Raw genomic sequence first — 1,063,087 nt, 5'->3', positions numbered from 1 at the left:
TGGAATGACATCAAGGACATCCATGCAGAAAGCAAGAGGTCAGTGAAAAGACAGGAAAGAAAGAAAACACCAAGGTGGATGTCAGAGGAAACTCTGAAACTTGCTCTTGAGTGTCAAGCAGCTAAAGCAAAAGGAAGAATTGATGAAGTAAAAGAACTGAACAGAAGATTTCAAAGGGCCTCTCGAGAAGACAAAATAAAGTATTATGATGACACGTGCAAAGAGCTGGAGAAGGAAAACCAAAAGGGAAGAACACGCTCCGCATTTCTCAAGCGGAAAGAACTGAAGAAAAAACTCAAGCATCGAGTTGCAATAGTGAAGGATTCCATGGGGGAAAATATGAAATGATGCAGGAAGCATCAAAAGAAGATGGAAAGAATGCACAGAGTCATTATACCAAAAAGAATTAGTCGATATTCAGCCACTTCAAGAGGTGGCATATGATCAGGAGCCGATGGTACTGAAGGAAGAAGTCCAAGCTGCTCTGAAAGCATTGACGAAAAACAAGGCTCCAGGAACTGATGGAATATCAGTTGAGATGTTTCAACAAACAGATGCAGCGCTGGAGGTACTCGTCTATGCCAAGAAATATGGAAGACAGCTTCCTGGCCAACTGACTGGAAGAGGTCCATATTTATGCCTATTCCCAAGAAAGGTGATCCAACCGAATGTGGAAATATAGAACAATATCATTAATATCACACGCAAGCAAAACTTTGCTGAAGATCATTCAAAAACGGCTGCAGCAGTATATCGACAGGGAACTGCCAGAAATTCAGGCCGGTTTCAGAAGAGGACGTGGAACCAGGGATATCATTGCTGATGTCAGATGGATCCTGGCTGAAAGCAGAGAATACCAGAAGGATGTTTACCTGTGTTTTATCGCCATTCGACTGTGTGGATCATAACAAATTACGGATAACATTGTGAAGAATGGGAATTCCAGAACACTTAATTGTGCTCATGAGGAACCTTTACATAGATCAAGAGGAAGTTGTTCAGACAGAACAAGAGGATACTGATTGGTTTAAAGTCAGGAAAGGTGTGCATCAGGGTTGTATTCTTTCACCATCCCTCTTCAATCTGTATGCTGAGCAAATAATCTGAGAAGCTGGACTATATGAAGAAGAACGGGGCATCAGGATTGGAGGAAGACTTATTAACCTGTGTTATGCAGGTGACACAACCTTGCTTGCTGAAAGTGAAGAGGACTTGAAGCACTTACTGCTGAAGATCAAAGACCACAGCCTTCAGTATGGATTGCACCTCAACAAAAAGAAAAAAAAAATCCTCACAACTGGACCAAGGAGCAACATCATGATAAACGGAGAAAAGATTGAAGTTGTCAAGGATTTCATTTGACTTGGATCCAGAATCAACAGCCATGGAAGCAGCAGTCAAAAAATCAAAAGACGCATTGCATTGGGTAAATCTGCTGTAAAAGACCTCTTCAAAGTGTTGAAGAGCAAAGATGTCACCCTGAAGACTAAGGTGTGCCTGATCCAAGCCATGGTATTTTCAATCACATCATATGCATGTGAAAGCTGGACAATGAATAAAGAAGACCGAAGAAGAGTTGACGCCTTTGAATTGTAGTGTTGGCGAAGAATATTGAATATACCATGGACTGCCAGAAGAACGAACAAATCTGTCTTGGAAGAAGTACATTCAGAATGCTCCTTAGAAGCAAGGTTGGTGAGACTGCGTCTTACATACTTTGGACATGTTTTCAGGAGGGATCAGTCCCTGGAGAAGGACATCATGCTCGGCAGAGTACAGGGTCAGCGGAAAAGAGGAAGACCCTCAACGAGGTGGATTGACACAGTGGCTGCAACAATGAGCTCAAGCATAACAACGATTGTAAGGATGGCGCGGGATGGGGCAGTGTTTTGTTCTGTTGTGCACGGGGTCACTGTGAGTCGGGACCGACTGGACGGCACCTAAGAACAAGTGGTGTTTGTGTCACAGCAGCTGCAGTAGGCTGAGGCAGAGGACAGCCCTTGTTGAGCTGTGCGGGGGGACCATTCGGGTAGCCATTGCAACACATTTCCTATTAAAAATTGATCTCACTGTGTGCAGCCTTGATAGTGGGGCTTCGTGAGGCTCAGCAGCAGCTGCCAGAGCTCCGGGCTCGTGTGTCACGGTGATGTCACTAGAACCGCACGCCTGTGCAGTGTGTGCCTGCTGGTGCCCAGCCGGGATCACAGCGGGTGGGCGCTGTACAGCCTCCCAAGGGTCAGGCAAAGCTGGGGCTTTGGGAGGAGTGCACCTTGCCTGCCTTCTGCCTGCCCCCCGCCATCAGTTCCCCTGGGAGCACATCCCTCTTACATCATTTGCTGCCCACTTCTGAGCAAGCCACCCTAGACGTGCCACCACCTTGCACGTTTTCTTGTGGAAAGAAATTGGACCTGAGTATAATCAGCGTTGACACGGGGCTTCTTGACCTTGGTGTTGTGAGAATTTTGGCCGGCTCTTTCTCGGGGTGGAGTGGGGGGGTTTCCTGTGCTTTGCAGGTTATTGAGCAGCATCCCTGGTCCCCCACCAGATGTCACTGACAGTTGTGACAACCAAAAATGTCTGCGTACATGGCCCAGTGTCCCCTGGGGGCAAAACAACCCCACCCCACCCGCCACTTCCTCATCCCCAAAAAACCAAACCCAGTGCCGTCGAGTCGATTCCGACTCATAACGACCCTGTAGGACAGAGTAGAACTGCCCCATAGAGTTTCCAAGGAGCGCCTGGCGGATTTGAACTGCCGACATTCTTGTTAGCAGCTATAGCTCTTAACCACTATGCCACCAGGGTTTCCTTCTTATCCCATTCATAGGGAATTCCAAGGACAGGAGCATGTTAAACACACTGCTGAGGTGTAGTCAGCCAAATCCACGGTGTGGAAAATTCTACAGACAACTTTGTCAACCAATACACAGCATCGGAAAAGAAAAAAAGGAACTGTTGCAGGTGAAAAGAGACTTTGGAGAACTGTCAACGCAGGCTGCGCACTTTGGAGCCTAATTTGAACCCACTGTCAAGAGTCTGCGTTGGTGTCAGATCACGTCGACACCCACTGCGATCCTGCTCAGTTCTGTGCATGGCAGTTAGGAGAAAAGGGGCGGATGGAAATGCATCATGTTTGTTTCGAGGAGCTGTCTCTGGACGGTGGCATTACCCACACCAGAAGTTTTGTAACTGGGACATGTCTGGAGTTACCAGATTTTCTTCAGTGGGAATGAATTACTTCATGCTGAGAAAAAAAATTTAAGGTTTTTCAGAATAAAATCGTATGCCAGTGTTCATTGCAGCACTATTCACAGTAGCCGAAAGGTGGAAACCACCTAATGTCCACTAGCAGATGATGGGTAAGCACTATGCGTCCGCCCCGTACGGTAGGATATCACTCACGTCACAAAGAATGAAGTCCTGATACTCGGTGTGGCGTGGATGCAGCTTGAAAACATTTCTGAATGAAAGAAGCCAGACACCAAAGGGTAAATATTGTATATGATCCCACTCTACGAGGTGTCGGTTGAACTATGAAAACAGTTGCTGGGGAGTCGATTCCAACTCCTGGAGACGCCCGTGTGTCAGAGTCCAGCTGCGCTCCACAGGGTTTTCTGTGGCTGAATTTTCGGAAGCAGATCGCCAGGCTTTTCTTCGAGGTCCCTGTGGGTGGACTCAAACCTCCAGACCTTTCCATTAGTAGCTGAGCATTTAACCATTTGCACCACCGAGGGACCTCTGTGAGGTACCTAGAAGAGGCAAATTCATAGAGACAGGAAGTGGAGACACCAGGGGCTGGGGGGAGGGGGCAAGGGGAGGCACTGCTTAGGGGGCTTAGAGCTGCTGTTTGGGTGATGAAAAGGCTCCCAATATGGTGAATATAATTAATGTCACTGAATTGTACACTTAAAATAGTTAAAACGGCAAATTTTACATATGTTTTACCTCAACAACAACAAAATAGCCTATCTTTTTACACAGTCGTCTCTGCAAACAGAGAAAGGACAGCTTCTCCATCATTTCTCTGTTCTTAGCGTTCACCCCTGACACTGGAAACTCGGTAAATATTTGGGTAATGATAAAAGCAACTTTCTAAAACCCGAAACAAGTCCCCAGGGGGCAAAACTTGCAAACTGCGTGGGCGCTGAGGATGGTTGGGGTGACGTCCCCAGGAACGGCCCTGCTGCAGCCAGCGTGGAGGACGCCATCCTGGCTGGGGGCACAGCTGCCACTGCAGGCCAAGCTCGCCAGATCTCAGCGTCGTCTTTGGGACGGTGACAACACTCCCCGTCCACAGGTGCTGGTGTCTCCTAGGAAGCAAGCCTGTCCGTGCCGCCTCCGAGGTCCCGCTTTCTCTAGGGGGACAGCTGGGTAACCGAGGGAACAGCCGGTGGGGAGGGCGGCACACGGAGGGGACCCTGACCAGCCTGAGGTCAGGGAAGCACCTGCCCAGAAGGGACACCAGATTGAATTCTGAAGGGTGACGTGGATCATGATTTGCGGGGCAGGGAGTTGTAGATGGAGGGAACAGACAGCAAGTGCAAAGGCAGGGAGGTGAGAGGGAACTTAGACTTATTTACAAAGATGATGAGCCCTAGTGGCACAACGGTTAAGCACTCGGCTGCTAACTGAAAAGTTGGCTCCAAGGGAGAAAGACCTGGCAGTCTGCTCTTGTTATGATTACAGCCTAGGAAATCCTGTGGGGCGGTTCTTTTCTGTCACACGGGGTCACTATGTGTGAGAATCAACTCGCTGCACCCAACACTTACACTGTGTGTGTCTTCTGTAAATGAAACCAGTGTTTCCCTTTGATACCAAATACAGTGAGTGCTGCTCAGGCGGTTTGAGCCCAGTGGCCCCTCTGTTACAACTGAAATCACTCTCTGAGGCTTTAGGCTGTCTCACTCCATACCTGACCTGGTTAAACCCCACGACTTGCCGGAGGCCTGCAGCCCCATTTCTGATGATGCCTTAGCGGCGCCCCCCTGCCCCTCAGTCACAGAGCTATAGAGTAGTAGGAGCCCTGATCTTCCTGGCCTCGTGACCTTGAGGGGGCTCATGGGGCTTCTTGGGTCTGTCTGCTTGGCTGACACCTGGAGCCCTGGCCTCCCTGGGGAGAGCCCCAAGTCCCCCTCCTGCAGGCCGACCCTCAGGGTCCCACTCAACTTACTTTACAAATGAGGAAACAGGCTCAGAAAGGGGCAATGTAAAGAGAAGTCAATGTCAGACAGGTGCCTCCAGCCCCTGCTGTGTGCTGGGGGCTTGAAGTTAAGGGAGCTGGTGCCCCAGGGCTTTTAGGAACGCAGTGGGAAGGGTTGGGAGGCAGACCTATAGGCCCTGTAGACCCAGATCGAAGGAAGGTAGCCATAGCTGGAGGGTGGCTGGGAGTGACCCTGGGGGTTGCTCCTCCTCGGCTGGGGGGCAGCTGAGCTCATTTATAAGCTGAGGGCAGGAGCGGAGGGGAGGCCAAGCCTAGGGGAGAGAGGCTGGGGGCAGAGAAGGTCCCCCCGCAAGGGAGATCTGAGGTCTCCTTGGGTGGATGAGGAAGGGGAGATGTTCTGGGCACTGGATCAGACGGAATGCGGCAGCAAGGAAAGGGGAACTTACCAAACACCTAGAGAGCCTGGCTGCTGACTGAAACCCACCAGCCGCTCCTTGGAAACCCTGTGGGGCAGTTCTACCGTGTCCTATAGGGTCGCTATGCATCGGCATGGACTCCATGGCTGTGGGTCCAGTGCACTTATTGACCTCACTCTTTGCCACCCGCGGCAGGTGGGACACCCTCTTCTGGAGGAGGCCGAGGTGCAGAGAGGGTAAGTCACCTGCCCAAAGTCGCACAGCACACACCAGCAGTGGGATTGCAGCTGGGTCTGTGGACCCAAAACTGGGGCCCTTCTATCACCACTCTCAGGGGCTCCTGGGAGGACAGCAGGGAAGGGGGGAACATGGAGAGGGCCTTGGCATCAGGACAGCGGGATCACACCCAGGTGCACTTTTGTCTAATCAGCTGCCCAGCACCAGCACCCCTGCCTGTGTGCCTGGGTCAATCCCGGCAGAGTGCTGCCCATGGTGGGCCCCGGGGTGGGAAGCTCCTTTGGTGAGCCCAGTGTTCCCCTGTGTGTCACGGGAGGGGTATCAGCGAAGGTGCAGGGTCCACCCATTGCTGACCTGCTGCTGCAAGGCTGGGAGCTGGGGGCCTGGGAACCGCAGTGACCCCCCCCCCGCAGCGCCATCAAGGATCAGGGAGGTGGTGTAGGGTGGTCTGTAAGCCCAGCTCTGGTGTGCCATCAGGTGGGCCTCACTCCAGTGCTGCTGTCTTTTCCAACTCTTAGGACTCGGAGCCTCGGGCACAGGGGGCCCTGGGAGTCCTCCCCTCCCCCACTGCCCAGGCCATGGGGCCTCTTCCTGGTAGGACATGTTGGTCTCGTATAACCTCTTTCTTCCTATCAGGTACCTGGGCAGCTCTGGGATGAGGGACCTTACCTCACGTCTCCTGACCTGGGGCCCTTCCCACCCCTCTCTGGGCCTCAATTTCTCTTCTAATAATGAGGGGTTGGCCTGTAAGGATCCCATCAGGCACAGGGAGGGGCCCTGCACCACCTGGGAGTGTCCCAGTGCCCAGCTCAGGCCCACAGTTGATGTTCAGGATGATTTCCACAGAGACAGGAGTCCTGGGAAGGGTACCCCTCCTCATACTGGACTAAAGTGGATGCCCTCTGAGTGGGGGGTAGGGATGCAGTTAGGAAGCTTGAAGAGGTCTCCATGGGGTCTATGAGGGACCCATCCCGGTCTCACCATGCCTTGGTGGCTTGACTGCCCCCGTTTCTCGCTCTGTTGCAAGAACTCACACACGTGCTAGAAGCTGACTGGGGAGGCCAAAAGACGGCTTATCTTAAGTTTATCCACACTTCTGTTTCCTTGGGCGGTTTGCCCTCTCAGCCACTCTGGGAGCAAGCAGTGGGGGTGTAGAGATGGGGAGGTGGAAGAGGCGCTGCTGAGCTGAGAGAGAAGAGGCGTTAGTGCCAGGGCCTGGCACAGAGGAGGGGCAAGAAGAGACCTGGTGCTTATCCCCAAGCCACGGGCTCCAAGTGTTCTACAGAGTGACTGGGAGACGCCCATTGTGGGAACCGTGGGTAGGGTCTGCGTGGAGGCCAGGCCAGCTTCACTGAGGACGTTCAGCTTGGGTCTGACTGGAGGACGAGCTTGGCTAGCAGAGGTGAGACCTGGCTGGCCACCTTCGTTCCATTAGTCCAACCAGCAGAGACACTGAAGTGCCCCACATGCTGGCCTTGACCGGACGTGGAAAAGGTGGTGCTCTCCCTGAGGAGCTGCGGAGAGGCCCACAACCCTCTACCTGGAGACGCCATTCCAGCAGCTCGTTACTCTGTGGGCGTGTGTACGCGTGGTGGTGTATTTGTTTCCAGAAATTTCTTGTTGGCCACTCAGGTGCCAGGTGCTGTGCTGCCCTTTCATCATGGAAACCACCCCAGCGTAGTTACTGTCTCCATATTAGAGGGCTGAACCCTTGGTTGTTGTGGTAAATGTATATGTAACAAATCGTTTGCCTTGTCAACATCTTCACATGTAGAGTTCAGGGACGTGTTGACCATGTCCAACCATCACCGTTATCCATATCGTGTTCATTGTGTACTTAATTAAACTCAGGCTTCAAGGATGATGTGGCTAGAACATGTCTGCGCACTGAGGACAAATGGTAACCTGTGGGTCAAAACATGTTGTTAGCTGCCATCCATTCGGCCCTCGACTCGTGAGGGCCCCGTGTACAACAGAACGAAACGCTTCCCGGTCCGGTGCCATCCCCATGATTGGTTGAGGATGATCGGACCGCTGTGATCCACAGGGCTTTCCTACTGGAGGTGTGACTGAAGGCTACCTGCCAAGGCTCTGGTCGGGAAGCACCTGGACAGCAAAGGGTTCAGGGAAAGGCTGACGGGGTGCCAGATGCACACTGATGGACCTCATATGGGTCGCTTCTGGATACAGAACAATGGTGCCTTGTCATTGTGGGGTCTTAAACCCCACAACACTGAATTAGGACTGGGAGGGATTTGGGGAGTTGAAAGGAACAATGAATGAAAGTGGATTTGCCAATCCAGCGTATTAAATTGCTAAGACAGGACCGAACCAAGACTGCTGTTTCCTGGCAGAGCTGACTTAAAATAAGCTAGGGAGGGCATGTGGGGTTTGAAGGAGACCTGGTATTACTTAAAATGTAAGCATTTATTAAGTTCCTTTCATGCACCATGGAAACCCTGGTGGTGTAGTGGTTAAGTGCTACGGCTGCTAACTAAAAGGTCGGTAGTTCAAATCCACCAGGTGCTCCTTGGAAACTCCATGGGGGAGTTCTACTCCCTCCTATAGGTCGCTATGAGTTGAAATTGACTCGGCGGCAATGGGTTTGGTTTATGCACCAAGCACGGTGAGGGGCATTAACATATTAGAGCAAGAGAGTGTCTTTTTTGTGTGTGTGGTTTAGGAGACACCTCCATGTGTTACAGAGTAGAGCTGCTCCATAGGGTTTTCTTGGCTGTAATCTTTTCAGAAGCTGTTCATCAGGCCTGTTTCTTCTGCAGTGCCATGCAATGTGCTTGAACTGCCAACCTTTTGGTTACCAGCTGAGCACAAACTGTTTTCGCCACCCAAGGCCCTTAAGAGAATGTCTTTTTAAAATTCACACCCCTACTGCTAACCAGCTGCTGTGAATTGGCTCTGACTCACGGCAAACCTGTGTGTCAGAGTAAAACTGCACTCCATTGAGTTTTCAGTAGACTGCCAGATCTTTCTTCTGAGGTGCCTCTGGGTGGACTCAAACCTCCAAGTTTTTGGTTAGCAGCCAAGTCTTAACCTTTTGCAGGGACTCTGCCAACACAGCTAATAGTCTCCAGAAGTTTTTAGGTTTATGATCAGGAGGGGAAGCAAGTTATGGGTTCCTTAGTCCATCCATAAATACCACAGTCCAGACAAATTAATCTGCTGCTGCAGGCTTGCAGACACTTTTCTGTGATGGAGAGATGACCAGGTTTGGCCTGGCTGCACTGTTAGTTAAGTCTCCCCTATATTCAGTCAGTATCTCTGAGGTATCTGCTATGGCAACTCCTCCGCCTGTAACAACACTCAGGCCTCTGCTCTGCAGAACCCAGACTTCATGTTCCCACCCCTCCCGTCATGTTTCTGGAATGGGATGAGACTTCACCAAATATTTAAGTGTCTATTAGACAAGTAGGAAATCCTGGTGGCATAGTGGTTAAGTGCTACAGCTGCTAACCCAAAGGCTGGCAGTTTGAATCCACCAAGTGCTCCTTGGAAACCCTATAGGGAAGTTCTACTCCGTCCTATAGGGTCGCTATGAGTTGGAATTGACTCAGTGGCAACTGGTTTAAGGTGCAGGCGAATGCTGAATAGTGAGAAACAAAGACTGAGGAATTGACACATCTGAACTGTGGTGCTGGAAAAGAATATTGAATATACCGTGGAATATCAGAAGAATGAACAAATCAGTCTTTTTAAAAAGAAATACAATCAGGATGTTCCTTAGAAGTGAGGATGGTGAGACTTTGGCTTGCTTACTTTGGACACGTCATCAGAAAGACCACTTGCTAGAAAAGGATATCATGGTTGGTTCAGGGTCAGCCAAAAAGAGAGGAACCCTTCATGAGAAGATTGATGAAAAGTCTGCGGCAATGAACTAACAGACCATTGACGGTGAAGATGGCACAGGACCAGCAAAATTTCATTCTGTTGTATATGGGGTCACCGTGAGTCGACTCCATGGCCAACTACCACCACCTGCCACGCCCAAGGAATACATCCGAGAGCAAGACAGCACGGTTTGGCTCAAGGAGCCTTCGTTCTGGAGGGGTGAGGGTCAACGACCAGCTAGCACGTGCTGTCTACACCCATCTCGGGTCTTGTATCCCTTTCTCAAGCGGCGGGGTAGGGGTGAAAGGTGGCATGCCTGGCTTCTGAGCCCGGCAGTAGGACAGGGGTCCCTATTTCTGAGACCGCTCGCCTCTGTAAAGCTGCTCTGACCAGAGATACTGTCTCCAGGGTTTCTGCAACTCTGAAGCGAAATCATACTAGGCCAGTATTCCCCAAACGTATCTGCACGTGAGACGGCTGCCGAAAATCCCTCACAGCGAGTCCCCCGTCTCCGCCGATGGCGATTTAAATGGCCCGGGACTGTTAAAAGCTCCCCAAACCAAAAACACCCAAACCTGTAGCAGTGGGTGGATTCCGACTCCTAGCGACCCTATGAGTAGAAGTGCCCCACAGGGCTTCCAAGGAGCGGCTGATGGAAATAAGGACCTTTTGGTTAACAGCCGCGCTCTTAACCACTGCGCCACCAGGCTTCCAGAGCTCCCCAGGTGACACCAAAGCGCCAGTAGGTCTGAGGACCACTGCGCTGGGGACACTGCACGAGCCCCGTGAACGCAGCTCCGGAAGCCGGCTCCTCAGGTCGACGACCGCGGGGAGGAGCCCCCGCCCCGAGGAGCCCCCGGCCTCGCGTGCACCTGCCGGCAGGGCGCCCATCGATGCGCTCCCACTCGGCTGCCCACGCCTGGCCCCGCCCGCGCGCCGCTCTCCCCGCCCCCCGCTTCCCACTTCCAAGATGGCCGCGAGTGGAGCCGATCAGGTGAGAGGGCCCCGTGGGGTGTCCGTGCGGGCTCTGTGGGCACAAGGACCCCTCCAGATCACCCCTGGAAGTCCCTCTGGGCCCTCGGGAGAGAAAAAGGCCGGTGGGGCCGCTCACAGGCTCGCACAGGGTTAGTGGCGTGCGGTCCGAGGAGGCAAAGCCGGCCGAGCGTCGAACTCGAGGAGCGGCGCAGGCGCGCGGCGGAAGGAAGAGCGCCGCGGCCGGAGGGGGCGGGCCGCTGGGCGGAGCGAGGCGTGGGGCGGGGCCGTTAGGGGGCGGGGAGGAGCCCGGGCGGAAGGTTGGCGCGGGGCGTGGCGAAGTAAGGGCGTGACCGCGGGCGGGCAGGAAGAGCGACGCGGGCCGGCAGGGGGCGGGTCGGAACGAGGTGGGCGGAGCGGGGCGGAGCGGGGGGGTGGTGCGGCCGTCAGAGGCGGGGCGGGGCGGAACAAGGTGGGCGGGGCGGGGCGGGGGCGTGGTGCGGCCGTCAGGGGCGCGGCGGAGGAGTGACGCGGGCCGTCGGGGGCGGGGCGGAACGAGGTGGGCGGGGCGGGCCGGCAGGGGCGGGGCGCCCTTTGGCGGGGCGGGGCGCTGTCCCCGGCGTCCGTGCGCACCTGCCGCCGGCTCCGCTCTCCCGCCGCTGCCGCGCCCGTATCCTGGCCGCGCGAGTTGCGGGTCCTCCGGGGCCTGGGCTGCAGGCCCCCGGGCGCCGAGGATGGCGTCGGATCTGCGCTGACTCGGTACTGAGGGCCGCGAGGGGGAGGGGGCGCCACCTGCTGGGCCCGGGCCTGGCGGGGGTTCCTCGAGGGGAGCCCTCGAGGGGGGCCCTCGGTGGGGGGGCCGCTCGCCAGCCCTCGGGAGTCGCGCGTAGAACGTGGTCTCTTCCGGAACTTGAGGAAACTTTCTCCTCAGCCGCTGGCCTCAAGGCGCGCCCGGCCTCCGCCTGAGGGGACCCCCCACCCCGCGCCCGGCCTCCGCCTGAGGGAGATCCCAGCCCCGCGCCCCGACCCTCCTCCTGAGGGGACCCCCCCACCTCGCGCCCTACCCTCCTCCTGAGGGAGATCCCAGCCCCGCGCCCCAACCCTCCTGAGGGAAATCCCAGCCCCGTGCCCCGATCCTCCTCCTGAGGGGACCCCCCACCCCGCGCCCCGACCCTCCTCCTGAGGGGACCCCCCACCCTCTCACCCCGCGCCCCAACCCTCCTGAGGGAAATCCCAGCCCCGCGCCCCGACCCTCCTCCTGAGGGGACCCCCCACCCTCCCTCCCTGTGCCGTCCTGCCGAGGGGACCCCCCACCTCACACCCCGACTCTCCTGCTGAGGGGACCCCCTACCCTTGCACCCCCACCCTCCTCCCGAGGGGACCCTCCACCTTGTGCCCCGACCCTCCTCCTGAGGGGACCCCCCCCATTCCCTGTGCCCTCCTCCTTAGGGACCCCCCACCCTCGTGCCCCATGCCCTCCTGCTGAGGGAACCCCCTTTGTGCCCTGTTCCCTCCTCCTGAGGGACTCCCTACTCTCGAGTCCCGTGCCTTCCGCCTGAGGGTGATCTCCAGTCCCCATGCCCTCTGCCCTCTGCCTGAGGGACCCCCCCACCCTCCACCTGAGGGGACCCCCACCCAGCACTCTGACTCTCTTTACCTGCCCTCCCTCTACTGCTCTCTGGCCCAGGAGAAGCTCTCGTGGGAGTGTGCTCTGGGCAGGTGGATTCAGCCAGCCTGAGAGCTGGTCGGGCCGAGGAATCAGTCCAGCCCGCCACCCCAGGAGCCCAGCGAGGCCCAGTCAATGGGCCCCTCATTTCTGTGTTCAAGCTGTCCAGAGCCCACTTTCTCCAACGTGGGCTGGAAGCTTTGCTTTGGAAGGTTCTAGTGCATCCATGCATTTTGCTACTGCATGGGGCTCCTGGGACTGGCTTGGTGATTTCACTTGCTGAGGTCAGCGGTGTCTGCAGGGTGCAAGCACCTGCATTTACAGAGGGTGGGCTGTGTGCTGGGCACTGTGTGCTTCACCCGGACAGGCCCAGCCCTCACAGTGACCCGACAGGCGTCTGTGAACCCTGCCCCCTGCTGGGTTACCCAGGTCCCCCCACCGTGCTCTGCCTCCTGCCCAGCCTGGGTGCCTAGCCCCCGCAGGCTCCCCACTGCCTTGGTCTTCCTACATGTGTGACCCCAGGTGTGGGCCCCACTGGACCCCAGGCGCCCCGCTGTCCTGGTTGTCACCTGTGTGCTCAGGCGGATCCCCAGCTCTGGTGAGAACCTTTGCTCCAGGTTCCTGAGTGGATGTGCAGGTAGGGAATGTTCTGCAAGCTGTACTAAGAGAAGTCACGTATCAGGCTCTGAGTTACCCAGCTAGAGAGAGGCAGCCGTGGGCTCAAGCTGATCTGGGTCCAGGCGCTGCTCACCTTGGCGTCCTCCATGCCTTGGGCCTCGCCGGCACTGGGCTTTGCACTGAGCTGGACGGATTCACGTCTGAGAAGCTATTCACAACCTGCTCCTCACCCACCCCTCACGCTCTGAGTCAGAGCTGCTCACCTGGCTTCTGGTCGATGCCCATATCTCCTCCGTCTAGCGAGTGAGTTCCTATCCTTCCCTCATCCCACTCGGGTTCCTCCTCTCTGGCAGCGAGGACACACCATCTGAGCCACTGGTTTGAGGGTCCTCTCCTGTTCCTCAGAGTGTCTCCCAGCCACCTGTGGCTTGCTCCCCATCACGCCCCCAGCCTCAGCCCAGGGGTCCCTGCCTGGCATGTTGTGGCTGCACATGGAGCCTTTGAGGCCTGGGAAAAGATTTGTCACCAAAATAGACATTTATGTATTTATTATATAAAAGAGGGCTTTAGAATACAAGTATGTATGCGTGCTGTTTGTGGGCGTAAGGCAAGCTTCCAGGGCCTGGGTTGTTTTAGGAGGCCCTGGCTGGTACAGACGGTTGACACACCAGCTGCTACCGGAAAGCTGGAGGTTCGCATCCACACAGAGGCACCTTGGAAGAAAGGCCTGGCAATCTACTTCCAAAAAGTCAGCCATTGAAAACTCTTTGGAGTGCAGTTCTACTCTGACACACATGGGATCGCCATGAGTTGGGCTTGACTTGATGGCATCTGGTAGTGGCGGTTGTTTAGAACTCTAGGTAGTCGAGCTGGGAGGGCCCCGAGTGGATCGGCTTGGCTAGCCGCCTCGTTTTGTAGTTGGGGAGGTTGAGGCCCAGAGTGAAGTCAGTGCCACACAGCAGCTGTGGGGAAAGATGGGACAGGAAGAAGCTGCACGCTGGGTGAGGCAGCGCAGATGAAGCCTGGCCAAGTTAGGCGGCTTGGTCTGGGCTGGACTATGCAAACAGGCCCTAACTCCGTGGGGCTGCTGAGGCAGCCCCTTTGGGGCCAAGAAGGAACCAGCCAGGATCTTAGCTCACCTCCCTCCAGGCATGATTCTAAATGCTTCACTTGGATGTTGTCTCCATTTTACTACATGGAAACTGAGGCACATGGAAGTTAAGAATCTAGCCCAGGCCACAGAATGGGTTAAGTGTAGGAGCTGGGATTTGAACTCAGGCAGCCTACTTCCAGAACCTGTGTCCTCTCCCCCCAACCCCCACCCTGTTTATTTTAAAACTTCCTTATTGAAGTTTAACAATCACACAGGAGTCTGTAAAAATTGTTAAGTGCTGAGCTTATCGGCTGTCACAGAGTGCGGGCCTGCATTTTGCAAGCCGTCCAGCAGGCCTTAGATGGACTTTGACATCAGACCGGGCTTGAATCCAGTTTCCGTTGCTGTGGGACCTTGGGTGAGATACTGCAAACCAGTTGCTGTGGATTTGACTCTGACTCATGTGACCCGTGTGTGTCGGAGTAGAGCTGTGCTCCACGGGGTTTTCAGTAGCCGGTTTTTTGGACGTAGATCACCAGGCCTTTCTTCTGAGGCACCCCTGATTGGATTCAAACCTTCAGCCTTTTGGTTAGCAGCCGAGTACTTAACCATTTGTACCACCCAGGGACTCCTGTGAGTTGCTTATTGTTAGGTGCCGTCAAGTTGGTTCCAACTCATAGCGACCCCATGTCCAACAGAACGAAATACTGTCTCGTCCTGCCCCATTCTCACAATGGTTGTGCTTGAGCCCATCGTTGCAGCCACTGTTATCTGTCCATCTAGTTCAGGGTCTTCCTCTTTTTTGCTGTCCCTCTGCTTTACCAAGTATGATGTCCTTCTGCAGGGACTGGTCCCTCCTGATAACATGTCCAAACTATGTGAGAAGGAGTCTCGCCATCCTTGTTTCTAACGAGCGTTCTGGCTATACTTCTTCCAAGACAGATTTGTCCCTTCTGGCAGCCTGTGGTATATTCAACACTCTTGGGCGGCAACAGCTTCCATGTGCACATGAGGTGATTGAAAACACCATGGCTTGGATCAGGCACACCTTAGTCCTTAGAGTGGCATTTTTGCTTTTTAACACTTTGAAGCGCTCTTTGCAGCGTATTTGCCTAGTGCAATGAAGTGTTTGATTTCTTCATTGCTGTTCAGTGGGCATTGATTGTGGATCCAAGTAAAATGAAACCCTTTACAACTTTGACCTTTTCTCCGTGAGTTGCTCAGCCCCCCCAATCTCATGTCTTTGCTGTACTCGGCAGGATTGCCTGAATTAGAGTACGTGTGTGTGGTGGCGCCTCATGTGTCAGTCGTGTGGTGCACCCTCAGTAAGTGGTCGCTGCCATTGATGATTACGATGACAGATCTCGGTGGCTTTGCTGCATGGTCTGATCATCTTCCTAACCCGCCGCCTGTCTCTCGGTTCCGTCTCAGGTACTTAGGACATTCAGTTTTGGCAGATCGCTGAGTGTAGCTGAAGCATTTTTTTGGTGGGAGGACTGCCGTGCCTTGAAAGTCCTCCGTTTAAAATATGCTACCTGTGCCCTTTAGACAGGTGGGGTTTACGTTGTGGACTGTGTAAGTTAACTGTCCTTCAGGATTGGGAAGGAGCCTTTGGGGACCCCACACAGTTGGACCCCAATGTCTGCCCCGTTTGCTGAAACATTCGTGGACAGAAACTTACTTAAACAACATTGTGCAAAGCTCCAGGCGCCTAAAAGTTGCCGTTCACACTCCAGAGGGACATCTGGAGCTTCTAGGACTTACCTTTTAGGATTCTTTTTTCTTGAAGAATAATCTATTTAAGAGCCAAACTACTGTTCTGATTGGCTTTCCACTCCGCATAATGCAAATGAACCCTTATTTTTGGCAGCTTCTGTAGCAGTGGGAAGAGTCGGATCCAGCTTCCTTATTGCGGGTTATCGTCTGTGTCTGGGTTTCCTTGTCTGAGTTGTGGTAGGACCGCAGTGCTGGCTTCGTGGTTGCCGTGGAGATGCAGGACAGTAGATGTGGACGTCGTGCGCAGTGCTTTACACGTGCTGTGCCCTTGTCCTGCACAGGCTGTCCCTGTGAATCGTTAATGCCCTGGAACGACCTGTGCTTCCCCTTCCATGGGCCTCTCTGCCTCAGCCAGAGGCGAAGCAGCCAGAGACAGGGCTGCAGGTGGTAGACAAGCATGTGTATGCACACCCTGCTGTGCCCAGACCGTGGGTTCTCCTGTGTCAGAGCCAATGTCAGAGGCCGGCTGACCTGACTGTCCCTCTGGGCGGTCCCCATCCTATGGGTCCAGATGAAGGCCTGGGGGAGGGACTCCTTCCGTGGGGCCGAGTCCGACTGGAATCCTCCCCAGGAAGGTGAGGGAATACCCCGGGAGCTGAGCGAGAGTGACAAGACCCTTCCAAAATACAGACTGCGTCTATCGACCGCCTCGCAAGTGACGAGGGTGAGCAGGGTTCTGATGTCATGGAGGGCTTCCTGAGCCCAGAGCTTACCCAGGGGCCTGCAGTCCCAGACTGGGGCTTGAGCCCAGCTCTGCCACGTGAGGGTGGAGACCTTGGGCAAGGGATGGGGGGGGCTGCCTGCACCTCAGTTTCCTCCTCTGTGCACTGGGGACAACACCTTGCTTGTGGAGCCATTGAGAAATTAGGGGGAGTTTCACGGTGGTGCTCTGGTGGTAGGGCCTGTTCCTGTGAGACTTTGGCCCCCAGCAGTGGTGCCTGCCCTCAGGACATACGGAGCGAGCAGAAAGCAGCAGAGCCCGGGTGCTATGCAGAGCTGCGTGGATGGGAGACCCAGGGCACTGTCTGTGCTGCTGTCCGTGGGGATCAGACTCAGGGACACCCCCTCACACTCCCCCCCTCACACTCCTGTCAGGAGAGGGAGGGCGGCTTGGAGCCAGCACCTGTGGGTGGGCACCTGTGGTCGGCACCTGTGGGCGGACACCTGTGGGCAGGCACCTGTGGGCGGGCACCTGTGGGCAGGCACCTGTGGACAGACACCTGTGGACTGGCACCTGTGGGCGGGCACCTGTGGTTGGCACCTGTGGGCGGACACCTGTGGACAGCACCTGTAGGCGAGCGCCTGTGGACCAGCACCTGTGGACAGACACCTGTGGGCAGGCACCTGTGGGCGGGCACCTGTGGACAGCACCTGTAGGCGAGCGCCTGTGGACCAGCACCTGTGGGCAGACACCTGTGGGCAGGCACCTGTGGACAGACACCTGTGGGCGGGCACCTGTGGGCGGGCACCTGTGGGCGGGCACCTGTGGGCGGGCATGGTCCTCAGGAAGTTAGTGCCGGGGTGTCTGCGGGGTAGGGGCAGCGTATTCTCCCCGGGGCCACTGGTACCCATTGCTGCGGCGTTGACTCCGACTCCTGGTGACCCTGTGTGCTTCAGGGTGGAACTGTATGTCGCAGTCATCTCTTGGCTGCTTGTCTGTTGCCTGCACACCCTAAGGGGACTGGAACGGAGTGGAGGGATTTCCTCCGTTATCTCAGTGCCTCCAGGGCTCGCCTGGTTCTGGGAATGTAGCCGGCTCTCAGCAGATATTTCTGGCATGGGACTGTCTCTGCAACCTGCCCATTAGAACTCGTTACTGATCGTTAGTTTAGCAGGTGGAGCCTTAATCCATGCCAGACGCCTGACCGGGCAGCAGTACCCAGGAGCTTCTGACCCATGCCTTCCTGCAGCTGGGAGTCCAGGGGGAGGCAGGAGTGCCCAGGAGCATCTGACCCGTGCCTTCCTGCAGCTGGGAGTCCAGGGGGAGGCAGGAGTGCCCAGGAGCATCTGACCCGTGCCTTCCTGCAGCTGGAAGTCCAGGAGGAGATAGGAGCACAGCTGTAAAATACAGTTGTGAGAGGTGGATGTGGCTGCAAGGCCCCAGGAGCCAGGAGTAAGGAAGACTGATGGCTCCCTGGGGTGGGGGACTTCTCAGAGGAAGCTTTGCTGTGGGTGAGCCTGTCTGGGAAGATCTGATTGAGTGTCTCCTTGTGCCACTCACCACAGGGCCCCCAGGGGCTCCGATGGCCAGGCCTGCTCGTTCACAAAAAGCCGTGCTGGGTGCAGGGAGCCAGGTATTGGAAAGAAGAGGACACAGGAGGCTGGGGAGGGGGCAGCACTGGGCCCGAGTGCAGCTGAGGCCTCTGCGTGTGTTCTCCTTGGAGAGGCCAGCTGCAGAGAGGCCTAGGGGTCCTCTGTCCACACTGCAGCTGTCTGAGGCACGCAGCGCTGTTGGAGAGCAGGCGGTCTTGGTGCTGCCTGGGTGGTTCGAGGACCCACAGAGCTCAGTTTTAGAGCATACTGGAAGTGGAAGTACCTTTTGCCTTTTCGATTTTTTTCCCAAAGGCTGACACCTTGTTCCTGAAGCTGAGCCTATGCGTGGCGCCAGTACAGGACTCAGCCTTGGTCACTCTGTGGTGGCCACAGCAACGGGAAGATGCAGGAGAGGAGAGAGATCCCACCGCCAGGGCCATCGTTCCATCCTGGTGCTTAGCCGAGGTGGAGCGGTCCTAGTGCTCAGCTGCAGAGAGGGGTGTCCTCCCAGCTGGAGGTGTGGGTGAGGGTGGGTCCCAGCACTGGGAGGGTGGCCCTCGGGTCGCTGTGAACGGATGCCGTTGATACACTTACAGGGTTTGCAATTCTACTGACATTCGCGAAGCCTTCGTTTGCCCAGCCCCGGCTTCCTAGGTTCCTGTCACTCTGATGTCAGGGTTTTTCGTGCACGAGGCCCAGATCTCTCGTGTAAGTCAAAATTAGTTTTCAAGGCACTTCAGTGATTTGTGTGGCTATAAGGTAGATAGGTAGATAGACAGTCAGGTAGATAGATAGCTGCCATCAAGTCAGCTGTGACTCATGGCAACCTCATGTATAACAGAACGAAATGTTGGTTGGTATTGCACCATCCTCACGATGGCTGGCACGTTTGAGGCCATTGTTGAGGCTGTCGTGCCGATCCATCTTACCGAGGGTCCCCCTCACCAACCCTCTGCATGTGGCTAGAAAGGAAAGGAACATTCACGTTTATTGGGCACCGACTGTTGTTGGATGCTGGATTTGCCGGGTACCTCCTTCTTTCATTTACCCTGGGAGTTGTGTGGTTGTGCCCATTTCGCTGATGGGAGGAGGGACGTCAAGGCTCACAAGGTTGAGCCCCTCACCCCAGCTGGTGCCTGCAGAGCCAGAACCTCAGCTGTCAGGGGGCCCTGTGCTCTGTTTGCTCAGGTTTCTTACCTCCTGTGTTCATGGCCTTTGATCTGTGGGAATGTTCATGGTGTTTTGATAATTCGAATCATCTCTTACGTTGTCAGAGATTAGCTGTTAATCATGTGCTAAACATGTTTCCTGCTGTATTTGCCTTTTAATTAGAGAAGTATACAGAACTTTATGATGCAGGTACCTTTGGGGGGGGGTTGTGCAGAGACACGTCCTCCGTGGCTTTGCTCGAGGGGCTCGGGACTGGGGGACGTGGGGTGGAGGCTTCAGCTAGGAAGTCGGGCAGGGTGAACCGTAGACCTGTAAAACGTGATTGCCAGGTGCGATGGCCAGAGGCAAGAAGGGTGAACTGAAGCTTTGTCTGTGGGTTGGAGAAACGCTTTATTTTATATGGTGTTGTCTTTCATCTTGCCTGTGTTTTTGTTTTGGTGTAGTACAGCGTGGTTCTAACTTCTAAGAAAAATTCGTCACCGGTTAGCACAATTCCGTGAGTAAATGGTCCTTCCTTCCTCCCTGGCTTGGGTTTTTACAGGTCGTCGAGTCTGTTTCTGAATGCGGTATTTGGATTCACCCGTCAAATGTCTATTTTTGCCCAGTGCCGCCTGGGCTGGCTGGCTCTGCAGTATCTGGGATGGAGAGATACTCCCCCTTATCTGCTTTCCATGCCTCGGCTTTCGCTGTGTTGACAGGAGGGCAGGCCAGGCTTCCTGAGGGGAGCTGGGGCCAGAGCTGAAACAGCACCACCAGGAGTGGCTGTCGCGGTCACGGCCACCCTTCAGGCAGGCTGGCGGGGCAGATAGAGCGCCTCTGGGAAGGCCCAGCCAGCTAGCTCCCTGCAGCCCTGGCCCCTGAACAGTTCTCCCAGGGCAGTGTGGTGGAGCGGGTTAGGACCAGAGTCCAAAGTCCTGTCCTTTATTTTGTTCTTCTCTGGGTATCGGATTTCAGGGCCACCACCACAGGTCAGCTCTGGTGCCTTAAATGAGAATAAAAGTTTACATCCTGCGTAGGGTTCTCCCTGTGCTGAGAGCTCAGCACCCGGCTCGTGCTCCCTTCCTCCCCACACCCCAGTGTACCACCAGACCGTAGACGTGGTGCCTGGTGTGTGTGTATGTATGGGTGTGTGCGTGGTGTGTATGAGTGTGGTATATGGCGTGTGTGCGTGGTGTGTGTGGTTTTTGTGTAGTGTGTGTGGTATGTGAGTGTTGTGTGATGTGTGTGGTGTATGGTGGTGTGTGTGTGATGTGTGGTGTGGTGTGGTATGTATGGTATGTAGTGTGTTTGTGGTATGTTGTGTGAGTGTATGATGTGTGTGTGTGGTGTGTGGTGATGTGTGTGTAGCATGTGGTGTGTGTGTGTCACTTTGACTCTCCACTCTTCTGTAGGTCCTGGTCTTTGTTTCTTACCTTGTTGGTTGTCTTCCCTGATCCAGCCACCTGACTCTAACCCTAAACTCCACCACCAGGTACTGTCGACTCCAACTCATGGTGACGCCACATGCGTCAAAGCAAAACTGTGCTCCACAGGGTTTTCAGAGGCGGATTTTTTGGAAGTAGAGTGCCAAGCTTTTCTTCCAAGGCACCTGTGGGTGAACTTGAACCTCCAACTTTTTAGTTAGCAGCCAAGTGCATTAACTGTTTCCACTACCAAGGATTCCCAACATTAAGTGGTTTTAAACTAGTTGTTTAAACTAGGTGTGGCCCACTTTGTGTCCCCAGACTCTAGCTCAGCTGCTAAGCAGCAGCATAACCCCACAGACCCTCAGTTTTTTCTGTGGTAAAGGGGACCATGTACCCACCCCAGGGCTGGGTGTACCAGACTGAGCATCTGTGAGGGGCTCAGCCAGCAGGGTGTGGTGGGGGTCTCACTGCACATGGCCCGTGTCACGTGTTGGTGTTGCTTCTGTCTTGATGATGACGTCTTGAGTTTTATGTTGTCAGAACAAGTAGAGCCTTGACTACTGCACGCGTGATGATTCACGTACTTTTGACAGAGGCGTCCTGTTTATCATTAAGAAAAGTCTCTCTCTGCCCTCATGTGCATATGTAGTGGTGTGTGGTGTATGGTGGTGTGTGTGTGGTGGTGTGTGGTATATGGTGGTATGTGGTGGTGTATGGTGGTGTGTGTGTGGTGTATGGTGGTATATGATGGTGTGTGGCCGTGTGTGGTGGTGTATGGTGGTGTGTGGTGATGTGTGTTGTGTGTATGTACACACCTCTGAGCACCAGAAGTGAGACTGGTGGGGTGATGACTTTCACTTTAGACGCGCCTTTTGTTCGTTGCCTTCTGCTTATTTTATGTTTTGATGGTATATGCTAAAACTAACTACTGGTCCTGAACCAAAAATTGAATATGTAGGACTTTTCTCAAGGATTCCTCTATCATACAGTTCTTTAGAGAAACAGAACCAGTGAGATATATTTATATAAAGATATTTACTTCAAGGGGTTAGGTCATGCAATTTTGGGGGCTGACAAGCTCTTAATCTATAGGTCAGGTGACAGGCTAGAGACTCCTGCAGGCTCACAGGATTGTGGGGGGCTGGTAGGTCCTGAGATCCATAGGTCAGGTGACCGTAAGAGTGAAGAGAGAGTTTTGCCGAAATATCTTCATAGCCTGAAGGCAGAACACGCCCTAAGGAAACTCTCCTGTGAACTGATTGATTACATTACATTAGAGTGTACTATGGAATGTCACTACGTTATGTTACATTACCTTACATTACATTACATTATGGAAGGCTTTTACATCATTACATTATGTCATGGAACAGCACCTAGACTAGTGTTTGGCCAAACCGCTGGGAGTTGTAGCCTCGCCAAGTTGACACATGAAATTATCTATCACATCCTCCATTAATGGGGTCCCAGTGTGCACACGTTAGTGGAGCAGTGTCTTGGGTTTCAAGTGTACTGACTTCATTTCTTTGTTGGTGTTTTGGTAGTTTCTCCTTGAACCAAGATGACTGATGGAAACCTTTCCACCTCTACCAATGGCATAGCCTTGATGGGTGTTTGGGACAGTCGGCCAGGAAGCCACCTTCAGAGCTTGAACCTCAAGGCCCCCAGGTCTCTCTCTCTGCCTGAGCATGGGCCCAAGCTGCCACTTGGCACCCCAGAAGATCGGTGCAGCCTGGAGTCGGTGGACTCAGGCATCCCGACCCTCGAGATCGGTAACCCGGAGCCTGTGCCCTGCAGTGTGGCCCACACAAGGAGAAAGCCATCCGAGCCAGAGGCTATCCCTGAGCGGGCTTCCCAGAGTGCCTGCCCACTGCCGTCCTGCGCGCTACCAGCCCCCGCCAGTGCTGAACGGGAGCAGGGTGTACGTAAGTCCTCCACGTTCCCCAGGACTGGCTATGATGCGGTGAGGCTCTGCAGCCCCACCGCCAGGGCCCTGAGCCGTAGTGACGCCGCCTCCATCTGCAGCGTGTCCAGCCTCGGCACGGAGCTCTCTGCCACGCTGTCCATCAGCAATGAGGACCTCCTGGACCTTGTCACCAGCAGCTCCAGCGCCATTGTGGCCCTGGAGAATGACGATGACCTGCCATTCACTGATGTCACCCTGGTCTCCACCAAGGAGGCTGGTGGCCCTGCCCAGCGGGACAAGGTGGAGGAACCTGAGGAAGGCATCAAGTCAGGACTTCTGGGACCACTTAGCCACTTCTTGGCCAGGTAATGCCCTTTGTCTGCCTGGAGGAGCCAGGGGTTGCAAGAAGCCAGGCCAGGTATACTGCCCTTCTAGGGAAGCCTCTGTTGTCCAGGGTGTGTCCTCTTTTTTTGTGCCTCGCTAACCAGGCTCTGTCTACTCGTGTGAAGCTGCTGTTCACTCCTTCAAGGGCCCTTACTAGCCAGGTTCTGTGTTGTATAGATAGTTGAGTCTTGGGACAGTTTCAAGGGCCCAGAACCCTGCGGTGTTGCATGTAGGACTAGACTGTTGGTGATTTTCCTGTCTCTTAGACCGGCGACCTGCCCAGAGCTGCTCCTCATGGGTGCTGGTCCCGGCTGGGTGGTGGCAGTGCATTTGTGAGGGACCCTGGCTACCTACCTGCCACTTGTGCCCAGTGAGGCCCCTGCTGGATGCTTGGCAGCACTGGGCATCCCTTTGAGAAAGTGTGAATTGCTGGCTGGCGTCAGTGATTGGGGATAGTAGTGGGCTGCTGACGAGTCACTGACCACTGACCTGCTCGGTGTCTCGCCCTGAATGTGGGTAATCTTGGTCTTGAGTGAAGTGCCCCGTGGCAGGGTATGGTTGTGGGGGCGGGGCCCATTCTCAGAGCTTGGTACTTGGCAGTGGCCTCAGGGGAGGAGCCCAGGAGCTTGGGGAGGCACCTTTGTCACAGTCCCTGCCAGGACCATGGCCCTAAGCGGGCACTGCTCAGATCTGTGCTGCTGACAGGTCCCCTTCTCAGCCCAGGGCTTGCAGCTCTGCCTGTCAGGATGCACCTTGGACTTGTTAAATGCGGGCTGTAGAATCCAGCCCAGAACTACAGAGCCAGAATCTTGGGGGGCCTGGGAGGCAGCTTTTCAGAACACTGGGTTCTTGGCAAATGTGGGAACATTGCTCAGAGTGGAGGTGTTAGAGCAGCGTAGAGGGGCGAGCTTGGCTCCAGGATGGAGTAGGCCTTGCAGGCTTCCTAGCTGTGTGGCCTTGGGCAGGCCGCTCCTCCTCTCTCAATGCCGCCTGCCTCCAGAACAGCACTGGTATGTGCCTGTCCTGCTGTGATGGACGGTCCACCTTCGCTGTCCCTCCTCTGTTGCCCTCTCTGTAACCTGCGGATAATAAAGCCTGTGTTGAATAGTGGCATGGGGACCCAGGTGCACGGTAAGCCTGTTGTGCCGGTCTCGGTGGTGCCTGGCCAGTCTGCCGCGTTGTTTCACAGGACCTCCAGCAGTCTGTCAGAGCCTCTTCCCTTTGCTTCTTGAAAATCTTCCTCAGCTCTGTGCTACTGAAAACAGGTGTATCCCCTCTGCTTTACTCCCTGGTGCTGCCTGTGTACCCTTGTTTCGATGGCTCTGCCATTGCTTTTAAGAGCGGCTGTCAAGCTCCTTGGGGAAGTCGGTGGAATGTTAGGAACAAATCAGCAAAATGACTGAGGAAATGGGCCGGGTCTCCTAGAGTCTTAAAGTGTTCTTTAAGTTTTAGTCTTGATTAGTCTAGTTTTAGTCTGGATTTCCTTTGAGGGGAAGAGGATTCTGTTCCAGAAATGTAAACATTTTACAGGTGAGGACGGTAGTGGTTCAGTGGTGGAATCCTTGCCTTCTGTGTGGGAGGGAGACCCAGGTTTGATTCCTGGCCAAGGCACCTCATGCTGAGCCACCACCTGTCTCTCTGTGGAGGCCTGTGTGTTGCTGTGATGCTGGATGGGTTTCAGTGGAGCGTCTGGACTAAGACAGACTAGGGAGAAAGACCTGGCAATCTACTTCCAAAAATCAGCCAACTAAAACCCTGTAGATCACAACGATCTGATCCGTAAGCAGCCATGGGGATGGCACAGGACTCAGCAGCGTTTTGTTCCAGTGTGCATGGGGTCACTGTAAGCTGGAATTGACTTGATGGCAAGTAATAACAACAACAAATTGAGTTCCAGGGAATGGCTAGTAACACAGCCTGGGCTGGCACAGAGCACATCCTCAGAGGGCTGTGGACTGAGGAAGTCTTTGTTGGCCTTCTTGACTTAAGATCAGGCAGAGGAATGACCCAGTCAAAAACTAGGCTAAGGACATGAGCAGACACTTCACCAAAGAGGACGTTCAAGCAGCCAACAACACATGAAAAGATGGTCTCTATTGTCAGCCATTAGAGAGATGCAGATCAGAACTGCAAGGAGATACCACTTCACCCCTGCTAAAATGGCACTGATTAAAAAAAAAAAAAAACAACCTGGAAAACAACAAATGTTCCAGCAGATGTAGAACCCTTATCCGCTGCTGGTGGAGATGTAAAATGGTGAAACCGTTGTGGAAGACAGTGTGAGGAGTCCTCAAAAAATTAAAAACAGAACTCTCTTATTACCCCACAATTCCACTCCTAGGTCTATACCCTGGGGATCTAATAGAAGAGACACCAACAGAGATACGCGCTGTGTTCGTTATAGCACTATACACAGTAGCAAAAAGATGGAAACAACCTCAGTGCCCATCAGTGGACGAATGGATAAGCAAAATGTGGTAGATACATAGGACGGAGTACTACACAGCCACAGAGGAAGATGAGTCCTTGACTCATCTTGCAGCAAGGATGAACCTGCAGGACATTAGGCTGAACGAAATAAGTCAATCACAAAAGGACAAAGTTGTATGATCTCACTTTCGTGAAATGACAAGAATAGGTAATACGTGTAGAAACCAGTGTTCACTGGTGGTTGAGGGGGATGGTGAATCTTCTCTAGGTGATAGTCACTTTTATTGGTGGTGATGGGAAAGGTGGCACCTAACGTGGGTGAAGTATACACAGCTTGACTAGTTGATGCCTGCAAGTTGATGAAGTTGGACACAAGAAAAATGATGTATTAGTAAATGCTGTGTTATGTATTTTTGTAACAACAATAGCTAACGTGTATGTGTATATATGTAATAAAACGAATAGATTATAAATAATGACATTTCTTATATACAACAGATCACCTCATGGGATTCGTTTTCTTGGTTTGAAGATTTAGAGTCATGGTCTCGTGGGACAATTCAGTCAATTGGCATAACATAGTTCACAAAGTTCATGTTCCACATCCTACTTTGGTGAGCAGTGTCTGGGGTCTCAAAAGCTTACAAGCAGCCATCTAAGATGCAACTATTGGTCTCTATTTGTTTGGAGTAAAAGAGAAAGAAGGAAACCGAAGAATCAGAGAAGGAACCCGACTACAGGATTGTCTCCGTGAATCATACATGGCCTCCTCTACCCCTATGACCAGAAGAACTAGATGGTGCCCTGCTGCCAAGAGGCGGACCGAAGAAGAATTGACCTTTGAATTGTGTTGGAGTAAAATATTGAATATACCACAGACTGCCAAAAGAATGAAGAAATCTGTCTTGGAAGAAGTACAACCTAAATGCTCCTCAGAAGCAAGGATGGTGAGACTTCGTCTCACATATTCTGAACATGCTAGCGGGAGGGATCAATCCCTGGAGAAGGACATCATGCTTGGTAAAGTAGAGGGTCAGCCAAAAAGAGGAAGACCGTCAATGAAATGGGTTGACACAGTGGTTGCAACAATGAACTTAAGCATAACAACGACTGTGAGGATGGCGCAGGATGAGACAGTGTTTCATTCTGTTGTACACAGGGTCGCTGTGAGTTAGAACTGACTCAAAGGCACCTAACAGCAACAACAACACATGCATGTGAACACTGGCCATTGAATAAGGAAGACCGAAAAAGAGCTGATCCCTTTGAATTATGGTGTTGGCGAAGAATATTGATTATACCGTGGACTGCCAGAAGAATGAACAAATCTGTCTTGGAAGTACAGCCAGAGTGCTCCTTAGAAGCGAGATGGTGAGAACTGATGCCTGGAGAAGGACATCATGCTTGGTAAAGTAGTTGTTGTTGTTAGGTGCTGTCGAGTCGGTTCTGACTCATAGCGACCCCATGCACAACAGAATGAAACACTCTCCAGTCCTGCACCATCCTTACAATCATTGTTTTGCTTGAGCTCATTGTTGCAGCCATTCTGTCAATCAGTGGTAAAGTAGAGGGTCAGCGAAAAAGAGGAAGACCCTTGATAAGATAGGTCGACACAGTAGCGGCAGCAATAGGCCCAGCCACAGCAGTGATTGTAAGGGTGATGCAGGAGTGGGCAGCGTTTTTTTCTCTCATACATGGGGCCACTATGAGTCGGAACCTACTCAAGGGCACCTAACAACAACTACAATGATAACTCTATGTGCAACTTTTTGAGGAACCTCCAAACTCTTTTCCATAGCAGCTGTGCCATCTTAACCATTTGACCAGCAGTGTCGGTCTCTAATGTATTATTGATTTATTTCATACATAGACAAAAGTCATAGGTCATGGTGTTCAGCTCCGAGAAGGTCCTTGAACTAAGCCAGCACTTAGACACAGAACAGGGCATTAACAATTCCCAGAAGCCCCCCGCACCCCTCGTCTCTGACTCCTGACGGCAGAGGCTCGTGCCTAGTCTGTGTCCAGCTGCTCTGACTCCACGTTGATTTATGAACCCATCCGTGCTGCTCTGAGGAGCTGTGGAAACTTTTCTCGTTCCACTGGGTGAGGGAGTTCTCCATCAGGTGGACTTCACTGGGTGAAGCACCACAACCCACCCAAGCGGGCCTTGATGGGCGTTCAGGGCCACCAGGGGTGCTGCAGATCAGAGATCCCTGTGAAGTTGGGGTGCACCTCCTGCCTGTCTCTGTTGGGCTTATACCAAGGAGAAGGATGCTGGGGGACCATGTGCCTTGAGTAGACACCACCAGACGGTCTTCCAAGGTAGCAGTAGAAGTTCTCACTCTGCCCAGCAGTGTTTGAGCGCTCTGCCCGCTCCTCATCCATCTCATTTTGGGGGAGTTCTATTTAATTTTGTTATAATTTCAAACTTAGCAGTTGCAAAATCAGTACCCAGAACTTCCATTACCCTTTACCCAGATGCGTTGGCCCATTGCTTTATGGTTCTCCTTCCCTGTCTCTCCTCTCTCTCCCCCCCACCTTTCCTTTTCTCTTCTTCTCCCCTTCTTTCTTCCTTTCTCCATCTCTCTCTCTCACTCCCTTGGTCCCTTGGTCTGTCTCTCTCCCTCCACACGTATATATTTACATACAATTTTTTCATCACTTATTGAGTGTATATTGGAGATACTGTGTCCCTTGACCCCATCTACTTCAGTGTGCATGTCCTCAGGACAGGGACATTCTCTCGCCTGATTATGGTGAGTTTATCAAAATGAAGATTTGTGATGTTGATATGATACTGTTATCTACCCCACAAGCCGTGCTCACACTTCGTAGATGGCCCCAAGGCCCTGCGTTGGTATTTTACTTTCCTGGATAAATTCCATCAGGATCATCTGGTTACACCAGGTCGTCCCATCTCCATAGTCACCTCACAACTGGCACCATTTGTCTGCTGGGCTCTGCGTCACCCCGGAGTCCAGGCCAGGTGCTCTGTAGACGGCGCCTCCATTGGCACCTTCCGTGTTCCCTGGCGAAGAGGACAGGGGTGTGCTTTTGGCAGGGACACTGCTGGGGGGTTGCTGTGCCCTTCTAAGAGCCTCAGGGCAGGGGCCCACGGCCCTGGTTTATCCCAGTATTGGTGATCTGTCATCACTTGCCTAAAGTTTGCTAATTCCCTCCTCCGTAATGTGACTGTTTGCCCTGGTAATGGAAAAGTCAAGTCGTTGCATAGCAGAAATAGTTCACTTGACTACTAACCTAAAGGTTGGCAGTTCACGCCGAGCCAGCAGTGCCATGGGAAAAAGGACTGGCAATCTGCTTCCATTAAGATTGTTGCTGTTGTTAGGTGCTGTCAGGTTGGTTCTGACTCATAGTGACCCTATAGGACAGAGTAGAGCTCCCCCGTAGGGTTTCCAAGGAGTGGCTGGTGGATTTGAACTGCCGACCTTTTGGTTAACAGCTGAGCTTTTAACCACTGCGCCACCAGGGCTCCATTAAGATTACGGCCAGGAATACCCTGTGGACCAGTTCAGCTGTATCACATGGGGTCACCGGGAGTCAGAATCAACTCAATGGCAACGTTGCTTTTTTTTTTTTTAGTTAAAAGTAATATTTAGAAAGATTCTTTGAAATTATATGTAAACATCCCATTCCTCATCAAATGTTGACCCACCAGTTTTGGTATCTGCTGATCATTCTCCAAGCCTGTCTTCCTCCTGCGTTTACCTTTTGGCGTTCTTTTGTGAACAACAGCTTCTTCTTCTTTATACATTTGTTTATTTCTATCAACATGGACTCATGAGTTTTTATTCAGTAGGTCCTAATCTGCTGTCATTAATTGTTTATTTTATATTTTTTTGTTGAGTGTATTCACAGCAAAACATACACTGATTTCAGAGTTTCTCTCTTTACAGTTGAGTGACATTGACCAAGTTTTTCAAGTTGTGCCACCATTCTCGCTATCCTTTTCCAAGTTATTCCACCACAGTTAACGTAAACTCACTGCCCCCTGAGCTTCTCATCTGACCTCTCAGGTTACTGTTGCCAGTTTGATCCCATGTAGATAATTCTTTAGAACAGCATGGTGCTCAGGGCAGACGTTGGTTATTAACAAAGCTAAACTACTGTTTGGTTTAAAGATCACTTCAGGGGATAGTTTTGGTTTAAGCTTTAAAGATTATCTCAGGGCAATAATTTTGGGGGATCATCCAGCCTCTGGCTCTTGAAAGTCTGAATTCCATGAGAATTTGAAATTCTGTTCTACGTATTCCCCTTTTTAATCAAGATTCTTCTATAGACTCTAGTGGTGGCTGGGCAGCAGTCAGTTCTGGTCTCATGGCAAAGAAGGTAGATGTTCATGAGACAAGTGGACACACATTCCAGTTCCTCCTTGGTTTCCTGACTCTTCCTCTGTTGCTCCAGGATAATAGAGACCAATTGTACTGTGGACGGCTGCCTGCAAGCTTTGAAGACACCAGGCAGTATGCAACTAGGACGTAGAACAGAAGCACTGAGAACAACATTAGGCCTGTTGACTGGGACAGCCCATGAAACCATGCCCCTAAGTCTCCAAACCAGGAAAACAGATCCCACGAGGTGTTCGGTTGTGCTTCAGCAGCCTCGGCAGCTGCTCCTTTTTGTTGCTGTTGTTGTGCGTTTGTTCTGTGTGGCATTCGTTAGGCCCTATGTGTGGGACATATGCCATGTGCCACCTTCTCGTCAGATCGTACACATGTTTTTATAGAAACTTCGAGTTTTGTGTAGGTCCCTGGCCAGCTAGCCTTTGCCCTGCCCTTGCTGAGGTTGTGGTCCACTTGGGAAACCAAAACCCAAGCCCGTTGCTGTTGAGTCAACTCTGACTCATGGCGACCTCATGTGTTTCAGAGTAGAACTGCGCTCCACAGGGTTTTCAGTGGCTGTAACCTTACGGAAGTAGATTGCCAGGCCTTTCTTCCATGGTGGCACTGGGTAGACTTAAACTGCCACCCATTTGGTTTATAGTCCAGTGCAAATGGTAAGTATGAAACGTAGGAAGCTCTGTAGGACCAGAGGAGTGTATGGGGTTTGAGAAATCCACAGCCAAGCCTGTTCCTCAGCTACCCGCTGTTTCCGCTCATAAATTAACTTCCCTTTGCCTAGGTAGAGCGTAGAATCTGTTCTATTTAGAAAATGTTAGTGGACTAGCCATTGAAACGATCTTACCTGTTTTCTACCTTGGGGGGTGACTATTTAAATATGTTTGCGCTTTTGTTTCTGAAACACTGTTCGGTATCTCTAACGTTAAATTCTTCTCTGCCTCAATTTTGCACGTGCATGTTCAGGGTATGGATTGCCACATCAAATCAGATGGTTCCTGTTTATGCTGAGTGAGCTGGGTTTGAATTGTTTCAATTCCCGTTTTGCTGATTCTTTGTTACGAATTGTGGTTTATCGTGGGATTCCTGTAAGTTCTCTGTCTGGTAGAAGGTGGAGTCATCGGGTATGCTCAGTAGCCATGTTGGGCTCCCAGCTGTCTGCTTGTTAACACAGGCTCTGTGTACCTGGAGGCTGGTTGTTGCTAGTCGACTCAGAGTGACCCCATGTGTACAGAGTAGAACTGCTCCATGGGGTTTTCAGGGCCGTGACTTTTCAGAAGCAGATCTCCAGGCTTGTCTTCCGAGAGGCCTCTGGGTGGGGTCAAACCACCAACCTTTCAGCTAGTAGTCAAGCACTTACCCGTTTGTGCCACTCAAGGAGTCTGTATATGGAGGCTGGGGTTTGAAAATTAGGGTGTGGATTTAAGTCCTGATTTCCTTTCAGCCTTCAGATTTGGTATAAAGCACACTCCCTTCCAGGACGGGAGGCCCAGGGAGGGAGTGGAGAGGCGTGGCTCTGTGCAGTCCACCTCTTCAGGTAGAAGGAGCCAGGCATGAGGAGGAAGAAAGAGACAGCGATCTACTGAGGAAAAGGCCTGGCACAGAGCTGTTTCCCAGACCCACCCTTGCCCTGGCCTCTGGCTATTTAAGCCTTTACCCTAGAAAGGACAGGTTTCACTTCCTGTAGACAGTCCTTTGAGGGCAGTGTGATTTTTAAAGCAGAAGAAGCTGAGTGGAGGTCAGAATGTGTGGGGAAAACATCATGAATATGTATTGAGTTAGGTGAGCACTGGCTGCTGAACAAACCTGAGATATAAATCCACACACACACTCTTCTGTTGTGTTTCCAACACCTGCCTGTCAGTCTGTCCTACTGTGGTGGTTTGTGTGTTGCTAGAAGATATGCCACCGGTATTTCAAATACCAGCAGGGTCACCCATGTGGGACAGGTGGTAGTGGGGCTTCCAGACTAAGAGAGTAGGAAGAAACGCCTGGCAACCTGCTTCCAAGAATCAGCCAATAAAAACCTTACAGATCACAACAGAACACTGTCCCACTTGCTTGCTTTGGCCGCATGATCAGGAGGGATCAAGTGCTAGGGGAGGATGTCGTGTCTGAGGGAGGCCCTCAGTGAGAGGGATGGGCACATAGCTGAAGCAGTGGACTGTAACATGCTGGCGACTGTGAGGGTGACAGAGGACCAGTCATTGTTTAGCTCTGTTGTCCCCAAGGTTGCCATGAGTTGAAGTCGACTTGATGGCATCCATCCACCCACCCATCTACCCATCCACCCATTCATCCACTCAGCCGTCTGTCCGTCCTTCCATCCGTTCTTCTGTCCATCCGTCCGTCCATCCATCCGTCCATCCGTCCATCTTGTGTTTCCAGCTCATGTATGCAGTTAATTGGGGATCTCTCCCGAATTCCTTCTGTCCTGTGGCCTCTCTGCACAGAGGGTGGACGGGGTGGAGCAGGGGGGCTGGGCGTGACCGTGTTTGGCGCCAGGCCCACCAGCATACACACCCTGTATGCACAGGCTCATGGGGAAGCAGTCTGGTTGGGTACCCGGGACATTGGCTCCCTCCTCTCTCCTGTGAGGGCAAGGGTCTCTAGTAGCTCACTGAATGCCAGCGTCATCCTCCTGCCCGAACAGAGGTCCTCATAGACCAGGGTATGGTCACACTCCCAGAATGGCACTTTCCCTCTGAGAGAAGGCCCATGGGCTTCTGTGGGGAAGGTGGCTGTCCTAGTCATCTAGTTCTGCTGTATCAGAAATACCACAAGTGGATGGCTTTAACAAAGAGAGACTTATCCTCTCACACTTTAGTAGGCTAAAAGTCTAAATTCAGGGTGCCATCTCCATGGGAGGGCTTTCTCTCTCTGTCAGCTCTGGGGAAAGGTCCTTGTCATCAGTCTTCCCTGGACCTGGGAGCTTCTCAGCATGGAGACCCTGGGTCCAAAGGACGCACTCTGCTCCTGGCACTACTTTCTTGGTGGTTTGAGGTCCCCGTGTCTCTCCACTCACTTCTCTTTTATATCTCAAAAGGAACTGATTCAGGACACAACCTAATCTTGTAGATTGAGTTCTGCCTCATTAGCATAACTGTGCTAATCCCTCCTCATTAACTTCATAGAGGTAGGATTTACAACACATAGAAAAATCCCATCAGATGACAAAATGGTGGATGGTCACACAATAGTGGGAATCATGGCCTAACCAAGTTGATACACAGTTTTGGGGGACACAATTCCATCCCTAACGGTAGCCTAGATTTGCTGGGAGGCACTCAGCCGAGCTTTAAGAGCCCTCTGAGCTGGGAGGGGAAACCCTGGTGGCGTAGTGGTTAAGTGCTATAGCTGCTAACCAAAGGGTTGGCAGTTCAAATCCCCCAGGCACTTCTTAGAAACTCTATGGGGCAGTTCTGCTGTGTCCTATAGGGTCGCTATGAGTCGGAATCGACTCAGCGGCACTGGGTTTGGTTTGGGTTTGAGCTGGGAGGGAGCCTACAGCCTGGATGAGTGAAAGCAGAGATTGGAGGGCTCTTACTTGAAGTCACTGGTGGTACAAGTGGGTAAATACTTGACTACTAGCCAAAAGGTTGGTGGTTTGATCCCACCCAGAGGCTTCTCGGAAGACAGGCCTGGATAGCTGCTTCTGAGAGCCCACAGCCTTGAACATCCTGTGGAGAGTTCTACTCTGCACAAGCGGGGTTGCCATGAGTCGGGGTCGACTCAACAACTCACAACAGCAACTGGGAAGGTGTGGTTTGGTTAGTGAGGAGAGTTGTCCAAGCAGCTTAAAGCAACACGTAAAAGAAAATGACTCAGTCTTTGTGGAAACAGTGGACAGGCATTCATCTTAAATCCACAGAGATTAAAGCAGCGATGAAAGAAGGAGCTGGTGGGTGGGAGAGACGTTTATTTGGCAAGGAGCAAAGTTCTCAGCTCGGCTATACCAGAAGCTGGCTGGAAAGTGAAGAAAGAGTGGTGTCCTGCCCACCCCAGATTGCTTCAGTAGGTTTGGGGTGAGACCTGGGCATCAGCGTTTTCTAAGCAACCCCTAGTGTAACCTGGGCACAGATCCACCAGAGAGGGGAGTGTGGACTTAGGGTTGGCCCTGAGTTCAGATCCAGGCCCCTTAGTTTGCGGTGTGGCCTCAGCAAGGTCATGCCCCTGATGCCTCATCTTTGAGGCCAGGAAAGTCATACATAGTCCCCTTGAGGCGGGGACTTGTAACTTGTCAGCAACATGTGTCCCCATACCTGACAGTGCGTGGGACATTGGCAGTGCTCATGGATGTTGTCCTGTTGAAGAGGTAACTTGCAGGAACAGGGTCAGGGTTAGGTGAGGTCAGATGCCCGGCCCTAATACAACGGATAAACTGCTTGAAGTGTCGCTGATGGAATCCCTGGGTGTGGCAACCAGTTAAGCACTTGGCTGCTAACCGGAAGATTGGAAGTTTGGGTCCACCCAGAGGTGCCTCAGGAGAAAGGCCTGGCAATCTACTTCTGAAGAATGAGCTTTGGAAAACCCTGGGGAGCACAGTTCTGCTCCGGCACCCGCGGAGTCACCAGGAGTCGGAACCGACTCCGCGGCGGCTGGCTGGTTAGTGTCATCAACAGGCACATTTAGCTGTCACACACCTCGGTGACTGAATGGTGGGACCCCAGTCAACACATGGGGAAACTGAGGCCTAGAGAGACGCATATCTCGCCCAAAGTCAGAAGCTTGTTCTGAAGCCGGGTTCAGAGTCCTGTGTGTGCTCTTCCACCGCAGGTCACGTCTCATTCTTTAAAGTTCTCATGTGGGCACAGCCGTTTCATTCCTCCTCTGACGTGTCATCGTGATCGCCAGACCAGTCGTGGTTTGTGGTGTGTACTGGTGATTGTTGGAAACCCTGGTGGCGTAGTGGTTAAGTGCTATGGCTGCTAACCAAGAGGTCGGCAGTTCAAATCCGCCAGGCGCTCCTTGGAAACTATTGGGCAGTTCTACTCTGTCCTATAGGGTTGCTATGAGTCGGAATTGACTCCATGGCAGTGAGTTTGTTTTTTTTTTCTGGCCTGGTGATTGTTAGCTAGCAGCTCCTCCTGTGTGTACAGGTAGGTGCTTGCTAACTAGCAGCTCTCATGTATACAGGCGTGTGCTAACTAGCAGCTCTCATGTATACAGGCGCGTGCTAACTAGCAGCTCTCATGTATACAGGCGCGTGCTAACTAGCAGCTCTCATGTATACAGGCGGGTGCTAACTAGCAGCTCTCATGTATACAGGCGCGTGCTAACTAGCAGCTCTTTGTGTGTAAACTTGCAACTCCTCCTGCCCCCTTTTTCCTTATTATCAGTTGAAGATTAAGAATAAATGAGCATTTTTCCTAGTAAAATAGCGCTCTACCCTAAATTACATAGGCACTTTACCCTGCCTCTTCTCTTTCCTCATAAGACTTAAACCAATTAGATAGAGTGGACTAGACCCCACTGGGTTTTTCCTCCCTGGTTTTAGATGCTGGCTAGTGTGTGGAGGTGGTTTTAAGGGGGTTGCCAGCGCCCTGACTCACAGCTTATCAGCAGTAGGGATACATGACAGTGTTTCTGGGTTAGTTAATGAGTTACCTGTTAACTCAGTACCATCCGGCAGGGTATGCAAGGCCTTGCAGATACAAAGACCAAGAGGACAGCATCCTCCATCCTTGCAGAACATTCAGGGCAGTGTCGTGGAAGGTGATGCATAGGGAACGAAAACCCAGCCCTCTAGTGCTCTGGGCGAGGAACGTGTAAAGTGCGGTGGGTTTGGGGTGCAGACTGGAGGGGCCTTGGGAGGGCTGGCAGCCTGGAGGGGCTGCGGACTTTAACCCTTTTTGAAGCGTAATGTGAAGCATGGCAAAGCACAGCGTGTCGGCTGCCAGACCAGTGCAGAGGCCACGCGGCACCCAAGGCCCCTTGGCGTGGCCTCCCTGCCAGCACTTCCGTCGCGTCGCCGTTGGTCAGCTTTGTCCTGCCTGGAGCTTGAATAAGCGAGGCTGTGCATCCTGGAGCTGGCCCAGGTTGTGGGTGGAGCAGTGGTGTTGGGTTTCTTCCATTCGGAGTGGGGGGGTTTCAGTTGTATGGAACCACCTCTGTGTTGCAGTCCTGGCGTGAGCGTTAGGGTTGTTCAGTCTTTGACAGTTAGTGTGTTTAGTGCACATACACTAGGGGGTGGACTTGCTGACTCTGCATTTAAAAAACAAAAACCAGGTGCTGTTGAGCCAGCTGTCACTCCTGGTGACCCCACGTGTGTCAGCGTAGAACCGTGCTCCGTAGGCTTTCAAAGGCTGATTTCTTGGACGTAGATCACCAGACCTTTCTTCTGAGGTGCCTCTGGGTAGACGTAAACCTCCAACCTTTCATTTAGCGGCTGAGCGCGTTTGCCGTTTGCACCACGCAGGGACTCTGAGTCCACACTTAGGTATTGCTGAACAGTTTTCTGGAGTCCCTGAGTGGTGCAAATGCCTGCTAATCGAAAGGTTGGAAGTTTGGGATTTGAGTTCAGCCAGGGGCACCTCAGAAGAAAGGCCTGTTGACCTACTTCCAAAAGTCCCACAGTTGAGAACCTTACAGAGCACAGTTCTAGTCCGACACGCGTACTGTCTTCTACGTGTATCGTTGGGTTGGTGATGCATTTTTTTTGATTCTTCTGTCTATATTCATAACGAAATGGCCTGCAATTTTCCTTTCTTATGACATTCTTGCCAGGTTCGATATCAAGATCACCTTATAATATGACTGGGAACGACCTCTTTCTGCCTCTCAGAGTTTCTGTAAGATTGTTCTCTGGTGGTTAAACGAGCCATGGGTGTGTTACAGCCCATCCAACTGGACACCAAAAAGTCAGTTTTGTTGTATAAAACCAAAAAAGCCAAACCCATCGCCATCGAGTCGATTCCGACTCATAGTGACCCTATAGGGCAGAGTAGACCTGCCCCATAGGGTTTCCAAGGAGCAGCTGGTGGACTCAAACTGCCGACCTTTTGGTTAGCCGAATGCTTAACCACTGTGCCACCAGGGCTCCTTTATTGTATGTGACTTTAAAAATAGTAACAATAATAATGCCTTCACGGGGGAAAAATTTTAAGACTGTATACACACACGCACGCACACACATGCGTGCACACAGAGACTCCATGTCTGGTGATCCTGGGAGGGGCACCAGACAGCCCTGGCTGAGTAAGTTTCTTTTTGGAGACTGAAGTCCATGAATGTGCTTGTTGAGAGTGACCTGGTAAATGTTCTCCTTGGGGGAAGGAAGGTTTGTTCTCTCAAAGAGTTCACGCTTTTCTTCTTAAACATTTGCAAGGTTCACGGATGTGGCTGCCTAGGCCTCAGGTTTTCTTTGTAGGTTTTTAGTCGTGGATTGTTTTGAAACTTTTTTTATTTGGTTGCAGTATTATATGTAAGAGGAGTATGGAAGGCTGAGGGTAAATCTGGGGAGCCGTGGGAACACGAAGCTGTAGGTTCTGTGGGGTGGAGAGTGCAGGCGTCCTGAGAGAGACTGAAGACAGGGCTGGAGCAGGGGCAGGGAGCGCTTCTGGTAGCATGTCACCAGTGTCGGTGTTGCCTTGTCGTCTTTGTCTTTGTTGTCATCATCTGTCCTTCTTGTCATCGTTGTCATCACCATTGTCATCGTCACTGTTGTCATTGTCGTTGGCATCATGGTTGCTTTCTCTGTTGTCATCTCATCATCGTTGTCATCATTGCCATTGTGATTCTTTTCATCGTTCCCATTGTTGTCATCATTGTTGTCACCTTTGCCATCGTGGTTGTTTTCGTCATTGTCGTTTTTATCATTGCCATTGTAGTTGTTTTCATTGGTGTTGTCATTGTCATCATCTTTGTGGTTGTTGATGCCATTGTGTATGTTACTCTGGGCCACCCCTCAAGCTGCTTGTGTGCCAGACCGAGAAATGCAGCCTTAACTCCTTGGGCAGAGGAGTTGCTGAGAAGCTTCACTCTGGCAGCAGAGGTAAGTATCTAAAGTGTATGAACAGCACGCTGGTTCTCAAACCTGAGCCAGCACCGAGGCTCTGGGAGGGCAGAGTAGAGCCCAGGTTGCAGGCCCACCCGGAGTTTCTGGTCCAGTAGGTCCGGGTGGGGTGCTGGAGTTGGTACTTCCACCCAGTTCCCAGGGGATGCTGCTGCTGGCCCAGGGCCTCTGGGAGAACCCAAGTGTCGTGATTGGTCTGCTCCCTCCCCACCACACACACATGCACACGGATGTCAGACAGACGCACACACACCATGTGCATACACACTCCCACGCATGTGGACACGTACACAAATACCAAACATACACACACACCATGTGCACACACACCTACACATGCGCACATGTACATGGATACCAAACACACACACACACCATGTGCACACATACTCCCACACATGCGCACGCAAACCTGCACGCACACATGCATGAATATTGGCTCTGCCGGGTGGGTTTTTTTCCAATTCCCTTCACAGGTCCTCAGGGCATGGCACAGATCAGCGCTCTGCACCGCTCCCGTGCCTGCTGTCTTTCATATTGGACTGTCTTCTTTATCTACATGGTTGTGGGATTTTTTCTTAACACAAAAAGTGAAAGCAAAACGCCCCTCTTTCTTCATCAGCACCCCTCCCCAGCGGGCCCACTGAGTGTGCCTGCCATCAGACGGTGGTGTGGTTGCAAAGGAACACCCAGGCCGCTGGTTTCTTTTCTCTTTTTGAAGGGGTCATGGAGTGGAGTGCTAGAGGAGAGGTCCTGGCAGGATTCCGTGGGGTGGCTGTCTTCTCATTGCTGCCAGTGTTGCTATAATGGGGCACTGCAGGGCCTTTCTGGGGTTTAGATCATGCGGTTAAGCTCCAGCTTGTCGGATGGCCTTGTCTTTTTTTTTGGTTATCAATTCATTGTGTGTATGTGCCTTAGGTAAAAGTTTACAGCTCAAGTTAATTTCTCGTATAAAAATTTGTACACATATTGTTATGTGACAGTAGATGCAATCCCTATAATATGACAGCATGCTCCCCCTTTCCGTCCTGGGTTTCCTGTGTCCATCCACCTAGTTCCTGTCCCTTCCTGCCTTCTCATCCTGCCTCTGGACAGGAGCTGCCCATTTGGTCTCATGTATCTTCTTGAACTAAGAAGTACATCGTTCATGAGTATTATTTTATGTTTTATAGTCCAGTCTAATCTTTATCTGAAAAGGGGGATTCGTGAATGGTTTTAGTTCTGGGTTAACAGAGCATCCGGGGCCATGGCTTCTGGGGTTCCTCTAGTCTCAGTCAGACCGTGAAGTCTGGTTTTTCTACGTGAATTTGGTTCTGCAACACACTTTTCTCCTGCGCTCTCCGGGACTCAGCTGTGTTCTCTGTCAGGGCAGTCGTTGGTGGCAGCCGGGCTCTGCTGTGTTCTCCGTTGGGGCAGTCGTTGGTGGCAGCCGGGACTCTGCTGTGTTCTCCGTCGGGGCAGTCGTTGGTGGCAGCCGGGCTCTGCTGTGTTCTCCGTCGGGGCAGTCGTTGGTGGCAGCCGGGAGTCTGCTGTGTTCTCCGTCGGGGCAGTCGTTGGTGGCAGCCGGGAGTCTGCTGTGTTCTCCGTCGGGGCAGTCGTTGGTGGCAGCCGGGCTCTGCTGTGTTCTCCGTCGGGGCAGTCGTTGGTGGCAGCCGGGAGTCTGCTGTGTTCTCCGTCTGGGCAGTCGTTGGTGGCAGCCGGGCTCTGCTGTGTTCTCCGTCGGGGCAGTCGTTGGTGGCAGCCGGGAGTCTGCTGTGTTCTCCGTCGGGGCAGTCGTTGGTGGCAGCCGGGACTCTGCTGTGTTCTCCGTCGGGGCAGTCGTTGGTGGCAGCCGGGCTCTGCTGTGTTCTCCGTCGGGGCAGTCGTTGGTGGCAGCCGGGCTCTGCTGTGTTCTCCGTCGGGGCAGTCGTTGGTGGCAGCCGGGCTCTGCTGTGTTCTCCTTCGGGGCAGTCGTTGGTGGCAGCCGGGAGTCTGCTGTGTTCTCCGTCGGGGCAGTCGTTGGTGGCAGCCGGGAGTCTGCTGTGTTCTCCGTCATGGCAGTCGTTGGTGGCAGCCGGGACTCTGCTGTGTTCTCCGTCGGGGCAGTCGTTGGTGGCAGCCGGGACTCTGTTGTGTTCTCTGTCATGGCAGTCGTTGGTGGCAGCCAGGCACCATACAGCTCTTATGGTCTCAGGTTGATAGAGTCTCTGGTTTATGCAGCTCTTTCTTTCTCTTGGGCTCATATTTTCCTTGTGTCTTTGGTGGTCTTCATTTTCCTTTGCTCCAGGTGGACTGGGAACAAGTGGTGCATATTAGATGGCCGCTTGCAAGCTTTTAAGACCCCAGACACCACTCACCAAAGTGGGATGCAGAACATTTTCTTAATAAACTTTATTATGCCAATTGCCCTAGGTGTCCCTGGAACCATGGTCCCCAGGCCTCCACCCCTGGTAGTCTGTTTCTCAAAGTCTGTGGTTGTCTTCAGGGAACTTCTTAGCTTTTGGTTTAGTCCAGTTGTGCTGATGTCCTCTATGTTGTGTGTTGTCCTTCCCTTCACCTAAAACGATTCTTGTCTACTATCTGGTTAGTGAATTCCCTTCTCCCTCCCTCCCCACCCTTGTAACCATCAAAGATTGTTTCCTTCTGTGTTTAAACCTTTTTTTGAGTTCTTATGATAGTGCTTTCATACAATATTTGTCCTTTTGCGACTGACTAATTTCACTCAACGTAATGCCTTCCAGGTTCCTCCATGTTATGAAATGTTTCATGGATTCATCATTGTTCTTTATTGATGCGTAGTATTCCACTGTGTGAATATACCATAGTTTATCCATTCATGCATCAATGGGCACCTAGGTTGCTTCCATCTTTTTGCTATTGTAAACAGTGCCACAATGAACATGGGTGTGCATATATCTATTCATGTGACAGCTCTTATTTCTCTAGGATATGTTCCAAGGAGTAGAATTGCTGGATCGTATGGTATTTCTGTTTCTAGGTTTTTAAGGAAGTGGCAAATCCATTTCCAAAGTGGTGGTACTATTTTACATTCCCACCAGCAGTGTAAGTATTCCAGCCTCTCCACAACCTCTCCAACATTTGTTATTTTGTATTTTGTGGGTTAGTGCCAGCCTTGTTGGGGTGAGGGGCCTTGTCTCTTTAATAACAGTGTACAAGGTCGTGCACGAGGGGGACTTCAGGGCTGGTTAGGGTGTGGTGTTGGGACAGGGATCCCTGGTACCAGGTGTATGACCCACTAGGGTATCTGGCAGCTTCTCGGAAGCCAGGGTCTGGCCCATGGGGGATATGGACAGGCATGGAGTGAACGTGACTTTGTTTCCAATACACCTTCACCTTCACCAGCTGCCCATCACAGTGTGCTCCCGGTGCTGGCCTGTCACTGCCAGGGGACTGGGCTGGCATGTGGCTGAAACTCTCGAATGTGGCGTGTCCTAGCCTGAGGAGCTGGCCACCAGCCTGCGTCCCAGCCTTCGCCACCTCCTCCCTCCGGTGACGCCTGAGAAGTCAGTCCACACCCTGCCAGCTGCTCAGCTGGTCTGCTCAGTCCCAGATGGAGCTGGCTCAGAGGGTGCCTGGGATGTCCGAGGACTATGGCTCAGGCTGGCCTGGAATGTCAGGTGGACAGGCCCAGTGTGCTTTTGATTGGGCCTCCCGAGCCATGTGGTGGCCGTAGATGCTATGGCTATCTCCCCAGTGCTACTGCTGATGGACAGGTTGGTGGTTCCCATCTTGCCTCCCTTGCTTCTGTCCCTGGGCACATGACTAGAGCTGGGCCTTGCGTGTTGTTAGGTGTTAGTAGGATTTAACCCCCTTCCTGTGACTAGACAGCGTGGTTCCTGTGGGCCCTGCTCAATGTTCAGTGGACATGACCAGGTGTGGATGAGGCCAGCTGGTGTTTACACGCGTGTACAGTCAGACACAGCTTCGCGAGTGACACACTGTGCACAGGGATTGGCTTCGTAGCATCAGGTGCTGTGTGGGCAGCACTTTCTCAAAGAGGAGGGACTCGAATGTTTCTGGCTTTTGCACATTTTTATTGCGTGAAACCTCAGTAATCAAACCGCAGTGTCTTTCCTACTCGCTCATGCTCCCCTGGGAGGCGGAATCATGCAGGAGGTCTGCTTCGAAGAACACTGCTGTTCTGTTTTCATGTTGCCGTCATAGCCGAAGTGGGCTGGGCTTTGTCCCCTCACATTGTCAAAGCAGAATCGAGGCCCGGCATAAATATATGTGTTTGGGGCAGAAATGGGGAGAAGTACCTGTGTAGTGGGCTTTAGAGGTATTATTCACAGTTTTGCCTTCTCTGCCCAGACGAGCCCAGGGTCCACATACGCTTGCAGCCTCGTGGAGCCCAGCTTCCTGTCTGGATGCCCCATGGGGCTGTTGGGGAAGAGAGTGAGACATAAATACAGAGCCTGGGGCTGTCCTGGGTCCCCAGGAGCCCTGAGAAGCAACTCTGGCTCAGAAAGTGTGGGCAGCACTCTCTCTGGGCCTGGGGCATAGGGACTGAGTCCCAGCCTACTTTCCCACTGCTCAGGAGTTGGTTTCTGTTGCTGAGATGCAGGCGTGGAGGGACAAAAAGCCCAGTGATTGTTGAGTTAAAGGCAGGAGTTCAAAGGACAGTGTCTTCAGGGAGGAGGACTTGGAGGCTCCCAGAAACGCCTGGTGAGTGCCGGAGCCCGTGGAACCTGCTCTACCTGCTGGAAGACTGCTGCCTCCAAGCTGTCCCCTGTCTCCTGGGGCAGACCGGGCACTCGCCATGAAGCAGCCTTGGATGCCCATGTCTGAGCCTTGGACTCTGTCACCCAGCTGTGCATCTTGGGCATGTTCTCAGCCTCCTAGAACCCCAGCTGTAATTCTCATGTCACGTTCACAAAGATTCCTACACAAGCTTTCATTCAGCAGGCGAGAGTTTGCTTTGTGCTGAAGACTGTTCTCCTCAGGAGAGACTCTGCAGGGAGAAGAAGAGTAACACAGCCCTCACCCTCTTGGACCTCTCGTTTGGAAGTGGAGATACAAAACAACAAGCCAAGCCATATCAGTGAAGCCTGAGTGCTTCCCGAGGCTGCACGCCAAGTGCTCTGAGATGTACGAGCATGGAGACCAGGCCCAGTGCGTCCTATGCTGTGCTGTCAGTGGGCATTTAAAAGCTCTGGGGGAAGGTCCTTGTCATCAATCTTCCCCTGGTTTAGGAGGTTCTCAGCACAGGGACCCCAGGTCCAAAAGACGTGCTCCACTCCCGGCTCTTCTTGCTTGGTGGTAATGAGGTTCCTCTCCTCTCTGCTCGATTCTCTTCTTCTGTATCTCAAAAGAGAGTGACTCAAGGTACAGCCTAATCCTGTAGATTGAGTCCTGCCTCATTAACATAACTGCTTTTAATCCTGTGTCATTAACATCGCAGAGGTAGGGTTTATAACACAGGATGATCATATCAGATCACAAAACGGTGGACAGCCACACAATACTGGGAATCATTGCCTAGTCTAGTTGGCACATGTTTTGGGGGGACACACTTCAATCCAAGACAATTGTTTTTTTTAAAGAATTTTATGGTTTTAGTTTTCACATTTAGGTCCTTGGTCCATTTTGAACTGGTTTTCGTCCATGGTGCAAAGCATGGACCCTGATTCATTCTTCTGCATGTAGAAATTGATTTTTCAGCACCATTTATTGAAGAGATTCTTCCTTTCCCACTGAATGGATTTAGCACCCTTGATGAAAATCAGTTGATCAGATGTATGGGTTTATTTCTGGACTCTCAGTTCTATTCCATTGGTCTGTGTGTCTGTTATGAAACAATCAGTATGTTTTAAATTACTGTGGCTTTATAGTATGTTTTGAAATCAGGAAGTATGAGTCTTCCTACCTTATTCTTCTTCAGGATTGCTTCGGCTGCTCTCGGTCTCTTGCCCTTTCATACAATTGGCTTTTTTTATTTCTTTAAAGAAAGCTCTGGGAATTGTGATGAGGATTGCCTTGAATTTATGGATGGTTTTGGATAGTTTTTTTTTTGGATAGTGTTGACATGTTAACTATATTAAACCCCCAATCCATGAACGTGGACTGTCCTTCCATTTATTTAGGTCTTCTTTTATTTCTTTGGAGCCCTGGTGGCACAGTGGTTAAGAGCTTGACTGCCAACCAAAGGGTCAGCAGTTCAAATCCACCGGCCGCTCCTTGGAAACCCTATGGTTCTGCTCTGTCCCATAGGGTTGCTTTGAGTCGGAATCGCTTCGATGGCAACGGGTTTTGTTTTGTTTCTCATTTCTTTTGTCAGTGTTTTATAATTTTCTGTGTAGAAGCCTCTTACCTACCTGGTGAATTTACTCCTGGTACTTTATTACTTCGGATGCATGTGCCCTTAGTGTCCTTTTCCGCTTGCTCGTTGCTGCTACATAGACACTCGACTGGTTTTTGTGCGCTGACTTGTACATCTTGTTGAACTCATTATTCTAATAGCTTTCTCGCGGATTCTTTGAGGTGGTCTATGTATAGGATCATGCCATCTGCGAAAGGGGTAGCTTTACTTCCTTCCCGATTTGGATACCTTTTATTTATTTTTGTTTTCCTAGCCTAACTGCTCTGGCTAGGACGTCCAGAACAATGTTGAAAGCAGTGGTGAGGGCAGGCATCCTTGTGTTGTTCCTGACCTTCGTGGGAAAGCTCTGTCTTTCTCCTTTGAGTATGTTGTTAGCTGCAGGTTTTTCATAAATGGCCTTTATTATGTTGAGGAATTTCTTTTCCATTCCTATTTGTTGAGTGTTTTTATCATGAAAGGGTGTTGAATTTTGTCAAACGCCTTTTTTACATCAACTGAGATGATCATGGTGTTCTTTTCCGTTATTCTATTGATGTAGTATATTACATTAATTGATTTTCTTGTATTGCACAACCCTTGTATTCCTGGCATAAATCCCCCTTGATCATGGTGTCTAATAATCCTCCTAGTACGTGTTTGGATTCAGTTTGCTGGTATTTTGTTGAGTGTTTTTGTGTCTACATTCGTTACGGATCAAAGTAAAATGAAATTCTTGACATTTTCAGTCTTTTCCCCGTTTATTCTGATGTTGCTCATTGGTCCAGTCATGAGGATTTTTGTCTTCTTTATGTTGAGGTGCAACCCATACTGAAGGCTGTGGTCTTTGATCTTCATTAGTAAGTGCTTCAGGTCCTCTTCACTTTCAGCAAGCAAGGTTGTGTCGTCTGCATAATGCAGGTTGTTAATGAGTCTTCCTCCAGTCCTGATGCCCCGTTCTTCTTCATATAGTCCATTTTCTCGGATTATTTGCTCAGCATACGGATTGAATAAGTATGGTGAAAGAATATAACCCTGACGCACACCTTTCCTGACTTTAAACTACACAGTATCCCTTTGTTCTGTTCAAACAGCTGTCTCTTGGTCTTTGTATAGTTTCCACATGAGCACAATTACGCATTTTGGAATGCCTGTTCTTCAAAATGCTACCCATAATTTGTTATGATCCACACAGTTGAATGCCTCCGCTTTTACTTGGATCCACAGTCAACACCTATGGAAGCAGCACCGCATTGGGCGAATCTGCTGTAAAAGACCTCTTTAAGGTGTTAAAAAGCAAAGATGTAACTATGAAGACTAAGGTATACCTGATTCAAGCCATGGTATTTTCAGTTGCCTCATATGCATTCGAAAGCTGAACAGTGACAGAATAAGAGTTAATGCACTTGAATTGTGATGTTGGCGAAGAATATTGAATATATCATGGACTGCGAGGAGAACAAATAAATCTCTCTTGGAAGAAGTACAGCCAGATACCCCTTGGAAGCGAGAACGGTAAGACTTCGTCTCACGTACTTTGGATGCGTTATCAAGAGGGACCAGTCCCTGGAAAAGGGCGTAATGCTTGATAAAGTAGAGGGTCAACGAAAAAGAGGAAGACCCTCAAGGAGATGGATTGACACAGTGGCTGCTGCAGTGGACTCAAACATAACAACAGTTGTGGGGATGGCAAAGGACTGGGCAGCGTTCCGTTCTGTGGTACTTTGGGTCACTCTGAGTTGGAACCATTGGCACCTAACAACAACAGCGTTCATCGGGGATATTGGTCTGTAGTTTTCGCCTGGCTTTGGTATCAGGGTAATACTCACCTCATAGAATGGATGAGGCAGTGTTCCCTGCTCTTTTTTTGGAAAAGTTTGAATAGGATTGTAGTTACCTCTTCTGTAAATGTCGATAGAATTCCCAGTGAAGCCATCTGGCCTGGGAGTTTTGGATTACTGATTCAGTCTCTTCATTTGTTTTGGGTCTGTTGAGGTCTACTGTTTCTTCTGAGTCAGTGTAGGGAGTTTATGTGTTTCAAGGAGTTTGTCATTTCCTTTAGATTATCTAGTTTGTTGGCATCAACTGTTCACGGTATCCCTTAACAACCTCTTTTATTTTTGTAGGGTCGGTTGTAATGTCCGTTCATTTCTTGTGTTAAATATTTACATCCTTCTGTTTTTCTTTGTCAGTCTAGCCAAAGGTTTGTTGATTTTATTGATGTTTTCAAAAAAACAACTTTTAGTTTCATTCTCTGTGTTGTTGTTCTGTTCTGCTTCATTCATTTCTGCTCGGATCTTTATTATTTCCTTTCTTCTTAACTTTGGCTTAGTTCGTCCTTCCTTTTCTAGTTCCTCAAGCTGGAGAGTTAAGTTGTTGATTTGGGATTTTTCTTTCTTAATGTAGGCATTTATTGCTATAAATTTCCCTCTGAGCACTGCCTAGGGTGGGGGGCAGGTCAGCACCTTAGGAAGTCCTCGGACATTGTAGGATGGGGTTCGGTGGACACTGCGGAAGGAGAGGGCTGAGATAGGGGTGTGGGTGCTGTGGGTGGTGGTGTAGGTGGGGACGTGGGGTGGGGGCGTGGGGGGTGTGGGTGCTGTGGGTGGTGGTGTAGGTGGGGACGTGGGGCAGGGGTATGGGGGCGTGGGTGCTGTGGGTGGTGGTGGTGTAGGTGGGGATGTGTGGGGGCGTGGGGGTGTGGGTGCTGTGGGTGGTGGTGTAGGTGGGGACGTGGGGTGGGGGCGTGGGGGGCGTGGGTGCTGTGGGTGGTGGTGTAGGTGGGGACGTGGGGCAGGGGTATGGGGGCGTGGGTGCTGTGGGTGGTGGTGGTGTAGGTGGGGATGTGGGGTGGGGGTGGGGGGCGTGGGTGCTGTGGGTGGTGGTGGTGTAGGTGGGGATGTGGGGTGGGGGCATGGGGGTGTGGGTGCTGTGGGTGGTGGTGTAGGTGGGGACGTGGGGTGGGGGCGTGGGGGGTGGTGTAGGTGGGGACGTGGGGCAGGGGTATGGGGGCGTGGGTGCTGTGGGTGGTGGTGGTGTAGGTGGGGATGTGGGGGGTGTGGGTGCTGTGGGTGGTGGTGTAGGTGGGGACGTGGGGCGGGGGTGGGGGGTGTGGGTGCTGTGAGTGGTGGTGTAGGTGGGGACGTGGGGCAGGGGTATGGGGGGCATGGGTGCTGTGGGTGGTGGTGGTGTAGGTAGGGATGTGGGGTGGGGGTGGGGGGCGTGGGTGCTGTGGGTGGTGGTGGTGTAGGTGGGGATGTGGGGTGGGGGCATGGGGGTGTGGGTGCTGTGGGTGGTGGTGGTGTAGGTGGGGTGCTGTGAGGTATAGGGGTGCAGTGTAGGTGGGGGTGTCAGGGTATAGTGGGGTGGGAAGCTGTGGGTGTGGGGTGCACTGGTGTAGGTGGAGTGCTGTGAGGTGTGGGGGTATGGTGGTATAGTTGGGGTGCTGTGTGGTATGGGGGTACAGTGGTGTAGGTGGGTGCTGTAAAGTGTAGGGGTACAGTGGTATAGGTGGGGTGCCACGAGGTGTAGGGGTGCAGTGGTGTAGGTGGGATGCTGTGAAGTGTGGGGTTGCAGTGGTGTAGGTGGGGTGCTGTGAGGTGTGGGGGTGCAGTGGTGTAGGTGGGGTGCTGTGAGGTGTGGGGGTGCAGTGGTGTAGGTGGGGTGCAGTGGGGAAGGTGAGAGCTGCTAGGTTGTGTGCTTGCGAGTTCGTGTATGGGGCGGGTGGGGTGGGATTCCTGGTCTAGAGTCCCTGGTGTGCCCTGAGCAGGGAACCCACGTGAACAGTTTTGATGAGATTGTCCATGTCTGCCTGTGGGCAGGTGCCTGTCCCATAGAGCATTGTTCGTTCCTGAGACCTGAGCTACAGGTGAGCCCTGTCCATTCCTGGGGGCCTAAGACTGAATGGAGGCCAGCAGCTGTTGGTCCTCAAGTGCCATGGGACGTGCTGGTTCTCCTCGTAAGAAAGGATTTGGGTTCCCCACAAAGGGCCCTCGATGGGAAGGGGTAGGGGGCAAACAGAAAGGGTCCTGGCCCCAGCTGATAATGACTCTCCTGCCTCCTCTTTGGGCTCCTCTTAGGTTACCCTCCCTCCCCTCCAGAAGGCGTTTGGCCTAGAAATAGGCTGTGGGGTTCTCCTGGGCTGGGCTCTGTGATCCCCACTGACGAAGGGCCCAGGGGCTCCACAGCCACACTCTCCTGCAGGGCTTCCCCAGGGGCACAGGGAGGATGGACAAGTGTGGAAGGACCTCCAGAATGGAGGGATGGCAACTCCCCCACGGCCTGTGTCTCCCATGTGGCCTGTTTCTCCCCACTGCCTGTGTCTCCCCAGTAGCCTGTGTCTCCTCTGTGGCCTGTCTCCCCCGTAACCTCTCTCCCCCGTGGCCTGTCTCTCCCCTACGGCCTGTGTTCTCTCGCTTGCTTGCCACCCCAGCTAGCCTGCTCCAGGCCAGGGCTTCAGTGACCACTCAAGGGGCCAGAACTCTCTTCCAGGTGCTGGCTCCTGCCCCCTCTGCAGAAACCAGGGCCCCTGCTGGCCCCACAGCTGAAGCCAGGCAGGCGCTTTCCTCCAGCCTGTGACCAAGGCACCTGATGCCTGGCACTGACTTGGGCGGGGCTTCCACCTGCTGTCAGCAGAGGCCCTATTTCCAAAGATGCTTGAGGTGCTTTTTAGGACCTTCCTGAAGTCATGACCTTTCTTTTTGTGCTAAAAACAAGAGTGAGACTTTGCTTTTTGAGAAATTAAATTTTCTCTGCTACATTTGTACACATCTGTTCCTGAGTAGTACAAAAATGTTTATTGTTCTTGGCTGCTAACCAGAAGAGTAGAGTCCACTCAGAGGCACCTTGGAAGAAAGGCCCAGCGATCTATTTCCGAAAAGCCAGCCATTGAAAATCCCATGGAGCATAGTTCTACCTGACACACACGGGAGCACCATGAGTCAGAGCTGTCTGGGAAAAATAATCAAAACTCACAAGAAATTGAAACATAATTCTGAGCAGTTATTCTACATATAGGGAGACCATTTTCACTCCAGAAAAAGCAAATGACTCCAAGTAGGCTGGTTATGCTGAGTCCTGTAAAGTGTAAGGAAGGTGGATAGAAGATGAGTCGTTGACTCATATTAACGTGACTGGTCGAGCCCTGTCCTCCTCCTCTGCTGACATCAGCTGATGTCTGCTTGGTCACGGGGTGGTCTCTGGCCCTGTACTCACCTGCAGTCGTGATACCTTAAGCCTGGCTTCCAACAGGAAAGAAAAGATTAGCAACTTTGAGGAAAAAAGCTGCTGGCAGGATTAATTTTGGGTCAGGAATTTTTTGTCATGGTTAATATTTGGTTTTGTGAGCAAGAAAATCTTTAAAATTAAAATAAAAACATTGCCATTGAGTCAATTTAAACTCAAAACGACCCTATAGGACAGGGTAGAACTGCCCCGTAGGGCTTCCGAGGAACAGCTGATAGATTCAAACTGCAGACCTTTTGGTTAGCAGTCAAGCTCTTATCCAGTGTGCCACCAGGGCCCCCAAAATGAAAGTAAGATGTCTGTTAATTTTTCTCTTTGGCAGGACTCCACGGCAGGTGTTTTTTTGTTTTGTACTTTTCTGCATGGTCCTCAGCCAGCCTGCCCTGCTGGCCCCTGTCTCAGTGCAGGGAGCCGCTGTTCACTCTCAGCCCTGAAATTACATGTCTGGGGCTGTCAGTAACAGTGCACATCCTCCAACCGGGGCACTCACTGTAGCTCTAACCCTACCCGGACCGCAGGCCCCCGTACTCTGCCCCTTCCAGAGTCAGACTGGTGTCAGGGGCCATGCCCCTCAGCCCTGGCTCCCTCACGGGTCATCTGTCCACCCCCTTCCCAGAGGCAGCCCCTCAGTAGCTGGCAAATGTGAGCCCTCTGTGAACCCCAGTTCTGGCTGCCCAGTGTTGGTGTCTTTCCAGGGCCTGAGGTGTGAGCCCTCCCTGCCAGCCGGGTCGGGTTCAACAGGCCGAGTCCTGGAGGCAGCTCAAAGTTCACTTCTCGTAAATGTAAATAGAAGGTGCCTGGGGCTGGGAAACCTTTACTGGAACAGATCCCATTGTAGCCTCAGCTGGAAAGGGGAGGGAGGAGAGGGATGCTGTGAAAGGTTTGTTTTTTTTCACTGAAAGTTTTTGTTACTTTATTTTAATATAATTTCAAATTTACTGAAAAGTTTAAAGTACAAGGAACTTCCTGCAAATCCTTTATCCAGGCTCACCAGCTGCTTGCCTCTTGCTCCACTTGCTTCAGGCATTCTATCAATATCCATGTAGGGAGCCCTGGTGGCGCAGCGGTTAAGGGCTCGGCTGATGGAAAGGTTGGAGCTTGGAACCCCCAGGTGCTCTACGCTCCTACGGGAGAAAGCTTCCATAAAGATTACAGCTCGGAAACCCTGTGGGGCAGTTCTCCTGTCTTAGAGGATTGCTATGCGTCGGAATCGACTAGATCCCTGGAAGCGGACCACCAGGCTTTTCCCCCCGTGGCGTTGCCGCATAGCAGTGGGTCACAAACCGCTTGTGCCACCCAGGGATGCACACCCATTATTCTCTAGACTGACCCTCAGCTTGAGGTTTGCCTTCCTCATGATGAGATTCAGGTGGCGAATTTTGGGGTGACAGTACCACCAAGGTGGTGTAGGTGGCATGTGGCATCTGTCTAGCTGGTGATGTCAGCTGTGCTCGCCTGGGTAAGGTGGTGTCTGCCACGTTTCTCCAGGAGGAAGTGAACTGTTTCTGGCCTTGTAATTAATAAGTAATTTGTGGGAGATGCTCTCACAGTGTGTAAAACTCCTGTTCTTCATCAGGCTCTCACCCGCTGGTTCCCGGCTTCGTTGACTGTTCCTGTCCTTCTGTGCCGTTAGCTGGCGTTCCTCTGTGAGGAGGAGCAGCCCCTTCTCCTGTGTGGTTTTCCCTCCATCTGTCTCTATAGTTGTTGCTGTGGAGTCCATTCCGACTCATGGCGACGCGGTGTGTGTGAATAGAACTGCTCCGTAGGGCTTTCAAGGAAGCAGATTGCCAGGCCTCTCTTCCAAGGAGTCTCCAGGAGGGTCTGAAATGCCACCTTTGTGCTAGTGGTCGAGCATCTAACTGTTTGTGCCACTCAGGGACTCCTCCTCTTACAAAGACAACATATATTTGCTGTGTAGTAATTTAAACTAAGTCAGAGGTGAAGTACCAAAATAGCTATACTCTTTAAGCACTAGGCTGTATACTGGAAATTTTAATTCTTACTGTAACCGTATAAAACACGGGGTGAGGCTGAGGCCCCTTGTTAAACACAGGGAAGCCGCTGAACCTTTCCGTTTGGCCTACCTTCAGAGCTCAGCATCTCTGGCACACTGTGGTATCTCATGGCACATTTCCTCAGTCCAGGTGGTAGCATTTGCACAGGTAACAGCAGAATAACAGAAGACTGACTTCTGGTTTAAGGCCCTCTCTCCCGCTGTGTAATTCTCTGTCTACATGAAACTTAAGTCTGAGGACTTGAGTATGTGGCTTGTCCCATTGTCTCCCCCAGAGGAAATTTCATGTGTTTATTAGAGAGTGACTCGCCTGTCCTCTTGTTTCTGTAAATGTCCCGGAATTCCCTAACCCTTTTATTTTCTTCCTATAGGAATTTGCTTGCTAGAAAACAAATTGCAAGACTTGACAAACAAAATGACTTGGGATGGAAGTTATTTGGAAAAGTACCACTCCGAGAGAATGCTCAGAAAGATTCAAAGAAAATACAAAAGGTATACAAGCTGTGGGGGCCCAGGGAGATGCCGCTGTGCGTGCAGCCTGTGCTTACGAGCCTCACGGAAATGCCCGTTTCTGCGGCTCTGAAGTTGTGTGTGCTCTGCCTTCTCTGCATGCCAGGCTCCTGAGACTCAAGTCTGTTTTTGGGATGTGGGTGGCTCTGTTCTAACCTTTCTCATTTCTTAGAGCTTGTAACAGGTGCACGGGAAAGTTCAGTTTGCAGACTGGCTTTATCTTGATTTAATTAATCGGGTTTTCAGTCATGGTTGCAAATGTGCCGAGAGTTAAGTTTCTCTCAGTTTTGTCTGATGTGAAGCATTCTCCCTTTCTGACCCCACGGGTGCACTGGACTGTAATCGTTCCTGTTCTGCCTTGGAGGAGGGGGAGGCCGGTGCCCTCAGGCCCTGGTGTGGAACCCCCGAAGAAGCTACTCCACTTGTCTGGGGGATGGGGGCCGTGCCTGTAGGGTGGCCCAGCCCTGTGGTGGCCTGGAGGACAACACCTGGTGCAGGTACTCACCTCTGAGAGGGGGCTGGTGCACAGACCCACCGAGGCCAGGTGTGTCCACACCCACTTGGCGGCCCTGCCTGTTGTCAGCTGCAGCTTCTCCTAGCCCTGGCTCCCAGCTTCCTCGGCCTGGCTTGCACAGCCTGCTGTTGGCCCAGTGCTGGACACTGCCTGTGCAGCCTCACCCTCTCCAGCCACAGCTTGTGCCCATGAAGGCTTGTTCAGTAAACACTCTGAGGACCCATCAAGTGCTGAGTGTGTGCTCAGCCGGGGTTTGTAACCCAGCAGCTGCTCAGGAGCACCCCCTCGTGGGGAAACACTGCTCAGGAGCCAAGCCCAGTGCAGGTAACGTGTGAGAAGGCTGCACAGGGGACCCAGTGCAGGGTGGGAGAGATGCTGATCGTGGGGTCAGCACGGAAAGTCATCGTAGCTGGTATGGAGTCCCTGGGGCGGGGGGGTGGGGGGCGCAGGCGGCTAAGCATTTGACTCTTAGCCAAAAGGTTGGAGGTTCAAACCCACCCAGAGGCACCTTGGAAGGCCCAGTGATCTGCTTCCGAAAGGTCATAGCCTTGAAAATCCTTTGTGACAGTTCTACTCTGCACACGTGGGGTCACCGTGGGTCAGAATGGGCTCAATGGTACCTATCAACAATAACAATCTTAAATGAGCCAGCACTTGTATTTCTAGCTCATTTAAAACTCGCAGCAGCCACAGAGGAGGACACTATTCCCAATGCTCATGTTATAAGGGAGCACAGAGGCCAGGAATGTACCTACAGTCACACGCTGCTCAGTAGCAGATGCACTGGGTGGGGTGCAGCCAAGCCAGGCTAGCAAGGGAAGGCCAGGAGGGGAGGATGGGAGGGGAGAGAGGGAAGGAAGGCCAGGAGGGGAGACAGGCAGGGGAGGGCAGGAGGGGAGGCCAGGAGAGGAGACAGGGAGGGGAGGCCAGGACGGGAGGCTGGAGAGGAGGCTGGGAGGGGAGGTCAGGAGGGGAGGCCAGGAGAGGAGGCTGGGAGGGGAGGCCAGGACAGGAGGCTGGAGAGGAGACTAGGAGGGGAGGCCAGGAGAGGAGGGTGGGAGGGGAGGCCAGGAGAAGAGGCTGGGAGGGGAGGTCAGGAGGGGAGGCCAGGAGAAGAGGCTGGGAGGGGAGATCAGGAGGGGATGCCAGGAGAGGAGGCTGGAGAGGAGGTGGGACAGTGTCGAGCTGCAGCTTGGCCGGGGAGCAGGGAGAGGGTTGCTCTTGAGCCTGTGTGCTGTGCTTGGACCTGCCTTCATCCTGGAGGCCCTGGGGAGCCCCTGAGGGTTCCTGGAAAGACCCGTGAGCCCACCCTGGCAAGAAGGTGGCTTTTGGTCTGGTCCAGGTGTGGCCTGACCTAGGGTGCAGTGACAGGGGCTGCAGAAGGGCCACCATGGGCATAAATGATGAAACTGACACATCTGCCAGATGTCCAGGTGTGGTGGGCGTCCAGGTGTGGTGGGCGTCCAGGTGTGGTGGGCGTCCAGGTGTGGTGGGCATCCAGGTGTGGTGGGTGTCCAGGTGGGCGTCGAGGTGGGCGTGGTCGTGGGCTTCACAGGCTTTGTGCTTTACGCCTGGGCAAATTAAGTGTGCTCTGAATATCACGATTGGACCCAGGAGTTGTTGAATTTGAATCACTTTTTGTGTGGGCTTATTAAAATAGCATACCATTAAAGTCTGTGAGTTTGTATGTGAAGCTCAGCTATAAACTGAGAAAATTAAGTAGCCAACTTGTTAGAAATTTTTAACAGGAATGCCCACTTTCAAAAGAACAAATTATGTTAAGTAGACTTTCCACAGATTCTTCATGTACCTGCGTCATGTTTAATTCCTTTCAGTTACCTTTTTAGTACCCTGTTGGTTTTACTAAAGACGAGCATGGATTAGGTTCTTGAACTTGGAGGATTTTGTTGTGGACTGAGATGACCAGGGCAGCTACTCACAGGGTAACACGATTGCACAGTGGCGGGGCCCACCTGGCTTCCATCATCAATAATAAAACAACGTTACTGTACCTGTGAGTCACGCGGTCCTGCCCGTGACCTGCTTGTTTGTGCCCATGTCTCTGGCCGCTCATCTGTGCCCCAGCTGAGTTGGGAGGGGTGGAGGGAGTCAGGGCAGGGACCTGCTACTCAGGGGGCCACTGGGCACCAAGTATTGTGGGGCTGCTGTCACGGACTTCAGCTGGTGAAGCCCCCGATTTTTTTTTTTTTAATTTTTATTGTGCTTTAAGTGAAAGTTTACAAATCAAGTCAGTCTCTAACACAAAAACTTACATAGACCTTGCTACATACTCTGAACTGCTCTCCCCACAATGAGACAGCCCGCTTCCTCCCTCCACTCTCTCTTTGCATGTCCATTTCACCAGCTTCTAACCCCCTCTACCCTCTCATCTCCCCTCCAGGGAGGAGATGCCAACATAGTCTCAAGTGTCCGCCTGATCCAAGAAGCTCACTCCTCACCAGCATCCCTCTCCAACCCATTGTCCAGTCCAATCCCTGTCTGAGGAGTTTGAAGCCCGCAATTTAAAGAGGCTCATGCTGGGCCTCGAGTGTCCAGACCTGTGACCCAATGTGGGGAGAGTAACTCCAGCTTGAGTTACAGTATAAGTAAGATTTTGGGAAGCTCCCGTTCCTTTCCCCTCTCTCTTTGGAACGTGTGCCCTGTAGGAGCAGCAGCGTTGCATGTGGCCAAGAACATGGCCTACTCTGTCTCCCGGCTCAGCCACAGTTTGGCTGTGTGGCTTTGGGCAAGTTACTTGACTTTTTGAGCCCCATTTTTCTTATCTTTAAAATTTGGAGAATAATAGCACCTTCCTCCGAGCCGCAGTGTCGTGTCTGTGCAGTGTACTGAGAATCGCGTTGAAGACAGGAAGTGCTGTACGAGGTTTGCTGTACTGTTGTTCCTTGCACACAATGAAAGGATGGGCTGAGCCCTCCATACTCCATAGATCCCAGGTGGGGCCAGGCTTGTGCTTGGGCATTGGGAGCAGATGGCGGGGAGCCGGAGGTGGTGTGCACACGGGCTCGGTTCTCCGCGGCTGCAGGCCTGGGTTTGCTCTTACTGTGGCCGTGGGCCACTTACTTCTTCTGTTTCCTAATCTGCGACCTGGGCGTCATGAGGTCTGCCCAGGGGGGTTGCTGTACATTAAGAGATTGTATGTGCAGTTTGTGCGCAGGGTCAGTGCCCACGGTGGCATAGGAGGTGGCTGAGATGCTGTAAGTGGGCTGCCAGGGTACTCAGAGGTATGTCTGATTTAACTCTGACTGGGCCGCATTCTCTTGGCTTGGCATTAAATACACACTATCCTTTGGGAAACCGTGGTGGTGCAGTGGTTAAGCGCTTGGCTACTAACTGAAAGGTCGGTGGTTCGAACCCACCAGCCGTTTCACAGGACAAGGATGTGGCAGTCTGCTTCTGTAAAGACTAAACCCAAAAAACCCACTGCCATCGAGTTGATTTTGACTTCTAGTGACGCTATAGGACAAAGTAGAGCTGCCCCATAGAGTTTTCAAGGAGCGCTTGGTGAATTTTGAACTGCCAACCTTATAGTTAACCACTACGCCACCAGGGTTTCCTCTGTAAAGATTAAAGCCTTGGAAATCCTTTGGGGGCAGTTCTACCCTGTCCTGTAGGGTCACAATGAGTCGGGATTGACTTGATGGCAGTGGGTAACCATCCTTTGGGAAATGGTCTTTTCAGTTATCTTTTCAAATGTCGTAAAAACATTGAAAAATTAAATCATATTTTCTTCTGCTTACATCCTGATTTCAGGGAGATTTTAATTATGGGGGAAGACGATTGAGGATAGAAGAATTACACTAAGACAGCAGTTCTCAGTGTGGACCTCAGGCCAGTAACATGGTCATCCCTTGGGCATGTGTTAGACATACAAGTCCACAGCCGTCACCCAGACACGGGAAGCTAACTCCAGGGCTGGGGCCCGGCAGTGTGTGTTTTCATAAGCCCTCCAGGTGACTCTGACCAGGTGGAATTTGAGAAGCGCTGCATAAGCAGGGATGATGGGATGCTGGGAGAGAAAGAGCAGGTGCATCAAGCCCAGAGGACTCCAGGGCACGCGGTTTGGTGGTTGCACGTGAACTGGAGAAGCTTTGAACATGAAGGTGGGGAGTGTATCCTTGTATACAGCTGCCCCCAGGCCCCCACAGTGGGCTGGTGCGCTAGGGATCTGCTGTCAGGCTAGCCGGATGGTGACAGCTGTCAGAGTGCAGGCCTCGCCTTATGCACACAGGGCACCTTCTTTCTCGGAGTCCACTGTCTTTTCACTCGTTCCACAGGTTTGATCCACCAGGTACATCCATCTGGAATTACAGTGGAGGGCAAGGCTCCCTGGAGCTTACCCTGGGCCGGAAGGGACTGGTTTGGACAGGCAGCTCCACAGGACAGTGACTCTGGGGGTTTTGCATCACAAACAAGTTTCTCCAAAACCAAGTGTTCAGGGTTGCCAAGGACTGGCGCCAGTCTGGAGGTCGAGTCTCAGCCCTTGTCTCACGTGGCCCATCAGCAGCCTTTGACCTGGTTGACCTCTCCCTGGCCCTGGGCAGGCCTTCCCAGCCGCCACACTCTTTGTTTATGTTAAGTGGGGAGGAGCAGCTCAGAGAAGGAGGGTGAGAATGGTTGCACAACTCAGAGAATGTAATCAACATCACCGAATTTTACTTGTAGAAATTTGAATTAGCGTAAACTTGAATATAGTGTGTATATTCTCAACAACTGTAAGAAAATTAAATTATTAAAGAAATAAATAGAGCAGGTCTCAGTTCCGGTAAGACAGAGTAAGCACCCTTCAGTGAATGCGGCTCTACAACTGTACAGAGTGCACGGAGCAGCTACTTGAGGACTCTGATGAAGAGCAGCAGGTGGATTGGGGAAGAAGACCAGAATTTGCAGTACCGCTAAACTGGTGTTGAGTCACCATTTTTCCCCTCCGGTATCACCCAGCCTGAACTCGAGGTGGCCCCAGACCTGGCAATGGCCATTTGCGTGCCCAGGAGCACTGGGAGAGGCCCTCCAGGTCTGGTTTGAGGAGTGGAACAGGAGTCTCATAACACTCAGAGTTTTTTCTTTCTTTGTTCTTTCGCACCCTGGCCCCAAGCAGTCTCCTGGCAGTGGCAGCAGTGGGGGGTGCCAGGAGCCCATAGCTCTCAGGAAGCGGCACTGACTGGAGGAGATTTGTTACCCCGATCTTTATTCTCTCTCTCTTCCTGATACTTGTAGACATAGTTGTGGGAAGTTTGTGGCTAGAGAACCAGAAAAGAGAGACCCAGGGAACCAGGAAGTATCAAAGAGGTTATGGAGACGAGGACCCTGGGAAGGTGACCCCTTAATGAACTCCTGTGGATGCATGGATCTGACCCTAAATAGCATACAAACTGTTTAGTCCCTAACTAAACTTTAGGATAGAATACCACACAAATCCTGGTGGTACACAGGTGGGGCACATCTGAAAAGTCCTGCCAAGGCTTTGAAAACTGACCTTGGGACCACAAGTCATGGAAAACTGGCTGGAACTTGTGGCTAGAATCCAACCAGGCCAAGTGCTTACTACTACAAAGATATCGACATTCTCCATAGGGTTTAGACAAGACCCAGAGACATAACACAAGATTCAGAATATCTAGAATGCAATCCAAAACTACTTGACATATGAAAGACCAGGAAAACCTCAGTTCGCATGGGAACAGACGTCAATGCTGATATAACACAAATGTTAGCACTATCCAACAAAGACTTTGAGGCAGCCATTACAAGAATGCTCTGACAGGTAAGGGTGAACACTCTTGAGATGGAAAGATAGAAATTATCAGTGAAGAAGTAAAATGTAAAGAGCTAAATGGAAATTTTATAACTGAAAAATACAGTAGCTGAAATAAAATTTTAAAAAACAAACTAACTGGATAGACTCAACACAGAGTGGGTGAGAGGAGAGTCAGTGAACTTGAAGACAGATTAATATAGAAATTAGCTAATCTGAACAATAAGAGAAAAATTAAAAAAAAAAAAATGAACAGAGCCTTGGAGACGTGTTGAGCAGTGTTAGAAGATTAACATTCGTGTTACCAGAGTCCCAGGAGAGAAGAGATAGTGAAATGCAGAAAAAATGTTGGAGCACACAGGACACACTCAGAGAACTCCCATGCCTGGACACACACATCAGAACCGAATCAGTGAAAATAAAGACAAATGCAAAGCATTACCCACTGGGGAGCAACAACTTGAATGACTATAAATTTCTTATCAGAAACCATGGAGGCCAGAAGGAACTAGGACAACATTTTTAAAGTGCTGAAACAAAAGGATTGTCAACCCAGAATTCTGTATCCAGCAAAAATACCCTTCAGGAATGAAGACGAACTGAAGATGAACACTAAGAGATGAGCAGGCATGCTGTAAAGGAAGTGGTAAAAGGAGGTGCTTCAGACAGAGGGGACATCAAACTAGGAGGAAACATGGAACGTCAGGAAGGAAGAGGAGCAACCACAGTAAATGTCCGGATAAGTGTAGTGAATTATTCTCGTTGAGTTCTTTGGAACATGTTTGGCTGAAAGCTAAAGTCATAATGTCTGGAGTTTTCAGGTACGTAGACATAATATTTATAAGACAATTGCGGTAGAAAGGAGGAAGGGATATGGTGGTGACGCTTCTACATTCCACTTGAAGTGGTAAAATATTGCTTCTAAGTAGGTTGTGGGAAATTAAATATGTATATTATGACCCTAGATCAACCACAAACCATAGAAAGAGAAAAGCGTAATAGATAAATTAAAATGGAATCCTAAAAAGGGTTAAAAAAAAAAGAAGAAATGAGAAAGGAAAAATTAAGGAAACAAACAGAAAACAATAAGATAGTAGACCCAAGTCTAAACGTATCAATAATTACGTTAAATGTAAATAAATGATTTGAACACACCGATTAAAAGACACATTGTCAGAATGGATTAAAAAAAAATGACAAGTATATTCTGTCTACAAGAAACTCACCTCAAATATGATGATATATGTAGGTTAATTAAAAGTAAAAGATGGAAAAAGAAATACCATGAAAACGCTAATCAGAATTATGATGGAGTAGATGTACCTAATGTCAGACAAAGGAGACTTAAAAACAAAGAAAATTAGCAGTGATAAAATGGGGCATTCAGTGATGCAGTCAGTTCACCAAGAAGACCGAGCGATCCTGAATGTGTATGCCGCTGATAACAGTTGTGAATTACACAAGGCAAAACCAGACAGAACTGAAAGTAGAAACTGACAAGTCCACGGTTGTAACCGAAGATGTCAATGCTCTTCTCTCAGTGGCCCACAGAACTGTAGACAGAAACTAAACGACACCAACAACCAGCTGGATCTATGTGAGCTTGGCAGAAGACTTCACCCTCCAAAAATACACACATTTTTTAGTGCACATGGAACATTCACCAAGGTAAATCATAACCTGGGTTAAAAAAGAAACTTAAAAAATTTTAAAGAATTTAAAATTATACAAAGTATGTTTTCTGACCACAGTAGAATTGTGTAATAACAGAAAGTAACCAGAACATCTCTAAAAACTTGGAAACTAAACAACCCAACCTAAACCAGAACCAGACCTGTTGCCTTCAAGTCAATTCTGACTCACAGTGAACCTACAGGATGGAATAGAATTGTCCCACAGGGTTTCCAAGGAGCAACTGGTGGATTCGAAGTGCCAACCTGATGGTTAGCGGCTGAGGTCTTAACCACTGCGCCACCAGTAAACGACACACTTCTACGTAATTCATGGGGAGGTCACGAGGAAAATGAGGGAATATTCTGACGTGAATGAAAATACAGCATATCAAGATTGTGGGACAGAGTGCAAGCACCGCTTTGCGGGAAATTCATAGCATTAAATCACCAGGAAAAGAAGAAAGGTTGCAAACCAGTAATTAATTTTCTACCTGTTACCTGAGTAGGGAGGTTTCTTAGGGCCTCGGGTGCAGTATCTGGAAAGAAAGGGTGGGGCCAGGTGGGGAGGAGGCGATGCTGAGAGCACCTGTGTGTGTCACTGTTACCGCTGTGACAAACTACACAAATGTCTTCTCTTACAGTTCTGGGGGTCAGAAGTCCGAAATGAATCTTTTGGGTTAATATTAGGGTATTGGCAGGGCTGGTTCCTTCTGGAGGCTCAAAACCAAAACCAGACCCTTTGTCATTTGAGTCAGTTTCAACTCCCAGCGACCCTGTAGGACTGAGTAGAACTGCCCCAGAGGGTTTCCAAGGCTGTGGTCTTTATGGAAGCAGGCGCCACATCTTTCTCCCACAGAGCAGCTGGTGCATTCAAACTGCCAACATTTTGGTTAGCACCCGAGTGCTTTAACCACTGTGCCACCAGGGCTCCCTGGAGGCTCCGAGGGGATAATCTGATCCTTTCTCTCCCAACTCCTGGATGCTGCCACCATTCCTTGGCTTGTGGCCCCATCACTCTCACGGCCTCCCCGTTCTGCAGTGACTGTCCCTCTGCTGCCCTCTCGTAAGGACACTGATGTCACACCAGGCCCACCCAGCTAACCCAGAAGGATCTCCCCTCTTGAGATCCTTCTCTGATCACCCTGCACAGCCCTTGTCCCCTGTAAGGTCACATGTGCACAGGTTCTGGGGGTGGGTGGTCAGGATGGAATGAGACCATGTGTGTCTGACTTGGCCCTGGGGCTGACACGTGGGGAGTGTCTGGTAAGTGTTACTGGCCATCAGGTTCCAAAGGTTCTGAGTAGAATTCCAGCTGCTGGCGCTCTTTGCGGCTCTAGTTGGAGCTTGGGTTATTCCTTGTAAGTCCCTGGGGGGCTCACATCAGTGGCTGTCCTTTTGCCCGTGGGAAGGGAGCTGAAAAATGGTAGTAGTAGTAGTGTGAGAACCTGTCTAACTTCAGGGGGGCAGTGACCAGGATCAGCCCAAAGCTGATGCCCAGGAGGTGGAGGTCAGACATACTGCCACTCTCCAGCCTTTTGACCAGTTCTGACAGCAGCCGGCACTCTCTGCTTCTCTGCTGGGTTCCATAATTTGTTGCAATGGCCGCACAGAACTCACAGACCATACCTACAGTTAAGTGGTTTATTAAGGAACAGGCTACAACTCGGGGTCAGGATCAGTAAGCATGTAGGCAGGGTCTGGAAGGTCCCCCCCCCCCCGCCCCCGCCCAGTGGAGAGCACATCCCTGCCTTCTTCAGTGCAGGACAGCTCTCTCAGCTCCTCTTGGCCCTCAAGCAGGCCTTTCTCTCTGGAGCTGCACGAGGGGTCACCTGGAGGGGTGTCTTTGAAGGAGAAGTAGGAAGGTTTTGGTTTGTTTTTTTCCATTTTTTGGTGGGTGGGTAGGGAGGAGAGAGCAATCTCCGCAGATAGAATGGTATGGCCAAGTTAAGGAGGGCTGAAAGAGCCTTGGTGCCCAGGGGTGGGAGGCGGCTTGTAGAGTGGACTGCAGCTGGGCAGGGGCACTGGGTGGCATCAGGAGGGCAGGCCCAAGGGGCGGGCTGGTGGCCGGCTCGGTGCCCTGCTAAGGAGCACATTTAGCTGCTACTTTGGTTTGCTTGTTTGGCTTTGGTTTTAGTTTTACTTTTGGCTGTAAACGTTAACACAGTACATGTAGAAATCTGATATAATGTAATGAAAACTAGCGTCACCCCTAATCCTGTCACCCAGAGAACCACTCCTGCCGCTCTGGTTGTTCTCTGTACATACAGTAAGTCATGTCACTCCTCTACTTAAGAGTGGCTGGGTGGCGTAAAAGGTTAAGCACTTGACTACTAGCCAGAAGTTTGGCAGTTTGAACCCACCCCGAGGTGCCTCAGAAGACAGGCCTGTTGATCTGCTTCTGAAAGGTCACAGCTTTGGACACCCTGTGAAGTAGTTCTACTCTGCACACATGGGGTCGCCATGGGTCAGAACTGACACGAGAAGGCAACTAACAACAACAATCTCTATTTAAAATTTCCCAGTGGTTTCTTATCACATGTGACTAAAAAGCACACCCCTTATCACCACCTGACAAGGACCCCACTCCCCATGATCTGACTGCTGCGCACCTTGGCCACATGACTTTCTGTCCCTTGGGGTCCCAGCTGTCTCCTCTGGGGCCTCTACCTGCAGCTCCTCCCATGACCTCCTTGTCTCAGGGTTTCCCGAGCCCACCCTGAGCCACTCCACCGTGTGCCTCACGGTACGTCCTGCGCTGGCCTTTTGCTGTCTCAGACCCTCCTATGTGTTGCTGGACATACACCCACAAGAGTAGGTGAGGCTGGGCTGTGTTGTTGCCAGGTCCTGGGCAGCGCCCACTGTCAGCCAGGCCCGTTCATACCCCACTTTGTTAACGGTCTTCTTGCTTCTGCTACGTGTGCAGGGCTTGGCGTCTTCCTCCGCTGTCACCTTGTGACTCACTGAGGCGGTGGGCTTTGGTCAGCTATGCCGTGGTGGGGCACTGACGGTGCTGCTCAGGCACCTTCGCGTCCCTGAGAAACCCAGTGCCCTGCAGCAGGGTGGGTTTGCCAGCACCTGCTCCCGTGCCACGATGGACAGGTGAACGCACTTCACCTCCCTGACCTCAAAGGGCAGTGGTGGCCATGTTGTAGATAAAGCAAGCGAGCCACACATCCCATGTCATAGTGAACATGCAGGAGGCCTGGGATGAGCACTGGTCATCTCAGACCACCATCCATCACGCCGCAGTCAGGAGAGACTAAGATTGCTGTGAGCTCTGGTGTCAATCTGAGACGGAGAGGTTCTGCGAACTTCTGTTATTGCTCCCTTTCCCGTTTTAGCATTTAGTAAAAGTCAGCTTGTCCCGTGGTATAGTATGAATATAGTTAAGACTTTGTAAATGGTGTACAGTTCTCAGATTTGTGATGGAAGCTGCATTGGTGAAGTGACTTGCAGGCTGTAGCCTGCCAGAGAAGATGGCCAACGTGTTTGGTGAACACAGCGTGTACCTCGACTCAGCCCTGTATTGATTTAGTGAGCGTGTTGACTTGCGGCAATGAGTGCATGTGGCACCAGGTGCTTGGCTGGGGGCCTGGGTGTTGGTAGGAGGCCTGTGGAGGCTGAGGACAGAGCTACACTGTGACTGGCTGTCTTTCAGCTGCAGGAATTGGTTTTCCAGACAGTCACCACTAACCCCTCAGGCTGGGTCAGTGGCCTCTTTGGGGCTCGTCTGAGCCTTAGGGGTTTCTCTGTGTCATAGCACTGATCACCAGGTGTAGCTGTTGTCCACCTGCTAGTCCGCGAGCTACTCGAGGGCAGGGGCCTATTCATCTCCATTTCTAGAGCCAAGCACCATAAATCCTGGATGGCTGGACAGATGGGTAGATGGATGGATGGATGGGTGGGTGGGTGGATGAATGAATAGATGGAGGGATGGGTGAATCGGTGGGTGGGTGGATGGATGGGTGGGTGGAGGGATATGTGGGTAGATAGATGGGTGGGTGAGCGGGTGGAGGGATGGATGGATGAGTGGATGGAGGGATGGGTGGGTGTAGGGATGGAGGGATGGGTGGGTGGATGGAGGGATGGGTAGGTGGGGGGATATGTGGGTAGATAGATGGGTGGGTGAGCGGGTGGAGGGATGTATGGGTGAGTGGATGGAGGGATGGGGGGTGTATGGAGGGATGGGCGGGTGGATGGAGGGTAGGTGTATGGATAGAGGGATGGGTGGGTGGGTGGATGGAGGGATGGATGGGTGGATGGAGGGATGGGTAGGTGGATGGAGGCATGGGTAGGTGTAGGGATGGAGGGATGGGTGGGTGGATGGAGGGAGGGATGAGTGGATAGATAGAGGGATGGGTAGGTGGATGGAGGCATGAGTAGGTGTAGGGATGGAGGGATAGGTGGGTGGGTAGAGGGATGGATGGGTGGAGGGAGGCGTGGGTGGAGGGAGGCATGGGTGGGTGGATGGAGACATGGGTGGGTGGATGGAGGCATGGGTAGGTGTAGGGATGGAGGGATGGATGGATGGAAGAATGGGTGAGTAGGTAGATAGGTGGGTAGATGGATGGGTAGATGGAGGGATGGGTGGGTGGGTGGAGGGATGGGTGAATGCAGGGATGGATGGGTAGATGGGTGGGTGGGTGGATGAATGGATGGTGGATGAAAGGGTGGGTGGGTGGAAGGATTGGTGAAAGGAGAGAAGGAAGGAAGAATAAATGATTTCATATGAAAATAAAAAACCCATTGTTGTCAAGTCAATTTCCACTCATGGCGACCCCATGTGTTATAAAGTAGAACTGCTCTGTAAGGTTTTCTTAGCTATGGTCTTTACAGAAGCAGATCACCAGACTTTCTTTGGCTGCACTGCGGGGGGGTTCATACCGCCAGCCTCTATGTTAAAGCGCAAATGGCTTGCACCACCCAGGGACCTCAACTTCACGTGGTGGCACATTTATTCCTCAAAGGCTCAGATGTCTACTGTGAGCCATTTACTTAGCTAGGCGTTCCTCGGAGAAGGACAGCTGAAGCCTTTGCTCTCAGAGCGTTTACAGTCTGTTGGGCAGTAAAGACTACTTGAGTCATCACGTCATCACAAGTTGTGATGAAGTGCCGAGCAGGCAGAACCTGATGCTGGGAGGAGGCCACCGGGCCTCGTTCTGGTTCCAGTGGTCATGGAGTGTGTCTGTGAGGACGGGCATTTGAGAAGAGATCTGAAGGAGGCTGTCTTCTTACTAGTTTCTGACGCCCATGAAGAAAAACTTCAAACCTACAGAAGGGTTGGTTCAAAGAACAATTTCATGGACACCCATACAGTCTCCACCTAGATCAAACAGCTGTTGACTTCTGCCATATCCGCTTTGTTGCGCCTTTTTCTGTTTTTGGAAAATTGAAACATCTAGAACACAGTTGCAGGTACCATGACATCTCACTCCTCAGTACTTGAGCACATACTCTGTAAGGGTAGACATTCTCCTACAAAACCATGGAAGTACTATCGCAGTAATTCTATAATTGCATCTGGTACTCAGACCATACTCAATTCCCCCAGTTGCACCAAACTGCCCCTTTTGAGCCAAGATGACAGCCTAGGAGACCCTATGGGGCAGTTCTGCTCTGTCACACGGGGTCACTATGAGTGAAAAATCGACTAGACTGCACCTAACAGACACACAACCTTTTCTTATAACATTTACTTTTTTTTAAGTGACCGTGGGTCAAAGATTTATTTATCTCATTGAGGAGAAGAGTGAGATGGTAAAGTTGATTCCAAGAGCATTTGAGGAATTGGATATTTATAGGCATAAAACCCAAAAAGAGTTAGAACAAGACTGCTGGGTTAGATTTAAACAAAGTGGTGAGTGTCCTACAGGGAAGTATGTCATCACCCTCGGGATTATCTTCTCTGTGGGACATAAATCTACAAGATAACATGTAACTTTGAAGTATCTGGGCTTTAATCAGAAAATAAAGACCACAGGCACATTCTCCTAGATAATCCCTGGACACGCGTGTTAAAAATGCCCAGGTGTGAACTGAAAGGAAGCCTCCCTTCCATCCACCACACCTGCTTTTGCCTTCTTTGCAAGTTAGGGATAATTTTTTCTTAACAAGACCTTCTTCCCTGATCCTTCCAGCCAGAATCAACTCTTCTTTGTTGAGAAATTATTGATATACCCTAAAATCATTGTAACTGCTTTGTGATTGGTAGTCAATGTATACAGTTAGGCCACCTTCACTGCAGTCCAGTGTTAGAGAATTTCATCACTCAAAAGAGTTCCCTTCTGCCTGTTTGCAGTCGACCCTGCTCCAGCCCCAGGCAAATGCCCATTTGTTTTTTCCTCTAGAAATTTGCCTTTTTAAGAAATTTCATATAAATGGAGTCATGCAAATTGTCTTTTGTGTCTGGCATCTTTCGCTTAGCATGATGTTTTTGAGGTTCACCCATCTTATAGCACCATGTTATGGTAGTTTGTTCTTTTTTCATTGCTGCTTTCCTCTTCACCAGTTGGTGGATTTTGGGATTGCTTCCAGTTTGGGGCCGTTATGAATAATGCTGCATATTTGCATCTCACGGGTATGTTTTAATTCTCTTGAGTGTATTCCTAGGCATGGAGCTCCCGGGCATACGGTAGATGCCTGTGTTGACTGTATCCCTAGGCATGGAGCTCCTGGTCATACGGTAGGTGCCTGTGTTGAGTGTATCCCTAGGCGTGGAGCTCCTGGTCGTACGGTAGGTGCCTGTGTTGAGTGTATCCCTAGGCGTGGAGCTCCTGGTCTTAGGGTAGGTGCCTGTGTTGAGTGTATCCCTAGGCGTGGAGCTCCTGGTCTTAGGGTAGGTGCCTGTGTTGAGTGTATCCCTAGGCGTGGAGCTCCTGGTCATACGGTAGGTGCCTGTGTTGAGTGTATCCCTAGGCGTGGAGCTCCTGGTCCTAGGGTAGGTGCCTGTGTTGAGTGTATCCCTAGGCGTGGAGCTCCTGGTCGTAGGGTAGGTGCCTGTGTTGAGTGTATCCCTAGGCGTGGAGCTCCTGGTCCTAGGGTAGGTGCCTGTGTTGAGTGTTCCCTAGGTGTGGAGCTCCTGGTCTTAGGGTAGGTGCCTGTGTTGAGTGTATCCCTAGGCGTGGAGCTCCTGGTCATACGGTAGGCGCCTGTGTTGAGCGTATCCCTAGGCGTGGAGCTCCTGGTCCTAGGGTAGGTGCCTGTGTTGAGCGTATCCCTAGGCGTGGAGCTCCTGGTCCTAGGGTAGGTGCCTGTGTTGAGTGTATCCCTAGGCGTGGAGCTCCTGGTCGTACGGTAGGTGCCTGTGTTGAGTGTATCCCTAGGCGTGGAGCTCCTGGTCGTACGGTAGGTGCCTGTGTTGAGTGTATCCCTAGGCGTGGAGCTCCTGGTCGTACGGTAGGTGCCTGTGTTGAGTGTATCCCTAGGCATGGAGCTCCTGGTCTTAGGGTAGGTGCCTGTGTTGAGTGTATCCCTAGGCATGGAGCTCCTGGTCGTACGGTAGGTGCCTGTGTTGAGTGTATCCCTAGGCGTGGAGCTCCTGGTCTTAGGGTAGGTGCCTGTGTTGAGTGTATCCCTAGGCGTGGAGCTCCTGGTCGTACGGTAGGCGCCTGTGTTGAGTGTATCCCTAGGCGTGGAGCTCCTGGTCGTACGGTAGGTGCCTGTGTTGAGTGTATCCCTAGGCGTGGAGCTCCTGGTCGTACGGTAGGTGCCTGTGTTGAGTGTATCCCTAGGCGTGGAGCTCCTGGTCCTAGGGTAGGTGCCTGTGTTGAGTGTATCCCTAGGCGTGGAGCTCCTGGTCGTACGGTAGGTGCCTGTGTTGAGTGTATCCCTAGGCGTGGAGCTCCTGGTCTTAGGGTAGGTGCCTGTGTTGAGTGTATCCCTAGGCATGGAGCTCCTGGTCGTACGGTAGGTGCCTGTGTTGAGTGTATCCCTAGGCGTGGAGCTCCTGGTCCTAGGGTAGGTGCCTGTGTTGAGTGTATCCCTAGGCGTGGAGCTCCTGGTCGTACGGTAGGTGCCTGTGTTGAGTGTATCCCTAGGCGTGGAGCTCCTGGTCGTACGGTAGGTGCCTGTGTTGAGTGTATCCCTAGGCGTGGAGCTCCTGGTCGTACGGTAGGTGCCTGTGTTGAGTGTATCCCTAGGCGTGGAGCTCCTGGTCGTACGGTAGGTGCCTGTGTTGAGTGTATCCCTAGGCGTGGAGCTCCTGGTCGTACGGTAGGTGCCTGTGTTGAGTGTATCCCTAGGCGTGGAGCTCCTGGTCGTACGGTAGGTGCCTGTGTTGAGTGTATCCCTAGGCGTGGAGCTCCTGGTCGTACGGTAGGTGCCTGTGTTGAGTGTATCCCTAGGCGTGGAGCTCCTGGTCGTACGGTAGGTGCCTGTGTTGAGTGTATCCCTAGGCGTGGAGCTCCTGGTCGTACGGTAGGTGCCTGTAAGAAACTGCCAAACTCTCTTCCAGAACTGCTGATGCATTTTCCACTCCTGCCATCGTGTGACGGTTCCAGTTCCTCCACACCCTCGTTGTCACTTGTCACCGTCTGTCTGTTCAGTTCTCCCCCGGAGGACTTTCTAGGTGTCTTCTGAATGAAGAAGCTCCTGCTGGGATTTGGCCATTCTGCTTTGTAGAAAATCAGCCGGCGGAAGTGTGTGCTCACAGCCCAGGGGCCTGTGCAGGCTGTCACAGGGAGAGCCCTGCGAGCCCCAGACCCAGGCTGGCCAGCCCTCGGACCCTGGCCCACGGGTGACCTAAAACAACTCTGACCCTACAAGGACTTTAAACATTTTTTAAGTTGAGGTGTGATTTTCAAGCAGAATGCTCTGAAGTATACCATTCAGTTTTTGTTTTTAGTCTTTTTATTTATTTATTTATTTATTTTAAAATAATTTTTATCATGCCATTCAGTTCTGATGAGTGCACATTGAGAGAGTGTTTCCATCACTACAGGTCTTTGTGGCCCTTCCCAGGCAACCCCCTCCAAAAGCAACCACAGATCTGGTTTCTATCCGGGCCTGGGTTTTTTTTGGTGTGTCCTGGTGTTTTAATTAAAATAATCTCAGTGTAGGAAACATCTGACAACCACAGTAGAGTATAAAGAAGAAAAGGTCAGTGCAAACAGTTAAGTGCTGGACCACTAGCCCAGAGGTTGCTGGTTCGAACCTACCCAGAAGTGCCTCGGAAGACAGGCCTGGCAATCTGCTTCCCGAAGGCCACAGCCTTGAAAACCCTTCAGAGCAGTTCTGCTCTGCACACGGGGTCGCCATGAGTCGGAATCAGGTGAGAAGGCAACTAGCCACCACCACCCGGGCAAGACCCGCGTTAATACTCTGTATAGTGCCCTTTGGTAGGTATTTCTCAGTATCTTCTTACATTACGAGCTAGAACTTGGCTGTGTGTTGCTCGGCATTACGCTTACTTCTTACCATGTACATCCCCCGTGTAACCAGGGACCCGGTGCCCGAGGTTTAGACGGATGCCGGATGCCGGTTTAGCGGTGGTCTGCGCATCCTTCCTCCGAAGAATCCCGTGTCTTCACCGGCACGCCTGGCCTCGTCAGTTCCTAGAAGTCGGACTCCGCGGGCAAGCCTGGGAGGGGGGTGCAAAGCCGCGTCTAGGCCCTACGTCCCTGGCCCTGTGCAAGGCTCGGAGCCTCAGTTTCCCTTTAGGATAGGACCAAGCTGCACCTGTCTGCGGCGGTCGGGAGACTGAGATCGTGGCTAAGCGTGCCCAGGTGCGGCCGCTGGAGCCGCCCAGCTGCGCGCACCTTTCGCCCGGTGCCCCTGCGCCTGTCGAAAGGGGGCGCAGCTGCCTTCTGCTACCACCACCCACTGTGGACACCCACGCGCCCGGGACGCTGAGGTCTCCCTGGCGCAGCCCCGCCCCCGGCCCCGCCCCCGGTCCCCGGCCCCCGGCCCCCGGCCCCCGGCCCCGGTCCCGGTCTCCCGGGCCCAGGTCGGGGTCTCGACGAGCCAGGCTGGAGCGTTGGAGGCGGAGCGAACCGAGCGTCGTGCGCTCCCGGCATCTGCGCGCGACTGAGTGGCCTGGCTCCGCCCCGCAGCCGCAGCCCTGCCTTGCGTCCTGTGCGTCTGCGGGTCGGTCCCTCGGTCCCTCCGTGGGTCGGCCCCGGGTGCGGCAGAGGGCAGTGTCCGCGGAGCGAGGCATGGAGCCGCCGGCCGCGCGATCCTGAGCCCCGCGCGTTCATGGTGAGTCGGGTCCGCGCCCTCGCCGCCGCCCGGGTGTTGTAAGCTGAGGGGGGATGTTCCTCTGTGCACGTATGTGTGTGTGCTTGTGCGCGCCCGTGTGTGTGTGTGTGCGCGTGCGTGTATGTATGTGTGCGCACTCGCGTGTCCGTGTGTGTGCGTATGTGTGTGTGCGACTGTGTGCGGTACTGTTAGGTGTAGTAAGGAAAGACGCTCGCGTATGTACAGAGGTGGGGCGTTTTTTCCTCCGGGGCGCTCTTTTGTCTGTGTTTGGACATTCTTCCAGGGTGCAGTGTCAACGGGTCCCGTGGGAGAGGGTAGGAGCGAGTGCAAGGCCTTCAGCAGAGTTCTTGTTACCCAAAACGTAGATGCTTACCGTGATCCTGTCTTCAGACAGGTGAGCTGTGGACCGTTTGCACAGGGCGCCCAGGTGCTCTGGGTCCACAGGGTGGGCAGATCACCTGCAAGAGCACCCGGCTCCTGGACACTCATCTCATTCACCAGCCGGCACGTTGAACTTAATGTTCTTGGTGCTCTGCCAGGAGTCTGCACCCAGAAAGGTCTGGGTGTTCCCCAGGTGCCCGGGTTCCCGCTGACTTAGTGCTTTCTGGGAAGACACGGGTGGGGAGTGGCCTCGCACTGCTGGTGGGCAGGAGAAAGTGAGGTGAGAATCGGTACTGACTCTGGAAGTCCACTCGTCCCACTAAAACGGCAGCGCAGGCCCAGGCTCTGGAGCAGCGCCCACGGCTGCTTGCGATGAGGCCCTCCTGCAGTGAGTTCTGTCCTGTGGCATGAGTACTCCCCAGCCAGTCACACTCACACTCCCTGCCAGCGTCTAGACACCTGCTGCAGCCAGGTGTCTAGCGCCCACTCATTCTGCTTTAACCTTGGCATTTAACAGGGCAGGAGGCAGGTTTGGAGGGTCAGGGGTATACTCAAGGTCACACTGCTGGGGTGGTGGCGGGGGAGGGAGAGGGTCAGCCAGGCCTGCTGCCGGTGCCCCCCCACATCCCACCTTGAGTTCCCACTCCTGACAATCCCCCCCTACATCCCCCCACACACCTCCCCTCTCCCCGCCCCATGAGTCCTCCCCACCCCCTCTCTGCCCCTACACACCAACTCTGCGGCCTTGGGCACAGTTCTTGTCACTGTGAGTTGCTGCTGTGTGGGATGACTGCCTATCTGTGTCTCACCTCAGGGGCACCTTACACCCTCACCATTTGTTTCAAATGATTAATCGTGACACAGTGCAGTTTACTCAGAGGCTGAAGCTTTGATGTAGGTTTTGTCTAATGACTTCTCTCTTTCTGGCTGAAGTAGAGTTCCAGGAAGCTAGGAAAGCTTTGACTGCCGGCAGCTGGCCTGCTGAGCCCTCTCCCAGGCTGCTAAGTAGTATGGACAGTCCTCGTGTTGACCGTAGTCCTAGCAGCATTGCCTTATTTGCAAATCTTGATTTCTTTCTCTTAAATATTTCTCGAGACAGGTTTTTTTAAAGTTCTTTTCTCATCGGCAGATCAATCAATGAGTACTCTCCGTGCTGGGAGGAGCACCCCCCACCCTGTAATGTGGCCCTTCCTCCATAAAGCCCTTTCTGGCTCTGCTCCAGATGCAGCACGTCCCCTACTCGGTGCTTGTCTACCTGCTCAAGCTGCTTGTGAAGCCTAATCTGGAGCCAGCAACCTGGGCTCGACTCCATTCCCCACTGCACGTGCTCACCCTCTTGAGCCCCCCCAGTGTCTCGCGTGCTTCCTCTGCTGTGCTCCCACCGCCCTGTGAGCCACTCGTGTGCGTCTGCTGTGCCCCCACCACCTCATGAGCCCCTCGTGTGCATGGTACGGCGCTGTCTTGCTTTCAGGTTGCAGCTTCCCTTGGGTCCTCTGCTCAGATCTTTCCCGCCCTTGCTTGGCTCAGGCTGCACCTGTGTGAGACACACTTCTCAATTCCCAGCAGCGGGCTTCTGCTTTCTGGGACCCACAGCACTAGGTGCCCACGGCTTGCTGCTTGGCCTCCTCGTGGCCTCTTTATTCATGTCCTTTTATGGGAGCTTCCTTTGTCTTCCTAGGAGCTGGGCCTGTCTCCTGGGGGCTGGGCACAGTGTCTTATCTGTTGCTTCAATGTGGATGCCGCGTGGCCTCTTCACAAATGGGCTTCCCTTTTTCTAGGTGGTCCCCTTTCCTCTTCTCCCTGCCTGCTAAGCTGGTGCATTCCTAGTCTGGTGTGGAGCTGGTCCTCCTTGGCCACCTTGGCTCTCACTGCCTCGGTCTGGACCTTTGCTGGGTCCATAGATGTACTCACAGCCCAGCTGGCCAGTCCTGATCAGCCCTGTCCAGTGGCAGGCCACAGCTGCACCCACAGCCCAGCTGCCCAACCCCTGTTGGCCCTGTTCTGGCAGCAGGCCAGGGAGTGCAGTCACAGCCTGGCCCTGGCAGGGCTGCGCCTGGTGTGGCCGGTCTCAGAGTACACCCACAGCTCAGTGGTCTGTTTGAGCTGTGCATGTTTAGGTCAGCGGCAGGTCTCGTGTGCTGCTTCCTCGCTAGTGGTGGTCTTGTCTCCCCAGCAGGGTGCATTCGCTATTCTACGCTCAGAGTGGAACTCTGACCTCCTAGGTCAGTAGCTTGCACGCTTTTTTTTTTCTTTTTTTGTGCTTCAAGTGAAAGTTTACAATTCAGGTCAGTTTTTCATATAGAAACTTATACGCACATTGTTACGTGACCCTGGTTGCTCTTCCTACAATGTGACAGCACACTCTTTCTCTCCGCCCTGTATTCCTGTGTCCATTCAACCAGCCCCCCCCACCCCGCCGCCTTCTCATCTCCCCTTCCGTAAAGTCTCGTGTGTCTACTTGAGCCAAGAAGCTCACTCCTCACCAGTATCATTTTCTGTCTTATAGTCCAGTCCCAATCCCTGTCTGAAGAGTTGGCTTCGGGAATAGTCCCAGTCTTGGGCTAACAGAAGGTCTGGAGACCATGACCTTCATGGTCCCTCTAATCTCAGTCAGACCATTAAGTCTGGTCTTTTTACTAGAATTTGAGGTCTGCATCCCCTTTTTCTCCTGCTCCATCAGGGATTCTCTGTTGTGTTCCCTGTCAGGGCAGTCATCGGTTGTAGCCAGGCACCATCTAGTTCTTCTGGTCTCATGCTGATGTAGTCTCTGATTTATGTGGCCCTTTCAGTCTCTTGGGTTCATTATTACCTTGTGTCTTTGGTGTTCTTCATTCTCCTTTGCTCCAGGTGAGTTGAGACCAATCGATGCATCTTAGATGTCCGGGCACTAGTGTTTAAGACCCCAGACGCCACTCTCGATAGTGGGAAGCGGAATTTTTTTTTTTATTATTGTTTTTTAAGTGAAAGTTTACAAACCAAGTCAGTCTCTCATACAAAAACTTACATACACCTTGCTATATACTCCTAGTTGCTCTCCCTCTAATGGGACAGCACACTTCTTCTCTCCACCCTCTATTTTCATGTCCATTTGGGCAGCTTCTGACCCCCTCTGCCCTCTCATCTTCCATCCAGACAGGAGCTGCCCACATAGTCTCATGTGTCTGCTTGATCCAAGAAGCTCAATCCTCACCATTATCATTTTCTATCCCATAGTCCAGTCCAGTCCCTATCTGAAGAGTTGGGTTTAGGAATGGTTCCAGTCTTGGGCTAACAGAAGGTCTGGGGACCGTGATCTCCAGGGTCTCTCTAGTCTCAATCAGACCATTAAGTCAGATCTTTTTACGAGAATTTGGGGTCTACATCCCACTGCTCTCGTGCTCCCTCAGGGGTTCTCTGTTGTGTTCCCTGTCAGGGCAGTCATCGGTTGTAGCTGGGCACCATCTAGTTCTTCTGGTCTCAGGGTGATGTAGTCTCTGGTTTATGTGGCCCTTTCTGTCTCTTGGGCTCGTAATTACCTTGTGTCTTTGGTGTTCTTCATTCTCCTTGGCTCCAGGTGGGCTGAGACCAATTGATGCATCTTAGATGGCCACTTGCTAGCGTTTAAGACCCCAGACACCACTCTCCACAGTGGGATGCAGGATGTTTACTTAATAAATTTTATTATGCCAACTGATTTAGATGCCCCGAAACCATGGTCCCCAAACCCCCACCCTTGCTGTGCTGATCTTCGAAGCGTTCGGTTTATTCAGGAAACTTCTTTGCTTTTGGTTTAGTGCAGTTGTGCTGACCTCTCCTGTATTGTGTGTTGTCTTTCCTTTCACCTAAAATAGTTCTTAGCTACTGTCTAGTTAGTGAGTACCCCACTCCTTCCCTCCCACCTTTTGTAACCATTAAAGAATATATTTTTCTGTATTTAAACTATTTCTTGAGTTCTTATATTAGTGGCCTCATAGAGTATTTGTCATTTTGCAATTGACTAATTTCACTCAGCATAATGCCTTCCAGATTCATCCATATTGTGAGATGTTTCATGGATTCGTCGTTGTTCTTTATCCCTTGTATAGCATTCCATTGTATGAATAGACCATAATTTGTTTATCCATTCATCTGTTGATGGGCCCTTGGTTGTTTCCATCTTTTTCCTATTTTGCATGCTCTTTAATCATGATCCCCAGTTAAGTGGTTTACAGTGAGACCTGATGCACATATGTAACCAGACACAGAACCGAAACAAGCTGCCCTTACCGTGTGTCCTCTGGTATTTATTGTTTCATTAAAAAAAAATGCTGGCATGACTGATTGAGCCAGTGTGCGCAGTATGCTGGCGGGTGGCCGTTTATGTGTAGCTCTCACGCAGTCATCACGGTCGTCTCCACTGTTGCTTCCGTGTTACAGCTGAGGGGACTGGGGCTGAGAGATGCGCAACAATGCACCTGTGGTCAGCGCCGCCAAGCCCTGCCGTGTCACGTGCCACCCTGGCGCTGGGGGTACATGGCAGAGCACTGCTGCTTCGCCAGGCCCCTCCATCTCCAGAATCCAGAGAGGGAGTGGTCCTGTTCTTTGTCAAGTTGTTTGTCCAGCCTGGAAGGGAGCCCTACTGCTGGCGCCTTGGTAGCTTCGGGAGAACCACGTCTGGAGCAGGGCCTGTAACAGGTGGCAGCGCCCTTCACGTGCTGGACAGCGGTTTAGGATTCATGATTTTGGAAAGGCCCCCTGGGATTTCATTGGGCCGGCTGTCCAGGTTGCTGCTTATTTTTTTTTTTAACTGTACAGTCCTCTCTGTGACAACACACAAGTGTCTATGCTGCATCTTCACTCACCGTGCGTGTACTGTTTCTGTCACAGTTGGAAGCTGTATGTGGACTGCACACGGATGATTAAGCTCAGATTTTTGCTTGTGAGGAGCTTGCGTGGATTTGCATGGAGAGGGGTGGCCTGCGGGGAGCCAGAGCGCCTGGCTTTAGTCCCAGCTTCCCCCGTACTAGCTGCACGAGCCGTGGATGTCTCTGGGCCTCCAACTTCTATCTGGGACGCAGGTGAGGGCCGCTCCTACCTCGTGGGCTTGAGTGGACCCAGTGTAAATTTTGTTGTGGTAGTTACCTGCCCTTGAGTTGGCCCCGACTCACGGCACCCCCCATGCACAGTGGAATGAAATGCCTAGTCCTGAGCCATCGCCATGATCGGTTGTGGATCAGACCATCGTGATCCACGTTTGGGAACAGCTTACCCTGGGGCCCAGCACCGTTGGCTGCAGCGTGTAGCTCAGAAGGATGGTCATTGCTAGTTCTTGTTAAAATGCAGAGTGTCTCAGAGTCCTTCTCAACACAAAGCTCTTGGCAGATTTCCTATAAAAGCCAAGATGCTTGATACCTGGGTGCTGGACTCAAGGCTTCCTGATGGCTGGTCCCTCTGAATCGATGAACCATTTTCTCAGCTTTTGGCAAGTGGGGACAGTTTAACATTTGAATTGGACCCGTTTTAAGCCAGCGAGCGGCGCTGAGACACCTCACCTCCTGTGTCCTGCGCGGACATGGGCCGCCTCTTGGCACCCTTGTCTCTAGCCCACATAGGAATCAGATTTTTTTTCCCACTTGTTGGAAACCGTGGTCTTTCTGGCTGAGAAGGTAATTGCTTGACAAATAACTTTACCGGCAGCACCCGTCTTGGCAGCCAGTGTCAGAACAATTCTTTTAGCGGTTAATCACTCACCGCCTCGTGGCGCTGCTCCCGTTGTTGTCTGGAGTGGTTGCTTAAGCCTCAGCTTCTCCCACTCCCCGCCTCGGTCGTCTCCCTCCAGGGAGGTGATGAGAGCTTTGTCCGTGGGGGCAACAAGAAGGTGTGGTTGGGTCTGATTCTGCGGAGGGCCCAGGGTCCACACACGTCATTCAGAGCTGGCCGCCCTGGCACCAGCTCTCACCAAGCTCTCCAGCTGCTGGTGGGTGTTTGGAATGTGGTCACTAGGTATGACGAGCTCACCATTGCCGTTTACAACGAATGGAGCAAGTCAGCGCCCCAGCAGCACAGGCTGTGCCTGGGGATCGTGGGCAGGGCAGAACTTACCAGGTGACAGTCCACGGGGATGGCATTTGAGGATGCGAAGGAGTTTCTTCTGTGATGTTGCTTTGAGAAAGCGAAGCAGTGTTAGTCACCTCCATGCGAAGGATTCCCAACCCCTTCTTCATTTCAGAAAAAGATTTCAAGAGCTAACAAAGGTGTATAAAATGTCGTGGAAGAAAAAAAAAAACCGAACACGTTGCCATCGAGTCGATTCCAACTCATAGGGACCTTGTAGGACAGAGTAGAACTGCCCCACGGGGTTTCCAAGGAGCGGCTGATGAGTTTGAACCACCGACCTTTAGATTAGTAGTGGGGTGAGGAATTAGGATGGGGGTAGCTAGAGAGGAGACCAGGGTTGGGGTGGTTGGCTCGGAGCCACTCTGTGGCCATTGCAAGACTCAGTCAGAATTCACAGTGTCCAAAGACGGATGTACTCCTTGTACTCCGAGAGGCACAGGGATTGAGGCAAGTATGTAGCCCTGCTGGGGGCAGGCAAAGACGAGACCCCCAGTAACCCCCAGGAGTATGGAGGACACCCAGGGCTGTATCGCAGAGCGACAGCCTGCAACACCCAGAGTGGGTCATTCTTCCTTCTGGACCGCAGGAAGTATTAAAGTGACCATGAGTCACCCTCAAAACCAATTTCAAGGACTTTCATTAAAAAACAAAAGCCTTCCCTGAGGGAGCAGGAGAGCAGTGGGATGTAGACCTCAAATTCTTGTAAAAAGACAAAACTTAATGGTCTGACTGAGACTAGAGGGACCGTGGAGGTCATGGTCCCCAGACCTTCTCTTAGCCCAAGACAGGAACTATTCCCCAAGCTAACTCTTGAGACAGGGATTAGACTGGACTATAAGACAGAAAATGATACTGGTGAGGAGTGGGCTTCTTGGCTCAAGTAGACACCTGAGGCTATGTGGGCAGCTCCTGTCTGAAGGGAAGATGAGAGGGCAGAGGGGGCTCAGAAGCTGGCTGGATGGACACGAAAAGAGAGAGTGGAGGAAAGGAGTGTGCTGTCTCATTAGGTGGGGGAGAGCAACTAGGAGTATATAGCAAAGGGTATATAAATTTTTGTACAAGAAACTGACTTGATTTGTAAACTTTCACTTAAAGTACAATAAAAATTAAAAAAAAATAAAAAGCCTTGATTTAAGGTGGCTTCATCCCTGGGGAGCGCAAACGGTTACTGCACTTAGTGGCTAACCGGAAGGTTGGCCTTTCAAGTCCACCCAGAGGGTTTTGGAAGAAAGGCCTGGCCATTTCCTTCTGAAAAATCAGTCCTTGAAAACCTTGTGGAGCACAGCTCTGCTCAACACACATGGGTCACATGAGTTGGTGCTGACTTACAACTGGTTTGGGGTTTTTTTTTGTCATCACCTCAGAACTGTTACCAGTTACCCCTGGTGTCTTTGTCCCAGGAAAATGAAGACAAGGCTAGACGACCCAGCAGGCCGCCCTCCCCCAAGCAGAATGTGAGGAAGAATCTCGACTTTGAGCCTCTCTCCACCACTGCCCTCATCCTGGAAGACCGCCCCGCGTGAGTCTTTCTGAGGAATAGCCTGTTTGTTCAGTGGACAGTGACAGCGTGCTAGTCACCTTGTCATTAAAAAGAACTGGGGTCGCCGGAGGACAGGCTGCCGTCACTCGTCACCATGCCGAGTCCCTCTCGGCTCCCAGAACCCACATGTGTGCTGAGGGCTGCTCTCGGCTCCCAGAACCCACATGTGTGCTGACGGCCGCTAAATGACTCATCTGAAAAATGGCCCTTCAGCATGGAGGTTTGGGCCAGGATTGTTCGTTCCTGTGGCTTTTCTCCTTCATCTAGCATTTTAAAGTGTTATAAGTGGTAGACTGGTTTGTAACTGCAGGAAACACCAGGAGGTGGGCTGGGCACTGAGTCTGCGTTCACAGGCTGCTGGCCACCGGGCCTCTGCCCCAGGCCCCTGTGTGACAGATTGTGTTTGGAGATGAGGCAGGAGGGACTGCCCATCAAAACAGGGTTTGAAGTTTTACACCATGTTAGAGAGATGCAGAAATATAGTATGCGTTTTTATATAAAATCAGATGAGCCACGGGGCTGATAAGAAACTTGCCCTCGTAGAAACCTGTCCAGGACATGTGTTGACACAAGCATGTGCTGTGTGCAGCCAGGGTACGCAGCAGTGGTCAGGGGGCAGGGGCGTGTTGGAGTGAAAAATACCAAGATTTAGCATTTGTTTATTAATACCAAGATTTAGCATTTGTTTATTGGAATTATGAATAATTGTTAGTTTTTTCCTACTAATCTGTTTGCTTCAGATTCCCTACAATGAGCAAATTGTTTCAGTTTTAAAAGAGTATTTTTATGAAAGAGCTGAGCTGTTGGTCTTTGTTGACAGTCTCGAAAAATGTAGGTTTTGGTCTTCAGCATATTTTTAAGTAAATAATGCTTCAGGTTTTTTCCCTGGAAGATTTTTATTCAGTATTTGTAGTCTTTTATTCAGTATTTGTAGTCTTTTATTCAGTATTTGTAGTGGTGAAAGCCCCTCTGTTTTCCATCAAGGAATCTCCCAGCGAAGCCAGCCGAAGAGGCTCAGAAGCACAGACAGCAGTACGAGGAAATGGTGGTTCAGGCCAAGAAACGAGGTAATGGGCCCACATGCTCGGTTGCGGATGGCCAGGAAGGATGAGCTAGCGTCCTTCTGGGCCCTGAACTTTGGTGACGAACACTTTATGTTTTGAAACTTCTAGTTTCCTGTTAAAATGCATGTTTCTACTGTCCCTTTCCGGGAGCTTTATTCAAGGTGAGAAGGCTTTGGACTTCCCCAAGGAAAGGGGCAGGGCAGAGTAGGGAAGGATAGGCTAGGAGGACCAGCCCGCAGGAAGCTCCTGCTGGTTATGCTGGCCCCATCTCTCGCCCTCTCTGGGCACAGTTTTGCTTATTTACAGGTTTGTTTATTTACAGTTTTGCTTATTAAAGCCCCTTGCAGCACCTAAAAACCCCACTCTTCTGGACTGTTTAAAAAGCACAGTTATGTGTCACTTAATGCCCACGATGCGTTCTGTGAAATAGGACGTTATGATCTGTGTGACCACCTGGGTCCACGAGGCGTCCAGCTGCGGATGCCTCAGGTGAGTGCTTGACCAGGTCCTGCCCAGCCATGGCCCACAGCCCTGTGAAGGTCACAGCGGGGAGGCTCCAGGCGTGGGCCAGGGCAGCAGGGGAACGGTCTCAGCAACCTGGTACCTCTGCCCTGGCTGGGCCTTGCAATGGCTGCCAACCTCGGGCGCTGGGGAACAGGACTGGGGGTCTGCTCCTCCCTGCTTCAGGAGCGCCTGTTACATGGGAGGGGGCAGTGGGCTTGCTGCTGAGTCAGGCTGTTGGCATCCCAAAGGGTAAGCGCCAGAGCACAGGTGTAGACGCGGTCAGATGGGGTCTGAACAGACGTTATGCAGCACATGACTGTATGTGGACTGAAACGGGCGGTACTTCTCAGAGTTGCTTCTTACACGTGAAGAGCAATGCTTGGTAATCTTGCATTCGGTCCTGGACCAGAGGGCAGAGGTGTTTGTAGTGGACTCTATTGGGGCAGTTGCCGGAATTAGAATGGGTCTGTGGGTTGTGTTGAAGTACCGTGTGAATATTAACGTCCTTATTTTTGCAGTTGTACTGAGGTTGTGTAAAAGCGTGTCTCCGTTTTGGGGAAATAGATGCTAAAGTATTTAGAGGTAAAAGGTCACAATGTATACAGCTTACTCGTAAGTGGTTCTGAAGGAGCAAAGCGATCGAGAGAGGATAATGAGGCAAAATGGCAACTACAGGGGTTAAGGATGTACAGGAATCGTTGTTAAATCCTTATGATTTTTCTTTAATTTTAAAATTATTTCAAAACGAATAGTTAAAAGAGTAGCCGGTAAGCTGTTAACCGCCAGGATGGAGCCCCCTTGGGAGGGTGGGCGGGCACAGAGGGCTCTGGTGTTCCCTCACAGCCTGGCTTTGTCCCGGTGTTGGTTACGTGGGCATATCCAGTTCATATGACTGAGTTTTATACTTACTTGTACCCTTTACTGGGCGTACACTGTACTTGAAAAGCTTACTGAGAAATAGGTGGTGCCCGAGCGTGCTAGGGTCTGCGTTGAGTTAGTGCTAGACTGTCCGACTTCGCACTGTCCCGTGGCATGTCACAACGTGACCTTTGGGTATGGTCACCGTGCCTGAGAACGACGCTGTCCACCAAAGGCCTTCTTCTCATTGTTCCACTGGGGCATCTAGAACTGAAGGAGGCTCAGCGGCGGAGGAAGCAGCTGGAGGAGAGGTGCCGGCTGGAGGAGAGCATTGGGAATGCAGTCCTCACCTGGAACAATGAGATCCTGCCCAACTGGGAAACGATGTAAGAATGCGAGGTGGTCATGGTGGCTAGGGCTGTGTTCACTGCGGTGCACATTGCAGGCTGTGACGGCATCACTCGAGGGCCTGAGTTGCATAGAGCCCCCTCCCTGAGGTGTTGGTTCTGCTCTGTCCTTCCTGTATCGGCCCCTCCTCCTTCCTCCCCAGCAGCCAGAAGGGCCTTTCTAAACACAGTTGACGTCCCTTCCCCACTTAACATCTCGGTGAGTGCCCGAGACTTTCAGGCTCACGTTTGAGTTCCTCAGCTTAGCAGGCAGGGCCTGTGCAAGCCAGTCTGCCCTGCCCTTCAGCCTCCCTGTCGCCCCTTCTTCCTTGAATGGAGCCCCGTCCCTGGGGTGTGGGCCTGGGGCCTTTGCTGTCCCTTCCTCTGCCTAGAGAGTGCTGGGTCTTTTGTGCCCTGGGCCTCAGCTCTCAGGGCAGGTGGGGGGTTGTGACTCAGCAGGTGTCTCTGGCTCCCAGGCCCCAGGGCTGGGCACACGAAGGCCAGTGTTTCTTCTTTGAAAACAGACTCACGGTCCTTCTCCTGTCCAGGTGGAGCTCTAGAAAAGTCCGGGACCTGTGGTGGCAGGGCATCCCACCCAGCGTGCGCGGCAGAGTCTGGAGCTTGGCCATCGGCAACGAGCTGAACATCACCCACGGTGAGCGCCCGCCGGGCCCGCCCCCTGCCCCACACCTGAGGGGAGAGACAGCCGGGCGGTCCTGGTGCTTCTAGCTGGTGATGCGGAGCACAGGCCCTGCTGTCTTCCTATGGCCTGGTCTTCCCCAGGTGGGTGGAGGGACGGTGACCCTTGTCAGAGCTGACTAAGAGCCGGTCCTGGCCGTGAGGAGTGGTGAGGGGATATGGTGGGAGGAGGAGTCTCCGTCTGTGGGGTTGTACCTGGTACCTGTTGGCTTTCTGTGGGATTTTTTCTCAGGCAGCTGATGTTTAAGTGTCTAGAGGAGACCAGGTACTGTTAGGATGGGGATCCTCTAGGACTTGGGGGGTCCTCTAGGACTTGGGGGGGTCTTCTAAAGTTGGGCAGTCCTCTAGGATGGGGATCTTCTAGTGCTGGTGGTCTTCTAGGGCTGTGAGTCCTCTGGGGTGGGGTGCTCGGGTCCTGGTTGCTTGAAGTCTTTAGAGGGGATGGGGCATGTGCTCACCTCTCGCAGTCTCTGTCACGTGTGTGCGTTTGCGTGAGTGTCTCCTCCACCGCGTGGGGCCCCTGGCGTCCCGCCCTGGCAGCCAGAGTGAAGCTGGCAGGAGGCATTGCAGGTACAGTGAAGTGCTCCCCCCTCAGCCACCCTTGTCTGCTTCCCTTTCTGAGCCTGAGCCGCAGGCAGGCCTTCTCTTGTCCTGGGTGAGAGCTGGGGCGTGTGTGCATAGCGGTTGCGGCAGTTCTTTGTTGAAGATGTCTGAGGGTGAGATTGGTTTCACCTCCCCTGTGCAGCTGGGGTTTGTGCTGTTGTTGTTTTTATTTGTGTCTTTACGGCCAACCCTACCCCATGATTGTGGGCCCTGGCAGGGCTCCCCCGCAGTGTCTGAGGCCAGCGGGTTGATCAGGTGGTGACCAGGAAGGGTGTAGAGGGAGAGAGAGAACCTTCCTCAGAGCTCCATTTTCAGCTAAGTCCTTACCTGGCAGTTTTGTCTCAGTGTCTTCACAGGAGAAGATGTGTGTAACACTTGACAGGTGGGGTACTTTTTAAAAGTATCCCCAGAAGTAGAGGTTTGGAGAAACTGCTGGACGTTTACCTCGGCCCGTGTTCTTAGGGTTTCTAGACTCCACCGGCAGCCCTGCTTAAGCAATGGAATGTGTGTGTGATCTGGCTTTCACCGATGGCTGGGCTGACTTGTTTAAATGAAGACCTACAAAGTCTCCTGTGAACCACATCATAGTAGATAGGGCTAAACAGCTCATGAATGAGACACATGATCTGAAAGTTTTGTTCAAACCTTGATAACAGCCTGTTCTGTTTAAATTGTCTTACTTGTATGATTACCTGCCTGATGTCTGTTGTCTCCACTAGAGTTAGAACTAACACTCCAAAGCTGGGCCCTCACCTGGCCCTCACCTGGGCTATCTTGTGGGCCCTCACCTGGACCCTCACTTGGCCCTCACCTGGGCCCTCACCTGGCCCTCACCTGCTATGTTCTCCACTCTGTCTCCTGTGCCCACCACAGCTCTTAGCAGACAGCAGGCCCTCAGGGAATATTGTTGGATGGACAAAGGCCATCTTTGTGGATCCCCCTTTGTCTCAGTTTTGCTGCGTGTTCAGGCAGTGCAAGAACACGGATAGCCTTGACTTTTAGTTGTTGAGCACCAGGCATTGAATTCTGTTCTTTATCTGCAAGGTCTTATTCCATATTGACTACAGTCCTGTGGGGACAGGCATTGTTAACTTCACTTTGCTATCGAGGTTTAGTATCCTGGGAAGGTTCTGAGCTGGGCCCAGGCCTCATGGGGTGTGGGGAAGCTGGAATTCCAGTCCTGGCCTATTGTGGAGCCCATTGTCTTAGGCTGGGTTCTCTAGCGTATATATAAATGACAGGTGCAGGATCTAGAGGGAGTATGAGCTTTGCCAGAACGTCTGTTGACACTGGATGCAGGCCACACCCCCAAGGAACTCTCCTTCCAACTGGATGGGTGGCAGAGGTCCTGGCAAATCAGTGGGCTCAGCCTTCGTATCCATTCTGTCAAGGGTGGGACGTGGAATACAGCCCTGAGGTCTGTGAGAAGAGCTGCATGTGTGAGCACGAGTTACCATTTCACTGTTACCACACTGCTCAGTGACAACCACTGAAGAACAAGCTCCAGGCTGAGGGCTGTGGGGACCATGGTCTTGGGGAACATCTAGCTCAACTGGCATGACACAGTTTATAGAGAAAACGTCCATATTCTCCTTTGGTGAATAGCATCTGGGGTCTTAAAAGCCTGTGAATGACCATCTAAGTTAATCCACTGGTCTCATCCCGTCTGGAGCAAGGAAGAATGAAGAAAAGTAAAGACTCAAGGGAAAGATTAGTCTAAATGACTAATGGACCACAACTACCACAGCCTCCACCAGACTGAGTCCAGCACAACTAGATGGTGCCCGGCTACCACCACTGACTGCTCTGACAGGGAGGCTCCCGGACAGAGCTGGAGAAAAATGTAAACAAAATTCTAACTCACAGATAAAGACCAGACTTACTGGCTTGACGCAGACTGAAGGAACCCTGAGAGTATGGCCCTGGACACCCTTTTAGCTCAGTAGTGAAGTCACTCCTGAGGTTCACCCCTCATCCAAAGATTGGACAGGCCATGAAACAAAACGAGACTAAAGGGGCACACCAGCCCTGGGGCAAGGACTGGAAGGCAGGAGGGGACGGGAAAGCTGGTAATAGGGAACCCAAAGTCAAGAAGGGAGAGTGTTTACATGTCATGGGGTTGTTAACCAATGTCATAAAACAATATGTGTATTGACTAATTAGAAGCTAGTTTGTTCATCTAAAGTACAATAAAAAATATTAATAATAATAAGCTCCAGACATCGGGGAGACTTGGAGACTGTCTTGTGGGACCCTGGTCCTGATAGCCAGCATCCTCACCTTTGAGACCTCTGCCTATTTCTGGCATGTGCTTGTGCCCTTGCCCCACTTGGAGGCAGTGCCATGCAGGTGGCAGCTCCATCTTGTCCATGTCTGGAACCAAATGGCTTCTCTGCTGTCCCTCCTCCATCGATCAGACACTCCATAGGCGTGTTGCTCTGTGTCCTGCCTGTGCACAGGGGTGAGTGAGAGACTCCCATAGTCATGGTCCCCAGGAGCACACACCCTAGTTGAGGCGATACATACACACATAGATCAAAGCAGTTTTGTGGACATATGCCAGTATTCCTTCTCTACATGGAGTGGCGTCTTTAAGTAACATAAGTGTTCCTGGCCAAGCTAGTGGGACTAACTCAGTGGACCTGGCCTAAGTAACGGGCACGGCGTGTCCCCGGTGCCCTGAGCGTGGATTCTCGCTGTGACGGGCATGGCGTGTCCCCGGTGCTCTGAGTGCAGGTACTCACTGAGGCCTTTCTCACAGAACTCTTCGACATCTGCCTTGCCCGAGCCAAGGAGCGGTGGCGGTCCCTGAGCACCGGCGGCCCCGATGGGGAGAGCGAAGGTGCGTCCAGCCTGAGCCCGTGGGTGGTGGGGTGCTGTGGCCACTGCTCATGTCGTTGCTGACTGAGCAGCAAAGAGCTTGCTTTACGGCAGTGGGGTAGGTGCAGGTCTGTAAGGCTCCATGGGAAAAGGGCCTTTAAAGGCATACAAATTAGAAGAAGCTTTTATAGGAAATAGCATACCAGTTTCCGAGGGCATCTGTGTCCCAGCATGCTAGTGGGCTGCTCCTGCCCAAGGCCTTCCCCGCAACGGCTTTCCTCAAGCTCCTCTCTGGGTCGACATCGTGGTGCTGGCGTCTAGAGGAGGTGGGGGAGCTGCTTCCAGAAAGACGGAGATAAATGCACGTTGGCCAGGCCACGCTCCTGGAACCTCTCATCACTCACCAGTTTTTTTTACCGATTTTTTAAATGCTGTGTACATGGTATTGGAACTCAAATAGAAAACAAGTTACTCAGAGACACTCGTTAGAAATGGCTCCCACGTGATCTGAGTAAATACCAGCGATGTCTTAGATCAAGCAGTGATTTTCTCTTCTGTGCCTGGAGTCCATCTGTGGACACTATGCGTCCTCTTGCGTTTCCTGACTGTAGTTGTTGAGAGGTAAAATCCAGTGAGATTTTGATTTCAGACCTTGAGAAAATGCCTGGCGATGGCCTGGCTGTAGCTGATGCCCCCTAAGGCGGGGCCTCGTATCCTGCTGCTGTGTGACTCAGGTGCAGCCAGGCTGGGGTGTGTGAGGAGCGCCCCATCTCTGCCCCGTCCTGCCTTGGGCCAGCACGGTGACCTGCCCCTTCCACAGATGCCGGCCTCCCGGCAGCTGACAGAGAAGCCAGCCTGGAGCTGATTAAGCTGGACATCTCCAGGACATTCCCCAGTCTCTGCATCTTCCAGCAGGTAGGTGGGGGACATGTGTTGCTGTCAAGTATGTTTTGTCAAAAATGTGCAGATGCCAAACTTCGTACACATGTAATCAAGTTTGAAAAGAACTTGGTTTTTTTTAGGATGGGCAGGGTGGGTCTTATTGTTGATACATTTAGCCTTTTTAAAGCAACTGTGACAGATCCTTCCTGCCAAGTGTTCAATGTGGCTATGTTCTGCTTTTCTTCTTTGTATTCTGCTTTTAAAGGCAGTTCGCCAAGCCACTGAGGAGCAAGCAGAGGCTCAGCTCAGCTCTGTGCACCCACTTACTAACCAATGGTCACTCTGCTCTGAGCTGGGAACCAGTGGGAGAGGCCCTCAGTCCTGACAGAGAGCTTGGGGACACTGAGAGGGGTCAGTCAGGTTCAGTGAGCCAGGATGGGGTCAAGCACCAGGGGAGGGACATTCTTGGGCCAGGGGGCGCTGGCGCCAGGCCCCACCAGAGTTCCGGGGTGGAGGACTGAGCAAGGCTGTGTCCCTGGGGACTAGGGAGCTGCTGCCATTTTGGAATGACTCCACTGGAGTGAACACAGAGCCTGAGCATCCAGCACCACAGCCCAGGTCCTGAGACAGAGGCCTTAGGCAGCTCGGTGTCACTGGGTCTGCAGACCACTCTGCCCCCTCCCCATCCTCCTGTACTCCCCGGGAGAGGCCTGGACCCCGGTCTGCAGGATGGGAGCTCTGGTGTGCCACCTGTGCTGTGGAGGCTCTTACTCTGTCACTTCCCTGGGTCCCCAAGTCCAGGTGGGAATGTCCCCATTGGATCTCCAGGAGTCATTGCGACAGAGGAAATAATTTGCAGAGTGACCTGGGCAGCTGTCCTGGCCGCGTTAAGCCTGGATTTGAGGAAATCCGCCAGCCCTTGGCCCTCATCTCCCTCTGGGTGACCATCCTGGGACCCTCTTCTCCCCAAGTGGCCATCAGCCTCTTTGCTTTCCTCCTCTGCTGGCTCCCGGGCCTTAGTCACTGTGCTGGGTGGCTCCTCTCTGCCCTCAGTGAGCTGGTCCAGGTTCCTGTCTGGGGAGGGACAGGCTTCCCAACTGGCACCAGCATTGCTGGATCTCTTCCCAATCCCTGCGGGCTGTGGTGGGGCCCCTCCCTGTAGGGAGGATTTTCACCTTCGACTTGAGGCAGATTTAGGTTTTCCTTCTGAGTAGTCACTGTCTAGGCTCTTTGCACTGTGAGCAGCTGCTTGGGCTCTTTGCACTGAGTGCACTGAGTCTGCTCATCTGTGACAAGGGGTGATACCACCCGCCTCACCGGGCTGCCTGTCCCAGCACAGAACAGACGTCTGATAAACACCAGTTATTATTAAACACCTTCGAGAATAGTAGGAAACTAAAAGAACTAAGTCCAACCGGAAGTTGAAGAGTTTTTTCACGTCAGGCAGCAGCAGCGAGAGTGGTAGACAGAACAGTGGCACAGCCGACTGAGGTTTTGTTCCTCTTTTTAATCCAGTGTAGGGGATATGTATGCCCTAATAGAAAGTAGGTTACAGTTCTTCCTCATAGCAGAGACTGAAAGTGAAAAAGGAAGAGAAAATTCTAGGACCATCCTGTAGAAAGGGGGCCACTAGAGCTCAGACATCAGCTGGAAGCCTTTGCTCTGGGGGTGCTTTGAGGTCTCTGTGTTAGGGAGGGGCAGGGTGCCACAGGATCTGCCTCTCCCTACAGTAGCCGTTGAGCAAAATAGAGAAGTCAGAGTCCGGCCTGGGGCCACTCCCACACCTGAGATCCCTCCCTCACCTGAGGCCCTTCCCACACCTGGGGCCCCAGCCTTTCCTGAAACACCTCCTAGGGACTCAGCTTCAGGACTTCTGGTGGGGAGAACCACTGGGATCACCCTGGTGCAGGAGTTCTGTGGATGGGGTTGGAAACAGATGGCAGGGGGTGGCCTTTCTCTTTCAGGGTTCCTCTGGGTGTGTCTCCAGCAGCCTGTGGTTCCTAAAGTTCTAGGTTTCATAAGTGGGTGATATTTTAAAACCAAGACCTGGGGAGAGGGTGCAGCAAGCCATGAGATGCCGCAAAAAAGGGCCCTTACAGTCAGCAGTGCTGACTGCTTGGATCATCTTCTCAACAAGGAAAAGGGCATCGGGCACCAGAGTGAGAAGCACCCCACAGCAGTGGTGGAGGATCTGAACTCACCAGTGGTCAGCGTTAGGGAGAGTTCAGCGTGGTGCCCTTGTTTCTGCCATTTAGGCCCGACGGCCCTGGGGACCCTGCAGAGAGCCCTCCTCCCACCCCTTCTCTCCCCTGGTACCCGATGTCGCCCTCTCCACTCCCTCATTGCCGGTTTTCTTCTTTTGTCCCTCTGACCTGTGAGTCTCTTATTTCTTTATATGTCAAGACTTGATGGTCTGGACTGTGCAGCGACTTCATAGCCACACGCCATGTGTGACTTTATTCCCTGTGTTCTTTGGGCCACAGGGTGGCCAAGCCACCTGAGCTTCCTTCTGTGAGGGTTGCTCAATTAGGAAAACACCCCAACACCTGGAATTGTTATGGGAGCAGAGGGAAGTTTGGAGGGATGGAGGAGTAAAGTGGTGGCTACGAGGACTTCAGGCTGGTGGTGTGTTTTCTAAACGTGACACACAAAAGCACAAAAGAAACAAAGACAACAGGCAGGGGTGAGGTGGAGAGGACAGGAGAGCGAGGGGCTCAGCTGGCAGGCAGTCGGGATGTTAGCCGGCCCCTCGGGTGCCAGGCTTACCATCTCTAGGACGGTCCTTGAAGGGGGCACAGCCTACAGCAGGAGCCAGGTTCAGGGCGTTTTTCCAGCATGGTGTCAGTACCTAACCTGCCAGCTTTTGTCAAAGCAGCTTCTTAGATTGACTGAATCGGGAGTTTCTTACATTCCATAGTGCACACGGGGAGAGCAGGCGTGGCTGGTCGCGGTGCTGTCGCTAGTGGTAGGATCAGCAGTGGCCGTCAGTAGGCTTGGTGGCAGAGACTGGTCATGGTAGGTCTGGCGCACAGTACTCCGCAGCCGTGGCAGCAGCATCCCGCGTTACCTGAGCGCTAACAGTACTCACGTGTGTGTTGTTTTTGCTGTGTTGCTTTCTAGGGTGGCCCATATCACGACATGTTGCACAGTATTTTGGGCGCTTATACTTGTTACCGGCCGGATGTGGGCTATGTAAGTGAAGTTTTTCGATATTTTAAAGTATTATCACCTAAAAAGAAAGTCAAAATATTGTCCAGCACGTCTGAGCTGCAGCTGTCACGTGAATGCCGTCACTTCTTCATCCTGGAGTGTGAAGTGTCGTGGCGGTGAGCTGACCCCGGTTCCTCAGAGAGGAGCCGAGCTGACGGGCTGTTCTGTGGGATCAGCCACATTGTAACGGGATGTGATTTGACTTGTTGCATGTGAGCTCCTGCGTAACATTAAATCTAAACACCTTTAGCAGTAACCGTTTTTTAAAATGTGCTGCTGCTGTGTCTCAGCTGAGCCGGGGTGTGTGCGTGTGGGGTGTGTGTGGTGTGCACATGTGGTTTGTGTGGGGTGTGTGCGTGTGGGGTGTATGTGCGAGTGTGGTGTATGTGCACGTGTGGGGGGTGTGTGTGTGGGTGGGTGCACACGAGTGCATGTAGTGTTTTGGTTTCTGTGTGCCTGTGTGTGGTATGTGTGTGTGCATGTGGGGGGTGTGTACACATGTACTTGGTGTGTACGCATACATGTGTGTGCATGTGGGGTGTGTGGGGGGTATATGTGTGTGTGGGGTGTACATGCACGTGTGTGTGTGGGGTGTGTGGGGGGTATATGTGTGTATGGGGTGTACATGCACGTGAGTGGGGGGTGTGTACATGTGCATATGGTGTGTGCATGTGCACCCATGTGGGGTGTGTGTGGGTTTAGATGTAACACCTGGAGCAGGACACGCACATCTAGGTCACCCAGAAGCCGTACGCAGTAGTGGGTGGTCTTCTGATGCAGAGAGGGAAGGGGTCAGTTGGGGCTTTCATTCAGATGGGAAGGTGGGGGCTGCAACAGGGCACGTGGCTGGGAAGGGGCAGAGCAGGGTGAGTGACACCCGGCTCGGACGCAGTGGCCATAGGTCCTGCCCTGGTGGACGCAGTGATCCTGGACGTGTCAGGTGTGCCGGTGCTGGAGCCCCTCTCCACATGAAATGGGAGCTGACCCAGACACAGCCACGCTGGCCTGACCCCCATTCCTCTTCCCCAGGTCCAGGGCATGTCCTTCATTGCAGCAGTGTTGATCTTGAACTTAGATACTGCAGATGCCTTCATTGCCTTCTCTAACCTCTTGAATAAACCCTGTCAGATGGCGTTCTTCCGTGTGGACCACGGCCTTGTGAGTATCTTCCGCGTGATATCCCAGGGCCACGTCTCTCATCCCAGTGGAGAAAGAACACCTTTCCCTCTGCCAAGAGAGACGGAGAGTCAGCAGCGCTGTGAGGTGGAGGGCGTTGGTGTTGCATTGAGCTTAAGTTTAAAAACACGTGGCTAATAGCCAAATGTATGAATTTTTTTAATGCATTCGTTTGGAAAGATATTTCTCAAAACATGTCCTTTAAATGAGACCGGGGCAACTCCTGAACAGACACATGGCCTTTATGGAAGGAGAACTCAGCAGCCATACCCTTACTGGGCTCTGTCCAGTGGGGCGTCTCCTGATGGAGCTGGGGCGGCACTTCAGCGGTGTGCCTGTGTGCTGAGAACAGGGCGTGTTTGCAACCTTGCTTCTCTGAAAATGGCAGCACTGTGGTAGTATGGTTCTGGGGCTTGCCTGCTCTGGATGTACTGGAGGGAGTGAGGCAGTCCTCTGCCCTGTGCAGACGAAGAAGCAGGGCTCAGGGATGAGGGAATGAGGCCATGTGAAAGGGTCCTCTGCCCTGTGCAGATGAGGAAGTGGGGCTCAGGGACGAAGGGACGAGGCCAGGGCCATGGGGCAGTCCATTTGGGTTCCCAAGCCTGTGTTCTGGAGTCCCGAAGAAGAGTCACAGTGAACAGATCCATCAGCTTTTTTGTTAGCTTTGACTTGAGCGTTTGCTGATAGCTAATTATCCCCAGTACTTGGAAACCAAAGCAATGGAGTAGTTCTGCCAGCTGGGAAACGTTAAGGGCTGCTGAGTCGTTCTAGTTCAGGCAGCACACATCTTAAAAAAAGAACCTAAAAACTCCCACCGGGCCGATGGCTGTTACTGTTAGGGGAAGTATAAATTGGCAGAGTACTTTGGAAGATAATTGGTATTAAGTATCGATAGCTGTGAATGGCTTTGGAATGTAATTTTGCTTGTAAGAATCAACTCCAAGGAAGCCATAGATAAAGAGAAAGCGTGATGCCAGAAGGTGGCCGTTACAGAATTACTTGTAGTTGTGAAAATGAAAACCACCTAAAACGGGCTGCAAGGGAGTACAGAGCAGTTAATCAAAATCTAAATATGCGTCCAGAGAAGTTCTGATGCTTACAAAGAACTGTGATGTAGGAAAGTATTTAAGATAAAATGCTAATTTAAAATAAAACGTGAAACAGAACACATACCCTCACAGCTACGACAGCAGCGTAGCAACCAAAGGAAACCTGCAGTGTTGCTCATGTTAACAGATGATGTTTATTCCTGTCCTTCCTGAGGTTTCTACAGCGAGTATTTACAGGTGCTACTTTCATAATCAGGGAAAACATACCTTTCCAGAAAAATACTGGTCAGAAATTGAAAAGCCGGTTTAGAAGAGAAGAGATTCCTGGATGGAAATTTGATTTTTTTCTCTTCATATATAATAAAATGATTTCCATCTTAAGTTTCTGCAAAATTTGAAGACCCCACCTTTCTCTTTGGAAACACATGATAAAAGTCGTGCTTAAGAAGAGTCATAGAATCGCCATGTTGCATGGGACCTTCATGCAGACGTTTGGGTGGGCCGGGTTGCTCTTTGCTGAGGGATGACCTGTGCTCTGTAGGATGTTGAGCAGCATCATCCTTGGCCTCCACCCACCAGATCCCAGTACCACCCCATCCCCCTAGTTGTGACAACCAAAAGTGTCTCTGCACATTGTCCAGTGTCCCTGGAAGCAAAATCTCCGCTGTCGAGAGCCAGTGGTTCACATACTGCCTTCATTGAGGATGCAGAAGCTCGTCAGAGCCAGTGAGGCGTGGGCAGGTGGGTCGCCTCCCACCCCCACTCTGACCTGTGTGGCAGGTCTGTGTGCAGGACCACCTGTCAGAGGTCAGGGAACAGGTGCCGGTACAGACGGGCTGCGGCCAGTTCCTCTGTCTGGTGCTTTCACCCAGGTGCGTGGAAGGTCTGCGCCTGTAAGCCAGAGCACTGATGCCCTCGCCTCACTCGTTAGCATTAACCCCTGGAAGGCGAGGGGGTGGGGTCTGCCTTCCCAGGTCTGTCCAGACAGTGTCCTGTCTCCCGGGTCTCAGAGAAGGCTACCTCTGTAGTGGGACAGGCCTGGGTTCTGTCTGTGCCCCGACGACAGAGCTGCCCTGGGGTCCGGTTCTCCAGTCTGTAAAGGGGAGGTCGGATGAGGTAGCCGGGAAGCTGCTGTGAAGATTGGAGGTGGTGCCCTGGGCCCCGTGGAGCACTGCTCCTTGGACTGTCAGCAGTCGCGTGAGAAGAGCTAGCTGCTAGGTGTAAAGGTGTAAATACACTGATTTAACGTCTCAGTAGATTAGTTAGGAGCGTGTGCTGACCAGTGGTTCGTTACCGTGTTTCCCGTTGTCTCCCCAGATGCTGACTTATTTTGCTGCATTTGAGGTATTCTTTGAAGAAAACTTGCCGAAATTGTTTGCTCATTTCAAGAAAAACAACTTAACTCCCGACATCTACCTAATTGATTGGTAAGCCTGAATTTTCCGTGTTCTCAGGGTGTTTTCATGGCTCCCTGCCCCTTTTCCTCTGTCCTCCGCTGGCTTCTTTCAGGACTCGGGGCCCTTGGGCCTGCCTTGCACCCTTCTCACTGCCCGTGTCGCAAGCCCCACCCTGCGCACCATGCCCTTGTTATAGCTGGCTCCCCGTTACAACTCTCAGTGACTTCCCGTTCCAGCTCTCTGTGACTCCCTGTTTCAGCTCTTGGTGACTCCCACTGCAACTCTAAGTCACTCCCCATTACAACTCTCAGTGACTCTGTTACAGCTCTCAGTGACTCCCCATTACAACTCTCAGTGGCTCCCTGTACTAGCTCTCAGTGGCTCCCTGTTATAATGCGGTTACTCCCCTGAATGGTACCCTGTCGCGGCAGCTGCACGGTGGGGGACATGAACCCTTAGAGGTAAGAGGCTCCTTGGCCCTTTGGAGAGAGACCATTTTTGGGCAGCACCCACACCTAGAGCCTTCCGAGTGGATTGCACCCTGTGGTTCCCACCTGAGAGAATGTCCGTGTCCGACAGCTTAGTGTTCGCCACTGCAGTGGTGTGAAGGCCTGGTGGCTGGTCCGGCACCAGGAGTCCAGGGGCTTTGTGGTGACATCTTCAAGAGTGCACAAGAGTGAGGTGCTGGGGTTTGTGGAAGGATGATTCCATGCAGGGGCAGGGAGGCCCACCAAGAACCACCACTCAGAACGGGTACGGTGCTGGTGGCAGAAAGAGCTGGGGAGCCCCAGCACCCCTGCACTCCACTGGTAGACTGGATTAACCGGCCCGGCTGCTGGTTCCACAGAGAAATGGGTGCTGGACCAGGTGCTGAGGGGTGAGAGGAGGCCACCGTGTGGTGATAGCACAGGGTAGAGGGCTGGGCCGTGGGCGCTCAGAGAGAGGCATCCCGCCAGCACCAGGGCCAGAGATGGCCCAGCACTGTCTGAGAGGGGAGAGGACCCGAGAGGGTCAGGCCTTCTGGCCTGGGATGGGGCATGTCCAGATCAGGAGTCTGGTGCATAAGCCTGTAACACGCTGACCACTCAGGGCTGTGTGTTCTGTGGATTGCATTGTGGTACCCAGTGTTTCAAGGGGCAGAAGTCTGTGCTTCACTGTGGTTTGCATTGTGGAGGTCAGTGTCTGCTCATCCAGGCTTGGGTCTGACGGGAGCATTTGCTCTGGGCCTTGCTGACCCCTGCGGGGGTGGTGTGCAGAGCCCTTCCAACGTAGTGCAGGCTTGTGTGCTGGGGCTTGTGGAAGGTGCTGGCTTAGATGCTTGGACTCTGTCTTGTTCCCTGACAGACTCTGAGCTCTGGGAAGGTGGTGGCATCTGTCTTGGCGACCATTGTATCTGGCGTCTGCCATGGAGTGGGCGCATCCAAGGTGCTTCTCAGTGCTTGCTGTGGGCAGGATCGCATGGCGTCTTGAGGTGCTGCGTGACAGCTGACTGGGCCGTGTTTCATGGAATTTTAAGACCGGCCTTAGAATGAAGGCAGGCTGTTCCCCTGCCGCACCACCTTAACAGGAACATTGCTGACTCTGAGTGTTCTGGCTGGATTCAGACATAAGCACAGAGTCCTCTGTTGGCCACCCCGGTCTGAACATCCCCTCTGCTTCCAGGATCTTCACTTTGTACAGCAAATCCCTGCCGCTGGACCTGGCCTGCCGCGTGTGGGACGTTTTCTGCCGTGACGGTGAGGAATTCCTCTTCCGCACAGCCTTGGGGCTGCTGCGGCTCTTCCAGGATGTCCTGGCCAGGATGGACTTCATCCATATCGCCCAGTTCCTCACCAGGCTACCCGAGGACCTGCCTCCTGAGGAGTTCTTTGCCTCCATCGCCACCATCCAGATGCAGAGTCGGAATAAGAAGTGGGCCCAGGTGAGCATCCCTGCTCTTTACCGTGGAGCGTGGGGGACTCACAGCTGACTGTGCTTTGAGAAAGCTGTTCAGGGGAGGGAGGGACCCTGATGATGTCTGCTCGGCCACCGGCCTTGGCATGCCCTTGACTCTGGGTTCCTGACGGAGGGGGCGGGCATGTGGGCTGGGACCGAAGCCTTCCCTGCACCCTACTGAGGCCCTCACTTTAGAAAGCATTTTGTAAACCAAGTCCTCTCCCTTCTACCATTTTTTTTTTAAAGTGCTGCCAGAGACAGAAAACAGAGAGAACTAAGCCTGTTGAGCCACCATGCAGGGCCTGTGGTCCTCACTGGGATGCTATCTATGGCCAAAGAGAGCGAGGCCCAGAGAGCCCCCACAGCTGGCCAGGGCCCCCAGCTCTTCCCCTTGGGTGGGTTGCTATTACCCACTAGTGGCACCTTGGCCGGTGTACCTGAGCTGAGGGTCTGCGATCGTGGGCAGCCCCAGTCTCCAGGACTCCCTCCCTCCCAGGTATCCTCCTTGTGGAGTGCTCCAAGCCTCTATCCTGCTAACAGCAGAGACGTATCCCTGGATCTTGTCCCCGTAGACGCTCCAAGCACCTGAGCATTGAGTCCTAGTTGTCTATTCCTCTAGTGGCTTATGCCTTCCCATGTGTGCCAAGCAATGCATGTTCCTGGTGTTTTTCAGTGTTTTATTACCGGAACACCTCAGTGCACACAAAAATGGTATCGCAAACCCCATGTACCTGTCAGACCCCACGGCCTAGTCACTGTCCACCACAGCTATGGCTCGCCCGTCGTGTTGCTCAGTGGCCCCAGGCACCGCTCTCTGTAAATACGTGTCTCTGAGGATGTGGGCCCTTAGCAGAGCACGGCCCGCTGTCACCCAGAACAGTCAGAGACCCCAGTTTTCAAATTTCTCATGGGTATATGTCACAGATGGTTTCATAGTTTGTTTTGAGTCGAGAATCAAATAAGCCCCTGTCTTGCTTTCCGCCATACCTATTGAAAACCTGGGTCCTCTGTCCCGTAGTCTCCACGGTCCAGACTTCACTGTCTGACCCCATGGTGGTGTGAGTGGCCCTCTGCCCTCCTGCACGCTGGTCATTAGGGCCCAGGGCTTCCTCAGGCTCAGTGTTGGCTTGCTTGTCTGGGAAGATTGCTCACGGTGATTGGCCGCCCCTCTTGGAGCTTGTAAGCAGCCTAATTAGTGATGTATGGGTGAACGGACAGCTGTACCAAAGTGGAATCTGTGCCATAAACTGCAGCCTTTCGAAGCGTATGATCAGTGCCTGTTTTCACCCAGTGTAAGGCTCTGCCCTTTCCCTGGGCATCTGCCCCCAACGCGCTTCCCCCTTGTCCCCATCAGAGGCCACTCTTTTGGGGGAAGACGCCCTTTTCTTCAGGGTGTGTTGGGAGGAAGCCGTGATGTGGCCCGGGGTGACCAGGAGACGCCCCTCTGGTTTTGCCAGCAGCCAGAGGGCCCCGTGCACCGTTGCGGTTCTGAAACAGCGCACTGTTGTGGTTCTGAAACAGCACACTCAGCTCCTGCGTGAGCAGGACCCACTTGGTGAGAGGGATGGCTGTCTCTGGTTATAAACAAAGGACAAGGCAAAACGAAAACGTGGCCCTTGTTCAGAAGTCACTAAGAGATTCAGGACGGTGGCAGCGGAGTGCAGAACCACACAGGGCCTGTGAGCGCAGAGGCCGTGAAGCCACTTGGTGTAACCCTGCACGGGGTCAGCCTCTCCTAGTGGCCTCCGTCCGTCAGGAAGGCAGCTGTAGTTCTCCAGCGGCTCGGCGGTCAGGGCAGCGGGCTTCTCTCCTGCTCCTCACCGTCACCTTCCTGTGAGACGTACACACGCGCACCACACGTCTACACACACACCACACATGCACTCACACACCTCACGTCTGCAACACACACCACATTGTCTACACACCACACGTACCACACATGCACTTACACACCTTACAGCAACACACATACCATACATCTATACACACACCACAGTCTACATACGCCGTGCATACCACTCGTGCACTTATACACCTCACATCTACACACACGTCTACACACCACACGCACACACCACACACACCACACGCACACACCACACGCGCATACACCACATGCGCAAACCACGCACGCGCACACCACGCACACCACACGTGCACACCACATGCGCACACCACCCACGCGCACACACCACCCACGTGCACACACCACCCACGCGCACACATCACACACACATACACACCACACGCACACACCACACACGCACACCCAAAAGATGAGCAGACTAAAGTCAGATCTGTCGGTTGCTTTCCTGTGTCTTAGGCTGGGGGAAACCGTTGGTTACAACTACGGGTTGTCCAAGTGGCAGGACATCTTGTGGTCACGGACAGTGATGGTGGGCATCACATGGAATTTGTGGCCCGTGCACATTTCTCAGTACCACACCCAGGCTAAGACATGGCTGATCTTCTCAGGACATGTGAGCGTGTGCTGGTTAGCGACCCCTTTACCTGAGGTGGCGGGCTTCTTACCTGCCTAATAGAAGGAGCCTCGGTTGATGTGTGTGCTCTGCCCTGGTGGTCTGTGATTCAGTGAAGGGGGTGACAGTCTGGTGTGAACCCTCTGAGCCTCCACTGCTCGAGCACCCCAGGATGGGGTCCTGGCCTCAATGGCATGTGCGGGGTGAGCAGCTGCCACGCATGAAGGGCTCCTCCCGGCCGACTGGGTGCTCAGGCGGGGGCTGCTGTGGGTGCTCCTCTGTTGCTCAGCAGTGAAAGTGTTAGCTGGGAGCTGGGAGCCAAGGAGGAAGCTGCCACCCTGGGAAAGGTCAGAGAGGCACCAGGAGAAGCAGTGCCTTTATCAGACCTGAGGGTGCCCCATCGCCTGGTGAGAGGGCCTGGCAGCGGGACGGCAGGATGTGGGCGCCAGGTGTAGTTCCACCCCACATGGAGGTGGACGTTGGTGGCGATGTGCAGGGCAGACCCAGGCTGAGGACAGAGAAGGAAGAGTCCTCGGCTGCTGTCACCGCTGTGGCTGCTGCAATGGTGGCAGGATGTCAGAGACCACGCTGGGGCTGGGATGGAGGATAGATGGGATGGATGGGGCGGGAATTGTGGGGGTAGGGTAGTCAGGAGGCTGCATCGTCTGTCTGTCTGTGTTCAGTGTGTGCTGTAGACTGAGCCCAGACATCTCCCTCCATCCCCAGGTCCTGACTGCGCTGCAGAAAGACAGCCGAGAGATGGAGAGGGGCAGCCCCTCAACGCGGCACTGAGGCCTGGGCGTCAGCACCACCACAGCTCCACACGGCTCCGCGGGCGCAGACCGACACCGTATCTGCAGACCAACACTGCGTGTGCAGACCGACGCCTCGTGTGCAGACTGACACCGTGTGTGCAGACCGAGGTCGGTGGTGCAGACTGACACCGCAGGCAGTGGGCAGAGCAGGCTCTGCTCCTGTCTGGTCCCTAACACTGAAGCTGGCCTTAAACAGAACAGCACTTTGAAGGATTCGATGAGGCTTGGCCTTAAGACGCTAGGGGCACGGTGGCCTGGTGCACAGTCTTAAACAAGGGAAGTGGCTGCCTCTCCCCTTTACTTCAGCAGTAGTTAATTAAATCACAACGCCTCTGCCGATGGCTGGGAATAACACCTCAGTCTTTCTTGGCTTTGGTGGTGGGACGTGTTGGTGCAAGGCCTCAGGGATGTTACGGCTTGACAGTGGGGGTGGGGTCAGTTACGGGGCTCAGTTTCCCAGAGTGGAGAGCTGTGCGTTAGAAGCCCACCAACCAAAGATCTCACGGGGCAGGTGGACTCCTCGGAAGCCTCTGCCTTGTATTTTTGGGCCCCCTGGCCTCGCAGGTGCCCCACCGTGCCACCTCGACTCCAAGCAGTGTGGCCTGGAGTGCTCCTGGGTCCAGGGGCTGCTTGCCTGCCGCTGGCCCTTGTTTTCCGAGCAGGAGGAGCTGTTTGCACCGATGGAGATGGCTTCCGGGCTGGTGGAGGAGGCGACGGGAGCACGAAGGAGAGCCCTGGCGTGTACCTCCTGGCCCCCTGCTTTCCTGCCTCTGGGGGCCAGGGGCAACATGGGGGTCAGCTGGGGCATTGCTCCCCTTGCTGTGACAGATGTGGAGTCAGTCCTCGGGGCCAGCAGTTCTCTTTCTGTGTCAGGCTATGATGTACGGGCAACTTCAGCCGCTGTGGGTTACAGACTCCCAGTGGCCCCGGCAGTCCCACAGCCTCCTGGCGTCTGCACCTCAGCCCCAGCTCTGCTTGTTTTCTCCAGGCTCGTTGGCAGGATTTTGTTGTAGCTTTTCCCTAATTTTGAGAACTTTGGAAGGAATTTGGTTGTCAGATTCAAAGATGAATAGTGTTTGCACAGAACAGGAGGACAGGCAGCATCATGGAGAAGGCCCCACGGAGGGTCCGCAGCCTTGGGGCCCTGCTCTTGAGCGCCCTCAGCAGGCTGGTTCCTGGTGTTGGGAGCATTGTTGACTCTGGGCCGGGACAGGGAGCCTGGCTGTGTCTGCACACCCCACCCCCCAGGCCTGTTTGGGTGCATCTGTGTGTGTGTGTGGACCCTCTCAGGTTCTCTCCTGAACTCCCGGGCCCCCTCCTGCCTCCACCTTTCCCCGCCGACCCCGTGAGGCAGCCCGTCCCCTATGTCTGGGTGCTGTCCCTGCATCGCCGCATTGAATGTAGCCCCCCAGGCACACTTCCTGTGTCCATGATAGAGGCGTGCTGTGCTCTAAAAGTGTGTATTTTCTTAGTGTACATGAGACATTCCTACGGTCATGTCAGAGGGTGATGGTGCAGGGCTCCAAACGCAGGGTTGCACATCGACTCAGCCCAGCTCCTCGCACTGTTGCCCGGTAGTGGACACACACCTCGCTGAATGGCACCATTTGAAGAAGCGTTAAGTGTTGAGCTGGAACCCCACGCCCCTGGGACTCTCAGCAGGCCTCTGGTCAGAGGGAGCTTCAGTGGCCCGCTCAGGTGTCAGTCCTGTGGGTCCTGTGCCCGGCCGTGCCTCCCTCCTTGTCACTGTCGTGGGTGGGCTGACGCCACGTTGTTGGGACCGTTGGGTTTTCCGGATCTCAGACTCCAGGCCTGGGGCCTCTGTGCAGCCACACCTTAGAGCCGAGAGCCGGAATCTCCTGGGGAAACACTGCTCGCTGAAGGTACTTTTTAACTGCTCAGTTTTTGACTACTTGGAGTAGTTTGCAGATTAAACTCCTGGTGATACTTGCTGCATATCATGTTTCAATGCCTGTACAGTTAACTTTTGATTTTATTTAGTAAAGTGTCTCAACTAGGACTTTTTGAATTGTAAATAAGTGGTTTTATTAAATAAAAGTCATGTACAATTGTTTTTCTGCTCACTGACCATGGTCTGGCATGAACTTGAGGGGCTCGCCTGGAAGCTGGCAGGCACGGTCCTTCTGCTCGCTGACCGTGGTCAGGTGTGAACTTGAGGGGCTCGCCTGGAAGCTGGCAGGCACGGTCCTTCTGCTCGCAGACCGTGGTCAGGTGTGAACTTGAGGGGCTCGCCGGGAAGCTGGCAGGCACGGTCCTTCTGCTCGCTGACCGTGGTCAGGTGTGAACTTGAGGGGCTCGCCTGGAAGCTGGCAGGCACGGTCCTGAGCATCTTGCTGACTCACTAGTTTAAAAGCCATATGTCAGGCTCTGTTAAAAACAAAAGGCCTGGTCATCTAGTCAAGGGACTCGAGAGCTGGGGGCACCTATTGTAGGTGGAAGGGCACCCCGAGATCACCAGTCCCCCTCCAGCCGGCTGCTCTCCTGCCTGCCAAGTGCGCCCCTCCTGTGCCTCCCAGCCCGCCTCCGTGGCCTTGTCACCCCGCGTACTTCTGCGCTCGCCCTGCAGGTCACTGCCCCAGCACTCTGCACGCGACCTTGGAACCATCCTCGGTGGTTTTACAAACTGGATCGGGGCTGACAGGTAGGCCCCCGGTGCTTCCACCTGTCGGCTGCGGCCTGGGTTGTTTTCTTGGCCACGGTCTGCCTCAGTTCTCAGTCTACAAGACGGAGGTTCATGACTCCTGCTGGCTGAGCAACCATAAGGGCGAGAGGAGGTACCTGCGGGTACCAGGAGCCACCCTCCTGTGTGTCCTCGCTGCCCGGCTTCTGCATCCGCTGCAGACGGTTGGGGGCAGGCATGCATGGGACCCCTTGCTTGACCCCTCCACCTGCAGGTCTTCTGACTCTGTCCCCGCCCCCCCAGGCTGCTGGTCCCTCTGAGGGGACTTTACTCCCAGCTGCAGGTGGAGCATCTTGGGGCCTTGGGCTGCCCCCCTTCCTCATGGGCGGGTACATGCCCCCAGCCCTTTCTTCTTGATCTGTTCCCTGCAGGCTACTCTGTGACGGTGGTGATGTGGTTGAGGGCTTGTCTGCTGCCCTGTGGGTGCCAGGCCTTGTGCCGCAGGCTTCTTGTGAGTCACCGCATGGCGTCTTTGTGGCAGCTCTTTGAAGACAGGGCCAGGAAGCGAGGACACGGCGAGAGCTGCTGGGCTGGCCTCGTGCAGGGCCCTTGTGCAGAACCCCCTGACAAGAACTTCCCGACAGAACCCCCTGACATAACCTGGGGCCTTTGGAAGCCTCATTGCTCTGGTTCTGGCTTCCACTCTACCCAGATTGGGGAGGTTGCTGTGTGGGGCACCGGCTGCTGTGGGGGGGTTGGGGCGGGGGAGCATACAGTCCATCCTTTTAGAAGCTGTGCAGTTTTTTTCAAGTGAGATATACAGATCCTTGTAGGGGGAGTGAACACGGGAGACAGGATGGTGGGTAGTACAGAAACAAGCCACAGGGCAGAGAGCCCCCAGGGTAGCATGGGCATGAAGGCACAGGTGAGAAGGAAGCATGTCGTCACACCAGGGCAGAGAGGGGAGGTAGGGGCACAAGCGGGACCTAGGCTGGGCTGCTGGCCACCACATGGGCAGGAAGGGCGTGTCCTCAGAGGACCATGGGGGCATAGGAGTGTCCTGGGAAATAGGTGGTCAGCTTCGTGGAGCTAAATACCCGCTCAAGAGCTGTTGCTGCTGCTGCCCAGCTCATGCCCTCCCCCAGGCGTCTGAGGTACAGAGTGCTGTCCCAGGTCAGATGGACCGATTACTTCCTCTCATCATATTCTGCTCCAGGCTTCCCATGGGCACGCCCCAGTGCTGAGGCCTGGACACCCACTGGAGCTGCCTCCCCAGGCCCAGGTCGCTGAGTTGTGCATGCAGGGCAGGGCAGCAGCCTTCTGCCCTCACAACACTGCAAAACAGTTAACCCCCAGGACTTGGAAGCATCTCTTTTGAACCCTGAGTCTCACAAAATTTTGCTTAAACATTGTTTCTTCAGCTTCTTGCCCCTGCTGAGAGCTTCTGTTATAAACCTGTCTTAGTTATGTAGTGCTGCTATAACAAATACCGAAAGTAGATGATTTTAACAAAGGGAAGTTTATTCTCTCAGAGTCCAGTAGGCTAGAAGTCTGAATTCAGGGCACCAGCTCCAGAGGAAGGCTTCCTCTGTCTGTCGGTTCTGGAGGAAGGTCCTTGTCATCAGCCTTCCCTTGGTCTGGGAGCATCTCAGCGCAAGCCCCTCAGGTCCAAAGGACCTGCTCTGTCCCCGGCACTGCTCTCTTGGTGGTATGAGGTTCTCATGTCTCTCTGCTCACTTCTCTCTTTTATGTCTCAAAAGAGATTGGCTTAAGACACTATTTAATCTTGTAGACCTCATCAAGATCGTTGTTGTTGTTAGGTGCCTTCGAGTCGGTCCTGACTCATAGCGACGCTATATACAACAGAACTAAACACTGCCCGGTCCTGCGCCGTCATCACAATTGTTGTTACGCTTGAGCCCATTGTTGCAGCCACTGTGTCAATCAATCTTGTTGAGGGTCTTCCTCTTTTTCACTGACCCTCTACTTTACTGAGGATGACGTCCTTCTCCAGGGATTGGTCCCTCCTGATAACATGTCCAAAGTATGTGAGATGAAGCCTTGCCATTCTTGCCTGTAATGAACGTTCTGGCTATATTCCAAAATAGATTTGTTTGTTCTTCTGGCAGTCCATGGTATATTCAATATTCTTCAACACCATAATTCAAAGGCATCAATTCTTCTGTCTTCCTTATTCGTTGTCCAGCTTTCGCATGCATATGAGGCAACTGAAAACATCATGGCTTGGGTCAGTTTTGGGTCAGACGCACCTTAGTCCTTAAAGTGACATTTTTGCTTTTTAACACTTTTGCAACAGATTTGCCCAATGCAGTGTGTTGTTCAGTGCAGTGCACATATTTAGCCATTGGTTAAACACACACTGGGATGGTCCTTTGAAAGGAATGTTACACGTCTGGCTTGAGTCAGCTTCCCTGCAGTGGGATCCTGCTGGTACATTCCCTGGGAGTTTGTCCACTGACATGGCATCTGGATGTTTGACCCATTCCTCAGATATTAAGACCATCTGAAAGTTTGAAAAATAAAAAGCACCAAATGGGGGTGCATTGTAATACCGCTTTATGGACTAGCACCCACACCAGTGGCAAAAATCTAAACTGGGACTCCAGACAAATTTATTTTATAAAAAGAAAACAGTATTTGCACTCACATAGTTAAAAACTCTCACAGGTGGTAATAAGTCATCAGCAATGACTTTATTTCCCAAAGACAAGGGTCCCCTTTCAGATGCCTTTGGCTCTGGGATTTGGGCAGGTGCCTGAGTCCTTCCTGCAGAGCCTGTTGCTGCCAAAAAACAACAGAAACCCTGCAACTTTGAAGGTGACACTTGACCATGTGGGATGAAGATCAGCATGGAATTCCATCCCAGAGTGTCAAAATGTGGGGATTGGTCTGGCCCTTACACTCCTCTTCTCCACCACCCTTCACCAGCCGCCCCTGCTGCTCTCTGGCTCTAGCCACCCAGAGCTGGGTCAGCGCTCACAAAAGGACACCATTCTTCAGACTGCCAAAAAGGCAGACACCGGTGGCAGGTTTGGGGAGTCCACACGACACCCTCACTTTCTGATCTCTTGGCTTCCACTGTCCCTTTGAATTCAATAATTTGCAGAATTCATGAACAGTATACCAAACTTAAAACTGCAGATTTATTATATCCAAAAAGGATACAAAGAGACCCCAGGGCGAGGTCTGGGAGAGTTCCCAGCATGGAGCTCCCACATCCTAAGGGGACACGCCGCCCTATTGAGCTCTTACTGACCAGAAGCTCTCTGAGCCTCCCTGTTCAGAGCTTTCATAGGCCAGTCCTGCACCAAGGCTAAATGATGTCTCCTTAGGCAAGTTGACATCGGCCTCCCAGGTGAGTCTGTTCTGATCTGGCCAGCCCCCACTTGCCAGCATAAATCCTCAGGTGTGGCCTGGAAGTCCCAGACCAAGGCACCCCAAATACTCCAGGTTATTTCTCTGGAGCGCCGGACAAAGGCCACCTGACAAACTAGTCCTTTACTTCACAGACGCATCAGTTTGTTAAAACATTGTTTTCATATAACACTCCACTCAAATTTTATTCAGTGCCTACATTTTTTCAGGCCCTATACTTTTCCACAAGGAGATGAAAAGATAATCCTAGCTCTGTTTTACTTTGCATTTATATAAATAATCTTAGTTTTAGAGGTTTCTAGTCCAGCCGCAGAAACCCTGGTGGCATAGTGGTTAAGTGCTATGGCTGCTAACCAAAGGGTCAGCAGTTTGAATCCGCCAGGTGCTCCTTGGAAACTCCATGGGCAGTTCTGCTCTGTCCTATAGAGTTGCTATGAGTCAGAAGCGACTGAACAGCAACGGGTTTGGTTTTGGTTTAGTCCAGCCCCTGACATAACTCAAAGAATCCTTGTTTAGGCTGGGGACCATGATCTTGGGGAACATCTAGCTCAATTGGCCTAACATAGTTTATAAAGAAAATGTTCTACATCCTACTTTGGTGAGCAGTGTCTGGGGTCTTAAAAGCTTGTGAGCGTCCATCTAAGATACTCCACTGGTCTCACCCCATCTGGAGCATGAAGAATGAAGAAAACCAAAGACACAAGGGAAAGATTAGTCCAAAGGACTAATGGACCACAACTACCATAGCCTCCACCAGACAGAGTCCAGCACACCTAGATAGTGCCCTGCTACCACCACCAACTGCTCTGACAGGGATCACAATAGAGGGTCCTGGACAGAGCTAGGGAAATGTAGAACAAAATTTTAACACACACACAAGAAAAACCAGATTTACAGTCTGACAGAGACTAGAGAAACCTTGAAAGTATGGCCCCAGACATCCTTTTAACTCAGTACTGAAATCACTCCTGAGGTTCACCCTTCAGCCAAAGATTAGACAGGCCCATAAAACAAAAGGAGACTAAATGGGCACACCATCTCAGGGGCAAGGACGAGAAGGCAGAAGGGGACGGGAAAGCTGGTCATGGGGAACCCAAGGTGGAGGAGAGTGTTGACATTTTGTGGGGTTGGCAACCAGTCATAATACGTGTATTAATTGTTTAATGAGAAACTAGTTTGTTCCGTAACCCTTCACCTAAAGTATAATAATAATAATAATAAACTGCCAACCTTTTGGTTAGCAGCTAAGTGCTTAACTACTGTGCACCCAGGGCTTCACTGTGCCACTCTTTCAAAATTTTTAAGAAGAATCCCTGTTTACCTTCCCCTGGGAGCTGGCCCTGGAGGTGGCCTCCGTGGGGACTGGACTGCTGGCTTCCACAGAGCGCTTCCCTCTGGTACTTGCAAGCCTGCCTCCCCGTTGTTCCCCCGACCCCCCCGGTTCTATTCTTCGGAGATCCTCTTCCTAGCTACAGTTAGTTGTTTTTTTTTTTTTAATAAAATTTTTTATTTTGGAATGGCTTTAGATTTACAAAAAAGTTGTGAAGCTGGTACGGAGATTTCCCACATCAGCCACACCAGTTCCCCCCGTTACTAACGTTCTACATTAATGTGGCATGTTTGTCACAGTCAATAAATCAGTATCGATGCATTGTTATTAACTAAAGTCCACAGTTCATCCAGATTGCCTTGCTTTCGCCAAGGCCCCTTTTCCGTTCCAGGGTCCCATCCAGGGTACCACACTATGTTTAGCCATCATGTCTCTTTAGGGGGCCTCTTGGTTGTGACAAGTTTTTCAAACTTTTTTTTTTCCTCCTACAATTAGTTTTCAATCCAGCATAGGAATTATCTGTGCTTGACACTAAATAGCCATTCAAGTAATACTTATTTTTGGAAAATCAATGAGACTGGCATTACACTAGTGCATTAATCCTACAACTTCAGTGAGCACCAGGCAGGGGCCCGGCACCGTGCTGGCTCCCGGGGAGGGTTGTGAGCCAGCACTCCCCACCTTCTACGGCTTTTTGTCTTCCTGGAGTTACAAGTGACTACCTTAACAATCAAAGCAAGGAATCCAGGGCTGGGAGCACAAAGGAGACCAGTAAGACTTGCTGTACAGAGAAGGTTTAGGGTCTGTGAACTCTCCCTTTGAAGACAGCATTTGTGAATGGGTTGCTAACTCATGAGTAAGAGCTTTTCTCTGCTTTAATTAGGAAGAACCCATTGTAAGGCAGTCAGCAGAAGGTTGACTGATGGCACCATGTCCAGCATGAAGTAATATCATTTGCGAGGACACTGGTAACTGTCCACATGCTCATTTACTCAGGACAGATTTGCTCTGCAGCTTAGAGCAACACCACCCTTCTCAAACTCCTTTTTATCTTTGTGCTCTGAGAAATCTACTTGTCATTGGGTTCAAGACTGGTGGAAGGAACTCTTGGTTGGATCTGGGTAATTGCCGATGGGTCAAATCAGCTGAAAACACCCACTCTCCCTAGGGGGAGCCAAAGGAGTCAAGGACGGTAGTATGATGCAAGCCACAGGCCTGGCAAGTCACGGTGTCTGTGCCAATGTCACTTGGAAGCCTCCCACCCATGAAAGAATGCTGGGGGCACATACAGCTTTTAGTTCGAGGCACGAAGAAAGCAAAGTCCCATTTATTTCCCAGTGATCTAATTTCACTTTGGTCTTGAAGAACAGGTAAAGAACAAAATTGCAGATGACAAGAATGGAAGCATGAAGTCAAAGCTCCCCCTACCCATGGTTACATTCACGTGTAATATTATCAATAATATTATCAAAAATAGTGTATTCAAGCTGCAGAAGTTAGAAAAGGAATTCTAATCAGCTTTATTGGCTTCAAGTGGAAAACACTTTAGAAAATAAGACCATGTCACCAGAAGACACTCTCACGAAGTCTATAAACACTGTTGGACCAACTGCAGCATCTGCCCAGAGACCATCCTTCTTATGGTCCAGTGAAGTTTACCAATGGGGGCATACTTCTAACCCTAAATCTGCACCTCTCAAAATTCAGTCTAAGGTTTAGAGGAAATGAAACCAAGCTCTTAGCTGCAGCAGCATCAAGGAAAACAGAAAATGTTAATCACTGATTCTGATTAAGAGGAGAACTAGTATGTATTTCTCACGAGGCGTAACAGACACTCAAGTATCTCCCAGTAACATATGCATAGTGAAGGTCCTGTTGTCAAGATTTGAAAATATCTTGCTGGGAAAAAAGATTTATGGACATCAGCAGGCACCCCCTCCATATACTTGGCAAAATATACACTACACAATCATTTTGTTCTCACTGGAAAACCAGACTGCACTTTTCAGTACACGTAGCCATTTCTTCAGAGGGTCCCACAGGCCGTCTCAGTACAGGTGAAGCCTGCTGTAGAGCCTGAGACACACCGTAATGGTGAGCAGTCCCCCTTCTGCAGATGGGGGCAGCCAAAGGACAGCAGTGGCTTCTCCTACTTATCATCTGCTCCCTGGATATTTTCAGGGCCCCACCAGCTGATGCTGATTACATACACAACACTTTACATAACTTTGGGAATAAGGGAACCAGTGAGCATCTCAGGCAGTGACTCAGGACTACAAAATAAGAAGTTCAAAGCAAGTTTAATAGCTTTAATGCACAATTTAATTTAAAGGCATTTGTTTTATACCCACCCATCTGCTCAACTTTGAAACCTTCCTCCACGTGGTAGAGTAGCAGTACTCCTTAGTTCTGGGTCGCTGGAACTAGGGAACTGCTCAGATATAAAGGGCACTCGGGTACACGAAACCAACCCCGTTGTTTGTTTCTCTGGACCCACTTTGCTCAACCCCATACAAAACTGTTTGCTAACCCAATTCTGTGCTCAGCACTCATTTGGACGTGAGAAATTATGATACAAACACAAACGTGTCCCACCCCAAATTCCACAGGACTGACAGCATTTGGAGACTCAAAGTTCACGGAGATTAAGTTGTGCGGCATTGAAAACACCAGGCCAGCTCCTCTCCTCCACTGTCTCAAGAGGGGAGAAAGGCCTTGGCCTCCCTGATTTTCTGCTTCACCCCCCTGCAGGACAAAGCCAGCCCGGCGTGGTGGCGCTTGAGGGATTCCAGGCGCTGGTTGAGCAGCTCCGTCTTTTCCACCTTTTCTTCCATGTCCTGGAGGAGCAGCTCCTTGCCCAGAAGCCCGCACTTCTGATTCAGCCTGATGTTGTCCATCCGCAGGCTGTCGCGGGCTTGCTTGGTCTTGGTCAGGATGTCTCTCTTCTGGGCCACGCGTGCCTCCATTTCCAAAACCTGGGACTTCTTACACATGTTCTCCATTTCCACGAAGTGTAGCTTCTCCTTCACGTGGGTTATGATCTGCACGTTGTTGATCACCTTGTTACGCAGCTTTAGAAGTTCCTCGTTGCGCTCCTCGACCTTCTCATTGAAGGTCTGGTTCTCGATCTTCAGCTGTTCGAAATCGATGAGGAGCAAGCCCTCGGTCAGGTCTCCCTGGGTCCTCATCCTGGTTTCAAAGTGCGCCAAGCTCTGCTTCAGCTGCACGTTCTCCAGCCTCACGGCGCTCATCTCCTTCTCCTTCTTGTCCTCCAGGGCCTGGATCTGCTCCACCTCCCGCAGGGCGGCCTGGCGCCCGCCTCGCAGCCGGCAGCTGCCCATGGCCTGCAGGACCACCTGCTTCTTCAGGGCCTGGAAGGCGCGCCACGCCTTCTCCACCCTGGCGACCTTCTCCTGGCACTGCTTCTTCAGCTGGATCAGCTCCTGACGGAACCAGTCCAAGTCGTCGGCCTGCTGCTTCTTCAGCTCCTCCAGCGCGGCCAGGTAGCGCAGATACACCTGCTCCTTCTCGGGGGCCTCGGGCTCGGGGGCCTTGTCGGGCGCCTCGGCCGCGTCGAGGCCCTTCTTCCTGCGCAGCGCGTCGTGGATCTTGTGCTGCAGGTGCACGTTGTGGCGCTGGTAGCGGCTGCGCTCCACCAGCAGGGCGCGGTACTGCTCCAGGAGCTCGGCGCGCAGCTTCTGCTCCTGCTGCTTCCGCACCTCCTCGCTCCACTCGCCCTCCCGGCCCGCGCCCCCGCGCAGCTCCTCGGCGCTCCTCGCCCGGCTCCCCTCCGGGCTGCGGCCCTCGCTGGCCTCGCGCTCGTCCCCGCTGGCGACCTCGGGCGGCTGGGCGGCCGCGGGCTCCTCCTCGCCGGCAGGCGGCGGCGAGAGCCGGGGCGCGGCCGGGGCCTCCGCCGCCTCCTCCCGCGGCCCCTCGGAGCCGGCCTCGGAGACCGGCCTGGACGGCTGCTCCCCGGGCTCGGCGTCGTCCGGCGCGGCCTCGGGCTCCGCGGGAGCTCCCGGCTCCTCGGGCGCCGCCTCGGCCGCGGCCCCGCCGTCCGCCGGCCCTTCCACGGCCTCGGGCTCCGCCGCGGCGCCGTCCCCGACCGCAGCCTCAGCCGTCTCGGGCTCGGCGGGCTCGGCCGGCGTCTGGGGGCTCAGGCTCTGCAGGCCCCCGGCGTCCCCAGCGTCGTCCGCCATCTCCAACCCACTGCCGGCGGCTCGGTTTCCAGGGGCAACCGCCGGCGCCCGCCGCGGGCCCGACGATTGGCCAGGAGTCGGCCCGGCGCCCCGCCCCCTCGGCCCGCCTCCCGGTGCGATTCGGCCAATGGGAGGCCGCGAGAGAACGACGGCCAGGTCCGACTGGAGGAGGGCGCCGTCTCGCCCCGCGGGGGGCGTGGCGCCTCCGCCTCATTTCCGCCCCGCCCGTTCGCAGCCCGGGCCTGGGCGGGGCGTCGGGCGTTGGCGGCACCAGGCGGCGACGGCAGCGCGGGCAGTGCGCAGGCGCGGCGGGGTCGGGGCGCGCGAGCGCCTGCGCGGTGCGGCGCGGCGGCGGCGGCGGCCGATGGCGCCTGCGCGCTGAGGAGCGGCTGGGCGCGGCGGCGGCGGCGGCGGCGGCGGCGGCGGCGGCGGCGGCGGCGGCGGCGGCGGCGGTTGCGCGGCGGCGGGGGGCGCGACGGCGGGGCTGTCGGCGGCGCGCCCCGCGGGAAGATGGCGGAGCTCGGCAAGAAGTACTGCGTGTACTGCCTGGCGGAGGTGAGCCCTCTGCGCTTCCGCTGCACCGAGTGCCAGGACATCGAGCTGTGCCCCGAGTGCTTCTCGGCCGGCGCCGAGATCGGCCACCACCGGCGCTACCACGGCTACCAGCTGGTGGACGGCGGCCGCTTCACGCTCTGGGGGCCCGAGGCCGAGGGCGGCTGGACCAGCCGCGAGGAGCAGCTGCTGCTGGACGCCATCGAGCAGTTCGGCTTCGGGAACTGGGTGAGCGGGGGACGGGGACCTCGGGGCGGAGACCCGACCGGGGGACGGGGGCCTCGGGGCGGAGACCCGACGCCTGGACGGAGACCTCGGGGCGGAGACCCGACGCCTGGACGGAGACCTCGGGGTGGAGACCCGACCCCGGGAGGGGGACCCTGGGCTGGGGACCCCAGGCTGGAGACGTTGACTCCTGGGCTGGAGATGCTCACCTCAGGCCCACTGTCAGCTCCCTGGAGGGGCGTCCCAGCTTTGGGCGCTGCTGGGGAAGGCTTCCCCCCGATAGGGAAAAGGACCACTTGACTCACTCATTTCTACTGCACCGCTGAAGGCTGGTAAGGCAGGCACAGCCAACAAATAGCCTGTTTAGAGACGGGAAGACTGAGGCTCAGCAAAGTTAAGGTAATATGCCCGAGACCGCATCGCCAGGAGCTGGGGCTTGCTGACCACAGAGCCCCCTTCCTGACCTTTCAGGACACTTCCAGTAGGGATTTACTGAGTGCAGGCGACGGCAGGACCTGGCATCGTAGCTGAGTAGGGGTCATGGAGGTACGCCTCACCGACTTGACAGAATGGTCAGGAAGGTCAGTGGGAGGACAGCAAGCCTCACAGATACCATGGGGCTTGTCTGCTTTGTGTCTGTGGCTCCCTTTGCTCTCTGTGGTGGTTTGCGCCATGCTAGTGTGTGAGCTTTGTGGGTCCCTACAGTACGCAGGGAGTCCCTGGGTAGTGCACATGGTTAATGTGCTCAGCTGCTAACCAGAAAGTGGGAGGTTCAAGTCCACGCACAGGCGCCTCAGAAGAAAGGCTTGGTGATCCATTTCTGGAAAATAAGCCGCTGAAGACCCTGTGGAGCACAGTCCGCTCTGACACACGGGGCTGCCGGGGGTCACGGTCGACTTGACAGCAGCTGGAAAGATACCCAGGATGCTGTGCAGTGAGTGGTCAGTAAATGGCAAGCAGAGGGTCCTGGAGGAGGAACAGGGGTCCTGGGTGTTTGCCCACCTTACACGTCAGTAAAGACTTTCTCTGTGGAGGAGGAGGTGATAGCTGTTCTGGTTTCACTTACACCGCAGGGTAGCTTGTTGGGCTCCTTGAGAGAGGGAAGCCGGGGGCTCCTTGAGAGAGGGAAGCAGGGGTTCTTCTCCAGATGGGCTCCCAGAAGCTCTCTGTGTCCCAGTGGAGCCTCCGAGCTGGTCCCCATCATTCATGTCTCCAGAGCTCTCCACGTGCCGTGACCAGAGTGACCTTTTAAAAACAAGCTGCATCTTCTTGCCTTTCCCAGGCTCCCAGGTCCATTCAGATTAGACCCCCGGCCAGTGGGGCTCATCGCTCCCCGCCCTCCGGGATCATTCTTTATTTTCTGTCCTACTGCCCTCCCACAGTCTTTTTACTGGATGTCCATGCCTCACCAAGACGCACCCTCCGCACGCCATCTTCCTTCGTGTGGCTAAGGTGCTGGTGGGCTGCAAGCCTGTGAGTGCCTGGCACCTGCAGGTTCTCAGTGTCTCAGGAGACTTCCCAGCAGCCCTGCGTGGGAGCTCCTAACCACACTGTCTGCACAAGAGCAAGATGCTGGAAATGAAGACAAGGGTAGTGTGTTGGAAGAAGCGTGGGCTGGAAGTGGGGAGGCCTTTTCCGAAGTAATCTTTCCCAGGCTTAGTGTGTACACAGGTCACCTGGGGAACCTGTTAAAGTGCTGGGACTGGGTCTTGGTCCCAGGGCGAGGCCTGAATATCTGTATTCCTAACAAGCCTCGGCTGCGTAGACCAGGTAGTGAGGTCTCTTCCTCTCTGGCCGTGCTGTCCTGGGCCAGTCGCTCTGTCCCTGGGTTCCGTTCTTCACCCGAGGCTCTTCTGCAGCTTTGGATTGTGGTTATCTCATGTGCACACGTGTGTACGTGTATGTGCGCGTGAGCGATCATTTTTTAGGACCTGTTTCCACGTGCCAGTCACTGGGCCTGGCTTTTGACACGCGTGTGTTCGTGGTCTTCACGGTTTGTGGTTCCAGTTGAATGACAGTGACTCAGAAGTCGAGCCACTTGTCCAGGGTGCCATTCCTTTTCATGAGGGGGGCAGGGTTTGGACGCGGGCCTGTCTGATTCCAAAGCCTGGGCCTTCGCCCTTTAGGAGCATTCAGTGATGTGGGCCAGGGACTGTGAGCTGTCAGTGCTGCTGAAGGTGTGGGTGGCTGGGAGGGCTGACAGGAGACCACCTCTTGGTGGCTTGGGAGGGTGCATGTGGGCGGGGCACTGGGGGAGGGTAGGGCTGAGTGTGGGTGCACACAGGAGGGGGTGGTGTGGGAATCGAGGCCAGTGATGTAGTTAATGGAGGAGGTCTCCGCCCTGATTTCCCAGCTGCAGGTGATGACACCGACCTGTTTGGTCTGGGATTCACAGAGGATGGAGCTGTGGCTGAGTACCAGGGCAGGGACCGCGGGGCCAGCTGATGAGTGTTAGCAGGAGGCAGCGAGGCTTGGGGACGTGAGCATGCATGTGTCTGCCACCGTGTGTCGGGGCGTCTGTGACGACGAGGCTGTGGTGGAGAGGAGTTGTCAGGTGGACCGTGGCCCGCGGAGTTGGATCAATGGGCTCATTGAGAGCCGCGGCAGCCAGCTCCGGGCACCGTGCAGGACCGGAGCCTTGCGTGACAGCCCTGCTGGACCAGCAGATAGGAGGTGACACGCAGGTGGCCTGTGCTCAGTCTGGGGCTGCAGCCATCTGAGGAGGACTCTTGGGGAGTGGGATTCAAGGCCGCTTTCCGCGAGGTTTGAATTCCGCAGAGAGACGCATGGGGCATTCTTTGTAGACTGAAGGGCTTGTGCCTGTGTGCAGACTCTCAGACCTGTTACTGGAGGGGGTGGTGTGCGTAGAGCTTCACCTTTTTAGGTGATGGACGTCTGCAAGGCCAGGTCAGACCATATGCGTGGATAGTCATTAACTCACCCGCTCGGCCAGTGCGTGGATGCTGTTGTACACCAGCCACCGTGCTATATACCCAGCCACCACCTCGTGGAAGGCACTGGTGAGAGCCATGCTTCGGGAGGTGGAGCTGCGGGCGCCACCAGGTGGACGGAGAGAGAGGTGGCTCCCGGGGTTCTAGCACCTGATGTGTTCAGGGCTGGGCGGGAGCGGGGGAGTGGGGGTGAGGTCCCATTTTGAAACTGCATGCCAGGCTGCCAGGGCACCCCTGGGGTGCAAAGCCGCTCTAGATCTGGCAGTCACTGGGTGCTGAACGTTAACTCTGTCCCCTAGACTCCCCACCCCAGCCCTAGGGCAGGCGAGACCCCCTTAAAATGAGGAGACCCCTGTGGGCTTGGAGGATTGGGCACAGTGAATGGACACGGGCCAACTTGTGAACTGGGACTTCTGACTCTATGACCCTGAGACCCTGGGCCTCCCATCCCTGCTGGCTGCAGTCTCTGAGGGTGAGGGCTGGGAACAGGCATTTCTGGAAAGTTGCCTGGGGCTCCATATGCAACAGAGACCTCGCAGATGCCTTAGGGGCTGGGCAGGTCACCGGGCCCACAGGCTCCCTGCTCACAGCTTGAGGCCAGGGTGTCTGACACCACCCTCACTTTAGCCTCCCTGCTCCCCAGCTAGCGTGCATTCTGTCCCTCCCGTCCCTGCTGCACCTTTGCTCCCTCCACCCCGTGCTCCCTGTGGTGGCCTCAGTGTCCCAGCTGTTCACGGCATCACTGGAGTCCTTCTGAACTCTGTTCCTGGCACCACAGGCTCCCTGTGCTGCCATTGTCCTGACTCAGGAGAGGCACCCTCCCTGCCCCCAGCCCAGGCCGCAGTTTCTCCTGGGTTCATGCCGGTTCTGGCTGTAGGAGGATGGGGTGGGCATGGTCAGCCCTGCTTAGGGATGACGCTCTGGAGCCTCAGGCATTGGTAGCCCTGAGGAAACCGTGGTTCTAACTCTGAGCAGAGAAAAGCTGGCCCCCAACACCTCCTGCCCTGTGTTCTGGAAGGAGAATCCTGCCCACGGCACCTCCTGCCCTGTGTTCTGGACAGAGAATTTGGCCCATGGCACCTCCTGTCCTGTGTTCTGGAGGGAGAACCCGACCCATGGTACCTCCGAACCTGTGTTCTGGAGGGAGAATCCGGCCCACGGCACCTCCTGTCCTGTGTTCTGGAGGGAGAACCCGGCCCACGGCACCTCCTGCCCTGTGTTCTGGAGGGAGAACCTGGCCCACAGCATCTCCCGTCCTGTATTCTGGAGCTGAGAGCTTGGCTGAGCTGCCTTGTCAACAGACATGCTTGGCACTTCTTCAGTGTGGTTTTTCTAGAAAGAAAGGCAGAAGCCCTGTGGTCTGGGGTTGCTTGGCCTTTTTGTTAAGGGTCAGGAAGTTGTCAGCATGCGGACCCCTCTGTGTGTACCCCGACTTGTGAGAGGCGGCATGGGCAGGGACATGAGCCCTGCAGTCAGACGCCTGGGACCTAGATGGCTCAGTGGTTACTGGTCTCCGGACCTGGTTGGTTGCCCAGCCTCTGACCTGTGAGATGTGGTAGTAACACTGCTGCCTGGTGGGGTGGCTGTGAGGAGGAACTGAGACAACATGGGCAGCGGCATTATTAGCTGTTAGCGTTTTTATTTCTTCTTGACGAAGCCCTGGTGGGGCTGGCTACAGATCAGCAAGCAGATTGAGAGAAAAAGGACCTCAGTGCTAGTAGGTGTTGGGGCTAGCCTTTGAAATAGGCTCTAGGGGGTCACTGAAGGCTCCGTGGGTGAGGTGACCTGAGTAATAGTGATCACGGTATTTTATTACGTATTATTTATTATGTGAACGATGGCATCTGTAGAGTACAAGCTGTATGCCAGGGCTGGGCTCAGTGCTGACACATGCTAACTGCTTTAACCCCCACTCCCTCTGAAGGAGCGTTACCATCACCATGATTTGGATGAGGCGAGGGGAAACAGGCACAGAGAGGTTCAGTATTTTCTTCAGATGACACAGCTCGTAAGGGGTGGGGCCAGGATTTGAACCTGGACAGCCTGGCTCTGGAGCCTGGACACAGACTCAAGGGCATTTCCAGCTGTGGTGCCATGCAGCTGGGGCATCATGCAGCCGGGGCACCGTGTGGCGTGCAGCCGGGGCACTGTGAGGCTGAGCCAAGGCCAGAACTGGAGCCAAGGACAGATTCTAAAGGGCCCTGCGTGACACACGAGGAGTTTGGCTGATGCTGATGCATTAGTAGAACTTCCCAGACTTTCAGATTTTGTAGACAAGTCACACTGAAAAGGGATATTTTGGGGGCTGAGTTTAAAATTTCCCAAGTAAGGATATTAAAAAAAAAAAATGAAATTAGGGACTTACTATCAATTGCAGTTTCATAAAAGAGAGGTTATGTTTAATGCTTTTTAAATGGGAAGGACATGATCTTGGAATGGAGGACTGGCCTTTAAATTGAAAATTTAGCTTCAGGCAGAACTCAATCCATTGTCCTTATGATTTTTTTTTTGTAAACATCGTGTTGTTGGTGAAGGTTTACACAGGAGTTTAGGTTCCAGCCCAAGAATTTCTACCCAGGATGTTGAGTGACACTGGTTACATTCTTCACAACGCGTGAACTTTCTCACTGTTTCCGTTCTGGTTGTGCCGTTTCCATTCATCTAGTTTCCCTGCTCTCTTAACCTTCTCATCTTTGTTTTAAAGAAATTGTTGACCATTTAGTCTCATATAGAAGATTTTTTGAAAGGTGCACATTATGTGCAGGTGATATTATTTTTTGAGCCAATCTGTTATTTAGTTATGAGGTGATCTCAGGGATTAGTTTCAGTTCAAGGTTTGGGAGTATCTCAGGACAGTTGTCTCGGGGAGTCCTCCAGTCTGAACCAGTCCAGTAGGTTTGGTTTGTTTTCTTTTTTAAAAGAACTTGTATTTTGTTGTACATTTTTCTCTCTTTCTACCTGGGACCATCTGTTGTGTCCCTCGTGAGAACAGTGGTTAGTAGTAGCTGGGCAACATGTAGTTCTTCTGGTGTCAGGTAGATGAGGCTGTGGTATGTGTAGACTTTCTGTCCCGCAGACTAGTTTCTTCTTTGAATCTTTGGTTTCCTTCTTTCTCTTTTGCCTCAGATGAGTAGAGACCAATAATTGTATGTCCTTATGATTTTAAACTTCTCCGGAGACTGTCTGGGCCTGGCCTCAGGGGCTGTGCAGCAGGTGCCGGCTCCCGTTGGGAGTGGTCCAGCTGAATCTGCGCTTGAGGAAAGAACTGTGGGGGCACGAGTTGGGAGGGTGACTGGGGTGCAGTTGCCCAGGTAAGAGTGGCAGGGCTTAGCTGGAGATGTGGCCACAGCAGTGTGTGGTGGTCACCAGCACGGCGGGGTGGACATGAAGAGGGGCCCTGAGTGCGCCCACTCTGCCTGTGGTGACTCCCTTCTGGCAGGGCTGACCACGGGGATTTCTCCCAGGATGTGGGTTTCTCTGAACTGCTCTTCCTGTCCCTACCCAGGTGCTGGAATCCCGTACTAGTGAGCAAGAAATGGCTGGAAGGAGACTAGACCGCCAAAGAGCCTGATGGGCGAACGGTTACCAATTTAGGGTGCTCCTTGCTTTTTTCCGAAGAGGCAGCCTTGGCCCTCTGTTGGTTCACCCAGTCCGGCGTCCTTGGAGAAGTCGTCTTAGGGGCACAAAGAGGCAGCCTTGGCCCTCTGTCGGTTCACCGAGTCCGGTGTCCTTGGAGAAGTCGTCTTAGGGGCACAAAGAGGCAGCCTTGGCCCTCTGTCGGTTCACCCAGTCTGGTGTCCTTGGAGAAGTCGTCTTAGGGGCACAAAGAGGCAGGCTTGGCCCTCTGTCAGTTCACCCAGTCCGGTGTCCATGGAGAAGTTGTCCTGGGACGCATTTTCCTTTTTTTCCTGAAACGCTTTAAAGGGAACAGCACTCTTATCTCTCATCTTTTTTACAAAGAGCAAGTCTTCATTTTTTCCTTTTAAAAAGCAAACATAAAGGAATAACAAGCCCTGGAATTGTTTCTCTGTTCACTTTGGGCTCCTTACCTGTTACTGTGCGCTGTGGTGGGAAGTCCCCAGTTCAGGACACAGTTGTCTTCCTTGTGTTTAGTCGCACTTGAAGGTTCTCTTCAAATCTCATTCCCCCAGACCCACTTCTCTGGCTGCTGCCTGCATACCCAGCCACCATCTGCCCACCCACCCACCCACCCATTCATTATCCGTCCATCCATTTACCCATCTGTCATGGAGCCAACTGTGTTCCCCCAAAATATATGTCAACTTTGTTAGGCCATAATTCCCAGTACTGTGTGATTGTTCTCCATTTGGTGATTGGTATAATTTTCCTAAGTGTTGTAAATCCTAATCTCTGCCTGTGGTTAATGAGGCAAGATTGGATTACGCTGAAGAGGATTAGGGTGGGATGTAACATCTTGGTCAGGTCACACCCCTGATCCAATGTGAAGGGAGTTTTCCCTGGGATGTGGCCTGCATCACCTTTTATCTTACAAGAGATGAAAGGGAATCCTGCAGAAAGGGGGGCCTCATACCACTAAGAAAACAGTGCTGGGAGCAGAGTGCATCCTTTGGACCCGGGGTTCCTGCATGGAAAAGCTCCTAGACCGGGGAAGATTGATGACAAAGACCTTTCTCCAGGGCTGACAGAAAGCCTTCTTCTGGAGCTGATGTCCTGAGTTTGGACTTCTAGCCTACTAGACTGTGAGAGAATAAATTTCTCTTTGTTAAAGCCATCCACTTGTGATATTTCTGTTATAGCAGCACCAGATGACAAAGACACCATCCAACAACCTATTCATCATCCTTCCAACCGTCCATCCATCCATCCTATTATCCATCCAACCATCCGTCCACTCACCATCCATCCTACCATCTGTCCATCCTTCCTTCCTTCCATTCATTATCTATCCATCCATCCTTCTGCCAATCATCCATCCACCATCTATCCACCCACCCACCCATCCATCCATCCGCCCCCCATCCACCTGTCCATCCACCCATCATCTATGCACCCACCATCCATCCATCTACCTACCACCCATCCATCCACCATCCATTATCCGTCAATCCAGATTAAGCAAAAGCTTCGACTGTTAATAGGTGAGGGGATAACTGGCCTTCATTGTTGCTATGCTGATGTCATGGTGACATTCATGGCCTGACAGAAGTGTCTCCTCACTTGCAGGAGGGAGGCAAGCCACAAGAGAGGCTCCTGTCAGGCTAGGAGAAAACGTCTAGCCCGTAACTGGCAGTAGTGACCGCCATGCGCAGTGTGATTTGGCTTCGTAGACCTGCCACCCTCTGGATTGGTTAGGCTTGCACTGTGTCACAGCTCTGGGTTTGGGCTACCCCGTCGTGACCCCACTCTCCACTGCCTGGCATGGTCTCATGGATCACTAAGCCGACTTGGAGTCCCGGGGTGGTTCACTGTCAGCTGTAGCTGGTGATAGCCTGGCTCTCCTAGTGGTGGCCCTTCAGCTGCCCTTAAACCCAAACCCAGTGCCATCGAGTCGATTCCAATTCATAGCGACCCTATAGGGACAGAGTAGAGCTGCCCCATAGAGTTTCCAAGGAGCCTTAGGTGGTGGTTAATGTTGATGAGTGATAGGGATCCAGGTGGGCAAGGCTCCAGTCCCTCTGACCCTGTGGCTTCGTGAGTCCACAGAGCCTGTGTCCATCTGAGAGTCCGAGTCTCCCCTAATGAGCTGACCAGGACTGGGGAGTAGCATTGCCCATGGCTGCCCACCCCCAGGAGAGGAACTCAGATCCCTGTGGACGTGAAGAAAGATGGCTTTCACATGATAAAGCCTGGTGTGATCAGTGGTCAGCCTGCCATCCCCCAAGCCTGAGGAGCCTGGATGTTTGCTGTGACCACTAAGTGCCCCCCCACTGATAGGGTGTGGCCTCGCTGGTGGACACAGGCACTCCAGCATTCCCTCTCCATGCACCTTCTCACCACTGTGGTTGGTTTTTTATTTTTTTATGTTGCATGGAAATCTTGTTGTTAGGTGCCACAGAGTCTGTTCCGACTCATAGCGACCACGTGTACAACAGAACGAAACACTGCCTGGTCCTGTGCCATTCTCACAATCATGTTTGAGCCCATTGTTGCAGCCACTATGTCCATCCATCTCATTGGCATCTCACTCTTTTTCACTGACCCTCTGCTTTATCAAGCACGACGTCCTTCTCCAGGGACTGATCCCTCCTGACAACATGTTCAAAGTATGTGAGATGTAGTCTTGACATCCTTGCTTCTAAGGAGCCTTCTGGTTGCGCTTCCAAGACAGATTTGTTCGTTCTTCTGGCAGTCCATGGTATATTCAATATTCATCAACACCATAATTCAAAAGTGTCAGTTCTTCTTTGGTCTTCCTTATCCATGTCCAGCTTTTCTATGCATATGAGGCAATTGAAAATACCATGGCTTGGGTCAGGTGCACTTTAATCCTTAAAGTGACATCTTTGTTTTTTAATGCTTTTTAATACTTTTGCAGCAGATTTGCCCAATGCAATGTGTTGTTTGATTTCTTGACTGCTACTTCACTGGGTGTTGATTGTGGATCCAAGTAAAATGAAATCCTTTACAACTTCAACCTTTTCTCCATTTATCATGGTGTTGCTTATTGGTCCAGTTGTGAGAATTTTTGTTTTCTTTATGTTATGGTGTTATCCATTCTGAAGGCTGTGGTCTTATGATCTTCAACAATGAGTGCTTCAATTCCCCTTCTCTTTCAGCAAGCAAGGTTATGTCATCTGCATAATACGGGTTTTTAATGAGTCTTCTTCTAGTTCTGATGCCACCTTCTTCTTCGTATAGTCCAGCTTCTCAGGTTATTTGCTCAGCATGCGGATTGAATAAGTATGGTGAAAGGAAACAACAACCCTGATGCACACATTTCCTGATTCTAAACCACGTAGTATCCCCTTGTTATTTCTGACAGCTACCTCTTGGTTTATGTACAGGTTCCTCATAAGCACAATTAAGTGTTCCGGAATTCCCATTCTTTGCTTTGCTACCCATAACTTATGATCCACACAGTCGAATGCCTTAGCAGAGTCCATAAAACACAGGTAAACATCCTTCTGGTATTCTCTGCTTTCAGCCAAGATCTTCTGACGTCAGCAATGATATCCCTCGTTCCACGTCATCTTCTGAGTCCCGCTTGAATTCCTGACAGTTTCCTGTCCATATACTGCTGTAGCCGCTTTTGAATGATCTTCAGCAAAATTTTCTTGTGTGTGATATTAATGATGTTGTTTGATAATTTCTGCATTTGGTTGGATCACATTTCTTGGGAATAGGCATAAATATGGATCTCTTCCAGTGGGTTGGTCAGGTAGCTGTCTTCCAAAGTTCTTGGCATAGATGAGTGAGCACTTCCAGCAGTACATCTTTTTGTTGAAACATCTCAATTGATATTCCATCAATTCCTGGGGCCTTGTTTTTCGCCAATGCCTTCAGAGCAGCTTGGACTTCTTCCTTCAGTACCATCGGTTCCTAATCATATGCCACCTCTTGAAATGGTTGAACATTGACCAGTTCTTTTTGGTATAATGACTCTGTATATTCCTTCTATCTTCTGTTCATACTTCCTGCATTGTTCAATATTTTCGCTATAGAGTCCTTCAGTATTCCAACCGTAGGCTTGAATTTTCTCTTCAGTTCATTCAGCTTTAGAAATGTCGAGTGTGTTCTTCTTTTGGTTTTCTATCTCCAGGTCTTTGTGCTTTCATTATAATGTTTTACTTTGTCGTCTCGAGCCACCTTCTGAAATCTTCTGTTCAGCTCTTTTAGTTCATTTCTTCCTTTTGCTTTAGCTGCTCGACGTTCAAGAGCAAGTTTCAGAGTCTCTTCTGACATCGATTTTGGTCTTTTCTTTCTTTGCTGTCTTTTTAACGATCTCTTGTTTTCTTCACGTATGAAGTCCTTGATGTCATTCCACAACGCGTCTGGTCTTCAATCATTAGTGTTCAACGCATCAAATCTATTCTTGCGGTGGTCTCTAAATTCAGGTAGGATATACTTCAGGTCGTACTTTGGCTCTCATGACTCGTTTGAATTTTCTTCAGCTTCGTGTTGAACTTGCATATGAGCAGTCGATGGTCTGTTTCGCAGTTGGCCCCTGGCCTTGTTCTGATATTGAGCTTTTCCATCAGCTCTTTCCACAGATGTAGTTGATTGGATTCCTGTGTATTCCATCTGGCAAGGTCTGTGTGTACAGTCACCATTTATGTTGGTGAAAAAAGGTCTTTGCAGTGGAGAAGTCGTTGGTCTTGTAAAAGTCAATCATGCAATCTCTGGCATCGTTTCTATCGCCAAGGCCATATTTTCGAACAACCAGTCCTTTGTCTCCAACTTTCACACTCCAATCACCAGGAATTATCATTGCATCCTGATTGCATGTTTGATCAATTTTGGACTGCAGAAGTTGGTAGAACTCTTCAGTTCCTCATTTTTGGCATTAGTGGTTGGTGGGTGAGTTTGAATAATAGTCGTATTAGCTGGTCTTCCTTGTAGGCGTATGGATAGTATCCTATTACTGACAGCATTGTACTTCAGGATAGATCTTGAAATGTTTTTTTTGTTGATGAATGCAACACCATTCCTTTTCGAGTTGTCATTCCCAGCATAGTAGACCGAATGATTGTCTAATTCAGAATGGCCAATACCAGTCCATTTCAGCTCATTAGTGCCTAGAATATCGATCTTTATGCCTTCTCTTTCATTTTTCATGACTTAAAACAGTTTTCCTAGATTCAAACTTCATACATTCCAGGTTCTGATTATTAATAGATGTTTGCATCTGTTTCTTCTCACTTTGAGTCGTGCCGCATCAGCAAATGGAGGTCTGGAAAGCTTGACTCCATCCACGTCATTAAGGTCGACTGTGAGGAGGCAGCTCTTCCCCAGTTGTATTTTCGGCGCCTTCCAACGTGAGGGGCTCATCTTCCGGCACTGTATCAGACAGTGTTCCGCTGCTGTTCATAAGGTGTTCACACTGACCAGCTTTTTCAGAAGTAGACTGCCGGGTCCTTCTTCCTGGTCTGTCTTAGTCTGGAAGCTCAGCCGAAACCCGTCCTTCATGAGTGACTCTGCTGGTATCTGAAATACCAGTGGCACAGTTTCCAGCATCACAGCAACATGCAAGCCACCGCAGCACGACAAACTGACAGACGAGTAGTGGATTTAAATCTTACACCCTCAAACAGGATTCTGAGGCATAATTTAACTTCACTTTAAAAAATTTTTGTTTTGAAATAATTTGAGATTTACCAAAAAAATTGCAGAGATAGTGCACAGAGCTCCCATAGCTTCCCCAGAGACTGTCTCCCCAACCATGTGCCTGGGGAGAGCTGGGTCACGTGGCACCACTGTCCCACAGACCTGGGCCGGGTGCCTCGCTGCCTACAGCTGTTCCACCTCTGACAGGTTGCCTGTCAGGAGGTGACGTGCTGAGGCATTTCGGCTGGCTGTGTCATAGAAGGTTCCCTCACTCGGACTGCTGCTTGTTCATGAGTCACTCAAGCAGCTGAGTCTGGGGGACAAGCCCCTCACGTGGCACTTATATCTAGTACAGGTTTTCTTTAATTTTATACTCATTACGTTGAAAAATTAAGGGTCCCAAGAAAATGTGCAGTGGCGAGGCTGCCTCCTTGCGTGGCCCTGCCAGCCTGGTGTCTTGTGACATTACAGCATTTCCGGACTCGCCCACGGCAGATGCTGGTCACCTTCCACCCTTCACACGGAGGCGCTGTGCCCAGGGCGGAAACAGCTGAGGGGACGCGGCTGAAGGGGGGATGTACTTGTGCCAGTGGGTGGATGTGGCTGAGAGAGGACACAGCTAAGGGGGAACTTGGCCATACCAACAGGGGGACATGGCTATGCCAGGGGAGGACATGGCTGGAGGGGCTGTGGCCATGGTGGATGTCACTGAGGGGGGATGAGGCTGTGCTGGGGAAATAGGCGGTTGAGAGGACACAGCTGAGTGGGGACGTGGCCGTGTGGAGGGAGGACCAGGCGTGGCAGTGGCCCTGTGCCCCCGCTGTGACACACTCAGGCTGCTCTGCCTCACCCTCCCAGACTCAGGTAGAAGGAAGGGGGCGCAGACCAAGTGTGTGGGTGCCCTGGGTCTGTCAGACACTGCGCATGGCGCCAGAGCCACTTTCTGGGATGTGATGTCCATCCTCAGAGGGCGCTCAGAGCTCACAGCGTGGCTCGGTTAGCGGGCAGCCTCCCTCTGGGCTTCACAGGACGGAGCCCAAGGCCGTGGCCTGGTCCTCTTGCAGAGCCTGGCTCAGCAGTCAGGCCTCGCGTCTACTCCTCCCTGGTCACCTTCCGCCCTTTACATGGAGGTGCTGTGCCCGGGGGGAAACGGCTGTACTGGGGTTGTGAGGGCACAAGGGGGATGCCACATACTCGTGGGGGGTGCCTGAGATGGACAGAAGCTGGTGCTGAGGGACGGGGACACTGTGAGGACTAGGGCTGCAGCCCACTGAGTCCGTCCCTCTCAGTGTGGGGCCAGGGGCCGCTCTGTTACTGAGGTGGCCAGTTGTTCTCTGCCCAGAGGCCAGTGTTGGTCACAGGACTGTGGCGGGGCTGGACAACGGCCGCTCACTGCCTGCCTGGCACACCTGTGTGGCCTCACATGGTGTGGCTGCTGCAGGTGTGGCCCCTGCCCCTTCCCCTGCATCACTGTGGACCCTGAGAGCAGGCGAGACTGAGGTAGTAGGTGGAGTGCTGGGGGAGCCCAGCGGGCCAGGACTCTAGAGTGGGGACCCATGCTTGTGAACGGCGTGTGACTTTTCTCCAGGTGCCTCCTGGGAAAATGTAAAGAGTGGGTTGATGCTGTGCATTTTTTAAAGAAGTCCTATAAACTGCGCGGTCTCCAGGCCGGAATCTCCTTCTGATTCTGACCCTGGCATTGCCCTTTTCGATTCTGAGACACCCCTCACTGTGTCTCAGGGCCACCTTTTCGCTCTCCCTTTGAGTGATGCCCCTGGTGCCAGCAGGCAGTGGTGGCCAGCACGACCTTGTCTGGAAGGCAAGCCAGTGGACAAGGCCCTGCATCTCACCACCATCAGCAGGCACGGCAGGTTGTTTTCAGGGTGCACTTGGCCTGGGGTGCAGAGCTGGTCTGGCTGTTTTGGGGGCTGTGTGCCTGCACCCGGGGTGAGCTGCTGCGCAGGAGTGCCTCTTCACGCCTGGCAGGCTGAGGGTAGCTCCCAGCGAGGGGCAGCGGCTGGGGAGCAGCCCTTCAGGGTGGGAGGGAACGGGGTACTGATAAGCGGCTGCTGGCTTGTGAGTCGCACCGTGGGAATCACTCTAAAGTGGTTTCGTGGTCGACTTTAAGGAAGAGGCCTCTTAGCAGAGGAAGAGATTGAGGGTGTTATACAACTTCCTGCTATTAATAAACCTGTGTCGTGGGTTACCTTCTTGCAGGAGCTGTGAAGGTTCCAGGCCTGTGGCTGGTTCCAGCTGGCCATGTACTGTGGATGCCGTTATAAGTGACCGTAGCTCCGTCTCAGCCACTCACTGAGTCCTTGTGTCCTGGAGGACAGGGCTCACGTGGGGGCGAGGTGGACAGCACTGCCCTTCCTCTCCACATGGCGGGAAGTGTGGTGGGTGGGACGTGGAGAGCCGGGTGGGACTCTGGACTCTGTCGTGGGTCCCTTGGACGCATCTGTTCCCTGGCCTAGGAAGGAGGAAGTGTGAGCCGGAGGAGGCCGGGCAGCGCAGGATTCAGGGTCCTTGTTCAGCCCAGACAGGCGGCTCTTGAGGGCATGGGGTTTACTGCCAAGATGGCAGTGCCAACTAGGTGCTGCTAGTCAGAGGTTCTTTTTCTTCTGTGGTGAAAATAAACATAATAAAACATAGGCCACAGCAGCGTCCACATGTGCACCTCAGCTGTTCTTCAAGCACCCATTCTCTCTGTCCTTCTCCAAAATATTCCACCACCATTAACATGAACTCAGTGCCCCCTAAGCAAAAACGGCTTCGTCCTCTTCCCTCCCCGCTCCAGTAACCGCTGATCATCTTTGGTTTCTGTCTGCTTATTTCACACGAGTGAGATGTACAGTTTCTGTCCTTTGTGACTGACTCCACTCAGCATGATGTTTTCAGGGTCCATCCACGCTGTGGCATTCCTCAGGACCTCGTTTCTCTTGATGGCTGACTAATATTCCATTGTGTGGATGGACACACTCTGTGTATCCATTGACTGCTTGGGGACATGTTGGTTTCCACCTTTCGGCTGCTGCGAGAAGTGCTGCAGTGAACGTGGGTGTACAGTTTCGGTTTGCGTTGCTGCCTTCACTTCTGGGTGTATACCTAGGATTGGGATTGCTGGGTCATTGGTTCTCTGTTCAACTTTTTGAGAAACCACCATGTTGTTTTCCACAGTGGCTGCACCATTTACGTTCCCGCCAGCAGTAGGTGAGGGCCTCAAGTCGGTGGCCTTTTCAGGACCGATGAGGGGTGCAGTCTGAGGCGTAGGCTTTGGTCTCGGTGCTGCCACCACTTACCACCATGACCGGGCAGGCCCCACCTTGCTGGGTTGTCACTTTCTCGTGCACAGGAGCATCTCGGGGCCCTCCACCCTGGGCATCACTGTGGTGGACCACTCGAGAGCAAGTGGGTAACGGAGTAACATCTGGGAGGCGGGGACGAGGGTGGTGGGAAGCTACCGGGCAGTGTCAGTGGGTGTGAGCTTGCCATGCTGTCTTTTTACAGGAGGACATGGCCGCTCATGTGGGCGCGTCTCGCACGCCCCAGGAGGTGATGGAGCACTATGTGAGCATGTATATCCACGGTAACCTGGGCAAGGCCTGCATCCCCGATACCATCCCCAACCGCGTCACAGACCACACGTGCCCTGGCGGCGGCCCACTCTCGCCCAGCCTCACCACGCCGCTGCCCCCGCTGGACATCTCGGTAGCCGAGCAGCAGCAGCTGGGCTACATGCCTCTGCGGGACGACTACGAGATCGAGTACGACCAGGAGGCCGAGACGCTCATCAGCGGGCTCTCGGTGAACTACGACGACGACGACGTGGAGATCGAGCTCAAGCGCGCCCACGTGGACATGTATGTGCGGAAGCTGCGGGAGAGGCAGCGGCGCAAGAACATCGCCCGCGACTACAACCTGGTGCCGGCCTTCCTGGGCAAGGACCGCAAGGACAAGGACAAGGCCGCCAAGCGTAAGGTCACCAAGGAGGAGAAGGAGCTGCGGCTCAAGCTGCGGCCGCTGTACCAGTTCATGTCCTGCAAAGAGTTCGATGACCTGTTTGAGAACATGCACAAGGAGAAGGTGCTGCGCGCCAAGATCCGGGAGCTGCAGCGCTACCGGCGCAACGGCATCACCAAGATGGAGGAGTCGGCCGAGTACGAGGCTGCGCGGCACAAGCGGGAGAAGAGAAAGGAGAACAAGAGCCTCGCCGCCTCCAAGAGGGGCAAGGAGGATGGCCGGGACGGCGAGTTTGCGGCCATCGAGCACCTGCCTGGCTTCGAGCTGCTGTCGGACCGCGAGAAGGTGCTGTGCAGTTCTCTGAACCTGAGCCCTGCGCGCTACGTGACCGCCAAGACCATCATCATCAAAGATCACCTGCAGAAGCGGCAGGGCATCCCCGCCAAGAGTCGTCTCCCCAGCTACCTGGACAAGGTCCTGAAGAAAAGGATTCTGAATTTCCTCACAGAGAGCGGCTGGATATCCAGGGACGCCTCCTGAGGCCGGTGCTGTGGCCGTGCCTGGCTCGTGGGAGCTGCGGCGGAGGAGCCACTGTTTGCCCGTTGTTGCTCTTTGTAAAGAACCCGAGGTCCTTTTCTAAGACTGCTCCCACGTCCTCTGAGAAGCAGTAGTAACACACAGTCCTTAAGTCCCACTTCCAGGCGATCTGCCGCCAAGCGACCGTCTGGACAAGGTTGCGAGAGTGGGTCATCTGCTCTAACCCGTCAGCTGGCTTCCCTGTGAGCACAGACCAGCTGCCTGGGCCCCTCTGAGCCCACAGCTGCCGCCCTGGCAGCACAGCCCGGCACGCAGCACTTTAGATGGCCGGTCGGGGCAGCACCTCCTCCACGTCACATGTGAGACAGTGAGGGGAGGGAAGGCCTCAAGGCGGGAAGCCCAGTGGGACACAGCAGCACCTCGAGTGTCCACACGGCTACACAGCCTGCCTGTGGCTTACTTTGGGAAGGGCAGGTCCCCACAGTGGGGACACAGGACCCCCTTGGCAGAGCTTCTTGGGGGTCTGCTGAGGGTGCTGGCCGCTGCTGGCCAGCACCTGCCTCGGAAGGCTGCGTTCAGAGCCCTGGGTTAGCTTCCTCCAGGATCTTCCTCCTGCTGCAATACGTTTCTCACTAGAAATGACCATGCTAGCCAGCCTGTCTTCTTTAGGGTGTTGCCGGGCCCCTCCAGACTAGCCAAGAGAACCAGGAGCTATCCTGTGGGGGCCCTGGCACGGGGGAACAGGGCGCCTCTGACCCCCTGCTTCTCTATCCTGAGTCAGACTTCAGAGCCCTCTTTAACAGTCATTTCTGAGGCCTCTTTCAGGGCCATGTACGGTACCCTCCTGTGACGTGAAGGCTGTCTTCCAGCTGCTCAGGCCTCTCACGCCCACAGCCTGCTCTACAGCAGCCCACGCGGTGGTGTCTGACGTAGTGTCCCGAGCATCTCCCTCTCCTGCCCGTTGGTACCAAGACTGTTACCTTCCCAGGGCGTTTGGGCTTGAGGTTACATGAAAGCAAAGTTATCTGAAAGAAAAAACCTCATGATTTCCAAGGAAAACTTAATTATGGTGCCTTTTCTTTTTTTTTTTTTTTTTGGTTGTTTCACTGCGTTTACCCTAAGGGAGATTTTCCCCATTAAATAAAACATTTCAAGTACTTTACACGGCTTTTGTTGAGACGCTGTGCGCTGGCTGAGGGGCACCGTGCCAGTCAATCCCCTAGGCTTGCTTTGCCAACGTGGAGTATGGTACCATGGGTGACTGCCTCGGGGATGTGCGGGTAGATACGGCTGAGACCGTCCACTCTGACCCGTAGCAGAGCTGGTTTTTTCACAACTGTCTTAGGTAGTGGTTCTCAAAGTGGGGCTGTCACCGGGGGACCCCGCTTTGTCCTCCTGGGTCAGGGACTGCATTTTCAGACCCCCAAGAGACTGGCGTGCATGGAAGCTTGTGGACCACTGGTTTTAGCTACACCAGCATCTCATTCATTGATTTTCTACAACATGGGAGTCCCGGTTCAGTGAGGTCCTATAAATGGCGCTGCTGCCCAGGAGCTGCCCAGCTAGGCTCTGAGCTGAGCGGGGTTTTAGCATGTCATCTGGGTGGCCTATTTAAAGCAGCATGGTTGAACATACAGTTAAATCACGGTCCGTGTTAGCACGTTAGAGGGGACCGGCTACCTTCCCTCAGTCCAACCGTTGAGGCTCTGTCCTCACCCCGCTGCCCGTTCAGACCTACCACGATCCTATTTTAAATTTTTCCAAAACTTAAACCAGCTGTAACTTTGACCTGAAAGTCAGGTGATTCTTCAACTATTCCCAGTAATGCTCTGATTGCCACACGCCAAGAGTTACTGAAACCCAGACCCAGAAGTCACTGTCACTCCTCATATCTCGGCCAAGTTGGGGATGGTGTCACCACTGCTGGGCACCCGCAGGCATCTCACCACGCACGTGTGCTGAGGCGCACTCGGACGCAGTGCAGACTAGCACAGGATGCGGTTCAGCTTGGCACTTCTGTACCAGACCGATTTCTCCAAAAGACATGTCAAGATGGCTTTCTGCTAAGTGGAAATGCTTTCCTACCACCCTCCCTCCCTAGAAGTAGCGTCACAGCCAGAGATGTCATCTGTGAGCTGGCGCACTGGGGCCCGGTGGGGCTGGTTCGAGTTCTGCACACTCCAGTGTGACCAGCAGGTAGTGAACAAGCCTTTCATCCGCGTAAATGTGGACGTCACTAAGTGGTGTTTCCCGTTTGCTGCACCTGAATGGCTGGGACTCACTGAGGGATGCTGGCCAGCGGAGCTGCACCGACTACATGCCTTCCAGGCCTTTGACCAGCACAGCTGGGGCTGCACACCTCATGCGAGTGGGCGTGAAGATTGCTTTGGCCCTGCCTCCATGTGACAGGTGAGTTCCACAGGACAAGGGCAAGGCTCTGGCTCCCAGCGTGCCTTCCCCAGGACACTGGGCTGCCTCAAGTTCTGGAAGGTTCTGACCAACAATTTAAGGCAGCTTAGAAGAAAATGGTGTAAGGGAATCGCATGGGAATATTACCGACGTCTCTCAAAATGATAAGCGAAACAAAGCTGAGTGCACTGCCGTTTTCAACAGTAAGTGGATTTAGCAGTATCAGCCTCTTGGAAGCAGGTGGCGGAAGGGTACTGTTTTCTCAGTGTAAGCGATACCTCAATCATTCGATCTCTTGCTAAGCCCTCGATGTGAACGAATGTAAACAGAGTGGAAGGTCAGGGCCATCCCTGCCAGGCGGGTGCATGCATGTCCTTGCTGGGGCTCAGACTGTCTGCAGTCACCATAACAGCTGCAGAGGCCCAGGCCCACCTGTGACACAAAGCAAAGAAGTGGCTCCCTCTTCTGGGATAGCTTACATGCGTTCACGTGTTAACTATGCGATCTCAGGATTGGAGCCAAAAGGCAACACTAATTCACCTTTTCTTTGGGGGCTCGAGGGTCTCTCCCAACAAGAGTTACCAAAAGTGGAAAGGTAAGATGTTAGGGCTTTAATCCACCCTTAAATGGAAACATCAACATTTCAAGTCTGCCAAGCATATGACCCTCATTCTGACAAAGTCCTTCTTACTAGGGGATGTAACTCGAGTTGGTTAGCAACTATCTGAATAGAAATTAAAACATTTCTATGCTTAGATGAACAAAAACAGGGCAGAAAGAATCGATTTGGTCAAATTCAATTACTGGCAAAGTGAAGGTGGCAAGAAGCGCTAATAAGTGTGAATGTTTATGTCAGACCCCCAGAAAGAGGCCTTGAGCCAGTCATCTTCAGCAGCCAGGTAGTCACCAGTTACACACACACTCGCATGCATTCCTCACAAGGAGTATAAAAATGTCTTTAGCAAGAAAAACGTTTCAGCTCTCGCCTGTCCCCTTAACTGAGTGGGATGTAGCGGGCCAAGCATCCCAACAACTCGCGCGAGAGAGTGAGACACAGAGACGGCATGTCCAGGCAGCCAGATGAGGGTTCCCGAAGATGCTTTATTCATTTAAAGTAGCTTTACAACATCAGTTTGAGCAGATACAGCGTGATTCGTGATACTCTCCCGCCCCGTAGTGTCCCGCAGGCCCTCTTTAAGTACGTGGGTCTAGGAGCTGTGTGCCAAAAGTCAGCGGACAGACCTCTAAGTTGGAATCTGTCTGACAGCTCAATTTTGCAGCCGGCTTGGTTTTCTCTTTAGCCACCGGTTACCTAAGCTTCCCAACAAGGTGTGGGAAAGGGCCAAAAGTATTTGTAGATGAGGACAGACGGGCCAGCCTTTCAAGAGTTACATCAAGTGACAGACCACCTTAAGCGGCAGCTACGCGTCCTTAACCACGCCAACCAGGGCGGGCCGCAGCGTGCGCCCGTGCAGCTTGTAGCCCACCTTGCTGACCAGCGCCACCGTGCCGGGCTCCTTGCCCTCCACCGGCGTGTGGAACAAGGCCTCATGCTCATAGGGGTTGAACTTGGCCCCAACAGGGTTCAGCTTGAGTAAGCCGTGTTTCGTGAACACCTTCTGGATCTGCAGCTCAGTCATGACCAGGCCCTCGTAGAGGCTCTTGAGGTGAGGGTTGTCTTCGCTGACCTCCTCCTTCGGGATGCTCTGCGTGGCCTTCTCCAGAATGTCTGCCACCTCCAGCAGGTCCTTGCAGAAGCCCTGGATGCCTGTAAGAGCGGGGAGAGCAAATTCAGCTGCGTCTGTCCCACACCAACTACACAGGGTGGCTCACAGCTGCCAGCTTGCTGACTTCCTGCACAGGCTGCCCTTTTCTGCCCTGGGTTTCTATGGCTTCCTAATTACAGTCACTTCTGCACGAGACCAGAGCTAAGCAGGCATGAAGGACATTTGTTTTCACGCGATGAAGGGAAGATGGAAGACAGGCAGCTGAAAACTTGCAGAACCATTTCACCTGTAATTCTGCACTATACAAAGAGGGACCGCATCCCCCAAAGAGGACAGCTCTGCATAGAAACCGCACCGCACATGGGCAGCGAGAGCAGCGGGACTGGCACCCTACTGGCTGGGTTCCTTAATAGCTGGGTGAGCATGGTCAAGTTACCTCTCTGGCCCCAGAGGACACTGACAGTTCCCAACCAGACGGTAGCAAGATTGAAAAAGTGAGCACCTGTCTTGCTTGCTGCTGAGAGACTGGCGAGAAGAGACCTGGGCTTCACTTCTGTGTGGCCGCTTTCCCTGTCTGACCTTGGACAAACCACTTAACCCCATTCTGAGCCGCAGGCCCTTTATCTACAACACGGGGAAAGTCCCACCTAGCTTCCTACTGCATGCAGACACTGCAGTGCTCAGATGGAAGCCTTGCAGTTCGTAAATGCCACAGACGCAGAGTCCAGAGCGCCAGCTCCAGCACCGCAGCGGGGCCTTACTGGCCCTTTGACAGGTAGCAAGCCACTTAAGCTCTGTAAACCTCAATGATCCCAACTGTAAAATGGGAAGGCCAGTGACAGAAACAGTGAAAGGTGACAATGCAAACATCTTAGGGGCCCTAAGTGTGGCGTAGTGGTTAAGAGCTACGGCTGCTAACGAAGGGGTCGGCAGTTCAAATCTACCAGACGCCCCTTGGAAACCATATGGGGCAGCTGTCTCACAGGGTCGCTACGAGTCAGAATTGATTCTACAGCAATGAGTTGAAGTGACATTAGTGTCTGCTGTCGGTAAGGAAGTGGATGTCTGGAGAGGCGGACTCACTGAAGTTCTCTGGCACATGCAGAAGAGGACCAAGCGTCCTGCTGAGTGAGACTCGCCCTGCGCTGGGCCTCAGCCAGCTAAGTGCTCGGTCTGCTCCTTAGCAGGCACTGGCAGAAGCACAGGGTCATCTCAAATGCCGGAGCAAGGGCCACAGGTCGTCCTCGCCGCCCCCCACCAGCCAGCCTGCCTCTGATACTGCTGGACCACCCCCCCGCCCCGCCCCGTACCAGCATCATCTAAGGTTCACAGTTACCATATAATTTTGCCTCCTCCACCAATTTTTGGCTCCTCTGCCGCAAGTTCTCAGTGTCTGCCAAAGCGCGCTTGTATTTTTCCTTACAAAAACAAAAGCGTTTACGTGAGTAAAACGGAACAAATTGACAGGGAAGGAAGCGAAACTGAAGAGTGAACACACATCAAACTCCAAGGTAAAGCTCAACTGACATCTATTATCACGCTGAGATTTCACTCTAGTCAGGGCGGCCCAGCGAGAGTAAAACTGTCAGTGTGTCCGTCCATCGGGTGGGAGGAAAAAAGGGACCCTGGTGTGCGCACTTCCACAGCCCAGCCCAGCCCAGCCTCATCCAAACGCACGGCGGCAGGGAGAGGGAGACGGGGAGGGCTGCCTCTACCGTGGTTCTCCCCATCCTGTCAGCCCTCCAGGCGGGGCCACCAGGTTCCTCACGGAATTCCCAGCCCAGGAACCCTGGAACCCTTGTTGGGGCAACCAGAGCAGGCTCCCAAGCCCTTGGAGGACAGGCTGAGGACAACACGTGTGGGCTGAGCAGAGGCCTCTCCCCACCCATGAGCCTTTGGTGGTTCAGCTGTTGCCGAGGAGGTGACTCAGTTCATTTACTGTGTGACCACCATTAAATCCTGGTGACTTCCTCAGTGCTCACCACTCTCCTGTCATCTCGCCTCCTGAGTCTCCATACTTTTTAACACCTACTCAGTTTGCGAGGGCCTCTGAAGTCCATTCGCTTTCAATCCTCAGGTATTACAGGCCATGGTTAAGAGCAAGGGCTCCACGCCAGACTAGTCCAGTTTAAATCCCGGCTCTGCCACTTCGTAGCTAGGTGATCTTTCTGCGCCTCAGTTTCCTCATCTTGTAAAGTGGGGATATTATCAGTTTACTCAGAGAGTTAACCAAAAAAATCAAACCCAGTGCTGTCGAGTCGATTCCGACTCACACCGACCCTATAGGACAGGGTAGAACTGCCCCATAGAGTTTCCAAGATGCACCTGGCGGATTCAAACTGCTGACCCTTTGGTTAGCAGCCGTAGCACTTAACCACTACGCCACCAGGGTTTCCTCAGAGGGTTACGAGGGTCAATATGTGGAGCTTACAGCAGTGCTAGCACTTGTGTTTCATGTTGTTCTCAAATCCTTAGAGAACTTGATATTGCCACCCTTATTTTTCCACGTGGAGCTTATCTATATAATAAAATCCATGTTACTAACAAGTTCATAAAATTGCCAACTCCCACGACTACCACACAACCACATCCCCACTCCTAGCTCCTATAATTTTTTGGTTCCTTCCACAGTTTAACCCACCCTCCCAGGAATCCCTCCTTTGAAAAGACCGTTTTAAGCCTTAATTTACCACAATGTACATAGCACAAAAAGATTATTCTCATGACAGAACCAGAGCCACAAACACCTGGGCAAATGACAAAACTGTGCTGGAATTTGGTCTTTGCATCAATAAAACTCGGAGGCTGACTGAAGGCTCTCCGGGACACTTCTGTCTTGCCCGCAGAAAACACTCCAGTTCAGCAGCTTACCCCCTCCTGCAGAGCCAGCCAGGCCTTACCACCGTCTCCTTTAGCTGCTCCTCGAGCTTGGCCTTCTCCTCCAAGAGCACCTTCTCTGGGGACGGAGGGTCTGCTTTCTGTTCATTCGGACCCGAGTCCTCCTCCAAGTTCTGGCCATCGTTCTTTTGTTTGGTGGCCGTGCACAGCGACCGAGGAACAGGCCTACAGAAAAGGCCACACGTTGGGAGTGAAGACTTGTGTTTGTTCTTTTGCCTGTTAAAGTCAGATGTACCGGTTTAGAAAGTTGGGATAGTTTTAAACTATTTGCCATTGATTTGTCGGGGAGAAAAGCTTTCCAGGTCTAATAAAGGCAAACCACATTTGATGTACGTTGTTGTTAGCTGCTGTGGGGTCAGTCACCAATGCGTGGTGACCCCAAGTACGAGATCAGACCACTGTGAGCCACAGGGTTTTCACTGGCCGATTTTTGTAATTAGGTAATGAGCCTTTCTTCCTAGTCCATCTCAGTCTGGATCTCTCCTGAAACCTGTCTGGCGTCACAGCAACACACCAGCCTCCACTGACAGACGGGTGGTGGCTTCACGAGGTACACTGGCCAGGAATTGGCTGCCCACCCAGAAGGGGAGAACACCACCACAGAGCCCCCACTACCTCCATTTGAACCACAGAAGCTATTATATAAAATCTGCAAGACATGCCTAACCTGGTATGTCCACATGCCAAGGATATACCGCTACCCTCCTCTTTCCATCCCAAACATCTCCTCCTGAGCAATGTCATCCAGACCCCCTCCCCCGGCCCCCTGCCCTCTGGAGCAGCTACTCCTGGCAGTGAGGCCTGGTGCTGCTACTGATTACAGAAAAGACCAGGCAGGGATTTTGCCCACAGGGCACTTAACAGTCATGCAAAAAAAAAAAAAAAAAAAAACTGGGGGGTTTAAAGGTGGTAAAAGAGGGGCCAAGTGCTTTGGAGTGTCAGAGTGGGAGAACATTTCTCACCCAGGGAAACAGAAGACGTGAAGGGCTGTGTGCAGAGGCTCTGAATGACAGGTCAGCACACACACAGCCAAGGTGAAGAGATGGGTGCTGTCCAGGGGACAGGGACAGCTGGCACCAAGCGATGGCAGTGAGAAAACGTGGGACATAAATGGGCAAACACGAAAACTCTCTCAGGTGACTTCAGGTATTACCCAATCTGATCCCCACACCAGAAAGCTGAAGTGCTACGCCCAAGATCACAAGCCATCAGTGAACGACAACAGAAGTCTTAAAAACCCAGGTTTCCTTGCCAGGACCAGTGGCACTTTTTATTATGCCACAGTCCAATCTGAAAGTAAACGCCATTCAGTTTTTTTCCCCAGATTAAAAAAAGACAGCCCAGATGAACAAAAGGCTCTCTGCACCTAAGCCTGTACCTACAAGAGTGTCCGCTGCAGCGGCAGCTGCAGTCCCAAGTATTGTGCTGTGACTAAAAGAGCGAGTTAAACTGTTGTCTCTTGGATACACTACGGAGCCCTGGTGTCGTAGTGGAGCTCAGCTGCTAACCAAAAAGTCGGCAGTTTGAACCCACCAGCCACTCCTTGCAAACCCTACGAGGCAGTTCTACTCTGTCCTATAGGGCCACTGTGAGTCCTCACAGATGTGCTACTGGCAGGGCTTCGAACAGGTTGGTTCTGGTCCAAACCCCCGATGAGAAACTACATTTCCACCCCAGATACACCGAATCACAATCCACATTTTAACAAGATCCCCAGGTGACTCTTATAGTAAATTTTGAGATCCACTTCTCTACTCGTGGCTCTCAGAATTGGTCTCTAACCAGCAGCACTGGCGTCGCCTGGGAACCTGTTATAAGCCTATGGGGCACTGTTAGGGGAACAAAGCCTTTTTATGCAGGTGTTACAGCTGGGTCCCTGCGCTTTGCACCCACGTAGTTGTGTTTTATATAATTTACTCCGCTGGCAACTGGATGCAGCTGCCCGGTCTCCCCACCCAGGAGGTGAGCTGAGAGCAGACCGCATCTCGCCCACCAGCGGCTTCTCTAACAAGCCCTTCCTTCCGACAAGAAGCCGCAGGCTGACAAAGTGGGAAAAGGAGAGGCGACGGCCCCGACTGACACGGGGGTCCGCAGGCGGCGACGGGCGCAGGGGCTGAGGAAGCTGGCGGCGAGGGAGGACCGCCCCTCCCGCCCGAGACCCCGACCCCGGAGACCCCCGCCCCCCGGCACCCCGCCCCTCCCACCCGAGACCCCGACCCCGGGAACTCCCGCCCCTCCCGCCCGAGACCCCGACCCCGGGGACCCCCGCCCTTCCCGCCCGAGACCCCGACCCCGGGGGCCCCCGCCCCTCCCGCCCGAGACCCCCCCCGGTGCCCCCGATTTCCCAGGCCCCGCGATCCGCAGACTTCGGCCGGAGCCACTCGGGGCTTGTGGACGCCCAGCTCCCGGGCCCGCCCGACTCGGGTCGCGGGCCGCTGCCAGAGCAGTGGCGCCCCGAGAATCCGCGCCCCCGGCTGAGACAGGGGCGCCACTTACCCGAGAGACCGCGCTAAGGCCGGGAAAGCGCACCGCGCCAGCCCCACGCACCGACCCGCCATGACGCCCGCCGCCACTGCGCACGCGCCCTCGAGTTGCGCAACATGCGCAGACTCCGTGCCTATCTCCCCGCCCACCTACCCCCATCAGCCAATCCGAATAGCATATTATATGATGACAGAGAACACTCACCAATAACTGCGGTTCGGGGGCGGGTGCTGAAGCCTTCCGGCGCCGCAGAAGGTGAAGAGGTGAAAGGTGAAGGGACAGGGGGGAGGGGACTCTGTGGGCGGGGCGTAACTAGGGAAGAGCCAATGGGGAGGAAGCACGGGGGCGGGGCGGAGGCGCGCGGCCGGACGCGCCGGAAGCCGAGTTCCGGCTGCGCCGTCTCACCGTGAGCAGCGGGAGGGCCGCGGGAACCGCGCGTTCCCGGCCTGCGTCGCCCCTCCGGCCTCGCGTCTCGGGCCCGCCGGCGCCCGGTCGCCCCGTTCCCGTCACGTCCCGTCACCGCTGCGGGAACAGTGCCGGGCTCGCAGCCCTCGGGGCTGTCCCGGGAACGAGCGGCCCGGCGCGGGCCAGGAGAAAACCAAGGCGGCAGTTTGAGGTGTTGAGAGAGCCACGGCCGCGGGGCCGGGCGGTGGCCAACGGGCGGGAACTGAGTTTTAGTCACGAAACGGACGAGCAGGAGCGAGAAGGACAACTTTCCAGCTTCCGGTTTGGGCAGTGGGCATCTAACCGCGGAAAGCGATCCCGGTACCGCGCTCCGCAGCCGCAGCGGCCGTGTGGACCGAGCAGAGCCGCCCCGCAGGGCCCAGGGAAGCCGCCTCCACGCCGTTCTCCGCCGGCCGGCCGCCTAGCTGGAACCGCCGACCCGTGTCAGCAGCCGGGCGGTCGCTTAACCGCTGCACCACCAGCTTCCTTTTAATGGAAATATGCGTGTATATTATTTTTTGTATTTCCGGTTTTGTCAAAATAAGGTGCAATGAATAACAAGATAGGAACAGGACATACGAAAACTTTTGGGACACAACCGAAGCTCACAGATTGAAATGTTTTAATTTTTCCAACCGAAGTCAGTGCTTCAGGCGAGGTCCGGGAGCAGCCGGGGTGCTGGGAGACGTGGCCCCAATTGGGCTGTGTCCCCCCCGGTCATCCCGACAGCGTGGGGCCCAGTGGGCTCGGGACTGACCGAAGCCTCTGGTCTCCCAAGTGAGGAGTCAGCTGTGACACTGCGTTTGTTGAGGCCAAATCATCTGTTCTTCGGCTTTATTCCCATTAAAACCATTTATTCAACTCACGTTGACAGAGCACCCTCTGGGTGCCAGGTCCTCGGACACCTGCAGAAGGAAGCAAACAGCCAAAGTCAGAGGGTGGGATGTCCCATAGGACAAATGACTGGCCTTTCTAATCATTAAAAAAAAATTTAAAAATTTATTATTATTATTTTTTTGCCCGGAAAAAAGAAAGGAAGTAGGATTGTTAGAGAATAAAAGACCTTAACAGACATCACTGAGCTGAATGTGCGGACCCTATTTGGATCAGGAGAGACCAAACCAACTGTAAGAAGACAGTTATGAGGTAGTTGGGGAGCTTTGAATATAAACTTGTTACTAGATGTTACCACTACCTATCTGTCAGTTTTTCGTCCTGTGGTGGTTTGCTTGTTACTATGATGCTGGAAGCTATGCTGTGCGTATTTCAAATACCAGCAGGGTCACCCATGGTGGACAGGCTTTTACGGAGCTTCCAGACTAACAGACTAGGAAGAAAAGCCTGGTGATCTGCTTCCAAAAATTAGTCTGTGAAACCCTATGACTCACAAGAGAACACTGTCTGATATAGTGCTGGAAGGTGTGCCCCGCAGGCTGGAAGGCACTCAGAATACACAGTGGCCTCAACAATGGACTCGAGCACACCAGCAATCACGAAGATGACACAGGACTGGGCAACTTTTTTGTTTTGTTGGACTTGGGGTCACCACGAGTCACAGCAGACTTGACAGCAACTGACAACAACAGATGATGTTAAGGAGTTATTGACACTTTTGTTGGGATGGTAGTGGCCCGGTGGTGATGTAAAAAGTCTGCCTCATTTAGAGGTGCAAGCTGAGTATTTACAGTAAATTGCCACAGTGTCTGGAATCTGCTTTTTAAATACTTCAGGAAAAAATAAAAAGTGGGGACAGGAAAAACAACTGGGAAAATGCTGTGGGGTTATGACCATTTTCTTTTTTTTGGTATATGTTCCAAATTTTCCATAGTAAAATTAAAAACAATCCTGTGTTTCTCATTCATGTGACTGTGGGCAATGCCTTGACCAGCAGACCTGATGAAAAGAGAATGTTCGTTGCCTCCCTTTTCCTGGGACTCTGGGTCAGATGGGTGTCCTGTGCTGACGCGCTCACGGTGCAGCATGGGGACAAAGTGCTAACTCTGCCGCTGTGTCCTGTGACACTCATATTGCCCCTGTGGTAATAACACGTTGGGGACCTGAGCCTCCTGGGGTCAGCGCCAGCCAGCAGGTGATGCCGCACCTGTGTGCAAAACTGCAGATTTCCCTGAAGGAGGCTTGCCTGTGCTGCCACCTCCTCGCCATGCCTGGAACTGCTCCTCAGCACACCCAAAACCCAAACCCAGTGCAGTCCGTTCAATTCCGACTCATGCCAACCCTATAGGACAGAGTAGAACTGCCCCATGGGGTTTCCAAGGCTGTGTTCTTAATGGAAGCAGACCACCACATCTTTCTTCTGCAGAGCAGCTGGTGGGTTTGAACCACCAAGCTTTTGGCTAGCAGCTGAGCACTTAACTACTACACCACTAGGGCTTCTTCCTCAGTGCACGTTTCCCCATATTCTTGAGGCCTGGAACATCCCTACAGCACAGTCACGCGGCACATGGGGACAAAGGAGCCGTACGGGAGGCCTGGAACATCCCTCTGAACAAATACCCAGCCATGGGCTTGGTGGGGGTGGGGCTTGGGCAAACCAAATGGCATGTGGCAGCCTAAACAAGGAACCAGAAACCAAGCCAGTTGCCCAAGAGTTGACCCCAACTCAGGAGGGTCCCAGGTGTGTCACAGTAGAACCGTGCTCCACAGGGTTTTCAGTGGCTGATTTTTCTGAGGTGCCCCTGGGTGGACTCGAACCTCCAACCTTTTGGTTACCGGCCAAGCACTTAACCGTTTGTACTACCCAGGGACTCCTGCCCCACAAAGAAGGGGTTGGCATTTATGGAGAAAAGAGAAGTCCGTCAGAAGAAGGTCGTGCACAGGGCCTGCTTCAGATGTAGTGCTCATGCAGCCCACTGGTGTAGGGGCATAAGCCCTGTGCTGCAGTTCGAAGATGTCCCCTTGTGGTAGCGCGGTGACCAGGAAGCTGGCCTCAGCCAGCCCCAGGGCCGCACAGAACTGACCCTGCTATCCCAGGGCGTCTTTTGCAGCCAGGAGCTGCTGAGATTCTGACGCCTCAGCGGGGACTGAGACTGCCTCACACCGGCTGTGGGGCGGAACTTCATCTTTGGGTACAACTTGGAAATAAGCAGGTTCATAAACGTGGGCGTGATGGCATCCAGCTGCTAACTGACAGGTTGGAGGTTCAAGTCCACCCAGAGGCTCCTTGAAAGGCCTGTCAATCTGCTTCCGAAAAATCAGCCCTTGAAAACTATGGAGCACAGTTCTACTCTGACACTTACAGGGCCACAGCAGCGAGTTCACCACGGGTGTGGTAGGCAGAATTGTAAAAATGGCCACAGATGCCCAGATCCTGGCCAGTCTCTCAAAACACTTGTCTGGGGGGCTGCTGTGAAGGGACTGGGCAGATGTCAGTGAGGCCCCAAGGCAGCTGGCCTTAAGATATGGAGATTACCCAATGGGCTTGACCTTTAAAAGCAGAGTCTTCTCCACAGACAGTAGAAGGGGAGTCGGAGAGCTTTGCATGAGTACGTGGCTCTAAACTGAAAAGAATATTCTTGGTAGGGAAAACACCATAAGGGGCCCCCGGATGTTGGAGTTGAAATAGTGCAGAAAGAGCCAAATTTCCTGTACGGCAGTTTGATCCGCATCGTCGGTTGCACGGGGAATGAGCAAATGCAAGATCACTTACCAGCATTTCTCGAGAATGTTTAAACGACAGGCGTAGCTCTGTGGAAAGGCAGAATCAGGTGTGACTCTGGTGCCCGCAATGGACACGACCATATCTTCTCCGATGTGGCCTGGGGCCTTCTGCTTGGCGGTGACAGAGCTGGGCTTGAGAGGACGGGGAAGAAGAAAGATGCCACAGAGACCTGGAATCCTGAGGAGGGCATCTTCATAAGAGAGATGGTTTGCATCTGAGGCTGATGAAACCTTACACAGCAGGCCCACTGTGATCCAGGCTCTCCTGTGTGTTCCTGCATTCAGTCTTCAGCCAGGAAAAAGGGCTGAGAACAGCAGCATAGGGAGGGGCTGACAGGACGGAGCTTGTCTAGTTGTAAGAACAAAGGATTCTTGTTGTAGACACAGCAGAATGTTAGGAGTGCTGATCTCTTCACCCCTGCGTCTTTTTCGTGCCCCCATGGAAGCAGCTGGGCGCCTGCACGCTCTGTCACAGCAGAGGGATACTCTGGGGAGGGGGGCGAGAACCTCAGAACAGCCAGGAGACCACACAGAAGAGGGTGCGGGCACCTGTGAGTGTTCTGGGGCCGCAGTAACGAATGACCACAAACCAGGGGCTTAACACCATAGACGTTTATTCTCTCATTCTAGAGTCCAGAAGTCCAGGATCGGTATCACTGTGAAATCAAGGTGTGGGCATGGCTGGCTCCCTCTGAGGCTCTAGGGGAGGGTCCTTCCTTGTCTCTCCCAGCTTCTCATGGCCCCAGGTGTTTCTGGGCTTGTAACCTCATTGTTCCCATCTTCAAGGCCAGCCCCTCCAAATCCTTGTGCGCCATCTTCACACAGTGGCTCCTCCACTCCAGTCTCCCCCTGCCCGTCTCACAAAGACACTTGTGATGGCCTTTGGGGCCCACCCGAGAATCCAGATTAATCGCCCCATCTCAAGCTCCTTCACACCTGCAAAGTGTCTGATCACATCTTCAAAGAAAGACACTGTTTCCCTATACAAGGTCATATTCATAGGTACAAGGGTTAGGACTTCAACCTATCTTTTGTGTTGTTGTTAGCTGCTGTCGAGTTGATTCTGACTCATAGCGACCCTACGCACAACAGAACGAAACACTGCCCAGTCCTGATCCATCCTCACAATCGTTATGCTTGAGCTTATCGTTGCAGCCACTGTGTCAATCCACCTCGTTGAGAGTCTTCCTCTTTTCCGCTGACCCTGTACTCTGCCAAGCATGAAGTCTTTCTCCAGGGACTGATCCCTCCTGATGACATATCCAAAGTATGTAAGACGCAGCCTTGCCATCCTTGCCTCTAAGAAGCATTCTGGCTGTACTTTTAAGACAGATTTGTTCCTTCTTTTGGCAGTCCATGGTACGTTCAACATTCTTTGCCAACACCACAATTCAAAGGCGTCAACTCTTCTTCGGTCTTCCTTATTCATTGTCCAGCTTTCACATGCATATGATGTGATTGAAAATACCATGGCTTGGATCAGGCGCACCTTAGTCTTCAAGGTGACATCTTTGCTCTTCAACACTTTAAAGAGGTCCTTTGCAGCAGATTTGCCCAATGCAATGCGGCTTTTGATTTCCTGACTGCTGCTTCCATGGCTGTTGATTGTGGATCCAAGTCAAATGAAATGCTTGACAACTTCAGTCTTTTCTCCGTTTATCATGATGTTGCTCGTTGTTGCAGCTGTGAGGATTTTTGTTTTCTTTATGTTGAGGTGTCATCCATACTGAAGGCTGTGGTCTTTGATCTTCATTAGTAAGTGCTTCAAGTCCTCTTCACTTTCAGCAAGCAAGGTTCTGTTATCTGCATAACACAGGTTGTTAATGAGTCTTCCTCCAATCCTGATGCCCCGTTCTTCTTCATAGAGTCCAGCTTCTCGTATTATTTGCTCAGCATACAGATTGAAGAGGTATGGTGAAAGAATACAACCCTGACGCACACCTTTCCTGACTTTAAACCAATCAGTATCCTCTTGTTCTGTCTGAACAACTGCCTCTTGATCTATGTAAAGGTTCCTCATGAGCACAATTAAGGGTTCTGGAATTCCCATTCTTCACAATGTTATCCGTAATTTGTTATGATCCACACAGTCGAACGGCTTTGCATAGTCGATAAAACACAGGTAAACATCCTTCTGGTATTCTCTGCTTTCAGCCAGGATCCATCTGACATCAGCAACGATACCCCTGGTTCCACGTCCTCTTCTGAAACCGGCCTGAATTTCTGGCAGTTCCCTCTCGATATACTGCTGCAGCCGTTTTTGAATGATCTTCAGCAAAATTTTGCTTGCGTGTGATAGTAATGATATTGTTCTATAATTTCCACATTTGGTTAGATCACCTTTCTTGGGAATAGGCATAATATGGATCTCTTCCAATCAGTTGGCCAGGAAGCTGTCTTCCATATTTCTTGGCATAGACAAGTGAGCACCTCCAGTGCTGCATCCTTTTGTTGGAACATCTCAACTGATGTTCCATCAATTCCTGGAGCCTTGTTTTTTGCCAATGCCTTCAGAGCAGCTTGGACTTCTTCTTTCAGTACCATCGGTTCCTGCTCATATGCCACCTCTTGAAATGGTTGAACATTTACTAATTCTTTTTGGTATAATGACTCTGTGTATTCCTTCCATCTTCTTTTGATACTTCCCATGTCGTTTAATATTTTCCCTATAGAATCCTTCACTATTGCAACTTGAGGCTTGAATTTTTTCTTCAGTTCTTTCAGCTTGAGAAATGCTGAGTGTGTTCTTCCCTTTTGGTTTTCCGTCTCCAGCTCTTTGCACATGTCATTATAATACTTTACTTTGTCTTCTCGAGCCACCCTTTGAAATATTCTGTTCAGTTCCTTTACTTCATGAATTCTTCCTTTTGCATTAGCTGCTCAGTGCTCAAGAGCAAGTTTCAGAGTCTCCTCTGACATCCATCTTGGTCTTTTCTTTCTTTCCTGTCTTTTCAATTACCTCTTGCTTTCTTCATGGATGATGTCCTTGATGTCATTGCACAACTCATCTGGTCTTCGGTCACTAGTGTTCAATGCGTCAAATCTATTCTTGAGATGGTCTCTAAATTCAGGTGGGATTCTGACTCAACGGCAACAGGTTTTTTTTTTAATACTCAAGGTCATAAATTGGCTCTCATGCTCTGATTTTCTTCGGTTTCAGCTTGATCTTGCATATGAGCAACTGACGGTCCGTTCCACAGTCGGTCCCTGGCCTTGTTCTATCTTTTGGGGGGACGAAATGTAACCCATAACGCATGGTAACCACTGTCATTATAGTGATAAGTGTTGGCCTATAACGCAAGGTCGTTAGCCCTGTGATACAGATGAAGAGACCAAGGTTCAGAGAGGCCCACCTCATCTCTGCTTGTGAAGACTCCCATAGCTCATGGCTATCACCTCAAGAGGCTTGGGCTCAGGTTCTGGGTTTGTAATCAACCTGAGGGCAGTGGGTCAAGGAGGGTGTCTTAGGCAGAGTTTTTTAGAGAACCAAAACCAGTGAAGCATGTATATATATATTTAGAGAGAGAGGTTTATATCAAGGAACTGGCTCACACAGTTGTGGAAGCTGAAAAGTCCCAAGTCTGTGGGACTTCTCCTGACCCATATAGTTGCAAGGGCTGATGAACCCAAGTTCATCAGGTAATCTGGCTGGCTGCTGGCTTACAGGCTGCAGGGGCTGACGAATCCCAAGGCTGACAGGTAAGCTGCTAACTCAAGTCCCAAGAACTGGAGGTCATATGAACAGGAGCCAGATGCAGAATCTAGAGCGAGCAAAAGCCCACAAGCTTTACCAGAAAGTCCATATATGTTGGATGCAGGCCACACCCCAAAGGAAACTCCCTTTCAACTGATTGGCTGCTCATAACAGATCTCATCATGGAGGTGATTACGTTATATCAGATCTCCTGGACATAGTCACATCATTACATAGCCACCAAACTACGTCAGAATTGCCAAACCACTGAGAATCATGGCCCAGCGAAATTGACACACAACTTTAACCATGACAGGGGGTCACATGTTGGAGGAACGAAGCTCAGTCCCCGGCTCGGGCACAGGAACTGTAAATTTTCTGTTTTCTTTCAAGTCCCTTCATTTGCACACCAGGCTTTTCTTCAGCCAGGGTGGCAGCCGTGAGTCTTCTGCATCTTGGACTCTTACCCCTCTGACCTCAGGGCTGACCAAGGTCTCTGTCAGAACCAGAGAAAGAGATTGACTTCAGGAAATTGACTCACGTGGTTGTGGTGGGCTGGTAAGTCCAGGATCAGTAGGTCAGGTGATGAGGAGAGTACAGAGTCCAGTTCTGCCAAAATATCTATTCATAGTCTGGAGGCAGAATACACTCTAGTGAAACTGCCTTTTCAACTGATTGATTACAGTAGATTACATTATGAAGGTGATTACATTACACTACATTACATTATGAAACAGCAATTAGATGGTTTGGCCAAACAACTGGGAACCATAGCCTAGCCAAGCTGACACATAAAATTAAACGTCACACTTAGGATTGTTGGGAAGGCAGGGGCCTGGTGGGCCAAATCCAGCTTGGGAGGAAGCCTCTCAGAGCTCAGGGAACTCAGGTTTCCTGTTTCTGGACTCCGCCCCTCAATCATCAGGGTACAGGACAACTTTCGTGGGCCCAACAACCACCACTTTGACCTCCATGGGTCCCTTCTCCATCAAACAATACTGACAACTATGCTTTATGATCTTGGCTGAAAGCAGAGAATACCAGAAAGATACTTACTTGTGTTTTATTGACTATGCAAAGGCATTCGACTGTGTGGATCATAACAAATTCTGGACAACATTGCAAAGAATGGGAATTCCAGAACACTTAACTGTTCTCACGTGGAACCTGTACATAGACCAAGAGGCAGTTATTCGAACAGAACAAGGGATACTGCGTGGTTTAAAATCAGAAAAGCTGTGCCTCAGGGTTGTAGCCTTTCACCACACTTACTCAATTTGTATGCTGAGCAAATAATTTGAGAAGCTGGACTGTTTTAAGAAAAATGTGGCATCAGGATTGGTGGAAGGCTCGTTAACAACCTGTGATGTTCAGCTGACACAACCTTGCTTTCTGAGAGTGAAGAGGACTTGAAGCACTTACTGATGAAGATCAAAGACTACAGCCTTCAGTATGGATTGCACCTCAACATAAAGAGAACAAAAATCCTCACAACTGGACCAATGAACAACATCATGATAAATAGAAAAGATTGAAGTTGTCAAGGATTTCGTTTTACTTGGATCGACTGAATGACTGCCTCTTGATCCGTGTACAAGTTCCTCATGAGCACAGTTAAGTGTTCTGGAATTCCTATTCTTTGCAATGTCATCCATAATTTATTATGATCTACACAGTCGAATGTTTTTGCATAGTCAATAAAACACAGGTAGATATCTAAAATGTTTACCTGTTTACCCGGGTTCTCTAGAAGAGCAAAACCAGTGAAACGTATGTAAAAATATACATATATTTACTTCAAGGAAATTCTCACACAATTGTAGGGTCTGGCAAATCCCAAATCCATGAGTCCAGCAGCAAGCTGGAGACTTCTGCTGGCTTATGGGATTGCGGGGGTGGACGAATCTACAACCTGAAGGTCAGGAAACAGGCTGGAGACTTTTGTAGGCTTTCGTCCCAAGAACCAGAGGTCAGGCAATGAGAAGAATGCAGGGTCAAGAGAGAGTGAGCCTTGCCATAACATCCATTTTCATACTGGAGGCAGGCCACACCCCCAAGGAAACTCCCCTTTCAACTGATTGGCTGATCACATCAGATCACATCATGGAAGGTGATTACATAATATTACACTATGGACGAGCACCCAGTCCAGTGTCTGCCAAACCACTGAGAACCACAGCCGAGCCAAGTTGACACACAACATTAACCATCACAACATGGTAAAAAGAAAATTCAAACCACATGTCGTGAATTGAATTATGTCCCCCCAAAAATGTGTGCATCAGTTTGGCTGGGCTATGATTCCCAGTATTGAGTGGTTGTCCTCTATTTTGTGATTGTAATTTTATGTTAAAGAGGATTAGGGTGGGATTGTAACACCCTTACCAGGTCACATCCCTGATCTAACATAAAAGGAGTTTCCCTGGGGTGTGGCCTGTACCACCTTCTATCTTACAAGAGCTAAAAGGAAAGGGAATCAGGCAGAGAGTTGGGGACCTCATACCACCAAGAAAGAAGCACCGGGAGCAGAGTACATCCTTTGGACCCGGTGTTCCTGTGCAGAGAAGCTCCTGGTCCAGGGGAAGATTGACGAGAAGGACCTTCTTCCAGAGCCGACACAGAAAGCCTTCCACTGCAGATGATGCCCTGAATTTGGACTTAGCCTACTTTACTGTAAGAAAATAAATTTCTCTTTGTTAAAGCCATCCACTTGTGGTATTGCTGTTATAGCAGCACTAGATGACTGAGACACCGCATGTAACTCTGCTGGAAGGAAAGTTCTCCTTTGTGCTTGTCTCCCAGTCCCTCCCAGGGAAGCGACTGTGATCATTTTCCGGACAGCTATTTTACACATATAGAGTCATGCACACCTGGAGTCTCCATGAGTTGGAATCAACTTAACAACTGGTTTGACTTTGATTTTATGTGTACATACCACCCATACTTTTTTCACAAATGTTATATTTTATTCACTCTCTTCTATTCCTCATTTGTGTGTGTGTGTGTGTGTGTGTGTAACAAATAATACTGATCCATGTCTGCCTTCTGATGGCTCTGTGGTGGTCTGACATCTGGATGTGATCATGGTTTATTTAATCTGACCCCCAAAGGTGGACACTGAAATTGTTTCTAGTATTTCATACAAAAAAACCAAAAATACAGTTATTGCTAAATATATATATACAAATATATAAATTTAAATTACTAAGGTGATATAGGATTGTTGTAATCACTTCTGACAATTCAGAATATATAAAATTTAAAAAAGGAAGCCCATCTCATGAGGGAAACATTCTTTTTAGTAAATGATTCTGGGTGAACTGAATATTCATATGGGAAAAATTCATCTTGATCCCTACCTCACACCGTACATAAAAACCAATTCCGTATAGATTGCAAATCTAAGTGCAAAAGGTGAAAAAATAAAGCTTTTAGAGGAAAACACAGGAGAACATCTTTGGGGCCCTGGAATGGGGGAAGATATCCTAAAACAGGACTAAAAAAGTGCTAACTGTAAATTAAGAAACTGAGCATTTGGAATATTAAAAGGAAGGACTGCAGTTCATCAGAATATGCCATCTGAAGAGGGTAAATAAAGCCCTCAGAGTGGGGAAAGATAATTGGAATAGAAAACTGCCATCACACTTACTCATTGCTACCTTATGTGCAACAGAACATGTTGCCTGGTCCTGCGTTGTGATGGTTAAGATGGTGTGTCACCTTGGCTGGGCCGTGATTCCTAGTGTTTTGGCAGTTGTATAATGTGATGACTTTCCTGTTGAAATGTGATATGTGATCACCCCCATGATGGAATCTGCTGAGTGGTGCCAGTGGAGTTGGGGCCTGTGGTGGCTCACCGCCCCCTCAGCCTCATCTCTCTGTCTTCTGCCGCCTACTTCCTTTCTGCTTGCCTTGCCAAGGTTGTTGGCTTGTTCTGGATCCAGCAGCTGTCTCTCATCTGACCTCTGATTCTTGGGACTTGACCTAGCAGCTTACCTGTCCATCTTGGGATTTGCCGATCTTCACAGCCTGTGAGCAAGAGTCCTGCTCCCCAACCTGCTTATCTTGGGTTCTCCAGCCCCTGCAGCTAAGTGACCCTGAAAAAACCTTGAGGTCTTGCCTGTCGACCTTGGGGATTACTCAACCATCACAGCCTGTGAGCAGGATCCCTGTTCTCCAACCTGCTCATCTAGGGTTCACCAGCTTCTGCGGCTTTGTGAATTGGGAAAGGACTCTCTCCTGACCCAAGGACTTGGGACGTTCCAACCCCTACAATTGCGGGAGCTGTTTCCTTGATATAAATCTCTCTCCATACGTTTATACACATTACTGACTTTGTTTCTCTGGAGAACCCAGCCTAAGACATGCATCATCCTCATGATTGCCAGTGTGTCCAAATCCATCACTGTGGTTATCATGTCATTCTGTCTCCCCTTTGCCCTTGCTGGCCTTGACTTCACCAGATGGGATGCCTTCCTTCAGCAATTGATCCCTCTTGATGACGTGTCCAAAGCAGGTGAGTCAGACAATGTTCTGTTGTGATCCATAAGGTTTTCATAGACTAATTCTTGGAAGTAGATAGCCAGGCCTTTCTTCCTAGTCTGTCTTAGTCTGGAATCTTCACTGAAACCACCGAGCGACCCTGCTGGCATTTGAAATACTGGTGGCATAGCTTCCAGCAACACGCAGCCACCACAGTGTGACATACAGGTGGAGGTAATTGGAATGCACAGATCCAAAAAAGGACTTGTGTCCAGAAAACAGAGAGAACTAGTGATCATTAAGGAAAAGACAGACAACCCGTGGAAACTTTAGGATATTTCCCAGAAGAGGATAAACCCATTGCTGTCAAGTCGATTCTGACTCGGTGACCCTATAGGACAGAGTAGAACTGCCCTATAGGGTTTCCAAGGAGCAGCTGATGGATTTGAACTCCCGACCTTTTGGTTAGCAGCCGAACTCTTAAACACTGTGTCACCAGGGCTCCGAGAAGAGGATAGTGACACAGAAAAAGTGTCCGATTTTATTGGTCACTGTTGTGTGCCTTTGAGTCGATTCTAACTCACAGGGACCCTATATGACAAAGTAGAACTGCCCCATAGGATTTCCTAAGGAGCCCTCCCTGGTGGTGCAATGGTTCAACACTTGGCTGATAGCTGGGGAGTCAGAGGTTTGAACCAGCTGCTTTGCAGGAGAAATATGTGGCAGTCTGCTCCCTTAAAAAGATTTCAACCTCAGAAACTCTACGAGGCAGTTCTACTTCGTTCTGTGGGGTCGAGATGAGTCCCAGGTGACTCAGTGGCAGTGGGTTTTTATCGGGTTTCCTAGGCTGTAATCTTTACGGTAGCAGATGGTCAGGCCTTTATCCCAAGGAGCTTCTGGTGGGTTTGAAACGCAGGCCTTTCAGTTAGCAGCTGTGCACTTAACCATTGTGCCACCAGGGCCCTTCTCATTGGTTATCAGGGAAACATAAATTAAAGCCATGATGTTAAACCACTGCACACCCACGAGAATGGCTGAAATGAAAATGACAGAAAGTCTCAAGTATTGGTGAGGAGTGGAGAAACCAGCACTCTTCCCTGGTGGGGGTGGAAAGTGAGCAGCCACGTTGACAAGCTACCTGCAGCATTATTGAAGCTGCACTAAGTACACCCTCCAGCCCCACAAGCCTTCAGGTGAGACTCAGCCCCGGCCAACATCTGACTGCAGCCTCCTGGCAGACCCTGAATGGGAGCCACCCCACTGAGCCGCTGCTGGGCTCCCGACCCTCCGCAGCTTTGTGAGATGACAAATGTGTTTTAAGCTGCAGAGTTTTGGGGTAAGGAGCCCTGGTAGCGCAACAGTTAAGTGCTCAGCTGCTAAGCGAAAGCCTGGTGGTTTGAAACCACATAGTGGCTCCGTAGGAGAAAGGCCTGGTGATCTGCTCCAGCCTAGAAAACCCTCTAGGGCAGTTCTACTTTGTCCTACAGGGCTGCTAGGAATTGGAATCGACAGCACCCAACAACAAGCTTTGGGGTAATTTGTTATGCAGCCATAGGTAGCTAACCATTTAGTCACTTGGGAAGGATTTTAGGGGTGATTCAGAAGATGAAGTGGGTACATTTTGGAAGTCAGATTTTTATTGTTGCTTGGCCTTCTCTATCAAGGCTCGGTGAAAAATGAAAGCAATTATCTGGGGAGTTCAAGGCAGTAGCAATAACTCGATTTGGAGATTTTGGTCAGAGTTGGTGTTGTGCTTTTCATTTAATTGAATTTCTTCCTAATGGCCTTGGTTCCTGTTTCACTTTGCCGGGCCTGACCTGGTCTGCAAGGACCCTCCCAGCTCCAGGAAGCTCTTTGTCTGTTCTGAGTTGGCGCCTCTCTGATGTCGCTGGGTCTATTTCTAATTGGGAAAGACAATCCATTGGAGGAGAACGCAGCACTAGCCTGTCACACTGGCTCCAGGCCTGGACTTCAAACCCAGTGCTCAGGACAGACACACCAAGCTAACTAAACAGCGTTTCTGAGACATGGCCACTTGGCTTCAGAAACTCCAGCCCACATGGTTTCTGCACTCCTGCCCTTTAGGTAAGGTCTCCCGGAAGCCACTTCCCCTTCACAAGCTGCATAATGTCCTGGGGGCCTTCCAGCTGGAAAACGCACCCTTAACTTAAACCTTGTCCACAGTATGCCGCAGCCATCCTTAACGGGGGAATTCTGAGAACAGGGGAAGCTGCCCTTGAATCCACGTGGCTTCTCCTCTGGAATTTCAATGTCAGAGGCAGCCACTTGGAGCGAGCAAACACACCCCATCCACAATTGCAGTGATTCTGGTGAGGGGTGGGGGAGTCATGGGGCGGGGGCGGTGGGCCCAGCCTCTGAGTAGCGAGTAGCGCTTAGCTCAGGAGGCCTGGGCGGTGGGCAGTAGGGAAGGAATGTGGCAGAGCCATGCCACACCAGCGCTGGCCGTGTGCCCCCTTTGTCCTTTAGAACCTCGTGAGGATTACCGTTGTTTTCAAGGGGGATTCAGAGATGCCTTTTGGGAAAACGAAGTGCCCAGTACGTTAGTGAGGATGATGAAAGCTGCCTCTGCTTTAGGAGATAATATGGGAGCCATTATTCCCTGTCCTTGAGCAGAGAGAATGTGACCCAGCTGAAGTGGACTCACAGGGGCCCCCAAGGACTCACAGGGACACATCAGCTGGGCCATGGGGTATAAAGACAAACAACAACAACCAAACCCATTGGAAATTGTTTCACTCTCTCCTTAACCATCGAGTTATTCCAAATCATAGCAACCCTATAGGACAGAGTAAGACTGCCCCATAGGGTTTCCAAGGAGCAGCTGGTGGATTCAAACTGCCAGCCTTTTGGTTAGCAGCCATAGCTCTTAACCACTACACCATCAGGGCTTCCTATAAAGACAATAGCTAGGACAATCTTGGAAGATATCTTTTAGGGAAACTTTCACGTAAACAAATACTTAGAGTACAAAAGATGCACGTACTTCCCACTCTTTTCTTTCTCTGTTAGCGTTTACCCAGTGCCGTTTTTTTTTTTTTGTTGAGTAGATTCCGACTGATAACGACCCTATAGGACAGAGTACTTAGTGAGTAGAAAATGTGTTGGATCGATGAAGACCCTCCTGACTGTCCTTACTGAAACCTGTACCATGGTTGTTAAGAAAAACAATTCAAAATGTAGAATCACAGCGACTTACCAGTTTTTAGCCAATGTGTGAAAATGTGAAGCTTTGAATAGTTCCACCCATTTGTAATGTTAATATATACAGATGATTCTATAACGTTCCTTGGACTGGCAGCAGGCTTGTCCGTTTCCTACCTTTGGCTTTTTGAACGTATGCCGAATAAACCCTTCCTTTTTGCTTTACTAAACTTTGTGACTTTTTACCCGACAACAGCTCTACATCAACCCGGAGCTCCCCCCACAGAAGGCTCCTTCTTGCTCACATCCCATGGGTGCTGGGCTTTGCCACGAGTAGTCCCCAGGAGCCCAGGCTGGCAGAGGGACTGCTGCGGACTGAATTGTGTCCCCAAAAGACGTGGTGAACCCCTGAGCCATGCACCTGTGAACGTGACCTGGTTGGGGGAAAGAGCGTCTTTCTTTGAAGATGTGATCACTTAAGTCATGGAGGAGGGGGTGGGCCCTAATCGATTCTGTGCAGGGTCTTATAAAGGGGGAGCAGACACAGAAATGTGGTGATCGACAGGAGAAGAGGCCATGTGAAAACGCACGTGCAGGCCCGTCCTTCTCCCTCCCTCAGGCCTCCACTCCCCCATTCCTCTGAGGCCCTGTCGCCCCTTCCTACTGATCCCATACCCACTCTGACTGTAGGACCCACCCTCCTCTCTCCCTCCCAGTCCCTTTCCTCCCTGGACCTGATTCCTCCCTTTCAGGCTTCTACACCCCCATCTCTCCCAGGCCCATCACCCTCTGTCCCTCCCAGGCCCATCCCCCGCTCAGGCCTGTCCCCCTCCCTCTCTCCCAGGCCTGTCCTCCTGCCTCCCTCCCAGGCCCATCTCCCTCTCTCCAACCCAGGCCCATCCCCCCCCAGGCCTGTCCCCCTCCCTCCCTCCCAGGCCCATATCCCCTGACCTGTGCCCCTCCCTCCCTCCCAGACCCATCCCCCCCAGACCTGTCCCCCTCCCTCCCAGGCCCATCCTCCTCCAGGCCTGTCTTCCAATATCTCTGCTTGATTGCTCCCTCACTCAGTCTGCTCTTTTTGTATCTCAAAAGAGGTTGACTTAAGACCCATCCTACACTAATATGGCTCATTAACATAGCAAAGACACCCATTCCCAGGTGGGACTATAACCACAGTTACAGGGGTCACGATTGCCATTAGATACTTCCTGGGGACACCGTTCAATCCATAGCAGCTCATTTTTGCTGACTGTCTATTTTACCAACCGTGATGTCCTTTTCTAGAGATTGGTCTTTCCTGGTGATGTGTCCAAGGTAAGCAAGTTGAAGTTATGCCATCCTCACTTTTAAGGAGTATTCTGGTTGTACTTCCTCCAGGACAGATTTGTTCACTGTCCTGGCAGTCCATGGTGTATTCAGTAGCCGTTATCCACACGATTCAAGTGCATCAATTCTTCTTTGGTCTTTTTCATTTTCCAGCTTTTGCACGCACATGAGGCGATTAAAAAGACCATGGCTTCAGTCAGACACACTCTGGTCATCAAAGTGACATCTTCGCTTTGTAAAACATTAATGAGGCCTTTTGCAGCAAATTTACCCAGTGCAATACTTCGTTTGATGTCTTGACTGTGGCTTCCCTATCCTAGGTAACTGAGATACCTGGGGAGGGCCTGGTAAGTGAGCTTGGGCCTGGGACTCAGACTAAGACTCAGACCGCCTGGGTTCAAGTCCAGCCTGTGCCAGCTGTGTGAGCTGGAGCGAGTTGCCCAACCCCTCTGGACCTATTTTCCCACCTGTACGATGGGGGTGGTACGGCCAGCGCTCACTATAGGGTTAAGGAGAGAGTGAAACAATTTCCAGGTGCCTGCCCAGCAGTCAGCAGGACCGCAGGTGCAGCAGCTCCATCACCGGTGATGGGTTCTTTGCGACCTGCGGGGGCTTCCAGCAGGGCCCTTCTCTGGACTCTGCCTTCCAGGCCAAAGTCTTCCAGTCCCCGTGGTGTCCCTGGGGCCCCGGTCAAGTTTGACACTTCTCCATCACTGCTCCCGAGGTGCTCTGGGATTTCCTCAGAAGACTTTCCTGCAGAGATGGTGAGACGGTCGTCTGGAAAGGCTTTATTTACGTCAATAAGAAGGAAAAGATGAGCCGTCGCTCATCAGCTCAGCAACTGGGAGTGAGGTGGCCTCCAGAGCCAGTGTCCATGGTTGGTTTAAGAATCACAGACACATTTTGCTCCTTGGTACAGAGGTGTCTCCTCCCATCCCTGGGCGGCTGCTGGGGCCTTGGCAAGATCGAGCCCAGGGGGCCCCTCTCTCTACCCCTGGGGAACCCCGGGTTGTGGGGGAGCAGCCTGGGGTTGGTGTCTGGCGACTGTGCTGTTCCTGGACAGCTGGGGCACTCGGGCAAGTCCTCTCAGCTTCTCAGTGGGAAGAGGGAGCCCCTGCCTCCAGGAGCAGGGAGTCAGCGGGCCAGCCTCTGATGGGTGCTCAGAAGATGGCAAAGCCCCCTGAGGCACTGAACACCTCACCCAGGCAAATTCCCCACAATGTAAATTCCAGCTGCAACGCCTTTGGTCAAAATCTTTTGATTTTCAGAACAAAGTCAAAATTCTCCTGCTTATCATTCAAGCCCCCCAGGGTCTGGCCCCTGCTGGCCCTGGCCCTGTGCCCATGGGTGTCCTCAACTTGTGTGTGGGGGGTGGGAGCTCCTGCTCTCCCACCCAGAGAGGGAGTGGGTGACACCGTGGCGGGATCGATTCCTACCTGGCCTCCCTCGCTCTCCTCTCTGTCTCCAAAGACAATCTGCTCACCCTGTCCCCACACCTTCGCTTATGGATGGAAGACAGACCTGCCATCATCAGGGTGCTAAGCTGCAAGCAACAGAAATTACTCCTGCTGATTTAAGTGAAAATGAACGTGTCAAAATGATAGTGAGTGTTATGGGTTGAATTGTGTTCCCCAGGAAGACAGCTGAAGTCTCCACCCCAGTACCTGTGAACGTGACCCTGTTTGTAAACAGGGTCTTTGCAGATATTATCAGTTAACATGAGGTCATGCTGGAGTAGGGTGGGTCCTAATCCTATATGACTGTGTCCCTGTAAAAGAGAAGAGACACAGTGACAGGAGACAGAGGAAGGACACCACGTGACACTGCAGCTGCAGCCCAGGAACACCGAGAGCCACCAGGAGCCGCGAGAGAGGCAGGAGCAGTCTCCCTCAGAGCCTCAGAAGGAGCCAGCACAACACGGCTGACACCCTGGTCTTGGACCCCCAGGCTCCAGGCTGTGAGAGGATACATTTTTATTCTCATAGGCCATCCAGTTTATGGCTGTTTCAGCGGCCCTGTGAGACCAAGGCAGTGAGTAAGCATAGCCTTCCCAGGTGAGCTGGAGAGCTGGTCAGGAGACAGTTGGGGCATGTTTGGTGCCCAGCTCTGGGTGTGTGGGCTGGGTTGCTTCCTCCTTGCTAAGCCTCATTTTTGGTGCATGGGGAGGCACGATGGCTGTGTCCTTTTTTTTTTTTTTTTTTTTTTTGTTAATTGAACTTTAGATGAAGGTTTACAGAACAAACTAGTTTCTCATCAGTTAGTACATACATTGTTGTATGACGTTGGTTAACAACCCCATGACAGGTCAACACTCTCCCTTCTCAACCCTGGGTTCCCTATTACCAGCTTTCCTGTTCCCTCCTACTTTCCAGTCCCCACCCCAGGGCTTGTGCGCCCCTTTAGTCTTGTTCTGTGGGCCTGTTCAATCTTCAGCCGAAGGGCGAACCTCAGGAGTGACCTCATTACTGAGCTGAAAGGGTGTCCGGAGTCCATACTCTCAGGGTTTCTCCAGTCTCTGTCAGGCCAGCAAGTCTGGTCTTTCTTTTTGAGTTAGAATTTTGTTCTACATTTTTCTCCAGCTCTCTCCGGGACCCTCTGTTGTGATCCCTGTCAGAGCAGTCAGTGGTGGTAGCCGGGCGCCATCTAGTTGTGCTGGACTCAGTCTGGTGGAGGCTGTGGTAGATGTGGTCCATTGGTCCTTTGGACTAATCTTTCCCTTGTGTCTTTAGTTTTCTTCATTCTTCCTTGCTCCTGAGGGGGTGAGACCAGTGTTGTATCTTAGATGGCCGCTCACAGGCTTTTAAGACCCCAGACGCTACTCAACGAAGTAGAATGTACAACATTTTCTTTATAAACTCTGTTATGCCAATTGATCTAGATGTTCCCTGAGACCATGGTCCCCACAGCCCTCAGCCCAGCAGTTCAGTCCCTCAGGGAGTTTGGATGTGTCTATGGAGCTACCATGGCCCTGCCTTGTCCAGGCTGTGCTGGGTTCCCCAGTATTGTGTACTGTCTTACTCTTCACCAAAGTTACCACTTATCTGTTGTCTATTAAGTGTTTTTTCATCCCCACCCTCCCCTCCCTTGTAACCATCAAATATTGTTTCTTTTTGTATGTAAACCTTGTCATGAGTTTTTACAGTAGCGGTCTCGTACGATATTTGTCCTTTCGTGATTGACTTATTTCACTAAGCGTAATGTCCTCCAGATGCATCCATGTTGTGAGATGCTTCACAAATTCATCGTTGTTCTTTATCGTTGCGTAATACTCCATCGTGTGTATGTACCACAGTTTGTTTATCCATTCATCTGTTGATGGGCATCTAGGTTGTCTCCATCTTTTTGCTATTGTGAACAGTGCTGCAGTGAACATGGGTGTGCATATGTCCATTCGTGTGACGACTCTTATTTCTCTAGGATATATTCCCAGGAGTGGGATTGCTGGATCATATGGTATTTCTATTTCTAGCTTTCTGAAGAAGTGCCATATCATTTTCCAAAATGTTTGTATCATTTTGCATTCCCACCAGCAGCGTATAAGAGTTCTGATCTCCCCGCAGCCTCTCCAACATTTGTTATTTTCTGTTTTATTGATTCACGCCAGTAATGCGGGGTGAGATGGTATCTCATTGTGGCTTTGATTTGCATTTCTCTAATGGGTTTTTTTTTTTAATGGGTAGAGATCGTGAGCATTGAATGTCTTCTTTGGTAAAGTGTCTGTTCATTTACTTTGCCCATTTTTTAATTGGATTATTTGTCTTTTTGTTGTAGAGGCGTTGGATTTTCTTGTAGATTTTAGAGATTAGACCTTTGTGTGATTTGTAATAGCTAAATTTTTTTCCCATCTGTGGGTTCTCTTTTTACTCTTTTGGTGAAGTCTTATGATGATCTTAAGTGTTTAATTTTTAGAAGACCCCAGTTATCTAGCTTATCCTCTAGAGCTTGTGTGTTTTTGGTTGTGGTTTGTATCCTGTTAATGCCATGTATTAGGGCCTCTAGCGTTGATCCTATTTTTTCTTCTATGGACTTCATAGTTTTTGGCTTTATATTTAGGTCTTTGATCCATTTTGAGGTAGTTTTTATATGTGGTATGAAGTATGTGGGTGAACAATCCAACGCTTGGTGAATTCTGCTTCACAATGATAGGAACAGCCAACATTAAAGGATCAAAAAGCAACGTCTGTCAGTTTGTCGTACTGTGGGGGCTTGTGTGTTGCTGTGATGCTGGAAGTTATGCCACTGGCATTCAGATACCAGCAGGGTCACCCATGGAGGACAGGTTTCAGCTGAGCTTCCAAACTAAGACAGACTAGGAAGAAGGACCCAGCAGTCTACTTCTGAAAAGCATTAGCCAGTGAAAACCTTATGAATAGCAGCAGAACATTGTCTGATATAGTGCTGGAAGATGAGCCCCTCAGGTTGGAAGGCACTCAAAAGATGACTGGGGAAGAGCTGCCTCCTCAAAGTAGAGTCGACCTTAATGATGTGGATGGAGTAAAGCTTTCGGGACCTTCATTGGCTGATGTGGCATGACTCAAAATGAGAAGAAACAGCTGCAAAGATCCATTAATAATCGGAACCTGGAACGTATGAAGTATGAATCTAGGAAAATTGGAAATCGTCAAAAATGAAATGGAACACATAAACATCGATATCGTAGGCATTAGTGAGCTGAAATGGACTGGTATTGGCCATTTTGAATCGGACAATCATATAGTCTACTATGCTGGGAATGACAACTCGAAGAGGAGGAATGGTGTTGCATTCATCATCAAAAAGAACGTTTCAAGATCTATCCTGAACTACAACGCTGTCAGTGATAGGATAATATCCATACACCTACAAGGAAGACCAGTTAATACAACTATTATTCAAATATACACACCAACCACTAGGGCCAAAGATGAAGAAATAGAAGATTTTTATCAGCTGCTGCAGTCTGAAATTGATCGAACATGCAATCAAGATGCATTGATAATTACTGGCGATTGGAATGCGAAAGTTGGAAACAAAGAAGAAGGATCAGTAGTTGGAAAATATGGCCTTGGTGATAGAAACAATGCCAGAGATAGAATGACAGAATTTTGCAAGACCAACTACTTCTTCATTGCAAATACCTTCTTTCACCAACATAAACGGCGACTATACACATGGACCTCGCCCAATGGAACACACAGATCAAATTGACTACATCTGTGGAAAGAGACGATGGAAAAGCTCAATATCATCAGTCAGAACAAGGCCAGGGGCCGACTGTGGAACAGACCATCAATTGCTCATATGCAAGTTCAAGCTGAAACTGAAGAAAATCAGAACAAGTCCACGAGAGCCAAAATATGACCTTGAGTATATTCCACCTGAATTCAGAGGCCATCTCAAGAATAGGTTTGAGGCATTGAACACTAGTGACCGAAGACCAGATGAGTTGTGGAATGACATCAAGGACATCATCCATGAAGAAACCAAGAGGTCACTGAAAAGACAGGAAAGAGAGAAAACACCAAGGTGAATGTCAGAGGAGACTCTGAAACTTGCTCTTGAGCATCGAGCAGCTAAAGCAAAAGGAAGAATTCATGAAGTAAAAGAACTGAACAGAAGATTTCAAAGGGCCTCTCGAGAAGACAAAGTATTATAATAACATGTGCAAAGAGCTGGAGACGGAAAACCAAAAGGGAAGAGCACGCTCGGCGTTTCTCAAGCTGAAAGAACTGAAGAAAAAATTCAAGCCTCAAGTTGCAATAGTGAAGGATTCCATGGGGAAAATATGAAAAGATGGAGGAAGCATCAAAAGAAGATGGAAGGAATACACAGAGTCATTATACCAAAAAGAATTAGTCAATGTTCAACCATTTCAAGAGGTGGCATATGAGCAGGAACCGATGGTATTGAAGGAAGAAGTCCAAGCTGCTCTGAAGGCATTGACGAAAAAGGAATTGATGGAATATCAAATGAGATGTTTCAACAAATGGATGCAGCACTGGAAATGCTCACTCGTCTATGCCAAGAAACATGGAAGACAGCTTCCTGGCCAACTGATTGGAAGAGATCCATATTATGCCTATTCCCAAGAAAGGTGATCCAACCGAATGTGGAAATTATAGAACAATATCATTACTATCACACGCAAGCAAAATTTTGCTGAAGATCATTCAAAAACGGCTGCAGCAGTATATCGAGAGGGAACTGCCAGAAATTCAGGCCGGTTTCAGAAGAGGACGTGGAACCAGGGGTATCGTTGCTGATGTCAGATGGATCCTGGCTGAAAGCAGAGAATACCAGAAGGATGTTTACCTGTGTTTTATTGATTATGCAAAGGCATTTGACTCTGTGGATCATAACAAACTATGGATAACACTGCGAAGAATGGGAATTCCAGAACACTTAATTGTGCTCCTGAGGAACCTTTACATAGATCAAGAGGCAGTTGTTTGGACAGAACAAGGGGATACTGATTGGTTTAAAGTCAGGAAAGATGTGCGTCAGGGTTGTATTCTTTCACCATACCTATTTAATCTGTATGCTGAACAAATCATACGAGAAGTTGGAGTATATGAAGAAAAACGGGGCATCAAGATTGGAGGAAGACTCATTAACAACCTGTGTTATGCAGATAACAGAACCTTGCTTGCTGAAAGTGAAGAGGACTTGAAGCACTTACTAATGAAGATCAAAGACCACAGCCTTCAGTATGGATGACACCTCAACATAAAGAAAACAAAAATCCTCACAGCTGCAACAACGAGCAACATCATGATAAACGGAGAAAAGACTGAAGTTGTCAAGCATTTCATTTGACTTGGATCCACAATCAACAGCCATGGAAGCAGCAGTCAGGAAATCAAAAGCCGCATTGCATTGGGCAAACCTGCTGCAAAGGGCCTCTTCGAAGTGTTGAAGAGCAAAGATGTCACCCTGAAGACTGAGGTGTGCCTGATCCAAGCCATGGTATTTTCAATCGCATCACATGCATGTGAAAGCTGGACAATGAATAAGGAAGACCGAAGAAGAGTTGACGCCTTTGAATTGTGGTGTTGGCGAAGAATATTCAATATACCATGGACTGCCAAAAGAACAAATAAATCTGCCTTGAATGAAGTACAACCAGAATGCTCCTTAGAAGCAAGGATGGCAAGATGGATCTTACCTACTTTGGACATGTTGTCAGGAGGGATCAGTCCCTGGAGAAGGACGTCATGCTTGGCAGAGTACAGGGTCAGAAGAAAAGAGGAAGACGCTCAACGAGGTGGATTGACACAGTGGCTGCAACAATGGGCTGAAGCATAACAACGATTGTGAGGATGGATCCGGACCGGGCAGTGTTTCGTTCTGTTGTGCATGGGGTTGCTATGAGTCATAACCAACTCGATGGCACCTAACAACAACACAACATGAAGTATGAGTCCTGTTTCATTTTTTTGCAGATGGACATCCAGTTTTGCCAGCACCATTTGTTAAAAAGACTGCCTTTTCCCCATTTGATGGACTTTGGGCCCTTGTCAAAGATCAGGTGACCATAGGTGGATGGATTTACATCTGTGGTCTCAATTCTGTTCCATTGGTCAAAGTATCTGTCATTGTACCAGTACCAGGCTGTTTTGACTACTGTAGCTGTATAGTAGGTCCTGAGGTCAGGTAGTGCGAGTCCTCCTACTTTATTCTTTCTCTTCAGTGGTGCTTTACTTATCCGGGGCCTCTTCCCTTTCCATATAAAGTTAACGATAAGTTTTTCAATCTCTTTAAAGAATGTTGGTATTTGGATCGGTATTGCATTGTGTTTGTAAATCTCTTTGGGTAGAATTGTTATTTTCACAATGTTAAGCCTACCTTATCCATGAGCATAGTATGTTTTTCCATTTATGTAGATCTGTCACAGATTGAATTATGTCCCCCCAAAAATGTGTGTATCAACTTGGTTAGGCCTTGATTCCTGGTGTTGTATGGTTGCCCTCCATTTCATGATCGCAATTTTATGTTGAGAGGATTAGGGTAGGATTGTAACACCATCTTCACTGAGGTCACCTCCTTGATCCAAGGTAGAGGGAGTTTCCCTGGGGTGTGGCCTGCACCACCTTTTCTCATTCAAGCAATAAAAGGACAGGGAAGCAAGCACAGAGCTGGGGGCCTCAGGCCACCAAGAAAGCAGCACAAGGAGCAGAACGCGTCCTTTGGACCTGGGGTCCCTGCTCCTGAGAATCTCCTCGAGGAGGGGAAGATTGAGGGCAAAGACCTTCCTCCACATCTGGCAGAGAGAGAAAGACTTTCCCTGGAGCCAACACCCTGAATTTGGTCTTGTAACCTACTAGACTGTGAGAAAATAAATTTCTCTTTGTTAAAGCCATCCACTTGTGATATTTCTCTACGGCAGCACTAGATGACCAAGACAAGATCTCTTGGTTTCTTGCAGTAGTGTTTTGTGGGTTTTTTTGTACAGGGCTCTTATATCCCTGGTTAGATTTATTCCCAAGTTTTTTTTTTTTTTAGAAGCTATTATAAATGGTATTGTTTTCCTGATTTCCTTTTCATTGTTCTCTTTATTGGTTTATAGGAATCCAACTGATTTTTGTATGTTGATCTTGTATCCTGCTACTCTGCTGAATCTTTCTATTAGTTCCAGTAGTTTTCTGGTGGAGTCTTTTGGAGTTTCTAAGTATAGTGTCATATCATCCACAAATAGGGAGAGTCTAACTTCTTTGTTATCAATTTGTGGTGTGGTGATACCCTTTATTTCTGTTTCTTGCCTTAATGCTTTAGCTAAGGCTTCCAACACGATGTTAAATGGGAGTGGTGGTAAAGGGCATCCTTGCCTTTTTCTGGTTATCAAGGGAAATGTTTTCAGCCTCTCTCCATCGAGAACAATGTTGGCTGTTGGTTTTGCATAGACTTCCTTTATTATGTTAAGAAATTTCCCTTCTCTACTTTTTTTTTTTATCAGTCGACGTAGAAAAGGTTTTCATTTATTTACTTTTTTTTTATTAACTTTTATTGAGCTTCAAGTGAACGTTTACAAATCAAGTCAGACTGTCACATATAAGTTTATATACATCTTACTCCGTACTCCCACTTGCTCTCCCCCTAATCAGTCAGCCCTTCCAGTCTCTCCTTTCGTGACATTGCCAGCTTCCAACTCTCTCTATCCTCCCATCCCCCCTCCAGACAGGAGATGCCAACACAGTCTCAAGTGTCCACCTGATATAATTAGCTCACTCTTCATCAGCATCTCTCTCATACCCACTGTCCAGTCCCTTTCATTTCTGATGAGTTGTCTTCGGGAATGGTTCCTGTCCTGTGCCAACAGAAGGTTTGGGGACCATGACCGCCAGGATTCCTCTAGTCTCAGTCAGACCATTAAGTATGGTCTTTTTATGAGAATTTGGGGTCTGCATCCCACTGATCTCCTGCTCCCTCAGGGGTTCTCTGTTGTGCTCCTTGTCAGGGCAGTCATCGATTGTGGCCGGGCACCAACTAGTTCTTCTGGTCTCAGGATGATGTTCTCTACTTATTTTATTGAGAGTTTTTATCAGGAATGGGTGTTGGGCTTTGTCGAATGCCTTTTCTGTGTCGATTGAGATGATCATGTGATTCTTTTCTTTCCTTTTATTTATGTGGCGGATCATGTTGATTGATTTTCTAATGTTGAACCATCCTTGCATACCTGGTATAAATCTTGCTTTGTCATGGTGTATTATTTTTTTGATACGATGCTGAATTCTACTGGTTAGAATTTTATTGAGAATTTTTGCAACTGTGTTCGTGAGAGATATTGGTCTGTAATTTTCTTTTTTTGGTGGTGTTTTTGCCTGGTTTTCGTATCAGGGTTATGCTGGCTTCATTGAATGAATTTGGAAGTATCATTTCCTTTTCTATGTTCTGGAATAGTTTGAGTAGTACTGGTGTAAGCTCTTCTCTGAACTTTTGGTAGAATTCTCCAGTGAAGCCACCTGGGCCAGGGCTTTTTTTTGGTTGTTTTTTTTTTTTAATTACCTTTTCAATCTCTTCTCTTGATATGGGTCTGTTCAGATTTTCAACGTCATTTGGTGTTAGTTTGGGTAGGTAGTGTGTCTCTAGAAATTTGTCCATTTCCTCTAGGTTTTCAAATTTGTTGGAGTATAGTTTTTCATAATACTCTGTTATGATCCTTTTTATTTCATTCTGTTGTAATGTCCCCATTTCATTTCTTATTTGGTTTATTTGCATTCTCTCCTGTCTTTCTTTTGTCAGTTGGCCAGTGGTTTGTCAATTTCCTTGATCCTTTTGAAGAACCAACTTTTGGTTTTGTTGATGCTTGCTATTGTTTTTCTTTTTTCTATGTCATTTATTTCTGCTCTGATCTTTATTATTTCCTTTCTTCTGGTGGCCGTGGGCTTCTTTTGCCATTCTCTATTTGTTCAAGTTGTATACCTAGTGTTTTGATTTTGTCCCTGTCTTCTTTTCTGATGTGTGCATCTAGTGCTATGAATTAACCTCTGAGGACTTTGCTGTGTCCCAAAGGTTTTTGTAGGATGTGTTTTCATTCTTGTTTGATTCTAGGAGCTTTTTGATTCCATCTTTGATTTCTGCTATTACCCAGTAGTTTTTAAGCGGAGTGTTATTCAGTTTCCATGTAATTGATTTTTTTTCCTTACTCTTCCTGTTGTTAACTTCTACTTTGATGGCATTGTGGTCAGAGAAGATACTTTGCATTATCTCAGTGTTTTAGATTTTGTTGGGGGTTGTTCTGTGGCCTAAGATGTGGCCTATTCTGGAGAATGTTCCATGTGTGTTGGAATAGAATGTGTACTTTGCAGCTGTTGGGTAGAGCGCTCTATATATGTCCATGAGGTCAAGTTGGCTTCTTGTGCTCTTTAGCTCTTCTGTATCTTTGTTGAATTTCCTTCTAGATATTCTGTCCTTTACTGAGAGTGGTGTGTTGAAGTCTCCTACTATTATTGAGGAACTGTCAATTTCTCTTTTCAGTACTGTTAGAGTTTGTTTTATGTATTTTTGAGCCCTGTCATTGGGTGCATAGATGTTTATTATGGTTAAGTCTTCATGACGGACCATCCCTTTAATCATTATATAGCTCCCTTCTTTGTCTTTTATGGTAGACCTTGTTTTAAAGTCTATTTTATCTGAGATTAGTATTGCTACTCCTACTCTTTTTTGTCATTATTTGCTTGATATATTTTTTTCCATCCTTTGATTTTTAATAAATTTACATCTTTGTTTCTAAGGTGTGTCTCTAGTAGACAGCATATTGATGGATCCAGTTTTTGTATCCACTCTGTCACTCTGTGTCTCTTTATGGGTGCGTTTAGACTATTTACATTCAGTCTAATCGTTGATAGGTGTGAGTTTATCGCTGTCATTTTGTAGTGCTTTTTTTTTCTGTGGTGCTAACATTTTCTTTGTTCTTTTTGCTCTCCTGTGCTGAGCTCCCTTTGTGGATTTCTTTTTAATTTCTTTTGTTTTTGTAGATTTAGTTTTTATTGAGACTTGACGGTTTTTCTTTTTTATTTTGATGAGTAGGTTTGTTAACTTTCTTTGTGGTTACCTTGAAATTAACCCTTATCTTCCGAGGTTTGAACCAGTCTACTGTTGCTTGGTATCGCCTTGCCTTTCTCTCCATTAGAAAGTTCTATACCTATACTGTTTATTCCCTTTTTTATTCTTCTGACATTGTTGTTATTTACAGATTAACCTCTCTGGTTCCCTGTTGCAACTGTTTTGGGTAGTCCTTGAGAGTTCATTTCCTAGGTTCGTATCTGGCTGGTACAATCTTGCCTCCTAGATTCAGGCTGTGGTCTGATGTTGTTTGTTCTCAGACTGAAGGACTCCCTTTAATAATTCTTATAAATTTGGTTTGGTTTTCACATATTCCCTTAATTTCTGTTTATGTGGAAATGTCCTAATTTCACCATCATATTTGAATGAAAATTTTGCAGGATATGTTATTCTTGGTTGGCAATTTTTTTCTTTCAAGGTTTTATATATGTCATCCCATCGCCTTCTTTCCTGCATGGTTTCTGCCGAATAATCGAGCTTAGTCTTAATTTCTCCTCTGAATGTGACTTTTTGTTTTTCTCGAGCTGCTCACAGGATTTTTTCTTTGTGTTTGGTTTTAGAGAGTGTGATTATGATATGGCTTGGTGATTTTCTTTTGGGGTCTATCCTATATGGGGTTCGTTGAGCTTCTTGGATGGTCAGCTTTTCATCACTCGTAATATTAGGGAAGTTTTCCGTCAGCAATTCTTCAATTATCTTCTCTGTGTTTTCCGTTTTCTCTCCCTGTTCTGGAACTCCAATCACTTGCAGATTTTTGCTTTTGATTGTATCCCAAATAATTCTCAGGGTTTCTTCATTTTTCTTTGTTCTTTTTTCTGATTTTTCCTCAGAGTTGTAGCCAAGTGTTTCTCTTCAATTTTGCTGATTCTGTCTTCCATCGTTTTAAACCTGTTCCTCAGCCCTTCTATCACACTGTCCATTTCTGAAATCTTGTTATTTGTCTTTTGGATTTCTAATTGTTGTTTTTGTATGATTTCTAGTTGTGAGTTTATTTTGGCATTTTGTTCCTATATTACTTTCCTGAATTGTTCCATTTTTTTGTTTGTATTTTCCATGAATTGTGTGCCTTTTCCATAAATTTGTCTATTTTTTCTTCATTTTTGCCTGTTTTTTGCTTCAATTCTTGGATTGCTCTGAATATTAGAGATTTGAATTCCCTGTCAGGTAGTTCTAGTGCCTTTTCTTCTACTGGAACATCATCTGCTGTTTTATTTTGGATGCCTACTGGAACCATCCAGTCTTTTTTTTTTTTTGATACGTTTTCATATTGTCTGCTGTCTTTGGAACATTCAGTAATTCTCTTCTTTGCTTTTTGATGGTAGATTTGTTTGTTTCGTCCTGGTTTTTTGTTTTATTTGGTTATGTGTCAGCAGGCAGGCTGTGCGTTCTTTGTTGTTTGCTCGTCTGTAGTCACAGTACTTTTCACCTCCTTGGCCAATGGGCAGGGCCAGTCAATCAGCTATGGTGCAGCAGGGCAGGTCCAGCTGAAGGGGAGGGGCAGGTGCTCTGTCTCCTGCTGGGAACTCTGTGAAGCTGCTTTCCCATACTCCCTATCCGCTGATCTCCGATGTGGGTGGGGTGAATCCAAGTGTCACGGACGCTGCACTTCTTGCCTGGCCAAGCCACCACAGCCAGCCAGCAAGCTCGGAGGTAGAGCAGTGGGGAGACAGTGGGGGGCGGGGGTGCGATCCCATGTATGACTGGTTACTGAGTGCTCTATCTCCTGGTGGGAGTTCTGCAAAGCTGCTTTCCTGTGTTCCTTGTCAGCCAATCCCCAACAGGAGTCCAAGATGGCAGATCTGTGCTGTGTTAGCAATGGGGCCCTCTGCACATATCTCTCCTCACTCTCTGTCCTCTGTCAGTTTCTTATTCCATTCAGTCCTTGGCTGAGTTCTTTTTCTCTTCATTTGACACTTCATGTTGCAGGAATGACGTTTGTCTCTGTTTTACTTAGTTTTTTGGGTCTTTGCTGTAGAGGGAGGAGGGTGTGGTGCCTCTGTCTATGGTGCCATGTTGGCTGGAAGTCCTCTGATGGCTGTGTTCTTGTTTCTTTGTGTGGGCCTGGCCTCTAGCACTTAGCATCTTCCAGCAATCTGTTCAAATATAAATATTTTTAAAAATAATTTTATTGAGGTAAAGTATATACAGCAAAACATTTGCTCTTTGGGTGCAGTGTGGTGACATTGCACACACTCACCATGTTGTGTGACCGTCATCACTGTTCATTTCCAAATGCTTTTCATCCCCCAGTTAGAAACTTTATCCCTTCAGCAACAAGTCCAGTCCGTCCCTCCCTGCAGCCCCTCTAATCTACCTTCTGCCTTACACGTGTGCCATTTCGAGACGTTTCGTTAAGTGGGATCATACAGCATTTGCCCTCTTGTGTCTGGCTTCTTTTGCTCAGCATCCCGTTTTCAAAGTTTGTCCATGTCTTAGCATGCATGAGGACTTCATTTCTCTTCATGGCTGAGTCGTATTCCACTGTGTGGATGGGCCACGTGGTGTCATCTGTTCACCAGCAGTGGACGTTTGTGCCTTCCCCCCTCGGCTGTTGTGAATACAGCAGCACTGAGCATGGGCACACATGGGTCTGTCTGAGGTCCTGCTTTCCGTTCTTCTGAGCAGGTACTAAGGAGTGGACTTGCTGGCACAGTCGTCATTTTGCTAGGCAAAATGTGGGTCCGGTGCATCCGGACTCTCTCCCTGATGGCCAAGTGCAGTGTGAGGACAGTGACCCAGCCCCCGCAGCACCAGGCATCTGTCTCCTCTCCTGACAGATGGCGTCACAGCGTGAAGAGTCCCTCCGCAGAAGGCAGAACACCTGGGGGCATTGAAGCGTTAAACATCGGACTAAGCTTGTTTATCTCCAGGACTAGAGGCACCTCCTCCCTGCTGACCCCAACTGGTGTCTTCAGGACTCCTGGTTGGCCACGAACGAAGTGTCTCTCCTCGGCGGTACTCCACGCCCCAGGATCCCTCTGCCTCCCCTCCCCCAGCCCCTGTCTGTGCTCCTGCCCCCTGTGCTGAGCGGAGCTGAGCCTGAGTCTGCCCGCGCCCCCAAACCTGGCCACAGTCTGCTCAACCCCCTCCTCCCCCCACCACTGTGCTGAGCAGAGCTGAGCCCGGGTCTGCCCACACCCCTACACCCAGCCCCCGTCTGCTAACTGCCCCCCAAGCCCTGTGCTGAGCCGAGCAGAGGCCAGGCGGGCCCACTGCTGAGTTTCTCACACTCCAGGTCTTGGCATTGCTGCGCCTCCAGCTGAAGCTCTCCCCGCTCCTGGAAAATTCTTCCTTCTCCTTTGGGAGTCTCAAGGCAAGGGCAAGGCCTGGCCTCGGAGTTCCCAGCACACTCGGGTGTGATAACCTAACAGCTCCCACTCCTCATGCTCCTCAGCCCCCAGCTTGCTGGCCTGCTTCCCTTCAATGCCCAGTGCTCCTAACACACACCCGGGGATTTACTCATCGCCTGGATTTTGTCTCACCTTCTGCACCTATAAGGCTCGCTGAGTGTTGCTGAAGGAACGGGGCTTCTTTTGTGGCACGCACTGAGTGCCCCAGGCCGGCCTTACCGTCTGTCTTTATACTCGTTAGCTGCCAATGAGCTGGCTCCAACTCGCGGCGACCCCATCCGCAAGGAATGAAACGCCTCCCGATCCTGTCCTGTCGTCACGACCCTTGGTCTGCTCGAGCCCGTTGTTGCAGCCACTGTGCACGCTGAGTGCCTTCCAGCCTGGGGGCTCATCCTCCGGCACCATCTCGGACAACGTTCTGTTGTGATCTGTAGGGTTTTCACTGCCTGAGTGCCTTCCAGCCTGGGGGCTCATCCTCCGGCACCATCTCGGACAACGTTCTGTTGTGATCTGTAGGGTTTTCACTGCCTGAGTGCCTTCCAGCCTGGGAGCTCATCGTCCGACACCATCTCGGACAACGTTCTGTTGTGATCTGTAGGGTTTTCACTGCCTAAGTGCCTTCCAGCCTGGGGGCTCATCGTCCAGCACCATCTCGGACAACGTTCTGTTGTGATCTGTAGGGTTTTCACTGCCTGAGTGCCTTCCAGCCTGGGGGCTCATCGTCCAGCACCATCTCGGACAACGTTCTGTTGTGATCTGTAGGGTTTTCACTGCCTGAGTGCCTTCCAGCCTGGGGGCTCATCGTCCAGCACCATCTCGGACAACGTTCTGTTGTGATCTGTAGGGTTTTCACTGCCTGAGTGCCGTCCAGCCTGGGGGCTCATCGTCCGGCACCATCTCGGACAACGTTCTGTTGTGATCTGTAGGGTTTTCACTGCCTGAGTGCCTTCCAGCCTGGGGGCTCATCCTCCGGCACCATCTCGGACAACGTTCTGTTGTGATCTGTAGGGTTTTCACTGCCTGAGTGCCTTCCAGCCTGGGGGCTCATCCTCCGACACCATCTCGGACAACGTTCTGTTGTGATCTGTAGGGATTTCACTGCCTGATTTTTGGAAGTAGATCGCCAGGCCTTTCTTCCTAGTCTGCTAGCCTGGAAGCTTCACTGAAAGCTGTTCCCACGGGTGACCTTGCTGGTATTTGAAATACCAGTGGCTACGCACACAAAGCCACCAAAGTACAACAAACTGAGAGGCGGTGGCATCCCATCTTATGGGGAACAAAATGCAGCTCAGGAAAGGCAGTGACAGCCCCGAGGTCAGAGTCTGGATGAGGAGGCCAGGAGCCCTCTCTGGTGTCTGAATCATCCACTCTGAGCCTGCGGGCAGAACCAGCTTCAGCTGCTAGTTCCAGGCACAGGGTGTGAACACAACAGCAGAAGTGTCTTATCTCATTTCTTGCACAGACACCTAGTAGTCCACGGGGAGTTTCAGGAAAGCTAAAGGGAAAACCAGTGACTGGACACCACTACCCACAGTGGATTTTTCTGGGGAGAGGCTGGTGCAGAACCCACGGAGGGGTTGGGAGAGATTGGGAGCTCTGGCCCAACACAGGCCCCAGGTATTAGAGTAGAGTCCTGGGTCACCTCTCCAGCCTGGATCCTCCCAGGAAGCAGAGGGGCCAGTGGGGAGCCTGGCGCTGAGAGCGGCTGGGGAGACTGGCAGCAAGGAATCTGAGACAGTTGGGGCCTGATTTGAAAGTCAGATTCTGACTAAACAGAAAATTAATTAAAAATTAATAAAAAGTTGCAAACAGTGTGGAGGTGGGCGGGCCAGCTTCCCTGTGCAGGGTGCTAGGATCCCTGCCCTGCACCTGGGACTGAGGGTCCCGGCCCCCACACAGCTTGACCTCTCTGAGCATCAGGGCTCAGGGTTGGAGAAGCCTGTGGGTGAGGGGAGGGCTATAGCCCCCCACTGTACAAAACATCTCTGCTCCTCAGCACCCTGGGGAACATTTCTCCCCTTCCCCGTGGATACCTTCCCCTTTCGGATATCTGCCCCTCATGAAAATCTTTCTGTGTATAACCCTTCCTCCCAGAAGGATACTCCCACACACCACTTAAACCAACCACCGTCCAGTTGACTCTGACTCCGTAGTGCAATGGTAAACATGCTCACTGCTAACCAAAAGGTTGGAGGTTAGAGTCCACCCAGAGGCACATGAAAAGAAACGCCTGTTGATCCACTTCTGAAAAAAAACAGCTGTTGAAAACCCTATGGAGCATTATTTCTACTCTGACACACATGGGGTCGCCCCTACACATGGTCCCCACACATCTCTTCCTCCAAGAATCGCTCCCTCCCTCACTCCCCGTCCTTATACATCCCTTGCCCCACTTCCTCTGCACTCCTTCCCCTTCCTGCAGTCTCTGCCCACCCAGTGGACTTTCCTGCCTTGTGAAGGAGTCTCCTCTGCAATCTTTTCCTCAGAATTTCTGATGCCCCCCGCCCCACACCTAAACGTTTTTTCCGCATCTCAGGAATCCTGCCCACCTTGAGTTTGGCCCCTCCACTCAGCCCCCCGTGTATACTCGCAGCCTCTTGACTTGGGTTCCCTCCCCATTACCTGACGTGGTGATGCCTCTGGGCTCAGACAGCCAGGAGCACCCCCCACAGCTGCTCCTCTCTGCCTCAGTGCCTGCCCTGGGCTTCAGCACCTACTCAGGTGCCTGGGCGCCTGGCTGGAGCCCCAAGGCCCCCAACCACTGACCCAGGTTGCAGTCCCATGTCCTGGTCATACAAAATGAGGTGAGACCCCACTCAAATCCCCTTTCCCATCCCCACGACAAATTTGAGGTGTCACGGTGAACAGGGTGGACTTTGGGTCTGAGGGTCCTGGATTCATGGTGTCGCACCACCACTCCTGCCACTGTGTATCCTCGAGTGAGCGACCTCTCCTGGGGCTGTTGTGAAGACCCAGTCTGATCATGTGTGATGCTCTACACATATGTCAGAGTGGATGGCAGGTGGGGGTTTGCACTTTCAGGTGGGGGCAGAGGCCTTCCTGAGGAGGCGCGATGGGCAGGGTAATGCTGAGGGAAGTGAGGGAGTGAGCCATGAGGCTATTTGGGGGAAGAGGGATCCTGGCAGGGAAGATCAGATGCAGAAGCCCCCAGGCGGGAGGGTGTTCAGGGGACCCAGCGTGGCAGAGGCAGGGTGCCGGGTGGTGATGGGAGGAGAGGAGGGCGGGGCCTTGAGGACAAGGGAGGACTCTGGCTTTTACTGAGAAGGAACCACAGGAAGGTCCTGACAGGGCTCCATGAAGACTTCTGTCGACCTAGGACTTTTGCCTTTGTGGGACCCTTCCTCCATAGAAGAATAGTAAGATTATATTTTATGGAATCATTGGTATAAAGATGAATATAGTCCATTCTGGAATCATTATTATATATTCATTCTTACTATATTCAGGTTTTCTTCTAATCACAGAAGTAATTAAAATGAAAACATTTCTGTGAACTGAAGTCTCCTGGTGCCCGGACACTGAGGCTCCTGTGTGTGGTGCAGAGTGGGCCCTGGTCCCAAGCAGAGGAGGGCTGTGCTGGGATTTAGGATTTGTCCTCTGGCTGCTGTGGGGTGGGACACAGGCTAGGCGAGGGCAGAGGAAGCTGGGAGACCAGATAGGAGGCCACGGTACTAGTCCTTGCTTGTGATGGCGGCAGGTGGTGAGAAGGGGTCAGATTCAGGATAAGGTGAGTTGTTAGGATTTGCCAATAGGTGAGAAGTGACAGGAGATAAGGTGACTCTAGGGCTTTGTCCTGAGCCCTGGGAAGGACGGAGCTGCTCTTGGCTGAGGTGATGGTCATCAAGATCTGTTCACCGTCTCTGCTCAGCAATCCAGGATTCATTCAGCCCTGACATGGGGCTCGTGGTGGAGACTGAGAACCTGGACCAGAACCTCCCCCTGCCCGTTTGCCAGGCCTCCTTCTGGGGAGGGTCACCAGGCCTTCTTCTGGGGAGGGAGGGTCACCAGGCCTCCTTCTGGGGAGGGAAGGTCACCAGGCCAGGGAGGTGATGTGAGTGGAGCTCTGGGGCCCCCGCTTCTGACTTCAGGTACAACATGTCTGGCCTCAGATACAACGCCAGTACAGGCAACCACATAAGCTCCCAGGTCTCAGGTGCCTACATCTTCAGATCCAACCAACTAGAACCACTGCCTAGTGCATCTGAGACTCACCTGGTGAAGGTCTTTGGCCAGGAGTGATGAGAAGGCAGATGGGGGTGATGGGGGCTCCCTGGCGAGGTATGGAGTGTGAGGAAGCCTGGGAGGGATGGTAAACCATGGGTTTGGGTGGGGTAAGGCTGGGGGAAGGACTCACATCTCTATCAGATAAAGGGGCTATTTCATGGTCCTCCCGTGGGCTGGTCTTTATGTCTGTGTGTGCCTGAGGAAGCACATACTGAAGGCATTTGCACCTGCTGTGGGTGTCAGCATTATACTTAGCTTTGGATGTTGTGGGTGGGGTGTTCCCATTAGGTCCCCAAATGAGGAGGGCCAGGTGCAGCTGTTTGGAGTTCACCAAGGACATTTGGTGTGAGGGGCTCATGTCTGGGGTGAGTATTTAAGAGTTCACACTCTAGCACATCTCACTTAGGGTGCCTATCTGAGAGGGCATTTGGCTGGGAAGACGGCCTCCTCCACAAGTGCTTAGGGGGTTTCCCGGGGCCTGTAGTCAATATTCCTCACCTCCCGTTGAGGTGAGTGTCTGCATACCTGGGTGACTACATTGGGGCATAGTTTTGCCTGTTGTAACAGAGTTATCCAAGTTAACTGTTCCCTCTGCAAAAATGTGGAGGGGGGATCTGACCTCCTCTAACTTCACAAGGGGGAAGAAGAACCAAGATCAACAGCCCAAAGCTGATTCCTATGAGGCAGAAGTCAGACTTGCCTCCTCTCTCCACCATCTTTACCAATTCTGACACCAGTAACCCCTCCCACAGCACTCTCTACTTCTCTGCTGGGTTTGATAGTTAATTGCAATGGCCACACAGCACTCACAGACAATACTCAAGAAGGAAAAAAAAAAAAAAAAGTTGCCTTCAAGTCAATTCCAACTCCTAGCAACTCCATAGGACAGGGTAAGACTGCCCCATAGGGTTTCCAAGGAGCAGCTGGTGGATTTGAAATGCCAACCTTTTGGTTAAGCTGTCAAACTCAACCACTGTGCCAACAGGGCTCCATTAAGGAAGTAACAAGTTATACTTCAGGATACAGTGCTTCGAGCAGGACAGCTTCTCCTCAGTCGTGCCCTCAGGCATGCCTCTCTCTGGCTCTCGTCCTGGCCTCTGCTCTGCTTGGGCAAGTGTTACAAAGCTCTTTAACTCAGCAAATAAGTGCTTGGAGGCACCCCACTCTGCCAACAAGTCTCCTGCCTGAAGGTGCTCAGCTGTCTCCATCCATGGGTGAGCGAGCCTAGCTCGCCATGTGCCTGGAAGCACCTCACTCGCCAGCAAGCCTTCTGTCTGAAGGTGCTCAGCTTTCTCGCCCCACGGGCTGGGAAGCCCACTGCACCATCTCCTACTGGTCTCCTGGGTCTGCTGCCACCATTTCTCTGCTGCTGCTTGTCACTGTCTTGCCATCTCCGGTGCTACAGCTCCCTCCCTCTGTCTCCTGGGTTTAAGATGGTCTCAGCGCAGGGATTCCTGGTCCAAAGGATGCACTACACTCCTAGCTCTTCTCTCTTGGTGGTTGTGAAGTCCCCCTCCCGCCCCTGGGATCACTCATTTTAAGCCTAGCAGGATGGTGGAACTGACCAACCGCCTCGCTTAGGTTCTATACACCTTATTTGCATGATCCCACCCCCACAAGGGTGCCGTGCACCTCATTTGCATTATTAGCAAGTTATGCAATTCCCTTGGTGGGCCACAAGCACCACATTTGCATAGTCTTACCCAGTCATTTAGTAAAAATTACAAAATCTATGGCTAGAAGGGCCATATTAAGTGACTCATCGCACCACACTGTCTAACATAAAGTCTAGCTGGGCGATCCAAGACAGGTGTGGCAGCTCCACAGTTACCTAGACCTCTTCTGTCTTGTCCGTCTGTCTTCTTCAACATTCAGCTTCCACCTCATGATCCAAGGTGGCTGCTCAAGCTCCAGCCATCACAGCTACATTTGAGCCAGTGAGAGAGGAAAAGCATCAAGGAGAGATATTAATATACTTTGATCACTTTCCTTTGGGCAAATTGCTCATACCACAAGAGACTGGAGAAACCTCGAGAGGATGGCCCCTGGATACCCTATCAGCTCAGTAATGAAGTCACACCTGAGGTTCACCCTTCAGCCAAAGATTAGACAGGCCACTAAAACAAAATGAGACTAAATGGGCACACCAGCCCAAGGGCAAGGATGAGAAGGCAGGAGGGGACATGAAAGCTGGTAATAGGGAACCCAAGGTTGAGAAGGGAGAGTGTTCACATGTGGGATTGTTAATCAGTGTCACAAAACAGTATGTGTATTGTTTAATAAGAAACTAGTTTATTCTGTAGACCTTCATCTAAAGTACAAAAAAAAAAAAATTGTGGTCTTACAGTTGCTTATAGCTTCAGGGGACACTGGGAGATACAGTCCACTCCACATAGCCATGTGCCAAGCAAGGTTCTTGTTTCTATGAAGGGAGGGAAGACGGAGGTGATGCTGGACAGTGAGCATGTATGCCATTCTCAAGGACTCTGCAGCCTTGACTAGCCAGGTTATCCTGGGCAGTGAGCATGTATGCCACACTCCAGGGCTCTGCAGCCATGACTAGCCAGATGGGGAGGTGGGGAGGGTTCCCATGCTCTCTGTTTTGGGGCTGACCCTGATGTAGGCCTTTGTGGAATTCACAGCAGGGGCGGACATTTGCAGGGCTCACCTCTGCTCAGGTGTGGGTTCACACCTGCACTCCACCCCCCTCCCCACGTGCTGGCAGGCAGTCTTGGTGCAGGAGGTGTATCAGAACTTCTCAGGCTGGTGTTCCCAGGTAGTTTGCCTGTACCTGGGATAGAGGCACCCAGAGCTGGAGTGGGCAGTGGGGTCAATACCTGGGGGGTGAGTGTCCTGACCAGGATGGGGGTGGAAACAAGGCCAGGGTGGGTTTAAGTGAGGCTCACAACCCTGTGTTCCCATGGGGTGCAGCGACGGCTGGGGGAAGGAGGTCATCAGTCGCTGTGACATGACACTAGAGAGGGACGGACTTTTCTACACAGACAGCAACGGCCAGGAGACCCTGGAGAGGAGGTGGGGTAGCCGGCAAGCCGGGGGCATGGTGTGGTCTGTGGTGTACGAGGGCCCCAGAAGGTGCTGGCATAAGGTGATCATATGCGTTTGGGGGAGAGGATGAGGGGGGAGTGAGGAGCAGGTGAGTAGGGGAAGGGGAGCCAGACCGCAAGCCTGAAGGAACCACACCCCCGGGGGCGGGGTACCAATCCACCTGGAACTTGGGCCAGACTGAGCCAGTGGCGGGAAGCTATTACCGGTTTTCAGCGCCTTGGCGTCAAGGTTCTCCCTACGCCCCAGCCTCAGCGTGCTCCTCCCCACCTTTTCCTGACACACCTCTCCAGAGAGGGAGGGACCCCACATCTTCAGCATCGCCTGGCTGTCCTCGGCAGTCGCCACCACCCCCTCTGGGACCTGCCGGTGTCCCCCCAAGGAGGCTGGTTGGCAGCGCGGCCCCTCACCCAGACCTCTCACCCCCAGGATGGAAGCCTGCAGCGGACAGTGCTGGGTGCCGGCTCCCAGGGGGACAGCCTGAGCCATGGCTCCCTGGAGCTCATGATGAGAGGGTCGCAGCCCCGTCCGAGCCGGGTCCTCCCACCAGGCTTTCAGGCCCCGCAGAGAGCGCCGGCCCTGGGGGGTGGTGCCCCTATCGCCCAGCATGCAGGTGAGGGGCGTCGGGTCCGCGGATAGCGAGGGCCGCAACGAAGCCTGTGGGCCGCGTGCTGGTCGTCCTAGGCTCTGTCCCCACCCCCCTTGCCCACCTCCACCTGGTCAGTGCGAGCAGTAAACTAGTCCTCGATCCAGGCCCATCCCACCTTGTCTGGGCCTCGCTCTGACTAGCTCACGCTCCTCACTCCTCAGCTTGGCCCGGCCCATTCCACTTTAGTCCTGCCCTCTCGGCCACTCACCAACCCAGGCCCAGTCCTTCCCTGCCCCTCAGCTCAGCCTCCTGGCGGCGGTAAGCGCCACCACTCCGCGGCTGTGCCCTCCCCTACCGGCTGAGCCCCGCCCTCTGCAGCTGAGCCCCGCCCCCAGCTGAGCCACACCCTCCCCAGCTGAGCCCCGCCCTCCCCAGCTGAGCCAGACCCTCCCCAGCTGAGCCACACCCTCCCCAGCTGAGCCCCGCCCTCTACAGCTGAGCCAGACCCTCCCCAGCCGAGCCCCGCCCTCCCCAGCTGAGCCACGCCCTTCCCAGCTGAGCCACACCCTTCCCAGCCGAGCCACACCCTCCCCAGCCGAGCCCCACCCTCCCCAGCTGAGCCCTGCCCTATAGAGCTGAGCCATACCCTCTACAGCTGAACCACGCCCTCCCCCAGCTGAGCCACACCCTCCCCAGCCGAGCCCCACCCTCCCCAGCTGAGCCCTGCCCTATAGAGCTGAGCCATACCCTCTACAGCTGAACCACGCCCTCCCCCAGCTGAGCCACACCCTCCCCAGCTGCCCCCCGCCAGCTGAGCCCTGCCTGGTCCTTGCGGACAGTTCTCTTGGCCCTTGTATGCTCTCACCATATGTGTTCAATCCGTATGTTGTTAAGTCCCTTTCCTGTCTCCCCTAGGCCTTTGCGGAAGCCCTGGTGGTGTAGTGGTTAAGTGCTATGGCTGCTAACCAAAGAGTCGGCAGTTCAAATCTGCCAGGTGCTCCTTGGTAACTCTATGGGGCAGTCCTACTTTGTCCTATAGGGTTGCTATGAGTCAGGATTGACTCAACGGCACTGGGTTTGGTTTTGGTTTTTTTGTAGACCTTTGCCTGTTTGGCCTGTCTCCTCCACAATGCACAAGCTTCAGTGGGGTAAGGATGGTCCCCACCTTCCATGTCGCTCTATGCCCTCTACTTGATATGCCTGGGACACAGTAAGGTGCCCCTGAAATCCTTGTCAAGTGAAGGATAGCAGTGAGTAAACTGCCCTTGTCACCATTATTAACAGCTATCGAGATGGTTAAGAGCGTGTGTTACCTTGACTGGGCCATGATTCTCAGTGTTTTGGCAGTCGTATAATTCGATCACTTCCCTGTTGAGATTTCATATGTGATCACCCTCATGATGGGATCTGTTGTGAGTCGCCAATCAGTTGGAAGGGGGTTTCCTTGGGATTGCTGCCTGCATCAAATATAAGTGGCAAGGCTCAGGGGCGTTTGCTCGCTCTGGATCCTGCAGCTGGCTCCTGCTCGTCTGTTGTCTGGTTCTTGGGACTTGAGCTAGCAACTTACCTGTGGTCTTGCCTGCCAGTCTTGGGATTCATCGAGCTTTGCAGCCTGTGAGCAAAAGTCCTGCTGTCTGACCTGACGATCTGGGGTTTGCCAGCCCCTGTAGCTATGTGAGTCAGGAGAAGCCTCTTTCTTGACCCACAGACTTGGGATGTTCCGGCCTCTACAACAGCTGAGACATTTCCTGAATATAAATCTCTCTACATATTTATACGCTTTACTGGTTTTTTCTCTCTAGAGACAGCTGTTTTCCTACTTTGACTTTATTTTTAATATCAGCCACTACGGGGTGATAAGTAGAGTGAAGTACCTATTTGGCGACTATTTCAAAACAAATTTTGAACAAACAACACAAGATTCTGAACATGAAAGCAAACTGCCACCCTCTTTTCTACTAATGGACTCATTAAAATGTAAAGTCACGTGTTTATACTCTAGAACACTTCAAGCCTGTTAAAAAAAACATTTATCGGGCCATTCTATTTCTTCCAGTGCTCCCAGTTCCCCACTGTTTTTTAATCCCAAGTTGCTCCAGAATGAGTGTTTCTAAAAGGAGCCTGTCCTCACTGAAGACAACACCAAAAAATAAACCCAAATCCTGTGGCTAAGAATTCTCGTCACATCAATCACGGTTCTTAGTACGACACAGGAATTATAAATGTATGCCTAATGCCTATTATAAAAAATAACCACCGCGTGTCTGTCAGCTTGTCACGCTGTGGGGGCTGGCAGGTTGCTGTGCTACTGGGAGATTTGCCACCAGTATTTCAAATACAAGCAGGGTCACCCTTGGTGGACAGGGTTCAGTGGAGCTTCCAGACTAAGACAGACTAGGAAGAAGGACCTGACAGTCTGCTTCTGGAAAAACTGGCCAGTGAAAATCATGAATATCAGTAGAACATTGTCTGATAGAATGCTGGAAGATGACCCCCCAGGTTGGAAGGCACTCAAAAAATGACTTGGGAAGAGCTGCCTCCTCAAAGTAGAGACGACCTTAATGACGTGGATGGAGTAAAGCTTTCGGGACCTTCATTTGCTGATGTGGCACAACTCAAAATCAGAATAAACAGCTGCAAACACCCATTAAGAATCAGAACATGGAGGAGGCGGGGCCAAGATGGCGGACTAGGTAGACGCTACCTCGGATCCCTCTTGCAACAAAGACTCGGAAAAACAAGTGAATCGATCACATACATAACAATCTACGAACCCTGAACAACAAACACAGATTTAGAGACGGAGAACAAACAAATACGGGGAAGCAGCGATTGTTTTCAGAGCCTGGAGCCAGCGCACCAGTCAGCGGATTTTCTGGAAAAACTAGTTTCCCAGTGATGGCTCGGAGACAACAATCCATATCAAACCACATAAAGAAGCAGACCGTGACAGCTTCTCCAACCCCCAAAACAAAAGAATCAAAATCTTTCCCAAATGAAGATACAATCCTGGAATTATCAGATACAGAATATAAAAAACTAATTTACGGAACGCTTCAAGACATCAGAAACAAAATAAGGCAAACTGCAGAAAAAGCCAAGGAACACACTGATAAAACTGTTGAAGAACTCAAAAAGATTATTCAAGAACATAGGGGAAAAATTAATAAGTTGCAAGAATCCATAGAGAGACAGCATGTAGAAATCCAAAAGATTAACAATAAAATTACAGAATTAGACAACGCAATAGGAAGTCAGAGGAGCAGACTCGAGCAATTAGAATGCAGACTGGGAAATCTGGAGGACCAGGGAATCAACACCAACATAGCTGAAAAAAAATCAGATAAAAGAATTAAAAAAAATGAAGAAACCCTAAGAATCATGTGGGACTCTATCAAGAAGGATAACTTGCGGGTGACTGGAGTCCCAGAACAGGGAGGGAGGACAGAAAACACAGAGAAAATAGTTGAAGAACTCCTGACAGAAAACTTCCCTGACATCATGAAAGACGAAAGGATATCTATCCAAAATGCTCATCAAACCCCATTTAAGATTGATCCAAAAAGAAAAACACCAAGACATATTATCATCAAACTCGCCAAAACCAAAGATAAACAGAAAATTTTAAAAGCAGCCAGGGAGAAAAGAAAGGTTTCCTTCAAGGGAGAATCAATAAGAATAAGTTCAGACTACTCAGCAGAAACCATGCAGGCAAGAAGGGAATGGGACGACATATACAGAGCACTGAAGGAGAAAAACTGCCAGCCAAGGATCATATATGCAGCAAAACTCTCTCTGAAATATGAAGGCGAAATTAAGATATTTACAGATAAACACAAGTTTAGAGAATTTGCAAAAACCAAACCAAAGCTACAAGAAATACTAAAGAATATTGTTTGGTCAGAAAACCAATAATATCAGATACCAGCACAACACAAGGTCACAAAACAGAACGACCTGATATCAACTCAAAAAGGGAAATCACAAAAACAAACAAATTAAGATTAATTAAAAAAAAATACACATAACAGGGAATCATGGAAGTCAATAGGTAAAAGATCACAATAATCAAAAAGAGGGACTAAATACAGGAGGCATTGAACTGCCATATGGAGAGTGATACAAGGTGATATAGAACAATACAAGTTAGGTTTTTACTTAGAAAAATAGGGGTAAATAATAAGGTAACCACAAAAAGGTATAACAACTCCATAACTCCAGATAAAAGCCAAGAAAAACGTAACGACTCAACAAACATAAAGTCAAACACTACGAAAATGAGGATCTCACATTTTACTAAGAAAAACGTCTCAGCACAAAAAAGTATGTGGAAAAATGAAATTGTCAACAACACACATAAAAAGGCATCAAAATGACAGCACTAAAAACTTATTTATCTATAATTACACTGAATGTAAATGGACTAAATGCACCAGTAAAGAGACAGAGAGTCACGGACTGGATAAAGAAACACGATCCATCTATATGCTGCCTACAGGAGACACACCTTAGACTTAGAGACACAAACAAACTAAAACTCAAAGGATGGAAAAAAATATATCAAGCAAACAATAAACAAAAAAGAAGAGGAGTAGCAATATTAATTTCTGACAAAATAGACTTTAGACTTAAATCCACCACAAAGGATAAAGAAGGACACTATATAATGATAAAAGGGGCAATTGATCAGGAAGACATAACCATATTAAATACTTATGCACCCAATGACAGGGCTGCAAGATACATAAATCAAATTTTAACAGAACTGAAAAGTGAGATAGATACCTCCACAATTATAATAGGAGACTTCAATACACCACTTTCGGAGAAGGACAGGACATCCAGTAAGAAGCTCAATAGAGACACGGAAGACCTACTTACAACAATCAACCAACTTGACCTCAATGACTTATACAGAACTCTCCACCCAACTGCTGTAAAGTATACTTTTTTTTCTAGCGCACATGGAACATTCTCTAGAATAGACCACATATTAGGTCATAAAACAAACCTTTGCAGAGTCCAAAACATCGAAATATTACAAAGCATCTTCTCAGACCACAAGGCAATAAAACTAGAAATCCATAACAGAAAAACTAGGGAAAAGAAATCAAATACTTGGAAAACGAACAATACCCTCCTGAAAAAAGACTGGGTTATAGAAGACATCAAGGAGGGAATAAGGAAATTCATAGAATGCAACGAGAATGAAAATACTTCCTATCAAAACCTCTGGGACACAGCAAAAGCCGTGCTCAGAGGCCAATTTATATCGATAAATGCACACATAGAAAGAGAAGAAAGAGCCAAAATCAGAGAACTGTCCCTACAACTTGAACAAATAGAAAGTGAGCAACAAAAGAATCCATCAGGCACCAGAAGAAAACAAATAATAAAAATTAGAGCTGAACTAAATGAATTAGAGAACAGAAAAACAATCGAAAGAATTAGCAAAGCCAAAAGCTGGTTCTTTGAAAAAATTAACAAAATTGATAAACCATTGGCTAGACTGACTAAAGAAATACAGGAAAGGAAACAAATAACCCAAATAAGAAACGAGAAGGACCACATCACAACAGAACCAAATGAAATTAAAAGAATCATTTCAGATTATTACGAAAAATTGTACTCTAACAAATTTGCAAACCTACGAGAAATGGATGAATTCCTGGAAAAACACTACCTACCTAAACTAACTCATTCAGAAGTAGAACAACTAAATAGACCCATAACAAAAAAAGAGATTGAAAAGGTAATCAAAAAACTCCCAACAAAAAAAGCCCTGGCCCGGACGGCTTCACTGCAGAGTTCTACCAAACTTTCAGAGAAGAGTTAACACCACTACTACTGAAGGTATTTCAAAGCATAGAAAATGACGGAATACTACCCAACTCATTCTATGAAGCCACCACCTCCCTGATACCAAAACCAGGTAAAGACATTACAAAAAAAGAAAATTATAGACCTATATCCCTCATGAACATAGATGCAAAAATCCTCAACAAAATTCTAGCCAATAGAATCCAACAACACATCAAAAAAATAATTCACCCTGATCAAGTGGGATTTATACCAGGTATGCAAGGCTGGTTTAATATCAGAAAAACCATTAATGTAATCCACCACATGAATAAAACAAAAGACAAAAACCACATGATCTTATCAATTGATGCAGAAAAGGCATTTGACAAAGTCCAACACCCATTTATGATAAAAACTCTTACCAAAATAGGAATTGAAGGAAAATTCCTCAACATAATAAAGGGCATCTATGCAAAGCCAACAGCCAATATCACTCTAAATGGAGAGAACCTGAAAGCATTTCCCTTGAGAACAGGAACCAGACAAGGATGCCCTTTATCACCGCTCTTATTCAACATCGTGCTGGAAGTCCTAGCCAGGGCAATTAGGCTAGACAAAGAAATAAAGGGTATCCGGATTGGCAAGGAGGAAGTAAAGTTATCACTATTTGCAGATGACATGATCCTATACACAGAAAACCCTAAGGAATCCTCCAGAAAACTACTGAAACTAATAGAAGAGTTTGGCAGAGTCTCAGGTTATAAAATAAACATACAAAAGCACTTGGATTCCTCTACATCAACAAAAAGAACACCGAAAAGGAAATAACCAAATCAATACCATTCACAGTAGCCCCCAAGAAGATAAAATACTTAGGAATAAATCTTACCAAGGATGTAAAAGACCTATACAAAGAAAACTACAAAGCTCTACTACAAGAAATTCAAAAGGACATACTTAAGTGGAAAAACATACCTTGCTCATGGATAGGAAGACTTAACATAGTAAAAATGTCTATTCTACCAAAAGCCATCTATACATATAACGCACTTCTGATCCAAATTCCAATGTCATATTTTAAGGTTTTAGAGAAACAAATCACCAATTTCATATGGAAGGGAAAGAAGCCCCGGATAAGCAAAGCATTACTGAAAAAGAAGAAGAAAGTGGGAGGCCTCACTCTACCTGATTTCAGAACCTATTATACAGCCATGGTAGTCAAAACAGCCTGGTACTGGTACAACAACAGGCACATAGACCAATGGAACAGAATTGAGAACCCAGATATAAATCCATCCACGTATGAGCAGCTGATATTTGACAAAGGACCAGTGTCAGTTAATTGGGGAAAAGATAGTCTTTTTAACAAATGGTGCTGGCATAACTGGATATTCATTTGCAAAAAAATGAAACAGGACCCATACCTCACACCATGCACAAAAACTAACTCCAAGTGGAGCAAAGACCTAAACATAAAGACTAAAACGATAAAGATCATGGAAGAAAAAATAGGGACAACCCTAGGAGCCCTAATACAAGGCATAAACAGAATACAAAACATTACCAAAAATGATGAAGAGAAACCCGATAACTGGGAGCTCCTAAAAATCAAACACCTATGCTCATCTAAAGACTTCACCAAAAGAGTAAAAAGACCACCTACAGACTGGGAAAGAATTTTCAGCTATGACATCTCCGACCAGCGCCTGATCTCTAAAATCTACATGATTCTGTCAAAACTCAACCACAAAAAGACAAACAACCCAATCAAGAAGTGGGCAAAGGATATGAACACACACTTCACTAAAGAAGATATTCAGGCAGCCAACAGATACATGAGAAAATGCTCTCGATCATTAGCCATTAGAGAAATGCAAATTAAAACTACAATGAGATTCTATCTCACTCCAACAAGGCCGGCATTAATCCAAAAAACACAAAATAATAAATGTTGGAGAGGCTGCGGAGAGACTGGAACTCTTATACACTGCTGGTGGGAATGTAAAATGGTACAACCACTTTGGAAATCTATCTGGCGTTATCTTAAACAGTTAGAAATAGAACTACCATACAACCCAGAAATCCCACTCCTCGGAATATACCCTAGAGAAACAAGAGCCTTCACACAAACAGATATATGCACACCCATGTTTATTGCAGCTCTGTTTACAATAGCAAAAAGCTGGAAGCAACCAAGGTGTACATCAACGGATGAATGGGTAAATAAATTGTGGTATATTCACACAATGCAATACTACGCATCGATAAAGAACAGTGACGAATCTGTGAAACACTTCATAACATGGAGGAACTTGGAAGGCATTATGCTGAGCGAAATTAGTCAGAGGCAAAAGGACAAATATTGTATAAGACCACTATTATAAGATCTTGAGAAATAGTATAAACTGAGAAGAACACATACTTTTGTGGTTATGAGGGGGGGAGGGAGGGAGGGAGGGAGAGGGTTTTTTATTGATTAAGTAGTAGATAAGAACTGCTTTAGGTGAAGGGAAGGACAACACTCAATACATGGAAGGTCAGCTCAACTGGACTGGACCAAAAGCAAAGAAGTTTCCGGGATAAAATGAATGCTTCAAAGGTCAGCGGAGCAAGGGCGGGGGTCTGGGGACCATGGTTTGAGGGGAGTTTTAAGTCAATTGGCAAAATAATTCTATTATGAAATCATTCTGCATCCCACTTAGAAATGTGTCGTCTGGGGTCTTAAATGCTAACAAGCGGCCATCTAAGATGCATCAATTGGTCTCAACCCACCTGGAGCAAAGGAAAATGAAGAACACCAAGGCCACACGACAACTAAGAGCCCAAGAGACAGAAAGGGCCACATGCACCAGAGACCTACATCATCCTGAGACCAGAAGAACTAGTGGGTGCCCGGCCACAATCGATGACTGCCCTGACAGGGAGCACAACAGAGAACTCCTGAGGGAGCAGGAGATCAGTGGGATGCAGACCCCAAATTCTCATAAAAAGACCATACTTAATGGTCTGACTGAGACTAGAGGAATCCCGGCGGCCACGGTCCCCAGACCTTCCGTTGGCACAGGACAGGAACCATCCCCGAAGAAACTCATCAGACACGAAAGGGACTGGTCATTGGGTGGGAGAGAGATGCTGATGAAGAGTGAACTAATTATATCAGGTGGACACTTGAGACTGTGTTGGCATCTCCTATCTGGAGGGGGGATGGGAGGATAGAGAGAGAGGGAAGCTGGCAAAATTGTCACGAAAGGAGAGACTGAAAGGGCTGACTCATTAGGGGGAGAGCAAGTGGGAGTACGGAGTAAGATGTATGTAAACTTATATGTGACAGACTGGATTTGTAAACGTTCACTTGAAGCTTAATAAAAGTTAAAAAAAAAAGAATCAGAACATGGAATGTACAAAGTGTGAATCTAGGAAAGTTGGAAATTGTCAAAAATGAAATGGAATAATAGTATTAACTGGTCTTCCTTGTAGGCATATGGATATTATCCTATCACTGACAGCATTGTACCTCAGGATAGATCTTGAAATGTTCTTTTTACCGGTGAATGCAACACCATTCTCTTCAAGTTGTCATTCCCAGCATAGTAGACTATACAATTGTCCAATTCGAAATGGCCAATACCAGTCCATTTCAGCTCACTAATGACCCCAGGCATGAGTGAGCTGAAATGGGCTGATGGTGGCCATTTTGAATAGACAATCATGTGGGCTACTCTGCAGGAAATGACAAATTGAAGTGGAATGGCCTTGCACTCATCGTCAAAAAGAACATTTCGAGATCTGTCTTAAAGTGCAATACTGTCAGTGATAGGATAATATCCATACACCTACAAGGAATACAACCATTATTCAAATTTATGCACCAACTACTGAGGCCAAAGATGAAGATATTGAAGATTTTTATCAACTTCTTTGGTCTGAAATTGATCAAACATGCAATCGAGATGCATTGCTAATTACTGGTGATTGGAATGCAAGAGTTGGAAACAAAGAAGAATAATTGGTAGTTAGAAAATATGGCCTTGGTGTTAGAAAGGACACCGGAGACGGCATGATAGAATTTTGCGAGACCAAGGACTTCTTTATTGCAAATACCTTTTTTCAACAACATAAACAGTGAATATACACGTGGACCTCACCAGATTGAATACATAGGAATCAAATTGACTACAACTGTGGAAAGAGACTATGGAAAACCTCAGTATCATCAACCAGAACAAGACCAGTTGCCAACTGTGAAACAGACTATCACTTGCTCACATGCAAGTTCAATTTGAAGTTGAAGAAAATTGGAACAAGTCCATGACAGCCAAAGTACGACTTGAGCATAACAAAAAACCCACTGCCATCGAATCCCACATGAACTCAGAGACCATCTCAAGAATAGATTTGAAGTTTGAACACTAATGACCAAAGACCAGACAAGTTCTGGAAGGACATCATACGTGAAGAAAGCAAGAGGTTATTAAAAATACAGAAAAGAAAGAAAAGACCAAAATGGATGTCAGAAGACACTCTGAAACTTTGTGTTGAACGTCAAGTAGCTAAAGCAAAAGGAAGAAATGATGAAGTAAAAGAGCTGAACAGAAGATTTGAAAGGTGGACTCAAGAAGACAAAGTATTATAATGAAATGTGCAAAGACCTGGAAATAGGAAACCAAAAGGGGAGAACATGCTTAGCATTTCTAAAGCTGAAAGAACTGAAGAAAAAATTCAAGCCTCGAGTTGCAATAGTGAAGGAATCTACAGCGAACATATTAAACAACCAAGGAAGCATCAAAAGTCGATGGAAGAAATACACAGGATCACTGCAGCAAGAATTGGTCGACGTTCACCCATTTCAGGAAGAAGCATATGACTTAGAACTGATGGTACTAAAGGAAGAAGTCCACGCTGCACTGAAGGCACTGGCAAAAAACAAGGCTCCAAGAATTGACAGATACCAACTGAGATGTTTCAACAAATGGATGGAGCACTGGAGGTACTCACTTGTCTATAACAAGAAATTTGTAAGACAGCTACCTGGCCAACCGACTAGAGGAGATCCATATTTGTGCCTATTCCAAAGAAAAGTGACCCAACAGAACGCGGAAATTATTGAACAATATCACTAATATCACACGCAAGTAAAATTTTCCTGAAGATCATTCAAAAGTTGCAGCAGTACATTGACATGGAGCTGCCAGAAATTTAAGCTGGATTCAGAAGAGGACTTGGAACCAGGGATGTCATTGCTGATGTCAGATGGATCCCGGCTGAAAGCAAAGAATACCAGAAAGATGTTTACCCTTGTTTTATGACTATGCAAAGGCATTCGATTGTGTGAATTGTAACAAATTATGGATAACATTGCGAAGAATGGGAATTCCAGGACACTTAATTGTGCTTATGTGGAATCTGTACATAGGCTAAGAGGCAGTTGTTTGAACAGAGAAAGGGGATACTGCATGGTTTAAAGTCAGGAAAGGTGTGTGTTAAGGTTGTATCCTTTCCCCATACCTATTCAATCTGTATGCTGAGCAAATAATCTGAGGAGCCCAGCTATATGAAGAAGAACGGGGCATCAGGACTGGTGGAAGCCTCACTAACAACCTGCGATACGCAGATGACACAACCTTGCTTGCTGAAAGTGAAGAGGACTTGAAGCACTTACTGATGAAGATCAAAAACTACAGCTTTCCGTGTGGATTACACCTCAACAAAAATAAAGAAACAAAAATCCTGACAACTGGACCAATAAGCAACATCATGATAAATGAAGAAAAAAGAGAAGTTGTCGTCAAGGATTTCATTTTACTTGGAGCCACGGTCAACACCCACGGAAGCAGCAGTCAGGAAGCTAAACAACGTATTGCATTGGGCAATCTGCTGCGAAAGACCTCTTTAAAGTGTTGAAAAGCAAAGATATCACTCTGAGGACTAATGTGCACCTGACCCAAGCCATGGTGTGTTCAATCACCTCATATGCTTTCAAAAGCTGGACGATGAATAAGGAAGACCAAAGAAGAATTGATGCCTTTGAATTCTGACGTTGGTGAAGATTACTGATATATATTGAATGTACTATGGACCACCAGAAGAACGAACAAGTCTATCTTGGAAGAAATACAGCCAGAATGCTCCTTGGAAGCAAGGATAGCGAGACTTCATGTCATGTACTTTGGACATGTTATCAGGAGGGACAAGCCCTGGAGAAGGACGTCATGCTTAGTAAAGTAGAGGGTCATCAAAAAAATCCGATGAGATGGATTCACACAGTGGCTGCGACAACGGGCTCAAGCATAACAACTATGAGGATGGCACAGGACAAGGCAGTGTTTCTTTCTGTTGTACATAGAGTCATATGAATTGGAACTGACTCGACAGCACCTAACAATGACAAATATTTGAGATAAAAGTAAAAACTGCTCAAAATTGTCATTTTCAAATGTACATCACCTTTTAGCTTCTGGCACTCAGAAGGACTGGTACTTTCCTGCCTCACTTGGAGACAACAGACTGGGTTTGCGGTCTCTACCTCGCTCTTAGGTAAAGATACCTGATATGCAGGAGACGGCAAACCATGAACCAGAAGCCAGACTAGGGTCCTCAACAATTCTAAAGGTGGAGAAATATTTAAGAGGAGCCAACAAGTTATTTCTGTAAAGAACACGGCAAACTTTTTTTTAAAGGACCAAATATGCAAATACCAAGCTTCTTGGCTTCCCCCAGGGTATCTTTCATAACTGACACTCGCGGTTCAGTTCCTATACGCCTTTGAGAAGCCCCAGACTTTTCTCTGTAAAGGAAACGAGGACAAGCTCCTCCGGATCCCAGACACCAAGGGAAACTACAGAACCCCACGGTCCCAGTTAGAGCCATCTGAGTTCCCGCACGGAACGCCTGTCCTGCGGCACCGCGCGTCCCTTAACCGGAAGTGGAGGTGTGAGTCCTGGGTGGGCGGCCCCGGGCCGTGCCTTCCGGCTCCGGTGCGAGGTCGGTGGGGCCCCGTGGCCGGTCGGCCGCTCCGCGCGCTCGCCTGGTCTCTCCGCTCCCGGAGCCTCGGGACTCCCTGCAGCCGGGGAGCCGCCGCCGCTTCCTGGAGGCCGTGAGGTGAGACCTGCGTCCCTCGGTGCGCTCACAGGTGAGGTCACAGGTGAGGTCACAGGTGAGGTCACAGGTGAGGTCACAGGTGAGGTCACAGGTGAGGTCGTGGGAGCCGTCGCCGCGCACGCCTGTGCTGCTCAGGCCAGCAGGCTCAGGGCACCCGGGTTGTTAGGTGCCGTGGAGTCAGTTCCGACTCATAGCGACCCTGTGCACAACAGAACGAAACACCGCCCAGTCCTGCCCCATCCTCACAATCGTTGTTGTGCTTGAGCCCATTGTTGCAGCCACTGTGTCAGTCCACCTCGTTGAGGGTCTTCCTCTTTTCCGCTGACCCGGTACTCTGCCGAGCATGATGTCCTTCTCCAGGGACTGATCCCTCCTGACAACATGTCCAAAGTATGTAAGACGCAGTCTCGCCATCCTTGCCTCTAAGGAGCATTCTGGCTGCACTTCTTCCAAGCAGATTTGTTCGTTCTTCTGACAGCCCATGGACTGTCCAGTTTCTTCACCAAGAATATTATTGGTGAAGGATATTCACCTGGGAGTTTGTGAGAAGCGCAGTAAGGTGCCTCATGGACGCCCGGGGTCGTTAGCCTGAGCCTAAGTGCTCTGCTCCTACGCCTCCAGTGTGCTGCTCAAGGGCTCCCCTTGGTTTTCCTTTCTTTTTTACAATCCAGCCTCATTCAGACTCATCACCCACCACTCCCTAAAATACACACACGCACATCCACACACACGTACTCACACGCACACACACTCTCATGCTCACACACACTCATACATACGCACACACTACAGCCATGTTGAGCTCCTCATGAGGCCTCAATCGCCGCTGGGCCTGGATGTACACTTGCCATTTACTGACCTGTTTCAGGAGGGCTGGGCGCTGTGTTAAGTGCTTTATACACTGCACCCCCTTTTCACAAAAGGACGCTGTGAGGTGGGCGTGTCGCAGCATCTCATAAAATTGTAGTCTTGGAGAAATTTAGTAGCTTGTCCTTGGACAGGTACCGGGTATCAGTGTCTGAACTCAGATTCAGCCCTGCTACTTCAAGGGGCAGATTCTTCATCACAATTCCTTGCTTTTTGGCTTCTTCAAGGCAGGACTTGTGTTAAGTATTGCTGGTCATAAAACAGTGACATCGTGGTGAGGAATATCTCCCCCTGCCTCTAATGCTTACAGGTGTTTGAGAAGATGAATTACGAAACGTGAGTTGGAGCTAGCATGTATATTTAGGACCGTTTTATCCCAATTTCAGGAGAAAAATATTTAGTAAAAGGCATGTTTCAAGGAATTTCTTTGGCTGTGAGGCAGAAATTTTTATCCTGATTGTGTGAGAAGCAATACAGCCAGTGCTAGCTGATCTGATATAAAATATGATGTTGCTGAACAACCATAATATAGGCGATGAAGGAAGAGGTCACACACCCAGTTACTCTGATCTGTGTCCGATTGGATGCTGGTGATTGATCCATAGATTTGCTACCAAAGAACCATGCTTTTTCTTTTATTGTGCTTTAAGTGAAAGTTCACAAATAAGTCAGTCTCTCATACAAAAATTTATATACACCTTGCTGTCTACTCCTGGTTACTCTCCCTCTAATGAGACAGCACACTCCTTCCCTCCACTCTCTGTTTTTGTGTCCATTCAGCCAGCTTCTGACCCCCTTTGCCCTCTCATCTCCTCTCCAAACAGGAGCTGCCCACGTAGTCTCATGTGTCTACTTGATCCAAGAAGCTCACTCTTGACCAGTATCATTTTCTGTCCCATTGTCTAGTCCAATCCCTGTCTGAAGAGTTGGCTTTGGGAATGGTTCCCGTCTGGGGACCATGACCTCCAGGGCCCTTCTAATCTCAGTTAGACCATTAAGTCTGGTCTTTTTTACGAGAATTTGGGGTCTGCATCCCACTTCTCTCCTGCTCCCTCAGGGGTTCTCTGTTGTGTTCCTTGTCAGGGCAGTCGTCAGTTGTATCTGGGCACCATCTAGTTCTTCTGGTCCCAGGCTGATGTAGTTTTTGGTTTATGTGGCCCTTTCTGTCTCCTGGACTCATAATTACCTTGTGTCTTTGGTGTTCTTCATTCTCCTTTGCTCCAGATGGGTTGAGACCAATTGATGCATCTTAGATGGCCACTTGTTAGCGTTTAAGACCCCAGACGCCGCTCTCCAAAGTGGGATGTAGAATGTTTTCTTAATAGATTTTATTAAGCCAATTGAATTAGATGTCCCTTGAAACCATAGTCCCCAAACCCTCGCCCCTGCTACGCTGGCCTTCGAAGTGTTCAGTTTATTCAGGAAGCTTCTTTGCTTTTGGTTTAGTCCAGTTGTGCTGACCTCTCCTGTATTGTATGTTGTCTTTCCCTTCACTCAAAATACTTCTTATCTACTATCTAATTAGTGAATACCCCTCTCCCTCCCTCCCTCCCCACTCTGATAACCAACAAAGAATATTTTCTTCTCTGTTTGAACTATTTCTTGAGTTCTTATAATAGTGGTCTCATACAATATTTGTCCTTTTGCAACTAATTTCACTCAGCATGATGCCTTCCAGATTCCTCCATGTTATGAAATGTTTCATGATTTATCATTGTTCTTTATCAACGTGTAGTATTCTGTTGCGTGAATATACCATAATTTATTTATCCATTTGTCCGTTGATGGGCACCTTGGTTGCTTCCATCTTTTTGCTATTGTAAACAGTGCTGCAATGAACATAGGTGTGCATATATCTGTTCGTGTAAAGACTCTTATTTTTCTAGGATATATTCCAAGGAGTGGGATTGCTGGATTGTATGGTAGTTCTATTTCTAGTTTTTTGAGGAAACGCCCAATCGATTTCCAAAGTGGTTGTACCATTTTACATTCCCACCAGCAGTGTGTAAGTGTCCCAGTCTCTCCGCAGCCTCTCCAACATTTATTATTTTGTGTTTTTTGGATTAATGTCAGCCTTGTTGGAGTGAGATGGTATCTCATTGTAGTTTTAATCTGCATTTCTCTAATGGCTAATGATTGTGAGCATTTCCTCATGTATCTGTTAGCCACCTGAATGTCTTCTTTGGTGAAGGGTCTGTTCATATCTTTTGCCCATTTTTTAATTGGGTTATTTGTCTTTTTGTTGTTGAGTTTTTGCAGTATCATGTAGATTTTGGAGATCAGATGCTGATCAGAAATGTCATAGCTAAAAACTTTTTCCCAGTCTGTAGGTAGTCTTTTTACTCTTTTGGTGAAGTCTTTGGATGAGCATAGGTGTTTGATTTTTAGGAGCTCCCAGTTATCTAGTTTCTCTTCTGGCGTTTGTGTGTTGTTAGTAATGTATACTGTTTATGCCATGTATTAGGGCTCCTAACATTGTCCCTATTTTTTCTTCCATGATCTTTATTGCTTTAGATTTTATATTTAGGTTTTTGATCCATTTTGAGTTAGTTTTTGTGCTTGGTGTGAGGTATGGGTCTTGTTTAATTTTTTTGCAGATGTATATCCAGTTATGCCAGCACCATTTGTTGAAGAGACTGTCTTTTCCCCATTAAATTGACTTTGGGCCTTTGTCAAATATCAGCGGCTCGTTTGTAAATGGATTTTTGTCTGGACTCTCAGTTCTGTTGCATTGGTCTATGTATCTGTTGTTGTACCAGTACAAAGCTGTTTTGACTACTGTGACTAGGTTCTAAGATCAGGTAGTGTGAGGCCACCCACATTGTCCTTCTTTTTCGGTAATGCTTTACTTATCCAGGGCCTCTTTCCGTTCCATATGAAGTGGGTGATCTGTTTCTCCATCTTGTTAAAAAATGTCGTTGGAAGTTGGATTGGAATTGCATTGTATGTATAGATCGCTTTTGGTAGAATAGACATTTTTACAATGCTAAGTCTTCCTATCCATGAGCAAGGTATGTTTTTCCACTTATGTAGGTCTCTTTTGGTTTCTTGTAGTAGTGTTTTGTAGTTTTCTTTGTATAAGTCTTTTACACCTCTGGTAAGATTTATTCCTGAGTATTTTATCTTCTTGGGGCTACTGTGAATGGTATTGATTTGGTGATTTCCTCCTCGATGTTCTTTTTGTTGGCGTAGAGGAATCTAACTGATATTTGTATGTTTATCTTGTATCCTGATAACTCTGCTGAACTCTTCTATTAGTTTCAGTAGTTTTCTGGAGGATTCCTTAGGGTTTTCTGTGTATAAGATCATGTCATCTGCAAATAGAGATACTTTTACTTCTTCCTTGCCAATCTGGATGCCCTTTATTTCTTTATCTAGCCTAATTGCTCTGACTAGGACCTCCAGCACAATGTTGAATAAGAGTGGTAATAAAGGGCATCCTTGTCTGGTTCCAGTTCTCAAGGAAAATGCTTTCAGGCTCTCTCCATTTAGGGTGGTGTTGGCTGTTGGCTTTGTATAAATGCCCTTTATTATGTTGAGGAATTTTCCTTCAATTCCTATTTTGCTGAGAGTTTTTTTCGTGAATGGGTGTTGGACTTTGTCAAATGCCTTTTCTGTGTCAATTGATAAGATCATGTGTTTTTTGTCTTTTGTTTATATGGTGGATTACATTAATGGTTTTTCTAATATTGAACCAACCTTGCATACCTGGTATAAATCCCACTTGGTTGTGGTGGGTTATTTTTTTTGATATGATGTTGAATTCTGTTGGCTAGAATTTTGTTGAGGATTTTTGCATCTATGTTCATGAGGGATATAGGTCTGTACTTTTCTTTTTTGTGGTGTCTTTACCTGGTTTTGGTATCAGGGATATGGTGGCTTCATAGAATGAGTTAGGTAGTATTCCATCATTTTCTATGCTTTGAAATACCTTTAGTAGTAGTGGTGTTAACTCTTCTCTGAAAGTTTGGTAGAACTCTGCAGTGAAGCCATCCGGGCCAGGGCTTTTTTTTGTTGGGAGTTTTTGATTACCTTTTCAATCTCTTTTTTTGTTATGGGTCTATTTAGTTGTTCTACTTCTGATTGTGTTAGCTTAGGTAGGTAGTGTTTTTCTAGGAATTCATCCATTTCTTCTAGGTTTGCAACTTTGTTAGAGTATAATTTTTCATAATAATCTGATATGATTCTTTTAATTTCAGTTGGATCTGTTGTGATGTGGCCCATCTCATTTCTTATTCGGGTTATTTGTTTCCTGCATTTCTTTAGTCAGTCTGGCCAATGGTTTATCAATTTTCTTAATTTTTTCAAAGAACCAGCTTTTGGCTTTGCTAATTCTTTCAATTGTTTTTCTGTTCTCTAATTCATTTAGTTCAGCTCTAATTTTTATTATTTGTTTTCTTCTGGTGCCTGATGGATTCTTTTGTTGCTCGCTTTCTATTTGTTCAAGTTGTAGGGACAGTTCTCTGATTTTGGCTCGCTCTTCTTTATGTATGTGTTCATTTATCGATATAAATTGATCTCTGAGCACTGCTTTTGCTGTGTCCCAGAGGTTTTGATAGGAAATGTTTTCATTCTCGTTGCATTCTATGAATTTCTTTTTTCCCTTCTTAATGTCTTCTATAACCCAGTCTTTTTTGAGCAGCGTATTGTTCGTTTTCCAAGTATTTGATTTCTTTTCCCTGATTTTTCTGTGATTGATTTCTACTTTTATGGCCTTGTGGTCTGAGAAGATGCTTTGTAATATTTCGATGTTTTTGGTTCTGCAAAGGTTTGTTTTATGACCTAATATGTGATCTATTCTAGAGAATGTTCCATGTGCACTAGAAGAAAAAGTATACTTTGCAGCTGTTGGGCGGAGTGTTCTGTATAAGTCTGTGAGGTCAAGTTAGTTGATTGTAGCAATTAGGCCTTCCGTGTCTCTGTTGAGCTTCTTACTGGAAGTCCTGTCCTTCTCCGAAAGTGGTGCGTTGAAGTCTCCTACTATAATTGTGGAGGTTGACATGTTTTTAAAACACTTTTTCAGAGAAGTCAAGATTTTTCCCTACCTTTCAGCCTTTGCACCAGATATTTCTTCTGAGTAGAGGAAGACTTTTTCACCACAGGAATTCGATAATTCTTATAATTCGGGTCTCACTTCAAGTGTCACGTCTTCAGAGACTGTCCCTCGTGTCCCCTCAGTTACTCTCACTCATTTCTGTGTTTAAATATCATTGCTGTTTTCAGAATGAGGTAAATCCAATTAAAAAAAAAAAAAAATTTTAGGTTGACATTAATCTTCATGTAAATACAAGGAAGTTGAGTTGAATGTTACCTTTGCTCTTACCGGAAACCCTGGTAGTGTAGCAGTTAAGTGCTACAGCTGCTAACCAAAAGGTCGGCAGTTCCAATCCACCAGGTGTTCCTTGGAAACTCTATGGGGTAGTTCTACTCTGTCCTATACGGTCACTATGAGTCGGAATCAACTCGACAGCAAATGGGGTTTTTTTTTAGTTCTATATTGCTATGTGACAGACTCCCAGCAAATAAAAAGGTGTGAACTCTACATTGTGGTGATGGCAATTTTCACACCCTTTGAGTTGGTTGCTTAGGGTTCTGGTGAGCCCACTAGAGCTGTGATGTCTACTAGCCAGATGTTGCTATTTCAATTAAAATTAGTTAAAAACATAGGAAAAATTTCAGTTCCCTAGTTGCACTAGTCATATGTTCATTAGTAAATATGTCATAGGAGCAAGTGGCTACCATATTGGACTGCAGAAATAGAACATGACTATCTTCTCAGAACGTTTCCTTGGATAGTGCTACTCAAGAGTATATACAGCAGGTAATAATCTGTGCGTGTCCTCAACGATCAGCGTCAGAGGCCAGAAGGAGCAAGAAAACAAAATACAGAGTGTCTGCCTATAGATTTACCGTTGTTTTAGTCACCTAGTGCTGCCATAACAGAAATACCACAAGCGGATGGCTTTAACAAAGAGAAATTTATTTTCTCATAGTCTTTTGGGTTGCAAGTCCAAATTCAGGGCGTCAGCTCCAGGGGAAGGCTTTTTTCTCTCTCTCGGCTCTGGAGGAAGGTCTTTGTCCTCAATCTTCCCCTGGTCGAGGAACTTCTCAGGTGCAGGGACCCGGAGTCCAAAGGACATACACGCTCTGCTGGTGGCATGAGGTCCCCCAACTCTGCTTGCTTCCCTTTCCTATTATCTCTTGAGAGATGAAAGGTAGTACAGGCCACACCCCAGGGAAACTCCCTTTGCCTTGGATCAGGGAGGCGATCTGAGTGAGGGTGGTGTTACAATCCCCCCCCTAATCCTCTCAACATAAAATTACAATCACAAAATAGAGGACAACCATACAGTACTGGGAATTATGGTCTAACCAAGTTGATACATACATTTTGGGGGGGACATAATTCAATCTATGATAACAGTCTATCATGGGAGACAATTTTAAATAAATAATGAAACGCCAGGGATGTCTGATACCTGTAATAAAAGGACCTAACCTGAGAGTCAGGTTAGACTGCCAGAAAAGGAAAATTATCAAAGACAAGATTCAGAAAATTAGTTTTATTTAGCTACATGCATGGTTGTGTCAGGCTTATAGCATGTGGTATGGGTGTGGGTGGGCAGAGTATTTCAGTTGGGAAAGATGAGTGTGCAAATACTGGAGGCAGCTGAGAACCCAGTATCCAGTTCTTGATGAACGTTGGAGATGGCTGAAGCAGAGAAAACAAAACAAAGGGTTTGTGTGAGCCAGATTGGCGGAGGCAATGGCAGCAGGTCATTTAGAACCATGCTGACTACTCTGGGCTTTTTGAAGGCCAGTGGACAGCCACTGACAGGCATTAAGCAGTTCCAGTGCTGTAAATAGATTTTGGAAATGACAATCATGATTGAAGGACATCAGGCAGGAGCTTGTTGGGAACAAGTAGGAATACTGTGAGGAGGCCTAGACATGGAGATTGGATAGTGCAGTGATGTAATGTAGATGTAGACAGTTCAAAGGGCATCTGTCGATAGATTTTCATTTGTTTAGAGTGCTGTTAGAGAAAACAGCACTCTCTAATTTCAGTTCACATCCTCATTTCTAGACTTATTATTCCCAGCATAAAATAGGAGCTTGTTCAGTGTGTAGAATCTCAAGCCCTACCCCAGAATGGCTGAACCAAAATCAGTGCTTTAACAAGATTCCCACGTTATCCACATTGACATTCTACTATGAGAAGCGTTCACTGATCTATAGTCTGTGACTACACGAATGACAGTCTATCAACAGATGCCCTTTGAACTGTCTACGTCTGTTAAAGGAAGCCTTGGTGTGTAGTGGTTGAGAGCTATAATTGCTAACCAAAAGGTCAGCAGTTCAAATCCACTGGGTACTCCTTGGAAACTCTTTGGGGCAGTTCTACTCTGTCCCATAGGGTTGCTATGAGTCAGAATTGACTTGATGGCAATGGGTTTGGTTTTTTTTTTCTGGGTTAGAGAAAAACTTGCCCTTGAACATCAGGTAGCTAAAGTGAAAGAAATGATAAAGTAAAAGAGCCAAACAGAAGATTTCATTGGGTGGCTTGAGAAGACAAAGTAAAGTATTACAATAACACGTGTAAAAACCAGGAGTTAGAAAACCAAAATGGGAGAATATGCTCAGCATTTCTTAAACTGAAAGAACTTAAGAAAAAATTCAGGCCTTGAGTTACAATACTGACGGATTCTATGGGGAAAATATGAAACGATGCAGGAACCATCAAAAGAAGATGGAAGGAACACACAGAGTCACTGTGCCAAAAAGAACTGGGTGACCTTCAGCCATTTCAGTGTATGATCAGGAACTAATGGTACTGAAAGATGAAGTCCAAGATGCACTGAAGGTATTGGCGAAACACAAGGCTCCAGGAATTGACGGAATACCGATCGAGATGTTTCAATAAACAGATATAGTGCTGAAAGTGCTCACTTGTCTATGCCAAGACATTTGGAAGACAGCTATCTGGCCAACCAACTGGAATAGATCCATATTTATGCCTATTCCCAAGAAAGGTGATGCAATCAAAAGTGGAAATTATCAAGCAATGTCATTAATATCAGAGTCCTGGTGGCATTTTGTTGAAGATTATTCAAAAGCAGTTGCAGCAGTACATTGACAGGGAAATGCCAGAAATTCAAGCCAAATTCAGAAGAGGATGTGGAACCAGGAATATCATTGCTGATGTCAGATGGATCCTAGATGAAAGCAGAGAATACCAGAAAGATGTTTACCTGTGTTTTATTGACTATGCAGAGACATTCAACTGTGTGGATCATAACAAATTATGGATAACATTGAGAAGAACGGGAATTCCAGAACACTTAATTGTGCTCATGAGGAACCTTTGCACAGATCAAGAGGCAGATGTTTGAACAGAACAAGGGGATACTGCGTGGTTTAAAGTAAGGAAGGGTGTGCGTCAGGGTTGTATCATTTCACCATACCTATTCAATCTGTATGCTGTTCATGTAACCTGAGAAGCTGGACTATATGAAGAAGAATGGGGAATCAGGATTGGAGGAAGACTCGTTAACAACCTGCGTTACGCAGATGCCACTGCCTTCCTTGCTGAAAATGAAGAGGACTTGAAACATTTAGTGACGAAGATCAAAGACTACAGCCTTCAGTACGGATTACTCCTCAACATAAAGAAAACAATCCTCACAACTGGACCATTAAGCAACATAATGATAAACGGAGAAAAGATTGAAGTTGTCAAGGATTTCATTTTACTTGGATCCACAATCAACACCCATGGAAGCAGCAGTCGGGAAATCCAAAGACACGTTGCATTGGGTAAATCTGCTGCAAATGACCTCTTCAAAGGTGTTGAAAAGCAAAGATGTCACCCTGAAGACTAAGGTATGTCTGACCCAAGCCATGGTGTTTTCAGTTGCCTCATATGCACGTGAAAGCTGGACTGTGAATAAGGAAGACCGAAGAAGAACTGATGCCATTGAATTATGATGTTGGCAAAGAATACTGAATATACCGTGGACTGCCAAAAGAACGAACAAATCTGCCTTGGAAGAAGTACAGCCAGAATGCTCCTCAGAAGCAAGGATGGCAAGACTGCATCTTACATACTTTGGATACGTTGTCAGGAGGGATCAGTCCCTGGAGAAGGGCATCATGCCTGGCAAAATACAGGGTGAGCGGAAAAGAGGAAGACCCTCAACGAGATGGATTGACACAGAGGCTGAAATGATGGGCCCAGGCATAACAACGATTGTGAGAATGGCGCAGGACCAGGCAGTGCTTCGCTCTATTGTGCATAGGGTCGCAGTGGGTCGGAACTGACTTGATGGCGCCTAGCAACAACATTAGAGAAAATGAGGAGCCCTGGTGGCAGAGTGATTAAGTGCTTGGCTGCTAACCATGAAAGGCCTGTGGTTCTAACCCACCGGCTGCTGTGCAGGAGAAGGGTCTGGCAGTCTGCTTCTGTAAAGCTCTATAGCCTTGGAAACCCTGTGGTGCAGTTCTGCTCTGTCCTGTAGGGTTGCCCTGAGTCGGAATTGACTAGACAGCAGTGGGTTTGGTTTTATTAGAGAAAATAATAAAAGATAAAGCTTAAAGAGGAGATACTGTTGTAAAGATTATGAGAGAGAGAGAGAGATTTCCACCGAGAGCAAGAAATGAAAGTGTAGGAGTCAGTTTGGAGGGGAGCAGGGTGGAAAGAAATGGGAACAGAGGTGGGAGACGGCTCCTCTGAGAAAACATAATGATTTTCTGTTTTATTTGTTGATCGATTTATTATAAGGCTGAAAGACAGCGTTCAGGAACCCTGCCAGATTTCTCAAACGCTTAGGGACTGGTGGTGTCCTGGTTTGAGAACGAAGAAAAAAAAAAAAAAAACTCGAGAGGAAGAAAGAAGTGTTCATTGTAACAGGAAAAATACCGATCACATTATTACAGTGCTGTAATTGAAATGGAAAAAAAATTTCAAAACAGGGTAGAACGGTTTTAACTGCACGTAATTAAAAATGAATGAACCATGATGAGTTCATTGACAAAACTTGAAAAACAGGTTCTTCCTGAAAATTCACCCTTGTTAACTTCAAGTAAGTGTGTGTGTTGATGTGTAGGGGACAGAGTTTCATAGGTGAACCCACAACTTGAACATTGAATCCCTGACTCCCTGGAATGAGGTTCAAGTTTTGCAGCCTGGCCAGGCCTGGTTGCTTCTCCTGCTCTACCAGCCAACCAACCAGCCAACCCGTTGCCGTGGAGCTGATTCCGACTCACGCTCTAACAAAAAAAAAAAAAAAAAAAATTTTTTTTTTTGTTAGAGCGTGGTGAAATTGCTCCATCCATGATCTTGCTGCAGAAAGAAGAGGCCCACAGAGCTGCCTGAAGAACGCAGGCTTGTGCTCTGGAGGCTGCAGCCCGTTCTGCCTTCAGTGCAAATGCCCGCAGGGTGGAGCAGTGCCCTGAGCCTGGGACGAGGCCAAATACCTGTCACTCTCTGCTTCCTCAACAATGTTTGCTCCCCATCCTTCCTCCATTTCAGATCTCAGGCGTGGTGCCCAGAGTACTAGTCCAGTCCAGGCAGCTGGGGACCTCGGGCGACCATTTTGCATATCCGTCAATCACAGGGAAGGATTTCAGCTGCTCAGACTGGTGTGTGGGCCAGACGTTATTCATCTGCCTCCAGACTGCCCAGTGCTCTGCTTCCAGTCCCATTCCTCTTTCTGACTTGGCTTCTTGGGCTCAGAGACGATATTCCCTCAGACTTCCAGAAGGTGGAGAAGGAAATGGTGAGTTCTACGGAGGACTGGGTTATCCTTATCGTAAGTGCGTGAGGCTGGATCAGAATTGTTGGGGGAGTAGCTGTGTGCTGTGGGACTGTGTTAAGAAACAAGATGGCAGACGAGGCCAAGGGACTGAGCCTGAGGAGGCATTCTGAGGCCCTGTCCGCTGTCACTGGTCCCTTCCTCTAGTCACATGTGGCTTTTCAGCATTTGGATGCTCGCTGTTACCTTCCCTATGTGGCTTCCAGAGCTGGCACCATGGGCCCTTAACATCTCCACCCTGGACCTTGGTGCTGTGTTGAAGGACAGAATCTCCTGACCAGAGCCTGAAGACGGAGCAGCTCTGGCTGTGGAGGCTGAGCTCCCCCTGCCCTCCAGAGCCATCTTTGTCCTATCTCTCTGAGCAGTATTCTTGACTCCTCCCAGGCACGGGGGCATTTTATGTGCAGTTCTAAAACTGTAGCTCCCCATCTCTCACTGTGTTATGGCTTAGAAAAGGAGGAGAATGTAGATAAAGGCCCTGACTGTTTTGGGGTCCTGGGTGGTGGTGGTGCTCTCCTGACGTCACCAAAGGTATGAAGCTGGGGACAATGAGTCCAGCTGGATCCTGCGTGGGGTTTCTAGACCCATTTTCCTTTTTTGCCAGTGGGGAATGTTTTTGCCTCGAGGCTTTCAGATATGTGGAAAGTATGAATCCCCAGTCTGGGTCCTTGTCCTCCCACCTGTGCCTCGAGCTGGTATTTAATCCTTTAGTTTTTGACCATTCACCATTTTCTTGAATTAGAATCTAAAATTTAAGTGTTCTTTTTTGCTAGTGAAGCTCCATATATGAAATGTGTGTATTTAAGTTTTTGGATTTACAGTTTTCATTGGAAGAAAATTTCTAGGTCATTTGTGTATTTCTACTGAGACTTTTTCGGTTTAATGAATACAAACTTCTCAAACACAGGGGAGTACCTGTTTCAACTGATGTAAAAGTTATTGTAAAGCTTACTTAAATCTTGAGAAGGCTATTAAAGACTCCTGTTACATTTAACAAGAACCTCTAAGGAGTTAAATATTGTAGTCATTTTAGAACCATTCTCCTGGAGGAGATAAAATGGATATACAGGCTGTGATATTCCTGGCTACTGGGTTTAGAAAGAGAGCTCGAATTTATACTTTCTTTATTTGTACAAGTGTATTAGACCCTTTAATGACAGTTGGGTCCTAAATAATTCAATTTCAGACGGCTTTATTATTGTTGTTAGGTGCCGTCTAGTCACCTCCGACTCATAGCCACCTACGTACAACAGAGTGAAACACTGCCCAGTCCTGAGCCGTGCTCATCACTGTTGTTATGCTTCAGCCCACTGTTGTACCTACTGTGTCAGTTCATCTTGTTGAGGGTTGTCCTCTTTTTCGCTGACCCTCTATTTTATCAAGCATGATGTCCTTCTCCAGAGACTGATCCCTCCTGACATGTCCAAAGTAATGTGAGATGCAGTCTCGCCATCCTTGCTTCTGAGGAGCATTCTGGCTGTACTTCTTCCAAGACATGTTTGTTCACTCTTCTGGCTGTCCATGATATATTCGGTGTTCTTCACTAGCACCACAACTCAAAGGCCTTCTTCAGCCTTCCTAATTCATCGTCCAGCTTTCCCATGTGTATGAGGCTACTGAAAACATCATGGTTTGGGTCAGGTGCACCTTAGTCCTCAAGGTGACATCTTCACTTCACCACTTCAGAGAGGTCTTTTGCAGATTTGCCCAACGCAGTGCATCTTTTGATTTCTTTACAGCTGCTTCCACAGGTGTTGATTGTGGATTCGAGTAAAGTGAAATCCTTGACAACCTCAGTTTTTTTCTCCCATTTATTATGGTGTTGCTCATTGGTCCAGATGTGAGGATTTTTGTTTTCTTTACGTTGAGGTGTAGTCCATGCTGGAGGCTGTGGTCTTTGATCTTCATCAGTAAGTGCTTCAAGTCCTCTTCACTTTTAGTAAGCAAGGTTGTGTTGCCTGCATAATGCTTGTTATTAATGAGTCTTCCTCCAATCCTGATGCCCCGTTCTTCACACAGTCCAGCTTCTTGGATTATTTGGTCAGCATACAGACTGAATAGATAAGGTGAAAGGATACAACCTTGGCGCACAGCTTTCCTGACTTTAAAACATGCAGTGTCTCCTTGTTCTGTTCGAACAACTGCCTCTTGATCTAAGTACAAGTTCCTCATGAGCACGATGAAGTGTTCTGGAATTCCTGTTCTTCACGATATTATCCTTAGTTTGTTATATTCACACAGTCGAATGCCTTTGGCATAGTCAATAAAGCACAGGTAACCTTTCTGGTATTCTCTGCTTTCAGCTGGGACCCATCTGATATCAGCGGTGATTTCCCTGGTTCTATGTCCTCTTCTGGATCTGGCTTGAATTTCTGGCAGCTCCCTGTCAGTGCACGGCTGCAGCTGGTTTTGGATCATCTACAGCAAAATTTTACTTGGGTGTGATATTAATGATATTGTTCGATAATTTCCGCATTCGGTCGGATTACCTTTCCTGGGAATAGGCGTAAATATGGATCTCTTCCAGTAGGTTGGCCAGGTAGGTATCTTTCAAATTTCTTGACATAGACAAGTTAGCACTTCCGGGGTGCATCCGTTTGCTGAAACATCTCAGTTGGTATTCCTTCAGTTCTTGGAGACTTGCTTTTCACCAGTGCCTTCAGTGCAGCGTGGACTTCTTCCTTTGGTACCGTTGGTTGGTGATCATACACTGGAACGGTTGAAACTCTGTGGTCTCTCCCCTAAAAGTCTAGGACCGTCCCTTGCACACACCACTTTTCCAGCCGCCACTGCAGTCTCAACCATCGTCATATCTTACCTGATTATGCCTGTAACCTTGTAATGTATCTTTCTGCTTATTATATTTGTCCCCTACACACCAGTGAACAAATCTGTCTTGGAAGAAGTGCAACCAGAATGCTGCTTAGAAGCAAGGATGCCGAGACTGCGTCTTACATACCTTGGGCATGTTATCAGGCAGGATCAGTCCCTGGAGAAGGACATCATGCTTGGTTAAGTAGAGGGTCAGCGGAAAAGAGGAAGACCCTCAACGAGGTGGACTGACCCAGTGGCTGCAACAATGGGCTCAAGCAGAACAATGATGGTGAGGATGGCGCAGGACTGGGCAGTGTTTTGCTCTGTTGTACATGGGGTCGTTAGGAGTTGGAACCGACTTGATGGCACCCAACAACAGCAACAAAGGGATTTTTAGAGCAGTGAAACTATTCTGTGTGGTATAACGGTGGATATACATTATCATTTGTCAGATCCTATAAGGTCTACAACCCGAAGAGTATACCCTAGTGTAAACTATGGCTTTTGGTCGATAATAATGTATCGGTCAATCGGTTGTAACAAATTGAGCACACTGATACAAGATGCTGTAATAGAATGAAGGGCGGGGGATAGGAGGAAGTAGAGTTATATGGGAACTCTGTACTTCCCACTCGGTTCTTCTGTAAACCTAAAACTGCTCTAAAAAAGGAAATCTGTTTAAGAAAACCAAAAATGAATAAATAGAAGATCAGATAAGCTAAAATATATGACAGTTTTCTATGTAATTGTGATATATAACTGAAAACTTCGAAGATCTCCTTACTCGAAGGATTGGTGACCCAGCAGTCAATGATAGAACATTGTAAAAATGGCACGGGGGCAGCGTCTGACCTTTAACTTCACGAGGGGGAGAGAGAGTCAACATCAGCATCAGCCAAAGGCCGATTCCTGTGAGGTGGAGGCTGTACATGCCTGTCTCTGCCGTCTTTACCGAGTTCGGCACCACCCGTTCCTCCCACAGCGCTCTACTTGTCTGTTGAGTTCCGTAATTCATTGCAGTGGCCACAGAACTCCCCGACAGTGCTCACACTTACGGGTTTATTAGGGAAGTAACAGGTTTCTGTTCAGTTCAGGAATGCTCAGGATACAATCCCTCCGTCAGTATATTAGCAGCTGAGCACCAACTGTTTACCCTACCCAGGGATCTTACATTTTGAATACCAACCTGTTATCACGCATGCGCTTTGGAAAGATTTTCTCCTAATTTTTGGCTAGTCTTTCCATCCTCTTAACAGTGTCTTTTGCAGAAGATAAGTTTTTCATTTTTTTAAACCATTTTAGTGTAGTAATTACATAGGTGACAAAAGATTTGCAGAAGTTTTAATTTTAATGAAGTCCAGTTTATCCTTTTTTTTCTATCATGGATCACGCTTTTAGTGTTGTATATAAAAAATCATCATGAAACCCAGGGTCACCTAGGTTTTCTCCTATGTTGTCTACTTGAAGTTTATAGTTTTGCATTGACGTTTAGGTTTTTGATGCATTTTGAGTAATGTTTAAAAGGTACAAGGTCTCGGTCTAGAGTCTCTTTTTTTCCTAGTGGATATATAGGCGTTCAGCATCATTTATTGAAAACACCGTCCGTTCTCCACTGAATTGCCTTTGGGCCTCACTCAAGGATCAGGTGATTCTATTTGTGTCAATTTCTGGGTTGTCTCTTCTCTCCCACTGACCTGTTTTTCCATTCTTTTCCTAGTACCAAACTCTTGATTTCTGTAGCTTCGGAGTTAGTCTCGAAGTGGTGTAGTGTCAGTCTTCCAACTTCGTTTTTCTCTGGTATTCTGTTGGCTCTTGTGGGCCTTTGTTCTTTTCACATAAATGTTAGAAAAAGTTTGTCGATAGTCACGAAATGGCTTGTTAGGATTTCAATTGGGATTGCATCGAATGTATAGATCATGTTGGGAAGAACTGGCATTGTAACGATATTCGGTTATTTAATGTGGAATAGCTCACTTTTTTTTTAAAATAATTTTTGTTGTGCTTTAAGTGAAAGTTTACAAATCAAGTCAGTCTCTCACATATAAACTTACATATACCTTACTACATACTCCCATGTATTCTCCCCTTGATGAGTCAGCCCACTCCCTCCTTCCAGTCTCTCCTTTCATGACCATTTTGCCAGTTTCTAACCCCCTCTACCCTCTCATCTGCCCTGCAGACAGGAGATGCCAACATAGTCTCAAGTGTCCACCTGATGCAAGTAGCTCACCCCTCATTGGCATCTCTCTCCAACCCACTGTCCAGTTCAGTCCACATCTGACGAGTTGGCTTCAGGAATGGTTCCTGTCCTGGGCGGAATAGCTCACTTTTTACCTAGACCTTTGAATTCTTTCGTCAGAGTTTTGTAGTTTTCTTCATAAATATATTTTGCGTATTTTATTAGATTTATGCTCTTTCATTTTTGTTGTTGTTAGCAGTATAAATGCTATTGTGTTTTTAATTTCAGATTGTAACTGTTCATTATTGGCATATAGGAAAGCAGCTGACTTCTGTATACTAACCTTTTATCCTGCAACTTGGTATGATCGATTATTAGTTTCATAAGTGTTTTCTTCATTCTTTGGGGTTTCCTTTATAGACAGTCATTTCATCTGCAAACAAAGACGGGTTAATTCGTCCTTTGTTGTTGTTGTTGCTGTGTGCTGTTGATCCTGACTCATAGTGACCCCGTAGGACACAGTAGAACTGCCCCATAATTTTTGTGGGAGCAGATCATCAGGTCTTTTCTCCAGCAGAACAGCTGATGGGTTCAAACTGTCGGATTTCTGTAGATGTTCTTTATCAAATTGAGGACATTTCTTTCTTTACCTAGTTTGCCGAAAACTCTCATTCTGAATGGGTGTTGGATTTTGTCAGGTGCTTTATCTGCATCTGTTGATATGTTCATTTGATTTTTCTTGTTTTGCCTGTTGGTGTGGTGAATTACATCAGTTGATTTTCTAGTGTCAGACCAATCGTGCACACCTAGAGTAAATCCCACTTCGTTATGGCGTACATACTTGGTATACCTTGTTGGATTCAGTTTCCTGATTTTTTTGTTGGGGAGTTTTGCTTCTGTGTTCATGTGAAACACAGGTCTGTAGTTTTTCTTTCTTGTAATACTGTGATATCTTTGTGTGCTTTTGGCTTCGGGTGACACTGGCCTCATAAAATTAGTTTGCGAGTGTTTGCTCCTGTGTACTGAAAGAGAGAGAGAGAATTTGGAATGCTTGATTAAATGTGTGGTAGAGTTCATCAGGGATCCCATCTGGACCTAGTGCTTTCTGTTTTTTGCGTGTTTTTGCTTATTGATTTAATCGTCTAACAAGCGTAAGCCTATCCAGATAATGTCTTTTTCCTTGTGTATGTTTTGTTAAATTGTCTTACAAAGAATTGGTCCATTTCATCTACATTATCAAGTTTGTGGGCATAGAGTTGTTCATAATATTCCTTTATTATCCTTTTAATGTCTGTGGGATCAGTAAAAATGGCCCCTCTTTCATTTCTGATGTTAGTCATTTGTGTCTTCTCATCAGTTTTTTGGTTTTGGTGACTTCATCGATTTCCTTTTTTCATTTTTGTTGACTTGTTCTCTCATTTTTCTTTTCTTCTGCTTACCTTGAATTTAATGGGCTCTTCCTTTTCTTGTTTCCTAAGATGGAATCCTAGGTTACTGATATTTGATCTGTCTTCTTTCCTAACGTGTGCATTCAGTGCTATGAATTTCCTCCTCAGCATGGCTTTCTCTGCGTAAACAAATTGGTAAGTTGCATTTTCATTTTCACTTAGTTTAAAATATTTTGTAATTTCTATTGGGACTTCATTGTTTTCATGTATTATTTAGAAGTGTGTTGTTTAATCTCCATGTATGTTGAGGATTTTCCAGCTATCTTTCGTTTATTGATTTCTAGTTTAATCCCATTGTGGGCTGAACACACATTTTATATGATTTCTAATCTTTTAAATTTGTTAAGTTGTGTTTTGTGGACCAGAATGTTCCCTGTGAGCTTGAGACTGGGTATTTTGTTGTTTTGGGTGACGTATTCTGTAAATACCAATTAGATCCAGTTGATTGATAGTGTTGTTAGTTTAGCCGCACCCTTCTGATTTTCTGCTTGTTGACTCTGTCAGCTGCTAATTGAGGGGTGCTGGTCTCCAACTATAATCGTAGATTTGCTTTTTCCTTTGTGCTTCTATTGGATTTTGCCTCACATATTTTGGCGCTCTGTTGTTAGGCACATACAAATTAAGGATCCTTATGTCTTCTTAAAAAATTGACTGTTTTATCATGCAGTGCCTCTCTTTATCCTGATCGTTGTGCTTGCTCTGAACCTGTTTTGTCTGAGATTAATAGAGTTTTGAGGTTTTTTTTTAGTTTCTTTTAACCTGTGTCTTTATGTTTTAAGTGACCTTCTTGTAGACAAGTCGTCTCTGTCTTTTAAATAGTGTATGCAGAGCGTCAGCATTTAAAGGGTTGCGAGACCAATGACTTTTTCATTGTAAAGACTTTTTTTCACCAACATAAATGGCAACTATACACGTCGACTTCGCCAGATGGAACACACAGGAATCAAATCAGCTACATCTGTGGAAAGAGACGATGGAAAAGCTCAATATCATCAATCAGAACAAGGCCAGGGGCCAAATGAGGAACAGACCATCAATTGCTTATGTGCAAATTCAAGTTGAAACTGAAGGAAATTACAAGTCCATGAGAGCCAAAGTACAACCTTGAGCATATCCCACCTGAATTTAGAAACCATCTCAAGAATAGATTTGACGCGTTGAGCGCTAATGACCGAAGACCAGGTGAGTTGTGGAATGACATCAAGGACATCATCCATGAAGAAAGCAAGAGGTCATTAAAAAGGCAAGAAAGAAAGAAAAGACCAAGATGGACGTCAGAGGAGACTCTGAAAGTTGCTCTTGAATGTTGAGTAGCTAAAGTGAAAGGAGGAAATGACGAAGTAAAACAGTTGAACAGAAGATTTCAAAGGGTGACTTGAGAAGACAGTGTAAAGTACTGTAATGACATGTGCAAGACCTGGAGGTAGAAAACCAAAAGGGAAGAAAGTGCATGGCATGTCTCAAGCTGAAAGAACTGAAGAAAAAATTAAAGCCTTGAGTTGTAATATTGAAGGATTATATGGGGAAAATATTAAACGACACAAAGAAGATGGAAGGAATACACAGAGTCGTCATACCAAAAAGAATTAGTCGATGTTCAGCCATTTCAGGAAGTAGCATATGATCAGGAACCAGTGGTACTGAAGGAAGATGTCCCAGCTGCTCTGCAGGCATTGGCGAAAAACAAGGCTCCAGGAATTGATGGAATATCAATTGAGAGGTTTCAACAAACGGATGCAGCACTAGAAGTGCTCGCTTGTCTGTGCCAAGAAATTTGGAAGACAGCTACCTGGCCAACTGACTGAAAGAGATCCTTACTTATGCTTATTTCCAAGAAACATGATCCAACCGAATGTGGAAGTTATCAAACAATATCATTAATATCAGACACAAGTAAGATTTTGCTGAAGATCATTCAAAAACAGCTGCAGCAGTGTATTGACAGGGAACTGCCAGAAATTCAGGCCGGTTTCAGAAGAGGACGTGGAACCAGGGATATCATTGCTGATGTCAGATGGATCCTGGCTGAAAGCAGAGAACACCAGTAAGATGTTTACCTGTGTTTTATTGACTGTGCAAAAGCATTCCACTATGTGGATCATAGTAAATTATAGATAAGATTGCGAAGAATGGGAATTCCAGAACACTTAATTGTGCTCATGAGGAGCCTTTAGATAGATCAAGAGGCAGTCGTTTGTACAGAACAAGGGGATACTGATTGCTTTAAAATCAGGAAAGGTGTGCGTCAGGGTTGTTATCCTTTCACCGTACCTATTTAATCTGTATGCTGAGCAAATAATACGAGAAGCTGGACTATATGAAGAAGGACGAGACATCAGGATTGGAGGAAGACTCATTAACAACCTGCGTTATGCAGATGACACAACCTTGCTTGCTGAAAGTGAAGAGGACTTGAAGCACTTACTGATGGAGATCAAAGACCACAGCCTTCAGTGTGGATTACACCTCAACATAAAGAGAACAAAAATCCTCACAGCTAGACCAATAAGCAACATCAAGATAAGTGGAGAAAAGATTGAAGTTGTCAAGGATTTCATTTTACTTGGATCCACAGTCAACACCCATGGGAGCAGCAGTCAAGAAATCAGAAGACACATTACATTGGGCGCTTGTGCTACAAAAGGCCTTTTTAAAGTGTTAAAAAGCAGTCACCCTGAAGACTAAGGTGCGCCTGACCCAAGCCATGGTGTTTTCAATCACCTCGTACACATGTGAAAGCTGGACAATGAATAAGGAAGACCGAAGAAGAATTGACACCTTTGAATTGTGGTGTTGGTGAAGAATATTGAATATACCATGGACTGCCAGAAGAATGAACAGATCTGTCTTGGAAGTGCGGCCAGAATGCTCCTTAGAGGCAAGGATGGCGAGACCGAGTCTTACATACTTTGGACATGTTATCAGGAGGGATCAGTCCCTGGAGAAGGACATCATGCTCGGCAAAGCCCAGGGTCAGCGGAAAAGAGGAAGACCCTCAACGAGGTGGACTGACACAGTGGCTGCAGCAGTGGGCTGAAGTATAACAATGATTGTAGGGATGGCGCAGGACTGAACAGTGTTTTGTTCGGTTGTGTATAGGGTCGCTGTAAGTAGGAACCAGCTTGAAGGTACCTAACAAGAACAATTCTGTGAGAGAATAAATTTCTGTGTGTTAAAGCCATCCACTTTTGGTGTATTTGTTGTAGCAGCACTACGTAACTAAGACACATTGTTTCTCAAGACAAGTCTGATGTAATCCCTAACTGTGCTCTTCAGCAGGAAGGTGATCCCCTTTCCCCTGCTTTCAGCATTTTCTCTTTGATTTGTGCAGTTTGAATAGCTGAATTTTTTTTTTTGGCGTTTATCTTGGTTGGTGTTCCCTGAACTTCCTGAATCTTTGGTTTGGTATACGTCATTGATTTTCTAAATTTCTCTCCTTACTACCTTAAATATTTCTTTCGATTGTTTCTATTGTCTTTACTTTCTGTTATTCTCAGTACATGAATGGCCCACAGCAATTGTTCCACAGTTTCTTGGATATTCTGTTCCGTCTTTTTCATTCTTTTTGTCTCTTTGCATTTCAGTTTTGAGTGTTTCTATTAACATACCTTCAAGCTCACTGAGTTTTTCCTGTCACTTGATGAACTTGTTTAAAGGCGCTCTTCATTTCTGATACAGTGTTTTTGATTTCTATCATTTGTTTTGGTTTCTTCGTTACAGTTTGCATAATCTCTCTGCTTACATTACACCTGTGTTGTTAAATGTTACATATTTTATTTATTAGTACCCCTAGCATGTTAATTATAGTTATTTGGATTTTTTGGTCTGTTAATTCCAAAATCTGTGCCGGATCTTAGACTGGTTTTGATGCTTGGTTTGTCTCTTCAAGCTGTGTTTTTGTCTTTAGTATGCCTAGTAGTTTTTTGCTGAAAGCCAGAGATTATATACTAAGTAAAAGGGCATGAGGTAAATAAATAGGCCTTTAGGATGAGGGTTTATTTTTATCTGGCTAGACGTTCGGCTGCGTTTAGTGTTTGCTGTAGTTTTCAGTTGCTCTGATGTTCTTGCTTTTTTCTTCCCTGTTGTGATCGAGTTTCTTAGGGACTTCTTAAATCAGGTCTGCGACTGGGAGTTCTTTCTTTCATAATCCCATTATTACATAAGAGCGCTGTTGATACAGTGGTAAGGTGTAGACAAAGGGAAGCTGGGATAGTGCAGCGATGAAGCCTCAGTCTTTTAGCGAGCCTGTGCCCCTGGGCAGTGATTGTACAAGTCCACCTCTGCTTCTCCCCTCACCCACTTTGGTGAGACAGGAAGCCTTGATGGGGCTGGAGTTGGGTGTTTCACTATTGCAGGTCAGTTAGACTCTGGTAAGATAGTTTCCCTTGAGGGCAGGCCTTGTCAGGGAGAACAAAACCCTCTGGGAAATTTTCAAAATGACTGCTTTTCCTCTTACCCCTACTGGAAGGAAGCACAAGGAGATTTTTCTCTGATGGTCACACTGAGGACCTGATAGGGTTCCCCAGGTAAAACTCATAGAACTCTGTGGTTCCCTGTAAGATTGTGCCACCCCTGCCACCCTTGGCATTTTTAACCCTGAAGTTTGTCCACCTTGAGCCTGCAGCAATTCATCAATTGCATTTTAAGTTTTCCTGAGCTGATAGACTGATCCTAGAAGTGGTTTCTGCTCCTAGGCTTTTTTGTTCTGGTGTGATTCTCTGCAGCTGCTTATGTGTCCTTCCAGTATTGGGGCAGCAATTTGCCCTACGAACTCAGTTTTCCGAGTTCAGTATGTTCAGATTTTTCCTTGTGAGGACAGGAGTGACAACACCAAGCTCCTTATATATCGGACCAGAAACTAGAAGTCTTCATTTGTGTTTTGTCATTACTGTCGTCTTTATTTTCGTGTTACTTTCTGTATACCATTTATTTATGTGCGTTCGTTTTTTCCAGTTTCCCAAATTTATATGTTTAGCCTACTGCTAATGACCTTTCCTTTTCTGGACTTAAAGGTTAGTGGAGCCCTTTGGCTTCCGTACCTCTATGTCGGGACTTGTTGATGCTGATGAGCATGTGAAACGTATATAAGTGTTTGCAAAATCATCATGGTCTGCCTCCAGGTTTCTAGGACCGAAACTGTGATCTCTTTTCCCTTACCATGCCAGGTTTCACTAGCCGATGCTTTCCAGCCAGGTTTCACCAGCCGATGCTTTCCAGCCAGGTTTCACTAGCTGATGTTTTCTAAAGTGATTGTTTTGCTCTGTGTGCTAATTAACTAAAGATAAATATACTTGTGTTACTTGCTACATTTTCTGTAGGACACACTGCCTCTCAACATTATATATATGTGTAGATTTAAAAAAATCTACTGTCCACACTCAATTTATAATCGATGTTCATCTGGATATTTCTGTTTTATTCACTGCCGTATCTGCTTTGCCAACATGAAGTAGGCTCTTTGTCAATAAAACCTAAATAATTTTAATAAATGAAGGTAGTCACAGTAAAGAGTCTGAAGGGAAGAAGTCTTGCCTCAGATGCAGGGCTTTTCCGGGAGAAATAGCTCCGGGGTTTTTGAATTGAATCCAATATTTCCTTTGTCTCCTGTGCCTAGTATACAGCAGAGCTCTAGTAGAAAAAAAAAAGAGCCATGAGATATAAATGTGCTGGGGTGTCGAAAACTTTACAAAACCTTTCACAAATCGTAGATGTTCAATATATGGAGCATTTTATCATTACTATACTGTATAATGAATGTTAGGGTTGTTGATGACTTTAAAATATGTAACCTGGCCCCCTGCAGTGGAGACTTTAGATTTTGGCTCTAGCTCAGAGTCCGTCGTGACAGCATACCAGGATTGATTCGAGACGACATAGACAGCTAACTTCACCCCTTCCCTGACAAGAGGAGTCCTCTTATTCTAAAGCTGCTCTGTATTAACACCCAAAGTGTGGTTTAGCGGCCTTTTTCTCCTCACTACCTGAAGAAGCCAATGGATTGGTGCTGTTTCACAGAGGTCACCTTTACAGACCAGGGAATTCCAGTGGTCAGGGTTCAGATAGTCATGGTTGTGTGCCTCCCAGAGGATGCAGATGTGAGAGAAATTTGGAATGGTGCCACTAGAGGGCTGGTGTGTAAGTCTCTTGTGTCCTAGGCTTCATGAGCAATTTAACAGGTAAACTATCCGTAGTTCAACTTACTTACAAAATAAATGTTTTTTATTGTTGTTTCTGGTAATAATCATATGTAACAGAACATTTGCCAATTCAACAATGTTTACATGTATAACGTGGTAACATTGATTACGTTCATCGTGTTGTGTAGTCATGAGAAAATGGGAATCGTAACCTCTTCTTCTCTGTCAGCAAACAAACTGTTCTTGTTTCTGCAGGGGTAGTGCTCTTTGTCGTCTGATAACATTAGACTGTTTGTGTGGGTTTATGTGTGTTGAGAGGAACAGTCACTGATAATTGGTGTACAGTTGCATCAGATCTTGAAATTTGAGAATTGTGGGGCTGTATGAATGCTCATGTTTCCTGACTCTCACCTGAGCTCTTTTTAACTTTTATTACCTTTGTCTCTCTCCATGAGAGGGGCAGAGAGGATGACACAACAGCTGCATTTTTGCAAAATATTGACTGACATGTAAAAATTCATAATTCTCCAAAAGAATATTCTTTTTTCAGCACGTGGACCTTCTGAAGGTCCTGGAGTTGTTCAAGAAAATAGGACCAGCTCAGGGCCTTGGGTTGCCACTCTGTTTGTGGGGGCTTGGTCCTCCCATGGCTGTGAAGGTCAAAAGGACTCCCTGCCATTCTGCAGTCTTTCCCAGTTGTTAATAGCTCATCCTGCCTTCACCCTTTGCTTTATGTTTTCTTGAATGTTCTGATGGTTCTTATGGAAGGAGGTGAAATTGTTCACAAGGAAGTGATTGTCTGAATTAGAGCATTTCTCTAATTTCTACTGTTTTCTAACTGTTCTAGACCGTAAAGAATGAGGAATAAGCCTGTAATTGGTCCTAGTCAAACTGTGGAGAGATTATTTCAGTGCGTCGGAAGTCCGTGGGACGGGATGCAATCAGTGAGGGAAGTGAATGTAGTTAGTGAAGGCATAAGGCTGATGGCTATACCCTAGAGTAGACCTTGATAGAACCCAGAACCTCGTGTCAAATCCCTATGAATTCTCAGTTCCCCAGGACTGTCAGCTCACCCTTCATTCTTGTACACATGGTACCTTGCTAATCCAGAATGTGTGGGATGTTTTAGGACTCAGTGGTCATTGAGGATGTGGCTGTGGTCTTTAGCCAGGAAGAGTGGGCTTTGCTGGATTTTGCTCAGGGGAAACTCTACAGAGATGTGATGATGGAAACCTTCAGAAACCTGGCCTCAGTAGGTAAGAATGGCATCTTTTTTTTTTTATTCCTTAAAAAAAAAAAAACAAAACCAAACCCATTGCCGCTGAGTCTATTCCGACTCATAAAAACCCTATAGGTCAGAGTAGAACTGCCCCATAGAGTTTCCAAGGAGCGCCTATTGGATTTGAACTGCCAGCCTTTTGATTAGCAGCCATAGCACTTAACCACTATGCAACCAGGGTTTCCTTTATTCCTTTAGTGAACAAAAATATTTCTATTTTTAAAATTTACAAATCAAGTCAGTCTCTCGTACCAACACTTATACACACCTTGCTGTGTTCTCCTAGCTGCTCTCCCCCTAATGAAACAGCACAGTCCTTCTCTCCACCGTATATTCCCCGTGTCCATTCAACCAGCTCCTGTCCCCCTCTGCCTTCACATCTGGCCTCCAGACAGGAGCTGCCCACATAGTCTCATGTGTCTACTTGAACCAAGAAACTCATTCCTCACCACTGTCATTTTCTGTCTTACAGTCCAGTCCAATCTCTGTCTGAAGAGTTGGTTTCGGGAATAGTTCCAGCCTTGGGCTGACAGAGGTTCCGGAAACCATGACCTCCGGGGTCCCTCTAGTCTCAGACCGTTAAGTCTAGTCTTTTTAGAAGAATTTGAGGACTGCATCCCACTATTCTCCTGCCCCATCAGGGATTCTATGTTGTGTTTCCTGTCAGGGCAGTCATCGGTGGTAGCCAGGCACCATCTAGTTCTTCCCATCTCAGGCTGACGTCGTCTCTGGTTTATGTGGCCCTTTCTTGAACAAAAATGTTTTACTCATAGACTTTGCTCCAGTATTTGGGCTGAGGAATGGGAATAAATTGTTAAATGAAACAGACACGGTCCCTTGGTGTATGGAGCTCACATATCCTGGCTTCACAATGAACATACAGCTGTATGTATTAAAGTGAATTTTTATTTTTCCTGTGGTTAAAAGCTCTGAGGCTCTTTAAGTATTAGAAGTATAAGCATTGGCTTCAGGGGTCACTTTGGGGCACTGAGAGGTTTGTGGTTTGGGACCTTGTAGGGGGTTTTACCGTGTTTATTATAAGTTTGACATGATTATTTTGCTGCAAATAAACTCACACTTGTCTATCTTCAGAAACCTTGAAGAGCAAAGTATTGGCTCAGTGTCAAAGAAATGTTCATTACTCTATACTGTCTTCCCTCATGATGAGCATTTCTCCATGAGCACCATGTCAGCTATACCCATTTGTTTTCCCAGAGAAGCAAAGGAAAGATCTGAGGAGAGTGGAGATAGGACTCATCCAGGGCCACTGTGTTGGGAAGCACCAGGAAAGCAAGAATTTTTTTTGAAGGACCAGCCCTGCATGGAGAGAACTACATTTGAATCTGTTAGCTAGAAAAAATCTCTTTTGGGTTGAGGACACAACTTTATAGATACCTGGCATTACTTTTCTGACTTTACCAGTCCTCCCACACCTGTGGTCATGGAGACCCCTTTCCTCTCTTAATGCTATATGTGTACTGTGTTCAATATCTTTCTACCTAGCTCTCCTAATTACACCTATATATGTCACCATCACTCAATCGTCATAGAAGTATTTCCTAGTAAATTGTTTTTTAACCATTGCCAAAGTGCTCATACAGTGAAATGTGTAAGTCTATTTGTTCACAGCAACCTTTTTTCCCCTTAATAATTCCTTTCCTTTTTGTTTTATATTGTGAATCTCAACTTGTATTATTGGGTCAGTCTCTCAAAACCTTAATGATGGAGAAGAGTTATCCAGTGAACATATAATGGTGCAATTCATGAAGGATAACACCTGGGCTTCCATGTTAGGAGAAATCTCCGAGTTGTATGGCAATAAAAATCAGCATAAAAATGAGGGGAGACATTTGAGGTGAGTGTCATTCAAACGAGAGAAAACAGTGCCTCAGGAAAAAGTCCTAAGGTGTCATGATGTTAAAATACACATATGTATGTTTATGTATATATACATATATATACATATATTTGTGTGTGTGTGTATACACATATATATATAGGTCAGCATTTTGAATCCAGCAGCCAGTCCTTGGAAACCCTGTGGGGCAGTTCTGTTATGTCCTATAGGGCCACTAAGGGTCAGCATCGACTTGATGGTAAGTTTATATGTATGTATGTTTGTGTATATAAGCCTAGCTGTAAAATTATGTGGTCAGAGAATTTTCACAATATGTTATAACATTTTTGTAAATGTGAGTCAGATACGGAGTATTTGAAACATATTTCACTTGGACAAAATTATCAGAAAGCCTCATATTTTAGAAAAACAGTGACAGTAATGGTAGTATCTCTGCTAGATGATTTAACCTATGAAACATGAGATAAGTCAGGGCAAAATCCATGTGTGTTTCATTGTATTTGGTAACAGTGAAATGGGAACAAATTTATTTCCAACAGCATGTTGCCTATTTTTAACAGAAGTCATACAGTAGACAACCTCTGTGAAAGTAATGAAGACAGTCAGTGTGGGAAAACCTTCAGCTGGATTCGAAATCTTACTGTGCTAAAAAGAAATCCTCCAGAAGTAAATCCTTTTGAATGCTGTGAACATGGAAAAGCCTTCATGGATCACTCATCACGTAAGCATCACACCAGATCTCACCCTAGATGCAATACCTGTCAGTGTAAGGAATGTGGAGAATCGTGTGGTTGTTCCTCTCACCTGACCACTTCTATGAGAACTCTTACTGGGAAAAAACCCCATAAATGTAAGGTATGTGGAAAGGACTTCATTTGTATCTCACCCCTTAAGAATTCTGTGATAACACTCACTGATGAGAAACACTATGAATGTAACAAATGTGGGGAAGATTTCTGTAGCTTCTTATCCTTTTGGACACATGTGAGAGGTCATAAGTGTGAATGTAAAGAATGTTTTAAAAGCTATAGTTGTCATTCATCCCTCATTTTACATAAAAAATTTCATATCAGAGATAAGCCTTATAAATGTAAGGAATGTGGGAAAGCCTTTAATCATGCCTCATCCCTCACTAGACATATAATAACTCACAGTGGAGCGAGGCCTTATGAATGTAAGGAATGTGGGAAAGCCTTTAGTCAGTCCTCGTCCCTCACTACACATATACGAACTCACAGTGGAGAGAGGCCTTATGAATGTAAAGAATGTGGGAAAGCCTTTAGTCGTTCCTCACACCTCACTTCACATAGACGAACTCATAGTGGAGAGAGGCCTTATAAATGTAAGGAATGTGGGAAAACCTTTAGTCAGTCCGCATCCCTCACTATACATATGAGAACTCACAGTGGAGAGAGAGCTTATGAATGTAAGGAATGTGGGAAAGCCTTTAGTCATGCCTCATCCCTCACTACACATACAAGAATTCACAGTGGAGTGAGGCCTTATGAATGTAAGGAATGTGGGAAAGCCTTTAGGTGTTCCTCACACCTCACTTCACATATAAGAACTCACAGTGGAGACAGGCCTTATGAATGTAAGGAATGTGGGAAATCCTTTAGTGAGTCCTCAGCCCTCACTACTCATATAAGGACTCACAGTGGAGAGAGGCCTTATGAATGTAAGGAATGTGGGAAAGCCTTTAGTTATTCCTCAGCCCTCACTACACATATAAGGACTCACAGTGGAGAGAAGCCTTATGAATGTAAGCAGTGTGGGAAAGTGTTTAGGCAATCTGCAAACCTCACTACACATATAAGAACTCACAGTGGAGAGAGACCTTATGAATGTAAGGAATGTGGGAAAGCCTTTAGCGAATCCTCAGTCCTCACTACACACATAAGAACTCACAATGGAGAGAAACCTTATGAATGTAAGCAGTGTGGGAAAGCCTTCAGTCATTCCTCAGCGCTCACTACACATGCAAGGACTCACAGTGGAGAGAGGCCTTATGAATGTAAGGAATGTGGGAAAGCTTTTAGGCATTCAGCAAACCTCACTACACATTTAAGGACTCACAGTGGAGAGAGGCCTTATAAATGTAAGGAATGTGGGAAAGTCTTTAGGCAATCCGCAAACCTCACTACACATCTAAGGACTCACAGTGGAGAGAGATCTTATGAATGTAAGGACTGTGGGAAAGCCTTTAGTGAATCCTCAGCCCTTGCTGCACATATAAGAACTCACAGTGGAGAGAAGCCTTATGAATGTAAGCAGTGTGGGAAAGCCTTTAGTCATTACTCAGCCCTCATTACACATATAAGAACTCACAGTGGATAGAGGCCTTATGAATGTAAGGAATGTGGGAAAGTATTTAGGCAATCCACAAACCTCACTACACATATAAGAACCCACCATGGAGAGAGGCCTTATGAATGTAAGTAACGTGAGAAAACATCTAGGAGTTCCTCACACCTCACTAGACAAAGAAGAACTCACAGTGGAGAGGCCATACGAATGTAGGAAAGCCTTGAGTTGTTTCTCACACCTCACTTCACATACAGGAACTCAAAGTAAAGAGACTATTCTAAGTCAGAAGTGGAATGTTTCATTCTTTTATAATTTCAAACAGCAAATTTCTGAAAGTCCATGATTAAAGAACAAAGTTTCTCAGTGAGTAAGAAAGCAGTATAACTCAAAGAAGGGGTCACTAGAGTTACTTCGTGCCTTCGGTAGAGATGACAGTTTGTTTGTAACTGCAGGGCTGTTTTCATCAGTGTTTGTTACTTTCTCAGTCTAAACTAAATTTTACCTTTCTTAAAGTCTTTGACTGTTACCAATAAGGCTGCAGGGAATAGCCTTGAGCAAATGTGGTTCTATATTTTTTAATGTTTTTGTTGATACAATAAAGTACACTGATCTTGTATTTGGTTTGAGTGTTTTGTTTGTATATTTATTGCATTTCCTCCCATTCTTTTCTATTGTAAAGTTAACTATTTTACCCTTTATAATTAGTAAGTTTCTCATAGGGGATACTTTGAGGCTATACAGATATTCTAGTTTTTCATCATACTTTGGCCTAATAATTTTAGTAAAAAAAAATTTTTTTTTTTTTTTAGTACCCATTGATAATTGTTACCTATGATTATTATTATTGTGGTGTTTACCAAATGGTATTTGCTGTCTCATTAATTTCGTCTGTGTTTACTAATTGGAATTCTGCAAGGAATAGCTTTCCCTTTTCTCCTCTTTATTTATCAGATTGTTTACACCAGTATAGGCTAATCCATATTACTTGTTTTTTCCTTTCTTGCTCAAATTGTCCCAGATTTGGTTATTTGGAGCTCCCTTAAGTATGTTCCTGTATTTTTTGACATGTCGCCATTATAATTTGTACATTACTTTCTGTCATGTTCAAGGCTCATCTTGTCCTTTTCCTGTCCAAGCTTTAGAATCAGACTTTTCTCCAAGTAACTCTAATTCCTTCTACTAGAGAATGATATTTAGAAACAAAGATGTGGACATTAGGTATACTTATTACCTCTGGGACCTCAAAGTGGAAAGAGCTAGAAAATGTATGTGAGTATACATATACAGAAACATATTTATACCTGTTTCTGTATGGATCTGTATATATTTCAAAAACCACAACATCATACCTGTATTTCTGATTCCAGTCCAACACCACAGGGTTCATTTTAGCCTTTTCCATTGCTTTATATGTTACTCCTTTCTCTCATAGTAACACTCCTGGCTCTCACTATGCACAGTACATTATTTGCTGAATCTTAGAATATACATAAAGTAGTTTCAGAACTGCTAACTGTGAGGTGATGAACTACCCTGCAGAAAGCAATTTGGCCTTTGTTCGAGTTTCCTGAGAGTTGGACTGCAGCTGAGGCTAATGAGTGAGGATGGGTAAGATCAGAGGGACCACCTGGTGACCTGATGCTAACCTCTTAAGGCATAATTTAGCTTATTAAGCAAATAAAAGCTGAGAAGTCAAAGGCTTAAGGGAGCTTCCAGTTGGTGAGAAACAGCCATTCATGCAGAGAGTAGCATGTCCTGAGGATATGAAAGCTCTGCACAAGGATCCTCCCAAACCTCACTGTATGCATCTCTTTGTTTGTATCCTTTTTTATTTTAAAGCTGTTACCATAGTGATGGCCTTTTTATGCATTCTGTGAATTGTTCCAGTGAATTATTGAACTGAAAGAAGGTTCGAAAGTAAGGGGTCTGGGGACCCCTGATCTTGAGGCTGGTATTCTAAAGGAGTTAGAGGGAACCCTGACACTTAGCCAATAGATCAGAAGTTGGGAGTTGTTCAGACTCCCAAACTTGCAGCTAGTGTCTACCTGTTTGGCAGTCTGAAGGATGAGTTCTTTTAACTTGTGAGGTCTGGCCTAGCCCTAGGTGGCAAGATTCAGAGGGAGAATCCTGCATGGGTGGCTGGAGTCAGAACTAAGCATAAAGACAGGAATCAGATTTCCACATGATACAGTTGGTATGTGAAGTGGGATTTATTAATCTTCTTGGCATAGATAGTAAGAAATTGAAGCTATTAAGCTCCATCTGACCCTAAAATCGATGTCTCAACTACTGTATTACATGATTGGTGGAATTTTGGTGAGGGTTGGAAAATGCGTTGAACCAGACTGTTGTCTGTGCACCTGATGTCTGTACATAGTAAGGTCTCAATAAATAATTTTTAATGAGTGAATGAATGAATAAATAAATGAATACATTTAGAGGCGATCAGGTAGGGACTTCCTCAATTTCTTGCCTCTTCTTACAAAAGTTTCTGCTCCCACACTCATCCACACCTCCATACTCTGTGTCTCAGTGTAAAATTTGGCCCTCTCCATCAGGTCTGGGTCCCTTTCCTTTTCTGATCCATCACACCATCATTCATTACTCTCTCCAGCATCTTCAGTATCTCTTGTCTTCTGACTTTTTGCCCTTAGTATCACATCTCTCCAACTTAATTGAACCCTCTTCTGGCTATGTTTCCGCTCTTTTTGTGGTCTTCGTGTTTAAGTTTTTTTTGAAAAATTGCTATAACCACCCATGTTCTTGGTTTCAACCACCAACCCAGTCAACTTCCACATGTCCACATCTCCAGCAGAGATCTCTTTCCCAGGCTTAAGCCCCAAATATCCTATAATCAAAGAGTTTATCTTGTCATAATTGTATTCTTTATCCACTGCACTGCTGCCAGCAGAATGTTGGTTTTTAAATCCAGCATCTAATTATATCGTTGTCCTGCTTAACATCTGTATTTCCATCTCACCTATCTAAAATCCATTTCCCTCTCTGTTTCTTTAGTTTTACATCAAGATTCCTCTGTAAGGCCAACACTTCTAGGAGCCCTTCCATCATCATCCCAACTACCCTTTCTCCGTACTGTCCTGGTGCTCTTGTTTGGCACCTGGTGCAGCACTGATCTGTGCTCTGTCGTACTCACTGTAAATAGAACTTGGGGCACAGCTTATGCTTGTTTGTCTCTGCTTCTCTCTGTGCCTGTCACACAGAAGACCGTCAAACACTTGAAGCAAAGAATGGTTGGGCGAACTCATTACTTACAACACATCAGGATCTTGGATCATCAGCACAAAGAGCAGGGCCTATCACAGAGTAGGCAGTCTTTTAATGTATTTGAGATGGGTGAAATTAAAAAGATGATGAAATGGAATTTTCAGATCACCTGTCTAAGTGGAATGAAAGAAGAGTGGTAACTGCTAGAGGTCTTTTTCAGAAATGTCTTTGTTTTTTTTCTTAAATGTGGTGTCCTCATCTGCACCATATCTCCAGAATAGTAGCAGAGGCATGGACCACTAGATGGTTGTGAATCCTACCTGGATCAGAGTAAAAGTTTAAACCTGTCTCTTTGGATAAAGAATCGTAAGAGGACACCTCAACATAAAGGAAAAAAAAAATCCTCACAACTGGACCAATAAGGAACATCATGATAAACAGAGAAAAGATTGAAGTTGTCAAGGATTTCATTTTACTTGGATCCACAATAAATGCCCGTGGAAGCAGCAGTCAAGAAATCAAACAGTGTGCTGCATTGGGCAAATATGCTGCGAAAGACCTCTTCAAAGTGTTAAAAAGCAAAGATGTCACTTTAAGGACTAAGATGCACCTGACCCAAGCCATGGTGTTTTCAGTTGCCTCGTATGCATGTGAAAGCTGGATAATGAATAAGGAAGACTGAAGAAGAATTGATGCCTTTGAATTGTGGTGTTGGCAAAGAATATTGAATTTACCATGGGCTGCTGAAAGAACAAACACATCTGTCTTGGAAGAAGTATAGCCAGAATGCTCCTTAGAAGGGAGGATGGCGAGACTTCATCTCGCGTACTTTGGACATGTTATCAGGAAGGATCAGTCCCTGAAGAAAGACATAATGCTTGGTAAAGTAGAGGGTCAGTGAAGAAAAGGAAGCCCCTCAACGAGATGGATTGACAAAGTGGCTGTAACAATGGACTCAAGCACAACAATGATCGTGAGGATGGCGCAGGACTGGGCAATTTTGTTCTGTTGTACATAGGGTCACTGTGAATTGGAACTGACTTGACGGCACCTAACAACAGCGATTCATACTGAAGTCTTTGATCTTCATCAGTAAGTGCTTCAAGTCCTCTTTCAGCAAGCAGGGTTGTGTCGTCTGCATATTGAGGTGGTTAATGAGTCTTCCACCAATCCTGACGTCGTATTCTTCGTATAGTCCAGCTTCTTGGATTATTTGCCCAGCATACAGATTGAATAAGCATGTTGAAAGAATACAACCCTGAACACACCTTTCCTCCTTTTAAACCATGCAGTATCCCCTTGTTCTGTTCTAGTGACTACCTCTTGGTCTACGTAGAAATTTTGCATGACCACAGCTAAGCATTCTAGAATTCCCATTCTTTGCAATGTTATTTATAATTTGTTAGGATCCACAGTAAAAGCAACATGGGGCACCATCCGACCTCATCTGACTTCACAAGTGGAAAGGAGAATCAAGATCAGTGGCCCAAGGCTGATTCCTGTGAGACGGAGGTCAGACATGCCTCTTCTCTCTGCCATCTTTACCAATTCTGACACCAACCATCCCCCCTGTGGCACCCTCTGCTTCTGTGCTGGGTTTGATAATTATATGAATTGGCCACTCAGAACTCACAGACAATACTCATGATTATGGGGTTCATCAGGGAAGTAACAGGTTACAATTTAGGTTCAGGAATGCTCAGGATACAGTTCTCTCATCAGACAGCCTCTTCCCAGCCATGCTTGCAGGCCAAGCTCTCCCTGGCCCTTGGCCTCTGCCCAAAGGCACTCAGCTTCCTTGCTGCATGGGCTGGGAAGCCCACCACACCGTCTCCTGCTACTCGACCTCTGCTACCTTGTCTCTGCCGCCAGGTCTCACTGTCTTCAGCGTTACAGCTCTCTCTCTCTCTCACTGTCTCCTGGTTCCAGGAGCTTCTCAGTTTAGGGAACCTGAGTCCAAAGGATTTGTTGGCCCTTCTACCTTAGCAGTGGTGATATCCTCTCTTTCCTGCCTCTGGATTGACACATCTCAAGCCCAGTGCGATGGCAAAACTGACCAGTCCTCTTGGTGGGCCACAGTTGCCCTATTTGCACGGTCCCACCCAATCACTTGCATGGGAGTTAGAAGACCATGGTGAAAAATGCCACACAACAGCTATCCATCGCACCACATCCACATAGTCCAGTGCCTTTGCAGAGTCAATAAAAGCTAGACGTGTTTGGGTATTCTCAGCAGAGCAGGGTCTATCTGACATCAGCAAGGGTACCCCTGGTTCCACGTCCTCTTCTGAATCTGGCTTGAATTTCTGGCAGTTCCCTGTTGAGGTACTACTATAACTGTTTTCGAATTATATTCAGCACATAAAAATATATATATATATATATTTTTTTTTTTGCTGAAGATAATTTGATATTGTATATGGGTAATATTCTAATGTCAGTATTGCAGTTCGAGGCTAATTTGTTTTCTTCCGCTCCTTCAGGTTGAGAAATGCTGAGCACACGTGTTATTAGTAACTCCCATGATTTTAGAAGTTTTTGTACTCTGTGCCAGGGGCTTTTGTAGGCACGTGAGTTTAATCGCAGAAAGCTTAGCTTCTGAATCAATTAAAAATGTACAAGGTTCTCCATTTATATATAAATAGTTGTTTCTCCTTGGGAGTTTAACGCTGTAGAAGAGTTCCTGTTTTTCCCTGGCCCCCTTCATTCTGCATTAGGGGAAGGATGAGTGGTCGGGGTGGAAACCTGTTTCTTCTTTAACTTAAAGGATTCCCTTTTCTACCGGCCAGGTGTTTGCAGTAATGGCAGGGACCGGTTTTGAGTCCACTGGAGGGTTTAAAATTCCTTTTCTGAGTGGGCCATTGTAGCTGAAGGGCCATTAATTTATTTGTCGCCCTGAGCAGCCTGCTTTGTTTCTAAAACTTGAGCAAGGTCATGGGCTAAAGTAACCAGTTCCGTAGTGCCAGCAGCCTTCCAATCTAAAAGACGTCTCTTAACTAAGGCTGAAATTTCAGGTCGAGGCCAGAAATAAATGCCGCCTTGAAGGCCCCTCTCGTTCCTTCATCTGAAGGGTTCAACCCAGAATGTTCCGAAAACTTCTGCAACAGTCAGGTTAGATAATCGTAAACACTTCGTCTTTGCCTCGTACACAAGAATGGACTCTTGCCCAGTCAGTTATTGGGTGAAAGTCCTTACGAATTGCTTCGTGTAGCATTTTGGCCCTGTCTGGAGCATCTTTGGGAAGGGTGCTGGCCCTTTTGTCTGTACCTATAGCTAAGTCATCTTGGGGATTTTTCCATTCAGCACATTCTAACCAAAATGTGGCTTCCACAGGGCCGATTAACATATGGACTAATTGAGGCAAATCAGATAATCCGGGTTGATAAGCATGAATAAGGACCTTGAATTCTTTAGCAAATCTATGAGAGTCCTTACATAAATTTGGGAAAACCTTTAGCAATGATATTTAATTCTGTATGAGTCCAGGTCATGAAAGAAATGACAGTGTTCTTTGGATTTTCTCTAGTGCCCACTCTGGGTTCTGCAGGGTGAATTTTAAAAGGCTCAGGAATAGGCTCTGAACTTTCTGGTTTTGGACTCTTTGGTGGGTTCAAACGACTGACCTTTCAGTTAGCAGCCAAGTGCTTAAGTAAGCACTATGCCACTGGGGCTCCAAGCAATGACCTAGAGGTACCTAGAACCGGAGGAATTTATGTTCTGTTTAAAAAGACAGAAAAAAAGGGAGACAGATCCTTCAGCAAAAGTTGGGAAGCCTCTACGCAAAGCAAGTCAGGCTTGGCCCCGAGAGGTGTTCACCTGTCCCAGCTCCTGGGATCCCGTGACAAGTGGACAGGCCCCAGAGGTCTTTGCTGTTTCCAGGTGCTCTGATTTTCTCGCTACACTGGATTCTGCAGAAGTAAAATCTCCGTAGGGTTCCTTTGTGCTGGTCGCCAAGAAATGTCCTGGTGAAAACGCTAGACTGACAGTCCCCTAGAAATTATAACAAAGAATTTTACTGAAGAAAAACAAAAAGATCATTTAGCAAGATGGAGAATCATGTGGCGCCCAGACAAGAGGCAGCATGTGTTCTGGCTTGCAGGGAGAGCAGCGAGGTATTTACCAGGTGGAGCAAACAAAGCAAAACGGCTTCACATCAGAGGGGTGCAGCGGAAGGAAGGAAAATTTACAAGGGGGCTGTCAAACTACCAACTTCCCTAACATCAATTTCTAGCCTAACATAAATCTCTTATTTCCCCGATACAAATTGCCTAAAACAATATTTCTAAGGCAAGCCTTGTAAACATTCCTGATGTGGGCGTTCAGTGATTGAATTAGTTAGGAAGGAGATTAAATGAGCTCTAACTTGAAGCCTTTTGAAATGTGAACGTTGCCCATCTGACTAGGAGGGCGTGAGTTAGGGCCTAGGCGTGCGTTCGCCAGACAATCGCCTGAGAACGGTTGAGATGGTAAGATTGTTTGTATAAGCTAAGGCTGGGTCTCTACGCTTTGTGTCACAAGCAGTAAAAACTCTCACAGGAAGCCAACTTGTCTTTTGCAGAAGGCAGAACCAAAAACCAAAACCAAACCCACTGCTGTCGAGTCGATTCCGACTCATAGTGACCCTATAGGACAGAGTAAATTGTCCCGTAGAGTTTCCAAGGAGCGCCTGGCAGAATCGAACTGCTGTCCTCTTGGTTAGCAGCTGTAGCACTTAACCACTACGCCACCAGGGTTTCTGCAGAAGGCAGAGGCAGACTATTTAAAATAGAATTTCAATTTAGGTCTTAGATTAACTCTTCAATCATGCCACCCAGCCCCAGTTTTAAGGTTTGCTTATTCACTGATAAATGCTTAGTCAGAAGCTGAGGGACAATTACTGCAATACTCTAAAATAGGTTCCATGGAGAATTTATAGGTATTCAATTCTTCATTCTAGAGAGACAACCCCGGCCTTGCCTTACTGCTCAGTGTTCTCACCTGGAAGCCCCCCTGTATTATTGCAGAGAGGGGAATTATAATGTTAGGGAGTTCCCCCACAGGACAGCCAAGCTCTTATCTAAGCTACTTTCCAAATGTGTACGCCATGTGTTATAAGGCCATCCGTGCCTGCTCATGTCGCAGCATTCCAGAGAGATGGTCCCAGACATGGGGCGTGTGCCTGCGTACCTGCCAAGGGCAGTGAGGGAGGGAGGCAGAGGGGGAGACAGCCCTCACCTGTCTGTCATGCAAAGCGTCTGAGCAAGCTCCCAGTGACAGATTTGCACCCTTGGGATCAAATGTCCCTTAAATGTTTATTTAGCAGATCTAGTCTAGGAAAGGGGAGCCCTGGTGGCACAGACACTTCAGCTCTCAGCTGCCAACTTAAAGGCTAGTGATTTGAAGCCACCCCGCGGCTCCACAAGAGAAAGACCTGGCAATCTGCTTTCATAAAGGTTACATCCAAGAAAACCTTATCCGCGCGGGTCTACTCCGTTACATGGGGTCATTGTGAGTCAAAATCAACTTGACAGCAAGTAACAACAGTCTAAAAAAGGTGCGGTGATGTATTTGTGGACAAAGAGAATTTTGAGAATTACATGTCATTATTAGTTTCTCTAGCTCCATAAGAAAAAAAAAAAAAAGAAAGTTAGCCCCAAATTAGGTGGTTTAACACAGTCATCAGCATTTATTATCTCACACAGTTTCTGCAGGTCAGGAATTCAGGAGTGACTCAGCTGGAGGTACTGATTCGAAATCTCTGATGGCGATGCTGGTCAGTGCTACAGTCGTCTGAAAACCTGCCTGGGGCTGGATCTGCTCTGGCTGTTGGCACGAGGCCTCAGGTCCTCGCCCTGTGGGCCGCTCCGAAGGGCTGATTGAGCGTCCTCACAACGTGGTGGCTAGCTTCCCCTCAGAGCGAGCAGTGCGTGAGAGAACAAGGGGGAAGCTGCAGTGTCTGTTACGAGCTACCCTTGGAGGCCACGTTGTGATGTGTCTGCACAACTGCTTGATGTCACAGCTCAGCCCTGTTCAGTGTGGGAGAGGACCGCACGGGGACATGAACACCAGGAGGCGGTGCTCGCTGGGGGCCATCTTGGAGGCTGGCTACCACAGGTTTGGTACTGCAGATCTCACGACTGGGATGCCTGATGTAGAGATGGAAAGAGCCTGAGAGTAGAAACTGTTTGGGCAACAGAATGGGCAGGAAGGTCCACAAAATGTCTTTGGGGAGCAATTGATTAAAATGAGCAAAAAGAAGAGAAGCCTTTGCAAGGATGTCCCGTGCTGAGGAAGAGAGAAGATTTTTGTATGAGATGATTAAAAGTCTGGGCCCCCTGGACCCAGGTCTCTGCCTTACACTGATTAGAATGGTGACAGCTGGAAATGGCGGTCCCCGGACAGTCACCTGAACTGTGAGCTATTGGCACTGAGATTGGGCTTTCCACTGGCAGCCTCTACCAAAGCCTGTGATCACGAATGCTTGCTGTGTCCTCTTGGTCTGGACCAGGGCCTGTGGTCCTCTCCTGCTGATTTAGCCACGCCTCATCGCCTTCCGATCCCCCAGAACCTTCTTCATCACAGTGAATCCTCCATCTGTCCCTTGGCACAGGCTGTCCATTAGCAGACACTGGGGTACTATTACCTTACCCCCCACCCCCAAAGCTCGTTTGTAATCAGTGGACTCTGGGCTCTGCCTTCATCCCTCATGGGGCCTCCAAAAATCCAGGGGGGGCCGAGACGAAAGCCCAGTGTGCTTCCAGGTTCTCCAGCCTGCACAGACCTTCCCCCTCTGCTGCCCGTGCCCTATTTTAACACAGGGCCAAACTCTGATCATACTCCCCAAGATTCCCAAATGGGACAGGGATATAGTCCCCATTTCCTTCCTTTTTAAATTTTTTCTTCCTCTTTTTAAGACATTCCCCTTACACCAGTGATTCTCAACTGGGGACCATTTTCCACCTCAGAGGATGTCTGGCAGTGTCTGTAGGCATTTCACAACTGCGAGGGAGGCACGTGCTAATAACGTCTAAAGGCCAAGGATGTTGCTTATGTTTGTCCTGGGGCACTTAGCCCTCGTAGAGGCCAGGGCACCAGGAGATAAACTGGCTTAATAACATGGGGGAAAACCCAGGGGTGTTACGAAACATCCCTCTTGTATACAGTACCCAACATTTACTTGGTACTTGACGTGAGACGTTTCTCGTGCTGGTGCTTTACCATAGTAGGTCATTTAATCCTCACATCAGCCTTATGAGGCCCATGTTTTCATAGCCTCCCTTTCGCAGATGAGGAGACGGAGGCCTAGGGAGGGTGAGCATTTTTCTCAGGGCCACCGTCTATTAGGATGGCATCAAGGTTTCAGTCTAGAAAGGGAACCCAAGAGTTCACACTATAGTGCCCTGCTCTTTCGCCCTTGGACACGCGTGTCCCCCACAGGGCATTGGTGCAGTCACTGGGGGGAAGACTCACTGCAGAGAAGCTACTGCAGGGCAGCCTTTGTGTCTCTGTTCCCCAGGCTGTAGATGAAGGGGTTTATGGGAGCGACCATGGTGTACAAGACCGAGGCAAACGGCCCTGCCGAAAAGCCTGTGTGGATGTAGAACTGACCTAGATGGCGGGCAGGCTCTGTAGAACAAGGACACGACTGAGAGTTGAGACCCACAGGTGGAAAATGCTTTGTGCTTCCTGTTACGAATTGAATTGCATCCCCCCAAAATGTGTCATTAATCCGAACCCCTACACCTGTGGCTATAAACGCATTCAGGAGTGGGCAGCGGTGTCACTAGGGAGGTGCAGGGGGTGTGGACTGCACCGGGTGACACTGTCAGAGGGCATGACACCAAAATGACAGTCTATAAAGTTTGTGCAGCGTATGAGCAGAAATTTATTATTTTTTATAAAAAGAGCTCCGTAGTTAGTTATAACATCAAAAACATTATTTCGTAAGCCCAGCTTTCAGTAAACCTACAAGGCTAAATAAAACTATGCTGACTTACTTTTTGAACCTTCTAATGCGCTCTGGTCAGAGCTGTCGTTATGACCCAATTACGATGACGCTTCCAATAATAAGGTTTCGTCTGCACGCCTTACAAGCACGCGCTGTTTTCATTGCTGCTGGTGCTGATTTCGTCAGATTTTCTGGTGTTTTAAGCACAACAGTGTGGTAATTAGTATTTGTGAACCCATATCCATGGGGGATGACACCATGTGTTACTGCACTGGTGACACCAAGCCTGGTGACGCCCCTGTCCACTGGCCTGCCCTGGTGTAGCCCATGGTGTAGACAGGGCTACTGTAGCCTGTGGTGTAGACAGTCCAGTGTAGCCTGTGGTGTAGACAGTCCAGTGTAGTCTGTGGTATAGAACTGTATAGTGTAGCCCGTGGTGTAGACAGTCCAGTGTAGCCTGTGGTGTAGACAGTCCAGTGTAGTCTGTGGTGTCAAACTGTATAGTGTAGCCCATGGTGTAGGATGGTATAGTGCAGCTCATGGTGTAGACAGTGTAGTGTAGCCCGTGGTGTAGGATGGTCTAGTGCAGCCCGTGGTGTAGACAGTCCAGTGTAGCCCATGGTGTAGGATGGTCTAGTGCAGCCCGTGGTGTAGACAGTTTAGTGTAGCCCGTGGTATAGGATGGTCTAGTGCAGCCTGTGGTGTAGACAGTCCAGTGTAGCCCATGGTGTAGGATGGTCTAATGCAGCCCATGATGTAGACCAGTGTAGCCCATGGTGTAGGATGGTCTAGTGCAGCCCATGGTGTAGACAGTCCAGTGTAGCCCGTGGTGTAGGATGGTCTAGTGCAGCCTGTGGTGTAGACAGTCTAGTGTAGCCCATAGTGTAGGATGGTCTAGTGCAGCCTGTGGTGTACGATGGTCTAGTGCAGCCCGTGGTGTAGACAGTCCAGTGTAGCCCATGGTGTAGGTTGGTCTAGTGCAGCCCGTGGTGTAGGATGGTCTAGTGCAGCCTGTGGTGTAGACAGTTTAGTGTAGCCCATGGTGTAGGATGGTCTAGTGCAGCCCCTGGTGTAGACAGTCTAGTGCAGCCCCTGGTGTAGACAGTCCAGTGTAGCCTGTGGTGTAGACAGTTTAGTGTAGCTCATGGTGTAGGATGGTCTAGTGCAGCCTGTGGTGTAGACAGTGTAGTGTAGCCCATGGTGTAGGATGGTCTAGTACAGCCTGTGGTGTAGACAGTCCAGTGTAGCCCATGGTGTAGGATGGTCTAGTGCAGCCCATGATGTAGACCAGTGTAGCCCATGGTGTAGGATGGTCTAGTGCAGCCCATGGTGTAGACAGTCCAGTGTAGCCCATGGTGTAGGATGGTCTAGTGCAGCCTGTGGTGTAGACAGTCTAGTGTAGCCCATAGTGTAGGATGGTCTAGTGCAGCTTGTGGTGTAGACAGTTTAGTGTAGCCCATGGTGTAGGATGGTCTAGTGCAGCCCCTGGTGTAGACAGTCTAGTGCAGCCCCTGGTGTAGACAGTCCAGTGTAGCCTGTGGTGTAGACAGTTTAGTGTAGCTCATGGTGTAGGATGGTCTAGTGCAGCCCATGGTGTAGACAGTCCAGTGTAGCCCATGGTGTAGGATGGTCTAGTGCAGCCTGTGGTGTAGACAGTCTAGTGTAGCCCATAGTGTAGGATGGTCTAGTGCAGCTTGTGGTGTAGACAGTTTAGTGTAGCCCATGGTGTAGGATGGTCTAGTGCAGCCCCTGGTGTAGACAGTCTAGTGCAGCCCCTGGTGTAGACAGTCCAGTGTAGCCTGTGGTGTAGACAGTTTAGTGTAGCTCATGGTGTAGGATGGTCTAGTGCAGCCTGTGGTGTAGACAGTGTAGTGTAGCCCATGGTGTAGGATGGTCTAGTGCAGCCCGTGGTGTAGACAGTCCAGTGTAGCCCATGGTGTAGGATGGTCTAGTGCAGCCCGTGGTGTAGACAGTCCAGTGTAGCCCATGGTGTAGGATGGTCTAGTGCAGCCCATGGTGTAGACAGTCTAGTGTAGCCCATGGTGTAGACAGTCTAGTTTAGCCTGTGGTGTAGACAGTGTAGTGTAGCCTGTGGTTTAGGATGGTCTAGTGCAGCCTGTGGTGTAGACAGTCTGCTGCAGCCCATGGTGTAGACAGTCCAGTGTAGCCTGTGGTGTAGACAGTCTAGTGTAGCCCATGGTGTAGACAGTCTAGTTTAGCCTGTGGTATAGACAGTCCAGTGTAGCCCGTGGTGTAGGATGGTCTAGTCCAGCCCGTGGTGTAGACAGTCCAGTGTAGCCCGTGGTGTAGGATGGTCTAGCGCAGCCCGTGGTGTAGACAGTCTAGTGTAGCCCATGGTGTAGACAGTCTAGCCTGTGGTGTAGACAGGGTAGTGTAGCCTGTGGTTTAGGTTGGTCTAGTGTAGCCCATGGGTGTAGGATGGTCTAGTGCAGCCCATGGTGTAGACAGTCCAGTGTAGCCCGTGGTGTAGGACGGTCTAGTGCAGCCCATGGTGTAGACAGTCCAGTGTAGCCTGTGGTTTAGGATCACCTAGTGCAACCCATGGTATAGGATGGTCTAGTGTAGCCTGTGGTGTAGGAAAGTATCTCCCTAAATGTCTTAGTTTCCTAGGATTGGCTTAACAGAAATACCACAAGTGGCTGGCATTAAAAAGCAGAAATTTATTTTCTTACAGTTTTGAACGCTGGAATTCCAAATCCAGGGTGTCAGCTCTAAGGCAAGGTCCTTCTTTGTCTCTTTCAGCTTCTAGAAGCTGTTGGCAATCCTTAGTGCTTCTGGGCTTGTAGATGTATCTATCCTCGTATTTACATGGCATCTGTCTTCTCTACATGTGTGTCTCCACGCTCAGAAATGACCGGAGCCCTGGTGGTACAGTGGTTTAGAATAATGGTGAGCTATGGCTGCTATCTAAAAGGTCAGCGGTTGGAATCCAGCAGCCACTCCTTTTAAACCCTATGGAGCAGTTCTCCTCTGTCCTATAGGGTTGCTATGAGTTGGAATTGACTTGACATCAATGGGTTTGTTGTTTTTTTGTTTTTTGTTTTGGCTTGCTCTGAAGTGATTAGATTTAGAACCCATCATATGTGGTACATAACATCCTTATTAACATAACAAAAGAAAATATTTCTAAACAAGGTCATATTTACAGGTACAGGGTTAGGACTTCAATACATATTTTGGGGGACACAATTAATCCATAGTAAGTATCATCTCATTACACTGGTGCACAGGATGCTGGGCTAAGGATAATGGCTTCAAGGACACAGGGAACTTTGTAGGGTGATAGAAATGTTCTTTATCTTGATTGTGGTGGTGGGTCCATGGGTCTATGCATTTGTTAAAACTCTTAGAACTACACACTAAAAAAAAAAAAGAGAGTGAATTTAACTGTATGTTATATCATTTTTTTTATACCATACCTCAACTAAAAATCTTTCTCCATAAAGATCTTATACATATCTATTAAATTTATTATTAGGTAACTAAGTTTTTGTTGCTGTTATATACATAGTATCTTTTTAAAAATTGTATTTTCTGTTTGTTGCTGGTGTATAGAAATGTAATTAATTTTTTTAATATAGAACTTAGGTCCAAAATCCTTTCTGAATTTTGTTAGTAATTCTAACAATTTATAGATCTCGTTTGAGTTTTCTATATAGACATATTGTTTGTGAATAATGAGAATTTTGTTTATTACTTTCTTATTCTTTTATTTTTTTTCCCCGCCTATTGCACTGGCTATGATCTCCAGTACAATGCTAAATGGATTCAGTGACTGATACTCAGAATGCTCCTAAAGTCTTCACACATGAAGAATTACATGTTTTGTAGGTTTTTGGCATATATACTCTTTGAAGTTAAGAACATTTCTTTCATTCCTGAAAGTTTTTGGTTTTGTTTTCAACTATGGTTATTGAGTTTTATCAAAATCTTGTTCTGTGTTATTGAGATGATCATGTGTTTTTTCTCCTTTAATCCTACAATATGGCGAATTACATTTATGGATTTCTAATGTGAAATCACCCTTGCATTCCCAGGACAAACCCATCTGGGTCGTGATATGCTAACATTTTACCTTTTTTATACACTGCTGGATTCTACTTGCTAATATTTTGTTTAGGGTTTCTGCAGCTTTGTGAGCGAGATGGGCTATAATTTTTCTTTCTCTTACAGTTTTTATTTTTCTAACATCTTTAGTTGGATTCTTAACTCATTTGTTTTCAGACTTTCCTTTCCAATGTAAGCACTTAAGGCTATAAATTTTCCTCAAAGAACAACTTTTGCCACTTCCTCTAAGTTTTGAAGTTTCAGTATGGGGCATTTTATTACCATACCTGTAGAGTATGGTAATTAAGAAAAATCCGTATGTTTTTCCCTTGACCCATAATGAATGTTGTTTTCAGAAAGAGAGAAATTGGGGTTGAGGGGGCAATGGTGCTGCCAGTGTGTGGCTGTTGCAGGTAACGTGGGTCCTGGTGGGGCCTTCAAAACCAAAAAACAAACCTAGTGCAGTCGAGTCGATTCCGACTCATAGCGACCCTAGCGGGTGGCATTTTGGTTGGTTGCGTTTTGTTCTTTATTGGGTTGAATGCAACGCTGGGGAGCAGCAAGTTGCAGAGCTGTGCTTCGCATCATTTATATACGTGGGTGGTGAAGGTAAGAACAACGAGTGGCTATGTGCCATTCTGTGTAATTGCTGCCTTGGCCGAGGAGCCCGTGCCCTGGGGAGGAGCATGGAGGGGCCTGTGTGTGCAATGTTTTATTTCTTATAATAAAAGGTCTCAGACAAATCTAAAAAAAAGCTGCCACATGTTAGTTCTGAGCGCTGAGTCCCCGGGTGTGTTGATACAGGACTCTGCTGATGTTTGAAAGGTTCCACAACCATAAATTTGTAGGAGTTGGAGTGAAGGAGAAACAGGATAGAAACGAAAAGCCAGGCTGTGAAGGGGCCCTGTGTGCTTCTAGGTGGCCAGATGAAAACAGCCTCTGGAAAGCTGTTTGTGATGATTCAAGTGACCCCATCGGACTTCCAAGGCTGTAAATCTCTACGGAAGCGACTGCCACATCATTCCCCCATGAAGCTGCTGATGGTTTCGAACTGCCGACCTTTTGGTTAGCAGTCAATCGCTTTAAACACTGTGCCACCTCCACCCACGGCAGCCCCGAAATCGGTTTCTAGGCCCCACAGTCCCTCCGCTCCACACACCTCCGTTCTGACGTGTCCCCCTCCAGCCGTCCAGCCTAGGCCTGTCTCCTCTCCTTTCCTAAGTCACAGCCCATTGTCCGTCATTCCCCACGTGGGCAGTGCTCATCCCTCTCCGGCCCCGTGGAGATGAGTGTCTGTACTTGTGCTGGGGCTGGAGCAGTTGGCTATGTACCCTGGCAGGGCTCATCAGGGCCTGGGGCTCTGTGGGCCTGGGGCTCCGTGGACCCAGGGGTCTGTCTCCAGCCCTCCCACGACTCCTGACCACCCAGCACCCTGCCCAGCTCTAGGGGCCTCAAGTTCTGAAGGACGGCACTTGCGTCTCTCCCTCTTTCGGCCTGGCCCACTGGCCACGCAGGGACAGGCCTGGTCACTTCTCCCTCCTAAATTACTGTCCCTGCGGCACCCGCCCTCTGTCCCTGCCCACAACCAGGCAGCCTCCACCTTACCTGGAACCCAGAGCCACCTCCTTCCTCGCTGGCCTCTGTCTCCCATACCTGTTAGTCTTCTACACTTTAGCAAGAGTGACCTCAGGAACAGGCAAATTGGACCACTCCACACCCCTGGTTAAGGCTTAGCCTGATCTGGATGGAGGCTCTCTTTGCCACACTCTCTTGCTGTGAGGGTCAAGCTTAGGATGGAGGTGAATAAAGAGACAAGGAGCAGAACACGACATCGGCCAAACCCAGACGCCTCGGCTGTATTTTATCCTGACAAGAAGCACCCTGAGGGCGCTAGCTTTTGCCAAATATGTTTGTGCATCTGCAGACGCTCTGTGAGCTGCTCTGAGCTGCTAAAGCACCTGGGAGAATCGGCACCGAGACTGACGCCTTGGCCGAGGCCTGGGGACCACCGGCGTTCTGGGCTCTGGCCAGGGTGATGTTCCTGTGAGCTGCAGGGGAAGCTGATCAGAGCCGACGGCCAGTACGCTCTGGAGACGGCTATCAGACTCAGCCATGTCTGCCGCACAGGTTGGGAGCCTCCCTCGGAGGCGGCCTGTGCCACACAGGTCGGGGGGTCTCATTGCACCCCCTGGTGAGGAAGACCCCTGCTGAGATGCTGTCCCTGTCGTTCCAGGGTCCACGGCACTGGGAACTAGGTCCCAGGTCAATGTGGGCGTCCCTGGGACAGCCCAGCAGCCTCTCTTCTTTGGGCCTGGTGGTCAGCAGGGTAGATGGCTCCTCAGAGGCACAGTGGACAGTGGACAGGGCTGTGGGTGGGGGTGGGGGATCCCAGGGCCAGCAGCAGGGAGCTCTCACTGGCCATTGGCCCTGCAGGTTCAAGGGAGGGGCCTGTGAGCAGAGAGGCCACAGGACCAGTGACCGTAGCACCCACCTAACTCTCCCTCCCATATCCCATCGGCCAGGTCCACCCGGAAGTCAGGGGAAAGGGAGGCGGGGGAGGTGGGTGGTCCTGGCGATCAGCTTTATAACTGACCATGCAGGCCGGGAACCTGCCCAGTGTCCTCCGTAGACAGAGGCAAGGCCGGGACCATGTTCAGCCTGGTGCTGGTGTGACTGCGTTTCCCCACTCACCGTGGTCCCCTCTGTCTGTAACCATGTCTGAGCATCGAGGAGCACAGACCCAGCGAGGCCATCACTGACCTCAGTGGCTCCAGCTGTGGCAACGCAGACAGGGGACTGGTCAAGGACAAGGCCAATGAGCAAAGGCCAGTGAGCTGGTCCGGGGCAACAGGGGCTCCTCAACCCTGGTGCTGCGTGAGCTGAGTCCTGGGGGCCAGGGAGACCTGCTGGGTGGGTGTCAGGGCCGGGTGGGTGGGTCTGGGCCCCGAGGGGAACAGCTGGGCAGAGGCCCGTCCTCCCAGCCCCACGCTGACCACACAGCCGGTGGCCTCTGCTGAGCCAGGGCTGCAAGTCCTTTTTCTCGTCCGTCCTTCAGACTCTGAGGCTGAAAACCTCAGGGGCCTTCTTTGCACACAGGAGACCACAGGTCTTTCTGAGGCCTCTACTGAAGGATGGTGCAGAGGAACGTGGGGGCAGGATGCTGGGGTGGCCGGGAGAAGATTGGGTTCTAGGATGGAGAAGCTTGAGGGGAGAGAGGAGAGCTGAGATATGGGCACAGAGAGTGGGTAACAGCTGGAACAAGATTCTAGAGGGAAGCCGAGTGGTCACGTCCAGCTCCTGAAGTGCACCAAGTACCCAGCACAGGGATTGAAACCCGACTCCCGCTCCCCATGTACGAACAGGCTGAGGGCCCTCAAGGGCTTCACTGCAGCCATTTCTCCTTACGTGTTGTTGTTGGGGCCCGTGGGGTCGGTTCCCACTCACGGCAACCCCTGGTGACAGAGTAGAACTGCTCCATGTGGTCCTCTTGACTGTAATTTTATGGAGGCAGATTACCAGGTCTTTTTCCCGAGGAGCTGCTGGGTGGGTTTGAACTGCTAACCTTCTGGTTAGCAGCCGAGCTCTTAACCACTGTGCCACCAGGGCTCTGATAAGTCAATAGACCAGTAAAGACAAAGACTATAGACTTTGGGAGAATTTTCTCAAAGTTCTGTCAAAATCCTTACATTTTAAGTGCCAGCCCTAGGGGTAAGAACCAATTGAAAACATTTTTTAAACATTTAAAACGTGCAAAAAAATTCAGAAGATAATTAAAAAGTACCCATTTAGCCATCATTGAGATTAAACAGATGTTTACATGTTTAAATTTCTCTCTCTAAAAAAACACGCAAATTGAAAGTTGCTGATACAGCTAAAGCTGCTGGCCCTTTCTCCCCCTCCTCCCCTCCCCAGAAGCACCCACGACCCCAAGTCGGTGCTCCCCTTGCCAGGCGGGCTTTGTTCGTTTGTGTCCTGCTTTTGGTCTATAATAACCGCAGTTTACCCGTTGTTTGTCGTAGCCTATCCTCTCCCCACATGTCTGTCAGTTTGTTGTACTGTGGGGGCCTGCGTGTTGCTGTGATGTTGGAAGCTAAGCCATCATGCTTGGCAGAGTACAGGGTCAGCAGAAAAGAGGAAGACCCTCAACGAGGTGGATTGACACGGTGGCTGCAACAATGAGCTCAAGCATAACAACGATTGTGAGGATGGCGCAGGACCGGGCAGTGTTGTGTTGTACATGGGGTCGCCATGAGTGGAAACTGGCTCGACGGCGGCACCTAACAACAACAACGACGACCTATCCTTCTGTACTTACAGACAGGGTAGCAGCTCACGCTCCGGTTTTGAGGTTGATTGGTGTGGACGCATGCGGGTCACTCCTCCCTGTCGGCTGTGTTCTCGTGTAGGAATGAGCCGTGGTCTATCCCTCCCCCCAGGAGGGGCCGTCACCTTGTGCCCACGTCGTTCCACACGGTCTGGTTTTCAGTTGTTGCTGTTGTTGACGGTCACCCAGTCGGTGCCTGACTCACGTCCACACAGAATGAAACGCTGCCTGGTCCTGTGCCATCCCCATGATTGGTTGTGGATTGGACCTTTGTGACCCACAGGGTTTTCACTGGTGATTTTCAGAAGTAGATTGCCAGGCCTTTCTTCCTAGTCTGTCTTAGTCTGGAAGCTCCGACGAAGCCTGCTCAGCATCACAGCAACATGCAAGCCTCCGTTGACAGACGGGAGGATGAGGGGCATTGGCTGGGACTCAAACACTCCAACGATCATGAAGGTGGCACAGGACTGAGCAATGTTTCATTCTGTCATACATAAAGGCGCCACGAATCGGAGCCCACTCAGAGGCAACAAACAGCGGTAACGACTCCGATCCTCGGAACCTGGGGACACCCCTGGCTCCTGCAGTGAAGCCCCTCAGGTGAGTGAAGGGAGAGGAAACCTGGGGACACCCCTGGCTCCTGCAGTGAAGCCCCTCAGGTGAGTGAAGGGAGAGGAAACCTGGGACTCCCCTGGCTCCTGCAGTGAAGCTCCTCAGGTGAGTGAAGGGAGAGGAAACCTGGGGACACCCCTGGCTCCTGCAGTGAAGCCCCTCAGGTGAGTGAAGGGAGAGGAAACCTGGGGACACCCCTGGTCCTGCAGTGAAGCCCCTCAGGTGAGTGAAGGGAGAGGAAACCTGGGGACACCCCTGGCTCCTGCAGTGAAGCCCCTCAGGTGAGTGAAGGGAGAGGAAACCTGGGGACACCCCTGGCTCCTGCAGTGAGGCCCCTCAGGTGAGTGAAGGGAGAGGAAACCTGGGGACACCCCTGGTCCTGCAGTGAAGCCCCTCAGGTGAGTGAAGGGAGAGGAAACCTGGGGACACCCCTGGTCCTGCAGTGAAGCCCCTCAGGTGAGTGAAGGGAGAGGAAACCTGGGGACACCCCTGGCTCCTGCAGTGAAGCCCCTCAGGTGAGTGAAGGGAGAGGAAACCTGGGGACACCCCTGGCTCCTGCAGTGAAGCCCCTCAGGTGAGTGAAGGGAGAGGAAACCTGGGGACACCCCTGGCTCCTGCAGTGAAGCCCCTCAGGTGAGTGAAGGGAGAGGAAACCTGGGGACACCCCTGGCTCCTGCAGTGAAGCCCCTCAGGTGAGTGAAGGGAGAGGAAACCTGGGGACACCCCTGGTCCTGCAGTGAAGCCCCTCAGGTGAGTGAAGGGAGAGGAAACCTGGGGACACCCCTGGTCCTGCAGTGAAGCCCCTCAGGTGAGTGAAGGGAGAGGAAACCTGGGGACACCCCTGGCTCCTGCAGTGAAGCCCCTCAGGTGAGTGAAGAGAGAGGAAACCTGGGGACACCCCTGGCTCCTGCAGTGAAGCCCCTCAGGTGAGTGAAGGGAGAGGAATGGGCTCCGTGAGGGTCCCAGCGCTGTGTCCTGTTAACTCTGAGCTGTGGCCAGCTCAGCCTGGAAGAGACTCAGTTTTCTCATCTGTAAAATGGAACTGACAGCAGAGCCTGCTCTCCACCCTCCAGGATGGACCCGATACCCACACAACAGTGTGCCAAAGGGCTTTGTGATCTACAAAGTGCTGGGCATGGGTGACATGCTGGGTCAGAAGCTTCCGGGGCCTTGGGGGTGAGGGCCTGGGCCCGGGGAGGGGAGGCCAGCAGCACTAAAGCCGACGTCATGCTGTTCGTGTCGTTCCCAGGGTGCTGACGGTGTGCGCTGAAGACCTGTTCCCAGGAGATTCTGTTTGAGATGAGCTGTGGCACATCTCACCTCTCTGGATGGTTCTGAAAATTACTGCACAAGAGCCGATCAGGGAGGCCAGTGAGCAAAGCCCAAATTCCAACTCAGAATGAATTTGCTGGGATTGCCCTGGTGGGAACAGGTCAAAGCTTCCAGAAGAGACAGCGTGGTTCACTTGCTAAGTAGACCAGAAACATTTTACGCCCCTGCTGCTGTGCCAACATGCTTCCGGAGCGGCCTGGCCAGGCTTACTGTGGGCCTCAGCTATAAACCACGGAGCACAGAACACAGTTAAATCACCCCGGGGGTTTAACACGTCGGGGCAGCGAGTTGGAGCCAGAACAGGGCCTCCTTGGTGTCCAGGTGTTAACAGTCCAAGGGGCCCAGGCCAGGAGGGTCACCGAGTTTGCCTGCTTGGACTCTGGCACGTTCCTGTCCTGCTTCCAAACATTCCTCGCTTACTCCTGGGACCAGAGTGTCGGGTGCAAAAGCTGCCCTGCTCCTGTCTGTCTGCCATGCCCTTTCCTCCTGCTGAAATGTGCACATGGCTTGTCTCTATTTGCTATTGTTGTTGGGTGCCGTCGACTTGATTCCAACTCATAGTGACCCTATAGGACAGAGCAGAACTGCCCCAAAAGGTTTCTAAGGCTGTAATCTTTGTGAAAGCTGACCATCACATCTTTCTCCCATAGAGAGGCTGGTGGGTTCAAACCGCTGACCTATTGGTTAGCAGCTGAGTGCTTAACCCACCGTGCCACCAGGGCTCCCTATTTATTGTTAGGTAAATATATATATCAGTTGCCATTGAGTCTGACTCATGGTGACCCCGTGTATGTCAGAGCACAACTGTGGTCCACAGGGTTTTCAATGGCTGATTTTTAGAAGTGGATCTCCAGGCCTGTCCTCTGAGGTGCCTCTGGATGGACTCAAACTTCCAACCTTTTGGTTAGCTGTGAGTGTGTTAACCGTTTGTACCATGCAGTGAGTATGGTACTCAGGGTTTAGAGTTAAAGCCTTGGCCTGCTCTGTGACCCTAGACACGTCCCTTACCCCTCTGCCCCTCAGCTTCTTCCCTGTGCTGTGGGGACCGTCATCCACAGTCTTCCAGGGCAAAGCCAGCAAATGCCTGCCCAGTGAGGGTGCCCAGGCTGGCCAGCTCGCTTGAGCACCTTGTCCTGGGGAACAGAAGCTCAGCGTCCTCTGAAGTCTTTTCTATTCCCCACCCCAAATGTGCTTTCAGTCGGAACAACTGCCTCGGAAAACAGCTTGCCGTTCTCCCGTAAATTCAAGGATACAGACAGATGCCCTGTGAGCCAGCAACAGCCCTGACACTCCTCCCCGGGCGAGTGTGCTGTGCACACCTGGCAGCGAATGTGAATGCTCCCGTCTGGGACGCCTGCCCAGGAAACCACCAGAGCCCGTCACCAGGAGAACGGGCACTCGGTATCCAGGGCTGCACACGTGCTACGGGCACACCACGGCAGCGGGAGCTCACGCAGCACCAGGCGTCAGACTCGCAGACCCAACACTGAGCGCATGAAGCCTCCTCCCATGTGGGATCCTGTGGGTGTAGGGTCACACAGCACGGCCAGGCAGGACCGGTGGCCTCGGGGCACTGTGGTCAGGGAGGCCATCAGGGGGCTGCCGGGGGTCACTGTGTTCTGTGTGGTGACCTGGGCAGTGGTCCCATGGGGATTATAATTACGGATTGTATTTGTCTGCTTCACATACCTTCCTGTGTATGTTTACTGTATGCGTTGTTGTTGGGGGCCATTGAGCTAATTTTGACTCGTAGCAGCCCTACAGGACAGAGTGGAACGGCCCCAAAGGCTGTAGTCTTTACGGGAGTAGATGGCCAGGCCCTTGTCCGGTGGAGCTGCTGGGTAGGTTCAAACTGGCAATCTTTCAGTTTGCAGCTGAGCGCTTAACCACTGCGCCATCAGGGCTCCTTCATTGACTGTACGGTTAGTCCCCTGCTTACGATGTATTCCTGTATCTGAGTGACGGCTGTTTGTTTGTTGTACGTCTCATCGTTAGTAATACTGCATACGGTGTTGCAGCGTGTATTTTGTTGAGGTCATCGTTCTCGGACGTCCACTCACGGATGTTTACATGTAACGTCTCCAATCCCCAAAGACAAAGATCGGATTTATGAAGATACAATAAGAGGCAATAATAATGTAAACTAAAAAAAAAAAAAAAAAAGAAGTGTTCAACTTAACTCAGAACCAACAAGTCAGAACCGACTTACAACGGGGTCATCAGAACGGAGCCCCATGGTAAGTCGAGGACTACTAGTAGGTAGAAAAGTTAAAGGAACAAAACGAGAACTTGCGTTCAAGTTTTGGGCTGGATGCTTCCAATTTAAATCAGGGCAGCAATGAAATCTGTGTGCCTTAGTCTCCTGAGGCTGTTGTAACAAAATACTGCCAACTGGGTGGCTTTAAAGAACAGAAACATAGTCTCTCACAGCCTGGAGGCTGGGGGTCCGAGACCAGGGTGTCAGCCGCGTTGGCTCTTTCTGAGGCTCTGAGGGAGACTGCTCCTGCCTCTCGCCCAGCTCCTGGTGGCTCCCGGTGTTCCTGGGCTGCAGCTGCAGGGTCACGTGGCTCCTTCCTGTGTCTCCGTCTCTGTGTCTCTTCTCTTTTATAGGGACACCACTCATATAGGATTAGGACCTACCCTGCTCCGGTGTGACCTCACGTTAACCTTCCTGGTAACATCTGCAAAGACCCTGTTTCCAAAAAGGTCGTATTCATAGGTACTTGTCAGGGCTTCAACATATATTTTGGGGGATACAATTCAACCCATGAGAAACCCCAGACTCAAATTGCAGAGAAAGGAAGGGGAAGACTGAGTTTGGGGCCCATTTCTCTCTAGGTCTCCTGGCACACCATGACATCAGCTTTCTCATGTATTTGAAATTTGTTGCTTTTACCGAATGTGATCAGCTTCTGGGAAGCCCAGGCTTTCCCACGATTGGTCACGCTGCTCTCCAGAGCGGACGGGGGGATTTGTATGCCTGAGAGAGCTGTGCTTTGGAGAGGATAAAACACACTCTAAATGTACAATGTTGCTATTTTTATTACAGGCTTCAGAGTAAAACTGCCCGCTCAAAAGAGCTAATTTAGTTAGACCAGGAATAAGTGCTACTTGAGTTGAAAACCCATTCTCCTTTGTGATATTTTCTTTTGGGCATAAATCAAGAGAAGGGCTTTTCAAATATTTTCAGTGCGAATACCTTTCCGTCAAATGGTCAGCCGCCTCTCGGCACAGCTATCAACCAGGATCGCGGAGACAATGGCAATTGACTTGACTCGACCCTCCGCAATCCTCTTCCCATTCAAATTGTTTCTGATCCCGTCAGTTTGAAGAAAGAGCAGGAAAACCACCCACGACTGCACAGAAAACCAGACAGTGGCCGGCCGGCTCGTGGCAGGCCCCACAGAGACCTGACCTGTGTGTGGACATGGAAGTTGGTCCTGTGGTCTCTGTGGGGGACCCATGGACGTTCCCCCCCTTCCCCTCATGACCCTCTTCCAATGGCTCCCCTTGTTGGACACGGCTCTGTAAATGCCACCATTCAGCATGCAACCCAGACACCTTCCTGTTTAAGTCAGATATCTGTGGGAGAACAGTGCCTGCTCCTAGGACTGAAGAATTACCCACCCAGAGACCGTGGGTGCCCGAGCCCATGACCAAACCAGTTGCCACAAAGTCGACTCCAGCTCGTGGTGAACGTGTGCGTCAGAGGAGAGCTTCTCAGGCGTGTCCCGGAAGTCTCAGACCGAGGCACCCCAGTTGCTCCAGGGGTTTTTTCTCCGGTGCCAAGGACAAAGGCCACTTTATTTGGGATAAAACTAAGTCCTTTATCCCAAAGCTAGTGTTGGTAATTTGTGTCTTTCTAGGAATTTGCCCGTTTATCTTCATTGTCTAATTTGTTGGCTTTAAGTTGTTCCTCCTTTGGTGTTAAATAATCCATTTAATTTCTGTGAGCTCCGTAGCGATTAGCCTTTTATGCCTGATGTGGTAATTTGCGTCCTCTCTCTTTTTTTCTTTTGTCAGTCTAGCTGAAGGTTTGCCACATTTGTTATCTTTTCAGAGAAGGAACTCTCGGTGTCATGAATCTTCTCTATTCTTTTCTGTTTTCTTTTTCATTGATTTCTGTTCTAATCTTTTCTACTTCCTTTCTTCTGATGGCTTTTGGCTTATTTTTCTCTTCCTTTTCTATTTTTTTTAAGTAGAAGTGCAAGTTACGTGTTTGTCTTCTTTTCTAACCTAGGTGTTTAAAGTTATAAATTCCGCTGTAAGCACTGCCTTAGCTGCAGTCCATAAATTTTCATATATGGACGGGGGGGGGGGGTGGTGGAGATATTTTCATCCATTTCAAAAAATTTTTCTGACTTGTGATTTCTTTGAACATTGAGTTATTTAGAAGTGTGTTGGATAATTTCAGAATATTTTGGGTTTTCATTGATATTTTTGTTTTTTGTCTAATTTAATTCCTCTGTGGCTGGAGACCATACTTGGTGTGATTTCAGTCCTTTGACACTTACTGGGCTTGTTCTGTGGCCTAGCGCACGGTCTAACCAGAGAGAGCTTTACGTGGGCTCGCAAAGCACGTGTATCCTGCGGTGGCTGGGTGGTTAGGTCTGTCAGTGCACAGTGTGTTCGAGTCTTCTACAGCCTAGCTGGTTCTTATCTAGTGTTATCAATTATGAAGAGTGGGATATTGAGATCTCCAACTATTATTGTTGAATTATCTATTTCTTCTTTTAATTACATGTTTGAAGGCTCTGCTATTAGGGGCATATACATTTATAATTGTTACATATTCCTGATGTATTGGCCCTTTTATTATTATGAAATATTCCTCTTTGTATCTAGTAATATTTCTCATCTTAAACTTAATTTTGCTTGATATTAAATAGTCACTCCCCACTCTTACAGGTATTGTATTTATGGTGTATCTCTGTTCCATCTTTTTACTTTTGGCCTATTTGTGCCTTTGAATCTAAAATATGTCTCTTGTAGTCAGGATATAGTGGTATATCTTACTTATTTATCCAGCTTGACAGTCTCTGTTTTTTGATTATGGTTTTTAGACTGTTTACAGTTAATGTAATTTAATATATTTAGACTCACATTTGCCATTTTGCTGTTTGCTTTCTACGTACTTACTAGTTTTTGTTTTGTTTCTTCATTCCTCTTCTAGTGCTTTCTTTTGTCTTAAATAAATATTTTTAGTGTTCCATTTTAATTCTTTTTTAAAAAAACTTTTTTTTTATTTCCTTGTTCTAGGGACTATAAAATGCGTTTTAACTCATTACAGTCTACTTCAGATTAATACTAACTTAATTTTGCTTCAATATAGCTTCATTCTTCCCCCTCTTGTACTATTATTGTCATATCTATCACAGCTTTCTATATTATAAACCCAACAATACAGTGGTATAATTTTTGCTTATGTCTTTGTTATGGATTGAACAAAATGCATGTCAACTTGGCTAGGCCATGATTCCCAGTATTGTGTGATTCTCCATCATTTTGTCACCTGATGTGATTTTCCTATGTGTTGTAAACCCTTCCTCTATGATGTTAATGAGGCAGGATTAGAGGCAGTTACGTTTATGAGCCGGGACTCTACAAGATTAGGTTGCATCTAGAGTCAATCTCTTTTGAGATATAAAACAGAGGAGCGAGTAGAGAGACAGGGCAACCTTCTATTGTCAAGAATGAAGAACCAGGAGAGGAGCATGTCCTTTGGACCCAGAGTTCCAGCAGTAAGAAGCTCCCAGACCAGGGGAAGATTGATGACAAGGACCTTTCCCCAGAGCCAACAGAGAGAAAGCCTTCCCCTGGAGCTGGCACCCTGAATTTGGACTTTTAGCCTCCTAGACTGTGAAAGAATAAATTTCTCTCTGTTAAAGCTACCCACTTGTGGCATTTCTGTTATTGCTGCATTGGATAACTAAGATATCTTATAATTAAATTAAGAGAAAAATGGGAAAAATATATTTACAGTGCTTTTTTTTTTTTTAACCCACATATTTACAATTACTAATGCTTTTTATTTTTTCTTGTGGATTTAAGTTACCATCTGGTGTCCTTTCCTTTCAGCCTGACAAACTTCCTTTAGTATTTCTTATAAAGCAAGTTAGCAATGAATTCCATTAGTCTTTGTTTATCTGGAAATGTCTTCATTTCTCCTTCATTTTGGAGGTTAGTTTTACTGGATATAGAATTCTTAATCGACAAGTCTTTTTTTTCCCTGCTCTTAGCACTTTAAATATGTCATTTCACTGCCTCTGGCCTCCATTTTTTTCTGATGAGAAGTCAGATGTTAATTGTATCATCATTCTCCAATACATAATGAGTTATTTTTCTCTTGCCGTTTTTATGATTTTTTTCTGTGTCAACAGTTCGATTATAATGTATTTAAATGTATATCTGTTTGTATTTAACTTAATTGGAATTCATTGAGTTTCTTAAATGTGTAAAGTTTTTATCAATTCTGGAAACTTTTTGGCCATTATCTCTTCAAGTGTTTTTCAGCTCCTTTCTTTTTTTCTTCTCTGAGACTCTCAGTATATGTATGTTGGTATGCTTGATATTGTTCTACAGGTGTCTGAGGCTCTGTCCATTTTTCCTCAATATTTTCTTCTCTCTGTTCTTCAGATTAGATTCTTTTTATTGTTCTAACTTCAAGTTCACTGATTTTTTTGTTACCTTGAATCTGCCATTGAGCCTCTCTAGTGAATTTTTTCCATTATTGTATTCTTAAACTCCAGAATTTCTGTTTGGTTCTTTTATATTGTTTGTTTCACCATATCAAAAATCACTATTTGTTGATTTATTATTGTCATACTTTCTTTTAATTCTTTAAACATGTTTTCCTTTGATATTTTGATCATGTTTATATTAACTGCATTGAATCTTTGTTAGTCAAAGACTGTTAGTCAAAGTCTTTGATTAGTTAATCGAAGAATTTTAGTCAAACACTACTCTTCCCCCCCCCCAGTATAGGGCATATTTCCTGTTTCTTTGCATGTCTCATAATTTTTTGTTGAAAACTGGACATTTTAGATAATATATTGTAACAATTCTGGATTTTAGTTTTTCTTCCAGAGGGTTGCTGTTGTTGCTGTGTTTTGTTTGTTCACATGTTTATTTGTTGAGCAACTTGACTGGGCTGTTATGTGGTTGTTAGGTGTTGTCGAGTCAGTTCTGACTCATAGCCACCCTAGGTACAATAGAACAAAGCACTGCCCAGTCCTGCGCTATGCTCACAATCGTTCTGGTGCTTGGGCCCATTGTTGCAGCCACTGTGTCAATCCATCTTGTTGAGGGTCTTCCTCTTTTTTTGGCTGGGCTACATATGTGAAATCTGCCTCCCTGCTGTGTTCAACCACTGACGCCGCTCCTCCTTTTTTTTTTTTTATTTCTAATTTTTATTTTTAAGCTTGGCTTATAAGCCCCTGTGTCTGCATAGCTTAAAGGTTAGCCAGTAAGGCTTCTATCCTCTGTTAAACACATGCGTGTGCAAAATGCACATTCAAAATTCAGGCCATTTTCAAGCCTGCCCTGGCTTTCAATTTTCACTAGGCCTTTCCCATTCCTATGTGTATGGGCACAGCTTAGGATTAGCTAGTGGTCTCTGGCTAGCTGGAGTGTCCATTACATGTGCATGCAGCCTCAGCCATCCCACACAACCTCTAAGGTCATCACTTCCCCTGACAAGTCACAGGACACAGGCATCACCCACTGCTCCAAATTGTGTGACCCTGTTCAACATGGCAGTGCAGCTGCTGGTCCTCACAGCCTGCCCCATCCTGTGGGACCTCTGAGTCTACCCAGCTGGGAGGGGGGTATAGAAGCCATGAGCCAGAATGCGCCAGACTCCCACTATTTCTACCTGAAGTTCAGTAGTTTTTCAAGCATAAACACTTCTCAGATTGTTGCATGCCATTGGATGATTTCCAGAGCATGGAAATAGTTGCTTTTGCCAATTTTGCACAGCTTTGTAGTCATCTTTTGGGGAGAATATTTGTCAACTTCCTCACTTGGCCATAACTGAGGTCCATTTCTGACCAGGAGTTGTGGTGGGCAAAGAGGAAGGTCCTTGGAAGGATGGAGGTAGGGGAGAACTGGTTGGATTGAGGCTGTAAAATCTGGCTAGGACAAGATGAGACATCATTTAGCAGAGGAGGAAAACAGCAGCACCCACAGATCTGCCCAAGTTCTTGAAGCTCAGTCAATAGAGAGATGCCTAGAACTTGGGTCTCCTGACTCCCAGCCCAGTGTTCTTCCCCTTCCACCAAATTGCTATTCACTTGAGTAGCTGTAGTTTTGAAGTTTGGATCTTTAGGAGTTTTCAGTGTGGCAGCCACAACTACCCATCTATCCATTCACCTACCCTTCCTTCTTTCCTTTTTTTTAAACCTGTCTATCCTTTCTTTCCTTCCTTTTTTTCTTCTATCCATCCACCTTTCTTTCCTTCCTTTCTTCTACCCACCCATCTACCCAATAAACACTGATTGAGTACCTACTATGTGCTCAGCAGTGTGCTTGGTTCTAAAGACAAAAACTGAAACAGTACTAGGGCTCATGAGCCTTATAGTCTCAGAGTGGGGAACTTGAGCTTCAGGAAAGGATGTTGCAGGAACCATTTTGAAGAAGTATTCATGCTCATCTCTTAGCTTTGAGTAGCCCTTTCCAAAGAAAGGCAGTAGCCTTTTCCAAAGAAAATTAAGGCCCAAATAGAAATCCCTCAAATCATAATTTTCAATTGAAAATTTTTTCTTGTGGTAAAATACATACAACAAAAATTTTGCTGTTTTGAAAATAAAAAAATAGTTTATTTTTGTTGTCATTGAAAATATACGTGGCAGAACACACACCAATTCAATAGGTTCTACATGTACAATTCAGTGACATTGATTACATTCTCACCCTCCTTTTCCAAGTTGTTCCTCCCTCATTAATATAAACTCACTGCCCCCTAAGCTTCTTATCTAACCTTTCGAGTTGTCAATTTGATCCCATATAGATAGTTCTTTAAAAGAACACAATACTCAAGGCAGACATTCTTTATTACTTAACCTAAAGTATTGTTTGGTTTAAAGAAGACTTCGGGAGATACTTTTGGCTTAAAGTTTAAGATCTAAAGATTATCTCAGGGCAATAGTTTTGGGGGTTCATTGAGACTTCATGGCTGTGGAAAGTCTGTATTCCATGAGAATTTGAAGTTCTGTTCTGCATTCTCCCCCTTTTGATTAGGATTCTTCCATAGAATCTTTGATATTTTAACCATTTTTAAGTCTGTATACATTTGCTTATTCTAGATATTTTATGTAAGTGGGATCATACAATATTTGTCCTTTTGTGCCTGACTTATTTTGCTCAGCACAATGTTTTCAAGGTTCATCCACGTTGTAGCATGTATCAGAAGGTCATTTCTCTTTAGGGCTGACAAATTTTTATTTAAAAAAATTTTTATTTGTGTAAAATTTTGAATGTGCAAAGCATGTACATAAAAATCGGGGTTTTTTAAAATTCAGTAGCTTGGTAGGAAAAACTTTGATTTTGATTTTTGAAATGAATCTCAAAGGCAAGAATACTGTGAGACCTCTTTCAAAATGTTTACTCAAATTGAAGGATTTGGAAACCTCTCCTCCAGACAAATCTATAATGGCCAGGCCTTCAGCCTTACACACTGAGAACGTTATGGAGTAGCACAGAGCTCAAACATTTGCCAGCTGCTTTTGGTTGCCTATGTGATGCCAAACAACCATATGGAAACGGAAAATTTCAGGAAAAAATCCGGATGCCTTGTCTATATAACAACAAATAATTGGATATTTGGAAACATGAGATTTTTGACTAAATTTTAAGTCATTCTCTAGAAATTCTAGATACAATCTCAGAGGAATTTTTGGTGTTGCTCATTTTATCTCAGTCCTTCTCTATTTTCCTCCCTGGTAATCCTGTTCAGCAATGATACCCACAGCTGTGTCTTGAGCCCTGATAATCTCCGGTCCCCCTTTCCAAAGGCCCCCTGAGTGTGATGGAAATGGTTGGGGCTCAGCAAATTTCACATGTTTCTCTACATTCACCACCCTCCCTTGCAGGTAGGTTGGGCCATGAACCCAAGCTCTGGCCCGTGGATATGCGATAGAGCGACTCCCAGGTCTGGCCCTTACAAAGCATCCTGCATGACTCTCTAGCCCTCTCTTCTCCTGCCATGATGTCTTAGTTTCCCAGGGCGGCTATAACAGAAATAGCACAAGTGAGTGGCTTTAAAGAACAAGAATTTATTTTCTCACAGTGGAGGCTCAAACTCCAAATTAGGATCTCGGCAATGTTGATTCCTTCCTTGTCAGTAGTCCTGGGTATTCCTTGGTCTTGGTGATCGTCACATGGCATCTGTCTTCCCTGTGTGTATGTGTGTCTCTGTGTCTAATCTGTTCTTTTATAACTCAGAAGTTACTAGGTGTAGAACCTGTTCTACATGGGTATGACCTCATTAACATAAAAGAAAACCTTATTTCCAAACAGGATTATATCCACAGGAATATGGATTAGGATTTCATCACATATTTCGGGGAGCACAATTCAATCCATAACACATGGCGGCCTTACATTCTAGGTAGCAGAGCTGTAAAACAGAGGGGTCACCTGACCTGTGTCAGGGTTTGTGAATGAGCAAAATGAAGCTTTATCGTGCTACAGCACTGAGATTTGGGGCCTGATATGTTACTGCTGCCCACCCTAGCCTGCCCTGACTGATGCCTCCAGTGTGTCCACAAGCACCTCAGAGGCAACATGTTCAACGCTGAACCAGACCCATTTTCCTCCAAATGTGTCCCCTAACTGGGGGAGTGGTGTCGCTATTCTCTGACACCTCAGAGTCTCTTTGAACTCCCTCTCTCCTCTTTCTCACCCCACACAGCCGGAGTCCTAGGGAGTGGCCTCTGTTCTCTCTCCTCCACTCCTTCCTATTGTCCTTGTTAAGGTCTTGTCATCTCTCATCTGGCCTGTGCCCTCCTCAGTGGTCTCCCTGTCATTCTTCCCTTCAGCCGTCAGAAGCCTCCAGAAGTAACTTTCCAAAACACAAATCTGACCATGCCATTTCTCTTCCTGAGAAATGAGGTCCGTTTGAGCTCAGAGCAAAGCCCACTCTTTGGTCCAGAGCTGAAGGCCGCAGCCTCTGGGCATGCCGCCCCGTCCAGTCTTACAGCCCTGCAGAGCCAGGGCCGCTTGTCACTCCACATGCGAAACACTCACCTTTACGCCTTTGTCTGGCTTCTCCGACCGAGCCCCTCCAACGCACCGTTCAGTGCCTGCTCGGATGTATTTTCCTCTTACGCCAACACCTCTGGTGGAGTAAATTCTTCCCTCTCTTTCTTCCACAGAATTCAGCACATAGCTCTAGATTAGCCTGTGTTCTGTGGGGTGGTAATAGTTGTTAAGCAGAAACAAAGAAATACAGGGTAAAGAAGTTGAGGCAAGGGGAGAGAATAAATAAAAGTCAAACAGGTTTTAGTTGGCAGAACTTTTTAGGCCTTAATGTCCAACCTGCGTCTAACTCCACAAGAGGGCGAGGTCGTCAGCATGGCTTCAGCGTGTCTGACTGCAAATGTGTCTCTGGAGGGTGCCTCATAGCTGTGTCCTGGGCAAGTTCTCATTTTACAGATGGGGAGACTGAGCCCCACAGCACACAGTCGCGAGTGGCTGGGCTGAGGCAGTTGGAAGAGTGGGACTGCCCGACACGGAGAAGGGTGCTGACTAGAGCAGACCCTCCACCGGAAGAGGGTGGCGCCTCCCGGCAGAGCTCAGCGCCAGGGCCTCAGGAGGTGTTTGCTTTATGAGTGAAGATGGCCATACCTCAGCATTCGGGAGGCTGGACCGAAGACTTGGGAATGGCCGTTTTCAAATACAGCACAGCCACCTCTGAGGAAGGGGTTGCTAGTGCCCTCACAACTGCCTCTGAGGCGGGTGTTAGCCTCCTCACAGCTGCCTCTGAGGCAGGTGTTGCTAGTGCCCTCACAACTGCCTCTGAGGCGGGTGTTGCTAGTGCCCTCACAACTGCCTCTGAAGTGGGTGTTAGCCTCCTCACAACTGCCTCTGAGGCGGGTGTTAGCCTCCTCACAAATGCCTCTGAGGCGGGTGTTAGCCTCCTCACAACTGCCTCTGAGGCGGGTGTTAGCCTCCTCACAAATGCCTCTGAGGCGGGTGTTAGCTTCCTCACAACCGTCCTGCGTGGGGGCGGATTGACCAGTAAGCGAGGTACGCACCAGTTTGCATTAAGCAAGGTATGCACGGACTTGCTTGCGTTTACTTAGCAATCTGTAGTGAACAATTTCACATCTTTGATGTGGTGAAAAACAGGTGAAATTGTTCACTACAGATTAGCAAATGCGCACAAATAAGCCCGTGCGTACCTTGCTTATCGGGTAATCCAGCCCTGATTCTGTGAGGCAGGTGTCATGGGTTGAATTGTGTCCCCCAAGAATATGTATGGATTTGGCTAGGCCATGATCCCCAGTATGGCGTGATTGTCCACCATTTTGTCACCTGATGTGATTTTCCTGTGTGTTGTAAATCCTGTCTTTGCGGTGTTGATGAGATGGGATTAGCGGCAGTGATGTTAATGAGGCAGAGCCCCATCTACAAGATGAGATAGTGTCTCAAACCAATCTCTTTTGAGATAAAAAAAGACAGAAGTGAGCAGAGAGACGGGGGGACCTCATAACACCAAGAAAGAAGCACCCGGATCATAGCATGTCCTTTGGACCCGAGGTCCCTGTGCTGAGAAGCTCTTAGATCGGGGGTGTTTGATAACATGGAACGTCACCCAGAGCCAACAGAGAGAAAGCCTTCCCCTGGAGCTGGCACCCTGAATTTGGCACCGTAGCCTACCAAACTGTGAGAGGAGAAATGTCTCTCGGTTAGAGGCATCCACCTGTGGTGTTTCTGTGACAGCACACTAGATGAGACTCCTGGCTTCCTCTGCTATCTCCCAAGGCCCCCAGGACACCCCAGGGCTGATCGTCCATAGCTCCTAACTGCAGACCCCCTCCCTTCCACCTGGCCTGCAGAACGACCAACTGAATCTGGCCCCGTAGGGATTGAAGGCTGTCCCACTCCCTGGGCTTGTGGGGCACGTTTGCAGGCCTCCTGGGCGCCCACTGGGATGATGGTGGACTGCTCATGCTCCGAGGACCAGAGGGCCCACTTCTGAGCTGAGTGTGGCTCAGCTTCCACTCGTGAGAAAGGGGTGTCTGGCTGCACTGGAAGAAGCCGCTCCCACCCGCCTGGCCGCCCACCCACACACTGGTGGCGCCCCTGCCCTCTGCTCCCAAGGTGCTGTACAGGTGTGTCCATGGAGAGGAGGGACAGTGGGCCGGGGGCAGGCCCGGCTAGTGACCGCAGCCCGCTCTTGGCCGCTGCGTGCGTTTGGGCAGGTGGTAGGCACTGCGGGAGCCTCGGCCTCCATGTCCCAGGTAGGATTCACAGCCATGCTACCCTGTAGGGAGGAGGTGAGGGCTCAGGTGAGATAGCCCTGTGAGGACTGAGGGCCTGGTACGCCCATCACCCCATGCCCAGCATGCCCCTCACAGAGCTCACTGGTTCAAGCCCCCACCACCCCGGCTGGTCGTGTGACCTCGAGTAAGCCCCTCTGCCTTTTTGTGCTGGCCCTCAGATTCTTCTGTAAAAAGAAACTGATAACGGAGCCCACCCCCGAGGCATGATGGGGAGGGAGGGAGCTAACACTGCCAGGAGCCCGAGCAGAGCTGGCTCTTAGCTGCCACTGCGATGTGATGTTGGCCTGTCCCTCCCACTGCTGGGGGCTGAGCCCTTGAGGCTGGACACTGGGTTCCAGTCACCTCTGGCTACCAAGTGCCCACCACAGGGCCTGTACTTCTGGTGCCTCAGGGGCTGCCCCTGCCCTCTGCAGCCCCAATGTCCTTCATCCTGCCTCTCATTCCCCCTCCTCCCAGGGCTCTGCACATGCTGGTCTCCCTGCCGGGAGCCCCCTTCCCTGGTCTCCTGACTAACTTCTGCTCATCCTTCAAGTTTCATCTTTCTTCCAGAAGAGTCCAGTGACTCTGGCTCCCCTCTCCCTGTCTACGGTCATTATGCCTCCTCTCCCAGTGTCTGTCCAGCTGGGGGCACGTTTGTGCTCATTCTCCGAGTTTTCTGGGTTCCTTCTGGAGTGGAAGCCCCCCTCGGGCAGGGATTGGTCTAGTTTGCTCATGGCCTTTTGCCAGGGCCAGGAACGGTGCAAGGCATGTGGTGGGTGGGTACTCAGCAAATATGATGGAGGAAATCGAGCTGCCTGTCTGCAGTGCGCTGCCACTTGGTGTCTGCGGTGTGGAAATGCAAACGGTAGGTATTTGCGCAGCTTCTTTCTGGGTAGTCTGGCCCTGTCCTTGCCCAGTTCAAGTCTTCCCCTTGGCTGGCCTCTGCTCGGCAGGAGCTTGGATGATTCTCCGAGGTGATGCTGTAGCGGGTAAGAAGTCCCACAGAGACAATAGCAACTTGTCGTTGATAGCTGCCGTCTAGTCGGCCTGACTCACGGTGACCCCAGGCACAACGGGATGGAACGCTGCTGGCCCTGTGCCAGTCTCATGATCGGTTGTGGATTCGACTGTTGTAATCCATGGCTGATTTTTGGAAGTAGATCTCCAGGCCTTTCTTCCTTGTCCGTCTCAATCTGGAAGCTCCGCTGAAACCTGTTCAGCATCACAGCAACACACAGCCTCCACTCATGCACGGGTGGTGGCTGTGCGTGAGGTGCACTGGCTGGGAATCGAACCTGGGTCTCCCCCATGGAAGGTGAGAGCTCCACCACTGAGCCACCCCTGTCCTCAGACAGCAACAAGCCTGGTAACACGCCCCTCTCCTTTGCTTCCCCTCTCTGGGCTCCTCCGTGTCAGATGTCTGCTCCCGGCTGAGTTTGTGCCCCACCTGGCCTCTCTGCAGCTCCGTCCCCCTGACAAGCCTATAAGGAGCCCAGCCGGCAGAGACAGCTTGATCCTCCTCACTCAAGGCCGTCACCTCTCACCCTGGCTGTTTGTGGAGGTGTGAGGAGGCTTCCCTGTACTGCCCAGGCCCTCCTGCCCGTGGGGGCACACGGCTTCTTCACTTCGCTGAGGGCAGAGCCCAGGTGACCTGCAGACCCAGGAGGATTGCTGGGGGATTCCTGGCTGTGCCGCTCTGGCAGGATTGCTGGGGGGCTCCTGACTGTCCCGCTCTGGCAGGATTGCTGGGGGGCTCCTGACTGTCCCGCTCTGGCAGGATTGCTGGGGGGCTCCTGACTGTCCCGCTCTGGCAGGATTGCTGGGGGGCTCCTGACTGTCCCGCTCTGGCAGGATTGCTGAGGGGGTCCTGACTGTCCCGCTCTGGCAGGGTTGCTGGGGGGCTCCTGACTGTCCCGCTCTGGCAGGGTTGCTGGGGGGTTCCTGACTGTCCCGCTCAGGCAGGATTGCTGGGGGGCTTCTGACTGTCCTGCTCTGGCAGGATTGCTGGGGGGCTCCTGACTGTCCTGCTTGGGGAGCCACCCCGGCTGAGCTCTGTCACATTTACAAAGGTAAACAGCCTGGCACCTGGAGCGAGCATTTTGAAACATGGACATGAGAAAGTATTTCTTCTCTTTTTGGGATCAGGAGCACGGTTTTGGGGTCGAGAGGCCAGGACAGAATGGAGCTCTAAGGTGAAGTTGGGCTGAGTTTAACGGGCGCACAGGGGTCCTGCTTTGTACGTGTCATCAGGAAAGACCAGTCGCTAGAAAAGGACATCACGGTTGCTGTAGTGGAGGGTCAGTGAAAGTGAAGGAACCCTCCATGAGATGGACTCACACAGTAGCCACGACAGTGGGTTCGAGCATCCCAACGATCCTGAAGATGGTGCAGGACCGGGCAGTGTTTCCTTCTGTTGTATACAAGGTCACCTGAGTCAGAGCCGACTGGACGGCAGCTAACAGCAAACCCCCGTCTCCTGCTGACCTGGGTGCCTCCCCAGCCCTGGGCTCCCCAGCAGTGGGACCAGTGCCCAAAGGGTGCAGACAGAGGAGGCATGGGAGGATCTGGTGTCCAGAGTCCTCGTCAGGTTTGTAGACCTGGGGAGTGTCTAGTATTGACCCATCGCCCCCAGTCCGCCCACACCTGGTCTTACAACACGTGCAGTGGCCCCACACCCACAGCCTGGGCACCGCTGACACCCCTCTGCCATCTCTGGGGACCTCCTCCCCCCACCATCGGGAAGATGCCCTTGTCTGGCAGGAGCCTGACTCCAGCCAGCTCTCTGTGTCCTGCATGCTCCGTGGCTTTCTCTGGCACCTGAGTCCCAATGTGGATGTGGGTGGGAGGCGCTGGGAGGTGGGTATGTGTCCCTGCTGGCTCCCCAGCTCCTTTGCCTCCGTGGCTGCCAGCCCACCCCCAGCGGCCGTTGCTTCCCTCTGGCCCCAGCTGTCACCTCCTGTCCGTGCAGCCAGGGTGATGGCTGTGAACGTGCCAGGAGCCTCGTCCCCAGCAGCCCCTCCAGTGCTTCTGTCCTCGCTCAATGAGCTCCCCTCCTCTTCTCTGGGTTTGAAGCTCCCCGGGGTCGGGATTGCTGGGGACACCATCCCTCTGAGGGCCCCCTCTTCCTGCACCCACCCTTCCTGTCTCAGCCTCGGCCCACGTCCCCTCCTGGGAGACCTTCCCAGACTTGTCAGCAGGCCTTCACTCTTCATTACATCACTGCTTCACTCTCTGGGTGCTGACCGAGAGTTCACACTCCCACAGGCCCGTCTCTCCCCACGGGGACAGCTCCCTGTGAGCACAGGGACCTTGTTTGTCCTTGTCCTCGCCGTGTCTCTGTGCCCTGCAGCATCTGTGGGCAGGATGGCCTGGGGGCCAAAGCCCCTCCACCCATGGACCCCAGGCCTGTTCCTCCAGACTCCTTGCTGCCTAGCCAAAGCGGGGGCACTTTGTTAGGGCAGGGCTGCCCGTTAGGGTGGGGGCCCATTGTTAGGGTTAGGGCAGCGGTGCCTCATAAGGGCAGGGATGCCCCATTAGGCCAGGGATGCCTTGTTATAGTTAGGGTGGGGGTGCCGTGTTAGGGTTAGGGCAGGAACACCCCTTTAGGGCAGGGTGCCTTGTTAGGGCAGGGTGCCTTGTTAGGGCAGGGGTGGCCCGTTAGGGTTAGAGCAGGGGCACCTCGTTAGGGCAGGGGTGACCCGTTATGGTTGGGGTGGCAGTGCCTCATTAGGGATAGGGCACCCTATTAGGGTTAGGGCTAAGGCACCTTGTTAGGGCGGGGCGGCTGGGCACTCGAGAATCAGCATTTGGGTCCAGACCCTCTTCCCAGTTCTCCAGGGCCGTAACCAAGCCCCTTAGTGATATGAGCCTCAGTTAGAATCGGGTTGGTGATGGTGATGTGGTCACGGTCATTGTTGAATGACATTGAGTGGATTCTGACTCCATGTGATCCCAAGTGACAGAGTGGAACAGCCCCATAGGGTTTCCTAGGCTCTAATTCCTAGGAGAGCTGATTGCCACGTCTTTCTCTCTTGGAGCCGTGAGTGGGTTCGAACTGCCAACCTTCTGGTTAGCAGCCGAGTGATTAACTGTTGCATCACCAGGGCTCCTTACCTATCTGCTGAGTCTGGAATCGGGGTGGGGAATGGGGTGGGGAATCGGTGGGGAATCGGGGCGGGGCTAGGTGCCCCAGAGCTCCCCCATGCAGATGAAAAACGACAGTGGGGTGGAAGGGCCACCTCGGGCTCTGGAGCCTGGGTGGGGAGCGGGCCTCTGACATGGGTTGGCCTGGTGGTCACGGAGCTCCCAGGTGTTTCTGTGAGGTGGGAACAATTCCATCCACCGCCCAGCGTGCAAGGCCAGCTCCTCACATCAGGGCTGCTCAGTCATTTGTTGCAGACCACTGGGCTCGGAGGCCTTCTTCTGTGAAGTGCCACGTGGCCCCCTTCATCTCACGCCTGGGGAGGTGCCTTCAGGCCTGACCTGGCTGAGGGGTGTCCCCCGTCAGGCTGGTGCTGCGCACCTCAGCGCGGCTGCGGCATCCACTGGCTCACCCCACTTTGTCTCGTCTCCCCTTCACTGACCCCATCTGTCCTCCTCTGCTACCTGGCTGCCAGATGTTCTCCACAGCTGTCAGCCTTTTCCTTCCCCTGCTGGCCCTTGGCCAGTGCTGGACAAGTTCTCGGGATGTACATCTGTGAGGGATGGCCCCACAACGGGGTGGGGGGCTTTGCAGACCTGTTCGAGCCCTTCTGCCCCCAACCCAGCCCCGGGCTCAGGGGAGCCCTGGGGAACCCCACCTTGTTAGTGTATGATCCAGGGTGGGAGTGGGGGTGGGGTCGGGGGGACTGTGAGCAAGCAGGAGGGTTCTGTACATTTAAGGGAAGGGAGGGTCCTCAGCTCCTCAGTCTTTCCCAAAAGTCCAGACTTGGATGCTCTGCCCTGCATCTCTCCCTCCCTGACTTTCTCTCCCTGCCTCTCTGTATCTCTCTGTCTCCCCCCCTCCTTTTCTCTGTTTCTCACCCTGACTCTCCCTCTTTCTCCCCACCCCTCGCTCTGTCTCCTTCTCTCCATCTCACCTCTACCGTCTGTGTCTCCCTCATCTCTCTGTCTCTCTCTTTATCTCTCCCCCCCGGTGTCTCTGTGTCTCCAACTCTGCATCTCTCTCTGGCCTTCTGTCTCTCTCAGAGACCTGGCTGGGATGAGGTGGCAGCAGGAGGAAGACAGCTATCCAAGGCAGGAGGCACTGGGGGAGGGTGGAGGACAGTGTGGTACTCAGCCTGGCAGTGACATTGAGCCGACCGTGACCCTGGCCCTGCCTTGGGGAGCCAGGGCTCCATTCCTTCCCTCCCCCTCCCAGGAGGCACTCGGGGGAGGGAGGCACTTGGCTTGGGCTCCAAGAGGCCTTTTCACTGAAACGTGCTGAGGAAGGAGTGCCTGAGTGAGGCTCCCTGGGTCTGAGCCTCTGTTACCACACTCTTCCTGTGGCTGCCAGACCCTGCCCTGGACCAGGACTCCTTCCCCCATGCTCCAGCCACATGGCCGCTGTCCTTGTGCTCAGGGGCTACCCCTTAATGGGGCAGTAAGGCCACAGCCTGCCAGTCCTGACACTGGATCCGCAGGCATAGCTGTGGAGAGGTTGGCTCTGCTGGGGACCCAAGGGTCTCACTACTGCCCTCCCCTCTGCCTATAGGTCCCCTCTGACCTCACCATGCTTGGCCCCCTCTGCCTACAGGTCCCCTCTGACCTCACCACGCTCGGTCGCTCTGTCTACAGGCCCCTTCTGACCTCACATGCTCAGTCCCCTCTCCAGAGGACTTAAAGGAGGCCTCCCCACTTGACTACTCTGTAATTACTTCCCCATAAGTGCAATGTTACCCTGGTGCCCAAATGGTCAAGTGCTCCGCTACTGGCTGAAAGGTTGGCAGTTCCAACCCACCCAGAGGCCTCACAGAAAAAAGGCCGAGAGGTCTGCTTCTGAAAGGTCACGGCCTTGAAAACCCCATGGAGCAGTTCTACTCTGCACAGGAGGTCGCGTTAGTGGGATGGGTTCCACCGCCGCGAACAGAACATGAGTGCGGCCATTGGCTGTGGTCTGTCTCTCACCAGGCCCTGCGCCCGCCGGGAAGGAACCTAGTCGGGTGGCCCCTGACACCTGGTGCTGGGGTCTATGCCTGGCCAGAGAAGGAGTTGGCAGGAAGGGAGGGAGGGTGGAGGGCAGAAAGAAAGCAGAGGGCCGGAGGGAGGAAGACGCCTGGGCACTGGGACCTGTGCCCAGGGGGTGCAGCAGCGCCCCAGGGCAGGCCAGGGACCTGGGCCCGCCGGCTGGGGGCTGCACCGGGGTCGGCCCGGCGCTGGCGAGGGCGGCCGGCAGGTGGCGGTGCGCGCCCGGCGGCTGCGGCGCGGAGTCCCCTCCTCCCGGGCCCTCCCCGCCCGCTCCTTTCTCTGCGCGCTCGGCGCTCGCTCGCGCTCCCCGGCGCCCTCCGCTCGCCGGCCGACGTCTCTTCGCCGCCGCCGCCCTCGGCGACCATGGCGCCCCGGGGACCCCCGTGCGCCCCGCAGGGCCCTGCCGCCTGCTCCCCGCGCCCCTGGCCGTCGCCGCCGCCGCCGCTGCCACGCTCGCGGCCGCTGGAGCTGCTCCTGCTGCTGCTGCTCCTGCTGCTGGTCGCCGGCTGGGCGGCTGGGCGCTCCCCCGAGCCCGGCGCCCCGGGGCCCCGCGCGCGCCTCGCCCGGCAGCCACCCAGCCCGCCCGGCGCAGAGCAGCCCGGCCCGGCTCCGGGTCCCGGCCCGGCTCCGGGTCCCGGCCCGGCTCCGGGTCCCGGCCCGGCTCCCGCTCCTGTTCCCGGCCCGGCTCCGGGTCCCGGCCGGGGGCGCCGCGCGCGGGCGGCGCCGGGGGCCGGGGCGGCTTCGCGGGCGCAGGTCTCGCTCATCAGCACGTCGTTCGTGCTCAAGGGGGACGCGACGCACAACCAGGCGATGGTGCACTGGACCGGCGAGAACAGCAGCGTAAGTCCCCCGCGTGCCCCGCTACACCTCAGGACCCCATTCCGGGCCCCCGCGGTCACCCCGGTGTCCCCGGCCACTTTGGGACGCAGCCACCTCGCCGGCGCCCCTTATGGGCTCTGGCCACCGGCTCCACGGGAAGAGTCCCCAGATGGGTGAGCGCTGCCTCACCTGGGGACCTGCCCACAGGTTTCGGGACAGGGGCCATCTCGGGTGCACCCCCACTGAACTCCGGGTTTCAGGTTACAGGAGGTCCCCAGAGGTTTCGGGACCGGCCACCTCAGGGCCCTCTGGGTCCTTTAGGGCCCCCCCCCCCAACTCGGTGTTGCGCTTCCTGCGCTCCCAGACTCCGTCGGGTCCGCTAGGCGTCGCGTTCCGAAATTTGGGGCTCCAGGACCCTACCCACCGTGGTGTACCTGGGGCCCCGCTGGAGGCGCCTCCACGGGCACTGGGCCTTCCCCAGTCAGCTCGCGACACATTCTGGAATCCTTGGTTCTGGGGCCACCCCTCTCCCGGGCTCCATTCGTGTGGCCCGGAAGCCCTGGATGCACACCCCCATCCCCCGCTCGGGACCCCCTGCACGCCGTAAACTGCCTGCCCTCCCCCCACCTTCCCGGCAACTTTGGCATCGCTCCAGCTGGAAGTTCGCCACCCCTCCAGCCGGCCACCTCTGCTGGGGCCTGCGGATCACAGCCGCGAGCACCACCGCGCGGCTCCTTCCACTCCGGTCAGTCCCAAACATTGGTGGTGGTCCCCAGGGCATGAGGATCCCCAAATATTCCTCCCCCGCAGGCCCGCTTCAGCCTCGCTCATCCCGGCTGTGGGCTGTGGTCAGCTCCAGGTGACTGTGAGCTCTGCAGGTTTGGGAGAGGGGCTGCTGCAGGGAGGAGACAGTGTGGGTCCCCAGCCTACAGTTCCCCAGGGTGCATTTCTGTGGATGGGAGAACCTCCCACCCAGCGCCCCCCCTAGGTTCCCCCCCAGCTGCTGACCCCCACCCCTTCTTGGTGACCACTGCTCCCCAAAGTTCCAACGAGGTTGCGCCTGCTGGCCAGAGAGAGAAGAGGGTAGGGGTGCTAGAGCCCCACCTCCATCCAACACCCTGGGCCATCTTGGGGAGGATGGTGACTTTGGGATGGGGGGATTTGCACTAGAGAAGGGCAGGGTTGGGGGCTGGCAGGGGGCAGCCAGGAAGCTGCTGAGGGTGCCCTCTGGAAGACAGCAGGTGACTCCTCCCTAGAAGAACGGGACTCCCCATCTGCATCTTGAGAGGGGTTAGACCTCAGGGCACACGGCTGGCTGCTGGGGACCCAGGCCTGGGCCCAATCTCCGCCCCCCCCATACCATGAATAAGCAAGGCCCATGGGCCACAACTGTGACTCAGGGATCAAAAGGAGCCAGTAACTCCTGGGAACAAACAGACATTAAAAGTAACCCCCCCACCCCGCCCCGCTGAGGTGATGGGCCCCACAGCTCCTCCAGCCCCTTTGTCATTTCAGCCTCATGGGAGGAATGACATGTGACACAGGGACCTGCTACCTTCAGGACGGGCACCCAGCCTGCCCCCAGCCTGATCCGTCTCTCCTCCTTCCTCCCTGGAAGGGGTGTGAGGAGGGAGCTGGAGCTCTTTGGGGCGGAGGATGGGAGTGCTGTTGGAGGATCCCCCTGCTCTGCCCCTTGGGGGGCAGTGGCTGCTGGGGGGGGTGACTGTGGAGAAAGGAGTGGGCTTGTGAAGATACAGTGGGTGCTGGCCTCTCTTTAGTGGGGCAGGAAGTTCCAGGAACCATGAGGGCTTTTGAGGGTACACCTTCTCTGCCACTGGGGAGGCAGGGCGAAGGCTGGGCACTCGGCAAATCCCTCGGGAGCCCCAGTTCATGGGAAGAGCGAGACTGAGGCAGCCCCCAGGGAAAGAATATTTGGGGATCCCGTGCCCTGGGGACTTCCTCCAAAGGATGGGGTGGGCCAGAGGAGGGATGCTCACCCGCAGTCTGGAGGCCAGAACAGAGGAGGCTGAGCAGGGAGGGTGGTCCTCACTTTAGCGAGGCCAGAGGCCAGTGTCTGTGGGTCAGGTGGAGGCCGTGGTGTGGAGATGCTGGCCCAGCCTTGGGCTTGAGCACCTCCCGTCCTGCTCCTGCCCCATAGCCCGGTTCTCTGGGGGTGTGTAGGGGAGGATGCGGACTTCTGGAAAAGCCCCCAGAATGGGTAATCTGAGGCTCCCGGATTCAATTGCGTCCCCTGGCTCCAGGGATCAGGAGCAGTGCCTTGGGGAAGCGAAAGCTGCAACTGCACTGAGTGAGGCCGCTTCTTACCGTTGTTTTCCTGATGCGGGAAGCTCGCACAGCTCTGAGTTCTTGGTATGAGTGTCTCAGAAACGCGCTTTGTGCCCCCATCCCTGAGTTCCAGCTGCAGGCCAGAGACCTCAGGCAGGATTTTGGCTTGGTGTCTGTCACCTCCTGGCAAAAGCACCATATTTGACAGCAACAGCCAGAGAGAAGCTAAGGAAGTCTGCTTTGCTGAGCAGGGTCTTTTTTTAGCATTTCACGTCACTTTTTTTTTTGCATAATAGGTAGCGAAACCCAAGAGACCCGGTCTGCAGATGTGGTCAAAGGGACAGTGAGGGGGTAGCCTTTTTAGGGTGGCCTTTCCGAGTGCCAGCAGGAAGGGGCACAGGGCCGCGGGTGCAGACACCAGCCAGTGCATTTGCCCCACGGCGTCAGCATCACTTCTCCGGCTCCAGTGGAGACGTGGTGGGAGGGGCCTGCTTGGAGTTCAAGCCCTGCCTCTGCGTCCTGCGTCCTGCGTTGAGCTGTGAAAGCGAATTGTCTTGTGGAATGATTGCTTCCTTGGGCCGACTCTGCGCTCTGTGGATCTGCCTGGAGCTGCCCTCAGAGTGGGCAGAGGGGCATTGAGAGTGGAGGGGCATGACCATGTGCTGGGCTTGGCCAGGGTCTCGGGCCCCTGTCACCCAAAGGGGTGTGTCATGGTGCCCCAGTTTACTGTTTCTGGGAAATGGTGTGAGGACGGCACTCATTTTAAGCTGGTTCACCTGTGTGCCTTCCCTCCTGGCGCTGGGGCCCGACTTGGATGGGGGGGGCGGCTAGCTCCTGACTGTCCTGTTGCCAGGCCAGCTCAGTCAGCTGTCCTCAGACAGAGCAGCACCTCACTCTCTCCCCCTCTTCTTCCTGTCTCTGTCTCTCTTGGTTTCCTCATCTGCTCCATGTGGGGCCCCAGGGTTGGGGATGTGAAAGCCATTGCATGCGGAGAGAATTCTGAGCACGTTGTCCACACTGCACCCCTGTTCTCGAGCGCACGGTCTACACTCTGCACTTGTTCTTGAGGGACGGGCCATTTGTCCACCTTTTGTACCCAGAGAGCAATAGATCACGATTGGAGTTTCTGAAACTGGCTTCTCTGGGCGAAGACTCCCTGAGCAGCTGTCTGTGTCCGTTCCTTTGACCCCAGCACCAGGGTCCCTCCTCTGTGTATGTGGGGCTTTAGTCATGGTGACGCCAGATGGCGAGGTCCCTGAGGGCAGGAGAGGGGTCTCCACGACATTTCCTCCCCAGAGCTCGGTGGTAGTGCTCTAAGTCGTTCAGAGGGGAGAGAGAAAGTGGATGTGAACAGCTAGGATGTGGGGACGAGTGCTGTGCAAGGGGAAACCAAGAGGGGCTGCCTGGCAGTGGTGGCACTGGGGCTGGGCCTGAAGACTAAGTGGGATGAGTATGTGGGAGGCAAGAAGGACGTTGCGGGTGGGGGCTGAGACGTTTGAGCCAGGTCCGGGAGGTGGGGTTTGCAGATGCACGGGGGACTGGTACAGAGACCACAGGTGCAGACAGGTGGGTTTGCAGGGGTGTGGAGGACTGGTACGGAGACCCCGAGTGCAGGCATGTGGGTTTATAGGGGCAGCTGCAGCAGTTCGAGGCCCCTGGTAGGGGGTGGACATTTGCACCCGGGCCTCCCTCCCCATGCCTGGCCCCCATCCCTGCCTGGTGGCTTGCCCATTTCACAGGCCTCCTTCAGTGGGCGTGGACCAAAAGGACACCGCTGGGGCTCATTGCGGAAGCCCCTGGCCTTTGGTCCTCCTCTGGGTCTGAGGCACTGGGGCTAACTGTCATTCAACTCCGCCCCGTGTGGTGGCCAGTTCATTCGGTACATTCTGCTAACGTTCATCTCTTGTCCTGTGGGGGCTGTGTGTTGCTGAGATGCCGGGAGCTCTGCCACCGGTGTTTCAAATACCAACAGGGCTACCCATGGTGGGCAGGTTTCAGCAGAGCTTCCAGACTAAGACAGACGAGGAAGAAAGGCCTGGCGATCCATTTCTGAAAAACAGCCAATGACAACCCTGTGATCACAACAGAATGTTGCCTGACAGAGTGCTGGAAGAGGAGACCCCCAGGCTGGAAGGCACTCAGACACACAGTGGCTGCAACAATGGTCTCGAGCAGACCGACGATCGCGAAGGTGGCGCCCAGCCGGCAGCGTTTCCTTCCGTTGTACCCAGGGTCGCCGTGAGCTGGAGCTGACTTGGCAGCCACAACAAAAACATTGAGTGAGCACCGACTCTGTGTGCCACGTGTGAGGAGCTGGGGTGCAAACACAAAGGTGGCCTCTGCCCACCTGGAAACATGTGAGGACCTGGGGTGCAAACACAAAGGTGGCCTCTGCCCACCTGGAAACATGTGAGGACCTGGGGTGCAAACACAAAGGTGGCCTCTGCCCACCTGGAAACATGTGAGGACCTGGGGTGCAAACACAAAGGTGGCCTCTGCCCACCTGGAAACATCCTCACAGAGCTGTAGCAGGGTATGTCCGGGGCAGTGAGAATCTGCCCTGGGGGATTTGATCTGGCTTCCCGGAGGAGGTGATGATGGAGCTGAGACCTGAAGGGTGAGTAGGCGTCACTGGGGGTGAGAGGAGGCTGGAGGGTGGGAAGGCAAGGCCGAGGGAGGGGCTTGGGGCGCTATGGGTGGAGAATGGACGCATGTGTCCATCTAGAGGCCTGGCTGAAGGTGTCAGGGCAGCCCTGGAAGAAGGCTCCTGGACAGCTCATGCCCACTTCTGCTTTGATGGAGAGGCTCTTTACTTTGTAGTTGCACCAGCTTCCCTGGGAGTGTTTCAAAGGGGCCATAAATTAACCTCGGTCTTTGGCTCGCCCCAGACTGCAATGTCAGCCGGCCTGGCCAGGCCCTCTCAAAGCTGCCGTTAGTTTATGACAGCTGTTTTTCAGAGTTAGTCCGAGCTGGTAGGATGGGGCCGGGGAGTGCTGGGCTGGCACAGTTGAAAATAAGCTGGAATAACGTAGAGGGTCCCGGGGCCATTTCCGGCTTCGGGAGAGACCCTGCAGGAGCTTGTAAATTGCCCTCTGTTTGGGGGCCTCCTTGTCCTTTTTTCAGGCTCCAAAGAATGAATTATTTATGGGTTCTTATAAATGGCTTGTTCGGTCCCCACCCTCCAGTTCCAGAGCTTGGACGCTCACTGTTTGCATTTTGTGTGGTGTGGGAGCCCCTGCTCTGGGCCAGCTTCCTCCCACTGTTCGGAGGTGCCAGGAGCAGGACCATGCTCTCACCCTAGGCCGGCCAGGCCCCCACCCACAGCGCTCAGAAGGGGAAGGCCTTCTGCGTGGGCCACACCCTGCTTCTGTAGGCTTTGTTCCGGTGAGAGCCTGGTCCTGGACATAAAAGGAGCCCCGCAGACACCGGCGTGCTCCTCAGAACCAGGATGGTGAGACTTGGGCTCACTTACTTTGGACACATCATCAGGAAAGACCAGTCCCTAGAAACGGACATCGTTTTTGGTAAAGTGGAGGGTCAGAAACAGCGAAGGAGGCCCTCTGTGAGATGGACTGATGGCAGTGGCTACAACAGTGGACTCAAACATCCCGGCGACGACGGCACAGGACTGGGCAACGTTCCGTTCTTTTGTACGTGGGTGGTGTGAGCTGGAGCTGACTTGACTGCAACTAACAACAACAGGAGCCCTGGTGGTACAGAGGTTAAATGCTCGGCTGTTAACGGAAAGGTCAGCGGTTCGAACCCATCGGCAGCTCTGTGGGAGAGAAGACCTGGTGATCTGCTCCAGTAAAGATTCCAGCCTAGGAAACCCTGTGGGACAGTTCTTCTCTGTCACATGGGGTCGCTGTGAGTGGGAATTAACTCGGCAGCACCCAACAGCAACCACAACCACAACCACACCCAGACAAGCCCTGGCCCGGCAGCCTCTCAGTTCCACCCCAGGGGACTGTGGCGTTAGCGATGGCTGCTCCCCCGCCTGTGTCTCCCACGGGAGTCCCACGAGTGCAGACCACCCTCCACAGGCTGCGTCAACGTTTGCAAGTTGCTCTCAGCCTCCTGAGCTGGCAGTGGGCAGACAACAGCCTTTCCTCTTGAGCCTCCTGATTCGGGCATTTCGCTCAGCATTCCTGGGCTCATCACCTCCACTCTGATGGAGCTCAATTTGTAGCTTTAAAAATTTAATGGGATATTTCAGTACAAGCTCTCGCTGGAGAACAGAAAAAGAAGAAACTCTGATGTTCTTTTGAGGTGGAAAAGTTCCCTCTTATTTTGCATTTCTGTAGCAGTCACTTACTGTATTTGCACAGAAAATTACGACCATTTAATTAGTTTCTTCTCACCCAGCTAGGAGATCTTAAAATAACAGCACTCTCCTTCCTTTGTAATTTTCTTGCAGAAGCGATCACTTCCTGCACCGCGGAGCTCACCCTGACTTGTGCAGGGCACGTGGCCGTTTCTGATGCCTGGAGATAAATTAAGTTCAAATTAAAGCGAGCAAGAGTCAGGCGGAGTGAGCTGCTTCTATTCCGATCATTGTAATCCAGAAAGGGTCTTCGTGAGGTTTCCGCACCGTGCAAGTTTCTAGAGCCTCAGAAGGAGAGATACTGTCTCCCGAGCCGGGAGGACCACCTCGCAGCGCCTGCTTCTGGTGCAGCTTTATTTTATCGTAATAATTTCTCATTATTCTCAGAGCGCCCCCGGGCAGGAATAATGAGGTTCATGACTGTGGCCCCGTGAAAGTGCCCTGCTGTGCCCAGCATGGAGCACAGGGACCTCGTTCGGTCCTTGAAACAGTGCTGCCGTCGAGCGGACTCACGGCGACCTGCTATATAACGGAGGGAGACGCTGCTCGGTCCTGCACCATCTTCGCGATCCGTGGTTTCTTTGAGCCCATTGTCGTGCCTGTTGTGCCAGTCCATCTCATGGAGGGTGTCCTTCGTTTTCACTGACCCTCTCCTTTACCAGCCATAGTGTCCTTTTCAGGCGTTTGGTCTTTCCTGATGACATATCCAAAATAAGCCAGCCGAAGCCTCGCCGCCCTCGCTTCTAAGGAGCGTTCTGGTTGTATTTCTTCTAAGACTGATGTGTTCATTCTTCTGGCAGTCCACGGTGTATTCAGTATTCTCAGCCAGTACCAACGGAGTGTTCTGGAATTCCCGGTCTGTGGTAATGTCAGCCAGGATGCCGCTGCTGCTTCCATCTTACAGATAAGAGAAGCAAGGTTCCGGGTGGTCAGGGGACTTGCTTGAAGCCACACAGCTCGGAGGGTCCTCGAGTGATTTGAACCCCTTCATGCTTGAAGCTGAGTCCTTAAGTCAGCAGGAATCGCTGTCCTTGTGCCTGAGTCTTGCTGGTCAGCTGCAGTCCCCAAAGAAATCCCCGCCTGGGTTTTTTCTTTTCTTTAACTGTGGTAAAATACTTTTAACAAAAAGTTAAAATGCCATTTTAAGCATTTTTCTTCATTGTGGTGGATACATATATAACAGAACAATGGCAGTTTCAACATCCTTCGCAGACACGATTCAGTGACGTTAATTACATCCATCACCCCAAACAAACTCCGGCTCCCTCCAGGCCCTGGTCACCACAAATGTACTTTCTGTCTCTGTGTATTTGTGTTTTCTGGGTATTTCATGTAAGTGAGATCACAAGAGACACGGTCCTTTGTGTCTGGCTTCTTTCATGTAGCAGTGTCTTCAAGGTTCATCGTGTCGTGGCGTGTATTAGGACTTTGTCTCTTTGTGGCTAAGTGATGTTCCGTTGTGTGGATGGACCACGTTGTGTGGATGGACCACGTTGTGTTTGTCCATCGTGTTGATGGACACTCAGCTTGTGTCTCCTCTTGGCTCTTGGGAACAGCGCTGCAGTGGGCATTGGGGTACTGCTGGGGTCTTGAAGGAGCACTAGGGGTACTGTTAGAGGCGACCCTGTTTCCAGGGAGGACTCAGGTCAGAGTATGTCATGTGAGGCGCCCTGGGATTCCTGTTTGTTTGGACACCCCTGGATTCCACCACATGGGACCCAAGGGAGGGCTATGGCTCAGAGCCCAGGAGCCCTGGGCCTGTCCATGTGGGAAGGTCAGAAGCAGCTGGCCTTCCAACCCCAGTTGAGGGTGGGAGGAGTCACCTGGAGGCCCATCCCAGAGCGGTGCCCCCTCCAGCCTTGTGATCTTCATTTCAGGGGATGCGTCTCCCCTCTCCCCACTTTGGGGCTCCCGTGGCTCAGCTTCTTGCTATTGTACTCTGTAGGAATAAAGCAAAAACCAAGCCAAGATGATCACTGTTGGGTTGACCCCAACTCATGGCAGGCCCTGAGTGCAGAGCAGAACTGCTCTGTAGGGTTTTCTGGGCTGTAATCTTTACAGAAGCAGGTTGCCACACCTTTCTTCCACAGCCCCACTGGGTGGGTTTGAACTGACAACCTTCCAGTTAACAGATAAATGCAAACAGTTTGCACCACCCGGGGACCTTAGAAATGAAACACTCAGTAGAAAATCCTGTGTTTTTCTCCGTTTGCTCCCGCCGATGCGTTTAACCCCTCTCGAGGCTGTTTTCCACTGATCATTTGACCGTTGAGTGGGGCTCCTGGCATTTATTTGGATTCCTGCTGTGTGGACTCCTCCCTGAGACGTGATCTGAGGGGTGCTGTGTGCCTGGCTGGGGTTAGGGTGGCTTTGGACCACGTGAGGGGCTTCCGGCTCCGAGGATCCCCCACCTGGCACGGGGCTGTTGTCACTGTCTGTACCCCCCAGTCTGAGGAAGCCCGTGGAGCTTTCTCAGAATGAGGCTTTGATAAGTAGCGTAAAACAAAACAGAATGTACAGGGTTAAAAGGAACCAGCTCTATGGCAGTGGTGTCGTCAAAATGTTAAAACCAGTTCCTCTCATGATGCACCGGTGAGCGCTGGCAAACCGCCGGGCGGCTGCAGCCGGGTCGACCCCGTGTGTCAGGGCAGGACTGTCCCCCGCAGGGCTCCCAGTGGCTGTGGCATTTCAGAAGTAGGCTGCCGGGCCTTTCTTCCGCGGCACCTCTGGGTGGACTTGAACTGCCAGTCTTTCAGTTAGCAGCTGGGGCGCGTTCCCTGTTTGCGTCACCAGGGACCCCAAGAGCTGGCAGCAGGGTTGAGAACTGCCGTACCCTTGATGCTGGGATATTTGAGGCCGGCAGTGACTGCAGCATGACGCGGGAATCCTGTGACTCCTGCGGGTTACCTAATCCCAGGTAGTGACTTGATGAAGGCCACCCGTCACCTGCCCCACAATGAAGGACGCGCCAGGTTTCAGTGGGGGCTGGTGAAAATGGCTGGATCATTGTTTTCCCTTAAGTTCATGGCCCTTGAGTCCTTTGCCAGGGCCCCAGGAGCCAGCAGGGGGCACTGTGGGGCATGGCTATTGGGGTGGGAGAGGGGACAGTCTTACCGTACCCATATCCCCAGCCCCTGCTATCACGCCACAGAAAGACACAGAGGAACCTTACAAAGTGAACGTCGCTAAGCGAGAGGCCAGCCTGCAATGGCTGCACAGTGTGTGACCCCAACTACAGGGCATTCTGGAAAAGGCAAAACTGGAGGCCGTGAACGGATCAGGGCTGTGGGGCTCAGAGGTGTGGGGGGGGGGCTGGTGTGCAGAGAATGGATAATGGAGCATGGGGCGTGTTCAGGGCACTGAACGGATCAGGGCTGTGGGGCTCAGAGTTATGGGGAAGTGGGGGCAGACAGTGGGGCATGGGTGTGTTCGGGGCAGTGAATGGGTCAGGGCTGTGGGGCTCAGAGGAAGGGCGGTGGGGGTAGACAGTGGAGCACGGCGTGTTCAGGGCAGTGAGACTATTCTGCACAACGCTGTCATGGTAGACACGTGACAGTGGACACGTGACACAATGCACTTGTCAAAGCCCACAGGATGTACAACAGAAAGCGAGTCCTCATGAGGACTGTGGGATTTAGTTAATTAAAAAAATAGAAAAGGTTGAAAAGGTGCCATTTTGGGAGGCTGTGGCTGGATGATTGAGCCCCCTGGCCCAGCTCCCCAGGCTTCTGTGACTTAGAGGCTTGAGGGATTCACCGTGTGGTCCCCTTGGAGCACACCCCAGCCCACCACCTGTGGCCCGGGCCACCAGGCTGGGGATGGGGAGTCAATCGGAGTCAGGCTCCTGGAGGTGGGGAACTCAGATGCTCTACCTTCACCTCTGATGGGGGTGGCTCCCCAGCCTCTGGGCCGTTTCCTTGTCTACACAGAGGCTGACCGGACCCCCTCCCAGCTCCACAGATGGGTATGGCGTGTCCGAGGCCATTAAGTGTCTCCAGTCCTGGGGAACACAGCCCGGGTGGCACAAACTGGGGTCTCCCCTCTTCTGTAGGGGTTTGTATGGTTCTCTTCCCGTTTCCTGATTTGCCCACTGAAACAACCAAACCCAGAGGCCTTCCCTGCAGCAACGGCTCCATGGCCGTGTTCCCAGGATGGCCTTTCTGGCCCACATCTGGGGTTTCCCAAGTGTCCGGCTGGGACTGTGGTCTGGAATGCTCACCGAAATGTCTTCCCATCTCGCCCGAGGTGGAGCAGAAACCCCAAAGCTGGGACGTGGGCTGCCTGGGGCTGGGAGGAGATGGGGCCGGCTTCTCCAGGACCTGGCCTCCAGGGAGCACAGCAGCTGGGATGGTCACTTCCTTAATGCTTGTCACGATGCCTTTGAAAATATTTATCATGGTGAAATATTTTAACAAAACATTTGAACGATTTTACAATTCAGTGACATTGATTAAATTCGCCATTTTTTTATTCCCCATTCCCGCAGCCCTGGTAACCCCTGATCTACTTTCTCTGTGCATTTGCCTGCTCCAGATAGTTCACGTACGTGGGATCATACAGCATTTGTCCTTTTGCATCTGGCTTACTTCACTCAGTGTGATGTTTTTGAGGTTTGTCCGTGGGGTAGCGTGCATCGGGACTTTGTTTCTCTTCATGGATAAATGGTATTCCACTGTGGGGATATAGCACATTCTGTGTATCCATTCATTGTTGATGGGTGTCTGGGTTGTTTCCCCCCTTGACTATTGTGAATACTGCTGTGATGAACTCTGGTGTCCACGTGTCTATTTGTGTCCCGGCTTTCAGACTGTGCCTTTTTAAAGACACATGTTGTCCACCCGAAATGCCATCACGATGTAAACACCCAGCTGACCCCTAAGAGGGATGCGCGTGCAGCAAGGTGGAGCCACCGTCCAGAGAGGGGGTGAGCGAGGGCTAAGACTGCCAGGTCATCCCTAATCCCCTTTGTTCTCTCTCCACTTGGGGAAAGTTAGTGGGAATTTCCTTCTTGTAGTGAAAGTAGATAATGCGTGTAATCTGGGGTCCATTGCTGCGTAATCCTATCAAGAATGCTCCTGTAACCTTTGGGGTGAACCCCCTTTGGTGACCTGAGTGCGCATGGCCTCCCTGCCCGGTTTCTGCCAACCAGTCTGGGGCAGGAATTCTTGTCAAAAGAAGAGATGGGGCACAGCACAACAAGTGCCCCAGAAGAAATACCTTTCAGGGACTTTGCCCTCCTGGAAGCCGGCTGTCTGAGTATCCTAGCCTGCCGTAACAAAACAGTATCACGAGTGCGTGGTTTTGAAGAACAGGAATCTATTTTCCCACAGTTCTGGAGGCTGGGAGTCTGAATTCAGGACGTGGCTTTGGGGGAGACCCTTCCTTGTCTGTTTCAGCTTCTAGTAGCGGTGGCAATCCCTGGTATTCCTGGGCTTGTGGACTCGTCTGCTGTGTCTGTCTGTCTTTATAGGGCATCTGTCTTTCCCCTGTTTGTGTCTCTGTCTATTCTGCTGTTTTTATAATTTGGAAATTATTAGCTTTAGGACTCACCCTACTCCGGTAAGACCTCATTAACATGATAACAAAGAAAACCCGCTGTCCAAACAGGACCACATTCACAGGTAGGGCCAGGGCTTCAACACACATTTAGGGGTGTGGTGCAGTGAATTACTTAATATGGTCCTTTTAGCCATAGGCTTTGTGACTCCCACAAAATGATTGGGTGGGACTATGAAAATATGGTGTTTGTGACCCACCAAGGGGATTGGACAGACTGCTAAGGATGCGAATGAATAAGGGGCATGGAACCCTGCAGGGGTGGGACCATGCAAATAAGGTGTATGGAACTCTAACGAGAGGATTAGGCAGTTTTGTCATCCCACTAGACTTAAAAAAAAAAGGCCAATCTCAGAGCAAGGGGGGCCTCGCCACTACCAAGAAGAGCTGGGAGTGGAATGCATCCTTTGGACCCAGGTCCCTGCACTGAGAACCTCCTAGACCCACGAGACAGAGACAGAGAGAGAGAGCTGTAACGCTGGACATGGTACAGGACGGCTAGAAGCAGTGACAGAGAAATGGCAGCAGCAGAACCAGGAGGCTGAGCCAAGACAGTGCAGTGGACTTCCCGGCCTATGGAGCGAGGTGCATACAGTGAGTACACCAATCCACAGAGTGCGAGAGCTGAGCACCTCTGGGCGGGAGCTAGGCTTGCCGATTCACACAGTGCGGAGTCTCTGGGCACTTATTGGCAGAGCTAAAGAGCTTCGTAATGTTTGCCCAAGCAGGACAGAGGCCAGGCCGAGGGACCGAAGGCCAGAGAGAAGCCTGCCTGTGGGCATGGTTAAGAAGAGGCTGTCCTGATGGAAGAACTGTGTTCTGAGCCATTCCTGATCCTGAATTGTGACTTGTTACTTCTCTAATAAACCCCTTAACTGTGAGTATGACCTGTGAGTTCTGTGTGGCCATTGCGATGAATTACCAAACCCAGCAGAGAAGTAGGAAGTGCCGTGGGAGGGCCGGCTGGTGTCAGAATTGGTTAAAGGGTCAAGGTTTGGAGAGGAGACGGTCTGACCTCTGCCTCACGGGAACCAGCCTTGGCTGTCGATGCTGGTAATGATTCTCCTCCCTCCTCATGAAGTTAGACGAAGAGGCCTGACACCCCACACTACCCCATTTTTACAGGGGGACACAATTCAGTCCACAGCACTGACCCCCACCATTTGCCCACCAAGACCTTCCTCTCTTACCAGCGCCTATCAGGAGTTAACGTCTACACCACAAGTTTCAGGATGAGGTCCCACCTGGCTGGGCTTTGATTAGTTGGCTCCTCCCAGTTAGATTGACGCTACTTAAGGGCGGGGACTAAGACAGACTAGGAAGAAGGACCCAGCAGTCTACTTCTGAAAAGCATTAGCCAGTGAAAACCTTATGAATAGCAGTGGAACATTGTCTGAAGATGAGCCCCCCAGGTTGGAAGGCACTCAGTAGATGACTGGGGAAGAGCTGCCTCCTCAAAGTAGAGTCGACCTTAATGACGTGGATGGAGTCAAACTTTCGGGACCTTCATTTGCTGATGTGGCACAACTCAAAATGAGAAGAAACAGCTGCAAACATCTATTAATAATCAGAACCTGGAATGTACGAAGTATGAATCTAGGAAAATTGGAAATTGTCAAAAAAGAAATGGAACGCATAAACATCGATATCCTAGGCATTAGTGAGCTGAAATGGACTGGTATTGGCCAGTTTTTTAAAAAATAATTTTTATTGTGCTTTAAGTGAAAGTTTACAAATCAAGTCAGTCTGTCACATATAAGCTTATATACACCTTACTCCATACTCTCCCCCTAATGAGTCAGCCCGCTCCCTCCTTCCAGTCTCTCCTTTCGTGACAATTTTGCCAGTTTCTAACCCTCTCTACTCTCCTATCTCCCCTCTAGACAGGAGATGCCAACACAGTCTCAAGTGTCCACCTAATACAAGTAGCTCACTCTTCGTCAGCATGAGTTGTCTTCGGGAATGGTTCCTGTCCTGGGCCAACAGAAGGTTTGGGGACCATGACCGCTGGGATTCCTCTAGTCTCAGTCAGACCATTAAGTCTGGTCTTTTTATGAGAATTTGGGGTCTGCGTCCCACTGATCTCCTGCTCCCTCAGAGGTTCTCTGTTGTGCTTCTTGTCAGGGCAGTCATTGGTTGTGGCCGGGCACCATCTAGTTCTTCTGGTCTCAGAATGATGTAAGTCTCTGGTTCATGTGGCCCTTTCTGTCTCTTGGGCTCATAGTTATTGTGTGACCTTGGTGTTCTTCATTCTCCTTTGATCCAGGTGGGTTGAGACCAGTTGATGCATCTTAGATGGGGTATTGGCCATTTTGAATCAGGCAATCTTATAGTCTACTATGCCGGGAACAACAAATTGAAGAGGAATGGCGTTGCATTCATTGTAAAAAAAAAATTCCAAGATTTATCCTGAAGTACAAAGCTGTCAGTGATAGGATAATATCCACATGCCTACAAAGAAGACCAGTTAATACGACTATTATTCAAATTTACGTACCAACCACTAAGGCCAAAGATGAAGAAATGGAAGATTTTTACCAATTTCTGCAGTCTGAAATTGATCGAACGTGCAGTCAGGATGCATTGATAATTCCTGGTGATTGGAATGCGAAAGTTGGAAACAAAGAAGGATCGGTAGTTAGAAAATACGGCCTTGGCCATAGAAATGATGCCGGAGATCCTATGATTGAATTTTGCAAGACCAATGACTTCTTCATTGCAAATACCTTTTTTTACCAACATAAGCTGTGACTGTACACATGGGCCTTGCCAGATGTAATACGCAGGAATCAAATCAACTCTGTCTGTGGACAGAGATGATGGAAAAGCTCAATATCATCGGTCAGAACAAGGCCAGGGGCCAACTGTGGAACAGACCATCAATTACTCATATGTAAGTTCAAGTTGAAACTGAAGAAAATGAGAACAAATCCACGAGAGCCAAAGTACGACCTTGAGTATATCCCATCTGAATTTAGAGACCATCTCAAGAATAGATTTGATGTGTTGAACACTAGTGACCGAAGACCAGATGAATTGTGGAATGACATCAAGGACATCATCCATGAAGAAAGCAAGAGGTTGTTAAACAGACAGGAGAGAAAGAAAAGACCAAAATGGATGTCAGAAGAGACTCTGAAACTTGCTCTTGAACATCGAGTAGCTAAAGCAAAAGGAAAAAATGATGACGTAAAAGAACTGAACAGAAGATTTCAAAGGGCAGCTCAAGATGACAAAGGAAAGTACCATGATGACATGAGCAAAGACCTGGAGATAGAAAACCAAAAGGGAAGAACATGCTAAGCATTTCTCGAGCTTAAAGAACTAAAGAAAAAATTCAAGCCTTGAGTTAAGGTACTGAAGGATTCTATGGGGAAAATACTAAACGATGCAGGAAGCATCAAAAGAAGATGGAAGGAATACACAGAGTCACTCTACCAGAAAGAGTTGGTCGACATTCAGCCATTTCAGAAGGTAACATATGATCAAGAACCAATAGTACTAAGGAAGAGGTCCAGGCGGCAGTGAAGGCCTTGGTGGAAAACGAGGCTCCAGGAACTGACGGAATACCAACTGAGATGTTTCCAGAAACGGATGCAGGTCTGGAAGTGCTCACTCGTCTATGCCAAGAAATTGGAAGGCAGCTACCTGGCCAGCCAACTGGAAGAAATTCATATTTATGCTGATTCCCAAAAGAGGTGATCCAACCAAATGTGGAAACTATAGAACAATATCATTACTATCACACACAAGCAAAATTTTGCTGAAGATCATTCAAAAGCAGCGGCAGCAGGATATCGACAGGGAACTGCCAGAAATTCAGGCTGGTTTCAGAAGAGGACGTGGAACCAGGGATATCATTGCTGATGTCAGATGGATCCTGGCTGAAAGCAGACAATACCAGAAGGATGTTTACCTGTGTTTTATTGATTATGCAAAGGCATTTGACTGTGTGGATCATAACAGATAAGGGATAACATTGCAAAGAATGGGAATTCCAGAACACTTAATCGTGCTCATGAGGAACCTTTACATAGATCAAGAGGCAGCCGTTCAAACAGAACAAGGGGATACTGCATGGTTTAAAGTCAGGAAAGGTGTGCATCAGGGTTGTATTCTTTCACCATACCTATTCAATCTCTATGCTGAGCAAATAATCCGAGAAGCTGGACTATATGAAGAAGAACGGGGCATCAGGATTGGAGGAAGACTCATTAACAAACTGTGTTATGCAGATGACACAACCTTGCTTGCTGAAAGTGAAGAGGACTTGAAGCACTTACTAATGAAGATCAAAGACCACAGCCTTCAGTATGGATTGTACCTCAAGATAAGTAAAACAAAAATCCTCACAACTGGACGAATGAGCAACATCATGATAAACGGAGAAAAGATTGAAGTTGTCAAGGATTTCATTTGACTTGGAGCCACAATCAACAGCCATGGAAGCAGCAGTCAAGAAATCAAAAGATGCATTGCATTGGGCAAATCTGCTGCAAAGGACCTCTTCAAAGTGTTGAAGAGCAAAGATGTCACCCTGAAGACTAAGGTGCACCTGGCCCAAGCCATGGTATTTTCAATCACATCATATGCATGTGAAAGCTGGACAAGGAATAAGGAAGACAGAAGAAGAGTTGACGCCTTTGAACTGTGGTGTTGGCGAAGAATACTGAATATACCACTGACTGCCAAAAGAACGAACAAATCCGTCTTAGAAGAAGTACAACCAGAATGCTCCTTAGAAGCAAGGATGGCAAGAGTATGTCTCACATACTTTGGACATGTTGTCAGGAGAGATCAGTCCCAGGAGAAGGACGTCATTCTTGGTAAAGTAGAGGGTCAGCGGAAAAGAGGAAGACCCTCAATGAGATGGATTGACACAGTGGCTGCAGCAGTGGGCTCGAGCATGGCAACAATTGTGAGGATGGTGCAGGACCTGGCAGTGTTTCATTCTGTTGTGCATAGGGTCCCTATGAGTCGGAATTGACCTGATGGCACCTAACACCACAACACAACAAGGTGGGACTCCCATTTCCTGTCTTGCTTCCAAGTCACCTGCAATGCTGTGCAAAGGAGGGTGTGTGTTAGGCAGGACCCTTTGTTACAGTCACGAAATCCACTTCCAGCCAGCCTCAGTGAGAAAGTGGAGCCCATAGGCTCACAGACCACAGAGTCCAGGAATCCAGCTTCAGGCCTGGCTGGCTCCAGGTGCCCTCAGGGTAGCCCCAGGCTTGTTCCCTCAGTCTCTGAGCTGTGTCTGGCCCTCCTTGTGTGTTGACTGCCTTCTTAGGTGACCCTCCCTGGGTCAGGAGTCCTTGTGGGTCCATGAGTCTCATGTGGAAACTGCGCTGAAGAGTGCTGCTATTTGCCAGTGGTTCCCACAGAGGTCCAGAACTGAGACCATTGGCAACGTGGGTCAGGTGCCCACCTGATGCCATCACGTTGGCCTGAGGGATGAGATGCTCCGTTGGCCAGGCCAGATCCACGTGCCCAGCCCAGGACCACACAGAGCGGACGTGGTTCCTGGCCTCCGTACAGACTGAGAGCTGTTAGAGGGAGCCGAGGGGATCCGGAGCAGGGCCCTGCAGAAGGCAGAGGCAGAGGTGGAAGCGGGTCGAGCAGCGTTCTCCCTCCAGGTGTGCTGGCTTTGTCGTTGGAGGGAGTCACCGTTGCCCGCCCACCTGTCCTACGCCCTGGGCCCCATAAGGTGCCTCTTGGGGCTGTGTGGTGTCCGCTGGAAAAGCTGGCAGAGCTGTCACAGCTCACATGGGCGCGGCCACTGCAGCCCCCCTGCACCCCAGCTTTTATCCCGTGTTATCTGGGCAGCCACCCCACGTCCACAGACTTCACGTGAGTAAAGAGCCTGTGGCCTGCGCCCCACCTGCCATTGAGCCCGTGGTGTGGTGGGCCCCTCCTGGCGCCTGTGCCGTCTGTGGTGCTCCTGCCCACAAGAGCCCTGAGCCGTGGGATGAAGGACAGCAGTGGGGAAGGGGGGTGGCATGCTCCGTGGAACGAATGCCCCCTGGACTCCGGAGGCATCTGACATGGCAGGCAGGAGGCTGTCTGGGTACCTGCAAGGGGGCTGTGGCTCAGGGGACAGAGGTACCTGTGGTCATGCCGCCTTAGCAGTGATTGGAATCTGTTGGCATCTTCCGGTGTGCCACGACAATCCCAGCTGCGAGACATGAAGAACCACCAAGTTGTGACCAGGGAACTTTGGAGTCCTGAGGCATCTTAGAGCCTGGCTGTCCATTTTACAGATGCGAGAACCGAGGCCCAGGGCAGTAGAGCTGGGCCTAGAGGCCAGTCTCCAACCCTCAGGCACAGCCGGAGCCAAGGCCCTTCCCTGAGGGCAGCCCCTGGGAAAAGCTTCCAGAAGCCTCCAAGCTGCCCCGGCTGGTGTCATTCAGGGACACGTCTCCGGGCTGTGGCAGGGCTCCTAGGCCTTGGTTTGTGCGCCTCCTGAGTGGTGAACATACCCCGGTGGGTAAGGAGCATGGGCCATGCTGGTCGCCGTCTGTGAGGATATTGACGGGAGTCCTTGTTCTCTGCTTCACCTCCGGTTTCCAGCCCTGGGTGGCTGAGTGCCAGAGCCTCGCTTCCATAATCAGGAGAGGCGGGGACTCACAGATGTGCCCTGACCCGAGAAGCAGCAGCTTGTGCTTACAGCCCTCCTGCTGGAGAGCTGTGGGGTGGGAAAACATCCCCCGTGCCCCAAAACACAATCAGTTGCCATGGAGCTGACACCGACTCACGGGGACCCCGTGTGTGCCAGAGTAGAACTGTGCTCTGTAGCATTGTCAGTCGCTGATTTTCCGAAGTAGATTGCCACATCTTCCTTCCCAGGTACCCCTGGGTGGGTTTGAACCACCAACCTTTCGGTTAGTAGCCAAGCGCTTAACCGTTTGCGACACCGAGGTTCTCCCGTCTCTGATAGAGACCAGTCGCCGTGGAGTCAGCCCCGACTCACGGCGGCCCCTGTGTGCCAGGTTAGAGCTGTCTGTGCTCCACAGGGTTTTCAGTGGCTGGCTGTTCCGAGGCAGACCACCAGGCCTGTCTTCTGAGGCGCCTCTGGCTGGGTTTGAACTGCCAACCTTTTGGTTCCTCGCCGAGTACTTAGCTGTGTGTGCTACCGAGGGACTCCAGCCGAGACAGATCCATCAGCACGCACCAGTGAGCACCTACTGTGTGCATCATGGCTTCAGAAGGGAGCGCCCATGGAGAGATTCCTGGACCTCGGTGTCCAGGGCATCCCACTGGGAGCCCCAGTGATGGGGGCTCAGTACCTTCCCAGGAGCACAGCCTGGGCGTCAGGCCAGCTCATGCTGCTGAAGCCCTGGCTGAGGCCGCAGTGCGGAGTCCGTGCTTCTGTTGCCACGCCTGCCTCCGACCCAGCCCCTCCTTCTGCCTCTCAGGGTCCTGGTGATATTTCGAAGGTCCTTGCGTGGTGAAAACGGCCTGCACTCGACTGCTAACCTAGAGGTCAGTGGTTCAAACCCCCCCAGTGTCCCCACGGAAGAAAGGCCTGGCCATCTGCTCCCGTAAGGATGACAGCCTAGGAAACCCTGTGGGGCAATTCTGCTCTGTGGCACAGGGTCTGCATGAGTCAGAATCGACTCCATGGCAGTAGGCTGGTGTTCGTGATCCCGTCGAGGGCCCACCAGGTAACTCAGGATCATCTCCCATCTCTCGGCCCTAACCTCGAGCACATCTGCAGCCCCATGGTCGTGGGAGGTGACAGTCTCCGTTCTGGGCATCCCATGTTAGGGCTGCCCTACTCCCGGTGAGACAAAGCCAGGAGGGACAGAGGTTGTGCGTCCCCTGACTTCTCTTCTCTCTCTGGAGGCCAGGATCTCTTCATCTGCCCTCACCCGCAACCCCGTCTTTCTGAGGCTCTGGTCTGACCCACCTCTTAGCGTAACGTCCCCTGAGGGCTTCCTGCTCAGGAGTGTCCAGCCCTAGACCCCAGCCTCCCCCGCCTGTTAAGCCGTGGCCCTGGCAGCGGCAGTCAGGCCCTCGGACCACCCTCTCCCTCTGGCCTTGGCACCTGCTATTCCTGTTTTGGAGTCTAGAGCCTCCCAGTCTTGTCTCTGAATGCCTGGTCTCCCTGCCCTTGGTTGCCACCTGTCTTAGTCTCCTGGGGTGGCTGTAATGAAATATCACACACTGGGTGACTTATAAGAACAGAAATGTATCCTCTCACACCCTGGAGGCTGGGAGTCTGAGATCAGGGTGTCAGCCATGTTGGCTCCTTCTCAGGCTCTGAGGGAGACTGCTCCTGCCTCTCTCCTGGCTTCTGGTGGCTTCCGGTGTTCCTGGGCTGCAGCTGCAGCGTCACATGGTGTCCTTCCTCTGTCTCCTGTCTCTGTGTTTCTCCTCTTTTATAGGGATTCCACTCATATAGGATTAGGACCCACCCTGCTCCAGTGTGACCTCATGTGAACATAACTGATAACATCTTCAAAGACCCTGTTTCCAAGCAGGGTCACGTTCACAGGTACCGGGGTTAGGCCTTGAACATGTCTTTTGGGGGAACACGACTCAGTTCATAACCCTGCCACAGCAGGGGCCCGGGGCTGAGGGCTGCAGTGTGGTGCTGGCTTGAGGGTGCCCAGGCCTAGGGATGGGACAGCTGAGCAGGGTCCCAGAAGCAGGGCCAAGGCCTGCCTCCCCCACTGGCTGGCTGAGTGACGAGGGGCAGTGATGGCAGCTCCCAGAGTGGTCTGGTTTCCCCATGGGTGACGCGGGCTCCTTGAACGTGGGATGAATGGGCCAGGGTGGGTCGAGCTGGCGCCTGGGCGGGAGGGAGTCAGGAGACCCTCCAGAAGGATAAAGAAGTGACGCTTTGAAAGTTTGAGTGCCAACGGATCGGGTTAAACAATGAAGGGAACTCCAGCAAGGAGAGCTTGTGCTTCCAATTGCCCTGAGAGGAGCCACCCCGCTCTGCTGGCCTCACCGCCCATCTGTGCTCCGTGGATGGTCCTGGTAGCCGCTTTCTCCCCTAATGGCCTCGATAGTCAAAGGGGAAATTAGATTCAGGTGGAGAATTATTTCTACTATGGTGGAGCCCAAACTGTTAATTGCCTCCAAATCACATAAGGACTTTTAGCCTGGAATTTTTTTTTTTTTTCCCCTAGGATTCAACTTTTCATAGATATTAATCATAGATATCAACTTCAGCCCTTGCAATAACTCTTCTCTCAAGAGACTAAAGACAGCTAACAACGGCTTCTTGTCCAGCGTAGCCCGTAATCTTTCTCTCCATTACACTCTGTTTTTGGATGGGGGACGTGCGAGATTGGGGAGCTTAAAGGCAACTTGATACCTTTTTTGTGTTTAACTCTGGGCTGATCCCAGGCCCTGTGTGTGTTTTTGAATCTTCCGGAAGCCAGTGGGAATGGGATGGGAAGGGTCAATAGGCTGCGGTGTTGCGACGTTAATCTAGCTGGAATGTCACAGCTTGTCCCTAGACAGACACGTCCTCTGGCTTCCACGTCTCCTCAGTCAGCCCTCGCTGCTTCTCTGGCCTCTGGTCACCTGCTGATCACAGCCCACACCGGCTCTCCTGCCACACTGTTCTTGGCCACAATAGCCTTCTTTCACCTTCTGGAATATTCTAAGCCCTTCCACTGCAGAGCCTCTGGCCAGGTGACTCCCTCTGCCTTGGGTGCGTGCTGTCTCCTTCTCATTCTGGGGACCTTCTTGCCGAGGCCTTCCCCAACCACCTCCTTCCCTCCTCTCCCTGGGCCCTGGCTTGTGTCCGTCTGCCGTTTAGGCAATTCATGTTTTGTTCACTTCTTTGTTCACTCTGCGCTTATGTGTCTCTGCCTGTCTCCACCAGAAAAAATAGCTTCCTGAAGGTGGGGATAGCATCAGACTTGGGTGCCATGTTGAGTTTGGTGTGTATGTGGGACAACCAGGTGGTGATGTCTCGCAGACTTCTAGAACCTGACGACACACTTTGGAGCATGGATGCTTGTGTGGGCCCCACCCAGAGTATCTGATTTCACTGGTCTGGGTTAGGCCTGGTCCTGATGACGCTCAGCTGTGGGCAAGCTTAGAACCACTGTTAGGGTCGGGAATTTGGAGGGGGATATGGGGTCCCACAGGGTAGATGGACAGGCCTCGGCGTGGAGGCCCTCCCAGCCGTACCATCCGAGGCCCTCCAAACTCAGCTGAGCAGAGTCAGCACCCGGCCTCCTCCTGCCCCCACAGCGTCTCACCATTTCGTAGTTCAGGAGGCCAACGATGCCCAGAGCAGTGACTCCAAGGTCATAAAGTAAGAGAATTTGGTCCCTCGGTTTGAGAAGTCCGGGGTTTGCATCATGGCTTCTAGAGCCAGCTTCATCAAGTTAAGACCAGAGCAGTCCGCCGACCTCTCACAGCATCGGCCGAGTGTGACTGTGCCTCCCAAGCCTGGCTTAGTCCTGCCCCTGGGGTGGTGACACACAGCCCTGCCATGGCAGCCACACTGCAAGGAGGAGGGGGCCTGGGGCCACGGGGTCAAGCTGGGTGCTGACTCTCGGAGTGGAAGCCCGCAGCTCGGGGACCACAGGTGGCCAGGCCTGCTCTCCCCAGCATCCCACGTATCGTGTGGGTTATGGCGCTGCCTCCCCAGTTCGTCTCTGCACCCCAGTGCCTAATGTAAGGCTCGGTGCATAGTGGGGGAGGCCCTGGGTGGCCCACCGAGAAGTACCTCAGAAGAAAGCCCTGGCCATCTGCTTCCAAAACCAGCCACTGAAAATCCTGTGGAGCAAGGTTCTGCTCTGGCACGTGTGGGGTCGCCATGAGTCAGGGCTGGCTCCAGGACAGCTGGTTTGGAAGGTTCTGCTCTGGCACGTGTGGCGTCGCCATGAGTCAGGGCTGGCTCCAGGACAGCTGGTTTGGAAGGTTCTGCTCTGGCACGTGTGGGGTCGCCATGAGTCAGGGTTGGCTCCAGGACAGCTGGTTTGGAAGGTTCGGCTCTGGCACGTGTGGCATCGCCATGAGTCAGGGCTGGCTCCAGGACAGCTGGTTTGGAAGGTTCGGCTCTGGCACGTGTGGCGTCGCCATGAGTCAGGGCTGGCTCCAGGACAGCTTGTTTGGAAGGTTCTGCTCTGGCACGTGTGGCGTCGCCATGAATCAGGGTTGACTCCAGGATGGCTGGTTTGGAAGGTTCTGCTCTGGCACGTGTGGCGTCGCCATGAGTCAGGGTTGGCTCCAGGACCGCTGGTTTGGAAGGTTCTGCTCTGGCACGTGTGGCGTCGCCATGAGTCAGGGTTGGCTCCAGGACAGCTGGTTTGGAAGGTTCGGCTCTGGCACGTGTGGCGTCGCCATGAGTCAGGGCTGGCTCCAGGACGGCTGGTTTGGAAGGTTCGGCTCTGGCACGTGTGGCGTCGCCATGAGTCAGGGTTGACTCCAGGATGGCTGGTTTGGAAGGTTCTGCTCTGGCACGTGTGGCGTCGCCATGAGTCAGGGTTGGCTCCAGGACCGCTGGTTTGGAAGGTTCTGCTCTGGCACGTGTGGCGTCGCCATGAGTCAGGGCTGGCTCCAGGACAGCTGGTTTGGTTTTGCATAGTGGGGCCTGTGGAGAGAATTGAGGAAGGGAAGAGAGTGGGTGAGAGAAAGGAAGCCGCCCATTCCCCTAGTTTCTGACCCCACACAGGGCCAGACCAAGCCGGAGGTGCCCCACGCTGACTAAGACTTGGCAAAGTGCCCCATCTTTTCATTTAGTGGGTGGGGCTGATTGAAGGCAGGGGTGGGGCTGCTGTGTGGTGCCCAGAGGGAGGGCCAACGGATATTCCCTTAGTTCTGGAAAATCCTCTGAGCAGTGACCCGAGTGGATGGCTGGTGGGTAGTGAAGACGTCCGCCGCTCTGTTTGCGGGCCCTCCACAAGCCCTGGCTTCCCCTCTGTGCCGTGGGAGGGACTTAGGGGGCGAGTTTGCGGGAAATTTCCAGCAAACTCTTTGAGCACTCCCCACGCTTAATTTCTTTCACGTTCCCAGTTGCTTTATAGAAAGTGAGTGATTAATTAACAGCACCCACACAGTTTTTTTTTTTTAAGAGTTATTTTTTAAAAACAAAGTAATACCTCAATGATGTGCCAGAGAGAGAGGAGAAAGCTTTAATAAGCAGGATGCTGTTTAATAAATCGTAATTAGGTAACGTGGGCAAATGCGTCAGCTCAGTGGGTCGTCCAATTAAACACCTCATTTTGTTGACTTTCTCCTTCATACTTACCGATGTCCCAGGTTCTGTGGGCAAATATTACCACCCTTGTTGGTTTGTTCCTGAGTCGCTGAGCTGACATCCCTGGGCACGGGTTCTCAGACTTTGGTGTGCATCGGGGTCTCCTGGGGGGCCTTGTTAGAAAGACGGAGGCTGGAGCCCACCTCCAAAAACAAACGAACCAAACCCATCGCTGCCGAGCTGATTCCGACTCACGGCGACCCCGTGTTGTTCCTGAGCGGAACTGCTCCACAGGCTTTTCTCGGCTGTAAGCAGACCGCCAGGCCCTTCTTCTACAGCACTGCTGGGTGAGTTCACATGCTGCTGGGTGGGTTTGAACTGCCAAATTTTGTTAATTGTCCTTGTTAGTTGCCGTAGAGTCAATTCTGACTCATGTCGACCCCATGTGTGCAGAGTGGAACTGCTCTGTAGGGTTTTCTAGGCTGTAACCTTTACAGAAGGGACTTGGTAGTGCAGTAGTTAAATGCTCGACTGCTAATCGAAAGGTCACGGTTCAAACCAACCAGCAGCTCTGCGGGAGAAAGATTACAACCTTGGAAACCCTATCGGCAGTTCTACTTTGTCCTATAGGGCCGCTGTGAGTCGGAATTGACTCGACGGCAATTTTTTTTTTTTTTTTAGTCTTTACAGGGGCAGATTGCCAGGACTTTTCTCCTGCGTAGCTGCTGGTTGGGTTCAAACCATTAACCTTTTGCTTTGCAGCTGAACGCTTCATCATTACTCTGCCAGGACTCATTTAACAGTCATGCTACCAGGGACCTGGAGTCTGCTACAGATGTGGTTAGTGGAGTCAGGGGCAGGCCTCGGCTGTGGTTTGAGTGTGCCCCTCGGTGCCATGCACACCTGGAGGGAACCCCCCTCTCAGGCAGTGTGACAGGGAGGGTGCAGCTGGGTGACCCTTGTGCCCTTTGGTTCATGGGGTACGAGAGCAAGAAAGAGAGCAAGAACGGGACGGGGGGTGGGGCACACCCCAAGGCCCTGCTGAGGTGCCAACATTGCAAAACGCAATGATGCCAGCGTGGTTTGGCAGAACTCGCCTGGTTCCTACCGTGCGGCAGGCCCGCGTGGGTGCAGGCAGTGCGGGGAGAGAGAAGCACCCAGAGGTGACCATGTCAGCCTTTGGTCGCTTCCTTCCATTCTTCTTCTGTGACGGTTAGGACCTAACTCTGTGCCCATTTGGAATTCCCCTTTGTGCACTCAGCGTGATGTTTGCATTTTCCTACAGTGGTGAACTCCTTTGAGAAACACAGGTTTCTGAACTATTCATTTCTTCATCACACTCCCATTGCCAAATTCTTGGAATGATGGTAATTTTTTTTATTATAAGTGATTATGTTTGCATGCGTTAGCCAAATTAACATCCCTGGATGCCGGTCTTTCTCCATGTGTGATGTGTGATCGTGCACTAAGACAAATTCGCTGAAGGGAATTGTTGGGTCAGAGGTCATGAACACTGAATGCAGGTGGTACCTGGGCAGATGTTTTCTAGAAAAATCTCCCAGATGCACCCGGGATTACTGTGGTGATTTGTGTATTGCTGTGACGCTGGAAGCAATGCCACCGATATTTCAGATACCGGCAGGATCACCCATGAGGGACAGGTTTCAGCAAAGCTTCCAGACTAAGACAGACTAGGAAGAAAGGCCTGGCAATCTACGTCTGAAAATGAGCCAACGAAGACCCTGTGGATCACAGAGTACTGTCTGAGATTTTGCTCACTTACCCTGGAGTGTCATCACGAGGAGTCCATCACTGGAGAAGGACATCATGCTTGGTGAAGTGGTGGGTCAGTGAAGGTGTGGGAGACCCTCCATCAGACGGGGTGATGCGGTGGCTGCAACAACGGACTTGAGCACAACAATAATTGTGCACGTGGCAAAGGACCGGGCAACATTTCGTTCTGTCATACATAAGGGCGCCAGGAGTCGGAGCTGACTCGATGGCACCTAACAACAACCACCACCAGGCTCAGAGTGGGAGCTCAACACAGAGTGTCGATTTGATTACTGTTAGCAGCAAACTGATATCAACTCTGCAAAAAGGGTGTGGCCCTGTGGGAGCTGGGGGACCCTGGCAGGTGGGGGAAGGCTGCTGTGGCCGCCTGGTGTGCTGGCTTACGGGCCCCTCCAAGCACCACCGTTCAGACCCACCTGCTGGGAGGGCAGCAGCCCAGGAGCCCAGCTTTGGCCAGGTGGCTAGGATCTGGCAGGACTCAGCCCCAGGGTGGCCCTGGAGCACGGCGGGGCTGGGCGGGGAAGGTGGGTCTGACAGCGTTTAATTTTCTTCTCTAAATCTGCCTCCTCTCGCCTCACCCTCCCTGAGTGTGAAGACAAATGCGCCATTAACGCACCAAGCAGGGAACGTGAAATTACTTTTTAATAATTTGTGATTAGTGTGAAGATGGCATGAGGGGCGGTGGAGTCAGAGGCAGGCCTATGAGAGCTGCTTCTGCAGCCCAGGTGGCTCCCATATCGGGTCTTAAACCCTTAGGGCCTCGGGGCCTTCTGCTTTGGTCAGCCCCTCTGCCTACACTCATGGTCCTTGGTGGTCCATGGCTGGGGGAGGGGGCATTGAAATTAGGGAGGTCATCTTATCCTGCCATCTTCTCCCCTCTTGTCCCCTTCCAAGGCAATTCTGAGGCTGGGACCTTTAGCCAGCTTACTGATGGACAATGGGCCAAACCAAGGACCCTGAATGTCATTGTGAGCATTTTCATCAGTTGGCATTTTATCTCGGGCAAGACATTTGGTGCCTTTGCTTTGGTGTTTTCTTTGTTGTTATTAGGTGCCGTCGAGTCGATTCCGACTCATAGCAACCATATACACAACAGAATGAAACACTGCCCGGTCCCGTGCCATCCTTACAATCGTTGTTATGCTTGAGCTCATTGTTGCAGCCACTGTGTCAATCCACCTCGTTGAGGGTCTTCCTCTTTTTCTTTGACCCTGTACTCTGCCAAGCATGATGTCCTTCTCCAGGGAGTGATCCCTCCTGACAACATGTCCAAAGCATGTAAGACGCAGTCTCGCCATCCTTGCTTCTAAGCAGCATTCTGGTTGTACTTCTTCTAAGACAGATTTGTTCGTTCTTTTGGCAGTCCGTGGTATATTGAATATTTTTCGCCATCACCACAATTCAAAGGCGTCAATTCTTCTTCGGTCTTCCTTATTCATCATCCAGCTTTCACATGCATATGATGAAATTGAAAATACCATGGCTTGGGTCAGGCGCACCTTAGTCTTCAGGGTGACATCTTTGCTCTTCAACACTCTAAAGAGGTCCTTTGCAGCAGGTTTGCCCAATGCAATGCGTCTTTTGATTTCTTGACTGCTGCTTCCATGGCTGTTGATTGTGGATCCAAGTCAAATGAAATCTTGACAACTTCAAACTTTTCTCTGTTTATCATGATGTTGCTCATTGTTGCAGCTGTGAGGATTTTTGTTTTCTTTATGTTGAGATGTAATCCATACTGAAGGCTGTGGTCTTTGATCTTCATTAGTAAGTGCTTCAAGTCTTTTTCACTTTCAGCAAGCAAGGTTGTGTCATCTGCATAACGCAGGTTGTTAATGAGTCTTCCTCCAATCCTGATGCCCCATTCTTCTTCATATAGTCCAGCTTCTCGTATTATTTGTTCAGCATACAGATTGAATAGGTATGGTGAAAAGATACAATGCTGGTGCACACCTTTCCTGACTTTAAAACGATCAGTATCCCCTTGTTCTGTCCAAACAACTGCCTCTTGATCTATGTAAAGGTTCCTCATGAGCACAATTAAGTGTTCTGGAATTCCCATTCTTCACAAGGTTATGTTTCCTTAAATGATGGTAAACAGCCAATCTCCTTTCCACCTTATGGGGAGTGATGTATGGATATTATATTCTGCACAATGCTTCAAAGTGAGGGAGGGGAGAGAGAGCGAGACAGAGGGAGACTATTATCCAATTATATAAAATGTGTCGGCAGACTCCTATTCATCCTTCAAAACCCTAGTGAGGTACTGCCTCCTCCATGAAGTCTTTCCTGATTCCCCTGGACAAAGTTACTCACGCCTACCTCTTTTGCTGCTTTGCTGAACACACGTTTTTGTCTTTGGCTGGACCCTGTTCAGTCATAATTACTGCTTCTGATGCCTCTATGTGGCCCACTGGACGTGAGCTCTGTGTCGCAGGGACCAAGGCCTCTTTATCTTCATACTCCACACACCTGGCGCTGTTTGTGGTACGGCGTTGAACTGAAAGGAATACCGTATTTCTACGCAAATAACGTGTGCCTTCTACATTTGTTTGCCAGTGCTCACTCCTGCCTCGAGGTATTTTCCTAAGTGCCACTATGCCAATTTGTTTTTACATGTTGTAAAATATTAGCGTAGCATGCTTAGGACCTTGCAGGGGGAGGGAGTGGCTGGCAAACAAGCTAGAAGGTGTGCCTTATTTGTGCAAAAATATGGTAACTGTAATGACGAGAATCATTTGGTAGCAGTTTGCCACCACAGAGCGTGACAGAGAAGTCCACTGTCATTTCATCAGCTCTTCCTGCTCTTCTCTAAGTTTTCAGCCTTCATGGCACACCAGGCCCTAGTTGTGGGAGGTGGGCTTGTGGGAGGTGGTCGAGCACCAGCGAAGAGCAGAGGTGGAGGCTCACTGTGGTCCCCCGTGGTCTGGGAGTGACTGGGCCCCAGAAGGCTTGGCTGGAGCTCCTAGATGTGGTCGTCATCAGGCTGGGGTGGAGCTGGAGCTGACGCCCAGACGTTTCCCTCCCCACGTGCTTACTTGAGCTTCCTGCTAGCATGGCTGCCACTGAGCAGTCTGACGGTGTACATGACCTGTGAAGAAGGACCCTGCCTCAGAGTCACAGAGTGTCACCTCCACCATCAGCCTGTCAGAAGCCTCCCCCTCTCGATGGGAAGAATGTCAAAGAACTTGGGGCAGACTTTAAGAACGGCCACAGTGGGTCTGGTGGGTCTGACGTCCCAATGGAAATCCACTGCCAGGGGCTGGTGAGGCTTCGAGGCTTCAGTGAGGGCTGTCCTGCTGCCGGGAGGGGGACCAGCCATTTCCTCAGTGGCTGTTGAGGATCCACTGTACCAGGCATGGGGCTCGAGTTACCCCTCTGCCCCCAACCTGCAGAGGCAGGGGACACCATTCCCCTGCTTTTGCCCCAGAGGGACTTGTCTGGGGTCTCAACTGGGAGCAGAGCCCCTTGAACTCAGGTCCATCTGACCAGCCCCCATGTGTCCTGCTGCAGGGTCTGCGGCATCAGGTAGGAGGTGACGGAGCTGTGTGGGACGGCAGGACGGCCAGCCTGCTTAAGGGTTAAGCCTGGCTGTGCCGAGCCAGCTGGGGAATTTACGGTGCTGGTTTATCCCTGACAGGCGGAGGGCAAGGGCCACCCTGCCAGCATGCTGGACACTGGGGCCAGATAAAGGGGCTGCCACCCTTCCCCTGAGACCCCCGATCCACCTGCCATCTGTCCCCTGCCATGGGCCCTTCTGTGCAGTCACCTTCGGGTTCAGAGAGGCCGTGTGTGACGCCAACACACGGCATATATGTCATACTTGGGCCAGGAGGGGCTGCTCCAGCCGCAGCTCATGGTTGCGCCTGCCCCTGAGTGGACACCGCAGCACCCAGGCCCCTTGTGAGGATGTCAGGATGGCAGGCAGGCTTCTCCTGTTTTGTTTCCTTCCTTCTGGGTCTTTTGGCTGCTCATCACAGTCGCCCACTGACTGGACACTCTCCTTGCTGGGAGGTCCATTCACAGACCACTGGGTGGTGGGGGAGGGATCGGGCCATTGCAGAAGGAGCCGGCATGAGGCCAGTGCTAGCTGGGTGCCCTGCATTATACCCCACAGCACACTTGCACCCTGTACTGTGCACATGTGCACACACGCTCACCATACATATTATACACACAGCACACACAGCACATGTATTATACACACAGCACACACGCCACACACGTACATACCACATACATGTGCACACACACACCGCACATTATACACACACCACACACAGGCATGCACACCACATACATGTACACACAGCACATACGCCAGCACCTGTGCACACATACCACATATATGTGCACACACACCACACATATACACACAGCACACATGCCACACGTATGCATCGCACATGCATGTGCACACACACCATACATATTATACACACAGCACACACACCACCACACAAGCATACATATCACATGCGTGCACACTCACACACTAAACACCCCTACATTCACACACATGTACACACCACACACATACCATGCACGTACACACTCATACACACCACACACTGCTCTCTCACACTCACACAAAGGTGTCTGCAGCAGCAACCCTGTGCAGTGGCCCAGACCTGCTGTGACTTTGCAGCCACCTGATCAACCCCTAATTGGCCCAGACCCCTGCTGCTCCCACCCCCGCAGCCTGGAGGCCTCCCCAGGATTCTAGGACTGTCTTGGGGCTCTGGGATGCCCTGGCTCTGGGTTTCACCCCTCGGCATAAACTGAGGTGAGAAACCCACCTTTCTCAATTTCTCTAGGTCCTCTTGTGCCTGTGTGAGTGCGGGGGGGCTTGGCTGAGGTCTGGGGAGGCCGGGTACCGGTGCCCCTCTTGGGGGAGGATATCCCCCTCTGCTTCCCAGGAGCTGGTTCTGGCCTCGCCATCTGGGTGATGGGGCGCCGTCACAGGTGGGAATTGGTGCATCAGGTGTTGGAGCTGCAGGCAGAGTGGGAAAGGGTGGGGCAGGGTCAGTGTGCTTCCTGGGCTGGGCAGCCTTGTGGGGGGTGATCAAGGCATGCAGGCTGCAGGCCTTTGGGGACCCAGGACTGTGGGCTGGAGAGGCTGCTGTGAGCACTGTGGCCCCGAGGAAGGACGGCCGTGTCCTCTCCAGGGTGGTCCCACGGCCTGGCTCCGATGTGGGCAGGAGGGTGGGAGAGTGCTCCTTAGCGAGTGAGATGGGTGCTGGCCTCATTCCCGAGCAGCCCAGGTTGGCTTCACGCCTTCATCACCCCACATCCCCAGGGCTTGGCCCAGAGCTCTTCATTTGCTTCCCTGCCGGCCTCGTGGTCTCTGACCTTTAGATCCCGCTCAGCTGACATTTCAATTGGAACCCTGGGCAGCAGGCTTTGTATAATGAGGGTCTCCCGTCTGTACCAGCTGCTGCTGTCTCTGCAGGAGGGCACCACGCTGTATGTGCCCCTGCCCTCTGCAGTCCTTCCTGGGAGGGGCTGTGGGTGGGTGCGGGGGTGGGGCCGGCACAGGGGTCGGGGGTGGGCGCATGGTCAGGCTCGTGGGTGGGTGTGTGGATATGCCCAGGGCACCCAGTCCAGTCTGTGCCACGGTCTGTGTCCAGCACCAGCTCAGTGCAGACATGGCGTCAGGGTCCCGGAGGCGGGGACCTTGGCAGAGAGCACAGCTGTTGTGTTTGGGCCCCGATTAGTTCCAGTTCACAGAAGGCACAACAGAGGCTTAGAGCAAAGAAATGATAACTGTCTACGCCTTGAGCTCTTCACACACCACCCCAATGAATCCCACCCGCAGCCCGGGAGGCAATGTGGGGAAACTGAGGCAGTGCTGGGATTCAGGCTGGCCCTGGCCTGAACCCCTGGTCCACATCCTTGGGCCTGGACTGCTCTGAGGGTGTTTCCTGACTCTGAGATCTCTTGCAGGCCAGGACACAGACATGCATACACATGTAGACACACACGTATGCACACATACATGCACACAGATGTACACACATGTGTACACACGTACACATACGTGTACACGATGTGCAGTAGAGAAAATGACACAGGGAGGGGCATAGAGTGTCCAGAAAGGGATGAGGCTGGCATTAGTCTCCCGTGGGGGAGAGAGTCTCCAGGCAGAGAGAGCAGCATGTGCGAAGGTCCTGGGGCAGGACTGCCTCTGTGTGCGAGAGCAGCAGTGCCAGTTGGCAGAGGGAGAGTGAGGGGAGAGGCTGGGGGTGATGGGCCATGGGATGGGTGGTGTAGATGAGGGGGCGTCGGAGAGCATGTTTGCAGCTCCCTCCTACCTCAGCCCCAGCAAAGCGTCTTTTGCTGTGGTCTCGTGCCTCCTGGGAGTGAGAAGCAGAGTTATCTCATGGATGGAGACACCGAGCCTGGGGGGTCCACTGACTGGGGTGGGGTCCGCTGTCCTGACACCCACAGGCTCTGTCCCCTGGCTGCGCTCACCACCGCGGAAGGCTATTTTTAGTCACTGGCGGGGGGCAGGAGGAGTTTGGGGCTGGAGTCCAGCCCAGAACGGAAATGGAAACATGGAGTTTCTGAAAGGCAGCAGATAACACGGGCCGCTCTCATCTCCTGTTCAGTAAATCCGACTTTAACAGAACTGATCGCAGTAAAAATAGATGGCCTTTCACAACGCCAACGAAAGCCCATGATCCAAAGGGATTCCTGCTGAAAACAATTTTTATCTTGTTATTAGAAAAAAAGTTTTTCCTCCTGTTGTTTTTCCGGTCTGTGTCCGCGGATCCCTCGGTGATGTTTGAGTCGTGGCGGCCTTGCTTGGCGGCAACGGCAGCGACTCCCAGCAGCGCCTCCCAAGAGGACTGGCCCGTCCGAGTCAATAGTGTTGCAGGCAGGAGCTGAGACTGGCCCCGAAGCCCGGGCCGGGGTCTGAGGCCTGCATTTATTAATTCTCCATTTTCATTTATTCATTGATTCTTTCCACATGTTTTATCGAGTATCTACTAAGGACAAGGAGCCCTGGTGGCACAGTGGTTAAGCACCTGGCTGCTAACTGAAAGTCGGCAGTTCGAACCCACCAGTGGTTCCTTGGGAGAAAGAGCTGGCAGTCTGCTCTCGTCAAGATTACAGCCCAGGAAACCCCATGGGACAGTTCTGCTCTGTCATACGAGGTCACCATGAGTGGGAATGGACTCAATGGCACCCAGCAACAACTACTATGGACTGATCTCGTGCTTGGTGCCAGGTGGTCGGGAGGGGCTTGGACATGAGTCTGTGGCACAGGGCATTCTGTGTCTCAGTCTCTCTGGGCCTCTGTTGTCCCATCTGTGAAATGGAACCAATCAGGCTCGACTCAGAGGGCATTGTGAGAGTGCCCATCAGACACAGGACTCCTGAGGTGGCACAAAAGTTAAGTGCTTGACTACCAGCCGAAAGGTTGACGGCCGGAACGCACCCAGAGACGCCTTGGAAGACAGGCCTGGCGATGGCCTCTGAAGGGCCACAGCCTTGAAAGCCCCAGAGCAGTTCTACTCTGCACACACGGGGTCGCCGTGGGTCAGAACTGACGGCAGCTGATGAGAACAGCAAGTGTGCGGAAGCTCGTTGGAGCCAGTAGCGTGCAGGGCCACAGGGCGGCCAGGTGTGTTCTGTCTCGATGACATGCTGAGATGTGGACGTTTTGTAAAGCCTGTTTTCTCTAAGCTTTGCACTATGATCCATTCCAAACGTGATTGTTTTCTTTGCTTCTAAATCAGAGAACTGGCAAGTGCAAGAGTGGGGTGCCGAGACGTTGGGAGTGTTTCCGATCCGGGTGGGCTCTGGCCTGAGGGTATTGCTGTGCGTCTGTCATCTGAAACGTGAGACGCATTTTCTTTCAGAGGCGGTGTCCTCCTGACGTGTTGTCAGTAAGAGACACAGTTCCCTTTAACTCATGGTGGGAACGCGTTTGCAGAGGCAATGTGAAATAATTGTCATAAACCCAAAAAACCCGGTGCCGTCGAGTCGATTCCGACTCATAGCGACCCTACAGGACAGAGTAGAACTGCCCCTGTAGAGTTTCCAAGGAGCGCCTGGAGGATTCGAACTGCCCACCCTTTGGTTAGCAGCTGTAGCACTTGTCACAGGACCGTTCAATGAGCCAGATGTACTCGGGAGAATAAACAGTGATTTTATTAATTTTGCCTGCTTGTGCTGTCGGGAAAGCAGACTTAATTAATTTAATTAGAAGAGGCTCCTGTGGAGGTAGGGGAGTCTTTGTGTGGCGCCTGAGGGGATTTCTGGGTGCTACCTCAGGCTGTAGTATGGCTGCCAATGTTCTTTGCTGTGTAGAAAACCAAATCGAGACTCGTCAATCCTCTTTTTAAGAACAAGTGTGTCACCCGTGCAGCTGTGGGGTCCCTTATGCCCTGACGTAGGAGGACAGTAGGGTAGGAAAGGGGCCCTGGGTCAGACAGTTCTTCGCACTGGCCACTGAGTGGTGCTGTCAGCTGAGAGGAGCTTGGTTGCTCTCCAGGCACTGCGTGTGTGCATGTGTGTGTGTGTACGTACGTGGAGTACCTGTGTTATCCTAGTCATCTAGTGCTGCTGTAATAGAAATACCACAAGTGGATGGCTTTAACAAAGAGAAATTTATCTCGTCACAGTGAAGTAGGCTACAAGTCCAAATTCAGGGCATCAGCTCCAGGGGAAGGCCTTCTCTCTCTGTCGGCCTTCTCATCAGTCTTCCCCTGGACTAGGAGCTTCTCCACACAGGGACCCCGGGTCTAAAGGATGCGCTCTGCTCCTGGCACTGCTTTCTCGATTGTATGAGGCCCCCCACTCTCTGCTTGCTTCCCTTTCCTTTTATCTCTTGAGAGATAAAAGATGGTGCAGGCCACACCCCAGGGGAACTCCCTTTACATTGGATCAGGGAGGTGACCTGAGTAAGGGTGGTGTTACTATCCCACCCTAATCCTGTTTAACATAAAATTACAATCACAAAATGGAGGACAACCACACAACACTGGGAATCATGGCCCAGCCAAATTGATACACACATTTTTTGGGGGGGACATAATTCAGTCCATGAAATGTGTGGTGTGTGTTGTCTTAAAGGGCTTCCGTTTTCCTCTTTCTATCTCCCTGACTCCTTGCCTGCCCCCAGGTGGAAGCCAGCATCAGGTACTCTCTGTACAGTCAGACAGGCAGCCTTGGTGGTCCTTCCTGGTCATGGCCTCCAGCCGAAAGCCTGGGACCTGGGGAAGGGGCTTACTGATGATAAAATTGGCTGTACAAGCAGCCGGGGCTCTGCCTTGTGGACACCTGGGCAAAACCTGAACTTGGCCACTGGAGTCAGCCCTTCACAGCCATTTCCATCCTGGGAAGCCGAAAGCAGAGGTTCCTGCAAAGACCGTATTTGCCCTTTCGGATGTTAGGGAAGGGCATAAAAGAAGAGAGAAATGGCTCTTTGATTTCTTTGTCTTTGAAGATAAAAGCCCGCGGATTGTCAAAGTGTTCATGGCCCAATGCTGCCCTCATTGCTCTTGTTGAGATGCTTTGGGGAAGACAACATTATTCTTGGAATTGATGGGATCGTATGGTGTTTGCTTTGCTGAATGTGCCCCAGGTGGTGGCCGCGGTGGTGTCTTTGTGGGCAGGGTGGCAGTACTGTGGCTGCAGAAAGGCACCGGGGTTTCCTTGCTGTGGACGTGAGTTCTGACGCCAGCTCTGGCCCTTGCAAAGTGGGGAGCGGGCGAGTGGCCTGGCCTGGCCAAGCTTCTGCATTCTTATATGGGGGTCCAATCCCAGACTCTCAGGTGTCATGAGGGTGGGAAGAGGTGGCATCACCATGGGTTCGTTGCAAGAGCAAAGCCCCTGGGACACCCTGGGCCTTATCAGGGCCCCTGCACACACCCTCGACCCTGGTACCAGTGGATGCCTGGAAACAGCCTGCTGTGTCTCTGGGAGTGCAGGCCAGATCACCTACAGACGGGGCCGTGACAGCAGTGCTGAAATTTTACCTGCAGTAGAAAGAGGAACGAGAAGATGCGGAGAACACCGCTGAGCTGGGTTTGTTGTTGGGTGCTAGCCAGTTGGTTCTGACTTGTGGCGACGCCATGTGACAGAGTAGAACTGCCACAGAGGGCTTTCTAGGCTGTCATCTTTACGAAGCAGATTGCTACATTTTTCTCCCTTGAAGACGCTGGTGGGTTCGAACTGCTGACCTTTGGGTTAGGAGCTGAGCGGTAAACCATTGTGCCACCGGGGTTTATTTCTGTGAAAAGTGTTTTCCTGGCAAATTACCGTGACAGGCCCTTCCCGAGGACCTGCTGTTTGTGTGATCCCTAATTCGCCACCCTGTCATCATCAAAGGATGGAAAGATCTCGCTGGGGAGCACGGAGGCTGGGTGTGGCCATTACGGAGAGGTGTCCGCTCCGCCTGGCTCTGCCGAGTCACCTCTCCGCTCCCCTCTGCGACCTCAAGATCGGGGTGGAGGTCAGAGACGCTCTGAGACGTCGTGCCTGGCGAGCTTTGCCTGCTCCTGTTCCCCGGCCGGGCCACTTCTGGATCATGAGGGGCTGTCTTTTAAAGTAGCCTCAGCTTCTCAGCCCTGCTTTTCCCCGGGGAGGTGGCGGGAGTGACTGCAGGGTAATGAATGGTGATCTGCACACAGTGCTATGGTCACAAAGTGCCTCCTTGGAGCACGCCTGGTGGCTGAGCTTTAGGCCCTGTTTAGACTGTAAGTTAGGATCACCGCTTAAGATATAGGACCTTCAGTTTAATTTGAGTTTAATTTGAAAATGTCCCAAATATTGCATGGGACATACTTATACAAAAATTCATTGTTTATCTGATATCCCAATTCAAATATTACACGGACCATTGGTTGATAGATAGATAGGTGCTGTTGCCTGGACTCTGACTCGTGGTGACCTCATGTGCAACAGAGCGAAACGTCGACTGGTCCTGCGTCATCCTCACACCTGCCGGCATGTTCGAGTCCATCGTTGCAGCTGTTGTGCTGACCCATCTCATCCAGGGTCGCCCTCACCCTCGCTGACCCTCCACTTCACCAAACGTGATGTCCTCCTCCAGCAACTGATCCCTCCTGATGACATGTCCAAAGCAAGAGAGTTGGCTAATGTTCTGTTCTGATCCGTAAGGTTTTCATGGGCTGATTTTTGGGAGCTGACCCCCAGACTTTTCTAACTAGTCTGTCTTAGTCTGGAATCTCCACTGACTGAAACCTGTCCACCACAGGTGACCCTGTTGGTGGCATAGCTTCCTGTGTCACAGCAACAAGCAAGCCACCACAGTACCACATACTGACAGACAGGTGGTGGGTATGGGCCATACTTACACTAAAAAAGTAATTGTTCATCTGAAATTCAAACGGAAATATTTCATGCTGTCGTTAGTTACTTTCAAGTTGACCCCGGCTCATGGTGACCCCATGTGTGCTGAGTAGAACCTCTCCTTAGAGGTCTCAAGGCCGTGGCCCTTCAGAAGCAGATCACCAGGTCTGTCTTCTGGGGAGCCTCTGGGTGGGTTTGAACAGACAACCTTGGGACATACTTATACTAAAAAATTATTGATATTTATTCGAATATCACCAGGACATATTTAAACTAAAGAACTATCCTTTTTTTAAATCTTGTAGTTTTACTTGCATGCCTGTAACCTGCCCCTGGAAGCCTGGGACTGTGGTGGTTCACACCCGCCTGGCCGCTGCCCTTGTCTGTGTGACGGGTGACCGCACTCACTCTCAGGGTGGCGGGGTGCGGTGAGGAGGTGCAGCAGGGCCACAGGGACCTTGTCTCTAGCGTCTCACTGCGACAGTTACCCTACATGCCCGCCTGCCCCCTTGCCTCCACGGGCCCTGGCTCAGAGCTCTTTCCAGACGCCCCATTTCATGCTTCGATGTGGGTGGGTAGGGCCTGGGCTGGGGGCCGAGGCTGGACAGGGAGGGGCTTCTGTTAGCTGTGTGGCTGGGACCCCTCGTGTGTTAGGCCCCAGCTCCTTCTCTCTGTCCGGCCTAGCTGGTCCTGTGTCTCTGTGGGACCAGGACCAGAGCCGTGGAGAAGGGCTGTGAGGTTTGGGTCGTGAGTGTCCACACCCTTGCCCTTTGACCCTACCATTCCTTTGCACAAACAGTACTGTCCACCCCCACCCACTTACAGGCCAGGGTTCTCCTGGCCTTCCAGACAGGGCCCATGTGCCTCCTCCAGGGAGCCTTCTGGGATTCCCCAGCTGGACGTGAGACCCCCTCTCCAGGCCCCTCCACCTTGGCCTTCCTGCCCAGTGCCCAGTACCCAGTGCCCAGTGCACGCCACCCACGTGGCAGTGCCAGGCAGCACCTGAGCCGGTGAGAGGTGTGCAGAGGGAACGGCCTGCCCACCCCTGACCCAGTGGAAAAAAAAAAGTGACCCCATGTGTGTCAGAGTAGAACTGTGCTCCACAGGGTTTTCAAGGGCTAAGGTTTTGGAAGTAGATTGCCGCACTATCCTTCCAAGGCACCTCTGGGTGGAGTCGAACCTCTAGTCTTTCAGTAAGCATTAACTGTTTGCTCCACCTGGGAGTTTCTGAGTGTGCTGGTCGTTAAAAGACCCTGGGCCCGGGAGATGAGCAGGGCTGGGGCCCCCTGAGCGCAGACGGGGGAAGGCTCACGTGTTTGTCCCTGTGGAACCTGATGTGGCTAACTAAGAATTACACACTGGAAAGACGTTTCTGTCTTTAATGTTTCTGGGTAATGAAATCCATTATCTGGTTTTCAGTGGAATACTTAGAAAAGAGAACTATTGGAATGAGCAAACAATGTGATATTTGTACGCAGACATTCCTTTAAAATATAATGAAAAACATCTTTTCAACACTTGCAGCGTTTTGGTTGTTTGGCCAACTGTAAACAGCCTCGTAAAACAAGACGAAGAAGCAAATTGGCTAGTCTTCCTGAGGAATGCTTCCTGTGTGTTTTCTCGGGGAGGATTTGGAATATAGAGTCGTAGGATGTTAGGAGGGTGTGAGGGACTGGCCAGCCCCCCTCCCGGCTTAATAGATGTGAAGACTAAGGCCCAGAGGGAGGTGGAGGCAGAGGGAGAAAGTGCTTGGCTTCAGAAGACCAGGACAAGGCCTGGCCACATGTGGCTGTGGCCTTGACCAGGGCTCCTCTCTGCTAAGCCTCAGTCTCTTCATCTGAAAATTGGGCAAGCTGAGAGTGTTCACCACGGCGCCTACTCAGAGGGCTGATGTGGGGTCAGATAAGATGGTGGGTGGGCAAGTGCTTTGCGAATGCTTTGTAGGTGCGAAGGAGTGAGCCACTGTTGAGGGCAGTTGTTTTTGTTCTGTCAGCTGCCCTCGAGTTGCCTCTGACTCATGGTGACCCCACGTACAACAGAACAAAATGCTGCCCGGTCCTGCGCCATCTTCACAACGGTTTATGTGTTTAAGCCCGTTGTTGCGGCTAGTGCGTCAATCCACCTCATGGAGGGTTCCCCCGTTTTCGCTGACCCTCCACTTTACCAAACATGATGTCCTTTCCTAGTGATTGGTCTTTCCTGATGACGTGTCCAAAGTAAGTGAGCTGAAGTCTCTCCATCCTCGCTTCTAAGGGGCTTTGTGACTGAACTGCTTCTAAGACTGAGTCGTTTGTTCTCCTGGCAGTCCGTGGCTGTTATGGATTGAATTGTATCCCCCCAAAATGTGTGTCAACTTGGCTAGGCCATGATTCCCAGTATTGTGTGATCATCTACCATTTTGTCATCTGATGGGATTTTCTTATGTTTGTAAATTCTACCTCAGTGATGTTAATGAGGTGGGATTGGCGGCAGTTAGGTTAATGAGACAGGATTCAGACTACAAGATTAGGTTTGTTTAAGTCAATCTCTTCTGAGATATAAAAGAGAGAAGCAAGCAGAGAGATGAGGGGGGAGGACCTCATACTACCAAGAAACAAGAGCCTGGAGAATAACACATCCTTTGGACCGGGGATCCTTGGACTAAAAAGCTATTCAACATGGCAAGATTGATGACAAGGACCTTCCCCTAGAGCCAACAGAGAAAGAAGCCTTCCCCTGGAGCTGACACCCTGAGTTCGGACTTCTAGCCTCCTGGACTGTGAGAGAGTAAGTTTCTCTTTGTTAAAGCCGTTGACTTGTGGTATTTCTCTTATAGCAGCACTAGATAACCAAGACAATGGCATATTCAATATTCTTCACTAACAGCGTATTTCAAATACGCCAGTTCTTCTTCTGTCTTCTTTTTTCACTATCCAGCTTTCACGTGCATGCGAGACAATTGAAACCCATGCCTTGGGTCAGATGCACCTTAGTCTACAAAGTGACATCTTTTCTTTTCAACACTTTAAAGAGGACTTTTGCAGGAGATCTGCCCAATGCAATAGCCGTTTGATTTCATGGGCATCGATTGTGAATCCAAGTGAGATGAAATCCTCGACAACTTCAATCAAGTTGTCATTTGTTCTCATTACTAGATGCCAAACCCCAGCAGGTGCTATTCCATCTTGTCATCAAAGGGCCCCTTGAGAAGCCAAACTCTGCACTCCATGTTCTACAAGGGGGGTGCCCTCCTGGGGGAGGGGAGCTTGGGCAGGGGGGACAGGAGACCTGGGTGTGCTCCCTCCCTGAGACCCAAGCCCCCCACTCACAAGGCTGCGGGGGGCTGCGGGGCTCTGTGAAGGAAGTTACCAGGCCTAGACCCCGGTGCCGCCTCAGCTGCTCACTGATATGTGGCGAGCGGCCCTGCCCAAGCCCAGGTTGCTCCTCTGTCAGAGGTGTTGATTCCCCCAAGAGGCAGACGGAGGGATCAAGCTCAGAGGGGATTTGGCCAGTTGGAGGGCGCTGTCCGTACCTAAGCCGAGGTTTCAGGCCAGACCCTCCTTCTGTGAGGTCCAGGGCAGTGTGGGGCAGCAGGATGGATTCCAACTTCATAACCACAGTGGCTGGGTTTGCATCCCAGCTGTGTGATTTTGGGCAAATGACTTGGCTTCTCTGGGCCTCACCTTCCTCATTTGTGACAAAGATGGCGACCACCTTTCCTTGCAGTTTTCTCAGGAGAGTTAGCGACAGGTCAGTGTGCCCATGTGCCCCAGCTTGGCTTGTGGAGAGCCATTGTTACTCCTCATGGTGTGACCTTGGACCAGGCGCTCTGCTCATTCTTCCTGTTTTCTTGCCTCAGAGTGGACAGGATTCGAATAGTCAATTTGTAAAAATCCCCGCCCTTTTCTTAGGGTCCTGGGTGGCACAAATGGTGTGCCCCCGACTACTAACCAGAGGTTGGCGGTTTGAGCCCATTAAGCAGTGCTGCGGAAGAAAGCCTTGGCCCTCTGCTTCTGTAAGGACGACAGCCAAGAAAACCACGTGGAGCGCGGTTCTACTCTGACACACATGGGGTCGCCACGAGTCGGGATCAACTTGACGGCAACAGGTTTGGTTTTAGTTTGGTCCTTATTTTACTTTTATTCCTTCTCTAGGTATATATTTATTTCTGGAGTATTTATGATACTCGAATCGATGCCTTTGAATTGTGATGCTGGTGAAGAATATCGAATATATCATGGACTGCCAGGAGAATGAACAAATCTCTCTTGGCTGAAGTACAGCCAGAATGCTCCTGAGAAGCAAGGATGGCGAGACTTCGTCTCATGTACTTTAGACATGTTAGAAGCAGGGACCAGGCCCTGGAGGAGGACATCATGCTTGGTAAAGTAGAGGGTCAGCGAAAAAGAGGAAGACACTCAAGGAAATGAATTGACACAGTGGCTGCAACAGTGGGCTCAAGCAAACAATTGTGAGGATGGCGCAGGACCAGGCTGTGTTTGGTTCTGTTGTACATGGGGTTGCTATGAGTCGGAACCAACTCAGTGGCACCTAACAACAATTACAACAATGTTTTATTCAGACTTTTGCAAAACACCTGATCACCTCAAGAGAGGCGGTCGAGCCAGGCTGGAGAGTTCCAATTATGGCCTTCAGGAGAAAGGGCTGCTGTATCAGGCCTGGGTGTGTGGCTAACTCTGGGTGGGGCTCCTGAGTGCTGTGTGGGGGTGGCCGGCCTGCAGGGATAGATATGCAAGGATTACCAGATCAGGCCAGCAGAGTTTTATCTGACTTTTTGGAAACATTCTGGGCCCCTCCTCAGCTTGGCCAGGGTGTTGGGATAATGAGGAGGGTATCTGTCAGGGTATCTAGGTATTGCTGCCGTAACAAACAGCCCCAAATCTCAGAGGCTTCCAACAACAATTTGTTGTTCTGTCTCACGTCTCATGGCTGGACTTGGCTGCCTGGCTCTTGCTGAGTTGCAGCCAGGTGTTGGCTGGGGCTGGGTCATGTGAGGCTTGACCAGGCTGGGCATCCATGGTGGCTTCTTCACTCACAGTTTGGGCACCTGGGCTGGAATGGCTGGAGCCACCTGAGGCTTGGCGATTCTGTACTCTTTCCATGCAGCCTCTGCATGTAGCTTGGGCTTCCTCACAACATGGTGGTTCTGAGAGCGAGCATTCTAAGGGGCAGGAAGTGGGTGCTGCTGGCCTATTAAGGCCTGGAAGCAGAAACCAGCACAGCACCACTTCAGCTGTAGAGCAATTGCAGAGCCCCCTAGGCAAAGGGGTGGGGGTGGGGGGAACACAGACCCACTTCTTGACGGCAGGAGTGTCAAGAACGGCAGCCATCTTTACTATAGCTGCCATTTGTGAGCGCTCACAGTGTGTCAGGGTCTCCTCTGAGGGGCTTCCTATGTCACCTCGTTTAAGCCTCAGAAATGTCCTAGGAGATTTAAAAAAAAAAAAACAAAAACCTTAACACCATCGAGTCAATTCTGACTCATGGTGACCCATGTGTGTCAGAGCAGAACTAGGTTTTCAATGGCTCTTTTTTTTGGAAGTAGATCATCAGGCCTTCCTTCCAAGGCACTTCTGGGTGGACTCGAACCTCCAACCTCTCAGTCAGCAGCTACCTCCCCATTTTACAGACGAGGGAACAAAGCTCATTATTGTTGTTGTTGTTAGGTGCCATCGAGTTGGTTCTGACTCATATTAACCCAATGTACAACAGATCGAAACACCGCCTGGTCCTGCGCCATCCTCACAATCCTTGTTGTGCTTGAGCCCATTGTTGCAGCCACTGTGTCAATCCACCTCGTTGAGGGTCTTCCTCTTTTCCGCTGACCCTGTACTCTGCCAAGCATGATGTCCTTCTCCAGGGACTGGTCCCTCCTGACAACATGTCCAAAGTATGTGAGACGCAGTCTCATCACCCTTGCTTTTAAGGAGTATTCTGGTTGTACTTCTTCCAAGACAGATTTGTTCCTTCTTTTGGCAGTCCATGGTATAGTCAATATTATTCTCTAGCACCGCAATTCAAAAGTGTCAACTCTTCTTCGGTCTTCCTTATTCATTGTCCAACTTTCACATGCATACGATGCGATTAAAAATACCATGGCTTGGGTCAGGCACACCTTAGTCTTCAGGGTGACATCTTTGCTCTTCAACAATTTGAAGAGGTCCTTTGCAGCAGATTTGCCCAATGCAATGTGTCTTTTGGTTCCTTGACTGCTGCTTCCATGGCTGTTGATTGTGGATCCAAGTCAAATGAAATCCTTGACAACTTCCATCTTTTCTCCGTTTATCACGATGTTGCTCATTGGTCCAGTTGTGGGGATTTTTGTTTTCTTTATGTTGAGGTGCAATCCATACTGAAGGCTGTGGTCTTTGATCTTTATTAGTAAGTTCTTCAAGTCCTTTTCACTTCCAGCAAGCAAGGTTCTGTCATCTGCATAACACAGGTTGTTCATGAGTCTTCCTCCAATCCTGGTGCCCTGTTCTTCTTCATACAGTCCAGTTTCTCGGATTATTTGCTCAGCATACAGATTGAATAGGTATGGTGAAAGGATACAACCCTGACGCACACCTTTCCTGATTGAAATCACAGCATCCCCTTATTCTGTTCGAGCGACTGCCTCTTGATCTATGTAAAGGTCCCTCATGAACACAATTATGTGTTCTGGAGTTCCTGTACTTTGCAATGTTATCCATAATGTGTTATGATTCACACATTTGAATGCCTTTGCATAGTCAATAAAAACACAGGTAAACTTCTTTCTGGTATTCTCTGCTTTCAGCCAGGATCCAGCTAACATCAGCAAGGATATCCCTGGTTCCATGTCCTCTTCTGAATCTGGCCTGAATTTCTGGCAGTTCCCTGTCAATATACTGCTGCAGCCTGCTTTTGAATGATCTTCAGCAAAATTTTGCTTACGTGTATTATTAATGATATTGTTTGATAATTTCTGCATTTGGTGGGATCACCTTTCCTGGGAATAGCCATAAATATGGATTTCTTCCAGTCGGTTGGCCAGGTAGCTGTCTTTCAAGTTTCTTGGGAGATGCGTTGGGGAACAAAGGTGATGAGGGAAGTCACTTGGTCAGGACCTCACAGGGAGCAGGTGGTGGGGCTGGATTCAAACCCAGAACTCCCTCCCCCGCTGGAGCAGACATGTGTGGGCAAGAACAACAAAAGTGGCCCGGGAGCCACCGATTTCTCATCTCCATTAAGATCTGGGCTTTATCGGCTGACATTTATTCAGCACGTCCCCTGAGCAGGGCTCACGCTGCGCACGGCCCTGCCCGCCGCAGGATTAGGCGAACGCGGCTTATATAAGCAGGGGGGGTGGAGGTCTGTTCCAACCCAGCAATTATGCTATCACCTGGGCCCCTTTGTCTTTGAAGATTTCTCTTCTGTGGGCTGTTCCATACATAATTTAAAAAAAAGAAAAATCACAGAACCTCTTTACCGGGCACCACGCTGACTCAGATGGTGTGGTTTAAAGCCAGCCGGCTGGTTCCTGAGACAGCGTTGTATTAATAAAAACAACATGCATTTTTGTTGTTTCCATAGAGACTTCCTGAAATTTATGTCCCGAGATGTATCTTTGGAGCCTGTGGAATAATTATCTTCCCAAGCCGCCTGATACTCTGTGGGTATCCCAGCCGAGAGGCAGAAGGGGCAAGTTTGTGTGTGGAATGAAGGGAGGTAGACTTGGCCGGCCCGGGTCTCACATGCACTCGGGGGTGCAGGGGGGTCAGGGTGGAGAGACGCCAGGCTGGAAACATCTGGGTGCTCACCACTGTGGCATCTGGATCGGGGCTGCTTGAAAGTCGGCGTCTGTCTGCCAGGAACAGTGGTCTCCCTTTGGCTTTGTTGCTTCCTAAGAGAAACTCAGTTTTCACTGAGGGCAGAGAACAGAGCCTTTTCATAGAGACTCGTTGCTCAGAGCGCTGTGGCACCGGGGTAGGCTGACCAGTCGGCCGGGAGCCAGCGGGAGTGGGTGGCGTGGGAGACTGGTGAAGACTGGGAGCGGGAGCTCACAGGCCGAGTGCTTGTCGCTGTTCCGCCGAGGGACTTGGGGCACACAGAGCTGTTCGGACTCATTTCCTTGTTTATAAAATGGGTGCATCTTCCGTTTGTAAGTGACGGAACCCAGCTCTGACTAGCCTAAGGGAAAAGAAGAGGTGGTGGTGGTAATTTGGCTCCACATAGTGGAAAATTTCAGGTCTGGATCTTCAGCTTCAGGTGTGGCTTGATCCAGGGGCCCACCCAACATCTTCTGAGTTCTGTTCCTTTTTCCGGCTCCATCTCTGGGTTCTGCTAACTGACGGAATTTGTTCTGCAGGTAGTGAGATGTCATCATACAATTTTATTAGGGAATTGAATGGACAGGAGCTTTTTTTAAGGACATAAATATACGCATTTACCAACATGGGGAGTGAGGTAGAGGACTGGGGCTAACTTTTGCCTTGTCCAGTTATTAGAGGGTCTCACGTCACGGTGTACACGAGATCTCATTGTACACCCTAACATGCTGTTCTCAGGCTGTGGCTGTTCTTGTTAACTACCGTGGAGTGGGCCCCCAACTAATGGCGACTCCATGCACGACAGAACAAAATGCTCCCCAAGCCAACAGAAGGCTCGCCAGCATTGGTCGCGCAAACGGGCTTTTCACACTGGGGAGGTGCCACCTGTCACTGTGTTCCATCCCACAGCCTGGCCGGATGGGTGACAGGCTGGAGCTTGGCCAGGACTCGAGGGGCCCACAATGCAGGGCAGGTGGAGGGGTGGCCCCCAGATCCCCTCGATGTCCCCTCCCAGGGCTGTGCACGCGGCCCCAGGGCTGGGGAACTGGGGGCCCCTCTGTGGGCACTGCAGTGTGCGAGGACACCTGGGCTCATCACACGCTGTAGTTCCCATCCAGACCTGACACCAAGTTCTGTGTAACGAAGTCCTTCAACTCGGCACTGACAACTGGGCAGGTGACCTCATTTACACATGGAGGATGTGATTCGGAAGTGCTTATAACCATGGGGAACTGGGAACAGCCCAAAATGGGTCCTGCTGGGGACTGGCTGAACAACTGATGTCCACGCAGCCACAACACAGCACAGGCTGTTCCTGCTCAGAGGTTGAGCCCCGCAGCAGTTTGGTTTTATACGTGTGAAATCATGTGCATGCATGAGTGTGTGTGTGCGTGCATGTGTATATATGTGTGGATGTACATGTATGTACACGTGTATATGTGTTTATATGCACATGCATGTATGCACACGTGTATGTGTTCATGTGTATGTTGTATGTGTGCATTTGTGTATGTGTGCATGAGTGTATCTACACATGTATGTGTGGGTATGTGTGCACGTGTGTGCACGCATCTATATGCATGTATGTGTGGGTACATGCGTGTGTGCATGTGTGCATATGTGTGTGCGTGTGCATGTGTGTATGATGCATGTGTGCATGTATCTATATGCATGTATGTGTGGGTACATGCGTGTGCATGTGTGCACATGTATGCATGTGTGTATGATGTATGCGTGCATGTGTGTATCTATATGCATGCATGTGTGGGTACATGCGTGTGTGCATATGTGTGAGTATGATGTATGTGTGCACATGTGTGAGTGTATCTTTGCATGTATGTGTGGATATATGAATGTGCACATGTGTATGTGTGCACACATGTATGAGTGTCGTGTGTGGGTATGATGTATGTATGTGTGCACATATATGTGTCTTGTGAGTGCGTGTGTGCTTGTGTGTTAGCCCCGTCCAAACAGCCGGTTCCTTGGGACAGTAATCCCAGAAGCTGCTCCATGTAGATAGGAATCCTTGGTTGTACAACTGTGGGGCGTGTCCTGTGTCCCCGGAGATCTGCATGTGCCCTGGGGCTCAAGGCCCAGAGAAGTCCTGTAATCGACTACTCACCTCTATTTGAACTGGCTCTCCCATCCCTACACGGTAGAAGACATTTTCCAGTCATCCCTGGTTCCACCCTTGTGGGACGCTCAGCGATGTCCTCCCCCAGTGCTTTGTTTCGATAATGTTGGCTGGTCCCCTGTGTTGTTTGGCACTGGGCCTGGCCTGGAGGTGGCGGTGACCAAGATAGACACAGCCCAGGCCTCTCAGCTCTCTGCAGCTAATGGATTAACTGTGGCAGGACCAGGGTGGAAGAGCTTGTGGGCTTCCTCTGTCTGGGGTGGAGTGGGGGGCACAGGGAGGGCTTTCCACCCAGCAGTCCTCACAGTGGGTCCCTGGCCACCAGGAGCAGCAGCAGCAACACCCTGCCCATTGCGAATGTGCTGGGGATGGCCACTCTCTGGCCCAGGCCAGCCTGCTGGGTCAGAACCTCCTGGGTGGTCGGCACCGTGTTCTCACTGCCTGCCTGGCGATGTGAAGGGTCCTGAGAACCTGGCGCTGGAGGAAGTGGTTTGGACCAAGCCAGGAGAGGGGCAGGGGCTGCTGGTGAGGCTGGAGGAGGGGGTGGGAGGGCAGGCCTTTGGGGCTGGTTGAGGAGCTGAAGGACTGGGGTGGCTGGAAGGCAGAGAGTGCTCAGGGTGGAGGTGCTGAGAGATGGGACTGAGGCTGGGGACGGAGCTGAGAGCCTGGGACTGGTGTGTGCACAGACCACGACAGAGGCTGGACTCGGGGTGGCTGGACAAGAAGGGGAGACTCCATGTTGTTTTCAACCTTCCTTTATCAGCTGAACATTTTCATTAAACACACATTGGTTTTTTTAAATGCGTATATATTTTATCTTGGTGAAAATAGACGCAGCCAAAGGTTTACCGATCCAACTGTTTCTACATGTAAAATTCAGTGACGTTGGTGACATTCTTCAAGTTGTGCAGCCTTTTCACCATCTTTTCCAAATTCTTCAACCAACATTGTTCTAAACTCACTGCCCTGAGTGTCTCCTCCAACCTTTTCGGTTGCTGCTGTGTTTGGTCTCGCAGAGAGGATTCCTTAGAACAGCACCATATTCAAAGCAGACACACTTTACTAATTAGGATACAGTGTTTTTTGGTTCAAAGAAGACTTCAGGGGGTAGTTTTGGTTTAAAGTTTAAAGATTATCTCACAAGGCGGTGGTTTTGGGGACTCATCCAGCCTCAATGGCTCCAGAAAGCCTGGATTCCATGAGAATTTGAAACTCTGTTCTACGTCCCCCGCCCTTTTTATCAGGATTCTTCTCCAGAATCTTCGATCGAAGTGTTCCTTTTATAATGAGAAAGAAGCAATAGAGCTATTTTTATTTTTAAAGCCAGTCCCAGGGCCCTCCCTAGTTCCCGAAGTGTCTTTATGTGCCGCTCTCTCTGCCAACCCTGTGCCCATGAAACCTGGCATTTACACCCAGACCAGGACGTTCTCGAGAGCAACTGGGGCACCGTGAGTAATTACACTGGGACAGAAGGGGGCGGTGGTAGTTCAGTGGTGGAATTCTCCTTTTCCACGGAGGAGACCCGGGTTCAATTCCCAGCCAGTGCACGTTATCGCACAGCCACTTCCTGTCTGTCAGTAGAGGCTCCTGTGGTGCCACGATGCCGAATGGGTTTCAGCGGGACTTCCAGACTAAGACAGACTGGAAAGAAAGCAGTGGTGATTGACTTCTGAAAGTCAGCCAACAAAAACCCTGTGGACCAATATGTTCTGATCTGCAGACAATCGTGGGGGTGGTGCGGGACCAGGCGGTGTTCTGTTCTGTTGTGCATGGGGTTGCCATGAGTCGGAGGCGATTTCGCGGCAGCTAACAATAGGCGTAAACAGGGGCCACCCCAAGCAAACCGGCATCCTAACCAATCCCTATTTCTATGAGGTTTCTAGAGACCATTTCAGACCAAAGTGTCCAGCAGGCCAGTCCCTCACGTGTGGCCATCTGAGCTCATCTCTGCATTTTGTTGTGAAATATTTACAGTCGGATGGAGAGCCCCCCAAGCAGATTGCTAGGCCGGGAACATCTCTCTGCTCCCCGTGGGGCCTCGGAACCACATGCCTGTCCCATGTCAGTGCTGGGCCATGATGGAGGCCCCCGTTCGGACCCCGCACCCCTAGCTGGGCCCTCAGGTTCCCAGGGCGGCTTCTCCTGGTCCCCACAGCCTCTGGAGCGGAAGATGGGGAAGGTCAGGCTGGTCAGTCAGCATTTAAATAGCAGACCCCTCGCCCTTTACCAAACTCAGCATGACCCCTCCTGTTACTCTCCCTGTCTCCAGATGCAGGCTGAATGCCCCATCCCTGGAGCCTTCCTTGTGAGAGTTGCTGCAGAGGAGACGTGGGCTGGGGGAGGAGGGGGCCTGGGCCCCCCCGTGGTCCCGTGCCCTGTGCCCTACCTTCCTCCCTGCAAATGCCAGATCTGATTTGTTGGCAGCACAGCATGGCTCGGCCTCCCGCCCAACCGGTGAACTATAACTCATTCGTATCTGCGGACAGCTACCGAGGGAAAGCCTGTGTCCCACCGCGCACACATGTCGAGCCCTGCAGAAGGCTGGGGCCCAGGCGAGGACACCCCAGCTCCTCCCTCAGTGGGGCGCCACCAGGAACCCCTGGGGCACAGCAGGGACCCTGGGTTGCGGGGGTGAGCGGTACTAGCCAGGTGGTGCCATCTGGGACAGGCGCCCCACCTACAGAGCAGTGAGGCAGCCTGGGGAGGGCCAGAGCCCCCTGCCGTAGGAGAGAGCCTGCCCTATCTCACCCTGATGCTGCCTGACCCCAGTCAGAGCCAACTTCTTCCTGGAGCTGGTGCCTCTGGGGCATGGCCCTGGTGGCTGGTGTCAGGCTGTGTTCGGGTCATTGTTGGGGGTGGTGACCATGCTCAGGGCCCTGGGAATGGTGTAGACATGGTCCAGCAGCCCTGGCCTGAGGCTTAGAGGGCCCTGCACACTTGGGTCTGGGAAGATGTTCACGGGGGCTGTGACATCAGGGGGACCAGTGTCTACTCGCAGCACCTGGGGTCCCTGGTCGCCAGGCCACCCAAGACATTCTGAAGTGAAAAGTTTACTAAAGTAAAACAGCACGCCCCCCAGGCTTGTCCGACACCAGAGCTGAGTCCCATCTGTGTCAGACCCCTTCCGCACCTCCGTGGACACGTCCCTTAAGGGAGGACACCCGGGCTTGGGGCACAGCCATCTGCAGGGCAGAAAGGCGTTCTCCACCTTGTCTCTGCGTTTATCTGTCTCCGTCTCTGTCTGTCTTTCCTTCTCTTTGTCTCTAACTCTCTGTCTGTCTCTCTCTGTGTCTACCTCCGTCTCTCCCTGTCTCTCCTCATCTCTTACTCTGTCTCTCCCCTTGTCTCTCACTCTAGCTCTCTCTCCAACTATCAATCACTCTTTCTCTCTCCCCATCTCTCACTCTCCCTGTCTTTCCCTCTGTCTGTCTCTCTCCCCATCTATCACTTTGTCTGTCTGTCTCTCTCCCCATCTATTACTTTCTCTGTCTGTCTCTCTCCCCATCTATCACTCTCTGTCTCTCTCCCCATCTATCACTCTCTGTCTCTCTCCCCATCTATCACTCTCTGTCTCTCTCCCCATCTATCACTTTCTCTATCTGTCTGTCTGTCTCTCTCCCATCTATCACTCTCTCTGTCTGTCTGTCTCTCTCCCCATCTATCACTCTATCACTCTCTCTGTCTTTTTCTCTCTCCATCTATCACTCTTTCTCTCTCTGTCTCTCCCCTTGCCCCCTCCGCCACGCACACACAGACTCATACAGCCCCCTCCATCCTTCTGCATCAGTGGTTCTCTGCTGAGGGCAGCTCTACCCCCCGGGGACACTTGGCCATGATTGGATACATTTTGGCTGTTACAGTTGGGGGTGGGTGTGCGCTCCTGCTGCCCAGGGGGCAGGGGGCAGGGACCAGGGATGCTGCTCAGCACCCTACAGTGCACAGGACCCCCCCCGCCACCACCCCAGAGAACACTCCGGACCCAGGTGTCAGCAGTGCAGAGCTGAGCCACTGTTCTGAGGCAGTGCTATCTAGAGTCTCCTGTGGTGGACCCCTCCTTGCTGTCGTTATGAGAAGCTCAGGGGAGTGGGTGCCTAATGTGTGCAGGGCCTCCTGGTGCCTGACCACACTTAGTCCTCACACTGTTGCGGTCACCACACTCGTCATATACGTGGGGAAACTGAGGCACAGAGAGGGAAGCACCTGCACAGGTCACACGGTGGGCGGTGGCTGAGCTGAACCTGGAGCCTGGCCATCCACATGGGGAAACCAAGGCACAGAGAGGGAAGCACCTGTGTACATCACACAGCGGGCAGTGGCTGAGCTGAGCTCAGAGCCCAGGTGTCTGGATGTGGAGACCACGTTGCAGGCAGCATGCCAGGCAGCCTCTCCTGTGGGGACACCGAGGGCATTGGGTCTCTGTTCATGGGGGCTCATGGCTGCAGTGGGCAGGGGATGAGGAAGGGTCTCCACTGTGAGTACCAGGCCTGCTGAGCCGTGGCCCTCCTGGGGAGGACCCCTGCACCCCCCGCTGTGACTCAGCATTTGTGGGTGAGCGTGGTCCTACCCGCAGCCACATCACCAGCACCCTGTGGACATGAGTGTCATGGTGCCGTGGAGACAGCGGGCCATCACAGCACACATGTGGTCATTGACTTATGGGTCTGGGGCGCCGTGGGTGATTTCAGCAGCGGTGGGAACACTCAGTCCTCTCTGAACAGACCGTGGGAAGCCAACATTGGGCACCAGAGCCAGGAGAAGAGATGTTTCTCCTGTCGAGTCAACTCTGACTCCAAGTGACCCCACCCGACAGAGTAGAACTGCCCCATGGGCTTTCCTAGGCTGTAGTCTCTGCAGAAGTGAGAATCGCTGGCTGGTTGTCCTCCGGCGGGGTGCGGGCAGTGCTCACGGGAGGGCAGGGACATCCTCATGACGGCTCTGACCTCTCCATTGCCCTGATGCACGGCGGTCACCAGCTTGGCAGTCACCAGCGGACAACTGGCATCAGGCCTGCCCTGGTCAAGGAGGCCCCACTGTGGGGACCCTTAGGTGAAAGAGGGGCTGGTTTTGCTCAGCGCTGTGGTGCCGAGACGCCCATGTGAGGGCAAGGAACTCCAGATCCCAGTGTGTCTTCGACTCTGAGAGCTGCCGTGACAGAAATGCCACAGTGGGGCTTTAAAGAACAGACCTTGATTCAGTCATAGTTCTGGAGGCTGCAGGTCGGAATCAGGATCTTGGCTGCGTTGATTCCTTCCTTGTTGGCGGCCCTGGGCATTCCTTGGTTTCTTCCTTGTTGGTGGCCCGGGGCGTTCCCTGGCACCTTCACTGTTGGAGGCCCCGGGCATTCCCTGGGTCCTTCCTTGTTGGTGGCCCTGGGTGTTCCCTGGTTCTTTCCTCGTTGGTGGCCCCAGGCGTTCCCAGGCTCCTTCCTTGTTGGTGGCCCCGGGCATTCCCTGGGTCCTTCCTTGTTGGTGGCCCCTGGCGTTCCCTGGCTCCTTCCTTGTTGGTGGCCCCGGGCGTTCCCTGAGTCCTTCCTTGTTGGTGGCCCCGGACGTTCCCTGGGTCCTTCCTTGTTGGTGGCCCCGGGCGTTCCCTGAGTCCTTCCTTGTTGGTGGCCCCGGGCGTTCCCTGAGTCCTTCCTTGTTGGTGGCCCCGGGCGTTCCCTGGGTCCTTCCTTGTTGGTGGCCCCGGGCGTTCCCTGGGTCCTTCCTTGTTGGTGGCCCCGGGCGTTCCGTGGGTCCTTCCTTGTTGGCAGCCCTGGGTGTTCCCTGGGTCCTTCCTTGTTGGTGGCCCTGGGCGTTCCCTGGGTCCTTGGCTTGAAGATGCTCCTCACGTGGTGTCTGCCCCCCTCCACCTCCCACCGTGGGTCTATTCTGTTTTTTTATAACTCAAAAGGAATTAGGTTTAGGACCCACCCTGATCCGGTGTGACCTCAGTAAAATAACAACAGAAAAGCCCTATTTCCATGGCCTTGGCTTACACAGCAGCCTGCAAGGCCCTGGTGAGTCCTGTAGTGAAGAAATGTACTAACTTTAGCAGTGTTTCCAAGCCAGTTTAATCATGGAACCCTTGTTTTGTTTTGTTTTCCTGGGGGTACCCATTAGCGTCTGTAGGACATGAGTTTGGGAGAAGTTGGCTTACAAGACAGAGCTCTAACTGACCTTCACAGCTGTCTCCCTCTATGGTGCTGGGCACTGCTACCTGCGCCGGGACCAGCCTTGGGGTCCTCCCGCTTCCTGTCTCCTTTTGTACTTATGTCATTGTGGAATGCCACCTGGCCTGTCATTTGATGTTGCATTTTTAGAGGCGAGCCTTTGACCCAGCCCGTGGAGGCTGGGTGGGGGTGGGGGGCTCGTGATTCCCTCCCAGAGGGTTTCAGGTGGTGGGATCCCAGCAGCCCAGCCTGGGCTCCGTGCGGGCCGTACACGCGTCCCGATTAGCTTCTGGCGCAGCCGATGTGAGCGCTTCATTAGCGAGTGTGCTGCTAGCCTGCTACTGCCTGCGAGACCCAGGCATGTGGTGATATTCATCGAATGCAGGTCACGCCGTGAAAATTCATTTATTTCCCTGCTTGCTGTTTACCCCCTCCTTGCTGTCCGCCTCAGATTTCTGAAACATGTGGGTCTTCTCTTTAAACAATCCCTCAAAGGCTCTGACTTGCAAATTAGTTCCTTGAACGATCAGCTGTATACATTCCGCATTTAATAAATTCAGTTATTAAGGAAGCAGTATTTGATTATTCAGGTACAGTGGATCGGGGACCAGGCTGCGCGACAAGCTGGCTGAGATGCTGGGCTGAGCAGTAATAACAGGAAAAAAGCACCTGTCAAACTGGACTTTGCACCTGCGTTCCTGGGAGGTGAAAGGGGGGTGCAGACTGCCCAGACTGGGGTCTCCATGAGTGAGGTGCCCTGTGCATCCCCACATCGTAAGGCAACTAACAGGCCAGCAAACCCAGGGTCCTTTTCATTTGATTTGTGTGGCTTGGGGAATTTGCATTCCATTCCAGGAATAAACAATATTGAGAAATACATTTCAAGTGTATACAAAATAGATTTGAGCAGGATATAGGGGTCCTGGGAGCCGAGTTTTGTACAAAAGCTGTTAATGCAGGGGGAGGATGGTGATGAAAACTCCAAAGTCTCTGGCACAAGCACAGAGGCTCTCCTTGTCTCTCTCTTCCTTTTCAAGCTATGCTGTACTCTGTAGTGTATCTTTTGCAAAGAGTCTGTCCATCCATTCACCTATCCATCCATGCATCCATCCATCCATCATCTATCCATCTTTCTATTCATCCATCCACCCATCCACCCATCTGTCCGCCCACCTGTCCGTCCATCCGTCCGTCCGTCCGTCCGTCCATCCGTCCATCCATCCATCTATCCATCTACTATCCATCCATCTACTCACCCACCCATCCTTTTATCCATCCATTTTTCTATACATTCATTCACCTACGTATCCACCCACCCACCCACCCGTCCGTCCATCCGTCCGTCCGTCCATCCGTCCATCCATCCATCCATCCTTCAAATCATTCGGAAGACTCTGTGGGAGAAGGCGTGGCAGGCTCTACCTATCCTGCGGGGGGTATCAGCTGGTGTTAGTACCATCCCGGGGCCTGATTTATCTCTACAGCCCCACAAGGCACTTAATAGCTTCTCAACAAATATTTATTGAGTGAACGCATGAATTGCATGAGCACCTCCTTCCTAATTCAGCTGGAAAATTATCTCCACAAGGGACGGCCGAGTGAGCCTGAGAAGCCAGAGATGTTTTTCTTTTCCCCAATCCTTTTAAACTCTGTTCTTCTTTTGGTATTACTACGGCTGCTATCTCTCCCACCCGCCTTTTTTTTTTTTTTTTTTTTAACTTAAAAGCAATGTGTTAAATCCGTGGATGCTTATTTTCAATGTTTTGCACAAACCCCCCACTTAATGAAGGCAGAGCCTGGGGTTCCTCAGTGCCAGTGCTGGGGGCCCCCAGTCATGACAGCTCCATGGTGGAGTTGTGGATGTGTCTGCCTCCTCACCCAGGGCAGTGTGGGAGGAACGAGTGAATAAGTGACAGTGTCCGCATGTCCTGGCAGCTGGTGAGCAGCCAGCCTTTCCATCTTCTATTGGCAGACCATGGCTGGTGCAGGCTTGCCTTTGTAATGACCCCAGGAGAGGGGACCTCTTTGTCCAGTGATGTTTGCAAACTGCCTGCCTCGGGCTCATAGGAGCTGCCGATGTGCCAGCTGGTGCCAGCCGTGTGGAGGAGAGGACGTGGGAGGGGTCCTGGTGGCCCCACAGCCCAAAGCTTGAACTGAGGAGTGAGCCTGACCCACTGCAGCCAGAGAACAGCCTCCTCTGCCGTGGGGTTCCCGTGACCCCAGAGGACCCTAGGTTCTGAGGCCTCTGTGTATCCATAGAAGGGAGCTCAGGACAGGAGTGAGCAGGGGCAGACGCGTGTCCTTCGCGGGCATCACTGTTGCACAGGGCTGGGGGCTGGAGAAGGCCGTGTCTCCAGAAGGTTATCCACAGTGAAGGAGGTGCTGCGTTGTCCAGAGGGACAGCACCCCGTCTGTGCACATCACCACCATCTGTCACGCCCCGCTCCCATCCCACGCATCGAGCACCGATGGTCCTGATGGAAGGCATTTGTCGGGGTGAAAGGGGGTGGGCAGACCAACATGTGTCTTATCGTTATTCCTTATTGGTGACAGTGGTGCTTGCTGCTCCTCAGGGGCAGTGCTTGGATGTGGCCAGCACTGACCTGGGGGCTCTCCCACGACCAGCGGTGACCTGCTGGGCCTGGAGGAGGCTAGAAGGTCCAGGAAGCACAAGCGGGTGCCAACTCAGCCAGGTGAGTGGAGGAAGATCAGGGAAGGCTCCCTGGAGAAGGGGGTGCCTGCCTGTGCCTCGAAGGGGATGCAGAGCAGAGTGGGGCACCCCAGGGCAGGGTCTGCTTAGGCAGTGGCGTGGAGGGGACCCTGGCCTGGGTGTGGGGATGGCTGCTGTGCATTTTAGAATTGAGGGGGGATTAGATTAGCAGGGACAATGGGGGGGGGGTGGGCAAATGCAGGGACCCTGGGAGGGAGGAGGAGGCCCAGTCAGGAGGGGGAAGGAGAGAGGACAGAGAGGCTCACAAGCGGAGACTGTGGAGGAGGGTCAAAAGGAGCCTGCCTGCTCGGAACACACTCTGCCGTGTGCTGTAGGGAAGCTTTTAGAGTCACGTTGGGGCATTGATTGTTGCTCAGAAACACCTAGCCTAAAATTAAAATGTGCTTTTTCACTAAAAAAAGATCCTTCCTAGATCAAACAGTTCTCTTTAAGGCTACTGCCAGGGGGTGCAGACCAAAATAGGGGTTTATTTTTTCTTTTGTCAAGTGTTTATCCAATGTGAAATAGACATTCCAGGACCCGAAGAACCTCAAGGGAAAAGAAAGGCTTGGTTTTGTGAGTGACAGCCAGGTCCATCGGGCCATGATGTTCAGGTTAGAACCAGTCCCTGGTGCTGGACGCCTCCACACAGCGAGACAACGCTGCAGGCTGGTGATCAGAAACATGTCCTGGCAAGGAGAACTTCCTTCCTTCTTTCTTTCCTTAATTTATCCCTTATAATTTGTCCTTAACTTATCCACCCACCGTTCCTTCCTTCCATCTGTCCATTCATCCTTCCATCCATACATTCATCCATCTACCCATTCATCCACCATCCATCCATTCATCTATCCCTCCATCATCTACTTACCCTTCCTTCCTTCATTTATTCCTCCCTTTATCCCTTCACTCCTTCCTTCATTTATTCCCTCCTTCTTTCCATTCACCCATCCATATACCCATTATCTGTCTACCCTTCTTTCATTTTCATCCATCTACCTATCCATCCATCCACCCACCCACCCGTCCGTCCGTCCGTCCATCCATCCATCCACCCACTCATCCATCCATCCACTCATCCACCCGGCATCTATCCACCTTTCCATCCTCCCTCCCTCCCTCCCTCTTTTCCTTATGCCTTCATGCCTTCCTTCATTTATTCCTTCCTTCCTTCATCCCTTCTCTCCTTCCTGCCATCTACCCATCCACCCACCCATCATCTATCCACCCTCCTTTCCTTCCTTACTCCCTCCCTCCCTCCCTTCCTTCCCAGACCTGTCACATCTTATGCCCTGGGCAGACAAAAAAAAGAGTGAATCACGGTACTGAGGGAACAGGACATTTCCATGATGATGACAGGCAACCCCAAATAACCAGGCTGTGTGGGAGGCCCTATTCTGAGGCTGATGGTGCTATACCAGCCCCCAAGGTCTCTCGGCCTCTGGCCCTGGCCCTTCAATCAGCTCCACCCAACAACTGGGGGGTATCCTGTTAACAAACCACCAGGCTGTGTCACTCCTCTGCCCCAGCCCTCCTGGCCTCACCAGCTGTCAGAGAACAAGTCCCTTCGCCCTGCAGTGTGGTGTGAGTGTGTATGTGTGAGTGTGTGTGTGTGTGAGTGAGTGTGTTTGAGTATGTGCTTGAGAGTATGTACGAATGTGTGTATGGGTGTGTGTGGGTGTTTGTTTATGTGGGGTGTGTCTACATGCGTATGTTTGAGTGTGTGTGTGCGTGTGTGCAGTGTGGTGTGTGTGTAGTGTGGCATGGTGTGTGTGTGTGACCCCACAGGTTAAGGGTGGGGGAGCAACTCTGACAACTTACTACCCTTGGTACCTTTGATTAATCGTTAAGCACAGTTTCTTATCTTGAGTGCAAGTTCATCTTAGAGGACTCCATCCTTATACACATGAGGCATGTTAACAGCCTTCCCAAGTTTATCTGAACTAGGAGAGACCAGATGTCGATAGCAACAAGCGGTGTAATCTTTGCCGTGGTGTATTTGACGTTTTCACATGCTGTATCTCATCCCGTCTGGAACCTCTGTTAGATGCCATCTGAGCTGCATCATTATTTTAGTCACCGCTACGGCCTGAAGTCGATTATAAGCCAGCTGCCTTCTGATTTCAGAGATGCTAAAATGTGGGGGAATGCAGGCCTTAGACTCAGTGAAATACAGTAACGATAGACCTTGTAGCTTTGAGCTCAGCGTGGAGCTCCTTCCCCTAAATGCACCCAGCTGCATTTGTTTTCTGGAGAGCCAGTGGGACAAGCCAGGAACAAGCCAGGACGCCCAGCAGGTGCGCACGCAGGCTTCTTGGGGCGGCGGGTGCATTTCCGAGCCTGGGGGTCACTCTTGTGGGGGGGCGGGTGGATGGGGACTTCCAGGGGACAGTGATTTGAGGAGCAACAACATCTGCAGCAGCAAGGCAGCAATAATCACGATCAGACCCTGCGCTTCGGGGCGTAAGCCGAGCTCCTGGGAGGCTGGAAGGAATGTTTCTTCACATAGAAACCTGCAGAAGTTTCCAGAGCCTTCTCGCTCCAGCCTCCCACAGCCCAGGCCTCCAAGACTTCCTTTGCGCTTAATCATTCCTGCTCGCCCCGAGGGCTGGTGTTCCTGGCACAGGGCCCCGGTTCAGCGACTGAGGCGGGGTGTGCCTCTCGGGTCAGAGGACCAGCTGTGCACTTGGGGTTGTCTCATTGGAGTTTAGAGCCTGAGATTTCAGAGGTGGGACGAGCTCTAGTGACATCTGCTGAGCTGCTCCCAACACCATCTCCCAGCAACATCCCTCAGATCTGGGAAGACACAGACCCTATGCAAACCCGCACTGGTGAAAACAGGACCTCAGAGCCAGAATGGGAGAGACACCCTCTGGGGGAGGAACACCCTCTCTGAAGAGGCGGAGGTGGGAGGGCAGGTAGAGAAGGGAGACAAGAGCATCTTTGCTTCAGAAACTCGCCTTTTCTTCCCAGTCCTTTCTGACCGTTCATCATCTGTCTCCTCTACTCGTCTTGGGGTGGTTTTCCCCAGAGGCAGACCCTGAGATGAGGGTTCGATTGCAACGCATTTATTTAGGGGGGTGGGGAAGTGAGATTGGGGAGTGGCCAGCCAGAGTGTGTGGTCAATGCAATCTCCACTGTGGGCAACAGGGCTCAGTCTGGGAGATGCACCAGAGTGACCTCCCCAAGGAAGCTGGGTGTCCCAGTTGGAGGCTACTTCTGGGAGCATCCATTCTCTGGCACCTCTGGCCTGCCCTGCATGGCTGATGTTGAGCAGTTCCATGGCTGGATGGAGATAGGCAGGAGGGAGAGTTTTGGTGTGCACAGTAAAGCCTTCAGCAAGTGGACATGATGCGGAGGGGCAGGAGTGAGGCACTAACTGGGCTAGCTTCCATCTGTGTGTATCCACTGAGAGCCTGAAGCTTCCACAAGAGGATAGGGCAGGGTGTGGATTCCAGTGGGGTAGAATTGGAAGCCTCCACGGGGGAGGTCCTGGAAGAAGGATGCAAGGGACCCTGGCTTCAATGTGCTCCTTTGGCTCAGAGCATCCAAGAGCCAGGCTTGGGGTCTGGGAGGCAGAGGGTGAGCACCTGCTCAGTTTTAGGAATTTGACCTGGAAGAGGCTTAAGCCAGAGCACACCCACTCGTCCCCTCTGTTAACATGCCTGGGACCATGCACGTCTTGCTTTGTTCAAGAATGAGGAAAGAGGAGGAAATGCAGCAGGTGCCCAGGGAAGAAGCTGCATTCATGAGGATCAGGAAGAAGAGCAGTGCTGCAGCAATAACTTACAGCAACCAGAAGAAGAGTTCAGAAGGCTGTTTGGTCTCCTGGATGGATGCAAGAGCATATGGCCCCATCGAGTCAGGAGCCACCAGTAGAGAGAAGAGGATGGAACTGCAGGAGGACTGAGTGAGATGCATGGACCATATTCCAAGGTGAAACACGATCCGAGAGAGGGATCGAAAAGTAACTAAAAGTGCAATACCAAGAAAAGTACCAAGCTCGTTGCTGTCAAGTTGATTCCGACTTGTAGTGACCGTACAGACAGAGTAGAACTGCCTCATAGGGCTTCCAAGGAGCATGCTGGTGGATTCGAGTGGCAGACATTTTGGTTAACAGCAAACCTCTTAGCCACTGCACAACAGCTGCATTAAAATTCACACTGGATGCATTAAAGAGCTGAACTCAGACTGCAGGAAATCAAGTTGGCAGTATGGAGGGTAAACCTGAGAAGCTGTCTGTCTTGGTCATCTAGTGCTGCTATAACAGAAATGCCACAAGGGGATGGCTTTAACAAAGAGAAGTTTATTCTCTCACAGTCCAGTAGGCTAGAAGTCTGAATTCAGGGCACTGGCTCCAGGGGAAGGCTTTCTCTCTCTGTCAGTTCCGGAGGAAGGTCCTTGTCATCAGTCTTCCCTTGGTCTGGGGGCATCTCAGGTCCAAAGTACACGCTCTGCCCCCAGCGCTGCTTTCTTGGTGGTATGAGGTCCCATGTCTCTCTGTTCGCTTCTCTATCTTTTATATCTCAAAAGAGATTGGCTTAAGACGCTATCTAATCTTGTAGACCTCATCAATATAACTTATTCCATCATAGTGATGGGATCTACCACACATAGGGAAATCACTTCACGTGGTAAAATGGTAGACAATCATACAAGGGAATCATGACCTAGCCAAGTTGACAGATGTTTTGGGGGACACAATTCAATCCATGACGCTGTCTCCTAATGCTTCTGAAAAGACATGGCAATAAAGATGGTGAGAGAGAAGACAGTGAACAAGGAGGATGGAGGGTGGATATATGACAAAAAAAACTCCAAGTGTACCTTCAGATGCGCCACCGTAGGTGCGAACAGGTTGAGTAGGAACTTCTAAGAGTGCTCTTCGTTCCTGAATGAGATCAGCCATTAATTCATGTTTGTGAAAGCCACAGAAGGATGTGAGTACATGCGAACCATGTTCATTTTAACAAGGGCCAAAATTTATTTAATCTGTATGATCAGGGTTTTGTTAACAGTGCATACGTACGTGTCTAGAAAAGGTACTGGAAGGAAATATAGCAAACGGTCAACAGTGGCTGTGCCTGGGTGGAGAGGTGGTGGCTGGTTTTGTTTTATAATTCATGCTTACTTCTTGTCTTAGTTATTTAGTGCTCCTGTAACGGAACTACCATCAGTGAATGGCTTTCACAGACAAATTTATTTTCTCACGGTTTAGGAGGCTAGAAGTTCAAATCAGGATGCTGGCTCTAGGGCAAGGATTCCTGTCTCTGTTGGCTCTAGAAGAAGATCCTTGTCTCTTCCGAGCTTCTGCTCTTGGATAATCTTAATGTGACTTGGCATCTCTCTTCTCTCATCTCTGCTTTTTAGGTGCTTGTTTAATCTCTTTTGTATCTCAAAAAAGATTGACTCAAGATACACTCTACATTAATGTTGCCTTATTAACATAACAAAGACAACCCATTCCAAAATGAGATTATACCCTCTCCTCACTTATCTACATGGTTATGTTCCAAAGATCAGGTTGTTACGGGAAAATCGTCATTACTTGAAAATGGAGGATGACCACATCAGAACACAATATGGAGGATGACTACACTATTACAAAACTGCCAAATTACATCATTATATAACTGCCAAATCACTGAGAATCATGGCCCAGCCAAAGTGACACATAATCTTAACCATCGAGCCGGTGTTACACGTGCCTCACACCTTGGCATTCCTTACTACTGGACATAGGTCATTAATGTACAAAATAGTTGGACGGTAGTTTTTTTTTTTTTTTTTACTATTGTTGTAAATGTGCGATGTTGGATAATGAGATAGTTGATAAATGAGGAGAAGGTGTATAATTACAGGCGTGTTGTTGTTAGGTGCTCTCAAGTTGGTTCTGACTTATGGTGACCTATATACAACAGAACAAAAACACTGCCCAGTTCTGTGCCATCCTCACAATCGTTTACTATGTTTGAGCCCATTGTTGCAGCCGCTGTGTCAATCCATCTTGTGTGGGGTCTTCCTCTTTTTCTTTGACTCTCTACTTTGCAAGCATGATATCTTTCTCCAGGGACTTGTCCCTCCTCATAATGTGTCCAAGGGATGGGAGAAATCTCGCCATCCTTGCTTCTAAGGAGCATTCTGGCTGTATTTTTTCCAAGACAGACTTGTTTGTTCTTCTGACAGTCCATGATATATTCAACATTCTTCACCAACACCATAATTCAAAGGCATCAATTCTTCTTCGTTCTCCCTTATTCTTTGCCTAGCTTTCACATGCATATGAGGCGATTAAAAACACCATGGCTTGAGTCAAACGGACTTAAAGTGACATCTTTGCTTTTAGTACTTTCAAGAGGTCTTTTGCAGCAGAGTTGCCCAATCGATGCAATGCATCGTTTGATTTCTTGACTGCTGCTTCCATGGATGTTGAGATTGAAGGTGACAATTTCAATATTTTCTCCATTTATCATGGTGTTCTTTATTGGTCCAGTTGTGAGGATTTTTGTTTTCTTTACTTTGAGGCGTAATACATATTGAAGGCTACATTCTTTGATCTTCATCAGTAAGTGCTTCAAATCCTCTTCACTTTCAGCAAGCAAGGTTGTGTCATCTGCATATCACAGGTTGTTAATGAGTCTTCCTCCTATCCTGATGCCCCATTCTTCTTCATATAGTCCAGCTTCTTGGACTATTTGCTCAGCATGCAGATTGAATAAGCATGGTGAAAGAATACAACCCTCATGCATGCCTGACTTTAAACCATGCAGTGTCCCCTTGTTCTGTTCGAATGACTGCTTCTTGATCCATGTACAGATTCCTCATGAGCATAATTAAGTGTTCTGGAATTCCCATACTTTGCAATGTTATCCGTGATTTGTTATAATTCACAAAGTCGAATGCCTTTGCATAGTCAATAAAACACAGGTAAATATCTTTCTGGTATTCTCTGCTTTCAGCCAAAATCCATCTGACATCAGCGTTGATATCCCTCATTCCACGTCCTCTTCTGAATCCAGCTTGAATTTCTGGCAGTTTCCTGTTGATATACGGCTGCAACCGTTTTTTAATTATTTTCAGCACAGTTTTATTTGTATATTAATGATACTGTTCAGTAATTTCTGCATTCTGTTGGATCACCTTTCTTTGAAATGGGCACAAATATGGGTCTCTTCCAGTTGATTGGCCAGGTACCTGTCTTCAAAATTTCTTGGCATAGATAAGTGAGCATTTCCAATGCTGCATCCATTTTTTGTAACATCTCAATTGGTATTCCCTCAATTCCTGGAGCCTTGTTTTTTCGCCAGTGCGTTCAGTGTAGCTTGGACTTCTTCCTTCAGTGTCATCAGTTCTTGAGCACATGCTTCCTCCCTGAATGGTTGAACGTTGGCAAGTTCTTTTTGATACAGTGACTCCGTATCCCTTCCATCTTCTTTTGGTGCTTCCTGCATTGTTTAATATTTTCCCCGTAGAATCCTTCAGTATTACAGCTCAAGGCTTGGATATCTTCTTCAGTTCGTTCAGCTGGAGAAATGCTGAGGATGGTTCTTTCCTTTTGGCTTTCTAACTCCAGGTCTTTATACATTTCATTGTAATACTTTGTCTTCTCGAGACATCTTTTGAAATCAAGGTCATATTTCGGCTCTCGTGGACTTGTTCACATTTTCTTCAGCTTCACCTTGAACTTGCATATGAGCAATTGATGGTCTGTTCCACATTCGTCCCCTGGCCTTTTATGACTGATGATATTGAGCTTTTCTGTCATCTCTTTCCACAGATGTAGTCAATTTGATTCTTGTGTATGCCATCTGGCAAGGTCCACATGTATAGTCACAATTTATGTTGGTGAAAAAAGGTATTTGCAATGAAGAAATAGTTGGTCTTGCAAAATTCTTTCATGTGATCTCTGGCATCATTTCTATCACCAAGGCTATATTTTCCAGCTACCGTTCCTTCTTTGTTTCCAACTTTGGCATTCCAGTCACCGGTAATTATCAGTGCATCCTGATTGCATATTCGATCAATGTCAGACTGCAGAAGTTGGTAAAAATCTTCCATTTCTTCATCTTTGGCCTTGGTGTTTGGTGCATAAATTCGAATAATAGTCATATTAACTGGTCTTCCTTGTAGGCGTATGGATATTTTCCTGTCACTGACAGCGTTGTATTTCAGGATAGATCTTGAAATGTTCTTTTTGACGATGAATGCAACGCCATTCCTCTTCAATTGTCATTCCCGGCATAGTAGTCCATATGATTGTCCGATTCAAAGTGGCCAGTATCAGTCCATTTCAGCTCACTAATGCCTAGGATATTGATCTTTATGCGTTCCATTTCATTTTTGACAATTTCCAATTTTCCTAGATTCATACTTCGTACATTCCAAGCTCCAATATTAATGGATGTTTTCAGCTGTTTCTTCTCATTTTGAGTCATGCCACATCAGCAAATGAAGGCCGCAAGAGCTTGACTCCATCCACGTCATTAAGGTCGACTCTGCTTTGAGGAGGCAGCTCTTCCCCAGTCATCTTTTGAGTGCTTTCCAACCTGGGGGGCTCGTCTTCCAGCACTATATCAGACAATGTTCCGCTGCTATTCATAAGGTTTTCACTGGCTAGTTTTTTTCAGAGGTAGACTGCCGGGTCCTTCTTCCTAGCTGTCTTAGTCTGGAAGCTCAGCTGAAACCTGTCGTCCATGGGTGACCCTGCTGGTATTTAAATACCGGTGGCATAGCTTCCAGCATCACAGCAACACACAAGCCCCCACAGTACAACACATTGACAGATGCGTGGCAGACCATAGGCATAAAGGTTAGGATTTATAACACATATTTTGGGGGGACATAACTCAATCCATAACACTTCTATTGTCTATCATTTTAACAATAAAAATTGTTTATAGAAGGGGGCAGAGGGTAGGAGCAGCAGAGCGGCCTGTCCGAGCTCCTTTGTCTCCTGATGGCCGTCCTTGGTGGCCCCAAGGCTCTGAACGGTCAAGGAAGTGGCATCGGCTGCACAGACCCTGGGAAAGGGAAAAGCGGTTTTCTGAGCATGGTGCTTTGCTGAAACTGTTCAGCATAGCTAGAGCAGCTGTGGGCGCCGGCTGTGTGACCGGGTAGGTCACCAGGCTCCCAGAGCTTCCACGTCCTGTCTGAGGTGGTGTCATGGATTGAATTATGTCTCCCCAAAAATGTGTGTATCAATTTGGCTGGGCCAAGATTCCCTATGTACCACAGAAGGAAACCCTGCCCGGTCCTGCACCATCCTCACAATTGTTGTCATGCTTGAGCCCATTGTTGCAGTCACTGTGTCAGTTCATCTCATTGAGGGTCTTCCTCTTTTCCGCTGACCCCATACTTTACCAAGCATGATGTCCTTCTCCAGGGACCGATCCCTCCTGACAACATGTCCAAAGTATGTAAGACGCAGTCTCGCCATCCTTGCTTCTAAGGAGCACTCTGGTTGTACTTCTTCTAAGACAGATTTGTTTGTTCTTTTGGCAGTCCATGGTATATTCAATATTCTTCGCCAACACCACAATTCAAAGGCGTCAACTCTTCCTTGGTCTTCCTTATTCCTTGTCCAGCTTTCACATGCATATGATGCAATTGAAAATACCATGGCTTGGGCCAGGTGCACCTTAGTCTTCAGGGTGACATCTTTGCTCTTCAACACTTTGAAGAGGTCCTTTGCAGCAGATTTGCCCAATGCAATGCGTCTTTTGATTTCTTGACTGCTGCTTCCATGGCTGTTGATTGTGGATCCAAGTAAAATGAAATCCTTGCAGACTTTTCTCTGTTTATCATGATGTTGCTCATTGGTCCAGCTGTGAGGATTTTTGTTTTCTTTATGTTGAGGTGCAATCCATACTGAAGGCTGTGGTCTTTGGTCTTTGTCAGTAAGTGCCTCAAGTCTTTTTCACTTTCAGCAAGCAAGGTTGCGTCATCTGCATAAGGCAGGTTGTTAATGAGTCTTCCTCCAATCCTGATGCTCCATTCTTCTTCATATAGTGATTTACCTATATGTTGTAAATCCTGCCTGTATGATGTTAACGAGGGAGGATGGGCGGCAGTTGTGTTAGTGAGTCAGGACTCAATCTACAAGATTGGGTTGTGTCTTGAGGCAATCTCTTGAGATATAAAAGAGAGAAACAAGCAGAGAGACAAGGGGAACCGTACCACCAAGAAAGAAGCACGGGGAGCAAAGCGTGTCCTTTGGACCTGGGGTTCCCGTGCAGAGAAGCTCCTAGTCCAGGGGAAGATTGATGAAAAGGCTGACAGAGAGAGAAGGCCTTCCCTGGAGCTGATTACCTGAGTTTGGACTTTTAGCCAGCTTTACTGCGAGGAAATAAATTTCTCTTTGTTAAAGCCATCCACTTGTGGTATTTCTGTTATAGCAGCACTAGGTTTAGATGTGGTGTAGTGGTTAAGTGCTACAGCTGCTAGCCAAAGGCTCGACAGTTTGAATCCACCAGGTGCTCCTTGGGAACTCTATGGGGGCAGTTCTACTCTGTCCTATAGGGTCGCTATGCGTCAGAATCGACTCGACGGCACTGAGTTTTTTGAGTTTTAGATGACTAAGACATGCGGGGAGACTGGACTTCATCTTGGCCATAACCATGGTCTGTGAATAGAGGAGGCTTCATGTGAGCAACAAGGCTGTGCCTCCTGGGATGCCTCCCCCATCTCCCCTGTGTGTCGGGCTGCATGCTGTAGAGTAGAACCAAGAGCTGGGCAAAGCTGAGGGCAAAGGGGCTTCTGAGTAGCTTAGAACCCACCCAACAAAACGACAGGGCCAAAGTTCTCTGACTAAAATGTTCCCTCGGAATGTGATGGCACGTCAGGTTCTCCCTGGATTCCACAGGATTAACACATGCCCTGGGCCAGGGGCAGAGCAGGTGGCAGTCCACCACCAAGGTTAAGATTGGAGTTTTAGGAACAGACACCTGGGGGTCAAAGTCCAGCTGCGTGGCCTTGAGCACCGGCCTGGCCTCTCTCAGCCTCAGTCTGCCATCTGTGGATGAGCTCAGTCCTGGCGCTCTTCCCAGGCTGATGGGAAGGGCGGCCACGTCTATGCTCAGAGTGAGCTGGTTATCTGAGGGGACAGACGTTCAGTGAGGGCTTGGCCTTGCAGACAGAGAACCCTAGAGGGATGCCCTGACACAGAGCTTCAGGGTGCAGGGCCCCTACGTGTCAGATGCCATGTTTTAATATTCTGCATTTCAAGCTTCCATTTGAAAATGGCCTACCAGTCCTACCCTGCAGCTGAGGTTTTATTAACTCGGCAGTTCCTCCCACGTCCTTTCATCCTCTCTCCACTCTCTTCCTGGTGTCCGATCACTGCGCAGTTGGCCTTAAAAGGGTTTTGCCTGGCACCTTTTCCCCACTGGCGGTGGCTGTGGGATATTGAACATTAGTGCACTGGTTTTGAGTTGTGAGGGTATGGCTCCACCTCATTTATCTATCACGAGTGAGAAGAGTTCATTTGTTCATTCGTTAGTTCACTCATTCATTCTAAAATTACATGAGTGGAGCCAACTCTGTGTGGTATAACACCGTGCCGAGTGGTGTCCGGCCGGCAGAATGGATGGTGCTTGTGCTCACTCAGGAAGTCTTGGGCCTGAGTCCCAGCTCCACTGTTCAGCATCGCACTGCTCAGCTCTCAGAAGCATGGTTGCCTGGTCTCTGACAGCCATGTGGATGGGTGGCTGCTGGGTGCTGGGACCGTTAAAGGAGATGGTAGGTGCACAGGCCTGGCCCACAGGCACATCCAGTGAACACCTGCTAACTCAAGCTGCCACCTTTTGATGCCAACACCTTCTCTTTCTTTTCGGAATTTTTGACTAGACTCCTTCCAGAACGCATCATGTAATTTTCTGGGCACGATGGGGAGCTCCATCCACTGACTGCTGTGTCCTAGTTCGTGCACCGTGCTGAGTCTGTGTCTCTTCCCCATGAAGATAACGGGGATAATGGCCTCTAGTGTGTGGGGCTGTGCGGCGCATCAGATGGGCCACGGAGCATGGGCTCTGCAGACGATCCTGGTACACAAAGGGCAGAAGGTGCTATTTCTGTGTCTCTCGGTGACGCAGGGTCATTGTTAAGAACACAAGGACTGAGACGCAAGGGTAAGGAGCTCTAAAGATGGATCAGATTGTGGAACGCCTCCTGATCTGCTGTATCCAAACACGACCAGTCAGCCAGGTGCCGTGGAGTCAGCTCCGACTCCTGGCTCCCGTGAGCGTCCGAGCAGAAGTGTGCTGCGCAGGGTCTTCTGTGGCTGACTCTTCAGACGTGGATCAGCAGGACTGTCTTCCGAGGCGCCTGTGGTAGGCTTGAACCTCTGCTCCCAGGGGCTCCCTAAAATCACTTTCACACTTGGAACTTTCTGGCTCCCCTGGTCTTCTTGATGATGTCCAAGCTCCTGAACGCGGCTGGAAAGTTGTGCTGGGGCTGACCCCATCTTCTCCCTGCCCTTCCAGGCTTGCTCTCCAGCCATACCCAGCTGGGAAGGACAACCCCCATCCAGGTGTCAGTATGCACAGGCTCACTCAGTCTTCACAGCTACCCATGGGGAATCTGCGGCACAGAGAAGCGAAGCAACCCACCCAAGGCCACATAGCCTGCAAGCACGGAGTGGGATTGGAAGGGACTCCCTGTAGCTCAGATTCCATGACCGTGGCCATGTGGCCGTGTCCTGCTTCTGGGCCTTGTAACAGGTCTGTGGTAGCCAGGAGTCCCAGGGGGTGTGGAGCTTTGAGGTTCTGAAATGCCCTCTGGGATCTGGAAATTCCTGGACCAGCCAAGGTCTTGTTATCTGCCCGCAGGACACTGCGGATTTGCTTGAAGGTCAGAGAGAGAGATTATTAGATGAAATTAGAGGAGTCGCTGGTGTGCTCTGAACAGATGGCTTCAGCAATCAGAGCTGAGCGGCTAGGAACGAAGAGTCTTCATCTACCCTCCCATCATCTACTCAACCACCCTCTACCCACCCCTCTCTTCACCTACCCACTCACCATCCACCCACTCACCAGTTTAACATCCACCCACCCACTCTTCTTTCACCTACCCACCACCTACTCTCCCGCCCTCCACTCTCCCACCCACCCTCCATCCACCCACCACATCCACATCCACCCATCCATCCAGCCATCCACCCATCCACCATCCATCCACCCATCCACCATCCATCCACCCATCCACCCATCCACCATCTATCCACCCGTCCACCGTCCATCCACCCGTCCATCATCCATTTACCTGCCAACCATCCACCCATCCACCATCCACCCACCCATCCACCATCCATCCACCCATCCACCATCCATTTACCTACCAACCATCCACCCATCCACCATCCATCCACCCACCACATCAACATCCACCCATCCATCCAGCCATCCACCCATCCACCATCCATCCACCCATCCACCATCCATCCACCCATCCACCCATCCACCATCTATCCACCCGTCCACCGTCCATCCACCCGTCCATCATCCATTTACCTGCCAACCATCCACCCATCCACCATCCACCCACCCATCCACCATCCATCCACCCATCCACCATCCATTTACCTACCAACCATCCACCCATCCACCATCCACCCACCCATCCACCATCCATTTACCTACCAACCATCCACCCACCTGTGTACACATCCACCTATCCATCTATTCATCCACCCATCCATCCCCCATCCACTTACCAACCCACCATCTACTCACTCACACACATGCATATCCATCCATCCAACCATCTACTAACCCACAATCCACTCATCCATGTACACATCCACCTACCCACTATCCACCCATCCACCCACCTACCATCCATTCACCCATGTTCCATCCATCCACTCATCCATCCACCCACGCCGTCCATCCATCCACCCACCCATCTAACATATTTACCCATCCATCCACCCACCTACCTATAAATCTCCTTATCCATCCACTCATCTACCCATCCACTATCCATCCTCCCACCCACCTACAATCTATCCATCCATTCATTCACCCACCCAACCACTATCTACCCACCCACATACACATCTGCCCAGTCATCCATCTACCCATCCGTCCTACTGCCCACCCATCAACCTACCATCCACCATCATTCACCCATTCACCCCCCTAACTGCTGAGCTGGTGGCTCAGGGCTGTGTCAGATGGAGGGCTGTGAGTGCCAGCCCTTGGTGTGCTGAATTCTGAGCAGGAGAAGAGAGATGGGCCCTGCCAAACACCTACTGTGTACCAAGTCTTGTGTCTCACACATTGAACACTCACAGCAATGCTGCCAGGGGACACGGCCCCTGCCCAGACCTCCTCTCCCAGCACCCAGGGTGCGACAAATGTCCCCAGCAGGGCAGCAGCCAGCCCTAGATCAGGTCCTACTGCCAGACCCTGGAGCTCTTTTTCATAACCTCCCCTGAGGGTGGCCTAGGTGCCAGGTGCCTACCTCCTGGGCTTGCTGTGTCCAGAGAAACAGATGACAGTGTTCACTGGCAGCATCTAGATGGCCCAGACATCTGGATGGCCCAGACAAGTAGATGCCCCAGACACGTGGATGCCCCAGACACGTGGATGCTGGGTGCCATTTGTATTTACAGTTAACAGGACAAATGAAAACTAAACCTTAGAAAAATGTGGATTCTCACCCCCCCTCAACTATGTTGCAGTTTTGCAAATCTTAGCCCAAATGTGTTCTCATTGTCTTGGGAAATACTTGAAGTTTTTGGGAACATTGGAGGTCAGAGCTGTGGCCCACTCCCAGCCCGACCTGCTACCCCAAACCTCAAACCTTTCTTTCTAGACTTGAACTGGACTGAGGTTAATGGCTGCTGCAGCAGCCTCTTCCACCTCAGGGACATCACGGCACCACGAGGTCATCTGTCTGGAATTCCTGCCTCTCCGCCTCCTTTTCAGGTGGCCTTACGCTTGCTCCCTGAGGGCAAAGGGGCCCTGAGGGCAAAGGGGCCAGGCGAAAGCTCAGGTGAAGCAGCTGCCCCCGTCCCCACTGGCCACGGCCTCTGCTGCGGGTTCACCTCCAGCACTGTGTCCCCACTGGCCGTGCCCTCTGCTGCGGGTTCACCTCCGGCACTGTGTCCCCACTGGCCACGGCCTCTGCTGCGGGTTCACCTCCAGCACTGTGTCCCCACTGGCCACGGCCTCTGCTGCGGGTTCACCTCCGGCACTGTGTCCCCACTGGCCGTGCCCTCTGCTGCGGGTTCACCTCCGGCACTGTGTCCCCACTGGCCACGGCCTCTGCTGCGGGTTCACCTCCGGCACTGTGTCCCCACTGGCCACGGCCTCTGCTGCGGGTTCACCTCCGGCACTGTGTCCCCACTGGCCACGGCCTCTGCTGCGGGTTCACCTCCGGCACTGTGTCCCCACTGGCCACGGCCTCTGCTGCGGGTTCACCTCCGGCACTGTGTCCCCACTGGCCACGGCCTCTGCTGCGGGTTCACCTCCGGCACTGTGTCCCCACTGGCCACGGCCTCTGCTGCGGGTTCACCTCCGGCACTGTGTCCCCACTGGCCACGCCCTCTGCTGCGGGTTCACCTCCGGCACTGTGTCCCACTGGCCACGCCCTCTGCTGCGGGTTCACCTCCGGCACTGTGTCCCCACTGGCCACGCCCTCTGCTGCGGGTTCACCTCCGGCACTGTGTCCCCACTGGCCACGCCCTCTGCTGCGGGTTCACCTCCAGCACTGTGTCTCCACTGGCCACGGCCTCTGCTGCGGGTTCATCTCCGGCACTGTGTCCCCACTGGCCGTGCCCTCTGCTGCGGGTTCACCTCCGGCACTGTGTCCCCACTGGCCGTGCCCTCTGCTGCGGGTTCACCTCCAGCACTGTGTCCCCACTGGCCACGGCCTCTGCTGCGGGTTCACCTCCAGCACTGTGTCCCCACTGGCCACACCCTCTGCTGCGGGTTCACCTCCAGCACTGTGTCCCCACTGGCCACGGCCTCTGCTGCGGGTTCGCCTCCAGCACTGTGTCCCCACTGGCCATGCCCTCTGGTGCGGGTTCACCTCCAGCACTGCCAGACACTCAGGAAGTCCACTTCTGTGCCCACACCCCGCAGGAGGGAAATATGACCTGGTTCAGGTAATGACAGATTCTTGAGAGGTGAGGACAGAAGGACAGACGAGTTTTAATTCTTATTTAAGTGCTCCCTGGAGAGGCACTTGGGGAGCCCGGTGTCACTTCTTCAAGCTGACTAACCCTTTCCTTGTTCACTCATTGTCTCCCGTTAGTCCTAAATGGCTTGGAATGCCACTTTCAGTTCTGGGGAGGGCTAGGGTTTGGATACGATGTTTGGATCCGGAGTCAGCTAGTGGTATGCATTATTGAAGTGTAGCAATGGTGGGTCAGGGGTAGAGTCCTCGCCTTCCACATGGAAATTCCGGGTTCAATTCCCAGCCAGCGCACCTCGTGGGTAGCCACCACCCATCTGTCAGTGGAGGCTTGCGTGCAGCCGTGATGCTGAACGGGTTTCAGCAGAGCTTCCAGACTAAGACTAGGAAGAAAGGCCTAGCGACCTGCTTCACAAACCTACAGGCTTGCGGGCCTCCACGAGCCAAGAGTGGCCAGCCAGTGACCTGACTGTAGCCATGGTGCCTGGCTGGACCCAGCATGTCTGCTGGGGACCACCCTCCCCTCCTCCCTCCTTCTCCCCCCTGCTTGACCCCCTTCCTGGGGTGAATCCTCGTGTACTAGTCTCTGTGGGGCGTGGGGTCTCAGTGCTGGTGCTGGTGGGCCGGGCATTTGGTTGATTCTTTGTTCCTTCTTGTCCAGGGGAGCCTCACCTTGAGGACTCGCTGTGCCTTAGTGGCCCGAGTCTGTGCCTGGCTGCTGGACATGTCCCTCTGTGTGTGTGTGTGTGTGTGTGTGTGTGTGTGTGTGTGTGTGAATCTCCCTGTACCTGCTTGGTGGCCCCTTTGCTCTGAATTGGGGTGGCCGTTCTGCCCTTCCTCTCATCGCGGTGGTTTCAGTCCTCACGTCCTTCCATGTAACCAGGCCCCGGGCCATCTGGTGGCTCTGTGCCCAGGCCAGGCTGTGGCCCCAGAGGCCAGTGTGCCACCACAAGGTGCCACAGTGTCTGTACTCTGGAAGACAGGGTCTTTGCCTCCCAAAACATGTTTAAATATCGACGTGGGATGGTTCAGGTACTTTTGGGAGGGCTTAGAAATTCACCAGAACCATGGACGCATTTTTAAGATAGCATCTTTTCCTTCACCCCTTTAAAAAGTAGATCACAAAAGGATAATGCGGGAAGATGTCACGATTTGAATCGAAATGCCAATGTAAACCAGTTGTCAGTGAGTCGATTTGGATTCATGGCGATCCCATGTGTGTCAGAGAAGAACCAGGCTTTCAATGGCTGATTTTTTTAGAAGTAGATTGCCAGGCCTTTATTCTGAGGTGCCTCTGGGTGGACCTGAACCTCCTTTTCATCAGCAGCTGAGCACATTGACTGTCTGCACCACCTTGGGGCTCAAAAGCTTAGAACCAAAAACTAAACCCGTTGCCGTTGAGTTGGGTCCGGCTCATAGCGACTTTACAGGACACAGTAGAGCTGCCCCCAAGGGTTTCCAAGGAGCAGCTGGTAGATTTGAACTGCTGACCTTTTGGTTAGTAGCTGTAGCTCTTAACCACCGTGCTACCAGTTGTTAGTTCTGAATGCAGAGAAGATGGCATAAATTAACTCTGTATCATTGGATTGTTGGGTGCCGTATACTGGCTGTATGTTTTAGGGATCGCCAAGGAAGCCCAAATCTGAGGATCTGTTGTTAGCTCCTCCACTAACCTCGGGGTGAGCCTGGGCGGGAGCAGGCAGTAAAGGACAGTGGTGCCCACCTGCCAGGAGGCACAAGCCCTCACTGGGTGTACACCACTGGGCTGGGCGTCTTGGTCCCCACACGCAGATGAGAATACTGAGGCTGAGAGAAGTGAAATAATCCCTTTCTCAAGTTCATTCAACATGGGAGGTAGAGTTCGGTTCACACCTGGGGGTCTGGTTTTCAGGGACCCAGTACAGATGGGGAACTGAGGTTCACACCCGATGGGTCTGGTTTTCAGGGACCCAGCACAGGTGGGGAGCTGGGGTTCATACCTGGGGGGCTGGTTTTCAGGGACCCAGCACAGGTGGGGAGCTGGGGTTCACCTGGGGGGCTGCTTTTCAGGCCTCAGCTCCCAGCCCCTGGCTATGCTGGGGAGTGCTCACCAGCTAGCTGCATGCCTGTCTCTGGTAGGAAGCTGGGGACGGAGGTTTTGAACATCTGGGGTGGAAAGTCTGGATAAGGATCAATCAAATAATTGGCTAATTAATTAGTTAACTCTGCCTCTCCCTCTCTCATTCAATAGTGTGCTGGCATCCAGACCGTGCAGGCACCGCTCTGGGTGCCTGGGCACCCTCAGGAGTACGAGGGGGAGTAGGTCACGGGGAGGGAAGGGTGAGGCAGGCAGGGCGGTAACGTGGGGAGCCCGAGGGGCAGGGTCGGCTTCTCCGGTGGGTCCTGGGGAGCCATGGGGGATTTGGCCAGGGAGGTGAGAGCACCCTGTGCACTTTTGTGCTCATCCGTCGGCTGCAGGAGTCTGATGGGGCCACCAGAGAGGAGGATGTCCCACACTGCTGAGCGTCCAGCGTGGGGACCTGAGGTGGGCGATTCTGAGGCACCGCAGTCACGTGAGGGCCTGGGCAGTGCTGTCTGCGTCCCAGTGGGCACCATCCTGAGGCGTTGCAGTCACGTGATGGCCTGGACAGTGCTGTGTCCCCGTGAGCACCATCCTGAGGCGTCACAGTCACGTGAGGGCCTGGACAGTGCTGTCTGCGTCCCTGTGAGCACCATCCCAAGGTGTCGCAGTCACGTGAGGGCCTGGACAGTGCTGTGTCCCCGTGAGCACCATCCTGAGGCGTTGCAGTCACGTGAGGGCCTGGACAGTGCTGTCTGCGTCCCTGTGAGCACCATCCCGAGGTGTCGCAGTCACGTGAGGGCCTGGACAGTGCTGTGTCCCCGTGAGCACCATCCCGAGGTGTCGCAGTCACGTGAGGGCCTGGACAGTGCTGTCTGCGTCCCTGTGAGCACCATCCCGAAGTGTCGCAGTCACGTGAGGGCCTGGACAGTGCTGTCTGCGTCCCTGTGAGCACCATCCCGAGGTGTCGCAGTCACGTGAGGGCCTGGACAGTGCTGTCTGCGTCCCAGTGAGCACCATCCCGAGGTGTCGCAGTCACGTGAGGGCCTGGACAGTGCTGTGTGCCCGTGAGCACCATCCCGAGGCGTTGCAGTCACGTGAGGGCCTGGACAGTGCTGTCTGTGTCCCGTGAGCACCATCCTGAGGCGTCTCAGTCACGTGAGGGCCTGGACAGTGCTGTCTGCGTCCCTGTGAGCACCATCCCGAGGCGTCGCAGTCACGTGAGGGCCTGGACAGTGCTGTCTGTGTCCCCGTGAGCACCATCCTGAGGCGTCGCAGTCACGTGAGGGCCTGGACAGTGCTGTCTGTGTCCCCGTGAGCACCATCCTGAGGCGTCGCAGTCACGTGAGGGCCTGGACAGTGCTGTCTGCGTCCCTGTGAGCACCATCCCGAGGCGTCGCAGTCACGTGAGGGCCTGGACAGTGCTGTCTGCGTCCCTGTGAGCACCATCCCGAGGTGTCGCAGTCACGTGAGGGCCTGGACAGTGCTGTCTGCGTCCCTGTGAGCACCATCCCGAGGTGTCGCAGTCACGTGAGGGCCTGGACAGTGCTGTGTCCCCGTGAGCACCATCCCGAGGTGTCGCAGTCACGTGAGGGCCTGGACAGTGCTGTCTGCGTCCCTGTGAGCACCATCCCGAGGTGTCGCAGTCACGTGAGGGCCTGGACAGTGCTGTCTGCGTCCCAGTGAGCACCATCCCGAGGTGTCGCAGTCACGTGAGGGCCCGGTGTAGTGCTGTCTGTGTCTCTGTGAGCACCATCCCGAGGTGTCGCAGTCACGTGAGGGCCCAGTGTAGTGCTGTCTGTGTCTCTGTGAGCACCATCCTGAGGCGTCGCAGTCACGTGAGGGCCTGGACAGTGCTGTCTGCGTCCCTGTGAGCACCATCCCGAGGCGTCGCAGTCACGTGAGGGCCTGGACAGTGCTGTCTGCGTCCCTGTGAGCACCATCCCGAGGCGTCGCAGTCATGTGAGGGCCTGGACAGTGCTGTCTGTGTCCCCGTGAGCACCATCCTGAGGCGTCGCAGTCACGTGAGGGCCTGGACAGTGCTGTCTGCGTCCCTGTGAGCACCATCCCGAGGCGTCGCAGTCACGTGAGGGCCTGGACAGTGCTGTCTGCGTCCCTGTGAGCACCATCCCGAGGCGTCGCAGTCACGTGAGGGCCTGGACAGTGCTGTCTGCGTCCCTGTGAGCACCATCCCAAGGTGTCGCAGTCACGTGAGGGCCTGGACAGTGCTGTGTCCCCGTGAGCACCATCCTGAGGCGTCGCAGTCACGTGAGGGCCTGGACAGTGCTGTCTGCGTCCCTGTGAGCACCATCCTGAGGCGTCGCAGTCACGTGAGGGCCTGGACAGTGCTGTCTGTGTCCCTGTGAGCACCATCCTGAGGCGTCGCAGTCACGTGAGGGCCTGGACAGTGCTGTCTGCGTCCCTGTGAGCACCATCCTGAGGCGTCGCAGTCACGTGAGGGCCTGGACAGTGCTGTCTGTGTCCCTGTGAGCACCATCCTGAGGCGTCGCAGTCACGTGAGGGCCTGGACAGTGCTGTCTGCGTCCCTGTGAGCACCATCCCGAGGCGTCGCAGTCACATGAAGGCCTGGTATAGTGCTGTCTGTGTCCCTGTGAGCACCATCCTGAGGCGTCGCAGTCACGTGAGGGCCTGGGCAGTGCTGTCTGTGTCCCTGTGAGCACCATCCTGAGGCGTCGCAGTCACGTGAGGGCCTGGACAGTGCTGTCTGCGTCCCTGTGAGCACCATCCTGAGGCATCGCAGTCACGTGAGGGCCTGGACAGTGCTGTCTGCGTCCCTGTGAGCACCATCCTGAGGCGTCGCAGTCACGTGAGGGCCTGGACAGTGCTGTCTGCGTCCCTGTGAGCACCATCCTGAGGCATCGCAGTCACGTGAGGGCCTGGACAGTGCTGTCTGCGTCCCTGTGAGCACCATCCTGAGGCGTCGCAGTCACGTGAGGGCCTGGACAGTGCTGTCTGCGTCCCTGTGAGCACCATCCTGAGGCGTCGCAGTCACGTGAGGGCCTGGACAGTGCTGTCTGTGTCCCTGTGAGCACCATCCTGAGGCGTCACAGTCACGTGAGGGCCTGGACAGTGCTGTCTGTGTCCCTGTGAGCACCATCCTGAGGCGTCGCAGTCACGTGAGGGCCTGGACAGTGCTGTCTGCGTCCCTGTGAGCACCATCCCGAGGCGTCGCAGTCACATGAAGGCCTGGTATAGTGCTGTCTGTGTCCCTGTGAGCACCATCCTGAGGCGTCGCAGTCACGTGAGGGCCTGGGCAGTGCTGTCTGTGTCCCTGTGAGCACCATCCTGAGGCGTCGCAGTCACGTGAGGGCCTGGACAGTGCTGTCTGCGTCCCTGTGAGCACCATCCTGAGGCATCGCAGTCACGTGAGGGCCTGGTGTGGTCCTGTCTGTGTCCCCGTCAGCACCATCCTGAGGCATCACGGTCATGTGAGGGCCTGGTGTAGTGCTGTCTGCGTCTCCGTGAGCACCGTCCCGAGGTGTCGCAGTCACCTGAGGGCCTGGTGTGGTCCTGTCTGCATCCCCATGAGCACCATCGTGAGGGGTCACTGTCACGTGAGGGCCTGGTGTGGTCCTGTCTGCGTCCCTGTGAGCACCATCCTGAGGCGTTGCAGTTATGCGAGGACCTGGGTGGTGCCATCTGCGTCCCCTGAGCAGCCACAGGAAGGTCGGGAAATACCTTCTGAGCTCCCCCCTGTGGCCACCTTCCAAGCTGGTTGTCACCTGGGACAAGGCAGGAGGAGGGGGTGGGTTCTGGCCAAGGACAGACCTCCCCAGTGCGTTGACCCCCTGAGCCTCAGTGTCTGGGCCTGTAGAATGCTGTGTATACAGTAGTAAGGCCGGGCCTGCATGCAGTAGGTGCCTGATCGATGGCAGCTGCTCGCTATCTGAAGTGGGTGGAGTTGAGAGGGTTCAAGGCTGTCACCGGGAGAGGGGGACAGTCAGTTCATCTCATGGCCTGTGCGGGGGGCGGGGACACATGTTTGACACCGGAGTTTCCAGAGCGGAAGCCTCTGAAGGGGTCATGTCTCCCCCTTCTTCTGACTGGCGACCCTGAGGTCCACAGAGCGCCATGGCATGCCAGATCACGCAGCCCGTGTGTGGCAGAGATGTCCTAGAGCTGTTGGGTCTTCTTTTTGCAGCTCTGTGGGTGTCCCGGGGCCGCCGTAATGAATTGCCGCACTCTGGAGGCTTTGAGCAGCAGAAACCAGCTCTCTCATAGTCTGGAGGCAGAAGTCCACATCAGCGTGCAGGCAGGGCCGTGTCCCTCCGAGGCACCAGGGGAGGATCCTTCCTTGTCTCCCAGCTTCTGTGGCCCCAGGTGTTCCTGGGCTTGTGGCCACGTCACTCCGTCTGCTCTGTCTTCAGGGCCGTCTCTGTGTCTTCACTTCTGTACACTTCCCTTACAAGGACACTTGTCTTTGGCTTAAAACCAAGAAAATCCCAAACCCACTGCCATCTCATAGTGACTATAGGACAGAGTAGAACTGCCCATAGGGTTTCCAAGGCTGTAGTCTTTTCGGAAGCAGACAGCTACATCTTTCTTCTTTGGGACTGCTGGTGGGTTCGAACCTCCGACCTTTTGGTTAGCAGGTGAATGCTTAACTACGGCATCACCACGGGTCTTTTATTTTGCTCATTAAAAAACAAAACAAAACAAACTTGTTGCTGTTGAGTCAATTCCAACTCATAGTGACCCTATAAGGCAGAGCAGAACTGCCCCATAGGGTTTCCAAGTATAGGGCAGAGCAGAACTGCCCCATAGGGTTTCTAAGGAGTGGCTGGTGGGTTTGAACCATGAACCTTTCGGTTAGCAGCTGAGCTCTTACCTGCTGTGCCACCAGGTCTCCTTGTTGGCTGGGGGTCCAGATGTGGCCTGTGTGGGGCACCGTTCAGCCACTGCCCTGGTACACACCTCATGGGCCCTCTCACCTCTGCACGCACCCTCCCGGCTTGTTGGTGGCACCCCACCCCTTCCCAGTGCTTCCTCCTGAGGCTTGCAGCTGGCCTCCAGTCCATGACAGCCAGGACAGCCACGCCCATAACAGCCTGCATCCAGGACAGCCTGCATCCACGACACCCAGCGTCCATGACAGCCAGCAGAGCAGGAGGTCGGAGCGGCTAGGCAGAGGGTGCTGTGCTCTCTGGGCCTCACCTGGGCAGGGTGCTTCCTCATTGGGGGGCCAGGCCACCCCCAGAGCCTTCCAGAACCTTCCGAGCCACAGTCAAATCCTTTTTCTTTAGTTTGGCTCAGGCTGCAGAGTTCCCAGAAGGAGGGGGCTGCCAGCTCTTACAGCAAAGCCTTGAACCATTTATAGATCCTCCTGCTGAGGTGGCCAGTCCCTTGGGCATGCAGTATGCCTGGTCAGCTGGTGTAGGGTCCTGGCAGGTGGCCACAGGCTAAGGCTGCAGCACTAGAGGGCAGCGTTCCCAGGACCCACACTGGGAGTCCCATGCCTGGGCCAGCCCGGCACTCCTCATCCGCAGCTTCCGGGGCTCCTTGCCACCCCCACTGTCCTCATTGGCCCCTCCATCCTTGTCCCTCCCCGGTGGGGCTGCAGGTGCTTTCTTGGGTGGGCAGCTCACCACCAGAGCTGTTTGTCCTCACAGCCGGCCCCTGCTCTCAGACCGGCAGTCTTCTCATGCATGAGGTGGGGGTCATTCTGTATCCTCAGGGCCTACCAGCTGTGGGTGCTGGCCACAGGAGAGGACAGGGCTGTTTGGGCAGCAAAGCCGGCCATGAGGAGGCCGTGGGGACAGGCTTGAGGGCCGTCCGCTGGGGCCTGATGGGGGACAGACTGAGGGAGTTGGGGGCTGGAGAATGGCCACATCCTGGGGCAGCTCGAGAGGCTGAGATTTTCAGTCACTGCCTGATGCCAGGCCGGTGTCCCCAGGGCCCAGCCCCCAGGGAGACAGGCTGGGCTGGTTCCAGGCTAGAGGGGACATGGCTGCCCCCCACGGGGTCCCACCGCTGGGTCCCACCACTTGGTCCCACCACTGGCCCGCGCCTCCACACCTGACCGGTGGGGAGGCACAGGTCCGAGGAGGAATTTAGTCACAGTTACAAACGTCCATGTGCAACAGAGCGGGGACTCGAACCTAGGCCCTCCCCTGCCTTCCACCTCAGGGGCCACTCCTATTCACAGGCCTCGGTTGACCAAAGCAGAGTGGTCTGGACAGAGCTGCTGACCATTTAGGCAGCTGGGGAGGGGCCTGAGCCCCCGACCGAGGAGACTGGGCATTGCTTTTAAGGCCATGGGAGCCATGGAGGGTTGAGAGAGCAGCCAGAGCAGAGGTGGCTAGTCTGGAGGCTGAAAATGGGTTTGACTGAGGAGAGACCAGTCATCAGAGGCAGAGGGAGGAGTCGGGGTCTGCTGGCAGGAGCCCTGCTGCCCCGCCCAGGAGTGCCGCCTCATCCAGGAAGCCTTCCTTCTCTCTTGTGGGTCGGGTCTCGACAGTGCCTGGGCTGCCCTGCTCGCACCTTTCTGTCTGACTCATCCCTGCCCCTCAGGGGTAGGCTTGGGCTCCCCTTGAGGGAGGCCTAGTGTGGGGTGCCAAGTCTCCATAACGATGGCAAAACCAGTTCCATTTGCTGTGGCGTCGAACCCAATTCACAGTGACCCGGTGTGTGTCAGAGTAGAACTGTGCTCCGTAGGGTTTTCAGTGGTTGATTTTTCAGATGTAGATTGCCTGGATGGGCCTGAACCTCCAATCTTTTGGTTAGCGGCTGAGTGTGTTAATTGTTTACGCCACCCCAGGGACTTATGACCAGAAGAAGAGGAATATTCTGGAAAGAGTGAGGACCCACTGGAGGAGAGGAGGAAGCTCGGGATTCAAGGGACCCAGGCAGGGGACCCTCGGACCTGGCAGCTGATTGACACCCTGGGGTGGGGGTGCCCAGAGGGCTCTGCGTCTCCCAGGCAGCTGTACCCCAGCTCCTTCTGAACTTCTCTCCAGGTTCCTTGGGGGTCTCAGGCTGGGGGGCTTACCTGGGAAGGTAAACACCTGTAAAGGAAGCCATTTCCCACCTCGAGGATGTTGTCTGGGAGGTCCCGTCTGGGGTCGCAGGGGGTCCCGCTCTCCCTGGCTGTGGGGTCCAGGCTGGACAGGTGAGAAGGCCTGGGTTTCTCCTCTTTTGGGTTTCCTGTCGCTGTGAAATGCTGGCTGAAGGGGCCCTCAGGCCTGTCCACTTGCACTTGGCAGATGGAGGAAGCCAAGGCCGGGCGGGGCTGTTTTCTGTCACCCTCAGAAAAGAAAGTCTAACTTTATAGGTTTAGAGTTCATCCAAGAGATCATTTGTCTTATTTTTTAAGAGAGAGACTACAATACTGGTATTGACTGTCCTTAATTTGATGCTTCACTGGGAGAAAAAAACCCAGCTTCTTCGGAATTCAGGAGCATCGATTGAGTATGGCTGTGGGGGTGGGCTGCGGTCTTCCCGTCCTTGGGAATTAAAGAGCCAGGACAGAGGCGGCTCATTTCAGGTGGTTCTGTCTTTGCAGGGAGCTGTCTCTTACATTACTGAAAAAAATTGTCTTATTTGGAGGAAAAACATTAAGTGGCCATATAGAAACCCAAGCCGACCCTGCCTTGAGCCTGTTGTTAAGCTGCTCCCAACGCGTGTGCTGGAGGAGAAGGGCTGCAGGTTGTTATGCGACTCCGAGGCCAGGGGCCTGACCAAAGCCTGTGCCGTCTGCATCATCTGAGGGCCTCAGGTGCTGTCCCTGGGGGTCCTGATGCAGCGCTTAAGAACCCAGAAGTCAGCCCACAGAGAAGCTCCTTGAGCTAGCCTGAATCGTTACCCTTGTTCTCAAGATGAGCACCTGAGGGAGAAGGCCAGCCGGGCCTGAGAGCCAGGACCTTCCTCCTCAGATCACCTCCCTGTTCACACTGGTGTCTGCAAGCAGGGGGCCTCCACACTGAGGTGGACTAGGAAGAAAGGCTTGGCAATCTACTTCTGAAAACCAGCCAAGGGAAATCCTATGGATTTGGGGATGGTGCAGTACCGGGGAGCGTTTTGTTCCGTTGTGCGTGGTGTTGCCCTGAGATGGGGGGCCAAGTTGATGCCAGCTAGCAACAACAACGAGTGTCTTGTGGCTGCTTTAACGATGTACCACAAGCTGGGGGCTCAACACAACAAAAGTTTATTCTCAAGGTGTGGGCAGGGCCGTGCTTCCTCTGGCGTCTCCAGGGGAGGACCCTTCTTTGTATCTTCCAGCTCCTGTGGCCCAGGAGTTCCTCCCCCATGCTCTGCCATCTTGTAGCCTGCGGGTGGGAGGGAAGAGCCGTGGTCACATGGGGTGGGTAGGGCTGCGATTGTCACCGAGACCGCAGGGCTTGTAGATGCTCCTTCCAGGGCTTACACAGTTCCTTGTACCTGCAGGCAACCCTTGCTTCTGGGGTTCTGGGGCCTCTCTTTTCCTCTTCTCCTCTCCACCCCCCACCGCTGACAGAGTCCTCCCTGCCTTCCCTGGATCTGTGCCACCCCTGACTCCCACCCTCCCAGGGAGCCGTGTGCTCCCGTGTCTCTGAACACTAGCAGCACATGCTGAGGTTGGGGGCAGTGGGGCGGGGCCCGGAGGGGAGGCTTGGCTACGACCTCCTGATCTCCGCTCAGGCCTTAGTGCCCCATCTGTGAAACGGGTATCAGGCAGGGCCACCTCTCAGTCAGTGAGGGAGTTAACAAGAGCGCGATGGGAAACAGGGAGGCATCGGGCAAATGTGTGCGGATCCATGCTGAGTTCCAGGCCTGGGCTTGCAGATCCAGGCCAGCACACCTTCTCCAGCAGCTGGGATGCCGAGAAGGGGTCAGGATCGATCCTGGGGGAGGTGCGTTCACTAACAGCCTTGGAGAAGGGAGAAACGGGGGAAGATAATCAAAGCGCAGTCAGCCCTGTGTGCTGAACAGTCACGTCTGCCATCTCAGGATTTCTATCTGGAGCCCAGAGAATTGCCTCTGTCATCCTGCTTCACAGACTAGGGAACGGATCTCAGAGAGAAACCCAAGTGAACTGTCTCCAGCCACAGAGCCTGTAACTGGCACACCTTGCTCCCTATTTGAGGTGGACAAGCCACTCAGCCTGAAATGCCTCAACAGTAAATTGGGGGAGACCCGTCTGTGTCTCACAGGGCTAGGATAGGAGTGGTGGGAGACACTGTGTGGGGTGGTGCTCAGAACTGTGGGTGTCCGCTGGGAGGATGTCCCTCTGGCTGCCTTTCTGAGGACTCCTATGTGCAGCTGGGCTGGGCTTGCTGGGGCCGAGGGAGGCCCAGAATCTGGCTTTCTGATCTGACCTGGCACGCACTGGGGTCCTGCAGGTCTCCCGGGAAGACACCAGAGCCAACTCCCTTCCTCCGGGTAAATTTAGAAAGGATGCTCCCCACCCCCCACCCCCCACATCCCCGGTCACTCCAGCACCTATGTGCCAGGAGATGAGCTAAGCCAAGAGGACTGGTAAAGGACTCAGGCTGTGTGGTGGTTTTGTATAGTCAGTGGGCTCTAGGGGGCCCACTGGGCCTGGAGGGGAGACGAAATGTGTCTTTGGGGTGCACAGAGAAAAAGGACTGTACTGTTTGTGGTTCTTTTTTATGTGTGCCCCAGTATCATGAGATGCAGCTGGTCAAAGGGAGAGAAGTGAGCTCTTGATTGCAGGCTGATAAAAGAGGGGTTAGGGTCTCTGGTAATATCTGCCTGCCGAGAAACGGCGTCCAGCTACGGGTGACTGGAGAGGGGACTGGGCTGTGGGCCCTTGATGGGGAATCGCCAGTCATCCCGGGGGCATTGTCCGGGGTCCGTTAGTGAAGATGGAGTTGGCATGGAGCCCACACCCTGTTGTCAAGTTCTGCACCATGCTCAACTTTTTTTTTTGTGCAAGGCAATTATTAATTAAAAATGGAAAATAATGTACACTCATTAGAAAACTCAGGAAAGCAGAAATAAGAAGGGTCACCCATGGTTACTGCCTGCAGCTGATCACTGGTGGGTAACCCTCTGGTGGATTTCCTTTTCAGGAGTTTGTGACTTTAACAAAGAGTAGTTGAGATTTTCTTGACCACACACGTTGTTTCCAGATTTTTTTTATTAACTTTTAATCTGTGTGTGTATTTACGTTTAAAGTGGGCTTCTTGTAGCTAGCATATAGTTAGAACTTGCTTTTACATCCAGTCCAGCGGTCCTTGTCTTATAATTGGTGTGTGTAGGTTGTTTACATTTAATGTAACTATTTATATGACTGCGTGTAAATCTACCATCATGTTATTTCTTTCTATTTGTCTAATCTGTTCTTTGTTCCCTTTTTCTTCTCTACTTGCCTTTGTTTGGGTTAGTTAAATATTTTATTGCTCTATTTTATCTCCTTTGTTTGCTTATTAGCTATCTCCTTATTTATTTTTCATTTAGCTTTAACTTACAGATATTCTCCATGTTCTTCCACAGTTTTAAAAAACAGACATTGTTTTTAACAGTGGTCTAAGTTTCCATGGAGTGGATATTCCAGACTTTATTCAACTCTTCCATTGCTATTGGCTATTTTCAGTTCTCTACAATTTTGAAGATGCCATTTTTAGAATTTAAGACTCTCAGGAGTGATTCCTAAAGGTGGATCCACATGTCAAGGGGACGAGCATTTTTGGGATCTGTATGAAGCCAACCTCTAGCTTCCTGGAGGGCCGGGGAGGCATGAACAGGTGTGCTGTACCTGAGGGGACAGGCGTCTCACCTGAGCAGTTGGACATGAGTCAACATTTCAGTTCTCTAGCAGGTACCTGGCTCACAGGAGCATCTTGGCGAATGGTGCTCGTTGATCGATGGGCAGCCTGGTTGAGGTCAGATGCTTTCTTTGGTCAGGGCACAGGGTGGCAGGAGGCCCCTGAGGACCACGTCTATCAGGGCACCTGCACTGGCTCGTCTCTAACAGCATCTCTTATTAGCACTTTTGGTTTCAACTTTTTGTCAAGTCTTAACTCAGTGGGCCAGACTGAGGGTGGCATGGCTGACTGGGATCTTTCCTCCTTCAGATGCATGCCAGTTTATCCTAATTATTGCTGCTAACTCTCGTGGTATTTTTAGTCATGCCCTCTTCAATGCTCCATAGCTATAGTACAGTGTTCTACCTTCTGGTCAGTGGCTGAGGAAGGGATGGTGTCCGACTGTCTTGGGGCCACCATAACAAAACACCAAAAACCGGGAGCTTAGAACAACAGAAATGTACTGCCTCACAGTTGTGGTCTTCCTTACAGGCATGTGGATATTATCCTATCACTGACAACGTTGTACTTCAGGATAGATCTTGAAACGTTCTTTTTGACGATGAATGCAACACCAATCCTCTTCGAGTTGTTATTCCCAGCATTGTAGACTATAAGATTGTCCGATTCAAAATGGCTAATACCAGTCCATTTCAGCTCACTGATGCCTAGGATATCGATGTTTATGCATTCCATTTCATTTTTGACGATTTTCAATTTTCCTAGATTCATACTTCGTACATTCCAGCTTCTGATTATTAACGGATGTTTGCAGCTGTTTCTTCTCATTTTGAGTCGTGCCACATCAGCAAATGAAGGTCCCGAAAGCTTTACTCCATCCACATTATTAAGGTCGACTCTACTTTGAGGAGGCAGCTCTTCCCCAGTCATCTTTTGAGTGTCTTCCAACCTGGGGACAATGTTCCGCTGCTATTCATAAGGTTTTCACTGGCTAATGCTTTTCAGAAGTAGGCTGCCGGGTCCTTCTTCCTAGTCTGTCTTAGTCTGGAGCTCAGCTGAAACCTGTCCTCCATGGGTGACCCTGCTGGTATCTGAATACCGGTGGCATAGCTCCCAGCATCACAGCAACACACAAGCCCCCACAGTATGACAAACTGACAGACACGTTAGTACGACTATTATTCAAATTTAGGCACTAACCACTAGAGCAAAAGATGAAGAAAGAGAACATTTTTATCAGCTGCTGCAGTCTGAAATTGATTGAACATGCAATCAGGATACATTGATAATTACTGGCGATTGGAATGAGAAAGTTGGAAACAAAGAAAGCTCAGTAGTTGGAAAATACGGCCTCGGTGATAGGAACAATGCTGGAGATTGAATGATAGAATTTTGCAAGACCAACAACTTCTTCATTGCAAATACCTTCTTTCACCAACATAAACGGCGACTATACAAATAGACCTCACCAGATGGAGCACACAGAAATCAAATTGACTACCTCTGTGGAAAGAGATGATGGAAAAGCTCAATATCATCAGTCAGAACAAGGCCAGGGGCTGACTGTGGAACAGACCATCCACTGCTCATATGCAAGTTCCAGCTGAAACTGAAGAAAATCAGAGCAAGTCCACGAGAGCCAAAATATGACCTTGAGTATATCCCACCTAAATTCAGAGACCATCTGAAGAATAGATTTGACGCATTGAATGCTAGTGCCTGAAGACGAGATGAGCTGTGGAATGACATCAAGGACATCATACACGAAGAAAGCAAGAGATCATTGAAAAGACAGGAAAGAAAGAAAAGACTCAGGTGGATGTCAGAGGAGACCCTGAAACTTGCTCTCGAATGTCGAGCAGCTAAAGCAAAAGGAAGAATTAATGAAGTAAAAGAACTGAACAGAAGATTTCAAAGGGCGGCTCGAGAAGACAAAGTATCATAATGACATGTGTAAAAAGCTGGAAATGGAAAACCAAGAGGGAAGAACACACTCGGCGTTTCTCAAGCTGAAAGAACTGAAGAAAAAATTCAAGCCTTGAGTTGCAATAGTGAAGGATTCCATGGGGAAAATATGAAATGATGCAGGAAGCATCAAAAGAAGATGGAAGGAATACACAGAGTCATTATACCAAAAAGAATTAGTCGGTGTTCAACCATTTCAAGAGGTGGCATATGACCAGGAACTGGTGGTACTGAAGGAAGAAGTCCAAGCTGCTCTGAAGGCATTGGCGAAAAACACGGCTCCAGGAATCGATGGAATATCAATTGAGATGTCTCAACAAACAGATGCAGCACTGGAGGTGCTCACTCGTCTATGCCAAGAAATATGGAAGACAGCTCCCTGGCCAACTGACTGGAAGGGATTCATATTTATGCCTATTCCCAAGAAAGGTGATCCAACTGAATGTGGAAATTATAGAACAATATCATTAATATCACACGCAAGCAAAATTTTGCTGAAGATCTTTCAAAAACGGCTGCAGCAGTATATCGACAGGGAACTGCCAGAAATTCAGGCCGGTTTCAGAAGAGGATGTGGAACCAGGGATATCATTGCTGATGTCAGACAGATCCTGGCTGAAAGCAGAGAATACCAGAAGGATGTTTACCTGTGTTTTATTGACTATGCAAAGGCATTTGACTGTGTGGATCATAACAAACTATGGATAACATTGTGAAGAATGGGAATTCCAGAACACTTAATTGTGCTCATGAGGAACCTTTACATAGATCAAGAGGCAGTTATTCAGACAGAACAAGAGGATACTGATTGGTTTAAAGTCAGGAAAGGCGTGCGTCAGGGTTGTATTCTTTCACCATACCTATTCAATCTGTATGCTAGGCAAATAATTCGAGAAGCTGGACCCTATGAAGAAGAATGGGGCATCAGGATTGGAGGAAGACTCATTAACAACCTGCGTTATGCAGATGACACAGCCTTGCTTGCTGAAAGTGAAGAGGACTTGAACCACTTACTAATGAAGGTCAAAGACCACAGCCTTCAGTATGGATTGCACCTCAACATAAAGAAAACAAAAATCCTCACAACTGGACCCATGAGCAACATCATGATAAGTGGAGAAAAGTTTGAAGTTGTCCAGGATTTCATTTGACTTGGATCCACAATCAACAGCCATGGAAGCAGCAGTCGAGAAATCCAAAGACACATTGCATTGGGCAAATCTCCTGCAAATGACCTCTTCAAGTGTTGAAGAGCAAAGATGTCACCTTGAAGAAAAACTAAGGTGTGCCTGACCCAAGCCATGGTATTTTCAATCACATCATATACGTGTGAAAGCTGGACAATGAATAAGGAAGACTGAAGAAGAACTGACGCCTTTGGATTGTGGTGTTGGCAAAGAATATTGAATATACCATGGACTGCCGGAAGAACGAACAAATCTGTCTTAGAAGAAGTACAGCCAGAATGCTCCTTAGAAGCAAGGATGGCGAGACTGCATCTTACGTACTTTGGACATGTTGTCAGAAGGGATCAGTCCCTAGAGAAGGGCATCATGCTTGGCAGAGTACAGGGTCAGTGGAAGAGAGGAAGGCCCTCAACGAGGTGGACCAACACAGTGGCTGCAACAATGAGCTCAAGCATAACAACGATTTTAAGGATGGCTCAGGACTGGGCAGTGTTTTGTTATGTTGTGCATAGGGTCGCTATGAGTCGGAACCGACTTGATGGCACCTAACAACAACAACAACACAGTTTTGGAGGCTAGAAGGCCACATTCAGGATGGTGGGAGGACTGTGCTCCCTCGGACTGCTCACTAGGCAAGAACCTTCTTTGCTTTTTCCGGCTTCCAGTTTTCCAGCGACCCTTGGCGTTCCTTGACTTGTAGACTCATTACTCCAATTTCTGCTTCCATCGTCACATGACTTTCTTCCCTGTGCATCTGTGGCCCAATCTCCCTTTTCTTATAAGGATACCAGTCACTGGTTTGGGACCTACCCTACTCTAGAGATTTGGGTCAACATGAATTTTGGGGGATACTATGAAAGGCCTGGAGCCCTGTTCGCGCAGTGGCTGAGAGCTCAACTGCTAGCTAAAAGGTAAACAAAAGGTTACCAAGAGGTCGGCAGTTCGAATCCACCAGCTGCTCTTTGGAAACTCTATGGGGCAATTCTGCTCTGTCCTGTGGGGCCCCTCTGAGTTGGAATCCACTCAGCGGCAATGGGTTTTGGTTTTGGTGTGAAAGGACTGGCAGTCTGCTTCTGAAAGGTCACGGGCATGAAAACCCTGTGGAGCCCAGTTCTATTCTGACACACATGGGGCTGACATGAGTCGGAGCCAACTTGACGGCAACTGGAAAAACAATGCACTCAGTGCAGGTGGCTTTGGTTGACTTAAAGTCTCATTAGCCAAGAAGTTCTGCGCATTATTCCCTCTCTCTGTCTCCCTTACACACACGTCACTGACACATGGCAGCTGAGAAAGATCTGATGGAAAGAGTGGCCTGGGAGGGCTTTCCAGAGGCAGTGTGCATGGCAGGAGGACTTCCCTGGCCATTTGTGGGGCAGGGGGTTTTCCTGGAGGGAATAACTGGAACAGAGGCCGGGGGATGGGGCAGAGGCTAGACCCCAGTGTCGCCTGGTATATCTGGGACAGGCCAGGTGGGGGAGTGGGCAGAGAGAAGTTGAGGCAGGAGGTGGGTTGCCGCCAGAGGTCAACGGCCCTGAGTGCTGAGATGAGGCGTTGGACCTTATCCAATAATAATGGATACGATTTGAACAGAGATGTCCCTGAATCAGATTGTGGGTGTTGAGGAAGCTATCAGTGAGCGGAGCCTGGCCCGATTCTAGTGCATTCCCCAGATATTCATTAAAAAAAAAAATCCCTACTCTCTTTCTTTGTTATTTATTTTCTAGCACCAGTCTGGTTATCTGAGCTTCTTCATTGTTTGGGTTCTGGACGGGTGGCCGTTTTTGGTAAATGGCTGAGCCCATAGGTTGTGTGCGGTTCTCCATCCCTCCTGCCACCCCGTGAGGACCAGTGCAGGCCTCACACTGCCCACTGCCTAGGGACAGGGACCAGGGAGTGCCCCTTGACCACTTGGACGTCTGCCTGTTGTTTCATTTGACCTTGGAGTCCACTTCTCAAGAAGCAGGTCCTGTGTTTGCAGAGGCATGCTCGGGAAGTGTCCAGGATAAAGGTCACCTTGTACTGAAGGCCGGCAAGGTGCCAGGCACTGTGACGAGCACCCTACACCTGCCACCACCTTTCCTCCCCACTCGGCTGGGGACGAGGCCTTGGGAACCCAGAGTACCTGCAGGGGCATGGGGCCAAGTGGCCTCACTCACCCGACCCGTCACCCTGCATGTACCTGCCTTTCTCCTGGTCTCTTTTGCCTCACCCATTTGTTCCCTTATTCATTCATTTGTTCATTCGTTCATTCATTCATCTGGCGGACACTTTCTGACCTTTTGTGGATGGCACCCAGGACATTACATGACATTTGTGCTGTGCCTAGTGGGTATTCCCGGCTGTGGTGTTCGAGGTTAAGTCAAATGGAAGGATGAGCCCACCCACATGGTCTGAGCACCCACCGTGTGCCCGGTGTCGTCCTGTGTGCCTTACTTGCGCTGCTGTGTCTCATCTCCAGACAGCCCATGAGGAAGGCAGCAGTACCAATTGATCTCTCTCTGACAGACGGGGAAACTGAGGCCTCGGAAGGCCAGACAAGCACCCAGGGTCTGCTGCTGGTCAGTCGGGGTCTGAAGCCACATGTGCGCTGAGGGAGGGCAGAGCCCACAACATAGCTCAGATGGGGAAACCAAGGCTGGGGCGTCCACTCCCCTGGAGCATGGAGGCTCCCTCCTCCTCTCCTTCTCTCACCAGAGGGCAGGGAGCAACCTTGCCCATCCTTGGACAGGGGCTGTAGGGGGACATCTGCCAGTAGGGCCCAGCCAGCCTGCCTGGGCAACCGCCTCACTCACGCTTCCCCTCCTCCCCTCTCTCCTCCCCCTGCCAACCCCTCCCCTCTCCCTCCTCCCTTCCCTTTCTCTCCTCCCCCCTTCTCTTCCTCGCCTTTCCCTCCTCCCTCTGCTCCCCCTCCTCTCTCGCCCTCCTCTCTCCTTTCCCTCCTCCCCCTTCTCTCCCTCCCCTTTCCCTCCTCCCCCTTCTCTCCCTCCCCTTTCCCTCCCCTTTCCCTCCTCCCCCTTCTCTCCCTCCCCTTTCCTTCCTCCCCCCTTCTCTCCCTCCCCTTTTCCTCCTCCCCCAGAGACCCTACCCCTGTGCCTGCAGGGACCCTATTCTAGAGGCCCACACAACACAAAGCAGCAATTGTGCCCAGTGGCCCCCCTGAAGCCCCTGAAATCAGGCCGAAGCCTGATTTCCATCAACAATCGGACTCCTGGCCAGGGCCCTGCGGCCGGCTGTCTGAACCCAGGCAGCTGGCCGGGCGGTCTGCTCTGGGGCTTTGTCCAAAGTGGAGGGCTTGGCTGGGGCCATGTTGCCTAGTGGTAGGGTGGAGGCAGGGCTGAGGAGGGGCCCATGGCGGTCCTTGGCCAGATGCCCAGGGAGGGCCAGCTGCTCAATGTGGGGTGATCACTGGGGCGGGGCCCTTGGCCAGACTTGGAAGGGTAGATTTCCCACAGGGTAGGACCAAACCCCCCACCCCTGAAAACTAATGCTTTGTCTGGCCCCAGGCATGGGGTGTCGGGGCATCCAGTCATATGGTGTCAGCATGGTGACCCTGTGGACAGGGCCTACCTCATCCTCATTGTGGCTGTGGGTGGGGCTGGCCCAGCGTTGCCTGTGGCAGCTCCACCGTTAATGGGAGGCATGTCTTGGGACGGAGCCTCAGTTTTCTGACCTGCTGAGTGGGCACCCTGGTGGCCCCCTCATCAGGGTTGATGCGTGATTGGCTGGGCGAGGGTATGAGGATCCTGGCACACAGTAGGTGCTCAGTGAGATACTTGTAATCAGGAGAGGAGAGGGCTTCCCTTGGCCATCGCAGCCTCCACTTGGCCGATGGTCCGGGGCGTCCAGGGCTTCCTTGAGGGGTCCAGAGCGGGCGTGAGCCCTGCAGGATGCCGCTTGATCGTGCCCGCCAGGCCAGGTGCCCCCGGAGAAGCCCCTCTCGACCCCGCTGCTCTGTTTTGGCTGGCAGCAACACCTGCTGATCAGCCCCAGGCAGATCCCGTGCTTTGGGTCCTGCCACCATCCCTGGCCCCTCAGGGTGCCCCTGGTGCGATCCCATTGTGTGGCAGCCCATGAGAACACCCTCTGAACCCCTGAGCCCTCGTGGCCTCTAGGGGCAGGAAGTCTTTCTTCCTGTTGGGGTTACAGGCCTTTCTCTCTGACAATGTTGGGTGGTGGGGGGCCCCTGTGCTGCAGGACAGTTGTGTCGTTAGCCTCCTGGTGGCCAGCTTTGCCTCCACTCACAAGGCCCTGAGTGGGACTCCCAGAGAGCTGGGGGCATGGCTTGAGCCAGGGGTGGGGGACGTGGACCAAGGGGCCCCACTTCCTCTTGACAGGCCCTGGCCAAGGCCTCTGCACACCTGAGAGGCAGTGGTTGTCAGCATGGCCTCAGGCAGGCGACAGCTCCCCAGCCTCAGTTTCCCCACTGTCCAGTACGTGTCGTCATGTCCTTGCCCCCCAGGGATGAGGTGGGGGACAGTCGTTTTAGAGCACTGGCCCAGCAGCCCCACTCCTTGCATCAGTGGCACAACGGCAAACTCGATCTGGAGAGGGAGGTCCACCCCTGTCCCCGCAGCCGCATGTCTCTGCTGCTCCGTGGCCCCTGGCACTTGGGGACGGGACTACCCAGCCTCCACTGAATGGATCCAAGCCCCTTGGCCTCTCCAAGCACAGCTACCCAGGCCTCCGTGATGTACACAGCTGGCCCGTGGACACCCAGCTCCCGGTTGCAGCCCCAGCCCTCAGCCAACTCTCTCCCCCTTGGGGGCCCTGGAGGCTGTCCCACCTGCCCCAGATACCTCTGTACACCCTCTTGGCCTGCTCTTTGCTAGGCAGAGAGGGTCTGTGGGCTTCCCTGATGCCCCTCCACTTCCTGGGGGGCAGAGGCTCCCCCAGCGCCTGTTCTGGACCCCATGCGGTGGTCAGTGCCATCGATGAACGGATATTGCTACGTTGTATTAACTGAAGCCCCTCGTTGACATGAGGGCTCACTCACTCTCTGGGTTGTGCAGTCCTGTGGGCTTTGACAGACGCAGATGTCACATGTCCACCATGACAGCATCACAGGGTCGTTTCCCTGCCCTGAAAATGCCCTGTGCCCCCTGTTCAATGCCATCCCTGAGCCCCTGACGACTACCGGCCTCTTCCCTGTCTGTAGTTTGGCCTTTTCCAGAATGTCACAGAGCTGGAGTCACACAGAATGGAGGCTTTTCAGACTTGCCTCTTTCACTTAGCAGTGAGCATTTAGGTTTCCCCCGTGACTTCCTGTGGCCGATAGCTCACTTCTGTTATGGCTGAACAATCCTTCATTGTGGGGACGGCCACAGTGTGTTTATCCACTCACCCACTGACGGAGACCTTGGTTGCTTCCAGCTTTTGGCAACTGTGGATGAAGCTTCTGTAAACAGTGGTGTGCAGGTCTGTGTGGTGTAATGTTTTCATCTCATTTGGGTAAATACCTAGGAGCGCGATTGCTGGTTGTATGGTGAGGCTGTGTTTAGATCTGTATTGTTGTTGTTGTGAATTGCTCCTGGCTCACGGTGACCCCACGCCAACACAATGAAATGCTGCCCGATCCCACACCATCCCCATGATTGGTTGTGGAGCTGACTGTTGTGATCCGTAGGGCTTTCACTGACTGATTTTTGGGAGGAGATCTCCAGGCCTTTATTCCTAGTCTGTTTTAGTCTGGAAGTTCCACTGAAACCTGTTAAGCGTCACAGCAACAGGCAAGCCTCGCCTGTTGACAGGTGGTGACTCTACATGAGGTGCATGGGCTGGGAATTGAACTTGGGTCTTCTGCGTGGAAGGCAAGAATTCTACCACTGGAATTGCCCCCCCCAGCTCTGTAATAGCTGGTGACTTTTTTAACCAGAGACCTGAGCTGGACCAGAAGCGGCTCCAAGTCCCCAGGAGAAGGTGGCTTCAAGTTGACAAGTCTCCCAGCACCGTCACAACAAAGATGGCGGCTGTCGAACTGTCCAGGACTCTGGTTCAATGTATCTTCTGTGTTGGGGGGAATGGAGACGAATGTTTGATGCTTTCTTCGTTTCTTCCTCTTCTCAAAAGAAAGAAAGAAAGAAAGAAAAAAAAAAAAAACAAAATGCTGTTGTTGTTGAGCTGATTCCGACTCATAGCTACCCTGTAGGACAGAATAGAACTGCTCCACATGGTTTCCAGGGAGAGCCTGGTGGATTTGAACCCCTGACCTTTTCATTAGTAGCTGAACTCTTTACCACTGTGCCATCAGGGCTCCTGAAAAAGTGTCATCCTAGATGTAGTTAAATTCTCTTGACCACTCCTTTTTCATTCATTGGTTGCTCCCTCCCTCCTCCATCCCTCCTTCCTTCTTTCTCTCCTTCCCTCTCTCCCTCCCTCCCTCCTTCCTTCCTTCTCTTTCTCCTTTCCTCCCTCTCTCTTTCTCCTCCTCCTCTTCTTCCTCTTCCTATCGCAGATGTTTTTTAACTTTCTGTACATATGAAATGCTATAAATAGGGTTCTTGTTGCTTTCATTGATGATTTTCCTTCCACTAGTGAAGTTGAGCACTTCCTTCTAAGTTGCTAAACATTGATGATTTGATGTTGGTCAGTTGTGTGACTACCATCTTGGTCAAGACAGAATGGTCTGTCACCCCAAGACCCCTAGTTGTCCCTTTTGGTGAAACCCTGTCCCCGCACCTAGTCCCTGAGGCCATTCACCTGCTTTGTTGCCATCGCTTCATCTTTCCCAGGATGTCACATACGTGGGACCCTACTCTTTGTTGCAGCTTGAGTCTGGTTTCTGCGCTTAGGTACGTGGTTGATCTTCATTGGTGATGGTGTTTTTATTTGCTTTTTGTCTACGCGCAGGTGGTCGAGGGCCACTGTCATGTTGAATCCCAGTGCTGTGTGGTGACCTCAGCGTCCTATAGCTCTTTGGGAATGAGCATGTCTGGTGCTGAATGCTGGCAAGCCTGTTCAGCCGGGCTGGGCCTCTCTGCCTCTGCTTACGGCCTTCTTCCCGGGCATGCCTCCTGGTCCCCACTAACCTGCCCGGAAGGATCTGGGTGTCCCAGGAGCAGGAAGCCGCAGGACATTGGAGCCTGAGTGGGAGCAAGTGTGGTTCCTAGGGGCCCAGCCTCATCCTGGGGGACCAGGGACACTGGGTGGTTCGGGCACAGATGCAGTGTAATCAGGTTGGTGTTTTGGGGGAGATGATGTGGCAGTGTCAGTGGGGTGAGGCGGGAGGCTGTCTGGAGGCCGTCGCCAGGACATAAGAGGAGGCCTGCCGAGCCAGTGGTGATGGGATGGGCCACTCACCTGCGCACTCCTGTACCCCCTCTCAGGCCCCCCTGCTGCAGTCACTCCCACCAAGACCCGCTCTCTGGGGGAGGCTGAAGGGGGGTCCTGGCACTGACCATGGTGCCCTGAGCACTAATAATTGTGGGTGGGTAGGTGTGGAGTGGGTGGGCACAGGTCATCAGGAGCATGGCCTGCATCTGGCTGGGATGTGGGGGGTACCAGGGACCATGGGGTCTGGGCAGTGGGTGGAGGAAGACGCCGGGGGGGCTTGATGAGGAGGGGGTGAGGGAGAGGGCTGCTGCTGGAAGGGGATCAGAGTTCCAGCTTCTGGGGCACGTGGATGGGTGGGGGGGGCCATTCTGAAGGAGAGGGCGGGAGCAGGGGAGGGGGTGGGGAGGACGCTCACTCCACAGCACTGGAGCAGAGCCAGCTCTGGACAGAGGGGCTGCAGTGGGGGTGAGCCTGCCGTCTGGGAAACACTCGAAGCCTGTGGGTATCTCCCCACATGGGGCTCTGTGTCGGGTGGGGTATGCCAGGCAGAGTGGCCTCCGCTGTCGCAAAGCCCCCGCTGGGAGAGTCAGCTCGCTGACTGGGGCCAGTCCGGAATTCCAGCAGATAGAGCTCAGCTAAGGCACAGGACTTTGTGAGGTGCAGAGCTGCTCGAGGCATCTTCTCCACCCTCTCCCCTGCTCCTGCTCTCTCCTTCAGAGCAGGCCCCCACCCATCCACACACCCCACCCCCAAGGAGTGCCAGCCAAAGCGGGGTGAGCCCCTGTGGGCCCCTGGTGTGGGGGTCAGGAAGTTGTGGGAACCCCTCTCAGATGGGGCTGGGAGCCTAGCACCTAGAACCCCTGCTGTTACACAGAGGGTTCCGAGCTGGTCGGCGGCTGGGTCTGCAGGGAGGGGGCTTCATGCCAACAAGGACCCTGGGCGGCAGTACCTCTCTGAAGGCTGGTCAGCCATGCAGCCCCTCCTCCTGTGTTCCCTCCCCAAGACAAAGGCAGCGCTGTGCCTACAAGGCGAGGTCCCAGGATGGGGGCCGGAAGATTCTGTGCACGACCCCTTCGTCCCCTCCAGCAGCCTGGATGCTCCCTCCATAACTGATTCCCGCAGAAAAATGGGGAATGGCCTGCAATGTGTGTCACCCCCGTCCACTCTCTCAGAGGTCTCACAGTCAGCTGGGCGAGACTCTGAAAGGTGAGGGACCTGCTGGTCCGTCCTGGGCCCAGCGACATCCCGAGAGGCTTGGCAGTGAATCCTCCCCTTCTCGCTGAGTTGTGTGTCCATTCCGGCATTTTCCGTCAGAGGGAACTGGCTAAGGGAGTGCTGACAGTGCTGTAAACGCCAAAGGCAGAGGACTGCTTCAATGGGGCTGCGGGGCTGGCTGAGAAGCAGGGTGTGTGTGTGTGTGTGTGTGTGTGTGCGCGCGCGTGCGCGCACTTGGGCATGTACCTACTTGTGTGTGCATGGAATGTGTGTGCCTGGTATGAGTATGTGTGTGTTTCCATGGACCTCTGTGTTAGTGAGTGTATGTACATGCATGGTGTGTGTGCACAGGGCATGTACCTACCTGTGTGTGCATGCATAAGTGTGTGTGCGAGTGAGTGTGCACATGCGTGTGTGTGTGAGTGTGCGCATGCATGGGTGTGTGCGAGGGCACACGTGCATGGGTGCATGGGAGTGTGTGTGTGCATGCATGGGTGTGTGAGTGGGCACATGCACGGGTATGTGAGTGAGTGTGTGCATGCATGGGTGTGTGAGTGTGCACGTGTGTGGGTGTGTCTGTGTGAGTGTGCGTATGCATGGGTGTGCTTGGTATGAATGTGTGTGAATGTGTGTTTTCAAGGGCCTGCGTGTATGTGACAGTTTGTGTGTGCATGGGTGTGTGTGCATGGGTGTGTGTGTGCATGGGTGTGTATGTGCACGGGTGTGTGTGTGCATGGATGTGCATGCATGTGTGTCCACGGTGTACATGTAAGCATGGATGTCTGTGCATGGCATGTGTGTGAGTGTGGTTTCTTGGCTGTAATCTTTAGAGAAGCAGGTTGCCAAGCCTTTTTGCCGTGGCACTGCCAGGTGTGTTCAGACCTCCAACCTTCACATTAGTCGTTGAGAGGAAATCATTTGTACCAGCCAGGGACCTTACAAACCAATAAAGCATAACTCTGTCCACTCTGTAAGTTGGCTTTTACAAAAGGTTTCATTCCAGAAATGGCCATGGACAGAGGACCTGGGGAGCTGAGAGTTCCCCCCGACTCAAGGAGGCTCTGGTTCCGGAAGGGCAGACGTGCAGTCTGGGAGCTGCCTCGTCAGCCTCCAGCACACTGACCCAGGTCAAGGGCAGCGGGCAGACAGGAGCCTGGGTGGGCGGAGGGGGCAAGGTCTTCTGGGGCGTCCAGCTTGGTGCTGAGTTTTCCTTCCCGGTCTGAGGCTGAGGCTATCTCTACAGATCTGTAAGGAGGGAGCCGAGCCTGGAGCTGCTCCTGGGGTCAGGGTGCTGCCCACCACACGCCTCCCCTCCCTTGGCCTGTATGGCCCTCCTCTCCCTTCTCATTCGGGCACATTCCAGAGTGCCTCTGCAGACCCAGTCCCAGCACTGCCTCCTCCTCAGGGGCTTCCTGGACCCTCTGGATAGCTGGTGCTCCTGGCTTCCTCAGTGATGAGCTCGGACACGCACAACTCCACTTACCCATTGGATCCGTGGGGAGCCTCTGCGCCTCTCCACTGCCCTGCGCCTGTGGCCTCCCCGAGGCAGGAGTGGTGGTCCCTCACCTGCTCCACACCCCAGTGACTGTCGCAAGGGTGCAGGAGTGATATTGGGGAGACTGAGCGGGTGGTGGCTGGGGTTCTGCCCAGGGCCCCCTCAGAGCTTGGTCCTCCCCGCAGGAGGGGGACTTCCACGAGCACCCACTGCCACCTTTGTGCCTGGAGTTGGACCCCTTCATGCAGCCATGCCATGCATGGGGGCGCTACAGCTGCAGGGCTGGAGGCGGCCGGTGGGGTGACCTTCCTCCCATGAACCCCTCCACATGCTACAGAGGAGGCAAGAATTCGGCTGCAGGGTGGGATTTACACACACCCCAGCACTTGTAAGGAAGTTATGGATTTTATTACTACACCCCAACTAATCATTAGATGTTAAGTGGAGAGCAAGCAGGGCCCCGCCCCGTAATCTACTTGGCTGTGGTCGCATGGGGGCCGGAGTGAAGAGTGTGCGTGACCTGGCACCACCGCGAGTCTTACTCTGAACCCCACTGTGGTGGACGTTCATGGGCGCCTGAGTCCTGTGCAGACCCAGCCTCTGTCCGTTGCTGGCTGTGTGTCCCTGGCCTGGCTGCTGTCCCATCAGTGTCGTGTTAAATCTCAACCCAGAAGGGTTGCCCTGTGAGGGTTCATGAGCTCACAGGCACCAGAGGCCTGGCATGCAGTAGGTGCTCAAACATGCTCACTCCTGTCTTCATTCTTGTAACTCACACCTTGGCTCTGAACAGCGTGGGTGTGCACCGTGATCTGTGTTCCTCAAAGCAGTAAACACTTAGGACCTGTCTGCTGTAAGCTAAATACACTGGGGAGCTAAGTCTGGGGACGGAGACAGGGGAGTTGGTGAGTCCATGCAGCACTTTGCCCACCCCCCAGGTCACTTTGCTCACACCTGCCTTCCTTCCAGGAGGACCCTCCCCTGTATCTTTCACACTGGTTTTTACAGATGTAACTCAAATGCCACCTCTCCCATGATGCTTTCTTTCCTTGCTAGTGAGAAGTACTCACTCTCACCTCTACAGGCCCCTGGCTCTTCATTTAAATCTCCCGAGGTTGCTCAGCTCCTTCTGTCCTCTGCTCTGCTCTAGTTATTTATGTCCATCATTTCTCTCCCCTGTGACTTGCTGCAGGTTCTGCATTTCCACATTTCTGTCCTCTGCAGTGGTGAGGAGGGGACTGGGCCTGGCATTCACCCACCATCCATCCGCCCATCCGCCGTTCCATCCACCCACCCATCATCCATCCACCCATCCATCATCCATCCACCCTTCCGTCTGCCCATCCACCCGTCCACCATCCATCCACCTGTCAATCATCCATCCACCCGTCCATCTGCCCTTCCACCTGTCCACCATCCATCCACCCGTCAATCATCCATCCACCTGTCCATCTGCCCATCCACCTGTCCACCATCCATCCACCTGTCCATCATCCATCCATCCATCCATCCATCCATCCATCCATCCATCCACCCACCCGTCCATCTGCCCATCCACCTGTCCATCATCCATCCACCCGTCCACCATCCATCCACCCGTCAATCATCCATCCACCTGTCCATCTGCCCATCCACCCATCCACCGTCCATCCACCCGTCCACCGTCCATTCACCCATCCACCATCCCTCATCCATCCACCCATCCATCATCCATTCACCCATCCATCATCCATCCACCCGTCCATCGTCCATCCACCCATCCATCATCCATCCACCCGTCCATCATCCATCCACCTGTCCACCCATCCACCATCCATCCACCCGTCCATCATCCATCCACCCGTCCATCATCCATCCACCCGTCCATCATCCATCCACCCGTTCATCATCCATCCACCCGTCCATCATCCACCCACCCGTCCATCTGCCCATCCACCTGTCCATCATCCATCCACCCGTCCACCATCCATCCACCCGTCAATCATCCATCCACCTGTCCATCTGCCCATCCACCCATCCACCGTCCATCCACCCGTCCACCGTCCATTCACCCATCCACCATCCCTCATCCATCCACCCATCCATCATCCATTCACCCATCCATCATCCATCCACCCGTCCATCGTCCATCCACCCATCCATCATCCATCCACCCGTCCATCATCCATCCACCTGTCCACCCATCCACCATCCATCCACCCGTCCATCATCCATCCACCCGTCCATCATCCATCCACCCATCCATCATCCATCCACCCGTTCATCATCCATCCACCCGTCCATCATCCATCCACCCGTCCATCATCCATCCACCCGTCCATCTGCCCATCCACTCGTCCATCATCCATCCACCTGTCCACCATCCATCCACCCGTCAATCATCCATCCACCCGTCCATCTGCCCATCCACCCATCCACCGTCCATCCACCCGTCCACTGTCCATTCACCCATCTGCCATCGCTCATCCATCCACCCATCCATCATCCATCCACCCGTCCATCATCCATCCACCCGTCCACCCGTCCACCATCCATCCACCAGTCCATCCACCCATCCACCATCCTTCATCCATCCACCTGTCCATCATCCATCCACCCGTCCATCATCCATCCACCCGTCCATCATCCGTCTACCCGTCCACCATCCTTCATGCATCTACCCGTCCATCATCCATCCACCCGTCCATCATCCATCCACCCGTCCATCATCCGTCCACCCGTCCATCATCCGTCCACCCGTCCACCATCCTTCATCCATCCACCCGTCCATCATCCATCCACCCGTCCATCATCCATCCACCCGTCCATCATCCATCCACCCATCCACCGTCCATCCACCCATCCACTGTGCATCCACCGATCCACTGTCCATCCACTCACCCACCGTCCATCCACCCGCCCACCGTCCATCCACCCGTCCACCGTCCATCCACCCGTCCACCTGCCCATCCACCCATCCATAATCCATCCACCCATCAATCATCCATCCACCCGTCCATCATCCATCCACCCATCCACCGCCCATCCACCCATCCACTGTGCATCCACCCATCCACTGTCCATCCACTCACCCACCGTCCATCCACCCGCCCACCGTCCATCCACCCGTCCACCGTCCATCCACCCGTCCACCTGCCCATCCACCCATCCATAATCCATCCACCCATCAATCATCCATCCACCTGTCCATCTGCCCATCCACCTGTCCATCATCCATCCACCCATCCATCATCCATCCACCCGTCCATCTTCCATCCACCCGTCCACCATCCTTCATGCATCCACCCATCCATCATCCATCCACCCGTCCATCATCCGTCCACCCATCCACCATCCCTCATCCATCCACCCGTCCATCATCCATCCACCTGTCCATCATCCGTCCACCCATCCACCATCCCTCATCCATCCACCCGTTCATCATCCATCCACCCGTCCATCATCCATCCACCCGTCCATCATCCATCCACCCGTCCATCTGCCCATCCACCCGTCCATCATCCATCCACCTGTCCACCATCCATCCACCCGTCCATCTACCCATCCACCCATCCACCGTCCATCCACCCGTCCACTGTCCATTCACCCATCCGCCATCCCTCATCCATCCACCCATCCATCATCCATCCACCCGTCCATAATCCATCCACCCGTCCACCCGTCCACCATCCATCCACCAGTCCACCATCCATCCACCCGTCCATCCACCCATCCACCATCCTTCGTCCATCCACCTGTCCATCATCCATCCACCTGTCCATCATCCATCCACCCGTCCACCGTCCATCCACCCATCCACCATCCTTCATCCATCCACCCGTCCATCATCCATCCACCTGTCCATCATCCATCCACCCGTCCACCGTCCATCCACCCATCCACCATCCTTCATGCATCTACCCGTCCATCATCCATCCACCCGTCCATCATTCATCCACCCGTCCATCATCCATCTACCCGTCCACCATCCTTCATGCATCTACCCGTCCATCATCCATCCACCCGTCCTTCATCCATCCACCCGTCCATCATCCATCCACCCTTCCATCATCCATCCACCCGTCCACCGTCCATCCACCCATCCACTGTGCATCCACCCATCCACTGTCCATCCACTCACCCACCGTCCATCCACCCGCCCACTGTCCATCCACCCGTCCACCGTCCATCCACCCGTCCACCTGCCCATCCACCCGTCCATAATCCATCCATCCGTCAATCATCCATCCACCCGTCCATCTGCCCATCCACCCGTCCATCATCCATCCACCCATCCATCATCCATCCACCCGTCCATCATCCATCCACCCGTCCACCATCCTTCATTCATCCACCCGTCCATCATCCATCCACGCATCCACCATCCCTCATCCATCCACCCGTCCATCATCCGTCCACCCGTCCACCATCCTTCATCCATCCACCCGTCCATCATCCATCCACCCGTCCACCACCCTTCATCCATCCACCCGTCCATCATCCATCCACCCGTCCATCATCCTTCATCCATCCACCCATCCATCATCCATCCACCCGTCCATCATCCTTCATCCATCCACCCATCCATCATCCATCCACCCATCCACCATCCTTCACCCATCCACCCATCCATCATCCATCCACCCGTCCATCATCCATCCACCCGTCCACCCATCCACCATCCTTCATCCATCCACCTGTCCATCATCCATCCACCTGTCCATCATCCATCCACCCGTCCACCGTCCATCCACCCATCCACCATCCTTCATCCATCCACCCGTCCATCATCCATCCACCCGTCCATCATCCGTCTACCCGTCCACCATCCTTCATGCATCTACCCGTCCATCATCCATCCACCCGTCCATCATCCATCCACCCGTCCATCATCCGTCCACCCGTCCATCATCCGTCCACCCGTCCACCATCCTTCATCCATCCACCCGTCCATCATCCATCCACCCGTCCATCATCCATCCACCCGTCCATCATCCATCCACCCGTCCACCGTCCATCCACCCATCCACTGTGCATCCACCGATCCACTGTCCATCCACTCACCCACCGTCCATCCACCCGCCCACCGTCCATCCACCCGTCCACCGTCCATCCACCCGTCCACCTGCCCATCCACCCATCCATAATCCATCCACCCATCAATCATCCATCCACCCGTCCATCATCCATCCACCCATCCACCGCCCATCCACCCATCCACTGTGCATCCACCCATCCACTGTCCATCCACTCACCCACCGTCCATCCACCCGCCCACCGTCCATCCACCCGTCCACCGTCCATCCACCCGTCCACCTGCCCATCCACCCATCCATAATCCATCCACCCATCAATCATCCATCCACCCGTCCATCTGCCCATCCACCTGTCCATCATCCATCCACCCATCCATCATCCATCCACCCGTCCATCATCCATCCACCCGTCCACCATCCTTCATGCATCCACCCGTCCATCATCCATCCACCCGTCCATCATCCGTCCACCCATCCACCATCCCTCATCCATCCACCCGTCCATCATCCATCCACCCGTCCATCATCCGTCCACCCATCCACCATCCCTCATCCATCCACCCGTTCATCATCCATCCACCCGTCCATCATCCATCCACCCGTCCATCATCCATCCACCCGTCCATCTGCCCATCCACCCGTCCATCATCCATCCACCTGTCCACCATCCATCCACCCGTCCATCTACCCATCCACCCATCCACCGTCCATCCACCCGTCCACTGTCCATTCACCCATCCGCCATCCCTCATCCATCCACCCATCCATCATCCATCCACCCGTCCATAATCCATCCACCCGTCCACCCGTCCACCATCCATCCACCAGTCCACCATCCATCCACCCGTCCATCCACCCATCCACCATCCTTCGTCCATCCACCTGTCCATCATCCATCCACCTGTCCATCATCCATCCACCCGTCCACCGTCCATCCACCCATCCACCATCCTTCATCCATCCACCCGTCCATCATCCATCCACCCGTCCATCATCCGTTTACCCGTCCACCATCCTTCATGCATCTACCCGTCCATCATCCATCCACCCGTCCATCATTCATCCACCCGTCCATCATCCATCTACCCGTCCACCATCCTTCATGCATCTACCCGTCCATCATCCATCCACCCGTCCTTCATCCATCCACCCGTCCATCATCCATCCACCCTTCCATCATCCATCCACCCGTCCACCGTCCATCCACCCATCCACTGTGCATCCACCCATCCACTGTCCATCCACTCACCCACCGTCCATCCACCCGCCCACCGTCCATCCACCCGTCCACCTGCCCATCCACCCGTCCATAATCCATCCATCCGTCAATCATCCATCCACCCGTCCATCTGCCCATCCACCCGTCCATCATCCATCCACCCATCCATCATCCATCCACCCGTCCATCATCCATCCACCCGTCCACCATCCTTCATTCATCCACCCGTCCATCATCCATCCACCCATCCACCATCCCTCATCCATCCACCCGTCCATCATCCATCCACCCGTCCATCATCCGTCCACCCGTCCACCATCCTTCATCCATCCACCCGTCCATCATCCATCCACCCGTCCACCACCCTTCATCCATCCACCCGTCCATCATCCATCCACCCGTCATCATCCTTCATCCATCCACCCATCCATCATCCATCCACCCATCCACCATCCTTCACCCATCCACCCATCCATCATCCATGCACCCATCCACCATCCTTCATCCATCCACCCGCCCATCATCCATCTACCCATTCATCCACTCACCCATCCCCCACTTATCCATCTATCCATCCAATCATTCAAACAATAATTATTTATTGAGCAACTCCTGCAGACCCCATGCCAGGTGCCAGGGATACAGGAGAATATACAAAAAATACTTTATCTGATAAGCTTTTGTTGAGGATCTACTATGAGCTGGTGTGGCCCCAGCCCCAAGCACAGTGTCTGGGAGAGCAAGTGACCATAAATCAGAGGCTTAGAAGGGCACCTGGTACATGCTCTGGGAGAGGTGGCTCCTGGTGTCCTCGTTAGTACTTGCAACAGGACCCTGAATGAGTTGTCAACCTTTCCCAGTCAACCTTTCTCAGCCTTTACATGGGTTAAATGAGATAACGGATGTAAAGTACTTAGATTAGAAAATGTTAACTCTTATTATTAGCTATTAAGGATGACAGGGTAAATTGTGGGAGTGAGCTGAGACAGTGTGTTCCTACAAGAGGCAAATGGGGCTCAAAAGGCTGTGCTCCTGTCCTGTTCCTGGTCCCCAGAGAGCTGCGGGACCATGGCTGGGGGTGAGCTAGCTGCCACCTCCTGTGGAAGAGAGGGGAGACCCAGGGCTGGAGACTGCCTCGGGCTTCTGAGCCTGGGAGTCAGAGAATTTAGGTTTCTGTTTCTATCACCAGAACTGGCTCCCTGAAGACAGACAGACAGACAGGCTTCCACAGCCCTTCAGGTGAGCCCCTGGTGGTCAGGACGTGGCAGGAGGCCCTTCCACTCTGCGCAGGCACCTCCGAGTCAGACCCCTGGGTGCATGAAAGAAAGCTTTAGGGGTGTTTGGGGCAGTGAGGAGCCAGTGTTTACTGATCTTTGCTGCTTGCTAAGCAGATATTGACAAACGGCTGCTCTGTGCCTGGCGCAGTGCTAGGACCCGGCGGCAGGACAAAGCTGCCTGGGACAGCAGAAGGTAAAGGTGCCCAGTGAGGGAAACATGGGGGCTGTGGGCTCCAGAGGAGGACCCAGCCTGAGGGGGCTGGGGGAGGGGCTTATTCGTGAACCTGAAGAGGAGTAGGGGGCCCGCAGGGCTGGGCGGAGGAGAGAGGAGGTCCCGTGGGGGACAGACTGGGGACAGTGGGCCGGAGGGCCAGACACTTGCCTGTTGTGTGCTCATGCCAGCAGAGGTGGACATGTCCTGAGTGCGGGCTCATATCTTAAGTGCTGGGTGTGGGGGTTGGTGTTTGGGATGCTGTGGGCGGATCTGTGTGCATGTCTGTCTCTGGCCTCCTCTCTCGGTTCCCGAGCCTCTTGGCCAGCCGAGTTAACCTTCCTGCTGTGGCCTTTCCTCGTCTCATCTCCCCGTCATGCTGGAGGAAGCCTGCGGGACCCCTTCACTGCTTTTCCAGGGCTGAGGGTTAGCCCTTTGGGATCCAAGCTTCCCTCCCCCCACCTCCAAGGTTCAGCCCATTGAACCTGAGCACACAAGCTGGAGACCTGGGTGGGGCCACTGTGCCTGCTGGGTCCAGGTGCCAGCTCCCAGACGCCACGGAGAGGACCTTAGTCACAGGACGGATCGGGGCCTGCTGGGGCCAAAGGCACAGAGAGGTCAGTCTCTCGCCCAGGCTGCCCAGCCCGTGAATGGGGGCCAGGACCTGAGCCTACTCTTCAGCTTAGCATGCCCCCTGCACCAAGGCACCCTGATCTGGCACCTGCCCTGCTGGAGGGGATCTGGGAACAGCAGTGGGAAAGTTGCTTGGCCCTCTAGTGCCATCTGCCCGTGGAGGCCTAGCTCTGCCTTTGGGGGACCGCACCTCCTGCTCTGGGCAGGGTGGGGAGCCCCCTCCCCTCCCGTGCATTGTGGGTGAACATGGGGTGAGGAGAAGGTCCCGTCACTGCTCTGAGCTTGGGCACTGCAGGTATGGTGATGCAGGGGGGGCCCACACAGTGAGCGTGGTGTTCTCCACACTCCAGAAAAGGCAGGGCCAGCTGAGCGTCTCACCACCTCACCACTGGTGTCAGGCAAGTCCTGGGTGGAGGAGCTCAGGCACCCGGCAGAGGAGAGGTCCCCTAGCGCTGATGGTGTTCGGCCTTTGCCCCAGTTGCGTGGTCACTATTTCTAAGTTTGCCAGCACGCAGGGTGCATACCTCTCGCTTGACTCGGGGATAATTTGGGCTGGTGCCACTGCTGCTCAGGATGAGAGGTAACAGCTGTCAGGGGTGATGGGCGCTATCCTGAGGGGAGAAGGTGGAGACCTCCCTGGCTGCCTTGCTCCTCTCAGCCTTCACGGGAACTTGTCCTCCTCTCCCTGCCAAGTCCTCACTGCTTTTCCACTGTGGGCTCCAGTCCTTTGGGATTTTTGTGTCTGTGCAAAGCCCAGATCCTAGGTTGGCATAAACAACCAACAAACCCAAATACAGAAATAGGGAATCACATCCATTCAGCGAGTCTTGATTGAGCACCTACTGTATGCCGGAGGTTTCTGGGTGCTGCAGATGGTTTGCGCTTGACTGCTAACTGAAAGATTAGAGTCCGCCCAGGGGCACCACGGAGGAAGGTCCTGGCAATCTGCTTCCAAAAGATCAGCCATTGAAAACCCATGGAGCATAGCTGTACTCAGACACACATGAGTCACCAGGAGTCAGAGTCAACTCGCTGGCACCTGGTTTGGCTTTGGCCTACTGTGTGCCAGATGCCACTGGGTTCAGGGAAGCGTCAGTGAAGTAACCAGAAAAAAGAACAAACCCTGCTTTCATGAGCTGACTTTCGGGGTGGGGAGGCAGGCAGTGAATGGACAAGCATAAAAACACAGAGTTTGCTAGATGACAGGTGCTTAGGAAGGGGTTCTGGAGGTGTGGAGTGGGCAGGTTGGTGCAGGTGGGAGGTGGAGGGCCAGTGGGTGGGGGTGGGTAGGAGGAGGAGGGCAGGCAGGTGGCTGGAGCCTGGAGGCCAGGAGAGGAGGTTAATAGTGATGTGAATGATAGCTTTTCCTGCCTGGACCCTGGTCGCTGGTAGCGTCCTCACCTTTGCAAAGAGGGAAGGGCACCCCGGGGAGACTGTGTGGCCCACGCTGGGCCCCCCAGTGATGGAGCAGAGAAAGGATTTGTGCCAGCCCAGGAGGCGGGGGTTCCTGCAAGTGTCTCACTGACCTCAGGCAGCAGTGGTTCCAGATCGAGCTTTTCCTGACAGACCCCTGGGTCTCCCTCTGCCGCCTGAGGACCCGGGCTGCCACACGTATGCACAGACCCTCAGGGACACTTCAACAAATGCCAAGCAGAAAGTAGAACATGTGCCCTGTTCCCCAGAGTTAAGCGCTGTAACTGTGCTCGCTCAGTGGTAGCAGTAATTAAATTATTCCCAGCAGTGCCTCCTATCCACGGCATGACCTCTCTCCTCCTCCAGGTTTATTGCAGTGTAATTGACGTACAGTAAAAAAGCACTCTTTTACGTGTGCAGTACCATGAATTTTGAAAAACTTACATGATTGTATCAATGTCTTAGTCACCTACTGCTGCTATAACAGAAATACCACAAGTGCATGGCTTTAAAAAGAGAAATTTATTTTCTTACAGTCCAGTAGGCTACAAGTCCAAATCAGGGCATCAGCTCCAGGGGAAGGCTTTCTCTCTCTGTCGGCTCTAGAGGAAGGTCCTTGTCATCAATCTTCCCCTGGTCGAGGAGCTTCTCAGTGCAGGAACCTCAGGTCCAAAGGATGTGCTTTGCTCCTGGTACTGCTTTCTTGGTGATATGAGTTCCCCTACTTCTTGCTCGCTTCCCTTTGCTTTTATCCTTGTAAGAGAAATGGTGGTGCAGGCCACACCCCAGGGAAACTCCCTTTACATTGGATCAGGGATGTGACCTTAGTAAGGGTGTTAAAATTCACCCTAATCCTCTTTAGCATAATCTAATTTTGCCTCATTAACCACAGGCAGATATTAGGATTTACAACACATAGGAAAATTACAATCACAAAATGGAAGACAACCACACAACACTGGGAATCATGGCCTAACCATGCTGGCACATATTTTAGGGGGGCACAATTCAATCCATGACAATCAATTTCAAAAATAATTGGTGCCTTTGAATTATGGTGCTGGCGAAGAATATTGAATATACCATGGACTACCAAAAAAACGAACAAATTTGTCTTAGAAGTACAGCCAGAATGCTCCTTAGAAGTAGGGATGGCGAGACTTCATCTCATATACTTTGGCCATGTTGTCAGGAGGAATCAGTCCCTGGAGAAGGGCATCATGCTTGGTGAAGTAGAGGGTCAGTGAAAGAGAGGAAGACCCTCAACGAGATGAATTGATACAGTGGCTGCAACAATGGGCTCAAGTGTGACAACAATTGTGAGGATGGCGCAGGACCAGGCAGTGTTTTGTTCTGTTGTACATGGGTTCACTATGACTCGGAATTGACTCAATGGCGCCTAACAACAACAACATCAGTATCACCATAATCTAGATAAAGAACAATTCTGTCACTCCCCAAAATTCCCTTGTGTGACTTATAATAGTCTTCTCATCTCAACCCCTGGAAACTACTTAACTTGATTTCTGTCCCTATAGTTTTCCATCTTCCAGAATGTCATATAAATGGAGTCATATAGCATGTAGCCTCTTGATTCTGACTTCTCCTTAGCATGATACACTTTGAGAGTCATCCATGTTGGTGTAGGAAACCCTGGTGGTGTAGTGGTTAAGTGCTACAGCAGCTAACCAAGAGGTCAGCAGTTTGAATCCACCAGGTGCTCCTTGGAAGCTCTATCGGGCAGGTCTGCTCTGTCCTTCAGGGTCGCTATGAGTTGGGATCAACTCGACAGCAGTGGGTTTGGGTGTTTTATGTTGGCGTATGAATCAGCAGGTAGTATTCCACTGCCTGGATGTGCTATAGTTTACTTAACCATTTGCCAGCTGAGGGACAGTTGGATTGTTTCTAGTTTGGGACAATTATGAATAGAATGTTTTTCTGTGTCTTGTAATTTTTGGTTATTTGCTGAACATTGTCTGTAGAGTGGAGGTAAACAGTATTATGCCTGGAAATGGCATGCCTCCTCTTTTATTGTGATGTTAGTGTGGATGGTTGAGTCACTCTAGTCATGAGTTAAGCTGGGTTTGGATTTTGTTGCCCAAGGACTGTATTGGGCCCTCTGACTTGTCTCGTCTGGCTTATGTGGCATTTTCCAGCATTCGTTGTTGTCAGGTGCTGTTGAGTTGATTCCAACTCACAGCAACCCTGTGTACAGCAGAACAAAACACTGCCTGGTCCTGTGCCATCCTCACAACTGTTGCTATGTTTGAGCCCATTGTTGTAACCACTGTGTCAATCCATATCGTTGAGGGTCTTCTTTTTCTCTGACCCTCCACTTTACCGAACATGATGTCCTTCTCCTGGGACTGGTCCCTCCTGATACCATGTCCAAAGCATGTGAAATGAAGTCTCCCTATCTATCTTAGCTATCTAGTGCTGCTATAACAGAAACACCACAAGTGAGTGGCTTTAACAAACAAAAATTTATTCTCTCATGGTTTAAAAAGCTAGAAATCCAAATTCGTGGTGCCAGCTCCAGGGGAAGGCTTTCTCTTTCTGTCGGCTCTGGGGAAAGGTCCTCGTCATCAATCTTCCCCTGGTCTAGGAGCTTCTCACTGCAAGGATCTCAGGTCCAAAGGACGCACTCCACTCCTGACTCTTCTTGCTTGGTGATAATAAGGTCCCTATACTCTCTGTCTTCTTCTCTCCTTTATATATCAAAAGAGATTGACTCAAGGTACAACCTAATCCTGTAGATTGAGTCCTGCCTCATTAACATAAATCTGTCTAATCCTGCCTCCTTAACCTCATAGAGGTTAGGATTTACCACACATATGATAATCATATCAGATCACAAAATGGTGGACAACCATACAATACTAGGAATCATGGCCTAGCCAAGTTGACACACACTTTTGGGGGAACACAGTCCAATCCTTAACACCATCCTTGAGTCTAAGGAGCATTCTGGCTGTACTTCCAAGACAGATTCATTCATTCTTCTGGCAGTCCATGGTATATTCAAAATTATTCCAGCATTTAAAAAGCAGGAAGTTTAACAAAAATTTGGAATTCTGGCTTCTCTTGGGGGGAAAAAAAATCACGGTTTTCGTAACACTGGCCCTGCCATGAGCCCTGATGGTACGGTGGTTAAGAGCTACGGTGAGCTACAGCTGCTAACCAAAAAGTCGGCAGTTCGAATCCACCAGATGCTCCTTGGAAACCCTAGGGGGCAGTTCTACTCTGTGTCATAGAGTCGCTATGAGTCAGAATCGAATGGACAGCAGTGGGTTTGGTTTTTGTTTATTTTTTGGCCTTGCAGTACCGCCTGTCAGCACTTGGCGTGTGCAGAGTCATCGTGGCTGCCCCGTTGGGTGGCGCCTGTGCTCTGTCCTTTGCTGCAGGCTCCACCCCTCTCTAGTGTTTCACGTTCACCCTGCTTCCTTCCTTTACGTCACCCTCCTCACTCTTGCACATGGTTGAGTTTGTGGCATCTAGATCCTGGATGATATTCAGTGTAGTCTTTTTAAAGAGATAGGGAAATATCTGTGTTCTTAAAAATAGATTTCCACCCAAATGGTTAGAATTAAATAGTCCAAGGGTTTTATGCTGGAGGTTTAGAAAACTGGACCCAGGAAGCCCTTCCTTTCACACCAGTGGTGGCCCAGGAGGCTGAGTGTCACTTCTGGCCAGTGAGGCCACCTTTCTTAATCCTGCTGAGTGCCGCTCAGTACAGAGCTCAGGTGGCCGTGTCTCCTCTGTCATCCAGTACAGTGGTCATAAGGACAGTGGGGTGCCGCTCAGTACAGAGCTCAGGTGGCCGTGTCTCCTCTGTCATCCAGTACAGTGGTCATAAGGACAGTGGGGTGCCGCTCAGCACAGAGCTCAGGTGGCCGTGTCTCCTCTGCCATCCAGCGCAGTGGCTGTAAGGACAGTGGGGTGCCACTCAGTACAGAGCTCAGGTGGCCCTGTCTCCTCTGCCATCCAGCACAGTGGCTGTAAGGACAGTGGAGACCCACGAAGAGAAGGCATTTCACTGAGGCCTCGAAAGGAGGAACCCAGGAGGGGCCAGGCTTTCTTGGTCCACCCGAGGTGTGTGATGTCACTTGCTGGGAGCAGTCTCAGTTGACATCTCATTTAGAAGATGCAGCCCCACATCTGCTGCCAAATGATGGCGCGACAGCTGATTATGCCAGGAGGCGTCTCACGGAGACTCAGAAACACAAACACCTCCGCACGTTTGGATGAGCTGCTGTTTCTGGATGGAAGGGCAGGACCCTGCCACTCTTTATGATGTTGGCCAGAGTCGCTCTGAGCACCAGGGACGTGGGGCGCCTGTGCCGCTGTCACCTGTCCATGGAGGTGGGGAAATGTCGGGTGGAACTAGAGTGTGAGAGCTGGGGAGCTCGTGCTGTGCATCCGTTGGCCTCACATTGAGGAAATCCTGGCGCCGTTCTCGGCCCAGGGAAGGTGTTGTTGTTGGTTGCTGTCACGGGGGCGCCGACTCATGGCGACCTCACGCACAACAGAAGGAAACGCTGCCCAGCCCTGCGCCGTCTTCGCAAAGTGTTTGACCCCATCCTTGCGCCTGCTGTGTCAGTCCATCTAATGGAGGGTTTCCCTCATTTTCACTGACCCTCCACTTGACGTCTGGGAACATAAAAAAAAGACAAGTCCCTGCCTCCACGGAGCTGAGCCCCTACCGGGGGAGAGCGAGGGAAGAAGGAACAGGCACACCCACGACTGCTTCAGGTGGGTGCCTGTGCTGTGCAGACACAAAGCTGGGCCAGGAGCTAAGGGATGACGGGTGGGACAGGGAACAGGCACACCCACGACTGCTTCAGGTGGGTGCCTGTGCTGTGCAGACGCAGAGCTGGGCCAGGAGCTAAGGGATGACGGGTGGGCTGGGGACACGGTGGCACTTGACTTTAGACAGTGTGGCCCAAGCTGGTGGAGAGAAGGAGACCTAGGGAGGAACATTCCCAGCGGGTGGGAGCCTGCCTTGTGTCTGAAGGGCAGCAAGATGCTGAATGGGAGGGCAGGTGTGTGGGGAGGGCCCGGATCACACGGGGCCCCCAGGCCAGGGAAGGCGTTTGTTTTATTCTAGCAGGCAGAGGAAGCTGTGGAGGCTGACGTGACGTGGGTGTTACTCACAGCTCTGCTGGCCTCTGCTCGTGGTCTGTGAGAATGATGAAGCCGCTGGGGTGGTGGGCTTCTCCATAGATAGGCTCTCCTGGGATGCTGACCTTCTCCTCCCTGGGCTGCGAACACACAGATGCTCGGCCGCCAGGTGGCCTGGACTTGGAGCAGGTTGTTTTGTGTCCGGTCCCAGCCCAGAGGCCTGTGGGGCTGGCTGACTGGAGGGAGAGAGAGAGGTGGTCAGGACAGAGGAGAGGCCTGTACAGTGGACGGAGCCCAGCCAGCAGAGGGCGAGCGACGGGGTGGGGAGACAGGGACAGGACGGGGCTGAGGAAGGCAGCAGGCGGATTCCCCAGGGGCAATGTGGGCTGCCGGGGGGCCAAGAAGTGCCAGGCTTGGTTCTCAGGGTGGGTGTTGCAGAGGGGCTGAGGGGTGGGCTTGAGCTGGCTGTGGGAGGGGGGCCACAGGCCGGACCTTTCTGTAACTGGACCTGCCTGGGGTCATTCTGCCACATCACGTGTTTGCAGAGCACGTGGCTCTGTCTATGACTGAGTAGAGCCCCTGCACCCTGGGCGGCCCGGCCGTCCACAGGCACTGCCCTCACCCCTGCCCAGCCGATCCTGCCAGGCCAAATTCACGCCCACTGCCCCCAGCTGTCCGTGTCCTCCTGCCTGCCGATCCTGCCCCTGCCGCCCTGTGCGGTGCCCCCAGGACCCCCTCCTCCTTGGCCCTGGCACAGGCTGTTCTCCAGAGGAGATATGTTCCCTCCCCCCCACCCTCTGTTACTGCACCCTGCTCGAGGGATCCACACCGGCCTGGCCCTGCCTCCCTTGTCCCGCGGTGCTGGCCTCTGGGACGTGCCCACTGCCCTCCATGCCAGGGCCTCCCTCTCCAGTGCGGCTGTGTCTGCCCTATCTCAGCTCTGTGGGTTTGGGCAGACTCGGCACAGAGCTGTCCCCTGGGGCTCAGCGGAGGAATGCTGCTGAATGACCAACACGAGAAGGACGCTGGAAAACCAAGGGGAGGGCAGGACCGCTCCCCACCCCAGGCAGCCCCAGTGGACGCATCCTCTGTCAGGCACAGGCTCTGCAGAGGCTTTTACGGGAGGACTTGGGCTTTGGATTCGGTTGGGATGGGGCCTGCTTCGACTCTCAAATGAGGTTCTGAAAGGGGTGGCTGAAGCTCCAGTGCCTTCTCTGGAGAGGATGGGGACATGGGGACACTGACCAGCTGTGGCCATCAGCCCTGCTCCTCGCACCTCCTTCCCACGCCCGCCCCACCCAGAAGGCCAAGGCCTCTGTTGCTCCTGCAATTCCCCCGTCCTAGAGGACCCGCCTTCTTTTTCCTACATGCTGGTACTTCTAGTTGCCATGATCGTGTGTTCGCTGTGTGTTGTAACTTAGAGAAGACTTTATCACGTGCGCTATCGCTCGGTGGTCACTTAGCAATGAGAGTAGGTCTTACTGGTGCATTGTGACTGGCTCCACGAATGGCTTTAGGCAGCTTGCCTGAAATCTGTGTTTTCACTTAACTAAGTGAACAAATAGTTGAGGGAATTCATGTGAAGGGCAGAGAATGGTGAGAAAAGAACAAACCCAAATGTAGCAACAGATTGGTTACAAGAGTCCTCGGGTCGTAGATAAGGCAAGTTACCCTTCAGGAAAAGCAGTCTGTTTTGGATTCTGGGGTCTGAGTGATTCCCTTAAGGGCCTCGGTGTAAAATAGCTCCGGAATGCACCGTTGTCCTAAGAGGTCAAGAGGCAGTCCTTGTCCCCGGGGGTCATGGCTCTGGACAGAGGCAGCGGAGGCTTGTGGCATGTCAGGGTGGCTGGGAGGATCTGGAGAGGCTCCTGGGGGGCGGCGCTGTGCCTGGCCCCTGAAGGAGGGGCAGGGCCCTTAGCAGCTCAAACTTGGGTTCAAGTGGCTGGGCCAGGCTCTGTCAAGGAACTGGACCCCTCCCAGGAGTGCCCACTGCCAGGGGCCCAGGGAGTGGATGACCTGGTACCAGGTCCTAGGGACCCCCTCTGAGGGGTGGGAGCAGACCCCTCCTCCCAGGATTGCTGGAGGCCTGGGTGGGAAAGCATGTGGGAAGCTCCTGGAGAGCTGGAAACTCACTCTGGCTTCATTGTTGTTTGAAGAAGCGTACTCTTGACATAGGATGCACCACCCACCCCTTGGGAGGGGACAGCACTGATGGTTGCATGGCCCCACTGTGTGCCCAGAAGTCCCGAGGCCTTGTCCTCGAGGCCCACGCCATCCTTGTGTGGTGAGTCCCGGCAGGCAGCTGTCTTCTGGTTACAGATGGAGGTGCCAGTGGGCGGGATTCAAACCCAGGCAGTCTGGCTCTAAAGCCCATTCCTTTTCCACTAAGCCAGGCTGCCTCGGCAGAGTCCCTGGCACCATGGCTGTGGGCTTGCTCTGCTCCCTCTCCCACCTGGTGCTGCTGGAGATGGCCCTCAGGTGGGAGGCAGGTGGCTGCAAGGCCTGGAGATTCAGAACCTCAGAGCCTCAGGGGTGGGCTCGGAACTGTAAATGCCCCCCACCATCCAGCTCAGGGAGGGGCTGCAGGGAGGGGCTGCCTGCCTGCAGCCCCTGTCATTAGCCACTGGCCATGGCTGGGAGCCTTTCTTCCAACCCCCTTGCTTCCTCCCTGTGTGTGGTGATCACTGGGAGGAGGGGAGGAGAGGAGGGGCCTGGCCCTGGACGTGTCCTGGGGCCCCAGAGGGCTGACTGGGCGCCTGTCCAGGGCCCCCTGCCCCCAAACACCTTCTCACGTTTCATCTGCTGTCAAAGGCAGCTCGCAGAGGGTATGGAGTGGGAAGGTTAAGGAGACACAGAGACAGAGCACGCCGCCTGCAGATGAGCCCTGCAGGACCCGAAGTCGCCTCTTAAACAGAGAGGGGCTGTCGCCTCCTGGGCCCCTGTGTTTGTCCCTGGTCCTTGGTGGCGAAAGACAGTGGCTGAGCCCACGGCGTCCTTCTGCTCTGCTCAGCTGCCTCCCTGGGACTCACCCCGTAACAGCTGTGCTGACAGGACCCAGCTCAGTGGGGGTGGGTGGGGCGTCACTCTGCCCTGGTGGGGGTGGGTGGGGCTGTCACTCTGCCCTGGTGGGGGTGGGTGGGGGCTGTCACTCTGCCCTGGTGGGGGTGGGTGGGGGGACGTCGCCCTGCCCTGGTGGGGGTGGGTGGTGGGACGTCGCCCTGCCCTGGTGGGGGTGGGTGGGGGCTGTCACTCTGTCCTGGTGGGGGTGGGTGGGGGCTGTCACTCTGCCCTGGTGGGGGTGGGTAGGGGCTGTCGCTCTGCCCTGGTGGGGGTGGGTGGGGGGTGTCACTGCCCTGGTGGAGGTGGGTGGGGGGACGTCGCTCTGCCCTGGTGGGGGTGGGTGGGGCAGTGGGGTTTGGTGTGAGTCTGCCTGGCTTCCCCAGGAGTCCATGGTGGAGACAGCTTTGTGGCCACAGACTGGTGTCCTGTCACTCTCCAGCCCTCCTCCTCAGCCTGGGCCACAGAGTGCCAGGGAGCTGTCCTTGGGGCTCTGGCTAGAGGCCAGCCAAGCTTCTGAGGGAGGCCGGCCATGACGGGCAGGAAGCTCCAGGCAGCCGGAGGTTGAGGGGCAGGGCAGCCAGGCGGGGTGCTGGCGTGGGGCCCGCACACCGCGCTCTGAACGACCCGATTGATGAGCAGCCAGGATACAGGGTCTGTCAGGTGCCCCTTAGTCCCGTGGTTGGGGGAGGCCTGGGCCTCTAACTACTCCCAGCTGCTTGGCAAGTGCTCGTTCTGAACACTCAAGTGGGAGCTGGTGGGCTGCAGGGGTTGGGGCACCCTAACACAGTGCTGTAGCCAGACCTCAGGAGTGGGGGGACCCTAACACAGTGCTGTAGCCAGACCTCAGGGGTGGGGGCACCTAACACGGTGCTGTAGCCAGACCTCAGGGGTGGGGGGACCCTAACATAGTGCTGTAGCCAGACCTCAGGGGTGGCGGGACCCTAACACAGTGCTGTAGCCAGACCTCAGGGTGGGGGCACCTAACACAGTGCTATAGCCAGACCTCAGGTGTGGGGGGACCCTAACACAGTGCTGTAGCCAGACCTGAGGGGTGGGGGGACCCTAACACAGTGCTGTAGCCAGACCTGAGGGGTGGGGGGACCCTAACACAGTGCTGTAGCCAGACCTCAGGGGTGGGGGGACCCTAACACAGTGCTGTAGCCAGGCCTCAGGGGTGGGGAGACCCTAACACAGTGCTGTAGCCAGACCTCAGGGGTGGGGGGACCCTAACACAGTGCTGTAGCCAGACCTCAGGGGTGGGGGGACCCTAACACAGTGCTGTAGCCAGACCTCAGGGGTGGGGGGACCCTAACACAGTGCTGTAGCCAGACCTCAGGGGTGGGGGCACCTAACACAGTGCTGTAGCCAGACCTCAGGGGTGGGGGCACCTAACACGGTTCTGTAGCCAGACCTCAGGGGTGGGGGGACCCTAACACGGTGCTGTAGCCAGACCTCAGGTGTGGGGGGACCCTAACACGGTGCTGTAGCCAGACCTCAGGGGTGGGGGGACCCTAACACGGTGCTGTAGCCAGACCTCAGGGGTGGGGGGACCCTAACACGGTGCTGTAGCCAGACCTCAGGGGTGGGGGGACCCTAACACGGTGCTGTAGCCAGACCTCAGGGGCGGGGGCACCTAACACGGTGCTGTAGCCAGACATCAGGGGTGGGGGGACCCTAACACAGTGCTGTAGCCAGACCTCAGGGGTGGGGGGACCCTAACACAGTGCTGTAGCCAGACCTCAGGGGTGGGGGCACCTAACACAGTGCTGTAGCCAGACCTCAGGGGTGGGGGCACCTAACACAGTTCTGTAGCCAGACCTCAGGGGTGGGGGGACCCTAACACGGTGCTGTAGCCAGACCTCAGGTGTGGGGGGACCCTAACACGGTGCTGTAGCCAGACCTCAGGGGTGGGGGGACCCTAACACGGTGCTGTAGCCAGACCTCAGGGGTGGGGGGACCCTAACACGGTGCTGTAGCCAGACCTCAGGGGTGGGGGGACCCTAACACGGTGCTGTAGCCAGACCTCAGGGGTGGGGGGACCCTAACACGGTGCTGTAGCCAGACCTCAGGGGTGGGGGGACCCTAACACGGTGCTGTAGCCAGACCTCAGGTGTGGGGGGACCCTAACACGGTGCTGTAGACAGACCTCAGGGGTGGGGGCACCTAACACGGTGCTGTAGCCAGACCTCAGGGGTGGGGGCACCTAACACGGTGCTGTAGCAGACCTCAGGGGTGGGGGCACCTAACAGAGTGCTGTAGCCAGACCTCAGGGGTGGGGGCACCTAATACAGTGCTGTAGCCAGACCTCAGGGGTGGGGGCACCTAACACAGTGCTGTAGCCAGACCTCAGGGGTGGGGGAACCCTAACACGGTGCTGTAGCCAGACCTCAGGGGTGGGGGACCCTAACACGGTGCTGTAGCCAGACCTCAGGGGTGGGGGGACCCTAACACGGTGCTGTAGCCAGACCTCAGGGGTGGGGGGACCCTAACACCGTGCTGTAGCCAGACCTCAGGGGTGGGGGCACCTAACACGGTGCTGTAGCCAGACCTCAGGTGTGGGGGGACCCTAACACGGTGCTGTAGCCAGACCTCAGGGGTGGGGGCACCTAACACGGTGCTGTAGCCAGACCTCAGGGGTGGGGGCACCTAACACGGTGCTGTAGCAGACCTCAGGGGTGGGGGCACCTAACAGAGTGCTGTAGCCAGACCTTAGGAGTGGGGGCACCTAACACAGTGCTGTAGCCAGACCTCAGGGGTGGGGGCACCTAACACAGTGCTGTAGCCAGACCTCAGGGGTGGGGGAACCCTAACACAGTGCTGTAGCCAGACCTCAGGGGTGGGGGGACCCTAACACAGTGCTGTAGCCAGACCAACCCCGTGGCCATCACGTCGACTCCCACTCATGGGAACCCCATGTGACGGAGGGTTTTCTTGGCTGTCGTGGGTTTGAACCATCGACCTTTAGGTTAGTATTGCTGTTAGGTGCCATTTAGTTGATCCAACTCCTAGCGACCCCGTGTGAGAGAGCAGAGCTGCCCCGTCGGGTTTCCTAGGCTGTGATCTTTATGGAAGCAGGTCTCCTGTGTTCCTCTCTGGAGCTGCTGCACTGGTTTGAACCGGCAACCTTTGGGTTAGCAGCCAGGGCTCCGTTATAGGTTCGTAGATGGACATAAACCGTTTGTGTCAACCAGGGCCTACAACAATAGATGTTTCTTTGCTCACAGTCTGGAGGCCAGAGTTCCAAAATCAGGGTGTTGGCAGGTCCACATTCCCTCTGGAGGCTCTCGTGGAGGATCTGTGACCCAGGCGTTCCTGGCTTGTGGCCACATCACTCCAGTGTGTCTCCGTCTTCACGTGGCGTCTCCCCTCCGTGTGTGTCTCTGTGTCTAAATCTCCCTCTGCTTTTTCTTATAAAGTCACCAGTCACTGGATTAGAGCCCACCCCAGTCCGGTGTGGCCTCACCTTAACCTGACGACAGCTGCAAAGACCCTATTTCCAAACAAGGTCACGTTCTTAGATTCCAGGTGGATGTGAATTCTGGGGGGATACCATTCACCCCACTACAGGTACAGCCCTCACTCAGCGTCTGGGCCTCACTCAGCTGCCTCTCCCCCCGTCCCAAGCCACCCCATCTCTCTGCCTCCCCAGGAGGCCATCTGGCTCACTTTGGCTGCTGGAACCTTCTGTGCCCTCTGGGGCTCAGTCTCCACGTGGCCTCACCGCAGAACTGTATGGACCCCACGGCTCCCAGTGTGGCCTTCCCTGGGTCTGCCAACCACACTGGACCTCATGAATGGCCCGAAGCCTCCTGTGACTGGGAACTCGGTCTGCTTCCTTCCTCTCCCCTACTCAGAGGTGGCACACCTGCTCCATGCTGGGCAGCATCTAGGCCTTTGATGTTTGTTCATCTTGAACCTTATGGCACCCAGGAGGCAGGTGCTGTGGTTTGTCCCATTGTAGCTGAGGGAACCGAGTCTCCGAGAGGTGAAACTGCCCACCGAGGGCTTTGTAGCTGGGGGTTGATCTGTCTGGTCCGTTCAGCATGTGATCACTGGCGGTGGTCTCAGGACCAGGCTCAGGCAGGGGTCTGGAGCTTGTTCATTCATTTATTCCAAAAACATTTCTCTAGCACCTTCTTTTGCTCTGCATTCAGGACCTGACAGGTATCAGGTGGCTGCTGCCCTGGGCTCACAGCCTATTGAAAGGTGACAGACACCTCTCATTAACTACAGCTGGGGAGGACACTGGGCCCCAGTCCTGGCTCTACTGCTGATGTCACCCCTCTGGGGTCTCAGTTTCCCCACATGCAGCCAGAGGAGTGTCAGCCAGCTGGTCTGCGTGGGCCCTTCAGGCTTGAGACAGCGTTTCACGCCCCAGTGGCCCTGTTCCCTTGGGACACCCCAACCAGGAGGTTGCCAGTGGGCTCAGGGCAGGACGAAGCCCCAGCCCGAGAGGCCCTGGACAGATACCCGAGTCACCCAAGCCAGTCAGCAGGACCATCCCCCAACTCCAGGCTCACACTGGACCCTGTTGCATGGAGGCAAAGGCAGAGGCAGAAGTGGCTTTGAACCTCTCCCACCCTGTGTCCCCCACGTCCCCACCCTGTGTCCCCACCCTGTGTCCCCATGTCCTCACCCTGTGTCCTCACCCTGTGTCCCCCATGTCCCCACCCTGTGTCCCCACTGTGTGTCTTCACCCTGTGTCCCCACCCTGTATCCTCATCCTGTGTCCCCATCCTGTCCCCACCGTGTCCCCATCCTGTGTCCCCACTGTGTCCCCATCCTGTGTCCCCACCCTATGTCTCCACCCTGTGTCCCCATCCTCTGCCCCCACTGTGTCCCCACTCTGTGTCCCCATCCTGTGTCCCCAACCTGTGTCCCCATCATGTCTCCACCCTGTGTCCCCCATGTCCTCACTGTGTGTCCCCACCCTGTGTCCTTATCCTGTGTCCCCACCCTGTGTCCTCATCCTGTGTCCGCACACTGTGTCCCCTGTGTCCCCTGGCCTATGTCCCCTGTGTCCCCACTGTGTGTCCCTGGGCCTGTCCTGGGCTCTGGCAAAGAACAGGAAGCTCTGTTTGAGGCAGTGACTCAGAGCCCGGGGGAGGGAGCACAGGGTTGTGCCCTCTCCATCAATGGGGCCTTTGAGAGGCCTCCTGCTTGCAGGCGGGACCTTGGTCCTGGCAAGGGGAGCGAGGTACTTCATGTAGGGGCAGGGTTAGTGCTCAGCTCACCTGGGAAGACCGGCTGGCAGGGTTGTGGGGGCCGCGAGAAGCTCAGGGGAGCCCAGCCCAAACGAGAGAGCTCCTCACCCACTGAGGACATGCCCATCCGCCTGCCTGCCACACGGAGGACGGTCAGCGTGTCCTCCTGCTGGCCATGCCTTGCCCATGGGGTCACCCAAGCCGCTGGACTCAGGCCCCTCCTGGATACATGGCAAGGCTGCGGGGTTCAGTCAGGCGGAGAGGCTGGGTCCACGCTGGGCTCTTTTTTGTAAAAACCTTCAATACAAGTTCTCGTGCAAACTCACCTCAGGAGGGAAATGAGTAGGAGAGAGTACAAGTGTCATGCGGCGCTGTGACAAACGACCACAGACCTGGTGGCATGGAACAACGCATGCCGTTTGCTCCTAGTTTGGGGACCAGAATCTGAAATGGGTCTTAGGTCTACAATCAAAGTATGCGCAGGCTGGCTTCTCCCAGTGGCTTCAGGGGCGAATCCGCTCCTCGCCTTTTCTAGGTTCTGGGGGCCAGCCACATTCCTGGGCTCCTGTCCCCCTCCTCACATCGCTCCAACCCCTGCTTCCACCCTCTCGTGTCGCCTGACTCTGACCTTCCTCGCATCAGGGCCCTGTGATTGCATTGGGCCACCCGGATAACCCAGGATCATCTCTCCTCTCAACATCCATCCTTTTTAATCACATCTTCTAAGTCCCTTCTGCCACACAGGGTAACGGTTGCACGTGTTCTCAGGGGTAGGATGTGGTCGTCTTATGTGGCGGTGGCCCCAGCTCACAGCAACCTGGCCCTGCGTCATCCCCGGGATTGGCTGTGGATCTGACTCTTGTGAGTCACAGAGTTTTCATTGGCTGATTTTGGAAGTAGATCACCAGGCCTTTCTTTCTTCTGTCTTAGTCTGGAAGCCTTGCTGAAACCTGTTCAGCATCATAGCAACACGAAAGCTTCCACTGACAGACGGGTGGTGGCTTTGCTCGAGATGCTTTGGCTGGGAATTGAACCTGGGTCTCCCACTTCTTTTCTCCCACTTAGGATTCACTGGTCCTCGATGGTGTCATAGAGCTGCTGAATTAGCCAGACCTGTTTTTTTTTTTTTTTGTAAGGGAGACAAGGGATTGACGCTGAGTCCCGCAGAATGAGAATACCCAGGACAGAGGTTCTGGGCAGAGGGAGTAGCAGAAGCCAAGGCCCTGAGAGACTGTGCTTGATGTCGAGGGACAGAAGGGAGACGGGGGCTGAAGCGAGTGCTGGAGGGGGGGCGGATTTGGGCCCACCCTCCTGCGCTGGCACCATCAGTGGTGATGGGGTCTCCTGGGGCTGCCATAACAAAATACCACAGAGTCGGTGGTTTTAAGGAACATAAATTTCTTGCTTCATGGTTCTGGGAGCCGGGAGTCCCAGTCAGTATGTGGGTAGGACTATGCCTCCTTCACCAGCTCTGGTGGACGATCCTTCCTTGTCTTTCAGCTTCTGTAGCCCTGGGTGTTCCTTGCCTTGTGGAAGGACCCTCACATGGCATCCTTCCCCCGTCTCTGTTGTTGTTGGGTGCCATCAAATCAATTTCAACTCATAGCAACCCCGTGTGACAGAGTAGAACTGCCCCATAGGGTTTCCTAGGTTGTAATCTTTATGGGAGCAGATTGCCAGGTCTTTGTCCCATGGAGCTGCTGGGTGGGCTCAAACTACTGATCTTTTGGTTGGCAGCGGTTCATTAACCGTTGTGCCACCAGGGCTCCTTTCTCCATGTCTGTTCTTCCTTTATAAGACACGTTTCAGAAGGGGTTGGGTTTAACTAACCAGACAATACATAAGTGGTAACGGTGGTGAGGGGTAAGACAGTACACACTACTGGGGAAGCCAGCACAACTTGTCCAAGGCAAGGTCATGGAAGCTCCACAGACACATCCCAACTCCCCAAGGGACCAAACTGCTGGGCTGAGGGCTGTGGGGACCATGGTCTCAGGGAACGTCTAGCTCAACTGGCATAACATAGTTTATAAAGAAAATGTTCTACATCCTACTTTGGTGAGCAGCGTCTGGGGTCTTAAAAGGCTGTGAGAGACCATCTAAGATACTCCGCTGGTCTCACCCCACTGGGAGTATGAAGAAAAGCAAAGACACAAGAGAAAGATTAGTCTAAAGGACTAATGGACCACAATTACCACAGCCTCCACCAGACTGAGTCCAGCACAACTAGATGGTGCCCAGCTACCACCACTGACCTCTCTGTCAGGGATCACAGTAGAGGGTCCCAGACAGACACAGCTGGAGGAAAATGTAGAACAAAATTTTCACTAAAAAAAAAAGACCAGGTTTACTGGTCTGACAGAGACTGGAGAAACCCCAAGAGTATGGTCCCTGGACACCCTTTTAGCTCAGTAGTGAAACTTCACCTTCCTGAGGTTCACCCTTCAGCCAAAGATTAGACAGGCCCATAAAACAAGAGGCGAATAAATGGGCACAAGAGCCCAGGGGCAAGGACTAGAAGGCAGGAGGGGACAGGAAAGCTGGTAATGGGGAACCCAAGATTGAGAAGTGAGAGTGTTGACATGTCCTGGGATTGTTAGCCAATGTCACAAAACAATATGTGTACTGTTCAATGAGAAGGTAGTTTGCTCTGGTATATCCTCATTAACATAACAAAGGGAAACCCTATTTTCAAACCGGGTCCCATTCACAGGTTACAGGGGTTAGGGGTCCAACATGTCTTTTTGGGGGACACAACTGAATTCACAACAGGGGTTTCAGCGTAGCCTTGTGGGGTGGGAGCTGGCTCACGTTCCCTGGGCCTGGAGCTGGAGAAGGTTCTTTGGCCAGCTGGGTCAGGGGCTTGCTCCTGGAGACCCAGACTGGGGCTGCCCCATAAATTGAGAACAAGTGGGAGCCAGCTGGCAGCCAGGAGGAGTGGCAGCCTGTGACAGACCTCCTGTTGGCCGACCGCCCCCCTCCCCGTGATGTCCGACATGTGGGGTGCGGGGCCGGGGGGAAGGGCCAGGAGCACCTGAGAGACCCTGGTGGAGCCACCAGAGCAGGTCAGCAAGAATTTAGAGATGAAGCGAGGGACTGGGGCTGACCCTCCTTTGGGGTCCTCTAGAGAGCCTCTGGAATCCCTGGTGGCACAGTGGTTAAGTGCTATGGCTGCTAACCAAAAATTCAGCAGTTTGAATCCACCAGGTGCTCCTTGGAAACTCTATGGGGCAGTTCTACTCTGTCCATAAGGTTGCTACGAGTCGGAATTGACTCAATGGCAATGGGTTTGGTTTTGTATTCCCTGGAGAGCTTGTTAAAGTGGTTCTGAGTCGAGGGTCTGGCCAGGTGAAGCGGAGCCTGTCTCTCTGATGAGCTCCCACGTGACCCCACTCCTGGTCATGGGCACCATGGGTGGGCGAGGGTCAGCAGCTACAATCCATCCCTCCTTCATCACCCCATCCCCGCTGGGCAGCCATTGGTGGCCCCACTGCTGGTCATGGGCGCTGTGGGCAGGCAAGGGTCAATCTATCCCTCACTTCACAGCCCCATCCCTGCTGGGTACCTGTTGGTAGCCCCATGTGACAGTTGGTGACACTGAGGCTCTGCCAGGGGAGGTGAGCTGCTGGAGACCATGAAGAAAGTGGGGGGGCTGGGGCTCAAGCCTGACCGTTGGTCTCTGAGGTCCACCCTCCCCTGGATCCCGCTGCTGGGGCAGCAGGCGGGCAGATGGGGGCCCAGGGGGCCCTGCCTGGGGCACTGGCTAGTAAGGGGCAGGCAGGAGCCTCCCAGTCCAGGCTCCCCTGAGGTATGTGGGTAAGATTAGGGGGTGCAGCCTCTCAGTGAGTGAAGACCCACAGGCTTGCTGTGGCCCAGACACCTTGAGGGAGGCAAACCGTGTTTAATGATTATCTTAGTCACCTAGTGCTGCTGTAACAGAAATACCACAAGTGGATGGTGTCTTAGTCACCTAGTGCTGCTGTAACAGAAATACCACAGTGGATGGCGTCTTAGTCACGTAGTGCTGCTATAACAGAAATACCACAGTGGATGGTGTCTCAGTCACCTAGTGCTGCTGTAACAGAAATACCACAGTGGATGGTGTCTCAGTCACCTAGTGCTGCTCTAACAGAAATACCACAGTGGATGGTGTCTCAGTCACCTAGTGCTGCTATAACAGAAATACCACAGTGGATGGTGCCTTAGTCACCTAGTGCTGCTGTAACAGAAATACCACAGTGGAGGGTGTCTCAGTCACCTCGTGCTGCTATAACAGAAATACCACAGTGGATGGTGTCTCAGTCACCTAGTGCTGCTGTAACAGAAATACCACAGTGCATGGTGTCTCAGTCACCTAGTGCTGCTGTAACAGAAATACCACAGTGGATGGTGTCTCAGTCACCTAGTGCTGGTAGAACAGAAATACCACAGTGGATGGTGTCTCAGTCACCTAGTGCTGCTATAACAGAAATACCACAGTGGAGGGTGTCTCAGTCACCTCATGCTGCTATAACAGAAATACCACAGTGGAGGGTGTCTCAGTCACCTAGTGCTGCTGTAACAGAAATACCACAGTGGATGGTGTCTCAGTCACCTAGTGCTGCTGTAACAGAAATACCACAGTGCATGGTGTCTCAGTCACCTAGTGCTGCTGTAACAGAAATACCACAGTGGATGGTGTCTCAGTCACCTAGTGCTGCTGTAACAGAAATACCACAGTGGATGGTGTCTCAGTCACCTAGTGCTGCTATAACAGAAATACCACAGTGGATGGTGTCTCAGTCACCTAGTGCTGCTCTAACAGAAATACCACAGTGGATGGTGTCTCAGTCACCTAGTGCTGCTCTAACAGAAATACCACAGTGGATGGTGTCTCAGTCACCTAGTCCTGCTGTAACAGAAATACCACAGTGGATGGTGTCTCAGTCACCTAGTGCTGCTATAACAGAAATACCACAGTGGATGGTGTCTTATTCACCTAGTGCTGGTATAACAGAAATACCACAGGTGGATGGTGTCTCAGTCACCTAGTGCTGCTGTAACAGAAATACCACAGTGGATGGTGTCTCAGTCACCTAGTGCTGCTGTAACAGAAATACCACAGTGGATGGTGTCTCAGTCACCTAGTGCTGCTGTAACAGAAATACCACAGCGGATGATGTCTTAGTCACCTAGTGCTGCTGTAACAGAAATACCACAGGTGGATGGTGTCTCAGTCACCTAGTGCTGCTGTAACAGAAATACCACAGTGGATGGTGTCTCAGTCACCTAGTGCTGCTGTAATAGAAATACCACAGTGGATGGTGTCTCAGTCACCTAGTGCTGCTATAACAGAAATACCACAGTGGATGGTGTCTCAGTCACCTAGTGCTGCTGTAACAGAAATACCACAGTGGAGGGTGTCTCAGTCACCTAGTGCTGCTGTAACAGAAATACCACAGTGGATGGCATCTTAGTCACGTAGTGCTGCTATAACAGAAATACCACAGTGGATGGTGTCTCAGTCACCTAGTGCTGCTATAACAGAAATACCACAGTGGATGGTGTCTCAGTCACCTAGTGCTGGTAGAACAGAAATACCACAGTGGATGGTGTCTCAGTCACCTAGTGCTGCTATAACAGAAATACCACAGTGGATGGTGTCTCAGTCACCTAGTGCTGCTATAACAGAATACCACAGTGGATGGTGTCTCAGTCACCTAGTGCTGCTCTAACAGAAATACCACAGTGGATGGTGTCTCAGTCACCTAGTGCTGCTGTAACAGAAATACCACAGTGGATGGTGTCTCAGTCACCTAGTGCTGCTGTAACAGAAATATCACAGGTGGATGGTGTCTCAGTCACCTAGTGCTGCTGTAACAGAAATACCACAGTGGATGGTGTCTCAGTCACCTAGTGCTGCTGTAACAGAAATACCACAGTGGATGGTGTCTCAGTCACCTAGTGCTGCTGTAACAGAAATACCACAGGTGGATGGTGTCTCAGTCACCTAGTGCTGCTCTAACAGAAATACCACAGTGGATGGTGTCTCAGTCACCTAGTGCTGCTATAACAGAAATACCACAGTGGATGGTGTCTCAGTCACCTAGTGCTGCTGTAACAGAAATACCACAGTGGATGGTGTCTCAGTCACCTAGTGCTGCTGTAACAGAAATACCACAGTGGATGGTGTCTCAGTCACCTAGTGCTGCTATAACAGAAATACCACAGTGGATGGTGTCTCAGTCACCTAGTGCTGCTGTAACAGAAATAACACAGTGGATGGTGTCTCAGTCACCTAGTGCTGCTATAACAGAAATACCACAGTGGATGGTGTCTCAGTCACCTAGTGCTGTTATAACAGAAATACTACAAGTGGATGGTGTCTTAGTCACCTAGTGCTGCTATAACGGAAATACCACAAGTGGGTGGTTTTAACAAACAGAAGCTTGTTCTCTCACAGTCTGGTAGCTAGAAGTCCAAATTCAGGGCACCAGCTCCAGGGGAAGGCTTTCTCTCTCTCGGCTCTGGAGAAAGGTCCTTGTCCTCAATCTTCCCTTGGTCTAGGAGCTTCTCCATGCAGGAACCCTGGGTCCAAAGGAGTCTCCTGGCACTGCTTTCTTGGTGGTATGATGTCCCCATGTCTCTCTATTCACCTCTCTATTTTATATCTCAAAGAGATTGGCTTAAAACACAATCCAATCTTGTAGATTGAATCTTCCCTCGTTAACATAACTTCCACTAATCCCGTCCCATCAACATCATAGAGATAGGATTTACAACTCATAGGAGAACCCCATCAGATGACAAAATGATGGGCAGTCACTATACTGGGAATCATGGCCTAGCGAAGTCGATACACATATTTCTAGGGGGACACAATTCAGTCCCTTACAATGAGCATCTGCTGTGTGCAGACACCCTGTCTGTGACCTCGCTGACCCTCCAAGAGGACGACATCCGTCTGGCTCTTCTTCGGCCCCCCTTTTTCACTGTCTAGCTTTCACACGCCTTTGAGGCGGCTGAAAACGCCAGGGCTTCAGTTGGATGCACCTTAGTCGCCAGAGTGACATCTTTGTTTTTTAAGATTTTAAAGGGGTCTTTTGCAGCACATTTAGCCAGTATAATGGAAGAAGAATTGAAGCATTTGAGCTGTGGTGTTGGTGAAGAATATTGACTATTCTGTGGACTACCAAGAGAACGAACATCAGTCTTAGAAGAAATACAACCCAAATGCTCCTTCAAAGCGACTTTGGACTCGTCATCAGGAAAGACCAGTCATTGGATAAGGACATCATGGTTGGTGATGTAGAGGGTCAGTGAGGCGAGGGAGACCCTCACTGAAGTGGATTGACACAGTGGCTGAAACAGTGAGCTCCAACACGCCAACAATCGCGGAGATGGTGCCGGACCGGGCAACATTCCCTCCAGTTGTGCGTGGGATCACCATGAGTCGGAGTTGGCCTGACTGCACCTGACAACGACAAACTTTCTCTCTGCTCCATCAGCTCTCGGGCACAGTGGGTGCCCAGGAGAGGTCCATAATGCTGACCTGGGCATCTTCTGGCCAGGCCTGTGGTAACTGAGGAACGCGGGCCAGAGGGGGCCCCGGACGCTGCCACACTGGCGGGCACAGGGCTCGCTGACCTCTGCTGTGGAGACGCTGAGTCTGCACCCCAGCCACCAGGCACCCCAGGCTCCTGCAGTGTTGGGGTGCTTTTCAGACAGGAATTTTGTCCTCCACAGAGCAGAACCCACATTGGGGAGGGAGCCTTGAGAAATCTGTGTCCCCACCTGCCCTGGCGGGTCCCTGAGGGCAGGTGTGTCCACGGGTCTGATAGGAGGAGCAGAGACTGTTAATAACGCCCCCGCCTCGGACTTGAAGCCCTCCCCTGACCCCCTCCAGGCTCATTTGAACGGAGGCAGATGGAGAGACCACACCATGTGGGCCTCCACCCCAGAACGCAGCACTGTAAACATAAAACACTGTCTCAAGACCATCGGAAGTCTCCTGGAGCCCTGCCTGGCCTTGGAGACAAGAGGGCGGGGGAGAGGGAGAGAGAGTGGGCTGGGCTCACGACGCCTGGTTCAGGCCCAGCTCTGGCTTTACCCTGTGTGGCCCTTAGTCCAGACTTGGCGTCCATGTCGGGAAATAGGCTGAGAGCCGTGCTTACCTGTGGGGTTATGGCAAGGATCAGATGCTCCATGTGGAAGGCTCGTACAGCAGGGCAAGGGTCAGATGCCCCGAGTGGAAGACTCCGCACGACAGGCATTCGGGAATGGCCGTTAGTCACAGAGTGCCTTGTTATCTGCCCCCACCTGGCCTGTTTTGAACATGGGTTCAGATGAAGGCACAGCCAGGCCAGGGCACCCCTGCCTCTCTCGTCAGGCTGGGCTCTTCCCACGGTCATGGGGGTGGGGGGTGTCAATCCCACAGCTGACCCTGCACCCTCTGCTTGTATGTTAAAAGCTGTGGCTTTGCTGGCCTGCGGCAGCGCTGTCACCCAGTTAAGCTGCTGAAGGTGTTAAGTGTACTCCAAGGCGTGACAGGTTTTCCCCTGATCACCAGGCCTCCAGACGCTGATGGGGGTCCAGGCGGGATGGGAGGGCCCCTCTGGCTGTGTTGTGGGGGCTTCTGAGAAGTAGGGACCCTGCTGGGGGTATGGGTGGGAAGAACACCCCTGCTGGCAGGGCTGGCACACAGGAGTGGCTGACCTTGGGTGTCTTCTGGGCTGCTTTCCGCATTTCAAAATGGGGAGACTGAGGCTCAGTGGGGGGCCACGGGGTGCCTGGCCTCCCTGACTGAGGCGGGCGGCCAGATCTGGCCCCACTTTCAGCTGAGCGCGGCGGCCCAGCCCGCACTGCTCACCGTTCCCAAGCATCTGAAAGTAATAAGGAAGCAGCCGGAGTGAAATACCTCTCACATGAAGTGGGGCCTGCGGTCAGTGTTTCTGTCAGACGCTTCTTCTCCCCTCTGGGCTGGGGGAGGGCGGGAAGGCCTCACTTCTCAGTCAGGACTGTCAGGAGGGGCTTGCCCAAACCTCTGCCGGCGGGAAGGCCTTGGTGTCCCTCTCTCCCATCTCTGGCCCTTCAGCTCCCCCTCCACGCATGCATGGCTGGGAGAGCTTTCTAGAACCAGAACTGACAAGGACACTGTCCAGCTTCAAGCCTTCTGTGGCTCCCCAATGTCTTTGGGGAAAGTTCAGAATCTATGGACTGACATGCAGAGCCCTCACCAGGACAGCTCACTTGCCCCACCTTCTCTCTCGAGCGTTCTCTGGAGGTCCTCAGGTCCTGACTCTCAGGGTCCCACAAGTGCAGATGGGGCCTGATAGGGGTCTGCTTGCATTTTTCACCCCGGACACCCCAGTCCTGCTCCCTTCTTCCCTTCCCACCTTCCCTGCTGCAGCTGCCCCTGGGGGTCTTTTCATCCCTAGCCCCCTCTGTGCTCATCCCTCTAGCTGGAACCACCCCCTCCTCCTCCCTTTCCCTGACTCTTGCTGACCCTAGGACCCCCTGTCAAACCCTCACCTCACCTCTTCCGTCTCCCTGTTGAGTCTCTGTCCTGATTGTGAAACTGAGTGCTGAGAGGGCCAGACGCCGGCTCTGTGTTTATCACTGCCTTCCAGGGCCTAGCACAGCACCTGTACACAGTAGGTGCTCCATAAATATTTGTCAAATGGACGGATGGATGGGTGGGTGGGTGGATGGAAGGACAGGTGGACAGATAGATGTATAGAAGGAACGAAGGAAGGAAGGCAGGAAGGAGGGAAGGAAAGGACGGATGGATGGTAGATGGGTGGACAGATGGATGAATGGATGAGTGGATGGATAGATGGCTGGCTGGCGAGATATATAGATATCTGGATGGGTGGGTTTACAGAGAGACAGATGGACGGATGGATGAGTGGATGAGTAGATGGATGGATGGATGGATGGATGGATGGATGGATGGATGGATGGATGGATGGATGGATGGATGGATGGCTGGGTGGGTGGGTGGGTGGGCGGGTGAGCAAGCGATGGTCTCACTGCCGAGTCTTTATTTGTGGGTAATTTGGAGCCCTTAGCTTACACTCATGAGTCCTGGGCTCAGACAGGTAGGGCCAACCTGGACCTCATCGATTTTCTTAGATGGCTACATGGCACAGCTGAGAACACAGGATTCACAGCCCAGAAGGCATGCTCGAGGCCCTGGGGACACAGCTGAGTCAGATGTGGTGCCTGGCCTCTGGGGGCTCCTATCCAGTGTGGGAGGTGGGGTGGGGATGAAGCACCCTGGGGCACAGAAGGGGGCCCTTCTCCTGGGTGCCGGGTGGAAGGCATCACAGACAAGGGAACATTTGAGCAGGTCTTGTAGCATGAGTGGAGCCCTGGTGGTCCAGTGATTAAGAGCTTGGCTGCTCACCAAAAGTCAGCAGTTTGAATCCACGAGCTCCTCCTTGGAAACCCTGTGGGGCAGTTCTACTCTGTCCTATAGGGTCACTATGAATCGGAATTGACTCGATGGCACGGTTTTTTTTTTTTTTTTGGAGCATGAGCCAGAATTGGCCGGTGGGGCTGGTGGGTGATGGAGCTCCTGGCAGGTGAGGCTGGGGGACAGTGTGGGACTGAGGACCAGGCGTTTGCTGGGGCAGAGGGAAGTGCTCTGTGGCTCGGGGTCAGGGGCGTGGGGGTGGGCAGGAAGGGAGACAGCTAAGGAGGTGGATTGTGATGCCATCTGCCAGCCAAGGGCTCTGGCCCTATCTTGGTGGCAGTGGGGAGCCATGGAGGGCTGTACAGGGAGAGGACCTGCATGCCCTTCAGCTGTGATTCTACAGCCCCCAGCCCAGAGCTGTTCAGTACAGCCTGCTAGATTCCTGGTGGCGAGGCCAGATCCACGCCTGTGCTCGAAATTCCAAGTGCCCCTCTCATCCAGGGCACACCCACCCCCTGCCACCCTGCTCTGTCCTCTGCCTTCCAAGCTTTTACTCCTGCAAGTCTGACTGCTGGCAAGGAGCATCTTGTCTTTGGTTCTATTTGTGCTGGTCTCCACTCGGTCTGGGAAAGAAAAAGAAAGAAGTGTATTTTTGTTCAGGACCCTCCCTTGGGAGAGGAGGGGGTTTTATGGGGGGAATGCTTTGATAATGCAGACATTTTGCAAAGAACAAAACACGTGAGCTGAGGTCCTCCGGCTCCCTCCGTCAGATTCCAGGCCTGCGGGGCTGTCTCTCTGGGGCCTCGTTTCTCTCTCCCCCACAGAAGCCCCAGCTCTAAACTCTCCTCTTTGTGCCTTCTTCTCCTCAACCTTGCAGACACGTGAGGGTGGGCGTTTCAGGATGGGCTTTTCGGAGGGGGGCTGACGGTGGGGTTCCCAGCCGCCATCCCAGCTGCATCTCCTTGGATGCAGGCGTCCCCTCCTGCCTTTGAGCCCACCCACCATGCTCTAGGGCTCAGTGTTGGCCCTCCTTCACGTATATGAAGGCTGAGGCTCTGAGTGGTTGAAAGACAAGCCCAGGTTCCCCGGCTGGGTGGGCCAGGGGCTAGGCGTTGGCCTGGGTGACGGCTCCCTGATACAGGACTTTCTGGTGTGGCGTATGGGGCAGGGGGTGACCTTCGGAGCAGGGTCGGGGTAGGGTGAGACCCGCCGGAGTCATGCCTCAGCTCCTGCCCCACCCCCAGCTGGAGGGCCAGTGAGTCTGGTTTCCTCATCTGTAACGTGGGGTGTCCATCCTCCCGTCTGTCAGCCTGTCCTACCGTGGTGGTTTGTGTGTTGCTGAATCTGGAAGTTCTACCACTGGTATGTCACATACCAGCAGGGTCGCCCACAGCGGACAGGTTTCAGCAGCGCTTCCAGACTAAGACAGACTAGGAAGAAAGGCCTGGCAATCTACTTCTGAAAGTTAGCCAGTGAAGACCCTATGATCACAACGGGACATTGTCAGGTAGGGTGCTGGAAGATGAGCCCCCTCTTGTTGGAAGGCGCTCACATACACGGTGGCACAACAAGGGACTCAAGCAGACCAACGATCGTGAAGGTGACACAGAACCGGGCAGCAGTTAGTTCTGTTTATGTGGGGTTGCTGTGAGTCAGGGGTGACCTGACGGCACCTAACAGCACGGCAAACGTGGGGTGATGATAACAGAACTTCAGGGGCTGTGGCCACCGCCATTCCCTTTCCAACCTGAGGGTCCCATGCAGGTGGCACTGGCCCTGGTTCTGCATCTGGCTTGTGTTGCCGTCCCAGGGTGATGGATTAAATGACTGTACTGACTGCAGCCTCCAAAACCAAAGGCCCCCTGTTCCCTGCGTCCCTCCAGTGATTGTTCCTGGGAGGAGTGGACCCCTCGTCTCCCCACGGTCCCACTGCATTCTTGTCAGCTCCCTCTTGTCCCCCGCACCGTCCCACCACCTTCTCGTTGATTCCTTCATCTTCCAGAGCTGCTGGTGTGTTGATGAAAGGAGGGGACAGTCCACCCAGCAGGTACTTAGTGACACTTGCTGGCTCGTGGGTGGGGTGCCTGGCTGGAGAGGCTGGTCTCTGGCTCCCTCCAACTTCCATCCTCCCCCTGTGAGACCCCCATCAGCACATGGCTGCAGGGCCAGGCTCTCGTCTCGAGGATCCTGGATTCCTATAAAGAATCTTTGTAGATGTGCCAAGAGCAACTCGAGTCTAGTGTGTGGTAGAAGGTTCCAGAGTTTAGAGGAAGGTTGCTGGATGGGGTCTTTTGCACTTGGGGCCTGGGGCTGAGAGGGCCAAGACAGAAAGAGTCGGGGCCTGGGAGCAGACGGGTTGGATATGAATCGGGCTGTGGGATCTCGGGCATGGGGTGGCTGAGCTGCCCTGAGCCCTGGCCCGCATATGAGGGACGAGAGTCATAGCTCTGACCACACAGCATGGTGTGGTGATTGACTGAGCCGATGCTTATCAAAGGGCTGCAAGTACTCTAAAACAAAACAACAAAATACAAACCAGCTGCCGTCACGTCAACTCCAACTTATGTTGACCCCACGTGTGTCAGAGCAGAACTGGGCCCCATAGGGCTTTCAGTGGCTGGTTTTTTGGAATTAGATCACCAGGCCTTTCTTCTGAGGGGCCTCTGGGTGGATGTGAACCTCCAACATTTCGGTTGGCAGCGAGCACATTAGCTGTTTGCTCTGTACGGCGAGAAGAGGCCGGCTCAGCGGGACCGAGAGCCAGTGCCGTGCCGCAGAGCCTCCTCCATCGCAGCCCTTCTGGTGCAGAGCCTCGGAACGTTGGAGCTGAGAGTTTTTAGAGTTTGTTCATTCGTTTGTCCATTTACCCACTTACTTAGGAGCATTTGTTAGACACCTGCTGTGTGCTAAGCCCTATGACCAACTAGTTGCTGTGCAGTCAGTCTCGACTCATCGCAACCCCACGGGTGTCAGGGTCCAACTGTGCTCCACGGGGCCTTCAGTGGCTGGACTCATCGCAACCCCACGGGTGTCGGGGTCGAACTGTGCTCCACGGGGCCTTCAGTGGCTGGACTCATCGCATCCCCACGGGTGTCAGGGTCCAACTGTGCTCCACGGGGCCTTCAGTGGCTGGACTCATCGCAACCCCACAGGTGTCAGGGTCGAACTGTGCTCCACGGGGCCTTCAGTGGCTGGACTCATCGCAACCCCACGGGTGTCAGGGTCCAACTGTGCTCCATGGGGCCTTCAGTGGCGGGTTTTTCAGAAGTAGATCACCAGGCCTTTCTCCTAAGGCACCTCTGGGGAGACTGAAATCACCAGCCTTTTGGTTAGCAGTGGAGAACGTTAACTGTTTGTACCACCGGCCTCCTCTGCTGCCTCCTCTCTGGTCCGCCCTCCCTCCACCTCGGCTCCTGCGAGCTCCAGAGCAGGCGTTCTGTCTCTTTGTTTGCACATGCTGTCCTCCCCCCCACCCCCTTGAAACACTGTTCCCTGACTCGTGGCTGGGAGATTCGGCTTAGGGCCCCCATGACTCTATGGCTCCTCTGGGAGTCAGGTTTGTGGGACCTTGCAGCAGTTCTCTATCTGCCTCTGCACCCGCCACGACCTGGAAATGGGTCCCTGCCTGGCACTTGGAAGGTGCCCTCTGTGTGTGCTGGGTGAGTGAATGAGTGAGCGAGTGTACAAATGAGTGAATGTCATACGGGGCCACTCCCTGTGTGCTGAATGAATGAGTGAGTGAATGAGTGAATGTCATACGGGGCCACTCCCTGTGTGCTGAATGAATGAGTGAATGAGTGAATGTCATACGGGGCCACTCCCTGTGTGCTGAATGAATGAGTGAGTGAATGAGTGAATGTCATACGGGGCCACTCTCTGTGTGCTGAATGAATGAGTGAGTGAATGAGTGAGTGAGTGAATGAATGGCTTGCTGGCCGTGTACCCCATGCTGAGCAGAGCTCATGGACTCAGAGGTCATCTGGCCCAGGCCCCTGTTTGTACTGGTGGGGAAACTGAGGCCCAGAGTCAACCACAGGGCAGAGGAAGGGCTGGCAGAGGCTCTGAACTGGCCGCCCTCCTGCCTGTGCTCTCACCGTCCCTCACCCAGCCCATAGAATGGTAATACCCTCATTTATCCTTTAAAATGTAATGTTAAAATGCTTTGTGTGGAGCCTGAACCACAGTTTGAAACCATTTAATTAATCCTGAGGGGGCCACAGGCACAGCGTGGCTAGTTACAACTCTGAGGCCCCCGTGGCCCCCAAGGCCCCACCTGGGCATGGGGGCTTCTTGGGGTGACAGGAGCTGGGATCCCAGCGCCGCGGACAAGGCTGCTATTGTTTCCGTGAAGAGCGAGTGGAGGCCACCGTGCTTCTGCAGGGCAGCACCCTCAGCCCCCCACCAGGCAGGTTCACCCATTCCAGCTCACAGGGCCAGAAGGCAGGCCAAGGAAGAAGAGAAGGTGCCTCTTGTAGGAAAGGGGGCCTGGGTGCATTCGTTGACGTCTGAGCTCAGGGCAGAGGGGGCATAGGAGGTCAACATGAGCTGTCCACATGGCAGGTGTGCTAGCTCCACGGTGCCAGATGGGGTATTAGGCCTGTAGCCAGAAGGACCCCTTCCTTGCCCAGAGCAGCTGGAGCAAACCCTGCTGCAGGCCATAGCTGTGAGCAGCAAAGGAAGCAGGAGGAGGAGGGCATGGGCCCACTGGAGGAAGGACAATGGCACACAGGTGGGGCGATGGTCTTGTACCCAGCTCCGTGCCTGGCCCATGTCTGGTGCAAGGATGTCTGCTGAGGGGAAGCGTGCGTGGCGTTTGGAGGGGGTTCGCCCCTGGGGGTGAATGTGGGTGCCAGTGAAGCCCTCCACATGGATGTCCCGCTCAGCTTGGGCCTTTGCACCAGCTGCTCATCCCCTGGAGTGTCTTCTCCACTCCAGTCCAAGCCTGCTCGCCCCCTAAGGCCCAGTTCTAGGGCCCTTCCTCCAGGAAGTCTTCCTTGTGCAGGCCTGAGTATGGATTGTGATCTGTGGGTGCTTGTTTGTCCAGCTGGATTCTGTGCTTCTTGGGGGAGAGTCCGCTTTCCCACCTTCTTGATCGTCCTGGGGCAGGACCATAGTATGTGCCCAAGGTATACCTCCATCACCTTTTAAAAATTGTGGTGAAAATATACACAAGAAATCTTTTGCCAGTTCACCAGTTTCTACATGTCCAGTTCAGGGACATTGAGTACATTCTTCATGGTGTAGCATGTTGTACGTGCTGTCCTTTTCCGGGTCATTGTATCACCAAGAGCATAAACTCACTGCCCCCAAGCAAAACCCCCCTTTCCCTCCTCTTCCCACTGATAACCATTAGTAATCTTTGATTTCTATATATTTGCTTACTTTATATAAGTGAGATATAAGTGAGATAATATAGTATTTGTCCTTTCGAGGCTGACTTATTTGGCTCAGCGTGATGTTTTCATGGTTCGTCCTTGTGGCGTGCATCAGGACCTCATTTCTCTTTATGGCTGAGTAGTATTCCATAGTGTGTATAGACTACATTTTGCTTATCCATTCATCTGTTGATGGGCATTTCAGCTGTTTCTACCTTTTGACTGTTGTGAACAGTGCTGTATTGAATACCCACCCACTCCATCCGTCCATCCATCCGTCCATCCATCCGTCCATCTACCCGCCCACCCATCCCACTGTCTTACAGATGAGGAACTCAAGGCCCAGGGAGGTTCAGCCGTTTGTCCAAGGAGCAGAGCTGAAAAGCCCACCTGTGGCCCCAAGTCCCAGGCTTAGTGCCACCCCTGCATTCACCCTGAGAGGGAGGAATGCCACTCTGATTCCATGGGTCTAGGTGGATACGTCTCTCTAAGACTAAAGCACCGTGTGTTCAAACCACAGTGTCTAACATGGAGATGAAAAATTATGTAGTAACTACGTTTTCAGGCAAATTAACCTTGATAAGATCTTTAATGTCATGTATTAGACTATTTTCCCTCAGTAATGCATTGAATCTGTCAAACCCGAAATGATCGCACAATTAATGAGATTACACGTGAGGTAAATTTCAATTCATTATTGTAGTGTCTGTGCTAATAGACTCGTGATTAACACTCGCAAACCATGCTGGTTCAAAAGGATGAAAGGAACAGGCAGACACAACCCAGGTTTTGACAAACGGAAATGAGGGTGATTCCCCCAACTGGTGACTAAGCTCAGCAGTCATGGCGGCCTTAGTGACGAAGAGTCCCTCGCATGAGTGCGAAAAGCCGAGGGAAGACACCCCCCGGGAATGCGTCCCTGGGGAATTCCTGGGAGATCCCTCACCACCTCCAAGTCCGTCAAGTGTGGCCTTCTTCCAGTGCTGCAGGTTTCTCATGAGGACAGTGAAATTGGAATTGGGTCAGAGAAGACGCACCGAGCAGGGAGATACGCTGTCAGCTTGGAAAATAATAAAAACAGTTCCTGCTTCTGGTTGTTGTTGTTGGGTGCCGCCAAGTATCTCCGATCCCTGGTGACCTTATGTACAACAGAACGGAACATTGCCTAGTCCTGCTCCATCTCCACGATCATTCTTGTTTCTTGAGGTTTTACACGGCATCAAGCACCCTTATGGAGTGGTCATCCTGGATCCATGGATTCACCCCTTGCCCCAGCCTGGTTGCTCTCATCAGCCCCCACATTACAGATGGTGGTGTGGAAGCTTCCGGATGCTAAGTGATTTCACCCAGCCCGTGGAGCCCATTGGGATGGTAGTCCAGCCCTGGGTTTGGGACCGCTGCGTTTTCCTGCCTTTTTGCAATGGGAAAGCTAGCTGTCTACCCTGATGGAAAACACCTGTGGAAGGTGAGACTAGCTCCCTCCTTGGTAAAAGACGGATGATACGGAGACATCCCCTTCACACGTGTACAATGTCTATCACCTACAAGCAGGCAGAACTCAGTATGCCAGGCATGGAGCTGGGCTAAGATAAGCCTCTCCCTGGGTGGTGCAAAGTTAGGGCACTCAGCTGCTACCTGAAAGGTTGGAGATTCGAGTCTACCCAGAGGTACCTTGGAAGAAAGGCCTGGTGATCTGCTCCTGAAAAACCAACCATTGGAACCCTATGGAGCGAAGTTCTACTCTGTGCTCCATGGAGTCGATTCCAGCTCATGGCTACCCTATGTGTTATGGAGTAGCACTGCTCTATAGGGTTTCTTGGCTGTAATCTTAATGGAAGCAGATTGCCAGGTCTTTCTTCCGTGGTACTGCTGGGTGGTTCAAACCGCCAACCTTTAGGTTAGCAGCCAGCACAAACTGTTTGCCCCCGCAGGCACTTGGAATACATAAACGCACTTAATCGCCACAACAAACTGTCGAGGTAGGTGCCGTCGCCCACTGTGAGAGGAAGTCGAGGCGCAGGGACTGCACAGCTGCACACAAGGGCTAGGACTCAAGCCTCCGACCCCTCTCCCAGCGTGTGTCCTCGCACGCAGACTGGCACAAGCAGAGAGGCCGAGTCAGCGCTATCAGAGGGAGGTCGGCACAGGGTGCTGAGCAGGGTGTTTCAGAAGGAACACGCCTGCTGCTGGGGGGACCCAGAGCTCTGCCCGGCCTGAACCTGAAGGCCCAGCCTGGGAGGAGGTGGTCCTGGTAGGCCCCAGGGCTGGGCCCCAGGGCGGGTGGGCTAGAGAGATGTCACCAGGGCTATTGGGTAGCCCTTGCGGTCCTCTTTACTTCTGAAACAGCTAGGTCACAATCGCTCCACTGATTGACTGTAAGTAATTCGCCGCTGTTAATTGCTACGGTAATCACTACCCCCTGGGTAGAGTCAGCTCACTCTGAATGCACCCCAGGCAGGGATTGTCTCAGCTCCGTGTCTGGTTCTGCTCTTCACAGCTTTTGTTCCTCCAGTACAGGCTCCCTGCTGTGTCCCTTCAGGGCGGGGGCAGTACCGACGGGAGGGGGTGGGCGTGGAGCAGGGCTGGGGTGCTCAGCCTGGGGCCTCCCGTGGTGCTGACAAATTGGGGGCCACATCGCTTCTCCGTGTCCACATGTACTTGCTGGCCCTGCCCCTCAGGCCAAGCTGCCAGTGGAGGGAGCTGGCCCACAGGCCTGCCCCTGTCCCAGGGGTCACACCGCTGCCCCTAGTTCCCTGGCTCCTCGGTTGGCTGGAACCACAGCTGCATCAGCCTGAGCCGCTATGAGGACCAGGGTCGGGCTCCCGCTGCTTCCTGACAAAGCTTCACAACACAGCGCAGCAGGGACCTGCTGAGCGCAACCTCATCCCCAGGCGGCTGCTGCAGGCGCTTGTCCTGTTAATCACGAGAGCCCTGAGTGGCTGTCTCCCCCAGCCCTGTCCCAGTTGGCGCTTTCCAGCTGTGTCTGCCTGTTTGTCTTCCAGTACCATCTCTAGTTCTGCTTCCCTGGGTCTGTTCTCTCTCTCTCTCTCTCTCTTGCTTTTACTCACTCTATTTTTCTTTCTGTCTTTGACTTATCTGTCTCTTTCCCTTATCTCTCTCTGTCTTATTAAATGGGTTCTGGACAACAGTTCTCTGGGCCATGCCCTTGCTCAGTGGCTTCTATGGGGACATGAGGAGGGAACACCTCATGCTCTTTGAAAAGTCTGAGAGACCCCTGTCCAACCTCTCATCTGTCCTCTATTCTTTCCATCCATCCATCCATCCGTTCGTCCACCCGCCCTCCTGCCCGCCTGTCCGCCTGTCTGTCTACCCGCCTGTCCGTCTGCCCATCCATCCATCCACTCATCTTTCCCTCTACCCTCCCAACCACTCATCCATCTGTCCACCCTTGCACCCATTCTACCCGTCTATCCATCCATCCACCCATTCACCCATCCGTCCATCCATCCACCCACCCACCCACCTACCCACCCATCAACCCATCCATCCATCCATCCATCCATCCATCCATGCACTCATGCACCCACCCACAAATCTATCCATCTATCCACTAACCCATGCAACCATTAACCCAACAACCCATCCACCAAGCACCCACCCAACCATCCATCCACACCCACACACCCATCCATCTGTACACCCACCCGTATATTCAACCATCCGTCCAACCACCCATCCAACCACCCACCCATCCATCCATCCATCCATCCATCCATCCATCCATCCATCCATCCATCCATCCATCCATCCATCCATCCATCCATCCCTCCATCCATCCCTCCCTCCCTCCCTCCCTCCCTCCCTCCCTCCCTCCCTCCCTCCATCCACCCACCCACCCATCCATCCATCATCCATCATCCATCCACCCATCCATCACCTATCCATCCCTCCATCCTCCATCTTCCATCCATCCATCAATCATCCATCCATCCATCCATCATCCATCCATCACCCACCCGTCTGTCCGTCCATCTGTCCTTCAGTCCGTCCATCCGTCCGTCCGTCCGTCCATCCATCCATCCACCCCCCCATCATCCATCCATCCATCCATCCATCCATCCATCCATCCATCCATCCATCCATCCATCCATCCATCCATCCACCCACCCATCATCCATCCACCCACCCACCCATCCATCCACCCACCCACCCACCCATCCCTCCATCCCTCCATTATCCCTCCATCATCCCTCCATCCATCATCCCTCCATCCGTCCGTCCACCCATCCACCCACCCATCCATCTATCCATCCATCCATCCATCCATCCATCCATCCATCCATCCATCCATCCATCCATCCATCCATCCAGCCCTCCCTCCCTCCCTCCATCATCCCTCCCTCCATCATCCCTCCATCCATCCATCCATCCACCCACCCATCATCCATCCACCCACCCACCCATTCATCCACCCACCCACCCACCCACCCATCCCTCCATCCCTCCATTATCCCTCCATCATCCCTCCATCCATCATCCCTCCATCCGTCCGTCCACCCATCCACCCACCCATCCATCCATCCATCCATCCATCCATCCATCCATCCATCCATCCATCCATCCATCCATCCATCCATCCATCCATCCATCCATCCATCCATCATGCGTCCGTCCGTCCATCTGTCCGTCCATCTATCATCCATCCATCCACCCATCCACCCATCCACCCACCCACCCATCATCCACCCACCCACCCACCTGAAGGGTAAGTCAGAAAGCTGTGTGTGTGTGTGCATCGGCGACTGGCTCAGCATTGTGTGTCCGTTGGTGAGGCTGGGCCAACAGACTCATGAACCGTCACATCCTCACAGGACACCTCACAGACAGCCACCAAATCAGTTGCCATCAAGTCGACCTGACTCACTGCAACCCCATGTGTGTCAGAGTAGAACTGTGCTCCATAGAATTTCCAATGGCTGATTTTATAAAGTAGATCTCCAGGCCTTTATTCTGAGGCACCTCTGGGTGGACTGTAACCTCCAACCTTTCGGTGATGAGCATCTGAGTGTGTTCACCATTTGCACAACCTGGGACTGTAGATGGCACAGCCACTCATTTGGAATGGTGGAAAGGGATGTCGTATGCACTGTGGGCAGGGCAGGGCCAGGGGAAGCATCCTCAGGGGCCAGGGACTCTGCGTGCTTCAAAGTAGGACTTTGAAGAAGTCGGGGCCTCTGCCACCCTGGGGGTTCATCCCGATCACCCTGCGGTGACTGAACCTCGTAACCGTGGCTCCTCAGAGCCTTCTTACCCCAGAGAAGGCAGGGAGGACTACTGTTAGGTCCTGATCACCCTGCGGTGACTGAACCTTGTAACCGTGGCTCCTCGGAGCCTTCCCACACTAGAGAAGGCAGGGAGGATTACTGTACGTCCTGATCACCCTGCAGTGACTGAACCTTGTAACCGTGGCTCCTCGGAGCCTTCTTACCCCAGAGAAGGCAGGGAGGATTACTGTACATCCTGATCACCCTGCGGTGGCTGAACCTTGTAACCGTGGCTCCTCTGAGCCATCCCACACTGGAGAAGTTAGGGAGGATTACAGTTATGGCCTGATCACCCTGTGGTGGCTGAACCTTGTAACCATGGCTCCTTGGAGCCTTTCCACGCCAGAGAAGGCAGGGAGGATTACTGTTACGTTGTTTTCCAAAGCAGGACACTGGGGCGCAGAGAGGCGAGGTCCCTGCTCAAGTAGCTGGGATCTGAAGCTGTGCCTGTCTGGTCCTGGAGCCCATCACAAGGCGTCATGCTAGAGTGCCTGCTCTGGGAACTGAGCCCTTGTCAGAAGGGGGGCAGTCAGCCCTGAGAGCAGGTGTGTCTGACAGGTACTGACAGGTAGAGCAGGAGACTGAGGGTGCTATAATGCAGCAAGTGTGGTCAGCTGGGTCACCTGGCTCACGTGAGCAGGGGCGTTCCCACAGGGGGAAGGTACTCAGGGTGGCCACAGGCTGAACCAGCAAGGTTGGGGAGTGTCTTGAGGCAGGTACCCAGCTGCACAGGTGCAAGAACAAAGAGCAGGACCCAGAGGGTCCTTGGCTCCGGACGACCTCCACATCAGCAACAAGGAGGGGCCCAGGTGTCAAGGCCGGGCCGGCATGGACCCAGACAGGAAGCTGGGCAGGAGGCCCTGCCTGGGGGGTGGATGGCTCTCTGTGCTGCGAGCTGCAGGTTCTGGGGGTGGGCATGCAGTGGGGGTCTGCGATGGCCCGCATGCCCAGCATGCACCTGGCAAGCTCAGTAAAACAGGTGCAAGAGCCCCCTGTCCTGGGCTGCCCAGCACCTCTTGCCCCAAGATCTCTCCCGCTTCCAGAGGCCAGCATTAACTGGCTGGCTGGGAAAAGCCACTTGATCTCCCCTTTGGGCAGTGTTGTCAGGGACCCTTGGGCAGCCCGGGCGAGGAGAGGTGGAATCCGGCCGGCAGTTTAAGTCTGGCCTTTGCTGCTATTTTAATAGGATTTTTGTTGATACATTTTTTATTACCAGGGAGGCCCAGCCGCCAGCGAGCAGTCTCCTTGGCGAAGCATAATGATTTCATCAGATAAATATTTAAAACTCACAAGGCTGCCTCTGCGGGCTCTATCCACGTGTCTGTGGGTTCCCCCTTTCCCACGGCGCCCATGTCCACTGCGGGAATCTCAGTGCGTCTGGCTGTGCTTTTCTGGTTATGACTCAGCTCTGGGCAACGCTCAGTGTCTTGTCCCTGCAGTGAGCTGAGGCCCCTTCTCGTGTGTTTGTTTCTGCACACCGCCCACCCCACCCTGCCCCATAGTGTTGCGATGGCCAATGTCGGGGGGTCTGGGGAGGGGCACCTCATTCCTGTGCTGCCCATGGGGGTCCATGGTCACTCAGGGACCAGGCGGACAAGCTGCCTGCTCTTGGCCCAGGCCCCCAGGGTAGAGTAGGCTTCGGGCACTGACTCCCAGAGAGCCTGGCCACCTGCATCGGGGGGTCAGGCAGGGGAGACACCCACCCCTTGATTGGAGGGCAGACACTGAACGTATCAGCCCACTGCCTTCGTCCCCTGGGCCTGCTCTAACAACGGATACTGCAGGTGTGGCTTTAGAGCACAGGACTGTGTTTGCTCACAGTTCTAGGGGCTGGAAGTCCCAGTCAGGGTCTTGGCCATGCCGATTCCTGCTGTGGCCTATCTCCTAGATTCTGGTGACTCCCGGCGACCCTTTGCTTGTAGATGGCCGTCCCATGGCCTCTTCACCCTCCGTGTCTATTCTCCCCTTTTTATGTGACGTCACTGATTAGAGTTAGGACAGGGTGAACGCTGTCATTCTCTGGTATGACCTCAGTAACATAACAAAAGAACACCCCTATTTCCAGACAGGGTCACGTTCACAGGTACAGGGGTAAGGACTTCTGCATTTCTTTTGGGGGACACAATTCAATGCAAACATACCACCTTTTGGCCCCCCAAAATCCATGTCCTTCCCATGTGCAAAATACATCCACCCTATCATACCTGTGATGAGGCAAGGCCCCACGGAGGCATCGGGGCATTAGGGGAGCTCTGAACAGCTTGCAGGGGGACCACAGGCACTAACTGAACAAGAAAGCTGGTGGAACACTGGCTGAAAACGTGAGTGAGTGAGAGACATGGTGGGTGATCGCCTGGGCGCCATCTTGGAGCTCAGGGCTGGGCCTCACATCACGCGGAGCCTCGGGCTGAATGTTGAAAACACAAACTTCAGAACAAAGGAAGCCTAGATTTGACCTCACCAAACTGGCCAAGCCATTGGTTTACTCTTTTTCTGTGATGTTGTCAGTGGCTGTTGAGTTGACCCCAGCTCATGGTGCCCTTACGTATAACAGGATGTAACGCCGCCCGGTTAAGCGCCATCTTCACGATCGTTGGTGTGTCTGAGTCCATTGTTGTGGCCACTGTGTGAATCCATCTCTTGGAGGGTTTGCCTCGTTTTCACTGACCCTCTGCTTTTCCAAACAAGACGTCTTTTTCTAGCTATTGGCCTTTCCTGATTTTGTGTCCAAAGTAAGCAACCGAAAGCTTCAGACAGAATTCTGTGATCCGTAGGGTTTTCATTGGCCACAATTTTTGGAAGTAGCACACCAGGCCTTTCTTCCTAGTCTTAGTTTAGAAGCTCTGATGAAACCTGTCTACTATACACGACCCTGCTGATGTGCGACATACCAGTGGTAGAGCTTCCAGCATCACAGCAACACCTAAGCCCCCACAGTAAGGCAAACTGACAAACGGGGGGTGGTTTTCCATGATAGGGGAGGTTTATCAATAATGATATTCATCACTTCTTATATTTTATAAACTGATAGGGCTTTTCTCAGCGTTCTGTTTATCCCAGTCTCATCTTTTGTTTCCAAACAATACAAGTGACAGAAAAACATGCACGTACAAGAAAAAAAGTCTGCGTTCTGCTGACAACACTCAATCTGTTGTATTTAGCAGTCTAGCTAACGGGGCTTTTATTTCTTTGCATGATTTCCGAGTTGTGGGCAGGGCCCTGGGCTCAGCTGGAGGTACTTGGCCTGGCCCAGCTCTGCACCTGAGCTGGCAGGAGGCCCTCTTCACTCTCCCCTATCCTCCTGGTCTGACTGCTTGTTACCCTTTGTGCCCCTCTGGATTTAGGGTGTCTGCCCTCTCCCTGCCCCAGGACATGGCCCTATGGCTCAGGAACGTCTTAGAACATCTTTAGACAAATAACTGATATGCAGTCTGCATTAGTCTGGGAGGTTAGCCGCTGTACCAAAAGTCCCCCACATCTAGTGGCCTAGAACTGTAAAGAGAAGGCCTGGTGGTACAACAGTTAAGAGCTCAGCTGCTAACCGAAGGGTCAGCCGTTTGAACCCACCCAACCACTCCGTGGGGGAAAGACCTGGTGACCTGCTCCGTAAAGATCGCAGCCTAGGAACCCAGTGGGGCGTCCCACTCTGTCACATGTGGTCGCCATCGGTCGGAATCGGCTCCATACCCGCAACGGCAGCAGTGTAAAAGTTTATGTTTCTGTTCATAAACAACAAGATGGGTGGTCCTGGGGGTGGGCCTCCTCCAGGAGGTGACTCGGGGGCCAGGCGCCGTTACCTGTGGCTCTGGTGGCTCCTGGGGGCCCTGGTTTCCCCTGTGTGGGTGGGGAGGTTTGTAGGGAGTGAGTGAAGGGAGGGCCACATGGAAGGCAGCTATGAAGCCCAGGATCCTGGGAGCCTGCACAGCCTCCAGACAAACTGCTGAACACAAACCCAATGCCCGAAAGCCACCTGTTCATCATCCCGCCCCGAGGTCATCCCGCCCCGAGGTCCACGTCAGCTGCAAGGGGGCCAGGAGATGTGGCCGAGCTGCCAGCCCAGGGGGAGGGGTGAACACTGTCATTCTCTGCTCCCCGTCTTTCTGCTGGTGTTTGGTGGAGAGCCCCGGGGGCTACTGGGCTTCCTAGCTGAGTTGCAGGGCAGCTGGCAGGAGGTGAGACTTCCCTTGCCTGACACCTGGACCTCATTTCCCTCCACCCTCGCCCTGTGAGTGGCTCCAGCTGCTGGGGCTTCTTTCTGCCCCTTGACCTGCTGAGCTGTTCCTGCCTCAGGGCCTCTGCACTGGCTGTTCCCTCCACTGGGAACACTATTCCCCAGGCTTCGTGGCTGGCTCCTTCCTTCCCTCGTGTCTCTTTATGAGAAACCCAACAGCAGGCCTCTCACCCAAGGGGGCTCAGCCGTCTTCCCGAGCTGACCACCATCAGACACTGTGTATGTTTTTCCCGTTTATATGGCTTCTTTCCTGTCTTGGCGCCCTCTGCGCACACCGTTGGGGCTAACATGGCTATTTGTTGAACGCACATATGCATGAATGAATGAATGAGTGAATGAAGGATTCCAGGGTCTCTGAAGAGGCCTGCAGCCCTGTCCCGCTGACTGAGCCCAAGTTCATCCCGGGGGTGACTGGCCGACCACCTGTTCACATCTGCTGTCCCCTTCGATCTTCCCAGGCAATTGAGAATCGGGGTTCTGAGCCCCATATAGGGAGGAGCAAACTGGGGCGCAGGGACCGGTGGCGCTGGCCTGGGGCCCTGCCCCAGAGCACTGCCTGGGCCCTGGACGGTGGAGCCGAAGGTCTTCTCCCTCCATCTCCTTGGAAGCCCTGCTTTTCCTGCCCTCTGCCGGCTCCCCCGGGAGGTGCAGCTCAGACCTGCGGCGGAGACTTGGCCTGTGCTCCTTTATACGGAACATCTAATTAAACGTACATTGGTCCCTGGGCAAGCAGCTCTCACCTGCTAACCTAAAGGTTGGTGGTTCGACCCCATCAGTGGTGCCACAGAAGAAAGGCCCGGTGAGCTGCTCCTGAAAAACCAGCTACTGAAAACCCTGTGGAGCCCAGTTCTCCGACACACACGGGGCTGCCATGAGTGGGAGCTGACTCGACAGCAATGTGGATTCTACAGCGAAGGGAGAGGGCAGACGGCTTCAGCTGACGGTAACCGTGAGGCGTCCCTGGTCAGCACCCGTGAGGGGTCCCTGGTCAGCACCCGTGAGGGGTCCCTGGTCAGCACCCGTGAGGGGTCCCTGGTCAGCACCCGTGCTGTCTGGCTGATGCAGCTGGGGTGGGGACAGACGTGAGGCGTCCCTGGTCAGCACCCGTGCTGTCTGGCTGATGCAGCTGGGGTGGGGACGGACGTGAGGGGTCCCTGGTCAGCACCCGTGCTGTCTGGCTGATGCAGCTGGGGTGGGGACGGACGTGAGGGGTCCCTGGTCAGCACCCGTGCTGTCTGGCTGATGCAGCTGGGGTGGGGACGGACGTGAGGGGTCCCTGGTCAGCACCCGTGCTGTCTGGCTGATGCAGCTGGGGTGGGGACAGACGTGAGGGGTCCCTGGTCAGCACCCGTGCTGTCTGGCTGATGCAGCTGGGGTGGGGACGGACGTGAGGCGTCCCTGGTCAGCACCCGTGCTGTCTGGCTGATGCAGCTGGGGTGGGGACAGACGTGAGGCGTCCCTGGTCAGCACCCGTGCTGTCTGGCTGATGCAGCTGGGGTGGGGACGGACGTGAGGGGTCCCTGGTCAGCACCCGTGCTGTCTGGCTGATGCAGCTGGGGTGGGGACGGACGTGAGGCGTCCCTGGTCAGCACCCGTGCTGTCTGGCTGATGCAGCTGGGGTGGGGACAGACGTGAGGGGTCCCTGGTCAGCACCCGTGCTGTCTGGCTGATGCAGCTGGGGTGGGGACGGACGTGAGGCGTCCCTGGTCAGCACCCGTGCTGTCTGGCTGATGCAGCTGGGGTGGGGACGGACGTGAGGCGTCCCTGGTCAGCACCCGTGCTGTCTGGCTGATGCAGCTGGGGTGGGGACGGACGTGAGGGGTCCCTGGTCAGCACCCGTGCTGTCTGGCTGATGCAGCTGGGGTGGGGACAGACGTGAGGCGTCCCTGGTCAGCACCCGTGCTGTCTGGCTGATGCAGCTGGGGTGGGGACAGACGTGAGGCGTCCCTGGTCAGCACCCGTGCTGTCTGGCTGATGCAGCTGGGGTGGGGACAGACGTGAGGCGTCCCTGGTCAGCACCCGTGCTGTCTGGCTGATGCAGCTGGGGTGGGGACGGATGTGAGGCATCCCTGGTCAGCACCCGTGCTGTCTGGCTGATGCAGCTGGGGTGGGGACGGACGTGAGGCGTCCCTGGTCAGCACCCGTGCTGTCTGGCTGATGCAGCTGGGGTGGGGACGGACGTGAGGCGTCCCTGGTCAGCACCCGTGCTGTCTGGCTGATGCAGCTGGGGTGGGGACAGACGTGAGGGGTCCCTGGTCAGCACCCGTGCTGTCTGGCTGATGCAGCTGGGGTGGGGACGGACGTGAGGCGTCCCTGGTCAGCACCCGTGCTGTCTGGCTGATGCAGCTGGGGTGGGGACAGACGTGAGGCGTCCCTGGTCAGCACCCGTGCTGTCTGGCTGATGCAGCTGGGGTGGGGACGGACGTGAGGCGTCCCTGGTCAGCACCCGTGCTGTCTGGCTGATGCAGCTGGGGTGGGGACGGATGTGAGGCGTCCCTGGTCAGCACCCGTGCTGTCTGGCTGATGCAGCTGGGGTGGGGACAGACGTGAGGCGTCCCTGGTCAGCACCCGTGCTGTCTGGCTGATGCAGCTGGGGTGGGGACGGATGTGAGGCGTCCCTGGTCAGCACCCGTGCTGTCTGGCTGATGCAGCTGGGGTGGGGACAGACGTGAGGCGTCCCTGGTCAGCACCCGTGCTGTCTGGCTGATGCAGCTGGGGTGGGGACAGACGTGAGGCGTCCCTGGTCAGCACCCGTGCTGTCTGGCTGATGCAGCTGGGGTGGGGACAGACGTGAGGCGTCCCTGGTCAGCACCCGTGCTGTCTGGCTGATGCAGCTGGGGTGGGGACGGACGTGAGGCGTCCCTGGTCAGCACCCGTGCTGTCTGGCTGATGCAGCTGGGGTGGGGACGGACGTGAGGCGTCCCTGGTCAGCACCCGTGCTGTCTGGCTGATGCAGCTGGGGTGGGGACGGACGTGAGGCGTCCCTGGTCAGCACCCGTGCTGTCTGGCTGATGCAGCTGGGGTGGGGACGGACGTGAGGCGTCCCTGGTCAGCACCCGTGCTGTCTGGCTGATGCAGCTGGGGTGGGGACAGACGTGAGGGGTCCCTGGTCAGCACCCGTGCTGTCTGGCTGATGCAGCTGGGGTGGGGACGGACGTGAGGGGTCCCTGGTCAGCACCCGTGCTGTCTGGCTGATGCAGCTGGGGTGGGGACAGACGTGAGGCGTCCCTGGTCAGCACCCGTGCTGTCTGGCTGATGCAGCTGGGGTGGGGACAGACGTGAGGCGTCCCTGGTCAGCACCCGTGCTGTCTGGCTGATGCAGCTGGGGTGGGGACGGATGTGAGGCGTCCCTGGTCAGCACCCGTGCTGTCTGGCTGATGCAGCTGGGGTGGGGACAGACGTGAGGCGTCCCTGGTCAGCACCCGTGCTGTCTGGCTGATGCAGCTGGGGTGGGGACAGACGTGAGGCGTCCCTGGTCAGCACCCGTGCTGTCTGGCTGATGCAGCTGGGGTGGGGACAGACGTGAGGCGTCCCTGGTCAGCACCCGTGCTGTCTGGCTGATGCAGCTGGGGTGGGGACGGACGTGAGGCGTCCCTGGTCAGCACCCGTGCTGTCTGGCTGATGCAGCTGGGGTGGGGACGGACGTGAGGCGTCCCTGGTCAGCACCCGTGCTGTCTGGCTGATGCAGCTGGGGTGGGGACAGACGTGAGGCGTCCCTGGTCAGCACCCGTGCTGTCTGGCTGATGCAGCTGGGGTGGGGACGGACGTGAGGCGTCCCTGGTCAGCACCCGTGCTGTCTGGCTGATGCAGCTGGGGTGGGGACAGACGTGAGGGGTCCCTGGTCAGCACCCGTGCTGTCTGGCTGATGCAGCTGGGGTGGGGACGGACGTGAGGGGTCCCTGGTCAGCACCCGTGCTGTCTGGCTGATGCAGCTGGGGTGGGGACAGACGTGAGGCGTCCCTGGTCAGCACCCGTGCTGTCTGGCTGATGCAGCTGGGGTGGGGACAGATGGTATTTGCTAACGGGCTGAATTCCAGGTGGTGCTGGTTGCACACGGACAGTATTAGCAATTGCTGGTCTTTGCTAATCTTTGGCAATTGAGTGATAATTTCTTTCTCTCAAGCTGAGATGGCCCTGGGCACCGTTAGTTATCGTAGAAAAAGGGACCTGCTGAAGGAAAACAACCTAATCGTTGCTGTCCATTCGATTCCAATTATGGTCACCCCACGTGTCAGGGTAAACCTGGCTCCGTAGGGTTTCCAGTGGCTGGTTTTTCAGGAGAAGATCTTCAGGCCTTTCTTTTGGGGTTTCTCTGGGTGGACTCGAATCTCCAACCTTTTGGTCAGCAGCTGAGAACTTAACCATTTGCACCACCCAGAGCCTCCTACGGGGGGAAAATGGAGACAGAAACAAGTCTTTTCTGGGTTTGAAATGAGATGTTTGGTTTTGGGGGGGCTCTGCTGGCCGCCATCCGCTCACGGGAGCTTGGGCCTGGCTGTGTGGAGGGGCTGATTCTTTGTTTCCGTCCCAGCTGTCCCGGGCCTTCTCCTGCTTCTGCTCTGCCTTGCGGGGCAGGGTCTGTAAGCACCCGGCTGTGGAGCCAGGAGACGGAGTTCAAGTGAAGCGAGCAGAGGGCATGCTCCTCTGGCTAAAGGTGGCCACTTGGGATGCTGTTTGTCCTCACACGCCTTCCTGCTGACAATGTTTGTGTGCCCCGGCCCCCAACCAGCAGCCAGAGCAGGCTTGGTTCCAAGGGGCGTTTCTCCCTGGTGTGGAGTGGCGTTGGTGGGAAGCGGCCCAGAGGATGGCCTATTCCCGGCGGCTGTGCCATTCTGGTCCTCCGGGAGTCGGTGAGCACAGATGAGGGGCCGCGGGGAGGCGCGTGGTTTAATCTGGTGAAGAAGGGCGGCCTGATTTTCATTTATGGAGCGCCTGCTGAATGCCAGCACTCGTTAGGTGCTTTTCTCGATTGTCGCTGTTAGCTGCCGTCGAGCCGGCTCCGACTCCTGGCGACCTCGTGTGTAATAGAAGGGGACACTGCCCGGTCCTGCGCCCTCTTCACAATCACTGTTGTGGCCGTTGTGTCAGTCACGTCATGGAGGGCTTCCCCCGTTTTTGCTGATCAAACATGACGTCCTTTTCTAGTGATTGGTCTTTCCTGATGACGTGTCCAAAGTAAGTGAGCCAAAGTCTCGCCATCCTCGCCTCTAAGGAGCTTTCTGGTGATATTTCCTGTAAGTCTGATCTGGCCGTTGTTCTGGCTTACGTGGTCTCTAATCCTACAATAACTCTCTGGGTTGATGTCGGTATTATCCTTAACCTCATTTTACAGACGAGGAATTTGGGGCTCAAAGAAGTTAGCGTTCCCTGGGTCACAATCCTAAGAGGCTGGTATTATTGTCATTTTTAGTATAATTATTCCCATCTCACGTTGTCATTGTTGTTAGGTGCCGCCGAGTCGGTTCCGACTCACAGCGACCCTGTGCACAACAGAATGAAACACCGTCTGGTCCTGCGCCGTCCTCACAATCGTTGTTATGCTCGAGCTCATTGCTGTGGCCGCTGTGCCAACCCACCTCGTTGAGGGTCTCCCTCTTTTCCGCTGACCCTGTACTCTGCCAAGGATGACGTCCTTCTCCAGGGACTGATCCCATCTCGTAGAGGCGGAAATTGAGACTCAGCAGGTAGTGTATCTGTGAGGTCACAGACTCTATGCCTCTAGGCTGTGCTCGCTCCTGGCGCGACGCTGACTCCTGTTGTTAGTTGTCATCAAGTCGACACCGACTCATGGCAACTCCATGTGTGCAGACTAGAGCTGAGCCCTAGGGTTTTCAAGGCTGTGACCTTTCGGAAGCGGATCAGCAGGCCTTTCTTCTGACGTGCCTCTTGGTGGGTTCGAACTGCCAAACTTTCAGCTAGTAGTTGAGTGCTTAATCATTTGTGCCAGGGACTCCACCGTGTTGACCCTTAACTTAATTTTCAACAATTTACTTTTGAGCATCAAGCCTTTAAATATTACCCATAGATGCATGCTGTCTAAATGGCTTCTGTGTTTGTGAATAAGAGACCTAGACCTCATCCGGGCCCGTAGGGGCAAGCTCTAGAAGAGAGATTTATTTTTCTAATAGGAAATTTTGGAATCTATTGAGGCTTTCTTTTGCTCTAAGCTGTAAGTTAGCACTGTGTTTTAATAACATTGTTTAGGTCTTCTAGACTCTTACCTGCTTGCTCTTTACTTCACCTGCCATGACCTGAGAGCAGGAAGTTAAAGCGGCTGCCACCGACTTCTTTCTTCTGCTTGCAGCCCTTGTAGCTGTTGCTTAACGAACGTTGATGCTATGTTATTTGGTCACAAAATACTCAAAACTGTGTATCTCCTTGTTAACGACCGAGGCGGGGGTAGTTCCCATGGTCGCTCCGCTATCCCCAGGCGGAGCTGGGGTCTGACCAGTGTTCCTGGCTCCCAGCCGGTGCTCGTCCTCCTACCCCAAGGCATTTAGACAATATATTTAAGCTTAGGGAGTTTACATTTATGAGAAGGACTGAGTGTAAAATGCACCCTTAAAATGAGCTGTGCAAAGTGCCTTTGGACTTTGTCTCAGTTTTTTTTTCTCACAACAGCCTAGTGAGGTCAGCACCGTTGCTGTTAGCTGCTGAAGACTCATGGTGGCCCCACGCACAACTGAACGAAGTGCTGCCTGTCCCTGCACCGTCCCCACGATGGGTTGTGGATTGGACCGTTCTGATCCATAGGGTTTTCGTTGACCGATTTTTGGGAGTACGGCGCCAGCCTTTCTTCCTAGTCTGTCTCACTCTGGAAGGCCTTCGGAAACCTGTTCAGCATCTTAGCCACACACAAGTCTCCATGGACAGGTGATGGCTCTGCATGAGGTGCACTGGCCGGGAATCGAACCTGGGTCTCTCGCATAGAAGGCAAGAATTCCACCACTTCCCTGAGGTCAGCATCAGGATCTCCATTCTCAGATGCAGAAGCCAAGGGATCGGAGGGTGATGTCACTGCTGAAGACCAACCCCAGCCATGGCCAAGAGCTAGCTCACGTCCCTCCATCTCCGGGAGGGAGCCGTTCCCAGTTCCCCCACCTCACAGCGTCCCAGCTTTCCTCTCCTGAGCTTTTCTGGGAGCTTTGCCTTCTTAATCCCTGTCCCTTCCTGAAGTGATGGGGGGCCACAGGGGCCATGCTTGGTGAACCTGTCATTGTACACAGGCACCATGGGCCGGCGTCATGGGCAAATTAACCTGTAGGCAACGTACGCCTGGGCTTGCTTGTGCCTACTTACTAGTCTGTAGCGCACAATCTCCTGTGTTTCACCACATCAGTGAAATGGTCCCCTGCAGATTAGTAAGTAAGCCCTGCGTACCCTGCTTACTGGGTAATCTACCCCTGGCCGTTGTTGCTGTTGCTAGTAGCGCGTCAGCCCCAGGTGTAGAATGAAGTTGTTGTGTTTGTTGGGTGCCGTCGAATCAATTTTGACTCATAGTGACCCCATGGGATGGAAGAGAACTGCCCCATAGGGTTTCCAAACCTGTGGTCTTTACAGGAGCAGATCACCAGGCCTTTCTCAGGCAGAGCAGCTGGTGGGTTCTAACCGCCAACAGTTCGGTTAGCAGCTAAGTGCTTAACCACCGCACCCCCAGGGCTCCTTGTGCCATGCAGCATCAAGGCTCAGTGTCCTGCCATAGTTCCCGTAGCAGCTTCCCCTGTGAGGTACTTTACCCACAGCCTTTTCGGCTGGGAGTGCCAGGTTCTGCCACGCGGCGGGGGTTGGTGGTGGTGGTGGTATTTTTAGGCAGATTCACTTAGGAGGTATATTCAGGGAGGCTGTGCTTTGTAATTGGCTCTCTGAGCTCAGGATGCGGCAGGGTCTAACAATACCTGGGCTTCTGTGAGCTCACGGCACGGCAGGGACTAACAATACCTGGGCTGTTTCCCTGCGTGCTCCACAGAGAGGCCTATCGTTTCTGGAGGCCGCGTGGGGGATCCTGGTGGCTGGCAGAGTGCATTCTGCCTCTTGACCTCTGCCGGCTGCGTGGCAGCATCTCTCTACAGGAAGGAACTCATTTTTCTGCTGGATGTCTTCCATCAATGGCTGCAGGTGTTAATGTAGCAGGGATTAAAATCGGTCAACAAGTTTGAAAATAAATAGCACTTTAACCTGGAGAGTATAAATGGGCCCTGGGGAAGCAACCTCGGCTGAGGCGGCTCTTCTGAGGTCAAGAGGGTATCCCGAGTGACTCCCGCTGTGGACGGTGACAAGGGACAGTGGGAGAGGCCACCTGGGAGGAAGGGGGGCTCCTGTTCACCCAAGAGGTCCTGCTCTTTTATATCTTGCTGGGAGGGGAGCCAAATAATAAAAATAATTACAGTGGAGCAGCGACAGAGGAGCTATGGTGTTGAGAGCTGGCCCTGGAGTAGCCAGGTGTACGGGATCACCTGCATCGTGGTAACTAAGCCTCCCGGTAGCTATTAGGTGAACCAATGCCCATGATGAGGGTTATTGCCTCCTTAAACGCCTGCCATCAACTGAGGACCCAGCAGTGCTTCAGGGGCAGAATTTTCACCTTCCACGCAGGAGGGGCTCTGACTGTGCGGATCGTGACAAATTGTGGATAACATTGTGAAGAATGGGAATTCCAGAACACTTCATTGTGCTCATGAGGAACCTTTACATAGATCAAGAGGCAGCCGTTCAAACAGAACAAGGGGATACTGCATGGTTTAAAGTCAGGAAAGGTGTGTGTCAGGGTTGTATTCTTTCCCCATACCTATTCAATCTGTATGCTGAACAAATAATACGAGAAGCTGGACTATATGAAGAAGAACGGGGCATCAGGATTGGAGGAAGACTCATTAACAACCTGCATTATGCAGATGACACAGCCTTGCTTGCTGAAAGTGAAGAGGCCTTGAAGCACTTACTAATGAAGGTCAAAGACCACAGCCTTCAGTATGGATTACACCTCAACATAAAGAAAACAAAAATCCTCACAACTGGACCAATGAGCAACATCATGACAAACGGAGAAAAGTCTGAAGTTGTCCAGGATTTCATTTTACTTGGATCCACAATCAACAGCCATGGAAGCAGCAGTCAAGAAATCAAATGAAGCATCGCATTGGGCAAATCTGCTGCAAAGGACCTCTTTAAAGTGTTGAAGAGCAAAGATGTCACCCTGAAGACTAAGGTGCACCTGACCCAAGCCATGGTATTTTCAATTGCATCATATGCATGTGAAAGCTGGACAATGAATAAGGGAGACCGAAGAAGAGTTGACGCCTTTGAATTGTGGTGTTGGCGAAGAAGACTGAATATACATGGACTGCCAAAAGAATGAACAAATCTGTCTTGGAAGAAGTACGGCCAGAACGCTGCTTAGAAGCGAGGATGGCGAGACTTTGTCTTATGTGCTTAGGACGTGTTAGCAGCAGGGACCAGTCCCTGGAGAAGGACATCACGCTTGGCATAGTACAGGGTCAGCGGAAAAGAGGAAGAGCCTCCACGAGATGGATTGACACCGTGGCTGCAACAACGGGCTCAAAGAATGTTTGTGAGGATGGGACAGTGTTTCGTTCTGTTGTATGTACGGTCGCTGTGAGTGGGAACTGACTTGATAGCACCCAACAACATGCAGGAGAGAGATCGGGGCTCGAGTCCTGGCCAGTGCACCTCACGTGCAGCCACCACCCACCCGTTGGTGATGCTGAATGGGCTTCTGTGGAGCTTCCAGACCGACACGGACAGAAAGAAAGGCCTGGTGATCTGCTTCTGAAAATCAGGCATGAAAACCCTATGGATTGCAAGAGTTCGATTCATAACAGATCGTGAGGATGGTGCAGGACGGAGCAGTATTTCGTCCTGTTGTGCGTAGGGTCGGGGCCTTCTCAACCAACGCTAACAGCAACACGTGCTGATCGAATGTTACAAACTGTTGACCTGGCTGTTGTCCACCTGGCAGAGTGCTAGACATTTCTTTCCTGCGATAGCTTATGAAATCTTTGTGATATTATTATGTTGTTATCATAGCAACATTACTTCCATTTTACAGATCAGGAAACTGAGGCTTGGCCAGGTGAGGGAGCACACCCTAAATTCACATCGGTAAAGGGGCAGGGAAAGAACTCGGACCCGCCTAGTGTCAAGCCTCGTGCCTCCTCGAGGTGGTCCTGGCCCTAACCCTGTGCAGCTCCCTGGCAGGCTACTCCTCTCTCTGTCACGTCCATCCCACCCTGGGACACGTTGCCGTGTGTCCACATCTTGTTAATCTCCCTTGTGTCCCAGCTGTCTGTGGAGTCGGGGAGCCATCATGTCCTGAGTGCCTGACCTCCGCCTTCCACCTGCTCCCTCTCCCCCTGCCCCCAAACTGGTCTGCACGCCCCAGGCTGTCCCAGCCAGCACCTGGTCTCCCCTCCAGCTGGTCTGCGTGACCCAGGCTGTCCTGGTCAGGGCCTGCTGTCACCTTCAGCTGGTCTGCACGCCCCAGGCCATCCCCGTCAGGGCCTGCTGTCCCTTTCAGCTGGTCTGCACACCCCAGGCCGTCCCGGCCAGCACCTGCTGTCCCCTTCAGCTGGTCTGCATGCCCCAGGCCTTCCCAGTCAGGGGCTGCTGTCCCCTTCAGCCGGCCTGCACACCCCAGGCTGTCTCGGCCAGGAACCAGCACGTGAGCTGAACTGCACCTTGTCCATCACCCGTCTCTCTCTGCTCCCCTCCTCTAAGCAGCCCTTGGCAGCACAGGTGTTTCTGGGTGCTCACACTATGTGTGGCTGTGAGATGTGGAAGGTGCCAGGATGTGGAGTCAAGCCCGTGTGTAAGTGCTCATGGTCCAGAGCCACCTGGCTGGCTCCATGAGTATGGCTCCTAGGGCTATGGGACCCCTGGTTCTCTGAATGCCCACCCCTACTCAGCCTTAAGCTCCCAACTCATTCCTGACATCGAGGGGATAAGGACACCTGGGGTCCCTGAGACTGTCCCCACGCTCCCGGGGCCCTGAGACTGTCCCCAGACTCCCGGGGGGCCCTGAGACTGTCCCCAGACTCCCGGGGGCCCTGAGCCCGTGCCCAGACTCCCGGGGGCCCTGAGCCCGTGCCCAGACTCCCGGGGGCCCTGAGCCCGTGCCCAGACTCCCGGGGGCCCTGAGCCCGTGCCCAGACTCCCGGGGGCCCTGAGCCCGTGCCCAGACTCCCGGGGGCCCTGAGCCCGTGCCCAGACTCCCGGGGGCCCTGAGCCCGTGCCCAGACTCCCGGGGGCCCTGAGCCCGTGCCCAGACTCCCGGGGGCCCTGAGACCGTCCCCAGACTCCCGGGGGCCCTGAGACCGTCCCCAGACTCCCGGGGGCCCTGAGCCCGTCCCCAGACTCCCGGGGGCCCTGAGCCCGTCCCCAGACTCCCGGGGGCCCTGAGCCCGTCCCCAGACTCCCGGGGGCCCTGAGCCCGTCCCCAGACTCCCGGGGGCCCTGAGACCGTCCCCACACTCCCGGGGGCCCTGAGACCGTCCCCAGACTTCCGGGGCCCTGAGACTGTCCCCAGACTTCCGGGGCCCTGAGACTGTCCCCACACTTCCGGGGTCCTGAGATCATCCTCACACAATGCTACCGAGAGGACCGAGCTTGCTTGGGCACCAAGAGGTGCACCTGCTGTGGTGTTTCTTCCCTCTGTCTTCGATTCACACTTTTGCTGGGGATTCGTGTAGAGATCACAAGCCCGTTCTTCCTGGATTCAGATTTTTTTATTTTTTGAAAATGGCCCTTTGCCACTCTCTGGGCTTCTGACAGCCCCACCTACTACGTGCCAGACCCTGTGTGGGGACCCCCAGCCTCGGTGCATTGAAACCTTGCAGGGTCCCCAAGAGTGGGGTTGTTGGCTCCACTCTGCAGAAGGGAAACCCAGGCCCACAGAGCCCAGGAGCCTTGCCTGACGTCCCCCAGTGAGGGAGCGGCAGGGCTGGGGCTCAGAAGCATCCTATCCCCCCGCCCACATACTTCTTGAGTTCCTCTGCAGTCAAGCTCCTGGGCCAATCGAGCGGGCAAGGGAGCAGGTGTAAGCTGCCCGGGAGCCTCCTGCCAGGCCCAGTCCCAGCTCTGCCATGTCCGGCTGCGGGTCCCTTGCCTGTCTGTGTCTCACACCACATCGGGGGTGGGAGATGACACCCCGCCCCCTAGACTTGCTCCCTTGAACCAGTGTGTGTTCAGCACACCGGGAGTGCTCTATGGCAGGAGAGCCGTGATGTGTGGTATCGCACACAGAGGCTAGAGAGCTCAGAGAGACCAGGCGTCAGGCTGTGCCAGCCACCGTCCAGCAAGGAGCGGCGTGGAAGGGTGGCTGGCCAGGTTAGCATTTGGAAAATTTGACCCAGGCTCAGTTTGGAGGACAGAAGGAGGGGGCCTGGGTGTCCCTGTGAGGACCAAGGAGAAGGTGGCTACATGGTCCAGGTGGCTCCCTAGGGTGGGGGCAGCAGGGCCAGGGAGAAGCGGAGGGCTCAGGGGAAGAAAGGGGGCAAATCGGTAGGCCTTGGCGGTGACTTGGACAGGGGGTTTGTGGAAGGGATACTGGTCAAGGACCCCTAGGTTTTTGGGGGGGGGCACTGGTCAAGGATCCCTAGGTTTTGGGGGTACCTGGATGGGTGGTGGTGAGGACTGAGATGAGGAGCCTAGAGAGGGATAACTTGGGGGGGTCTAGGAGAGACAGGAGAGTCCCCAAAGGTGCAAACAGTGAAGGTGCTCAGCTGCTAACTGAAAGGTTGGAAGTTCAAGACCACGCAGGGGCACCTCGGAAGAAAGAGCTGGCGATCTACTTCTGAAAAAGCAGCCGTTTGAAACCCCTGTGGGGCAGTTCTACTCCGACACGAGTCGGCGTCCTCTGGGTGGCGGCTGGGGGCGACAGGGGCTAGGTTTTGGACATGCCGGTTAGTGGTTTCCAAAGGTTTTTAGGGTTAGGATCATCTCTTCAAAACCAACCCCAAACAGTGCCCTGGTACCTAACCCAGGGACAAGCAGGATCCCTTTGATGGATGTGGTGGGAGGGACATCTGCCCCCACCCCAACAGCAGACCTGACCCGTGGGTGTGGGACCTCAGGGCTCCCGGGAGCGCTGCTGGAACCCCACGGCTGCAGCGGGGACCTTCCTACTGTTTTCCCTCACGGTTCCCCTGGCCTGGGCTGATGATGGCAGACACCACGGGGGCCACTTCAGCAGGACACCCCCGGGAGGAAATGGGTTGCTTTCCTTCCGTATGTCAGATAAATTCACAGCCACCCCCGTCTGGCTAACTTGGCAGGAACGGCAGGCTCCCTTGCCAGGCTGGGCCGCCCCCACCCTCGCCAGCAAGACACAACACCCAGAACAGCTGTTGTTGGGTTTTTGCATTTGTGCTCTTGTGTTTGTCATATGATACCTGTCAGCTCGGGCACCAGAATTCAGTGCTGGTGACGGAGAGCACAGAGTCCCAGAGTCAGGCAGGGGCCAGGTGGGCGTGGGCGGAGGGGCCTCCTAGGCAGTGCTGCCACCTCAGCATCTTCTCAGCCATTTAAAGGCCGAGGCACCTTTTTTCTCTCCCCTCCCTCCCTCCATTTGTCCCTCATTCCCTCTAGGCCACCTGTCTTCACCCCTTCTTTTGAATCCTCAGGGACAGGAGTGACCTGCTCTGGCTTTGCCGTGTCACTGTGGCCGCTGGTTGGGGCTGGGCAGCTTTGCCACAGGCTTGCTGTGCTGGACCTGAGTCCTGCAGTGATCCTCAGTGGCCCCCAGGCAGCCGCTCTCTGTGGGGAAGGGGTGGTCAGGGATACACCGTGAAGAGGAGGTCCCTCACCCAAAACGCAGGCTAGAGCTGGATAATCCAGACAGCGTCGCCTTAAAGCCCGAGAAGGCCCTTCCATCCTTACTGCTCTCATTCACAACACCGCCACCCCTCGCTGGGTACGGCTACCACCCATTTGACAGACGAGGAACTGTGGCCCAGGCCATCCGGTGGGGGAGGCCTGGCTCAGGTCCACAAGCCGGTTAAGGGCAGGGCCTGTCCTGGCTGGAGGATGGGACTTAAAAGTCCAGACGTAATCTGATAGGGATGGGTGTGATTTAGAACATCCAGGGTCCTAAACTCGCTGCTGCGGGTGTGGTGGTGAGGCCTCCGGGAGCAGCAGCTGTTAGAAGAGCCCCTGGTCTATGTGGAGTACAGGCTCCTACAGGGAAGCCTTGTGACCTGCCCAGCAGTGACACTACTGCCTTGGGCTGCCTTAACAGTAGAGGGTACACAGCAAGGGAGGTGGTATTTCTGTTGGACTTTACACTGACCTGCCTGCACCTTGAGTGCAGTTCAGGTGAGGTCACACCTTAAGCAACCTGAGTGTGTCCAGAGCACAGCGCCAGAGAGCATAGCTAACCAGCAGATCCGCAGTCTGGCACAGTGGGGAAGACTGGAGCGTCGGCCCCGCCAGCTGAGGTTGCGTTTCTGTTCTGCCATTTGCAAGCTGTGTGAACCTGAGAGGTGACTCGACCTCTCTGAGCCTCAATCTTCTCATCTGTAAAATGGGGATGATCTTACCTGGGCTGCAGAGTTGCTGGGAGAATTCAACGCCGGACCTCCGCCCACCAGGCTGATGCAGTAACAGTGGACAGTCCTCTGCAGAGACCAGGATGGCTGGGCATGGCCTGGGGTGTGCCCCGACTGCCCCTTCCCCACGGTGTATGCCCTGACCGCCTCCTCTTCACGGTGTATGCCCTGACTGCCCCCTCTTCACAGTGTATGCCCTGACCGCCCCTTCCCCACGGTGTATCCCTGACCACCCCTTCCCCACAGTGTATGCCCTGACTGCCCCCACCCCACGGGGTGGGCTATCGCTGAGCCAGGTCCTGCAGCCGTGGGCCAGCACGCTCACTGTACACAAAGGCCCCAAGAAGCCCGCCCCTGCCTGCACAGAGCGGGCTCTGGCTTTCTCAGGAAATTGCTCATTATGGGCTGTGAAAGCACACATTGAATTCACGCCATTTATTTTTAAGTAAATTTGGGGGAGTGGGAAAACAAAGAGAGACAATTTAGAAAGGACGCCCTGCAGGCATAATGAGGATGCTGGCAGGGGCCCAAAACCTGACCCCAAATCCCAACCCCAGACCGAGACGCTGACTGACGCCCACGGACAGTGTCAGTGGTTCTCAGCGCTGCCGGCTGTGGGGCTGCCCCAGCCCCAAATTCTGGCTCAGGGGACCGGAGAGCAGCTTAAACTCCAGAGGACTCTTCTCGGCAAGGGGCTTGTGAGCCGCCGCGGCTGTGTCCTGCTTCACGCGTGGGAGGGAGGAACGTTCAGGTGGGGGGCTTTCCTTGTCCCCTCAAAGCAGGGGTGCAGCCACCCCGTGTGGTCCCTGCAAAGGTGTTCCCTCTGAGAATGCCCCTGGCTCTCAGTGACGGCCCACGTCATGTCCCCGGGGTTTGAAAATGTGACCCTGGGCCCTGGACACAGCTTAAAGTGTGCAGTGTGGCCAAGTTCCCAAGAAGCAAGCCCTTCAGTGGTACCCACCCTGGGCCCACCTCTGTCTTTCACCTCACAGCTGCCCATTTCTCAAATGAGGAAACTGAGGTACAGAGAGACCAGCACTCCTCTGAGAGGCTCAGCAGGGGACGTGTCTGCCCTAAGAGCGTACTTAAAGCTCCCTAGGGCGGACGGCTTGCTTTGGTAACATCCGGCTCTGAGACTCTGCTGCTTGGAGGCAGTGGGGGTGGGGCCTGGCCAGGTCCTATGGCTCCTCCTCCCTCTGGCCCCCTCCCATCCACCCACCCACCCTGAAGGACCTGGCCCCCATGGGCTAGCCCCAGAGAGCACAGTCTGTGAGTAGGTGCAGGGGCAGCATCATGGGGTGGGCATGGGGTCGGCTCAGCTCCTGGGCGTTACCCCGCATCTGTGCTTTCTCCCAATGTGACAGGGCAGGAACCTGGGGCTCAGAGAGGGGCTAACCATGTTCTGTGGCTTGAGGGGCCCTGTGCAGTGTGAGAGAAGCCCTGGTGGCCCAGTGGTTAAGAGCTCGGCTGCTAACCAAGAGGTCGGCAGTTCAAATCCACCAGCCGCTTCTTAGAAACCCTGTTGGGCAGTTCTACTCTGCCCTCTAGGGTCGTTGTGAGTTGGAATCAGCTCGGTGGCAACGGGTGCGTTGTGAGAAGTTTAGCAGCATCCTTGGCCTCCATCCACGAGAGTCCTGTAGTGACAACTCAGACTTTGCCAAAGCCTGTGCTTCGATTCCCCAGAGCTGCTGTAACAAACGACTGCAACCTGGGGGTTCTGAAGGTCAGAGATTTATAGTCTCACTGTCTGGAGGCCAGAAGTCCAACATCAGGGTGTGGGCAGGGCCCTGCTGGCTTGGGAGGATCTGTCTCAGGCATTGGTGGCCAGGCTTGACCTTCCTGGGCCCGTGGCCACTCGGTCCAGCCTGCGTCTCTCTTGTCACATGGCACCTTCCCTATGTGTATCTTCTCATGAGGGTACCTGTCACATAGGATGAGGCCGCCCTCGTGACCTCCTCTTAACTAATCATGTCTGCAAAGACCCTATAAGGTCCCATTTGAGGTTCTGCGTGGACGTGAGTTTTGGGGTGACAGTGACTGGTGACAGTCACCACATCTGAGAGCCACCACCCTGGCTCCTGGGGTCCACCCTGTAGGGAAATCTGTGCAGGACCACCCAGTACACCCCTGGTGCTCCCACCTGGGCCCACCTGCCCTTCACACTCATCCCTCTGCCCCCGGGGACCCTGACCTCTCTCTGCTCCTTTTCTTCCCTTGGAAAGACCATTTTACCTTCGAGGCTCTGACCCTATGACCTTTCCTGACTCCCCAGTTCCCACGGAAGTGGCAGCATTCCCTCCTTGTTTTGACTTCTCCCAGCCTGCACCCCGCAGGCCCTGGACAGCACTCATAGTGGGGGCAGAAGCAGGACCACCTGGAAGCGGGGACCCCACAGCACCACCTTGGGGGCCGCTGGGGGCGTTGGGCCTCACGGTGTGCCACCAGGAACCCGGAATGACAGTTCTCGTTGTCATTGGTGCCCCTCGTTTCCCCACGGAGCTGGCAGCCCCCAGTGGGAGGGGCGGTGTCTGGTTCACCTGGGACCCCCATGCTTGGGGCCAGGCTTGTTGATACTGGGGAGAGCTTAGGAACTGAGGCTTCTTCAAGGAGAAGAGGAAGGGCAGGAAGGAGAGGGCGTTTCCATGGGGCCCTCTCTCTGCTCACGTGTCCTGGCTTCCCAGGGCTTCTGGACAACATGCCACAACTCGGAGGCTTTTGATGTTGGTAGTGGCTGTCGGTCGGCTTCAACTCGTGGCGACCCCACGTACAGCAGAACAGAACGTCGCGCGGCCCCGTGCCACCTCCTCGATCATTGTGGGTCTGAATCCGCTGCTGCAGCTGTTGTGTCGGCCCATCTCAAGGAGGCTTCCCTGGTTGTCGCTGACCCCCTCCCTCACCAACCATGGTGTCTTTTTCTAGCGATGAGGCTTTCCTGATGACGTGTCCAAAGGAAGTGAGCTGCAGTCTCACCATCCTCGCTCCTAAGGAGCATTCTGGTTCTATTTCTTCTAAGACTGATTTGTTCACTCTCGGACAGTCCACGGTACTTTCAGTATTCCTCGCCACACCCCTTAAAGAGCCATGTTTTGTCTTGTTCTGGAGGCTGGGGGTCCAAATGCAGGCCACCAGCAGGGCCGTGCTCTCTGTGTCTGCTGTAGGGAATAGCCCTTCCTTGTCTCTTTCAGCTTTGGGAGCCCTGGGCGTTTCTTGGCGTTCCTCGGCTTATAGACAGATCCCCCCATGGTGTCTTCCTCCTGAGTGTGACTCTGTCTCTGGACCTCTTCTCCTTTTCTGTAAGGACAAACACTCACGTAGGATTAGGGCCCACCCTGCTGCAGTGTGCCCTCCTGCTAACCTAACTGGTAACGTCTGCAAAGGTCCTATTTCCCAACAAGGTCACGTTCACAGGTATCGGGGTTAGAACTTCAGCATAATACCTTTACAAAAAACCCACCCAGTGGGGGGACACAATTCAATCCATAGCAAAGAGCTTGTAGTCCTGTGGAAGAAACAGGTGAATAAATATGTACTTCCGTGCATATGTGGAAATGCAAAGAAGTCACGCTGTGTATACCATTTCCCAGTATTTTTCATGTACTGTCCTGTCATGAGGATTTTCTCGGATCGTTGTTTATCTTGTTTCCCACTCTTCCCCAGTGTCATGTGCAGTAGCCACTTAATAAATATGTGTTGAAAAAATTGAGTTGTTTTGCTCTGGTTTATGGAACCACTCTCCCGAGGGGGTTGTTGCTGGCTTCTCGTTGTTGGAGCAGAGTGCCGGGGGATCACAGACACAGCTCTGAACGTTGACATGCAGACTCGGGGACCGTGTGGTGACGGTTCCGACCTCCTGCCAAGGTCTGATGCTTGTGGGAGGGAGACTTTTACGGATCCCCACAGACATTCTCACATCAGCTTCACATCCGAGGGCTGGAGACCGCGTCCCGATGTGTGCTGAAACGGTTCTGCCAAATTTGCCCTGTCATTAACGTTCAGTCACTGTTAATTTCAGACAGAGCTCTTAATTTGAGCTTTTTTTGTCATTGTCACGTCATGGAGGCGGCTCTGTTTTTAGCCCTGGGGTGAGGGCAGCTGGACGCTCCCTCACCAAGCCTGGGAGGACGCCCTTCACCACAGCTGGGAATGAAATGCCGACTGGGGACTAGATAATCACCTCGGAAGTCTCCATGTGGAGCCTGGCTCGACAGGTCCGTTTTATACCAAGTCGTGCCGGCGAAGGGACGTTCTGTGTGATACACGGACGGCACCATCAGCCGTGTGCTCGGATCCCAGCAGAGCTGTCTCCTGCTTCCACCTTCTCGGGAGGACACATCGAGCTACCCCAGGGAGAGCTCGAGAATCAGTCTTCAAAAAGGGAGGCCTTATCCAGGTCCCAACCCTTCTGCCGTTTCGTTTTTCCCGGACAAGTCACCCACAGGCTTCAGTTCTCATGATGAGGGAAACCTTTCTTCCTTTCTCCCTGTGCTTTTAGCCAGAAATACTGAGAGTGACCTAAAACCTGTGGGTAAAGCCGGGCCGTGTTTACAGACCACTTTTATTGTGGTGGTGCTGTTAGCTGCCACGGAGCCAGCTCTGACTCGTGGCGCCCCCCGTGTGTCAGAGTGGAACTGCTCTCCATGGCGCCCCCCGTGTGTCAGAGTGGAACTGCTCTCCATGGGGGTTTCAGTGGCTGGTTTTGGGGAAGTAGACATCCAGGCCTTTCTTCTGAGGCGCATCTGGGTAAGTGTGAACTGCCAACCTTTTGGCTAGTAGTTGAGCACGGAATTACTTGCACCATCCAGGGGATCCATGTCTACTGATTACAGGTGTGTTTATGTAAAACACGAATGAGGGAAGACATGTAATGTAATGTAACGTAATGACCTTCTTGACTGTGCTAAGGCATTCGACTGTGCGGATCATAGCAAATTATGGATAACATTGTGGAGAATGGGAATTCGGGACACTTAATTGTGCTCGTGAGGAATCTGTACATGGACCATGAGGCAGTCTTTCGAATAGAACAAGGGGATACTGACTGGTTTAAAGTCAGGAAAGGTGTGTGTCAGGGTTGTGTCCTTTCACCATACCTATTCAATCTGTATGCTGAGAAAGTAATCCGAGAAGCTGGACTCTATGAAGAAGAACGGGGCATCAGGATTGGAGGAAGACTCATTAACAACCTGCGTTATGCAGATGACACAACCTTGCTTGCTGAAAGTGAAGAGGACCTGAAGCACTTACTAATGAAAATCAAAGACCACAGCCTTCGGTATGGATTACACCTCAACATAAAGAAAACAAATCCTCACAACTGGACCAATGAGCAATATCGTGATAAACGGAGAAAAGATTGAAGTTGTCCAGGATTTCATTTTACTTGGATCCACAATCAACAGCCATGGAAGCAGCAGTCAAGAAATCAAAAGACACATTGCATTGGGTAAATCTGCTGTAAAGGACCTCTTTAAAGTGTTGGAGAGCAAAGATGTCACCTTGAACACTAAGGTGCACCTGACCCAAGCCATGGTATTTTCAATCGCATCATATGCATGTGAAAGCTGGACAATGAATAAGGGAGACCGAAGAAGAATTGTGGTGTTGGCGAAGAATATCAAATATACTATGGACTGTCAAAAGAATGAACAAATCTGTCTTGGAAGAAGTACAACCAGAATGCTCCTTAGAAACAAGGATGGCAAGAGTATGTCTCACATACTTTGGACATGTTGTCAGGAGGGAACAGTCCCTGGAGAAGGACATCATGCTTGGTAAAGTACAGGGTCAGCGGAAAAGAGGAAGACTCTCAACGAGATAGGTTGACACAGTGGCTGCAATAATGGCACAAGCATAACAACAATTATGAGGATGGCGCAGGACCTGGCAGTGTTTCGTTCTGTTGTGCACAGGGTCGCTGTGAGTTGGAACCGACTTGATGGCACCTAGCAACAACAGTGACCTTCCATAATGTAAGGCAAGGTAATGTAATGTAATCATCTTCCATAATGTAATCTAACATAGTGTAATCAATCAGTTGAAAAGGGAGTTTCCCTACAGTGTGTTCTGCCTCCAGACTATGAACTGATATTTTGGCAAAACTTGACTGTACTCTTCCTGTCACCTGACCTACTGGCCTTGGAGTTGACAGCCCCCCACAGTCACTGGAGCCAACTTCTGAAGTCAGTCTCTCTCTCTCTCAGGTTCTGTTTCTCTAGGGAATCCTGAATAAGACACTAAGGAGCAGACCTTTGAGGGTAATGAAGTGTTCTGACCAGCCAGTCTGGGTTCTGTAAGGGACGGTGTGGTTGAAGTCTGGTTCCCAGCTGGTTCAGGCACCGACTTCCTTCTCTTGTCACCTCCTTCTTCTGTGACAGGTGCCTGTACTTCTTCTCTGCCTGCCTCTCCTCTGAGTGACAGCGTCGCCCCCAAAGGGAGATTCTTAGGAGTGAACATATGGCGTTCTGACTGGGCCGGTGGAAAGGGAGGGGGCGGCTGGGAGCCTGGGGAGGGATTTCTGTTTTAAAAACAGGATCAGTAATTCCCACCAACTCCCAGAGAGACCCAGGACACGTTGTATGTTGAGAGCAGCCACGCCATCACAGCTCAGCCGAGCACCTTTTACTGCTATAAATGGATCTGAAAAACGCCAGCCCTTCTGGGTAGATGTACCCGAGTGTCATTTTGAGTCCCAACAGCAAAAAAACAAAAACAACAACAACAAAATACTTGTAATTTTATTAATAATTTGACTTGCTGTGGCTGTTAGGAAGGAGTGATGGGTGAAATTAAAATTCCATCAGGTCTGGAGAAATGAGAGTAAATGATATTTTTAAAGGACAGCTGGGGTGGAAAAGGCTACCCAGACCCACGTATTAAAATGTACATTATCCCTTAAACGGATTTGATGTAAAAATGCAATTTTCCACAGATCAGTAACGTTCACACATTTATTTTCTGCTGTCTGACTTTGATTTATCGAGGTCCGTTCGTTCCCAGCTCCGTTCTCAACTCTCTTTTTACACTTTGAGTTTCGGCCGTGTGAAAAGCGTTTGACTGACGGGGGCTTGGGTGCAACGTGCTCTCGGCACCCTCACAGTTGGCGTGGGGACCCCAACATTTACCTGAGGCAGAACAGGAGGGGAGCAGCTGAGGCCTTGGGGACCTGGGGAGCCCAAGTTCTGCTGCTGCCCGGGAGCCCCCGATACATCCCTCCTTCCACCTGGGGCCCTCTGTGGTACTGGGGCACCCAGGGCAATGGAAAGAGCACTGAGCCTTGGAGTCAGGCAGCCAGTCCTGCAGGTCTGACACACTGAGCCTCAGTGTCCCCATCTGTAAAATGGGTGAGAGCCTGTACTAGTTTCTTAGCTGCCGCGGCCAAGTGCAATGGAAACTGTGAGAGCTGAAACTCGCTGGACTGCCTTGTTTTTCTGCAAGGTTTCCGCCTCGGACAGGGTGCAGTCTCACCACTTTTCTATCGCTCTCTTAGTGGAGAATAGTGGCGTTTTCCTTCTCTGACAAGTTCCGGCCTTACACAGGTTCTGTGTGGCTTTTGCAGGTTTCACTGCACCACAGGCCGATGGGTTACGACAACAGAAATTTGTCCTCCCACTGTTCCGGAGGCTGGGAGTTTGAAGTCAGGGCGCAGGCAGTCTGTGCTCCCTCCCGAGGCTTCAGGGGAGGACTCTTCCTTGTCTTTCCCAGCTCCTGGTGGCCCCAGGTGTCCCTTGGCCTGTGGCCGCATCCCTCCTCTTTGCTCTGTCTTCTCTGTCTCAAACCTCCCCCTACCTCCCTCTTCCAGGTTCACTTGACACTTGGCCCCACTCCGCCTGCTCCTCTCGTGTTGTGTGTGGTTTTGCAGCCTGTGGGTAAACCGTTCTGAATGTGGCCCTCTGCTGGACAGAGTCTCCAAGTGAAATGCAGCAACTTGTGATCTGAGATCAGAGCGTAAAGCATGTGTGCAGAGCTGGTGGAAGGTCCGCTGGGTGCTCGCCGGTCTGTTCGCTTGCAGAGTGAGCTGGACCGACTCCGGGCTGTGGTATCTTTCTCGGGGTCCCTGGCACTCAGCTCGAGGTTGGGGCCCATGGGATGAGGATGCCCACAGAAGGGTCCCCTGAAGCCTGTTAGTGATGTGTCAGGCTGGAGGCCAGGAAAGGCCAATCAGGACTGGACAAGTGGCCTGGACACACACATGGACATCGGCCATCTCTGGGAGCAGCATGGGAGCTGGTGGGGAATAGGCTGCTGCAGAACACACATGTGGCCGCCCTCTGGCCTGGTGCCTGGCGCTAAACCGGGACCCCAGGGTGGGGGCACACTTTCCCCCAGCAAACGCTGACCAATTGCTTGTGGGTGCCCCCAGTGAGAGGGGCCTCCACTGGGCAGCCTGGGCTTCAGTTCCTGCAGCTGGGCTGCTGCCGGGCCCACAGCCAGGACCACAGTGGCCAGATGAGGTCATGGCTTTTGAGGGAGAAAGGGCTGCTGTTTTGGGCCCGGGTGACTCAGAGCAAGGCAGGGCATCACGGAGGGAGGCCGCACCGTGTGCTCGCCAAAGCCGGCAGCCTGGGCCCGCCTTGTCTCTCCCCCTGGTTGTTGAGGGGGATGGAAAGATGGAGCGAGAGAGGGAAGGGCCTGGCAAGCGGCGGACCTGGCTCCCTGCTCAGCCTCTGAGGAAGATTGGGTCGGAAGGAAAGGCCCATGCTAATAACAGCTTTGACAACACTTTCCCTGCAGGGGATGGGAGAATCCAGGAGGGCTCCTTGGAAGAAAGGGCAGGATGGCATCCCCTGATGTGGGGAGGTGTGTTTGTGGGCAGGCCGAGGCCTGAGCTGCAGCCAGGTGTTTGTGGGTGGCTGCAACACTGGCTGCAAGATTGTCAGGGCCTCCTAAGACCCTGCCTCCCCTCGGTGGTCTTCAGCAGAGAGAAGCAGGCTTCTGTCCTGGGTAGAGAAATCCAGACTCCATGTCTCTTAAGTGGAACTGATTTCCTTGTGGAGCACGCATCTTAGATGGAGGAACCAAGTGCTGCACAGGGGGGAGACAGTGGCCCTGCTGGGGGCAGGGGCAGGGGCAGGAAGACTGGAGGGGAAGGCCCAGCGTGCTGGCCTGCAAGAAGCCTCCTCCTCTGCACCCAGGCTGGGAGCTACCAGGTCTCGTTCCTGCTGTGCGCCTCTCCCGTGAGGGTCCCTGGGCCCCTGCCATTCCCCGTGCCTCCATTTCTAGCCTAGGAAGTAGGCAAGGTGGTGTGATTTCAGGGCTGTTGTGAGAATTGAACAGGGAACTCTGGTGTTCTCTCCCTGCCCCTTCCTGCAAAGGAACGCCAAGGATCACTGCCACACACCAAAAACTAGGAGGCAGGCCACAGAAGGAATCTACTCAGCTGAGACACTGACTTAGACTTCTAGCCTCCAAAACTGTGAGAAAATAAATTCCTGTTCTTCCAGGCCCCCACTGTGGTGTTTCTGTTACAGCAGTAGTAGGTGGCTAAGACAGTAAGCCCAGGTCCTGTCTGAGAGCAAGTCTGCGGCCTTGGTGAATTTAATGAGGCCTTGTTTAACTCCTGAGATAAACCACAGCCTCCAACCTCTCCGCTTCTGGAAGGAACACTGGCCAAGCTCCCGAGTGCCTGTGAGTAGATGGGTGACTCTTCTTCGCAGCCAGCAGAATCACCGCATCTTCTCTGACATCAGTAACAGCCAGCCGTTTCCCGGGCAGCTCTTCACCGTTTGTGAAGTCCTCAAGTACCTGTTCTCCCATGTTCGGTAGCCTCTCCAGCGAGCTTAGGATAGAGCAGGGATTACGTCTCCATTTTTTAGAAGAGGAAAATGGGGCTCCATGGGAATAGAGAAGCAGCCCGAGGCTACAGCCCTGTTAGTGGGGAAGTTACAGCAAGCTGAGGGCCTCCCGACCATGGGGCGCCTCCTGCAGGTTGGTGCAGAGAAGCAGCTACCCAAAAGGTCAGCGGTTTGAACCCACCAGTGTCTCTGTGGGAGAAAAGACCTGGCGATCTGTTCCTTTAAAGATGATGGCCCAGGAAACCCTGTGGGGTAGTTCTGGTCTGTCCTCCAGGGTCGCTGTGAGTTGGAATCGACTCAACAACACCTGCCAACTACAACTGCAGTGGCGTATGCAAAGATGCCCACGGGTGGCCTCCCTCCCACCTTCCGATCTGTGAATGTGTGTTTACAGACAGTGAAATGCATACTCACACGCTGGCAGCACCCATGAGCTTTCTGGAAGGATGTGTGCAGGGGGTGCAATCCCTGCATGAGCCCTTGAGACTGGGTGCCCCTGTGTGCCGGGATCACGGCCACCTCCGCTGTGGACCCCTTGCCTGGCGTGGCGAACCAGTAGACGCTTGTTGAATGAATATTCTAAGTCATCATCCGGCACCCGTTACCACGGGGTCGACTCCGACTCATGGCGACCCCACGTGTGTCAGAGCAGAACCGTGCTCCAGAGGGTTTTCAGTGGCTGATTTTTTGGAAGTAGATGGCCAGGCCTTTCTTCCGAGGTGCTGCTGGGAGGACTCGAACCTCCGACCGTTCAGTTAGTAGCTGAGCCTTAGCTGTTTGCACTCTCGGTTAACCTGTTGCTGTCCAGTCGATTCTGACTCGTGGTGACCCCTTGTGTGTCAGTAGAGCTGTGCTCCAGACGGTCTTCCTAGGCTGTGACCTTTCCAGAGCAGGTCGCGGGACCTTCTTCCAGGGTTGAGCTGCACAGAGCTAAAGCCGGTGGTATCGTTGCAGGGTATGTTTCTCTAATTTTTTCCCCTGAGGTCATCTTAAACTGTCCCACCAACCAGGTGCCATCGAGTCCAGTCTGCCTCGTGGCCATCCCACATGTGCAGAGTAGAGCTGTGCTCCGTGGGTTTTCAAGGCCATGACCTTTTGGAAGCACATTGCCAGGGCTTTCTTCCGAGGTACCTCTGGGAAGGTTTGAACCCCCAACCTTTTGGCCGGTAGCTGAGCACTTAACTGTTTGTGCCACGATGGGCCTGCGCATTTTTCTGATTATGTCCTTGGGAAGCAAGCAGGTGTTGTTAGGTAGGTCGAGTCGGTTCCGACTCATAGCGACCTCATGCACAACAGAAGGAAACACTGCCAGGCCCTGCGCCATCCTCACAATCGTTGTCATACTTGAGCCCATTGTTGCAGCCACTGTGTCAGTTCATCTCATTGAGGGTCTTCCTCTTTTCCGCTGACCCTCTACTTTACCAAGCATGATGTCCTTCTCCAAGGACTGATCCCTCCTGATAAGATGTCCAAAATACGTGAGACATAGTCTCGCCATCTCTGCTTCTAAGGAGCATCTTGGTTGTACGTCTTCCAGGACAGATTGTCCGTCCTTTGTCAGTTCATGGTATATGCAGAGTCGTCAGCACCTGGCAACGTCGGCCTCCCTGGGAGCTGGTGGGGGGAGCCAGAAACGAGGTTTTGACCAACAACCAGGACCTCCCGCAGTGGTGTCAGATGCTCTTGTGACTGGGACCGGGATCAGGAAGTCAGCTGACCTCGGGGGCTGCCGAGATGGAGGCTCAGCAAACTAGTCCGTGAAGGTGGCATGTTGAGTACAGGGTGTGGGGTCAGAGCTGCACCCAGGGGCCAGGGGGAACCTCTGTCCAGGGTCAGGAGCTGTACCCTGCTTTCTTTAGGGATCCGCAGGTCCAGGGAGGGTCAGCTCATTTCCTGAGGCCTCATGGCAGGGTGGCTGGGCCAGGAGGGAGCCAGGGCCTTTCTGCCAGAGCCCACTGTCCCCACCCCAAATGGGTGCCTCCTTCCTCGGTGGAGGCAGCACCACCAGCCCGTACTTCCTTACCCCCTCCAGCTGCACCCAGCACGAGCTCACCACCAGAACCGGGACCCTCTCAGCCAGCACGCTGGGCAGAAACAATCCTCATCATTGCTGTTACATTGCTTACTGAGGGCAGAAAAATTAGAGCATGCTGATGAGGGAAGGGAGGAAGGTGGCAGATGCGGTTTTAGGGACTCTCCCTCATCCACTTGGCTGACGGTCCCTGAGTGGTTTGGAGGTTCCGTATCTGCCAGGCATGGTGCCCAGTGCTGGGGATGTAATGCTAGACACAGCCCCTGCCCAGGAAGGGCTGGTGGTCTCGTGGCAAAAAGAGAGGCTATGAGCTGTGCTGGGACAGGAAGCCCAGGGGCTGGGGGAACATGGAGGGGGCTTCCAACCCAGAGTGGGAATCTGGGAGACTTCCTGGAGGTGGTGTTGATTCCACTGAGATTCAAAAGCTGAGCAACAATTAATTGAGGAACTGGGGGATGGGTGGGAGAAAGAGGAAACCGGCCAAGGAACAGCTTGTGCAGAGGCTGGGGGCTGGAGCACAGAACGGTGGGTGGACAGGGTGGAGACTCTTTCCCAGCAGGGACAGGGAAGAGAGACAAGTCTTGCTTGGTGATGGGCTACAGCGGCAGAACTAGAAGTCACCAGAAAGCAGACCTCACGGAGGCCCAGCTTCCCCACGGAGCAGCCCTCAGGAGGGCTCAGAGCCACGTTAATTTAAGGGCTGAGCCCCACTCCCCACCCCTCGAGGCGTGGGCAGCCCCGGCTCCCCTTGCTCTGTGAGGATGTTGGGTCGAGGACTTCACGCTGGCTGGCACCGGATGAAACGGGCTTTGAGGTGCCTTCCAGCTGTCATGCTCCAGTTCCCCCGATCCCCGCTGGGAGCAGGAAGATGATAAAATATAAATCAATAGGTTAAAAATACGCTCGTCTCCTGCCCCGGCCCTGTCAGGCTGCCTCCCTCCATCTGCGGAGCGTTCTGGCTCTGAGTGCGGCAGATGGCAGCGGAAGGAAACCGCTTGGTTCCCAGCCAGGCAGGGCCCACCGTGCCTCTGCTGACGAGGCCTGGCGTTTCGGCGTTTCGGAGTCATCCTGCCTATCCTAGCTGACGTCTCCCCCGATATGTCCCCGCTGTGATCACCAACAGCTGCTGTCTGGGATGTACTGCTTACTGGAAGGGACCAACTGCGGGGGATGGCCAGGGCGGAGACCCCAAATTACCCAGGCCAGCAGCCCGGTTCCCAGTGTGAGAATAGGATAGGGTGGGGTGGAGGGGGGCTTCCCATTTACCTCCGGGCATCCCCATGGCAACGGGAGTATTCGGAGCAGCTAATACAGACTGGCAGGCAGTGAAATGGAATTCGATGTACACGGAGCTGCTGCGGCCAGGGAAGCCACTGGGGAGAGACCGCTGTCCCCACTGGGCCGGAGAGCCTCATTTCCTGTTTGTTTTGGAGTGGCTGTTCCCACTTTTGTCTTGAAGAGCCTCTAAAAGGTGCACTTACACACAGTTATTTCGTTTTCACCAACAGTGGCCCGTGTGGTGGTGGTGGCGTCGGGTGCCTTTGAGTCAGTTCTGACTCACAGTGACCGTGTGTACAACAGAATGAAGCACTGCCCGGTCCCGTGCCATCCTTGCAATCGTTATGTTTGAGCCCATTGCTGCAGCCGCTGTATCAGTCTATCTGCTTGAGGGTCTTCCTCTTTTTCACTGACCCTACCAAGCATGATGTCCTTCTCCAGGAACTGGTCCCTCTTGATAAAATGTCCAAAGTATGTGAGACAAAGTCTCACCATCCTTGCTGCTAAGGAGGATTCTGGCCGCTCTTTTTCCAAGACAAATTTGTTCCTTCTTTTGGCAGTCCAGGGTATATTCAGTATTCTTCACCAACACCACAATTCAAAGGTGTCAGTTCTTCTCCGGTCTTGCTTAGGCGTATGGTGGACACACCGTCATTTCATTTTCACCAACAGTGGCGTTTCCCTCACAGGTGTGTGGTGGATACAGCTTTGTGTGTGGGAAAGTTAGGAAAATGGAAGGGCACGTCTGCGATGGTTTGTAGGCAGCCTCCCACTGTGCCCGGTGTCTCCATGTCCCCAGCCTACTGTCACCGCCCCAGAGGGGTGACGACACTCCAGGGACATGGCCCAGCCGGCTGTGTCCGGCTGGGGGACAGCCGCCTGTGGGAGCCTTGACCACTTCATGCTGCGGTCACACCTGGACACTGCCTCACGGGCCTGTAGCTGGGGTTTCAGGCCACCCAGGGCTGGTGTGCGTTATTCTTGCCTGAAGAGAGCTCCTGGCTGGGTCCCTCAGGGTGCAGTGCGCGTGATGCTGTCCTGAAGGGCACAGACAGGTGCTCAGTTCAGAGTGGGGACGAGCCTGTGACCTAGGTCCTCTGGGCTGAGGTGGCTTAGAGCCTTCCTGGAATACCAACAGGGCAAGGCCCTGGTGGCTCCTTTTGTTGTAGTCGCTGTTGGTAGTTGCCATCGAATCACCCCGATGCATGGTGACCCCATGTACACCATAACGAAACACTGCCTGGTCCTGCACTGTCTCCGTGATCGTCGGTGTGCTTGAGTCCACGGTGGCGGCCACTGTGTATGTCACGTGCCTTGCAGCCTGGGGGGCTCATCTTCCCGCACTCTATCTGACAATGTTCTATTGTGACCAACAGGGCTGTCATTGGCTGATTTTCAGAAATGGATCGCCAGGCCTTTCTTCCTAGTCTGTCTTAGCCTGGAAGCTCTGCTGAAACCTGTCCACCATGGGTACCCTGTTGGCATTTGAAATACCGGTGGTGTAGCTCCCAGCCTCACAGCAACACAAATGCCAATATGGCAGACCGACAGACAGGGGTGGTGCTCACATTTGAGGGACTGTAAATTCTCGGGGGAGGGTCACTAGATCCGCCTTTGGGAACCTTTAAGCCCTCTGACCTGTGCCTTTTCTTTCTGACACCACAGGTCATCTTGATCCTGACCAAGTACTACCACACAGACATGGGGAAGGTTCTGGAGAGTTCTCTGTGGCGGTAAGTCAGCTGCGGTGAGCCTTTCTCTTGCCCTCCCACTCGTCCGACGTCTCTTGGGGCTCCCGGCCGCGGGCTGAGAGCCAGATGCCTGGCCGAGCAGTTCCTGAGCTGGCGGCCTCGGGCTGCTCTCTGGCTGCTCTCTGGCTGGAAACGCGCCGAGGAGCAGTGGAAAGTGGATCAGGCGTCTCTCGGCAGTGGGCACAAACAGCGCCCGAGCATAGACAGCCGTTCAGAAGGCATCTTTTCTTTCCTCTTCTTCCTTTCTTCGTCTTTTCTCCCCCGAGGAGGAGGTCCTGGTCGTGGATTTAGGTCAGCGCACAATCCCCTGCTTGTGTTCCGAACTTCAGACGCCTCCCGGCGTCCAGCAAATGTGCGTTTCCCCTCATTGTCTGGGCCTTTCTTTCTTCCTGGCGTAGCTGAGCGCTTGGAAAACGAAGGCCCATGGAGGAGCGGGTGTCTCTGTGTGCCAGAATGAATGCTGCCCAGGGCAGGAGGCCGCCCCTTTGATGTTTTGAAAGAGATGAGAGAGAAGGAGGTTTTTAGAAATCATTCCGGCTATTATCACCTTCGATATTTACATCTGCTCACCAGGAAGGGCGGGCGGAGACCCCCGGCGTCTCAGGTGGCAGACTCTGCCCCTTCCACACACGGCGTGCCACCTCCGTGTTCCCTGGGCGTTCAACGACGTTGGTTTCCGAGTAACGATTCTTTCATTTGCCTGTTTCAAACCAATACACCTGTAACTACTGATCCGTGTTGCAGCGTCGTCGGAGTCACGTGAGGCTTGAGTGGATTTATTTTCAGCTTTTGGCTTTGCTTTCAGCAGGGAGTCGGTGCTGCATTCAGTTGACGAGGGTTCCGGTGATGCTTTGGAAGGTTGTTGGGACGGTGCGACGGCCGACGGGGCCGGTTCTCTCTCTGCTGTGTGAGGAGCGGCGTTGCCTTGTGGCCCCCGAGTTTTCCTTGCCCCCTTCTCCTAGTTTGCCCTCCCCCACTCAGCTGTGGACTCTCTTCCCAGACTCATCACCCCGCTTCTCGATTCTGCTGCTGCTGCCAGAAAAGGGGTCTGTTGCGTAGGATTTAATTTTAAAATTTAAATAAATGCTCGCATTTGACATGCGTAAACTCATTAGTTCAATGGTTAGAGTCCAGATCTTTAGACTTTAGGTGTTTACCTTTAACAAGGGGTAGAGGAAGACGCCTTGACCGTGGCTTGAACCTGGTGGAGGTCCCTTGTAGCAAGGGCAGCGGTGGGGGCAGAGCCTCAGCCTGTGCTCTGGCAGGGTCTCCTCTGTGGAGGGTGTCAGAGTTGAGAGGTGATGCTCTCTGCCTCCTCTCCTCGGCGTTTTGTCCTCAGGGTTAGAGGTTAGCCAAATATTGTTTCTTTTCTTCAAGATTAGAGATGAGGGAGGTGGTTTACAATTATGTCTCAAGGCTAGTTGATAGAAATTAACTATATGTAATCACAGCATCACAGCCTACCGGGGCAAAGTTGACTCAAAGGTTATTATTATTTTTTACTGTATTCTTCACATACTCCTATGTCTAAGTTCACAAATTTTCTACTTCCAAATCACATTATGAGTAATTTATGTATCTGTGGCTTAAGATCTTACAGAAGCAATACAACAATGTCACACACATTGCAGACGTACGTGATTTGAGAGCATTACAAAAAAGCATGTGTAACGGGGTCCGTGTCTAGTCAGGTGTTTTCCTGCCAGCACCTCCCCATGACTTTATATGTTGGCGTATTTTTGTCTGGTACCTGGAGCAGCTCACACACCAAGGAGTGTTCAGAGGGCGTTTAAGACACCTGGCTTCTCCACTGACGGTGAGGTGGTTCCTCGGGTTCTGGACAAGCGCCGCAAATGGTGTGAGTGTTGAAGTTTTAGTGAAATATCACCTGCTTCTCTCTGAGGATTTAATTCTGGGATTGGCTTCAGGACCAAGGCTCCTTGGGGAGTCCTTGCCCAGGGAAGGGGTGCCCCCTGGTTCCTGAGGGGGGCATGCAGGGAAGGCTCCCCTTGGCTAAAATTGGCCCGGGGAGTAAGTCTTTCCTATCTGAAAGCACGGTTCCCAATTACCATGTTTGCTCCAGTTTGCACCATCAGTCAAGCACTGAAGGGCTGGAACACTTCCTTCACAGTCAGTAATCCATCTGCTCAGACACCTTCCTTAGACACGTTCAGAATACTGGGCTCCCTGCACTCCTACAGGGTCTCCAGGTGTCTGGAGATGAGGGAACTGGAATATTTTCAATGTTGTTTGAAGGGTGTGTAAGTCACCTAGTGCTGCTGTAACAAGGATACCAGAGGTGGGCGTCTTTAGAGAACAGGGATTTATTGTCTCTGAGTTCTGGAGGCTGGGGGCCTGACATCAGGGCATCAGCCAGGCCATGTTCCCTCTCTGTCCACTGTAGGGGAGGATCCCTCTTGGTTCCATTCAGCTTCTGTAGCACTGCCCATTTCTTGTTGTTCCTTGCCTTGTAGATGAGTCCTCACGTGACATCCATCTTCCCCTGTGTGACTGTCTCCGTGTTTCTTCTCCTTTTATAAGGACACTGGTCATATAACCAGCTTTGCCTTCTCCTGCACATTTATGTAATTACATGTAGAATACAGCCTGGGTTCTCTGAACATTTATGTAATTAGACATATAATACAGCCTGGGTTCTCTGAACATTTATGTAATTAGATGTAGAATACAGCCTGGGTTTTCTGCACATTTATGTAATTAGACACGGAATACAGCCTGGGTTCTCTGCACATTTATGTAATTAGATGTAGACTACAGCCTGGGTTCTCTGCACGTTTATGTAATTAGACGTAGACTACAGCCTGGGTTCTTTGCACGTTTATGTAATTAGACGTAGACTACAGCCTGGGTTCTCTGCACGTTTATGTAATTAGACGTAGACTACAGCCTGGGTTCTCTGCACATTTATGTAGTTAGACGTAGAATACAGCCTGGGTTCTCTGCACGTTTATGTAGTTAGACGTAGAATACAGCCTGGGTTCTCTGCACATTTATGTAATTAGACGTAGACTACAGCCTGGGTTCTCTGCACATTTATGTAATTAGACGTAGACTACAGCCTGGGTTCTCTGCACATTTATGTAATTAGACGTAGAATACAGCCTGGGTTCTCTGCACATTTATGTAATTAGATGTAGAATACAGCCTGGGTTCTTGGCACATTTATGTAATTAGACGTAGAATATAGTCTTGAGTGCTTCTTGTTTTCGCTTATACACTATGCTTTGAGTTTTTCCATATTGTGACACACTGTTTTCACTTACATGCTATGTTTCCATATTGTGACACAGTCTGTGCGTTGTTTTTTATGGTGGTGAGCTAGCCCCTCGAGCTGGTTCACTCTAATACCCTGAGCCGTCCCATATTGCTGCTGCCATAAAAAACGTAGGCATGTGGTTTCCCTCTTCCTCTTTTCTCTGGGCTGGATCTTCTGAGCTCCATTCTGGATCCACAGAGAGTGGGTGGTTTATGTCTGCGCAGCCAAATTTCTCTTCATAAGAGTGCTGGCTCCCTCTGAGGGGAAGGTGTCCCCGCCACCCGGTGTGTTCGGTTTTACAATTGTTCCTAAACTTGCTCACTAACGGGCCCAAACGGACTTCACCGTTTTAATTTGCAGCCATTTGATTGCTAGTGAAGATGAACGGTTTCCTGTGTTTAATTACATGCTATGTGTTTTTTTTTGTGAGACTTATCGCTTCCTGTCCTCTGGATCCCTTTGGGGACTTGTGTGAGTCTGGTTTAGAAGTGGAACGATGGCCATTTCTCTGTCCTCGGGATGCTTCCCTCCCTCACCCACCTGGACGGGACGTTAAAGTCACCCTGCATCAGGACACCTACTAAATGCTGTTATTAAAGACGCGTTTATTGGGTGTATGCGGGCCTCCCAGGAGTGCTCTCGTGTGATCACAGCAGATACATGTTAAATGACAGGCGTGCTGTTTACATTGGGGAACAGCTCTCGGAAATCCAAGCCGAATGCATTTTTAAGTGTCCTGCATTTAAGGGCCATGTGGCAGCGGCTTCCCCTCCACTCACTGAGTGAGCCAGCTCACTCAGCCCTTCCTTCTGCTTCCTTCGCCAAGGAGCCTTTTTAGACAACTTTTGTCCTAATTGCCCCCACGTAACTGTATTTCTGTTTACAGACTACATGTACGTCTGTGCTTTATACATAAAGAGTAAGAACCCTTGGGGGCTGTATTGTCTGCCGTTGGAAATGCCTAGAGAAGAGCCTCTCAGACTTCGGCTTCCCCCGGGATCTTGTTAAAAGGCAGGATCTGATTTGGTGGGTCTGGGTGGGGCTAAGGTTCTGAGTTTCCAGTGAGTTCTGGCCAGGCTGCTGCTGCTGGTCTGGGGACCACACTTGGAGTAGCGGGTCCCTAGAGGTACTCAGCTGACCTGGGAAGCTTTAAACGTGGCTGATGCTGCGTCCCACCGCAGACACCACGCTTAATCTCAGTTTGATTCAGGGGGCCTGGAGGGTGGGATAGGAGATTATGCATTTCTGACAAGCTTCCAGGTGCTGCTGGTCCGGGGACCCCACTTCGGGTAGCCAGAGGTGGGGCCGCTTAGGAGCAGTGGCTTCCCATGCCTCTTGGAGTAACATCCAAGCCACATCCTGCAAGGACCCCCAATCCCCTGCAAAGACCCCATGTCCCAGTAAAGACCCCACCTCCCTACAAAGACCCTGTGTTCCTGCAAAGACCCCACATCCCCACAAAGACCCCACGTCCCCCCAAAGACCCCACGTCCCTGCAAAGACCCCATGTCCCTGCAAAGACCCCACGTTCCCCTGTAAAGACCCCACATCCCTGAAAAGACCCCGCATCCCTGAAAAGACTCCAAGTCCCCTGCAAATGTCCCACATCCTTGCAAAGATCCTGCGTCCCTGCAAAGACCCCACGTCCCTGCAAAGACTCTGCATCCCCTGGAAAGACCCTGCATCCCTGCAAAGACCCCACATCCCTGCAAAGACCCCATATTCCCTGGAAAGACCTTGTGTCCGCTGGCCCCTCCTCTTCCCCCATGTCATCCTCTCCCACTGTCCCCTTTAGTTGTCAGGCTACAGCCCCACCCACCTGCCGGCTGAACCTTGACTATCCCAGCTCAGCCCCATAAGGGCCTGTGTGTGTCTGACCGCCTGCCCAGAGTGCACTTGGCACTAACCCTTGTGTGTTCACACCTTTCTGACATTCAGTCTCAGCATAAACATCTTTTGCACAAAATAGTCACCCCACCAGTCAGCAGAAAGCAGCCCAGAGCATTCGTCATCTCATCTTTCACTGAAGTGTGGGAGTTCTTGTTTAGGGTTATCCATTTCCCAGCCACCCCCCACCCCCACCCCAACACAGAACTTAAGCTGCCGAGGACGGAGATCTGTCAGGTCCATATTGTTGATCGATGTTTTCTCAGAACTTCGCACAGCTGTTGGCACACAGTAAGTGATGTTGGGCATTGGATGTGTGGATGGACGGATGAGTAGAGAGAGGGAAGGAAGGATTGAATAAAGGAAGGATGGGTAAATGGAGGGATGGATGGAAGAAAGGAAAGATGGATGGAAGGATGGTCAGATGGATGGGTGGATGGATGGGTGGGTAGATGGACGGATAAATGGGTGGGTGGATGGATGGGTGAATGGGTGGTTACACGGATAGATGCATGGATGGAAGTGTGGTGATGTGGTTCTTAGGAAGTACTGCAGGGACCTGGGAGACGCTTTATATCCATGGGGCCTCTCCAGAGGACGGTGCAGGGGGCCAGGAGCACAGGGATGGCTCCGACACAGTCAGCCTGAGCACGAGGCATCTGGAGCACCTGAGCCAGAGAGAAAGCTGACCTTGCCCACGCCCACGGCTATACCCTGCCTCTGTGCACCGAGGCACAGCCCCCAGTATGGCCTGGCTCCCACACTCAGCACGTCTGTTGGGCAAAGTGGATTTGAAACAGAGACCCCAGTCCACAGCCCAGGGAAGCTGTACCCACACTGCTCTTGAGCCAAGATGGTGTGACAGCAGTGCCAACCTGGTGCTTTTATGGATGGCCCGACGGCCACATTTGGCCTTAGTCAGGACCTACAACCTGGGGCAGCCTCAGAAGTTTCTCTCAGAGTCGCTTGGTAGCATCCATCTCTTTTATTGGGCGGGGGGGAGGGGGTTGTTTCTCAGTTTTCTGTCTTCACTTTAATCATGAAAACTTTAACACGTACAGAAAATTTCAGAAAGCGATATCGCAGATGCCTTTGTATCCACGTGGAAGAGACAAGTTAGCACTCACCAAGTAATCCAAGCGTTTCCTTCCTCTCCCAGCCTCCCTTGCAGTTACTTTGGGCCAATCAATGGTCAGCAGGAATAATCAGGGTTAAGCCACTGATATTTAGAGCTTGAGTTGTTACCAAAGCAGAAGCTAGTCTGGCCCATTACCCCCTCGTAGCTTTAACGGTTGTTAATGTTTTTCGTGGTAGAATTCTCACCTTCCATGCAGGAGACCCAGTGTGATTCCCGGCTAACACACCTCATATGCAGCCACCACTCATCTCTCAGTGGAACTTGTGTGTTTCAATGATGCTGAACAGATTAAGGCGGAGCTTCCAGACTAAGACTAGGAAGAAAGGCCTGGCAATCTACTTCCAAAAATCAGCCGATGAAAACCCTATAGATCACAATGATCTGATCCCCAGCCCATCATGGGGATGGTGCAGGACTGGACAGTGTTTTGTTCTGTTGGGCGTGGAGTCGCCATGAGTTGGGAGTGGACTGGGTGGAAGCTAACAGCAACATTACTTTCCCACCTTTGTTTGGGATTTCTCTCTCTCTTTAAAGAAATACACTGTATTGAGATTCCGACCAAGCCCGAGTCTCTCCTCTCTCCCGCCCAGCGTCTTCGGGAAGCAACTACCCCGGTTCGAGTTATTGCCTGTGGGTCTTATATCTTAAGTACATGTGTCTGCGTCTCTCCACAATCAATATGTCCTGTCGCTTAGTGTATTTTAAAAATTGATATAAATGGTGCCCTGCTGCCTTCTGAAATTCGATTTATTGTTCCAACTTTGTTTTTGTAGTTTATCCATGTAGCATGCGTAAGCTGGTTCATTTTCGTGAGTCCCTGCAGCCAGCGTTGGTTTTTCACCCCCATCAGCCATGCTGTCCCAGTCAGGGCTGCACTTAGCGTCCGCGTAGGCTTCTCTAGGCAGATGTGGACATCTGCTCGCTGTCCTCTGCCTCAGTTCCGCCAACGCACCTGCAGGGCGATCCCACGCTCCACGTTGCTCGATACACGAGACGTTGAATGTTTGTACTTAGGTGGAAGCAAGACTGTGGCTCAGTGTTTTACTTTGCGTTTTTCCTATTATATTTTCTGTGCTTTCTGACTGAAGTGGCCTCCTGTTCTGTAAGTTACCTGCTCAGATCTTTATTTTTATTTACTTTTGTAAATAGGTGAACATTTGCAGAGAAAATTAGTTTCTCATTAAACAATTAATACACGTATTGTTTTGTGGCATTGGTTGCCAACCCTGCAACGTGTCTAACACTCTCCCCTTCTCTACCTCAGGTCCCCCATTTCCATGTGTCCAGCTTTCCTTCCCCTCCTGCCTTCTCGTCCTTGCCCCTGGGCTGGTGTGCCCATTTAGTGTCGTGTACATGGTTGAAATACCTGGGTTATTGTTTGCATTATAGGCCTGTCTAATCTCTGGCTGCAGGGTGAATTTCTTTCCTTCTTCTTTTTTTTTTTAACTGGGCTGCTTAACTTTTTCTTAACCCATCCTGTGCGGTTGTAAATAGCCCACGTCGTCTCCTGGACCCCTAACGTTACAGCGTGTGTCCCTGAGTGTGTGCTCTGCCCCTGCTCTGTGGTGTCCTTTCTTCCCCGGAGCCTGTTAAGGATGTCTCTCGCACAAAATCCCTAGAGCTGGTTGTCCTAAGATGAGCCCTGTCTTAGTTTCTGAGGGCAGCCATAACAAAATCCCACAAAGTAGGCACCTTTACAGAACATTCTGTATTCTCTGACAGGTCTGGAGGCTGGGAGGTCCAAATCAGGGCGTTGTCCTTGTCGATTCCTTCTGGGGCTCTGAGACCCACTGTCTCTGCCCCCCTCCCTGTTTGGGCGGCTGCCGGCAGGCCTTGCTCCAAGACTCGTCTTCACATGCCTCATCCCCTGTGTGTGCCTCTGGGTCAATTCTCCATTTTTATAAGGCCGCCACTCAGATGGGATTAGGGCCCATCCTGCTGCTGTATGGCCTCATGTTAACTGATAACATCTTCAAAGACCCGATTTCCAAAGAGGGTCACAGTTACTGGTATGGGGTTAGGGTTTCAGCACACCTTCTCAGAAACACAGTTCAAACTGTAACAACCTGAGAAATGAGATGGGGTCAGAACTGCTGGCCAGTTTGGAAGCGTGGTGGCTGCATTGGGGAAGACCACCTAAGAAGTAGAATTTTCATGGGTGGCAAAGGATAGAGCGACGTTTGGGCAGAGGAGACAGAGGGAGAAGATCACAGAGAATGACCAGAGGTTGTTGTCGTTAGGGGCTGCCGAGTCAGTTCCGACTCTTACTGACCGTACTATGTACAACAGAATGAAATGCTGCCCAGCCCTGCGCCATCCTCACTATCGTTGTTACGCTTGAGCCCATTGTTGCAACCACTGTGTCAGTCTACCTCATTGAGTGTCTTCCTCTTTTGCTGACCCTGTCCTTTACCAAGCGTGATGTCCTTCTCCAGGGACCGATCCCTCCTGACAACATGTCCGAGGTATGTGAGACAAAGTCTCATCATCCTTGCTTCCAAGGAACATTCTGGCCGCACTTCTTCCAAGACAGATTTGTTCATTCTTCTGGCAGTCCACTGTATATTCAATATTCTTCGCCAACACCACAATTCAAAGATGTCAATTCTTCTTCAGTCTTCCTTATTCATTGTCCAGCTTTTGAATGCATATGAGGCGATTGAAAACACCATGGCTTGGGTCAGGCGCACCTTAGTCTTCAAGGTGGCATATTTGCTTTTTAATACTTTAAAAGAGGTCTTTTCCAGCAGATTTGTCCAATGCAATGTGTCTTTTGATTTCTTGACTGCGGCTTACATGTGTGTTGATTGTGGATCCAAGTAAAATGAAATCCTTGACAACTTCCATCTTTTCTCCGTTTATCATGATGTTGCTCATTGGTCCATGGGGGCAAAAGGAAGAGGAACATTTGAGCACAGGAGACAGAGGGAGAAGGTCACAGAGGATGACCAGAGGAGGGGGCTTGAAACAGCTCAGAGCTTGGAGAACTTCAGAAACTCTCCTTGGCCCTAGAGAAAGTACCTGCACACACTGCCTCAAAGCCAGCGGCGCCGACTCCAAAGGCGCTGTGCCCTCCACCCTGGCTCGGTGTCTCAAAGTGCTGTTCTTAGGTTAGGGATTCCGTAGGGTGGTTTATTAATCTCCTAGTGCCACGAGACCGCTGCATAACAAGCCACCCCAAGCTCAGTGACAGCCACACCACCAGCTGCCTTCGAGCCGACTCCTACTCATGGGAGCCCCCATGTATCAGAGAACTGTGCTCCATAGGGTTTTTAATAACTAATTTTTTGGAAGTAGATCACCAGGCCTTTCTTTCAAAGTGCGCCTTTGAGTTAGCAGCTAAGAGCGTTAACTGTTTGCACCAGGGACTCCCAGTGGCTTAGAACAGGCATATGTTCTCATGTCATGGGTGGACTGTGGTCTGGCTGCTCTAGACTGGGAGTGGCTGTGGGTTGGGTGGCCTTGGGTCTGCTCCGTGCATATATGTTCTGAGACCCAGGCTGATGGCCTAGTGGCTGCCCAGGCTTGTTCTTCTGCACCGCACTGTTAGCTCAAAGCCACAGCCAACCCAGCACATTTTTTAAAAAAAAATTTTTATTGTGCTTTAAGTGAAAGTTTACAAATCAGGTCCGTCTCTCACACAAACACTTATATACACCTTGCTAGATACTCCCAATTGCTCTCCCCCTTAATGAGACAGTCCGCTCCCTCCCTCCACTCTCTCTTTTCGTGTCCATTTCTCCAGCTTCTAACCCCCTCTACCCTCTCATTTCCCCTCTGGGCAGGAGATGCCAACATAGTCTCAAGTGTCCACCTGATCCAAGAAGCTCACTCCTCACAAGCTTCTCTCTCCAACCCATTGTCCAGTCCAATCCCTCTCTGAAGAGTTGGCTTTGGGAATGGTTCCTGTCCTGGGCCAACAGGAGGCCTGAGGGCCATGACCAGCGGGGTCCTTCTAGTCTCAGTCAGACCATTAAGTCTGCTCTTTTTACGAGAATTTGGGGTCTGCATCCCACTGCTCACCTGCTCCTGCAGGATTTCTCTGTTTTGTTCCCTGTCAGGGCAGTCATCGGTTGTAGCCGGGCACCATTTAGTTCTTCTGGTCTCGGGCTGATGTAGTCTCTGGTTTATGTGGACCTTTCTGTCTCTTGGGTTCATAATCACCTTGTGTCCTTGGTGTTCTTCATTCTCCTTTGGTCCAGGTGGGTTGGGACCAGTTGATGCATCTTAGATGGCCATTCGCTAGCGTTTAAGACCCCAGACGCCACTGTCCAAAGTGGGATATGCAGAATGTTTTAATAGATTTTATTATGCCGATTAACTTAGATGTCCCCTGACACCATGGTCCCCAGACCCCTGCCCCTGTTACGCTGGCCTTCGAAGCGTTCAGTTTATTCCGGAAACTTCTTTGCTTTTGGTTTAGTCCAGTTGTGCTGACCTCACCTATATTGTGTGTTGTCTTTCTGGTCACCTAAAGTAGTTCTTATCTACCATCTAATTAGTGATTACCCCTTTCCCACCATCCCTCCCTCCCCCCCTCCTCGTAACCATCAAAGAATATCTTCTTCCCCGTTTAAACTATTTCTTGAGTTCTTATACTAGTGGTCTTATACAATATTTGTCCTTTTGCAACTGACTAATTTCACTCAGCATAATGCCTTCCAGGTTCCTCCATGTGATGAAATGTTTGACAGATTCCTCACTGTTCTTTATTGATGCGTAGTAATCCATTGTGTGAATATACCATAATTTGTTTATCCATTCATCCATTGATGGGCACCTTGGTTGCTTCCATCTTTTTGCTGTTGTAAACAGTGCTGCAATGAACATGGGTGTGCACATATCTGTTCGTGTAAAGGCTCTTATTTCTCTAGGATATATTCCAAGGAGTGGGATTGCTGGATCATATGGTAGTTCTATTTCTAGCTTTTTAAGGAACCGCCAAATTGATTTCTAAAGTGGTTGTACCATTTTACATTCCCACCAGCAGTGTATAAGTGTTCCTATCTCTCCACAGCCTCTCCAACATTTGTTACTTTGTGTTTTTTGGATTAATGCCAGCCTTGTTGGAGTGAGGTGAAATCTCATTGTAGTTTCGATCTGCATTTCTCTAATGGCTAATGATTGTGAGCATTTCCTCACGTATCTGTTAGCTACCTGAATGTCTTCTTTAGTGAAGTGTCTATTCATATCTTTTGCCCATTTTTTCATTGGGTTTTTTGTCTTTTTGCAGTTGGATTTTTGCAGTATCATGTAGATTTTAGAGATTAGGTGCTAATTGGAGATGTCTTAGCTAAAAACTTTTTCCCAGTCTGTAGGTAGTCTTTTTACTCTTTCGGTGAAGTCTTTGGATGAGCATAGGTGTTTGATTTTTAAGAGCTCCCAGTTATCTAGTTTTTCTTCTGCATTCTTAGTAATGTTTTGTGTATTGTTTATGCCATGTATTAGGGCTTCTAATGTTGTCTCTGTTTTTTCTTCCATGATCTTTATTGTTTTAGATTTTATATTTTGGTCTTTGATTCATTCTGAGCTTGTTTTTGTGCATGGAGTGAGGTATGGGTCTTGTTTCATTTTTTTGCAGGTGGATATCCAGTTAAGCCAGCACCATTTGTTAAAAAGACTGTCTTTTCCCCATTTAACTGCTTTGGGGCCTTTGTCAAATATCAACTGCTCATATGTGGATAGATTTATGTCTGGATTCTAAATTCTGTTCCATTGGTCTATGTATCTGTTGTTGTACCAGTACCAGGCTGTTTTGACTACTGTGGCAGTATAATAGGTTCTAAAATCAGATAGAGTAAGGCCTCCCACTTTGTTCTTTTTTCAGTAATGTTTTACTTATCCAGGGCCTCTTTCCCTTCTATATGAAGCTGGTGATTTGTTTCTCCATCTCATTAAAAAATGTCGTTGGAATTTGGAACAAAATTGCCTTAAATGTATAGATCGCTTTTGGTAGTATAGACATTTTTATAATGTTAAGTCTTCCTATCCATGAGCAAGGTATGTTCTTCCACTTATGTATGTCTCTTTTGGTTTCTTGCAGAAGTGTATTGTAGTTTTCTTTGTATAAGTCTTCTACGTCTCTGGTAAGATTTATTCCTAAGTATTTTATCTTCTTGGGGGCTACTGTAAATGGCATCGATTTGATGATTTCCTCTTCGATGTTCTTTTTGTTGATGTAGAGGAATCCAACTGATTTTTGTATTTTTATCTTGTATCCTGATACTCTGCTGAACTCTTCTATTAGTTTCAGTAGTTTTCTGGAGGATTCCTTAGGGTTTTTTGTGTATAAGATCATGTCATCTGCAAATATAGATACTTTTACTTCTTCCTTGCCAATCTGGATACCCTTTATTTCTTTATCTAGCCTAATTGCTCTGGCTAGGACTTCCAGCACAATGTTGAATAAGAGCAGTGATAAAGGGCATCCTTGTCTGATTCCCAATCTCAATGGGAATGCTGTCAGGCTCTCTCCATTTAGGATGATGTTGGCTGTTGGCTTTGTATAAATGCCCTTTATTATGTTGAGGAATTTTCCTTCTATTCCTATTTTGCTGAGAGTTTTTATCGTGAATGGTTGTTGAACTTTGTCAAGTGCCTTTTCTGCATCAATTGATAAAATCGTGTGATTCTTGTCTTTTGTTTTATTTATGTGGTGGATTACATTAATTGTTTTTCTAATGTTGAACCATCCCTGCATACCTGGTATGAATCCCACTTGGTCATGGTGAATTATTTTTTGATATGTTGTTGAATTTTATTGGCTAGAATTTTGTTGAGGATTTTTGCATCTAATTTCATGAGGGATATAGGTCTGTAATTTTCTTTTTTTGTGTTATCTTTACCTGGTTTTGGTATCAGGGATATGGTGGCTTCATAGAATGAGTTTGGTGGTATTCCGTCCTTTTCTATGCTCTGAAATACCTTTAGTAGTAGTGGTGTTAACTCTTCTCTGAAAGTTTGGTAGAACTCTGCAGTGAACCCGTCCGGGCCAGGGCTTTTTTTTGTTGAGAGTTTTTTGATTACCTTTTCAATCTCTTCTTTTGTTATGGGTCTATTTAGTTGTTCGACCTCTGTTTGTGTTAGTTTAGGTAGGTAGTGTGTTTCTAGGAATTCATCCATTTCTTCTAGGTTTACAAATTTGAGTATAGTTTTTCACAGAAATCTGATATGATTCTTTTAATTTCAGTTGGGTCTGTTGTAATATTGCCCATCTCATTTCTTATTCGGGTTGTTTGCTTCCTGTCTTGTTTTTCTTTTGTCGGTTTGGCCAATGGTTTATCAATTTTGTTGATTTTTTCAAAGAACCAGCTCTTGGTCTTGTTAATTCTTTCAATTGTTTTTCTTTTTCCTATTTCATTTAGTTCTGCTCTAATTTTTATTATTTGTTTTCTTCCGGTGCCTGAGAGTTTCTTTTGTTGCTCTCTTTCTATTTGTTCAAGTTGTAGGGATAATTCCTTGATTTTGGCCCTTTCTTCTTTTTGGATGTGTGCATTTATTGATATAAATTGGCCTCTGAGCAGTGCTTTTGCTGTGTCCCAAAGGTTCTGATAGAAGTGTTTTTGTTCTCATTGGATTCTATGAATTTCTTTATTCCGTCCTTAATGTCTTCTATAATCCAGTCTTTTTTGAGCAGGGTATTGTTCAGTTCCCAAGTGTTTGATTTCTTTTCCCTGCTTTTCCTGTTATTGATTTCCACTTTTATGGCCTTATGGTCAGAGAAGATGCTTTGTAATATTTCAATGTTTTGGATTCTGCTAAGGCTTGCTTTATGACCTAATATGTGGTCTGTTCTAGACAATGTTCCATGTGCACTAGAAAAGAAAGTATAGTTGGCTGCTGTTGGGTGGAGTGTTCTGTATATGTCTATAAGGTCAAGTTGGTTGATTGTGGCATTTAGATCTTCCGTGTCTTTATTGAGCTTCTTCTAGACGTCCTGTCCTTTATCGAAAGTGGTGTGTTGAAGTCTCCTACTATTGTTGTGGAGCTGTCTGTCTCACTTTTCAATGCTGATAGAGTTTGTTTTATGTACTTGCAGCCCTGTCGGTGGGTGCACCAGAACATTTTAAGGCGTTTGCTCACATGCCATCAGCTAGTATTCCTAGCAAGTCACAGGGTCAAGGCCAGAGGGAGCAGGAGGAGGGTAGGGGAGCAAATGCTTGCTGAACAGTAATTCAGATGGTCCTAAGTGGTGTCTTTGTCTCCTAGTGCTGCTGTAAAACAAACACCACAAGTGGGTGGCTCTGAAGAACAGATACTTACTTCCTCACAGCTCTGGGTGCGCTGGGGGAAGGCTGTCTGTCTATCTAGGAAAGGCTCTTGTCTCTTCGGGTTCTGCAGCCCTGGAGATCTTCACGTAGTGTCTACCTTCCTCCTTTTGTGCTCTGTTGTCTCCGTATCTAATCTGTTCTTTCTGTAACTCGGAAGCAGTTAGGTTGAAGACATACCTTGCACTGATGCTGTTGTTGTTGTTGGGGGCCGGCCTGTTGGTTCCGACCCACAGCACCCTGTGCACCACAGAAGAAAACGCTGCCCGGCCCGCGCTGTCCTCACAGTCGTTGCCGTGCTCGAGCCCATCGTTGCAGCCACTGTGTCAACCCATCTTGTTGAGGGTCTTCCTCGTTTACACTGACCCTTCACTTTACCAAGCATGATGTCCTTCTGCACTGACATGGACTCATTAACATGACAACCCTATTTCCAAACAGGATCATATTCACAGGTTAGGATTCCAACACATGTTCTGGGGGACACAATTCATTCCATAACAGATGGTGTCAGGTAGTAGCAGGAGAGAAGTGTTTGTGGCCATAGACGCTTGGTTAGCACGCTTGCGTTGAAGAGAGCTCACTAGGTCTCTCTGCAGCAGGACTTCTTAGTGGGGTTTGAGCAGCGTCTGCCAATTTCTCTTGACTCCATCTCTTTATGTTTTATTTACTTTTTGTTCTGCTGACCATTTTGGGGCGTTTGTTCTGCATGGAACAAGCCTTGGGGAACCCTGTTTTATGGATTCTGTATTCCATGGAGTTGGAATTTGGGGTTTTCAGATTAGTTCTATTCACCTGAAATGTCACGGTGTGAGTGTATGATTCCTTTTAAAGTAAGACTCAGTTCTGTCTTCCTAAAGGGCCGCGCTGTCTTTGTTTCACAGACAGAGTTTTAGGTTTATGCGTTTGGATGTGGAGTCAGGAACGAGAGCCTGAGTCTGTGAAACCAAACAGCTACATGAAGCCTCTTGACAGTCACTGACATAAAGGAGAGTCAGAATCCTTCTCTGGGGAGGAGACTGCAGACCAGGGCATCCACGGCTTGTCTGTCCTGGAGGGTGACAGGGACAGTGCTGTGTGCAAAGCCCTTACAAGCTGGATGTGTAAATCCAGGGCTTGCAAAGGCACCGGACATCAGGGCAAACCAAGAATCGTGCTTAATATCCCTTTGTCCTTAGAGATAGGTACATGCTGCGTGTCTGTAGTCTCGGTTTTCAGACAGGAAAATGCAAGAGATGACAAGGTTTATCCTTTGTTCGCTGAGAAGAAGTGGGGCTGAGGAGTCCTTGGGTGGTGCAGAGGTTAAGTGGTCAGGTGCTAACTGAAAGGTTGCAGTTAAAACCCACCCTGAGGCATCTAGGAAGAAAGGCCTGGCAGTCTGCTTCCCAAAGGTCACAGGTATTGAAGATTCCACGGACCGCAGTCCTGCTCTGCACACCTGGAGTCATCGTGAGTCGGAGTCGAATCAGAGGCAGCTAGTCTGTCACAGGGAAATCGTCTTAGATTGTAACAGGAGCTTTACCCTGGCTCACGTTGACCCCATGTGTAATAGTAGAGCTGTGCCTCCTAGGGTTTTCAGTGGCTGATTTTTTGGAAGTAGATTGCCAGGCCTTTCTTCTGAGGTATGCTGGGTGGACTCGAGCCTCCAGCCTTTCCGTTAGCAGCTGAGCATCTTCACTGTTTGCACCACCCAGGGCTCACTCTCAGGATAATCGCAGGGCTGCTGCAGGCTGGTGTTCTTGGGCAAATCTTGGCTGGAATTCTGGCTCTGTAACTCCCTTCTCTGTGACTCTTGGGGCCTCATCTTGAGGTTAATGATGGCAGCCTCTCGGGGCGGCATGACGGTAACAACAGGCAACACAGGCAAAGCTCTTGGTGCTTGGTGGGTGTCAGTGAGCTCCGTTCCTTCCTTAACCCGTTACCTTAACACATCTGCTTGGCCCTTCACCAGCTGCAGTTTAGCTCCCGGCCAGCATCCTGTGTTTGCTTTAGCATTGCCACGGAGACCTGAGTTTGACTTAAACAAGGCTCTGAGCAGATAGGATCCAGTGAGAGGCGCTGCATTAAAAGCTTTGGGGATTTGGGTCTGTTCAATAAATAATTCCATTTGAATCAGCAATTTGATGAGGTCAGGCTCTGAGGCCGTGAGGCACCTGTGAAATGCTTGGGACAAGATTCAGGGTGGCCAAGAGGTGACAGGAAGTTTGAGGAAACCCCCCAGTGTCACCTGCCCCCAACCTCTTCTCACTCAGTGCCTGTCTATCATGGTGTCCTGGGGCTGTTGTAACAAGAATGCCATGAGATGGTGGCTGTAAAGAAGAGGAATTGTTGTCTCACAGCTCTGGAGACCAGGAGTCCCAGTCAGAGTGTCAGTTCTAGGGGAGGATCCTTACTTGTCTCTTCCAGCTTTTGGTAGCTCTGGGCATTTTTTGGTGTTCCTTGTCTTGTAGGGAAACCCTGGTGGTGTAGGGGTTAAGAGTTTGGCTGCTAATCAAAAGTTTGGCAGTTCGAATCCACCAGGTGCTCCTTGGAAACCCTATGAGGCAGTTCTGCTCTGTCCTAGAGGTTCGCTATAAGTTGGAATTTACTCGATGGCAACCAGTTTTGTCTCGTAGCTGGAACCTCACATAGTCTCTTCCCCCTGTGTGTGTCTCTCCAGGTTTGTTCTCCCTTTTATAAGACACCACCCAGAAGGGGTTAGGTTTAGGACCCACCCTTATCCTCCAGTGTGACCTCATTAACATAACAAATATAATTCAATCCATAACACTGCCTTTCCTGAGTTTTGACTCCCTCTCTGCCTATGAACCCAACTTCCCTGCCTTTCATTCTCTTCTCCTCCCTCCCATCTTCTCTTCTTCCATTTTTCTCTCCTTTTGTTTCTCTTCCTTCCCTATCCTTCCTCCCTTTTCCTCCCTATCCTTCCCTGCCTTCTTTTTTTCTTTCCTTCCATTCCTTCCACTTCCCTTCCTCCTTCCCTTTCTCCCTTTCCTCTGTCCCTCTCTTCCATCCATCCTTGCATCCATCCACCCACCCATCCACCCACCCATCCACCCATCCATCCATCCACCCACCCACTCATCCTTCTATCCATCCAGTCTCTGGATCAGCATAAGCAATGGTAACTGACCCCTCAGACTCACAGTTCAGTGGGGGATACTGACAAGCAAACAACCCATGATGACTGTGTGTCATTCCCAGTGTGACGGGGCTCAGAGAACCAGGGGAAACAGCAGGCACCCTCTTCCCCTCTTGGGATAGAGAAGGAGGAGGAAGTCTGGGAAGACTTCCTGGAAGAAGACTGAGCCTAGCCCTGAGCGCGTGGTCTGCCTTCTCTCAAGCTCCCCCGCGTGATGCCTCCCATACTCTGTCCTCCCAGCCCAGCTCATCCTCGTGTGGCAGATGGTAGCAACACCTCCTGTGGGCCTAGTCTGCATCACCATAGCACAGCTCCCGGGTGGAGAAGGGCAATGGAACATTCTGTCCTTCCCTTCCCTGGTCAGATCTGACGTGCCCTTAGAGCGTCACAGCCCACCTGGGCTCCCCACGTACTGTGGACAGCCTGTCAGGTGTCCATCCCTCCCTCTCCTTCTCCACTCATCTGGCCCCCTTCCCATGTGTCTCTGTGTCTCTTCCGGTCTTTTCACAACTCAGAAGGCATGACCTCATTAACATAACAAAGAAAACTCTCTTCCCAATGGGCTTCTATCCACAAGTACAGGGGTTAGGATTCCAACACATATTTTGGGGGGACACAATTCAATCCATAACTGACACAAAAACAACGTCCTCCAAAAGCCTACCTCATGAATTACAGCTATTAATACTTTGATGTATTTCCCACCAGTCTCCTTAATATGCAAATAATTTTTTTTGCATGTTTCACAAGTTTTGAACCCCAATTTTTATATTATGTATCGAATATTTTCCTATGCCCCTCATATTTTCGGAACTGATGTTTGTGGCGTCTGGGCAACGTGCTGTCACCTGGAGAAGGAATTATTTAAACACGTGCCACAGTTTTAGACAGTTGAATCCTTTTCCATGTTCATTAACCTCGAGAAAGCTCCACTGGTTGTCCTTGTGCAGATATGATTTTCACATCTCTGATTACTTTCTAAGGAGCCCTGGTGGCGCAGTGGTTGAGCACTCCACCGCTAACTGAAAGGTTGGCGTTCGAACCCACCAGCCGCTCCGCAGGAGAAAGATGTCGCAGTCTGCTTCTGTAAAGATCACAGCCTTGGAGACCCTGTGGGGCAGTTCTACTCTGTCCTGTAGGGTCACTGTGAGTCAGAATTGACTTGATAATGACGGGTTTGGTTTGTATTTTTTTTTTTTCTTCTTTGTTTGGTTTTGATTACTTGCTTAGGATTCATTCTGAAGTGTGGACTTCCTCTCCTGCGTATCGGGGTGCAGAGTTGGGATTCTGGTGCGTGTTTGAGCATGTGGAGAGTTCGTCTCTGAGGCTCTTATAGATGTCCCTAGAGAGTAGAGAAAGCAGAGAGCCATGGTGGCGAGAGGAAACCAGATACATGGGAGGAGGCTCCCATGTATCTCCAGTTAAAGGAAGGCTCCCAGTCAGGACAGTGGTGTGTTTGCTATTCCACAAATCCCATAGTCAGTGCGGCCTCCAACTCGGACCTCTCCAAGGTCTGGTCATTGCCCAGATGCTTTCTGGGTCCTGTGATGTGTCAGGCGCTGCTCTAGGCATCGAGGATTCAGGATGAGCAGGACAAGGAGCTGCCCTGCAGGAGCTCGCCAGCCAGTGGGAAAGTAGACAAGGACCCAAAACGGTGCCCTGTGGTGTGCGCCATGAGCATGGCTGAGCCTCAGAGGTTGCAGTGCCCAGGCCTGCCCCCAAGAAATGCTGGGACCGGTTCCCAGAGGAGGGGACGTAGGTGCTGGGTTCTGAGGGATGAATAGAAGCTCACCAGGCAAAGAAGGGCAGGGGGAACAGCAGGGGCAATGGTGCAGAGGCTGGGAAATACCCGAGGTTTGGGGGAGCTCCTGGTGACCAGCCAGGGTGACACACAGTGTAGATTGGTTTTCTCTTGCTACTGTAGCAAATGACTGTAAACTTAGTAACTTAAAGCAATTCAAATGTATTCTTTTACAGTTCTGGAGGTCAGAAGTTTGATGCCAGTTTTACCAGGCCAAAATCAAGGTGTGGGCAGGGCTGGTTCCTTCTGGAGGCTCTAGGGGAGAATGAGTTTCCTTCCCTCTTCTAGCTTCTAGAATTCCTTGGCTCATGGCTCCTCCTCCACCTTGAAAGCCAGTGACGTAGTCTGTCTCTGACCCTTCTTTTGTCTCTTCTTCCCCTGCCCACAGCCTGGAAAGGACCTATGTGTTAGGTTGGGCCCTCCCAGATAATCCAGGGTAACCCCCATCTCAGGTCCTTGACTTGATCACGGCTGCAGAGCCCTTTTGCCATGCGAGGTACTATAAGGGCATTAGGACATGAGCATCTTTGGGGACTGTGATGGACTAAGTCCCCAAAAATATGTATTAACTTGGTTAGGCCATGTGTGGCTGTCCTCCATTGTGTGATTTTTCTGTGTGTTGTAAATCATAATCTCTGCCCGTGGTTAAAAGGATTAGGGTGGAATGTAACACTCTTGCTCAGGTCACATCCCTGATCCAATGTAAAGGGAGTTTCCCTGGGGTGGGGCCTACACCACCTTTTATCTTACAAGAGATAAAAGGAAAGGGAAGCAAGCAGAGAGTTGGGGAACCTCATACTACCAAGAGAGCAGCGCCAGGAGCAGGGCGCATCCTTTGGACATGGGGTTCCTGTGGCTGAGAAGCTCCTCGACCGGGGAAGATTGAGGACAAGGACCTTCCTTCACAGCCGACAGAGACAGGAAACATTCCCCTGGAGCCGACACCCTGAATTTGAACTTGGAGCCTACTAGACTGTGAGAGAATAAATTTCTCTTTGTTAAAGCCATCCCCTTGTGGAGTTTCTGTTAGAGCATTACTAGATGACTAAGACCGAAAAAACAAAACCAAACCCATTGCCGTTGAGTGGATTCTGACTCATAGCGATCCTATGTGAGTAAGGTTGGGGGCACCCAGAGATGGTGGCCGTTATGTTGTTTCTCTGTCTCTGGCCATTTAAAGACTGACCACCAGACTGGTGACACCAAGACAGAACTCAGGATATGAGGAAGTGTTTGTAGGTCATCAAATTTGCTTGAGCTTTCTCAAATTTGCCCTTCTTTGCTAGGTACTTGGCCAGGTCTTGAGGGTCAGCCAGGAATGAGAAACTCACTCTGACAGAGAGAAAGGGACTGATGGGAAGCCAACATTTAGAGCTGAAGAGCTCACAGAAGAAGGTAGTCGGGCATTTCTGGGGAGATGATGTCTGAACAAGGCTCTGAAGGTTGAATAGGAGTTTGCCAGGCAGACAAGGCAGGGGGAGGGTGTTGCAGACAAAGGAAATGTCTTGTGCAAACACACAGAGGCGACTGCCAGCCTGGTGTGGGAGAGGTCTTGGGAAGTTTAGAGTGGCAGGAGCTGAGCTGGGAGAGGATGGTGGGAGGCTCGAGGGGATTGGATCAAGGCAGCCCCGTTTGCAGCTACGGCCTGGACTCTCTCCTGCAGCAGCTGTCTGTGGATTCACGTAAGCCCTTGGCTGCAGCCTTTGTGGGACATGCAGGGGGCAGGATGATCGGTGAGATAACGACTCCGGGGTTTTCAGGAAACACGATTTTGGAGCGGCATCAAGGCCAGGTGGGCAGAGCGGAACTGGAAGCTTGGGAGCTGGGGGATGGGGTCGTGTATGGGATGCCTGGCCCACAGAGTCCGTCCGTCCTGGCCCCAGGACGCAGCCTGGGGTGCGAATTCTCATTCTTCTGTCCTGGAGTGAGGAGCTGGGGTGGGCTGCATGGCGTCCATTCCCCCTTCTGTCCCCCCTTCCCTGACCTCTCCTTGTAGTCTGTGGTTGGGTAGGCTGATGTGGGTCCCTTCCCCCCACTGCCTTTCTCCCTTCTTTCCTCCCTCCCTCCTTCCTCCCTCCCTCCTCTCCCCTTCTTCCTTTCCATCCATTCTTCCCTCCCTCCTTTCCCCCTTTCTCCTTTCCATCCATTTTTTCCTCCCTCCCTCCCTCCCTCCCTTCAACAAGCACTTCTAAGCACTGACTACCTGCCAGGTGCTGCTCTGACCCCGGAGCTTCCATGTTGGGCACTGCGGACGTGTCTCTGCCCTCATGGGGCTCACATTCTCGTGGGAGGCAGGCAAGTGGCCAGCCAATGCCACAGGATGACCTCTGAGCTGTCCCTCTTGGAGGACATGCCCTGGGGATGCCTAGAAGGAGCAAGGCTGAGCCAGGGCTGGGCGGGCTCACCTGGAGGAAGGCGCACTCCCCTGGAGCCTGTGGGCATGGGCTCGCTGATACAAAGAGCCTTATGAAATGGCTCTCAAGGAGTCCAGCTCAGGAACAAGGGGAAGTAGAAGCCGTTTCCCAGTGGACAGACTGTTGAAGTGACTGGGATGATGGTGTGCAGGTCGGCATGTGCTGGCTTCACACAACAGCCGTGCATCGAGCCCACATCCTGAGGCACAGCACTGGGCTGGGCTCAGCTGGGTGGCTCTTTCATCCTTGTCAGGCTTACTCCTGAGCCTGCAGTCAGCAGCCAGTCATATTGTGGCTCTGCTGGTGGCTTGGCTGCCGGTTGCTTGGGGCAGGGGGGGTACGGGGGGACACACCCCTTATCTTCATGCAGGCTAGCTCAGGCTCATGCGCATTGCAGCTGGGCTGAAGATTGGAGAGGAATGAGAAATACATAGGCCTTGTGAGAACTTGGCTCAGAACTCCCATGGCTACTTCTGCCACATTGCACTGGCCAAAGCAGGTCACCAGACTGGCCTGTATTCAAGGAGTGGGGGGATAACTCCACTGCTTGATGGGGGGCCATCGCAGAGGGCCGTGATACAGGGAGGGGACACGTTGTGGCCATTTCTGCCAACAGGGAGGTTCAGTCTAAGAGGGGAAGGTTTGGGAGGGCATGAGCTCTGTTTCAGACTGCTGGGTGCTGCCCTGGGGTCAGGAAGCAGGCAGTGCTGGAGGTCCAAAGGGGGAGCTAGGGTCTGGGACTAACCCTGGGATGGCCTTACTGGCAGGAGAGGTCCCTCACGAGGACGGGGCTCCCCCAGGATACACACGTGAGCCTTGTTGGGGAGGAGGTGGCAAGGACTTGGTGAAATGGCTCCTACGGATCCTGTATTGGAACCTGGACGTGCCCCATTACTTTGCCCAAAAACCGAAAACCCATTGCTGTCGACTTGACTAGACCCCTGGTGACCTCGTGTGTCAGAGTACAGCTGTGCTGTTGAGTTGACCAGATCCCTGGTGCCCTCGTGTGTCAGAGTAGAGCTGTGCTGTCGAGATGACCAGACCCCTGGTGACCTCATGTGTCAGAAAAGAGCTGTGCTGTCGAGTTGGCCAGACCCCAGGTGACCCCGTGTGTCAGAGTAGAGCTGTGCTGTCAAGTTGACTAGGCTCCTGGTGATCTCGTGTGTCAGAGTAGAACTCTGCTGTTGAGTTGACCGGACCCCAGGTGACCCCGTGTGTCAGAGTAGAGCTGTGCTGTCAAGTTGACTAGGCTCCTGGTGATCTCGTGTGTCAGAGTAGAACTCTGCTGTCGAGTTGACCGGATCCCTGGTGACCTTGTTGTCAGAGTAGAGCTGTGCTGTCGAGTTGACCAGACCCTGGTGACCTCGTGTGTCAGAGTAGAGCTGTGCTGTCGAGTTGACTGGACCTCTGGTGACCTGGTGTGTCAGAGTAGAGCTGTGCTGTCTAGTTGACTGGACCCCTGGTGACCTGGTGTGTCAGAGTAGAGCTGTACTGTCGAGTTGACTGGACCTCTGGTGACCTCGTGTGTCAGAGTAGAGCTGTGCTGTCGAGTTGACTACATCCCTGGTGACCTGGTGTGTCAGAGTAGAGCTGTACTGTCGAGTTGACTGGACCTCTGGTGATCTCGTGTGTCAGAGTAGAGCTGTGCTGTCGAGTTGACCAGACCCCTGGTGACCTGGTGTGTCAGAGTAGAGCTGTGCCATCAAGTTGACTGGACCCCTGGTGACCTCGTGGGTCAGATTAGAGCTGTGCCATCAAGTTGACTGGACCCCTGGTGACCTCGTGGGTCAGATTAGAGCTGTGCTGTTGGGTTGACTGGACCCCTGGTGACCTGGTGTGTCGGAGTAGAGCTGTGCTGTTGAGTTGACCGGACCCCAGGTGACCTTGTGTGTCAGAGTAGAGCTGTGCTGTTGAGTTGACCAGACACCTGGTGACCTGGTGTGTCAGAGTAGAGCTGTGCTGTTGAGTTGACCGGACCCCAGGTGACCTCGTGTGTCAGAGTAGAGCTGTGCTGTTGAGTTGACCAGACACCTGGTGACCTGGGTGTGTCAGAGTAGAGCTGTGCTGTTGAGTTGACCGGACCCCAGGTGACCTCGTGTGTCTAAGCAGAACTGTGCACCACAGGGTTTTCAGTCTCTGATCTTTCACAAAAGTAGATCGTCAGGCATTCCTTGTGAGGTGCCTCTGGGTGGACTTGAAGCTCCAACCTTTTACTTAGCAACCGAGCACATTCCCCACCAGAACTCCTGAACTTGGCAGCTCCTGGGGTTGCACGCAGGCTCTGCGAGGAGTGGCCCAGGCTACCAGACCCCTGCCCGCACCCCCATGTCCCAGTAACTCCTCAGGGAGTTTGGATGTGTCTAAAAAGCTTCCATGACCTTGCCTTGGTCAAGCTGTATTGTGTACCGTCTTACCCTTCACCAAAGTTACCACTTATCTGTTGTCTAGTTAATGTTCCCCCGCCCCAGAACCATCAAAGATTGTTTCTTTCTATGTTTCAACTTTTTCATGAGTGTTTATAACAGTGGTTCTCATACAGTATTTCTCATCCAGCATTGAGAAATACTTTTTGTGAAAATATCTGTGTAGTTATAACAACAAAAACATTTTTCGTGAGCCCAGCTTATATGTATCAATATACCTACAAGGTTAAACTCTGTGCTGATTGGCGTTTTGAACCTTCTAACGCGCTCAGGTCGGAGCTGCCTTGTTACCCAGTCCCAGTGATGCTTCAGATCCTACGGTTTCGCTGGTGTTCTCAGTGCTTCCAATGTTTTTATAGTTGCTGATTTTGTCAGAATTTCTGGTGTTTTCGCTACAATATTGTGGTCATTAGTATTTGGAAACCTATACCAATAGCTTTTTTGAGAATGAATAGTAATTAAAGGAAAAGAAGGAGAAAAAAAAACATTAGTACGAAAACATTACTAAGGATTCAGTATGGTCTGGGCTGGGAGGAGGTCCGTGGTGGGGGAGTGACACCATGAGTCACCTTGCTGGGTGACACCAACCCTAGTAATGCCACTGCTAACTGATAACAAGAGAAATACCCTGTCAACCCCGAGAGTATGGCCCCTGAACACCCATTTAGCTCAGTACTGAAGTCACTTCTGAGGTTCGCCCATCAGACAAAGATTGGACAGGCCCATAAAACAAAACGGGACTAAATGGGCACACCAGCCCAGGAGCAAGGCCGAGAAGGCAAGAGGGGACGGGAAAGCTGGTCATGGGGAACCCAAAGTCGAGAAGAGAGAGTGTTGACATGTCATGGAGTTGGCAACCAATGTGTCAAAACAACATGTGTACTGTTTAATGAGAAACTAATTTGCTCTGTAAACCTTCATCTAAAGAACAATTAAAAAAAAAGACAAACCCTGTCTCCCCAGAGAAGGTACATTCACAGGCAGCTGGCTTCCGACTTCAGCCTATCATTTTTTGGAACAGAGCTCACCCTAGATCAGACTCCCTAGGTTACAGCGGGGAAACTGAGGCATAGAGGAGACTGTTGGGACCCAGAAGAACAGCGGGGGCCTTGGAGCTGGGTGTTCAGAGCAGTGAGTACAGCCCTCCTAGGAAGGGGAGTATGGGCAGGAGCCACAGAAACCGGGCTGTCCCAACAGGTCAGAGGTGGGGCCTCAGGGGTCGGGGGGACCGTGGGGTGAGTGGAGGGAAGGGGTGTTTCTGGGCGTGGCACGAGGATGTACTGAGCTCCGGGCTCTGGGTGATCGTCAGGGGCCTGGGTGTGGAGCGTTCTGGATTCCCGAGGAGAATTCTGGCCCAGTGGGACCTGGTGAGTGGTGTTGGGCACCTTCGTCCAGTGTGAGTTGCAGGGTGCATTCCGGGGTGGCCTCCCTGGCTGGGAGAGAACCTGTGCACGAGTCCATCTATCCCAGAGCTTTGGAAGAGCTGCTTCTCACCCTGCCTCTCATGGAAGCCAGCCGTTCAGTGTCATCTGAGCTGTGGGTGTGGGTCTGAACCCTGTGGGGCCCAGGCCAGATGCTGGTCTTCTCTGATGCCCAGGCATGGGGAGGAGAAGAGAGAAGCGGACTTGAGTCCTGAGCCCTGGCCTCGCACCGTGGCCCTGCGCCCAAACCTGGCCCCAGTAGGGACAAGCGGGGACAGTTGTGGTGGGGGGTGGGTGGCATCCATGGTGCCCATCCCTCATGACCCTGCATTTAGTGGGGCCACACGGCTATTCAGGCAGGAACATGGAGACTGAAGGGCCAGGCACCTGCACTGGAGCCTCTGCTCAGGGCTCTTTGGGGAGGAGGCTGCCGGCAGGGGGTCCTAGAGGCTACTACCTGCCTGGAGGCTCTGAGAGGGGGGCTCCATGCTCTCCCAGGGTCCCCGGAAGGTGGCGGGGCTCAGTCGACCTGAAGAGCTTTCATTCTTGCCGGTGAGGTGTCCACATTTGCGCCTGAATGCCTGGCTGCGTCCCAGCCTCCTCAGACCTGTCTGGGCAGTGTGGGTGGCATCAAGGACCTGTGGGGAGGGGAGGCAGACCCCTCTGGAGGGGGCTTTGGCTGGAAGCTTGGGTCACGGTCACAGCCTATCAGTTGCAATGGAGCCAACTCTGGCTCCTGGCGACCACATGTCGGGGTAGAAGTGGACTCCACAGGGTTCTCTGTGGCTGATTTCTTGCAAATAGATTGCCAGGCCTTTCTTCTGAGAAGCCCTTTACTGGATTTGAACCTCCAACCTTTCAGTTAGCCACCGAGCCCCTTAGCCATGTGCACCACCGGGGACTCCTGGGCCAAAGCCTTACTCCCTAAACCATCCGGCAAGTGCTGACGGGGCCCGGCACCGTGGGCAGAGCTGACAGAGGACAGTGGGCCCATCGTGGCCACATCCCTGCCCTCCTCTTTCTGAGGGACCCCTGGGGAAGCAGACCACAGAGAGGACAGATGAGCAAAAGGCATCGCGTGCTCAGTCATGCTGGGGCTGAGGAGGAAGAGAGGAGCGGGAACAGGTGCAGGACACCTCGGGATGGAGGGCGGGGGGCTTGGCTTTGTTGGGAGGGGACATGTGGGCAAAGTCCAGAAGGGAAGAAGCAGTTGTAACCAAGTGAGGGGCCCAGCAGAGGCCCTGGGGTCGGGACTGTGGGGTTGAATGTCGGGGGTTAAAGGGCAGTGAGTGGGAAGTGGCCTGGAGGAGGGTGGGGGTGAGGGAGGAGGACAAGCCTGCAAGAGGAATTGGGCCTGACTTCGATCTCCTCGGGGTCACAGAGTGAGTCTCCCTAGGGGGTGCCCACGAGGGGCTCCAGTCTGCCAGGATGGACAGTGAGAATACTCAGCCAGGCTGAGCCACCAGGGTGGACTTCCTGGAGGAGGGGAGGCTTGAATGAAGAGAGGTGTCAGAGCAGCTTTAGGACAAGCCCTCCTTGATGATAAAGCACACAGACACCATGTGGGGTGATGTTTCATCATTTATTGACCCCCATCCCCAAGATGGCTCCTCTGGTCCCAGCAGGCCACGGGTCCCAGTCTCTGGGGCAGAAGCTCTTGGACCGGACATCCCCTTCAATTGTCCAACACAGCCACGAGGCAGGGGCGATCATCCCATTCCACACGTTAGAAGACCGAGCTTCAGCAGGTTAGAAGTGCTACTTGCTACACAGCCGTACAACCTGGCACACGTTGGGGGTGGCCGTGTTCACGAGGTGCACCAGGTCAGTGCTGTGAGCAACCACCAGGGAGGTGCACAGCCCTCGTAGAAAGGGAGGCATGACCTGGCACATGACGTTCAGCCCTGCCCTGACCTCCTCCTCGGACACCTTTTCTTGGAGCTTGGTCTCCACCATCTTGGCTATCAGCTTGCAAGCCTGGCAGGCCAGGAAGCTCTTGAACAGGTTGGACCCGACTGACTTCTGAATGCGATGTCCTAACATCCACCTCCACAGCTCCAGGTCTGGGACCCTGCCGACATCGTCCACCTGGTGAACCTGCAGCCACTCGCAGAAGCCCCCTTCCTGGGAGCAGTCCAGGGCATCGAAGCTGGGGCTAGTGGTGGCGCTGGCAGCGGCGGTGGTTGGTTTGGCAGCGGTGTTGGGGTTGACAGCAGTGGTGGGGTTGTTGGTGGCGGTGGGGCTGGCGTCCATGGTGGCCAGGAGGCCGAACAGCAGCAGCAGGGCAGGTAGCATGGTGTCTGTGGCTCGGTGGTGCCTCCAGTGCTGAGGGCTGGCCTGGCTGTCTTATAAAGCCCGTGCTCCAGCCTGGAGCAGGTGGACTCGACCACCCCACCCCACCACCTGCAGATGACCCTCCTCAGGGCAGCCCGCCCTTCCCTGCTGCTGCCCCTTCACCTGAGCCCTGGGGGCCTTCAGCCTGGAACACCTGGACGCTGCCCTCCCCCCACAGAAACCCTCTCCCCTCTCCCCAAACTCAGCTTAATCTTTAGTAAGCACAACCCGAAGGGGGCTTTCCAGGGATGGGTGCCCGAAGCCCACCTCTCTTGCGTGACTTGTGTGAGAGGCCAGGGCCCCCTCCTAGAATATGTGACCCCAGGAATCCCCTGGTTCTGTCCAGGAGGTACATAAGGGGAAGAGTTCTTTTACTTTTCTTTAGTTTTTATTATTTTCCCACCCACCCCTTTTTCCAGAAGCCTGAGCTAACCTGGTAACTTGGTGCCCGGCTCACGCCTGCCCGTCCCTTTCCTGCACTTGGCCCTGAGGTGGAGCTCTGGCTGGGTTCCGATCTGGCTCTGGCCCTGGCGGTTGCCCCCTTAGGGGATGCCATCTCTGATCCTCCTGCCCTAATCTGGGGAGCAGGGGCAGCGGGGCTCACAGGCCACTCTGTGGGAAGCCCATGTGCAGTGGGCCTGTCACTCAGCCACTTCCCTGGGGTGCAGGGGAGGGAGGGGCCAGTCTCCTGGACACGCATCCCCTGTCTGTCAGGAACAGGCACACGTGGGGTCTTGTTTCTCCCCCTTGGTTCTTAGCTTTGCTTTTCTTCTTAGTCTTAAAAAGCTCTTAGGGAAGAGGGTGGTCGCCAGAGAAATGTACCAGATGTCTGAGTCAGATCGTGTTCTTTATGGGGCGTAGGGGCTGAGGTTCCCTTTGGGATCATTTCCATGGCCCCGGGGAGTGGACAGCGGGGGGAGGTAGATAGGGGCTCCCCTGGGAAGGACGGGCCTGGAAAGGGCAAGGTAGCAGCTGGATAATGAGCTCCTTGGGCCGGATGGGGCAGATCAGGGGCTCCCTGGGCAGGACATGGCCAGATGGGTGTCTCCCTGAGGAGGATGGGGCAGATGGGGGTTCCCTGGGTCAGATGGGGCAGATAGGGGGCTCCCTGGGCAGGACAGGGCCAGATGGGGGGCTCCCTGGGCCAGATGGGGTAGATGGGGGATACCTCGGGCAAGGCCGGATGGAGGGCTCCCTGGCCAGGGTCGGGTGATTTGGGGCTCCCATGGGCAGGGCAGGGTCTGAATGGAGATGCTGCCCTGGGCACTGTGGGGGATACATAGGGAACCCTTTGGGCAGGGTGGGGAATGGATGAGGGGCTCCCTCGGCAGGGCAGGGGATGGATGGGTGGCTCTGCTGGGCAAGAAAGGATGGGGGGCAGCCCTGGGCAAGGCAGAGGATGGATTGGGCTCCCTGGGCCGCCTGAGCCTGTGTTCCAGGTGTGAGTCCCAGCGTGGGTGTCTCCCCTCAGATTCCCGGGCTTGGAGCCTGCACAGGAAAGTCCCCAGCCATGTGGGTCAGCTCCTTCAGCCTGCAAGTGCAACAACTGAGCTGAGGAACGTGGGCAGGGCTGTCTCCACCTGCCTTCCTGTGGGGTTCACTGGTTGGAAGGAGAATGTAGAAAACCTGAGTCTCCGGGTTCATGGAGCTGTGGACCAGAGCTGGGGACAGGCTTGAGGGAGGTGAGGCCGCATTCTCACGTTCATCACATTCAGCTCTCGCCCTTATCTGTTCCCGAATTCTTCTGTCACCCGTAACAGAAGCTCCGTGTCCTCCAACCATGTGTCTTCTGTCCCCGCTCCCTTCTACCTGCCCCTGGTGACCACTGATAAATTCTGATTGCTGAGGATATTTATAGATTTTTCATGTAAGTGGGATCCACATTCTTGTTCCACTGAACAGTTCTCCATCAGGCGGACTCCACTGGGTGAAGCACCACAACCCACCCAGGCGGGCCTTGATGGGCGGGCGTTCAGGGCCACCAGGGGTGCTGCAGATCAGAGATCCCTGTGAAGTTGGGGTGCACCTCCTGCCTGTCTCTGTTGGGCTTATACCAAGGAGAGGGATGCTGGGGGACCATGTGCCTTGAGTAGACACCACCAGACGGTCTTCCAAAGCAGCAGTAGAAGTTCTGACTCTGCCCACCAGTGTTTGAGCGCTCTGCGTGCTCCCATCCATCTTGTTTTTGGGGAGTTCTATTTAATTTTGTTATAATTTCAAACTTAGAGAGCAGTTGCAAAATCAGTACCCGGAACTTCCATTACCCTTTACCCAGATGCATTGGCCCATTGCTTTACGGTTCTCCTTCCCTGTCTCTCCCTCTCCCCCACCCCCTCTCCTTTTCTCTTCTTCTCTCCATCTCTCTTTCTCACTCCCTTGGTCCCTTGCTCTGTCTCTCTCCCTCCACACATATATATTTACATACTATTTTTTCATCGCGTGTTGAGTGTATATTGGAGATACTGTGTCCCTTGACCCCATCTACTTCAGTGTGCATGTCCTCAGGATAGGGACATTCTCTCGCCTGTTTATGGTAAATTTATCAAAATGAAGATTTGTGATGTTGATATACTGTTATCTACCCCAGAACCTGTGCTCACACTTCGTAGATGGCCCCAAGGCACTGCGCTGGTATTTTACTTTCCTGGATGATTTCCATCAGGATCACCTGGTTACACCTGGTGACTGCGTTTGCCCATGAAATGGAAAAGTAAGGTCCCTGGTAGTGAAAATAGTTTGGACTCAACTTCTCATATAAAGTTTTGCAGCTCAAATCTATGCAGTGATGCCAGAATAAAGGTCTGGCAATCAAGGAGTTTATTGCATTGAGCAGATTTTCTGTAAAACACTTCTTTCAAGTGTTAAAAGGCAAAGATGTCACCCTGAGGACTATGGTGCCCGTAACCCAAGCCGTAGTGCTTTCAGTCACCTCATACACATACATGCAAAAGCTGGACGATGAATAAGGAAGAATGAAGAAGCACTGATGCCTATAAATTATGATATTGCTGAAGAATATTGAATATACCATGGACTGCCAGACTAATGAACAAATCTGCCTTGGAAGAAGTATAGCTTGAATGCTCCTTGGGAGGGAAGATGGCAAGTCTTTATCTCACATACTTTGGACATGTTATCAGGAGGGACCAGTCCTGGGGGGAGTAGACGGTCAGGGAAAAGGAGGACGACTCTCAACGAGATGTCCTGACACAGCTGCTGGAACCATACACTCAAACGTAACAGCAGCGGTGCCGATGGCGAGGGCCGGGCTGTGTCTCCTGTGTTGTACGTAGGGTCAGATGCTGAGCTGAGCCGATGAGGTTTTCTGCTGCTTTCCCGCAGGGCACCAGGACTCCTGTCGCAGGCCCACCCATGTCCCCTGCAGGGAGTGGAGGGCACCAGGGAGGCCGCGTCTGTGCTTATGTCCCTACGGATGATCCTCCCGGGTCTCTGTGCTCCATTGCTTTATGGCTCTCTCCCTCTCTGTCCTTTTCTCTCTTTCCCTACCTGTCATTCCCTCCATCCCTCACTCCTTCTCTTTCTCTCAACACATATATGTTTACAGGTAATTTTTTCATAGTATATTGAGGGTAGCCTGGAGATATTGTGCCCTTTTTCTCCCCATTACTTCATGTGCATGTCCTCAGGACAAGGACGTTTTATGACCTGATTACACTGAATTTATCAAAATGAAGATTTGTGATGTTGATATGATACTGTTACCAACCCAAGAACCTGTACTCACACTTCCTCCATGGCCCCAAGGCCCTATGTTGCTAGTTTACTTTCCAGGGTGAATCCCATCAGGATCAGCTGTTATACTTGGTTGTCCCATCTCCTTGGTCACCTCACACCTGACAGCATTTGTCCGCTGGGCTCTGCCCTGTGTCACCCTGGAGTCCAGGCCAGCACTTTGTAGACAGTGCCTCCGTTGGAGCCGTCCATGTTCCCTGGTGAGGAGGCCCATGGGGCGTGTTGTTGGCAGGGACACCACTGAGGGGAAACTGTGCCCTTCTCAGAGCCTCAGGGCAGGGACCCACGGTGCTGGTTATCCCAGTACTGGAGATCCTTGATCACTTGATTAAGGTCTCTAGTTCCCTCCTCTGTAGGTTGAGTATTTACCCTTGTAATAGTAAAGTAAGGTTGCTGAGTGGTACAAATGGTTTGCACTCGACTACTAACTTAAAGGTTGTTGGTTCAACCCTACCCAGTGGTGCCATGGAAAAAAAGTTCTGGCAATTTGCTTGACTACAGCCAGGATACCCTGTGGAGCAGTTCCACTCTAACACAGTAGGTTGCCAACTCATGGAAACTAACCACGACAACATGGGAGCTCCGGTCTTAAAAAGAAGCATCTGTGCATGAATGAGTGTGTTACACATGCATATGTTGTGTGTGTATGTACTGTTTGTATACCTACCAGTGTATGTTTCTATACCTATATGTGCACACATCCTCTCTCCTTCCTCATTCACCCCTGTGATAAATGTCAGGCTTCTCTGCTCAGTTCACAGACAGGGCCCCCAAGTCACAACACCACAGCAGCAATGAACTCCCCTGGTGCTCAGAGGTTGGTTTCTAAACACCATCCTCTCTGGGAACAGGCTTATTCCAGGGCTGGTTCAGGGAAAGCCCAGATGATTCTGGAACACTTCTTGTGCCAGAAACTACAGAAGGGCTCAAAGAAAGAGGGGGACATGTCAGAAGGACACAGGGCCAGCTGGAATGGTCCCCCACTGAACAAATCTGAAAGAATTTCAGTATCAAAACAATTAATAAGAGCAATGCATTGTAACCTGTTGAGTAAAATAGAAACTCAGCAGTCCACATTGATAGAAATAAATAAACAAATAAAGAAGAGAGAAGACAAAGCTCTTGTCCATGGAGGAATGCCAATGGATAAAGATGGGGGTGGAGAATGATCAGCAGTTGCTAAAACTGGTGGGTCAGCGTTTGATGAGGAATAGGATGCTAACGTAGTCTCAAAGGATCTTTTTAATATTACATTTGAGTTACTATAAAACCAAAATCCTTGCAATTGATTCCATCCAGACTCCTGGTGACTCCATGTTTTACAGAGTAGAACTGTGCTCCATAGGGTATTCTTGGCTGTAATCTTTATGGAAGCAGATTGGTGGTGTTGATGTTGTTGTTGGTACTGTCAAGTGGGTTATAACTCAGAGTGACTGACCCCATTTAAAACAGAGCAATACGCTGCCTGGTCCTGCGCCATCCTCACAATCGTTGTTATGCTTGAGCCCATTGTTGTAGTCACTGTGTCAATCCAGCTCGTTGAAGGTCTTTCTCTTTTTCCCTGACCCTCTACTTTACCAGTCAGGGCTTGACCCCTCCTGACAACAAGTGCAAAATATGTGAGATATAGTCTCACCATCTTGCTTATAAGGAGTATTCTGGTTGTAGTTCTTCCAAGACAGATTTGTTTGTTCTTCTGGCACTGCATATTATATTTGGTATCCTTCGCCAACGCCATATTTAAAGGCATCAGTTCTGCTTTGATCTTCCTTCTTCATTGTCCAGCTTTCACATGCAAATGAGGCAATTGAAAACACCATGGCTTGGGTCACATACTCTTTAGTCTTTAAGATGACATGTTTGCTTTTTAACCCTTTAAATAGGTCTTTTGCAGCAGATTTGCCAAATGCAATGCGTTTTTTGATTTCTTGACTGCTGCTTCCATGGGTGTTGATTGTGGATCCAAGTAAAATGAAATTGTGGGCAAGCTCAGTCTTTCCTCCGTTTGTCATGATGTTGCTTATTGTTCCAGTTGTGCAGACTTTTTTTTTTCCATGTGTTGGAGTATAATTCATACTGAAGGCTGTGGTCCTTGATCTTCATCAGTAAGTGCTTCAAGTTCTTTTCACGTTGTGCAAGCTAGGTTATGTCATGTGCATAAAGGAGGTTGTTAATGAGTCTTCTTCCAATTCTGATTCTCTGTTCTTGTTCATATAGTCCAGCTTCCTGGATTATTTGCTCAGCATATATACTGAATAAGTATGGTGAAAAGATACAACCCTGACGCACACCTTCCCTGACTTTCAACCACATACTGTCCCCATATTCTGTTCAAACAATTCCCTTGTGATCTATGTACAGGTCTGGCAATCCACTTACCCTTTCCTCCCCCAACCTCTCTCCCTGGGCCCTAGGATTCCTCTGCGTCTCGCTGAGGGTGCACACTGGGTTTGCCTGGGGAAGGACTTAGATGCTGCAGTAGCAGAGCAGGTCCTCCACAGTGCCCCTCCCAAACTGTCCTGACCGCTACCTGGGTTCATGACCACCCCTGTGTGTGCTGGTTATTGTTTATTTTAGGCAGATGGGTCTGTACCCCCCTCTAATATTCCCCCACCTCCTTAAAGCAAGCAATAACAAAAACCCATTACTCTCAGTGGAGTCCAACTCATAGTGACCCTATAGGCCAGAGCAGAACTGGCCCATGATGTTTCCGAGGCTGTACTGTTTACAGAGCAGACTGCCGCGTCTGTGTTCTGCTGAGCAGGTGATGGGTTCAAACCACCAAGTGCTTAACCAGTTTTCCCCCAGGGCTCCTTCACTCTCTTAAAAGGCCCCAAACCTCTTTCTGTATGTCTGTGTGGACACAGCAGGGCTCACACTGTAACTCATACCTCTAAGCTCGACCCAGCATCACTGGCCTGCCTGGCCCTGATGAGGGCACCATGAGAGCACTTGGCCTCCTGTTCTCACTGCCCAGTTTACCTTTCTTTCTTTTTTCTTTTTTTGAGTTCTTTGCTTGGCCTGGTATCTGAGTGATGCCATCTTGTGTCCTTATCTCAGCTTTCAGTCTGATGTCTTTGGTTTTCTATCTGAGAGACTCCCTTCAGTATTTCTTGTAGTGCTGGTCTGGTGGTTACAGATTCTTTTAATTTCTGCTTCTCTGGGAATGTCTTAATTTTGCCCTCAATTTTCAATGACAGTTTTGCTGGATATGTGACTTGCTAGCAGTTCTTTTCTTTCCTGGCTTTGTATATGTCATCCCCTTGCCTTCTTGCTACCATGGTTTCTGACAAGAAATCAGTGCTTCATCTTACTGAGGTCACTTTATAGGTGATACTTCTCTTTTCCCATACTGCTCTCAAAATTCTTTCTTTGTCTTTGGCCCTGGAAATTTTAATTATGCTGTCTTGGTGAATTTCTTTTGGGGTCTATCCTGTATGAAGTTTGTTCAGCTTCTTGGATGGAAATCTCATCTTTCCTGACATCTGGGAAGTTTTCTGCAATTATGTCTTCATAAATTCTCTCTGTACTCTTTTCACTTTGTTGCTCTTCTGGAATTCCTACTATGCGTATATTATTACTCCTGATTGTGTCCCACGTACCCCTCAGGCTTTCTTCATTTTTCTCCAGCCTTTTTTCTGGTTGTTCCTTAGAGAAGTTAGTGTGAAGGGATTTGTCTTCTATTTTGCTAATTATTTCTTCTATTAATTTGATTCTACTTCTGTGTCCTTCTATCGAGTTATTTATTTCTGATATTGTTAATCTTCTGAATTTCTAGGTATTGTTTTGTGTAGTTTCTTTTTCTATGTTGTGTTTGTCATGTTGTTCTCATATTGTGTTCCTGAATTCTTCTAGGGTTTTTTTTTTTTTTTTTTCCTTGTATTTTCCTTGATCTCTTTGAGGAACCTGAATATTAGTCTTTTGAATTTCTTGTCACATCGATCTATCATCGATTCTTCCTCAGCACAGATTTCCATCCTTTTATTTTGCTCATTTGCCTGAGCCATTGAATCTTATTTCGTCATATGGTTTGTAATTGACTGCTGTCTGTGAGGCATTAGAGTTCTGTTATATTTGTTTATATATTTCTTTTTTGATATTTTTCCTGTTTCTATAGTTTTGCTATATCTGTAGTTTAGTTACTTTCCTTTCTTTTTACATTGTTTTTGTTCCTTTGTAATGTTTTAATTAATGTTGTTTTATAGTATTAGTCTGTGTATGAATATGAAGCTGGTGGTTATCTGATCTGTATATTGGTTTGGGGGTCTCAGCTGGCTAAGTGGTGGGTATGGTGGGTCACACACAAATTTTGCTTCTATGTCGTTAGGTACCTTTGATTTCTCCTAGAGGATTTCTTGGTGGTGTGTGGAAAAGTCCTTTCCCCGATGTGTTGGGTGATCAAGGTTCATTCACAGCTCTTGAGGAATGTTGTGTTCCCTCTAGTTGCCAGGAGAGGTTAATGTGACCCCTGACGAGCAAGATGGGGACAGGGAGAGGCATGCAGGATCTAGGGTGAAGGTCACACAGGCAGGAAGGGGCTGGCAGGGAGGGAACAGAGTCCCACGCAGCCAGGGGGAGCAACTGGGAAGGGCACAGAATGTCGCCCGGTTGCTGGAGTTGACACAACGGGGCACTGAGTCTCATTGAGCTGTGGGGCTGTTGTCAGGGCAGGGTGTGGACACCCACTCAGCCTGGGGGGCTGTTGTCAGGGCAAGGTGTAGACCCACTCAGCCTGGGGGGCTGTTCGGGACACAGTGTGGACATCCACTCAGCCTGGGGGGCTGTTCAGGACACGGTGTGGACACCCACTCAGCCGAGGGGGCTGTTTTCAGGACAGGGTGTGGACACCCACTCAGCCTGGGGGGCTTGGCTGGGCAGGGCTCAGAGTGCTGCTCAGCTGGGAGGCATCTGTGGGCAGGAGGGGAAAGAGGCAGAGGTCTGGACACCTGGGATGGTGAGGGTGATGCAGAGCTGCCTGGATGGGCACAGATGTTCTGAGCATCAGGTAATGTGGAGGGTATGGTTAGGCTTGGTTGTAAAGTACCGTGAGCCTGCACCTCTAGGAGGGGGTAGTGAGTGTGACCAGGCTTGTGTCCATCAGCTGGGGCCTCCTGCATCTCAGGGAGGGGTGATGAGCGTGGCCAGGCTTGCACATGCAATGTTGAGACTCCTGAGCCATGGCATCCTTTGTGGCCTGCCTGGTACTGCCATCACCCTGCAGCCACCTTTGCGCTGTCTGCATCACCCCTGTGCACAGCTTACTTGGCGGTTGGTTGGGATCCTACTTGCAACATTGCACCCCCGCTCCACCAGCTCCATCATGGGCCCGGGGGAGGGGGGTGACAGGACAAGTAAGCGTAGGCCTCGTGCTAGCTGGGGAACCTCCCAGGCATGGTCCTGAGCAAATCCCATTGGAGGGGTCTCTTTGCTATTCACTGTTTGCTCAGGGGAAACTGAGGCTCAGAGGTGTTTGGTCACACAGGTGGTGAGAGGCAGAGGTGGGCTTCTCTGCTGTTTGGCTTCCATGGCCCCCAGCTCTCATGGAAATGCAGGGTCACAATGAGCAGGTCATACCTGGAAAAACAGTGGAGGCCTTGGAGCTGGGTGTTCAGAGCAGTGAGCGCAGCCCTTCTAGGAAGGGGAGTATGGACAGGGCCGTGGAAACTGGCCCTCCGGATGGGTCAGATGTGGGGCCTCAGGGGTGAGGGGGACCATGGGCTGAGTGCAGGGAAGGGACTGTTTCTGGGCATGGCACGAGGGTACACCTGAGCTCCAGGCTCTGGGTGATCGTCAGGCACAGCCTTGCTACCTGGGGCCTGGGTGTGGAGTGTTCTAGATTCCCGAGGAGAATTCTGGCCCAGTGAGGCCTGGTGAGTGGTGTTGGGCACCTTCATCCAGTGTGAGTTGCAGAGCGCATCCCAGGGTGGCCTCCCTGGCTGGCAGAGAACCTGTGCACAAGTCCATCCATCCCAGGGCTTTGGAGGAGCTGCTTCTCACCCCACCTCTCGTGGGAGCCAGATGTCCAGTGTCATCTCAGCAGTGGGCATGGTGCTAAACCCTGTGTGGCCCAGGCAGATACTAGCTCTGTCTCGTGCCCAGGCATGGGGAGAAGCAGAGAGAAGAGAACTTGAGTCCTGACTCGTGGCCTCACACTGTGGCCTCGCTCCCAACCCTGGCCCCCAGTAGGGATAAGCGGGGACAGTCTTGGCAGGGTGATGCGTGGTCCCCACAGTGCCCAGACCTCATGACCCTGCATTTAATGGGGCCACACGGCGATTTGGGCAGGAACCTGGACACTGAGGGGCCAGGCATCTGCACTCTTTGGGGAGGAAGCTGCCGTGGTGGGTGTCCTCGAGGCTGCTGCCTGCTTGGAGGCTCTGAAAGGGGGGCTCTGTGCTCTCCCAGGGTCCCCAGAACATGATGGGGTCTCAGTCGACCTGATGAGCTTTCATTGTTGGGGGTGAGGTGTCCCCATTTGCACCTGAAAGCCTGGCTGTGTCCCGGCCTCCTCAGACCCATCTGGGCAGTGTGGGTCACATCGAGGGCCCATGGGAAAGGGGGGAGATCTCACTGGAGGGGCCTTTGGCTGAAGGTGCAGGCCATCGTCACAGCCCACGAATCGCCATCGAGTCCACTCCAACTCTTGGCTACCCCATGTGTGTGAGAGTAGAACTGGGCTCCATAGGGTTTTCCATGACTGATTTTTATTTTTTGTTAATTGTGTTTTAAGTGAAAGTTTACAAATCAAGTCAGTCTGTCATCCAAAAACTTATACACAGCTTGCTGTGTACTCTAGCTGCTCTCCCTCTAATGAGACAGCACACTCCTTTCCACGCTGTGTTCCCTGTGGCCATTCAACCAGCTCCTGTCCCCCTCTGCCTTCTCTTCTCCCCTCCAGACAGGAACTTCCCACATAGTCTGATGTGTCTGCTTGATCCAAGAAGCTCACTCCTCACCAGTGTCATTCTCTGTCTTACAGTCCAGTCCAATCCCTGTCTGAAGTGTTGGCGTTGGGAATGGTTCCAGTTTCGGGCTAACAGAATGTCTGGGGACCATGACATCTGGGGTCCTTCTAGTCTCAGTCAGACCATTAAGTCTGTTCTTTTTATGAGAATTTGAGGTCTGCCATCCCACTGCTCTCCTGCTCCATCAGGGATTCTTTGTTGTGTTCCCTGTCAGGGTAGTTATCCGTTGTAGCTGGGCACCATCTAGTCCTTCTGATCTCAGGCCGATGTATTCTCTGATTGATGTGGCCCCTTTTGTCTCTTGGGCTCATAATTACCTAGTGTCCTTGGTGTTCTTCATTCTCCTTTGCTCCAGGTGTGTTGAGACCATTTGATGCGTCTTAGATTGCTGCTTGCTAGCGTTTAATACCCCAGATGCCACTCACAATTGTGGGATGGAGAATGTTTCCTTAATAGATTTTATTATGCCAGTTGACCTAGATGTGCCCTGAATCCATGGTCCTCAGACCCTCGCCCCTGCTTCTCTGGCCTTCGAAGCATTCACTTTATTCAGGAAACTGCCTTTGGTTTAGTCCAGTTGTGCTGACCTCTCCTGTATTGTGTGTTGTCTTTCCCTTCACCTAGAGTAGTTCTTGTCTACTATCTAATTAGTGAATACCCCTCTTCCTCCCTCCCTCTCCACCATCTTAACCATCAAAGAATATTTTCTTATGTTTTTCAACTATTTCTTGAGTTTTTATACCAGTGGTCTGGTACAATATTTGTCCTTTTGCAACTAAGTAATTTCATTCAGTATAGTGCCTTCCAGGTTCCTCCATGTTATGAAGTATTTCACGGATTTACCATTGTTCTTTGTCAATGCATAGTATTTCATTGTGTGAATATACCATAATTTATTTATCCATTCATCCATTGATGGGCTCCTTGGTTACTTCCATCTTTTTGTGGAAGTGCTGCAGTGAACATGGGTGTGCATATATCTGTTCGCATAAAAGCTCTTATTTCTCTAGGATATATTCCAAGGGGTGGGATTGTTGGATCGCATGGTAGTTCTATTTCTAGCTTTTTGAGGAAGTGCCAAATCCTTTTCTAACTGGTTGTACCATTTTACATTCCCCCCAGCTGTGTATAAGTGTTCCAGCCTCTCCACAACCTCTGCAACATTTATTATTTTGTGTTTTTTGGCTCAGTGCCAGCCTTGTTGGGATGAAATGGAATCTCATTGTAGTTTTGATTTGCATTTAACTGGGCTGGGTTAATGGCTAAAGTTCGTGAGCATTTCCTCACGGATCTGTTAGCTCTCTGAATATTTTCTTTGGTGAAGTGCTTGTTCATATCTTTTGCCCATTTTTTAATTGGGATATTTGTCTTTTTATTGTTGAGCTTTTGCAGTATAATGCAGATTTTAGAGATTGGATGCTGATCAGAATTGTCATAGCCGACAACTTTTTCCCAGTCGGTAGGTAACCTTTTTACTCTTTTGGTAAAGTCTTTGGATAAGCATAGGTGTTTGATTTTTAGGAGCTTCCTGTTATCTAGTTTCTCTTCTGGTGTTTGTGCATTGTTAGTAATGTTTTGTATGCTGTTTATGCCATATAGTAGGGCTCTTAGCATTGCCCCTATTTTTTCTTCCATGATCTTTATCAGTTTGGATTTTATGTTTAGATCTTTGTTTGATTTTTAGTTAGTTTTTGTGCATGGTGTGAGGTATGGGTCTTGTTTCATTTTTTTTGCAGGTGGATATATAGTTATGCCAGCGCCATTTCTTAAAGAGACTGTCTTTTCCCTATTTAACGGACTTTTGAGGCTTTGTCAAATATCAACTACTGATATGTGGATGGATTTATGTCTGAATTCTCAATTCTGTTCTTTTAGTCTATGTACCTGCTGTTGTACCAGTACCAGGCTGTTTTGACTACTGTGGTGGTATAATATGTTGTAAAATCAGGTAGTTTGAGGCCTCCCGCTTTGTTTTTCTTTTTCAGTAATGGTTTTCTTATCTGGGTCCTCTTTCCATTCCATATGAAGTTGGTGATTTGTTTCTCCATCTCGGTAAAAAATGTCACTGGTATTTGGATCGGGATTGCATTGTATCTATAGATCACTTTGGGTAGAATAGACATTTCCACAATGTTGAGTCTTCCTGTCCATGAGCAAGGTATGTTTTTCGACTTATGTAGGTCTCTTGCAGTAGCATCTTGTAGTTCACTTTGTGTAGTTCTTTCACATCTCTAGTTAGATTTATCCCTAAGTATTTTATATTTTGGGGGGCTGTAAATGGTACTGATTTGGTGATTTCCTTTTCGACGTTCTCTTTGTTGGTGTAGAGGAATTGAACTGATTCTTGTATATTTATCTTGTCTCTTGATAAAATGCTGAACTCTTCTATTAGTTTCAGCAGTTTTCTTGAGGATTTTTTAGGGTTTCTGTGTATAAGATCACTTCATCTGCAAATAGAGGTACTTTTACTTCTTCTTTGCCAATTTGGATGCCCTTTATTTCTTTGTCTAGCCTAATTGCTCTGGCTGGGACCTCCAGCACAGTGTTGAAAGAGTGGTGATAAAGGACATCCTTGTCTGGTTCCTGTTCTCAAGGGAATGCTTTCAGGCTCCATTTAGAATGATGTTGACTGTTGGGTTTGTATAAATGCCCTTTATGATGCTGAAGAATTTTCCTTCTATTCCTATTTTGGTGAGAGTTCTTATCATGAATGGGTGTTGGACTTTGTCAAATGCCTTTTCTGCATCAGTTGATAAGATCATGTGGTTCTTGTCTTTTGTTTTATTTATGTGATGTGTTATGTTGATTGTTTTTCTAATATTGAACCATCTGTGAATACTTGGTATGAATCCCACTTGGTCATGGTGAATTATTTTTTTGATATGTTGTTGAATTGTATTGGCTAGAATTTTGTTGAGGATTTTTGCATCTACATTCATGAGGGTTATAGGTGTGTAATTTTCTTTTCTTTTTTGTAGTATCTTTACCTGGTTTTGGTATCAGGGAAATTCTGGCTTCATAGAATGAGTTTGGGAGTATTCCATTCTTTTCTATGCTGTGAAATACCTTCAGCTGTAGTAGTGTTAACTCTGAAAGTTTGTTAGAATTCTCCAGTGAAGCCCTCAGGGCGGGGTTTTTTTTTTTGTTGTTGTTGGGAGTTTTTTAATTATCTTTTAAATCTCTTGTTATGGGTTCATTTAGTTGTTCTACCTCTGTTTGTGTTACTTTAGGTAGGTAGTATCTTTCTAGAAATTTGTCCATTTCTTCTAGGTTTTCAAATTTGTTAGAGTACAGTTTTTCATAGTAATCTGATATGGTTCTTTTAATTTAGTTGGTTCTCTTGTGATATCGCCCATCTCATTTCTTATTTGGGCTATTTGCTTCATCTCTTGGTTTTCCTTTGTCAGTCTGGCCAGTGGTTTGCAATTTTGCTAATCTTTTCAAAGAACCAGGTTTTGGTCTTGTTAACTCTTTCAGTTGTTTTTCTTTTCTCTATTTCATTTCATTCTGCTCTAATTTTTATCGTTTGCTTTCTTCTCATGGCTGAGGGTTTCTTTCGTTGTTCTCTTTCTGTTTGTATCAGTTGTAGGGATAATTCTTTGATTTTGACTCTTCTTTTTGGATGTGTGCATTTATTGCTGTAAATTGACCTCTGAGGACTGCTTTTGCTGTTTCCCAAAGATTCTGGTACGAATTGTTTCCATTCTCATTTGATTCTATGAATTTCTTTATTCCATCCTTAATTTCTTCTATAACGTAGTCATTTTTGAGCAAAGCGTTGTTCAGTTTCCATATGTTTGATTCTTTTCCCTGCTTTTTCTGTCATTGATTTTTACTTTCATGGCTTTATGATCAGAGAAGGTGCTTTGTAATATTTCAAAGTTTTGGATTCTGTTAAGGGTTGATTTATGACCTAATATGTGGTATATTCAAGAGAATGTTCCATGTGCATTGGGAAAGAAAGTATACTTGTCTGCTGTTGCGTGGAGTGTTTTCTATATGTGTATGAGGTCAAGTTGGTTGATTGTGGCATTTAGATCTTCCGTGTCATTACTGAGCTGCTTTCTGGATGTTCTGTCCTTTACTGAAAGTGGTGTGTTGAATTCTCCTTGTAGTATTTTGGAGCTATCTATCACATTTTCCAGTGCTGTTAGAGTTTGTTTTATGTATCTTGAAACCCTGTCATCGGGTGTGTAAATATTTAATACGGGTATATCCTTATCCTTTGTGGTGGATTTAACGTTCAGGTGTATTTTGTCAGAAATTGATATTGCCACCCCTGCTCTCTTTTATTTTTTATTGAACTCTAGATGAAAGTTTACAGAACAAACTAGTTTCTCATCAAACAGTTACTACACACATTGTTGTAGGACATTGGTTAACAACCCCACAACATCTGAACACTCTCCCATCTCAACCCTGGGATCCCTATTAGCAGCTTTCCTGTCCCTACTACCTTCCAGGCCTTGCCCCAGGGCTGGTGCACCCCTTTAGTCTTGTTTTGTTCCATGGGCTTGTTCAAGCTTTGGCTGAAGGGTGAACCTCAGGAGTGGCCTCATTACTGAACTGAAAGGGTGTCCAGGGGCCATACTCTCAGGGTTTCTCCAGTCTCTGACAGGCTAGCAAGTCTGTTCTTTCTTTTTGAGTTAGAATTTTGTCCTATGTTTTTCTCCAGCTCTGTCTGGGACATTCTATGGTGATCCCTGTCAGAGCAGTCAGTGGTGGTAGCTGGGCACCATCTAGTTGTACTGGACTCTGTCTGGTGTAGGCTGTGGTAGATGTGGGCCATTAAACCTCTGGACTCAACTTTCCCTTGTGTCTTTAGTTTTCCTTATTCTTCCTTGCTCCCAACGGGATAAGACCAGTGGAGTACCCTAGATGGCTGCTCATAGGCTTTGAACACCCCAGATGTTACTCATCAAAGTAGAATGTAGAACATTTTCTTTATAAACTCTCTTATGCCAGTTGAGCTAGATGTCCCCTGAGGCCATGGTCCCCATAGCCCTCAGCCCAGCAATTTCGTCCCTCAGGGAACGCCTGCCCTTTTTTTGACTGTTGTTTTCTTGATTTTTTTTTCTATCCTTTGAGTTTTTGTTTGTGTTTTAAGTCCAAGGTGTGTCTCCTGTGGGTAGCATATAGACAGATCGTGTATTTGTGCGTTCTGCCACTTTGTCTCTTCACCAGTCCATTTTGTCCATTTACATTCAGCATAATTATCGATAGATATGAGTTTAGTGCTGTCATTTTGATGTCTTTTTTTTTGCGTGTTGTTGGCAGTTTCTTTTTTCCACTTAATTTTTTGTGCTCAGTAGTTTTTCTTTACATATTGTCGGTTCTTCTTTTTCATTGCTGTTGAGTTTGTTTTTGCTGAGTCTTAATGTTTTTCTTGTATTTTATTTTGATGTGTAGGATTGTTAATCTCCTTTTTGGTTACCTTACTATTTACCCCTATTTTTTCTAAAGTTTAAACCAAACTTTTATCTCTCTAAATTGCCTTGACTTCCTCTCCATATGAAAGATCTGTGACTACATTTTTTAGTCCCTCTTTATTGATTTAATGTTGTCATCTTTTACATAACGCCATCGATGTTTCCCTGCTTTGAGAGCCTTTTAAACTTGATTTATTTTTGTGGTTTCCCTACCTGGGTTGATATCTGGTTGCTCTGTCCTGTGTTCTGGTCTTGGGTTTTTATCTGAAGTTGTTGATTTTCTAAGCAGAGGACTCCCTTTAGTATTTCCTGTAGTTTTGCTTTGGTTTTTGCAAATTCCCAAAACATTTGTTTATCTGGAAGTGTCCTAATTTTGCCCTCATGTTTGAGAGACTGTTTGCTGTATATATGATTCTTGGCCCCTGGCAGTTTTTTCCCTTCAAGGTTTATATATATCTTTCCATTGCCTTCTTGCCTGCATGGTTTCTACTGAGTAGTCTGAACTTATTCTTATTGACTCTCCTTTGTAGGTGACTTTTTGTTTATTCCTAGCCACTCTTAAAATTCTTTCTTTATCTGGTTTTGGGAAATTTGATTATAATATGTCTTGGTGACTTTCTTTTGGGATCTACCTTGTATGGGGTTTGATGAACATCTTGGATAGATATCTTCTCATCTTTCATGATATCAGGGAAATTTTCTGCCAACACATCTTCAACAATTCTCTCTGTATTTTCTATTTTCCCTCCCTGTTCTGGACTCCAGTCACTCGTAGGTTATTTCTTTTGATAGAGTCCCACATGATTCTTAGGGTTTCTTCACTTTTTAAAATTTCTTTTATCTGATTTTTCTTCAAATATATTGGTGCCAAGTGTTTTATCTTAAAAAAAAAAATAGTTTTTTTTACCTCTTACTAATTCTCACTTCCATTTCCTCAATTCTGCTCCTCTGACTTTCTATTGAGTTTTCTAATTCTGGAACTTTATTGTTAGTCTTCTGGATTTCTGTCTCTCTATGGATTCTTGTAGTGTATTAATTTTTTTATTATACCTTTCTTAATTTGCTGCCTTATCTGTGTGTTCCTTGACTTACTCTGCACTTTGCTTGATCTCCTTCCTGATCTCTTGAGGAGATTTGTATTCTTTTTGTCTTCTACCTCTGGTAATTCCAGGCATTTCTGTCCATCCAGAAGATTCCTTGATTCTTCATTTTGGGACATTATTGATGTGACCATGGCCTGCCTCTTTATGTAATTCGATATTAAATGTTGTCTCTGAGCCACGTGTAAGTCATTGTGATAATGTCTTTTGTGTTTGCTTGCTGTGTCCTAGCGTCGTGATTTGTTTTGATTTGATTGACTCAGATGGGCTGCTTGGGGGGCTAGCTTGACTATTAGCACCCTTGGAGGCCTAACGTTCTGTCACCAGATGGCTAGAGCTGTGACCAGGTACGGGATCCTAGGAGTCCACTGGTTTTTCTTGTGTGGGTTCATCTCAGGTGTCCGGTATAGTCAGTCACCAAATATGTGGTGCAGGCTCTCTCCTACAGCCTTAGAGGAGCTGCAGTGATTGTTGTAGGCACACGTATCTGGTTGCAGCCAGGGGTCGTTCTCTGAGCAAGGCAGGGGCCTGGCTACTGTCTACCGAGGGTCTGTGCTGAAGGCGTGCCCTTCTTCCCTAGAGTTTGGTGGGCTCTGCAGCTGGACTATGGGCGCCCAGTGCTTTTAGCTGGAAGGACTGGGAGGCACCACTTATCCTTGGACCACTGTCATGGGTGGCTAGGTGGCATGGGTCGAGCCACCAGTCTTCAGGCCCCTGATGTCAGTAGATGAGGATCCTGCTTTATAGGCAGAGTGATGTCAAATGTGAAAAACTCGTCTCTCCACCCCACAGCTGAAACGGTTAACGTCAGACCTCAGTCGCATACAGCCTTGCGCTGTGCCAACAAGGAAGGGCCTAGCTGCTGAAATGGGCCCACACGGGTCCATGCAGGAGTGAAAGGCATTCAGAGTCCATGGACTGCTCGTGCCTGGACAGGAGCCACTTCTGCCCTGAGTTCCCAGCTTAGGGGAGCTGACAGAGTATTTTTCCCCCATTTGTTAATTTTTCTCCTTCTCCAAGGCTGGGAGAGTGGCAGCAGGACCTATCTCAGGCCCAGGGAAATCCACTGCCCTGAAACCAGCTCAGGGCCTGGGGCAGAGGGAAAAGTTACCAGACAAATGGGAGAGTTCTTTTGAAAGGGATGCTGTTTGATCCACACAGTAAATTAGACATGCCTATTTTCTGCTGAGAGTGCTGTTCTTCACAGATTCTGGAGGCCTGCATAGATTCTGTACCACTCACTCTCTGTGGCTAAGATAACCACGTCGTGAATGCTACTGCCCTGCAGTGGTCGGGCCAGTGGACTGGGCTTGCACCGCTCTGTCTCCCTGAGGAAACCGTGTCCTGAAGGCTACCACCAGCCCCTCCACGGCTGCACCAGGGGATTGGTGCTGAGGGGCAATGGCTACAGATCGAGTAACTCCTCGCTGCTTCTGAACTATCTCTCCCTCTGCCATGCCTCTCAGTCCATTTTCTTAACTTTGCCTTTGATGTTCAGGGTTCATAGCGTCATATATGTAATCAACCCACTTGTTTTTTCGGGTCTTTGTTGTAAGCGGGACCACCAGACGCGTCTGACTACTCTGCCATCTTTTCCCCACCTCTCCGTGGCTGATTTTTTGCAAATAGATCGCCAGGCCTTTCTTCTGAGAAGCCCTTTACTGGATTTGAACCTCCAACCTTTCAGTTAGCCACCGAGCCCCTTAGACATGTGCACCACCGGGGACTCCTGGGTCACAGCCTCACTCCCTAAACCATCTGGCAAGTGCTGACGGGGCCCGGCACTGTGGGCAGAGCTGACAGAGGACAGTGGGCCCATCGTGGCCACATCCCTGCCCTCCTCTTTCTGAGGGTCCCATGGGGAAGCAGACCACAGAGAGGACAGATGAGCAAAACGCATCGCGTGCTCAGTCATGCTGGGGCTGAGGAGGAAGAGAGGAGCGGGAACAGACGCAGGACACCTCGGGATGGAGGGCAGCGGGCTTGGCTTTGTTGGGAGGGAACATGGGGGCAAAGTCCAGAAGGGAAGAAGCAGTTGTAACCAAGTGAGGGGCCCAGCAGAGGCCCTGGGGTCGGGACTGTGGGGTTGAATGTCGGGGGTTAAAGGGCAGTGAGTAGGAAGTGGCCTGGAGGAGGGTGGGGGTGAGGGAGGAGGACAAGCCTGCAAGAGGAATTGGGCCTGACTTTGATCTCCTCGGGGTCACAGAGTGAGTCTCCCTAGGGGGTGCCCACAAGGGGCTCCAGTCTGCCAGGATGGACAGTGAGAATACTCAGCCAGGCTGAGCCACCAGGGTGGACTTCCTGGAGGAGGGGAGGCTTGAATGAAGAGAGGTGTCAGAGCAGCTTTAGGACAAGCCCTCCTTGATGATAAAGCACACAGACACCATGTGGGGTGATGTTTCATCATTTATTGACCCCCATCCCCAAGATGGCTCCTCTGGTCCCAGCAGGCCACGGGTCCCAGTCTCTGGGGCAGAAGCTCTTGGACCGGACATCCCCTTCAATTGTCCAACACAGCCACGAGGCAGGGGCGATCATCCCATTCCACACATTAGAAGACCGAGCTTCAGCAGGTTAGAAGTGCTAGTTGCTACACAGCCGTACAACCTGGCACACGTTGGGGGTGGCCGTGTTCACGAGGTGCACCAGGTCAGTGCTGTGAGCAACCACCAGAGTGTTGCACACCCCTTGTAGAAAGGGAAGGACGACGTGGCACATGAGCTTCAGTGCTGCCTTTATCTCCTCCTCGGACACGAAGTTTTGGAGCTTGGACTCCACCATGCTGACTATCAACTTACATGCCTGGCAGGACACGAAGTTATTGAATAGGCCGAACCCAGCTGACTTCCGAATGCGATGTCCTAACCTCCACCTCCACAGCTCCAGGTCTGGGACCTTAACCACATCGTCCACCTGGTGAACCTGCAGCCCCTTGCAGAAGCCCCCTTCCTGAGAGCAGTCCAGGGCATCGAAGCTGGGGCTAGTGGTGGCGCTGGCAGCAGCAGTGGTTGGGTTGGCAGCAGTGGTGGGGTTGACAGCAGTGGTGGGGTTGTTGGTGGCGGTGGGGCTGGCGTCCATGGTGGCCAGGAGGCCGAACAGCAGCAGCAGGGCAGGTAGCATGGTGTCTGTGGCTCGGTGGTGCCTCCAGTGCTGAGGGCTGGCCTGGCTGTCTTATAAAGCCCGTGCTCCAGCCTGGAGCAGGTGGACTCGACCACCCCACCCCACCACCAGCATATGACCCTCCCTAGGGCGCCCGGCCCTTACCTGCTGGTGCTCATACACCTGGGCCCTGGGGGCCTTCAGCCTGGAACACCTGGCCACTGTCCTCCCCCCACAGAAACCCTCTCCCCTCTCCCCAAACTCAGCTTAATCTTTAGTAAGCAGAACCCGAAGAGGGCTTTCCAGGGCTGGTTGCCTGCAGCCCACCGCTCTTGCGTGACTTGTGTGAGAGGCCAGGGCCCCCTTCTAGAATATGTGACCCTGGGAAGCCCATTCCCCTGCCCTAGAAGGTACGTAGGGCAGGAGTTCTTTTACTTTTCTTTAGTTTTTATTATTTTCCCGCCCACTTTTTTTTCCAGAAGCCTGAGCAAACTTGGTAACTTGATGTCAGGCTCACGCTCGCCCCTCCCTTTCCTGCACTTGTCCTTGAGGTGGAGCTCCAGCTGGGTTCCGATCTGGCTCTGGCCCTGGTGGCTGCCCTGTTGGGGGCTGCTCTCTCAGAGCCTCCTGTCCTAATCTGGGGAGCGTGGGGAGTGGGGCTCACAGACCACACTGTGGGGAGTTTGTGGCAGCAGGTCTGTCACTCAGCCACTTCGCTGGGGTGCCGGTTGGGAGGGCCACATCTCATGGATGCGCACCCCGTGCTGTCAGGAACAGACACACAGGGGCTTGTTTCTCCCCCTCGGTTCTTAACTTTGCTTTTCTTGTTGGTCTTAAAAAGCTGTTGGGGAAGAGGGAGGTCGCCAGGGAAATGTACCAGGCGTTTGAGTCAGATCGTGTTCCTTCTGGGGCATTGGGGCTTCGGTTCCCTTTGGGATTGTTTCCATGGCCCTGGGGAGTGAACAAGGTAGGGGGTTAATGGGTGCTCCCTTGAGCAGGAAGGGCCTTAGAAGAACAAGGTAGCAGCTGGATAGTGGGCTTCCTGGGCAGGACAGGGCCAGATGGGGGGTTCCCTGAGCAGGATGGGGCAGATAGGGAGATACCTTGGGCAGGGCCAGATGAAGGGTTCCCTGGGCAGGGTGGGGTGAATTGGGGCTCCCCTGGGCAGGGCAGGGACTGGATAGGGATTATGCCCTGGGCAGCATGGGGGATACATGGGGGGCTCTTTGGGCAGGGTGGAGAATGGATGAGGGGCTCTCTGGGCAGGGCGAAGGATCGATGGGGAGCTCTGCTGGGCAGGGAAGGATAGGAGGCAGTCCTGGGCAGGGTGGGGAATGGATGTGGGCTCCCTGGGTCTCCTGAACCCCTCGTGCGGGTGAGAATCCCAGTGTGGGTGCTTCCCCTCAGATTCCTGGGCTTGGAGCCTCCACAGGAAAGCCCCCAGCCATGTGGGTCAGCTCCTTCAGCCTGGAAGTGCAACAACTGAGCTGAGGAATGTGGACAGGGCTGTCTCCGCTTGCCTTCCTGTGGGGTTCAAGGATTGGAAGGAGAATGTAGAAAATTCGAGTCTCTGGGTTTGTGGAGCTCTTTCCAAGGGCTGTTGTTCCTTGGAGGAGGTGAGGCTGCATTCTCACATTCGTTACATTCAGCTCTCGCCCTTATCTGTTCCCAAATTCTTCTGTCACCCGTAACAGAAGCCTTGTGTCCTCCAACCATGTGTCTTCTGTCCCCGCTCCCTTCTACCTGCCCCTGGTGACCACTGATAAATTCTGATTGCTGAAGATATTTATAGATTTTTCATGTAAGTGGGATCCACATTCTCGTTCCACTGAACAGTTCTCCATCAGGCGGACTCCACTGGGTGAAGCACCACAACCCACCCAGGCGGGCCTTGATGGGCGGGCGTTCAGGGCCACCAGGGGTGCTGCAGATCAGAGATCCCTGTGAAGTTGGGGTGCACCTCCTGCCTGTCTCTGTTGGGCTTATACCAAGGAGAGGGATGCTGGGGGACCACGTGCCTTGAGTAGCCACCACCAGATAGTCTTCCAAAGCAGCAGTAGAAGTTCTGACTCTGCCCACCAGTGTTTGAGCGCTGTGCCTGCTCCAGTCCATCTTGTTTTTGGGGAGTTCTATTTAATTTTGTTATAATTTCAAACTTAGAGAGCAGTTGCAAAATCAGTTCCTGGAACTTCCATTACCCTTTACCCAGATGCATTGGCCCATTGCTTTATGGTTCTCTCCCTGTCCCCCACCTCTTTCCTTTTCTCTTCTTCTCTCCTTCTTTCTTCCTCTCTCCATCTCTTTCTCTCACTCCTTTGGTCCCTTGCTCCTTCTCTTTCTCTCCACATGTATATATTTACATACCATTTTTTGATCAGGTATTGAATGTATATTGGAGATACTGTACAAGGATATTTTATGACCTGGTTATAGAGCATTTATCTGAATGAAAATTTGTGGTGTTGATGCAACACTATTGCCTACCCCATTTCCCATGCTCAGGCTTTATCCATGGCCTCAAGGCCCTACATTGGTGTTTTACTTCTAGAGGAATTCCATCAGTATTACCTGTTACACCTGGTTGTCCCATCTCCTTAGTCACCTCACACCTGGCAGCATTTGTCTTCTGGACTCTGCCCTGTGTCACCCTGGAGTTCAGGCCAGGCACTCTGTAGATGGTGCCTCTACTGGGGCCGTCCATGTTCTCTGGTGAGATGGACAGGGTTGTGTTGTTGGCAAGGACACCGCTGAGGGGAAACTCTGCGCTTCTGAGAGCCTCAGGGCAGGGGCCGGGGCCCATGGTGCTGGTTCATGCCCATACTGGAGATCCTTGATCTCTAGCTTAAGGTCTGCCAGTTCACTTTTCTGTAGAGTGAGTGTTTGCCTCTATATTGGAAAAGTAAGCTGAGTGATGCAAATGGTTTTCACTCAACTAGTAGCTTAAAGGTTGCTGGTTCAACCGCACCCAGCAGAGCCATGCAAAAAGTTGTGGTAATTTCCTTTTATAAAGACTACAACCAAGAATACCCTGTGAAGCAGTTCTACCCTGTAACACAGTAGTTTACCAGCTCATGGAAACTAACCACAAGAATGTGGGAACTCTGGTCTTATAAAGAAGTATGTGCACATGAATGAGCATGTTACATGTACATATGTTTGTGTGTATACGTTTGTATATCTACAAGTGTATGTTTGTGTATTTATATGTGTACACCTCCTCTCTCCTTCCTCGTTTGCCCCTGTGGTAAAGGTTAGGCTTCTCTGCTCAGTGCAGAGACAGGGCCCAGAAGTCACAACACCACAGCAACAATGAGCATCCCTGGCACTCAGAGCTTGGTTTCTAAACACCATCCTCTCTGGGGAACAGGCTTATTCCAGGGCTGGTTCAGGGAAAGCCCAGATGATTCTGGAACACTTCTTGTGCCAGAAACTACAGAAGGGCTCAAAGAAAGAGGGGGACATGTCAGAAGGACACAGGACCAGCTGGAATGGTCCCCCACTGAACAAATTGGAAGAATTCAAGTATCAAAACAATTCCTAAGATAAATGGATTGTAACCTATTGAATAAAATAGAATCTTATGAGTCCACATTGATAGAAATAAATAAAGAAGGAAGAAGGCAAAGCACTTGTCCACGGAGGAATGCCAATGGATAAATACAGAAAAAAGATGGGGATGGAGAATGATCAGCAGCTGATAAAACTGGTGGGTCAGCATTTGATGAGGAATAGGATACTAACATAGTCTCAAAGGGTCTTCTTCATATTACATTTGAATTACTATAAAACCAAAATGCTTGCCTTTGAGTCAATTTGGACTTGTATCGACTCCATGTTTCACAGAGTAGAACTGTGCTCCGTAGGGTGTTCTTGGCTGCAATCTTTAAGGAAGCAGAACGTTGTTGTTGATGTTGTTGTCAGGTGCTGTGCAGTTGGTTCTGACCCATAGTGACTGACCCCGTTTAAAACAGCAGGGAACACTGCCTGGTACCGCACCATCCTCACAATCTTTGTTATGCTCGCCCATTGTTGCGGCCACTGCGTCAGTCCATCTTGTTGAGAGTCTTTCTCTTTTTCCCTGAACCTCTGCGTTACCAAGCATGATGTCCTCCAGGGATTGATCCTTCCTTCGAAAGTATGTGAGATGCAGCCTCGTCGTCCTTGCCTGTAAGGAGCATTCTGGCTGTACTTCTTCCAAGACACATTTGTCTGTTCTTCTGACAGGCCTTGGTATATTCCGTACCCTTCACCAACACCATAATTTAAAGGCGTCAGTTCTTCCTCGGTCTTCCTTATTCATTGTCCAGTTTTCCCATACATATGAGGCAATTGAAAACAGCATGGCTTGGGCCAGGTACAACTTAGTTTTCAACATGACATGTTTGCTTTTTAACACTTTGAAGAGGTCTTTTGTACAGATTTGCCAAATGCGATGCGTCTTTAGATTTCTTGGCTGCTGCTTCCATGGGCGTTGATTGAGGATCCAAGTGAAATGAAATCCTTGACAACTTTCAGTCTTTTCTGTGTTTATGATGAAGCAGCATATTGGTCCATTTGTGAGGGTTTTTGTTTTCTTTATGTTGGAGTGTAATCCGTACTGAAGGCTGTGGTCCTTGATCTTCATCAGGAGGTGCTTCAAGTCCTCTTCACTTTTGGCAAGCAAGGTTGTGTCATCTGCATAACGCAGGTCATTAATGAGTCTTTCCCCAATTCTGATGTTCCGTTCTTCTTCATATAGTCCAGCTTCTCGGATTATTTGCTCAGCATATAGATTGAATAAGTATGGTGAAAGGATAGAACGCTGACGCACACCTTTCGTGACTTTAAGCCACGCAGAATCCCCTTATTCTGTTCAAAGAACTGCCTTGTGATCTATGTACAGGTTCCTCACGGGCACAATGAAGGGTTCTGGAATTCCCATTCTTCACAATGTTATCCATGGTTTGTTATGATCTGCACAGCTGAATGCCTTTTCGTAGTCAGTAAACCACAGGTAAACCTATTTCTGGTATTGTCTCCTTTGGGCCAGAATCCATCTGCCATCGGCAATGACGTGGCTCGTTTCAAGTCCTCTTCTGAATCCGGCTTGAATTTCTGGCCCTTCCCTGTCGACGTCCTGCTGCAGGTGCTTTGGGATGGTCGTGAGCAGAGTTTTCCTTGTGTGTGATAGGAATGGGATCTGCAATGGCAGTGGTGATAGCGATACGATAGCGTTAATAGCACTCTTTGTGTAGATCTGTCTGTTGCTTTCTTCAGTTATGTTAGAGTTTGCTTTGTAAATGTTCAAACTCTGGCACTAGGTGCGTAAATATTTATAATTGCAATGTCTTCTGGGTGAATCGATGCTTTAATGATTATATGGTATCTTTCCTTGTCTCTTATAATGTATTTTGACTTAAAGTCTATTTTGTCAGGTATTAGCATTGCCACTTCTACTCTTTTTTGGTTACTGTTTGCTTTGTATAATTATTTCCATCCTTTGATTTTTAACCTGTTTATGTCTTTCAGTCTAAGGTGTGTCTTTTGTAGACAACATATTGATGGATTATGTTTAAAAAAATTTTTTTTTTATCCATTCTGCCACCATCTGCCTCTTGACTGGTGTATTTTGTGATAATTGATAGTCATGGATTTACTGCTGCCATCTTGCTGCCTTCCACCTGTCTGTCAGTTTGTTGTACTGTGGGGGCTTGCGTGTTGCTGTGATGCTGGAAGCTATGCCACCGGTATTCAGATACCAACAGGGTCACCCAAGGAGGACAGGTTTCAGGTGACCTTCCATACTAAGACAGACTAGGAAGAAAGACCTGGCAGTCTACTTCTGAAAAGCACTAACCAATGAAAACCTTATGAATAGCAGTGGAACATTGTACCCAGGTTGGAAGGCACTCAAAATATGACTGGGGAAGAGCTGCCTCCTCAAAGTAGACTCGACCTTAATGATGTGGATGGAGTAAAGCTTTTGGGACCTTCATTTGCTGATGTGCTGCAACTCAAAATGAGAAGAAACAGCTGCAAACATCCATTAATAATTGGAACCTGGAATGTATGAAGTATGAATCTAGGAAAATTGGAAATTGTCAGAAATGAAGTGGAATGCATAAACATCAATACCCTAGGCATTAGTGAACTGAAATGGACTGGTATTGGCCATTTTGAATCGGACAATCATATAGTCTACTATGCTGGGAATGACAACTTGAAGAGGAATGGTGTTGCATTCATAGTCAAAAAGAACGTTTCAAAATCTATCCTGAAGTAGAGCTCTGTCAGTGATAAGATAATATTCATACACCTACGAGGAAGGCCACTTAATATAACTATTATTCAAATTTACGCACCAACCACTAGGGCCAAAGATGAAGAAATAGAAGATTTGTATTACCTGCTGGGGTCTGAAATTGATTGAACATGCAATCAAGGTGCATTGATAATTACTGGCGATTGGAATGCAAAAGTTGGAAACAAAGAAGAAGGATCAGTAGTTGGAAAATATGGCCTTGATGATAGAAACAATGCCAGAGATCGAATGATAGAATTTTGCAAGACGAACGACTTCTTCATCACAGATACCTTCTTTCACCAACAGAAACAGCGACTATGCATGTGGACCTTGCCAGATGGAATGCACAGAAATCAAATTGACTACGTCTGTGGAAAGAGGAGATGGAAAATCTCAATATCATCAGTCAGAGCAAGGCCAGAGGTGGACTGTGGAACAGACCATCAGTTGCTTGTATGCAAGTTCAAGTTGAAACTGAAGAAAATCAGAGAAAGTCCATGAGAGCCAAACTATGACCTTGAGTAGATCCCACCTGAATTTAGAGACCATCTGAAAAACAGATTTGATGCATTAAACACTAGTGGCTGAAAACGAGATGAGTTGTGGAATGACATCAAGGACATCATACATGAAGAAAGCAAGAGGTCATTGAAAAGACAGGAAAGAAAGAAAAGACTCAGATGGATGTCAGGGGAGACTCTGAAACTTGCTATTGAACATCGAGCAGCTAAAGGACAAGGAAGAATTGATGAAGTAAAAGAACTTAACAGAAGATTTCAAAGGGCATCTCAAGAAGACAAAGTATTATAATGACATGTGCAAAGAGCTGGAAATGGAAAACGAAAAGGGAAGAACACGCTCGGTGTTTCTCAAGCTGAAAGAACTGAAGAAAAAATTCAAGCATTGAGTTGCAATAGTGAAGGATTCTATGGGGAAGATATTAAACGATGCAGGAAACATCAAAAGAAGATGCAAGGAATACACAGAGTCATTATACCAAAAAAAATTAGTCGATATTCAGGCATTTCAAGAGGTGGCGTATAACCAGGAACCGATGGTACTGAAGGAAGAAGTCCAAGCTGCTCTGAAGGCATTGGCGAAAAACATGGCTCCAGGAATTGATGGAATATCAATTGAGATGTTTCAACAAACAGATGCAGCGCTGGAGGTGCTCACTCGTCTATGCCAAGAAATATGGAAGACAGCTTCCTGGCCAACTGACTAGAAGAGATCCATATTTATGCCTATTCCCAAGAAAGGTGATACAACTGAATGTGGAAATTATAGAGCGATATCATTAAGATCACATGCAAGCAAAATTTTGCTGAAAATCATTTAAAAACAGCTGCAGCAGTATATCAACAGGGAACTGCTAGAAATTCAGGCTGGATTCAGAAGAGGACGTGGCACCAGGGATATCATTGCTGATGTCAGATGGATCCTGGCTGAAAGCAGAGAATACCAGAAGGAGGTTTACCTGTGTTTTATTGAGTATGCAAAGGCATTTGACTGTGTGGATCATAACAGATTATGGATAACACTGCGAAGAATGGGAATTCCAGAACACTTAATTGTGCTCATGAGGAACCTGTACATAGACTGAGGCAGCCAATTGGACAGAACAAGGGGATACTGATTGGTTTAAAGTCAGGAAAAGTGTGCATCAGGGTTGTATCCTTTTACCATACCTATTTAATCTGTATGCTGAACAAATAATATGAGAATCTGGACTATATGAAGAAGAAGGGGGCATCAGGATTGGAGAAAGACTCATTAACAACCTGCGTTATGCAGATGACACAACCTTGCTTGCTGAAAGTGAAGAGGACTTGAAGCACTTACTAATGAAAATCAAAGACCACAGCCTTCAGTATGGATTGCACCTCAACATAAAGAAAATAAACATCCTCACAACTGGACCAATGAGCAACATCATGATAAACGGAGAAAAGATTGAAGTTGTCAAGGATTTCATTTTACTTGGATCCACAATCAACAGCCACGGAAGCAGCAGTCAAGAAATCAAAAGACGCATTGCCTTGGGTAAATCTGCTGCAAAGGGCCTCTTCAAAGTGTTGAACAGCAAAGATGTCACCCTGAAGACTAAGGTGCGCCTGACCCAAGCCATGGTATTTTCAATCGCGTCATATACATGTGAAAGCTGGACAATGAATAAGGAAGACCGAAGAAGAGTTGATGCCTTTGAATGGTGGTGTTGGCAAAGAATATTGAATATACCGTGGACTGCCAAAAGAACGAACAAATCTGTCTTGGAAGAAGTGCAGCCAGAATGCTCCTTAGAGGCAAGGGTAGTGAGTCTGTGTCTTCTATACTTTGGACATGTTGTCAGGAGGGATCAGTCCCTGGAGAAGGACATCAAGCTTGGCAGAGTACAGGGTCAGCGGAAAAGAAGAAGACCCTCAGCGAGGTGGATTGACACAGTGGCTGCAACAATGAGCTCAAGCATAAAAGAACGATTGTAAGGATGGCGCAGGACTGGGCAGTTTTTTGTTCTGTTGTGCATAGGGTCGCTTTGAGTCGGAACGGACTCAATGGCACCTAACAACAAAAACAACATCTTGTTACACTTTCTTGTGTGTTTGTGTGGGGTTCACAGTTTTTTTGTTCTCTATTTTGTGTGATGAGTTCTTTTTGTATATGGATTTTCATTTCCTTTCAGTTGTTATTGCTGTTTTTGGGTTTGCTGAGTCTTCTTTGTGTTCATTTTTTTTGATGTGTAAATTTATTACTTTTCTGTATAAAAAAAATTTTTTTTTTTTTTAGTCACCCTGAAATTTATATCTATCATCCTAAATTGAAAACAGTCTGTTATATCTTGAGATCACCGTGACTTCTTCTCCATATGGAAGTTTTTTAACTACACCATTCATTCTCCCTTTTGTTTTGAAGTTGTCCTTTACTTCTTTATATCTCTGACTTACTGTAATGAATTTTGCAGCTTTTCTGTTGTTACTTTTTTTGTGGTCTCTAAATTACTCTTTATTAATGTTTGAGAAAAGTAAAGGTCTGGCAATCCATTTATCCTTTCCTCCCCCAACCTCTCTCCCTGGGCCCTAGGATTCCTCTGTGTCTCGCCGAGGGTGCACACTGGGTTTGCCTGAGGAAGGACTTAGAAGCTGAAGTAGCAGAGCAGGTCCTCCACAGTGCCCCTCCCTAAGTGTCCCGACTGCCACCTGGATTCATGACCACCCCTGTGTGTGCTGGTTACTGTTTATTTTAGGCAGAAGGGTGTGTACTGCCCTCTAAATTTCCCTCACCTCCTTAAACCAAACAAAAACAAAAACCCATTGCCCTCAGTGAATTCCAACTGATAGCGACTGTATAGGACCGAGTAGAACTGGCCCATAGGGTTTCCAAGGCTGAAATCTCTACAAAACAGACCGCCACATCTTTGTCCCGCTGAGCAGCTGATGGTTTCAAACTCCCAGCCGTTCCTCTCGGTTAGTGGCCAACTGCTTAGCCACTTTGCCCCAGTGCTCCCTCACCTCTTGAAAAAGCCCCAGACCTCTTTCTATATGTCTGTGTGGAGGCAGCAGGGCTTTCGCTGTAACTCATAGCTCAAAGCTCGACTCAGTGTCCTTGGCCTGCCTGCCCTGATGAGGACACTATGTAGAGCACTTGGCCTCCTGGTCTCACTGCTGAGTTTCCTTTTCTTTTTGTTTTTTGAAGTCTTTGCCTGGCTTGGTGTCTGGGTGATGCTGTTGTGTGTCTTTATCTCAGGTTATAGCCTGATGTCATTGGTTTTCTGAGAGATTCCCTTTAATATTTCTTGTAGGGGTAGTTTGGTGGTTACAAATTCTTTTAATTTCTGCTCATCTGGGAATGTCTTAATTTCGCCCTCATTTTTCAAAGGCCATTTGCTGCATATATGACTCTTTCTGGCAGTGCTTTTGTTTCATGACTTCATATATGTCATCCCATTGCCTTCTTGCTAGCATGGTTTCTGTCATGAAATTAGTGTTTAGTCTTAATGAGTTCCCTTTGTAGGTGATATGTTGCTTTTCCCAAAGTGTTCTCAAAATTCTTTCTTTGTCTTTGGTTCTAGAAAGTTTAATTATGCTATGTCTTGGTGAATTTGTTTTGGGGTCTAGACGGTATGAAGTTTGTTTAGCTTCCTGGATAGAAATCTCATCCTTCATGATATTTGGGAAGTTCTCTGCAATTAAGTCTTCATCAATTCCCTCTGTACTCTTTTGTCTTTGTTGCTCTTCTGGAATTCCTAGTATACATATTTCTAATATACATATGGAAACCGTGGTGGCTTAGTGGGTAGGAGCTATGACTGCTATCAAAGGTTGGCAGTTCAAATGCAGTAGGCAGTCCCTGGAAACCCCATGGGATAGTTCTAATCTGTCCATAGGGTGTCTATGAGTTGGAATCTACTTGATGGCAATGGGTTTGTTTTTTTGAATATACATATATTATTTGTTTTGATGGTGTCTGAAATAAACCTCAGGCTTTCTTCGTTTTTCTTCAACCTTTTTTCTGATATTTCTTTAAACAAGTTAGTATCAAGGGATTTATTCTCTATTTCAGTGATTTTTTCATCTATTAATTTGATTCTACTTCTGTGTACTTCTGCAGAGTTATTTGTTTCAGATTATTTTTTTGTTAATCCTCTGAATTTCCATTTGTTGCTTTTGTGTGGTTTGTGTTTCTCCATTGAGTTCATCATATTGTCCTTGTTAGGTTTTCCTGAATTCTTCTACAGGGTTTTTTTTTTTCCCCCTCTTTGTTTTCCTTGATCTCTTTGAGGAACCTAAATATTAGTGTTTTGAATTTCTTGTCAGGTCGATCTATTTTCAGTTCTTCCTCAGCACAGATTTCTATCCTTTTATTTTGCTCATTTGCCTGAGCCAAGGCATCTTGTTTCTTCCAGTTTGTAATCAATTGCTGTCTTCCAGGCTTTAAAGTTCTGTTATATTTATTCATATATTTCTTTGTGGATTTTTTTTTTTTTTGTATCATTTTGCTTTTGTTTTGGTATATCTGGAGCTCAGCTTCTTCCCTTTCATTTTACATTGTTTATCTTTGTTTGTACTGTTTTAATTAATGTTGTTTTATATTATTAGTCTGTATGACTATGAACCTGGTGGTTATTTGGTCTACATATGGGTTTGGGGCTGTCAACTCACTAGGTGTGATTTTGTCTTACTGGCCTGTATGGTGAGTCCCACATACATTGTGCTCCAGTGTCGTTAGGTACCACTGATTTCTATTAGGGTATTGCTTGGTGGTGTGCGAACAAGCCCTTTCCCTGATGTGAGGTATCAGGTGTTAGGTGGACCAGGTTCATTCACAGCACTTGAAGAATAATGTGTTCCCTTTGTGTTGCCATATGTAGTTAATGTGACCCCTGAAGTGGAAGATGGCGAGCAGGGAGGGGCTGACAGGATAGAAGGCAGAGGCCCACTCAGCCAGGAAGGGGCTGGCAGGGGAGGGGCCAGAGTCCTAGTCAGCCAGGGCGAGCAGCTGGGAAGGGCACAGAATGTCGTTCAGCTAGGGGGTCGGCACACAGGGCACTGAGTCCAGTTCGGTTAGGGGGCAATTGGCGGGACGGGCTGTGGACTCCCACTCAGTGTGGGGGGCTTGGCTGGGCAGGGTCAGAATCCTGCTCAGCTGGGATGTGTCTGCGGGTGGGAGGGGAAAGCGGCAGAGGCATGTACATCTGGGATGGGGTTAGGGGCCATGTGGAGCCTGCCTGGGTTGGCACAGATGTTTTGCATCTCAGGCAGTGTGGCGGGTGTGGTTGGGCTTGGTGGGAAAGTGCCAGCTGCCTGCATCTCTAGGAGGGGGCAATGGACGTCGCCAGGTTTGCGTCCATTAGCTCGGGCCTTCTGGGTCTCAGGGAGGGGGGATGAGCGTGGCTGGACTTACACATTCAAGGGTGAGCCTTCTGAGCCTCAGGCAGTGGGTGGTGGGCAGGATTGGGCTTGTGCCCTTCAGTCGACGCCCTGATTTGGAGGGAAAGATGTGGGCTCCTCCTATAGGTTTTATGGGGGACCTGGGTATCTCACCCTGTAAAGAGTTTGAAAGGTTTTTATTTACTGGGAGGAGGAGGTCTCTGTCCACCTGGAGACCCTGGATGAAGGCTCTACACTCTATGCTGAGCGCTGTTGACCCCCAATGCCCTGGTCAAGTGTCTAGAAATCTGTGCCACTGTCTGCTTCAACTTAACTTTTCTGGGGAGGCCGTGGGCACATAATGAGGCAGTTCAACGGCGTGTTTGTTCAGCACGAAGTTGCACGGAGACCCATGAAATAAGGCATGACGTGGCACACGCAGTCCAGAGTGCTCCTTACGGCCTGCGTGCTGTTGTCACCCTTCAGCCACCCCTGCGCTGTCTGAATCAAAGACATGCACATGTTGCACTGGGAGTTGGTAAGGACCACACTTGCAAAGTAGAACCTCAGTTCCACCAGCTCCCGGGGAGGGGGGATCCTCTCCTCAGCTGCCATGTGGGGACCCTGCAGTGGTGGTGTCCCAGCTTCCAGTACCCAATACTGCTTAAATGTGCCCTACGTGATGGGGGCAATGTCCGTGATGGCCAGGAGGCCAAGCAGCAGCAGCAGGGCACGCAGCATGCTGTCTATGGCTTGGCGGTGCCCCCAGTGCCCAGAGCTGGCCTGGCTGAGGTATAAAGCCATTGCTCTGACCACACCCCACTTCCACCTGCAGCCTGACTCCCTCTGTTGCCCCGCCCTCGCCTGTTGCTGCTCCTACACGTGGGCCCTGGGGCCTTCAGCCTGGAACACCTGGACACCTCCCTTCCACTCCCTGTAGAAACTCTCTCTCCTTTCCCAAACCCAGCTGATCTTCAGTAAGCACAACCCAAAGGTGGCTGTCCTGGCCTGGATCCCTGCAGGCCACCGCCCTGCCATAAGTTGTATGAGTGACCTGGGACCCCTCCTAGATTATGGGACCCCGGGGAACCCCCTGCCCCTGTTCCGAGAGGTACATGAGGGTACGTGTCTTTATTTATTTACTGTTTTTTGTGTGGTAAATAGGTAAGAAAACATTTGCCATTTCTACCATCTTCACATAGACAGTTCAGTTACGTTAGTTACCTTCATCATGTTGTTCAGCTGTCACCTTTAAGGGTCCCTGAATTCTTCTGTCACCTTTAACAGAAGCTCAGCGTCCCCTAAGCATTGTGTCTCCCTTCCCCCTCCCTCCCACCTGCCCCTGGTGACCCCTGGTAAGCTCTGATCTCCGTACACTTGCCTAGTCTAGCACAATGCCTGCTTAGTGAGCAGTGCGGTTGGTGTTTATGGTGTTAAAAGGACCTATGAGTCTCTTCTTCTGGACTTGCCATTCTTTAACTTCTTGGTAGCAGAGTTTTGTTACCTCAGAAACCAATCCTGTACCCTTCAGCTATCACCCCCCTTTTTCCTGCCTCTACCACCCCTACCCCAGCCCTAGAACAAAAAACTAATGGACAAAAAACATAAAAGAAACTTGTTGCCACGTCCATGGCAACTCCTGTCCACCCTGTGTGTTACAGGAGAGATCTGCTCCATAGGGTTTTCTTGGCTGTATTCTTTACAGAAGCAGGTCACCAGGCCTTTTATCTGCAGTGCTGCTGGGTGAGTTCGAACCGCCAACCTGTGGCTACTGGTAGAATGAAAACCGTTTGTATCACCCAGCTACCAGTGCACCCCTAGGTAACCACCGATCTGCTTACTGGCGCCATGTGTTTGCCGGATCTGGACGTTTCCTGTAATGGCGTCAGATACTGCCTGCACTTGGTTGTTAGTTTCTTTCACTCATCATAATATCCTCAAGGAGTGTCCACATCACAGAGCGTGTCAGAACCACCTTCCTTTTATGCCCAGGTAACATTCCCTGTATGGAGAGGCCACGTGGTGTTTATCCATGCACCAGTTGAGGGATACTTGGCTTGTTTCCATCTTTTGGCTATGAATGCTGCTATAAACATTTGTGTACAAGGTTTTGTGTGGATGTATGTTTTCATTTTGCTTGGGTGTACACCTGGGAGGAAACCTTGGCGGCATAGTGTTTAAGTGCTACACCTGCTAACCAAAAGGTCGCAGTTAAAATCCACCAGGCTCTCCTTGGAAACTCTATGGGGCAGTTCTGCTCTGTCCTATAGGGTCACTATGAGTCGGCATCAACTGGACAGCAAAGGTCTTTTTTTCTTTTTTTTTTTTTTTTATGGGTACACCTAGGAGAGGAATTGTTGGGCCTAATGGTAATTCCATGTGTGACTGTTTCAGAAGCTGCCAGATTGTTTTCCAAAGTGGCTGTACCATTTAACCTTCAACCGTCAATGCCAGTGTGTATCTTTATGGATCTGTTTCCTGTATAGAGAAAAGGCACAGATCATTGTCTTCATTAGGAACTGAGCCATCAATTCAGCCCTAGAATGGAGCATTAACAATTCCTAGAAGCTCCTCGTGCTCCTTGCCCCCCACGTCCTGACGGCAGAGGCTCGTGCCTAGTCTGTGTCCGGCTGCTCTGACTCCACTTTGATTTGTGAGCCCCTCTGTGCTGCTCTGAGGAACTGTGGAGCCTTCTTTTGTTCCACTGGGTGAAGGAGTTCTCCATCAGGTAGGCTTCACTGGGCGAAGCACCATAACCCACCCAGGTGGCCCTTGATGGGGGTCGAGGACCATCAGGGTTGCTGTAGGTGAGACATCCCTGTGTAGTCTTGGGGTGCAACTCCTGCCTGTCTCTGTTGTGATTATACCAAGGAGGGGGATTCTGGGGAGCCATGTGCCTTATTGAGCAGACACCACCAGACGGTCTTCCAAAACAGCTGTGGCAGTTCTCAGTCTATCCAGAAGTGCTTGAGCCCTCTGGCTGCTCCGTGTCCATCTTTTCTGGGGGAGTTATGTTTAATTTTGATATAATTTCAAACTTAAAGAGCAGTTGCAAAATCAGTACAAGGAGCTTCCGTTACCCCTTTACCCAGATGCATTGGCCCCGTTACTGTATGATTCTCTCTATCTCTTCCTCCTCCTTATCTCCCTCTCTTTCCTTCTCTCCTTATCTCTCTCTCTCCCCCTCGTTTTCTCTTCTTCTCTCCTTCTTTCTCCCTCCCTCCATCTCTCTCTCTCATTTCCTTAATCCCTTGGTGCTTCTCTCACTCTTTCTCCACACATAAATATTTACATGTAAGTTTTTCATACAATTTTGACAACAGGTTTGAGATATTGTTGTGAGGGCACTCTAGATCTGAGGTGCTTGGCATGATTAAAAATGACTACCCAACCCGGAATCAAAAGTCCATTTTTTGACTAAATTTTAGCTTATTCTGGGTCCTTGTCTCTGTTTTCCTAAAAATGCAACTTGTGACTTAGAACCTGGTGGTGTAACTTCTTGTGAAACTTTGACCATCCTCAGCAAAGAATGAAGGCAGCAAGAATGTGGTTTGTGAAGGAATGTGTGTCTGGAAGCTTTACAGAAATAGTCTCTGGAGAATGCTGGTGCAGGTCCCGAGGAAGAATGCATGGGGAGATATTTTGGATAATCACTTGCGAGGTTGGTACCAGAACGTCTGTGTTAGAAAATAGATCAGATAGCCTCGTAAAATTTTAACTTGCATCGTTTTGTGGCCATATGTAATCGCAAGCCCCCATGATTATGGTCGCGCCCTCCTTCCCCCATTTTTCTGTATAAAAAGCTCACCTGTCCCTCAGAATGTTGGAACACTTTGTGACCCCACAGTGTGTTGCCCAGTTCAAGCTGTTTTATTTTTCAAATAAAACCCTTTGCTTTCACTTTTAATGGAGTGTGCTTTTTGTTAAGTGCTACCACAACTTTACTCCAATTTCTTCAGTGTGCATGTCCTCAGGACAAGGGCATTCTCTTGCCTGATCATGGTGTGTTTATCACAACGAATATTTGTGATGTTGATTGATACTATTATCTACCCACAGCCCATGTTCATGCTTCGTTGATGACCTCAAGCCTTAACATTGGTGTTTCTTTCCAGGACAAATTCCAACAGTACACCTGTTACACCTGGTTGTCCCTTGTCCTTAGTGGCCTCACACCTGCACCGTTTGTCCCTTGGCTCTCCCTGTGTCACCCTGGAGTGCAGGCTAGGTGCTGGGTAGACTAGACCATCCTGCCGTTTGGGGCTGTGTGTGTTCCCTGGTGATGAGGACCAGGAGGTGCGTTGTTGGTAGGTACGCCATTGAGGTGACGCTGTGCTCTTCCCTGAGCCTTGGGGCAGGGGCCCGTGGTGCAAGTTTACACCAATATTGGTAAACTTTGATCACTTACGTAAGATCTGCTTGATCCGGCCTCCTTAGAGTGACTGATTCCCCTTGTAATGGAAAAGTAAGGTCTCTGCATAGTGCAAACCAGTGACACTCGACTTCTAACATAAAGGTTGGCAGTTCAAACCCACCAAGAAGTGCCAAGAAAGGCCTGATGATCCTCTTCCTCAGTGGTTGTGTTGTTGTTGTTGTTAGCTCCGTCAAGTTAATTCTGACTCATAGCGACCAACACCATATACAACAGAACGAAACACTGCCCGGCCCTCTGCCGTCCTCACAGTTGTTGTTATGCTTGAGCCCGTTGTAGCAGCCACTGCGTCAGTCCACCCTGTGGAGGGCCTTTTCCTTTTCTCTTTTTCACGGACCCTCTGCTCTACCAAGCACGATGTCCTTCGTCAGAGAGTGGACCCTTCTCATAATATGCCGAGAGTATGTGAGACAAAGTTTCCTCATCCTTGCTTTTAGGGAGCATTCTGGCTGTACTTCTTCCGAGACAGATTTGCTCTTTTTTCTGACAGTCCAGAGTATATTCAATATTCTTTGCCAACACCGTAATTCAAAGGCATTGATTCTTTTTTGGTCTTCCTTATTATTCATTGTCCAGCTTTCATATGCGTATGAGGGTATTGAAAGCACCATGGCTTGGGTCAGGTGCACCCGTGTCCTCAAAATGACATATTTGCTTTTTAACACTTTAAAGAGGCCTTTTGCAGCAGATTTGCCCAACAAATTTATATATATTTTAGATATTAGATCCTTTTCAGATGTATCTTTCCTGAAGATATTTTTCCAGTCTCTAGATTGTCTCTTTACTGTTTTGATGAAGCCTTTTGATGAACATATTTAATTTTTAGAGTTCTCTTTATCTGTTTTTTTGTATTGCTCTTGCATTTGCAGTTACGTTTAATAATCTATCATTTAAAAAACTAGGTCCCATAGTTTCGCCCCTGTGTTTTCTACCAAAAATTTTATACTTCCAACTTTAACATTTTTTTTCTTGATCCGTTTTGATTTCATTTTTGAGTATGGTGTGAGGTATTCCTCCCGCGTCATTTTTCTGCAGGTAGAAATCGAATTTTGCCAGCCCCATGTGTTGAAGAAACTGTTCGTTACCCTTCGAGTGGACTGAGTGTCGTTGTCAAAAATCAGTGTCCACAGATGTATGGATTTGCTTCTGGGTTCTCAATTTTATTTCGCTGGTCTATGTGTCTATGAGTAAATTAGTACCAGGCTGTTTTGATTACTGTATCTGGACGGTGTATTTTGGAATTGGGAAGTGTGAGGGCTCCTACTTTGTTCTTCTTCTTCTAGATTACTTTGGCTACACGGGACCTCTTTCCTAGTTTCTCCCTTTCTGTAAAGAACGCTGATTAAATTCTGATCACAATGGCATTGACTGTATAGATGACTTTCAGGTGTGTGGACGTTTTCACAAGATCAGATCTTGGGATCCATGGGCGTGGAATGTCTTCCCATTCATTTAGGTTTATTCTCATATCGGCGGCAGTGTTTTAGAGTTTTCGTCGTCTAACCCTTTTACTTTCTGGCTGTGGAAGTTGGTCAAAGTCTTCCGTCTCCGTCTCTGGCGTCAGTGGTTGCCGCTACAGCTGAATAATTGTTGTATTGACTGGTCTTCCTTGTAGACGTGTGGATACAATTCTCTCACTGCCGGCATTGTACTCCAGGGGAGATCTTGAAATCTCTTTTTGACGATGAATGTGATGCCATTCCTCTTCAATTGGTTTTCCGAGCATCATAGACCACCGGATTTTCTGATTAAAAATGGCCAGTAACAGTCCATTTCAGCTCAGTAATGCCTAGGATATCAATCTCTTAGGATATCATTCGTATCACATGGCAGGAAAATTTTGCAGAAGATAATTCAATAATGGCTGCAGTGTACATCAACAGAAAACTGCCATAAATTCAAGCCAAATTCAGAAAAGGATGTGAATTGAGGAATATCATTGCTGATGTCACACAGATCTTGGCTGAAAGCAGAGAATACCAGAAAGGTGTTTACCTGTGTTTTATTGGATCTGCAAAGGCATTCGATCGTGTGGATCTTAACAAATGATGGATAACATTGCTAAGAATTGGAATTTGAGAACACCCAATTGTGCTCATGTGGAGCCTGTCCTTTGACCAAGAGGCAATCGTTCATACCGAACAAGGGTACAATGTGTGGGTAAAAATTGGAAAAAGTGTGCACTGGTGTTGTAACCTTTCACCCACTTATTTAATGTGTTTGCTGAGCAAATAACACTAGAAGCTGGACTATTTGGAGAAAAACATGGCATCCGGTTTAGAGGAAGACTCGTTAATAACCTGCAACATGCAAAAAACACAACCTTGCTTGCCAGACGCGAAGAAGACTGGAAGCACTTGCTGATAAAGATCAAAGACCACAGCCTTTAGTATGGATTGAACCTCAGCATAAAGAATATAAAAACCCTCACAACTGGACCAATAAGCAACATCATGATAAGTGGAATAAATATTGATGTTGTCAGTGATTTCATTTTACTTTGATCCACAATCAACACCCATGGAAGCAGCAATGAAGAAATCAAATGACATATTGGTTTGGACAAATCTGCTTCAAAAGACCTCTTTATAATCTTAAAAAATTAAAGATGCCGCTTTAGTGACTAAGGTGTGCATGACCCAAATCATTGTATTTTCAGTTGCCTTATTTACGTGCAAAGGCTGGACAATGAAAAAGGAAGGCCAAAGAAGAATTAATGCATTTTAATTATGGTGTCGGTGAGGAATATTGAATATACCATGGACTGCCAAAAGAATGAATATATCTGTGTCCGTAAAAGTACAGAAAGAGTTCTCCTTAGAAGGGAGGATGGCAGGACTTTGTCTCACATACTTTGGACATGTTATCAGGAGGGACCAATTCCTGGAGAAGGACATTGTGATGGTTCATGTTCTTTGTCAACTTGCCTGGGCAATGATCCCCAGTGGTTTGGCAGTTATGATATAATTTGGCCCTTATGTAATGATGTAATCACTTCCATGATGAGATCTGCTATGAGAAGACAATCAGTTGAAAGTGAGTTTTCTTGGGTGCGTGGCCTGCCTCCAGCATGTAAATGGATGTCCCAGCAAGGCTGGCCCAGGTGCACCAAGGCGTTCTTTGTGGCCTGCATGCTGTTTTCGCACTCCAGCCACCTCTGTGCTGTCTACGTCACCGAGGTGCAGAAGTCGCAGTGCAGGTTGGCTGAGAGCCCAGTGACGAAGTTGAACCTTAGTTCCACCAGCTCCAGGGAAGGGACCCTGTCCTCAGCAGCCACATGAGGACCCTTCAGTGGCATCGTCCCTGCCTCCAGGACCCGATACTGCTCAGGGGAGCCCTCAGTGATAGAGCCTGCGTCCGTGATGGCCAGGAGGCCGAGCTGCAGCAGCAGGGCACGCAGCATGCTGTCTATGGCTTGGCGGTGCCCCCAGTGCCCAGAGCTGGCCTGGCTGAGGTATAAAGCCATTGCTCTGACCCCGCCTCACTTCCACCTGCAGCCTGACTCCCTCTGTTGCCCCGCCCTCCCCTGTTGCTGCTCCTGCACGTGGGCCCTGGGGCCTTCAGCCTGGAACACCTGGACACATCCCCTCCACTCCCTGTAGAAACTCTCTCTCCTTTCCCAAACCCAGCTGATCTTCAGTAAGCACAACCCAAAGGTGGCTGTCCTGGCCTGGATCCCTGCAGGCCACCGCCCTGCCATAAGTTGTATGAGTGACCTGGGACCCCTCCTAGATTATGGGACCCCGGGGAACCCCCTGCCCCTGTTCCGAGAGGTACATGAGGGTACGTGTCTTTATTTATTTACTGTTTTTTGTGTGGTAAATAGGTAAGAAAACATTTGCCATTTCTACCATCTTCACATAGACAGTTCAGTTACGTTAGTTACCTTCATCATGTTGTTCAGCTGTCACCTTTAAGGGTCCCTGAATTCTTCTGTCACCTTTAACAGAAGCTCAGCGTCCCCTAAGCATTGTGTCTCCCTTCCCCCTCCCTCCCACCTGCCCCTGGTGACCCCTGGTAAGCTCTGATCTCCGTACACTTGCCTAGTCTAGCACAATGCCTGCTTAGTGAGCAGTGCGGTTGGTGTTTATGGTGTTAAAAGGACCTATGAGTCTCTTCTTCTGGACTTGCCATTCTTTAACTTCTTGGTAGCAGAGTTTTGTTACCTCAGAAACCAATCCTGTACCCTTCAGCTATCACCCCCTTTTCCCTGCCTCCCCCACCCCCACCCCAGCCCCAGAACAATGAACAAACAAAAAACATAAAACAAACCTGTTGCCAGGTCAACTGTAATTCCTGCCCACCCCATGTGTTACATAGGAGACGGCTCCATAGGATTTTTCTGGGTGTTATCCTTTTTTTTTTCTTTGAATTTTTATGCAGTTAAAAAATAACAAGATGACTGCAACAAAGATTGTGTTTTTCTATCTTTGGGGAGAAAGAAGTAGCATTTTGCCGTTTAGGACCTATTTGCATAGAAACGAATGGAATTGCATTCAGCTTTCGTGTCCCCTTGTACCCTGGACATGGAAGCAAAGGAGAAGTGGGTTCAGCTTGTTCCCAGCTGTAGCAGGTCAGACTCTGCTACGGGGGCACCTGATGCTGCGTGATGTTTCCCCAAGATGTCTATGTCCCTGACACTGGAATTTCTGAATGTTACCTTACATGGCAAAAGAGACTTTGTGGGGTGATTCAGCTAAGTATGTTTTTTATAACCCAGACTGTAGTAGGTGCTTTAATATAAATGCCTGTTACCTGAATGAGTTAATAATCTAAGTAATAATAATAATATAATAGTGAAAATATTTTTTAAAGTTTAAAAGTGTTCAAAGCAGTCCTATATTCTCTTTAGGAATGCATAAATATGTTATGAAAATGTATAGAAGTGTATGGAGTGAGAAACACCAAATTAATCATACTGGTTTGGGTAGGTGGTGTGCACGAAGTGGGTTTAACTTCGTTTCCAGTATTTTATTCTTGAGCTCAGTGGTGGGTACATGGGTGCCTATTTTTCCCCTACAGGTGACACTTTTTTTTGTGAACCAATCTGATATTTAGTTGCAATTGGGTATAACCTTTACGGAAGCAGACGCCAGGCTTTTCTTGCTGCTGGGTGGGTTTGAACCAACAACCTGTGGTTACTGGGAGAATGAAAACCGTTTGCACCACCCAGGTACTGCCACACCCCTACACAACCACAAATCTGCTTTCTGTCTCCAATGGTTTGCCAATTCTGGACATTTCATATAATGAAATGACATCAGTATGTATGTCCTCAGGGCATTTTATTATCTAACAAGGGTGCATTTATCAGAATGAAGATTTGTGGTGTTGATATACTGTTATCTACCCCAGAACCCATGTTCACACTTCGTAGATGGCCCCGAGGCTGTACGTTGGTATTTTATTTTCCGGTACGAATTCCATCAGGATTACATGTAACACCTGGTCATCCCATCTCCTTAGGCAGCTTGCACCTGGCACCCTTTGTCCACTGGGCTCTGCCCTGTGTCACCCTGGAGTCCAGATCGGGTGCTCTGTAGATAGTGCCTCCGTTGGGGCCATTCGTGTTCCCTGGTGTATTTTATTGGGCAGATTTGCTGCAAAAGACATCTTTAAAGTGTTAAAAAGCATAGACGTCACTTTTAGGACTAAGGTGCACCTAACCCAAGCCGTGGGGTTTTCAATTGCCTCATAGGTATGCATGCAAACGCTGGACGATTCATAAGCAAGACTGAAGAAGAATCGATGCATTTAAATTAAGTTGTTGGCAAAGAATATTGAATATACTGTGGACTGCGAGAGGAATGAACAAATCTGACTTGGAACAAGTATAGCTTGAACACACTTTGGGAGGGAGGAGGGTGAGATTTTGTCTCACATACTTTAGACATGTTGTCAGGAGGGTTCAGTCCCTGGAGAAGGGCATCATGCTTGGTAAAGTAGAGGGTCAGCGAAAAACAGGAAGACCCTCAACGAGATGGATAGACAACCATTGTGAGGATGATGAAGGTGAGGCTGTGTGTCTTCTGTTGTACATAGGGTCAGATACTGAGATTTTCTGGTGCCTTACCCAGGGCGCCAGGACTCAAGTCGCAGGCCCACCCACGTCCCCTGCAGGGAGTGGAGGGCACCAGGGAGGCGGCGTCTGTGCTCCTGTCCCTACAGATGACCCTCCCGGGTCTCTGTGCTTCATTGCTTTATGACTCTCTCCCTCTCTGTCCTTCTCTCTTCTTCTCTGTCTTCCCACCTCTTGCTCCCTCCATGCCTCGCTCCTTCTCTTTCTCTCCACACATACATATTTACAGATAATTTTCTCATAAAATATTGAGGGTAGGTTGGAGAGATTGTGCCCTTTTTCTCCCCATTGCTTCATGTGCATGTCCTCAGGACAAGGACATTTTATGACCTGATTACAGTGTGTTTATCAAAATGAAGGTTTGTGATGATAAGATACGGTTAACAACCCCACAGCCCATGCTTACGCTTTGTCCCTGGCAGTGCGTTTTATATTCGGTATCCTTCGCCAACACCATAATTTAAAGGCATCAGTTCTTCGATCTTCCTTCTTCATTGTCCAGCTTTCACATGCACATGGGGCAACTGAAAACACCATGGCTTGGGTCGTGTAGTCTTTAGTCTTCAAGATGATATGTCTGCTTTTTAACCCTTGAAAAAGGTCATCTGTAGCAGATTTGCCAAATGCAATGCGTCTTTTGATTTCTTGACTGCGGCTTCCATGGGTGTTGATTGTGGATCCAAGTAAAATGAAATTCTGGACAATCTCAGTCTTTTCTCCATTTATCATGATGTTGCTTATTGTTCTAGTTGTGAGGTTTTTGTTTTCTTTGTGTTGGGGTATAATTCTTACTGAAGGCTGTGGTCCTTGATCTTCATCAGTAAGTGCTTCGAGTTCTTTTCAGTTTCTGCAAGCTGGGTTGTTTCATGTGCATAAAGCAGGTTGTTAATGAGTCTTCCTCCCATCCTGATGCCCCGTTCTTTTTCATATAGTCCAGCTTCTTGGATTATTTGCTCAGCATATGGATTGAATAGGCATGGTGAAAAGGTACAACCCTGATGCACACCTTTCCTGACTTTAAACCACACTGTCCTCATATTCTGTTCAAACAACTGCCTCTTGATCTATGTACAGGTTCCTCATGGGCACAATTAAGTGTTCAGGAATTCCCGTTCTTTGCAATGTTATCCATAGTTTGTTATGATCCACACAGTCAAATGTCTCTGCATAGTCAATAAAACACAGGCAAACATCCTTCTGGTGTTCTCTGCTTTCAGCCAGGATCCATCTTGACATGAGCAATGATATCCTCCATTTCAAATTAAAAAAAAAATTGTTTTTTTTCTGAATCCGGCTTGAATTTCTGGCACTTCCCTGTCGACGTCCTGCTGCAGCTGCTTTGGGATGGTCGTGAGCAGAGTTTTCCTTGTGTGTGATAGGAATGGGATCTGCAGTGGCAGTGATATTAGTGACACAATGTCATTAATATCCTTCTTCGTGTAGATCATTTCTCTCCAGTTCTATTAGCGTTTTATAAATTTTGGAGCTCTGGCATTAGGTGCATAAATATAATTGCAATGTCTTCTTGGTGAATTGATGCTTTTATCATTATATGGTGTCCTTCTTTGTGTCTTATAGGGGATTTTGACTTTAAGTTTATTTTGTCAGATATTAATACTGCCACTCCGGCTGTTTTTTGGTTACTGTTTGCTTGGTATAATTATTTCCATTCTTTGATTTTTAGCCTGTTTGTGTCTTTGAATCTAAGGTGTGTCTCTTGTAGACAACATATTGGTGGATCATGTTTTTTTTTTTAATCCATTCTACCACCTTCTGCCTCTTGACTGGCGCATCGAATCCACGTACCTTCAGTGTGAGTATTGATAGGCGTGGGTTTACTGCTGCCGCCTTGTCGCACTTTTCTTCCCCCTGTAGCGTTCGTGGTTTTTTTTGTTCTTCTCTACTTTCCATGATGAGTTCTTTATGTAAATGGATTTTGTTTTCCTTTCACTTGTTATTCTCGTTTTTGTGTTTACTGAGTCTTTTTTGTTTTTAATTTTTTTAATTACTTTCCTTTGTAATTACCATGAAATTTGTATCTATCATCCTAAATTGAAAACAGTCTGTTATATCTTGAGATCACCTTGACTTCTTCTCCATATGGAAGTTCTATAACTACACCATTCATTCTCCCTTTTGTTTTGAAGTTGTCCTTTACTTCTTTATATCTCTGACTTACTGTAACGAATTTTGTAGCTTTTCTGTTGTTACTTTTATTTGTGGCCTCTAAATTTCTCTTTATTAATGTTTGAGAAAAGTAAAGGCCTGGCAATCCACTTATCCTTTCCTCCCCCAACCTCTCTTCCTGGGCCCTAGGATTCCTCTGCGTCTCGCTGAGGGTGCACACTGGGTTTGCCTGAGGAAGAACTTAGATGCTGCAGTAGCAGAGCAGGTCCTCCACAGTGCCCCTCCCAAACTGTCCTGACCGCTACCTGGGTTCATGACCACCCCTGTGTGTGCTGGTTATTGTTTATTTTAGGCAGATGGGTCTGTACCCCCCTCTAATATTCCCCCACCTCCTTAAAGCAAGCAATAACAAAAACCCATTACTCTCAGTGGAGTCCAACTCATAGTGACCCTATAGGCCAGAGCAGAACTGGCCCATGATGTTTCCGAGGCTGTACTGTTTACAGAGCAGACTGCCGCGTCTGTGTTCTGCTGAGCAGGTGATGGGTTCAAACCACCAAGTGCTTAACCAGTTTTCCCCCAGGGCTCCTTCACTCTCTTAAAAGGCCCCAAACCTCTTTCTGTATGTCTGTGTGGACACAGCAGGGCTCACACTGTAACTCATACCTCTAAGCTCGACCCAGCATCACTGGCCTGCCTGGCCCTGATGAGGGCACCATGAGAGCACTTGGCCTCCTGTTCTCACTGCCCAGTTTACCTTTCTTTCTTTTTTCTTTTTTTGAATTCTTTGCTTGGCCTGGTATCTGAGTGATGCCATCTTGTGTCCTTATCTCAGCTTGTAGTCTGATGTCTTTGGTTTTCTATCTGAGAGACTCCCTTTAGTATTTTTCTTGTAGTGCTGGTCTGGTGGTTACAGATTCTTTTAATTTCTGCTTCTCTAGGAATGTCTTAATTTTGCCCTCATTTTTCAATGACAGTTTTGCTGGATATGTGACTTGCTAGCAGTTCTTTTCTTTCCTGGCTTTGTATGTGTCATCCCATTGCCTTCTTGCTACCATGGTTTCTGACAAGAAATCAGTGCTTCATCTTACTGAGGTCACTTTATAGGTGATATTTCTCTTTTCCCATACTGCTCTCAAAATTCTTTCTTTGTCTTTGGCCCTGGAAATTTTAATTACGCTGTCTTGGTGAATTTCTTTTGGGGTCTATCCTGTATGAAGTTTGTTCAGCTTCTTGGATGGAAATCTCATCTTTCCTGACATCTGGGAAGTTTTCTGCAATTATGTCTTCATAAATTCTCTCTGTACTCTTTTCACTTTGTTGCTCTTCTGGAATTCCTACTATGCGTATATTATTACTCCTGATTGTGTCCCACGTACCCCTCAGGCTTTCTTCATTTTTCTCCAGCCTTTTTTCTGGTTGTTCCTTAGAGAAGTTAGTGTGAAGGGATTTGTCCTCTATTTTGCTAATTATTTCTTCTATTAATTTGATTCTATTTCTGTGTCCTTCTATCGAGTTATTTATTTCTGATATTGTTAATCTTCTGAATTTCTAGGTATTGTTTTGTGTAGTTTCTTTTTCTATGTTGTGTTTGTCATGTTGTTCTCATATTGTGTTCCTGAATTCTTCTAGGGCTTTTTTTTTTTTTCCTTGTATTTTCCTTGACTTCTTTGAGGAACCTGAATATTAGTCTTTTGAATTTCTTGTCACATCGATCTATCATCGATTCTTCCTCAGCACAGATTTCCATCCTTTTATTTTGCTCATTTGCCTGAGCCAATGAATCTTATTTCTTCATACGGTTTGTAATTGACTGCTGTCTGTGAGGCATTAGAGTTCTGTTATATTTGTTTATATATTTCTTTTTTGTTTTTTTTTCCTGTTTCTATTGTTTCGCTATATCTGTAGCTTAGTTACTTTCTTTTTACATTGTTTTTGTTCCTTTGTAATGTTTTAATTAATGTTGTTTTATAGTATTAGTCTGTGTATGAATATGAAGCTGGTGGTTATCTGATCTGTATATGGGTTTGGGGGTCTCAGCTGGCTAAGTGGTGGGTATGGTGGGTCACACATACATTGTGCTCCTATGTCATTAGATACCTTTGATTTCTCCTAGAGGATTTCTTGGTGGTGTGTGGAAAAGTCCTTTCCCTGATGTGTTGGGTGATCAAGGTTCATTCACAGCTCTTGAGGAATGATGTGTTCTCTCTGAGTTGCCCGGAGAGGTTAATGTGACCCCTGACGAGCAAGATGGGGACAGGGAGAGGCATGCAGGATCTAGGGTGGAGGTCACACAGGCAGGAAGGGGCTGGCAAGGAGGGAACAGAGTCCCACGCAGCCAGGGGGAGCAACTGGGAAGGGCACAGAATGTCGCCCAGCTGCTGGAGTCGACACAACGGGGCACCGAGTCTCATTCAGCTGGGGGGCTGTTGTCAGGGCAGGGTGTGGACACCCACTCAGCCAAGGGGGCTGTTGTCAGCACAGGGTGTGGACACCCACTCACCCGAAGGGGCTGTTGTTAGGACAGGGTGTGGACACCCACTCACCCAAAGGGGCTGTTGTTAGGACAGGGTGTGGACACCCACTCAGCTATCGGGGCTGTTGTCAGGGCAAGGTGTGGACACCCATTGAGCCTGGGGGGCTGTTGTCAAGGCAGGGTGTGGACACCCGCTCAGCCGAGGGGGCTGTTTTCAGGACAGGGTGTGGACACCCACTCAGCCTGGGGGGCTTGGCTGGGCGGGGCTCAGAATCCTGCTCAGCTGGGAGGCATCTGTGGGCAGGAGCAGAAGGAGGCAGAGGTCTGGACACCTGGGATGGTGAGGGTGATGCGGAGCTGCCTGGATTGGCACAGATGTTCTGAGCATCAGGTAATGTGGAGGGTATGGTTAGGCTTGGTTGTAAAGTACCGTGAGCCTGCACCTCTAGGAGGGGGTAGTGAGTGTGACCAGGCTTGTGTCCATCAGCTGGGGCCTCCTGCATCTCAGGGAGGGGTGATGAGCGTGGCCAGGCTTGCACATGCAATGTTGAGACTCCTGAGCCGTGGCATCCTTTGTGGCCTGCCTGGTACTGCCATCACCCTGCAGCCACCTTTGCGCTGTCTGCATCACCCCTGTGCACAGCTTACCTGGCGGTTGGTTGGGACCCCACTTGCGACATTGCAGCCCCGCTCTGCCAGCTCCATCATGGGCCCGATGGGGTGACAGGACAAGTAAGCGTAGGCCTCGTGCTAGCTGGGGGACCTCCCAGGCATGGTCCTGAGCAGATTCCATTGGAGGGGTCTCTTTGCTATTCACTGTTTGCTCAGGGGAAACTGAGGCTCAGAGGTGTTTGGTCACACAGGTGGTGAGAGGCAGAGGTGGGCTTCTCTGCCGTTTGGCTTCCATGGCCTCCAGCTCTCATGGGAATGTAGGGTCACAATGAGCAGATCATACCTGGAAAAACAGTGGAGGCCTTGGAGCTGGGTGTTCAGAGCAGTGAGCGCAGCCCTCCTGGGAAGGGGAGTATGGACAGGGCTGTGGAAACTGGCCCTCCTGATGGGTCAGATGTGGGGCCTCAGGGGTGAGGGGGGCCATGGGGTGAGTGCAGGGAAGGGACTGTTTCTGGGCATGGCATGAGGGTATACCTGAGCTCCAGGCTCTGGGTGATCGTCAGGCACAGCCTTGCTACCTGGGGCCTGGGTGTGGAGTGTTCTGGATTCCCGAGAATTCTGGCCCAGTGGGGCCTGGTGAGTGGTGTTGGGCAGCTTCATCCAGTGTGAGTCTCAGGGCGCATCCCGGGGTAGCCTCCCTGGCTGGGAGAGAACCTGTGTACGAGTCCATCCATCCCAGGGCTTTGGAGGAGCTGCTTCTCACCCCGCCTCTCGTGGGAGCCAGGCGTCCAGTGTCATCTCAGCAGTGGGCATGGTGCTAAACCCTGTGTGACCTAGGCAGATGCTAGCCCTCTCTGGTGCCCTGGCATGGAGAGAAGCAGAGAGAAGAGGACTTGAGTCTTGACTCCTGGCCTCGCACTGTGGCCCTGCTCCCAAACCTAGCCCCCGGTAGGGACAAGCGGAGACAATCTTGGCAGGCTGATGGGTGGCACCCACAGTGCCCAGACCTCATGACCCTGCATTTAATGGGGCCACACGGTGATTTGGGCAGGAACCTGGACACTGAGGGGCCAGGCATCTGCACTCTTTGGGGAGGAAGCTGCCAGTGGGGGGGGGGCCCTCGAGGTTGCTGCCTGCTTGGAGGCTCTGAAAGGGGGGCTCCGTGCTTTCCCAGGGTCCCCAGAACATGATGGGGTCTCAGTCGACCTGATGAGCTTTCATTGTTGGGGGTGAGGTGTCCCCATTTGCACCTGAAAGCCTGGCTGTGTCCCGGCCTCTTCAGACCCATCTGGGCAGCGTGGGTCACATTGAGGGTCTGTGGGAAAGGGGGGAGATCTCACTGGAGGGGCCTTTGGCTGAAGGTGTAGGCCATGGTCATAGCCCACGAATTGTCACTGAGTTGACTCCGACTCTTGGCGACCCCATGTAGACTAAACCAAAAGCAGTAGAACTGGGCTCTATAGTGTTTTCCATGGCTGATTTTTATTTTTCTTTTAATTGTGTTTTAAGTGAAAATTTACAATCAAGTCAGTCTCTCACCCAAAAACTTATACACACCTTGCTATGCACTCCTAGCTGTTTTCCTTCTAATGAGACAGCACATTCCTCCTCTCCACCCTGTATTCTCTGTGGCCATTCAACCAGCTCCTGTGCCCCTCTGCCTTCTCTTCTCCCCTCCAGACAGGAGCTGCCCACATAGTCTGATGCATCTTCTTGATCCAAGAAGCTCACTCCTCACCAGTATCATTTTCTGTCTTACAGTCCAGTCCAATCCCTGTCTGAAGAGCTGGCTTTGGGAATGGTTCAGTCTTGTGCTAATAGAGTGTATGAGGACCATGAACTCCGGGGCCCCTCTAGTCTCAGTCAGACTATTAAGTCTGGTGTTTTTACAGGAATTTGAAATCTGCACCCCACTATTCTCCTTCTCCATCAGGGACTCTCTGTGGTGTTCCCTGTCAGGGCAGTGATCGGTGGTAGCCAGTTACCATATAGTTCTTCCAGCCTCCGGCTGATGGAGTTTCTGGTTTATGTGGACCTTTCTGTCTCTTGGGCTCACGTTTACCTTTGTTTTTGGTATTCTTCATTCTCCTTAGCTTGATGCATCTTAGATGGCCACTTGCTAGCAGGAAGACCCCAGACGCCACTCACCAAAGTGGGATGCAGAACGTTTTCTTAATACATTTTGTTATGCCAGTTGACCTAGATGTCCCCTGAAACCATGGTCCCCAGACCCCCATCTCTGCTGCTCTGGCCTTCGAAGGGTTCGGTTGTGTTCAGGAAACTTTGTTGCTTTTGGTTTAATCTAGTTGTGCTGACGTCTCCTGTATTGTGTGCTGTCTTCCCCTCCACCTAATAGTTCTTGTCTACTATCTAGTTAGTGAATACCCCTCTCCTTCCCTCCCTATAGTCGTAACCATCAAGGAATATTTTCTTCTGTGTTTATTTTTCTTGAGTTTTAAACTGTTCTTTAAGTGAAAGTTAAAAAATCAAGTCAGTCTCTCATACAAAAATTTATATACACCTTGCTATGATGGCTTTTTTTGTGTGTGTTTATGTACTCCTAGCTACCCTCCCCGTAATGCATCAGCACACTTCTGTGTCCATTCAGCCAGCTTCTGTCCCCCTCTGCCTTCTCATCTTCCCTTCAGACAGGAGCTGCCTACATCGTCTCACGTGTCTATTTGAGATGAGAAGCTCACACCTCACCAGTATCATTTTCTATCTTACGGTCCAGTCCAATCCCTGTCTGAAGAGTTGGCTTTGGGAATGGTTCCAGTTTTGGGCTAACAGAATGTCTGGGGACCATGACATCTGGGGTCTTTCTAGTCTCAGTCAGACCATTAAGTCTGTTCTTTTTATGAGAATTTGAGGTCTGCCATCCCACTGTTCTCTTGCTCCATCAGGGATTCTTTGTTGTGTTCCCTGTCAGGGTAGTTATCTGTTGTAGCTGGGCACCATCTAGTCCTTCTGGTCTCAGGCTGATGTAGTCTCTGGTTTATGTTGCCATTTCTGTCTCTTGGGCTCATAATTACCTTGTGTCTTTGGTGTTCTTCATTATCCTTTGCTCCAGGTGGGTTGAGACCAAATGATGTATCTTAGATTGCTGCTTGCTAGCGTTTAAGACCCCAGATGCCACTCACAATTGTGGGATGGAGAATGTTTCCTTAATAGATTTTATTATGCCAGTTGACCTAGATGTGCCCTGAATCCATGGTCCCCAGACCCTCGCCCCTGCTACTCTGGCCTTTGAAGCGGTCAGTTTATTGAAGAAACTGCTTTTGGTTTAGTCCGGTTGTGCTGACCTCTCCTGTATCGTGTGTTGTCTTTCCCTTCACCTAAAATAGCTCTTGTCTATTATCTAATTAGTGAATACCCCTCTCCCTCTATCCCTCTCCACCCTTGTAACTATCAAAGAATATTTTCTTCTCTGTTTAAACTATTTCTTGGGTTCTTATAATAGTTGACTAATACAATATTTCTCATTTTGCAACTAATTTCACTCAACATAATGCCTTCTAGATTCCGCCATGTTATGAAATGTTTCACGGATTTGTCATTGTTCTTTATTGATGCGTAGTATTTCATTGTGTGAATATACCATAATTTATTTATCCATTCATAAGTTGATGGACTCCTTGGTTACTTCCATCTTTTTGCTGTTGTAAACAGTGCCACAGCGAACATGGGTATGCATATATCTGTTCACGTAAAGTCTTTGATTTCTCTAGAATATATTCCAAGGAGTGGGATTGATGGATCACATGGCGGTTCTATTCGTAGCTTTTTGAGGAAGCACTAAATCCACTTACAAATTGGTTGTACCATTTCACATTTCTACCAGCAGCGTATAAGTATTCCAGCTTCTCCACAACCTCGCCAACATTTATTATTTTGTGTTTTTGGGATTAATTCTAGCCTTGTTGGGGTGAGATGGTATCTCAGTGTAGCTTGGATTTGCAGTTCTCTAATGGCTAATGATCGTGAGCGTTCCCTCGTGCATGTATTAGCCACCTGAATATTTTCTTTAGTGAAGTGCTTGTTTATAACCTTTACCCATTTTTTAATTGGGTTGTCTTTTTGTTGTTGAGTTTTTGCAGTATCATGCAGATTTTAGAGATCAGATGCTGATAGAAGTGTCGTGGCCAAGAACTTTTTCCCGGTACGTAGGTAATCTTTTTACTCTTTTGGTGAAGTCTTTGGATGAGCATAAGTGTTTAATTTTTAGGAGCTCCCAGTTATGTAATTTCTCTTCTGGTGCTTGTACATTGTTAATAACGTTTTGTATACCGTTTATGCCATGTTGTAGGGCTCCTTGCATTGCCCATATATTTTCTTCCGTGATCTATATTGTTTTACATTTTATATTTAGGTCTTTGATCAATTTTGAGTTCGTTTTTGTGCATGGTGTGAGGTATGGGTCTTGTTTCATTTTTTTGCCGACGGATATCCAGTTATGCCAGCAGCATTTGTTAAAGAGGCTGTCTTTTCCCTACTTAACAGATTTTGGGCCTTTGTTAAATATCAACTGCTCGTATGTGGATGGATTTATGTCTCAATTCTGTTCCATTGGTCTACGTAGCTGTTGTTGTACCAGTACCAGGCTGTTTTGACTACAGTGGTGGTATAATAGGTTGTAAAATCAGGTAGTGTGAGGCCTCCCATTTTCTTTTCAATTTCAGCAATGCTTTTTTTTTTTTTTTTTTTAATCTGGGGCCTATTTCTGTTCCATGTGAAGTTTTTGTGATTTGTTTCTCCATCTCAACAAAAAATGTCACAGGTATTTGGATCGGGATTGCATTGTATCTACAGATCGCTTTGGGTAGAATAGACATTTTCACAATGTTGAGTCTTCCTATCCATGAGCAAGGTATGTTTTTCCACGTATGTAGGTCTCTTGCAGTATTGTTTTGTAGTTTTCTTTGTATAGGTCTTTTACATATGTGGTTAGATTTATTCCTAAGTATTTTATCTTTCGGGGGGCTAGTGTAAATGGTACTGATTTGGTGATTTCCGCTTCGACGTTCTCTTTGTTGGTGTAGAGGAATCCAACTGATTCTTGTATATTTATCTTGTATCCTGATACCCTGCTGAACTCTTCTATTCTTTTCAGTAGTTTTCTTGAGGATTCTTTAGGGTTTCTGGGTATAAGACCATTTCATCTGCAAATAGAGATCCTTTTTCTTTGCCAAGTTGGATGCCCTTTATTTCCTTGAGTAGCCTAATTGCTCTGGCTAGGACCTCCAGCACAATGTTGAATAAGAGTGGTGATAAAGGGCATCTTTGTCTGGTTCCCATTCTCAAGGGGAATGCTTTCAGACTCTGTCCATTTAGGAATGGTGTTGGCTGTTGGCTTTGTAGAAATGCCCTTTATGATGCTGAAGAATTTTCCTTCTATTCCTATTTTGGTGAGAGTTCTTACCATGAATGGGTGTTGGACTTTGTCAAATGCCTTTTCTGCATCAATTGATAAGATCATGTGGTTCTTGTCTTTTGTTTTATTTATATGGTGGGTTGCATGAATTGTTTTTCTAATGTTGTACCATCCCTGAATACCTGGTATGAATCCCACTTGGTCATGGTGAATTTTTTTTTTTTTTTTTGATGTGTTTTTGACTTGTATTGGCCAGAATTTTTTTTGAGGATTTTTGCATCTAAGTTCATGAGGGTTATAGGTGTGTAGTTTTCTTTTTTTCTTTCCTTCCTTCCTTCCTTCCTGCCTTCTTTCATGGCATCTTTACCTGGTTTTGGTATCAGGGAAATGCTGGCCTCATAGAATGAGTTTGGGAGTATTCCATTCTTTTCTATGCTGTGAAATACCTTTAGTTGTAGTAGTGTTAACTGTGAAATTTTGTTAGAATTCTCCAATGAAGCCATCAGGGCCAGGGATTTTTTTTTGGGGGGGGGGGATTTTTTAATTACCTTTTAAATCTCTTCTTATGGGTTCATTTAGTTCTACCTCTGTTTGTGTTACTTTAGGTAGGTAGTATCTTTCTAGAAATTTGTCCATTTCTTCTAGGTTTTCCAATTTGTTAGAGTACAGTTTTTCATAGTAATCTGATATGATTCTTTCAATTCAGTTGGTTCTGTTGTAATATCGCCCATCTCATTTCTTATTCGGGGTATTTGCTTCATCTCTTGGTTTTCTTTTGTCAGACTGGTCAGTGGTTTGTGGATTTTGCTAATGTTTTCGAAGAACCAGCTTTTGGTTTTGTTAACTCTTTCAGTTGTTTTTTTGTTCTCTATTTCATTTCATTCTGCTCTAATTTTTATCATTTGCTTTCTTCTCATGCTTGAGGGTTTCTTTTGTTGCTCTCTTTCTATTTGTTCTAGTTGTAGGGACAATTCTTTGATTTTGGCCCTTCTTTTTGGATGTGTGCAATTATTTCTATAAATTGACTTCTGAGGACTGCTTTAGCTGTGTTCCAAAGATTCCGATAGGAAGTATTTTCATTCTTATTTGATTCTATGAATTTCTTTATTCCATCTTTAATTTCTTCTATAATGTAGTCATTTTTGAGCGAGGTGTTGTTCAGTTTCCATATGGTGGATTTCTTTTCCCTGCTTTTTCTGTGATTGTTTTCTACCTTTATGGCTTTATGATTGGAGAAGGTGCTTTGTAATATTTCAGTGTTTTCTATTCTGTTAAGGCTTGATTTATGACCTAATAATGTATGCGATATACTTGAGAGAATGTTCCATGTGCACTGGAAAAGAAAGTGTACTTGTCTGCTGTTCTGTATATGTCTATGAGGTAAAGTCTCTTGATTGTGGTATTTAGATCTTGTGTGTCTTTATGGAGCTTCTTTCTGGATGTTCTGTTCTTCATCGAAAGTAGTGTGTTGAAGTCTCCTTTTTTTATTGTGTAGCTATCTATCTCACTTTTCAATGCTGTTAGAGTTTGTTTTATGTATCTTGATACCCTGTCATTGGGTGCATAAATATTTAATACAGTTATATCCTCCTGGTATATTGTCCCTTTGTTCATTATGTAATGTCCTTCCTTATCCTTTGCTGTGGATTTAACGTCGAAGTCTATTTTGTCAGAAATGAATATTGCCACGCCTGCTCTTTCTTTTATTTTTTATTGAACTTTAGATGAACGTTTACAGAACAAACTAGTTTCACATCAAACAGTTAGTATACACATTGTTGTATGATATTGGGTAACAACCCCACAACATGTTACCACTCTTCCTTCTCAACTCTGGGTTCCCCGTTATCAGCTTTCCTGTCCCTCCTACCTTCCAGTCCATGACCCAGGGCTGGTGCAGGCCTTTAGTCTTGTGTTGTTCCGTGGGCCTGTTCAAGCTTTGGCTGAAGGGTGAACCTCAGGAGTGGCCTCATTACTGAGCTGAAAGGGTGTCCAGGGGCCATACTCTCAGGGTTTCTCCAGTCTCTGCCAGGCCAGCAAGTATGGTCTTTCTTTCTGAGTTAGAATTTTGTTCTACATTGTTCTCCAGCTCTCTCTGGGACGCTTTATTATGATCCCTGTCAGAGCAGTCAGTGGTGGTAGCTGGGCACCATCTAGTTATACTCGTCTCTGTCTGATGGAGGCTGTGGTAGATGTGGACCATTAGTCCTTTGTACTAATTTTTCCCTTGTGTCTTTAGTTTTTCTCATTCTTCCTTGCTCCTGAAGGAGTAAGACCAGTGGAGTATCCTCGATGACCACTCACAGGCTTTTAAGACCCCAGATGCAACTCACCAAAGTAGAATGTAGAACATATTCTTTATAAACTGTCTTATTTTTTTTTATGCCTATAGAGCTAGATGTTCCCTGAGGCCATGGTCTCCATAACCCTCAGCCCAACAATTCGATTCCTCAGGGAAGCCCTGCTTTTTTTTTTTTTTATTGTTGTTTGCTTGATATGTATTTTTCCATCCTTTAAGTTTTTGTGTCTTTAAGTTCAAGGTGTGTCTCTAGTGGGTAGCATATAGACAGATCGTGTTTTATATGCATTCTGCCACTCTCTGCTTCTTTATTGGTCTATTTAGTCCATTTACATTCAGTGTAATTATGGATATGAAGAGTTTACTGCTGTCATTTTGATGTCTTTTTTTGTGTTGTTGACAGTTTCTTTTTTCCACTTAATTTTTTGTGCTCAGCAGTTTTTCTTCATATACTGTCTGTCCTTCTTTTTCATTGCTGTTGACTTCGTTTTTGCTGAGTCTTTATGTTTTTCTTGTATTTTATTTTGATGTGTAGGATTGTTCGTCTCCTTTTTGGTTACCTTAGTGTTTACCTCTATTTTTTCTAAGTTTAAGCCAAACTTTTATCTCTCTAAATTGCCTTGACTTCCTTTCCATATGAAATATCTATGACTATATTTTTTAGTCCCTCTTTATTGATTTAATGTTGTCATCTTTTACATAATGCCATTGGTGTTTGCCTGCTTTGAGCATTTTTTTAATCTTGATTTATTTTTGTGGTTTCCCTATCTGGGTTGATGTCTGGTTGCTCTGTCCTGTGTTTTAGTCTTGGGTTGTTATCTTATGTTATCGATTTTCTAAGCAGAGGACTCCCTTTGGTATTTCTTGTAGTTTTCTTTGGTTTTTGCAAATTTCCAAAACTTTTGTGTTTCTGGAAATGTCCTAATTTTGCCTTCATATTTGTGAGACAGTTTGCTGTGTATATGATTCTTGGCTAGTAGTTTTTTTCCTTCAAGGTTTATATATGTCATTCCATTGCCTTCTTGCCTGCTTGGTTTCTGCTGAGTACTCTGAGCTTATTCTAACTGACACTCCTTTGTAGCTGACTTTTTATGTATTCCTAGCCACCTTAAAATTCTCGTTTTTGGTTTTGGCAAATTTGATTATAATATGTCTTTGTGACTTTCTTTTGGGATCTACCTTGTATGGGGTTCGATAAGCATCTCGGATAGAGATCTATTCATCTTACACTATATCCGGAAAATTTTGTACCCATGAATCTTCAGCAATTCTCTCTGTATTTTCTGTTTTCTCTCCCTTTTCTGGCACTCCAATCCCTTGTAGGTTATTTCTCTTGATAGAATCCCACATGATTCTTAGGGTTTCTTTACTTTTTAAAATTTCTTTTATCTGATTTTTCCTCAAATATATTGATGCCAAGTGTTTTATCTTGTGCCTTACAAATTCTGATGTCCATTTCTTCAGTTCTGCTCCTCTGACTTTCTATTGAGTTTTCTAATTCTGGAATTTTATTGTTAGTCTTCTGGATTTCTGATTGCTGTCTCCTTACGGATTCTTGTAGTGTATTAAATTTTTCATTATACTCTTGAATAACCTTCTTAATTTTCTCGGCTGCTTTATCTGTGTGTTCCATGACTAACTCTGCATTTTGCTTGGTTTCCTTCTTGATCTTTTGTATTCTTTGTATTCTACCTGTGGTAATTGCAGGCATTTCTGTTCCTGCAGACGATTCCTTGACTCTTTGTTTTGGGAGATTGTTGACTTGATCATAGTCTCCCTTTTATCTAATTTGATGTTGAATATTGTCTCTGAGCCCTCCATAAGTTATTGTATTAATTTATTTTGTGTTTGCTTACTGTGTCCTAGCTTCTTGATTTGTTTTGATATACTCAAATAGGCTGCTTGAGTGAGCTAGCTTGAGTATTGGCACCTTTCAAGGTCTAATGTCCTGTCACCAGTTGGCTAGACCTGCTACCAGGTATATGAGCCTAGGAGTCCATTGATTTTTCTTGTGTGGGTTCATCTCAGGTGTCCAGGTGGTTAGTCACCAAATATGTGGTGCAGGCTCTCTCCGACAGTCTTAGAGGAGCTGGGGTGATTGTTGTAGGCACACGTATGTGGTTGCAGCAAGGGGTCATGCTCTGAGCAAGGCAGGGGACTGGCAAGAGTCTACTGAGGGTCTGTGATGGAAGCGTGCCCCTTTTCCCTAGAGCACACAGGTTGGTGGGCTCTGCAGCTGGACCATGGGCACCCAGTGCTTTAAGCTGTAAGGACTGGGAGGCACCACTTATCCTTGGGCCACTGTCATGGGTGGCTAGGTGGCATGGGTTGAGCCACCAGTCTTCAGGCCCCTGAGGTCAGTAGGTGAGGATCCTGCTTTATAGGCAGAGCGATGTCAAACGTGGAAAACTCATCTCTCCACCACACAGCTGGAACAGTTAACGTCAGACCTCAGTCGCATACAGCCTTGCATTGTGCCAACAAGGAAGGGCCTAGCTGCTGAAATGGGCCCACACAGGTCCATGCAGGGGTGAAAGGCATTCAGAGTCCATGGACTTCTCATGCCTGGACAGGAGCCACTTCTGCCCTGAGTTCCCAGCTTAGGGGAGCTGACAGAGTATTTTTCCCCCATTTGTTAATTTTTCTCCTTCTCCAAGGCTGGGAGAGTGGCAGCAGGACCTATCTCAGGCCCAGGGAAATCCACTGCCCTGAAACCAGCTCAGGGCCTGGGGCAGAGGGAAAAGGTATCAGATAAATGGGAGAGTTCTTTTGAAAGGAATGCTGTTTGATCCATGCAGTAAAATATACATACTTATCTTTTCCTGAGAGTGCTGTTCTTAGCTGATTCTGGAGGCCTTCATACACTCTGTGCTGCTCACTCTCTGTGGCTAAGGTAACTATGTCTCAAACCCTCCCACATCTTTGTCTCCCTGAGGAAACCACGTCCTGAAGGCTACCGCCAGTCCCGCCACGGTCCGGCAACTCCTCACTGCTTCTGAACCATCTCTTCCTCCCGCTGCCTCTCAGTCTATTTTCTTAACTTTGTCTTTGATGTTCGGGGTTCCTAGCTTGTCATATATGTAATCAATTTTTTTTGTTGTTGTTCTTTATTGTAAGCGGGACCGCCAGACGCGTCTGACTACTCTGGCATCTTTTCCCCACCTCTCCGTGGCTGATTTTTTTGCAAATAGATCACCAGGCCTTTCTTCTGAGAAGCTCTTTACTGGATTTGAACCTCCAACCTTTCAGTTAGCCACCGAGCCCCTTAGCCATGTGCACCACCGGGGACTCCTGGGCCAAAGCCTTACTCCCTAAACCATCCGGCAAGTGCTGACGGGGCCCGGCACCGTGGGCAGAGCTGACAGAGGACAGTGGGCCCATCGTGGCCACGTCCCTGCCCTCCTCTTTCTGAGGGTCCCATGGGGAAGCAGACCACAGAGAGGACAGATGAGCAAAAGGCATTGTGTGCTCAGTCATGCTGGGGCTGAGGAGGAAGAGAGGAGCGGGAACAGGCGCAGGACACCTCGGGATGGAGGGCGGGGGGCTTGGCTTTGTTGGGAGGGGACATGTGGGCAAAGTCCAGAAGGGAAGAAGCAGTTGTAACCAAGTGAGGGGCCCAGCAGAGGCCCTGGGGTCGGGACTGTGGGGTTGAATGTTGGGGGTTAAAGGGCAGTGAGTGGGAAGTGGCCTGGAGGAAGGTGGGGGTGAGGTAGGAGGACAAGCCTGCAAGAGGAATTGGGCCTGACTTCGATCTCCTCGGGGTCACAGAGTGAGTCTCCCTAGGGGGTGCCCACGAGAGGCTCCAGTCTGCCAGGATGGACAGTGAGAATACTCAGCCAGGCTGAGCCACCAGGGTGGACTTCCTGGAGGAGGGGAGGCTTGAATGAAGAGAGGTGTCAGAGCAGCTTTAGGACAAGCCCTCCTTGATGATAAAGCACACAGACACCACATGGGGTGATGTTTCATCATTTATTGACCCCCATCCCCAAGATGGCTCCTCTGGTCCCAGCAGGCCACGGGTCCCAGTTTCTGGGGCAGAAGCTCTTGGACCGGACATCCCCTTCAATTGTCCAACACAGCCACGAGGCAGGGGCGATCATCCCATTCCACACATTAGAAGACCGAGCTTCAGCAGGTTAGAAGTGCTACTTGCTACACAGCCGTACAACCTGGCACACGTTGGGCGTGGCCGTGTTCACGAGGTGCACCAGGTCAGTGCTGTGAGCAACCACCAGGGAGGTGCACAGCCCTCGTAGAAAGGGAGGCATGACCTGGCACATGACGTTCAGCCCTGCCCTGACCTCCTCCTCGGACACCTTTTCTTGGAGCTTGGTCTCCACCATCTTGGCTATCAGCTTGCAAGCCTGGCAGGCCAGGAAGCTCTTGAACAGGTTGGACCCGACTGACTTCTGAATGCGACGTCCTAACATCCATCTCCACAGCTCCAGGTCTGGGACCCTGCCGACATCGTCCACCTGGTGAACCTGCAGCCACTCGCAGAAGCCCCCTTCCTGGGAGCAGTCCAGGGCGTCGAAGCTGGGGCTAGTGGTGGCGCTGGCAGCAGCAGTGGTTGGTTTGGCAGCGGTGTTGGGGTTGACAGCAGTGGTGGGGTTGTTGGTGGCGGTGGGGCTGGCGTCCATGGTGGCCAGGAGGCCGAACAGCAGCAGCAGGGCAGGTAGCATGGTGTCTGTGGCTCGGTGGTGCCTCCAGTGCTGAGGGCTGGCCTGGCTGTCTTATAAAGCCCGTGCTCCAGCCTGGAGCAGGTGGACTCGACCACCCCACCCCACCACCTGCAGATGACCCTCCCCGGGGCAGCCCGCCCTTCCCTGCTGCTGCCCCTTCACCTGAGCCCTGGGGGCCTTCAGCCTGGAACACCTGGACACTGCCCTCCCCCCACAGAAACCCTCTCCCCTCTCCCCAAACTCAGCTTAATCTTTAGTAAGCAGAACCCGAAGGGGGCTTTCCAGGGCTGGTTGCCCGCAGCCCACCTCTCTTGCGTGACTTGTGTGAGAGGCCAGGGCCCCCTCCTAGAATATGTGACCCCAGGAATCCCCTGGTTCTGTCCCAGGGGGTATGTAAGGGCAAGAGTTCTTTTACTTTTCTTTAGTTTTTATTATTTTCCCACCCACCCTTTTTTCCAGAAGCCTGAGCGAACTTGGTAACTTGGTGCCTGGCTCACGCCTGCCTGTCCCTTTCCTGCACTTGGCCCTGAGGTGGAGCTCTGGCTGCGTTCCGATCTGGCTCTGGCCCTGGCGGTTGCCCCCTTAGGGGATGCCATCTCTGATCCTCCTGCCCTAATCTGGGGAGCAGGAGCAGCGGGGCTCACAGGCCACTCTGTGGGAAGCCCATGTGCAGTGGGCCTGTCACTCAGCCACTTCCCTGGGGTGCAGGGGAGGGAGGGGCCAGTCTCCTGGACACGCATCCCCTGTCTGTCAGGAACAGACACACATGGGGTCTTGTTTCTCCCCTTTGGTTCTTAGCTTTGCTTTTCTTCTTAGTCTTAAAAAGCTCTTAGGGAAGAGGGTGGTCGCCAGAGAAATGTACCAGATGTCTGAGTCAGATCGTGTTCTTTATGGGGCGTAGGGGCTGAGGTTCCCTTTGGGATCGTTTCCATGGCCCCGGGGAGTGGACAGTGTGGGGAGGTAGATAGGGGCTCCCCTGGGAAGGACAGGCCTGGAAAGGGCAAGGTAGCAGCTGGATAATGAGCTCCCTGGGCTGGATGGGACTGATGGGGGGCTCCCTGGACAGGACATGGCCAGATGGGTGTCTCCCTGAGGAGGATGGGGCAGATAGGGGGCTCCCTGGGCAGGACAGGACCAGATGGGGGGCTTCCTGGGCAGGAATGGGCAGATGGGGAGATACCTTTGGCTGGGTAGCACAGATGGGGAGATACCATGGGCAGGGTCAGATGGAGGGCTTCCTGGCCAGAGCGGGGTGATTTGGGGCTCCCCTGAGCAGGGCAGGGACTGAATGAGTATGCTGTCCTAGTCAGCGTGGGGAATGGATGGGTGGGCTCATTGGGCAGGCTTGGAAATTGATGAGGGGCTCCTTGGACAGGGCGGGGTATCGATTGGGGGCTTTCCTGTGCAAGAAGCGATGGGGGGCAGCCCTGGGCAAGGCAGAGGATGGATTGGGCTCCCTGGGCCGCCTGAGCCTGTGTTCCAGGTGTGAGTCCCAGCGTGGGTGTCTCCCCTCAGATTCCCGGGCTTGGAGCCTCCACAGGAAAGCCCCCAGCCATGTGGGTCAGCTCCTTCAGCCTGCAAGTGCAACAACTGAGCTGAGGAACGTGGGCAGGGCTGTCTCCACCTGCCTTCCTGTGGGGTTCACTGGTTGGAAGGAGAATGTAGAAAACCTGAGTCTCCGGGTTCATGGAGCTGTGGACCAGAGCTGGGGACAGGCTTGGGGGAGGTGAGGCCGCATTCTCACGTTCATCACATTCAGCTCTCGCCCTTATCTGTTCCCGAATTCTTCTGTCACCCGTAACAGAAGCTCCGTGTCCTCCAACCATGTGTCTTCTGTCCCCGCTCCCTTCTACCTGCCCCTGGTGACCACTGATAAATTCTGATTGCTGAGGATATTTATAGATTTTTCATGTAAGTGGGATCCACATTCTTGTTCCACTGAACAGTTCTCCATCAGGCGGACTCCACTGGGTGAAGCACCACAACCCACCCAGGCGGGCCTTGATGGGCGGGCGTTCAGGGCCACCAGGGGTGCTGCAGATCAGAGATCCCTGTGAAGTTGGGGTGCACCTCCTGCCTGTCTCTGTTGGGCTTATACCAAGGAGAGGGATGCTGGGGGACCATGTGCCTTGAGTAGACACCACCAGACGGTCTTCCAAAGCAGCAGTAGAAGTTCTGACTCTGCCCACCAGTGTTTGAGCGCTGTGCCTGCTCCAGTCCATCTTGTTTTTGGGGAGTTCTATTTAATTTTGTTATAATTTCAAACTTAGAGAGCAGTTGCAAAATCAGTTCCTGGAACTTCCATTACCCTTTACCCAGATGCATTGGCCCATTGCTTTACGGTTCTCTCTCCCTCTCTCTCCTTCTCTCCCTCTCCCCACCTCTTTCCTTTTCTTCTCTCTTTCTTTCTTCCTCTCTCCATCTTTCTCTCTCACTCCCTCAGTCATTTGGTCCTTCTGTCTCTGTCCACATGTATATATTTACATACAAATTTTTCATCATATATTGAGTGTGTATTGGAAATACCGTGTCCCTTTTCCCCAATTACATCAGTGTGCCTGTCCTGGGGACAAGGATATTTTATGACCTGATTACAGAGCATTTATCAAAATGAAGATTTGTGATGTTGTTAATGATACCATTATCTACCCCATTATCTACCTCACAGTTTGTTGATAGCCCCAAGGCCCTGTGTTGATATTTGACTGTTCTGGGCAAATTCCATCAGGATCACCGGTTACACCTGGTTTTCCCATCGCCTTATTCACCTCACACCTGGAACCATTTGTCTGCTGGGCTCTGCCCTATGTCACCCTGGACTGCAGGCCAGGTGCTATGTAGACGGTGCCTCCATTGGGGCCGCTTGTTTTCCCTGGTGAGGATGCCCGGGGGTGTGATGTTGGCAGGGACAACACTGAGGGGTGGTGTGCAGTTCTCAGAGCCTCGGGGAAGGTGCCCATGGTACTGGTTTATCCCAATACTGATAACGTTTCATCATTTGGTTAATGTTTACCAGTTCCCGCCTCTCTTGTCTGACTGTGTTTTCCCTTGTAATGGAAAAGCAAGGTTGCTGCATTGCCAAAATGGTTTCTACTTGAGTTCTTACACAAAGGTTGGCAGTTCAAATCCACCTAATGGTGCCAGGAAAAGGTCTTGCAATCAAATATTGTATTGCATTGGGCAGATTTTCTGTAAAAGACTTCTTTAAAGTGTTAAAAAGCAACGGTGTCACCTTGAGGACTAAGTTGCACCTAACCCAAGCCATGGTGTGTTCAATTGTCTCATAGGTATGCATGCAAAAGCTGGACGATTCATAAGGAAGGCTGAAGAAGAATTGATACATTTAAATTATGGCATTGGCAAAGAATATCGAATATACCATAGACTGCCAGAAGAATGAAGAAATCTGTCTTGGAAGAAGTATACCTTGAATGCTCCTTGGAAGGGAGGATGGTGAGACTTGTCTCACATATTCAGGAGATGTTATCAGGAGAAACCAGTCCCAGGAGAAGGACATCATGCTTGGTAAAGTAGACAGTCAGGGAAAAGGAAGAACACCTTCAAGGAGATGGATTGACACGGTGGCTTAAGCATAGCAACGATTGTGAGGATGGCAAAGAACTGGACTGTGCCTCCTTGTGTTGTACGTAGGGTCAGATACTGAGCTGAGGTGGCAATCTTTTCTGCTGCTTTCCCGCGGGGCACCAGGACTCCTGTTGCAGGCCCACCCATGTCCCCTGCAGGGAGTGGAGGGCAACAGGGAGGCCATGTCTGTGCTCATGTCCCTACAGGTGACCCTCCTGGGTCTCTGTGCTCCATTGCTTTATGGCTCTCTCTGTCTCTTCCCCTCTGTCCTTGTCTCTTCTTCGCTCTCCCTCTTTCTCTACCTTTCGCTCCCTCCATCCCTCACTCCTACTCTTTCTCTCTACATATACATATTTATAGATAATTTTCTCATAAAATATTGAGGGTAGGTTGGAGATATTGTGCCCTTTTTCTCCCCATTACTTCATGTGCATGTCCTCAGGACAAGGACATTTTATGACCTGATTACACTGAATTTATCAAAATGAAGATTTGTGATGTTGATGCAATGCTATTGTCTATCCCAATACCCATGGTCACCCTTTATCCATGGCCTCAAGGCCCTATGTTGGTATTTTACTTCTGGGACAAATTCCATCAGGATCACCTGTTATGCTTGGTTGTCCCATCTCCTTAGTCACCTCACACCTGGCAGCGCATGTCCACTGGGTTCTGCCCTGTGGCACCCTGGAGTTCAGGTCGGGCACTCTGTAGACGGTGCCTGGAGCCGTCCGTGTTCCCTGGTGAGGAGGTACAGGAGTGTGTTGTTGGCACGGACACCGCTGAGGGGAACCTGTGCCCTTCTCATAGCCTCAGGGCAGGGGGCCCACGGTGCTGGTTTATGCCAGTATTGGAAATCCTTGATCACTTGCTTAAGGTCTGCCTGTTCCCTTTGCTGTAGAGTGAGTGTTTTCCCCTAAAATGGAAAAGTAAGGTCGCTGAGTGGTGCAAATGGTTTGCACTCAACTACTAACCTAAAGGTGCCGCTTCAACCCCACCCAGCAGAGCCATGTTAAAAAAGGTCTGGGAATTTGCTTTTGTAAAGCCTACAGCCGAGAATACCCTGTGGAGCAGTTCTACTCTAACTCGGTAGGTTGCCAACTCACGGAAACTAACCACAACAACATGGGAGCTCCGGTCTTATAAAGAAGCGTGTGTGCATGAATGAGTGTGTTACACATGCATATGTTTTGTGTGTGTGTACTGTTTGTATACCTACACGTGTATGTTTGTGTATTTATATGTGTACACATCCTTCCTCTCTCCTTCCTCATTCACCCCTGTGATAAAGGTTAGGCTTCTCTGCTCAGTGCAGAGACAGGGCCCAGAAGTCACAACACCACAGCAACAGTGAGCATCCCTGGCGCTCAGAGGTTGGTTTCTAAACACCATCCTCTCTGGGAACAGGCTTATTCCAGGGCTGGTTCAGGGAAAGCCCAGATGATTCTGGAACACTTCTTGTGCCAGAAACTACAGAAGGGCTCAAAGAAAGAGGGGGATGTGTCAGAAGGACACAGAGCCAGCTGGAATGGACCCCCACTGAACAAATCTGGAAGAATTCAAGTATCAAAACAATTCCTAAGATAAATGGATTATAAACTATTGAATAAAATAGAATCTTACGAATCCACATTGATAGAAATAAATAAAGAAGGAAGAAGGCAAAGCACTTGTCCACGGAGGAATGCCAATGGATAAATAGAGAAAAAAGATGGGGATGGAGAATGATCAGCAGCTGATAAAACTGGTGGGTCAGCATTTGATGAGGAGTAGGATACTAACATAGTCTCAAAGGGTCTTCTTCATATTACATTTGAATTACTATAAAACCAAAATGCTTGCCTTTGAGTCGATTCGGACTTGTATCGACTCCATGTTTCACAGAGTAGAACTGTGCTCCGTAGGGTGTTCTTGGCTGCAATCTTTAAGGAAGCAGAGCGTTGTTGTTGATGTTGTTGTCAGGTGCTGTGCAGTTGGTTCTGACCCATAGTGACTGACCCCGTTTAAAACAGCAGGGAACACTGCCTGGTACCGCACCATCCTCACAATCTTTGTTATGCTCGCCCGTTGTTGCGGCCACTGCGTCAGTCCATCTTGTTGAGGGTCTTTCTCTTTTTCCCTGAACCTCTGCATTACCAAGCATGATGTCCTCCAGGGATTGATCCTTCCTTCGAAAGTATGTGAGATGCAGCCTTGTCGTCCTTGCCTGTAAGGAGCATTCTGGCTGCACTTCCTCCAAGACACATTTGTCTGTTCTTCTGACAGGCCTTGGTATATTCCGTACCCTTCGCCAACACCATAATTTAAAGGCGTCAGTTCTTCCTCGGTCTTCCTTATTCATTGTCCAGTTTTCCCGTACATATGAGGCAATTGAAAACAGCATGGCTTGGGCCATGTACAACTTAGTTTTCAACATGACATGTTTGCGTTTTAACACTTTAAAGAGGTCTTTTGTACAGATTTGCCAAATGCAATGCGTCTTTAGATTTCTTGGCTGCTGCTTCCATGGGCGTTGATTGAGGATCCAAGTGAAATGAAATCCTTGACAACTTTCAGTCTTTTCTGTGTTTATGATGAAGCAGCATATTGGTCCATTTGTGAGGGTTTTTGTTTTCTTTATGTTGGGGTGTAATCCATACTGAAGGCTGTGGTCCTTGATCTTCATCAGGAGGTGCTTCAAGTCCTCTTCACTTTTGGCAAGCAAGGTTGTGTCATCTGCATAACGCAGGTCATTAATGAGTCTTTCCCCAATTCTGATGTTCCGTTCTTCTTCATATAGTCCAGCTTCTCGGATTATTTGCTCAGCATATAGATTGAATAGGTATGGTGAAAGGATAGAACGCTGACGCACACCTTTCGTGACTTTAAGCCCCACAGAATCCCCTTATTCTGTTCAAAGAACTGCCTTGTGGTCTATGTACAGGTTCCTCACGGGCACAATGAAGGGTTCTGGAATTCCCATTCTTCACAATGTTATCCATAGTTTGTTATGATCTGCACAGCTGAATGCCTTTTCGTAGTCAATAAACCACAGGTAAACCTATTTCTGGTATTGTCTCCTTTGGGCCAGAATCCATCTGCCATCGGCAATGACGTGGCTCGTTTCAAGTCCTCTTCTGAATCCGGCTTGAATTTCTGGCCCTTCCCTGTCGACGTCCTGCTGCAGGTGCTTTGGGATGGTCGTGAGCAGAGTTTTCCTTGTGTGTGATAGGAATGGGATCTGCAATGGCAGTGGTGATAGCGATACGATAGCGTTAATAGCACTCTTTGTGTAGCGCTGTCTGTTGCTTTCTTCAGTTATGTTAGAGTTTGCTTTGTAAATGTTCAAACTCTGGCACTAGGTGCATAAATATTTATAATTGCAATGTCTTCTGGGTGAATCGATGCTTTAATGATTATATGGTATCTTTCCTTGTCTCTTATAATGTATTTTGACTTAAAGTCTATTTTGTCAGGTATTAGCATTGCCACTCCTGCTCTTTTTTGGTTACTGTTTGCTTGGTATAATTATTTCCATCCTTTGATTTTTAACCTGTTTATGTCTTTGAATCTTAGGTGTGTCTCTTGTAGACAATATATTGATGAATCGTGTTTTTTAAATTTTTTTTATCCATTCTGCCACCCTCTGCCTCTTGACTGGTGTATTTTGTGATAACTGATAGGCATGGATTTACTGCTTCTACCTTTTGCACTTTTTTGTGTGTTTGTGTGCAGTTCACGGTGTTCTCACTCTTCTTTACATTCTGTAAAGAGTTGTTTCTGTGTATGGATTTTCATTTCCTTTCAGTTGTTATTGTTGTTTTTGTGTTTTCTATTTTTTGTGTTCATTTTTTTTTTGGTGGGTAGGTTTATTACTTTCCTTTGTAATTACCCTGAAATTTACATCTATCATCCTAAATTGAAAACAGTCTGTTTTATCTTGAGATCACCTTGACTTCTTCTCCATATGGAAGTTCTATAACTACACCATTCATTCTCCCTTTTGTTTTGAAGTTGTCGTTTACTTCTTTATATCTCCGACTCACTCTAATGAATTTTGCAGCTTTTCTGTTGTTACTTTTTTTGTGGTCTCTAAATTACTCTTTATTGATGTTTGAGAAAAGTAAAGGTCTGGCAATCCATTTATCCTTTCCTCCCCCAACCTCTCTCCCTGGGCCCTAGGATTCCTCTGTGTCTCGCCGAGGGTGCACACTGGGTTTGCCTGAGGAAGGACTTAGAAGCTGAAGTTGCAGAGCAGGTCCTCCACAGTGCCCCTCCCTAAGTGTCCCGACTGCCACCTGGATTCATGACCACCCCTGTGTGTGCTGGTTACTGTTTATTTTAGGCAGAAGGGTGTGTACTGCCCTCTAAATTTCCCTCACCTCCTTAAACCAAACAAAAACAAAAACCCATTGCCCTCAGTGAATTCCAACTGATAGCGACTGTATAGGACCGAGTAGAACTGGCCCATAGGGTTTCCAAGGCTGAAATCTCTACAAAACAGACCGCCACATCTTTGTCCCGCTGAGCAGCTGATGGTTTCAAACTCCCAGCCGTTCCTCTCGGTTAGTGGCCAACTGCTTAGCCACTTTGCCCCAGTGCTCCCTCACCTCTTGAAAAAGCCCCAGACCTCTTTCTATATGTCTGTGTGGAGGCAGCAGGGCTTTCGCTGTAACTCGTAGCTCAAAGCTCGACTCAGTGTCCTTGGCCTGCCTGCCCTGATGAGGACACTATGTAGAGCACTTGGCCTCCTGGTCTCACTGCTGAGTTTCCTTTTCTTTTTGTTTTTTGAAGCCTTTGCCTGGCTTGGTGTCTGGGTGATGCTGTTGTGTGTCTTTATCTCAGGTTACACATTGGTTTTCTGAGAGATTCCCTTTAATATTTTTTGTAGGGCTGGTATGGTGGTTACAAATTCTTTTAATTTCTGCTCATCTGGGAATGTCTTAATTTCGCCCTCATTTTTCAAAGACCATTTGCTGCATATATGACTCTTTCTGGCAGTTCTTTTGTTTCATGACTTTGTATATGTCACCCCATTGCCTTCTTGCTAGCATGGTTTCTGTCATGAAGTTAGTGTTTAGTCTTATTGAGTTCCCTTTGTAGGTGGTATGTTGCTTTTCCCAAAGTGTTCTCAAAATTCTTTCTTTGTCTTTGGTTCTAGAAAGTTTAATTATGCTATGTCTTGGTGAATTTCTTTTGGGTTCTAGACGGTATGAAGTTAAGTTAGTTTAGCTTCTTGAATGGAAATCTCATCCTTCATGATATTTGGGATATTTTCTGCAATTAAGTCTTCATAAATCCTCTCTGTATTCTTTTGTCTTTGTTGCCCTTCTGGAAAACCTAGTATACGTGTTCCTAATATATACAGGGAAGCTGTGGTGGCTTAGTTGGGTAGGCAGTTCAAATGTACTAGGTGCTCTTTGGAAACCCTATGGGATAGTTCTACTCTGTCTATAGGGCGTCTTTGAGTTGGAATCTACTTGACAGCAATGGGTTTGGGGTTTTTTTCAGAATATACATATATTATTCTTTTTAATGGTGTCTGAAATAAACCTCAGGCTTTCTTCATTTTTCCTCAACTTTTTTCTGATATTTCTTTAAACAAGTTAGTATCAAGGAATTTATTCTCTATTTCACTGATTCTTTCATCTATTAATTCGATTCTACTTCTGTGTACTTCTGCGGAGTTTTTCTGATATTTTTTTGTAAATCATCTAAATTTCTATTTGTTGCTTTTGTATGGTTTGTATTTCTCCATGGAGTTCATCACATTTTTCTCTTATTGTTTTCCTGAATTCTTCTTTTTTTTTCCCCCCCTCTTTGTTTTCCTTGATCTCTTTGAGGAACCTAAATATTAGTGTTTTGAATTTCTTGTCAGGTCGATCTATTTTCAGTTCTTCCTCAGCACAGATTTCTATCCTTTTATTTTGCTCATTTGCCTGAGCCAAGGATTCTTGTTTCTTCCAGTTTGTAATCAATTGCTGTCTTCTAGGCTTTAAAGCTCTATTAGATTATTTCATGTATTTCTTTTTCCGTTTTGTATTGTTTTGGTATATCTGGAGCTCAGCTTCTTCCATTTCTTTCTACATTGTTTATCTTCTTTTGTACTGTTTTAATTAATGTTGTTTTATAGTATTGGTCTGTGTAGGACTATGATGCTGGTGGTTATCTGGTCTACATATGGGTTTGGGGTGTCAACTTGCTAGGTCCACTTTCTTCTCACTGGCCTGTATGGTGTGTCGCACATACACTGTGCTCCAATGTCATTAGGTACCTTTGATTTCTGTTAGAGTATTGCTTGGTGGTATGCAAATGAGTCCTTTCCCCGATATGAGGTCCTGAGGTGTTAGGTGGACCAGGTTCATTCACAGCACTTGAAGAATAATGTGTTCCCTCTGTGTTGCCATACGTAGTTAATGTGACCCCTGAAGTGGAAGATGGCGAACAGGGAGAGGCTGACAGGATAGAAGGCAGAGGCCCACTCAGCCAGGAAGGGGCTGGCAGGGGAGGGCACAGAGTCCTAGTCAGCCAGGGCGAGCAGCTGGGAAGGGCACACAATGTCATTCAGCTGGGGGGTTGGCACACAGGGCACTGAGTCCAGTTCGGTTAGGGGGCAATTGGCGGGACGGGCTGTGGACTCCCACTCAGTGTGGGGGGCTTGGCTGGGCAGGGTCAGAATCCTGCTCAGCTGGGATGTGTCTGTGGGTGGGAGGGGAAAGCGGCAGAGGCATGTACATCTGGGATGGGGTTAGGGGCCATGTGGAGCCTGCCTGGGTTGGCACAGATGTTTTGCATCTCAGGCAGTGTGGCGGGTGTGGTTGGGCTTGGTGGGAAAGTGCCAGCTGCCTGCATCTCTAGGAGGGGGCAATGGACGTGGCCAGGTTTGCATCCATTAGCTCGGGCCTCCTGGGTCTCAGGGAGGGGAGGTGAGCGTGGCTGGACTTACACATTCAAGGGTGAGCCTTCTGAGCCTCAGGGAGTGGGTGGTCAGCAGGATTGGGCTTGTGCCCTTCAGTCGACGCCCTGATTTGGAGGGAAAAGATGTGGGCTCCTCCTATAGGTTTTATGGGGGTCCTGGGTATCTACTCTGTAGAGAGTTTGAAAGGTTTTTATTTACTGGAAGGAGGAGGTCTCTGTCCACCAGGAGACCCTGGATGAAGGCTCTACACTCTATGCTGAGTGCTGTTGACCCCCAACGCCATGGTCAAGTGTCTAGAAATCTGTGCCACTGTCTGCTTCAACTTCTCTTGTGAGCATGAGTCCCCACACCCCTTAGCCTAGGGAGCCCTCTCTGTAGGGCAGTGATCAGTGCCAGAAGCAGGGGTGTAGCTGCCACAGGCTTGGAGTTGGGATGGGGTCACTGCAGGATGTGCTCTGTGACATGGATCTCAAGGACAGCCACCATCCATGGGGACTGCCAGTGGGCTGGGGGAGCAGCTGGTTTCTAGGCTGGAGGTGGGGTGGTGGGGGAAGGGCACAAAGAGATCCCACTTTCCATCAGCTGCAGGCATATAGGCTCTGAGCCTTATCCCTGGGAGAGGGGACACTTCTCCCCTCCCTCCCGGCCTCTTGTAGGTGGCTGGGGTCTGTGGTGTGGACAGAGATGCAGTGATATCAGCAGGTGCCCCTAAATCACACCTCTGCCAGAGGAAGGTACATCTCGGGGATTCTGTCGCAGAGGGGAACGCCCTGGTCGGGGGAAGCCCTGCCTGACCTGAGCGGTGGCCTGGCCTTCTAGTCAGAAGGAGCTGACTCAGAGGAGTCTGAAAGTTCCCAGGGTAAACCGAACCCCAACATTTACCCAAGCATGAAGGAGGGGAGGTGTTGGAGCACCTTAAAGGATAAGCCCTCTGTGAGAGTAAAGCACACAGACACAACGTGGGTGATGCTTGGTCATTTATTTAATGCCCCTGAGATGGCTCTGATGTCCCAGCAAGTGGTGGGCATGGGTCTGTGGAGGAGCAGCCCACGGAAGGCCCCTTGAATTGTCCAGCACACCCATGAGGCAGATCTGATCATCCTATCCCACAGGTAAGAAGACGAGGCTCCAGCAGGTGAGGGTGCTAGCCCCGAGCCGTGTGCTCTTCTGGGCTCTCATGGCCCCTCGCCAGGGGACTCTGCAGACCCTCTGGGCTGAACTGGAACGTGGGGGGCTACGGAGGACTATGGGTGGGCTGAGATACTGAAGGATTGACCCTCCGCCCTTAGAGAACCTGTCCAAAGTCCCAGTCCCTGCCTAGAACATCCACAGACGCTCAGCTTTCACATACTTTGTGGAGGCCACCTCCAGGGACCTAGGCTGAGAGATTCCTTACTTCGCAAGTGGACTGGCTGTGATGAGGCCCCAGCCCCGCAGCTGTGACAGACGGGTTGGCTCACACCTGCCATGGCCCCTGCACCCTCCCGCTGCTTCAGCCTCCACTCAGCCAGCCTGGCTTCCAGCTGTGACCTCCACCCTGCAGGACTGGAGTTCTCCCAGGGGACATGCCAGACCCTCCCGAGGTCAGCAACTAACAGCCATGGGTACCGAGGGGGTAGTCACAAGGGCACAGCCACTAGGCACAGTTGTGAAGACGGGCTTTTGGGCAGGAAGATCCGGCTTTGGGTGGGAGTTCTGCTATCGGAGCCTCAGTTTCTCATCTGTGAAATGGGTATGGTATAGCACCTACTTCACAGGTTGCCATAGATTTCAAGGAGGTCAGCACCGCAGTGGTCAGGCATGTACCTCATTCCTACATGGGCTGTGGCATTAGTCCTTGGCATTGCACAGGATGGTGGCCTCCTTGCTTTTGCACCAGTAGCTGGGGCCAGGGACTCACTGCTCCTTAATGTCCTAGATCACCTCTTCCAGCTGGTTCAGGAACAAACTGGGGCAGGCGGGTTCAATTGCCCAGTGCATCCTCTGGCCTGGGCATTTCTGCAGGATCTCACACACCTTCTCTGGGGAGGCCGTGGGCAAATACTGATCCAGTTCAGTGGCATGTTTGTTCATCACGAAGTTGCACGGAGACCCCATGAAATAAGGCATGACATGGCACACGCAGTCCAGAGTGCTCCTTACGGCCTGCGTGCTGTTGTCACCCTTCAGCCACCTCTGCGCAATCTGAATCAAAGCCATGCAAATGTCACAGTGGGGGTCGGGGAGGACCCCGGCTGCAAAGTTGAACCTCACCTTTGCCAGCTCCCGGGAAGGCTTGCTGTTCTCAGCAGCCATGTTAGGACCTTGCAGTGGTGGTGTCCCAGCTTCTGGGACCCAATACCGCTCAGGGTAGCCCTCGATGATGGGGCCGGCGTCCGTGATGGCCAGGAGGCCGAGCAGCAGCAGCAGGGCACGCAGCATGCTGTCTATGGCTTGGCGGTGCCCCCAGTGCCCAGAGCTGGCCTGGCTGAGGTATAAAGCCATTGCTCTGACCCCGCCCCACTTCCACCTGCAGCCTGACTCCCTCTGTTGCCCCGCCCTCCCCTGTTGCTGCTCCTGCACGTGGGCCCTGGGGCCTTCAGCCTGGAACACCTGGACACCTCCCTCTACTTGCTGTAGAAACTCCCTCTCCTCTCCCAAACCCAGCTGATCTTCAGTAAGCACAACCCAAAGGTGGCTGTCCTGGCCTGGGACCCCTCCTAGAATATGGAGCCCCGGGGAGCCCCATGCCCCTGTTCTGAGAGGTACATGAGGGCACCTGTCCTTTTATTTATTTATTGTTTTTTGTGTGGTAAATATCTAAAAAAAAAAAAAAAATTTTTTTTTTTTTTTTAAATATCTAGGTAAGAATATATTTGCCATTTCTACCATCTTCACATAGACCGTTCAGTTACGTTAGTTACCTTCATCATGTTGTTCAGCTGTCACCTTTAAGGGTCCCTGAATTCTTCTGTCACCTTTAACAGAAGTTCAGCGTCCCCTAAGCATTGTGTCTCCCTTCCCCCTCCCTCCCACCTGCCCCTGGTGACCCCTGATAAGCTCTGATCTCCGTACACTTGCCTAGTCTAGCACAATGCCTGCTTAGTGAGCAGTGCGGTTGGTGTTCATGGTGTTAAAAGGACCTATGAGTCTCTTCTTCTGGACTTGCCATTCTTTAACTTCTTGGTAGCAGAGTTTTGTTACCTCAGAAACCAATCCTGTACCCTTCAGCTATCACCCCCTTTTCCCTGCCTCCCCCACCCCTACCCCAGCCCTAGCACAACAAACAAATGGAAAAAAACATAAAAGAAACTTGTTGCCACGTCCATGGCAACTCCTGTCCACCCTGTGTGTTACAGGAGAGATCTGCTCCGTAGGGTTTTCTTGGCTGTATTCTTTACAGAAGCAGGTCACCAGGGCTTTTATCTGCAGTGCTGCTGGGTGAGTTCGAACCACCAACCTGTGGCTACTGGTAGAATGAAAACCGTTTGTATCACCCAGCTACCAGTGCACCCCTAGGTAACCACCGATCTGCTTACTGGCGCCATGTGTTTGCCGGATCTGGACGTTTCCTGTAATGGCGTCAGATACTGCCTGCACTTGGTTGCTAGTTTCTTTCACTCAGGATAATGTCCTCAAGGAGTGTCCACATCACAGAGCGTGTCAGAACCACCTTCCTTTTATGCCCAGGTAACACTCCCTGTATGGAGAGGCCACGTGGTGTTTATCCATGCACCAGTTGATGGATACTTGGCTTGTTTCCATCTTTTGGCTATGAATGCTGCTATAAACATTTGTGTACAAGGTTTTCTGTGGACGTATGTTTTCATTTTGCTTGGGTGTACACCTGGGAGAGGAATTGCTGGGTCTAATGGTAATTCCACGTGGGACTCTTTAAGGAGCTGCCAGATTGTTTTCCAAAGTGGCTGCACCATTTAACCTCCAACCAACAGTGCCAATCTGTAAGTTTTTATTGATCTATTTCCTGTGTACAGAAAAGTCACAGGTCATTGTGTTCATCAGGAACTGGGCCAGCACCCAGACCCAGAACGGGGCATTAACAATGCCCAGAAGCTCCTCGTGCTCCTTGCCCCCCAGCTCCTGACGGCAGAGGCTCGTGCCTAGTCTGTGTCCGGCTGCTCTGACTCCACTTTGATTTGTGAGCCCCTTTGTGCTGCTCTGAGGAGCTGTGGAGCCTTCTTTTGTTCCACTGGGTGAAGGAGTTCTCCATCAGGTAGGCTTCACTGGGCGAAGCACCATAACCCACCCAGGCGGCCCTAGATGGGCGTTGAGGACCATCGGGGTGCTGCAGGTCAGACACACCTGTGTAGTCTTGGGGTACACCTCCTGCCTGTCTCTGTTGTGATTATACCAAAGAGAGGGATTCTGGGGAGCCATGTGCCTTATTGAGTAGACACCACCAGACGGTCTTCCAAAACAGCTGTAGCAGTTCTCACTCTGACCAGCAATACTTGAGTGCTCTGGCTGCTCCTTGTCTTTTTTTCCAGTTACACTTAATTTTGATATAATTTCAAACTTAGAGAACAGTTGCAAAATCAGTTCAAGGAGCTTCCATTACCCCTTTACCCAGATGCCTTGGCCCCGTTACTTTATGATTCTCTCTCTCTCTCCTCCTCTGTCTTTATCTCCCTCTCTTTCGTTCTCTCTCCCTCTATCTCCCTCGTTTTCTCTTCTTCTCTCCTTCTTTCTCACTGTCTCCATCTCTCTCTCACTCCCTTGATCCCTTGCTGCTTCTCTCTCTCTGTCCACACGTATAATTTTTTCATGAAATTTTGACAACAGGTTTGAGTTATTGTGCCCATTGTTTAAAAAAAAAAAAAACTAGGGCACTCTAAAACTGAGGTGCTTGGCATGATTAAAAATGACTACCCAAACTGGAATCAAAACTCCATTTTTTAGTTAAATTTTAGCTTATTCTGCGTCCTTGTCTCTGTTTTCCTAAAAATACAACTTGTGACTTAGAACCTGGTGGTGTAACTTCTTGTGAAACTTTGACCATCCTCAGCAAAGAATGAAGGCAGCAAGAATGTGGTTTGTGAAGGAATGTGTGTCTGGAAGCTTTACAGAAATAGTCTCTGGAGAATGCTGGTGCAGGTCCCGAGGAAGAATGCATGTGGAGATATTTTGGAAAGTCACTTGCGAGGTTGGTACCGGAAAGTCTGTGTTAGAAAATAGATCAGACAGCCTCGTAAAATTTTAACTTGCATTGTTTTGTGGCCATATGTAATCGCAAGCCCCCATGATTATGGTCGCGCCCTCCTTCCCCCATTTTTCTGTATAAAAAGCTCACCTGTCCCTCAGAATGTTGGAACACTTTGTGACCCCACAGTGTGTTGCCCAGTTCGAGCTGTTTTATTTTTCAAATAAAACCCTTTGCTTTCACTTTTAATGGAGTGTGCTTTTTGTTAAGTGCTACCACAACTTTACTCCAATTTCTTCAGTGTGCATGTCCTCAGGACAAGGGCATTCTCTTGCCTGATCATGGTGTGTTTATCACAATGAATATTTGTGATGTTGATTGATACTATTATCTACCCACAGCCCATGTTCATGCTTCGTTGATGACCTCAAGCCTAAACATTGGTGTTTCTTTCCAGGACAAATTCCAACAGTACACCTGTTACACCTGGTTGTCCCTTGTCCTTAGTGGCCTCACACCTGCACCGTTTGTCCCTTGGCTCTCCCTGTGTCACCCTGGAGTGCAGGCTAGGTGCTGGGTAGACTAGACCATCCTGCCGTTTGGGGCTGTGTGTTTTCCCTGGTGATGAGGACCAGGAGGTGCGTTGTTGGTGGGTACGACATTGAGGTGACGCTGTGCTCTTCCCAGAGCCTTGGGGCAGGGGCCCGTGGTGCAAGTTTACACCAATATTGGTAAACTTTGATCACTTGTGTAAGATCTGCTTGATCTGGCCTCCTTAGGGTGACTATGATTCCCCTTGTAATGGAAAAGTAAGGTCTCTGCATAGTGCAAACCAGTGACACTCGACTTCTAACATAAAGGTTGGCAGTTCAAACCCACCAAGAAGTGCCAAGAAAGGCCTGATGATCCTCTTCCTCAGTGGTTGTGTTGTTGTTGTTGTTAGCTGCCATCAAGTTAATTCTGACTCATAGAGAGTGTCTTAGTCATCTAGTGCTGCCATAACAGAAATACCACAAGTGGATGGCTTTATAAAAGAAATTTATTTCCTTATGGTAAAGTAGGCCAAAAGTCCAAATTCAAGGTGTCAGCTCCAGGGGAAGGCTTTCTCTCTCTGTAGGCTCTGGAAGAAGGTCCTTGTCCTCAATCTTCACATGGTCGTTGAGCTTCTCTGGTGCAGGGATCCCAGGTCCAAAGGGCGTGCTCTGCTCCTAGTGGTACTTTCTTGGTGGTATGAGTTCCCCAACTCTCTGGTTGCTTTCCTTTCTTTGTATCTCTTCAGAGATAAAAGGTGGTGCGGGCCACACCCCAGGGAAACTCCCTTTACCTTGGATCAGGGAGGCGACCTGAGTTAGGGTGGTGTTCCAATCCCACCCTAATCCTTTTAACATAAAATTACAGTCACAAAATGGAGGACAGCCACTCAATACTGGGAAGTATGGCCTAAGGAAGTTGATACACACATTTTTGGGGGGACATAATTCAATCCATGAGAAGAACCAACCCCGTATACAACAGAATGAAACTAAGCCCAGACCTGTACCATCTTCACAATCATTGTTATGCTTGAGCCCCTTGTTGTAGCCACTGTGTCTGTAAATCCATCTTGTTGAGGGTCTTCCTCTTTTTGGTGGACTCTCTACTCTACCAAGCATGATGTACTTCTTCAGAGACTGGTCCCTTCTGACAATATGTCCAAAGTATGTGGGACAAAGTTTCATCATTCCTGTTTTTAAGGAGCATTCTGACTGTACTTCTTCCAAGAGAGATTTGCTCATTCTTCTGGCTGTACACAGTATATTCAATATTCTTCCCCAGCACCATAATTCAAAGGCGTGGAATCTTCTTCAGTCTTCCTTATTCATCGTCCAGCTTTCATATGCATATGAGGTGATTGAAAACACCGTGGCTTGGATCAGGTGCACCTCAGTTCTTAAAGTGACACCTTTGTTTTTTAATAGTTTGAAGAGATCTTTTGCAGCTGATTTGCCCAATGCAATGTTTTGTTTAATTTCATTACTGCTGCTTCCATATACCTTTTTATATTCCCACCAACATTGGATTAGGTTTCCTATATCCCCATATCCTCGCCAACATTTGTTGTTTTTTGGCTTTATGATTATTGACATTTTTGCAGGGATGTGTTATTTTTCCTTTTGTTGTTAAGTTGTAGAAGGCGTATATATATGTATGTATATGTGTATACAGCGATCCCATGCACAACAGAACGAAAACACTGGTTGATCCTGCATCGTCCTCACAGTCATCGCTGTGTTTTAGCCCATTGTGGCAGCTACTGTGTCAGTCTATCTCACTGAGGGTCTTCCTTCTTTTCACTGACCCTCTACCTTACCAAGTATGATATCCTGATATCCTTCTCCAGAGATAGATCCCTTCTGATAACATGTCCAAAATAAGCCAAAGTCTCACTGTCCTCGCTTCTAAGGAACATTCTGGTTGTACTTCTTCCAAGACAGATTTGTTCGCTCTTCTGGCAATCCATGGTATATTCAATTTTGTTTGCCAAGACTGTAATTCCAATGCATCGATTCTTCTTTGGCCTTCCTTATTCATTGTCCAGCTTTCACATGCGTACGAGGTGACTGAAAACACCATGGCTTGGGTCAGGTGCACCTTTGTCCTCAAAATGACATATTTGCTTTTTAACACATTTGGAATCTTTCTTTTTTTAATGTAGGTATTTATTGCTATGAATTTCCCTCAGAGCACTGCTTTTGCTGCATATCATGGGTTTTGATACATTGTGTTTTCATTCTCATTTGATTCTAGGTAGTTTTTAATTTTTATTTCTCTTGATTTTCTCTATAACCCATTGTTTTCTTTTAGTAGTATATTGTTTAGTTTCCATGTATTTCTCTCCCCTTTGATTTCTAGCTTCATTCCATGATGGTCTGAAAAGATACTTTGTATGATTTTGATCTTTCTAAATTTATTGAGATTTGCTTTGTCTCTTCTAGAGATCATATATTAGGATCCATGTGCATTGGAGAAGAATGTCTGTTGTGCTGCTGTTGGGTGGAGTGTTCTATACATGTCTGTTAGGTCCAGTTGTTTAATAGTATTGTTGGTTTTTATTGATCTTTTTTCTAGTTGTCTTGTCCATTATCAAACTGATGCATTAAAGTCTTATAGTAGTGTTGTAGACCTCTCTATTTTCACCTTTAAGATTTTTGTTTACTAATTTGGGAGTTCTGATATTAGGCACGTAGATATCTATAACTGTTATATCTTCTTGGTAAATTGGCCCTTGTATCACTATGTATCATTATGTAGTATACTTTGGGTCTCTTATGATAGATTTGACTTATAAGTTAATTTTGTCATATATTAATATTGTCACATCTTCTCTCTTTTGGTTACTGTTTGCTGGGAATACTTTTTTCCATCCTTTGACTCTTAACCTATTTGTATCTTTGTGCAAAATATGTCTTTTGTGGACAGCATGTAGATGGACCTTTTTTGGTTTTGTTTTTATCCGTTGTCCCACGACCAGTTTGGAGCAGTTATTCCATTTACATTCATTGTAATTATCAGTAGGGGAGGATTTACTTCTGCCACTTTGTTATACATTGTGTGTGTGTGTGTGTGAGAGAGAGAGAGAGAGAGAGATTCATGGCTTCTTTGTTCTTCTTTTTTCCAGTTTTGGGTTTTTTAATCTATAGCCTTGTCTTTTGTTTATTCTTTTTTTATGTGTAGTTTTGAGCTGTTTTGTTTTCCTTCTTTATTTTGGTATATAATTTTATTATTTACTTTTTTGGGATTACCATGGGACTTACATTTAACATGTTACATTTAGAACTACCTGTTATATCTTGAAACCAACTTAACTTCCTTAACATATAAAGAGACTCTATCCACCAATGCCCCCTCTTTTGTCTGGATGTTACCATCAGTTGTATCTTTGTATCTCGGCTTTCCTGTAATCTAATATAAATTAATTTTATTGTTACATGTATTTGGTTATTATTTTCCTTTTTCTGCCTTCTGTAATTTTGTCACTGTAAAGCAAGAAAGAACAGGCCTGTTGTATTTACCAACTGCAAATAGATCAAATCTTTATACTATCAATGCTTCCTTTTTTAATGGAATTTCCCCCTGTATTTATTGGTTCAGGTTGCTCTCTGGTAACGCTGGTTTTCTTTCTGGATGACTGCTTTTAATATTTCTTGTAGGAATGGTCCAGTGGTAACAAATTCCCTTATTATTATTTTTTTCATTTGAGCATGTCCTGATTTCACCTTCATTTTTAACAACATTTTTGTTGGGTACATTATTCTTGGCTGACAGTTCTTTTCTTTCAGTATTTTAAATATGCTGTCCCATTGCCTTCTTGGATGGTTGGTTCGTGATGAGAAATCAGCCCTTAAACTTGTTGACGATCCTTTGTTTGTGGTACTTTTTTTTTTTTCTGTGCTATTCTCAAAACTCTTTCTTTTTCCTTGGTTCTTGAGAGTGTGATTATGATATGCAAAGGCTTTGGGTATTTTTAGGGGAGTTACATTGAATATATAGATTGCTTTGGGTATATTGCATTTAACATTATTTTTTTTTTTATGTTAAATGTTCCAGTCCATGAACAGTGGATGTCCTCTCATTTATTTAGGACTTCTTTGTTTTGTTTTTTTAGCAGTGTTTTATGGTTTCCTATACACAGGTCTTTCACCTTCCTGGTTAAATTAATTCCAGGCAATTTATTATTTTAAATGTTGTTGTAAATGGTAATGTCTCCATAATATATTTTTCCCCTTGCATGCTGCTGATGTATAGAAACCCAACTGATTTTGGGGTGTTGAACTTGTTTCCTGTCACTTTGCTGAATTCATTGATTCATTCCAATAGCTTTCTTGTGGATCCTTTGGGACTTTCTATGTATAGAATCATGTCATCTGTGAAAAGGAATAGTATTACTTCTTCCTTCTTAATTTAGATACCTTTTTATTTTTATTTTTCTAGTCTAATTGCATTGGCTTGGACTTCCAGAACAATGTTGAGTAGCAGTGGGGAGAGTGGGCATCCCTGTCTTGTTACCGATCTTAATAGGAAAGCTCTCTGTCTTTCTCCATTGAGTGTGTTGTTAGCTGCGGGTTTGTCATAAATGTCCTTTGTTATGTTGAGAGATTGGACTGATGAGTTTTTATTTTGTTTAATAGATTATAATCCATTCCTCTTATTGTTTGGATACTGAAATTGTTCCAGATTTGAATAGCGCGAATCCCTTCCAGCTGGCCCATGTCCTTTCGACATATCCCTGTCCTTCTTTGAGCTCTTTTGTAGTTTCTGGTACAAGAATTGTTCCAGAATCATCTATGCTCTCCCTAAACCAGCCCTGTTCTCAAATGAGCCTGTTTCCCTAGAAGTATTTAGAAACCAAAGTGTAGGCACGAGCTGAACTCATCCCTGCTGTGTCGTCATGACTTCTGGACCCTGTCTGTGAGCTAAGCAGAGAAAACCTGACCTTTATCAGAGGAGTGAAGGAGGAAGGAGAAAGGAAGGACGTGTGCTCATATAAATATAGAAGCATACATTCGTAGGTATAGGAACAAATGCATATACACACACACACACGCAGAAACATATGTACCTGGAACATGCTTATACATCCACACATACTTCTTTATAAGACCAGAGTTCCCATGTTGTTGTGGTTAGTTCCCATTGAGCTGGCTCTGACTGACGACAACGTAATGTATCATTGAGGGTCTCCCTTGTTTTCGCTGGCCCTCTACTTGTGTAACTAGGATGCCCTTTTCTAGTGGTTGGTCTTTCCTGATGACGTGTCCAAAGTAAGTCTTCCCTATCTGAAAGCACGGTTCCCAATTACCATGTTTGCTCCAGTTTGCACCATCAGTCAAGCACTGAAGGGCTGGAACACTTCCTTCACACTCAGTAATCCATCTGCTTAGACACCTTCCTTAGACACTTTCAGAATACCGGGCTCACTGCACTCCTACAGGGTCTCCAGGTGTCTGGAGATAAGGGAACTATAATATTTTCAATGTTGTTTGAAGGGTGTGTTAGTCACCTAGTGCTGCTGTAACAAGGATACCAGAGGTGGGCGTCTTTGGAGAACAGGGATTTATTGTCTCTGAGTTCTGGAGGCTGGGAGTCTGAAATGAGGGAGCTGGCAGAGCCATGCTCTCCCTGTCCACTCTAGCGCCAGATCCTTCCTGGTTGCATTCTGTTTCCGTAGCTCTGGACATTTCTAGGTATTTCTGGTCTTCTAGATGTATGCTTACCTGGCGTCTATCTTCCCCTGTATCTGTACATCCATGAGTGCACGTGTGCTTGAGTGTCTGTGTGTGAGTATGCGTGTGTGTGCATGTACATGTGAGAGTGTGAGTGTGCACATGTATATATATCAGTGAGTGTGCACATATGCATATGTGTATGAGTGTTTGCATGTGTGTGAGTGCACGTGTGTGAGTGTGCATGTCTGTATTGGTGTGTGTATTACATGTGTGTGAATATGCACATATGTATGTGTATGAGTGTGAGTGTGCACATATGCATGTGTGTAAGAGTGTGTGTGCACAGTGTTTCAGAGTGTGAGTGTGCTCATGTGCATGTGTGTGCATGTGTACGTGAGTGTGACTTGCACGTATATGTGAGGTGTATGTGACATGTGTGTATGATTGCACTTGTGCATGCGTGTGTGTTCACGTGTGAGTGTGCAAATGTGCATGTGTGTATGAACGTGACTACACATGTGAGGGAGTGACAGCATGACTGTGCACATGTGAGTACGCACATGTGCCGGAGTGTGTGTGCATGAATGTGAGCACGCACAGTGGAATGCCCACATACACACTGTGGACAGAAACCCGGGAGGATCATCTGTAGAGACGTGAGTACTGATGTGGCATCCATGGTGCCCTCTGCTCCATCCCAGAGTAGACAGGTGAGCCTGCAGCAGGAGACTTGGCACCCCTGGGAGAGGTAGCAGGTTTCCACAGAGGGAGCCTCAGCGCAGTGTCTGGGCTGATTCACTGGGCCCTGGTGTGAGTTGGGGGCTTTTTTATCTGAAGGGAATGTGAGTAGGGGATGATCAGACCACAGCCGTAGAGCCTGGGCAAGGTGCTTGGGACAGTTACGTGGACTCGCACCCGGCGATGAAATATGTTTTCAGAGGAGACGTGCAGAGCAAAACCACACAGGGGCCTGTAAGGGGCGAGTGTAACAGCAGAGGGAAGATGACATCTGTCAGGGGCCTGGGCTAGGAGCCCCCCCCACACCACGTGTGCTGGTCAGGCCCTTCACATTACAACGCCAGTGCTGCTGAGACCCCAGGTGGGGACACTGACGCCAAGGGACAGAGTGGGGAGCTTGGCCTGGAACTCGGGCCAATGGGGCACAGGGGAACAGAAATCAAACCGCCCCCCAGCCCCTTTGATGCCCTGGTTTGGAGGGAAAAGCACCTGGGCACCACTTGTAGGTTTGTGGGGGTCCTGGGTCTCTCATTTATTTAGGCGTATGGAGAGTGCTCCTTTGACAGAAGGAGGAGGTCTCCGTCGAACTGGAGACCCTGTGGGAAGAGCCCTGCCCCCACTCTGTGCTGTGGGTGATATCTGGAGATCCCGCAGTCTGCCATGAGAGGCTCCAGTCTGTGGGATCAAGGAGAACACGGTGGTGGCCCAGCCAGGCTGAGTGACCAGGGCAGATGTCCCGGAGGAGGGGAGGTGTCGGAGCAGCTTTAGGACAAGCCCTCCATGAGAATAAAGCACAGACACCATGTGGGTGATGCTTGGTGATTTATTAAGTGCAGGGCTCTCCCGAGACGCCCCCCCCCGGCCCCCAAGATGGCTCTGCTGTCCCAGCAGGTGGTGGGCATGGGTCTCTGGGGGAGGAGGTTGAGGATGTCCCCTTGAATTGTCCAACACACCCAAGAGGCAGACCTGATCATCCCATTCCACAAGTTGGAAGACTGAGGCTCCCAGCTGTGTGCTCTTGAGAGCCCTCGTGGCCCCTCCCCAGGGAGCGCTCCGACCGACCGTTCAGGCTGCGTTTAAGCTTGGAGGGCTGGGGAGGTACCACAGAGAGTCATGGGTGGGCTGAGACATTGAGGGATTATTCTAGAGGCCTAAGCAACCTGTCTGGGAGAATGTGGCATGCATGCGCCAGGGTGCTCCTGATGTCCTCCTGGGTGTTGTCGGCTCTGAGCCACCCCTGCACCTGGTGGACCACCGCCGTGCACACGTTGCAGGCCAGGTGGGACGGTCTCCCCCTGATGAAGTTGAGCATTGGCTCCGCCAGCTTCAGGGAAGGGACCCTGTCCTCAAGAGACGCGGGAGGGCCCCGCACCTGCCTCAGCGCCTGCAGGTCCCGGCACTGCTCTGGGGAGCCCTGGGAACATTCCCGGGAGGTGGTGATGGGGCGGGCGGCGACGGTGGCCAGGAGGCCGAGCAGGAGCAGCAGGGCAGGCAGCATGCTGTCTGTGGCCTGCCGGTGCCTCCAGTGCCCGGGGCAGGTGTGGCCACCCTGTAAAGCTGGTGCTCCCAGCCCCACCTGGATGCCACCTGCAGCCTCCCTCCCGCCCCTGGGATTTCTGCCCCCTCCCTTGCTCTGCTCCTGCACCTGGGCACCGGGAGCCTGCTGGAACACCTGCCCTGGCGTGACCCCTTTTAGAATGAGCGACCCCAGGGGAACCACGGCCTGTGTTCAGGGAGGTCCTGGGGGCAGACCCCCGTTTACTTGTTTATGTTTATTGTAGTGAATGTATGAGTGAGAAAACATTTGCCATTTCTCCCATCTTCACACAGGCCGTTGAGTTACGTTAGTTACATCCATCATGTTGTTCTTCGATCGCTGTTGAATGTCCCCGCATTCTTCCGTCACCTTTAACAGAAGCTCAGGGTCCCCTAAGCATTGTGTCTCCCTTCCCCTCCCCCCGACCTGGGCCTGGTGACCACTGATAAGCTCTGATCTCCATACACATGCCTATTCTAGATGTTTCCTGTCAGTGGGATCCTACAGAATTCTGTGAATGACTTATTTCACTCAGTATCTTTTACTTTTCTTTGGTTTTTATTATTTTCCCACCCACCCTTTTTATCCAGAAGCCTGAGCGAACTTGGTAACTTGGTGCCCGGCTCACTCCTACCCTTCCCTTCCTTGCAGTTGGCCCTGAGGTGGAGCTCCAGCCGGTTCCGATCCTGCTCTGGCCCTGGCGGCTGCCCCATTGGGGGCTGCTGTCTCTGAGCCTCCTGTCCTAATCTGGGGAGTGGGGGCAGCAAGGATCACAGGCCGCACTGTGGGGAGCAAATGTGCAGCACGTCTCTCACTCAGCCACTTCCCTGGGGTGCAGAGGAGGGAGGGGTGAGTCTTGTGGACACACGCCCCGTGTCTGTCAGGAACAGGCACACACAGGGGCTTCTTTCTCCTCCTTGGTTCTTAGCTTTGCTTTTCTCGTTAGTTTTAAAAAGCTCTTAGGGAAGAGGGTGGTCACCGGGAAAATGTACCAGGCATCTGAGTCCGATCGTGTTCCTTATGGGGCGTTGGGGTTTTGGTTCCCTTTGGGATTGTTTCCATGGCCCCGGGGAGTGAACAAGGTGGGGAGGTGGATGGGGGCTCCCCTGGGCAGGCCGGACGTGGGAAGGACAAGGTAGCAGCTGAATAATGGGCTCCCTGGGCAGGACAGAGCCAGATGGGGGGCCCCCAGGGTAGGATGGGCCAGATGGGGGGCTCCCTGGGCAGGATGGGCCAGATGGGGGGCTCCCTGGGCAGGGTGGGGCAGATGGGGAGATACTTTGGGCAGGGTGGGGAATGGATGGGGGGCTCCCCTGGGCAGGGTGGTGGATGAATGAGTGCTCACTGGACCACCTGAGCCCCTGTTGCAGGTGTGAGGCCCAGCGTGGGTGTCTCCCCTCAGATTCCCAGGCTTGGAGCCTCCACAAGAAAGTCCCCAGCCATGTGGGTCAGCTCCTTCAGCCTGGAAGTGCAACAACTGAGCTGAGGAATGTGGACAGGGCTGTCTCCGCCTGCCTTCATGTGGGGCTCAAGGGTTGGGAGGAAAATGTAGAAAATCTGATTTTCATGGTTCCCAAAATGCTTTTCAAAAATGGCTGTTCCTTTGGACCGGAGCTGGGGATGGCACTGGGGTAGGTGAGGCTTGTTCTCTCAGCTGCAGGGGCTACGGCGGCCAGGCCATAGGCTTCAGAGCAAAGGTGAGGCTGGAGACCTGGGTGACCAAGCTGCACTTGGCTCCGGCTTGGAGTTGATGTGGTTCAACAAGTTCACTGTGGGCCTGCTCTGTGTTCAGCCCGTGCCTCCTGTTTCTGCAGCTCCCAACACAGCCCACCCTGCGAAGACCAGAGCCCAGGCAGACAGCCCCCTGCCTGTGGCGTCAACTTCTGCGGGCCCCACGTGGCCACCCTGGACCAGGCCGTGGCTCCTTTCCAGGGACACCGGGCTTCCCAGAGGCCCTGAATGTTCTGCTCACCCTCATGTCCCTTGGGCCTAGCGCGGTGCCTCATGTATTAAGCACTGAAGCTCCTTGTTATTTTTAGAAACTACCTAGGAGTCTCTTCTTCTGGAGTTTCAATCTTTAACTTTTTTTTTTAGAACATTTTTATCACCTCAAAACCAAATCCTGTCCCCTTTAGCTGTCGCCCCGTCCCTGCCTTTCTCCCCACCCCAGGCCTAAACAAACAAACAGGAAGTCAGTTACGGCCAAGTCGGTTCTGACTCGTGGCAGCCCTGCATCTTACAGAGTTTAACTGTTCCACAGAGTTTTTTGACAATAATCTTTACAGAGGCGTATTGCCAGGCCTTTCTTCTGAGGCTCCCCTGGGTGGTTTTGAAAGGCCAACCTTTCAGTTCCTAGTCAAGGTTAAATCATTTAAAACACCCAGAGATCACCGTAACCCTAGGCAACCACTTATCTACTTTCTGTCTCTGTGGATTTTCCTATTCTGGACCTTTCATCTAATGGAATCACACAATACGCGGTCTTTTCTACCTGGCTCATTTCACTCGGCGTGTTTCCAAGGTTCATGTCAGAATTCCATCCCTTTTTGTGGCTGAATAACATTCCCTACATGGGTAGACCACGTGGTGTTCATCCACTCACCAGCCGATGGATATTTGGCTTGTTTCCATCTTTTGTCTACAGATGCTGCTGCGAACATTTGTGTACAAGGTTTTGTGTGGGTGTTTGTTTTCATTTTCCTTGAGTGTACACCTTGGAGAGGAATTGCTGGATCTAATGGTAATTGCATGTGTGACTTTTTGGGGAACTGCCAGATTGTTTTCCAAAGTGGCTGCACTATTTAACCCCCGACCCGCAGTGCCAATCTGTAACTTTTTATTGACCTATTTCCTACGTCCACCACTCGTCTGTCAGTTTGTCGTACTGTGGTGACGTGCATGTTGCTGTGATGCTAGAAGCTATGCCACCGGTATTCAGATACCAGCAGGATCACCCATGGTGGGCGGGTTTTAGCTGAGCTTCCAGAATAAGACAGACTAGGAAGAAGGACCTGACAATCTACTTCCCAAAAGATTGGCCAGGGAAAACCTTATGAATTGTAGTGAAACACTGTCTGATATAGTGCCAGAAGATGAGCCCCTCAGGTTGGAAGGCACTCAACGTATGACTAGGGAAGAGCTGCCTCCTTAAAGTACAGTTGACCTTCACTACGTGGAGGGGGTCAAGCTTTTGGGACCTTCATTTGCTGATGTGGCATGACTCAAAATGAGGAGAAACAGCTGTAAACATCCATTAATAATCAGAATGTGGAAGGTATGAAATATGAATCTAGGAAAACTAGAAGTTGTCAAAAATGAAATGGAAAGCATAAGCATTGATATCCTAGGCATTAGTGAGCTGGAATGGACTGGTGTTGGACATTTTGAATTGGACAATCATATGGTTTACTATGCCAGGAATGACAAAGAGGAATGGTGTTGCATTCACCGTCAAAAAGAACATTTCAAGATCTATCCTGAAGTACAACGCTGTCAGTGATAGGATAATACCCATACGCCTACAAGGAAGGCCAGTTAATATGACTATTATTCAAATTTATGCAACAAAGACGAAGAAATTGAAGATTTTTACCAACTTCTGTGGCCTGAAATTGATCAAACATGCAATCAAGATGCACTGATAATTACTGGTGATTGGAATGGGAAAGTTGGAAACAAAGAAGCATCAGTAGTTGGAAAATACGGCCTTGGTGATAGAAATGGCACCAGAGATCGCATGATAGAACTTGGCATGACCAATGATTTCTTCATTGCAAATACCTTTTTCAACAACATAAATGGTGACTATACTCCTGAACCTGGCTAGGTGGAACACACAGGAAGCAAATTGACTACATCTGTGGAAAGAGACAATGGAGAAGCTCAATATCATCAGTCAGAACAAGGCCAGGGGCTGAATGTGGAACAGACCATCAACTGCTCATATACAAGTTTAATTTGAAGCTGAAGAAAATTAAAACAAGTCTAGGAGAGACAAAGTATGACCTTGAGTATATCCCACCTGAATTTAGAGACCATCTCAAGAATAGATTTGACACGTTGAACACTAATGACTAAAGACCAGTTGAGTTGTGGAATGACATCAAGGACATCACACATGAAGAAAGCAAAAGGCCATAAAAAAGACAGGAGAGAAAGAAAAGACCAAAATAGTTGTCAGAAGAGACTCTGAAATTTGCTCATTAATGTTGAGTAGCTAAAGCAAAAGGAAGAAACAATGAGGTAAAAGAGGTGAAGAGAAGATTTCAAAGGGCAGCTCAAGAAGACAAAGTAAAGTATTATAATGACATGTGCAAAGACCTGGAGGTAGAAAACCAAAAGGGAAGAACGTGATGGGCATTTCTCAAGCTGAAAGAACTGAAGAAAAATTTCAAGCCTCGAGTTGCAATATTGAAGGATTCTACGGGCAAAAAAATTGAACAACCCAGGAAACATCGAAAGAAGATGGAAGGAATACACAGAGTCACTGTACCAAGAAGTATTGGTCAACATTCATCCTTTTCAGGAGGGAGCATATGATCAAGAACTGTTGGTACTGAGGGAGGAAGTCCAAGCTGCTTACTCGTCTGTGCCAAGAAATTTGGAAGACAGCTACCTGGCCAACCGACTGGAAGAGATCCATATTTGTGCCCATCCCAAAGAAAGGTGATCCAGCAGAATGCAGAAACTGTCAAACAATATCATTACTATTGCACACAAGTAAAGTTTTGCTGAAGATAATTCAAAAACAGTTGCAGCAGTACATTGACAGTGAACAGCCAGAAATTCAAGCTGGATTCAGAAGAGGACTTGGGACCAGGGATATCATTGCTGATGTCAGATGGATCTTGGTTGAAAGCAGAAGATACCAGTAGGGTGTTTATCTGTGTTTTATTGACTATGCAAAGGTGTTTGACTGTGTGGATCATAACAAATTATGGATAATATTGTGAAATATGGACATTCCAGAACGCGTAATCGTGCTTATGAGGAATCTGTACGTTTATCAAGAGGCAGTTATTTGAATAGAACAAGGGGATACTGCATGGTTTAAAATCAGAAAAGACATGCATCAAGATTGGATCCTTTCACCAGACTTATCCAATCTGTATGCTGAGCAAATAATCTGAGAAGCTGGACTATATGAAGATGATTGAGGCATCAGGATTGGAGGAAGTCTCATTAACAACCTGCATTATGCAGGTGACACAACCTTGCTTGCTGAAAGTGAAGAGGACTTGAAGTACTTACTAATGAAGATCAAAGACCACAGCCTTCAGTATGGATTACACCTCAACATAAAGAAAACAAAAATCCTCACAACTGGACCAATAAGGAACATCCTGATAAATGTTTCCACAATCAACACCTATGGAAGCAGCAGTCAGGAAATCAAGGGGCAGATTGCATTGGGCAAATCTGCTGCGAAAGACTTCTTTAAAGTTTTAAAAAGCAAAGATGTCACTTTGAGGACTAAGGTGTGCCTGACCCAGGCGATGGTATTTTCAATCACATCATATGCATGTGAAAGCTGGACAATGAATAAAGAAGACCGAAGAAGAATTGATGCCTTTGAATTGTGGTGTTGGCGAAGAATATTGAATATACCATGGACCGCCAAAAGAACAAACAAATCTGTCTTGGAAGAAGTACAGCTAGTATGCTCCTTAGCAGCAAGGATGGCTTACTGGTGGCAAAGCCTCCAGTATCACAGCAACGCACAAGCCACCACGGTGTGACAAACTGACAGATACATACTGGCCTGGTAGTCTACTTCTAACAACTCAGCCATTGAAGACCACGTGGAGCACAGTCCTGCTGCGCCACAAGTGTGGTCACCACAAGTCAGGGTTGCCTTGACGACAATTGCTTACCTATTTTTTTATTAGTGGAATCAAGGATTATGTCCTCTCCTAGGTCTGCTTCTTTCTCTCCGCAGTGGGAGTTGCGTCCACGCTGTCCCCTGTGCTGTGGATTATCCGCTCCCGTTGCTGGGCCAGGTGCCATGGTGCAGACAGAGCACTGTCTATCCAACTGAGCTGCCTTCTGGGTAGTTTCCAGTCTGGGGGGTTGTTCATGTTGCTGCTCTGATCTGAGCCCTCTTGTGGGTCTCGGGTGAGCAGACGGCGCCTTTCTGTTGGGGGTGCACGTAGGAGAGGAACCTCTGGGGCTTGGATGTGCTGAGCAGACGCTGCCAGAGTTCCCTGAAGTGGCTGTGTCGGTCTGCAGCCCACCCACCCCCCTCCCCCCCACCCAGTGCTGAGAACAGGCTGCATTGCTGGGCTCTGATTGCAGACCTTCGGGGTTAGTTCTTAGGTGCCCTTGATTTGCCTCCAACTCCTTATGTATAACAGTGGAAGGTTGCTGGGTCTTGCGCCTCTTCACCATCCTTGCTGTTTGAGTCCACTATCGCGTCAATCCATCTCCTCTTTCTTGCTGACCCTCTACTTTACCAAGCCTGGTGTCCTTCTCCAGGGACTGATCCCTCCTGACAACAAGTCCATAGTACATGAGACGAAGTCTCGCCGTCCTTGCTTCTAAGGATCATTCTGGTTGTACTTCTTCCAAGACAGATTTGTTCATTCTTTTGGCAGTCCATGGGATAGTCAATATTCTTCGCTAACACCAGAATTCAAAGGCGTCAATTCTTCTTCGATCTTCCTTATTCATTGTCCAGCTTTCACATGCATATGAGGTGATTGAAAACAACATAGCTTGGGGCAGGTGCACCTTAGTCCTCGAGGTGACATCTTTGCTTTTTACACTTTAAAGATTTCAAACCTACACACACAAAATACAAGAAATGATATGGCAAGCATTCATATACCACTCACAGTTTAACAAATGTTAGCATTGTGCCACATTTTAAAAATTCCATTTGTTCAAAAGAGTCATGTAAATCGTCTTTACTGTTTCTTCCCCAGTTAAAGACATTGCTTATGCTGGGTTTGAAAGGATTGGAAGAGGAGCCTGACCTGGGGTCTGCGGGTCGGGGAGGGGGCGCAGAGGGGAGCTGTGCTTCTCCCCAAGGGTCACTCCTGAGGGCACTGAGTTGATGGCTTCAAGGAGGAGCTTCTTGAAGAAGGAAGCAAGGAAGGGTTGGTGCTGAGCAAAGGGTAGGGCCTGCCCTCTGTCGTTCCCCAGCCGTCTGCCTGGCCCTCTCACCTCCTCTCACCCAGACTCCTGCCACCCCCGGGGTGTAGGAAGGGCAGGAGTCACCCCTGTGAACAGGCTGGGATGGATCCAGTTCTTCCAGCGGGGCCAGCAGCAGTGTGGGGACCCCTGCCTCCAGCCGGGCCCAGCAGGCTTGGCCAGCATGTGTCCCCAGAACGTCCAGCTGCAGGCAGCCACACTTCTTTGTCCTTCCACCCCAACCCCATCCTGCTGACACCCTGCGCAGGGCTGCCTGCCTGTTCTCTTCTGCCCTTCTGTGGTCTTCCGGGTGCTGTTCCTGGCCCCTGCCCAAGACCTGACCCTGACCCCAAGCCATGCTAGGGCCTGAGAGTGGGGCTCACCCTCACAGCCCTCAGGTGTTGACTGAGTGCCTGCTGTGAGCCGGAGCTCTACTGGGTGCTGGGGTCAGATCCAGCCGGAGCAGAGGCCCCACCCCTGCTAGCTCCTGGCTGTGAGGCTGTGTCTGTGAGGGGCTGTGGAGGTCAGCCAGATTGTCACTCCAGTGAAGAGATGTGACGAAGCTGGTGATCTGGGGGCTGCTTGTCAATCCCGCTTGGCACACAGTCCGCTTGATGGCTGGGCCAGCCCTGGGAGGTACGGTAGTTCCCGCCCCCCCACCACGGAAGGCCTTGAGAGGCATGAATCCCCCACCTCAGTGGCACACAGTCCAGACAGTGCAGGTTAGAGCGCAGGTGGCTGTGCAGGAAGACGGGGCTCTTGGTGGGAGTCTCCGTGCACCCACACTGGGGTGGTTCTGTGCTGTGCCCATCTGCCAGGGTGGTGTCCAGGCCCCATGCTCACCGGTGCTGGGCGGGCCGACCTCTCACACCTCCTGCACCCCACAGCCTGGGCACCACGCACCCGCTCTGCCCGCCGTGTGAGGAGGCCCTTGGTGAGTCCAGCTGAGGGGCTCCTTCCCAGGCAGCGACAGGAGCAGCCGGGGAGACTGTCTCTCCCCTTCTCGAGGTTAGAACAGGAAAAGTGGGAAGACCCTGAGGACGCGAGCTTTCCCCTGCTTCATGGGCATGCGTGTATGCAGCCAGCACTTATTGAGCACCTACTGTGTGCAGAACGCATGTAGGTACTGGGGACTTAGAAGTTAAGGAGGCAGGTAGCAGCCCGCACTCCCGTCCCATGGAGGAAGCAGAAATGACAGCACATACCATGGAGAGGTTCATTTAGCCCAGGAAAAAGTGAGGAGTGAGGTGGGCAGAAAGTTATCATTCGTAGGGGATGGGGGTGGGTGGTCTGGGGAGGCCTCAGGGGCTTGATATTTGAGGAAAAACTTGAAGGAGTGGGAGAGTGCCAGGTGGGTGTCACTGAACCAGAAGCGTCCATCGAGTGGGGGACCAGCCTGTGCAAAGGTCCTGAGGCAGGTGGGTGCCTGGTGGCTGCGTGGGTGCAGGAATGGGGGGAGTGGAGCAGAGTGGAAGGCAGTGGGAAAAGGGTCAGGAGACACAGGGGCCAGGTCACGTAGGGCCCTGTGGCCCTGGGGAGGACTGGCCTTTCCTCCAAGGAACTAGGGAGCCACTGTGGGCTTTGGGCAGAGGAACGCTTCTATAGGAATGCCCTCTGCAAGCACGACTGGTGAAAGGCTGGGCCTGGTGGGTCCTTCTGAAATCTGAGCCCTGGGATTTGCAGATGGGTTGGATGTGGGATCTGGGAGGAGGTGAGGCATCAGAGATGCCACAACCTGTGGCCCAGTGACTGGGAAGACAGGCGGGAGGAGCGGGCGGACTGGTCTGGTGGCTGCTGCTGACAGCCGCGTGACAGGTAGGCGGCCTTATCAGGACGTGGGTGCCTCAAACACCAAGGGGGCACCCTGAAGACTGGGCTCCTGCTGAGGGTGGTGAGGGAGAGGGAGGGGCAGGGGAGAACCAGGGTCTCGTGGTGAGAGAGGAGTGGCTGGGGCCGTCCAGGGCACCATGGTGGGAAGGGGGTGTGGACAAGGGGGGCGCCGACAGCCCGTCATCCTGAGCAGAGCAGGAGGAGGAGCCTGGAGGGCCCCACAATGAGCAGCTTGAGATGCAGGGGCAGAGTCTGGTGGAAGGCAGACTGGGAGGAACCTGAAAATTGTGGGGTTGGAAGGTTGTGGGGTCACGGTGGGTGAAGGCGTGGGCTCCTGGGAGAGTGCCAGGCCCCAATCTGCCTTTGAAGTGGAGGTAGAGGCTGCCTGGCAGCCGTGAGCAGTCACTCTGGTGTCTGGAGCCCTGGCACACTCTCTGCCACCACCTCTTCCCGGCTCTGTACCGGAGGTCTTACCACGTGCCAGGGACTTCTTGTTGTTAGCAGGCTCTGAAGTGGCAGGTCACCATTGGGGTGCGAGCATGGGAGAGGTCCCAGCGCAGGAGGGGTGCCAGCGTGGGAGGGGTTTGTATCTGCCTCTCCTTTAAGCTGAATCTGGTGGGATGGCCAAGGCCTGAGGCCAGTTACTAGCCCACCACCCTTTTTGGGGTCAAGACCAACTATCTTAGTTGTCTCCTGCTGCTATAACAGAGATACCACCCATGGGAGGCTTTAACAAACAGAAATTTATTTTCTCACGGTTTAGGAGGCTGGAAGTCCAGATTCTGGGCACCGGCTTTAGGGGAAGGCGTTCTCTCTCTGGCAGCTCTGGAGGAGGGTCCTTGTCTCTTTGAGCTTCTGCTCCTGGGTGATTTTCCTGTGACTTGGCATCTCTCTTCCCTCATCTCTCCTTGCTAAACTAAAAAAACCCAAACCCGTTCCCCTTGAGTCAATTGCAACTCATAGCAACCCTATAGGACAGAATAGAAATGCCTTATAGGGTTTCCAAGGAGCAGCTGGTGAATTCAAACTGCCAGACTTTTGATTAATAACCTGAACTCTTAGCCACTGCTATTTTGTGTTTAATCTCTTACATCTCAAAAGAGATTGACTCAAGACACACCCTACACTCATCCTGCCTCATTAACATAACAAAACAACCCATTCCCAAATGGGATTAAACCCCAAACCCACTGATATCGAGTTGGATTAGACTCTTACCCTGTAGGACAGAGTAGAACTGCCCTGTACGGCTTCCAAGGAGCGGCTGGTGGATTTGAACTGCAGACCTTTGGGTTAGCAGCTGAATGCTTAACCATAGTGCCACCAGGGTTTCATTATAACAATAAAACCAAGAAAAACAAACCTGTTGTAGTCAGGTCAATTCTGACTCATAGCTACCGTATAGGTCAGGGTAGAATGGCCCCACAGAGTTTCCAAGGAGTGGCTGGTGGATTTGAACTGCCGGCCTTTTGGTTAGCAGCGAAGCTCTTAACCACTGCACCACAACCGCAGACATACCAAAAACCAAACCCACTGCCCTCGAGTCAATTCTGACTCAGAGCAACCCTACAGGATAGAGTAGAGCTGCCCCATAGGGTTTCCAAGGCTGTAAATGTTTGTGGAAGCATTTTGCCACATCTTTCTCCCTTGGAGCAGCTGGTGGGTTCAAACCCAGTCCTTCCAGTTAGCAGCAGAGCGCTTAACCCCTGGGCCACCAGGGCTCCTTACCACAGGCATAGAGGTTAGGATTTACAGCACGTATTTTGGGGTCAAAATTCAATCCATAACAGCCAACCCAGCTCTTCCCATGTCCTTAGGATGGGGTGCACGGATGTTTGTTCAGCACTCAGCAGTTTATAGGGTCCAATGGCGTAGTAGTTAAGAGTTATGGCTGCTAACCAAAAGGTCAGCAGTTCAAATCCACCAGGTGCTCCTTGGAAACCCTATGTAGCAGTTCTACTTTGTGCAGTAGGGTCGCTATGAGTCAGAATCGACTCAACGGCAACGAGCTTGGGTTTTTTTTTTGGTTTTTGGAGGAGAAGGTGCTTCAGTCGTGTGTGGAAGATGTCTTAGACACCAGCCTGTCCAGAACAAAAGGCAGTGTGTGGGCGGAGGGCCCCTGTGGGAGAAAGCGCAGGTCAGAGGGGCAGCCGCCTTGGTCTAAATCCTGGCTACAAACCTCCCTAAGCCTCAGTGTCCCCACCTGTGAAATGAGGACAATGGGCCATATAGAGGGCTTACCACGTGCCAGGGACTTCTTGTTGTTAGCTGCTGTCGAGTCACCTCCAACTCCTCGAGACCCCATGCGTGACAGAACAAAACACTGCCTGGTCCTGCGTCATTCCCATGGTCAGTTGTGGATCCGACTGCTGTGATCCAGAGGGTTTTCGTTGGCCGATTTTAGGAAGTAGATCTCCAGGCCTTTCTCCCTAGTCTGTCTAAGTCTGGAAGCTCTGCTGAGACCTGTTCAGCATCACAGAGGCACACAAGCCTCCACGGACAGATGCCTGGTGACTGAGCACAAAATGCATTGGGCAGGAATCGAACCCAGGTCTCCCCCATGAAAGTCGAGAATTCTATCACAGAGTCACCAGGGAGTGTTACTCTGCCTGCAGCCCTCACTGGGCACTGGCAGACCTCCGGTACAGAGCCGGGAAGAGGTGGTGGCAGAGAGTTTGCCGGGGCTCCAGACACCAGAGTGACCGCTCACGGCTGTCAGGCAGCCTCTACCTCCACGTCCTGCCAGCCTCCTCGCCAGCACTTGGAGGATGACATTTAGCTGTGGTGCAGGTGAAGCCTACAGCCCCGGTGTGTAGGAGGTCCCCCTAAAATCCTCTCCCATGAGTGAGAAAATTGCGTGTAAGTAAAGGTAAAATGGCTTCACTGCCGGGAGGGCTGGCCCTGGCATCTCAGCTCCAGGGTGAGAAGGTGGGCCTGCCTGCCCTTGCCAAGACTCAGTTTCCCCAAAGAGGAATGTGCCAGCCCTGTAGACCTAGCATTCACGCAGCTTGGAGGCCTGTCCAGGAAGGTCGCACCCGGGTGTCAGTGTCCTGGGAGTGGCCCCGTGGTCCCGGTGACTGACCTGACACGGGCAAGCTAACATGTAGGCAGTACCCTGTCTGTGCATCCCAGGGACGCAGAGAAGGCTGCCTGGGGCCTGGAAGCTGGCCTGAACCACAGCCCCTGCAGAAGGACAGTAGAATGATGGCCCAAATACATCACCCGAGTCTGTGAGGGTGTGGGCAGAGGAAGGGCATACAGACAGGGCCCTGAGGCCTCACAGCTCACGATGAGGGGCAAGGGACAGGGCCATCTGCCTCCCTTTAGCCGGCCGCTCTCTTCCTCAGTTGGCACCACAACTGCCAACCGCCACCCTGCTCACAGGTGTTCACAGAGGTCCACCTGTGTGGACACTGCACGGACTTAGCCAGGTGACCCTTCACCTGATCTCCCCGCAGCCCCAGGGGCCACCAGGTGAGCCTTCATCTGATCTCCCTGCAGCCCCGGGGGCCACCAGGTGAGCCTTCACCTGATCTCCCCACAGCCACGGAGGGCAGGCGCTGTCACATGGCCCATTCTACAGGTGGAGACCAGGCGGTCTGTGACCTGAGGCAGTGGCACACTAGTGACTGTTGGAGTTGGGTTTGGGCCCAGGTGGCTGCCCTTTGAACACCGCCCCCCCCCCCCCCCACTGTGGTTTCTTGGAGACACTTATTCTCGTCACCTCTCTTCCACACTGGGCTTCTATGGACCCAGGCAGCAGGATCACCAAGTCCTGCTTCTGCTCATGAGCCCCTTTTCGTGGATCCTGGAGAGGGCTGTGGTTCCTGGGATCCTTCTCGTGGTGGCTTGTCCTCCCCTTATCGGTCACTTAGGACATGCTGGCCTGGTGCTGGCCTCACTCCCTTAAATACCATCACTCTTCCTCCACGCCAGCACTGTGAGGCAGTGCCCCTGTGGCCCCATCTCAACACCCACGGAAGCAGCAGTCAAGAAATCAAACGACACATGGCAAATCTGCTGCCAAAGATCTCTTTAAAGTGTTAAAAAGCCAAGATGTCACTTTAAGGACTGAGGTGCGCCTGACCAAAGTCATGGTGTTTTCAATCGCCTCATATGCATGTGAACGTTGGACAGCGAATAAGAAAGACCAAAGAAGAGCTGATGTCTTTGAATTGTGGTGAAGAATGTTGAATACACCATGGACGCCAGTAGAACAATAAAATCTGTCTTGGAAGGGGTATAGCCAGGATGCTCCTTAGAAGCAAGGATGGTGAGACTTTGTCTCACATGCTTTGGACATGTTATCAGGAGGGACCAGTCCCTGGAGAAGGGCATCACTCTTGGCAGAGGGTCAGCAAAAAAGAGGAAGACCCTCAACGAGATGGATTGACACAGTGGCTGCAACAATGGGCTCAAGTATAACAATTGTGAGGATGGTGCGGGTGGTGTTTCATGTTGTACATAGGGTTGCTGTGGGTCAGAACTGACTTGATGGCACCCAACAACAACATCATACTTGGAGCCCTGGTGGCGCACTGATTAAGAGCTCAGCTGCTAACCAAAAGGTCAGCAGTTCGAATCTACCAGCCACTCCTTGGAAATCCTATGGGGCAGTTCTACTAGGAATCGGCTCGACAGCAATGGGATTTTGGTTACCCTCAAACAGACCAGAGAATGTGACCCTCAGGGCACATGTGTGGGCCACTGGCTCCTGCTGAGAGAGGGAGGCCCTGGGTGGTGTGGGCAGGTGTGGCCAGGTGGAATCGGGACCAGGTGTGACCTCAGGCACCCTCCCCTGTGCTCCCCCTGTCTGTTCTGAGGGCCTTGACAAGGAGTCCTGAAGGGGCCCCAGCTCTGACTCATGAGATCTGCCTGGTGATGCTGGGCTCCCTGGTGTCATGTGGGGCACCCCACCAGACAGCGGGGGGAATCAGAAAGACCAACCTGGTCGGCCCTACCACACCTTTTCTGGGACACTCGCCATTCCCCTCCAGCTGTCAGACTTCAGGAAAGAGTCTGCACACCCCTTCACCCATGCTGGTCAGCCCCCACACCAGTACATGCTCTGAAGCCCTCTAGCCCCCCTTCAAGAGCTCACCACACTGCAGGTTCTTTGCATAGTGACCCCCTTCATCCCTGCTTCTCCTGCAGCAGTGTGGGCTCCCAGCAGACCCAGCTCTGCTAGTCTTGAGCCCCAGCAGCTGGACAGGCCCTGGCACTTGGGACGTGTTCATTGACCACTGAGTGAATGAGTGAGTGAGTGAGCGTGTTAGTGAATGAATCAACTAGTGAGTGAATGAATGAGTGATTACATGAACAAGTGATTCAATAAATGAGTGAGTGAATGAAGGACGGAGTGAGTGGGCCTCGCTGCACCTGGGGCCGGGAGAGCTGAGGCCAGCCCTCGCCCCGGCTCTGTGTGACACGGTGCCTTGTATTACGCTGTCTCGCCCCGCTTAACGCAGCCGTGCATTCAGTGTGTCGTGAGTTTACCTGATGCTGTGGATTGAATTGTGTCCCCCAGAAAGACCTGTTGAAGTCTTGCTCCTGAACCTGTGACCGTGGCCTTGTTTGGAAATCACATCTTTGCAGGTGTGATGAGTTCACATGAGGTTGTACTGGAGCAGGGTGGGTCCCAAGCCAACCTGAGTGTGTGCTTATAAAAGAGGACAGATGACGGACAGAGGAAGGACAGCATGTGAAGGCATACCCGTGTGCCGAGGAACCCTGGACCACCAGCGGCTGAGCGGGACGAAGGACCTTCTCCTAGAGCTTGTGAGAGAGCCTGGCCCCATGCGGACTACAGGCCTCCAGAACTGACAGAGAACATATTTCTCTTTTTTTACCCTAAAGCCCCCACTTGGTAGCCTCCCCTCCCGGGCCGAGTAACATCAGATAGATAGGAGAAAACGAAAGGAGATAAAACGCGATAAAATGCCAAGACCCGAACCTGCCAAATAATCACACCTCCACCCTGCTCACCAGGCCGCCCTGCTGACTCAATGGGTACAGATGTCAGCCTCGTTGTACAGGTGAGGAAACTGAGGCTTATAGTTGGTAAAGGGGACAGGGTTCAGACCAGGCCATCCGTCCTCAGCTGCCCTCCTCCCTCTGCTCAGAAACCGCCAGGGCGATGCTGTTGTAGGTGCTGTCAGATCGGCTCCGACTCACTGCCACCTTATGTACAATAGAACAACACGTTGCCTGGTCCAGCGCCATCCTCACAATCGTTGGGATGTCTGAGTCCATGGCTGCTTTCGTTGTGTCATTCCATCTCGTGAAAGGTTCCCTTGTTTTCGCTGATCCTCTACTTTACCAAACATGATGTCCTTTTCTAGGGACTGGTCTTTCCCGATGACGTGTTGAAAAGTAAGCAAGCTGAAGTCTCGCTGTCCTCACTTGTAAGGAGCATTCTGGTTGTAATTCTTATAAGAATGATTTTGTGATCCACAGAGTTTTCACTGGCTAATTTTCAGAAGTAGATCGCCAGGCTTTTCTTCCTAGTCTGTCAGTCTGTTGTACTTCGGCGCCTCGTATGTTGGCTGTGATACTGGAAGCTATAGAACTGGTATTTCATGTACCAGCAGGTCACCCTCGGTGAACAGTTTTCAGCAGAGCTTCAAGATGCAGGCAGACCAGGAAGAAGGGCCTTCCTCTTCTGTGAGAGTGGAACAGTGAGCAATCCTGGAGGGTCCTTGTGAGCAGCCCACCCAGGGCCTGGCGTGATGGGTGCTCAGATGGTTAGCCATGCCACCCCTCACCAACCACGTGTGGTTCTGGGCCCACAGCAGCCAGCATTGCCTTCGTGGGGTGGGAGGGCCGCGTCAAGCCCTCACTGGGACAGATTGTGCTCCATGCTTTGTTTGGCTAAACCGGTTCCCCCTGCCTTCCTGGAATTGGGGCACCAAGGGCGGGCATTTTCCCGGAGGCACCAGGCTTCTCAGAGAGGTTAGCAAGAGGAGGAGCTGCCCCAGGTCCTTTGGGGTCTGGAGGACTGCCGGAGCTGGCCATGGGGGTTTCCACCCAGTGCCATCTGGAGTGACTGAGAGCAGAGGTGAGAACGTTCCAGGCCTGGGGGGTAGGGGCTGGGGTTGGGCATCAGGGCGGGAATGGCCGTGGTCCTACAGCTAGTGTGGGGGCCTTTGGGGTCTTGTCTTCCCTTCCGTGCAGACCTGGGAGAGACATGGATTTGGAGTCAGGAGGCCCTGCCCTCATTTGCTGGGACTGCCTCACCCACGACAGGTGACTTGGCCTCTGGCCACCCGTTCCTCCCTCTTCGGGGGTTGGGATGGAAGGACCCCCTGAAAGACCTCTCCAGCTCTGGGAGAATGCCCTGCCCCCCAAGCCTGCCCCCTCCTCCCCTCTGCTGCAGAGACCATGATGCCAGGCCAGAGGCTCAGGTGCCCCCCCATTCACTCGGTCACAAAGCCTGTCGTTCCAGCCCCTACCCTGATCGTTTCGCCACCCATTCTTCTCCACCCCCGTGGGCTGGCCTCGCCCACACTACCCATCACCACAGCACCTCCCTCCTCCTGGGACAACAGGGGGATCCCCTAAAGCTCTTGAGTGAGCCTGCCCATTCCACCGAAGCACTCCAGGCCCTTCTAGTTCGAACCCCAAATTCTATCCCACCTTCCCTATGCCCACACTCCCAGCCAATGAGAAGCTTTGTCTTCTTGTCACCCTATAACCCCTGGGGGGTGCAAACAGCTAACACCCTGGCTGCTAATCCAAAGGTTGGAGGTTCGAGTGCACCCAGATACCTCAGAAGAAAGGCCTGATGATCTACTTGCGAAAAATCAGCCAAACCATGATAAGCACAGTTCTACTCTGACACACATGGGGTTGCCATGAGTTGACTCAGCTGTACCTGGTTTTATTTCTGTTACCCTGGACTTTTTCCTGGACACACTACACACCCACCTCTGCTTTGCCCCTGCTGGGCCTCAGGAATACATTGCTTTCAAGAATACAACTATGTACAATGGAATGTATTGTATACCACAATGTTCTTCTATTTCCTTCCTCTCTGCCCCCCAAGATCTAGCGTTTTTTCAAGGTTTGGCCCAGATGTCTCAGCATTTACGAATCGCCCATCTTTCTGCTAGGCATTTCTTTACTTGCTGACTGATGTACCAGATCGAAAGGACCTTGAGGGCAGGGGGTAAGGGCATGGCCATTTTATCCCCAACGCCTAGCAGTGACCACCTGCTGCGTGCCTTGGTTTCCCCTTCTGTAAAAGGAGCTAACTGTGGAACCTGCCTTGTCATCAGGATGAAACGAGTTAATGCCTGTAAAGCAATCCGTGCAGCTGTCACCGCGCGGGACCCGCTGGTATTTGTGAGTGGAATGAAGGAATGAGTAAACGGACAGTCCTTTCTGCTGGGGGGAAATCACAACTGTTCCAGAGAGCTGCTCTCTGCTTTATATTCAGGGCAAATTGCAGATCTTCCTTTATATGCATTTTTCTCCACGCACTGTTTCCCACCCCTAAGCTGTGGGGTAATAAAAACCCTCCCTTTGAGGATGGAAGCTTTGATAAGAAAGAAAACTCCCTGGGGGCAGAGGAGGGGGAGGCGCTGGGGGAAACTGGGAGCATTTTCCCCTGAGAACTAGTTTTCTGGGACTGACATCTGGGTCTCCATCTGGGAGACGAGGAGAGGCAGAAAGGGGGGCCTGGAGTGCCAGTGCAGGGGTTTCTGCTTCTGTAAGCAGGAGAGCTTGGGTCTGGACCAGCCGAGTGGCATAGCGTGCTGCTCAGCCAGGCGTGTGAGCTGTGCCCCCACGCCTGTTTGCTCCCTGACCCGTGACCTACCCTAGGGCTGCCAGGGGCCCACATCATCGAGCACCCAGGGACAGGGCTTGTGCGCTGGACTCACTGGGCCCTCGCTGACCACCCGCCTGAGTGGCTTCGGCTGTGCTGCCTTGCTCCCTTGCTCTAGTTCCACCTACCCCTGCCCCACCAGGTGCTGTGGAGTCGGCCCCGAGGCCTGGCACCCCCACGTGTGTCAGCGTCGAACTGTGCTCTGTAGGGTTTCCAATGGCTGATTTTTCAGAAGTAGATCACCAGGCCTTTCTTCCGAGGTGCCTCCGGGTGGGTTTGAACCTCCAGCCTTTTAGCTCGTAGTGAGCGGTTAACGTTTGAATCACCCACAGGCTCCCCTGTACCCTATGAGGGATTGCAAATCCCCCAAGGCTGCTTAGAGACATGAATGACAAGATGTTCCGTGCTCCTTCACCACCCTAGCCCCTCCTTGGAGCGGGCACATAGCCGGTGCTCAGCAGTGTGTGTTGACTGACTGAGTGACCTGCACTTTGGTTCACAGACAGCTTTCTTGTCCCTGCAGCCCTTCCAAGAGGGAGGGTGTTTTCTCTCCCTGAGCACCCATTTGAGGCCATTTGTGAGGCCTCAGTTTCCAGCCACTGACCTCCTGAAGTTTGCCCCTAGGGCCAGGAGGCTTTATTCCAGAAAGCATCTTTGTTCTCTAGCTGGGCGGGTAGCAGAGGCCTGGCTATGGATAGGGAAGAGGTCGCCGGTCAACAGAGGTGGGCCTCCGTCTAGGGCCTAATCCAGAGCAGGATCCATGACCCAGGGGACGCCAGTAACCCACAGAGGTGGGCTGCAGCTGCAGGGCCTGAGCGACAGCAAACATTCACAGTTCTTCCCTCGCTCGCCTGCCTGGCTGAGCTGCTGAGCTGGCCTCCCTTGGGGCAGAGAGGGAAGCAAAGAGGAAGCCAGGGAGGCCCTTGGGGTTTTATTGTGAGCTGACCTGCAGCAGGCCTGTGTGTGTCTGTGTGGCGGGGGAGGGGGGGGGCCTCCGCAGAGGGTGGGCCTATGCCCCAGGGCACGCCCCCCCACCGCCAGCCCTGAGAGGTCAAAGGGCAAAGGCCTCCGGCTGTAGGCTTTGGGCCTCTTGGTGAAGGGGGTGCCCAAAACAAACTTGCCCTTGTGTTGGTGAAGGTTTAACAGCCAGGTCTGGGTGGGGGAGTGTGTGCATGTGTGTGCGCACGCGTGCATAGGTGTGCACACACATGTGTGTGAAAGTTTATATTTCACTGATATGAAAGATTCACGGCACTTGATTTACAAGCAGTAATAAAATGTACAAACTATTGTAAATTCCACACACCTAATTCAAGGAATAATTTCTAAGGCTCAGCATAAAGCTGGTTCCTGTGAGGTGGAGGCTAAAGATGTCCCAAATGTCCAGCTTTTCCAAGCTGCTGTCCCACTCCGTCATCTCCAGCATCACCTACTCCCCCTCCCCTCAGCACTCTCCCTCCCATCTGTCTTGGGGTTCCCTAATTCTCTGGAGCGTCTCACAGAACCCAAAATGGCTCATGTGGTTGCGGATGCTGGCAAGTTCCAAATCTGTGGGTCAGGCGTAGGTTTCTCCCCACCCACGTGGCTGCAGGAGCTGACAACCCAAACTGGCAGTTCAGACCACAGGCTGCTGGCTCGCAAGGCTGCGGAAGCTGGCGAATCAGGTCACACAATATTCTGCTGGCCCAAGGAGCTGTGGAGACCAGGGAACCCCTGAATCAGCAGGTCAGACAGCAGGCCTCGGGGGAGGTCAGTTGATCACGAATTGGAGGTGGGATCCAGATGCAGAGAGCCTCGCCAGGACACACACATACAGCTTAGATGCAGGCCACACCTCAGCGAAGGTGTAACTTTAGGAAGGCTAGGACTTGAGTCACACCCTCCTGCAAGGCTTTGACCCAAGACCCACCCCAGCCCACACCAATCCTGCCTCATCAACATGCAGAGGTCAGGATCCACAACACAGAAAATGGAGGACAAACACACCATACTGGGAACCATGGCCCAGCCAAGCTGACACATGACCCCAGCCATCACAGGTTCCACGTACCTTATTCACATAGTCCCACTCATTCGTTGTGTGAGTCGCAAAGACCATGGCTAGAAGGGCCATATTAAGTAATTCACTACCCCGACTAATGGATTCCCACAAAATGATTTTGTTGATTTTTGTCGGACATTGTATCAGCAGCCAGCCTGTGGCTACAGTGCAGCCACGATTTGACAAATGAAGTTTCCTCCCAGTCTGCTCTCTTCCCAATACATTTATTGTTATTAAATCTGATATGTGATCTACTGCTAAGTTGTTCCTCACTATCATACAAGATATAGTCATTAAACTGGGACTTCTTCTGGAACTTCTCTCATTTGCCTGTGATGGGAGCAACTTCTTTGATGAATTAGATGCTGTTGTTGTTGGGTGCCATGGAGCCGATTCCGACTCCTAGTGACCCGTGTCACAGACTAGAGCTGCCCCACAGGGTCTCCTAGGCTCTAACCTTCCAGAAGTACATTGCCAGGCCTTTCTCCCTCAGAGCTGCTGGGTGGGTTCGAGCTGCCAACCTTTCAGTTAGCAGCTGAATGCTTAACTGTTGTGCCACCATGGCTGTTGATGAATCAGATAATAGCTTTCAAATCTGGCAGGAACATTTCCACTGTGATTTTTGTGCCTTCCAACCCAGAGGGCTCATCTTCCGGCACTAACATCTGTTGGTGTTCTCTTGTGATCCATAGGGCTTTCATTGCCTAATTTTTGGGAGCAGATCATCAGGCCTTTCTCCCTAGTCTGCTTAGTCTGGACACTGCTGAGACCTGTCCACCATGGGGGACCCTGCTGGTGGCACAGCTTCCAGCATCACAGCAACAGACAAGCCGCCACAGTAGGACACAGTGACACGGCCAGGGGGCAGTTATTGCAAGTTTGTATAATTTAAGTTTCAGCTATGGCCATTTACCAACCAGCTCTCTGGCTCCAGCACACCCCTGCCCACAGCCCACAGCCCACAGCCCACAGCCTCTATCCATTCCTCTCTCTTAGCAAACTACCAGCAGCTAAGAAGATGGCTTCCTTGTCTCCAACATCCAGCTGCAAATTCCTCAAGAGCAGGGGTCAAGTCTTAGTCACTGCTGTTCTGCTCACACCTAGCTTAGGGGTGCCCCAGGCCGAAAGCCAAGGGGTCGGGGTTCAGTCGAGTGCTTCCCCACCCCCCTCCTACCCCACTATGTCACCTCCCTGAGCCAGATCTTCTGCATTTTTCTCCAAATCCCCTCAGGCTGTTCAAGAACCTTCTGATCCTCCCACCTACTGTGGCATCTGCTCCTCCCCAGGGCCCTGACAGCTGTCCTGGAATGAGAGCTGCCCCAGGGCCCCACAGAGACACGGGGACAATCCTGGGGAAGGGGCAACCGGCATCGCAAACACCTTTTTGGGAACCAAAAATAGCTCACTCAGTGCCTCTGCTTTCCTGACAGGAGACCTGAGATGTAGGTGTTGTTTCCTGGGTCCCAGGCAGCAGAGTCTCCACTGCCCCCCACCCAGACCACAGCGCCTAGGAAGGCCTGAGAGTTGTGGGGGCCAGGTGCCCCTGAGAGCAGGAGGGCTTGAGGCAGCTATGGAAAGGGAAGTCCAATGGCAGGACTGTGGGGATGAGTGGCCGGGAGCCTGGGCCCACCCGGAGCCTTATGGTGTCCCCACTCCAGATGTCTGGGGAAGCACGGGCACCCCACGGCCAGGGCTGGAGCAAGTGTCAGCAATGGTCAGCCTCAAGGGGTCAGCCTGGGCCCCTGAGCCCCAATTGCTTGCCAAACAAAACCCATTGCTATTAGTCAACTTTGACTCATAGTTATGCTACAGGACAGAGTAGAACTGCCCCATAGGGTTTCCAAGGAGCAGCTGCTGGATTTGAACTGCCAACATTTTGGCTGGCAGCCGAGCTGATAACCACTGTGCCACCAGGGCTCCTATTGCTTCACAAGGGCCTCTGAACTCAGTTACTAGTGATCTGGGGGTGGGGAAGGGGACAGAAGCCCAGCTGGTTGGAGTCAGGCACTAGGGGAGAGGGCCTGGCAACACCTGCAGAGGCCCTCACGGTGTGCCCCTGCTTGCCTGGCTCACAGTGCTCGGAGGCCAGGGACTCACCCTGACCACTGTGCCCTCAGGCACCGATACCCAGGCTAGTATCAGGACAGATGCCACACCCACCGGCTTCCCACCCCAGGGCTGTCCCAGGTTCCCAACAAAGGGCCCTTCTCTGGAATTTCCTCCCAGTCTGGGGTTCAGGGGAGGGCAAACATTCATGGAACTGAGACTTTGAACAGATTTATTATCCTGTACTTCAATTGTATTTATAGACCAAAGAGAACTAGAGGACACTCCTGAAAGAAAACAGGTGTTCCTGAAAGACATACAGCCCTCCTCACAGACAGACATGCAGCCCTCCTCACAGACAGACACGCAGCCCTCCTCACAGACAGACACACAGCCCTCCTCACAGACAGACACACAGCCCTCCTCACAGACAGACAGCCCTCCTCACACACACACAGCCCTCCTCAGATAGGCACTCAGCCCTCCTCACAGACAGACACGCAGCCCTCCTCACAGACACACACAGTCCTCCTCACAGACAGACAGCCCTCCTCACACACACACAGCCCTCCTCACAGACAGACACGCAGCCCTCCTCACAGACACACACAGTCCTCCTCACAGACAGACAGCCCTCCTCACACACACACAGCCCTCCTCACAGACAGACACGCAGCCCTCCTCACAGACACACACAGTCCTCCTCACAGACAGACAGCCCTCCTCACAGACAGACACGCAGCCCTCCTCACAGACAGACACGCAGCCCTCCTCACAGACACACACAGTCCTCCTCACAGACAGACATCCCTCCTCACACACACACAGCCCTCCTCACAGACAGACAGCCCTCCTCACACACACACAGCCCTCCTCACAGACAGACAGCCCTCCTCACACACACACAGCCCTCCTCACAGACAGACACGCAGCCCTCCTCACAGACAGACACGCAGCCCTCCTCACAGACACACACAGTCCTCCTCACAGACAGACAGCCCTCCTCACACACACACAGCCCTCCTCACAGACACACACAGTCCTCCTCACAGACAGACATCCTCACACACACACAGCCCTCCTCACAGACAGACAGCCCTCCTCACACACACACAGCCCTCCTCACAGACACACACAGTCCTCCTCACAGACAGACAGCCCTCCTCACACACACACAGCCTTCCTCACAGACACACAGCCCTCCTCACACACACACAGCCCTCCTCACAGACACACAGCCCTCCTCACAGACAGACAGCCCTCCTCACACACACACAGCCCTCCTCACAGACACACAGCCCTCCTCACACACACACAGCCCTCCTCACACACACACAGCCCTCCTCACAGACAGACACGCAGCCCTCCTCACAGACAGACACGCAGCCCTCCTCACAGACACACACAGTCCTCCTCACAGACAGACAGCCCTCCTCACACACACACAGCCCTCCTCACAGACAGACAGCCCTCTTCACACACACACAGCCCTCCTCACAGACAGACAGCCCTCCTCACACACACACAGCCCTCCTCAGACAGGCACTCAGCCTTCCTCACAGACAGACACAGTCCTCCTCACAGACACACAGCCCTCCTCACAGACACACAGCCCTCCTCAGACAGGCACTCAGCCCTCCTCACAGACACAGTCCTCCTCACAGACAGACAGCCCTCCTCACACACACACAGCCCTCCTCAGACAGGCACTCAGCCCTCCTCACAGACAGACAGCCCTCCTCACACACACACACAGCCCTCCTCAGACAGGCACTCAGCCCTCCTCACACACACACAGCCCTCCTCAGACAGGCACTCAGCCCTCCTCACAGACAGACACAGTCCTCCTCACAGACAGACAGCCCTCCTCACACACACACAGCCCTCCTCAGACAGGCACTCAGCCCTCCTCACACACACACAGCCCTCCTCAGACAGGCACTCAGCCCTCCTCACAGACACAGTCCTCCTCACAGACAGACAGCCCTCCTCACACACACACAGCCCTCCTCAGACAGGCACTCAGCCCTCCTCACAGACAGACAGCCCTCCTCACACACACACACAGCCCTCCTCAGACAGGCACTCAGCCCTCCTCACACACACACAGCCCTCCTCAGACAGGCACTCAGCCCTCCTCACAGACAGACACAGTCCTCCTCACAGACAGACACAGTCCTCCTCACAGACAGACAGCCCTCCTCACACACACACAGCCCTCCTCAGACAGGCACTCAGCCCTCCTCACACACACACAGCCCTCCTCAGACAGGCACTCAGCCCTCCTCACAGACAGACACAGTCCTCCTCACAGACAGACAGCCCTCCTCACACACACACAGCCCTCCTCAGACAGGCACTCAGCCCTCCTCACAGACACAGTCCTCCTCACAGACAGACAGCCCTCCTCACACACACACAGCCCTCCTCACAGACAGACAGCCCTCCTCACAGACACACAGCCCTCCTCAAACAGGCACTCAGCCCTCCTCACACACACACAGCCCTCCTCAGACAGGCACTCAGCCCTCCTCACAGACAGACACAGTCCTCCTCACAGACACACAGCCCTCCTCACAGACACACAGCCCTCCTCAGACAGGCACTCAGCCCTCCTCACAGACACAGTCCTCCTCACAGACAGACAGCCCTCCTCACACACACATAGCCCTCCTCAGACAGGCACTCAGCCCTCCTCACAGACAGACACAGTCCTCCTCACAGACAGACAGCCCTCCTCACACACACACACAGCCCTCCTCAGACAGGCACTCAGCCCTCCTCACACACACACAGCCCTCCTCAGACAGGCACTCAGCCCTCCTCACAGACAGACACAGTCCTCCTCACAGACAGACAGCCCTCCTCACACACACACAGCCCTCCTCAGACAGGCACTCAGCCCTCCTCACAGACAGACACACAGTCCTCCTCACAGACAGACACACAGCCCTCCTCACAGACAGACACACAGCCCTCCTCACAGACAGACACACAGCCCTCCTCACAGACACACACAGTCCTCCTCACAGACACACACAGCCCTCCTCACACACACATAGCCCTCCTCAGACAGGCACTCAGCCCTCCTCACAGACAGACACGCAGCCCTCCTCACAGACACACACACAGCCCTCCTCACAGACACACAGCCCTCCTCACAGACAGACACGCAGCCCTCCTCACACACACACAGCCCCCCTCACAGACACACAGCCCTCCTCACAGACACACAGCCCTCCTCACACACACACACACACAGCCCTCCTCACAGACACACAGCCCTCCTCACAGACACACAGCCCTCCTCACAGACACACAGCCCTCCTCACAGACACACAGCCCTCCTCACAGACAGACACGGCCCTCCTCACAGACACACAGCCCCCCTCACAGACAGACACGCAACCTTCCTCACAGACAGGCAGCCCTCCTCACAGATAGACACGGCCCTCCTCACAGACAGACACACAGCTGTCCTCACAGACAGACACACAGCCCTCCTGACAGAGCTGTTGCCCGAGAAGCGTAGGCATTCCCAGTAACTCACCTGGAGGCCCCGCAGGCGTGGCCCTCTAGCGGGGACCTCTTACCCTACCAGTGACCTGTGCTCCGACCTCCGGCCCCAGTGTTGGGGTGGCCTCCCCAGGATGGGCAGTTGGCACTAATTTTCTTCCCCCCATGACTGTCTCCCTGCATCACCCCCAGCTGTCTGCCCTCCCTCAGCAGAGAGCATCTAGCGGACTGGAGCAGAGGACCAAGGCTGAAGGCCAGAGATGGTCTTCCTGGGGCTGGTAGGCCCCCCATGCCACCATCGACCCCCGGTCCCGGTGCTGCCTGGAGAGGTGACGGAAGGCCGAGTCCCTGGGTCCTCCGCCAGGGGAGGGTCAGAGCTGCCCATGCCTTCGGGTGGACTGGAGACGCTCATAGAGGCACCACTGCTGGTGGCAACACTCACCTCTGCTTACAGAGAAGCTTCCAGCACTCTTACATCTATGCTCCAGTTTGGCCCGATGCCATCTGCGATTGGAAAGTCACACCCTCTGGAGCCTGGCCGTTCAGTTCCCAGGGCTTGCCTTTCACACAACCATCCTAGAGCACAATGACGATGGTGGCAGCTCCTAACTGGGCTCCTACCATGTGCTGGTCCCTGGTGAGGCAAGCAGTTAAATGCATGGCTGCTAACCTAAAGGTTGGAGACTCAAGTCCGCCCCAAGGTGCCTCAGAAGAAAGGCCTGCTGATCTACTTTGAAAGGATCGGCCAGTACAACCCCTAAGGAGCACGGTTCTACTCTGACAGCACCTGGTTCTTACTATGAGTCGGCCTCACTGACAAGGGAGCACCTTCTCCAGTTCATCCATCAGCCATACACTCCTTCATTCATGAAACATGTCCTGTGTGTCAGTTTGCTCTGGGCCAGCACTGTCAGGCACCGGAAACAAGCTAGACACATTGTTGTCATCCCCATTTCCAAACAGGAGACTGAGACTCAGAGAGGCTCCATCATCTGTCCAGAAAGGTGGAAGGAAAGTCCTTCCAGCTCCAGTGCTGTCGGCTGCGGGGAGCTGCAGTACTGCCTGGACCCTCGGGTTCCCACCCATGTGCTGCGCTTGTGTCTTGGGGCTGCCTCCCCACCACCCTGGGGAGGCCACATACGGAGGCCCATCCCCCAGCATGGGCAGGGTGGCACAGGCCAGGGCTTCACGCGTTCATTCCACTCTGTGGGGACCACCTGGGCACGCCCAGCCAGACCCCTGTCTGAGGCCAGCCTTGGGGTGCTGGCCCCACCCTCCCACGTCACCCATGGTCAGAAGCAGCCTGAAGCTCAGGGTCAATTTCCAGGTCAAGGGTCTGATTTATGCCCAATTCTGCGGCACCTCCGATGTATCTTTCCCCATTTCCAAGAGCCTTTGCGGCTTCCCGGTCTCTCCGGCCCTGTGGTGCCTCTCCAGGCCCTGGGAGGGCGGTGCATACACGGGGCAGGCTTGTCGGAATTACACTCAGAGGGCTGTGTCACTGAGATTTGGCAAGATGAGCTTCCTGGAAGTGGGAATCTGGTGGGAATGTGATATGATTTGGCTGGATGTTGAGGCCTGGGTGTATCTTGATGCTCACTTGGTCCCCAAGCTCCACGGACACGGCTTTCTGATTCCGGCAGCCCGAAGTCCTGTTTGCACATCTGCAGCCCTGACCCTGCCGTGAACTCCCGGAGGCTCCCAACAGCACATCCCATATACACGGCCAGGTTCGCCGTTTAGATTTTTCAGGGTGCCGCAGTTGAGAAGAGCTTCTGCGTCCCAATGGAGGGTTTTATTCCTCCCTTCTCTCTTTCCACCACCCCTTCCCCTCTTCGCCTGCTCCTGCCAGGTGTGTCAGAAAGGCTGAGGCTGATGGTTAGCAATGGGAGATCTCTAAGTATTCTAGAGTCTTCTTCACAAAATACCCTGCTAGAAACGTCAAAGGGAATTAGAGATGAGGCGAGGTCAGGCCTGAGGACTTGGCAATTCAGTCAGCATCTCTGTTCTTTCCCCAAATTAAATTTTTCATCATTCCCTGCTCCTTAATAAAATAATTACTGCCTTCCTTTTTTTTTTTTTTTTTTTTTTAAATCTTCCACTCTCAGTAAAACGATTTGCATCCATCTCTGTGAAAGAAAGCGTTAAGGCACCGCCAGGCTCAGTGCTGTGAGCTCCAGCCTACCCTCGTCCCCTTCTCGTCTGATGCCCTGGGCCTGAGCCGGCCCCCGTCACTGCCCCCTCCGAAACCACCTGCTTGGCCTCAGGCTATCAGCCTGGCCACACCAATCCCTTCTCTACGTAGCACCCCTAAACTCATCTGATCAGTGGGAAAAAAAGTCACACAGCATCAATTAATAAAAAAAAAAAACAAAAACCGTTGCTGTGGCATCAGCTCATGGTGACCCCACACCTGTCAGAGGAGAGCGTGCTCCGTAGGGTTTGCAATGGCTGGTTTTTTGGAAGCAGATTGCCAGGACTTTCTTCCGAGGCACCTCTGGGTGGATGCGAAGTTCCAACCTTTTGGTTAGCAGCTGAGCGCTTAACCGTTTGCACCAGCCAGGGACTCCCCACTATCAATATACTTATAATAATTTATGTACCACTGTACTGGAATTTTGTGTACACGCTAAAATTATAGCCAAAATAGAAACTGTCACTGGATGAGATAAGAAATGACATGGGGCTCTGATGTTTTCACAGTGTAGGGGGTCAGTGTGTGCAGCCAGCCACCTGACAGCTCTCTGAAGGCGATGAGATGTCCCTGCTTGGCCCTTCCGGTTCTCGTTGTCCTTGGGGAAGAAGCCGAACGTCTTGGGCAGTGTCTTAGTCTCCTGGTGCTGCTGGAACAGACATACCACACCAGCTCTAGGGGAAGGCTCTCTCCGTGGATTTTGGGGAAAGTCCTTGTCTCAGCTTCCATAGCCCCAATGTTCCTCTCTTCTTGGCAATCTCCACATGGCGTCTGTCTTCCCCCGTTTGTGTTTGCTTGTCTCCGTGTCTAAAACAAACTCGTTGCTGTCAAGTTGATTCTGACTCATAGTGACCCTGTAGGACAGAGCAGAACTGTGCCATCGGGTTTCCAGGGACCAGCTGGTGGCTTTGAGCTGCTGGCCTTTTTGGTTAGCAGCCGAGCTCTTAAACACTGCGCCACCAGGGCTCCTCTGTGTCTATGAAGCTGTGGTTATATCTCAGAAGTGACTGGGTTTAGGACACACTTACTGATACGACCTCATTAACATAACAAAACGTTAAAAATAATCAAAACTCATTGAAATTGGCGCTTAAGTTCATTCTGAGGAGTTATTCTATATGCATATAGGGAGGCCATTTTTATTCCAGAAAAAGCAAATGGCTCGAAAAAGCTAGATAGAACTGGGTTTATGAAGAGAGATACAGACGCCCAACTGCTGGCAGATGAACCCTGCCTCCTCGCTTTACTGAGATCCCCTGATGGCTGCTTACTTCTGGCCTGGTTGCTAATAATTTGGCCCTCCGCCCACCTGTGGAGCCCTGGAGGTGCAGTGGTTGAGCGCTATGGCTGCTAACCAAAGGGTCAGCAGTTCGAATCCACCAGCCCCTGCTTGGAAATGGAATCCACTCCATAGCAATGGGCTTGTCTTACCCACTTGCAGCCATAAGGCTTTCTGAGATTTAAATTAGGAGATAATGATTTGACCCCTCCCCTTTTCTAGCTGGATAAGGCGTGTTTACATTGCTGCAGGGCAGTTTCTGGCAGGATTTTGTAGTTTAGGTCAGGCTTTTTATGGTTAATATTTGTTTTTGTGGATAAGAAGAACCTTAAAATCAAAGTAAAATGTCTGTTAATAATTTTCCTATGCCACAAAAAACCCTGTTCCCAAACAGGATCACATCCGCAGAGTTAGGATTCTGACACACATGGTGGGGGGCGCAATTAAACCTCAACAGCCTGGGTGCCCTAGGTGTGTTACCTCTGACTCCTGCTTAGCTCTCCAAACCCCTGTGACCCAAAATGTCATCATGGAGCAGCAGCACCACCACCACCACCAGGGACGTTAGAAAGGTAGACCGTCCCTCGGCCCAGACCTGCCCCATCAAAGTCTGCATTTCGTAAGGCCACCTAGGACGGGGGCGTTCAGGTACATTCCCGTTTGAGACCCTTCAGGAGTGAGCTGAGAGGCGAGCGCTGCTTTGCGTATCCGTGACGTCTTACGTGTATTGTGAGTTTACCTTTGCGTATCCGTGACGTCTTACGTGTATTGTGAGTTTACCTTTGCGTATCCGTGACGTCTTACGTGTATTGTGAGTTTACCTTTGCGTATCCGTGACGTCTTACGTGTATTGTGAGTTTACCTTTGCGTATCCGTGACGTCTTACGTGTATTGTGAGTTTACCTTTGCGTATCTGTGACGTCTTACGTGTATTGTGAGTTTACCTTTGGGTATCCGTGACGTCTTATGGGTATTGAGTTTACCTTTGGGTATCTGTGACGTCTTACCTGTATTGTGAGTTTGCTTTTGCGTATCCGTGATGTCTTACGTGTATTGTGAGTTTACCTTTGCGTATCCGTGACGTCTTACGTGTATTGTGAGTTTACCTGTAATCACAGTAGGCGTTATTAAGCCATCAGATCATTCCCAGTACTGAACATGTGATCAAGACAAGGACTATAAAAAAATAAAAAAGAAGTAAGCTATAAAAAAAAAAATAAATCCAAACCTATTGCTGTTGAATTGATTCTGACTCACGATGACCCCACGCGTTACAGAGTAGAGCTGTGCTCCGTAGGGTTTTCTTGGCTGTAATCTTTCTTCCATGGTGCTGCCAGGTGGGTTTGGACCACCGGCCTTTAGGTTAGTAGTGGATCACGTACTGTTTACACCACCCGGGGACCTCAGGACTAGCCGTAAACTTCCCAATCTGCCTGCTCACTCCCGGGGTTTCAGTTCAGATCCGCACCCTGGTCCTTCTGAATTGGACACTCCTGGGGGCTGAGCTCTGGGAGGTGGGTGGAGGAAAGATGTGAGAGGCGTTCCAGCTGTGGTGTGGACTTTGTAGTTGTAGCCACGTGTCTTGGGTTCAAATCCTGACTCCGTCACTTGCTAATTGTGGACTCCTCCCGTCTTGTCTCTGAGTGCTGCTGTAACACAAATACCACAAGTGGGGGGATTTTAAGAACAGAAAGTCAGGAGGCTAGAAGTCCGAGTTCAGGGCACTGGATCTAGGGGAAGGCTCTCCTGTCATCTCTGGGGAAAGATCTTATCTCAGCTTTCATAGCCCTGGCGTTCCTTGTTTCCCTGGTGATCTCCACATGGTGTCTATCTTCCCCCATGTGCTTGCTTGTCTCTGTGTCTATGATGTTGTTGTTGTTAGGTGCCGTTGAGTCAGTTCCGACTCATAGCGGCCCTATGCACAACAGAATGAAACACTGCCCGGTCCTGATCCATCCTCACAATCGTTGTTATGCTTGAGCTCATTGTTGCAGCCACTGTGTCAATCCACCTCGTTGAGGGTCTTCCTCTTTTCCGCTGACCCTGTACTCTGCCAAGCATGATGTCCTTCTCCAGGGAATGATCCCTCCTGACAACATGTCCAAAGTATATAAGATGCAGTCTCGGCATCCTTGCTTCCAAGGAGCATTCTGGCTGCACTTCTCCCAAGACAGATTTGTTTGTTCTTTTGGCAGTCCATGGTATATCACTCAGAAGTGATTAGGTTTAGGGCCCACCCTACTGTGGTATCATCTCATATGATTAGTCAATTACATTACCTTAGGTTGCATTATGGAAGATGATTACATTGCATTAGATTACATCAACAGGTATAGGGGCTGGGATTCCAGCTCATATTTCAGGGGGACACAACTCAATTCCTAACACCTCCCAAGCCTCAGTTTCCTCACCTGTACAATGGGGGCTGGCAAACTCTCAGTAAAGAGGGTTTACATGCAAAGTGAGTTTAACAGTAGATGCAAAGCCACGTGAACAATGCGGACTTTATGTCCTGTGGGGGTGGGGGAGGCTGCTTTCTGTGCATCTTCACGTCTTAGAACCCTCGGGAAAGAGCATGAGGTGGAGGACAGAGGGGACTTTGGAGTGAGAAAACCATGTACTAGTTGGCTTCTGCTGTGTGGCAAATCACCCCAAGATTTAGGGGCTTAAAAGACAACTGTTTGTTTAGCTGACTTATGGGTTGGCATTTGGGACTGGGCTTGGCTGGGTGGCTCTTCTGCTGGGCTCCTCTGAGCTCACACACGTGTTTTCGGTCAGCTGTTGATTAGCTCTTGGTTCTGCTCCCGGGGTCAGCTGTTGATTGGGGAGCAGGGAGGCTGGGCCTGCGGCTGCCAAAGACCACCAGACAGGTGGGGACGAGACTCTGTCTCTCTGCAGGAGGGGCTGCAAGAGCTTGTGCAACGGCAGGGACACAGGGAGGTAGGGGATGAGCACCTTCACAGTCCACCCCACTGGGCTGGAACCCGGTGCCTGTCACTCATGTGGGATCACGTCATATCTGTGTGGTGGTGGCTTGGAAGAGCCTGGGGTGGGGTCTGGCACATAGTCACCGAGTTAGCATTTCCACCTGGCTTTTTGCTCTAGTCGACTGGCCACACTGCCTTCCTGGCTGAGAGGGCCAGACAGCCCGTCCCCATCCCCCTCACCCCCTACAAGAAGCCTGGTGGCAGATCCAGGACTTCATTGCCAGGTTTCCCGGAGCCCTGTGGCTGTGGACACTGCTCCAGGGGCTGATGGGCATCCCACCAGACACCATTCTACCCAACATTCCAAGTAGCTGCCGTGGGTGCCTCCGGGGGGCTGCCGCATGACCCCGAGCGGAGTGTGAACTGGGCCTTCGTGTCTAGCCCTCCACCCACCTCTGCTGGCCTAGGCTCCAGGATGCCAGCATTTGCCAGGGTTTTACTTAGGGGCTGGAGGTGGGAGTGGGGGGTTAAATCCCAGCTCGCCCTCTTGTGAGCTGGGGCAGATTCTTCTGTTTTCAGGCCCCTGTTCCTCGTCAGCAGGGTGGGGAGGCAGGCTTCAGGATGTGGGGCTCAGGATCCTAGCCAGTGGGTGTCTGTCCAGGCTTCCTGTGGGCCAGGCAGGAAGTTGGGGTCCATGGTACTCAGGAATCAGGCAGAATGGGCAGATTGCCCCTCCCAAGGCCGGTGCTCCAGGATCCTGGTTCATTGCCGTCTCGGGCTCATAGCCTCTGGGAGGCCCCAAACATCTCACCGCTCAGCAATCTGTCATGGTCTGCCCCCACTCTGCCCTCTGCCGCCCCAGCCTGACCTTCCTGGGGGCAGGGCCTCTCCCCATGCACCTGGGAACCTCAGCCCCCAGCCCAGGCCTGGTACCTGCTGCTGTTGTTGTTGTTAGGTGCCCCACGGTCAGCTCCAACTCACAGCAACCTCACCTACAGCAGAATAAAGTGCTGCCCGGTCCTGCACCATCTTCTCGGTCGTGGGTACGTTTGAGTCCACGGTTGTGGGCGCAGTGTCAGTCACTTCACTGAGGGCTTCCCTCCTTTTCCCTGAGCTGCTACCAGCTGTCTTAGTTCCTTAATGCTGCTATAGCAGAAATACTGCACATGGGGGCTCTAACCAAAAGAGGTTCATTTTCTCACAGGTCAGGGGGCTAGAAGTCTGAATCAAGGATGCTGGGTCTCGGGGCAGCCTCGCTGTCTGTCAGCTCTGGGGGAAGGCCTTTGTCTCTTTTCAGCTTCTGTCCCTCAGTTCCTTGGCGATCTTCTCGTGGCATCTGTCTTCCCTCATCTTGCTTGGTTTTGTGTCTAATCTGCTCTTTTTATCTATCTCAAAAGTGAGTGACTTAAAACATACCCTATGCTGGTACGGTCTAGTTAACATAACAAAGAAAACCCTATTCCTAAATGGGATTGCTTGTACAAGTGTACAGTTTAGGATTTATGACACATATTTTTAGGGGTGTGGTATTGGCGAAGAATATTGAGTATACCATGGACTGCCAGAAAAACAAACAAAAAGTCTGTTTGACTGAGACTAGAAGGACCCCAGAGGTCATGGTCCACAGACCTTCTGTTAGCCCAAGACTGAAGTTCCTAAAGCCAGCTCTTCAGACAGGGATTAGACTAGACTGTAAGGCAGAAAATGATACCAGTGAGGAGTGAGCTTCTTGGCTCAAGCAGACACATGAGACTATGTGGGCAGCTCCTGTCTGGAGGGAAGATGAGAGGGCAGGGGGACAGGAGCTGGACGAATGGACTCGGGGAATACAGGGTGGAGAGGAGGAGTGTGCTGTCTCATTAGGGGGAGAGCAGGTAGGAGGACATAAACAAACAAACAAAAAAACCTGTTGCCATCGAGTCGATTCTGACTCATAGTGACCCTATAGGACAGGGTAGAACTGCCCCACAGGGTTTCCAAGGAGCGCCTGGTGGATTCAAACTGCCAACCTTTTGGTTAGCAGCCTTAGCTCTTAACCATTATGCCACCAGAGTTTCCAGGAAGATATAACAAGGTGTATATAATTTATTATTATATAAATTTTTGTATAAAAGACTGACTTGATTTGTAAACTTTCACTTAGAGTACAATTAAAAAAAAGCAGTCAGTTTTGGAAGAAGTACAGCCAGAGTGCTCTTTAGAAGACAGGGTGGCGAGGGTTCATCTCACATACTTTGGACATGTTGTTGTCAGGAGGGATTGGTCCCTGGAGAAGGACATCATGCTTGGTAAAGTAGAAGGTCAGAGGAAAAGAGGAAGACCCTCATGGAGATGGACTGACACAGTGCTAGGCTATAACAATGGGCTCAAACATAGCAAGGATTGTGAGGATGGCTCAGGACCGGGTAGTGTTTCGTTCTGTTGTACACAGGGTCACTATGAGTTGGAACTGACTCAACGGCACCTAACGACAACATTTTTGGAGAACCCAATTCAATCCATAGCACTAACCATAATGCCCTTTTCTAGTGATTGGTCTTTCCTAGTGATGTGTCCAAAGTAAGTCGAAAACTTGCCATCCTTGCTTCTAAAGAACATTCTAGTTGTATTTCTTGTGTGTTTTGAGTGCCTTGCAGCCTAGGGGGTTCATCTTCCAGCGCTCTATCAGTGTTCTGTTGTGACCTATAGGATTTTCACTGGCTAATTTTCTGAAGTCGGTCGCCAGGCTTTTATTCCTAGTGTGTCTTAGTCTGGAAGCTCTGCTGAGACCTGTCCACCACGGATGACCATGCTGATATTTGAAATACTGCTGGCATCGTTTCCAGCATCACAGCAACATGCAAGCCACTGCAGTAGGACAGACTGACAGATGGGTGACACGTAGGGGAGCTGAATGGAAAAGGGGAGGTTGGGTGCCTACCTTTTCTAGAACATAGAAGGCGCCCAGTGAGTCGTTGAGTGAATGGATAATGACCGCAAGAACTGAGCACTCACCTGTGCCAGGCACTCTCTCACGTGCTTGACCCACTATCCTCACAGCAGCCCTCCAGGGCAGGTACGATTTTTACCCCCATTACACAGGGGAGGAAGCTGAGTCACCCGTAAGTTAGGAGCCTTGCCTGCTGCAGCCCAGGGATGAGGGGCAGGGGCGGGCACTCGGCTGGGGGATCTGCCCTGAAGCCTCCCTCCCCACCTTGTCAGGAAGCCTGTCTCAGCGCATAAGTGGTCGCAGGAGCAATGGGCTTTGATGGATGCAATCCCATGTGAACCGGCTGTGCCTCACAGTCTCTGACCTCGGAGGGACCTGGTTTTGAATCCAGCTGGTCAATCTGGGGAAGTGGGACAGTTACTTGGCTTCTCTGGGCTCAGCTCACTGACTTGGAAAAGGGGATTACAAAAGCAGACACCAGCACACAGTGGGTGCTTGAAAACTGTTTTCCTCCCCTTTCCAGAGTGGCAGGTGGGGTGTTATCTGCCGATCCCCCGTAGAGGAAGAGTGCTCCAGAGTTCGGGGCCTCTGAGGTCCCTGGTCCGCCCGTAAAAAGTCTTGCTGTTCTTCGTGTTAAAACAGTAGATGTTGCAGGCCGGTGAAGCAGTTTGCTGTTTAACTTGGAAACACACATCAGTGATTTGTGCTTGTTGGGTTTGGAAAGAGAGGGGAGGAAAGTTGGGGCAGATTTGGGGCTCTGCAGAGCCGCCCCGCTCACGGCTCCTGGGAGCTGCGTGGTGTATACAAAGGGCCCTGATTACTTTTTCAGCGGAGCCCCGCCGCCTGCATACTGATTGACACCAGGCTGGCGGGGAATTGTTTCCCCAGCTGTCACACTGGGACCCAGTACTACAGCGGAGACCAGGGCACGCGGCCAGCAATTTCAAACAGGCAGCCCTGACAGCCAGGGCTCGTGGAATCCAGACAGGGCACTGAGGTGGTGTCTCTTTATTTTGCCCTTGGACCCCGCTATGAACCACAGCCCTGGTGGCGCAGTGGTTAAGAGCTCGGCTGCTAACCAAAAGGTCAGCAGCTCAAACCCACCAGGCGCTCCTTGGAAACCCTATGGGGCAGTTCTACTCTATCCTATAGGGTCACTATGAGTCAGGATCCACTCAACTGAACTACAGAAGGAGCTCTGGTGGCGCAACAGTTAAGCGCTCTGCTGCTAACCAAAAGGTCGGCAGTTTGAACCCACCAGCAACTCCATGGGAGAAAGGCCTGGCGATCTGCTTCCATAAAGATTACAGCCTATAATACCCTATGGAGCAGTTCTACTCTGTCCTATGGGGTCGCTGTGAGTCAGAATCGACTTATACACAGCACACAACCACCACCACGAACGCGGTATTGATTAATTCAGTCATTCACCTGAGAAGCATCTTTCGAGCTTCTACTGTGGCCCAGAAGTGAGCTGAGAACTGGGGATGCTGCAGGGAGCAGGAGGCGCCCTTGCAATCCAGAGGTTCCCAGCCTGAGGGAGGAAGCCCACCAGCAGCCCCACGACCTTGTGATGTCAGTGCTGCAATCAAGCACCACAGAAGCTGCCCAGCCACCCAGGGGTGATTGGCCAGCCCTAACTCTAGCTGGGGGAGTCAGAGAAGGCTCCATGGGCATGAGGCAGGTAGGGCCTTGCAGGATGAATAGAAGTTCACTGGGAAATAGACAGCATTACAGGAGAGGAGGAGTCCCTGGGTGGCGCAAAGGGTTAAGTGCTTAAACCCACCCAGAGGCGCCTCAGGAGAAAGGCCTGGAGATCTACTTCCAAAAAACCAGCCACTGAAAACGCCGTGGAGCCCAGTTCGACATGACACACGTGAGGTTGCCGTGAAAGGAGTCCACTTGACGGCACCTGATCTGGCTTTTTGGTTTATAAGAGGGGATGGAGCCTGGATCCAGGAGGGCCTGAGGTCCATCCAGGGATATGGGATCAGCGTGGGGGCGCACCGTCAGCCGGTGGGGCAGCCTGAGAGGCTTCAGACACCACGCTGAGTAGCTCGGCCGAGTGGTCAGGGCCGGGGGAGCCACGGGGGGACTGAGCAGAGGAGCGTAGCCGTCAGATGAGCAGTGTGGAAGGGTGGTCAGGGCCGGGGGAGCCACGGGGGGACTGAGCAGAGGAGCGTAGCCGTCAGATGAGCAGTGTGGAAGGGTGGTCAGGGCCGGGGGAGCCACGGGGGGACTGAGCAGAGGAGCGTAGCCGTCAGATGAGCAGTGTGGGAGGGTGGTCAGGGCCGGGGGAGCCGCGGGGGGACCGAGCAGAGGAGCGTAGCCGTCAGATGAGCAGTGTGGGAGGGTGGTCAGGGCTGGGGGAGCCGCGGGGGGACCGAGCAGAGGAGCGTAGCCGTCAGATGAGCAGTGTGGGAGGGTGGTCAGGGCCGGGGGAGCCGCGGGGGGACGGAGCAGAGGAGCGTAGCCGTCAGATGAGCAGTGTGGAAGGGTGGTCAGGGCCGGGGGAGCCGCGGGGGGACTGAGCAGAGGAGCGTAGCCGTCAGATGAGCAGTGTGGGAGGGTGGTCAGGGCCGGGGGAGCCGCGGGGGGACGGAGCAGAGGAGCGTAGCCGTCAGATGAGCAGTGTGGAAGGGTGGTCAGGGCCGGGGGAGCCACGGGGGGACCGAGCAGAGGAGCGTAGCCGTCAGATGAGCAGTGTGGGAGGGTGGTCAGGGCCGGGGGAGCCGCGGAGGGACTGAGCAGAGGAGCGTAGCTGTCAGATGAGCAGTGTGGGAGGGTGGTCAGGGCCAGGGGAGCCGTGGGGGGACTGAGCAGAGGAGTGTAGCCGTCAGATGAGCAGTGTGGGAGGGTGGTCAGGGCCGGGGGAGCCGCGGGGGGACCGAGCAGAGGAGTGTAGCTGTCAGATGAGCAGTGTGGGAGGGTGGTCAGGGCCGGGGGAGCTACGGGGGGACTGAGCAGAGGAGCGTAGCCGTCAGATGAGCAGTGTGGGAAGGCTGGGCGTGCAGAGCAGATTGTGTGTAGGGCCGGCTTTGTACCCATTTAAGGTGGTGAGGGCAGGACTGGGGGGAGCCATGCTCTTGGGAACCCCAAGAAACATTGTACTGTGACCATTTCCGTTGCGATCAGTCGTAGCCGCCGAGCAGGCACAAAGTCACGGCGACTCCGTGCACAGCAAACAGAATGAGGCACTGCCTGTTTTCTGCCGTCCCCGTGATTGGCTGCAGATAGGACTTACACTGGTCGATTTTCAGAACTAGATCACCAGGCCTTTCTTCCTCGTTCATCTTAGTCCCTGGAACCTGTCCAGCATCACAGCAACACGCAGGCCTCTACCGACAGCCAGGTGGTGGCCGTGGCTGAGGTGCACTGGCTGGGAATTGAACCTGTGCCCCTGCATGGAAGGTGAGAATTCTACCACTGAGCCACCAGTGCCCCCATCTGAGATCAGTAAAAAATGGAAAATGGAACGAAAGCCCATTCTAAACTTCCTCTGTGATCCCAACTTTCCGGAATTCCCACACTCTGCAGTGCGTCTGTGTGTCGTGCCAGGAACCTCGACAGGCACAGAGGAGCCCAGCAATGGAAGTGGAGAAGGACAGAGGGGTCAGCCAGCACCTTCCAAGTGTCACGCAGACCCGGCTGTCAGTCCCACGAGCCCCTGGGCCCACCTGGCTCGTCCTCACATCAGCGTGGGTGTACGGCCCTCTGGGCCCACCGCCCAGCTCCGGGTGTCCGGGCAAAGCTAATCAAACTCTCTGTAAAATGAAGATTAAAATGTACTCCCTTCAGGGGGGAGGGGGAGGTTTCAGTGGGAGAACCTTCACCTTCCATGCGGGAGACCCAGGTTCGATTCCCAGCCAGTCCACCCCACGCGCAGCCACCACCCGTCGTCAGCGGAGGCTGTGTGTTGCTAGGATGCTGAACAGGTTGCAGCGGACTTCCAGACTAAGACAGACTAGGAAGAAAGGCCTGGCGATTGGCTTCCAAAAATCAGCCGGTGAAAACTCTATTGCGCATTACAGTCTGATCCGAAACCGATTGTGGGGATGGCGCCTTTTGTTCCGCTGGACACGGAGTCAGCATGGGTGAGAGGCTGACTACACTACACGGCAGGTCACACAACAGCAGCCTGGCAGGGTTTGTGAATATGAGAGAAGGGGATTGTTAGCTTTGGTTGGGGGGGAGCAACACCTGCCTGGGAAGGGCAGTGACACCGGGAGAGGACAGTGAGGCCGGCACTCAGGAGGCCTAGCTGGTGTCCGTGGACCCCGAGCCATGCAGGCCACCCACATGGAGCCCTTTCTGTTCAGTGGGAATGTCCCCACACGCTTAGTCCGTAAATGTTCAATCTTAATGCTTCTGGTTCCCTCTGCACGGCTAATACTTTTTTTTCTTTGTAGTTCAGCAGGCCAGTACAGACCCGGCCGATCTCTTCCGTGTGAAATCTGTTCTGGGCTGGGGTGGGGTGGGGTGGGGTGGCAGGGCCGGGGCTCCTCCCTCCTGGCTGTGACAGGCTCCGCTCACGAGGTGTGAGGAAGGAATTCAGCCAAGGCAGCGGCTCATTTCTGCTTTTTTGTGTGTTTGTAGTAGTGGTCCATCATCTCCAGGGCGCTGTGACAGAGATACACGTTCACGTTTCTTCTTTAAGTTTGCTTTTTTCTCCTTTATAAGAACATAGCCGTTAAAGAAAATGTAGAAAATACTGAAGAAAAAAGTTCACACACAATCCTACTCACCAAGGGCTTCACCATTCTAACAGCCATGACTCTGAAGTATGGTAAATGTATCATCTCTGTGGAAACCCTGGTGGCGTAGTGGTTAAGTGCTACAGCTGCTAACCAAGAGGTCGGCAGTTCAAATCCCCCAGGTGCTCCTTGGAAACTCAATGGGGCAGTTCTACTCCGTCCTATAGGGTCACTGTAAGTCGGAATTGACTCAACGGCAGTGGGTTGGCTTGGATTATCTCTGAGGAGCCCTGGTGGCACAGTGGTTAAAGCTCTGAGGGCTAGCCAAAAGGTCAGTGGTTCGAACCCACCAGCCACTCCTTGGGAGAAAGATGTGGCGGTCTGCTTCCATAAAGATGACAGCCTTGGAAACCCTATGGGGCAGTACTGCCCTATACTACAGGGTCGCTGTGATTCGGAACCAACTCCATGGCAGAGGGTTTGGTTTTTATCATCTCTTTATAGATAAAAAGGAAAACAAGCTGAGCAGCTACCACGTTTGAGCATTTGGCTAAGTGCTTACAGGGTTACCTCACAAGAATCCTAAGAGGTAGGCTGTCTTATTCCCATTTTGCAGACGAGGAGACTGGACAAAGTAACTCGTCCAAGAGCAGCAGGCCAATGGCAGGGCCAGGCTTTGAAGGCAGGCAGTTGGACCTCAGGCCTCAGCTTGAAAGAAATTAAAAAAAAAAAAGGCACCAAATTTTCAACTCAAAGACCACCATTATCAATATATTGGTGTGTATCTCTCAAAGGTTTCCCATGCAAAGAGGTATGAATGCAAACGTTCTCTTAGAATGGCTAACTGCAATGCCAACCCCAAACCCAAAGTTTTCTTCCTGGTCTCATCACAGTCTCATGTGGCCGAGGGTTGCTGGGTGTCTGGCCTTGCTCCCTGGGTCATGCAGAACCCCAGACTCCTTCCATCTTGTGGCTCCGCCCTCCTCCAGGTCCACAAGGTGGGAGGGGCACATCCCCTCTGCCCACATCCTATTGGCCAGAACTAGTCACATGACCACACTTCCTGCTACAACGGAGTCTGGGAAATGTAGTCTGAGAACCGTTTGCTGAACCATTTAGGGAAACTGCCTTTTCCCTGACACCCACACCACATATACCTATTTCCAAATATCAAACCGTGTCCTGTAACCCCCTGGCAACTCTGGCTGCTGGTGGAGATGGACTGAAGGGCCGGGAGGCGCAGGGATCCTTTAGGAGGCTGCCATCTTGGATCAGGCTGACTGGTGCAGCCCAGTGGGGAAGGAGAGGAGGGGGCTTATTTAGGAGGCAAAATAGGTGGGTGACCCTTGGATATGGGGTCAGGAAGAGGGAGAATCCAAATGGACGCCCGGTTTTCTGGCCTGAGTTGTTGGATAGATGGGGGCGCCATGTGGGAGATGCAGCCCCTGGAGTGGGCTGGGCTCATAAGAGGCAGATGCCCTAAAGAGGGACCGGGAACCTGGTCTGTCCCATGGCCTGACTTCTCCTACTTTGTGCCTGGACGTGGCTTGGTGGGGGAAGGAGCTCAACCTCGAGGGGAAAGTGCTCAGCTGCCTTTTTCACGGAGATGTGTGGGGCATGTGTCAGAGTATCGTGTATGTGAGCGTGTGTGTGGTGTGTGTGTGATGTGTACGTGTGTGTCGTGTGCATGTGTGTGTTCTGTGTTGTGTGTGTGCAGTGTGCGTGTGGTTGTGATGTATGTGTGAGTGTGTGTTGTGTGTATATGTGTGTGGTGTGTGTGTGTGTACATGTGTATGTGTGTGTGAGTGTGTGGAGTGTGTGTGTGCATGGTGAGTGTGTAGTATGTATGATATATGTGTATGTATATGCATGTGTGTTTTCATGTGTGGTACGTGTATGTGAATGTGTGAGTTGTGTTGTGAGTGTGTGGTGAGTACTTGATAAGTGTGGTGTATGTGTGTGTGAGTGTGTGTGTTGCTGGGAGCACACAGCTCCGTGAAGGCAGCGCCATCTGCAGGAGGGAGCTGAAGCATGGCCGAGCCCCACCCAGCATCTGGAGTCCCTGCTGGCCCAGCTGGGCTCCCGCCCAGGTGTGTGGCAACCACTGCTCCCTGCCGGGGAAGACACGCACGTCCCCCTGGGGCCGTCAGTGAGGCCTGATACGGCCGTAGGAGCTGTCCAAACTTGGGCGGTGGTGTGTCCCCATGGCCTGCCGTGCCTTTGTCTGATGGGCCATTTCGGGGGACAGCAGCAGCTGAGTGGGTTTTCCCCATCTCCTCTCTCTAGGATCCTCAAATGAGGCATCTGCCCTGGGGTTCAGTTGTCTGCTGGGCTGAAGGCAGAGGACGGCCAGGATGCCACGTGTGTTACATAGCTTGGCTGTCACCCTGGTGGTCGCTCAGCCTCTGGTCGGGTGACACTCTCATTTGGAAGATGAGTACAGCACGGGGTCGACTGGCCTGAAGCCGCCCAGCTCACAGGTTGGGGTTGGACAGTCCATGTACCCCAGGGTCTCTGCTCTCACTGTGCTGTGCCACACCCTGGACAAGGATTTCCTCAGCTGCCTGGGGCCACTGAGGAGCCTGGGCTCGGACCTACAGACCCGGCTCTATCCCAGGGCTGGTCCTCTTTGGGCCTCAGCTGCCACATCCGCAGTGAATGGCCACTCCAGCCCTGGCAGCCCTTCCCCACACAGGGACCCCCTGCAGCCTTCCGTGGGCCCCCTGCAGCCTTCCACCATACAGGGACTGTTCTGCTGACAGGATCCTAGGAAGCTCCAACACCTTCATTAGACATGGCTGCAGGGTTGGTTTTGAGGGGGTTCCCCACCCAGGGGCTGGCTTTGCCCTCCTGGCCTCAGAAGCACGGTCTGTGGCCCTGGCCCCACACTGAGGCATGAGGACAGCAGGGGCCCTCACCCCAGCTCCCACGCTGGCATCCATCTCTCTTGCCCCTGCAGGGCACCGCTCTTGGTCCCCACATCTCTTGGCCACCGTCTCTGTCCACTGCTGGTTCTCCATCTCCCACCTAAGCCTTGAACATGAGAGTCTCTATGAACAGCCAGCTCCAAGTTGAAATTCTGCATCCTCCTTGCAGATACCTAGGTACCTCTATTAATGTGGCCTTGGGCTGCCACCTTGCCTGTGGTGACCAGGTGCTACAGCTCACCGTCCCATGACACCAAGCCTTTTGAACATGCAGTGCACCTAGGCCACTTCTATGCCCCTCATCCCAGGTCTCTGCTGTCTTGGTAGCCCCCAAACCAGCGTATGCTAAGCATGTCGGCATAAGCATCAAGGTCAGAGTTACTCTCTGCCCATGTAATAGGCTCAGTAGTGACACAGTTCTGGGTGCAGTGGGGGCACGGGGGAAAGTTTTGCTAACTGCATTAATGAGTGGAGTGAATGAATTAGTGAATGAATGCTCTTGTGCTTACTCTTGTGCTTATAGGTTCTGAACCCAAGAGCAGGACCTTGCACTTCTCCTTCCTCTTTATCAGTGAAAATGCAAGCCCTCGTCTCAGTTGCTTGCTTTGATCCTAACTATCCCTTCTACCTTGATAGATTCTCACTGTCAGTCTTGCGGGGAGATTCCATTATTGAAAACAAGGCTGTTCCCTGACATTCAGGCGTTTAGATCTAGGCCTTTCCTCCCCTTCCCATTAAAAGCACTAAATCAGAACTGAGTACAAAATCCTCACCCCACTTTTGGGGGGCTGTGTGGCCTTAATCAAGTTATTTAACCTCTCTGAACTGCAGTGGCCTCATTTGTAAAATGAGAATGGATGGGTGGATGGGTGGGTGAGGAGTCATTATGTGGAAAAATATGAGTGACAACACAGAGCACTTACTGCAGTCAGACAGTGAGTGTTTGGACATGGCGATGCTGGAGATGATGGTGATGATGGTGATAATGGTGATGATAGTGTTGGTGATGGCGATCATAGTGATGATGGGTGATGGTGGTGATGGTGATGGTGGTGATGATGACAGCGATGAGGAGGAGGAGGAGGAAAATGGTGAAGGTCATGGCAAGGGACTGATGAAAGACTGACAGAGACAGAGCTCATGTGGTTAATCTCTCAGACAAGCGTTGTTTCTCCCAGAAATTCGATGCTTTGAGAGCCCACAGCTGGCCCAGTGGTGCAGCCCTGGTTCTCGGCTGTGCACTTCATTTCCCTTCCCTCGAGCTCCCTGGCTGGCTGAGAGCTGGACGTGATGTGCCAGAATTTCCAAAAAAAATGCTTTTTCTTCAGGAGGACCTTGCTCTCAAAACACCTGTCTGGTCTGTAGCTTTCTTCCAACCCCAGAGTTCTCCAAGTCTCCAGCTACCTGGTCCACAGCCGTGACTGCACATGGGCCCCTTGAGGAGTCTTTAACCCCCAGAGATTCTGATTTAACTGGGGCACATGGAACCCTTGTATCTGTTTACAAAGCTCCCCAGTTGCTTTCAATTTGTAGCCAAGGTTGAGAACGCTTGCAAAAAAACAAAACAAAACAAAACAAAACAAAACCATTCTTCCTCATTACAGGCTGTTTAAAAACAATTCCCTGCTGGCATCTGGCAGGAAGGTAAGGGGCTTCTGGGATTAGTGGCACAGTCAGTGGCCCCCTCAGAGTGTGTCACCAGAGGGAGGGAGGCAGCTGTTACCAGGCAATGGGCCCCATGTTCAGTCATCTTAAAAAGAAAAAAGAGCGGGGGTCAGAGGTCACAAAGGAGGGGAACAGCTGTGCTGAAGTCACAGGTCAGGGGGTCCAGTCTCCTGCAGGCAGGCTCCACAGCCGGAGGAAGAGCTTTCCTTCTCCTCCTTGAACCTTATCTAACAAATGAGGAAATGGGGCCCACAGAGGCTAAGTGAGCTGCCATGGGCAACACAGGGAGTTACCATATTCATTTCTCCATCTATCTGTCCATCCATCCATCCATCCATCCATCCATCCATCCATCCATCCATCCATCCATCATCCACCCACCCATCCACCCATCCACCCACCCACCCATCCACCCATCCACCCATCCACCCACCCATCCATCCATCCATCCATCCATCCATCCATCCATCCATCCATCCATCCATCATCCACCCACCCATCCATCCACCCACCCACCCATCCATCCATCCATCCATCATCCACCCACCCACCCATCTATCCACCCACCCACCCATCCATCCATCCACCCACCCACCCATCCATCCATCCATCCATCCATCCATCCATCCATCCATCCATCCATCCATCATCCACCCACCCATCCACCCATCCACCCATCCACCCATCCACCCACCCACCCATCCACCCATCCACCCATCCACCCACCCATCCATCCATCCATCCATCCATCCATCCATCCATCCATCCATCCATCCATCCATCCATCCATCATCCATCCATCCATCCATCCATCCATCCATCCATCCATCCATCCATCCATCCATCATCCACCCACCCATCCATCCACCCACCCACCCATCCATCCATCCACCCTCCCACCCATCCATCCATCCATCCATCCATCATCCACCCACCCACCCATCTATCCACCCACCCATCCATCCATCCACCCACCCACCCAACCACCCACCCACCCACCCATCCATCCACCCACCCACCCACCCACCCATCCACCCATCCATCCATCCATCCATCCATCCATCCATCCATCCATCCATCCATCCATCCATCCATCCATCCATCCATCCATCCATCCATCCATCCATCCATCCATCCATCCATCCATCCATCCATCCACCCACCCACCCATCCATCCATCCATCCATCCACCCATCCATCCATCCATCCACCCATCCACCCATCCATCTGTCCACCCGTCCATCTGTCCGTCCATCCATCCGTCCATCCACCCAGTCATCCATCCGTCCATCCATCTATCATCCACCCACCCACCCATCTATCCATTCATCCATCCACCCATCCACCCATCCATCCATCCATCCACTCACCCATCCATCCATCCGTCCATCCATCTATCATCCACCCACCCACCTATCTGTCCACTCATCCACCCACCCATCCATCCATCCATCCATCCACCCATTCATCTATTTATCCAATCATTAATCTATTTATTGGCACACCAGAAGGCTCCATCTTGGTCCCTGGTGCCTGCCCTGGGCTGATTGCTAGAGCCATCAAGGGCTCTAACATCTTGTGTCACAGCATCTCCCAGCCTACAGGGGATAAGACAGGTAGTTCCAGGGCAGAGGGAGGGGTCAGGCTAGTGGCACAAGGCCACCAACCTGTCAGACTGGGGAAGGCCCAGAAAGAGGAACAGGGTATCTGTGCTAGGAGGCAGCACATTCCTCACCTCCCTGGCATGAGGGGGCGTGGAGCATCCAGAGGGCCAGCAACTGGTCAAGGACAGCATTCGAGTACCGGTAGGTGGTGGCAGGAGGGAGACCAGATCACCAAAGACCTCGATGTGAATGCCAAACCCTAGTGCGTGGCTGCTGCTCTCCAGGAAGCGGCTGAAGGAGGCCCTCTCCCTCCTTTCCCTAGCCTTTTCCCACATTTCTTTCACGTACGCCCGCTTCTCAGTAGGACCCGGGAGCACAGAGTCCTAAGCTGGGAGCCGTGTGCAGTGACAGCCAAGGGCCCATCCCATCTCCCTGGCCTGATCCCATTGAAAAAGCCCTCCTCAGAGCCTGGTCACTGTGTTTGCAATTAACCTCCCACTGTGAGGCTCCCACGCTCCGGAGCCTGCTTTGATTGGAGAGCAGGACGGGATTCAGTGGGCAAACTTGATCAGCTCCGATTTTGACAAGGAGGACTCAACCTGAGGGGGCCAAAATAACTGCTGTGAGGGGAACATCCTCACCCTTGAGACTGCTGCCAATTAGATATTTTATTTCATCGGTGCCTTTAACAAAAATGGCATCGAGGCCCAGCATGCATGGTTTTGTATGTTGGACATGGCAGAACTTTCTAGAACCTTCCGGCTTGGGGTGTCGGCTGCCCTTTGTTCTGACATTGAAGATTAATTTGTAATATTAAAAAAACTGTCAGAAGGAGGTTATTATTAGGAACAGGAATACTAATGACTAAACACAGAGCTGCTCTCAGAACAAACACCCCATTGAAAAAAACACCAACAAATGTCTGTTTGCCAAGTTGAATGTAAGGGATTCAGTCCACAGGCGACAGCCGGGTCCGCCATGTGCTGAGGAGCCCACTGGGTCCAGCAGACATGCACAGGGACAATAACGCAGAGGATGGGGTCTTGGGAGGTGCGTGGAGGCACAGCTGAAGACAGTGCGCCAGGTGGAGGACTGCCCCGGGTAGAAGTAGGGCTAGTGTGGCGAGAGCTCCAGGCAGAGGCAACCCCAGGTGCAGAGCTGCAGAGGCAGGAGGCCCCATGGAACCTTCTAGAAACTGTGGAACAGATGCTGTGGGGAGTGGAGAGGGAGGACATGGCAGCGGGCAGGCCCCTGCAGCAGTGGCTGCCCTGTCCTGGCATCAGGTGAGGCTTGAGGACCCAGGCTGGGTTTTGGAGCCCCGGTTTCTCTTTTGCTGGAACCTCAGGATGGGGGCTGCTGCAGTGATGGTCTCCTAATCCAAACCGAGCCCCTGGGTAACAAGGCTCAAAACTATCTGTACGGGCAGGAGAACACACAGTCATTTAATTTAGTTCTGACAACACTTTCTGAGTGCCTCCCACATCCTGGGGCTTGTTAGGGCTGGGGAGTCCTGCCGCAGATGAGGAACTTACCCTCTGCCCCCGGGATCCCAGTGTCTAGCGAGAGGATGGCCCTACCTGTCAGGGAATCTCATACAGTGTGGCAGCACTTTATAGCAGCTCATACTTTGAAGGCCCAGATGAAAGAACAATATGTAGCTACTGGGAGCTTCAGAGAGAGCCACAAAGAGGAGGTGGCATTGTAGTAGGGTTTTGAAGGATATATAGGAGTTTGCCAGGCAAACACAGAGGAGACTGCCTTTGAAGATACAGTGCAAAGCCAGACGAGGACGTGGAGGCTGGCAGGCTCAGGCGGGTGCACAGTCGGTGTTCTCTGGGCGTGGGAGTGGTACGGCAGGAGGGGTGAGGCTGGACGGGCAGCAGGGTCAGGGCAGGGAAGGATGAATTCCACTCTGGGAGTGGGACTGGATCCTGCAGGTAGGGGGGACATTTATAAGCTGAGGTGTGTCATGGTCAGGTGGGGGTCCCTCGTGGGCAGGAGCTGGGGGAGAGTGCAGACGCCGGAGAAGAGGAGGGAGGAGAGAAAGCACTTCCAGGTTTGCCATAAAGCTGGCAGACCCAGATACAAACCCATGTCTTAGAAGCCAAGGCTCTTCTCTGTCACCAAATACTATATTTCAGTTCGTTGTTTCTGAATATTTAAGTGTTTTTACCTTTCTTTGCTTTCCTGGTGTTGCCTAGAAAACACCGCACAATAAAATTCAACATACGATGAGAGGCATCTCAGAGTTATCCATCCCCAAGGCCCCCATAATCTACTCTGGAAGCTCTCCTGCTGCTCTCACTACTGGCCGAGGCTGCCAGCTCCGGGCCTGCTCCCCTGACCTACTCAGGTGTGCTGACGATTCCAGCCCATCCTCCGAGTGAATGCCTGGCTGGTCGTTGGGCGCCTGCATTTCCCTAACCCCAGTGACCTCCTCCTAATGGGGCCGAGGCGGGCGGCTGGGTGGGGATTATAGTGGTGTTGCCCTGGGGAAAAGCCTTCCCGGTAGGGGGATTTGTGGAGCAAAAAGGCACGCAGCCTCATAAGGGTATAAAAGGCTCTAGCCAGAAATTGCTGACAGCAATGTGGGGATAACATGAACTCGTGCCCACAAGGTTTCTCTCCTCTTCCTCCTGCCTCCACTCTGGTTCCGACTTAAATGGAAAAAACAAAAAGATCCTGACTTTGTTGTTGCTGTCGAGTGAGCTCCAACTCGTGATGACCCCGTGTAAACAGAGTGAAACGCAGCCTGGTCCGGCACCGTCTTCACGATCCTTGGTCTGCTCCAGTCCCTTGTGGTGGCCACTGTGTATGTTGAGTGCCTGCCAACCTCGGGGACTCCTCTTTCAGCGCTCTATTGAGCGATGTTCCCTGGTGATCCACAAGGTTTTCGTTAGCTGGTTCTCAGAAGTGGATTGCCAGGCCTTTCTTCCTAGTCTGCCTTAGTCTGGAAGTTCCTCTGACACCTGCCCACCATGAGGGACTCTGTGGGTATTTGAAACACCGATGGCATCGTTTCCAGCATCACAGCAACACACAGCCACCACGCTGACAGACAAGGGGTGGGTCCAGTTTCTAGATGAGACGATTCGGGGCTGGAGGGGCCTCCGAGTCACCTCTCCTGGCCTAGCTGTCTTACACTGTCTTCTTGCACATGGATGTACGTGTATGTTCACCACCTGTGTCCCTCTCAGTTGGGGGTCCCCTGTCCCAGGATCCTAGCTGGCTGGCTGGTGCAGAGGCACACACATTCATGGTTGGGGCTCAGGGGTCTGCTGCGTGGCCGAGTGTGTGACAGCTGCCTGGTCCTGGCCTCACCTTCTTGGGGTCACATACCTATGGAGAGTCTTACTAGAATGGTACATGACTCCCACTGTTTCCACCTGTGTTCCAGGTTGCTTAGCTCCCCTGAGGCCGCCTTCCACCTTCGGGCTTCGGGGAGGCCCTGGTCTGTCTGGCCAGCATCCCTTCTCCCGCAGGGGGGTCACTTGGGCTCCACGTGGCTGGGCAGTGCAGCTTTGTTGGGGTCGTACTGCTGGGACACCAGCTGAGGGCCCGGGACTGCTCCCATAGCCTCCCCAGTCCTGGAGACTCTGTTAACCACCAGGCGTGCTCTGCCAGCCTCTACCCCCCCAGACGCCCTCACCTCCCACCTGCCTCCCAGGCCCACCAGGAAGTCAGCTCCCTCCACCTCTCTCAGGACCCTCCTGTGTACATTTCCTAGAATGGAAACAGGGATGGAAGGCGAGCCTACAGAGCCACTGCCCTCCTGGTCCTACCGGGCAAGACTGTGTGGACACAGTGGGGAGGTGGGAGCTGTGGCCGGGGGTCCCAGGGCTGGATCCCTCCAAAGGGAGGGAAAACCATCTAGAAGGGAGCTGCCGTGGGCTTGGAGGAGGCAAGGTGGCTGAGACCACCGGGTGTGAGAACAGCTTGCCAGGCGGGGGCTGGGAGAGGGAGGAATAGGCCATCCGTCTGCCTCCCCAAGGGCTGGCTCTGGAGGCACAGAAGCCCCCACCCTGTGTGTCCATGGCAGGGCCACTGCCCGACCCCTCCCTGAACCTGGAGTTCCCCGGTGAACATCCAGAAGCAGCCGGAACCTTCTCTCCAGAACAAATAGAAGTTCGGCCTTCCTGCATCCCCGGCCACCCATGCTCCCAGCCCTTCTAATGATCAGAGGGCAGCCACCTAGACAAAGGGACTGACCCTGGCTGGGGCTGAGACTTGCCCTTGGTGAGGGGCGGAGTGTGGCCAGGAACTGGGACCGACCTTCACCCCTGCCCCATGCAGGCGGCCCCCGAGCCAGCTCCAGCATCATCAGCTCCTGGCCTAAGTCATATGGAAAAATATTACAACCCAGTGGCCTAAATCCACTCTACCACCCTCCCTGCTCCCGATGTCTGGGGATTAGGGCAGGCAGCGTTGGCATGCTCACATCAGCCCCCCTAGGGATCCCAAGGAGCCCTGGTGGTACAGTAGTTCATCGCTCAGGTGCTAGCCAAAAGGGGGGTGGTTCGAACCCACCAGCCACTCAGTGGCAGAAAGAAAGATGTGTGGTCTGCTTCTGACTCAGCAACCCTACAGGACAGAGTAGAACTGCTGCGTAAGGTTTCCAAGGAGCAGCTCGGGGATTCAAACTGCCGACCTTTGGGTTAGCAGCTTTAGCTCTTAACGGCTGTACCACCAGGGCTCCCTACAAAGACCACACCCTTGGAAACCCTATGGTGCAGTTCTACTCTGTCGCATGGGGTCGCTGTAAGTTGGAATCGAGTAACAGCAATGGTTTTTTTTTTTTTTGGTAAGTACCTTAAGGAGCCCTGGTGGCACAGTGTTTAAGTACTCAGCTGCTAACCGAAAGGTTGGCAGTTTGAACCCACCAGCCACTCTGTGGGAGAAAGATGTGGCACTCTGCTTCCATTAGATTATGGCCATGGAAACACTAAGGAACACTCTTACTCTGTCCTGTTGGGTTGCTGTGAGTTGAAACCTACTCGACGGCACCCAACAACCACAGGGGTCCTGGCTACAGGGGATATGCTAGCCCCCACAGGTCGACAAGATGGGGCCCCCCAGACCTATTTCAGGGAGCTGAGAGCCACAGGGTGGGCTCAGCTCCTGACTCCCACTCTCACTGTCCCGCCCTCTACTTCTCTGTCTCTTTTTCTCTCAATTAAGTGCCAGCAGCTGCAGCTCTGAGGGCCTCTGGCTGTCTCCAAGCCTCGGTCAGTAGTCTCTGGACATGGTGTCATCTCCCAGGCTTGCCACGGTTCCATTAAGGCCCCTTTGCAGACGCCAGGCACAGCAGAGTCTGCCCAGGGGCAAAGGGAAGAGAAACCCAGGGCAGAGGCTTATCCACGGCAAAGGCCGTGCTTTCTCCCTTGTCACTGCCTGCTGCAGCTCTGCCCCGAGAGGCCGAGGGTTCGTGAGTAAGGCCACCTAGATCCCCCTGTGCCTGGACTCCATGCAGAGAGGATGCTAAAGTGCAGATGGTCTCAGCAGAAAAGAGAGCGGTGATCTATTTGTAATGTCTGCCATGGACTCAGGATGGGACGGGGGTACATGTGCTGTTGACTTGTCATCCCCAGTCAGTCCTTCAGGTCTTGCTGTTGTTACGTGCCATTGAGTCAGCTCCAACTCACAGTGACTCAAAATACAACAGAACAAAACACTGCCCAGTTCTGCACCATCTTCCCAATCATTGCTCCACTTGAGACCACCACTGGGGCCACTGTGTCAGTCCATCTCATTGAGGGTCTTCCTCTTTTTTGGTGACCCTCTACTTTACCAAACATGGTGTCCTTTTCTAGGGATTGGTCTTTCCTGATGACGAGGCCAAAGTATTCAAGCTGAAGTCTTGCCATCCTCACTTCTAAGGAGCGTTCTTGTTGTCTGTGTTCTAAGACCGATTTGCTCGTTCTTCTGGTAGTCATATATTCAGTATTCTTCAACTAACCGCAGTTCGAATGCATCAGTTCTTCTTTGGGCCTCCTTTTTATTGTCCAGCTTTCCCATGCATGTGAGGCGATTGAAAATGCCATGGCCTGGGTCAGACGCACCTAGCTGGCCTGTTTGCTGCCACCAGGGGCTACTTCCAACCCAGAGAAGGTTCTATTTGCCCAGGCCCCCCAGGGAGTAGTGGAGCAGCACTCACACTGGGGTGTGACTCCAAGGCCCATGGCCCCCCACCATGCACCCAACCCCCCAGAACAAGAACTTCCCAGAAGCTGCTGGAGCCAGCTCCCTCCCCCGCCACCCCCAGGGCACGGAGCCAGTGACTCTCTGCTCAGGAGCCTGTAAAATTAGCAACTTAATTTTGGTTGTCAGGAAATCAGTTGGGGGAAAAGCGTGTTTTCAAGGGATTAGTTTTCTTACAAGCCAGAGTGATAAAAATAAAGAGGAAGGCTGTGCTGCAGGAAGAAAGGACACCTGAATTTATAGCGGTGATTCATTCATCATTCCCGGGCCACGTTGGAAAGGCCAGAGCTGCAGAAGGGGACCAGGCGTGCGTGTGTGCGTGCGTGGAGAGGCTGGCAGGTCAGAGCCGCCCTCACCAGGACGGGCAAGATGGGGCGAATGGCAAAGAGAGGGGGTCTTCTGGTGGAAGGAGGGCCAAGGGCTCTGAGGCCCACGGCCTCAACAGGACTCTGCTGGACCACAGAGAAGTGAGCTGCGCCGGTCTCTGCATGTCGATAGCCCAGCGTGCACAGAGGTTTAGTGGGCACATGGTTACCCGGCTCAGAGCAGCATGAAAGGGAGGGGCTGTCAGTGCTCTACGTTGTTGTCCTTGGGTGCCATGGAGTCTCTTTTGACTGACAGTGACCCCACGTGACAGAGCAGAACTGCCCCGTAGGGCTTCCTAGGCTGTTATCTTTACGGAAGCAGACTGCCACATCTTTCTCCTGGGCAGAGCCACTGGGTGGGTGCAAACCACCAATCTTTACATTAGCAGCCGAGGGTTTAATCATTGTGCCACCAGGGTTCCTTTGACTGTTACCTGGTGGCTACTTTGCTCTTGGCAGCAACAATGTGGTAAGTGCATGTCAGCCATCTTGCAGAAGAGGAAACAGAGGGTCAGAGTGGTGAAAGAGGGATGTGTTGTGAGTGGTGGAAAGAGAGGGCTGGGGCTCCCTCCGGTTCTCCCTGCCCCGAAGTGTGTTACGTCAGTGAGACAGGGTGGCCCTGGGGGGCCCTGGAGTCAGCCCTGACGTCCAGGGCTCTGTGATTCTGAGGAAGCAGGTGACCCAGCCCCTGCCGTGACGAATGTGTGGTTGAGAGCATCACAACCCTGCACCGCAGGTCAGGCGTGTCCCAGGGCACCTGCCCACATGCTGCCTGTGCCAACCCTGGACGTCACTCTGGGAAGACAGAAGCTCAGTGAGAGCACGGAAGAGGCACATCTGTTTCCATAATGGTGCTGGGAACGGCGTGTAGAAACCCCACCCCCTCATTCTGGAAGGTTCCGGAAGGTGTATTCATGCACAAGCTGAGCTGCCTGGTGCTGCTGGGTGGCAGGTGGGTTGGACACGCCTCTGTGGGGACTCGGGTCATGAGCAGGTGGGTGGTGGCTTGTCCTGCCACCCACTCCTCCGTGAGAACCCTCTGTGTCTCAGCGTCGCCATCTAAGGTGGGGAGATGAGGAGACCCTCCCCTTGCCAACCATTTTGCTGATCTTGTTGCATCGACACGTCTGGAGACCAAGGGACATGGAGGTGCAAGTTGTTCCTGCCCTCTCTTTTCAAAGTGCATCTCGGCCAGGATGCCCTCCCCCATCTGACACAAGCTTCTCAAATTATTGGTGACCCCAACAGCAGGGGTTTGCTGTTGCTGGTGCTGTCCAGTCAGTTCCGACTCACAGCAGCCCTGTGTCCAACAGAATGAAAGGCCAACCAGTCCTGAGCCATCCTCACAATCGTTGCTACGTTGGAGCCCACCGTTGCAGCCACTGTGTCAATCCATCTCATTGAGGGTCTTCCTCTATTTTGCTGACCCTCTACTTTACCAAGAATGGTGTCCTTCTCCAGGGACTGGTCCCTCCTGGTAACATGTCTTAAATTCCACTGTAATTACACTGGAAGGACGGTCAGCCTGATCTCCGAAAGCAGCTGGCCTGGGTCGAGGGAACCTGAGGTCCATCACCTGAGTCAGCCTATGGGCAGGCACGCCCTCCTCCACTGAGCTGACGGGCAATCTTGGTGCATTTGGGAAGCCTTGCTGAGCCCTAGGCCACACATGCGGTTCTGTTCCACCGGGTGGTACTGGGCTTGGATCACATGCGCTGGCAGTGAGTTGGGGGGCTTTAGTCACACGGCAGCCATGGGGTGGCTGGGGTAGGTCGTCTGTCCCGTTCTACAGGTAGGGCATCGGATGAGCGCCCACCGAGGAGGTGGTCTCCACGGCTGTTTCGGGCTTCAAGGTCTGTCCCGGGGCCGCTGGAACAAAGCACCAGACCAGAGGCAGACTCTGAAACCAGGGTGTGGACAGGCCACGCTCCCTCTGAAGCTCTAGGGGAGGAGACTTCCTTGTCTCTCCTGACCTCTGGTGGTCTCAGGCCTTCCTGGGCTTGTGGCCACCTCACTCCAGTCTCTGCCTCGGTCTTCCCAGGACGCCTCCCTCTGTGTCTGTCCCTTCACTTTATATGGGCACCCCTCAGGTTGAATCAGGACCCACCCCACTCCAGGTAACCTCATGCAAACTTAACTGATCACATCTTCAAAGACCCTGTTTCCGAACAAGGTCACCCTCACAGGCTCAGGACTTCAACATGTCCTTTGAGGACCCAATCCAACCCATAACAATAGTTGTCAAAACAAGAAATGCACCCAGCAAGCCACGGTCTTACCAGGGAAAAGGGTCTGGTAAGCCAGAGCAGGGGCCTCGCGGGACTCAGCCAGTGACACCTCACACCAATGCTGATGGCTCCTGTCTGATAATGCCTCTTTCCTGGCAAGGGAAGAGGATTCTGCGGTCCTGGTGGTCCCCCTGGGGCTGAGTGATGGTTCTTATCTCTGAGCTAATTTCTGTGGCTGTAAAGGAAAGCTGTCTAAAGGCGGAGGTGGGTACGTTCAAGGGAAGGCTCATAAAGGCGAGAGCAGTTTATAAAAGGAGCCGTGATGGACTTCATGGGCCTGTCTGTGGGCCCCCATGTGGCCTTCCCAACCCCACGGTCACCTTGCCCCTCGCCACATAACCCCTTGCAGGTCTGTGCCCCTCTGCCTGTAAGCACCTCGAGGACAGGGACCACCTGGGAGATGCAGAGATTGGAACCAACCTGCTTACGGTGGCAAAGCTGGAATTCCAGGTCTGACTCCTGACCCTCCACCTACTGGCCTGACCCTGGAGCTCGAGAGCTCTGTGTGGGGACACGGGGCCGCTGGCCTTCCCTCCACACGTGCCCAGACACACTCACACTCTTTCCCTCAGCGGCGGCCTCAGGTGAAAGATGTTATAAAACCATCAGGTGTCAGTGGCCCAGGGGGAGCCCCACCTGGGTGATGCTATTTCACTCACTTAGGGATCTGGCTCCTCTACTTCTCTCAGTGTGTTTATTGGACACGTTCTGCCGATTTCACGTTTTAAAATGAAATCGCCGAGGAGAGAGGCCTTGCCAGTCGAAGCCTCTGGCGCCAATCACGGGCAAATTTCCCCCCGTTGGCGAGCCTGTACTCCTCCAGGGGTGGGGTGGGGAGATTTTAAAATGTATCTGTACAGCTGCAGATAAATATTTGTTACCTTGTCAGAAGCGCCAAGTAAGGAACTTATTACCTCATAGAAAGGGGCGGGGTGGCTCAGTGGGAGACCCTTTGCGGTTCATGTGGGAGACCAGGGTTCAGTTCCTGGCCAGGGCAACCACCGCCCGTCTGTCAGTGGAGGCCTGCGTGTTGCTGTGATGCCGAATACCTTTCAGTGGGGCTTCCAGACTAAGACGGACTAGGAAGAAAGGCCTGGTGACCAAAATTCAAATATCAGTCAGTGAAAACCCTATGGCTCACGGTGGTCTGATCTGCAACCGATCGGGGGTGGTGCAGGACCAGGCAGTGTTTGTTCCCCTGTGCCTGGGGTCACCAGGGGCAGGGGGTCGGCCCGGGGCAGCCACGACAACAGGCCTGATGTTATTCTGGGGTGAAAAGGCTGCAGGGAGGATCCAGGACCTGTGTCTGCTGACAGCCGTGGTGTCTTCCTTGCATGCATCCCAGGAAAAGAATTCTTCTAGCCCGACTAAACCGCCCCCACCAAAGTGCCTAGGTTTAAAGAGGCCTAAGTACATCAACACTGGAGGCTGTTCCTGTGGGGAAGATTCGTGTGGCTGGTGGCTGTGTTTGCTCTGTTGGGAGAAACGATTAACTCCTTGTTTCCCTGCTGATGGATTCGAGGTTTCTCCACCTAGAATTTCCAGTAGCCACAGGCAGAATTGCTTTGCTCATCCACTCATTGTTTGTCCATTCACTTGTTCACACATTCACGTCTTCATTCATTCACTAGTTCATCCATTCATTTATTCACCCATTCATTTTTCATTCACTCATTTTGTCATCCATTCATTTCTTCATCAATTCACTTGTTCACCCATTCATTGTTTATTCACTCATTTTGTCATCCATTCATTTCTTCCTCCATTCACTAGTTCATCCATTCATTTGCTCACCTACTCATGGTTCATCCAGTCATAGGTGACATGTACAGAGCCCTTGCTCAGTTAGGCCTGGGGACACTGAGATGGACAGTGGAAGGAGTGAGCCATGAGCGGGCTGCATGGCCCTGGCTGGTCCTTTCACCTCTCCGAGCCTCAGTGCTCCTACCCCTGAAGGGAGGGCGCCTATCACTGGCCTCACAGGCCTGTTGGGAAGTGTTGACTAAACAGCGTCTATACCAGGACTTGGGCTATGCACTGAGGAGCCTAGCAAGCGTTGCCTGAGTCTTGGTGTGGTCAGCGAGGCCTTCCTGGAGGTAGCAGAGACAGAGACAGGGATAAGTAGCCACTCTGACGAGTGGTGCAGCCGTTTTTCTAATGCAGTGTTTTGTATCTGATAATGTAAACCATACCTGAGGAGCCCTGGTAGCACAGTGGTTAAGTGCTCGGCTGCTAACTGGAAGGTCAGTGGTTCAAACCCACCAGCTACTCTACAGGGGAAAGATGAGGCAGTCTGCTCCCATAAAGATGACAGCCTTGGGAACTCTATGGGACACTTCTCCTGTGGCCCACTGGGTTGCTGTGAGTTAGAATCGACTTGATGGCAATGGGTTTGGTTTAGGGAAACCATACCTGTGCATTGTAAAAACCTGAGTTGTACATAAAGATAGAAAAGAAAGAATAAATAGTCTGAAATCTTGCCCCACTAAGGTGAGTTAGTATTAGGTTAAGGGGCCCCCCCGCCTTATGCTTCTTCCTCCCTCCCTCCTTCTCACAGTTGATGAAATTTCAGTTGTTTTTTCCTTGTAAAGCTTCCCTCCACCTACTCCAGGCAGCCAGCCCAAACCAGACCTCCTGGAAGGACCCTTCAGCTCTGTCTCTGATCTCGCTCGTGTATGTACACACACACAAACAGCTGCATGGCAGTTTTGATTTCTGTTTTCTTTTGCGTCACTGTAAGCGAGATCACAGCATCTACTCTGTTCCTCACTCGGCAGTAACGCAGCGTGGACGCTGCCATGCCGAGAGCCAGAAACATTGCTTCCATGTTTCACTTGGTGTCTTGAGCTGACGAATGAGTCAGTGTGAGTTGGCAGGTAGGTCGTGACTGTTGGAGTTAAGGGTGGTTGTGAGCACTTGTTGACTGAAGAAATGTAGCATTTTAGATCCAACATGCATTTAATCTTTTCTTTTTTCTAATTGTAGTGAAAATATACACAACAAACGTTCGCCAGGTCAACAATTTCTACATATACATTTCAGTGACCTTGGTTACATTCCTCATGTTGTACGGTCATTCTCATTATCCTTTTCCGGATTATTCCACCACCGTTAACATAAACTCAATACCTCCCCAAGCAAAGCTCCCCCCTCCCTCTCACTCCCACCCTGCTAATTAATCTTTGTCTTCTGTATAGTTGCTTATTTCATACAGTGAGCTCATACAGTATGTGTCCTTTTGCAACTGACTCATTTCACTCAGCATAATTTTTTCAAGGTTCATCCATGTGGTGGCCTGCATCAGGATGTCCTTTTTCCTTATGGCTGAGTAGTGCTCCATTGTGTGTACACCACATTTTGTGTATCGGTTCATCTGTTGGTGGACATTTTCCTTGTTTCTACATTTGGCTATTGTGAAAAGTGCTGCCATGAACGTTGGTGTACAGGTTTCTGTTTGTGTTGCAGCCCTCAATTCTGGGTATGTATCTAGGTTTGGGATCGCTGGGTCATATGGAGCCCTGGTGGTGTAGTGGTTAAGGGATCTGCGGCTAACCAAGAGGTTGGCAGTTCAAATCCACCAGCCACTCTTTGGAAACCCTGTGGGGCAATTCCGCTCTGTCCTGTAGGGTCGCTGTGAGTCAGAACTGACCCCACAGCACCTAACAACGGTGGTAGTTCTTCATGTATTTAATCTTAGATACTTTTACTTGTGTAAAAATGAAAGTGGATAAAATTATTTTAAAGTTATTTATATAACTTTAAAGTTACTTTAAAATTTACGTAGGAAGATAAATGCTCAAGAATAACAAAAGTTTCTATAAATAGGAAAACAAATCAAAGGAAGGGAACGTGCCTTAGAAGCTATTGAAACTTACTATAAAGTTGCTGCTCGCAAATCTGAGGGGTGTGACCCAGGAACAAGCTGATCACGGGATGAACAGACCACGCCAACGGACACCAACAGTCCGTAAGAGTCACAGCAGACGCCAGTAGCCACAGCAGACGCTAATGGGCACTAATAGTTAACAAGAGTCACCAGTGGTCACCAAGAGACACCAACAGTTACCAATACACACCAATAGAGACCAAGAGGCACAAATAGTCACCAATAGAGGCCAATAGTCACCAATAGGCACCAAGAGAGACCAACAGACACTAAGAGTCACCAATAATCACCAATAGTCACCAACAGAGACCAATAGGCATGAATAGTTGCCAGTAGTCACCAACAGATGCCAATAGTCAATTATAGTCGCCGTAGACACCAGTAGTCACCAATAGAGACCAATAGGCACCAATAGTCACCAATAGATATCAATAGAGACCAATAATCACCAACAGACATCAGTAGTAACCAGTAGACTCCAGTAGAGACCAATGTCACCAATGGACACCAACAGTCTCCAGCAGTCACCAGCAGCCATTGATAGAGACTGGTAGACATCAGTAGACAGTGAGAGCTAATAATGACAAAGGTGATTTTTAAATCAGTGGCCCATTTGCTACTTCAGTCAGAAAAAACCCACTTTTCCTCTGTCTTTGGTGAGGGTGCTGGGTGGGACACAGGGCTGAGTCTCTGGGCTGAAGCCATGCGCCAGAATCCAGTCCAGAGGAGCAGTGGAGTAGAAGAGCCGAGCTGGCGAGTGGATATAAGCCAATGAAGAGATGCTCACCACCCAGTAGCAGCAGGAAGATGCAGATTAAAGTGACGATGGTGACCACTTTACACCCACCCATCAAAGATGCATAAATAGGAGAGAGAGGAGAGAAGGTGCCTCTATTGGGGAGCTGTAGGACAGGTGGGTGCAGGGCAGGGAGTGCGCTATTGGGGAGCTGTAGGACAGGTGGGAGCAGGGCAGGGAGTGCACTATTGGGGAGCTGTAGGACAGATGGGTGCAGGGCAGGGAGTGCACTATTGGGGAGCTGTAGGACAGATGGGTGCAGGGCAGGGAGTGCACTATTGGGGAGCTGTAGGACAGGTGGGTGCAGGGCAGGGAGTGCGCTATTGGGGAGCTGTAGGACAGGTGGGTGCAGGGCAGGGAGCGCTCTACTGGGGAGCTGTAGGACAGGTGGGTGCAGGGCAGGGAGTGCTTTACTGGGGAGCTGTAGGAGAGGGTGGGTACAGGGCAGGGAGGTCCTCTATGGGGGAGCTGTGAGAGAGGTGGCCACAGGGCAGGGAGGCTTCTATACTGGGAGCTGTAGGAAAGGTGGGTGCAGGGCAGGGAGGTGCTCTATTGGGGACCTGTAGGAGAGGGTGGTCGCAGGGCAGGGGGCACTCTATTGGGGAGCTGTAGGAGAGGTGGGCGCAGGGCAGGGGGTGCCCTGGTGCTCCCGGAGAAATGAGAATGGCCATGATCATGAGGAGAGCCAGCTAGCAGTGTCTACCTGGAGAAGACCATATTCCTCGACCCCTGTCTTTCTCTCCCAGAGCAGCAAAATCAATCATGCATGTCTTAGTCACCTGGTGCTGCTATAACAAAAATGCCACAGGGGGATGGCTTCAATAAACAGTAGTTTATTCTCTCCCAGCCAAGGAGGCTAGAAGTCTGAATTCAGGGTGCCTGCTCCAAGGAAGACTTTCTTTCTTTGTCAGCTGTAGACGAAGGTCACTGTCATTAGTCTCCCGCTGGTCTAAGAGCTTCTCAGCACAGGGACTCTGAGTCCAAAGGACGCGCTCTGTTCCTGACACTGCTTTCTTGGTTGTATAAGGTCCTTCTGTCTCTCTGCTCACTTCTCTCTTTTATATCTCAAAAGAGATTGACTCAAGGTACAACCTTATCTTGTAGATTGAGTCCTACCTCATTAACATAACTGCCTTTAATCCTGCCTCAATAACATCAGAGAGGTAGGAGTTACAACACACATGATAATCACATCAGATCGCAAAATGGTGGACAACTACACGATACCAGGAATCATGGCTTAGCCAAGTTGGCGCACATTTTGGGGAGACACAATTCAACCCATAACAGTGTGTAAGGGTGTATTTACAGGGATGTTTCCTCCCTGTAGCACCGTTGACAATGACAAAAACAAAACATGAGAAAGCTGGAAGCAAGAGAATGTCCCTCTGCAGGGAGCCCACGGAGGGACACCCATCTGGGGACATCTGCAGGGAGCCCACGGAGGAACGCCCGTCTGGGGACATTAGCAGGGAGCCCACGGAGGGACGCCCGTCTGGGGACATCTGCAGGGAGCCCACGGAGGAACGCCCGTCTGGGGACATCAGCAGGGAGCCCACGGAGGGACGCCCGTCTGGGGACATCAGCAGGGAGCTCACGGAGGGACGCCCGTCTGGGGACATCTGCAGGGAGCCCACGGAGGGACGCCCATCTGGGGACATCTGCAGGGAGCCCACGGAGGGACGCCCGTCTGGGGACATTAGCAGGGAGCCCACGGAGGGACACCCATCTGGGGACATCTGCAGGGAGCCCACGGGGGGACGCCCGTCTGGGGACATTAGCAGCCATTCAACAGACTGGGTGGATGCTTCCCGGTCCACATGGCGGACGACTGGTTGTGTTACTGCTGAGTGAGAAAAACGAGGTGCAGAGCAGAGCAGAACTGTGATATCACTTACAATGAACCAAACAAAACAACAATCAAGTGCCACACTGGGGTCTGTGTTCTTATGTGTATACGTGAGCGAGGCCAGAGGAAGAGCCAGGATTGTCCTCACCAGGATGTCTGCTTTGGGTTGGTTGCCTGGGAGTGAGTGGAGGGAAGCTTCATGGGGGGAAGAAAACAACCCTGAATTTTAACAAAACACGTGCAAGGGAGGGAGATGCATAAAGAGAGACCCCGGATTTCCACGCACAAACTCACCTACAACAGTGGTTGTCTTAAACCAAAAAACCAAACCTGTGATCATGGAGTTGGTTCTGAATCACTGCAATCCCACGTGTTACAGGGTAGAAATGCTCCATAGGGTTTTCTTGGCTGTAATCTTTACAGAAAGCAAATTGCCAGGCCTTTCTTCTGCAGTGCAGCTGGTGGGTTGGAACCACCAACCTTTAGATTAGCAGCCGAGTGCAGACTGTTTGTGCCACGGGGGGACCTTGTGACTGTCTTTGGGGGCTGGGATTTCAGCTATGTGCACCTTCTTTTCTTTATGTCCTGTTTGGGTTTTACAATGCACAGGCATGATTCATATCACCAGAAATAAAACAGCAAGGCTATATATAGGACCAAACTGACAACAGCAACTCCAAGGATTAGATAGGAAACAGGGGGCGGTGAGTTTCCCTGAATGGGGGAGGAGCAATTCAGAAAAGGAGGGTGAGAGTGTGGAAGAATGTAATCAATGTCACTGAATCGTACATGCGAAATTGTTGAGTTGGTGTTATGTTCTGCTGTTTCTATTCTGAACAACAACATACAACAAGGCTATCTCCACTGCCTTAGAAAAACGAGTGTCTGTTGTCAGAGCTCTCAGGAGAGGCCCCGAGAATCGAAATTCAACCCAATATTGACGAACAGGGACAGAGCATCGCATAGGAAGAACAGAGCACGGGGAAGGAAAACACTGCAGTGTGTGCCCTGCACAGAAGAGCCGGCGTGGTCGTCAGCGAGCGTGCTCGCCGGGAAGGGCCCTGCGTGGGGAATCTGCAGCTCGGCCGTGGAGGACGCCGTGCAGAAGGCCGGGAGGGACACGGGGACGCACCGTGTCACAGCAGTCATCTTTCGTTAGTGACTGCTGGTTTCTGTGGACTCAGCATGTGCTTGGAGGAAGCGGCACCTGTTTGAAGTTCCTCAGCAGGCAATCGGCTACAGGAGTGACAACAAAGGGGTGATGGCATTCCTGCAGCTCCAGAGCCAGGGCCACCGGGAGGAGCGGGACCAGGTGGATTGTCCGGAGGCAGACGAAGCCCCTGCTGGAGCCACACTGGACGCAGAAAGAGCGAGGGAGAAACGCCAGGGCTTCTCCCTTCCTCCCGCCCCCAGCCTCCCACTGGAACCTCCCGTTGGCTGAGCCTGGAAGGAAGTCGGCTGGCAGAGGGCTGGGATTGGCAGCCCGCAGGGGTCAGCCTCCCTGGACTCAGAGCAGAGCAGGGAGGGGTTTGGAGTAGATTTGGGGGACAGATGAGCAGCTTGTATACCTCAAGTGTGTATGTTGTTCAGAAAACATCTTCAGGTTCATTTCATCCATGGCGAACAGCAGGACTTTGAGGTAGACACTGAAGGCACTCTTATCATTCCCATCTTCCAGATGGGAAAAGTGAGACTCCAAAAGGGCTGGGATAGACCACCAGGGAGAAAGCCCTTTGCCAGGTGGAAGGCTGTATAGGGGCCAGAGACAAAGAGGGAAGGGCACTGAAGGGGGGCCAAGAAGCAAGCCCACCTGCCCTCCTGGCAACAACCCCACTGGGCTCCATCGAGAACGTTCAGCTTTGTCTAGGCCCTGCTCCCGTGGGGTGTGTTCTGGGGCGCGGTGACCTGTTGGGGAGCCTGGCTGTGTTGCGGGAAGGAGCCCTGGTGCAGGATGGCTGGGCAGCTGGTGTGGTGAGGGGGCCCTGCCCTCTGTTGCAGCGTCGCTCTCCAAACCACCAACTCCCCCGCCCCGGCAGCACATGGCCGTCCCAGGGACTATGAAATTACGGCGCTCTCAAAGTTCTCCTTTATTTTAAACTGCTGTGACCAGAATAAGCCCTGTTAACTTCGCTTTCACCCTTGATGGGGAATTTAGTGTAATGGGGCTGTAACTACACTGTCTCTGATCTCTAAACGCTGTGTCTATTTGCCTCGTTCACGTGGATTCGAGGTGGGAGTATGGGAGGGTGCCTTGCAGAGTGGGTTTCAACCATTGGTCCGAGGGGTTTAGCTGAATGCCAAATCTGCACCAGTGTGCACAAGAATGCCTCTACCCCAGGGGTCCCGCAGGGTCCATCCTAACCGGGAGTGAGAGAGGAAGGAGAGCTGGCCACTCCTGTGAGCACCCCAAGTCCTGGCCAGGCTGCTGTAACAGAAACACCACAGGAGGCGGGGGCTTTGAGGAGCTGTTTTCTCACAGTTCAGGAGGCTGGGAGTCTGAATTCAGGCCGTGGCTCTAGGGGAAAGTCCTTCCCTGTCTATTTCAGCTTCTGGTAGCTTCCAGCAGTCCTCGTAGACCCGTCTGCCTTGTCTCTGCCCGCCCACCCATGTGTGTCTCTGTGTCTGTTCTGCCTTTTTATAACTCAGAAGGGGTTAGGTTTAGAACCCACCCTACTCTGATGTAACCTAATTAACATAACAAAAAACCCTATTTCTGAGCAGGGTCACATCCACAGGTACAGGTGAGGATTTTAACACATTTGGGGGGACACAGGCCAATCCATTACCTGCCCCTGCCACTCCCTGCTGGCACCCTCCCCTGTCACTAAGTCGCGAGGCTGGTCAGGCTGGTGGGAGATGCTGCTCCCTGCTGGCACCCTCCCTTGTCACTAAGTCGCCAGGCTGGTCAGGCTGGTTGGAGATGACGCTCCCTGCTGGCACCCTGCCCTGTCACTAAGTTGCCAGGCTGGTCAGGCTGGTGGGAGATGCCGCTCCCTGCTGGTACCCTCCCCTGTCACTAAATTGCCAGGCTGGTCAGGCTGGCGGGAGATGCCGCTCCCTGCTGGTACCCTCCCCTGTCACTAAGTCGCCAGGCTGGTCAGGCTGGCGGGAGATGAAGCCTGCAATATACTGGGTCTCCAGACACAGGCTGATCTCAGGTCCCCAGAGCCCAGTGGCTGTGAGCAGTGTGGCCAAGGGCGGGGCAGCCTGTCCTGTAGGCAAATGGCCCAGGAAGTGCAATGTGGGTGTGGGCCTGCCTCAGGGCCTTTGCACCTGCTGGTCTCCTTCCCCCGTACCCACTGGGGAGAGCTGTCCCCATGGCTTGTGCCCCTCATGGCTTGTGCCCCCCATGGCTCACTGTGCCCCATGTCTCTCTGGCCCCCAGGGCTCACTGCCCTGTGTTCTGCTGGCCTTGCATTCATGGCACATGTCACCAGGTGCCAGCAGTGGATGTTTTCTCCTCTCAGCAATTGTCTGTCTTGGTTGTCTGTCTTGTCTCTAGAACTTCAGCACCCCAGGACAGGGCAGTGAGGCTGGAACACAGCAGAGCAGAGATGACCACACACCATCCCCAGACCTTTAGACTGAAGGACACCAGCTCCCGAGAAGATCTCAGAGGAGAGGGAGCAGGGAGGGTGGAGAGGATGGTTGAGGGAGAAGATAGCTCAACAGGAAATCAGAGACACATGGAAAGAGAGAGACAGACAGATGGACCAAGAGAGACAAGGACAGAGACACACTATGGAGCAACCTTCAGAGAAATGACACATGCAGAGATGCCAACATGGGTAGAGACAGAGACAGAATGAGAGACACAGAGAGACCCAGAGATTCCTGTCTAGGAGACGGGGAGAGGGAGAGACAGACAGAAAGCAAGTCAGAGAAAAAAAGGGAGAAAATCAGAAATATAGACACAGGAGAGAGAGACAGAGATGCAGGGAGACAGGGAGAGAAAGATACGGAGAGAGAGAGAGAGAAAGAAAAGTCAGAAAACTATAGACACAAGGGAGAGAGCGAGAGAGACAGAGAGAGATAGGCAGAAAGACAGAGAGGGAGAGAGGAGAGAAGAAGGGAAACAGACAGATAGAAAGATAGAGAGAGAGAAGGGAAAGAAGGAGACAGAGAGGGAGAGAGACAGAGGGACAGGGAAAGAGGGAGACAGAGATAGATAGAGGGAGAGAGACAGGGAGCGAGGGAGATGGAGAGAGTCAGAGAGATAGGGAGAGGAACAGACTGAGAAACACAAAGAAAGGGAGTGTAGAGATAGATATGGAGAGAGAGACAGAGACCGAGAGAAAGACAAAGAGACAGATGGATGGAGTCAGACACTGGGTAGGTGTTCTGAGACGTGGTCTGGGCACAGCCACTGAAGTTCTGCCACTGCTCTGAGGCTGCAGACAAGTGAGAACAGGCTGTCCAGACTGCACAATCAAACTCCTCTTGTCCCCTGTTGCCGTCAAGTCAATTCCGACTCATAGTGACCTTAAAGGACAGAGTAGAGCTGGTGCGCCTGGTGGATTCGAACTGCTGACCTTTTGGTTAGCAGCTGTAGCTCTTAACCACCACATCACCAGTTTCCCTCCCCTTGTCCAGGTGCCTGGAATCCATCATCAGCTGTCTGCTCCCCCAGGTGCCCAGACTCAGAGAATGTGGCCTGGCCCCTTTCCGGTTAAGACTGTCCTCAGGAAACTGACCTCCATGGGGAGCACAGAGCTGACCTTACACAGGCCCAATCACCGTGGCCTTTCCTTCTGTAGGTCCTTGAGGGACCTGTGTTGCTGTGAAGATTTATGATGCCCTCTCACCCAGGCAGCAGTGCAGCACAGCAGGTTCATTTGTTCATGTGCTCCCATGAACATCACAAAGGACAGATGGTGTTTCTAAAATAGGAGGAGTCACATTTGGAATCAACCCCTGGGATCCAGGAGGCCTCCTAGTGATAGCAGAAGCAGGTGTCAGAGATGAGTGACTTTTCAGGAAGTGCAGCCATTGGGGAGCATTGCTAAAGGCTCCAACAGCCTCTTGGTCACTCCACTCCTCCGTCTCCTGCGCTCCCGGTGCAGAGCCTCCCCAAGACATCTGTGGGCCCTCATCTCAATACTCAATACTCAGTGCAGCCCAGGTCCAGTCACATAGCAGGTGCCCAGTAAATGTGTGGTGTATGGGTCAGATGAGAGGATGGACAGGTGGGTGGATGGAAGACGGGGAGGATGGGAGGATGGGTGAATGGAGGGAGTTATATGGATGGGTGGATGTATGGAAGTAGGGAAGAAGGGAAGGAAGGATAGATGGATGGACAGATGGATGGGTGGATGGATGATAAATGGGGGATGAGTAGAACGAAAGAGGAAAGGAGGAAGAGTAGTTGGATAAATAGGTGGAAGGATGGATGAGTGGATGGAAGGAGGGATGGACAGGTGGATGATGAATGGACAGATGACAAATGGGCAGATGATGGAATAGATGGAAGGATGGGAGGGAAGGAGGGAGGAAGGAAGAGTAATTGAATGGATGGATGGAAGGAAGAATTGGTGAGGGGGTGGATGGATTGATGGATGAATGGGTGGATAGAGGGATGAATGGATGGGTGAATAGAGGGATGAATGGGTGAATAGAGGGATGAGTGGATGGGTGGGTGGATGGGTGGATGGATGTTTGGGTGGATGGGTGGATGGGTGGGTGGCTGGGTGGCTGGGTGGATGGCCAGTCAGTGAGGGAAGCAGATGGGCAGTGTCCTGAGATAGTCCGAAGTCCTCACAGGGATGGGAGGGAGTGTGAGGAAGAATTGTGAGAAGGTCATTGAGCCAAAGGGGCTGTCATGAAGGCTGTTCAGTAACGATAGGAAATACTTCTCACCTTCACAAATCAGAGAGCTGGGACCTCTAAGACTGTCCCTAAAGTGGGATTTCTAGTGGGAAGGGTCTGACCTCATGTGCCAAACCCCCTCCCCCTAGTGGAATCATGCTGATTGCTGCAATCAAGGCCCCAGGGTACTGCCTCTGCTGAACGGGTCCCCTTGCTGGACCTTCCTGGCTGAGTCAGGGCAGATGTGCCACGTGAGGGTCCCAGGGGCTGGGGACACACCTGGATGCAAACCCTGCACCCCACAAGGCTTCGCTCACTGTCTGTAGCATGGATCTGGGAGTGGGCCCCTTCCTGGCCCTCAGATTCCATCCCTAACGCTATCCTAATACCATCCCTGACTTTCCAAGGGCAGGGCATGAGAGAAACTGTGTCTCTCCCTGCCTTCCCCTCTCCGCCTCCTGCAGCCCCATCCTCACCCCTTCAAGTTACTTCAAGAGCAAAGTGCCATCTCCTCTGTTGTGGCCACTGGCCTGGTCTCCACCTGCAGGAGAAGTGCAGCCCCTGCCACCACCACCAGGGCAGAACCCAGGTGCTGGGGGCTCCTTCTCCTGAGCCTGTCCTGTAGACACTGCCTTTAGGCCTAAGCTGCCAAGTCTTCCTCTTCCATCCAGATTCTCCCACAACCTCCAGGCTGTCCTGAGAGCACAGGCAAACTTGAGGAGCTAGACCACCGCTTCCTCTGAAGGCAGAGGGGAAGGTCGTGGGCTTTAGAATCAGACAGAACCTGGGTGCACACCCTCTTTTGCCACCTACTGTCTGTGGGATTCTGGGCAAACGACTTAACTTCTCAGAGCCTCGGTTTTTTTGTCTTCAAGATGGGACCCTATGATTCATGTGTGAGAGAGCACTTTGAAAAATAGAAAATGCTCCACAGGTGCAAGTCAGCATCACCAGGTGCCATTGAATCAACCCTGATTGGTGGTGACCCCATGTATGTCAGAGCAGAAGTGTGCGCCACAAGGTTTTCAGGAAGTAGATTTCCAGGCCTTTCTTCTGAGGCACATCTGGATAGACTTGAACCTCCAATCTTTTGTTTAGCAACTAAGCGCTTCACCGTTTATATCACCCAGGAACTCCCCCCGCCTGTCACAAGCTGGGTAGAAGCTGGGGTGTGAGATTTAGCTCTTCTTGGTAGTATGCCTGCAATTAGGGTACATCGCCACCAGGGGGCAGTGAAGTAAAGAGAATGTCCTTTGTTCTGAACCCATAAGTCTTCCTTTAAGCATAGTATCTGGAAAAACATGGATGCTAGCATATTTCTCCCACGAAATCACACATTAGTTTTCTGTTAAAAAAATTTTTAACAGAAGTCCGCCAGCTCTGATTCCTGGCAACTCCTGTGTGTCAGAGTGGAACTGCGCTCCACAGGATTCTGAACGGCTGTTATCGTCTCAGAAGTAAATCACCAGGCCTTTCTTCTTCCTTTAATCTTCTGCTACGGATTGATGGTGTCCTGGGTGGTGCAGGCAGTTAACACCCTTGGCTGCTCACCAAAAGTTTGGAGGTTCAAGACTACCCAAAGGTGCCTTAGAAGAGAGACTTGATCCAATTCTGAACAAATCAACCGTTGAAAACCTGATGGAGTGCAGTTCTCCTCTGACACACGTGGGGTCCCCATGAGTCAGGGTCAACTCAGTGGTAACTGGTTATGGATTGAATTGTGTCTCCCCAAATTTTATGTTAATCCTGACCCCAGGTACCTGTGAACGTGACTGTGTTTGGAAACAGGTCTTTGCCGATGTCATCAGTTAACACGAGGTCACATTGAAGCAGGGAGGGTCCTAGTCCTGTATGAGTGGAGTCCCTATAAAAGGAAGGAGAGACACAGAGACGGAGACAGAGGAAAGACGCCACATGACCCTGCAGCTGCAGCCCAGGAACGCCGGGAGGCACCATAAGCCGGTAGAGAGGCAGGAGCAGTTTCCCTCAGAGCCTCGGAAGGGACCGCACAGCTGACACCCTGGTCTCGGACCCCCCGCCCCCCACCTCCAGGCCGTGAGATGATACATTTCTGTTTTTTAAAGCTACTCACTCTGTGGTACTTTGCTACCGCTGCACCGGGACACAGAGACAGGAAGTGACATGTTGTGGATTGTGAGCGAGGGTTCAGGAGCCAGACTGCCGGGGCTCAGACCAGCCTGCCACTTACCACGGGCCCGCACCCGTGCTCTGTGCCTCAGTTCCACCCCCTGGAAAATGGGGGCAGTGATAGTAGTGCCTAGTTTGCGGGGCTGTTGTGAGGATTCACTGAGCTAGCACACTTTGGACATGTTATCAGGAAGGACCAGTCCGTGAAGAAGGACATCATTCTTGGTAGAGTAGAGGGTCAGTGAAAAAGAGGAAGACCCTCAATGAGATGAATTGACACAGTGGCTGCAACCATGGGCTCCAGCACGGCAACGATTGTGAGGATGGCGCAGGACCAGGAAATGTTTTGTTCTGTTGTGCACGGGGTCCCCGTGAGCTGGGGGAGGACTGACAGCAGCTAACGACGATGACCACAGCAGCGTTATCATAGTTACTATTACTACCACCAACAGTACTCATGAAAAAGTGACGTCTCAGAGGAGTGGAAGGCCCTGGCCAAGGCCCAAAGCTGGAAAAGAATGGAGACAAGCTCAAGGCCAGACCTCCGGACTCCGAGCCGGGGTGGGTGCCCTGGGCCTCCTGCTGATGCTTGGAGAGGCCCCAGAGCAGGCGTCGGGCAGTGCGTCGTTGGGCGTTTCTGTTCAGGGAGGCCGAGGCCACAGGGTGGAACGGAACCTCGTGGGCCACCAGCTCAACTCTTCAGCTTCCTCGTTTCATCAACCTTTGTTTATATTCCACCAGCTGCTTGCTGTCGACAGTTCCAATTCCACATCCCCAGTCCCCTGACTTAAAACATTCCTTTGGCGTTCACCTCCGCGAGCAGTTGTCTGTGTTAATTGTGGGCTAGATCCTGGTTATTTTTAGGACTTTGTCTTGAAATATTCTCTCAACATTTTAAAATAGATCTCCCAGATCCGATCTGGCCATGCCTGTTACATTTTTCTGCTTCTTTAGAAACAACGTATCATTTTGGCTGCTCTAAGCAGAAAGGAAGTACAGCCAACAGTTACCTTGGAAATTCAGTGTGGACCGTCAGAATCCATGCATGGTTTTGGAACTGGTATTTGAAAATGTTAATTTTGTCCCAGAACTCTCTAAGCATAAATGAAGGCCCTTCTTTTTAAAATATCGAGCTGTGAGAGTTTCTTGGGTTGAGGTGTACATTTTTAAAAGCTACACAAACCTCCCAGCTTCTCCCTTAGGAATCCCACTCCTGGCACTTAGACACACGGAAATAACCTAAGATAAAAGGCTGGAGAGGTGTTCGAATCACAAAAACGCCCCTAGGAGGGACACAGCGGCCTGTGATCGCAGTAAATAGGAAGGAAGGAAGGAAGGAATTTGCAAACTGTAGTTCACATGTTGTTAGGTGCCCTGGAGCCGATCCTGACTCATAGTGACCCCATGTGACAGAGTAGAACTGCCCCACAGGGTATTCTAGGCTTCAGTTTTTATGGCAGCAGATTGACAGGCCTGTCTCCCTTGGAGTCGCTGGGTGGGTTTGAAATGCCGACCTTCTGGCTGCCAGCCAAGCCCTTAACCGCTCTGCCACCAGGGCTCCCGCATTGTTATATACATAGCTCACGGAGTAGGCCTCAATCAATGTTGGCAGAAAGAGTTAAAAAGGTGTTTTGCCTCCAGAGTGCCCATTCCATCATCAGGCCCGTGGGGTGCACTGTTACCTGGTGGGGAGATGCTGACCTCGGCCCCATGGGCAGCAATGATTGCAGTGCCATACGCTGTGTTCGCATGTGGACCAGGGCTGGTCATGGAGGGCGGAAGAAGTGGGTGGGTGATTCTAAGGAGAATTAAGGGTGTATCAGCAGATCAGGAACGGACTGCTAACCTTCAGAAATTCCTGAAGGGTGGATTCCAGGTCACAAGGGCAGCTAGCTGAAACTGACCACCAGGAGTCTGCCTGGTAGAGGGGCAGTTTGTGGGGCTGTTGTCACTGTGTGGCATGAAGTCAATTCTGACTCATAGTGATCCTGTAGGACAGGGTAGAACTGCCCCATTGGGTTTTCTAGGCTGCAGTCTTTACGGAAGCAGATTGCCAGGTCTTTCTCCTGTGGAGTCGTTGGGTGGGTTTGAATGCTGACCTTCCGGGTAGCAGCCAAGTGCTTAACCACTGTGCCACCTGGGCTCCTTTCTTAGTTACTAGGGCTGCCGTAACAGAAATACCAGCAAATTCCAAAGAGCCTCGTTCCAGGCAGTAACTGGCCTGCCCCACTCATAGAAGGGACCCATGTGTCCTTTTCGGCAAATTCTGACTTGGATAGTGCTGCTTTTCCCAGCCCCTCTGTACCCCTCTCCCCCCACGTCAGCATCACATGGACTTGCCTGGCCACCACCTGGCCTGGCCCTGCCAGCGCCACAATCTCCCCAGTTAAGCCAGATGACACGGGTCGAGCCCTCTCACGCCCAGCCTTCCGTCTTGGTCAGCCCAGCAAGGGGTCAGGCACCGCGGCGGCCTCCCACGTGGCCTGGGGGGCTGCCAGGGTAATTCCTACCTCAGCCGAGGGAACCCACACCTCCCTGGCTGCGAGGCTGCCTGCAGGGCGGCTCCTGGACGCCAGCCCGGCCGAGGGCTTGCGAGGGCGGCTGTAAGCGCGGGAATACCTGCTTCAGGTGGGCGAGGCCCCGCGTGCCAAGCTAAGCAGCAGGTAGCTCTGCCCTGGCCAGGGATTAGGATTGGGACCCAGTCTTCTGCGCGGCGGCGGCGGCAGCGTCTATAGTGGCGTCTGCTCTGCCTGCTCGTATCGTGTCTGTGTGTCCCCGGCTCCACTTTCTAAGCCTCCATCCCTGGCTGCCCCATCTCTCTGCCCTGAACCCCATCATTCCTGTGAGCACGGGACACCTAGCTTCCCTGCAAACCCTCTGGCTGACTGTCGGGGCACATTCTACAAACACTCCCCGATCTGACACACTCTGCCTCCTCGCCCTCCTGCCAGCTCCCTGCGAGGTGCCCCAGCAATGGGCATCCCTCTCCCTGTGCTCAAGCAGCACCTCCTCCCAGCCCCCTGGAGCCCACTGCTCGGCTGCATGCAGCAGTCTGTTCACACTCTAGCCCGTTGAACCCTGGGACCCCCAGGCAGTGGTTGTGTCCGGTTCAGCAGCAGGTGTGGCACTATCAACACCCACCCCAAATGGACACTGGCCATTCCCCCGCAGGCGAGTGTCCCAGGGCCCCCTGCTGAGCCGGGCTGTGGTCTGTGGGAGGCGGGGGCATCATCCAGGAGGGCCTGGTGGCGGGGGGACCCTGGGACTTGGGGCGGCTCCTGTTTATACCTGGGTGGACTGCTGCAGTATCAAAGGACAGCAGAGTTGGCCAGGCCCAAGCAGCTGCACGAGTGCCTGCCGCCCTCCTGGGCCCCACCCGCACACACCCCCGCACAGGAGGGCTCAGGAACCCGCCGGGCCCCACCCGCACACACCCCCGCACAGGAGGGCTCAGGACCCCGCCGGGCCCCACCCGCACACACCCCCGCACAGGAGGGCTCAGGAACCCGCCGGGCCCCACCCGCACACACCCCCGCACAGGAGGGCTCAGGAAACCGCCGGGCCCCACCTGCACACACTCCTGCACAGGAGGGCTCAGGAAGGGGCCCTCAGAGTGAGGAGCCCTTCATCTCAGGTGCCTGTGGGATAGCACCCCTGGAAGGGGTAACGGGGTGCAGCTGGCCGCGGGGTGCCCCGGCAGCTGGGTCTGAGTTTGAGAGGTGCCCTCGGGCCACGTGGTAACTCTGGTGGTAATGCAGCCCTGTGCTGGGGTCCAAAGCCATGCCCAGGTTCTGGTGGTGCCCTCAGGCTCTGCCAGGGGAGAAACGGGGTGTGAGAGTCCAGAGGGGCAGGGACAGCTCCAGGGATGCTGCTGGGACTCCGGGGAAGGCAGAACCCGCTGGAAGCTTGGCAGCCAGGGGCTAAAACTGAGCGTGCTGTTTAGTTGCTGAGTGACCTCGGACACTTCCCCTGACACTCCTTGAGCCTCAGTCTCCCCACTGTGAAATGGGAAGGCACACTGCTGTTCCATTGTGGCCAGGATGGCTTGGTGAGCCAGCAGGCTTCCGCTGGGCAGTGTCCCGCACGCCACCACGCATTAACACACGTATGGGTGACTTGCCTGGCAGCAGCGTCCCTCCCACTGAGGGCCGGGCTATACTGTCCTCCTCTCTGCCCCCCTCGCTGGTACCTGGCTGCCAGCTGCCCACAAAAAGCCCCATCCCTTCCCCAGAATGAGCAGGACCTGGGGGCCCAGAAGCACCAGTGCCTCCTCCATCCCGCCTCCTCAGCCAGCCTTGAGTGCTGGACCAGGAGGCTGCAGCTTGGGCTGGAGCCACCTCTGTCCTGGCTTCATAGGGTTTTGGGTCCCAAGAGCCAGAGCTGGCCTGGCGGTGTGGGCTCCGTGCCACTCCTTCTCAGCTCCACCGCAGAGTGCTCGCCGACCTTGAACTCCCTTCAGTGAGGACCCTTCACCCTTGACAAGGTGATCACCCTCTGGGGGAGCCTGGGGCTGGGTGCTCAGAGGCCAGGGCCCAGTCCCAGTTCTGCCATTGGTGCTGCATGTCTTTGGGCAAGTCCTGCTCTTATGGGCCTCAGTTTCCCCATATGTAAATGTAGACAGTGCTTCCCTAAAGAGGGTCTGTGGGATCTGCTCAAGGTGTTTTGCCAACTGCAGAACACACACAGGCGCTCCGACCTTCCTCACCTCCACACAGCGTGACCGCAGCAGAGGGCTGTAAGCCATGTGACGTTGAGGGGGGGGGAGTGTCAGCTTCCCTGGGTGCCACCAGCCAGGGGTCCTGACCACCTGCCTGCCTTAGACACGTGACCTCTGCACTTCATAAGGGTTACCATCCCATTTTACAGATAAAGACACTGACTCTTGAAGGGTTCTGGGCCTTGCCCAGGGCCATGTGCCTAAAGGTGGCCTTGCTGGGGAGCTTGGTGGCACCAGGACGCAGGTGGGCACGACCTTTACACCTGTGTGCAGTTTCTCATGGGAGTGGACGGGAGACGGTGAGAGCAGGGGCCTGTCCACACGGCAGGGGGGTGGGGGGCGGAGGGCTGGAGCTGAACACATGGCCCCTCCAGTGAAATAATCACAGAGTATGAGCTCGGTTTAATTAAATCATTTTTTAAAAGTGGGTGTGTACAAACACTTAACAATTAAGCAGGCGATTTGCAAATAGCGATTTTCCGACGGCAGTTGCCTTCCGTGTTTCTATTTGCCCGTTTGTAGGCTCTGGGGTTTCGTTTTCAATGCGAATTAATGCAGACGGGGATGGTGGCTCTTCTGGCTGCCGGATGCAGTGGAAGATTGGACGTGGTGTGGGCCCTGAGCCCCGGGTGGGGGAAACGGGTGCTGCCGGCCTCCCTCCCTCCTCCTCCTCCTTCCCTCACTGCCCTCCCTTCCCTCCTCCTCATCCTTCCCTCTCCTCCCCATTCCTTCCCTCCTTCCTCCCCCTCCCTCTCTTCTTTCTCCCTCCTTCCTCCCTCCCTCTCTGCCCTCCCTTCCCCTCCTCCCTTCCCTCCTCCTCATCCTTCCCTCTCCTCCCCATTCCTTCCCTCCTTCCTCCCCCTCCCTCTCTTCTTTCTCCCTCCTTCCTCCCTCCCTCTCTGCCCTCCCTCCCCCTCCTCCCTTCCCTCCTCCTCATCCTTCCCTCTCCTCCCCATTCCTTCCCTCCTTCCTCCCCCTCCCTCTCTTCTTTCTCCCTCCTTCCTCCCTCCCTCTCTGCCCTCCCTCCCCCTCCTCCCTTCCCTCCTCCTCATCCTTCCCCCTCCTCTCCATTCCTTCCCTCCCTCCTCCCACCTCCTTCTGGACAAGCTGAGCTCTCACCAGCCATGTGGTTACTGGGCCCCGATGGAGGGAGAACCCTTCCCACAGGGAGGCCAGGGGTCATTGGGAGAGTCATGGAAGGATGTGTGGGATGGACACCACTGATGAGTCCTGTCCTCACATTCCCAAGGGAAACCGTTGCCCCAGAGGAAAACCGTTGGCTGAGGCCACACGGCCCCTTGGGCCCTGAACCCCAGCACCATAGGAACGCAGCCTTTATTCTTCCCCCAAGAAAGTGTGATGTAGCGGCATTTCCTGACCCCACCCTCTTGTCATGTGATTTCCTAAACCCCATGCTCTTCAACTTCAAGTTGAAGCTGAAGAAAATTAGAGCAAGTCCACTAGAGCCAAAGTATGACCTTGCTTGTACCCCACCTGAATTTAGAGACCAGACTTAAGAACAGACTCGACCCATTGAACACTAATGACCATAGAACAGACAAGTCATGGAGTGAAATCAAAGACATCATACAAGAAGAAAGCAAAAGGTCATTAAAAAGACAGAAAAGAAAAGACTAAACTGGGTGTCAGAAGAGACTTTGAAATTTGGTCTTGAATGTCGAGTAGCTAAAACGAAAGGGAGACATGATGAAGTCAACGAGTGGCTCAGGAAGACAAAGTGAAGGATAATATACGGAAATGTGCAAAGGCTTAGGGTTACAGAACCGAAAGGGAAGAACGCGCTTGGCATTTCTCAGGCTGAAAGAACTGAAGAGAAAATTCAAGCCTCAAGTTGTAATATTGAAGGATTTTATGGGGAAAATACCAAACGATGCAGGAAGCATCAAAAGAAGATGGAAGGAACGCACAGAGTCACTACACCAAAAAGAATGCGTCGACGTAGGGTCGCTATGATTCGGAACCGACTCGACAGCACCTAACAACAACGTGGTAGTTCCATTTCTAGCTTTTAAGGAAGCGTCAAATCAATTTCCGAAGTGTTTGTACCATTTTACATTCCCACCAGCAGTGTGTAAGTGTTCCTGTCTCTCCACAGCCTCTCCGACATTTATTCTGTTGTGTTTTTTGGATTAATGCCAACCTTGTTGGAGTGAGATGGAATCTCATTGTAGTTTTGATTTGCATTTCCCTTGTGGCTAATGACTGGGAGCATTTCCTCATCTATCTGTTAGCTGCCTGAATGTCTTCTTTGGTGCCTGCTAATGTTCTTTGCTGTTTTTTTTTTTTTCGGTAGTTTAGATGAAGGTTTACAGAGCAAGCTAGCTTCTCATTAGACTGTTAGTACACATATTGTTTTATCCCATTGGTTTACAAACCCCTGACATGTCAGCACTCTCTCTTCTTGACCTCGGGTTCCCTATTACCAGCTTTCCTGTCCCCTTCTGCCTTCTGGTCCTTGTCCCTGGGCTGGTGTGCCCCTTTAGTCTTATTCTGTTTTAGGGGCCTGTCTAATCTTTGGCTGAAGAGTGAACCTCAGGAGTGACTTCATTACTGAACTAAAAGGGTGTCCAGGGGGCCATACTCTCAGGGTTTCTCCAGTCTCTGTCAGGCCAGTAAGTCTGGTCTTTTTTTGTGAGTTAGAATTTTGTTCTACGTTTTTTTCCCGTTCTGTCCAGGACCTTCTGTTGTGATCCCTGTCAGAGCGGTCCGTGGTGGTAGCCGGGCACCATCTTGTTGTACTGGACTCAGTCTGGTGGAGGCTGTGGTAGATGTGGTCCTTTAGTCCTTTGGACTAATCTTTCCCTTGTATCTTTAATTTTCTTCATTCTTCCATGCTCCTGAAGGGGTGAGACCAGTGGAGTATCTTAGATGGCCGCTCACAGGTTTTTAAGACTGCAGACACTGCTCCCCAAAGTAGAACATAGAACATTTTGTTTATAAACTATGTTATGCCAACTGAGCTAGGTGTTTCTCGAGACCATGGTCCCCATAGCCCTCAGCCCAGTAATTTGGTCCCTCAGGTAGTTTGGGTGTGTCTGTGGAGCTCCCATGACCTTGCCTTGGACAGGTTGTGCTGGCTTCTCAGTGTTGTGTATTGTCTTATCCTTCACCAGAGTTACCATTTATCTATTGTCTGTTTAGTGTGTTTCCATCCCCACCCCTCCCCTCCATTATAACCATCAAAGATTGTTTCTTTTTTTTTTTTAATAACTTTTATTAAGCTTCAAGTGAACGTTTACAAATCCAATCAGTCTGTCACATGTAAGTTTACATACATCTCACTCCCTACTCCCACTTGCTCTCCCCCTCTTGAGTCAGCCCTTTCAAAGATTGTTTCTTTTTGTGGGTAAACCTTTTTATGAGTTTTTGCAGTAGTGGTCTCATGCAACATTTGTCCTTTTCTAATTGACTTATTTCACTCAGCATAATGCCCTTGAGATTCATCCAAGTTATGAGATGCTTTGCAGATTCATCATTGTTCTTTATCGTTGGGTTGTGCGTATTATCGTAGTTCGTTTATCCATTCATCTGTTGATGGGCATCTAGGCTGTTTCCATCTTTTTGCTGTTTTGAACAATGCTGCAATGAACATGGGTGTGCATATGTCTGTTCTTGGGGCGACTCTTATTTCTCCAGGATATATTCCTAGGATTGCCTTTGCCCATTTTTTAATTGAGTTATTTGTCTTTTTGTTGTTGAGGTTTTGCAGTATCTTATAGATGTTAGAGATTAGACCCTGATTGGATATGTTGTAGCCAAAATTTTTTTTCCCAGTCTGTAGGTTGTCTTTTTACTCTTCTGGTGAAGCCTTTTGATGAGCACTGGTGTTCGATTTTTAGGAGCTCCCAGTTATCTAGTTTCTCTTCTGGTGTTTGTGCAGCATTGTTAGTAATGTTTTGTATACCGTTTATACCATGTATTAGGGCTCCTAGCGTTGTTCCTAATTTTTCTTCTATGATCTTTACCGTTTTAGATTTTATATTTAGCTTTGACCCATTTTGAGTTAGTTTTTTGTGCATGGTATGAGGTATGGGTCTTGCTTCATTTTTTTGCAGATGGATATCCAGTTATGCCAGCACCATTTGTTAAAGAGACTACCTTTTCCCCATTTAACAGACTTTGGGCCTTTGTCAAATATCAGCTGCTCATATGTGGATGGATTTATGTCTGGATTCTCAATTCTGTTCCATTGGTCCGTGTATCTGTTGTTGTACCAGTACCAGGCTGTTTTGACTACCATGGCGGTATAATAGGTTCTAAAATCAGGTAGTGTGAGGCCTCCTACTTTGTTCTTCTGCTTTGGTAATGCTTTACTTATTCAGGGCCTGTTCCCTTCCAGATGAAGTTGGTGATTTGTTTCTCCATCTCGTTAAAAAATGTCATTGTAATTTGGATTGGGATTACCTTGTATCTGTAGATCACTTTGGGTCGAATTGACATTTTTGCAATGTTGAGTCTTCCTGTCCATGAACAAGGTATGTTATCCCACTTATGTAGGTCTCTTGGTTTCTTGCAGTAGTGCCTTGTAGTTTTCTTTGTCTAGGTCTTTTACATCTCTGAGTAGATTTATTCCTAAGTATTTTATCTTCTTGGGGGCTACTGTGAATGGTATTTGATTTGGTGATTTTCCTCCTCGCAGTTCTCTTTGTCGGCAGAGAGGAATCCAGTTGATTTATGTTTATCTTGTATCCTGATGTTGTTGTTGTTAGGTGCCGTCGAGTTGGTTCTGACTCATAGCGACCCTGTGCACAACAGAACGAAACACTGCCCGGTCCTGCGCCATCGTTACAATCATTGTTATGCTTGAGCCCATTGTTGCAGCCACTGTGTCAATCCATCTTGTTGAAGGTCTTCCTCTTTTCTGCTGACCCTGTACTCTGCCAAGCATGATGTCCTTCTCCAGGGACTGATCCCTCTGGACAACATGTCCAAAGTGTGTAAGACGCAGTCTTGCCATCCTTGCTTCTAAGGAGCATCCTGGTTGTACTTCTTTCAAGTGTGTCCTGATACTTTGCTGAAATCTTCTATCAGTACCAGTAGTTTTCTTGTGGATTTTTTGAGGTTTTCTGTGTATAAGATCATTTCATTGCAAATAGTGATACTTTTACTTCTTCTTTATCAGTCTGGGTGCCCTTTATTTCTTTTTCTCGCCCAGTTTCTCTGGCTAGGATCTCCAGCACTATGTTGAATAAGAGTGGTGATAAAGGGCGTCCTTGTCTGTTTCCCGTTCTCAAGGGGAATGGTTTCAGACTGTCTCCACTTAGGATGATGTTGGCTGTTGGCTTTGTATAAATACCCTTTATTACGTTGAGGAATTTTTCCTTCTATTCCTATTTTGCTGAGAGTTTTTATCATGAGTGGGTTTTGGACTTCATCAAATGCCTTTTCTGCATCAATTGATAAGATCATGTGATTCTTGTCTTTTGTTTTATTTTTGTGATGGATTACATTGATAGTTTTTCTAATGTTGGACCATCTCTGCATACCTGGTATGAATCCCACTTGGCCGTGTTGTATTATTATTAATGTTTTGTTGAATTCTATTGGCTACACTTTGGCGAGGATTTTTGTGTCTATGTTCATGAGTGATATTGGCCTGTAATTTTCTTTTTTGTGGTGTGTTTACCTGGTTTTGGTATCAGGGCTATGATGGCTTCATAGAATGTTTTTAGGAGTAGTCTATCTTTTTCTACGCTCTGAAATACTTTTAGTGGTAGTGGTGTTAACTTTTCTCTGAAAGCTTGGTAGAATTCTCCAGTGAAGCCATCGGGGCCAGGACTGTTTTTTGTTGTGAGTTTTTTAATTACCTTTTCAATCTCTTCTTTAGTTGTAGGTTTATTTAGTTGTTCTACCTCTGTTTGTGTTAGTTTAGGTAGGTATTGTGTTTCTAGAAATTTGTCCATTTCCTCTAGGTTTTCAAATTTAGTAGAGTATAATTTTTCATACTATTCTGTCATGATTCTTTAATTTCAGTTAGGTCTGTTGTGATATTGCCGATCTCATTTCTTATTTGGGCTATTTCCTTCCTTTCCTGTTTTTCTTTTGTCAGTTTGCCCAGGGGTTTATCAATTTTGTTGATCTTTTCAAAGAACCAGCTTTTGGTCTTGTTAACTCTTTCAATTGTTTTTCTATTCTCTGTTTCATTTAATTCTGCTCTAATTTTTATTATTTGCTTTCTTCTAGTGCCCGAGTGCTTCTTTCGCTGCTCTCCTTTTATTTGTTCGAGTTGTAGGGTTAATGTTTTGATTTTGGCCCTTTGTTCTTTTTGGATGTGTGCATTTATTGCCATAAATTGACCTCTGAGCACTGCTTTTGCTGTGTCCCAAAGGTTCTGGTAGGATGTGTTTTCATTCTCATTTGATTCTGTCAATTTCATTAGTCTGTCCTTAATTTCATCTATAACCCAGTAGTTTTTGAGCAAGATGTTGTTCAGTTTCCATGTGTTCCTTTTTTTTTTTTTTTTTTTCCCTCTTGCTTTTTCTGTTATTGAGTTCTACTTTTATGTTTTATGGTCAGAAAAGATGCTTTGTAATATTTTGATGCTTTGTATTCTGTTAAGGCTTGCTTTATGGCCTAATATGTGCTGTATTCTGGAGAATGTCCCATGTGCATTGTGTACGTTGATCAGATCAAGTTGGTTGATTGTGGCATTTAGATCTTGTGTCTCTGTTGGGCTTCTTTCTGGATGTTCCGTCCTTCACCAAAAGTTGTGTGTTGAAGCCTCCTACTATTATTGTGGAGCTGTCTATTTCTCTTTTTGATACTGTTAGAATTTGTTTTACATATTTTGGAGCCCTGTCATTGGGTACATAAATATATGTTATGGTTATGTACTCCTGTGTATTGACCCTTTAATCATTATATAGTGTCCTTCCTTATCCATTTTGGTGGATTTTACTCTAAAGTCTGTTTTGGCAGAGATTAATATTGTCACTTCTGCTCTTTTTTGACTGTTGTTTGCTTGACATATTTTTTTCCATCCTTTGAGTTTTAGTTTTTTTGTGTCTTTGAGTCTAAGATGTGTCTCTTGTAGGCAGTATATAGATGGGTGGTGTTTTTTTAACCCATTCTCCCACTTTCTGTCCCTTTATTGGTGCATTTAGTCCATTTACATTCAGCATAATTATTGATAGGTCTAAGTTTAGTGCTGTCATTTTGATGTATTTTGTGTGTGTGTGTTGTTGACAGTTTCTTTGTTCCACTTAATTTTCTGTGCTGAGCCGTTTTTCTTTGTGTATTTTCTGTTCATCCTTTTCATTTTTGTTGATGTTGTATTTACTGAGTCTTCATGTTTTTCTCGTTTTTTTATTTTGACGTGTAGGATTTTTAGTTTCCTTTGTGGTTACCTTAATATTTACCTCTGTTTTTCTAAGTTTAAACTAATCTTTTATTGCTTTATATCGCCTTGACTTCCTCTCCATAGGAAAGATCTATGACTACACTTTTAGTCCCTCTTTTTGTTTTTTAATACTGTCGTCTTTTATATACTGACATCTTTGTTTCTCTATTTTCAGTGTTTTAGCTTTGATTTATTTGTGACTTCCCTATGTACATTGATATCTGGTTTTTCTGACCTGTGGTCTAATCTTGAGTTGTTATTTGATGTTATTGATTTTCTAACCAGAGGACTCCCTTTAGTATTTTTTGTAATTTTGGTTTAGTTTTTACAAATTCCCTAAACCTCTGTTTATCTGGAAATGCCCTAATTTTGCCTTCATATTTGAGAGAACGGAAACCCTGGTGGCGTAGTGGTTAAGTGCTATGGCTGTTAACCAAAGGGTCAGCAGTTCGAATCCACCAGGCGCTCCTTGGAAACTCTATGGGGCAGTTCTACTCTGTCCTATAGGGTCGCTATGAGTTGGAATCGACTTGACGGCACTGGGTTTGGTTTTTGGTTTTGGTATTTGAGAGAACATCTTGCTGGATATATAATTCTTGGCTGGCAATTTTTTTCCTTCAAGGCTTTATATATGTCATCACATTGCCTCCTTGCCTGCATGGTTCTGCTGAGTAGTCAGAGCACAGTCTTATTGACTCTCCTTTGTAGATGACTTTTCGTTTATCCCTGGCTGCTGTTAAAATTCTCTCTTTATCTTTGGTTTTGGCAAGTTTGATTATAATATGTCTTGGTGGCTTTCTTTTGGGATCTACCTTGTGTAGGGTTTGATGAGCTTCTTGGATAGATATCTTCTCATCTTTCACAATATCAGGGAAGTTTTCTGCCAAAAAAATCCTCAGCAATTCTCTCTGTATTTTCTGTTATCTCCCCCTGTTCTGGTACTTCAATCACTTGTAGGTTATTCCTTTTGATAGAGTGCCACATAATTCTTAGGGTTTCTTCATTTTTTAAAATTCCTTTATCTGATTTTTCCTCAAATAAGTTGGTGTCAAGTGCTTTGTCTTCAATCTCACTGATTCTGACTTCCATTGCCTCAATTCTGCTCCCATGACTTTCTATTAAGTTGTCTAATTCTGAAATTTTATTGTTAATCTTTTGGATTTCTGTTTCTGTCTCTCTCTGGATTCTTGCAGCCTTTTAAATTTGTCATTATACTCTTGTATAACCTTCTTCAGTTCCTCCGTTGCTTCATCTCTGTGTTCCTTGACTTGTTCTGTGTTTTGCCTGATCTCCTTCCTGATCTGTTGAAGAGCTCTGTATATTAATCTTTTGAATTCTACCTCTGGTAATTCCAAGAAGTTATTTTCCTCCAGAAGGTTTCTTGATTTTTTGTTTTGGGTTCTTACTAAAGCCATCATGGTCTGACTCTTTATGTGATTTGATATTGACTGTTGTCTCCAAGCCATTCATAAGTTATTATATTTATTTATTTTATCTTTGCTTACTATATCCTAGCTTTTTGTTTTGTTTTGTTTTGATATGCCCAAATAGGTTGCTTGAGTGAGCTAGTTTGATTATTGGTGGCTTTGAAGCTCTCACATCCTATCACCAGAAGGTTAGAGTTGTTACTAGGTATGTGAGCCAGGAGTCCACTTACTTTTCTTGTACGGATTCAGCTCAGATGTCCAGGTAGTCAGTCACCAAGTGTGTGGTACAGGCTCTCACCTACAGTCCTAGATGGGCAGGGGTGAATGGAATAGACACAGTTATCTAGCTGCAGTAGGGGGTCACGTGCTGAGCAAGGCAGGGGGCTGACAACCACCCCTGAGTGTCTGTGAGGAAAGCGTGTCCCTGTTCCCTAGAGTGAATTGGTAGGTGCGTTTTGCAGCTGGACTATGGGCACCCAAAGCTGATGGCTATAAGGACTGGGAGGCTCCACTTATCCTTGGACCTCTGTAGCTAGGTGTTGTGGTTGGAACCACCAGTCCTCAGGCCCCTGATGTGCATAGGTGAGGACGCTGCTTAATGGTCAGAGTAGAGTCAAACATCATGAATCTGCCACTCCACCTTATAGCTGATACAGTTGAAAATAGGCTTCAGGTATGTACCCTGTTATACTATGCTAATAAGGGGCTATGCTGCTGAAATGGGCCCACACAGGTCTATGCAGGGGTGAAAGACATTCAAAGTCTGTGGACCCCTTATGCCTGTGCATAGGCAAAGGAGCTGTGCCTGCCCTGAGTTCCCAGTTTAGGGGAGCTGGCAGATTATTTTTCCCTTTTTGTTAATTAGTTCCCTCTCCAAAGCTAGGAGAATGGCTCAGGATGCATGATGAGTCCTACTTCTGGCCCAGGGAGCTCAGCAATTGCTGAAGCTGGCGAGGGACCTGATGCAGAGTGGGAGGGGGCAGATAAATGGGAGAGAGGTTCTTCCCAAGAGGGAGGGTTTGATCTGCATGGTAGGTTAGACATATGTACTTATTTTTTGCTGAATGAGCACTGGTTTTGGAGGGTTGAGTAGACTCTTTGCTGGTTGGTCTCTCCCGATGTGGAAAACATGTCCCAAGTGCCACTGCCTCACTGCACACGCCAGCCTGCAGAGTGCTGGTTCCAGCAGGGTCAGGTCTGGCAACTCCTCGCTGCTTCTGTACTGTCTCTCCCTCCTCCTACCACTCAGTCTTATTCCTCAACTTTGCCTTTGATGTTCAGGGCTCCTAGATTGTCATATATAATCGATTCCCTTGTTTTTTTGGGTCTTGTTATAAGAGGGACCATGGGAAGCATCTGACTACTCTGCCTTCTTGGCCCCACCTCCCTGCGTTTGATTTCTTGACTGCTGCTTCCCTGGGCGTTGATTGTTGCTAAGCTGAGAAGAGTGAAATCTTTGACAACTTTAATTTCTTCACCCCTGTATGGCCTCATTAACCCAAAAAAGAAAAAACTATTATTTCCAAACAAGGTCATATTCAAAGGTACTTGGGTCAGGGCTTCAAAATGTCTTTTGGGGGACACGGTTCACAACAAACCCTATTTCCAACTGCTCACAGGTTCCAGGCGGATGTGAATTTTGGGAGCACGTGCATTGCATTGGGCAAATCTGCTGTAACAGACCTCTTTAAAGTGATCAAAAGTGAAGATGTCACCCTGAAGACTAAGGTGTGCCTGACCCAAGCCATGGTATCTTCAATAGCATCATATGCATGTGAAAGCTGGACAATGAATAAGGAAGACCAAAGGAGAGTTGACACCTTTGAATTGTGGTGTTGGCGAAGAATATTGAATATGCCATGGACTGCCAAAGGAACAAACAAATCTGTCTTGGAATAAGTACAACCAGAACGCTCCTTAGAAGCAAGGATGGGGAGACCATGTCTTACATACTTCGGACATGTTGTCAGGAGGGATCAGTCCCTGGAAAAGGACATCATGCTTGGTAATGTAGAGGGCCAGCGAAAAAGAGGAAGACCCTCAACAAGATGGACTAACACAGTGGCTGCAACAGTGTGCTCAAGCATAACAACGATTGTGAGGATGGCACAGGACCAGGCAGTGTTTCGTTCTGCTGCACATAGGGTCAGAACCAACTCAATGGCTCAAGGGCACCTAACAACAACAGTGGGCCCTCAGTAGCCACAAAGCAGTCTCCCCCCTCGTCCAGGTTTCTGTTCAAAGGGCGCTTCATCCAGAAGCCTTCCTGACTGTCTCTGTAAAGCAGCAGCCCTGCCCTGTCCCCTTCTGCTCCTTCTCTGCTCTTCTTCCTCCTGGCCCCATCACACCTGGTGCTGTTACATTTAGACTTTTCTATTTATCCTCAGCCGTGGCAGCACCTGCTGCTCCCTCCTGAGACTAAGCCTGCAGGATTTTGAGGGGCAGGCACCTCTGGTTCTGGGGGGAACAGGGGGCGGCCAGCAGGTCCTGGTGAGGTAGGGTGAGGGGGGCGAGTGGGGGGATGGAGAGGGGATGGGGTGAGAGGTGGCCAGGAGGCAGAATTGGCAGGTCATGGAGGTAGCTTGAGGGCCAGGGAGGGACAAGAAGAGGGGGCTGAGGGTCCCCCCTCATCTGGAATTCATGGAGCTCACAACACAGCCAGGGGGCGGGGGAGACAGTGCAACACTTAGATTCCCACAGGGTCTGGAATGCATCAGCCATCTGCCTCTGCCTGGCTCTGGAATTTCCTGGGTCTGATGGGCCCCAGGCTGGCTACCTCCTTCCTGGAGAAAATCATTCTCTGAGGCTGAGAGTGAGACCTCCCTAATCCCATCTCCTCCTTCCTGAGGCACCTTTGCTCTCACATGGGGGAGGGGTGGAGTGGGGGGCAGGGCTCTAGGCCTGGCTGGGAGGAGGGTCCAGCTGGTAGGACTGAGGGGGGGGCAGATGGCCTTGGCTAGAAGAGCACCCAGGAAATATCCTGGCTGGTGTCCTGGACCCTCCCTTTCCCTGGGAGGCTCAGGGAGGCAAGCATCCTGGTAGGACCCAGATGGGAGTATTATGGGATGTATTAGGAGAGCACCTTCATGGGGAGGTGGTAGACCTGAACAGTGCTGGTCTGGCCACCCCTCATGGTGCAGACAGTGGCAGACTAGGCCAGAGCAGGAGGGAGGACGCTCAAGCCACAAGCCTCCCATGTGCGAGGGTCTGAGGACAGGAGGCCCGACCCAGAGCCTGGACTCAAGCTGACCCCCTCCCAAAACCCTGTGTGCCTGGGGTGGCTGTAACCAAGGACCACAAACTGGGTGGTTTCGTTGTTGTTAGTGCGTTCACGTTGCCTCTGACTCATGGCGACCTTACGTAGAACAGGACCTATTACCTGTCCCTGCACACCCTCGAGACCGTTGTTAAGGGTGGATTCTAGATAAAGAAATTCACTGTCTCACAGCCCTGCAGGCGGGGGGTCTCAGACCAGGGTGTTGGCCTTGGGGCTCCTTCTGAGGCTCTGAGAGAGACTGCTCCTGCCTCTCTCCCAGCTCCTGGTGGCTCCCGGCATTCCTGGGCTGCAGCTGCAGCGTCACATGGCGTCCTTCCTCTGTCTCCGTCCCTGTGTCTCTTCTTGGCTTTATGAGGAAACCTCTCAGATGAGATCAGGTACCCTGGGTGGTACAAACAGTTTGTGCTCAGTGGCTAATCAAAAGGTTGGTGGATCAAACCCACCCACTAGTGCCTCAGAAGAAGGGCCTGGCAATCTGCTTCTCTAAAGATTGCAGCCAAGAAAACCCTACTGAGCAGCTCTGCTCTGCCATATGGGGTGGCTATGAGTCAGAATCGACTCCAGGGCAACAGGTTTGGGTTTGGGGTGTATGTTGGATCAGGACCCCTTGCTCCATTATGACCTGTTTTCAAATAGGTCGAAGCTCGTAGGTACCAGGGCTTCAGCATGTCTTTCTGGGGGACACAGTTCAGCCCATAGCGTCCTCTGAGCTCAGCTCCCTTCTGCAGGTCTCAGTGGGGGTGGACACGAGAGGCCCACAGGCGCTGCACACAGTAGGCGCTCAATAGATTCGGGCTCCATCCTGGGCCCACCTTCCGAAGATGGTGAGATGATGTCGGTGGAGTCAGGGAGCCAGGTGGAGGTGCTGCCCCCCAACCTGGCCGCCACCTCCTGCACAAAGCTGGTGCATGTACAGTGGCGCACATTTTTTTTTAAATTTTTATTGTGCCTTAAGTGAAAGTTTACAAATCAGGTCAGTCTCTCACACAAAAACTTACATACACCTTGCTACACACTCCCAGTTACTCTCCCCCTAATGAGACAGCCCGCTCTCTCCCTCCACTCTCTCTTTTCGTGTCCATTTCACCAGCTTCTAACCTCCTCTACCCTCTCATCTCCCCTCCAGGCAGGAGATGCCAACCTAGTCTCAAGTGTCCGCCTGATCCAAGAAGCTCACTCCTCACCAGCATCCCTCTCCAACCCATTGTCCAGTCCAATCCCTGTCTGAATAGTTGGCTTCGGGAATGGTTCCTGTCCTGGGCCAAGAGGTCTGGGGGCCATGACCACCGGGGTCCTTCCAGTCTCAGTCAGACCCTTAAGTCTGGTCTTTTTATGAGAATTTGGGGTCTGCATCCCACTGCTCTCCTGCTCCCTCAGCGGTTCTCTGTTATGTTCCCTGTCAGGGTAGTCATCGGTTGTTGCTGGGCACCATCTAGCTCTTCTGGTCTCAGGATGATGTAGTCTCTGGTTTATGTGGCCCTTTTTGTTTTTTGGGCTCATAATTACCTGGTGTCCTTGGTGTTCTTCATTCTCCTCTGTACCAGGTGGGTTGAGACCAATTGATGCATCTTAGATGGCCACTTGATAGCGTTTAAGACCCCAGATGCCACTCTCCAAAGTGGGATGCAGAATGTTTTCTTAATAGATTTTATTATGCCAATTGACTTAGATGTTCCCTGAAACTATGGTCCCCAAACCCCCACCCCTACTACGCTGGCCTTTGAAGCATTCAGTTTATTCAAGAAGCTTCTTTGCTTTTGGTTTAGTCCAGTTGTGCTGACCTCGCCTCTATTGTGTGTTGTCTTTCCCTTCACTTGAAATAGTTCTTGTCTATTATTTAATTAGTGAATACCCCTCTCCTACCCTCCCTCCCCCCTCTCGTAACCATCAAAGAATATTTTCTTCTCTGTTTAAACTGTTTCTTGAGTTCCTATAATAGTAGTCTCCTACAATATTTGTTCTTTTGCAGCTGACTAATTTCACTCAGCATAATGCCTTCCAGATTCCTCCATGTTATGAAATGTTTCACAGATTCCTCACTGTTCTTTATCAATTCATAGTATTCCATTGTGTGAATATACCATAATTTATTTATCCATTCATCCGTTGATGGGCACCTTGGTAGCTTCCATCTTTTTGCTATTGTAAACAGTGCCTCAATAAACATGGGTGTGCATATATCTGTTTGTGTAAAGGCTCTTATTTCTCTAGGATATATTCCAAGGAGTGGGATTGCTGGATCGTATGGTAGTTCTATTTCTAGCTTTTTAAGGAAGGGCCAAATCGATTTCCAAAGTGGTTGTACCATTTTACAGTCCCACCAGCAGTATATAAGTGTTCTGGTCTCTCCACAACCTCTCCAACATTTATTATTTTGTGTTTTTTGGATTAATGCCAGCCTTGTTGAAGTGAGATGGAATCTCATTGTAGTTTTGATCTGCATTTCTCGAATGGCTAATGATTGTGAGCATTTCCTCATGTATCTGTTAGCAGCCTGAATGTTTTCTTTGGTGAAGGGTCTGTTCATATCTTTTGCCCATTTTTTAATTGGGTTATTTGTCTTTTTGTTGTTGAGTTTTTGCAGTATCATGTAGATTTTAGAGATCAGATGCTGATCAGAAATGTCATAGCTAAAAACTTTTTCCCGGTCTGTAGGTAATCTTTTTACTCTTTTGGTGAAATCTTTGGATGAGCATAAGTGTTTGATTTTTAGGAGCTCCCAGTTATCTAGTTTCTCTTCTGCATTGTCAGTAATGTTTTGTATACTGTTTATGCCATGTATTAGGGCTCCTAACGTTGTCCCTATTTTTTCTTCCATGATCTTTATCATTTTAGGTTTTATATTTAGGCCTTTGATCCATTTTGAGTTAGTTTTTGTGCATGGAGTGAGGTATGGGTCTTGTTTCATTTTTTTGCAGATAAATATCCAGTTATGCCGGCACCATTTATTAAAAAGACTGTCTTTTCCCCATTTAACTGCTTTGAGGCCTTTGTCAAATATCAACTGCTCATATGTGGATGAATTTATGTCTGGATTCTCAATTCTGTTCCCCTGGCCTATGTGTCTGTTGTTGTACCAGTACCAGGCTGTTTTGACTACTGTGATGGTATAATAGGTTCTAAAATCAGGTAACGTGAGGCCTCTCACTTTGTTCTTCTTTTTCAGTAACGCCTTATTTATCTGGGGCCTCTTTCCCTTCCATATGAAGCTGGTGATTTGTTTCTCCATCTCATTAAAAAATGTCATTGGGATTTGGATCAGAATTGCATTAAATGTATAGATCGCTTTTGGTAGTATAGACATTTTTATAATGTTAACTCTTCCTATCCGTGAGCAAGGTATGTTTTTCCACTTATGTAGGTCTCTTTTGGTTTCTTGCAGAAGTGTTTTGTAGTTTTCTTTTTATAAGTCTTTTACATCTCTGGTAAGATTTATTCTTAAGTATTTTATCTTCTTGGGGGCTACTGTAAATGGCATTGATTTGGTGATTTCCTCTTCGATATTCTTTTTGTTGGTGTAGAGGAATCCAACTGATTTTTGTATGTTTACCTTGTATCCCAATACTCTGCTGAACTCTTCTTTTAGTTTCAGTAGTTTTCTGGAGGATTCCTTAGGGTTTTCTGTGTAATAAGATCATGTCGTCTGCAAATAGAGATAATTTGACTTCTTCCTTGCCAACCTGGATGCCTTTAATTTCTTTATTTAGCCTAACTGCTCTGGCTAGGACCTCCAGCACAATGTTAAATAAGAGTGGTGATAAAGGGCATCCTTGTCTGGTTCCCGTTCTCAGGGGAAATGCTTTCAAGCTCTCTCCATTTAGGATGATGTTGGGTGTTGGCTTTGTATAAATGCCCTTTATTACGTTTAGTAATTTTCCTTCTATTCCTATTTTGCTGAGAGTTTTTATCATGAATGGGTGTTGAACTTTGTCAAATGCCTTTTCTGCATCAGTTGATAAGATCATGTGATTCTTGTCTTTTGTTTTATTTATGTGGTGGATTCCATTAATTGTTTTTCTAATGTTGAACCATCTGTGAATACCTGGTATGAATCCCACTTGGTCATGGTGAATTATTTTTTTGATATGTTGTTGAATTGTATTGGCTAGAATTTTGTTGAGGATTTTTGCATCTAAGTTCATGAGGGATTTAAGTCTGTAATTTTCTCTTTTTTTGTGGTGTCTTTACTTTTTTTTTTTTTTACCTGGTTTTGGTATCAGGGATATGGTGGCTTCATAGAATGAGCTTGGTAGTATTCTGTCCTTTTCTATGCTCTGAAATACCTTTAGAAGTAGTGGTGTTAACTCTTCTCTGAAAGTTTGGTAGAACTCTGCAGTGAAGCCATCCGGGCCAAGGCTTTTTTTGTTGGGAGTTTTTTGATTGACTTTTCAATCTCTTCTCTTGTTATGGGTTTATTTAGTTGTTCTACCTCCGTTTGTGTTAGTTTAGGAATTCATCCATTTCTTCTAGGTTTTCAAATTTGTTTGAGTATAGTTTTTATAGTAATCTGATATGATTCTTTTAATTTCAGTTGGGTCTGTTGTAATATCGCCCATCTCATTTCTTATTCGGGTTATTCTCCGATTTTTCTTTTGTCAGTTCGGCCAATTGTTTATCAATTTTGTTGATTTTTTTCAAAGAACCAGCTTTTGGTCTTATTAATTCTTTCAATTGTGTTTCTGTTTTCTGTTTCATTTAGTTCTGCTCTAATTTTTTATTATTTGTTTTCTGCTGGTGCCTGAGGGTTTCATTTGTTGCTCTCTATTTGTTCAAGTTGTAGGGATAATTCTTTCATTTTGGCCCAAGTGCTTAGCTTTTGCCAAGAGCAACGTTCTTGTCTGATTCCAGAGGCGTAAGTAGGCTGTGTGTCTGGTGTCTTCTCCCTGAGGACACTGAGGCCGAACACAAGTACCAGCCCGCCGCCAGTCCCGGGAATGGTGCCTGAGGGCTTCCAAGGATTCTGGTCTGGTATCTCCTCTCCGCTTCCGAACTGTCTTTTCCTCCCCTTGCCCCTCAGTTCGTTTTCTAACCTTGCCTCTGATGTTCACGGCTCCTGGCTTGTCATAAATATACTTGTTTCACTTGTGTTTTCAGGTCTTTGTTGTAAGAGGGCTTGCTGGAAGCATCTGCCTATTCCGCCATCTTTGCAGTGGCGCACATTTTAAATGGGAGTAATGAGAAGCTGTGGTTCGAACCTAGCCAGCAGTGCCAGGGAAGAAAGGCCTGGCAATGTGCTCCAGTAAAAATCACAGCCTAGAAAACCCTATAGAGCAGTTCTCCTCTGCACACATGAGGTCGCTATGAGTCAGAATCGACTCAACGGCACCCAACAACAGTATAGAGTCCCTGGGTTGCCCAAAGAGTTAAGTGCTCAACCACTAACCAAAAGGTTGGCGGTTCAAACCTACCCAGAGGCTAGGCTCTTCAGAAGACAGGCCTCGTGATCTGCTTCCAAAAGGTCACAGCCTTGGAAACCCCATGGAGTAGTTCTACTCTGCATATGTGGGGTCACCCCGATTCAGAGTTGACGTGATAGCAGCTAACAACCACAACTAGAATCAGTTCAGTGTCTCCACGTTCCGTGGCTTCCACGTCACAGGTGTGGTACTACCTTTGATGGCTCCGCTCCACCGTGCTCCTGGCCAGCCAGGGTGTTTCAGTGGGAAGGGGTGCTCATAGCTTCCCACCTACATCCCCCTCGTATTCAGACGAGGACCACGGGCCTCTGAGGTGGGAGAGACTTGTCCGAGGTCAGGGGCTTCAGACAGGAGCCTCAGTTCTCTGAGCTGCCTCTCAGCATCTGTGAAATAGCAAAGATTAACAGCGTAGTGGTTGAGAGCTCGGCTGCTCACCAGAAGGTTGGCAGTTCAAATCCACCAGCAGCTCCTTGGAAACCCTGTGGGGCAATTCTACTCTATCCTATAGGGTGGCTATGAGTCGGGATCGACTCGACAGCAACAGGTTTGGTTTAGGTTTTAATGGATGGACAGGGCTGGGGCAGGCAGTCAGTATGGAGGGACCTAGAAGTACCTTCATAACCCCCGGGGTGCAGGGATGTGACCAGGACAAAGCAGACTAGCAAGGAGGGTGGGATGCTGTGCAGACCGGGAGACAGAGGGTCTCTGTGAGACCCTGGCTGAGCTGGGGGTCAGAGGGGCCTGGGTTCGAGTCCAGCTCCAGGCTCGAGTGGTTCCCAGACCTTCTCATGAGCCGGGTGTCCCCCTCCCCTGTGGGAACACACTGCTCCTGGGGAGGTACGGGCTTCATGGTGTGCCGGGGTCCCTGGGCTGATGCTGTTGTCCTGTCTCCAGGTCGTCAGATTTCGGGACGTCCTACACCAAGCTCACGCTGCAGCCTGGCGTCACCACTGTCATCGACAGCTTCTACATCTGCCCCACCAACAAGAGGAAGGTGGGTGTCACGCTGCGGTCAGTGCTCGGGGTCCCAGGCCTCCACCTGCTGTCCATGGGCTGGAAGGGCGGGAGCTCAGGGTCCCAGGCCCCACCAACAGTCCTTGGGGTCTGCGTGAGAGGCTTCCTCCCAGCAAGGGCTGTGCCCTCAGCAAAGCCAGTGATGCGGGGGTGGGCCTGGAGCGGGAGAACGTGGACCGGCTCCTGCTGGGTGGTGCCATGGGGGGCCGTGGTGAGTGGCGGCTACTTGTTTTCTGGTTGCTTGGGTGTGCTTTGTTTTGGGTTTCCATCTGAGCTCCATGTCGTGATTCCTGGTCTGGGGTGACCTTTCTCACCCTGCTCCCTGCCTGGCTGGTGAGTAGGAAACCTGTGAGCTCAGTGCCGCCCACCACCAGGCTCCATGAGGGGCCCCTCTGCAAATGGGGGGCTGTGTGTGGCCCCAACAGAATTCAGTCAATTAGAGAAGCCAGTCAAGGGGCAGCCGCCCTCCACGAACTCAGTCCCACGATTAAGGCAGAACAGAAGCCACACGGGCCTGGCCCCACTACCTGGAGCCTCAGTTTCCTCTAGTGAGAGCGTGCTAAGCACGCATGTCGTGCAGAGAATTGGGGCGTCAGGGCTGAGATGCACGGAGCCTGGTGTATGTTCCCGGCACCGATCCTGTGCGCAGCCCCTTGTGTTCCCTGTGATTTAGGGAGGACCCTCTGGGCCGAAGGAGCCCTGGTCGCCCAGTAGTTAAGAGCTCAGCTGCTAAGCAAAAGGTCGGCAGTTCAAATCCACCAACTGCTTGCTCCTTGGAAACCCTGCGGGGCAGTTCTACTCCGTCCTGTAGGGCCACTATGAGTCGGAATTGACTCCACAGCAATGGATTTGGTCTTTTTTTTTTTTTTTAATGAACTACAGAAGGAGCTCTGATGGCTCAACAGTTAAGCACTCTGCTGCTAACCAAAAGGTCGGCAGCTTGAACCTACCAGTCGCTCCTTGGAATCCCTATGGGGCGGTTCTCCTCTGTCCTATAGAGTCGCTATCAGTCGGAACCAACAGCAGCAGGTTTGGTTTGGCTTGTTTCCTCTGATCTGATCAATGAGCATGGGGTCCCCACGAGTCGGGTGCCTCTGCAGTGGCAGCAGCAATAGGCGGATAAGGATGACAAGGGCGCTGTACGGGCGGAGCGAGGGCGTGGGCGTGCTCTCGGGTGGCAGAACTGTCCTTGGGAGAGGGACGGTGGGAGGCAGCTTGGCTGGATTTTTTTTAAGACAGCGAATTTTATTCTTTTTTTTTTTTTTGATGAAAATATACGCAACAAAACATGCACCCGTTAAGCGTTACACTCTTTTAGAGAACTCTATGGGATCAAACTGACAACAGCAACTCTAAAGGACTGAGAGGAGCGTGGGGGCAGTGAATTTGTGCTCACGACGGTGAAGTAGTCGGAAAAGGTTGGGGGAATGATGGCTCAGTGTGTAGAGCGTAACCAGTGTCACTGACTTGCTCATGTGGAAATTGGTTTGGTTTTACATGCACGTGGACGCAGAAAAGCTCCGGCAGTCCCTGTTGCGACAAAGCTGATTCATGAGCCTGTGTGAGGAGCTGGGGTGGCGGGAGGCAGGGCCTGGGCCGTCTCCAGCGTCTGAGGGCCGAGCCTGAGCTGGGCCTGGTGTGGTGCGGGCTGCCCTGCATCTGTCCCTGGCCCTGCGCAGCCTGAGCCCTTAGGAGTGGCGATGGGCTGGGTGGGAGACTTTGTGGAAGGTGATTCAACAGACCAGAAGGCAAGAATGTCCTTCCGTGGTTGCTGGAACGTGTCCACTCTTTGTCCAGTTTCTTGATTTGCTCAGTGGCCCCCGTGACAGATCATGGTGTGCAGGACCCTGGGCTGGCACCTGCAGGCAGTGGGCAGGGCTGGGGGCGGCACCCTCACCCCAGACCCAGGCGAGAAGCGCAGGCTCCGTGAACGCAGAGTCAGCAGGTGCAGAACCTTCATTGATTCACTAAAGATGGCAAGTATCTCTGAACCTGACACTGACGGAGATTTGATCACAGGCCCGCCAGGCCCTGGAGCTCTGGCCACACCTGGGCTCGCCAGGCTCCCAGTGCAAAGCTCTGTGGAGCAGAGGGGTTCCCCGTGTCTGTGAGCACAGCCCTGCCCCTCGTGGAGGCCGGACATGGTGGCTCCCTGTGTACCATGGCTTGGCTGGACAGGCAGCCTGAGCACTGCTGACCTATGTGGAGGCTGGACATCTTATTTCCTCCCCAGGCCTCAGTTTCTCCATCCACAAGGCCCATTCCAGTGCCGACAGTCTGGACTCTCCTGTCCCCTCCCAGGAATCTGAACAAGAAGCAGCTCGGGGATGAGGCAGCCCCTGTGGGCAGAGTTCTGACTCACCCTTTTCCCCATGGCCTCAGCAACAGGACCTCCAAGCTCTTCCCAGCACCCACACCCCTCACTCAACAGAACTACACGGAGTCCCGACTTTGTGCCCTTGTCTAATCTTGTACGTGACAGATGTAGCTGAGGCACCTACTGTGTGCTGGGCCTCGTGCTCGGTGCTGGTCCAGCCTTGTAGATGACAAATGTACATGAAACAACCACTGCGTGCCAGGACCTCTCTGGACACTGGGGTGCAGAGCTTCTAGAACTGCCGAGGGTGTGATGGGGACGGAGAAACCAAACCTCTCCTGCTGCATTTAATGGAGGGAGTAAGACCTTTCCTTACAAAACAGCCTGTAAAAGGCCCAGAGTCAGACTCGAGTCAGGAGCCAGGGTTTCCCCCAGGTGGTGCTGCGTAAGGGGAGAGAGCGACCCTGCACCACAGTGACGCCTGCACCAGGTGACCGCGTTTGGGGAGAGATTGGTTCCTCCACCGGCAGGGCTGCCTGGGCCAGCGTGTGCGGATAGGTTGTGCGGGGAGATGGGAGCACTATTAGGAGTCCGTTTATGGACAATCACAGCTGAGCCCTTTATAGCTTCTTCGGAGACAGCCCAGATACCCCCTTAGGTCTCCTCTCAGTACCTCTTGGATGGGACATGGTAACACAGTGGCCAAAGACAGGTGTGAAGACACAGCCCAGAGAAGCCGGCCAGGTGCCAAAGCGCTTCCAACTTCCATGTCTGATATAAAAATTCATGGGAATTTCCAGTTTGCTCCATTTTATGTCAGTGTTGGTTTGTATACTCGAATCACAGCCTCCTGCCCCTGGGGCCGGCCTGTAAAGTCTGAGCAGCAGGAGTGAGCTTGTATTGCTGCCTTGTTGGGAGTGCTCTAGGCTGCAACGTGTTCTGCTGTGACGTCGACTTCCCCAGGGTTTGGCTAGATCCCGAAGCGGCTCCAGGCCGGCCTCTGGGAGAGAACATGGCAGGGGGAGGGGGGCGCAGGGTAGGGTTCGCACCCTGGTTCCGCCCCCTCCAGGCTCTCAGCCTCAGTTTCCCCCTGCAGCACCGTTTGGGGCCAGTGGAAGACTTGCTGGCCTGGCCTCTGGTGGCTGAGGTCAGTGTCATTGTTGTAAGTCACCAAAGGGGACAGCTGACCCCACCTACACAGGCATTCCAGGATCAAGAGGCCATGGGGCTCAGCGCCTGGCACGAGGGAACTCAGACAGGACTGCCTGCTGCCCCATCTCTCCAAATCCCCCTGGGGGACCACTGGGCCTCACCCTGGACAGGGCTCCCAGAGCAGGGCCGGCTGAGTCTCAGCCCCAGGAGACCTCACTGGCTCCCTGGAGACGGGGAATGGGCTCAAGGCCCACCCCAAGCCTCAGGAGATGGCTGGAGGGCACCCAGCCTGGCCCTGGGGCCCCTCATGGGGGTAGGAGCACTCAGAAAGCCGCGGGAACTAGGACTCAGGACCAGGGCCCTGTGCCCTGAGAATAAAGACCAGATGAAGTTGAGCAATGTGTGCTGGGTGGGGGGGAAGGGGGGAAAGGAGAATGGGGGGGGGAGATACGAGGGGGCGAGTGGGGAGGGGCTGTGGGGGTGAGGGGTGAGTGAGGAGGGTCCGGGGAACCTTTTGTCTTCCGTCCTTAACTCCTCTGTTGCTACAAGCTTACACATGGAGATCAGGCCAGGAGAATGCTCACAGACATGAGTGTGGCCTTCGGGTGGGGGCCCAGGCCTCCTTGGAGCCAGCTCCTCCTGAGCATGGGCTTCAGGGGGTCACCAGGGACTGGCTGGTCTCCCCTGCTGTGGGCACTGGACCAGTTTGTAGAGCTTCTGTGACAAGTTACCACACATCCGGTGACCTAAAACAATGGAGATGTATCCTCTCACAGATGAGGGTAGAGGCAGGAGTCTGAGAGCAAGGTGTGGCAGGGCGGTGCTCTTGAGGAAGGCTCCAGGAGAGGGTCCTTTCTTGCCTCTTCCAGCTTCTGGTGCTGCTTGTTGCTGGCTGCCCTTGGCATTCCTTGGCTTGTGGCCACACCACTCCCATCTCTGCCTCGTTGTCACATGGCCGTCCCATCCATCTCTTCTCCTTCATAGGACACCACTCACAGAGAGCTAGGACCCCCTACTGCAGTCTGAGGAGCCCTGGTGGAACAGTGGTTAAGAGCTTGGCTAACCAAAAGTTCGGCAGTTCGAATCTGCCAGCCACTCCTTGGAAACCCTATGTTGTTGTTGTTAGGTGCCATCGAGTCGGTTCCGACTCATAGCGACCCTATGCACAACAGAACGAAACACTGCCCGGTCCTGCGCCATCCTCACAATCATTGTTATGCTTGAGCTCTTTGTTGCAGCCACTGTGTCAATCCACCTCCTTGAGGGTCTTCCTCTTTTCTGCTGACCCTGTACTCTGCCAAGCATGACATCCTTCTCCAGAGACTGATCCCTCCTGACAACATGTCCAAAGTATGTAAGACCCAGTCTCGCCATCCTTGCATCTAAGGAACATTCTGGTTGTACTTCTAAGACGGATTTGTTTGTTCTTTTGCCAGTCCATGGTATAGTCAATATTCTTCGCCAACACCACAATTCAAGGCGGCTGCTCTTCTTCTGTCTTCCTTATTCATTGTCCAGCTTTCACATGCATATATGATGCAATTGAAAATACCATGGCTTGAGTCAGGTGCACCTTAGTCTTCATTCAAGGTGACATCTTTGCTCTTCAGCACTTTAAAGAGGTCCTTTGCAGGAGATTTACCCAATGCAGTGCGTCTTGTTGATTGTGGATCCAAGTAAAACGAAATCCTGGACAACTTCCATCTTTTCTCCGTTTATCATGATGTTGCTCATTGGTCCAGTTGTGAGGATTTTTGTTTTCTTTATGTTGAGGTGTAATCCATACTGAAGCCTGTGGTCTTTGATCTTCATTAGCAAGTGCTTCAAGTCCTCTTCACTTTCAGCAAGCAAGGTTGTGTCATCTGCATAATGCAGGTTATTAATGAGTCTTCCTCCGATCCTGATGCCATGTTCTTCTTCATATAGTCCAGTTTCTCGGATTATTTGCTCAGCATACAGATTGAATGGGTATGCTGAAAGAATACAACCCTGACACACACCTTTCCTGACCTTAAACCAATCAGTACCCCCTTGTTCTGTTGGAACAACTGCCTCTTGATCTATGTAAAGGTTCCTCATGAGCACAATTAAGTGTTCTGGAATTCCCATTCTGCTCAGCGTTATCCATAGTTTGTTAGGATCCACACAGCCGAATGCCTTTGCATAGTCGATAAAACACAGGTAAACCTCCTTCTGGTATTCTCTGCTTTCAGCCAGGATCCATCTGACATCAGCAATGATATCCCTGATTCCACATCCTCTCCTGAAACCAGCCTGAATTTCTGGCAGTTCCCTGTCCATATACTGCTGCAGCCGCTTTTCAATGACCTTCAGCAAAATTTTGCTTGCGTGTGATATTAATGATATTGTTCTATAATTTCCACATTCGGTTGGATCACCTTTCTTGGGAACAGGCATAAATATGGATCTCTTCCAGTCAGTTGGCCAGGAAGCTGTCTTCCATATTTCTTGGTATAGATGAGTGAGCACCTCCAGCGCTGCATCTGTTTGTTGAAACATCTCAACTGATATTCCATCAATTCCTGGAGCCTTGTTTTTCGCCAATGCCTTCAGAGCAGCTTGGACTTCTTCCTTCAGTACCATCGGCTCCTGATCATATGGAAACCCTATAGGGCAATTCTACTCTGCCCTCTAGGGTCACTATGACCCAGAATCGACTCAGCGGCAGTGGGCTTGGTTTTTGTTTACTCCATTATGGCCTCATCTGAACCTAACATCTTAAAAAAAAAAAAGAAAGAAGGAAACCAAACGCACCACCGTGGAGTCGCTCCCGATTCACGGCGGCCCCCTGTGTGCTGGAGAACTGCTCCACGGGGTTTTCCAAAGCTGATTTTTCGAAGCAGCTCACCAGGCCTTTCTTCCAAGGTGCTTCTGGGTGGACTCAAACCTCCAACCTTTCAGTCTGCAGCTGGTTGTGTTTACCTTTTGTACCACCCAGGGACTTCCTGTTTCCAAGCAAGGTCACATTCACAGGTACTGGGGCTTAGGACTTAAGCATACATTTTTGGGGGACACAGTCAGCCCACTACAGGCACTGAGGCCGCCAGGCCTCTGTCGAGTGGTCTTCATTGTTCCTGAGCTGTGGCGTCTCATCCTTCTGTGGACACCTGAGCCATCACAGAGGTGGTTTAAAGTCCAGGTTTCCCACCCCCACCCCCACCCAGCCACTCGCCCGTCTATCCATCCATCCATCGTTCATTCATTCTTTCATCTACCCATAATCCACCCATCCCTCCATCCATCCATCCTTCATTCATTCTTCTACCCATAATCCATCTGTCTATGCATCCATCCATCCACCCACCTACTCATCCATCCATCATCCATCCAGCCATCACCCATCCAGCCATCACCCGTCCATCCGTCCTCCATCCATCCATCCATCCCTCCGTCCATCTATCCATCCATCCATCCCCCATCCATCCATTCTTCTATTCATTCATTCATTCGCCATAATCCATCCACCATCAATCCATCCATCATCCATCCATCCTCTATCCATCCATCCTTCTATTCATTCATTCTTTCACCCATCCATCATCCATCCGTCCGTCCATCCATCCATCCATCATCCGTCCATCTCATGAGCTTGACATGCACTGAGGCCTGCTCACACTGGACACAGCGCTGAATGCTTCGACCCCATCAAAGTCTAGAACGTGGAGGTACTATTATCTCCAACTTACAGATGAAGAAACTGAGGCACACACAGATTGGAAGATGCTATGCTGCTGGACTTGAAGATGGAGGAGTGGCCATGAACCCAGGAATGTGAGCAGCCTCTAGAAGCTGAAAAAGACCAGGAAAGAAATTTTCCCCCGGAGCCTCCAGAAGGAATCAGCCCTGCCGATTCCTTGACTTTAGCCCTGTGGGACCCATTTCCGACTTCTGACCTCCAGAACCGAATGATGATAAATTGGTGTTGTTTCAGACCATTAAGGTTGTGGTAACTGGTGTTGTATCAGGCCACTAAGTCTGCGGTAACCTGTTACAGCAGCAACAGAAGACTCATACATACACTACCCCTGGGTTCCAGGATCCCAGAGCAGGAAGAGGCCTGGGGTGGGGTGGGTGCAGTGGTGTCACCCAGTGTGATAACTCATGGTGTCACCCCCCCATGCTAATTACAATATTGTAGCTAAAACACCAGAAAATTTGGCAGAAACAGCTACTATTAAAACATTGGCAGCAATGAAAACAGCAGCGCGACCTCGTGTGCACACGCACACGAAACCACGTGATTCGAAGCGTCCCTGTAATTGGGTAATAATGACAGTCTGACCGGAGCGCATCGGAAGTTTCAACAACTAACCTAGTGTGGAGTTTTAGCCTTGTAGGTATACTGATGCATGTCAGCTGGGCTTACGAATAATGTTTTTGTTGTTATAACTGACTAGGGATTTTTTTTTAGTTTTTATCGTGCTTTAAGTGAAAATTTACAAATCAAGTCAGTCTCTCACACAAAAATTTATATACGCCTTGCTATATATACTCCTAGTTGCCCTCCCCCTAATGAGACAGCACACTCCTTCTCTCCACCCTGTATTTCCACGTCCATTCAGCCAGCTTCTGTCCCCTCTGCCTTCTCATCTCCCCTCCAGACAGGAGTTGCCCACGTAGTCTCACATGTCTACTTGAGCCAAGAAGCTCACTCTTCACCAGTATCATTTTCTATCCCACAGTCCAGTCCAATCCCTGTCTGAAGAGTTGGCTTTGGGAATGGTTCCTGTCTTGGGCTAACAGAAGGTCTGGGGACCGTGACCTCTGGGTCCTTCTAGTCTCAGTCAGACCATTAAATATGGTCTTTTTACGAGAATTTGAGGTCTGCATCCCACTGCTCTCCTGCTCCATCAGGGATTCTCCTACAGGGATACTTTCATAAAAAATAATAAATTTCTGCTGAAACACTGCACAAAAATTTTATAAACAGTCATTTTGGTGTCACCCCCTCTGACAGTGTTTCCCGGTACAGTCCCCACCCCTTGCACCTCGCTGGTGATGCCACTGGGTAGGTGGAAGTGCATGGTGTCTGTGACCCAAGGAAACCCAGGACCATCTGGTTTGAGATGGTCAATTTCACGTGTCAACCTGGCCAGGCAAGGGCGCCCGGTTGTTTGGTCAAACACTGGCCTAGATGTTGCCGTGAAGGTGTTTACATGGATGAGCCTTTAAATCAAGGTCCTTGGGTGGCCCAAATGGTTTGCACTCAGCTGGTAACCAAAGAGTTGACTGGCTTAAACCCACCCATCTGCACTGCAGAAGAAGACGCCTGGTGATCTGCTCCTGTGACAATCACAGCCAGGAAAGCCCTATGGAGCCCAGTGCTACTCAGTAACCCACGGGGTCGCCATGAGTCAGAATCAGCTCGATGGCAGCTAACAGCTACAACAGCGTTTGCGTCAGGTGGCCTCAAGTAAAGCAGATCACCCGCCATAACGTGGGTGGGCCTGATCCAATCAGTTGAAGGCCTTAAGAGCCCAAAACGGCTTTCCCCAGGCAGAAGCATTCTGTCTCCAGACTGTAAACAGACCTCCTGCCAGAATTCCTCTCCCCCACCACCTGGCCCACCTCTGGGACACAGGACCTCCTGAATCTCCAACCCGTTCCCTGACCCAGGGAATCTGGACCCACCAGCTCCCGTAATCTCATGAGCCAAATCCTCAAAACCTCTCTCTCCTCTCTCCCCCGCTCCTCCTGTCCCCCCTCCTCCTCTGTCTCCCTCTCCCCCTCCCTCTCCCCCTCCCTCGCTCACTCCTTCCCTCTCTCCCTCTCCTTCTCCACTCCCTCTCTCCCTCACTCTGTCTCCCTTTCCTTCTCTCTCTCCCTCTCCCCTCCTTCTGTCTCCCTCTATTTCCCTCTCTCTCCCTCTCTCTCCCTCCTCCCCTCCCTCTCTCCTTCCCTCTCTCTCCCCCTCCTTCTCTCTCTCCTTCCCTTTCTCCCTCTGTCTCCCTCTCCCTGCCTCACTCCCTCCTTCCCTCCCTCTGCCTCTCCTCCTCCCTCTCTCTCTCTCCTCCCCCTTCTCCCTCCCTCTGTCTCACTCCCCCACCTCTCTCTAGGTGTGTTTTATAGAGAGCCCTGATTCAGACATGGCTCAACCTTTCTTGAGATTTTCCTCTGTACTGCCAGTAAAGCTGGGCACTTGGGGCCACCTCTCACACCCTTTGGTCCTGTTTCCACATTCAGCTGGGAGACCCCCCGAGGGCTGAGGGTTCTCTGGGAAAGGAAGGGAGCCTGCACTGTGGACATGATGGGGACAGGAAGGCAGGGCCTGCCCATTGTACAGTGATGGTGGGCGGGTGTCCACACTCCCAGCGGGGTGGGGCTGGCCTGGGGCCGCCATGGCACTGTGACAGGTACCTGCACCACACCCGCAAAGGCACAGGCTTGGGGCGAGGCAGAATTGGGGCTGGGGAAATCTCAGATCAGAGCCTTAAGTTCCTCACTAGCAGTGTGGGTGACTCTAGAGTGATGAGCCGTGAGAGCTGCAGTGTTGGCCTGAGGCAGAGCTCCTTCACCCCGTTCACCCCACAGCACCCACTGCCACAGGTGCCCCACAGTGAGGAGCCTGCCAGGGTGACAGGTGCGGTGTAGGGGAGTAGGACCTGCCTATGGAGCCCTCCTGCCGCCCTGGCTCTGGGGACAGGTCAGAGCTGGAGCCGGGGAAGCTGCCGAAAGTGGTCAGACGCCTGCAGCCTGCTGTATACGCAGCTCCTCTTCAGCCTGGGCCCCTGACGGCCTTCCAAACGGGTGGGGGTTCTGGGGGCTGGAGCCCCTCCTCACTCATCTGCTCACCAGGGCCCGCCCAGGGCCTGCACCCCAGCCCAGGGAATGCACGCAGCGAAGGGGAGGGCAGTCTGGACTGCTGGGCGGCTGGGGGGGTGCTAACATTGGCTCCACACAGGAAGGAGCCCCACACAGCTGAAAGAGCAGCCCCCATTGGACCATCCCAGGGCCAGAGGGTGGCGGAGGGAGCCCGTGGTTTTGTTCCTGCCGCGTGTGTGTGTGTGTTTGAGTGTGTGGTGTCTGTGTGATGTGTGTGTGTGTCTCTGTGTGCATCTCAAGCAGCCGAGGAGGAAAATGTTGGCTCATCAACCAGAGCTGACACGGGGCTGTGAACCACGGGATGCCTGGCAGGGAGGGGGCTCCCTCTGGGCCTCTGCTTCTGCGTCTGCAGAAGGAAATGCCACCCCCTCGGTCACCTCTAGGCCCTCTGGGTGTGGCTGCTTTGTGCGGCTGCGCTTCACTAAAACAGGGTGAGTGGCAGCGGGGCTTCGGTGCAGCAGCAGAAACCAACCCGGATGGCTGTGGCAGGAAGGGTTTTATGGGAAGGACGTCTGGTGAACGCAGAGCAGCGAGAAGGTGGCCGGGCTCAGGGCAGGAGCCAGGAGGCTGCGGGGTCTCCATAGCGGCACGGTGAGTGCCCACCCAGTGTCTCCCTCACACCCTGCTCTTGCCTTTGTCAAGACGGACAGTTCCAACGACAACCCCCGTGGTGGTTATCCTGCATGGGAAAGCAGTGTGCTTTTACCAGATAAAGGGGACTTCCAGTGACCAGTGCACACCACAGGTCCATCAGTGACATGGACAAACAAAGAAGCACGCCTCCCACCCTTTGTCCATCCGTCTGATGGGAAGACAGAGGGGTAAGGTGACAAGACCAGGCCTGGAGGTGGAGCAGACCCGATTCAAGTCCTAGCTCTCCTGTGTATGCACGCTGTGTCCTGAGCCAGTTACGGGGTCCCCCTGAACCCCCTATTTCTCATCTGTGGCTTTGGAGGGATGACAGCAGACGCTGGAAGCCTGTGTGGTCTCTAATGCCCTGTGGTCCGCAGAACAATGGTCCCCCAAGGTGTCGACATCCCTGTCCCCAGAACCTGTGAATACAGGGCCTACCATGGTGAAAGGGACAGTGAAGTGTGGTCACAGTGAGAATCCTGAGACGGGGAGATGGCTGCGGGTTACCTGGGTGTTGTCACAAGGGTCCCTCTGAGAGGGTGCTGGAGGGTCAGAGGCAGGGAGAGAGTCTACAGTGCTAGAAAGCAGGTTTTGAAGATGGAGGAGAAGCAGTTGCCATCGAGTTGGTTCCGATTCACAGAGGCCCCCAGGTGTCAGAGTAGAACTCGGCTCCGCTGAGTCTCAGTGGCTGATCTCTCAGGAGTAGGTCATCAGGCCTTTCTTCCAAGGTGCCTCTGAGTGGACTCGAACCTCCAATCTTCAGTTAGCAGTCTAGTGCGTCTTTAGTACCAGGGGCCCTGAAGGTGGAGGCCCAAGCCCGTTGCCATTGAGCCAGTCCTATCTCCTAGAGACCCTGCAGGACAGAGCAGAGCTGCCCCACAGGGTTTCCAAGGCTGTAATCTTTACGGAAGCAGACTGCTACATCTTTCTCCTGAGGAGCAGCTGGTGGTTTCAAACCACTGACCTTTCAGTTAGCAGCTGAGCGCTTTAACTATGCACCACCGGTGCTCCTTGAAGATGGAGGAGGGGCCCGAAATCAAGGAATGCAGCTGCCTCGAAAGCTGATAAGGGCAAGAAAACGGATTCTCCCCACAGTCTCCAGGAAAACCAGCCCTGACGATGCCTTGACTTGAGCCCCGTGGGACCCATATCAGACTCTGACCCCCAGGACGGTGCAGTAATAAACTCCTGTCAGCGAAAAAGAGGAAGACCCTCAACGAGATGGGCTGACACAGTGGCTGCAACAATGGGCTCAAACATAGCAACAATTGTGAGGATGGCGCAGGACTGGGCAGTGTTTTCGTTCTGTTGTGCATGGGGTCACTATGAGTTGGAACCAACTTGGTGGCACCTAACAACAACAGGTGTATGGTGGTTCCCTACAACGGCCACAGGAAACTCACAGGTATACTGAGCACCTGCTGTCTTATCTCCCAGCATTTCAGGGGGAGAGAGACACCACAGAGGGGGTCTGTGGCCAACAGAGGCTCCCTGCTGAGAGCAAAGGACACAGCCCTGTGACCCACAGTCTTGGGATATTTAAGGATTGGTAGGTTCCCACCCCTGTGTCCTTGCTGCTCACACTCTCCTGGGCAGCCTGAGTTTTCATCACCTGGCGAGACAGGTGCATCTGGTGAACGAGGACCCAGGCTCGCTGTCCCCAGTCTGTGGGTGCCACCACTTGTGCCAGCCAAGAAACTAGCCCCGAGGGTAGGCAGGGGCCGCCCGGGGGCAGGGGGGACAGCTGCAGCGGGGCTGGGGCTGTGTGTGCAGCCCAGCTGCCCACCTTTGTTTCCCACCGAGGGCTGTGAACGGGCTGGGTTCTGTTTATTCCTTTAGTTTATTGTAGTAAAACATACGTTACATAGAATTTACCACTTTAACTAACTTGACTATAAAACCCAGTAATGGTAATTACATCCTTCGTGTTGTACAACCATCACTGCTGTCCATTTCCAAAAGTTTCCATCCCCCCAACAGAAACTTGGGGATCTTAAGTTTTGGCCGTTCTCCCCAGAGCCCCTTATAACCTCTAATCTGGTAATCCCTGCCTCTGCCTCTTCTAGATACTTCGTGTAAGTGGGATCAGACATTTGTCCTCTTGTGTCTGACTTACTTCGCTCAGCAGGGTGTTTTCAAGGTCCATCCATGCCGTGGCAGGTATCAGGAATTCCACGTCTGGATGGACCATGTTCCGTGTGCCCCTCACCTGTTGGTGGACACTTGCGTTGTTTCCACCTTTTGGCCGTGGTGGAGAAGGCTGCCATGTACTGTTTTCATGCTGCTTCTTCTGTCTAAGCCGTCTTATTTCAAGGTTGTGCTTTGTCTGCTGCTCCGACGGCTGCTAACCAAAGGGTTAGCAGTTTGCATCCACCAGCCGCTCCTTGGAAGCTGTGGGGCAGTTCTGCTCTCTCCTATAGGATCGCTGTGAGTCAGAATCGACTCGACAGCAACGAGTTTGGTTTGGTTTGGTTTTTCCTGTCCAGGATCGGCCCAGGGAGGGCTCTTGGTTTCTGGTGCGTTTGGCCGACAAACTGACTGCTTTTAGCTTGCCAGAGCAGAATACGCTAGAGCTATAAAAAAAACGGTGATCGGCATCCTTAAGGAGCATAGCTCAGGTATTGCGGGCTGACGTCTTTCAGCACACCGTCCACCTCCCACCCTGAGTAACGCGATCACCTCTATAAACGGGGTTGCCAGGTCAGGCCCGGCAGGGGTTACTGAGTGCCCACCGCGGGCGCAGTGTGCTTCCCGTGCTGCCGTAGGTAGAAATGAGGACCTGCCAACGACCCCGCCAACCATCCCGCTGTGGAGAAGCCCAGCGTCCAGAGGGAGACAGGCAAGAAGATGGGGGTCACAGCACCTGTTCCCTGGGTGGTGCAAACAGTGGATGCACTTGGTTGCTAACTGAAAATCTGGAGGGTCGAGTCTACCTGGAGGTGCCTCGGAAGAAAGGCCTGGCGATCCACTTCCCAAAGGTCACAGCCATGGAAGACCCTGAGGAGCAGGCACAACCTCGTCCTCAGTTGGTATTTGTTTCATAACAGAAATGAATGTTCTCAGAGGACCCCAAATTCCAGGTTCCAGACACAAACAGTGTGCTTCTCTTTCCTCTCTCTGCCTCAGGGGGACCTTTTGCCCTGGAAGCCTGGGGTGAGGCTCCATGTGGTCAAAGAGAATTGCCCACACATTGTGTTTCTGCCTAAATGGTTTTTTTCTAACGCACTGGTCTTGGGTGGTACAATGGTGAGTGCACTGGGCTGCTAAAGGCTGGAGGTTTGAGCCCAGCCAGAGGCACCTCGGAGGAAGGCCCTGGTGATCTGGTTCCAAAAACCGTGGAGCACAGTTCTACTCGGACACACATGGGGCCGCCTGGAGTCTGAGATGATTCACAGCCACTAGTCTGGCTGGTTTTGGAGCAGTTTCAAGTGACTTGGTGTTTGGACACAGGTGCTGCAGGTTGACAGTAAGGAGCTGATAAAATTCAGAAAGGACTCCCTGGGTGAGACAGATGGCTCTTCACACACTCAGCTGCTAACTGCAAGGCTGGAGATTCCAGTCCACCCAGAGTGCCACAGAAGAAAGGCCTGGCAATCTACTTCCCAAAAATCAGCCACCGAGAACCGTATGGAGCACAGCTTTACTCTGACATACGTTGGGTCACCTTGAATTAGAATCGGCTCTGCTACCTGGGTAACGCAGGGTGATGCGTGCCGGGGTGGAGGGTGGTCAGGGTCTGGGACGTGCAGGACGGCACTGACCCAGCGGTGAAGGCAGGCTTCCGCCACACTAACACCAGAGAACAGCTGTGAGAAGCTGTGAAGCTGCCTCGCCGTCTCCCAGCAGAGCATGAGCTCTGCTGCTGTCGCCGTGAGCGTGGAGTCACGCGTGTGCTCACGGCCCCCTCACCCCGAGCTCTCCTCATCTTTGCTGTTACTGAAAAAAAATGGACCAGTGCCTCCTGGGCCGGGTCCCAGGGCATGAAAAGAGAGCGTGATTAGTATATGAATAGATTGTAATAGACAAATGATACCACTGTGTAATTACTCCGGTATGAGACAGTGATTACACGGCTAATTGTGCACCGCACACCGGGGCGTTGTTAATGGTGCAGGCGCGGTAACGGTGCCACGCAGGCATAAATAGACACCTAAGTACCCTCCGTGATTCAAATCCTAATTGTCATGTAATTAGAGAGCAATTAAATAGCTGTTTGTCACCTATAAATGAGCCATTATGTGTGCTGCAAAGTCCTGCTGTACTTTTAACGAAACGTGCCCGCTCCCTTGCTGACCGTAAAGTAAAACGCCTTTTCCCGAGAGCGAGGGCCCCGGCGCATGGAGCCAGCCTACGGCACTTCTGGGGGTCCTAGCAGCTCGTGCTACTTGAAGCCTGGGGTAAATGGGCATTTCAGACCTCCCAGTTCACTTGTTCTTTTCCTCGTTGCTGCATGGAAGATCAAGATTCCCAGGAAGGCCCCACTAGGCCTGTCTTGGCCTGGGTTCTCTAGAGGAGCAAAACCAGTGATACATATATAGAGACAGAGAGAGAGAGATTTATCTCAAGGAAATGGCTCACCCAACTGTAGGGGCGGGCAAATCCCAAACCTGTAGTTCAGGCTGCAGGCGGGAACCAGGGGTTGGCAACGAGAAGAGTGCAGGGTTGAGAGAGAGAAAGCCTTGCTGGAACATCCATTTATATACCAGAGGCAGCCACACTCCCAAGGAAACTCCACTTCCAACTGATTGGCTGATCAGATCAGATCACATCATGGGAAGTGATTACATCATATTACATTATGGAAGAGCACCTAGTCCAGTGTCTGCCACACCACTGAGAATCATAGCTTAGCCAAGTGGACATGTAACGTGAACCATCACAGGGTCCCTCTGGGGCATTGATATGGGTGAAGAGGGGGCTACGCCCTGAAACCTGGGCCTGGGCAGTGAGGACAGCCAGTGGAGCCTTCTCTAGGAGATGGCACTGATTTCTGGATGAAACAGTGTCAGTCCCTGCCACAGGCTCCCCCAAATATCCTCTAAACTGACAATGAAGACAGAGTATAAGATAAACGTGAAATAAACGAAGTCTGGCAGAGACCTTGGTGGAAGTCGAGGCCTTCCCCTGAGTAGAAAGCCCCTGAGACAGAGAGCAGACCTGTGCAGTCCTTCAAAGACCAGCCAGCTCACCACGTCCCCATTAGTGCTTACTGTCACACCATTCCTGAGGGCAGCTACGTGACTTCTCCTTTCACTCCAGCACCCCCAAACCCCTGTGTTTGTAAAGCCTACAGGTGGGACGTGGGGGCATGGAGGGATGGCTGGAGGGAGCTTTCGTCCTGTGCTGTGTAGCCCCATTTACATAGAGTTGGTGGAGGTTGAGGATGGAAGTTGAAGAAAACAGAGACGACGAGGTGGCTCCCAGAGAAGGAGCAGAAATGGTAAGAGAGCTGAGGGTGTCTCAGTCTCTGAGAGCTGCTGTAACGGAAATACCACACGTGGCAGGTTTAACGAGCAGAAATTTATTTTGTCACAGTTCAGGAGGCTAGCAGTCCAAATTCAGGGCACTGGCTCTGGGAGAAGGCTTTCTGTCTGTCCACTCTAGGGGAAAATCCTTGTCTTTTTTCAGCCTCTGTTGCTAGGTTTTGTCCCATCTTCTTTTGATGCTTCCTGCATAGTTTAATATTTCCCCCTTAGAATCCTTCAGCATTGCAACTCAAGACTTGAATTTTTCCTTCAGTTCTCTCACCTTGAGAGATGCCAAGCACGTTCTTCCCTTTTGGTTTTCTATCTCCAGGTCATTGCACATGTCATTGTATTACTTTGTTTTCTCTTTTTGAGGCACCCTTTGAAATCTTCTGTTCACCTCTTTTACTTCATCATCTCTTCCTGTCACTTTAGCTACTCAACATCCAAGACCAACTTTCAGAGGCTCTTCTACCATCCATCTTGTTCTTTTCTTTCTTTCCTGTCTTTTCAATGACCTCCTGCTTTCTTCATGTATGATGTCCTTAACATCATTCCACCACTCATCTGATCTTCGGTCATTAGTGTTCAACACGCCAAATCTGTTCTTGAGGTAGTCTCTAAATTCAGGTGGGATATACTCAAGGTCGCATTTTGGCTTTTGTGGACCTGCTCTCATTTTCTTCAGTTTCAATTTGAACTTGCATATGAGCAATTGATGGTCTGTTCTGCAGTCGGGCCTGGCCTTGTTCTGACTGATGATGTTGAGCTTTTCCATCATCTCTTTCCTCAGATATAGTCTATTCGATTCCTGTGTATTCCATCTGGCAAGGTCCACATGTATAGTTGCCGTTTATGTTGTTGAAAAAGGTATTTGCAATGAAAAGTCATTGGTCTTGCAAAATTCTATCATGAGACTTCCGGCATCACTCCTGTCACCAAGGCCATATTTTACAAGTACCAACCCTTCTTCTTTGTTTCCAACTTTTGCATTCCAATCACCAGTAATTATCAATGCACCCTGATTGCATGTTTGATCAATTTCAGAATTCATAACCTGGCAAAAATCTTCAGTTTCGTCATCTTTGGCCTCTGTGGTTGGTGCATAAATTTGAATAACAGTTGTATTAACTGGTCTTCCTTGTTGTTGTTGTCAAGTGCTGTCAAGTCGGTTCCGACTCATAGCGACCCTATGCACAACAGAACGAAACACTGCCCAGTCCTGCATCACCCTCACAATCATTGTTATTCTTGAGCCCATTGTTGCAGCCACTGCGCCAATCCACCCCATCGAGGGTCTTCCTATTTTCTGCTGACCCTGTACTTTGCCAAGCGTGACGTCCTTCTCCAGAGACTGACCCCTCCTGACAACATGTCCAAAATATGTAAGATGCAGTCTTGCGATCCTTCCTTCTAAGGAGCATTCTGGTTGTACTTCTTCCAAGACAGATTTATTCGTTCTTCTGGCAGTCCACAGTATATTCAATATTCTTCGCCAACATCGCAATTCAAAGGCATCAATTCTTAAGTCTTCCTTATTCACTGTCCAGCTTTCACATGCGTATGATGTGATTGAAAATACCATGGCTTGGGTCAGGCGCACCTTAGTCTTCAAGGTGACATCTTTGCTCTTCAACTCTTTAAAGACGTCCTTTGCGGCAGATTTACACGATGCAATACCAAAACCAAACCCAGTGCCTTCTAGTCGATTCCGACTCATAATGACCCTATAGGACAGAGTAGAACTGCCCTATAGAGTTTCCAAGGAGTGCCTGGCAGATTCGAACTGCCGACTCTTTGGTTAGCAGCCTTAGCACTTAACCACTACACCACCAGGGTTTCTACCCAAAGCAGTGCGTCTTTTGATTTCTTGACTGCTGCTTCCATGGTTGTTGATTGTGGATCCAAGTAAAATGAAATCCTTGACAACTTCAATCTTTTCTCCATTTATCATAATGTTGCTCATCGGTCCAGTTGTGAGGATTTTTGTTTTCTTTCTTTCTTTTTTTTTTTTTATGTTGAGGTGTAATCCATACTGAAGCCTGTGGTCTTTGATCTTCATTAGTAAGTGTTTCAAGTCCTCTTCACTTGCAGCAAGCAAGGTTGTGTCATCTGCATAACGCAGGTTGTTAATGAGTCTTCCTCCAATCCTGATGCCCCGTTCTTCTTCATATAGTCCTGCTCTGGTATAATTTGCTCAGCATACAGATTAGATAGGTATGGTGAAAGAATACAACCCTGACGCACACCTTTCCTGACTTTAAACCAATCAATATCCCCTTGTTCTGTCCAAACAACTGCCTCTTAATCTGTGTAAAGATTCCTCGTGAGCACAATTAAGGGTTCTGGAATTCCCATTCTTCGCAGTGTTATCCATAGTTTGTTATGATCCACACAGTCAAATGCCTTCGCGTAGTCCATAAAACACAGGTAAACCTCCTTCTGGTATTCTCTGCTTTCAGCCAGGATCCATCTGACATCAGCAATGATATCCCATGTTTCACGTCCTCTTCTGAAACTGACCTGAATTTTTGGCAGTTCCCTCTCGATATACTGCTGCAGCCGTTTTTGAATGATCTTCAGCAAAATTTTGCTTGCGTGTGATTTTAATGATGTTGTTCTATAATTTCCACATTCGGTTGGATCACCTTTCTTGGGAATAGGCACAAATATGGATCTCTTCCAGTCAGTTGGCCAGGAAGCTGTTTTCCATGTTTCTTGGCATAGACGAGTGAGCACCTCCAGCGCTGCATCTGTTTGTTGAAAGATCTCAATTGATATTCCATCAATTCCTGGAGCCTTGTTTTTCGCCAATGCCTTCAGAGCAGCTTGGACTTCTTCCTTCAATACCATGGGTTCCTGATCATATGCCACCTCTTGAGATGGTTGAATATCGACTAATTCTCTTTGGTATAATGACTCTGTGTATTCCTTCCATCTTCTTCTGATGCTTCCTGAGTCGTTTAATATTTTCCCAATAGAATCCTTCCCTGTTGGAACTCGAGGCTTGAATTTTTCTTCAGTTCTTTCAGGTTGAGAAACACCGAGCGTGTTCTTCCCTTTTGGCTTTCCATTTCCAGGTCTTTGCACATGTCATTATAATACTTTACGTTGTCTTCTCGTGCTGCCCTTTGTAGTCCTCTATTCAGTCCTTTTTCTTCATCAATTCTTGCTTTTGCTTTAGCTGCTCGACATTTGAGAGCAAGTTTCAGAGTCTCCTACATCATCCATTTTGATCTTTTCTTTCTTTCCTGTCTTTTCAATGACCTCTTGCTTTCTTCATGGATGATGTCTTTGGTGTTATTCCACAACTTGTCCGGTTTTCAGTCACCAGTGTTCAATGTGTCAAATCTATTCTTCAGATGGTCTCTAAATTCAGGTGGGATGTACTCAAGGTCATATTTTGGCTCTCGTGGACTTGCTCTGATTTTCTTCAGTTTCAGCCTGAACTTGCATATGAGCAATTGATGGTCTGTTCCACAGTCGGCCCCTGGCCTTGTTCTGACTGATGATATTGAGCTTTTCCATTGTCTCTTTCCACAGATGTAGTCAATTTGATTTCTGTGTGTTTCATCTGGCTAGGTCCATGTGTATAGTCACCATTTATGTTGGTGAAAGAAGGTATTTGCAATGAAGAAGTCGTTGGTCTTGCAAAATTCTATCATTCGATCTCCAGCATTGTTTCTATCACCAAGGCCATATTTTCCAACTACTGATCCTTCTTCTTTATTTCCAACTTTCACATTAAAATCACCAGTAATTATTAATGCATCTTGATTGCATGTTGGATCAATTTCAGAGTACAGCAGCTGATAAAAATCTTCTATTTCTTCCTCTTCCCCCCAAGTAGTTGGTGCGTGTATTTGAGTAATAGTCGTGTTAACTGGTCTTCCTTGTAGGCGTATGGATATTATCCTATCACTGACAGCATTGTACTTCAGGATAGATCTTGAAATGTTCTTTTTGACGGTGAATGCAACACCATTCCTCTTCAAGTTGTCATTCGCAGCATAGTAGACTATATGATTGTCTGATTCAAAATGGCCAATACCAGTCCATCTCAGCTCACTAATGCCTAGGATATCGATGTTTATGCATTCAATCTCATTTTTGGTGATTTCCAATTTTCCTAGCTTCATAGTTTGTACATTCCACTTTTCAAATATTAATGGATGTTTCCAGCTGTTTCTTCTCATTTTGAGTTGTGCCACATCAACAAATGAAGGTCCCGAAAGCTTTACTCCATCCACGTCATTAAGGTCGACTCTACTTTGAGGAGGCAGCTCTTCCCCAGTCGTCTTTTGAGTGCCTCCCAACGTGGGGGGCTCATCTTCCAGCACTATATCAGGCAATGTTCTGCTGCTATTCATAGGTTTTCACTGGCTAATGCTTTTCAGAAGTAGACTGCTGGGTCCTTCTTCCTAGCCTGTCTTAGTCTGGAAGCTCAGCTGAAACCTGTCGTCCATGGGTGACCCTGCTGGTATCTGAATACCTGTACCATAGCTTCCAGCATCACAGCAACACGCAAGCCCCCACAGTACGACAAACTGACAGACATGTGGGGGGGTCTTCCTTGTAGGCATATGGATATTATCCTATCACTGACAGCGTTGTACTTCACGATAGATCTTGAAATGTTCCTTTTGATGATGAATGTGACGGCATTCCTGTTCAAGTTTTCATTCCCACCATAGTAGACTATATGATTGTCGGATTCGAAATGGCCCATACCAGTCCGTTTCAGCTCACTAAATGCCTAGGATATTGGTCTCTATGCTTTCTGTTTCATTTTTGGCGATTTCCAATTTTCCTAGACTCATACTTCGTACATTCCAGGTTCCGATTATTAATGGATGCTTGCAGCAGTTTCTTCTCGTTTTGAGTTGTGCGACATCAGCAAATGCTGGTCCCGAAAGCTTGACTCCATCCACGTCATTAAGGTCGACTCTACTTTGAGGAGGCAGCTGTTCCCCAGTCATCTGTTGAGTGCCTTCCAACCTGAGGGGCTCATTTTCCGGCACTATATCAGACAGTGTTTCACTGCTGTTCATAAGGTTTTCACTGGCCAATTTTTTCAGAAGTAGACTGCCAGGTCCTTCTTCCTAGTCTGTCTTAGTCTGGAAGCTCCGCTGAAACCTGTCCACCAAGGGTGGTATTTCAGTACCAGTGGCAAAGCTTCCAGCACCACAGCCCCCACAGCACCAGAAACTGGCAGACAGGTGGCAGTGGAAACCCTACAGGGCATTTCTGCTCTGTCCTGTAGGGTGGCTATAAGTTGGAATCAACTGGACAACAGTGGATTTTGTTTTTATTCCTCAATTCCTTGGCAATCATGTGGCGTGTCTCTTTCCCTCCACACTTTCTCGCTTGCTTGTCTAATCTGCTCTTTTATATCTCAGGAGAGATTGACTTAAGACACACTTCCCCTAATACTGCCTCATTGCATAACAGAAAACCCATTCCCAAATGGGATTACCACCACAGGCATGGGGGTTAGGATTTACAATGCATAGTTTTGGGAGACACAATTCAATCCATAACAGGGTGATTAAAGAATAATGATAAGATATGAGGAATTTTCAGTGATAGAATTCAAATCCAGGAAGCATGAAAAAGCAGGATAGACCCTGTAGGAGAACGAATCCTGATGTGGAGGATAAACTTCAGAAGCTCTTCCGAGTGAAAAGGCTCTAGGCAGAGGGATGGCAATAAGAAGGAAGGCATCAGGCAGGGAGGGAAGGAGAGGGAGCCACCCTGACAGCTGTGGGCATTTCCCTGTCCAGGCCCTGCCCACTCTCCAGGAACCCTAGTTCAGATCTGAAATGCAGACACCCTCCAAGGACCCCCTTCCTTCAGGGTCAGCCTCCTTGTGAGTGAGCATGATGGTGATTGTGTGAGATGGACCATTCCAGCCCCACCGCTGCATGTGTGGGGAGCTATCAAACTGTCTCTGTCTTAATGGCTACTTTCTCAAGGAGCCATCAGGAGCAATCCCCTCCGAAATTGTCCATGGATGACTCAGCACACAGCGTTTGGATGGAGCTTCCTATTGGGGGCCATTTGCAAAGGCGCCCCCCATTGCTGATCCCACCCACCTGCATGCCCAGCGGTGCCTGGAGGAGAAGCTCAAATGGCCACACCAGCTTGTCCTATCCGAAGGTCCTCAGCCAACCACCCCACCAGCGCCAGCATTTGGGCAGAGCACCATTCAGTCACGCAACGTTTAATCGCTGGGGACAGACAGGGAGGAAGACGGGCACTGGCCTATGTCTCATCCCCTGGGAAACTGACATTAATTAGAGATCATACACCTCCGATTGCAAACCTGATGGTGAGGGAAGTGCGCCCTGGGTCAGGGAGCACAGAGCTTTCCACACTGCTCTAATAGAGGGTCCTGGGGCTTTCTCCTAAACCTGAAGGAAGGCGGTGGGAGTTACTGGGTACAAAGGGGGGACCGGAAGGGCAGGTGCAAAGGCCCCAGGGCAGAAGAGGCCTGGTGAAAGGCCAGCGTGGCCGTGGCAGCTGAGCCCAAGCCCCCTGGGGAAATGGCTCAAAAAGAATAGATGGGGAATGTCTGCGATTAGCATAGCAACTGTCTGCTAGTAAAGGGCACCGATAGGGACCAAGCTGGACACAGGGAGGCCCAGACCATCCCGGGTGGTGGAGAGCTGCACCAAGTGCGGTCTTCACAGAAGAGTGTGGGTGTGCTCACGTGCATGCTACACGCAGCCAGGCTCCTGAAGGTTACTGTCCGTCCATCCATCGTCCATCCCTACACGCATGCACACACATGCATCCTTCTGTCCACCTGTCCATCCGTCTATCCACCCAACCACGTGTCCATCCATCCCTACACATGCACGTACATCCTTTTGTCTGTATGTCCGTCTTTCCACTCTTCTGTCCACCTGTCCATCCATCCATCTGCCCATCCATTCATCTATGCATCAGTCCAACCTTCTGTCCAGCCGCCTGTCTGTCCACCCCTCCACCCCTTCACCCACTGGACCCATCCAGGCACAGCATGGAGGCACTCCCCACCCAGAGGAGAGACAACGGCTCAAACAGCACACACGAGGACTTTGTTGTCACATGTGAATGCCTCTGAGGGGATAGGGTGGAGGGGCCGGCAGAGGGACAGCTCACCAGGGGTCTGAGGGTCAGTGGGGACTGACAGCAAGAAAAGGCACTATTGTGGGCCCCACAGGAAACTTCTGTGCCGAGGCTGCGCTGACCTCAGGGCGGGAGGGAGGGCTAAAGACAAGCCAATGAGAGCCATCTGTCATCAGCCGGTCAGTGAGCTCATCCAAGTAAGGCGGAGCTTCCAGGGTGCTCACAGGGGCCTGAAAGCTGTGCATTAAGCTTGTCACGCACACCCTCCAAGTCACTGCGCTTATTCATTTGTTCAGTCAGCCCATCAGTCAATCAGTCATTGTTCCTTACGCTTACTGTGACCTTAGACCCATTGCCCCCTGGAGGGACCTCAGCCTCAGTGACTCCGTCTGTACAGTGGGTTGGTGACTCTGCACTGACTGTTGTGAGGCCCGGATGACATGGCAGGGAGGAAGGACTTCGAAGACAACCAGCCAGCCGGGTGCTTTATAGCCTGCAGAGCCCCTCGCAGTGTGAGTGCTGGCAGTCTGTCACGTTCGTTAGGAGGTGGGAATGAGTAGCCTGCCCTGGACAAACACCGGGATGAACTGCACTGGGCGTGGTGTGCTCACGAGCTGATGGACGTCTCCCCAGTGATTCCCCCTAGGGAGCACCCTTCAGAAGGACCTGGCCCCTGATGCACCTGCCGTTCTGAGCTCCTTGCTTGGTGCACACCGCCGGGAGAACTCCGCGGGGTGCCAGTCCCTGAAGAAGGCTGTATTTGAGCTGGCACTCGCGGCCACCCTACACGATGCCTTTGGGAGGAGGTGGAGCTGCGAGCACAGGCACCCAGTGTCTCAGGGAAGAACAGGGCAACTCCGGCCCTCCTGTGCTCAGTGCCCTGTGCACCCGTGCCCATTAGCGCACCCACGCCCATTAGCGCACCTGTGTTCCAACGCCTGGTTGCGGGTGAGAAGGAGGCTCAGAGAGACTCGTTCATTAGTGTCTCGGAGCTGCTGTAAATTACCACCCCGGGTGGCTTCAAACAACTCTCATGGCTGTCTGTGGAGGCCTCGGCTGATTTCCTGGGAAGTAACGGCCTGAACCAACACTCCGGTCCTCGGGCCTTGGGGCACAGAAAGGACATAGCCGTCCTGCCTGCCCAAACATCGATTACCGCTGTTGATCTGCTGTGTGGTCTCACGCGTTCCCCTGCACTGGCCAGGCCGGGAAGCCTCCCACACACCGTCTGGGGTTTGACAGTCTTTATCCACCTGGCCCGGTTCAGGGCTGGGAAGAGCACACCGTGTTACCTGTGGGCGAAGGAGGAGGAGGTGAATTGATTTTCACCTGTGTCTGCGTCTCCTGGGGCCACCATAACAGAAACGTCACAGGTGAGTGGCTTTAAAGGATAGGAGTTTACTCTCCCACAGTTCCGGAGGCTGGGAGTTGAAATTCAGGGTGTCTGCCGTAGACTGCCGGGAGAGCAAACGAACCCACCTTGGAGGAAGTACAGCCGGGTGCGCCTTAGAACCAGGGGAGGTGAGAGTCCTGCGTGGACATGCCGTCAGGAAGACCAGTCACTAGAAAACGGCATTATCTCTGGTGACGTGGAGGCTCAGCGAAAAAGAGGGGGACCCTCCATGAGGTGGGCTGACAGACTGGCCCCAACAATGGACTCAGACACACAACGATCGCGAACATGGCGCAGGACCGGGCAACGTCTCGTTGTTATGCTCGAGGCCACTAGTAACTCGACGGTGACTAGCAACAAGCAGGGCCACACTCTCTGTCACACTGCGGGAGGACCCCTCCTCGTCTCCCTCAGCTCCCAGGGGCCCTGGTGTTTCTTTTTTTTTTTTTTTTAACTTTTTTTTTTTCCTTAACTTGTATTAAGCTTCAAGTAAACATTTACAAATCCAATCAGTCTGTCACATATAAGTTTACATACATCTCACTCCCTACTCCCACTTGCTCTCCCCCTCTTGAGTCAGCCCTTTCAGTCTCTCCTTTCGTGACAATTTTGCCGGCTTCCCTCTCTCTCTATCCTCCCATCCCCCCTCCAGACAAGAGTTGCCAACACAATCTCAAGTGTCCACCTGATTTAATTAGCTCACTCTTCATCAGCGTCTCTCTCCCACCCGCTGACCAGTCCCTTTCATTTCTGATGAGTTGTCTTCGGGGATGGTTCCTGTCCTGTGTCAACAGAAGGTCTGGGGAGCATGGCCGCCGGGATTCCTCTAGTCTCAGTCAGACCATTAAGTTTGGTCTTTTTATGAGAATTTGGGGTCTGCATCCCACTGATCTCCTGCTCCCTCAGGGGTCCTCTGTTGTGCTCCCTGTCAGGGCAGTCATCGATTGTGGCCGGGCACCAACTAGTTCTTCTGGTCTCAGGATGATGTAGGTCTCTGGTTCATGTGGCCCTTTCTGTCTCTTGGGCTCTTAGTTGTCGTGTGACCTTGGTGTTCTTCATTTTCCTTTGCTCCAGGTGGGTTGAGACCAATTGATGCATCTTAGATGGCCGCTTGTTAGCATTTAAGACCCCAGACACCACATTTCAAAGTGGGATGCAGAATGATTTCATAATAGAATTATTTTGCCAGTTGACTTAGAAGTCCCCACAAACCATGTTCCCCAGACCCCCGCGCTTGCTCCGCTGACCTTTGAAGCATTCATTTTATCCCGGAAACTTCTTTGCTTTTGGTCCAGTCCAATTGAGCTGACCTTCCATGTATTGAGTGTTGTCTTTCCCTTCACCTAAAGCAGTTCTTATCTACTGATTAATCAATAAAAAACCCTCATCCACCCTCCCTCCCTCCCCCCCTTGTAACCACAAAAGTATGTGTTCTTCTCAGGTTTACTATTTCTCACGATCTTATAATAGTGGTCTTATACAATATTTGTCCTTTTGCCTCTGACTAATTTCGCTCAGCATAATGCCTTCCAGGTTCCTCCATGTTATGAAATGTTTCAGAGATTCGTCACTGTTCTTTATCGATGCGTAGTATTCCATTGTGTGAATATACCACAATTTATTTACCCATTCATCCGTTGATGGACACCTTGGTTGCTTCCAGCTTTTTGCTATTGTAAACAGAGCTGCAATAAACATGGGTGTGCATATATCTGTTTGTATGAAGGCTCTTGTATCTCTAGGGTATATTCCCAGGAGTGGGATTTCTGGGTTGTATGGTAGTTCTATTTCTAACTGTTTAAGATAACGCCAGATAGATTTCCAAAGTGGTTGTACCATTTTACATTCCCACCAGCAGTGTATGAGAGTTCCAGTCTCTCCGCAGCCTCTCCAACATTTATTATTTTGTGTTTTTTGGATTAATGCCAGCCTTGCTGGTGTGAGATGGAATCTCATCGTGGTTTTAATTTGCATTTCTCTAATGGCTAATGATCGTGAGCATTTTCTCATGTATCTGTTGGCTGCCTGAATATCTTCTTTAGTGAAGTGTGTGTTCATATCCTTTGCCCACTTCTTGACTGGGTTGTTTGTCTTTTTGTGGTTGAGTTTTGACAGAATCATGTAGATTTTAGAGATCAGGCGCTGGTCGGAGATGTCATAGCTGAAAATTCTTTCCCAGTCTGTAGGTGGTCTTTTTACTCTTTTGGTGAAGTCTTTAGATGAGCATAAGTGTTTGATTTTTAGGAGCTCCCAGTTATCGGGCTTCTCTTCATCATTTTTGGTAATGTTTTGTATTCTGTTTATGCCTTGTATTAGGGCTCCTAGGGTTGTCCCGATTTTTTCTTCCATGATCTTTATCATTTTAGTCTTTATGTTTAGGTCTTTGATCCACTTGGAGTTAGTTTTTGTGCATGGTGTAAGGTATGGGTCCTGTTTCATTTTTTTGCAAATGAATATCCAGTTATGCCAGCACCATTTGTTGAAAAGGCTTTCTTTTCCCCAATTAATTGACATTGGTCCTTTGTCAAATATCAGCTGTTCATACGTGGATGGATCTATGTCTGGGTTCTCAATTCTGTTCCATTGGTCTATGTGCCTGTTGTCGTACCAGTACCAGGCTGTTTTGACTACTGTGGCTGTATAATAGGTTCTGAAATCAGGTAAAGTGAGGCCTCCCACTTTCTTCTTCTTTTTCAGTAGTGCTTTGCTTATCCGGGGCTTCTTTCCCTTCCATATGAAATTGGTGATTTGTTTCTCTATTCCCTTAAAATATGACATTGGTAATTGGATTGGAAGTGCGTTAAATGTATAGATGGCTTTTGGTAGAATAGACATTTTTACTATGTTAAGTCTTCCTATCCATGAGCAAGGTATGTTTTTCCACTTAAGTATATCCTTTTGAATTTCTTGTAGTAGAGTTTTGTAGTTTTCTTTGTATAGGTCTTTTACATCCTTGGTAAGATTTATTCCTAAGTATCTTATCTTCTTGGGGGCTACTGTGAATGGTATTGATTTGGTTATTTCCTCTTCGGTGTTCTTTTTGTTGATGTAGAGGAATCCAAGTGATTTTTGTATGTTTATTTTGTAACCTGAGACTCTGCCAAACTCTTCTATTAGTTTCAGTAGTTTTCTGGAGGATTCCTTAGGGTTTTCTGTGTATATAATCATGTCATCTGCAAATAGTGATAACTTTACTTCTTCCTTGCCAATCCGAATACCTTTTATTTCTTTGTCTAGCCTAATTGCCCTGGCTAGGACTTCCAGCACGATGTTGAATAAGAGCGGTGATAAAGGACATCCTTGTCTGGTTCCCGTTCCCAAGGGAAATGCTTTCAGGTTCTCTCCATTTAGAGTGATATTGGCTGTTGGCTTTGCATAGATGCCCTTTATTATGTTGAGGAATTTTCCTTCAATTCCTATTTTGGTAAGAGTTTTTATCATAAATGGGTGTTGGACTTTGTCAAATGCCTTTTCTGCATCAATTGATAAGATCATGTGGTTTTTGTCTTTTGTTTTATTTATGTGATGGATTACATTAATGGTTTTTCTGATATTAAACCAGCCTTGCATACCTGGTATAAATCCCACTTGATCAGGGTGAATTATTTTTTTGATGTGTTGTTGTATTCTATTGGCTAGAATTTTGTTGAGGATTTTTGCATCTATGTTCATGAGGGATATAGGTCTATAATTTTCTTTTTTTGTAATGTCTTTACCTGGTTTTGGTATCAGGGAGATGGTGGCTTCATAGAATGAGTTGGGTAGTATTCCGTCATTTTCTATGCTTTGGAATACCTTCAGAAGTAGTGGTGTTAACTCTTCTCTGAAGGTTTGGTAGAACTCTGCAGTGAAGCCGTCCGGGCCAGGGCTTTTTTTTGTTGGAAGTTTTTTGATTACCGTTTCGATCTCTTTTTTTGTTATGGGTGTATTTAGTTGTTCTACTTCTGAATGTGTTAGTTTAGGTAGGTAGTGTTTTTCCAGGAATTCATCCATTTCTTCTAGGTTTTCAAATTTGTTAGAGTACAATTTTTCATAATAATCTGAAATGATTCTTTTAATTTCATTTGGTTCTGTTGTGATGTGGTCCTTCTCGTTTCTTATTCGGGTTATTTGTTTCCTTTCCTGTATTTCTTTAGTCAGTCTAGCCAATGGTTTATCAATTTTGTTAATTTTTTCAAAGAACCAGCTTTTGGCTTTGTTAATTCTTTCAATTGTTTTTCTGTTCTCTAATTCATTTAGTTCAGCTCTAATTTTTATTATTTGTTTTCTTCTGGTGCCTGATGGATTCTTTTGTTGCTCACTTTCTATTTGTTCAAGTTGTAGGGACAGTTCTCTGATTTTGGCTCTTTCTTCTTTTTGTATGTGTGCATTTATCGATATAAATTGGCCTCTGAGCACTGCTTTTGCTGTGTCCCAGAGGTTTTGATAGGAAGTACTTTCATTCTCGTTGCTTTCTAAGAATTTCCTTATTCCCTCCTCGATGTCTTCTATAACCCAGTCTTTTTTCAGGAGGGTATTGTTCGTTTTCCAAGTATTTGATTTCTTTTCCCTAGTTTTTCTGTTATTGATCTCTAGTTTTATTGCCTTGTGGTCTGAGAAGATGCTTTGTAATATTTCGATGTTTTGGACTCTGCAAAGGTTTGTTTTATGACCTAATATGTGGTCTATTCTAGAGAATGTTCCATGTGCGCTAGAAAAAAAAGTATATTTTGCAGCAGTTGGGTGGAGAGTTCTGTATAAGTCAATGAGGTCAAGTCGGTTGATTGTTGTAATTAGATCTTCCGTGTCTCTATTGAGCTTCTTACTGGATGTCCTGTCCTTCTCCAAAAGTGGTGTGTTGAAGTCTCCTACTATAATTGTGGAGGTATCTATCTCACTTTTCAATTCTGTTAAAATTTGATTTATGTATCTTGCAGCCCTGTCATTGGGTGCGTAAATATTTAATATGGTTATGTCTTCCTGATCAATTGTCCCTTTTATCATTATATAGTGTCCTTCTTTATCCTTTGTAGTGGATTTAAGTCTAAAGTCTATTTTGTCAGAAATTAATATTGCTACTCCTCTTCTTTTTTGCTTATTGTGTGCTTGATATATTTTTTTCCATCCTTTGATTTTTTCCATCCTTTGAGTTTTAGTTTGTTTGTGTCTCTAAGTCTAAGGTGTGTCTCTTGTAGGCAGCATATAGATGGATCATGTTTCTTTATCCAGTCTGTGACTCTCTGTCTCTTTATTGGTGCATTTAGTCCATTTACATTCAGGGTAATTATAGATAAATAAGTTTTTAGTGCTGTCATTTTGATGCCTTTTTATGTGTGTTGTTGGCAATTTCATTTTTCCACATACTTTTTTGTGCTGAGGCGTTTTTCTTAGTAAATTGGGAGATCCTCATTTTCATAGTGTTTGACTTTATGTTAGTTGAGTCGTTACGTTTTTCTTGGTTTTTATCTTGAGTTATAGAGTTGTTATGCCTTTTTGTGGTTACCTTAATATTTACCCCTATTTTTCTAAGTAAAAACCTAACTTGTATTGTTATATATCGCCTTGTATCACTCTCCATATGGCAGTTCAATGCCTCCTGTATTTAGTCCCTCTTTTTGATTATTGTGATCTTTTACCTATTGACTTCCATGATTCCCTGTTATGTGTATTTTTTTTTTGTTAATTAATCTTAATTTGTTTGTTTTTGTGATTTCCCTATTTGAGATGATATCAGGACGTTCTGTTTTGTGACCTTGTGTTGTGCTGATATCTGATATTATTGGTTCTCTGACCAAACAATATCCTTTAGTATTTCTTGTAGCTTTGGTTTGGTTTTTGCAAATTCTCTAAACTTGTGTTTATCTGTAAATATCTTAATTTCGCCTTCATATTTCAGAGAGAGTTTTGCTGGATATATGATCCTTGGCTGGCAGTTTTTCTCCTTCAGTGCTCTGTATACGTCGTCCCATTCCCTTCTTGCCTGCATGGTTTCTGCTGAGTAGTCTGAACTTATTCTTATTGATTCTCCCTTGAAGGAAACCTTTCTTTTCTCCCTGGCTGCTTTTAAAATTTTCTGTTTATCTTTGGTTTTGGCGAGTTTGATGATAATATGTCTTGGTGTTTTTCTTTTTGGATCAATCTTAAATGGGGTTCGATGAGCATCTTGGATAGATATCCTTTCGTCTTTCATGATGTCAGGGAAGTTTTGTGTCAGGAGTTCTTCAACTATTTTCTCTGTGTTTTCTGTCTCCCCTCCCTGTTCTGGGACTCCAATCACCCGCAGGTTATCCTTCTTGATAGAGTCCCACATGATTCTTAGGGTTTCTTCATTTTTTTAAATTCTTTTATCTGATTTTTTTTCAGCTATGTTGGTGTTGATTCCCTGGTCCTCCAGATGTCCCAGTCTGCATTCTAATTGCTCGAGTCTGCTCCTCTGACTTCCTATTGCGTTGTCTAATTCTGTAATTTTATTGTTAATCTTTTGGATTTCTACATGCTGTTTCTCTGTGGATTCTTGCAACTTATTAATTTTTCCACTATGTTCTTGAATAATCTTTTTGAGTTCTTCAACAGTTTTATCAGTGTGTTCCTTGGCTTTTTCTGCAGTTTGCCTTATTTCATTTGTGATGTCTTGAAGCATTCTGTAAATTAGTTTTTTATATTCTGTATCTGATAATTCCAGAATTGTATCTTCATTTGGGAAAGATTTTGATTCTTTTGTTTGGGGGCTTGGAGAAGCTGTCACGGTCTGCTTCTTTAAGTGGTTTGATATGGATTGTTGTCTCCGAGCCATCACTGGGAAACTAGTTTTTCCAGAAAATCCGCTAAAAAAAAATGCAGTCAGATCCCTATCAGAGTTCTCCCTCTGGCTCAGGCTATTCGGATGTTAATGAAGCCGCCTGCGTCCAGTCCAAATCCCGGCGGGATGGTTCCCTGGCTGGGACGCTGCTCTCCCCGTTCCAAGACCAGTCACTGCCTCCCGGGGACTTCTCCTACCGGCTGCGTCCCACACCGCCCGCGGAACGGGCTGGTCTCCCTCCTGGGGTTAGTTCAGGGGGGTGGAACAGCTCTCTGTGCTTGTGCCTACCTGACTGGTACGCTGGCTCCAGGCTCTGAAAACAATCGCTGCTTCCCCGTATTAGTTCGTTCTCCGTCTCTAAATCTGTGTTTGTTGTTCAGGGTTCGTAGATTGTTATGCATGTGATCGATTCACTTGTTTTTCCGTGTCTTTGTTGTAAGAGGGATCCGAGGTAGCGTCTGCCTAGTCCACCATCTTGGCTCCGCCTCTGGTGTTTCTTTTTTAATTTTTATTGTGCTTTAAGTGAAAGTTTACAAATCCAGTCAGTCTCTCATACAAAAATTTATATACACCTTGCTATATACTCCTAGTTGCTCTCCCCCTAATGAGACAGCACACGCCTTCCCTCCACTCTCTCTTTTCGTGTCCATTCCGCCAGCTTCTGACCCCCTTTGCCCTCTCATCTCCCCTCCAAACAGGAGATGCCCACATAGCCTCATGTGTCTACTTGATCCTAGAAGCTCACTATTGACCAGTGTCATTTTCTGTCCCGTTGTCCAGTCCAATCCCTGTCTGAAGAGTTGGCTTTGGGAATGGTTCCTGTCCTGGGCCAACAGAAGGTTTGGAGACCATGACCACTGGGATTCTTCTAGCCTTAGTCAGACCATTAAACCTGGTCTTTTTGTGAGAATTTGGGGTCTGCATCCCACTTCTCTCCTGCTCCCTCAGGGGTTCTCTGTTGTGTTCCCTGTCAGGGCAGTCATTGGTTGTAGCCAAGCACCATCTAGTTCTTCTGGTCTCAGGCTGATGTAGTTTCTGGTTTATGTGGCCCTTTCTGTCTCTTGGGCTCATAACTACCTTGTGTCTTTTGTGTTCTTCATTCTCCTTTGCTCCTGGTATGTTGAGACCAATCTAAGGATGGTCACTTGCTAACTTTTAAGACCCCAGATGCTGCTCTTCAAAGTGGGATGCAGAATGTTTTCTTAATAGATTTTATTATGCCAGTTGACCTAGATGTCCCCTGAAACCATGGTCCCCAAACCCCCGCCCCTGCTCTGCTGGCCTTCAAAGCGTTCAGTTTATTCAGGAAACTTGTTTACTTTTGGTTTAGTCCAGTTGTGCTGACCTCTCCTGTATTGTGTGTTATCTTTTCCTTCACCTAAAATAGTTCTTATCTACTATCTAGTTAGTGAAAGCCCCTCTCCCTCCCTCCCTCCCCGCTCTCATAACCATCAAAGAATATTTTCTTCTCTGTTTAAACTATTTCTTGAGTTCTTATAATAGTGATCTTATGCCGTAATTGTCTTGGGTGTTTCTTGGTGTTCCCTGTCTTATAGACAGTTTCTTACATGGCGCCTGTCTTCCGCTGGGTGTGTGTCTGGATCTTTTCTCCTCTTTCATAAGACACCACTCAGAAGGGATTAGGTTTGGGACCCACCCTTCTCGGGTATGACCTCAGTAACATAACAAAAGAAAACCCCTATTTCCAAACAAGGTCACGGTCACAGGTACAGGGTTAGGACTGCAACATATCTTTTGGGGGACACAATTCAACCCACAATAGCCTGAAAGCCAATCCCTGAGGGGTTCCTGGCTGGAGACGGAGTGGTGAGTGGAAAGAAAGATGGGCTGTGTGCGGGGCAGACCCAGGCTGGGCCTCCCCTGCTAGGGGCTGGGGCCTGGGCCTTTGGACCTCTGGGGCTCTGGTCCTCTGGGCCTCCATCTTCTCACCTGTAGATGGAGATCCCAATGCCTATCTGTGGAGCTTCCGGGAGGAGCAGAAGAGAGAATGTACACAAAGCATCTAACTCAGTGACAGGCACGTGGTGTGCACCCAGAAAGTCACAGAACCCCCCACCCCAGTACAGCTGAGTTTACAGGACGGCAAGGACCAGGCCTGCGGCTTTGGGGACATGCCCCCTGGTCACCAGCCTGCTCAGCTCCCCAAGCTCTCCCGCACAGTCCCCTTCCGCTGCTACCCGGCCTGTTGCACAGGAGAGAGACGTTGGCGTGGCATTTCATTCATCTTTGGGTATTGATCCTTTTAAGACAACATAATGAGGTTCTCATTAGCATGTGGTGATTTCTGAGTGTTAGACACTGGTTTCCCTCTCAGCAGAAGTTTGTGTGGCTAAAACGCAGCTTTGGTACTTACAGAAACTGAGGCTGACTGGGCAGGATGGAGCAGAGCATTCTAGTTAGTGGCTGGGAGAACGGAGATGGAGTTGGTGGCCATGCGTGGGGACAGTGATTAATGAGAGGCGCCGGAGCGGAGGGTACTGAGACTTGAACCCAGGCCCCCGATCCTAAGTCTGGCCCAGTGGGCAGTTGGGATATCACTTCCTCCTCAAAGCCTTCCTGGATTTCCTGGACCATTCACGCGTCCCCAGAGCCTACCCAGAACAGGGTAGAGTCAGAGTTGGCGGCCAGCCGATGCGTTCTCTGGGCTCTGCAGGATTTGTTCTGGTGACGGAATGTCTGCTCAGCCCAGTGGGCTGAATCTCATTCCCACTGCTGGTTTCACAACCTCTCTGTGGCTTGGTTTCCTCACGGGCACGATGGGAATGGCCACAGTGCCCCCTTTGTAGGGTGTAGTGAAGAAAAAATGATGTGTGAGTGTAGATGCTGAGAACGCTGCCCAGCACGGGGCAGCTATCTTGGCTGTTATTAAGCACCATTGTCACCATTACTGGTATGATTACCTGTGCTACCAGCGGTATCCCCCGGGGACCACACACTCAGAGGCCTGCAGGTGCCTGCCTGGTAGTGTTCATAGGATGCAGGCCAGGTATGGAGCAATAGGGGTCTGGGGCGGCCTGGAGACCTCAAGTCCAGACCAGCAGGTCAGCTCTGCTCACACCCTACTCTGCTGCAATGTAGAAATCTGCTGGTTTTTGACAATTGTCGACTAACGGCAGCGTGGGGCATGGTCTGGATTCAGCCGTGGCCTCCAGGTTACAACCCTTCGCTTATCTTCACGTCTGTCTTCCTTACTGTGACCTCAGGTGGGGGGAGGGCGTCCAACACACCCACTCTGTGACTGTTTGATAATCCATGCCTGGCTGCCTCTGCTTGAATTCTTCCACCAATGGGGAGCTCACTACCTCTGACAAGCTGCTCAGTCAGGGAGCTCAGCCCTGCACCTCCCGCCTGCTAGCTCCAGCTTACTGGGCGAGCCTACCCCTCTCCCCACGCAAGCCTGGAGTTGTGCTCGTTTGTCTGGTGTGCGTGTACATGTCCTAGCATCCGAGTGGTCTCGTCACTCAGTCAGCTGTTGTGCATACGGAGTGCTGTGCTACTTCCAATGATCTCTAAGCAACCTAAGTGGGAAAAACTTGGCTAAAGTGTAAACAGCCTAACCCCAGGGAAAGGGTATTATCGGAAATTATGAAACATAAAGCGTCAGCTTCATTTATTTGACAGCATATTTCTCCCTCGCTGTTCCCGTGCTGGGTGTTTTTGCGTTCACACCAAAGAGGCCTGCTGGAGAAATAGCACAGGACCTCAGCTGCAGCTGGAGGAAGTAGCAGCCATCGCCCACTTGGCTGAGAACTCGGTGGCTGCGGGTGTCCCGGCAGGGGCGGGCTGTGAGGCTGCAGACCTCTGCCCTCTGCTGTGCTGCTGGGGAGCCTGGGCAGCTGCACACAGGGCTGGTTTGCGCTGGCCTCTCTGGGCTCTGGGGGGACTGCATCTGCCCAGCTGCATCTGTTTCCTGACTGAGGATCGATGAGACATGATTTCAAAAATAAATAACCAGTCCCCGAAGAAGTGCTGCTTTAAAACAGCTTCCTGGATTGCCCCGAGACAGGAGCCCTCGCCCTCCTCCGGGGCTAGCTGAGAGGGGAAAAGCTTGCACTGCCCTCAGAGTAAGGGCTGAGGGCTTCCTCTTCATCAGAGGATGACGATGTTGGTAATGGTGAGGGTTATACGATGAGGATGACAGTGATGGTCGTGGTGATGGTGATGGTGGTGATGGTGGTGATGTGATGATGACAGAGAAGTTGAGCCTCTACCGCGTGTCACATAACACTCTCATCTTTATTAATACCACTTTATTGATGACAAAAGTGAGTGTCAGAGGTTACACAATGGGTTGTTCTTAATTGCCGTCGAGTTGGCTCTGATTCACAGCTACCTCACGTACAACACAAAGAAACATTGCCCGGGCCTGTGCTGTCTTCAGGATCTTTGGTGTGTTCGAGCACATCGTGGCAGCCACTGTGTTAAACCATCTTACTGAGGGTTTCCCTCATTTTTGCTGATCCCCTGTTTTACCAAACATGATGTCCGTTTCCAGTGATTGGTCTTTCCTGATGACGTATCCATGTGTATGTACGTATATTGTGTTATACATGCATACATACATATATACATAGAGACATATATATGTGAGGTGTGCACGTACACATTAATTATGTGGCTGTGCCAGTTAGCTCCTGTTGAGTCAGACCCTGGCCTGTGGTGACCTCATGCACAATGGGATCAGACCGTGGTGGTCCACAGGTTCTCACTGGCTGGTTTTCAGAAGTCGATCACCAGGCCTTTCTTCCTAGTCCTTCTTAGTCTGAAGGCTCCACTGAAACATGTTCAGCATCATAGCAACATGCAAGCGTCCACTGACAGACGGGTGTCAGACTCTAACCCGGGTCTGCTGCATGGGAGGCAGGAATCCTACCACTAAACCACCTCTGTCCTGACATGTGTTGTACGTGTGTGTGTGTGTTACATGCATTGCAGCCCTGACATGTATTATACACGTGTGTTACATGCATTTCAGCCCCAACATGTATTACACATGTGTGTGTGTGTTACACGCATTGCATGTATAATCTGTTGGTTTCCTAGTGCTGCCATAACAAAATTCTGCTAAGTGGGTGGCTTATAAGAACTGAAATTTATCGTCTCAGTTCTGGAGGCAGGAGCGTTGGCAGGCCATGCTCTCTCTGTCGGCTCTGGGGGAAGATCCTTTCCTGTCCCCCAGCTCCTGGTGGCCGGGAGCCTCCTTGGCTTGCAGCTTATCTCTGTCGACACATGGCCGCCTTCCCTCTGTCTGTCTCTGTATCTCTTCTCCTCTTTCTTAAGGACACCAGTTGTATAGGGCTAGGCCCACCCTCTTCCAGATGCCCGCATGTTAACCTAGCAGACAGCACAGTCATACGTGTGTATAAAGAAATTTTGTAAGGCACTGTGCCCCCCTCTTGAGGTGTTTTTGAAGGCTCTTCAGGGTTCCCTCCACTTTCCCAAGCCCGCCCCAAGGTAGGGGAGACCCCACTCCACCCCCGGCCATGGTCAGCAGGAAGTCGCATGACACATGAGGAAACGTGGCTCAAAAATGTGAGGCACCGTTTAACTGTTTTCAGCCCAAATAAACAAACAGCCCTCTCCGAGCCACTGGATGGATGCTCTGCTCTGGGATTTCCTCTCCTCCCTGATGGATGCGGCTTTTAGCAACCATCAGGGTGGTCTGTTAGCAGCAGGAAGGTGCTTTGTTCTCCAGCCTCTGTAGGCAGGGGTCAGGGGCTCCAGCCCTGTTTGTTTTTTTTGTGTGTGTGTTGGGGGAGAGGACAGCCTCCCGCTATAGAAGATGGGAGCAGGGACTCCGCTCTGCCATCTGATTCTGGTTCTAAATGCTAATTGCTTGGTCTAAGGTGTTATTGATCGAGCAGGAGAGGGAGCCCCACATCCATTAATCTGGGTTCCTGTGACTGGGGCAGGGACGGCCATGAGTAATGGGTGTGGAAGTGGCCAGCCTTCTGTGGAGTCCAATTTATGGGCCCATAAAGCAGAGAGTGGCTGGGAGGCCCAGGGACAGGCTGTCAGTTGGACGTGCCCCCAAGCAACTTGCCATCACAAGCACGTTTTCATCTGGAGGCTTCCTGAGATGCAGGCCCTTTAACTCACACCACCAGGGGCTGCTTCCCAGCCTAGCTGCTCCCAGTCAACCCTGACACCTGGTCCCCCCCAGTGAGACTGCCCTGTACCCCCTTTGTGGATGGGGATACCACCAGAAAGCTGATGGTCCCTTATGCATCCCCCTCCATTGCCTGCTTTCAAAGGTGGGGAGTGGATTTGCCCTGTGAGCCCCCCCACCTCCCTATGGTGGGTCAGTAGGTCAGTCTCCCATAGAGAGGACGGGGTGGGGGCAGGGAGAGTGGGGGCTCAGAGAGGCACTATGACCCTGTAAGTAGCCTAGCAACTTGTAAACTGGCTTCTTCCTGGCAATGATTCTGTCCCTCACCCTCCGTGCCTGACCATGTGACCACATCTCCACATCTGTCCCCAAGCCCGTGGTCTCTAGGAAGCCTAGCTTTCTCCCCAAGGACAGGTGCTTCTGGGTGCAGGGAGACCTAGTTTTGCATTCAGATGCTGGCAGTGAGAGGAGGTTGGGGATGGAGACATGGACCAGCACAGCTCTGGGAGGACAGTAAGACGCAGTTGTTATCGATGTGGCCAGGGTGTCAGGGGGCAGGGCAGGTCTCCCAGCAGCTCCTTCACTATCTAGGCCCTTCCATCCTGAGGCCTCTCTCCATGGGAACTGGCAGCTCTAATGAGAATCCCACCATGGGGTCGCCACCTCTGCCCAGCCGTCCTGCCTTTATTAAAATAACGAGCCCTGCTTCCACCACCTTAGCCCTGACACCCCCACGCTAGTGTTTGTCCCTAAAGCTGATGGGAGGGCTTGCAGCATCCAGTTCTCAGCGAATCCAGGCTGCACGGCCTCTGGGCTGAGACAGCCGGGTGCCGGGCCTGAGGGGAGCCGGGGAGCCGGCTGGGTGCTGGGCCTGAGGGGAGCCTGGGAGCTGTCATGGTGCTGGGCCTGAGGGGAGCCCGGGAGCTGGCTGGGTGCTGGGCCTGAGGGGAGCCTGGGAGCTGGCATGGTGCTGGGTCTGAAGGGAGCCGGGGAGCCGGCTGGGTGCTGGGCCTGAGGGGAGCCCGGGAGCTGGCTGGGTGCTGGGCCTGAGGGGAGCCCGGGAGCTGGCTGGGTGCTGGGCCTGAGGGGAGCCCGGGAGCTGGCTGGGTGCTGGGCCTGAGGGGAGCCGGGGAGCCGGCTGGGTGCTGGGCCTGAGGGGAGCCGGGGAGCCGGCTGGGTGCCGGGCCTGAGGGGAGCCTGGGAGCTGGCATGGTGCTGGGTCTGAAGGGAGCCGGGGAGCCAGCTGGGTGCCGGGCCTGAGGGGAGCCGGGGAGCCAGCTGGGTGCCGGGCCTGAGGGGAGCCTGGGAGCTGTCATGGTGCTGGGCCTGAGGGGAGCCCGGGAGCTGGCTGGGTGCTGGGCCTGAGGGGAGCCCGGGAGCTGTCTGGGTGCTGGGCCTGAGGGGAGCCCGGGAGCTGGCTGGGTGCTGGGCCTGAGGGGAGCCCGGGAGCTGGCTGGGTGCTGGGCCTGAGGGGAGCCCGGGAGCTGGCTGGGTGCTGGGCCTGAGGGGAGCCCGGGAGCTGGCTGGGTGCTGGGCCTGAGGGGAGCCCGGGAGCTGGCTGGGTGCTGGGCCTGAGGGGAGCCCGGGAGCTGGCTGGGTGCTGGGCCTGAGGGGAGCCCGGGAGCTGGCTGGGTGCTGGGCCTGAGGGGAGCCTGGGAGCTGGCATGGTGCTGGGTCTGAAGGGAGCCGGGGAGCCGGCTGGGTGCTGGGTCTGAAGGGAGCCGGGGAGCCGGCTGGGTGCTGGGTCTGAAGGGAGCCGGGGAGCCGGCTGGGTGCTGGGCCTGAGGGGAGCCTGGGAGCTGGCATGGTGCTGGGTCTGAAGGGAGCCGGGGAGCTGGCTGGGTGCCGGGCCTGAGGGGAGCCTGGGAGCCGGCATGGTGCCGGGTCTGAGGGGAGCCAGGGAGCCGGCTGGGTGCCGGGCCTGAGGGGAGCCGGGGAGCCGGCTGGGTGCCGGGCCTGAGGGGAGCCGGGGAGCCGTCTGGGTGCCGGGCCTGAGGGGAGCCGGGGAGCCGGCTGGGTGCCGGGCCTGAGGGGAGCCGGGGAGCCGGCTGGGTGCCGGGCCTGAGGGGAGCCGGGGAGCCGGCTGGGTGCCGGGCCTGAGGGGAGCCGGGGAGCCGGCTGGGTGCCGGGCCTGAGGGGAGCCGGGGAGCCGGCTGGGTGCCGGGCCTGAGGGGAGCCCGCACAGGTCCCCCGTCCGGAGAGGGCAGGCAGAGAGCCCGAGAGCCGGCGGTGAAGTGGGTGGTACGGGAGGAGCCGTGGCCGGTGGAGAATAACCGGGTGCGTCCGTCCAGCTGACCCGGCTCGCGGTGACCTCGGTGACCTCGGTGACCTCGTGTGCAGGGAGCGGTGCGCGCAGGGTTCTCAGTGGCAGGTCACCAGGGCTTTCTTCCGAGGCACTTCTGCGTGACTCAGACTCCAGCCTTTTGGTCAGCTGTTGAGCACTTAACTGTTGCACCACCAGGGCTCCTTCCAGGTGGAGAATAGGGGAGGCCAGGCAGCAGGCAGGGGGTGGGAAAGTGCTGGGGGTCCCCAGAGGGCCCCAGGACAGGCAGGGGCGTTCGGTCCACCAGTGTCTGCGGACAGCTAGTCTGGGTCAGGCCCTCGCGGGTGGCGGGACTCTGGGGTGCAGGGGACACAGGGGGGCATTCGGTCCACCAGTGTCTGCGGGCGGCTAGTCTGGGTCAGGCCCTCGCGGGTGGCGGGACTCTGGGGTGTGCAGGGGACACAGGGGGCATTCGGTCCACCAGTGTCTGCGGGCGGCTAGTCTGGGTCAGGCCCTCGCGGGTGGCGGGACTCTGGGGTGCAGGGGACACAGGGAGCCATCGGGGGGGGCATCCAGCGCTGCTTGGGATGAGACAAGGGAGCCGAGGGTGCTGGGGAACCCTGAGGGGGTGGGTCGAGGAAGGCTTCCTGGAGGAAGGCAGGAGGCAGTGAGTGGGAAGAAAGGGTTAGCAAGAGGGCGAACAGGGAGGGCACTGGGCTGGGAAGAAGGGAACCCCAAGAACTGGGGGTCTGTGCTGGCAGGCTGTGCCCCAGGAAAAGTGGTCCCCGAGGAAGGCCGCCTCACCCTTCCGCCCTGAAGGAGTCACAGTGGTTAGCGACGCGCTTGCTCGCGTTAACCGTGGTCATCCTCACAGCAGTGGGAGGGGAGGAGTGTGTCCCTTGTTGACAAGCTCAGTGAGCTTCCTGGGACTTCTGTGTGGTTGGGGACAGAGCGGTCACATAATTACCCTCTGGAAAGCAAGTGGTTTCTCGGCTTAACTCACTCAGCAGGCCACGGTCAGGCACGGCACTGCCCAGGGCCCGGGGGAAGGACACTGTCAGTTGCAGATCTTATTGCCCATAGTCACTCCCAGGCTTGTAGCCCTCCAGTGGCGCCTTATTGCTCTCAGGACAAACCCAGCCCTCAGCACCGCCTGCGCCCGCTGGCCCCAGAGCCTCCTCATGCCCTCTGTCCTTCAGCCCACCTTGGCTGGGTCCCGGCTGCCCTCAGGCTGTGCAGGAATGGGAGCTCCATCTCTGCCCACTTGGCTCACTCCTGCAGGCAGCCCCCTGAGCCCCACCCACCTCCTCGGGGTAACAGTCTCATGCTCCATCTCCCTGCGGGATAGCATGCCCACCTGTCTCCACCTGCTGGTTCCTGGGAGTGGGCCATGCTGGCCTCTCCTGTAGAGCTGTCCCCAGGCCCCACAGGGCCTGGATGTGGGGGACCCTGCAGTGCCTGGCCAATAGCAGCAGAGTAGACAGTGGTGGAGGACACACGCCATGACCCCATTCACCCACGAGCTGGGGGCCAGGTCTGGGCAGCAGCTCTGGGAGGCAGGAGCAGTGCTAGTCCTCTGGGGTGCGTGTTCCCTGGGGTGCGTGTCCTCTGGGGTGTGTCCTCTGGGGTGCCTGTGCTCTGCTGTGCGTGTGCTCTGGGGTGCGTGTCCTCTAGGGTGCGGGTCCTCAGGTTCTCTGAGTCCTGCCTGGTTTTAAGCAGCAATTGGAACAGAACAATATCCCACAATGACATGCCAGGCAGCGCCTTAGTCTACTAGGGCAGCTGAAACAGAAATACCTCAGGTGGGTGGTTTTTATTTTCTCAGAGTTCAGGAGGCTAGACGTGTGAATTCAGGACACCAGCTCTCTCTCTGTGGGCTCAGGGGAAAGGTCCTTGTCTCAGCTTCTGTAGCCCCAGCGTTCCTGGGTTCTCTCCGTTTGTGCTTCCTTGCCCCTGTGTCTAGGCTGCTCCCTGTAACTCAGCAGTGATTGGGTTTAGGACATTCCTGGCACTGATATGGCCACGTTAACACAAAAAAGAAAACACTATTCTCTACCGGGTTTACATCCACAGGTATAGGGGCTAGGGTGCCACCACATCCTGTGGGGTACACCCTTCCGTCCCTAACACTGAGCATGGAAGATATGACTGTTAGCTTCACTTAATCCTGCGTCTCGGGTCTCAATCCCATTCGAGGGTTATGCAAAATCTTACGTGAAAATAGGCTGGTGTCGCTCCTTTGATATTCTTGCAAACTCATGGGAAGGTGTTGCGTTTTTATTACTTTTAACCAGTGCGCTAAAAACAGATGGAAACACTAGGTTTGGGAGATTTCTAAGTAGGCTAGATATGTCTGTTTCCCAGATCTTAACGTCTGCGTATTTGGGAGCGTGTATAAGCGATTCACACCATTTCCTAACACTGAAAATAGTTCTAACATCCCTTTTCAAAATACGCCTCCGTAGCCTCAGCTTCTTTGGAAAGGGGGCACTTCCTCACTGATTTCGGAGACAGCACTTCACCTTGAAGGAACAAGCTGTATGTTGATCCTTCTGGAAACATAAGCCTAGTCTCGTACTGGGCACGGCAACTGCCCTCCCAGGAAAGGCTCACCCTTCGGGAAGTATCTCTTTTGGGAAAAGAAAAGCCCGTAATTCACCTTCAGGTCAACAGCTCTTGAAGGTGCCTTGTTTGTGAGCTGCTCAGGGACTTCAGCAGCACACCGCTTCTCCATGGCTTGCCCTACTCCATTGCAAAGCAGTGTCGTTTCTTCTCTTTACAGGTGAATTAACTACCTATTATTATCAAATTACCACCCCCAGGGACTTCCCTTAGGGTGTCAGTGAGTGTCCAGAGGTCGTGGTGGCAGGGCCTTGGTGACAGACGCAACAAGAGCCCTCTGGACCAGCAGGCAGGGGGCGCCAGCATCGGCCCAGTGAGGGCGTAGCCCAGAAGCCACGTTCTTCCTTACTTCTCAGGAATTAGCAGGACAGAGGAAGGGGCAGGAAGCCAGACGTCAGCGCCAGGCCAAGCTGCAGCTCTCAGCCTCCTCAGGGTAAACAGTCGGCCCACAGGGCTTCAGGCTGCCAAACCCTAACCTTCTGGGGCAACCCTCGCACACAGAAGAAACGCCAAACCACAGTCCTTGTCGTGTCTCTCCCCCGTTCCACAACCATGTGGTGTGTGATTGAGGTAACAAGTTAGCGATGAGTTCCTTTACACCCGTTCTCCATACAAAGTCCTTGAAATCCAGTGTGTTTTTTTTACCAGTTGCTGCGAAGTTGACCCCGACTCATGGCAACCTCACGTGTGTCAGTAGAACTGTGCACCACAGGGTTTTCAATGGCTGAGTTTTCAGAAGCAGATCGCCAGGCCTTTCTTCCGAGGTGCCTCCTGGTGGACTTGAACCACCAACCTTCCTGTCAGCAACCAAGCACGTTAACCGTTTGCACTACCAGGGACTCTGTGTATTTTTATATTTATGGAAAATCTCAATAGAATTGCTTGATTTTCATTGGAAATATTTGTTCTGTATTTAGATCTCATAAAATTTACAAGTTGAAAGAATAGCTTCGCATACCTAGGTTGTTCCAAAGGTATTTAAGTTTTCCAATAACTAAGTCAAACTTCATTTTTCATTTTAAAATTTAAATTAATTAAAATTGAATAAAACGGAAAGTCTAGTTCCTCAGCCACACCAGCCACATTCAAGTGCTTGTTTCAGTATGGCCTGTGGTGGCGCAATGGTTAAGCGCTTGGATGCTAACCGAAAGGTCAACGGTTCTAACCCACCCGGCTGCTCCTTGGGAGAAAGACTTGGTGATCTGTTCCTGTGAAGATACAGCCTAGGAAACCCTATGGGGCAGTTCTGCTCTGTCACATGGGATGCCATGAGTCGGAATCAACTCAACAGCACCCATCAACAAAGCGGCCGCCATGTTGGACAGTCGGCTCTCCATCGTTGCTCACCCCTGGCTCCAGCATCCACCAGTGTGTCTGGGAAGTGTGGCGGGAAAGGTGAACCAACACAGTTGTTGTTTTCCTTTTCCAAGTTGAATCAACCCCAAGGTCCTTCCCTGACTGGTGAGGTGTCCACAGCCCATGTTTAAGGTGGGGCGAGGAAGGTAAATTAGGGGATGTTCTGTTTCTGCTCAGTAATTTGACAAATGGAGGATCTGAGTTCATAACTAAGAAATCAGTTTTCTGAAGAGCTCCACTGACTCACGAATTGATGACGTTGAGGCTGTCGCATCTCTGGGTGGAAGTCACGTCTCAGTGAACAAACAAGATTTTAATGACAAGCTCACAGCTGTGGATGTTAGGATGTGGCAAACTCGGAGGGACAAAGAAGCCCCCCGCCCCATCACTATCTTCTTCCTGGAACACAGGACTAATAGTGTGCCAGGTCGAGTTAACACCGGTAGCCTCGTCCCCTCCGACCAAAGCCACATGCTCAGCTAAAATGCATTCCAGCGAAGAAAATTTGTGTTTCCTGGTCCCCTGGGCCCTGGGGAGGAATTGTTACCTTTACAAAACCGGAAGTGACTGGGGAATTATTAATGATTAATTTCATTCTAAACATATGGGGTTACTTCCAATAACAATTTTTTCTAACGTCTTTTTTGAAAAATGAGTTGATTGCACCACCTAATATTAACATCTCCTTGGATTTAGGGGAGAAAATCAATAGGAAAGGAGAAATCAGGTAACAAGTCACTGAGTGCCTGCCAGGTGCCAAGCACTGTGTGACTCTTATGGATTGAATTGTGTCCCCCAAAATGTGTGCCAGCTTGGCTAGGCCATGGTTTCCAGTCTTGTGAGGTTGTCCTCCGTTTTGTGATCTAATGAGATTACCCTTTATGTTGTAAATCCTAACCTCTATGATGTTAAGGAGGCAGGAATGGAGGCAGTTACGTTAATAAGGCAGGACACAATCTACAGGATTAGGTTGTGTCTTGACTCAATCTCTTTTGAGATATAAAAGAGAGGAGATGGGACCTCCTACCACCAAGAAAGAAGAGCCGGGAGCAGAGTGCACCCTTTGGACTTGAGGTCCCTGCGCTGAGAAACTGCTAGACCAGAGGAAGATTGATGACAAGGACCTTCCCCCAGAGCTGACAGACAGACAAAGCCTTCCCCCAGAGCGGGCACCCTGCATTCGGACTTGTAGCCTCCCAGACTGTGACAGAATAAACTTCTCTTTGTTAAAGCTCCGTGTGTGTATTTCTGTTACAGCAGCACTGGACAATGGAGACGGTGAGAAGGGGTCAGATTCAGCCTTGTGTGTGCCTTACTACACAAGGGGACGTTTGTGTTGGGTACTGAGGAATGAGTAGGATTTGGCTGGGAGAAGATCTGCAAGAGCTGTGTTCAAAGGCCTGTTGACTTGGGCAGTGGTGACAGAGTGACATATTTGTAAGGTCTGGACATGGAAGGGTGCAGAGAGAGAGAAGGATCTGTAAAATGGGAATACCATTAGAGGGGGAAGGTACTGGAATGTCAAGGTAAGGGGTAGAGAATTTACCATGTAGAGCTAGGTGGTCATGAGGTCAGGCAGGCATACAGGTGAAGTCAGGAGGGCACGCTTGTGAAGTCAGGTGAGAATGCAAATGAACTCAGATGGGCATGCAAATGAAATCAGGTGGGCCTACAGGTGAAGTCAGGTGGGCCTAGAGGTGAAGTTAGGTGAGCATATAGGTGAAGTCAGGTGGGCATAAGGTGAAGGTGGGCATACAGATGAAGTCAGGTGAGCCTACAGGTAAAGTCAGGTGGGCATACAGGTGGGCCTACAGGTGAAATCAGGTGAGTATGCAGATAAAGTCAGGTGAGCATGCAGGTGAACTCAGATGGGCATGTGGATGAAAAGGTTCTTGACCTGAAGGTTCCCTGGAAAGTTTTTCTGGCAAGCTGCCAGCGGCTCTATCTGCTGCTGTGAATTACGACCAGTTATCCATCACAGTTGCCTCCAGCGAACTGGTCCTGCTAAGCCTGAGTCGGTGGAGGAACCTCCTTAATTTTGATCATATGGTCAAGGGGGGTCTTCAGTCCCTCCATGTCTGAGTGTTTCTGAAGGCAAACTAAGGGAGTCTTCAGTCCCTCCATGTCTGAGTGTGTCTGAAGGCAAACTAAGGGGGTCTTCAGTCCCTCCTTGCCTGAGTGTGTCTGAAGGCAAACCAAGGGGTCTTCAGTCCCTCCGTGTCTGAGTGTGTCTACAGGCAAACCAAGCTGAGAGTGGGCGCTGGTGTGGGCCACTGGGGTTCCAGGTCCAGCTCAGAGATGGCCTATCCTCACCCTGGCTTGATGGCCTCATGTGGCCTCTCTGGACTCAGTTTCCCCATCTATAAAATGGAACTTTGGTCTTAATGCTTCTTCTCGTTCTCCAATTCGATGCAATTTGATACTTCCTGAAAACTTTTGGTGATGTAAACCTTACATTTCCATTTACTGTGTATAAGCCCACCTCGTCCCTATGTTAATCTCCCACTTCTAAAGACCACCTGGGGATGGATTCCAGGGCACTTAGGGGTGGGTTTCCCACCATCCCACCCATCCACATCTCTGTGTCACCAGACGGGAATGGATGAATGAATGAGGCAGTGGTCTTCATTTCATGTCAGTGTTTGTGTTCCCTGAACATGTCCACGTGTCTCCTCCCAGCTACCCCCCAACACAAACCCACCACCCCCGAGGTCTATGCCCCCAGACTCCCCTTGCATCCTAGACAGCATCACGAACATCTGTGTTCCCTGAACATGTCCATACGTCTCCTCCCAGCTACCCCCAACACAAACCCACCACCCCCCAGGTCTATGCCCCCAGCCTCCCCTTGCATCCTAGACGACATCACGGACTTCTGTGTTCCCTGAACGTGGCATTCCCTCTACCTTTCCCATCTGGGAATGGGGGCAGAAGGGTGCTTTTGACACTGCTTTACTTGCAGTATTATGATTTATCTTGTCTGTTATTAGATAATAGGGACCATACACAGAAACCTAAAAATACCAGGCACCTGGCTTATTAGCCCCGTGGGATAGCTGAGCAAACAGACTCAGAGCATGGAATTTCCCCAGGGTGAGCCAGGGCTGGGCCCCGAGTCTCAGTCCTTTCCGCCTTCTCTGGCTGCTCTCTTGGACCCTATTCATCTTTCAGGGTCTGTTTCAAGGACCCCAGAGGGCCTGGGCCAGGAGACATGGAACGAGCCTTGCATCAGGTTGCCTCTTCTGAGATGCACCTGCTCTGCCCTGGGCCTTGTACAAGGCATTGATTTTGCAGAGTTGAATGAGGCGTGTCCTGTGTTGGGGTACACTTTCTAGTCAGGGAGACAGCCTGATGCACTTCTGGGGCTGCTAGAACACCAACACAGACAAAGAGAAGATCACAGATGAAAGACCCTGTTCACCTGGAGAGAACTAAGAGGGCTGCCTGAAAGAGGAGGCACTTGGGCTCCTAGTTAAGAGCTGGGCATGATTTGCTCAGGCAGGAGCAGAGTGGGGGGATTCCAGGTAGAGGGAAGGGTGTGCACAGAGGTGGGAGGGGCCGTGCTGTGTGGTACAGCTTGGAATTGGTGAGCAGGCATGTATGTTTATGAAGATGTCTCAGTCAGGGTTCTGTAGAGAAACAACCTGTGCGAGAGAGATCCAGGACTAGGGTTCAAGTCCTGGCTTCTCCGCTTATTATCTGATGACCTTGGAAAAGAGTGCAGCACACTCAGCTCACCATGGCTAACAAGCCCAGTGCTCTCTGTGTGGTCGCTATTATGGAATAAAAGACTAAAATAAATCATAGCCGTGTATACATGTATCTATACACATACATACATACATACATGTATGCATACATATAAGCCCTATTCTGACTCATAACAACCCTATAGGACAGAGTAGAACTGCACCATGGAATTTCCAAGGCGTGGCTGGTGGATTCGAACTTCTGACCTTTTGTTTAGCAGCCAAGTTCTTAACCACTGGCCACCAGGGCTCCTGTATATATGTAGACATACATACTATAACATACATGTATAAATATACATACATATGAATACACACACACATACATATACAGTGAAAGCTGAAATTGATGAGACTGCCTCGTTTTTCCAGGCCTCACAAGGTTTCCACCTTTGACAGGGTGCAGTCTCAACACTTTTCTATTACTCTCTATTTGTGGAAAATACTGAAGTTTTCCTTCTCAGACAGATTTCTGCGTTACACAGGTTCTGGCTTTCACAAATTTTACTGTATATTATTTATATAGAGAGAGAGAAAGACAAGAGAAAGAGATTTACTTCAAGAAATTGGCTCACAGGATTGTGGAGGCTGCAAGTCCAAAAGCCATAGGTCAGGTGATAGGCTGGAGACCCCTGTAGGCTTATGTCCCAAGATCCACAGCTCAGGCAACGGAGAGTGCAGCGTCAAGTTCTGACAAAATGTCTGTTTATATTCTGGAGGCAGAGCACACCCTGGGGAAACTCCCTTTTCAGCGGACTGATTGATTGCATTTGATTAGATTACATTATGGAAGGTAATTACATTTAGCTTACATTACATTATGGAAGGTAATTACATTTAGCTTACATTACATTATGGAAGGTAATTACATTTAGCTTACGTTACATTATGGAAGGTAATTACATTTACCTTTCTTTATGTTATGGAAGGTAATTACTTTTACCTTACATTACATTATGGGACAGCAACTCGACTAGTGTTTGGCCAGATAAATGGGGACCACAGCTTAGCCAAGTTGACACATAAAATTAACTGTCACAGAAGGTATGCAAGTGGCTATTTGGTTAAACTAGTTCACTCAATGGACTATGTAGGCAAAATCCTTCCAATTCATGGGATGTAGACTTACCTCTCAATTTCGACACAAACAGACAAAGCGAGACTCTATAGCTTATAGCCATTGCTTTCTATGCCCTGCACATTCCCTTACAGAACTGTTTTCTGGTCTTTTTAATTTTCTTTCATAACATCAGGAAAGAAGTCTCGGGGAAGTGCTAACAGTCTTTAACACCTACCTGTTTGGGAGCAATTATGGGCATCAGCAGGGGTCCCCCAAAAGAGTTGGGCTTGGGGAGATGTGGGAAGAGTTAGGAAAGCACCTCTTGGAGCAGGGGGCATGAATCCTGAATGGGTGAGAAGAGAGAATTTCCTGTGTCATGGAAGAGCTGAAGTCTCATGGGTCAACATGTTGCTCTAAGTTCCAGGAGGTGAAGGATCAAGGATTACGATTCTACAGAACCTGCTAGATGGATAGATGGATGAATAGATAAAGTCTCTGAGTAGCACAAGTGGTCAGGCACTTGACTACTAACTGAAAGGTTGGCGGTTCAAATCCACCCAGAGGTGCCTTGAGAGAAAGGCCTGGTGACCTGCTTCCAAAAGGTTGGAGACATGAAAACCCTTTGCAGCAGTTCCACCCTGCACACATGGGGTCACCGTGGGTTTTCTCCAGCCCATGGCAACACCCGGTGTTACAGAGTAGAACTAGTCCTTAGGGTTGTCTTGACCGTGATCTTTACGGAAGCAAATCCCCAGGTCTTTCTTCCGTGGCACCACGGGATGAGTCTGAACCACCAACCTTTAGATTAGTACTTGAACTCAAACTGCAAAACTCAGGCACTGCCATGTAATATATTCTATATTTCTGTATCATCTATTATATAATGTATATTATATATTAATTATGTATATTATATAATAATATTGTCATAACGTATATGGGAGCACCTGGTGGATTTCAGCTGCCGACCTTTTGGTTAGTAGACGTAGCCTGTAAACACTACACCACCAGGGTCTCCATAAATTGTAATAGCTATGCGTGTTGTTTGTTTTATGTACATTATCACAAATCGTTAGAATAATCTTAGACAGAAGACATTACATTACATTACAGATGGAAAAGCTGAAGCTCAGAGAAGGTTACAGAGCTAGAGAGGGTGGAGCTGAGCATCATACCCAGATTTGTGAAACACAAAAGCCTTTCTGCCTCTGTATTTCTTTAGTTAAAAAAAAAAGTTACAGTACGAAGGTGTAAAGAAAATGAGCAATTTATAGAAAAACACAAATTCTAATAAATATACGAAAAGACACTCAGCCCAACCCTAATTCAAACCAAACATGACGCTCCTTACTCCTCACGTTGGGAGAAGCAAACATAACCACAATAATACGCACACAAGTCTGGCGAGGATGCGAGGACACAGTGCCCCTTCACCTTATTATACGTGTGGCTGTCATTTTTCAAACAAATTAATAAAATGAGAAAGTCTGCCCTTTTTATGAAGGCCACCGCAGAGCCCGTCCTGAAGAGAAAAGAAGGCACCTGTCCTCCACTTCTCAGGTGTGACAGGTGGGTAGCGCAGCCCTCGCTGCGAGAATGGGGGCCCCCTAGCAGCAGCCCCCCCACTGGCTAAGGCCTCGGCTGCCCAGGGCGCTGTCCTGGGTGCTGACCTGGCTAAGCCTCTGGCCACCGGGTAGTCGCCCCAGGGAGCTGCAGCCGGACTTCCTGTGCACAGGGGACCCCCGCAGCCAGAGCTCCGCCCTGAGGCTGGCCCTGGCCATCCCCTAGAGCAACGTCTGCTTGTTGTAGATGATCTGAAAAGTGTTGTTGCTGTTAGTTGCCACTGAGTCAGCTCCGCTCGAGGTGACCCCATGTACAACAGAATGAAACGCTGCCGGGTCCGGTGCCGTCTTCTCCATCACTGGTGTGTTTGAGTTCACTGTTGAGGCTATTATGTCAATATACCTCATGGAGGGTTTCCCTTATTTTCATTGACCCTCTATTTATCAAACACAATGTCCTTTTCTAGTGATCGGTCTTTCCTGACGATATGTCCAAAGTAAGTGAGCCGAAGTCTTGCCATCTGTCTCAGTCATCTGGTGCTGCTGTAACAGAAATGGCACAGGGGGTGGCTTTAACAAAGAGAAATTTATCCTCTCACAGTCTAGGAGGCTTCAAGTCCGAATTCAGGGTGCCAGCCCCAAGGGAAGTCTTTCTCTCTCTGTTGGCTCTGCGGAACGATCCTTGTCAGCAATCTTCCCCTGGTTAAGGAGCTTCTCTGTGCAGGGACCCCAGGTCCAGAGGATGTGCTCTGCTCCTGGCACTACTTTTTGGTGGTGTGAGGTCTCCGCCTGTCTCTCTCCTAGCTTTTCTCTTTTATATCTCAAAAGAGATTGACTTAAAACACAACCTAATCTTGTAGATTGAGTCCTGCCTCGTTAACGTGTTGTTCTTGTTGTTAACATCGTAGAGGCAGGATTTACAACACACAGGAAAATCACATCAGATGACAAAACGGTGGACAGTCACAACGCTGGGAATCATGGCCTAGCCGAGTTGACACATATTTTGGGGAGACACAATTCAATCCATGACACCATCCTCACTTCTGAGGAGCGTTCTGGTTGTATTTCTTCTAAGACAGATTTGTTCATTCTTCTGGCTGCACGGTATATTCGATATTCTTTGCCCGTTAATCCGCCACCGAGAGATGGTCCCTTTTCGTGTTTCGATGTGTTTCCTCCTTGTCTTTTTTCTGTGAATGTTTATTGTGTAGTCAGGCACTTTTATCCTCTGCAGTTTTGTTATGTCAGCATTTGCTCACATCATCACGAGCCCTTTGTGAGCACCGTTGCAATGGTTTCACCGTTGTCTGTGGTTTAGATAATGACCACGTAGCCGTTTTTCTGGTTCACTGCCATTCCTGAGGCGTCCCTGGGTGGTGCAAACAGTTCACGTGCTCGTCTGCTAAGTGAAAGGTTGGAGGTTCGAACCCACCCACAGGTGCCTCGGAAGAAAGGCCTGGCAATCTATTTCTGAAAAACTAGCCACTGAAAACCCTGTGGAGCACAGTTCTACTCTGACACACACGGGTCACCACGAGTTGCAGTTGCCCCAGTGGTAACTGGTTTACCATTTGTGGGAGGCACGCCACGTGCCAAGCGTGACGTACTGTTTGTAGACATCAATTCTGACTTGCAGAAGAACCCTGAAATGAAGGTGCTGTTACTCCTAGTTTCACAGATGTTGAAACTGAGGCTCAGATCAGAGGGGGTAGATAAATTGCTCAAGGTCACACAGCTCAGCCAGGGGCAGAGATGGTTTCGGTGTTTGATGACAAAGGCCTTGATCTCGCCGGTTCACTCTGCTGCCTTCACGGTCCTTTATGTAAAATGGCGAATCACAATCCACTTCAACCATCACCAGGCTGCTGGACATCTAGGTGAGGTTACATTTGTCAACTAGAAGGTAGTTAAAGAGGAAAGGAACATAGAAGACTGAGATTGGGAGACGGCTCAGGCATGATTGTGTCTCCCAAATGCCCCTTCTATGGGCATGCCATGTTCAGCAAGAGAGTGTCCAGCCTCTGCCTGAATGCCTCCTCTGACTGGGAACTCACTACCTGAGGCAGTTCACTCCATTAGCAACAATGGCAGCAGTGTTAACCCAGAAGAGGTCCAGCTGATCGCGGCCATCCATCCATACTTCATTGTCATTTGCCACTGTCCTCCCTGCTGCTTGGTTACCCTCGGGTCAGGTCCCCGCCCACCCCAGGCTCATCGGCTGAATGTGAGGCTGTGGCATCCAGGGCCTTACACGTAGGCATTCAGCCAAGCCTGGGACAAAAGCTTCCTCTGTGCCAAGATGTGGGGATTGTGGACCAGTGCTACCACACCTGCCCTCACCTTCCAGACCCCTCCTCAGGTGCTTTCTAATACTTGGGATAATTCCCCCAGGCCTGAGGCTTCTTCTGGATCTGAGGGGCTCCATTAGAGAGCATGCACACTGTCAAGAAGAATTGATGAGCTTGAACTGTGGTGTTGATGGAGAACACCGAATACACCGTGGGCTGCCAGGAGGATGAACAAGTCAGTCTTAGAAGAACCGCAGCGGGGTGCTCCTTAGAAGCGAGGATGGGAAGACTTCAGCTTGCTCACTTTGGACACATTATCAGGAAAGACCAGTCCCTAGGAAAAGACATCACGTCTGGTCAAGTGGCAGGTCAGCAGAAAAGAGGGAAACCCTCCATGGGATGGATTGGCACAAAGCTACAACAATGAGCTGAAACATACCGGCGATCATGAAGACGGCGTGGGATGGGGCAACGTTTTGTGCTGTTGTATATAAGGACGCCATGAGTCGGAGTCGACTTGGTGGCAGCTAACAACAACAATAACACTTCTGAGAAAGGGCAGACATCACAGGTCGTGTGATCTGGGCGAGACTTTAGGGGTGGATTCCAAGAGGAGAAGCTTGGACTGAAAACAGGGGACTTACCTTGGCCACAGAGTCCCTGAGTGTGCAAACGATCCACATGCAGAAACTCTGAGCAAATAACAGGAATAGTGCTCTTGTTAGGTGCCGTCCAGTTGGTTCCAACTCATAGCGACCCCACGTACAACAGAAAGAAACGACGCCCAGTGCTGCACCATCCTCCAGTTGCTGTGCTTGAACCCATGGGTGCAGCCACTGTGTCAGTCCAACTCGTTGAGGGCCTTCCTCTTTTTCATTGACCCTGTACTTTACCAAGCATGATGTCCTTCTCCAGGTTTTATTTCCCCTACCTCCTCTCGGTATCGTAGACTCAGTTGACAGGTCACAGTGATTAAATTTTTCCTTTTTCAGTGTATCTCTTCGCGTTGAAGATTCAACATTAGGGAGTCCCTGGGTTAAGCAATCGCCGAAAGGTTGGCAGTTTGAACCCACCCACAGATGCATCGGAAGACAGGCCTGGCAATCTCCTCCCAAAAGGTCACAGCCTTGAAAACTGAGGAGCTCGGGCTGGGCCGGGCCTCCCAGGCACCCTGGGCTCCTCCAGGTTGTTCCTGTGAATCCACCCACCCTGACCCCGGGCCAGGCACTGTGCCGTCGCTGGGGTGCAGGGGGAGGTAAGGCCTGACCTTTGCCTCCAGGAGCTCAGATTGTTAGGCGTCTTGTCCTCCACTGTTAGTGTTGTTGGCTGCTGTCCCGTTGGCCTCTACCTCATGGCGACCTCACGCACAACTGAATGAAACACCGCGTGGCCCTGCGCCATCACCATGATTGGTTGTGGATGGGACCTGGGTGATCCATAGGGTCCTCGCTGGCTGGCTCTGGGACGTGGATCACCAGGCCTCTCTTCCTAGTCTGTCTTAGTCTGAACGCTCTGCCGAAACTCACTCAGCATCACGCAAACCTCCACGGATGCACGGGCGGTGGCCGCGCACGAGATATACTAGCCGGGAATCGAACCCAGGTCTCCTGCGTGGAAGGTGAGAATCCTACCACCCAACCACAAATATATGTGAGAACAGAAGCTAGCTACCAAAAATATGGACGCTGGTCTTCTAATTCCTCAAAGTAAAATACATGCAAGGAAAGAAGCTGGAAGGGAAGCACCTTCAGGGGCTCGTCCTCATTTTCTGCTTTTTGTGTTTTCTGTGTTGTCGATAGTTCACGTGCGGCTGCTAATTGGGGAGAAAGGACTAGACCTTGGTCGGTGGGGCTGTCTCTGCCTGGTGCTCTGCGGAGAACCTGAGGCCGTTCCTGGAGGAGAGAGGGCACCTGTGTGGCGGGTCTAACAGCTGGCGTTACAGGAACGGGCTCCACACGGGCATTAATCCTCTCCCAGGCAGGACCACGGGCATCCCTACTCAACGACCAGGAAGCCAGGCCCAGGGTATCTGCCGACTTGCCTGCCTCATCACCCATCGACGGCAAAGGCCAGACTTGAACCCGGCACCATGCGACCAGATTGGTCCATTCATGCAGCCCACAGAAGTGCCCGCCCCATCTGGGGAGACAGTGGGATGAGCCAGGCCCAAGCTGCTCCCTGGAGTTCCTGTCTATTGGGGTGATGCTTCTGTCAGGATTAGCCGTGCTGCTGGCACGGGGCAGGTGCCAATTTACAGGGCGGTGCTGTGGTCATTAGGGTCTCCAATGTGCAAACTGTTACCGAGCTGAGCAGCTCACCAAAAGGCTGGAGGTTCGAGTCCATCGAAAGGCACCTCAGAGGAAAGGCCTGGCGACCTGCTTCTGAGAAATCAGCCATTGGCAACCCTAAGGAGCACGAGTCCACTCTGACACACACGGGGTCACCATGAGTCAGAGTTGACTCGATGGCACCTGGTTTTTGCATTTTTCTGGTGTGTTGATTAGGCCTGAGGTGGTCCCAACCGTAAGGTTCACGGTTTGAACCCACCCAACAGCTGTGGGGGAAAAGACCTGGTGGTCTGCTTCCTTAAAAATGTCAACAGAGGAAACCCTGTGGGGCAGTTCTACTCCGTCCTGCAGGGTTGCTATAGTCGGGATCGACTCGACGGCACCCAACAGCAGCACGGACCTGGGAGCAGGAAACCCCCCTGGTTTCCATAGAAACCAGCGCCACCCACTGGAGTCCCCTCCACCAGACACCTGGCTCAGCCCCATAAGGCTGCGGCATTGCATCCCCAGATAACAGGCTGACTCCTCCCAGCTTGGAACTCGTGCCACCGCCTGCGTCCCCATCACGGGAAACGTGACCCAGCTTGTCAGGAGAAGGGTCTTGCCCGGGGCTGCTGGGTGGACAGTGGCTGTGACTGTCCCCGCCCCCCTGGACGGTTCCTCTAAGCCCAGCCCAGATCGGGGAGGGGGCTCCTCATGAGGGCCCCCTGGAGCACTGCATCCTTATGAGCTGGCCTCATCGCTCAGGGAGAATTTTTTAAAGAATCAATTTGTCATCTCAGGAAAAACAGCAAAATAAATAAATGGATAAATAAGATGGATTGCTTCTCTGTAACAGCAAAACGCACTTTCTCTAACTGTGACAAGTGGTCCTGTGGGCACGTCAGAGCCCGGGGACGGCTTTCCTGTCAGTGTGACAGCCCACGGAGTCCTTTGTCCGCGAGTCCTCGGAGAGGGAGCAGACGTCAGTGGGAAACGTCTCCCACCTGCGGCTCTCCAAACACAACGACCGAGGCTCCATGGGTGGAGGTCCTTCCTCTCCCCTTGGCAGCCACGTCACCCTGAGGCCGCATTTCTCGAGGGTGGTGTCGGACAGCGTCAGGTGGCTTTGTGCAGTGAAGTGTCTCGGGCGACACTGGCCTTGGCTTCTTTAGGTTGATCGAACATGTGGCTGACAGTTTCATGTTTTATTACAAAGAAGGGCTGAGTTTGAACCCGGGTCCCTGTGCTGGGCTCTTGTCAGTGGAAAATATTCCATGTGCCTGGGGTGACTGGGCTCGGGGAGCCGCCATGGGGTTCCCCGTGGCCTGAGTCTGCTTGGTGAGCACCTGAGGCACGAGCTGAGCAGGCGTTCAGGGTCAAGTCTGCTGGGGATGGCAGTTTGTCTGGTGGGTGACCACCTCCTAGGAGCTCTGTGAGCATTTGCTTTGCCCACACCACACACATGCATGCACGCACGCACGCACACACACACACCACATGCACACACGCGCACACACACACCACACACATACCTCCTAGGGGCTCTGCGAGCGTATGCCCGCACACACCCCACACACACCCCCCCACACCACACACACACCACATGCACACATGCACACACACATACCACACACACACCTCCTAGGGGCTCTGTGAGCATTTGCTTTGCCCACACACAGCTACACACACCACACACACACGCTCACACACACACACACACACATACCTCCTAGGGGCTCTGTGAGCATTTGCCCAAACACACCCTACACACACCACACATGCACACACACGCACACACACACACCACACACACATGCACACACACACACACACCTCCTAGGGGCTCTGTGAGCGTTTTGCCCACACACACCCCTACACACACCACACACACACGCATGTGCACACACACACGCACACCTCCTAGGGGCTCTGTGAGCATTTGCTTTGCCCACACACACCCCTACACACACCACACACACCCCTACACACACCCCTACACACACCGCCTCTACACACACACCCCTACACACACCACACACACACACACACCACACGCACACCTCCTAGGGGCTCTGTGAGCATTTGCTTTGCCCACACACACCCCTACACACACCACAAATACACACGCATGCACACACACACCCCTACACACACCACACACCCCTACACACACCACACACACACACACCCACGCATGCATGCACACGCACACACACACACACACACACACCCACACCCACACGCCCCCCACACACACCCCCCCCACCCCTCCCCCCCCCCACACACATGCCAGTCACTGGGGATAAAATGCCCTGGAAAAAGGCATTTAGTTTTCTGCCTTGGAAAGTGGGAGTTGAACGTGCCTTGAGCATTGCTGCTGCCTAGATCCTGTGCCAGGGCTGGAGCCCACAGCAGAGACAGGTCGGGCCCCTGCCCTGGAGGAGCCAGGGATCCAGGGGGAGTGACATGCATTCATTCATTCACCCATGCCCACATGAATTCATTCATTGTGCCCACATGCATTCATTCATTCACACATGCATTCATTCATTCACCCATGCCCGTGTGCATTCATTCATCCATGCCCACATGCATTCATTCATTCATCTGTGCCCCATGCATTCATTCATTCGTGCCCACATGCATTCATTCATTCACACATGCATTCATTCATTCACCCATGCCCATGTGCTTTCATTCATCCATGCCCACATGCATCCGTTCATTCATCTGTGCCCCATGCATTCATTCATTCGTGCCCACATGCATTCATTCATTCACCCATGCCCACCTGCACTCATTCATTCATCCATGCCCACATACATTCCTTCATTCACCCATGCTCACATGCATTCATTCATAATACCATGTGTGGGTGCTCCAACAATGCACACACAAGGCTTGCCTGCTGTTTTGCTTTGTTGGGTCCCTTTTTCTCTCTCAGCGCGGAGGAGCTAGCTGGCTGCTGGCCTGGCCAAGGTTGGGGACTTCAGAAGGCATGAAAATCGAGTTGGTTCTTGAGGGACCACTGGTGACTTAGAGAAAAGTGCGGTAATCACTTTGGGCTCAAGGAACAGAATGTGCAAAGACCAGAAGGGAGACTGAGCAGAGCTTGTCTGGGATGCTGTGAACCTCTCAGCGAGCTGGCACACAGGGTGCAGGGCAGTGAAGTGGTCAGGGCCAATGGGGTCAGGTTGGGAGGGCCTTGAATGCTGTGTTGAAGAGTTTGGGCCCTTCCTGGTAGGAGTCAGCAGATTCCATCTGGGCAGGCAGTAAGGAGGCTGGAAGAGGGATAAAATACAAGACTGGCAGTGAGGGGCAGAGGAGAGGGCAGCCTTGAGAGCCACGTAGGCCCAGAACGTGTGGCGTTTGGTAACTGGTTGTATTAATAATAGTAGTAGCAGTAACGACGGTGATAGCTGACGTTTATGGGTATGTACCCTCGCCCTGGAGCCCAGGTGGCGCAATGGTTAAGAGCTCAGCTGCTAACCAGAAGGTTGGCAGTTTGAATCCACCAGCCGCTCCTTGGACACTTTATGGGGCAGGTCTGCTCTTTCCTATAGGGTCACTATGAGTTGGAACCAACTCAATGGCAACGAGTTTGTTTGTTTTGGTTTTTACCCTTGCCTTAAGCACTGCTCTAAGCACCTTCTACAACAAAGCCAAACCTGTGCCGTCGAGTCGATTTCAACTCATGGTGACCCCCCCCCCGCCCCGTGTTACAGAGTAGAACTGCTCCATGGGGTTTTCTTGGCTACGATCTTTACGGAAGCAGACCACCAGGCCTTTCTCCCAAGGTGCTGCTGGGTGGATTCAAACCGCCAACCTTTAGGTTAGCAGTCAAACGTAAACCAGCTGTGACAGCCAGGGATCTTCTAAGTACCTTACCCATGTGGTGATACTCACGTTGGCCCTCACAGTAGGAACTGTTATTATCCTCATTTTACAGATGAGGAAACCGAGGCTCAAAGAGGTTAAGCAACACATCTGAGGTCACAGAGCTGGGAAATGGCAGAGTGGGATTTGAACCCAGACCGTCTGGATTGGCCTGAGCTCCGGACCCCAAACCACGGAGACTCACAGATCTGTGCCTGAAGCCAGGCCTCAGGTTGGAGTGCCTGGGTGCAGAGAGATGAGGCTTCTGGGGGACAAGGTCGCCTGGGAGGGGAAGGGCTGGAGGGGGCACTTCTGAGAGAGAACTGAGAACGGGAATAATAACTTCATCGCGGCTCCAAGGGTAGGGTGTACTTTTTTTTTTTTTTTTGAAGACTTCACTGGCTTGCCTTTAATCTATGAATTAGTTTTAACCTTGAAGTTTTTAAAGTGGAATCAACCAGGAGGCCAGGGTGTCAGAGAAATAATCTCCCAACACTTTTTATGTAAACTCAACTTTTAAGATTCCTTCAGTGGAGTAAAAGGTTTCTTAACGGTTTAAGGGTTATTTCTGAGTTGCAAAACCGATCCACCCCCCGCCCCCCGCCCAGCCATTTGGCAGTTCCCATGTTCTCCCCTTCAGTCTCGGCAGCCACGAGCAGACAGACAGAAAACAGGAGGAACTTCTGGCTTGCATTTGTGATGGAAGGCTTAGAAGCAGACATGAGCTGCCCCAAGTCTGTGCAACAGATGCATTGTGGGGGTGTACCCTTAAAACACCGTGGGGTAAGAGGGACAAGGCAAGTGCGTCACTGTGGCACAGAGACCCCACAAGGCGTCAGCCTAGGTCTTTAAGAAAAAACATTAAACCAAAAACATGACCTTCTCCAGCGATTTGTCCCAACATTAAATTCTGGCTAATTTGAATTTAAATATGTGGTGGGATACTGTGCTGTGATCTGTCTTCTGGAAAGGATGGGGTGTTTGATTACTGAATGGGTCATGCGTATTCGTGGCGCCTCCATCTGGCCGGTCTGGGCCTCTGTTATTTGCTGACTTTGAGGAGGGAAGGGCAGCAGGAGGTGCTGAGAAAGGAACTGTAGACCTGCAGGTCAACCCAGGACATGTGAAAAAGAGGTCAGGGCAAGAAAGGGCACTGCCTGGGGGTCCACTGCCTCGACTCCCCCTCCCCACCATCTTAGGAGCTGGGGACGGGGACCATGGGAATGCCAGGAAGCATTTTCCCATGCTTTGTCACATCCAAGCCTCAGAAAAACACTGATGATGAAGGAGGTCAATTGACACCCCTTTCTGATATGTGGAAACTGAGGCTCAGAGAGGTTAAGTCACACTGGCAAGGTCACACAGCTGACAGGAGATGCTGGGCTCAGCGTCGTCCGGCCCGTGGACCCTCCACCACCCACAGACAGCTCCATTCATCCGTGTGAGAAGCCCGGACTACGGCTTCCTGACTCTTTCCCCCAGCAGAGGGGTGTGGAAGTGAGGGGGTCATTTTAATTGAGCTCTGTTGTTGTTGGGTGCTGTCAAGTCGGTTCTGACTCGTCGTGACCCCATGTGACGGAGTGGAACTGCCCCCATAGGGTTTTCTAGGCTGTGATCTTGATGGAAAAGATTGCCAGGTCTTTTTCCTGAGGAGCCACTAGTCGGTTTGAACCAGTGACCTTTTGTTTAGCAGCTGAGTGCTTAGCCACTGCGCTACCAGGGCTCTCTGTTGCACCAGCAGGGCTCCTTTATAAGTTCTCAGCTGCTAACTGAAAGGTTGGCAGTTTGGACCCACCAGCTGATCAGTCCCCCACATATCTGTCAGTTTGTCGTACTGTGGGGGTTTGTGTGTTGCTGTGATGCCATCGGTATTCAGATACCAGCAGGGTCACCCATGGACGACAGGTTTCAGCTGAGCTTCCAGACTAAGGCAGACTAGGAAGAAGGACCCAGCAGTCTACTTCTGAGAAGCATTAGCCAGTGAAAACCTTATGAATAGCAGCGGAACATTGTCTGATATAGTGCTGGAAGGTGAGCCCCCCAGGTTGGAAGGCACTCAAAAGATGACTGGGGAAGAGCTGCCTCCTCAAAGTAGAGTCGACCTTAATGACGTGGATGGAGTAAAGCTTTCGGGACCTTCATTTGCTGATGTGGCACGACTCAAAATGAGAAGAAACAGCTGGAAACATCCATTAATATTTGAAAAGTGGAATGTACAAACTATGAAGCTAGGAAAATTGGAAATCACCAAAAATGAAATTGAGCACCTAAACATCGATATCGTAGGCATTAGTGAGCTGAAATGAACTGGTATTGGCCATTTTGAATCAGACAATCATATAGTCTACTATGCTGGGAATGACGACTTGAAGAGGAATGGTGTTGCATCCATCATCGAAAAGAACATTTCAAGATCTATCCTGAGGTACAAGGCTGTCAGTGATAGGATAATATCCATATGCCTACAAGGAAGACCAGTTAATACGACTGTTATTCAAATTTACGCACCAACCTCTAAGGCCAAAGATGAAGAAATTGAAGATTTTTACCAACTTCTGCAGTCTGAAATTGATGAAACATGCAATCAGGATGCATTGATAGTTAATGGACATTAGAATTCAAAAGTTGGAAACAAAGAAGAAGGACTGATAGCTGGAAAATATGACCTTGGTGATAAAAAATGATACCAGAGATCACATGATTGAATTTCGCAAGACCAATGACTGCTTCATTGCAAATACCTTTTTTCACCAACATAAATGGCAACTATACACGTTGACTTCGCCAGATGGAACACACAGGAATCAAATTGACTACATCTGTGGAAAGAGATGATGGAAAAGCTCAATATCATCAGTCAGAATAAGGCCAGGGGCCAACTGTGGAACAGACCATCAATTGCTCATATGCGAGTTCAAGTTGAAACTAAGGAAAATCAGAGCAAGTCCACGAGAGACAAAATATGACCTTGAGTATATCCCACCTGAATTTAGAGACCATCTCAAGAATAGATTTGACGTGTTGAACACTCATGACTGAAGACCAGACGAGTTGTGGAATGACATCAAGGACATCAAACGTGAAGAAAGCAAGAGGTCATTAAAAAGACAGGAAAGAAAGAAAAGACCAAAATGGATGTCAGAAGAGACTCTGAAACTTGCTCTTGAATGTCTAGTAGCTAAAGTGAAAGGAAGAAATGATGAAGTAAAAGAACTGAGCAGAAGATTTCAAAGAGCTGCTCGGGAAGACAAAGTAAAGTATTACGACAACATGTGCAAATAGCTGGAGATAGAAAAACAAAAAGGAAGAACACGCTCAGCTTTTCTCGAGCTGAAAGAACTGAAGAAAAAATTCCAAGCCTTGAGTTGCATTAGTGAAGAATTCTATGGGGAAAATATTAAACAACTCAGGAAGCATCAAAAGAAGATAGAAGGAATACACAGAGTCATTATACCAAAAAGAATTAGTCGATGTTCAACCATTTCAAGAGGTTGCATATGATCAGGAACCGATGGTACTGAAGGAAGAAGTCCAAGCTGCTCTGAAGGGATTGGCAAAAAACAAGGCTCCAGGAATTGACGGAATATCAATTGAGATGTTTCAACGAATGGATGCAGCACTGGGGGTGCTCACTCGCCTATGCCAAGAAATATGGAAGACAGCTACCTGGCCAGCTGACTGGAAGAGATCCATACGTATGCCTATTCCCAAGAAAAGTGATCCCACCGAATGCGGAAATTTTCGGACAATATCATTAATATCACACACAAGTAAAATTTTCCTAAAGGTAACTCAAAAGCGGCTACAGCAGTACATCCACAGGGAACTGCCAGAAATTCAAGCCAGATTCAGAAGAGGACATGGAACCAGGGATATCATTGCTGATGTCAGATGGATCCTGGCTAAAAGCAGAGAATACCAGAAGGATGTTTACCTGTGTTTTATTAACTATGCAAAGACATTCGACTGAGTGGATCATAACAAATCATGGATAACACTGTGAAGAATGGGAATTCCAGAACACTTAATTGTGCTCATGAGGAACCTGTACATAGATGACCAAGAGGCAGTCATTTGAACAGAACAAGAGGATGGATACTGCATGGTTTAAAGTCAGGAAAGGCGTGCGTCAGGACTGTATCCTTTGACCATAGCTATTCAATCCGTATGCTGAGCAAATAATCCGAGAAGCTGGAATACATGAAGAACGGGGCATCAGGATTGGAGGAAGACGCATTAACAACCTGCAATATGCAGATGACACAACCTTGCTTGCTGAAAGTGAAGAGGAATTGAAGCACTTAGTGATGAAGATCAAAGAGTACAGCCTTCAGTATGGATGACACCTTAACATAAAGGAAACAAAAATCCTCACAACTGGGCCAATAAGCAACATCATGATAGATGGAGAAAAGATTGAAGTTGTCAAGGATTTCATTTTGCTTGGATTCACAATCAACTTCTATGGAAGCAACAGTCAAGAAATCAAAAGGCACATTGCATTGGGCAAATCTGTTACAAAAGACCTCTGAAGTGTTGAAAAGCAAAGATGTCACCTTGAAGGCTAAAGTGCACGTGACCCAAGCCATGGTATTTTCAGTCGCATCATATGCATGTGAAAGCTGGACAGTGAATAAGGAAGACTGAAGAAGAATTGATGCCTTTGAATTGTGGTGTTGGCGAAGAATATTGAATATACCATGGACTGCCAGAAGAACAAACAAATCTGTCTTGGAAGACACACAGCCAGAATGCTCCTTGGAAGTAAAATTGGTGAGACTTCGTCTCACATACTTTGGACGTGTTATCAGGAGGGACCAGTCCCTGGAAAAGGACATCAAGCTTGGTAAAGCAGAGGGTCGGTGAAAAAAGAGGAAGACCCTCAACAAGATGGATTGACACAGTGGCCACAACGATGGACTCAAGCATAACAATGATTGTAAGGATGGTGCAGGACCGGGCAGTGTTTCTTTCTGTTGTACACAGGGTCGCAGTGAGTTGGAACCGACTCAGCTACACCTAACCACAACAGAACTCTCTCCTTCTCTCTGTCCCTCCCTTCCCTCCCCCTTCCCTCTCTCCCTCCCTCCCTGTCTCCCTTCCCCTCTCTTCCTGCAGCTTCCCCAGCCCCTCTCTTTCTTCCCCTCTCAGGGAAATCATCACCTGCAGGACCTGGCCCAGGCACTGAACCTGTGGTGAGGAGGGTGGTCAGTGTCTGCCTCCAGAGCTTATGTTACACAGGGAGACAGACGAGCCCCAGGGAAAAGCAGTCCACACCATGGGCGCCATGGTGGGCCAGGTCTGGGCCCTGAGTCGGGGTGCCTGTGAGACACTCCGTCCTCTCTAACACAGGTGGAACAAGTGCACTGAGCTGGGGCCTGGTGTGGGCACAAGGGAGGGCAGGTTCGCTGCCACTGTCGGTGCCCCCACCTCTCCTTGTCCAATGTGGGGGTCTGTTTAGTTCTGGTGTTCGCTCACTCACAGGTGTGCAGGCGCAGGGCTTCCTTCTGGGTCGAGTACGCCACGGTGAGCTACCACAGTATGGGTGTCCCAGGGCGGCCTAACAAAGTGCCACGGAGTGAGGGGCTTCTCAGAACAGGGGTTTATTCTCTCACAGTCTGGAGGCTGGAGGCCCCAGATCAGGGTGTCGGCTGTGTTGGCTCCTTCCGAGGCTCTTAGTGAGACACTGCCCCTGCCTGTCTCCCGGCTTCTGGTGGCTTCCTGCGTTCCTGGGCTTGTGGCCGTATCTCTCCAATCCCTGGCTCCCCGTTCACACGGCCATCCTCCCCCTGTGTCTGCCTCTCTGGCCTCTTCTGCTTACAAGGACACCAGTGATACTACCTTAGGGCCTACCTCCTCCAGTGAGCCTAACCTTAATCCTCAAAGATCCTGTTTCCCCAAACAAGGCCACAGTCACAGGCCACTGGTTAGGACCTCCACATACCTGTTTGGGGGACACATTTCAACCCACACCAGAGGCAGCACCTGACTCAGTCACTGTCCCGGGGTCCGGGGTCTGGGGGTCCGGGGCCTGGGGTCTGAGTTCCCGGCACCTGTGGGACCATGAAGAAACCCCTTAGCTGCCCTTCACTTTGCTCACCAGGCTTCGCTGCTACAGAAAGGGCCGCCAGTATTTGTTGTTGTTGTGGTTGGGTGCCGTGGAGTCAGTTCCAACTCATGGCCACCCCATGTGACAGAGCAGATCTAGCCTAGGCTGTAATCTGTACAGAAGGAGATCGCCAGCTCTTTCTACCTGGGAGCCCTGGGTGGGTTCGAACCACCAACCTTTTGGTTAGCAGTTGAGTGCTTAACCCTTGCACCACCAGGGCTCCTAGTTAGTCATTAAGGCCGTGCCATTGAGGACAAGGACGCTAATTGGGAAGCTACAGGCCTTCTCACAGTTCCATTGGGGGCCTGCTGCTGTTGGAGGCCACCAAGGACTCCGCGTTGGACTCAGCGGAGATGGGTGTCGGGGAGACAGCTGTGCTAGACCCTTACACCACTGGAGGTTTCCCCTTTCCTGCTGAGGAAGAGAAAGTGGAGGCTTCCGTGGGATTCTGAGGGCGGCTCGGCTGCGTCCGTCTCTCCTGGCAGAGAGCTGCGTTTCCGCTGGGAGTGCAGACAGCTCGGCTGCGTCCGTCTCTCCTGGCAGAGACCTGCGTTTCCGCTGGGAGTGCAGACAGCGTGCTTTGACTTAAGTTGCTTTTTATAGGGACGGCTAGACCTGCGTGTCAGACTTTCTGCAAAGTGCCCTTGGCTGCCAAGAGCTCTTCTCTGTCGAGGGCAGAAGGCTGTTTAATTAGCAGCCTGAGAAAGAGACCCGATTATGAGTTAAACTGGGCTGGAAGAACCTGCTCTTTCCAATGTTCTGTCTTTTTGTGCTGACGACACTTTCTACCCCGTTGGATAAGCTTGTTAATTTCTTCTAATGTAATTTTGAAAGAATGTTCTATAGGGGGCCCACGTTTCTTCAGAAATCAGCTTGGAGAAGCTCACTCACTTAGCCCGTGGTGGTCTGGATGGAACGGCCCCACCGAGGCCTCTCAGACTCGGGGTGTGCTGAGCCCACTCAGCCAGCCCTGGGGCCCGATCCCTGGGGAATGGAGTCGGGGGGGTCACCCTGTGTCACGCAGCAGCCGGAAATGGGGACCGAGGAAGCAGACCTTAGAGCAAGGCTCATCAAACGCCTGTGTCTTATCTCCTGGCTGACGTAACAGAGGACCACACGTGGGGGCTCGTAAGAACAGCCATGTACTGTCTCAATTCTGGGGCCTGGGAGTCCGAGTTCAGGGCGTCAGCGGCCCAGGCTCCCTCTGGAGGCTGCAGGGGGAGACTTCCTCGTCTCTTCCAGCTGCTGGTGGCTCCAGGCGTCCTTGGCTTGTAGCTGCCAGGGGATTCCATCACGTGCTGTCTTCCTGTCTGTCTGTCTGTCTGTGTTTCTCCTCCTTTTAGAAGAACGAGGTTCCGAGGTCGTACAAATGGTTAGAGTTCAGCTGCTAACCTAACGGCTGGCCGGTGGTTCAGACCCACCCAGCTGTGGGAGAAAGACCTGGCGATCTGTTCCCATAAAGGTTACAGTCGAGAAAACCCCGTGGAGCAGTTCTACTCTGTAACACCTGAGGTCGCCATGAATTAGAATCAACTCGATGGCAACAGGTTTGATTTTTTTGTAAGGACACCACTCAGATGGGATTAGGACCCACCCTACTCCAGCACCCACCGTTGTTGAGTCGATTCCAACTCATAGTGACCTTATAGGACAGGCTAGAACTGCCCCATAGGTTTCTAAGGATTAGTGGTGGATTTGAACTGCTGACCTTTTGGTTAGCAGCTGAGCTCTTAACTGCTGTGCCACCAGGGCTCCCATAGCACCCTATGGTAGGACTGATAATGTCGGCAAAGACTGTTTCCAAACAAGGTGACCTTCACAGGTACTGGCGTTAGAACCTGACCATGTCTTTTTGGAGGACACCCACAACAGCCACCCTCAGCCTGGCCTCCCAGGCACCCCATTGCCTCCACAGATTTCTCTTCAGCTCATCACTTATGAGACAAGGAATCGGAACCTGGAGGTCTGGGCCTTGCTCTTCCCCTGAGCCTTACCTAAGTCCCATAGGGGGTGGGGGTTCTTTGTGGTAAGCCACTTCTCAGGACAGAAGAAGGTGGGAAATTTCACTGTCGCTGTTTTCTGGGACCACAGGGTTCTGGTAGTGCCCCACCTGTCCCCTGAGAAGAGGCTGCCGTGACTCCTGGTCCAGGTGGGCCCCATTGAGGTCCAGGAGGAAGAGCTACAGCGTCCTCACCAGAGGGTGCCATGGACACTGGCTCCGTGCACCGTTCAGCCCAACCCCCTCAGAGCATGCTCTGTGCTCCTGGGAAGAAGGGGCTCCTGAGGGCCTGACCCTGCCACCAGGCCTGTAAGGCCACAGTCAAGCGCACTGCGCCAAGCCATTCTCTCATCTTCTCCTCCCGAGAGTCAGTTTCGGAATCAAGCAGCTCTCTCCTTGCTGTGTTGTGACCATGTGCCACGTTGGCTGGAACCAAAGCCTGGCCCAAATCAATATGCAGAAATGCCCAATGGAAGGCTAGACAAGCACCTACTGTGTGCAGGGCTCCTGTGGGCTGTTGGGAGGGACACAGAGAGGCTTGGTGGACGGACCCCTCCTCCAGAAACTCAAGGGCTGTTAGGTCAAGAGGGGTGTCTTAGTGTCTGGGGGGTGCCACCACAAAATGCCACGAGGTGGGTGGCTATGAGAGCAGACATTTGTTGTCCTGCTTTCTGGAGGCTGGGAGTCCAGACACACAGACAGACAGAGTGCTAACTGCTGTTTATGCAGTCGAGCTGGCTCCGACTCAGGTGACCTTAGGCCCCACGGAATGAGAATGGTGCCCATTTTCATGATTGTTGGAATGTCTGAGTCCACTGTTGTGGCTGTTTGTCAGTCCGCCTCATGGAGGGTTGCCCTTGTTTTCGATGACGCTTTACTTTACCAACTGTCTTAGTCATCTAGTGTTGCTATAACAGAAATAGCACAAGTGGGTGGCTTCAACAAACAGAAGTTTACTCTCTCACAGTTCAGGAGGCAAGAAGTCCGAATTCAGGGCGCCAGCTCCAGGGGAGGGCTTTCTCCCTCTGTCGGCTCTGGAGGAAGGTCCTTGTCATCAATCTTCTCCTGGACTAGGAGCTTCTTCTCGCAAGAACCCTGGGTTCAAAGGATGCGTTCTGTGACTGGCACCACTTTCTTGGTGGTATGAGGTCCCCAAGTCTCTGCTTTTCCCTTTCCTTTTATCTCTCGTAAGATAAAAGGTGGTGCAGGCCACACCCCAGGGAAACTCCCTTCACGTTGGATCAGGGGTGTGACCTGAGCAAGGGTCTTATATCCCACCCTAATCCTCTTCAGCGTAATCCAGTCTTGCCTCATTAACCACAGACAGGGATTAGGGTTTACAACACTTAGAAAAATTACATCAATCACCAAATGGAGGACAATCACATAATACTGGGAATCATGGCCTAACCAAGTTGACATGTGTCTTGGGGGACACAATTCAATCCATGACATCAACTATGATGTCCTTTTCTAGCAATTGGTCTTTGCTGATGATGTGGCCAGGCTAAGTGAGCTGAAGTCTCATCATCCTCGCTTCCAAGGAGTGTTCCTGTCCTAAGAATGCTAACGTCCTTTGCTCTGCCTTTCGGGCATCTCGGCATTGCACCCAGCCCTTACACTTTCCCCCTGAAAGCCTTGTTGGGTGATTCCTAAGTCCTCCGGAATACAGGCTGTCCTTAAGCTTCTCGGAAGTGAAGGGCAAGAGCCACAGTGAGTGCACGCTGAACATGACAGTGTTGGGAGGGGCAGGGGAGAGGCTGTGTTGTCCCCCCCATCGAGTGGTGTTACAGTCGAGCTGCTCAGTGTCCCAGGACAAGGCACCATCGCCGGAGCACACGGAGCCCCTGCCAGGGGGCTTCCCTGGGCAGTGGGCTTCTTGTAGGTTTTGATTTGCACAGTAGCGATGCTCTTTTAAGTGCAAGATTGAAGCAAGGGCCCTTGAGGGAGGCAGCTTCGAAGAAGAGCAAGGAGAGGCTTTGTACACACCGAGCCCCATGAGACCCCTCCTCTGGGAACCCAAGGGCTGTTAGGCCAAGGCGGGTGTCTTAGTGTCCTGGGGGTGCCATACAAAATGCCACAAGGTGGGTGGCTAATAAGGAGGGGAATTTATTGTCTCGTATTTGGAAACTAGGAGTTCAAACCAGGGTATCGTCCGTGAGTCCTTCTGAGGGCTCTGACAGAGGGACCGTTCCATACTTCCCTCCCTGCTTCTGGTGGTGGCCAGTGATCCTTGGGGTTTCTTTGCTGCTTGTCAATGTATCTGCTTCCGTTGTCACATGGCGCCTGTCTTCTCCTGTGTCTGTTCTCCCCCTTTCATAAGACGCCACTCACACACAGGGGTTAGGACTAGGACCCGCCCTACTTCACTAGGACTTAACTGATCACATCTCCAAAAATAGACCCTATGTTCCCAGACAAGGTCATGTTCACAGATATAGAAAGACCCCGTGTCTCCAGACAAGGCTGTGTTCACAGGTACAGAAAGACCCTGTGTCTCCAGACAAGGCTGTGTTCACAGGTACAGAAAGACCATGTGTCTCCAGACAAGGCTGTGTTCACAGGTACAGAAAGACCATGTGTCCCCAGACCAGGCTGTGTTCACAGGTACAGAAAGACCATGTGTCCCCAGACCAGGCTGTGTTCACAGGTACAGAAAGACCATGTGTTCCCAGACAAGGTCATGTTCACAGATATGGAAAGACCCCGTGTCTACAGACAAGGCTGTGTTCACAGGTACAGAAAGACCCTGTGTCTCCAGACAAGGCTGTGTTCACAGGTACAGAAAGACCATGTGTCCCCAGACCAGGCTGTGTTCACAGGTACAGAAAGACCATGTGTTTCCAGACAAGGCTGTGCCCAGGTACAGAAAGACCCCGTTGCCCCAGACAAGGGGATGTTCACAGGCATAGAAAGACCCTATGTCTCCAGACAAGGCTGTGTTCACAGGTACAGAAAGACCCTGTGTCCCCAGACAAGGCCATGTTCACAGGTACAGAAAGACCCATTTTCTCCAAATAAGGTCATGTTCACCAGTACAGAAAGACCCTGTGTCCCCAGACAAGGTCGTGTTCACAGGTACAGAAAGACTCCGTGTCTCCAGACAAGATCCTGTTCACAGGTATAGAAAAACCCCGTGTCTCCAGACAAGGCTGTGTTCCCAGGTACAGAAGGACCCCATGTCCCCAGAAAAGGTCGTGTTCACAGGTATAGAAAGACCCTGTATCTCCAGACAAGGCTGTGTTCACCAGTACAGAAAGACCCCGTGTCCCCAGACAAGGTCGTGTTCACAGGTAGAGAAAAACCCCGTGTCCCCAGACAAGGTCATGTTCACAGGTATGGAAAGACCCTGTGTCCCCAGACAAGGTCATGTTCACAGGTACAGAAAGACCCCATGTCCCCAGACAAGGTCATGTTCAGATACAGAAAGACCCTGTGTCCCCAGACAAGGTCATGTTCACAGGTACGGAAAGACCCCATGTCCCCAGACAAGGTCATGTTCACAGATACAGAAAGACCCCGTGTCCCCAGGCAAGGCTATGTTCACAGGTACAGAAAGACCCCATGTCCCCAGACAAGGCTGTGTTCACAGGTACAGAAAGACCCCGTGTCCCCAGACAAGGCTGTGTTCGCAGGTACAGAAAGACCCTGTGTCCCCAGACAAGGTCATGTTCACAGGTACAGAAAGACCATGTGTCCCTAGACAAGGTCATGTTCACAGATACAGAAAGACCCCGTGTCCCAGACAAGGTCATGTTCAGATACAGAAAGACCCCGTGTCCCCAGAGAAGGTCGTGTTCACAGGTACAGAAAGACCCCGTGTCCCCAGACAAGGTCATGTTCACAGATACAGAAAGATCCTGTGTCCCCAGACAAGGTCATGTCCCAGGTACAGAAAGACCGATTTTCTCCAAACAAGGTCATGTTCATAGGTATAGGGGTTACGACATCAACGTATCTTTCTGCGGGACACGGTTCAATGCGTTACAGTGGGACAGAGCCCGCCTTCTGCAGAGTAATGCTTGCAGCCACCCTGTGGGATGGGGGGCCCTGGCTTGCCCGATGGCCTACCAGCTCTTGATGCATAATGGACTCTGCCTTACTCCAGGATGCATCCCCACTGACCTTTGCCCGCTGCCTCCACAGATACCCACGTCTGGGAGAGGATTAGTGTGGCCTCCAGGTGGCAGACGTGAGAGTCAAAATGACAACTAGCCACGCACCTGGGCTGAGCAAGGCACGTGGCGTGGGTGGCTCCCTGCTGGCCTCCAGAGCCTCCCCATCCTCATCCAACCCAGCGACCTCCACTCGGGCATTAGTCTTGGGTAAACAAGAACAAGAAAAAACAACCCGGTCGTCGTTGAATCGACTCTGATTCATGGTGACCCCATGTGTGTCAGGGTAGAACTGTGCTTCCTAGTGTTTTTAGTGGCTGATTTTTTGGAAGTAGATTGCCAAGCCTTTCTTCCAAGGCACCTTTGGGTGGACTGGAACTTCCAGCCTTTCGTTTCGTTCAGTTATACACGGGGTCTCTATGAATCGGCGCTGACTCAGCGGTACCTAACAACAGCTGTGAGAATAAATTGCTGTTTAAGTTACCCACTTGTGGTATTTCTGTTATAGCAGCACTGGGTAACTAAGACAGTGAAAGACAGCTGAGAGAGACATGGCAGCGAGACAGGCATGAGGGCTGGGTCACTGAAGGTGCTGGGGGCCAGGTCACTGGAGGTGCTGGGGTCCGGGTCACAGAGGGCGCTGGGGTCCTGGCTCTAGAGCTTGGACTTTATCCTACGAGCAGTGGGCTGAGCACCAGGGTGGTTTCCTAAGTGTTTAAATGTGGGAGGGTTTTGGATAATCCCCTTTCTTTAATTAGTTTCTGATTCGGCTGCAGGGTGTACTAGTTTCCTGGGCTGTGTAACAAAGCACTGCAAACCAGTGACAACGCAACACACACGTCTTCCCTTCCAACTCTGGAGGCCGGTCCACAACAGGTCCCACGGGGCAGAATGCCAGGAGTCGGCAGGGCTGCGCTCCCTCCGGAGGTTCTAGGGGAGAGGCCTTCCTTGTCTTCTCCAGCATCGAGAGCTGCTCTCCTTGGTTCCGTGGCTCACAACCCTTCTTGCATCTTTAAAGCCAGCAGTGCAGCGCCTTCCAGTCTCTCTCAGACTCCACCCCTCCACCTGCACCGTCACAGCCCCCTTCTCTGGCCCTCACTGTCTCACCAAACCAAACCCACTGCCGTCCAGCAGATGCTGACTCATGGCGCCCTTGCAGGACCACTATCTTACTCGCTCTCATAAGGACCCATGAGATTAGATTGGGTGCACCTGGAGAATCCAGGCTCGTCCTTCTGCCACACAGGTAACACGTGCGCAGGCTCCAGGGAGGAGGAGCAGCGTTACCCTGACTGCCACGCGGGTGGTCAGAGGATGGGACCCACAGGACCTGAGGCCTCTGAACGAGTAGAAAGTTGATTTTTGGTCTTTTACATGGGTAATCTTCTTAACGTCAGAGAAGCGCTTGAACAGAGTGTGTGTTTTGAGTGATACGTAAACACACCAGCTCACTGTCAGCTTTGTCCTGGTGAAGCTTCCCCTGTGTTTCTATTTTCAGTATCCCTCTGTCCTTTTATTTCAGGTGTTCTCTTGTTGCATTAAGCAAGGGATACAGTGGGTACATCCCAACTTCATTGCTAACTGCATGCTGAGGGCCAGTGTGAATCCAATTCCCAAAGTACGGAAAAGGATCCAGTTCTCACCTTCCCACATCTCCATCCTTGTCACCAGCCGCTCATGCAGCACGCTCTCTCCCTGACCCTAGCCACTTGGAGCTCACAAGTTAGACAGATGCCATCTTTTAATCTCAGCCACCCAGAGCTAGGTCAGGGCTCACACATTAGAAAGACACCATACTTCAGACTGCCAAATAGGCAGATGCCAGCCCCTGCTGGCTCTCACTGCCCCTGTGGGTTTGTTAATTTGCTGGGATCACTACAGAATTCATGGGTTTGTTAATTTCCTGGAATCACTCACAGAATTCAGGGAGATATTACCATACTTAGTACAGATTTATTACAACCAAGAAGGATACAAATGAAGAGACACATAGAGTGAGGTTTGGGAGGGGTCACAGCACAGATCTTCCATGTCCCAAAGAGGGACATGTCACCATCTCCTGTGCAAGGTCACCAACCAGGAAGTTCATCTGATTGAAGGAAGACTCATTAACAACCAGCAATATGCAGGTGACACAACCTTGCTTGCTGAGAGCAAAGAGGACTTGAAACACTTACTGATGAAGATCAAAGACCACAGCCTTCAGTATGGATTACACCTCAACATAAAGAAACAGAAATCCTCACAAGTGGATCAATAAGCAACGTCACGATAAACGGAGAAGAGACTGAAGTTGTCAAGGATTTCATTTTACTTGGATCCACAATCAACACCCATGGAAGCAGCAGTCAAAAAATCAAAAGACACATCGCATTGGGCAAATCTCCTGCAAAAGACCTCTTAAAGGGTTGAAAAGAAAAGATGTCACCCTGAAGACTAAGGTGCGCCTGGCTTGGCACGGTGTTTCCAATACCCTGATATGCATGTGAAAGCTGGACAATGAATAAGGAAGATCGAAGAAGAACTGACGCCTTTGAATAATGGTGTTGCAGAGGAATATTGACTATACCACGGGCTGCCAGAAGAACAAACAAATCTGTCTTGAAAGAAACACAGCCAGAATGCTCCTTAGAAGTGAGGACGGCGAGACTTCGTCTCACGTACTTTGGACAGGTTATCAAGACGGACCAGTCCCTGGAGAAGGACATCATGCTTGGTAAAGTAGAGGATCAGCAAAAAAGAGGAAGACTCTCAAAGAGATGGACTGACACAGTGGCTGCAACAATGGGCTCAAGCATAACAATGATTGTGAGGATGGCGCAGGGCCGGGCGGTGTTTCGTTCTGTTGTACTTGGGGTCCCTGTGAGTTGGAACCGCCTCGATGGTACCTGACAGCAACAATATTGCCCCTTCAGACCCTTTTGACTATGGATTGTGTTTTGACCATCAAATGATTGTTTCTTGCAGCCTTGAGATGCCAACTCTTCCAGTCCAACCTTTGAAAGAGTTACAGAATTACGGATGGAACTGTGTCCCCTGGAAGTACGTGCTGTAAATCCTAACCCCTGTACCTGTGCTTATAATCCCACCTTGAAATGGATTTTCTTTGTTATGTTAATGAGGCAGAATTAGTGTAGGGTGTGTCTTAAAACAATCTCTTTTAAGACATAAAAGAGCAGATGAAACAAGGAAGCAAGCAAAAATGGGGGTGGTAGATGCTCCCGTGAAGATCACAGAGGGGCAGCCGAGAAGAGACAAGGACCTTCCCTCAGAGCCGACAGAGAGAGAGCCTTCCCCTGGAGCCGGCGCCCTGAATTCAGGCTTCTAGCCTCTTAACTATGAGAAAATGCATTTCTGTTTGTCCAAGCCACCTACTTGTGGTATTTCTGTTATAGCAGCACTAGATAACCAAGACACATGGCTTCCAGCTTCTCCTTCCAACTCCTTGCATTTGGCTTTTTGTGGGAACAGGTCGTGTTCCAGAACTCCGAGAGTCATTCTCTCCTCTCAGAATTTTCTGGAGCTCCTCTTTCAGCTGCTGCACCTTGTGCAGAACAGGGAGACCTGTCTCGGGCCTGCAGGTCACCTCTCCGGGGCCTTGCCAGACTCTATCACATGTGCACACCATCCTTCCACCAGCAGGGCAGGTGATAGCAGGCCGCAAAGCCACCTAGAGCGCCAGGACAAGTGCTGTTGATAAATACCCGGCTTGCATGTCCAGGTGGCTGGGGCTGACGCTGTCTGCGGCCACTGTCTGTCAAATCGTCGTGGTCCCTTGCTGGCCGTCCGGGTCCTGGACAGACTTCCGGGATAAATGAGTGGGATGGGCTTCAGCTCTGTCTGCCTTCGGCAGCTGGTGAATTACATGCTTCGTGTTAAGTCTCTCCTCCAGAGCCTTTAACTTCGAGCCTTTAGCTCAGAGCTGGAGCGGCCCAAGACCAGAATCAATTTTCCTGTCGCCTGCTTACTGACAGAAAGCCCTCTGATAGATTTCCAGCTTTAGGATTTTAATTGACTTTCTAGTGCGGCCACAGACCTATGTTTATGAAGCCGCAGGCTGCCCGGTCAAAACTGATCTCTTGTTTCTGGTGTTATTATCTGTCCCTCAAACCAAAACCAAAACAAACAAACCCGTTGCTGTCAAGTTGATTCTGACTCATAGCAACCCTATAGGACAGAGTAGAACTGCCCTATAGGGTTTCGCAGGGGCGGCTGGTGGATTCGAAATGCCAACCTTTTGGTTAGCAGCCAAGCTCTTAACTCCTGCACCACCAGGGCTCCATCTGTCCCTCAATGGCCTTCAGTAATGGAAGCAGTACTGTGTTTGCCTGTCGATATTTGGACATGGGGCAGACGCTCTGAGTGTGGATGTGGGGTGGGGGGTTCCCATCGTGTGGTGGGACGTCCTGGTGGGAGTTCTCGTTTTACAGCCCTTCCCCTTCCGGGGTCAGCACATGTCACGTCCCACCATAAATCACAGCCTAAACTCCCGCCTCCTGCTTGGCTGCAGAGGGCTTTCCGGGCTCGAGGAGACACGGCCGACCTCATTTACCTCTTACAGTGGCCCCTTTGTCAGGAACTATCACCCCATTCCACAGACAGAACTGGGGCTCAGAGAAGGAGGTGCCTCTTTTCTAAGGCAGCTAACCTCATTCTATAGACCTGCCTGGGGGCCCATGCCACCAGCACTGTGGCGGGGGTGGAGTGGGGGTGCTCTGCCTGGCCCGTTTTTCTGCCCTGCTGCCCTGGAAGTCCTGTTCTTCAAGAGCCAGCTCGGCTGTCACCACCTCCAGGAAGCCTTCCCGATACCTCCTATGGAGTCACACAGGCTTCATCAGACTCTCCAGCCCCAGTCCCTGTGGTTTCACCTCCCAGCCCTTCCCCCATGTCGCAAAGTCTCTGTCCTCCTCTAGACCATGAAGGCAGGGGGCAGGGACAATGTGTCCTGCTCTGGGTCCTGGCCAGGGCCTGGCACATAGCATGCCAGAGTGGAAGAGTCGGCCAGAGCGCTATGAGGGCAGGCCTGGTGCCAGGCCCCAGACAGGCAACAGAAGCTGTTCACCCCCAAGCCTCCCCCTCCAACACCATCCACTCAGGATGGGCTGTGGGGAGTGAGTTGGGGCCCAGAGGGGGCCGGGGGCCCTGCTGATCGCCCTCGTGGTGACCATGTCTCTTGTGCATCCCTGGCCTGTTCGGATGGAGTCATTTGGGCCCTGGATGAGAACCCTGCCTGCCTCGGCCTCTGTGTCTGATTTGTGGCTACCGCAGCCAGCATCTCGTTTTCTCTCACTATTTGCTGACTGTGCTCCGGGCACCAACTCCAGTGTGTTTGTGACGGTGCCCATCCCAGGGCAGGTCTCCATCGCCAAGCTGATGGTTAGTCAGGGACCACCTTCTCCCCACAGTCTAGGCTGCACTCATTAGCACAGATGTGCTGAGTAAAGACACCAGCTGGGACGCTTGGGAAGTCCAACCCCAGCTAAAATCACAGTGTCTCCTGTCAGCACCATTGGGATGGGAACTCGGTGGGGAAGGGGACTTCAGGGTCAGCTCGCTCCACCCCACCCTGCTTGTTCCCTCCCAAGGTTGGGGGATGGTGGAGAGTAGTCACTTAGTGAGGACACAAAGGAGGGGCCGAGGGCATGGTTGTGCCTCATCTCTAAGGACCACCTCCTCCACGAGGCCGGCAGCCTCTAACTCGCTCCTCCCTCTCAGGACACATTTTCGAGTCAACTTCCACCGGGGTCTGGGCTGGGCAGGGCCACCAAGCTGAGAGACCAGCTGTTCTGTCAGGAAGGCCCATACCAGAGCTGGGCTTCCACCTGATGTCAGGCAAGGGGCCTAGGGACCTCACACACCTTGAAAATGCAGGTAAAATAGCGTGGGGGTGTGTGTTGCCATCCTCGCTTCCAAGGAGCATTCTGGCTGTACCTCTTCCAAGACAGATTTGTTAGTTCTTTTGGCAGTCCATGGTATATTCAATATTCTTCGCCAACACAATTCAAGGGCATCAGTTCTTCTTTCATCTTCCTTATTCGTTGTCCAGCTTTCACATGCATAGGAGGCAATTGATAATACCATGGCTTGGATCAGGCCCACCTTAGTCTTCAGGGTGACATCTTTGCTCTTCAATACTCTAAAGAGGTCCTTTGCAGCAGATTTGCCCAGTGCAATGCGTCGTTTGGTTTCTTGACTGCTGCTTCCACGGGCATTGATTGTGGATCCAAGTAAAATGAAATCCTTGACAACTCTGAACTTTTCTCCGTTTATCATGATGTGGCTCATTGGTCCAGTTGTGAGGATTTTTGTTTTCTTTATGTTGAGGTGTAATCCATACTGAAGGCTGTGGTCTCTGATCTTCATTAGTAAGTGCTCCAAGTCCTCTTCACTTCCAGCAAGCAAGGTTGTGTCATCTGCATAACACAAGTTGTTAATGAGTCTTCCTCCAATCCTGATTCCCCGTTCTTCTTCATATATTCCAACTTCTTGAATTATTTGTTCAGCATACAGATTAAATAGGTATGGTGAAAGAATACAACCCTGACACACACCTTTCTTGACTTTAACCAATCAGTATCCCCTTGTTCTGTTCAACTAGTTCTGCTCTGTCACAGGGGGCCGCCATGAGTCGGAATTGACTCGACACTCCCAGGGGTAACAGCAGCAGGTGCTCACAAAGATCATACGAGGTTCTGTTTCCGATCCATGGACAGGCCTTACTGCGCACAAGCAGGGCTCATCTGCTCACACACGCTCTGTGGTCGCTTTGGAGCTACTGCAGCTGAGCGGGGTCCTGGGATGGGGACTGTGAGCCTACAGGCTGGAGTACTTACTGTTGGCCCTTTAGGGAGCTGTTGGCCTGCCCTGGCCTGAACGGGGTGGTACTCAGTAAACCCCTGCAGATGGGAGGTGAGGCAGGAGGAAGGGCCTTGCTCTAGGCTCAGCCACCCCATGTATTACAGAGCAGAACTGCCCCCAGGGTTTTCTAGGCTATAATCTTTACCAGAGCAGATCTCCAGGTCTTTCTTCCATGGACCTGGAGCTGCTGGGTGGGTGTGAACCGCCGACTTTTAGGTTGTCTTGTACAAACCATTCGTGCCACCAGGGATGCTTGTGGGACCTGGAAAAGCCCACTCCTTACCTGGCTCACAAGTTCTTTTGTCACCCCACCCTGCCATCCCACCAGGTTGTCAGGGGTCCTTGTCCACACCTCACTCACCCCGACCCCGTGAGCCCTCCCCTGAGGCCCTGCGCAGCCAGGTCCTGCAGATACCTTGTCCCTGTGGGTTGGTCAGGTTATACTGGTTACACCTGGTCAAAAAATAAATCCAGACCAGCAGCCAGGCCCTAGGTAGATGTTTCTCTGCCTAATTATAAAATCCATGGCAACAGAAACCACGAGACAGAACAACTTGGCTATTAGACACAAGCATTATACTCATAACTTAAAGAGCTCGTTTTGAAAATTGACTATAAAACCATTTAATTACTTGGTTTTAAAACCAGCCATGCAGAAACGATTGCCCCTCAGAGCACATTTTGGAAGTGATTTCTGGCAAAGAGAACTCCATGGTGGTGCGCGTTGTTCCAGACCCCCAGGGCTGCCGGACCCCCAGGGCCACTGGACTCCCAGGGCCACCAGACCCCCAGGGCCACCGGACCCCCCAGAACCACGTTTGTCTATACTGCCCCACCCGTTGGCCAGCTGCTTTCATGGTGGTGCCGCCATATACACAATCAGGCACCTCTATCTTCCCACTAGTGGTAAGGGGCCCAGACCCAACAACAGGGACAGGGGGTGCCTGGTCAGGCAGCTTCTAAGGAGTGAGGGCAAGACAAGATTCTGTTTTTACTACAACCTTGTAGTCTTTCCACCCTGCTTTACTGTCATCCATGTATCATCCATCCATCCATCATCTGTCCATCCATCCATCCATCGATATATTCATCTATCCATCCACCCATCCATCATCCATCCATTCATCTACCCACCTGTCATCTATCTATCCATTCACCCACCAGTTTGTCCATCTGTCCACCCATCATCCATCTATCATCCATCCATCCATATAGTCATGTATCATCCACCCATCCATTCCTCCACCCACCCACCGATGCACCCACGCACCCACCCATCACCCATCCATCCATCCATCCATCCATCCATCCATCCATCCATCCATCCATCCATCCATCCATCCATCCATCCATCCATCCATCCATCCATCCATCCATCCATCCATCCATCCATCCATCCATCCATTCGCCTGCCCATGTATCTATTCATCCATCCATCCCACAAACCTTACAGAGCCCCTAGGCAAACAGGGAGCAGAGACAGAGCCTACTCGCCACCTCAAATTGCTCACAGCCCAGTGGGACACATAAACTGTTCTACAGACATGAAGTACCTTCTGGAGTGGCCATCTTTCTGTTGGTGTCTTTCTGTCTCTGTGCCTCTTCTCCCCTTTTACGAGGACATCAATCAGATTAGATTAAGACCTCCTGCTCCAGTGTGACCTCGTGTTACCGTAACTGATAGCGTTTATTTCCAAACCCAGTGTCCAAACGAGGTCAGATTTGCAGGAACCAGGGTCAGGGCTTGAGGATATCTTTTGAGAGGACACAACTCAACCCATAACATTTTGTTTTATCCTTGCAGTCGCTTTTCAGTGCTGTTTGAAAGGATCTTATTCCTTTGTTTTCTTACTTATTGTTTGATCTACACACACACACACGCAAGCACTCACCTGTACCAGTTGCTGCCCAGTGTCTGGGAAAGTGCAGGCACCAACAGGTTGTCCGATACACCCAACATCGTACGAGGACAAGTGAGAGAACAGAACCCTTTCTATATGGCGATGTAGGTAGTGAGTATACAGGCCCCTGCGCACTTGCTGTGTGTCTCTGAGCAGGTGGCTTGGCCTCTCTGGGCTCACTTTTCTGTGCAAGGGAGCTACGACCACCGACCTCCGGGGTCAGCGGTGACAATTAGAGACAAGATGTGCAGTACAGCTCCTGCTTTATCAGTGGGCGGGATTGCTTTTTCCTGCAGGTGGCTGACTGGAAAGGGTGCACCAGCTTTGGGAAATTCCGCTTTCAGGGCCTTTTATCAGGAAGCTTATCCAGTGAATCCAGGAAGCAAAAGCACGTTCCTTAAAACAGCCCAGAAGCTCTGGCCAGTAAATCCTCCTCCCGCCCAGCACCTCTCAGCCCAGGCTCAGGGGCTCCAGGGACCACCTCCAAAAGGGGAAGGTCTCCTGCCTTGGCGTGATAGGGTGGCAGCTAGGGAAAATGCCACAAGCTGCCCCCTCCTTAGGGTAAGGGACAGTCTTTACCCCATACCTCCAGGTACTTCTGTGCATAACTTCCTGGGCGACGGGCTCCCGTGAGCCAAGGGCAACTTTCTGGGAAAGATGGTGTCCTGGTTTGCTAGTGCTGCTGGGACACAAACACCACAAGTGGGTGTCTTTAAGGAACAAGAGTTTATTGTCTCACAGTTCTGGAGGCTAGATGTCCAATCGCAGCTCCAGGGAGGTCCTTCCTTTTCAGTGGTCTTGGTGTTCCTTGGCATTCCTTGGCGTTCCTGGGTGTTCCTTGGGCATTCCTTGGTGTTCCTTGGCGTCTGTCTTCCCCTGTGTGTCTCCATGTTTATTCTACTCTTTTTATAAGGCACCACTCAGAAGGGATTAGGTTCAGACCCACCCTACTCTGGTGTGGCCTCATTAGCACAACGAAAGAAATCCTTCGTTTCCAAACAGGGTCGCGTCCACAGGTACAAGCGTTAGGACTTCAACCCATATTTTGGGGGGACACAACTGAGTCCATACCAGAGGGTCAGCTGTGAGCTGTTAGCAGCCACTCCTGGCGGTAAAGGGCCTGGGGAGGCCTCCCCGGCTCAGCCCTGAGGCAGAGGTCCTTGCCAAGCCTGCTGGTGATTTGAGGTGGTTTCTATAGCTTGGCCTGGGGATCGATCTCCCTCTTACAGGTGAGAAAATTGGTGCTGAGCCAAGATTTGCCAAGGCTGTGGGGTGATGCCAGACACCCTGGCACAGCCCCTGCCTGCCTGCAGAAGCTGCTGGAGAACAGCACTCTCCTGTCTTCTACCTGTCGGCTCTCAGGTGAGGGCTGCTCAGGTGGAGAACCTAAGAGAGCAGTGTGGTTCAGTGGTAGAGTTCTTGCCTTCCAGGCAGGAGGCCTAGGTTTGATGACCAGGGAGGAGGGAAAGGTCTCCCTGCAGAGGCCTTGTCCCCAGTGCTCGAGTTTTTGTCTGTGAATGGGGCTGAGGTGGGCAGGTCGGGTCTTCCCAGCACTCCTGCTCCTCCACCAAGAGGTCTGCCCGGAGGGCTCTGGAACATTCTACGTGGTCCCCTCTGACATCCCTCTCCTGCCAGCCACCTCCAGGAGTTAAACCAGCATGAGACGTTGACTCACCTTTAGCCTTCAGACCATCAGGGCAGGGAAAAGCAATGGGAGTGGCTTCTCGTTGAAGCTAAAGCTGCGTCTTGACCAGCTTGGCCAGTAGGGGCAATAGCATCTCCAACCCTTGGTGCAAGCATTTAGAGAGAACGTCTTAAGAGATTCCCCTGTTATTTCCAAAAGCTGTCATCTTTACCCAGGGGGCTCCAAGCCACTGTTGAAAAGGCAGAGCACAAAGGCACTGAGACGCACTCCCCTGCCATCTCCAGGGGCAGATAAATGAACAAGTTGTTCACAGATCTCTCATACACAGTTAATGCAGCCTCCTGATAACACACAGCCCTCCAAAACACAGCTACCCCAGAGAATACCCGTCCGCTGCACTCCACTCAAGCAGGCTGTCTTTTTAGCATTGTGTGCAAAATGCCTTCAGACAGCCAAACAAAACGCAATTAAGCCGTACTCACTGCAAAGCCTCGGCATCAAGCCCCTTTGGAGAGCTGAGACCATCAATAATTGTGTGTGTGGGGGGGGGGGGGGAGTCTCATTTCATAAGATTAATAAGTGCAGGCTACACAGTATTGGCGATGAGATATTTTTATACACCCTGATGTATGTTTGCCTTCATTTGTTCACATCGATCAGACGCGAGAATTCCCCAGTCAGCCTCCGGCCAAAGGGAAAAATGTTTGTTTCTCCATTAAATTCACAAATGTTCCTGGGGATGTTTCCTGGCATTTTAGCAGTTGTCGGGCCAGTGATGAAAGCTGAAGCAGCCCTTCCTGACGATCGATTCTGTAACTCTGGTTGAATGGACGTCCGATTAAATCGTGTTGGATGCTTGTCTGTTCACGTCTGGACACAGGCAAGACGATGGCTCTCAGAGTAGGACGGAGCTGGGTCCCACATCAACTCCGTGCACACAAGCTCTGTGTCTGGAGCGCATCATTTCCCCTCTTCAAGCTTCTGTTTCTTCCTGTGGAAACAGAGACAAAAACAGTTCCCACCTCGTAGCTGTTGTGGAAATAAGATGAGGACTCTAGCTTGCCTGTGCCTAGCTCAGAGCCAGGTACACAGTAGGTGCTCAGTAAATGCTATTTCTTTCTCACCAATGCTCCCATACTCTCTCTCTCTCTCGGAATTCAAGTTTATGTGGAGACTAGACTTACAAGCTGCTGAGGGCCATGCAGCTGCCAACAAGGGCGGGTTCTAGGCTGCATGGTGATAATTATGGCAGGCGACTAAAATGTGCACAGGACTCAATATTTAGGGCTCCTCCTGAGCTCTTACATTCACTCCCCACAGCAGTTTTCAGTGAATGGATGATGGATGGTGTGTGGATGGATGGATGGGTGGATGGGTGGATGGATGGATGGATGGATGGATGGGTGGATGGACAGATGGATGAATGGATGGGTGGATGGATGAATATTTGGATGGAGGGAGGCATAGAGAGAGAAGGAGAGACAACTGGATTAAAAGTATTAATAACTGTTCATAGATTGTCTAGAAGTAAGCTTTATTTCCTTTTAAATTTCCTTATATCTTGTCTGCTTAATAGAGACCGAATATACATTCTTACACCTTCACTCATAAACATTCTTCTTTCATAAAACTATACTATTTTTTTATGATTACAAATTTAACATGTATTTATCTTAAAATATCAATATACTAAATGTATTTATTCATTCCACAGATATTTACTGAGTATCTCTGCTGTACTGGGCAATGCAGTGAGGCTAGGAATGGAGTGGGGAACCCTGGAAAGAAGGACACACATAATGCCCTTAGTCTTGTTGCCCAGTAATAAGCAGTGTTTCTAGTGTTCTGACATGTTCCGTCCACTCTTTTTCCATGGTCCACACATGTGTATACATCTTTATACATACATATTAATGCATGTGTACAATCAGATGTAAGCCCTGTGGGAGAGGATCCTGTTCTGTCCTGTTCGTCATTGTGTCCCCAATAAGTGACATGGTGCCCAGGGCTCAGTCGGTGTGCGTTGGCTTAACTGCTGAGTGAAGAACGGGGCTCCATGTGTGGCCAGTCCTGTGCCCTTCCTTGTCCTGGGGAGTAACTGTCTTTTGGGCACGTTTCTCCTGACTTTTCCCCTTCATGGCATCCTACAGATCCCTCGGCTAACTGGAGGACCGCAGGTGGCATCCTGCAGAGAAAGGCAGACGATAAATACCCCTGCTTCTCAATGGGTAGACAAAATCACCCACCGACCCCCAGCGTCAGTCTGTTCGACCTGTAGTAAATGTCTAAGAAGTGTTTGTAAATCAGCGTGCCATGTGGGTGGATGGTGCCTTGCCCTCCAATTTCGATAGATTTTTCAGGGATCGTGCACGTCACCTTTAGGAGCCATTTTGAATGGATATCAAGAGGCCTGTCCACGACAGAGCCCGGCCCCAGTTTATATCTCACTAAGAGACTTCACTAAATACTCTGTTTGGGGGAACGAAGCTCTTGCTAACTCACGGAGTACCTCTACTGGTTGGGAATCCACTGGGGTGGTCTCAGCGGAACTCGAGGGTCTTGGTAGCTAAGAGCTCAGAAGTCTCAAGATGTTTGGTGGGTGAGCCAGGAAAGCTTTCTGAATGGGAAATGGCTGAAATTAAGACCTGAGAGAAGAAGAGCTGAAATCAGCTCACACCCTGTTAGGCAAAGCAGCTCTAGACACCTCCACCGCGGCACTAGTCAGGGCGCGGTCAAAGACCACCTTAGGTATCGGGAGCGGGAAGGGGTCTCACACAGGGACGGGATGAGACATGTGCAAGCTGTAGGAAGGGCTGGCAGTGAAGGTCAGAGAAGTCACTGCCAACGTCAGGAAGTCAGGGTGCAGGAACTCTCAAGAAATAGCTGGATGCAGAGCCCATACCTGCCTGCAGAAGCTGCTGGAGCACAGTGCTCTCCTGTCTTCTACCTGTCCGCTCTCAGGTGAGGGCTGCTCAGTGGGAGGACCTGAGGGGGCAGACCTGGTTCCATGGGCAGTCGTGGTTCCGTGGTAGAATTCTCACCTTCCAGGCAGGAGACCGGGTTTCAGTTCCCAGCCAATTCACCTTATGCACGGCCACCACCCGTCTGTCAGTGGAGGCTTGAGTGGTGCTAGGACACTGAACAGGTTTCAGTGGAGCTTCCAGACTAAGGTGGACTAGGAAGAAAGGCCTGGAGATCTACTTCCAAAAGTCAGCCAGTGAAAACCCTATAGATCGCAACAGTCCGTCCACAACTGATCATGGGGACGGCAAGGGCCGGGCAGCATTTTGTTCCATTACGCCCAGGGTCACTGTGAGTCAGGAGTGACTTGACAGCAGCCCACAACAGCAGCCAGGGAGGCTGGGAGTATGAGCACCATGCCTTCTGCCCCTGGGTTTCGGGAGGTGGCTTAGAAGGGCCGAGATGATCTGAACATCAACACACAACACCCGATTATTATTATTATAAAAACCACACCCCATCTGTTCAGGTGTGTAACAATGAGAATTTCACATGTTCCTTCGACAGTATCCCCAGATGTTGATGGAGCACCTGCTACGTGCTAGATGGGGGCCTGATCCATCAGTGAACAGACGGACATGTCCACAACTGCATGGTCCAGACTGTAAGGAAGAGAGCAAGATAGTGTAAAGAGTATCTTCAGGGAGTGCTAATAGCTGCCAGCAGGAAAATGAAAGAGAAGCGTGGGTCGAGGGCCTGTTTAGCTTGTGTGCCCAAGAAGGGGCTCTGAGATGATGTCTTAGTCAACTATTGCTGCTACAACAGAAATACCACAAGTGGATGGCTTTAACAAACAGAAGTTTATTCTCTCACAGTCTAGGAGGCTAGAAGTTCGAATTCAGGGTGCCAGCTCCAGGGCAAGACTCTCTCTCTGTCAGTAATGGAGGAAGGTCATTGTCATCAGTCTTTCCCTGGTCTAGGAGCTTCTCAGCACAGAGCTCCTGGGTCCAAAGGACGTGCTTTGCTCCTGGCTCTTCTTTCTTGGTGGTAATGAGGTCCCTCCCCTCTCTGCTTGGCTCTCTCTCTTATATCTCGTAAGGGACTGACTAATCCTAATCCTGTAGGTTGAGTCCTGCCTCATTAACATCGTAGAGGTTAGGATTAACAACACATAGGATAATCAGATCAGATCACAAAATGGCGGACAACCACGCAGTACTGGGAATCATGGCCTAGCCAAGTTGATACACATTTTGGGGGGACACAATCCAATCCATAGCAGCAGGTGGTGTCTGAACTGAGAGCTGCAGGTTAAGAAGGATCCAGACATGCACACTCATCCACTGGGGGAAGGGCCTGCTAAAGCCAGACGTCGAGTGAGAAGGGCCATCGGGCAGGGCGGCCGGAGCAAAGTGAGGGAGGGGGACAGTGGAAGGAGCAAATCTGAGAGACCGTCAGGACAGTCACACAGGCCTTGCAAGCTGCAGCATGGAGAATGGACTGAGGACAGAGGGGTCACCAGGTGAGAGGGAGGGGTGGTGGAGGAGTGGGCAGGTAGAAGTCCCCTCCCTTGGTTTTCAGGAGCTCCTCACTCTGTGTCATCCTCCCCACTCTCAGGACAGACTCCTCTTTGCGGCGTCCCCCAGGTCTCCACCTCAGGCCAGTTCTTCTCACTTTGCACTCTCCCTGGGAGGGCCCATCCTCTCCCAGAGCCCCAGCCACCACGTCTAAGCAAACGCCAACTCCAGTACAGATTTCTTTGCTGAGCGCACTCCATGTATCAACCTTCCGAGCCCTTCGCTCCACTTGGGCGAGCCTCAGGAACCTTAGCCGCAACATGGTTGAAACTGACCCCCTCTTTATCCACTCCAAACCTGCTCTCCCTCCTGGGCCCCATCTCAGCGAGCAGCAGCACCATCCACCCACCTGCCCAAGCCAGAAACTTAGGTGTGTTCCCATACTTCTCCGTTTTATTTTTCCCCACCAAATCCACTGGACTCTCACTCTGATATGCCATTGATAGCTGGCTGTCCACTCCAGTTCCACTGCCTGCCCTAGTCCAGGCCACCAGGTTACCTCACCTGGATGCCAATGCTGTTGTCAGCTGCCATTGAATTGACTCTGGGTCATGGTGACCTTGGGTACAGCATACGAAGCATTGCCCAGTCCTGTGCCATCTCCGTGATTGTTGCCATGTTCGCACCTTCCAGCACTGTTCAGATAATGTGTAGTTGTCGTCCATAAGGTTCTTATTGGATGGTTTTCAGAAGAAGAGCTCCAGGCCTTTCTTCCTAGTCTGTCTTAATCTGGAAGTTCCGCTGAAACTTGTCCACCATGGGCAACCCTGCTGATATTTGAAATACTGGTGACAGAGCTCCCAGCATCACAGCAACACGAAAGCTGCCGCAGTGTGACAAACTGGCAGCCAGGTGGTGGTGGGTAACCATAAAGCCAAAAAACCAAAGCCAGCTCGATTGCCACTGAGTCGATTCTGACTCAAGGCACCCCTGTGTGTGTCAGGGCAGGACTGTGTTCCATCGGGTTTCTTCCGACTCAGGACAACCCTGTGTGTGTCAGGGCAGAACCGTGTTCCATCAGGTTTCTTCTGACTCAAGGCAACCCTGTGTGTGTCAGGGCAGGACTGTGTTCCATCGGGTTTCTTCCGACTCAAGGCAACCCTGTGTGTGTCAGGGCAGAACTGTGTTCCATCGGGTTTCTTCCGACTCAAGGCAACCCTGTGTGTGTCAGGGCAGGACTGTGTTCCATCGGGTTTCTTCTGACTCAGGGCAACCCTGTGTGTGTCAGGGCAGAACCGTGTTCCATCGGGTTTCCAGTGACCGGCTTTTCAGAAGTAGGTCACCAGGCCTTTCTTCCAAGCTGCCTCTCGGTGGACTTGAACCTCCAACCTTTTGGTTAGCAGCTGAGCATGTTAGCCATTTGCACTCCCTAGAGGCCCCTGGATAGTCGCAGGCACTTCCTAATTGGCCTCCCAGCCTCTGGCCTGTGCCCCCAGTCCGTACCCTTCATTGCAGTCAGAGGTAAGACGGCCAAGGGCCTCCTGGGCGGAGTATGAAGACGACAGGGAACATTTAGGGAATTGGAGGAAGCTCAGTATGGCTGGAACTTGGGGCACGTGGTGGCAAGGCCAGCAGGCTGAGGTCCCAGGGAGGGTCGCCAATGCCAGGCTCAGGAGCACAGCCAGGGGAGACCCTGGAGGGTTTTCAGCAGGGACGTGAGCTGCAGGTATCCAATCCATCTATAAAAACTCAGTTACCCACGACAACTCCGGAAATCAGTCCTTCTGGTTTAAGAAAGTCATGAAACTGGTGTGACCCCTGATATTTCTGCAGCGTTCCCAGTGTTTGGCCTGACTGGGAACTTCACGCCGGCCGCGTGAGGCAGCACAGGAGAGATTACTGTCTCCGTCTTAGAGTGGAGGCTGGCCGCTTGCTCAAGGCCACTGAACATGGACGTGGTGAGGGCTCGGTGGTCCAACGCTGTATCCTGGCAGCCCTGCCACCCCACCTGCCACCCTGTGCTCATGGTGACCCAAACCCAAGACTATGGGGTGATATGCCCCTAAAACTCCAGGCAGCCCCTCTGAGCGCGTGCTGTGAGACGCAGCCATCCCGACTGAGGAGCGCGGGGTGGGAGGCTATGTTTGCTCAGGTGTAGATGAGCCTCTCTGGGCAGATTCTAATTGGAGAGCGGGGGTGGGTGCCGCTGTGCTTGTTTGCTCTGCGTCTGCCTCTTCTGGCGGCAACTTTTCAGCACCTCCAGCTAGGCGCATCTGTCCAGCCAGGAATAGGCTCCTGATTGGGTTTTCCGAGAAAGGTAACTCCGGGTGGCACCAATGCCAGTGGCTGGGCTGGGGAACCTTTTAGGGCTGGACTTGGCAAAGGCCAGGTAGAAACGCCCTCTCCTTGGTAAAGAGCTCTGAGTGGAAACGGAGGACCTGGAGCACCCTGTGGCAGCGCCAGCAGAGGCGAGAAATTATTCTGGGTGTTGTCTGGTTTGCTTTTTTCAACTTGGAGCTCTGGGAGTTATCCTTTGGGGGAGCCTTGCTGTGAGGTAGATGGGATGCTGGCACCACCTTTTGGAGGAGATGGGTCAGGAGCCCCGAGGAGGGAAGGAGGGACAGGGAAGGGGACCTCATGGCTGGGCAGACGTGCTTCCTGCGGGAGCTGACCACCATCCATGCAGGAGTCCAGGAGGCAGTGCGGACAGGCAGGGAGCCTCAGACTCATTTTGGAGAGTCAGAGAAATGCATGCAGACAGCAGCTCAGCAGGCCTGTGGACTGGACCCCGCCCCCTGTCCCCTGGAACATCCCTTGTCCCCGTGAGCTCTGTCCTGTCCCGCCTGCTGTGCTCACCTGTCTTCTGCAGAAACTTCCCTGGCAGCCTCTCCTCTCTCTGGCCCACTCCCCAGTGGGGTTACCTGTATCAGTGCACATTCCAGACCTGCCATCTGACCCCCTTCACCCTGTGAGCGCCCCCGTCCAGCCCAGGGCCTGACACACGACAGGCACTCAGGAATCTTGTACCAAAGGAGTTGTGAGCAGTCTTTCAGAGGATGGGCCAGAGGGAAGCCGGAAGGGATGGGGAGAAACAGGCGGCAGCCAGCTGTGCCAGACCCCTGTGCCCCCTCCAGCCTCACGTGCCTCCCTTCGCAAGGCCAGGAATCTGTCCCAGCTCTGGCCAGGCTCTGCTGATTCTAGAAGCCACTTCTAGAGTTTGGGAGTGGGAGGGATCTCTCTAGAAGCTTCCAAGCCTGTTGCACCAGGACCCCAGGTGTGCTGGCTACTCTCCGGACAGGTGCAGTGACATTTTTGGCTGTGAAGGAAGCTGGGGTGGTGAGGATCAGTGATGGAGTGAGAGAACAGCTTGACCCCTGAAGGCACTGAGCCTCTCTGGCCTCAGTTTCCCCACCTGAGAAATGGGGACAATTGCCCCCATCTGTGGAGTCCCTGGAGCTCTGGTGGTGCGTAGTTAAGAGCTCCAGCTGCTAACCAAAAGGTCAGCAGTTCGAATACACCAGCCACTCCTTGGAAGCCCTATCGGGCAGTTCTAATTTGTCCTATAGGGTCGCTATGAGTTGGAATTGACTCCACAGCAATGGGGTTTTTTGTTTGTTTTATGGTATCCCTGGGTGGTGCAAAGGGTTAATGATCTTGACTGCAGCCTGAAAGGTCGGAGCTTCCAGCCTACCCAGAGGACCCTCAGAAGAAAGGCCTGGCAGTCTACTTCTGAAAAACCAGCCACTGAAAACCCTATGGAGCACAGTTCTGCCCGGACACACACAGGGTCACCATGAGCTGGAGTTGACTTGACGCCAATGGGTTTTTGTTAATAACAGGCAGCGCCCGCAGCACACCCCAGGACAGGGAGGTAATTAGACCTGTTTCTGCAACAGGCCCACCAGTTCCGTCAGGGGGGTTGCAGGCACAACGGCTCCAGTGTGTGGGCGCGGCAGAAAGACCCAAAGGGACACAGCCCTCAGCAGGCAGCAGCACCCACCAGAGCCCCGGTTCTGGTCCAAGTTCCTCACCTGTTTGCTGCGGAGACTCAGCCTCCCTGGGCCTCCTGTCAGCAGCTGGAAAGTGAACCAGGGTGATAGCAGTGGCCCCGGGGTCGCTGTAAGGAGCAGGGCCCCTGAGAACAGGGCTTGGCTCTGCTGTCACCAGGGTGGCCAGCTCGTCCAGGGCCAAACAGCTAGGGCACAGAGCTGAGAACCAGCAGGAGCTGTGGCACCATGATCACCCAGGGCCTTGTTACAGTGCAGGTTCTGATCCAGCAGGCCGCGATGGGCCGAGACCTGCGTCCCTAACACTCCAGGTGCGCCTGGCACTACTGGCCCCAGGGTTTATGAGTGGGGTGACTCTGGAATGATCAGGGCCAGCATCACGGGGCCAGACCTGTGGGTCCCACAAGCCCGCGCTCAAAGGGGCTCGCGCACGGTCGGATATTCTGTGTTGCTGTCTTGAGATTCTCAATTATTCTGAACAAGGGGGCCAGCGTTTGTGTTTTGCATCAGGCCCTGCAAATCATGTAGCTGTGCCTGGGACTTGTGCGTCAAACAGACCTGCCGTTTGTCAAACGAATCTGCCAACTGTTTCTCTTTAGCATGTTGCCTCTGATTTCCAGAACCCAGCCCCAGAGCCCCGAGAACCTAGCACAGGCTCCATATGTCTCCCTTGGAATAGAAAGCAGTCAAAATACACCCTTAAAATAGTCTGCTTCCCAATTTGGAGAACAATCTGCCAGCCTCCACCCGGCGAGATGCTAATTGATTTGTTTTCTTTGCTCCGGTAATCTTGCCCTTGTCAGCACTTTCTCTTCCCTGGCTGACTGTTCCAGCTACAACGTCCAAAATTAGCCTGACTCCAGATTGTCGGGCCGGGGCCAGAATCACTTCCTCACATTCCTTCCCAAACCTCGGTGTGACGGGGGGGTAAGCCCGCCACCCCGTCGCACCAGAACCTGTTGCCGCCGAGTTGACCCTGACTCGTGGCCCCCCCAAGTGGGTCAGAGTAGAGCTGTGCTCTGTAGGGTTTTCAATGGCTAATTTTTCGGAAGCCAATCACCAGGTTTTTCTTCTGAGGCACCTCCGGGTGGACTCAAACCTCCAACCATTCAGTGAGCAGGTGAGGATTCACCTTTGCACCACCCAAGGACTCCTCCCAACAGCGGCAAAAATTGTTAATCAGGAACCAGCATTTTCTCGGTTCCAGGCCTTGGGCTCTGGGCTGGATATGCCTATGATGGAGACATGGGCACTGTCAGGCTGCCTGGCACCCTGGCCAAGAGGGCAAGAGAGACCCATAGAGAGAATATTAGGGACCACTGGGCTGCTGCAAACATTCCCAAGATGCTGAGTAGGGTGGGAGGACAGAGGCAGGAGTGGTGCCATTCTGCTGGGGGGACATACATCACAGAGGGCTTCTTGGAGGAGGTGGCACTTGACGAGGAGGTGTTTGACAAGCAGATAACAAGGGGAAGGGAGTCCCCCCATAAAAACAGGCGAAACTCACACTGAGGGTACATGCAAAGCAGGGACCCCACAAATAAGTGAGAAACAGCTTGGCTAAAGTGACCCGAAAGTTTGTGCTCAGAAAATGCAAAAGAAGCTGTTTTAATTTTATCACACGTGGATTTGGGGTCATTCTGAAGAGTGACTATTTGATTCCGAATTTCCCATGGTGGGATGTTGGCACCCTGGCCTTGCCTGGCTTTCCATCTGGAGAGAACGGTGCAGTAAAGGTGCTGAGACACCAGCGGCCTCGTCTGACAGAGGAGCACAGGAGCTTGGTGTGACGACGGGGTGGGGGGCCTGGATCCAGGTGTGGCTGACACAGGAGCATCGGGGAAACGGGGTGGGCAGGGACGAGGGGTGGGGAAAGAACCCCACCTGTGTGCCTTCATCACACTGCCCCTCTGTCTGAACCACACTCCTCCTCCCTGGGCCAGTAATAAAATTTCCACCCCTCCTTCAAGGACTACCTGGTGCCGCCTCCTCTTGGAAGCCCTCCATCTTGTCCTCATAGCTGTCCCACACCTGTTTGCCCACCTCTCTGCCCCCACAAAGGCCTGTGAGTACCGAGAGTCTGGCCTGGACCTCGTGGTTTTCACAGCTGTGGATGAATGAATGAATGAGGCTTCACTGACATGTGGAACGTTGAGCGCTGAAGGGGTGTCAGCGAATGGGTTTTCTGACGGCTTTAGCTCTTAGGCTACTTAAATGTTCCTAGGAAAAATTTCCTTCCGAAGGAGAAACGCAAACAAAAATTCGCCTTGGAGTCACGAGTTGAGATGAAGATGTCCATTCATTCACTCATTCATTCATTCACGTGTGCATCAGGCGTGTACTTAGTGCTCCACGTCAGGCTTGCTCAAAGTGCTGCTGTTCAGCCTCCCACTCAGGGACCCCACGTAGAGCAGAGCGAAACACCGCCCGGTCCTGCACCATCAAAACACCGCCCGGTCCTGCACCATCAAAACACTGCCCGGTCCTGTGCCATCCTCACAATCGTTGTTATCCTTGAGCTCATTGTTGCAGCCACTGTGTCAATCCACCTTGTTGAGGGTCTTCCTCTTTTCCGCTGACGCTGTACTCTGCCAAGCATGACGTCCTTCTCCAGGGACTCATCCCTCCTGACAACATGCCCAAAGTACGTAAGACGCAGTCTTGCCATCCTTGCTTCTAAGGAACGTTCTGGCTGTACTTCTTCTAAGACAGATTTGTTCCATCTTTTGGCAGTCCATGGTATATTCAATATTCTCCGCCAACACCACAATTCAAAGGCGTCAACTCTTCTTCGGTCTTCCTTATTCATTGTCCAGCTTTCACATGCACATGAGACGATTGAAAATACCATGGCTTGGGTCAGTCGCACCTTAGTCCTCAAGGTGACATCTTTGCTTTTCAAGAATTCTAAAATAAAAAGTTTATTTAAAAAACAAAAACTCTTCTAACCTACTCAGAATCAACCACTGTCAAGGCCATCTTGCAGTCTCTCTGCTCCTCTTTCTGTGCAGTTCCCGCTGCAAAAGTACGCTTACTCATATACTTCCTCACTTACCGCTGAAAAATCGGGACGTACTTACCCGTAACTTTGTCATGTAAAATGTATGGAAACCGTGCTTACTTACCGCTTTGTACGCAAGCTCGCTTGTTGTGCACCTTTCTTTGGGAACATTGTTATACATTCTACAGCCCAGCCGTTCTTCTAGATACCTTATATTCTCCCTGCCTATAAACAACGCCGTGAGGAACATCTCTGAGCATGGCCTTGTCTGCGTTCCAGGTTATTTCTGGGCGGCGTCCTTAAATCAGTCTGAACCATCTAGGAATCTGTCTGAATTGCCACACCGGCCTCCTTCAGGCTCTGGGTTCGCTGGGGAGACGGAGGCTTTGTGCTGGAGCACATGAACTGATGTACTAGGGAACCCATCAAGCTTCCCCAGACAGAAACAACGCCTTGGATTCATGTTTGTTCACATGCAGACAGGTGCTCAGCACAGACGATTCATTCAGGCCCACGTGCTTATCTGTCTTCTGGAGAAAGTTCAGGGTGGGAAGGCCGCACCAGGCCCCTGCTCCTCTCCAGACCGCCGTCTCACCCACCCCCAGCTCCAAGCCCAGCCAAACCTCAGCGTATTGCTTTTTTTAGTGTATTTTGGTGAGAATGCACACAGAAAACACGCTCCCGTTCAACAGTCTGCACGTGACATGGTTACACCCTTCACGTCGTGTCATCATTTCCGTTCTAGCCGTGGACCCCAACCTTTTCATCTACGCCTTAGAGCAACTGCTGCCCATTTCGTCTCATGAATAAGATGTAAGAGAGCGCAGAACTCAAGGGTGATTTCTTTACTTTCTGAGCTAACCTGCTGTTTAGCTAAAAGGTGACTTGAGGGAATAGTTTCCGTTCGAGGTTTCGAGTATCTCAGGGCAATAGTCTCGGGTATTCCTCCAGTCTCAGTGGGTCCAGTAAGTCTGGATTCTTTACGAATTTGAAATTCTGCTCCACATTTTTCTCCCTTTCTATCAGGGTTCATCTATCATGTCCCTAATCACAACATTCGGCAGTGGTAGCTGGGCACCATCTAGCTCCTCTGATCTCAGGGCTGAGGAGGCCGTGGTTCATGGAGACAGTTAGCCCTGTAGTCAGGTTCTTTCTCTGATTCTTGGCTTTCCTTCTTTTCCTTTGGCTCCAGACCAATAGAGAGCAGTAATTGTATCTTATCAGCGTGTTGCATTGATTCACTCGAGAGCACAGAGCCAAGAACAGGGCCCTGAGGCCAGGTGCTGGGTCCAGACCTTGGCTCTGCCCCAACTGGCCATGTGCCTTGGGTGGTTTGCTTCTCCTCTCTGTGTCTCAACTTCCCCATCTGCCATAGTCCGGGGGGGTTCCCTCATTGGGCTCTAAAGGAGACCCCTAATCATCCTCATAACACACTCGCCAGCAGCCTGCTCAGGGTCCAGAGCTGTGGGAATGGCCCCTGTTCTCTGCCTTATGTCATCCTCACAGCAGACCTGGGAGGGATGGTGCAATATCTCCTATGTAACAAATAAGGAAACTGAGGCACAGAGAGCCAGTCAGCTTGTCTGAGCACACAGGGGCACAGGATTTGAACCAGGTCATTTGGAGGCTGGCGTGTGCCCCCGCCCAGCTCCACCAGCACACAGGGTCCGTTCATCCATCCACGTTCTCATTCCTTCCTTCTGCCCCTCGCTCAGTGCGCCCCTCTTCCTGTCACAGATCATCCTTGTGAGTTCGTCGCTCGGCGACCGGGACCAGAGCCTCTTCCTCAGCACCGACGAGGGAGCCACTTTCCAGAAGCAGCTCATCTCCTTCTTTGTGGAGACTCTGACTTTCCACCCCAAGGAGGAGGACAAAGTGCTCGCCTACACCAAGGAGAACAAGGTAAAAATGCGTGGGCGCCACCCGGAGGGCCTAGGGAACCAGAGTCTGCCCCCAGCCCACCCCTCTGCAATTTGCTCATTTGATCCTTGCCATGACGAAGGGAAGTGGGACTCGGGAGCCTTGGAGCTCCCAGGGAGGAGCTGCCCTGGGGCTCGGGGGCATCAGACCCTGAGAAGCCCCTTCTCCTTGTCATCCTGTGCTTCCTGTGTCAGTCACTGGGAATCAGGTCTTCGTTACACTGAGAACTGAGTGAGATGTGCCCTTGGCACAAAGCAGGCACAGAGATGGGATCAGTGCAGAGCAGACAAGGGTTAGACTCACCAGCCACAGGGCTTTCTTCCACTGCTGGGACCTCCCACACTCCTCTCACACCAGGCTGTGCCCTGCCCTTCCCGCAGTCTGGAACCCTTTCCCACCACCTTCGCCAAGAGGAGTAACCATCCTGCAGTCACAGGCAGACACCCCCTCCTCAGGAGGTGTGTCCACCAAGGCCCCCAGGAAGCCAAGGACACCTTCCGAAGGGTTGATCAGGGAGGTTTAATGCAGCTCTTGACTGATGCGTGGGTGTGGCGAGCAGATCACCCTGGGGTAGGGAAGGACCCAGGGGCCTACGACCTCCATTGCTGTAGAAAAGACCCAATAGGAGCTGTGGCCTCCATCATGTAGGAAAGACCCAATAGTGGCTATGGCCTCCATCATTGTAGGAAAGACCCAATAGGGGCTATGGCCTCCGTCATGTAGGAAAGACCCAATAGGGGCTGTGGGCTCCATCATGTAGGAAAGTACTCATAAGGCTATGACCTCCATGGTTGTAGGAAAGTACTCACAGGGCTATGACCTCCAGGATTGTAGGAAAGTACTCACGGGGCTATGATCTCCACGGTTGTAGGAAAGTACTCACGGGGCTATGACCTCCACGGTTGTAGGAAAGTACGCACGGGGCTATGACCTCCACGGTTGTAGGAAAGTACTCACGGGGCTATGACTGCCATGGTTGTAGGAAAGTACTCACGGGGCTATGACCTCCATGGTTGTAGGACAGTACTCATGGGGCTATGACCTCCACGGTTATAGGAAAGTACTCATGGGGCTATGACCTCCATGGTTGTAGGAAAGTACTCATGGGGCTATGACCTCCATGGTTGTAGGAAAGTACTCATGGGACTATGACCTCTACAGTTGTAGGAAAGTACTCATGGGGCTATGACCTCCATAGTTGTAGGAAAGACTCAGTAGGGGCCTGTGGCCTCCATCATTGTAGGAAAGGGCACATAGGAGCTGTGACCTCCATTGTTGTAGGAAAGACTCAATAGGAAGCATGAGTCTGAGTTGAGTAACTCAGCCACTGTCACAGTACAGATGAGCAGGCAGGGAACAGGGGTGAGAATACCCTGTCCTCTCTTTCTTCCTGCCCTTTAGTCTTCTGCTGATGCCTCCCATTGGCTGAACCCAGCCAGAAGCCAGAGGGAGGAGCCTGTGGGTACAGTCTACACAGGTCAGCCCCATGGGACAGAGCAGGGTGCAGAAGGGCAGAACATGGGTCTAGAGGGCAAATGGGAGCTGTTGGATTAGAAACCTTCGTTCTGTGGCCCAGCCAGTTTGGGCCCCACTGTTCCACACTCTTGCAGATCCCTGTGCCTCTCCTTGCCAGCATGTATTGCAGTGTGTCGTTGTAGATTGATGTCGTTATTTGATTATCATCTGTGCTATACATACACACTCAGGGTAAGCTCCTTGAGGGTGGCAACCATGTCTGATTTTCTCACCACTGTATCTCAGGTACCTGGCTGAAAATATTTGTTGAATGGACGGATTGAAGGATGGATGGATGGGTGGATGGGTGGGGGTGGATGGATGTATAGGTGGATAGATGAGTGGATAGAAACATGGATAGGAAGAAGGATGGGTAGGTAGAAGAAAGAAAGGATAGATGAATGGATAGATGGGTGGATAGATGGATACAATGGATGGATGGAAGGATGGATGGATAGATGGATGGGTGGGGGGCTGGGTGGATATATGAACGAATAGATGATGGGTGGGGGTGGATGAATGGGTGGAAACATGGATGGGAAGAAGGGTAGGTAAATAGAAGAAAGAAAGGATAGATGGATTGGATAGATGGACGGACGGACGGACGGGCGGGCAGGCGGGCGGGGGGTGGGTGGATGACTAGATGATGGTTGGTTGGATGAATGAATGAATGAATTTTAGCAATAGGGACCACCCAGCCCAGGGACTTCCAAATGGAGACTCCGGGTGCACTGAGCCATGGCTCTTGACAGGACCTGGCCTCCCTGCCACCATCTGGTCCTTGCTGACTAGAGCCCTGCATCGTCCTGGCCTCCTGGCTGCCTCTTAGCTCCAGGCGCCTTCCCTGGAGACAGCATGTGCTCCTGGGTATTAATAGCGCTACTTAGCCTTCCGTGTAATTAGACTAAAGCACAGAGACTTGTTTTCCTGCAGAAATTGACTGCATTGCAATTGCTCTTTAATTTATTGTGCCCTGAAAAATTAATGGAGCTGAAGTCTTGGTTATTTTCCTTGGTTCTTTTCCGTGACTGTAAGGAACAAAAAAGGGGGGAAGAAAGTCTTAGTTGTGGCTGCAAAAGTAGTGAGGGATTTGGGAATTCGTAACAAAGGCACTAGAGTGGTAGTTCTTCAGAGTTTTGTGGTTTTCTAAGCTCTCTAACTTCCAAGAAGCAGGGTGGCACAGGGCAGTCCCACCAGCTCTTGACCCGGTATTAGGCAGGCACCTGCCAATGTAATGCTAGGTGAGGCCCACGACGACAGGGCTTACTTTTCACTCGAGGCTCTGCTGGGATTGGCCGGGCGAGGCTCCTGGCTACTGGTGGAGCTCAGGTGCCAATACCTCTGCCCTCCAGAAACTGAGTGGGGAGAGAAGATACTTTTGCAATCATGGGAGACTTCCTGGAGGAGGGGTCTTTGAAGAGGAGCTTAAAGAACTAGTCAGTGTGTGTGCTTACTTTTTAATGCAGCTTTTTCTTAGAATAGTGAAGGCGACCACGTGAGAGAAGAGGGAAAGATGCCCATGGGCCTGCAGCCCTAAAGCAAACAGCACGTGCAGGCCCACGTTGGAGAAAAGGCAGGGTGTGGGCATAGGAGGGAGAGTCCTCGCAGCAGGGGTGAGGATGTCACCAGCTCACTGGACTTTGTGAGCACAGCAGGCAGGTAAACCGTCCAGCAGGTGGTGAGCTGTGCAGGCCGTTTACAGCCCGCCCCGCCCCCCCCCCCCCCCCACACACACAGCTCAGACGGTAGAAGCAGGAAGAGCGTGCACTTCTCTGCAGAAACGAGACTGTCAGGGCTCACCCTCCGTTCGATTTTGATCTGACAGGGCTCAGGACCAGGAACAGAATTATGGGTATCTTAAGAGAAAGGATTTAACATGGGAAACTGAGTACTTTCAAAAATTTGGGGAGGGCTAGAGGAGGGGCTCCAGGCTGGACCCCAGGGATGCTGCCCAGTAGCCTTCGGAACTGACTCACCCTGGGGCTCCCACATCTGCCACAGTTGGGAAGGTGGGGGCTGGGGTCCCCCGCGGAGTCCCTGAGGCCAAGAATGCATGGCTGCTGCCAAGAGCCAACATCTGGGGGTCACCACCACGGCAGCAATGACAGCCTAGAAACATCCACGCAGCCAGGAATCGGGCACGGGGTGCCATGTCCAGCACTGCCGCCACCACAGCCATGTCTGCACCCTTCCAGCTGGAGACTGGACACAGAGCGCGTCCCCAGACTTGCTGGCCAGTATGATGCACCCAGTCCATTCTATGTGACAGTTAAACTACCCCATACGGCTTTCTTGATTGTAATCTTTATGAAAGCAGATCGCCAGGCCTGTCTTTCGCAGCACCGAGTGGGCTCGAACCCGCAACCTTCAGGCTAGTAGACAAACTGTCTACTAACTGTCTGCACCACCCAGGGACGCAAGATGGCCCAAAGGGGTAGGAAAACTCCTGTCTCGTTCTTACCTTCCAAGTCCCACCCGAGCGCACCTGTTTGCTCAGGAACCCTGGCTGCAAGGCAGTCCGAGCAGTGATGGCTTAGCCTTCCAGCCTCTGCAGTGCCACCAGCCTCCCCAGAATGAGGGAGGAAAGGCTGCCAAGAACCACCCAACTGTGTCCAACACGCCAGGAAGAGCCCGGCGCAGAATTCCACGACTCTGATGGTGGTGCACGACTTACCCACACACCTTTCTGAGTAGGAGCCTTCCCCCTGGCCTCCCCCTACTCTTTCCCCTTTATCACCTGCTGGGTCTGACTGCTTGCTGTTTTGTCTCTCCGAATAGTCTGTGTTTGAGTACGCTGCTGCCTGTCTTTTTCCAGACGTGCGACCTAAAAACAATTAGATTAACCCCACACAGATGGCGCGTACTGGTTTTAGCTCTGGGGACTCAGAGCATCATGGGTGTGCTTTTTTGTGTTTATTTGCTGGTGTTTGTCTTTTATTAAGCAGAAATGGCATGTTTCTGCGACAGTTGATGGTGAATTATAAATCATCTCCCAGGAGGGGAGTTGGGGAGGTATCTTCAAGTTCTGGGACAGACATCAGAAACCGCGGTGACGGCAGTGATAACATCGCCCTTAGTGCAGAGGGCTTAGCACCCAGATCCCAGAATCCACTGCTGCACACTCACTCATCTTTGACGCACTGACTGCCGAGCGGATGGGCAGGAGGTGCGTCCCCAGTCTCAGATGGGCACGTTGAGGCAGGAGGTGGGAGGGCCTGGCCTGGCCTGGGTTCCTCAGGTGACCCGAGGGAGGACTCCTGGGGGAGGCTTCTCAGCCACTGGGATGTGACTGTGAGCTCAGGTGTGTGAGGTGGAGTCATGCTATACTCGAAGACTGTGCCTCCTTGAGCAGCTCACTTAACGTCTCTGAGCTTCCGTTCGTCCCATTTTATGGTACGTGTGTGAACACACGTGAGTGTGTGTGTGTGTGTGTCTGTGGTCTGTGTATGTGTGTGCACGTTTCTGTGTTGGCGTGTGTGTGCGTGTGTATCTGTGTGTATCTGTGTGCACTGACACACGTGTCTGTGAGGGCTGCCCCTGTAATGAAGCCCAACCCCCAAGTCCGAGGCCCTGGCTCTCCTCTCACACCTCTCGCCCTCTGCACACACTGCTCCCCATTCTGGAGTCTTTGCACCCCCACAATGTGAGGCCCCTCCCGTGCCAGGGTTCAGGCCGCCCGGGACCCCTGGACCTCACCCAGAGAGTTTCTCTCCTGCACCGGCTCTCAGCCCCTCCCAGCTGCCGAGGGGCCAGGGGTCACTCCTTATGGAGCCCCACAGGCAGCCCGGGGTGTCAGCCAGTGCTGGGTGCTGAGCAAGGCCTGACGCTGTGTCATGCCGAGTACTATGGCCACCTCCTGGAAGGTTGGCTCCTAATGTCACAACCAAAGTTTTCTGTTTTTCTCTCCGCCCAAAGCTCTATGTGTCGTCTGACCTGGGGAAGAAGTGGACACTGCTGCAGGAGCGTGTGACCAAGGATCACGTATTCTGGTGAGCCCCCGGGATCTCAGAGGGACAAGTCAGCCTGTGGCTGCGGCGCCCTTCCCTCCTCTTGGCCACCCCTCGCTCTTCCCTGCCCAGCACCCTCCTTGCCCTAGGGGGATGTCCAGAGCTGTTTATCTGCCCGACTAGGGGTGGCACAGGACAGGGTTCTTGGCATCCTGCAAGCCAGCAATGTGGCTTTGCACACATGGTGTCCCTGGGGTCCCCTCTCTGAGCCCCCACTTCCTCCTGGGCAGGATGAGTATCCAGGCAGCTCCTGGTGCAGTGGCCACTGTGCTGCGGCCCCTCCTCTAACCCCAGCCCCACACACTGTCACACCAGCCCCTGTGCTGGGCTCTTGGTTCCACTGCAGCACCCCCTCCTTGGCCCAGCCTCGACCCCAGCTCTCCTGTCCCCCTGGGAGTATGGTGGGTGCAGGATGGGCCCCAGACACCCTCACCCCACTGCAAGGAGCCCAGAAGGGGGATGGCAAATGCAAGTGGGTGGGGCATGCCCACACTGAGAGCCAGGAGCACGGTGCCCAGGCCAGCCGGCTGCCTCCTCATCTGCCTCCTGGGGGCTCCCGTCAGCCTTCCAGGGAGTGTCTTCATACCCAGGGCTTGGCACGTGAGGGAGGCCCATGGAGGAGAAGGGGCCCCGAGTCCAGACAGCGGCCTAAGCTGGGAGCCCTGAGCACTGGCTACGCCACATCTCCTCCCGCTGCAGGGCCAGAATGTCCTTGCGATGGAAATGCACACAAGAGTGTGTGTGTCCTTCCCACCACACCACTCTTCTGTGGAAACACACACTCATACGCTCATATACACCCTCGGGCACACTCACACACACTCATGTCCTTTCTCCTGATCACACACTCACACAACACACACACACTCACAACACTCACACACATTCACACACTCACACTCAACACCCACACACACTCACGCACACAACACACACTCACACACTCACATGCACAACACACATTGACACACACAACACCCACACACATATTTACACACACACTCATACACACACTTATATCCTTTTCTCACCTCATTTGTGTGAATCATGAGTGCACACGCTTCCTGGGAGCCCCTGCCCCTTCCCTCCAGGAGAGGACACGTGGAAACCCCCCCACCAGCTTGGCGCTGTGTGTGTTTTCACAACTCACCTCACGAGCAGTGAGCTCCAGCTGCTCCCTCAGGCTGACGGTATCTGTCTGTCCTCGGGACCACTGGCCGCTGGCCTTCGTGCCTTCCGCTTGTGGGGAGCGGTGGTGGCTCCCTCTGTGGCCGCTCTCCAGGGCCTGGGTCCTTCCTGGGGAGCTGGGGCTCCGCCATCAGTCACAGGCTTTGTCACCGATGTCGTCAACGTCACTAATGTCAGGAGCCTGAGCTGCCCAGTGAGGTGGGGGGCTGGCCGAGGCCTCCAGGGGGGCCGGGCTCACGGGAGAGAAAGCCGCCTGCCCGCAGAGCCATGAGGTAAATTGGCGGTAATCCCAACCCTTCATTATCTTGGGCAAATCAAATGGCATCCTCCCCTAGCTGCCCGCCGCTCAGCGTTGTGTGTGAGGGGCAATCACAGCAGACGTGGGGCCGGGCACGGCCCCTGGGACGCGGTGACAGCAGTCTGCTTTAAGCTGTGAACAACGCTGTTTTGACAGCATTTCCACAGCGCTGTTTGTCCTTGAACTGACAGCTGGAATTAGCCAGGCTGTGCTGTGTGAAGGGCGGGCTCATTAGCATTCAGGGAAACCACAAACAGCACGTGAGCCCCTTAGCCTGGGCCTCGGCAGGAGGGGCAGCGAGGGGGCTCTGCAGCACCCAGGGCAGCCCAGGGTCATGGCTGCCTGCTGGGGCCGCCCTCCAGTCTCCCCAGAGCCCGGCAGAGTCGCGGTAACACGGCCACTGTGCCGTGACCACGTGCTGTCCATCACACACTGGCTAAGTGTCCTTGTGCTCCACATGTGAGCTCCAAGTGTGACAGAGGAGGACGCTGGGCTCAGAGGGGAGGCCCTTGTCCAAGGTCAGGCCACCTGCAAGCAGCAGCCCTGGGCCTTGGCTGTGTGCACCCACGGCCAGGCCTGTGCTGGTGAGCGCTCCACTGGACGTGCTGGGCCTGCCCACTCACCTTTGCGCTCTCTCAGGGCAGCCTCTGCCTTCCTCTCCCTTAGCTCCAGGGCCCTGCACCAGGTATGCGGCACCGGGCACGGGACACGGGGCAGAACACCATCGGGGGATGAGGCAGGAATAGCAGAGAAACGAGGAGGGAGGCAGGAAGGAAGAGAGAGGGGAAGGGAGAGGGTGAGTGAGTGAGTGAGTGAGTGAGTGAGTGAGTGAGTGAGTGAGTGAGTGAGTGAGTGAGTGAGTGAGTGAATGAAAGAGTGAGTGAATGGATGAATAAGTGTGAGTGAGTGAGTTCATGAATGGGCTGGGTGTCATGGCCCTAGGCAGGGATGGGTGGCCCAGCAAGCAAGGCACGCACGGGTTTACTTGTGCGTACTCACTAATCTGTAGTGCACAATTTCACATGGCTTGAATGAGTGAGTGAACGAGTCAGGGAATGAGTGAATTAGTGAGTGATCAGAGATGTGGTGAGAAACAGATTAGTAAGCAAGAGCACGCCCATGCACACCTTGCTTCCTGGGTCACCCGGCCCCGGCCCCCAGGTACATGTGAAGCCCCACTGAGGAGCAGACGGTGCTCCCAGAAAAGGGAAAGTGTCTCTCCATTCAGAAAAGAGAAGAATGTCAGGGGTGAGACCCCTCCCAGGAGCTGACAAAGAGTCTGTTCACAAAGCCTGAGTCAACACTTCACTTTGAAATCCAACTCTTGCCATAAGGCAGAGAGATGGACGTGGGGAGTCCTGGCCACCCCAGCTGCCAGTCACAGCCCATGGGTGGGGCCTCCTGTCCACCCAGGCCCACCTCGGCCCACCTGGGCCCTGGAGGAGGTGAAGCAAATGGACACTCTGGTCCTGAGTGCACTGGGAGATGGGTTGGGACCTACAAGGGGCCAGCCCCTCCAGGCAGGGCCAGTGACGGGGAGGGGTCCACTGGAGGTTCAGCCCAGGGCCCGGCACCCCTCGATGGGCAGCAAGTGCCGATCAGGGGCCAGGCAGCGGAGGATTTCCGGGGCCCAGGCACCTGGAGCAGCAGCCTTGCCCCACCATCCCGGTCCTCACGCTCTGGGAGGAGAAGCACCCATGAATCCAAGGTAGAATTGTCACCGTCAGAACTATCATAACCGCAGACAAGAGGGTCCAGGGGTATCGAGGCGCCGGCCCCTGGCACCAAGGTCCTTGCACACATCCACGTGGCGCTGCGTGGGGACACGGGGTGGGGACCGGGTGGCGGGGAGGCGCAAGGATGTGCCTGCTGAGAGCCTGGACCAGAGGGGTCCCCTCAGCCTGTGTGTCGGTCCACTCTTCCTGTTTCTAGCACACACCACCCCCCCGCCACCAGCTCCGCCCAAAGGCAGCCGTGTGAGCAAAGAATGTAGGTTAGTGAATGAGTGGATCTGGCTGCTGGATCTTTGGGTCTTTTAGCTGCAGGACCGTGGAGAGGTGTTTGCACCTCTCTGAGCCTCAGTTTCCTCATCTGTAAAACAGGCAGAACCAAGCGGTGGATGGTTACTGTGCAAAAAGTGGAATACGTTACCTAGACGCCAGGATGTTCCTTGCACCTGAGAACCCGCTGCCTAACACACCCCCAGCTGGGTGGGTGGGGGCAAAGGGGCAGCACCTCAGAGGCTAACAGTGCTCAGCTGCTAACCTAAAAGTTGGAGGTTCAAGTCCACCCAGAGGGATCTAGGAAGAAAGGCCTGGCAATTTGCTTCCAAAGAATCAGCCATGGAAACCCCTGTGGAGCACAGTTCTACTCTGACACACGGGGTCGCTGTGTGGTGGTGGTACGGTGCTTCCGGCCCCAAGGGTCCAAAGTTCCGGTCCCCTGGCGGGCAGGGGGCACAGCCAGCCCACCCCTCCCCTTGGAGAGGGCACATGGCTGCGGGCAGTCGGGTGCCTGGAGGGGCCTCAAAGGTGAAACAGGCACTCAAGGCCAGTAAGCCTGGACTCCACCCCACCACGGCCCCTCAGGGCTGCCCCCGGACTGGTCACCTAGTCTCATGATGGGGCCAGGACACGTCCCTCAGGCTGTGGGCAGGTGGACATCAGGGGTGAACAGTGCCCGGTCTGGTGCCATAGTGTGGTCCTGCCTCTATAAATCTGCCCCTTCCCAGCGAGGGTCAGGGAGCCCTGCCATCCTGGGGGTCTGTTCTGACTCTGCCACGTGTGGGTCGGATCTGAGTCTCCGAGGGCGGCTGTAACAAAATACCACAGCCAAAACCAAACCCGTTGCTGTGGCGTCCATTCCGACTCAGCAACCCTACAGGACAGAGTAGAACTGCCCCATAGGGTTTCAAAGAAGCGACTGGTAGATTTGAACTGCGCCACCAGGACCCTGAAAGCACTACGAGGTGGAGGATTTAAGGGACAGAGATGTATTCTCTCCCCATCTGGAGACTACGAGGCTGAATTCAGGGTGTCAGCAGGGCCAGTCTCTTTGTGAGCTTTGGGGGAGGATCTGTCCTGGCTTCTCAGCTTCTGAAGACCCAGGCATTTCAACTTCTGTAATTCGTTGCCATCAAGTCAATTCCCTTTCATAGCGACCCCGTGTGACAGAGTAGAACCGCCCTGTAGGATTTCCAAGGACGCCAAGACTTCATTTCACCTACTTTGGGCATGCTATCAGGAGGAACCAGTCCCTGGAGAAGGACATCATGCTCGGTAAAGCGCAGAGTCAGTGGAAAAGAGGAAGATCCTCAACGAGATGGACTGACACAGTGGCTGCAACAATGGCCTCAAGCATAGCAACTACTGTGAGGATGGCGCAGGGCCGGGCAGTGTTTCGTTCTGTTGTACGTAGGGTCGCTATGAGTTGGAACCGACTCGACGGCACCTAACAACAACAACAATCTCTACCGAAGCAGATCGCCAGGTCTTCCTCCTGCAGAGAGGCTGGTCTATTCGAACCTCCGACCATCCGGTTAGCAGCTGGGGACTTAACCATTGGGCCACCAGGACCCCTTTCAGCCTCTGTAGCCCAGGCCTTTCTTGGTGTTTCTGGCTTGTCTTTCTCATGTGTGACCCTCTTTGCTGCTGGCTCCAGGGTCCCACAAGGGAGGGGCAGGGGCTCTACCCGTCTCCCGGGACGAGGTGGGCTTTTGGGAGACAGCTGGCCACCTTGGGAAAGGCCAGACTCCCCTCCTGACACCTACCTCCTGCACTTTTCCAGGGCTGTGGCTGGAGTGGACAGCGACGCTGACCTGGTCCACATGGAGGCCCAAGATCCGAATGGAGGTAAGCCAGCGGTCAAGGACACCAGGACTGGGAGCCTCCCCGCACGGCCGAGGCTCAGCCAGCAACCGTTTAGTCGCTCGTCCTCAGTGGCCGCCCTGCCTGTGACCCGGCTATGCTCAGATGTGGCGTGATTGTAAACGTGCCTGCTTTCCAGCTGGGCGTCAACTGAAGTCAGGCAGCTCCGCCCTGGTGGAAAAGTCTATTAAGAGAGCAATTTGTTCTGGCCCCAGAGAACTGAGTGTTTCCAGCTCACTCGGCCCCACCCCGGCACCCACTGAGGGGAGGCAGGGACTGAGATGGCTTCGTTTCTCCAATGGGGAGGTGCCTGCCACCCACCCCCAGCTGGTGTCGCACCGGAGGAAGCCAGGGGCCTCACATGCTAGTTGGAAGGCAGCCATAGGCGATGCATGAACCTGCTGTGTGCCAATAAAACTTTATTTATGCAAAGCTGGGGACACACTGGATTTGGCTCATGGGCTGTAGTTTGCAGACTGCTTAAGACACCTTACCTAGCCTGTCTGTAAGGTGGGACTACTGATAGGTGAGGCTGGAAGGGCTCCTCACAGCCAAGTGCCTGGCACAGCGCCGGCCCCTGGGGAGCTGTGCTTACAGGGAACGCCTGCAGAATCCAACCAGCAGCAAAAGCCCGAGCCAGGAGCAGTTTGGCATTTGGTGTGTCTAGGGCTGTTTCTGGCCAACTTCGGCCACATCACTGCTCGTATCTCCGGCAGGTTTCCGCTACGTCACCTGCCGGATCCACAACTGCTCTGAGAAGACGCTGAGGGCGCCGTTCGCAGGCCCTATTGACCACGGCTCCCTGACGGTGCAGGACGGCTATGTCTTCTTTAAGGTGCGGGCTCCCGAGGCCTCCCTGCAGCGGGGGGTGGGGGCGTGCCTTAGCCACGCGGAGGAAATAATGACACGGCTATTTTACTTTTCAATTGCTGCTTAGCAGTCCATGGTGTCCCCTGTACCCCCGGGGCTGCGGGCACCCCCAAAGGCCCTGACAAACACCAGGCCAGTCTTTGGGGTGGTGCTGGATCCACCTCCCTCTGCCCGCTGCAAACACCCCACCACCACCCCCCCATCAATGTCGCGTCCCCAAGCCCAAGCCCATGCCCATTTGCCCCGTTTCGTTTTGGTTACGTTGAAACTGACTGGAAGCTGTTTCTGGCCATCACCATCCAGCACCGGGTGTCCACTCCCCAGCCACCAGGACCCTGGTCATCACCCCCAGGTGTCCATTCTGCAGGCACCAGGACCCTGCTGGCTGTACCCCAATGTTCTCAGGAGAGAGAGGTCACAGGTGGGACCTGCCCCAGAAACCACGTGGCCCCGCCAGTAAGCATGTGGTCATACATCTTCTTGATTGCCTCCCTCAACAAGTGGCTCACCCCTTCCAAAACAGCCTAACCCAATCCTGATGGCTCAAATCATTAGAAAGGTCATTCTGGCAGGGACAAAGCTGTTTCCTCTGCATCCCACCCGGTGGCCCCATGAGACACGTCCAAAGTCTCCTACTGGGAAAGACACTTGGAATCTGAGGCAGCCCCTCCAGGCTCCCCAAGCTCTTCTTGTGCAGCCATGGGGCTGCTACCTCATCCCAGTCGACCTTCTTTATGCAGCAGGTGCCAAGGGCCCCCGAAGTGAGGGGCTAGGCCTGGCAGAGGGCATCATGACCCCCACCAAGCAGGCCAGCCACGAGGCTGACGCCCACCACCCGCCCTGACTTCCAGCCCCAGTCTCCATTGCCCACTGCTGATGCCCAGCTAACGGCCCCCCCGTAAGTCCGCAAGGCTGTTCCCCGCACCTGGCATTCCTGTCGCCCTCTTCCACCCGCAACACCTGCTCCTCTGCCAAGAAGTGCTCAAGGACCACCTACCCCAGGCAGCCTTCCCTGACCTCGCTTCACGTGGGTGACAGGCTAAGCACCTGTGCCACACCCTGCCACAGCCCAGGTCACGTGTGTCACCCTGCACTGTGGACTCACCTTGTTCCAGCACCAGCCTACCGGTTCTCGGGGGCATTTTCCCAGCAACTCCTGTGGAGGGCTGGGCAAAGAAGGGGTCAGCTTTTCGACACCACACCACACCCCACGTCTGAATGGTCGCCTTTGGCCAGAGGGCAGGGAGCAGCCTGTCCTTGCACTGTTTGGGTTTACTCAATGTAATGAGGGGCACACGTGCCATGGGGACCCCCGGGGTGTCTGGGGGCAGGCCTCACTGGAGGATCTGGGCTGGCGTGGGTGATTCGGGGGGTTCAAGGCAGCAGGGCTTTGTGCTGGATGGGACTCTAACCGGAGCGGGGTGAATCTTTGGCTGTTGCTGTGTGCCGTCGAGTCGATTCTGACTCACGGTGGCCCACGTGACAGAGTAGAACTGCTCCGTAGGCTGTAATCAGATCACAGGTCTTTCTCCCGTGGAGGTGCTGGGTGGGTTCAAACTGACGATCTCTTGGTTAGCAGCTGAGCGCTTAACCATTGCACCAGGGCTCCTTGAATCAATGATTAAAGTAACCAAGTAACCTCCTTACAGAGATGGAGACTCAGCAGGCTAGAGCTGAGCTGGGGGAGGCAGCGGTAGACCCTCCATGGGTGGGGGAGGGGGTGGCTGGCCCTTTTGTGGTTTGGAGACCATGTTTGTCCGTGTTCAGTCAGGGTTACGGATTGATCCACCGCTGTCAAGAGTGGCCTCGTCTGATGTTTAGTGAAATCACTCAGACTGAGCTGGGAGGGCCCAGCCGACAGCACCCGGCAGGGCTGCCCTCTCCCCCCACCGTCCACCCTGAGTCACATAGTTTGCTTGTCTCAACGGTGAGACTCAGGTCCCTGCGGCTCCTCTCCTTGTGTGTCTGTCCCTCCAGGATCCCAAGGACAGACGCTGAGGGTGGCCCTCCTCCTGTGCCCTGCTTCCCTCTTCCCCTTCCCACCCTGGGCTGGGACGGGGGACGCCCACCCCTCCGGGGCTCAGGGCCCCACCGAGGCTGCAGCCACTTCTCCCACCAGCCACTGTGACGTGGATCTGAAAAGCCACCTCCGGGGCAGGGGTGGGAGGTGCCCTGTGGCGGGGGCGGGCAACAAGGGGGTTCAGGAGGCCACTCTCCCCGCTCCCTGGCCAGCCAGTCAGCTCGTTGCCGATGGGCTGTGACAGTGAGGATGGGCGCTCACTGGCCACTGTGACTCCGAGTCCCTCCCACTTCAACCCCAACCTAATCGGGGTTCTCAGTTGTCTTAGGGTTCTCTAGGGAAACAGAACCAGCGGGATACATATATAGACCGAGAGAGACCCTGCCCAAACGGCTTAGCACGTGGCTACTGACTGAAAGGATAGCTGTTCAAGTCTTCCCGGAGGCATCTTGGAAGAAATGCCTGGTGATCTACTTCCCAAAAATCAGCCATTGAAAACCCTGTGGAGCGAAGTTCTACTCTGACACACTTGGGTCACTGTGTGTTGGGGCTGGCTGTACATACACATGATAGAGACAGATTCACATCACGGAAATGACTCATGTGATTGTGGGGCTGCAAGTCCAAACTGTAGGCCAGGCGGTGGGCTGGAGGCTCCTGAGACTCGGAGGTCATGCAGCGTGGAGAGAGAGCCAGTTCTGCCAAAATATCTGTTTACAGCCTCAATGCAGAACACACCCTAAGGAGACTCCGCTTTCAGCTGATTTGCACACTCGGCCGCACACTCACACATACACACACTCAGTGAGACTTAGAGGCTCCAGGATGTCATCGTCTCCTGACCCCCCTGCCCTTTCCCACTCCTCCCTCTTTGGTTTGTGCTCCTCCACCCCAAAAAGCAGCTGCCTCTCTTCCCCTGGCTCTTCTGCCGGCCGCGCCTCAGTGTCCTCATCTGTAAAATGGAGACGGGCTTGTTGTGAGGCTCACATGAGCTGCCCTGGGTGAAGCAGCGGGACGGGGCCGGCACATCGGAAGTGCTCTGTGGGGCTGGCTCCCGTTTCAAGTCTCTTACACCCAGGGGTTTGGTGTCCATTTCCTGGCTTGTGCTTGGCTTTGACTTGTCTGCTCCTCTCCCCAGTGGCTCACCGAGCGCTCACTCTCCCTAAGAGAAATTCTGGGGAATAGAACTTTTTCTGCCTTGTCCCACAATTCAGATGCAGGGAGACGAAGTGCTGAAAGAGCTTGGGGAACAGAGATCACTTCTAACTGAGGGAGGTGGAGGAAAATGTCGCAGAGGAGGGGCATTTGATCTGGGGCTTTGAAGGATGAATAGGAGCCTATCCATTCCTGGAAAAGCGAGTACAAGCAAAGTTTTCTACCAACTAAATACAATATGCAGTTTTCATTCATGAGGACTTGGCTTAACAGCAAGCCAACCTCTCTGAAAGCACGTTTCTTCCTCCCTATTAGACAACCTCAACGAACCGGACCAAGTACTACGTCTCTTATCGTCGCAATGGATTTGTCCTGATGAAGCTCCCAAAGTACGCATTGCCCAAGGTAAGAGTAGGCTCTGCAGTTCCACTGGGCCTGTGACCAGATCCTGAGCCTGCACGGACTTGTGGAGCAACAGGACTGTGCGAGGTGTCCGCTGGTCCTGGGTCAGGAGGGACAGGAGCATGCCTGCCATGTGTCCGGGTTTAGTGGTCACCTCCAGGGCCTCTTCCCTTGCCCCCTCTCCAGCCAGCCTGGCCCTTCCAGCCTCACCCCACGCAGCTTCCACCTGCCTCGGGCCTCTGCTGACTCTTCCCTCTGTCTGGTCTGACACGTGATGACATTCTCAGGGGAACCTCACTGACCAGTGGCCCCCAGGCCGGTCCAGGCCTCTGCCCTGTACTCCTACCCCACCCTTCCCCTTCTGAAGCCTGCTCTCAGCTAGAGTTTCCAGGGAGCTGGGGCATTTCTGTTGTGTTCCCTTCAGCTTGCCTAGCAGCTGGCACACAGTAGGTGCTCAATTAATGTCCTCCTTTCCCTTGCCTGGGCCGGTGAAGAACAGACCCTGGAAGCTGCCTGGACCCTGCCCCAGCCTTGTCCCAGGATCCACATCCCCCCTGCTAAGCTGCTAGCCCCCTTTACAGAGAAGGTGGGTAAAGCTCAGAGAGGCTGAGTAAGCCTCTGAGGTCACCCAGCTCATTAGAAAGAACGCAGGTCTCAGCCCAGGTCTGATGATCTGAGCCAGCTCTGCCCGGTCTCTGTAGAGGAGGCTCGTCCCTAGACGAGTTTAGGAACAAAGAAAGACCCCTTTCCTTCCGCACATATTTACTGAGCACCAAGCACATGCTTGGGACTGTGACAGGAGCTGGCATCACAGCTGTGAGGTGGACGCCCAGCTCAGGAGTGCAGAGAGGAAATCAGTTGACAGGCAAGCCAGTACAATCATGTGGCCAGGCCTTGTGCCACGACGGGAACAAGAGGCAGAGGAGGGACACTGGGGAGGGGGGGGATATAGACCCAACAACCAGGGGAGGCCCCTGCCAGGGGATGTTCCATCGGAAGCCTGAAGGTCGGGAATGAAGTGGCTTTGTGAAGAGCAAAGAGGAAGGTATTTCTGGAGCGGCAGGGCGTGTGAAAAGGCCCTGTGGCAGGAGAAGGCAGCTGGAGAGAGAGGGAGAGGAGGTGGAGGCTTCAGGTAAAGTCCTGGACGTGGGGCTGCGTCAGGCGCCCTCCTTGAGTCTGAAATGGGAAAAGGACATGAGACTCTTGTTTTAATGGTCCTTAAAAAAATAAATAAGTAAACGAATGGATGGATGAATGAATAAGCCCTGGTCGTGCAATAGTTTAAGTGCTCAGCTATTAACCACAAGGTTATTGGTTCAAACCCACCAGCAGCTCTGCGGGAGAAAAGGCCTGGCGATCTGCTCCTGTAAAGATTACAGCCTTGGAAACCCTATGGGGCGGTTCCGCTCTGTCACATGGGGTTGCTGTGAGTTGGAATTAACTCCAGGAACCCAACGGCAACAACAACGAAGGAATGAATGAGAGAGGAACGGAAAGTAAGAAAAAGAACAAGTTCCCTAGATTAACTCCAGGCTTGCTGAGAAGGTAAATTAAAAGCTAATGGTTTTGCTAGGCAGAGGCAGCTGGCCTCCCTGAGGCTTCTGAGTGGCTTCTCTCTACCCCTGGGGATGGTGGCCGCCTCAGTGGGACCTGTGTCTTTGTCCTGATATCAGGAGGGAGGCGCATGGCCGATGCTGGCCTCAGTCCCTCCTGCTTCTCTCTGGGACCCTGGGTGGCCACTGTACCTCTTGGGGGCCAGTGGGGGTGGCTGGGCTAGTGCCAGGCTGTCCCGAAGGTGTCTTAGGTCCACGTGGCCTCTGTGACCCTGACTGACCCCAGTCGTCACCTACGGTTGGACGGTCACAGCGCGGGCGTCTCGGAGATATGACACTGGCAGGAAGCAGCACAGCGTCTCCCTCTGGCCGGCCCTCTGGGGAGGCCAGGAAACGCTGGTCTTCTTCCCCAGCCTGTTTGCTACAAACGGGGGTTCATTCAACAGATTCACAAGGCTGCAGTAGAAGATGGGGCCCCTGAAGTCCTAGGTGGACAACAGAAAGGAGACGTACACGCACTCGCATCGTCCAAGTCTCAGGGGTAGACCAGGACGTCAGCGGCAGCACTGGCTGTGGGGTTGAGTGTGCACGCCTGGGGTTGTCCGGGGTGCAGGGAGGGACCCCAAGGATGTCAGAGAGTCACGGTTCTCTCCGGGACCCCCAGCCCTGTTGCATTGTCACAAGCCACATCTTGGCTCGTCGAGAAGCCTGCCCAGCCAGGGAGCACCCTGTTTCCTTCCCCAAATCCGGGGGAACATGCCAGAACCTCACGGTTCACATCTGCAAATTGCAGACCTGGCTAACTGAATTTCCTAATCAGATGTAGCTGTTTTCTGGTGAATTCGTAACCCTTGTGTGTTTCACCCTGAAGCCACCGCTGTCTTGTTTATTTTTTATTTTTTATTGCTCTAATAACATCATGAAAACCATAGAAATCGGCCCTGGGGGGGACTCGCTCCCAAGCCTCCCTCCCCCCGCCTTTGCCTGGTTTGGCTTTCCTCCCAGAGTTTCTAGCCGCTTCCTGCCTGCCTTCCCATGACCATGTGACATTTTCCCAGAGTGATACACGGCGTCTGCTTTCATGGCTGCATAACTTTCAAATGCGGAGTCTACCTTATACTCCTGCTGCTTGGGCCTTTGGGCTATTTCCATTTCTCCTAATTATAAAGAGCGCTGCAATGGATATACTAGCCTGTGCAGATATTTTTAGTTTTCTCCAGTCGAAGTCAAAGGGGTCTTCTGCACAAAGGATATACATATTTGTATAGCTTAGCTGCTTTCTCAAAGGGTGGTACCACCCCACCCTGCCATCTGGAAAATTAGAATAGACAAGTTTTCACACAGCTTTGCTGAGTTTGCATTTTATCATGTGTCTTAGCCTGCGGTCACTAGAGAAACAAAATCAGTGAGGATATGTGCGCACATATATAGAGAAAGAGACAGACAGAGAGTGATTTATCTCAAGGAAACGGCTCAGACAGTTGTAGAGGCTAGAAAGTCCCAAGTCAATGGGTTGGGCATCGGGCTGGAGGCTTCTTCTGACTCAGGTAGCTGCAGGGGCTGACCAACTCTCGATCAGCAGGTTAGACAGCAGGCTGCTGGCTCATGGGCTGCAGAGGCTGAGAAATCCAAGACGAGCAGGCAATATGCAGGCCGATGGCTCAAGTCCCAAGAACCAGAGGTTAGATGATGACAAGCCGGATGCAGGATCCAGAGGGAGCAAAAGCCAGGGAGCTTTCCCAGAACATCCGTATGTACTGAATGCAGACCACATTCCCAAGGAATCTCCCCTTACAGCTGATGGGCTGATCACATCAGATCACATAATGGAGGATAACTACATCATTGCATAGCAGCCGGGCTACATCATTTCCGTAACTGCCAAACCACGGAGAGTCATGGCCCAGCCAAGACGACACACAACCTCAAACATCACATCTTTTTTCCCTATTTTCTTTCTACTTTAAAGGGAATAAAGGGTAGTGGTCTGCTGTTTTAATTCACCTATTTGTAAGATAAACAACATCATGATAAACAGAGACAAAAATTGAAGTCAACAGTAAACACCCATGGAGGCAGCAGTCAAGAAATCAAATAACCTATTGCATTGGACAAATCTGCAAAAGACCTTTTTAAAGTTCTAAAAGGCACTTAGATTACTTAGGCGCACCTGACCCAAGCCATGGTCTCTCTGGTCACCTCATATGCATGTGAGAGCTGGCCCATGGAAAGGGAGAACAGAAGAAGAACTGATGCATACCAACCGTGGTGTTGGCGAAGAATACGGAATATACCGTGGACTTCCAGAAGAATGAACAAATCAATCTTAGAAGGAATAAAACCAGAATGCTCCTTAGAAGGGAGGATGGCGAGACATTGGCCCGCTTCCTTTGGACACGTCATCAGGAAGGACTAGTCTTTAGAAAAGGACATCATGGTTGGTAAAGTAGAAAGTCAGTAAAAACCAGGGAAACCCTCCATGAGGCGGACGGATGCGATTGCCACGACAACGGACTCAAACACACCAGCGATCGTGCAGACGGCACGGGGCCAGGCAGTGTTTCCTTCTGCTACACAGAAGGTCGCTATGAGCCGGAGGGGACTCGGTGGTAACTGACGGCAACAACAACCTGGAGGACTGAAAAAGCTGAGCTGTTTTTATTTTACTATATTTATTGGGATCCTTTTCTTGAACTCTTTAAACGATTTTTTAAAAAAATGCTCAGATTCCCAAACAGAAACAAACACAAAAATTGGCTGAGGCTGGAACAGACAACACAGGGAAATAGCTAAATAACCGTAAATTATATGAAAATATCCAATACTGTAAGAATAAAGGAAATGCAGATTTAAGCAAAAATTGCATGTTATGTTTCACTCGCTAAAAATACCTAAAAGGTTTGTCTCAATACCGTCAGGCACGGAATGAGCTGAGTTCCCTCCAGGTCTGCTCGTGGGGAATGCATTAGTATAAACTTTCAGAAAAGTATTTTAACAGCATGTAACAAGAGCCTTAAAAACGTCCTATAGTCTCAAGTGTTAAAAAGCGAAGGTGCGCCTGACCCAAAGCCATGGTATTTTCACTCGTCTCATATGCATGTGGAAGCTGGACAATGAATAAGGAAGACCGCAGAAGAGGGGACCCACTCACATCATGGTGTTCGTGACGAATATCGACTGCCGTGGACCGCCAGAAGAACGAACACGTCTGTCCCGGAACAGGTACAGCCAGAACACTCCACAGCAGCGAGGGTGGTGAGACTTCATCTCACATGCTTTGGACGTGCTGTTATCAGGAGGGACCGGTCCCTGGAGAAGGACATCATGCTTGGTAATGTAGAGGGTCAGCCAAAAAGAGGAAGACCTTCAACGAGATGGACTGACACAGCGGCTGCAACGGTGGGCTCCAGCATAACAAGGATTGGGAGGATGGCGCAGGACCCGGCAGTGTTTCGTTCTGTTGTACACGGGGTCGCTGTGAGTGGGAACCGACTCCCTGTACCTAGCCACAACAACAAATTTTCAGCAGTCAGGAAATGGCTCAGAGAATTATAGTACGTCCACAGAATGGAATTTCATGCAGTCATTAAAAATGGTGCTTATAAATGAGTTTAATGGCAGAGGAAAATGCTCTCCACGTAATGTGAGAAAGCAGGCTGCGAACCATGTATGCAAAAGTCTCAGTCACACTCGGGGAAGAGCCTGCTGCTGGCATGCCCTGGTCACAGCGTTCCTCGACTCTGAGAGGGCCCCCAGAGGCGGGGTACGTGTCTGCTTGCTGCCGGCTCCCAAGCCCAGCAGAGCCCAGCACACAGTTGGTGCTCAATAAACACCTGCCGAGCTAATGAGTGACTCACCTGAGGCTCAGGGTGGGATTTGAAGGAGGGAGGAGGAGCCCACCAGTGCCATCCTCACAATGGGGCCATGGAGGGGCGTGCCTCCTCCCACCATAGACAGACAGACAAACTGGCCGGGCTAAGGAGGAGGCAGTACCCCAGTCTAGTGGGTAGGATCATCACTTCCACAGCAGAGCCCAGAGAGGAGCCTGTCCAAGGCTGCACAGCCAAGAGTGGGCTGGAAGAGTCTGGAGAGCCTGCTCCCTGCACCCACCCTGACCCCATGCCCCCATCCCCAGGACCTGCAGAGCCCGAGGTGGTCCACACTCTGTACCCACCCTGACCCTATGCCCCCATCCCCAGGACCTACAGAGCCCAAGGTGGTCCACACTCTGTACCCACCCTGATCCCATGACCCCAGGACCTGCAGAGCCCCCAGGCAGTCCACTCCCTGTGCCCACGCTGACCTGCTCTCTCTCCCCAGGATCTTCAGAGCCCCAGGTGGTCCACTCCCTGTGCCCACGCTGACCTGTCGTCTCTCCCCAGGACCTGCAGAGCCCCCAGGCAGTCCACTCCCTGTGCCCACGCTGACCTGCCCTCTCCCCTCAGGACCTTCAGAACCCCAGGCGGTCCACTCCCTGTGCCCACGCTGACCTGTCCTCTCTCCCCAGGACCTTCAGAGCCCCAGGCGGTCCACTCCCTGTGCCCACATTGACTTGCTCTCTCTCCCCAGGACCTGCAGAGCCCCAGGAAGTCTACTCCTGTGCCCATGCTGACCTGCTCTCTCTCTCCAGGACCTTCAGAGCCCCAGGCGGTCCACTCCCTGTGCCCACGCTGACCTGCTCTCTCTCCCCAGGACCTGCAGATCATTAGCACAGATGAGAGCCAGGTGTTCATGGCAGTGCAGGAATGGCACCAGGTGGACACGTACAACCTGTACCAATCAGACCCGAGTGGTGAGCTGTACTCGCTGGTGCTGGAGCATGTACGCAGCTCGAGACAGGCCGAGGAGAGCGTGCTCGTGGACATCCTTGAGGTGGGTGCAGCTGGTGGGCCACACAGGGCATACCTGGGGTCCTCACCTGGGGGCCAGCCAAGGCTCCCCCATACCTGTCTGCTTCCCCCCTCACTCTCAAGTGCTCTCTCCCTCTTCCTGTCTGTCTCTCTCTCCCTGGCTCCCTTTCTCCCTCTCTGTCTCTGTCTCTCTCTCTCTGCCTCTCTGTCTCTGCTTCTGTCTCTTTCTGTCTCTGGCTCCCTGTCTGTCCCTATCTCTCCCTCTCTGTCTCTATCTCTTTCTCTCTCTGTCTCTCTCTCCCTCTCTGCCTTTGTCTCTCTCTGTCTCTGTCTTTCTGTGTCTCTCTGTCTCTGTTTCTGTCTCTCTGTGTCTCTGTCTCTCTCTACCTCTTTCTGTCTGTCTCTCTCTGAGTCCCTGCTGGCTGCCAGAATGTGCATAGCAATCTCGGCCTCTGGCGTGTTGGCAGCACCAGGGACCCTGGGCTGGGGTAATGGTGGCATGAGCTCGTGTCCGGAGCTTAGCCAGATGCTGGAGGCCGGCACCAGCAAGCTCGGGAGTGTTTTCAGCAATCCTTCCTGTGTCTCTGTCCCAGGTCAGAGGGGTGAAAGGCGTCTTCCTGGCGAACCAGAAAGTCGACGGAAAGGTGATGACGCTTATCACCTACAACAAGGGCCGAGACTGGGCTTATCTGAGGCCGCCCAGCACGGACATGAATGGGAAACCCACCAACTGCCAGCCCGTGAGTGCTCTGCTCGCCCCACACACCTTTGGTGGGGAGGGGGTGGGCACGGGGCATGGCTGCAGAAGTCGGGGAGGTTGGAGATAAGACGTGTGAGAAGGACCGTCTGCGAGACATGCGAGCTGGCGCAGTGGAGAGTCCCCGTCACGCACGGAGTGTACTGGGAGTCAGACAGAGAGGGCACGTGTATCGGTCAGCTCACTGTGTAACAAATCAGCCCCACACAGCAATCCCTCAGTGTCCAGGTCAGAGGGCAGGCTCGGTTGGGCGGCTCTGCTGGGTGGCTTTCCACACCCGGCACCCTCCTCCCGGGACCAGCCCAGGCTTGTTCCATGGCAACAGCAGAGTTACAGGAGAAGGCTTTTGCTACATCTGCTGGCCAAGCCTGGGGCCGGGAAGCATACTCTGCCTCAGAAGTGGCCGGAGGGAGTGAACACTGTCTCTAACCTTCCGTGGGAGGCCACGGGACCGCCACTGTCAGTCAGTGTCTGAGCGGGGCTGGGACCTGAACACCAGGAACCGCGGTGCTGGCTTGCTCTCGGGGGGCACCTCTTCACACAGGACAAGTGTGCACTGCCCGACTGCTTTGGCTGCCTGGGGGTGCTCCCCAGTCACCAGGGCGCCCCCAGCCCTTTCATGATGCCAGGAATCACTGTGGAGTGCTGGCCTGTACTGGTGAGAATGGACGATGGAGAGGCTGGAAGGGGCCTGTCTTGCCCCCGGCCCTGGTCCAAGGCCAGCGCTCAGGGAGCAGCAGCTGGGAGAGACGAATAAAGAGGCTGGAGGGTCCCAAGGGTCTGGCTGAGGCAGGCCATTTGGCCTCTCCCTGGCCTCTCTCCTTGCATACCATGGGGAGATCATTACCATCAGCGTCCCTGAGCCTTGCCCAGCACTGACCGCTCAGGGTGGGAGAGGATCCAGAGACCTGCAGAACTGCAATCTCAGCTCACCCACTGCCTGCTTTGTGTGACCGTGGAGAAGTGGGTTGGTGCCCCCGAGCCTTCAGTGAGAAAGGAAGGAGGTGGTGAAGCCCCTATGGCATGGGAAGGTGAAGGAATGAGTACCTGTGAATAAACAGGTGAGGAAGAGCAGACCTTCCTGTGGACCCTCCCCCTTCTCACACATCCCTTCCCTTTTCCTCCTCCAGCAAACTCCTAATGACACCTGAAAACCCTGCCCAAATGCCCCACCACTGAGAAGGCTTCACTGGGCTCACTCGCCTCTATGTCTGTTTCCCATGTCACTTGACTTGGCCCCTGAGATGTGGAACCCATCGCTCCGCCTCTCTGGGACTTGGTTTCCTAATCTGCAAAATAGAAAGACTAGTGTGCCTATTTCATAGGGTTATTCGGCACATGGCTGTGCGTACCTACTACGTGCCAAACAAAACAAAATAGAAAGACTAGGGTGCCCATTTCATAGGGTTATTCAGCACATAGGTGTGAGTACCTACTATGTGCCAAACAAAACAGAAAACCCCATCCTTGTGGGCTCCTTCCCAGCACACAGGTGTTGTTGTGAGTTGCTACCCAGTTTGCTCTGACTTACGCACCTTGTACGCCACAGAGCGGAGTGATGCCCAGCCCTGACCGCCTTCACCATCACTGGTGTGTCTGAGTCCATTCTTGTGGCTGTTGTCAATCCCTCTTGGTGAGGGCTTCCCTCGTTTTTGCTGACCCTCCACTTTACCAAACGTGATGTCCTTTTCTAGTGACTGGTCTTTCCTGATGATGTGCCCAATGTAAGTAAGATGAAGTCTTGCCATCCTCGCTAACAGGGCACACAGTAGGGGCTCAGAAAATGGTACCCTGGGCCCACGGGGGCCATTGCACTGAAATGACCATTGTAGACTCAATTCCTCCTTCTTCCAATCAGGGGAGGGTGGCTGTTGGAGCCAGGATGGACCCTGCAGCCCCCATGGTGACCTGAGCCCGCAGCAGAGCCTGAAGCTGAGCCCTGGCCCACCCCTCTTTGAGGCTGTGGTTCTGCCTCCATGTAAGCCCCCTCCAGCTGAGAGCCCAGGATCACGCCACCCATCTGCCTTCACGGAGAATTAATTACCTGCCGCTTGTAAAAACCCTTCGGAGAGCAGAACTGCAGCCAAAGAGCTAATTTCGGCATCACCATTGGCAAAGTTAAGCTATATTAATCTGTCAAAGCAAGGTTGTTGCTAAGAATAGATTCTTGTCTGCAATTACGTGGCTCAGTGAGGAGGTACCCCTTGGCGAGGTTTATGTCGCAGGCCTAAGATAACAAAAATAGGAGCCGACTGACAGGTGTGCACCCTGGGCAGGCACGGGGGAGCCTGGTGGAGCAGAGAGAGTACAGAGCACCTGGGAACCCAGTTGGGCGCAAGAGACCAACAATTTCAGCTGGCTTGGGAGGCCAGTGCCCCTGGCATGTCCCTGCTGAGACGTGCAGGGTAAACCTTAGGGAGAACCCAGCTGTGGGGAAACTGGGCACAAAGTCAGACAATCACAGCCGGCTCAGGAGGCTGGTGCCCTGAGCGTGTTGCTGCCGTGATGTGGTGGACGTGGGGCAGGGGCTGCAGGGATGGACAGGACTTCTGTCACCCAGACGCTTACTCGGCCATGTGCCCACTCAGCAACCAGCTGAACTGCATGCGAGGGTTGATTTCTCACCATGAAAGTGACCCCTGCTCATTGCAGACCCCTGGGACAGCAGAGAAACGTGTAAAAAGGGAAATAGGAGACAACTCACTCAGCTACTAACCTAAAGGTCAGCAGTTCAAACCCACCCAGTGGCACCACAGAAGAAAGGCCTGGCAAGCTGCTTCTGTAACGATTATCGCGAAGAAAACACTGTGGAGCAGTTCTTCTCCGTCACATGGGGTCGCTCTGAGTTGGAATGGACTCAGTGGCAACAGTTTGGTTTTTAGTTTGTTAATCTCACTGCAGGAGTCAGTGGTAAAGCACTCAGCTGCTAACCAAAAGGTCAGCGGTTTGAACCCACCAGCCGCTCCAGGGGAGAAAGATGGGGCAGTAATGATGTCAGCCTTGGAAACCCTTGGGGGCAGTTCTACTCTGTATGCTGAGCACATAGTCCGAGAAGCTGGACTCTATGAAGAAGAACGGGGCATCAGGATTGGAGGAAGACTCATTAACAACCTGCGTTCTGCAGGTGACACAACCTTGCTTGCTGAAAGTGAAGAGGACTTGAAGCACTTACTGATGAAGATCAAAGACCACAGCCTTCAGTATGGATTACACCTCAACATGAAGAAAACAAAAATCCTCACAGCTGGACCAATGAGCAACATCACCATATTGAAGTTGTCAAATATTTTATTTTACTTGGACCCACAGTCAACACCCATGGAAACAGCAGTCGAGAAATCAAACAACATATTGCATTGGGCAAATCTGCTGCAAAAGACCTCTTTGTCACTTTGATGACTAAGGTGTGCCTGACCCAAGCTGTGACATCTTCATTCACCTCGTATACTTGCCAAAGCTGGACAATGAAGAAGGAAGACCAAAGAAGAACTGACACCTTTAAATTATGATGTTGGTGAAGAATATCAAATATGCCAGAGACTGCCAGAAGAGTGAGCAAATCTGTCTTGGAAGGAGTAGAGCCAGAATGCTCCTTAGAAGCAAGGATGGCGAGACTTCGTTTCGTATACTTTGGACATGTTGTCAGGAGGGACCAGGCCCTGCAGAAGGACATCATGCTCGGTATAGCAGAGGGTCAGCGAAAGAGAGGAAGACCCTCAAGGAGATGGACTGACCCAGTGGCTGCATGGCACAGGACCGGGCGGTGCTTCTGTTGTACTCAGTGTCGCTGTCAGTCAGGGCTGACTCGCACCTTACAACCACGACACAGTTTTTAAAGAGAAACTTTTTTTTTTAATTCGACTCCTTGCAATTTAGAAACACTTAAGCAAAGCATTGTCTTAAACAAAATAACAAAGGCTCAAAGGAAGTTACAGAACAAGAAACAAAGAGTGGCAAAGTGTTAACTTCCCTGGTTAATTAATAACTTCCCTAATTTGTTTGAGTTTACTGCTGAACTAGCACAACTATTAATAGGGCTGAGAGTGTGAGTGTTGTTGCTGGTATTGCTTTTACTGTTTTCAGGATTAATCAAAATTTATTGAGGTCTACTTTCACAGGATTTTAAGAGTAACCCCTGTAGATAGAAACGATCTTTATTGTCTGAGATATCTCCCCCCGGGCATGTCGAAGTTCAGTTATGGTTTAAGTGATAGCGGACCTTTAATTTTAATCAAAATCCAATACCTAGACTATCTAATTCAAGGGGGTCTAATGAAGTGGATGTAATGTTCTTAGGAATTATATTGAAATCATCTAAATTGGAAGAACACTATCTTAGGGAATATAATTTTGTCAGACTTCGATAACAGGAAACAGCTGCGTTCTGCCACGTGGCCGATGTTTTCAGACACTTTGAAAAGTTTCTTTTTATTTCCAAGCAGTAAATTTCCTCCTCAAGTAATTTTTGGTGAAGCTGCATTACACGCCCTCGAGGCCATCGAGGCAGCATTTCAGGTTTCCGCTGAAGCATCAGAGCCTGGTTGAGGTTCAGTGTTCGCTACTGCTGCTATAACAAAAATATCATCAAGGGGGTGGCTTCAAAGAAGAGGGATTTGTCGTCTCACCGCCCTGGAGGCTGAGAGTCCAAATCAGGGAAGCGGCCGTGTTGATTCCTCCTGAGGGTCCGAGAGCAGAGCTGCCCCGTGCCTCTCTCAGCCTCGGTGGCCGCAGCCATCCTTCCTTGGCTGTTTGTGGATGCATCTGTCTCTGGCCTCACCGGGCGCCTGTCTTTCCTCTGCGTGTGACTCTGTTTCCTTGTCTGTCCTTCTCCTTTATAAGACATTACGCAAAGGCATTAGTTCCCCACGTGGCACAAACAGTTCATGCTTGACTATCAAAGTTTTGAACCCACCCAGCATCACTGCGGAAGAAAAGCCTGGCAATCTACTTGTGTAAAGATCACAGCCAAGAAAACCCTATGAGGCAGCTCTGCCCTGTAACACATGGGGGCACCATGAGCCAGAATCGACTTGACGGCAATGGGTTTGATTTGTTTTACTCAAACCGGATTAGGGTTAGGACCCACTCTACTCCAGTATGACTTTGTTAATTTCACTGACAACATCTGTAAGGAAAATACCTGTTTCCCTAAACAGAGACATCCACACGTACAGGGGTTGGGACTTCCTCTCTGTTTGGGTGACACAATTCAGCCCCTGACGATCTCGCTCCCTAGCTGTGAGTCTCAGGCTGCAAAGATGCTCTGTTTGAAGACTTTTCATTTGAACGGGAAGCGCCTCATTCATTGGCTTTTCTTTACGTAACTCTCTCTACACCTAGTTTTTCTCCTTCAAGCCTTTTTGTGGAAACGTTTGAGCTAACAGCATCAACGAGTTTTTTCCAGTCGACTTCTGACTGGTGGCCTTGGTCCCCATTGTCTGAGTCACTCTTTTGTCTAATCCTAATTGTCCTCGCCACGAGCCTTCTCCAAAGGGCAGGAAAACCTGTCTTGAGCAGCTTCAGTTAAAGATTCTAACTGGCTCTCTTTATCATTTACGACCTGTTCCCATTCGTGTGCCGCATTCTCAAGCTTTTTCTTTTTTTTCCTGTTCCTTCATTGCCTGACTCTTTCCTTCCATCCAAAAGCTTCTGGGAAAGCCAGCTTTGGTCCTTCCTAGAGACGAGGGCTTGCATCCAAACCTTCCATTGTTTTCCATTGTTTGGGATGTTTCTGGCATCGGGCACTTTGGATTGAAGGGATTTCCGCTGATCTTCGAAGGACCCAGTCTGTCCCTGAAGACAAGCCAGCACCACTCCACGGAATGATGGTCTGGGGCCTCGTGCACCTGCCTCCTCCAGTGGTCAGCTGGGTCTGCTTGCATCTTCATTCAGTGCTGCCAGAGGTACAAGCCCAGAGTCCGTGATGGCAGAGGCCCAGCCCCCCACCACAGGGGACTCCAGGGCACCATCGGCCTGGGTCATCATCTCAAATTCATGTTGACTCTATGACGTTCTTCAACACTGTCAGGAAATCTTTTGGCAGGCTCATTCCCCCTCCTAAGGTGTGTCGGCCCTTTACTATAGAAGCAGTCAGAGTAGCACGTACCAGAACCTCTGGGGAACGCAGGCCTTGTGTCAAGCTTGCAGATAACACCAACAGAGCACTGCCCAGCAGAACACCATAGAACCCAACATAGAACCACCCAGCAGAGCACCACCCAGCATAGAACCCCCAGCATAGCACTGCTCAGCACAGTACCACCTAGTTGAACATTGTTCTCCGTAGAACTGCCCAGCAGAACACCACCCAGCATAGAACCGCCCAGCAGAGTACCACCCAGCATAGAACTGCCAGAAGAGCACCACCCACCATAGAACCACCCGGCAGAGCACCACCCAGCATAGAACCGCCCAGCAGAGCACTCCTCACCATAAAACTGCCCAGCAGAGCACTCCCCACCGTAGAACACCCAGTAGAGCACTCCCCACCATAGAACCACCCAGGAGAACATTGTCCACCATAGAACCACCCAGCAGAGCACCACCCAGCATAGAACCACCCGGCAGGGCACTCCTCACCATAGAACTGAACCACCCAGCAGAGCACTCCCCACCATAGAACCGCCCAGCAGAGCACCACCCACCATAGCACCACCCAGCAGAGCACCACCTACCATAGAACCACCCAGCAGAGCACTCCTCACCATAGAACCACCCAGGAGAACACTGCCCACCATAGAACTGCCCAGCAGAGTACCACCCACCATAGCACCACCCAGCAGAGCACCACCTACCATAGAACCACCCAGCAGAGCACTCCTCACCATAGAACCACCCAGGAGAACACTGCCCACCATAGAACTGCCCAGCAGAGTACCACCCACCATAGCACCACCCAGCAGAGCACCACCTACCATAGAACCACCCAGCAGAGCACTCCTCACCATAGAACCACCCAGGAGAACACTGCCCACCATAGAACTGCCCAGCAGAGTACCACCCACCATAGCACCACCCAGCAGAGCACCACCTACCATAGAACCACCCAGCAGAGCACTCCTCACCATAGAACCACCCAGCAGAGCACTCCCCACCATAGAACCGCCCAGCAGAGTACCACCCACCATAGCACCACCCAGCAGAGCACCACCTACCATAGAACCACCCAGCAGAGCACTCCTCACCATAGAACCACCCAGGAGAACACTGCCCACCATAGAACTGCCCAGCAGAGCACCATCTAGCATAGAACTGCCAGTAGAGCACCACCCACCATAGACCTGCCCAGCAGAGCACCACCCACCATAGAACTATGCAGCAGAGCACCACCCACCATAGAACCACCCAGCAGAGCACTCCCCACTATGGAACCACCCAGGAGAACACTGCCCACCATAGAACTACCCAGCAGAGCACCACCCAACATAGAACTGCCAGTAGCGCACCACCCACCATAGAACCACCCAGCTGAACACTCCTCACCATAGAACCACCCAGCAGAGCACTCTTCACCATAGAACCACCCAGCACAGCACTCCCCACCATAGAACCACCCAGGAGAACACTGCCCACCATAGAACCACCCAGCAGAGCACCACCCACCATAGAACTGCCCAGCAGAGCACTACCCACCATAGAACTGCCCAGTAGAGCACTCCCCACCATAGAACCGCCCAGGAGAACACTGCCCACTGTAGAACCACCCAGGAGAACACTGCCCACCGTAGAACCGCCCAGCAGAGCACCACCCAGTAGCTCCAGGTCCAGCTTTGAAGACATGTTTGTTGCCATCAGTAGGCCCTTCGTGGCTCCAGAGGGCACCACAGCTCTGCCTCTGGTCACCAGTATCCTGTCAGCTACCACTGACTGCACAGAACCCTGTGAAGTGTTCTGCCTGTGGCCCAAACAAGTGCCTGGTGACCAGGTCAGACCGTTGGTGGGGCCGGGGGTCAGGAAGTACTATAAGGCAGTGCTCTCCAACTCTGCCCTGCCCCCTGCACAAACAGAAAGTGATTACTTACGTGGAGTACCAGGGGCCATGGGAAGGGCTGATTGCAGCCAGAGACCAGCTGTGAGCTCTCGCCACTCGAGCCCCTCCTGCCCTCCAGGAAACTCAGTGGGCCTGATTGGTGCGGGGCCATCACCCCCTCTCTGTCCACGACATGGCAGGGCACAGTGGTGGGCAGGCGCTGTGGGAACCCTGTGCTGCATCCCTGGATGAGGGCAGCTGCCATGGGGGATCCCATGCCGTGTTCCTGGGTGAGGCTCCTTCCTCTCCTTCTGTGCTGGGGAGCCTGGTCCTGCCTACAGAGTCACAGACCACCCTCTCCTGAGGCTCTCCCTCCTCTGTGTGTGCCAGTCTGGGTGGAGGGGCTGAGGTTGAAGGGTGTCCCCGCAGAGGTCAGCTCACTGGCCTGCTTTCTGGTAGTAAGGAACCAGGTGTGGTCCGTCAGAACCAGTGAGGTCTCAACATTTCATGGAATCTCACTGGCTCAGCTTGTCCCCATTCCACCCCGATGTTCCTGGCCTGCAGACCTCTCTGGGGTGACTCCACGGTGGCCCACGACGGCCTCCAGTCCACTGAGTAGCCTTCCTGATGTACCCCTGTGGCCAGGGTGGGTCCTTCTCTCAGCTGAATTGGCCACCTTCTGTTTCATTTTCAAGGGGCCCTGGTAGCACAGTGGTTAAGCACTCGGCTGCTAACCGAAAGGTTGGCAGTTCGAGCCCACCCAGCAGCTCCATAGGAGAAAAGTCTCAGCGATCTGTTACTGTAAAGACTACAGCCTAAGAAACCCTCTGGGGCAGCTCTACTCGGTCACATGGGGTCACTATGAGTTAGCATCAATTCGACAACGACCAGCAACATTTCTTTTCTGACAACTGTATTGAGGTATAATAAAATTCACATGCCATGCTCTTCTCACATCTACGGAGTACAATCCAGTGGTTTTTAGTAGGTCCATCGAGTCATGCAGCCATTCACAGTCGATTTTACAGATTCGTCACCCGGATAGGAAACCCCATGCCCTTTGGCCACCACTCCTAGCCCCTGCCCCACCTCCTGCCCCACCTCCCTCCCCTGACACCACAAATCTCCTTTCGCTCTGTGGGTCTCCCTGGTGCAGACTTTCCATACGAATGGAATCCTGTAACGTGTGGTACAACTCATATGTTCTTCAACTCCTGAGCAGAGCAGATAAAACCCGTCTGCCCACTGGCTCCAGCCCTGGGGCCGCCTTTGGTGACACCTGACCCTGATCAATATCCAATTTACTAAGCGGTTTAATTTTTAACTCGAGATAATCTGTATAAAACGTGCTCAGCTCATAGCCAGAAGGAAGCGTTGTAAAATCATCAAGTGAACAGAGAGGTTTTGGCACTTGGATCAGAAACCCTGGTGGCGTAGTGGTTAAGAACTACATCTGCTGACAAAAAGGTCAGCAGTTCGAATCCACTGCTGTAAGTCAGAATTGACGGCAACGGGTTTGGTTTTTCTGGTTACACGCAGTGATGACAGTGGGGTTCTGAATGACCCCGCTTCTCCCCCGCCTTGTATGGGCCACACACACCGCCGTCTCCATTCTGCAGCTGAGAAAAGCCATCAGGCAGTCCCTTTCCAGGGGAACCCGACTCTTCAGGTGCTGTGCTGTGTTAATCCAGTAGTTCTGTGAAGCAGAGGTTATTGTCCCATTTCACAGAGAAGGAAACTGAGGTTCAGAGATGCGCAGCATCTTTTCCAAGGTCACACAGCACAGAGAGGCAGGTGTTGGTTTTGTTGCTTTTGTTGTTGCTGGGTGCTGTTAAGTCAATTCCGACTCACAGCAACCCCACGGGACAGAGTAGAGCTGCCTTGTAGGGTTTTCTAGGATGTAATCTTTATAGGAGCAGATTGCCGGGTCTTTCTTCTGCGGAGCCGCTGGTAGGTTTGAACCTCCGACCGTTCAGTTAGCAGCTGAGTGCTTAGCAAAAGGATTCAAGGCGCTGAGGACTGCCCATCCCCCTCCCCACCTCATCGGTTCTGGTGGGGAAACCAGAGGGCTGACCCCGAGGCTCAACCAGACATGCCTGACAGGTGGGGTCTCTGGCGGCCCCCTTGCCTGCCTTTCTGAGGGGCAGGCACTCCTATGTCATCCAGGCAGACCACTGAGGCCCAGGCACCCCGGACCACATTGGGGAGCAGGGCAGCCTCCCGAGCCTGCAGAACTGCCCTCTGTGGCCAGGGCAGGCAGCCCCTGGTGACACTGACCGCCTTGGCCAGCCCTGTCTCTGCACCCGGGGAGCTGTATGCAGGCGCGGGGCCTCATCCTGGGGTGCCGATGTGACCCTGGACATGACAGAAGGGGGTGCAGCCAGATCGCAGCCTTGGGTGTGGGGGAGTGGGGAGACCACACCCACAAGACACGCTCTCGCCCCGTCTGCCTGCCCAATGCCCAGTGCCTCCAGGATGAGCTGAAATGGCCGCTGCTCTCCCAGCTGAGTGTGGGGTGCGCGCAGCAGGCAGGAGGCAGGAGGCCAAGGAGACTGCTGTGCCCTGTTTAAAGGCATCTGCCAGAGGCTCATCTTCCAGGGAGCCACGAGGTTGTGGTCCAAGGGCATTCCTGCAGGGGCGGGTACTCGAGCCAGAGTGCTTACTCCGGAACCAGGCCGTCTAGGGATAGCCCCAGCCCCATACCCCTTGGGCAGGTGCCTAAGCTCCTTGTGACTCAGTTTCCCCACCAGCATGATGGGGGAGGTAACCCGGGAGGCCTGGATGAGGTGCTGTGGAGTGTAGAGCTGGTACCGCCCAGGCCCACCGCTGATGCTGGTGCTGCTGAAAGGGTCTCCGGCCCTGTGCCCACCCCTCCCGCCAGTGCCCGCCAGGCTGCTATGAGGTGCCCGCTGATGCCCACAATGACACTGGTATGAGGTGCCCGCTGATGCCCACAATGACACTGGGGTTTAGACCCCTGTCCTCCCCCTCTGCCTCTGAACAGAGGAGGGTCTGGGGATGTCCCACTGCCAATCTTGATGCCTGGGCTACTGTGGTCACATACAAGGCCCCCAGTAAACACTCAATGGACAGACTCCAGGGTTGCACATCCTGGGGCTCAGGACACGGGCCCTGTGGGAACCCCCCCCAGCACAGGATGTAGGCCCTGTGGGAACCCACCCCCAGCACAGGATGTGGGGGCCTGCGGGAGGCCGCCCCCAGAACCCACACTGGAAACCCTTCCCTTGAAGAAGCCCACTGACTTCATCTCACATAGAGGCACCCACCTGGTCACCATCCAGATGGGGGCTGGGCAGAGAACTGACCAATTCTCCTGGTTGAACTGCCCCTGCCTGGCTCTCCTTCCCACCCCATCCCTCCCTGGGACACACCCAGCTCTCCTTCCCCCTATCCCTCCCCCGGGGCACACCTGGCTCTCCTTCCCACCCCCATCCCTCCCCCAGGGCATACCTGGCTCTCCTTCCCACCCCCCATCCTTCCCACCCCTGGCTCTCCTTCTCACCCCTATCCCTCCCCCAGGGCACACCTGGCTCTCCTTCCCACCCCCATCCCTCCCCCCAGGCATACCTGGCTCTCCTTCCCACCCCCCATCCTTCCCACCCCTGGCTCTCCTTCTCACCCCCATTCCTCCCCCATCCTTCCCATCCCTGGCTCGCCTTCCCTCCCCCGACACCTGGCTCTCCTTCCCACCCTCCCATCCCTCCCCTGGGAGACCCCTGGTTCTCCTTCTCACCCAAAAAGCCCCAGCAGTGGATTTGGCCTCAGTGCTCCTTTTCTGAAGGATACTTTTCTACTCCAGCACTGACTGTTGCCTCCTTCTCTCCTCCTTGCAGCCGGACTGCCACCTACATTTGCACCTGCGCTGGGCAGACAACCCCTATGTGTCGGGCACCGTGCACACCAAGGACACTGCCCCAGGCCTCATCATGGGTGCAGGTAGGTGGCTGCCTTCACAGCGGGCTGGCAGGTGCCATCACCACCTGACAGAAGCTCCATTCTCAGGGGTGAAAATTGTTGAGCCTGGGCCTAGGCCATGGTGTGTCCACTAGGGGGCAGAGCTACAGCATCGCCAAGAAGCTCAGCCCTCATGGCAAACCCAGAGTGGGCACATGGCACACGGCGAGTGAATGGAAAGAGCGGTGGATGCAAGACTGAAGGATCGATGGATGGGTAAATGGATGAGAGGCTGGATGGTTGGTTGGATGAAAGGATGGATGGATGGGTGGGTGGATGGGTGGGTGGATGGGTGGGTGGGTGGGTGGATGGGTGGGTGGATGGATGGATGGATGGATGGATGGATGGATGGATGGATGGATGGATGGATGGATGGATGGATGGATGGATGGATGGATGGATGGATGGATGGATGATGGGTGGTTGGGTGGATGGGTGGGTGGGTGGGTGGGTGGATGGGTGGATGGGTGGATGGATGGATGGATGATGGGTGGGTGGATGGATGGATGGATGGATGGATGGATGGATGATGGGTGGGTGGGTGGGTGGATGGATGGATGGATGATGGGTGGATGGGTGGATGGACGGCTGGACGGATGGATGGACGGATGGACGGATGGACGGATGGATGGATGATGGGTGGGTGGGTGGATGGGTGGGTGGGTGGGTGGGTGGATGGGTGGATGGATGGATGGATGGATGGATGGATGATGGGTGGGTGGGTGGATGGATGGATGGATGGATGGATGATGGGTGGGTGGGTGGGTGGATGGATGGATGATGGGTGGATGGGTGGATGGACGGCTGGACGGATGGATGGACGGATGGATGGATGGATGGATGGATGGATGGATGGATGGATGATGGGTGGGTGGGTGGATGGGTGGGTGGGTGGGTGGGTGGATGGGTGGATGGATGGATGGATGGATGGATGATGGGTGGGTGGATGGATGGATGGATGGATGGATGGATGGATGGATGGATGGATGGATGGATGGATGGATGATGGGTGGGTGGGTGGGTGGATGGACGGACGGACGGAAGGACGGACGGACGGACGGATGGATGGACGGATGATTTGTGTCACAGCTGACATCTGTTGGTCCCTGAAGAAGGTTCCTTCAGGGAGCAGTAAGTGCTATGATTGGATAGTGACTTAAAATGAGATTTATCTGAGTTAGAAGAGTCTTTCAAAATAAGAAGCTTGTGTCCTGAAGGTGCATAGCTGGGAAGTGGCTGGTATCTAAGTTTCAGTTTATTTTCTGGCATTACTGGGCACCTTCCACGCACGGGGCTGGGACAGCCTCTGCCAGCTCAGCCCAGCATAGGAGCCAAGGCGGAGATGCCAAGGGAAGTGGCGGCGGTGGCACTGAGTTTAGCAGCTGTCACCTTTGGCCCTTTCTACCTGCCATGCGTGGCATTCTTAACCGCCACAATGACCCTGAGAGATTTGTGGTCCCATTTTACAGATGAGGAGGCTAAAGCTCAGGAAGGGGGAGCAATTCACCCCAACTTGCCCCACAGGGAGGGGCTTGGCACCCCAGGTCCCCTCTGTCCCTCAGGCCGGGGTCAGGGAAATGTCGGTGGAGCCAGGCACAGGCCTGGCTCCTGGTCAGGGACCTTGTCACCCACAGAGAAGTGTCCAGATGTGAGGGGCTGCATGGGGCAGAGAGTTGCCGAGTCTCAGGGACCCTCAAATGCTCATGGCGCCAGCTGGAGCTGGGGGGGGGGTTGGATCACAGGCGGCAACTTCAGGACCCTGTTCCGCTCCGTTTGGTTCCAGCTGTGTCTCAGCAATTCCTGGGGCTCCCTCTGCTGCACTTGGGGTCATGTGGCCTCCCCAGGTCGTAGTCCTCCTGGCAGAGGGGGGTGTTGGCATGGAGTGTGTCTCCTTGTGTCCCTCTGTGCTTTCAGAAGGGCCATTCACAATTGGCCCATCATGCCCCATCTGGCCCCGTGGTCCTACCCCACACGGGGACCTGGAGCCAGGGAGGACAGAAGGGAAGTACACATGCAGTGAGTGCTTACTGTATACCATGCCAGTAGCCCAGTGGGAGGGGTGGGCAAGGGTGGGCAGTGGCAGGCTAGGTTGGCCAGCGACAGAGCAGCCGGGAGGGGGCACAGCTGGGGAAGTCCCTCCCATCGTCACCTGCCCTGGGCCTCACTCTCTCCATCTGTACAATGAGGGCATTTGCCTCCATGTTCTCTGCCGGCCTGGGGTGCGTCCCATGGTTCCTCGGCGCCTGTGTGGGGCCTAGCAGCCCGAGGAGGTGCTGAAAGCCAGATGTCTGTCTGCACGATGAAACGCAAGGTGCCCGTTGCCTGCGCGATAGCGCTGACTCAGCAGGCTCAGCCACAAGGCTCCTGCGCTCCGGAGAGGCTGTAGAGCCCGAGGTAGCGTGAAGACAGGGGTGCCTTCCTCCTCCGCCCACCCCTTACTCGTCTGCATCGTTCGTTCATTTCACTCCACCCATCCGCTTCATCCCTCCAGTGGCCGCTTCTCTGTCACTTTGCCCGGTGTGTGCTTTACGAGGAGAAGGCAGGCTACTGTAGCGACACCCAGACTCAAAGCCTGCCCCTCTGCGTCTGAGCCTGGCTGTCCTGCCCGCCTCCATGCAGGCTGTCCTTCTGTCACGCCACCTCTCCTCCGTTCCTTGCCCCAGGCTGTCCCTCTGCCAGGCACAGGGGCGGATTAACCAATTAACATGGTGCGCACCGGCTTGCACTGAGAAAGGCACCATCAGCTTCATGGTATTTACTTGCTAATCTGTGATGAGCCATTTCACATGGGTTTCAGCACATCGCTGCCGTGGTAGGGACAGGTGAAGTTGCTCACTGCAGATCTGTGGGAAGGCACAATTGAGCCTATGTGTACCTTGCTTATTGGGTAGTCTGGCCCCTGACATGCCCTCCTCACTGGGTGAACTTCCTTCTTACAGGAACCCTTTCTTGACCTTCCCCTCCACACACACAAATCCATTAGCTTTCCCTTTCTCCCTTCTCTGCTCCTGCAGTTCCATGCACTTCCAGCTATACTGGCTCTGTGGGCAATGGCATGGTCACCTGCTTCTTCCCCTGCTATGCTCAGAGATTTCAGGGAGCGGGGACTGCAGTTTGCTCAGCTCAGACTCCCCAGAGCTCCCCTGTAGGTGTTCAGCAAACGTTGATGGATGAATGTAGGAACGGGCGAGTGGGTGGAATTAATGAAGGATGGATAGATGCATGGATAATAAACTAATGAAGGATGGATGGATAAATGGATGGATAATGGATGGATGGTTGGGTGGGTGGGTGGATGGATGGGTGGGTGGATGGATGGGTGGGTGCGTGGGTGGGTGAGTGGATGGATAGATGGATGGATAAATGGATGGATGATGGATGGATGGTTGGGTGGGTGGGTGGATGGATGGGTGGGTGGGTGGGTGAGTGGATGGATAGATGGATGATAAACTAATGAAGGATGGATGGATGGATAACAAACTAATGGATGGACGGACAGACGGACGGGTGGACAGACGGATGATAAACTAATGAAAGACAGATGGATAAATAATGGACAGATTGGTGGGTGGAGGATGAATGGACATGAAAAAAGCAGACAGACACACAAACACATTAACTCATCCAGCTGAGGGCGATCCATCCATCTCCTTTGGAATTTTCTAACAACGTCTAAACATGACCGCATAAAATACTTCTGACAGTGCCACATAAATAAGACTTGGAAAGGCGTGTGATGTACAGGCCACCCAAGACAGGGACATTCGGGGCTCCAGACGAGAGTCCAAATGGCATTACTGTCATCATCACAGGCCATCCTGGGCTCAGGCCCCTAGTCCCTGTAGAGACCTTGGAGGGCAGGGAAGGCTGCCAAGCCAGCTCATCAGAAGACCTTGTTGGTCAAAACCATTCCTGGAATGTTGTTTGGGAAAGGCCAGGCCCAGCCCAGGCTGCCATGTTCTCTTGGGGTTAAGCTCTTATTCATGGCTGTTGCTGTTTGTGCAGGAGTCCACTCTGGGCTCAGTCTCCTCATCTGTGAAGTGGTCCACTCTGGGCCCAGTCTCCTCATCTGTAAAGTGGTCCATGCTGGCTCAGTCTCCTCGTCTGTAAAATGGGCCTGGATCAGTGTGATAGCACCTCAGGAGTAGGCTCACACCCCTTGGCGTGGCCTCTAGGCCTTGTGGCCACCCCAGTCAGTGGGTGGAGAGCTGCCCCGTGACCCAGAACTGAGGAAGTGACTTCTGGCTACCCAGCAGCTCTGTGCCCACTCACTGTCCTCCGGAATACCCACCTGGCAAACACTTAGTATCTGAGGACTCCTCCGTGCTGGCCCAGCCCGCACCCTCCCACGCCCCACCCCTCACTGGCCGTGTCTCCCCTGCACCAGTCTCAGTGGTGTCTTTAGACACAGCCCTGTTGTGGCTGCTCCCGTATGAAGCCTGTCAGGGGCTGCCCCTCACCCCATGCTGCCCACCAGCCGTATCCTCTCCACTGCCCCCGACCCCCACTCCACACTTCTTATGCTTGAACCATACCCTCACCTGCAGGTCTTCTACAGCGCCCGGGCTCTGCCTCACCTGGGCCTGGGCGGGGTCCCTTGGTCTGGCAACACCCCTCCTCTCCATGCGTCCTCCTAGCCGGCAGGGCTGGGTCTCCCCGACACCCCCCGACCCAACATGGGTCACTCTGTAATGTCAGCATCTCTGGCAGACTGTTGCCATCAACTCTGAGCTGCAGGGGCCCAGGGATGAAGGCTTTACTCAGGGGGCTCTGATGGGGACACGGGACAGGAAGACAAGAGAGGGCTGGCACCGCCATCCAGGCGAAAGGTATGGCCACTTGGGCCACATGGAAGTCCTGGGGTGACAAGAGGTGGCAGCTGTGAGTCTGTGTGACAGTAGAGCCTGGTGTTGGCGGGTGAGCCTGTGGGCGTACGAAGAAGGGCATGAGCAGGCACAGCTTCTGGCTCCGGCCTGGAGACAGACCCCAAGTCTAGTGGGAACACACTGTGTGTGGTCAGCAGCCTGTTGGGCAAATGACTGAGTTCCCCACCCAGGGCTCTAGGCTGCAGAGAGCAGTCTGGGCATGGCCAACACGGCGCTGGCGTTTAAAGCAATGGGGTGGGTGGGGTCCTCTGGGTGAACTGTGCTGGGGTGGGGAGGGCCAAGGATGGAGTCCTGGGCAGAAGTACTTACAGGGTCAAGAATGAAGAGCCAGCAAAAGGGTCAGAGCAGTAGTCAGTGCTAAGGGGCAGAGGATGGGTGTCAGTGGAGGGGCTGGGGGCTCTGCTACAGACGGGATGGGTGGGGAGGGAGAGCTGGTAATGGGGGTGGGGGGAGACCACTAGAGTAAAGTCCTGAGTGCGTTAGAGTGTGCCAGGTTCAGAGACCCCAAGACCACCCTCCCTTCTGACACCTGCTGCAGGTTTGGGGGGTCTCCAAGACCACCTTCAAGTTCAGTGACTGGCTAGACTGGGGGAAAGCTGCCAGATCCCGAGATGACCCTAACCCCTTCTTTTGGGACAGGTAACCTGGGCTCGCAACTGGTGGAGTACAAAGAAGAAATGTACATCACGTCCGACTGTGGGCATACCTGGCGGCAGGTAAGTCTGCAGAGGGGGGCCTGTCTGAGGAATTCTTAGCACGACCTTCCACTCACATGGTCGCTGAAGGAGAATGACAGAAATCCCCGCAGCAGGCAGGCGCATCCTGGGAACGTGGGAGAAGGAATGAATGTCAGGGCTGGGTGGAGGTGGGTTCTGCCACATGGGGGAGGAGGTTCCTGGGGCTGGGGCTGAACTCCTCGGGGAGCCCAGAGGTAAGGAAGGGGGCCTGTGGGTGCCGCTGGTTCCCGGCAGCTGTTGAGTGGACTGCGGAGACATCATAAAGAGAGTATAGTGGGGGCAGGTTTTGGGGGTGACTGCAGAGACATCGTAAAGAGAGTATAGTGGGGGCAGGTTTGGGGGTGGACTGTGGAGACATTGGGGGGTCATGGTGCATCTGGGTGGGGCTCCTGGGAGACACAGGGGTGATGATTGGACACAGCAGTGTGGCCCAAGAGAACACACTCACGCAGGCTGAGGTCCTGCCCCACCTCCACGTCTGGTCCCACGAGTCACAGGACGGGGAGGTGGGGCCTCGGCTGTGTGCGTGCAAACAGGTGGGCCCAGGAGCCCCTCGGGCAGCAGCAGCAGCCCCAGCACAGGAGCCCACACGTTTGGACCCCAGGAGAGTGCCCCCACCTCACTCGACACTTGCTGTTTATTTCCACGCAAAGATCCCAAACCCACTGCTGTGGAGCAGATTCCAACTCAGAGCAGCCTCTAGGACAGACTAGAACTGCCCCCTAGGGCTTCCGAGGCTGTCACCTTAGGGGAGCAGACTGCCACTGCTTTCTCCCTCCGAGTGGCTGCTGGGTTCGAACCGCCAACCTTTTGGTTAGCAGCTGAGTGCTTAACCACAGGGCCACCGGGGCTCCGTCTATTTATTTCCAGAATTTAAAAACGGCCTCCCCGGTCGGCCAGCACCATGGAGTGGAAACTGCTGCTCTAAGCACTTCAGAAAACGAACTAAACTTTTGTTATTTTTTTCCTTCTGAAACACAGAAGGTGTGTTTTTAGACCAGCTTTGCATGCACGCGGGTCCCCAGGGAGATCACCCCGTAAGCGAGGTGCGCACGGGCTTGCTCGTGCTGACTTACTGATGTGCTGCGCGCAGCCTCACACGGGCTTTCCTCGCTGTATCTGCCACGTGCCGAAGACCAGGGAAACCGTGCAGGCGGATCAGTAAGTCAGCACGAGCGAGCCCACGCGTACCTCGCTTATTGGGTCTTCTGTCCCTGCGTGTCCCCCAGCGACAGCCTCTCTCCTGGGTAGCCCTGGGGGTGATTATGTTCACCCCCAAAGTACGTAAGTTCACCTGCAGCCTTGGTGCCAGGCCTCAACATCTTTCAATAATATGCAAGAAACAAAGGATTTTGAAAAGGGCAAAAGAGATTTACTGTATTTTAATATTTGTATTTCACCTGAACAAGTGAGACACGTCAGATTTTCTCAAAGGTCACCATCTGTCCACTTGTTAGAGCCGCCTCTTATTAGAATAAACGGCTGGGGTGAAGTGAAGAGGACTCCTGATTTAATGGACACAGGTGGGGAGGTGTTTGTCTCAGCCACTCAGCCACCTTGCGAGGATTTGGGACAGGAATGCCAGGACTCAAGGGGAGAGGCTGTCACAGCAAGCGTGGCTGGGCCTCAGCTGTGCTCATTCCCTGGGCGGGTGGGGGGCAGGGAGGGGGACCCCACAGGAGGATGGTGCATGCAGGAGGGTGGGAGGGAGGAGAGAGCGTTGATGGGTGGGGGGTGCGCCAGGCGGTGGTTGGAGGGGGGCGGATGGAGGAGTAGAGGCAAGCGATGGGCTCCCTGGCCCTGGTGAGGGGCTGCGTGGGCTCTAGAGCCTCTTCCTTCTTCCCTGAACTTTGCATGCCGACTCCACAGGCATGGGAGGCTGACAGATTTGGATGGGATGGGGAGGGCTCCTGGCTGGGGCAGTCCTTGACGGGCATTTCCTGGAGTAGTTGCAGGTTAGGGCGATGTGGGCGAGGGGGGAATTGGCTCCCCCCTTCTGCAGCATAAGAGTAGGTGCCATCCACGTATCCACATCCACGGAGGGTCTGCATGGGCACCCCTGTGTCTCGGCAGGAGCCCAGACTTAGGAGCTACACTGCTCTGCCAGCTGTCAGCTGGGAGGCCTGTCTGAGCCTCAGTTTCTCCCTCTGTAAAACGGAACCCACCCAGGGCTGTTTGCAGACAAGCAAGGCAGACAACTGACCTTGGGGCACCTGAAGAGCTAGTGGTCATTCATTCATTCCTCCCACACACACTCCCTGGACCCCCAGCAGCACCACACCCCGAGCTGAGCCATTCAGGGCCCTGCTGTGAGGACCTCTGGCCAGTGGGGATACCAGGACAGACCAGTGTAGGGCATATAGGGCAGGGGCTGTGGGCCCAGCCTGGGTGCCAGTGAGGACTTCCTGGAGGAGGTGGTCCTTATGTCAAACAGGGGTGCTTGATCTTTTCAGTAAATGCTTCTCTAAACCCCCTGGCTTTCATTCATCTTCCCCGGCTGGCATTTTCCATGCATGGATTTCTGACCTCAGGAGGCCGACTGTGCTTTGTCTGTGCACTTGTCTGTCTCTCGTTAGTGGCTTAGAAACTGCCTCATCGTCCGCTCACTCACATGGGTTATTTCTGGGTGGGGTGGAATGGTGCAGGGACCCTCGGCCAGGCCCTGCCCCGTGACACTCCTCGCTCTGCACCCTGACACTTTCACTCCTGGAGAACATCTGGCCTGGAGCCACTCCAAGCCCCTGGCCCTGCCTCAGAGCATGTCTGTCTGTCTGTCTGTCCATCTGCAGGTGTTTGAGGAGGAGCACCACATCTTGTACCTGGACCACGGAGGCGTCATAGTGGCCGTCAAGGACACCTCCATCCCCCTGAAGGTCCTCAAGTAAGTGTGCAGACACGCCCTGGCACACGTGGGATGGCCAGCGCTCTCCACCTCGGTACCTCCCAGAACATTCCCCGTGGCACCACAGGGGGCGGCACTGGAGGGGGCGAGGGAGCCTGGATACAGACCCTCTGCCTTGGGAGACAGCGCAGCAGGATGGGGTGCCCTAGGGGGAGGCCCCCAGCCTGGGGTGGTCAGCGAGGGCTTCCCGGAGGAGCTGGCTTTTAGGAATCAACAGGGATGAGTAACGTGGAGGAGGTGGGGCCAGGGTGTTCCAGACCAGGGAGTGAGCAGCAAGGGCCTGGGCAGCCAGCGGTAGCTGCTTCTCCAGCCTGTGCTCCCAGCTGGTGCAGCCATCGGCGGGCCCTGGCTTGGGCGGGTGGCCTGGAGGCAGGAGTGTCCCCTGCCTGCCCGCTGCCTGGTGCCCTCTCTCACAGGTTCAGTGTGGACGAGGGCCTCACATGGAGCACCCACAACTTCACCAGCACCTCAGTGTTCGTGGACGGGCTGCTGAGTGAGCCGGGGGATGAGACGCTGGTTATGACGTGAGTGGGGGCTGGGTCGGCAGGCTGGCAAGAGCTGCCCTGGAGGGGGGGCTGCAGCAGACAGCCACCCTGGGCCCTCACTGCTCAGAGGCAAGTCTCCATCCTGGCTGTCCAGGCTTCCTCGCCACCCTCCTCACCCTCACCTTCATACCAGCCTCTGCCACCCAGGGTCAGGCGAGGCTCCTGATGTCCACTGTTCCCCACGCTGACCATCAGGAGGCAGCCACTCAAGGCCTTTCCAGAAAAGTCGTCACCTGCCAGGGTCACCTAGCTGTGAGGGTGGAACCAAGGTGCACCCCCAGTCTGAGGGAGAGAGCTGGCTTTGGGTGCCTCCCCACAGCCCTCTCCAGGGGATAATGATAATGATGACGAAGATGGTAGTGGTGATGATGGTGGTGATGATGATATTGATGATGCTGATGGTGGTGATGGTAGTGATGATGGTGATGGTGATGATGGTGATGATGGTGGTGATGATGATATTGATGGTGGTGATGGCGATGATGGTGATGATAATGGTCATGGTGGTGATGATGGTGGTGGTGGTGATGATATTGATGATGGTGATGGTAGTGATGATGGTAGTGATGATGGTGATGGTGATGATGATGGTGGTGATGGTGATATTGATGGTGGTGATGGCGATGATGGTGATGATAATGGTCATGGTGGTGATGATGGTGGTGATGATGATATTGATGGTGGTGATGGCGATGATGGTGATGATAATGGTCATGGTGGTGATGATGGTGATGGTGGTGATGATATTGATGATGGTGATGATGGTAGTGATGATGGTAGTGATGATGGTGATGGTGATGATGATGGTGGTGATGGTGATATTGATGGTGGTGATGGCGATGATGGTGATGATAATGGTCATGGTGGTGATGATGGTGGTGATGATGATATTGATGGTGATGGTGGTGATGGTGATGATGGTGGTGATGGTGGTGATGGTGATGATGGTGGTGATGATGATATTGATGGTGGTGATGGTGGTGATGATGGTGATGGTGGTGATGGTGATATTGATGATGGTGATGGTGGTGATGGTGATGATGGTGGTGATGGTGGTGATGGTAGTGATGATGGTGATGGTGGTGATGGTGATGGTAGTGATAGTGATGATGGTGATGATAATGGTGATGGTGGTGATGGTGATGATGGTGGTGATGGTGGTGATGGTAGTGATGATGGTGATGGTAGTGATAGTGATGATGGTGATGATAATGGTGATGGTGGTGATGGTGATGATGGTGGTGATGGTAGTGATGATGGTGGTGGTGGTGATGGTGATATTGATGATGGTGATGGTGGTGATGGTGATGATGATGGTGATGATGGAGATGGTGATGATGATAGTGGTGATGGTGATATTGATGATGGTGATGGTGGTGATGATGATGGTAGTGATGGTGATGGTGATGATGATGGTGGTGATGGTGATATTGATGATGGTGATGGTGGTGATGGTGATGATGGTGGTGATGGTGGTGATGGTAGTGATGATGGTGATGGTGGTGATGGTGATATTGATGATGGTGATGGTGGTGATGATGATGGTAGTGATGGTGATGATGGTGATGATGGTGGTGATGATGATATTGATGGTGGTGATGGCGATGATGGTGATGATAATGGTCATGGTGGTGATGATGGTGGTGATGATGATATTGATGGTGGTGATGGCGATGATGGTGATGATAATGGTCATGGTGGTGATGATGGTGATGGTGGTGATGATATTGATGATGGTGATGATGGTAGTGATGATGGTAGTGATGATGGTGATGATGGTGATGATGGTGGTGATGGTGATATTGATGGTGGTGATGGCGATGATGGTGATGATAATGGTCATGGTGGTGATGATGGTGGTGATGATGATATTGATGATGGTGATGGTGGTGATGGTGATGATGGTGGTGATGGTGGTGATGGTGATGATGGTGGTGATGATGATATTGATGGTGGTGATGGTGGTGATGATGGTGATGGTGGTGATGGTGATATTGATGATGGTGATGGTGGTGATGGTGATGATGGTGGTGATGGTGGTGATGGTAGTGATGATGGTGATGGTGGTGATGGTGATGGTAGTGATAGTGATGATGGTGATGATAATGGTGATGGTGGTGATGGTGATGATGGTGGTGATGGTGGTGATGGTAGTGATGATGGTGATGGTAGTGATAGTGATGATGGTGATGATAATGGTGATGGTGGTGATGGTGATGATGGTGGTGATGGTAGTGATGATGGTGATGGTGGTGATGGTGATATTGATGATGGTGATGGTGGTGATGGTGATGATGATGGTGATGATGGAGATGGTGATGATGATAGTGGTGATGGTGATATTGATGATGGTGATGGTGGTGATGATGATGGTAGTGATGGTGATGGTGATGATGATGGTGGTGATGGTGATATTGATGATGGTGATGGTGGTGATGGTGATGATGGTGGTGATGGTGGTGATGGTAGTGATGATGGTGATGGTGGTGATGGTGATATTGATGATGGTGATGGTGATGATGATGGTGATGATGGAGATGGTGATGATGATAGTGGTGATGGTGATATTGATGATGGTGATGGTGGTGATGATGATGGTAGTGATGGTGATGGTGATGATGATGGTGGTGATGGTGATATTGATGATGGTGATGGTGGTGATGGTGATGATGGTGGTGATGGTGGTGATGGTAGTGATGATGGTGATGGTGGTGATGGTGATATTGATGATGGTGATGGTGGTGATGATGATGGTAGTGATGGTGATGGTGATGATGATGGTGGTGATGGTGATATTGATGATGGTGATGGTGGTGATGGTGATGATGGTAGTGATGATGGCAAAGGTGGTGATGATGGTGATGGCGATGGTGGTGATGATGGTGATGATGACGGTGGTGATGGTGATGGTGATGGTGATGATGATGGTGATGGTAATGGTGATGATGATGATGGTGATGGTGGTGGTGATGATGGTGATGGTGGTGATGATGGTGATGGTGATGCTGATGGTGATGCTGATGGTGATGGTGATGCTGATGGTGGTGGTGATGCTGATGGTGGTGATGATGGTGATAGTGATGATGGTGATGCTGATGGTGGTGATGAAGGTGATGGTGGTGGTTGTGGTGGTGATGATGGTGGTGGCAATGGTGATGGAGGTGGTGATGGTGGCAATGATGGTGATGGTCATGGTGATGATGACAATGGTGGTGATGATGGTGGTGGTGATGGTGGTGATGAAGGTGATGATGGTGGTTGTGGTGGTGATGATGGTGGTGATGATGATGACAATGAGCCATAGGCACTGGTACACAGGCTCTTGACTGACTTTCACCAATGAGGATGGTAGATGCAGTGAGTGCAATGTGAGGCGGAGCACGCGTGACCTGGGCCTGGGTGTTGGCCCTGCCCACTTTGCTTTCCCTCTTTGGACCCCACAGCATGCCAAGGCCCCCTCAGGCCACAAGCTGCACTTGGCACAGAGGGGGTGAGGGGGCATTGGCACCCCTGATCCAAGCACCTCACAGACCGGTTAGGAGGCTCTCTCCCAAGCTGCCCTGTCCCTCTTGGGGGTGGACGGCCCACCTTCTCCTGGTTCTGCCCACACCAGAGGTGTGGCTGGACAGCACAAGCCCCTACCCTGGCCCACCGAACCCTGCAGCAACGTGACTTATTGCTGTGAGTAATCACTACATGGCCTCCATGCAATGTGCCAGCGTGGCAAATGCACAAATCCACTCATTCACTCGTGTCTGCCCTTCACACCCTCAAAGGCCTTCATGCGTGACCTTGCTGGCTCTCCATCCACCGGTCCAAGAAGGGCCAGGCTGTCCCAGTCCAAGTCCCCAGTTGGCCAGGCTCACCTGGCCAAGCCCCTGAGGCCTGACCCCAGCCAGGATCCCCTCCAGGTACCCACCCTCCTTGGGGCACAGCTGACAGACAAGTGGTTCATTCCACCCTCTCCATACAAGCCTCCTCCCCACCCCCAGCAAGGCCCCAGGATGTGAAAGAAAACTGCCCAACACCCCCAGTCCCTCTGCCCTGGGAGGAGTTGGGCCCAGCTTTACCTTCCTCCAATTCTCCCTTCTTCCATCTTTCTCTCTATCTCTCTGTCTCTGCCTCTCTCTGTGTCTCTCTATCTCTGTCTGTGTCTCTCTGCCTTTGTTTCTCTCATTCTATCTCTCTCTCTGTATCTCTGTCTCTCTCTCTGCCTCTGTCTCACTCCAGTCTCTCTCTCTGCTCTCTATCTCTCACTGTGTCCCACACATGCGGGAGCCCTTGCCCAAGTGGTTCAGGTCCAGATCTGCCCAGGGCTCGTGTCTAAGGTGCCCGTAGTTGCTTCCAGAGCTTCTCTCAGCCTCGTTCACCTTTGCCACCTCTCTTCCCTCCGTCAAGGCCCCACAGCCTGGGGAGGGACTCCGAGGCCCTGGGCCCAGGGGTTCCCGGAACCAGCCAGGCCACAGGCCACACAAGGGGCAGGCGGGAGCTTCTTAAAGGGCAGCCGATCCATGGCCCCAGCATGCCCATTTCCTTTATTAACATGAAGTGATAAATAGGCTTCCCTTGGCAACTGCTTCTAAAAGCAGAACTCCCTAGATGGCAGGTATTTCTCGCAGTGTCAGCTGGGGTTTTAGGTTTCATGAAGGCAGGATTTCAGAGCTGTTGGGGAAACTAATTAGATCAATCAAATAGCCTCTCTTCTCTGCTCAAGCTGGAGACACAGGGGAGAGCCAGCATCCCCAGCGGGGGCACTGGTATCGTCTTGCTAGGACAGATAGGGGCCATGTTTCCCTTGCAAAACATCACAGCCTGAGAGCCACCAGCTCTGGGTTCGAGTCCTGGCTCCACTAGCTAGTGAGCAGTGGCTGTGCAATCCTGGAGGTCCCTTGCCTCAGTCTCAGCCTCAGTTTCCCCAACTGTCAAACGGAGATAATAGTACATTCTTCCCACCGCCCCATCCGTCAGTATGTTGTCCTGTGGTGGTTCATGTATTGCTGTGATGCTGGAAGCTCTGCCACCAGTATTTCACACACCAGCAGAGTCACCCGTGGTGGACAGGTCTCAGCAGAGTTTCCAGGTTAAGACAGACTAGGAAGAAAAGTCTGGCGACCTATTTCCAAGAATCAGCTAATGAAAACCCTATGGATCACAACAGAATACTGTCCGATGTAGTGCTGGAAGAGGAGCCCCCTAGGGTGGAAGGCACTCAGCGTACACAGTGGCTGTGACAATAGACTTGAGCAGACCAACGGTGGTGGAGATGATGCAGGACGGGGCTGCGTTTTGTTCTGTTGTGCACGGGGTCGCCATGAGCCAGAGCTGATGCAACGGCAACAACACAAACAAGCTCCGTGCCTCAGGGTGTGACAATGCTCCCCCAATGTGCCAGGTCCTGTACAAACCATCACTAAGCCACCGTCCTTCTGGGAAGGCCAGTCTTAAGTGAAAGTTTACGGTTCAAGTCAGTTTCTCATACAAAAACCCATATACACATTGTTAGGTGACCCTAGATGCTCTCCCTATAATGTGGCAGCACATTCCCGCTTTCCACCCCAGATTTCCCATGTCCATTCAACCAGCTCCTGTCCCCTCTGCCTTCTCACCTTGCCACCAGACAGGAGCTGCCCATTTAGTTGGGAAGGCCAGTCTTATTGTCCCCATCTGAAGGCCAAGGACACTCAAGTACCTGGAGGGAATGGACTTGCCCAAGGTTCCAGGCATAGCACATGGGCTATCAACTCAGACCTGCTGGCTCAGAGCTGCCCTCTGAAACCAAACCTCCACTTTGAATCTCAGCCTAGGGAGTCAGAACTGGCTACCGCGGCCCCCAGTCGCCGGAGGTCACTCCAAAGAGCTTCCTCAGCCGCCATTCTAGCATGGAGTTTGAGTCCTTCATATCATAACTGGCCTCCCCCGAGAGCCCAGCCACTGTCGGAGTGCTTCGGGGGACCAGACCAAAGCAGGGCACGTCACCTCCCCCATCCAGACACTCGACCTCTAGTAATGTGGCCATGTGCTGTAGGCTGGACAGGAGGAGGACCAGGGAGGAGGAGGAGGCCAGCGGGCCCCCGTCTGGAGGGTCTGTGGAGCCCCAGTGGGAGGTATCAGGGGACTGAGCGGGAGCCTCCAAGGCAGCAGCCCTCCCAGTGGAAGAGAAGCCACAAGGAGAGGCTTCACCTGGGGAGCTGCCTTCTGGTGACTGTGGGTATGGCGGAGGGAGGGGATCTCCCCCAGGGGGTAGTGAGCACATTCTAAAGGGGCTTGGGTCTCACTGAACTGGAAGCAAGTGCCACGAGTGTGTGACAAGGAAGGATTGGGCAAGCCCCCTCTGAGGGGCAAACGTGCTCTACTGTGTTTGCCAAAGTGCTGTTGCGGGCAGCTGGGGCCAGGCCATCTGCTGGCTGCCAAGACGCTGGGCTGCACTATCCCTTTCAGAGCCGGGGCAGTGCTCTCTGCAGACTCATGGATGGCATGTGGCATCGCTCAGAGCAGCCCTGTACCTGCCCACACTGTTGGTTCTGTATTTGTGCCTTTGATTCAGGGCACGGGGGCGGGGGGCCTCAGGTGGGTTTGCATCCTTGCTTGACCTCAGAATCTGTCACTCACCCCATGAAATTCTCCTGGGGGGGGACACGGGGTGGTCACACCCACCCTGTTCTTGCACCTAGACCGTCAACCTCCACGCTCAGTGCCCCAAGGAGGGAGCTCCAGGAGACCCCTCCTCACCCCCATCCAGGCTCCTGGGCCACCCCCAGCAGGATCCCATGTGTTGCTCTGAGCTGGGCCTGGGGGCCAGCATCTGAACGCTTCCCAGGAGACAGGATGCTGAGGCAGAGGGGGATGTGGGCCCTGCCCTGGGAGCAGGTGGTATCCCCTTGCCCACTTCCATCTCCACACCCAGTGGCCGCTAGCTGCCCAGGAGAGGGGGCAGGAGCAGCACATGGACCTGAGTGACACGGGCAGCTGCCTGACAACTCTGTGCCTCAGTTTCCTTTCTGTGGAGTGTGGCTGGACTCAGCTCCTGGACTGGACAGAGACCCTGAGCTGGGCGTGACAGTGGCCCCGTCCCTTGCACACTGGGTCTCCCTGGGATAAGCAGAGGCCCAACTGCACAGTGGTCTCGGTTCCCATGGCCCAGACCCCTGGCATGGCCAGGCTGATAAGGTGGAGAAGCCCAGATGCAGCCCCCTTGTCACGCATCTCGATGCAAAACATACTCGAGGACCAGCAGGGGTGCCAGCTGGAGGCCAGGGCTCCTGAGCTACTGGGTGCCTGCTTTCTCATCCACCAAGTGGGGGCCTGTGGGGCCAGAAGGGATGACCCAGGGCCAAAGATCAAGTGCGAGGGTCATGGGAACGCTGATGCCCAACACTGACCAGGTGCCTGTGGCAGGCATGGGGCCAGTGTCTGCACCATTCAGTCCCCAGTGACCCCTCCAGGGCAGAGAGGTCTCGCTGGGCCCGTTGGGCAGATGGGGCCTCCAGGCCCAGAGGGGAAGTGGTTTGCACATGAGGATGGGGGTCAGCTAAGGGGCTCTCCCATGTCCCCCCAGGGTCTTTGGTCACATTAGCTTCCGCTCTGACTGGGAGCTGGTCAAGGTAGACTTCCGGCCCTTGTTCCCACGGCCATGCAGCGAGGACGACTACAGCTCCTGGGAGCTCACAGACTTGCAGGTGCGGCTGGGGGGGAGGGCAGGTCTGCAGGTGGGACTGGGGGGGCAGACCTGCAGGTGGGACTGGGGGGGCAGACCTGCAGGTGGGACTGGGGGGGCAGGCCTGCAGGCGGGACTGGGGGGTCAGGCCTGCAGGTGGGGGAGGGCAGACATAGGCCACCTCTGAGGGGGATGGGGGCAGACACAGCCCATCTCTACCTGCCAGGGTCCCTGGTCCTGCAGGCCATGGGTGGTCCCTCCAGCACAGAGAAGTCACCCTCGGACAGCCAGCCCTTCTGTGAGACCTTCTGGACTCTTCCTTACACTCAGGGCTACCTTGGGCTGAGGGTCTCACTCCACAGATCCAGCTCCACAGGCCCCACCCAAACCCATGCAGGCAGACGTGTTCAGAATATTCCAGCTGTCAGGAAGGAACCAGTGCACGTCCCATGGATTGTGTCACATGCCACTGAGGCCGCCTTCCTCCAACCCCCCCAGTAATCTCAAACACGCAACCATTTCCTCAGGAATCCCAAACACACGACCATTTCCTCAGGAATCCCAAACACACGACCATTTCCTCAGGAATCCCAAACACACGACCATTTCCTCAGGAATCTCAAACACACAACCATTTCCTCAGGAATCTCAAACACACGACCATTTCCCCAGGAATCCCAAACACACGACCATTTCCTCAGGAATCTCAAACACACGACCACTTCCTCAGGAATCTCAAACACACAACCATTTCCTCAGGAATCTCAAACACACGACCATTTCCTCAGGAATCTCAAACACACGACCATTTCCTCAGGAATCTCAAACACAGGACCTTTTCCTCAGGAATCTCAAACACAGGACCACTTCTTCAGTAAAATGTACAATGTCCCCTGAGGGGAATAAAGGAGAATGAGGAATGGCCCACACTTCACATCAGACTCAGCTGCCTGGGTTGTGATGAGGACCTTGGGATGTTCACAGTGGGGGCTCTGGAATTGCGGGGGGTGGCCTGTTCTCATGTGTGCTGGGGACCACCTGTGTGTGCCCCATGCAATGCCCTGAGGCCGTGGCTTGTCCCCAAGGCCCAGCACGCTCAGGGACAAAGGGGCCTGTATTTCCCGCAGCTCTGTGACCCTCAGGGCTCAGCCAAGGCTTGCACACAGTAGGAGCTCAATGAATGCCTGTGGGGTGGATGAGAGGGAGGCTGCCCCAGCTTGACCTCAGGTATACCACTTTCCTTCTGGGCCTCAGTTTCCACTTTTCTAAAAGGGAACATCCCTCCCCAAATGCTGCTCAGGGGGTTGAGGATCAGCCATTTTCAGGGAGGAGAAAGACCCACAGTCCACAGTGATATGGAGTAGCTGACCCTTGTTGAGTAGACTGCTCACCATGACTTTGCCACAGGGCGACCACTGCATCATGGGCCAGCAGAGAAGTTTCCGGAAGAGAAAGCCCACATCCTGGTGCATCAAGGGGAGGAGCTTCACGTCAGCGCTCACATCCCATGTGTGTGAGTGCAGGGACTCGGACTTCCTCTGGTGAGAAAGCTCACAGGTCCTCCCACCTGGGCCTCTCACAGCTGCTTGAGCTTCCTCACAAGATGGCCGCCACCTTCACCTGTATCCTCCCCTGGGGCCTCTCACAACTGCTTGAGCCCCCTACCCCCTCCAGTGAGGGATCCAGGAGAGCCAGGAAGAGCTGCCAGTGGCTACACTAGGGTTGATGTCACCCAGTGTGGTAACTCATGGCGTCACTACCCCACCCCCCATGGGGTGGATCAGCTGGTGAACCCCCCTGGGTGGGCAAAGTGGCCTGGCCCAGCCCCACCCCTGCACAGGGCCTAGTACCATTCTGTACAGCCTTTCCCCTCCTGGCACAGCCCCCTGCAGCTCCCCACAGCTCCTCCCCTCTCCCATTGCACAAGGTGAAGACTCTTCTCCCAGTGTTGGGCACCACGGCCTGCCCACCACACCCTGACTGGCAGGTGACGAGGAGGGGGGGTGAGGAGTCACTGCAGTGGGTGACAACAACCCCAATGATGGCACTGCCATGGCGGCCCCTCCCCTAGTGGTGCTGGCCCACCCTCTGCCGCTGCCGCTGCGGACCCTGGGGTCATTTTGGTGTTACCTCTTCTGACAGTGTCAGGGGTGTGTTCTGCACCCCCGCACCCCTGTAGTGACACCACTGGGGGCCACCTGCCTTTTACAACCCATTTCAGAGCCACACACCATCAAGCCCGCCTTTTTCCTTTCACAGAATTGAGTCACCCAGTCCAGCCCATACTGGCTGGGTGGGGGTGGGGGTGAAGCACCCCCTGAAAGGAGGAGCATGACGAATCTATGGGTGTGGTGTTAAAGCACATGGTGGCCTGCTCACCTGGGCGAAGAGAATGAGGGATAGGCCAGAGCACTGGGCCAAGCTGCATACTGCGCCCGCCCCAGCTCTTCCGCCATCCAGGGTTGAAAGCCCCCTGACCTGGCCACCCCTTGCTCTGCCCCAGCACCTCTGAGGCTGCTCACTGCCCACAGAACATCCCAGTTCTGGGACCTGCCTCCCAGCCTTGCCCCTCATCACCCCACTCCCACTTTGCGTTCTGGCCACCTCCACTTGTCCCTCCCTCCCTGCAGGGCCCCTCCCCCTCCTGCCTGGGCTCTCGCCTGCTCTTCCTTCAAGATTTGGCTCAGCATCTCCTCCAGGAAGCCCTCCAGGACCACCCTCTGAGTCCCTCACCACCCTGTCGCCTAGCTGTTCATTTTCAGACCTGCGGGTTCCTCACTGTGTCCCCAGCCCCCAGCCTCTGCCCCCCTACCCAGGCCAACTCCAGCCCCAACCTGTGCCAACCCTGACTGCTATTCTTCCCTCCTCCCAGCGACTACGGGTTTGAGCGCACCCAGGACTCAGAGTCCAACGCCAGCAAGTGCTTGGCCAACTTCTGGTTCGACCCAGCATCCGCTCCGGATGACTGTGCCCTGGGCCAGACCTACACAAGCAGCCCCGGGTGAGTGGGCAGAGCCCGAGTGAGGTCAGGGAGGAAGCCAGGGTGGTCCTGTCTGCAGGGCTCATGGATCTCACCAGGCACTGCCTTGGCCTGGGCTCCTGGGCCAGAGGAGCCAGCCACAGCAGGGTGGCTGATCTCAGCTCACTGCAGGTGTTATAGGGAGGGACCTGTCATTCCCTCTGAGTAGCAAAAAGGGACTGAGAAGGTTCTGGGGGCCTGGTAGCTCATTCCTGCTATGGGGGCTTCAACAGGGCTGGGTCTCCCCCACCCAGAGAAGCACCCACCCCCAGTCCTAAGCCCTGTGGTGCCAGGACCCCTACCCACTAATTGACGCCTTGTGAGCCCAGCCCTGAGCTAGGTGCCAGAGATGCATAAATGGCACCTCCTCCAGGCAGCCTTCCCTGACCACCTGCCCTGCCCTGAGCTTACTTTTTCTTGCTCTGCACTCCTGTTCTTGTCATTGCTCACCTCATTGTCCTCCCTGCTGGACTGTGAGCTCCATGACACCTAGGAGGCATGCTTTCAGTGTGTGGCATGGGGAGTACCAGCTGGGCAGGAGGGTGAGGTGCCACAGGTGTTAGCCACTTGATGCCTTCCCCCACCAGGTCCCCCAAGCTTGCCTTGGGTGGGGGAAAATACCTTAATTGCCTAGAGTAGACTGGGGGGTTTTGCAAGTCACAAATCAGATGATTTCCCCATCCTGGGCTCTCCACTGGCCTCTTGAAAGTGACACGAGGTCACTGGGCACTGCCCACCGGCCCTACCAGCCTCAGCTTACCTCACACCTGGCCCCTCAGGCTCCAACCACCCCAGGGCCTTTGCACAGCTGTTCCACCAGGTGCTGCCTCTCTCCTGCTCACCCTCCCATGCTAGCTGGAAGCCCCTCCCTCAGGGGCCAGACCCCATGCCACCCTGTCCTGAGCTTCCCACAGCTTCCTAGGGGGAGGTTGTCTGCCCCCACTTGGCCAGCACCTGTCCCATGTAGACACTAAGTGAATATGTATGAAGGGGTCCATGAACAAGGTCCCCTACCCCAACTCTCTCAAGGTAAAAGGAAAACCGAGGCAAGAGAAGGGGGGTGTGTTTGGCCCAAGGCCACCCTGTGAGTCAGAACGGGGCCTAGATTGGACCCCAGCTCCTCTCACGCCTCAGCGAGGCCATGAATGCCAGCAGGTTCCTTGGACCCCCTAGACGAGGCCATGGAGAGCAGGCAGGTTCCTTAGGGCCCCTAGGGGAGGCTGTGGAGAGTGGGCTGGTTCCTTAGGGCCCCTTAGGGACCTTTAGGTGACCCCAACTGGCATTGCTGTTATAAGCCCTAGGGTCAGACCCCGCCCTCGCGGACACTCCCTCCTGCCTCAGTTTCCCGCTTTCTGAGACAGGACAGTAAGAGTAACTGGGTGGAGCTGGGATGGACTTAGAGGCCCAGCAGCCAGCCTCCACTCATGCTGCGCCCCGCCTTGCCCCATGGGGAACCCCCGGCCCCCAGCTGATGCCGCCCTGACCCCTCTTGTCGCCGCAGGTACCGGAAGGTGGTGTCCAACGTGTGCCAGGGCGGCGTGGACCTGCAGCGCGGAGCGGCCACCCTCCAGTGCCCCCTCACGCCGCCCCGGGGCCTGCGCATCAGCATCCGTGGCCAGACCATGGCCGTGCTGCCCGGCGAGGATGTCCTGTTCGTGGTGCAGCAGGAGCAGGTGAGTGGCCCGACCACGTGCACACACCGCAGACAGGTGACAGCTAGTGGGCCGGAACTGCTTCCTGGTCCAGACCAGCAGTTCAAGATGAAATGTAGACCCTGGGAGCACCTCAGGGGTGTGGGAGCATCTCAGAGGGGTGGGAGTACCTCGGGGGGTGGGGAGCACCTCAAGGGGGTAAGAGTACCTCAGGGGGTGGGGAGCACCTCAGGGGGGTGGGAGTACCTCAGGGGGGTGGGAGCATCTCAGAGGGGTGGGAGCATCTCAGGGGATGGGAGCACCTCAGGGGGGTGGGAGCACTTCAGGGGGCCAGGAGAACCTCTGGGGCCCGGAGCATCTCAGGGGTGCAGGGAGCAGCTAAGTGGGCAGGGACACCTCAGGGGGGTGGGAGCATCTCTGCGGGTGGGGAGCATCTCAGGGGGTGGCCAGCACAGGGCAGTGTGCTGCTGGGTTTCCTTGCCAGGGGTGTGTGCTTCTGTGTGTGTGGTGTGTATCTATGTATATGTGAATGTGTGTGGTGTGTATTCATGTGGGTGTAGCATGTATCTGTGAGTGTGTGTGTAGTGGTGTGGTGTGTGTGTGTGATGTATGTATGTGTGTGTTGTGTGTATTGTGATGTGTGTGTGTGGTTGCATCTCTGTGGTGTGTGTGAGTGTGTGTGTCATGTGGTGTGTGGGGTGTATGTAGTGGTGTCTGTGTGGTGTGTGTGTTCGTATCTGTGTGGTGTGTGTGATGTGTGTGGGGTGTGTGACGTGTGAGTGTGTATGGGTATTTGTTTGCTGGTTCAAAGTACTTATTCCTGTGGGTGGCAATTTTAAAAAGTTTTTAAACCAGTGATTATATCGATTTAGATAATTTGGAATCTTAAGGAAAGCAGAAAGTTAAAAAAAACTCTCACCTATAATCCCACCACCAAAGATAAATCCTGTGTGTGTGTGTGTATTTCCTCTCAGTCTTTGTTCTTTAAAACAAGTTAAGTTTTGTCATGATTTAAAAATAACATGTATTCACTGTAGAACAGTTGAAAAGTGCTTTATTAAAATATCAAGAACATAAATACCAATAAAAATCCTCTTCCCCAAGGTAATAACTGTTAATAATTTTATGTTTCCTTCTAGTCTATAAATTAATATTTATCGTGCTTATTTTTCTGATTATGAAGTAACAAACCCTCTTTGTAGAAAATTCTCAAAGAGAAATTAGAAAAAATTGCCAACATGCGGACAATTCAAGAGCACAGAGAGGCACGAGGATAAGGTTACTGCTCCTGGTCTCCGCCCCTGGAGGAAGCCACCCTGGGGCCCCAGGCTTCTCCTGGGCACCCGGATCTGTCGAGCGTGTGTGGGCAGCTCGTACACACAACTCCGTAATCCTCGCCACAACCTCACCAGGGCGAACTCTGGTCAACCCCACTCTATAGTTGAGGAAACCGGGGCTCAGCGAGGGGAAGTCACCAGCCCAAGGCCACACGGTAACAACTGTGGGATTGGGTCCCAGGCCTGGGGACTCCACAGGGATGGAGCCCACGTCTGCACACCCCAGGCCCAATCCACCTCCAGTCCCAGGTTTTGTGCAAAGTGCGACCGGCCTGAGATCCAAGCTCCGAGCCTTGGGGTGGCCTCTGGGATGAGGTGGTAGAGAATGAAGCCCCCTGCCCAGGCTGGGTCCACGTAGACCCTCGTAGCAGACTCAGCTCTCGCCCCTAGCTCCAGGAGAGACTTCTGGAAAAATGACCGTCTGCTGCCCTCTAGAGCTTGGCTGCTGCAGCTCCATAGCTGGGGCCAGGATGGCCAGCCTTTCAGCCCTGTGCCCAGCCCCGGGGGCCCTGAGGGCGTCCTGTGGCCCACACAAGGGTGGGGTCAGCCTGAGCGGAGGGGAGGGGGCAGGGAGAAAGGGGCTTTGCAATAGAGGTCCCCGTGCACACCCACTGTCAGAAGAGGCCTGGGCTTCCTCACCAAAGCCATGGGGAAGGAGTGTTGGGTGTGGTACTGGGGGTCTGCATACTTACAACACACACTCATCGACACACCCCCACACACATTCACACCAACTCACACTCACAAACTAACACTCATTCATGCGTGCATTCATACCCAGACTCACAGTCACAAACTCACACACAGTCACTCACTCATGCGTGCATTCACACCCTGACTCACACTCAAACACACCCAGTCACACTCGTGTGCATTCACACCCAGACTCACACTCACACACAGTCACTCACTCATGTGGATTCACACCCTGACTCACAGTCAAACACACACAGTCACACTCATGTGCATTCACGCTCAGACTCACACTCACAAACTCACACACAGTCACACTCACTCATGCGTGCATTCACACTCAGGCTCAAATACGCCCTTGTACACATTCATGTGAGCTTACAGCCACTGGCATGCCCATACACATCACACGCAAACACACAGCCACGCATTCAAACATACACTCACACACACTCTCGCAAACATTCATACACTCATAGGCACATTTATGTGTTCACACACGCTCCAACACACACACACACACACACACAGTCACACACACTCTGACATGTAGACCAAGCCAAAACCCCAAAAAACAAGCCTGCTGCTGTCAAGTCGGTTCTGACTCATAGCAACCCTGTAGGACAGAGTAGAACTGCCCCACAGGTCTCCAGGGGGTGCCTGGTGGATTCCAACTGCTGACCTTTTGGTTAGCAGCTGAGCTCTCAACCACCGCACCACCAGGGCTCCAGGCTTGGAAATAGTTCTGGACTGAGGGGAGTTCAATTTTGTAATTTAAAAAAAAAAAAGAGATCTGATGGGGAATCCAGAAGTAGACTCGCATGAATTGCCCAAATTGATTTTTGGCAAAGGTATAAAAGAAATTCAATGAAGAGAGAATGTTGCTGACGTTGGGTGCGGTCAAGTCAATTCTGACTCATGGCAACGCTGTAGGACAGGGTAGAACTGCCCCGTGGGGTTTCCAAGGCTGTAATCTTTATGGAAGCAGCCCGCCAAGCTGTTCTCCCGCTGAGCCGCTGGTGGGTTCAAACCTCCAGCCTTTTGGTTAGCAGCTGAGCGCTTAACCACTGCCCCACCAGGGTAGCCTTCCTCAAAATGAATCTCCACCTTAACCATGGACCTGATTTAAAAAATTAATAACTCGAAATAGATCACATGCTTACATGTAAAATGCAAAACTTTAAAACTTTTAGAAAAAAAAATAGGAGAAAACCTTCCAGACAGAGCTAGACAAGGAATTCTTAGACTTCATACTAAAAAGCAGAATCCATGAAAGGAAAAATGGATAAACTGGACTTTATCAAAAGTAAAACTTTCGCTCCACAAAAGACCCTGTTAAGAAGATGGAAAGGCAAACTAGAGAATGAGAGAAAATGTGTTCCAACCACATATCTGACCAAGGATTGGTGTCTAGAATATATTAAAAAAAGAAACAGAAAAAAAACCAAGCCCGCTGCCGTTGAGTCAATTCTGACTCATGGTAACCCTGTGTATTACAGAGCAGAACTGTACTCTGTAGGGTTTCCCTGGTTATAGTCTTCACGGAAGCTGATAGCCGGGCCTTTCCTCTGCGGTGCTGCTGGATGGGTTCAAACTGCCAGCCTTTAGGTTAGTAGTCGAGCCCAGACCATTTGTGCCACCCAGGGACATTAGAAAACAGTCATGTGTCACTTAAAGTCCACAATATGTTCTGTGAAATAGGACGTTACGTGATTTGAACGTTGTGCAAACACCATATTGTATACAGGCAGTCCCTGGGTTATGAACGCCTGACTTACGTACAACCCCTCCTAAAGCCTATGAAAAATCTGAGGTGCCTGCGATAGTCCGTAATAACAAACGGGCACCTGGCAACACAATCGCTTTGTACACAGGAGACCTGAGATACACGTGTTGCGTGCAGGGAGCTGTTTTTGCTGTGTCTGGCCACGTCTGCTGCATCCCATTCTACGATCAGGATTTCTGAACTTTTGGGACCTCGGACGTATATGCGGTAGGACGCTGCCCTGACAGACGTTATGGGGTGCTTGACTATATATAAAAACTCTCGGAACTCAAACACACACGGACAATTCAGTTAGAGAGTGGGTGAAAGGCATGAAGAAACACTTCACTGAAGAGGGTACACAGATGGCAAACAAGCACGTGGAAAATGTCTGACATCACTGGCCACTGTCGTTGTCGGGTGCCGTAGAACCGCCCCCACGCGTGGAGACCCCACGTGTGTCGGACTGAACTGTGCTCCACAGGGCTTTTAGCGGTTGATCTTTCTGAAGCAGATGGCCAGGCCTTTCTTCTGAGGCACCTGCGGGTGGACTCAACCACCAACGTTTCCATTAGCAGCTGAGCAAGCCAACTGCAAACCCCAGGAATGTTGGAGACCCACAGAAATATCACGTATCCTGGGGCAACGGGGGAGCTTCTATCTACTCAGGGATGGGAAAAGCCAGGCTCCGGCTGGCTGTGGTTTTAGTTACTGTCTCGATAAACAAAGTGCTTGTCTAACCGTTGTGGAACAGCTAGACCTGAGACTTCCATGTCACCATTTCGGTATTGTTGTGGGTGCTGTAGAGGCGAATCCAATTCATAGCGACCCCATGTGACAAGCAGAGCTGCCCCACGGGGTTTCCTAGGCTGTGACATTTACGGGAGCAGATCGCCAGGTCTTTTTTCCACAGAGCCACTGGGTGGGTTCAAACCGCCAACCTTTTGGTTAGCAGCCAAGTGCATAACCTTTGTGCCATGAGCACTGGGCATTAGGGAGCTACACAGTAAAACCACAGTGAGGTCACACCTCGCATCTGTCAGATGGCCTAAAATGGGAAACAGTGACACCACCAAACGCTGGTGAGGATGTAGGGAAACTGGACCTCGGTCGTTGCTGGTAGGATGTTAAATGGTACAGCCCCTCCGGAAAGCCGTCGGGCGGCTTCTTAAAAGACTAAACGTGCAACTGCTGTCGTACCCCTGGGCGTTCGTCCCAGAGGACTGAAGACTGGTGTTCCCACATACACCTGTACGTGAATGTTCACAGTACTTATAAAAGCCAGAAACTGGAGACAATCGGATGCCGTGTGGTAGGTGAAGGGTTAAACAAACCGTGGTGCCTCCACACCATGGGGTAATAAACTGACTGCTGATATACAAGACAACCCAGAAAAATCTCCGAGGAATTACGATGAGTGAAAAAAAGGCCAACCCCAAAAGGTTACAGACTGTATGGTCGCATTTAAATAAGACTCTTGAAATAAACAACAAAATTACAGAAATGGAGAACAGGTCGGTGGTTGCCGGGGGTCAGGGGAGTAATGGGGAGGTGGGTGGCTACAGGACAGCAGAGCCGCCCTGGGGGTGATAGAGTTGTATCTGTCTTCACTGTATTCTGCCAATAACCTGGCTGTGACATGACAGGCATGGGGAGAAACTGGGCAAAGGGTAGGCCCCTGGGGGCACAAACAGCCTGTGCTTGACTACACATTCAAAGGTTGGCTGTCGGGACGCCCAGTGAGTAGTGCCATGGAAGAAAGGCTCAGTGATCTGTTGCTCTAAAGATTACGGCCCCGTAAAACCCTCCGGGGCAGCTCTACTCTGTACCACGTGGGTCGCCGTGAGTCGGAATCGGCTCTGCCAGCCATGGTTTGCGTTTGTCCAGTTTTGTGGAAGCAGAGGGTACGTGGATCTCTCCGTTTTTACCGCTGTGTGTGAAGCCACAATGACTCAGAACAGAAAGGTTAGTCTGTTTCTTTAAAAGTGCTCAGTAATCAATAAACTTTTCCAAGAAACACACCAAGGTGTGGATGGCGGGCATTATGACGAGGTTACAACTTTAATCCTTTTATTTCCTTCTTTTTGCCTTTTGTGTGAGAGTGTGCTACTTTGGGACTAGAGAAGAACATCACGAGCTACTTAAACCAAGAAAAATGTGTAACTAGTTCAGTGTGCCTCAGTCTGGCCGCACAGAGGCAGGGGCACACGGGTCCCAGCCTGCCCAGGTGGACGGACAGCACCGATCAAGGCCAGGTTTCCTGTGCCGGCCAGACCTGCCTTCTGCCTCCTGAGATGCAGCAACGCAAACCCCTCCTGGGACCAGACAGACAAGCTTCTTAGGCTGCCTTAGGCAGAGCACTGGGCAGTGAGTCAGCCTGCCTGAGCTCTGAAATTCTCTGGGCTTCAGGCTTCTAACCTGCAAACGGGAAAACGGCGTCGTTTCTGTGGAAAAGTTACAGGAACCTAACTTACGTAGGAGGGCCTGGCAGGTGTGTACTCTGAGGGTGCTCAGTGGCAGTTGATAACCCTGCTTCATTCTTGATCACCAGGGGATGGTTTTCTGGGTGCTGTTGCAGGGGAAAGGGTGAGGAGAGAGGGCGGGAGGGAAGGAGAAGGGGGAACAGAGAGACAGGGAGACAGAGAGAGAGGGGTGGAGGAAGGAGGGTCAGAGAGGGAGGGGGAGAGAGAGGGAGAAGAGGGGAGAGATGGGGGAGGGGGGTGGAGGAAGGAGGGTTAGAGAGGGAGGGGGAGAGAGGGAGAAGGGGGGAGAGATGGGGGAGGGGGGTGGAGGAAGGAGGGTTAGAGAGGGAGGGAGAGAGAGGGAGAAGGGGGGAGAGATGGGGGAGAGAGGGGGGTGGAGGAAGGAGGGTTAGAGAGGGAGAAGGGGGAGAGAGAGGGAGAAGTGGGGAGAGATGGGGGGAGAGAGGGAGAGGGGGTGGAGGAAGGAGGGTCAGAGAGGGAGGGGGAGAGAGGGAGAAGGGGGAGAGATGTGGGAGAAGGGGGGAGAGATGGGGGAGAGAGAGAGGGATGGAGGAAGGAGGGTCAGAGAGGGAGAAGGGGGAGAGAGAGGGAGAAGGGGGGAGAGATGGGGGAGAGAGAGAGGGATGGAGGAAGGAGGGTCAGAGAGGGAGGGGAGAGAGAGGGAGAAGGGGGGAGAGATGGGGGAGAGAGGGTTGGAGGAAGAAGGGTCAGAGAGGGAGGGGGAGAGAGAGGGAGAAGAGGGGAGAGATGGGGGAGAGAGAGGGTTGGAGGAAGAAGGGTCAGAGAGGGAGGGGGAGAGAGAGGGAGAAGGGGGGAGAGATGGGGGAGAGAGGGTTGGAGGAAGGAGGGTCAGAGAGGGAGGGGGAGAGAGGGAGAAGGGGGGAGAGATGGGGGAGAGAGAGAGGGATGGAGGAAGGAGGGTCAGAGAGGGAGGGGGAGAGAGGGGGAGAAAGGGCGAGAGATGGGGGAGAGAGAGGGGGGGTGGAGGAAGGAGGGTCAGAGAGGGAGGGGGAGAGAGAAGGGGTGGAGGAAGGAGGGTCAGGGGGGGTGGAGGAAGGAGGGTCAGAGAGGGAGGGGGAGAGAGAGGGAGAAGGCGGGAGAGATGGGGGAGAGAGAGGGTTGGAGGAAGGAGGGTCAGAGAGGGAGGGGGAGAGAGAGGGAGAAGGGGGGAGAGATGGGGGAGAGAGAGAGGGGGTGGAGGAAGGAGGGTCAGAGAGGGAAGGGGGGCAGGAGAGGGAGAGAAACTGGGAATGAATATGGGTTCTCTCTCGCTATAAATTCCGAAAAGTTATTATTTTCTTCACTCAATTTCCCCGACTCTGTGAGGAAAATGTGGTGATTTGAAGGCTAATGCTGGCGGCAGAGAAGTACGCGGGGTGATAAAACGGCTTTTGTGGAAGATTAAATGTGGGGCTGAGGCCAGTGGGTGGGGGGCCCCCCTTTGCGCAGACCCTTGCTGGCATCTTTCCGGGGCTGCATTCAAGGAGATAAAGAGTCATTCAGGAGCCCGGCATCACAGAAGGAAACACAAAGCTGTCTTTATGTCCCAGTAAACGGTTTGGAGAGGCGTCAGATGTTTCCTTCTGGTCATGTTACTAGAATCCTCCACAGAGTGAGAGGCCCCTCCTCGTCCTCCGGGGCTCTCGCCTGCTTAGGCCTCACTGGGGCCCCCTGGGCCTCCACCCCGCACTACCCTCTCTGATGTCACCCTCAGGACAGACCCAGCTCCCTCTGCAGACCGCAATTGTTCTCACCTGTAAACCTGGCCACAGCGCCTCGTGTAACCCTCTGGGATCTCTAGAGCTCTCCTGCCGTGCCTGCCTTCCTCAGCCAGCGCACCACTTACCTGCCTGTGGCTGATGCCAGGCTGGAAGACTTGAGGGCAGGTCCACACCTGGGTCCCTGTGGGTCCCCAGAGCCCACTCGTTTTGAGGAAAGGAGTGAGTGAGTGATAGATGAGTGAGTGAATGAATGAGTCAGTGAGTGAATGGGTGGGTGGATGGGTGAGTGAGTGAGTGAGCGAAGGAGTGAATGAATGAATAAGTGAGTGAGTGGACGAGTGAGTGAGCTCACCCCTTCGCAGCACCTGCATTATGCTCACTCCTAAGTGGCTTCGTGGTGTTTCCCTGCAGGGTGACATCCTGACCACCAAGTACCAGGTGGACCTCGGGGATGGCTTCAAGGCCATGTACGTGAACCTCACACTGACTGGGGAGCCTGTCCGACACCGCTACGAGAGCCCTGGCATCTACCGCGTGTCTGTCCTGGCAGAGAACATGGCAGGGCAGGACGAGGCTGTGCTCTTCGTCCAGGTTAACTGTAAGTCTGCCACCCTTGAAGGCTGAGCACCCTAGGACACACGCTAGGAAGGAGACGACCTGGCCCCTGGCTGGGGAAAGCGCAGGGAGCCCCTCAGGGCTGCTACAACCCGGGGTCCTAATGATGGTGAGCTTAGGGCAGGAGTGGGCCAGCTGGGGTCCAAATCCACAAGCCCTGCTGATCTGTAGAGTAGTAGGGTAGGTGGTGATGGTGTGACAGTGGTGAAAGTAGTGGTGTTGGTGGTATTAGTGGTGATGGTAGAGATCTAGGTGACGGCAGTGGTGGTGATGGTGGTTGTGGTGATGGTGGTCAAGATGGGGATGTTCATTGTGATGGTGGTGTAGTTGGTGATGGTGGTGTGGGTGATGGTGGTCAAGATGGGGATGACAGTGGTGATGATAGTGGTGGTAATGATGCTGTTGGTGGTTGTAGTGATGGTGGCAGTGATGGTAGTGATAATGATGTAGTTGGAGATGATGGTGGTGGTGACGGTGGTGATGGTAACGACGGTGGTGTTGGTGGTAGTGATGATGCTATAGTTGGTGGTGACGGTAACGACGGTGGTGATGGTGGTAGTGATGATGGTATAGTTGCTGGTGATGGTGGTAGTGATGATGGTATAGTTGGTGGTGACAGTAACGACGGTGGTGATGGTGGTAGTGATGATGGTATAGTTGCTGGTGATGGTGGTAGTGATGATGGTATAGTTGGTGGTGACGGTAATGACGGTGGTGATGGTGGTAGTGATGATGGTATAGTTGGTGGTGATGGTGGTAGTGATGATGGTATAGTTGGTGGTGACGGTAACAACGGTGATGGTGGTGGTAGTGACGATGGTATAGTTGGTGGTGATGGTAACGACAGTGGTGATGGTCGTAGTGACGATGGTATAGTTGGTGACGGTAACGATGGTGGTGTTGGTGGTAGTGACAATGGTATAGTTGGTGGTGACGGTAACAACAGTGGTGATGGTGGTAGTGATGATGGTATAGTTGCTGGTGATGGTGGTAGTGATGATGGTATAGTTGGTGGTGACGGTAACAACAGTGGTGATGGTGGTAGTGACGATGGTATAGTTGGTGACGGTAACGACGGTGGTGATGGTGGTAGTGATGATGGTATAGTTGGTGGTGACGGTAACGACAGTGGTGATGGTGGTAGTGATGATGGTATAGTTGGTGGTGACGGTAACAACAGTGGTGATGGTGGTAGTGATGATGGTATAGTTGGTGGTGATGGTGGTAGTGATGATGGTATAGTTGGTGGTGACGGTAACAACAGTGGTGATGGTGGTAGTGACGATGGTATAGTTGGTGACGGTAACGACGGTGGTGATGGTGGTAGTGATGATGGTATAGTTGGTAGTGACGGTAATGACGGTGATGATGGTGGTAGTGATGATGGTATAGTTGGTGGTGATGGTGGTAGTGATGATGGTATAGTTGGTAGTGACGGTAATGACGGTGATGATGGTGGTAGTGATGATGGTATAGTTGGTGGTGATGGTGGTAGTGATGATGGTATAGTTGGTGGTGACGGTAACGATGGTGGTGATGGTGGTAGTGATGATGGTATAGTTGGTGGTGACGGTAACGACAGTGGTGATGGTGGTAGTGACGATGGTATAGTTGGTGGTGATGGTGGTAGTGATGATGGTATAGTTGGTGGTGACGGTAACGACAGTGGTGATGGTGGTAGTGATGATGGTATAGTTGGTGGTGATGGTGGTAGTGATGATGGTATAGTTGGTAGTGACGGTAATGACGGTGATGATGGTGGTAGTGATGATGGTATAGTTGGTGGTGATGGTGGTAGTGATGATGGTATAGTTGGTGGTGACAGTAACGACGGTGCTGATGGTGGTAGTGACGATGGTATAGTTGGTGACAGTAACGACGGTGGTGATGGTGGTAGTGATGATGGTATAGTTGGTGACGGTAACGACGGTGGTGATGGTGGTAGTGACGATGGTATAGTTGGTGACGGTAACGACGGTGGTGATGGTGGTAGTGACGATGGTATAGTTGGTGACGGTAACGACGGTGGTGATGGTGGTAGTGATGATGGTATAGTTGGTGGTGACAGTAACGACGGTGCTGATGGTGGTAGTGACGATGGTATAGTTGGTGACGGTAACGACGGTGGTGATGGTGGTAGTGACGATGGTATAGTTGGTGACGGTAACGACGGTGGTGATGGTGGTAGTGACGATGGTATAGTTGGTGACGGTAACGACGGTGGTGATGGTGGTAGTGATGATGGTATAGTTGGTGGTGACGGTAACGACGGTGGTGATGGTGGTAGTGACGATGGTATAGTTGGTGACGGTAACGACGGTGGTGATGGTGGTAGTGATGATGGTATAGTTGGTGGTGACGGTAACGACGGTGGTGATGGTGGTAGTGATGATGGTATAGTTGGTGATGGTAACGATGGTGATGATGGTGGTAGTGATGATGGTATAGTTGATGGTGATGGTAATGATGGTGGTGATGATGGTGATTGTGGGGGAGGTGGTATAGGTGGTGATGATGGTGGTGATGGTAGTGATGATGGTATAGTTGGTGGTGATAGTGATGGTGGTGGTTGTGGCTGGTGATGGTGCTGGAGGTGGTATAGGTGTAGTTGGTGATGATAGAAATGGTGGCGGTGGTAGTGACCAAGAAGAAGCCTCTGAAACGCCGTGTCCCAATGCCCTCTAACCCCTGGCTTTCTCTGAACCCTGCAGCCCCCCTGCAGGCCCTCTACCTAGAAGTGGTTCCTGTCATTGGCGTCAACCAGGAAGTGAACCTCACGGCTGTGCTGTTGCCCCTGAACCTGAACCTCACCGTCTTCTACTGGTGGATTGGCCATAGCCTGCAGGTGCGCTGGCCCGGAGTCCTCACGGCCCTCCCTCCTTCTCGTGGCTCCCATCAGGGTGGGCAGTGGGGGACAGGGCACTGCCCAAGTACAGGCAGAGGGACGCAGTGCATGGGGTTGCCCTGGGTGACTGGGGCAGGCACAACCCACCCCAGCTTCACTTGGCTCCCACTCTGAGCATCCACTTGGGATCTGCTCTGTCCAAGTGCAGTGGACATAGGAATGAATTGGCCAGACCCCCCTTTTCCTGGGGATGTGAATGGGAAACTTGACCCCTGTTAGGACAGGTGCCCCAGGAAGGGGCAGGAGAGTTGTGTGACAGCTCCAGGGAAGGGAGGCCATTTCCAGTGGGGGTCAGGGAAGGCTTCATTGAGGAGGGGTCACTGGGTTGGGCCTGGTCTCGGAGGCCTTGCTTGGAGGCTTGTCCCCTGCAGGTGATGGGGAGCCATGGGCAGTTCTTGAGCAGGAGAGTGCCTGATTCAGAAATCCACGCAGCTCTGAGGGCTTAGAGGGCGGGGCTGCCCATCCTCAGGCTTTGGGGTCTTAAGACCCAGAGGAGCCTCTTCCCCTGGCTCAGCAGACCCCCGCCCAGCAGAGGCTGAAGGCCTGGACGGGAGGGGCAGGGCTGTAGACTTTGGCTGTATTTCCCTAGAATAGGGAGGGCTGAGGAAGGGGCCTGGGCTCTGGGTTCGAGTCTCAGCCCAGCCCCTTCCAGCTGAGCACTTTGAGGGCGTCCCCAGCACACAGCCCCTGCCTCCCAGGTAACATCGTCCCCCACGGCAATGAGTGTCCCCGCCCTCATGGCGTGCTGGCCTGGCTGGGCGCCGGGCATCCAGGTAAAGGCACCATGCTCACACCTGCGGCCACAGGGGTGTGGAGGCCTCGGCCTGGAGGCCACATCAGGCCCCTGAAATGCCACACGGGAGGGGCTTGTGGGCAGCCGTCTGGCCACAGAGCAAGCTCCCGTTTTAGCTTAGAACCAGGGTGCCTTTGGGGGCATTCCCCAGACTCCCCGGGGCCCCCACCACCCCCTGCCCTGCCAGGAGCCTGATGCACCTGTGCCCCACACAGCCACTGCTGTCCTTGGAGAACGCGGTAACTACACGGTTTGCAGACACCGGGGATGTGCGGGTGACAGTGCAGGCTGCCTGTGGGAGCTCGGTGCTGCAGGACTCCAGAGTGATCCGTGTGCTGGGTGAGTCCTCAGGGTCCTGTGGCCGGTCACCCGGGGGCCCTGGGGGTGAGTCCTCAGGGTCCTGCAGCCGGTCACCCAGGGGCCCTGGGTGGGGAAGGAGCCAGATGAGCACCCCTGGCTCCCGAGTCTCCCGGCCCCTCTGACCTCAGTTTCCCCTCTATGGAACAAACACTAGCATTCCTGGGGTCACAGGGTTCTTATACTCCTCACATGCACCCACACAGCACACAGGCGAGGCTAGGTCAGGTGACTGACATGGAGGGGAGCCAGTAGGGAGCTGGAGCTGCGGATCCAGGCCCTGCCTCTCTGGGCTCCACCCTGCCTCCTGAGGATTGCCCCATGACGACATCTTGCAGAAAGAGGCTCTGTCATGGGGGCTTTGATGAGACGCCAGTCCTGAACCTTGTCCTCATTACCTGTGCTCATTGGGGGTCCTCAGCCCCTCCTGAGAGATGCTTACAATGGAAAATAACTCTAGGAATTGAAGTGCTCCAGCACACGGCCCTCTCACCCTCACACCCACACATAGCTCCCTCACCCTCACAGCCAGGGCACGGCCCCCTCACCCTCACACTCACACACAGCTCCCTCACCCTCACACCATACACAGCTCCCTCACACTCACACCCACACCCACACATAGCTCCCTCACCCTCACAGCCAGGGCACGGCCCCCTCACCCTCACACTCACACACAGCTCCCTCACCCTCACACCATACATGGCCCCCTCACCCTCACACCTACACACAGCCCCCTCACCCTCACCCCCACACACAGCTCCCTCACCCTCACACCCACACATAGCCCCCTTACCCTCACACCCATAAAATCTCAGTTTCTTTTAGCAGCAGCCTCTGTGGCAGACAGAGACCATCAGTTACTCAATGGGGACCCATGTGCAGAGGGTGGGATCTGGGCTGCCCACACTGACCCTGGCTGGCAGGCCTCCTTAGGCCACTTCTTAATCCACAAGCAGGTCTGCGCTAGGCGCTGGGCGGGTGGCCTGGCACAGTCCCCATGCCAACACGAAGCACTTTCCTGGGCCTCACAGCCCATAAGACTCCTCCCATTTCACAGAGAGAAAATAAGGCTCAGAGGGAGAGAACATGAGGCTCAGAGGGGAAGGGTGAGGTTAAAATGCAGCCTCGAGGCTCCAGAATGGGGGCTTCCCACCACCCTCTGCTCAGGGTTTAGGAGCCCAGGAAATGGGCCGGGGAGAAGGAGGGACCTCTGTTGTCATGGGGCTCTTTATCTGGTGGGGGATCAGGCCAGGGGACAGCCACAGGGGTGGATCTGCTCTCATGAGCTATTGAAGCAAACCTCACAGCAGGTCGGCTCAGTCAGTGCGACCAGAGTCATCATCCTTATCGTCACTGCTGTTTTTATTATTATTATTGGCAGCAGAGAGGTGGGCCCTGCCTGGGACAGCCACAGGTCGCCATGTACAGTGCAGGATCGTGTTTTTCAAATACAAAATCGGGGCCCCTCTGACCTGAGAGGATTGTGGGGACGTGGTCTGGGGGCTGTGAAGTCAGGCATCCTGGACTACCCGTGGGGGCCCGTGGCCACACTGTCGGCTGACTGCGCCCCATCTCTGCCCCTCCCAGATCAGTTTCACATTGTGCCTCTGCGGTTTTCCAAGGACCTGGATGCCTACAACCCCAACATCCCAGAGTGGAGGGAGGACGTTGGCCTGGAGGTCACCCGGCTGCTCTCCAAGGTGACCCTGTTTGCACCAGCCTGAGCCTCGCCCAGCCCCTGGGGAGGCCTTGCTTCCAGAGAAGGCTAGGCACCAGGGCGGGTGGTGCTGCCCCTGAGTCCAATGTCGGGTATCAGCCAGGCCTGTGAGTGGGGAGCTTGTGAACTGGGGTGGGGGGTCTTTGTGCAGGGGAACCTCACAGAGCAGGGCAGGAACTGCACCCCCAGGACACCCACAGAGCACCAGCTCAGTCCTGTCCTCCGATGGCCGAGAGTCTCTTTAAAGCCCTTTTCACTGTTGACTAAATTCGCCTCCTGGGCGGGACACTGGCGACAGAGAGAAGGATCAGGGGCAGCCACTACCCTCAGGGGGGAGAGGAGAGAGCAGACCCGGGCAGGGTGGCAGGGTGGGCTGTGGGGTGCCTGAGGCCCTGGGCACCCCAGGAGAGAAGAAGGCCCAGCCCCCGAGAGGTCATCCAAGGCCACCCTCAGGATGAGGCCACTCTGTGCTTCCCTAGGCCTGTGACTAGTGGCAGGTACTTTTGTGCTGGGTGTTGAAGGATGAGTAGGAGTTTGCCACATGGGAGTGGTTGAAGTGGGGCTTCCAGGACTCGAGGAACAAGCAGAGCCCTGTGGCTGCAGGGGTTGTAGTTGAGAGGGTGCTGCCATGGCTGGGCCTGGGGTATAAGGGAGTAGGGGATGGCAGGGGACAGCTGGGCCACACAAAGGAGGCTTGACTTACCATGACGTCTTGGGAGGTGCTTGCTCTGGCCACAGCGTGAGGGGAGGCAGGGCGCAGCAGAGCTGAGGCAGCAGGAGTGGTGGGTTGTAGAAGGCGGCACAGGCGAGCAGGATTCTGGGGCCATCCCTGGGGCGTGAAGGGCCAGGAATGACTTGCAGGACAGCTGACCAGGACTTGAACAGCCCAAAAGTGGAGGCAGGGTGTTCCTGGGGCTCTGGAGTGTGACAAGGACAAGAAGGGCAGCTGACTAGAGCCATCTCTGTCCCCACGGCCCCACAGGAGACCAGCATCCCTGAAGAGCTGCTGGTGACCGTGGTGAAGCCAGGGCTGCCCACCGTGGCAGACCTGTATGTGCTCCTGCCCCCTCCCCGGCCCACCAGGAAGAGGAGCCTCCTAAGTGACAAGGTACTGCCTCCCATAGCCTGCTGCCCGCCCCTGCACCATCTTAGGACTCCCTGGAGATAGACCCGATGAGATGTATGTAAGCATATACCTCAAGGGGTTGCTCACGTGATTGCAAGTCCATAACCTGTGAAAGAATGAGTTCTGCCAAAATATCTGTTCACATTCTGGAGGCAGAACACACCGTAGGGAAGCTCACCTTTTTGATTGATTACATTATGGAAGGTCATTACATTCTATCACATTACAGATGGTCATTACATTACATTATAGTACATCATGGAGGGTCATAACATTACATTACATTATGGAGGGTCATTATATTACAGTAAATTATGGAGAGTCATTACATTACAGCACATTATGGAGGGTCATTATATTGCATTACATTATGGAGGATCATTACATTACATCACATTATGGAGGGTCATTACATTATAGCACATTATGGAGGGTCATTACATTACAGCTCATTATGGAGGGCCATTACAGCACATTATGGAGGGTCATTACATTACATCACATTATGGAGGGTCATTATATTACATTACATTATGGAGGGTCATTACATTACATCACATTATGGAGGGTCATTACATTACGGCACATTATGGAGGGTCATTACATTACAGCACATTATCGACAGTCGTTACAGCACATTATGGACGGTCATTACATTACAGCACATTATGGAGGGTCATTACATTACGGCACATTATGGAGGGTCATTACATCACATTATGGAGAATCATTACGTTACATTACATTATGGAGGGTCATTATATTATAGCACGTTATGGAGGGTCATTACATTACGGCACGTTATGGAGGGTCATTACATCACATTATGGAGAATCATTACGTTACCTTACATTATGGAGGGTCATTATATTATAGCACATTATGGAGGGTCATTACGTTACAGCACATTATGGAGGGTCATTACATTACATCACATTATGGAGAATCATAACGTTACATTACATTATGGAGGGTCATTACATTACAGCACATTATGGAGGGTCATTGCGTCACAGCACATTATGGAGGGTCATTACATTACGGCACATTATGGAGGGTCATTACATTATGGCACATTATGGAGGGTCATTATATTACATTACATTATGGAGGGTCATTACATTACAGCACATGATGGAAGATCGTTACACTACATTACACTATGAAGTAATGGTGGCACAAGGATTAAGCAATTGGCTGTGAACCAAAAGGTTGGCAGTTCAAACCTGCCCAGAGGCACCTCAGAAAAAAGGCCTGGCGATCTGTTACTGTAAAAATAACAGCCTAGAAAACCCTATGGGCAGTTCCACTCTGTCACATGGGGTTGCTATGAGTCAGAATCGACTTGATGGCACCTAGGACAGATGAGGAAACTGAGGTGCAGAGAGTGACTCTCCCACAACCTCAGGCTCCAGGGGGTCAGAGTTGAGCCTCAAGCCGTCCGCCAGCATTTCCTACTCCCCCGGGCACCCCTGTATCGAGGACCCTGCTCAGCCACTCTCTCTGCTTTCAGAGACTCGTGGCCATCCAGCAGGTGCTGAAGGCTCAGAGAATCAGTTTCTTCTTGCGTGGCGGGGTCCGTGTCCTGGTGGCCCTGCGGGATGTGGACACAGGTGAGATGGTGCTCAGCCCTGCAGGGGTGGACGTGTGTCAGGCACCTCGACGCACAGTGCCACGGGACCTCCGCACCGCCCACAGCGCCTCCTGGCCGGATGTTGGCCTCAGAGAAGACCCCATCAACCCCCAGACCTGAAGCCAGCTGATCTCCCTGAGGATCACATGGGGGCTCCTTCTAATCACACTGACCTCTGGGTCTCAGTGCACACCCCCCCCCACCATGGACAGTCCCTACGGGCCACCCTGTGCCCTCTTACCTCTGGGCAAGAATCCCTGTAGGAGTGGAGGGGTCCTTCTGTCTGAAAAGACACTGTGCCCACAGGAGATCTGGCAGGTCCACTCACACCTGCACAGAAGCAGACTGAGGGCCCGTCCACTCCCAGAAGGAAGCCTCCCCCCAACACAAGTACATTGTCCCTGTGCCACAGCCGGTGTCCTCCAGGAGAGCGGTGGTCCCCCATGGCCACACAGAAAGCCCCTTGGCCCTCTGTCACTCACCCACCTCTCCTCAGCCACCCCAGAGGGAGCTGGGCCAGGGACTAGAGACCTCTGCCCCTGCAGGGGCCGGCATGTGCCTCCCACAGCTGGCCCCTCTGAGCATTTTCCTGCTGCTATTCAGAAACACCACAGTGGGGGGCTTTCAAGAGCAGACATTTTCTCACAGAGGAGGCTGAGAGTCTGAATTCAGGGCACAGCTCTAGGGCTGTCTGTCCCTTCGCTGGTCTCTCTGTGCTGCTCCTTACATTACACAGGATTACATTTAGGACCCATCCAACCAGAGTGTGACCTCATGAGCATAAAACTGTTCCCAAGCAGGGCCACACCCACAGGCACAGGGGTGGCATTCCACTCACCTGGGGGTACACGATTCAATCCGCGACACCCACTGACAGCTGCTTGGTTTGCAGGCTTCCAGCGGCTGGGTAGAGGCAGCGGCTACTGGGCAGTGGTGGTCCTCTTTGTCGTGGGGCTCTTCGCCGTGGGAGCGTTCATCCTGTACAAGTTTAAAAGGCAAGGCCGCCCACTTCCCGAACACTGGCATGGGTGCTCTCGGGCAGGTCCAGGAGGGCTTCCTGGAGGTGGTGGCTGGGAGGGTGGCTGTGTGTTTGCTGTGTGGTGGCTCCAGGTGCAGGGGGCACTCCTCCAGCTTCATTCCCTGTTCTGTACTGCATGGCAGCAGGTCCCCAAGGTAGATAACCAGCCTCTCACAAACCCCCAAGCCTATCCCATCTCATCCTCCATCCTTGGGGTATCCTAGCTCACACCCTGTTCAGCCCCACCCACCCTCTGAGGGAGGACACTGTCGCATTTCACAGACCAGGGGACCAGACTCAGAGAGGGTAGGCAACGTGCCCAAGGTCACAAGGCTGGTGAGCTGTGTAGCCAGGATCTGGCCCAGGGCTGTCCCTGCCCTGTGATTCCTCAGCCCCTTCCCTTTTCCAGGCCCCAGGGGGTGCAGCTGGGGGTCCTGCCCCGGCACCCTGGGTGGGAGCAGGTGGGGGCTGGTCTGAGGCCTCTAGGGCAGCAAGCAGGTTGCGTCCACAGGGGGGCCCTGTGACTGTCTGCACTCCTGAGCCTGCTCCCCTCTGTAAAATGGGCAGAATAGCCTTCTCCAGCCAGGATTGAGTGGGGCAGCCCCAGGGGTTGGGAATCTGAGCTCACCTGGATTCCAGGCCTGGGGAGGAGCCAAACGACAAAGGTCACCAGACCTGCTCCCTGCAAAATGCGGCTTCCAGACGTGACCCAGCTGTTTCCCCTTTTGCTGGTTCAGCTCAAGTGGTCCCCAGGGTCCCTTGGAGGACATAGCACATGCCCCTTCATACTTGTTACAGGTAAGGGCCCCTCCTTTCTGGGCCCTGGATGCCGACCCTCTCTGCTATCTGCCGCCTCCCCTACTCTGCTCCAGGAACGGGCCTCAGTGCTGACCAGGCAGACGCAGCCCTGCCCTGGGGCAGTATCCAGGCTGGGGCCGCAGTCAACACCTTGGACCTGCCCCATGTCCAGTTCCAACAGAAGGGGACGCCTGATACACTCTGAGGGCATGTGACCGGGAGAACTGAGCTAGTTGGAGAATCCAGGAGGGCTTAGCGGCAGAGGCGAGTTTTGAGTGGAGATCCTGAAGGACGAGTAGGAGTTAGCTGGCCAAAGGGGTCAGAGCAGAGCCCAGGCTGGGGGCTTCCTGATTTCCAAACTTGCAGACGCCCACTTCTGTACTTGCCCAGCTGGGGGTCTCACGGGCATCTGGGATTCCAGTGGAGCTCAGCATCCTCGCCCCATGGGCCCCCTGAGCAAAGGGTACAGCCTTCCCTTGGCCCTGGGTGACCCTCCCTGATCTCCACAGCCACCCTGGCATAGATTTGTCACGGCCAGGAAGCCGCAGAGGTGGCGTTGAGCCAGGCCGCCTTGCTACCCTGAGAACAGAAGCTGTTTAAAGGTGGTGTGGACAGGACCCTGAGGCCCTGACTCCGGTGCCCACTCGGCTCTGATTTGTAGGGCTTGGGCAGAAGGCGCCCCCACCACCCATCAGGCCCCCCACCCTGTTGTGTGCAGTGGCTTCTTCACATGGACGATGTGTGCTGTGAGGACCTTTGAGAGGCAGGTCCACAGTCCTCCCGCCTCCCGTGGCCTCTCTGGATGGCCTTGTTAGGAGCCAGTCTGGGTGTTTTATTGTCTGCCGGAGAGCTGCCCACAATTTTATTTCTGATTTGGGGCAGGGGTCACAGCGACTTCTATTTCAAGGGGCGGTTCTCAGCCCCCAGGCTCTGCTGACGTCTGGTTCCCCTGGCGTGTGGGAATGCCAGCCCACACCGGGCATGTCCACACACACTATCCCAGTTAATCCCCACGCGTGGTGTTCTTGTCCCTGTTTGCAATGACTGATGCTAAGCAAGGAGGGGGGACAATATCTGCCCAGAGACACACAGGCCCTCTCCCAGCTCCCAGCTGCCTCCTGCAGGGGCCCCATCCCCATCCCTTCTCATTCTCCTGCCCCTCTTCACTTTTGTCCTACAACATTCAAATTCTGATTCTGTGATTCCAACTTGACTGCCTGGTGGAGAGCTTCACAACAGCCTCACCTTCCCCACCTGTAAAATGGGTGGTAAATCTCCTGGGGATGCTAGGAGACAAACGTCTTTGTCCCAGTCAGCTGTTCCTCTCTGCTGCACAAGCGTGCCTGTGAGCCAGCAGAGCTTAAACGCATCCTCTTGAAAAGCAGAGGCACCCGCCAGCTTCCTTGTCAGACCAGCCTGGAAGGATAATTACATAAAAGGCATAAAACCACACTTAGCAGCAAACACATCATAAAGATGGCCCTGCAAGCAGTAATGATGCCTGGCCGCCGGCTCCGATTTGGCAGGCTGCGAAAGCCCCACATAACACCCACCTGGACACTCGGTGTGCCAGGAGCCCGGTAATTTCCGCCTCAGGCCCAGCTCCAGGAGCAGCAAGACCCTTCTGGGGCACTTTCCTCCAGGCTAATGCAGTGAGGCCCCATCCAAACCACAGGGCAGCCCAGCACGGTGACAGAATATGAGAGCAATCTCAAAGACCTGGGCCATGGGTGACATCGTCGAAAATGGCAGAACAGATGGCTCCAGGAGCTCAACCCTCCACAGAAACATCAAAAAGAAAAAAAAAAGCAAAAACTGTCAGAACACTGGAAAATAGTCAAAGGTCTATAGCAACCAACCAAATGCTGAATCAAGAAGAAGGCACCTTAAGCACAATGTTTTAAGGAAATCTCTGTCAAATGAACAGCTGACCATGAGCTAAAGGAATAAAGACTTCAGAGACCACACACAACAAAGAATGTTGTTGTTGTTAGGTGCCGTTGGTTTCAACCCATAGCGACCCTATGCACAACAGCAGGAAACACTGCCCGGTCCCCGCCATCCTCACAATCATTGTCATGCTTGAGCCCATTGTTGCAGCCACTGTGTCAACCCATCTCCTTGAAGGTCTTCCTCTTTTTCGCTGACCTACTTTACCAAGCATGATGTCCTTCTCCAGGGACTGGCCCTCCTGATAACATGTCCAAAGTACGTGAGACGCAGTCTCGCCATCCTTGCTTCTAATGAGCATTCTGGCTGTACTTCTTCCAAGACAGGTTTGTTCGTTCTTCTGGCAGTCTGCGGTATACTCAATATTCTTTGCCAACACCATAATTCAAAGGCATCAATTCTTCTTTGGTCTTCCTTATTCCTTGTCCAGCTTTCACATGCATATGAGGGGATTGAAAACACCATGGCTTGGGTCAGGCACACCTTAGTCCTTAAAGTGACATCTTTGCTTTTTTTTGTAGTTTTTTTCTTGCAGCAGATGTGCCTAATGCAATGCGTTGCCTGATTTCTCAACTGCTGCTTTCATGGGCGTTGAATGTGAATCCAGGTAAAATGAAATCCTTGACAACTTCAATCTTTTCTCCATTTATCATAATGTTGCTTATTGGTCCAGTTGTGAGGATTTTTGTTTTCTTTATGTTGAGGTGCAATCCATATTGAAGGCTGTGGTCTCTGATCTTCATTAGTAAGTGGCTCAAGTCTCTTCATTTTCAGCAAGCAAGGTTGTGTCATCTGCATAACGCAGGTTGTTAATGAGTCTTCCTCCAATCCTGACGCCCCGTTTTTCATACAGTCCAGCTTCTCAGATTATTTGCTTAGCAAATCGAGTAAGATCGAGTAAGTATGGGGAAAAGATACAACTCTGACATACACCTTTTCTGACTTTAAACCATGCAGTATCCCCTTGTTCTGTTTGAACGACTACCTCTTGATCTATGTACAGGCTCCTCATGAGCACAATTAAGTGTTCTGAAATTCCCATTCTTCGCAATGTTATCTATAATTTGTTATGATCCACACAGTCGAATGCCTTTGCATAGTCAATAAAACACAGGCAAACATCTTTCTTGTATTCTCTGCTTTCATCCAGGATCCATCTGACATCAGCAATGATATCCCTGGTTCCACATCCTCTTCTGAATCTGGCTTGAATTTCTGGCAGGTCCCTGTCAATGTACTGCTGCAGATGTTTTTGAATGATCTTCAGCAAAATTTTACTTGTGTGTGATATTAATTGTATTGTTAGATAGTTTCAACATTTTGTTGAATCTCCTTTCTTTGGGATGGGTACAAATATGGATCTCTTCTAGTCAGTTGGCCAGGTAGCTGTCTTCCAGATTTCTTGGCATAGATGAGTGAGCACTTCCAGTGCTGCATCCGTTTGTTGAAACATCTCAGTTGGTATTCCTTTAATTCCTAGAGCCTTTTTTTTTCTATAGGGTTGCTCTGATTCGGAATTGACTCGATGCAACGGGTTTTCTTTTTTTTTTCTCCAAAGTTTTTAGTGCAGGTTAGACCTCTTCCTTCGGTACCATCAGCTCTTGATCATACGCTATCTCCTAGAAGGTTGAATGTTGGCCAGTGCTTTTTGGTATAGTGACTCTGTGTATTCCTTCCATCTTCTTTTGATGCTTCCTGCGTTGTTTAATACTTTCCCCATAGAATTCTTCACTATTGCAACTCAAGGCTTGAATTTTCTCTTCAGTTCTTTCAGCTTGAGAAATGCTGAGAGTGTTCTTCCTTTTCGGTTTTCTGTCTCCAAGTCTTTGCACATGTCATTACAATACTTTGTGGTCCCGAGCTGCCCTTTGAAATCTTCTGTTTGGGTCTTTTACTTCATCATTTCTTCCTTTCGCTTTAGCTACTCTGGGTTCAAGAGCAACTTTACAGAGTTGAAGAAAATTAGAACAAGTTCACGAGAGCCAAAGTACAACCTTGAATATACCCCACCTGAATTTAGAGACCACCTCAAGAGCAACAAAGAATACAGCCTTTAAAACGTAGTTTATAAAAGTCACTAAACAAACAAACAGTTACAACCCATGGCAACAACAACAACAAAGTCAGAGGAGGGGGGAGAATATGATTTCCAGAGTTACCACATTATAATCTTTTAAATTTCCAGTTTTCAATAACAAAAATAAATTATGAGGCATGCTAAGGAGCAAAAAGTTAATAGAAACTGTCCCTAAGGAAGCACAAACATTGGACTTATTAGACAAAGTCTTTAAATCAATTGTCATAAATCTGCTCAAAGAGCTCAAAGACCTAAAGAAAACCATCGACAAAGAACTAAAAGGAACCAGGAGAAAGATGTCTTACCCAAAACAGAATATAAACAGATAGAAATTATAGAAAGAAACTCAATAGAAATTCTGGAGCTGAAAAGAAGAACTGAAATTTGAAAACTCACTAGAGGGTCTCAACAGCAGATATGAGCAAGCAGAACAAAGTATCAGGAGCTTGAAGACAGGTCAATTGTGATTACCCAACGTCTAAGTTATTCAGTGCTGCTACAACAGAAATACCACAGTGGGTGGCTTTAACAAACAGAAGTTTATTCTCTTACAGCCTAGGAGGCTAGAAGTCCGATTTCAGGGTGCCAGCTCCCAGGGAAGGCTTTCCTGGCCTCTGTCATTTCTGAGGGAAGGTCCTTGTCATCAATCTTCCTCTGGTCGAGGAGCTTCTCAGCACAGAGGCCCCAGGTCCAAAGGACATGCTCTGCTGCTGCTGCGTCTTTCTTGGTGACATGAGGAGGTCTCCCCTCTCTGCTTGCTTCTCTCTCCTTTTATGTCTTGTAAGATAAAAGGTGACATAGGCCACACCCCAGGGAAACTCCCCTTACATCAGACCAGGGCTGTGATCTGAGTAAGGGTGTTGCATCCCACAATAATCCTCTTTAACATAACCTAATCTTGCCTCATTAACCACAGGCAGAAATTAGGATTTACCACACAGAGGATAATCACATCAGATCACCAAATGGAGGACAACCACACAGTCCTGGGAATCATGGCCTAGCCAAGTTGACATGTATTTGGGGGACGTGATTCAAACCATAACGCCCAGTTGGAGGAGCAGGAAGAAAAGAATGAAGAAGAATGAGCAAAGCCTGAGAGACCTGTGGAGATTATCAAGCGTACAAACACACATGTAACAGGAGTCCCAGAAAAAGAGGAGAGAAAGGGGTGGAATGGATATTTGAAGAAATCATGGTGAAAGACCTACCACTAACCAGCTCTGGATCTGGGCCAGTCGCTTGTCCTCTGTGAGCCTCACCATCCTTATCTGTAAAAGAGGACTAAGAAGAAGAAGGTGGAGGAGGAAAAGAAGGAGAAGGAGGAAGGGAAGGAGGAGGAGGATGAAGGAGGAAGAGGAGGGGGAGCAGGAGAAGAGAGGGAGAAGGCAGAGGTGAAGGAGGAGAACTAGCAGTTCCTTCAGGTGAAACAACAAACAAACCAGTCTTAGAAGAATACAACCAGAACGCTCCCTAGAAGCGAGGATGGCAAGACTTCAGCTTGCTTACGTTAGACACGTCATCAGGAAAGAGGAATCATTACCAAAGAACATCATGTTTGGTAAAGTAGTTGTTGTTAGGTGCCATCGAGCCAGTTCCCATTCGTAGCAACGCTGTGTACAACAAAACGAAACACTGCCTGGTCCTAGGCCATCCTCAATCATTGCTATGCTTGAGCCCATTGTTGCCACCACTGTCAGTCCATCTTGTTGAGGGTCTTCCTCTTTTTCGCTGACCCTCTACCAAGCACGATGTCCTTCTCCAGGGACTAGTCCCTGCTGATATGTCCAAAGTATGTGAGATGGAGTCTCGCCATCCTCTCTTCCAAGAAACATTCTGGCTGCACTTCTTCCAAGACATATTTGTTTGTTCTTCTGGCAGTCTCTAGTATATTCAATATTCTTCGCAAACACCGTAATTCAAAGACATCAGTTCTTCTCTGGTCTTCTTTATTCATTGTCCAGCTTTGGCAAAGTAGAGGGTCAATGACAAGGGGACCCCTCAGTGAGACGGATTGACACAACGGCTACAACAATGGGCTCAAACATACCAATGATGATGAAGATGGTGCAGGACCAGGCAATGTTTCACTCGGTTGTACAGAAGGTCACCATGAGTTGGAGCCGACGTGACAGCACCTGACAACATCACAGGCATCGTACTAAGTGCTTTCCTGGCATCACCTCCGTGTGTTTGCTTTTGACCTTCTGAAGGCCTCCCAGCTGAGGCCTGGCTCGTGGAGGGTGGGGTCTGAGCATGTCAGATGGCTGGAGGAAGGACCCAAGTAAGACACCTCTCTGAATCGGAGCTGAGTTGGAGACCCACAGCTGAGGTGCTCAGGAATCAAGCCCGTGCTCACAGCCCCGTCCCACTTCTCATTTCCCTTTGGAAATCCACTGGGTGTGAATGTTCATTTGGGTTCAGTCCAAGTGTGCTTGAGAGATCCGAGTTGGCAGGGATGTCCCCATTTCTGCCCGCAGGGGGGAGAAGGCAGGGGTGGCCTGCCCAGGCTGTGAAGGTGGGGGACGCCTGTCACAGGGACCAAATGGCATTTCCTCCCCATCCTTCAGGCCACCTAAGGGTAGGTGATGGGGTCCACATATTGCCACAGATTACTGCACACGGAGTAAGCATTCAGCAGGAGTGTGCCCTGGCCTCTCCCAGACTGGAGCCGGCCACGCACAGGCCCACACCCACGAGCATGTGATCAGGTGACCACGCTGCTCCAGCCTGGAGGGGACACAGACCCCTGTAGTCACCCTCTGCACCAGAGCAGGTCACATGGCCCAGCCCACCCCCAGGCCTGAGTGCTCATCCTGCCGTCCAAACACCCTAAGACCTGGAGGTTTGGTGACCGGCACCCAGGAAAGTTCCCCTCCCCGCTGAGACTCACCCGCTCCTTGGACAGAGAGGATGTGAACCCATTCTGGGTTTGGACAGTGCTGTCAAGTCAATTCTGACTCATAGTGACCCTATAGGATAGGGAAGAACTGCCCCATAGGGTTTCCAGGGGGTGCCTGGTGGATTCAAACTGTTGACATCTTGGTTAGTAGCTGAATGCTTAACCTCTGTGCCACCAGGGCTCCAGATTGGACTAAATGGGGTATTAAATGTGGAGGAGCCCAGGGTGAAGAGCTGGCCCCACCCCTGCCTCTGGCCTTCGGAGTGGAGGCAGGGAGGATGCACAGCTCTGGAAGCTGAGGAGGGGCTCAGGGGGAGCCTCTCCAAGCCAGTCTGCATGGCCTGTTTTGTGGGGACACGCACTGACCACCCCCTCCCAGTTGGAACCCACTCTGTCCCTGTCTCACGCCCCTGGTCCCGTTATCAGGGAGACAGATGAGATGAGCAGACATAAGCACCCAGTGTGCAGGGCAGAGGGGGCACCCAGGAGGGCTTCCCAGAGGAGGTGGCTTTGCACAGAGACTGAGTAGGAACTGAGTGAGACACAGGGCTCTGGGGTAGGGACCTCTGGACTGATGTCCGCACCGTGCAGTGGGGCAGCTGGGCCCAGCGGAGGGCCCAGGGGCAGGAGGCCTGTCATGGGCTGAGCCCCACCTGTGCAGGGACCCCCCCATCCCAGGGAGTACAGCCTGGACCAGGCTGAGAGGAGCCTCCACCTGTGCAGGGCCCCAGGGCAGGTAGCCTGGCCTGGGCTGAGCCCCACCTGTGGCCTGCAGGAAACGCCCCGGCAGGACGGTGTACGCCCAGATGCACAACGAGAAGGAGCAGGAGATGACCAGCCCTGTGAGCCACAGCGAGGATGCCCAGAGCGCCATCCAGGGTGAGGAGTTCAAACGACGCTCTGGCCTCACACAGGGGTGACGCCCGCCCCTTCCCGCGCCTGTAGGCCCGCCCCCTCCCGCAGGCCCGCCCCCTCCCGCAGGCCCACCCCCTTCCTGCAGGCCCGCCCCCTTCCCGGAGACCCACCCTCTTCCCACAGTCCCACCCCCTCCCGCAGACCCGCCCCCTTCCTGGAGACCCGCCCCCTTCTGCACCCACAGGCCCGCCCCCTTCCCGGAGGCCCGCCCCCTTCCCACAGTCCCACCCCTTCTGTGCCCACAGACCCGCCCCCTCCCGCAGACCCACCCCCTTCCCACAGTCCTGCCCCCTCCTGCAGACCCACCCCCTTCCCACAGTCCTGCCCCCTCCTGCAGACCCACCCCCTTCCCACAGGCCCGCCCCCTCCCGCAGGCCCGCCCCCTCCCATAGACCCGCCCCCTCCTGCCAACCCGCCCCCTCCCCGCAGACCCGCCCTCTCCCGCAGACCCGCCCCCTCCCGTGGGCCACCGGCCCCTCTGACCTGCGGGCTTCTGGGGCACAGTGTGAAGTGAGCCCCAAGCCTGCGCGGAAGGTGAATTCAGGGCCGTGGGCGCTGGCGGCACCACCTGCCCAGGAGCGAACTGCCCTGTAGGCCCCACAGTGCTGGGGAAGGACAGAAAGACGGCTGGCCCCCACGAGGCTAGAAGTACAAGTTCAGGGCGCCGGCTCTAGGGAAGGCTCTCTCTGCGGGCTCTGGGGACCGCCCTTGTTCCTTGTCCCCTTGGTGATCCTCATCTGCGTGGCATCTGTCTCCCCCATCTCTGCTTGCTTCCTTGCTTGTTTAATCTCTTTTATATCCAAAAGAGATTGGCCTAAGACACACCCTAAATTGATCCTGCCTCATTAACATAAAGAAAACCCATTCCCAGATGCAGTTATAACCACTAAAAAAAAAAAAACCCAAACCCCTTAAAGTCCAGTCCTTTCCGACTCATAGCGACCCTATAGGACAGAGAAGTGCCCCCACAGGGTTTCCAAGGAGCGCCTGGCAGATTCGAACTGCTGACCTTTTAGTTAGCTGCCATAGCTCTTAACCATTATACCACCAAGGTTTCCTATTATAACCACAGGTAAACCAAAACCAAACCAAACCCACTGCTGTCAAGTCAGTTGGGACTCGCAGCGACCCCATATGGTTTCCAAGGCTGGAAACCCTTACAGGAGCAGACTGCCACATCTTCCTCCCACAGAGCGGCTGGTGGGTTCCAACCACAGACCTTTTGGTTAGCAGCCAAGCACTTTAACCACACGTATAGGGGTTAGGACTTACAACACATATTTCTGGGGACACGGTTCAATCCGTAGCACCCCTCAACCCTCCCAGGCCTCCTGTTCACTGGGAGTGAGTGACGGTTCTGTGACTGCTGTGCACATGGACGTAACCACCTGTGCACAGCACTTCAGAGTGTGCACAGCACTTTCTTAACCCACCTCCTCTCCCCGCTGGCCAGGCTCTGCTCCCCGACCCGGTGGCACATGTCCACAGTCTTCGAGTCAGAACATCAAAACCCCACGCAGCTCACCCCGGTGAGTCCTGTGAAGACAAACATGATCTCAAAGATAGCTCACAGCAGTGACGTTAATAGATACCATTTAATGTTGTCAGGTGCCGTCGAGTCGGTTTTGACTCATGGAGACCCTGTGCACAATAGAACGAAACACTGCCCGGTCCTACACCATGCTCACAATCGTTGTTATGCTTGAGCCCACTGTTGCAGCCACTGTGCCAATCCATCTTGTTGAGGGTCTTTTTTCTTCTGTCCCTGTACTCTGCCAAGCATGATGTCCTTCTCCAAGGACTGATCCCTCCTGACATGTCCAATGTATGTAAGACACAGTCTCGCCATCCTTGCTTCTAAGGAGCATTCTGGTTGTACTTCTTCCAAGACGGATTTGTTCATTCTTTTGGCAGTCCATGGGATATTCAATATTCCTCGCCAACACCACAATTCAAAGGTGTCAATTCTTCGGTCTTCCTTATTCATTGTCCAGCTTTCACATGCATATAAGGCAATTGAAAACGCCATGGTCAGGTGCACCTTTAGTCCTCAAGGTACCAATTAAACACACAGGTTCCCCTGGTGAGATGGTCAGAAGAGATGCAGTGTACCTTTTTCTTGCATATGGGGCGGCGGGGGGGTGCACAAACACTTTCAGGGCAGGGAAGGGCCCCTCCCCGCCTCTCCATCAGGCCTCGGGGTGTTTACATGGCAGGATGAGTGCCCACCCTCGCCCTCAGGCAGCCCAGACGTCTTCGTCCTGCAGTGAAGTGTCTTTGGTCTGCTGGGGCAGCGTGACAGTGATATCTTAGCTACCTCGGAGACAGGGAGCCTGGATGGCACAACCGGTTTGGGCTCGGCTGCGAACCCAAAGGTCGGTGGCTTGAACTCACTAGCCATTCCTCAGAAAAAAAAATATATATATACTTCCATAAAGATCACAGTCTAGAAAACCCTGTGGGGCAGTTCTACCCTGCCCTATAGGGTCCCTGTGAGTCGGAATTGACTTGACCGAGTTACCTCAGGCTGCCTTAATAACACAAATATGGCAAGTGCGTGGCTTTTAAGAGCAGAAATTTATCGTCCGTTGGTTTTGGAGGCCGGGAGTCAGAATCAGGCTCTGGGGGAGGGGAGGTCCCTCCTTGTCGGTACCCCAGGTGTTCCTTGTTCTTGGCACCCGTCTCCCCACTCGTGTATCTTTGTGTCTAACCTCAGGTCTAACCCACTGTCCTTGAGTCAATTCTGACTCACAGTGACCCTATAGGGCAGAGTAGAACTGCCCCATAGGGTTTCCTAGGCTGTAATCTTTACGGAAGCAGGCTGCCACATGTTTCTCCCACAGAGCGGCTGGTGAGTTCGAACCACTGACCTTTCAGTTAGCAGCCAGCAGTCCAGGGTTCCTTTCTCGGAGGTTATTCTGGTCTTTTTATAATGCAGAAGGGATTAGGCTTAGGACCCACCCTGCTCTGGTGTGGATTTGTTAACATAACAAAGAAAACCTGTTTTCATGGCCACCTCCATAGGTGCAGGGCCAGGACGTTCCAACATCTTTAGGGGAACAGGATGCCATCCACAAAGGCAATGACTGTCATTTACTGAGACGTGGGCAGGCGCTGGCATGGTGTCCATTTATACAGAGGAGAAGCCTGAGGTTCAGAGTGGTTACTCAGCGTCCCAGAACCACTCAGCTGATACGAGGTGGAGCAGATTCAGATCCAGTCCTGGGGTTCCGAAGCCCGTGCACTTGCCCAAAAACCCCTTAACACTCAAGCGCCTCCCTCCACCCAGGTCAGAAGGTAGCCGATATTGTCAGCCTTGGGGCGCCACTCTGCTTCTATACAGCCCAGCCCCCCTTCACACGGGGGAGCCGCGGCCCCGGGTCACAGAACCTTCCAGAGGGCCTGGGAGTCTCAGGAAGACAAGAACTGTTTGTCCTTGATGCTGTTTGCTGTCAATAATAATAATAAACCCAAACTAAGCCCATTGTCATTGAGTCGACTCCGACTCACGGAGACTCCATGTTGTCGGAGTAGAACTGTGCTCCACGGGGTTTTCAGTCGCTGATTTGGGGGAAGTGGGGCTGATTTTTCAGAAGCAGTTCACCAGGTGTTCCTTCCCAGGCACCTCTGGGTGGACTCCAACCTTCAACCTTTCGGTCAGCAGCTGTCTTAGTTATCTAGTACTGCTATAACAGAAGTACCGCACGTGGATGGCTTTAACAAAGAGAAATTTATTTTCTCACAGTCTAGTAGGTTACAAGTCCAAATTCAGGGTGTCAGCTCCAGGGAAAGTCTTTCTCTCTCTGTCAGCTCTGGAGGAAGATCTTTGCTCTCAATCTTCCCCTGGTCGAGGAGCTTCTCAGGAGCAGGGACCCTGGGTCCAAAGGACGCGCTCTGCTCCTTGTGCTGCTTTCTTGGTGGTGTGAGGTCTCGCACTCTCTGCTACCTTCCCTTTCTTTCCTTTTAATTCTTGAGAGAAAAGGTGGTGCAGGCCACACCCCAGGGAAACTCCCTTTACCTTGGATCAGGGAGGTGACCTGAGTGAGGGTGGTGTTACAATCCCACCCTAATCCTCTCAACCTAAAATTACAATCACAAAATGGAGGACAGCCACACAGTACTGGGAATCCTGGCCTAACCAAGTTGATACACACATTTTGGGGGGCACATAATCCATGACAGCAGCCAAGCACATTAACCGTTAGCACCAGCCAGGGACTACAAGAGTAATGACAGCATTGTAACGATAGAAGATTTCAGCTGAGCACTTGGTACACACCAAGCGCTGCCAGAATCCTTTATCTGCGTGGCTCATGTAAACCGCACCACAGTCCCTGAAGGCAGGCACTGCTGTCCCCACATGTTGCAGATGGAAAAACCAATGCCCAGCCAGGGAAGGGCCTTGGTGAGGTCTTAGGGTCCTCTAGAAAAAGAGAACCAGTGACACATAGAGAGAGAGAGATTTACTTCAAGAGGTTAGCCCTCAGTCGTGGGGACTGGTGAGTCCAAAATCCATAAGTCGGGCAACAGGCTGGAGACTCCTGCAGGCACACAGGATTATGGGGGACTGGTGGGTCCCAAAATCCGTAGGTCAAGTGACCTTAGGAGTGCAGAGTGAAGAGAGAGTTCTGCCGAAATGTCTTCATAGCCTGAAGGCAGAGCACACCCTAAGGAAACTCCCCTTTCAGCTGATTGATCGCTCAATCATATTACATTAAGTTATATTATGGAAGATGATGACATTACACTGCATTAGATTACCAAATCAAAAACCAAACCCATTGCCATTGAATCAATTCTGACTCATAGCGACCCTATAGGACAGAGTAGAACTGCCCCATAGGGTTTCCAAGGAGTAGCTGGTGGATTTGAGCTTCCAACCTATTGGTTAGCAGCCAAGCTCTTAACCACTGACCCACCGGGGCTCCTTGCATTAGATGACACTGTGGAAATTACATTTTACTATGGAAAGTGATAACAGGGACCTGCCAGAAATTCAGGCCGGATTTAGAAGAGGATGTGGAACCAGGGATATTATTGTGGATGTCAGATGGATCCTGGCTGAAAGCAGAGAATACCAGAAAGATGTTTACCGTGTTTTATTGACTATGCTAAGCATTCGACTTTGTGGATCATAACAAATTATGGATAACACTGCGAAGAATGGGAATTCCAGAACACTTAATTGTGCTCATGAGGAACCTTTACATAGATCAAGAGGCAGCTGTTCAAACAGAACAAGGGGATACTGAGTGGTTTAAGGTCAGGGAAGGTGTGCATCAGGGTTGTATTCTTTCACCACACCTATTCAATCCGTATGCTGAGCAAATAATCTGAGAAGCTGGACTATATGAAGAAGAACGGGGCATCAGGATTGGAGGAAGACTCATTAACAACCTGCGTTATGCAGATGACACAACCTTGCTTGCTGAAAGTGAAGAGGACTTGAAGCACTCACTAATGAAGATCAAAGACCACAGCCTTCAGTATGGATTACACCTCAACATAAAGAAAACAAAAGTCCTCACAACTGGACCAATAAGCAACATCATGATAAACAGAGAAAAGATTGAAGTTGTCAAGGATTTCATTTTACTTCGATCCATAATCAACACCCATGGAAGCAGCAGTCAAGAAATCAAAAGACACATTGCATTGGGCCAACCTGCTGCAAAAGACCTCTTTAGAGTGTTGAAAAGCAAAGATATCACCTTGAGAACTAAGGTGTGCCTGACCCAAGCCATGGTGTTTTCAATCGCCTCATATGCATGTGAAAGCCGGACAATGAGTAAGGAAGACCGAAGAAGAACTGACGCCTTTAAATTGTGGTGCTGGCGAAGAATATTGAATATACAGTGGACTGCCAAAAGAATGAACAAATCTGTCTTGGAAGAAGCACAACCAGAATGCTCCTTAGAAGCAAGGATGGTGAGACTACATCTCACTTACTTTGGACATGTTGTCAGGAGGGATCAGTCCCTGGAGAAGGACATCATGCTTGGCAGAGTACAGGGTCAGCAGAAAAGAGGAAGACCCTCAAGGAGAAGGATTGACATAGTGGCTGCAACGATGGGCTCAAGCATAACAATGATTGTGAGGATGGTGCAGGACCAGGCAGTGTTTCATTCTGTTGTGCATAGGGTCACTATGAGTCGGAACCGACTCGACGGCACCTAACGTCAACAACAGTGGAAGGTGATTAAATCATACTGCATTAGATTATATAATGGAAAGTGATTACATCAGATTACATTATGAAAAGTTATTACATTATATTACATTACATTGTGGAAGGTGATTACATCACGTTACATCGCATCGCATAGCATCTCATCTCATTATATTACATTAAGGAACAGCAACTAGTCTGGTGTTCAGCCAAACCACTGATAACCAGAGTCTCAGCAAGTTGAGGCGTGATGTTCACCCTCATAGTCTAGGTCTCACTAGCTGTTGGGTGACCATGCTGGGACTCAGGCTCAGGACCCTTTGGCTACAGCTGGTGGTGCGCCACTCCTTAGAGCTTCCAGTGACTTTCTGGATGGGTGGACACTAGACGGAGGAGAGAAGAACATCCGGGCAGCTCTCGGTCGGGTCAGCACTGGCTCCTCCTGCCATGCCCAGCCTCTGTCCCCCCTTCTCTGCATAGTGCTAGCACTGCCCCTGCCCAGGGCCTCCCAATTAACCTCTCTGTTTCTGATGGTCACCTCTTGTTGCCTCCCTGGCCTCGCCATGCCACACCCTGCAGTGGTCACTGCCAGGAGGGGCTGCCACCTGAGCCCTTTGTGTGCCCCCTTGCTGCCAACGCCGAGGTCACCCCCATGGCAGGTCAGTGGGGCAGTGGGTGGGGCTGGCCATGGCCTCCATTTGGGAGGCCCTTCTGGGTTCACTGCTTGTGCCGGCACCAAACGAACCCCACCTCTCAGCCACCACCCAGGAGACGTAGAGACCCCCACCCCCACTCCAGTGCTGACCGTAGGCACCCACTGCAGGAACCTCGGATGCCCACTGCACGCTGGCTGGATGGCGTTGGCACACCACTGCACGGCCCGCCCCTCTCTGTGCCAGCCACGGAGCGCTGATGGCGGTCTCTTTGTGTCCTAGGCAACCACTCGGGTGTGGTCCTGAGCATCAACTCCCGGGAGATGCACAGCTACCTGGTGAGCTGAGGTTGCCGCAGACCTTTCCCGGACACTCCTCTATGCCGTTCCCTTTCCCTGTGGGTCGTCGGACCAGCGCCCAGCCAACACCAGGGCAGGAGCAGCATCCCCTGGACCGACAGGAAGCCACCTCCTCCAGGTGCCCCACGCAAGGGCCAATGCTCCTTCCCTGTCCGGTTCAAACTGCCCGGCTTTCGGGAGGGGCACGGAGCTGCCAGCCCCGGATACCTGCACACCCCAGATACCCCGGACACCCCAGATACCCCCCACACCCCGACACTCTAACACCCAGACACCCAGAGCCTGGACACCCCGATTCCCTGGACACATGGAGACCCGATTCTGGGCCCTGTCTGCCCCTTGGCCCCACAGCAGCCCCCACTCTTACCCGCCTTCAGCCCTGACCCTGCAGAGCTGAGGCCAGGTCCGCCCTGGGGCCTGAGGTTGGTGGGTGCCCCAAGCTCCTGGGTACCACAGACCCCATTCCACTACTCCAGGCCTCAGGGGGATGCTGGGATCCTTCCAATCGTTGCTGTCCTCGTGGAAAGCTCCTGCTCCTGGAGAAGGCAGCTCCTGCCCCGCAACTGTCCTTCTTTGGGGGAAGGAGTGTCCACGCCCCCGAGTCTTGATAGTCTACACCCTGGGGGGCCCTCTCAACACCACCTCACATGCCCCCCACTGCCCCTCCTGTTTATAATCTGCAGATAATGTAAACGCCTCTCTAGGTAGCTGTTTGGGGTTCATTGGTTTTGGACTTTCTATTTGTATGGCCAGAAACCCTGGTGACGTGTTGGTTAAGAGTTTGGCTGCTAACCAAAAGGTCAGCAGTTCGAATCCACCAGGCGCTCCTTGGAAACCCTGTGGGGCAGTTCTACTCTATCCTGTAGGGTCGCAATGAGTGGGAATCGACTCAACAGCAGTGGGTTTGTTTTTTTGTGGGTATTTGTATGGCCAAGCTGCAGGCCTCGGGGTGGCCTTATCTGAGCCCGTTCTTGGGGATCCCTTTCCGGAATGCCCAGGGTTTTCTTCTCCGCGGCCTCCCCTGGCGCAGCCGCTTTGGAGGCCGAGGGCAGAAGCCGCCCCACCCCGCGCACGCTTCCCCAGAGGGCTGCTGCTGCACGTCAGTCTGCGGCCAGCAGGCGGCGCCCTCCCCAGGCCTTTTCTACCCGGGCTGGGGGGCTCAGAGGCACCTCCTGTCCTGCGCTTCCTTACAGCTTTGGGGCCCCCGTGGAGCCAAACGAGGAGAGGTGTAGGGTGTCAGGGCTGGTAGAGCCGTCAGAAACCACACGCCTCATTTTGAATATGGGGAAACTGAGGTCACACAGTGAGACAGGCACAGAGGCAGCACAGGACATGCCCCTGCTGCCCGGTCACACCCTCCCCTGACCCCACCCTCAGCTGGAATCGGGGGCGCTAGCTTGAATTGATCCAGAGACATGCACTGTTGTTGGGTGCCAAGCAGGGACTTGGAGGCAGGGGGCTCTCACCTTTGCCTTGAAAAGGGGAATAATCCCCTCCTCCTCCTCCTCTTCCTTCCCTCTTCCTCCCCCCTTCCTCTACTTCCCCATTTTCCTCCTCTTCCTGTGTCCCCCTCCTCCCAAGCTGGGCTCTAGGGGGCCATGGCCTTTCACTCGGAGGGTGAGGTCACTCAGCCTATGAACCGCTGGGCTATGGTGTGTCAGGGATGAAGCTGGGATGTTGTCCTGTGCACCACGTTGGGGCTTTGGGGGGCCATTGATCCACTTCCCTAGTAAGGAGCTGTGGCCATTAGAGTGAGAAGGCTCCAGGGCGGGTGGACTCCTCAGCCAGGGCAGTTCCCCACACCCGGGGAGTCTTAGTGCTCTCCTGCCAGAAGGAGGAGGAAGGCGTGTGCCCAGACCCCTCTTACCTCCATGCCCCCTGGTGGGGCTCCTGGACCACCCCTTCAAGGCCACCCTGTGAGCTGCCCCTTGCTCTTGGGGAATGGCTGGGTGGGGACCTGGGAGTGGGGAGCTGGCCAGGCTGGCACTAGGAGGATGCTGTGATTCTCTGGGACCTTCAGGACAGGCCCCACCTGCCTGCTCCGGGTAGCCAAAGGCCCTTGGCAGAGCCCACCGTCCCCCAGCCACCCGCCTGCTGTGAGCGTCAGACACACGGTCAGATACCGTCAGCACAGTCTAGGTCTAAGGTCAGCATAGAATGTTCTAGAAACAGTCCCCCCCGCCCCAGCCATTAGCTCACCAGTGCCTGTGGGTGGGTAACCAATTCAGGTCTTTGACTTCCTGGCCACTCAATTCTTTCAGCTGTGTGGGTAGGTTTCTTCCCTTTGTGTTTTTCTGGTATTTTATGCTACTATGGCTGTCAAGAGCATTTGGTGGGTAGACCCAAGACTCTGGGGTAATGGTGGCACCTGACCGCACGTGGGCCTATAGCCGGTCCACACATGGGCCGTGGGCGTTCTGACTACAAATATGAGGTTCTCTATATTTGATGTACAGGTATATACAGGCACCTGGGGACGGGGCACCGGCTCCTGGGGACGCCTGGTGCCCGTTTGACCGGGTGGCACACACACTTGTTATTCTGCACATAACAAGATGCAACTCAGTCTTTTCTTATTTTTCCTTTTTAAAATCAATAAATCAATTGTGATGCTTTTAACAAAGACTAAATGGATCTGATCGGCTTCTACCTTATTACGAAGACATTTTCCAACTTTTTCCTTGAAGCACACACACGAACAGCCTCTCATGTGCTATGATCGGGGTCCCACAGTCCATGTGGCCGGGGTCCTGTGAGGGGGCAGTTCCTGACCGCTGGGGGAGGTTGTAGATGACCTTCAGCTTTGTGGTCACCGGGCTGAGAACATACCACCTGCAAAGTATAGTGTCACCCCATCAGCTCTGCAGACATGGACGCAGGTGTTGGCTGACTTCCTCCTCGGAAGGCGGGCCGATTGACCAGGCGAGGGGCAGAGGCCCAGGGAGGCCACGGCCAGGGAGCAGAAAGCCCAGGACTCAGCGTGGCCCCAGCCCAGCAGGATTTCTTTGCTTCTGAAGTGCCATTGTGTTTAATTTTTGCGTTGACAGAGGATATACGGGCTCATTCACCCAGCTGATGCGCTGGGTTCAAACCTTGAGAGTTCACTCTCATGGTGGCTGAGGGTCCACGCCCTGTCCGAAATCCCAGCGGCGATATCTCTTGAGGGTGCGATGCTCTTCTCTCGTTCTCTGAGCATCCGCAGTTGAGGGGAGAGTCACTGGCATGGACACGCTTCGGAGGCGCTGACGTGTTTGCCGAGTGATCCCCAGCTGCGGCCCAGGGCCAGGTGACATGGGGCTGTGCAGTGGGCTCCCGAGAACAACAGAGCCGCCAGATGTTCACACACCCCGCACACCACACACATCATACACACATACAGAAGTACACACATGTACAGACACAACACACATCACACACATATATATACACACAAAACAGACCACACACACATGCACACGTACACACATAATACACACCACATACACACACACCACACACGCATATTCATGCACACATACATGAACATACACACACTCCATATACATGCACACATACACACCACACACACATACACACTGCATACAAACGTGCACACACACACCTACACAATACACATGTACAAATACATACCATGCACACCTACTCACCACACATACAGACACCACCCCACCCCATGCCCACACGTATATACACACATGCACATGTACACACACACTCACACATATACACGACCCCCACAGCACACACACCATGCATGCACACGCACACAGACCCACATATACACACACCATGCGTGCACACGCACACAGACCCACATATACACACACCATGCGTGCACACGCACACACACATACACGCACAACCATGGATACACACACACACACTCACACAGGTACACATACACACACCTCCTCTGTGCCACGCCACGTTTGTGTGAGTAGAAACAGTGGTTTTCAATATCCACGTCCTCAGGGACAGCCCACCTCTTCTCAGGCCCTCTGACCGTGTGCCAGGCCCTGGGCAGGGCGGGGCGGGGTGGGGCAGAGCAGGGGTGAGACAGAGCCCCTCCCACCTGAGAGAGACCCCAGGCTGGTGGGGGACAGTCGGTGACAACAATGGCCAGTGAACTTCGCCAGAGAAGTACAGGGCCAGGGGCGACCCATGGTCCCACTGTCCTAGGGATTGCCTGCTGGTGGGCGAATGGACGGGGGTTATGTGTGAGGGAGGGCAGGGGTGGGGGCCATCAGCGGGGAGCAGATGGGCAAAGGCCGGAGAGGGGAGCCTGAGTGTGTGTGCGTATAAGTGTGTGTGTGTGATAAGCGTGTGTGTGCATGTGTGAGTGAACATGTGTGGTGCGTAGCTGTGTGTGTGTATGCTAGTGTGTTAAGAGCGACTGTGAGTGAGCCTGTGTGTGTCTGTGTGTGTATGCATGTGAGTGGTGTGTACTGCGTGGTGTGTGGTGTCTGTGTGTATATGTGTGTAAGAGTGACTGTGAGAGTCTGTGTGTGCACGTGTGTGAGTGAATGTGTGTGGTGCGTATTTCGTGGTGTGTGGTGTGTGTAAGAGCAACTGTAAGTCTGTGTGTGTGTGCACGTGTGTATGGTGTGTATGCACGTGTGTATGGTGTGTATGCACGTGTGTATGGTGTGTATGCATGGTGTCGGGTGTGTATGCATATGTGTGTGTAAGAGTGACTGTGAGTGAGCGTGTAAGAGTATGTGTGTACGTGTGTGAGTGAGTGGTGTGTGGGGCAGGAGAGACAGAGGAAAGGCCCTGAGTGAGAACACACCCTGCCCCTGGACACCCTCAGGACCTAGCCGCCTTCCCTCCTGCCCCACGGCCAGGACCGGAGGTGGAGGGCGCCCACTCACCCACTGCTGGGACATTTTCATCCCCATGGAGCATGTGGGCTCTGCCTCCTCCTCAGGAATAAAGGGAGGTGCGGGCTCTATGGGTCTTCTCGGGAATAAAGGGAAGTGGGGGCTCAGCGGGTCTTCTCCCCAAGGATAAAGGGAGGTGCGGGCTCTGTGAGGACTCCTCCATGGGAACAAAGGGAGGTGGGGGCAATGCGGGTCTTCTCCCCAAGAATAAAGGGAGGTGCGGGCTCTGTGAGGACTCCTCCATGGGAACAAAGGGAGGTGGGGGCAATGCGGGTCTTCTCCCCAGAAATAAGGGAGGTGCGGTATCTGCGGGTCTTCTCCCTGAGAATAAAGGGAGGTGCGGGCTCTGGGGGGCCTCCTCCATGGGAATAAGGGAGGTGCGGGCTCTGCAGGGCCTCTTCCCCAGCGAAGAAAGGGCTGGTGGGTGTGGCGAGGTCCTCGCTGCTCTGCGTGGACCCATCCAGAGCCTTCTGACCACCAACGTCAGGAGCCACATTAGAGACCGTGGGACTCAGGAGTCCTGCGTCAGGGCCGGTGAAGGCCAGTAGGTAAAGCCGGCAGTGATAAAACACCCATTTTCTTGGCGTTTTTGGAGTGCTGCTTCATCTACTCTCTCTGTGTGTGCACAGGGCAGGTCTGACACCCCCAGTGTAGGGACGAGGGCCCCAGGTGTGGCCAGATGGCTGGCAAAGGGGCCACTATTTTTAACTCAACTACAGTGTTGCTGTTAGCTGTTGTCAGTCAGCCCCAACTCATGGTGATGCCATGCACAATGGAACCAAACACTGCCCAGTCCCGCGCCACCGCCGTGATCAGCTGTGGATCGGCCCATTGTGGCCCACAGGGTTTTCACTGGCTGATTTTCAGAAGCAGATGGCCAGGCCTTTCTTGCTAGCTTTTCTTAGTCTGGAGGCCCTGCTGGGACCAGTTCAGCATCACAGCAACACATGATTCCACTCACTGACAGATGGGTGGTGGCTGTGCGTGGGGTGCCTTGGCTGGAAATTGAACCCGGGTCTTCCACATGGGAGGCAGGAGCTCTAGCACTGAGCCACCACAGCTGCTCAGTGATGTCATGGAGCTGCTGAATTAGCCAGACCTGACGCTGCTGACCCCAGGACTCCCTGTTCTGTCAGAAAGTAAGTTGGGCTTGTTATTTGGAGTTCAGATGTGACTTGGGGCTTCTCTTACTTGCAGCCGAAGCATCCCACTTGACCCAGCTGGCTCCAGTGTCCGCGGCCCTGCCTGACCTAGCTCCTGGCTACCTTCCCGACTCCTCTCCTGCCATCCTGCCCTTCCCACCACACCCCGTCCTTCCGCCTCAGGGCCGGTGCACAGAGGATCCCGCCGCCTGAAGGGCAGGGAAGTTGTGGCTATCAGGTGTTGCCTGGTTATTCATAGTTCTGCTATGGGTCACGCACACAACGTCATCGGAGACTTCCGCCGACTTAGTTTGGATGCATCGTCAGGAGGGGCTGATCACTAGAAAAGGACATCATGGTTGGTAAAGTGGAGGGTCAGTGAAAACAAGGAAACCTCCCATGAGGTGGACTGACACAAGGGCCACGACAATGGACTCAAACATTTGACGGTGGTGCAGGACCCAGCAACGTTTTGTCCTGTTGTACACAAGGTTGCCTTGAGGTAAACCATCTCTGTGTGTGTGTATATACGTCACTGGTTCTGTTTCCCTAGAGAACCCTGACTGAGATACTCCCCCCCCAGTTTAAAGATGGGATAAGCAGAAAAGAAGCCAGGATCCAACCCAGAAGCTGCTGACCTCAAGGCAGTGCCCCTTGAAGGGCGAGCATAGCAGCTCTGGACCCTCCAGGGCTCCACCTCTGGGGAGCAAACCTCTGGGGTTCAGGTCCCCGGCACCCCCCCCAGCTCAGGAGCTGGTGTCCCTGAGCCATGTCACCAGTTTGCAGCCTGTGGTGTCTTTTCCTCTCTCTTCACTAATTAGCTTCTATGCAAAGATCTGCCACTTTTAACACATCATAAAATTGATGAAGTTTCCATCGTAAACTTTTTGGATCGTCTGCTTCGGCTCATGTTTTCCCTGCTTCCCATTAGGCAGCTGGGTTCCTGATTTATGCTGGCGCGGCTCCGTGCCACCTGCACCCAAATTAACGCTCTCGCAATGAACACCCCCTGGTCGTCCTGATGGCATCAAGACGCTGAGGGTGCTGGCGTCTTACTGCTTTCTTTAAACAGGAATGAAAGAGGCCCTTCCTTTCCCCTTGGCAGCCCGTGAGGGCATGACCTAAGTCCAGAAACTGAGAAGGAACTTCTTTCAAGAACTGGTTAGGAAGGCCAGACGCACCATTTTTTTTGGAAGCGTGGCCCAGTGTGGTGGAGGAGGACGCTGCTCCAAGGGTGTGAGGCCAGCTGGGGCCTTGGAGACTGATTCCCGGCCATCAAAGATGACCTGGAAATTGGTGTGGACATGGAGAAATTGGGACCCTCATACATGCTGGCGGGAACGTGAAGTGGTGCAGCCGCTGTGGAAAACAATCTGGTGTTCCCTCAAAAAGTTAATCATGAAGTTACCACATGACCCAGCAATTCCACTCCTAGGTATACGCCCAGGGGAACGGAAAGCAGAGACTCAAAAAGATGCGTGTGCACCAAGGTTCGCTGCAGCAGCACTGACAGCTGCTAGAAGTGGGAACAGCCCACATGTCCACACATACACACAAAGCGGTCCGTCCACACAATAGCGGATTTTTTCCCAAGCACTTTTGCTCACTGCTCGGCACTGATTCCCTAGCTGTGAGCTCCGCCAGGCTGGCCCACCTCTCCCCCAGGTCCTGCTCTTTCCCGTGGTCTGTGCAGGGTGGGCCCAGGGGAGGAAGCTGAGGCACCTTGTCTGCAGAGACCAGTCTTCTAATTTGAGGCCAGAGCAGGAGCCAGCTCTCCCCAGGCACCCCCGCCCCCCACCACAGCTGTCAGCGCCCCTGGTCACCGGTGTGCAGAGACAGACCCATGGCCAGCATTTATTGTTAACTGTTCCCAACAGGCCAGCACTGAGGCTGAAGGGAACAAATGGTGAATCTGGGGGCCCAGTGTGGCCACCCTCATGTGCCCCGATGCCAGGTGATGATTCCAGGCCTGTGAGCCCTTCCAGGTCCAGAACTCCTTGTAGGGCCTGGGGCTGTGTCAGACTCCAGAGAGCTGCCTTTGTAGGGAGCAGGACACGGTGGGGTGAGGTCGGGCGCTCCCTCAGGGCCTGCCAAGTCCAACATCAGCAGGGGACAGGAGGGACCCTGCCACATGAGAGCAGAACCCTGCCATAAAGAGCGCTCAGCATAGAGAAAAATGAAGCCCTGTTATAGGCTATCGCATGGGTGAGCCGAAAAACATTACATTCAGTGAATGAAGTCAGACACAAAAGGGCAACGACTGTGTGATCCCATTACATGAAATATCTAGAGTTTTTACATGCCGTCAATGTGACTCCAACTCATGATGACCTCGTGTACAATAGAACGAAACGCTGTCCCGTCCTGCACCATCTTCACCATCCTGGGTGGGTCTAGGTCCATTGTTGCGGCCAGTGTTGATCCATCTCATGGAAGGTTTCCCTTGTTTTCGCTGACCTTCTACTTACATTTAGACAAATGCATAAACATAGAAAATAGAGATTACCAGGGGCCGGGGGGAGGGAGCAGTTGAGCTTAAAAAAAGACCAATATTCATGCCACATCAGCCCAATACTCATTTAAAAAAATACAAAAACTGGGAGGACGATGTACCTCCCTACTGTGATGCTGTCGTTGTTGTTGTTGTTAGGTGCCATCAAGTCTGTTCCTACTCATAGCGACCCTCTGCACAATGGAACAAAACACTGCCCAGTCCTGTGCCATCCTCGCAATTGTTGTTATGCTTGAGCCCATTGTTGCAGCCACTGTGTTAATCCATCTCCTTGAGGGTCTTCCTCTTTTTCGCTGACCCTCTAATTTACCAGGCAGGATGTCCTTCTCCAGGGACTGATCCCTCCTGACAACATGTCCAAAGTATGTGAGACATAGTCTTGCCATCCTTGTTTCTAAGGACCATTCTCGTTGTACTTCTTCCAAGACAGATTTGGCAGTTTGTGGTATATTCATATTCTTCGCCAACACCACAATTCAAAGGTGTCAGTTCTTCTTCGGTCTTCCTTATTCATTGTCCAGCTTTCACATGCATATGATGAGATTGAAAATACCATGGCTTGGGTCAGGTGCACCTTAGTCTTCAAGGTGATATCTTTGCTCTTCAGCACTTTAAAGAGGTCCTTTGCAGCAGATTTGCCCAATGCAATGCGTCTTTTGATTTCTTGACTGCTGCTTCCATGGCTGTTGATTGTGGATCCAAGTAAAATAAAATCCTGGACAACTTCAATCCTTTCTCTGTTTATCATGATGTTGCTTTTTGGTCCAGATGTGAGGATTTTTGTTTTCTTTATGTTGAGGTGTGATCCATACTGAAGGCTGTGGTCTTTGATCTTCATCAGTAAGTGCTTCAAGTCCTCTTCACTTCCAGCAGGCAAGGTGGTGTCATCTGCATAACGCAGGTTGTTAATAAGTCTTCCTCCAATCCTGATGCCCCGTTCTTCTTCATATAGTCCAGCTTCTAGGATTATTTGTTCAGCATACAGATCGAATAGGTATGGTGAAAGAATACAACCCTGATGCACACCTTTCCTGACTTTAAACCATGCAGTATCCCCTTGTTCTGTCCAAACAACAGCCTCTTGATCTGTGTATAGGCTACTCATGAGCACATTTAAATGTTTTGGAATTCCCATTCTCCACAATGTTATCCGTAATTTGTTATGATCCACACAGTCGAATGCCTTTGCATAGTCAATAAAACAGGTAGACATCTTTCTGGTATTCTCTGCTTTCAGCCAAGATCCTCCATCTGACATCAGCAATAATATCCCTGGTTCACGCCCTCTTCTGAATCTGGCTTGAATTTCCAACAGCTCCCCGTTGATATACTGCTGCAGCCACTTTTGAATGATCTTCAGCAAAATTTTATTTGCGAGTGGTATTAATGATATTGTTTGATAATTTCTGCATTCAGCTAGATCACCTTTCTTGGGAATAGGCATGAAGGTGGATCTCTTTCAGTCAGTTGGCCAGGTAGCTGTCTTGCAAATTTCTTGGCGTAGACGAGTGAACATTTCCAGCGCTGCATCCATTTGTTGAAACATCTCTATTGGTATTCTGTCAATTCCTGGGGTCTTGTTTTTCACCAATGCCTTCAGTGCAGCTTGGACTTCTTCCTTCAGTACCATCGGTTCCTGATCATATGCTACCTCCTGAAATGGTTGAACGTCGACCAATTCTTTTTGATACAGTGACTCTGTGTATTCCGTCCCTTTTCTTTTGATGCTTCCTGCGTTGTTTAATATTCTCCCCGTAGAACCCTTCAGTATTGCAACTCAAGGCTTGAATTTTTTCTTCAGTTTTTTCAGCTTGAGAAACGCGGAGTGTGTTCTTCCCTTTTGGTTTTCTGTCTCCAGGCTGTCTCACATGCCATCATAATACTTTACTTTGTCTTCTTGAGCGCCCTTTGAGATCTTCTGTTCAGCTCTTTTACTTCATCGTTCCTTCCTTTCACTTTAGCTACTCAACATTCAAGAGCGAGTGTCAGAGTCTCTTCTGACATCCATTTTGGTCTTTTCTTTCTTTCCTGTCTTTTTAATGACCTCTTGCTTTCTTCGTGTATGATGTCCTTGATATCATTCCATAACTTGTCTGGTCTTCGGTCATTAGTGTTCAATGCATCAAATCTATTCTTGAGAAGGTCTCTAAATTCAGGTGGGATAGACTCAAGGTCGTACTTTGGCTCTCCTGGACTTGTTTTAATTTTCTTCAGTTTCAACTTGAACTTACATATGAGCAATTGATGGTCTGTTCCACAGTTGGCCCCGGCCTTGTTCTGACTGATGGTACTGAGGTTTTCCATTGTCTCTTTCCATAGGTGGGGTAGACTTGATTCTTGTTTATTCTATCTGACGAGGTCCATGTGTATATTTGCTGTTTATGTTGTTGAAAAAAGGTATTTGCAATGAAGTTGTTGGTCTTGCAAAATTCTATCATGTGATCTCCGGCATTGTTTCTATCACCTAGGCCATATTTTCCAACTACCAATTCTACATTGTTTCCAACTTTCTAATGCCAATCACCAATAATTATCAAAGAATCCTGGTTGCATGTTTGATCAATTTCAGATCACAAAAGTTGGTAAAAATCTTCTATTTCCCCACCTTTGGCCTTAGTGGTTGGTGTGTAAACTTGAATAATAGTCGTATTAACTGGTCTTCCGTGTAGGGGTATGGATATTATCCTGTCACTGACAGCATTGTACTTCAGGATAGATCTTGAAATTTTCTTTTTGATGATGAATGCAATGTCATTCCTCTTTTCAAGTTGTCATTCCTGGCATAGTAGACCCTGTGATTGTCCTCTTCAAAATGGCCAATACCAGTCCCTTTCAGCTCACTAATGCCTAGGGTATCGATGTTTATGCATTCCATTTCATTTTTGATGATTTCTAATTTTCCTGGATTCATACTTCATACATTCCAGGTTCTGATTATTAATGGATGTTTGCAACTGTTTCTTCTCATTTTGAGTCGTGCCACATCAGCAAATGAAGGTCCCGAAAGCTTGAGTCCATCCACATCAGTAAGGTTGACTCTACTTTGAGGAGGCAGCTCTTCCCCGGTCACCTTTTGAGTGCCTTCCAACCTGGGGGGCTCATCTTCCGCCATCACATAGACAATATTCTGCTGCTATTTTGCTATTTGTAATGTTTTCACTGGCTAATTCTTTTCACAAGTAGGCCACCGGGTCCTCCTTCCTAGTCTGTCCTGGTCTGGAAGCTCAGCTGAAACCTGTCTGCCATGGGTGACCCTGCTGACATTTGAACACTGGTGGCATAGCTTCCAGCATCCCAGCAACAGGCAAGGCCCCACAGTGTGACAAACTGACGGATGTGGGGGGACTGTAATGCAGTTCCTTTGCATTAACAATAGAAGGTGACCCTTCATGAGCTGTGGGGTGAAGGCCAAGACTCCACCCGGTACTTTAGGAAGCAAAGGTTAGGGTGGCAGGAGGCCCCATCCAGGGCATTTGGATCCAGGCCTTTGAGGGGGCCTAAGTGGATGATCTTCCCACAGTTGCCACGTGCCCTGGGACTCCCCTGTGCACACCGTCTCCCACCTTCACACTGGGCATCTCCCCATCATCGGCCCCCACAACCCAGGCTGCTCCTCCTGTGTGTCTTCTCCCAGACAATGCTGTCCCTTTTCTTGTCACTGGCTGCACAAATGCACTATGGTCATTAAGGTTGGGTATCAACTTGGCTGAGCCATGATCCTCAGGCTTGGCAGTTATGATGTAGTTGGGCAGGTGTCGTATGACGTGATGACCTCCATGATGAGACTTGATATAATGCGATCACCTTCATGATGGGATCTGCTGTGAGTAGCCAAGCAGTGGAAAGGGAGTTTCCTTGGGGGTGTGGCCTGCATCCGATACAGGTGGACTTTCTGACAAGGCTTGTGGGCTTTTGCTCGCTCTGAATCCTGCAGCTGGCTCCTGTTTGTCTGGCCTCCGGTTCTTGGAATTTTAACTAGTGCTTACTTCCTGTCTCGGTCAGTCTTTGCAGCCTATGAGCCAGAACCCTGCTCTCTGACCTGCCAGTCTTGGATTTGCCAGTCCCCGTGTCTAAGCGAGTCAGGAAAAACCTCCAGTGTTCCAGCCTCTACAAGCGTGTGGAGCCATTTCCTTGATATAAATCTCCCTCTCTATATATTTATACACTTTACTGGTGTTGCTTCTCTAGAGAACACAGGCTAAGACACACTAAGCAGGCCCAGCTCCATGTCAGTTTTGGGAAGCTAGACCCCTAGGGACACCCTTTACCAGTTTACCCACCTTCACCTCAGTCTTTGTGAAAGTCTCTGCCGGTCCCTGGCACCCTGTCACGTGGTGCTTACTGTCCCCTGGCTGCTGCAGACCCTTCAGTCCCCTGGGCCTCGTCCCCCTGGACTCCCGTCACATGGTGCTTACTGTCCCCTGGCTGCTGCAGGGCCCTTCAGTCCCCTAGGCCTCGTCCCCCTGGACTAACACCCCACCCAGCAGGCCGTGGGCTCCCTAGAAACAGACAGACCCTCCCGTGCGGGAAGCCTTAGCTGCACACTCTGTCTTAAAGGGTTCGCCCTGCTCTGCATGACACGTGAGCCCCCCACAATCCAACTCCAACCTGCTCGTAGGACTCACCTCCTGTTTTCTTCTCCCATGCCCTCGGCTCCAGCCACACGGTATTGCAGTTGGCCCAGCAGCTCACCATGCCCACCTTCCACCTCTGCTCTGCTGTTGCCTCTGAATGGACTGTCTTTCCCTTGCAGCACTCCTCGCTGCTCCTATTCATATGCCACGGCCTAGCTGAAATAGCCCTCCACGTGCAAAACCCAGTTTCCTCAGTTAGCTGTTCTTCCTCCCAGGATTCCAGAAATCTTCACACGTTCCCTACTCAAAGAGTCCACATCTGAGTTATCTGTTCATGTATCGTGTCTCCTTGACCGGGATGATCTCCTGGAGAGCGGGAGTCATATCTGATCCTTTCTTACTTTACCACCCGGCACAGAGCTTGGCTTTTAGCAGGTGCGCGCAAGTTTCCTAAGTGGAACATTCGGGTCTGTGGGCTAGAAGACGCTTTTTTTTTTGCAAAAATACACAGTTTCAACAAACTACACGTCCGATCCAGTGGCATTGTTTACATCCTTCAAGTTGTGTAACTGTTCTCACTACCCTTTTCCAAATCGTTCCACCACCGTTAACGTCCCCAGCCCTAAGCTTCTCACCTAACCTTCGAAATGTCGAGATGTCCTTGTCAGTTTGATCCCACACAGATAGACCTTCAAGGCAGCACAAGCTCAAGGCAGACCTACTTCACTAACTAGGCTAAACCATTGTTTGGGTCAAAGTGGACTTCCAGGGAAGGTTCTGGTTTGAGGTTTAAGGTTTAAAGACGACCTCAGGGCAATAGTTTCAGTGTTCACCAGCTTCAGTGGCTCCAGGACACTCTCTGTGTGGTCTTTTCATGGAAGAGGATTCTTGCTAACAGAGATGGAGCACCTCTTACCCCTCTCTCCCACCTATGAAGTGGCCTCTTGTCCGGGAAGTGCCTCTTTGACTTCAGGAGCTGCTAACTTCTCAAAATGCTAACTTCTCAAAAAACCAAGGTCAGAGAGGACACGGAGGCCCCATGGGAATAGTAAAATTTTATTAATTGTACACACAGGGTCACGCCACAGGGCGCCGGTCTGCTGGCTACAGCATGTAAAATAGTAGAGAAATCCATCAGTAAAGCAGAACACTTAGGGGAAGCTACTACAAAATGGGGTAGATGGGCTGAAAAGTGATATTTCTGCTGCAAATTCCTTTTGATAAAATTGTTCACTTTATGGATTAAATACATTGAGAAACACAGTGAAAATATATTTACAGTCATTTAAAATGGGCACTGCCAACATAAAAAAAAATAGTTAAGTTAAAAAAAATCTTCTTGCCTGTTTCTTCCAAAGAGAATTTTAAATATGACTTTAGTTTTTTTTTAAAAAATACAATCAGGAAATAATTACATTCTTCATAAGAAAACATTTTACAACTCACAGTCCTGGTCAATTGATTCTGAACGTCTATGATTTAAAAATGGATGCGAAAGTTGGAGGTTGATATTTTCCTTCCTGCTACAAAGTCAAATTAAAAAAAAAATTATCTTATTAAAAACACCTTTGGTCCCTAAGAACTGTGATCTGATGACACCATTTTGAAGCCACCTTCCACGGCAACCATAAAAATATACTTGATGACACACCCTGTCGAGACTTTCCAGAGGACTCGGCCAGAATGTCTCACAAAAGACAGGCAGAAAGACGCACCTGAAACCGGCCACGTTGTGGGTGTCAAGCTCTCCTTCCGTTAAAGCACCGAGCTGTCCTACTTTGGCGTGGGGTGTCTGGGGCTCACAGGTAGGGGCCCTCCTGCGGCTTCTACGATGCTGTGTCATGTGATAAAAAAGTCACATGGCCCCCAAAATTTCAATTTCTTTCACGGTATGAGGCCAGCCCATCATGGGGATAAAAACCAAACCAAAATAGCAACGAAAACAAAAAAAAAGGAATTACCCTCTTTAAAACTACACCCTGAATCTGAACTTGTTTTTTCCCATAAAAACTTATTTTAGGGAAAAAAAAAAAAAAAAAGGATGGCAACAGCTCAACATTTCAGTACTGCCCTGACCTTTATGTAAATCGAGGGGCATCTTGTCTGCTGATTCTAACGTAATAGAAACGCTCGGAAGAGGCCACTTCTAATTATCAGCATCTGCTTGACTGGAGGGTCTTACTGTGAACTCCCAGGATGACCCACCCCCTGCCGACTGCACCTGGTAAGAACGTCACCTCAGCAGCTGTCCCTTTTTCACTGAGGGGGCGGAAGGAAACACTTGGCCACACCTTGATGCTGCCAACCTTTGGGAGTTGTCTAGTTCCGAGACAGGTGAACCCACAGAGCATATGGCTGGTGAGCTGGGTCTGTGGATCTATAAATATGCAACATTTCTCCCCCAAACAGTGTGTCAGCAGACTTCGTATTCTTTTCTGGGGTGAAGATGGGGCCTTAAACACACGAGAGACACCCACAACTCCAGCTTCACAGCTGTGCCCTTGGAAGCCTGTCCGGGAATTCCAAATTGTTGCCACTGTGAGAAGGTAGTTTTGGGTTCTTTAGAAACAACCGTGAGTAACTGGGGGAGAAGACGATTAATAAGGTACAGGATTGGGTTGGTGGCACCAAAATGGGCAGATGAAGGGGATGGGACCCTGGGGCTGGTCACGGTCACTGGGGCCCCAGAAGTTCCTGTGCACGGGAGGACCACCCCCTGTGGACGGACAGATTCTGGCGTCCTGGGAAGACACTCAGACCCTACAGGGATGATGCAGAGAGGGGGCACAGACCTCATAACAGAGGGTGCAAGTGCCCAGCTTGAGCTTCTCAGAATCTGGACAAAGGGGCAGCAAGCACCACTTCCCGTGCCCAAGGCAGTGGTGGCAAAGCCAACCCTCTTACCATCCTATTGGTTCCTAGGCAGAAGGCTGGTGGGCAAACTGAAAAAACTAGAAAATTACACAAACGGAGGGGATTTTGAAGGTGGACAACACCTTAACATAATACAACCAGGAGCAGGGCCTGGAGGAAGGGCACAGCTGTCGCTGGTGGTAACAAGCCTGGCCTCGTGGCCTGCGGAGGTGGGCAACCCCACTGCGCTGTCCCCAGCCAGTGACTTGGACAGACCGCCCACTCCGTGCCCTGCGGGTGGGACCCTACCAGGCTGTGGCCACACAGTGAAGGGGACCTGCCCTGCACACACGGTCAGGGCAAGGCTGAGCCTTTTACCCCCAAGCCTGGCGACTGCTATGCCCACATCCACCCCAGGGCAAGGGGGGGTGCTTCCCGTGGGGCTGGTTTTGGGGGGTAGTAAATTGAGATCACTGTCAGAATTCTGACAAAGTGTCTACGTGTGTCTAATATGTACAGATATAAATTAAAAACTATATTTCTTGAACATATACAAATAAATAACTTATTTTGAAGCAAACGCTTTAAACTAACTTTCTGATCAAATCTAAAGAAGTCAGGGGAACGTAGGACAGCCGTGGGGTCCGGCCTAGGCACTCGCCCCCCACGAGGTCCGTCTAGAACGAGCCCCTTGGACGGTCACAGCGGTCTCTAAGTTTGCCGTCCTCTTTGAAAGTCTTATGCTTAGCAAAGTGGGTTTAAAAATCTGGGTTTTTTAAAAAAACACAAAATATGGACCCCTGGAGCCTGAAGACCAGGCTTTAAATCTGGTGCTGGTGCCAATCAGTGCTGTGTTCTGGGGCAGGACTGGCCCCCAAGTCTCTGTCCCTTCATTTGCAAAGTGAAGAAAAGGCACCAGGTGGTTCCCAGGGCCCCCTGGCGGCTCCCCGGCTCTCAGGCACTGGTTCCCCACCAGGCTATGGCTCTCTACCCACGCCGGGCCAGGATGGAGGACGTCGTTGGCCATTCTCCCCCTTCCTGCAGTGACAGTCAGAACCAGAGCCCAGCCCAGTGCCCCTGGACACAGAGGGTAGTGAGGCCGAAGGCCCAACAGCCTTCATCCAAGCAACTTGATCTGACCCAGAGCGGGTAACACCCTTGCAGTCCAAACTGACCCCCCAGATTTTACCCAGGGGCCTGTCTATTCTTCTGCCAGATGGACCATCTGTGAAAAGCAGGGTCTTGGGCACCCCAGAAAATGGCCCTCAGGGGAGACCAAGGAGCATGCATGGCTTCGTATGAGGAGAGAACAAACACAAACGAGAGGATGGGGGCTCCTCCTAGCCCGGCCGTGAACTGGCCTTGATGTCTTCCGGAAGGTCCCTCTCTCCCTGGATTCCCTATCTGGACTTTCCCATGGGCACGAGAAGTTCTCAATGCTGCAGCGATGCCCTGTTTCCTAGACTTGAGAGAGGGGCTGCCAGCTGATAACCCCCCAGACTGAATTTGCTCCCGGAAGATGGGGCTGCCCCAAGTTCAAGTTTCAGGGGCTCACACTCAACAGCTTCCAATTCTCGGAGTTTGGAATTAGGGGGACGGCTGTCCTGTCCCGTCAGAAAAACCACATGAGGCCTCGCGGGGCCAGAGGGCAGGACAATAGGCAAGGCCTCGAGGAGCAGATCTGGGGGAGCCAGGCGGACCCGCCCTGAAGCTCGTCTAGGGGAGATGCGGGAGGGAGATTGGGTTTCCTTGCCCTCTGGGCTGTGAGGGGCAGGGAAAGCCTTCTGGGTAGTGGAGGCCACCGGCAGCATCCCTGTCACTCTACGTGGGTAGGAAGAGCCTGTGGACAAGCTGTGACTTATCCTGTGACTTTCTCTGTAGAGGGTTCTGGCAGGAGGACCCCTTCCCGTAGCTGAGGATCCCTGATGGGCCCCTCCTGAGAGCACAGGGCAGGAACGGTCCCACCTTAGAACCCTGAGGCCCAGCATCACCACTTGGACACATCGGGTGAAAGAAGGGGGACAGGGCAGACCAGGGGGCTAAGGGGCTGTGACTCTACTCCTCCAATATCCGGAGCCGGCCTCCTTTTCCCAGGGCCCCCCCGGCCGCCTGCATCAGCTGGGGCCCTGCAGGGACGAGACGCACCGCCTTGACCCCCGTCGGCCCATCGGCCCTGGGAGGAGGCCCTGCCGGCGCTGGGTGGGGGTCTGGGGTCCTGTGAAGGGAGACGGGGCACATTCCTCATGTTTCTGAGGTCTCAGAACTACTCTGGTGGCTCTCAGAAGCAGTGAAATCATCCATAGAACAGGACACACAGTCCCTGGAAGGTCCTCACAGCAAGTGCAGCGATAAAAAAGGGACGTTTTAAAAATGGTTTAAAAAGAGCGGCAGCTTTTCACGTCCGATGACAAAAGCGTTTGTCAAAAAAAACAAAAAAAAAAAAAGAAGAAGAAAAGGTACCCAGTGAGTCACAGCAGAGTGTTCTTATCCATGGCTTCTCGTGATGGGGGAGGAGGGGAGGGAGGAGCAGATGCAGACCAGGAGCGCACGGCGTCCACGTCGTGGCTGCAGGGCAGACCAGGAGCGCACGGCGTCCACGTCGCGGCTGCAGGGGAACGCGGGCCCTCTGTCCAGCCAATGGCCGACACTCATATGCTGGGTCGGTTGTGGCTGGAGCAGTGGCCGCAGGGGCCCATGGCCCGAGCTCTCGCTGTGGACTCCAGGTCTTCCCCAGGGTTCCCTGGTCCATCTGTCTCAGTCCTGGGCAGGTCCAAGGTGGCTGAAGTAATCCTGGGACCGGGTAAAAAGACGGACTGTCTCCATTTGCCCACGATTCTTGGACAATACTTTTCCATTCCTTTGTTTTTGTTTGTTAACAAGTGAAGTTAGCAACCAAAGTGACACAAGTATATTGTTTTGAAAGGGCACCATTTTGCAGTAGAAAGATACAAGCGAGCGCTGGTTTCAGAATCGCTCACGAGCCCTCAGGCTGTGTTGCACAATGCCACCTTTGGGTGGAGTGTCCTGTGTCAACGTCAGCAATGATGATGTTGTGTGAGGGTCTGACGCCTCCTGAAGCTAGAGCCTTCCTGCCTTCCTTAGGTTCCATTCTTCAACTCCCACTCCTGACAAAGCAAGCAATAAGGCGTCCAGGTCAAGACAGCAGGGTGTCCAGCTGACACAGTCATGCTACCTTCCAGGCCGTTTGGGGCTTACAGAACCAAAGGGAACTAGGTGCCGCCAAGTCAGCTCCAACTCCTGGTGACCTTATGCGTGTCAGAGTAGAACTGCACTCCACAAGGTTTTCAGTGGCTGATTTCCCAGAAGTAGACTGCTAGGCCTTTCTTCTGAGGGACTTAGAGAGTGAAGCATTTGCCATGAATCGGCGGGCAGTTGGACATCATCTCCTCCCCTCCAGGCCCTGGACACAAAGCTGACCCTGTGCCCAGCAGTCAGGACATGACCACAGTGCAGCCCACAGGGACAGCGAGCTGGGCACTGGGCTGGACAATGGATATTACTCTCCCTGTCCTGACCACATCTTTAAGGTCAAAGGGAACCCCGTGCTATACATGAGGAAACAGAGCTTCAACGAGGCTCAGTGGCCGGCCTGGACCCACGGCGATGAAGTTGGACCAGAAACCAGGTTCAGCCAGAGCACAGTCCACCTCTCCCAGACCAGCTGGCACTTCCACCCCAACCCGTAGCTGCTGGCCACCTCCTGTTTGTCCTGGAGGACCTGACCCCAGGCCACCACCACTTGAAGAGTATCCCACGCTCTCCAGGAGACGGTGCTGCCCCCTCTGCACCCCCTGTAGCTACACTCTGTGGTTCTGGGCTGCTGCGCCGATGACAGGGCGTAAGAAGTCATCGTAACTGGTTGCCTTCGAGTCGACTCTGACTCATGGGGACCCCATGTGAATTTCAAGGAATTATGGAGTCCCTCGGTCACTATGAGTTGGAATAGACTCAAGGGCAACGGGTTTGGTTTTTCTTGGGTGGTGCAAACAATTAACATGCTCAGCTGCTAACCAAAAGGTCGGCGGTTCAAGGCTGACCAGAGGTGCCTTGGAAGAAAAGTCTGGTGATCTACTTCTGAAAAATCAATGGAGCAAACAGCTCTGCTCTGACACACGCTGGGCTGCCATGAGTTGGAGCTGACCTGGGGGCAACCAGTTGTTTGTTCGTAAGGTATTATGAGAATTATAGGCAACCCTACTGGTGCAGCGGCTAAAGTGCTCGGCCGCTAACTGAAAGGTTGGTAGTTTGAACCCACTAGCTGCTCTGGGGGAGAAGGACGTGGCAATCTGCTTCCGTAAAGATTTACAGCCTTGGAAATCCTATGGGGCAGTTCTATTCTGTCCTATAGGCTTGCTAGGAGTTGGAACTGACTTGACAGCAGTGGCATAAGCATTATAAGGTATGATAAGAATTAACAATAAAAAGACAAATAATCCAATCATAAAATGGGCAAAGAACTTGAATAGATATTTCACCAAACAGGACATTCAGATGGCCACCAAGCACATGAAAAGATGCTCAGCGTCATTAGCCATCAGAGAGCTGCAAATAACCAAAACCACAGTGAGATACCATTTTATGCTCACTAGGATGGTTAAGGTTAAAAAAAAAAACAGAAAGTAAGAAATGTTGGCAAGAATGTGGGGAAATTGGAACCCTTATCCATTGCTGATGGGAATGCAAAATGCTACAGCTGTTGTGGAAAGCAGTGTGGTGGAACTACCCTGTGACCCAGCAACTCCGCTCCTAGGGATGTGCCCAAAAGACCTGAAAGCAGAGATTCAAACAGAGACCGGTACACCAATGTTCACTGCAGCCACTATGCACAATAGCCAAAAGGTGGAAACAACCTAAACGCCCATCAACAGATGAATGGATAAACAAGATGTGGTACATACATACGATGGAATACTACTCAGCCGGAAAGAGAAACGAAGTCTTGACACATGCTACAGCATGGATGGATCTTGAAGAGATGATGCTGAGTGAAATATGCCAGTCACCAAAGGACAAATATTGTATGACCTCACTTATATAAAAAGACAAGAAAAGACAAAGGTACAGAGACCAAAGATTATTAGTGGTTACCAGGGGCAGGAGATAGGGGGAAAAGGGGGTTAACAGTGATGGAAAAATCACATTGATTTAGCAGCCAACTAAGATGCATCAATTGGTCTCAACCACCTGGAGCAAAGGAGAATAAAGAACACCAAAGACTCAAGGTAATAATGAGCCCAAGAGACAGAAAGGGCCACATAAACCAGAGTCTACATCAGCCTGAGACCGGAAGAACTAGATGGTGCCTGGCTACAACCGATGACTGCCCTGACAGGGAACACAACAGAGAACCCCTGAGGGAGCAGGAGAGCAGTGGGATGCAGACCCCACATTCTCGTAAAAAGACCAGACTTAACGGTCAGACTGAGACTAGAAGGACCCCAGAGGTCACGGTCCCCAGACCTTCTGTTAGCCCAAGGCAGGAACCATTCCCAAAGCCAACTCTTCAGACAGGGATTGGACTGGACCATAAGACAGAAAATGATACTAGTGAGGAGTGAGCTTCTTGGCTCAAGTAGACACGAGACTATGTGGGCAGCTCCTGCCTGGAGGGGAGATGAGAAGGCAGAGGGGACAGGAGCTGGCTGAATGGACGTGGAAATACAGGGTGGAGAGAAGGAGTGTGCTGTCTCATTAGGGGGAGGGCAACTAGGGGTACATAGCAAGGTGTATATAAATTTTTGTATGAAAGACTGACTTGATTTGTAAACCTTCACTTAAAGCACAATTAAAAAAAAAAAATTACAGCCTCCCTTCCTCCCAAGAGATGGCAAGGGTACGGTTGCACAGCCAGTTATTGTAGTTGTTCTCCATAACTCGTACACCTGTAAAAAGCACAGCCGGTCACCGTAGTTGTTCTCCGTAACTCGTACACCTGTAGAAAGCACAGCCGGTTACCGTAGTTGTTCTCCGTAACTCGTACACCTGTAGAAAGCACAGCCGGTCACCGTAGTTGTTCTCCGTAACTCGTACACCTGTAAAAAGCACAGCCGGTCATCGTAGTTGTTCTCCGTAACTCGTACACCTGTAGAAAGCACAGCCGGTCACCGTAGTTGTTCTCCGTAACTCGTACACCTGTAGAAAGCACAGCCGGTCACCGTAGTTGTTCTCCGTAACTCGTACACCTGTAGAAAGCACAGCCGGTCACCGTAGTTGTTCTCCGTAACTCGTACACCTGTAGAAAGCACAGCCGGTCACCGTAGTTGTTCTCCGTAACTCGTACACCTGTAGAAAGCACAGCCGGTCACCATAGTTGTTCTCCGTAACTCGTACACCTGTAGAAAGCACAGCCGGTCACCGTAGTTGTTCTCCGTAACTCGTACACCTGTAGAAAGCACAGCCGGCTACCGTAGTTGTTCTCCGTAACTCGTACACCTGTAAAAAGCTGAACTGGCAAAGGTTGTGCAACAGATACATTTACATCTATGACCAAAAAAAAAAAAAAAGAGCAGCTGCAGAGCCTGCTCACGTGCAACCGAACGGCTCATGAGACTTGGTTCCTTGGCTTGGAGGTTTAGGGTCTTGGTGTTACAGGACTTCCCAGTTAATTGGTTTAATAACACGTTTAATGTCTCTGCTCTACCTTCTAGTTCAATGCCTAGTTCCTGGGGTCTTAAAAGCTTGCAAGCAGTCGTCCAAGGCACAACGAACGGTCTGAATTCACCTGGAGCAACGGGGTGAGTCAGGGGCAGGAGGAGGATACGGAAGGTGTGGCTAACTACCTCCATGAACAACTGTCCCCTCTGCCATGAGGCCCGAAGAACTGGGCGGTGCCCAGCTACCAGTACTCAACGCTCTCACCAAAGATTCTATAGAAGAATTCTGATCAAAAGGGGGGAAATGCAGAACAGAATTTCAAATTCTCTTGGACTCCAGACTTCCCGGGGCATGATGGGCGGATGAACTCCTGAAACTATTGCCCTGAGATAATCTTTAAATCTTAAACCAAAAATATCCCCTGAAGTCTTCTTAAAACCAAACAACAGTCTACCTTAACTAGTAAAGAATGTCTACCTTGAGCAGTGTGCTCTTATAAAGAACTATCTATATGGGATCAAATTGACAGCAGTAACTTGAAAGATTAGATAGGAAACTTAGGGGGCAGTGAATGTATATTAATGGGGGAGGAACAGCTCAGGAAAGGGGGGTGAGGATGGCTGCACAATTTGAAGGATGGAATCTGCGTCACTGAATTGTATACGTAGAAACTGTTGAACTGGTGTATGTTTTGCTCTGTGCATTTTCAAAAGCAACAGTAAAATAAATAAAAGTGAAAAGAATTAAAAGGTGTTATAAGAATTATAAAGTATAAGAATGATAAGGTAAGATTAAAATTATGTAGAATAGTGGTGGGTCAGTGATTAAGAGCTTGGCTGCTAACCAAAAGGTCGGCAGTTTGAATCCACCAGCTGCACCTTGGAAACCCTAAGGATTATAAAGTATTGTAAGAAGTAAAAGGTATGATAAGAATGGTGATGTATGATAGTAATTATAAAGCTTTATAAGAATTACAAGGTATGATAAGAATGATAAAGGTGCTAACCAAAATGTCCGCAGCGGTTCAGATCCCCCAGCTGCTCCTTGGACACCATATGGGGCAGTTCTACTCTGTCCTGTAGGGTCACTGCTATGAGTCAGAATTGACTCGATGGCGATGGGGTTCCTTTTTTTTTTAATAAGAATTATAAGGTATTATAAGAATTACAAAGTATAAGAATTGTAAGGTTATTAGAAGAATGATGAAGTGCAATAAAAAGTATAAGGATATTATAAGAATTAGAAGGTGTGATAAGAATTATAAGGCTATTATAAGAATTAGAAGGTATGACAAGAATTAGAAGGTATGACATGAATTATAAGGATATTATAAGAGTTACAAGGTATGACAAGAATTATAAGGATAGTATAAGAATTAGAAGGTGTGATAAGACCACATTGCCCAATCGCCCCTCTGGGAGACAACGGTCCTCTGAGGGTCAGCACCCTGACTCCCGGCTTTCTGCACCCCCAGTCCTAATGCTGACTGTGCAGGAGATGCCTCTGCCACACCCCTTCTCCCAGGATTGGAGGGTGCAGACAGGGTCCGAGGCGCTCTATGACCTGACGTGGGCTTTGTCCTGAGATTTCATTCCAGAGACAGGAGGAAAAGCCAAGCCAGGACAGAGCGCTGGCAGCAGAAACCTCTGGATCAAATGCCACCCCTTCTGTGGACGTGGCACCAGGGGGCGACATGGACAAGGGGCCGGGGAGACAGCAGACGTGGGGGTCAAGGATGTGGATGGGGGTCAGGGGGGTGGGGACGTGGGGGTCTGGAGGGACATGGACTTGGGGGCCGGGGGGCTGTGGACATCAGGGGGCTGGCGGGATGTGGATGTGGGAGTCAGGGGGACGTGGACGTGGGGGTTGGGGGTGTGGACATGGGGGTCGGGGGGTGTGGACGTGGGGGTCAGGGGATGTGGATGTGGGGCCCGGGGGGATGTGGACGTGGGGGTCAGGGGGACATGAACAGGGGCCTGGGTCACACAGACATGAATGTTGGAGGGATGTGGATGTGGGGGTCGGAGGACATGGACGTGGGGACCGGGGGGATGTGGACGTAGGGGTCAGGGGCATGGACATGGGGGTCAGGGAGTATGGACGTGGGGGTCAGGGGGTGTGGACGTGGGGGTCAGGGGGTGTGGATGTGGGGGTTGGGGGATGTGGACATGGAGGTCGGGGGCGTGGAGGTGGGGGTCGGGGGTGTGGAGGTGGGGGTCGGGGGTGTGGATGTGTGGGTCGGGGGATGTGGAGGGGGGTCGGGGGACGTGGACATGGGGGTCGGGGGGTATGGACGTGGGGGTTGGGGGGTATGGACGTGGGGGTCGAGGGATGTGGACATGGGGTGTGGAGGTGGGAGTCGGGGGTGTGGATGCGGGAGTCGGGGGTGTGGATGCGGGATTCAGGGGAGTGGATGTGGGGGTTGGGGGTGTGGAGGTGGGGGCCGAGGGGTGTGGACGTGGGGGTCGAGGGATGCGGACATGGAGTATGGAGGTGGGGGTCGGGGGTGTGGATGTGGGAGTCAGGGGAGTGGATGTCAGGGTTGGGGGGTGTGGAGGTGGGGGTCAGGGGATGTGGACGTGGGGGACGGGACGTGGACATGGGTGTCGGAGCACACAGGTGCAGGCTCGGGCTCACCTTGGCCTTCTGCAGCACGTGCCCCCGGCAGGGCGAGCTGCCCGTGGCAGCCGGGCTCTTCCTCAGCACAGTGGCGCTGTTCACGGGCACGCAGCCCTCCGCGTCGCTTGTGTCGCAGCTGGAGATGGGCGAGCTCTCCAATGCCCGGTGCCGGGGCACAGGGGACTGCCGAGAGAACAAGCCTGTGTGAGGCAGTGCTTCCAGGAGGAAAGGGGTCCGTTTGAAAGAAGAAATGGATTTTGGAAGCAGGTAACAACAACAACGAGAAAAACAACAACAGCATCAAAATCAACAACATCAAGAACTAGCGCCTAGTTGGTGCCTACCCGCAGAACCCCTTTAACACACCCATTTTACAGACAGGAACACTGAGGCCCAGGGGACGAAATATCTTGCTGGGCACAGCCAAGAAGTGTTAACAGTGGGATTCAGTCCACATCTGCATGTCAGAGCAGGCTCTTCCGGCTACATCACACAGTCTCTCACCTGTGCACCAGTGCAGGGCTCTCTCCTTCTCAAAGAGCTTTTCCCAGTCAGCTGTCCTAGTGACACCAGGCAGCAGAACCCCCAGTGACGTGATCCTCAAAAGCTCGGAGCATCAGCTCATGGGACCCAGTTACAGTGTGGGTGCTCCCAGGACAGACGGCACACAGCCTGGTCTACACACGTCCAAGGAGACACATTCTGGAAGGCTTAGAACAACCCTTTGTCTCCTCCCAGCTCTTGAAGGTGTGAATGCAGCTGCCCTCCAAAAAAAAGGCCCAGCCATGTTCCGTGCCTCCAAATGGGGGTGTCCCACAAACATACTCTCCCTGTTACCACTGCCTGAGTGTCACTGCAAAATATGGGCCCCAACGTCACTTTTGGAGAACAGCATGTCACTCTTCATTAAAATGGGTAGGTGAGCATTCCCGGGGTGGGGGCTCTGCTTATTGACCGACCCCCAAGCTGCCAGATTCTACCTATGTTCTTGTTTACTTGGAAATGTTTTTAAAAGGCAGTGCAGATGGGAGGGAGGGGTGGAGGAGTGGCCAGCAAAGGAACAGAGTAACAATAACAGTCATTAATCTATATCACCGTCTATACCTGTATCATCTTTACATACATTTACATCATCATTTGTATTTCTATTATCTACAGCCATACCAAACTGAAGAGGAGCAGATCACATTCACTGTCAAAAAGAACGTTTCAAGATCTGTCCTGAAGTACAACGCTGTCAGCGACAGGATAATATCCACATGCCTACAAGGAAGGCCAGTTAACATGGCTGTTGTTCAAATTTATGCTTCAACCGCTAAGGCCAAAGATGAAGAAATTGAAGATTTTTACCAACTTCTGCAGTCTGAAATTGATCAAACATGTAATCAAGATGCATTGATAATTACTGGCGTTTGGACTGCAGAAGTTGGAAACAAAGAAGAAGGATCACTAATGGAAACTATGACCTTGGTGATAGAAATGACGCTGGAAACTGCATGATAGAATTTTGCAAAGCCAAAGACTTAATCACTGCAAATACCTTTTTTCAACAATGTAATTGGCAACTCTACACATGTATCTCGCCGGATGGAATACATAGGAATCGAATCGACTACATTTGTGGGAAGAAACAATGGAAAAACTCAACGTCATCAGTCAGAACAAGGCCAGGGGTCAAATGAAGAACAGACCATCAATTGCTCATATGCAATTTCAAGTTGAAGCTGAAGAAAATCAGAGCAAGTCCACGAGAGCCAAAGTACAACCTTGAGTACCTCCCACCTGAATTTAAAGACCATCTCAAGAATAGATTTGATGCGTTGAACACTGATGACCAGAGACCAGACGAGTTGTGGAATGACATCAAGGACATCATACATGAAGAAAGCAAGAGATCATTAAAAAGACAGGAGATAAAGAAAAGACCTAACTGCATGTCAGAAGAGACTCTGAAACTTGCTCTTGAACGTGGAGTAGCTAAAGCAAAAGAAGAAATGGTAAAGTAAAAGAGATAAACAGGAGATTTCAAAGGGTGGCTTGAGAAGACAAAGTAAGGTATTACAATGAAATGCGCAAAGAGCTGGAGGTAGAAAACCAAAAGGGAAGAACACACTCGGCATTTCTCAAGCTGAAAAAACTGAAGGAGAAATTCAAGCCTCAAGTTGCAATACTAAAGAATTCTATGGACAAAATATTGAATAATGCGGGAAGCATCCAAAGACGATGGAAGGAATACAGAGTCACTGCATCAAAAAGATTTGGTTGACCCTCAACCATTTCAGAAGGTAGAACATGACCAAGAACTGATGGCACCCAAGGAAGCCCAAATTGTAGTGAAGGCACCGGTGAAAAGCAAGACTCCAGGACTGACAGAGTACCAGTCGTCGCAGTCATCTAGTGCTGCTGTAGCAGAAACACGAGTGGATGGCTTTAATGAGGACAAGTTTACTTTCTCACATCTAGTACGCTAGAAGGACAAATTCAGGGCGTCAGCTCCAGGGGAAGGCTTTCTCTCTCAGTTGGCTCTGGAGGAAGGTCCTTCTTGTCAATCTTTCCCTGGACTAGCAGCTTCTCTGGACAGGAACCCCAGGTCCAAAGGACATGCTCTGCTCCAGTGCTTTTTTCTTGGTGGTTTGAGGTCCCTAACTCTCTGTTTGGTTCCTTTTCTTTTTATCTCTTGTAAGATAAATGTTGGCACAGGCCACACCCCAGGGAAACTCCCTTCACATTGGATCAGGGATGTGACCTTAGTAAACGTGTTACAGTCCCATCCTAATCCTCTTTAACATAAAATTACAATCACGAAATGGAGGACAACCACACAGTACTGGGAATCATGGCCCAGCCAAACTGATGCACACATTTTGGGGGGACATAATTCAATCCATGACACCAACTGAGGAGTTTCAACAAACGGACGCAGTGCTGGAAGTGCTCACTAGTCTATGCCAAGAAATTTGGAAGACAGCTACCTGACCAACCGACTGAAAAAGATCCATAGACATGCCTTTACCAAAGAAAGTGACGCAGCAGAACGCAGAAATATCAAACAATATTGTTAATATCACATGTAAGTAAAATTATGCTGAGATAATTCAAGAAAGATTGCAACAGTGCATTGACACGGAACTGTCAGGAATTCACGCCGGATTCAGAACGGTATGTCGAATGATGGGTCCTGGCTGAAAGCAGAGAACACCAGAAGGAGGTTCACCTGTGCTTTATCGACTGTGCAAAGGCATTCGACTGTGTGGATCATAGCAAATCATGGACGACATTGTGGAGGATGGGAATTCCAGAACACTTAACTGTGCTCATGAGGAACCTGTATCTAGATCAAGAGGCAGTCGTTTGGACAGAACAAGGGGATATTGTGTGGTTTAAAGTCAAGAAAAGTGTGCGTCAGGGTTGTGTCATTTCACCATACCTATTCAGTCTGTATGCTCAGCAAATAATCTGAAAAGATGGACTATATGAAGAAGAACGGGGCATCGGGATTAGAGGAATGCTCCAATATGCAGATATGCAGGTGACACAACCTTGCTTGCTGAAAGGGAAGAGGACTTGAAGCACTTACTGATGAAGATCAAAGACCACAGCCTTCAGTATGGATTGCACCCCAACATAAAGAAAACAAAAATCCTCACAACTGGACCAATGAGCAACATCATGATACACGGAGAAAATATTGAATTGTCAAGAATTTCATTTTACTTGGATCCACAATCAATGCCCAAGGAAGCAGCTGTCAAGAAATCAAATGACGTGTTGCACTGGGTAAATCTGCTGCAAAAGACCTTTTTGAGGTGTTAAAAAGATGTCACTTTGATGACTAAGGTGCGCCTGACCCAAGCCATGATATTTTCAGTCGCCTCATATGCATGCGAAAGTTGGACAATGAATAAGGAAGACCGAAGAAGAGTTGAATTATGGCGTTGGTGAAGAATATTGAATACACAATGGACTGCCAGAAGAATGAACAATGTGTCTTGAAGAAGTACAACCAGAATGCTCCTTAGAAGCAAGGATGGAGACACACTTTGGACATGTTATCATGAGGGACCAGTCCTTGGAGAAGAACGTCACACTTGGTCAAACAGAGGATCAGCGAAAAAGAGGAAGACCCTCGATGAGATGGATTGACACAGTGGCTGCAACGATGGGCTCAAGCATAACAATGATTGCGAGGATGGCGCAGGAATGGGCAGTGTTTTGTTCTGTTGTCCACAGGGTCACTATGAGTCGGAACTGACTTGATGGCACCTAACAACAACAACAATATATCTGTATCATCTATGGAGTCCTTGGGTGGCACAAACAGTTAAACGCTTGGCTGTAACTGAAAGGCTGGTGATTCAAATCCATCTAGAGGCACCTCAGAAGAAAGGTCTGGCTGCTTATTTCCACAAAATCAGCCACTGAAAACCCTGTGGAGCACAGTTCTACTCCGACACACATGGGGCTGCCACAAGTCGGAGCTGACTCAGCAGCAGCCGATTTGGTTTTGTGGCTTATGTCTGTGAATATATCTGTGCATCTGTGTATGTGTGTACAGCTGTATACGTGTTAGGTGTATACACACATGCTGAATGAATGCATGAACATGCGACTGAGTGAACACAGGAATGAATGAGCCAACACTGGCTCTGTGCCAACGGCTTTCACATCTACGACCCTCTGCAACGGCAGCTGTATTATCTCCATTTTACAGATAGAAAAATGAAGACTCAGGGAAGTTAATCATTTGATTCTGGAGCCAGCTCTCCCAAACACTATTTTACTGTGGCTGAAAGAAGTTTCGGCACCGGTAGTCGTGCGGTTTGGGTGACGGGAAACAGGGCTCTGACCCTGCTGCTTGAATGAGGTCTCTCAGGTACAGGGAGAGGTGAGGGGGGTCACCGAGGTGGATGAGGGCTGCCGTGTGGGGAGGAGGGAGAGGTTGGAAATTGTCTCCCAGGGGATGGGGGCCAGCGGTCCGGGGGAACATGGGCAGGTCAGCAATGGTCAGGTGGTGACCAGTGTCAGCTGCACCAGTGGCCAGCGTCACAACTGTCTTCACAAATCCACCCAGTGCCCGTGGGGGTACAGTGGGTCGCCGAGGCTGGTGTCCACCCAGTGCCCGTGGGGGTACAGTGGGTCGCCGAGGCTGGTGTCCACCCAGTGCCCGTTGGGGTACAGTGGGTCGCCGAGGCTGGTGTCCACCCAGTGCCTGGGGGGGGTACAGCGGGTCACTGAGGCTGGTATCCACCCAGTGCCCATGGGGGACAGTGGGTCACCAAGGCTGGTGTCTACCCAGTGTTCATGGGGGACCATGGCTTGGAGAGAAGGACATGAAACAATACCATCTGAAAGGCCAGTAGGTCCAGGAGTCCCAAGCTGAGCAGAAGCGGTGGTCCGGGCCTGCCCGCCCTCAGGGATGCATGATGAGGCCCCAGCTTCTCACTGGGAAAGTGGACGGATAACAGCTGACATGCGGGCCCTCAGGACCGAGTGGAGTAATTACGTGAAAAGGACGACCATCATTCCCAGTGTCTGATAGGGAGGGAACAGCGCGTGGTTTGCGGAGGTAGTTCGTGTCTGAAAACCGATTTCCGTCGTATTGGACCGGTGAGGACAGTCTGCCTTCACTCGTCAGCGTCCCCAGCACAGTGAACGTTCAGCACATGACAGATGTTTTATTAAAAATTGCTACATCAAATTACATTTCCGATCTAGCAAACTGGCTGCAGATTAGGACCTGGTTCAAAAGAGCTGCAGGGCCTAGGTGGTGCCAACAGTTAGCACTCAGCTGAAGAAAGGCCAACCAAAAACCCAATGCTGCCGTGTCAACTCTGACGCATGGCGACTCCATGAGCTTCAAATGGTTTTCAATGGCTGTGATCATCCAGAAGCAGATTGCCAGGCTTTTCTTCTGTGGCACCGCTGGGTGGGCTGGAACATCCAGCCTTAGCACTCGCGACCCAGGGACCTTCCAAAAGGTCGCCGTAATTGCAGACACTAAGGAGCACAGTTCTACTCCACACACACGGTCACTGTCACTGTAGACACTAAGGAGCACAGTTCTACTCCACACACACGGTCACTGTCACTGCACACACTACGGAGCACAGTTCTACTCCACACACACGGTCACTGTCACTGCACACACTACGGAGCACAGGTCCACTCCACACACACGGTCACTGTCACTGTAGACACTACAGAGCACAGTTCTACTCCACACACGGTCACTGTCACTGTAGACACTAAGGAGCACAGTTCTACTCCACACACACGGTCACTGTCACTGTAGACACTAAGGAGCACAGTTCTACTCCACACACACGGTCACTGTCACTGTAGACACTAAGGAGCACAGTTCTACTCCACACACGCGGTCACTGTCACTGTAGACACTACGGAGCACAGTTCTACTCCACACACACGGTCACTGTCACTGTAGACACTACGGAGCACAGTTCTACTCCACAGACACGGTCACTGTCACTGTAGACACTAAGGAGCACAGTTCTACTCCACACACACGGTCACTGTCACTGTAGACACTACGGAGCACAGTTCTACTCCACACACACGGTCACTGTCACTGCACACACTATGGAGCACAGTTCTACTCCACACACACGGTCACTGTCACTGCACACACTACGGAGCACAGTTCTACTCCACAGACACGGTCACTGTCACTGTAGACACTAAGGAGCACAGTTCTACTCCACACACACGGTCACTGTCACTGTAGACACTACGGAGCACAGTTCTACTCCACACACACGGTCACTGTCACTGTAGACACTACGGAGCACAGTTCTACTCCACACACACGGTCACTGTCACTGCACACACTATGGAGCACAGTTCTACTCCACACACACGGGCACTGTCACTGTAGACACTACGGAGCACAGTTCTACTCCACACACACGGTCCCTGTCACTGCACACACTAAGGAGCACAGTTCTACTCCACACACACGGTCACTGTCACTGTAGACACTACGGAGCACAGTTCTACTCCACACACACGGTCACTGTCACTGTAGACACTAAGGAGCACAGTTCTACTCCACACACACGGTCACTGTCACTGTAGACACTAAGGAGCACAGTTCTACTCCACACACACGGTCCCTGTCACTGCACACACTAAGGAGCACAGTTCTACTCCACAGACACGGTCACTGTCACTGCACACACTAAGGAGCACAGTTCTACTCCACACACACGGTCACTGTCACTGTAGACACTAAGGAGCACAGTTCTACTCCACACACACGATCACTGTCACTGTAGACACTACGGAGCACAGTTCTACTCCACACACACGGTCACTGTCACTGGAGACACTAAGGAGCACAGTTCTACTCCACACACACGGTCACTGTCACTGTAGACACTACGGAGCACAGTTCTACTCCACACACACGGTCACTGTCACTGCACACACTACGGAGCACAGTTCTACTCCACAGACACGGTCACTGTCACTGTAGACACTACGGAGCACAGTTCTACTCCACACACACGGTCACTGTCACTGTAGACACTAAGGAGCACAGTTCTACTCCACAGACACGGTCACTGTCACTGCACACACTAAGGAGCACAGTTCTACTCCACACACACGGTCACTGTCACTGTAGACACTAAGGAGCACAGTTCTACTCCACACACACGGTCACTGTCACTGTAGACACTACGGAGCACAGTTCTACTCCACACACACGGTCACTGTCACTGTAGACACTACGGAGCACAGTTCTACTCCACACACACGGTCACTGTCACTGTAGACACTACGGAGCACAGTTCTACTCCACACACACGGTCACTGTCACTGTAGACACTACGGAGCACAGTTCTACTCCACAGACACGGTCACTGTCACTGTAGACACTAAGGAGCACAGTTCTACTCCACACACACGGTCACTGTCACTGTAGACACTACGGAGCACAGTTCTACTCCACACACACGGTCACTGTCACTGCACACACTATGGAGCACAGTTCTACTCCACACACACGGTCACTGTCACTGCACACACTACGGAGCACAGTTCTACTCCACACACACGGTCACTGTCACTGTAGACACTAAGGAGCACAGTTCTACTCCACACACACGGTCACTGTCACTGTAGACACTACGGAGCACAGTTCTACTCCACACACACGGTCACTGTCACTGTAGACACTACGGAGCACAGTTCTACTCCACACACACGGTCACTGTCACTGCACACACTATGGAGCACAGTTCTACTCCACACACACGGTCACTGTCACTGTAGACACTACGGAGCACAGTTCTACTCCACACACACGGTCCCTGTCACTGCACACACTAAGGAGCACAGTTCTACTCCACACACACGGTCACTGTCACTGTAGACACTACGGAGCACAGTTCTACTCCACACACACGGTCACTGTCACTGTAGACACTAAGGAGCACAGTTCTACTCCACACACACGGTCACTGTCACTGTAGACACTAAGGAGCACAGTTCTACTCCACACACACGGTCCCTGTCACTGCACACACTAAGGAGCACAGTTCTACTCCACACACACGGTCACTGTCACTGCACACACTAAGGAGCACAGTTCTACTCCACACACACGGTCACTGTCACTGTAGACACTAAGGAGCACAGTTCTACTCCACACACACGGTCACTGTCACTGTAGACACTAAGGAGCACAGTTCTACTCCACACACACGGTCACTGTCACTGTAGACACTAAGGAGCACAGTTCTACTCCACACACACGGTCCCTGTCACTGCACACACTAAGGAGCACAGTTCTACTCCACACACACGGTCACTGTCACTGCACACACTAAGGAGCACAGTTCTACTCCACACACACGATCACTGTCACTGTAGACACTAAGGAGCACAGTTCTACTCCACACACACGATCACTGTCACTGTAGACACTACGGAGCACAGTTCTACTCCACACACACGGTCACTGTCACTGGAGACACTAAGGAGCACAGTTCTACTCCACACACACGGTCACTGTCACTGTAGACACTACGGAGCACAGTTCTACTCCACACACACGGTCACTGTCACTGCACACACTACGGAGCACAGTTCTACTCCACAGACACGGTCACTGTCACTGTAGACACTACGGAGCACAGTTCTACTCCACACACACGGTCACTGTCACTGTAGACACTAAGGAGCACAGTTCTACTCCACACACACGGTCACTGTCACTGCACACACTAAGGAGCACAGTTCTACTCCACACACACGGTCACTGTCACTGTAGACACTAAGGAGCACAGTTCTACTCCACACACACGGTCACTGTCACTGTAGACACTACGGAGCACAGTTCTACTCCACACACACGGTCACTGTCACTGTAGACACTACGGAGCACAGTTCTACTCCACACACACGGTCACTGTCACTGTAGACACTACGGAGCACAGTTCTACTCCACACACACGGTCACTGTCACTGTAGACACTACGGAGCACAGTTCTACTCCACACACACGGTCACTGTCACTGTAGACACTAAGGAGCACAGTTCTACTCCACACACACGGTCACTGTCACTGTAGACACTACGGAGCACAGTTCTACTCCACACACACGGTCACTGTCACTGCACACACTATGGAGCACAGTTCTACTCCACACACGGTCACTGTCACTGCACACACTACGGAGCACAGTTCTACTCCACAGACACGGTCACTGTCACTGTAGACACTAAGGAGCACAGTTCTACTCCACACACACGGTCACTGTCACTGTAGACACTACGGAGCACAGTTCTACTCCACACACACGGTCACTGTCACTGCACACACTATGGAGCACAGTTCTACTCCACACACACGGTCACTGTCACTGTAGACACTACGGAGCACAGTTCTACTCCACACACACGGTCCCTGTCACTGCACACACTAAGGAGCACAGTTCTACTCCACACACACGGTCACTGTCACTGTAGACACTACGGAGCACAGTTCTACTCCACACACACGGTCACTGTCACTGTAGACACTAAGGAGCACAGTTCTACTCCACACACACGGTCACTGTCACTGTAGACACTAAGGAGCACAGTTCTACTCCACACACACGGTCCCTGTCACTGCACACACTAAGGAGCACAGTTCTACTCCACACACACGGTCACTGTCACTGTAGACACTAAGGAGCACAGTTCTACTCCACACACACGGTCACTGTCACTGTAGACACTACGGAGCACAGTTCTACTCCACACACACGGTCACTGTCACTGTAGACACTAAGGAGCACAGTTCTACTCCACACACACGGTCACTGTCACTGTAGACACTACGGAGCACAGTTCTACTCCACACACACGGTCACTGTCACTGCAGACACTACGGAGCACAGTTCTACTCTACACACACGGTCCCTGTCACTGCACACACTACGGAGCACAGTTCTACTCCACACACACGGTCACTGTCACTGCACACACTACGGAGCACAGTTCTACTCCACACACACGGTCACTGTCACTGTAGACACTAAGGAGCACAGTTCTACTCCACACACACGGTCACTGTCACTGTAGACACTACGGAGCACAGTTCTACTCCACACACACGGTCACTGTCACTGTAGACACTAAGGAGCACAGTTCTACTCCACACACACGGTCACTGTCACTGCAGACACTAAGGAGCACAGTTCTACTCCACACACACGGTCACTGTCACTGCACACACTACGGAGCACAGTTCTACTCCACACACACGGTCACTGTCACTGTAGACACTACGGAGCACAGTTCTACTCTACACACACGGTCCCTGTCACTGCACACACTACGGAGCACAGTTCTACTCCACACACACGGTCACTGTCACTGCACACACTACAGAGCACAGTTCTACTCCACACACACGGTCACTGTCACTGTAGACACTAAGGAGCACAGTTCTACTCCACACACACGGTCACTGTCACTGCAGACACTACGGAGCACAGTTCTACTCCACACACGGTCACTGTCACTGTAGACACTACGGAGCACAGTTCTACTCCACACACACGGTCACTGTCACTGCACACACTACGGAGCACAGTTCTACTCCACACACACGGTCACTGTCACTGCACACACTACGGAGCACAGTTCTACTCCATACACACGGTCACTGTCACCGTAGACACTACGGAGCACAGTTCTACTCCACACACACGGTCACTGTCACTGCACACACTACAGAGCACAGTTCTACTCCACACACACGGTCACTGTCACTGTACACACTAAGGAGCACAGTTCTACTCCACACACACGGTCGCCGCAAGTCAGAGCTGACCCCAGACTGCAACTGGTTTGGGTTCTTTTGTTTGCTTGTTTCAAAAGAGATAGAAGAACTTTACCTATTGAAATCTGATGATACAAAGGGAAGAAAACAAACCCAGTGTTTCATCCACCTTTTAAAAATGTCAGCGAAAGAGGGGAGAAAACCTCATTTCAGAGGACAGAGGACGCGCCTGATCGAAGCGTCTGAAGCCACCCACCATGCGTTTTGCTGTGTTCATGGAGAGACAGTGACCAGGCCACCCTAGAAAGTCACTGGGCCTGTTCTCTGGGTGCATAGGACATTCTGGCTGAGGCCACAGTGGCTTGGGCGGGTGAGTGGGCAGGAAGCTTACCTGTGGACTGGAGGTCCCTGACTTGGGCTCGATGGCCAGCCCGAGGGTGATGCCACCAGCCAGGGCCTTCTTCAAGCTCTCCTTGACCTCAGTCAGCTCCAGCTCCAGGTTGACACGCTCCGCCTCCTTCTGCTTGCAGTCCTCCTCCAGCTTCTTCAGCTTGTCCTCCAGGATCACCTGCGTCTTCCTGCCTGCAACCCCGAGACACGATGATCCAGCCGCAGGCCAAGACGCCTGGTCTCCTACAGGGACCCCTGTGAATCCAGGCTGACCTTCCCTGAGCTGGGGCCCTTCTACAAAACTCGAACCCAGCTGTTGTTGAGATGGACAAAGCCCCTCTGCAGCCCCTCCCTTTGCTGTGGCTGCAAGACTGTGGGTCAGGAAACGGGGGACCTTGGTTCTCAGAAACTCACAACGCTCCTGAGTCTGGGCCTCCAAGGCTCCCTTGGAAAACATGGCCTTCAAGTACCTGATTCCCAGAGGGGCACTGACCAGGAAAGTCCACCATTCTTGATCTGTTTTACCCTCTTACTAGTTACACCTCTAAGGTCCTTAAAACCAATCCCGTTGCCATCCAGTCAATTCTAAGTCATAGCGACCTTATGGGACAGAGCAGAACTGCCCCATAGTGTTTCCAAGCAGCAGCTGATGGATTCCATCTGCTGCCCTTTGGGTTAGCAGCCTGAGCACTTAACCACTGTGCCACCAGGGCTGAGTCTAAGGTCTGTGCCCAACTACTAACCTAAAGGTTGGCAGTTGGAATCCACCAGTGGTGCCGCGGAAGAAAGGCCTGGCAATCTTCTGTAAAGGTCACAGCCAAGAAAGCCCTGTGGAGCAGTTCTACTCTGTCACATGGGGTCACATGAGTCGGAATCAACTGAACAGAACAGGTTTTCTTTTTTTTTTTACTTAAACAGATTCCTGGTGGCGCAGTGGTTAAGCGTTTGGCTGCTAACCAAGAAGTCAGCAGTATGAATCCACCAGCCACTCCTTGAACACCATATGGGGCAGTTCTACTCTGTCCTGTAGCTTTGCTGTGAGTTGGTTTTTTCATATTAGTTATCCCTGAATCGTCTCACCGTCCCCTGTGGTCCACGTGCCGCACGCCTCCTTAGGGCACATCTATTTTCAGTGTTTTACTTGAAGTTTATAACAGCGACAGCTGTGCCCACTGGACAGATGAGCAGGCTAGCTGCCATGCACGTGGCCTGGTGCTCCCTCGGCCTTGGGAATCTCCTTTTCGAGGCCGGAGCCTTCTCCAGCCTTTCTGCATCTTCTCAGACACAGGGAAGGAATACCCTTTCTGTCTCGATGAACTGAAGGCTCCGTCCCCCTTTCCCCGGCTTTGGGTTTATTCCTCCTCAGCAGCCCCAAGCTAGCGTCACCCCTGCCTCATCCTGGGGGCTGTCCCTGACTTCCCAGCCTGCGCCCCCTCCGTTCTTTACGCTCCAAGGGCAGCCTCTCACCGTGATCAGCACAGAGTCCAGAAGGACGCTGGCTGCTGACTGGGGGTCCTGTACACAGACCTTGGCAGGTGAACTCTTTCAGGAACCCCGGTTTCCTACCTGGCACTTCCCACCCTCTGCACCCACACCCTCCTCCCACCCTCTGCACCCACACCCTCCTCCCCCATCCCTCTGCACCTACACCTTCCTCCCCCTACCCCTCCTCCCTCCCCTCCCAGGTGAGCACAACTGAAACCCAGAGATTCACCTTGCGGTCAGTTTAGAACAACCTCGAGCCAAGGCAACATGCATTTAAGAGTTCCAGCTCCGTCATGAGGAGGTCAGCACCGAGGTCTGGCCAGCAGGAAGGACTGCGCCAGCCCTGTGGCACCATTCTGGCTCCTGGCTCAGTTCCCCAATAACCATGCTTTTACTCTGAGTTCCTCCCTGGGGGCTTGCACCCCACCCACCCGGCTCTTCTTCTGGCCCCTCCAGAGCCCAGCCTCTGTCTTGCTCTCCCCAGTTCTCTTCCTGGAAACGGAAAGCTTCTACCCATGCAGGGCCCTCTTCTCTGGACCTCTGAAGGCCTCCCACCCCTATGGTGTCCCTCCTGCTGAGCGACCTGCTGCTTCACCCCACCTGGTGACCAGGGACTCCTGAGACCTATGCTCATCTCCAGACCGACTGCCATGGTCAGCACCTGAGGCTGGGCCAGCTCCTCCGGCCCCAGCAGGTCTCGGGCCAGGCCTGGCCTCCCGCTGGCTGTCCCCTTACTTGACCCCATTGGCACGTGCCCTGGGCTTCCCAGTAATGTTCCCAAATCCCCAGACACACTCCATGGGATGGCGTCATCTTAGAGCCTCAGCTACAGCAAAGCAGGATAAAATGTGGATTCTGGAACTGCGATGGGTGCCTGGCCGGCCTGAACCCGCCCTTCCCACCTGCGTTCACTTCGATGGCGGCTCGCAGGTCTTTCCTTTCTTTGCGGAGCTGGGCCAGCCTGTTTCGGAGGATTTCCTTCCTCTTCAACAACTCCTCCTCTTTGGTCTGTAACAGCTTGGCGTCCGCCTCCACCCGGTTCTTGCCGTATTTGTACTGGTCAGAATCTTTAAAACAACACAAAAGTAACAGAAAATTAGGGTTAATCAAGCAGATCATAGGGTAACTGACAAACCCATTGCGGCTGAGTCGATTCCGACTCATAGCGAGCTTATAGGACAGGCTAGAACTGCCCCATAGGGTTTCCAAGGAGCGGCTGGTGGATTTGAACTGCCGACCTTTTCAGTTGGCAGTCGAGCTCTTCAGCACTGCGCCGCCAGGGCTCCGGGTAATTGATAAGCCTGTTAGTCAGCCAATTCAGAAGAATAAACTCAATGCTATTCAACCAGAACAATAATAGGACTAAAGTAGAAAAGTGATTAGTTCAAATTCTCCAATATTCTTTGAATCAAAAAACACCCGAAAACAGCCTGCACACCAACGTTCATGGCAGCACTTCTCACAAGAGCCAAAAGTTGCCAACGACCTGACCGTCCATCTACAGGTGAACAGATGCAGAAAACGCGGTCTACACGCACAGTGGGGTACACTCAGCCTAAGCGAAGCCACGTTCTGACGCTCGTGGGCCCTAAACACATCGTGCTGAGCGCAGTAAGCCAGCGGCAAAAGGCCGAGCTCTGTGCGATCTGACTTATATGAAATAAGCAAACACACGGAAACCAAAGATCAGTAGCGGTTAGCAGAGCAGGGAGGAGGCAGAGGGGGTTTTGCTCAGGGTCACTGTGTTCACGTAAACGGTGGTGGAATGATCTGGAAAAGGACAGCGAGAAAGGTCACACACCTTGAAGAGTGTCGTCAATGTCAGTGAACTGTACTTGTTGGCGTATGTTTTGCTGTGTATTTTTTTACCACGATAAAAAAAAAAAAAAGAGCACACGAGAAAATTTTCCCTTTAACTCACTTCTCTTTGAAACGTGCAACTTGTAACTGATCTTCAAAAGGTTGAAAGTAAGCGTTCTATACCCTGGAGATAGGAGTATTAATATCAAAAATAATTTCTTGTGCACAACATGGTGAATGTAATTAACTGTACACTCAGAAATGGTTAAAATGGCAAACTTTTTATTATATGTATTTTACCACAATGAAATGAAAAATCATAATTTCTGGGCTTTGAGTAGTTCCTCCTTCTTGTGAAAAGGCTTTCCTAGCATCTTCACATCTGCCCCCAACACCCTCGTGACTGTTCCCTTCCGGCTCGGTGGCAGCTACAGCCCAGCACGGAGGTCAGGGCCCAGTGCGGAGCAAGCCTGCAGTAGATATTTGTGGAATGAGCGAATGAATAAATGAAGAGACAGCAAAGAGTAGTATCATGAGCCGACCGTCTTAGTCTGAATCCCAGCTTGCCACGTGTAGCTGTGTGACCTTCAGCATGTTGCTTAACCGCTCTGTGCCTCAGTTTCCTCATCTACAAAATGGGGATATTAACAGTTGACAATTCGTAAGGTTGTTGTGAGGATCAAATTAATGGGTGTTTATAACGCACTTAGAACAAACGCGAACTGAGCACGACACACATGCTTGTTAAATAAAATGAATAAACAAAGAAACCAGTCTTGGGAAAAATTAAGAGATTTGGCCAAAGTCACATGGCTGGCTCATACAGCGCTGAAGTTTGACCCAACGCCCTTTTCCTTTTATTATGGTGCTTGGCTTGTCAATAACGAGAACTTAGAGGGAGAAAGAAAAAAACTCTTTGAAAAAATATGTTGAAGAGCTGAAAATTCCAACAAAACTCTCATCATGGATCACCAACTCTAGAGCTTCAGACGCCTCCCGATCACTTTTAAAAATTCACCTCTCAGACCTGATACAACCTGAGACCACGGGAGCTTCAGGCCCACCGCTAGGACTCCCATCCCACAGCCCACTGTGATTGCTTACATGTACGTCAGACTCCTCAACCAGAAAAACAAAACCAAACCCGTGGCGGACTCCTGGCAACCCCACGTGTTACAGAGTAGAACCGTTGCAGAGGGTTTTCTTCGCTCTAATATCTGTGGAAGCAGAGAGCCAGGTCCTTCTTCTGTGGCATCGCTGGGTGGATTAGAACCACCAACCTTTAGGTTAGTAGTTGAGCACAAACTGTTTGCACCCCTTCTGGATGAGAAATCACTCCTGAGTCGCGGCCGTGCAGGTGGCGTCGTGGTTGTAATAAAGGTGGCGGAGAAAGAGCTGGGTATGTAGCTGTGTGCTGCCCCTCACTGGCTAGATGATTTGAGGTGAGCAGCGGGTCTCCCTCAGCCTCATCTTCACCGTCTGTGAAGCAGAAATGACAGAATCTACCTACCATGTGGGTTGTTTTTAAAATTGTTCTTCGCTGTCATAGAGTAGGCCCCCAACTCATGGTGACCCCAAGACAACGGAATAAAACACTGCCTGGTCCTGCGCCATTCCCGTGAGAGGTTGCGGATCAGACCGTCGTGACCCACAGGGCTTTCTTTGGCTGAGTTTTGGATGTGGGTCGCCAGGCCTGTCTTGGTCTGAAAGCTCTGCGGAAATCTGTCCAGCATTACAGCAGCAGGCAAGCCTCCACCGACGGAAGGGCTGGCTGCACAGGAGGTGCACTGGCTGGGAATTAAACCCGGATCTCCCGCGAGGAAGACGAGACTTCTACAATGGGACGCACGGCCTCTCTTAGCATTGTTGTTAATACCGGGAAAGCCAGCACAGCTTGTCCAAGGCGAGGTCACGGAAGCTCCAAAGACACATCCAGACTCCCTGAGGGACCAAATTCCTGGGCTGAGGACTGTGGGGACCATGGTCCAAGGAACATCGAACTCAACTGGCCTAACATAGTTTATAAAGAAAATGTTGTACATTCTGCTTCGGTCAGTAGTGTCTGGGGTCTTAAGAGCCTGTGAGTGGCCATCTAGGATATTTCACTGGTCTTACGCATCTGGAGCAAGGGAGAATGAAGAAAACCAAAGACAAGGGAAAGATCAGTTCAAAGGACTAAGGGACCACATCTACTACGGCCTCCACCAGACTGAGTCCAGCACAACTAGATGGTGCCCGGCTACCACCACCGACCGCTCTGACAGGGATCACACTAGAGGGTGCCAGACAGAGCTGGAGAAAAATGTAGAACAAAATTCTAACACACACAAAAAAGACCAGGCTTACTGGTCTGACAGAGACTGGAGAAACCCTGAGAGTATGGCCCTGGTCACCCTTTTAGCTCAGTACTGACGTCACTCCTGAGGTTCACCCTTCAGCCAAAGATTGGACAGGCTCATAAAACAAAATGCGACAAAGGGGGCGCGCCGGCCCAGGGACAAGGACTAGAAGGCAGGAGGGGACAGGAAAGTTGGTAACAGGGAACCCAAGGTCGAGAAGAGTGTTGACATGCCGTGGGGTTGTTAACCAATGTCACAAAACAATATGTGTATTAATTGTTTACTAAGGAACTAGTTTGTTCTGTAAACCTTCATCTACAGTACAACAACAAAAAGAAGTTGTCGTTGTTAGTTGTTGTGGAGTCGACTCCGACTCACGGCACTCCATGTGCTGCAGAGTAGAGCAGCACTCCCAGAGGGTTTTCAATGGCTGTGGCCTTTGGGAAGCAGCTCACCAGGCCTTTCTGCCCACGTGCCTCTGGGAGGGTTGGAGTCACCAACCTTTAGCCTAGTAGGTGGGCGCTTAACCCTTTGTGCCACCCAGGGACTCCGTTTTAAAGAAGATACACACATTTTTAAAGCGTCTAAGAAAATGCTATGATGTCTGGGACCCATGGGTCCTCACGGCAGCTCTTATCTGATCATAACCGACCACTCGGAGCCCCGTCCACTCAGGGAGGTCGGTGAGCCATTTCCAGTCCTCGTCCTAAAGGCCGACTCGGCCAGTTCTTGCCATGCAAACCCTCGTGGTCCCAAAGAAACACTGCACCGAGGAAGGCAGGCCTAAAGCCGTTTCTCACCCGTCGATTCCCCCCCTCACTAAAAAGAAAGCACATGGCTGTTACAAGGAGGTAGCCAAACCAAGGGCTGGAGACGAAACCAGGGGCTGCTAGTGGCTCAGGCGAGGGCACGGTCCACAAGCAGGGGAAGTCCACCCTCTATACGCTTCTTTCTAAGCTAACATGCTGCCCCCACAGACCTACGTGCAGTAACCCATAAACTTCCACATCTTCCGGTCCCCGAGCAGTAAACCCCATACAGCCTGCAGCACAACGGGCTGAATTCGGCAAAAACACAGAACACAACTACTTTTCTCTTGTGTCACCCTCAGATGTCGCCCAAGTTAACACCGGTTCCCTACAGAAGTCCTCATCCAATACAGAAAGAATCACCTAGGAGATAAAGCCTGAGCAGGTTCTGAGAGAAACGCCGGGAGACAGAGGCTTCACCGGCCGCATCTCGCTCAACCGGCTTCTCAGGCCCAAATCACCCCCTTTGCCCACCTGCCCCTCCTCCAATGGAACAACACTAAAAAAATTTATGTGGATATAAATACACTCAGAGGCCCTGGGTAGCGCAACTGGTTAAGTGCTTGATTACTAACTGAAAGATTGGTGGTTCGAATTCACCCAGAGGCACCTTGGAAGAAAGCCTTGGTGATCTGCTTCCCAAAGGTCACGGCCATTGATAACTCTATGGAGTGAAGTTTACTCTGAAACACATGGGATCACCATGAGTTGGAACTGACTTGATGGCAACTGGCTGGCAAATGCATCCAACTGCCTTAGGAAAATTAGACTTACCAGAAAGATAACCTGAAAAACCCAAACTCATTGCTTTTGAGTCGATTCTGACTCATAGTGACCCTATAGGACAGAGTAGAACTTCCCTGTAGGGTTTCCAAGGCTGTAATCATTACGGAAAAAAGACAGCGAAAAAAAGATGGATTGGCACGGTGGCTGCAACAATGGGCTCAAGCATAACAACACTTGTGAGGACGGTGCAGGACAGGGCAGTGTTTCGTTCTGTTGTACATGGATGGGGTCACTACGAGTCAGAACGGACTCGACAGCACCTACTCTCCTTTGCCATGAGACTGGAAGAACTGGATGGTGGCCGGCTACCATCACTGAGAACTTTGATCAAAGACTCTATGGAAAAGTCCTGATCAAAAGGAGGGAGGGAAATGCAGAACCTCATTTCAAATTCTTATGGAATCCAGACTTTCTGGAGCCACAGAGGCTGAATGACCCCCCAAAACTGTTACCCTAAGGAAATCTTTAAACCTTCAACCGAAACTCACCCCTGAAGACATCTTTGAACCAAATAATAAAAAAAAATTGGGCTTAATTAGACGTGAATGTCTGCATTAAGAATTATACTCTTTTAAAGAATTATTTATACGTGATTAAATCGACGACAGCAACTGGAAAGGACGAGAAGCTTGGGGGCAGTGAACGTGTGTTAACAATGGCGAGATAGTTTGGAAACGTCGTCGAGAAAGCTGGCACGACTTGAGGAAAGTCACCAATGTCTCTGATTTCTACACACAGACGTGGTGAGGTGGTGTATGTTCTGTTGTGTATATCAGACGCGAGGATGGCGAGACGGCGCCTTACATACGTTGGACGTGTTGTCAGGAGGGACCAGTCCCTGGAGAAGGACATCAAGCTTGGCAGAGTACAGGGTCAGCGGAAAAGAGGAAGACCCTCAACGAGGTGGGTTGACACGGTGGCCACAACAATGAGCTCAAGCATAACAACGATTGTAAGGATGGCGGGGGAAGGGGCAGTGTTTCGTTCTGTTGTGCATGGGGTCGCTATGCGTCGGAACCAACTCGACAGTACCTAACAACTACATTTTCATCAAAAACAACACAAAAAAAAAACCCAAAAACTCCCCGTTCAAGTCCAACTCAAGTCGTCCTCTGCAGGGGCACCTCCCTTGGCCCCCCCCAGACAGAATGGGGTGCTCCTTGGCCACGTCAACACTTCTCTTGTGGTTCTTACAATGCATTTCTGTGTGTATGAGCCCCTCTACACCAAAGAACCTCAATGGATGCACTCGGCTCATCTCTGCGCACCCAGCACCCAGTGCTGGGCCTGGGATAAGTAAGTGCTCCCTCGCTGGGTGAGCAGGTATCCTTCAAGTTGGGGCTGGCAACACATGCAGCCGCTGACAACAGCACCCCCACACAAACCAATCTGAGGTCAAAAGGCAGAGGACACTCAGCTTCTGCAGCCGGGTCTCCCCCTCTGCCTCCCAGCTTCTCTGCCCGGCCCGGCCCAGCCTGCTCTGGCTCAGGTGTTGGCCAGCCGTGGGGCCCGGGGGAAGCCTGCCACCTCTCAGACACTCTTCCTCCTTGTACAATGGGACAGGCCATCACTCCTACCCTAGCAAAGGCGCTGTGAGTATTACACAGGCCGATACAAGCAACAGGCCCTACAGGACTAGTCACTCCTTAGAAATCCTTACCTGTCTCCAGTGCTTTGAAGGACAGCTATTACTGCCATCATCTCCACCCAGCAGCTCCAGTCACTACTTGTCCACATCTCTACCCAACGAAGGGGCTGGATTTACAGACTTCAGAGACTTGACTTGATCACTAGGTCAGTGGCAGACCGGGGACACAAACCTGGGTCTTCCGACCCAGAACCCAGGGCCGCCCAACTTACAGCTACCTCATATTTCATTGTACTCAATTCTGCGTGAGCCAGTGGTGGCTCAGGCGTAGACTCCTCACCTTCCATGTGGGAGACCTGGGTTTGATTCCCAGCCATGGACCTCACGCACAGGCACCCCCCGTCTGTCAGTGGAGGCTCACGTGCCACTGTGATGCTGAACAGGTGTCAGTAGAGCTTCTAGACTAAGACAGACCAGGAAGAAAGGCCTGGCGATCTACTTTGGAAAACCAGCCAATGAATCTCAACAGTTTGATGCACAACAAATCATGGAAATGGTGCAGGACCGGGCAGCACTTTTTCCTGTTGTGTTTGGCATCGCCGTGAGTCAGGGACCACCTGGATGGCGGCTAACAACAATCAACTCGACAGTCAGCAAACCAGTTTTGTTTTTCCTTTCATATACAGCTTTCATCCAAGCGGCGTTAGAGACGGTCGCCATTCAGAAACAGGTGCTGTGTGTGGTTCCTTTCTCTAGCCGCCTCCACACCTGGCATTCTCTAGCTGAGCAGGTGAGGAGAGAAGATGGTGCCTGCAGTCGCATCTGCAAATTACGCCTAAAACACAAAGGCAAGAAATCCAACATACACTTACTGGATGGCGTTCTCCTCACGCCGGCTGTGGAGTCAGCCTTTTTCTGCTGACTGCTCAGGGTCTTCCCTTTCCCTGTGACCCCGTTAGATGCCACTGGGGGCTTTTTGCCCTTGACCTGTTGAAAAAACACATGAGGAAATTAGAAACAAGTCAAAACTCTGGGGCGTTTCTTTACAGAAAGCTGTTCTGGTCTCTGACTCTTTTAAGCAGGCCCTCACATAGACAGGAAAAAATGCGGGTCGTAGAAAACCAATCTGGTTTCCAAACATCAGGCTGGTGTGGTTTTGCTAGAATAGCTAAGAAGGTTCTAGAAACAAGATTCAGAGCCAATGAGAGCCTCCAACTTGTCTTCAACTGGAGGGTTACAGATATTTTAGATCTCTCTTGGGAGATCGTAAATGCTAACCAGGTAGCTGGCACGGGCGATGATGGCCCGAGAACATTCCGTGGGGATCACAAACGTGCGTGCTGCCAGCCAGCGAGGACTTTTATTCTTGGTGGAATGCTTTCGGGGGCGGCAGGCCTGGACAGGTAGATTCCTGCCTCAAGGGCTTCCACGCTGAGTGGGTCAGACCCCTGCTCCGTGGTTCAGGGACAGGGCCTGAGAAAGGGAGCCAGAGAAGGACAATAGAGGAACGGTATAAACTAAAGTTTGGTTAACCTCAAGTTTTTAAAAAAATTATACAGGACCCTTAGTTCTTTTTGAAGGCTGCAAACCAGCGGCTGCTGTGTTTTGCTTAAGGGGTAGAATGTGTACATGAGTTGCGCAATAAATTCAGCCAGATGGCAAGGGCCAACTCCTGGTTTCTCTTTTTTTTTTTTTTTTTTTTTTACCATTTCCTTCTGTTATAGCCTTGAGTTTTTGAGTGGCAGACAGAGCTAGCTTCACATTCTGGCTCCACATTGAGGAGCGCCCCCAAACTACTTGCCCTGAGGAAATCTTCGAACCAAAATCCGAAACTATCCCCTGAGGTCATCTTTAAAGCACACAATAGCTTAGCTTATTAGAAAAGAATGTCCGTCTAGAGGACTGTGCCCTTTTTAAAGATTTATCCACGTGGATCAAACTGCCACAGTGACTGAGAGGTTAGATGAGAAGCTTGGGGGTGGAGGGCTGGTGTCATGATGGGAAACCATTTGGGAAAAGTTGTCAAGAGTGGTGGACAAGCTTGAAGGATGGAACCACTGTCACCACAATGGACATGTAGACATTGCTGACCTGACGTATGTTTTGCTGTGTGTATCCTTATTAAAAAAAAAAAAGTGAAGAAAATTCATTAAGAAAAACTTGTGGCTGTACCACTTAGGGTGTGCTGAGTGGATCATTACCGCTGTCGAGCCTTCGTTTCCTTGTTTAAAAATGTAAGGATGTCGGCACCTACCCACAAGGTTCCTACGAAGACTAAATGTCATACCGCACACGCACACAGCACACTGCATACTGTAGGTGCTCAGTGAGTACTGGGTCCCTTCATCCTCCGTTAAAATGACCAAATAAGGGCAGGGAACCTGAAGGTGCTATCATTCGACTTGCAAACATGTTTCCTCGTTAAAATAAAAACTAAACAAAAACAAGCACCTATATGTAAACTTTCAAACCTTGTGTCAAATGGTCTACCCTAACTTGGGGTAATTCAAAGGCCAAGCCAAAACAAAAACCACTGCCGTTGAGTTGATTCTGACTCACAGCAACCCTATAGGACAGAGCAGAACTGCCCCATAGGGTTTCCAAGGCTGTCATCTTTACGGAAGCAGATTGCCACATCTTTCTCCTGCCTGTGGGTTCCAATCACCGACCTTTTGATTAGCAGCCAAGCACTTAACCATTGTGCCACCAGGGCTCCTGATCTGAACGCACAAGATGGCCCACGGTGTGCCATGTTTTCTACCCAAGTTAGCTGTGTGGCCAAAAAAAGGACATAAATACACAGATGCACACGTGCTACAGGAGACGGGAAGCCTGCCAGGGTTTAAGAGTGCTCAGAAAAACTACGTGGGCTCCCACCCTGATGACTCCGAGGCTGGGGGCCCTTAGGCTCACGGAGTCGGAATCTCCAGGAGTGGAGTCTACGCATGTCTTTAAAAATAAAAAGCATTCCCAAAATAAAAATTAAGAAAAAAAAAAAAAACTTCCCACGTGACTTTTGATGAAGCCCATTGACTGGGAAACGTTGCTACAAGCCTCCTCTACCTGAGGGTCTAGGATCATTCCTGGCATTCACATTCCCTTAAGATTACCTCATAAATGGAGGAAAAGGAAAAAATGTAAAGCAGTCCATTTGCTTTACGTGAGCAGAGTATTCTTACACGGGGTGCTTGGATCTCTAAGCAAGGCATTAGAAAAATTCTTAGATTGAAAATGCATGAAAACACAAATCTAGCATTTATGTGGAAGTGTTTCTGCGGGGTGTGGGGTAGAGGGCAGCCCAATTACCAAGGTTGTTTATCGTTCAGGGACAATTCTAAATCCTTACTCTCATCTACCGGGTGCTGGGGAGTAAGTACACTTTTACGCTCCTTACTGAAAGATTTTGTGGTACAAAGAATGAGCCTGTTTAAAGAACGAAAATCAATTACTATTGGGAGCCAACCACTCCTCGCTTACACACAGTGGCCAGTATATATTTACGTTTACAGATAATTTAATAAAATGTATTACAGAAACTTTAATACGTTCAAGGATATTTTGAGAAGTTGTACTGTCCCTGTCTTTTTTTTAAACCTTTGCCTTTAAGCTGACATAATTCATAAAACGTCCTGGGGAATTTTCCAAGAATGGAAAGAGAGCCAGATGCAGAGAAAAAAAATCCGTGTTTAGAGGAACTCAGCTTGCCAGGAATATTTCACCAGTTCCCTGGTAACCGAATGTTGACTGTGTTTGCAAATTATATTCTAGTTGAGAAAAAAAAAAAAAATTATACATTTCCTTTGATAAGTCCCATTTATAAGAGTCTGGTGACTCTGCTGTCACTACAAAGCTCTATAGGACAGTAACATAGTGGTTATCGCATGAGAGAACATTCCAGAATGAGATGCTGTACCTGGGAGTTGAGCCCGAGAGATGCCCTCCCCACGGAAGAGGTATTAGTGACAGACTGGGGTGAGGACAGACGGGGCGAGGCAGGATGTTTGTAATGGTTAGAAGACAGTTTGTCAGGAGACGCCCTAGAAGTCTTTCTGTCAGCGGCTGGGTAGCGTGCAAAGATTTTCGGAGATGGTAAGTTATCGTACAGGCCTGCGTTATCATAAAGCACCTCTTCTCCCAAGCTTCTGCTACGGGAAGCAGGAAGGCCGTCCTCCGGGTCCCACTGAAATACAGAGCTGTGATGTTAGTGACGCAGCCATGGAGTTCAGAGAAGACGTCCAAAGAGCGAGAAGTCATCAGCACCCCAAAACACTTATGTACATGTACCCCCAAACCAAAACCCAAACCCATTAGCATCAAGTAGATTCCAACTCATGGTGACCCCCCGTGTTACAGAGTAGAACTGCTCCACAGGGTTTTCTTGACTGTCATCTTTAAGGAGCCTTGGTGCGAAACAGTTGAGAGCTCGGCTGCTAACCAAAAGGTTGGGAATTCGAACCCACCCAGTGGCATCATGGGAGAAAAAACATGGCAATCTGCTCCCATAAAGCTTACAGCCTAGCAACCCCATGGGGCAGTTCTAATCTGTCCTACAGGGTTGCCATGAGCCGGAATTGACTCAACGGCGCACAACAACAACCAATAACAGTCTTTATGGAAGCAGATTGCCAGGCCTTTCTTCTGCGGCACAGCAGGGTAGGTTGGAACTGCCAACCTCTAGGTCGGCAGTTGAGTGTACCACCCAGAGGCTTCTACCATATTCCCCCCGAGTGTTATCAACAACAGAGACACTCACCCAGAAGGGGCGGAATGATTCAAAAGACTTAAGGACAAGGTCATTCCTTAAATCATTCCAAGTGTCGCCAGCTTATGAACTTTTTGTTTGCTTTGTTTTTTAAAGCAGAAAAAAAAAAAGACAATTTGGCATTTCCTTCTCTGGAGAACCAGGAAGGATGGTGACTTAGCGATTATTACATGATAGAACATTCTAGAATGAGATGCTGTACCTGGAGTTGAGCCCGAGAGACGCCCTCCCCATAGATGAGGTATTAGTGGGAGCCTGCGGGGAGGACAGGCTGGAGGTGGAAGCAGCAGGAGTCACACAGCAGTGCTGGACTCGGTGCCGTAGACCCAGAGTCCTGGGCTCCAGGGACGGGCCAGCGGAGCGGGCAGAGCTCTGCGTGTTGGTGGGCAGCGCTCATTCTGTTCAGACGTCATTTCGAGAGCTTAAAGACAGTGACGCATTTAGTCCTCAAAGTACTTGTGTGAGTGAGAGAGGCCTGAGGTGGAGAGGTCACACGGTTGCTAAGAGGGGACCAAGCTGGTTTCAGAGTCTCACTCTTGACCATAAGGTTGCTGTGCTGTTGGGAAGCCTCAAACTCCTTCTTGGAAAAAGAATGGGTTAAAAAAAATAGACAGCTGCTGTGGAGTTGACCTCGATGCCTGGTGACCCCGTGTGTCAGAGTAGAACTGTGGCCCACAGGGTTTTCAGTGGCTGATTTTTCAGAAGTAGGTCGTCAGGCCTTTCTTCCGAGGCGCCTCTGTGTGAACTCGGACCTCTGACCTTTCAGCTAGCAGCTGAGCGCCTTAACTGTGTGCACCACCCAGAGGCCTTTTCATAAAGGACCAAAATGGCTACAAGCCACTTCAAGGGACAGAGAAATTTCAAAACATGGGCACTGAAGTATAAGTTAAAACCAACTAACAACCCGCACCGGATCCTCCGGAGTTTTAAAGGTCTTTATAAATTGCGGTGCCGTTTTAGAAAAGGAGATACCGATTCATACGCTATGCTCGCTTTGCCCTGTTTTTACATCCTTCTTGCACGGTGTCATCCTGCCAGACTGTAATTACAGCCTTTTGTTATAAAAATAGAAAAGATTTAAAATTCCACAGCAGGCGTGTTTTTATTTCTCTGCAATCTCGTCAACGTGTCTATTTTTGTGATGTGGGGGGACCATCTACAATCTAAAAATAATGATCCAGACAAACTTGGAGATGACAATCTGGCAGGCCTTTGCCGGAATTATTAAAACGGTCTAGACTACACTATCATTTTCTTAAAATACCAAAAGATGAGGTCACATGGACACCTGTAGGGGCCCCATAGAAGATTCTGGATTTAAAATGTGTGTGTGTGTGGGTGGGGGTGGGTGGGTGGGGTGTGTGTGGGTGTGTGTGAGGAAGACTCTTTTAAGACTCATTTCATCTTGGTTTTCCATGGGGAACATACAATGGGCAAGAACTACTGAACCCCAAGCTGGTCGCTAGAATGTCGGGCATGGAGTTGATGGGTTATTACAAAGCATGACCTTTATGCGACCTAGAAACGAAGCCCTTCTAAAAGCGGTACCTGGTAACAGACCCTGGAAGGTAGATAAAGAGTTTAAGGCAAGGAAACTGTTAATAAGCAGAGCTGCAAGCCTGGGCACTGCACATGACGTGACTGAAAAGCCGATACTGCCAGCCCCACAACACACATGCCCAGTTAACTCCTCAGCAGGTGTTTATCTCTAAAGTAGATTAAACTGTGAACAACCACAGACAGCTCGCTCCTGGGGTAGCCTGAACCGGCCCAGGACAAACCTGAGCTACAGGGGTGGCGAGATGAGTGTTAGCAGCTCAGTTAGTATTTGTACAGAGACTAGACTAAGACAGACTAGGAAGAAAGGCCTGGAGATCTAGCTCTGAAAATTAAAAAAGGCCTGGAGATCTAGCTCTGAAAACTAGCCAGTGAAAATTCAATGGATCACAACAGAATATTGTCCAACTGGACTCAACATTCCAACAACCATGAAGACGGCACAGGACTGGGCAATGCTTTGTTCTGCCATGCATGGGGTCGTCATGAGTTGGAGTCCACTTGACGGCGGCTAACAGTAACAACAGGGCCATGGGTTCCCTAACCCAGTCAGCTCGCCTTCCCAAGTTCATGTTTAAGGCGTGTACTCATTGGGGAGGAGCCCTGGGGTGTAACGGTTAAAGCGCTCAGCTGCAAACTGAAAGGTTGGTAATTCAAACCCACCTAGCGCCTCCACCGGAGAAAAGATTACGGCCTTAGAAACCCTATGGGCAGTTCTACTGTGTCCCCTGGAGTCACAGTGACAGGGACAACAATGAACGTGGAGAAATGCCTTTGAGAGGGCCTTAGGGAAGGTCTGGGGACAGGTGTGGTGTCATCTTTGCAGCCGACATCAGAGACTGAGGTCAAGGCTTAGAGAAGCACATGATGGGTCTATAGTTGGGAAAGGACAGCTCTGTGGAGACGGGCTGGCATAGAACCAGTGGGGGCGAGAAGACCTGAGCAAACGTGGGGCCCGTGTGGAAATGGTGCCATGCTACAATGCAGAGCCCTGCCTACCAAGGCCTCAGCCACGGTGCTCTCCTGAGTGGAAGCTCTGGAGGCGGGGGTGGGAGAGGGGACTGGCCGGCCCTCATGTTTTCTCATGCCCTCCCGGCCCCACACTCAGATGGGACTTTCCATGATGGGCTCTGTGCTGGAATGGGGCGTAAAAGTGGCTTGGCTCACACAGCCCAGCCCTGTGTCCCGACATGGACCATGAAGGCTGCCCTGCTGCACCTGGGTCCTGTCAGCTCCTCCTTCCCACCCCCTTCCCACACCTGGTCTGGATCATGCTGTCCTTCAAGGACAAAGACTCTATCTGATCCATTTCTTTCCCCATTTCTAGGAGAACCCAGCAAGGCGCAGGAGGGAGAGGACAGGGGAGGGTGGGAGGGAGGATGGGGGGAAGTGAAGAGGGAGGGAGCTCGGACTAAGTGGGGAGAGAAAATCCTGCTTTGGGACCCAGTCAGGAGCTCCTGGGCAAGGCCAACCCCGTGGGGGTATCCGACAGCACAAGGCCCAGGCGGGATACCACCCCGCCCCCCATGGGACACAGGATTCCAGGGCCCCTGACTAACTGGCCCCACCCCTGGCCCCCACCCCTGGCCCCCGGCTCCCACCCCTGGCCTGGGTTCAGTTGCTGACACTTCTGGGCTCTGGGGGTCTTTCTCCCTCACCTCCCTCACGGGATACTTGTTTGCTGGCAGATGTGGGTTTTCTGACGATGGATGACACACAGCAGCATGTGGGAGGAGAGTATTCGTGAGCAGGGAGGGAGAGGCTGAAAGGAAATCAGCACACCCTACACCTGCCTCTGAAAGGCACCTTAGCCTGTGGTTGTTGGGTGCTGTCAAGTCAATTACGACTCACAGTGACCCTACAGAACAGAGCAGAACTGCCCCATAGAGTTTCCAAGGCTGTAATCTTAACGGAAGCGGATTGCCAGGTCTTTCTCCATGGAGCCGCTGGTGGGTTCAAACTGCCAACCTTTGGGTTAGCAGCCGAGTGCTTAACTGTTGTGCCACTAGGGCTCCTACATCTTAACACAGATGCTAATTTTAGGTGCATCTTATCCTGGCAAACACACGCCCCCTCCAGTGGTCTGCACGCCTCTCCCACCAAGCTGCTGACCACACGGAGGCCCCCGTCTGCGAAGGCCGAGGACCTGGGCCCAGCTGCCAGCCCGAGGAGACACTGGACAAACAGTGGTTAAACGGACAACATGGGGACGTAGTGAAATAAACTTTAATGGATGAGTTCTGCTAGTTACACACAGAACTCAAAATACCAAGAGCAAATTGAAAAAGAGCAAAGCCCAACAGACCCTGAAGGCCAGTTTTGATACAAAATAGTGTCACTAAATGACTCTGATATTTATATGAAATCCAGGACCACTCGCTCTTGAGTCAGCCCTGACTCACGGGGACCCCACGTGAGTCAGAGCAGAGCTGTGCTCCACAGGGTTTCGATGGCCGATGGCTCAGACGTAGATCACCAGGCCTCTCTTCGGAGGCACTTCTGGGTGGACTGGACCCCCGCCCGACCTTTCACTTAGCAGCCGAGCGAGTTAACGGTTTGGGCCACCCCGAGACTCGTCTATGGATGTACAGATAGCGCTGGTCCTGCAGTCTGAGTCTCCGGTACCCAAGTCGGCCAGGAGGAAGGGTCCTGTGTCTGCTGTCTGGTCCTCGGCTTTCAGAGGCTGCTTTCAGCTTGTCACCACGCTGGGCAGAGACTGTGCACGCTAACCTGCGCTGTGCTGCATCCTGAGTGACCCAGGTTACAGACTCCCGTGTGTGTTATCGTCTAGTCGTATCTTAGAGCGCGCTGAATTGAGTGACTAACGGCAGACTCCTGGTCTCCAATCTCCCCTTGTTCAGACGCAGATTAAAATGGACAGCGTGTCAAAGCCAGGCCATGAGGGATGGGCTGGGCATTTCATCTTACCTCGGAGCACTAAAAAAAAAAGGCCTTCTGCCTTTTGTATGGAAAGCAGGCGCGCTTGGTTACAGAATGTTTCAGAAGTCTTGCCTTGGAGCAAAATAAACGGATTCCTGTATGAAAATGCGGCACTCACCGAGCCGTTTACGCAGGGAACGTAGTCATAGTGGAGGGCCATGCCGCTGGGGTGCGCGTAGCCATTGGAGGTGCTTCCGAGATAGGGGTTGGCGGAGATCCCACGCCTGCTCATGAAACTGAAAGACAGCGAGTTACAAGCCTGCTTTTCCCTCCACTGGCCAACAAGTCCCACAATTCTGCTTAGGCTCAAGGCGCCCTCAGAGGTGCTGGGCACAGAGAAGGATTGGACGGCCCCTACGCAGAATGGAATGTTAGGATGGAGAGGTTGGGGCAGGCTCCTTGGCTATAAAATTAGGACAGCACCTGCCTGCGTCTCCTAGGAGGAGCCCCGGTGGTGCAATTGTTAAGCACTCGGCTGCTAGCCAAGAGGTCGTCAGTTCGAACCCACCCCACAGCTCCTCCAGAGAAAAGACCTAGCAATCTGCTCCCTGCTCCTGTAAAGATTACAGCCTAGAAAACCCTATGGGGCAGTTCTACTGTCACGTGGGATTGTTCGGAGTTGACTCAATGGCACCTAATAACGACAGTCTCCTAGGCTGCCGTAACAGAAAACACGAGTGGGCGGCCTTAAAGAACAGAAATGTTTGTCTCACTATTTCAGAGGCTGGAAGTCCAAACCAGGGTGTCAACTCTAGGGTCTCCTTGTCAGTAGCCCAGGGGTGTCTCGTCCTGTAGAGAGACTGTCACAAGGCATCTGTTTTCCCCCGTGTGTGCGTGTGTGTGTCTGTGTGTGTGTGCTTGCATGTGTACGCGTGTGCATACGAGTGCGCATGTGTGCATGGTTGTGTGTGTGCGCAAGTGTATATGTGTGCGTGCATGCGTGTGTTCATGTGTGTGTGTGTCTCTCCATGTCTGTTTTCCCTTTCCATAAGACTTCACTCAGAAGGGGTCAGGTTTAGGGCCCACCCTACTCTGGGATGACCTCATTAACTGATAACATCTGCAAAAAAACCTGATTTCCCCAAACAGGGTCTCAGTCACAGGTACAGGTGTTAGACCATCAATCCACACACGGCCCCCTGCAGAGTGGTGGCCAGGATTAGTGACAATGTGTTCTAGGTACACAAAGCAACGCCTGGCACATAACAGGTATTCGATAAAAAGCCATCTTTATCATCATCAGCCCATAACAGGGGCTGGCTCCCGACCATCGCCGGTTTTTATAAATAAAGTTGTAGCAGCAGCCAGCTGCCTTCAGCCGCTTTCACATGACAGCAGCACGGAGTTCAATACGTGTGACAGAGACCGGACGGCCGCAAAGCCGAAATATTTGCTGCCTAGTCCGTTACAGAAAAAGTTGGTGGATCCTGGTCTACAAGCTTTTCGGAACATTTATTCAACAAATATTCAGAGTTCTTAGGATTTATTCCTGAGGACTTGGTTGTTCAGAGGTAGAATCCCCAGGTTTGAGTCCTGGCCAGCGCACCTCCCGCACAGCCGCCACCCATCTGTCAGTGGAGGCTGGCGAGTTGCTATGATGCTGAGCAGGTTTCGGCAGACTCGCAGACTAAGACAGACTAGGAAGAAAGGCCAGGCAGCCTACTTAGAAACATTAGCCAACGAAAACCACATGGATCACAACGGTCCAATCCACAGCCGAACACGGGGATGGTGCAGGGCCGGGCAGCGTTCTGTTCTGTTGTGCCTGAGATACCATGAGCCAGAGACAATTCAACAGCACCTCAAAACAGTATTCATTCAGCCTCAGCACAACCACCACCCGCTGCCCCATGGACGTCCCTGAAACCCTGTCAGCCAGCACCAGAGGAGTCCCTCCGAAGGCAAGCCGGACCACGGCACCCTCTGCACCAAGCTTCCCAGCGGCTTCCCAGTCTACTCCAGGAAAAGCCAGTGTGCTGAGCCCGCCAACAAGGACCCTGCTCAGCCTCCTCGCCCCAGCCCCCACTCACTGTCCACCAGCCACACTGGTGCCCGGATGGTTCCCAGCCTCCCCTGACGGTTCCCAGCCTCCCCTGACGGTTCCCAGCCTCCCCTGACGGTTCCCAGCCTCCCCTGACGGTTCCCAGCCTCCCTGACGTTCCAGCCTCCCCTGACGGTTCCCGGCCTCCCCTGACGGTTCCCGGCCTCCCCTGACGGTTCCCGGCCTCCCCTGACGGTTCCCGGCCTCCCCTGATGGTTCCCGGACTCCCCTGTTGGTTCCCAGCCTCCCTGATGTCCCCGGCCTCCCCTGACGGTTCCCGGCCTCCCCTGACGGTTCCCAGCCTCCTCTGATGGTTCCCGGACTCCCCTGATGGTTCCCGGCCTCCCTGATGTCCCCGGCCTCCCCTGACGGTTCCCAGCCTCCCCTGACGGTTCCCAGCCTCCCCGACGGTTCCCAGCCTCCCCTGACGGTTCTCAGCCTCCCCGACGGTTCCCAGCCTCCCCTGACGGTTCCCAGCCTCCCGTGATACACCCACCTGGGGTCTTTGCACTTGCTCTTCCCTCTGCCTGGCAGGCTCTGCTCCCACCCACCCCTCCCTTCTTTATATATCTGTTCGAATGTCACCTTAAGAGGCCTTCCTGGTCACCCAAGACAAACAGCCCCTCTCCCCTTCGCACTCACCATCACTTTCACTACTTTCTTCTTCTTCATAAAACCAATTCAGTTTCTGTCCAGTCAACTCTGACTCCTGGTGGCCCCATGAGTGTCACCGGACAACTGTGCTCCACAGCATTCTCAATGGCTGGCTTTTCAGAAGTACATCCCTAGGCCTCTCTGAAGTGCCTCTGGGTGGACTCGAACCTCCAAGCTTTCAGTTAGCAGCCGAGCATCACTCAGGGACTGCTTATTACCGATCGCTGCCTACCCGTATTATGTATTTATTTGTTTGTTTGCCAGCTGTTTCTCCCCACCGGCATATTAGCTTCAGGAGAACGGGAACTTCCCCCGTTTTGTTCACAGTCACATCTCTGGTGTCCAAGGACAACACCTCACACATAAAAGCCGCTTGACGAATACGCACACAAACGCACGAATGATTTACTCAGGAAGAGGTGTTTCTTGTAAGTAAAACTGGAATCGCCCTACCAAGGAGACACCTCAAATGCATTTTCTCCTAATTGGGAAAAATTAAAATATTCTGGAGGAAAAAAATAATTTTCTTTTTCTCCAAATGTTCTGTCTCTTCTCAGGATCTTACATTTCTACGGTAACTAAAATAAATAAATAAATAAAATAAAGGGTTACCATCAAGTCGACTCCAACTCACGGTGACCCCATGTGTGTCTGGGTAGAACTGCACTCCATAAGGTCTTCAGTGGGTGATTTTTCAGAAGTAGATTGCCAGGCCTTTCTTCTGAGGCGCCTCTGCGTGGACTCGAGCTTCCAACCTTTTGGTTAATAGCCAAGCGCTTTAACCTTTTGCACCACCTGGGGACTTCTTGTATGGTAACTAAACCGAAACCAATCCAAACCTGTTGCTGGCGAGTTGATTTTGACTCATAGCGACCCTACAGGACAAACTAGAACTGCCCCATAGGGTTTCCAAGGAGAGGGTGGTGGATTTAAGCTGCCAACCTTTTGGTGAGCAGCCAAGCTGTAACTAGATGAATAAAAAAGAGAGGAAATGAAAAATAGCAAGGTGAACACAAGGGACGTGACCATGCCTCCTCAACAGGAGGTCTTTTGACAAAGCCGCACAGTACTCTGACTCAGAAGAGTGAGCGGGAGGAAGTGGTTTTGGGGGATTAGTTTTAGCATCCTAGGAGTTGGCTTCTGTTCTCAGCACGGCTTGGGGGAAGGGGATCTTCAGAGAGCGTCCACTGCCCTCTCCTGGGGAAAAGACAGACACGCAGGGCTGCTAGTTCTACTTCAAACAAATGTGCGTTTTCACTTACAAGATAGCTCATCTGGCTTTTCTCTTGATTAAAAATTAACACACTTGTTTTACACTCAGAAATTCACAAAAGTATATGCAGGAAAAAATATATGGGAAAAGAATACAAGGAAAGACATATCCACATTTAAAAACGTAAGTTGTGCAATGATAGACGGTTTTGATTTGTTGTGGGGTTTTTCTTTATACGGCAAAACCTGCCAAAGCTGGAACCTGTGATAGGGGAAACCCATCAGAGATGGAAATCGAAAATATTTTCCACTAAAATGAGTGACAGAAAAGTGGTAAGACTGCATCCTGTCATGGCCGAGGAATGCAGGTCAATCAACACCCTCCTGAGCAGAGTCTTCCCACGCCTCCCCTGCTGGGCTGCTAACCACCTTCTCTCACCCCTGGTGGGCAATGCCTACCAGGTTCCTATGCAAATAAAAAAAAATGGCAGGCACAAAAGGGATGCAGTCCTTTTCAGAGGCTGGGAAAAGGGACAGAGCCTAGTCTCTCCATGTCACACCCAATAAATTGGCTCCAAGGCAGCAGACAGCCAGAAAATCAAGGCAGTCCCATTGAGTTCTGGCTCTCACAGGTTTCACTGTACAGTCAAGGCTGTAAAGATGGCAAGGCACGGGGCAGACCTCCTCGTCTAACTTCAGGAGCGGGAAGAGAGAAAACACCATCACTACCAACACAGCCCATGGCTGATCCCTGGGAGGCGGAGGTCAGCCGTGCCTCCTCCCCTGCCTTTTTACCAGTTCTGACACCAGCCATCCTCCCACCCCACTGTCTACTTTTCTGCTGGCTTTGATAACTCATTCCAATGGCCACACAGAACTAACAGGCAATACTGATTATGGGGTTTATTAGGGAAGTAACAGGTTATAATTCAGGGTCAGGATCAACAGGCTACCACTGGGATAAGGATCATGAAGCATGTGGGCAGTCTCCCTTCAGTTCAGGAGAGCTTTCTCAGCTCCTCTCAGCTGTGCAGGCCCCTCTCAGCCCCCTGAGGACAGGCCGCTCTCAGCCCCCTGACAACAGGCTTCTCTAAGCCCTCAGGACAGGCCCCTCTCAGCCCCTCAGGACAGGCCTCCTCTCAGCCCCCTCAGGACAGGCTCCCCTCGGCCCCCTCAGGACAGGCCTCCTCTCGGCCCCCTCAGGACAGGCCTCCTCTCGGCCCCCTCAGGACAGGCCTCCTCTCGGCCCCCTCAGGACAGGCCTCCTCTCGGCCCCCTCAGGACAGGCTCCTCTCGGCCCCCTCAGGACAGGCTCCTCTCGGCCCCCTCAGGACAGGCCTCCTCTCGGCCCCCTCAGGACAGGCCTCCTCTCGGCCCCCTCAGGACAGGCTCCTCTCGGCCCCCTCAGGACAGGCCTCCTCTCGGCCCCCTCAGGACAGGCCTCCTCTCGGCCCCCTCAGGACAGGCCTCCTCTCGGCCCCCTCAGGACAGGCCTCCTCTCGGCCCCCTCAGGACAGGCCTCCTCTCGGCCCCCTCAGGACAGGCCTCCTCTCGGCCCCCTCAGGACAGGCTCTTCTCAGGCCCCTCAGGACAGGCTCCTCTCGGCCCCCTCAGGACAGGCCTCCTCTCGGCCCCCTCAGGACAGGCCTCCTCTCGGCCCCCTCAGGACAGGCCTCCTCTCGGCCCCCTCAGGACAGGCTCTTCTCAGGCCCCTCAGGACAGGTTCCTCTCAAACTCTGGACAGGCTCCTCTCGGCCCTCAGGACAGGTTCCTCTCAGCCCCTTCAGGACAGGATCCTTTCGGCTCACTCAGGGCAGGCCTCTCCTCTTGGTCCTTGGCACTGCTCAGACCTTGCCTCTGCCCTGCTCAGGCAAGTGTTATAAAGCTCTTCGGCTCTGCCAGTAAGTGCCCAGAGGCACCCCACTCTGCCCAGAAGTCTCCTGCCAAAGGTGCTCAGCTCTCTCACTTGGGTTGGCATGTCCAGCAAAGCTGCCTCGCTCCATGGGCCAGGAAGCCCACCACGCTGTCTTGGGCTGGTCTCCTGGTTCTGTTGCCGCCATTTCTCGGCATCTCGTGGTACAGTGCTCTGCCACCTGGGTCTAGGAGGCTCTCAGTCAGGGACCCCAGGCCCAAAGGACCTGATCCACTCCTGGCTCTTCTTTCCTGATGGTAATAAGGTACCCCCTTTCTATTCTGGGATTGGTTCTCTTTTTAAGCCTAGTGGGATGGCAAACCTGACCAATCTCCTCATTAGGGTTCTATACACTATTTGCATAGTTCCACCCAATCACTGTGTGGAAATTAGTTACAGGACCACGTATGGATAAAAGGGCCATATTAAGTAATTCACTGCACCACAAAAGCGTTCTCATTTAAATGCCTTGTTGGAGGTTAATTTCTGTGTAGGGCACTCTGCAGTCTTCACCTGTGAGAGGGAGTGAGTGATGGATGAGATAAAACCTGGCCACATCACACTCCCTCCCGGACCACTGCCCCGTGTCCGTGTGGATCACGCACATTAAACATTCTATTTCACCTATTTATTTACACGTCTTTCTCCTCCTGGGAGATGGCGAGTACTCGACAGCAGGGACTGTCCCTTGCTTGGTTCCGAGCTCTGTGCCTGGTACACAGATGGGTAGTTGGGGAGCTGGGCCAACATCCCCTGGTGCTTTCCTGGCCACCTGGCTGGGACAGAGACCAGCAGGACACTTTTTACCATTTCACTTGCAGGACTCACGGAAGGTGGGGACAGTGGTGGTGCAGTGGTAGAATGCTCGCCTTCCATGAGAGAGACCCAGGTTCGATTCCAGCCAATGAACCTCACGCACAGCCACAGCTACCTGTCAGGGGAGGCTTGTATGTTGCCGTGATGTTGAACAGGTTTCGTGCAGCTTCCAGGCTAAGATGGACTAGGGAGAAAGGCCTGGAGATCTACTTCCAACACTCAGCCAATGAAAATGGTATGGATCACAACAGCCTGATCCACAACTGATGGTGGGAATGGCCCAGAACGGGGCAATTTCATTCTGTTGTGTGTGGGGCCACACTGAGTTGGGGACAACTTGATGGTAGCTGACGGCAGCAACTCATGGAAGGTAAGGTCACAGGTCAGACACAGGGAGTACCCTACTTGGAAGAGACTTGGCCACCTGCTAGTCTCCCCCTACCCCCCTTACAGAGGGACTTGGGCCCCAAGGGCCAAATACTCAGACTAAATATGAGGCCTCTGGTTTCTGGCTTGGTATGTGGTTTCCACAACGTGATTGTTGGCCAGACACAAGAGTGGTGATGAGGTAAGAGGCCTCATGTCACGTGTCAAGCCCAAATCATCAGGAAATACATTTTAAAGTCATCTCCCAAGGGTTCAAAAGAGAGGGCTACTCAACAGAGCGTTTCCTGCCGTTTTTCTGTCTACCTCTCTTTGTCCAAACTCTGTGGGGCCATTCTCCTCTGTCCTACAGTGTTGCTATGAGTCGGAATCCACTCCATGGCAATGGGTCTGGTGTTTTGGTTGTCTTTGTCCATTTTCCTCAACTGCTATCACTATCACTCTAATGGTCTTCAGCTGAGAGTGACCCCACAACGGTTTCAGGTTAAAAATCCAGACTCTTTACTTTGCATCACACAATCCGTGTCTCAAAAGGTTCTCAGTAAAATGTTTCAACAGTTTACCCTTGTTAATATTCCCAAACGACCGCCTGTCCTGGGAGCACCTGCATTATTCTGTTTCCTGCGACTGACCTCTTTCCCAAATACATTCTTGCCCTTTCCGCCGCAGATGTATGTAACGCACTGACCCTAATAACCTTGAAAAACTCTGTTTTAACTGGCTGCCAACTCATATAAAAGTGAAAACTCAAGTTCCCCTCAGAATATCTCACTGCCAAGCTACGCCTGTTACATCTCTTAGGTTTTAAGGAATATTTGGTTAGACAACCAAAAAACACAAACAAGCTTTACTGCTAACTCACATCTCCTGTAAAGGTGTTAGATGAAGTCCCAAGGATTCTTAGAGTCATAAATCCATCCCATGCCTATTTTTAATAAATAATTTTCAATATTGGGATTTATATTCCTTCTCAAAAATATGACCTCCCCACATTTGGCTTAGATTAATATTCGACTGGTTTACAACGTAAAAGCCAAGTTGTGAGCTAGGGGAAATGTTTGTATTCGGGGTTTCTCTTAAATGTGGTTTTCAGCTTGCTCGTTATAATTGAAGTTACATGTGGACTCAGGGCTGGCTTTTGGGACATTTAATAACTTCCAAATAAATACAATTCAACCATCATGAACACTTTTCTTTTCTGCCAATCTAGTCGTGTAGGTTTTACAAAACTGGAATTATGGATATTATATTTCTTAAAAGGCCACTTTAAATGTGCTTTGCTTACTTACCGCGCAGCACTCAACGACTAGTAAATCCATCTTAACTACTGACATTTTGCTGATTAGAAAGAAGGTTACTGAACAATAAAGAGTACAAACAGAACAGTAAGTCCTTGACAAAGTCTACACTGGCTCTCATGCAAAAGAACAGGCTAAGAATAGTGAGTCTGTACTTTACAGACCTATATCCCTCATGAACGTAGATGCAAAAATCCTCAACAAAATTCTAGCCAATAGAATTCAACAAATATCAAAAAATAATTCACCATAACCAAGTGGGATTCATACCAGGTATGCAGGGATGGTTCAATATTAGAAAAACAATTAATGTAATCCATCACATAAACAAAAGACAAGAATCACATGATTTTATCAATTGATACAGAAAAGGCATTTGACAAAGTTCAACACCCAGTCATGATAAAAATGCTCAGCAAAATAGGAATAGAAGGAAAATTCCTCAACATAATAAAGGGCATTTATACAAAGTCAATAGCCAACATCATCCTAAATGGAGAGAGCCTGAAAGCGTTCCCACTGAGATCAGGAACCAGACAAGGATGCCCTTTATCACCACTCTTATTGAACATTGTGCTGGAAGTCCTAGCCAGAGCAATTAGGCTAGATAAAGAAATAAAGAGCATCCAGATGGGCAAGGAAGAAGTAAAAGTATCTCTATTTGCAGATGACATGATCTCATACACAGAAAACCCCAAGGAATCCTCAAGAAAACTACTGAAACTAATAGAAGAGCTCAGCAGAGTATCAGGATACAAGATAAACATACAAAAATCAGTTGGATTCCTCTACACCAACAAAAAGAACATCGAAGAGGAAATCACCAAATCAATACCATTTCCATTAGCCCCCAAGAAGATAAAATACTTATGAACAAATTTAACCAGAGACGTAAAAGATGTATACAAAGAAAACTACAAGATGCTACTGCAAGAAACCAAAACAGACCTACATAAGTGGAAAAACATACTTTGCTCATGGATAGGAAGATTTAACTTTGTAAAAATGTCTATTCCACCAAAAGTGATCTATACTTTTAATGCAATTCCGATCCAAATTCCAACGAGGTTTTTTAATGAGATAGAGAAACAAATCACCAGCTTCATATGGAAGGGAAAGAAGCCCCGGATAAGTAAAGCATTACTGAAAAAGAAGAACAAAGTGAGAAGCCTCACTCCACCTGATTTTAGAACCTATTATACTGCCACAGTAGTCAAAACAGCCTGGTACTGGTACAACAACAGATACATAGACCAATGGAACAGAATTGAGAATCCAGACATAAATTCATCCACCTATGAGCAGCTGACATTTGACAAAGACCCAAAGTCTGTTAAATGGGGAAAAGACAGTCTTTTTAACAGATGGTGCTGGCATAACTGGATATCCATCTGCAAAAAAATGAAACAAGACCCATACCTTACACCATGCACAAAAACTAACTCAAAATGGATCAAAGACCTAAATATAAAACCTAAAATGATAAAAATCATGGAAGAAAAAATAAGGAGAATGCTAGGAGCCCTAATACATGGCATAAACAATACAAAACATTACTAACAATTCACAAACACCAGAAGAGAAACTAGATAACTGGGAGCTCCTAAAAATCAAACACCTATGCTCATTCAAAGACTTCACCAAAAGAGTAAAAACATTACCTACAGACTGGGAAAAAGTTTTTAGCTATGACATTTCTGATCAGCATCTGATCTCTAAAATCTACATAATACTGCAAAAACTCAACAAAGAAAAGAAAAATAACCCAGTTAAAAAATGGGCAAAAGATATGAATAGACACTTCACTAAAGAAGACATTCAGGCAGCTAACAGATACATGAGGAAATGCTCGTGATCATTACCCATTAGAGAAATGCAAATCAAAATTACAATGAGATTCCATCTCACTCCAACAAGGCTGGCATTAATCCAAAAAACACAAAATAATAAATGTTGGAGAGGCTGTGGAGAGATCAGAACATTTATACACTGCTGGTGAGAATGTAAAATGGTACAACCACTTTGGAAATCGATTTGGCCCTTCCTTAAAAAGCTAGAAATACAACTACCATACGATCCAGCAGTCCCACTCCTTGGAATATATCCTAGAGAAATAAGAGCCTTTACTTGAACAGATATATGCACACCCATGTTCATTGCAGCACTGTTTACAACAGCAAAAAGATGGAAGCAACCAAGGTGCCCATCAACGGATGAATGGATAAATAAATTATGGTATATTCACACAATGGAATACTACACATTGATAAAGAACAGTGAGGAATCCATGAAACATTTCATAACATGGAGGAACCTGGAAGGCATTATGCTGAGTGAAATTAGTCAGTTGCAAAAGGACAAATATCGTATGAGACGACTAGTATGAGAACTCAAGAAATAGTTTAAACACAGAAGAAAATATTTTTTAATGGTTACGAGGGTGGGGAGGGAGGGAAGGAGAGGGGTATTCACTAATTAGATAGTAGACAAGAACTATTTTAGGTGAAGGGAAAGACAACACACAATACAGGCAAGGTCAGCACAATTGGACCAAACCAAAACTGAAGAAGTTTCCTGAATAAACGGAATGCTTCAAAGGCCAGGGTAGCAGGGGCAGAGGTATGGGGACCATGGTTTCCGGGGACATCTAGGTCAATTGGCATAATACAATCTATTAAGAAAACATTCTGCATCCCACTGTGGTGAGTGGAATCTGGGGTCTTAAAAGCTAGCAAGCAGCCATCTGAGATGCATCAGTTGGTCTCAACCCATCTGGATCAAAGGAGAATGAAGAACACCAAAGACACAAGGTAGTTATGAGCACAAGAGACTCCATCAGCCTGAGACCAGAAGAACTAGATGGTACCCGGCTGCAATTAATGACTGCCCTGACAGGGAACACAACAGAGAACCCCTGAGGGAGCAGGAGAGCAGTGGGATGTAGACCCCAAATTCTCGTAAAAAAGACCAGACTTAATGGTCTGACTGAAACTAGAGGGATCGCAGAGGTCATGGTCCCCATACCTTCTGTTAGCCCAAGACTGGAACCATTCCCAAAGCCAACTCTTCAGACAGGGATTGGACTGGACTATAAGATAGAAGATGATACTGGTGAGGAGTGAGCTTGTTGGCTCAAGTAGACACATGAGACTGTGTGAGCAGCTCCTGTTTGGAGGGGAGATGAGAAGGCAGAGGGGACAGAAGCTGGCTGAATGGACGTGGAAATACAGGGTGGAGAGAAGGAGTGCACTGTCTCGTTAGGGGGAGAGCAACTAGGGGTACATCTATTGCTGTTGAGTCGATTCCGACTCATAGTACATAGCAAGGTGTACATCGATTTTTGTATGAGAGACTGACTTGATTTGTAAACTTTCAATTAAAGCACAATCACACAAAAAAAAGAACAGTGAGTTTGTATTTTAGAGAATGTCTAGCATTCTGGCGATTTTCTGGAAAAGCTCTACAAGACTTACTCATTGTGTCAAGGTTTACCTTAGTTGAGTGTAATGATGGCATCCCTGGGTGGTGCAGTTAACACACTTGGCTGCTAACTGAAAGGTTGGTGGTTCAAATCCACCCAAAGTCACCTTGGAAGAAAGTCCTGGCAATCTACTCCCAAAATTCAGCCATTAAAAGCCCTGTGGAGCACGGTTCTCCTCTGATACACACGGGGCGGGTAGCCATGAGTTGGAACTGACTCGCCGGCAACTGGTCCAATTCATTCTGATCCTGGTGGGTGTGATAACAGTCCCAGGGCAGGCCCAAAGTTGTGCTTACTTTGAGAAAAAACTATTGTTTAGTTCCACAATGTCATAGCCAAGCTTTAAATAAATGTTCACTCCACAGGGCCATTCAAGGTATGAAGGAAGACAGCTCAAGTTCTCCACAAACACAAAATGAAAAGACCCAAATCAGTTCCGTCAGTTCCGACTCATGGTGATCCCTTGTGTGTCAGAGTGGAACTCTGCTCCATAGGGTTTTCTTGGCTACAATCTTTATGGCCGCAGATCACCGGGCTTTCTTCTGAGGCACCTCTGAGAGGGTCCGACCAACAAACACAAAGCGTGAAAAAGCTGGGTGGTGGCACTCATACCAAATAAGCAGAAAAAAAAGTATAAACATTTGAATTTATCTTCTTCGTATTAAAAAAATTTCATCATCTCAGCGTTGATAGGTTTGGAACACTTGCTGGTATTTTTATTGTCATGTGTTGATTATATAATTCCACCACCTAATCCAGACTTAAGCAGGAATCAAGGGACCAGAAATATCAGAGCCAGAAGTTTCAGATAGCGTCAGGCCTAACCTCTTGATGTCCTCCAGAAGGAAACCGAGGCATAGAGAGGTTGGAAATGACTTGTCCACAATTTCCCAATTAATAAATACCATAGCCAGGACGTGGCAGTGGTTAAGAGCTACGGCGGCTAACCAATAGGTCAGCAGTTCAAATCTACCAGGTGCTCCTTAGAAACCCTGTGGGGCAGTTCTACTCTTTCCTATAGGGTTGTTATGAGTCGGAAACGACTCTATGGCAATGGGTTTGGTTTTGTTTTTTTATCGCCAGGACCAGAACCAAGATTTCCTAGCTCTGAGCTCAAAGCAAAAGGTTCCCGGGTACTGCAAATGGTTTGTGTTTAGCTATGAACTGAAAGATTGGCAGCTCGAACCCTCACAATGGTGGCATGGAAGAAAGTCCTGGCCATCTGTTTTTCTAAAGATTTCAACCAAGAAAACCCTGTGGAGCAGTTCTATCACATGGGGTCGCCATGAGTTGGAATCGACTCGACGGCAGTGAGTTTTGTTCTGTTTTGTATTAAAGCTATTCCCCTTGAACTATCCCCAGCCCAACTGTAGACCAGGGGCCAGCAAACTCAGCGGAGTCCAGCCACACCCACTGTGTCAGGGTCGTCTGTGCTGCTTTTGTGTTAAAATGGCAGAGGTGAGTGGCTGCAAAGAAGAGCAGCTGAAGGTGGTTACTGTCCGGCCCTTCACAGAAGAAGCTTGCCGACTTTTGCGTTAGGCAACGGTATAAACCAGCTGTTTCTTGACTCCCCTAATTCATTTCTATAAATCAGTACCCTCAAAGTTTTTAGATTTTACATGCTTAAAAACTATTGAGAACCCCCAAAGAGCTTTAGTTTATGTGGGTTCTATCTATCAATAAAGGCATCCCTGGCTGGCGCAAATGGTTAAATGCTGGGCTACTAACCAAAAGGTTGGGGATTCGAATTCACCCAGAGATGCCTCGGAAGAAAGGCCTGGCAATCTACCTGAAAAGCCGGCCATTGAAACCCGATGGAGCACAGCTCACTCTGGCACACCTGGCATCTCCAGGAGTTGGGACTGACTCGTCGGCAGGTGGTTACCAATATTTACTGTATTTAAAATTAAACTGAAAAATTTATTCACACCTATTCACTTAAAAAAGTAATAATCTCATTATATTTCAACAAAATAACTTATTTTTTATGAGAACTAACTATATATTCTCAAAAAAAAAACAGTTTGTAAGTGGCATCATTTTACATGTTTTCTCATCGACTTACTGTCTGGCTTAACAGAAAACAGCTGAATTCTCAGACCTGCTTCTGCTTCCCGTCTGCTGCAGTGTGGTGTTTTGGTTGAAACAGACGAAGAAAACCCGCTTCACAGGTATGTAGCTGGGAAGCGGAGCAGTGTTTTAAAGCTTTTTTCAGATAACTGTGGACAATCTTCTTTGGTACTACCGTCACCAAAACTTGACAAGTTGTAGTTTCTCAATAAAAAGGAAGCAGTGCAGAACCTGGGATCACAGCAGTGAACTCTGTGCTGTTACCCTAACTTCCACGGATCTGTCTTGCTCCCCACATAGGTCTTTTGCCCGTTCATGGCTTATGGTGACCTTTCCAATGTTGACACAGTCTACCGTACAACATCAAAAAAATCATACAGACTAACGGCGCCACCGGTTCCTTCAGAAAAGCCTCTAAATTGGGGATCTGTCAAGCTCACAGCGGGGGATACAAATTTCCAAAATTCTAACTACCAAAAGAAAGCTCAGATATATGAAAGGCAACATATATATCGTTATGGGCTGATCTGGGCCCTCTAAAAAGGTATGCTGAAGTCCTGACCCTGGAACTTGTGAACGTGACCCTGTTTGCAAATACAGTCTTTGCAGATGTTATCAGTGAGGTCACAGTGGAGCAGGCTGGGTCCTAATCCTACATGAGCGGGGTCCTTATAAATGAGAAGAGACACAGAGACGGAGACAGAGGAAGGACATCACGTTACCCTGCAGCTGCAGCCCAGGAACGCCGGGAGCCACCAGGAGCCAGGAGAGAGGCAGGAGCAGTCTCCCTCAGAGCCTCAGAGGGAGCCAACACAACACGGCCGACACCCTGGTCTCGGACTCCCTGCCTAAAGGGCTGTGCAATGACACATTTCTGTTCTTAGAAGTCACCCAGTGTGGGGCATTTTGTTACAGCCACCCCAGGAGACTAAGGCACATTTGAAAGGCAAAAGTATTGTCAAAAGTTTGTTAACCCTGCTTTAATAGAAGACACTGAGGGTAGAAATGACAAAAATATTTCAGCCAAGTTTGGCTTAATAGAATTAAAAAGGGAAAGTCTTTAGCTTGTTTGTTTTTTCTAAGCCTGTATAGTCATGTCATACAGAAAGTAAATGTTAAAACGAAGGGAAATGAATAGACATGCAACCTCCAAGGCCGTCTCCCAGGCCCTGCGTCTCACCAGAAGGTCTGCTTGGCCGTCTGGATGACGTTGGCCGAGGTCTCCACGTCTATGTAGTCGTAGTGTAGCGCTCCCGGGTCCGTGGACGAGCCCGTCTCAGCCAGCAGAATCCCGACCCACCTGCCCATGTCTTCAGAGGATGAGGCCTGTTGGGGTGGGGGAACAAAAGTGCATTTTGGTTGATGGTGAATGGAAAATTCGGCAGTGGATACGGGTGATGGTCACACAGCATGATTGCTGAAACCGGTTTCAGTGAAATGTACCTGCAAAAAACAGCTGAATTGGCGAATATGTTGTTTACATTCTTACAACAATAAAAAATTAGATTTTGTTTTACTGAAGAGTTTCACCTCTGAGACTATAGGCCCCTGACACCCTTTTAACTCAGAACTGAAGCCACTCCTGACGTTCACCCTCAGCCAAAGATTAGACAGGCCTATAAAACAAAAAATAACACACGTGAGGAACGTGCTTCTTAGTTCAGTCATGTATGCGAGACCAAAATGTCAACACCTGCCCAAAAGCAATGGCAAAAAGGCGGGAAGGGACAGGAAAAATGGAAGGATGGAAATTGGGAATTGGGGTGTGGATGGGTAGAGTGTTGACACGACACAGGGATTGCAACCAATGTCACAAAACAATCTGTGTATAAATTGTCAAACGAGAAACTAATTTGCTCTTTAAAGTTTCATCTAAAGCACACACACACAAAAAAATAGTTTTTCACAGCTACGTCAGTAAAGAGACCATGTAATAGGAAAGACGATGAGACACAGGGTCCTAGCTCAGGAAAGTTGTTTAGAAAAAAAATAACCAGTTGCCTTTGAGTTGACCCCAACTCATGGCGACCCTGTGTGTGTCAGAGTAGAACTGTCCTCCATAGGGTTTTCAATGGATGATTTTTTGGAAGTAGATCACCAAGCCTTTCTTTCAAGGTGCCTCTGGGTGAACTTGAACCTCCAATCTTTCGGTGAACAACCAACCGCGTTAACCATTTGCACCACCAGGAACCAGTTGCTAGAAATCCTCATCACTTGGGGAACAGAACCTGGCCGTGAAGAGGCACCCCTGCACGTGTGGCTGGCCTAACTTGGGGGGTTGGTCACGAGGTTTGGGGGACCAGTAGCCCTTGCCGAGGGCCCCTAAGTGGGGTTGAGATGGTAATTGTTTCTCTTAGTGAGATGGCCTAACTTAATTACCTTACTTTATACCAGTTGTATTCTATAGGCCTAAGAACGGTCTGTGACCTGGAGCTGCCTTGTGTGTGCTATTTCTTGGGACTCTCAAAATGCCCCCAAAGTCTGAATCACTATAGAGTAGAATATAAATTTATTAATATAACAAGACAAAAAATTAAAAAAATTAACTAGAGGTGGTTTGGAGACATAGCTAAGGAATTAGGTGTAGTTGCTACATAATAAGTTCAGAATAGCAGCCAGGGAAATACTAAAATGCCTATAAACCCAAGGATTCTTAGAAACCCAGGGTGTTCTCTTGGCGTCCGTGGAGCTTGGCTCACTAGCCGCTGTCCGTAATGCAAGGAGCTGGCCAAAGACGCCTGTTCCAGCTGCAAGGAGGTCAGCATTCCAAGGGGAGAGCTGGAGGAAACACTTGGCCACTCAAAGGTAGACCAGGATGAAGGAGAAAAAAAGCCCAGTTTTACTGGAAGTTTTAAAAGAAGTTATTTTCTGGCCACTTGCAAAAAGCAAGCCACTCTACAGATTTGTGATCCATGGTTATTTGTTTTTTTTACAAAAGCTGGACAATGAAAAAGGAAGACAGAATTAGGACACATTGGAGCTGTGGTGGTTGGTGCAGAGTACTGAATACACACCATGGACTGCCAAGAGAACGAAGAAATACAACCAGAAAGCTCCTTAGAAACGAGAGGGCAAGACTTTGGCTCACTTACTTTGGACACGTCATCAGGAAAGAACAATCGCTAGAGAAGGACACCATGGTTGGTAAAGTGGAGGGTCAGCAAAAACGAGGGAAGCCCTCCATGAGGTGGACTGACACAGTGACTGCCCACAACGGACTCAAATTGCCCAGTGACCGTGAAGATGGCGCGGGACTGGGCAGTGTTGTGGTCTGTTGTACGTAAGGTCGCCATACGTCGGAGCGGACTCCCCGGCAACTAACAACAACGTATGGAACTGTGTATTTAATTCCCATGCAAAGAATGCGTATAGAGGGCATGAAACAAGGAGGTAACGTGGCAAACGGGTGTGACATGTGCCGTGTAGTAAAAACTGGCACGGTGCTGTCTGCAAGGTCAAAGCCTCTCACACAGAGGAGTCGACAGGAGGAAAGCAAAAAGGGAAACAGGAGAGAGAAGGAATCGAACCAACAGCAGATCTACGGCACTCCGATCCGTGAGTCCGCATTGAGCTTTTAGAGGGAGAGTTAACGTGTGTGTATCTCTGTGAAGCAGGGCCCGGAACACACTGGTGCACTCCGGAACACTCTGTACCTCTAACACAGCCACCTCCTGCCCGTTGCGAAGCAGCCGGAAGGTGAGGGGGTGCTTGGGATCCAGCCCCGGGATCACCTCGCAGCCACGGAGAGGGATGGAGACGACGTGGGTCTTCAGGTCCGTCCGGTCCTTGTGGAGGACAAGCTGATTGTCTCTCACTCGGCACCAGCGCTCCCGCCAGCGGCTGTTTGACAGCACGTTCAGGTAGCCTGCAGACAGACAAGGGCCTCACACTGTAACCCAGAAAAGACAGGTGCTGTGAAGACGTTTCTGTCTGTTCATGCTTAAACCCAGTCGCCGTTGAGTTGATCCCGACTCACGGTGACCCGATGTGTGTCAGAGTAGAACTGCACTCCACACTGTTTTCAACGGCTGATTTTTCAGAAGTAGGTTGCCCGGCCTTTCTTCTGAGGTGTACTGGAGCCTCCAACCTTTCAGGTAGCAGCCGAGCGTGTGAGCCACCTGCACCACCAGGGACTCCTGGCCATGTTTAGAGTATGGTGGAAGAATTCCGGTGAGGGAACACAGCCTTCCGACATTACCTTATAAATCCCTCCCAAAGCATTCCTAAATGCAGATTCGGACAAACAGGATGGGCTACAGCTACAATATGACTGATTTTCAAGCAAGTTTGGGGAAATTTCATAACAGACCAGGTCAAGAAGCCCCTCGTTTAACATGATGTGTCATATGAACTGGAGCTCTGGTGGCACAGTGGTTAAGAACTCAGGCTGCTAACCAAAAGCTCGGGAGTTCAAATCCACCAACTGCTCTTTAGAAACTCTATGAGGCAGTCGTACTCTGTCCTATAGGGTCGCTATGAGTCAGAATGGACTCGATGGCAATGGGTTTTGTTTTTTTTTTGGTCCTATGAACTCAGAACCAGACACCAGATGTTTCATGTCTATGGGGGAATCTGGAATTCACCCAGAGTACTTGAAGTTACTGGGTTTCAGATGGCTAGAAGGAATGTGGACAGGATAGCTGTCTTCAAGTAACAGGAGAGAGGTCAGAGGGGAAGGAATGTGGATTTATGCTGAGTGGCTGCAAATGACACAACTAGGGCAAAGGTTAGGGGAAGGCACCCTGGCTTAATGGAAGAAAAAGCTGCTGAGAGCTTTCCCAGAAACTGGAGCCCTGGGGGAGAGGTGGGCAGCAATGCACAACCCTGTTGTATTCCAACAAGGCAGGTCCCAGCTCAGAGGCACCTAGCCCAAGGCCCGAGGTGTCCTCCACAGCCTGGTTCTCCAGTCAGCCCTCAGACTGTCCTCCACGGCCTGGTTCTCCAGTCAGCCCTCAGACTGTCCTCCACGGCCTTGTTCTCCAGTCAGCCCTCAGACTGTCCTCCACGGCCTGGTTCTCCAGTCAGCCCTCAGACTGTCCTCCACGGCCTGGTTCTCCAGTCAGTCCTCAGACTGTGCTCCATGGCCCTGATGCTCCAGTCAGCCCTCAGACTGTCCTCCACGGCCTGGTGCTCCAGTCAGCCCTCAGACTGTCCTCCATGGCCCGGATGCACCAGTCAGCCCTCAGACTGTATTCCACGGCCTGGTTCTCCAGTCAGCCCTCAGACTGTCCTCCACAGCCTGGTTCTCCAGTCAGCCCTCAGACTGTCCTCCACAGCCTGGTGCTCCAGTCAGCCCTCAGACTGTCCTCCACAGCCTGGTTCTCCAGTCAGCCCTCAGACTGTCCTCCATGGCCTGGTGCTCCAGTCAGCCCTCAGACTGTCCTCCATGGCCCGGATGCACCAGTCAGCCCTCAGACTGTATTCCACAGCCTGGTTCTCCAGTCAGTCCTCAGACTGTGCTCCATGGCCCTGATGCTCCAGTCAGCCCTCAGACTGTCCTCCATTAGCCCTGATGCTCCAGTCAGCCCTCAGACTGTCCTCCACGGCCTGGTGCTCCAGTCAGCCCTCAGACTGTCCTCCATGGCCCTGATACACCAGTCAGCCCTCAAACTGTCCTCCACAGCCTGGTCTTCCAGTCAGCCCTCAAACTGTCCTCCACAGCCTGGTCCTCCAGTCAGCCCTCAGACTATCCTCTATGGCCCTGATGCTCCAGTCAGCCCTGAGACTGTCTTCCATCGCCTGGTGCTCTAGTCAGCCCTCAGACTGTCCTCTATTAGCCCTGGTCATCCAGTCACCCCTCAGACTGTCCTCCACAGCCTGGTCTTCCAGTCAGCCCTCAAACTGTCCTCCACAGCCTGGTCCTCCAGTCAGCCCTCAGACTGTCCTCCACGGCTTGGTGTTCCAGTAAGCCCTCAGACTGTCCTCCACGGCTTGGTGTTCCAGTAAGCCCTCAGACTGTCCTCCACGGCTTGGTGTTCCAGTCAGCCCTCAGACTGTCCTCTATTAGCCCTGGTCATCCAGTCACCCCTCAGACTGTCCTCCACGGCCTGGTGCTCCAGTCAGCCCTCAGACTGTCCTCCATGGCCTAGTGTTCCAGTCAGCCCTCAAACTGTTCTCCATGGCCTGGTCCTCCAGTCAGCCCTCAGACTGTCCTCTGTTAGCCCTGGTCATCCAGTCAGCCCTCAAACTGCCCTCCACAGCTTGGTGCTCCGCATCAGCCCTCGGACTAGAGGGTCTAATTCATCGGGGAAGCTGGCCCAAGTGAAATCTTAGCTCTTGAGTCTGAGGGTACAGGACACTCTGACCCTCCTAGCTCTGATTCTGCAGTATCTTCAGTATATTAAAGGTATATATACAGAAAGACCTGCGAAAGCCGGAACCTGTGTAAGGCGGAAACCGGTCAGAGAAGGAAATCTTCCACTAACGGAACAATAGAAAAGAGGTGAGATTGCACCCTGTCAAAGGCGGACAACTTGCGAGACCCGGAAAACCAAGGCAATCCCAGCACATTCCGGCTCTCACAGGTTTCACTGCATGTGTATATATATACACCCAGTTGCCGTCCAGTTGACCCCAACACATACAACACACGCACAACCAACACACACCACACGCGCACACACCACACACGTACACCACACACACACGCCACACATACACAACACACACATAGACGCCACACACATAGACACCACACACATAGACACCACACACATAACATATATACCACATACACACACCGCACCATGCACAACACACAACATACACACACATACACAGCACACACACAACACACAACATACACAGCACACACACAACACACACGACATACACAACACATAGCACACACACACACACACACCCCCTGTGGCTCAAAATTGTTAAGGGAGCAAAATAGAAACCAGTCCTCTCCAATCCTGCTGCTTAAAAATGTCTTCCTAAAAGGGCCTTGAAAGATGAGTTTCCTTCGTTCACGTTCTAAGTCTTACACACTTTTCTAGTCACAGAAAAATGCGAAATAATAAACGACAAAAAACAAAACAAAACACCCATAGGTATATCACAAGACTTGGGATGTGGCTTTACGTGTTATTTATAGATATTCACACAATATTTGCCCCGTACATTTTCTAGGTAAATACTTATAAAGTATAGATGTCATTTCACTGAACGGGCATCGTTTCTGGGGATACGCAGGAAGCACGGGCTTCCCAGGGAAGGGACTTCCGTGTGGGCAGAGCTGCTGCATTTGTGAAATCTCAGAGAAGCAGGAGCGGCCGCTCAGCTTAAACGCAGGGACTCTGCCGCCCCCTTCTGTCTCCAAGACAAGTCACACTCAGCTGGCTGTCATAAACCAGTCGCTATGGCCGACTCTGATTCTTGGCAACCCCATGTGCGTCAGAGAACACAGCAGAACTGCTCCGTAAGATTTTCTTGGCTGTAATATTTACCAAAGTAGATCACCAGGCCCTTCTTCCGCTGTGCCGGTGTCCATGAGGGGAATAGAAGGCACGGAACTGCTCACGGGCAATTTCATCTACTCGGGAACACAAGGTCACCAACCAACCAAAATCTGGACAAAAGTCACCAACTGCTGTTGTTTTCTTTCTACTCTGTCCTATAGGGTTGCTATGAGTCAGAACTGAATAGACGGCTACAGGTTTCAGATTTATCCACAGTTCCAAAAACGGAAAAAACCACACCAGGTAACAGACCCGTTTACATAGACAATAAATGTCACAGTGAAGTGTACGCCTTGGCAGTGGCTCACCTCCTCCTTCCAGCCCACTGGCCCCTCTGCTTCAGAGGGGCCCAAGCTCCTGTTTCTGGGTAGAGAACAGGGAGGAGAGGGGAAGCTGAGTGGGAGCAGGAAGAAGACCCCATGTAAGAAGCTGGAGTCCCATATTTCCCACCCAGCACCCCAATCTCGCTGACTCAGCGTCCAGAATCACCCTCCTGGATATCTAAGCTAGAGCAGACCACCACCACCAGGCAGTGCCAGTCCAGCCAGCACAGGCAGAGCTGACCCTTCCCGAGGCACTCTGGCTGGTACCTCTGATCTGGTCACTTCAGTGAACTGCATGAGAAGGCAATGGCACGTACAGTTTGGATTTGTGGGCCCAACTTATCATGTTATGATCCCTGAGTGGAGCAAATGGTTTGCTCTCCGCTACTAACCAAAAGGTTGGCGGTACGAATCTACCTAAAGGTACCTCAGAAGAAAGGCCTGGGGATCTACTTCCCAAAAAGCAGCCACTGAAAACACTACGGAGCCCAGTTCTGCTGTGACACACATGGGGTTGCCAGGGGTCGGGGCCAACTCAAAGATAATGGGTTTGGCTTCCTGGTGTCATGATGTGGTGGGTGGGGTGTTACTGTACCTTAACCTCAGGGAATTCTTCCACGTTCTGAGGTTATCTCTGCTCCCAGTTCTAAAGAAAGCCCTCCGGTGTTTCTCGAAAAACCACGGCAGGCGTGCATTAGAAGTCATCCTTAGAACTATAAAACCAACTTTATGAGGTCTCAGATGAAGGTTTTCAATGGGCCTCCCACACTCAGCTGTCCCCAGGCTCTGGCATCTCTGGTCTCGGTGCCGGGACCTCTGAAACTCCACAGCTGCCTTTGGGCAGGCGGGGGCCGTTTTTAGACGCAGGGGCCAAGTTTCCATTTATTTATTCTCTTCAGGAAGGGAAGTGAGAGTGTTGGCTGCGAAGCTACTGGGCTCTGGTTACACACGGCCAGCGTTCCTTTCAAACGTTCTACTTTTGAGAGGCCTTTAATCCCGAAGTAGTTATTGGTTAGATCTTAGCAAGTATTGGATTATGACCAGCTGAGAGGAAATGGACCTGGGGCGGGGGCCCCCAAGAAGCAGCCAAGGGGTACCAAGGGGGAGGGGGAGAATACCAAAAGTCAAGATCCCACCAACAGCTGGTCCCGGTCCGGCCGGCGCTCAAGCACCTCCTTCCCGACCTTTGCTGTCCGGTCTCCAACAGCCACATACACCACAGAGCTCGCACACAGCACCCCGACACGGTGACCTGCACCAAGAATGCCTTCCGCCCCCTTGATGAAAGGCCCCCCGATTTTTTTGTGAGTGCTTGATGATAGAAAGTGAGAAGCATATAGAAAACAGTTGGCGTGGAGTGGATCCTGACCCGTGACCACACGTATGTCAGAGGAGGACTGTGCTCCACAGGGTTTTCTGTGGCTAGTTTTCAGAAGTGAATCACTGGGCCTTTCTTCTAAGGCCCACTGGGTGGACTCAAACCTCCAACCTGTCAGTTAGTAGTGAGCACATTAACCACCAGGAACTCTGAGAAGTATATAAGCTTCCTATATGGCAGACCACCCCTCGTCTGTCAGTCTGTCCAACTGTGGTGGCTTGAGTGTTGCTGTGATAGGGTCACCCATGGTGGACAGGTTTCAGCAGAGCTCCCAGGCTAAGATGGACTGGGGACACCCTGCCAGCCTCTGCTCTGTGCCCGGAAGCACAGCCGACCAGGCTGCACTATACGGAGGAGTGGGGTTTGAACTCAGCTCTCCGCCACCCCAAGAGCCTGCTGGGTGCCCTGAGCAGCTGCCCTAAGCCAATCCAGCTCAGCGCTTCCTCACCCAGGAGCTGGAGGGTGGCAGCTGCAGGGGAGCAACCTGGCAGGCTGGCTTCTGGGGCCTGGCCCAGGAGCTTCCCTGCCTGAGGTTTCACAGCTGCACTAAAATAACTGAGGAGTCCTTCCCCCTTTATTCCCAGAGACCCCTCCCGTCTGCCTCCCCTGTGCCCTGGCCTCACGAAGAACTAGATGGCGGCTTTAAACCTCGTGAATGAGGACACTCTTGTCATGGCGGCCGAAGTGGTCCACTTCTCACCACATTTGAAGAAATCTCCCACAGGGGTGCTGGCAGGCTGGGGACCCCCATGGGGACCCTGGAAAGCCCCGTGGGGACCCTGGAGACCACACAGAGACCGTGGAGACCCCCCCCCCGGGGACCCTGGAGACCTCACAGAGACCCTGGAGACCCCACAGGGACCCTGGAGAACCCCAGGGGGATGCTAGAGACCCCCACGGGGATTCTAGAGAATACCAGGGGGACAATGGAGACCTCACGGGGATAATGGAGACCTCACGGGGATGCTGGAGACCTTTCAGGGACATGTCAGGGTGGAGAGGCACCGTCCTCCCCGCCGAGCGGCCGGCTATGCATCCACAGGGGTCTCTGTGGGGCTGGCCGTGGCCTCCGTGGGTGCAGTCAGTATCCAAAGGGGCCATAAGCGTGGTGGGCTCTTGTGGATAAACGGGTGGAGGAGACGGCTGCACCAGGGTGGGTGGAGTGGGGCCGGCGTGCCCACCCCACCGCTCTCCCCTGTGACTCAGAGCAGGTGCTGGCCTCCTGCTGGACCTTGGTCCTGTCCCTCACTCTCACCGCAGACCACTCCAGTGTGAACCTCGAGAGATGACACCCGCAGCCCCCAGGCCTTCCCTGGGGTCTGCACAGCTACTCCCACCCCCTCAGCTCACTGTCTGCACCGGACCAAGGCGCTGGACAGGTTAAGGAAGCCCACAACTAAAATGTGTAGTCCATGGCTTCCTATGTCCACAGCCCCGAACTCAGCGGGGAGCTGAAATGCGCCTGTCTTTCCTTCAAAAGCAGCACTAGCCTTACCTTCTCTAAAGAGAGGCCCAGAGCTCTGCCATCTGCCTCCTCCTGGCCCGCAAGGCTCACCGTGTGAACGGCCCATCAGCCCAGGCTCACGCCCGGGACTCGGTGCAGCTCTGTGGGGGCCCAAGCTGTACACTCTGGGGCAGGACTCAAATTATACACCTTTTGGTCTCCTCAAATAAAACCCAGTGTGGTGCGTGCTCAATAAGAGAGAGAGACAGAGACAGATGGGCAGAAAGAGAAACAAAGAGACAGAGAGAGAGAGAAACAGAGAGACAGAGACAGAGAGAGGTGTGAATGAATTACTATACAAACAAAAAGTACTGTGGGATTTATACTGGTGGCACGCTGACAGGGCAGCTGTGGTAGTAAGAATAATTATAGTCCCCACCCCCAGGCCTTTAACTAAATACCGTCTTCATCTTACAACTTCAAAAGGCTGCCTGGCTTTCGGAAGCCTGGCTGCTTAGTAAGCTCTACCCTTGTCTTCCCTACCGGACAGGAAGCTCTGTGAGGGCAGGGACCCTGTGTTCCTACGTGCTCAACGCAGGCCTGACAAACAGCAGCCGCCCCACAGACACTGGCTGAATGAAAGGCCGGTTGTTGGAGATGGTCAGCAAACTCGGATGAGAAACTAAGTTGGAGAACTGTAGTACCGTGAGAAAGTTTATCACTTCAGCCAGGAGAAGAAGCTGGCCCCAGCTCCATAGGTGTTTTCCCAAACCTTAAGTTCCCTCCTTCCTGTTCAGCAATGGCACTTGTATGTCCTAGTTTAACGTTACTTAAAGGAGTTTAAAGAGCCCTGGTGTCACAAAGGAAATCCTGGTGGCGTAGTGGTTAAGTGCTACGGCTGCTAACCAAAAGGCTGGCAGTTTGAATCCACGAGGCGCTCCTTGGAAACTCTATGGGGCAGTTCAACTCCGTCCTATAGGGTCGCTATGAGTCGGAATCAACTCAATGGCAGTGGGTTTTGGTTTGGTTAAACACTTGGCTGCTAATCGAAAGGTCAGCGGTTTGAACCCACCCAGAAGTTCTGAAGGAGAAAGGACCTGGTGATCTGCTCCTGTAAAGATTACAGCCTAGGAAACCCTATGCGGCAGTTCTACTCTGTCATATATGGTCATTATGAGTTGAATAGGCTCCATGGCACCCAACAACAACAAAAGGGGTCTGGGAGAACCTCATGAGGCTAGAGATAGAAGTTTGTACCTTGAAAAGAACCTCAGAGATCATCTCAACTCCCTGCAAAGTCTTTCATTAATAACCAATAAAAATGCAAAAATTTAATACACTTCCCACAATTCAAGTGATCACAAATCCAATTTAAAAGAGCCCACGTTAGTGAATGCGGATAAACTTGACACAGGGGGGCCCCGGAGAGAAGGGAGGCGCTAGGCGAGCAGGACCGGCCAGTGAGCGGCTGTCTTACCACAGGTGGGGACGTCTTCCTCGGCCGAGGAGGTCTGCTCATCGGTGGACGGCTTCTTCTTCCCCAGGCCGATGATCTTGGTGATTTTCTTCCCGGTGACTTTAGAAACAGTGCCCTTGGCCTCTGCTTTGGGGTTCTTCTTCCTCTTGACTACCAAGAATAACAACAGGAACAACAAATCAGCATGTTTTAAACTTCAGTTGGAAAAAGATAAAAAATAAAGTATATATAAAGTCACAACAAATTCCTTCTTCCCCAGCATGTACTTATTGAGCCCATTATGTGCCAGCTGCGGGCAGACACGCTAGGACAGAGGGTCACAGCAGAGACAAGCAGCCCACAGGGAGCTTCCATTCTGGAGTGGGCTGGGAACGCACACACATACAAACACACACGCACACACACACCACAGGCCCATAGGCACATACACACCTGGATACACACATACTCACAGAAGAGAAGGTCACAGCGGAGAACAGGGCTGCCTGCAGGGAGCCTCCACTCTGCAGCAGGCTGGGAATACACATACACACACACACACACGTGCACACATACACAACATGTAGAAAAACTGGCATTGTAGCGCTTATGAAAATACCGCATAGGGGAGGGTGGGGTTGGTAAACAAACATAGAACAAATGCATTATTTGTGTAAAAATACAGTATTCTCAACATCAAAAAATAAAATCTCAAAAAAAGGAAAGAATCGCCCAGACATTATTGGCATTAAGCAGAATATAACAAATGTTGGAGAGGTTGCAGGGAGAATGGAACTCTTAGGCACTGCTGGTGGGAATATAAAATGGTAAAACCACTGTGGGAAACAATATGGCGGCTCCTTAAAAAGCATGTGCACACCCATGTTCACTGCAGTATTGCTCACGAGAGCAAAAGATGGAAACAAGCTAAGTGCCCATCAGCAGATGAATGGATAAACAAATTACAGTACATACACACAATGGAATATCGCATAATGACAACGAAACATCTCACAACAGTCTGGAGGGCATTAAGCCGAGTGAAGTAAGTCAATCACAAAAGGACGAATATTGAATGAGACTGCTGTCATGGACTGAATTGTGTCCCCCCAAAAATATGTGTTAACTTGGTTAGGCCATGATTCCCAGTACTGTGTGGTTGTCCTCCATTTTGTGATTATACTTTTATATTAAAAAGGATTAGGGTGGGATTGTAACACCACCCTCACTCAGGTCACCTCCCTGATCCAATGTAAAGGGAGTTTCCCTGGGATGTGGCCTGGACCACGCTTTATCTTACAAGAGATAAAAGGAAAGGGAAACAAGCAGAGTTGGGGACCTCATACCACCAAGAAAGCAGCACCAGGAGCAGAGCATGTCCTTTGGACGTGGGGTCCCTGCGCCTGAGAAGCTCCTTGACCAGGGGAAGACTGAAGACAGGGACCTTCCTCCAGAGGCGACAGAGAGAGAAAGCCTTTCCCTGGAGCCAGCGCCCTGAATTTGGACTTGTAACCCACTAGACCGTGAGAAAATAAATTAGTCTTTGTTAAAGGCATCCACTTGTGGTATTTTCTGTTACGGCAGCACTAAATGACTAAGACAACTCCTATTATAAAAACTCAAGAAAAGGGTTACACACAGAAAAAAACAATCTTTGATGGTTACGAGGGAGGAGAGGGATGGGGAGGGGAAATCACCAACTAGATAGTAGACAAGTGTCAACTTTGTGAAGGGAAAGACAACACACAATATAGGGAAAGTCAGCACAACCCGACCAGGGCAAAGTCACAGAAGCTTCCTAGACACATCCACACTCCGTGAGGGACCAAGTTACTGGGGCTGAGGGCTGGGGACCGTGGTCTTAGTGGACATTTAGGTCAATTGGAATAGCATAGCTCATAAAATGTTCCACATCCTACTTTGGCGAGTAGTATCTGGGGTCTTAAAAGCTTGTGAGCAGCCATCTAAATGCATCTGTTGGTCCGATCACATTCAGAACAAATGAGAATGAAGAAAATCAGAGACACAAGGAAAACAGTAGCCCAAAGACTAACAGGCCACATGAACCACAGCCTCCACCAGCCTGAGGCCAGAAGAGCTAGATGGTGCCCAGCTACCACCACCATCCCTCTGACAGGGATCACAATAGAAGGTTTGGGTCAGACCAGGAGAAAAAAGTAGAAAAAAATTCAAATTCACAAAACAAGACCAGACTTACTGGTCCGACAGAGACTGGAGGAACCCCAAGACTATGGCCCCTGGACACCTTGCTGACTCAGACTGAAGCCACTCCCAAAGCCTACCTTTCAGCCAAAAATTGACAGGTCTATAAAACAAACAAAAACACACGTGAGGAATGTACTTCCTAGTTCACTCAGGTATACAAGACCAAAGGGGCAACACCTCGACGAAGGGAAAGGAAAACTGGACGGATGGACAGGGGAACCCAGGGCGGAAAGGGGATGGGGAGAGTGCTGATGCGTGCCGGGGACTGCAACCCACGGCCCCAAATGATTTGTGTATACATTTTTGAATGAGAAACTAATTTGTGCTGTAAACTTTCACCTAAAACACAATAAAATTTTTTAAAAAAGAAGATGCTGTTGGTTGAGGACAAGGACGGCGCCTAGACAGCCTTTGGAAGACCCGTGAGCCCTGAGAAAATCCGTCCTTGGAGGTGACATCATTCCTCTCACGACAAAACAACGGACTGAAACTGGCTGCGCTCTTGGATTCGCTTCCAGTTCTGCTCAGATCTGTTGTTGCTGACGCAGTACTTGCTGGACTCTAAGCTACAAGGAAATGGGATAACTAATACCTTTAGTTCCCTGAAGACACGCTGATTTATTTTGCGAAACCCAAAGTGCGGGGATCTATGGAAGAAAAGTCGTACAGCATGCAGGAATTGGAGAGAGAAACCACTAAGAACATGTTGATGCTGTTTATTGAACAAAAGGCAGGATTTAGCAAAGCAAATAGAGTTACGACCCCCACTCGTCTATCAGTTTGTCGCACTGAAGTCGGTTGTTTGTCGCTGGCATGTTGCTGTGATGCCGGAAGCTATGCCATGGGTTTTTCAAACACCAGTAGGGCCACCATGGTGGGCAGGATTCAATGAACCTTCCAGACTAAACCAGACTAGGAAGAAAGCCTGGCGATCTGCTCTCAAAGTCGACCAGTGAAGACCTTACGGATCAGAACGGAGCAATGTCTGAGACAATGCTGGAAGCTGAGCTCCCTAGGTTGGAAGGCACTCTGGACATTTCAAAGCCGCTAACACCATCGGCCCACACAGCTCCCCATTACTCCACATACATGGGGATCTAGACGCCTTTGTCTTCAGGCCAGTGGTTGAGGTGGGAATTCACATCCCAGGAAGATTTATAAAAATGTCTGCCAGGAGATCCAGTAAAAAAATCCTTAAATCTTGAACGTGCGCTATGCTAGCTGTCAACAATCAGAGCTTGCATGTGGACAGGCCCTGGGACCTCAAACCTCCCTCTTCCCATCAGCCGCCAAGTCGGTAGGTGTAGCTAACCCACAGGAACCAGCTGCACGGGGGATTAGACGCCTGGGACAGTCGTCTTGAGAGAAGAAGTGGGGGTTTAGAATCTCTCCTGTGGCTTTGTCCGTATGTCGTCAGCAGGGCCTGTCTCTCTCCGTTGGAGGTTCTAAGCACATAGGAAAAGTTAAGGATTGAGGGTTTTCCAGGCAGACTGCAGAGAAACATATCTGAGTCACAGCAAGGCCAGGTCAGAGGGGCCTTTACTGAAATCAGCCGATGGCAAATCCTCCAAAAGTGAGCAGTGAGAACAAAGCTAAGGGAGAGGGTTAGGCTTTATTTAGACTCCTAACTTCCTTCGGTAACTATTTATTGTCTTCTCTATTCAAGAGAGGAGTCATGGTGGAGCAATGGTTAAGCACTAGGCTGCTAACCAAAAGGCTGGCAGTTTGAACCCACCCAGCAGCTTCGAGGGAGAAACTAAAACCAAACCAAACCTGTTGCCATCTAGTTGATTCCGACTCGTAGTGACCCTATAGGACAGAGTAGAACCACCCCATAGGGTCTCCAAGGAGTGGCTGGTGGCTGGTGGATTGGAACTGCTGACCTTGTGGTTGGCAGCTGAGCTCTTAAGCACTGCTCCACTGGGGCCCCATTCCTCACAGGGAACCCTGGAAAAGGCAGCCCTGCAGGAGCAGAGCATGGATCAGCAGTCACCAGGGGCTGGGGGTCGAGGGAGGGAGGACGACCAAGCAGCACGGGAAACATTTCAGGGTGAGAGGAATGTTTCTCCATCTCAACTGTGGTGGTGCTTACGTGCCTGTGAGCGCCTGTCAAAACTCACAAAACTGTACGCCAAAAAGGGGGAACTTTCCTGTTTGTGAATTATAGCTCTACAAAGCTGACTCATGAGGCAGTGGTGCTCAGGGGTAGAACACTCTCCTTGTATGCAGGAGACCCAAGTTCAATTCCCGGCCAGTGCATCTCATGCACGGCCACCCCCATCTGTCCGTGGAGGCCTGCGTGTTGCCGTGAGGCTGACCAGGTTTCAGTGCAGCTTCCGGACTAAGATGGACTAGGAAGGAAGGGCCGGTGATCTATTTGCACAAATCAGCCAGTAAGAACTCTGTGGATCGCAACAGTCCAATCCATGACCGATCACGGGGATGACGAAGGAACGGGTAGTGTACTACGCACGGGGTAGCCAAGAGTTGGGGGCTGAGCTGATGGCAGCTAACAGCAGTAAAGCTGACTTAAAAAAAGCAAAACAAAAAAAAACTTTGAAATCTGCAAGTGCAGCCTCCTCATTTTAAAGATGGGGAAACTGAGGCTCACTGAAGAGAGAAAGGACTTGCCCGAGGCCGCGTGGCTAAGCAAAGGCAGAGCTGGGATGGGGCGTGAGTGTCTGCCCCATCGCCTGAAGGTGTCTAAACCAGACACTGGCTGCTCCCAGTGACATCTCTCCTCCACGGTCAGCCAAGTGAGGAAGCCGCCTGCTGTGACTCATACATGTAACCCCGTGCAGGGCACACATGAACGACAGCTGAGGAACACCTAGACGAGGTTTGGCAGGGCAGAACACAAAGACTCGCAGGGCTCATGCTACACAAAGGGGTTTCTGGGGACGCTACCAGGTGGAGACAGAACAACACCTGAGGAAGTGGCTGTACCAAGGAAAGCTCCCACAGAACTGGAGCTGGCGGAGCTGGCTGCACACTTTTCATTTTATTTTTCAGTTTATGTACATCTGGTCTGAGCGGAACTCACCTTGCTCTTTGCCATTGCACACAGCGATTCCGTTTTCTGCAACGCCCTCCCCGTCGGAGCTCGGCCTCTCTGAAGACAGCTTCTGTCGGGAGAAAAGGATGAAGCTCTTCTTAAAAGGGCCACCTGGGCCGAGGGGTGTCTCACAGAACAATTACCAGTCATTGCCAAAGCTAGAGAAAATGGGGGTCAAATTCACAGTTACCCAGAGATAGTCAGGGATCGGCTGCCACAGAGGTGAGCTGGGAGGGTGCGACCAAAGCATCAAAACACCGCAGAGAAAGTGCAGGCTCGCTGGAGTAATACTAGCCGCACGGAAAATCAGCCGGTGAAAGCCCTGTGGGTCACATCAGTCCCATCTGAGACCGATCACGGGGATGGGCCTGGCAGTGTCTTGTTCCACTGTGCGTGGGGGCACCGTGAGTCAGGGCCAGCACCAGGGCAACAGACAGCAACAGGGGACACCTGTTACGGGTCCACCTGTGGTGACCAAGAGCCAGCACGGCCCGGCCCGCCAGCCCAGGACCCCATGGAACCCGGGTCAACGGTCCGTGGGTCTGGCAAAGGCTCAGAAAGCAAAGGTAAGGAAGCGAGAATCCCCACTGGAACCTGAGTGCTGGGAAAGAGGAATGCGTGCCTGTGCGAATCAAATGGGAGCTCCCTTTTGGAGAGGGGCTCAATTAGCCATGTGAATCAAAATCTTTAAAAAAGAGTTCTCTGTCCTTTGGCCTAGCAATTCAGCTTCTAGGGATGTATTCTCAGGTGACAGGTTCACAGCAGAGACTTCTGCAGGAGACGTAGAGTACCAGGTCGTTTTAGAATGCTTAAAATTGAAAATAAGAGCTGGGGCGGGAGGAGGGCAGACTAGTACTACAAGTGACAGTGCCCGTTGCCGTCGAGTCGATTCGACTTACAGCGACCCCACAGGACAGAGAAGAACTGCCCCACAGGTTTCCAAGGCTAGAACCTTTACGGAAGCAGACGGCCACATCTTTCTCCTCAGAAACAGTTCGCGGGTTCTAAATGCGAGAGCTGTAACCACTGCCCCACCAGGCCTTCTTAAAGTGATCGCTGTTGTGGCTTTTGTTGTTAGGTGCCGTCATTTTGGTTCTGATTCATAGTGACCCTGTGTACAACAGAACAAAACACTGCCCAGTCCTGCGCCATCCTCACAATTGTTGCTATGCGTGAGCCCACTGTTGCAGCCACTGTGTCAGTCCATCTCCTTGAGGGTCTTCCTCTTTTGCGATGGCCCTCTACCTTACCAAGCGTGATGTCCTTCTCCAGGGTCTGGTCACTCCTGACAACATGCCCAAAGTATGTAAGACGCAGTCTCGCCATCCTTGCCTCTAAGGAGCATTCTGGTTGTGCTTCTCCCAAGACAGATTTGTTCATCCTTTTGGCAGTCCATGGGATATTCAATATTCTCCGCCAACACCACAATTCAAAGGCGTCAGTTCTTCTTCGGCCTTCCTTATTCATTGTCCAGCTTTCACATGCATATGATGCCATTGAAAACACCATGGCTTGGGTCAGGCGCACCTTAGTGTTCAAGGTGACATCTTTGCTTTTCAACACTTTAAAGAGGTCTTTTGCAGCAAAACTGCCCAATGCAATACGTTCTTTGATTTCTTGACTGCTGCTTCCATGGTTGTTGATAGTATCACCCCATAAATTTCATGTTATTCAGCTGATGAAAATGCAAAAATGATTCCTAGAAGTTGCTGTTAGCTGCTGTTGAGCCGGCGCTGACTTATGGCGACCCCTCCACAACAGAAAGAAATGCCAACCTGCACCAGCGCCGTGACTGGTGTGGATCAGACGTTGTGATCCCCAGGGTTTTCACTGGCTGATTTCCGTAAGTAGCTCTCCAGGCCTTTCTTCCTAGTCCACCTTCGTCTGGAAGCTGCACTGAAACCTGTCCAGCGTCACAGCACCACACGCCTCCACTGACAGGCAGGCGGGGGCTGCACATGCGGTGCGCTGGCCGGGAATCGAACCCTGGTCTCCCACATGGCAGGCGAGGATTCTACCGCCGGACCACCGCTGCCCCCTTCTTAGGAGTGCTAAGTGTTTTTGTTTTTCTCCCACATACTTTTGTATTATTAGCACTTTGGGGGGTTTTCTGTATTATTCTTAGGAATCCTAAGTACTAATATTACAAAAAACCTGGAAAAGTACAAATAATACAAAGGTAGTGAAAAAAACAGTAGTACAAGAAATGTTAGGGTTACTATCATGCAAATTGTGAAAGAAATACGTTGTTGTTGTTGTCGTGTGCCGTGGGGTGGATTCTGACTCATAGTGGCCCCATGTGACAGAGGGGAGCTGCTCCACAGGATTTCCTAGGCTGTGATCTTTACGGGAGCAGGTCGCCAGGTCCTTCTCCTGCTAAGGAGGTTCAGACCGCTGAGCTTTCAGTTAGCAGCTGCGTACTTAACCATTGCGCCACCAGGGCTCCTTAAAACAAATACATGACTAGAAAAAAAAAAACTGATTGAAAAAATGTAGAGTGTTAGATGGAGCTGCCTCCTGGTGGTGGACAGATGAGTGACCCCTACTGATGTTTTCCTGAACGTTCTGAAGTGAGCCATTAACCATTTTATTTTCAGGAAGAAAACAGGAACAACAGGGCTGCTATGTCCCCAATCAGGATGAGGACAGACCAAAAGAAATCTATCTACGGCAATGGCTAAATTGGGGGATCAGGGAAGTCATCAGGCATAAGCCACCTAGAACACCACTGTCGGGAAGACAGAGATCCTGGGCAAACAAGATCAGTTACGCACAGAAAATACACGCAGCTGGGGAGCACCTGCACGCGGTGAGACATATGTGGGCCTTACACTTCTGGCCAGAAGGGGTGTCATCAGCCCCACTGCTGTCTCTCATTCTGCCTTCCAGTGAGTAAAGCAAGGGAGAGCAGGGCAGACAGGGACGGGGGCTCATCCTGGCTGACTGGGAACAGACTTTTGGGAAGGTGCATTTATTTAGTGCCTACTGTATTCCAGGTCCTGGGCCAGGCACTTTTTTTCTGTCATCTCTCCTGAGCGTCACAACACTCCTATGACGATTATTATTCCCATGGAAGAGAGGAGGCAACTGAGGCTCAGAATGACCACAGCGCTCAGGAGGGATACAGTCCACGTGTGCCCAGGGGAGCCTGTGGGACAGTTGCCGTGCCGGTTGGGCCAAACTCTAGACTAGTTGCTCTTCTGTAATGTGATACGTTGTGATGTAATATAATCATCCTCCATAATGTAATGTAATGTAATCTAACGTGATGTAATCAATCAATCAGTTGAAACGGGAGTTTCCTTAGGGTGTTCCTACCTCCAGACTATAAATAGATATTTTAGCAGATACTCTCTCTCTCTCTCTACATTCTGCACTCTTCCCGTCACCTGACCCACAGATTTTGGGATGCAAGGAGACCTTGGGATGCAATATCACCCCTGCCACCTGACCTACAGGTTTTAGACTTGTAGCCCCTATAATCCTAATCCTACCCTACAGTGAGCCGATCCCTTGAAGTAAATCAACCTCATTCTCTCTTTCTGGAGCTCTCTCTGTATGTTCATATGTATCTCCCTGGATCTGTCTCCCAAGACCTGCCTGAGACACTTACCTTCTCCAGCTCTCTATATGTTCATACGTATCTCCCTGGATCTGTCTCCCAAGACCTGCCCGAGACACCTACCTTCTCCAGCTCTCTCTATATGTTCATACATATCTCACTGGATCTGTCTCCCAAGACCTGCCTGAGACACTTACCTTCTCGAGCTCTGCCTTTTGCACGGGGGAACTTGACGGAGGAGGGCATTCTGAGTCCATGGGCCCACTGCAGCCACTGTAGACTTCCTTTATCACCTGAAATGAGCATAGACAGGTTTGAGCACACCAAAGGCAGAGACAAATAAAGGGTCTAGCCCCCAGGTGAGCTGGGAAGAGATAATACAGGGGGTGGGAAAACCCGTGGGCTCCAAGCACCTGGTGCTAAGTTCCAGGATGCGTGTATTCGCATGTTTGTGTGCTCACTCATTCATTCGCCAAATGCGTATTAGGTTCCGGGTACAGATGAGTCTTGTGGACCCAGCAGGGAACAACACATACGGGGTGGAGCTCCCACCCCAGAAACACTGATACAGCCAGGCTGTTGTCTTGTGTACGGTCAAGTCAATTCCGGCCCCTAGTGACCCTACAGGACAGAGTAGAACTGCCCCATAGGGTTTTCTAGGCTGTAATCTTTACAGAAACAGATCACCAGCCTTTCTCCCGTGAAGCTGCTGGGTGGGTTTGAACCGCCAACCTTTCATTTAGCAGTTGAGTGCTTAACTGTTGCACTACCAGGGCACCTTTAAAAAACAAATCATTTGTTGAGTTGATTCCAATTCACGGTGACCTGACACATTTCAGAGTAGACCTGCTCCCCAGGGTTCCCAGTGGCTGTGACTGTTCCGAAGTAGATTGTCAGGCCTTTCTTCCGAGGAACCTCTGGGTGAATTCAAACCACCAGCCTTTCGGTTATTAGCTGAGTGCCTCCTGTTTGTGCCACCACTTGCCTACATTCATAAATAATGACTATCACCCCTCAATGAATATATCCCCCCCAAAAACGATTCAGACAGCAGTAAGCGCTACACAGAAGAAAAGGGGCATCTTGACAGAAAGGTGGGCAGCCATTCCAGACGGCCACGCTGGGATGAAGTCGCTCTGAGCTGCATGATCAGAGGGTGAGGCCACAGGAGGAACAGGTGGGAAAGGGTCCCGGGCAGAGGGGACGAGGGAGCGAAGGGCCCACGGTCGGGGTGAGGTGTCTAGGAGCAGGAAGCCAGGGACTGTGTGGCAAGAGGTGACAGAGACAGGCCATGGGGGGCGGGGTGGCAAAAGCCAGGTTAGGTAGAGCTGTGGCCAGGTGAGGGGACAGGATGGCACAGAAACACAGTGAGAAACCATGGTGCACATCAGGTCGGGGAGCCATAGGGCTCACGTTCTGGAGGCAAAGCAGCACTGGACTCAAGAGTGTGAGCTTGGAGCCACAACGCCTGGGTTGCATCTGGGCTCTTGCCTGGATTACAGTAATTAACTAATGGCTCTGTGCTTCAGTGTCCCCATCCCCAAAACACAGATGCACTAGTTAAAGAAAAAACGAAAAAAACACACCAGCAGCTGTTCAGTAAACTCCAGCTCACAGTAACCCCAAGTACGTCACACTAGAACTGTGCTCCACAGGGTTTTCAACGGCTGACTTTTTGAGAAGCAGGTCACCAGGTCTTTCTTCCTCAGTACCAGTGGGTGGGTTTCAACTACCAACTTTTCAGTTAGCAGCTGAGTGTGTTAACTGTTTCCACCACCAGGGAGTCCTAACATGCACTAGGATCGACCTTCTGAAGTTTAAATCCCTGAAAACAGTGCCTAGAACAGACTGTGCAATCAGTTATTATAAGGCCTTGGGTCCCAGTGGTCTATTTCGTGAATAAAAATTCTATAGGGGCAAAAAATAGAAGGACAGTCAAAACAGCAAGGAGATACAGGCAACCCCCAGGCTATAACAACATCCGTTCCTGAGTCTGTCTCCAAGCTGAATTTGTAGGTAAGTCAGAACAGGTGCATGTAGTTCTTAGTTAGCGTCAGTTAGTCAAACGTTTGTCTGAGTATATGGTTGGCTGTTCGAATCCACCAGGTGCTCCTTGGAAACCCTGTGGGGCAGTTCTACTCCGTCCTATAGGGTTGCTATGAGTTGGAATCGACTTGACAGCAACAGGTTTGGCTTTGGATGCATATAAAACACTTCAGAAACACTTCCAAACTATGCAATGTTTTCATGAGCATCACAGAGTAGTGTGTGCGTTCATTAATAAGGACCATTGCATTTAACTGCTCCTAAGTATGAGCTGTCCGTTAGTCAGATGGTGTAACCCAGGGACTGCCTGCACCACCACGCACCCATCAGAATGGCTAAAATCCCAAACCCTGACAACACCAAACGCTGGTGAGTATGTGCAACAGGCATTCTCACTGCACCAGAAGGAACTGGTCAACGTTCAACCATTTCAGGAGGCAGCATGTGATCAAGAGCTGACGGTACTAAAGGAAGAGGTCCAAGCTGCACTGGAGGCGTTGACAAAAGACAAGGTCCCAAGATTTGACAGAATACCAACTGAGATGATTCAACAAATGGATGTGGCGCTGGAGGTGCTCAATCGTTCATGACAAGAAATATGGAAGACAGCTACTTGGCCAACCGACTGGAAGAGATTCATATTTATGCCTATTTCAAAGAAAGATGATTCAACAGAATGTGGAAATTATTGAACAATATCATTAGTATCACATGCAAGTAAAGTTTTGCTGAAGATATTCAAAAATGGGTGCAGCATACATCAACAGGGAACTGCCAGAAATTCAGGCTGGATTCAAAAGAGGACGTGGAACCAGGGAAATCATTGCTGATGTCAGATGGATCTTGGCCGAGAGCAGGGAATACCAGAAGGATATTTACCTGTGTTTTATTGACTACGCAAAGGCATTCAACTGTGTGGATCATAACAAATTATTGATAACCTTGCAAAGATGGGAATTCCAGAACACTTAATGATGCTCATGAGGAACCTTTACTTAGACCAAGAGGCAGTTGCTCAGACAGAACAAGGGGATGCTGATTGGTTTAAAGTCAGGAAAGGTGTGTATCAGGGCCGTATCCTTTCACCATACTTATTCAACCTGTATGCTGAGCAAATAATCCAAGAAGCTGGACTCTATGAAGAAGAAGGGGGCATCAGGATTGGAGGAAGACTCATTAACAACCTGCGTTATGCAGATGACACAGCCTTGCTTGCTGAAAGTGAAGAGGACTGGAAGCACTTACTGACGAAGATCAAGACCGCAGCCTTCAGTGTGGATTGCTGAGATCACTAGCTGTGGAGACAAGTCTGACTCATAGCGACCCGATGTACAGTAGAATGAAGCGCTGCCTGGTCCTGAGCCATCCTCACAATCGTTGCTATGTTTGAACAGCTTGTTGTAGCCACTGTGTCAGACCATCTCGTTGAGGGTCTTCTTCTTTTTCGCTGACCCGCTACCAAGCAGGATGTCCTTCTCCAGGGCCTGGTCCCTCCTGATAACATGTCCAAAGTATGTGAGACAAAGTGTCACCATCCTTGCTTCTAAAGAGCATTTTAGCTGTATTGCTTCCAAGACAGATTTGTCCATTCTTCTGGCGGTCCATGGTATATTCAATATTCTTCGCCAGCACCACAATTCAAAGACATCAGTTCTTCTTCGGTCTTCCTTATTCACAGTCCAGCTTTCACATGCATATGAGATGATTGAAAACACCGATATGGGTTACACCTCAACAAAAAGAAAACAAAAATCTTCACAACTGGACCAATAAGCAGCATCATGATAAACAGAGAAAATCTTTGAACATGTCAAGGATTTCATTTTACTTGGATCCATAATCAACGCCCATGGAAGCAGCAGTCAAGAAATCAAAGGACATATTGCATTGGGCAAATCCACTGCAAAAGACCTCTTTAAATTGTTCAAAAGCAAAGATTTCACTTTGAAAACTAAAGTGCAGCTGACCCAAGCTACGGTATTTTCAATCGCATCATACGCACGTGAAAGCTGGACAAGGAATAAGGAAGACCGAAGAAGAATTGATGCCTTTGAATTGGGGTGTTGGTGAAGAGTATTGAATGTACCGTGGACCGCCAGGAGAACGGACAAGTCTGTCTTGGAATACAGCCAGAACGTTCATTAGAAGCAAGGATGGCAAGGGTTTGTCTCACATACTTTGGACATATTTTATCAGGAAGGACCAGTCAGTCCCTGGAGAAGGACATCAGGCTTGGTAAAGAACAGAGTCAGCTAAAAAGAGGAAGACCCTCAATGAGATGGGCTGACACAGCGGATACAACAATGGGCTCGAGCATAACGATGATCGTGAGGGTGGCGCAGGACCAGGCAGCGTTTAATTCTGTTGTACGCCGGGTCGCTATGAGTTGGAACCGACTCGACGACACCTAACAACTAGTACAAAACAACCTCATCCATCATAGGTTAGCTGTCTTTTCCTGGTCCCCTGCACGTACCCTTGCATGTCAGCACTGGGCATACATACCTCCACCCCTCACTACTGTGCGCGGACCTCTACCTGGGTGAAGTGCTGTCCATATCAGGTTTCTTGGTGCCGACCTCTGGCTGCAAATTCCTTAATAAAGCTAGATCTCATCAACCTGGCTTTTTCCACCTCTTTTTTCAGAATTCAACCTGTGCCCCTTGGAGCTACTACTGTTGCTGGTCCAGTGGGGTGCAACACCCCTTCACACCAGCTTTTCTCCTTGACTCTGCCCCTGAGTGCAGACGGCTCTTGGTCTTTATCCTCAGTCTCTGCTCTTTGCCTGACCTGCTCCCTCAGTGAACTCATCCTGTCTGTGGCTTGAAGCATCACCTCTCCCCAACGCGCAAATTCATTTCGAGCTCTGACTGTCTGCTTGGCTTCTCTCCCACTGGGTCATTTCTCTCCCGGTCATCCCCTAACCTCTGTGGCACCACCAGGCACCCGGTTGCTAAGAACTTAAATCTTCCAGGAGTCCTCCAGGGGTCTCCCCTCCCTTCACGCCCATGAGCGAGGTCTGATCCTTCCTCCAGAATTGCCCACATCTGCTCACTTCTCTCCAGCAGCACCACAGCCACCCATGGCGTGCTAGGGTCTTGCGTCTGAACTCCGAGCAGTGGCCACCCCTGCTATTTCCGTAAACCAGCCAATGAGACCTAGTGGATTACCGTTATGGATTGAACTGTGTCCCCCCGAAGTGTGTGTCAACTTGGCTGGGCCGTCACTCCCAGAGTATGATTGTCCAACATTTTGTCATCTGATGTGATATCCTGTGTGTTCTAAATCCTCCTATAAGTCTATGATGTTAACGCGGCGGGACTCAATCTACAAAATCAGGTTGTGTTTTAAGTCAATCTCTTTTGAGATATAAAAGAGAAGCAAGAAGGGAGACAAGGGGACCTCGTACCATCAAGAAAGTAGTGCCAGGAGCACAGCCGTACTTTGGACCCTGGGCCCCTGCGCTGAGAAGCTCCTAGGCTGGAGAAGATTGATGACAAGAACCTTCCTCCGGAGCTGAAGAGGGAAAGCTTTCCCCTGGAGCTGGCGCTCTGAATTTGGACTTCTAGCCCACTAGGCTGTGAGAGAATAAACTTCTGTTTGTTGAAGCCATCCACTGTGATATTTCTGTTATAGCAGCACTAGGTGACTGAGACACCATCCACTGTGGTATTTCTGTTATAGCAGCACCAGGTGACTAAGACACCATCCACTATGGTATTTCTGTCACAGCAGCACTAGGTGACTGAGACACCATCCACTGTGGTATTTCTGTTACAGCAGCACTAGGTGACTGAGACACCATCCACTGTGGTATTTCTGTTACAGCAGCACTAGGTGACTGAGACACCCTCCACTGTGGTATTTCTGTTACAGCAGCACTACGTGACTGAGACACCATCCACTGTGGTATTTCTCTTACAGCAGCACTAGGTGACTGAGACACCATCCACTGTGGTATTTCTGTTATAGCAGCACTAGGTGACTGAGACACCATCCCCTGTGGTATTTCTGTTACAGCAGCACTAGGTGGCTAAGACACCATCCACTTGTGGTATATCTGTTATAGCAGCGCTAGGTGACTAAGACACCATCCACTGTGGTATTTCTGTTATAGCAGCACTAGGTGACTGAGACACCATCCACTTGTGGTATTTCTGTTATAGCAGCACTAGGTGACTGAGACACCCTCCACTGTGGTATTTCTGTTATAGCAGCACTAGGTGACTGAGACACCATCCACTGTGGTATTTCTGTTACAGCAGCACTACGTGACTGAGACACCATCCACTGTGGTATTTCTGTTACAGCAGCACTAGGTGACTGAGACACCATCCACTGTGGTATTTCTGTTATAGCAGCACTAGGTGACTGAGGCACCCTCCACTGTGGTATTTCTGTTACAGCAGCACTAGGTGACTAAGGCACCCTCCACTGTGGTATTTCTGTTACAGCAGCACTAGGTGACTGAGGCACCCTCCACTGTGGTATTTCTGTTACAGCAGCACTAGGTGACTGAGGCACCCTCCACTGTGGTATTTCTGTTACAGCAGCACTAGGTGACTAAGGCACCCTCCACTGTGGTATTTCTGTTATAGCAGCACTAGGTGACTAAGACACCATCCACTTGTGGTATTTCTGTTATAGCAGCACTAGGTGACTAAGGCACCATCCACTGTGGTATTTCTGTTACAGCAGCACTAGGTGACTGAGACACCATCCACTGTGGTATTTCTGTTACAGCAGCACTAGGTGACTGAGGCACCCTCCACTGTGGTATTTCTGTTATAGCAGCACTAGGTGACTGAAACACCATCCACTGTGGTATGTCTGTTATAGCAGCACTAGGTGACTGAGACACCATCCACTGTGGTATTTCTGTTACAGCAGCACTAGGTGACTGAGACACCATCCACTGTGGTATTTCTGTTATAGCAGCACTAGGTGACTGAGACACCCTCCACTGTGGTATTTCTGCTACAGCAGCACTAGGTGACTGAGACACCATCCACTGTGGTATTTCTGTTATAGCAGCACAAGGTGACTGAGACACCATCCACTGTGGTATTTCTGTTACAGCAGCACTAGGTGACTGAGACACCATCCACTGTGGTATTTCTGTTATAGCAGCACAAGGTGACTGAGACACCATCCACTGTGGTATTTCTGTTACAGCAGCACTAGGTGACTGAGACACCATCCACTGTGGTATTTCTGTTATAGCAGCACTAGGTGACTGAGACACCATCCACTGTGGTATTTCTGTTATAGCAGCACAAGGTGACTGAGACACCATCCGCTGTGGTATTTCTGTTATAGCCGCACCAGGTGACTGAGACACCGTCTGCTGTGGTATTTCTGTTATAGCAGCACTAGGTGACTGAGACACCATCCACTGTGGTATTTCTGTTATAGCAGCACAAGGTGACTGAGACACCATCCACTGTGGTATTTCTGTTATAGCAGCACAAGGTGACTGAGACACCATCCACTGTGGTATTTCTGTTACAGCAGCACTAGGTGACTGAGACACCATCCACTGTGGTATTTCTGTTATAGCAGCACTAGGTGACTGAGACACCATCCACTGTGGTATTTCTGTTATAGCAGCACAAGGTGACTGAGACACCATCCACTGTGATATTTCTGTTATAGCCGCACCAGGTGACTGAGACACCGTCCGCTGTGGTATTTCTGTTATAGCAGCACTAGGTGACTGAGACACCATCCGCTGTGGTATTTCTGTTATAGCAGCACTAGGTGACTGAGACACCATCCACTGTGGTATTTCTGTTACAGCAGCACTAGGTGACTGAGACACCATCCACTGTGGTATTTCTGTTATAGCAGCACTAGGTGACTAAGACAATCACCATGATCCCATCACAAGTGATCATGGGGATGGCACAGGACAAGGCAGCACTTTGTGTTGTTGTGTGTGGGGTCACCGTGAGTCAGGGCTAATTGTACAGCACCTGACAGCGACAACGTATATACACGGGAATTGTCAGTGTGTACACACTGACTCTAGCTACTAAGGTTCACAACCGTCCCCTACACAGTCGTGTGTTTTTTCCTTCGATAACGCGAGAACTCTTGCAATGCACCAGGCTCAGTCCTGGCCACCAGGACCTGCAGTAAACAGGACAGGCAAGGTCCCAGCGTTTGTGGAACTTAAGCTCTTGTCACAGAAAACTTGGCAGGCAAATCCTTCCAAGTGTCTTTGATTCTTTTTGGAACTTGGCAGCAATGCGAGTTCAACCCAAGCTCTTTCTGGGCTAAAGAGAAACACCAAAAGTCCCAGATATCTGTGCAGCAATTTAAAATATGATCTCAACAGACATCCACGTTCACGTGACTCCCAACTGGTGTTGGGATTAGGTCCAAGGCCCGCCTGGGGACCGGGATCATGTTTCCGGCCATTTTGTTGCTCAGAGCTCAGCTATTCTAGGAAAACATAACAAAGCCATGTCTACATTTGAAATTGAAAAAGAAAGGAAAGAAAAAAACACAGAGCTTGCTGCAATATTTTTGCCTCCGGTGATGCTGAGGTCGAAGGCATGCCAAATTTGGAGCTCTGTTTGGTGACTGACACCTTCTGAGTCTATTGAAAGGGCAAAATGTTTACGTCTCTCTTCCTTTCTCTCAGTTTCATGCTAATTTCACTCCTTTGTGTGTTGTTGTTGTTGTTACTGTTCGCTGCCATCTTGTCGGTCCCTATCTCGTGGCTACGCCGTGTACGACAGGAAGGGACCATTGCTCTCCACAGGGTTTTCACTGGCTGGTTTATGGCAGTGGATCACCCGGCCTTTCTTCCTAGCCTGTCTCAGTCTGGAAGCTCTGCTGGAACCTCTTCGGCATCACAGCAACACACAAGCGTCCACAGACAGGCAGGTGGCAGCTGTGCACGAGGTGGACTGGCCAGGAAGCAAACCGGGTCTCTGCGCGGAAGGGGGACTCTGCCCTCTGCTTTTGCATACTATGTTTTTACCCCTCACGCACGCCAGGGCCAGTATCTGCTTCAGCCGACAAGGCACATCTGTACCTAAGTTCCACAAACGCTGGGACCTTTCGTCTTTTCTCTCAAGAAGAAGTAATACAATGAGAAGGCTTTTGTGCCTCCAGACCTGGGTCTAAATCCCAGCTCTACCATTTGCTACGTATGCAATGTAGCCTTTGAGTCTCACTGTACCCATCTACATAATGGACAAAATAAAGCCTCAGAGAGATGCTCTGAAACCCAAATGGCAACCCAAATGCGAATATCCAGCCCAGAGCTTCTCCCACGAGAGGCAGTAAGGAAACTCCAGCTCTTTTCCCAGGAGTGTAGCTTTCAGCAAACGAAAACGTGTTTCCATTGTACGAACAAACCTGAACATCACAGGTCCTTCAGCCACTAAAAGGCTGAACCTCACAGACGGAACCTGCAAAAACCTCTGATCTTTGGCAAAAGCATTTTTTCAAAACTCAGAGCTTTGGTGGGAGAAGGACTGACAAGGTACTTTGGCAGCACTGTTCCAATTGCTCCTACCGGGCACTTGCATGTGTGTGTGTGCGTGTGCATGTGTGTGCGTGCGTGTGCATGTGTGTGCACTTGTGTATGCGTGCGTGTGCATGTGTGTGCATCTGTGTGCATGTGCATGTGTGCATGTGCATGTGTGTGTGCGTGCGTGTTTGCATGCATGCGTGTATGTGTGTGCATGTGTGTGTGCATGTGTATGTGCATGTGCGCGTGTGTGCATGTGTGTGCGTGCATGTGCGTGTGTGTACGTGTGTGTGTGTATGCATGTGTGTGCATGTGTGTGTGTACATGGGCACACGTGTGCGTGTACATGGGCATGTGTGTATGTGTACATGTGCGTGTGTGTGTGTGTGCGCGTGTCTAGGGTTATATCTCCGCCTTTGGCAAGGCAACAGCAAATGGTTTTCATGAGGGAGACGTAAATAGTTCTCAGGAACAAAGCACAGACCCCAGTTCAGTGAGAGAGACCAGTCCACAGACAGGTCAGGGTTTGAGCCACTTCATCACATCTACCCTGTGGTCACCCGTGAGTTGGCGGCAGGTGGTGAGGCTGACATTTCGTTCAGGAACCTAACAGAAGGACGTGCCCCTACTCGGGTGGATACAGCCCTAATCACAGGTAGTCCCCGACTTATGATGTGTTCGAGTTATGACAAAGGGCAGTTTCGAGCGTCCATTCTTGTGGGGTTTTTGTACATCTTACCGTTAGTAACACGTAGTACATACAATGTCACAGCACGTAACTTGCCGGTGTCATCACTCTCGGATATAATGTTTCCAATCCCCAAAGACAAAGATCCAATTTATAGGGAGACAGGCAGTCCCTGGGTTATGAACGTCCAATTTACCGACAACTGCTACTTGTCCTTTAATGCTCCGTAAATCTGTCCTCACTTGGAAACGAGTGAACCAACCTCAACTCACAACCAACTCTTCACCACGATCACCTTCACTCGCTGCTCACGCGGCTTTTACATCACTGAAAAGGCGTCCAGCCTCTTCTTGCACTGATCAAAAACCCGTTGCTGTCGAGTCAATTCCAACCCATAGCGACTGCATAGGAGGGAGTAGAACGGCCCCACAGGGTTTCCGAGGAGCAGCGGTGGCTTCAAACTGCCGACCTTTTGGTAAGGAGCTGAATGTTTAACCTCTGGGCCACCAGGGCTCCTTTTCGCACTAAAATAAGGCTCAGTAAGAAACGTGTGGACCTGTTCAGGCTTGCTGACAAATTCTTAAAGACACTCTCAGGGTCTTGTTCGTAACCCAGGGACTGTCTCCACTGAGAACAAAGGCAGTAGTAATGGTTTGGTTTTTTTTTTACTTTAAATGGGGTATTATTCGGCTTATGTCAGAACCGACTCAGGACAGAGTTGTCAGAGCGGAAGCCCGCTGTGAGTCCACTGCATCAGTTGTCAATCAGACAAACAGGGAACCTGAAAGCCATCATGCCAGGAACGACGAGGTCAGAGCTGTGCACTAGGTGGGTGAGCGTGTGGGTTCTGTGTCAGCCTGAGTGAATGGGAGACAAGCGTGCCAGGGAACAAGAGTCCATTTAGAAGGCCACTAGAACCTACTGAATTTCTAAGTCAGGGTACCGGAACAGTGAGGGAAGTAAGAAAGACAGAGAACAATTCCAGAGGCAGTGGGGAGACTGTTCCCATGTATTCACATCCTAGTCATCTTTTAATACCCCCCTTCATGAAGCCCTCCCTAGTGTTATGGATTGAAATTATGCCCTCCCAAAATGTGTGTCAACTTGGCTAGGCCATGATTCCCAGTATTGTGTAGTTGTTCACCATTTTGTCATCTGATGTGATTATCCCATGTGTTGTAAATCCTAACCTCTATGATGTTAACAAGGTAGGACTCAATCTATAGCATTAGGTTGTATCTTCAGTAAATCTCTTTTGAGATACAAAAGAGAGAATCAAGCAAAGAGGAGAGAGACCTCATTACCACCAAGCAAGAAGAGCCAGGAGCAGAATGTGTACTTTGGACCCCGGGTCCCTGAGCTGAGAAGCTCCTAGACCAGGGGAAGACTGATGACAAGGACCTTCCCCCAGAGTCAACAGAGAAACAAAGTCTTCTCCTGGTGCTGGTGCCTTGAATTCAGACTTCTAGCCTCCCAGACTGTGAGAGATTTCTGTTTGTTAAAGCCATCCACTTGTGGTATATCTGTTATGGCAGCACTGGATGACTAAGACACCTAGGTATTTATCAAGGTACAATGGAAAGAACCCACTGGGGGGCTGTGCTGGCTCTGCCGCACATTAGCCATGTGATGTGGGGCAAGTCACTCCACCTCACTTTATCTGTTTCCTGTCTGTAAAATAAGGGCAAAAAGGCCAAACCTGTAAGACTGTTGTCAAGCCCAGAGGTAACGAACATAAAGCACCGAAACACTGCCTGATACGTATCATTTATGTTCACTCCATACCAATCTCACACTTAAAAAACTCAATGGCATTTACAGTGCACACCACGCAATATCACACTTAATTATATACTGTCTAATATTGATGACTGAAGTGCTTCTGACCCAAGCCATGGTCTTTTCAATCCTCTCACATGCATGTGGAAGCTGGACAGCAAAAAAGGAAGAGAGAGGAAGATGCATTTGAATTATGGTGTTGGTGAAGAATATTGAACATACCACAAACTGCCAGAAGAAGGAACAAGTCAGTCTTAGAGGAAATACAACCAGAATGTTCCTTAGAAGTGAGGATGGTAAGATTTCAGCTTGTTTACTTTGGCCATATCATCAGAAAAGACCCATCATTAGAAAAGGACATCATAGTTGGTAAAGTAGAGAGTCAGTGAAAACGAGGGAAACCCTCCATGACACAGACTGATGCGACAGCTGCGACAATGGACTCAAACATACCAACGATTACGAAGATGTCGCAGGACTGGGCAAGGTGTGGTTCTGTCATACAGAAGGGCGCCGTGAGTGGACACCAACTAGATGGTGACTAACAACAATGCTGCTCGCAATTCTCATATGTGAGTTAGAACCTTGTCTCCCTAAAGGCCCTGGAATATGAGAAGGAAGCTAAGACAGATTTAATTAACTAACAATCAGTCCTGCTCTTGAATGTTGCCTTGCTAATTGTGCATAATCAGAACAACTGCCCCTGACGCCATGTCTCCTCCTATGGGATTTTATTACCTTCAGAGTTGGCCTCCTCCAGTCCTTCACACACTCTACAGTCAGCGTGCTCTCCCTAAGACTCCAATCTGACACTCCCCTCTGTAAAAAGGTTCCCCACTGTCCTCATGCTAGAGCTCGGGGGCATTCCTGGCACGGACTACATGAACGGCATGCTCAGGAGAGGGGTGGATATACAGTCTGGGCAGCTAAACGCAGCGGTCAGATGCAGAGCTGTCTTCAGGGCGAGCTTCTTACGGGTGGAATTGTGTCTCCCCAAAAGACAGCTTGAAGCCCTAACCTCTGCACCTATGAACATGACGTTGTTTGGAAACAGGGCATTTCTCTGAAGATGTTACCAGTTAAGTTAAAGAAGTCATACTGTGGTAGGGTTGGTCCTAACCACTTCTGAGTGGTGGCCTTAAAAAGGACAAGGACAGACACGGAAACAGAATCACGCACAGGGGAAGACACCCTGTGAAGACCCATCTACAAGCCAAGGAACGGCCGAGGCTATCAGAAGCCGGAAGAGACAAGGAGGGTCCTTCCTTAGAGCCGACAGAGAGAGCATGGCCCTGCTAACACCCTCAGCTCAGGCTTCCAGCCACCAGAACTGGGAGACAATAAAGTTTGATTCTTTAAAGCCCCTGCCTTGTGGTGCTTTGTTACATCAGACCTAGGACACTCAGATGAGCTCCTTATCGGGACTGACAACACCTCGAGTGTAGCCCCATCGCTGGCCGTGTCTACCTTCCCTGATCATTCAGTCCCTCACAACCTCCCAGGCCCCACTCCCTGCAAAACTCCAAGCATGCTAACTCCCCGCCGTTCCCCTCAGAAGCCGTAATCCTGTTGGCAAATCCTGTTGTTCTGTCTTCAACATAACCTAGATCAAACCTTGCCTCACTGACTCTGCCTTCCCCACCCTGGTCCCAGCCACCATGACCTGGATCTCTGCAATAGGCTCCTGAAGGGCTGCCCTGTTCCCACCAACACCTCCTGGTTGCTTTCTCCCCACATTAGCAGGGTGGTTCTGGGAACACACTTCAGACTACACTGTCTCGCTGATGAAAACCCTGGGACTTTACATCTCAGTCAGAACACAGCCAAGTCCTCACAAAGACCTTTGTGAGCGAGCCTCCCCCAGCCCATGTTCCCCCCCAGTCTGACCTCTTCTTCCTCTCACTCCTTGCTTGGGTTCCGCCAGGCAGGGCTCCTGCCGCTTCTGGAAACCACCAGGCATGCTCTTAACACAGAACCTTCTGGCTTTTTGTTCCCTCTACCTGACCGCTCCTCTCAGCTCTTCAAGTCTTCACCCCAGTGTCAGGGAGGGTCCTCCCTGACCCTCATTCAGAATTGCAATGTGGTCCCCACCCCACCCTGCACCTATCTCCAAGATGACGCCTTCTTTCTTCCCTTGTTTTACTTCCTGTCTCTCCTTACTAGAGAATAAACTCCATAACGGCAGGGATTCTCTCTCTCTCTTTTTTTTTCACGCTGCTCTATCCTCAGTTCCTAGAGCAGAGCTCGGCACACAGTGGGCTCTCAGCTGCTCACTGGATGAATGAATAAATAACGTGCCTTCTCACCCTTCCAGAACTCTGAAGACGCTGTTCATTGTTCCTGGGGTGTGTGCCCCGCATTTTCTCTTAGCCAAATGGGACTCAGTCATGGAATGAATTGTGTCCCCCAAAAGATAAGCTAAAGTCTTAACTCTGGTACCCGTGAATGTGACCTTGTTGGAAATAGGGTCTTTGCAGATGTTATCAGGTAACGTGAGTTCACACAGGACCAGGCAGGGTCCCTATAAAAGAGGAGAAGAGACACAGAGACGGAGACAGAGGAAGGACACTATGTGGCACTATAGCTGCAGCCCAGGAATGCTGGGAGCCACCAGAAGCCAGGAGAGAGGCAGGAGCAGTCTCCCTCAGAACCTCAGAAGGAGCCAACGCTGTTGACAGACACCCTGGTCTCAGGCTTCCCGCCTCCAGACCTGGAAGGGAACACATTTCTGCTGTTCAAAGCCACCCAGCATGTGGCCTTTCGTTATAGCAGCCCTGGGAGAGAACTGTAGACTCCTTCTGGGTGATTCGGCTCAGGAAGCAGTGTTGTCCCCCACTCCATCGTACACCTGCCCACAGACATCAGAATTGCAAACGTACAAGCCTGTTTCTTCTACTGCTCGGGTTGGCCGGAGGGGCCGTGCCTCGCAAAGGGGCCGTGCCTTGCTTACATTGGTGCTCCCAACATCCAACACCCAATAGCAAAGCGGCTAAAAAGAAATCAGGTTGAGGAAAAAGAACAAAGACATAGTTGGCCTTGAGATTTTCTATAAAAGAATAAAAAACAGAAAGAAAGGAAGGACATCACACAGATAAGTGGAGTCTCATGGCAAAGTTCCCTCAGTCCTCTGCACAGATTTCTGAAGCCCTTAGACCAAAAAGTTGTCAAGAATTTCATTTTACTTGGATCTACAATCAACATCCATGGAAGCAGCAGTCAAGAAATCAAACTACATATTGCATTAGGCAAGTCTGCTGCAAAAGACCTCTTTAAAGTGTTAAAAAGCAAAGATGTCACTTTGAGGACTAATGAGCGCCTGACCCAAGCCATGGTGTTTTCAATCACCTGATACGCATGTGAAAACTGGACAATGAATAAGGAAGACTGAAGAACTGATGCCTTTGAATTATGGTGTTGGCAAAGAATAATGAATATACCATGGACTGCCAAAAGAACGAAGAAATCTGTGTTAGAAGAACTACAGCCAGAATGCTCCTTAGAAGCAAGGATGGTGAGACTTGGTCTCATGTACTTTAGACAAGTTATCAGGAGGGACCAGTCCCTGAAGGAGGGCATCATGCTTGATAAAGTAGAGGGTCAGTGAAAAAGAGAAAGACCCTCAACAAGATGGATTGGCACAGTGGCTGCAACAATGGGCTCAAACACAGCAACGACTGTGAGGATGGTGCAGGACCGGGCGGTGTCTCGTTCCACGGTGCACAGGGTCGCGGTGAGTCAGAACTGACTCAGCACCACTGAACGGCAACCACACTACCTGAAAAGCACTCACAGGGCATGTGGAGTATGACCCATGTCTGGACCAGCACCCCCACTCCTTGCTGGCTGCCTGCAGACTCTCGAGGTCGTGTGGACGCCCCCTGAACTTTCTCTCCCCTGGACCATGACAGGCCTTGTTTTGCCACCGTATAAAGGTTTGAAGACCTGACAAAAGGACTGAAGTCGGTCCCACGAGGTCACCCACCCACTGGAGCTAACTCGCATATCTGCTTTCCTGAGGAGCTTTTCCTGTTAAACCCAACCTGTATACCTGAAGGCCTAGACTATCGGACACAGATGAACTGTAGGGTGTTGTCCTTGAATCATTCATTTGTCTCCCCAGCGAGAACTTAGATTTCTGGTGGGGAATAATGCGTCCCCATGTTGTTTAGCTAGGGGACGGACAGACAGCAACCAGAAGAGGCCCAGACAGAGCCGGGGACCAGGCTGGGGAACAACTCATGGTGTCCTGGCACCGCGAGACTCTTTTTCTCCCCCAGAGTAAACAACCATGCCCAAGATACAGAGACGGCACTACTGAAAGGATCGGTAAGTGGAAGCCAGGCCTTACGCCCTGGTATTTACCGAGCCACAGAGAAATCAGGGTATCTTCCTGGAACAGCCTTTCTACTCCACCCTGTTACTGCCAGATGCACCTCAGCAGTCAACTCCGAACCAACGAACACCAGCCTTGTCGCTCTGGTCCTCTGCCTGGACGCGGACAGGGCTACAACGTTCACAGCTCCTGGTGAAGAGCCTGCTCCTGGAGCGGTTCACTCTGCATCCTGCAGGGCCGGCTCCAAATTCAGGATCGAAAAACCCTTCCAAAAACAAATTGTTGTGTGTTTTGTGGTATTTTTGTTTGCCTTTAACTCGAGCCCTCAGCTCCAGAAACACATCTCGGCACATTCTTGCAGAAACCTGACCGCTCCGTTTCTGGGAACACTGGCCCTTGTCTCCTGTTTGACCCCGAGGAGAGAGAGCATGTTCTCAGCATCTGCGCTCACACACGCTCAGCTCGTCTGGGCCAGGGCAGCTGGCAAGGCAAGTGGCTGATGGAAAGGACAGAAACACACTCGGCAGCGCCCACACGGAAGTATGTGCAGAGTCAGGGACCTGGTAAACCCGCTCATGCCTCCCATGCTTGGGGGGGGTATGTGTGAGTTGGTTAAAAGATGGCCAGTTGTTACATCAAAGCCGTGCTTCAGGGTATTCGACGTCGGGACCTAAGTTCGGGGCACTATGGGATGATAGCAGTTTATTGAGGGAAGATTTGTGGTTTGTTTTAGGAAACAAGTGATGTCAGGGGGCTGGTGGAGTTCTCAGGAAAAGGATCTTGTGGGGGAACTAATCGTACAGTCAAAAGCGACAGAGCCAAACAGACCACGGGGCAGGACAAGGCTGAGGCAGGACCGGGCACCCTCTTGTTCTGTGATGCATGGGCACGCCATAAGTCAGAGCTGACTCGATGGCAGCTAAACGACAACACTGATATCAATTATGTTTCAACTGTTTACTACAGTGCTAAAGATACGTTCATATAATTTTATCGTTCAAATTTTTTGGTAATTATGATAAATACTATTTCCATTCTGCCACTGTCACTTTGTCACACTGTGGTGGCTTGCATGCTGCTGTGCTGCTGGAAGCTATGTCAGCGGATTGCAAACACCAGCAGGGTCACCCACGGTGGGCAGGTCTCAGCAGAGCTTCCAGGCTAAGAGTAGTTAGAAAGGCCTGGTGACCTACTTCCAAAAGTCAGCCAGTGAAAAACCTACGGGTCACAGCAGGGCATTGTCTGACGGAGCGCCGGAAGAGGAGCCCGCTAGGTTGGAAGGCACCCAACATACACGGTGGCCACAACAACGGGCTCCAGCGTATCAAAGATGGTGAAGATAGACGGTGCAGGACCAGGCAGCATTTTGTACGACTACACATGGGGTCGCCGTGAGTTGGAGCCAACTTGGCAGCAACTAACAGCAACACGATTTCCATCTGATAGACAAACGGGCAGCTAGGTGTTCTGGTGACCTCCCCACAACACCAGCGTGCGTTCCAGGCGTCGCCAGGAATACAGTCCAGCATTCCTGACTCCTGGCTCGCTCACACCTCCCTCCAACACACCATCTCCCAGCTCACTGGGGTTGTTCCTTTTATGATAGTCGTTCTTCAGTTTTAAAACAGTCAACTTCAATCCTAACCATGTGCCTTTTACAAGATGAAATAAGGACTGTGATGATGAAGTTTTAAATCACTTTGAGAAAACAGGAACGGAGTTGGAGGACACACACTACCTGGCTTCAAGACTCTCTGTAAAAGCTGCAGTAACCAAGAGAATGTGGTACTGGCATAAGAATACGTGAACAGACTGATGGGACGGAACGGGGGCGCAGATACAGGCCCTCACACGCCCGGTCAGGTCATTCCACTGACAACGGAGCAGCTGGGTGTCCTCATGGCAGAAAATGAACCTCAACCCTATGTCTCATCCCACACAGAGACGTTAACATGAGATAAATCAGAAACCCATCAGTAGGAGACAGAACCACTGAGCTTCCAGAAGAAAACACAGGAGCTAGCTTTACAACTTGGAGCGTGCCAGGGCTTTTTTTTAACATGATGCAAAAAGCACTGACTTATAAAAGAACAGCTTGGAATATTGAATTTCAGATTTAACAATTTCCGCTCATGAAAGATGCTGACCCCACGTGTTACAAAGCAGAACTACTAAATAGGGTTTTCTTGGCCATAAATGGAAACCTTGGTGGTGTAGTGGTTAAGTGCTAAGGCTGCTAACCAAAAGGTCAGCAGTTCAAATCCACCAGGCATTCTTTGGGAACTCTGTAGGGCAGTTCTACTTGGCCCTATAAGGTTGCTATGAGTTGGAATCGACTCGGTGGCAAGGAGTTTTTTTTTTTTTTTTTTTTTTTAATCTTTACAGAGGCAGATAGCCAGGGCTTTTCTTCTGCAGTAACCCTGGGTGGGTTCAAACAGCTGACCAATAGGTTAGCAGTTGAGTGCCAACCTTTTTTGCCACCAAAGGACCTTACTGGTAAGATATGACAATTTAAAATTTGTAAGTACCATATAACATAGCCTCACAATATATTAAGCAAAAATAGACAGAAAAAAGTTAGATAAACCCACAACTATTTTTTTTTTATAGTGGTAGATATTAACACAGCCCTTCTTCCAGGAACTAATAAAACAAACAGACAAACAAATGTGTAAATATATAGGAGATCTGATCATGACGACTAACGACTTTGCTATCACAAGCTGCTGCACCAAATAACTACAAAATACACACGCGGTACAAGTCCACACAAAACAGTTACCAAAACTGAGTCTGAGCTGACCAGGCAGCTCTGACAACAGCAGTGGGTACATGCATGAGTTAAAATATGTTTTAAAAAGCCACCGAGATAATAATAAAGACTAAATTCAGGATGGAAATTAACTTTGAGGAGGGAGAGAGAAGAATGAAATATGGAGGCAAGTTTCAACCATACCTGTAACATTTTTATCTTAAAGAGAATAACAGATATGAAGGGAAAAGAGCACATAAAAGTCTTAGGTCCCTAAGTGAACGTGAATCGCTGGGGTCTGGGGATCTGTTTTGTAAATCAAAAGGTCTTTCTGACAGGCAGCTGACCCAATGGCAGGGTCTGGAAAAAGCGAATCCAGACCCTCTCGAGACTCCGCTAGCTTTAAAAAACTAATATTCTATAAGCGATTGAGTGAAACTAGTTTTGCCATGTGACTTTAATTTCTAATCAAGATTTCCTAGGTCCTAACACTATCGTGGAAACCCTGGTGGTGTAGTGGTTAAGTGCTACGGCTGCTAACCAAAGGGTCTGCGGTTCAAATCAGCCAGGAGCTCCTTGGAAACTCTGTGGGGCAGTTCTACTCTGTCCTGTAGGGTCACTATGAGTCGGAATCGACTCAACAGCACTGGGTTTGGTTTTTATCACTATTGTATGTAACAAAAATATCAGTGCAAACATTACATGGAATGATGAAACCCATTCGAACTCTAGAAAAAACATAACCGACCATGTGTTTTTTCCACCCTTTTAGGAAATAATCAGGACATGCCAAAACAAAATTCTCGTCACTGATTTCCATTCTCAAATGGAGGCGTCAATCTATCATTAGCTAAGCGGCTCACATCTGTAAGTATCTTACAGCCGATGAATTAAAAGGTTATTTCATTCCATCAGCATCTGACATCTTGATCAAGTTTTGTTTTGAGCTGTCCATCTGTAAGCTACACTGTTCACTCGATGCCATGTCGTGGTTAAATATTAAAATCCAGGGGAAGACTTCCTGGTAGACCAGTATCGTTACGAAGGGAGCCATACTTTATTGTGCAAAACATACTTAACACACTGTAAGGACAGAGGGAAAACGAGGAAAGGCTAAGTCTTAGCGTGGCCTTCCTGGGTCTTCATGGAGGAACAGTTACACGGGACAGTGCAGAGGACGGGAGCAGGAAGCCCGAGGATGGGACCAAGCGAGGGCCGCAGCAAGATTCTCCCGATTTCCCCCCTTTCTGAAGGGATGGTGCTGAGGTCGTAACAGTGAGGAACAAAAGAGAAAACAGCACAGTCGTCAGACACCACAACACAGCGAGAATGAAATTCGAGGCCAGGTTAAGCCCTGGCTCCACCGCTTGTTGGTCACCGTGTCGTTTCGCCTACCTGAGACTCAATATCTCACCCATGAAATGAAACTGCTAATAACACCTTCCTCATGTAGCTGAGGGAGCCCTGGTGGCGCAGTGGTTAAGAGCTCAGCTGCTAATCAAAAGGTCAGCAGCTCAGATCTACCAGCTGCTTCCTGGAAACCCTATGGGGCAGCTCTACTCTGTCTTGTAGGGTCACTATGAGTCAGAACCAAGTCGACAGCAACGGATTCGGTTTTTCCTATTTTTGGTTCATGTAGGTGTTCTGAGGTTTAAGAGATAATGATGGTACACTTTGGAGTTTACATAGTAAACTCTACTTTGTAAATTTTAAAGGGCTTTAGAGACATTGGTGACAGTGGAAATTGATATACAACATATTAGAGTTGTGTGCCTAAAAGGCCGAGGAGACTCAACATCAGAAATTCATGGCCATCGAACTTTCAGGAGGGTCTTCAGAAAACACAGGTTCTGATCAGATAGCTGACACCCCCAAGCATGAGAGAAGAAAGCAGAATCAAATTATTTCAGTAGGGACGAGTGGATACCAAACTACACTGAACCCGTTGGCTGTTGAGTTGATTTTGACCCACGGTGTCCCTACAGGACAGAGTAGAACTGCCCCCCCGCCATAGGGTTTCCAAGGCTGTATATAATCTTCATAGAAGCAGACCACCATATCTTTCCCCCAAGGAGCTGCTGGTGGGTTCAAACCGTCAGCATTTTGGTAAGCAGCCGAGCTCTTTAACCACTGTGCCACCAGGACTCCTTGGACAAGTAGATACCTACTGGGAAAAGAATGACCTTGGACCCATACTTCCTACCATTTGTAAAAAGTAACTCAAAATGGGTCAATGACTTAAATATAAGAGCTAACACTATAAAATTCTTGGAAAAAAACCTAACAGTAAATATCCAGGACCTTGGGTTAGGCAGTGGGTTCTCAGATACGGCACAAAAAAGCGCAAGCAACAAAAGGGAAACAGATAAACCGAGCTTCCTCAAAATTAAAAACCCCTGTGCTCAAAGCATACCGTCAAGAAAGTGAAAACCCAGAGAAAGAGAGAAAATGTTTGCCAATCATGTACATGGGGGAAAGAAGATTTGAACGGTACACTTAAAAAACTTGACCTAACAGACACGCATAGAACAGTGCACCAATTCCAGCGATGACATTCTCTTCGTGCACACACAGAACACTGACAAAAATGGAAACATGCTGGGCTCTAAAGCGAGTCTCGACACATTTCCAACTAGTGAAATCATAGACAGGATATTGTCTTGCCACAAGGCAATTAAACCATAAATCAATAATAAAAATGACAATTAGAAAACCACACATGTTCAGAAATTAAGCAACTGTACTTTCAAATTACTCATGAGTCACTGGAAAAGACCACACGAAAATTAATATTGTGAAATAAGTGGCAATGAAAATATGACATACCAAAACCTTGAGATACCGTTAAAGCCCACTTAGGAATTTACAGCTTAAAAGCATATATTAGGGAAAGAATCAACGAGCTAAATATCCATCTCAAAAGACTGGAAGATGAAAGCAGAAATGACAGAACCCATAGAAAGCAAAAGGAAGAAAAACCTGAAGGGTATAAATTAATAGAAATCAAATATGTAAAAGAGGATCAGCAAAGGGCACGTTGCCGAGCCCCCAAATTCTTCGATGGGGGTAGCATCATCCTGGTACTTCGAAGCAGAAAAATGTTGGATAAAGTTCAACGTCCATTTACACTTAGAAAACAAAACAAAACAAAACAAAAAACTCTTAGCAATGCGGGAATAGAAAGAACTTCTTAATCTGAGAGTACTTATAAAAACTCTACAACAAACATCACACTTTATCGGTGGAATGTCAAAACCCTGCCCTTTGAAATTCACGAACAGCAAGGATTCCCAGCACACACGTGATCACTCTGATGCAGCGTTGTATCACGAGTCCCAGCCAGTGCAATAAGGCAAGAAAAGGAAATACAAAGGGTACACACTGGGGAGAACTGCCACTCCCTCAGGTAATAAAATTCCAAAAGAATCTACAGATAAACTATTAACATTAATAAAAGAGCAGCCAGATAAAAAAACTCAATGGTATTTCTAATATACCAGTAATATGCCATTAGAACATCATGCTTGGTAAAGCAGAGGGTCAGCGAAAAAGAGCAAGACCCTCGACAACACGGATTGACACAGTGGCTGCAACAATGGGCTGAAGCATAGCAACGATTGTGAGGATGGCGCAAGACCCGGCAGTGTTTCCTTCTGTGGTACACAGGGTTGCTATGAGTCGGAACCAACTCGATGGCACATAACAACGACAACAACTTACCATCAGAAGGTAAAACCATAATAATCTTTAAAAGACACCACTTATAATTGCGCAAAAACACATCCAGCCCCTAGGAATAAATACACCAGGGAGCGGCTATGTTAACCCCTTCTGGGACGTAGAGCTCTTCCGAGCGTGGTCGCCACGTGAGGACAGGAATGGTGAAACCCTGCCAGCCAGCGCGCTGGAACCTTACACGATGACCAGAAAGCAATACTGTTCGGCATAACACTGAAGTTTTACATGCAGCTGCTAAAGTGTTATCAACCAAAATTGTTAGGATTTATTGAGTGTTTATGAGCCAAGCATTCTGCTAACCATGGCTTACGAATCCCCCACCCCCACCTGCCTGTTTGTCACTGGTGGCTTGCGTGATGCTGAAAGCTATCCCAGTGGTATTTCAAATACCAGCAGGGTCACCCATGGTAGGCAGATCTCAGCAGAGCTTCTAGGCTAAGACAGACTAGAAAGAAAGGCCTGGCAATCTTCTTATGAAAATCAGCCAATGAAAACCTTATAGGTCACAACAGAGCTTTGTTCCATGCAGTGCTAGAAGATGAGCACCCATGTTGGAAACCAAAAAAAAAAACCAAACCCAGAGCCATCGAGTCAATTCCGACTCATAGCAACCCTACAGAACAGAGTAGAACTGCCCCATAGAGTTTCCAACGGGCGCCTGGCGGATTCGAACTGCTGACCCTTTGGTCAGCAACCGTAGCACTTAACCACTATGCCGCCAGGGTTTCCCATGTTGGAAGGCACTCAGAATACACAGCGGGGACAACAATGGACTCGAGCATATCAACGATCATGAAGATGGTGCAGAACAGATCACGATTTCACCCTGCTGCGTGTGGGGTCGCCACGAGTCGGAGCGGGCTCTGTGACGACTAACAACACCACCACTGCTCCCTGAGACAGATGTCAGCATTACCTTCGTTTCGCAGACGAAGTAACTGAAACTCAGGGAAGATAAGCAATGTGGTCGCTCAAGTCACAGGGCTTTGAAATGGCGGTGCCAGACAAACAAACAAACCCATCCTGGAGGAAGTACGGCCAGAACGCTCCTTGGCAGCAAGGATAGCGAGACTTTGGCTGGCTTACTTTGGACATGTCATCAGGAGGGACCAAGCGTTGGAGAAAGACATCATGCTTGGTAAAGAAGAGGGTCAACAAAAAGAGGGAGACCCTCAGTGAGATGGGTTGACACAGTGGCTGCCCCAATGGGCTCAAACCTGCCAACAATTGTGAGGATGGCACAGGACTGGGCAACATTCAGTTCAGTTATACTTACGGTTGCCAGAGCCGACTCAGAGGCACCTGCCAACGATCCCTAAGCCCAGGGCTGTCTGACACCAGACCCCACAAGCAGGGTTGCCTCCTGGGCACTCTTAGGTTTGTGTGGTCACTAAACACCTGTGGAGTGTCTACCACGACTCAGGCGCTCTGCTAGCTGCCGAGGCTCCAGTATCACGTGGCATACATTTAATGACGGAGAGGTAGACAGTAACCAAGTAAATAAACAACGTAACTCCTGACTACAGTGGAGGCACTCAGTTGAACGGAAACCAACAGGGTGGTATAAAGTGAATGGAGTCCCTGGGTGGTGCAAATGGTTAACAAGCTCGGCTGCTGACTCAAATGTTGGTTTCAGCCCACCCAGCAGTACCTCGAAAGAAAGGCCTGGAGACCTACTTCTAAAAAATCAGCCATTGAAAACCCTATGGAGTGCAGTTCTACTCTGACACAGGGGTTGCTGTTAGTCAGGGTCGGCTGGTTGTAAAGACAATCACTGGAGGGGAAGGCATTTGCGGGATTAGGAAAAGCTTCTCCGTGGAGGTGACGTGTCAGCCGAAACCTGAAGGATGAACAAGACCCAGCCTGGGGACAGCATCACAGGCAGGCGAACACAGATGCAGGGGCCCTGGGAAAAAGGATACTGCCCGTGAACAAGAGGAGGAAAGGCCCCAGGGAAACGGGGCAGACAGGAAGGAAAGTGGGGAGAGAGGAAGCAAGAATTCACTCCCTCCTCTTCAGCAAGCATGTCCCTTCGCACACATTTCCATCACTAAGTTGAAAGTCTGGCTGAGAGAAGAGTTATTACATCACAAATTGTGCCCCTTATTGTGGTTATTAACCTATATCTAACTCCTCAACCTTGAAGGAGCCCTGGTGGTGCAACGGTTAAGTGCTCGGCTGCTAACCAAAAGGTTGGCGATTCGAACCCACCCGGCCACTCCGTGAGAGAAAGACCTGGCAATCTGCTGCCGTAAAGCTTACAGCAAAGAAAACCCTGTGGAGCAGTTCTACTCTGTCACATGGGGCCACTAGGAGTTGAAAATCGACTCCATGGCACCTAACCACCTAACAACCTTGACATGATCGCAATCAAAATGCATGCCTTGAAAGCCTCAATTAACCTGAGTCCTGCCCTCCAATCCGAGCCTCGGAGAACAAAAATCAATAAGGAAATAAGAAGACACACTGAATGTGTGCAAAGACCCCCCTTCCAATACATCCTAACATCACTTCACATTCTGTCTCTCACAGCCCCCGCCCAGGGACTACTCAAGTGCAGAGCGAGGAGCTCAGGAACCAGGGGGGCTTCATTATCAAAGGGGGTTCAGTGTGCTTAGGAACGGGCAGGACCACCGAGCAGGTATACAACACCAAGCGTTGAAACGACATGGGCTTGTGATGGACATCAAAGTAGCCAGAGCATTCAACTCTCAAAGACAAAACCATTCAGGTTAGTCAATCACGCCTGTGCGTGAAAAAAATGCAATTGAACAACAACAACAACAAAAAAGCTAGACATGAGAAAGAGGTCTGGAAATGAAAGGGGTGTAGAAACGCAGCAGACGGCTCACCTTCAGCCACTGATCGGCCTGCTCCTTGCTCTGGACGGCGAGGACCAGGGGGTCCGTCCCTTGCTGGGTGATCTTCAGCTCGTGCTTCTTCTTCTTGCTGTCCTTCGGCATGTAGGTGACACTACACCCCTGGAGGGGGAGCTCCATCTGCGGCTGCTGGTCCTTGGAGCTTTTGTAGCACTGCGGGTGACACCACACATCAGTGGACTAGAGAGTGATTTCATCAGAACGTTACAACACAAACATTGATTAAGCTCCGGCATCAGGACAACTTGAGTATCGGCAAGGCAAATGCGGGTCTAACTGAACAGTGGAAATGTTCAGTAATTGGAAAACGAATAAACCAAGAAAACGAACCCATTGCCGTCGAGCCGATTAAGATAAGTATCCCATCTACAAAGCACAGTGCCTAGCAACGTTTTACGTCCATGTACATGAAGACACACTGACTCTCAATTCAGTAAATAGTTACAGGGCCTCTATCACGTGAGTCAGCAGCAAACAGCAAGTCCCTACCCTCCTGGCGCTTCTGTTACACGAATACGTTTTGTTACGTTTGTTGATATGACACAGCCCTGATGCAGGGAGACAGTATAATAGTTTGGATACTTCGTCTCTGATTCTGTCTATCTGTAACCCCTACCACTCACTACCTGCTCACTTCATCTGTTTCCTTTCTGGAAGATGGAGGAGTAATTTTATTAAGAGCATAATTGTCAATACACAACGTACAAAACCAAAAAACCAAACCAAACCCATTGCCATCAAGTCGATTCTGACTCATTGCGACCCTATAGGACAGAGTAGAACCACCCTATAGTGTTTCCAAGGAGCAGCTGGTAGACTCGAACTGCCCAACTTTTGGTTAGCAGCCAAGCTCTTAACCACTGCACCTTCAGGGCGCCACAATGTACAAAGAGGTTTCCAAAAGGTTTGCTTTCTAGTTGAGCAGAGTCTAAAACGGAACCGCCCCACAGACCTTCACGCTAGAAATTTCAGTTGGTAAAGTCAGGACCGAGAGTTAGGTATTTTGTTCTTACTGAATCTCAGTCGGTAAAATTTAGAATCAAACCTTTGACAAAGTTTCACCCACTTTTTTTTAATTTTCTAACTTGGGACCCAAAGCATACCTCTTCATGGAAATATACAGTCTACGAATTTAGACAGCTGGGTCCCAGCTCTGCTACTAATTAAAAAAAAAAACAACCAGTGCTGTCGTACTTGGGGTAAATTTGCAGGTTGGGAAGCAGGTTCAGAGTGGGCAAGTCACCTGCTTAGTCAAGACAATGCGAGAAGCAGCAGCCCCAGGACTCCAGCCCAGAGCTGCGAAGGGTTCAGAGAGCCTGCGCTGCTCTCGCTAAACCATTCATGGGTGAAGGAACAGATGCCTGTGTTTAGAAACGGCTTCTAGGATCCTTCCTATTTTACAGTTTACATTTAGAAAAAATATCTATATATCTATCTCTATATTTTTTTTTATTCAACTAATGGCTGCCCTATCTAAAAAGAAGAGAAAAAAACATCAACACCAAGAACCCTTAGATTGCTAGGGGTGGTTATCAGATGGTCCACATTTTGATCAAGTACAAAAAAAAGGTGGAAAGGACACCAATTAACACCTCAGTGAAGGAGGCAAGAAGGGAATCCTACAGCTCTTGCTCTTCCTCAAGTCAATACCTGGAGCAGACAGGCTCTCTGCAACGGGACAGACCACCCGGAGATGCCTGAAGACCCATCTCCAGGGAAAATAGAACAAACAAGTCACGGTGGCCCCACCTGTGTCCGAGTAGAAAGCGCTCAGCTGCTCCCCGAGGGAGGGCCGGAGCCTCAAGTCCACCCAGAGGTGCCTTGAGAGAAAGGCCTGGCCACCTACTCCCCCGCTGAACCACCGAACAGCCTGTGGAGCACAGCTCTGCTCTGGGGGGCTCCCATGGGTCGGGATCCGGTCAGTGGCAACTGCTTGGTTTTTCAGTTTTGTTTAAACTTGGGGAGCGCTTGCTTTCATCACTTCTAATCTTTTTTTAAGTGTCAGCAGGGATAATTCGGGCAGCTGGAATCCTAGGTCCCCTTTGAGCATCATAATAAAAATAACGACCTTTAATTCTGCACTTCATCCATGACAGCCGCCACGTGGCTTCCCATCGATTTCTTATTCAACATTTACAGCTACTGCTGGGGGGTGGGGGTATCACTACCCAGGGGAGCTGATGGGGATCAAACAAAGGGGAGAGCAGGGGAGGGGGAAAGGCGGGGAGGAAGACAACAACAGGGCTGAGGGGAGGAGGGCGGGGAGAGGGGACAGGAAACTGGTCCCTCCCTCGGCAGAATCCCGGGGCTGCCGTGAGCTCTAATCCAGAGCTGATGGTGTGTTTTTATAACGTTTATGTAATCCACATGGTACAGCCATTAGGTCAGGCTGTAAATAATGTACGCGTTAATCTTCTTCTCTCTCTCTCTTTTTTTTTTTTTTTTCATTTCTTTATATAAATCCCCATGGCATCGTTTTGGGAACATTTTAAATTTGGGAGAAATGGAGAACACACGTGGCAAAAACATGTACACACTTTTAAAAAATGGAACACAAGCATTAATTAGCAATGTACACTGTCCCAAGGATCCACTAACTTATGACGCCCAGGAATTCACAGTCCGTAAAGTAAATCAACCATGATTTCTAAAGCTGGGACAGAAGGAAGAGGGTGAGGGTGGGAGGGAGGGGGAGGGAGGAAGGGAGAGAGGGAGGGAGGGAGGGAGGGAGGGTGGGTGGGTGGGAGGGAGGAAAGAAGGGAGGGGAGAGGGAAGGAGGGAGAGGGTGCAAGAGAGGGAGGGAGGGAAGAAAGGAGGGAGGTAGGGAGGAAGGAACGAAGGACGGAAGGACAGAAGGAAAGGAAGGGAAACGAACAGGGAGGAAGGAGGGAGCCTATGTCTCCTGTCTCTGCTTCTCTGTTACTGACTCTATCTTCCTGTTTTGCCTCTTGGGTTAAAGAAAAAAAAACCAGGCCTCTAACTTTCACAGAGTTTCCTTCCCAGCCACTCTCCCTCCAAGCCTGTGAGACCCCTACACCCCAGCTCATGACCGACTTTGAGGAATCCACTGACTCACTAGAAGGTGGAAGTGTACCCCACAGCCCCTGACAAGTTAGATCAGCCTGCATTTCCAGGGACACGCTGCCCGGAATAGGGGTCACTTTGTCCTGGGTCGTCCTGGGCTTGTGCTGGGAGCCAGGCCCTGCCACGGTGCTGCTGCCAACCTTGGGCCATGCAGGCGCTCCACGCCAAACCTGGCAGCATCAGCAGCGTTTGCTCCGGCTTCTGAGTCCTGGCCTGGGCCAGGTGACAGCCCTGCCTCCTCAACGAGGAAGGTATCAACTGGGACAAACCCCGGCGTTTTAGATGGCAAGCCTGACCTCACCCGATCGGACACAAAACGCTTTACCAGCAGCTTGGTGTCTTTGATGACGCACAGCAGCTTGGTCCACTGGCCGAAGCGCTTTTTCCGCAGCAAGAAGGCGCAGATTTTGGCATCCTTCACAAGATCCATGGAGGCCTCCTCCGAAGGCCACTGGTGGCGCGTTTTCTTCCCCTTTCCATCTTCCTCCTCCTCGTCATAGGACTCGTAAGAGCTGCTCATTGCATCTGAGTCATAATCTTTCAAAGACAAACAAATAAGTCAACGTCAAAGGACCCAGTGACAACATCATATCTGGAACCCTACCTACGGGCTCAAACGCACATTATTGTGTTTTTAATAACCAAATGCAGAACATCGTCTCATATAGTGCTGGAAGATGAGCCCCCCGGTTGGAAGGCACTCAAAATGCCCAGTGGCCACAGCGGCGGCCTCTAGCACCCCGACGATCATGAAGATGGCGCGGGACCGGGCAGTGCTTTGTCCTATTGTACATGGGGGCACCATGAGTCAGGGTCAACTGGACAGCAAATAACAATACGCAAGTAACTTCATGAGGAAGGGGCTTTTCCATTTGGTGTACTAAGGAAAATTTATTATTAAAAAGAAGAAAAACAAACTCAAAGATTTGGGCAGTGGAAACTCAACTAAAAGTCTTCAACAAAAGTGACTAAGGAGTCACTGGGTGGCTCGTTAAGCACTGGACCACTAGCCCAAAGGCTGGCGGTTCGAGCCCACCCAGAAGTGCCTCGGGAGACAGGCCTGGCACTCTGCTTCCAAAAAGTCACAGCCTTGAAAACCGTATGGAGCAGTTCTGCTCTGCACACGTGGGGTCGCCACGAGTCGGAATCCGCCCCCCAGCAACTAAAACTACGATAGCAATGAGAGGTGACTCCCTCAGGCTAGATTACGTTATAGAAAGTGGTTACGTTATATGACATGACGTTACATCCACGGGGTAGGGTTCCAGCACAGATTTGGGGGGAACACAATTCAGTCCATGACAGTGGCCAAAACTCAGCCCTTGAAAACCCTGTGGAGCGCAGCTCTGCTCTGCACACGTGGGGTCGCCATGAGTCGGAATCCACTCCGCAGCGAGCAACAACAACAAAAAAAACCACTGCCGTCGCGTCGATTCCGACTCGTATCGACCCTATAGGACAGAGCAGAACTGCCCCATAGAGTTTCCAAGGAGCAGCTGGTGGGTTTGAACTGCCGACCTTTTGGTTAGCAGTCGTGGCACTTACCCACTGTGCCACCAGACAACAAAAAGTGACTAAGAATTTGCCTTTGGAAACACATCTCATCATTCGTTCTGACACCGTACCGTTGAGTCCTCCTGACGGTCTTGTGGGTAAAAGCTGTCCTTATTCTCCAGTTCATTCAATCAGATGGGACCCTTCCCCATGAAGGCCCCTTACCTGCGCACATCCACCCCTTCATGTTCAAGTTCTTTCAGGGCCACCATATCCTCCTCCCCCCCCACCCGGTATCACCGCCTCAAAGACCCAACCTCACACTCGAGAGCCCACCCCAGGCCCTTCTGCTCAGGCCCCTCCACGGAGCTCTCAGGTAAGCCCTCTTTCTGCAGCCCTGACCTCGTTCTGCTCTACATGAATGCTTACAGTGCATGGTTTCCTGTTTCCTAAATCTATCCCACTCTCTCTTACCTCCGGGAGTCCCTGCTGGTGCAAACAGTTAAGTGTTCAACTACTAGCTGAAAGGTGAGCTGTTCAAACCCATCCCAGAGGCTCCTAGGATGACAGGCCTGGAGATCTGCTTTTGAAAGGACACAGCCTTGAAAACCCAATAGGGTAGTTCTACTCCGCACCCAAGGGTCACCGCGAGTCCAAATCCACCCAACAGCAGCTAACAACAATGACGACTCTCACCTCCAGGTCTTTGCATGTTCTGTCCCCTCTCCCTGGTGTCCTGTTCCTCCCACTCACCACCCTGCCTCTGCCTGGATTAATGCTTCTCGTCTTTCCCAGTTTCCCCTACTGGCACCTCCTCCAGGAAGCCCTCTCTGATTCACCAAGGCTGAGCTAAACACCCCTCCTCTCTGCTTCTCAACACGAGACTCAGCACATTGTATTGTAACCGCTGTTTAGTGGTCCGGCTCCCGCATTGGGGTGCAAGCTCACTGAGGTGGGGGAGCTACCTTGTTCACTGTGACACCCCAGCATCTGACACAGTACCTGGCCCAAGGGAAGAACGGTCATGTGAACTGAAATCAAGCTGGCAACATACTCTGAAGGGTGTCTGGCACATTTAATGTGTTTCATCAGTGTCAGTGACCGTCATTAACACTGGATTATAAACCCCTGAGGTGGCATCTGACTCATCCCTGCCCTCCATCCCAACCCCTAGAAGCACCTGGAACAAATTAGCTTTTCAGAAAATGTTCAACGAATGAACGCACTAACGATGAATGGGCAGTAAGTAAAGAGAAGCAATGGCTAGAGCAGTCGTTGTACAGTTAGGCAGAAATACCCGGCCTTATGGTGACCAAAATGGATGTTTTTTGCTCACTGAACTGGAATATAATCTGTACTCAGTAGTCAGAAGTAGGGGCTCCAGTCTGTCCCCCACTTCCTCATTTCTCTCCAGCTCTTCCTCCTGGCGGCTGGTCCTACCAGATCCGGGGCAACACCTGCCACTCACTCCTTCACCAGCACCCACAGCTGGCCAGGGTCCCGGTCCCACAACACGTTCTTCATTCCATGGCGCACATATGGTCCTACGTCTCTGATAAAGCCACAGCTGACATGGCGTTCAACGCAGCTGTCCCAAAGTTCACTGCAGACTAAAGGCCGGTGTCTTAGTTTCCTGGTTTTCTAACAGTAATAACCACGAGTGGTTGGCTTTAACGAACAGAAATTCAGTTTCTCGTAATTTAGGAGATCCAGGGGCAGTCTCTTCAGGGCTCTGGGGGAAGAGCCTTGCCTCAGTTTCTGTAGCCCTGGGTCCTCGTTCCCTGGCGATCCTCACATGGCGTGTCTTCCCCAGCTGTCTCCATGTATAATCTGCTCTTTCCATACCTCAAAAGTGATTAGATTTACTCTGCTGATGAGAATGCAAAATGGTACAACTTTAGAAAACAATATGGCGCCTCCTCAAAAAGCTAGAAATAGAAATATCGTATGATCCAGCAATCCCACTCCTAGGAATAAATCCTAGAGAAATAAGAGTCGTCATGTGAATAGACGTATGAACACACATGTTCATTGCAGTATTGTTCACAACAGCAAAAAGATGGAAACAACCTAAGTGCCCATCAACGGATGAGTGGATAAACGAACTGTGGCACAGACACGCAATGGAGTACCACACGACAATAAACAGCAATGGCGAATCTGTGAAACCTCTCACAACACCGGGGCATCTGGAGGGCATTATGCTGAGTGAAATAAGTCAGTCCCAAAGGACAAACACTGTACGCGACCACTGTCATAAGACCTCAAGAAAAGGTTTACACTCATAAAAAAGCAATCTTGGATGGTTATGAGGGAGGGGAGGGAGGAGGTCAAAACACTAACCAGACAACAGACAAGTGGTGACTTTGGTGAAGGGGAGGACAGTACACAGTTCTGGGGAAGTCAGCATAACCTGACCAGGGAAAAGGAAGCCACTGAGAGAGAGGAAAACTGGACAAATGGAAACAGGTAAACCAGGGGGTGGGGGTGGGGAGGCATGCTGACACATTGCAGGGATTGCAACCAGTGTTATGAAAACATTTGTGTATAAATTTTTTGAATGGGAAATCTAATACGCTCTGTGAACTTTCACCTAAAGCAAATAAAATATATATTTTTTTAAAAAGCGACTAGATTTAAGACACACCCTACACTGACGTGACCTCATTAACAAAAACAAAGGAAGCCCTATTCCCGAAAGTGTTACACCCACAGGTACCGGGGTCAGGATTCCGATATTCGGCCCACCACAGCTGGCTAACCCTGGGCTGAGCTGAGAGGCCGACCAGGCCACGGCTGTCCAAGGAGACGCAGCTGGATCGGAGAGGACGGCCCGCAGGCCAAAGCCGGGGCTGCAACAGCACGTCTTTGTTCAAGAAGCCACGCTCCGGGGCCCCGCTGACTCACTGCTCCCCAAGCTTGGCTCTTCCGGGACTCTTCTGGGACTCATTGAACAAAAGCTGCTCAGCAGACACACAGCCCCACTGAGGAACGGGATGCCACGCATCTGTGACATGGAGCTGCTCACACAGAACGTTGCCAAGGCCAAAGACAGGAAAAATGAATTACTCTTAATTTCCTCTTGTTGTGAGCTGCTGTCGAGTCAGCCCCGACTCATGGCGACCCCGAGCCCAGTGGAACAAAACGCTGCCCAGCCCTGGGCCATCCCCAAGATGGTTGTGGATTGAACTGTAAAGACCCACAGGTTCTCGCTGGCTGATTTTCAGAAGTAGGTGACCAGGCCTTTCTTCCTAGTCTGTCTTAGTCTGGAAGCTCCACTGGAACCTGTCCAGCAACGCGCTGCCTCCTCCGACAGATGGGTGGTGGCTGCGAGTGAGGTGCACTGGCCAGGAATCGAACCCACGTCTGCCACATGGAAGGTGAGAATTCTACCACTGAGCCACCAGTGCCCCTACTAGCTCCTAGGCCCTAAAAGTATGCTGGGGGGGGCAGGTGGGAGGGAAGACAGAGCCAAGTGCCTCACATTTTGGGAAATACCCTCATCAAAAATGTTTTTTCTTTACTTGTTGCCATTACAAAGTTATCTAATGATTACTTTGTATCAAGTCATTTGATTTTACATGTTTTCTAATTGATCTACTATTTTCTTAAATCATTGAGACTTAGAAATTACCTGAATGCATTTCCCCAAGTAGTTCAGTAGTTCTTAATCGGAAGAGAAACTAAAACATAGACATTACAGATTTCCAAAAATTGTTATTTCATAAACTCTGTTATAGATTGAAATACGGTGCCCCCAAAGATATGCTGAAGTCCTGACCCCAGTACCTGTGAATGTGACCCTGTCTGGAAATAGGCTCTGTGAACATGTTATCAGTTAGGTTCACATGAGGTCACACTGGAGCAGGCTGGGTCCTAATCCTACATGACTGTATCCCTATAAATGAGAAGAGGCACAGAGACGGAGACAGAGGAAGGAGCCATGTGACCCCGCAACTGCAGCCCAGGAACACCAGGAGCCACCAGGAGCCAGGAGAGAGGCAGGAGCAGTCTCCCTCAGAGCCTCAGAAGGAGCCAACACAGCCGACACCCTGGTCTCGGACCCCCAGCCTCCAGGCTGTGAGAGGATACATTTCTGTTCTTCTAAGTCACCCAGTGTAGGGTATTGTTACAGCCACCCCAGGAAACCAGTGGAGCCCCCTTACAGAACCACCTTTCTCTCTCCTTGGGCACCCAATACCGACAGAGCTTTCTGTGTGCCAGGGCTGCTCAGGGTGCCGGAAAATCTGTGCCCTTATCTCCTCCTCACATTCAGAAAAAAGATGCCCCAGGGATACTTCCTATAACGACCTCCTTCAGACAATCCTATAGATTCCGCTGGCTGACAAGGCTGTGCTTGTTCAGTGCCAGGGGAAAGAAGGGCCAGAAAGTGCAAGGTCCCTGGCAGAGGAGTTTCCAGGTCAGGTCAAAATAACGTGGGGATGAAGAAGAGCATGTTCGCGAGAAGTCAGGCGAGACGAAATAGCACAGGGTGGAACGGGAAAGTCAGGGAAGCTGCCGTTAGAGTCGGCAATCGCTCTTTTACTTCCCCTTTTACCTACATTTTATAAGAAGGTGTTACGGACTGAATTGTGTCCCCCAAAACTACGTGTTGGAATTCTGACCCCCCATACCTGTAGCTGCGATCCCATTCAGGAACAGGGCTTTTTTCATCGTGTTAATGCCGTCATATCAGTGTTGTTGTCGTTGTTAGGTGCCATGGGCTCGATTCTAACTCAGTCACAACAAAAGGAAACACTGCCCGGTCCTGCGCCATCCTTGCAGTAGTTTCTGTGTTTAAAGCCATTGTCGCAGCCACTGTGTCGATCCGTCTCATTGAGGGTCTTCCTCTTTTCCGCTGACCCTGTACTTTGCCAAGCGTGGTGTCCTTCTCCCGGGACTGGACCCTCCTGACAACATGTCCAAATTAAATGAGACAAAGTCTCACCACCCTTGCTCTAAGGAGCATTCTGGCTGTACTTCTTTCAAGACAGATTTGTTCGTTCTTCTGGCAGTCCACGGTATATTCGATATTCTTTGCCAACACCACAACTCGAAGGCGTCAATTCTCCTTCCGTCTTCCTCAATCACTGTCCAGCTTTCACGTGCATACGAAGTGATTGAAAACACCATGGCTCGGGTCAGGCCCACCTCAAAGTAACATCTTTGCTCTTCAACACTTTAAAGAGGTTTTTTGCAGCAGATTTACCCAATGCAATGTGTCTTTTGATTTCTTGACTGCTGTTTCCATGGCTGTTGATTGCAGATCCAGGTAAAATGAAATCCTTGACAACTTCAATCTTTTCACATCGGTGTAGCGTGTCTTAAACCAACCCCTGCTGAGTGATTTAGAGGAAGGTCCTCAAAGAGATGGACTGACACAGCGGCTGCAATGACGGGCTCAAACATAACAACGAATGTGAGGACAGTGCGGGACCGGGCAATGCTTTGTTCTGTTGTGTACAGGGCTGCTGTGAGTCAGAAGCAAGACAATAGCACCTACCAACAAGAAGAAGAAGAAGGGAAAAGACTCCAGGGGAGTCAGGAGTCTGTTTTTTGGCAGGTACTCCCGTGATTCTTATAACCACAGGCAAGCTTTGGAAACACGCCCCTGGACCTCTGCATTGAGAAGTATGGGCCTTGGGTTCTGAGCGGGCAAAGGGAAGCTCCCTCACCCCCCGCTCTCAGGCTGCAGGCAGAGTGGCTCTCAGAACTCCTAGAAAGAAAGAAACTCCACTGGTCTGAGACTCCTGGCAACCGGGACTAGATCTTACAGCCTCCCTCCCTACCCTCCCTCCTCCCCGACCCCAAGAGTCCAGCAGAGCCCCTCCCTCCTGGCCTCCCTGCATGGAGGAGCGGCCAATTCCTAGGACAGACCCTCACTCACACATTAAGTAAAACCTGAGAAGCTGCCTGGAAGTCATATGAGAGATACACTTACATGTTAACAGAGAGAGACACAGAGAGAGGACGAGAGGAGACAGGGCGAGAGACAGAAACACAGAGACAGAGATTGCGGGGCAGCGAATACTTAATACGGCCCTTCTAGCCACAGTCTTTGTGACTCCCACACAATGCTTGGGTTGTTGTTGCTGTTGATAGATGCCATTGAGGCAGCTCCAACTCATAGTGACAGCATGTAAAACAGAACAAAACACTGCCCGGCCCTGTGCCATCCTCACAATCGTTGTTATGCTTGAGCTCATTGTTGCAGCCACTGTGTCAATCCACCTCGTTGAGGGTCTTCTTCTTTTCTGCTGACCCTGTACTCTGCCAAGCTTGATGTCCTTCTCCAGGGACTGATCCCTCCTGACAACATGTCCAATGTATGTAAGATGCAGTCTCGCCATCCTTGCCTCTAAGGAGCATTTTGGCTGCACTGGATTGGGTGGAATTATGCAAGTAAGGTGCCTGAGGCCCATCAAAGGGATTGGACAGCATAGAAAACTTTTGAGGGTGGGGCCATGCAAATAAGGCGTATGGAACCCTTGTAGGGGATTGGTCAGTTTTGCCATTCCACTAGGCTTAAAGGAAGCCAATACCACAAGTGGAAAGGGGAGACCTCACTATGATCAGAAGAACAGCCAGGAGTGGAACGTGTCCCTTGGACCTGGGGTACCTGGGTTGAGAACCTTCTAGACCTAGGTGACAGAGGGAGAAAGAGAGAGGCAGAGACAGCTGTAACAGCAGAGATGGCACAAGATGGCGAGGAGTGGTGGCAAGCACGGCAGGGTCTAGCCACAGAGAAACAGTAACAGCAGAACAAGGAGACCAGCTGAGACAGCACTGTGGGCTTTCTGGCCCATGGAGCGAGGCGGCTACAGTGGGCAAGCTGACCCACAGAGCTAGAGGCCTGAGGACCTTCAGGCTGAGGCTTATTGGCAGAGCAGAGGGACTTCGGACACTTTCTGGTGGAACTTAACAGCTTTGTAACATTTGCCCAAGCAGGGGCTGAGGGGCCGAGGGGCCAAGGGTGAGGCCTGCCTGTGGGCAGAGCTGAGAAAAGCCTGTCCTGATGGGAGAAGCAAATCCTGCCTGAGTCATTCCTGATCCTGAACTGTAACCTGTTATTTCCCTAATAAAACCCGTAACTGTGAGCATGGTCTGTGAGTGCTGTGTGGCCATTGCCATGAATTATCGAACCCAGCAGAGAAGTAGAGAGTGTCGTGGAAGGGATGGCTGGTGTCAGAACTGGTAAAAAGTTTGGAGGGTGGTGGTATGTCTGACCTCCACCCCACAGGTGACGCTGATGGTGGTTCTCTCTCCCCCTCGTGAAGTTAGATGAGGTCTGACGCCACCGTGCCATTTTTACAGACACAGAGAAGGAGAGAGAGAGGCAGAGAAAGAAAAACAGAACGGGGGGAGAGAGAGTGAGTGAGCAAGCTAGAGTGAGAGAGAGGAGAGACACAGACACAGGGAAAGAGAGAGAGGAAAGAGACAGGGAGAGAGAGGAGAGAGACAGAGAGAGCTACAGAGACATGAGCGATGAAAAAGAGAGAGAGATACAGAGACAGAGAGACAGAAAGTCGAGAGACAGAGTGAGCTAGCAAGCTAGAGACAGGGGAGAAAGAGAGACAGAGACAGAGAGACAGAGCGAGTAGAGAGAGAGCTACGAAGTCTCTAAATTACCTCCCTCAGGCTCCGTGTCGGCTCCCCATTTCCCCGTTTACTTGCACCTTTTCCTTCTCGATTTAGGGTGTCACTAACCAGATCACACTGCCAGCATCTGACTGAAATTTAAGATTTACTTCTCCCGCTTCTGGAGATGGATGGTGGTGGCCGCCCAACAAGGTGAGTGTAACGAATGTCACTGAGCTGTAAGCTCAGAAATGGTTAAAATTGGCAAGGATTCTGTTATATACTTTACCACAATTAAAAAAAAAAGATGGAGGGGGGTCTCGTGCGTAGTGTGCACCCATAAAACAGTCAAAAGCCGTTTCCCTCTCTGATGTCGCTGCCACAACAGCACCTCATTTATTCCGAGCCGGGGTGGGAGGGGTGGTGAGGAGAATCCCAATTCCCCAATTCTGACGGGACGTTTCCGAGAAGAAAACGTTATGGAGGCACTGCTGTCAAATCCACGTAGTACGTGGGATCAGAATAGATTAATGCTTAGTAGGAGTGACTGGGGCCTTCTGTAAGAAGGACCCTTATAAAGGTTAATTCATAATTCACTTTTTTAAACTGTAAATTGATATTTCATAGTTTAAGTAAACCATAAAAAAAAAGAAACACAGTTGCCCTCGAGTCCCCTCTGACTCGTGGCGACCCCATGAGCATCAGATAGAACTGCTCCACAGGGTTTCCATGGCTGTGCCTTCTCAGAGGCAAGTCTCCAGTCCTTTCGTCTGAGGTACCTCTGGGTGGGCTTGAACTGCCAACCTTTAGGTCAGTAGTCAAGCACGTAACCATTTGCTCCACCTGGGGACCATATAGTTGACTCAAAAGCCCATTAAACCGGATAAATTACCACTTTGCGATTGATTTGGACTACTCGTTTTTTAAAGCCACCCTTTTGAGCCTCGGGTGCATCGCTTCAAAGATTTTTTTACATCTTTACATCTTTAAAGAGGGACATTACCCTTAGCCAGCAATTGCTTCGTGGTGACTTGACCTGAGCCGTGGCCCTGAAGGCACACGCCCGCTGTGCTGAGTCTACAGGTAACGGGCACAGCACAAGGCCAGGCGTGTCACCAGCAGCCCAGCCAGCATCATCTTAATTTCTGGTGATTTTTGCTGTTGTTGAATTAATGAAGATAAGATCCATCCTAGTACTTGTAAGGTACTTTAGACTTATCAATGGGAGAAAGGCCTGGTGATCTAATGCCAAACAATCGGCCACTGAAAACCCTGCAGAGTACAGTTCTACTGACACACATGGGGTCGCCATGAGTTGGGTCATCTCTATGGCCCTTGGTTTGGTTTTTCGTTGATTTTAGACTTTTCCAAACCTTTCTGTCTTTACCTCTTTGGGGTCAACATGTACTAACTTCTCATCTCCACAGCATTTTTTTAATGCCTCATTTCCCCGTACGCCCCGATGAGGAGTGAGGTCCCAACACTCACTTGACGTGATGTATTCTGGAGCCTTCCCGGGGCTCAAGGGCACAGCTTCCTCATAATAGTCTTCAGGGAGAGAGGAGGTGGGTAACGGTGGCGGCCCACTGTCGGGAGGCTGAGGAAGGCAAGAGGAAAGGGGGACAACAACACAGACGTGAGTGTCAACGTTAGAAGTGTGTCCTCTAGTTCCAGTGAATGAATGACTATAAAGCAAACTGGGAAGATGTGTGTCACAGAGCCCTGGTGGCACAATGGTTAAGAGCTCGGCTGTTAACCAAAAGGTCAGTAGTTCAAATCCATCAGCTGGTCCCTTGCAAACCCTTTGGGGCAGTTCTGCTCTGTACTGTAGGGTCACTATGAGTCGGAATCAACTCGACGGCAACTGCTTTGGTGTCGGTTTGGTATGTCACAGAGTGGGAGTCCCTGGGTGATGCAAACGGATTACGCATTTGGCTGCTAACTGAAAGGCTGAAGGTTCAAGCCCACCCAGAGCCACCTCAGAAGAAAAACCTGATGATCTAAGATGATCTGCCTCCCAAAAAATCAGCCCCTGAGCCCTACGGAGCACAGCTCTACTCTGCACACACGGGGTCACCATGAGTCAGGGTCAGCTCAACAGCCAGTTGGTTTTTGGTTTCATGTCACGGAACAGAGGCCCCAACTTAAAAATCTACCAAGTCAAGTTTCCAAGTGGAATTATGTTCCAAGAAATCAAAGGGTTTCTTCTTCATTTAAGCTCTCTGTAATTGTACGGTGAGACCCCACCACTTCCCATGGCACTCAGCTCCCGCATCCAAGGGGACCTCAATCAACCGCTCCTCGCTCCCACCAGATGAAGGGGGATAACACGCTCACTCGCGGTCACCCTACAGTGTTCCTTCAGACGCTGACACAGTGGTCTTCTCCCACCCCCATCTTACTCCCTGGACTAGAAAACCTAAGCCCTTTGCGCTCCTGTCACTGAGCTGGCTTCCCAGACCACTGTGATTCCGTGGAATTCTTCGGTCGGACCCTGTCTCGATCCTGCATATCTTCCCGAAGGGGCAGAGCCTGACCAGGAGCCTGACGCTCCTCACCCAGCATCAGGCCGAGTGTGCAGGGTGTCCACTCCCACATTGCAATCACTTACTTGTTGTTTGGGGAAAAAGGTTGTTTGGTTCACTGTGTGTCTTGGATTCACGAAATGAACAGGTGCTCACTTAGCACACAGAAGTGGTCAAGCTAGTCACGTCCTGGGAAACCGTAAGGAATCGTTGCACCTTGAGAAATGCTAATGAAACAGCACTGGTCAGACCCCTTTCTGAGGACCACAGACAATGCAAAGATAGGGGAGGCCAGGGGTGTACTCTCTTCATGGGTGAAACTTCGGAACAGATACTTCCAAATCCAGGAGCCCTGGTAGCACAACAGTGAAGCACTAGGCTGCTAATCAAAAGGTCAGCAGTTCTAACCCACCCAGTGGCTCTGTGGGAGAAAGGCCTGGCAGTCTGCTCCCGTAGAGGTTACAGCCTAGAAAACTCTATGGGGCAGTTCTACTGTGTCACATGGGGTTGCTGTGGTACAAAACAGACTCAACAGCACCCAACAACAACTCCCAAACCCTATTGGCAGTAGTGTACTTGCTACAACCTTCTAACACACATGCCTTACATTCCATAATTGCACTTCTACAAATATATGCCAAGAAGGTCAACTGGTCACCTGAGCAAAAATGTATGTTGTTGTTGTTGGGCAAAAATGTGTGCCACCAAGTTGATTGTGACTGATATTGACCCCACGGGACAGAGGAGAACTGCTCCATAAGGTTTCCTTGGCTGTAATAATCTTTACAGGAGCAGATCGCCAGCTCTTTTCACTTTTGGAGCAGCTGGGTGAGTTTAAACTGCCAATCTTTTGGTTAGCAGCTCAGTGCTTAACTAGTGCACCACCAGGACTCCTTAAAAAAATGTATAAAGATGCTCAATGAAAGTTTAGCAAAATCTAGAAACAATTTAAATGTCCACTGAGAGAAGAACACTTAAATATACTGATATATGGACATGCAGATATTTAAATGGGTAATGCATATCTATAGTTGTTTACTTGAAAAACCTCTACTAGATGCTACTGAATTAAAAAAAAATGGAGTTCTAGAACCTTCTGTCTATAAAATGTGTGTGGTTCTGCTTGTTACAGTTGTTGTTAGGTGTCATCAAGTCAGTTCAGATCCTACGTACAACAGAATGAAACACTGCCCGGTCCTGCACCACCCTCACAATCGTTGCTATGTTTGAGCTCACTGTAGCCACTGTGTCAATCCGTCTTCTTGAGTGCCTTCTTCTTTTTCACTGGCCCTCTATTTTACCAAGCATGATGTCTTTCTCCATGGACTGGGCCCTCCTGATAACATGTCCAAAGTCAGTGTCACGGATTGAATTGTGTCCCCAGAAAATATCTGTCAACTTAGCTAGGCCATGATTCCCAGTATTGTGTGGTTGGCCTCCATTTTGTCATCTGATGTGATTTTCCTGGGTTGTAAATCCTGCCTCTATAACGTTAATGAGGCAGAATTAGAGGCAGTTAAATTAATGAGGCAGGACTCAATCTACAAGATTAGGTTGTGTTTTAAGTCAATCTCTTTTGAGATATAAAAGAGAGAAGTGAGCAGAGAGACAGGGGACCTCATATAGCCAAGAAACAAGAGCCAGGAGAAGAGTGCGTCCTTTGGACCCGGGGCCCCTGGGCTGAGAAGCTCCTAGATGGGGAAAAGATTGACAATAAGGACCTTCCCCAAGAGCCGACAGAGAGAGAAAGTCTTCCCCGGAGCTGGCCCCTGAATTCAGACTTCTAGCCTCCTAGACTGTGAGAGAATAAATTTCTCTTTGTTAAAGCCATTCACTTGTGGTATTTCTGTTATAGCAGCACTGGATAACCCAGACAGAATGTGGTACCAAGACAGTGGGGTGTCGCTCTAACAAAACCAAAAAAAAGCCAAGCTCCCTGCCATCAAGTCGATTCCAACTCATAGCGACACTATAGGACAGAGCAGAACTGCCCCACAAAGCTTCCAGGGAGCACCTGGTGGATCCTAACTGCTGACCTTTTGGTGAGCAGACGTAGCTCTTAACCACCATGCCAGCTGCTCTAACAGATACCTACAACGTGGAAGTGGCTTTGAAACCGTGAATGGGTAAGGGCTGGAAGGGTTTTAAAGTGCCTAACAGTAAAAGCCTAGATCGCCTTGAAAAGACTGTTGGTGGAATTATGGATGTCGGAGACAGTTCCGGCGAGGACTCAGAAGGAAGTGAGGGGGCTGCTACACTGGAGACAGTGCGGACAATGAGAAGCAGCAGCAGCAGAACCAGGAGAGCGGCGCGAGGCAGCGCTGGAGCCGGCCCATGGAGCAACACAGCTGAGTGTCTTTGGCAGGAGGCTTCCTGGCAGAGTGGGGTGCCTCCAGGCACTTACCGATGGAGCCAACGAGCTTTGGAACACTTGCCTGTGCCGGGCAGATGCGGGCAGTGAGGCTCAAGGGGCCAAGAGGCCAAGGAACCAGGAGGCAGAAGCTGAAGAGACAGGTGACACAGAAAGCAGAGCTGCCTCTGTCTCAAAGGGCGGAGCCGCCACCCAGATGGACTAGGAGAGTGAGGCCACCCAGATGGACTAGGAGAGTGAGGCCACTCAGATGGACTAGGAGAGTGAGGCCACCCAGATGGACTAGGAGAGTGAGGCCACTCAGATGGACTAGGAGAGTGAGGCCACTCAGATGGACTAGGAGAGTGAGGCCACTCAGATGGACTAGGAGAGTGAGGCCACTCAGATGGACTAGGAGAGTGAGGTCACCCAGATGGACTAGGAGAAGGAGGCCACCCAGATGGACTAGGAGAGTGAGGCCACCCAGATGGACTAGGAGAGTGAGGCCACCCAGATGGACTAGGAGAGTGAGGCCACCCAGATGGACTAGGAGAGTGAGGCCACCCAGATGGACTAGGAGAAGGAGGCCACTCAGATGGACTAGGAGAGTGAGGCCACTCAGATGGACTAGGAGAAGGAGGCCACCCAGATGGACTAGGAGAGTGAGGCCACCCAGATGGACTAGGAGAGTGAGGCCACCCAGATGGACTAGGAGAGTGAGGCCACCCAGATGGACTAGGAGAAGGAGGCCACTCAGATGGACTAGGAGAGTGAGGCCACTCAGATGGACTAGGAGAAGGAGGCCACCCAGATGGACTAGGAGAGTGAGGCCACCCAGATGGACTAGGAGAGTGAGGCCACCCAGATGGACTAGGAGAGTGAGGCCACCCAGATGGACTAGGAGAGTGAGGCCACCCAGATGGACTAGGAGAAGGAGGCCACTCAGATGGACTAGGAGAGTGAGGCCACCCAGATGGACTAGGAGAAGGAGGCCACTCAGATGGACTAGGAGAGTGAGGCCACCCAGATGGACTAGGAGAAGGAGGCCACTCAGATGGACTAGGAGAGTGAGGCCACTCAGATGGACTAGGAGAAGGAGGCCACTCAGATGGACTAGGAGAGTGAGGCCACTCAGATGGACTAGGAGAGTGAGGCCACCCAGATGGACTAGGAGAGTGAGGCCACCCAGATGGACTAGGAGAGTGAGGCCACCCAGATGGACTAGGAGAGTGAGGCCACCCAGATGGACTAGGAGAAGGAGGCCACTCAGATGGACTAGGAGAGTGAGGCCACCCAGATGGACTAGGAGAAGGAGGCCACTCAGATGGACTAGGAGAGTGAGGCCACTCAGATGGACTAGGAGAAGGAGGCCACTCAGATGGACTAGGAGAGTGAGGCCACTCAGATGGACTAGGAGAGTGAGGCCACCCAGATGGACTAGGAGAGTGAGGCCACCCAGATGGACTAGGAGAGTGAGGCCACCCAGATGGACTAGGAGAGTGAGGCCACCCAGATGGACTAGGAGAGTGAGGCCACCCAGATGGACTAGGAGAGTGAGGCCACTCAGATGGACTAGGAGAGTGAGGCCACCCAGATGGACTAGGAGAAGGAGGCCACTCAGATGGACTAGGAGAGTGAGGCCACTCAGATGGACTAGGAGAAGGAGGCCACTCAGATGGACTAGGAGAGTGAGGCCACTCAGATGGACTAGGAGAGTGAGGCCACCCAGATGGACTAGGAGAGTGAGGCCACCCAGATGGACTAGGAGAGTGAGGCCACCCAGATGGACTAGGAGAGTGAGGCCACCCAGATGGACTAGGAGAGTGAGGCCACCCAGATGGACTAGGAGAGTGAGGCCACCCAGATGGACTAGGAGAGTGAGGCCACTCAGATGGACTAGGAGAGTGAGGCCACTCAGATGGACTAGGAGAGTGAGGCCACCCAGATGGACTAGGAGAAGGAGGCCACCCAAATTCGAGCGAGCAGATGGACTAGGAGAAGGAGGCCACCCAAATTCGAGCGAGCAGATGGACTAGGAGAAGGAGGCCACCCAAATTCGAGAGAGCAGATGGACTAGGAGAAGGAGGCCACCCAAATTCGAGCGAGCAGATGGACTAGGAGAAGGAGGCCACCCAAATTCGAGCGAGCAGATGGACTAGGAGAAGGAGGCCACCCAAATTCGAGCGAGCAGATGGACTAGGAGAAGGAGGCCACCCAAATTCGAGCGAGCAGATGGACTAGGAGAAGGAGGCCACCCAAATTCGAGCAGGCAGATGGACTAGGAGAAGGAGGCCACCCAAATTCGAGCGAGCAGATGGACTAGGAGAAGGAGGCCACCCAAATTCGAGCAGGCAGATGGACTAGGAGAAGGAGGCCACCCAAATTCGAGCAAGCAGATGGACTAGGAGAAGGAGGCCACCCAAATTCGAGTGAGCAGATGGACTAGGAGAAGGAGGCCACCCAAATTCGAGCGAGCAGAGTTGCTGTCCAGTGGGCCTGGAGGCAGAGCTGCAGCTCAGGGCCGAGGGGCCTCCACTCAGAATCTGGAGAGCGTGGCCAATGCCTGGAGTCTGGAGGGCAGGGCCATTGTGTAAATGGTCTCAGAGAACAGAGGATTATTTTCAAGCCTTGAGAGCTAATGTAATGTGTTCTGGCGACTTGCTTGGTGACTGTTACGCCTTCTTTCCCTACTTTCTTCCATTTGTAATGGAAATGTCTACATTGTGCCTGCTCCACCATTGTTATTTGGAAGCAGATAACTTGTATTCTAGATTTCACAGATGAAGAGGAATTTTTGGATTTTGGACTTGGAGTTGATTTAAGACTTTTGCTATGATAGGATGGAGTAAATGTGTTTTACATGAGGCAAGGACATGAATTTTGGAAGGCCAAAGGGTGGAATGGCATGGATTGAATTGTGTCCCCCCAAAATATATGTCAACATGGCTAGGCCATAATTCCCAGTACTGCGTGATTGTCCACCATTTTTCATCTGATGTGATTTTCCTGTGTGTTGTAAATCCCCCCTCTATGATGTCAATGAGGCAGAAGTAGAGGCAGTTACGTTAGTGAGGCAGGACTCCATCTACAAGATTAGGTTTTGTCTTGAGTCAATCTCTTTTGAGATATAAAAGAGAGAAGCAGGAAGAGAGACGTGTGGACCTCATACCTCTAAGAAAATAGTGCCAGAAGCAGAGCGTGTCTTTTGGACCTGGGGTTCCTGCACTGAGAAGCTCCTAGACCAGGGGAAGATTGGTCACAGAACTTTCCTCCAGAGCCGACAGAGAGAGAAAGCCCTCCGCTGGAGCTGGCGCCCTGAGTGGGGACTTCTAGCCCCTTGGACTGTGTGGGAATAAACCTCTGACTGTTGAAGCCATCAGCTTGTGGTCTTTCTGTTACAGCAGCTCTAGATAACTAAAGCAGTACGTGAGATGCAGTCTCGCCATCCTTACTTCTAAGGAACATTCCTGCTGTACTTCTTCCAAGACAGGTTTTTTCATTCTTTTGGCAGTCCGTGGTATTCCCAATATTCTTCGCCAACACCACAATTCAAAGGCGTCAATTCTTCTTTGGTCTTCCTTATTCATTATCCAGCTTTTGAATGCATATGAGACAACTGAAAATACCATGGCCTGGGTCAGGCGCACCTTAGTCTTCAAGGTGACATCTTTGCTTTTCAACACCTTAAAGAGGTCTCTGTTTACATACGTGGAAAGGCAGAATGCCATTCACCAACATGTTAACAAATGATTGGCTGCCTCTGAGTTTTTTCCTCTTTTTTATACATCTCTGTATTGCATAGATTTTCTACACCATTGTTATGGATTGAATTGTACCCCTCCCCCCCAAAAAGAAAAAGAAATGTGGGACTCCTGTACCTGTATGAGAAGCCCTGGTGACACAGTGGTTAAGAACTACAGCTGCTAACCAAAAGATTGGCAGTCCAAATCCTCCAGCCACTCCTTGTAAACCCTATGGGGCAGTTCTACTCTGCCCTATAGGGTCGCTATAAATTGGAATCAACTTGACAGCAATGGGTTTGGTTTGGTTTTGGTCTGGTGCTTGTATATGGAAGCACCATATACAAGTTTGGAAATGGGGGGTTTTTTTTATGTTAACAAGGTCATCCCAGAGTAAGGTGGGTCCTAAACCTAATACTTTCTGAGTGGTATCTTATAAAGATAGCGGAACAGACACAGGGACACCCATCGAGGGAAGACAGGCACCATGCAAGGATCGTCTACAAGCAAAGCAATGCCAAGGGTCACCCAAAGTCACCAGAAACTAGGAGAGAAGCCACAGCAGGAATCCACACAGCTGAGACCCTGATCTGGACTTTTACCCTGAGGAACTATGAGAGAACACATTTCTGTTTTTAAAGGCACCCACTTGTGGTATTTTTTTTTTTTTATGGTGGCCCTAGCATTTACCATTTTTAAAATCAAGAAAAAATTAAACTATCTCCCCCTCAAACAATAATACTCCTAGGGGGCACGAGAAGGCCCTTTCCCTCCAGAAGGCATCGGCACTGCATCCCTGAGGTCATTTATCCTGGAAATCCCTCCACAGGGGCTCAGACACTTTGGCGCGTATTTCACAATTTGTTTGAGAAAAACAGGAGAGAAATTGAGAGGGGGGCCCAGCTGCTACTAGGACCACTGCTTTCAGAGGAAAACCTTCTTTCTGATCCTTTTTGACAGGTAGGAATTCCCTGCTTGTGTAATTAATAGGAATAAAAAAATAGGCATGACGCAGGGAAGGCCGGCATCCCAAAGGGATCGTGAAGGCCCAGGGACAGACAGGAAGCCTGAGGAGAACGCGGACACGCAGCTCGAGTGACGTCCCAGCCCATCAGCATTCCTGGGTCTGTGCAGCCTGCTCCTCACTGAGGTCCCAGTGCCCTCACCTCTTAACCTGGTGGTGCAGTAGTTAAGAACTCAGCTGCCAACCAAAAGGTCAGCAGTTCGAATCCACTAGCCACTCCTTGGAAACCCTCTACTGCCCATTTGAGCTCCAAGATTCCACTCCTAGTATTCTTACAAGTCTGCAGGTCAATAGGCAACAGTGCCAACTTTGTTCAAAACTGTAGGGAGAAAGGGCCTTTTATCCTTCATTAATGGTTGTTGTTGTTGGGTGTCGTTGAGTCGATTCCAAATCATAAAGACCCCATGTGATGGAGTAGAGCTGCTCCATGGGGTTTCCTAGGCTGTACTCTTTATGGGAGCAGGTCGCCAAGCCTTGCTCCTGTGGAGCTGCTGGGTGGGTTTGAACCACCAACCTCTTGGTTAGAAGCCAAGCACTTAACCACTGTGCCAGGGGGCTCCTTCACTAAATGGAAAATAGCATTACAATCTGCAACCTGAGTTGTTCTTGTTGATAGCTGCTGTTGAGCTGTCCTCCGACACAGGGCAACCCCATGCTTAACGGGATGAAACACTGCCTGGTCCTGCACCATCCCCATGATCGGCGTGGATCAGACCACTCTGAGCCCCAGCATTGTCACTGACTGAGTTTTTGAAACAGATCATCACCAGAGACGCAGAGATGCTGAGACAGAAAGATGGAGGATCCCTGTGGATGGCAAAAGTCCAATCCACGATCTACCACGGGGATGGCACAGATCAGGTGGCTTTCGTTCCGTCGTGCATGGGATCGCCAGGAGCCAGGGCCGACTGGAAGGCAGCAGCTAAGCACAAGAGCTCTTCTGGAAAAATAAAAGTTTTTATCAAAAACACATCCCATTCTACCCAGATCACCGTTGGACTTGCCTTCCACAAAGACTTGAACCAGCACTGGGAAAACAGTCAGGCATACCTTCTTGTTTCTTTCTGGTTTCATTTGTATACAACAAAGAATAAAAGCCCCCGAGGCCCTGTCGTCTTCCCTTCCTTCTCTGACTCTAGGTAGTGATCCAGGATGAAAGGCAACCCCCACCATGTGGGCTGCAGAGAGGACAGGTGTCTGCAGCGCAGCTGCATGGTAAATTTGAGCTAAGGGTGCCCCAGTAATTACGTGTGAGATTCCTTAAAGGCAGGGAAAAAGAGGAAACAAGAGCCCCATACCTGCTGAAAGGATCCCATCTGATTACACAGGGAAATGCATAGTTCCCTTGTTTTAAATCTTGGTTTCAGTCTCAACTCTACAGGTCATAAGATGCTTAATTCTGTCACATCATTTCAAAGAGCTCCAGTTTCCCTGTCCGTCAAACAATGTTTCTATGAAAGCACTTTAGAAAGGATCAGATGCAATCACAAGGCAAGGTAGCGAGGGCTGGTCCCAAACATCCTGTGTGATCTCCTGGCATGAAGAGGCATCCAACTTACATACACCCCTGAAATGTTAAGGAATTAAACAGCCCTCCTCTATCCCGCTAACTAAACTCCTGGGTGGTGCAAATGCTTCAGTGTACAGCTACTAAACGAAAGCGTGGAGGTTCAACTCCAACCAGAAGTGTCTCAGAAGAAAGGCACAGCCATGGGCTTCTCTTCATTTATGACCTTTCTAGCCTTGGGTCCAAGCCATGGTATTTCCAGTTGCCTCAAACATATGCATGAGCTCAACGATGAGTAAGGAAGACCGGAGAACAGCTGCCTTTGAATTGTGGTGTTGGTGAAGAAGACTGAATATACCACAGACTGCCAAATGAGTGAACAAATCTGTCTTGGAAGAAGCACACCCAGAATGCTTGTTAGAGGCAAGGATGGCGAGATTACATCTCACATACTTTGGACATGTTATCAGGAGGGATCAGTCCCTAGAGAAGGACATCATGTTTGGTAAAGTAGACAGTCAGCAAAACAAGGAAGAGCCTCAATGAGATGGACTGACACGGTGGCTGCAACAATGGGCTCAAGCATAACAACAATTTTGTGGATGGTGCAGGATCAGGCAGGGTTTCATTCTGTTGTACGTAGAGTTGCTGAGTTGGAACCGACTTGACGACACCTAGCAACAACTATACACGTGGACCTCGCCATATGGGACACGCAGGAATCAAATAGACTACATTTATGGAAAAAGATGATGGAAAAGCTCAAAATCATCAGTCAGAACAAGGCCAGGGGCCAACTGTGGATCAGACCATTAATTACTCATATGCAAGTTCAAGGTGAAACTGAAGAAAATTAGAACAAGTCCACGAGAGCCAAAGTACAACCTCTGACTTTAGAGACCATCTCAAGAACAGATTTGACACATTGAACACTAATGACTGAAGACCAGATGAGTTGCGGAATGACATCAAGGACATCATAGATGAAGAAAGTAAGAGGTCGTTAAAAAGACAAGAGAGAAAGAAAAGACCTAAATAGATGTCAGAAGAGACTCTGAAGCTTGCTCTTGAACACTGATTAGCTAAAGCAAAAGGAAAAAGTGATGAAGTAAAAGAGTTGAACAGAAGATTTCAAAGGGTGGCTCAAGAAGACAAAGTAAAGTATTATGATGACATGCACAAAGACCGGGAGGTAGGAAACCAAAAGGGAAGAACACACTCAGCATTTCTCAAGTTGAAAGAACTGAAGAAAAAATTGAAGCCTCGAGTCGCAAGACTGAAGGATTCTAAAGTGAAAATATTAAATGACGCAGAAAGCATCAAAAGAAGATGAAAGGAATACACAGAGTCACTATACCAAAAAGAATTATTCCACATTCAACCATTTCAGGAGGTACCATATGATCAGCAACCGATGGTACTGAAGGAAGAAGTCCCAGCCGCACTGGAGGCATTGTGGAAAAACAAGACTCCAGGAATTGACGGAAAACAACTGAGATGTTTCAACAAACGGATGCAGCACTGGAAGTGTTCACTCATCTATGCCAAGAAATTTGGAAGACAGCCACCTGGCCAACCAACTGGAAGAGATCCATATTTATGTCTATTCTCAAGAAAGGTGAATGCAGAAATTATCAAGCAATATCATTAATATCACATGCGAGCAAAATTTTACTGAAGATCATTCAAAAGCAGTTGCAGCAGTATATCAACAGGGAACTGCCAGAAATTCAAGACAGATTTAGAAGAGGACATGGAACCAGGGATATCATTGCTGATGTCAGATGGATCCTGGCTGAAAGCAGAGAATAACAGAAAGTTGTTTACCTGGGCTTTATTGACTATACTAAGGCATTTGTGTGGATCATAACAAATTATGGATAACATTGCAAAGAATGGGAATTCCAGAATGCTTACTTGTGCCCGTGAGGAATCTGTACATGGATCAAGAGGCAGTCATTCGAACAGAACCAGGTTCTCCATGGTTTAAAGTCAGGAAAGGTGTGCACCAGGGTTGTATTCTTTCACCATACCTAATCAATCTGTATGCTGAGCAAATAATCCGAGAAGCTGGACTATATGAAGAAGAACTGGGCATCAGGATTGGAGGAAGACTCATTAACAACCTGTGCTATGCAGATGACACAACCCTGCTTGCTAAAAGTGAAGAGGACTTGAAGCACTTACTGATGAAGTCCAAAGACCACAGCCTTCAGTATGGATTACACCTCAACATAAAGAAAACAAATATCCTCACACCTGGACCAATAAGCAACATCAGGATAAATGGAGAAAAGATTGAGGTTGTCAAGGATTTCATTTTACTTGGATCCACAATCAACAGCCATGGAAGCAGAAGTCAAGAAATCAAAAGATGCATTGCATTGGGCAAATCAGCTGCAAGAAATCTCTTTGAAATGTTAAAAAGCAAACATGTCACCTTGAGGACTAAGGTGCCCCTGAGCCACGCCATGGTATTTTCAATCGACTCATATGCATGTGAAAGCTGGACAATGAATTAGGAAGACTGAAGAAAAACTGACGTCTTTGAATTGCGGTGTTGGCAAAGAATAGTGAATATACCATGGACTGCCAAAAGAGTGAATAAATCTGTCTTAGAAGAAGTACAACCAGAATGCATTTTGGAAGCAAGGATGGCGAGACTGGGTCTTACATACTTTGGACATGTTGTCAGAAGGGATCAGTCCCTGGAGAAGGACGTCATGCTTGGCAGAGTACAGGGTCAGCGGAAAAGAGGAAGACCCTCACCGAGGTGGATTGACACAGTGGCTGCAACAATGGGCTCAAACATGGCAACAATTGTGAGGATGGTGCAGGACCGGGCAGTGTTTTGTTCTGTGGAGCACATGGTCGCTATGAGTCAGACCTGACTTGACGGCACCTAACAACAACAGCCTTGGGCTTGTAGTTCTGCCAAGATGATTTGCTAGGCCGCAATCTTGCAAAGGGATTGGACAGTTTACTAGACAAATAAGGTGCATAAAACTCTTATAGGGACTGGTCGATTGCTATGCAAATTAGGTGACTGTGGCCTATCAAAGGGATTGGTTAATTCATGGTCTTAATGGGAGGAGCAGGCTTATAAAAGAACCAATCCCACAGAGGTTGAGGAGGACCTCACTACCATCAAGAAGAAGAGCCTGAAGCAGAGTGCATCCTTGGACCCAGGGTCCCAAAGCTAAGAAGCCTCTAGACCCAGGAGACAGAGAACTGAGACACTGGAGACGGTGCAAGATGGCAGGAAATGGCAGCAGCAGCACAAGAAGGAGGAGACCAGCACGGGATGGTGGCAGTGGGCTTCCTGGCCCACGTAGCAAGAGAGCTGAGTACTTTCAGGCAGGAGGCTTGCTAGTAGAGTTAGTGCCACTGGGTGCTAGTCAGTGGATCTAAAGAACGGTAACACTTGGCTGAACAGGGCAGAGGCCAAGAGGAGGCTCGCCCGGCCGAGAGGAGGCTAGCCCGGCCGAGGGGAGGCTAGCCCGGCCGAGGGGAGGCTAGCCCAGCCTAGAAGTGTGGCCTGCCTGTAGGCACGGCTGAGAAGGAGCTGGAGCTGTCCTGGTTGAAAGCTGTCCTGATTGACAAAGTGTATCCTGTTATTTCCAAATTGACCCTTGTCTTGGTCATCTAGTGCTGCTATAACACAAATACTACAAGTGAGTGGCTTTAAAAGGGAGAAATTTATTTCCTCACAGTAAAGTAGACTAAAAGTCCAAATTCAGGGTGTCAGCTCCAGGGGAGGGCTTTCTCTCTCTGTCAGCCTTCTCAAAATCTTCCCGAGACAAAGAGCTTCTCTGCCCAGGGACCCCGAATCTAAAGGACGCGCTCTGCTCCTGGTGCTGCTTTCTTGGTGGTATGAAGTCCCCAGCTCTCTACTTGCTTCCCTTCCCTTTCGTCTCCTGAGAGATAAAAGGTGGCAACTGGCAATTTACCCCTCTCGTACCATGTAACCCCAAGCTGTTGAGTTAGTGAATAAAAATATTTTTAGGAAATGTCTTCACTGGGGATCATATACAATGTGCTATGCCCCAAAAGGCGTCTACTTGGCTCTTCTTCCCACTCACATAAATATCTGAGCTACCACTGATATGAGAGTCAGTGTTGTTCTGAAACAGGAGGGGAAAAGGGAAGAAACGAAACACAAACGGGGCTTGCCTGGATGAGCCCCCACGAGTGAAACGCCTGCGCTGGGTTTGAGCAGCGGCCACAGCAGCCAATGTCAACACAGATGGAACCCATTTCCAAGGGACAGGCTGGCCTTTCCCCACGCTCGCTCAGCACTTGCTGCGGAAGAAGGTCAATCAGTTTGATAGGTACAAAATAAAAACAGAAACCTTGTGGAAAGCACCGCGATTCCCAGAAACATTTTATTAGGCTTGTGGATATCCTGCCCTATTCTCTCGTCTCCCCTGGAAAAGCCAGGGCTGGGTCTGCATACCACAGTCGTGACTTCAGAGATCCAGGGAGTGCTCAATTTCCACATGACACCCACGCCTACACCCTCAGCACTTCAAAAGCCAGAGCAGCCACAGGGAAGGAGTGGGGGGGCGGGGGCCGCTGCCCAGGGACACTTCCGGGTGCTCGGAACGTTGACTCTGAGGGTAAACCAGCAGTATTCACACGCTGCCTTCGTTTATAAAACATCACTGATGTTACAAAAGGGACTTTTTGGCATGCTACTGGACCTTGAGCAGTGATCAGCTACCGGACCTTGAGCGGTGATCAGTATTTTTACACGCACAAAGACATATAAGAAGCAAACCCATCATATAAAACTTAAAATTTGGTTTAGTTAAGGGAATGTCCAGAGGACTTAATCACTGCATCGAGCACTGCTAAGAACCTTTAAAAGGGGCACAAAGAGACCATTCCTGTAAAGAGGCTATAATGTGGAAAACTAATAAAAACAGTGTTCAAGTTGATGGCATGCCATAAAAGAGATTTAAAAAAAGCCCAACAGTGGTCCACATGAAGAGAAGTCACACCTCGCTGGGACATCGTCAACAGCGCACCAGAACCACCTCCAGCTAGGCCTGCGAAACTTAACCCCGCGAGCCTCCCGGCCTCATCTGCAAATTAAACACCCAAATCCAGCGCCGTGGAGTCAGTCACCCACCCAGATCCTACTCTCCAGCAACACAGGAAAAAAAGCCAGTTGTTATGGAGCTGGCTTCCACTCGTGATGACCCCATGTGTGTCAGACTAGAACTGCGCTCCGTACGGTTTTCGATGGCTACTTTTTCAGAAGTAGACTGCCAGGCCTTTGTTCCAAGCACCTCTGGGTGGAGCAGAACCTCCAACCTTTCAGTTAGCAGCCAAATGCATGACCCGTTTACACCACCCAGGGACTTCCACCTGTACACCTACCTCACCTCGCTGTGGGACGAAAGCCAGTTAACCAAAAGGCAAAACTGGATTTACTGATTGACTTGGTTTATAATGTATTAGCTGAAAACTATCAGAAAAATACGGTAAAGCTATCTCAGCCAGTCTCCACCGACTGGCTCACTGACTAGCGGATGTTCTTCACGCCCTCTGTAAAATACGCTGACTCACACCCTGGAAATGCGAGCCCGCGGTTAACAGGCTCCTCTCAAGAGAGACTGCAAGAGGCCACCAGCTGAGCTGTGTCCCCAAGTCACATTTATTCTTTAAATTCTTACAGTTATTACTAGGCTCGTTTATTTTAATTAATTTGATTGACTGTTACATAAAGCCATGAGAAATTTGTGTAAAAAGACCTGTTGGCTCTCGGAGTGGCTTTAGAAAGGTTCAAAAAGACAAGCTGGAAAAAAAAAAAGTTATCCACTGAGGCATGGGCAAGTCGGCTTGCACGAACAGGACAGCATAAAGGTCAGACTGGCTCACCAAGGGTCCTGTCAGGTTTACGATCTCTGTCAGGAAACAACAACTAAGGAGCTAGGAACGGTGTGTCATGGTACCAATGGTGCAGAAAAACAAGAGGATTCAAGGAGCGGCCCCTACTCACGGAACGCCACCCAGGGCCCACCTCGCAGGTGCAGTCCTTTCTACCGAGGGCAGCAGGTCTTGGAAGCTGGGGCAAGATGCTGTTGATGCCTATGGATGGGGGACAAGTGGGGAAAGATTCCCCAGTGACCAAGCTGCTGTTCAAAGATCATGGACTTCAAGTATTTACAGCACGTAGCTTTTTTAAAATTCCTTACTTTCACCAACATTTTTGATTAAGCAACCACCCGTTCCGATTACATCAGCTAAGAGGACTTCTCAAGTGCCTTAAACCAGGGCAGCTTGCCACAGTGATTTTGCAGCCCAGAGCAGGGGTGGAATATAAGCCCAGGGAGAGAGGAAGAAAGAGAATGAATGAATGAATGGATGAGTGAATGAACCAATGAACAAATGAATGAATAAGTGAACCAATGGAGAAATGAAGGAACAAAGAATTGAATAAAAGAAGATCAAATGAGTGGATGGATGAATGAGCCAATGAAAGAATGATGGAATGAATGAATGAACAAGTGGACAAATGATGAACAAATGAATGAACGCACAAACAAATGAGTAATAAATTGCATTTGGGGGGAAACATCTAGGTGAGGACTGTCTGAAATGGCACTCAGACTGAATTCCACTCCACCTGGCTGGCCTCACCAGGATATGCAGGTGCACCCAGACCAGGTGAGACGGCACTTCACGTAGCTCTAGGTGAAGAGAGGCAGTTAGATCCGTACAACCATTGCTGCTCTTCTGGCTGCTTCACCTGAAGTCTCTAACTATCCTTCCTGACGTGAACCGTGACAACAAAACACGAGACACAAGATGCTGAGACATATCAAAGAACAGCCACAGGTTCAAAACCAGCTTAAAACCCATTGTCATGGAATCAATTCTGACACACAGCGACCCTGTAGGACAAAGTGGAACTGCCCCATAGGGTTTCCTAGGATAATTTTTACGAAGCAGACTGCCTCCCCTTTCGCCCATGGAGCCGCTAGTGGGTTTGAACAACCAAACTTTCACTGAGCAGCTGAGTACTTAATCACTGTACCACCAAGGCTCCTAAGACGAGCTTAGATAGAAAAATAAAAGTAAACCAGGAGATTACCAAACTCCTGATAAACCACGCACATCCACTCCTCGGAAACCCTGGTGGCATAGTGGTTAAATGCTACGGCTGCTAACCAAAGGGTCAGCAATTTGAATCCACCAGGAGCTCCTTGGAAACTCTATGGGGCAGTTCTACTCTGTCCTATAGGGCCACTTGAGTCGGAATCGACTCGACGGCACTAGGTTTGGTTTTTGTTTTTTTTATCCACTCCTCACTTATCAACAGGATTAAATTCCAAAGTCCACAAAATCATTGTGCAAAAATGGATGACCACATCAGATCACAAAATAGAGGATGACCACATCATTACATAACTGCCAAACCACTGAGAATCATGGCCCAGCCAAGTTGCCACACAACTTTAACCATCGCAGCCAGCTTAATTCTCTCCTCCCACTTCAGTGTAAGGTACTGCCAGATGTACATTGTTAATGCACAAAACAGCCACTTAGTAGATTTTTTGCTGTTGTCATAAATGCTAAATGTCAGGTAACAAGACAGTCACAAAGGGAGGAGTCGGGGGATCAGTAGTAGGACTAACACTGTTGAGTTGCAGACTTCTGGACTGTAGTTTTGCATTAAATCTAAAAATAGCAAATAAGACAATGAAAAAAAAATAGTGAATCCAGTCATAGAGGTGTCTACAACATATGGGATGAGGTAAAAAAAGAAAAACAATAATTAAAAAGAAGTTCAAAAAGAAGGAAAAGTACATAATATATGCTATTAAAAAGAAAAAAGTATATAAAATCATAATTCAACATGCTTTCAAATGTCTAAAGATTAAACATATAAAATGAAAAATAATATATATTTATATATTATATAATTTCATATATTTTATACATTATATATGAAATAGAATTATAGTGAAAATAAAAATGTAATCCACCGCTCGTCTGTCAGTTTATTGTAGCGTGGTGGCTTGTCTGCTGCTGTGTTGCTGGAAGCCATGCCACCAGTATTTCAAACACCACTGGGGTCACCACGGTGGACAGGTTTCAGCTGAGCTTCCAGAATAAGACAGACCAGGAACAAGGGCCTAGCAGTCTACTTCTAAAAAAACTGGCCAGTGAAAACCTTATGAATAGCAGTGGAACACTGTCTGATATAGTGCTGGAAGATGAGCCCCCCAGGTTGGAAGGCACTCAAAAGATGACCGGGGAAGAGCTGCCTCCTCAAAGTAGAGTCGACCTTAATGACGTGGATGGAGTCAAGCTTTCGGGACCTTCATTTGCTGATGTGGCAAGACTCAAAATGAGAAGAAACAGCTGCAAAAATCCATAAATAATAAGAACCTGGAATGTACGAAGTATGAATCTAGGAAAATTGGAAGTAGTCAAATATGAAATAGAATGCTTTAAGATCGATATCCTAGGTGTTAGTGAGCTGAAATGGACTGGTGTTGGCCATTTTGAATCAACAGTCATATGGTACTACTATGCCAGGAATGACAGAAGAAGAACGATGTCATGTTCATCATCAAAAAGAATAGTTGAAGTTCTATCCTGAAGTATACAACTCTGTCAGTGGTAATATGCTTACACCTACAAGGGAGAACAGTTAATACAAATATTATTCCAATTTATATACCAACAACTAATGCCAAAGATAAAAAACTGAAGATTTTCCCCAACTTCGGCAGCCTGAAATTGATCAAATATAAATCAAGAAGTATTGATAATTACTGATGATTGGAATGAAAAGATGGAAAAAAAGAAGGATCAGTAGTCGGAAAATATGGTCTTGGTGACAGAAATGACGCCAGAGATCACATAATACAATTTTGCAAGACCAACGATTTTTCACTGCAAATACTTTTTTCAAGACACAAACAGCGACTATGCACTTCGTTGGATAGAATACACAGGAATCAAATCGACCTCATCTGTGGAAAGAGACAACGGAGAAGCTCAATATTATCAGCCAGAACAAGGCCAGGGACTGACTGTGGAATAGATCACCAATTGTTCATGCTGAAGCTGAAGAAAATTAAAACAAGTCCACAAGAGCTAACGTACAACCTTGAGCATATCCCACCTGAATTTAGAGACCATTTCAGGAATAGATTTGAATACTAATGACCAAAGACCAGAGCAGTTGTGGAAGGGCATCAAGGACATCATACATGAAGAAAGCAAGAGGTCATTAAAAACACAGGAAAGAAAGAAAAGACCAAAACAGATGTCAGGAGAGACCCTGAGACTTGCTCTTGAACATAGAGAAGCTAAAGTGAAAGGAAAAAATGATGACGTAAAAGAGCTGAACAGAATATTTCAAAGGGCAGTTCAAGAAAAAGCAAAGTATTATAATGAAATGTGCAAAGCCCTGGAGTTCGAAAACCTAAAAGGAAGAAGGCTCTTGGCATTTCTGAAGTGGAAAGAACCGAAAAACAAATTCAAGCCTTGAGCTGCAATTTTGAAGGATTCTATGGACAAAAGATTGAATGACGCAGGAAGCATCAAAAGAAGATGTGAGGAACACACAGTCACTGTACCAAAAAGAACTGATCAACTTTCGATTATTTCAGGAAGTAGCATATGATCAACAACTGATGGTACTGAAGGAAGAAGTCCAAGCAGCACCGAAGGCACCAGCGAAAAACAAGGCTCCAGGAACTGACGGAATACCGACTGAGATGTTTCAACAAACGGATGCAGCACTGGAAGTGCTCACTCACCAATGCCAAGAAATTTGGAAGACAGCTCCCCGGCCAACAGACCGGACGAGATCCATATTTATGCCTATTCCCAAGAAAGGTGATCCAACCAAATGCGGAAACTATCGAACAACATCATTAATATCACACACAAGCAAAATTTTGCTGAAGATCATTCAAAAACGCCTACAGCAGGATATCGACAGGGAACTGCCAGAAATTCACGGTGGATTTAGAAGAGGATGTGGAACCAAGGACATCATTGCTGATGTCAGATGGATCCTGGCTGAAAGCAGAGAATGCCAGAAAGAGGATTACCTGAGTTTTATTGACTATGCAAAGGCATTAGACTGTGTGGATCCTAACAAATTATGGATAACATTGCAAAGAACGGGAATTCCAGAACACTTATTTGTGCTCCTGTGGAAATTGTACACACACCAAGAGGCAGTCATTCAAACAGAACAAGGGAATACTGCATGGTTTAAAATCAGAAAGGCGTGTGTCAGGGCTGTACCCTTTCAATTCGTATGCTGAGCAAATAATCCCAGAAACTGGACTATATGAAGAGGAACCGGGCATCAGGATTGGAGAAAGACCATTAACAACCTGCATTATGCAGACGACACAACCTTGCTTGCTGAAAATGAAAAGAACTTGAAGCGCTCAACATAAAGAAAACAAAAAACCTCACAACTGGACCAATAAGCAAAATCATGAAAAATGGAGAAAAGATTGAAGTTGTCAAGGGTTTCATTTTACTTGGATCCATAATCAACACCCTTGGAAGCAGCAGTCAAGAAATCACACAACACATCCCATTAGGTAAATCTGCTGCAAAAGACCTCTTTAAAGTGTTAAAAAGCAACGATGTCACTGTGAGGACTAGGGTGGCCCTGAGTCAAGCCATGGTGTCTTCGAGCACCTTGCAGGCACGCAAAAGCTGGACAATGAATAACGAAGACTGAAGAAGAACTGAGGCCTTTGAATGAAGGTGCTGGAGAATAATATTGAATATACCACGGACTGCTAGAAGAACAAACAAATCTGTCTTGGAAGAAGTGCAGCCAGAACGCTCCAAAATACATCCTGAAGCGAGGATGGCGAGACTACGTCTCACATACTTTGGACGTGTTATCAAGAGGGATCAGTCCCTGTAGAAGGATATCGTGCTTGGTAAAGTAGAGGGTCAGCGAAAAAGAGGAAGACCATCAATGAGTGGCTTGACAAAGGGGCTGCAACGATGGGCTCAAGCGTAGCAACGATTGTGAGGATGGTGCAGGACTGGGCAGTGTTTTGTTCTGTTGTACATAGGGTCACTATGAGTTGGAACCGACTGGCACCTAACAACAACACAAAACAAACAATAACGCACGTGAGGAACACGCTTCTTCGTTCCATCAAGTATAGGAGACCAAACTGGCAACACCTGCAAAGACAAGAAGGCAGGAAGGGACTGGGAACCTGAGAGAATGGACAGGAGGAACCCGGGGTAGAAAGGGGGAGAGTGCTGCCACACTGAAGGATTGCAACCAATGTCACAAAACACTCTGTGTACACATTTTTGAATGAGAAACTAATTTGGTCTGTGAACTTTCACCTAAAAAAAGCATATAATAAAACTAAAAAACAAAAAATAAACAAAATAACACCTAGCAAATGGTTCACATGTTTGGCTGCTAAAAGAAAAGCTGGTGATTCGGGTCCACCCAGCGGTGTCTTGGAAGAAAGGCCTGGTGATCTACTAGGTTTGTCTTGGATGCAGCTGGTACCAGGTGCCGTGGAGTTGAATCGGACTCCTGGCAATCCCGTGCGCATCACAGCAGAACTAAGCTGCACTGGGTGTTCAGTGGGTGATTTTTCAGAAGTAAATCGCTAGGCCTTTCTTCCGAGGCCCCTCTGGGTGGACTCGAACTCCCGATCTTTCAACTAGTAGCTGAGTGCTTAAGTATTTGTGCCACCTAGGAACTCCATTAAAAAAAAAAAAATCAGACCCATTGCCATTCAGCCCATTCTGACTCATAGTGACTATAGGACAGACTAGACCTGCCCCACAGGGTTTCCAAGGAGTGGCTGGTGGATTCGAACTACCGACCTTCTGGTTAGCAGCTGAGCTCTTAAACACTGCACCACCAGGGCTCCTAGAAGTTCCTGGGTACCCAAAAAATCTGTGGCCTCCACTCCCCCAGAATGCGAGCACGGTCGGGGGACTCACCAGCCAGGGCTGAGGGATCTCAGGCAGAGGCAGCTGTGGAGGGGCCGGCAGGCTGGTCGTGGTCTCTTGCTTCTGAGCATGCTCTTTCCCTTCAAAACCTGTAAGGGTGAAGCAAACCACAGGCTGGGTTGAGGAGGGGGAGGATGGGGTGCCATGAGCACGTCCACGGTCTGAGATCTGTCCTGACACTTTGCCAACTGTGATTTTCTCCACCCTTCACAGGAGTCCTGAGGTAGGTAAGGTTTTTCCCACCCCTCATAACGGTCCTGAGGCAGGTAAGGTTTTCTCCACCCCTCACAGCAGTCCTGAGGTAGGTAAGGTTTTCTCCACCCCTCACAGCAGTCCTAAGGCAGGTAAGGTTTTCTCCATCCCTCACAGGAGTCCTGAGGTAGGTAAGGTTTTCTCCACCCCTCACAGCAGTCCTAAGGCAGGTAAGGTTTTCTCCATCCCTCACAGGAGTCCTGAGGTAGGTAAGGTTTTCTCCACCCCTCACAGCAGTCCTGAGGTAGGTAAGGTTTTCTCCACCCCTCACAGCAGTCCTGAGGTAGGTAAGGTTTTCTCTACCCCTTACAGCAGTCCTGAGGTAGGTGAGGTTTTCTCCACCCCTCACAGCAGTCCTGAGGTAGGGAAGGTTTTCTCCACCCCTCACAGCAGTCCTGAGGTAGGGAAGGTTTTCTCCACCCCTCACAGCAGTCCTGAGGTAGGGAAGGTTTTCTCCACCCCTCACAGCAGTCCTGAGGTAGGGAAGATTTTCTCTACCCCTCACAGGAGTTCTGAGGTAGGTAAGGTTTTCTCCACCCCCTACAGCAGTCCTGAGGTAGGTAAGGTTTTCTCCACCCCTCACAGCAGTCCTGAGGTAGGGAAGGTTTTCTCCACCCCTCACAGCAGTCCTGAGGTAGGGAAGGTTTTCTCCACCCCTCACAGCAGTCCTGAGGTAGGTAAAGTTTTCTCCACCCCTCACAGCAGTCCTGAGGTAGGTAAGGTTTTCTCCACCCCTTACAGCAGTCCTGAGGTAGGTAAGGTTTTCTCCACCCCTCACAGCAGTCCTGAGGTAGGTAAGGTTTTCTCCACCCCTCACAACAGTCCTGAGGTGTAAAGAGGTAGGTAAGGTTTTCTCCACCCCCCACAGCAGTCCTAAGGTAGGTAAGGTTTTCTCCACCCCTCACAGCAGTCCTAAGGTAGGTAAGGCCACTCTCCATTTTGCAGGTGACAGTTCTAAGACTAAAAAAAAGTTAAGGGCTAAGGTAAACATCAGCAGCTACAGGGGCAGCACTGGCTGTGGGGCCTCACTGCCTCTCAGAAAGCCAGGAGACTCAACATGGATGACCTGTCAAAACATCAGGCTGAGCAAAACCAGGCAGTTGTAAAAGAACAAATACTGTTTGACCTCACTTATATGAAAGAAGCAAATATATGTGGTTGTTGGATGCTGTTGAGTTGAATCCAACTCATATAGATCCCACTGACAGAGTAGAACTGCCCCACAGGCTTTCCTGGGCTGGAATCTTTACAGGAGCAGATTGCCAGGCCTTTTCTCCCTCAGAGCCACTGGGTGGGTTCAAACAACCACCTTTTGGTTAGCAGCCAAGTGCTTAACCATTGCTCCAGCAGAACTCCTTAAGTGCTATGGTAGAAGACAGGAACAGAGACAGAAGACCCCGTACCTGACCACCATAAGCTGCAAGGAGACAAGAATGTTGGCAGAGAACTGAAAACAGTAACAAAAGAGGAAAAGAATGAATGGAAACTCTACCTCTAAAATCCAACCAGCAAAACTAAGAAATCGGTGGCTGGGAGTAAAGGAAAATGAAACAGCTGAAGAGAGAATCAATGAACTGGAAAACTTCGCAAGATGCTTCCGGCAGGAAGCATGGCGGAGGAAGAGAGGGAGGAATCCAGGAAGCAAGCAGCACGTGGTAAGGCACAGGGGGCTCAAAAACCGCAGCAGGGAAGCGAGTAGGTAATGTGTGGTCTCAGAAGAAATATCCAGAATAGGCAAAAGCGTGGAGACTGAAGTTTGCTAGTGGTTACCGGGGACGGGAGGGAGGGGGAGGTGGGAACGTTGTTTGGGAAGCGCTGAGTTTGTTTACAACGACAGAAATTTTGGCAACGGATATAGATGATGATGGCACGACATAGTAGCTGTAACTGGTGTCACTGAGTTGTTCACATGAAAGACGTTCACCTGGCAGGTGCTGGGTTATCTAGTTTTACAGCAATAAAAAAAAATGGTCGTGAAAAAATAACAAACATGAGGACAAGCATTAATGAAGTAGAACAGAAACACACATAGATCAAAGGGAAAAAAAGGCAAAAGTCGGCTCCTTAAGGGCCAATAAAATTGGGAGTCTTACACCACAATATTCAAAATGTCCAGAATACAATAAAAAGATAAAGAGCAAATATTTTCTATATCAAGAACGGTGATGAGGACATCATTGCAGGTCGTAAAGAAATGAAATCGATTATGGGGGGGGGGCATTCAGAAAACCTTGGTGACAAAACCAACCCCAAACCCACTGCCGTGGAGTTGATTCCAACTCCTAGCAACCCTGTAGGACCGAGTAGAATTGCCCTCCATGGTTTCTGAGGCTGTAAGCTTTATGAAAACAGGCTGCCACATCTTTCTTCTGAAGAGCGGCTGGTGGGTTTGAACCGCGGACCTTTTGGTTAGCAGCCGAGTGCTTAGCCACTGCACCACCAGGGCTCTCTTTGGTGCCAATATATACGAACATTCAGTTAAAACGAATAAATTCTTAGAAAACACAATATACCAAAACTGACACAGAAGCAAGTCTAAAGGATTGCATTTGTGTTAAAGGAATGGACTTTGTAATTAAAGTCTCCCCTCCCCCCCGCCCCACACACAAAAACCCGACCCGTGCGATGTTCAGACGAGGAGTCTGTCACGGCTGGAAGGCTGAAAAGAAATGCTACCTCTGCTGCTAAAAGGAAGCCTAAAATCCACAGTCCATCTTCACAGGACATTTACAGGGTCTCAGGCTTGACTTTAAAATTTTTGATATTATTTCCTTCCGGTCCTGACAACATTCCCGTAAGCCAGACAGTCTTCCTTTGCCCTTCTTCATGGATGAGGAGATGGAGGCGTGGGGGTTTGGTAACTCATACACAGCCACGCATTTGCAAGAGGCAGATGACTTTGGGGTTCACACCATGACCACCAAGTATAAGGAGCCTTGCAGGGTAGCCTGGAGTCCCCAGGTGGTGCAAATGCTTAACAAGCTTGGCTGCTAACTAAAAGGTTGGCTGTTCAAATCCACCCAGATGAGCCTCAGAAGAACGGCCTGGCGATCTACTTCCATAAAAATCACAGCCATGAGAGCTCTGTGGGGCACAGTCCTACCCTGGCACACATCGGGTCACCATGAGTTAGAACTGACTTGATGGCGAGGGTTTGTTTTGGTTTGGTTTTTTTCCATCTGGTTATGCCCTACAGAAAGAACCCTGGTGGCTTAACAGTGTAGTGCTCAGATGCTAACAGAAAGGTTGGAGGTTCGAACCCACCCAGCGGCTCCAAGGGAGAAAGGCCTGGCGACCCGCTCCTGTAAAGATGACAGCCTAGGAAACCCAATGGGGCAGTTCTGTTCTGTCACACAGGGTCACTGAGTTGGAATCCAGTCACTGGCACCAGTAACAACAACAGCCCCCACAGCGCCGTCCAGCCGAGAACGTCACACACTCCAACACTCCCATCTGGCACCAACTGGCCCGGACTCTCCCCACAGCACCCTAGTTGTGCCTGGCTGCCCTCTGCATCAGGACTCAGCCTGCGTTTCTGACGCAGCCGCCTGGCAGAGAGGACTCCCCAGCAAGCCTGGGGCTGCTGTCTCCACAAGGGCCTGTTAGCACAGTCAGCCCTGGGCTGGAGTTGGGAACCTGGATTTTTGGACGATCCCCCCTAGCCTAACTGGTAAGAGTGGTTCACCGTGCCGACACTGTGGTGAACACCCCCTTTCCTCCTGGGAGTTGAATTTTGGCACCTGCCAGGCAGAGCTGCCCACGTCACCAGCCTCCAGTACAAACCCCGGATGCTGCATCTCCAGTGGATTTCCCTGGGCAAAAGCAGTCCATCCATGGGGCTGCATTTCCATAGCTGGAGGAGAGTAGACTCTGGTGACCACCAGGGGAGGGAGGGCGTGCCGGAAGGCTCACCTGGGTTCCTCCAGCTCCACCTGTCTTTTCCCCTAGGATCCACCCCTCACCGCGCACTCTAATCAGTCCTGGCCATGAGCACAGCTCAGTCCTGTGAGTCAGTGCTTCCAGTGAATCTCGGGATAAGGGGATGGTCTTGGGCACCCTGGCATCCCCAGTCCCCACCCTTCCACTCTCTCCTTAGAGGCTTTTTTCTCTCTCTGCCTAGAGAGGGACTTAATGCCCAGTCGGAAGCACAGGCCCCATTGAACTCCTGACGAATAATTAACAAAGGGGCAGACACATCCCCGCGTCCTACAAGAAGCAGACCTAAAGATGGCGCGGAAAGAGAAAGAGGTTGGGATTAGGTCACAGGTTTGGATGGCACTCACCTTTGGTGGACTGGACCCTCAGCAGGATGTTGGTGATCACGGCCTTCTTCTCCCTGACAGTGGACGTCAAGTACTCATGGTCCAGGAGTTCCAGGAAGAGCCGGAGTTCAACTAGTAACTCTTCCATTGCTGGCAACAAAGGAGAGAACAGGTGTATCACCAGGCCTGCTGGTTTGGAAACGTCAAAATACGAACGTCCGGTTTTACTCAAAGTGTTTCATTTTCAGCTTGAGCAGTGAATGGAGTTTTGCAACAAGGAAAACAAGGGCAGTGCGGCTCAGTGGTAGAATCCTCGCCTTCCGTGCAGGAGACCCAGGTTTAATTCCTGGCCGAGGCACCTCAAGCACAGCCACCACCCCTCTGTCCATGGAGGTTTGTGTTGCTGTGATGCTGAACAGGTCTCAGTGGAGCTTCCAGACTAAAACAGACTAGGAAGAAAGGCCTGGCAATCCACTCCCAAAAACCAGCTAACAAAAACCCTATAGATGACAGCAGTTTGATCCATGGCCGATCGTGGGGACGGTGCAGGACCGGGTAGCATCGCGCTCTGTTGTGCACGGGGTCACCATAAGTAGGGGCGCGACTCCATGGTAGCTAACAATGAGAAGAACGTGAAAAACAAGTTTGCTGACCCCAGGTCAGCCAGAAGATTCACGCAGCATCCAGACAAAAGCACGGCTCCTTCCCTTCCGCTCCGAGCAGCCCCAAAGCCAGGCGGCCGCAGCCGGGCCGTGACCCAGAGCCTGGCATCACCACTTGGTGTCAATTGCATGATATTCAATTTCAGTTTCAAGAAGGATGTGGGGGTTTAAAACACCAAATAGTTTTCAAATCACCATCAGAGCATGGTTTCAGAAACCCGACACCCACCGCCCTGCCTCTGCAGGGCTGGCTCCCGCCCCAGGGTGACTGCGAGCATACTTGCACAGTTACACCAAGGTTGCTGGACAGGAGAGGGCTCAGAACACGGCCCAGGAGCCGACTAGCCCTCCTGCCCTCTGCTGCTAGGCCTATGGCAGCCTTTTCCTCCGAGAGCCACAAAACTGCAAAGCACGGCCGCATCAGAACGTTTAATTGCAGTCTACAAGCCTCCGGGTAACTCGAAAACCCTTCCAGGGAGTCCACGGGGTCAAAATTACCTCCACAGTCATTGCTGCTAGTAGTTGCCGTCAAGCCGGCACCCGACTCATAGGGACCCCACGCTCAACGGAACCAAATGCTGCCTGGTCCTGGGCTCCCCCCGTGCTTGGTTGCAGATTGGACCATTGTGATTTAGCGTTTTCATTGGCTGGTTTTCAGGAGATCGCCAGGCCTTTCCTCCTAGTCTGTCTTAGTCTGGAAGCTCCACTGAAGTCTGTTTAGCATCACAGCAACCCAGCATGACAGACGGGTGGTAGCTGCAGATGAAATACACTGGCCGGGAATTGAACCTGGGTCTTCCACATGGAAGGCGAGAATGCTACCGCAGAACCAGCATGATACTATTAAGTACCTACCATGTGTCGGGCAACACGCTAAGTTTTCAGTACACATCACATCTAGTCCTCACAGTAACCCTTCAAGAGAGGCGTTCTTCCCACCATCTTACAGAGGGTGAGACTGGGAGGAGGACAGGTTAAGCTCTTGGCTAGGTTCAGGGAGTCAATAATAAGAGGCAGGCCGGGAACAGAAGCCGGGTCAGCTAGACTCTAACGCTGCTATCCTTTGTGCCAGAGTCCCTGGGCAGCGCAAAGTGTTAATACACTCAGCTGCTGACTGAAGGTTGGAGGTTCAAGTCTACCCAGAGGCTCCTCAGAAGAAAAGCCTGGCAATTTACTTCCAAAAGATCAGCCACTGAAAATTCTGCGGAGCACAGTTCACTCTGACACACTTGGGGAAGCCGTGAGTCTGAGTCAACTCAGCGGCAACTGTTTTTTTGTTTTTTGATATTGTTTATGTCACAACACTGACCCTCTGGAGTTTGTTCATGGTGGAAGAGGATGTTAAGTCCAGGTATGTGATGTCCAAATCGCTTTTTTCCCTAACCCCTAATTTCGTATCCACTACACGTCTGTCAGTTTGTCGTACTGTGGGGGCTTGCGTGTTGCTGCGATGCTGGAAGCTATGCCACCGGTATTCAGATACCAGCAGGGTCACCCACGGTGGACAAGTTTCAGCTGAGCTTCCAGGCTAAGATAGACTAGGAAGAAGGACCTGGCAGTCTACTTCCGAAAAAAGTGGCCAGTGAAAACCTTATGGATAGCAGCGGAACATTGTCTGAGATGGTGCCAGAAGATGAGCCCCTCAGGTTGGAAGGCGCTCAGAATACGACGAGATGGACCGACACAGTGGCTGCAACAACGAGCCTAAGGATGGCGCAGGACTGGGCAGTGTTTCGTTCTGTTGTACGCAGGGTCACTGTGAGTCGGAACCAACTCAACGGCACCTAGCAACAAACAACAAGGTCATTACTCAGAATGAGCTTTACATCATATTTCGGCCATTATATCAAAAAGCAGAATCCTAGCATTGGAAGCACAGCTGTAGATTATCTGTCTAGCTCTCCCATTTTACTGATGGAAAACTGAGGCTCAGAGACGCACCCAAGGTCACAGTCTAGTGCACTGCACCCACTCGTACAGCACTGAATACCGGCCAGAGGGTTTTGCATACAGAATAGCAACTAGGTATAGTCTGAAAAATAACCATATTCTTATATTTTTTATGTATTATAATATGCTTTCATGTGTTTTATCTCATTTGGACCTGGAAGTATCACCCAGACAGTGGCCATCCAGGCTACTCCAACCCCTGGCAACCCTGTGTGTGTCAGGGTAGAACTGTGCTCTGTGGGGTTTTCAATGGTTGGTTTTCAGAAGCAGGACACCGGGCCTTCCTTCCGAGGTGCCTGTGGGTAGGTTTGAATCACCAACACTTCGGGTAATAGCCGAGAACTTAACCATCTGCACCACCAGGGACTCCTTCCATCTTATTACAACTTTAAAGTTTGGTACCCATGGATGCAGTAAGTGAGCCCAAGTCACATAATTCTTTCTTTTTTTTTTTTTTTATTATGCTTTAGGTGAAAGTTTACAGAGCAAATTAGTTTCTCGTTAAACAATTAATACACATATTGTTTTCGGACATTGGTTGCCAACCCTATTGGTTGTCAACACTCTCCCCTTCTCAACAGTGGGTTCCCCATTTCCTTTCATGCAGCTTTCCTGTCCCCTCCTGCCTTCTCTTCCTTGCCCCTGGGCTGGTGTGCCCATTTAGTCTCATTTCGTTTCATGAGCCTATCAGATCTTTGGCTGAAGGGTGAACCTCAGGAGTGACATCAGTACTGAGTTAAGAAGGTGTCCGGGGGCCATACTCTTGGGGTTTCTCCAGTCCCTGACAACTCACATAATTCTTATCTTCTAAAGTTATGAGATCCTTAAGTGGCCCCACAAAAAAGAAAAGTCAAGAAAGACACTTTGTACAACTCTGTGAAAACCGGATGAAATAAATACTCTCATAGAAAAAGTGTAATTTGCCAAATTGTTTTTAGAAAACTTGCTGTTGTTATCAGGTGCCATCGAGTTGGTTCCAACTCAAAGTAACCCTGTGAACAACAGAAGGAAACACAGCCCAGTCCTGCACCATCCTCACAATTGTTATGTTTGAGGCCATTGTTGCAGCCACGGTGTCAACCCATCTTGTTAAGGGTCTTCCTCTTTTCTGCTGACCCTCTGCTTTACCAAGCATGATGTCCTTCTCCAAGGACTGGCCCCTCCTGATAACATGTCCAAAGTGTGTGAGACAAAATCTCGCCATCCTCGCTTCTTGCTTAGAAAGCTTACACAGACCAACTCCCATAGAAGAAGCAGAGAAACTTGTCAAAGAATTACTGTCACAAAAAAAAAAAAGTATCAGACCCAGATGGTTTCATAGATGAATTCTACCAAATATTCAAGACCAAGAAAACTCATAGATTATTCAAGAGGAAATAAAAGAAAATTTCCAAATCTCTTCTTTTTTTTGAAGTGCAGATAAAAATGATGCAGAAACCTGGTAAAGGATAGCACAAAAAACAAAACCCAAGACTAATCTTAGTTGTAAATACCAATGCAAAAATCCTAAAAAATATATTAGCAAACAGAAACCAATACACCACATTGTGACCACACAATGGCCAGATGGGACTATTCCAGGAATGCAAGGATGGTTTAATATCAGACAATCTACTAATACAATTAGTTATTCCAGGAATTCAAGGATGGCTTAATATCAGACAATCTACTAATACAATTAGTTATTCCAGGAATTCAAGGATGGCTTAACATCAGACAATCTACTAATACGATTAGTTATTCCAGGAATTCAAGGATGGTTTAATATCAGACAATCTACTAATACAATTAGTTATTCCAGGAATTCAAGGATGGCTTAATATCAGACAATCTACTAATACGATTAGTTATTCCAGGAATTCAAGGATGGTTTAATATCAGACAATCTACTAATACAATTAGTTATTCCAGGAATTCAAGGATGGTTTAACATCAGACAGTTGCCATTTTAGCAGTAATATAATTCACCATCATAACAGGTCTAAAAAGAATATCACATGATTCTCTCCGAATATGACAAAAAAGGCCTAAGGCATAATTCAATACCCTTTCCTGATGAAAAAAGTCAAAAAGATTGGAATCAACAGATACTCCCTTAACATGACACAAAGCATGCACTAACTTCAAAGAGCAAGCATCTTACTTAGAAACACGAAGGCATCCCTGTTAAGTCAGAGACAAGGCATGGAGACCCATTTTCAAAACCCATAACTTTTAATATCGTATTGGAAGTACATGGAAACCCTGGTGGCGTAGTGGTTAAGTGCTACAGCTGCTAACCAAGAGATCAGCAGTTCGAATCGTCCAGGTGCTCCTTGGAAACTCTATGGGACAGTTCTACTCTGTCCTATAGGGTCGTTATGAGTCAGAATCGACTCAATGGCAGTGGGTTTTTGGGATTGGAAGTACTAACCAATGCATTTAGAAAAGAGAAAACGATCAGAAATTTAAGAACGGAAAGGAAAAAATTAAACTATCTCTATTGACTGTGAGATGAAGGAATACCCAGAAAACACCAGACAATCCATAGTAAAACACAGATCAAAAAAATGTAGTAAAGTAGCAGGATATATGAAAGCTACTCCTTTTTGCATGTTAATTTTATATCAGATAATACACATGCGATGCAATGAGAGAAAAGATCCCATTTACAAAAGCAGTAAAATAGTCAGTTCCTGTTATTAAGTTCTATGCAGTCCCCGTGAACACCGAATTAGCGATTACTGAGTCAGCCTTGTATACGTCTACAAATGACCACGAAAGTGCCAGTATTTGTTAGTGAATATGAGAATTTGATGGAACAGAATAGAAAGTCCAGAAATACACGCAAATATGTACAGAAATATAGCACATGATAAAGACAGTGTCTCAAAACAATGTGGAAAAGATGGACTTGTTAATAACAAGGGTAAAGACAACTGGTAGCAATGGAAAAAAGGGTATAATTGCATATTTAACTTACATTACAGGCTAGAAGAAACTCCAAAGATATTTGAGACTCTAGATTTAAAAATTTGAGTCCAAAAAAAAACAGAAGGTGAATTCCTTTATAACCAGGCGTGGGAGAAGGTTTCGAACTATGACTCAAAATCCAGATGTGGACAAGAAAAGATGGATGGACTACATAAAAATAAAACTATGCACTCCTTGAGAAAAAGATTGAATTATGGACTTCCTGCCCCCCACTCTGCCTAGCACAGTAACCCATGCATCCAGTGTGTTCCATGAATTTCCAAGCAGTGATCGAAATGTCTTGGCACATGGGCTCCTTAGGATGACTCCAGCCAGAGTTTGGGAAAATGGTTAGACCCTTGGCAAACGAAGGCAGGCCACTGGAGGTCTGGTTTCATAAACCTTGATATTGTCCCTCTCACTGAGAACTACTGCTGGAGATTTGAGGCCCCAGTTGAGAAAGTTTCTGAACCACGGCTGGGCCAAGACCATTTCCAAGACAACCTGCTTTTTAGAAATTCTCCTTGTGCCCAACATTCTTCTCCTCAATGGCAGCTCCTGACCTTATCACAAAACCTTAACTAAAATCTCATTTCTGTTAGCTGCCATCCAGCTGGCTCCTACTCATGGCAACCGTATGTGTGTTGTTGTTATTAGGTGCCATCGAGTCTGTTCCAACTCATAGTGACCCTATGCACAACAGAAGGAAACACTGCCCAGTCCTGCACCATCCCACAATTGTTGTTATGCTTGAGCCCGTTGCGACCTTATGTATAACAGAACGAAGTGCTGCCTGGTCCTGTGCCATCTTCATGATCGTAAGCATGCTTGAGTTCAAAGTTGTGGCCACTGTGTCAATCTGTCTCATGGAGGATCTCTTTTTCACTGACACTTTACTTTGTAGAGCATGACGTCCTTCTCCAGCGACTGGACTTTCCTGGTGACATGTCTAAAGTAAGTGAGCCAGAGTCTCCACGTTCTCACTTCTGAAGAGCATTCTGGCTGTACTTCTTCCAAGACAGATTTCTTTGTTCTTCTGGCAGTCCATGCTACATTCAATATTCTTTGCCAACACCATAGTTCAAAGGCATCAATTCTCCTTCAATCTTCCTTTTTCATTGTCAAACTTGTCACGTTTACGAGGTTAATGAAAGGACCACAGGTTGGGTCAGGCACACCTTAGTCATCTTTGCCTTTAACTAAATTTGTTGTTCTTAGGTGCCGTTGAGTGATTTCAACTCACAGGCACCCCATGAGACAGAGTAGAACTGCCCCATGGGGTTTTCTCTGCTGTAATCTTATCCAAACCATGATATTTTCAATTGCCTCATATGCACGTGAAAGCTGGACAATGAATAAGGAAGAAGGAAGAAGAATTGAAGCATTTGAATTATGCCGTTGGCAAAAAATATTGAATATAGCATGGACTGCCAGAAGAACAAACCAATCTGTCTTAGAGGAAGTACAGCCAGAAGGCTCCTTAGAAGGCAAGATGGTGAGACTTTGTCTTACACACTTTGGACATGTTATCAGGAGGGACCAATCCCTGGAGAAGGACATCATGCTTGGTGAGGTGGAGGGTCAGCAAACACGAGGAAGACTCTCAATGAGATGAACTGACATAGCGGCTACAATAACGGACTCAAACATAGCGACGATTGTGAGAACGGTGCAGGACCCGGCGGTGTTTCGTTCTGTCGTACGTGGGGTTGCAATGAGTTGGAACCGACTCAGTGGCACCTAACAACAACTAACGACAATCTTCATGGGAGCACACAATCAGGCCTTTCTCCTACAGAGCCACTGAGTGGATATGAACTACCAACCCTTTGATTAACAGCTGAGTGCTTAACCATTGCACCACCAGGGCTCCTTTTAACTGAACTAGCCCCTTCGTATTTTCCAGACCCATCTCTTTCCGCTCCCCACCTTGTACTTCACACTTCAGGTTTTCTAGAGCAATTCAGTTTCCCAAATATGTCCTCTTTGCTTCTGCCCATGTTAAGGAAGTATCTTTTTTTTTTTTTACTTTTTAAAAATTATTAATCAGGGGAGAGTATTGAATTTTGTCAAAGCCATTTTCATTTGGAGAGAATTATAGGACCTCCTTTTTAGACCTGTAAGATGACTTGTATTAGTAGATTGTCTAACGTTAAGCCATCCTTGCACTCCTGTCATTGTATGGTCATTATGTGGTCTTAACGTAGTGTTGGTTTCTGCTTCCTAATATTTTATTTAGGATTTCTGCATCACTCAGCTGCTAACCAAAAGGTCAGTGGTTCAAGCCCACTCAGCAGCTCCGCAGGAGAAAGACTTGGCAATCTGCTTCCGTAAATATTATGGCCTAGAAAACCCTACGGGGCAGTTTTCTAGGCTGGGGTCACTATGAGTTGGAATTGACTTAATGGCACACAGCAACAACCTAGAGATGGAGATATTTGCCACAATCTAAAGACGTAGAAGGCACAGAAGAGGCGCTGGCACCATCTCTGAAGAGAGGAGAACCACTTAGAAACCCCGGAGGCCCCTGGGCATGGGGTAATTGATCACCCCCCGGCCCCCGTGCGGAGCCACCAGCTGCTCAGCTGGACATGGAAGCTGCGCAGATGGCCCAGGACAGACACTCATGCCCATGGGGACGGGGCTGTGTACAGGAGAGGCAGCAAGATTCCAGAAGGAGAGAGCTGTTCACGGATCCATGCACTTCCCAAGGAGACGACAGAGCGGAGGGGCGGTGAGAGGAAGGGGAGACCCAGGCCACTAGAGTCTGTTGCCAGCTGTGCGAGGCCACGTTCTCAGTCACTGAGAGCACGGACATTCCCCATGAAACCTATGTTTCACACTTCCAACCGATTACACACCTCTCTGCAGCCATTGTTTTCATTAAATAAAAAGCCCAACGAGTTAAGTAAACTGAAACCACGGCTTTGGGTCTGGTGGGTGAAAGGGAGGCGGGTGCAGCTTCCACGAGGTTCAGTGTGAAAACTCTAAGACTCTCAGTGGTTCACTGGAAGAACCTCACCTTCCACACGGGAGATCCAGGTTCGATTCCCGGCCAGTGCACCAGGTGTACAGCCACCACCTGTCTGTCAGTGGGGGCTCACGTGTTGCTGTGATGCTGAACAGGTTCCAGCAGAGCTTCCAGATTAAGATGGACTAGGAAGAAAGGCCTGGAGATCTACTTTCAAAAATCAACCAGTGAAAACCCTACGGATCACAGTGGTCTGACTCACAACTGATCACGGGGATGGCGCAGGACCGGACAGTGTTTTGTCCTGTGGTACGTGGGCTCAGCATGAGTCGGGAACAACTCAGACGCAGCGGACGACAACAAGGACTGCTGGGGACAACTCAGAGGCGGTGGACGACAACCAGGACTGCTGGGGACGACTCAGAGGCGGTGGACGACAACCAGGACTGCTGGGGACGACTCAGAGGCGGTGGACGACAACCAGGACTGCTGGGGACGACTCAGAGGCGGTGGACGACAACCAGGACTGCTGGGGACGACTCAGAGGCGGTGGACGACAACCAGGACTGCTGGGGACGACTCAGAGGCGGCGGACGACAACCAGGACTGCTGGGGACAACTCAGAGGCAGCGGACAACAACCAGGACTGCTGGACTTTCTGTTGTACAGCATCTGTAGCTCCCCCAGAGTACTTCCCAACAAGAAGAAACCAACCCTCTGCGTGCCTTCTTTTCAACAATGACAAAGCTCTACAGTTACGATGCGCCTTGAATTGCTCCCCCGGCCCCAGCCAGATGCGTGGAAATTGCAGACCATCAGTTAAAAGCCTGCGTTGTGGGTGAGGGGGTGGGTGGGGATGCAATGAGAACAGGGAACAAAAGTATCCCCCTTGAGACCTGGGGAGGATCCAAACACATGGCCGGAAGAAGATAGCACAGAATACTTGGAACCAACAGGAGCTTTAACCGTTCTCTGTCATCAATACCTCCCATCGGAGAAGGAAATGAGGCGCAAAGACCAAGGCGTTTGCCCAGTCCCTCTGCAAGGAGGGGGCAGGAACCAGCCGCCTGGACCATCTGTGGTCTGGTGTTAGCTGTCAGGGAGTCGTGCCCCTTCACGCTCTGACGTCGCATTAGGAGGCTTTGCATATAAAAGCTGGAAAGGATTTTAAAACGTTTGCTTTCTGTCCTCCTGACTGGGGTGTATCGTACACCAGCACTTCTTAGACTTTCACGGGTCTACGTGCTCCTGGGCTCCTGTTAAAATGCAGATTCTGGCTCGGCAGGGCTGGGGCGGGGCCTGGGAGTCTGCATGTCTAACAAGCTCCTGGGTGATCCGGATGCTGCTGGTCCCTGGACCGACCAGACTTTGAGAATAAAGGTCCTAAATCAACCGGGATTAGCACTAATGCTCCTTAAAGAAAGAGTGAAAACGGTGCAGCCACTATGGAAAAATGTTTGCTGGCTCCTCAAAACGCTGAACACAGAATTACCATATGACCCAGCAACCCCAATCCTGGAAGAAGCGAGGGCAGGAACCCAGACAGAAACCTGCACACCAGTGTTCACCGCAGCACTTTCCACAAGAGCCAAAAGGTGCAAACAATCAAAATGTCCATCAGCAGAAGAACAGATAAACGAAACGTGGTGTATACCCACAACGGAAGGCCACTCAGCCATAAAGAGAAGCGAAGCCCTGGTGCACGCTACGATGGGGATGGACCTCGAAAACGTCATGCTGAGCGAAATACGTCAGTCACAGGAGGACAGGTGCCACCTGATCTCACCGACATGAAATAAGCAAACAGACAGAAACCAAAGATCCTCAGTGGTTACCAGGGCCGGGAGGGAGGCGGGAAGGGAGGCGCTTTTGCTTCAGGGGTGGTTACTTTATGTCCACGATGGTGGGAGCACTTGGAAAAGCAGGGCGAGAAAGGTTGCACAACTTGAAGAACCTAACGAGTGTCACTGAATTATCCAAGCAGAAATTGTCGAATTGGCAAGTGTTTGCCATGAACATTTTCATCACAATACAAAAGGAAAAAGGATGAAAACACGGCTGTGCTCATGTTTCCCTGGCTGCAGCCTTGGTGGGCCCTACAGGCCTCCCTCCCACAGAAGCTGAATTCCAACCACCCACCTCATCAAGTGAAGGGTCAGCCAATAATTCACGAGGCCCCTCTTGGCACCCAACGGCATTCCCCCAACGGTCAGGTTCAACCTGACCCAAAATGACCTGGTGGCCGTTAGGGTTCAGTCAGGCCAAAGGCTTACCCGTATCCTTGTCCACCTGAGAAGCGGCAAACTACAGCCCACGGGGCAAGCCTGGCCCCGAGACCACCGTTGTGAACGGAGCTTTATTGTCCACTGCTGCTTTCTGCTACGACAGACTGGAGTGGCACAGAGACCGAGAGCCTAAACAGTTTACCACCTGGCCCTTCACAGGGAACTTTGCTGACCCCTACTCTACGAATTCAGGGAAATAAACCCCCAAAAGGAAAACCTGAAATTGCAAACAAAGGACCCAATTCTCACATTTTAGATGCATTTAAAAAAAAAAAAAATTCAGTTGCCGTCAAGTCAGTTCTGACCCCTGGTGACCCCATGTGTGTCAGAGTAGAACTGTGGTCCACAGGGTCCTCAATGTTTGGTTTTTCTGAAGTACGTTGCCAAGCCTTTCTTCTGAAGTGCCTCTGGGTGGGCTTGAATCTCCAAGCTTTCAGTTAGCAGCGGAGCGTGTTAACTGTTTCCACTTCCCAGGGACTCCCTGGCAGCATTTGGGACAGCATAAATTCAGAGATGAAGAAGGACAATATTTTAAGGCAAGCCAGGTAAAAGCTAAAAAAGCAGGGATCCCAACTAGCAAGGAAGGGCCACGGTTTTCCTGCTGACCGTGCTGACTCTGCTCCACAGGGACAGAGGAGCATGGGCTCTTCTTCACTCCAGACAAACCCACAGGCTGCACAGACCACCAGGGCAGTTCCGGCCCCTTACGCAAAATTGGTTCCCCTGCCTTCTCTTCAAGGGCCCCTCCCATAATTTAGTCACAGATGAAGCCTGAAGTTGGGCTTCTGAGTCCACTTGGATTCTAACAGCTTGTCATCCAAGTCCCGCTGACGGCAAAGGAAACGTCTCCATCTCTGGGACTCCTGACAGCGGGCACAAAATTGAGGCTCAGATGGCCTGCAGGGAGGACGGTGAGGGAGGAGGCTGTGGGGTGGGGAGGGGCTGCATGGGGCTCTCCAGGGACCAGGGTCTGCAAGGCCGGCTGTTCTCTGCCCGGCCGCCCTGGCAGATGGCGCTGACACTGAGACATGTCCGGGGGGATGGGGGGGACACCAAGTCTGGGAACATTTGCCCATGTGTTGATGGAACAAATGAAGACAATGGCTAGGCTCACACACTGGCTTTTAGGGGTTGTTGTTGTTGTTTGTGGTTGGGTGCCATCTAGTCGATTCTGATTCATGGCAACCCCATGTGACAGAGTAGAACTGCCCCATAGGGTTTTCAAGGCTGTGATCTTTATGGGAACAGATCACCAGGCCTTTCTCCCCACTGCGTTTAGGAGCTGCCATATCATGGATGAGGCTCAGATGAAATTAAAATGTGATGATGGAAAAACAGGATGACTAGACGCAGCTGGTGGCCCCGAACGGTATTCTTTTACTATAAAGGACATTATTGGGATAACTGGTGGGACTTGAATGGGGCCTGAGTTTTAGATGGTAGTCACGCATCAGTGTTCACTTCCGGCTTCTGCTGGTTGTCGTATGTTGATGGGGACAGTGGTGGTTCAGTGGTAGAATCCCCCCCTCATGTGGGAGACCTGGGTTCAAGGCCAGGCCAATGCGCCTCCTGGACAGCCATCACCCCTCTGTCGGTGGAGGCTCGCGGGCTGCCGTGATGCTGAACGGGTTTCAGCGGGGCTTCCAGATGAAGACAGACTAGGAAGAAAGGGCTGATGATCGACTTCCGAAAATAAGCCAACGAAAACCCTGTGGATGGCAATAGTCTGATCCACAACCAACCATTGGGATGGCGCAGGACCAGGCGGCGTCTCGTTCCTTTGTGCATGGGGTCGCCATGAGTCGGGGGATGACTCAGCAGCAGCCTTGGTAACAGCTAACAACAAAAAGTATGTTTGTGTGGGAGAATGTCCTTTTATGGAGGAAATACACACCAAAGTATGCAGGGTAGCAGGGCATTACATCAGCCATTTATGTTCAAATAGTTCAGGGAAAAAAGCTCTTTGTACTGTACTTGTACTTTTTCTGTATGTTTGAGACTGTGTCAAAACAAAAAGGAAACGGAAAAAAATTTTTTAAACTGTAATGATAGAGATGTCTTGATGGAAGGAATGAGCACAGAGGCTGTGCTGAAGAGAACTGGGCGGACATCTGCCCCACCCCCTCCTAGAGGTACACGTACAGTGCCTGACCTCTCTCTGTAAAACCAGGATCATCAGACACTGTTGTTAGGTGCTGTCGAGTGGGTTCTGACTCATAGTGACCCCACGCACAGCAGAAAGAAACGCCGCCCAGTCCTGCACCATCCTCACAATCCTCGTTATGCTTGAGCCCATTGTTGCAGCCACCGTGTCAGTCCATCTCCTAGAAGGTCTTCCTCTTTCCCGCGGACCCTGTACTTTACCAAGCATGGTGTCCTTCTCGAGGGACTGATCCCTCCTGATAACATCTCCAAAGTACGTGAGACAATGTCTTACCATTCTTGCTTCGAAGGAGCATTCTGGTTGTACTTCTTCCAAGACAGATTTGTTCATTCTTTTGGCAGTTCGTGGTATATTCAATATTCTTTGCCAACACCACAATTCAAAGGTGTCAAATCTTCTTCAATCTTCCTTATTCATTGTCCAGGTTTCACATGCATATATGATGTGACTGAAAACACCATGGCTTGGGTCAGGCGCACATTAGTCTTCAGGGTGACATCTTTGCCCTTCAACACTTTGAAGAGGTCCTTTGCAGCATATTTGCCCAATGCAATGCGTCATTTGATTTCTTGACTGCTGCTTCCACGGGTGTTGATTGTGGATCCAAGTAAAATGAAATCCTTGACAACTTCAATCTTTTCTCCATTTATCATGATGTTGCTCATTGGTCCACTTGTGAGGATCTTTGTTTTCTTTACGTTGAGGTGTAATCCATACTGAAGGCTGTGGTCTTCAATCTTCATCAGTAAGTGCTTCAAGTCCTCTTCACTTTCAGCAAGCAAGGTTGTGTCATCTGCATAACGCAGGTTGTTAATGAGTCTTCCTCCAATCCTGATGCCCCGTTCTTTTCCATATAGTCCAGCTTCTCGGATTATCTGCTCAGCATACAGATTGAAGAGGTATGGTGGAAGGATACAGCCCTGACACACATCTTTGTGGACAGGCTTAAAAAAAATGTGCTCGGGGGAAGAACTTAGCCCTGTCCTAGCACGTAAGAAGTTCTCAGTAAATGTTGGCCATTATCACCATCGATGTCAGTGTGATTATTAACTGTAAAGAGAAAAGTTAAAAAGATAATCTCTCCCTCAACCAGTGGTCGTAAGGATTAAATAAGATCATAAGAGGCTTGCCCACTGCAGAGCATAGCACACAGTAAGTGCTCAATAAATGCAGTTATCGCTCCCCAACATCGAAGTTGTCAAGGATTTCATTCTACTTGGATCCACAATCAACACCCATGGAAGCAGCAGTCAAGAAATCAAACAGCACATTGCACTGGGTAAATCTGCTGCAAAAGACCTCTTCAAAGTGTTAAAAAGCAAAGAAAGATGTCACTTTGAGGACTAAGATGAGCCTGACGCAAGGGCGTTTTCAATCACCTCATATGCACGTGAAAGCTGGACGATGAATCAGGAAGAATGAAGATGAATTGACGCCTCTGAATTATGACATTGGTGAAGAATACTGAATATACCGTGGACTTCTAGAAGAACGGGCAAATCTGTCTTGGAAAAAGTACAGCCAGAATGCTCCTTAGAAGTGAGGATGGGAAGACTTTGACACACTTACTTTGCACACATCATCAGGAAAGGCCAGTCTCTAGAAAAGACCATCATGATTGGTAAAGCAGAGGGTCAGTGAAAACAAGGAAGACCCACAACGAGGTGGATTAACACAGTGGCTGCAACAACGAACTTAAGCATAACAAGGATTGTGAAGATGGCGCAGGACTGGGCAGTGTTTCCTTCTGCTGTACATAAAGGGGTCACTAAAAGTTGGAACCTAACAACTAACCTGCCAATGTAACCCTATTTGGAAGTAGGGCTTTTGTCATGTTAATAAGGCCATATCAGCATAGGGCGTGTCTTAAACCTACCCACTTCTAAGACACAAAAAGAGCAGATGAGGCACAGATAAGCCAGCCCAAACAGAAGGGACTATAGATGCCAGTGGAGAAACACTGGGTCCTACAGGAGCAGAGAGATCGTCCCCAGAGCCGACAGAGCGAGCCTTCCCCTGCAGCCAGTGCCCTGAACTGAGACTTCCAGCCTCCTGAACTGTGAGAATATAAATGTCTGCTCTTCAAAGCCACCCACTTGTGGTATTTCCATGCAGCAGTACCCGGAGACAAGACAGCCACCTCATCTCCCCTCGGCTGGCTCCTCTCAGCTCCCCAACCTCTGAGTGTTGAAGGCTCAAGTGTGGACCACAGCCTCGCCTCCCACTCCTAATTACAGTCATTCCTGGGGTGATTTCACCCAGTCCCAGGGCTTTAAATACACCTAGACAGCCACTTCTCCCCTCAGCTCCGGGCTATTTCCAACCTCCTCCTGTGGGGAAGCTGACCTTGAGCTAACCTCCCTGGGGAATGGTGGCAGACATGACTAATCCCATGTGGCCCAGACACTCCAGGGCAGCCATCGGAGGTCCTGGTGAAGAATTATGAACAAATATGGCACAAAGGAAGCTTGACGAAGAATTATGAAAAACGGGGTGACAGAGCAGCTGAGTGTAGCTACTGATGCACGTAAACTGTCTGCTGGCTGCTGGCTACAAGCAGGAAGGAGAAGAGGCACTGCAGGCTTCATCCCACATTGCCCCAGCTGAAAACCCGCCAGAACTTGGCCACCACTTGCCGACTACCTGTGTGCATTCAGGGTGTTTGCTTTGCTCAGTGGTGAATCTGCTCATCAAGTCCATTCTTAATCGCGGTGACCCCCTGCGTGTCAGAGTAGAACTGTGCTCCACGGGGTTTTCAATGGCTGATTTTTTAGAAGTAGATCGCCCGGGCTTTCCTCCGAGGTACTTCTGGGTGGACTGGAGTTAGCAGCTGAGCCCTTAACCGTTCGCGCCCCCCAGAAACTTCACGCTAAACAATAAGATCAGCGAACTCCACCTTTGGAGCAGTGTTGGTGAAGAGCGCTGGATACACGCGGACCACCAGAAGAACTACAACCAGAAAGCTCCTCAGAAACGAGGGTGGCAAGACCTCAGCTCGCCTATTGTGGGCGCGTCATCAGGAAAGACCAACATCCAGAAAAGGACATCATGTCCTATGTGGGGTAAAGTAGAGGGTCGGTGAGAACGAGAGAAGCCGTCCGGGAGATGGGCTGGCACAGCAGCCACAACAACGGCACGAGACTGGGCGACGTAAGGTCACCATGACATAAGGTCACCATGACATAAGGTCACCATGACTCGGAGCCGACTGGACAGCAACTAACGACCACAGCAATTCCACCTTCGTGAATTGCATGTCCTTTGGATCTCGATTTCTCGCCCTGCCAACACATCCCGACATCTCTGCCTAGATGTCTAATGTGCAGATCACCAGGCCTTTCCTCCGAGTTTTAGTCTGGAAGCTCCGTTAAAACCCAGTGAGCACCAGAGCAGCACAGAGGCCTCCGCTGACAGACAGGTGGTGGCTGCACGTGAGGTGCGTTGGCCGGGTCCTGAGTCTCCTGCATGGAAGTCGGGAATTCCACGGAACCACCACTGTTGTTGTTGTTAGGTGCCATCGAGGTGGTTCTGACTCAGAGCGACCCTGTGTACAACAGAAGGAAACACTGCCCGGTCCTGTGCAATCCCCACAGTCGTTGCTATATTTGAGCCCACTGTTGAAGTCACTGTGTCAATCCATCTCATTGAGGGTCTTCCTCTTTTTTGCTGACCCTCTACTCTACCAAGCATGATGTCCTTCTGCAGGGACTGGTCCCTTCTGATAACATGTCCAAAGTATGTGAGATGAAGTCTCACCATCCTGGCTCCCAAAGAGCACTCTGGGTGAACCACGAGAGCCTCCACAGTATGGTGGCTGTCTGCAATAATACACACAGCCAGCCGCTTAAGAAGACCTACATTGGCTCGTGTAACTGAACGGAAAAGAAAGAAGCACTGAGGTTTGAAATTCAGCAGGGAGACAGCCTTCTGAGAGCTCTGCTTGAGGATCTGGGGTGGAGCAATAAACTTCCAGGACTTCAACACCATCAACGCCTCATAGTCAGTGACGGTAACAACAGCGACCCTTCTAAACCCAGCCAGAGAAGGAGCCCTGCTGGTGAGGCAGATGATACAGAATTCTCAGGGGGCTTAGCCCATCTCAAATCAAGGCGCAGCATCTGGAGGGAGGAACTTATCATCAGTGAACATCAAACTCTCTGCCCCTCTCACCACCGACAGCGAACATCTAACTCTCTGCCCCTTTCACCACCAGGAGCGAACATCTAACTCTCTGCCCCTCTCACCACCGAGAGAGAACATCTAACTCTCTGCCCCTCTCACCACCGACAGTGAACATCTAACTCTCTGCCCCTCTCACCACCGACAGTGAACATCTAACTCTCTGCCCCTTTCACCACCAGGAGCGAACATCTAACTCTCTGCCCCTTTCACCACCAACAGCGAACATCTAACTCTCTGCCCCTCTCACCGAGAGTGAACATCTAACTCTCTGCCCCTCTCACCACCGACAGCGAACATCTAACTCTCTGCCCCTCTCACCACCGACAGCGAACATCTAACTCTCTGCCCCTCTCACCACCGACAGCGAACATCTAACTCTCTGCCCCTCTCACCACCGACAGTGAACATCTAACTCTCTGCCCCTCTCACCACCAGGAGCGAACATCTAACTCTCTGCCCCTTTCACCACCAGGAGCGAACATCTAACTCTCTGCCCCTTTCACCACCAACAGCGAACATCTAACTCTCTGCCCCTCTCACCACCAACAGCGAACATCTAACTCTCTGCCCCTCTCACCATCAAGAATGAACATCTAACTCTCGGCCCCTCTCACCACCGACAGTGAACATCTAACTCTCTGCCCCTCTCACCACCGACAGGGAACGTCTAACCCTCTGCCCCTCTCACCACCGACAGGGAACATCTAACTCTCTGGCCCTCTCAAGACCAACAGCAAACATCTAACTCTCTGCCCCTCTCACCACCGACAGGGAACGTCTAACTCTCTGCCCCTCTCAAGACCAACAGCAAACATCTAACTCTCTGCCCCTCTCACCACCGACAGGGAACGTCTAACTCTCTGCCCCTCTCAAGACCAACAGCAAACATCTAACTCTCTGCCCCTCTCACCACCGACAGCGAACGTCTAACTCTCTGCCCCTTTCACCACCAGGAGCGAACATCTAACGCTCGGCCCCTTTCACCACTGACAGCGAACATCTAACTCTCTGCCCCTCTCACCACCAGCAGCGAACATCTAACTCTCTGCCCCTTTCACCACCAAGAGCGAACATCTAACTCTCGGCCCCTTTCACCACCGAGAGTGAACATCTAACTCTCTGCCCCTCTCACCACCGACAGCGAACATCTAACTCTCTGCCCCTTTCACCACCAAGAGCGAACATCTAACTCTCTGCCCCTCTCAAGACCAACAGCAAACATCTAACTCTCTGCCCCTCTCACCACCGACAGGGAACGTCTAACTCTCTGCCCCTCTCACCACCGACAGGGAACGTCTAACTCTCTGCCCCTCTCACCACCGACAGGGAACGTCTAACTCTCTGCCCCTTTCACCACCAACAGCGAACATCTAACTCTCTGCCCCTTGCACCACCGAGAGAGAACATCTAACTCTCGGCCCCTCTCACCATCAACAGGGAACATCTAACTCTCTGCCCCTTTCACCACCGACAGGGAACGTCTAACTCTCTGCCCCCTTCACCACCAACAGCGAACATCTAACTCTCTGCCCCTTGCACCACCGAGAGAGAACATCTAACTCTCTGCCCCTCTCACCACCGACAGGGAACGTCTAACTCTCTGCCCCTCTCACCACCGACAGGGAACGTCTAACTCTCTGCCCCCTTCACCACCGACAGCGAACATCTAACTCTCTGCCCCTTTCACCACCGAGAGAGAACATCTAACTCTTGGCCCCTTTCACCACCAAGAGAGAACGTTTAACTCTCTGCCCCTTTCACCACCGACAGGGAACATCTAACTCTCTGCCCCTCTCACCACCGACAGGGAACATCTAACTCTCTGCCCCTTTCACCACCAAGAGTGAACATCTGAGTCTCTGCCCCTCTCACCACGGACAGGGAACATCTAACTCTCCTCCCCTTTCACCACCAACAGCGAACATCTAACTCTCTGCCCCTTTCACCACCGACAGTGAACATCTAACTCTCTGCCCCTCTCACCGAGAGTGAACATCTAACTCTCTGCCCCTCTCACCACCGACAGCGAACATCTAGCTGCCACCCCTTTCACCATCTGCCTCTGTCCGATGTTAAATTCATAAGGTGACTATCCGAGGAGGCAGCTGGTGCTGCAGCTGTCGTCCTAGAATTAGGGACAGTGACCGACTACCTGCAGCTTTTAATTAGATTAGTCTAAGGTGGAGAATTCTAGACTGGGAATAAAATGACATTGGGGAGTGCCGCCGAGTCGATCCGACTCATAATGACCCCAAATGACAGAGCAGAACTGCCCCACAGGGTTTTCTAGGCTGTGGTCTTTACGGAGGCAAGTTGCCAGATCTTTCTCCCATGGAGCCGCTGGTGGGTTTGAACCACCAACCTTTTGTTTAGCAGCTGAGCGCTTAACTGTTGTGCCACCAGGGCTCCTGGAGAATAAAATAGAAATTGTAAATCTCTGGTTTGTTTGTTTCTTTTTTCTAACCATGCTGTTCTCAAAACTCCTTCCATTACCTTATTTGTTTTAAAAGATTCATGAGCATCATGGATTGAACTGTGTCCCCAGAAATATCTGCCGACCTGGCTAGGTCATGACTCCCGGCATTGTCATCTGATGGATTTCCCTGTGTGTGTAAATCCTATCACAAGGATGTAATATGATGGATTCAGAAAAACAACCAAACTTGTTGCCATCAAGTCGATTCCAACACATAGTGACCCTATAGGACAGAGTAGAACTGCCCTATAGGATTTCCAAAGAGCGGCTGGTGGATTCGAACTACCGACCTTTTCATTAGCAGCTGAGCTCTTAACCGCTTTGCCACCAGGGCTCCGGAAACGGAAAGGTATTATAAAAAGTGCCTCTTTCTCTAGGTCCTAACCTCTCCAACACTATTCTGAGCTGCTTTCTGGCTTTCCCTACACTGTGACACTGGAGTGAACACGCCCTCGTTGTCACACACCCTCAGGGGAAGATGTATTAGCAGTGGGGAGGGTCCCGTAGCAAGCAGTCAGGTGGTCCTGGGTGAAAAGAGCAAGTGGAGAGTCTGGCGCACCTCCGCCCAGGTGACATCAGCAAGTCGCTCTCTGGGCCTCAGCTTAACTTTCCTGTTGTTCACAGTCTAAAAGCCTCTGACTCTAGGCAACAATAGCTCTTCATATAAACACACAGGCGGGCGTCACACGCCTCTGCAAAGCTGTGATGCTTCACTCATTTCCTAAAGGAGAGATCTATAGCATGTCTACTCAATGCCACGCCTTTGTCCAGGTCAGCGTCTGAGGATGGGAAGCCGTGCCACGGCAGCAGCGTACCCTCTTCTACAGAAGTACAACCCTCCTTTCCCTGGTCACTTAGATTTTTCTAAGAGCATTCTTCAAGAGGTGATGGGACGGGGGAGGATAACACCTTCTTTCAGCTCGTCCGTTCATCCATGCACTGTCTTAGGAATCCAGTGCTCCAGTAACAGAAATACCCCAAGTGGACAGCTTTCTCTCTCCCTCAGCTCTGGGGCCAGGTCCTTGTCATCAATCTTCCCATGGTCTAGGAGCTTCTCAGCACAGGACCCGGGTCCAAAGGGCACAATCCACTCCCAGTGCTTCTTTTTTGGTGGCACGAGACCCCTCCTCTCTGCTCGTGAGACCTCTCCTCTCTCCTCCCTTCTCTCTCCTTCCATCTCTTGTAAGATAAAAGGTGATGGAGGCCACACTGCAGGGAAGCTCCCCTTACCTAGGATCAGGGCTGTGACCCGAGTAAGGGTGTTGCATCCCACCCTAATCCTCTTTACATCACCTCATCTTGCCTCATTAACCACAGGCAGAGATTAGGATTTACAACACATAGGAAAATCACATCAGATCACAAAATGGAGGACAACCACACAATCCTGGGAATCATGGCACATATTTTGGGGAGACACAATTCAATCCATAACACCCATCAAATATTTATTAAGTGATATGGGTTGGTTGGTGTTCCCGAAAAAGACAAGTTGAAGTTCTCAGACCTTATGAGGAATAGGGTCTTTGCAGATGTAATTAGTTCACATGAGGTCATGCTGGAGCAGGGTGGCCCTGACACAATGGCTGGTGTACTTAAAAGGGTAGGAGAGGACACGGAGACAGAGGACAAGCTGATGCGAAGACTGAGGGCAGAGACTGGAGTGATGCGGCCACAAGACAAGGATGCCCGGAGCCACCATCAGCTGGTGGAGACAAGGAAAGGTCCTCTCCTAGGGCCTCCAGAGGGGCTCGGCCCTGCCAACACCTTCATCTCAGACACCTGACTCCCAACTGTGAGTAAGGCCACCCCCTTTATCGTATTAAAGCCCCTCACCGCCAGTCTGTGGTACTTTAGGGCTGTGGCCCCAGGACCTTAGACACCGAGCATCTATGTGCCGGGCAGTGGCGACAGACAGCAGAGGGAACACCATGGACAAGAGTCTGTCTTCAGAAACGGTCTACAGGTTAACTGCCTCCATGAACTACTACCTCCCTTGTCAGGAGACCAGAAGAAATGGAAGGTGCCTGGCTACATCAGGGGACCAATAGACGGATTTTGATCAAAAGGAGGAAAACTGAGGAGCCCAACTTGAACTTCTTCCTGGAAACCAGACTTCCTGGACACACTGAGACTGGAGGGACCCCCGAATCTAACTTTTGAAACTTGAGCCGAAACCATCAGTGAAGTCATCTTTAAACTAAACAACACCAGCTCACTAAACCAAGAATGTCTGCCTTGAGCACTGCGCCCTGCTGAATTACCTGTATGAGACTGAGATGACAACAGTAGCTCTAAGGACAGGTGTGAACTCTGAGGGGCAGAGAGGCTAAGTCAACGTGGTGAAGCAACAGGGGTGGAGACAGGAACAGTGACACAATGTGAAGAAGGTAACCTTCGTCAGCGGCCTGGATGTTAAAGATGGTTGAGTGGGTGTATGTTTTGTCGTGTATATTTCCACCAAATATTAAAAAAACTTTTTTTTTTAAGAGCCCATCTTCAGGGAAATTTCACCCTTGTGGGCTAAATGGTGGTAACTGCTCCTGAGAAGAATCAAGCAGGAAAGAGCAGAGGGGTGTCCCCCACTCCACACCCTGCACGGGCACTCCCTCTCAAGGCGTAAACTGGGACAGGATTCCAAGGGGAAGAACAAAGTTAACTGTAACAAGAGCCTTTGGACACCGACAGTTTCCCTGGGTCTTCTCCCCCGATAAACAGCAAACGAGGGGAGGGGACTTCAGAAGAGTGGCCCTGTTTTAAGATGGCCTCAGATTCCAGGTCTGATGGTCAGGCCCACATACTTCAAGGTCGAGCATCTACCAGCCGCCTGGCTAACGGTCCGGTGTCTGTTTTACTGACTTTGAGACACTTTGAAACAAACTGCTTTGAAGGCTCATTTTGCTCATTGAGTGACTTACACCCATGAACATGCCAAGTGTGCCAACAGACTTGCCCAAGTTTGTGAGCTTGTCATAAACAGGCATCCACATCTTGTCTTAATTGTTTATAAATAGCACCCACCCCAAAAATGCCAATCAGGGCAAGCTGTGCCTTGCACAACTGCTGTTGGAAGGATGGCAGATGGCAGCCAGTCGGCTCCAGTGTGAAGGCGTCAGGGCCATCAGGGGTGTGAGAGAGAAGGAAGGGTGTTCATTCAGAGACGCTGTGGGTATGACCCAGTGAGCGGAGAGGAAGCAGAGGTGCAGCTGAGTCTTCTGACGTGGGCACCGTTACTCGGAGTCTGTACCCTCAGTGGTAGATACCCACATAGCTCCTAAACCTTAGAAGAAGTGCCAACTTGAGCTTGTTGTTGTTGGGTGCCATTGAGTTGATTCTGACTCATGGCGGCCCCGTGTGACAGAGTGGAACTGTCCCATAGCATTTTCTTAGCTGTAATCTTTACAGGAGCAGATCACCAGGTCCTTCCCCTGTGGAACCGCTGGGTGGGTTCGAACCACAAACTCTTCAGCTAGCACCTGAGCACTTAACCATTGTGCCACCAGGGCTCCATAACTTGAGCCTGGAGACTTGAATTAACAACTGAGAACAACCAGCTTCCTTCCCGGTCAACTGTGAAGGCTGACGTCAGACTCCTAAAGCTGGGTGTCAGGTTCCTGGCAGGTAATCTCTTAGGTTAAATGAGCAGGGGATCACCCCAGGAAATTAGGGTTATGCTTCTCAAAAAGGAGGTGGGATTTTTACAGAGAAATCTGTTGCATTTGGGAGAAAAGTCTAATAAAACCACAAAGGATAATACATTCACGCACCAACAAATTAAATTCATCTGACATGAAGTGAAATCCCAAACCCCTCCAGGCACGCAGCTGCTTTTCTGAGAGAGACTAAGCTCCAACTGAGAAACAGGTCAACTTCCCTGAAGAGATTCCTTTTGTAAATGTTTAAATAAAAATCCCTCTGACTCACTCGTCACCTTACAGAGGGATGTCTCTGCTGGCCGGACCTCCATTTTGTCAGACAAAAAGAAGACAGCATGTATTAAATCTTAAAAAGCAAAGATGTCACTTTGAGGACTAAGGTGCACCTGACCCAAGCCATGGTATTTTCAATCCCCTCATATGCACGTGAAGGCTGGACAATGACTGAGGAAGACCGAAGAAGAATTGATGCATTTGAATTGTGGTATTGGTAAAGAATATTGAATATACCATGGATTGCCAGAAGAATGAACATATCTGTCTTGAAAGAAGTACAGCCAGAGTGCTCTTTGGAAGTGAAAATGTTAAGACTTTGTCTCACACACTTTGGACATGCTATCAGGAGGTCCAGTCCCTGGAGAAGGACATCATGCTTGGTAAAGGAGAGGGTCAGCAAAAGAGAGGAAGACCCTCAATGAGGCGGACTGACACAGCGGCTGCAACAACAGGCTCAAACATAGCAAAGGTTGTGGGGATGGTGCAGGACCCGGCAGTGTTTTGTTCCGTTGTACACGGGGTCGCTATGAGTAGGGGCAGACTCAACAGCACCTAACAACATGTGTCACACATTCATGATGGCCCAGACACCAAGCACTGTGGTGAATGCAGGGATGTAGGCGGACGTCTCAGCCTTATTTTAAAATCAGAGTAATTGGTCCCACAACTAAAACCAAGCCCTTGCCTTAGAGTAGATCCCAACTCTTGGTGACCCCACATGTCACAGAGCAGAGCTGCTCCAGGTCTGCTGACCGCACGTGTCACAGAGCAGAGCTGCTCCAGGTCTTTCTTCTGTGGCACTGCTGGGTGGATTGAAACTGCCACCTTTAGGTTAGCAGTTGAGCACAGACCGTTTGTGCCACCTGGGGACTCAACAGTTAGTGCAAGGACAGTCAAAAAGACCAACATAGCAGAACAGGATCCAGAAACAGACCCTGTAGGTACAGTACCTGATTTATGACAAAAAGTGCCAGCATACTTTATGGGGGGAAATGGTGCTGGGTCAGCTGGACAGCCACGGCAGGGGGTCAGGACGGAGGCCAAGAGGGTACCGAGCAGCTCCCTCGTTTTCACTTTCTTTCCTCCAAGTGTCATTACCTTCCGAGAAGGAAAACCAACTTAACGTAGCTGTTGTTGTCACTGTGTGCCATTGAGGCAGTTCCAACCCATGGGGACGCCACATGACAGAGTAGAAGTGCCCATAGGGTTTTCTAGACGTAACCTTTATGGGAGCAGATTGCCAGGTCCTTCTCCCCCAGAGCCACTGGGTGGGTTCTAATTGCTGAACTTTCCGTTAGCAGCTGAGTGCTTAGCACCAGCAGGGCTCCTCAGAGCAGCCAAGCAGTTAGGAGGTTTCCTACCAGGAGCCTCAAAGATGACTTTGGCACACTCCCATAGTGGGGTCAGAGGGCATTCAGATGTCCTGGGAGGGGAGTAAACGTTGGGTGCTTAGACCTGAGAAATCACAAGTTTGGAATCCCTCAAGAAATAAATTCATGTGTTGTCTGGAGGTTGGATTTTCTTTTCAAAAAACAAAAATTTTTGCAGTTTAACAGAGATTTCACAGGTTTGGTTTTAAAATTTGTTTGAACAACGGAGAAAGAAGAGGCATTTTTCTTTTAAATTTCCCAGTTTGAAATAATCTGCTACTCTCAAAACGAAAAGCAATAGTGGTTCCGCTTCAGCTGCATCCAACGCCATCGTGCCGCTGGCTCCCCGCGACCCGCTGAGCCCACACATGCTCTGGTTACCAAAATGCCCACGAGCACCAATGGAAACAGCCAGGGCTGCTGCCCCTCCCAGCCGGCAACAACACAGCCCTCTCACGCCCCTCCCCAAACAAGGTGGCCTGGACCCGAAATCAGGCTGAAGAGCCCCAAATTACTCTTCCTTTCTCCACTCCTGAGGAGACAGGCTGAGAAGATGTGTCTCCAAGTTGGAACTCGCAGAGGCATGGCATCACGGAGCCCACCCTATTTTACATCGCAGGGGACTGAAGCCCAGATCACAGAAGTAAACAGCTGGCCAGCGGAAGAGCCAAGGCAAAATCTAGTCCTCAACCCCTGGTCCAGTACAACTGCACTGCATTTTTTTTTTCCTAAAGAAGAGAAGAAAAGCAATGTCTAAGCAAAAGCCATCTGACGCACACTGAAACCATCCGAGCGTTTACTCAGCACCTGCTCAGTTACCGCCCCCGGCTGTCGGTCTGTCGTACCGTGGGGACTCGTGTGTTGCTGTGATGCTGGAAGCTCCGCCACCGGTATTTCAAATACCCACTGGGTCACCCATGGTGGACAGGTTTCAGTGGAGCTTCCAGACTAAGACAGACTAGGGAGGAAGGTCTGGTGATTGGCTTTCGAAAATTAGCCAGTCAAAACCCTATGGATCACAAGGGAACACTGTCGGACCTGCTTGCTTTGGGCCCACCATCAGGAAGGATCAATCGCTGGAGGAGGACATCGTGTTTGGTGAAGTAGAGGGTCAGCGAGGGTGAGGAAGACCCTCGGTGAGAAGGATCGGCACAACAGCCCCAATGGCGGACTCGAACACGCCAACAATCGTGACGATGGTGCAGGACCAGGCAACGTTTCACTCTGTTGTACACAAGGTCACCGTGAGTCAGAGTCGACTCAAAGGCCACTGAAAACAGCAGCAACTTAAAAGTAGGTGCTTCCCCTAAAACTATGTAAGAAAGAATATGTAATGAGGGGCTTCAGTTGTGCTGTTTCCAGGTTCCTGAGACACAAACCCTGCTGTGGGCTCTTGCTGAGCCCAGCGCACTGGCTTCTAGGAGTAGGTACTATATGATCTTTCAGTCACTCATCTGTTCACATGGCTGATCTCTCACGCGAGCAGGGATCATGTCTCCTTACCTCTGTTCATGAGGCTGACCCTTCACGCGAGCAGGGATCATGTCTCCTTACCTCTGTTCATGAGGCTGACCCCTCATGCGGGCAGGGATCGTGTCTCCTTACCTCTGTTCATGAGGCTGACCCCTCACACGGGCAGGGATCTTGTCTCCTTACCTCTGTTCATGAGGCTGACCCCTCACGCGGGCAGGGATCGTGTCTCCTTACCTTCCTATCCCCAATGCCCAGCCTAAGAGACACTCAATAAACAATTACTGAACCACACTGGTTATTAAACTATTTTAAACTTGCATTCACAAAACTAACTCAATAAGTTTTACAGAAGCAGACTTCACAAACAAACAAAAAAAACAAACCTGCTGGCCTTGAGTAGATTCTCACTCATAGTGACCCCACATGTGCAGAGCAGAACTGCCCCACAGGGTGTTCAAGGCTGTGACCTTTCGGGAGCATATTGCCAGGCCTTACTTCCGAGGCACCTCTGTGCGTGTTTGAACCCAGCCTTTTGGTTAGTAGTCAGGTGCTTAACCGTTTGGGCCGCCCAGACTAAATCTCAATTTGTGGATTTAACCTGGGTTCTGCTAGGCGAGTTCTGCTATCGTTAGGTAAATACTTAGTGAGTGCACAGTATGTGCTAGACATTGTTAAGTGCTGGGGGTCTAGCAGTGATGAGAACAGCAGTCCTCGTTCAAATAGTGTCCGTCTTAGTTAATCCAGGGCTGCTATAACAGAAATAGCACAGGTGGATGGCTTTAACAAGGAGAAATTTATTCTTTCACAGTCTAGGAGGTAAAAAGTCCCAATTCAGGACGTCAGCTCCCGGGGAAGGCTCTCTCTCTGTGTCATCAATCTCCTCCTGGTCTAGGAGCTTCTCAGTGAAGAGACCCTGGGTCCAAAGGACAGGCTCTGCTCCTGGTTGTTCACTCTTGGTGACATGAGGTCCCTCTCCTTTCTGCTCACTTCTCCCTTTTATATCTCAAAAGAGATTGACTCAATGTGCAACCTAACCCTGTAGATTAAGTCCTGCCTCATTAACATAACTGCCTCTAATCCTGCCTCATTAACATCATAGAAGTAGGATTTATAGCACTTAGGAAAATCACATCAGATGGCAAAATGGTGGACAACCACATAATACTAGGATTCATGGCCTAGCCAAGTTGACGCATATTCTGGGGGGACAAAATTCAATCAAGGTCAGCATCCATAGGTAGAAAAAATATGAGCATGTTGACGAGAGAGAGCTAAGAAGCACAGGTTGCCACAGCACACACCTAACCGTGCCTGGATAGGACAGAGATAATAAAAAAAACTCACAGCTTCCTGCGGCATCAGAGGTTGCTGGGGAAGTTGCGATACAGGAGCCCCTCGACACGAGGGGCCACCATGGAGGTGTGCACAGGTACATGATTAGTTCAGGAAAAGAACTAAAGGAGATTTTAGGGGTGAGAGTCCAATTAAAAGATCCCTTGGCTACCTTCTTTGAACGTCGAGTTATTGAAAAGGCTGATATTTAAGTGGTAAAGTAACTCCTGTCCGTCAAAACTACAGAAACCCTTGGCTCTAAGGTATTATCTTTGACAATTTATTAACTTCGAATATTCACATTCACAAGCTATTTCATCAACATCAGTGTCTTCCAAAGAATTTCACATCCATCATTTTGACGTTCTGTGGTACTCAGAAAAGGCATATGCACTTGTGAGCCGCCATCTAAGATACTCCACTGGTCTCACCCCATTAGGAGCAGGGGGGAATGAAGAAAACCAAAGACACAAGGGAAAGATTAGCCCAAAGGACTAATGGACCACAACTACCACAGTCTCCACCAGACTGGGTCCAGTACAACTAGACGGTGCCCGGCTACCACCACTGACTGCTCTGACAGAGGTCACGATACAGAGCTGGAGGTCCCAGACAGAGCTGGAGAAAAATAAAACAAAATTCTAACTCACCAAAAAGAAAGTCTAGATTTACTGGTCTGACAGACTGGAGAAACCCTGAGAGTATGGCCCCTGGACACACTTTTAGCTCAGTACTAAAGTCACTCCTGAGGTTCACCCTTCAGCCGAAGATTAGACAGACCCATTAAACAAAACAAGACTAAATGGGCGCACCAGCCCAGGGGTAAAGACGAGAGAGGGGAGGCAACTAGAAAGCTGCTAATGAGAAACCCAGGGTCGAGAAGGGAAAGTGTCGATACATCCTGGGGTTGGTAACCAACATCGCAAAACAATACGTGTACTGATTGTTTAATGAGAAGATAGTTTACTCTGTAAACCTTCATCTAAAGTACAATAATAGATAAATAAATAAATACTCCCCCCCGAAAAAGACATAGACACATCTTTCATTCAAGAAATATTAAAGTCGAAAAAGACGGAGAGACAAGACCCTGTGAAAAGCTCCAGAGGCCTGGTACAGGACAAGGGATGATGTAGATGCTCAAAAAATATGATCACTGAGTGAGAGTGCGAGTGAGTAAGTTAATGAATGAGTGACTGACTGACTGATTCACTGAGTGAGCAAGTGGAGGAATGAATGAATGAATGAATGTGTAAGTGAATGAGTCAGTGAGTGAATGAGTGAGTGGGTGAGTGAGTGAGTGAGTGAATGAGTCAGTGAGTGGATAAGTGAGTGAATTAGTGAGTGAGTGGATGAGTGAGTGAGTGAATGAGTCAGTGAGTGAGTGAATGAGTCAGCGAGTGAGTGAATGAGTCAGTGAGTGGATGAGTGAGTGGATGAGTGAGTGAGTGAATGAGTGAGTGAGTGGATGAGTGAGTGAGTGAATGAGTGAGTGAGTGAATGAGTGAGTGAGTGAATGAGTACGTGGGTGGTGAGAAAGCTGGTGGGTCTGGTTTCACGACTGATTGGAAGGCAACTAACAGCAGCAAAAACAAGACTCCCTGGTGGTGCAAATAGTCAAGTGCTCAACCACTAGCCAAAAGGCCAGAAGATCAAACACACCCAAAGGCACCTCAGAGGACAAGCCTGGTGCTCTGCTTCCAAAAGGTGACAGCCATGAAAACCCTGTGGAGCAGCTCTACTCTGCAAACATGGGGTCGTCATGAGTTGGAACCAACTCAACGGCAGCTAACAACAGCAATGTTCCTTGGGACAACTACTGTTATGGATTGAATTGCACCCTCCAAACGTATGTGTTGAAATCCGAACCTGTGCACCTGTAAACGTGACCCTGTTTGGATGTTCGGAGATGGGGAGGTTCTCATGTAAATGAGGCCATATCAAGGTGGGTGGGTCCTAAACCTAGTCCCTTCTGAGTGGTATCCTACGAAAAGAGGACAGACACACACGGGGAAGGGAGACGACACGTGAGAACCTGTCTATCAGCAAAGGGACCCCAACAACTGCCTGCAGCCCCAGACACTCGGAGAGAGGCCACAGGCGGAATGGACGCGGCCGGGGTCCTGACACAGACTCTGGGCCTCCACAGCTGTGAGAAGATAAATTCCTGTTCTTTAAAGCCGCCCACTGAGGTGTTTTGTCACAGTGATCATGGGAGCCTGGGACAATCATTTGGACACCCTGAGCATCAGTTTCACGAATCCAAGGGGGTTTTTCAGAGGTCAAATGATAGCAGTGATAACAAGAAATAGCGAACAAAGAAGACCTCTAATCACGTCATTCACCGCTTTTTAACTGAACTGTCCTCTCTCCACATTCTGCCAGGCCAAATCTCACCTGACAATCAAAACATCACCTCCTCCATGAAGCCCTCCTTTACCTCTGAGCTTCACATTTAAAAAGCGTGGGTTCCAGGGAAGCAGTTGAGGATCATGATTGAGAGTGTGAGCTCTGAAGACGGATCTGTGAAATAAATGGCAAGATGAGGGCAGCGGAGGCCCGAGCTCTGCTGGACAAACCAGTGGCCGCACTGGGTTTTCTGCAATTCAGAGAATGGCAGACTCAACTTCAAAGGCTCAAGCAGAGACTGAATTTCAGCACTGGACAGGATAAAACCAAAACCAAACCAGTGTCCGTGAGTCGACTTTGACAAATGGCCACTCCATGTCCGTGTGTGTCAGAGCAGAGCTGCAACCCATAGGGTTTTCAATGGCTGATTTTTCAGAAGTAGATTGCCAGGTCTTTCTTCCAAGGTACTGACTTGAACCTCCAGCCTTTCCGCTAGCAGTCAAGCGCTCAGTCATGTGCATCACCCAGGACTCCCTGGGTTGGATAGGCACTGGGTAGATGGCTCTCCAGTCACTCCCTCAACCAGGTTTCTGTATCTGTTAAGTCCACTATGCTTTTCTTACTTTCAAAAAAACGTAGCAATTGTTGGAATTAAAATGTTCCCCTATATATACTGTGGAGCCCTGGTGGCGCAGTGGTTAAGAGCTTGGCTGCTAACCAAAAGGTCAGCAGTTCAAATCCACCAGCTGCTCCTTGGTAACCCTATGAGGCAGTTCTACCTGGTCCTACGGGGTCGCTATGAGTCAGAATCAACTTTAACACAATTTTTTTTTTTTAAAGAATTAAGCCTTACCCAACTAAAAAATGAGCAAAGGATATGAACAGGCACTTCACCAAAGAAGACATTCAGGTGGGTAACAGATACATGAGGAAATGCTCACGATCATTAGCCATTAAAAAAAACCAAAAACCACACCCATTGCCATCAAGTTGATTCCGACTCATAGCGACACTATAGGACAGGGTAGAACTGCCCCACAGGGTTTCCAAGGAGCACCTGGTGGATTTGAACTGCTGACCTTTTGGTTAGCAGCTGTAGCACTTAACCACTATGCCACCAGGGTTTCTATTAGCCATTAGAGAAATGCAAATCAAAACTACAATGATTCCATCTCACTCCAACGAAGCTGGCATTAATCCAAACAACAGAAAATAATAAATGTTGGAGAGGTTGTGAGAGACTGGAACACTTATACACACCTGGTGGGAATGTAAAATGGTACAACCACTTTGGAAATCAATTTGTCGCTTCCTTAAAAAGCTAGAAATAGAACTACCATACGACCCAGCAATCCTACTCCTTGGAATATATCCTAGAGAAATAAGAGCCTTTACACGAACAGATATATGCACACCCATGTTTATTGCAGCCCTGTTTACAACAGCAAAAAGATGGAAGCAACCAAGGTGCCCATCAACAGGTGAATGGGTAAATAAATCATGGTATATTCACACAATGGATTACTACGCATCAATAAAGAACAGTGAGGAATCTGTGAAACATTTCATAACATGGAGGAACCTGGAAGGCATTATGCTGAGTGAATTAGTCAGTTGTAGGACAAATATTGCACGAGACCACTATTATAAGAACTGGAGAAATAGTTTAAACAGAGAAGAAAATATTCTTTGATGGTTACGAGAGGGAGGATGGAGGGAGGGAGGGGGGGCATTCACTAACTAGATAGTAGATAAGAACTACTTTAGGTGAAGGGAAAGACAACACACAATACAGGAGAGGTCAGCACAACTGGACTAAACCAAAAGCAAAGAAGTTTCCTGAATAAACTGAACGCTTTGAAGGCCAGCGTAACAGGGGCAGGCGTTTGGGGACCATGGTTTCAGGGGATATCTAGGTCAACTGGCATAATAAATCTATTAAGAAAACATTCTGCATCCCACTTTGGAGAGAGGCGTCTGGGGTCTTAAATGTTAGCAAGCGATCATCTAAGATGCATCAATTGGTCTCAACACACCGGGAGCAAAGGAGAATGAAGAACACCAAAGACACAAGGTAATTATGAGCCCAGGAGACAGAAAGGGCCACATGAACCAGAGACTACATCATCCTGAGACCAGAAGAACTAGATGGTGCCTGGCTACAACTGATGACTGCCCTGACAGGGAATACAACAGAGAACCCCTGAGGGAGTAGGAGAGCAGTGGGATGCAGACCCCAAATTCTCATAAGACCAGACTTACTGGTCTGACTGAGACTAGAGGGACCCCAGGCCTTCTGTTAGCCCAAGACTGGAACCAAGTGCTGACTTAAAAGAAAGCCCCACCCCCACCAAAAAAGTGCAGGACCAGGTTTAAGATTTGCTGCTTTAGCTTTGTGGGGCGTCAGGAGGCTGGGAGTCCCATCCTGGCCTCACTCCTAATTGGCAGTGTCCTCTAGGTAAGACTCTTCACCCCCATTGTCTTTGCCTGCTATTGTTGTTAGCTGCAGTCCAGTCGGCTCATGGTGACCCCACGCACAACAGAACAAAACACCGCCTGGCCCTGTGCCATCCCTGTGATCAGCTGCACGTCCTCAGACCGTTGCGATCTGTGGGGTTTCCATTGGCTGATTTTGGAAGCAGATCGCCAGGCCTTTGTTCCTAGTCCATCTTAGCCTGCAAGCCCCACTGGAACCTGCTCAGCACCGCAGCAACACGCAGGCTTACAGTGACAGAAGGGCGGTGGCTGCGCGAGAGGCGCACCGGCCAGGACTCGAACCTGGGCCTCCCCCATGGAAGGTGAGAATTCTACCACCGAACCACCACTCCTCACTAGTTTGGCTAACAACCCCTTAAATGCAAGGGATAAAGTATTAAAAATACAGATGTTACCTCAAGCTGCAGGATTCTAACATCCATAAAAAAGGAATGTCTGCCCTCCACCAGGACAGTAAGGGAAAAAACAAACCAAACCCATGCCACTGAGTCAATTCCGACTCATAGTGACCCTAGAGGAAAAAGCAGAGCTATCCCATAGGGTTTCCAGGGAGTGCCTGGTAGGTTCAAACTGCCGGCATTGTGGTCAGCAGCCGAGCTCTTAACCACCATGCCACCAGGGCTCCACAGTAACAAAGTGCCTCTTTTTCTATTCTTAAGAAATAGAAGGGCAAGCAGGAAATTCAGCGATCATCATGGCAAGGGCCTCAGGCAAGAGGATACACACATATACACACGCGTGTGCTAATTCTTTTCACAACTGCTATGGGAACATAATGGGGCCCTCATGGCACAGTGGTTAAAACCTTGGCTGCTAACCGAAAGGTCGGCAGTTCGAATCCACCAGTGGCTCCTCGGAAACCCTATGGGGCAGTTCTACTCTGTCCTGTAGGGTCGCTGTGAGTTGGAATCAACTTGGTGGTAACAGGTTTAATTTTTTTTTATGGGAATATAATAAAATGAGGACCATGGATGACCACTCATTCATTCGTTCATTCATTCATCCTGCAAATACCTGAACTGCCAAATACAACTTATTTCATGTAACTCAGAGGCTCATTGACCACGAGCCTCCCCAGCTGCCACATAGGTTATCACCTTGCTGTTGTTGTTGCCGTGACGACCCCATGTGTGCAGGGAGGCCTGCTCCGTGGGCTTTCAAAGGCTATCACCTTTCAGAAGCAGATTGCCAGGCCTGTCTTCCGAGGCACTTCTGGGTGGGTTCCAACCACCAACCTTTTGGCTAGTAGTCGAGCGCTTAACCCCATGCACCACCCAGGATTCCATGGTCAGCACATGTGTGTTATTTCATCTTTACGGAAGCCCTGCACTGAGGAACCTGTGTCACAGATGAAAATAACAAGGCCTAGAGAGCTTAAGAGACATATTTAAAATGTGGTGAGCCCCACATCTGCTGTCCTGAGGTCATTCTTCAGTCCTGCTACTGAAACCATCCCATGAAGTCATCTGCAAATAAAACCACACTTTTTTTTTTTTTAGCTCAGTTAGTAAGGACTGTGGGCCTTGAACGCTTTGCCCTTCTAAAGAATCACCCACATGGGATCACAATGACAGCAGGAACTCAAAGCACAGAGAAGCCCTGGGAGGCGCAGAGAGAGGAAAAGTTAATGATGGTAGGACGACGGGGTGGAGATAGCGGGAATGGCGACGCAGTGTGAAGAAGGTAGCCACTGTCAATGAACTGTACCTGCAGAAACTGCTGAACAGGTGTGCGTTCTGTCGGGCATATTTTCACCACAAAGAAAAAACAAAGTGCGGTGAGTGTGCTTTTGAGGGATTCCACTTCCGGAGTTCCTAACCGCCTACCTCTCCAGTGATCACTCCCAGACGGAGCCTGAAGGAGGGGACTGTCTTTCTGCTCCTTTTTCGGTCCCCTGGCTCACCCTGCCTTCCCCAGAAAGCCACCAAGTCCTGGCAGCTCTGTCCCGGCTGTCAGGAGGCCACAAAAGCCCTCAATCCCGCTGGCCTGACCCTGCCCAGCTGTCTCTGCAGACCTCGCGCTTGTGATGCCAGTCACCCTCTGAGCAGATGGGTGAAGAAAGACTTGGGCAAATTGCCGAGAAATGACTCCCCGTGCCTTCCGCCTTCCCTCCCCCCTACGCTGTGGAGTGGCTGGTTAGCAGCAAGGAGACCTCTCATTGCCCATTCTTGTCGCTTCAGGCCTGGGAGACAATCCCACCAAATATAGGCAGGAGAGGGCTTCCTCCCCCCACCAGCTCAGGATGGGGGAGGGGCCTCCTCTCTGGCTTTGCTAACTCTAGAGAAAACATGCTTGTGAGCTGATGGAACAGGGCTTGCACACAGCCACAGAAAGGCACAGCGTGGGTGTATTCTGGCGTTACCAGGCAGAGCTACAGATGTGCCATGGGAGTGTACAACATGGGTACACACTGGTGTGATCAGGTAGGGCTACAGATGTGCCATGGGAGTGTACAACATGGGTACATGCTGGTATGGTCAGGCAGGGCTAGATATGTGCCGTGTGAGCAAACAACACGGGTGCACGCTGGTGTGATCAGGCAGGGTTACAGATGTGCTCTGGGAGTGTACAACCTGGGTATACAGTGGTGTGATCAGGCAGCGCTATAGATGTGCCGTGGTAGTGTACAACATGGGTACACACTGGTGTGATCAGGTAGGGCTACAGATGTGCCATGGGAGTGTACAACATGGGTGCGTGCTGGTGTGATCAGGCAGGGCTAGAGATGTGTCGTGGGAGTGCACAACATGGGTACATACCGGTGTGATCGGGCAGGGCTAGAGATGCACCATGGACGTGTACAACATGGGTGCACGCTGGTGTGATCAGACAGGTCTAGAGATGCGCCATGGAAGTATACAACATGGGTACACACTGGTGTGATCAGACAGGGCTAGAGATGCGCCACGGGAGTGTACACCGTGGGTGCACACTGGTGTGATCAGGCAGGGCTACAGATGTGCCCTGGGAGTGTACAACATGGGTGCACACTGGTGTGATCTGGCAGGGTTACAGATATGCCCTGGGAGTGTACAACATGGGTGCATGCTGGTGTGATCAGGCAGGGCTACAGATGTGCCAAGTGAGTGTACAACATGGGTACTCGCTGGTGTGATCAGGCAGGGTTACAGACGTGCCAAGTGAGTGTACAACATGGGTGCATGCTGGTGTGATCAGTCAGGGTTACAGATGTGCCCTGGGAGTATACAACATGGGTGTGTGCTAGTGTGATCAGGCAGGGCTAGAGATCTGCCAAGTGAGTGTACGACATGGGTGCATGCTGGTGTGATCAGGCAGAGCTACACATGTGCTAAGGAACCTGCGTGGCACAAACAGTGAAGCACTTGACCACTAACCTAAAGGTTGGCAGTTTGAACTCAGCTGCACCACAGAAGAAAGGCCTGGCAACCTGCTTCTGAAAGGTTACAGCCACGAGAACCCTACTCTACAGCACATGGGGTGCCATGAGTCGGGGGCCGACCTGACATCAGCAACAACAACAACAGGCATCCTTGACAGAGCTCATACAGCTAGTGCAGAAACGCCGCACACAGGTCATCGTTAACGCATACACCATGCTTCACAGAGCACGAACCGTCCTTGCTGACATCTCATTCACTCACCCGCAACCTGCAAACCCTCATCCAAAGTACAATTAAAAAAAAAATAAAAAACCTTGTTTGTTGTGACAAGATCACTCCAGTGGCGATGTTGGGATGAAGCGCAAAAAGTATCCTATGATGAGGCAGGTAAACAATTAAGACGCTACGAAACCTTTTTAGTTTTAAAGAACATTTGCCGTGGAATCAACTCTGACTCACGGTCACCACGTGTGTTTCAGAGTAGAACTGTGCTCTGTATGGTGTTCAGTGGCCGGTTTTTCAGAACTAGTTCCCCAGGCCTTTTTTCTGTGCCACCTCTGGGTGGATTCGAATCTCCAGCCTTCCAATTAGCAGCACCCAGGCGGGGAGAAGGGAGAGGGGGTGGGGGCAGGGGGAGGAGGGAGAGAGGGGTGGAGGAAGGGGGAGAAGGGAGAGGGGGGTGGAGGCAGGGAGGAGGAGGGAGAGGGGGTGAGGGAAGAGGGAGGAGGGAGAGAGGACAGGATGTGGGGAAGAGGAGGGGGTGGGGGCAGGGAGGAGGAGAGGGGGTGAGGGAAGAGGGAGGAGGGAGAGAGGGGTGGGGGCAGAAGGGAGGAGGGGAGGGGCTGGGCATGGGGAGGTGGAAGAGGGGGCAGGGCAGGGGCAAGTGGGAGGAAGGAGAGAGGGGTGGGGGCAGAGGAAGAGGGAGAGAGGACAGGACTGGGGAGGAGGAGGGGGTAGGGCAGGGAGGAGGAGGGAGAGGGGGTGAGGGAAGAGGGAGGAGGGAGCGGGGGTGAGGGAAGTGGGAAGGGGGAGAGAGGGGTGGGGCAGGGGGAAGAGGGAGAGGGGGTGGGGGCTGGGGCAGGGGGAGGAGGAGGGGTGAGGGCAGAGGGAGGAGGGAGGGGCGGGGGCAGGGGGAGGAGGAAGGGGCGTGGGAGGGGGAGGATCTCATCACAGGCAGCAGGAAGAGCTGGCTGCAGGCCTTCTTCACCTGGGCAACGGTCAGACACCAAGTGGGCACTCTGCACACCAGTGTCTACTACTGCACTTTTCACGACAGCCAGAAAGTAGAAGCAACCAACATGCCCACCAACAGATAAACGGATACACAGAATGTGGCCCATCCACACCGTGGAATACTACTCAGCCATAAAGAGAAACGAGGTCCTGATGCGCGCCACACACGGACGGACCTTGGGAACATCATGCCGAGGGACGTCTGTCAGTCCCGGAAGGTCAGATGCTGTACGTCTCACTCATGTGAAACAAGCAGATGGACAGAAACCAAAGGCTATTTAGTGTTACCAAGTGGGGGGAGGAGGGGAGAGGAGAGTCTGCTCAGGGCAGTGAGTCCACGACACTAGTGGTGGGGTGACTTGGAAAAGGGGAGCGAGACGGTTGCACAACTTGAATGTAATCAGTGTTACTGACTTGTACATGTAGAAATTGTTGAGGTGGCCTGTGTTTTGGTATGCATTTTCTCACCACAATTTAAAAAAAAAAGGGCAGGGCCCTGGGAAGCATATCCAAAGGTGCTCAGGAAGGAGGAGCACCTTGGAACAGGCTGTGTGGTTTGGTGAGAACTGCAGACAACTCCTCAAGGAAGCCACAGGACAAAAGTAGCTATAAATACCCAGTGGCAAAGCTGATGCCAGCCTCCCTGCAGGAGTCATTAGAATAAAACTCACCACAAGAGCAAAGAAAGCACCTAGCAGACATCTGATGCCAACTGGGTACAAACCCACCTCCGCTGTGTCACAGAAACCCAACGACAGACACTCTCCCGTGCCCAAAAACACTTACATAACATGGGTCTCAACCCACAAACTTCCAGCTCCTGGGCCCCTTGGCAAAAACCAAACATGAGTGAAAATTTTTCTTCCAGGTGGGGAACATCAGGAAGTTCTGACCCGTCACAACCAGCATCACCATTGCTTTCTGTACGCCAACGTTGACTGCAGCCCTGTTCACAACAGCCAAAACGTGGAAACAACCCCAGTGTCCACGAGCAGAGGAATGGATACACACAACGTGGCCCGTCCACACAGTGGAGGACTCCTCGGCCCTAAGGAGAAACAAGGCCCTGATACACGCCACGACAGAGATGGATCGTGACAACACGCTGCTGGATGAAAGGACAAAGTTTGTCTGCTTCCATGATATGAAATAGACAAACGGTGGTTCAAAGGGTTAAGCACTCGGCTGCTACCAAAAGGTTGGTGGTTCGAATACATCCAGGGGTGCCTGGAAAGACAGGCCTGGTGATCTACTTCTGAAAGCCCTATAGAGCGGTTCTACTCCGCACACGGGGGGTCTCCATGAGCGAGATTCAATCCCGTGCCAACAGGAACACTTATGGGGTAACTGACCAATCCCTAGAGGTGACTAGCTTGAGAGAGAAAACCCCTGGAGATCCAACATCAGAGTCTGACCTCCCAGAGCCCCACTCCCTTCCCCCTATGAGGCTTCAGGAAAATCCCTTCCTGCTTCCAGAAAAAGTGACCTTTTTGAAATAGTGCTCTTGGGACGGCCTACCCTTGAGGGAAGCTACTTTACCAGACCCCAGCCAACCTGGAAGGAGCTCTCGTGGCACAACACTTAAGTGCTCAGCTGCTAACCAAAAGGTCTGCAGTTTGAACCCACCAGAGGCTCCACGGGACAAAGACTTGGACATCTGCTTCCATAAAGATGACAGCCTAGAAAACCATATGGAGCAGTTCTACTCTGTCGCGCGGGGGCACCATGGGCTGGAGTCAACTCAAAGGCACCCAGTGACAGCCAACCTGGGTTTCACCACAGCATAACACATGGGGCACCATGAGTCAGAATCAGTGGGCAGCAACTGGTTTTTATTTTTAACAACATGGAGGAGGGGAAATACCCAGCCCCAGCCCCCTCTAGCCGTCCTGTTTCACCTAAGGAGAGTATTGTACCTCCATACAAAAAAAAAAAAAAAATTGCTGTCAAGTCTATTCCAACTTATAGGGACCCTATAGGACAAAGTAGAGCTGCCCCATAGGGTTTCCAAAGCTGTAAATCTTTACAGAAGCAGACTGCCACATCTTTCTCCCATGGAGCAGTTGATGGGCTCGAACCACCGACCTTTCGTTTACCACCGAGTGCTTAACCACAGTGCCATCAGGGCTCCTTCCAAAGGAATATTGTTGTTAAGTGCCATTGAGTAGGTTCTGAATCATAGTAACCCTGTGTCCAACAGAACAAGACACTGCCCGGTCCTGTACCATCCTCACGATCACTGTTGTGCTTGAGCTCATGTGTCAGTCCGCCTCCTTAAGGGTCTTCTCTTTTTTGCTGACCCTCTACTTTACTAAGCATTATGTCCTTCTGCAGAGACTGATCCCTCCTGACAACATGTCCAAAGTACGTGAGACGTAGTCTCGCCATCCTTGCTTCTGAGGAGCACTCTGGCTGTCCTTCTTCCGAGACAGAGTTGTCCGTTCTTCTGGCAGTCCATGGTATATCCCATATTCCTTGCCAACTCCACAGTTTGAACGCAACCTCACACTATGCAGAGCACTTCAAATCCACTGTCTCATTTCAGGGTTCTTTCCCTCGTGCACTGTGTACAGCGTTGCCCACTTTAGATAAGGCACTGAGATCAAGTGAAGTGATGGCCGGAGACCACATGTCATTCATAATTACCGGGCAGAGCCATGGCGCAAGCCCAGGCCAGGACGAAGCTGTCGTTTCCATTCCCCGGGGATACCATACTGGAGGCTCGGTGGGGAACTGGTCAACCAGCACTATCTGGGAGCTTCAGCAATTCTTTCCACTGTGCTACAAAGGACTAAGTGTCCCGGGTGGTAGGAGTCAGACAACCGCTTGCTTCCTCGAGTTACCTCGTTCAGAGGACAGACAGGAGTTCTGTGCCTGTCTTTTCAGGTGAGGCGCCTCCCGTGCCTGCATGGCAGCTTTCTTTGTCTTCTCAAAATAAGCGATCAGCTGGAGTGTCTCCAGGTTGGGCTGGGGTGACCTCAGTGCTTTCCCTTCTGGTGACCGGCCAGGTCAGGGACCGTCTCCAGTCATATTTCTCAGGTTGCTCCAATGTGCAAAAATCAAACACAACACAAAGACAACATTCCCAACAAGGAGATGACACTTGCCTTGAGCTGGTAACTCACTGTGCCCCGCAAAAAAGCAAACGGAATCTGGGGCAGCTTTGTAAGTGAGCTGATCTGCAGGCCCCCCCGCTCCTGGGAGCCCCTCCTCCTTCACAGCACGACTGGAACGCTCCCTACCTCCCTGTGTGCTCCGCCCCCATCGGGCCTTCTCTCCCTCTGCAGTCCCAAGCTCTGTGTTTGTGCATACCTCTCTGGTTGCATCTGTCAGGATCCTACACCTTCATTCAGTGCACATTTGCCCTGCTCTGTACGTGCCCATGAGCTCCCCTGGGCTGGGGCTCAGCTGTAGGCTCCTCTCAGGAGATGAAGCGCTCAGTAGCTACTGGATGAATGAATAAATGAATAAGTGAGTGAGTGAATGGGTGAATGAGTGAGGGATTGGGTGAATAAGTACATGAGCAAGTGAGTGAATGAATGAGTGGGTGAGCGAGTGAAAGAGTGAATGAATGAGTAGATAAACAAGTGAATGAGAGAGAGAGTGAGTGAAGGAGTGAATGGGGGTGAGTGAGTAGAGGAATGAGTGAGTGGATGAGTGAGTGAGTGAACGGGCAAGTGAGTGAGCAAGTGAAGGAGTGCATGAATATGAAGGAGTGAATGACTGTGTAAATGAATGGATAAATGAGTGAGTGAACAAACGAGTGGGTGAATGAGTAGAGATGAGTGAGAGTGAGTGAGCAAACAAGTGAATGAGGGGATGAGCAAGTAAATGAGTAAATGAGTGGGTGAATGAATTAGTGAATGAATGAGTGGGTGAGTAAATGAGTGAGTGGGTGAATTAGTAAATGACTACATGAATGAGTAGATGAGTTAGAGAGTAAATAAGGGGATGAACAAGTGAGTGAGTGAATGACTGAGTGAGTGTGTGGTGAGTGAGTAGATGAGTGAGCAAGTGAATGGATGAATGAGTGAATGAATGAGAGTGAGTGAGTGGATGGATGAGTGAGTGAATGAACAAGTGAATAAGTGAGATATGTGAATGGATGAATGAGTGAGTGAGTGAGCGAGTGAGTGAGTGGATGGACAAGAGAGCAGACACTTCAGACCAGCTGAGCACCACAAGGAGCCCCTGCAGGCCAACAGCGGGAAAGCACCTGGAGTGCCCACCAGCACTCACTGGCTCTGAGCTCCGGTCCCCCCGAAAAGCTGTACTGTACCAGTTCTGAGGCACACCAAGATCACAGCACTTAGAGACGCCAATAAAGATAACAGATACAGGCTGTGCAGCATGCGGTTACAAACTGAGCTCTGTTGTTGTTGGGTGCGGTCAGGTCGATTCCAACTCATAGCAACCCCACACTTCGGAGGAGAACTGTCCCACAGGGCCTTCTAGGCTGTATTCTTTATAGGACATTGAATATACCATAGACTGCCAGAAGAATGAACAAGTCTGTCTTGGAAGAAATACAGCCAGAGTGCTCCTTGGAAGCAAGGACAGTGAGACTTCATCTCACGTACTTTGGACATGTTATCAGGAGGGATCAGTGCCCGGAGAAGGACATCATGCTTGGTCAAGTAGAGGATCAGCGAAAAAGAGGAAGACCTGCAATAAGGTGGACTGACACAGTGGCGGCAACAGTGGGCTCAGGCATAACAACCATTGTGAGGGTGGCGCACGACCGGGCAGGGTTTCATTCTGTGGTACATAGGGTCACTTAGTCGGAACTGACTTGATGGCACCTAACAACAACGACAATCTTTATGGAAGCAGATCACCGGTCTTTCTCCCTAGGAGCCGCTGGGTGGGTTCAAACTACCAACCTTTCAGTTAGCAGCTGAGCACTTAACCACTGTGCCACCAGGGGTCCTTGGGTTGAACTGTGTCCCCCAAAAATATGTGATGTAAATCCTAGCCACTACACCTGTGGATGTAATTCCATTTGGGAATAGGGTTTTCTTACGCTACTGAGGCCACATCTGTGTAGAGTTGTCTAAAACCGACCTCTTCTGACATATAAAAAAGGCAGATTAGGCACAGAAGCAAGCAAGCCAAATGGGGGAAAGAGAGATGCCACGTGGAGACCTCCAAGGAACGCAGAGAAGAACCCTGGAGAAGCTGAGACGAGGATTTCCCCCAGAGCAGAGAGCAAGCCTTCCCCTAGAGTCGGTCCCCTGAATTCAAACTTCTAGCCCCCTAGACTGTGAGAAAATAATAAATTTCTGTTAAAGCCACCCATTTGTGATATTTCCGTTAGAGCAACACTAGACAACCGAGACACTAAAAGCACAGAGTCTGACTCGCGCTTCCTACGCGGCTCCGAGCGAGTACTCAAGGCCCTTGACCTCACAGCGTCATCATCTGTGAATTAAGAAGTCAGCTAGCGCACAGGGTTGCTGCAAAGATGAAAAGATATAACATTTGCAAAGTGCTTATTTGTAAACTACTGAGCATGGTGTCTGGAACATAGTAAGCCCCCAATAATGGTGGCGGTGATGACACAAAACCCCAACAAACCTCACTGCTAACTGAAAGGTTGGTAGTTTGAACCCACCCAGTGGCTCCTAGGGAGAATGATCCAGTGATCTGCTTCCATAAAGATTGTTGTTGTTGTTAGGTGCCGTCCAGTCAGTTCCGACTAAGTGACCATATGTACCACAGAACGAAACCTGCCTGGTCCTGCGCCACCCTCACAATGGTTGTTATGCCTGAGCCCACTGTTGCTGCCACTGTGTCAATCCACCTCATTGCGGGTCTTCCTCTTTTTCGCTGATCCTCTACTTTACCTCCACATTGACAGTCTTCTCTGTTACGCAGCACTGAGGTAACACAAACAGGTGGCCTTGAAGAACGAGTATTTATTGTCTCACAGTTCTGAAAGGTACAAGTCCCAGTCAGGGTATTTCAGTCACCTAGACGGCACTGGGTTTTAGTGCCGCTGTAACAGAAATACCACAAATGGATGGCTTCAACAAACGGAAGTTTATTCTCTCACAGTCCAGTAGGCTAGAGGTCTGAATTCAGGGCACCAGCTCCAAGGGAAGTTTTTCTCTCTCTGTTGGCTCTCAGGGAAGATCCTTGTCATCAATCGTCCCCTGGTCTAGGAGCTTCTCAGTACAGGGACCCTGGGTCCAAAGGATGCGTTCTGCTCCTGGCACTACTTTCTTGGTGGTATGAGGTCCCCTGTCTCAATACTCACTTCTCTCTTTTATATCTCAAAAGAGATTGACTGAAGACAAAACCTGATCTTGTAGATTGAGTCCTGGCTCGTTAACATAACTGCTGTTAATCGCTCCTCGTTAACATCATAGAGGTAAGATTTACAACACATGGGAAAATCACATCAGATGACAACATGGTGGACAATCATACAATACTGGGAATTATGGCCTAGCCAAGATGACACACATTTCGGAGGGGACACAATTTAATTCAAAACACAGGACATCTTCTGTAGGGGAGGTTCCCTCCTTGTTGGTAGCCCAGGTGCTCCTTGGCGTTCCATGTCTTATGGATGGATCTTCACGTGGGGTCTGTCTTCTGGGTGTGAATGTGTGTGTGTGTGTGTGTGTGTGTGCGTGCGTGAGACTGTGTCAACTCTTTATTGAGCAAATTTGTCAGTAGTTTTCCAAGAAAAGGATATATTCCAAGGAACAATCTGGTTGTATTACCCTCTAAGACTAATTGGTTTGCTCTTCTGGTAGTCCATGGTACATGCAATATTCCTCGCCAACACCACAGTTTGAACACATCCATTCTTCTTTTGTCTTCCTTTTTCATTACCCAAGTTTTACGTGCACATGAGGAAACTGAAAAGACTCTGGCTTAGGCCAGGTGTACCTCAGTCATCAGAGTGACATTTTGCTTTTTAAAACATTAAACAGGTATTTTTCAGATTTGCCCAACAAGATACATCATTTGATTTCTTGATTGCTGCTTCCATGGGTTCATTGCTGATCCCAGTAGAATGAAATCTTCCCCATTTATCTTCTTCCATAGTAAGATGTTAAAAAAAAAAAAAAAATCCAGAAGAAAGAGCTAAAAAGCTAAAAGTGGTTGCCTCTGGGGAGCAGGGAGCAGGGTGGAGAAGGGTGGGGCAAGGGATTGGTATTTTTTTGTTCTAAGTCTTTTGACTCTTAAAACTATGTGCCTGAATAACTTGTTAAAAATAGGTATTTAATTTTTAAACAAAATCTGACACTTGAGCAACAAGACTATGAGGCTAAGCAGCATGTTCTTAAATTATTTGGACCCCAACTTCTTCGACAATGTATGGAAAGCTATCAATTCCCTACAAACACACATATGCACAGACGCCAAATTTCCCCACAGAGCTTCAGGCAGTTTGCCCATCCCTGAAGGCCAGGTGGAAAGCCTCCACCTATCCATTGATGGAGGTCTGTGCGCTGCTGTGTTGCTGAACAGGCTTCAGTGGAGCTTCCAGACTAAGACAGACTACAAAGAAAGGCCTGGCAATCGACTTCCATAATTCAGCAATGAAAACCCAATGGATCACAATGGTCTGATGCACGATGGATCATGGGGGTGGTGCAGGACCAGGTGGTGGTGCTCCTTCCATTGTGCTTCAGGTCACCATGGGTCGGGGGTGGACTTGACAGCAGTTAGCAACAACAACAAGGAATTTATTTCAAATCAGAGCTTGTCATTTATTACAAAGGGAAGCAAATCTTCATGAAAAATTATTGCAAACACCTATGCGATCACACACAGTTGTGCTTGGTCTCAGAGTGCTTGTAGACCAACCCATGGCAGCTCCCTGGACCACAGAAGCACCAATCTCCTGACTCTCTCTGAAGGTGCAAATGCTCCGTGGACCACAGAGGCACCAGACACCTGACTCTCAGTGAAGGTGCAAACGCTCCGTGGACCACAGAGGCACCAATCTCCTGACTCTCGGTGAAGGTGCAAATACTCCGTGGACCACAGAGGCACCAGACACCTGACTCTTGGTGAAGGTGCAAACACTCCGTGGACCACACATGCACCAATCTCCTGACTCTTGGTGAAGGTGCAAACGCTCCGTGGACCACAGAAGCACCAATCTCCTGACTCTTGGTGAAGGTGCAAACGCTCCGTGGACCACAGAAGCACCAATCTCCTGACTCTCGGTGAAGGTGCAAACACTCCGTGGACCACAGAGGCACCAGACTCCCAACTCAGAGTGAAGGTATGAACTCTGTTTACTGGGCTTCACTTTAGCCTTGAACCAATCCCAGAGCCGACGAGTCAATTCCAACTCATAGCAACTCTTGAGGACAGAGCAGAACTGCCCCACAGGGTTCCCAAGGCCGTAATTTTTTCTGGAAGCAGATTTCCACATCCTTCTCCCACTGAGCGGCTGGTGGGTTCAAACCTCCGACCTTTCAGTAAGCAGCTGAGTGTTTACCCGCTGTGCCACCAGGACTCCTTGAACCAATTTAGATTCCCTAAAATTCAGGAATGTGCCTGGCTGTCCTGTTGACTCAGCTGTTTCCATTCTGGAGACGGACGAGGAGTCATGCACTTTTCACCTCTCCATGAGGCCTTCAAGTAAATCTTGACAACTCAAGGCCCCAAATTCCCCGCGTGGGTGTTTTTTTCAAGTACAGGAATTACTCCAATGACTTCTTGGCAAAACTTCTGTAATCAGAGCAGCCCATTTAAAAACTCCAAAACAGAAAATTTAGATCTGGTTCTGACTGCCCTGCCTTCACCGCTATAAACTTCACCAACAGCCGTGGCAAGAAGGCCCAAACAGAGAGTGGGCAGAAGAGTCTTGCTATTTAACAGGGGTCTGAGTGGCCCTCATAATTTACTTAAAATGTCTGTGCTTGGTTTATTTATTTGTTAAACGAGGGTAACAATAACAGTCTCGTAGGCTGCTGGAATAAATAAGTTAGGTCACTGTGGTCAGCAGAAGCCCAGCCCCACAAAGATGTTCACTTGCCCATCCCTTCCTTGCTGGGAGCCCCAGGAGAACCTTGGCACTCTTTGGCTTAGAGCTGATCCTCTCGTGGCCTGGCATCTGTTCCCCGCCCCACCCCCACCCCCCCCCCCCCCCCCGCCCCATGTGTGTCTCTGTGTCTATTCTTCTCCTTTGAGGAGACACTATTCAGAAGGGATTAGGTTTAGGACCCACCCTGCTCTGGCATGGCGTCATTAACACGTGAGGAAGCTGTGGCTGTTATATTACACCGCATAAGGGACTTGGCTACAGACCTTGAAATGGGAAGAGTACTGTTATGGAACGCGTTGTGACCCCAGAAAATATGTGTTGTAAATCCTAACCTCTATGCTTATGGTTATGATCCCATTTGAGAGTGGGTTGTCTTTGTTATGTTAAAAAGGCAGAGGTAGTGTAGGGTGTATCTTGAGGCAACCTCTTTCGAGATACAAGAGAGTAGGCAAGAAGCGAGCAAGCAGAGATGGGGAAGAGAGATGACAAGCCACGTGAAGATCCCCAGGAGCAGAAGCTCAAGGAGACCAGGACCTTCCTCCAGAGCCAACGGAGAGAGAAAGCCTTCCCCATAGCCGGTGTCCTGAATTCAGACTTCTAGCCTCCTGAGCTGTGAGAAAATAAACTTCTGTGTGTTAAAGCCACCCACTTGTGGTATTTGTTACGGCAATACCAGGTAACTAAGACAAGTATCATGTGCTATCCAGGTGGGCCCAACCTAATCACTTGGCGCCCTATAAACAGAACTTTCTTTGTGTGGAGAACGGAGACATGCAACAGAAGGTGTCTTAGTCACCCACTGCTGCTATAATAGAAATACCACACGTGGATGGTGTCTTAGTCACCTAGTGCTGCTGTAACAGAAGTACAATAAGTGGATAAAAAAAAAAAGTGGATAGCTTCAACAAAAAGAAATTTATTTCCTCACAGTAAAGTAGGCTAAGTCCAAATTCAGGGCATCAGCTCCAGGGGGAGCCTTTCTTGCTCTGTCAGCTTTCTCATCGACCTTCCTCCAGACTAGGAGTTTCTCCCCGCAGGGACCCAGGGTCCAAAGGACATGTTCTGCTCCCGGCACTGCTTTCTTGGTGGTATGAGGTCCCCAACTCTCTGCTTGCTTCCCTTTCATCTCTTTTAAGATAAAAGGTGGTACATAGGCCACACCCTGGGGAAACCCCCTTTACATTGAAACAGGAATGTGACCTTAGTAAGGGTGTTACAATTCTACCCTAATCCTCTTTAACATAAAATTATAATCACAAAATGGAGGACAACTACTCAATACTGGGAATCATGGCCTAACCAAGTTGACACATATTTTTGGGGAACACAATTCAATCCATGATAGAAGGAGAAGAAGAGACTGTGGGATTCTGAGACGCTGGGGTCACCTGAAAGGGGCAGAAAGAAGCCTCTAGGAGGAGTTAAGGGTGCCTACCCCTACATGATAGCCAACAAGGAGACAGGGACCTCGGTGCTACAACCACAAGGAACCAAATTCGGCAACAACCGAGATGAGCTTGGAAGCGATTCCACCCCAGGACCTTCCATAAGGAACACAGTACTGACGACACCTGAATTTTTTCCCAGTGAGACCCACATGGGACCTCCAGCCTCAGAGATAGCTGTTTTAAACCAACAAAACCAAACCGAACGTACTGCTGCTGAGTTGATTTCTACTCACAGTGGCCCTGTAGGACAGAGCAGAACTTCCCCACAGGGATTCCAAAGAGCAGCTGGTGGATTCCAACTGCTGACCTTTCAGTTGATAGCCAAGCTCTTCACCACTGTGCCACCAGGGCTCCTTAAGCCACTAAGTTTGTGGTAACAGAAAACTAACAGGGTAATACACGTGGAGACACCTGGTGTCCCACCTGCTGTCAACACTCAACAAGTGTCGCTCCTTTCATCAAATCAAAAGGCAGAGATGCCCTCTTCCCACCCAAAATAAGAGGCCACAGACTGGCATCGACCTTGTGCTGATAAACGCAGAAGTGAGGAATCCCAGACTGCCCAGACCATCTACACGTTTCAGGTTTAGGGCATTCCCTGCCCTTCCTTTACCTTACAACCCACCATGCATGTCTTACCAAGAAGCCCGGGAGTGCAACAGTTAAGGGTCTGGCTGCTAACTGAAAGGTTGACAGTTCAAACCCACTCAGCAGCTCCATGGGAGAATGGCCTGGCAATCTGCTCCTGTGAAGATTACCAAAACTCAAACCCACTGCCGTCGAGTTGACTTGGACACACAGTGACCCCGTATGACAGAGCAGAACTGTCCCACAGGATTTCCAAAGCCGCTCCACAGGAGGAAGATGTGATGGTCCACTTTCGTAAAGATGACAGCCTTGGAAACCCTGTGAAGCAGTTCCACTCTGTCCTGTAGGGTCGTTATGAGCAGGAATGGAGTCGACAGCAATGGGTATTTTGGGGGAGGTAGGGTAATCTTTAAGGAAGCAGATCACCACCTCTTTCTCCAATGGAGTAGCTGGTGGGTTCGAACAGCCGACCTTTCAGTTACTAGCTGAGCACTTAACTACCGCAACGCCAGGGCTCTTTCCTGTAAAGATTGCAGCCTAAAAAGCCCTATAGGGCTGTTCTAGTCTGTAACACATGGGGTCACTATGAGTTGGAATCAACTCAACGGCACCCAGAAACGACACACGTCTTACTGATGTTTTGGTCTCCTGGGGCTGCAGTAAAAAAATACCACAATAGTGAGCGTATAAGAACAGAAATGTATGGTCTCAGAGCCCTGCAGGCTGGGGGTCCGAGACCAGGGCGTCGGCCGTGTTGTGTTGGCTCCTTCTGAGGCTCTGAGGGAGACTGCTCCTGCCTCTCTCCCAGATCCTGGTGGCTCCTGGAGTTCCTGGGCTGTAGCTGCAGGGTCACATGGCATCCTTCCTCTGTCTCGGTCTCTGTGTCTCTTCTCCTCTTTATAAGGACCTTGCTCATATAGGATTAGGACCCACCCTGCTCCGGTGTGGTCTCCTGTCAATCTAACTGACAACATCTTCAAAGAAAAGCCTTATTTCCAAACAGGGTCACTTTCACAGTACCAGAGTCAGGTCTTCAACATATCCTTCTGGGGCCACTAGCCCTGGTGCTTCTTAGAAGCACGGATGGTGAGACTGCATCTCACGTACTTTGGACATGTTATCAGGAGGGACCAGTCCCTGGAGAAGGACATCATACTTGGTAAAGTAGAAGGTCAGCAAAAAAGACGAAGACCCTCAACGAGATGGACTGACACAGGGGCTGAAACAATGGGCTCAAGTATAACAATGATTGTGAGGATGGTGCAGGACTGGGCAGTGTTTTGTTCTATTGTATATAGGGTCCCTATGAGTTGGAGCTGGCTGGATAGCACCTAACAACAACAGCCTTGGTGGTGCAGTGATTAACCGCTTGGCGGCTAACTGAAAGGTTGGTGGTTCGAACCACTAGCCACTCCAGGGGAGAAGGATGTGGCAGTTTGCTTCCGTAAAGATTACACAGTTTCTATAGGTTGGTTCTACCCTGTCCTGTAGGGTCACTATGAGTCAGAACCATCCTGATGGCAACAGGTTTAGTTTGGTTTTGTCTTTTATTTCATCCACAAGGAGTCTCTGGGTAGCATAAAGAGTTGAGCACTTGCCTACTAACCAAAAGGTTGGAGGTTCAAACCTACCCAGAGACACAGTGGAAGAAAGGCCCTGATAATCTGCTTCCAAATGGTCACAGCCATGAAGACCCTACAGAGCAGCTCTACTAGGCAACACACAGGTAGCCACGGGTTGGAATCGACTCAATGGCAAATGGTTTGGTCTTTTGATTGAATTCATAACACCTGATCAACTAGGTACCATGTAGGAGAGTGAATGCTGGACTCATGTGTTCCAACCCAGCCCCAGACACCCATGCCGACCTCACCACAGCGCTAACCACACAGAACTGAAATCACACCCGTAGAGATTCTCCCCCGAGACCATGACCACCCAGCTCTTCACAAAGGAGTCACAGCAGACTCGCTGTCTTTGTCTCTTCTGCATCTTATGCCCTATTATTGTTGTTGTTGTTGTTGTTGTTAGGTGCCGATGTGTCCGTTCCCACTCAGAGCGACCCATGTGTGTCACAGTAGAACTGCGCTCCACAGTGTTTCCCACGACTGATTTTTCAGAAGTAGATTGCCAGGCCTTTCTTCCACAGTACATCTGGGTGGACTTGAACCTCCAACCTTTCGGTTAGCAGCCAAGCGTTCACCGTTTGTACCAGCCAGAGGCTAGTTTAGAGTCATCGCAATCTGAAAAAGGGAAGTACCATCAGTCCTTTGAAGTGCTGTCTCCAAGCAGCCGCCTCATGCCTGCAGGACATCAGTCCAAGGAGCCTCCAGTGATGGGGAGCACTAAGCTCAGTCTGGGGCCTGCACGGCAGCAAGGATGCCCACTTCTGCGGTAAGAGCACTGCACACTACTCCCAGCCCCCGGGAGGTGGAAAGAACCCAAGTGCCCATTGACAGACGAACGGATACCCAGAACGTGTCCATCCAGACCACGGAATACCACTCAGCCACCACGAGAGATGGAATCCCGACACACGCCACAGCAGGGATGAAACTCAAAGCATCATGCTGAGTGGCGTAAGCCAGACATGGAAGGACGACTATTGCATGACCCCACTTACAGGAAATATCTGGAACAGGCAAACGCACAGAGACCAAAGCAGATTAAGTGGTTACCGGGGTGGGAGGAGGGGATGAGGAGCTGCCGCCAAAGGAGGACGAGTGTCTGCTTGGGGTGACGAAAACCTTGGGGAACTTTTAGTGGTTGCATAACCTGGGAACGTAACTAATGTCACTGAATCGTATGCTTGAAAACGGTTCACACGGCAAACTCTTTGTTACATAAATTTTACCACAATAAAATAATAATAATAAACTAGAACCAGCAAGGACAACTCTGAAGTAAACGTAGAGTCCAACGTGGAGAGGCTTGCAAACCTTATAGTGGAGGGATAGTCCCTTCCCCTCTTTTCTTTCTACATAAAGCTTTGCCCTATTTAAGAAAGGAGGTGGTGGGAAACGGGGCTGCTCAGGGGGACACTGAGTTTCTGTTAGTGGTGCTGGAATGATGTAGAAAATGGTAGTGAGAGTCCACAGACTGTTCCGACCAGGGTCACAATAGAAGGTCCTGGATAGAGCAGGAGAAAAATGTAGAACAAAACTCAAATTCCTAAAAAAAGGCCAGACTAATTGGACCAGTTGAGACCAGAGGGCTCCCCGAGACTGTTGTTCTGAGACATTCTTTAAACCTTGAACCAAAACTATCCCGACGTGGCCTTTCAGTGAAATAGCAGAGTGGCACACATATTATTCGCAAGAGCAGTGCACTACTAAAAAGCCATCTGTATGAGCGGAAAAGGCCAACATTTACCCTAAAGCAAAGATGAGAAAGTACGGGAGCAGGGAACCTGGAGCGCTGGAAACCCAACAACCAGAGCCCAGCTGAAGAGAATGTTGACGCACCATGAAAAACATAACTAATGTCACTGAACTAGATGGGTGGAAATAGTCAAACAGGAACCTAACTCGCTGTGTAAACTTTTACCAAAAACACAATAAAATATTATTTTTAAAAAAGCACAGTGAGGATGGTTGTCAACACGAAGACCATAATCAGTGTCACTGAATTTTACACGTAGAACTTCTAGAATGGCTAATGTTTTGTTGTGTAGATTTTCACCACAATAAAAAAAATTTTTTTAATGTTACTAGTGTTGTCTGGGGCCTTAAACGCTAGCAAGAGGCCATCTAAGATGCATCAATTGGTCTCATCCTACCTGGAGCAAAGGAGAATGAAGAACACCAAAGACATATGGTAAAGATGAGCCCAAGAGACAGAAAGGGCCACATAAACCAGAGACTCCATCAGCCTGAGACCAGAAGAACCAGATGGTGCCTGGATACCACAGATCACTGCCCTGACAGGGAACAAAACAGAGAACCCCCGAAAGAACAGGAGAAAAGTGGGACGCAGACCTCGAATTCTCATAAAAAGACCAGATTTAATGGTCTGACTGAGACTAGAAGGAACCCAGTGGTCATGGTCCCCAGACCCTCTGTTAGCCCAAGGCTGGAACCATTCCCGAAGCCAACTCTTCAGACAGGGACTGGACTGGACTATAAGACAGAAAACGATACCGGTGAGGAGTGAGATTCTTGGCTCAAGTAGACACATGAGACTATGTGGGCAGCTCATGTCTGGAGGGGAGAAGAGAAGAAAGAGGGGGACAAGAGCTGGACGAATGGACTCGGGGAATACAGGGTGGAGAGGAAGAGTGTGCTGTCTCATTAGGGGGACAGCAGGTAGGAGGACATAGCAAGGTGTGCAAAACTTTTGTACGGGAGACTGACTTGATTTGTAAACTTTCACTTAAAGCACAATAAATAATTAATTAATTCAGCCTTTTTAAAAAACAAAAAGTGAGCAGTGCCTCTTCTGTCACGAGGCACCTGCCCGCCATCTTTTCCAACCTAAAAATCAAGCCTGGCAGAAGCGAAACAGCACTCTCTTCACGCAGAACAACCATCCACTCGCAGTTTCTGTCACAGCGATGATAACCAAACTACCAAACCAAACCCACTGCCGTCCAGGCGATTCTGACCCGTAGCGACCCTGTGGGACAGAGGAGAGCTGCCCCATAGGGTTTCCAGGGCTGTAATCTTTACGGTAGCCGGCTGCCACATCTTTCTCCCAAGGAGTGGCTGGTGGGTTCGAACCACCGACCATTTGGTCAGCAGCCGAGCACTTAACCACTGTACCACCAGGCCTCCTTACAGCACTAATACACTCTCTGAAAACCAGGAAGGCAATCCAGGAGAGTTTTTGGACACCCCTGGGAAAATAAAGTCCCAGAGCCACACAAATCACCTGTGGAAATCTCTGAGTTCAAAAGAGAATAGAAACAAGTACCTTTCTGAAATTGAGAAAAGACTACACAGCAAAATGAAGGCGAAAATCCTACTGAGCTATGTAAAAACTTTAACTCCGCAGCACCACACTCTACCAAATAGCTACCCTGAGGGCTATATTCATCTATTTTTAATCCCTATAATCATCCAAATAAGTAAGAATAGCAGGAGAAATTGTGTGTCCTTTCTGCAGACGGAGACTTGCGGTTTGAAGAAAATCAAGCACACCAAATTCCCACCTCACCAAAGATAAACTGGAAGGGGGTTTGATCTTTGAAAGGATCAATTACTATATTCCTTAGAAGTGGTACTTCCTGATAGGTCACTTGGACATACCATGCAATTTTCTGTGAGCAGTAATTTTAAACTTTTGTCGGAATGTACCCGTTATACAAAGCCAAGTACACCCCCTCAAGGCACTCCCAAGGTTCTGTTTGTTTCCGATTCCCCAAAATAAAATCTCAGACTTCATAGGACACATAAAAGATCAAGGAAATATTCCAGACAAAAGGTCTGCACCCAACAACTGCATTAAGAAAAAAAAACCAAACCATGTGGAGATGGCGAAGACGTTGCAAGTAAACCAGGATTATGAAGAAAATTTGAAGGACCGATACCAAAAAAGTCCCCCAGGTGCGATCATAGATGCCCGCCTTAGTTCTGGGACACAGTACGTGCCTACTCAACCAAGCTTCTTTTAAAAGCAAAAGAACTTCTACTTTAGAACCTACATTGTCAAAAACCTCCACTATTTCTGCCAGAGCCACTAACAAAATTTCCTCCGCTGCATTCAACCGACGGGATTAGAAACTCAGGGCTGAGAAGGTTCTTAGAAATTACCTGGTTTGTGACCTTCACAGTCAAAGAAGCTGAGCTTTCCAGGATCATAAAGTAAATTAATTCCGGAGCCGGAATTGGACCCAATAAATTTTAATCAAGTACGCCACACTAGGCAGCAAACCAAAAACACCAAACCAGACCCATTGCCGTCGAGTCGATTCTGACTCATAGTGACCTTACAGAGCAAACACTGGGAATTAATACTACAGATCAAACCAAACCCACTGCCAGTGAGTCGATTCTGACTCATACAGACTCTGGTGGTGCAGAGGTTAAGCGCTCGGGTGCTAACCAAAGGGTTGGCGATACAAACCCACCAGCTGCGCCCAGGGAGAATGATAGGGCAGCCTGCTTCGGAGAAGATCTACTGCCCTGGAAACCCTATGGGGCAGTTCTACTCTGTCCTATAGGGTTGACATGAGTCAGATGTGAGGAACTAACAGCAACTTTAACCCACAGCATCACGATCAAGCTGCAGGCAAAAAAACAAAAGACGCATTGCATGGGGCAAATCTGCTGCAAGGACCTCTTTAAAGCATTGAAAAGCCAGGATGTCACCTTGAGGACTAAGGTGCACCTGACCCGAGCCATGGTGTTTTCAGTCGCACCATATGCATGTGAAAGCTGGACAATGAATAAGGAAGGCGGAAGAAGAGCTGATGCCTTTAAATTGTGGTGTTGGCGAAGAATATTGAATATACCATGGACTGCCAAAAGAACAAACAAATCTATCTTAGAAGTACAGCCAGAATGCTCCTTAGAAGCAAGGATGGCGAGACTGCGTCTTACATACTTTGGACATGTTGTCAGGAGGGATCAGTCCCTGGAGAAGGACGTCATGCTTGGCAGAGTACAGGGTCAGCGCAAAAGAGGAAGACCCTCAACGAGGTGGATTGACACAGTGGCTGCAACAAAGAGCTCAAGCATAACAACGATTGTGAGGATGGCGCAGGACCGGGCAGTGTTTCCTTCTGTTGTACACAGGGTCGCTACAAGTTGGAAGCAACTCCACAGCACCTGACAATGACATAATCTATAGGGTCGGTACGGGTCAGAACAGACTCGATGGCAACAGGTTTGGTATTTTGGCTTACTAACCTACTTTTTTTTTTTTAACCTACTAGCTGGTGGCACAGCTGCTTGTTGGTTAAGCAGTTGGCTGCTAATAGAAAGGTTGGCTGCTTGAATCCACCCAGCTGCCCCATGGGAGAAAGACCTGGCAACCTGCTCCCGTACAGGCTACAGCCTAGAAAGCCCTACGGGGCAGTTCTTCTCCGTCACACAGGGGACACTAAAAAAACTAGGAGCCGAAAATCGACTCGATGGCACACAACAACAGCATCAATCTAAAGGAGTCCCCGGGTGGTGGAAGCGGTTAACGAGCTTCGCAGCTAACCAAAAAGTGGTTCCAATCCACCCAGAAAAGAGGCGCCTCAAAAGACAGGCCTGGCAATCTACTTCCAAAAAAACCAGCCACTGAAAACACGATGGAGCACAGCTCTCCTCTGACACCAAGGGGTCACCATGAGTCGGAGTGACTCAGCAGCCCCTGGTTTGTTAATCTAAAAACCCTTTGGAGAATGGAAGAACTGCAGATTCTAAACACTAGGAAGCGCTTGGATTCCGGGTATAGGAAAGAGCCTCTCATTTGCATGCACCTCTTTCCGGCTCTCTCCAGACTGTGCTGACCCCAAGGGAGCAGGGCTGAAGCTGTACTACACTTAACCACTTCCTGCCCAAACCCTCTGCCCTGAAGACCTTCTCGGCTCTTGACGGGCAGGAGGTAAGGAGATCCAGGAAGGCTTCAGAGGGAAGGCACCACCTAAACTGAGCACAGAATGACTGGAACTCGGGGACAAGGGGGGAACAAGGCAGGAGTGGAGGGGGTTGAGGGCTTCTAACAAGAGCCTGAGGATGCTAAATTTGGACTGTGATAGCCAGGCTACCTTATGGCTTGTCTCATCTTCTTGTTCCTTATACACCACCATCTCGTTCACAGAGAATCTCAGGTGGGATATTAGAGCTGCTGGTACCTGTTTTGGTGTGTTCCCTTGAGGATCCTAACAGTCACAAAGGAGAGCCTGTCTTGTTTGACTTGGCAGCCTGAAAACAAGATAATCCCTGGAACATAAGGGGTGTTTTTAAAAAGTCTGCTGAAGGCTGAGTAAACGCAGGATCCCACTTCATCCAGTGGCCGAGAAGTTCCAGGCCTGAGGGTGGCCTGGGTCCCCGTCCCCACCCACCGCCCACCGCTTGGATCTGGTCCTTGGATCTGGCCTCTCCCTGTAACGGCCAGGCCCTGGGTGTGGGCGCTTCTTCAAACGCGTGTCCAGCCCGCCAAATCCGTGGACTTTCCCTCCCCGCCCGGGGCCGCGCGGCTCAGGACAAGCTGGGTTTCCAGAGCTGTTTTCCTCCCTATCCCAACGGAAGAAACCACGCAGCGCAGGGCCCGGCGGCTCGCTCCAATCCCAGCCGGCCCCAAGCAGGAAAGGCCGAAAGGCGGCGGGCGGGCCGGTGACAGTCCGTGCCCCCAGGGAGCCGCAGCCCCCAACTCCGCGCCGCCCGACCTGCCCTTGGCTGCGGCGCACTTGGCAAATGAGGCAGTTAAGAGGGGGGTCTGTCGTCCCCGCCAGGCCAACCGCGCCCCGCGCACAGCCGGCTACAGCCCGCGTTGCGGGACTGAACGCGGATGCCCCAGCACACGACCCCAACATAAGGACCCCAACCCAGGACCCCCAGGACACGTACCCCAACCCAGGACCCCTCCAACACACGACCCCATCACAGGACCCCTCCCAGCACATGGACCAACAAACGCACCAAGAGGTGGGGTCGCAACCTGAGTGGGGTGGGCATCACGCCCGGCAGCGCACGGGGGTCTGGACGCAGTCCCCCACGCGCAGGGTGACGGTCCACGCAGTCGCCTCGCTGACAGGCACAGCGAGCCGGGCACATCGCGGGGGTCTGCGCAGAGCCCCCCACTCGCAGGGCGACCCAGACACCACACGCGCGCGGGTCCACGCAGGTCGCCCTCGGTGACAGGCGCGGAGCGAAGCGGGCACGCCATGGGGGCCCCGACAGCCCCCCACTCGCCCAGGCGCCGGCCCACGCAGGTCGCAGCCGCGCGCTGCCCGGTGCCGCCGAGGCCCAGACAATGTGGGCGCCGGGAGCCGGGTCAGTCCCCACCGCCCCGCAGCTCGGGTTGGCGACCCCCCGGGACCCCGCGCCCCAGCCCCGCGCGCCTCACCTCGCCGCCCCCGGCCGCGTGGCTCCGGGCCGCACCGGCCGCGCCGACAGACCGACAGCCGCGGGGCCCAACAATGGCCGGGCGGGGCCTCCTCGGTCCGGACGGGCCGGTCGGCTCTGCTGGGTTCGGGCTCGGCCGCGCGGGGAGCAGCCGGGCAGCACTGCGCAGGCACCCCGCGCGCCCCGCCCCGCCACGCCCCCGGCCAATGGGGAGCCGGCCCTGGGGAGGGGGCGGGGCCTCGGAGACAAAGGGAGGCGGGGCGGGGCCTGGGCGGGGCTCCGGGTGAGGCCGGGCGGGGGGCTGCGGGGCTGGGGGCTCCGGGCTTGGGGGCTGCGGGGACGGAGGCTACGGGGCGGGGAGCACAGAGCCGGGGGCTGCGGGGCTGGGGGGCTGCGGGGCCGGGGGCTGCCGGGCTCGGGGCTCCGGGCTGGGGGGCTGCGGGGCCGGGGGCTACGGGGCGGGGAGCGCAGAACCGGGGGCTGCGGGGCGGGGTCTCAGTGCTGGGGGGCTGCGGGGCGGGGGGCTGTTGGACCGGGGACTGCGGGGCGGGGGGCTGCGGGGCCGGGGGCTGCTGGGCTGGGGGCGCAGGGCCAGGGGCGGTGGGGCCGGGGACGGAGGGGGGGAGGGCGGGGCAGGGAGCAGAGGGGCCCGGGGCCGTGCCCGCGGGGCGAGCGGCGGCGGGACAGTGTGGGGGAGACTACGGGGTAGGCTGGCTGCGGGGCCTGGGGCCCGGGGCAGAGGGGTCGACGGCAGGGAACTGCAGGGCGGGGGTGGGAGACAGACTGCGGGTTGCCGGGCCGGGGGCAGGGGACTACCTGGCGAGGTACGGCAGGGCCCACAGCTGCGGGGCTGGAGACTGGGGGCCGGGGCGCCCTGGGGACCCACATGCACTGGGGGCCAGACCGCGGGGGAGCTCCCCTAACCCAGAATTCGGGGTCTTGAGCAAGTCCCAAGCCCACCCACCTGCTTGACATAAAGGGAAACTGAGACCCAAGGAGCGAGGCGCCAGGCTGCCCGCAGTCACGTACCCCGTTCCCTGGTCGAGTTCTGATTCATTCGACAGACGTTTCCCTGATGGTCCGGTGCAGTGGGACTGCTGCAGACTGAGGCCTCTCAGGCAGTTGGCCCGCAGGTCCCGCCCCGGGCCTTTGCGGTTTGCCTTCCCCACGCCTCCCAGCTGTAAAACCTCTCTGCCTTGTCTCATCTTGACCCTGTAGCCGACCCTTGGGGTACTCCTCTGCCTCCCACTTCTTGGCCACCTCTGCTTGTGAGGGTGGATGGGCCAGGCCTCCGTGGCCTCTCCCAAGCTTTAGGGCCACCTACCCCTTCTGGGATTGCCATCTGCAGCCCCAGCCCCAGCTGCAGCCCAGATGGCACCTCGGACTCCTCCTGGCCAAACAAAGTGCTTCTTTCACCCCTCCACCTGCCCTCTCCGCGTTCTCCCTCCGGGGCTGCCGACCTCCATGCCACATCTGTGCCATGTCCTTGCCTGTCCTGCTTCCTTCCCTGCCTTCCGTATCCCCTGCACCTCAGCTGAGGCAGGAGGTTAGGATTACCCAGGATAACAGGTCGATTAGGATTTACAACAGGAAATGGAGAGTTTTCTATCCATGTGAGGTGTGGGCCTCTCCAGGACAGGGCAGGGCCCACCAGACTGGTCTGTGCTCAGGAAGGGGCGGGGGGCGGGCGAACTCAGGACAGCTGGTGGGATGGATGGCCGGAATGAAGAGTGGATGGTGCAGACCTCACCCCACCTCTCTGCATACATGTGCACACACACGTACACACTTGCACCCCCACTCATTTGCACATACACTCATACACACACACAGATACACTCACACATGCACTCTCACATTCTATTGCACACACACAGAACATAGACCCCTACACACCCTCACAGACACACTCGCAAACACTCCCTACACACACGTACTCACACTCGATGCACATACACAAAACGTTCCCTGCACACACACTTGCACACTAAATGAATACTTTGTTTCTAAGGCTCAGCACAAAGCTGGTTCCTGTGAGGTGGAGGCCAAACATGTCCCAAACGTCCAGCTTTCCCAAGCTGCCGCCCCACTCCGCCGTCTCTATCACCACCTGCTCCCCCTCCCCTCAGCACTTCCCTCACGTCTGTGGGTTCAGTAATTGGCTGTGACATCTCGCAGAACTCACTAATGGCATCAAGGAAATGGCTCACGCAGTTGTGGAGGCTGGTAAGTCCCAAACCCGTGGGTCTCCTCACTCACCTGGCTGCAGGGGCCGATGAACCGAAATCAGCAGGCCAGGTGACAGGCTGCTGGCTCGCAGGCTGCAGAAGCTGGCTAATCAGAACAGACGATAGGTCTCCAGCCCACGCAGCTGTGGAAGCTGGAGAATTCCATAATCAACAGGTCAGACGAAAGACCACTGGCTCAAGTCCCAAGAACTGGGGGTCAGGCAATGACAAGCTGGACACAGGATTCAGAGGCAGAGAGCCCCGCAAGAGCACCCTCACATACACATTGGATGCAGGCCACACCCCAGGGAAGGGAGTGTCTTGAGTAAGGGTGGGGCTTTAGTCAGGCCCTCCTGGAAGACTGTCACTCAAGATACACCCCACACCAACCTTGCCTCATTAACACAGAGGGTAGGATTTACAACACATAAAATGGACGGTATTAAAAAATAAAGGTAATAGGAAACTTATGTCAGATCACAGGATGGAGGAGGATAGCCACACAACACTGAGAATCATGGCCTAGCCAACCGAACACAGAACAACCACCATACCTGGTTAGGGTTCCATACACCTTATTTGCATGGTCCTACCCAATCTTTCCCCCACACGTCTGTCAGCTTGTCGTACTAAAAGCAAGGATGGCGAGACCACATCTCGTATACTTTGGACATGTTAACAGGTGGGACCAGTCCCTGGAGAAGGACATCATGCTTGGTAAAGTAGGGGGTCAGCAAAAAGGAGGAAGACCTCAACGAGACAGATTGACACACTAGCTGCCACAGTGGGCTCAAGCATAGCAACAATTGTGAGGATGGTGCAGGACCAGGCAGTGTTTCATTCTATTGTGCGTAGTGTTGCGACGAGTCAGAACCAACTCAACGGCACCTAACAACAACAACCCAATCATTGTGTGGAAGTCACAAAGACTGTGGCTAGAAGGGGCCATATTAAGTCACTGCACCACGCATACCACACACACTCCCTACACACACACCCTCACACACACTGCTGAAAGCCTGGATTCTGATAGGATTTGCCAGGCAAGTCCCTCCAAGAACATAGGCCGTCTTGCCCTGCCCAGCAGGCCCAGTAGCTTGGGGATGCGTTTGGGATCAGAGAAGAAAAGCTCAGGAAGTGAAGTGGTGACCATGAAGGATGTCAGCGGGCACGAGCTGGCATGTGCTGCCCATCTGCCTGCACAGGTTCGTCCCCGTACCTGGCCCACCCTACCAGCCTACAAGTCTCACCTTGTCACTTTCCCCAGGTAGTCTTTGTGGTTACCATGTACCATGTGTAACACACCCTAAAGTCACTCCATGAGTCATACCCCCCTTGTATCATTCCTCCTCCCCACCATGTCTGCCTTGAGTGCAGGAAGAACCTTTGACCTCATTCTAACCAACAGAACATGGCCGAGGTGACGGGCTGTGACTCCATGGGCACGCAGCCTTATATAAGCTTTGGCCCTTGCAAACTCAGAGAGAGGCCTACTTGCAGGCTTTGAAGAAGCAGCTATTTCGACCTTAGAGGGCCTTGGGAGGAGCCCACCTGGCAAGGAACTGTGGGTGGTCTCTAGGGCCTCAGGGCAGCCTTCAGCTGACAGCCAGCAAAAGTCCAGGTCCTGGGTCATGCAGGCCCAAGGCATTAATTCTGCCAACAACCTGAATGAGTGTGGAAGCCGATTCTTCCCTAGTTGTTACTCTGGATGAGAACACAGCCCAACGACACCTTGAGGAAGCCTCTTGATACCCTCTGGGGGTTCCTCCTGTGTCAACCTAGTAGGCTATGGCACCCAGATGGGTGTTTGGTCAAACAACCAGTTTAATAGTCTTATGAAGGTATTTACAGGTGATTGGCATTTAAACCAATTAATCTTAAGTAAGCTGACCACTCTCCACAGTGTGAGTGGGCCGCATCAAATCAGTCGATGGTCTTAAGAGCACAAAATGAGGTTTCCTGAGGCAAAAGGATTCTGCTTCAAGACTGTGTCCTGGAGTAAAAAGCCCTCAGACTCTGTTGAAGCAAAATAAAAGGATTTACAAAAAGCCAAGTATCATCCCAACGGGAAATCACGGAAACCTCAGCAAGTGAAGCCCATGAATCCGAGGTGGGGCTCTGTCAGCAGAATCGGGAGGTACACACCACAACAATCCGACCGGTGTAACGACGAGGCAGGAGAGTCCAAGCAGGACACAGAGAAGCTGCGCTTTGGATGTCACTGGTTACGTTATCACAGCTGGCTGTTACGGACTGGACCCGGAACACAGCTGTACAGAGCATAACTGCAGACGTCGGCGCTGGGACCTGCCTCAGGTCTTCCCAGGGCGATCACAGAGCACATGGTCTGAGAACAGATAGTTCAAATAGACTGAGTGTATTCTGTTGTTCTCAGGTGCCGTCCAGCTGGTTCCTACTCATAGCGACCCTGCGTCCAACAGAAGGAAACACTGCCCAGTCCTGCACCACCCTCACAATCCTTGCTACGTTTAAGCCCATTGTTGAAGTCACTGTGTTAATCCACCCCATTGACAGTCTTCCTCTTTTCTGCTGACCCTGTACTTTTACGAAGCATGATGTCCTTCTCCAGGGACTAATCCCTCCTGATAACATTTCCAAAGTACGTAAGATGCAATCTCGCCATCCTTGCTTCTAAGTGGCATTCTGCTTGTACTTCTTCCATGACAGATTTGTTTGTTCTTTTGGCAGTCCATGGTATATTCACTATTCTCTAACACCACAATTCAGATGCATCAATTCTTCTTCAGTCTTTCTTATTCATTGTGCAGCTTTCACATGCATACAAGGTGATTGAAAACACCATGGCTTCCTCAGGTACACCTTAGTCTTCAAGGTGACATCTTTCCTTTTCAACACTGTAAAGAGGTCTTTTGCAGAAGATTTCCCCAATGCAAAGCGCTCTTTTGATTTCTTGACTGCTGCTTCAATGGGTTTTGATTGTGGATCCAAGCAAAATGAAATCTTTGACAACCTCAATCTTTTCTCCATTTATATTGCTCATTGGTCCAGTTGTAAGAATTTTTGTTTTCTTTGTGTTGGGGTGTAATTCATACTGAAGGCTGTGGTCTTTGATCTTCATCAGTATGTGCTTCAAGTCCTCTTCACTTTCAGCAAGCAGGGTTGTGTCATTTGCATATTGAAGGTTGTTAATGAGTCTTCCTCCAATCCTGCATATAGTCCAGCTTCTTGGATTATATACTCAGCGTACAGATTGAATAAGTATGCTGAAAGGATACAACCCTGACACACACTTTTTCTGACTCTAAACCAAACAAGGGGATACTGATTGGTTTAAAGTCAGGAAAGGTGTGCATCAGGGTTGTATTCTTTCACCATACCTATTTAATCTGTATGCTGAGCAAATAATCCGAGAAGCTGGACTATATGAAGAAGAACGGGGCATCAGGATTGGAGGAAGACTCATTAACAACCTTCAGTATGCAGATGACACAACCCTGCTTGCTGAAAGTGAAGAGGACTGGAAGAACTTACTAATGAAGATCAAAGACCACAGCCTTCAGTATGGATTACACCTCAACATAAAGAAAACAAAAATCCTCACAACTGGACCCATGAGCAACATCATGATAAATGGAGAAAAGATTGAAGTTGTCAAGGATTTCACTTTACTTGGATCCACGATCAACAGGCATGGAAGCAGCAGTCAAGAAATCAAAAGACCCATTGGGAATTGGGCAAATCTGCTGCAAAGGACCTCTTTAGAGTGTTGAAGAGCAAAGATGTCACCCTGAAGACTAAGGTGCGCCTGACCCAAGCCATGGTATTTTCAATCACATCATATGCATGTGAAAATTGGACAATGAATAAGGAAGACCGAAGAGGAGTTGACGCTTTTGAATTGTGGTGTTGGTGAAGAATATTGAACATACCGCGGACTGCCAAAAGAACGAACAAATTTGTCTTGGAAGAAGTGCGGCCAGAATGCTCCTTAGAAGCAAGGATGGCGAGACTGCGTCTTACATACTTTGGACATGTTGTCAGGAGGGATCAGTCCCTGGAGAAGGACATCATGCTTGGCAGAGTACAGGGTCAGCGGAAAAGAGGAAGACCCTCAACAAGGTGGATTGACACAGTGGTTGCAACAATGGGCTCAAGCATAACAATGATTGTAAGGATGGGGCAGGACCGGGCAGTGTTTCGTTCTGTTGTGCATAGGGTCGCTATGAGTTGGAACCAACTTGACGGCACCTAATAGCAACAACAACAAACAAAGCAGTATCCCCTTGTTCTGTTTGAAAGACTGCCTCGTGATCTATTTTACAGGTTCCTCATGAGCTCAATCAAGTGTTCTGGAATTCCCATTCTTTGCAATGTTATCCATAATTTGTTATGATCCACACAGTCAAAGTTTCAACCTGAATTTGCATATGAGCAATTGATGGTCTATTCCACAGTTGGCCCCTTGCCTTGTTCTGACTGATGATATTGAGCTTTTCCATCATCTCTTTCCACAGATGTAGTCGATTTAATTCCTGTGTATTCCATCTGGAGAGGTCCATGTGTATAGTCACCATTTATGTTGGTGAAAAAGGTATTCGCGATGAAGAAATTGTTGGTGTTGCAAGATTCTACATGCGACCTCTGGCATCGCTTCTATCACCAAGTTTATATTTTCCAACTACCGATACTTCTTTGTTTCCAACTTTTGCATTACAATCACCAGTAATTATCAGTGCGTCCTGATTGGATATTCGAACAATTTCAGACTGCAGAAATTGGTAAAAATCTTCAATTTCTTCGTCTTTGGCTTTAGTGGTTGGTGCGTAAGTCTGAATAATAGTCGTATTTACTATTCTTCCCAGTAGGCGTATGGATATTATCCTGTCACTGACAGCACCATACTTCAGGATAGATCTTGAAATGTTCTTTTCGACGATGAATACAACATCATTCCTCTTCGAGTTGTCATTCCCAGAATAGTAGACTATATGATTGTCCAATTCAAATTGGCCAATACCAGTCCATTTCAGTTCACTAATGCCTAGGATATCGATGTTTATGCATTTTTGGTGATTTCCAATTCTCCTAGATTCATACTTTGTACATTCCACATTCTAATTATTAATGGGTGTTTGCAGCTGTTTTTTCTCATTTTGAGTCATGCCACATCAGCAAATGAAGGTCCTGAAAGCTTGACACTATCCTCGTCATCAAGGTCGACTCTACTTTGAGGAGGCAGCTCTTCCCCAGTTGTATTTGAGTGCCTTCCAACCTGGGGGGCTCATGTTCTGACGTATATCAGGGAATGTTCCACTGCTATCCGTAAGGTTTTCACTGACTAATTCTTTTCAGAAGTAGACTGCTGGGTCATTCTTCCTAGGAATACCAATTGAGATGATTCAACAACTGGATGCAGAGCTGGAAGTGCTCACTCATCTATGTCAAGAAATTTGGAAGACAGCTACTTGGCCAACCAAATGAAAGAGATCCAGATTTATGCCTATTCCCAAGAAAAGTGATCCAACCGAATGCGGAAGTTATCGAACAATATCATTAATATCACAGGCGAGTAAAATTCAGCTGATGATCATTCAAAAGTGGCTGCAACAGTATATGGACAGGGAACTGCCAGAAGTTCCAGCTGGATTCAGAAGAGGAAGTGGAATCAGGGATATCCTTGCTGATGTCAGATGGCTCCTAGATGAAAGCAGAGGATACCAGAAAGATGTTTACCTGTGTTTTATTGACTATGCAAAGGCATTCAACTGTGTGGATCATAACAAATTATGGATGACATTGCAAAGAATGGGAATTCCAGGACACTTAATTGTGCTCATGCAGAACCTGTACTTAGACCAAGAGACAGTCATTCCAACAGAACGAGGGGATACTGTGCGATTGAAAATTAGAAAAGGGGTGCACAACGGTTGTATCCTGTCACCATACTTACTCAAGCTATATGCTGAGCAAATAATCTAAGAAGCTGGACTGTATGAAGAAGAACGTGGCATCAGGATTAGAGGAAGACTCATTAACAACCTGCTTTGTGCAGATGACACAACCTTGCTTGCTGAAAGTGAAGAGGACTTGAAGCACTTATTGGTGAAGATCAAAAACCACGGCCTTCAATATGGATTACACCTCAACATAAAGAAAACGAAATCCTCACAACTGGACCATAAGCTACCTTGTGATAAACAGGGAAAAGATTGAAGTTGTCGAGGGTTTCATTTTGCTTGGATACACAATCAACACCTGTGGAAGCAGCAGCCAAGAAATCAAATGAGGTATTGCATTGGGCAAATCTGGTGCAAAAGACCTCTTTAAAGTGTGGAAAAGGAAAGATATCACCTTGAAGACTAAGGTGTGCCTAACCAAGCCATGGTGTTTTTGATCACCTCATACGCCTGTGAAAGCTGGACAATGAATTAGGAAGACCAAAGAATCGATGCCTTTGAATTGTGGTGTTGGTAAAGAATATTGAATATACCATGGACTGCCAAAAGAACAAACAAACCTGTCTTGGAAGAAGTACAAGCAGAATGTTCCTTAGACGCAAGGATGTGAAACTACGTCTCAGACACTTTGGACATGTACTCAAGAGGGATCAATCCCTGGAGAAGGAGGACATCATGCTTGGTAACGTAGAGGGTCAGTGAAAAAGAGGAGGACCTTCAAAGAGATGGATTGACACTGTGGCTTAACAATGATTGTGAGGATGGTGTGGGACTGGGCAGTGTTTCATTCTGTCGCACATGGGGTCACCGTGAGCTGGAACTGACTCAATGGCACCTAACAACAAGAACACACAGCTGAATGCCTTTGCACAGTCAATAAAATACAGGCAAACATCTTTCTTGTATTCTCTTTTTTTTAATTGAGAATATTTTATATGATGGGTTCATCTCACCATTTGAGTCAAGTCTCCCTCCCCCATAAACACACACACACACACACACACATTGTTTAGCTTAACTGCAAAGAAAATTATTTCCTTAGTCAAAAGTTTGGTTCCTTGGTGACAGGGTTGGTTCCTTAGCGATAGGGTTGGATTTGTGTAAAAGATTAACAGCCTGTTTGCAAGAAGCAGAAGTTAAGATGGAATGTGAGGCCAGACTCTGAATCAGCCATTCTACTTTGACCAAGTGTTCAATAATTTTGGGGGTTCCATGTTGTTGTTATTAGGTGCCATCGAGTAGGTTCTGACTCATAGCAACCCTATGTACAACAGAACAAAGCACTGCCCAGTGTTTGTTCTTTTGATTTGTACCAGATCTCCTGCTGGAATTTCCAGCTCATTGCCTGGCCTATGGATTTGGGACTTGCAGCCCTATAATCATGTGAGTCAATCTCTTAAAATAAATAAATTGTCTTGATAGATAGACGTTAGATAGATAGACAGACAGACAGACAGATAGATAGGTAGATAGATACTATTATGGATTGAATTATGTCCCCCCAAAATGCAAGTCAGATCACAAAATGGTGAACAACCACACAATGTAGCTAGTCCATGATTCCCAGCATAGTGTGGTTGTCCAATATTTTGTGATCTGATGTGATTATCCTATGGGTTGTAAATCCTAACCTCTGTGATGTTAATGAGGCAGGATTAGAGACAGTCATGTTAATGAAGCAGGACCCAATCTACACGGTTAGGTTGTGACTTGAGTCAATCTCTTTTGAAATATAAAAGAGAGAAGCAAGCAGAGAGTATGGGGGCTTCATTATCACCAAGCAAAAAGAGCCAGGAGTAGAGTACATTCTTTGGACCTGGGTTCCCAGGACTGAGAAGCTCCTAGACCAAGGGAAGATGGACAAGGACCTTCCCCCAGGGCTGACAGAGAGAAAGCCTTACCCTGGAGCTGAATTTCGACTTCTAGCCTCCTAGACTGTGAGAGAAAAAACTCCTGTTAAAGCCATTCGCTTGTGGTGTTTCTGTTATCGCAGCACTGGATAGCTAAGGTAGGTAGGTAGGTAGGTAGGTAGGTAGGTAGGTAGGTAGGTAGGTAGGTAGGTAGGTAGGTAGGTAGGTAGGTAGGTAGGTAGGTGATGTAGATAAAAACCAGTAGCTGTTGAGTCATTTCCAATCATGGCAAGACCATGTGTCGCAGTGCTCCACAGGGTTTTCAATGGCTGGGACCTTTTGGAAATAGATCACCAGGCTTTTCTTCTGAGGGGCCTCTGGGTAGAGTCGAACCTTAAACCTTTTGGTTCGTAGCCAAGCACTTAACCTTTCCCCCCACCCCCCAGCCCCAGGTATAAGTAGAGGTATAGAGATATCTGTATCTACATAAAGATATAGGTATATAGAGATATCTACCACTATCTATGCTCTGAGTCGGAATCGACTCGACGGCACTAGGTATCTAGGTCTATGTTTCTATCTGCATACATACCCATGTGTGTATGGTGAAAAAGGAAGACAGATTATTTGATGTCTCCCAGGTATGGTTGGTGAAGAATACTGAGTACACCAGGGACTGCCAGAAGAACAAACAAAACGGTCCTAGAAGAAACATGACCCGAATGCCCCTGAGAAGCAAGGATGCTAAAACTTCAACCTGCTTACTCTGGACACATCGCCAGGAAAGTCTAATCGCTAGAAAAGGACATCCTGTTTGGTGAAGCAGAGGGTCAGCAAAACTGAGGGAAATCCCTAGATGCGATGGACTGACAAGCAGCCTCAACAATGGACTCCAGTGCAGCAACAGCAATGAAGGTGGCCCAGGACCTGGCGACGTGTCCTTCTGCCGGGAGCCGGAGCCAGGCCCAGGACCCGGCGACGTGTCCTTCTGCTACACGTGAGGCCGCCGGGAGCCGGAGCCAAGTCAACAGCAACCGACAACAAATCAACGTCACTACGTCTGTGTGTTTTAGTGGTTTGTTTCTCTGGAGGCCCTGACTGAGGCCACGAGCAAAGGACCAGCTAAACTGTGCTGGACTCTGGGCCCACAGAAACTGGGAGACAGTATCTGTGTGTGCTGTTTTAAACTGCTAGGTTTACAACGATTTTTTGTGGAACAATGAAAACCTAATAAACTAACCTAGTCCTTCTCCGCCCCCGCCGCCCCCGTAGACGTTCGTAGCGTTCTTTGGTTCTCTTTGTGGCATTCTCACAATTGCACTCACTGGTTTAAAATCTCCTGCCACCAGCACGGAAAGTCCCTGAGAGTGTGTTAGGGCACACCAAAATATGGAGGCCCGGTGGCACAGTGCTCGAGAGCTGCAGTTGCTAACCGAAAGGTCGCGGGTTCAAACCCACCAGCGGCTCCTTGGAAGCCCAGTGGGGCAGTTCCACTCCGTCTATAGGGCCACTGTGAGTCGGAATCGATGCGACAGCAGTGGGTTTGGTTTGGGGTTTTGACATAACTAAAATGGATAATTTCAGACCTAAATTAAACTTCTTGTTAAATAAAACTGAATCCTGACCAAGTCTCTGTCTCTACTATCCTGAGGGGGCAACTCAGTTTCTTACAAAAGTTCAATTGCTCGTAACACAGAAGAAGTAAGGATCAGAATTTTTTTTTTTTTTTTTTTATCTTGTACTAAGAATTGTTTGTTAGAAGAAATTTGTCAAGAACGTTTACACAGCTTGTCTTCGGGAACACTATTTTGGTCAACATGAGTTTGTGCTGTTAGGTGCCGTCGAGTCGGTTCCGACTCACAGCGACTTCCCACACCACAGAAGGAAACGCTGCCCGGCCCTGCGCCAGCCTCACAATCGTTGCTGTGCTCGAGCCCATTGTTGCAGCCACTGTGTCAATCCAACAAATTGAGGATCTTCCTCTTTTTCACTGACCCTGTACTTTACCAAGCAACATGAGCTTAAAAAATATAATTAATAATGTTAACTAAAGATGAAGCCCTGTAATTGTCCCGTAACTCTGTACCCGAGATAAAGTAAAAGCCAATTAACCAAGTCTTAATCTAATTTACTAATTCTCTCAAATCAGACTTTATTCACTCCCTGGGGCCTTCACCCTACTTCTACTGACTTTCTGTAAAACCTGTAACTAAGGTAGAATAGCTTGTCTCTTTAAAATAAGAGGAAAAAGAAGCAGCAGAAGGCTGACTCAGTTGTTTCCAGGGATGTTAACTAATAGCCTTGATGATGTTAAAAAGAATGTCTTAGTCCAACATATTCCCAGAAGTTAGAGATAAATACAAAGTTAGAGACTGATGGAGAGGAAAGCTGTCGTTCATCAAGCCCTTTGTAACTTTTTCCCTCCTTTCTGAGTCCCTGGTGCCCACGAGCACTAAGTCCTTGGTTGCCCCACTTGAGAAAAACCTCACCATTCTTCCTGCGGTTTGGACACTGCACTATTGTGGCTGGATACTCCGGTGTCTCCCAGTTTCCTGAAACTTCTATCCTTCAATAAAACTCTTTTTGTTTCTAGCAGAGTGTTGGTCTAGCGTTTCACTACAACCGGTGCAACCCGCAATAATCTGATTGGTGTGACGATGAGGTAAGAGAATCAAAGGCAGGACACAGAGAAGAGGTGGTGGACGTCACTGGTTACATCATTACAGCTGGCTGTTACAGATTGGATTAAAAAAAAAAAAGATTGGATACAGAGTGTAAATGCAGAAGTCAGCACTGGGAGCATCCTTAGGTGTTCATAGGATGACCACAAAGGGCATGTTCTGAGAACAGATTGTTCAAACTTCCTGAGGACATTTTACTTGATGGGTTTCCATTATTTTTGAGTCCAGACCCCTGCATTGCTTAGCTTAACCACAAAGAAAAACAGTTCCTTAGTGATTTGGTTAGTTCCTTGGCGATAGGGTTGGTTCCTTAGCGACAGGGTTGGATTTGTGTAAAGGTTAACAGCCTATCAGCAAAAAGAAGTTAAGATGGGGTATGAGGCCAGACTCTGGTTCAGTCATATTACTTTGGTCAGCCATCCTATAATTTTTGGGACTCAATGATGGGAGAATAAGGCTGCCCAAAACTGAGGGAGCATAGTTGCTGTCCCAGTGGGCCTTGAAGGCAGGGCTGAAGCCCAGAGCAAAGGGGCCTCACCAAGAATCCAGAGAGAGTAGCCAACACCCACAGTCTGGAGGTCAGGCCATTGCCCAGATGGTCCTGGAGAACAAAGGATTATTTTCAATTCTTGAGAGCTAGAATTGATGCCTTTGAATTATGGTGTTGGGGAAGAATATTGAAATATCTTAGACTTCCAGAAGAATGAATAAATCTGTATTGGAAGAAGTATAGCCAGAAAGCTCCTTAGAAGAGAGGATGGTGAGACTTTGTCTCACGTACTTTGGACATGTTATCTTACCTTAGAGAAGGACATCACACTTGGCAGAGTGGAGGATCAGCGAAAAAGAGGAAGACCCTGAACTAGATGGATTGACATAGTGGCTACAACAATAGGCTCAAACATAACAATGATTGTGAGGATGGCATACGACCAGGCAGTGTTTTGTTCTGTTGTACATAGGGTCACTGTGAGTCGGAAACGACTTGACAGCTCCTAACAACAACAACTGGAGAGCTAATGTAATTTGTTCTGCTGAGTTTTGGATTGCTTGGTGCCTGTTATTCCTTCTTCTCCTCCAAACTTTCCCATTTGAAATGGAAATGTCTACCTTGTGCCGGTTCCACCATTGTATTTAGGAAGCACATAACTTTTATTCTAGATTTCACACGTTCAGAGATGAAGAATTTTGTCCCAGGATGCAATGTGCCTAAAGTCTCACCCATATTTGATTTAGAAGATGAGATTTTGGACTTGGAGTTGAATTATTACTTTGGGGATGATGTGATGGGGTGAACGTGTTTTGCACGTAGGAAGGACATGAATTTTGAAGGGCCAAAGAGTGGAATCACCAGTCTCTCAGATTGTCGTACTGTGGTGGCTTGTGTGTTGCTGTGAAGCTTGAAGCTATGCCACTGGGATTTCAAATACCAACAGAGTCACCATGGTGGACAGGCTTCAGTGGAGTTTCCAGACTAAGACAGACTAGGAAGAAGGCCCTAGTGTCTACTTCTGAAAAAATGGGCCAGTGAAAACCTTATGAATAGCAGTGGAACATTGATACAGTGCCAGAAGATGAGCCCCCCAGGTTGGAAGGCACTCAAAAAACTACTTGGGAAGAGCTGCTGCTCAAAGTAGAGTCAACCTTAGTGACGTGGATGAAGTCAAGCTTTTGGGACCTCCATTTGCTCATGTGGCACGGCTCAAAATGAGAAGAAACAGCTGCAAACATCCATTAATAATTGGAATGTGGAATGTAAAAAGTATAAATCTAGGAAAATTGGAAGTCTTCAAAAAGTGAAATGGAATGCATAAAGATCAGTATCCTAGGCATTAGTGAGCTGAAATGGACTGATATTGGCCATTTTGAACCAGGTAATCACATGGCCTACTATGCCGGGAATAATAAAATTGAAGAGGAATGGTTTCACATTTGTTATCAAAAAGAAAATTTCAAGATCTATCCTGAAATATGATGCTGTCAGTGATAGGATAATATCCACATGCCTACAAGGAAGGCCAGTTAATACCACTATTATTCAAACTTATCAAAAGCCACTAATGCCAAAGATGAAGAAATTGAAGACTTTTACCAACTTCTGCAGTCTGAAATTATCAAACATGCACTCAACGCGCATTAATGATTACTAGTGATTGAAATACGAAAGTTAGAAACAAAGAAGGATCCGTAGTGGGAAAATGTGGCCTTGGTGATACGAACATCGTCAGAGAATGCATGATGGAATTGTGCAAGACCAACAACTAGCTCGTTGCAAATACCTTTTTCCAACAACATAAACAGTGACTATACACGTGGACCTCACCAGATGGAAGACACAGGAATTAAACCGACTACATCTATGGAAAGAGACAATGGAAAAGCTCAGTATCCATCAGGCAGAACAAGGCTAGGGGCTGACCATCAATTATTCGTATGCAAGTTCAAGTCAAAGCTGAAGAGAATTAAAACATGTCCACAAGAGCCAGAGTACGACCTTGAGTATATACCACTTGAATTTAGAGACCATCTCGAGAATAGATTTGATGCATTGAACACTAATGGCTGAAGATCACACAAGTTGTGAGACGACATCAAGGACATCATATATAAAGAAAGCAAGAGGTCATTAAAAAGACAAAAGGAAAAATCGAAATGGATGTCAGAAGAGACTCTGAAACTTGCTCTTGAACATAGAGTAGCTAAAGCAAAAGGAAGAAATAATGAAGTAAAAAAGCTGAACAGAAGATTTCATAGGTCAGCTGAAGAAGACAAAGTAAAGTATTACAATGACATGTGCAAAGACCTAGCGTTAAAAACTCAAGGTGGATTCAAAAGAGGACATGGAAAAGGGATATCATTTCTTACATCAGATGGATCTTGGCTGAAAGCAGAGAATACCATGAAGATGTTTACCTGGGTTTTATTGCCTATGCAAAAGTATTCAACTGTGTGGATCATAACAAATTATGAATAACGTTGTAAAGAATGGAAATTCCAGAACACTTAATTGTCCTCATGCAGAACCTGTACATAGATCAAGAGGCAGTTGTTCAAACAGAGCAAGGGGATATTGCATGGTTTAAAATCAGAAAAGGTGTGTGCCACAGTTGTATCCTTTCACCATATTTATTTAATCTGTATGTTTAGCAAATAATCCGAGAAGCTGTACTATACAAAGGAGATCAAGTCATCAGGATTGGAGGAAGACTCATTAACAACCTTCCATGTGCAGATGATAACAACTTGTTTGCTGAAAGTGAAGAGGAGTTGAAGCGCTTAAGGATGAAAATCAAAGACCACAGCCTTCAGTAAAGATTACACTTCAATATAATGGAAACAAATATCCTCACAACTGGACCAATAAACAACATCATGATAAACGAAGAAAAGATTGATTTTGTTGAGGATTTCATTTTACTTCGATCAGCAATCAACACCCACGGAAGCAGTAGTCAAGAAATCAAGCAACATATTGCATGGGGCAAAGCAAATCTGCCCGAAAAGACCTCTGTAAAATGTTAAAAAGCAAAGACGTTGCTTTGAAGACTAAGATCGACCTATCCCAAGCCATGGTATTTTCAATCACTTCATATACATGCAAAAGGTGGACAATGGTAATGGAACACCAAAGAAGAATTGAAGTATTTCAATTATGGTGTTGACGAAGAATATTGAATGGACTGCCAGAAGAACAAATAAATCTGCCTTAGAGGGAGTACAACCAGAATGCTCCTTAGAAGTGAAGATGGAGAGACTTCATCTCAATTTATTTGACACATTGTAGGAGACACCAATCTCTAGAGAAGGACATCATGCTTGGTAAAGTAGAGAGTCAGTGAAAAAGAGGAAGGTCCTTGATGAAGTGGATTAACACAGTGGTTTCAACAATGGGCTCAAACAGAGCAACGATTGTGAGGATGGCGCAGAGACGGGTAGCATTTTGTTCTGTTGTACGTAGGGTCGCTATGAGTTGGAACGAACTCGATGACAAAACAACAACAGAGGGTGGGATGTTATGTACTGAATTGTGTCCCCAAAAGTATGAGCTGCAAATCCTAACCCCCGCACCTATGTTTATAATCCCATTTGGTAATGGATTTTCTTTGTTATGATAATTGCACAGTATTTTAGTGTAGGGTGTGTTTTAAGTCAATCCCTTTTGAGATACAAAAAAGCAAGCAAGCACAAATGGAGGGGAAGATACAAACCACGTGATTACCAAGGAACCTAGGAACACAGGCTGGAAAGAGCCAAGGACCTTCCCCCAGAGTGGACAGAAAGAAGAGAGAGAGAGAGAGAGAAAGTCTTGCCCTAAAGCCAGCACCTTGAATTTGGACTTCTAGCTTCCTAAACTGTAAGAAAATAAATTTCTGTTCGTAAAATCCATCCCCTTGTGGTATTTCTGTCACAGCAGTGCTGGGTAACTAAGACATGTGGGAAAATAAATGCCGGGGTGTATCAATCCAAGATTGTAATCCGCCCTCTGTGGAAACTCCTGACCTTGTTCGATGCCGGGAAGAGCTAGCTGGTGAAATGTGCTGCCCAGGATATCTTCGCACGCTTTTCCCGTAACATGTCTCTTGAGGAAAACATTAATTATGAGCTATTTATATGCCAAGATATGCTTCATTTCCATGACACTTTTGACGCAGTCTTCCTAGATACTGGGGCCTAGAGGGAGCAAAGGTCATCGATGGAAACTGGGCTCCCGTGGGTAATTCTGCGCCTGGTGGTTTAGGATGTGATGACGTCAGCTCACCAATGTAATGGCAATCCAAGAGCTACTGCATCAGTTATCTATTGCCGCATAACAAAACACCCGAAAACTTGATGTCTTAAAGTAACTAACATGTATTATCTGATAGTTTCTGTGGGTCAGGAATCCAGCACAGCTTAACTGGGTGCCTCTGGCTCAAGGTCTCTCATGAGACTGCAAGGAACCTGTCAGCTGGGGCTGTGGTCTCATATGAAGGCTTGATTGGGGGAGAATCCATTTCCAAGTTCACTTAAGTGACTTTCCACAGGCTGTATTTCCTCACTGGCTGCTGCTGGTGCTGTTTTTAGGTGCCATCAAGTCAGCTGCAACTCAGCGACCTTATATATCACGGAATAAAACACTGCCTAGTCCTGTGCCATCCTCACAATTGTTGCTATGTTTGAGTCCATTGCTGCAGCCACTGTGTCAATCCACCTCATTGAGGGTCTTCCTCTTTTTCACTGACCCTCTACTTTACCAAGCATGATGTCCTTCTACAAAGTTTGGTCCCTCCTGATAACATGTTCAAATAAAACGAGATGGAGTCTTTTTCTTAGCATCTAAGGAGTATTCTGGCTGTTCTACCTCTAAGACAGGTTTATTTGTTCTTCTGGCCATCCATGGGATATTCAACACTCTTCATCAGCACCATAATTCAAATACTTCAATTCTTCTTTGGTCTTCTTTTTCATTGCCCACCTTTTGCATGCATATGAAGTGAATGAAAATACCATGGCTTGGGGTAGGCGCACCTCAGACTTCAGAGTGACATCTTCACTTTTTAACATTTTTAAGAGATCTTTTACTGCAGAATTGCCCCATGCAATCCGTTGCTCAATTTCTTGACTGTTGCTTCCATGGGCACTGATTGCCAATCCAAGTGAAATGAAATACTCAACGACTTCAATATTCTCTTTGTTTATCATGATGTTGCTTATTGGTCCAGTTGTGAGGTTTTTTGTTTTCTTTATGCTGGTGCGTAATACATAATGAAGACTGTAGGCTCTTAGGGTTCTTCAGTTCATTACTGCATGAGCCCCTCCACAGCACAACTCACAATGCGACAACTGATTTCCTTCAGAGCTACTGAGTGACAGAGCAAGAGGGAGTATATGCCTTAGTCATCTAGTGCTGCTGTAACAGAAATACCAAAAAATGGATGGCTTTAACAAAGGCAAATTAATTTTTTTCACAGTCTAGTAGGTTAGAAGTCCAAATTCAGGATGTTAGCTCAAGGGAAAGGATTTCTCTCTGTGTCGGCTCTGGAGGCAGGCTTTTCTTGTCAGTCTTCCCCTGGACTAGGAGTTTCTCTGTGCAGGAACCCCAAGTCTAAAGGATGCACTCTGCTCCCGGTGCTTCTTTCTTGGTGGTATGAGGTCCCCAGCTCTCTGCTTGCTTCATCTTTTGTAAAATAAAAGGTGGTACAGGCCACGCCCCAGGGAAATTCCCTTTACACTGGATCAGGTATGTGACCTGAGCAAGGGTGTTACAATCCCACCCTAATCCTCTTTAAAATAAAACTACAATCACAAAATAGAGGACAACCACACAATACTGGGAATCATGGCACAGCCATGGACATAATTTAGCCCATGACAGCATATAAAAAGTAAGTCACAGGCTTTTTGTAACCTAATATGGAAGAGATCCATATTTATGCCTATTCCCAAGAAATGTGATCCAGCCAAATGTGGAAATTATAGAACAACATCATTAATATCACACGCAAGCAAAATTTTGTTGAAGATCATTCAAAAGTGGCTGTAGCAGTACATCAACAGGTAACTGACAGAAATTCAGGCTGGTTTCAGAAGAGGATATGGAACCAGGGATATCACTGCTGATGTCAGATGGATCCTGGCTGAAAGCAGAGAATACCAGAAGGATGTTTACGTGTGTTTTATTGACTATGCAAAGGCATTTGACTGTGTTGATCATAACTAATTATGGATAACATTGTGAAGAATGGGAATTCAGAACACTTAATTGTGCTCGTGAAGAACCTGTACACAGGTCAAGAGGCAGTCATTCGGACAGAACAAGGGGAGATGGAGTGGTTTAAAGTCAGGAAAGGTGTGCGTCAGGGTTGTATTCTTTCACCATACCTATTTAATCTGTATGCTGAGCAAATAATCTGAGAAGCTGGACTATATGAAGAAGAACGGGGCATCAGGATTGGAGGAAGACTCATTAACAACCTACATTATGCAGATGACACAACCTTGCTTGCTGAAAGTGAAGAGAACTTGAAGTACTTACTAATGCAGATCAAAGACCACAGCCTTCGGTATGGATTACACCTCAACATAAAGAAAACAAAAATCCTTACAACTGGACCAATAAGCCACATCTTGTTAAAAAGAGAAAAGACTGAAGTCATGAAGGATTTCATTTTACTTGAATCCACAATCAAGCAGCAGTCAAGAAATTGAAAGACGCATTGCATTGGGCAAATCTGCTGCAAAGGACCTCTTTAAAGTGTTGAAGGGCAAAGATGTCACCTTGAGAACTAAGGTGCACCTGACCCAAGCCATGGTATTTTCAATCGCATCATATGCATGTGAAAGCTGGACGATGAATAAGGAAGACTGAAGAAGAATTGACGCCTTTGAATTGTGATGTTGGTGAAGAATATTGAATATACCATGGACTGCCAAAAGAATGAACAAATCTGTCTTGGAAGAAGTACAACCAGAATGCTCCTTAGAGGCAAGGATGGCGAGACTGCGTCTTACATACTTTGGACAGGTAGCCAGGAGGGATCAGTCCCTGGAGAAGGACATCATGCTTGGCAGGGTCAGCGGAAAAGAGGAAGACCCTCAACGAGATAGATTGACACCGTGGCTGCAACAAGCATAACAACAATTGTAAGGATGGTGCAGGACTGGGCAGTGTTTCATTCTGTTGTGCATAGGGTCATTATGAGTCAGAACCAACACAATGGCACCTAGTAAGAACAACAACAGTACTGGAAGTGACATTTCATCACATTTGTTGTCTTCTACTCATTAGAAGCAAATCACTAGACCCACCCCTCTCTTAGGAGAAGGGGACTATACGAGGGTGGGAATATGAGGAAGCAGGGAATATTGGGGGCCACTGTGAAGCTGTCAAATGCAGCTTCTGAAAACAAGTGAATTTAAAAAAACCTTAAAAGCAGACATAGAAAACAAACACCCTATTCTGGGGACGAACAATGAGAAATACAGACAACTTCTCATCAGAAACGATGGGAGCCAAAAGACCTGGAATGTAAGTTTTGAAGCATTCAAAGACAGCAAAAACAAAAACTGGCAAGCCATATCCTCCAAAACCTACAGTCTCTGTCACCACTTCCATTCCTCGTCTTCAGTTCTCTTGATTCACAAAATATTAAAGGTCCTGTTCCCCAGCTGCTCCCAAGGATGCCGTGCTCTGCACTTCTTGGTGCCTTTGCAAACAGCAGTTCCTCAGGTCCCTATGGTGGTGTGGGTTTTAGAGAAATCCTAAGTTCAAGAGTAAAAAGAATCATCTCTTGAAACCCCGCCTGTGTGACCTTGAACAAGTTTCCTAGCTTCTCTGAATCTCAGTAACCACAGCCATAAAATATGTAGGATACCCATGAAGGATTAATCTGAGAATTAAAAGAGGTAAAAAAAAAAAAAAAAAAGTGTATGTAAATTACCTAGCATCCAGTAGGCATCTAGTAGATATATGTTCCTTTCCTGCTCAAACCCCATCTGGGAAACTCCTACTCATTTTTTCAAGACATAGATCGATTATCTCCTCTGTGAAGCCACCACACATTTCTAGGAAGGCATCCGTGATGGTTAATTTTCTGTGTCCACTTGGCTAGGCTGTGGTTCCCAGTGGTTTTGCCAAACACTAGACTAGTTGCTTTTCCATATTGTAATGTCATGTCTGACCGTCCACAGGGATGGTACAGGACCAGGTAGCATTTCACTTCCTTGTGCATGGAGGCGAAGTGAGTCAGGGGCTAGCTTGATGGCAGCTAGCAACAACGACATGCAGAGAAAAAAAAAATCTCTGAATATGAGGGTTTTGGGGGTCAGCAGTGCAGACTACAGCCACTGGCAAGGGGTGTACCTGGTCACAGTACAGAAACAGCAGTGACAATTGCCTCACCCACCCTTCATGGTCCCTCAGGGGTCTGCCGGAAGACACACCACTCTGCTTTTCACTGAGCCCTAGGAAGGTCGATTGGGTTGTTGCAGTAGGATACACCCTTACAGCTGCAGGTGAGGCTGGGGACACACTGCTGATGTCGCAGGTTGTGTTCACCCAAAGTAGACCTTGAAGCAAGGACCCAAATCCAGTAGTTTATAGGGGAGGTGGTCCCAGGAAGTATGAGGGATGGTAGCCACGAGAGGGTGTGCCCATGAGTAGGTGGCCATTGTGAGCAGCTGGGGCTCAACCCCCACGGGGCCCCAGGAGACTTAGTGAAAACGCTTTGGAGCTGTGACCTCCAAGGACCCAGGGGATTTCTCTCATGTGCATCGTGGGTTGGGTTTTCTTCCAAAGCTGCAGTAGCTCCCTAGCACTTCAGGCAGCCCCCCATGTAAGCTGAGCAGGCCTCCATGCCAGGAGAGCCCTTGGGCCAAGGGATGCAGATGTTCGTGTTAGAAGCCTACAGATGATTCAGGAATGATCAGAATGTAATAGGTACAGGCAGTGGAAAAGCAAGGTCTTCTTGGCAAGGCTCAGTGATGGTCTCACATGGAAGGTGCTGGAACCAAGGCACGGTCAGGGTACTGTAGAAGGCAGGGAAAGGTGTGACTCACTCAGCTAAACAGCCCTGGCTCATTTCCTGCCCAGGCCTTGCCCATCATTTCCCCTGCCTGCATGCCCCTTCCACCCTCTCCCTCACTCTGAGGGAGGAAGTCTTCCCAGCCTCCTCTTGCCTTAGGCTCCTTTTCTGCACTTGCCTCCCTCCGTAAAGGCACTTTTGCCCTGTGATGTGACCTCTTGTCCCTTTTACCATCTTCTCCACTGGTGTGTGAGCTGTCTTTGAAATATCCTTGAGGTTAGGGATGGTGGCTTATTAACCTCTTCTTCATCAGCACCTGGCTCAGCATATATTTGTTGCAGAGCTGGGCTATCTAGATGCAAGGAAGGGTGGTAACAGTTTGGGGATGGGAGTCATATGTTTGAAGTCTTTGCAGAGAAGACAGCTTCTCAGCTAGGCTTTGAAGGATGAGTAGGAGTTTGTCAGATGGAGCACCTAGACAGAGGGGACAGCCTTTACAAAGGGCACAGTGCTGGGGAGTGAGGTGAAAAGACGCTGGTGCAGAAAGTGGGCGGGGGGGGTCGGTAGAGAGGAGCAGTAAAGACTGGAGGGGGGTGGTGGCCATATGGTGGCCCCCTAAGGAACGAGCCCACTGAGGTCTCCAGGCAGGGACTGGCTCATCCACATCTGCGCAGCAGGTGGGTTGTTGCGGGGTGCCAAGTGTAGGGGATGGCTGGTGTGATAAGCACTGAAGCAGAGACACATTTGGGTGTTGGCCGCAGAGTGGATAACCAGGATCAGAAGTGACGTGCAGCTGAGGGAGTGTTTACTCCAACCTCTCGTTCAGACCTGGCCAGTCATGACACATCGTTACATAACAGATCCCCGGAGCTGCATCCATCTCCTCTCCCCGTCCATTTGTCAGGAGTACATTTATACTCAGGGACACGCCCTCCCAGCTCCACGATGCAGGATGGTGCTGGGTCCCAGGAGCACGGGCCCTGGCAGGGTTCCTCCACAGATCTCCCCCCACACTGGTGGGTCAGCCCTCCCTCACAGGTAGACCCCTCACCTAATACCAAGGTTCCCTCCACATTGGAAGTAGAGGCTGGGGAGAAGAAGATCATGAGCAATGAGGACTAGCTTCTAGAATGATCCAGCTCAGGTATATTAAGGCTTGAAGAGGAGGGGCAGCCTGGGAACCAGGAAAGGGGAGTGGAGCAAACAGCGGCAAAAGCAGGGATGGCCCTGTGGTACTTGAATCTGCGAATGGCATCCCAACACCTGTCTCCGAGGCCAGCCAGAATGGGTTGCCCGATCTCTGGCTCCTTGAGATCAGCTTATCCATCCAATAAACCACATGTTTCTTGAACAGGCTCTAGGGAGCCTTGGCTCGATGCAATCAACAGTGTCTTGACTAGAACATCTTTCTTTGTGACCACTGCTGCCGCTACCCATGACATCCTGGAACATGCGACACCCAGATCTCAGGAGACCAGAGCAAGGACTCACAGCCAATCAAGGGCAAATAAACTGGGATATAAGTCAGACCCAGAGCTAGGTCTCCCCCCACCCCCCCTCACACACATGAAATAGGGAAGTATGGTATATCCATGTGGGGCAATGGTGGCTCAGTGGTAGAATTCTCACCTCCTACGTGGGAGACCCATGTTCAATTCCCAGCCAGTGCCCCTCATGTGAAGCCACCACCCAATATCAGTGTGTTGCTGTGATGCTGAACAGATCACAGCAGAGCTTCCAGACTAAGATGAATTAGGGAGAAAGGACTGGAGATCTACTTCCAACACTCAGCCAGTGAAAACCCTATGGATCACAATGGTCCGATCTGCAAACGATCATGGGGATGACGCGGAATTGGGAGGTGTTTTGTTCAGTTATGCATGGTGTCACCATGAGTTGAGGGCTGACTAGACAGCAGCTAACAACAGCGTTGGTGTTATCAACCACTTCTGAGAGAAAGATGTAGGGGAGGTAGAATCTGACGTTGAGCTCAGGGTGAGTGAGCAGCGATATGTGCCTTCAGGTAAAGCTGCTGTGATCCTGAGCTGCACGAAGAAAAAAGACTGGTGCCATTGAGCTGTTTTTGACCCATAGTGACCCTATAGGACAGAGTAGGACTGCCCCCACAGGGTTTCCTAGGCTGTAA

General features: G+C 50.9%; 9 protein-coding genes and 2 long non-coding RNA genes across 69 annotated transcripts; 6 read left to right on the top strand and 5 right to left on the bottom strand.

The window, feature by feature from the left end:
- The first annotated feature begins 22,166 nt into the window (after positions 1–22,166).
- On the top strand, positions 22,167–100,508 carry TBC1D14 (TBC1 domain family member 14). 2 transcript variants are annotated; one of them, XM_049886777.1, is made up of 13 exons: positions 22,167–22,885; positions 51,628–51,748; positions 77,777–77,895; positions 78,901–78,983; positions 80,611–80,728; positions 81,277–81,383; positions 84,792–84,872; positions 85,671–85,765; positions 88,853–88,924; positions 89,972–90,100; positions 92,485–92,594; positions 94,227–94,485; positions 97,709–100,507. In XM_049886777.1, the coding sequence occupies exons 1-13, from the start codon at positions 22,176–22,178 to the stop codon at positions 97,772–97,774; spliced, it is 2,070 nt and encodes a 689-aa protein (XP_049742734.1). In that variant the 5' UTR covers positions 22,167–22,175; the 3' UTR covers positions 97,775–100,507. The 2 variants fall into 2 exon arrangements, with proteins under 2 accessions (XP_049742734.1, XP_049742733.1); XM_049886776.1 differs by lacking the exons at positions 22,167–22,885; positions 51,628–51,748 and adding an exon at positions 69,764–69,920 and having other exon boundaries at positions 97,709–100,508.
- On the top strand, positions 64,489–69,587 carry LOC126077401 (translation initiation factor IF-2-like). Of its 50 annotated transcripts, none has more exons than XM_049886753.1 (3): positions 64,489–66,463; positions 66,719–66,769; positions 66,973–69,587. In XM_049886753.1, exons 1-3 carry the CDS (start codon positions 66,280–66,282, stop codon positions 68,301–68,303), a joined length of 1,566 nt encoding a protein of 521 aa, XP_049742710.1. In that variant the 5' UTR covers positions 64,489–66,279; the 3' UTR covers positions 68,304–69,587. The 50 variants fall into 50 exon arrangements, 46 of the variants coding, with proteins under 46 accessions (XP_049742710.1, XP_049742700.1, XP_049742702.1 ...); XM_049886743.1 differs by having other exon boundaries at positions 66,617–66,769; XM_049886745.1 differs by having other exon boundaries at positions 64,489–66,514; positions 66,668–66,769.
- A 6,956-nt stretch (positions 100,509–107,464) lies between the features above and the next one.
- CCDC96 (coiled-coil domain containing 96) lies at positions 107,465–109,391 on the bottom strand. The gene has a single exon (XM_049887116.1). It carries the CDS (start codon positions 109,361–109,363, stop codon positions 107,861–107,863), a length of 1,503 nt encoding a protein of 500 aa, XP_049743073.1. The 5' UTR covers positions 109,364–109,391; the 3' UTR covers positions 107,465–107,860.
- Positions 109,392–109,817: 426 nt separating this feature from the next.
- Positions 109,818–130,282, top strand: TADA2B (transcriptional adaptor 2B). The gene is made up of 2 exons (XM_049886722.1): positions 109,818–110,143; positions 125,845–130,282. The coding sequence occupies exons 1-2, from the start codon at positions 109,874–109,876 to the stop codon at positions 126,835–126,837; spliced, it is 1,263 nt and encodes a 420-aa protein (XP_049742679.1). The 5' UTR covers positions 109,818–109,873; the 3' UTR covers positions 126,838–130,282.
- Positions 130,283–130,324: 42 nt separating this feature from the next.
- Positions 130,325–136,442, bottom strand: GRPEL1 (GrpE like 1, mitochondrial). 2 transcript variants are annotated; one of them, XM_049886723.1, is made up of 4 exons: positions 136,365–136,442; positions 133,871–134,084; positions 132,307–132,388; positions 130,325–131,011 (listed from the first exon to the last, which is right to left on the bottom strand). In XM_049886723.1, exons 1-4 carry the CDS (start codon positions 136,424–136,426, stop codon positions 130,665–130,667), a joined length of 705 nt encoding a protein of 234 aa, XP_049742680.1. In that variant the 5' UTR covers positions 136,427–136,442; the 3' UTR covers positions 130,325–130,664. The 2 variants fall into 2 exon arrangements, with proteins under 2 accessions (XP_049742680.1, XP_049742681.1); XM_049886724.1 differs by having other exon boundaries at positions 133,871–134,033; positions 136,365–136,435.
- Positions 136,443–188,635: 52,193 nt separating this feature from the next.
- Positions 188,636–203,383, top strand: LOC126077396 (uncharacterized). The gene is made up of 3 exons (XR_007517732.1): positions 188,636–188,857; positions 200,225–200,471; positions 202,811–203,383. It is a non-coding gene; the product is annotated as an uncharacterized LOC126077396 (long non-coding RNA).
- Positions 203,384–212,392: 9,009 nt separating this feature from the next.
- Positions 212,393–219,287, top strand: LOC126076772 (zinc finger protein 699-like). Its single transcript, XM_049885320.1, has 2 exons — positions 212,393–212,397; positions 217,359–219,287. The coding sequence occupies exons 1-2, from the start codon at positions 212,393–212,395 to the stop codon at positions 218,557–218,559; spliced, it is 1,206 nt and encodes a 401-aa protein (XP_049741277.1). The 3' UTR covers positions 218,560–219,287.
- Positions 219,288–259,957: 40,670 nt separating this feature from the next.
- SORCS2 (sortilin related VPS10 domain containing receptor 2) lies at positions 259,958–828,899 on the top strand. Its single transcript, XM_049886699.1, has 27 exons — positions 259,958–260,506; positions 436,546–436,613; positions 641,445–641,544; positions 736,288–736,452; positions 741,901–741,974; positions 747,265–747,329; positions 748,061–748,179; positions 751,705–751,794; positions 758,037–758,216; positions 758,788–758,934; positions 770,775–770,877; positions 776,421–776,497; positions 779,308–779,399; positions 779,837–779,944; positions 787,521–787,641; positions 789,027–789,160; positions 790,492–790,620; positions 792,140–792,311; positions 800,701–800,887; positions 803,616–803,749; positions 804,818–804,941; positions 806,550–806,662; positions 807,662–807,787; positions 809,319–809,418; positions 810,331–810,433; positions 818,959–819,062; positions 826,203–828,899. Exons 1-27 carry the CDS (start codon positions 260,030–260,032, stop codon positions 826,265–826,267), a joined length of 3,477 nt encoding a protein of 1,158 aa, XP_049742656.1. The 5' UTR covers positions 259,958–260,029; the 3' UTR covers positions 826,268–828,899.
- A 12,510-nt stretch (positions 828,900–841,409) lies between these two features.
- AFAP1 (actin filament associated protein 1) lies at positions 841,410–1,039,829 on the bottom strand. 6 transcript variants are annotated; one of them, XM_049886706.1, is made up of 18 exons: positions 1,039,770–1,039,829; positions 981,525–981,653; positions 976,981–977,078; positions 955,344–955,452; positions 945,109–945,320; positions 941,673–941,852; positions 916,196–916,291; positions 912,425–912,506; positions 907,177–907,326; positions 898,745–898,956; positions 896,272–896,417; positions 881,342–881,459; positions 875,878–876,144; positions 872,837–872,951; positions 865,545–865,709; positions 863,159–863,349; positions 851,493–851,657; positions 841,410–845,365 (listed from the first exon to the last, which is right to left on the bottom strand). In XM_049886706.1, exons 1-18 carry the CDS (start codon positions 1,039,795–1,039,797, stop codon positions 845,339–845,341), a joined length of 2,490 nt encoding a protein of 829 aa, XP_049742663.1. In that variant the 5' UTR covers positions 1,039,798–1,039,829; the 3' UTR covers positions 841,410–845,338. The 6 variants fall into 6 exon arrangements, with proteins under 6 accessions (XP_049742663.1, XP_049742660.1, XP_049742657.1 ...); XM_049886703.1 differs by lacking the exon at positions 875,878–876,144 and having other exon boundaries at positions 872,831–872,951; XM_049886700.1 differs by lacking the exon at positions 875,878–876,144 and having other exon boundaries at positions 841,410–845,030; positions 872,831–872,951.
- Positions 848,209–849,724, bottom strand: LOC126077395 (uncharacterized). Its single transcript, XR_007517731.1, has 3 exons — positions 848,594–849,724; positions 848,344–848,543; positions 848,209–848,293 (listed from the first exon to the last, which is right to left on the bottom strand). It is a non-coding gene; the product is annotated as an uncharacterized LOC126077395 (long non-coding RNA).
- On the bottom strand, positions 916,300–941,666 carry LOC126077392 (putative uncharacterized protein DDB_G0290521). 3 transcript variants are annotated; one of them, XM_049886719.1, is made up of 2 exons: positions 922,701–941,666; positions 916,300–922,651 (listed from the first exon to the last, which is right to left on the bottom strand). In XM_049886719.1, exon 1 carries the CDS (start codon positions 923,866–923,868, stop codon positions 922,705–922,707), a length of 1,164 nt encoding a protein of 387 aa, XP_049742676.1. In that variant the 5' UTR covers positions 923,869–941,666; the 3' UTR covers positions 916,300–922,651; positions 922,701–922,704. The 3 variants fall into 3 exon arrangements, with proteins under 3 accessions (XP_049742676.1, XP_049742677.1, XP_049742678.1); XM_049886720.1 differs by having other exon boundaries at positions 916,300–922,459; XM_049886721.1 differs by having other exon boundaries at positions 916,300–922,411.
- Positions 1,039,830–1,063,087: the final 23,258 nt, after the last annotated feature.

This window comes from Elephas maximus, chromosome 5, assembly GCF_024166365.1.
Source record: "Elephas maximus indicus isolate mEleMax1 chromosome 5, mEleMax1 primary haplotype, whole genome shotgun sequence".
NCBI lineage: Eukaryota > Metazoa > Chordata > Mammalia > Proboscidea > Elephantidae > Elephas > Elephas maximus.
This window is presented reverse-complemented; position numbering and strand designations above follow the sequence as displayed.

What these genes read in the sequence shown, in the direction of transcription:
- TBC1D14 (XM_049886777.1), top strand. Translation starts at nt 22,176, where the DNA reads ATGACTGATGGAAACCTTTCCACCTCTACCAATGGCATAGCCTTGATG. An exon ending in ATCCTGGAAGACCGCCCCGC is followed by an intron (nt 77,896 to 78,900) that starts GTGAGTCTTTCT and finishes TTTTCCATCAAG; the next exon opens with GAATCTCCCAGCGAAGCCAG. An exon ending in GGTTCAGGCCAAGAAACGAG is followed by an intron (nt 78,984 to 80,610) that starts GTAATGGGCCCA and finishes TGGGGCATCTAG; the next exon opens with AACTGAAGGAGGCTCAGCGG.
- CCDC96 (XM_049887116.1), bottom strand. Translation starts at nt 109,363, where the DNA reads ATGGCGGACGACGCTGGGGACGCCGGGGGCCTGCAGAGCCTGAGCCCC.
- AFAP1 (XM_049886706.1), bottom strand. Translation starts at nt 1,039,797, where the DNA reads ATGAATCAGAACTCGACCAGGGAACGGG. An exon ending in TCCAGAATACATCACGTCAA is followed by an intron (nt 945,321 to 955,343) that starts GTGAGTGTTGGG and finishes TGTCTTTGAAAG; the next exon opens with ATTATGACTCAGATGCAATG. An exon ending in GTGCAATGGCAAAGAGCAAG is followed by an intron (nt 907,327 to 912,424) that starts GTGAGTTCCGCT and finishes TATTCTTGGTAG; the next exon opens with TCAAGAGGAAGAAGAACCCC.
- TADA2B (XM_049886722.1), top strand. Translation starts at nt 109,874, where the DNA reads ATGGCGGAGCTCGGCAAGAAGTACTGCGTGTACTGCCTGGCGGAGGTG. An exon ending in AGTTCGGCTTCGGGAACTGG is followed by an intron (nt 110,144 to 125,844) that starts GTGAGCGGGGGA and finishes GTCTTTTTACAG; the next exon opens with GAGGACATGGCCGCTCATGT.
- LOC126077392 (XM_049886719.1), bottom strand. Translation starts at nt 923,868, where the DNA reads ATGGTGTCTCAGTCACCTAGTGCTGCTGTAACAGAAATACCACAGTGG.
- SORCS2 (XM_049886699.1), top strand. Translation starts at nt 260,030, where the DNA reads ATGGCGCCCCGGGGACCCCCGTGCGCCCCGCAGGGCCCTGCCGCCTGC. An exon ending in GGCCCAAGATCCGAATGGAG is followed by an intron (nt 747,330 to 748,060) that starts GTAAGCCAGCGG and finishes TATCTCCGGCAG; the next exon opens with GTTTCCGCTACGTCACCTGC. An exon ending in TCGTGGTGCAGCAGGAGCAG is followed by an intron (nt 792,312 to 800,700) that starts GTGAGTGGCCCG and finishes GTTTCCCTGCAG; the next exon opens with GGTGACATCCTGACCACCAA.
- GRPEL1 (XM_049886723.1), bottom strand. Translation starts at nt 136,426, where the DNA reads ATGGCGGGTCGGTGCGTGGGGCTGGCGCGGTGCGCTTTCCCGGCCTTA. An exon ending in AGCAGCTAAAGGAGACGGTG is followed by an intron (nt 132,389 to 133,870) that starts GTAAGGCCTGGC and finishes TGTTTTTGTAAG; the next exon opens with GAAAAATACAAGCGCGCTTT. An exon ending in GGAGGAGGCAAAATTATATG is followed by an intron (nt 131,012 to 132,306) that starts GTAACTGTGAAC and finishes CCGCTCTTACAG; the next exon opens with GCATCCAGGGCTTCTGCAAG.
- LOC126077401 (XM_049886726.1), top strand. Translation starts at nt 66,280, where the DNA reads ATGCTGCATATTTGCATCTCACGGGTATGTTTTAATTCTCTTGAGTGT. An exon ending in AGCTCCTGGTCCTAGGGTAG is followed by an intron (nt 66,770 to 66,972) that starts GTGCCTGTGTTG and finishes GTCCTAGGGTAG; the next exon opens with GTGCCTGTGTTGAGTGTATC.